This window comes from Trachinotus anak, unplaced genomic scaffold, assembly GCF_046630095.1.
Source record: "Trachinotus anak isolate AG129_WGS33_773 ecotype Australia unplaced genomic scaffold, CSIRO_AGI_Tana_v1 ptg000014l, whole genome shotgun sequence".
NCBI lineage: Eukaryota > Metazoa > Chordata > Actinopteri > Carangiformes > Carangidae > Trachinotus > Trachinotus anak.
This window is the reverse complement of record NW_027273865.1, coordinates 19,439,809-20,552,500: the sequence shown is the minus strand read 5'-3', so window position 1 is coordinate 20,552,500 and position 1,112,692 is coordinate 19,439,809. Positions and strand designations below refer to the sequence as shown.

General features: G+C 40.5%; 26 protein-coding genes and 3 long non-coding RNA genes across 69 annotated transcripts in view; 11 read left to right on the top strand and 18 right to left on the bottom strand.

The window, feature by feature from the left end:
• Positions 1-81,869, bottom strand: part of scn2b (sodium channel, voltage-gated, type II, beta) — a 357,779-nt gene extending 275,910 nt beyond the window's left edge. The window contains exon 1 of the mRNA XM_071495840.1: positions 81,750-81,869. Within this exon, the coding sequence (XP_071351941.1) occupies positions 81,750-81,759 (10 nt within the window). The 5' untranslated portion in view covers positions 81,760-81,869. The remainder of the gene's footprint in view (positions 1-81,749) is intronic.
• slitrk3a (SLIT and NTRK-like family, member 3a) lies at positions 30,187-36,104 on the top strand. Its single transcript, XM_071496948.1, has 3 exons — positions 30,187-30,545; positions 31,233-31,320; positions 33,231-36,104. Exon 3 carries the CDS (start codon positions 33,289-33,291, stop codon positions 36,001-36,003), a length of 2,715 nt encoding a protein of 904 aa, XP_071353049.1. The 5' UTR covers positions 30,187-30,545; positions 31,233-31,320; positions 33,231-33,288; the 3' UTR covers positions 36,004-36,104.
• On the top strand, positions 57,370-119,919 carry si (sucrase-isomaltase). Its single transcript, XM_071495837.1, has 48 exons — positions 57,370-57,606; positions 59,228-59,351; positions 60,144-60,235; positions 60,396-60,516; positions 61,828-61,937; positions 62,210-62,361; positions 65,302-65,473; positions 65,902-66,001; positions 66,413-66,525; positions 66,667-66,792; positions 68,975-69,106; positions 69,368-69,487; positions 72,957-73,070; positions 73,592-73,676; positions 74,339-74,456; positions 76,427-76,598; positions 78,125-78,241; positions 80,187-80,341; positions 83,710-83,794; positions 87,394-87,450; positions 89,792-89,916; positions 90,063-90,151; positions 90,456-90,505; positions 91,090-91,281; positions 93,173-93,322; positions 93,421-93,627; positions 93,815-93,969; positions 94,523-94,691; positions 97,525-97,621; positions 98,298-98,410; positions 98,775-98,900; positions 100,535-100,663; positions 100,876-100,992; positions 101,142-101,204; positions 101,322-101,438; positions 101,551-101,641; positions 101,789-101,927; positions 102,768-102,901; positions 103,053-103,087; positions 103,708-103,824; positions 109,165-109,313; positions 110,129-110,213; positions 110,373-110,429; positions 111,285-111,409; positions 111,852-111,940; positions 113,605-113,654; positions 116,166-116,336; positions 119,564-119,919. The coding sequence occupies exons 2-48, from the start codon at positions 59,228-59,230 to the stop codon at positions 119,639-119,641; spliced, it is 5,484 nt and encodes a 1,827-aa protein (XP_071351938.1). The 5' UTR covers positions 57,370-57,606; the 3' UTR covers positions 119,642-119,919.
• A 29,289-nt stretch (positions 119,920-149,208) lies between these two features.
• On the bottom strand, positions 149,209-386,169 carry LOC139632062 (uncharacterized). 4 transcript variants are annotated; one of them, XR_011693493.1, is made up of 7 exons: positions 385,469-386,169; positions 322,822-322,898; positions 291,410-291,548; positions 215,708-215,812; positions 166,403-166,504; positions 165,055-165,127; positions 149,209-152,247 (listed from the first exon to the last, which is right to left on the bottom strand). It is a non-coding gene; the product is annotated as an uncharacterized lncRNA (long non-coding RNA). The 4 variants fall into 4 exon arrangements; XR_011693491.1 differs by having other exon boundaries at positions 215,708-215,788; positions 385,469-386,167; XR_011693492.1 differs by having other exon boundaries at positions 215,708-215,788; positions 322,822-322,895; positions 385,469-386,167.
• LOC139632063 (uncharacterized) lies at positions 215,809-249,852 on the top strand. The gene is made up of 3 exons (XR_011693495.1): positions 215,809-216,624; positions 232,322-232,434; positions 233,853-249,852. It is a non-coding gene; the product is annotated as an uncharacterized lncRNA (long non-coding RNA).
• A 2,037-nt stretch (positions 386,170-388,206) lies between the features above and the next one.
• On the bottom strand, positions 388,207-437,902 carry zbbx (zinc finger, B-box domain containing). Of its 5 annotated transcripts, XM_071496667.1 has the most exons (22): positions 437,674-437,901; positions 437,164-437,295; positions 436,230-436,363; positions 435,658-435,771; positions 427,924-428,026; positions 426,586-426,637; positions 425,479-425,594; positions 422,348-422,443; positions 415,299-415,505; positions 413,535-413,757; positions 411,652-411,811; positions 408,271-408,365; positions 404,896-405,017; positions 404,661-404,716; positions 403,797-403,846; positions 402,005-402,871; positions 399,626-399,855; positions 397,434-397,602; positions 394,126-394,290; positions 391,819-392,118; positions 391,553-391,631; positions 388,207-388,500 (listed from the first exon to the last, which is right to left on the bottom strand). In XM_071496667.1, exons 3-22 carry the CDS (start codon positions 436,292-436,294, stop codon positions 388,422-388,424), a joined length of 3,348 nt encoding a protein of 1,115 aa, XP_071352768.1. In that variant the 5' UTR covers positions 436,295-436,363; positions 437,164-437,295; positions 437,674-437,901; the 3' UTR covers positions 388,207-388,421. The 5 variants fall into 5 exon arrangements, with proteins under 5 accessions (XP_071352768.1, XP_071352772.1, XP_071352767.1 ...); XM_071496671.1 differs by lacking the exon at positions 437,164-437,295 and having other exon boundaries at positions 391,819-391,977; positions 437,674-437,902; XM_071496666.1 differs by lacking the exon at positions 437,164-437,295.
• Positions 437,903-455,270: 17,368 nt separating this feature from the next.
• LOC139632346 (cilia- and flagella-associated protein 337-like) lies at positions 455,271-483,170 on the bottom strand. Of its 2 annotated transcripts, none has more exons than XM_071497242.1 (19): positions 482,676-483,170; positions 482,360-482,473; positions 481,062-481,155; positions 480,542-480,850; positions 478,128-478,301; positions 477,521-477,604; positions 477,259-477,351; positions 476,925-477,096; positions 473,900-474,067; positions 473,216-473,364; positions 472,427-472,660; positions 471,208-471,372; positions 469,130-469,245; positions 466,847-466,977; positions 461,051-461,152; positions 460,758-460,865; positions 459,225-459,415; positions 457,337-457,534; positions 455,271-456,431 (listed from the first exon to the last, which is right to left on the bottom strand). In XM_071497242.1, exons 3-19 carry the CDS (start codon positions 481,140-481,142, stop codon positions 456,309-456,311), a joined length of 2,598 nt encoding a protein of 865 aa, XP_071353343.1. In that variant the 5' UTR covers positions 481,143-481,155; positions 482,360-482,473; positions 482,676-483,170; the 3' UTR covers positions 455,271-456,308. The 2 variants fall into 2 exon arrangements, with proteins under 2 accessions (XP_071353343.1, XP_071353344.1); XM_071497243.1 differs by having other exon boundaries at positions 482,360-482,423.
• Positions 483,171-484,143: 973 nt separating this feature from the next.
• On the bottom strand, positions 484,144-494,686 carry pdcd10a (programmed cell death 10a). Its single transcript, XM_071496128.1, has 8 exons — positions 494,273-494,686; positions 491,805-491,998; positions 490,357-490,410; positions 490,065-490,182; positions 488,350-488,476; positions 486,432-486,510; positions 486,256-486,338; positions 484,144-485,856 (listed from the first exon to the last, which is right to left on the bottom strand). The coding sequence occupies exons 2-8, from the start codon at positions 491,892-491,894 to the stop codon at positions 485,775-485,777; spliced, it is 633 nt and encodes a 210-aa protein (XP_071352229.1). The 5' UTR covers positions 491,895-491,998; positions 494,273-494,686; the 3' UTR covers positions 484,144-485,774.
• serpini1 (serpin peptidase inhibitor, clade I (neuroserpin), member 1) lies at positions 494,211-513,354 on the top strand. Of its 3 annotated transcripts, XM_071496125.1 has the most exons (10): positions 495,383-495,477; positions 504,606-504,684; positions 506,055-506,343; positions 507,652-507,882; positions 508,161-508,360; positions 510,184-510,383; positions 511,163-511,260; positions 511,987-512,073; positions 512,258-512,347; positions 512,449-513,354. In XM_071496125.1, the coding sequence occupies exons 3-10, from the start codon at positions 506,076-506,078 to the stop codon at positions 512,523-512,525; spliced, it is 1,251 nt and encodes a 416-aa protein (XP_071352226.1). In that variant the 5' UTR covers positions 495,383-495,477; positions 504,606-504,684; positions 506,055-506,075; the 3' UTR covers positions 512,526-513,354. The 3 variants fall into 3 exon arrangements, with proteins under 3 accessions (XP_071352224.1, XP_071352225.1, XP_071352226.1); XM_071496123.1 differs by lacking the exons at positions 495,383-495,477; positions 504,606-504,684 and adding an exon at positions 494,211-494,354; XM_071496124.1 differs by lacking the exon at positions 504,606-504,684 and having other exon boundaries at positions 495,318-495,477.
• Positions 507,460-516,851, bottom strand: LOC139631696 (uncharacterized). 6 transcript variants are annotated; one of them, XR_011693434.1, is made up of 6 exons: positions 516,715-516,851; positions 513,671-513,733; positions 511,156-511,271; positions 510,942-510,989; positions 510,160-510,327; positions 507,460-507,859 (listed from the first exon to the last, which is right to left on the bottom strand). It is a non-coding gene; the product is annotated as an uncharacterized lncRNA (long non-coding RNA). The 6 variants fall into 6 exon arrangements; XR_011693435.1 differs by having other exon boundaries at positions 510,160-510,324; XR_011693436.1 differs by having other exon boundaries at positions 511,188-511,271.
• Positions 516,852-516,899: 48 nt separating this feature from the next.
• LOC139631694 (uncharacterized) lies at positions 516,900-521,458 on the top strand. Its single transcript, XM_071496127.1, has 7 exons — positions 516,900-517,040; positions 517,583-517,712; positions 519,156-519,249; positions 519,538-519,668; positions 519,824-519,966; positions 520,674-520,871; positions 520,977-521,458. Exons 1-7 carry the CDS (start codon positions 517,030-517,032, stop codon positions 521,092-521,094), a joined length of 825 nt encoding a protein of 274 aa, XP_071352228.1. The 5' UTR covers positions 516,900-517,029; the 3' UTR covers positions 521,095-521,458.
• A 2,920-nt stretch (positions 521,459-524,378) lies between these two features.
• Positions 524,379-542,577, bottom strand: golim4a (golgi integral membrane protein 4a). Its single transcript, XM_071496286.1, has 16 exons — positions 541,889-542,577; positions 534,761-534,835; positions 534,423-534,472; positions 534,099-534,152; positions 533,613-533,763; positions 533,104-533,186; positions 532,780-532,863; positions 530,611-530,808; positions 530,229-530,519; positions 529,814-530,076; positions 528,772-528,845; positions 528,295-528,374; positions 527,572-527,781; positions 527,375-527,443; positions 527,053-527,142; positions 524,379-525,578 (listed from the first exon to the last, which is right to left on the bottom strand). Exons 1-16 carry the CDS (start codon positions 542,073-542,075, stop codon positions 525,429-525,431), a joined length of 2,109 nt encoding a protein of 702 aa, XP_071352387.1. The 5' UTR covers positions 542,076-542,577; the 3' UTR covers positions 524,379-525,428.
• Positions 542,578-543,251: 674 nt separating this feature from the next.
• On the bottom strand, positions 543,252-550,484 carry LOC139631766 (lysosomal amino acid transporter 1 homolog). Of its 3 annotated transcripts, none has more exons than XM_071496288.1 (9): positions 550,323-550,484; positions 549,978-550,022; positions 549,662-549,902; positions 549,422-549,551; positions 548,860-548,947; positions 547,866-547,975; positions 547,646-547,747; positions 546,399-546,584; positions 543,252-545,749 (listed from the first exon to the last, which is right to left on the bottom strand). In XM_071496288.1, the coding sequence occupies exons 1-9, from the start codon at positions 550,378-550,380 to the stop codon at positions 545,633-545,635; spliced, it is 1,077 nt and encodes a 358-aa protein (XP_071352389.1). In that variant the 5' UTR covers positions 550,381-550,484; the 3' UTR covers positions 543,252-545,632. The 3 variants fall into 3 exon arrangements, with proteins under 3 accessions (XP_071352389.1, XP_071352388.1, XP_071352390.1); XM_071496287.1 differs by lacking the exon at positions 550,323-550,484 and adding an exon at positions 550,132-550,301; XM_071496289.1 differs by having other exon boundaries at positions 549,662-550,022; positions 550,442-550,482.
• Positions 550,485-551,670: 1,186 nt separating this feature from the next.
• Positions 551,671-627,719, top strand: veph1 (ventricular zone expressed PH domain-containing 1). 4 transcript variants are annotated; one of them, XM_071496838.1, is made up of 16 exons: positions 551,952-552,084; positions 560,932-561,261; positions 561,382-561,526; positions 561,708-561,926; positions 564,221-564,395; positions 586,194-586,357; positions 587,706-587,915; positions 593,902-594,122; positions 595,615-595,872; positions 596,498-596,877; positions 600,915-601,054; positions 601,487-601,621; positions 607,633-607,750; positions 620,064-620,200; positions 622,946-622,999; positions 623,162-627,716. In XM_071496838.1, the coding sequence occupies exons 3-16, from the start codon at positions 561,389-561,391 to the stop codon at positions 623,342-623,344; spliced, it is 2,532 nt and encodes an 843-aa protein (XP_071352939.1). In that variant the 5' UTR covers positions 551,952-552,084; positions 560,932-561,261; positions 561,382-561,388; the 3' UTR covers positions 623,345-627,716. The 4 variants fall into 4 exon arrangements, with proteins under 4 accessions (XP_071352940.1, XP_071352939.1, XP_071352937.1 ...); XM_071496836.1 differs by having other exon boundaries at positions 561,356-561,526; XM_071496837.1 differs by having other exon boundaries at positions 561,334-561,526.
• On the bottom strand, positions 569,774-578,658 carry ptx3a (pentraxin 3, long a). Its single transcript, XM_071497024.1, has 4 exons — positions 578,247-578,658; positions 574,853-575,012; positions 574,143-574,606; positions 569,774-571,872 (listed from the first exon to the last, which is right to left on the bottom strand). The coding sequence occupies exons 1-4, from the start codon at positions 578,383-578,385 to the stop codon at positions 571,217-571,219; spliced, it is 1,419 nt and encodes a 472-aa protein (XP_071353125.1). The 5' UTR covers positions 578,386-578,658; the 3' UTR covers positions 569,774-571,216.
• Positions 627,720-629,423: 1,704 nt separating the features above from the next.
• On the bottom strand, positions 629,424-638,554 carry ccnl1a (cyclin L1a). The gene is made up of 10 exons (XM_071495998.1): positions 638,232-638,554; positions 637,912-637,986; positions 637,185-637,294; positions 635,176-635,296; positions 634,913-634,977; positions 632,277-632,376; positions 632,077-632,181; positions 631,671-631,924; positions 631,382-631,480; positions 629,424-631,239 (listed from the first exon to the last, which is right to left on the bottom strand). The coding sequence occupies exons 1-10, from the start codon at positions 638,469-638,471 to the stop codon at positions 630,762-630,764; spliced, it is 1,647 nt and encodes a 548-aa protein (XP_071352099.1). The 5' UTR covers positions 638,472-638,554; the 3' UTR covers positions 629,424-630,761.
• A 3,750-nt stretch (positions 638,555-642,304) lies between these two features.
• Positions 642,305-743,248, bottom strand: lekr1 (Leucine-, glutamate- and lysine-rich protein 1). 2 transcript variants are annotated; one of them, XM_071496736.1, is made up of 13 exons: positions 743,065-743,248; positions 739,589-739,680; positions 716,437-716,540; positions 697,061-697,590; positions 685,866-685,943; positions 682,051-682,199; positions 675,231-675,312; positions 667,848-667,925; positions 666,029-666,232; positions 657,392-657,467; positions 654,426-654,590; positions 652,720-652,944; positions 642,305-644,885 (listed from the first exon to the last, which is right to left on the bottom strand). In XM_071496736.1, the coding sequence occupies exons 2-13, from the start codon at positions 739,626-739,628 to the stop codon at positions 644,436-644,438; spliced, it is 2,181 nt and encodes a 726-aa protein (XP_071352837.1). In that variant the 5' UTR covers positions 739,629-739,680; positions 743,065-743,248; the 3' UTR covers positions 642,305-644,435. The 2 variants fall into 2 exon arrangements, with proteins under 2 accessions (XP_071352837.1, XP_071352838.1); XM_071496737.1 differs by lacking the exons at positions 739,589-739,680; positions 743,065-743,248 and adding an exon at positions 719,128-719,264 and having other exon boundaries at positions 642,306-644,885.
• A 3,946-nt stretch (positions 743,249-747,194) lies between these two features.
• tiparp (TCDD-inducible poly(ADP-ribose) polymerase) lies at positions 747,195-767,495 on the bottom strand. Of its 3 annotated transcripts, none has more exons than XM_071497378.1 (7): positions 766,550-767,495; positions 764,993-766,045; positions 756,576-756,765; positions 755,924-756,111; positions 751,853-752,164; positions 749,921-750,178; positions 747,195-748,642 (listed from the first exon to the last, which is right to left on the bottom strand). In XM_071497378.1, the coding sequence occupies exons 2-7, from the start codon at positions 766,018-766,020 to the stop codon at positions 748,453-748,455; spliced, it is 2,166 nt and encodes a 721-aa protein (XP_071353479.1). In that variant the 5' UTR covers positions 766,021-766,045; positions 766,550-767,495; the 3' UTR covers positions 747,195-748,452. The 3 variants fall into 3 exon arrangements, with proteins under 3 accessions (XP_071353479.1, XP_071353478.1, XP_071353477.1); XM_071497377.1 differs by having other exon boundaries at positions 767,180-767,495; XM_071497376.1 differs by lacking the exon at positions 766,550-767,495 and having other exon boundaries at positions 764,993-766,491.
• A 24,462-nt stretch (positions 767,496-791,957) lies between these two features.
• Positions 791,958-794,765, top strand: ssr3 (signal sequence receptor, gamma). Its single transcript, XM_071497381.1, has 5 exons — positions 791,958-792,175; positions 792,608-792,734; positions 793,119-793,217; positions 793,738-793,869; positions 794,441-794,765. Exons 1-5 carry the CDS (start codon positions 792,043-792,045, stop codon positions 794,505-794,507), a joined length of 558 nt encoding a protein of 185 aa, XP_071353482.1. The 5' UTR covers positions 791,958-792,042; the 3' UTR covers positions 794,508-794,765.
• Positions 794,766-794,859: 94 nt separating this feature from the next.
• kcnab1a (potassium voltage-gated channel subfamily A regulatory beta subunit 1a) lies at positions 794,860-897,471 on the bottom strand. Of its 2 annotated transcripts, none has more exons than XM_071497379.1 (14): positions 896,938-897,471; positions 826,984-827,027; positions 815,270-815,307; positions 809,923-810,002; positions 809,401-809,445; positions 807,678-807,722; positions 806,425-806,468; positions 806,215-806,301; positions 803,802-803,887; positions 801,370-801,490; positions 801,085-801,179; positions 799,614-799,734; positions 798,967-799,055; positions 794,860-798,733 (listed from the first exon to the last, which is right to left on the bottom strand). In XM_071497379.1, the coding sequence occupies exons 1-14, from the start codon at positions 897,207-897,209 to the stop codon at positions 798,644-798,646; spliced, it is 1,257 nt and encodes a 418-aa protein (XP_071353480.1). In that variant the 5' UTR covers positions 897,210-897,471; the 3' UTR covers positions 794,860-798,643. The 2 variants fall into 2 exon arrangements, with proteins under 2 accessions (XP_071353480.1, XP_071353481.1); XM_071497380.1 differs by lacking the exon at positions 896,938-897,471 and adding an exon at positions 861,531-862,341.
• Positions 897,472-904,737: 7,266 nt separating this feature from the next.
• Positions 904,738-910,682, bottom strand: vmn2r1 (vomeronasal 2, receptor 1). The gene is made up of 13 exons (XM_071496656.1): positions 910,408-910,682; positions 910,081-910,323; positions 909,770-909,961; positions 909,482-909,607; positions 909,075-909,259; positions 908,746-908,866; positions 908,147-908,374; positions 907,892-908,015; positions 907,350-907,510; positions 907,059-907,254; positions 906,582-906,820; positions 906,275-906,474; positions 904,738-905,783 (listed from the first exon to the last, which is right to left on the bottom strand). The coding sequence occupies exons 1-13, from the start codon at positions 910,663-910,665 to the stop codon at positions 905,462-905,464; spliced, it is 2,595 nt and encodes an 864-aa protein (XP_071352757.1). The 5' UTR covers positions 910,666-910,682; the 3' UTR covers positions 904,738-905,461.
• A 2,637-nt stretch (positions 910,683-913,319) lies between these two features.
• gmps (guanine monophosphate synthase) lies at positions 913,320-926,233 on the bottom strand. 2 transcript variants are annotated; one of them, XM_071496548.1, is made up of 16 exons: positions 925,976-926,233; positions 924,324-924,496; positions 924,083-924,197; positions 923,599-923,696; positions 922,216-922,319; positions 921,711-921,904; positions 920,740-920,905; positions 920,189-920,340; positions 919,777-919,950; positions 919,047-919,152; positions 918,695-918,810; positions 917,841-917,966; positions 916,598-916,713; positions 916,345-916,475; positions 915,583-915,755; positions 913,320-915,397 (listed from the first exon to the last, which is right to left on the bottom strand). In XM_071496548.1, the coding sequence occupies exons 1-16, from the start codon at positions 926,000-926,002 to the stop codon at positions 915,296-915,298; spliced, it is 2,073 nt and encodes a 690-aa protein (XP_071352649.1). In that variant the 5' UTR covers positions 926,003-926,233; the 3' UTR covers positions 913,320-915,295. The 2 variants fall into 2 exon arrangements, with proteins under 2 accessions (XP_071352649.1, XP_071352648.1); XM_071496547.1 differs by lacking the exon at positions 925,976-926,233 and adding an exon at positions 925,267-925,410.
• Positions 926,234-933,512: 7,279 nt separating this feature from the next.
• On the top strand, positions 933,513-938,310 carry mffa (mitochondrial fission factor a). 3 transcript variants are annotated; one of them, XM_071497151.1, is made up of 8 exons: positions 933,513-933,717; positions 934,397-934,614; positions 935,010-935,179; positions 935,302-935,393; positions 936,356-936,520; positions 937,265-937,321; positions 937,548-937,632; positions 937,714-938,310. In XM_071497151.1, exons 2-8 carry the CDS (start codon positions 934,401-934,403, stop codon positions 937,843-937,845), a joined length of 915 nt encoding a protein of 304 aa, XP_071353252.1. In that variant the 5' UTR covers positions 933,513-933,717; positions 934,397-934,400; the 3' UTR covers positions 937,846-938,310. The 3 variants fall into 3 exon arrangements, with proteins under 3 accessions (XP_071353252.1, XP_071353253.1, XP_071353254.1); XM_071497152.1 differs by lacking the exon at positions 936,356-936,520 and having other exon boundaries at positions 933,514-933,717; XM_071497153.1 differs by lacking the exons at positions 936,356-936,520; positions 937,265-937,321 and having other exon boundaries at positions 933,514-933,717.
• Positions 938,308-941,066, bottom strand: dnaaf1 (dynein axonemal assembly factor 1). Its single transcript, XM_071497139.1, has 2 exons — positions 939,940-941,066; positions 938,308-939,843 (listed from the first exon to the last, which is right to left on the bottom strand). Exons 1-2 carry the CDS (start codon positions 940,901-940,903, stop codon positions 938,951-938,953), a joined length of 1,857 nt encoding a protein of 618 aa, XP_071353240.1. The 5' UTR covers positions 940,904-941,066; the 3' UTR covers positions 938,308-938,950.
• A 49-nt stretch (positions 941,067-941,115) lies between these two features.
• mrpl44 (mitochondrial ribosomal protein L44) lies at positions 941,116-943,605 on the top strand. Its single transcript, XM_071497150.1, has 4 exons — positions 941,116-941,335; positions 941,887-942,355; positions 942,485-942,663; positions 942,870-943,605. The coding sequence occupies exons 1-4, from the start codon at positions 941,160-941,162 to the stop codon at positions 943,042-943,044; spliced, it is 999 nt and encodes a 332-aa protein (XP_071353251.1). The 5' UTR covers positions 941,116-941,159; the 3' UTR covers positions 943,045-943,605.
• A 1,056-nt stretch (positions 943,606-944,661) lies between these two features.
• Positions 944,662-968,060, top strand: agfg1a (ArfGAP with FG repeats 1a). 8 transcript variants are annotated; one of them, XM_071497141.1, is made up of 14 exons: positions 944,662-945,025; positions 952,503-952,596; positions 954,543-954,658; positions 956,190-956,355; positions 957,100-957,262; positions 959,055-959,174; positions 960,521-960,592; positions 962,060-962,275; positions 962,918-963,113; positions 963,487-963,566; positions 964,258-964,362; positions 966,297-966,449; positions 966,740-966,834; positions 967,071-968,060. In XM_071497141.1, exons 1-14 carry the CDS (start codon positions 944,859-944,861, stop codon positions 967,128-967,130), a joined length of 1,803 nt encoding a protein of 600 aa, XP_071353242.1. In that variant the 5' UTR covers positions 944,662-944,858; the 3' UTR covers positions 967,131-968,060. The 8 variants fall into 8 exon arrangements, with proteins under 8 accessions (XP_071353242.1, XP_071353243.1, XP_071353241.1 ...); XM_071497142.1 differs by having other exon boundaries at positions 944,664-945,025; positions 960,521-960,553; positions 966,294-966,449; XM_071497140.1 differs by having other exon boundaries at positions 944,664-945,025; positions 966,294-966,449.
• A 49-nt stretch (positions 968,061-968,109) lies between these two features.
• On the bottom strand, positions 968,110-971,503 carry LOC139632435 (thiamine transporter 1-like). Its single transcript, XM_071497354.1, has 7 exons — positions 971,468-971,503; positions 970,045-970,280; positions 969,374-969,935; positions 969,037-969,115; positions 968,581-968,773; positions 968,340-968,481; positions 968,110-968,259 (listed from the first exon to the last, which is right to left on the bottom strand). Exons 1-7 carry the CDS (start codon positions 971,501-971,503, stop codon positions 968,110-968,112), a joined length of 1,398 nt encoding a protein of 465 aa, XP_071353455.1.
• daw1 (dynein assembly factor with WDR repeat domains 1) lies at positions 970,083-995,521 on the top strand. 2 transcript variants are annotated; one of them, XR_011693536.1, is made up of 18 exons: positions 970,083-970,241; positions 971,483-971,643; positions 974,952-975,036; positions 976,548-976,696; positions 976,938-977,010; positions 977,694-977,838; positions 978,560-978,618; positions 978,706-978,828; positions 978,995-979,094; positions 979,252-979,359; positions 979,973-980,079; positions 980,237-980,339; positions 980,923-981,037; positions 981,279-981,355; positions 983,991-984,153; positions 984,632-984,796; positions 986,161-986,268; positions 995,413-995,521. XR_011693536.1 is itself a non-coding variant. In XM_071497149.1 (16 exons), the coding sequence occupies exons 2-16, from the start codon at positions 971,556-971,558 to the stop codon at positions 984,664-984,666; spliced, it is 1,530 nt and encodes a 509-aa protein (XP_071353250.1). In that variant the 5' UTR covers positions 970,083-970,241; positions 971,483-971,555; the 3' UTR covers positions 984,667-984,819. The 2 variants fall into 2 exon arrangements, 1 of the variants encoding a protein (XP_071353250.1); XM_071497149.1 differs by lacking the exons at positions 986,161-986,268; positions 995,413-995,521 and having other exon boundaries at positions 984,632-984,819.
• Positions 984,963-1,098,721, bottom strand: sphkap (SPHK1 interactor, AKAP domain containing). Of its 6 annotated transcripts, XM_071497133.1 has the most exons (14): positions 1,098,402-1,098,721; positions 1,048,422-1,048,499; positions 1,036,591-1,036,687; positions 1,010,803-1,010,905; positions 1,009,306-1,009,416; positions 997,038-997,097; positions 996,482-996,622; positions 995,376-995,640; positions 990,999-994,377; positions 989,185-989,346; positions 988,108-988,191; positions 987,438-987,487; positions 986,761-986,945; positions 984,963-986,540 (listed from the first exon to the last, which is right to left on the bottom strand). In XM_071497133.1, the coding sequence occupies exons 3-14, from the start codon at positions 1,036,632-1,036,634 to the stop codon at positions 986,388-986,390; spliced, it is 4,737 nt and encodes a 1,578-aa protein (XP_071353234.1). In that variant the 5' UTR covers positions 1,036,635-1,036,687; positions 1,048,422-1,048,499; positions 1,098,402-1,098,721; the 3' UTR covers positions 984,963-986,387. The 6 variants fall into 6 exon arrangements, with proteins under 6 accessions (XP_071353234.1, XP_071353233.1, XP_071353235.1 ...); XM_071497132.1 differs by lacking the exon at positions 1,048,422-1,048,499; XM_071497134.1 differs by lacking the exons at positions 1,048,422-1,048,499; positions 1,098,402-1,098,721 and adding an exon at positions 1,036,768-1,037,434.
• Between the last annotated feature and the right edge of the window lie 13,971 nt (positions 1,098,722-1,112,692).

The following is a 1,112,692-nucleotide window of genomic DNA, read 5'->3' as shown; positions in this document are numbered from 1 at the left end:
CTGCTTCTATCTCCCTCCTGTCCGTCTCCTCTCCTCTCCTGTCCTTGTCTGCAATAAGACCTTGTCACTTTTTGGTGTTTGTGTCTGTGCATGTGCATATCTTTTAAAAAGCACATTGCATGATGTTTGCCATGTGCATATCTAAGGCACCAGCTTAAACCTTTTCATGTACTTTTTTTTAATGCATTGGTGAGGACAACTTTGATACTTGTTGGCTTGCACATGAAATCATTGCCAATAAAAATTAATTTCAAAAATCTGTTCACTGGCCTGCCTTTAATTTTGGACATATGTTATGGATTACAAATGCCTTTTTTCATATAGTATTTACACAAAAAATAAGTATTTGGCATATATTTTGACCAAACAATTAATTGTCACGTCTAGTTCTTTGAAAAAGGTGCACAGTATAGCCTTACGCTGAAAACAGTAGTCCTGTATCCTTTGACACCAACATTGCCTCCTAATCAAAGATTTGACACCTTAAAAACTATTATTGGTGCAGTTCTGTAGAGCCATGACAAGACTGGAGGTGCAAATGTAGCAAAAAAATTAAAGCATCCCCTCCAGCTAATTAGCATTCAACCAGGAAATGGTATAAATAACAACGTTGCTGTGCAAGGTCACACTTAGGATTCCCATCACTGCTTACGTCAAGAGACTGGGGCCAATGCGATGGAGAGTGTTACTCAAACAGAGAAATCTAACAGTAGGATTTCCCTAATAAGCCGGTCTGTCCTTGAACCCTCTGATGCATTGCCGTGCATCTAGAGTCCCCCGAGGGAAACATATGGTTCTTTTGAAGAACATGAGAGATGCTGATTATCATGTGACACAGCAACCTCTCTCTCCCTGAGAGAGCGCGCGTGCATGTGAATGTTTAACTTAAATTTTACACAGATTCAGTACCAGTAAATACAGCATTTGTGCACACATTATCTTCCCTGGGTAAATATTTATTTTCCGTTTCTCAAAAGTAAACATTGGAAAAAATTATTTTGAACAGAAGTTGGTTTTTTTTCTGTTTTATCTGTGCAACAGAAAAAAAGGACAAATTTTCAGTTTTACAAGGACCACTCAAACACATCATTAGTTTTTGTCCGGGAGGCTGGACTGTCTCATTTGGAGAGAAGCATAAGTTCACCCCTCAAGCCTTCAGGGGCCGTACCACAAAACATCTTAAGGCTCAGTGTAGCCTCTAAATGACAAAGTTAGAAGGAACTCCTCAAAATAATGAGTGTAAAGTCCTAACTTTAATACTCCTTCGTCAAACACCAATTCAGGCAGCATTAGAGCATCAAAACAAATCAGTGAGAAGAGAGGCAATTCAGAGGACTCCCAAATCACTAAAAACTAATCCTTATCAGTTTGCACAATTCTGGTCATTTCCATTTTAAAGTGGCTGCCAATAAAAATCTATGAAAATTTACAATGCACATCTTCAACGGACGTCTTCTCAAAATGAGAAGAGGCCTTGTTCATCTATCATTCATACCCTGATTTGAATTACATTTTATTCCGAATGGCGACAATTTATTTTTCTGATTTATGGAGTAATAAAAAGAAATATCCAAAATCTCATATTTCAACAAAATGAAACAAGAATGTGCTATGCACATGATATGGTATGCAAATGAGTGTGTATTTAAGTAGGTATTGCATTATGTGAATATTTAAACATAACATTTTTGGAAACTTGTAATACAAAACACAGTTGTCTTAATATATGTAATGAGCTGGAGAAGTTTCATGGCAATGTCTCTTAGTTAATATTTTTAGCTATTCACATGAATGTGTGTCTTTATTTCATGTCCACTGGCACAGACCAGTACAGTCCCCCAGTGGTGGGTGGATAAGTGTGTGTATGCAATAAATTCAGGAAATTATAGACAAATGTTAGGAGGGTTACCTTTTATGCATATGGACACACACACGCACACACACACACACACACACACACACACACACACAAGCACAAAGACACACATTGGCACACTCCAGTCCGACACTTACAATAAATCCACTTTCAGCGGAGCCACAAATGGAAATTTTAGAAGCGATCAGCATTTTGCCGCCTGGCTGAAACAAATGAGGAAGACCATAAATAGTCATGCAGCTCCATCTGAAAGGGTAATTGTTAAGTAATGGTATGCGTTGTGAGCACCACTTTGCTTCTTCCCAGAAGAAGAGGGCTGAAGTTGGGTTGTGGGGTGCAATGTGTTGCAGAGTACAGATGGAGCAGCACTTTAAATGTAACTATAGGAAAAGAGAGGACATGCAGACAGATACAGTAGATTCATGGTTACATTAAGAAATACATATGAAGGAGACTGAGGGAAAGAGTGTAAAAGCTTCCGACTATTGACTTGTTCTGTCTTAATAGCAGGGACAGATGGGAGGAGAGAATGAACACACGAGAGGAAAGGAAGGAGAGCACAAATAGTGACAGTGCAAAAGAAATTTCACTGAAAAAAGACAGTTTATTTTTTTGTGTTTTTTATTTTATTTTTCAGTGGAACTTTTTTCATTGCCAATACTTATTTCTGGGCCAATACAACTTTTTCCAATGCAAGTTTTCCAATGCCATTCTTTCCTTTTTCAGTTCAGGTTTTGTTTTTATTGATAGATTTTATTTTCTATTACTGTTCTAACACCATCGAACTTTATATTAAGTCACCCCAGCAAAACTGATCCATGTGACTTTGCAAAACAGGCAGGTGCTAAAGGCTTAGTTGGAACTAATCACAGGGCGAGCTGGTGAATTTCTGTACATGTTAGAAAACCAGGATCATCAAGGTCCAGTGAGACCCAATAATATGTCTTTGTTTTCTCTCTACGTTGTGTCTACTCCCTCCTGGTGTTTTGTTCTCAGGACAAGTAACAGGAAGCAAATCCATGCTAATCTTCTGTTTGTCTTAAGGCCTGCTGTGAAAGTGAAAGATTGTAAGAGTAGAGGACACCACACACATATTTCACAGATTATCGGCTCTCAAATCACGCACACACTCAGATGACAAGATTAGACAATAACGCTGCATTACAATATTACTAAGAGTCTACATCTTTTCATCAGCAGTTTTGGACCACCCTCTCTTTATCGTTCCCACGAATGCAAAGACCATGTTCAAGGACATAATTTCTACAGCCCTTTTCTTACAACTGTTATTCAAACTAAGCTTGTTATCTTAGGTATTCAGTGTCTTGTAATCTGAATATGACATTTGAGATATACTACTAATAATAACAATTATTATTATTATTATAATAATGCACATGTATGCACACATGCATTCATGCACCATTGGGATCTGAAATTTGGGAACTCCTCATGATCTTACCACCTGATTTCAGTGATTTTCACCATTGCACCACTCTTTCTCCCTCCTCCCCTCTTCTTCATCATCTTCCTATTTCTTCTAGCTCTCCTTCTCTCCTCCTGCCTTTTTCTCTGGCACATGTCATATCCTTGCCTGTGACTCATTCAGGGACACGCACTTCCTACTGTCAGCAGTTCTGTGGGTAAATAAAGAAACGCGCGTGGATACCAAAACATATATTCCTGAGTAAGCACTGACATCCATATGACCAGTCCTGGCTCTAGCACACCCCATGAGCCTGCATGCATAATGCTTACACACACACTGAGCATCCACCCACAAACTATTAGGGGAATGCAAGCTGAAAACACAGCTTTTGCACCAATTTAAAAACCTTGTGTACAATAAATGAACTATGACAAACGCAGAGCCATTGAAAGGCCTGGCAGAAATGTTTTGTATGCTTGTATAATCCTTTTTTTTAATTCCCATTTCAGAATTATTGTGTGAATTATCTGAGAACTAATGGATTTCATTTTTATTGTATAAGTAGTCAATTTAATCTGCATTTGTGTCTTTTGATTTGGCAGTAAGGACCTTTGTATTATTTGGTGCCAATAAATCTTCTTGCAAATAAGATTGAACTGAACCCCCCCTGTGCTGCAGGTCTACAACTTGAACTTGAGCCCAGCTTTCATTCACAACCTGGAGTAAACGCTCCTTAAGATGCACTACCCTGCCCTGATCCCTACTCCTAATCACTCAGTGTCCAGTCTTTCTAATAATCACAACCCTCCTTGTGCAACACAACGTTAAATAAATGGAATTTATTTTCAGCAGCACATATGTGACAGACTCCTCACCCTGATCAACGTAACAAGCAGTCAGTGCATAAACAGCTTCAGGCCAGAGGAGGAGCTGAAGTCAAGAAATCAGTCAAAGAGAAGCCATCTTTGACAGCATCATGCGCTTGAGCAGGTAGAAAGATCACCATGTTGATCACGCATGTGTTTGACATGTCTTGTCAGGGTGTGTTAGCCAGACGTGAAACACAAACATAAAGAGATAGTTGGTTGCTTTTGATGGGTAAAACTTGTGATTTATGTATTTACCGTCAGCGTGCTGACATACAGACTTGTGTGCACAGGCATCCGCAGTTGTTCTTTTACACTTTCACATTTTACGCCACAAAGACAATGCATGTTGACAACTAGAATTACCATCTCGTGGATGTGTCCCTAAGCCACTCAGACTGGTTTCCGGTTACATCACTGTTTACCTAGATTCATAAAAATATGAACCATTTGTGTGAAATTTTGTCATAATTGCTCTGTTAAGTCTTGAGTAATGGCTAAAAAGTGTTTCGTGAGGTCACACTGACCTTGACTCTTTTCCCACCAAAATCTAATCAGTTCGTCGTTGACTCCAAGTGAATGTTTGTGCCAAATTTGATGAAGTTCTGTCAAGGCGTTACTGGGATATTGTGTCCACAAAATAGGACAGACAGACGAACAACCTGAAAACAATATGCCTCCGGCTCTGGCTGTCGCATCACAACAAAGAAGTGATTCCATGTGCAAACATGCCTGCTTGTATCACTCTTAAGGGTCCGCTTCACCCTGGAGCTGTTCAAATCTCTTTGCGCCTCATTCAAGTCAAAATTTTCAATTTGTTTTACAGAGCATAAAGAACGCCAAGTTATGTTTGGTATAAATACATACATCATCACAGCTCTAATGTACATGATATGACATCATTCCTCAGCTTTAAATTAAAGAGCATTTAATTTCACTTCAAATTTAATGTAGTTTCATAGTTTTATCGTGTTTAGTTTCATAGTTATGCACAATTTATGCTACATCGACAACACAAATACTTTATCTATAATGCATATGTCTACTTTGCCAATGTATCTAAACTCTTTGTAAAATAAAATGATGTCATTGAGGTACATTGTCATGTCTCAGCTTGATTTTATACAGGCATAACCATTTCTAAAGGGTTACTGGCAGGGCTCACACATGTTGCTAGATACATACAGACACATAAGTATATTCACACCCTCACCTGCATGCAAATATTTTGTTAAAACATTTATCAGTGCTGTCAATGGAATGAGGCTGATCCAGCTACACCAAATCTTCTAAAATCCTGAAATGCCCTTTAAAGCAGTCAGAGATAAATCACCAAAAAAGGGATTACAGTCCATCAGTGGCATAATTCACATTTTACTGGCCCACAGATTCATAATGTATCATAAATTATGAAATAAATCAATGTATATTTAGAAGATTTCTACAGAAAGGAGAAAAATCTGAAGAAATTCAATAACAGCCCAAACATACAACTGGAGGGAGATAAAAACAAGATGAACAGAGTGATACAACAGGTCACATCTCATTTAGCAACCAAAATGGTCTGTCATTGTTGCTGGAGGCTTATATTTGGTAAGATGGTTGTGGTTTGAACAAAACTTCTTAGAGTGAATACAAACTATCACAGTTGAAAAACTGTATGGACAGTTTGATCTGTGTTTCCAGGCATACATACAAGAAAATAAAAATACGCGCAAGCACACAGACGCGCAAGCACACAGACGCACGCGCGCCCGCGCCCGCGCACGCACGCACACACGCACACACGCACACACGCACACACACACACTTCCGTGTTTATTGCATTTCATTTTTGGCACATCATTTGCAAGGTTATCTTGCCAGCTTGACCTTACATGCTCCTACACAATCTCAAAGGAATGCACACATCCTGAGCTCTGTGGTACATGAATGCAGCTTTGGGACAGCAGACTTGAACATCTCGGTTTCCATCATCTCAACAGTGTGACGTGAACGTCCACAACAGGATTAAGAGATGCTGGAGTAAAGCTGTAAAGACGTTCTACATTCACTGTGCTGTAAAAAACAGCCATGACATATTTACCGTAGGTGACGTCTTTCGATGCGTCTATTGGTACAAAGGAAGCGTGCAATGATGAAACAGTATTGATGTAATGAGGAATGTCTGCATACATTAGTTTACTTGGATACAGTGAATACCCAGGATTTAACCCTTGAGCTAACACGGTTTGCTTGATACTGCGTGAGCGAATCTGTATGTGTGTGCCCACACACTGATGTATGTTTGTATGTGTGTGTGTTTGTGTGTGTGTTTGATTGTGTGTGTTTGTTTGTGTGTGTGTGTCCTGTGATTGAACCAGAAAAATGACATGACTTTATTTCACAAATGTATAAACCAACAAGCTTTTGGAAAAACAAAAAAACAAACAAATAAACCAATAAATAAAAGTGTCTGTACTTCTGTCTGTGTAACGATGAGATGACCATTAGATCAGTGATGCGTAACTGTGCTGATAAGCCCTTATCTTTGTTTACTTCACCCAGTGAAATTGATCCATATCAATCCCTCCCACACCCAACAATCCCAGCATCCTGCAGTGGATATCGACTAATGGATTGTGAGCCGGTGTGCTATTACAGTCAAAGGTTGCAGAGGATGTGTGATTCCAAATATACAACTAAATCTGGGATTCTGAAGCTGGATTTACCCCAGAAATCTAATTTTAATCTTGTTTGACCTCAATTTGGATGGTGTTTTGCCATGTTGTGCCAATGATGTGAAAACTACGTCTGTGTCATGATGGGTGTTAAAATAAGATTTGTCTGGTTGCTCATGTCTAAATCCAGCCTGGAGCTCTTATAGGCTTCCTACTCTGGTCACCCCGGTGTCCAATTACACTCCTACCAGCACTAATACTGCTACAGATAAGAGAAGAGAGTGGGCAAAGAGTGGGTTAGTGGGATGGAAGTCCAATATAATCTGGTAAAAATGTTTGGATGTGTAGGTGATGAGGAGTGACGAAGTTTGGAATTTGTTTGTGTGCAGTGTGTGGGGAGGAGGTCTGTGAGGCCTGTGTTTATGCAGAATTTAGCGTGCTTGTAGGCATAAATGTTTGCATGGAGTGCACACACACTTTTTCAGATACACCTAACTGAAACTACTTCTGTCTAATACAACAGCCCTGCAATAAATCCTGCTTGCATGAGGCTTATCATGTTCAGTTCTGAGATGTTGATTCAAAGTCATGGTAATTTAAGATGTGTTGTTGAATTGGATTAGGTTTTGCAGGGAGGCGTTTCTAATATTTAGTCTACTGGCATTTCACCATGGTCAGTGGTGATGGCCAATGGTATCAGCCTGGGGAAGGTAATTCAGAAGGAAGTGCAGCAAGTTCAAGGGAAACTATGTGGGAAAGTGAGAATTCTGCCATGACTTAAAACAAGGTCGGACACTTCTAACTCAATGGAGGCCACAGAGGAGGGATTTCTGGCACATCTTCACCTATTTGTAATGTGCTTGGGGAAGTGAAATAGTCTGAAGAGGTCAAAGCTCGGGCAGCTTTTATACAGTACAGCTTCATTTTGAGAGAGACCAGTGTGTTTTGGTGTCCATTTCATGGACAGGCTGTCAGGACATCTAGCAAGATATGCTGCAGATAAACTGCTCGGAATCACAGTTGAAGAATAAGTAACTGAATCCTTTATGATGTAACAGTGCTCTGCTAAAGGCTAGTTAGGTTTGGACACAAAAACTACTTAGGTTTTACTCAGATAATATACTTAGTTAGCATAGTTAAGGTTATAGGATGATTAGGAAATAAAAGAAATGACTTGGTTTGAAAAGTTGAACAAACAGTGGTTAAAGTCCAGCTTTATTTAGGTAAGGAAGGCTGTTGCAATCATGTGATACCTAGGAATTTAGACGGCCTGTAGGACCAGACATCTACAGAAATTGGTGTGGCACTACGTGGAGTCCCTTGCTGGTTGTGTACTGCTCATCTTTTTCTCCTTGGTGTGCATCAAGCTATCCAAAAAAATACTTCTTCCTGGGACATATGAACTCCTAGCTAATTGTCTTTTCTTCCAGCTCACAAGATTTCAACCACACAACCTACAACCTACAGTACTTCAGGGGACAGCTGAAAAAAAGTCAAGATGGCCATTTCTACCTTGAAGACAATGAGTCTCTTTTAAAGAGAAGTTAGAGAAAAATAGTAAGAGGATACCTCAGCCGTGCTTTTGTCACACTGGCTGCATTACTTTTAGATAGGCATACCCAATACACTGGCAACAGAGTACATGTATTTGCCTACTTTGTGTGTGTGTTTCCATCTGCTTTCTCATATGGGTCTAAGCAGGGAATCAATGTACCACTGGGCCTGAAAGCTTAGGATGCCCTTCTTGATTGCCAGAGGGAGGCCAGTCTGTGCTGCACAGGGAACTAGATCTGTTGTGATCAGTCACTGTGGAGCCTTGTTGATGCAACATCAACACTGCAGGAGTGCAGCTTTCTATTGATGTAACTGTTATGCAATAGTACCTGATAGAGCTATAAATATTTTACTTTGAGCCTACTGCCATCATAATGATTTAAGAGAGGTAATGTGGGTGTGGTTGGGCCATTTAGGAAGCAATAATTAATCAGGCTGACAATGTGAACAAGTGCAATACAGAAATAACTGTGTGCAACATATGCTATGATCAGCTGATTTCCTTCAGTATCCTCACGAACGCACACATAAGCTCTTAGCGACTCCGATTAATTCTGTCACACCTTTGTCGTGAAGACACACTCGTGCTCACCCTGCCCGAGTTTGCACCCACACTCACAGGTTTAATCTCCTGCAGAATGACTCCACACACTGATTGCTTGCTTTTGTTCTGTCTTTCTTTTGCTCGCATCAAATCCTCACTCAATTTCTGTCATTTGTCCACCAAATCATCAGCTGTGCTCTTCGGTTTCCAACCAGACTAAGACGGATTCTTCAGCCAGAACCTTCTCCATCTCTCTCCTCTGCACACACACATACTTCCCCTCTCTCATTCCATACCCTGGTTGTTGTCACTCTGTTCATGCATATTCATGTAAAGCCCTGGGGCTGAATATCACTGTTTATTGTATTGCCAAAAAATTCTTTCAGTCTCTGTCTGAGTCAGAGAGTCTCTAAACAAGGCTCAGATGCACATACACACAGTTGGTAGTGTTTTTCCTCATTGACGAGGCCAAGAGAAGTCATAAAAGCATTACTTGAAAATGACCCAATATGGATCTTTATACCATGGTGGTGTAGGAGATGAGATGAGCTGTAGAGAAGTAATATTTCAAAGTTTCCTTTATGATATTAAAAACACCAAGCTCTCCAAAAAAAAGGGTGTAATGCAGTCCATTACTACATAGGGAGAGGCTCAAATTTTCACACAACTTTACATCATCGTTTCTTTGAATGTCATGCAAGTGTGGGGTGTTATTTCAAGAATATATTCAAAATACATGGATTCATCCAGTCATATCAGGAAATGCCATGAATTCATACAGTATGTGTCTTTTTGAATATCTAGAATAAATATAAAAGAAAAAAAACCTTGCTGTAGGAGCGTAGAGTATGAGTCAGGCTGTTGATTCCTTTGTTCAACAACCTTTTTTTTTTTTCGTGTCTAAATATAGCACCATTTCACATTGACCTCAGCTGTTCACTGATCTTCTACCTCCCTCTTGTCTCTCTTTTCTCGTTTTTGACTGCTGACTGAAGGATAATCATGTAAATGACTCTTAACTTCCATCCTGAGTCACTTCTCCTGGGAGGGGATCACAGGAACCATGATGACTCACCTCTACACCAGCGCAGGTATAAGTGAGGCTACCCCGCTGTTGTTTTGCTTCCTGTAAGTGTGTGGATTATGCATTTATTCACGTCCCTAGCTAGCATACAGTGCGAGTGCTTGTCTGCTACATACATTACAAGCATTCATGCAGAGAAAGTGAACACTTTTTCATGCCAAATACTTATTTCATGACCTACACTGAATATAACTTAATTGCACATGCAGCAGACCACTGTGTTGTTAAAAGAGTTGTGACCTGCCTCACAAACATTTTCTTTGTCTCTCACTCTTTCTCTCACTGGCATATTCCATCCTGGACTGCCTGCTGTGAGTCCTTATGCTCTGGTTGGCTGGTCTACGATGGAGACTTGTGATTTCCAAAAGCTTTGCTACTGTGATATTTCAATGACCACATACACATACTCGCGCATCCACACACACACACACACACACAGTCAAACCGTGTGTCCCGACAGACATAATGAGATGGAATTGAACGGTAAACGGGCGCAGTCAGAGGGATGTAGTAGAGAGTAGAGGAAAAAAAGCAGGAAAGATTTTTGGTTGGCTGATAGAGATTCAACCAGCAAGAGTGAACTTAGTTTTCTTTGGCCTCCAATTCTCACCCAATCTTACAACACTACACATCTTTTATCTAAATATTCACTCTCTCTCTCCATGTTTCTTCCTGTCTTCTTTTTACTCAGTTCTCTAGCAGGCTGCTATACAGCAACATGGACACACAACTGAAAACACAAGGTAAATCCCTTTTGCAAGGACCTGTATTACTGCTAACTAATGTGAGCAAGCAGATTAAGAGATTGACTCCTTGTAAACTAACTGAACTACTGCTAACTGGTTAATCTTACTTCATAAAAAGCTAGGTTTTAAGTCTGCTTTGCATGGGATATGCTTTTCTAATCACAGCTAAGGCAAAGCGTGTAATAAGAAAAAAGCTTCCCCTGCTATTTTATTTATATCTGTGGAACAGGCTGCCCAGATCTGGGAGAGGAACAAACATGGCAGCCTTTCAAAAGAGGCCCAAAACTTGGGATGTGACAAAACATCAATTAGATTACAGGAGTAAATATTTCTTAAAAGTAAAAATGTCATTCAATACAAAAGCCAGCACCTTAGGTTGTTTCACTGAATGCAACTTTGTGATGAGATATCCCTTTAAAATCTCAATTATATTAAGAAACATTACACCAATAATTACATGGATTGCTTATCATATGAACCAGGCTGAGCTGAATCAAACGATAAGCACTTTGGTGTCACTCACACTGACAGACCTCTCCTGAGAAGAGAACCCGTCCCAGCGCCTGCATGCATCAGTATGCATCGTGTAGGCAGCTGCTAACAGTGAACATTCAGACCAACCCAGCGCTGGGAGTGGGCGTGGATTTCTGACTATTAGACTAAGCTTGTTATGTCTCCGTTTCTGCTTTCCTGACAATTGTGCAGACACAATAGGCAATACATGTACAGCCAGTAACCACTGCAGGTGCTGTTGTCTTCCAGCCTGTTTTGCATGTTTAGATGAAAACCACGTGACATTGCGTTGTTTCACCTCCAGCAGTGGCTGCCTCTGATCACTCAGAGCAATCTGTGCTGTTTTTTTGTTTTTTGTTCAGTTTTGTGAATAAGACGTGGCAAAACATTTTCCATGAAAATGACTAAGTGAACATCACAACTTTATGAATATGTCAAAAAAAAAAAATGATTAAAGACATGAATCAGATTCTGTTATTGTCTGCACCTCAGCTGTTCAACCACTTCAGTCACAAACCTTAACAGCTTCTATCAGCTTTATGTTCTAGGTTTTTGTCGATAAGGGTATTTTGATTAAAGTTTCTGTTTTGTGACACACTGTGCTAATTAAAATCACGATAAAAAACCAAGGTAACCTGAAGAGCTGTAATCAATCATTAAATATTAAGCATATAATCAATGTGTAAAACTGGCATCAAAACTAAACCAGGTTAGTGATGTTCATTAGTGTGTTCTGTGCCATTGTGCCCAGGGAGATTATGCTAGCTCTTTCTGCTAATATAAGATGACACCCACACTTCAAGGCTCCCATATTACTCTATGAGTCATATTGTCCTTGCTATTTCAGTCTCAGCAGTGTGGTTCTCTGTGTGAGCATGTGGCAGAGGCTGCACTTTAGAATGTTTTGCTCCTACTCATTCCTGTATCTTCTTAGAAAGCATCTCGATTCTCTCGTAATTCTGGCTTGTAGGATTGTGCAGAGTTCATCCCCTGAACATTTTGAGGAAATAAATAAATAAATAAACACAAATAAACAAAATCAGCAGACCTGGTTGTGTGTCTGTATGTATGATGCTTTCAGATTCCGGTAGAAAGTTTTGGACATCCAATGGCTGCTTGATCTCTCTGCATTTACAGCATGTCAACAATCATATCCAGAAAATAAGTGATGATCAAGCGACTTGGAAGTTTGAGATTCCCACAGCACATGTACGCACCACAGCACGACAATCGCCAACCGTCAGCTAAGCACAAAAAGCAGTTTGCATTTGGTGTTTTAAATCAAATGGGACATTGCCCACAAAACATTGTTATAAAAGATAGATACATGAAGAAGAGGAAAAAGTAATTCACCAGTCTAAACACGAACAGCTGAGGAAGGGGATGTGCTAAATATTTTAAGTACCACATTCGCTTCTGCTGATGCTTTGAAAATGACTATGTAGTCATATAAAAATTAGTATTTGCACATACCTGTAGCAAAAATTAATCTGTGCCTGATTTTTGACTGCTCACCCCAGTCACACGTATATACTATACTACAAAAAGACACACACACACAGCGGTTTTTTTAAGCTTTGATGTACAGGTATAGTAGCTGCAAATGACAAGTTTACATGTACACTGCCGCCAAAAAGATTTTGGAGTAGAAGATTGACAATGTAGACAAAGGAAAAGAAAGAGGAACAATGATGATAGTAAGAAAACATGGATGTGTGACAGAAAAAAAGAGAGATACACTCACAAAGGTCTGAGGTGAGAACAGAGAGAGGCACAAAGTGGAAAGCACAAAGAAAGACAAAAGCAGACAGCACAGAAGAGGTCAATGAAAGTGAAAGAGAGGTACAGGAGGTGTAACACAGAGGGTGGTAGAGACAAGAACAAGGTGAGGAGACAGTGAGAAAGCAATGCAACTGCTAAGCCAGTCGACGTGATGTGCTGCACTGTCACGAAGAGTGACAAGACAGAAAACTGAACCCACATCGCTTGTGAGATTTGTGAATGCTCGCAGGACATCAGAGGCCAAGTGCAGACCTGGCAATGACATGCGTCTCATCTCCAATCACCGTGACCACATTCTGAGGTGGGGAGCAGCAACAGAGAGGAGCGAGTGGTTTAGTTGGAGAGGTGGAATGTAAAGTGTTTGGGGGGGGGGGGGGGGGGGGGGGGGGGGATGACTCAATGGGGGCAATTACACAGAGTCAAAAGTGCTGATGTTTTCTGCTTTTCTTCCAAAAATACGTGTCCTCAATTTTCATACTCATCTATGCGAAAATGTGTGTTTTGGGTGTGTGCCTGTGAGAAAGAAAGAAAGAAAGAAAGAAAGAAAGAAAGAAAGAAAGAATTTTGTTGGAGCATGTAGGTGTCACCGTGGAACATGAAGCTGCTCAGCCAATCACAGCCCTAGACATGAAGAGTTTGTGTTCTCATTTCGTCTGTTCTGCTGCTATGGAGCCGCACACCCTGTATATGTTGTGTATCTCTGTTGTGCATACTCTTTCGTTTACAAACCAGCCAAGCTATCATCCTTTTTGCCCAGCTAGTCAGGGTTACATCCACCTGGTCAGCTTGTCAGTAAGTACGTCATTCCATCATCTAAGCTGTCAGTCAATCTGTCCATATTTCTGTCTGCCTTTCTGTCTCTGGCCCATACAAAGCTGCAACAAAGCAGAAAGAACACTATAATCCACACACTCTACCGGCAAAGTGGTGAGGCTCAAATTGCCATTTACTTTCGTAGTCCCTGGAGATTGGGTTCTTAGCCTCGTGTTCAAGAGTGCAAGAGCTGGAAGAGTGATTGGAATGAGAAAGTCTCATGACTGTGGAAAGTATAATACTAACAGGAAAACAAATGTTACAATAGATTCCTCGGGCCACATGATTTAAGGCACTGATCAGCGTTTCTTCACCTTATACTGGATGTCCTGGCCAGTGGTGCCTGGTGACTGAGGAGGACAGAAGGAAAACCAACCCACAGCGTCATGTTATTTTACACTAGCTGGCTGCTTATCTTTACTTTCTAATGTTCAACAAAAAATGAAGCAGTACAACAACGGATTAAAAGACTTCCTTATAGCAATCAGTGCAGAATCTGGGTATGAAAGAACCTTGTGTGTGTGTCAACAGAAACCTGTCAATCTAATGAGAGGTGACACAACACTCAGTGGGAACTTTACATAACACCCTCTGACTTTAAAAGGAAAAAAAAACAAAACATGAAAATCTGGAATAATTAAAAATGAATCAAAATGAAGTGTGTTATGAGTTCTTCTGTCCGTGGGAAGGTTCCAGTCACTTTGCATGCTGGGAGATTATCCTCATAGCAGCTGTGAGGCCTTTTGTTGCATCCAGTCTATCAAGAGCAAGAGCGAAGAAAAGGCCGACTGTCTTCTTTGGATCTTGTAAGGCTCACTTGACTCACTTGAACATCCTCCATACCACGCACCCAGTGCGGCAGTCCGTCGCCAACACAGCAGCCCAGTCCTGGTAGTGCAGAGAGCAGCAGCACATCCCGCCGTGGGTCCCGCCCGGAGAGCTGAGGCAGCATGGCCCAAGGCTGAGCTAGCAGCGTGGAGCTCTCTATGCACTCCCCAGTGGTATCCTGCTGCTTCTGCTGCTGCTGCTGCTGCCCCAGACCACATCCATTCTCGCCGTTAGTTTAACTTTCCCTCAGGGCTGCAACAACAAACTAACTGTTATGTTGGCTAACACAAGTAGCTACTGTAGCTACTGCTTTAAAAAGACTCCTAGAAAAGGCCTAAATAAAATGTAACTTTTTAGTGATGTGAGATCAAATTTGGAAATAGTGATTGGACCAACACAATGCGAATATTGTATGCTGGTTGTTGAGTGGTTAGGGAGGAGGTCATGCATCGGAGCAATTTCATGGATAATGGATTTTTTCTCGAGAAGATAGAAAAATTATTTCATAAATGATACTGAGATTTGGTTTTGATAAAATTACTACTTTTTCATCTTGATTTTGCTCTTGCTTCTCAAAGAAAGAGGAGGAGCCACCTCCTGTGCCTTTACAGACCAGCCCCTCTTAATCTGTCTCACTCAAGCTTCGTCCTACCAGATCAACATTACCAGTGCAGAGAGTCAACTCCATCAAAATCTAGGGTGAGAACTTCAGTGAATTTATTGTCACACTACTCTGAACTACAAGACCATTAGATTGGCAGCATATTTCACCAGCCACCTAATCTAAAGGATTCAAGGGGACTGATACAGGATTACCTTGCGACTGTGGGAACACTCATCACCAGAACCACCTCCATAAACTCCCATTCTCAACACTATAAATCAGTGTTTCCAGAGTTTCATATCAGGGTTTTTCCTGCATAGAGAATTACAAGGCTGCCAGCTCTGCCGCATTTTGTTCTGCGTCCAGCTCTTGACAAACTCTGACAGGTGTCTGCATAGAAAACGCTATTTTCTAACAGGTGTTACACTCAGTGGATTTTTGCCATTAATGCTACATCCCATCAGTGTAATGTTTTCAGCATTTTAGATATGGCTGATAAAAAATAGCTGATCAAATCAGCTATTTTGGATTACTGAACAAGGCAAGTCGTCAAGGAAGAGAATCGGGAGGGCGGGTAAAACAGCACACGCATCATCCAAAGTGGGAGTGGCCATCAGAAGCATCTGGAGAAATTCAGATGCTGGTGGACATTCAAAAAAGTTCTTACTGTCCCTGTCTGTGTCTTTACCAGCCCTCTTGGTGTGCCTGTAATTCAGGGTGCGCATGTTGCTGGGGCCGGGCTCACTAGATAATCACAATTTGTAATTTTTTGGGGGTCTGAAAGTAGTGCAAGAAGTAGAAGGGACCAGTGATGGAGAAGATCAGAGTGCAAGGCAGGATGATAAGTCAGGGCCAAGGTATTCAAGTCATTAAGAGTGTTTTTTTTATTTTTAACATTTATTTTTATTCATCTTCCCCAAAGACATTTTTTAGCTACAAATCCTACTGACACCTGGAATATTAAAACAGTTTGTGTATTTCACATATTAGGCACAGTTGGAGGAATGACAAAAAATCTGAAACATTTCTAATATCAGCTGTAAAAATATTAAACTGGAAGACATGTAAATAAGAAAAAAATAATAATTTTAGAGACTCTGACACTGAGTTTGTAAATGTGATACAAAGGCAGCAAAGCTCTGTTGTGTGGCTGAAAGAGATTATTTCTGTTGTTAATTATTTCTTTTCAATCCATCATTTAGTAATTTCCATTCAATAATCATTCAATTCAATCATTTCATCTTCATTTTACAGTAACTAATAAATTGTGATGCTGAGCAAGGGCAGTGTGCCGGATTTTCTCTCTTTCAAGACAACATTCTCCAACATACCTGCATCATCTATTATGATGTGCAAATATCCTCAGTGAGAAAATCATTGAGTCTTTCAATGTCATGAAATTGTGAAAAATACACAAGGTGACATCTATTATTGTCCTCGGGATTCAGTAGAACTTGCTTGTAAAAAGTGTTTGCATAAAACTGTATCAGGAAATGGAAAGAAAAACTGAAAGCTGTGCACTCCGCAATTTCCACACTATCATACAGTACATGATAAGGTATGTGAATTATGTCTGATATGTACAGTATATTGATCTATTGCAACTACAATTTACAGACAAGCACCAAATAGGAAATAGTGTGTGTCAGACATGGTGTGATGCAAGTGTTCGAGTCATTGTTTTTATTTGAACTGCCACAGGAGGAAAAGTACATATGTTGCTAATAATATTAATAGTGGCTCTGTTCTGTCCAAGTGTCCCAGTAGGACATAACAGTGTGACAGTCAGCCAGCATGCAGGTCCCTGAGACTGAAGCCACTGAATGGAATTAAGCCATCATCAATTATATTATGGCCTGGCAAAGCCTTTGCCTGCAGATCTCCTAATTAGCAGGAATTAGATGCATGCACTTCTTTGTTTCTACTTAAAATCTTGTAAGCCTTCTTGGATTGTTTTGGCTTCCTAATGCATGAAGCACAGTAAATTGATTCATGTAAAATGCTTGGAATTGCTACAAATCATCCAATACACAGTTGGGTTTTTAAGCCAACCAATACTCTTAACCAGCGACCTATTTAAAAATCTTTAACATGTTCTGTTCATGTTTAACAAGCAGATGATCTATGCATTAAAAAAAAAGTAGAAGATTTGTGCACATGCATTGCTGTCTAAAGCATTAGTACCCTTAAGAAACATAAGCTGAGACCTCTTCACAGAAACTGTTCAAATTCTTCAGTTTCTAATTGCTGCCAAAACATATTTCCAATGTATCTTTAAGATGTTGATTTGAGTAAGAATAGCACAAAAATTGTGCACACAAGCATTCCTTATGTTGGCTGCCAAATCCTTTTTACAGTATATTCTGTCAAAGCAGAAGGCCCTCTCCTACATGCATTACAGCAAGTTGCTTTCGTTATTTGCAATGTAGAGTTTTGGTCTGCTTTGCTATTCTGGCACATACACACACAGACAATCTTTTTCAAGAACCCACATTGTAGATGTCCTGTATATTTTATGGGCAGAAACACTCTGTGTAAATGCATACACATAACACGCAGGGATTTCCACAAAGACACACATTACTGTACAAACACTGACACACATTCGTCCTTGTATGTCAGTTAAAGCACTTAATCTCTTCAGTGTGGAAAGGCAGAAAGTCTTTGTAATTCGATATGCTACAAGAGAGTGACAGTGTAGACATCACAACAACAATCCCAACAACAGCTGATGTCTTTGATTCTTGTGTTTGACCTTTTGCGAATTATTGTCATTGTGTCCTTCTTTAACCTTAAAGATACAGTCCGTGATTCAAATACTATCCCAATGCTAACCACCTGTGAAAATTTAGAATGTGACCCGCTGTCACTCCAGTTTGAAACACTTGGCTTCCATCAATTCAGTTCAAACTGGTCTTGCAATTTAACTATGATAATATACACATACGCTGTGATCTCTAGTGTAAGGTTTAATTCTGTTACATTTTCACAGACCTTCCTTGCTTATAGGACACCGTGGCCTGACATGCATGTTTCTACATCTCCACACAATGATGACGTTGTCAGACCACCTATTCCATTACTGTTTCCCAACCAAATGTGGTCCCTGGACTGCCAGCTCAGTGGACAGCAAAGCCCACCATTCTGACAAAGTGAGCAATCAGGGGACTAGCGAGGATGTTGCTCACTAGTCTCCTGGCTAACCTCACAGATCCCATTGATGGTAAGGTGAGAGTGCAGCCACGGGGATATTATTGCTGCTCCACTTCTACTACTCCCACAGAAGGACAAACACACATCTGTCAGCTGATACTTTCTTCTGCTTACACTGGCTCCACAGCCAGGGCCATTCGCACAAAGTGCACAGGTGGGCACTGATGCGTCAGTGGCACCAACTGGACGATGCACATGATAGCCTTTTGAACTGTAACATCCATTGGCCAGATGGTGGGACAGAATGGTGGCAACAAAGGCCAAATATGGAAACGAGAGCTTTGTAGACCCCACCCTACACCTGACCATGAATCTTTTAATAGAATATAAATAGGTGTGGTAGGGTTGCTGGTTTCTCATGGTGTGGATGGATAAAGCACCTGCGCTGCTATGTGCATGCCCTGGTCAGGGTCTCCAATTGCGTCTCGTCCCATCCTTTATTAGGATGCGACTGCCTTGTGACTGGATGTGACTGCCCTACCAATTCAGCTGCTACTTTACAAAATATTTAGTTTTTTTTGTTTCTCAGTTAGTTTCAGTATAGTTTTCTGAATGAGAGACGTAAATGAAGGATGATGGGTAGTGTTTTTGATTAGGTTACCTTTAACATGGTTTGACTTGTCACTTGGCTTTAAATCTACAGTGTGTAACTTTTTTTCATGTATATTTTTGTTGAAATATACTCCTAAACATATCTCTCATGTAGAGAGGTCAGTCAGAAGATTCTCAATGAAAAGCCTGGCAGCTGGGCAGAAGTAATCCTTTCTAAAGTTTCTGTGCAAACCTCACCGTTCTAACCAATCAGAGAGGGCCAAAGTCAGGGGTGGGAGCTCGTGGCTATCAGTCAATACATAAACATGCTTCTGGTCGACCACTCTCATACCACAGCTTCAAGCTAGTATTAGCTGCTGGAAGATGTTGGTAGCTTGATTTCCAGAACTTGCATATTGTCGCTGTTAGTCTGTGATAAAAGAGGCAGATCACCTGCAGCTCTTACTACTTCATTTATTCATGCATTCAAGCAGGACCATGGTCAATCATGTTAAATACCGCCATGTGAGACCTTTAAGAAAAATCTATGCAAACTAACTAAGTTGGTGTATTACTGTGGTGCTGAATCTTTTTTCGTCCATCATTTCTAATGCTGCTGATACAGACATTACACCAGTGTTTTTCCCCCCTCTTTTAGCATATCCTCTTTATCTCGGTCAAACATTGTAAAACTGGCCAAAGCCCAGAGCTACTCTTGCCACATAGAGGTCAAAGAGATGCCCCAGTTCTTCCTGTATCTGAGTTCATTTCCTCTGTCAAAAACTGGGATGCAGGGGAAAACGTGTCAGAGAGGGACCGAGACAGAAAGAAAAGTAATGCCATTGCCTTACATCCACTCCTTACATCTTAACGTGACAACAGGGGCCAACATGTCGTCAAAAAAAGTAAGGAGGAAAAGCTAAAAAAACAAATCTCAGCCAAAACTCATACAGAAAATCACCATCCGTTAAATCTGATATACTTACTTACTCATATGTTACTATATTTTTGACGATATTGTGGCAAATGTACAATTTATGACTCCAGTTGCGCCTGTTATTGCTAAGTCACTTGGTTCTTTTAAATAAATACATAGTTAAAAACCAACCAACCAAATCAATACCACATTCAGCATAGAACGAATAATATATTAAATAGGAACTCTTCAGAATTAAATCTTTATTCAGATTTTTTACATATTGTGCCTGTGGTCATGAAAACATTGGGCTAAAAATAATGTATGACTCACTTCATCACCTTGTGACTTTAATAATGGCAGATAGAGTTTGTGCCTGCGGCACAGTGACCAAGCAGAGTCTTCAGGCAAAGCCATGAAGGGTGATGCATGCAACTCTGTTCATGCTCTTAACGGTGCAAAAAAATACAGTGAAAGTGAACTAAAAATGTGGCATAATAGGTTATATATCAGCTTTTCAACCACAAGATAGAAAACTTGAGAAAATAAACAACCAGACGGCACTGAGCCTCAGGGACCATCATGGTGCATGTTTCAGTCATATTTGAAAAGAGTCTAAACTGTTATCTGTCGTGAGTTTCATATGGTTCCCCAGACATTTATTTGGTTTATGATTACCATAGCTGTCACAGCTTACATCTCCATCAGTGGTGCCTCTCTATCTGAGTTCAAATGACAAAAAATGGCCAAAATCCAGAGCTAATCTTGTCACAGAGATGTCAGAGAGATGACCCAGTTCTTCCTGTTTCTGGGTCCAGTCCCTCTGTCAAATTCTGGGATGCAGGGGAAAATGTGTCAGAGCAAAACAACAAGCAGTGCCCATGCCTTACATTGTTTTCTGACACCCGCAATCAGATCACTCTGTGAAAAGCTGTCACCATATTAAGTACAAAAGAGAATTACCATCTCACTATGATTTCATGACACCCCAACATGGCTGCTGGAGCTCTGATTCATCTGGATTAAGGCCAGTTTAATCCATATTTATGCAGGGACCACCAGAGTTCTTGCAAAGTACAGCTTAGAGGCTGTCTCCCTACCAGCCTACGATAACCCTTCCCCTGTGAGCCTTACACCATGTTACATTTTATGCAGTTTTTCTTGATGCATAATAGACAGAAGCAAAAATCTCAACTGCCTTTAGATTTGCAATTAAGATTTAGGTATAGCTGACATGCAGTATTGTCATGTTGCTGGAGTATCAAAGGTACGTGACAGACTCTGCAGGCATTTGAGCATCTACTCAAGATTACTGTAACTGACTGATTTCAACAAAGAAGCACATATACTTTTAAAATCAGAGTCTGCAGCCTGTTCGTGTTACCTGATTCATCCCGCTTTGCCTTCTGTCCGATGGATATGTATAACTCTAGGGAAAGACAGTCAAGGCTAATGAAAATTAATGAAAGAAGAGAGACAAGAGAAAGATTAAGTCAAAACAGTAGCTCTTGTGAATTCCAATGCCAGCTCCCATGAGGCTCCAACAAGTTTTTGCCCTCCCTCCACATTTTTTTTTAACCCCCTGACTGTCTCATTTCCCTCTGCTTTTTTTCCAAATAGAGCAAAGCTGAGTTGGTATCCTACCTGATGAGGTGGTTGGCATTTACGCTTACAAGTCTAAATTTTAAAGTATGAGTCTCTTTCTCCCCTGCAGTGTATATGTGTATGTTTATGTGTGTTTGTATGTGTGTGTGCGTGTGTGTGCGCGTGTGTGCGTGTGTGTGTGTCTGATTTTTTTCTGATTTCACCCCATCCTCGATAGACCTCTCTCCATCATTCTCTTTCTCCTTTTGCCATTGTAATTTACCCCAAAAAACTCGTTGAGGCAGCAACTAATGTTCCCAGCCCCTCTCTCTCTCTCTCTCTCTCTCTCTCTCTCTCTCTCTCTCTCCCCCTCTTTAGCTCTCCAGGGAGAGCAGTGTGTGAGAATTAGGTCTCTCAGCAGACGTGTTGTGGGTATTTTTGCTCCGACAGTTTGGGGCTACAGCAAGCACAGAGAGATAGTGGATGCGATGGTAGGCTTGTAGACTCTATGCATGAGTGTTTGCAAGTGTGTGTGTGTATTAGATAGATAGATAGATAGATAGATAGATAGATAGATAGATAGATAGATAGATAGATAGATAGATAGATAGATAGATAGATAGATAGATAGATAGATAGATAGATAGATAGATAGAACTTTTGGCGAGGACACCATCTGGCCACAGGCTCAAAAACTCATCCAGCATGACTGCTCCAAGATAAACAAATGGAAGGTGTATACAGAGATGAGCGCACGCGTGCGCGCACGCACGCACACACACACACACACACACAATAATCAGTGGTTATTGTCTCTGAGGTCAATGATCTGACTGGGTTCATTTTAGGTTGGTGGAAAATGTTTTGATGATATAGACCTGCTTATGAGGTCTTTATAGACACATAAAATGGGAAACTTTTAAAATCAATTTATGTAATTAGTCTGGTACTGTTCAATGTGAAATATTATTTAATTAAAGTCTCTGCAAAACCAAATTCACAGTACTTTCAGGCAAAGTGAAAAGGCACAATTTATAGCACAGTGGTAAATGGATTGGTCTCTAGTATAGCAGCCAACTATCCTTCGTAGTTATGTCCATATTGGAGCATTCTGCACCTCATGATTTATGCCCTTCATGTTGCGAGGGGGAAATTGGGTTGCAGAGGCCATGCTGGTGAATTCGCATTCAACTGATTCCTGCAGGAGATCAGAGTTCACCTCCTGTCACAGATGTAGGATTCACATGACCCACAACCAGTGATTTTCCCTGACCTTAACCATAGCTTAACCATAACCACAATCTTTCTCTCACCATTGGGACTGGACATAAAATAAGCTTTCATTGACCTGCAAACACTTGCAGGATTTGCTCAATGCATAATTTCTTGTCAGGTGATATGATGAACTCATGTAATCTAAGGAAGCTCAAAAATGATAACTTTTTGCACGTTGTTTTTCAACCTGAGATCTATTATTTAACCATCCCCAATTTCGGTTGCTTTAATTTAAAAATATGCACATTCAGCCAAGCCTGCCACAAATCAGGTTCTTACCAATTAACAACAGTCAAACTTGTTACCTAGGTTTGGGTTTGGAAACATGTATGGTTTAAAATCTTGGTCATTAAATTGGATCAACACACAAAATATACTTTTTGTGTGATGCTGTCTTTGCCAATTTATAGAAATGTGTCTAAAATGCCCAGGTCAGGCAGATAATAACATTTATTCATCTATCTTTTCAAGCTTATTTGGTCCATATATTGCCCAATGCGCAGGCTCCCACACTGCTATTTAACACATTCACACTTGGTGCAGTGTTCATTATTTTGCAACTTATTTTGTCACACAAAGGTAAATCAGCACATGAAAAAAAGTGTTAAAAGTACAAAACCTCAGTCATCTGCTTCTGAATTTCCTTATGTAACTTGCCCCAGTAACTACTTGTCCTCATTTGAACTTTCTGTGATCTGAGCAAAAGAACTACCTAAATAGGTTGTACGTGTGTGTGTGTGTGTGTGTGTGTGTGTGTGTGTGTGTGTGTGTGTGTGTGTGTGTGTGTGTGTGTGTGGAGGGAAGATGTGGACAGTCAAGAACATTTTTGCATTTTCTTCAGTACAGCTGTCTAATATTATATGATTCAAATTAGAATAATATTTCATATATCATCTATTTTTTTTTTAAATAATTATTGTACAAAGCATTATGATCATGTCAAACACTTCACTAACACTTAAGTTCATATGAATTATAAACTGGGAACCATGCCATCTAGTAATCAGTGATTGATCATGCTATTTATAGGCCAATAGTAGACCTATTTCTGCACCTTAAGCCTTACTGCTGCTTTAAGATGTAGCAGATCATGCTCTGAGGAGGGAACACATCTTCCAGGAACATGCGGATCTATTTGCCTCTTGGGACAATTTAGGCCGCCAAAAGCTATCCTCATGGAGCTTTGGAATAGCTTGGAGCCAGCACTGCAGAAACATACCAGACAGTCTAAACCTGGTCAACCCGACACCATCTGCGCAGTAGACTGCATGTGCATGAGCACTAAGGCACCCTTTCCAGATCGGTTTCCTTATCTCAACCCCAAGCAGCACTAACTTCATAAATATACAACTCATTTTCAACTCTGAGAGCCGCCTTCTGAATGTGGTTTCCCACTTCCCAGGAGGTACATGTGATGCCTGCTTTTTACAAAGCAGTTCCGTGTGTATGTGCCTCCGACAAGAAGCTGCTGGAGCAACTCTGGGCTTCTTTTCCTATAATGAGTTGTTTTATCAGGGATCCAGAATGTGCCCTGACCCCCTGGTAAGTGACACCACTCAGCAACCCTCAGACTCACCAGGAGGTGCGCTTCAATCAGCACGTACTCGCTCCACCATCGAGCGCAACATTGCCATCTCAAAAGAACGCTGGATGCGTTTGGACACAGCAGGTGGCAAGCTGCAGAGAAACTGTCTTTTATTCTTGCAAAAAGATTACAGAGCCCATACATTACCTCAGCCAAATTCATCATTCATCAATCATCAATCGTAATGTGGCTGAAGCAGTCTATAGGCTGGCATGGAGGTACTGCTGCAGGAAGTTACAGGTTCTGCCTCAGCAGGAGTTCATCTGTAAATAAATGATAAAAATCAAACCATTGCAGTCACCTTTTTGGGGGTTTCAATTATTCAGTGTTTGGTCTATGCTGCAAAAGCGAATGTTTCAATTTCGAAGACAATCCACTACTGATGCTACGAACTCTTCACCCCCTGCAGCAGCACCTCCACTTCTTCCGTTTGGAGTTCGTCTGGAGTTTGCTGCTCCATCATCTTTAGATTTCTGTCCGCACATTCCCAACTTTTCAATTTCCTGTGCATGCACAGAGCCCTCCAGTCTCATGCTCTTTTATGGGGATCAGCGGGGTGTTAAGTTACACTAGTTAGGAAGAACCTGCATGAACTTTCAGTTTATAATGACAAAGGGATTCATCATTTTAAGAACACAGGTGCAATCAGCTCTGTGGAACAGCAAGTCATGAATCTTTCGGACCTTTCTCTAGAACAAATTAAAAAACAAAAACAGGAAGATGCTGGTGAATGAGGCCACTGTTCCTCGTGGTGTCTCAGGTCAAAATGGAGACACGATGAAGCTGTTTTTACACAGTGACTCCTACATTGACTTTCTGTGTCTCAATGTCATGTCAGGCTGTGTGTGTGTGTGACAGTGAGAGGGAGAGAGAGAGAGAGAGAGAGAGAGAGAGAAGAGAGAGAACTTGTCTGCATTTTATATTTGGATGCTCTTTTGTCCTGAACCTCATTCGCACTGTTGGGCCAATCACTCAGACGTGACCACATTAAAGTGCTGCCCGCCCCCACACACAGAGTTCATAAACTTGGGAAAAATTCACAGAGGCAAACCCCAGCGTGACATTTACCTTATTCTGTGGCCCAGTATATTTGCAGTGACGGATCCTGTGAGAATCGGCTTCTACAATAGAAACTTATAATACTTGGATTCATATTAAAAGGAGCACATTGAGCTTTAGCTTAATTTTCTCCAGACATCAGTGGAGAAAAAAATAAAAAAATCTTCAGTGGTTTCAAAAAATGAGAGCATTGTTCAAATTGTTCTGTTTTCCAAGTCAAAGTTTTCCCTAGCCACTGATTCTTAAAGCTGAGGCCAGGCTCGATTCTCACTCCGCAAACACATTGAATTTTCAAGGCCAGGCCCTGAACTACAAAGAAAACTTTGTGAATGCAGCTGCAGATTACATATCTTCACACAATATTCTTTACAGCTTTGCCTATAGCTTCTTATGGCTGTCATTTAACATGATATATTCCTCTTAATTAAACTGGAATACACAATGCAGTGACTTATAGAAAAAAGAAGAAGAGAAAACTTAAATAAGTTACTTTGTCATTTTCCTTTGCAATGTTGCTGCTGTGATTAAAACCATATGCCTCATTAGATAATAGTTTTGCTCATCCTTGATTCAAAACTTGGGGTGATTTTGGAGAGATCTACTACAAGAGATGAGACACACAGCTAGATATCAATCTAATAAAATAATTTCTGGTTGGCCTCTCCTCTGATTTAATATGATTATTAGACTACAACATATTTCCATTCAAGCAAGAAAAGTAGAAGATGTACTTAATTTACAAAATGTACTGTGTTTTTGAGCATACACTACGAGTAATTATTGATTCATGTCAGACTGTTGTCTGTGTGCAATATGAGAGCACTATGACCAAGTCAAACCCTCGCGGCTACATAAAGGAACTCTGTCAGACAGGCAGTCACACTGACAAGCACACACAGGCAGGTAGGTACGTCACAGAGACAGACAGACATGAAAGCAGGCAGCCAGTCAGCCAACTAGGCAGGCCATCAGGTAGAGAGACTGGCAGGCAGGCGGTCTGGTCGGCAGGCGGCCAGGCGGGGGATGTAAGTGGACAGCGAGAAAGGCAGACCAGCATTCAGACATATTGACTCCAAGGGAGCCAGGCACACTGACAGGCAGAGAGACAGATAGACAGACAGACAGACAGGGAATTATTTGACTGTGCCCTCCTGTGTGGTCAACAAAGGACTTAGGCAGGTGGCATGAAGTATGCCACTGAAAGCCCTGATGACAAGCAGAGAAGGGGTAATGACAAGTTTCAAAAGGTGACAGCGAAAAGAGGGGAAAAGTTTTTAATGGAGACCAAACTTTTTTTTTTTTTTTACCCTTTCATTTATTGCATTGGGGATGGGCCGTAGCCTTATATTTTACAGAAAATAGTTACTGTTCATTAGCATGTTAAACTGCGAAAAAAGTAGATGACTATTCCTGTAATTTATATGGTAAAAGTTTGGGCCTTTTAATTAAAGTGATGTTCCTCTCCCCTGGCCATTTCTGTTCAAGTGTTGTGAAATCATAATTACAACACCGGCTAAAGGTTGGCGAACAATAAAAACGTAACTGTGGGTCGTAATGAGCTGCTCAGTTATTCTGCACATTAACCTCTGTGCAGGAATGTGTGACATGCTACGATATGAATCAAAATATGATGAATAAAAAGGTGTTGTAGTCATTCATCCTTTTACTGTAGGCTTATATAATTAACTGACATCACTCGGCTGGATATGGGAGCATCTCCTGCATCTTTTCATTTCTGGGTGCAGCTGCGGTTGAGCAGTATTGACAGCCATTTCCTCCCTCGTCGGTTGCCGTGCTATTTGCTGTCCATGATGACAGAGTTGTCACTGATGTCCCTTCATCATGCTGCAATGACCTTAAAATGTCACTGATGACTGAGTTGGCTTTAATGCCCATTGCCACATCCAGACATCTCGGTTTAACATTTTTACTGTCCTTTTCTTTTATCTTTCTTCTTCAAATCAGTGTTAAAAATAAATGATAAATCTCAACATCTCGCCCAAGAGTGGGGAGAAGATTCTTCCATCTTTTGTGGCCTTTCCTTTGTCCCATTTTCATACCCCTCACTCCTTTTATTTGAGGTTCATCTTGTTCTTATTGAATGTGCTGTTTTCCAGTGTTGTTTTCCTCTAAGTCCTTCAATGGAAATGGAAAGAAAAAGTTCATTTGTACAGTATTGCTTTCTAAAAGTTCAGTTTTTTTTTGTCCTCTTCAAAATAACCAATATGCCAGTAACAAACACAATTCATACAAGCTGTTTTCTGTCACCAGGGTTAGTGTTTAGACAACAAAAACTGCTTCGTTATGGTTATGAAAAAGACTATGGTTAAAAGAAACTGTTGATTGTTGATAGGATATAGGATGCATGTGTTTTGATTTATTATTTTTATTGCATTAATTATTAAATAAGTGCTTCAAAGCCCTACAACTATGCAATTAAACTCCTCAAGACTTGATCTATTAATGTTATACCAATGCTTTTTTTTCCTTTTTTTTTTGTCACCCACTCCAAGTTTTTTATTTTATAGCGAGGCCGACTGTTTTGGCATGATTTCTGAATGATAATCTTTGGCTTATTATTACTTCGTTGTGACAAACTCTGGCCAATCCATGTCCTGTGAGTGAGCTGAATGAGGGGTTTGTCGTGGCCTCGTGTCAGTCTGCCTGACACTAGCTGACAGGCTGAAGGGGTGAATGATGGCTTTTCATAAAGAAGAATGGCAGTTTTACAGACCACCAGCTGCTCCTAAACACTCTTCTCCAACCTCCCATCCACTGCTTATGTGTGGCTCGCGCAGTATATTCTTGTGTGTATGGGCTCAGGCTTAGGCTGCATGTATCTGCATTGTATTGCACTGTAAACTAATCTGTTCTTATGATTTTAGGACTTATTATTCTAGCAATATATATACTCATTCATTTTATTATAGAGTTAGGATTATAGAAGATGGATCTGGGACACATGCACTGTCACTGATTCAGATCTGAAATAAATGAAAATATTAATAGAAAAGTCTCCTGACCCCCATAAAACAACATGTAGGACGGCAACAACAGGACAGATTCATTTATTTCCTATATGGCCAGATGATGGGAGCCTCCCCTGAGCTCATCATTTAGGCTAGCCTATTTCCATCCATCATGACATGTAAAGTGGTAAATCGCAACAGGGATAAAGGTTTACCTGTCTAATGCTACTGCAGGAACATTTTAAAAATAATCCTAAATGTCAGCGAAGTCTGTGTGTGTGTGTGTGTGTGTGTGTGTGTGTGTGTGTGTGTGTGTGTGTGTGTGTGTGTGTGGGGTGGGGGGTGTGGGGGGGGCACCAGGCCTTGAGCTGCTCCCGTGGGTGCCCCCACAAAAAGATTTATTTCTCATAAATAATCACAGTGACAGCACTTTGCACACCCTGATGCCACCAAATCTCCTAAGTAAACAGTTTCAGAATGTCAGAGTTTAGTTAGCCATCATCGGTTTTTGTTGCTCCCTTGTGCTCAACTGTTGAAGGATCTCCTGAGAAATGTGGAAAAAAGCCTTAGGCCAGGCTTAGACAACATACTCTGACTTTAAGACAGTTACTATTCCAGCAGCCTTATACCATAGTTTTGCTGTAATGATGGCTCAAAGTGGCAACATTTCAGGTTGTGTGTTAATATTAAATCAGAGGGATTTCAACTCCCCACTGCAATCAGCCCCCCTCCTTGCAGAGCTGCATGAACTGGAAATCGTGATGGTGTCTCAGTTGCTTGTGAGCTGTGGCTCGGCGTGCTGCTCACAACATGGGCTTGTGTTGCCCGCTGGAGGCGAGGCGGGGGAAGGCACGCAAACGCAAGGGAAGGATGAAGCGCTCCGTATTTCCCTGTCTCTCCCCCGCTCGCTGGAGATAGTCGCGGCCACCCTCTTCGTCTCCACAGCGGAGAGAGGAGGTGTCGGCAGGGTAAGGGGGGGGGGGGCACCGCCACATTTTGCGCGCCCAACTGCAGCCGAGTAAATTACCCACAGTGAAGGGATTGAGTTTCATTGTGGTTGTTTTTTATTGCATAATTCTCAATAATAACAATAATGATAATAAAGAAAGATCACGTGGAGAGAGAGAGAGAGAGAGAGAGAGAGAGAGAGAGAGAGAGAGAGAGAGAGAGAGAGAGAGAGAGAGAGAGAGAGAGAGAGAGAGAGGCCTTGTGTCCTGATTGTCATCCACAGGTCTGGAAGTCTAACCCACACGGCTCAGCGCGCTCCCCGACACTTATTTATTTATTTCCTCTTGATGCGCGCCCCCTCTGCGAAAGCCAGATCGCTCCTCACTCTCTCCTCTCTTCACTTCGTTTCCTCTCCTCCTCTCGACAGCATCCAGAACTATAGCGCAACCGTCCCCATCACTCTTTTTTCCTCCCCTCCTCCTCTTTCTCTCACCGCCAGATCTCTCTCCTCTGCGTCTCTCACCCCTTCGCCCCCCTGCGCCTCACCCCTACTCCATCTCCCCAGCTCAGTCCCTCATTCCTCTGACGCACGGCAGAGAAACGGACCCGAAGAAAGAAAGACAGGAAAAAAAGAAAGAAAACCAGCAGCTGACCCTACCGCCGATATGATCCACAGACTCTTGCTATTGCTGCACCGGCCGGAGACACGGCCCTGAGGCCGAGAGGAGAACACTCTCACCCGGCTGCACTGCTGTTGAGCGCTCGCCCGGGAGGCGGCGGCGGCGGCGGCGGAGGAGGAGAAGAAGGAGGAGGAGGAGGAGGTGGAGGAGAGGGGAGGAAGAGGAAGCGGACGGGCACAAGTCGAGGACTTGCATTTTAAGCAAACTGCTTAGGAAAAAAAAAAAGCAGACGAGAAAGAAGGAGAGAGAGTCATAGTCATCGGAGAGCGAGAGTGGGAGAGATTGCATTCCTATCACGTCTTTATTTCTCTCCTCTCCTCTCTTTTGCTTCAACCACTGAGAGAGAGTGAGAGAGGGAGAGATAGAGAGAGAGAGAGAGGGGGGGGGGAGAGAGGAAAGAGAGAACGAGCAAGGGAGAGATCTAACAAGATTCAAACTAGTGGTCTTTTTTTCCCCGATGCTTTCCAATCGCAGAACGAAACTAAGGTGAGTGGTTGTTTGCCTGTGCGTGAGTGTTTCTTAAGGGAAATGTATGCAGATGGGAGCATGAGTGTGTGTGTGTGTGTGTGTGTGTGTGCGTGTGTGTGTGTGACTGTATGCTTATTGGTGTCTGCATAGCAATGGACTTCAAAAAGGGACAACAAGCTCTCTGCATATATCGAGGACAAGGGATCACAGGCAGTCGACTGATCAATAGTCGTTTGTTTTTTGTATCCCCCGTTTTCCTGCCAATGTCACGACGAAAGGCTACTGCATTATGCTTGGCATGTATTTCAATAAACGCTCTGCTCTCTCCGCGGTGTTGACAGCGAGGTTATTTTGGGGGGGGTTTTCAGTAGATTTACAACAGGATTCTCACCGTTTTGGTCAGATTGGAGCTTGTTACATGCCATCGCAACTTAAGTTTGGTATGAATTCAAGATGAAGGTCTTTTAATAGGTCGTTTTTGAAAATGCCACTGACCGCGGGCGGCACTTTTAATTCCAGTAAGTATCGAGGGCTGTGGAGAATCTCCCCTGCTTCGTTTTTGAGTCCGTGGCTCATTCACATGCGCATCTCTTCCCTCTCTCCCTCCTCAGTGCCCTGCTCTCCCTTTCCATCTCTCCCTCTCCGTTTGCTCCTGTCTCTCTCTAACAGCTCGGTCACCCTCATTTCTCGTTCTCTCCCTCACAGCCCGGCATCGGACGGTGAGCGGGACGCACCGGGGAACAACAGGACACGCCGCAGGAGGATATGTGAAGTTGGAATCCCACTAAACTAAGTACGTATATCTCCCGATTTGATACACCCCATGGGAATATAATATAGCACGAATAATTTTTCAATTGATTTAAAATGTCGTTATTACTTTTTTTGACATCGCATCTGCGCTTTTTGATCTCTAACATGGAAGCGGAATCAATAAACCCTGGAGGATTACGCATGGAGAGAGAAATGAAAACACTGAATTTTGCAGCGACGAGATCGTGTTAAAGGATCTTCTTTTTCCCTGGTGCGTTTTTTCCTGTCACGTCTTTTTTGGGGGGATTACAATACAGGTCATTTTTCCTCCTTTTTTTTTCTTTTTTTCCTTTCACTTGGCTTTTGGTTTCAGCACCATGGACAGCGGCTCTGCTCCGGCAGACGGTCCCAGCGCATCTCCTCTGGATTTCCAGCACCCAGTTAGAAAGGATAACGCACTTTGTGTGTGTGTGTGTGTGTGTGTGTGTGTGTGTGTGTGTGTGTGTGTGTGTGTGTGTGTGTGTGTGAGTGAGAGAGAGAGAGAGAAGTCACAACCTACAGAAAAGACATTCAGAGGCTATGTGAACGCGTGTTTGTGTGCGTGCACGGGTCTTGACTTTCACCCACTTAACACCATGGAGATACTGAACGGATCTCCGATCAGCCCATTTTCCTTTTTTTGTTTTCCTTATACAGATAAAATAGAGGCCTTTACGACCTTGAGCATTATCACTACTTTTCGTCATTCCTCCTTTCTTTATATATATTATTCTTTCTGTTAGGCCGACCGGATCTACTCAATCACATCCTCATAACTGAGCTTCGCCCACTGCGCTTTTCACTTGCACCGTTGCTCGTCTAATCCTCAAATGGCATCAACAACTAGGAAAGCCAGAAAAAGTACTAATAGTATTTTTGGGGGGGCAAATTACAGGTTCAGTTACAACGAATAATTCGACACTTTTCCCTATTTATTGGGTTTATCTGCTGGGATTTAACCCAAGAAAATGCCGAGGGCAAATAATCCAAGCTCTGTCATACTCTGCATATCAGAATCAGCGGAACATTTGGATTATTTTTCATTTTTACGCCTTATTTTTGACATCTTCACACTGCTAAATTCTGTCTTTGCATTTTCTGCAGCCTGAGTGGTACTGTTTGCATAACATTTACCTATTTGTTTAATCAGATCTCCATGACTCATAGAGGAGAATATATAAATATGCTGAGACTCAATTTAACGAGATGGATGTTCAGCAAGTCCCTCAACAGTCCTCATCTCGTCCCACTAATGGTCACCAAGCTGACACCTATTCTGTGCCCGTCCTCTTTCTGCCTTAGACCATCATGCACCTACTCTCATTTCCACCGCGCATTTCTGGACTCTCATTTACCGAAAGAGGGATTGAGGTCCCTGTTATGTAATAAATACAGCAGAGGGACTGTCTCTCCTTACCAGTAACCTCACCCACCTGCTCTTTCCTTCGTTTCTTCATGGCAATAAGCATCTCTGGGGTGATTTATTGCAACCTTACCAGCATTTCTGCTGAATAATAAATGACATTTCCACCGATATAGTGATGGAACACGTCAGTGAAGGGATTTGTTTGTGTTGCTGGGTATCATTACCCATCCAAGAGTGCTGGGCTTATTTTTTTATTTAAAATACCCAGCAGAACTGCAACATCTAAAGTAGTCTCAATGTAATTCTATTATTAATTGGTATTCATTTCAAAGCCGTCTTCCATTCTACTGAAACTAATGCACTCTTCCTCTCTCTGCTCTCTCCTCTCTGCCTGTCTCTCTCACCTCAAACTTCACTTTGTGATGGTGTGTGCGTACCTGTGTGCGTGTGTGTGTGCGCGTATGTGTGTGTGTGCGTGTGTGTGTGTGTGTAATCATAACACCCATTCCCTCCTTCCTTTCCATTCTTTCTGTTCTTTATTGCAGTGCTGTGAAGTGGCTCTGTCCCTGGAGCCGAGACTTCATCCCCTTGGTGTCAGTGAGGATGCTGTGGGTTACCTTGCTGAGCACCATAGCCTTAGGATGGACCACCCCGATCCCACTACTAGAGGACTCCGAGGAGATCGACGAGCCCTGCTTCGAGCCCTGCTACTGCGAAGTCAAAGAGGGCATTTTCCATGTCCACTGTGACAGTAAAGGATTTACAAATGTCAGCCAGATCTCACAGATATGGAGCCGGCCCTTCAAGCTCAACCTGCAGAGAAACTCCATGAGGAAGCTCTATTTTAACAGCTTCCTCCATCTCAACAATGCCATATCCATTAATCTGGGTAATAACGCCTTGCAAGATATCCATGCTGGAGCGTTCAATGGCTTAGGAATACTCAAACGGCTGTTCCTACATGAAAACAAATTAGAAGTTTTCCGGAATGACACTTTTCTGGGGTTGGAGGGTTTAGAGTATCTCCAGGCGGACTACAATGTTATCAAAAGGATTGAAAGTGGTGCATTCAGGCACCTTCACAAATTGAGAGTGCTCATACTGAATGACAATCTGATCCCTGTGCTCCCAAATTATCTTTTCCGGTCTGTGTCACTCACACATCTGGACCTCAGAGGAAACAGACTAAAGACATTGCCTTATAAGGGCACGTTGGAGTATGTTGGGAGGAGCCTAATGGAAATCCAGCTGGAGGAAAATCCCTGGAACTGTGTGTGTGAGATTGTCCAGTTAAAAACATGGCTAGAGAGAATCCCTTATACAGCTTTGGTTGGTGAGATCACATGCGAGTACCCATTCCACTTACACGGGAAAGACTTAAGGGAAATCAAGCGCAGTGAGCTCTGTCCACTACTCTCCGATGCAGAGATTGAGGCCAAGCTGGCAATTCCCCGGGTCCCATTTAGCAATGAGAACACATGGCCTACTAAACCTTCCTCCATGCTCTCTTCCTTTCACAACACAGCATCTTCTGTGGAATACAAGGAAAGAGTTGTCAAGCCTACCAAACGACCTCGGCCCACAAAGAACCCCCCAACCCCTCGTAGCATCTATCCAGGCATCAACCAACCCCCTGTTGCTGGCTACCAAACAAGGCCTCCCATCCCCATAATTTGTCCAGCTGGATGTATTTGCAACCTTCACATCAATGACCTAGGTCTAACAGTGAACTGTAAAGAGAAAGGCTTTCACAACATCTCTGAGCTCCTGCCTCGGCCCCTCAATGCCAAGAAATTGTATCTCAGTGGGAACCTAATACAGAAAATTTACCGTTCTGATTTCTGGAATTTCTCAAGTTTGGATTTACTGCATTTAGGGAATAATCGGATATCCTATGTCCAAGAGGGCGCCTTTATTAACCTGCCAAACTTGAAAAGTTTATATCTGAATGGGAATGACATTGAGAGGCTCACACCTGGGATGTTCCGGGGGCTTCAGATGTTGAGTTATCTTTACTTTGAGTATAATGTCATCCGTGAGATACAACCTAACTCATTTTCCTTAATGCCAAATCTCCAGCTGGTTTTCCTCAATGACAATCTGCTACGCTCCCTCCCCACTGATGCCTTTGCTGGCACCAATCTTGCACGCCTGAACCTCCGCAACAACTACTTCTTTTCCCTACCCGTGCGTGGTGTTCTGGAGCATCTGACCTCCATTGTCCAGATTGATCTCCATCAGAACCCCTGGGACTGCTCCTGTGATATCATCCCCCTCAAACAGTGGCTGGAAAAGCTCTCCTCTGTCATCGTGGTTGGTGATGTCATCTGCAAGACACCCGAGTTTGCTTTTGGGAAGGACCTGCGTTCACTGGAGGTTGAGGTCATCTGTCCTGAGCTCAAGTATTCTTCAGGTCCTTCGCCAGCCTTGCCTGGTGGGGATGACCTCACCACGGGCAGTTCTGACATGGGGGAGGCAAATGGGAGAGGAGCTGTCCCACTATCTGTCCTCATCCTCAGCCTACTCATCCTCTTTATCGCTGCTGTTTTTGTCGCTGCTGGGCTTTTCGCTTTTGTTCTCCGTCGCAGGAAGAAGCTACCCTTCCGGAAACGATCTGAGGTAGATCTGACAGGAATCCAGATGCAGTGTAGGATTTTTGAGGACCCACCAAGGCAGAGTAGTGCCGGTAACACTGGCACACCGGAGAAATCGACGCCCAGTATGCACACACACACTCACACTAGTCACACACATGCCCATGGTCACGTTTATGATTACATCCCCCACCCTGTGACTCAGATGTGTAACAACCCCATCTATAAGCCTAGAGAGGGGGAGATAGCACAGGAAGACAGAGCGCAGTTTTCAGAGAAGAAAGACAATGGCAGCAGTAGCAACAGTAACTACAGAACCTTGTTGGAGAAAGAGAGAGAGTGGACCTTGGCAGTCTCCAACTCTCAACTCAACACCATCGTCACAGTCAACCACACCACGGCTGACATGGCAGGATTTCATGAGAATGGAGGGCTCTGCCCTACAGTGATTGACAGTCAGAGGCCCACGCCGACAGTGGGCTTTGTAGACTGTTTGTATGGGACAGTACCCAAACTAAAGGACATGCATGTGGCGCATGCACACCCACCAGGCATGCAGTACCCTGATTTACAGCAGGATGCACGGCTGAAGGAGACATTGCTTTTCACGGCGGGGAAAGGCTGCTACCCCGACCCGTCCCAAAGTGATTACCTCGAGTTAAGGGCCAAACTTCAAACCAAGCCGGATTACCTCGAAGTCTTGGAAAAATCTTACCGGTTTTAACATCTGTAGCCCACGGAGAAAAAAAGCGACAAAAAAAAAAAACAAACAAAAAAACAAAACAAAACAAAACACAAAGTCAACACATTCACTTTGCCACCCTCAGACAAAATCACCCAAAATCAATAGTGAAAAATAAACTTGAAAAAGAGCATGATATAAAATAAAATATTATATTACAGTTACAACGTTCCCCCCCAAATCACTTTGGAGGCGAGGCCATTCTCAGATATTTCAATGAAGTGCCTTTTTTTCAGAGTAGCCAGCAAAGTCAACAACCGTTATTTTTATAATATATAAATATCTCTATATGCCCAAGAGGAAGCAAAAGAGGAATGAGAGGGGCACCGGGGAATAAAACACACAAAACATCCTAAAATACAATTGTCACTGAAACCCCTTTTTATGGAGTTACCATGACGTGCAAGATACACGGGAGCTGGACGTCTCCCTGACTTGGTGGTTTTCTTTCTGTCTCTTTTACCCCTGACTAGGATGTACAAACACCCGGAGGCCGTGCACATAAAGTTTGCAGGAAATGAATGAAAGAGAGAGAAAAAAATACATATATTAAAATGAACTGCAGTTTGCTGCATGCACTCGCTTCAGTGCGGGAAGCGAGGGGATTTACTCAGAACTATCACATCACATTATGAACAGAGATACTGCAACGCATTTACAGTTCAGTGTTCTATTTAATTTTTATATCTTATTAATATGGTTATTACTATTAATGAGGACTTCTGTCTATATCAGGGTGCTTCTCGTAAAAAGGACGCGCCGACGCACGGATGGTAAAACATTTGTGAATATTATTATAAGACAATACTCAAGGTTTTCTGGATATTTCCACGCACTTTGTTAAGACCCCCCCCCCCTCCCCCATTGCTTCTGGATTCCCCATTGTCACCCACTAACGGCTTTGTAGGAGGCACTTTTAATGTTTTCTCTCTCACAAAGATTTGAAGAAAAATGTGCATATATTTATTCTGTAATTTCAGTGAAGAATTTAATTGTAAAGGTAATGTTAAATCAATGTATAGTGATTATGCGTCTGGTATAGCCTTCTTAATAAAAACAAAGTCTTCAATCAATTGATGAAAGGGTTGATGCCACGGGAACCTGTGTGTGGAGCGTTACTGAAAGGCTGTGTATTTGGTGTCTTGTTAAAATGGCATGTTGAAGATGTGGCCACCATCATGCGATAATGCTCCTGGAGATGGAAGAATAGCTACTGAACCAATAGAGTGCTAGACAGAAATGTAGTGGAGGGCAATAACATTGAAATTTAGTTCAGCTCCTCATTATTTTCAGATTAGCATCAAATCAAATAACAGAAAAGAGTGATGAAAGGGCAAACAGGAAGTTATTTTTCTGGAAAATATCATGGTTTTTTTGTCCATCGGTAGTTTGTCCTATGATCTTCACCTGTTGGATATCGTGGCATGCAATTTGTATCTGCCACTACATTATTGGTGTCATCCAAAGGTAAAAGATACAGAAAACACAATGCCAGAGCAAATCAAGTGGTTGCTGCTGGTTTTGAAATGGATGATGAGAGAGGATATACCAAATCATTGAGGCACGCTGTGATTTTCATTATCTAAACAGGTACTGCTGATTTAGGCTAATAAACAGTAACTGAGAACTTGATTGGAAGAACCTCTTTGCAGTTGCGCATCCAATTTTTGACTCCCTCTGAAGCAGCAGTGTGGGTTCACTCCACTGGGGGGCGATAAAAGGCGCTCAGATCCATTAAGAATTTATCAGACTGGATGCATTTAGAATTAAATGCACAAATTGTTTATGCTAAGAGGTCAGCAAGTCTCATATTAAATATGCATTATTTTCAAAATATGTATATATAAAACCTTCAACTGGTATAAGATAATTTTATTCATTTCAGTGCAATTTCATCTGCTCTGTCCTTTCACTTTCAATCATCTTGAAAATGGCAGAATAAAGCAGGTAACTACAGCTGTGTCAACAAAATTACACCTTTTTTTTTAAGAGAACAATCTCAAAAGATGCTTTTACATTGTTTTTTTACATTTTAAATTGGCATTTTTGGATTTTGCCTTTTTTTGCATTGAAATCCCCAGTGTTAACTTAATTGTCTCCTCCCCCCACAGCAATCATCATTTGCTTTTTTTTTTTTTTTTCTCTTGTGCTGTGGCATTTTTCATATTTCCCTATCCTAGCCTGATTCTGTTTTGGGACCAAATAGACAAAAAAAAAACAAGGTTGAGGCAGCTGTGTAGTAGCTGTGTCGTATATAGTATTGCAGGTATTGACACATCATCATCATCTCAGCGCTATTTCTTTTTCTTTACTAAGGTGAAATTTTTAATTTGGGAAAAATACAATGCGATCTTGATGTCTATAAATGTGTGATTATCTATGGAAAGGAGGGTGCATTTGTTTTGTTTTAAAATCCGCATGATATCCAATTTACTTTGATTTCAATAGGTTTACTAGGAGTGGTGATCCTCAGTTGAAATTGGGTGTTATAGTTTCTCATATATGTCAACGTACACTAAGTGAAAGATATGTAGCAAACCACATATTTCCCTGTTAAATGGGAAACCCCCTTAGTTAGTCTAGAACAGTCATGTCCATTGTAGATCATCAATGATCCGGTCAATAAGCTTATCATACAGATCATGTTAACTTGTGTTGTATTCATTGTTTGTTTTTTTGACAGTTATTGTTGCTCAAATGAGTGGAGTTCACCTTCATATAAAGCTTTTGTAATCATGGTAGCATTATGTCAAGGCTCTTTGTTTTCTTCTGGAAGAAAGTTTCACACTGCTGTACCACCATGTTCTTCTGCCCCACCTCATTTGTCTGCTCTTTTTTTTTTTTTTTTTTTAAACTTTCACACTTATACACTCACACATGCACACAAACACACACACATACAGACATGTACACACATACACACATAGAGCCTTCCTTTCCCTGACCAAGAGGTTAGACTTTATGGTCAGCATTTTCAGTGTGCACTCAGTTTGATTAAAAACATAATGCATTACTCTCTTAACCCCAACCCCCACCATCACCCCCAACTACCCAAATGAATAAATAAATAAAGTTTTGGGATCATTGATGATCTTGCTATAGTCCCATATCTTGGCAACCTTTTATTCTCTACCCCCCATCATCCACCCACGGTAATATTTCACAAATGAGTGCTGGGCTTTGTCCCATTATACCCTGCTGAGTGGTTTTATCCCAATAAATCCTCTTGTTATCCTGCACTAATATCTCCAAGTGATTTCATACTTTGGTAAAATGTTAGATACAGGCAACTGAAGGGATTGAAGGTTGGCTAAATGTTTCGTTTTTGTATGAATATGTACACATGCACCGCTTGTTTGAATCTGTCTCTATTGTGCAAGTGATATTTGAATTTCACAGTGGAGTTAACCTTTCCTTCCACGTCTCTCTTGAGGCTTGTACGCTGGCAAGACTTCAGCACGGTAAATGCAGCGTGTCTGTCTTTCTGTCCTTGGCTTTCTCCATCTCTCTCCTGCCAAGGTTGGCTTTTTTTAATGTTTTTCTGTCCCTCTATCTATCTCCCTCTATACTTGTAGTATGTCTGTCTCTGTGGCCTAACGCTGAGTTTGCATTGTGACATATTGTGTTTCTCTATTCTTGCGCTGGGCTTTGGCTGGTGTTACAGATTCCCTTATGCATAGGTCAGTTCAGCTTCCGAAGTCTTGATTCTAACCATTTTAACAACTTTAAAGTATGTTGAAAGCAATTCCTCAGAGATGTTGCCTGTCTTTGCACTTATGAAGGTTTCATTTTTCTCAATTTTTAATCCTCCAGACCGTCCTGTAACTTCTATGGAGGCAAAATATCTACCGTGGCTTTCTTGTCCTCACCATTTAATACCCTATACTTGCAGTATTTGAATGAAATCCACATACTCTAAACAGCTGTGTCATGCATCTCCAAGACCACTTCAAGGTATATATTGTGTTTGATTGATGGCGGTTGATTAAGTACTGGTACAGTTACACTGATCAAGCAACACTGACAGTAACTTGCTATGCTGTAAATGCTCTGCAGGGCTTTTCTCTGAAGTTGATTTTTCCCTGTTTGCAGTTGAGTTTAATAGTAAGAATGCTTTGCACACTTTCCTTCAGGCCTTTATCTAAAAGTCTTATTAGAACATAATGCAGAATATAATGCAGCAACGCATGCTTATTAACACACACGTAATGACACATAATTCTGTATCAATTGCCTGATTTAAACCTTAACCATGACATAGCTGTTTCAAATTAGCTCCTTTAGGAGATATGAGATACCATAAGCCAATTAGAAAAGCTTCTGTAGACTCTCACACCAGCTCAGGATTCACTCTAGCCATTGGCTGTCAATAACTACGAATGCATATTTTTGTGTTGAGTTGAGGTTGTAACATGGTTATGACGTGTGTGACTTGCAGGTACACTTTTTTTTAGGTCGTCCCCAGAGACGTGGTTTCATGTGTGTTATATTTTCCTCCTCTCCTCTGGTATTTTTGCTCAGTATATTTTTGGGCCTCTGGTTGTTGATTGGCTGGTGTGTGCCTGCACTGCATAGTGAAAGGTTGCTGAAAGTTGTCAGTGCACATATGCGTGTCTATGTGTGTGTGTGTGTGTGTGTGTGTGTGTGTGTGTGTGTGTGTGTGTGTGTGTATGTGTGTTTGCATTACAGACAGATGGACAGACTGATAGATAGATTTGTGGTGGCTGTGCTCTTGTTTTTCTGTGCTCTACCAGTGTTTGCTTGTTGATAGGTATTTGAGAGTCTCAATTAGGCCCGATATGACGTCCAATGGCGACAGAGATTGAATAGCAAGTGGAATAAAACATTGATAGGAGGGAGAGCACAGACAAGTAGCTTAGGGAAGGGTGAGAGAACATGGAATTGTCAGGAGAGAACTGTGGAGGACGTGCCACTTAGAGAAAGTCAGGATTCTTTTTGCTCTTTTGTACCTGAAAGAAGCTGTAATTATCCAATAAACCAAACGGAGAGTTTGAAGCAGAAAGAGCATGTTATGGAGTGACTGGGAGAGGGCTGTGACCACCTACATTTTGCATTATGTGTGTCTATGTGTGTACATGTTTGTGGTGTGTGGTATTCTCTCTCCATTTGGGAAACAGGGAATTATCTCCAGTTTGCTGAAAAAGCCAATCTGTCTCTGACCGTGGTGCTGAAGCTGCAGAATACTGCAGGTGCTGCATACAAAAAGGCATGTTCTACTTTTTGTGCATTCATGTGTGTTTGTGTGTGGTGGGAGATGCAGTAAAGACTGTCTTGCCTGTGTGTGCATTTGTCTAGGAGCCTATCTGATGGCTCCACTAACTTATGGTGCTGTGTATATGGGCGTGCAAAGATAGCATCCAGCCAGGGCTGTACTTATGTGAAAGGAGAGTGCAGTTCTTCCTGCTATATATTATATGCACTACATTTACTACTGGTGCCTTACTGCATACTGCACCAGTTTGATGGCTTGGACAGTGTCGACAGAGATCCTCAGCAGTGGTCATTTGATGAATCTGTCACACATTGGACTAGCTGTTTTAAAATTATGTTATAAATATTTCTAAATGTATATTATATAACAAGAGCAACTTTAAAGAAAGAAATAGAACATAATTTCCTATGTCCTGAAATCATGAAAAAACCCTGTTAATACATCATTCAACTGTGCTGCAGTGCAGGAGCTCAACTGACCCAGTATGTTGAAAGAGAGAGAGAGAGGCGGGAAGAGATAAAAAAAAAAGGGTGCAGAAACAGCAAGAGTGAGACTCTTGTGAGGCTGTGTGAAAGAAAGAGGGCTCGAGAGAGAGGGTGATTCTCAACCCCTCTGCTACTTCTGCTGCTGTCTGCACTGTAAAGCTCTGCATTCGTATTGTTTGCCTAGTGAATTCTGGGTCCCCTGAGAATGTGGCCCTCTCTCTTGTCTGAAAATACTGCAAGTTTGGGAAAAGTTGCAGTCATTTGTGCTGCTCAGCAGTGTGCTACAGTCTTAGCTTCTGTGCATAAGAAAGATTAGCAATCTGCGTCGTTATCACTCATTTCGGGGAAGGGGAGGGGAGAACAGGAGGCATAATTTCATAAAATAAAATATGGAGCACAGTGTCCCTGGCCGGTGTTCTGAGTAGCCCGTCTCTGTCTCTGTCTTTGTTCCACAGTGTGGGCCTTACTTTGTGCTTTAGAATGGCCTGTAGTGTATTTCCTAAGCACTCTTCTCATTGATTTCTGCATACAGTGAGCTTAGCCAATTAATTTTTCATGTAACCATTACAAATGAGGTAAAATTTGCACAAAGTCAATCATCTGTATCCCCCCGGTTCCTAATTTCATATTTATCTCTTCAGTTTTTTTTCCCCTCTGTTGCACTTTTGTTTTCACTCTTCTTTTTTTTAAACTCTCCTTCTCCTCACACTTTGCTTTGCCATCCATGCATCTCTTTTTTAGTACAAGAACAGCCAAATGTTGACCTGCTGACCTTGCGGCTAGTCTGTATGTTGTGCTCAACCAGGTGATATTCCACTGACACTAGTTTAGTTCAGTCATGTGTCTTGTGCTTTGCTTTAGCTGACATGGTACAACTACTTTTGCAGTTTGTGTGCGTCAGCCAGGTGCATTGCTTTTGTTTTTAGAGAGTGCTCCATCAAATCTACAAGTGACCCTGGAGAATGGGTCAAACTGATTGAAATAAGAGTCAGAAAACTGAGAAGAGAGAAAGTCAACTTTCAGTATTGTGTGTGTGTGTGTATATATATATATATATATATATATATACACACATACAGTAAAGTGGTGTGCAGGTGAGATTTTATTTATAGAAAATGAAGATCCATATAGAGGAGACTAGTATCTCTACTGTGCAATTGTGTAGTGCTTTGACATTCAGCTGCTCGACTCAGATCATGAACGGTTTAGTGGATCAAGGCCACCTGCTGGTGACTGGTATAGCTGATGTGCCTCGTTGTTTAAAGTGCATAATCCTTCTTTGGTAAAAGCAACCTTCAGGGGGTTTCAGTGCTTTTGCAGAGCAAGGAATGTTTGGTATTCAGAGATCTAGTGAAAGCAAGATCTAGCTGCTGATTTAAAAATAAAAGCATACGTTAAATTCATGCCAAGAAAACCAGCCCACTGATTAGTGGAATGCAGACTGCACACTATACAGATTTGAGTGGCATTTGAACTGTGAATGAAGAGGAAAAGAAATAAGAGGGAAGCAGAGGTGATGAGTGAAGAAGAGAGAAAGAGAGGGGAAGTAATGATGAAAGGAGAGCGCTGGGTCTCTCTTTCTGCTATTTGTCAGTACAGACTGGTTGATCTTTGGGCTGCACTCATTGGCTGCTCAGACAGGGCTGTGTGTTTGTGGATGGAACATCCCACACTAATGCGTCAAAAACGTACCACAGACTAAAGCAAAGTACATTTGCATGTGAAATTAATTATTCATATTTTTAGCAGTGTCAGCATGATGCAAAGCTGAATTCATAAGGTCAAATGAGGTGTAATGTCACATCAAACTTAGAGCAATATAAATACTGCCACACATTGTTATGTATATGAATAAAATATGTGGGTATTTGCTTGCTTACACTCACACTCTCTGTCTCTCTCACACACACACACACACACACACACGCCTCCTCTACAGGAGAAATAACAGACTTTGTCGACTGAGTAGAGCAGAACTGACTTACACCTTTTGTGTAGAATTAATATGTGTTGTGTGTATTGCTGGCTCTGGCTGTTTGATCAGCTTGCTGACTTCTTTTAGTCCCAGGCTACGGTAACAGCACAAAGAGCAGGCAAGTGGAGCAGGATGAAGCAATTGTGGAGAGAGAGGGAGGGAAGAGTGATATAGGACATATGGCAAAAGACAGAAGACGGCCATTCATTAGTGTTTAAAGGCCTGATCCTCAATTTCCTCTTTTCTTTCTACTTGTAACAAAATGCATTCTGTGTGTGTGTGTGTGTGTGTGTGGGCAGTTGCTGCCTTTCAGCCTACCAAGACAGACCACTGGCATGTTCTCACCCACTGACCTGATGTTAACCAAACATTTCTGCTTGGTTAGCGAGCGTAATGATGCGTAATATGTCTCTGCATATACTACTCTATGTGTGTATGGCTGCGACTGCGTGTCTGCGGGTGCGTGTAGACTGTGTGTAATGATGTGGATCTGTTGTTGTGCGAGTGCGATTGCTCTGTAACTACTACTACAGCAGAGAGGGAGAGATTTGTGGAGATTTTTTGCCTAATGAGCAGGGATCACTTGCATTGTTAGCGTTAGCTCGACAATACACGTTAGCTTAATTAAGGCTTGACTGCTTTTAGAGGATCAGCACTCACCCACACAGCGGCAGTAGTAAATTAGGGACCACAACACATGAAAGAAGAGTGAGAAGTTTCTCTTAAAAATAAAGCAAAAACAACAGAAAACAAACACTTTTCTGCCTCTTGTGTAATATTCCACATCTCAGCTGAACTCCAGGCCTTCTGGAGTTCACACGGTCGATGCCAGGTTTCACAACATTGCTGACAGTAAGAAGAAGAGATACTGAAAACATTCATACAACTGGTGAACTTTGCACCCAGCATGAATAACAACGAGCACACACACACACACACACACACACACACACACACACACACACACACGTGATGAGTATCTTTAGTGAGATTAATGGCTATTACAGGGTTAGACATACACATATGAGATGAAGAATTCTTCTGTTTTTAATGGATAAAACCTGGAGGAAACCCTCCTCCACAGGTCATGCAGCCGGTAGTCAAATGTTGAGTCACATCTTGAGCACACCACATGATATTATAATAGAACCTTAACTGCAACAGTTAATGGCCTTGGTGTTGGATCCCAGGCAACAGATACCTGAAGAAGCTTAGTATAATAGATTTATTCCTTTGGAATAATATGATGTATATCAGTTAATGTTACTGCTGTTTCTCCTTCCTATCCTACTGCCCATGCCAGGCACTTGGCCATGGTTTTGAATGTCTCCTTCATGCTCCATTCCCCAAAGCCCAAAAACAACAGATAAGACCATGACTGTCGCCACATAATCCATCACGCAAAGCACAGGTCCTTAGAACACAGGCAGAAAGGAAACCAAAATCGTAGATGTGCTAATTTTGCTAAGGGAAAGGTTATTATCATGTTTGTAATTTATAGAGTTCTGCCTGCAGGTGTGAACGTAGGAGGAGCATGTGTTTCTTCTCATCACGGCAAAGCGATTGCATAATTTCTGTGGTGGTGTAAAACCAGTCTCACCAACAGGGGGAAAATTGACGTTAAGCGCTTGTTTTTGTTATTTAAAGGCTTCACTGATGTCTGTTGGTCTACTAGCAGCTGCTGTGTGTGCGTGTTTCTCTGAACAATGTCTCGAGAGTATGTGGGTTGTGGAGAGAATCCATAATGCAGCCCTATAATTCAGGCAGAATGCTGATTCACGGTCACAGGCAGGACAAAAGCAGTGTGTTTTCTTTAGCACACTGCATTGGTGTAAGGGTGTTGGTTGTGCAAATCAGCCCATGTATGTTGCATGTCTGCTTTGCTTGCAAGCATAGAGTGTGTTTTTCAAGATATATTCTGTCAGTGTGTATTCCTGTGTTTCCCTGCAGGTCTTATCTGAGTGTTTGCATGTAGGCAGGTATGCACTCAAGGTGTGTGTCCGTCCGTGTGTGTGCGTGCGTATGTGTGTGTCGTCAGGCAGTGAGGGCAGCACCAGACAGATCTCAGCTGTGTATGAGTGAAGCTGAGAACCCTTAGGGAAACACAACTAGACAGAGAAGAAAAGAGACCCCTGCAAAGTGTGAGTGAGAGAGAGAGAGAGAGAGAGAGAGAGAGAGAGAGAGAGAGAGAGAGAGAGAGAGAGAGAGAGAGAGAGAGAGAGAGAGAGAGAGAGAGAGAGAGAGAGAGAGAGAGAGAGAGAAACTTAGGGGGAAAAAAATGCCTGCCCCCCCCTCACTTCCCCGTAAGCTGCTGTCACTCTTCTCTCCACTATCTCCTCTTCCACCCTGGTCTTTTTTTTTTTCTTCCTCTCTCCTTCGCTCCATCTCGCCTAAAGAGGAGAGAGGGCAGGATGTGATAAGAAACCAGGGGGAGAAGAGGGACAAATGATGAGATGGAGAGGCGAAGAGGAGAAGAGGGGATGGGAGATAAACAGTGGAGACGCTGCAGACAAGTGAAATTATGGACAGCAGCCTAAAGAGAGGACGGGTTGGAGAGGAGAGAGCGAGGTAACGGGTGGGAACTATTTTTAAGCGTCTGATGTATGAGCGTGCTTAACTGCTTCGACTGACAAATTTTCAGGGCCCCATGAATAATTTGGCTTCGAGAGCGACTGTGCGGTGAAGAGAAGAGCAGGGCAGGTGATGGACTGGCGGCTGAGGAGGATCAACTGTAAAATGTGAAGCTGTAATACTGTACCTGCTACCAGAGCACACTCAGCCAGTCATTTGAACTGGCACTCGAGGCAAAAACGCTGGGCAATTCATCATAATTCTCAGTGGTCATCATACCAAATTATTTTTGACTTAAAAAAAAAAAAAAAAAAAATTGATGTCACGGAGGATTTGCACAGACAGATTGCTGCCTCATTTAATTGGAGCATTTAGCATTTTTGCTTGCATCACTCCACTAAGTGTGGAAGCAAATGGGGACAGACAAATAGTTGTGGAACGGGGAGGAGACGGACTGGTAACAGATGGAGCCTCTTTCAGTTCCCCCAGTGGCAAAAAGAAAAGAAAAAAAGTAAGCCCACCTTTCCCTCAGCTGGTCCATTGCTTTGCTGCATCTTGGGAGCGGCACAGAAGGTGGTGCCCCTCTGTCTGACCCCAGTCTCTCATTCTCTCTCGTCTTTCTCTCCCTCACCTCACATCCTTCTCCCTCCCTCCATCTCTCGGAGCAGCAACAGCGGCTGATGGATCATTCGGGTTGGCGGGGTTGACAGGCAGGTTGATGTAAGAGACTGAGAGACAGAAAGATACGGGGCGAGAACGTGCGGCGTGTGTGTGTGTGTGTGTGTGTGTGTGTTTGTGTGTTTGTGAACGTTTGTTTTTGTGAACGAGAGAAAGAGCAGTGTGGCTACCCTCATCCTCCCCTTCACCCTCTCTGGTTATTCCTCTCTCTTTCCTCCACGCCCTCTACCTTGGCACTTCTTAAATCATCTTCTGATACTTTGACCCCATCTATTTCCCCCCCATCCCTTTTCCTCTTTTTGTATCATGTCATGGTTTTTCAGGGGAGGCAGCAGTAGCCTAGAGGCCAAAGACGCAGGCTTGTGACCAGGAGCTGATACAAACCTTAGGCTTGGCAGATGGAACATGAATGAGAAACACTGTATTTACCAATTGCAGATAGATAATATTATTTAAACAAAAGGTTGTCAATTTGGGAAATAAAGTTATTTACTCTCCAGAAAGTTAGCTATTATATCGTCAGCGTAAATCCCCTCATTTACAATATGCAGTGCCCTTTCTCCTACCATAACCTCTCTATCCCTAAACTGATACATCTCTTCGTTCATTTCAATGCTAGTTAGCTAATCACATTATGGTGCCTTACTTAAAAGGAATGTATTCCACCTTTAATTTAATCCTAAAGCTTCTTGCTTTACTTTACACAATTAACCCTTTGACACATATAATCTCATGCATGAGATGTAAGTGCCGCCATCTCAGTAGTGCACAATTTTACAAGCAACCCTGAAGAGCTTTTGTTAAAGCATTTACGCTGGAGTGATCTTCGGTGAGTCAAACTCAGAGCAGAAAATTATTGATTACCTCCAGGGATACTTAAACCAGTGTTTTTGTGCCTGAAAGATAAAATAGCTCTTCCACTTCACAGCTTGGCCCTCGACATCTATAGTCAAGCTTTTACCTTGCCCTATCATATCCAAGCCTGTGCTATCACACAAGAATGAAACCGTCCAGTGTTTAGTGTTTATACACCCCCCACCACCATTCTTTTTTGCATTTTTGGGCTCTTATCTGGATGAATAAATGCTCAAGGGTGCATGAGTAAACACAGCCAGGGTCTTTAAAAGGTTGGAAGGGACTGACACTGAGGTTGTAGCCACAAGCTGCAGGGAGTGATAATAAAAAATTAAAAAATAAAAAAAAACAGGCTGAAGTGGATCAAAAAATGGGATGGATGATCTTGACAAAAAAAAAAAGTATCTATTTTGAATTTATGAAAAGAGAAATGTCAAAAGACACAGATACAGTCAGTCTCATACGTCTCTCAACCAGGTGATTATGCTTTATTATCATTATTACACTATATTTCCATTCAAAGATCAAATGTGGTTTTACTCACAGTCTGTTTATTCTTTTCATTTTCCATTTTTATTCATTGATTTTCCTCGGCTATACTCTCTCACAGTTCAGTCATTTTTATTCTGTCTGCCTGCGTGTCATTGAAACACACATACCTTGGTGATTGGATATACCTGTTTCAGCAATGACCTGATGTGTGTGTGTGTGTGTGTGTGTGTGTGCGCGCGCGCGTGTGTGTGAGTAATAGAGAGAGAGACTTCTGTTTTTACTTGTCAGCAGGACAGCAAGCTAAATTCTTGCCTGTGTTGTCAGAAGAACTTTGAATTTGAAGTGGCTCCGTTTTCTTTTCTAATTCTTACCTTCACTGGACACAAACGCAACGGCAGCATTCAGATTCATGGATTATTATTTAGCTAGTTTCCAAATTATATATACTGCTCCAACTGTTTTTACATCATTGCTTTTATTCCCCTTCTCTCACTTTCACATCTGGCCTCACCCATTCATGTTCCGTCAAATAATTTCAAATTTAAACAAGATGCCGTCTGCACTCTGTGAGTAATTCAAAGGTGCAGCAGTGACAGCATTGTTATTTTGTTTTGGAGGATTGGATCAAGTAAACTTTATTTTATGTTTTGACAGCTGGCTTAACTAAAGAAACAGAAAAGTCATTGTATGTAAGAGAAAGATGAAAAAGTCTCTTATAGCGTGTCTGTGTATGTGTATTTGTAGGTGCTCATGTTGTGGGTCTAAGATTAGATTGGTCTCGTGAGACCTGATTGAGCCACTCCCCTGGATTGAACTAGACATCAGTAAAGCCTGACATGGCAAAGGGCTACTGCTGAGCTCGCACTGCTTTATTTATCACCTCAAAGTGAGTGTGTGTGTGTGTGTGTGTGTGTGTGTGTGTGTGTGTGTGTGTGAGTGATCACAGATTTGGGCCTCTCGCAAGAGTGTTTGCATTTGCGTATGTGTCATGATGTGAGTATATACGTCGAGGGGAGTTTTTGTGAATATGAGTTTGTCCACACATACATACACACACACACGCACATACATACACACACGCACATACAAACACACACGCACGTGAGTGTTTGGACTGGACTCTGGACTCGGTCCAAGTTCTGTGTTCTCTCCTTCTCTTTTTAAACATGATGTTTATACCACAAGGACAGTGATGAAGTCAGGAACAGAATTCCGATGAAGTGTGTGTGTTTATTTGCCTGTGTGTGTGTGTGTGTGTGTGTGTCTACGTATTTATAACACAAGGACAGTGATGCGGAGAGGAGCTGCATACTGATTAAGTGAAGTCGAAGAGAGGGCCTCTGTGTTGGCAGGCAGAGCCACACAGCAACAACAAGTCATTCACCTAATTTAGGACACACACACACACACACACACACACACACACACACACACACACACACACGGATGGACAGAGAGAGAGAGAGAGAGAGAGAGAGACAGAGAGAGAGAGAGATGTTTCACTACAAAATCTTTGGATACAGAAACTGCACCAGATGATGTTTTGATAAGAAAAACATTTTTGTCTTGAGCTGCAGCGCTGTGTCGTACGCAGTTTGACTTTCACCAAAGACTAATAGGTTTTTGTAATTATCATTACACTCGTATAGAGATAGAGATATGCCATAACTCTTCACGGCCTCTGAATCAGCAGAAAGGTCATTAAAGATGGAGGAAGGACGGAGGAGAAAAGAGTCAAATGAAGGGAGGATAATGGATAGAGGGAGCACAGAGAGAGACAGAGAGAGTGAAAGGACGGGAAAGATCAATACAGTCTGTACTGTGAGAGCTGAGAATCTGCATATCATGGATGGAACGGGGCGAGGGAGGAGTGTAGGTGTAGAAAAACAGAGAGGCACAAGTTTTAACGTTTTCTTCCGCTCGTGTTCGGGAGGGTATCCAGGGAGGGTGAGAGAGGAGAGCAGGTGAGAGAAGAAAGGGTGGTGACAAAGATGAGAAGTCGCTTTAAGGCTGTCAAAGGGAGAAGCGTGCAACAGGGGCATTTCTGAATGAAAGATGATGGAAGATAGAGCGAGAGAAGCTGGGAGAGACAGAATGGGAGTCACGCTGCAGGAGTAGTGAGAGTGACAGACTGAAGGGGGATTTGCAGTCTTTCTCAGAGATAAGCACACAGTTTTCTTTCTATCCTGCTAACCCTCACAGTCACAGGGGCACCATGTGCAAGTGTGCATACACACACACACACACACACACACACACACACACGTGCACACAAATAACCAACACTGTTCTACTGCGGCGAGCTCTTGGCACCTGACAAAAGTTCACCCGCCCAGAGTTGCCATGGCAACGAGGAGATTCTTGTTGCTACCCATACAGCCTGACTCCCAGCCTGATGAGGGAGAGAGAAGAAGGGGGGGGGGGGTAAAACAGCTAATTGAACTTTAAATGAGGATGTTGATTTGATTAGAAAAGTGAGCAAATTGGAATCTCATGGCACAAATATTCCATATTTATTTGTTAAGTGGTTTTTAATTAATGTTTGACCAGCATGTTGTTATTTGCAACATCAAGTAAAGAAAAGGCTGCAGTGTTGAATTATATCTGGACTCATATCAAGCAATATCAAAAACAGTAGATATCACCTGCACAGCCACTTTCCATCAGTCCCATTCTGATCCAAAAAGGGGTGTAAAATATGTTGTTTTTCTGTCCAGTTTAATTTGCATTGATGCACTTAGAATCTTGGTCAAACATTAATGAAATGGGTCTTAATTGAAATTAGTAAATTAAAAACAGAAATCTGAAAAAAAAAACAAAATCAGAAAGATTATGTCTCAGCAACTTCTCAAAAAAAAAAAAAAGCTCAGCTCTTTTATCTTTTCTTCTTTGAGTTTGCTTGACAGGCAGAGATGATGTCTGAGTGACTGTCAAAATCTGAAAGATCACAGACAGGTAGTGTCATATGCATGTATCTACACATAAGAAAACTTCATGCAAGAACACATATGGTGTGCTACACATACAGGCCTAAAAAATGATATCAGGCTGTGCTGGTCACCATGGGAAGATACTCTTGCACCACTTTCCAGGCAGGGAACACTTCAGCAGGGCAGATGTTTGCCAATGTAGTTGCTGAACCCAGGTCTTTCCAGACAGCATGCTGCCTGCTAAATGCATGCAAATCAGCCATGTTGCATAAAACAAGCCTTGTCTACTAGTGCTCCATCAGTTATGCCAACAAAGGTCCATTTACCTTTACTAAACAATCTGAGCGGCTTTCAAAAGTCCACATCAGGAAGACTGTTGTCCTTGTCGCAGACATCTTTCTGAATGATGGTAATTCATGGCATGTTTTGGGGGAGGGGGGATAAAGAGGAGGAAACAGTGACTGTACTAATAATGCAATAATTATCTATGGATGACTATGAGTTTTGTTTGTGCAGTCTTTATGCTTTAATAGCATTACTATTTTGCTGTCGTTAGCGCGTTCAATTTAAGATAATTAGCTGTCAGATTATATTAGCTTTTAAATCTCCTATGCAATCGGAGAGAAAGTCAGTGGGTGGGGGGAGGTGGTAGCCAAAGAACTAAAGAATCTTTTATGTGCACATACACGCACAGACACACACACACACACACACACACACACACACACACACACACACACACACACACACCCACACACGGCACGCCTTTTTCCTCTCAGCACACAGATATGAAATAATGAAATATTGATACTCCACAGACCGTGAGCAGCTCAGCAGTAAAAGTAAATTTGAGATTCCGACACATGAAAGTAGAGCGAGAAGTTTCTTTTCTCTCTCTTTTCTTTTCTACTTTTCTGCTCCCTGTGTAATATTATACAACTCTGCCGAACTCCAGGCATTCTGGAGTTCACAAGGTCAATGCCATGATTTACAACAAGACTGACATAAGACAGCGAGAGGAAGATCTCTTGAAAACATTCACACTTTGACTTTCTTTACACAGATAGCAGCAACTGGTGAGCTTTGCACCCAGCACGAGTAACAGCACCAACACACACAAACACACACGCACGCACCCGCACACACACGCACACAGAAATTGGGGTTAATCATTATACCAGATCTGGCGCACAGTGCATTTAAAGCAGCTATCAAGGCTTAACAGTGACAGTTGCTCGTGTACTCATTATTTTATGAGAGTGCATGCACGCACCCACGTGAGTGTCTGTGAGTGGGAGTTTATTCCTGTCAAAACAAGCAGAGTGTAACAGCAGGGATAGAAGACATTTCCCTTAGGAATGACGCAGCAAAACCCTTGTGTGTGTGTGTGTGTGTGTGTGTGTGTGTGTGCGCATGCACATTTTCCTCTTTATTCACTGTGCTGTTTCTCCCCCATAGGGGTGTAACATCTGTGCCATGCTTATGGGGAAAACTACATAATGGGAACACTTACATAGGCCACCTGCATATTATGGCTTGTGCAACCATTGGTAATGTAGCAACAACAGATACACACAATCACACAGAGAGAACAACTGCAACACTGCAGGATAATTGCTTGATGACCTTGTCTCCTACTGAATGACTGCATCAACATGGACAGTTCATTGTATTGTTGCCATCTCCTGAGCATGATTTCTGTGAGGCAGAAGACAAAGATAATCATTTTTCCTCCACTAAACTTGATCCTGTGGCGGCAATTTGACTATGCCAGGAAGGGGGTATCCCTTTGCCATCCCAAAGCCATAATACAACATAGTCATGGTAAATGCAGTGAGACACCTAACACAATTTAATGTTGATAAAATGCCAATAAAAGCACAAGTTAGCACCCCTAATCACACCATTTAATATTTTAAACATTCTGTTATACAGAGTAGACCCTTTTTTAGACTTTACATTTAATTAGATTTTTCAAATTGAGCAGGACACTATGTTTCACTGGAACTGTTGGACCTTTGCCACCATGGATCAAGCCGGCTGAGTTTGCATTGACCAAAGGTTGACTTTAGCCTGTTGGAGCCTGTTGGAGGCTTTCATAGACAATCTAATATCACCTAAGCAACAGTGGAATTACTGCATCATGTTCAAAATAATAGAAACTGGTGCGGTAACATCATCAGCAGACGCCATTTGTGTAACCTGTGTGTATGTTGGTTTTACTTGTAGCTGCTTCTCATTCCGGGTTATGCTGCAGTGTGTGTGTGTGTGTGTGTGTGTGTGTGTGTGTGTGTGTGTGTGTGTGTGTGTGTGTGTGTGTGTGTGTGTGTTTATGAATACTCACACACAGTGCTGATTATTCACTCTAAAGTGGAAGGGTTTAACATAAAGTGACATATTTACCAATGTGGAAAAGACAAGTTTCCTTATTGAATGACAGTGAGGGATAAAAGTAGGATTCACTGAAAATGTACTTAACAAAAAGACCTTTGCTTTTGGGAGAGTAATGCAGAGATAAGATTTGAATTTCCTGTGCATTGATCCTGAGTAATGAGGTAGTGAGCATTGCAGTATAAACATGATTAAAAAGAAAATGGAGAAATTGTGTTTTGAAAGGTTTCCACTGGATTTTACCTACACACTCTACCAGCCTTACAAAGCCCCACTAAGTGACTTTCATTTTCACACACAAAAGCCTGGGACACCAGGTTAATTAGTGGTGGTGCTATCTTCAGTGTTGAGTAGCATGTTTGCTTGAACTGTAATTACATCTCCCCACTAAGCTACCAACAGAACATAGATGCTTGTTAAGCAGGCCGACCTACGCTTAAAAAAGAAACTATTTGCTAAACTGCAGAATCCTTAAGAGGGACTCTTTATCATTGGGGTGAAGTTAGATGTAGGCTCATTGAAAACACAACAATGTCGTTATTGTTCCACTGACATTTTGTTTTTCTAAGCAAATGCGTTCATGGTAAATAGGAGACTCACACGAGGTGGTTACAAAGACCACCATGGACTCAGCACACTGCCGTCACCTGGAATCAACAATGCTACAATTTGCTCTGAGCAATGGCACCTCTTTATTGTTTAATACAAGAAACAGTCACTGCTGAGAAAATGGGTGGTTCTTTAGTATATTTCTTCAGGCACTGGAGTCTACAGAAGGACTGGATTGGTCAAGAGGAACCCTCCTGTGAAGAGGTGAACAAAGGAGGTGCTGGACAACAGCTGAACACTACAGACCTCAGCAGGTAACTGGATCAGGTTTGTGTGAACAGATTCGCGAGTCAGCCAAAACTCAAACTACTGCATAGCAACAGCCAACAACTCTGTCTAAATAAAAACTCATCAGCAACAGCTTTCAGTGTATTACACAGTAACATGCGACACCCAAGCTGCAACCTGCGAGGCTGGAAAATGAAGCCAACACGGAAGTGCCAAAAACTGCACTTCTTCAAATGGCCTAAAACGAGTCAATCCCCATAGACTCACATGTTCAAATGTCCAACTTTACAGAAGAAACAAACATGTTTACAGCCTGACACAAAAAAACAGTCCCTTCAGGACAACTGCACCGAGGGTGAATTTTTATATAACTAGACGCTAGCAAGATGGCGACGGCTTAGCAGCCCACTCTGAGCTTCATTGCTCTTCAGAAAGCTATGGGTCACAGAGGCTAGATCCATCTTCGTAAATGTACAGTCTATGGTGGCACCTAGCAGTCACATTTAGCCAGCGCAGAGCAACCATAAGCAATATGTTGACCATATTACTTATGGGAAGCCAAGCGCTTGCTCTTTGTGGGAACTGTTGGGTTTTTCTCTATAACAAAGTAAGGTCTCGACCTTACCCTGTAAAGTGCCTCGAGATAATGTATATTATGATTTGGCGCTATATAATTAAAATTAAATTGAACTGAACTGAAATCAGCATTTTGAGGTGACCTCTAGACTAAAACATAGCTACTAGCCAACACCAACTTAAAGGTTTAACTTCTGGTACTACTACAACAAATTGACATTATTCATTTGAGGAAAAGTATTAAGTGATTCAAACTCATTTCTTTAACAGTCCAAGGTTACGATTTACCTCATTGTGCGTAAAAATTATGAGAAAATGTGCACCTGGATACTTGACAGACAAGCAAGGGCAGTCATTGTGATTTGTTTTCCATAATATGTTGAGAGATAGACAAGATACATTGTCAGAGAGCCAATACCAGATAAAAATCAGTATAGACACATTTATTATATTTAGACCTTGGTAATGTTTTATTGTGCAACCAGAGCACAGTTAAAAAATGACAAAGTAGATAATAAAACACTGCAAAAGTAATAAAATGAAAAAAGGACTCATGGCAGTACATGTGCTCCAACTCTAAATGGTTCCAGTCAAGGAACATTTCAGATGTTCATGGTGAAGATGTCCAATAGTAGCCTCCTCAAAGCAAAGTAAAATTGTATTTATATAGTGTAAAACTTATTGTTATAATCTTGGTTCGGTCAGATCTGATATTAGGTGGACAAACCAGATACCGGCTCTCTGGAATCCTGGTAAAGGTGCCTTGTTTTACCCTCATGCACATAAACAGACACAAATGTACACGCATGAACACACATATATTAACTTGGTTGTTGGCAGCTCTCAATATGAAGTGCCTAGTTTTAAAGTGACTGGATCGATACAGGGGAGTGAATTGCCAATTTCAGTTTGTTCTATTGAAATCGGCTGGCACTGCATTCTAGAGGGAGAGCACCTGAAATTGGCAACAGCAGAGTGGAATTGGATTTGTAAGGAGAGAAAGACAGTGGGAAGTGGAGCAGAATGAGCAGGAAAACAAAACAAAAAAACAAAAACAAAAAAAAAAAAAAAACCAAAGACGCCTACATGTACCCATGCCCATGCATGTACACGCAAACAACAAATTGTTTTTATGTCATTGGCACCCGTATGCTATCTTATCAAAATTATGGAGACAGTTGTGCACAACCCTTCTACTCTGCCTTTCACCATCTCACCAGCATGCACCCACTTACAAACACACACATTCACCAAGAGCTCATTGCTGCTTCTTCGATCGTATAGTCCATGGCAATCAAGCTCTGTGTTGGAAGAAGAGATGATTGCGTCTCTAGTGAATAGCTCATTCAGTTGATCCTCTCCATTCTGTTTATTGGGATGACGTGGATGGAAGCCATCACCAACCTACAGAGGGTATTGGCACAGATGGATGTTCAGCCATAGAAACTGTGCACAATTTTAACCCTAGCTTTGCCGTTCTTTCTACCTCGACAAGCTAAAGCAACAGAAATGTGAAGGATGGTGAGTTTGAAGAATACACAGCCAATGGCCTTGGACCACAGAGGATATCAGCTCTTTCCACATGCTTTGACATCATGTTCAGACTCAAAAAGATTAATACCACTCTCATATAAGATGTAGCTGGAGCCAGCAACAAGTTAGCTTATGTTAATATAAAGACTTGAAACAGGTGGAAACAGCTACCCTGGCTCTGTCCAAAAGGTAAATATATATATATATATATATATATATATATATATATATATATAATTAACACGTATTTGTTTAATCCATACAAAATCCAAATTGTAAAAAAAAAAAAAAAAAAAAAACATTCTTGATAGGCTAAGCTAACATTATTAACTGTACAGAAGATCATCCCAAAAGATATGTAGCTTCACATAGATATCACACAAGGAAGCGCAAGAGTCCAAGTAGATGATGTGCATGTGATCAAAAAGTTATTGAGACAACAACACACAATGACTCCAGTTTCCTCCATTATATAGTACAGTCATAAGAATACAAAAGTAACTTTGATGCTTTGATCACAGTGGACTCATTACCAATAAATCATCCAATATTCTGATTATTTCCTTTGTTCTACTACAAACCGCAAGCGTGTACATGCATGTGTGTATCAATGACTGAAAACTGGTGATGTGGTCACAGCGGGATAAAGATTACTCTTTCTGGGTCAGAGCTTAGAAAAAACAAAAATACACAGTAATCATTTGGGTAAATTATAACCATAAACACACACAAACACACACACGCACATAGTCATAAGCAGTGAGGAATAAAACATGATAGCGGGATTGATTGTAACAAGCTGATATGGGGATTGCAGGCTGTAGTTGTTTCCTCACACTGTGTATATGATTGTCTAACATTTTATGGCTTTGGGGTCTGCATGCTGAGACTTTAAAAACACACACGCACACACACTGAAGCACCAAAGGAGTGGCGAACATCTTTGACCACAATACATCCTGAGGATTAGAAGGTTCTATCTCACTTGAACTTGAGGCACCTTGCCTTGAACACTGGGAGAGAGCCACGGTAAGATTGCAGCTGCCCGCTGTCAAGCTGTTCAACCTGCAAACAAATTTTCTTTATCTTATATTAAACTTATTATACTGTACAGTAAGTAAACATTGTCTGCAATATAGGTTATAGCATTTGTTTACGGTACTCCATGATTTACAATATAGTGCTGGCAGATGACAGATTATCGCTGTGATGCAGGTGGGATAAATTTTTAATAACTACATCAACACATGACAATGATGAATACATAAATACTAGCGGATTAAAAACTCTTTGTTATTGATAGACTTGCATGAAATGGAGTTTTACTGTTTTATTTATTCTTTTTTCAGCTTTATGTAGCTTGCAGATGTTTGAATTATGCAGTTCTACCCGCATTACTGTAGACAGACTGTGACCAAGTTTGTTAATGATAATGTTGGTAATATGTAGCTTTTTGCCAGTAGAGTAAATAATCTACTGTAAATGCAGCCCCGGGGAACAGATGTCTATGAAGGGCTGTGAAAACTGTTTCAGAGACAGCTTTTTTTTTTTTCTTTCAGGTATGCACTGCACTGATCTGCACTTTTAATGCTAGTCTTAAATATAATTACAGGTGACAAACTGCCTCTTGGGCTGACATTAACTTTTAAGGATATGTCTCAAAGTAACCAGAGAACTAAGGCATTAAGTAAAAGTTCAAATTAAATATCAGATATTTTAAACCGCCTTGTGCCCATGGGAACCTCAACAGTGTGGCTATAAAGTCTTTCTGTTTGTTATGTGTATGTATGTGTGTGTGTGTGTGTGTGTGGGTCTACACATCAAAATGTCTGTGTGTCGGGAAAAGTAAAATGATATGGTGTCATGAGTGGAAGCTATTTTTAGGCACTTAGTGCAAGCTAAACGGAAGAAGAGAGAGGCTAAAGGGTTTGTACTGTATGACTATCCGTGTGTCTTTTTCTGTGTCTGTGTGTCTCGGAGTGATATTGCACGTTGGCAGGCGCTTTTCGGTGTTTCTCTAGGATGTGCAGCTGATTGCAAACACACATGAGGGCATGCACAGGTTGGGCTCTCTGTCTCTCTCTCTCTCTGCCCTCGCCTGCTCTTCACAGCACATTAAACACAATGGCAATAAGTACCTCATTCACCCAAATAGACACAACCCCCCACCCCTAGACACACACACACACACACACACACACACACACACACACACACACACACACACAGAGTCAAACACAGACATTCACCTTGTTTTTGTCTCCAAGAGTCCATTGGAGTGAGGCCTAATTGCTTGAGTGATATGATGGGTGCCTTTGCAAAGACTACATCTGGCTTGTCAAACAGTTCTGTCAAATCCGTTTCTCTTTATCAAAGCTCTGTTCAATTCCTGCCTTTGTTTACTCAGGTCAGTGCGCAGAGTCCGAAGGTTATTGCAAGGAAAATGTATGTGTGTGAGATCTGTGTTTCCAACATTTTGAGTGTTTTTTTTCATGTGTCTGTGTGTGTCCTGCCAATGGGCCTCATTAAGCAGGGAAGGTTTTGAGACCTCTGAGACCTTGCCTTTAGTAAACTTCGTGTCATTAATTGGTGTTAATGATGTTGGCCTTTGTAATCACTGTGTGTATGTGTGCTTGTTTTTGTGTGTTAGATGGGGAAAAGGAGGTTCTCTGGTTTGGAGGTGACCCTAATGGTCATGTTCGCTCTGATGTCTGTGGCAGCCATCACTCTCATAATTCTGTTTGCCACTGGAGAACCTGCACTCATTAAAGATGGTAGGTGAACACACTGAAATGGCTGATGAAGTGCACATTTAGTTACATCAATACACATAACCATTTCCTAAGTCTCTTTAATAAGTCCCGCCAAGGCAAAAACACATTTGACTTTTAAGATTTATGGAGTGGAGTTTGGTAACCTTGAATACCAATTGAACTAATAAGTTGAGAAATCATTAATCAGTTCAAAAGTTTTTGATTAACAAAATAAAAGGTACTACAACACAAAGCCTTTGACAGAGCAGTGTCAACATGTTTATATGCCTGGTTCCCTGAACTCACATTTCAGCTTTTCCACAGATGTGATTTCTAAATGCAGCGGCTTTGGAGTTTTTGGATGGCACCTCAATTAATTTTAGTAAAAAATAAGTCAAGAGAAATGTATGAATTTCTTAAACATTATCCAAATGACACAGACGGATCCTATTTTAAAGCGTGTGTAGCCATCACTGGGTCTGATGCAAAATCTGGCTTTTCCCTGGAAAAAAATAAATTAATTAAAAAATAAAAGCTCATTAAAAGATACTAACACCACATATTGTTTCATACTGTTGATCATTAGCAGACAGCTAACACATTTTCAGCCATAGTTCAAGAAAAATAAGTACCGTGTTATTTTGAATGTGGCAAAATGTCTAATGATATAGTAATTGGTAAAGTTAATGTGTTTATTGCCTGCAAGGGTTAGGAATCTTCAACTGATAAATAGTCGGAATTGTAAGTCATTAAATTGCTGGATTTCTCACTTTTTTAGTGCTGGAGTAAAGTAAACATTTCATTTTTTGGCAGAAACTGAAGAAACAGAAGTATTTGTTCCTCAGTGTCCCAATATTCCCCTGGCTGAGAGGGTAGACTGTTTCCCAGATGCTGGAGCCTCCAAGGTATGAATGACAAGCAATTCCAAAAACATTTGTGGAAAGGTGTTTTTCCAAAGGCCTTAAACAGAATGGGAGTTCAGAAGGGGCTCAGTATTCCACCAACACTGGTTGATAGTATAATGCCATGATGACAGTGATAATACCAACCATCCCACTTCAACAGCTACAATGTGAACAACGTGGATGTTGCTGGGGGCCACTGGATGAGAGAAACGTTCCCTGGTGTTTCTTCTCAACCAACCATGGATACACAGTGGAATCAATAGAGAAGTCGAATCCTTCTGGTAAATCCCTGTTTCCCCTCTCTCTACCCCGCTTTTGCACTCATGCACCCACTGACTGGTGAAAATATTTGGCTTTCTATTTAGCTTATTTTCTAATTCTAACTGCTCCTTCTGTCTGTCTGTCTTTAAAACATCACTTTTCCATTTTCACTCACTTTGCCTAAGGCATAGTTTTCTGTGAAATGTGACATGGATGGCATATCAGAAAACATGATTGACTTTGCAGAATGCAGGGTTTTCTATTTTCTGCTTGATTTCACTGCCTTGTGTGAACCCAAGTTAGGGTGCGGGGGAAAAAAAATGTTGAAAAAGAAAAATAATTATTATTATACAGAGGATATACATTATATATAATTATTTTTTTGGGGGGGCTTGATGTCTCTGAAAGGTGGTTAAATTTAAAAAGGGCAACAGTTGTGTCTCTCAGCCCATCTGAGATAGGCTTTATGTTATTCAATAGGGACTTTAACCAATACATAAAAATGAAATTACTCCTTATACAAGTTAAACTGTCTTCAAATATTTTCATATGCATTTTGCTGTGGTATCACTCAAGGCTACTATGCAAATTACCCAGAAATACCTCAGAGGCAACTAAGGACTCTAAGCTGTGTAAGCATAATGCAACCTTTGATCATACTGGTAAATGGATAACCTGGGAATACATCTGTTTTTGAGTGGATTCCCATCCCAGTTTACCTGATGAATTTTATGTGAAATGAGGACCGTTGCGGTTTGTTTTTATCAGTGCAGTTCAATCGTCATTGTAGGGTATAGATTCAATATTTTATTTTGCGCTTATATTGACTGAATAACTGCTGCTGTGGGCGCACGGCTCATTCAGCAATTATTCTCTAGAGCATGTATACCAACGGGGCACATTGTGATCATGAAATAGACCATTTACATCTAAAGCCTGTTGAATATAAATACAGAAAAATGGTCAGAATTGTTTGTGGGGTGTGTATGTAAGCACTAAACAAGCAGTTCAACATTTTTTGAGTATGGTCACTACCATGAGGCTACAGGGCTACCAGCGGAGCCTGCAGGAAGTTAAGTTCGTTAAGTTACAAATTTTTTGTATGGATTAATGAAAACAAGACATAACATGTAACATATTTTAACTCTCAGCAAGAAGTTGAATGAGCATATTTCCCCAAAATGTTGAACTATTCCTTAAACCCTAAAACTAAACTACAGTTTTGGGGTTTTAAGTAGTGTATCCGATGCATTTCTTAAAATAAATATTTTTCTGTTTCACTGTGTTATAACTCTTCTAACCCCTTCTATCGTCATGTGTTTGAATTGCAGTGATGAAAGCCAAGCTGAAGAGAATGGCCTCTCCTTCTTTATTTGGGGCAGATGTACAAGAACTGTCACTTCACGCAGAAATGCAGTCAAACAATCGACTCCGATTTAAGGTGCACACCGACATCCTGTCCCCTCTGGCACACAAATTCACATTTACACGACCACACAGGTCCACATTTTGATGGCAGCAGAGATAAATGTGAGATAAATCCCGTCTAGTCAAATTATTTTCAAAAGCAGTTTTTATCAAAGCATGTTTAACTCAAATGCTGTGCAGAACAAAAGAAGACAGAAATAGTCATGTTTGTACTTTGTTGTGTATATCACTGCGAGATACGAGGCCACACTCACACTGCCTGTATGGTTGTTTCCTTTCCCTCAGATCTCCGATGCCCAAAGGCAGAGGTTTGAGGTCCCCCATGAGCACATCAGCAGTCTCAAGAGTGACCCATCCAGCCCCATCAGCAACACACTCGAGATCAGACACAAACCCTTTGGCCTTACTGTGCGCAGGAAGGAGAACAAAAAAGTCCTGTGAGTGCTCACTGTATGTGTGTGTGTGTGTGTGTGTGTGTGTGTGTGTGTGTGTGTGTGTGTGTGTGTGTGTGTGTGTGTGTGTGTGTGTGTGTGTGTGTGTGTGTGTGTGTGTGTGTGTGTGTGTGTGTGTGTGTGTGTGTGTGTGTGTGTCTGTCTATGACTATGCATACTGTGTATATTCAAGAAAATTACATTATGTGAATTCAGGCTTGCAGGCTTACTATATACACAGTAATATACTGCATATACTGTACATATGCAGCACATACTATATGGCTGCACCTGTAGATGTGGCTGCAGGCATTCCTCGGCTGAAACATTCATTTTAACAGGATATTGTTGTAGTGAGGCTGATGCTGCAAGCTTTGTTGACAGTAGATAATATGGATGTAATTCTGGTAGCAAAATAAGTTCCATATTATACATTATATGTATACACCTGTTGCATGTTTGACTTGTTTTCTCATTTCGTGCTTCCAAGGTGTCCATTGTCATCTTATTGAATTGAGAATTGATAGCTGTCAATAGATTAACATTGATTCTTTGCATCTCATTTGATGCAGTAATGTGGCCTGTGCACCATATAATCCTGTTGTCATGCATTATTTCCACATAATGATGTGTGACACCCTCCCGTGTTTCATGTTAGTTTTCAACAGCAGCAAATAATTGTGTTCATATCAATCCAAGGCACACTTGGCGAGCCCTGGATGACATTGTTGGAGATCAATTACTCCTCATGGCTGCTCACACACTTTTTATTAAAACACCATTAGGCATTAAACCATCATTGTCATTAGGACTGTAGAGAATATGGCACTTTGTGACAAATAGGGCTTGTGAACGCACAGAAACCCTTGTTTTTATTACTAGGAAGTGATGGCATTATACAGTAATGGCATGTTGCTCATCACCATGTTCTGTTGTCGTAAATCAGAGCTGTTTACCATTTATGATGGATGACAAATTTTCCAGCAAGGCAAACATTTATCTTTAATGTTGATGACGCATGTGTCTTTTAGAGAAAGTTGAAAGCTACAGCTAATTCAACAGAGATTTATATATTGTCCAGACATTATATTTATTTCCAAGTACTCTGATTGTATGATTTCAGTGTCTGTCTTTCCTGCAGAGCTAAATATCTATATTACAGTAGAGTAGGGCTAGAGTATCATTGTTATATCACAGGACAACCTTTGGCTTGTCTCACTAACTTGCATCAATCACCAGTCTATGAAGCAGGATTGTTGTGTTTCTTAACAGTGTGTGACCTTCAACCAGAAGCAGTGAGATTGCTCTGAAGATAAGCTCTTGAAGATTAGTGGCGATTAAGTAATCAGATTGTTCTAACTTTCTGCCACTCTCACAACCCTGCCTTTATTGAGGCCACTTGTTACATGAATAACCTATATCACTATTTTGTTGCGTATTCAGGTAATGGGTCAAACTTCAGGTTCTCAACAGCCTCTCTTTTAGTTAAGATTATATTTCATTAATTCCAAGAAGTGACATTTACTCCTCTGCGTTATACTCACGATAATGATTTAAGAAAGGGCAGCCATAGGGCACTTTACTTTTGAGGCCGGTGCAATTGTCTCCCAGTCGCAGGAATACAATGACCACCCACTCCAAATTAAAAAGGTGAACATTTTACATGATCTTTGTTTTGTTATTCAGTAGCATTTCAGTAGAATTTCAATTTATGTTATTTTATTTATATAATTTCAAGTAGCTTTCAAGTTATTTCTCGATGTTTTCCACCACAGTGGCCCATCTTCGCTCAGACTCAATTACAGCAACAAGTGCAACTCAGACAGATACAACAATAAATGACACATAAAGTTTTGTTGGAAAAAAAAAATTACTACAATAATCTGCCTAAGTCTTTAGCTTTAAAGTCTTTAGATGAGAAGGTTTGGTAGCTTTCACCCCACGTCAAGTTAATGTTAAATTTGTGCTAGACCTGTTTTGGCAGATCTTGTGAGCAATAGTGCATTTACTGCTTAATATTTTTCATAAGTACTTGATAATATTCTGATAATCACATGAGAAGCATATGACCATTAAAAAGTCCATAAAGTACAGTGAGTGATCACAAGGTTTATATATTTACTTTTAGTACCACATAATTGCACAAGGTTGGCACTAAGTATTTAATATAAATCAATTCCACAGAGATCAAAATTTCCACTGATAGAGGGAGTGTAATGAAACTCAATCATTCTGCTCTTTAACCTGTCAGGCTATGTGTAGGCGTTCTCTTGTGGTAATAAAAAGATACTCGTAAACAGACACAATCACTAAACACACAGTCATGCTATTGTCTTACAAAGAGAAATGTGAATAGCCTCTATTTATTCCATTTGGCTGTTTGTCTTTCTTTGTGCGTGCATTTGTTGTCATGACTATTCAGTGACAGTGTATATTTACTGCATCTGAAACCTGTACTTGTGTATGTTGTCTCTAGATCTCTGCAGCTGTATGCCACTAGAGCAGGCTCAGGTTTTCAACTACTGGTGTATGTCTTGTTTTGAAGGCTAGAGAAATGCTGCCCAGAGGGCTTATTAGAGCTTGATGGCATGGTCTGTCTTCTCCCTGGTTTTTCTTTCTACAACTCAACTCCTCCACACGTTCTTGTCTCGTTCCCACTCCCACTCTCACTTCTTGCTACATCTCACTCTCACTTTCTTTCTTCTTTGTTTCTCTCTCTCTCTCTCTCTCTCTCTCTCTCTCTCTCTCTCTCTCTCTCTCTCTCTCTCTCTCTCTCTCTCTCTCTCTCTCTCTCTCTCTCTCTCTCTCTCTCTCTCTCTCTCTCTCTCTCTCTCTCTCTCTCTCTCTCTCTCTCTCTCTCTCTCTCTCTCTCTCTCTCTCTCTCTCTCTCTCTCTCTCTCACATCAGTTCGTCTTCTCACTTTCCACTTTTTTTCCCTCCCTTTAGGTTTGACACTACAATGGCTCCACTGGTGTTTGCAGACCAGTACCTACAGCTATCTGCTAGGCTTCCATCCCATAATATTTACGGCCTGGGAGAGCATGTGCACCAAAAGTATCTCCATGACACAAACTGGAAAACTTGGCCCATCTTCACCAGAGACGCTTTCCCTAATGGGGTGAGGAGTGCAAACACTTTTTAATGCCACTGATACTTGATGGTTTGCATACATATGAAGACAGTCAGAAATACACTGTTTACACGTTAACTCCTGTAATTCCTTTTTTCCCCTTGGTTATTGTTGTAACAAACAGATTGTGTGCTCAAGGGCTTACCATTAGGTCTACCTAGGATGTTTGTATGTGTGTGTGTGTGTGTGTGTGTGTGTGTGTGTGTGTGTGTGTGTGTGTGCTGTGTAAGCCATGTTTACATGAGCTCCCTACATGTGTATTCTCCTTCCCAAAGGGCTTATAATTGAATGTCTTGTAAGCTGATTAGGCTGTGAAGTCACCCCCTCGGCTTCAAGAAGTCTCCCACTTCTCTCCTGCGACTCACACCTCTTCTCCATATCCCTTCATCCCCCTGTCTCTCTTGCCTTCCCTGCAGGCAATGCATAACCTCTATGGACACTATCCGTTCTTCCTCTGTTTAGAAGATGAGAGCGGAAAGTCATTCGGTGTCTTCCTCATGAACAGCAATGCTATGGGTAAGGGAAAAAAAAGACATAAAAAAAAGACACACATACACACACAAGCACATATGCTGGCCCATACAAACATGCCGATGCATGTATGTGCAAGTACACACATACACAAAGCACAGTAACAAGTAAAGTAACACATATACATTCAAAAACCCCTGAAACATTAGGATTTTTTTTTTTTTTTAAAAAGGCCTCTTGTCTCCCTATACGAAAGCTTTTTTTTGCCTCTCATGGATTGTCTTTACTCTCATATAGAATGTGTATTATTTTTGTGCAGATGTCACAAGTCCTAAAAATAAAAAAAAAATAATAAAAAAAAAAGAAGGTAGAATTAAGTTATTATTATAATTTATAGCTAGGAATAATGTCACAATTATATTCACAACATGTCTACCCTTTGCGTCTTTTGCTCAGAGGTGACTCTGCAGCCCGCTCCGGCTGTGACCTACAGGACGATTGGAGGAGTCCTTGACTTCTTCATTCTCTTTGGAGACACACCAGAACAAGTGGTGCAGGAGTTCCTTGAGGTGAGTCACAACTGATTTTTTTTTTAAAAAAAAGGGAAAAAATATGTGGCGCAGGTTTTTTGGGCAGGCTGTGCGTAAGTGGGTTGTGAGATTCCTTGGCACGGCAAATGCATTAACAATATGTCCAATCATGCTGTCCAGCTCATTGGCAGGCCCGTCATCCCTCCCTACTGGTCACTGGGTTTCCAGCTTTCTCGGTGGGACTACGGTAGCCTGAGTGAGGTCAAGAAAACGGTGGAGAGGAACCGTGCTGTGGGCCTCCCATATGTAAGCTCCCTTCTGCATGCTCAAGTTTTCTTTACCCGTTTATTTTTTTTATGCTGTCCTTATGCAGTGTGTCTAACAGTCCGGGCTATCAAGATTATTGCTGCCTCTGTTATGTGATTTTGTCCTCACATTCTTTTGATAGAATGCAGAGCAACTGTTCACAGATTTTATATTTTTATATTATACTATCATCCATCATACATTATGAACTTCAGAGGCAAAAATGTCCTCACGTGTTTGATACTTTCACACTCAATATCTCGGCTATCTTGTTTATCTTGAGTGTATAAATTCCTGTTATATTTAGTTCGCACTGTGTTTATCGTCTCAATAAAAAGGCACAATAAATCCATATCAGACGAGGTATAAAGTGAGCTGCAAGGTCTCCGTTCATACAACACTGCCAGTGAGAGATGGCGTGACAAAAATCCACCCCAAGTATCAGAAGCATAAAATCATTATCTATCACTTACATTCTGGGAAATGAAGTCATGGTTTTCTCAATACTGGTCTGTCATTTCTGATTCAGTCACTGATTTTCTTTGCAGTGCAAAAGCAAATTGGGGCCAAAATGAAGGCAGGTTTTTGAAAGTGGGGGTGGGGGGGGGGGGGACTTCTTTAGCTGATGTGTACTTTTTTTCTTTTTGTTGGGGGGGCGGGCGGGCGCAGGCGGGCGATATTTCACCTTGTGGACCCCTTGTTAAATCTGAACCACTCATGCACTACTGTGTGGTTCCAGAGGCAAGAGCCTTAACCGCTACACTATCTGTGGAGACGTGATATGAAGGTTGAAGCAGGAGTTCGACAGACAGTCAGAGTGATAGGGATGGCCTTTAGCTTAGACGGGGTAATCCAGCTTTCTGTCAAATAATGGAGAGTCTGCTGGGCTCTATAGGTTCAATCCCGGGACCACTATTTTTCAAGCGTCACTGAATGTTAGCACTGATCAAAGATCAATCGACCGAGTTCCTTTCATTATCTCATTCATCCTGATCTGAATGTTAAAACTACTCCAACGCTTCTTCCCTTCTGAGACACTTGAGAAATACCAGTTCTGGTTGACATTTTCATGGGAATGAGCCTTACTGCTTATCTTCGTCTGGGCCTGCTGACAGTGACCGTAAGTCCCTTCCGCACAGAGCAGTGGTATTTGATGTACTTTTTACTCCTTAATTACTAAGGTAAACTCTTTATATGTCCCCATAAAACACTTAAACTGTATCACAGCTCAGCAATGACGGCACCAATCAAGGACTCTGTTTGAACTCTGTCTTATCTAAAGATCAAATACAAACAAATTTCAAACCCATCTCAATATTTCACCCTGATAATCTCCAATCTTTCTTTCATATCCAAAGACATTAGGATGCAGCTGCCTCCTCTCCTGCTATACTCTGGGACATATTTGATAACCATTAGATAGACCACAGAGGGTATTATCACATTCCCCCTAATATGTCTGGAGCTGATTACCATTAGAGGAAGGATCTGGCAGAGCCTTCAAAACCATCTGCTCTATCGATATGAAGTAGATTTTGGCAGACAACAGACAGAGAGCAAGCATGAAGTCACACCCTGGCAAAAAAAAAAAAAAAGTGTTATTATTCCCATTGTTCTCCCAAGGTTTAGTAGCACATTGGCCAAGTCACATCATTGTCTCCAAGAGCCCAGCAAAAAGCACGCTGCAGAAAAAGCTAGTAGTTAAAATAGGTTTTCTGTGAGGCTCACAATGCAAATGCTTACTAGTGGGATTATTAGTCATTCTGAGATGGGAATATACAGTGTTAGGAGCATGCATTCAAGTCATAATGAGGATGCTCGATTTTGAGTGGATGTGTCCAAGTTATGCAAAGAAGCAGAAGCATGAGTGGGTACATTTAAGAGGTCTTAAGAGTAATTCTGAATTTATTACCCTCATGCAAGATGCAAATGGGATTTTAATACATGAAAGCCGTGCCAGCATTTTAGCATCTCAAATTAAGCTTTGAATATCTAATGACATCTAACCTATTTGAAGTAAACTCAATAAGTTAACATAGCATATTCCAAAAGATCGAGGAAAGACCGGGAAATAGACACTTTTTAGACAATTTGAATTTCTGAACTGAAACTGCATAGTGATCATATGTTTCACATGTACATGAGGTGCCCATACAGACAGCATGTTCTTCTCACCATGCAGGACATTCAGTACACCGACATAGACTACATGGAGGATAAGAAAGACTTCACCTATGACAAAGTCAAGTTCCAGGAGCTGCCTACATTTGCTGACTATCTCCATGAGAAGGGGCAGAGATACATCCTCATCCTGGTAAGAAACGCCCACTGTAAACAAAGTTATTTATGTATTTGACACTTAAGGAGCAGATTGTAAGTTCTGCTATTGCCACATAGCCAGTGTTAGCACTAACAGCTGTTTACTTACCAGTCAAGAGGAACCGTTGTGAGTTCAACATCAAACTTCACATTCAGTGTCCAGTGATGGAAAGCAATGCTAACTCTTGTTTCTATCATGTCTTTTGAAATTCTGTTCATCTTTCGTATTCTTATGTGTGTATTCCTTTGTCCCCAGGATCCTGCAATAGCTACCAGTAAGAGAGTTGGGAACGCTTCATATGAGTCCTATGACAGTGGGAATGTGAAGAATGCCTGGGTCACTGAATCAGATGGGAAAACTCCTTTGTTAGGAGAGGTGAGTTGTATTTGAGTGCAAGAGAGAACTGAGGCATGAATACAGATGAAGCAACACAATTAGTGGCCCCTTAATTAGGTTCTTATCTCCATTCAAGCAAAGATTTCCCTCCTCCAGATGTTAATGCCCCTTTTATACCAAGCTTCCATCCTACGCGTGTCCCCTGTCTGTATCATGTCTAAATGGCTTGTCACAGTCCTACATGGGTCGAGCTTAATGTTGCAAAGCTCAGGGAACCAACAGTTATTAACAGAGGGGTTAGCCATTGTGTAATGCTATAGATGTATGCATTGTATGGCAAAACGTCTACAGAGAACTCTCTCAGGTTGACTTGGTGCTCCACTTTGCATCAACCATGATTTTAGTCAGCTTTGGTTGTAGCCAGATGCACTAATTTTGGCAGGAATTGACAAATTGATGGAGATTTTATACACAACAGCATGTGGATTCTACTCAGAATAATGTGGTTAACAATATATACAGTCAGATAGAGTCATGCCGTAGTAGTCTTACACACAACTTCCTCTGAGTAATTCCAACTGAGGTACAGCATATCGGAAAAAAACGGATCATACTAAACACTGATACTGGAAAATTCTTCATAATCCATCGTTCTGTTCACTGAACACTTCTATTATCAACAACTACTCCATACAACATCTTTGCATGGCAACTACGATATTTGAGGTATGATTAAGATTAGCTTGGTTAATGTTTGGGGAAAAAATCCCTGGGGTTGTCTGTAAATCTTTATAACAGCAATGTGCAGGCACTGTAGAGTACATGCAGTCATAAATCCATGCTTCTATTCCACTTTATATCAGTTGTAAATGCGTGTTTTAATGGTATGATTTTTTTTTTTTTTTTCGGCACATGCTTGGCCCAGGCACAAATTGAATATTGTGCTGCTGTCCAGCTACAAGGTCAAAGTCTGGATTTTGTGAAACTGATATTCTAGATGATATCAGGAACATGGCTTTGTGTTCAATTTCAGTTATATATGCAATATATGGATTTGATCCTGATTAATCAGTTGAGGTAGACAGAGGAGCATGGATCAGCCATCAAAGAATCAGTATGTGTAACATCTAATGTTGCTGTGCCGTATATAGAACATCCATGACTCAGATATCAAACTGAAAATCTGCTATATGCTTTGCCACTGTGTGTTTGAACATTTGCATTATGCAATTTATCATGCAACATAAGCATAACTACTGTATGTGCATTTGCTGCGTGTAAGCATGTGCATGTGTGACGGGTTCTTTACAGTCGCCATCAAACCAGAGTATTCCCTAATGGCGGTACAAGTCTTTGGTATATTATTTTTGATCCATTTCCCCGCACGGAGGACGTGTTTTTAGAAAAAGCTCTCCCCTGCAGAGAGGGGTGGAGGTGGGGGGTAAAAGTCTGTTGCTCACATGCTTTTATAGTGTTGCTTTTGATTACACACACGATTAGGTCCAGTCCCTCTGCTAATCGCTTTTTCATGCCGTTTATAACAGGTCAAACATATGCATTGATTCTGCATTAGTCCTTAATCTTAAAATGTTCTGCCTCAACGCATCACAGATTAGGTATGCAAGCATGTGTGTGCATCTATGAGAGAGAGATAGAGAGGGAGAGTGAATGTATGTGTATCCATTTCTCTTGATGAGAAGCTATTCTTGGTTGTTTGCGCTTTATGTCTGTGCACACATGTGTGCGATTTTAATTGATTCTGGTTTATTTCCATATGAATCTATGTGTCCTGGTTATGAAAACACTGGGGTCCCTAAAAAACGACCTTTGCGGTGGCTGTGTCAGTGATAAAAGAGATGCAGCGACAGGCTGGTATTTATTCTGCTTTTAAGACAGCTAATTGCTTGCAAAGATAAGGATAAAAGCTTTTTTCGGCTGGCCCATGTTTCAGCGTGCGAGTAAAATCATATCAGGCCCTCACTCACACAGATGAACATTTCTGTGCAAGGCACAAGGGCAAAAAGGGATGGGAGTAGAGAGCAGCAGGGAGTACCAAAAAGTGTCTATGCTGGTTTAAAGGTAGGGATGACAGACAGAAACATGGGCTGAGAAAAAGGCAGGTGCAGGCAGACAGACAGACAGACACAAATAATAGATTAGAGGGAAATGTACAGGGAGACAGACTGGCTGTCTTTTTGAGTGGTGGAGTGACAGGGTGGTACACAGGGAGTCAGCTGTGGTGAGAGACAGACAGAGACAGATTATCAGGTAACACAGAAGAAAAAAAAAGAAAAAGACAGACAAGATGGAAGGTGAAAAGAAATTTTGAAGAAGATGCAGGCGGAGGGACAGATGGAAACAGGTAGGAGAGGGGAGACAGACAGGTAAAGACATAGATAGGCAGACTGACAGAGAGAAGAGCATAAAAACAGACAGACAGGCATAAAGATAGAGTGAGATATGCAGCTACAAATGCCGGCAGATTTGTAGAAAGTGTTTAGTGTCAGTGTTTGTGAGCAGCTGGAGACATCAGAGAGACAAAATCTGGAGTTAAAGGAAGGAAGAAATGAGCGGGGAAAAAAGAAAGAAAGATGGAAAACGTATGGTACTATCAATAAGCTCCGACCTTGGAGTTCTGACCACCTGCCAAAAACATCTGCCTATAAATCTATGTGTGTGTAAATGTGTGTGTGTATTTGTGGGTGTGTGCACGTGAGCGTGCACAATCATGATTCATGTCTGTGCTACAAACTGGGTTGTAAAGTTATTGGCAGTGGAGGTAAAGGTAAAAGATAGCTACACTGGCACAACCTTGAGATTTAATATCCACCGTGCTCTCAAGAAGGGTTCACACACACACACACACACACACACACACACACACACACACACACACACACACACACACACACACACACACACACACAAATCTCTGCCTTTCTCTGTGGATTAATCATTTTTCTCAATACATGTCATTAAGGACGACTTCTAACACACAGTCACGTCTAGAGATTTCTATTGCATTATCGATTTCTCCTCTGTTCTCTTCCTCAACTCGTCCGTCTCTCTCTCTCTCTCTCTCTCTCATCAATCCCGCCCCCTCCCTTATTTCATCTCCCTTCTGTTCTCTTTTCTTTGTCATTTCCACATATCTAAGCTGTTTTCCTGACATTTCCATAGGCCTAGTTTTTGCCACTGTGGCGCTCACTATGCCTACACCATCCAAGCTGATCATCCCCCATCATGCTGTTTGTATGTACAGCGTTCAGAATACTACTGATGCTTTAAAAACTGAATTAAAAAGGATAAGGCAATTTTTAATGAGGTTCTGTCAGGAAAGTATAACATTGTCCTTTGCCAAAACAAAACCTGAAGTGAACAGCGTCAGCAGGGAAGCACACACACTGATGCCAAACTAATGTTCTCTGAGTTTTATTCCAAAACTGTGAAAGAAAAAAAAAAAAAAGTGCTTGTAAACATGCAGCTTTTCATGTTTTCTCCTTTTCAGGTGTGGCCAGGAGAGACAGTGTTTCCAGACTACACCAGCCAGAGCTGCATCGACTGGTGGGTTGATGAGTATGAGCGATTCTCCCGGGAGATCAAACATGATGCCCTCTGGATTGTAAGTTTTAGATAAATAAAATGAAGGTGTGCATTCAACGATTAGCTGCTCAGTCACTGAAAATTCTGAAACTGAAATTATTCTGCAGCCAATGGCGCCAACACACACACACGCAGCCAGTGAGCTTAAATTTTTCTGTAATTTTCAGTGGCAATTACCTCACTGTGGGTTAAACATTGAGGCTGACACAAAAACAGGCTGAAATTCATTTTGTACTGTTAATTATTCCTCGACTGAAAATTCGGATTTGCCTCCCTGATTACTCGGGCTGTTTACTGCAATACACGTAATTCCCCCATCTCACTTCAGACACCCAAGTCAACGCAGGTCATTTTTACTCATGTTTATCGGGAAAAACTGAAATGTTGGATGTGAATAAAACCTCCTTTTCAATACTTTGGTGGAAGAATCCTGGATTTGCGACACTTGTGGCATGTCAGAAATGATTGCAATTATTAGTTAAAAAGTTTTAACTTATAATGGTGTTCCGTCAGAAAATATCACCTCTGATGCACTTGCAGGACATGAATGAGGTGGCTAATTTCAAGAAAGGATCAACAAAGGGCTGTGCCGATAACAACCTCAACTACCCTCCCTACACTCCAAGTAAGACACTTTATTTTTTATGTTCTGAGCCATAATCATACTTAATGTTTATGTTATACAGTTTTCTGCAATATGTATGTTCCTTCAGAGACGCGATTGGGTCTCAATACTTTATCATGGCAGCATTGTTAGTCTGCATACAAAAACAGTCATAAATCTTCAGTTTATAACAGTCTGAACATAGGACTCTACGGTTACTGCAACATAAAGGATGTCACAGTCTTGCAGCTCGAGCCCAAATGCTGAGCACAAGTTGATAAATTAGCCACAATAGCTCACGAAGTAAGTTCAGGTCCAGAGGAAAACTCATCTAAAATGTGGGTCCCTGGTGAAGAATTCCGAAAATGACTCTTCTGCCACGTCTTTTATTCCGACTGTGTCCTAGACAGGATGATCATAACTGGAAAAGGCATGCTCCCTTGGTGCCACCTTTTTATTGCACTCCTCCTTAGTCATCCTCTTCCTCCATTTCTCTGTCTGTCTCTTATTTCCTCATTGTTCCCTCTTCCTATTGCAGTATACATCATTGTCTCTCTGGTTCTCTCCGTCCCCTTCTTCCTCTTTTTTTTCTCCCATCTCTCTTCTTCCTCCTCTCCTCCCTATACTTTGTATTCACTCCATACCTCCTCTCACCTTACCCTATCATCTTTTCTCTCCCCCAGGGATCCTGGATGGGGTGATGTACAGTAAGACTCTGTGTATGGATGCCAAGCAGGCCTGGGGGAACCACTATGATGTCCACAGTCTGTACGGCTACTCTATGGTGCTGGCTACTGAAAAGTGAGTGCATTCACAATCGATGACAGAAGGAGTTTGGCCAGCTGGTGCTACAGTAGAGAGGCCAACTTGCTGCCTCCCCTTGAGAGCAATAAGGCCATTGGCAAACTCAAAATGCACTGTGTGATGTCAAAACAGAAAATCTTTCAAATCAAGACTCATAGAATCAGAGGTTATTGAGAAGTGGCTCTGGAGCAGAATTATGGAGCTGACATGCAGGAGCGTGGCTGAGAAAATCTGTCAGTTCAGTGCAGCGCCTCAGTGACTTATGCCCTCTGCTAAATCACAGCCTGTGACTCTTGCAGACCATTTGCAAGTTGGGTCCCATGTGATAAGTGCAGAAACATGTTTTAATGAGCCCGGCTCCAAGGGTGAGGGAGAGAATTCCTCATCTGGGTCTGTCGCTGAAACAGTTTAAGGGCCCATTACTTACACAAACCTACAGAGGGGCATCAGAGTGAGCAGAAGATATAATCATTGGCATGTGGTTGATGAAGCCTTAAACAGGTTAAGGTATATTTAACCTGCTTTATGCTTTTATGCATAGATCCAAATACATGGATCATGGATATCTGCTGGTTGAATGTACACAGTGGTTCAGTTACAAACAACTGGAGTGTTATAATGATAAACTTAGTCATTCTGTGCATAATGCCGTGTGCGTCATGCCTGCAGGTGGCACGCCAGTTTTTGTATATCCTATACTCAAGTTATGCTAATGGTTGGAAAGCCGATTAAGGTACATTTAGTATGCTACACAAAGTTTGCCTTGCCTTTGTAAATGATAGAGATGATGATATGTGATGAGTGAGGTGGATCTTTGGCTGAAGTTCAGGTATCTAATCTCTGTTTCCATCACAACATTGCAAACAAGCACAGAGCAATTTGAACAGAGAGTAAGGGAGGAGGTCCACCTGAGAACATCAGACTATCCAAACAGTACAGCAAAGCTAGGAGGATGACTGCATTCATGGAAGCCCATGTAAACAAGTACTGAAAAAAAAACCAAAAAAAAAACAACTCAAAAACAAGAGGTAAAAACTGCAGTCATACCCATCTTACTATTGGAGTTTATGTAGTTCCAAAGCCCTCATCATGATATTTCACACGAGGCTAAAGTTCGCATCTGGTGCCTGGATTCTAATACACACTAATGGTGGTGGTACGGGAAATTGCATAAATTAGAAAGCAGTGCACACCTGCACTAATGGGTATTTAGCTGTTAGAAAATAATACCAAATTAAAAAAAAAAAAAAAAAAAAAGGCAGCAATACACACCTCTGGATGCAGACTAAGACTGCCTAGATTATAGGTTATGTCAGTATTACAATGGTTAGTTTTTTTCCCCCACTTACTGGCATATTCTGCTGCTATTTTAACTCAGATTCCTCACTGCCATGAACTCTCAAAAAAGAGTACAGTATGACCAGTGACAACCACACAATGTACACATATAGTGTGCAGAAAATGTATGAACAAAAGAAAACATAATACTTGTACACACAAGGTCCCACACACACATACACGGACACATACACATGCACCGGAGACCATGTAATACAATCTCTCTGAAGTCGACTTGCTGACTCACTCCTTTGGCATTAAAGCAAGCTCATCTTTTGCCTCCTTTCTCCCTCCGTCCACTAATTAAAATGTGTTATTGGCAGGAGACACGTTTTGTAAACATCATCAGGGATTTGTATTGTCATGAAAATCAATGCTACTTCGATTCCCCTCATCAAACAAAATAATAATCTACAGTAAGGGAAGTAAAAGTACTCCTAGCTGAGGCTTTGTCCCCTTAAAGTGACTCTATCTTGTTCCACTCTGTGTGCATGTATGTGTCTGCACACACGTGTCTGATGTACATTTCTCCCTTGTGCCGTTGGAGACTCTTTCTGTCTCTATGTCCTTTTTATCGTAACAACCTCTTTCTCTCCCTCTCTCCCTGCTGCCTCCTCTCCATCCCACAGAGCTCTGCAGCGTGTGTTTGGAGGAAACCGTACCCTGATGTTGACCCGCTCCTCCTTCCCAGGTGTGGGAAAATATTCAGGTCACTGGCTGGGGGACAATGCTGCCAACTGGAACGACATAAAATGGGCCATCCCTGGCATGCTAGAGTTTGGGCTCTTTGGAATTCCCTATGTGAGTAGCAAACCTTCACAGAAGGGCAAATACTGTTGATATTATACTTCAAGTAAGAGAGTTTGACATTTCCTACCTGGTTGCCATGACAGGGCGTAACAAGAGGAATCTTTTCAATTTTCTTTTTTCCTCTTCTCAACTGAGCCATCACATCTTACATTATGTCATAAAATTTTGTGTTAACAGTGTAATTTAGACCACCTTTAAGCCTTTGTATTTGAGAAGAAAAATGCTATCTGTAGTTTTATGTTGTAACTTTCTCAACTTTGATACTTTAATAGCTGGCAAAAAAGAAAAACTCCCAGGAGCTCCATGCATTTTTTAGCAAATATCCATTCACTTTAGTACATTTCACTTGAGGCTCAGATTCCCCTCACATAGTTTTAATGAGAGCGACAGAGATGTTATTATTAGGTATGTAGAACACTTAAAACATTCAAAAAGATCCGAACATGTGGTTCTGGCATTCGTGAGCTTCACTCTTTTTCCTTCTTAAAGAGGATTCAGCTGATAATTGAGATCTATGCTCAGGCGCAAGCATAAAGGCAGAGGGGCAGGCAAGAGAAAGTGCGCCTGGAATGAGATCCATTAAAATGTCTGGAAGAACACCAGTTCTCTTTGCAGAAACACCTCCACGTTCAAACACAGGAGGTCAAGAAAACACACTGCTTTTGTCAGTACCCAAGTGCACTCTGCACTGACTACTTGCATGTCTATACATGTAGTGGACAGAGTGCAAACAGCGGTAAGAAATCAACAGGGAGTCGAACGCACACACGCACGCACACGCGCACACACACACACACACACACACACACACACACACACACACACACACACACACACACTCCTCCAGCTGTGCACATCAGGTGGTCTCAGATGTCAACTACAACCTGGTGGGACTGTGTCAAGCAGATTTTAGGCTCTTCAGTGCACACACACACACACACACACACACACACACACACACACACACATAAAGAGAGAGAAAAGGAGAGCAGGAGAAATGGGATTTGGATCGATTCCCTCTCATTGAGTCCAGTGTAAAATGTGGCCAGTAGTAAACAATAAAAAGCAAACAGGCTCTGTGAACTGGCCTTTGACTGAAGTCTATTTCTTGGACTCCAACTTGCAATTAATGTAAATAAAGATCAATGCCCATATCTACTGTCTGCCAATAAATATTGACCACATTGAACAGACATCAAGAAAAGTATTTTAAAAGACAAATATGTGGTCAGTTATCACATCGGTGACACTTTTTCTTTTTTTTTTTTTTTTTACTACTGCAGCAGATTTGTTGACCTCACAGTCAGTTGTTGGTTTTCTTTCTGAAGGTGCTGGCTGTGACATTTATAATATAGAGGTATTTTGTTTTCAACATACAATATCCAACTGGAATCCATCTGAGTATGTGAAATAGCATCCCGACTGTGTGATTCCAATACAGTGGATGTAACATTTAAGACTTCATATACTGTAGATTCTGGCTAAATGTCAAGCTGTCACCCACTTATGTGTTTCAGATTGGCGCTGACATCTGTGGATTCTTTGACAACCCCAGTGAAGAGTTATGTCGTCGCTGGATGCAGGTGGGGGCTTTCTATCCCTTCAGTCGGAATCACAACGCTCAGGGCTACAAGGTACTGTGAAGGCATTTTGTTCTGCAATTCTTATATTAGACTGTCAGTTTTAGATTTATGTATCACAAACTATTTGGTGTAAAGTGCTGCAGGGTATACCCTTCATTTCATAGTATTGTATAGGTGCCATAAACTAGTTAAAAATAGAAACTTTCAGTATCCATGGAGATTGTCGTCACATCAGCACTAGCACAAAAAAAAGGGGAGCAGTGTGACATCTGATTTTGAGTTCAACGCTGGGAATGTTAGCTGCAGGAAATCATCACAGCTGCCGGGTAATGGAACATTTGAGCCTGAATTGAAACATAGCTGGTGTCAAACTGAGTCAAAGAGGCTGAGATTTTACACTTTACTAAACAATAACGCTAATGCTGAATTATGTTAAGTTACCACATCACGATGTGCCATATGGCATTAGACCCTTAACTTACCTTTGAATGGTTAGTGTTATCTCTCTCCCCTCACACAGCACCACCTCTTCAGCTCCAGCTGTGGGTCTGGTTGCATGAGTATTATGTGATGTCTTTATTAGTATCTGGATTTGCCTGAATTTTCAGGCGAAAACATGAGTGAGGATGAATTTCTATTTTATTCTAACATAACCCTTTTCAGGTGCTTATCTTACACACCTGGGCACACAAGACATACTACAACAGTAAAGGCTATAATAAAAATAACAACAACTAAACACTTTCTTTGGTAAATACATGAATTTGGTGAATAAATACCTGAACAGCTGGAGCAGCTGGAGTGTTAACTTCCCAAATATAATAGCAGGACAGAGGCACTTGCATTAGCTCGCACCCTGATATAGTGGTATGCAAGGGAAACAGTTTTGGTTATTCCCCCACTCCAAACATAACCTAAAACCCCATAAAAGCTTTATAGATTGACACGCCCGAGTTCTGGGAAGTAAAGCTGGGTTACTTCTGTGGGTATAGCTTGGTATGCTAACAATTGCAGCTTGCAGTGCAAAGCAAAGCAGAAAACACCATTTAATTAATTCTTTGCACTTTTGCTCTAGAGTTTTTTGATTCTGGAGAGGGTTAGAAAAAAAAATCCACAACCCATATACTTTACACGTGCACACGCGTATGACTTTCTTCATGTCACATTTCCATGCTCATCACTGCTGCAAAAATTGCATAGCACTGAGGTAGAGAGGGTGTGGGTGTGTTTTGGAAGGGGGGGGGGTTGTCATTGCTGGAGGACAGGGACATGATGATGACGATGATGAATTTGAACTACGATTTCCACTAAACAAGACAGCTAATGTGTGACCTTTCGCTTTGCCCTAATCATGGCTCTCATCACACGACCATGCAGGCCAGTCCAAACACATGCGCGCGCACACACAGTTCTCATCACACCCTCAGAGGTGCCGAGGGCATAAATGATTAGCCAGATGAGAGGAGCACGGCCTCTTAGCAGCTAATCACCCTCTCACTCTTCACTATCACAAAAATTAAATCATACTTATGTTTCTTTCTCACACACTTTTCCCCTTTGTTTCTTTGTCTCAGCTTCTCTTTTGCTCATTCGCTTTGCAAACTGTGCTTTTAGATTAGTTACTATGTGAAGTTGGGTTGCATTTTAATTATTATAAATAAAGATTAATGCCCACTTCGTCATCATGAAAAAAAATGGGTGATTTTTAGGTTTGTTGTGATTCTCCCTCATCTTCTTCCCCAACTTCTCGTCCTATCTCCCCATCCTCCATACACCTTTCCTTCCTCTCGCTTCAAGTCTGTATTTCAACCTCCTTCAATATTGCTCCAGTTTCTTCCTTCCCTCATTCAAACTAGATCTCTTTCATCCTCGCATCTCTCTCTCTCTCTCTCTCTCTTTTCCCCCTGTGAATAAAAAGACAAATATTTATTTTTTCTGCCCCTCCTTCTCTCTCCTTTATCAGCGCCATCTCTTTAATCCATCTTTCTGTCTCCAGCCCCAGGATCCAGCTGCGTTTGGCCCTGATTCACTGCTGGTGGAGAGCTCTAAACATTACCTGAAGATACGTTACACACTTCTGCCTTACCTCTACACGCTCTTCTACAAAGCCCACACCACAGGAGAAACCGTCGTACGTCCTGTCATGCACGAGTAAGTCATTGAAAAAATACTGTAAGTATACTGTCAGGGCCTCACAATACCAGTTCAGTCATAGCTAGCATATATATACACAAAGTACGATAAGGCAGGAATGGCTCTGCTGCTTTGAGAGGAATGAGAAAGGTAACAGTGGGTTATGCAATCCATGCTATGCACCTGCATGAATCTGATTGGACATTACTTGCCGCCCAGTTGTGAATCACTCAATCATTGTAAAGCATAATGCAAGCAGGTGTTATGAATCAGCCAATACCAGCATTACTTCAGTGCTCTGCCTGAACTACAGCTGTGCTTCATCTCAGTCACAGAAACCTGCGTCCACCATCCATTGCAAATATACAGTTAGATGTGGTGGAGAAGTCTCTGCTGTTTGATGGAGCTCTCAATGAATCTGAGCAGTGACAAGGTTTCTGCTGAGGAAGCTAATCCTCCAAAACAAAATTATTATGCTTAATACATTTTAGTGGGGGAGTGTGTCAGACACCTCCTCCCCAAAAAAAAAAAAAAAAAAAAACACACATCAGAGTCACTGTGATCCACCATCCTGAATCCTGAGCAAAGCCCTTCACACCTGAGAGGAGCTCAGACAACATCCCGGCTCCCCTCAGATGAACACAATGCAGAACACTAACAGTATCCTGATTTAAGGGAAATATTCTACACTCTCATGTACCTGACCTATGTGAGGCAAAAGCATGTTGCACTTCCCTTTGAATGCTTGCAAAACCCTTTTCATCTGTGAAGTAGCTGAGGCAGTGCACCTCAGATGCACATGTAGAGCTATTAACAGTTACCTTGATACAAAGAAAACAGGTCACGACTATGTGCCGAGACGAAGTAGAGAAATGCATGTTGCTGTCATGCCAGACAGGCTTCCTCACTAATCACATTAGCAATGAGCAGGGGTCTCTGTGTAGATTCCATTATAAGACCAAAAATAAACCAAAGTGTGAGGAAAGTATTTTCTAGTGATCTGCATAAAGTAACAAGGCAATAGACAAAAAAAAAAACAAAAAAACATTACTGCCAGGGGAAAATATGCCCAAAACTAATTCTGCCAACACTGGAGTATTCAAATGACCACTTTGGACGTTAGCAACAAGACATGAACACAATTTACACAGCACACATACATTGCACATGAATTCAAAGATTGCAAATTAAAAACGGAGATTTCAAACTCAAGAGCACCGGAAACAGCAGTTCAACAACACCTGCAAGCATGCAGCAGCCATGAGCGCCCATGAGCCCTCCTCATCACAAGCTGAGCGTTGAACTGACACAGCACAGCAGCCAGCAACAATGCAGACACAGCACAGCAAAACACAACCTGTATGAAGCCAGACAATGATTGGAAACACAGGCAGCAGCAGAGGCAGAAGCAGCGGCAGGTACTTACCTGGCGTCATGGCGAGGTGAAACCCGGTGAACCGTTAAGGCCCCTGAAGGAGAAGGTCGCGGTCCCACAGCAGGCGCAGGAGAACTCCGCTTCTGTCCTGGCTTCTGAAGAGACAGCCGGCTGAAGACGCGCAGCACCGCCGCGACTTTTTTTTTACTCCTCAATCTTATCGAAAAGTCCAGGAGAGAAACACGGCCTGGGTCGGGTCGGGTCGGGTCGGGTCAGACCTTTACCCACTTGTGACTTGTGCTGTTGGTGATGTCAAGTCTGACATCACTAACAGCGCTGCACACCTGCATGAATGTGATTGGACGTCACTGTGACGTTACTCCGAGGCGTATTCAAGTCAAGTGCAATTTTATTTAGGCGCCAAATCACAACAGAACTTAACTCAAGGAATCTATCATACAGAGCAGGTGTAAACCAGAGGTCCTCTCCGGAGCCGCACTTAGGACCTACTGAGAGCTGTTAAATGTTGGTGTCTGTTCCAATTGGCGCAGCTTTTTTTTTAATTTTTTTTTTTTTTTTATCCTTGTCACTTGAAGCTACTCAGACAGTTATTGCTAATGGAGTCAGATGACATGCAAACACACCTGAGAGATGACTTCAGAGAAATAAAATGGGAGAGAGGGACTGAAGATGGACAGAAAGAGAGAGGGAGGTTGTAAAGCTGTTCAGCTGCTGAGATTATTTATTATAAAAATGGAGGAGACTGTTGGAGTTTACCATAATAAAGAAAAATGACAAGTCAATTATTTTAATATATACATATAATACTGATAATACAAATGATGCAAATATAATAATAATAATAATATTTGTAGTTGTAAAGGCAGGTGTTGAGGAGGATCAAGGGGGCTGTAGGTGGTTTGCAGACACAGATCCAGGCTGCAGCTCCAGAGGCAGAAAGACCTGCAAAAAGCATCAGGAGAGAGAGATGGGAGAAAACACTATCAGAGAGAGAGAGAGAGAGAGAGAGAGAGGGGACAAGAAGGAGTAGAAGAGAGAGGGAATGGGGAGCCAGACAGGCACACAGTCTGGGTGCTCGTGTGCTTAAGGAATAAACAAACATTGAGAATGATGCAGTGTCTTTTAGAAGCTCTTGTCGTGTGGACTATACTGTATTTACTGGGTTTAATTGATTTAGCGAGACTGTGGCTGACCCACCCCTGGTAGAACAGGTGTGAAGTTGTTACAGAATAAGGTGATAGCTGAAAGTTAAGGCATAAAGATGAGTCTTAGATTTAAAGGAACCAGCAGAGTAAGACGGTCTGATGTCAGCAGGGAGGTTGTTCCAGAGGAAGGGGGCCTGAAAAGAAGAGGCTCTACAGCCAGCAGATGTCTTTTTAACTCCGGGGACAGACAGGAGCCCTAAATTCTGGGAACTGAGAGCACAGGATGGAATATAAGGTTTAAGCAGATCAGACAGGTATGAAGGAGCAAGCATATTTAGAACTTTGTATGTCATTAAAAGAACCTTAAAGTCTGACCTGACACAGACAGGGAGCGAATGAAGGGAAGATAAACTCGGTGTAACATGGTCAGATTTTCTGGATTGAGTTAAAATTCTAACTGCAGCATTCTGAACCAAATGAAGACTTTTAATACTAGTGCGTGGCAGGCCAGAAAACAAAAGGTCACTCACAACAGTGTAGTTGGTGGGCAATGGAGAGAAAATCCTTTTGGTAATGTTTCAATTGTCCGACTGTCAGAAATATGTGCTTAATCTACTGTGGAAATGTTCCAAAATTCTTCTAATATAAAAAAGTAGAAAATATAAAGTTAAGCAGACTCATACATTCCCCCCCAGGTTGTCATAGAACAGTGGCAATATACAGACAGGTAAATAGAGGTATTTACTGACTCAGCAAAGTAACACATTCTGGTTTTACACAATGAATCTAAATAGCTTTGGTTACCCGGAATGATTGATTCTACACTCTTCTTTGTCATTTCCAAGGTTCTACTCTGACAGTGCCACCTGGAAAGTGGACCGCCAGTTCCTCTGGGGAAAACACCTGCTCATCACACCTGTACTGGACCCGGTAAGCCAACACACAAACAAAACAAACAAAAAAAAACATACATGCATATTTAACATGCTTTGGTCTTTCATATCCACATGCTCATGTGCATTGTACCATGTTGAGACAGAGGAACTGTCATATACAGAACAGATAGAAAGGTGCATGTAGAGCAGACAGAAATGCGTTTTGCAGATGATGCAGAAGAGTTACTCACACACACTCACTCACTCACTCATTCATAGGCATGCACACACTCACACACACACACACACACACACTGACCTCCGCTGGGAAAACATGACATGGGATTTTCTTTGTTGCCCTCCCCTCCTCTCATCCCTCCTTCTTCTCTCTTTCATATCCTCCCTCTTTTCTCAGCTCTAATGAGAGCACTGACCTCATTACTAGCAGATTAGAAGTGTAGATAGAAGTGTGTCTGCGTGTGTTTGTGCATGTTTGTCTGAGTATGTGTGTGTATGCGTGCACCTGTGTGTATGTGAAAATGTGCGTGCCTGTACGTGCATGAGTTTGTGTGCATATGCAGCGATTGCGGTCATGTCAAAGTGGCCTGATTAATAAGCAATTTAGCATGGCCTCTTGTGAATTACAGAATAGTGGAAAGCGATTTGGATTCATAGTTGGGCTGGGGATAAAGTAACTTCACTAAGTGTGATTGTGGAAAAGTTTCTAATGCAAGAAGTGAAGGGTTTATGCTTGTAGTGCCTCTGGGTCTGAGATGTCCTAAGGGCATGGAGGAAGGGCCTTAATGTGACTGAGCATGTTGCTATTTTTCTGAATCACAAAGACAAACAAGACCAACACAAAAGTGAACCCTACTTTGGGCCATTTCAATGCAGAGCCCAAGTGTACTGTAATTGGAAACAGGATAGAATAAAAATAATCCCATTATCAGTGGGTGTGTTGGGGGCTGGCATCAATTATGACCAACTGCAAATCTTCTTTCTCTGTAAAAGCAATGCTCCCTATATCAAAGTGCCCTGATAATTGAATAGAGTATGATGTTTGCAGTAGAACTGCATCTCCAAGGAGGAATAAAACAACCTTGCTTGTGATGGCGCAGAAATGTCATGAATGAATTACAGTAGATCAAATGATTGTTTACTGTGTTGCGCTGGACTGGGCTCTTGGGTGGAATGGATGCGTTCAGCCCAACATTTCTCAAGTAATCCATCATGGTACACTCTGACAGCTCTGCATCTGCACCCAGTCATTCACACTACAATCACATGTAGATCTGGACTATAAAAAAACACAAGCAATTTTTTCTCTCTGCTTGAAGGAGTTCAAATTTAATTCAAGTCAGCCCACATATCATCCACAGACAGAGTTTGTAAGCTTTTTGAGTAACATTTGTTCACATGTCCAGATGTGGGGTGAGATCAAACCCAAGTAAACACCAAAGATGCACCATGCTGCCTGATCAATAGTGACAAGACCCCATACTGAACCTCCCCTCCCATTTCTGCATATTACAGTTCATGACAGGCAGAAAAATACCAAGTACGCACAGCAAGCAAAAAGACTGCATCTGATAAGAAAAAGCCACATTAATGGCATAATAAAGCCAATAGAGCATCATTACCCATCCACAACTTTAAGGTGTTAAGGTGGTTTTTGAACCATTAAATATGGCGTGCTGTGTTCTGACACGAAAACCCTCATCTGTTGTAGAAAATTAACATAGCAGCACTGACGTGAGCTTTTGAAGCATTTTGGACGTCTGCTACACCACTCGAAAAGGATCCTTTCAAAACAACAGCTCTGATGTGGCTCAATATACATCTTCGGTGGTGGCAGGGTGCTGCTGGGCTGCAGTGCCGGGGAGAGGGCAGGCACTGAGAACAGCGCGCCTGCTATCTGTTACAGATGCATCGGGCTGTGAAGGGCCGCATGAAGAGATAGTGTCAGTTACTTGAGTGGGGTCACAGGCTGATCTTTAACAACCCTTGACATCCTAGCGTTACTTTCTTTTTTCATTATGCTCATCTCTTTCTGTCTCTCTCTATTTATCACTCTGTCCGCCTGCCTCTCCCTTTCTCTAATGATGCTCTTGCTCTATCATTCAGATCAGTCGATGCTTTAACCTTGATCTCTGTGATAAACCAGGGAGATCTCCTGCACTCTTTCTCTGTCATCCCCTCTGGTCTTCATCCATGCTTCCACTCTCCCTCCTCTTGCCCATTACTCCCTTTTCTTTTTAGCTTATCCTTTCATCACACGTTGGCTCCCTTATCTAATCTGCATTCTCTTAATCAGCTGCTGTCAAATCACCCTTGTGATCCCGTTTCATTTCATCCCATCTCTCATTCACCCTCGCTCTCTCCCTCTCTCTGTCTCTGTGCCTCTCTCTGCCCCTCTCATCTACCTCAGCTACCATCTGATCATTCTGCCAGCACGAATCTTTGGCCCACCTGATCAAATCTTACCTTATGGCTAACTGAGCTTCAGTACTCTAAATGAGGATACAGGCCTCATGCCTTGTCCCTCTCAATCACAGTTAGCAGCCATGCTAAGTCCTGCAGTCCCTTCCCATTAGTCAGCAGGGTGAGTGATAGGCGCCGCGAGCAAATCAGACACCAGAAAACGAGGAATGGGGGGAGCATCCATTTCCCCAGGCTGTCATCCCACAGGCTGTGCAGCCGCTGTGACAGGTGATCTGAAAATGTGGCCTCTAAAAAGGACATTAATTCATTTAATTTAGTTATCATAACATATATCATATGTTACTCTTTTTAGTCTTTCACGTGTGGTGTTCAAATTTGCTCTTATTTGCCTCTGTTTAATTATCTTGTCTTCCTGTCACCCCTCGTTCTTCCTCCTAATGACAGGCCTCAGAGGGCCACAAAATAGGACAGGCAGCTGAAGAGCAAGAGAGAGAGAGAGATAGGAGGCAAGATGCTAGTGCCATCATCGCTGCCTTTGACAGACAGCCTTGGCCTACACAGCTGACATAGTGTATTTCACAATTTGTATTTTTTATTTATTTATTTTTGGTTCTTTCTTTGGCTGTGCTCTCTGTGTTTATCTCCCTCTCTCCCTCTGTTCTGCCCTGTCAGAGAGAGCAGGGAAGTGACAACACTATCAAAGGCTTGGCGCTCTTCTATTGATTGCTCCTGTCTGTCCGCCACCTTAAGCCATCAAAGCCTGTCACCTATCAGTCGTCGCTTGGTGCTGCCTTTTCCATCACCTGTTGCATCATAGCACTGTGGACTGAAATGTCACAAGGGCTTTGTGGAAACTTTATATCAGATGATAGGCAGTTTTAAAACCACTTTCTTTGATGGGAACATTTTATCTTTTTCTTATATATTATTAAGTTGCAGTGATTTATAGCAGCAAGAAAGATCCATGTTTCCTTTGTGGGATATGGTAGCATCTCTCCTCATATTCAGTCTTGTAAGATTAAAGTGTCTGGATGGGCGCAGTGAGCTAAAGCGGGTGTCACTGAATGCAACCACAAATCAAACACATGGCATGTCTTCACACAAAACACAAAGCTGACATCTTTTGATGTCTGCGCCACAAATGAGAGGCATAATCTGGTTGTATTTAACGGCAAAAATGAATATTTAAATGATTGTTCTTGTTTTCTGCAGGGTGTGGACACGGTGAAGGCATATGTACCAGATGCTGTGTGGTATAACTATGAGACGGTAAGAATATTCCCTGCTCCCTTTAAGATAGTTTCCTTTAAAGCAAATCCACTCCCCCTTTGTGTGTGCTGCAAGAGAAATGTTCAATAGAGTGATTATTTTAATGATGATAATTGATATATTTCCTACCACATTTATAGACATAAATGAGACATTACCTGGAAACATATTTCATTGTAATGCAGTCAGATTTAAAACCACATGGCACTGAAAAAAAATCGAGTTGAATAAATCTCTCTCTGATAGTCTGAGGAAACTGGTGAAACAGATAATGTTGTATTGTAATGCATTACATTGTACAGGTGTACTTGAATTAATAGGTAACATAAATGTACAGCAACACAGCAACAATGATTGCACAGGGGCTTATCAGTATAATGTTACATTAGTGGAATTAACACGAAGAGCATGTATCACATGAAAGTCTTTGCCTCGAGTTCTTTGTTTGAGACCGAGAGACGAGAGCGATAAGACAGAGCGAGAGAGGGGACAAAGATAGAGTGAAAGAGGGGACAGGGAAGAGAGGAGAGAGACTATCTCCCTGACAGAGAGATAAAAGAGGTGTTGAGTTCCTTTGGGACCTTATTTGGGCGTCACAGTGGCAATGTAAAGCGCCCACTGATCAGATGAACGATTAGATTGGCTGTCTTGCCGCCAGCCCCTTGTCCCGGTTGGTCCCCTGCGATTATCTGGGTAGGAACATGGAAGGGTTGGGGGAGGGTATTGATGTAGTGAAAATCACCGTGAAAAACAAGTGTCAGAGGAAAGAAATAATGGGAAAATAGAGGGATGACAGAGTGAAAACAGACAGGATATAGAATATAAGATGGGAGAGACAGTAAAAGCAAGGACAATGGAGGAGATGAGAAGAACAAAAAGAGGGCTGACGATTATGCTTTTAGAGGAGTAGGAAGATGGGAAGTTTGGCCAGTAGGAATAAGGAGAAGAAGAGAAGACAAGGCAAGAGAAGACCTCCTTAAGGCAGACAATGAGGGGGTGATACGATCTGAAATTGCTTATAGTCGCTCCACTAACTCCAGCCCACACACATGCCCATACTCTACTGTGCCGCACACAATGATGCATACACACACACACACACACACACGCACACACACACACACCCTCAATGGGAATGGAGGAAAATGGGATAAAAAAAGAATTAGAGCACCACAAGAGAGAATAACAGGACGTGGAGGGGGAAGTAGGTAGAAGGAGAATGAGAGGGGATGGAGAGAAGAGAGTTTTAAATTATTTTAGGCTGGTCTGAGAATTCAGTCCTCGGGGGATCAGAAATTAACTCTGCTCTATCTGGGTCCTCAGAGAAATGAGTGGAAGGGGCACAGAGAAAGAGAGAAAGAAAGATGCAGAGAAATTTCTCTACTCTTCAAATGGTTCTTAGCCAAACTGCACAGTCATGCATTATATCATTATAATGTCAAAAATGACACATTTCATATCCATCACAAGGGACTCAATAAATGCTTTTTTCACATTTTTCAGAATTTCAACCTCTTACCCAACACTCCCATTTCTGAACACAAGCCCAAACTAAAAAGGTTTCATTTCTTCAGCCCTTCTGATTACACTCATAAGTCTCATTTGATAGGTTACTCTTTTACAACCAAAAACTCAGAATGAGTATAAATGATAATGAACGGGAAAGACAGATGGAGGCACAAACATGGTAGAAATGTTGTAATATTGCCTTATTTAGCATAAATAAGGCAATATAAGGCCTGACGTAGCTTGTGTGGAAAACACTTTGGAGCCATAACCACAGGTCTGAACAAGACTCTGTCGACAGTTGGTGCAGGGATATGGGGATCCTAAACTACTATTCACTTACATAGACTTAGAGCTTTCAAACAATGCATAGTATGTCAAGGTTGTGTGAGGACTGAGTCTGGTACACATTACATTTTGAGGAACATAAGGTAAGCTTATGATCTGAGACTTTATGCAACAAGTTATGCAATCAGGTTCAAGTGGAATTTATTGCTGACAGGGCCAAAAGTCATAATTTATATCTATAGGTTGACTTTGCTGTTGTAACTTCATTGCAAAGTAACTTTGGACCCATTAAACATGGTAGCAGGTTTGCCGACTCCAGACTACAGATCCATCCCCACAAACGGCAAACACAGGTTCTCCCTGCCTCTCTGCTTCAGGGCCTCAGGAAAAAAAGTTAAACTGCACTGTAGACATGGCAATTTCACGCAAGCCCAGAGCCAGCCTTTTCCAAACCAGGCTTGTGCTAAATTATGACCACTGCCTTAATCTTGAAGGGGGTGTCAGGAATTTTATGTGAGTTCATAGATTCTGTTGTTTGACCAATCAGATGGAACGGCTGGAAGACCGCAGAAAAGAGGTTCATATGTATCTACCAGCTGACAAGCTTGGTTTACACATCAGAGGTGGTGCTGTCCTCCCTACACAGAGACCTGAAGTGACCACAACATACAGGTACACACACACACACAAACACATGCTCACAGTTATCATCACAATATGTTCAACAACCTTTAACAAACAGAGAGTCTTCTGTTGTAATTCACATGCACATGTTTGCACGGATGTGTTGAGTAGCCATTTGATTCATTGAAATCTAGTCGGAGAAACCCCATGGGCTTGATCGTTGCTCTTGATGACAACAACCAGGCAGCTGGGGAGCTATTCTGGGATGATGGAGATTCCCGAGGTATTGTTGCTTTTCTCATTTTGTGCCTGTTTGTGTGTGTGTGTGTGTGTGTGTGTGTGTGTGTGTGCAAATGTGTTGGTGAATGGGAGATGGGATCATCTGCATCTTGTTATTACCACTCATTACAGGCTCTCTTTTACGAGCATCAAACAGAAGCTCTTATCTTGTCAAGCACAAAGAATCACATGAGTCGCTGTGACTGTTCAAACGCTGTCGGTCGGCTCACACACTTTATCATGTGACTGTGTTTGAGGTGTCAAACTGAGTTGACAATCATTAACATCTGCTCGTCCTCTTTTTACAGAAACAGTTACAAAGGGCAACTACATCCACTACACGTTCTCCGTTGTCTATGTAAGTTCCCCTCACATCTACACCATCTTTCAAATGCAGCACACATATTCCTTCTGATCTGAATTCAAGTTCGAAGTTCAAAACCACCAGAGACTTGAGACTTTCCCAGTGCAGAACTCCAAGCATGATTGATCCATGTTATGCTGCTGAAGCTTTGTTGGATCAAGTACCCCATGTTCCTGCTTCACACAGCACTGAGGATTGGCTTGCGTGTTTAATGTATGCCAGTGATGTTCATCTTGTACATGAGGAGAGGGGGGCAGGGTTTACAGACAGGAAATCTATCAGGACAACTGTTTGACTGATGGACAGGAGTTTTGGGAGTTTATAAGCTGGTTGCTTCACCAGTATACGAGCTGTGACTGTAACATTCATTGGAATAGACTGTAGCTATCAATCTTTCCCTCTATCTATTCAAAACATCAGAAAAGAAAAAAATTGTGATGTGTTGCAGAATTAAAATTTAGCAATGATAATAACAATAATAGTAATAATAATAATAACAGCAATAATAATTTGAGAGTGTGCAATTACTTTAATGCATTGAAATTAAGCATAATCATTGTGTGTCCTCTGCCTTATAGGGAGCACTGACAATGCAGGTGACCCATGCTGGCTACAAGGACCCAAACAACCTTAAGTTTGAGAACATCACTATCCTTGGGGTGCCTTTTCATCCTCTGTCTGTCTCCATGACTCACACTGGCACTGGGGCACATGGAAACACTACCACAGTGCTGCCGAACACCAGTATAAAATATGATGGAGCCAAGAAGGTAAACACACACATGCTCATGGACATTGCCATGCGCAGATGCAAAATAACAATAACAATAATTATAGACAATGATAATGAATCAACTTTTTTTTAAGAATGTGTGTCGGCATGTTACGGGTCATATTTCTTTTAAGATGGACTAATCCTTTTTATACAAACAATGTTTTATAAGTGCTGTTATATGTAATGTGAAGGTTTTTCAACTGTTGCCATATTAAGCATTTTAGCATCTTTCAGCTCATTATTTTGGTCTCTTACAGCTTTGTTTCTAGCAGCAGCAGGCAGGGGTACCAGCACCAAACTATAGTAAACTAGATAACAAGTAGCTAGTAAAGCAGTGGAGCATGTAGTTGCTAAGGACTCAGATATTTCCCTCTGGAGCTGATGGAGACCAGGCCGGAGCTACACAGAGTGTGTATTAGACCTGCATTCATCAGCTGGCCAGAAACATGCTCAAAATAAATGCTAATGTTGCTCCGTGTGTGCTGGATGTGGAAATAGGGACTGCTTGCTAACAAATTTGATAAATCAACCTAATCATATGAAAGATTATCAAATATTACTGCTTTAGAAATAAATCAATATGATATATATCTTTCTATTTGCTATATTTTTGGCTTTTAATCTACATTCCTGCTATTAAGTTAATCGCATATTGAGATGACGAATTATAAGTAAAAGAAATCTATTATTTGCAGGTTGTATTGGTACTTCAGGAATAATAAATAATTCAATGATAAGTGCTACATAGTCATTACACAGGAAAAGCTCCCATACATACAGTTTCCACCACTTTCCCATTCACTTGAAATGGAAAGTGGCCTCAGACTCCACTGTATTTCCATTCTGTGGGGAAAACCTTGCTGGACAGATGCAGAGTGGCTGCATTCCGCAGTGGCTACCTCTGTAGTCATCTGTCATTTATTTCAATAAGACCAAGAATGAAACCATTACCGTACAGACCAAGGTTAGCCTCTAAGTGTAAGAAATGATACAAATTGACATTAGGTGAGGATCCTAAAAGCATTGTGTGAGTGTGTGCGTGTTTGAAAAAGAGAACTAAAGAGTGAGAAAGAATGACTAAGAGCAATGATTCCACTGTTGGCGCCCAGGGTTAAGAGCAAAAAGCAAGAGTCTATAAAGTGTCGAGAGGTTCACTTAAATAATTCTATAGACATTTGCTCTGTGTGCTTGTTTTTATATGTGGGTGTCCGCGTCTTTCATGTGTATGTAGCTGCAGCTGTGCTTGTGTAGATCCTCAAGGTCTCTCTGGTCACACAAAAGCGTGCATTTATCAAATGACTCTCAGCGGTAATCATTTCCTGGGGGTGAAGGGTAAATGTGCTGTTAAACCTAAACTCGGGCTTGTCACGTCCATCAGTCTTTATATGCCTACTCAGACTGGGCCTTGAATATAGCTCACAGCTGCCAAACATCATTAGTTCGATATACACTCAAATAGAACAGTACTTTATAATACATGAGTCACATTGGATCCCGGTGTTTTATTTCATTTTCTGAAGCACGATTCCAAAATAAGAGGAACCATGTAAAAAGATATATCCTCCATGTCCTCTCACCAGCTGAGGATACATCAGATGGTGAATGTAGTGGCAACAGCGAAAGGGGCTCCCCGAGATATGTTGTGAGAATGACTCACAACTCCCAGCAGAGGCTGTTGAAACAGCGAGGGAAATTAACAGCTGTGTCTTAATTGATAACACACGCAACGTCAAGCACACATTCTGTCTCAAGCCAGCATGTCTGTGCTCGCTTGCATAAGGAGGTTGTTCACTACAAGACAACATGGGAAGAATGTTAGCACAGTGGCATCCTCAGATTTAATAATCCCACCTTCTCCTCCGCTATACGCTTCATTGCATAAACAGGTTCTGTTCCTGACTGGCCTCTCCCTGACCCTGGGGGAGACCTACCTGGTGCAGTGGGAACTGGCAACAGAAGATTACCAGCGCTTTGACTGCTATCCAGAGGAGCATTCAGATGAGGCTAAGTGCAAGGCCAGAGGCTGCATCTGGCAGGTGAAGAGTGACTCTGATGATGTTCCTTCACGCTTACTCTATACACACAATTTCTTTATTTTGAAAATCCCTATGCTTTCCTGTCTCTCCCCGCTCAGCCAAGCAACATTGACCAAGTTCCATGGTGCTTCTATCCAAAAGACTATGGCTACACTGTTACAGCAAGCACACCCAGTGACTCAGGCATGACAGTCGATATCACTCGGAACAACAAGTACAGGAGCAGCGGTCGCCCGGGCTCACCAGACATAGACACTCTTCGTGTCGAGATCCGTTATCACAGTGGTGACATGCTGCAATTCAAGGTGTGTGTTTGTTTGTGCTAGTAGTGGTGCGTCCTCTTGCATATCAGCGCTTGTGTTTCTCAGTACCTTTCCCTATGCTCCTTCTTTCACTGTTTTTTTTTTTATCTTCAGTGTACCCATCCTGCTTGCCTGCTCCACATAAACACACAAACATCACTGACACACTAATATAACCTTCCCTGTCCAGATCTGGGACCCAACCACAGATCGTTATGAGGTTCCAGTGCCGCTGTCGGTTCCCTCTGCTCCTGAGACTGATGAGAACAAGAGGCTTTACAAGGTCCATATTAGCAACAACCCATTTGGCATCCAGGTCGTAAGGAAAAGCACAGGAACCAAGATGTGAGTACTTGGGCACAGGTTGTTGTTTTGTGTTCTAGATCTTTCAGCTTCCATACTCTATTTTGTTTTCTCAAGCACAATGCAAACCCTTCTCATTGCCCCTTAAAGTGACCACCGGTGGCAAGAAACTTGTTTTACCCCATGAGATAAAAGTAACAATGCTGAGTCTCAACCCCTCTGGTGCTGCTACCACAATCATATACTGTATGCTCAGGAAAGTTGCCCTGTGTGCCAGCACCTAAAGTAGTTTCCTCTTGTTCAGTGGTCGTGATGATGTCACATGAAGCAGATTCCGCGTCGGAGTCTTTTCAAAGCATATTTTTAAGCAAGGGTGACATTATTTTGTAGTTAAGCCTTCCGTGTTTTTTAGAAGTGTCAGTTGAAATGTTACTAATTAAAATTTATGAAGTACGTTGAAGGGATTCCTGCAGTTCCTGTGGGTTATTATGCTTATTTGTGTCAAACATATTGTGAATAACTCCCTTTGACAATAATTCCCTCTCCCCCTCTCTTTCCCGCTCTCATTGATTTAATCCTCTGTCACTTCCCTCAGTTGGGACTCCTCTATGCCGGGTTTCACCTTCTCAGACTTGTTCATCCAAGTGTCTACTCGGCTGTCGTCAGAGTTTGTCTACGGCTTTGGAGAGACTGAGCATCCCACCTTTAAGCACGACCTCAACTATCACACCTGGGGTATGTTCTCCAAGGACCAGCCTCCTGGTGTAAGTATCACACTTAGGCACATACACACACATTCACACACATTAACACACATGAAAAAATGAATACAGATTCAACTGTTATTTCACGCCATTTTTTGATACATATTTTACAAGCATATTATTTACCTGAAGGAATGTTTGATGGTAATAATGGTCATGGACAAAATGTGGCATTGAACTAAATTAGTGTTCCCAGCAGCAACAGTTTTATTTATTCATATTTTTTTTTAAGCGTAGCCATGTCCCATCAAAAGCAGTTTTGTGCTTGTGTACGTCTTTAACATCATACCCTCTAGAGACTGCAGAGGTGACTTGTAAACAACTTTCCTGCACAGTATGTAAACTTGTCTTTCTCCCGCTGGTGGCACTTTGATGTGGTGCTGTTGATATGAACGGCGGTTGTAGAGTGTCATCATGTTTTCCCTACCGGTGTCAAGGCCAGACAGGATGAGGTTTCCACCTGCATCAGCATTATCAACCCTAATTGCTGAGCTGTCAAGACAGCTCCACGGGGTTCAGACTAATGTTACGGGGGCCCTCGGAGAGCAAGGGAATTAGAGTAAGGGGGAAAAAAAGAAGGACAAATGAGAGTGATTGAAAATGAATTTAAAAAAAAAAATTGGAGAGGAGACATGGCATGCATCCTGAATTTACTTTTTATATACTAATATTATTCCAGATAAGAAATCACTTTAAAAAGCAGTTTGATAGATAGATAAAAAGAAAGCTACATATATAACTACAGTTCTATGAATTATGGATGGCTGCCAGATCCAGTCAATAAAATAGCTAAAAATGAAATGTGTCAGTGGAGAAAGTCGATCAGTTTTAAAAAGGATTTTAAATTTAGAATTTTTGGAGTGAAAGAGGAAGTGTTCAAAATAAAACTGGGGTTAAATTGAGAATTTTAGCTGGACATGAACCATTATCCAGGTAATTGTCAGCACAGTTCAAAATGTTCCTCTGAAGGACTTACTTTTTCTGTTTTTACTCACACATTCTTTAACCATTTACAAGGCCTTTTCACCACTAACAAATACGGACAGAGTAATTATGGGTATGGCCTTGCAGTGGAACCATCTAAACCTTTATCTAAAACCGCAGGTTAGCTGAGGTTGCATTCTTTCCTAAAGCAACACTGTTGCCAGCATTACAAATTAACCAACAATAACACAAGAAAAAAAGAAAAAAAAGAAAATGTCTTAATAATAAAACTTTATGCAATGGATATGCAAAGCAGTGTATTGTGTACAATCTGGTTCCACTCTCACAGATCTTTTTTGTTGCTGTTTTTGTTCAAAATTTGCAAAGAAAAAGTCACAAGGATGTGTAGCAACATGAAAGACAGATAAAGTTCAAGGTTGAATGCTTGATGGCAGAGGGAAAATCAGACCTTCAGTCATTAACTACGCTGTGTGCTTTACAGCGTGAAGGAGAATATAAATAGAAAGATTTATAAGGCAACGAGTAAAATGCTTAATCCAAATCCTGTTTTATTTAGAAGAGCATCCGTAGTCAGAGAGTTACAGTCCATGTAAATGTACCTAGAATGTGTCAAGAGAGTCAAGAAAGAACGACAGCGAGAGACCGAGACAGCACTGTCACCAGCTGTCACTCGTGGTTAGAAGTGCTCGGAAGAACTGATGACCTTACTCCTTCCTGAGTCAGACCATCAAACCATGTAGCAGGGCCACAAGGGGACACACACACACACACACAAACACACACACAGAGCAAAAAAAAGCACACATCCAAACTAAAATGACACAGAGACAGGGCCAGTCCTCAGAGCCATTATATTACAGTTTAACAACTTCTTGAGCACCAGAAGTGCAGGAGGCTGATGGAGTGTGATGTGCCCATGAGTTCTCCTCGCAGGACGGTGACATCTGAAAGTGGCAGATTTCCTGTCCCCCGCCACCTTTCTATCTGTTCCTCATCACTCCGTCTGTCTAGTCCCATCCTCATCTAAACACCGAAGACGACAGTGGGACCCTCTCAGTAGTTACAGCAGGAGCACTCATAAAGTCCACACTCAGCAACTCAACTCGCTCCCACTAGAACCAATATATTGTCACATGTGTGTAATTACTGTAGCACACTAATGTATGTGCATGCAGAAAATCGACAGACGGGTGTTTATTCACACATGAACTGTTACAGAAAATGGAAACAAAGAAAACTAAATGGGTGCCTTCAGGCAGCACAAGTAAATTGATTAGGCAGGTGATATAGACCATAAACTTTTATAAAGCACCAAAAACTCTGCTCTGCTAATAAGTTCCCAAGTTGAGTATGGTAACCATCAGGCTACAGTTTTGTCATTAATTTTAATGTTCTGTATGCTACAATTAGGACTTCCTGTTTTTGTTATAGCACCCAGCAGCAACTCAAATCCCCAAATAACCACCCAGCTCTCTGTTGATATCTACAAACTCAGGCCAGTTTCCAGCCTAGTTTAAAATTTTGGGTGATTTGAGAGGCACTACTGGGTGCTATAACTGGCACAGGAAGTCTGTTTGAAAAGAAATATTTTAGCCAGTGCACATTCATTTGCATACAGGATAGGTGTGGAATATTTTTCCCACCTTCTGGGAAAACTGTTGAATGCTGACAGCGCTGGGAGCAAGCTTGCTGTGGCTGTGTTATGTCATAGCCACAAATACAATGAAAAATGCACTGTCAGATGTAAAGAAAAATGCTCATGAATAAACAAAGTGGCGCACAAGCTAACATTTGTACTAACACAAGGCAGAACAGACCAATTCTTCAACCAACATTCACCCATCTCACACTTTCCCAACGATCCTCACTCTCTGTCTCTGTGCTACAGTACAAGATGAATTGCTACGGAGTGCATCCCTTCTACATGGGCCTTGAGACCACCTCCCATGCCCACGGTGTACTGCTGCTGAACAGCAATGCGATGGGTGAGAGATGACACACACAAACACACACGTCCACAAAGTCACACACATGCACATACACCATATGCAAATGCAACCAACCACCCTCACACACACGTACACATAATCACTTTCAATTATATATGCAGCGAGCATTTATTTATTAATGAGTTAGGCCATTTTCTATGTTTTGAGCACATGTCCTTTGACAGGGAGTCTTATATAAGGCCAACACAGCGCAATGAGCACTTTCTACTCATCTCCACTTGTATATATTTGCATACTGAACAGTAATGCACACTCTAAAAACACAGAAAAATTATCATATATCACACACACACACACACACACACACACACACACATACATACATACTGCATCTTTCAAGACAGAGTTGAGCTGCTCATTCGGTGCCAATGTCCTTCTCAATCTGTTTCATCACCAGATTAACAATATACTGTGTTATGTATTGAACTGGTCTAATTTAACTGTCTTCATTAAAAATCAAAAGATATACCTCCTTTTTAATGCATTCAAACCACTTTTGAAATTTAGTATTTTCAAGAAGAGGCTCATTTTGTGCAGTATGCCTGCTCACCCGCTAAACACTAAAATGTACATATGCAACACATAGTAAGTTAATGCAGACACAAACAGTGCACTCTTGTGACCATTTCATGTGAATTTGCTCTGTGTTCAGATGTGACTTTCCAGCCGACTCCAGCTTTAACCTACCGAACTCTGGGAGGCATCCTGGACTTCTACATGGTCCTAGGACCTACACCTGAGATGGTGGTGCAGGAGTACACTGCAGTAAGTCTTCTTGAAAGTCTGGTTTGTTTGTGTGTATAACTGTGTGCATTTGTGTGTGTTATCTGGCGCCTGTGTGTGTGTGCGTGTGTATATGTGTGTGTGCATGTGTGTGTATTTTGTGTCTGGCCCTGGGCCGCTGTTGATGGACTGCAGCAGCTGGGACTTCCTCGCTTCATTGCGCTCTCTCATTTAGCCAATCTAAACACAAACACACACACACACACTCAAACACACTCTCACACACACACACACACACTCACACACACAATCAAACACTTCATGGACACTGTCCCGTTTTCCTGCAAAACAACTTTTTTCTGTGATGAACTGTTTTGACTTACTTGTTTGTTTTTCTTCTTAACAGCTGATTGGACGACCTGTTCTACCTGCCTATTGGTCTCTTGGGTTCCAGCTCTGTCGCTATGGTTACAGCAATGATAAAGAGATAGAAGATCTATATACAGACATGAGGGAAGCCGGTATACCCTATGTAAGTGCCCAGCCTGGGACTTTTTTTAAGATGTCAGAATTCAAGAAATACCAATTTTCAATTCCTGTGTTCACAAAGTTGGATTCAGGTTTCAGTGAACCAAATCTAAACACAGGGCAACACAGTTGTAGCTTTGAAATGAAATTTCCACTGTCAACAGACTGTAAGAAAGAAGAATTAATAACCTTTTGGATGAAATGGATCATGATTTTCATTTAGTTTTTTTAATGATTCATTTGTTTAGATTTATTTCTGATAGAAAATATTGAACCTCATGCATCACAACTATAATTATATAACAATTATAACAGACTATAACAGGACACAAACCTCCCCACATACATCGCATCCAATTAAATTCCACTATGTTTACCTGCTTTTGCCGAGACACTGATTCCATTCAATCAGTGCCGTGGCAGAAGGAATATTCTCATTGCTCTCATCCAAACAAATGAAATCTGATAGCTTCTTTTTGTACGTTGTACAGTGCGGAGACAGGCACTCAGTGGAATAGACTGAGATAAACCCAACACACTATCTACCCATATACCCATTTACAATATGGTTCAGTGTATGTGGACAATAACTACATAAACCTAAATTAGATAAATGTTCTTGGGATAAAGCAAAATGGAGACATGAGCTTCATGGATTACACTGGGAACATCCAGTTTAACCTAATGAAATCTGACCTCTAATTTCATTCAAAATCCATTACATGGTAAGTTTCTCAGGATATATAAGCTTGGAGTTTGTACCAGAACCCGTAACTGTTTTTGACAGTGAAATATGGGGTTCACATTTGAATAACATTTTTTCCAAACAGTATAGGTAACAAAGTTTGTAACATAAAAAAAAGTAATATTAATCTGGGGAAGCACTATATCTAACCATGGCAGGATGTCCTATGTGGAAACAGGCCAGAATCCCATCCTCTTCATCATGCAGAACAGCACATAAAAATTTCCATCGATAATCAAGTGATCCCCAGAATACTCTTCCACAAAGCCCCAAACCTGCAAGGAGCTGACGCCAGCCATAAAGAATCCTGCATCATTAACTGGAATGAAAGAAGCAGAAAATGCAGCTACTAAGAAAGGCTACACATCAGCTAGTGTTCCAGACTAACCAACCTTAAACTGCCACACACACACACACACACACACACACACACCAGGAAGCCAAAGCAGATGAATATTTGTTCTCACTGGAAGAGATAAGAGCCAAAAGCAAATGAAAGTCTCACTTCTGTCATGTGTAGCGTGCCATATGTTGAGACAAACTTACCTGATTTTCATATTTATTAGCAGGAATTTGACGTCTTCGTAGCAAGATTGATAATTGTTTTTTCCACACCTGAAGACAAGAAAGTTGTTTTTTGAAAAAGCAGTCATTCATTCATTCAGACTTTAATTACATCCATATGGCTTACCAGCTCTGTAATGTTCTGGGGGTTGAATATGCAGAACATACGTATCCAAGGTAAAACAAAAGGAAAAAAAAAAGTAAATTAAATATGGGGAAATATTGGTCTTTAAATTCATTCTCTGTATTGTTATCAAATCATGTCAAGTCTCATTCTGATATTTGTTATAAAACAGTTGAACGTTGCTTTTAACTGGCATCTTCTACAGGATGTGCAGTATGCAGACATTGACTACATGGACCGTCAGCTGGACTTTATCCTGGACCCAGAGTTTAAAAACCTGCCTGCCTTGGTTGACCGCATGAGAGGAGAGGGCATGAGGTTCATCTTCATTCTGGTAAGGACCTTATACCATAAACTACTGATACAGTCACATGATTGGGCACTCAAGGATCGGCAACCATAGGGCCGTTTTAAATATTATATATATAGTGATATTAAAAATGTCTAAGGCTTACAGTACATCTATGTATGCTGATTGTTGAATCACTGCATTACTAGCCACTCTCTACTATTAATTACACAAGCCCTGTGTGCACTTAATCCCAGGATCCAGCCATTTCAGGCAATGAGACCAGTTATTACCCTGCCTTTGTGAGAGGTGAAGAGGCAGATGTCTTCATCAAATGGCCCAAAGAACACAGTGATGGAATTGTGTGGGGGAAGGTAAGAGGGAATGGTTGGCCAAACAAACAAGTGGAAAAACACATTAGCATATATTGATTAAAAGAGACTGAAACTAGGAGACACAATGACGACTTTTGCGTAGTTGGTGGTGGTATGATGCATGATCTTTTTTTTTTTTTTTTTTGCAGGTCTGGCCAGATTTCCCTAACGTCACAGTAAATGAATCTCTGGACTGGGACACACAAGTAGAGGTAAACTATTTTCCATACAATATCTGAACTCATCCGTAATGCCATTATTCAGGAAATGCAGTGGGAAACAATTAAAGCATTTAATTTCCTGATCATTTGACTGTTTCCTATATCCAGCTTTATAGGGCTTACACCGCATTCCCCGACTTCTTCCGCAATACAACAGCAAGGTGGTGGCATCAAGAAATCCAGGATTTCTATAATCATACTATGAAGTTTGATGGCCTCTGGATTGTGAGTGACAGAAAAGAGGAAATTCTAATAAAGTCACCTTATTTGCATTCTGTTCTAAATCTGACAGATTTTCTTTTGATTTCCATATCCTACCACCTGCCTTCATCTGTAGGACATGAATGAGCCAGCCAGTTTTGTCCACGGCACAGTTGGAGGGAATTGTCTTGGTAATCCACTTCTAGAGAACCCTCCGTATATGCCGCGTAAGACACACACAGTTTTTTCTATTTTTTCTTCTCTGCAATGAGGTTATTAAGCTATGACATCAATGTTAGCAGCACCTTTAACTGATTCTACATGTGTTTTGTGTGTGTGTGTGTGTGTGTTGTGATTGTTTGCACTCCCCAAAGCCCTGGAATCCAAACATCTTGGCTTGAACCATAAGACTCTGTGCATGAACAGCGAGCAGATACTCAGCAATGGAAAGAAAGTCAAACACTATGACGTCCATAACCTGTACGGCTGGTCCCACACCAAGCCAACCTATGAGTAAGTGGATATGTGCTCATATTTGTGCAACTGTCTGTGTAAATCTTTCCGTGTTAAGCTGTGTGTTTTTGATAATCACATTTTCTTGCATTCCAACTTCTATATGTCTATGCAGCAGATGGTGTTATTCTGTCTTTTACCAGTACGTAGATCACCTCTGAGAGGACAGATATCATTTTTATTTAAACAAAGTATTGTGCAAAAAAATGTCCATCTGAACCAACAGATGTACAATTGCATTTTTGTGATATTTTAAACACAGCAAACCTGATACATTTGTTGGCAGATGTGCGTGATCCCAAAGAAATGTGTTTGTGTTGCCCAGACTACATTAGGAGGAGCACAGATTATCCTAACAATCACAATCCTACACAGTCTGAGAAGAGAAAAGAACACAGGGGAAGCAGGAGCTATCATTGCAAAAACATTCAGGAGGAAAATGCAGCCACAGGAGATGCATCGCTGATATTTTCCAGCTATCCACAGAAATATGGTCTCATCAAATCTTTATGATAATAATCACCAATGTGAAACTTGATTGGTCCTTGTGGTAAAATTCTCCTCCTACCACAGGGAGGCCAGATTGCAGATTTAGCCACAGAAGAGCCTGGGGATGCTCAGTACCATTGGCCCTTGTGCCACAGCTCTTTATCTTAGGAATTATTCAATTTTAGCACCATGTTGAGTTTAACAATCACAATGAATTGGTTAATTCACATCGAAAATAACTGTACACTTTTACAGCCTGCTTGTTGCTACTTTATGTGAGATGTTGTGCGTACATGCGTGTGTGTGTGTGTTATTTCCATGTATAAAACAAATCTCTCTCTTTCTGTGCAGCGCCCTGCTGAGTGTGACAGGTAAAAGAGGCATAGTGGTGACGAGGTCCACTTACCCCTCTAGTGGGAAATGGGCAGGACATTGGCTGGGAGACAACAATGCCAGCTGGGACCAGCTTTACAAATCCATTATAGGTATACTTATATAAAAACTCTACTAAAAACACGCTGGGTTTAAACTTGGTACTTAAACTTGGTGATAGTGGACTGAACTGTAATCAGTCATCTGGCAATATAAGTGTTTTGCATACTTATGAGAAGGGGCTACCTTTCCTTTGTTCTGCAGGCATGATGGAGTTCAGTCTGTTTGGCATCCCTTATGTAAGTATCATCATCTGATCTTGGTTTTGACAAGGCATAATCTCATTGATGTGACCTTGTCCTCTCTAAGTAGATTACAGCTGCCTGAGTGATGTTATTTTGTTTGCTAGACCCTCTGATCAAAAGGACATCTTAAGATACAATGTACAGCGTGTCATTACAAGTCCCATCCCAACCAACAGGCTGTTTGCTTGTCTGCTGTGACCTGCACAAACTTCTCATTAATCGAGCAGTCACTGTTGTCCTGGCTCTCTCTGTCTTTGCTTCTTTGCCCCTGTGCCTCCTTGTCGTTATTTATGTCTCTCTTTGTCCTTCTGTCCCCTTTTGATCTCCTCAGTGTGTCTAATAATAATAATCTTAATACGACACCTTTATCGATCCCTATATGGAAAATCATTTGCGTGCCCACAGCGTGAGAGATACATCAACATCCCTCGCTCCAGCGGTGTCAAAACTCAAGGACGCTTTGAGAACATGATGCTTGCAACAAAAGTAGTGTGACCTCTGTTCCTGTGGTTGGAGGGTGCTTACTGTAGTCACACCTGCGCCCTGGTGCCCACATTTTTTTGCTCACACACACACACATACACTCAGAGTCTTTGTCTGTCAATCTCTTTCAGACCGGTGCAGACATATGTGGGTTCTTTAATAGAGCTGAGTATGAGATGTGTCTTCGCTGGATGCAGCTGGGTGCCTTCTATCCATACTCACGCAACCACAACGGCAAGGGGAACCCGGTAAGTGAATTCAAAGCAGGAGAAAAAGCCTCCCATAGAGATGTGCTGGGCTGTAAACCCACTTAAATTCAGTTTCATACCTAAAAGTACTGATTATTTGTGATTGTTTAGTTCATGCTGATGAATTCTCCTTGAATTTTAATCTTGCTTCCTGGTAAAACAAACAAAACAAAAAAAAAGAACCTGCAGATACACCCACTCACTAAAGAACAACTCTCCTTCTGTAGTTCCTCACACCACAGAAACAACACAGATTAACTGAAATCAAAATTAAGATGGTCACTTTCTCCCTTATATCTACTGACACATTAAAACTGGTAACAGTAAGAGGAGTGGCTGATTGTACTGCACATGGTAGACACTGTGTTTTTTCCACACCAAAGATATTGTACTTTTAAGGGTATTTGTTCCACTACCACATAATCTAAAGTATACAAAGAATTAAAAATAACATACATTTATTTAATTATTTTTTTAATTACTTAATTTATTTAATAATAATAATAATAATTTATTTAATTGCAATTACTTAAATGCTTTTCTTCCATTTAGTTGTTAATCCTGTAAAAGTGATAATTTTAGAATAATGGGAACTTTTTCAACTCAAAACTGTTACTAGATATGAACTCTGCTTTACAACTCTGCAAATGCTTTCAGAGGCTATAAGAGCTGCCATGTTCTTGTGCTCTGTAAGTAGGGGCTCATGTTGCATCAAGCATAGTTATACAAAAAAATACATTTAGCAACAATCCAATTGTTTGCAAAAAAATTACAACGTCGCATTCTCAACCCATCTCTCTCTCTCTCTCTCTCTCTTAATCCGTGTCTGACATATATACACACACACATGCACAGAGAAACACACAAAAAGATAGACCTGTTTGGTGGTGTAGTGTCGTGGCATTCATTCTAGCGGTGACCTTTAAGAGCGTTGGAACACATCTGAGAAATCCAATAACGCCCCTCCGGAGATCGATCCCACCGGGCGAAATTTCTCTGTAGTGGAGTCTGCAATACTAGACAGGACACAATTGTGTGTGTGTGCGTGCGCGCGTGCATGTGTGTGTGTGCGTCAGTGCCTGTGCTTTTTAACAGCGTAGAATGGGGATATAATTGAATTCTCAAGGTGATCTGGGCACCACTGCACACCACCTAACCTCCACTCCACACACACGTACACCCCATGATTCCAATCATTTAATAATGGCTTGCAAATGGGTGTTTAAACATGGAGAAAATTGGCAGAAAAAGCACACACATCAGGAGAGGGTGGCGCAAGAATGACAGTTTGAGAGGAAGAGATAAAGTCAGGGAGACAAAAAAGTAAGAGTGATAGAAAGAGAATTGGTGGAAGAACAGTATAAGTATTTAAACCAAATAGGAGAAGAAGAACCTAAGTATTGAGTGGAAAAATACTGATAAGCAAATACAGATAGAGGAATAGTGAAGGGGAGAGAAGTGATGAGACACAGAATGAGGAAAAAAATGACGAGGGATAAAATTGGTGGGGAATAAAGCAACATGGCAGCTCAGCAAGTTAAATGGTGGTGACACAGGGCGGTGATAAGGATGTGAGAGCTGGGGCGAGGCTGAATAAACAATACACCTGTGATCAAGTCAGAAAAGGGATGTGTGAGAGAAGGATGTTTGGTGAAAGGAGCAAAAATACTCAAACCAGGATTAAGAGATGGGAGTGAAGAGAATTAGTGTCAGCTATTTATGTAGTCTACTGTAAAAAAAAAGTTTCTTTCCCAGGCAGCCATATAAAATCCCCAATCATCAGACAGTTAGCGACTGTAACCTCCAGCCTGCTTAACAAGGCATTTGACAACAAAGTATTAACACCACAAACCCGACTGGAGGGTACACAAGGTCAGAGACAGTGGAGAAAGAGAGGGAGAGAGGAGAGCTTTTGCAGAGTCATTCCCAGAGCTCCGTCACGCCCAGTGTCTCTTTGCCCTCAGACAACTTTCAGTGTTGACCTCGAGATAATTTCACTGCACCAGCAATATACTGCAGCGTCCACAGTCATATCAGAACAATGCAAAATTAATTAAGTGAGATATATATTCTCCGCCGAGCCTGCTTCAGCAGCATCAGAGTCACGTATATTATTATTCACCCAAAGGGACATATTATTGTTCGTCTAAATATATTTTCTTTTTCTTATGTGGGCTCTGCAATGCAAAACAGAAACCCAAAGGTTTATGAGATAGGCCAAGGGAGTAGATCACCAGACAGATAAATGAAGAGAAAGACCAAGTAGAGGAGGGAAAAGATGAGAGGGGCTGACACAGCCAGATAACCTCATTTTTCCTTGAGGCTGTGTGTGTATGTGGATGTGCACACACACGTACATATCTGTCCACAATCAGCGAGTGTCACTAGGCCTTTTGCCACAATAAATGTGGCCATGAATTAGGTGGATTCAAAAGAGGGAGAAAGAGTATCAGCACTCCCCGCTCACATCGCCTCATCAGTTCCTCCTCTGGTTTTCCACAGATGAAAAGTCTACCTTGAGGGTCCAGCAGACAGAGGTATAACTGTCAGGTCATGTGAAATTTATGTCACTGACTGAATGGTAAAGATTTGGGAGATTATCTTGTTGACCTTAGCTCTTATGTAATGACAGCATTAACATCAAACCTGTCCATTTTTTTTCAATTAATTGATGAATCGTCATCAGGAGAGAGAGAAAAATGGCTGTCACGGTTTCCCCCGAGCCTGACGTCATGTCTTTAAATTGCTTTTGAGAGCAGAGAGGGTAAACTCATTTTGCATGACACATAACATACATGAGGGTAGGCTACTGGTGTCTCAAGTTACTGAGAAATACATTATTGATCCTGCAACTCCTCCAGTGACTGTCCAGCAACCTAGGTAAACGGCTTTGATTGAACACTAGGTGAGGAACACGGCGCTAAAGTGAGTGTCTGTCCTTTTGTTTTTGTAATCTGCCTAAGCAGACAGTATTCCACTAGTGCAGTAGCTGCAGACAAATCATCTGCAAATTTGGCAACAGACTTTTTGAGTTCAGCAGTATTTAAGAAGTGACTATTGTATGCAGACTTGGTACTTCAATTCAAGGCACCAATAGGGAGCAAGCAATAACATTTGAGCCTTGATCAGTGAGCGTGCAACTTTTTTTTCTGAACTGTTGCATCAGATCTGCGGATGTAACTCTCTGTGAATGTTTTCTATAGTATTTCTAATGTGAAGGAATAGCCATGTAGCTAACCTTACACTGATCGTCAGTCAACGCACTGTACCAGTGGACATATAGTCTCTAACATTTCTAAATCCTACCTCTTTGTGGCTGTGATATTCTTACACTTTCCGGTTATGGTGGAAGAGTCTGGCACACAAACACAACAAGCCCCCGCGTTAGATCCAGTGTGATATATAAGACCTGTTGATCCCCACAACAACAGATAAAGAGGGAAAAATAGAATGACTCATGAAATTACATTTGAAAAATAACTTGACTTGAGCTCGAAACAAAAACACCCGGAGCTGGCCCTGAAGCCCGATACCTTGTGTGGACTAACCTGGTTCAGGCTGAACCTGAAGCACAACTCTGTTGCGTGTGCATCGACTGTACTCTTTCTAATTGTGAAAGAATAGCAAGGTCATATGCACTCATTTGGAGTCATTTGATCAGTTTCTGTCTCTCTATCTCCTTCCCATACGCACACACACAAACACACACACACACACACACACACGCGCACACACAACTTAGCGTGATAATTACTTAGCAGTGAACACATCCGATGGTTAGGCATGAGGGAGCAAAAGGAGGGCGACTGAAAATGGAGGCAGGTAGAAGAACTCCTGCGTTTCCAGATAATTGCGATCTTGTGAATTTGCTCAGAAAATTAAATGGTAATCCGGTAAACTCCTTAGGTCATAAGATAATAGAAATGTCCTGTGTTCAATCATGTGCTGTTAGGCCTGTACTTAGTAACCACCAGGCTACGGTTAATAATTATTATCAAATCTGACCCAGCTAAACTGCAGCTGGGAAGAAAATGTCTTTCATTTTATTACTCTCAGTGATGAGTTTTATGATTATATCTTTGGATTTTTTTTCTTCTTAAATTGAAAGACAGGAGAGAGAGACACACACACACAGATTCACACTTAACTGCATAACACACATGCATACACACTCATGTGCAAATGCAACACACACCAAGGCTAACACACACACACAGTATCATAGGGAGGAGCATATGGTGATGACACGCTTCAGCTGAAACTCTTCATGATCCGCAGTGTGTGTACTTGAGCAGACTGATTATTGTCCCCACTACAGTTCCAGAAAATGAGCTAATACATTTAGATTGGCCCATATTTACAAAATGACGGTACATCTTGTCCTCTTTTTCTGTCCTTGTCTCTTAAAGGGACATTACACTTGTTGCCAATTAAAATTAGGTAAATGTCAGCACAGCGTGTGGCTGAACAGCCGCAGCATCATTTTTAAGTGCACGCTGGCCTTTTGAGTATTTCTTGCATGCTGCAAACCCGCTAGTGTTGCTGTCAGTCTCATTTTCAGCATTGTTGGGAAATCCAAATGGGAAAGAGTCAACACTGCAAACTCAGTGACAAGATAAGAGGGATGCAGCTGTGTGTAGATGTACATTTACTGCACAGACGGATCTAAAAGTAATACAGTCATACTCCGCTGGCTTTTGTCTGCGTAACCCTGCATGTCTGTGTGTATCTGTACTTGTAACTGAGAGAAATGAACCATAAGCCAGAGCTTTTGAAATGTCTGTCTATTGAAACAGTGGATTGGTTTACTCAAACACTGAGCACTTGTCTCCAGCTGCATGTAAACAATCTCAGTCAGTGGATATTGTACAGGTATTTTTGGAAGTGTGAGGAGTGGATTCAACAGCAATGTGCTTATCTGCTCTAACCTAAGATGCAGTTGTTAGCATGGTCTGTAAGGTTATGGTTCACATTACTAAAAAAAGCCCAGATTATGACCAGGACATCCACTGTGTGGAAGCTGTTTCAGGAGAGTTAAGGCTATCTTCAGTGGCACTTTATTGGATGTGGAGAAGTTTGCAGCTTGGAACTTGCAACTTTACCTTGAGTCTTTTAACAAAATGTCAAGTATGTAGTCATCAAATGCAAATTCAAGATCCTGAACAGCAGCAGACAGTGTTTTCAACCAGCGAGCAGGAAGCCAAAATCCAAAGTCCTGCTTCAGTAAACACTTGTCACAATAAATAATTAAAACTGATTTTTAAAATATTCTTTCATGACTATTCATTTTGGTTAACCTGTCTTTAATCACTACTTTTTAAATATTTTTTTTCCTGTCAGAGACAAGACCCTGTTTCTTGGAATGCCACCTTTGCCGAGACATCCCGGGACGTCCTGAACATCCGTTACACCCTGCTGCCCTACCTGTACACTCTGATGTTTGAGGCTCACACCAAAGGAAGTACAGTAGTGAGGCCTCTGTTGCATGAGTAAGCAAACACACACTACACACACACACTGATCGTATCTCTTCTGCTAACGTCATGGCTGCTGCATAACATGTAATCAATTAATCAAATCATTTAGTTATTAACAGCGAGGATCTTTCATCCTGATTGCTGGCAAGATAAACTGATTTTATACTGCATTGCTTCTCATCAGTATGCAGAATGTCACATGCTTTGGATGCTAGACTGAAAACCAATTTAAATAGAGCTTTCATTTTAGTGCTTCAACACGTTTTCACCACCACTCTGGTTTAATGCAGGACTCATTGTTACCATCACAGCCTCCCTCATTAGCTACAGATGTTAAGATAAATGTTAGAAGAAAAATTGCCCTGTATTTATATATGCTCATATTTTTCAATGAGGTTAGAAAAGCCGGTCTGTGCCTTTTGCTCATTTGAATAACTTGACAAGGTGAGAAAATTTGAAGTGTCTTTCCTGCCTAAGCAACTGCCATTGAGAAGCCCTTGAGCAAGGCACTTCAAATCCTGTGAGACTGTGTAGAGGCCAGCCGTAGACTACATTTGGCAGCTCCCAGATGTGAATATGTGAAATTATGAAAAAAGAAGAGGAAAAAAAAAACCAATATTTATTCATTTTAAGAGACTCTTACAAAGTCACAGATGGTATTAAAGGAGCTGGCAGGGTGAGTCTGGCAGGGTTATTTGGCTTGCATCTTCAAACCATTGAATTCTGAATGAGTACTTGAAACAGTCGTCTGGCCTGAGGAGACAGGAGAGAGCATTAGAGGCATTTTTTCGGCTAGGTTTAATGGTGTCTGTGTTGCTGTGTCACAGGTTTGTGGATGATAAAACTACATGGGATATCTACAAGCAGTTCCTCTGGGGACCTGCTCTACTTATCACCGCTGCCCTAGACAAGGTATAAACACAGATACAGCACGCTTCAGCTGTTTGTTTTTTTTTCTCCTGCATATTTTAAGGTATCACAAATGCAACTTCAGAGATTTGAGTGATAGCTGTCAGTCTGTCTCCCCTGGCCAGTATTTCTCTTTTGGTTAACTGACTTTGTGATTGACAGGGAGCCAGGAAGGTGGATGGCTATGTTCCTAATGCACGCTGGTACGACTTCCACACGGTGAGTCTATGTGTGTAACAACCAGAAAACAATTCACTTCACTGAATCCAAAGCTCCCCCCCCCCCCCTCCCTCCCCGGTGCAACAACACAGTTGATTGCACTGAAGCAAAACCACAGAGGGAGGTGTAAGCATCTGACTTGTGGATTAGCGTATGCATAATGTGGATGTACCTTGATGATATTCTAACATATGAAAGTACATCTGTGCACCTCTTGCTGTGATGAGGATTCAAAGCACTGCATCTATGAGGTGCTTATACATCTAAACACTGTCATTACAAAAGTAAATATGAAGGCAGATAAAGACTAAAACGAGACTAAAGCCACAACTACAACAAAAAAAAAAAAAAAAGAAAAATAAGATAAGACATCTATGACATGATTAGGGAGATGCAGCTCAACAACTGCAGAAGGCGCCTTGATGACAAAATCAAACATCCAATCACTCCCAGTCTCTCATTCTAGCTAGGGGACTCCCCATCTGCTAGACAACATCATAAAGCCAAACAAAACACAAGTAACAATATATTAAATGGGGGCATGGGATGGTGGAGAGGAGTTTTTACTTCCCCTCAGTAAACAGAGAGGAGCAGGCTGTGATACCCAAGGACAAAGTGGAAAACACTGGAATAAAGAACTTCCCAAAGACTTCCTTTGGCGCGTAATAAATTACAGGAGTGTTTCAGATGTAGCCTTTACAGACGTCACATTTTTTACTGTGTGCTTTGTGATTTACCGGCGCACAAATGGCAAATTTCCCCACAAAGGAATTGTTGAAGAAAATGAATCAAAGTTTAATTACCAACAGTATTTCTAGTCATCTAATAGCGTGTAATTCTTGCTGCTTTCATCAGGCCAAAGATGTTGGAGTGCGCAGCAAGATGATTAGTATGGCCACACCCCTGGACCATATTAACCTTCATATCAGAGGAGGATATATCTTACCCTGGCAGAAACCAGAGAACAACACATATTACAGGTAAGCGCTGACACATCATGGCTGACACATCATAACAGCACACAACTACAGGTCAGCATCCAGTGTGTTTAGTGTGAAGTGTGTGTTTTGTCTGTCTATTTGTGCCTCGTTCTGCCTGTGCAGAGGGATAGCAGGGTGGGTGGTGGTGGGGGATGGGGGGGGGGGGGGGGTACAGTGCTGTATGTGTAGGCACTGCTGCTGTGTTTGAGTGTCTCTCTCATCAAAATGAATGTCATCTATGATCAGTAGTGCCTATCAAAGAGAGAGGCAGTGAGAGTAGAAAAAAGAGAGACAGTTAGAGGGCGGTGTGTGTTCCAGCAGCAGTGAGATCAGGTGGATCCCTCCAGACTGAATGTTAATGTTTTTGTCCCAAGCAGCAGGTATTAATAGATGTTGTCCTATAGCAATCTGTTATGACCCTTTCTCCCTCCTTTTGTTTCAGTCGGAGGAATCCTTTAGGACTGATCGTCGCCCTGAGCGACAGTGGAGCTGCTCAAGGATCTCTCTTCTGGGACGATGGAGAAGGGATAGGTAAGTGAAAGGTCACCCTTGAATGCTCAACCACACACACACACACACACACACACACACACACACACACACACACACACACACACACTAGCATGTCATTTTCATGTTTTTACATGTTTGGATTGATTATTCATGATAATTCATGACGTTATTCATGAAGACTAAATTCAACACCGCTAGCAACATGGTTCTATGGATAATGTCGGTCTGTCAGTCGGTGCACCACTTCCAGACAGAGATATGTCAACAGCTATTGGATGGATTGTCATGAAATCAGTACACATATTCATGTCTCCCTACTAGTGAATTATATTAATTTTGATAAACCCTCTTAGTTTTGTTCATTGCAAATATGTGCATTGCAAAATAAACTATAGTCCCTAAACATTTTTAAGAGAAAAGAAAGACCTTAGAATCAAGGAAAAAAAAACAAACTTGTGTGCAGACAAACATAAGCTTGTATTTGTTTTGTGATGAAAATGCCAGAGTTGATGTTTCAATGGCATCAGTCAGAATTTGCATTTGTTTATGTATAGATTCAGTTTTGTAATTTGGAGAGTGAGGATCAACATGAACACTTGCAATAACTCACTACGTCTCACACTCATGTGCAATAGAAGAAACAAAGTTGTGTTTCCTGAATATGAATTTCTCCAGTGATTTTTATCAGCTAGACACAGTCAGCTGCAGCGTATAGTCCCTCTCGACTTTCTCACTCGTTCTCTCTCTCACACGCGTGCACGCACAAACACACACACACACACACTCACACACTCGCACACACACACACACTGATACACTGACAGAATCAGCCTCTGAAGTGCTTCTGTGAGAAGATGCACTCCTGTGAAAGGCATGTTTGTGTTGGGACAAAGAAGAGAGGGAGAGATAGAGAGAGAACGAGGGGTGACAGAGAAGGGGAGTGACAGAAACTATTACAGTAATTCCCCGTGTCGCTGCCTGGAGATATGCTCTCCATCACGCGTCTTTTATCTGCTCCCTCCACTCCCCTCCTCTGCGTCTCGCTGTCTGTCTGCAGTGTGGCCTCCCTATGTCTTCCCTGTTTGCTTTGCATAGCTCTCACCTTCGCATCTGCTCACCTGTGTTATCTGCTGTTTTTTTCTTTTTTTTTTTTTTTTGAGTTTTGCATTTTTGGGTTTTACTTCAGATGGTTACTGGTCACTCATTCACCAGTTTTTCCTTCATTCATTTAACTAGTCATGTGTTCACTCATTCATGCACCCAGTCAGCCTTTTATACAGTTACTAATCTAATTTTAGTATCTGCTCATTTAATCAACCGGTAATAAATTGCAATGAGTCATGGATGAGTCTGTTAATGAGTCAGTACTGTATGGTATTAATTCAGCCATGCAGTCCCTCAGCTAGTCAGTTTTCTTTTTTAAATTCATGTAACTCCTCAATGTTTTGTTCACACATTAACTGGTGATCACTTATTTGTCCATCCATTCAGTCAGATGAATATGAATCCAGCCCTGTGGTCAATATGAATAATCTTATCCATACAGTCCCTTGTTTATTCAGTTTATTCAGTTTCTGTCACTCACTGTCTCTGTCCCTCTGTCATTCATTGTCACACACCCATTTCCTTTGCCCCTCCATTTCTTGCTCTGTGTGTAATTCACTCTTATTTTCTCTCCTCAGACACGGTTGAGAGGGGACAATATCTGCTGACCTCCTTTGCAGCAGAATCGGTGAGTTCACGGGCCAACTATCTTGGCACATCTGTTTTTTTCATATACTTTTTTTAATCGTCATTATAGGTATTACTGCAGCAAAACTGCAACGGGGCTGTGGTAGGCGGATGTCAAAGGCAAACTGTTGGAAACCATTATTTCAGACTTTATGTGTAACTCAGGGCTGGTAATTTGAATTCAGTTTGTACTGCTTTTTCCAGTTCTGACGTTAAAAATGACATTTGACACTACATTGTTCTAAAAGTAGATTCATTTTCATTCGACTTTAAGCACAAGATGTCACATGCAATATCTTGAACAATATCCATTCCAGTCTTTGATACAATGAGACGGTCAGGTAGTACAGAGGAGCACAGATGGCAGAAGTTTTACTGTTTTAGTGGCTTGGTCCTCTCATTGCTTTTGATGTAAAATTTAGCAGCAATGTGCATGTCATGGTGGCATTACAACATTGTTTTAGAGGGGAGACAATAGATAATGTAACACAGATGTTGCCAAGTCCTTCTGTAGAGTTTTGTACTCTAATCAGATGCTCCAAGGGTGACAGTAAGAGTCCAAGGCCTTCGTGCCATCACCAAGCCTGCACCCTTAATGAAGTCACATCAGGTGCAAGACTTTTGTCGTGCACACATGAAAATACCATAATCACACAGAAGCTGCTGGAGTGGAGAAGCTGTGGTTGTGTTTATGCTGATCACTGTACCTTGCTAATGCTTGTTGCAGCACAAAATTGCAGCATTTATTTCTGCTTATACAACCTCTTATCAGAAACACAATGTTAAATGTGTGTCTTCATGCCATACCAATGTGTGACTCAATCAAACTCTGTTCAGATTAGATTAATGAGGGATTCTTACAAGTAATGCAATCCACAGATACTGCCCTAGTCATCATCCAGCATTAACTAGGACATTCAATCCATCTACAACTTTTAATTATATGAACACCCTATGTACACCTTACCTTCAATAATTAGTATTTAATGGATTAAATACTAGGACTTGGTAAGAGGTCTAACAAAATAGATGCATTTAAAGTACATACAAGGGGGTTTATATATATTTTGGAGTGGTGTGTTATATAAAGATTAATGTAAAAAGAAGGGTTTGAGCAGCAGAAGTCAGGTACAGTTTAATCCCAAATGGGTTCTAAAATTGCACTGTGTTGCCCAAGCAATACAAACTCAGCTGCAGCGCCCCAACAACCTTGGCACACGTGCTTGGACAAGGAGCCACGACATTACCAGTTTAAAAAGTTTTTAAAAAGGACAACAAATATACAATTGTGAGTTTGTGTTGTATGTGCACATGTCTTACAGCTAAGTTCGGTGAGAGGGGAATGTTTGCCAGGCCACAGTTTGATCACACTTTGACTCCGACATGACAGAAACTCCCTAATCACTGGGACTAATGGGACTAACCCAGCCCCATTTGCCTCTTAGCCAGGCAAAGGCACACAATCACACACATTAATGAGCATGGCTTTAATCACAAACATACTCACATGCACACACATACATTATATGCACACATCTACAGTATACACATACACGCATACAGCTACCATGGCCAAACATCTGTGGCTGTCCTCTGCCTACCATCAGGCTCATTCCAAAGCAATTTCACACAGCGATAAAACAGGCACACTGTCTGACAGCCAAAGGGGGAGAGAGAGAGTAAATGTGTGTGTTTTTGTGTTTGAACGTGTGTGTGTGTGTGTGTGTGTGTGTGTGTGTGTGTGTGTGTGTGTGTGTGTGTGTGGGTGGGTGTATGTGTGTACAGGCAGATGTGAGAAGATGAGGATAAGTTGGGCAATGAGGCCAGTGCTGCCTGGCAGATTAGCAGATCGTATGCCATTTTGGAAGGCTATCTGAATGTAGATGTGTGTGTGTGTGTTTGTGTGTGTGTGTGTGTGTGTGTGTGTGTGTGAGAGAGAGAGAGAGAGAGCAAGAGAGAGAGAACATTTTCGTCTTCCCCAATTTTTAAGGGGGCTGTCAGTACTTTGGTGAAATGACAGACACGTGTGTGTGTGTGTATGTGTGTGTGTGTGTGTGTGTGTGTGCGTGCGTGTGTGCGTGCGTATGTGCCCCGTCATGGGTGTTTCTCAGAGTGTGAACATGATAAAAACACAGCTGTAAAACTTTTCACACAATCAAAATCTCCATGTGGAAGATCATCTACTAAAAGCAAGGCCCACAGAAAAACTGATAATTCGGCAGATATAAAACTAATGATATGGAGAAAGATACTCAAATATTAAATCTCTCTCAGTAAAGAGACGGAGCATAGAGTAAAACTAAAGCACATTTTCAGCAAACTCTAGAGAAAACACTGTAAATTCAGGACTGAGGACCTGCCTGACACACAAATCAGAACCTCTCTGCACTAATGTAAAATAAATAAATGCATAGGATGAATCATATCTTGGTAGATGTTAGTTAATATGAATCAAGTTCATGATTTTTGCATTATTTCTCATTTCTAATAACTCTCTCGCTTTCTCCTCCAGAACACCTTGAGGAGTAGTATCGTCCACAATAAGCTGGCCCCTGCTGACCGGTTGCACCTGGGTGTGGTGAAGGTTTGGGGCGCGGGCAGTGTTAGGATCACAACAGTGACCTTAACGGACACGAGTGGAATGTCGCATCCACTGACCCCACAGCACAACCTTGACACTCAGGTCAGAGGAGTTTTGGCATGTTTACCACTTAGTTACCATAGTAAATGTATTCATGATATAATTAGTGGAGTTTTCTAATCTGTATTAAATTACAAGTTGCAGTTAGTGTATTACAGGCTGAATCAATTAGGACTAAAAACAGTGTTGTCCTCTCTCTAAATTTTTAAATAGGCTTAGATTTTGCTCTTAATGCTTTCTGCCACTGTGATAAACACAATTCAACATACTGCTGGCCAACATCATCAAGTGCAGGAAATGGGCTATGACTGCAAAGGCTCTTAACAAAAATGAGATGCCAGTCTCTAGAAAATGAGGGGTATTTTTGTGCATATAGTTTCAGACAGAAATTCAAATTACCTTTAAACAATCTACATCATGCTGAAGCTTTAAAGCCTCAGAAAAACATTTGAAGAAAACTGAAAAATATTTCCATTTTCCAATTTACAGTGAACTGCTTCACAGAATTTGCTAATAATCAGCTGTAGACATTGTTATTCGATAAACAAAGTCCCTGATCTTTAAGAACATAAATACAAGACTGTGGCATCTGCTCGGAAAGATGGGAATCTTCAATAGTAATGGAACATAATTAGCTAGTATATATATATAGTATAACAAGTACATATTCCATTCCATCCTACATGTGAACTTGGGTAAAATTCTGCTGCAATAACCTCAAATAAAACATATAAATCACTGTCTAACGTACACACACTCAGTGTCATTGAATTTAACAGTGGTTTTGTGCATTAATACCATAACCCACTGAGACTCTTTCATCATTACATGAACTCATCTCATAAACACGCACCAGCTTTCAAGTTGATCGAATGTCTCCCTGCCTGTCAAAAACTGTCACCACGAAACTAAAATAAAAAACAAAACAAAAAAACACTCAGGTTCACAACCCAGCCCCTGCTGCGCCGCTCTGTGTCACCTAATAGCTGTAATCAACTCTGCGTTCCCCCTGACACTGTTGTTTTGTAATGAACACAAAGCTGATGACTCGACTCAGGTCAGCCATTTTAAAGCCGATCATGTAAAAAGATTGTCATTCCCTCTTGCTCTCTCCACCATCTCCTCCAATGGCTGAGTGGAAAGAAATGTGACAGAAAAGCATGGAGAACTGTGTACACAAAGCCAAGCCATATGGCTCAGGTTAGAGTGCTTGCTCCATGATGTGTCATTTGTCCAAAGTGCCTTGCGGTACCACAGTTGGTTTTATTTTTAGTCTCCACTGTGGACATTAAGCACTGCAATATCAGTTCTTTACATCAAAGGAATTTCCCACAGTATGTGCATCTAAATCCCCGCTGTAGTCCTCTGCTGGGAGATCAGTGTCAACTGCAGGGTTCAGTTGTAGCTAACGACACTTCAGAGTGGGGTGAATGTTCACCAAAACAGGGCTTGAGCTGAGGTCATCTAACTGAAAGACGGAGTTTCTAATCATTCGGAGAGGTTGCAGAGACAGAGTCCTGAGATGTAAAAATACAAAGAGGAGAAAGGAAGAATAGATGAGATCATCTGGGGGGATATATTGTTATTTTACAGTAAACGTATAGGTTACTGTATATGTTTGAGGTGGAGGATGGGTGATATGAAGGACTCCCACCTCAAGAGTGTGGAAAAGGAAAGAGGAAAGACAAGGCCTGCTTTAAAAAGAGAGCGTGTGTTCCCTCACCTCATTTGGACTGTGATAAAATATTCCTGTCGAGGTTGTGTACTGTACTCAGTGCACTTATCAGGAGCATGAAAATGATAGCTACAGCAGCTCCATAAATAATCAGAGGTGAAAAAAGCCCAGAAGTGTTAGATTTATACTGTTCTTGGAGAAGACAGACAGAGAGAAGCAAGAAGAGAGGGCAGGAATTGCAGATGAGGGAAGTCAGAATGACAGAGAGATTTTGAGGGTGTGTGTGTGTTGGGGATGCATGGATGAGTTGAGAATAATGAAAAGACAGAAAGACAGTCCATCTTTGGCGAAGGAGGGAAGGACGGACAGAGCGCGGTGGAGGGAGGGAGAATGCATCACAGAAAACAGGTGGAGAGAGGAAGAGAGAGAGGTGAAAGAGATAAACAGGGAGGGTGAAAGATGGGCGGAGGGAAGGAAGAAGGGCAGAGAGGAAGGAGAACGGGGGAATGAGGATGACACAGTATGCACATGGAAATAAGTGGTTTTTCAGCATGAGACAATCCATTCATCTCCTTAAGTATTGTCTGATAGGGTAGCAACTTCAAAGAGGCAGGAAGCAGCTGGAACACTGTCATTTAAATACAGTGAAGTGGGAGAGCTCTTTCTGTCTGTTACAGGGCAAGAGAATTTATTCTGAACATATACAGGACTGCTCATACTGTCATTTACAGTATCTCATCATGTATAAGCTCAGGCTTGTGTGACTTTACTGGGGACCTCAGCTGTCTGACTATATGTCACGAGTGGGAGCAGATACGAGATGCATCACAGAACAGCAGGAATGCACTGGGCACTGTCATAAATTTGTCATGTTTAGTGGACTTGACTTAAATGAAGTTACTCTAAAGAAACATGGCACAAGCTCCATCCTTATCTATACTTGCTTATGCTTATGTGAGGGGTTGCAGGGAGCTTCAGCCAATATGCAGAATCCCAGGGCTAACATATACTGTTCCCACAGACATTCAACCTTTTGGCCAACTTAGAGCCGCCAGTTCACCTAACCTGAACTTTGATTTTGAATTTGAAGTCCTCTAAAGTAAAGTGACACTTTTGTTTGGGCTCTCAGGGACCGCAGCTGTAAAACATGATGAAATACAATTTATTTATTTATCATCTACATCTGTGATTGGTGTTGATGTTACTTTTCACGAGGCCAACAGTTTGTTCAAAGGACTTGACAAACAAAAACTACACAATTCTTTTACATGGCTCATAAAACTTATAGAACATTTAACATTTTCTACTTCGGTGTAATGTTGGTGTTACTGTTTTATTCTGTATTTTGTCACTTTTATCAAATGTGCAAGCACATTTTGTGAGAAAGGAAAATGTTACCAACCACAGACTTGTCTACATATTGGGTTTTATTAAGGGCAAAAAAAAGAAAAAAAAGATTTTGTAATTATTATTATTTTTACATATTCAGCACTAGGGTCTATGGGGCCCCAGACAAATGAAGAAGTAAAGCTAATGCTAACAAAGAACAAAATTTAAATTCAAAATTTCTCTCTCTCTTTTCTTGTGTCTATAGGAGCTGATTATAGATGCTACTGCGAAGTCTGTTCGTGTGGATCAGCCTTTTACCATCACATGGACGACCAGCGTCTGAACAACAGAGTAGCAGAGTTGTCGACAGCAAACAATTAATATATCTGTACATAATGGCCATAAATTATGATGTGAATTAAATGCAGTTTTTTCTTAATATGTGAAATCCCCTAATTGGGTTTATTGCCTCACTGATGAGCCCACATGTAAATGTTTTTTTTTTTTTTTTGGTTGTTTTACATTACTGTACTGTTAAACCATAGGTTACATTACACTGTAGAGGCAGACATAATGCCAAAACACAACATGTTTTAAACTTATAAAACATAACTTTGGAATGTATCTTTTCAATATATCAGTGCAAACCTACAAATTAATAAAGTGCCTGATACTGACAAAACTTGTAGACAATATTGTCTGTCTTTGATAAGATTGAAAATAGCATCAGCACTAGTAGCACAACTCATTTCCTGCATGCATGCTAGTTACTTTTGGGAAGCAACTAGAACATGTTAAAGGAAGTTACAGCTGCTATATCTGAAAATAACGTCAGGGTTGGTTAGTTATTAGACTCAGTTTGCAGCTTTCTGGAGGCAAATCTCATATTTCCTCTCTATTTCTGCGCTCGCAGCCTTTACTGTAAAACAGATAAATACATGTAACATTTAAACTTCCTTAATACATTTTACCTATAGAAATGTAGGTTCTGTTTTGTTTATTGATGAACAGGTAAAAATATTGTTTCCAACTTATTGTCCAAGTTATTGTCACAGATAGATAGATAGATAGATAGATAGATAGATAGATAGATAGATAGATAGATAGATAGATAGATAGATAGATAGATAGATGGTCTCTGTGGGGGAATTGGTTTGCAGCATAATCACAAGGCATTTCATCACAGAGTCTCTATCATAGAGTTACCTTATGGCATCTTCATAAATCCTCATACACATACACATACCCCCCACAATGTTGTTTGCCTTATTCATCAGCCTGTCACTGTAAATACACTCCATACTTGGTAATGTGATCCCTCACAATTTGTGACCACAACACTTCACCTGCAGAGTGAATAATTTAATGAAATTGTTTTGGCCCTTACTTCGTCACACAGGCACATCAGTAGGCAACCAACAGCTGTGCAAATTCAGCAAGTGTTTTGTAATAAGATGACGAAAAGTCAGAACAAATGACAAGCGGGAAGAAGCACATGCAACACCTCAAGTCCGCTTCTGACAAGTGGAAATGCTTTGATCCAAGAGATGCGTGATGCTGTGGTTGAGCATGCTCCTGGAGCACAGCAGTCATTATTAAGAGCAGTTTAAGTTTTTAGCAACATTTAGTTTTATTGCCCTTGATTGTGTTTTTTGGCACCTGTGTGCGTCCACAGCTGCACGTGCACACACATCTGTACATGTATGGTAGTGTGTGGGTGTGCCAGGAACTAGACACTAATTATAGCTCTCACCTGCAGCGAGCTGCCTACCTGTGCTTTGTCTCGTCCCATTACTTCCCCATATAATGATACAGTCATTCATTATTCAGCTTGCAGTAAATGTAATGATATCAATTTAGCCATGGGCAACTCAAATTGATTTCCACCTTAATTGCCACTCGACAAGAGGCAATGTAAGAGGGTGGGTGGGATTGGGAGGGTGGGTTGTTCTGTGCTTGTGCCCACAGAGGTTTAGATGTGTGATGAGTCGCTCCAGCTCCTGTCTGCGTGTACATGTGATTTTGAAGAGAAAAGTTTGTTTTGGCTTCCAAAGCAAAGCCAGCCACCTGCAAGTGCTAACGGGACTAATTGAGCCGGTGATCTGACCAGGTGATTCAAACTGAAGTCATAGTGCTGCCAGTGGAAGACATCACTTCAGATCGGACTGAGAGAAGAGAAGAGTGAAACAATTACAGCTTTTATCTGTTCCTCTGCATTTCTACACTAGTGTATTCTGATTTAACAAGAATTTTTATGAGACAGTATTTTTTGTTGTGTCTTTAATGTTTTATTTCCTTGTGTATAAACCACCTCGACAGAGAACACCACGGTGCAGCTAAACCTGGCCGTCTTCTCGGACATCAAGAGAAACTCACATCTATTTATGCTTAGATATGTGTGGCTCTTTTGTTTCTTCTTGCATGAATTAATGAATCCATGTCACACAACTCATTTCATACAGCGTATAGTCGTAAGTATACGAGTTTCATCTTCACCTGATTTCAGACTTGTGTGGGTCCTACCAGACAGAGAAATAGTGTGACCAAACATCTTCCACACAAAGTCTTGCATCACTTGTATTTTATTGTCCATAGATCATTGTGTTATTTTTCTCTGACTTTCTGCATGAGAACCTGTCTTACCAGACAACATGCTTCTAAATGAGTCGCGATAACAATGTGTCTTTGTTACTGAGGTGACTGACAGATTCAAGTGTGTCACAGATGAAGGGAGGAAACAAAGAGATAAAACAACACAAGAGCGGGAAAACGCTTTGACAAACATCAAAGACTGTCAGATGTGACAGGCGTGTGTGTGTGTCTGTGGGCACGCGTATGTGTGCTTAATATGCTGCTGATACACTTTTCTGTATAGAAGTTTGCAAACTTAAAATCACCTTTAAGTAGTTACAAATATTGATGAAAGCATGTATAGGGTAATAACTGTGCAGGGTTATGAAACAGCCGTATAGTAATAACTTCTCTGTTTTTTTGAGCTGCATAAATTCAAAAATCCAATATTCTCATTTTGAAAAGACAGGTTGCAGGATGAAAATATGAGTCATTAAAGAGAAAACATATTTTAGAGAAGTCTCCCCTTTCATGTGTCCCTAACAGCTCTCTTTCCATGTCGTATATGCAGCTAAGAAATAATAAGATTAAGATAAAAGGGCACTTGTCTCACCTTTCTCTATTTCTGTGCGCTCCTTAACACAAACCCACGCACACACATTTCTTCTGCCATCCAGTCATTTCGTGAGCAAAGCTATTGTGTCGACAGCCCAACAGCACCCTACCTGACCAGATCCTTACAGCCAGTTTCACCAGTTGACACATACACCCACGCTCTCACTAAGGCATGTTTGTCATGAGCCATTTCATGTCTTTGGCACCACGTTTCAGATATGCAATTTTCCTTTCACCTGCACTGAACTGCCACTCACCTAAGGCAGTCATGCACACCGGCAAGTCAAACATGCAGTGTCTGCCCACTGAGAGCTTACCATGCTAATTAGTGTTTCTGCACTGCATTAAAGGAACATCAGTGGTTACTATCCCAGACCGAGAACACAATGAAAACCTTCCTCAAAATCCTTACATGATAAAGGAAAAAGAAATAAGAAGAAACCTCAGGAGAGGCAATTCAAAAAGAAATAATTTCTCTACTCACAGCTGGAGGTAACCATTTGCAAAAAACTGAACATTTCCTTTTAGAGAAATCTTTACAACTTTTGAATGGTACATCCCTTGGCTGATTTCTATCTGCCATTTCATCCCATTCTTTCATTTATCCTTATTTGTCACAGTGCCCTTGAAGTAAACAAGCACAGGACAAGATGTGAACTTTTTTGCCTTTTCTACTTCCTCCAAAATATTACATACCTCTGGCTGATAGCTGTTTTGATAGTAATGATATTTCATTTCACATGAGCAGCCTGCTACAGCCTGCACAGGCTGCGAGAGTATCATACATCAATTGTTGACATTAACAACCCTGGACAACACTGACAACATGATTGACAGTATAAACTGACAGCAACAAAGATGAACCAAGCAGAGGAAATGTGCATAAGACATAGTTAATTAAAAACACGACAGTGAACCATCTTAAGGGACATTTTAAAACAAAAGACAGTTGTAAACGTGGGACAGCGGTGCAGCTGACAGCTGGTTTTCATTCAGATCCCTTTTAACAGACGAGAGCAAAAAAAAAAAAAGAAAGAAAGAAAAAGGCAAAAAAATTAACCTGCTGAGAGCAATAGACAGCCATTTCATTTTAGAGTGAATGACTATAATTAATAAATGCCATTAAACCCATCTGTCAGCACTCACACTTTCTCTTCAGGTGGCATGGCAGTCATAACTGCGACAATCACCATCATCATCATGATCACCATTGTCATCATAAAATGTGTCACTGGAGAACAGAAACATGACTTCCCTCAAGTGAGTCACAAGAAACAAGCAAATGAAAGGAAAGGAAAAAAGAGCATTTCTCAGCAAACACTTTACAAAATTGTCATCAGTACTGGGGTTAAAATGGAATTTGGACCTGTAAATGAAGCTTTAATCATTTGTTGTGGAAAGCCAGTACATCCTATTGTCTGTGACTTGACCTTGTTCTGTCTAACTGTATCAAAAACACCTACATGTAAGACACTAACTTGCTGGAAGTTCGTTGTTATTGAAGATTTATTAGACGGGAATCAAGCAGGGGCAAGTTATTTACACTGATATTATTCCGCTTGGAACTCTGGCTGGTGGGTGAACAACAGACCAACTGTTTCTCTTTGCTTTGAAATGATTTCCCAACCAATTACGCACAAAGCTCACTGTAAGCCTTAGGTGGAGCCAGATAAACAAAACGATGGAACAGCTGTTTCCATGTTAGTCCTTGCTGTAAAGGAGGGTGAGACTGCAAAGATACTCATGAGGCAGTGCAAACTGAGAATTTTTTTTTCCTTCTAGATAGAGCATCAAGGGGAAAAAAGGCCTCTCTTTCTGGCAGACGGCAGATTGTGGATTAAGCACCAAAGGATGGCCACACGCACACATCTTCACAAATCACATCAAATGGCACAGCAGCACACCCACGCACTTACACACTAACACAAACATTCCTTACAAATCAAATCAAAAACAGGGCACACACGGAGGAAGAGTGATTTGCCAATTGGCCAGAGCATTCACGCAGAAAAGGATTTAAATATCACTGGAAATGGGGCCAGTGTGATTGCATCACTTCCGGTTCAGCAGAGCTAGTCAAATGCCTCTGGTGGCCACGTAATTCAATACTCCAGATAGTACACATTATGCCACAAATCACCCTGCACTGGCTAACTGGAGAGTCAAATCAAGCACACCCAGTAGCTTCGTTGAGGGTGCATGCTGTCATACTAAATACACTCTGCTGTTGAGTGTTTAGACTGTACGAAAATATCAGCCTAATTACACATGAAATGTACAAAGGGGGTCAAACTTTCTGCCCTTAAATCCCAGATTACAATTTTGTGAGTGAGCTTGCCTCATCTGAATATGAGAGAGTACATGTGACAGCTGCTCCCTGTAGCTGTCAGCTGATAAAATGGGGACAAGAAAAAAACAAGACCAACAAACAAATGAATAATCCCTGCTCATTACACACACAGGGAGGGCGGTGAAATCTCTCTGGTTATTTTGGGTTTGCCTCTTTTTTTTTTTTTTTTTCTCGTTTCAGTTAAAGCACCACAATAGACTCACGGGGGACTGAGGCACCCACCTCTAGTTTGACTGTAAATTCCAATCACCCCCCAAGAAAATGATTCATTAACACACTTCACACACTTGTGTGGGCTCGGGCTCGTGAATGTTTGTGGGAAAGACGTGTCACATTTTCAGCACAAAATGAAAAACGCTGCGAAGGCTGACAGTCATGATGCATGGTAGTAATTGCAAAGCTAAAAAAGGAAAGTGTTCAATTTAGTTTGTGGATAAATGTTGCCATGACAACACACATTGGCTGAATAAAGGACACACTAGGATTGCTTCTCTCATTTCTTAGTATATGCATACAATGCACATACAAATATATACTAGTAAACACCAATTGTGCATTCACAGTTCAATTACGGACTACATAATATTTAAATGTGAACACTAATCAGCCTCACTCCTCAACCTGATACACTCAATGCAAAGAGGGAAATGATGCTTCTTCAACATTTAAGAGTCAAGTGAAACTGAGACAGAGAAAGAGAGGATAGAACAATACACAAAAATGACAGAAACTGTGAAATTACACAGGTTTAGAAACAGGTTTAGAAATGTCTGTTATTTGTGTACAAAATGTGACTGCATTACAGTGTAATAAAGTATAATGGTCTAACTGAAAAACCAACACTATTCAATAAAATAAGATCCTCTGGACTCACCAGCTGCCAAAAACAACCAGCAACCAGTAGATCTTAGGCCTCAAAGTTCTTATTCCCCTGATTTTGTGGAAAGTTTGAGAGGGTGGGCTACGGTGGTGATGAATGAAATTGAACTAAATCAAACCAACTTAAAATGAATAACATCTTCCACAAAAATGAAACCAAAAGTACTAATCATTACCAATGCATACACACCCCATGTCTGCTATACCGTTCATCACTGCATGTTACTCTTTATAATATAATTGTCAGAAGGCAACAGCGCTGGTGGAAGCCAGCCTCATAGCCCCGAAGTACAAGTAACAGTTTGACATGTGACCGTGGATCCAAGCAGCAGCCAAGATCTGTTAAATACTGAAAGTTATTTTGCCCTGATGGATGTTCTAAAAAGTTATCTTACAGCACTGATGAAAGCATATGTTAGGTACTGCTTGTCCACATGGAGTAACATTAGTATTGTAGCAGCGGCAACACTGACTGTCGGTCGGCTCCCTGAACTGCTCTGCTTTGAGTGGTTGTTCTTTGGCATTGGAATGAGTCTCAGTTTAGATACTGTACTTGAACAGACAACTTGCTGAGGATTTCCAGTGCTGTGCACTATCCATCAACCATAAAATGTAAGACTTTGGTGGCACTACATTTTCTATCCAGAGTAAAGCAGCACTCACCTCTGACTCCATCATGGTAAACAGACTTGTTGACTGTTACACTGTGTATCACTCATCTTAGTCTAGTAGTTAATATATTTTTGATTTAATTTACCACAGTTAAAACTAATTCCTCCTTAAATATCAGCAACCATAATATATACTGTAGATGTCACATAAAAAAAACCATATATTTTTAACAAATTTAAGACAATCCAGAACTTTGAACTCTAGCTATTTCCTCAAAAGTAGACTTTTTTTTGGTAAATGCAGGGTTTCTTGCACACAGCTGATGATACCAAACTTGAGAGTTCTTTAGATGGACAGATTACCATCACAGAACAATACAGTCTATGATGACAAATTGAGAGTGATCACTGGGAATGGATAGGGGAAGATGAGAAATGAGAGTAGAAAGTGGGAAAGGAAGGATGAGAGATGGGGAGCACTGACATAGTGAGGGAGCGGGTCAGGGAGAATAAAGGATGGTGGATGAGAGTCAGGAATATACTGAGTAGGAGGGATGGGTGGAGGGAAACAGAGAGGAGGGGAGCGTCCTCTTGGTAGAATAGTTCTGATTGAGGTCAGTTTTCCCACCAGATGAGACTCCACTTTAATCACCCTCTGTCGGTCTCATCACCATGGAGGGGCTGGCCTCATCAGGGACAGAGGAGAGACAGTGCTTGGAGAGAGAGAGAGAGAGAGAGAGAGAGAGAGAGAGAGAGAGAGAGAGAGAGACATATCGACAAGAGAAAGAAAAATTATGAACAGAGAGACACCTACAAAATGCAAGCAGGATGTGCTGAATAAGAGAGTAGGGGAGGCAGATTTACAATGAGAGAAACAGAAAGCAAAGGACAAAGTGAGGGACTACAAGATAAAGAACTACATGCAACATGAGATACAATGTTTGGCCAATACAGAGAATGGAATAATCTGAATCTGAAACAGAGTAGAAAGGGAGGATAACATATTTAAGTGAAGACTAACACAGTATCAACATTATAAATAGTGAGGGATCCAACAGAATGAAAAAAGAAATAAATTACTCCACTGTATTTATCTGACAGTTATAGTTATCACCCTGCAGATTGTGAAGTCTGGAGATAGGCTCTAACCCATGAGCAGAAAAACAAACACAATAAGGTTCTGGTAACAATAGTTCGCTTGGAGCTTCATACAGTGCAGTTATATGTCAGAGAGGCAAATCTAAGCAGATCTAAGGGAGACAGGATGACAGTCGTTACTCCACTGTAAGTTTCCCTGTCTATATGAGGGGTGTGTTTCTTAAGATAATGGTTTCAAAATGATTAGGCTACATGATATCCCCAAGCGAAGAGGAACCGTCTGGTGACTAACTGTGCAAAGGAGCCGACTATGAAGGGTGGTCGTGTTGATGGTTTTATGCAGATGTACCCGGTGGGGACCTAACAGTAAGCTGACTGTCCATCAGGTTGGTATCTGCACCAGAATCAATGGTAATGGAGACCTTCAATTGTTCTCCAAGGCAGATTGGGTGTGGATGGAGTAGAGGCTGAGAAGGGCATGTTAGAGGTCACAGATTGCTGGTGAGCCATAGTTTTTACTGGGCAAACAGAATTACTGCTGTGTCCACAGTATAAGCAACAGTTTCCCGCAACAGCTCTGTTGTTCTGCAGCTGAGAGCTAGGTATAGCTAGCCTAGCTGCAGGGACTCTGTGGCATCTGTAGGAAATCTGGGTGCTGGCTCCACAAAGCTTATAATTTGGTCATTTAATACAATCAGACAATCCATTGTAGATGGCAACAGTGCAGAATTCAGTTAACTTCCCCTTTCTGTCCTCCCTGGGTTTGGCTGAGAAGACTCAAAGTCGCCTTTCTCTTAGGAGTAGTCAAAAACCTCATGGAGCTCAGTGGAGAATCACTGAACCGTAGCACAGGAAGGGGACTGTCTCTCTGAAGTGATATGTAAGCCACTTGTGACTGTTACTTTGGAAAAGAAGATGTTGGAGTTGGAACGTGAGGCAACACTGGACCAGGTAGGATTGGCAGGCTCCTGTAGACCCCAAATTATGTTCAGGGGGGCATCATGGTTTTTTCATGGTTCAGAAGGCAGAGATCAATGAGCTGGCTGGAGCAGGATTGGAAAGAGCAGGCTTGGAGCTGGTGAGCTGTCCAGGTTGTGCTCAAAGCGAACAGAGATTTCCTGAGGACGCACTGTAGAGGAGGTAAGTCTTTGTTCGTGCTGATGAATGGACTCAGCCTGAGCTAACAACTCCTGCTCGAGAGGGTTTGAGTTGGTTGAGTTCATATTAGCCAGACTGTACTGTAACATCCGGACACAGGCCTGAATCCAGAGGCACAACAACAGACAGACAAAAAACGACAGGTAAACCAGGTAATCAGTCCGTAAGGCAAATGAGTCCGATAAGGGGCAGGTGAAGGGAATCCAAAAACCAGAGAGCAGTCCAAGGGAGCGGAACAGGCTGGCAAGAATTCAGGGAAAGAGTGCTGGAAAGATATGTGGAAAACACAACACAATCTGGCAGGGAATGAGTGGATATGGGCCAGTATCTATATTAGGAGCTGAGAAGGGATGGGGAGCAGGTGAGTAGGTGCAAGTGGAAGACTCAGGTGGCTGCAAGTTGGGAAAGCCGGGGTTATTGCAGGGCTATAGGGAATGGCAGGGTCTACAATGATGGGAGAATTCGTGTAATTGCAAGGGCAGGCACATAATGAATGAAATAATAAGTAAAATATGACGCAGATTAAGATTTCACATACGAAATGTATGAATAGTTCATAAAATATTTTAGATTCAAACACCAAACAGTTTAATTTAGCTCCATCTCAACCAGCTACAACGGTAAAATTAAGGTTGCTTGTCCATTAAAGCCTTAGTGGTAACAATAGTATAACAGCACCAACAACTGAAAAGTGGGGGGAAAGAATGATCACTTGTAATGTGAAAGGTGTTGAACCAATAGAGAATTATCACCCATCTCCCACCATTTAACATTGTTCAGTTCATTGTTTTGAAGCCAGATATTTCCCCCAGTAGTTTTTGGAGACCAAAACAGAACCAAAAGGATGGTGAATACTGGGCCTGCATTTGCCAGGTGGCCAGAAAGACGACTCCAAATCATTCCAAATGTTGTTTTTGTGTACCTGTGTAATTGCTTTGTGTCTGCTGAATGTGCAAAAAGGCAATTGTTTGATAATAAGACAACATTTGAGGTAATAGATAAAATACCAGGTGGTGTGCCACGTATTCATGAGCAAAAATCTTTTAACTGTATGGTATTATGAATTTTAGTACCAAAGGAATCTAGGATCTAAAAACATATTCCACCACTATGATGGAGTTGTAGCCAAGTGAGCATGTTTTATTTTCAAATATTATTCTCTAATAGTGTTATAATGACATGTGCACCTGAAGTTAAAGCACAAATTGCATTCTTAAAGCACGTAAAATGCTGCATGACTGCAACAAATCTCATACTGCTTCATATAAACGGATAGTTGTGGATTGCTTTCTGGTTCAGAAAAAAAAACAACATTCATGCTATAATAGTATATTTTTGGTATTTTAGGTTTAGGGAAACCCCTCTGGGCTCATACAAAATTGTCAGAGTAAAAGCCCCCTGAATGATAAGCCAGCCTGTTCTGAGGCAAGGATAAAAATGGGGATAGAGGCAAACAGAGAGAGATCAGAGACAGGGAGGGAGAAATAGATGAGAAGATAGAATTCTGGTTTTAGTACGAGGTCTCCCGTCTGTCTGCAGCCAGAGTGACACCTGCTTAGCTTTGATTCAAAATTGCACACTGAGCTGCAACAGAAGGACACACATAGTGAATAAAAAGAGCAGTGGCACTGTGCACACATATGCTTCATCTGATCTATATCAACATAAAAAAGCAGAAAACAGACTGGTTCTCTCTCTCTCTCTCTCTCTCTCTCACACACACACACACACACACAATTGTTTATATATTTACTAATAATATTATCAGTCCAGATTTGAGAATGTGCAGGGAAGAATGTGTAAGAGCAGGGCAAGTTTTGAGCACAAGTGAGGAGATAATGTTCTTAAAAGTCCTGGAACACAATCTCCAGCTCCCGGCACCAAGAACTCAGTTTACTCTCTGTCATTCATGGCAACATTCAGCACCTGAAAAAATCATTTATTTACATTTTAAGAACATTGAGTAATTTGAGTTTTATGACTAATTTCCATTTTTTTAAGACATATTTTGCCTTGGCTCTCTAAAGTGCTCTGAAGAAGTCCAAATCGTGGGATTTCTAAGTGTCCAAAATGACAGGATTTTCTCTTACAAAAAAGCGAAGAAAAATATCCAATTTGATCAAAAAAGAGGAACTGATGGAAGCGCTGAGTTGGCTGATGCCGGTCCCCCTGTCCAGAGTTGGTTTGGAGTCAGGGTTCCTTTGGAATGATTACCTCATGTTCCTAAAAAAAAGCCTATAAAGGCTCCTGGAAGTCTTGTGGGGGAAAACCCAATGACAGCAAAAGAGGTGACCATGGCTGCTTATGTGTAGAAGTCACAGAGCACCCGCAGAGCAGAGGGTGGAACACGAGCTGACCTTTCGATGCATTACGCACTCATGGTGCAGTTCATTATTGGCTAGAAGAGGACGGTGACATGCTGTGAGTCATGGAGGTGCTACATGGCTCTCTATTGCTCTTACCAACAGCACAGTTAGCGATGACAAGGACTCTCACATCACACCAATCATCAACGCTATCAAGCCAGTAGTGGCCCTTCCTCTCTTTATTGCATGTGTGTGTACATTACATAAGACAGCTCCTCCTGCCTCACTGCTATTACTGGCATTGAACACTTGCAGAATCTGCTGTCCTACACCTCCATTACCTCCAACAGGCAGTCTAATAACATCCTCATTACACAAACCCCCTCTGTCTCCGATCCCGATGCACGTAGTAGCCGCAGTATCAAAGATGGACATGATGATCAAATCCTTCCTAAATGCAATTTGGGAGTGCAATGATGTCACAGGACACATTTTGTTTCTGATGACCTTTAACTGCTGACTTTGACGACACAATGTATTATTGTTTATTGGGAAGATATTATATACGATGGTAGTTAAATAAGACAACAGCTCATAACAGAATCAAGAAAGGAACAGGAGAGCAAAACGTGAATTATTTTACTACACAATGATGGTACAGTGTGGATGTTTGAGTCTCATTGCTAAAGCTACATTTGTATATATTAAGTTAAATGGGTTTGACTTTATGACAAAGGACATCTTTGGATGTTTATGGATGGCTGTCTGCTTATGTTTATGTATGTGATTTCATGCATGGTTTGTAATGCCTGTGGCAGATGGCTATGTTTCTATATATGGCTGTGTGTGTACGTGGGTGTCATTGTTTACAGAGTTGCCCGTTAAACGCTATATCAGTGTTCATATGAATATACACAACATCAATCAGAGGTACAAACATTTTTTTGGCTCTACGAATGATCCCAAACTTCAGTTAAAACTTGTCAGCTGCCCACTTGGTGTGTGTCGTGTCAGTGTGGTCTCGCATATAAATGTAGGGGTGTGTGTGCCGTCAGTGTGTGACCCTGGTTTAACCTTGGGGCTGGCGTCATCCCCCAGATTGATCAGTTTGGGAGGAATCTCAGGCCCCACAGGCACATTAAGGGAGTGCTGCTTCACTGAAGGATTACTCTGCACAGCAGGAGCCTGCCTTAAAACGTGTTAGCATAATGCTGGAGACAGCCAGGGAGAGAAGGAGGAGGCGAGGGTAGGCGAGCGAAACAGTGAGAACGAAACACAGAGAGTGCGACAAAGAGAGCGAGGGTTTCTGTGAAAAGGAACAGAAAAGGGACCAATATTAAATGGAAAGACATAAAGACTGTTAGATTAAAGAAGTCCACAAGGTGTAATGATATAAGGTATGTAATCTTGTCCATATGGGGAAAAGATTATTCATCACATAATATTACACAGTAAAGCAAAGTAATTTGTGTTGTAATTGTATGAGCCGTCTTCAGAGCTTGTGTCTAAACAATAAAGCTTCAGCCTATAATTCTCTCCCAATTACCTTAAGAAGAAAATTACATGGTACGTTTTATTCTTGCTCTCTTTTTAACTCCTCCTCGTGCTCTTTACTAAATAATATTCACTTTGTCTCATCAGGTCCCTGTGATAATCTGATCAAAACAAGAAGTTTTCTTACCTGAATGACAGAACAGAATGTTGCATGCATTTTCTTGAGCTTGAGGGTTAAGTCTATTGCAGGATTTTGAAAACAATGTTTCTTGAATATTTTAAGGCTAAAACTATTCATGGTTTGATCTACTCTGACTATTGTTGTGCCAATTAGATAAATTCAAAATAAACTTAAACATGGAAAGTTGACAACAAGCGAGAAAGAACAATTTCAAAAATTTCCTATTTCACCTTCCTTTGTCCTTGTTTGTACAAACGTCATGCTGCAGTGTTAAAAAGGCATTTTTGTGTCTTTCACTCACATTTTGGCATGTCTATCATATTTACAGCATCAGAGCCTATTTTCCTTTGTTTACACGTCTGGTGTTAATATTACTCATCATGTTTTCACCATCTGCCTGATTTTCTTGATGTTTGTTCGTGCAAATGAAGCGTGGGAATCCAGTGAACTCAGCTCATATATTTTAGACAGAGTGACTGGTGTGTTGCTATATGGAGCATTAATTAGCTGCAGGGGGAAAAACTAGTGGCAAAGGGTTGTGTATTAGTGTTGATATGACAAGAAGTAGGAGCCTGTACTGCCGCACTTATAATCCAAACCAGAGAGGCTTGTGTGTTAGTGTGTATCTGTGTATCTGTGTACATGTGTTTGTTATTTGGACAAAGACGAATGCTGTACTGATAGGAAACAATCATTGGAAACAGGATGGCAAACTGATCATATGCATTAGGTACGAGGAATCACAATGTATGTGACACACGCAATCGTATCTGAAATGCAGACATGTATGCAACTGTGGTTTATCTGAGAGCAAAAGCTAATGTGTGACGTAAATGGAGATTTCAGTCCAGGTTGATTTTTGCAACCAGCGTGGTTACTGTCGTAACAGCCAGCAGTACAACATGGAACCAAACAAACTCACATTATTAAGAAAGATGTTGGCCAGAAATAATTGGAACCACAATCTGACTTCATCCTGTGCACAGTATGAACAGTTTTCCACATAACTCAGTCCTCTTTGCTGAGGCGTTGGAGGTGAGCTCTTCATCAGCACCTTGCCGTGGCTGCTCCCTCTTGTTCTGATACTTCAATACAAAAAAAAAAAAAAAAAAATCCATTGATGACCATTTGCCCTGTTTTGTAGATGCATTTCTGATGACCATCATAGTTACAATTTACTGCAGTGACAACAGTGTGTTTCCTGTTTCAGTTGTTTTGCTAGTTGAATGCTTACGTAGACATTTGTAACAACATAATAAAGCTCTGCTTTGCTGTAAAGAGAATGATCAGTGAACAGCATCAGCTGTTATTAATGAGAATGAAATTGTACTTGATTAAATGGATGTAATCCTCATATTTTCCTGTGAATCCCACATTTTTCTGTAGGAAATCTGAATCCAGCCTGGGCAAGGCCGACTCTGCCACTATCAACAAAACCCTGTATATAGAGAGAAAATTACTGAATCGTAAATACAATGAATGACCATTGTGGAAAAATTCCAAAATGTTGTTTGATCTCATGAAAATCTTAAGGATTATAGTTTTCATGAGACAAGAGACATGGTAAAATAGACATTATGTGAATACATTTACACTTCCGAAGTGAGTGTGTGCATAATCCTCACTTTATATCGCAAGATAAAGGAAAGAACGAAAACACAGTTACTTTGGGGAATACACTTAAAGGAGGATATGGTCTGATCACATCTAATATATCTGTCTTGTGTTGCTGTGGTGCAAGCAATGGGTGAAATCTACAACCAGACTACTGCATCAAGTATAAGTTAGCACAAGGAATTAATTCTTCTATACTAACAGAATATCAATCAATCAATCTACACTGTAGATAGATCTTATATGTAAATGCCCAAAATATCATTTCACATCAGGCAGCAACCTTATAGAGCAAAGCCCAGTGCACCAGCAGTGCAGCATGTATTGTAGGATAAAGCTCTTTTTTCTGATACATGCCTGTCACAGCAGCTTATAGAAAAAGGGCTCACACATACACACAAGCACACATACACACACAAACATGCACTTGCCCTGTAAGCTTTTGAGTGAGTGCTGTCCAAGGTTCTGAGAGTTAAGCTCCTCTTTTGGCATTGGCTGTATCACTGAGGCTGCCACTGGCCATGGTGCTGAAGTGGCATGGTGTTTTTATGCACTATGTTTGTGTGTGTGTGTGTGTGTACATTGCAGCTTTTGTAACAGGTATGTGCCATTCCAGTGAGATGGTGATTTCAGGTCAAACCTTTTCAGCACTGCCAATCCCAAACAGTTTCTCCCTCAAAGAAACTCAGACTAGAAAGAGAATAATCTCTCAAGGACGAGGACTTTACCAGCCTTTCCACAGAGCCGCTTGATGATAAAAAAAAAAAAAAAAACTCACATGACCCATATAAAACTCATATGCCCCCATCCCCTCCTGTACATTAACTCCCTCTCCTTCGCAGCGCCTTGATGGCACTGCAGTTCACCTATTCAAAAGACAGACAAGCCAAGAGACAGGCATCTGGTGGAGAGAGATAAAGAAGAGATGTCCTCTGACTCACTGACCCCATGCATCTCTTTCCTTTCATCTGCCCTCCCGAATCCCATCACCCCAACTCCATCATCCTGAATAGGCATCACTCAGATGCCTGACAGCAAATCAGGATAAATGGCAGACTCGGACTGTCCATTCACTTTCTTATGGTCTCCTATAGAAATCTCAAACTGGTGGAGGGAGGAAAAGAAATACAAGATGCACATCTGAATAATGCAACAGGCTAGAGGGAGTGGAGAAGAAACATTGGGGAGGAAGGGGAGAGAAAGATAGAGAGATGATTGACAAAGGGTGGGGTAAGATGGAAACGGCAGAAGTCTGAGTAAGAGAGTTGAAGTCAAGGTTAGCGAGAGGGAGACACAATGGGATGAAGAACAGAGGCAAACTGAAAAAGAAAAGAGGATGGAAATAGAGATAAGAGGGAAAGTCGAAGAGGAATAGGGAGGAAATATGGCCGAGAGAGAAAAGGCGGGATCGCAGAGTAAAAAATGGTGTGTAAAGAAGCAAGATAAATGGAAGGAATAAGGGCACAAAGGAGAACGTGAGACTAATAGTGGAAGTAAAAGAGGAAAAAAAAGGTGGAAGAACAGAATCTAGGAGGCAACAACTCTGTTCCACTTTTGGCAACAAGACTGCATACAACAGTGCTATTCCTTTCTTCTTCCTTTCATGTTCTCTTCTTTTCTCATCTTAGCGTGTTGTCATTCTCGATGTGTCTTGCTTTCTTGTGGTTTTTCAATGGTTTGTGGCTTTTCAATCATACCTTTTTCGATACCCTGCTCTCCTTTTGCATTCCTTATCTTCCGAGGCATCTTTGGCCCTCGCTGACTCCATCTGCATCTCTGTCTCCATCCTGCAGTAGATTCCTACTCCACACATGCACTGCTTTGTTTGGCAGCTGCACTGAGAAGACTAAAATTACGGACCTCTATTGGTTTAGTGCATCCACGGACTATTTAAGTATTGTTTTGATTAGCTCTGTGTGTGTTAGAGAGGGAAAGACAAATAAGAGAGCACGGCTGTGTTTCTTCATGTCTTGTGTGCATGTGTGAGCCTTCATATTCTACTCTTTATTTTGATCCATCTGTCACATTTCAGAAGCTATAGTAATATAACAAAGCAAACACACACTGTGCTGGGTTGATGACATAAAAGCATACAAAGTTGTCCACAAAAATAAAAAGCTATAACTTGTTAAATATACACTGAAAACAAGTGCAAAAGGAAGCCAGTCTGTCTACTGTATAGTAGCCTACAGTACTAGCACTGTGCTTCCTTCTGTGGGCCATAAAAGGTTAATAGACAAATTGCTCACCACTAAAAATTGTGCAACACTAAATCCACATTTGAGGCTCTCAGTGACAAAACTAATAGACATTGTGTAGCTGTACTGTACTCGTAGGCTGGGATATGTGCTGGAAACATAAGTGTTCAGCGCTAGTCATTAGCATTAGAGCTTTGTGGACTAATATCTAATATGATATTAGTTGAATATTTGATTGCATTAGGAATTGCACAGGAATTGTGATGCAATTCGCGGGATTAAAAAAGTGCTAATGGCTCAAAATTCATTTTTCAGTCAGCAAAGTCAATAACATTTTTAATTAATGTGAGAGAAGTAGTCAGGTAAGGCTTAAAAGTTCAGTTTATTGTATTACCCAGCCAACTGACAGTACAATACAGTTAAAGCTGCAGTACAATGTTTTCAACCTGTGAAAATTGTGAGAGAATTGTAATCATACAAAAAGGTTATCCAATTAAAAGTAATTGCCTGAGAAGAGGTGTGAAAACATGGCTATTGCTAAATATGTTTAATGTGGTTTTTGTACATTTTTAAGAAAATGTTACTAAGTTCAGGTGCAACACACACTTCTCTGCTATTGTGTACTCAGTGAAGTGTTATGAAGCATTTAGAAGAGAACTATATGTTAAGGTGATGACAGCCCCTTTCAAAAAGCAATAGAAAAGCTGATGCATACTGAGTGAACATCATATGATGATATGTACATAGTTGCTGACTACTGCAATATGTTTTGCACAGTTTGCACACACCCCTGTAATTAAAAGTGTTGCACCAGTCTGGCCCACACGTTTCATTCTGAGCCTGCAACACTACCATCAGCTGTCCTTTTGTGTTTTGTTTTATATTCAATGAGAACAATCTCTGAAAATCTGACAGTCCCCTTTTTCTTCTTGTCCTTTTTCGTATCACCACGCCTTTCTCTAAATTAAGAGTTAAAATCTTTGATGTGTCAATTTTTATGCTAAAATATGAGAAAAGAGAGATGGAGAAGGACCGGAGAGGACGTAGATTGAGGGGACATCACACTGAATAATGCAATAACAGACTCCATGGGCTACTTGTTGTCATTATTTATTTATTTAATTGCCTGGGAGAACAGTGTATCCATTCCTCTTCTCAGGCAATTACTTTTAATTGGATAACCTTTTCGTTTGCTGAAGAACACTATTTTTAACTTAGAAAGCACAAGGTGTTGAAGCGCCATGCTTTCCCTCAGGAACAGCTCACTACACAGATATGTAAAATGAAGAGGAGAGTCTGTTAATATGGAAAGGAGATGCAAGAAGTGGGAGGGAGACAGGGGGAAGCACGCACATCAAACAGATGGAAATTCCTTGTTTGGGGTGATTTCTCATGGAAAAAAAAGAGTAGGATAAAGTTTTGAAGGAAAGAGATAACAAAAACATTCATTCTTATTACATATGGAACAACTCCACCTCAGTGAATAAAAGTAGGACTTCATAACTCAACAAAGTTTTACAATTCATATAAGTATTGATATTATCAGCCGGTGGAGTCTGAGATATTTCTTACCTGGTGGGACTGACAGTGATAAGAGACTTAGTTCTTCTTTTCAAGTCTCTCATTCATGTTGTGGATAAATGTGACATCACCTGCTTCTATGATAAAAAAAGAAAAAGAAAAAAAATGATAATAGACTATGTCAGCTCTTGGGCAATAGTCCCAAAATGTTACCAATTGTATTTAAAATTCTGTGAGACATCAGGTGTGGGCTCTGAAATTACACCTCACATCTAATCAGGGTAAAAGTTGGTCTGATTCTGGGTCTCAAAGCTATCAAGCAAAATTGAAATTACAGCTGCTGTGTGAATACAGTTGAAGAATTAATTTTTGAACATTTGTAGAAAACAGAGGTAAGACTTCATTTTACCACTGTTACCATCTCTCCCTCTCCTGTGTACTAAATTCATGAACCAAAGAGTAGTCTATGTGGTACCACAGCTAAACTTTAGCATGAATATCCAACAGACATTTGATGTAATGAATAACCAAGCTGCAGTCGGGTACATGTGTCCCTGAGAGAAATCTAGGGAGACAGATAGAGGGAGCCTGTGCCAAGTAAATGTTCACTGCTCTGTAAAATACATTGGTGGATGTCATTTGCTATTCACTATGGATCAGTTGAATTTGACTGTTTCATCAATTTGTATGCTCCTTCAGTCAGTTCATGTTGTTTGGTTCAACGTGTGTCTGCTGCACTAGGCTTTCAAATCAGATGGCAAATCTAATCCCAGACAAAGTGGGTTCAGATACTTGTGCTAAAAACTTCAGTTCTGTTTAGGACAATTTTAATTATTGCTTCTAATGACTGTTATATAACTGCTTTTGCAGTTTTGCAATTCTGCATTTGAAAAAAAGGTGCTTTTGGCACACCACAGTTCAAGGTCAACTCCCAAATCACCCAACAACAACATCCTGTAGAAGGTTACTAAGACCAAGGTGCTGCTGTTTTTACTATAAATAATTTATTTGAAGTAAGAACTTTAAGCTTTGAGATTTTGGGATAAAAATAGTCCTGTCAAAGCCAAAGAGCTCACCCAGGGATCAAGCTGTGTGTCCTTCAGTATGCAATTAGTAGAGAAGAATGAGATGTGTCTAAGTGTAGTAGCAAATTACAGCATGGCCTTAGCAAAGATGTGAGATAATTGCAGGTGTAACAGCCTTATGCTGAGGGCTTATGTAAACTGGCAGTGTGCCACTGAGTAGGAAACAGGCCAAGTGTAAACAAAATACACATTTTGTTAGGTTTTTGGGCAACCCCACTAGTAGTTGACAAGGCATGAAATCAGAGGGAAAGGGCTACAAATAAACTAAGCTGGTGTGATCTTGTTCTCTGGACTGCCTTCAGTGTGTTTTCAGGATTATACCGTCTTTTCTGCAACATCCTCCAAACATTATTTTTTTTTTGACATAGCAGGGGATGATGACACATTTGGTAGTACCAACATTTTCTTTTTAAATATTCTGCACCTGAGCCAATGGAAATTTAGCTAAAGGTAAAGATGACTGTTGTTCATCTTTAATCAAACTTCATGACCGGCAGCGTTGCAAACCATCCACAGGCGAGTAGGACCATCAGAGAGGCCTCAAAGTGCAATAAAGAAATCCTCATCCAGGTTAAAAGAAAGGTATAACTACATTATTACGAACCCAGCATAAGACATATTTAAACATATTCTTTTTGTTATGCTTATTGTATAGATATCTGTCCTTCAGATTGGAAAAAATATTTCCCCTGAGATTTTTTTTCAGTGTCACAATACTGTGATTGCTCCTTTTCATGGCAGTGACTCAGTTGACTCCATAATGTCTTAAACCTGTTAATTGTAATTCTATTCATGAGGATGTACAGTGAAAGTAATTTTCATGTCATCTTGTCACATGTAGGCAATATCTTGCTTAACACATTTTAAGACACTACACATTGTCCCCTGCTCTTTAATCATTTTATTATGTACATTTTATTTTATTTTGTTGTGTACATATTTCATATATAAACAGCCTTTGGTGTAAGAACAACTCAGGTTTTTCACATTCTGTCACTAAAATAAGTGGTCTGTTCCCTATATAGTAATGGTTCAGAGTCTCACCTGTTGACAATTTACCAAATTAAATGGTTTGTTTCAGAACTTTTTTTTTTGTACGTGTGCATTTGTATATGTATAAGCATCTGTGTGGATGTGTTTGCATCTGTTTTGGCAACACAAGATTGCAGTTGTTCAAAACATTGCATCGATCCACCATAATGTGGAGAGGTTGGAGGACTGGGTGCATGCTGAATTGATTGCATGCAGTTTTATTTAATTTGAAATCAATGGTAAAGAAAATAGACTGTCAAATTCAATGACAACGTGAGTGTACCTGAAATATCAAGATATTGATCAGCATTTCCCACAATTCATGCTTCTATATTTGATAGGAGGCTGTTACAGATAAATAATGTATTGTATGGTTGTTGAGTGAACCGTGCTTTTATTTGATGTTCCTCTTGTACATATTATTGTCCTTTTTCCAATAATGAGCCATGTTGGGTTTGTGAGCGCCGGCTTCATCATCAACTTATTCAATGACTTAAAAATTATTTAAAAGTACTCTTACTTTAATAGACGGCGGTTGCATAAATCAATCTTGTAATGGCCATAACTTTGATATATTAAATCAACCACAAAAACAATCCTTTTGTTTTAGAAAAGAAAAGGTCTTCACATTGGCTTCACTTGGCTTCCATGTCACTTACAGTATCTGGCAGTTGTGCAGGGTTGTCATTACAATTATTCATTTGTTAAATGATTAAGTGCATTGCTTGGGAATGCCCAACAACTTGTAAAGTACCACACTCGTATATGAATATCCAGTATGGTTACTGTACTCAGCTATTTTGCCATCTGTTAGCCTCAAGGTGGCATTACTATTTATTAAGTTTCAGATGTGTTCGTTAATTGCTAAGTCTTTTACCTTCTGTTTCTTTCTTCTCTTACTTATCCCCCTGCAGGCTAGCCGATGATGGGCTGAGGGACTGTCCTGGGCAGATGAGCACAGATATGATACTACTGTAGTACTTTATGTGTCTGCAACTGGCCTTTGTGTTATGTGAAATGTTCTTGTCCTTGTGTTCCCATGTGCATATGTGACCTGAATGCAGGTGGTTGTATGATAACTCAGTTCTGTGCATACACAGCACTTTAGATGCCGCTCTTTCAGAAAAGCCTTTGATCATATTCTGACTGCGGCTTTTGTGTGATCCTGAATGCTCTGAGAGTGCAGATGTTTGGTTTACTTGAGCACTGCTCATCACTGTGCCTCTGGCACACTGCTATAGTTACATTATCTTTTGTGTGAGCTCGCTTGCAATGATTATCAAGTATTTATACATACAGTAAATGACTGTGCTCTAGCGTTAGGACAAGAATTGCAATACATAAAATGGCAATGATGGTACATTGCTTTCAGTTGAAAAGCTCCTGCAACAATGTTCTGTTCTTTCTTTTTCCAAACAGACACACTCACCTGCAAGAACACATACAGCAGATATCACTGATTCTGTAGAGTGGGTTAGCTTTGCCTCCACTTTTCTATTTCACACAAGCTAGTCCCTCTAATAGTACTTTTTAGGCTTGACCTTTGTGGATCCAAACGGTCAACATTTGTATGTATGTGACCAGCCAGTCCGAGCTTAATCAATTCTGTGAGGCTTGCCCATATAAAATGGCAAGTATCAACCTATTCCTCATCCACTTTCCTTCAGTAACTGCAGATGAGTATATAACTGAAAATGGGTTTGTCTGATGCGTATGTAACTGTTATTTTATGTGCCTCAGTGCTTAGCAGTCTGGTGTTTTAGGACTGGCCAGACTGCACTTGTTGGCAGCGGTGGGCCTTTTTCCAGCAATCTCCTCAAATTGAATGCCACTGCATCAGACCAGCCACTTACTCCTCTGGAATGTAAAATTCCTATGCCATTCTGTCTCCAGATCCACAGTTGATGTAAGCCAGTATGGAGAGTTTGCTGACAACCTTGTATCATCACATGACAAGCAGGTGCTCCGAGCCCATCCACTCATTGCTACCAAACTCTAGTAAAAAAGAGTTCTGCACGGGCCTAAAACCAAAACCCAACTCAACCTATATTTGGGTTTTTATAGAAAGACCCAACGAGATTGAAGCTAACAGGTTCTTCAAAATTTGAGGCCAAAACATGACCACATTTTTACTTCATTTCATGTATTACTGACTAGTGCCCTAGGCTAATGCAACCATTGGCTTTACTCTTTGACTACACTTGGGACTCACAAAGCTGCCCGAACCTTAGATATCAGAAAATATGTCAGCAGCGTGCGCACAATGGGGTACCATGTCCCCCCAAGTATATGAAATAGGGACATTTGACCCTAAAAAATCTTGTCATCCATCATCTCAAAGAACACTTGCATAACAAAGTTGCGTGTTGTAGTTAAGGTTCATTATGTCAGAGTTTTTCCAGGGCAGGAATTTTGGCGAGCATCCAACCTCCATATCACTACCTGTTGTCCATAGGTCTCTGTCTCTCTTTGCTAATAACCAACAGTGCAGGCTCCCAGTGCAGCAACAGGAGAATTAGATTTTACTAGCAAGGTTATCTTTGGCACTTCGGTACATTCTGACAGCTGCCAGTTCTCGCTTAAGTCAGCATTACATCACATTTCCCCCACATACATTTACTTACAGTATATAGAACCATATACACATTGTGATTGAAAAGACTAAATCTACCATTATGTCAAACAATAAACAGGTAATGGGCATAATATTTACTGGGCTTGAACATTTTTGATGGATATGAGAAGTTGCCATTTTCAATCAATCATGTCATGTTAGCTTTAGTTACTAGTTACTTACTGTTACTGTTTACTTTTAGAACCTCCAAACCAGTAAGAGGATGAGGTGCTGCTCACAAGCACTGGATGCACTGCCCCTTGGCAGGCTTCTGGTGTTTTGGCCAATCAGTAGAAAATGGGCTTTTAAGGAGTCTCTTAAGGAGGCCCGAGCTAAAACTACCTGTTTCAGACTGAGGCTCAACTGAGCCTAACTGCTGTTTATAAATTGATATAAACAGCAGTTATAGGCTACACCAACACCAATGCAATTTATGTTTGTGATCAATATGTACAGTATGTGTGAGATGACATTAATGTATGTGCTGTATGTGTAAGATTATGGACTTTTGTTGTCGTCTACCGTACAAATGTGTGCTTCACTAAGCCTTGTGATCCACACACCAAGTTTAGCTCTCCATTTAATGAGACAGTACTATTAATGGTGACAGCCAGGACTTGTGTCATGTTCATAATAGATGCGGTTGCTAATATGACTTTAATAACCAGCCAACCACTAACATTAAAGCAAGATCTGAGTTTAAGTTTTCTTTTTCTTTATTATTATCAAAGGATTACACTTTTTCAAATCTTTTGTAGTTTCTCTGGTCTTACATCTCCTTTGTCTCCTGTTTCATATTTACATTTTACTTACAGCCCTGCAACTTTGAAATCTATTGGTTCTCTTCTTATGAAAGTTAGTGTGTGTGTGTTCGTGCGCGTGTGTTAGCGCTCTTTATGTCCATTTTATATAATAACTTGTTACATATGCATGGAAATGGCATAAATATTACAAGGCAGACTGGCCGTGTGAATGTATAGATGTGTTTAATTAAATCCTTTAGGGAAATATGAGGAAAGCACAAGAGCTGGGAGGTGCAGCCGAGCACTTCAAAAATGCATAATGCCCCACTATGTCTTTGAGACCGGTCACAGTGACACGCCTCACAGAGTTTTCTTCATAACGTTCAATTTTACAATGAAAGGTCAGGGCAAATACTTACACAAAGCATCGCTAATTGATGTGAATTGGAAAGGGAGTGCATTAGAGGCACTAAACTGAATGGAGATTATGTGTGAGGAAAACAGTGCGTGTGTATGTGTGTGTTTGTCAGTGGGAGGGAGGTTATTTCTGGGTGAGTGCACAGGTGTGCAACTCTGTGAGCATCAATGTGTGTGTGTTTGTCCATATGTGTATCCATGCCTATGTGTTTGCGTGTCAGTGTGTGTAATTGGCCTGACGTGGTTTGTGTTATTTCAGCCCAGGGGAGGTAAGTTATTGGGCTGACCTCTGTAGTGTGACAACAGTAGAGTCTGAGGCAATCTAAAGGCCCAAACATCAGCAGCCACCAGCAACCAAAACACATTAAAGATTAAAGCAGTCGCTCAGAACAAAGCCACTGGTGTGTGGTTTGTTAAAAGCGGACTTTGTGTGTATCAGTTCAGTTGGGGTTGGGGGGGGGCGGCGGCACTGTATTTGTTTGAGCATGTGTGTGCTTGCGTGTGTACATGTGTGAGTTTGTTTTTGTATTTAGGAATTTGAGTCACTGTTGTGTGGTTTGTTACCACAGATGGATATTTGAGAGTGTTGCTGAATCCATAGTGGCCACTTTGAAAGCCACTTATGAAAATACTTGTGTGTGTGTGTGTCTATTTTGTTACACTTACATGGTGACATTCAGTGATTTAGGCAGTGCAATATCCTTCTAAAACTAACTGTGAAATTCCAGCGAGGTTGGGTAAAAAGCTTTGTTCTGTTCTTGGTCACTAAAAACGTTTTTTGAAGATGAAAGTTCTACATGTCTAGGCAGCAGGCATGTCCCAGTTAGACACATTTTGATGGCCACAGTGGCTGATGAGGGCTGTGTGTTTGTGTTTGTCTATGTGAGTGTAAATCATGACGGAGATGATTTTGGCGAGGGTGAAGGCTGATAACACCACCTTATTAACTTAGGATCTGGGCCCTTGTTAACAACATCTTCAGAGGATAGTTGACTGAAAACAACCTTGTCGTCTGCCCTTGTTAAAATGGATCCAATATCTCATTTATGTGTGCGAGCTGGGTGTGGGCATGTTTTGCTGGCCATGAAATTAGTGCATATCAAAGTTTCTGTATTGTAGTTGCGTGGTGTGACAGAGGCCAAATTCCCATGAGTAAGAGGACAAAGTCACACTGGAAAATGGAAGTAAAGAAGAGAAGGACAAAATGTACTGAGAGTGACAGGGAAAGGAAAGAAGAGAAAATACTGTGTAATAAGAAAAGACACAGTCAGAATGTCAAAGAGATCAGAGGCAAAGAAAGAAAACTGGACAGATGCTTCTGTGACTGAAGGGTGTGGAAGACTAAATGAGACAAAATTAAAGATATTTCATTTATGCTCACAAAAATGGATTGATTCCCTTTTTAAGATATACATATCTTAGACATGCGTATACATATAATAATAATAGTAACAGCAGACATCTTGTGACTATTGAATAAATGCTAGCTTATAAAAAAGTCTGAATAGAAAAGAAGAGGAAGCAGCAAGAGAATAATGAAGACGAGATTAATGATGCCTCCTTTAATTAATTGTAGCAGTTGAAGTTTCTTGTTATGACCTCTTCAATGTGGACTAAATCAAAATATACACTACTGTTTTCCTGCTGTAACGTGGTGCGACTATAATGTCACAAACTGTAGTAAAACAGTGTAAACTGTCACAAAAAAGAAAGGAAAAAAAATGACTTATGTTTGCTGCTGGCAAGAAAATGTGAAATGCTTCAGCAAAGTATAAAATAGAAATAGGGAAAGTAAAATTATGAGATCCACAGGGAAAGCACCAGAGAACAGCCATCGCTGTTTCAGCACAATCTGCCCCTTTGTCACAGTCCTGTCAACCAGTATTTTAACACAACATTAATGATTTTAATATGTGAGTTTTTTGTTTGTGTGTGTGTGTATATGTGTATGCACGCCTAAGGGTAGCTGAAGGGGGTTTCTCCCCTGAATGAGCAAATGTTGTGTTTTTACATGTTTCTCAGCCTATAAGCTGTATTTGAACACACACACGCACAAATTGCTAAATGATGACCAACAGTTTCTCATATTGATACAAAATGATGTTAATACTGAGGTTAGACTGTTAAGTTTTGACTGCTTGGTGAAAGTAAAATAAAAGTACAGTAGCCTAAGGGCTGTACTTGCCATTAGTTTGAGGTACTTAAACTTTACTTGAGTATCTCAATTTTTTGCTATTTTATACTTCTATTCCACTGCATCTCAGAGGGAAATGTTGTAGTTTTGGTGCCACTCAGTAATTTTGTTGTATGAATCAAGAGTTGATAAAATGGAGTGAATGATTAGCTCTAATGTGATAAAATGGTTAGGTGTCTCAAGACGTCTGAGAAATATCATCCTGTATGGACACAGGGTACTCAAGCTGCAGAGGAGTTTAATGTACCAAGGCAATGCTAGAGATGACTCTCTCAAAGTGCCAAGGCACAACTATATGGGATTTTGGACCACCTCTGACAACAGAACAGAAATGGACACTACAGGAAGCAGTAAAACAGGCTAAGTCTGCATTCTAGCACTCACATGCTCACATTGTGGGCATTGTTCAACAAGGAAGAGAAGGATTGGGCAACCTCATCGTAATGACGAAAGATGGTCCTTGGAGTAAGGAGGAGGCAGGTAGATGTGCTACATGCACGCTGGGGCAGTGGATGAAATGGGGGAGTGTTGTCAAAAGGAGGATTAGCTAGAAGGACTTGTGGGAGATAGAGGCAAGTAGAATCAACTTCCTGCTCAGAGCAAGCTATGATGTCCTTCCTTCATCTAGGAATCTCAGTCAGACACTGGGTGAAGATCATGCCCTCTGTGTTCAGAGCCAGCTACTCTGAGACACATCCTTACTTGGTATTAAGTGAGTCTCTCTCAAGGCAGGTACACCTGGAGGCACAACCAGAAACTGAAATGCCTGGCAGCAGTGGCTGAATCTAAGAGAAAAGCTACCAACGCCATGCTCCCCAGAAAATCGAGCGAGTTCTGAAAACATAATTTGTTGAGTAAGTGGAGCAATGACAGAGAAAGCCTCCTTCACTGACCAGTGTTAGACAACTGGAAGGAGCCTAGGACCATCAAGGAAACATCAGTGTCTTCAGAATGCTGCAGCCAGTGGGTATGGATGAGGAGGAAAGACCCCAGCTGGGCCCTAAGATGATGGGGACCCACACACAGGTCTGATCAGCCTGTGGTAGCCCTGCCTCAGCCCACGGTGTATTGTGAAAATAAAAAATAAAATAATTGTAGACAACTGATGATATGTCCCTAAACATCTGCTGGTGGTTGCCAAACATCAATCTAGTACGGAGGGCTTTTAAAAGGTACAAGGGATCATTTCTAATTTGTCCTATGGTTTTAAATGACAGTAAAATTTATAAAAATTACAGTGAATTTACTTCAAATAACAATGTGTCTTCTATCTTTGTGAACAAGAATTTTAAAATGATCAGTTCTGTTTTACATAAAAATGCATAGCCTATAAACCTGGCATAGAATAGGATTAGGCAGGTTACATTTTTATGGAACACAGTATCTCTATTTATTAAAAGGCAGCATTATATGACAAACTGTAGTCCATTAACTCAAAATAAATTTTAGAAACCAAGAAAAATAAATTTTAACTGAATTTCATAAAATGATGAAAACACACTGTCTCAGGGTATCAGTAGTAATTTATCAATAATATTCTGAACTGCTATTAGTCATTAGTGTAAACATATATAGCTGCTTTGTGAACTATTGTGCAAAAAACTTTGTTTATAGAAAAAAACAAGATACAGTGCAACATTAAACAGAATACAGAATAATTTTACTTGTAATGGTTTAAAAAGGCTTCTGTTTGACGTTTGGCATTCGAGTGTCCAGGCTGACTGCTCACTGTGTGAGATATAGACAAGAGTGAGTGTCGAACAGCGCGAGAGAGACAATGGGAAATCAAACAACTGAAGGACAGAGAAACATTTCAAAAAGGAAGGGACACCTAACTAACCTTTATAAAATGCCACTCAAATCTCATCAGATTTTTAATAAGAGTGGCGACATGCAGATATATTGTCAGCATGCTCTTTTGGACAAGTTTGACTGTCCTCTTGGACACCATCTTTCAACTGTTGGCCTTCATTCCCCTCTCAAGGTTAATCCCAATGAAGCAGCTAACACAAACAAGCCCAAGATTAGGAAAGGTGAGAACTCAAAGAAATTTTAGTAAAATATGTCTTTTTTTAAAGTGACATTCATCTGTCAAAACCTGAATGTCTGCCAGTAAATTAACAAATAGGTTAAATAGATGACATTCCTGTGAGTTTTCAAAAACAAAGTGAAAAGCAAAGCTGTTACTGGCTATATTTCCCTTAAATGATCACTTTTTAATGGTCCATTATCTCATCAATCCAAATGCAGTTTTCTGTTCGCTGTTATGTCAGCAGCCTAACAGTTTCTGGTATGAAAAATATATCAAGATCTTATTGTTCTGGGCATCAGAAATGGAAAGGACTATGTTTTCCATTCTTTTTTCTTGCAATGGCTGATCTGCCTCTTGTCAGGAGTGGGTCTTCTGCCATTTGAAATGGCTGTCTGGATTTCCTTTGGCATCTTATCCCAAAGGACTTGAAATGTTTCAAGCCATCTCTTGGGTATGCTTGATGGACCAGCACTGCTTAGATCATGCAGTGATTGCTGTGGGGAAGGGCTTGAAAGGGATGAAATGCTGGACAGTGAGGATATGGAAAGAAGTGAGAGACTGGAGAAAGGAGACAGATATTTTGAGTCACTTGGCAAAACCTGGACATACAGTGTGATTGTGATAGTTTCTGAAACAAAGAAACAAACATATTAGGTTATTTTTTGATGGTTACAATATAATTATACAGGCTTATGTGATATATCCTGAGTAAAACATTAATCTCCAATAACTTGTGCTACATGTCTACATGAAATACAATACACACCAGTTACCAGTTATTGCTGACTAAATCCTTTTTTAGCTGGGTGGATCCTATTTTAGCTGGCAACTTTATAATTAACTAGACATAACAGTTAATGAAGCATTATGTCTAAAGCATTATTAGCAATTATCCAATTTGAATGTGTCCTGCAGTTTTTGTCACTGAAAAACAGGCAGCAGGTCTCAGATTTCCTCTTGCCGGTCTCCTCCAGACTCCACTCCTGAGTGTGCTCAGAAGCAAGCCTTTGTTGAGTGTCCTCAGAGAGACTGGACAAAGCCTCGACGATCATTCTCCTTTATAGCTACACCTAAGGATGACATTGATCTAAAAAATAGGGACGGAATGGTGAAGCATTGCAGTAACATAGCCCAAACCATATGTTCAGGCAGTGGTTAAAAATGAAGCAGTGCCTCTTGTTTGACACAGAGGCAAGATTTTGGCATGGGAGAAGTATGATAAGCATCAGTCTAGGGAAGGTGAGCAACGTGGTGTTTCTCAGTGATAAGGTAAACTGCCATTCATTTTCTTAACTGTCTTACAATACCACTACCTTGCTAACCAATTTAATCTGGGAGCTCTTCCTGCCCCCTGATATCTTGATCATAGGTGTTAAATGTGATGTCTCTGCATTCAAATGTCTTAGTTCCTAATTTCTTTTGATTTGTTGTAATCATGGCCGCAATGCCTGTAACAACTGTAGCAACTGTATTTACATACAGGTGACCATCCCCTGCTATGATGAGCCAACATCTCCTCCATGTGTCACACCTTTAGGTCTGGTAATACAAATAGCCTTCCTTCCTCCCTTTTGTACCTGTATCCTGCCTAATTACAATATCTGTAACCACTATACGATCAGCATTTACATACTGTGTTACCCCCACCTTGTGCCTACTATATAACTGTTCTCCTGCCCTTCACTCTCGGTCAGTCTATTGCCTCAGACCCACACCTTGTCAGTAGGCCCACCATATTCTGGAATACCATCAAACTCACACCACTGCAGCAAACTCTGAACTGGATTGAGTGAATTTTCTTCAGCACTTCTCATTGTAATCTCTCAAGGAAAACTCTGCCCCAGTCTACCACAACATCTGGTGGGAGAGTGCCATCACTTAGAAAAGCCTGCAAAAACGAATGCCTTTCAGCAAGAGTTTGATATCTGAAGTTATGCAACTTTCTTACCCACTAACTGTGCTTGCTTTCAAATTTTAATGTTCAAAGCTGGATGTCTGTGCCAAACAGAACAAGAGTTCTGGATAGTGACATAAAGATCTTTAGGCTTTAGTGGATCTCAAAAGGTTGATTTGCAAATGCTCCTCGATCAGAGCTTCAGGTATGCAATCTGACCAGTGGAAATCCCACACCATGGGACACTTCTAATTGACTTGCACTGACTGTCTGGACCTGAGCATACCTCTGATATGGCTCTGCTGTGCAACTAATACATTTGGCAGGAGATTCTGACAAAAATGTGTGTCAATCAATCTCACAATACTTCATTCAAGGTTTTGCCAAAACTCTCATCAAAGCCCCAAATACTGACAGACTGTCAGCTGCAATGTCACATGGGGTTCCTTTGCAGATCTGGCATCAGACAAGGGAATGACACTTATTTGAAGATCTTTTAAGTTTTTCACAAGAATCCAGACAGAAGATCCTGGCAAACATAGTTAAAATCTTAGTGGATAGTAAGATCAATTGCATCTGATCAGAGTTAGTAGGGTGGTGAAGTGGGTCTGAAGAAGAAGATGATGGGTTTTGCAGGTAAAGCAAAGGAAATACCTCTTTCTGATGCTTGTTGGTTTGCAGATGAGGATAATGGGCCTGGTGTCCCCATGTTTCAGTTGGCTACCTAGCTAGGTTGATTTGCATTACATTACTAGCCAGCTAGTAAGGCTAGTTAGCTAGCTAACATTAGCTAGCCAGTGGTTCAGGTAACAGCATATCGATAAAAAGGTTCCAAGTAAAATTAATATGTCTAACCTATGGCTTTCTTCCTTGGCTTCCTTTCATTTTAATTTTAATTTTCCCAAAGGATAAGTCAATTTAAAGCCATGACAACACATAAAATATCTGTCAGACTTGAGCAAGTCAGCCATCTATATCAGTATCTCAGACTCATGTGATGACTTTGAAACTGGCTTGCTTGTATGGAAAAGTGCGGTCTGAAAAAAAAAAAAAACCCAAAAACTGCATTCTGATATGTTCATACATTTTATTTTAGCCATCGTGACCTTAAACACAAGAGGATGCCACTGCCACACTGACTTACACTGCAAGAGAGACACAATGGTGTTCTTTAAAGGAATATATAGCACAAATTTTATACATTCAGACACATTCTGGCCAAAATCGATGACTACAGGGTCAACAAAGCTGAAGCTGTTGTTAAAAATGTTTTTTTTCTCCTGTAATGTGTTTTTCTTTAAGTTTCAAAAGCAGATATGACTGACTCAGGATATGTACTTCTTCATAATCTTCAGTGAGTAATAGCAGTGAAAGGATGGAGTGATTTTGTTTGTCATTTCGATTTTAAATCAAAGTTTCTTAAAAGTTGGCCTTGCTGCTTGGATTTTCTGAGGCTACAACTGAGGCTATCAGACTTTCATGAGAAGAATCTTTATTCCTTCTTGACATTTGTGATGTATTGTTGGAAAGGACAAGGAACAGCTTTTCCCTTTTTTAATATGAATTTTCAGATGGGAGGAAAACTGTATATCTTCAGATGTAACGACAGAGAAGTCAATTTGATATTGTCAATCAGCTGCACTTCCCACTGTGGTCATATGCACATCTTTATGGAAATAAACGTGACACCTAAAGGCTGAAAACCTGCTCTACTGCATACAAGAAACTCACACTTGAATGACATATAGGCATACAACCACAATTAAGCACGTGCCTCGCTTATACCAGGATATTGCTGCAGGTTTTGGAGCAAATATTGCAGGTTATTATTTTTGCATGTTCATTACAGGCTGTACAATCAACATCAAACTCTCATTTGTCTAACACCAGAGACAAAAGCTTTATTCTTTATCATAGGGAAATTAACTTTTATATGTCTACAATCTAAAACAGAGGCAGACAAATGGCCATATATTGTCTCAAATACAAATACACTTCACTTTCATCAAGTCTATATTCACTCACTTAAATGGATCCTTACACAAAAAATTCACCCAACTCCCACAGCAAAGTTATTGTTAAAGCTTGGCCTGCAAGCAGATACCACTGGTCATATGAATAAAGTGTTAAAAGTATTCAAACTTCCAGTTGCTAAAGACAGACGCTTCCCAGAATTTTAACAAGTTAGCATAAATTAAACCCATCTTAAACATAGCTCACAAATTGGGTGACCTAATTCACAAATGTAATTTTAATTTCTCAGTATGATGTTATTGACCTTTTTGTTGCGTTCAGGCACAGAGGATGAACGATGATGATGATGCGCACATGCTCCACAGCCACTGCAAAAATAAAAAGACTGATTGTACCATTAATTTTTTATGACAGCCTGTCATTCTTGTTTCTGGCACCAATAAGAGCATGAGACTTGAGGTTATTTTATCGTATTTTGAAAAATCAGTACATTACCGTTAGTACTTGGCTGTATTTCCACAGCAATTTATTCTGGTACAGACAAAGACAAAGAACAAGATCATGGGGAACAAGGGAACAACAATAGGTGATTTTAGAAGAAAGCAGGGATACAAAATGACAACAGGAATTCTCACCAATTCTGTAGTACAGTAATGTATTTTGGCATAGCATGTGCCAAGGGAAAGATGTACAAGTAATTGAATAATGAGCAACTTGTCAATAATTCATCAATTACAGTGACACACCAGGTTAAACCCCAACTCTATAGTAAAATGTTGCTCCCTTGCTCCTCATAGACTTGTTTCTATCCACCTTCTATCTCAGCACCTGAGTTAGAAAACAAAATGACAAGTCTTATAAAGCGTTACTGGAGTTTTTATTGAACTATAATTGTTTGACTTCTTCAGTTGCTAGTTACTTAGATTAAGATTTAACACACAAAACACATCTAATTCTAAAAAAGATTACACCACACAGCAGAATGGCTTAATTACAGGCTTCACCTCTAATGGTTACAACAGTAAAATGCTTATATGTTGACACATCAGTTAGGGCAGGTGATATTTTAAATCAACATTGTATGTGGATAATGAGTGCTTTTGTTGTAATGATACATGTCATACGTCAACCGTATGCAACAGTTCTGCTCACACACGGAAAGCAAAACCTTCAGTGACTAATTTTGGCAATTCAAAATTCAAATGTTAGCTCACTAACAAATTATAATCATGTCCTCACAATACAGTCCCATTTAAACTTATTATATAAATTTATAACACTGAGTACATTTTACTGACAATACATCTGTACTAATTTGAATAAAGCTCTGCTTTTCCCTGTACACTTCCTCAGATTCCTGTATTTGAGTACAGCTAACAAAGCTTTTACTCACTCTGTAGTAAAGAGATAAGGTGAATAGGGTGAACAAAGACAGACACACACACACACACACACACACACACACACACACACACACACACACACACACACACACACACACACACAAACATGGTTATTGATCTTGTAGATTTGTCAGAGGTGTGATGGGTTATGAGGGTGAGGATGCTGCACTGACCTGGAGAGCCACCTGTCATCTATCACCACAACAGTTTAACTAACACACACAAGCACACACACAAAAACTCTAGTTCGATTATACTAAAGCAGTAGTTCACTCACTTGCACAATAAAGCACACTCACTCACAGTAAACACATCGTACATTATGCTCTCACAAACAGCCACAATCACAAAGACACTTCCACAAAGCTATTTATATTTTATTAACTCTCTGTAATAGCTTTGCAGACATCCAACACAAATCGCACTGCCAGTCACATTGTTATTCTGCTCAATTTGTCCTCTATGGGGCAACTTTTATTTTGAAAAGGGGGAAAGCTATCCTGAATGTTCAGCCCACTACAAGACAAATCTCTGCAGATAGAAACTTTTGGACATATAAATCTCCAAAACTTTGCCAACACCTTTCACTCACTCACTCCTTTTCTCCCTCTAACCTCCATCTTCCCATTCAATTGTATTTAGGTGTAACTGATGCTAACGTCAAACAAATGGGACTTTGGATGGAAAGAGGGGAAAGGGGAAGAGATGGGTTATACTGTAGATGGATAGGGGGTTAGGTTGGCGGCAAAGGAGGCAGTAGATAAGACTGAATGCAAGGAGATGACAAGAGGGATACAGGGAAAAGAAAGTGGGACTGTGCAGGAATGAATCAGAGAGGTAGTTGTTGCCTTTAGCAATCTGAGGCACACTGATCAATACAAAGAATATTTCTGCAAGTCATTCGTCTCTCCACTATATGTGTCTTCATTTGTTACCGTGACCTCTCCCTCCAGTTCCTGTCTACCTTGCAACCTCTTTATGAACTGAGTGCCTCAACTTCTCTTGTGTGTGTGCATATGAGAAAGTGAGAAGATGTGTGCTACATTTTGTATAAGCTTGATAAAGTTAATATATACAAGATTCTAAGTGAATTACAAAGTAATCTAAGAATGGAAAAACCATGTAGAATAAAGGTCAACTGGTATCAGGAGATAAAATGAAACCTTTTCTGTCAAAAGGAAATTCAATGGGATATTGGATCCCGTTCATCGGGTTTAATTTTTTTTTTTTTTTATCGCCGTCATTGTAACTTTCAACCAGGATAAACTCTGCCTATTGCTAAACAAATCACATATTAGCAGTGTAAATGTTCGTATTAATAACAAATCATTGTAGACATGTAAAAATAAAAATCAATTTATTTGCTCATATTGGCAGGCAAGTTTTGTTTGGAAAACCTTCCACCATATTGACTGTTTATGCTTGGCTGCAGTTTGGCTTCATGGCTTCCTGTATCATCCCTACTGGGACTTTAGACAGGTGTGTATGTGCATGTGTGTGTCAGTCTTTGTGAGTGTGAGAGAGCGGGGAGAGGAAGAGACGGTGAGGAACCGACTCAGAGGATTGATTTCTGTATGAATGGCGGGGATTGATTTGTGTGTCTGTGTTTAAAACGCCTCTGTGTGAAGAGTGTGTGTGAAAATCCATATCAGGGACCCAGATTGTCCATACTTAATAGTTGCTGGATGTGTGGGTATGTATTTGAGGTGCATGCGTGTGAATGTGCAGATGCAGAGTGAGCCTGAGTGTCCCTTGGTCTCATTAGCCACCTGTCATGAGTAGAGTCATCTTCTGCCATGCTTTCCCTCTTTCTGTCTCTCGCATTATTAGTGCACAGACACACACACATACACACACACAAATGCATGCAAAACAACTGATCACACACATAAAGTCTCCGGAGCTCCATGCTGACAGACCTGCAACCATCGGCAACTGCTCTTGTTTACGCTGGAGATGAATGAGACAGATCGTTGCTCAACTTGCCTAAATAGTTCCCCAATCACCCAGACAGGTGGTGTGTGTGTGTGTGTGTGTTTTGGGAATGTGTGCATATGTGTGTGTATGTGATGTGTGTGTGGTTGCATGTATGTTTAAAAGATTTAGTGGCAGGTGGCACCATTTCATTTGTTTGTTTTTGCTCCCATCCCTCTTGACTTACCTCTCCTCTCTCTTGCTCATTTTCTTTTCTCATGTCCTTTCCCTCTTACCTTTCTTATTTCCTCTCTGCCTTGCTTCCTTTTTTCTTCTCTCTCTAAAAAATTTAGTTCTTAATTTCAGAACAAAACTGAGGTATGCCATGCCAAGGAATTTCAATAAACCTTTGCATTTTCCTGGGGAAGCAGGTGAAACATTCATTCTGAGTAAAAATGCGAAGCCAACCCCCGTCCAATCACCTAAATTTCAAGTGGTTAGTAAAAACTATGAAGGTACTAATATGCAGAAGATGCGACTGCTCATTCAGAGTCTGGTGAGGAAAGCAGAACAAGTTTTTATTTCCTCAGGTATATAAAATATTAACTCGCGAAGGTGGGGAAAAAAAAAAACAAAACATAAACGGACCCTCTTCCCCAGTTGCTAAGGTTTGGGAAAATATAGCTGAGCATTCTTTTGGATCAACTTGCAGCAGCAGAACCAACTCCTGGACAGGGATGCTGATGTGGGGAAGGAGCAGGAATAGCAGTGGGGTGTTAAACGGAGGGTAATTAATTTAGTGTTCAACAGAACTGTAAAGGTGAGAGAATTCCTAAAGATAAGATGGGAGAAATGTTTGAACTGAAGTTGCTGCACTAGGACAGTTTAAGTGTGGATTCAAAAGTGAACATGCCCCTGGAATCTATGAAAAACGTCATTGTTTGTACATTATCATTTAAATGAGCAAGCAACAACGCAACAACAAACGCAGACCATAGATGGGTTTATTATGCACCATCAAATACCTCCAATAAGGGCCAATCTTATTAAAAAATTATAAAATTATGTTCCATGTGCCACAGTTTTGCCTTTAAAAATGACAGAGATATCCCTACTGTCCTTGCACACAGAGGTTAGTTAGTCAGACGGCAGGTTTTTGAAAAACAGGAATGGGGTTTTTCAAGAAAGGATAATATATCACATGTCTTGTGAATACTGTTACATCACTGCTCCTGGAACCACTGTGGTCCTTTATTGATGATGGTTGATACACATACCATGATGACTAATACACCAACACAAATACACAGACAGACACATGATTCTGTTGAATGTCTTAGATGCACTTTACAAAATGTCTGCTCTCAGCAAATATTATCAAGTAAATCAACAAAAGAAAATGCTCTTCCAAACACCCATACTCAATTGATTGGCATTTGAAACACACTAGGGAGAAATCAATGGATATCTAGCTTTTGTTTGTAATCGTTTGACTCAAAACCATGGGGAGCAAAGTTTCTTGTTGACATACTTTGGCATCTTGAATACATTCAAAAGTTTTGTACTTTTGTCCAAAAGCTTCATATGAAAAAGGCCTAGCTGAAAAGGTGTCTTTTATATTGGGCCCACACGTGTTGTTTTGCCGTTCTATGGTCTCATATTGAGAGAGTCTCTAAAACTCTTGTTTACAAATCAATAAGAAATTATTTGATCATAAACTCTCACAAAGTATCCAGAGTAATTTAAAAAAGGGACATGACTGACTAAATAAGAATTTTGGTATTATCCTTAATCCACATTGGTGAAAAACCCTTTAGCAGCAACATTAAACTCCCATGACGCATTAGCAACACAACACCATAAATTTCCCAAACTTAGTAGACTGCATTTATAGCACATGCTGAGGGTAAATGCGTATGTGTGCATACATAGTCTTTGCATATATGCAGGTGTATGTCAGCGTGAATGTCATTAGTGTATGATAGAAGAGCAAGTTTGTTTGTGTGTGCGTGTGGGAATGTGTGTGTGTCTGTGTGTGCGCAACCCTAGGAGGGAGCAGAAAGCAGGTCACATTCCTAGCTGTCACTCCCCATTTCTCTGCATCTTTCCTATTCATGAAATATTTACAACAATTACAATGAGACCTCATCAACTATTTACAGCAAACCTGCACACACCTCAGAGTACTGTGGCTAGTGATGTTAAATGAGTAAGTGCAGGAATTCTGAATCATCTTTCCCAGTCCATTAATAATGCAGTAATTTACATTTTGAATTAAACAATGCTGGACTGAAGTGCTAATTATGATTCCCATTCTGTCAATAAAGTCTTTTTTCCATAGGAATAATGCTGAAACAACCGGACCCTCTGCTGCTCAAGTGTGTTTAAATCACTGTGCTGTGTTCAAAAAGGAATTCAAAACTATTGCTATGTCAGTACCTTCCTCAACTGGAGGACGGAGAATTTGAGCAACTGTGACTACTTAAGTGTCCTTGAGCAAGGCTATTAACAAACTGAGAGGCTGTTCTGCAACTGAATCTTACTTTCGACCTCTATCCAGGATCAGTCTAGAATCTAGTCTTGTGAAAATTCATAACTAAAAACACTAATTAGCCCTAACTTAGCCAGAGTGTACCTTGCCTCTCATAGGTTCCAGCCTTCCACAACTCTGATTAGGATAAGTTGACATAAAAAGTGGTTGGATGAAATCTAATGTAAATTAGTATGAGTGAGTAGAAAGATCCAGTGAGAGGCAAAATGTGCCAATATTGCAAAAGCTTAGAAAAATAGACAAAAGCAATGACTTGATTTTCTGTGTCATTTTGCAGGTAGATTAAGGAAAAAATACTCGAGCCATTTTCAGCTCTCAGAGTTCTGTGCTCTTTTCCAAAAAGTCAGGGAGCTTTATATGCTCCTTCTGGCAAAATGATACAAATGATTCAACAACTACAGCAGTGGTATCTTTTTAAGCTGCAATGAAAACTAGGCTGTCGGCAGAAATAGACAGACAGATAAGGTCTGAAATGAAGAGGGAAATCACGTGGAGGGACAGACAGAGAGGCAGACGGAGGGAAAGGAGGAAAGCAAGTGATAGAGTAAGACAGGGAAAGTGACTAAATAAGAGAAGTGGGGGGGTAGACAAAGAAAGTGGGGAAGAAGTGTGTGACAGAGAAGACTGGCAGCAGAGAGAGGAGTGTGAGTGACAACAGTACGGTAGAGCAGTCTCTTGAGCTTGAGTGTAGAGCAAGGTGACAATGTTATTTGACACTCCTTGTTTCTATTTACTGTAATAGGAGCTCACTGTGGCATGCTTCCATTCTCAGCCATCCAGCCATCACAGTAAATACTGCAGATGCATGCACACACTCACTACACACACAAGCACGCAAGATTTATACACACATATACATCCAAACACTAGATCCAGATATTTTCCTCATTCACACGGTTAAATGCTGTCTCAATCTCTGACGTGCAGCTGCACCTCAGCCATGCAGTGAGGTGTTGTATGTGTCCATCTGTAGTGAACATTTATGACAGATGGGAGACACTTTGAAGAGCCATCGGCTATTACACTTCCCATAGGAGCAACTACCTGGAACGACAAATCACTCCTCTGTTCATTTCTCCTCCTCCCCATTTTTCCCTTCCTTCTCCACAGGCTCCTGCCACAGCAGGGGAGAGATTTAACACGACACACCACTGTAAATGACAAAACCGTCAGGCACATGAGAAGAACAAACTGGCGGTTGGAAGAGGGAACTGCAGAGAGGATTTAGATATATTGGCAAATGAGAGAAAGGCAAAATATACAAGAGAGAGTAAGACATCCAGCCAAAGATATGTACAGTGGGTATGCGTTACCCATGACATGAAAAGATTGGGCACAACTTTGAAAAACCAGGATGAATTAAGAAAAGCAGAGAAAAGGCAAGTAGAAACAATGAATAAGAAACACAAAGACAAGGTAATAGAAAAAGAGGGGAGGGGTAAAAAAAGCATGTAGCTGAGACTAAACTGACATTTTGACATGTTGGATTCAATCTTTTGATTACATACTGTATCTCAGTGAAGCTTAACTTTCTATGTAGAGGCTTAAAAAAGTGTCATTTTTTGGTGAACTCATTGCCATCAAAGGGAGTGTTAGTGATGATCAAATACGACACAGCATTTTTAATATCAGGGATGACTGTATCTGTGCTGGCTGCCTGTGGTTTTTCAGAATAAATTTGACATGAACAAATTCTATTCAAAAGCTTACAAAAGCTTTCCCCTCTGTCTAAAGTTGTATTTGTGATAGATAAAACCCAGACATTCATATCTTCAAAAACAAAATGGGTCCTACTAACAGACCTACAACTTTCAAGGATGCACTCTGATGCCAAAAATAGGACTCTGCCAATTGGATTTGAACAAAGCAATAGCACCATTAAAATAACATACTTACTTGAGGTCCTTTAACTTGATGCTGGCAAGTGATCTGCTGAACCCAGTGAACAGTAACCGCGAATAAGGCCACTGTAGAAGTAAAGCGAGGGTGCCTATGACGAGGCAGTGACAGTTTCATTGGTAATTCTGTTGGTTGGGGGAATTTTGACAGGGTCATTTCCCAAAAACCTGAGAGCGAGGGCAGAAATCTGAGAGCAGAGGTTTTGCCAGTGGCAAGCAGTGCAAGAAGGATTCAAACTGGAGCACAAGATATTTGCGCAAGCAACAGTTTATCTCAGTGCAGACAAAGAGTATTGAGCAGGGGCAGAGCAAATTTGCGCTTGAACAGGGACTATTTGAGAGAGAGGGCAGGGATTTGGAGGAAAGCACCAGAAAATCTGAATTTAAAATGAAGAAATAAAGCTCTTGAATAAAAATAGGTAAGAAACTACACATTTCATGCTTTTCTGGTTGATTAATGATACAGAATATATGAGTGACTTATTAAAATTCATGGTAATCTCTTTAGAGGGCCTTTTTCCTGATGGACTGTGATTGAAAAAAAAAACAAAAAACAGGCAAATTCTGAATAGGGGATTGGATCAGTGGTCAGAATTGCAATTACTTTGTGCACGGGTTAACAATAAGAAAATCAATGTAAAGCCTTCACAAGCCAAGTGATTCTTTAAGAGTTTGCACATTTGTGAGTATCATGATTTGAGAACATGTGACAGAGAGGACGCAATGGTTGAGAGGTGAAGATGGCCAAAGTGACAGAGACAGATAGAGATTTCAAAAGGCTACCGTTTCTTATCAGCAAAGGTCACTCAAGCAATTACGTGACACATTGATTTATATCCCCTGAGGCAAACACTCTCACAAAAGCAAGCACAACACACAAACACACACACGCACAAACTCTAATACACACACAAAGACCCACTATCAATCTGCTGCCCACCCTTAATTATTATTGTTTTCTGTGGAAGTCTTGTGGTTTGCTGAGATCATTAAGGTCGTGGCCACTGGGATGGGGCTGTTTTTAGTCTCTCCACTAGCTCTTTGCCTCATCCTGACAAGCCAGTCCATTCATTACATAAAACATCCATCAGTCACCCACAGCTAACAGCTCTCCTGTGATCCTTTGTTTACGAAAAGTGTAACTTTAACAGAAAGAGAAGGACAGTGTCTCTTGGCTTTTCCTCTCTCTCAGATGTATAGCAAATCATGTGCAGGTTGAGTAGGTTTTTAACAGTACATGCACTAGTTGAATTAGATTAGAGGGAAATCTTAGTCATATTAGACCTCCAATGGAGTACATTACTCCTGCTAATGAAATAAAACAACCACAAAATCAAGAGCCTTTGATGTTCTTGGATGATGTCGATTCATGCACTTTAGTATGCCTCGTAAATTTCTATTATCTTTTTTTTTTTTTTTTGTCCCAATACCAAAATGGTCCTTATTGTATTATCAAGCATGTAATTAACATTTTGGAGACATCTAGAGAGCTATGCTATAAAGCAAGTTGTCAGTGTACCAGTTCTTCTACTTCTTTCCGAAATCATCACCTATAGCTGAAAGCTGAAAATAAGAATGAAAAAATACAAGACTTAGGTTGGATTTAGACAATGCAGTCCTTGAAATATAAATGGTGTTCCAATTCCTACCGTCTACCTTGTGATCGAGAAGAAGTAAAGTAACGGGCAACATAACTTTCAACAATACTCAAATCATGTCTTAGAGCCTTTTAAAATGCAAGTTCAGAAATCATATTTCATGTCCCAACAGTACCTGCAAGCAACACAATAACAATAGTGTACAGCTATGGTACTGGTCCTGTGAAGCATCGGTGGTTTGATCTAGATCGTAATGTAACAGACAATGGTATTTTCATCATGCCAAGGTTTAGCAGGTAATCATAGCTTTGTAATTACCACATTTGGTAATTAGCACTAAAAAACAAATGATGCTGGTGGTGCCAGATGAGTAAGAGCAGTAAGAGGTACAGAAAAGATGTAGGCTTGATTCTCTGATGAACATAAATGTCTATATCAAATTTTATACCGAGCCATCTAATAATGGAGAAGTGTCACTCCATCCAAAGGTTGTTGAGATATGTCAGACTGGACCAAAGTGGTAGACCGATTTCCCAGCTGTAGGACCTTGTCATCCCCAGAGCCGTACAGTTAATGCTGCATGGTACATCATTGTGAACACTGGTGCTGTGCAGTCACTGATCTCTCAGAAAAACCAACAGGAGTGTAATTTTATGTACATCTCCCTCTGTCACACCGTAGTCAAAAGGAGAAGAATACAAAAGGATAGCCTTTCAAAGCTGCATTTCATTCAGTCAGGAAGTCTTGGACAAGTTTAAAATGGGCTTTCAGGTTGTTGCTTCAAAATGCCAAGTCTAAACCTTGTCATCCTGTACCTTTAGCTCCATATGGCACCACAGTGCAAAACTCCAAGTACCTTTTCCCTGATTCAATCATGCCATTTTCAGCCACATTTCTCTGCCACCCTCCCAAGGGCAAAATGTGTGTACTCACCAGGAGTCAAAGTAATTCTACTCTGCCATCAAGCCAAAACTAGCCCCCTGGATGAATGTGCATGCACACTCTAAAACACACACTAAAAAGCACATGCATTTAAACACACATTTGTGCACACACTCAAATTCCTTTCTTCTTACCTATTCTACCCACAGAGGGGAGAAAAACACAGCCTAACTTTTATTGTATGTAAGAACACTGAATATGGGCATGTGTATACAATATGTGTGTGTGCTTGCATGCATACACACACCAGCCAAATGGTTTATTAAACGTTGCTGTCTCCTGCAGTGAGGCCTGGTTTCCCAGGGCGTCTGTTCCTTTTGGCACTCGACACACAACTAGCACACGGGAGACTTTACAAACACACACATAGAACCATCTTACTTTAGGTACAAGACAAGCACACAAACACACAGTTTGAGTGCATTTAGACTGATGATGACTAAATTCACCGGGTATAGAACAAGGGCGTTTGATTTTGACAACGGTGAAGACATGAAAGCGGTCTGCAGGGACCCCCATGGAAGCTGAGGATTTTTGCAATTATGATAGACTCATTACTGTCACTTATAACTTTTATCTATAAATATGGTAGCTAACACATTTTACATATGGCACATTGTATATTATTCATACCTATGATTAAATAAATGATGTATGATTGAGTGCTTAATAGATTTCTTTGTATACTAGCCCAGCAAGCACACAGCTGGTAACCAACGTTGTTAGACGTAGATATTTGGTTGAATGTAGAGTGACCAAAATTCAATGGAAATGACAATGTCCAATGCCAACATCAATTTGACGTAGAATACTGACGACCTTTGACGCTTAATAATTTGTTGGTATTTATTTGTGTTCTTAAATTACCAATGTGCCAGCTGGGAGTACCCCTTATAGCTACATTTATTCTTATAATCCCATTGTTACAAGCCAAGGGCTCACCTGTGACACTGCCTCTTCCTCTTCATCTGAACTACTAGCCAGCAGGATCGCTTCTATCACCTGATACAATAACACCCTGATGCCTGCCGTATGACATTTGCCTACTCAAAGCCCTTATTTGATACACACATCGATGAGCCATTGTTATATAGAACATCATCAGATGAACATTTGTCAAAGTAGCCTAATTGATAAACACACACACACACACACACACACACACACACAAACACATACAACTTGTCTCATACTTTCATACACAAAACTGTATAAGGATGGTGTCTTCCTCACTTAGCCTACACACACATCTAGTTGACAGAACTTTGGCGCTTCTTACCTGATGCAGCTACAATCCTATTAGCAATTATGGGATTAGGGAGGCAGGACTAATATTAGAGAACCGGATCTGTTAACCACTGTTAACCACAATTCAGTTGCACTACCAAATTCTACACCCGTGTTTTCACAAATAAAATGAAGGTTTCATAGATTTAAAAATGGGTTTCAGACAGTGTATCTACCTGAAGTGTCTAACACACTGCCACAACAGGAGCAAAAACCAGAAAATCAGTCACTCAGTATTGTAAATTAAGATGACCTTAACTTTCCCCTTAACTGCCGAATCGGAAGCTGTGAGGGTTAACTGAAGTTTACTTAAGTTGTTAATAAAATCAACAGCAGGTTGTAGTGGCAACATGCTGGAGAATATGCAGTGCAGGTAAAATTAGTCACGATTTCTCAGTTGCCTTGCAAACTCTGACTCCCGAGGAACACAAAGTTACTTTTTCAGCTAATTTACACACCTAGCATAACGTTGCATAAGTTGGAAAGTGTGCATTTCACAATGGAAGTTAATAACTGCACTGAATTGTGTATGAAGCCATAGTGGCATAACCTAAAAACTATATAGGCCCATAAACTAAACATACATAATGTCTAAATTGATCAGACTGTGGTTGTACCGGGAAACAATGTGTGAATGTGTGCAACTATTTTCAGCCAAGGCAACACTGTGCAATATATTATACTTGTGAGATGATGTATGCCCTAATAAGTAACTTCTGTCTCTCTCAGAGAGTTCAGTCATTAACTACTGCACACTTCTTAACAGGTTTCTACATGACAGTGCCTTCAATACAAGGAAGAGAAAATTATCGATGTTCCTCACATCCACTTCCCACAAGAGCAATTAAACCTTGTTAGGTTTCAACATCTTAATTAAATTGGTTTAGACACCACACGCACTATACTTTTGTTAGCATTACTGGGCAGGGAGTAAAGAAATGTGTCCTTGCATCCTAAAATGTATGAGCTAATGAGTGACATTATCCTTCAATGTATTATTTTTTTCATTTGGTAAATTTTGATCTGCAGCATGCTGAAGAATTTGCCGAGAAGGAGACATCACTAGATCATATGTAAGTTATGATGAAGTGGCAAAAGATCCAGACACTGGGGGTTCTTCTTTCAGCATATGGCATAATGTTTTGGTCTAAATTAAATTAACAAATTGTACTCAGCTGAAGTGTCTCTAGGCGAGTCACTGAACTACCTGCTCCAGGAATGTTAATCTTTATTAGACTCTGTATTACAGACTTGGATGTAAGTTGGCTGGTATGTTGGAACTATCTGTCCTTTCCACCTGAGTGCAGGCATGTGAGAGTTTTGTAATAAATTATTATGGCCAGATTTATATTTTCCATAAAATAAATAAATAAGAGTTGATTACAAACAAAATAGTGCTCTGTGGTATAAGGACAAAAGGGAAAACACAGATAATTAAATGGAAATGTCGACGTCATTTCAAGTGAGGTAAATGTATTTCGTTTGAAATATCTGTAAAGTTTCAGGTGACCCTGGAGTGGAATAGCTCTGAAATATACGATTTCATGTAATAAACCCATAGTACTGAAGTCATTTACCTCACCTTCAAATCTGCGCCCTGCTGTGTGAGGAAGTGTACCCAGCTTTCCCAAGTCCACATTCTTTTCTCTCTTCTTCTGTGAAAGAAATCAGTCAGACACACATTGGATTACTCTAAGGAATACATGGTGGAGTACACTGAAGAACTTGATTTTTTACTTTGATTTCGAAGATACTAGCTGGATTAGTAGAGAAATTCCTGTTTTGAGGTACATCGATCTAAAACCAGCTATCATGTGCTGTGGCGGTTGGGAAATGAACGGTTGGAAATTTCACTTATTGTTAGCCACCATCACTGCTCGGTACAGAAACCCAGTTTAGCCTAGCTGGGTAGCCTAGCCCTAGGATACACACTAATTTAGGAAAAACTTGGATTCTAAATAGACTCATAACTAAGTGAACATGAACCATGGTCTACTTAAGTGGTGTTTGATACACTGTTCTCCTATAAACAAAGCTACAGTCTCTGGTAAACTGGTCCATGTGGTTGCTGTTTTACAGACGTAGAGATACAGCTTCTGTACCACCCACTGTCTATTATAGTATGCTAGAGCTGAGGCCAGTTACACAGGAACATCATGAAGGTCTAAAACTAATGTGCTGATTGAGAAGGCCCTGGCCATGAATTCAGGGGCAGTGCAGAGTGCAGATTCACAGAACTCCTTTTCATATTTTTGAAATTGTGCAGAAATTCCATTCATTTCTCTGGGAATGATACATGGTGGGGTGCAATAACTAAAATATAATCAAACACCAGCAGCAGATAATTGGCACTATAATGAGATACTGTGTAAGTTAACAATTTTGTTGGTTGGCTGAAGTAATTCCCTTCAATAATACTTATAATAAAACAGCTCTACACTGCTGCTTCACTATTTGTTGTCATCGGCACATTAACAGACTAAGAGGCTCAGAGCAAAAACTGAGCTGCTGGAGTACATGAACCTCGCCTCCCAGTCTCTTTGCAGTTTATACAGTTTTGTTTTTACATGCAATAGTACTTGCGCTCAGGGTTACTGTATGGCCATCAATTAAACACAAATTAATTTAGGAAGGTCCAGCATGTAAAGCAAAAAAAAAAGTATTTTTTGACACTGGGACCTTCTGGAGATCTGGGACCCCAGAGGCAGTTTACTGGTATTCCAGCTGACACTAATTTTAGTGGTAGACAATCATGAGGCACACACATTGCAAATATGGGCCTGTACATTATCACAGCGGTGACAACAAATCAGCGCTATTAAGTACTATATATATGGAAACAACCTGTAATTCACAGGTTTTCCTCCAAGCAGTTTATGTGTCCTATTGTATTCATCCATGTGTCCATCATTGGTAAAGCTGCCACTCACCTGTACCCAGGCGCTTCATGCAGTTCTTTTTCAGGAGAAGGGTGATGATATCCTGAGCATCAGCTAACATGGCATCTCCCCCCTGTGGCCAGGTGAGCTTATCTGGAAAAGAAGCAGATAACAGTCATCTGATCAAGTACTTTAAAAATGTTCTACACCACCAAAGAGACTGGCAAGTGGCAACAAAGTGTAAAGATTAATATCCCAAATCTGAAAGAAACAAGAGATGAAAGCCACACATCGTAGTTGTATGGACAAGTTAAATACTAAAGAATTAAGTTAATTATTAATTGTTTTTAAACCACAGAAAGATTCATTCAGAAATGCTGGAATGATAAATGCATAAAATCATTGCATGTGAGGAGAAATGAATAAAAGATTATTACTTCTGACCACCTGATCAAGCCCACCAACAGTCTACAGCCTTCCCATAGTCCACCTTCAGGAACACACACACACACACACACACACACACACACACACACACACACACACACACACTCACACACACACACACTCACACACACACGTACGCACGCACGCACGCACGCACGCACGCACGCACACACACACACACACAGACGCTGTCTCTTCAGGTGACAGTGACTGTATTTTATATGACATAATTACCTGAGGCAGTGTAAAACAATTACTGAGTCTTTGAATGGATTTAATTGACTCGTGGAGAGGGCACTTCACTTTCAGCTGATTCATTAGTCAAAAACAATGGACAACGAATTGAATTTAAACTCCAAATGCAAACAGGTGAAAAAAGCAATAAGTGTCCATAACTAAGCCACTCATGCATGCACATAGTCACAAAACAGCATACACACAGACCGAGTGGAGGCGTTTCTAACCAACTACAACACATTAAAATATTTGAAAGATTCCAGTAATGATGCAGTCTTATCAACAGCCATCATTAAGAGGAAGCAATAACAGTGTAACACACTGAGGACTAGATCTATCTACAGGCAAAGGTCAAATTTGCACTGCCCATTTTATTTTATGTAGTGCTGCCTGATGTACTTTGGCACGCATGCAACACCTGGAAACTCCTCTCAGGCACATCCAGAAATAGATGGAGAGCCCAGTGGGTACAGTTGTTTTCATCAAGCTGAGAAAATAAATAGCAACGTCTCAATGCTGCACAGAAGTGCTCATTAATGGTAAAACAAGATTCTCAAACATGACTAAGGTCTTTCAGCTCCACCTGAAAAATACATATATTTTTTAAAATGTCTCACGCACATACATTTAATTCACTGCTATTAATACTGCTTCAAGAAATGTAAAATAAATATAAAAGGAAATGGGAAAAAATGTACTGAGAGGATAAGATGCATAAAACAAGTGATCTGAGTCTACGAAAAACTACATACAACACAACAGCTGGTGGCGGGAGTTGACTAAGATGGAGTAAAAGGTCCTGCAGAAGCTCAGACCAGTGGAAGATGGAAATGGTGCTGATAATGCTAATGCCTTATTATAATTCAAGGTAACGCAGCCGAATGCACAATGTGAGTGTCTTAACAAAAGAGGGCCAGTGGTAGAATATACTGATTTCACAGTTCATTGAATGCCACGTTCAAGTGAAATGAACAGAAAACCACAAACCTCTTTTTGTGTGTTTGTTTATTTTCACAGCTTTTTTTTCTCTGTTTAAGAGAAACAGTCAAATGTTAAGTGTTTTTATTTATTTATTGTTTATTCACCAACTTATTTGACCTCATCTAATTCAGGGCAACTCCCTCTACATTTAAATAATACTATGTACGAGAAAAACTTGATATTGGCTGTCACACACATGGACCAAGCTTCTACAGTAAAACACATGCACATAGAGTACACACAAATACTACTCATATAGTAGGGAAGACTGTGGATGGTTGTAACAGGAGGACTTAGGACTTGTTGCAACAAGTCCTAAGTCTCCAATCAGAAACATCTGGAGTGATGGCACTATAGGCATGCACTCACTTAGACCCCCCCCCCCCCCCCCCCCCCCCCCCCCCCCCCCCAGGGTTGGGGTCAGTTTCTTTCATTCAAATAAATATTGTGAATGATGTGTAATCATCTTTAAATGGTTTGGATAATTAGCAGACAGATGTAAATTTAATATCTCAAAGTTTGGTTGGTCTACTCAAAATAGTACACAAGAGAAATGCCAAAAGTGTTGCAACCATACCCAGTCTCCTATGGATATCAAGAATTTACAGCAAAAATCCAATAAACAAGGAACATTGACAATATGTTCACCATACAGCTAAACTCATGAATACAATTGATTTTCTGCAAGCCTCGCATGCAATACTGTTTCCTCATATGCAGTTCTGCAGTCTACTTGTTAATTTCTGCAGCAGGTCTGCGAAACACATCAAATCTGTCCATGGAATTGGATTCTAAGTTCAATTTGCTCTGTAGAATTACTGTTTGCCATCTCAGCTTGGTGGGATTCCTTCCATTCCCTTACCCCCCCCCCCTTGATTGTGTTGTAATAGAGTTGTCAGAGGGGAGAGTGGGGTTTGGTTTTTAAGTCCTAGGTACACACTGTACTACTGTCTAGTAAACTTGAGGGGGAAATGCAAATTTGTGGTAATACTTTAAACTTTTCCTCCCCTTTGGCAGGAAACGAAAGAGAACACTGGATCTAATTCGATAAATAGTGGTAAATTGTAATGAATCCATCAAAGATTCAAAGATGTCTTTCTTGTTGCATAATTCTTTTGCAGTTAGAGTTTAGTTGTTGTTGCATTTTCAGAATGTAAATATTAAAATGTATGTCAGAAACATGACAAAAATAAAGCAAAACTGGACTAAATATAGCATACGTTAACATTGTCAATATGATACAAAAATGTTTAGAATAAAATATATTAAGTGGATTGAAAAAAAACAAATCAAAAATGTTATTTACTGTTCTCTTTTCAAATAAAATCTGTCTAAGTTATGGGTAAATATTTTATGCTTCATGTAACTAGGCACATAACATGTTTTATCTGTTGTAATGTGTGAAAGTGTGTCCGAATATATGGTGTTTGTATATGATCTGTGGAGTGGAATAACTGATATTACATGATTAACTGGTGTAATTGCTGTGCCTGTCATTGTTGATTGCTGCATCAGGAGAAAGCTAAGTCTGATTGGCCTCCCTGTGTGAGAAACATCCTCTTGCTCTTGTGTATGTGTGCATGTCTGTGTACATGCGTGTGCATTTCTACATGCATAAATAACCAATAACATTTCTTTGCAGTAATATATATTCAGATGCAATGGGAAATATGAGAGGGGAATAAATCATATTTGATATATCCATCATAACCAGGAATGGACTAAATAAGGGAAAGGGAAGGTAGTCTGATGCATGGCTGAGCGACGATTTTTTTTCATTTTATTTTGCCTGCTGTAATTCTCATTGCTCTACTTCTTTATGGACATTTTACTGACAGCTCAAGCCATCGCAAGGCCATGCATCAAATAAGGGATCCACTTTCCAATAAAGCCAAATCAATTCACTTGGGTATGAGTTTGAAGAAGTGAATTTATTGAAAAGCACTGATGCGTACAGGAAAGTTTTTATGTATAATGCAAAATAAATTGGGCCAATAAAGAAATAAAATGGACAAAGTCTGAGGAATTTTGGAGCTGCATACGTTACTCTTTGGGAGGCTTTGACATCTTGAGATTTGAAGGATGTAATTTGTAGATTAATCCAGCCATACTGAGATCTGAGGAATGTAGCTGAATTCCACAAAGATAATTCATATTGGCCTTACGGAAAAGTTCCCTACAAGTCTGACAAGTCCTCCAGCCTAAATGACCATATAGCTTGCTTGTCTCTACTTTAGGACACGATCAATAAGAGCATGCCAGTCATACCAGACCTTTGTTGTCATGGTAACACTTATAAATGCAGTTATGGCTGTGTCACCTGACTTCCTACTTTGCTACTGTCATAATTAGTATGGGTCATAATAAGCTGCTTGCACAGATGACCTATAGCATTATATGTCAGCGTCAGCTCTGTATTATCTTCTGAATAATGTTATTTGCATTAGCCAACTGTGGTTAGAAAGCATTCAGTCCAGTATCCTTAAGAATGTATTTATACTGGACACCTCAGTAGTGCACAGTATGGGTTGAATGCCAGTGTCCAGCCAGTAGTGTGCCTTTTATGCAGCAATGCTGAAAGTAAAAGTGTGAAGACTGAGGTTATGGGCACTGTGTAAAACACACAGCAGTGAAAACACTATGTGTCATTTGGTCCAGAGGAGTCTCACATTAATTAAGCCAGATAGATAGTCTGATAGGGATAAGGTTCCTCTGGACAGATACAGTTCAATGTTAACTTAGCTCCAGGTTATTTAAACTTTCTTTGTCAAAGTTTTTTTGAAAGGCTGGGGGAATTTGGGGGAATTACTGAAACAAGCATGTCTTAACCAGTAATCATGCTTTGTTGATTTGTTTCAGCAGTCAGTGTTAGAATTTCTGTTTCTTGTTATGTGCCAGTCTGGCTGTCATCTTGCTTAAGTGATGAATTCTGCTAAAAGATATATAAAAAGTGAGACCTTACCTCAGGCAAAAGTATGGCTCTATATATTCCAGAAAAGAAGTGTAAATGATGTCTACTAGCTAGTTAAGAAAATCTTACCGTAATGGAAGGTAAAGAGAAACGTGAATGTGAATTTCAGTGTCAGATCATCACCAGTGCTTCTGTTATATTAAAGTTCTGTTTCTGGTTCCTGCCATTTCATCATGGACCACATATGTTACAGTGTGTAGATGATACAGGAGTGACTTGAGATGGAGGACAGACAAATGCATATGAGGTAGATGATCTCCTACAATGTCCAGATACTGAAGTCTTGATATCTTTTTTTTACAAATTAATTTGTAAAAAGACACCATTGATGAAACTTTTAGATAGTTCAATTAAAAATGAGTGAGAAAGAGCATTAGGCCACTGTCAGAGAAGCTGGACCTTTTCATAAGCAGTGAGTAAAATTTTTTTTAAAAAATAAGAAAATTAATTTAAAATAATTACAATAAATACCATCACTTAAGAATAAGCCATATGACAAAAGTGAGCTATAAAAGGAGATGTAATGGAGGACACTGAGTTTGCCCCGAGTTCAACAGCAGAGGCGCCCAGGCAGCAGAGGCCCTGTCACCTTTGGTGACAAGTTGGGATTTAGGAACCATTAGTGTGGCCCTGCCAGAAGAACTCACGCAGCGATCATGCTCATAGGGAATTAGCAGATCACAGATGTTGGAAGGAGCCACACCATTCAAGGTTTTGAGAAAAAGTTAAAAAAAAAAAAAAAAAAATATTCTAAAACTCACAGGAACCCAGTGAAGGGCAGCAAAGACTTTCTCTGTTAACAGCCTTGCAGCAGCATTTTGTATCAACAGAAGTCTTTGGATGTTTTGCCTGCTGATACCAGAATAGAGTGCAATAGCTGAATCTGCAAGAGATAAAAGCATGGGCGACCTTTTCTAAATCTGCAGAGGAAAGAAATGACCAGATCTGTGTTAGCCATCTCACTTGGGCAAAGCAGGACTGCAACATTTTAATCACCTGAGCATCAAATACAAAAATAACACAGAGGGTGCGGGTTTGCTTTTGAACATTTTTAGATAAAGCATCCAGACTAGAGGATAGATTATTAATGCTGCTGGTGCTGGGGCCACAGGGGGTAATTATAATTACCTCTTCTTTGGAATCATTCAGCTGCAAGAAGTTTTTAGACATCCAGTTTTTAATTTCAGTGAAGCAGGAGATGATACAGGATGTAATTGTGTTACCAGGTTTTATTAGGTCATATAATAGAAATGGAAAGCAATGTGTACACAAAGGGGTAGCATGTATATGGTAAATAACGGGGGACCCAACACAGACCCTTGGAGGATGCCACAGATAGAGGAGCACAAGAGCAGGAGGCATCTCCAAGCATTACAGAGCCGCAGCACTGATGCCAACATAGTTCTTCAGACAGCTGATTAATATAGTATGGTCTACTGCATCACAGGCTGAGCTGAGGTCAAGGAGAATTAAAATAAAAAGATTAAGCATACCCCATTGAACTACACATTTTAATTTTCATTTCCACTTCAATAACAGAAGTCTAGGATGAAAACTTATATACATCATAATGCTAACTTCAGAGAGCTTTCAATTGGTGCATTTCTGACAGCCTAGGGCAACAGAATTTGGTAGGTGTAGCAGTGATTCTCTTATTACAGCTGTCAGTCATCACTGTAATTATCTGTAGCAATAGGGAACTGCCTGCACACACCATGACACACATGCAGACACACAATCAATCATGTGTAATTATGGTGTATACAGGGAAATATCTTGCAGTCAGTAACGTGTCTGCATAGTGAGAGTCACAGTATGACAGAATAATCACCATCATTAAGGTATAAAGACAGAGTCCTGTAGTTCTAACAAATCTTGCTTCCTCTACCGATCATTAACTCAACTGTGTAGGTGTGTATGTAAATGTGCATGTCCTTGTGATTCCATGCACTTGTTTGAGTGCGTAAATGCTTGAATGTGAGACTCTCCATGTAACAAGTAACTTTATGAGATTTGTTCAATGCATACTGCTCAGGTTACATATAGGGATGTCACTTTTCTTAGGATCTATATGTTATCCTGAAGTGTTTTCATGCTGTACAGTATGATCTCAGGCAAAGTTCATATGGAACAAGCTGTAGCATGTTTCAGTTGCTTTCTGCTCCATGTGTGTGTGGCGTTTTACTTTTTCCTCATTTGTGTCAAGCTTGGTCTGATTATGAATCAAACAGGGATAGTGATAATTAATGTAGAAAAATGAATAAATAAATAAAACTGTGTGTAATTTGTATGCATGGTCACTCAGTTTACTTTTCTATGCATTTTACTTCACTGGATATCTTCTCATACATTTGTGCGTGTGTGTGCGCGCGCGCGTGCTAAGCATTTGTTGAAGTTTGAGTTTCCCTTTGTTGGACATGAAGGGTAATTGGAGCTTTTGTTGACTGTTGGAGGCAGGTGGTGAGCCATCTGGTGACGGCAGGTAAGAGAGAAGGATGGAGGGGCTTTGGGAACAGAGGAGTGCTGAGTGGCGGAGGAAAGGATGGATGCTCCGCTCCATCAATCACACATGGATAAACAGCAGGAACAGGGGCAATGGGAGGGATCGGAGGAAGGGGGGAGGACAAAGGAGAGAATGAGAGATAGAGATAAAAGAGGTGTTGAGTTACTTTGAGAGTTGACTGATCAGTATGTGTGGATATGCGCAGGTGTGTGGCTGTGTGCATGCTTTTGTGACGACGAAGGGATAATGAGACAGAAAGAAACAAAAGAAGAGTCAGAACAGAGAGAGATAGCAACAAAGACACTGATAAATACTGGCAATATAAAAGGTTACATATTGTAAGCGTATTTCAGTGAGCAGGCAGAGCACTGAGAGTCTTGCTACTCCTCTCATCTAACATATATTTGTTCACCACACCATTAAGATGTTGTGCTACATTGTTGATTAGAGGCCATCTGGTTCGACACCTGCTGATACAGTTGAAGTTATAGGTTTTATTTCATCTAAGTTTATATCTTCTTAGGGGGTCAATAGGTTTAAGGGGCTAAGCCTCAATAGTGCTGTGACATCTGCTGTGGCAACTACACAACATCACCAAGTAAAGTTTCACCCCCTGATTGACGGTGATGAAGGAAGAAGTGAGGACAGAAGCATTCCTAAGTGCCTGGCAACACTAAAGTGAGAGGTTACAATTACAACTACATATCAGTGCAAAACACACACCAAAGAAGAAGCAAAGTTACTTCAGTATTTTAACACAAAGTCAAAGTATATAGGTCCTGTATGTCAAAGTAGAGAGGAGTATGAGATATTTACGCTGGCCTGTCCCTGAAATAGTCAAAATTCCAAACCCCAAATTTGTGAAACCTGATATCTACTGTAAGGTATTGAAATAGCTGCTGCTATTGGCTGATCTTTGGTAACCAATGATGACGCTCACACAGCAGGTCTTGTACAGCAGTGCAGAGACTGGAGATAAAGCCTTGATTTCTGAAAGGTAGATTTGCCAGTCGTTACTTAGTTTTGTGTTTGCAGTTGTGTGAGGTATTTTCCTTCATTTTTTTAGCTTTTCATGCTCTTGCCCATATTAGATGAAATTACTCTTTGTGCAAGTATTGTCAAGAATACGAATACCTTCTCTTATTTCCTTTCTTGTTCTCTTCTCTGTGTATAGCAGTATGTAAAGACCTAAAGACTGATGTATGATTGTTACCTGTATCTACTTCAAATGAACCATTGCAGTCTCCTTCATCTATACAGTGGATCTTTGGGGCAGCATGAAGATTAAGGTATTCAAAATACCTCTATCCAGAAAAAAAAAAGTTTTTTATATTGTGTTGTGTGAATGTGCAGCAGAGTCAGGCTATCATGTTTCTGTCACAGTCCTCCAGGGATAGAGGTTGCTTTTCTAGACACAGTCGACCAAGTTAAATTAATCTAATTGCAGGATAGGGTAGCACACAAAATGCCAGGAAAATCTTCAACAGCAAGGAGTCGTGAGATCAAATAGCTCAATTAACCATTGTACTCTGACTAGTGAGTGCAGTAGTGCAGAATTGCTGTAATGATGTGAAAAAGTAGACTTTCGCATACCTATTATTTCACACACAATCTGCACAACCGAAGAAATACTCAAATGCTTTCAGCTGTGTGTGCAGGCATACATTTTGCACACGAGACACCAATCTCTTGTAAGTGTTGGCAGATATATATGGAGTGTATCTGTTTTCTGGGCATGAATTTTCACTTTCACCAGGAAAAAGTCAAAAAAACAAGTCCCAAAGACAAGACCTCAACTTTAGGTTTCGGGTCCTAAACAAGTCATTATATGCTACTCATCAAACAATTGCCATTTTTAACTTTAATTTTTAAAAATCATGGTAGCTTGATATAGTACAGAAATACTGAATGCCTTCCTGTGGCTGAGGTTGGAGTTAGATAGCATTTTAAAAAATCTAAATAACTAAAACCACAGGATTTAATTGAGATCTGTACTTTTTGTTGATTGAAAAGGCAGTGTTGAGTGGCAGCGTAATTACTGATCACAAGCCATGATAAAACCAGAAAATGAGATCAAACAGCAGAAGATATAAAATTTTGATGCACCTAATGCATTAAGATGACAGCTGTAGCTTACTGACACCTTATTTTTCACAAGTTCAATCATCCAAATGCCAATTCACAATTATTAATGTGATCAGCTTAAAACATTCAGAAAATATTTGTTTTTCTTTGTCCTTCAAACTTTGCTTTCATCAAAGGATCGTCCATTTACAGCCTTGCAGACCTTTGGCATTCGAGCCGTCATTTTTGAGGCAATATGGAGAAAATTCACCCCATGCTTCCTGAAGCACCTCCCACAGATTGGACTGGTTTGCACTTCTCATGTACCATATGGTCAAACTGTTCCCACAACAGCTCATTAGGGTTGAGATCTGTTGTGACTGTGCTGGACACTTCATTATAGACGGACTAGCAGCTGACTGTTTCTTCTCTAATAGTTCTTGAATTGTTTGGAGCTACGCTATGGGTCATTGTCCTGTTGTATTAGGAAATTGGCTCCAATCAAGCGGATTCCACAGGGTATGGCACAGCATTGTAAAATTCAAGATCCCGTTTATCCTGTACAAATATCCCACTTTACCACCACCAGAGCACCCCGAAACCATCACATTCCCTACAGCATACACGACTGATGGCGTCACCCACCCTATTTCTCTGTGTCTCACACGGTTTCTTCTATTTGATCCAAAACCCTCAAACTTTTTTCGTCTGTCATTAAGACTTAATTGTCCTTTTTTTGTGTTCATTTGCCCATCTTAATCCTTGGCTTTTATGGGGCCGGTCACAGATATGGCTTTTTCTTTGCAACTCTGCCTAGAGGGCCAGCCTAGCCTGCACGAGTCACCTCCTCACTGTTCACTTTGAGACTGCTGTCTTTTAGGTACCGTTTAATGAAGCTGCCACTTGAGAACCCGTCTCAAACTTGTCCTCTTGCTCAGGTGTGTTTATTTATTTATTTGTGTTTTTGTGTTTTATCAGTGGGGAGAGGCCTGAGGCAGCCTGTAGGTTGCTGCAGTGCTTTTGATGGTAGGCTAGGCTATATCTTGGTGCTGCTCTTCAAAGGGGAGAGGTTTAAAGATTTTGTCTGTGAGTGTTGCACACACAACAGAGAGGCTTTGATTAAAATGCATTCAGGCTCAGACTTGCAGTATGTTTTTCTGATTGACTGCATAGGTCCCTGTTAAGATATTCACAGCTGTTCTACTGTATTCTGCTAATCAGAGAGATGTCTCATTTAAACTTGTGAAAGATACAAAATTTGAAAAATCTGCATACCTGAATGTTTTAATGTCTGGATGTCTGAGCATGCCTGGCTGCGGTGGTGTTCATACATCAAATGCATTGTCTATTCACTGACACCACATTTCTGTCAAGTTGCAGTTCTTAAGATTTTATCTGGTCAAATTCATGACCCACGTATAAGTTCAGCCCAAGTCATGTGGCTTCAGTCTGGGGTTTCCATGGTAATCGGTGTTAGTGGTGTTACACGGTGTTAACGCACACACTTATTACCCCACTGCCTTTGAATATGAAACCCGTTTGGTTCTTTTTTGCATGTCAGCAGTAGCACCCATATTCAACTAAAAAATTTCTAATTTCTCAAATAATAGTTATCAATACTTAGTCAGATGCCATTATAAACTGAAAGTGTCAGCTCCTGCTGCAGCAGAGCAGAGTCACATCAGAGAAGTGGGATCTTATCATGTGATGAGAGAACAGTTCAGACAATGGCAGAGGAATGGTGTCAAAGCAAAAAGCAAAAGGGCCTATTTGGCAATATTTTAGATTTAAACCAAACGCCAAAGGGGAACCTGATAACATCAGTGAGTATATATATATATATATATATATATATATATATATATATATACACAGTATAGTCAATACATCCTCACACTGTCTGCACTCCTGAAGTATAGTCATTTTAAATGGATTTTTAGTATATGTACTGTTCCTTGTAAGAACCTTTAAAGTCCCACATAAAATTAATGTCATTTCCCAAACTGAGTGAGGTGTCACCAATCGGGCGGGTGTTGACACCAGAGCTTATTTCAGGCTTTATGCAAATGCAGCCCAGAGATGTTTGGATTTTAGCGCTATTTCACTCTTGCTGAACTTTGCATGGCGGGTCTTTGATTGGCAGGGCACTTATGAATAAATATGCATAAAAATTGTCTGTTGGTACTGGTGGGCAGGTGAGGAAAGAGGAAGGAATGGGTGTGTGGATAAATGGGTAGTTGAAAGCAGGGAAGGGAATAAAGAAAGGAAAGGTGGAAAGGTGTGATAATGTGTCTATCATTTATTTTGATACCATGTCAATTTAATATTTGCCAAGTTTTACAGCTGGTCATCAGCCTATTATTTTAAAGTTTAAGTTACATGCCTGTCAATGTCCCAAGTAAAGGATGAAAAGTCAATTGTGTTAAAACGCCCAGGGCTCTATTTTAACAGTCCAAAGTGCGTGGTCTAAAGTGCATGGCGCAAATGCATTTAGGGCATCTCCATATCACTTTTGCTATTTTAATTGTGGGGAAAAAGGAAGAAACTGTTGCTGCACCAGGCACATGGTTCAAAAGGGTTGTACGAAATGTGTTTTGGGCGTAACATGTAATAAACCAATCAGAGGGGCAGCTCCCATTCCCCAAGCCAGGTGTGTTTGCACCATGGCAGATTGCTATTATAATGGCACAGTGTTTCACACAGAATTTATTTCTATTTATGGCGAGTTCATTGCAAATTGTGACTGTCCAGAGGGCCCAGTCCCAACACACGCATGCAGCAGCTCTCCGCACCCTGAGGGGCAAAGAAGGGGTGGGCAAATCAATGTGTTTCACATGCTCAACAAAGAGGCAACAGCACAAATCACAATCACAAAGACATCTTTTATGTTCCATTTTGCAAGGTGTAAATGAATTATGAAACTGTGGTGGACAAATTTAGTCTAGGTCATTGTGCGTCGCCTATGAAAGGCACGTTACTATCTTGATAATGCATCCTTAAAATAACAATGAAATCCTGCGCCACTGACTGACAACCAGGTTTTTGTTCGTCAGTGGCGCATTGCTTTTCAATGCTTCAAAATAGTGATGCGCCAACAATTTCCCTGACCACACGTCATTTTAAGACCAATAGGCCCATGGGTGCTCAGATGGGCCCAAGTGTATCTGGTATTTAAAACAGGAAAATCTCAGCTGCATCAGTCTGAAACTAGCAAAGACACTTTGATAGCGTTAGACGCGCTTTGATAGGGCCCCTAAACCTGTGTGTATATGTCTGTGCTCATTTGAAGAAAAAAAATCCAGCTGATTTGCCTCCATAATGCACTTTGATCACCCATCATTTTCTATCCATTCATCTATATATGCATCCACCAGTACATCTAGTACACTTATTCAAGACACCCCCCCCCCCCACCCCCCACCCCCCCCCCACCACCACCACCACCACTCCCTCCTAAGCTGTGGAAAGATGATTCAGTAGATTCTGTAGCTCTGATGTGCCAAGGGATATCTCAGAACAGACAATTCCCATATGTATAGCCTGATTGTTATGTATCCCCTGCTTTCATACAGCTGTCCCATGGTGTAGATGAGAGAGATGAGACAAACCATATGGGAAAAGTTATGACACAAGTCATCATCAAACAACTGACTGGTTGCATGAATGGCTCTTTGTATATCTGTCACAATGTTTTCTATCTGTCTCCCTATTTGTCTTCCTCTGGCTCTCAGTCATTTAGTTTAGCTGTCTGCTTGTATGTACCGTATGCATGTATTGTGACAGCGATGGCTCACACCGCACAGAGCAGCATCAATATCAACTGCACCACTATGTGCAGTGCACACTCATGACACACGGGGAAATGAGAAGCTGCCATATGGATCATGACTAGCAGCTCATCAGGTCCCACCACTGACAGCAATCCTCTGTCAGGGCTATTACATAGGACCACCTACTACAACACTGGGGGAGTCATAGCTACAAATTCACTACATTGTACCACATTTACCCTCTTTGCATATGTTTAACTACTCTTATCCCTGGGCTGCTCTGTAATTAATTAATTAATAAATAATCAATAATATAAGGCATTGCTTTACAGATTTAGAGGAAAGTACAAAGTTTTCCAATCGAATTTGCTGTCTGCCATTTACTCATTTGACCATATTTAGTATTACTGCAAGATAAATGCCTATATAGTAGGATGCAAAATAAGTACACCGAGCTAACCTAGCTAGATCTGAAACAACAGCATTACAACCCTTGTGAACATTATTATATTTTCAGATTTTGTCAAGATGGCTTCACAAAGATGTGGATTGTGGACTGTAAAGCTGTGTAACTGTTTAGAATAGTTTCGCCATAATTTGTGGCAAAACGAATATGCAAAACATTGTAATTTCATCTCAGTATAAAGCAGTAACCTTTCAATGTAGGCCCATCTGATTCAGTTTTCTCCCAGTGTTGTTCAGTAGAAGGGCTTCCTCCTCTGGCCCAGCCTACAGCCGTTCAGTGGGGGCTCTCTTGAACACTCAGTGAATGGCAGCTTGCTCTAGCCTCAGGCTTTTCTGCCAGCTATCTGAATGTTCACATCATTCATGTGGTAGAAATGAAGTGCGTCTTTAGTGACCAGATGGAAACTCCTGTTGGGTCCCTTACATTGTAACACTCAAACTCTAGTGAACTATTTGTCACCCTCAACTTCAAAGTTGTTTCAAAAGTGAGACACTGAAAATCAGCCCTTTTAACACATAGTGCCCTAATTCCAAGGGTCTAAAAGTAATTGGACTGTACAACTGAAAAGATAATAATGACACTCAAAAAAGCAAAACCTTGTCAGAGAGATATCAAAGGTACTATTGTTGGTTAGTCAAAATCAACAGTTGGATGATTATTAAAAAGCAGCTGTCCACAGGAAAACTAGAAAATGGCTAACTACCTGGTGGACAGAGGAGCACAAGTTGTCTAAATTCCAGGAAAATCATCTACATGGTGAAGAGAAACCCCTTCATGACTGTACATCAAGTCAAGAATGCTCTCCAGGATGTGGGAAGACATGTTTTCCTTGTCAACAGTCAAGAGAAGACTTCATGACCATAACCGGACAGGATTCATCACAAAATGCCCCAAAAGCAGGAAGGCCAGGTTATAGTTCACAAACACATAAAAAAACATACGTGGACTGATGAAAGAAAAATCAGCCTCCATTGAAATCATGGAAAGAGGAGAGTATGGAGAAAAAATGGAACAGCTTATGCCCAAAAGCCTCCACCTCATCTGTCAAACATGGTGGTGGTTCTGTCACGGCTTTGGCTGCCAGTGGAACTGGCATACTGTCATTGACTGATGATTTCACTGTTGACGAGAGCAACAGCATGAAATCTGAGGTATACAGGATCATTCTGTGAGCTCAGATTCAGACAAATACATCAAAACTCATGGGATGACATGTCATCATTCCATAGGACAATGATCCTAAACATACGGTCAAAACAACCAAAGAGCGTTTCCTCCACTGGCTGAATCAGTCACCTGATCTCAATTTGATTGAGCTGTATTCCACTTGCTGAAGGTGGCTGTAGTGAAGACCTGGCAGAACATCACCAAGGAAGACACAAAGGGCCTGATTTTCATGGCAGTGCTCTGACTGTTTATTTCCTGACCTTGAAATTTGCTTGTTCTGCCTGTTGAGTGTTTTGGTGCCAAGTTCAAAGCACACAGTGCACTGATGGGAAGAGAAGTGCAAACAGGTGGGAGGTTCATTCAAATGAGGCTGTGGAAAGCAATAGACATCTCAGAACCTCGTCTGTTTAATGTCAATCTGCTGCCATTTTGGTGATTTTATCAAAAAGAAAACACACAAAAAACCAAACAAATACACAGAGCAAATGTGCAGCATTGATGGAATAATGCTTCAAATGTAAATAACCCATTATAAATAATCACTCTCCAGCCAGTAGAGGCATTTAAATCAGCACAGAAATGACTGTTTATGAGTTTAAAGTAGGAGTGTTGGTAAATGAGTGTGCTTTCATCTATAAATTAGTATGAGTGATTTTTATAGTATCTGTTGTCCACAGCTGCTTTACACTATATGAAAAGCTTCTCCTTCAGTTCATTAAAGCCCTGCAGCATCTGAAGGCAACAGGACACATGTTGATAAATCTGCACCCTCTGATTTAAAAAGTGCTGCGTCAGAGCACAGAGCCATTATGCACAGCTTTCCCCTGTGTTTACTTTTATTAAATCATGTGAGGCAAGTGATATCAGACTGATACAAAGTGACCCCACACATTACTGCTCACATCAGACTGATCTGGTACGACTCTACATTCTGTTGTTAAAGTGAGAGAAGTTGGATTACAGCTGCTCATTAATTCCTTGTGCCATTGCCTTTCCAACTTTCTCTTTAGCAAAAGTAGCATTCCAGCATTTACAGTATGATGTGACCATTTATAATGTGAACTAGAGTAGAAATAAAACTGAAAATAGTGTTGGATTGATGGGGTCATATAAATGGCTCATTAACATTTTTATTATTTATTTCTATCATCATTGTACGTTAAATAAAACCCCCACACTGTCTCCCTTTGGCTACAGATTTGAGCTGCTGTGTGTTCAGACTGTGCCGTTCTTCACCATCCAGACAACAACATAATGTCCCAGAGGCCCTCTTTCCGTCTGTTACGCTGTTGTTGACATGCAACACTATGATTGGCAGTAGTTTCTCAGAGCAATGACACCAGTGATGTGACTGGCTAGGAGTGAATTTATTAATCACCACACCCTCTGATTTATATTCTACCTCAGCCATCACTTTTACACTTTGCACTGCTGCACCTAAATGACCCAAAATAGCAGGTGTGCTCAGTAACGCCCACACAGTCTGTGCATCCAAGACCTAGCTCTCTGCACTTGTCCTTGCATCAAATTAAAGCTGACACTTAGCACTTTTATCTAGAATCCATTATTTCATTTCAAATTGATTGTGCTGAAGCACAAAAAAATGTGTAGCTGTCCAAATACTTATGGGCAGGACTGTAATCAAAGTGAATGAATAAATCCATATTATTTCCTTCAACACCATGAAAAGGTTCTGCAACTATTTAAATGGTGAATGTAGGAATGATCATTTAGGAAGCATTATTTTAACTTGACTTAAAACAATGCAGTTTTAAGGCTCAATATTAAACGACATAATGAGATACACTTTTGTACAAGGTGCATTACCTGTGCATACACACGCAAACTCATACACACACTCCAGTCCAAGGGAGTTAATAGAGTTGGGGGTTGATGGTGGCAGTCAGTGTATATGTAGCTGTCACACAGCGTTAGTGTTAGCACTGGGGTCAAGCGTAGCCAGAATGAGCTCTGACTTCCTCTGAGTTAACACCAGCTCATTAGTCAAGTAGAGCAGGGCAGTCACACCTCAACACACACACTAATTTCCTCTGTCTCTTTCTATGCTCCTTGCTTCCTGTCTGTCTTCTTATGTCCATCTTTCTTTCTCTTTCTCCCTATCTCTCTCTCACACACACATTGGCATTAACCCATGCAGGCCCTTACTAAACAAATAAAGTTTGTTTACCAAGCATAAGTGATGCACAAGGCATTTAGTATTTGTTAAATGAGATGGAAACTGAAAGTATTAGATTAACTACTCATAAACTACTTAATATTCAATAAACCCATTTTGTCTCTTTCAGTAACAGCCATGAGCAACACAACACCTCAAATGAGCATTATTCCTCTGTAGCCTTTGAGCCATAGTTTCATGCCCATATGATTCTTCTCTATCAGCATAATCTATGGTTTCTATGGTTACTACCAAATATTCTATGGAATCAGCACAACTTGTCCTTGTCACAGGTTTGTAGTGGAAATTTAAAGTTCCTCTCTCTTTCACAAACTGTGCACAGTTTATGATTACTATAATATTGTCCTCCATTATGTTTCAGTGTTCCTCCATTTGTCCAGCTACACCAAGGAGTGCTCAGAGCAAATTCATCATCTGAACTACCTGAACTCATGAAGAGCATCAATAATTTCTTAAACATAAAATGTATGAGCCAGTGCCAAATTATAGCAAATAAAAAAAATAAAAATAAATTAATAAACAAACAAACAAATAAGTACTGAAACTTTTTTTTTTTAAATCTTCTTGGTGTGTCTAACACAGACTCTAGCACAGACACTGAGATTAAATAATACCGTCAATTTGCTGGCTAGTTAGATTTATCTAATATCTGCACTCAGTGAATACAAAAATTACCCTTCAGTCTCACTTCTGCTTCTTTTATTTCTATTCCTCTTTGTCTCTTCTGTCTCTCCTACAACTCACTGCCCTCTCTTCTTTTTATCTACATAGCTGTCTGTCTCTCTCTCTCTCCTCTGCATTTTTCTCTTTTTTCTTTCTCTTCCCTCTCCCAGTGACTTTGCTCATGCTAATCCCAGTAGGTAGTTAATTATAGACTGCAGGTCTAATGGCATGAAGTAATTATAGAGCTCCAATGAGAATTCACCGGTCACCCCCACCTTCTCTCCCTCTCTCCAATACTTTTACTTGTTTTCTATTTTTTTCTTGTTACATCATTCTTTCTTTTCCTCACAATGTCTACTTCTCTTCTGTTATCACCATTTCATTTCTTAAAGGAAAAAAAAAGTACAAGAGAGACTATATATATCAATATTAGCAAAATTGTTTTGCATATGGGAACCACTGGCTTTTATTAGGAAAATAAAATGCCGTTTTCATTCAAAACAACCAGGTATGATTCACTGTACTGACATTTAATGCCAGCACAGTAATGCCATGAAGAGTGTAAAATGGAAAGGGGTAATCCTTTGGGAAGCATCAGTGTATTCAATAACAAAATCATTTTCACATGGATCTACAACAACTGGGAAATTTGGCCTATCAATGTCATAAGGAGAAAGGTCATGGGGGCTACCAAACATCAGTATTATTCCTCAGGGAACAGAAAATATTTGCAGCTAATTTCACAGCAGTCTCACCAGGAGATGTTGAAATATTATGCTCTGGAAAAGAGTATTGCATGAACATAATTCACTGAAATGAATCCTAACCTTGGACCAGTAACATGTATTTTCATACATTTGAGAGACCATCAGGTGCTGTATATGAAATGGGATCATTAATGAGAGGGCGTAGTGAAACAGCGCACTGTGTCTGATTGGAGATGTACTCTATATTCTGCTGCTGAGAAATGTAGACTGTCAGGCAGCACAAGTGCTGTTGACAATGCCGGTGCCATCTCACCTCATCACCGCAGTAAGGTTGGATACATGGATTCATGTTTCTTGTTGCTGCACGCCAACAATAATGAGGTGAAACAACAAAAACAAATCGCTAGATTCTTAGTCATCGTTTGAACTTGTGGGTTTCAGCTTTAACAATCCCAGCTTCTTTGAACTTGTGATACACCAGAGTCTTTAATGAGACGATTGTCCTTGTTCGGATTGTCGGAAGCTGCTTGTTTCACATTTCAGAACCTTTGGTCAGCATTTGTTGACCAAATTTTCAAACAACCACTGTTGGCATTCATACATTTTTTTGACCAATTAGTCATGAAAGTCAGTTAGTCACAACGCTTTTAGGGGACATCAAATAACTGACAAATTAAGCATCTCCTTGCCAAACATTGCTATGAGGAAAATCAAGGTTGCAAGACTAACAGGAGTTGGCATCTGTGCATAGACTTTTTCATAGCATTCAAAAGTGTGAAGTGTTGTGTCTTTGTGTATTACCATGGTGGTCCTGGATCATCAAAATATGAGTGGTAATTTGATCTTGTAGTATAATATTTAAAGTAGTGGAAGAATAGTCTTTTATCAAAATCACAGGCCTGTCAACCTAAACAGCCTGTCTGTTAGCTTTAGAATGAATACATAACAACAAATTGTTATGAAGGCTGGGCCGTCAATCCTTTTAATAACCTGACATTTGGAAGCCTGCATGTTCTCTACTAAAAACACACATCAACACATACACACATTTAAAGGCTTGAGATTGGACATACATTAAGCTATTAGTCTGGATAAAGCCACTCTGGGGGAACTTAGCCACTGTCAACAGGTGGATAGGGGGTAGAAATGGGGTTACAAAATATTCACTACAGCAATGGTAAAACTGTGTTTACAGTATTTCCAGTCTTGTCCTTCTTTCTTCATTTTTCATTTCCTACCAGTTATTTATTTGGTGTATAGTAGTTTAAAGTGACTTGATGTCAATGGGTTTTCTAGGCTGACTGGGTCAGTGACTCATCTCAAGTTGTACACAAAGCTAAAAACATCCACAAAAGACCTTTGGGCAGCAGGGGAAAAAACACCTCTGAAGAGGATAACCAAAACAAGACAGTTGGGGATCTCTTAAGGAAGAGTGGTTAGGAGAAACAGATTGATATTGAGCTTAAGAGAAATGAGTATGACTACTATGAAAGAATGGAGTGTCTTTTCATTATAAAAAAGGTTAATTAGTTAGATCGCTTTTAATATTTTCAAGGAGTTGTATTATATACCATTTAAAGGGCTGGTAAATAATGCATGCATCACCTAAAAGGATTAGTACTACTACTAAGAGAGAGAGCCTTTCAATATAAGAAAATGTGAAGTCATATTTGTTATCTGTCACACTTGATTTTCACCATGGCCTGAGGGAGCAAGAGATAGATGGATGGTCGCCACAATTTCACAACAGTGAATACTAAATGCCCCCATTCTGAAAAACAATTTAATGGATAATGTGGTTATGTACAGAAAAGGATAGATATAATCAAAATAATTGAGATGTGGGGAAAAAAATCAGAAAAAAAACACATTTTAAAATAGAAAATTTCTGTTTAGAACTTAATCACTCCACAAATTCCAAATCACTCTATCATCTTTCCAAGTGGAAATGCATAAATAAAAAGCATTATGTTTTGGCATTGAGTTTTTTCTCATATTTCCTTTTTAATGTAACATAACACTCAATATGAAGTTATTTTCATCTCACCACAGCCACCTGCAGTTATTTAAAGTGATTATCATGTGATTTTTCTCTATTTCATGTTGTGTCTCGTTAGTTAAACTTTTCATCTCCAATCCCTCTGTGTGTGTATGTGTGTCATTTGTCGCTGTTATTTTCCTGTGGTGCTGAAACGCATACATTTGACTACCTTTTCCAAATCCTGAACACAACAAGTCACGTGGGCTGTGGTTTCTGCAGAATGTTTATCTTGGTTGTGGGGTTGGGACATTCAACTGTTTAGAGCACCCAGCGGCAGAAACAAATTGGTGCCTATGTTCCTAGGTATTTGGTTCATTTGCAGCACAAAATGATGCTCGTCAAGATGACTCACTGGAGTTGTGTATCAGTTTCATGAAGCTGTTCATTTTGTCTCAAGTGTAAACGCTTGATTGTGATTTGGTAAGACTTCACTCCTGGGGTGAGACCTACCCTGGGTTAAGTGGGATGTCTCCTTCTTTTCCCTGTGGGGAGAAGTTCAATGATGCTCAACTCTGAAAACTCTTAGTACTTAGTGTGTGTCTGTGTGCATGCATACACAGAATGTATTCAACTGGAAATTAATTGAATTTGAACTGACACAGCATACTTTTGAGACTTGGTTATGTGGTTCGTTTGACTAAAGGACATTTTTATGCACACCTAGCTGCCTGCTTACACCGAATGGGGTACAATTCAACAGAAATATATACAGTAGCAGTCCTTGTATAATCCCATGTTAATACTGTTTAAACTACATAACTTCTTTAGTAATTACTATTTTACTGTTGGTGAATCATCACTGCAGCAGAAGTGTACATGTCCAGGTGAAAAACAGTACTCTGAAATGTCACCTTCTCATAGAGCTGTCATCAATTAATCAACTTCCGGAGTTTTATTTCACTGACCTTTATAGTTAAGGCCAATTAAAATGATTAAGGTATGATAAATATGCCTGTACCTCATACAGCAGCATGCTGATAAATGATTTAACCTTCCGTGACACTTCCTATTGAAACAAATGTGGAATCTGGCTAACTAACTTCAGTGCATGCTGAGCTTTATGCAGATATGTCATCTTTATGTTCCCCCTACAGCAACAGTCAGTCCAAGAGCTAGCTGTTTGGACTGTTAGCATTGGCACGTGAACCAGAGAGCTGTTGGTTTGTTCTAACTGACTGGAGTTTGCTGGTTTTCCAGTTACAGTGAAAAAATTGTCAAGGGCTGACACCGCTGGCATTTGACATTTTAACTTTCCCCTCACTGCACACAGCTAACTGCTAACTGCTAACTGTTGTCATCTGACCATCTGTTGACCAGAAGCTTCAAGTTCACAGCAACTACATCGTTTCTGGCTTGGTGCTTCAGAATAAAAACACATATGGTTACACTTTGATTCATTTCCTTATAACAGTGCCATAATTAACTTTATCTTACCTTAACTATAACAGTACTTAACATAACTTTATTCTAATGTTACTTTATTGTAACAGTACTCGAACAAATAGAAGAAAAAAAAAAACTAAAAACTAACACTCAAATGACCTAAAGTGTACCTAGATGTCACTACACACACCATTCCAACACCACACTGGAAACATGTAATATTCACACCTGAAATAATGTGATGATGGAGCCATTGTACTCTTTGATAGAGCCCACCCCAGTATGGGGTTGTCTATGTGCAGATTTAGCCAATTACTTTTTACAGCTACTTTTTACAATTACAGCCAAACAAATGTACTGAGGTTAATGCCCCGAAAGATTTAGGTTTCTGGCTCCACAGCAAACTTGCTCCATGCTATAGCACACACACGCATTTACACACTATGTCTTTAAATACACTGCTGTACGCACAAATACAGCACATACAGCATGCTTGAGGTTCAGCATGCAGTGAATTACAAGAGAAAACTAGTGAGAAAAGAGAGTAACAATGAGAGAAGTATAGGAGACATCAGACATCAGTGGCATCAGTGACAAACATACTGTATTTCCCTTTTCACACACAATTGATTCCACCTGTGAACATACATCGTATTTACCCTCCACACAAACACAATGCATTCTCTATCCTTCTTCGCTCCCTTCCTCCTCCCTACAGCCCAGATTTGTGTGGTATCCCTCTATAATTCCCATTATGGTGGTGTCACGTTTGGTGCTGAAGCAGCTGAATGGCTTAGCTGTCTTAGCGGCAGCATTCCAAACCAGCTTTACTGTTCCTCTCCCAAACTGAGACTTTGGCTTGTACACCGTAGTACCACCTACAGGCCAATACAAGCTTGTCAACTACAGTAACTTAAGAAATGTGTTTTGGATCAGGAAGACATTGATATATGATGAATTAACATGAGAGACACCTTAATTTTAAAAACACATTTGTTAACTTTGATTGCTTTATAATTTCAAATTTAGCAATAATCTCTGTATAATTGTATTATCAAAGCTTACTTTTAATAACCTAGCTTCAATGTACTTTTTAAACAATAAAATGAGTTTTTGTTATTTAGTGTTTTTTGTTATGTTTTATCCTTTTTATATACTATAAAAAGTAAACATATTGTGTCTTTAAATTGGCAAAAATAGTTATTTGTTGAAATACAACAACATAATCAAAAATGAGATTAAAAGTTTATTTATTACACAAGGTCCATTAGTAACTATTCTGGAGTTTTTGATTGTATAACACAATCCAAACACAATTTAGTACAAAGCACAATTTCCAGCATTCCAGGACTTCATGGTGAGATTGTTTTTTCAACTGCTGTTTCAAAAATAACTTTCTATCCCAATTTTTAAGACAACATGGACAAGAGGTTTAAGCAGTCAAAGTAGTGTAAATTTCAACATCTACATTTCCATGGCAGCTGGGAAACTCAACCTGTTGAAGAACATCATGTGATGTGATCAAAAGCTCCAGAGAAGCAACTGAGTTTACCTTGTGGTGAAATAGTTTTGTCAACACTGCCACAGATGACTCTGTTGACTTATGCTCTCATTAGTTACTGCCCTGTGTGCCCTTGTTCAGTAACCATTGACCCGGCCCAATTTGTTTACCTTCTGCACAGAGCATGATATGATTTGGACTGTTTACCAGTCATATTAAATAAAGTTTTTGCCCTTAGCAAGATGGAAGCAACAGCACAACTCCTTCCAGGATCACCCTAAACAGAGCTCCAGTGTGATACCTACTGTTCCAGCTGGACTCTCAAACGACTTATTTGCCACTGTCCCATTTCTGCTGCTGGTGTTCACACTTTCAGAGGACGACAATAAGGCTGTGTTGTCTGGTGTAACCAAAGATAAGATTTTCTCATGCTTTTCTGCTGAGGCAGCATCATGTTATTCCTACGCTGTTGAAGCAACATGAGTGGAGCAAAAGACAGATGTTGTACTTTATACAAGTTTCTGTTTGAACATTGCCACCCACAGTGGGATGAAAAGGCATCTGTCAGGTGCTGATCTTATCATTTCGCCTTATATACTGCAGAATGCAGGGCTGGGTGGTCTCAGAGTAGTAGCATATAACTCCAGCTGACCTGTGTGGCAATTGGGTCTTTCTCTGGTGAAAAGACTTGGGACGAAAAGCCTCACTGTTCATACGCTGTCACTGTTCCTAGTCGGCTGACTTCATGCTCAGATATGGAGGGCACTATCCTTTGATTAATCCTCCCATTACACATCTCAAGTGATGCGAAAACTGAAGTTCTAACCAAAAAAAAAACGTCTTTAGACTTGCTGGTATTTTACCAGGTGGATTTCTAACATCTTTTTATGAGCTGTTTTACATTTTCCAGACACATTGTTGATTGTTGATGCAGCTCTGAGTTGTGATTATGCAACTCCTCATGAATTCAAGGATGTCTACATTTCTGTCTGACATTGAAAATGTAGTCTAGAAAAACTAAAGAGAGGTGCACAGTGAAATGATAATTCTAGTAATTCAGTAATAAAAGACAGTATGTTAAAATGTATACAAGAGTCTAATGTGTGTGCATGTTAATGTCTCTGGGTGTATGTGAGTGTGTGAGAGAGACAGAGATGGATGGAGTTTCTGGTATAAAAACTAAAGTTAAATGTCACACCTGTCTGTCACAACACACCTGCTCTCACTGTCGCGTCGGCTTTGACAGGCTGACATTTACACACCTCAACAGACCAACACACACAAGTGTATCCACACAGCCACACACACACAGACAGACACACACACGCAAATGCACATACATGCACAGATATATATGCATGCACATTCACAGACAACAAGCCCCAGAAGTTGAGTCAGTGTTCATGACTCATTGCAGACCTCATCAGAGTTAAATTTGATCTTAAATCTCTAGATCTGGTTGCCCGAGTCATAATCCACTTCAAATTAGTTTTACTTCCTATAATATTTAAGGATTTATTTAGCTTTCAGTGCCATTGCCTATTTATGATATTTTGCAGTGCTGCCTCTTCTTAGCAGTCTGTTGGTTACCAGTTTTTACCCTGTCATGATAGGTCTAGTATCATATCATCACATCAACCACGTCAGTATTATCTTCCTAACATCACTTCAGCATCTTTGACACAACACAGTCAAGTGAGATGCATTTTCAGATTTTTTGGGGTTTCCCCCTTCAAATACACAAACATGACTGCCATACGACTGAGGATATTTGCTTTTAGGATTTACATCATCTTCCAATAAATTATTGTTTAAGAATGCAAGCAACAGTCTGATAAAATCATTTATCTGAGCAAATCAAATCAAAGATCCTCCTTCCCACCACTTTCCAAACTATTCTGAATGAGTGCTGTCTTCGCCCAGATTCTGTTGTCTTTGCTGTCAAATCTTGGCATTAGTTCTTCAGCATGGTTTCAATTGAATCACTAATATTAAATTACATTTCTAAGAGCCCACACATGCTCCCTTCACTGGAAGCTCCCAGGTGTTCCTTCTCTCTTTGAGCCTCATGTAGCAATATAATCACTTTTTACGCCACTAAGATGCAGGCAACACCTTAGTCGTTGATAGTCGTTGAGGAGCAACCTCACCAAGACTGATTGAGTTAGAACCTCCCTACCCTATGACAAAGCCCTTTTGCTACAGGTTGCAGTAAAGTTTATTCCGTTATACTGGTCTCCTGGGCAGCCTGGCTATTCAGACAATCAGCTGAGCCTGCACATTACATTACATTACATTTCACTGACATGGTAATCCTGTGCTCCCTCAACTGTCTTCTTGTGGTAGTTTCGATTTGTTTTAGATCCAGTACCCATCTACCTTCAGGCTATGGTGAGATCCTGAGTTGTGGTAAGATATTTCGATACCGTCAAATATAATAAATGGTGCTTGCATTTATTCCTAATGAAAAGGATGGCTCTTACTCTCTCACCCTTTGCAGGGTCAACAGTAATGCAGTCACAAAAAGACAACATATGAATGCATCCGTCTCAACACACACATACATATGCATACAGTCATGTTTTTTTTTTTGTTATAGGAATGTGTCATGCCTCTGTGTGTTTAGTTAGACAGAGAACACTGTCATATACTGTAAAAGGATGTGACAGCTGCCGCAATGTTTTAATCTCTCACTATCTTCCTGTCCCTTTATCTTCTCAACCTATACCGTCTTTCATGTATACGCTGAGAGCCAAAGCATGTTAAAGCTGCTAAAGCAGTCCTGCAGCCTCCAACAGAAGTTATTGGTGCTTGTGGTGTCCTTGGAACTTCTGAGTCATCTGGAACTTCCACTGCACAGGGAAACAGCTACAGTATTCTCCTTTATTCTATTCTCACGAATTGCCATGGGCAACATTTTCTTTAGGGTTTAATTCAAACTTTGATCAAGGCTGTTTATTAAAGGGTGCTATACTGAGGAAACTTTACCTCAGGATATTAGAATATCTCTGTCACAACTGTAGGCATTAAGAAATACATAGAATTACATAATCATCAGTATCACTCCTAAGATGCATGCTAATAAGGGACATTTTTTGAGTCAAGTGTACCAGGAATGTCTGGCAAGGACAGAAGATCCCACTATTTTGAAGTTACTCAACATAAGACCAACTTCTCTGATTTCATTCTGTTTCACTCTCTAGGTTGTGATCAAGGTGTAATACTTTTACAAACTGTTAAACGCAAAACGTAAACCTTCAATTAGTCAGCCTCTACCTTAATGGCACGTTCTGTGATTTTTTCTGGAAATACTCTCTTTAGATACTTCAGTAACTGCTGAAAACAGAAGACTTTCATCTACAGATAAAGGGAATATACAAAAAAGGCATTTTCTTTATTTATCAAAGTAAACTCTCTGGAAACACCATTGCCAAAAAGAAGACACCAATTAAGTCTTTGAGGCTGGATTAGAATTAAATGATGGATGGACTGTGCCTACAGTAGGGCCTGTTAGAGGGTTACATCAGGGCAGATGCTGCAGCCTGTTGGCAACCTCCTGCCACTCTCAGGTGCCTGTCTGGCTGAACCAGCTGGGTCTCTGGCAGCACATGGTGAAGATGACAGGGGCCACTGGCTGGAGTTGGCTTCAAAGAGGTCTCAGCTGGCAGCAAACTGCTAAACCAATGTTCAGGGAGGTTCCCTCTTGGGATTGAAATGTTGTTTTATGGTCTAATTAATGTGTTGGAATGCTAATCCTTTGCTCCTCTGTAGAATGATGTTCATCACTCGACAAAGAATTACTGCAATTAGATTTGAATCAGTAACATATCAAGTTAGTAAAAATACCTTTTAGATGTCTTCAATTTTTTGCATTAAATTTTCTTGCTCTGTTGTGATGTTTTGACATCATCTGTTCCCCTAGTGTTTTGGGCTATAGCGTGTTTTTCACAATCTTACAAGCTGTCTGTCTTTTGACTGTCCTTTTCTGTCTTTGTCTTACAGCAAAGCATTCCTAATGAATTTCGGGTGCATTACAAATTATAGTTTGATTCATTTACATACTCAGAGTTGTATTCAGAGTGGATAGGATAGTTTTGGTGACTGACAGGACATCATCAAGACCTGTGTGGGTTAATCCTATTCCAGTGAGTGACAGAAAGTCATGCAGCATGTCAGTATTTCTTATGTGCATATTCCCATTCTCTGGTGTCACAAAGAGCTTATGAGGAAATAACTGATTATGAGCATTATTAGTATTATAAGACTGCAAATCCACCACATGTGAAAAACACAGAGAGGATGACGAAGAGGCAGTGTGTACAGCATTATCACAGGGGGATTAATGTGGGATCGTCACACAAATTTTAATGCACTTAATGAACTGCCAAAGTATGTGGAATAGGATACAGGCACAGCACACTCACAGCAGTTTAGCCTTTGGATTGATGCTAAAATCCTAAGTCTGTTCTCACAGAATCCTGCGGTTGGTCCATTTGCTTTCAGACCACAACCAAATTCCACTAGAATCCACTTCAAAGCAGACAGAGACCCTTCCTGCCAAGTCTCTGTCTGGTTGTTTAGTCCGCAAAAGTATTTGATAGCTTTCACACTGGCCCAAACAAACTGCCCTAAATGGGTAAACATATTAGTTTAGTTCATTTTAACTAAACCGAACAGGCTAAGTATGAAGGCACCCTTAGTGACTTAAATGATTTTCATTCACTGCTTGACAGTGACAGAAAATCACTGACACCAAGGGCAGTTTTTCAACATTTTCTTCTTCTGCCTTTCCTCAGTCACTACAATTGACCAACACCAGCTGTTTTTTTGGATCCATGGCTAAAGAGAGTAAATGTGTAACTAATGTTTAACTGCTGTGGTGTCACCCTGTTTTTAAAGTCATTGCTTTAAGTGGATTTGTGGATCTCTCAGGGCAGACTGCTGCTTCCTCGTGACTGTCGACTGTCCCGACACAGTGTGCCAGCACAGTTGTTGCTGACTGTTGTTTGTGGTCAATAACTCAGTATTGGTGAACATTATCACAGGCTGATCATACGACAAGGCATCTTAGGTTTTGCTTGCTTTTGTGTTAGTAGCCTAACTTTTATGTTGACCAGACATATTTTGGACCTCTGGAAATGGTCCAAGGAAAGATGAACCACTTTGACTCTGCGCTCTCTTTCATACAATTCTTACTAATGACTGATGTGTCATACAGTATATATGCAGTCCACAGCTTTCCAACTACTACCTCCAATTCTTACAGGTAAAAACTGAATAGGATGAACTGATGTCCAGAATGTTGACATTGTTTTCTTTATCTGAACACTCTGTGGTGATACATCATGGTCATAACTATGACAGAGCTATCTTTGACAGAGATATTTTACCTGTCTCCCTAAGGGCAGAAGAGCAGGAAATGGATCCTTTCTCATTTTTTATTTTGTTGCAGTGCAAACAGAGGTGTTGTTCCTCTTGCGGTGAGTTTTGAGGATGTCCATTTCTAACCTTCATGTTACTTCCTCCATCTTGCTTCTGAGACAACAAAACCAAATCATTTGCAGAGAGCAGTTATGTGATTTAATGTCACTGTTTTTAAGGTTGAGCCCAGGGGTTCTGGTCGGTCATGTTAGCAAGTTTGTCAGTGTAAACGATAAAAAATGTTGGACTGCAGCCTGGTGTCACACAATGACCTTGACTGAATTCAATTTTGCCTCTGATGTGCCCCTGAATTTATTATTAGAATAAACTGATTTTATGACTTTACATTTATTAGAATAAATAATGAATATATTTATTGGTTTTAGGCTTAAGGTTAACCTGAATTTATCTTTGTAGGTATGAGGTAATTAAATAAGTAAGTGGGACACACACCTGATAGTTAGTTACTAGTTGATCAGCACGATCTTTTGATGCATCTGTGTAACTGGTAAGATGTTAATGTTTTCATTGTCTTATTGGAAATATTCATACCGTTGCAACAATCCTTTATGAAAAGCTGTAAACTGCTGGATCTTTTGTCAAGGACAAGAGATATGTTTGTTTTGCATGCATCAATGAAGACTGTTTGACATCAGCCACTGAAAATATCATCTATTCTATTAGATATAAAAAAAAACAAAACACCTCCAGACCATCCTGCAATGTGACCCCACTAGCTGCAACAACCACCATGATGCTGGTAACTGGTTAAGGTTAGCGACTGTATTTTGCACAGTTGACAGATGTCTGGCAAAGTACTAAAAGCCGTCTCTGTGGTAGTTGTCCATGTCTCAAGGACCACATTTAGCCATGATGACAAACACACACAAGGAGACAGATATGATACTTAACCATCATATTTACTCAGGTCTTGTATTTGTCCTCCATCTCATATTTTCTGCCATTGTTGTGGCTGTCCAGCCATTTATTGATCAGCTGCTACAGGGTAAAAACAAGCTGCTCTTTTTCTTACTCTCTCATTATCTCACATCTCACATGACTCTCCATGCAACAGCAAAGGTCACAGGTGAAATTATTCTGGCCCTGAAACTATCTCTCAGTGACAAGTTTGAATTTCCTTTCATTGAGATGTGGTTTATACCTGGTTAATATTTTACATTCCACAACACATTAATATGTTGGAAATCAGAATACCACAGGGTAGTTCAGTCCTGATATTGTATCTTTTCCCATGTGCTATAGTCATGGACTGTATTTCTCCTCAAATATAAACATAAGGCATTTATTATGCAAAAACAATGATGCAATTTTGTTGGCATATTGCTTTTCCTAATGACTGCTAGTCTCTCACTGTCTCCATTTCCCCAGCGACTCTCTGTGATGACACTGTGCCTTCTCAGCCTTTCACCACCATACTTTGCATCTGTGCAGGCGTGTGTTTGTGAAAATGAAATGTACAGATACAGCAACAGCTTCATGGGCACATGAATTCATAACAGAATCACACACACCATGTCACTATGAAATGGTATGTGCACTGCTGTCTGCCACAGTTGCTTCTTTATACCACCACTGGGTGACACTGATGCTGGAAATATTCTAATTCTAAACAAAATGCCTTTAAAAATATAAAGGCAAAATACTGTTGCATTGACACATACTGAATATCACAGTGCTATTCATCTTCACACTGACTACCACAGTGTATCATGCGTAGAATACTCATTGTGTTACTTGTTACAGAACCATACATGATAGTACCGACAAAACAATTAAAGTATTTTCCACATGCAGAAGGCCTGTCGGGAAGCTGAGGGTTGTTTGGCCTCAATCAACCTGACCAGCGATACAGTGCTAAGCAGGAATGACTTCACAGACCTCTTAGAAGCTACACATCATGCGCAACTCTCTCTCTCATCGCAGTCTCTTGACAACGCACATAGCAACCGTGTTCAGACAATATATGCTTCTCCACTGATAACACTATAGACAAGTCGCCCAGCCTGTACGGTCAGAAAAGGAAAGGTGGAGCTGGGGAGGAGAGAATAAAAGAAGAGCACGGCCCTTGCCACAGACACAGCTAACTGCTGCAACATGTTTACCAGTAAGAGACCAGGAGCCTCATGTACAAAGCCTTAAGTAGAATTCATACTGAAACATGCCGTACGCACAAAGCTGGAAAGCTGCTTAGGAACCAAAAAAATAAGATGTATGAAACCGTGCGCACAGAAGATATTACGAATGTTGTCTTTTTAATTTCCAATTAACGTGAAATTGAGCACACATATACAAATACCACACTCCACCCTCTCTCCGCCCTAAATTTAATATGCTAACGAGTATACATGCCAAGACTACCCATCTCTTCAGAATCATCACCAAGCGGAGAAAAATTTCAGCGGGTGCAAGGTGGAGGTGGAGGTGCTGCTTTCAGAGGTAGATTCCAGAAAAAAATTATTTTATTAGGCATTAGTAATAACAGAAAACAAATGGAGTGGGAGAGTGTGGTGGAGTCTATTAATGCATTGGGGTCCTGACTGGTGTACTCCTAGTGTGTTTTTGAGGGTTCATCCACAGCCTTAGCATAGATTGACAAGTACTCAGCTACTTGTTGGTCAGTCCCAAATTAATGTATTTTATAATCTTTTGTAAACTTTGCTCCGAAATTAATGTTAACAGCCAAGTTTATAACTTCTGGTTGCATCAACAAATAGGGTTAATCTATTTTTATTATATTATTCAATAGAAAACACTTGTTTGTCCCTGGTTTGTCTGATTCACCTACAAGGATCATAGGATAGATAAATGTGCAGCCATGGCAAAAAGAATAAATAACTTGTACTTGCGCAGGTCTGAACAGCACAACGCATCAACTCCTACCTGTAATTTCATCCTATAAATGTATGAATTGTAAATTAAAGGCTTATCTGAAATAAGGCACTAGGCCTTGATGGAGCAATTGGCAGACCTGAGGCAGCCAGAAATTAGGTGTCCTTTCAATGACTAGCAGACCAACATGTCCTGATAATTTTGATGGACTTCATGCTGTGTCCAATAACTCAGGTAACCTTACATTTGAGAAGGACCAACGCCCTATAGCTGTCCATCATTGGTGATAAAGACCTTTTAAAAGCTTCTTATCAAGCTTAAGAGGACGTATGCACAACACTTACCAATATGTTTCCTATAGGCAGCAACAGGGGCTTGATGATGATACAGTACTCTTATTACAGCCCAGCTGCTTCTCACCTGGAGAAGCCAAGATGCTGATACGAGAATTGTTTTAGTTGACTAACCCACTGTCTTTAACATGGGGCAACCTCATTTAATTGGACAAAAGGGTGCTGAAGATAGATGGAAATCTACACCTTCTGGATCCTTTAATTTATTCTTGACACACAGCAGCTGGTTAGAGTTAATGTTCTGCTTAGCTCTATCTGGACCACATCTACTGGATCACCCCAGGTCATCTCCCCCGCACTCTTCGCGTTCTGCAGAACTGCAAAATGCTTCTCATTAATTATTGAGATAACACTGTCATTGTGGGTACTAGCAACTGTGAGGTGAAGTTCCAGGCTGAAAGGGAAAGGTAGAGTGGTGTAGGGCAAACCAGGAATGCAACCGGCTTCATGCAAGAACCAGTTGTACGAACTGCACCAATATCCATACTTCCAGTTTTATCTTGGATACAAACACAATTAATGAGTGGTCCAGACCTGATATGGACAGACAGACTGCCTTTCCTTACAGGAAGAACATTCATGTATCCTCTTTATTCCTGTCACAGTACAGGACTGCTCTGATGACACATCACTGGCGGATGTACTATTAACATTTTCTAATAGTTTCAGGCCCTCTAATACAATTTCTCACTTTGCTAATTTTGCTATGTTTTTGTTTCTCACAGCAGGACTTGAACCTCCAGTGTAAAATCGTGCTTTTTACTCTTGTATTAAATTTTTGTGACTGAAACCTTCCAACAAATGAAGCAGAACAGGCAGACTTACATGGTAATTTTATGTTATTTGATTATGCTAATAATCAAATCTCATAAACACACACCTCCTAATGAAGAGGTGGTATTCATCAGTCTGGAACTGGAAGTGAGTTTGTAGAATCTGACTTGCATCAGGTCCATTGTCACCAAGACTCGAGTGATCACAACCAGTATCTAAACCAAACTTTCAAATGATCAGCAGTACTGTCTTTGAAACCTTTGAAAGCTTTGTGAAATGCTCATCTTCTCAGCATGATCTGAAACACCCTCAGTCAATTAGATAATTAGGATTTGCAGTAAAATCATTTGTGAAGACCTTGCAATAATAATCAAAGGACTACAAAGTAGGGGTCAAAAATTCCATTAGATACTACACACACACACACACACACACACACACACACACACACACACACACACACACACACACACACACACACACACAAACTGTAGGAGCAGCACAAGCTTTTCCCTTCCATGTTCAGGTATAGAACCAGTCGTGGACTAAGTGAACCATATCTTGCTTTGTGCCAATGTGTTAGTCACAGAGTAAGAGTGGACTGTGAGGTTGCTTTATGATTTTGTAGTAACTATGTTGGTCTCATTTAGTACTTTGTAATCTTCATTATGCATTTCTAATGCTTTACGTGCATTTTTATGGACATTTTAGGTCGTAAGTAAATCTTACACTATTTATTTTTGCTATTTTTTTATGGGTTTTGTCCTGTGTAAATTCACTGATGCTTTTAATAACAAAAATGAAATTAAAATTTCAGTTATGGATATCTGAATTGGAAAATAACACAATGTTATATGTTACATTCAACATTTTTATGTGACATACAAGACTAACCTTTTATTGCTTTTAAGCATAAAAAAAGGGTCAGCAGGACTAATGAAGCAGCTGTATGGCATCTGGCTTGTCTGTGTGGATTTGGTCCTATTTAAGAGATCTTAATCTGCCCTCATCCCTCATGTCCTATTGGTAACCAGTGGAAATAGAAGGCATACTTTATGGAAATGGATGATGTGTTTATGAAAGATGAGTGTTTAAAGGGAGGACACACTGAGAAACTGATAACTCTTGTCTTATCTGGACCCAACACATGTTATCCATTTCTGAGAGTATCTGTCAATGTGATGTGCATGGATGTATGTGTGTTAAGAGAAGAGGAAGAAAAAAGAAGAAAAAGAGCCCCACACAGTGAGTGTCTTTAGTAAGTGAGACAAAAAAAAATAAAAAAAATAAAATATATATATATATATATATATATATATATATATATGAGTATCACAAAAACTATATTATAATAAATATTTACAAGCAACACACCCTGATAAATTCACCTAAGAACTATTTTGAAAACACTTTCCTGGGGGACTTTACACTCAAGTATGGGAAAGCATTTTCCACAAGACACGTTCATCTCCTGCTGGGGATGATTTCAGATTCACTCTCACAAACAGTGCTAAAGCTTTGAAAAAATGTATGTTCAATCACATAGTAATACATTGCAGCATTCAATATTGTTGTACTGTAATGCTGCTGCAATCTAGTTTATATTGGCTGCAGATTAAGTGCCTTGACATACATTAAGACAACAAAGCAGGTGATGCCAGTTGCACAAAGCTACATTTTACTGTTGCAGTTGACTATTACAAACTTGTTGAGGTGTAAAAGCATCGGGATTTCTTTCATGCAACAGCTGCAGTTGAAGATATTAAAAAGTGAAATTGCAAAGAAAAGACTCTCCATTTATTTGTTTTTATTTCATTTTATTGCCATTTACATCAGAGAGAGACAGGAAAGTTAGGGAAGAGAGAGGGGATGACATGCAGCAAAAGAACTGGGTACGAACCCAGGACACTGCATTAAGGATTGAGCCTAAATGGTATCCATTTACCTGGTGAGCCAGCGGGGCACCCGGACTCCACATTTATTTTCAAATGAGAGTGTTTCATATGATGTGGCACTGTATTTTAAATCACTGACACATAGGAATTCATTCATCGAAACAAATTACTCTACTGATGTATGTAAACATAGGAGCAGTAAATTACATTAAACATACTTCACATGTACAGCCTTTCATTAAATATTTCACTATTTAGAATTGGTACAGATGAATGCATTTTGATACAATATCTAATATGTTGTACTGCAGATATTATAGAGTCTGCTAGTTTCCATTCTGTGTGTGTGTACGGTAATGGAAACAGAAAATGTGTGTCACTGTGTTTGTTGTCTCTGTATGTGCGTCTAAGTGTGTTTGTATGAGAAGGGAGAGAGGGACTGAGTGTGTGTCCCACAACCCGCCCGCCTTCAGCTAGTTCTGGATCAAACATTCCATCTGCTCACTACTGTCCTGCTGTGTCCTGCAGCAGATACTCACACTCACACACACACACACACACACACACACACACACACACACACACTTTTTTCTGCTGCCTGCAACCCACCATGAGATGTGCACACACTAGATGCTCCCAAATAACAGTGCACACACACACAAATATGTCAATCATCCATCCCACTCTCTGCAGAGAGACAGCCACATATTGAGCTGGAGCTAGCCAGAGGGCCCAAAGCCAGGCATGGGTGGACATAAAAACTCACATGCATACACATACACACACACACACACACACACATCCTCTCAGGACCCTATGCAGCCGTCACCCAGCGGTGACTCAGATGCAACTGGCCTATTTCTAGGCTCTGGGGATGAAGAGCCCAATCTTCACAAAGAAGAGAGATATGAGCTCTGGGAGCTCTGCTGATCCACGTCTGTGCTCGAGATATCTGTTTGTCTGTGCTCAGGCAGAAAAACCGACTCTTAAGCATTCAAACCCTATTAACATATATCACTAACTCGGCATCTTTTCTATCCTGTAGTTTTGTGCCTTTTCGTCTCTCTCCTCACTGCACCCGTCACCATCTGCAGGTATTTCTGCCTCAGGAGCTGTAGAGTCTGGATCTGCTATGTGTTTACACTTTGCCCTTCTGCTCTGTGCGGCTACTTTAACTTTGTTATTGGAAACTGATTTTTTTTTTTTTTTCAAACAGAAAACTTCTGTTAGGACTTGGGTTTCTTTGGGTTTCTCCACACACCTGAATTATTAAATGTCAAAGTAGGTTAAGGAGGTATTTTACATCTCCTTCTCATTGTAGCCCCAGGACACAGACCATCGCTGTTCAAGAAAGTGAGACACATCAAAGAAACCAGGACCATCGTCCCGCAATTCCCTAGTGTCATGCAACTTGGGCCATGCGGTCAGGGTAAGTACAGCATCCTGTGGGATAATGGTGGTGATCCCCAGAGACAGAGGACAGTGTTCAATAAAGCATTTTGAATGTGTGTGTACCTGTGTGACAGTGGATGATATATATAACAGCTGGAGGGAACAGAACATTTATATATTACGTTCTGTTACCTTGCAGTCTTAGGTCAATGTTAATTAAATCCATAAAGGCTTGTGAACAAGTGTGAATGCTGTGTCTTCATAGGGAGATTTAATGATGTGCTTATATAGTTTCATCTCTTACTTTGTGATTAAATATGTGTGTGTGTGTGTGTGTGTGTGTGTGTGTGTGTGGTTGTCAGATTTTATCTCCAACTAGGAAGCCAATACATTTAAAGGCAAAGAGGTCAGGTCCAGATGCAGGCAGGAGGAAAGACTGGGCCCTCAAGAGGTCGATAGCACGAATGGTCTGGCACCAACCCCCACACCACCACACACTGGCAACAGATGTAGCCGTCAAACATCCTACTTTTAAATAATATTTATGGCTGAAAAATTGCTCTGGAGACTTTTTTGATTATCAATAAGTTGCATTTTTTTGCTGGATGTATAAAGAATTATGAATTAATAATTACAGATTTTGGTGATCAACCAGTTTCACCCTGAACATTAGCGAAAGAACAAGTTGCCAAGGCAAATGGCTATTGGACTAATGGAAGAGGTTTCCAGAAAGTGAAAAATGGGTAATTGAGATGCTGACCACACTATTACATGGGATTAAGAGTAGAGATGGCCCCTACATTGGCCACTTAAGGGTAAAAAAAAAAAAAAAAATGGCAGAGGAACATATTTAATTGCATTCACACATAAAAAAAGGAACAGCTCTAATTCATGAATAGACATACAATCCCAGGGCTGCTAAATGGAGTAAATAAGTAAATAATACAAAAGTAGGTTCAATTTTAATTTATCCCAACTAAAATATTCTAAATTGACTTTGAAGTACCTTTCTGGCTAATAGCTGGAGTATAACAAAATTACAGTCTTCACCTGGGCTCAGCACTGTTTAATAGCTACATTCAAGTACTTGTCAAACACGTCAGCATTAACAGCTTGCACAAGTTCTCTTTCTCTCTAGGAAGGAAGAAACCTATTATTTGGTGCGGTGATTCATGTCTGAAACATTAGCAATATTTTACAATGTAAAAAAGAATCATATGGACAATTAAAGACACATTAAAGAGTTAACTTTACTAAAATTAAATCAAAATATAATAAGTCACTGGGGTTTCAGTGACATGTTGCCAATGACCAAATGGTGAGGCCTCTTCAGCTGTCTCATCACTGAATGATTCACAGGACTAAAAACATGAATAAATGTTTCTGTAATGTGTGAATATAATTGACTGTTTTTAATGGTTGGATAAAGGCCAAGGTAAATGTGACTAACTAGAGTGTATTTGATTTATTTACTACTAATTTCTTTGAATGGAGCAGAGTGAGAAACTGTAAAAATCTTCTTACATCTACACCACTTATGGTAATATGCTGTACAATTGCAACAACATTAGAAATATTAGTTCCTATTCACAGGTCAAACAATATTTAATCTCTGATGGTCTTCATTGAAATTACCCTTTAACTACAAATGGGGGACAAATTAAAGGAAAACCCGATTAAATTATTACACATAGTAAATGCTGACACCTCTATAAAGGGCGCAAGAAGTCACTCAACGGTGTGATGAGTATGAAAATGATGTGAATCATATGCTATGGCCTTTGCGATCACCAGATCTCAACCAAACTGACCACCTAAGGGAGATTTTGGACTGATGTGTTAGACAGCGCTCTCCACCACCATCATTAAAACACGAAAAATCTTTTGGAAGAATGGTGTTCATCTCTCCAGTAGAGTTCCAGAGACTTGTAGAATCAGTACCGAGTTACACTGAGAATGCTCTGGTAGCACATGGTGACCCAACATCTTACTAAGACACTGTATGTTGGTTTTTCCTTTAATTCGTCAACCGTCTGTATACTAAAGTACATCACCATCATGGCATTCTTGCAAGGCACTCAAAAGGTCAGATCAGATCCCTCAATGCCTCATTTCCAACATCAAATGTTTATTTGAGTGAATTATGTAGGTCTCAAGCATGCATTTCCTGAATATAAAAGCATTTTGCTGTCTCTCCAGAGGGCAGCATAATCTATAGAAGAAATGCAGTATTCAAACAATTCAAGAAAATAGGAACTTTTCTTTAACAACTGTTGTAGGCCAGTTCACTTAAGCTTCATTTGAATGGTACAGTTATCATGTACAAACCCATGTCTTTATGCACTATTTCCTACGTAAAATTGAATTTATATTTACTTAATTTTGTGGTTACTATTTACCAAAAATGATTCATATGACTAATCAACTAGAGAAAAGAGTAAATAAAGGAAATAGTATTAATGGAGACTATGTTATTGAAGAACTTATAAATTAACAAATGGATGGATAGATAGGTGGGATGGCTGGAATTAAGGATGAGTAAAGGGGAGCGATTGAGGGAGAAAATGAAAGACAGATTAGTCCCTGATGGGAACCACTGTGGTTTTCCCATCTGCTGTGCATCTTTTAACCTTGCATGTCCCAGCCGAAAATAGATTAGTTTGAAATGTTTCATGCATGTGGACGTACACAGTAGAGCGAGGAAAGGTGAGAGGGTGAGAGAGAGAGAGAGAGAGAGAGACAGAGAGAGGGAGGGAGAGACAGAGAGAGGGAGAGGGAGAGGGAGAGAGAGAGAGAGAGAGAGAGAGAGAGAGAGAGAGAATATTTTGTGCATCCTCTTAAAATAGCACCAATGTATACATTCAGTACATTATTAATATTGGCATAGCATGTCTGTATATGTAAGTGTGTTAATACAGTCGGACATGAATTTGCTGCATATTTAGGTTCTGGTTTTTCAGTTCTTGTCCGTGTTCCTGCCTTTGCCTCATGGCGAGGTTAAGCACCGAGCATTAGGACCAGGCGGTCTCATTACATTATAGGATGAGTAATGCTTGGCAGTGGCTGCTACAGTTCAACTTTACTGTTACTGCCGTATGTCCTCATCATCTCTGCCATCATTATGGTTGCCATTGTCATTGAAACCTTCATCACTTTCATAATCACATCACTGTTGATGTTTTTTTTTTCCTTTTTCTGGTTGCAATCATTGTCATTGCCACAAGGTGCTTAATTTTTCTTTGTATCTGCCACCATCATTATCCATCATCCATCATCATTCGTGCCAGTAAATGAGTAAATTTCTATTATAACTGTTTTTTATTAATAAGTATTATACAGTATTCCTCTTTCCTTTACCCTTTTAAAAACTTTCTTCGTAATCTAACTTAGTACCTACTTATCAGTGTGATCATTTGTACACTGAATACAAATTTGGGCATCTCTGGAATTCCCTGAAAAGTGTTCATGAGCTTATTTTCTTTCACAGCTTCAGAAATCATACAACAGACTGGTGTTTTGTTCCGCTTTAATGCTGTTTCATAAGTCTTTGCAAAAATGCGCCTCATTGTCTTGTTTTTTATCCCTCATAACAGAGCCTTGCAACAAGATTTATTGTATAAACATCTTTTCAGTGTTTTGGTGGCTTAAAACTGTATTTACAGAAATTAGGAATGTTGATTGCTCCCGGCGAATAAAATGCACACTACCCATCATATTCCCATATTTGGCTCTTAGATGAATTTAAACTGTAAACCAAGTTTGACCTTGGCCTACATGTCATCTATTTTATTCTTTTGTCTTCATACAAATCATTCAGACCATATAAACTATAATTTCAGTACAGAGAGTATGTGTTTTGGGTCCACATTTAATTACATTCATACTGACTGTTTTCTCAAAAACATGTGTAACATTTCCTATGGCCATGTCTACAATTTCCACTCCGCTTCTCTTTTAATTTACAAATGCCACGTGGGCCGCTTGGAGAATTTTGTGACATGACGTGACAATTTTCCCAAAAACATGAAAAGCCACTAAGTTTCACAGAGAGCGTTATCCGCTATTAAAGATGTACAATTTCAGGGGAGAGCAGAAGGCTTTTGCATAGCTCATCCTCTCCCTGCAGTAAAACAGTGTTTTTATGAGTTTGATGAATATTTTAACTTTTGGAGCAATTACTTGACTCTAAATGAGACGCAGCATACTTCAGCCAAGCTAAAATATGCAGGAGCTCAGAAAGGCATGACGAGCAGCACCAAACAAGTGGTATGTATCTGACGTAAACACCTCTAATTTACACTGTGTTGACTGACCTTTCATTGTGTTTCTCTGCTGTTTTGCCATAACTTCATGCACCAATGCATGGGTTGGATCTCATTCATATTTGGTATTTACACTCATCGAGCTCTCTCAATATCTCTGTTTCTTTCAATTTTACACCTGTTAGAGATTGAAAGGTTCACACTACAAAAATCATGAGCACAGGGTTATTAACAGTTTACCAGCTGTCCAGAGGTCTCATCTACATTCTCTAGAATGAAAAAAAACCAAAACAGAATTCTCTAAAATTGTAGATTTGATATTTTTCTCTTACGGTTCCGTTTTGAAGTGTTACCACTCATTTACTGCCACGACAACTAACAGCTCCTGCACTTTTTATTCAGTAAATGGAAATAGTTCCCCAAACAACTGCCATCATATATCTTACATAAACGGTACTTCTCTCAAGTCAGAACAGCTTGCATTTTAATGTAGCAAGCAATAACTGATAATTATCTTCGTTGTCACATAACTCAATAGAATGCATCATTTTAACTCAATAAACCCCTAAAACAATGAAAAATGCAACAAATGTATTTAACACTTTTTATCCCCATCTCTCTGTGTAAGTTTCACTTCTCTTTTTGTCTCTCTTTTCGATGCACTCACAAAACGCCCCCTGCAAAAGCAATATCTTTTCACTGTTTCTGGGTCTGTGGCCTATGGGGTTCTTTGCTGACCCAACTGTCACTCACAACTGCAACAAACAAAAAAGAAACCTCAACAAAGCATCAAGTAAGCAGTTTCTATTCTGCTGACCACAATGCTCCTCCACTAGGGCCAATCAGACTGGGATGAGTTACTGGATGTCATGGACCCACACAAACATGCCCAACTCTGTGTATGTGCGTCTGTGCAAAGGGATTTGCTCGGTGTCAAGACAAAAAGAGAAGCTGAATATTGTTTGTGAGGACACACACACACACACACACACACACACACACACACACACACACAGAGTAAAACTTATGCTTCCTCACTATATTATAAAGTCGTGATATTGGTTTTGTAGGCTGTTGGGGTTATACTGGATTTATTTTGTTGTGTTTGCAGGGTGGAGATATTAGCATAATCTGGGTCAAAGCCTATGAATGAGGATGTGGATGCATGTTTTACTGTTCTCCCCAAAGACTACAGCACAGCCCAGTTCATACATAATTCACTTGACTACAAGTGTCTCCAGGAAGAGATGGACGGTGAGAGAGAGGGAGAGAGAGACGGAGAGAGAGACTAGCCCTAGCCAAGAGAGAGATAACAAAAACTCACAAGTCTTAAATAGCAAGCCTTCAAGACAAAAGGTTAAAGATCTCATCAACTGGGGCCAAAATGAATGCTCATTTCACATGTACAAAGAAACTAGAGTTTTAATTAAGAAATAAATAGGAACTTCAGTCATTTGTTGGTCTCGGTAAGTGACGTCTCTGTTCTAGTTCTTGGCCTCATCATGAATTTCACAAAAATCCAATAAAATGGACAAAAAGGTGACAAGGTCAGCTTTGGGTTAGTAAACAACCCACAAACCACTTAATATTAAAGCACTTTACATGACACAGCTGCAAACCAAAAAGTCAGATCAGACCAAAGATTTATTTTTTTACTGTCTTCAAAAGATTGACTGAGATCCTGATTGGCTAAGCACAAATGCACATATAGAGCCTTGTTATACCGTGTCTCCACTGCAATCACTGAACTATAAGTTAGGATGTGTAACTGTAGGCATTATGCATTGAGGAAAGACACCTTGGAGGTATTTTTGAAACTGTAACATTTCCTATGTAAGCGTTGTTAATAGTTCATGATCCATAAAAATCCAAATAGAACATGAAGAGATTTTTTTTTCTTAAAAGATGTGTCCGCACCGTGTTGGTCCATATTGTGTTGGTCAGTCAGTGTCGTAAAGCTTGGCGTCTCTGTTGGTTAATGTACATGATAAACCTAATCTCTCTACTTCACACCTTTTTTGGGGTTTTTGTGTGTGTGTGTGTGTGTGTGTGTGTGTGAGTGAGTGAGAGAGAGAGAGACTGGTGTTTGGATGGTAACAAGTCTAGCATTTGCATGGAATACAAATACTTTCAATGGAGCAATTCATTTTCAGTCAAAGTACAAGTTGCATACTTGATTATTTGTTTATGTACAGTATGTGTGTGCACAAATGAGTCTGTGGGTTGGGGAGTGTGTGTCAGTGTGTATACATCTTTGAGTGTGTTAAGGGATAAAAAAAAAAAATCTGCTTATTACAGAGAAATGTCAGCAGGCTTTTTTTTTCTGCACCCAGCTGCATTTCTTAGCCTTTTCCTGACCAATATTAGATTTCTGCCTCCATTCAAAAGTAGCTGCAGAGATTTTCCAGGTCTCCTCTCTTTTCAGGTGAAAGTTTCTGCAGGCTAGAATCCAATGTTTTGAAGCTATCATGGATGGATTCCAGACTGCAACTGGAATTCCTACAGGAAAGGGTTTCAAAGGTGAACACTCAGGGAAAAAAAAGAGATTTTACAATATTCCCTTTTATTCTCTACGTGTTTGAGATTGCTAAATGCTGTGTTTACAGCATGTGTGCATTTATGCACATGTATTTCATGTATCCGTACATGCATAGTTTGCATAATACAATCTCTGTGAGTACATGTGCAGGGTGTGCATGTTTGTGTGTAGTGGAATGAAGGCGCTATAAATAGCTCTAATCACGCTACATGGCATGGAAAGGACAGCGAGTCATCCCATATAAAATATTCTCAATGGAAGAGGAGGCAAGACTGTGACACCAGCACATACACATTTGACCAGAACACACTGAATGCGCACACACATCTGTCTAAAAGATTTATACTGAGTGCAATTAAATGAATACGTGGAGTCTACAGGTCCTCAGTCTACGTGTGTGTGTGTGTTAGTTATTGGTCCATGCTTATTTGCTTTAATTTCTGTACTGCAGACTTTACCTCTTGCATTACCATAATTTACTTAATACAATAGTTGCAACATCCCTCAGCGTAATTCAGATTTTGTCTTTGGTCGGCAAGCAGAACTGGGGCTCTATTCAGTAATACAGTCTGTGCACGTGTGAGCACACGTGTGTGTATTCGCCATGTGCAAGCAATGCCAAAGTTTCCAATGTAGCAATTTCTGTAGTGGCAAGAAAGAGTAAGTGAACTCTTTGGACTTATCTGCATTATGTATATTTTTTTTTTTCAGGTGCATTTCTTCAAATATGGTCAAATCTTCACCTTAGGCACAATTATGTACAAATGCAATATATTAACACAAATCACTGTATTGTGGTTGTCCATTGTAAATACAGCATTCAAATATTCACAGCATTGGAATCCTTTCATCTTTCACATTAACAAAAGCTAAGTGATAAAAAAAAAAAAGAAAAAATATTCAAACAGTTTGAGTTTGCTGTTCACAATAAGCATCAGCTGATGTGAGCCATGCCTCAAAAGATCTCAGAAGACTTACAGTGAAGAATTGTTGATTTTCATGAAGCTGGAAAGGGTTACCCAGTCATCTCAAAGAGTTCAGATATTCATCAGTCTAAGTTCGACAAACCGTCTATAAATGGAGACAATTTAGTGGACGCGGCTACTGAACCTACAAGTGGGTGCCCAGCTAGAAAGTTTATGATGTAACTCAGGTTAAATTGTATTGGAAAGAACATGCAGTACTGTGTACGGTGTAATAAGAGAACTGTATACCAATATGAAAAGACATCATCCCATCAGTGAAGTACAGTGGAATGAGCAGCATGATTTGGGGCTTTGCTGCCTCTTTAACTACCAAAATCTAATCAGTTCATCCTTCAGTCCAGGTGAATGTTTGTGCAAAGTCTAAGAAATTCCCTCAAGGTGCTACTGAGGTATCATTCTCACGAGAATGGGACAGGCGGATAGATGGACAACCTGAAAACATACTGCCTCTGGCCTTGGCTGTCACCGACACAAGGGCATAAAAATCCACCTTTTGAAATTGTCCAGTCAGAGCTCAGACCTTAACCCAATATAGATGCTGTGGAGTGACCTCACTGCTCACACTAGGCATCCTAACTGAAGCAGCTCTGTAAGGTCAAATGATCCAAAATTCCTCCTGAACTTTGTGCAGCTCTGATCCAGTTACCAGAGGTGCCTGTTTGAGGCTATTCCTGCCAAAAGAAGGTTCAACCAGGTATTAAATGCAATGGTTCACTTACTTTTTCCACCAGTACTGTGAATGTTTAATGACTGTGTTCAATAATGGCACAAAAAGTATTATTGTCTGTGTGTTATCAGCTTAAGCACATTGCTTTGTCTATTCTTGTCACTTAGATGAAGATCAGATCACACCATTGACCAGTAAATGCAGAAAACAAATTAATGCACCTGGTTCACTTACTTTTTCTCGCCACTGTAGATATAGAGATACAAGTTCAAAAATGAATACAGTATGAAGAGTGAAAACCTTAAAGTTACATGAACCAACATGAGAAAAAGACAGTGACATTTTCATATTCACAACACGTCTCTGAACGTGCAGGAAACAAAGAAAACAACAGAGCTGAATGAAGGTATGTATCTACTACGCTTTCTAGTTGCCAGTCGCCATCTGTTTCCTTTATAAACTAAACAGGGCATCTGTTAGATCAAATTTCACATAGTTTACTCACACCTCTATTTAGCTTCATATACTTCCACATACAGCTTGAACAACTACATCTCTACACCCACGGCTCAACTCTTTTTTGCCTTTTAAACCTGCCCTGTAGTGTAGACATACTGAATTCCAAGAAATGAATGAACGAATGTGTAAATATTTGTCAGTAAGCATGTCAGCACCCAGAGCTAACAAAAGTAAAGCTGTTGTGGTAAATACATTGGCCCAACACATTGTGTGTGGGCCATCTGTGTTTTTTCCATCAGCCTGGATGGGACACGCAATCACACAAAGAGTGAGTAGCGATACTATTCCCATTTCTTTTTATATCTTATTTTGCATCAAGTTAACGTTTTTGGGTTAATCTCAGCAATACATTTATCTTAAAGAAACAGAAAAAAATAAATGTTATCTCCACTTTGTCTGTATGTGTGATCTAGTTCTCAGTCACACGGTTTATTCACACACACATTTACTTATTTTTATGATCAATTGGGGGCAGTTGCCCATTTACACATCCAGCAGAAACTCACCATTCATTCATAAACATGTTTCTGGGCAACGGATGAGCAGTCCAATATTCATTCAAATTCTCTATGTTTTAGTCTCCAACAACCTCCTCCTGCTGGAAGAGTATCTATGTAACTATGTAACTATGTATCTACCAATTTATATCCTCCATTAGGTTAACCACTTATTCACTAAATTAATCCCTCTTTCATATGATGATCCACTGTAACACAAACATATTCTTATAGTTGCTGTAACTTTTTACATCAGGTCTTGGTGGGTGTTTATCTCAGCTTGAGTATGTGTAATACAAATTAATTATAAGCTTAAATCACTGATGTTCCCGAAAGAGTATAATTATCTTGATTGTCGGATTCTGTTATCTGACGACTCTTATATCCAGTCTGGTAGTAGATAACTACTTCTAAGGGAATTGGATAATCAATAACAGCTGTCAACAGTGACTTTCTGGGAGTTGCTCAGAAAAGACAGCACAAGCAGAAAATGACAATGGTCTCCCCTTCATTCTTGGCCTTTTAATATGACATTACATCTAGCCTGTCATTATGAACATGGGCCCCTTGTTTGCCCCACTCTCTCACACAATCCAAAGGGCCTTTCTGACCTTAACAGCATGTGAGAAGCCTCCTCTTAGGAGACCATGAATCAGGCCTTACCTGCAGTGTTGGAATAAAAGTGAAGTTTCAAGACAGCAAGTAAATGTAGAACAGACATTTGCCTTCAGATTATTTTGATATCACTCCTCTCAGTGAATATCTTTTGCATGAATTTATCTCACACATTGTGTGCAGGAACAAGCTCAAACAACAGGCCACATAATCTGTATGCAGAGACATGAGGAGATATCAATTTGCAGCTGAAATGTAGCTAGTTAGCTACTAGGCAAAAATCGACACAGTCTGAAAGGTAGGAGTGCAGGTGTGTGTATGTGTGCAAGTGTCATGTCTGCAGGCCTCTGTCATTGTCACTCCTGTCCATTCCATATTTCTCCTGCCTATGCACCTGGGACGTTTTATTTTATTTGCTTGCCATAGACCAAGGTCTGGATGATTGATGAGCTCACATCAGCCTCTCTCTGCCTATTTATCAGCTGCCCAGTGCTCAGGGTAGGTAAGTCTCACGTACACACACAAACCAAAATGGAAATGCATATGGCAAAGAAGGCTAAACCTAACTCTAAATGAAGCTATGATTCAATTCAAGTTTGTGTAGACTTGCATTTTTTTGTGTGTATTTTGCGTATACAGTCACACTTATCTAGTCTCTGTGACTCTAATTTCACTGCCCTGGTGCCAGAACAGGCAGCTTAGTTTGGAGTCTTGCAGAGATGGAATAAATTATAGCATCACTGTTCTAAATGCCAAGTGTTTATCAGCCATTTATGCCTAACAACCTACAGTTCATCACTATAAAATCTAAACTGTGAGCCAAAGCTGAGTGATATTAAAATGGAGAGTGATTCAAAAGATAGCTTATTCAATGTTGTTTTTTATTTGTTTGTTTGTTTTTTCAGCAAATACAGTAGTAAATGAGCGTTCCATGTGCACTGCAATATCCATGGTAAATTTAAAGATCACAGTCAAGCAGTTCACACAAACACGGAGAGTGAGAGAGATGGAAGGACGAAAAGAGAACTGTGAGGAGGAAGAACAGTAAGAAATGAGCTGCAGGTAAAATCGTGGAAGGCACGCTCATTCAGAAGGCTCAATTTATACTTTTCAAGTGTTTCTAGAAGATATGTCACTCAGGATGTGTGGCTAGATTAGTATCAGGTGGCATGACTGACACGGGAAAATGCAGGTAAGGTGTGATTAACGGAGGGAAGTAGCCAATGAGGTCAATATCAACAACTGAAATGACTGAATTAAGATTGCAGACCAATAGCACCATTTACAACACCACCTAAAATCCTAGAGTTGGAACCCCCACTGACGTCTTTGTAGATTAGCTTCTTGTTCCCAACCCAAATCAAATATACTGCTTAAGAGGGGAAACGGCAACATTTGTTAGCGAATACAACAATGTTCATGCTAAGTTACTTTAGAAGAAGCACTGTGCTGTTACATAAAAACACCCAGCATCTACACAGTCACTCAACATCAGCACTTTCAGTACAGTGCTGTTAATGAAACGTGGTTTGTCCTGAGGTTAAATGACAGCAGTATTAGTATGTAATGCTTGTCATGTTCCATGAGTGTGTTTTGACGTAAAGAGGTGCAGAAAAGGTGCCAAGCAACAAATGCGAGTCAACAGGAACAGGGGAAGAGGCAGTGCTCAAGCAGCCACTTAGTGTGAAGAGTCATTAATAGGCAATGACAAGGCTGCATAGAGTGGATCTCTCCGCCTGTGTCACTGGCCTGAAGGAACCTCGAGCTGAGCGTTTATACACTGAATTACTTTATACAGTTAGACAAGCGGACAGGAAAATTCTGTTCGGTGTTATTATGGTTTTGTCAATGTCATAGTTCTGATGAGATGATCCCTCATACTTAAAAGGATTTGTGGTTGACTATATATGATAGAGTGGAGGGAAAATCATTTGAAAGTGGGTAGTTGATGAAAATTGTGTTTTGCAATGTGACTTTTTTCAGTTGTCCTCGTATGATCAAAGTAGGGTACATTGCCTCCTTGAGCTTTCTTCGCAGATGACGACGTGATCTGTTTTTCTGACTCAATTATGACTTTGTCCCTGTTGCAAGTTGCTGTTGACATGTTGCAAGTCTTAACTGTTTATCTCTCCTAACCACTGATATTTTCTGCTGTGGTGAGTGGTTTTGTGCTTATTAGATATGTACTAACTGTGAACTAACTAACTAAGCAACCCTTCAACTCCCTCATGGACTCTCTGTCGAGTCGTAACGTACAGCCAGGGAACGTCTAGGGCTTATGAGTAATGGTATTAGCTAATATAAGCAAGCCAGCGACAGACAGATGAGACAGACTCTGCTCCATGGCTGGATTTTTTTCTTTTAAATACTTAATGTAAATGGGATTTGAATAAGATTTTCTTACTTCTGGTTTCACTCCTGATCTCTACTGAAATGTGGATTTGTTTGTGTGAAAAAACTGAAATGAAACTACATAGTGTGCAAGTTAGTTACCTTGATATTTTTTTCTTTTCTGTTAGTCTGTCTGTTCTGCAAATGCGAATGCTTCTTAAATATACTGTTTAAAGTACACTGTATGCCATAAATCATAAGACCGATAGTGTAAATCTTATTTTTATTATTACTGATTAAATGCATCTATTACAAGTTCTCAAATGGTGCAAGGCCCTTTATTCACCACAACAATGCAATATGTGGTAGGAAGGCTTATGTGTCAGTGTAATCTATATACCCAGACGAGGTGGGTATATTTTGTTCACCTGCATGTACCCTTGAAAATCTAGTTGTTTGCAAAGGATTCACAGACAATCAATAGGCAGAGTAGCAGGTGGGCAGAGATTACTCTGGATAATGATGACAATAAAAGGATTGAGGAGAATAAAGATAGTTGAGAGAGGGTAAGAGGGACTGGGATAAGGCAGAAGAGACGGGATGAGGGCACGAGATGCTTAAAAATTAACAGTCTGGAGTCAAAGTCACCTTCATTATTCCACTGCGTTCTTTGTTACATAAATATACCCTACCTCCCTTTGTCTTAAAAGATAGTGAGGACTTTTTTTTCAGAGCTTCTCATTCAACTAGAGTCAGAGTCAAAATCTATTTATGTCTGCATGATGGAACTGTGACTTCTGTGTGGGCTTTGAGTGCATGTGTAACCGCTGTGACCCATGAAAAACATGCACATTTCAGGTCCTGTTTAAGCATTTAAGTTACCAGTCTTTGTTCCTCCTGTAAGTTTATCTTTTTAAGTTCCTTAAGGTTATATGTTTATTGGATTTCAGTTGCCTTACCCTGAAAACTCTGTTAAAAGTTATTAACCTAATGTTCTTTACAATATCAGTTTTTATCCGCAGTCTTGGATTCCTTTAAGATACCTGTTTCAGTGTAAATCTTGGGCCTATAAAAGATATAATCTGAGATCTCAGGAAAATAAAGTAAAAATAATATATCATTCTCCTCAGTAAAATTCAATGTGATATGCTCCCTACCTCCTCTCGGAATGGTACAGCATCCCCACATCAGCATCCAGGTGAGACGAGGGCATCCACAAGCAGCGATGACGATCTCACCTTCGTCAACAGAAAGAATCATACCTCAAAAAACACAAGTGTGCAGCAGAGGTTACTTTATAATTCAGTGTCTCATTTCACTTTCTACTGAAACAAACAATGCATCACCTTAACTATAATAATCATGTAGGAACTACACCGCCTCTTTTTTCAATTTGTTTTTTTCAATTTCAAAACAACACACATTTCACATTTCACAATGCACGCATGTCATCTTTCACGCACTTCAAATACACACAATCCACCCCGGGAGCTTTACTTGAGCCACAGCAGCAGCTTTGAATGCGGCACTTAGCTTAGCTTCTAAGCAGCAATGAAGCCAACAGAAATGGGCAGCTGAGCGGCTCATTACTATCAACTGCAGTATTTTCAGTTCAAATTACACACAATATCCTGACTGGTCTTGCTCTATGACATGCCTGATATAAGACAACACGCAGCTGAACTCCACAAGAACAAAATTTGGATGCTAATCAACTAACTGAGGTAGCTAACTCACCAGATAATCCACGTTAATTGGGGGGATACGCCCATCAAGATTTCACCTGCTGATAACTTCTCTCCCAGGGCCACTTTTCCTCCCTCTGGCAAACCTGCCAACTTCCGTCAGTTCCACTTCAACTGTTAAATCTTGACACGAATGATTTTACTTTTCTCCAGATCTATCGGAGTGTTTGTCACACACCTGTCTGAGCAACGTGCTGCGAAGTAGCGGTTGGGGGTTTTTGGGGAAATTTTAAAAAAACGCAGCCGTGTGAACGGCGCTAGATTGCAGGTGCTGCATTCAAGGAACTTCTAGAAACTGAGTAACTACAGTTTACTCGCAGGCGATGCAGGTAAGGAACATCTGTAAAGTGTGTAAATTACAGAAAATAACCCTGTATACATGGGTGTTTGTGCATTTTCAAGTATTTGAGTCTAGACTGTTTTTTTACATTTTACATTCATTTATGTATTGTACATAATGGTTATTGACCATTATTGTTGTCTTTTTATGTTGTGAAGTTTACACACCTGTGCAGTACTGCATTTTTTTCTTTTGTGTTTTACTGAAGCAGCTGATGTTGTGTAACTGTGTAACTGAGTGCAACAAAAAGCTGTCCATGGGACATCAACTTTGTGGATTTTAGCTCAAATGTGCATAATGCAGCAATTACATCATTTCAGTTTGCCACCCTGCATGTTCTGCTGCTCATCTCTCAGTTTTTTTACTCTTCACACTTCTTTCCCTCTCCCCTTTCATCTTCAGTTGGCTGGTACATCAATATCGAATGAAGTTTATCTTATGTTGTTGTTTGGTGCTTCCAACACGCAGCATGTTGCATTGGTCCAATACCAACTCTCTGTTGTGTAAGCAGGAATCTGTCTGTATCCGTCATTGTGAAGATAGACTGATGAAGATATAGAAAGGGAAGTAAGCTGTGGGCTTCATTATCAAATTCTGCTTAAGACAATATAATGTTCCAGTCACCCTGGAAAACACACTAAATGTTTAAATACAAAGTATCTCCCAATGCCTTTTTATTCTACTTTAATCACATAGAGTAGAGTCAGTGTGTTTTGTAATCTTTACAGAATTAGATGACTATACTGGAAAAAAGTGATAATTAATAAATTAATTAGAAAAAAAATGGAGCTTGGTTAAATGGTGTCTCATAGACTTTGAGAGTAAAATTAGCTCTGACCTTCAGCAGACTAATTGAAGTGAAACAACCTTGGTGAGGGAACCTTTGATGTAAGACAGACACATCAGCAATAGCAAGGGAGACTCTGCTCTAATAAAACAACTTTTTTATTTATTTTTTAATTTTTTTAAATCCATGTCCAAGTAAGTTTGAATATTTTTGCTCTGCCACCTGCTAATATTTTTAACAAATAAATACTAATTCTGAAGGGGTGAAAAAGTAGAGCTGTGTAACGCTGAAGAGGCATTGAACGTAATTACATTTTTGCTTCAATAATTATTTTGTGAATTTGATGTAGCAGCTTTTGCATTCTTGTGATGTCAGCTTAATTATTCTATAGTCTCAATACAACAAGCTTTGTTCTTGTTGTTTTTTCTTTTTTTTGTTGTCTGTTGTAACAGACATAAGCCAGTGATTACTTACAGCAATTACTCTCCGTATTGTAAACAGTGTGTCACTATAGCTTAGTCATGTTACAAGATAAAATACTGTGCACTGTCTTATTTCGATACTATAGGCTAGTTAATGAACTGTTCATGACGAGTGGGACACTAGCAGTCCATATAAGAAAACTACAGGGATACTTTAGGCTGGTTTGGATCCTCTGCAGATCTATTTGCAGTATAGCTGCCTTGACTGAGTTTAGTGTTTGTAAGCATTTACCTGCTCTCCTCATGAGATAGGAGGACTGACCTGGATGTATAACAGCCTCCATACCGTTTTTGTTGCCTTTCAGATGCAATCAGAGGTGAATTTTGTGTTTGCCTGCTTGCGGTTTTGTGTGAGATGTGGTGGCAGGAGTCAAACCGGAGGAAGCTGTAGAAAGAGGGAGGCAGAAAGCAGCGAAGACCAAAGTTTCACAAATTGCTCAACTACTATAGCTGAACTTGACTATAACCTTATAGTGAGTTAAAGCTAGGACCAGGTATTTCTAGTACAGTGGGCATCATCAAGTAGTAGCCTGACCTGCACACCTGTCTCCATGCAGGGACAAAGAGAGAGAAGGAAAGGGAGGGGGTGGGGGGGTTTGCCAGCTCGGAGAGAGTGGTGGCAGAAGCAGAGGGCCTGACAGAATGACAACCTATAGTGTGATGGCCATTTATACAGCCAACACAGGGAGGGTTGTGAGGCTGTGATGCTCTGCAGAAGTGAACCTATAAAGCTTGTTAAAGGGTTGCCTGCACTAATAAAACAAGGGTTTCAGTGTCTAGGCAACACAAGCAAGACAAGAAGTACTGTGGAAAGAATAAGTAATGATAAATATACCATTAAATATATTCTCAAAAGGGGAAAAAAAACTCTCCCTCTCCATCCCTTTCCTGTAGTGTTTTTTTTTTTTTTTTTAACTCTTCCTCTCAATGGCTCTGCACTGGGACCAATCAATGTATTTTTGCTGAAGTGCAAGACTGTGTGTGTATGAAGAAGTGTGTATATGAGTGTGTGTACTCAACGCCCCAACACTCTGGGGAGTTGTTTAAGGTATCAGAGGCGGGAGCCTTCTGAGCTAAACCCTTTGAAGTAACTCATCTCAATGTCAGAGGACACCATTAGATTGTCTAATATGTGTGTATCATGCGTGTGCATTCTGAGTGGAATGGAGAATCCAACATCACAAGTGTATATATCATTTTTGCAGTTTGTGTTTACATGCATGCCTGTATAGCCTTGTTCAAAACTGTGCAGCACCATGCAGGAGGTGTGAGTGCACTCTGTGTGGTACATTGTTTCTTCTTTGACTATCCGCTCCTGGTCATATGTGTGTGTCTATGCATGGGCTGAATGAGCGGTAACCTTTGAAGTGGCTATCATTAATTAACAACTGAGGACTCTGTTTATTCCCCACATTCAAACTATCAGTCAACTTTATTGTTTTGACAGCAAAGTAAAATAGAAAGAGATTTGTTTACATGGTACACAAGGTTTTTGATATGAATCATGTTGTTAAGTTTCATGATACTGATCATCATATTTGATATAACTAATTAGGCCTTGATAAAGTTTTGAAGAAGAATCCGGCAGGTTTTTGAAAGCACACTGCTAATATATCAGCTGCTTTTGTTACCTTATTTTCTGCAGCACCAACGAGAGCTTAATAAAAAAGAGTGAATAATCAGCCATAGTTCTTTCAACTCCTTGTCTAATCTTGTTTGTTTTGCTTGAGCGCTCCAAACATGTGAAATCGCACCAGCTTTTCCATCAGCCTAGATCAGTTCCTAAAACCAACCACTGATATGATAAAAGCCAGCCCACTGAACAATTTAGCATAGACGTGGTTGGAAGAGGCAACAAACAAAATCACATAAAGTGCTCTCATGTACAGTGACTTGTGCTTCCTTTAATTCTTTGTGGTTAAATGCATAGCAAATGGGATATTCCGACATGCCACTGGGTTGCCGAAAAAGAAAGGACACCAGCTGTTGTATTTCTGCACACACCAAAGTGTTAAGTCCTTTTTTCTGCAGATTCCGCTTGATATATTTTTTTCTTAGGACATTTTTTTCTTTGATCTAGATTCTAAATAACCTATTCACTAGATAATTAAAAAATATCATCAAATTTTAATGATTTATTGGCTTTATCCTCGAGTGTCCTCTGTGCTTGTAACAGTTTTCACATACAGAAAACCATGAGTTTCTGGCAGGGTGATGCACCTGTTGGAAAGATGACTGGGGGTCTGGAATTACAGTAATATGCAATTTAGAAACCTCAACAGCACCTTATTTATGTTAAAGGAGGCTTGTACAGTATTTCTCCCCTAAAATTGCTCACCGCCAATCCAGTGTTTGAGGAAAAATATCCCACACTACTTTAAAAACATTTGTCAGCATCTACTACATGGCAGAATTGTTTACTGTTTTTGGACAATTTATCCCACTGGAAACACCTACTTAGTAGTGAAAACCTTTTAGCTGAGTGCAAGATATAAACTGCTGTCACAATGGTTTAGTCTGTTTGTAATATACTTTGGCTTAAGGCAGGGAGTGCACAGCAACACCGCACAAGCCCTCACACATGCACAAAGAGCACTGGGTTTAGCTATGTTATTCCCATCACACCTAAGGAAGGAATATCATTGTTGCAATGTTTCACGTTGCTCTCTCTGGTAAAGCATTAATAAACCTGCAAAGGGAACACAAGCAGTCATATATATATATATATATATATATATATATATATATATATATATATATATATATATATATATCATCTTCTTCTTTTTTTTAAGGTGATACAACACCATATCACACATTGTCCCTTAAATATGCAGTTTCAGGTCACATTCACATAAGCCCTTTTTTGATAGAGCCATACATAACTTTGCCATGCAGTGTGCACATCCTTAACACACACCTTCAGATACCACATACTGAAAGTTAGTGAAGGGCAGTAGAGTCAATTAAAAGTTTCTTTTTACAAGAAACAAGTGGGAATGAGAGACAGGTGCTTGCAGACAGACACAGAAAAGGAAAACGAAAGAAACATGACGCGAGGCAGGCATCAGGGAGACAACTAATGCGCAAAGAAAAAGGATAATTCATGCTAAGAGGAGGAAAGACAGTCAAAAGAAATCTGAGAGAGACACGAATCAAAGCATTTGGACAGACATAAAATTATATAACAATAATAATAATAATAATAACTGATGGACACCTGATCCTTTAGGCTTACTTGCACAGTGAAGTGAATCATAGCCACAGACTATGGTGGTGCACAGTCTATTGCTGACCACTCTGTGTAGGTATCTTAAGCCTGGGGGAGGTGAGAATAGACCCTATATCTACTATAATTACAGACCAAAGCCCACGGGAGCAGAGTGGGCTGAAGAGAAAAGCAGAAGAGCAGGAGAGGAGAAAGTTGTTGGGGTGGAAGCTGGAGGATTGATGTTCTTAATAGGATATTTGCTATATTAGTTAAAGTTGATGATTGAGATTAAAGGCACACTTTGCAAGATTAAAACAGCTATACATCAGCTGATACTATAAGATGTGATATGGTTGGGTAACTTCGATAGATGAACCACTTAATAGAAAATCTAACTAGTTAATTAGCACACTGATTAATCTGCTGATAGAAAATAACTTTCGATCGCATGTTATCACTTTTACACCTCTTATGTGTAAATGACCTGGGGTTTAGTGAAGCATATCTACATGTTTCCAAGAGCATCCAACTTCTCAGTGCTAAAGTGAAATTCTTGTCAGTGTGCCTGTGGAAAACAAGCCTGACACACACTCTGTGAGAATACATGCTTAATTAATTGAAAGCACTTCAAATGGGATAAAAAGACAAAGGTGCAGAATCCCAGAACTGCAAAAAATAATTTCTGTCGCTCATATTGTAATTAACAGGAGTGAAGTAGTGTAGTCTGTCAAAAGATGTGAGATACATTAACACAGTATAATCGGGCTAGTGGATGAATCCACCTGTGGAATGTAACTTTTAAATACCATACCAAGCTGTATGTGTATATGGGCAGTATACTGTATGTCTGGGGTAAATTATTTCACAGGATTGTCCTTGCTTGGAAAGGGTAGCAGACAATGGCAAACACATCTGAAAGGTCGCCTTTACAGGATTGCAGATTAATTGGATACTGGATTTGGAGAATTCTCTCTGGACCAGGCTATTAGGATTGTGAATGGGTTGTGGAATCTTCTCGCTCCATAATAACTAATGAAAAACTGGACAAGTAGGACAGCGGGGGCGGACAGATATTGAAGCCAGTGTGAGAGAAAACATTAAGACAAAGGCAAAAGAGAGATGTAAAGAGAAAAAGACGCAGAGTGTGAGATAGTGAGACAGGGTAAGAGGGAAAACAGGAACGATGTCCCATCCTATTAGGAGTCCCTCACTAAGGCACTGAGGTTTGGTCTGTGAATTATGGATAGATTTCTATTAAATATGGATGGGTCCCTCCCTACTGTACAGCAAAAGGGTGAATGAAGAGTGACTGTTGGTCTTTCTGTCAGCACACACACACACACACACACACACGCACATACGCACACACACACACACACACACACACACACACACACACAACCACCACCACAGCAACAACAAAAGAGCACTTTTATAGGAAATACAATGAGTAATGCGATAAGTGGTTTGTCACTGAATTGTTAATAAGAAACAAATCTTTTATACTCATTCTATTTGTGACATTTAACAGTGATTTTGGCATTAAAAACCTTGTTTCATCTAAAAATGCATGGTAACATAAATTATGTAACATTTCATAAATGGTAGTTTTAAGGTCATTATGCAGTCAGCGTCACAAGGGCAAACTGTCGGTTCAATCTCTGCGTGCACTCACACTACACAGAGTGGGATGAAAGGTGCTTGGTATTTAGAGGCAATTCTTCAGCTGGAAGATGTCCATGCCCATTTTTTTGCACCACAGTACTACTGAGACGAACAGAGGCAAGATATATTGAATTTAACCTACGATAATGCATTCAAGAAAACCTCAGGGTAGAATAGCTCAGGTTCTTTTTTTTTCTTTTTTTTTCTTTTTCTTTTTTTTAATGAATTTACAATAAATATTTGAAGATTAATAGTAATACAATTTGCAAGCCCGTGTATAATCAGTTTGTTGGTATATCAAACTGAAATAATTATTTGAAATAAAAAAATGAATTTAAAAATGAGTGACATATTGACTAGGTAGTCAACCTGACGTACACTGTTTGTGCAAAAAGCAACTCCAAAAATATACCTGAAAAACAATAGCCATCAAGAACCATGGCTTCGTATAGTCCTTGAGTGATAGAAATGTATTTTGTCACATTCTCTTTAAATCTGTTTTCTCTTGATATTAACAGTACTCAAAGTTTCATAGAGGAAAAAAGAGAAAACAGGGCTATAAGTCTACAGTAGAGCCATCAGGTCTGTGAGCAGCACTGCTTTGTGCTAAATGCTAACATGAGCATTTTAACATGTTGGGGATGATGGTAATGAAAGCTTTGTAGGAGCTGATAAAATAAAAAAATAAATAAAATAAAATAAAATTTTGACCTTCTGGTTGCACTAGACGAAAGGTCAGGGGATCACCAAAGTAATCAGGATTCATTCTATGGGTACCATCTTGGGATATCTGTACCAAATGTCATAGTAGTCCATCCAATAACTGTCAAGATACTTCATTAAAAACAAAAGTCTAAACTAGAGCACAAAAGGAAATGTCAGGGGATCACCAAAGTCACTAAGATTCATCCTCTGGGATTCATGAATCTCTATACAAAATCCCATGGTATTCCATCCATTAGCTGGTGACATATTTTGGTCTGGACCAAGTGGTGAACTGACCGACTGACAGACTGGCATTGCTATCCCTCGAGCTATGCTGCTAGCATGGCTAAAAAGTGAAAAATGCAAGGACAAAGGTAAATGAAGAGAATATTGAGTAAGCAGAATGTTGCATCCCGTAAACTACATTTGGACAGTACAATCTAATCTCTTTACTGTAAAGCATCAACAGGACATTGAGTTTCTTCAACAGCAGCTTAACATTGTAGCAAGTAGCAAGTAGACTGGATCAGTTAAATGCATCAGTAAGTGAGAAGAGAAGCTCAGAGCACCAGTAATGGGTATGACATAACTATGTTTTTTTTTTTTTGTTTTGTTTTTTTGCTGACATTTAATAATGCTGTTGAAATGTACATCATGCTTCACTTTCCATGACAACCACTTCTGTGCATGTATGAGGAATTTTGTTCTCCACCTCATTCCGGTGGTCTTTAGCCTTTATTTGTTGAGTAGTCTGTGGCTGTTATTTGAGACTCAGCCACTGGTCAAGTGCTAGAATTAGTTTGAGAATTTATGGTATGTCCAGATGAAATGCAGCCATTACCTTTATTACACACTTGGTTAGCAAACCATTATGATAATATTTGCACATCATGAGCCTGTCTAATCAATGGTTAATTATTGCCACTTAAAAATACAGCAGAGACAGAAAATGAGTCTGGGTTGTAATTAAACACTGACCTTAATGTAGCAATTCAGTCATGGTTCCTTTCGACACTTTCTACCTCGAACATCGCCACTTACTCCCCTGTCTGGAACCTCCCCCCCGCTTTCTACTTTCATGGCTTCTTGCCAGAGGGAACATATGCAATTATGCCACTTAGTGCTCTCACAAAGTACTGTCACTTTGTACTCACATATACTGTACATGCAGTATGTGGGTATGTTTATGATGGCACAGACTCACTGTAAAAACAAACAGATCAATAGATCAGCATTTTTATACAGTATCTTTGAATTATGCTTATATTTTAATCACTCACAACAAAAGTACTGTCTCTCTTTTTCTCTGCTGCTCTTACTAGGTATTCATTTTTAGAAATGCTAAGATGAATAATGTCAACTCACAAATATATTCACTGTTGATCTTAAAAGAAAAAAAAACATTACTTCATAACTTCGAAAAGGCAATTAACTATAATTTATTGTAAAGGTTAAATAAAGTGTTCATAACCTGGCTGAAGTTAATGGTTTGAGATAAAAAAAAAAAAAACAGAGGAAACACCAGCCATTGATGAATATACTTTTAATTTTACAAAGGCTTTCAAGGCGCACTATTCTCATTGTCCCTTTTGTTGTTAAATAATGATTAGATTTTCCACATTGTTATTAATACTCAAATCAGGAAGGGACCACAGAGAGATAAGCAGTTTTTGCCTTTTAAGTCCACAAAACAATGATGATATGTTTTGTGTAAAAAAAAAAAAAAAAAAAAAAAAAAAAAAATTATCCAATGAAAAAGCAATACACTCCCTTGGTCTTTACCTCAGGAAAACTATCATAATAACATGAGAACGAGAACAATGTCCAAAAATGTGTTAAGTGAGGTCACAGTAGCCTTGACCTTTGACCTTTGACCACCAAATTCGATTAATCCGTTTGTGATTTGTAATTAAATTCCATGGCTGATATAGCAAGTTCAGAAGAACGGAATGAACATGAGGTCACAGTGATGCCGACCTTTGATCTTTGACCACCTTAATCTAATCAGTTTTTCCTTGAGTCCAAGTGGATATTTGAACTAAATTCGAAGAAATTCCCTCAAAGCAATACTCATGAGAATGGGACGGACAGACTTGAACGAATGAACAGATAACCTGAAAACATACTGTATATTGTTATACTCATGGTGCAGGGTATTTGGGTAGTTTCACTAAATTGAAATAGAGTATTTATGGATATATTTTTTTGTTTATGTTCTGTTGTGAATTGGCTTTATAGGCTGGAACTAAATATCTGATATACATATCAGAGTAGTATAAGATAAGGGGTTATATCAGCCAAAATAATACAAGTGCTAGGTCTTTTCACGGGCATAATCAGGTCAAACAGATAAACATAGCCTACAGTTGGCTTTCACCACTAATCCCATCAACCTGTCCAATTAAATGTTCATTCTCTGTCTCTTTAGTTCTTTCATTCTCCATTTACCCATTCTTTGTCACACTCCCTGAATCCATCCCACGAACCTGGCCCCTCAGAGGAATAGGAAAGGCAGGGAAGCCTGAGTTTTCCATCTGTGACTTGTCAAATATTGATGTCTACTCTGTGCAGCCAATAGCTGCACTACATCCAACTTGTTACACACATCCTGTACATTTTGAGCTTCATTACTGCTGTGCTCCCATCATACATGTCATTTATATCTTACCTGTGGTATGTAAAATACACAGTAATGAGATATTCCCATGCACTCATGTGAGACTGCATATATATACACAAGACTGGGAAGAAAAAAAATCCCACATATTCTAGTCCTCGTCACATGAATTTCCTGGGTCCACACATCGCCCATGTCATGCTTCTATTACTATTAGGAGTAGAGTTCCATGTTACATACAGTTGTAACATGTCAAATCAGTTTATTCTTTGGATACCACTGAGTGTATGTTCTGTTATGGCATCTGCAAGCACAGCAAAGATCACTGGAGTGTGGATACCAAAATGATCATCTGTTGACCTCACTTAAAATCGTCATTAACTTGACTTCTTGTGCTCACATGCTATGCACAAATCTGTAAGGTGCCTTTCAGCTGCTGTATTTGAGTTATGCAGAGTGTGTGTGTGTGTGTGTGAGTGTGAGAGAGTGTGTGGCCCACACCCCTTACTAATTTCACATTAACATGCAACAGATATTAGCAATTTAGCTTCATCTATTTTTCTGATCTTCAGATGTTTGTCAGATTTGCAGAACATCTTCTCTCTCCCTCTCTCACTTGCTTCCCTCTTCCTATCTCCCACACAAACAGATGCACACACACACACACACACACACACACACACACACACACAACAACACACGCATGCACTATGTGAGCATGCACTCATGGCAGCTTCATCTTGCACAAGGGCATGATTTTTGGAAAATATGGAATTGATTGGTAATGGCACAGCACCACCTTGGGGTAGACACTGAAGTGATACTGTATAAACCACACACACACACACACGCACGCATGCGCACAAACCCACAAACAATGTGTTATTTTTATTCATAATTGAAGAAGGTGTGTAGTAATTCCTCATCACCAAGCAAATAATAAAGACAGAAATAAGTGGGCGGAAAAAGACATAAAGAATGACTGAAAAGAGAGAAGGCAAGGGTGCATTTGAATTACTCTGCATGGGTTAAACTCTGAGACACTATGCACAAGCACATGCACACACATTCAAACACAGCTACTTACTGAAGTGAGAGTCCTTTTTTTCCTTTTGACTTGAGAGACGACACTTTTTGAATTAATTTTCAAAACCTGTTAAAACCTCGTAAAGAAAAGAACAACAACAACAACAACAAGTGTTATTATGTGAGAGATTTCACATGCTGGCTTCTAATGCTGGCTGCATCACAGGAGTGCGTTGTCCCTTGGCTCCAGGCTTCTGTCTTACTTCCTCCCCTGTGTGTTGTCAGAACTCTATACACACTTTTATCTGTCTCTGTTACACTGGGGATATTTGGGTATGCTCCTTCCTTTCACTGCAGAACAGTCACATTGGAATGGGAGAGATCAACCGGAACACCGTTGCCAATCTCAATCTGACCTTCTGATACCGGATGCCTGCAGAAATACAATTATAATTAAATCTTTATCTTCCCTACTGACTCTCGCAATGATTAAATTGCAGTTGAGGGCACGTAGTTCTGCGACTGTTTCCGCCTAATGTGATGCAACCTATTTCTATGTTATTTATTTATAAAGTCTGCCCTCGACAGTCTGAGTTATATTATTTCCTGGAATAATTATGCCTCATCTTCACTAAATGAGTTGGAATGGGTATCTCAAGCTGAATGAGCCTACAGTAAGGATACTGAATGATAGGCCAGCAAGTGCCAGCAGTTAATCTTTTTTCATTATGCAAGAGAGAAAAATGTTAAAAGAAAAGGAATTCAATTCAAACTGAACGATACGTTAATAATGCTGTTATGGTACTTGAATAACGTTTTTTGGGGGTTATTTTCTATGGAAGTCCTGAAAGGCATGATGATATATTTATTTATTCATTCAACTAGTATCTAAAAATGATACGCAATCCTCCACCCTCCTTGCTGTTCAGTGTGATTAACGGCATTGGTGTCTTCCTGCATCCTGAAATTGCATCCTAATACCAGATGGTAGTGTGTACCCAGAGTACTGTAGAAGTATCTGCCCTGTAAGTATCCAGGCAGTGACATGACCGCTACATGACCCATCCACCCACCCACCCACCCTTTGCCGTCGCCCCATCTGATTGTTGGACTGTGTCAGGGTCAATCTTGCTTGGGGAGGTCTTACCCTCACGCCCCTACCACGGAAGGGTGCTAGCTATGGCTCACATCTTCGTGTGACCCAAAGCCATGGCCAGGGAATGCAGACATCGTGCTCCACCCTTTTTAAGCCTATAGATCCATCAGAGGGTAAAGTCTGTGAGAAACAGAAGGATGGTTACAAACTATAACCCCAGTCCTCTGACCTTGTCAACCTGCCACTCTGTGAGTTGATCAAATCTGACCCAGCTCAAAGTTTGGCATTAAGGAAAGGATTTTTTTTTTTTGTGATGTTATACCAACAGAAAACGATGTGCAGATATCTAAGGTCTGCTGACAAATGCAAGCACAATGTTGTTTACATATGGCTAGGCAATAACTATGCGCTGTGGAGGTGTGAAACAATTCATGTTGGCTGGAAAAGCATCCAATCCACTCATTCAAATCATTCACCCCTAAAGACAATAAATAATGCACCCAGGGTTATTGTTCCTATGCTCCTGTTTAAGAAATATGAGCCATTAAAAAACACATTGCCCAGGCCACTGTGTACGTTCCCATTTTTGCCCTTTTGTCCATGCTGATTTTACCTCTCATTACTTTTTGCACAGTGGCATTTGTATTTTTTCTAAACACTTACTGTGTATTCATTATTATTTATTTCTGTATTACTCATTCCTTTATTTATTTTATTTTAACATTTAAGCCTGTTAGTCTGTTTTTACTTATTTACTTCCTCTTTCCGAATGTGTTGAGCGATTGGAACAAAGCAATTTCCCTGCGGGGATCAATAAAGTTTTTTTTATTCTGAAGTACATCACCTTAGATAGAGAACAATTTCAAGGCTATTCACTTGACTCCTTCCTACATAATCCTATTGATTGATTTTCAAGAACCCTGCGCGAATATGAGCGTGAGATTATTTAGCACACTAAAAAGAGACACTTCCCCAACAAACATTCAGAGTGGAGCTATATGGTAAATGATGTCTGACGCTCGACTGTAGGTGATACAGTGATTTTCTCAGCCTTGACACTGAATGTGAAATATCTATCAAAGTTAACAAAGGAGGAGTTACCATCCGGGCTTATTGTCTGCTGTCAAAGACAACCACACTTCAGCTACCGATGCACAGGCCGTTGCTCACACCCCCTCCCCTCCTGTCTCTGTCTTCTCCTCTTCTCTCTCATCCCTCCATTTTCTGCTGTGGTCACATGCTCTCTCCCTCCTCCTTTCCTTCTGCCTGTGCCAGGCGTTGAAGAGGAATGATTACTAAATGATTGCAGGCTAGATGATTGAATGGCATGGTTGACATTTTCCCATCAGTACTATACAGTGGAAAGGGGGGGGTGGGGTGGGGTTGCACTGACCTTCCCCTCCAGCATATTTCTGTATTGTGTGCTGCTATTGTACTTTCTTTTCATCATACTTACATACTGCTGACTTCTGTGGGACATGGTTGTTATTATAGACCTGCTGTTGTAGACTTGAGTTCTTGCTGCGCGCAACTGTATGTTGGTGGATGTGTGCGTATTGTATGTGCTGGGTGATGTCCATGTTTTCCTCCCCTCATACTATAGTTTAAGTTTTAAAAGTTTGCGGTTAAGAAGTCTTTGCTGTATTTTCTAAAGTATTCTGGCAGAGTTGTTTTGTAACTAACTGTGTGGGCTGGTTGCACAGGACAAACCTCAGCGAGTGGTTGCTGCATCCTTGAAAAACAAATTCCCCAGGATAGACAAAATAAGAGCACAAATACATTTGAAAAAAAAAAATATATATATATATAATGCATGATAAAAAGTAAATATATGTATGCCTTTGAATTACTGTACCCGTTATGTATAATAATCATTTGTTTACTCAAAATATGCGTCTACAACATCTCAAAGCCTTTTTGATTTTAAATATTCTGTCATCTTCTGTCAATACTTTCAGTCACTTATCCAGTGCACTTATGAAATCCCCACACACCCACCCTCCTTTAATTTGCTCTCCCCAATCCACATGTTCATGCATTCTTGGTAATTTTCATCCCTAGCATTTCCTCTCAAGCAAATCTGTCAGAGCCTGAGGCAAAACCTATTCCTCTGTCCTGCCTCTGTAAGATAATGAAACACCTATTCCCTTAATTATACAAAACTTAAGTTGCTAACTTTCACTGAGATGCTCTGCATTCTGACACACATCTGAAGCAACTTTTATTATATACGCATTAAAATATGGAGGATTTCCCCTGTTACCAGGATGTGGAATGTGTCATTGTTATATTGTTGCACTCTTGTCCCTCTCCACTGCATATGGGAAGCTGTGTGTATTAATTACAGTTTGTAAATGAAGCTGTAATCTATCTTTTAAATGAACAGCTGTCTGAAAGCCTGGTGGGATGCTCCCAGGTGAGTTTTCTTGATGCCCCCCACTCTGTCTAGAGATATTTAGTCAAATGGAAGACAGCAAAAGATGATAGCATATCATCTATCATGATCAACATTATTCTAAAGCAGAACTGCAAAACTCCAGATCAGGTTCTGATGCCAACGTTCTTAAAATTCATGCTTTCTACAATATCTGCAATATGTCAACTTTGGTATGGTAAAGTTTAGGGGAACAAGAGACAGTCTGTGATCAGACAGTCACTGGTCTCTAGCAAGAAAGTTAGACACCACCCACCACCACCTACTGCTTACTGCATTGGCACTGAACTTTGCCACTGAACTAGATGCAAACAGTTTACATTTTGGGAAATATGTGTATTCTCTTTGTGGCAAAGAGTTAGATGAGAAGATCAATTCTTGTTTCATGTCTTTACAGTAAATACGAAACTACACTCCAGCTGTGGGCTAGCAAAGACTGAAAACAGGGGAAACCCCATGCCTGGCTTTTTCCAAAGCTAACAAAATTGCTGAGATCTTTAACTATCATCTTTTATCTTGTTATCAATCAGCCTTCCAGTAGGTGTTTATGTGCCAGACTATTTCTTGGCCAGGCACAATAATTTCCCGGCATCTTTGCTAGTTGCCCAAAAATGGCCCAGAGCAAGAAATGAAGAAGTAACCCTGTGTAAAATGGCAAAACTTTACTAAAATGAAATATTCCTTTAAATTGTTGGAATCATCTTTTATGGATATATTTCTCTTAGGTTTCTCTTACTAATGACATTTACATTTATTTTTGTTGGGCATGCTGTTTTTACTACATATTATTTACCAGTGTGTGTGTGTCTTACATTCGGTGTAAGTTTGTGTATATTCTTATCTTTGTCATGACCTGTGCTGCATATGCTTATGGGTATGTACACACATGTATGTTTCCTTATGTCATTTAATATTCTACCTTGAGTGTGTCTGTGTGGCCCCCTTCCTTCCCTTTCCCTTCCCTTCCCTTCCCTTTCCTTTCCTTTCCGCCGTATTTCTGTTATCTGACGATGTTATCCGATGAACAGCTAAATCTCCAGTAGTGCAAATCTACCCCAAGGGAATCCTGACACCTTGTTATCATAGCACATGCAAAGCAGCCACTATAGCATCCTCTCTACATGACATTCTCTTACCTAGGAGGAGACAGAAGAATAGAGAACAGAGACAGAGGGTGGGAAGAGAAAGAGGGGAGCAGTGTTTAGTGTGTGCAAATGAGAAAGAGAGGGAGAGAGAGAGGAGGAGAGGGAGGGAGGGCTGTTTCACACCACCATTTACGAGGTACACATTTAGCCTTCACACAGTGGCCTGGAGGGATTTCGAGGCCTGGCTTTTTTCTCCTGTCTCTGTGTTCGCCTATTCATGTTTGTTCTTCTCATTCTTCTCTTCCCCTTCTGTTCAGTTTCACCCTTGTTCTTGATCTCCTTCATTTTCTGGCATCTTTGGGCAAGTAACTTGGCAGGGGATCATTTTTCTGTCTTTACCTCTCTCTTCTTTTTTATGCTTCATCTAAATATGGCAGATCGTCCCATTCCAAACCCACCCACACACTGGGTCATCATGAAAAATCTAAAACCCAATATGTAAATGGAAAGCTAGAGTTTGTAAACACATCTATGTTTTCTTTCTCCAAAAGTGTCCCACTCTCTCTTTCTCTTTCCAGTGCATGTGGTGAATTCTGATCGGTCCAAAGTGCTAACCATCAGTCTTGTTTCGAGGAGAGCATTTTGGCTGTGCACACTGCTGATGACTGAATGACACCAAATCAGTTTCCAGGTAGATACAGACATCGTGTGGAAGCCATAGTAACCCAGAATGACTCTGGAAAGAGAACCAGCTCAGCCAGTGTTGACTAATATCCTCTGTCACTTCTACCAACATGACTGTTTATCTGTTTATCTCAGCCCAGATACGACTGCCATCACACATATCTCTCCACCTGTTCCCTTCTCTCAATCACTCTACTCTTGGATTAAGTTGATTCATCATCAGCGAGTCCTCCAAACAACATATCTTTTTGTTAAGTGATTCAGGCCTCAATAAACAATAATGCGTCTTTATTACCCAGTGACTCATTCCACCACTATGCGTGCCCTTTAACAGACAATGGGTATTTTGCACTGAGCTTACATTTAAACCTCCTCCATTACCCATCAACCAAATACACTACTAGTATTTTCAAGCCAATTAAACACTCTTTAATATGAGAGAAGTGCCTCTGGTGGACCCGGCTTTAAAAACAAAGCCCTGATTAAAGCCATACAAAGGGGACAGGCTCTCAACAAGTGCAGGGGTGCAAAAATGGAAAGAGAAAGGGGGAATAGATGAGAAAAAAAAAAAACAAGAATAAAATGGGAGGATTACCGTGGCACCCCCATCAGCAAAATGTTTGATTTAGTTTGGTTCTGGCCACTTAAGCCCCATGTTAGGCCTATTGTTTCCCAAAGCCAATGCTGTAACCCCCCCCCCCCACCCCCCCACCCCACCCCACCCCACCCCTACGGCATTGGTGAGAGAGGTGGATAAAGAAAAGAGGTGATTCAGAAAGGAGTGACATAAGCAGGAGTATCGGCACAGTTAAGAAAAAAAAGGAGGGAGAACATCAGGAGGAGAGAGGGTTAGGAGGAGATGATGAAGGGCATCCCCAATTAGTGAAAAAGCAAAACGCTACAGATACAGACTTAAGTACTGCTTCCATGCTCAGTCTGTCAGTTCTTTTTTCTCTCAAACTCTTCTCACAGTCACTGTCATTCTGTCTTTGTTTCACTCTCCTTTCATGTCTCTTCACTTCATTTCTGCCAAATGGTGGAAACTAGCCGCTCTCCCTGTCTCCCAACTACAAAAGCTGCTAGAAACAATCTTCTCTTTCTTTCTACGCTCGTGTGCCGTCTTTGGTTTTCTGTCCTTCTTTTAATGGGGTTAATCAGTAAAACTCAAAGTAATATCCCAGCTAGAAGTAATTAAATTGTCAAAATAGGTTTCTTTAAACTTCTGATGCTGCAACACTCATCCTCTACCTCCTGCTGGCCCATTAGCATAAAAATAACCATTAGCATATTTTTCATTATCCATCATTAACTCAGTGTTGACACATTGTTCACTCTGCATACATGTTTATGTTTTTTTTTGTGTGTGTGTGTGTGTGTTTGTGTGTGTGTGTCTGTGTGTGTGTGTCCTCATGCTGACCCATCTAGTCTCCGGAACCTGAAATCTGCATTGAAAACAGTTTTACACGCACAGACAGATACGGATGCTCGAAATGCTCGGTGACCAGAGAGAGGCCAAAGATGAGAGAGGAGAAGGAGGCAATGAAGAGACAGAGGGAAGAGAAAAGGAGGAGTGGAGCTGGATAGCACAGGAAAATTGAGCTGTATTAAACCATAATCCGGTTAGTGACGGCTGGGTGTAATCTCGCTCATTAATAACATTCTCCCGGTCTAATCTACAAACCATCAAAAGAGAGAAAAATTTCCATGGAGGAGTTCAGTTGCTTTTAGCGAATTTATGAGGATTCTTGATGCCTCATTTTCGCAGACGTCAAACATGAGACGGCTTGACAGTTTGGCAGGCAGGAAAGGAAAATAAGTAAATAAATAACACTCACTGGAATTACAAATACCCCGGAATCCTGATTCCCAGTAATTGGGGGGATAAACAAACTGTAGCGTGTTAAATACCAACAAAAATAAACCACTGAAAAGTGAAAGGTTATCCTTGTGAAGGACTCAGAGGAAACATAAACACTATGCCTAATTTATTTTTCACATATATATCTTAGTCTATGTTGATTTTTTCTTCTCTTTAGTGCAGAAAATACGTAAAAACTTTAACTTTAACTTTATCAACTAATTGCCACAGTAAGGGATGGATAATATGGCCCCAGAATTGTATATTATTTCAAAACAGTTTAACATTAAAACAATTACATAACATTTATTGAGGGCATGTGTTTGTGTGTCATTCAAGGTAAGATTTTCCTCTACATGCACACGCTCACAAACACCTTTCAGAGTTTCCCTCTCTGAATGTGCCTCACACACTCCTGTTCACATTCATGCATATGTACTTTCGCCTTGCTTCCCTCTCTCTGCCTCCGTGGCTCTCCAGCCTATATGCATCTGGTAATCCCATATATAACTCAACAAGAAGTCCCCCATGTTTATGCACACTCTCTGAAGGTGATGTGCTCCGATTTCAATTTCATTCCTCTGACACAAATTGAACTTGTCCATGTAATACAACAGCAAGGACACACTCTGGCACAGACACACAAAAAACAGTCACACTCCCTGTCTCTCTTGCACGGGCAGGTGCACGGACACACGCAAACACAAATTGGGCTTGTCTGTAACAAAAGCGGTCCAGATGCGAGCAGCACAAGCCACTTGGTTAGCGGTTGGCATTAGGAAATCCAATATGGATGCGTTAAATGAACGCTAGCAGAGGCGGAGAGAGCGAGCAAGCGAGCGGCGGTGGTGGAGGGGGGGGCAAGCGAGGGACACAGACAGGAAGGCAGGCAGCTTGTTGATTACTCTGGTGTTTAACATTAGGAAATGCCAGAATGGAAATGGTGCTCATATCACCCTGTCAATTGCCTTGTTAGCTACAGCCAGAGAGAGTGAGAACAGGCGATTGGGTGGAAAAATCAGCTTTCTGAAGTGGTTGGTTTAAATTTCCATTTGTCTCAGCAGGGTTTGGGAGGTAGGGGGTTGGAAAGTGGTTGTAATATGAAAAACCTCTTGCACAGCCCTCAGTGCACACGCTCACACACATGCATCCACATTCATCACAGAAATATATTCACGCAAATGCACACACACAGATCCCCACAAACAACACACACCCCATGCCCCCCAACTGGGTGCACTTGCACACAATCTACCCCTCGCACACTCGATCTCCCTCCGTCGCTGTCTTGCCAATCTCGAGACTCAATTCCCTGCAGTTCATTCTGCTGTGACACCTGTTGGTGAGGAGAGGTGAATTGAGCATCGGAACATTCCACAATGAGAAGGGAGAAAAGAGATAACCGGCGATTGCGAGCAGAGAGGGAAACGTCTGAGCGTCTGCGGACATGATGAGGTCACTGAATACCTGCCAAAGCAAATCTGCCCGACTCAGTGTAGCGGAGGCAGAAGGGCACTCCAGGTTTAATGGATGTGCAAAAATGGATTCAAGGTAAATCTTTGGTAACTCACAATGGTAAATGTGCCGTGAATGAAAGAGTTCAGAAATGGCAGATTGAGTTGGGGATGACTGTGATGAAATTAAATCTTAAAATACAATTTTGCATCTGGGTGTGAACACACCTGTAGGACCACATATTTGGACTACAGCTGGCTGACAATTCCTGCAATAAATCTGAGCCTCATGACTTTTATAATATTTAGTTTTTATTAAAATTTCTTCATAGAGGTGTTGATTCAGCCTCGTGGTTATTTTGGAGGCTGCAGTTTATAATGCTGTTTAATTGTATTGCGTTATACTCACATGTTTTTTTTAAATTATTTTGTCCACCACATTTATATCAGTGAGAACAGAAACAAGTCTCTGCATGAAAATAATAAAACGGCTACTTCTTGAATCATAAAGTTGAATCAGTTCAATTCTAAATCAGTTTCACCACAAACTGTGAACATTGGAACCGTCATGATGGAGGAAGTGTTGTATTAGACCGCAATGGTGAACCTAATAAACTGGCAGCTCAGTGTAAGTCTTAATAACAGGCTAATTCAGGCAACGTGGTTTGAAAAGAAGTGTTCAGAAATAATGGATGAGACTCATGAATAAATAGCACACTTGCCCACACCCACTGCACCTTCACCTAATATGTCACCTGTAACTGCTCCGGGTGCTGCTGAGTGGGAGAGTTGGATATAATGAGCTTCTGCCCAATTTAAAAAGAGTGAAGATGACTTTTCAACATATTCTATGTGAAAAGAGGTAAAAAATGGACAGAGCAACATCATTATGATGACACACGGTATTTTACATAACCATTCTAACTCTCTAGGAATAACTGATTTCTATTAAATTGCTGGATTATGTCCTTTATCTCTGTCAAATACCCCATCTCATGCCTCTGGGGACAGATGTTCATAAACATCACAAGGACAAACGGTCTAAAATAATGATAACATGATGGAACACAATCTGCCCCATGGGTGTCCTCTTATGACAAACCTTAGTTCCTAATTACCCTCAGGAGGTAAAGTCAGAGTCTGGAGCAGCACGAATAAATGTCCCTGGCATTGGTAGCTATGACTGGGAGGGGACACTAATAGTCCCTTAAGCAGTAATCCTGCCATCAGGATGGGACCCCCAAACCTAAAGGGGGCAGTAATCATGTTGACTCCAGGGTAATTGTAATATTCCAATTACTTTTCTCTTCCAGCCACAAGTGTCCTTATCATCAAGGCAAGTATTTTTTTTTTGCTTGTGCTTCTGTTCCTCTTATGTTTCTTATTATTCCTCTCCCACTTTCACTTTCCTCTGCTTATTTCCTTCCACACAAAAAAAACAACAACAACCAAAACAGAAAAAAACAACAAAAAAACAATGATAGACACTGCCAATGAGATTAACACAGAGTGATAATTATGGATGTGGTTTGCTGTGGATGTGACACCTGTGTCTCTTTGGATTGGACAGCTGTGCTAACGCTGACTACTGTGCCAGAGTGCACGCACACAGACACACACACACACACACAAACACACACAGAGAACAGCATTAAAATCACACAGCTTTTCCCCAGACATTATTTCTGCATCCCAGATATGAGGACATGTCTTCCTGTACAATGTGCACAGAAGCCACACACAATATGGATAGAGAGCGGAGCACTTCTTATTCTAAGTGATTACAGCTACCATAGAGTTTACTTACTTTCATTGTATTAAAACCTTCAGAAGTCTATTACAATACTATATGTTTAGATGTCATTTTAGCTGTGGGCCATTAGTGTGTACACATGTGTTAAAGAGGAAATGGTTTATATAAACTGCTGGTTTATTTAATTCCTTTGTATGATTTCCCCAAACCGTGCTACTGATTGAATCTGCAGCTGCATCATCTGTCACTGAAGTTGGAACAGATTGATCTTCTGAGCTTGATTATGCTGGTGTGGTGTAGCTATTGTATTTGCTATTGCGACACCTCTATTTTTTCATTATTCATTTGCCTCCACAGAACATGACAGATGTGAAAATAAAATGACAACTAAAATGTAGCATACAGTATATTGTTCCTTAAAATTGAACTGCCTGACATATGGTTTCCCTTTGCTAGATCCACGCATGCACAAGCCTATTTAGACGAGAAACGAATTGCTTTTAGAATTGAATTCGTAAGTGTATTTCACACGCCCAGTTAGGCTATAATTTATAACACCAGATGCCAGCCGTTCAACACTGCAGTGCTCCCAATGTCTTGGCACGTTGGATCATGTTACGTTTTCATGAGAAGGGCTGGTTGGAGTTTTCTGACTGCAGTTGTGTGGAGTTATGCAGTTATCTATATGCAGGGTCACATAAGCGTGAGGTAGGAGAAAAGAAATGCTCGACACTTATTGAATCCCTACATGCTCCAGTGGTTCTCGAACTGAACATGACCTTTGATGGTTGATATACACGCTATTATCTTATGACAATGGAGAAAAGAAAGTACCTCATGTTATCACCTATAAAGTTACTAATTCTAATTATATGCAAGACATCCATTACTAAGGTTTACAGTAGGCTCCTGTGCCTGGGTCAAAGAGTTGCTTCAAATAATTCAACCACATGACTTGAACCGTATTTATCAGCACAACTCACTAGTTTTCAAATACAGAAGAAGGAGGGAAACTAAATTCATCAACGAATGCTTAACTGTGGTTGATATATCTGACATTCTGAAACCTCTCCATCTGGCACAGAGGTACATGACATAAGATTAATTTCCAATATAAAGTCTACCTGCTCAGTGAATGTTCTCATGTGTTATTATCCTCATCATCCACAAACCCACCACCCAGTACAACATTCATGGATTACATAAATCAATTCCAGGAAGCTTATACTGAATCTATATGCCAAATGAAGTCTTAGTTAATTACCCTTGTTCATGTGCTGCCACACACATAATGTTGCAATGGGCTGGTAGAACACAATGAGAATATAAATTATATTTTTTATCCATGATTTCTGAAATGAAATAAGTGAAACATAGGATGACCATTGGATGAGATGTGAAATGCATGTTCATGATGGTTAACTCCCACTGGAGTTTCCTTGTATCTAAACTTGCTAATTTCATATCAATCTTGACATACTGTGCAGCACTATTATTTCTGACATATACTTTAGCCAACTTTTAGTCTTGGCTTCCTCAGATCACAGCCTTACACACCAATGAGCTCACAGATGTCCGGCCCTCAGTGCATGTAGTTAAATACAGTAAAAGTCGTGAAATAACTGCCTAAAAATAACTCTACTTTGGTGCTGCAAAGACTTTGAACAATGCCAAGATCACCAACTCTATCATGGGTGTCATTGCTTGTGTGTGGGCGGGTTTAGTGAATAATTTTCTTATTACTACAAAATTTTTACTCAACACAGTGATTATTTGATTATGTCAATAAACCAGAAAGGCAGCTGTCAGCTGTCAAAGCGTGACACAATGACATTACTTCAATCTTCAGACATCATGTGACAATAGCACTTGTACACTCGTGCATTGTTAAACATTAACCATCCATCATGATGTGGGCTAACTAGCCAAATAGCTAGTTAACATGAATTCCATCAATCCAATGTCAGACTGATAAACTTTGAGCAAAAGTTGAAATGCTTTTCTCTCAATCCAGTTTGTATTGAAATGCAATGAGGTTCCTTTGTATATTTTTATTTTCATTATAGAAATTATCCTTGTGGAGGCTGGTAACATTTGCATACAAATATCAATTGACCCCGTGTTTATTTTCCTCACTGACACAGACAAAAATGAAAAGACTGCATCAATCAAAGCTCAGGAAGAGGCTGAGGGGAAAAAAGAAAGAGAGTTTGATGGAAATGATAAGAATAACATGTACCCACTGTGCCCAGGATAAGATTTGCATTATGCCCCTGAGCTGCTCAACACAAACACAAACTGACTGAACTGATCACATTCAAACAATGTAAACCTAATTACCACAGAGATACCACACACACAAAATTGACCAATTGTTCCCATATGTGGTTGTGATTAGATTTCAGTGGTATCTGTAGTATGAATTTCCCTTTACTTGAACAATTTAATTAAACATTGTCAACATTCATTTTCAGATGTTTCGTGACCATTTTAGCACTTTCCGTATTCACAGATTGTAGTGTGGGTTGGTCATTGCAACATTTAACCTGGTTCTCATGTATTACTGCTTGACAGATAATTTATGCTACTGCCCACTGACACGTTTTTACTACTATTGTTATCCAATATTTAACCTCCAAAAGTCTTGAAATGCTGAAGAGCAAATCTCACTCCATGCTAAATCCAAAAGCTAGCAGCCTTGCTAAAATTTTACCCAGGCTAATGGCTCCGTGAGACTGTTCGGGGACAGCAGTGCCTTGAGCAAAATGTTAACGTCAGCATGCTAGCATGCTCACAATAAGGATGCTTAAAACCTGATAAGTTGAGTTAAGAATGTTTAGCATGTTCACCACTTTAGTTTAGTGTGCTGACATGCTAACATGTACTAATTAGCCCTGAAGGTAAAGGACAGGTGAGACTGCTGGAAATGTCATTCGTGGTAGTTTTAGTCATTTACACAAAAAAATGATATGTTAAAACAATTTATCACAACACTTAACAGCTGAAGGTTATATCTCAACAAATTATTGGAAAAAAAAAAAAAAAAAACACTGTGAAACTACTACTTAGTTGAACTCCCATAGAGCATATCCTCTTTACAATGCTTCCAATGAGACCTTGGCAAAGTCAATCTTCCGAGCTAAAGAAAGTGAAAGAAATGAAAGATGACCTGACTCAATACAACAGAAAAGACTGAGAAGTTAAAGGCGGAACTGCAATGCTTTATCAGAGAACTGTGCTTCTGATAACAAGAACTTCATTCACTATTTTGCGTGAATTCTCCTTCAAAGTAAGGTCAAAGTGGATTTGAAGACGACTGAGAGAATCTAAACCTAAAGAAGTCTCTCTTTGAAAAATAAACCTGAAGAATGTGAGAAAAAAGAAAAGCAGACTCAGTAACAGTACAGGCTAAGCAGTAGCCTAGTTATTATTGATGAAAAAGAAGCATTTGATTTGAGAGGGGCTGAAGAAAAAACTGGAATCTCAGTTCATAATTAGGGAATAAGTTGAGTCAAAGAGAAGCTTGAATATAGCTCTCCTTGGGAACGCAGACAGACAGACATTATAGACAGACACAAATTCTCTCTTCAGATCATTTGACAAATCGTCTGGTAGAACCTGCACCTGCGTGTGTTCTCATACTCACATGAATACATTTCATCCCCCAAACATAAATCCACAGCAAAAGTCAGGTCGCTATCCCCAAAGTTTTAGAACAGCTTCCACAATGAATGATTTAGGAGACAAAACTTCTCTTTTAGGACTACAATAAAACCCAAGTGTCATTTCCATCAAGCAGCCTGGTTGGAGACTGACAATCTCCCTTCTCCATTTAGCATCATAAAGTACATCACTTTAATGCAGACTTTTCCTGACACAATCCCTCAGTCTATATCTTTATCTTTGTCTCCTCCTTGGGCCTCCCACAGCCTTTCTGTCTGCCTCAGCCTCTGCACGACTGTCATTTAAAAGGTTTGATCTGTGCTTCTGCTTCCTGACGCAGCTATGCGGATAACTCCACTGATAGCCAAGGATTTTATTAATGCCATTATCGATTCTGCTTCTTTAACGTTCCTTTAATTTTCTGTGTAGAAAAAAATTTGGTTTTTGACACACAATCACACCTAACAGCCCAGTGCTCCCACTACAATCCTCCCTCCTTCAAAACAGCTTGTGCCATCTGTCGGTCTAAGAATATGCAGACATACACAGAACAGAATGAGGTATAAACAAGGTCGGCATGATGTTGATGATGGACTGGAGCAGACTGACCTGACGTTCAGGTTACTGTCTTAGCCTCGCTTCTTTGTGCTGATGTAAACATCTCTGATACAATTCTGTCTGGTCCTGTGTGGCCTTTTTTCACTGATCTGCCCTCACTGCTTCCCTGACACAGCTAATTCTGCCCTTGATGACATGAGATTAGTTCTCCTTCACGAACTTCATTCTTCAACTGACAGAGTGAAAAATAAAGGAATACACTCACATCACTCATGCATAAAAATATCCCCATAATCAAAAAAAATAAATAAATTCACTTAAATTACACAATCTTATCAACAAAATCAGTCCACGTATAGTCAGGCCTAGCTAGGGCTAGCTAGCTAATCAGCTAACATGCTTTGCTAGCAGGCAGGCGTGCTATTGCTATCACTGTTATGCTAACAGCAAAATAATAAAAGATTTTTGCATTTTATACAGTAATAACAAATCACAACAAAGGTTTAGGTATAAAAAAGTGAACTTATTCCTTTTACAAAGGGTTTGGTGAACTTGAGTGGCAGACACATATACACAGACACCGTACTGACCGCTGGATCATGTCAAATACCGGACAAGACTGGACTGCAAGAGAGCACAAGTAAACAAAGGAGCTGCAGTTTTCTGCTCCAAGACAGTGTGTTGTTAATTAAATATGGTTTTAAATACTAAGGCTGTATTTGCCTAAATACCAACATAGAAGCAAAATATGTCAAGGAGTGCAAAATTAGAAAAAAAAAGCCCACCCACATGCGCAGATCAAAGAGTCAACTTATATTTTGGTTTGCTCACTGTAAATCCTATTGAGCGAAATCAGGTTGCATTCTAGTTCCTGTGTCTCTTGAAGATTATCAAGTTTCAGAAAATCCAGTTATTTGTTGGTTTTGTGGCCTAAATATAAAGTGAAAAAAGCAAACAAATGTACATGGGCCCCTTTGCTATAAATCGTTCCTTTGTCTCTCTGTAATCAATGTTCACTTGCTGCCCCATGCTGACTATCTCATGAAATTAAAATATGTTTTCAGATTCTGCCACTGGAGTTAGAAAAGTGGCAATGAATACCATAAACACAGAATTAACAATCTGGCATAATGGCATTGGTGGTTTATCGTATCATGAAATACTCCTAATTGCACCACCACTGCAATGATATTAGTAGCTCTAAATCTCTCCCTCTCTCTCTTCTTCACACACACACATCCATGCATAAACACGCTACCTTCTTGCCCAGTGGCTGTCACATTCTGCCCCTCAGCTCCCCTCTGCACTTATTTCCAACTCCTTTTTATTCCTCCCAAGCCATGCTTCTTACCTCATCTCCCATTCACCTGTCTGCCCCACCCATCCTCACACCTATTTCCACTCATCAGCCCTGCTGTTACATCAGCTCTGCCCACCTACACCTCATGAGGTAACCAATTTAGGACTAATATATATGCATATACCAGTTAACTCCCTTTGTTTCTTGTTGGATTATCTGGTCCCGTTTTTGTTGGCAGAGTTTCCCTATGAATCTACTACCTGTTGTGCTAGTTGCCCATCCTTGTGTTCCTGGCTGTGAATGTGTTTCACCTCATCCACTGGTAAGTATCCTTTTTGTTCTTAAAGTATCTTCATTGAGTCTGCCTGCTTGTGAATCTCAGTCTGCATTTGGGTCCTTTCAACATGTTCCTGGCTGCAGCCGGGACAGTGGCTGGTTTCCAGATTCCTTCACTAACAGTGAAAGCAGGGACAAGGAATAGCAGTATGTGGCTTTGTCTCACATTGGGTCAAACTCCAAAGATAGAGAGCTATTAATTAAAGTGGATCACACTCCTGGTCTGTCCTGCTTTTATGCATGTGTATATAAATGGGCAGATGCTCAATTTACAGTCATTAGCAAACTGAACAAGTTATTAAGCCCTTTTTACAGTGTAACTGAATGAGGTTGTGGTAAACAGGAAAAAAATGTTGTCTTGACTTTGTTCTGGCAACAAAGAAGTTGCATCAGGATAATAGCTTTAAAAAAAAAACTTTTGAAATAATTGGTCTGGTTGTAATTGTGCAGTGTCTCTATGGTGTTTACTGATGGCAGAATTTGTTGACTTGTCATGTGCAAAGTATTGGTCTGTGATGCATTCGCATTTTAGTGATATAGAGTTAAAAAAAAAAACCTTCATGCACATTCTATATTCTGTATCTCAATCTATTTCACCTCATACCCTGTCTCCCCCTTTTTGACTGAGGTGGATATGATACTGTAGATGTGATCAATAAATCTGAGGACACAGTGTAGGATTATGGGGCCAATTTACACCAGATGTGCTCATCCTGACAGCTAGAGGGGAAATCTTGATCAGAGTTCTATTCAGAAACCGATTGTCAACACAGATTATCTGGTTATGTGGGGATTTTATAGATTCAATCCACACTGCCTGAATCGATTTCAGGCTGATATGAGCCATCCTGATAACACCACATATGTTTGATATTTACAGATTGACATGTACACAGCTTCTGTAGTATGTGATCATTTATACCAAGAGCAAATCAGCCAAACGTTAACATGATGTTTGTGCCGAGCAGAGGAGGGGAAACTGTCAGTTGCTGGTGCGTGTGATGTCACCATGACGCACCTGTGTGTCTCTGAGATCGATGCCTGATGCCACTGGTGTCACAGAGGTCAGGAGTTAAACCACAGTAACACTGCCCTGCCTTAAGATTAATGGTTTCATTGACATTTCTGTGGTATTGTTTGTCAGGATTGGTTGTAAATTTAAATCCTCCTTTGTCTCCAACATTACATCTGTTTACCTGGTCTGTCTGTAGGGAAAGAGAAAGCTCATATGCTGTAAATATTTGCTCCCACCACCTCTATTTCTCCCAGCTAACAAACACTGGGAATGTAACCTGTGTGGCAGGTGGTTACATCAAAATTCAGAGCAAAGGCATTCTTGTTTTTTTCAATCAAATCTCACTGCAGTCAACATGGTGTATCAAAGTAATGTGCCAGAATTTTCATGCTAAATTTTAATACAAAATGACCGAAAAGGTAAAAGTGTCTTTGGGTCAAATGTAAATTGATCCGCTAATTTGTTTGTCACACATTGTATGCATGGTTGAGTAAAACTCTTAAACTTGCTTTTGAATTGCACTGCAGTTGGCAAAGTTTCCTTACATACATAAGGGATATGATAAAAGAAAAACAGCCATTCCTCAGACTTGGAAGAGCTAGATATTTTTGATGCATGTCTTTGTTTGCAAACCAATTTCCCCAAAGCCAATGTGCTACCAGAGAAAACAGAAACCATTTCCTTCCAAGTGGTGTTCCATGGATTTACGAGAGGCATGGAGCAATTTATAGCTCGGCATGAATAAAGGAGAGGCAGGTCTGAATAAGCACAAGGCTTTACACTTTTGATGGATTTGAGAATGTTGAGAGGTTGGATTGTGAATATTCATTCCAGGGACACAGAGAGAGCAATGTGTTTGTCTGTCAGGCAGACCACTGGGTGGATATCAACTCCCCTTGTTTTATCATTTGTGGTGCATCTTGTCTCAAGGCAGTCTCTCTCTCCCCTACTCCCTCTCCCTTTAAGGTTATGTCTTCGCTCCGAGTCAGAATTGTCTGTGGCCAATGGAAGTGCCTCTATCTGACCCAGATCATCGGAATGAGTTTTCTCACTGCAAGCATTCAGGAGACAATTCCCTGGCCGAGGAATGGAAATAAACCATTGGCTGAAACATCAGATAAGGGAAGAACAATCAGTCATTGAATGTGTATAAACATGCATTTGTGTTTAAGTGTGTGTGTGTGTGTGTGTGTGTGTGTGTGTGTGTGTGTGCATTCGTTAGAGGCCTACATGCAAGTGCCAGCGTGTGTACATTTGTCAGTGTGTGATGGAGTACCACAGATTCTATCAGGTTAATACCTCTGTTGGGCCTTTGGCTAGGCTGAGTGCATCTCCATGGTAATTCTGCCCTCAGTATGTTTGTCCTACCAACAACTGAGGGACAGAAAAAATAACAGGAAGGGAAAAGAGGATAAGAGAAGAGCAGACACACACACACACACACTTGGGGGGGAAATGAATACTGAGTGCATGTTAATGTTATCGGATGTTGTGGAGTGCAGGTGATCAAGCCCAGAGGAGTCACTGGGAGTCCAAGCGGATTGTGATGTGTGTGTGTGTGTGTGTGTGTGTGTGTGTCCTTGGTAATGGCAAGTGTGTGGATTACACGATCATTATGCTCAACTTCTACGTCTTACCACATGCTGAGAGGAAAACTATTTGCGACTAGGCATAACAGAACACAAACACACACACAAAGTGCAGAAATTGACACAAATCTATCTGTGATGGAAGGTAAAGGATGTTAAATATAGGAAAACAGCTTTAGCTCCACAAGGAGCAGATTATGAATGTCACATACGCATGATTTCTGGATAAAAACTTGTTCCAGACTTTCAGAGTGTTTCTCCTGCTGCCTCATGGCAAGATAAGTGAAGTGCAAACTTCAAGTGAAGTTTACAAGGGCAGCTTTAAAGTATGTCTGTGTGGCTGGTCCATCACTTACTGTAACATGCTGACTGTAAAATGGTACGATATGTCAGGTATAGAGTACTACACAGCTGTGTCTTTAAAGGGCCAGTTAACCCAAATCACAAATATATATATTTCCCCACTTGATCCTTGTGATAAATATACTGTGTGTAGCTAGACAGAACTTACATGAACCTCAACAATAGTGTGTCCCTCCACAAACAATGTCCTCTGACTCTGGATAACTGACAAACTTTGAAAGTCTTAACTGTTGACAGCAAGGAGATGGATATTTTTAAAATATTGGCAAATAAAACCATCTGCAGATTTTGTTTTCTTTTTTTGTATATATATTTGGATGAACCAACCTCTTAACAGTGTGAATAACAATCAGTTCAAGTTGTAAAATGTCAATTCTCTGTACTATCATCTCTGTCACAGAGGCACTCAATGTAGTTGTGTCTTTCTCAAAAGCTAAGCAGTGGGCGTCCGTGCTGGCGAGAAACATCTAACTGCAACATCATCTGTTTGATTCCAGCTGGAGGCGTTTATTGCACATCATCGCCTTCTGTTTCAATTCACTCTTTTACTGGTCCATCCAGCCTCTTTGCTGCTTATCCTGTTCAGGGTTATTTTTGCTAATGTACCTGAATTTTTGTATCGGTGGAATTACTACAAGAGGCTTTTGGATGTGCTGCCTCCTCTCCCATCCAGATCACTCTGAGCTGAATGGATTATGTATGAATGACATTACAAATTACACATTTTGAATTGAAACAGTCATTGGAGCCAAGCCCTTATCATGCAGACACAAGAGCAGAGCTACTCCTGAAAAGAGACTCTTACACACAAGTGCTCTCAATCTACCCAAAAGCACATTCAGATATAATGTAGGTGCAATTTAGACAAGCATATCATTCATGTCATTTACAAATCTTGTATCTCCCATTTACCTATTTTATAAGTGACAGGAGATTATGCCCACACACGTCATGGTATTAGTACTTGGTGCTTCATTTCAGGTACAAATACTGACTTCTGAACAACTATTTTGAATTTTACGGGTTATTAGTGGGGATCTGGACTATGTGGACCAAAATGTTGTAATTTCTTGAATGTGTTGGGTTTTTTTGGAAAGCTAATAAAGTAAGATGGATAAGAGTCTGCAGGCTCCTTAGGCACAGCTAAATGCTAACAGCATCATGTTAAAGATGCTCACAGTGACAATGCTTTTATGATAATGTTAAGCAGGTTCTAATGTTTACAAAGTGATTAGAATTCATCCTGAAGGTAACACAAATGTCCCTCCAAAGTTTTATGGGAATCCATTCAATATATGTTAGGACATTTCACCCTGAACCACAAATGTGAACCTCACAATGGTGCTTGAGGTAAAGTCAGGGGGTAATTTGGATTCACTCTATGCTCACCATGATTAGCTGTACAATATTTCATAGCAATCCATCCAATACTTGCTGAAATATTTCAGTCTGGACCGTGTGGACCGACCGACCAACTGATCGACATTGCCATCTCAAGAGCCATACCACTAGTATGGCTGTCAGTGTTTTTCTCTTGCTTTGTAGAAAAAAAATCCCACCATTCCAAGTTAGCGGTGTCCGTTTTACGAACCTTGTGCCTTCCTATGCAGTCAAGTGTGGCTACATGTACAGATGTTAAGATTAACTGTGGGTTGACTAGTGCAGATGTGTGTGCACTGTAATTCAGACATCAAACTGACAGCTTGGCAGCTCTAGGTGCTCAACCAACTGTGCTGCTGTCACAGGTTCAGGCCTGGCTGCCTCGATGCAGAATACACAACTGATGTTAAGAAACTAAAATTTAAAAAAAAACGTGCGCACACAATCACACACACACAAAGCTGCTGTAAGTGAACAGATCTGATCTGTCTCCAGATATGTCTCCTAAAAGTGCAGGTTCAATTATTGGAATGTAAGCATGTGTGAAAGACACCTCAAGACGTAACGTGTCAAGGATTTAATTGCTTATGTGTTACACCCACTGATTTGTGTGTGTGTGTGTGTGTGTGTGTGCTTGTAAATACTACATAGAGAGGATAAAAAAAAAGCATTTTCCTAACAGAGTGAGGACATTTTGGGATAGTGGAGACATTTTGGCTGATGCTCACTTTCTGACACACCTTCAAAGGGCTGTTTGAGGATTATATCATTTTTTTACCTTTATGCTAGGTATAAAAAAACTATAGTGTGTTGCATTTATGAAATCAATGAAAATGAAATTTTATTTCAGCATGCAACAAAAAGATTTTGAACTGTTGGTTGAAGGTTACTTTCAAATAAAATACTCAATGTCTATTTGAGTTCTCCTCATCAGCAGTGAAAGCAAATGAATCTGCCCACGTAGCATTAAACGTTCTGTTTTCTTCAAAAACTTTTCTTTTCTTGGATTTATCCATGGTTGGCCTACTGGGGGTCGAAAAGCTCAATAAAACGCGTGCCGGCGGGTGTTCCACATCGGCGGTTGTGACGCATATTTTGAGCAACAAAAAATTTAACACATTTTATTTTAATGTTACAAGATCACCATAATCTTCAAATTTAGAATAACATTTAAAATACTAACAAACTTAATAAAATAAATTTAAATTAAATACTCATTATTTATTTTCCAAAGCCACAGGGAGCCGCAGCAGAGAGATGAAAGAGCCACATGTGGCTCGGGAGCCGCGGGTAGCCGACCCCTGGTTAAGGGTAAGGATTTCAAAGACAGAAGTGTGTGTGTGTGTGTGTGTGTGTGTGTGTGTGTGTGAGTGTGCGTGTTTGTCCGTGCGTGTGTGCGTGCATGTGTCTGTCAACTGTTGCTATTGTACATTCACCACCATGACAGTTAAATATTCAGAAGATGTGTCAGGATTTAATTGTTCACACTGCGACGCGCTCATCTTCAAGCTGACTTGACTCCTCTTCAGCAGTGAAAAGTTCTTCAGAGTGAATTCTACAGTATATGACAGCCTCATCTATTCGCTATAACGATCGAGTCAGGAGCTGTCATTTAATTGTAATGTGTTTTTCTTTTAGCTGTTTAAGAATCTAATTGCTCAACTAATAAATTCACAAAAATGATTTTTTTGAGGGCAAGGATTGATTGTTTTCAGGCAGTGTTTCCAATTGCATTGATCCAAATCTCCATGTAAGAGGTGGACAGAAATGCAACAACATACATATCATGTGTAGGTTGTTCAACAGTGGCTCATACTGTCATCTGTCATATGACAGAATTCCTAGAAGAGGCGGCCTTCCTGTCAAGCAACACAAAGCTTTCCGACATGACGATGAGTCTCAAATGACGCAAACTGACAGGTTTACATAACAGCCACATTCACATTTCTTGCTGAATGGTTACACTCTTATCCCCTCCTAGCTTCAGCATAAAAGCACAGATATGACAATGTAAACCTGAGACAGCAAAGGAGGTCTAGGGTTGTGCTCCTCTGTGAGAAATGCACAGTTGGCCCCTGTGACCTTAAAGATAATACACATGATGACAATCTCTATTGGACAGGTACGATATACAGCACAGGCAGAAATGGTCGAAAAAGGAGATACTGCAGACTAAATGTAAAATAACACTGTTCCTGCTTAAAAGAAATTCTGTAAAAAAAAAAAAAAAAAAATCAATTACAAAGTAAACAAAAATATAATGAAATCTTTATACTGATTCAAAACTTAAGATGATAAGTGTTATAGAATCATTTATGTTCATATTATGTATATATATATACATAATATGAACATAATATATAATATAACCCATTTCGCATTTGTAAGTGGTATGTAAACAATTAATAAATTATTAATAACACACATAGTGTAGTTGTATAAGCTGATGTAAGTGTTTATTACGGGTCCATTGGCAGCCATAAGTGGAGGCTGGCGTTGAAACAAACAATATTGTAAAACACAGTTTGAAGAATGTCAATCATGTCTTCATGGGAGAAGTTGTAATTTTGCACAAATAATGCACAATTATTAGTTCTTAAAATGTTCTTATATCTACCTTCAACTACATTAGTTATTATTTTGTTACTGACTGGTTAACAGTTACCTCTGCCAATGTCAATACATGTCAGATGATGCAGCTGCATTCATTTACCTATATTGTGTGTTTTTAGCCATTTAAATACTGCGATTCTACAATATTATTTTGAATATATTACCACTGGTTTCTTTCTGTGGATCTAATGCCACATGCTCTGGCCTCTTTGGATTTTTTTCCTGCTTCTAAATGCAGGAAATCCATCACTGACAAAAGGCCTCAAACTCTACATAAAGATTTATTGCATTAAAAGATTGATAATTGGGGTCAAAGTAGAACTTCTTCACACCAAGCCTCTAGGTTAAATAATATTGCAAATAAACGTTAGGTTTCTACACCTCAGAGAAATAAAAGGATTTTACAATATTTGGAAATTCCACATCCACAAGGTCTACCTGTGAAGTTTCTCTCAGTGTCTCTGCCTGTCTGTCTCCCACGCACATAATTCTACTCATCTCTCTAGGTCTTTCGCCCTTTCTTCAGCCCACACACATACACACAAACACACACACAGAGACATGCACACAACCCTACCTTGAGGGTGTGTGATACATGCAGTCAGGCCTGATAAATGGAAGTGTCTAGGAAGAGGAATGAGTTGGTGCCTTGACCTCCCTCCTGGCATGGGCATCCTTCTCCAGACTGCCTTATCATCAGACAAATGGTCACAATGGTACACACATCACTCCCTAAAAAATGTGCACTTCTAAAGTAGCCCACCAAGTATTCAAGCCACCAACCTAAAAAAATATGTCCAAGATCATACGCAAAGGACATGCTGCTTTGCACTCCTTAAAGGATTTCACTAAAAACAACTTCAGATAAATGGTGCAAAAACAGCCAGACTGGTTGGAGCTGACAGAGAGGCTACAGTAACTCAGATAACCACCCTTTACAGCAGGGATGAGCAGAAAAGCATCTCAGGATGAACAGCACGTTGAATCTTGAGGTTGACAGGCTACAACAGGAGACAACCGTGTCAGGTTCTACTCCTGTCAGCCAAGAGCACAAATCTGAGGCTTCAGTACTTCACAGGCTTATCAAAACTGGGCAAAGACTGGAAAAATGCAGCCAGCTCTGATGAATCTGAATGCATGATCTAAGGGTCAGCTGCATGAAGCCACTGACCCAATCTGCCCTGTGTCAACAGCCCAGGCTGGTTTGAGGAATGTTTCATGAACATGTCAATGTTCAGTGGCTACCCCATTCACCATATCTGGATTCAACAGAACATCTCTGGGATGTGGTAGAAAAGGAGATTGGCAGCATGAATGTGTAGCTGACAAATCTGCAGAAATGATGTGATGCGGTCATGTCAACATGGACCAGAATCTCAAATGAATGTCTCTAACATCTTGTAGAATCAGTGTCACAAAGACTTGTGGCTGTTTTCAGTGCAAAGGGAGGCCCTACCCAGTGTTCGTATGATGTTCCCGATAAAAAGCTTGGTGAGTGTTTCAAGCTTTAAAGGAGAAGTTTTTTAATTACTGGATTCTTAAGAAAAACTAACTTGCAAAGTATTCTACTCAAAATGCAGTTAATGTAGAAATCAATACAGGGAATAATTCATACTGATAATTGGACGACAAAAAAGCTCATGTTGAGCATCTGTGCCTTTACAGCTCTCAAGCACTTTCTCATACCTTCTATACTGACATTAAATTGTCCAAGGTAACAACTGTCAGAGCCTCTGAAAAGATCAAGGAAATTGAATGTGGAAAAAAATATGAGTATTTTACCCTCTAGTGTCCTTTATGTGTGATGGGATGATTGTGTTCAGTGTATGAGAGTACGTAAGTGAATGACAGGCACATCGTGTGTATGTGTGTGTGTGTGTGTGTGTGTGTGTGTGTGTGTGTGTGTGTGAGAGTGTGTGTGTGTGTGTGAGAGAGAGAGAGAGAGAGAGAGAGAGAGAACAGAGATGGTATAGCTGGCAGCTGGTCCACTTTAGATTGAATAATTCATTCCCTCAAATGGATCAATAAAAGGACAGTTTACTGAAATGCTGCTCTCCTTTTAGCACTCAAGCTCTCGAAAGAGTGTGCATTTGTGTGCAATTCTAATACGTGAGTATGTGAGTGTGTGTGTGCCACAGGCTGTTCATACTGTGTTACTCATGTTTACATAGCAAACGTATCAGCGTGGCTATCTTTTTAATCTGCTGTGCTTGCAAAGGTACAGACTTGTGTGTGTGTACTGAATGTGCATAAATTGTGAGGAGTCCTCTGTCTCTGTCGCCGTCTCAGAATAATCTGTGTGCCACATTAAAAATAGCCCCCCCGGTCAAAACTAAAGTAAGTTGAAAGAGGTCATATAAGGCATTATTACAATACATTTGTGTGTATGTGTGTGTGCATGTGTATTACAGATATGAAAGAAGACCTATCTGTGTATCTATGTTGCAACGACAGATGAAAATAAGAATTTTAGGAGGCTCATCAAATGTCACGCAACATCAAAACCATGCTTTCTGACGTATGCTCTGTTGTTATTTCATGCCTCTGAGTGTCTCTTTGAAGATGTGTCTCTTCAGGTGAGTCAGTTGTTGCAGAGTCATTTGTTTTGACTGGGCTTTGTGTGAGAAAGAGAGAGAGAGAGACAGAGAGAGAGAGAGAGAGAGAAGGAGCAGAGAGCAAAGGACAGCAATGGGCCAGTTAACTATCAAAGTATCAGTGGGATGAAAGAAACCATGTAACTCCAGAGAATGACAATCATATACATATTTTAATAAAAATATATTTACTTTTATCTAACATGACAAGCAGTGAAAAGGACAAAGGAAGTAGTAACATGAATCTGTTGTTTCCTCTCTTTATTTCTACTTAATGATTGGTAGGTTATGAGATATTCTGGCAGGGCTGAAACAATGTTATGAATGGATTGTAGGTGCTGTATCTTTTTCCAGCAGCAACACTTTTATTTATTCAATTAGCACTTGTAAATCTAAAACTTAATTAAATGTTGGGGACAGTTCAAAACAGGTGAGTTACCAGTGCCGGACAGTCAGAACCAGAGAATGAGTGAAGCAGTCACGAGTTTTACTATTCATAGTAAAATATGCTCCATAAAGTTCTGTTGTTACTCATGTCCCTATAAAACTTGGTTTTTCTCCTGATACACAAATACAGCATGCGTACTGTAAGACCGCCACACAAATACACACACATCAATCAATTTACTGATATGTCACTATGTTGGCTATGTTGGTCATTCCTTCTGTACGGTCATATACAGATCCTTGTAAACAGTAAATTTCTGTCAGGAGTACACACACACACACACACACACACACACAGCAGAGTTCAGGTCAGTGTGGACAGACAGGCTAATAAGTCATTTTAAGTGTGGACAATACATTTCTCTGGAGTGATGACAGACAATGAAAAGTCTTTGCTTTTACGAAAGGTCAAAGTTCACAATAGCTCCTCACTGACACAGCTACTTAGCTCTCCTTACAGGCAGTGTTGAGTTTAATGTAGGGCTGCAGCTAACAATCATTTTTAATGTCAATTAATTTATTTGTGTGCGACCCATTAATTTGTTCGATCTTCAAAATGTGAGGAAATAGTGAAAAAAGCTCATCATGATTTGCCATTAACCGTTCAAATCCCAAAGGCCTTCAATTTATGGTGATATACAACAGAGAAAAGATGTAAAAACTTTGGCTTCAGAAACAGAGGGTATGGGGCTTTCATGCATAATAGTTGACTAAAATTATTTTTTATTAATTTTGTGACAAGCAAATTTTCAGTTATTTGACAAGTTATTTCAACTCTAGGTGAAAGGAGCTATTTGTAGGTTTTGTTGTTGCTCCATAGGAAACATGAGCATTAACAGCTCTGCACTTACCAGCAGCGAACCATGAGTATCAGAACTGTTTCTTCAACTCTGACCGGCGAAACAGTGGTGATTACCTACCTAAGTCTGATTGTCTGTCTATTCCTCGATTACTTATATTGCTTTAGTCAATAAGGCTCAACCAATCAAAAGAATATTGTCATGTGAAGTCCATGACAGACTGTCAGGCAACTTCTTCTTCACTTCTTCCAACATGAAAATTGGAAGTATCCCCAAAATGTTCTGTTGAGTTTGCATCCCAGGAGGATGTGAAGACAGCGAGTGCACCTATTCAAAAAGCCAAAGACGATTTCCCCCGTGTGATAGCTCTGGCCTTGAGCCAGGAAGGCGAGGACAGCCCACTATAAACATCATTGTAATTGGATAATTCACCCGTCATTTTCTAAACAAATACAATCAGCTAAGATGGCTTCAAGCCTTCTGTCCCAGTTATGAAATCAAAACCAATGTGTCAGCCACTAACCCTTTCTCTGCCTAAAGACAAAAAAATAAAATAAAATAAGAAAATCAAAAAATAAAAATTGGATAACTCAATTTTCATGATTTTAGGAGAGTAACACTTTCATTTCTGAAAATGAAAAAGAAAAATGAGCTCAAATTAGAATTACAAGGTAATAATTATAAAATTAGAATTAGATAAAAAAAACTATTAAATGAAAGAGAAATACAACATTAAAATGTAGATATGTTTGGCCTAGAAGACACTGACGGTTCTCCACTGCTTACCAGTCTTGTCAAGAGCCTCAGCCATTGTTGTGCTTGCAAAACAAGAGGTTGTAACATGCCCCATGAGCAGCGCTACTTCTGAAGAGTGGAAATCGATAGTGACTCAGTATAGGAAAATGATAAGTCGGGCCAACTTAAGCAAAACAAGAGGGTTGCTTTCTACCGCTAGAGTAAAGGAATGAAGTTTGATACTGACCTTGCAATATTTCTTCTAGGCTGGTAAGTAAACAGCTGTTAATGCTAATGTAGGCTATGTAGCAATAGCAAAACTTACAAATAGCTCATTTAATGCAACTAATTGTAAAATGGCAGCAATACTGCTCCTCAATATCTAGCGCCATAGCTTTCATAAATATTAATTCCATTATTTTCAGTCCAGAAGTTAACACTCACTACACAGAGATGATTCACTCCCTCAATTATCTGGAATCATTTCACGAAATCAAAGAGGAGTATTCTTTGTCTGGCATCTTAAAATTAATCCACTATCCTTTCAAGAAACTTGGCATTAATGCCACAGTGATTCTCACTCTTCCAGGCCTCAAATATTTGTCAAGGCAGATTAATAAGCACAAGCCAACCTTAGTAATGATTTTTGGAAAATCACATCATTAGTTTGGGTCCCAGGAAAATGAAAATGAAAAGAAGCACTGTAAATGTGGATCTTTTATGGCTTATTTTGAGCTTTGGTTGAATTAATTTGGCTCTGATTTGGAAAGGGTTCAAGCTTTCAGGCACAAGTCAGTCTATGCACACAGAGATACTGAAAACATGACAATTTGTTAGCACCTGGATAAAAAATTACCCTGTTTCACCCTTCTTTATTCCCTTTTTGTCATAAATAGTCAGATCTACTTCTATCATACTTAAACTGTGTGTACTTCTGCATTAATGAGCTCCTTCAAAGGTTTACACAACCTTAAATGGTTTTGTAAACCAATTGTGAGGGGAAAAAAAGTACCTAGAAATAAATATCCCCTCTTAAATTCATAATATGCAAAGTTTAAGATCTATTGACTAGAGCAGATACAAGCAGTGGCCCACCTCCAGGTTCCCTGACATGAAATGCATGAAAAGCAGAGGGTGGAGAGCGGGAAGAGAGGAGGAGAGGAGCGGAAATGTTCTGCCTTGTGGCGAATGATGAAATTCAGCCTCAGCCATGCAATGCTCTTATCTGTGAGAAATCAGGCACATGTCACAACAAAATACACACATGCACAAATGCAACCACAATGTCTTCAGGATGATTTGTAAAAGGTACGTACACGCACATAACACACACAGACATATACACATTCCAGGAAAGAGACTAAAAAAATCCAATAAAAAAAAATTCCCCGATCTATTACTCTGACTGTAAGCTGAGCGGCCACATAGGCATTAGTGCACATACACAAGCATATATATACAGATCCAACACCACACACACACTTACACACACAGACAGGGATGACAGAGTGGCCCAGAGCCGTCATGGGAGAGTGGGTTGTCATTTGGAGAGGTGAGCAAGGGGACCAGGAGAAAGGGATGGAGCTGAAAGAAGAGAAAAAGGCAAGTGGCAGGGGCAGTGGAGAGCAAGAATTTAAAAAACAACAACAAAAAAAAAACAAAAAAAAAAAACAGGTAACTTGGGGGAAAAAAAGAGTGTGTGAGAAAACATGATTTACTTGAACAGCAGTACAGATACTTAAAGGAATTAGTTTGGAGAAAGAGCCGGGAATGGAGCTGAGCAAGATCAAAAGGAGAGGAGAGATGAGGTGAGTGGGAAAAGATCAAGTTGGGAAAGAAACCACAATTGATAGGTTGCAAAAGCGATGCCTCAGCAAGATACTTCCCCACTGAGATATACACTTGAGGGTATGGGATATTCAGCTTGATGTATTAGTCTACTGCTGTGCAAGTTATAGACTGATATACTGAAGAGTCTGGAATTGAAAACTAATTACAGACTATCCCAGTATCAAAATCAGTATATTGGTTTTCTCCATTTACACCTTTATAATGCCCTGACAACTCCATGATCAAAATCAGATTTGTTTAAATCTACAGCCTACTACGACAATTAGTTTCAATATTTCAAAAACAATGAGTTGTTTGATGAATCAATTATGTTTATTTGTCTACCTCACCATTACTGTCCCTGCTAATGTGAGGTGTCAGTCAGTATAACTGACTGCTAGGATATTATATGTGGCCAGCTAGATTATGTTACTAAAAAAGACTCACTACTCTGTTTCTCCTTTTAAACATCAAAACAACACAGTCGACTGTAGAGAGAAATTAGTCTCAATAATGGTCACAATGCGTGTCACATGATCTACAACTGACGATATGATAGACAATATGATAATCTGTGGGTGATAAATGGTGTTCACAATTGCATTGTCCAATCCAAAACAATTTTACAAATAAATGTATTGCAACTTGAATAAATATTGGTGTTTAAAATACATATTTGTTAAAAGTGGTAAAATTTGCTTTTGAATGGATTATGGTTTGAGTTTCATTTGTGTGTAGAGTCTTTTCTTTTATTTATTTCTTTTCAAATTATGTTTTGTATTTTTCCAAAAAAAAGATTGAATAGTAAGTAAGTAAGATAATGCAAGGTGGCAAACCTCTTCTGCAGGGAAAGCAGTCAGATCAGGCAAAATGCTAATCACGCTCAAACAAGTACGCCACGACAGGATCATCTTCTGCAGTGAGTATAAAGTGAGTGATCAGTTTTGATCAGACTTACACTTGTACATCTTTGTAGATCATGTCACTGTGATTAATTTCTCCACATAATTCTCTCTGTCTTATTGCTACCGAAGCTAACATCTAACAGTTTCATTTTGTAGTTTTGACAACCCCCTGGACTAATATTAATAGGCTACAGCTGTCTACATTTGTCATTTCAGCCAATGAGACAGACAGTTGCCAGCTTTAGCTCAATTAAATAAGTTGAAATCCAGCCCTGTGTTAAACACTGAATGTCACTTTAAGGAACATAACACTGTGAGTCATCATGACATTATGTGAGTTAGCCTAACTTTTATTAAGCTTTATTAAGATTTAAGAGTTTGGCTGTGACTTTGACTGTACTTCCATCTCAGGCCGTGCACACTCACACACAGGGGTCCATTTATTTTGGCTAATTTGATTTCCGCTCAGGTCGAAGCTGGAATAAAAGTAATGCTGAAGTCACCCCACTTCATGGACCAATAAGAAAGACAAAGGTGTAATGACTCTCACACTAACAGCTACAACAAACCTAACATGAGGGTCAGACAGATGTCAGTCAAGCAGTCTTTAATTTACAGTGTCAGCTCAGCATATAACACTTTTGTCATACACTAAAAGAACAAAATAATTAAATGTCATCCAGTCAGCAATAATAATAACCATTAGATATTAGGACCTGGCCCGTAAAATTAAAAAGACTCACAAGCTCAAGTGATCTGCTCTGTTCCTCTGGTTCCAGGCTTTTACATCACCCCTCACTATCTTCAAGCGTGCAGCAGTGTGGAACGTGCACCTCTTGAAGTCGAAAGCAGTTCAACTCCGGGCTATACCGTTACACTGTGACAATTGCCATTGTCTTCTATTGTGGTGAAAGCAACAGTTACCCCCGGATCTAATGGGTGCCTTACCTCTAAGAGAAACGCTAAGCTGCATTTTTTTTGTCAGTGTGGCAGAGCTGACATTCAGCCATGAAAGTGGACGCCAATTTCAAAGACTTGCAGTGAAAACTGCAAACTGGCAAGCATGTCTCTCTGATCTGATGCCAAGTATGTGAAAGTGTTTGTACTGTACCTGTTGGTTGTGTTGTGTGTCTGATCACAGTATTTGTACTTGAGTGTGTGCAGGAAAGTGTGTGTATACATCTGATATTCTGTGCTTGGATCTGAAACCTAGAATGACCTTTTGTTTATAAAAGCTGGGGCCAATGAGGATTTTTTACTTCAAATGGTGGCTTAGACACAAAGCCTTAAGCAACTTGCTGACACAGATGCCACAGTTCACTGTATTTACCCACTAACTGTGAGCAAATACTGTGAGATTTTATGCAGTTGCTCTCTTGTTGTATGTGCGTGTGGATGTGTGTGTGTGTGTGTGTAAAGCCCTTTGGAGACTGAAGCGACAAATCTTGCTTTTCTATGCAAATTCTGCGCAAAGTCCTACAACAAACACAAATACATACAAATATATCCTGGCAAAGATGAAATAAAGCTAAGTGTTAGATTAAAGTGAGGAAGAATGAGGGACATCAAAGAGAAGATAAAAGAGATGGACCTGTCTGTGTGAGCCTTGCTGAGTCCCCTCTTTCAGATGTGCAGAATGAGGTCAAATACAATACTGTCTTTCCTGATGTATTTTTATTCACATAAAACCAAGTATGTTTAACTTGATTTGTGTGTCATTGAGGCCTATATCACTTCCCCCCATTCCTTAATTCTCATCTATATGTATTTGAAGTGTGTGGAAATGCTATGATTTATATTTGTGAGTACATAGGTATTTGCTCAGTCAACCAAGTTATTGTGTAAAAAGAAAAAAACAAAAGTTATTTCTAAGCTCCCAGAACAAGAAATCCCATGGACTTGAACATACTAAACAGTCTCCTGCATATTTTGAATGAGGTCCATCTTGACTTGTCAACTGCACAAGAATTACAGGTGTGGCTCAGTGCTGGCTCTTTAAGCTCTTCCAACAGTGCAAAATAAAGGAAAGATTTGTATTTTTTTCTTATTTGTGAATAACAACCTTGTCATTTACATCTGATCGCTTGACATCCAGCCAGTATTTATACCTTCTTTCATTGTGCAAGGTCAGTGAAGGGGCAGCTCACATTGGACAAGAGGCATGGCTGACCCTGGATAGGTCATCAGTCTATCACAAGGCTAACACACACAGACAGACAACCACCAATTCTCACGTTAACACCTGTGAGCAACTGCCCAATTCCCCCCTAGCTCGCAGGGCTTTGGACCAATGCAAGACACAGGGAGAACACGCAAACAATGCTTTGAGGCTTTCTGTTCTTAATTCATCTAATAGTAACACATATGTGTAACTAAATGCTAAATGTTGATTTAATGGGAAGAAAGGCGTAAGAATGAATGAATTAAAAGTGAATCTGAGGGCTACTTCTGACAGGTATTAGAACAAGCATCATTAATTTTTGTTTTTGTGGTCCTCATTCCAAAGTATTCGATGAAGAAACTGGATTTATCATGGCTACCTGTAACTGCAAAAATAAATAGTTGTAAGAATTTTTGAATTTTGAATTATTCCTTTTAAATATGTGCAAGAGAAATATCAGGTCAAGGTTATCTAAAGGTGTAGGTAATTATAACAGCTATGACTGAACTCTTGCCACTTGCTTAACATGCTAATATTCATTTTTGCATTTGAATTATCGAGAAATTATGGTTACTTTAAGAGCTAAAGAAAAAGGCTCCGATGGGTATTAAAACACAACTGTGACCAAACCCAGGGGTCAGCTGAAGGATGATCTGGTCAAATGAAGACCTATTTGTTCTGTCGACAAGCCTGAAGCTGCTCAGCCAGCTGAAACCTTGATGCGGCCGACAGCTACACCGATGCTGTGCAGCAGAGATGATGTTGAGAAGGATGAGGAGGGGGAGGGATGAGAAAGGAAAACAGGCGACAGAGAGCAGGAAGAGCAGAGGATTCACGAACTGTAAGGATAACAAATGTGACATGGCTGCCTAGGAGAAGAAGAGCTTGTCTGAGTAATGGAGAGAGAGAGAGAGGAAAGGCAGAGATTGGTGACGGACACAAGAGGTCAAAACGGAATTCAAAACATAACATTCAAAGGCAAAGAAAAAAAAGTTGCTTGACAAGCAGACTGGAGTGTATCTACATGAGCGTTCCTTCCCGTCAGTAGTTTGTAGAAATCATTGTTACCTCTTCACCCCTGGCTGTCCTTTTGTCCCTTTTCATCTCCTTCCAGTCTCTTCTCCTCTCATCATCCTCCACTCCTCTCCTCTCTTGTCAGCCCCTCTCATCTCCTTTTGCCTCATTTCTCCTCATCTCACTGTTTTCTCATCTTTCCCCCTCTTGAAGGTTTTAAGATGACATTGGTGCTGCTCACTCATTAGTACCATCTTTCAGTGAGCTGCATATATGACCTGACAGCCACTCGAACTCACAAACACACATACGCACACGTGATTCAGATACACATGAACATACAAGGGCAGACAGACTCAAACATACTCGCGCACACACACACATACACAAACACAGGGCCAGAAGTAACAAATAAGATGAATGACAAGTGCCATATACATGGTTGCAAGAAGGTCTGTCGTGAATATTAAGGGATCTTGTGCAGAGGACGGAGTGACCTTGTGCATGTCCTCGTGGATCCTTTGTTCTATCAATCCTGCCGAGATCCTAACATTGTTATTCAGTTTCCCAACCCATGTTTCACTTATGATTAAAAGTGAGCATTCCTTTGTGTGTGTGTGTGTGTGTGTGTGTGCGTGTGTGCGTGTGTGTGCGTGTGTGTCCTTGTGTTCTTATGTTATTATGAGCACCTATAATTGTGTTTATTTGTGTATGTGTGCATCATGCTGTGATGACAATCAGTCTTGTAAATGGAGACAGACATTAAGATGACTGGAGCCAGAATGAACTGTCTCAGGAAGGAAGGTGGAAATCAGTTAACACACACACACACACACAGATTTCAGTTTGTACCAGTCATCAGCTGTAAATCACAGTGTTGGTTTGTATCTGTTTTTATTTATTTATTTGTGCGTGTATTACAGTACAAGGATAAAACAAACTAAAATTAAAGGCCATGCCCTGTAAATTATTCTCTGAGCAATCCACAGGTTTGTTTTTAATCAAAACATTTACTATGATAAAACTGCATTATTAAGAAATATATATAAATAAGAAATAAACAATTTCATAACATATTTGCTGTGCAGAAAACACAGAGGACAAACGTCATGTGAATGAATGACGGTGCACAAGGAGTGAAAAATTCACCTCACCTTCATCATGTATTGAAGGTAAACACATTGCCAGCCAATGCTGAGGCTACTGCTAAAATAAAACTGTCTTTTACTTTTACAGTTGTGGATCAATCAGTAAAAAGCTCTTTGACTGGCAGAAGGATTGATGTGCCAACAAAGTGCCATATCTGAGAGAAAATATACAGTATGAATCAACAAGAGCCAGAAATTGTAGTTAGAGGGAGTTCATATATCATTATATGTCATATTATATGTACCAAGTCCATAATGAGTAAGACATACTGTCAGAACCAAGATACTTTTAGCATTCATTATACTTATTTAATAATACTTCACAGTTTAATCATAATCTATGAAAGAATTAGTGCAAACACAAGGAGAATAAAGTGATCGTCCTCTCATAATTTAAGCTCCAAATTATCATATATCACATACTGTTTACATGTTTTACTCCAGCCATCCCTTCAATTGTGTGTGTGTTGAGTACTAGATGACAAGAAACATAAACTGACCATGTACTATATAGTTCCATAAATCAATTATTTGTATAAAATATTTGTTACATCTGACAGTGACTCAGAAACATGGATGCATTCCGGCATTGTGACTCTACCCCCCAGTGCAATGTATTAATGATGTGTGTAGACACACACACACGCACGCACGCACGCACGCACGCACACACACACACAAAGCTGGCATTCTGACTCCATCCCTGGGCACAGCACATAAATCTTCCCTAATAACAGCGGTGGCATTTTAGCAACAATAGGGATTACACACAACCTCTGTCGAATGGTCTGCCAGCCAGAACACACACGGACGCACAGACATAAACTCAAGATACACAATATGTTGCGAGTTCCTCAAGTTCCACCAAAGAGGAAGGGAGTCGGGGAGAAAAACACAGAGACAGAGAGAAAGAGAGAGAGAGAAAACTTTGCCTTGATTTCTCTTGTTTACTCCTGTCAGACTGTATTCACACAGTGCAGACTTTATAGTGGACAAAGAGGCACAACCTGTCAGCGTAAGCCAAATGGATGGAGTCATTTTGAATTTCTACCACCATGGCATATTTATATGGTGGTGTATATATGTACACAACTGGTCAGGCTTTATACTGTATAATACTGAATGCCTGGATCAGACTTCATGCGAAACTTATGGAACATGGTGACATTGCTAAAAATAGGCCCAACAGGGCAATACACACAAGCAGTCAAATAATCAGATAGCAGGTTGTAAACAAGCTGACACTTAGGTTTAGGTCAAAGCTGAACCAGGAAGTCTGTCTCAAAAATGTGATGGATGTTACCTAAAGACCATTTGGGTCATAATTTTGCTTTCTTTCTTCTAAATAAGTTTTACAACCCTGTTTGTCTTGTTTACAGCCTGTCTGACTGCTCATGTTGTTCACACTGTTGATCCAATTTCTGGTAATGTTGGCACATTCAGAGGCAGTTCATAGTAGTTAATGAGTTTTCACCAGCAGAAGAACTGATGACCTGAGTTGCATTAATGAAAGACTGTAATAAACTATGATCTTCCTTTAATTACTTGGAGTCAGCAGTTAGCTTATTATAGCATTAAGCAGCTATGGGTGCATTGTGCACAATAAAAGCTTTCCAAGGAGTTAATGAAAAATGATGAATATACTGGTCATCAGGAAAATAATACATTCATGCATCTGGATTCTGTTTATTAATTTGCATGATACAATTCAATTCAATTCAATTTTATTTGTATAGCGCCCAATCATAATATACATTATCTCGAGGCACTTTACAGGGTAAGGTCGAGACCTTACTTTGGTATATTCAAAACTATATTCTTTGACAAGCCATATTTCTGTGTTCACTGAAAAAAGTAGAATTTAAAGTTGTCACATAGAAAACCCAAGCACATACAAACCTGTGTGTGCATTTGAACACATCTGAGTGTTCCTTAAGGTCCTCAGACAGCTGGGTGCTCTTGATTTAACAGCCCACGGGAACCTTTTACTTCCAAACCGTTCTGCTTGTTGATAACAGCACTCCAGTGAACACAGGAGCAGATGGAAGTTCATCTTCGACATCAGCTGCTGGTAATTCAGCTGAAGTACTATTTTAACATCAATTCCTATCAATAGATTGAGTGAGATGCCAGCTTCAAGTCAATGTGGGAAAGGCATGCCACGCTCACGCTGACTAAAATACTAACTTCATTTTCCTGTAACATACTGTATATGAATCAACAACTCTGAGCACACATTTGCATCAATGAAAAACTGCAAATGCACATTTGAATTTAGTCCTAAAGCCATAACTGCACAGTCAGACCTGGAATAACAGCCCTGGAGCTGGAGGAGATGTCTTCCTTACACCAACCTGTTCAGCTGGCACGCTTCAAACAACTGTTGAGGGAGAGAAAAAGCCCCAAAAATTGTTCTCATGAATGTGTTCTGTCCTAATATGCCCCCGCTGGCTCTGCTATGACAACAATGTGTGCCACACTAATGTGGTAATGAGGAATGGTGAATGAGAGTTTCTGGAGCGTCAACACAAAAAATGAAAATTTGTCAGGTAGTTTGTGAGACTCGTCACACTATTCATCACTGTCATGCTATCTCAATCTCCATCTGGCAGAGTTAAGATGTGAATAAAAAGTCTTCTGCTGCAGCAACTCTACAGTAACTTCTGCTTTTAGACACTACATATATTGATTTCAATGTTGGACTGCAAACTGCTGATGGTACAGTCTTCATCACAACAGAGTAAAGAGAGTTAATAAAAAAAAGGAGAAAAAAAAGAAAGAAATAAGCATACTATTGAGTTCAAGCATTCTACACAGCATCCTGGGAAGTCACTAGTCACTGCAGAGGGATGTGTGCTTGTACCGTCAATGAAATGATATTATGAATCGACACTTAAGGTCAAGACTGAGACCAAACAACAATTAAAGTGAGATTTGTTTGTTATTTGCAGTTATGGTAATGACTGTTCTGTCAGACTGCATATTACATTACTGCTTACTATTGATGTTTTGGTGGGTAGTTTGTAATTACAGCATACTAATGATTATCGTTTGTAATAATTTGCAAGCCATTACATTGGCTTTATAAGAAAATAATCCGGTGTCTGAGTCATAAACCCCACAACCTACTGCCGAGCCAGAAAGTCATTTAACTGCTGTTTCTAATTGATCTGTCACTGTAGCACTTACAATTAGATACCTCAACTCACACAACCTGCCGCACGGAGAGAGCTGCTGTACAGTCACTGCTTAATGTGAGAGGCTCGGTATCAGGCAAAGGAGACGCACAAGACTGTCAGTGTAGTCCAGAAGAGCGATTTCCACATATTGCAACTCAAGACTCTCCCCTATAATTACAACTATTGATGAGACGCGGCGAGCACTTACTCATAATTGCTGGCCTCTCTGCTAGGTAACAGCTGTTAGCTAGACAATGTCAGCATTTCAGAATGGGATTGGTGATATTCTCAGAAACCGTGAGGAGGGGAAAGAAAATATGAAAGAATGGAAGAAAGTTGAGTAGAGGACTGTAGCTTGAAAGCTGGACAGACAGGTGCTGTATGACCATTATTCATCAGCATGACTGTTCTGATATGGCTGTGGCAGTGACCTATACCAGCATCTATAGGGTTGGTTGCAATTTTTGTGTGTTTAAATTCAATGGATTGTTTATGTTCATGACTATGGAATACTATACCTATAGTACGTGGAGTACAGGCGGAGTTCAACTTTTAACTGTTTGTCTATTTATTTCAAAAGTATATGTAAGAGTGGACCACAAACATAAAGATAATACAGCTGTGAAATAAGTTCAAGCTTAACTTTGAAACCATTATCAAAATGTTTCTCTATCAGCTCAACCACACAGAGAACATGTCAGTCATATCATGTGGACATTAGTCTTGAACAGTGTTGTGCAGTAACACATTACAGTAATTTATGCATCTTGCAGCTTCTTATGAAGACAGCAGACCTTCAGATGTGGCCATTTGGAACAGCTGTACACACTAAGGCCTTTAGCTTGGCACATCAGATGGAGGTAGGACACAGAAGGAAAAAACTTTTGCAAAAAACTTATGCATTGTTAGCTGGCTAGCTAGTTGTGTTTTGCTGAGAGTTTGAAGGGTGTGTGAACCACACATCTTTAGTGTGAGGACAACACCTTTGGTGTTGCCGCCACATGCAGTCACCAGGACAGCTAGCACCAAATCACAGGATGGTTGTTGTTAAACCAAAAGGTCTTGTTTTGTAAGTAATTTGTAATTGATCATGGTTTTTATGTAACTTGCCAACTTTAGTCTTGAATGAGAATTAAGAGAGGCAGACACAGAACTACTGTTCTGTTTGATGTTCAGATTTTTATTTGTGCTACTGTTGGAAGGTAGTGGGAGAAAGACAAGAAACAGAGACATGCAGAAAAGTGAGCCCAGACAGGCACAGCCTGTTTCTAGAAATAGTTTCCTTGGAGGGTAGGGGGGCAACAGCTTTACAACATCAGTAAGCAGTAGCATAAATTATCTGTCAAGCAGTCAAGCATGAGGTTAAATGTAGCCATGAATGATCTGTGCTACAATGTGGACATACAGAGGACAACACCTTCTTTATTTCATCTTTGTGTATAACATAAATGTACATAAATGTAAGCAAAATATGTTGGTAATTAGGCTTGCATTTTTTGAATGTGATCATTTCAGTCAGTTTTTGTTTGTGTTGGGCAGCTCAGAGACATAATGCTAATCTTATCCATAGCACACTGGACAGTACTTCTTCTTCCTCTAATCTCCATCACCTTCTCTCATTCTTTTTCTCTCAGTCTCCTCATCCTCATCTCTTCCCTTCCCAGAGCTGATCCTTGATGGATACAGTCAGATACGTGTGTCAGTGAAGAGAGTAAAGACAGGATCATTTGATATGTATATGCAAATGTTACTGGTCTCTACTAGGATAATTTTGCAATTAAAATAAAAATAAAAGCCACTGTTCAACATAGCACGACCACACAGGAGCTGATCGTCGCGTGATGTCTGGGGATGAAAGGGGTTGAACTACAAGAAGTCCAGACAAGATCATTCAATCCACCCACCCACACACAAGTAATGATCAGAAAGTAAATTATCTTCCCGGGCAAAGGAAGATCTTGACATTGTATAATATCGTTGCAGCACCAAAGTAGATTTATTTTTAGGCACTTATTTCACAACTTTTATTATATACACCTCCAGAACCTCTGGGACATAGCTATGGGGGTGCAGACAGAAAAGGGTGGTGTTTGGGGGGAGACAGAGAGAACAACTGACAGAAATGCATAAGAATTCAGCTCATCTCAGAGGAACCCAGGAATGCACAAAAAGCAAAATAGATTTGTTTCCTTTCAAATGGCCGCCGTCGAAGCAGGCACAAGGGAGGTGCAACGCTCTGCGGGGACACAGAAACGGATGATTGTTTACAGGAAGGATGCTACTGTTGTCTTTTTTGTTTTCCTTTAATTCACTTGTTCTTGCTTAGAAAATAACATTTGCACTGAAGCATCTGGGAAAATTGCCTTGAGAAAACGTGTTTTTTTTTCTGCCGTTCCTTCTGAAGAAGCTATGGTGGAGATGTGGAAAGATAAGGCATACCTTTCTGCAATATAATTTCTTACAGTGCCTGTTTCTCTCTTTTGCTCTGCCTACCTGTCTGTCTGGCTCTCTTTGTTTGTCTGGCTGTTTCTTTCCCTCCCCTTTCTCTCTGCTATCTTTTAACCACCTTGTCCTAACAATACCCTCATGTCAGAACAGATATGCAGGTCCCTGTGTGTGTAATCAAAGGGCGAGAAGAGTTTGTGTCTCTGTGTAAGGGTGTGACAGAGGATGTGAGGAAGAAAGACTGAGGGAAAAAAAAAACATCCAAAAACTACATAGGATTTATTCTCCCAAGCAATGTTTTATTTATCTGCTTTATTTTTCCTCTTTACATCTATTTTTTGTTGCTTGACTCTCTTTTTACCTTTGGTTGTCTTTTCTGCTTCCTCTTCTGATCAGTGTCACAGCTGTATGTAAATTAACTTGTCGTTCAACAAGAAATCAATTCACCTCACTGGCAAAAAAAAACAACAAAACAGAAAAAAAAAACCAAAATGTACAAATGAAAACCAAACAAAAAACAAACAAACTTTACTTAATATTAGAACTACACACTCACATACACACATGTATATGTGCAGTGGGGGCAAAGAAGCCTATCAAAGCCCAGAACCCTAAATGCCTCACATGCAGTAGACGCTTCAATTTCCAGATGTTCCCTAAACGCCTCACACGCAGGCAATGGGTGGACACTAGCTACAGCACACACCAATATAGGCCCCACTTAGATGGGTTTTGCGGCAACTGCAGTGCACTGTATAGTGTATTTCTGGGAGGTTTAAGGGGGCTTATAGTTGCCATTTTAAATGTACCAATATGAGGAGCCATCAGGGACCACTTTTCTCCTTGGGGGCCCCAAGCATTTGCCTGGTTCCTCTCCTAATGATGCACCTCTGCATATGTGCTCATAAACATGCACATGCATGCATACCAAATATCAAGCCTTGCATGTATATTGCTACATTAACAACTAAACAGAGAGAATCAGAGATAAAGTAACAGTAGAAAAGTCTTGGAACTGGTTTGGACTGGCTCATCCCCAACACAGACATCTGCAGAGCCTGCAGTGCTACAGAACCTTAAACTGCACTTAAAAGACTACAGAGAGTTGTTTTACACTCTAACCATACAATGTGCAGAACTGAAGAATGGAATACAACAAGGATTTCTTACATATTTCATCATAGGGCCTGCGATGACAAGACTCACCATCCTCTCACTGTAGACTGAAAATACTTAGTAGAAAGAAAATACTACATGCCAACATGGAAACTTTTGGGGAAAAAAGAAAGAAAGAGGGTTTATGATTTGTTTAATCTTCATAGAGCTGTTGGAAAACATGTTGCCGCAGCTAGAACTCAAAATGTGAACATGTGAAAAAGTATTTATACCCAAAAAGTGTAAAAATGATATTTTGAAAATGTATTAAAGTTGCGTAATATCAAATCAAACATGTCTGAGCCATTTATTTAACTAGGGCTAAGAGCCTTCTCATAACAAGTCTAATATTCAAGTATGAAAAAACATGTCATTAAAAACTGTATATTCATTCTGAACCAGTTTGGTTTTGTAATCAAAAAGCTGCGCAATCATTGTGAACACTTAAAAACACAAAGAAAAGAAAAAAGCTCTTGAAAAGGATTACAAAGGCAAGGGTAAGCGACCAAAAAAAAAAAAAAAAAAAAATACACACCCAAAAATGTCAAGTAATTTATCACCGAAAAACAAAAAATACACATGAGCATGTAATAATTCACAGGGTGACTTTGTGGTTTTTAGTTAAATGTCTTGACATTTCCTTTTTTGGCTACTTTCATCGTGCTCATTAGTTTTAGGAGTTACACCTGTGTGGATTGGGTTGTTAATTTCTGCTGTGTATGTGTACTCATTAAGTAGAAACACCTTCGCCTGAGTTTTAAATCAACATTATTAGCTATTGTTTGGTCTATTATCTTTTGTCTACCCAGTCACTTGTAGCCTGAATATGTTTGATCAAAATACACTGCGCAGTACATTGTATAATGTATGCCAGATACTGTAACCGCAGCTGAAAGCACTAAAGCTGCATGCAAATATCTTTTCACAGAAGAGTCAGAGTTCATGAGGTTCAAGCTGTTCGACAAATGTACATACACATGCATGCACATAAAAATCTAATTACCTTAACCATGAACAAGGCTGAGATATTGAAAAAAAGGAAACAATTCCCACCTGAACAGTAAACATTGTTGAGGACGCAACCAACCAAAACACTATTATTCAACCATGCATTCAACGATCTTTTACTATCCATGCTTTAACAAGTATTGACTTCCAAATGGGACACGCATTGACTTCAGAGAGGACTGCCTCTGAGTAGTGTGGCTTCGGAGGGGGACAAGTATCGACTTCAAAGGACAGGCTTTGAAACACATTAGATTCAAATGGGGTACATTCAAAACAGCATTAGCTTCAAATGAGTCATCCTTCATAGTTTGTTGACTTCAAACGGAGAGAAGGAGGTGAACAGCAATACACACAGTTACTGATAGGTGATACCAGTCCCCCTGAAAAGAGATGGGACACCGGTCTCTGCTGGAAATGAAAAAAGTTAAACCACATTTCATACGTCACTTTTTCATTTAAATAGTATGAAGGATTCAAGCGGAAAGCTACTTTTAGGACTCATCCTCACAAAAGATTGCTTTATTTCTAAGGCCCTATGGTCATACAAGAATGTTTTGTGTATCAAGTTCATGTTCAGCACATGTTTTGATTGGATTTTGCCAAGGGTGCATATCATTGCAAAAAAAAAAAAAAAGTAATTAAACATAGGTTGGTTTCTTGGGCAAATTTTAAAGATCAAGGTGCTCAACAGCTTGTTTAGAAAATGAAATCATTTGAATTTTTAATCCTGAAATGTAGATAGCCAGTGGGATAATTCTTTTATTAGGTTAATAAAGTGGCAGCTGGTAAGCAACTGGTAGGTTTAGTAAATAATTACAAAAGTGTATTACATGAATATGCTTACTGGCTGTGGATAATTGTGAAAACTTAAATTTATCAAACCTTATTGCAAGACAAAGTAAAAAAAAACAAAAAACATGGCTAATATCGATCAACCCTCGTTATTAATGTAGCTATTTATATTCTTGGTTTGTGTAGCTTCAGATTCTTTATGAAAGACTAGAAACCCCTGGAGAGGTCTGTAAACTGTCTATAACCGCTGTCCGTCAAACACACAAACACACAAACGCACGCACGCACGCACGCACGCACGCACACTCATATCAAAAATGTTCTTTCACACTGAAAAACACAAATAAGTATAAAAAATATGCGCTGTGTACATGCTCACAAACACCCCTGTTCACACAGGTATATGCATGCACATGCAAAAAGAAATACACAGAAACACACACTCACATGCCTCCTAGCTCTCTGTACACTGTGATGAGATCAATGCGCATGTTGACAGACAACACAAAGATAAAGGGACAAGTTCTCATGACTTTGCGTTAATGTGAGTTCATCCTGAAGCCTAAATATACACAGAAAAGCCAGGGAAATACGCACGACACAACCACAGATTTTACTGAATAAAAACAATGCAGCATATTCACGGATAAAAAGCTCACATTATTCCTCCAGCTCTCTTGTCTCTTTTCTTTCTATTCCCTCTCTCGTCTTCTTCCCTCTCACTCTCGCCCTCATCCCCCTGCCTCTCTCTCCAGTACAGTAAATCTCCTCTCTGCTGTCTCCTGGCTCTGAGGTTCAGTGGAGAAGCAGATAGTCAGTGACACTCCCAGTGAAGCGGCCGGCCTGATACTGGCTCCAGCTCTCCTTGGGGGAGAAGACACTAACTAGAAAACAGAAGCATGTGCACACACGCATCCGCACACATACTCTTGTAAGAACCGACAGCATTTATACTCCAACCGAACTGAAATTGGCCAGTAGCGAAATCTGATATCTTTATATGAGATGAATATTTCTTGGACATGGTCCCTAACAAGAAATTTCAATTCATCCTGAGGGAACATAAATGTGTGGCACTAAAGGAAAAGTCAGGGATATCATCAAAGTCGTTAAGATTCATCATCTGGGCACCATGAATGTCTGGACCAAATTTCACAGCAATCCATGCAATAGTTGTAGATATACTTAAGTCTGAAAGAAACAGGTGGACTGACAAATCAACCAACCGACATGACCATCCCTATAGCCACTGTGGCTAAAAATATGCACATATAATAATGTACTTGCATGTATGAGCGCTTGCAAAAACACTCAAACATGTATTCACACCCCAGCATAGCAACGCACACGCAGGCCATAAGGATGTGGTTTTATGACCCGTTGGTTCCGTCTGTAGGCCTCCTGGTCTCCGAGCTGTCTCTCTACCTAGCTGCTCTAAATGTGATATGACAGTTGCAGGGTCACTGCTTTCCTTTATAACACAGGCACCAAAAAAGAAGAACAAACATCATGCTGCAATTACTGTCACTTCATGGCTGAGCTAGCTGTACGCTAACCCCAGGCTAGCCTTAGGTAGCCCTAAATGCAATGATGATTCACTGACTTTCAGCCCGTTTGGGGGCAGGAAAAAGGCTGTGTGTGTGTGTTGATTAGTGGGTATGTAGGTGGATGCCATGCCAGAGGGATATAAACACTACCAGTGGGGATTTAGAAGGACACACTCAAATATAACAGGCGTATTGAGCAGAGAGAGACTGCTCTGTCCATCTCAATGTACATGTCGTGTGCTCATTTATGTGTCCATACCATCATGTGTGTTTGTTATGTTTGTGTGTGTCCGTTGATGGATTAAATGAAAATAAAGTGAGCGGCTGTTTTCAGGCAATTACTCTGACCTCCAGTATTAGCTCTTTATTTCCCTTGGTAGCTAAACATATTAGCCCATCCTCTAGCCCTCGAGCTGTGCACACGGACACTGTCATATTCACAAACGCACACACAGACACAAAGGCATGCTGAAAAACACTGCATGTGGCAGGTCTGAGAATAAGTGGGAAAAAGCACTTGGAGAGATAAATAAAACAGATATACTCTAAATGGATTCTTAAGGTTATCAGGTTGCAGGGTAAAAAAAAAAAAAGTCATAAGCCTTTGAATTCTTATGCCCATCACTTTACCACAGAAATCCTGAATTTAATCTCTGATCGGCTAAGTCCAGTCGTCTGGAACAAATAGCATGGGAAGGCTGACAAGACGACGGGGAAAATGTCAGGAAATCCATAGGAATTCTACATGCTTGGAGTAAGCCTTGATGGGAACTGCCGATTAGCACTGCACATGTAACATACAGCAGATGTCGTGACAGCATGAGTGGCACTTGGATTAAAGAAAAAAAATATAGTGTGAGGAGTTATTCTTATTCTTCGTTGCCCAGCTCAGAGTCTCAGAGTAGAAGGATGGAGGGTATTTAGAGGGTTGGTGAGGTCCCAAATGCATAATTCGCCTCCTTGAGCCTCACCTGTTCTCTGAGGCTGAAATTTATCTAGCAGCTACTGCAGGGGGGACGGGGGATAATATTAGGAATGCTTAGGCTGAGGGTTTTATCTTAAGGTCAGGTTTTACATATCATATCCACACATACAAGAATTATGAAAACACAGTTGTTAAGAGTTGTTTGTATGTGTAAAAGTTGGGTGAATTTCTGCAGTCCTATTCAGGTGCACACGCATATAAACGCGTGCACATGGATCCTGTCTCGAACATACTGACATGCACACGCACACACATACACTGCTAGTGACAGCACCTATCTGACACCCACAGTAAGTGACCTGGGTTAAATATGCAATGACTGCTTGTCCCACACTCAGGATTAATGGGCTGTGGAGAGAAGAGATAAAGGCACATCATTACCACACACACACACACACACACACACACAATAAGATAAGAAACATCATTAGAAGTGGGGAAATCTTGTGTGGTATGGCTGAGCTCTGCTAAAAGGACCATTAAGATATTTTACATTTCTGAGAAGTTATTTAGTTTTGGGCAGATTATTATACTGAGCTTCTGGTGGTATGACAACAATGTAAACAATTTTAAACAATTTAAAAGATGTGAATATACAAAGATTTCCAAGAATATGAAATGATCCAGGAATAATTATAGAAAAATGAATACAAAGGTAATTTTCTCTGCCAAAAGAGTGGGGTACCCACTTTTGATATCATTCAGGTCCACTGGTAAGACTGAAGTCCAAACTGTTCCATTCATTGTGCTCCATCCAGCTCACTGCCTTCTTCCCTCCTCTAGCCCAACCCCTAACCTTCATCAGACACCTCACACCACCACAACTTTCCTGCCTGTTACGCCATATCACACATTCAGAATCTCTGCCTTTGATGGCTGGAAACTGACAAGACAGTCTAACTGTGTAACCTTTCAAACAAGAGGTTTATTCAGGGCGGTGAAAATTGAAACCTGCTGCCACCTCTGCTGGTTACACTATTAGCTTCTGGAGGATTTGCATTAAATTACATATTACCAATTGCATGTTTTATCAATTCAATCAATGGTCACCATAAGTTAAAATCTTCAACCTCTTGATAATCAGCCACACAAAGAGGAATGGAGCCCAACAATCTGTCAATCAGTCAGCTGTAGAGAGGGTTAATGTTGATGTCAGTGGTACACTTTACTTCAAATTAAGTGTGACATGGCCTTGCTACACCACAATGAGCAAGGAAAATGTCAAACATGTTTGCAAGGTTTAGCAAAAACCCATTATATGATGTGAAAAACGCAGTGTCGTCAGCCTGGCTGTTTAGCATGTACATGAACAGACACAGTTTTCATAAACGATATGCATCATGCCCCATATCATAATAGTGGAAAGCTTTTTTATGCTCCTGTCTCTCATTAAATGTTCCAAAGTGTTTTTTTTTTTGTTCTTTTGTATTGAAGTTTCATGTTTCATATCCCGAAGAAACATGTCCAGTCATTTCCAACCTCCTCCTCTTATCTGAGAGCTTTGATCTGCAACCCACAGTCCGCACATTCTACATAATGCATGAAGATGATTCAAATGTCCCAAGACACACAAACATACACATACTAACGTGCCACATGTACACACGAGCACACAGCAACACACAAACCAAGGTACCTGTTCTTGCACCAATGCACTTCACTGTGCACAGATGCACAAATAGACACATACAGTCAGTACGTTACACACACACACACACACACACACACACACACACACACACACACTTCTTTCTGTGCTTATTCCTTTGTCCCAGTAGATGTGGTGTGTGCATAATCTCTTTTAATAATACATAACAGAAATAAAGCTACTTATTCCATTATTAACACTTTGGTGCTAGGGGAGACCCATGGTTTATTCTGCATCATAAACTGATATGCTGCATGGCTTTGCTCTCACTCTCTCACACACACACTTACAAGAAATGCATGCACAGGTATTGTTGCATATTGATAAAGGCATATATAATCACAAGCACTGATACGATTGCTGATATGCACAAAGAGAATGGACGTGACTGAGGATGACTGGAGGGTATTTGATTGCAGCTGAGCGACTGTAAATCATTCAGGAGACGATGATGATGGTTGTCTCCTTGTACAACACCTTCTGATCATAAAGAGCATCAGAGAGAACAGGTGGAGGTGATTGTCTGGTTAGTAAATGCCAAGAGATGGCTGCAGCGCTGAGACTCTTCAAAGGAGGACCTGCATATGAAGCCTTACTGGCAAATCCAGTGCTTATACATACTTGTTTTTTTGTTTTTTGTTTTTTTTGTGCAACAAAATAATTTCACAAACATTAGTTTTCTCCTTTAAAATGATCAAAATCATCAATTATGAAACAGGTAATCACTACTGACATCTAAATGCTGTCAGTAGCATGAGGTACTCCTAAGAGAGAAGACACTGTTCTAACAGAATGAGTTCTCTTGTCTTTGGTGGTACATGATCTAACGATCTTGTAGCTGAGATCAAAAACTCTGGGACTTTAGGGCCTTTATGGTAAAAGGGTTTTACAGTGAGCCAAAAAAGTGAGAGCAAAAATGAGCAGCAAACTTTTAAGTGGCTCAGACTTTCATCACTGCAAACAGATTCATGGTTTTGGTACATTTAAATGAAGACTGAGTGTAATAAAGCTTTTGATCTCAGCTACACAAGTGTTTTGAGGAGGTTTTTAGCCCCCTGTTTTGTTTGCAAAAGTGCTGCTCTAAAGACCGCAGCACACATTGTTTATATATCTAAGAAAATGTGCAAACAATGTGTCTATGAGTGTTGCAGCTGACGGCTTTAGATTCAGCACCATGGAGAGCTCCATTTCCAGCAAAACATTATCTGGCGTGAAGAAAGTGTCAAAAGACTCATTGCACATAGCAAACATATTGATGATCTATTGGCTTTCTGTGCCTGGATCCAGGCTGTGGTAAAAGCAGAGAGTATATAGCAGACATACAGGTCGGGCCTAGTCTGTACCACATGTGTTGATAATTTAGTGAAATAAATTTAAAAGCTAAAGTGAGCTACAGTGAGGCTCTTTCCTCTGCATAACAGTATAAATTCCTTTTTGAAACTATGTATAACCACACATGCAGAGGTTTGAGCTATATGGTTTTCAAACTTTTGTTTTTTACCCAGAGGGACAGTAAAAAGGGATGTGCACGGCCTGCAACAGTTACCAAGGCTCATGGGAAATCTCCATGGTAACACTGACAACGTAAATCCTTTTTTGCCACCATTTGTGTGTGTGTGTAACATGCAACCTATCCGCTGGTGTTTATCACAGCTCATTACCACGACAACGAAAAAGTCAAATCCTCTTATGCCAATGAGCTGCATTTAGATTTACCCAAGTGCTCTTGGGAGAGGAACCTCATTCACAAGCACACACACACACAAAATACACATGCTGATAGGTTACACTGAGTGTTTAGATTTATCCCAATACTCCAGGGAGATCCAGACTCATTATGCTGTGGATATGTTGGCTGGCGAGATGCTTAAGCTGAGGCCACTGCTGTGAGGCCACCAGAGAATTTAGTCTTGGCTCCTTCGTTGCCTCTTATTTACCCAACTCAGGCAGGGATTGACTACATCTGATAGCAGTCTGGCCACCTCGTCATTTTAGAGCTGCAAAATCACAAGACACATCAACATGTTTTATGCATAAACACATAAATGGAGTCACACGGGCAAATGAAAATACACACATACACCTGTCCCTGTACACACACACATACACACACCTGTCCACACACATACACACACAGTCATTTAAATGATGAAAATGCAGACTCAGGAGAGTGGAGGTGGAGGAGATGAGATGAAGTGGCACTGTCATTTCCTATGGGCCTGTCTTCTGGCTAGACATGCACAGACACTGAAAAGCACGCACGCACACACACACTCACACACACACACACACACACAAAAACACTTGTACACACAGTTTTGGCCCAGATAAGCAACAAGATGGCACCTCTCACTGAATTGATATCAATATTTGGCCAGAGAGATATTTACACTCCCCTTTAATCAGGGGGAACAGATGGCCCCAAGGTCTGTGAACTGTGTCCATCCCTTTAACCAAGCACCAAGTCCTGGCAGTTTTTACACACAGTGAAAGAAGAGAAGGCAATCGGACAGGGTGAGGAAAGGCAAGTAAAGGAAAGGAAGTGAAAAAGGATAGTGGGGCCCCATTGTTGCAAGACAGACATGCTGACACTCTTAACAAGCTAATTAAGGGAAGCAAATGTAGATTTTTTTTTTTTTGCCCAGCAAAATAATAAGTAAACTCATTAAAGTTCATCATATCCAAATTTGCAAGTGCCATTTTTACACAGGAAAACAAGTTTGTTCATTTTTTCATGAAGGTGAAGTAGTGGCAGTCACAGTGGTAGTTTTATTTTGTTGAATCTCTTGGTTATCACCATACTGTGCCCACCACAACAGCTACAGGGAATTGTGGAGATTTTTTTAAATCAACAAACCGCAGATTCACTTAGTGTAAAAATGTGTTAAAAGATTTGCAAATTTGTTGTTACACCAGCACTCGAGTCACATCAGAGGCAGAAGCTATACTGCTTGTACTATCATCGACATCTTTTTCTCAGCTCTTTGATCTCCTTTCTTTCCCTGTGCTCTCTTTGGTGTTTCTTTTTTTCATTGTGTCATTCTCTGATGCTGTCATTTTACAGTATGTCATGCCCTCTATGTCATGTCAACCTCTTTTATGTCTTGTGCACTTGAGAAATTACATGAAAGTAGAAATGTATTCACACATTCAGGTTTTAATCTTTGGATGACTTCACACACTCTTTCTCTCTCTCTGCATGTATGTGTGTGTGTGTGTGTGTGTGTGTGTGTGTGTGTGTATGTGCCATCTGCCCTAAGGAGTTATACACAAAGACGGATTTTCATGTTTCCATCCTTTTCTAAAGCACCCTCTCACACTTTGGGTTGACAGTTGCTTTGAGGTATTTGCTGCTTTACTCACACTCACAAACCAGACCACACCGATTTCCAGACCCCACACACACATACAACACACAAACACACACAAATAGATACCAACACACACTAATCCTGGCCCGGGTGTTGAAATTGCAGTAATACATTTCTATAGAATTGCACTAGAAGGCAAAATTGCATAAATGCAACTTGGGAGAAAACCTTTTCACCGTTCCGGGGATTAAATCTTCCTCCTAAGCCCAGATCAAATATCTGATTGTTCATCCTGCTGCTGCTCCAAGGTGAAGCAAATACACACACATGCAAACACATTTTGATGATATAGATTAATCCATTTCATTTTTTTTTTCACCTAGTATCACATATTCTCAACTTTCATTGCAATATATATTTCCACGATCATTTCCCTCACTGCTCTAAGAAAGCTTTATAATTGCACCATCTTCAATTAAATATAAGCCAATATCCCTGAACAAAATCCTCTTTAGTTGTATAATACAGGTATCTTAATGCCTGTACAGAGGAGGAGGAGATAGAGAAGATGAGGATTTTATAAGGCAGAGAAGATTAGACTTAGTTCTCATAAAAAAACTTATGGCTGTAACAACTGTTTCTTTGTAAGTCTTTCTTTTTACACCTGCTTTCTGTCTTGTCTTTATATTTGTTTCTGTCTTTACTTGTTGATTATCACTTTTCTGTCTCACTCTTATTGTCTCTCTCTAGAGTACTTTGTCTTCCTGCTCCAAAACACCATATTTACATGTACCAGAACCTTATATTTATACCAGATTTCATATAAATATAATGTTCAAAAGAATGTTGTACATGTAATGTTCCTTTTCTATATTTGGCCACATTGTGAAAAGTTAATGCACTAACTAGCATGTGCTCTCCACAGTCATGTTGAATGTATGTCTGAGATTGAGAAGAGCAGAAATCACTGCAATTCACACAGTGTAGGAATCCTGATCCTGTAATCCTAATGGAAACGGCTACAATTTCATACCAGCGCCGAGCAAAATTACATCCCAGAATTAAATCCAGATCAGAGCAGGGTCGTGAGGCTGGTCAGCTCAGTTTACCCTCTTAAACCAAATGCAAATTGCGTTGTTCTTTGACTTCTGCGTTGATGATTAAATTTGTGATACACTAATAAGCTGCTGTTTTCAAAGATTTTCTCTAATCCTTGAGGAGATAAAGATGTTAACAGCTACCATTTCCATGGGTGTCCTATTTGTTTTTCTCAAGGGGGCACTTTGTGTAACTGGTTCAACTTCTAATTTCCTGTACACCACAGAGAAGCAACAGCATTTACGTCAGTTTTCTTGTCTGAAAAACGAAGTTAGGTTTGTTAATAAGGGCTCCCCTGTAGTTTTAAAGGTGATGTGGAGACATGGAGGTTGACCTACTGATTTGCTCCACTGCATCTGCTCTGTCATTCCCTCCACTGCGGTTTATCTCTGCTGCACCACCGCTTCACCAAGTATGAACCTCAGTGGTTGCACTGGTTAGCACACACCATATTTTATGGAGCATTTATTGGCAGGATCATCTTTGGTTGGCAGGCTGAGTGCATATTGTCTATGTTTCTATTTTCCCTCTCTTGATGCACAAAAGTGGGGTGGGGTAAACCTTTTAGCCTATAGATCTCTGCTCTTTAAATTTATTATTCTTAATGATGGGAAATATGCTGTAGGCGTGGTAACAGTGTGTTACGTTTATGTAATTCAACATGAGTTCCAGAAACACACACATTTGACACATTTGTCAAATAGGCATGAATTATTACACTATACAAAACAAGATTTGTACATGAAGCAGGTTTAATTAAATCCATGTAAGGCAGGTCTAAAATGGCATTTTGACAATGAATAAGGCTGTGACATGATGTAATACGTGTAAAGTCTACACCCTGTTTTATACACTGACTAATGAAGTCTACACAGTACAAGGGGCACTGTCCTCTTGTTAAAAAATGACTCTATAGGTTGTCTGTGCAACAACCCATAGTAGCACAGCATGTTATTCTTAGGCCACTGGTACACCTGCTGCTGGTGCACTCCTATGGATCATATTCGAGGGAAGGCACAAACGACATACATGGTTGTTTAGGTCGGAGGACTTGTTGGTTTAAGCATGTGCAGTAGAAAGAAGGTGTCAGTATAGAGTAAATATGGCATATGCGCGGCCATACACACACACACACACACACATACACACACACAGAAATACAACTAAACACCCATGATGCACAGTATGTAAGTGGGTGTAACAAGATAGCAAGTGGCAGGGAACTAAGTTCCCTACTGAGAGAAATAATGAACAGGTGTCCAAAGCACAAGCCTCAATTAAAGTGTGTGTGTGTGTGTGTGCATATGTGTGTGTGTGTGTGTGTGTGTGTGTGTGTGTGTGTGTGTGTGTGTGTGTATGCGTGTGTATGCGTGCGTGCGTGTGTTTCTGCGTGCGTTTGTGCATGCGTGGTTGTGTGTAGGTATGATCGTGCTTAGAGCTGTCTGTTGATGTCTTTTTTTTTTTTTTACTTTTGCACGTCCCCATATTTGCTTATGAACTCCCTTCTTAAGTTTGGGGGAGTGCAGGCCTGTCATGTTGTTGCAGACAATGAAAAAGGGTGACCTAAACTTCCCATTCATATTCTAAACATCATTTGTATGCAGCAAAAAACAAAGGCGAACAGACTATAAAGGCTGTCAGAGTCCAAATTAACAAGCAGTATGATTTAGCAGAGAAAAGATTGACAGCATTTGATTGCCTTATTATGCATCAATTATATGTTCATCTTCATGAACAAGATATGCCAGTAAGCACAGGGATGCAGTCTCTCACAAGATCAGACAAATACAAAAACTATACAATCTAGCACACAAGATAGCAACACAAATAATTTCTACAGAGCCTGAGTCACTTTCACACCTCTGTGTCTCTGCCTCCTCCACCTCTCATCACTACCTCTACTCTGTCGATCAGCTAAGTCCTGATGGCAATGTACCAGCAGTGAATTGGCAAAGTCCCCCGATGCAGCAGGCTAAAATCTAACCGGCAACTGACACTTGACAAATTGTTGTTGGCACTGATACCCAGAGACTAAAAGAGAACAAGCAGGATGTGTGTACATAAGATTTTTTTCCTGTTGGTTTACTTGCTTGTGCACATAAGCTCAATGATTTTTTATTTTTTTGCTAATATCTGCAACCTGTCTGTATATGTACAAGCAAAGTGTGTGTTCTATTTATGCAAGGCAGGCCAAGGTTACATGTGTCATTATCATTGGCTCAGTCTGTGTCTCTATCATAATGAATTTTTAACGCATATCTTGCTCACACCACAGATGAGATCTGTAGGCAAGAAGAGGGACTTGGTGTCTGGCTGTAAATTATAAATCAGGAATGTCTGAGGACATAGGCACAGGTTTTTGAGTCACCACTTTACATTTTGTAATTTCCTCTTTAATTATTTATATCAGCCGCAATCTTAGACTGTGCACACACATACAGAGGACAGAGAGCATGGAGGCTGTTTTGAGGTAGGCTATTTAGCAGAAGGACAAAGTGGGGTGACGGTCATTTTTCAAAACACACTCACACATACACACACTGAGGCTCCCCTGGTTTCCAAAGATGGATGTTAAACTAACTTAAAAGTAAAAGTAAATTGAAGTGGACTCAGAAATGATTTTGGAAAAAGTTTGTCCCAGGTCTTCATTTAATTACTTTCCATTTTGATAGTCTTGATAACCCATAACAAAATTAAATTACTTTTTACACTTGACTTTGCCATTTTGGATCTGGGGAGTTGGGTCCAGAAGTGAAAACGCATGTTTGATAGAGAGTTTATTCAGTGCCAACTTAAGTAACCTCCAAGGTCTCACTAAACTTCTGTGATTTGCAGGTCTTGTTCCATTACAGGCAAGTTAATTTATGTCTACCCAGGACTCTTTGCAACTGTGTGAACGTCTGTTGGGAGAGATTACCCTTTGCCTATGTTCAAACTTGAGAAAGGCTTTCCTGAAAATATATATACCAATATGAAGACCATTATGATGGAATTCACCATGTAAAAAGTATTTCACCTTCCTATTGAACCCAGAGCCTTTACACTTTCAAGCACCACAGGAACAGACATTTTTACACATTTCAGTGGTTTGCTTTTGTCATTAAGTTTTATTATAATCATTTCAGTTAATAAGTTGTAAACCATAAAATTGCAACATGACATAAGTAGAGTGTCCCCACTAGACTGCTCCACACATGATGAGGGCAAGGCACTATCTGCAGTATGGAAGTGTGTTGGAAAGGATTTAGGCCGAACTTCTGATTAAAGGCTTGAAAGTTCATGTCATTGCATTTCCTCACCAGGCATATGGAGTATATCAGAAATCCAGTCCATGAATAGATAAAGACACTTGGGTGTTAAGGAAGTGGATAGACCAAGTTAAAAAAGGGTCAAAGGTTTAATCGGTAAAGCGCTTTAGAAATGATAAAACAAACCCCCTCTAGTCTTAATGCTTCTCAGAATGGAAGACATCAAAAGGATCCAAATGTTAAAATCATCTTGTGAAGTTTCTCATATGTTGCGTCTACCATTTTGGCACCATCTCAGATTGGTACAATCTACTAAGGCACATAATCACTAACCACCTTTAATTGAATCCATGCTTGTGGAATTAAAGAGTCAAAGCTAGATCTTGGACTGCAGCTCCTTGTAAAAGTAGAACATGAAATGACTAAAAATTATTATAAATGTCTCTTAATCTGCTAATTTAAAGAGGAACTTCATCAATTTTAAACATCAAAGTCTGTTTACAGCTCTTAGGGAGTGCTATTGCATGAGTGGGAAAATGTTGTACAGAGCCTTTTGCAAAGTCTGATAAACTGCGTCACTGAGTCAGTGTTCGCTGGGGCTGAAGACTCATCTCTGCTTAATGCTACAGGCTCGAAGCTACATTAGCCACTAGTAAAATAACATCCCAATATCCAACTAAACTGTTGGTGGTTGTGTTGAATTGGGGTAATGTAGGGGCCAGGTTTTGACAAAGAAGAAGAAAAGGTTCAGCCACATTGATTTTGTTCTTGTACACTGTCCATCACGAGTCAGAAAATGTTACAGTGTAAATAGAAAGCAATGCTAAGTCATTGGATTACTATGTTAAGGTGCTAAGACCCTTAATTGTGAATGAAATGGATTTGTAAACAAAGAATGCTGAGAAATAACTTCAATTTAAGTCTGAACCCTAATGTTGCCATTGCCCTATCCACTGATTAAAACAACAATCAGTGAAAGCAGAAATACCTTGTAATTATCCATCTTGTACTTTTAGCTGCATTGATCCACTTTTTTCCATCAACATTTAGGTACAATAGAAGGAGATGCAGGATAAGAAAGATGGGAGGCCAAAGGAAGAGAGATGAAGAAAGGAAAAGGTACTGTGGGTCTCGCTGATGCAGGTAAAGTCGAGTCACTTAACACTGACCAATTAAGAAATGAGAGAGCTGAGATCATCTCTGTGGATTTGTGAAGGAAAGTGAGCAGGTGTGGTACATATACTGTAATGTAACACCCCTCTGACTATCATATATGCTGTACATACACTATGAAAGAATGGATTGGAAGGAGCGTGAGGACTAGACAAAGTAACAATATAAATTTGAACAGAAATAGAAATGGTAGATGACACATCTCTAAACTTATATGGATATAGGTGAAAGAAATCAGTGATCACCAACAGGCACCACTGAAGAAAAAAGCATGTCTTGCAGTAGAAACACTGCTAAACAAACACTGTTGGCTGAAAATGGCTGCGCTCCTATATAAGTGATCTTGTTACCATCTCACTTACAGATACACACACAGACACAATCTGTAGCCTGTAGACCTTCCTTGATAACAACCACTCACAGCACATAACTGCATACGCACCCTTCTGCAAACAGCACCGTGAAAAAATCAGATACTCATTTTCACTTCAACCCCTTCTGAGCCTGTCACTCCGAATGTACACTCAGTCAAAACACAGGGCTTTCTGAGCCCATAATTTGTGGCAGATAACAGCTAGTGGCACAGGCAGGTGGCTATTAGTCCTGATAAATTATGAATCAGCTTTATCATGCCCGTCTGTCTCCTGCTCGAAATGAAATAGACTTTGGTGCCGGTGCATTTGGACTGTACACATTTTTGTACATAATGAAGTCTTTAAGTGACTGAAGGTATTATTGTGTGTATGTTCTTTGAGTGTGTGAGTAAGTGCTTGGAAAACTGTCTTTATGAGTGGTGTGGTTACATGCGTCATAGAGCTACATAAGGTGCGTGTACCTGTGTGCATTTGTTAGGTTGTGAAAGTGGTGCTGACAATAACTAGACGGTAATGGCTCTCTCCTTGTGGGGCCCCTCTGATTGTGTATGATAAAGACAAATGAACTGACAGGGAAGAGCTTTGCTCAAACCGCTAGACAATAAAAACATCTCCATCTACTCCCTCACACACACACACACACACACACACACACACACAAACACACTCACGCGCACATTAATGACACGTTTGACTTCTGCTAACCAGAGTCCATGGGAAAAGACCAAGGTGGGCTCATATGAAAGTCCAATTAAGAGGAGACAGTTAAAAGCATTAAAGGATAATTACAGCAACGCTGAGTGTTCAGCCTGTTCTCCATCGAGGCCTTTCTCCTTTTCGCTCTCCCTCAACACACCACTCACTTTCATTTTCAGCGCCAATCAAAATCCAAACAACACTTCTGAGGCGGCAGTGATGTGATCTATAGAGATGTATGTGTCCACAACATTTATTGTCAGACCACGCCAGTTAAAGCATGAAATGCATTGTTTTGTGAATGAAAGATAGCTGCTGTCAAAATTTGAATAAAATGATTTTATAATTGATGCTCATCTTCAGAAAAGCGTGGCTGAACAAACAGGGCAAGCTCCTACATTAAGCAGAACTGTACATTAGGCAAGGATGTTGGCATGCCACTGTGCAGGCACTGATGTATCACTGGAACAAAGTCAAAAAGCCAAACCAAAGTTAAAAAAAAAAAAAAAAAAGGGAAAAAAACGGTTGGTGAAAAGATGGTTGAAGGGAAAGAGAAGGGCACCGTTACGCGAAAGGGACTATGTGAGTTAATAAGTCTCTTTTCAACCATTTGCCACATTTAATTACAGCAACAAAACAAGGTGGCCATCAGAGAAATAGCACGACACTGCATCTTCTCAACTTTCACTTTAATTTTCCCTGGTAATGATTTTTGCTTAGCAGCAATCAAACTGAGATTCATGTCCTCCTTGTCCACATTCCATCCTGCACACTAAGGCCGTAATCATCCTGTTTATTTTCTATTACAGGGTGGGAAGAAGGTATTGGTATCAAATGGCATCAAATGATAATTCTACAGTTCAATAGCGAGTGATATCCTTCAGCTAAATTGATATCATCACAAGAGGGAAATTGCAATGGGAAGGTAGATACGGGCACACAAATCTGCGCACACACACACACACACACACACACACACACACACACACACACACACGCATTGAAGTGATTGTTCACTTCACTCAACCCTGACCTCCACGGTAATATCTGGTCCTCCTGCCACCCACTTTCTCACCATGGAGACGTCAATCACAGGGTTGCGTGGCGAGAAGGTTAGAGGCTGTCTGTCAGTTCCACAGCTCCGACTGCCCGCAGGCACCAAACATGTGTACACACACACACACACACACACACACACACACACACACACACACACACACACACACACACACACACACACACACACACACACGCCCCAACATACTCTTGACTGCTTTGCGATCCTGGTGTCACTGTATAAAGGTCCTTCTGTCAGAAATGATTAAACCTGTAGAATGCTCATACAAACACAATCAAACAAATCAATTTCTTTAACATTTACTGCATTTTTTCTCTTTTTATTCATTTTTTTTCAACCTGCTTTTTGGTTTGTTTGTTTTTTTGGAAGTTGCCCTTGTCTGTCATCAATCCAAAGCCACTTCAGACAAGCAGCAGATACTTGAGACTGATTTATAATCAGTGTCCTGTCTTCCTGTTCACCCCAGGATTTTCTAAACCTCAGGGCGAGCCTCACTCTTGCACAGAACTGCACACACACATACACTTGCAATTATGCACAGAAATCTCATTATTAAAACTATACCTAAGCTTTTTTTTTTTTTTTCACCATTAACATTTGTTTTGCCCTCACTAATATTTTCATGGACGCTAACTTGTGTCCCTGCCTCGCCCTGTTCTCTCCATGTACTGTGAAGGTAATGGTGTTGTTATTACTGCATTTTCACATCCTCCCATTTCCCACTAACACTCTTCTGAGCTTGCCAGGGGCTGCGTGGCTCTCGCAATTAACCTCCAGAACTGCAAAGTAAGGGAAATTAGACTTGGTTTCAGCTTTAATTACAAAACAGTTGGGATCATACGTGCAGACAAATATACACAAAACACCACGCGTGCACATTTGGAAGCACACACCCAGATGCACTGTATCGTATGATACGTTCATGTATGAGTGCACAAATACGGCGTCATGGAAATGCCATAAATACTGCAGCTGCATGAACCGAAAGCAGCTAACATGCACACACAAAAAGAAATTCATGTCACAAGATCACCGTAATGTTTTTTAATAATTCAAATTCATTTTAGAATATTTTCAATCCTGCTCAACAAACTTCTCAAAAACGACTCTTCATGATGGCGTCATTTGTCAAGTCAAACATTCTGAACAAATTTGCAAAGACACTTAATAAATTCAATCCCAAATATTTCAGCTGCAAATGAGACACTGCAGAGTCTTTACAAATATTGATATGCATATTTCATGTTGATTAAGGTTTTGGCCAGCAGTACCTCAGCATCTGTCAAGGTTCTGAAATGTATAAATATTAATAAATGTAAGCCCACTGTCTTCTCTTTGCTCTTTCTGCATTATGAATGACATCACATAACATTAGGTTGCCGGGTAATGATAAGAGAACAGTGGTGCTGGTTTGATGAGTTATGCATGAAAGGGCTTCTTTCAACCCTCCCCAGTTTCAGTCTCAGCAAAGCTCGTTTGCTTAAAGCTATTTTGATGTGTGCCTTTGTGAGACCTTTTTTTTTTTTGACTTTCTAAACTTCAAATTCACAAATTCAGAACCCGTTTACATAGAGCTGCTTTTTGCTTGTGCCAAGTCACTTGTGCCTGAGGATGTCACTCAGTGGTTTAGGCACGTAGTTGAGTGTTTTCTTTTGTTTGATTGTTTTTGTGTGTTTTTTTTTTTTGTATGTAGGAGCATTACAAATGTATTCAAATGGTAATGTTGAGGACATAAGGGGGAAGACAATGCAGCTGCTTGTGAAAAAAGGCCAGGGGTATATGATGAATGCAGTCATTGTTCCCTGTCAATTTTATTTCTTGGCAAAGTAAAAAAAAAAAAAAAGAAAAAAATTAGGAGAAATCTTCAGGCCATCAAATAAAACTCATAACAAAAAAAAGCCTTCTCAGTCATTTCAGTGAGGCCTCGACAGAGCGGTGCAGCGGGCTCCAACAAAAGTGCAGACTTGTTTGGCAAAAGAGAGGAACCTGGCTCAACTGCAAAGGATTTCTGTTCTCCACCACTAAATGAAAAACTATGTCTGGGGCTAAATAAAACAATTTCCCTGTCCAGTGTCTTGGAGAAGATCCATCTATGTCTAATAGCCCACTCCTCCACATTTCAACAGGAGCCATTTTGTGCCTGACATGTCAGTTAACCTCCATTTAACAGCAGCCATTTTGTGTCTGATGGCAACACAGTGTCGGTCTCTGTGGGTCAGAGAGCGGTTGGTGCTACGCTGTTACTCCAACATTGAAATATTACAGTGTGACGATAATTGCTGTTCTAAGCAGAGTCTAATAACAGAGCGTCTGTGCTTTATGAGCTGAGGCTGCTTCATGTGGCTCTGTTTCTACTGGAACTATCACACAGACCTGACTATTCAAATATTATCATACTGAAGGATGGAGCCCAGCTGAAACTCAGACACACACACACACACACACACACACACACACACACACACACACACACACACACACACACACACACACACACACACTCAGGTAGAAGGAGGGAAACATACTTGTAGCGGCACTGGTTGACAGAGAGATACACATGATATGACAACTGTACAGACAAGCAGACTTATGCATTCATAGACATATATCAGAGCAACAAAAAGACTCACAGACACGCAGAAGTTAACATTATTTCATGCACAAATTTGTAAGTTGTGTTCTGTGTCGGTTTGCTGCATCGATAATGAAATGTATGCTATCCCAGTGCACGATGCGCATGATACAAAAATAACATTATTCCTACTCACCTGCTCTCCATGTGTATTTATGAGTGTGTGTTTGTGTGTGTGTGTCTCCACTTTATTTCTTGTGTTTCTAGTAGTTCCTTTTCCCCTGTGCCTCCTCTGCTCCCCTGTCAGCCTCTACTCTGTATGTGTTAGTGTGTGTGTGTGTGTGTGTGTGTGTGTGTGTGTGTGTGTGTGAGAGTGTGTGTGTTGTGGGCGTGACACTCCTCTCCCTCTCTTCCGGCTGCCTGGTTGCTGATCAGCCTGCACACCTGCACTCCTTCTACTCATCATCGCAGCAGTATATCAACCCCGGCTCTCCATCCGCTCATCACCAGATCGTTGCTTTGATGCTCATGCTGTTTTCCTCTCTGAGCTAATCCTCGTCTCCCTGTGCCACAGGATCCTTGCGCGGCTGCCTGTTCTCCTGCTCCTACTCCCTGACTACTGATCAGTCATCCAGCCACGCTCACAGCCCTGCCTTCATCCCTGCTCTGCCCCGCTTCGCCGGCCTACCAGCTTCCCTCGACTGCTCCTTCCTCCTTCCTTCACTTTCCCTCAGAGCAGACAACAAACTGTTCCTTATTCTTTCTAACTGAGACATTGGGGTTCCCCTGTTGATCATAACAGTGTCAGACATCAGTACACCAGTTCTGCACAGGGAGTGTCTGATTATATTTTGAACAAGAGGATATCCTACACACCTTGCAAACACATAAACGCACAGAGAATCACCAGAGGTAGCTATACAATGAATGACTAAGGGACTCACTGGGTTACACTCATAGACTGTGAAGATGGACGTAGCTTCTGTGACGTCACCACAGGTTACTGACTCTTTGCTAATCCTAAATCGGGCAAAGAAGTGGGGGTCTGTGGAGCCGAGACTTTGGTGCACGCCGGTTTGTGCCAAGCATACACTTACCCACCTGTTGCTCAAAGCTGCACACCCTCAATTATGCATAACTTAAACCCTTAACAAAATGTAAACAGCTGAGTTATATAAAAATTCACCCTGAGCTGTCATGAACACCTAATTGTTTTTCTTCATTTAAAAAAAAAGATCCAAACATTATTACCTTTGCATACTGTTTTAGGGTAAATTATCTGACTTGGGAGGGAGAATCATGGTTTCATTCCACTGGCATCACACTAAAATGAAATGAAAGGGATATGAAATTATTTGAGCCCTGAGAAGGACACATAGTCCATGTGAGGAACAGAGTGAAATGAGAGAGAGGAGACATGTTGGCTCAGGAGGAGGTGACATCTGCTAAAACAGTAGGGGGTCAGGACCACATACACACACACACACACACACACACACACACACACAGTCATAAAGTCACAGGTGTGGTGAAGCGAAACACTCTTCAGCACACAGGTGAATGCTCAAGTGGGCACATGATTGTTGATTTTTAATGCATATGCAGTCATAAAGGAGCAAACACAAACATGCAGTTGAAACACACACACAGACACACACACACACATATATGTTCAAAACCTGCCCAGACACATCGGGATCTGTGAAATTGCCTTTTCCTCTGGGGTTGCTGTACCCTTCAGCCACCAACTCCTGGGTCAAGTTGGCATTTTCACAATAAAAAGCAAAGAGCAGTGTCAGAGAGAGACTTTCTGTCTGTCAGGAACAAGCTTAGAGTCGGTGGGTGGAGAGAAAACAGCATAAATGTGGACTGACAGTTGACATCAGTACTGTGGAGGTTCCCTCTTATTAACGCACAATCAAATAACTGGACCCGTGTCCTGCCACTGGTTAGGGCACTCTGTGTGTGTATCTGCTCACAGGCAGGGTGGGTACATAAGGTAGAATGCTGTTATAGACATAGACTGCTGAGGGATTCCAAAGATGCATTGAGTGCTCTCTCTCTCTGTCTCTCTGTCTCTCTCCCTGCATTTTTATCATACTACATTTCTCTCCCATATTTTGTGCTTCAGGATCCAAATCTGCCACTACAACACTCATGATGATGATGATGATGATGATGATGATGATGATGATGATGATGATGATAATGATGATGATGATTATTGTTATTATTATTATTGATAACACCATCGCCTATAGGTGTTATCTGTATATATGTGTATTATCATTTCCACTATAAAAATAACCAATTAATAGGAAATGTGATCAGACCATTATTATGGGTATTATTATTAGTAGTATTATTATTTTTACTGTTACAATTAACAGTCAACAGTATCTACAGCTGTTCCTGGTCTCACTCTTTCCCCTCTCTCTCCTCACCCCCTCTTTCTCCTCTCAAACACAACCGGTCGCAGCAGACGGCCGCCCACCCTGGGTTTGGTTCTGTTGGAGGTTTCTTCCTGTTAAAGGGGAGTTTTTCCTCCCCACTGTCACCAAGTGCTTCCTCTTTGTGGGAACCTTAAGATAATGTATATTATGATTTGGTGCTATACTGTACAAATAAAATTGAATTGAATAATCCGACTACATTAACATGTAACTTCACATGTAACCATTTACGACAAGAAAAGTTGCATGCAGCATTAATATGGACAGTTAACAGCAAGTCTCTTCCCTTTATCCCCTAAATGCATTGTGTTGATGTGGCAAATTAAACACACCATAGGTCTCTAATAATTGCCTAGTGTCTCTTCTTACTGAGGTAAGTTGACACCTCAAACTTATTAGTACTTTCACTGTTCCACCTCAAATATACAAAAATAATCTGACAGAGATCAGAATATATTACCAATGTCGGCGGAAATTAATGATTACAATCCTGATAAGGTAACTAGTATCTGTGATGACAAATTTCTAAAATAGCATAGGAAATGTTTCTGGGCTTTGTAGTTGACTACATTTGCATATTAATGCCTGTAAGACTGTTGATGTTTCCATGCAGGGGTGTGTGAGTCCGAGAACGTATGTGTTTGTGAATATGTCATACCCCCTCCCACTCATTATAGCAGGACACATCCACGTGTGGCATTTACCTCTGACCTCTGCTCCACGGCGGGCACAATTACTAAAAGGCCAGACTCTTCAGAGGATGTCCATCACATTGACTCTCCCTCTCCTTCTCCCTCCTTTCTTTCCACTTCTTTTCTCCACATCAGACTCACTGGTGCTAATCTGAAGTGGAAAAGAAAAAGAAAGAAGCAGAGCCAAATTGACATATAGTTTAATAAGGTGAAGCTTTATCTTTTCATGACTTCACACTCCCATTCTTGTTAATGAACCACAGCTGTTTTTTTTTGTTTCATTTCATTTCTGTTTCTCATCTCTGATGCATTTTCTCTGAACTTCAAATCAGAGATTAAGCAAAGTTTCTAAGTCGAGCGAACAAGATAAAGAGAGAAAGATTGAGCAAAAGAACAAGGGATGGAAAAAAGGAGATAAAGACAGAGTGAGAAGGGAAGCCTGATTGGGGGCAGTCACAGGCCACCTTCCTGTCCCTCTCCCTGCCTTCTCCTCTCCATCCTCCCCTCCTCCACCCACTCCGTTCCTCCGTCAGCAGGTAACAGAGCTCTCTTCCAGAGAGGAAGGGATGAAGAGATTAAGAGAAAATTACACCGAGTCCTTTTCTTTGACAAGACGGGAAGTGGAGAGTCGGAACTTCAAACAACTTTTGAAAAGACAAGGTCAGGGGTTGGAGAGAAAGGCTGGACGGGAGAAGTACAGACAGATGCAGAGAGAGAAAAAGACAGAAAGAGCCATCTGGGATTTAAGGTCATAGCAGATGAAGGGAGGGAGACTGAGCGAGGAGTGAATTAGAGAAGAAACAGAATCTCTGTGTTGACCCTACACAAAGAGGGGGTTAGTGTGGTGCAGAAAAGTATTGTCACAGAGGTAAAGGCCATGAAACTGACACACAGCCTTCTTTGACTTAGCCTTCTTTTTTTAGGAAATTAGCTCAATTTAGTTAATTGGCCACAAACACAACATTACAGCTCACCACAGTTTGCAGCATTAGCATTGTCTACAATTGCATGACTTGGTTATACATTTTCAGTACGACTTACACTCAGTTTAATGGATGCAAAGGGGCATTGATACAAATCTGAATTTAGATTTTAATCCAATCCTTAAAAAATTAAATGAAAATGAAAGTTTGATTGAGATTTTAATTATTTTTGTTATACTGCACATGCACACTCATACTGATACTGTGTGAAGTAAAATCCATGTACAACTTCCCTGTTACTTTCAGAGCAGACAAGAGGAAAGGGAAAAATTGCCCTGACTTCCTATCAAATCAACTTTTAATGAAAGTGGGAGGTTCAAAAGATACAAGGGATTTTTAAAGAGCGACTACATATCCATATCGTCTGAGAACTGACTTACACTCTATGCATGGCTGCCCTTCTAAAATCTCAGCGGAGATATGGGTGAACAGGAACAGGTCTGGTTGACAGAATGGCACAGTATGTAGGAAAAGTGAATTGTGTGTGTGTGTGAGAGTGTGTGTGTGTGTGTGAGAGAGAGAGAGAGAGAGAGAGGGTAATGTAATTTGCTTTTGTTTAACCCTGAGCTGCAGGGTCTCTTGTTTTAATAGAGTTGTAGATTAGTTTTGCAATCCCACGTAATTGGGTAAGTGATAAAGCATAGTGTGGTATTCCTATTGTTCCATTATAGTTCACTCTCTCTCTCTGTCTCACACACACACACACTTAAAACATGCATGTATACTAACATAAAAATGACTCACAATTAGTTCAGAATTGCTTGACCTGTAATCTGCCAAATATATTATCCTCAGCAGATTATGGGTGAAAAGTGTTGTGCCTGCCATTGTGCCAGATGATGGATCAGGCTTTATCCTGTTCATTCCCCAAGATAAAAGCCAACGACTGTGGTTTCTTACTCATTAGTTTGCTTTTAGTCTTCCTGTATGTGCTTTACTCTTCTATCACTAAACAGCTTGGCCACATGAAAATGTCTCCTGTTGGGAGAAAAATTTACATCAAAATCCCAATTTTGAGTAGATTCATTTGACTCTATCTGAAGGACATAGATTTGTATATTAGATGGTAGGGAGATGTCCCTACCAATAGTTTGGGAGGACAGAATTGTTCCTGCCAACTTTTTCGCACTATGTTTGGAGTGAAGTCATGTTAGATAATTCCGATGAGCCCTCCCAGAGGCTACGTCTCCAAGACAACTGCATCACTCCCTCTCGCCGTGATGCCACAAACGCCCTATGCCTATCAGCCACCATGGCCTTTGTGCCCATGCTAGTGTCAAAATCTCATCACTGCAGCAGTCCTTGCACTGTGGATTGCTTGTTTGTGCACATATACTGTACTGCTAACCTCTAACTAACAACTTAAGTCTCTGCTGCAATTAGTTTAATTAATTCTGGTGTAATGAGATTTGGATAGTCTTTATATAAATACTTACATTGCAATTTACCATGGCTGATGAACTTCAAGTTGATTTTCAGTGACCTGGAATATGTTACGATATCTATATGTTTGCAGATATATTTCATCATGTTGGATGTAAAGAAACAAAATTTGAAGCATTTTAGTGACTGCAGGTAGTGCCTACAACCACCATCTGCCAGAACTTAGGGTCACAACACACCTCCGCTTAGGTAAGCTCCCAATGTGATGCTTAGTGTGTGTGTGTAGGTATGCGTTTGCAGTTGTTCTCCTGTGTACAGTTTTTGCACATAATGTATTTATATCTAGATGCTGGGGTGTAGAGCTGCACAGTAAATCAATACAATATTGCTATTGTAGCAGAGGGTGCTGAACCCCATTTTAATCATGCAATGACAAGTGCAGAGTGGTAGGTTTTGGGTGCATAGGGTTTGTGAGCGTCTGCAAATGCAATCTGCTATTATGGGTCATGTAGGTGTAGGAGTGCAAAGTGTAAAAGTGATGGCTGAGGTAGAATATAAATCAGAGGATGAGGTGATTAATAAATTCACTCCCAGCCAGTCACATCACTGGTGTCATTGCTCTGAGAAACCACTGCCAATCACAATGATGCATGATACAGCTCAACAGATGGAAAGAGGGTCTCTGGTACATTATATTGTTGGATGGTGAAGAACGGCACAGTCTGAACACACAGGACACACTGCAGCCAGAGGCAGATGATGATACAATGATGATATAAATAAATATTACAAATGCTGGTGAGGCCATCAATCTGATGCTATCTCACATCATAAATGGTCACATCATACTGTAAAATGTGCCACAACAGCATTTGTACAGTAAGACATTTGAAGCATAATACACGAACTACTACTTTTGCTAAAGAGAAAGAGAATTAATGAGCAGCTGTAATCCAACTTCTCTCACTTTAACAACAGAATGTAGAGTCGTACCAGATCAGTCTGATGTGAGCAGTAATGTGTGGGGTCACTTTGTATCAGTCTGATATCACTTGCCTCACATGATTTAATAAAAGTAAACACAGGGGAAAGCTGTGCATAATGGCTCTGTGCTCTGACGCAGCACTTTTTAAATCAGAGGGTGCAGATTTATCAACATGTGTCCTGTTGCCTTCAGATGCTGCAGGGCTTTAATGAACTGAATCTTTTCATATAGTGTAAAGCAGCTGTGGACAACAGATACTATAAAAATCATTCTAATTTATAGATAACAGCACAGTGATTTACCAACGTTCCTACTTTAAACACAATAAACAGTAATTTCTGTGCTGATTTAAATGCCTCTACTGGCTGAAGACTGATTATTTAAAATAGCTTATTTACATTTGAAGCATTATTCCATCAATGCTGCACATTTGCTCTGTGTATTTGTTGGTTCTTTTTTTATAAAATCACCAAAGTGGCAGCAGATTGACGTTGTGCCAAAAACAGACGTGGTTCTGAGACGTCTATTCTGAATTCAAGGTCTAAGACACATTCTTCCAACAAAAGACTCAGTTTGTACTTCCTCGTTTGAATGAAACTCCAACTTGTGTGCTGTGCTCGCTGCGCTTGGCACTAAAACACCACACAGAAGGTCAAAGCAACTTTCGAGGTCAGGAACTGAAACTGCACTACTCGCACTGGACGTTGCTTTTCATCATGAAATAGGGCCCATTATATTAATTATGTTTTCCATGTATTAATTTCTAAGTATTCTAGTTCAAGGCATCAACATTTAGTCATTTCAACTCTCTAATACCTAGAAATCATTAGCATTACTGAGGATATGACTTTGGTTACATTATTTTAATTGTTTGATCTATTCTTGAATTTCCAGAACACACTCAATAACAAAACAAGTTGCTGTTTTATCATAAAATTGTATAGATAATGGGGTTAAGAAGGAAGAAAAAAACAGAGATAAAAATAAAGGTTTAGGTAAAAGCTGTGAGACAACATTTGGAGAAATGGAAAATGTAAGAGGAAGAAAGGAGAACTGGACAGAAAAAGCTACTGTGAGAACAAGGGAGTAATTACAGTTTCTGTGATAATTCCCTTTTCCTATGGTATGCTGTGAGGCTGTTACTATGACAATGTCTTGTGCGGGCTAGCCACAGCACCAAAGTGACCTCTGATATGCTACAGTGTGTGTGTATGTGTGTGTGTTTGTAGAGAGATAATATGAAGCCTTAAAGGTACAGCGTGGGCTGGAGAGTTTTGGTCAGCCCACATTGTTAGTACCAAAGCTCAAACACACCTCAGGTCTGACTCCCTGTACAACAAAAGTTGTCAAGATTTGAAGTGTGAATCAGTAATTGACCTCTTCTTTTACCTGCTTTTGCCTGGCTGGGGGGGGGGGGGGGGGGGGGGGGGGTATGGTGAGAAAGAGAGATGAGACAAAAGTCAAAGAGCAGGAGCAAGCCTGAGAACACAAGAGCAACCAGGCTGTCAGATAACAGGATGTAGGCTGGAAAATGACCAGCTTCGGATGCATTCACGGTTTATACAGTATATTTATATTTATGATATAGTATATCATTTCAGAGCTCATCTGTTGGAGGGTGTGCAGCTGCACTTTAGACTGCAATCTGTCAAACTGTTAAGCAAGTTCTCAGGAAACTTTAGCCCATGTAAGTTGTTGGTGCAAATACATGTGCGCACGCACACACACACACACACACACACACACACACACACACACAAGCCTTTCACTTGAGTTGAAACACATGACATATACTTGTTAAATGCTGATTAAATGATGATTTCCTAATCCTCCCTTTGTTGGCATTCTCTTCCAGTCACACTACCAGCTAGAAAGTTTGGGGAGGGCAAAACTTGCCTTTCTTGCCAAAAACATCCCATTTCCCACCTCATTTCTCACCACAGTGGACCTGTTAGACCACCTTGCAAATGTTGCAGCTAATTGATGTCAGTGTAAAATAACAGTACTACCATTTCATAAGCAAACCTTTCTCCGATGCTTGGATGGCATACACAGCACAGGGCTGTGACTCTGGTGACCAGATTTTTTCGTCCTGCACATCATGTGGTGATTTAGTTGATTTATGGTATTTGATTTAGGCTACGAAATCACTCGACCAATAAGGTAACTAAGTCATGGAAGGATGATTGAGTTGGTTACAGATTGAAAAAGTAAGTAAATCTCACTTGAAGACTCAAAGAGCACTGACATCCACTTGTTTTAAAGAATATTTTCAATTTATGCACAAAAAACATGGGTGGTCAAAATCAAAATATTGTAAAAACATCTTTACACTTTATTATTAAAAATGTGACTTAATATGTAAGGTCCCAATCTTCTGGAAATTTGGTAAAACTTGACTTGTGTTTACTTTTAGAATATTTATCCAAGCCAGTCTTTACTTCATGTTAACCATCATAACTCTGAGCTACATAACTGTAACTACACAACACTTATTGTGAGGAAAACAAAATTATTAATAATAATAAAGAAATACAAAATCCAGGCAACTTCATTTCTGATGACTTCTGCTCTTGTAAAGTAGTTGTATATACATCAAATTTGAGCAGATACAGTTGCACATTGAAACGCTACAGTAGCTATGCTACCATAGATAGACTATGCCAACAAGACGCCGCCTACACTCCTTTCATATTCAAGAGGAAAAACGCCAGGGGACAGTTTTAAGGTCAGAAAAATAAAATGATGCTGAAAATTAGTTGCAATTGTATAACTGCTCTTTTGGCTTGTGCTGAGAAAATCAACTTTACCAACATCTTTTAATTCGCTACAGGTAACTATTACTAGAATATGAAAAATCAATGTCTCCCAATCTCTCTCTCTCTCTCTTGCCTTGTCAGAAAGTTTTTACACAGTTCCCGTCGATACTTTCTAAAATTTCTTTCAAGTTGCCCAAAGCAGCATTAGAACTTTGTTCAAGAGGAGAAATATTAACTGGAAAAGAGAAATAGTGAAGCTAAACTCATCCAACTCTACTCGAGCTCATCATCACATCCTATCATGTAAATTTCGAATTTATTTCTATTTCTCTTTACTGCATAGCCCCCCGGTTGTCACTTTTAATTCCGTCTTTGATTCTACTGGGTTTTTTTCTTCTCCCATATTCTTTTATTGTGTGAGTTGAACAGGAAACAGTGACTGTCCATGTTCCCAGAATTCCTTTCAAAGTCTTACCAGAGCGACATACCCTGACTACAGTGGTAAATCCAGCTGAAAAGGAACGTAATCATATCAGTGCTGAGCAGTAAAGTGGGTTATTTGACGGTAGAAAGAGAGACTGAAAGGGACAAGAGCCAGACTCATTGCTGCTACAGGGGAGAGCTAATTCGGCTCTTTCAAAGGGCATGAAAGGAACAGCATGGGAGAAGAGAAGAGAGTCAGTGAACAGATCTGTTCAATCCATCTTACAGCCTACACTGGACGTGTGCGAGCGGGATTAACAGGGATAATAAAAGGTTTTAATGGTGGAAATTTAAGAGAAGCATAGTGTGCGGCGGAGTGTGTCACAGGGAAGGACAAACAGACAGAGAGGACAGACAGGAACAGACAGACAGCTGAGTTGGAGTATCTAGCACCATCTTCTCTGCCTTTCTCATTAAAAAGTGGAAATGTGTTGAAGAGTAGGGCTCATTCCTCAGTTTGCTGCAGTCTGAAAAACTGAATGGCCTTGAGTGTGTGACTGTTCCTCTAAGCCTTGATCCTGTGGTGAATAGACTGAATTTACAACAGCAGACATAATTAATACCCAGTTGAATGGACCAGAAAAATGATTTATGGAAGAAAAAAAAAAGAAAAAAGGTATACAGAGTGGTAGGAAGTGAAAGAGAGAAGGTTGATTCACTATGCTCTGACTTGCAGTGAGTCAGTGCTTTCTACTGACATAAGGACGAGCACTAACCAGCTCTATATCATCTCTAATTTTTGCCTTGAAAACAAATATTGTTTGGGAAAACGGTTATTGATCCTGAGAGGTAAAACCACTGATCCTTAATACGTCGTGTGAAATATGCATGGAAATTCGCCAACTTCCACATAATACCATGAAAATCTGAACAGAAGGTGGGGGCTACTTGACACTAATCAGAAATTATGTATGTTTGGACCAAACTCTGTGGTATGAAATTGCAGGAATAAAGTAGAATATAAGCTAATAAAACAATGAGGTCAACTCTCAGGTAATATACAGCAGTGATGATCTAAAACATAATAGAAATTCTACCATACGCAATTGCTGGACAAAGACCAAAATGCCATAAATAAGACCTGAGAGGACCTGATACTGTTCTGCTGCAAATCAGCTTCTGCTAGATTGATGTATATGTCCTTAAAAAAATATAGCAAAAATGTTGTACTCTTCTCTTCTGCATCCATGCAATAATTCTGTCTGATTGAATTAAGTTAAGTATATTCCTAACTTAAAGTGTTCCCCAATTCCCAATGCCATTTGCTGTAAGTGACACTGTCCTTCTAAAATGGAGAGATTGCAATCCCTCAACACCCACTCACCGGCCTAAAGGTGTGATGTGATTTTTAAGACTTAACATAATTGAAAAGGTTAAGTGAGACTGTTATGTTGACTTGGCAGCCATTAATATTGTACATGGACAAAACTCCTGAGGCCTTTAACTCAAGGAGGTTCTTCACCTGGGAGAGTAGGTAATTGACCTTTTCAGATGAAAAGTAGATAAAAAATTAGTGTTTTTTGTGTTCTCGGGTTATCATAATTAAAAATGTAGACACAGTATTCCACTGCGGTTTCAAACAATGCAAAACTAAACAGACCTGACCAGACCAAACCTGTGTTTTGAACTCACTGAAGTGCCTACATGTGCCTTTGACATAGCCACTGCTTTGAATGCCTACATGTGCAGTATCAGTGAGATTCAGCACTGTAAAATCAGTGGTGCCCCAAGAGCTGGTAAGGAGTTGATAGGAGAGGCTGGAAGAGGCACAGGGTTTGATATACTAAACCCAGCACAAATTACCATCAGGGCTTCACCACATGTTTTATTTAGAAAAACAGACGATGTAAATGAGTGCATCTGCTGTTGAGTTAATTCAAATGCAAACTGCCAATTAAATCCTGATGCTGGACTATGGAAGACATGTCTTACACATGTCTGGAAAGCAAAAGAGACACTGTGAAAAAAAAATGTGTTAATGAGCTGCTTGTATGTTTGCTTTTGTTGAGGTTCTGTGGTGCTGAATAGTAAAGTGCAATTAACATCTGCATCTTTTAATTTGTGCAGTATCTTTTCCCAGGGTTTCCAGTATGATAGTCCTACAGCTGATACTGAAATGTTGACTAAACAGTCTCTTTCTCTCTTCCTCTCTCTCTACCTGATACGCTGAAAGAGTGATGTACATATTTGGCAAACCACCAACCCTAACTCTACCACACTAACATCTGCTATAAATAGAAGGGATTGCCATGCCTATGACAGCGCCGCAAATTTTACACCTGCTTCTCCCACATGTTAGATCACAGATTCAATTACCTGTGCAGCAGTGGTCAGTTATCAATGATAAATCAGTTCCAGTTGTCCATGTGGGTACATTCCCTTTTCTCTCTTACATTTTTACAGACATGTCTTAAAATGCATGTTCTTTATTATTTATTCAGCATATTGAATAGCTGGCCCTGAATTAATGTCAAGAGATAATTACTTGAGTGTGGTGCAAGTCATAGCACATGGTAGACCTACTGTAATATTTCTTTCCAAAAAATGACTATATAAACCTTTGAATGTCAATTCATATTCATTATTGTTTAAAAAGAAATGAGAGGGAGACACTAACTTGTAAAGAACAGTGAGAACATGTGGTTTTCAACAGTATTAGGAGTGTGAAATAATAGCCGGCTTCCTGAATAAATCAGAAACAAAAGGGAGAACTAATACGTTTTCTCAAAGGAGTCAACAGTGGGATGGATATTTCAGTAGTAATTACTTTACACATCTCTGCAGCTGATTCAGGCACACAGAACAGAGCCCATTACTGCACAAAATCTTTCAGAAGCCTGGGATGGAAGTTAATGACTTGCTGCTTGGAAAAAGCGAAGTGAATTGGGTCTATACTCGAGAAAGAGACAAGAGAAAGAGTGAAGGATGGGGATGATTAGGAAGGAGAGACTGAGCAATACCAACAGAAATGGCGACATGAAATTGAAGCAGGGAGACTGAGAAAGGAGAGGGAAGAGTGATAAACAGATGAATTGCGGGAAAGAGACAGGATGAGACTGGGAGTCGAAGCGAGCGGTCATATATAGTGGTAAAGATGAGGCAGACACAAAGGTTTGAGGAAAAGGAGACAAGAAGAGAAGAGGGTGAGAAAAGAGAGGTATGCCTCATGGACGACGGGGACAACGATGCAGTGAAGAAAACCAGATGAAACGAAACAGCAGAAATCAAAAAGCTGGGTATGCAGTTCAAGGTCTCTGCTAATCATTAGAGCTCAGTCTCTCCTCACACACACACACGCACACACACACACAAATCAGTATCTGCAGCAAGGCTTGTGTCTGTCTGAAAGACACAAATCATTATCATAGGTTAAAATGAAAGAAAATGGCTGTTCACAGTGCAGAAACAATACTGTCATGTAGATGAGGTCGGCAACCTCTGGAGTTTAGACTGAGCTTGAAAAATGACATTCAGTACGAGAATATAAGAGTGATGTTTTATGTTTTGTCTACAATATAAAAGTAGTTTAACAGCTCTCCCCATGTGCTACAAGAGGCCAGAATCAATAGTTCTTCTCCGTTGTCTTTTATGTGTTTTGAAACTGTTTTTCTTTCCTTCTGCAGAATATCAAGCCTATAACACAAGTGGTTTGATAATACAGTAAAAGTGGTCAGTTTTATTGTTTCACACTGTGAAGGTGTCCTATATTCAATTTAGCCAAAAATAACAGAGGCCTATAGAATAAATTATTCTTCCCTGTGGGTTTGTTATAATGAGATTTAAAAAAGTGGGACACAACTTTACTGAAATGTTTATGAGTGTATTCAGTATGTTTACATATTTATAACAAGATTACATATAATAATTAATAAGCTTATTTCAGTTCTGTACTGGAAAAACAGAATCTATTTATCTATTTCAACTCTTTAAAATGCACTAAGGTAAATATGAATGTGTAGCACACAACAAACATGCTTTATCTTGGCATTAACTTTGCAAAAAATTAAATTAAAAAAATTATGTCTTATTTTTTAATGATGTGCATTCAGCCAATACATGAAGTCACACAGAAGCAGAAAACTACTTTGTTATAGATATGTAAATATTATTTCTGTGCTTTGTTAGATTGTCTCTTTTGACCAAGACACAAAGCTTGGGAAGCTGCAAAGATGAAAAGCTGCTTTGGCCCACACTGTGTCTGCATCAGCAGGTCACAGGGGAAATTTGTTGGTATTTTTCAGGAAATGTTTATTCCTCTCCCAGCAAGGCTGACCAGTTAGGATGAATTATTTTAGTGGTCATAACACACCGACAGCCCAGAGACGAATCCCTGACCCATTGTAGCGTCAAAAGCTGCAGGGACACGCAAAAATGTTTTTCAAGCAGAGACGTGCACGCCTGTACTTGTATGTAACAAGAAGCTGAATGATAAGAAAACACACTGATACATCTCATACATCAATACTATTAGTCACCGCTTCTTTGTTTTACGAATAAGAATCATAGCCACGTGACATCATGAGATTTTATAAATGGTTCGTTTGTCAGTACAGAAATGATGCGTTGTGAAATGACACATGAAAGGCAAAACATACATAGGGATAACAACTGAAATGACTTAAGAAATCAGGTTTGAGGCACTTCACTCCTATGCAAGACGAATAGAAAAAGGTGAAGGGAGGCATTTTATTGAAGTGTGGATGAACTTGTGAACCGCTCTAATAATTGGTGAAATAGTACTATATACTGATGCTTATAGATGAACAAGAAAATGATATGTTAAATATTAATAACTACAAAAAAGAATGAAATGACTAATTAAAAAAAAAACGTAGCTCAAACTGATACTGGTGCCAGCATTTCTGCCTTGTTGCCTTAATAGTTATAGTGTCATGTTGAAATTAGCTCTTACAATAAAAGCTGCATTCATGCTAACTGTTGTGCAAGGACAATCATTCTGTTTGCAAAAAACTCATGCACACAAATACTGATAATGAGAACCATAAAAATAAAAACCTTAATCAAAGAAACACCCTGAATATTTTAATGAATATGTACTCTTAGACAAATCTACGCAAAGTCAAGAGTGGTATGTTAATTAGGTGTTTGTTATTGAGGTAGAGAAAAGTCCATTATAACGCTAAAAGTGCATTATCACATTATGCTTATCTGCTATTCCAAAGAAAACAAAATTTAACAAGCTTTGTGCAAGGCCATTTACGGGTTTGTGCTCATCTGAGTTGTCAAGCTTTTGTATGACGGTTTTAAGATAATGATTTTTCAGTGAAAACCTGTATGTTTTTAAATTTCATGGTCTAATTTATGCAGTTCACTGTGTCAGTCAAGACTGTGCCAGAATCCCATGACGTACCATGACGGTAAAACCATTCCCGTAATTTAATCTTGTTGATTAGCTATGTAGCGAAGCTCTAAAGACAGTACACATAGTTAAGAAACATGGTGTAATATGCAATGGTCTATGCCTGGCTGCATATTGATCCACATTATCTCCTAATTTTACTTCTGGCTGGTGACTTCAGTGTGGACTGGAAAATCTGTGCATGTAGATATGTCTGTTTTATCCCTAGTATTGAATTTCTCATTGACTGGTTGAATTATATTTATTAGATTCGTTGGCAGCGCTCTGCAATGATGGAAATTAGACCTTGAGGTCACATTCAGAACAGTATGCTAACAATACGCTTTAATCAATACCAATTGCTGCACATTTGACCCTGTCCACATTGACACAAATTACTCTTCATTAATAAAGGTCTTTGGTGACGACCAATAAAAAAAAGTATATAATGATCCCTTGCGACCTTTAAGACAGACCCTGACATGCACTGACCTCATATGTTCCTCCGTACCTTCGCTCTCTGTTCTCGCCATTTCAAATGTATTATTGTTAGTCTCAACACATGTACAGTGTGTGTGTCTGGGTGGATGCAAGAACGTTCATGTGTGCTACTTTCGAATTTCACTTTATAAGCTTCATCAAACAGTGAGAGGTCACTGTAAAGGTTACTGAGGTTCAAGCTTATAGCCTCGTTAAATGTTTTATGAGAAAAGCTGAGCAGTCATGCATATCACCTTCCCAATCCCTTCAGTAAGACAGACCACTGCAATCTATCTAACCAGAGACAGTTAGAGCCCGAGTCCTCCAGATACTTAGCCAGCAGCATCCGACAGATACTCAGTTGTTTCAGTTTCCTTTAACCTTTTTTTCATATGTTTCATTTTAGTTTTAATTAATGTTTTGGTCCCATAATTTGTGCAGAAAATGCTGTAAATTGTTACTCATTCTTCCACCCTACAGCATTCTGCATGCAAAAAAAAAAGAGATTTGTTTTTAATTTAATTTTACCTTGTACCAGTTACTCAAAGCATTATTTGCCCTTATTTATTTTTTCATATACTGACCTCTACTTACTTTCTTTCCCCAAAAATAGTGTCACCTTTTCTTGATTTTGTTTCAAATAAGCTTAACTCACACCTCTCATTTAACACATGCATGGACTGCATAAAACCATACATTCCCATTTTCTTGTTTGTGGGGTTCATACCAAAGTGAAATATATAGGCATGTCATACAGTACATGTAACATGTGAGAGGAATGTGTAAAGTTTTAGGGATTTTCTTGGGTGCAAATATGTAAATTAAAAAAAAGTCTCCGTATGCAAAGTACAAACAGCTATGCTTTCAGAAGTGAGGTAAAATGGTTTTGGGCCACTAACTTATTTACATGTATTACAATTTGTCGATCAATCTTATTTTATTGGTTATCATCTCACAGCCCTCTCAGTGATACTGCTTTACTCAAACTCCCACCCTGTTTTGACTGTTCATGTAGGGCTGGGCAATCAACTGAAAATTTAGAAGCTCTCACTGACTTAATTTTGCTCGTATTGGTTAATTCGATGAAAACTTTCTCAAATCTGTGTGTTCATGAACCGTCACCTGAAAAAATACTACCTTGTGCTCGGTTACGAGCCTCTGCCCCATCAACTTACATTAGTCTGTGTTCACTCAAAGCAAAGAGCTGGCGATATTGATGGCACAGGTGTAAACAATGAGCCTCAGGCTATGTCCATGCTAACAAGTTGTACTTTTAAAACACATCACTTTCGCTACTGGATGCTGGCCCAGTTTTATTTTGAAAAGTCCAGGGTTGTGTGTGGTTGTAAGCATAAGCATCTGTGTGGTGTACTTGCACTGGTTTAGTATGCACGCGCACATACAGTCAGGCCACAGTCCTTCAAACCTTTAAAAGGAGTGAATGGGTAGAAAACACACATTCAGTGGTTTACTGAACAGTGAAATAAAGCCATATGGTTAGAGGATTTTGCCCTCTCTCGGCAGGCATACGAACACATGTGGTGCACACCAAGAGAGGTTGACAGACCTCAGTGCTCTTTTCTGACACTGAAGAGGTCCGGTGGTGATGTGACGTGGGGAGTATTTTCTCAGCATGGCTTCAGTCTGCTGAACTCCACAAAAGGTGAGTTAAATGTTAATGGATACAAAAAACACTATGTGAAATCCCGATGAGCGTAAAAGTGTACTCAGACGGACAGACCGTACACAGGGCACCTACATTTGCTTTGTGGGAAATCTGTGCATGTAGTTAGTTCAGGGAAATGAGTGCTGCAGAGCAAGGTTACAATTACCAAGCATGCAATCTGTAACATAGAGAGCAAGAACTAAAGAATAGAAAGCGCAAGATGGAGTTGATGAAATGAAGTGAAACAGTGTGACAGAGGAAAGAGTGAGACAGCTAGAGGTAGATGCAGTCTTTTTCAGTGTAAGGCCCAAATGAGAAATTTCATCTCTTGCCCTGGGTCCCAGGCTCATTAAAACATATCACTACTCTTGTCATGTGGGGACCCAGAAGGAACACGTCTGTGACCCATTGTGGTTCCCGACCATTAAAAAACATTAAGCGAGAAGAAACATGGGGATAAAGATAAGAGGGGAACAGAAAGGACAGAAGAGGTAGAGGGGATGTTGAGGCAGGCGTGCAGTCGGCAGAGAAAGGACTGAGCATTTTACTGTCTCGCTTCATCTCTCACCCTCCCTCAGTCTCCCTCTCTCTTCTCCTCGTTTGCTGCCGGGGAGGGGGGTGGGGGGGGGTAATGTGGCATGAAATATGTGCTTAAATCCAAGCTCAGGTGCTGCCATAAAAAGAATAAGAGACTGTCTGGGTCTGTCTGAGTGTATGTGTGCGTGAAGACATGTGAGTATGCGTATGTGTGATCACTGTAGCATGTATTTGATTTGCTCCTATGTTTTGGGTGAAATCTGGATGCTGCATGTGCTGCTACGTGGATTCAAATGTGAAGGGCAACACTTTTTTGTGTGTGTATGTGTGTCTGTGTGTGTGTGTGTGTGTGTGTGTGTGTGTGTGTGAGAGAGTGAGAGTGAGAGTGAGAGAGAGAGAGAGAGAGAGAGAGAGACAGGGGTAAGCGAGTCATGGCTCACACACTGCAGGAAACAGATTACTCCTCTGTGTTAGGTTGAGGTGTGAAGACATTAATATAAACTGAAACACACACACACTCAGGTGTGAAGCTACCTATTTGTTTTATACTGATTCAGTTGGCAAGGCGAGGACAGAGGTTGGCACAAATTTGTAGGTTATTTCTTGCCGCCTTATAAGTTGAAGATGTACATAATTTAAATGAAAGCTCTGCACTGTGATGACACACACAAAAATTCTTGTGCCTCCAATGCTTCTGAAAACCCTGCATTCACACTCTGTCCCTAATCATGTCTCAACCCTTACCCTCATTTTTTGCTTCTTTTAACCATGACCACAAAACCACACCCTGGCCATGAACCTGCCTCTGGAGGAAGTGTGGGCTTCCTCAGAGTTATCCCAAATGACCCCAAATTCTCTAAAAATTCATTCATAAAACAGCTCAGCCGTGAACACCTGCTTACAGGTGCACCCCAGTCTCCCTGTCTCTTTTTTTCTTTTCCTCACTTAATAACCACCCTCCACTTTGTCCTCCTCCCACATGCAATTCTGGGAACTTCCACCTATTAACCGGCTGCTGTCATTTATCTTTCCAGTCATCCATCCATCTAGCAATTTATCCATACTTCTTACTCCCCCTCCATTCCTCTTCTCTTGTTTCCAGATGGTCTGCCTCTTCGTTCGCTCTGACTCGGCCCATTCCATCTACAAAACTCCAAATCACTATTGATTCCACTCTCATGAAAAATACATTTTGCACATTAGGATTCAGCCTCGCCTCTCTTCCGGTATCCCCACAGCGTCTGCTCGTCTTCTAATCTCCTCCCTCCATTCCACCACCCTTTCTCCGACCTCCTCACAGCAGGTGAGAGGTATATTTTCCTTCCATACATCTGCCAAGACTTCTGTCTTCGGATCGATCTCATGCTCCAACTCTCTGGGTCCATTAGGACGAGTGTTTATGCTGGAAATATCAATACTTCTGCTCCTCTGTCTCTGTCCATCCCCCTATCTTTCTTTTAAGCTCCCTTCCCTCTCTGTTTATTCCCCTCACTGTCGTGATTTCGTTTACCAATTTTGACACTCACAAGTTTATTTCAACACAATAGCTCTGCCTACATTTCCCTATTTCTTCTTAATATTACTTTTATTTGTTTGCTTTCCTCACACTTGACTTAAATTGCCTTAAACCATAAGAACTAAAAGTGCTTTTCCCCACATCAGGCTGAAACAATATGTACTTTATCTCTGTCACAAACTTTATTTGATACTTACAAACTCCCTCTCTTTCTATCCATCTCCTTTCTGTCCAGACACTCGCACAAACACAAGCTGAAGACTATGAAAGCCATACATATATGGTGTGCTTGGTCATAAAACACATTCTGCCTGTCTGCACCGGTGGCATAACAGAGATGGAGAAAAAGTGCATCGCAACAGCTGTTTACAATCTATCCACCCTGCCGTTTCCATTGGATAAGCCTGTTTTGGACTGGCTGGCTTTGTATTTTCCCTGCTATGCAATTTGCTGTGGCTACTGGTGGCCACATCCTCTCTCTATTAATATCCTTATGACACTTCAATTTGCTGCGTCTCCCCCTCTGCGCCCCCACCTCCCCCCACCCCTCCTTCCAAACCGGCCGTCAGACTGGCTGCTGCCTCAGTCTGTGCCACCTGCATGCCTACCGATGATCTGGAAAATAATGTCTACAAAATTAAACACAAAGAGGAACACCTGCACACGTGAAAAAAGGACACGTGGATGGGGGATTGTTCACACACAGATTCTTGCAGACACATAATTGTGAGGCAAAAGCTACAGCTGTCTTCGGGGTAGAAAATGGTTTGTTGAGATGATCTGTGCTACAGTAAATGTACCCCTAGAAAATACTCTCACTTCAGAATGATTTCCTCACACCTTAATGGTCTTCCTTACGCTTTCTATAACACATATGAAAGTCATATTTCTTAGGAGAAACACTGTATTTTCCTCAAAGAAAAGAAAAACATTTTTCTGCATGTGTTGGTTCATCTCTTGCACAATTGCAAATACGGGCACAAAAATGTGCCTTTTATACAAAGTTATCTCTAGTTTGGTAATTTGATCAGTTATCCAAAAAAAAAGGGAAAAAACTGAACTGAACTAAGATAAAATCATGAATATTAAAATTTTACTAGCATGATCCCACAAGGTTCCCATATGTATTAATGTAACAAGTAATGATCAACTGAAAAGTGAGGATATGGTGTTATGTATTTCAACAGTTGAAATGAATCGCACTGACAGCATACATACGAGTTTATATTGAGATGCTACATTTAATCTCAACTTGTTTGTCCTTTGTACCAACCACTGATGGTTTAGACACGCACGTATTCCCCCAGAAGACATACGGGGACATTGACCAGCAACACTTATCTCTGTCTGTGTTGTTTAATTTCAGTATTTATCATCCAATCACACCAGGACATCAGGAAAGTGACAAGCCTAGATGCACAACAAAATCCTGTTTGTTCCACTATAGGATGTTTAAAAATGAATTTTGTCAGTGTCTCAGTGTGCTCAAGAAGACAGAGAAGAAAACAAGGCTTATTGTAAACTGGAGGAAAATACAACCCTGAGTATGCAAAAGGGGCATACGGAGCTATAATGTGCTCATTAAATCCAGTCTTCGTGATCACATCTCACAAATCCGACTGAAATAACAAGTGTAACCGCTGGTCTCAGCTCCGATCTAAATGTAGATCAGCTGACTCCGAAGTGATGGAAAGGGTGAACAACTCGCTGGCACACGTAATCCAGCCTTATTGTAAGAGCCTTTCTATGTTCTACCTATCTGTCTCGGTCTATGTTTCCCAGACTTATCAGGACTTATCAGCCTCCTCCATCCATCTATCGCTGCTGGTATCTGCACACCATTTTACTATAGAGAGATAGGATCTAGTCTTGTCTGTGCATATGCGTGTGCCCACATGTACATGAGCTTGAGCATGTGTGTGTGTGTGTTTGTGTGTGTTTCCGTGTTTTATTGCTTCCAACACATTATGACCCTTCCAGTGTCAGACTCATTTTATAAAGGCCCTTATCACTGTGTGGAAATACCAACTCTACAAACCCTACAGCTCTGGGATTAATAGAGAAAGACAAAAGGAAAAGAGTGAGAAAGAGACAGTGAAGGGAAAAAAAGTGAGACAGAAAGACAGGAAGTGATATAGAGGAGCATAAATGGTGGGAAAAAAGAAGATACAAAATGAAAAAAATTATGGGATAAGAAGAAAAAAATAAAAATAAAATGTTGCTGGAAGCTTCCACTTTCTTTTCCAGTTTCTCACATTCTCTATCCCTCTTTTGCTTTCTTTGCAGTCATTATCTTTTGACTTCCAATGTCTCTCCATGGATATTGAGAGGTCCAGTACATCCTTGGTCATGGATAAGGACATAATGAGGGAACTAAGGGAAGGGATGGAGGGCTTCACTGCTTCTTGTGTGAGAGAGAGAGAGAGAGACTCTGACTTAGAGAGAGGAATGAGGGGGGAAGAGAGTCCTCAATAATCAACTGAAGTGGAGTGACAAGGACATACGTGCCCAGCTGGATTCACATTTTTCATCACTTTTCTGTCCCTACAATTTATGATAATATTCAATGTCTGTTAATTTATCTCTCTTTCTCTCTTCCTGATTTTCTCAAGCCTGTCTTATCCCTCATGTATCTCCCTCTGTCTATCTTTCCATTTTCTCCTCTTCTTTCCTCCCCTTCAGTTATTTATCTCTGTTCATCATCCCCTCATTTTTCCCTCTCCTCATACCTTCAACACCTTCATGTCTCTCTAGTATTCCTTCTCCCTGCTTACTATCTGCCCTCACTCTCTGTATCCAGCCCCTCCCTCCTCCCTCTCTGTTTTCCTGGTCTATAAGGCATAACCGGCCTCTGGTGTCAGGGTTGGCTTGGCTTTGGCGTTCAGCTACTTGTTTCTCCCGTTCCTTCTCCCGCTGCCTGGGTTTTGTTCCCTCAGCCTCTAATCGGCTTTTCCGGGTTTGGGATCGTCTCTTCCTAACTTTACCCTCTCTCAGGATGCCACAGGATTATCCCTGTCAAAGAGGCTGGACATCCTGGCTTGACAAGTCTGAGTCTATCTGTGTGCATGTGATTTTTCTATGGATGTGTACGCGCATGCTTGTGTGTGTTAGCCTGTGTGTGCATCTTTGTTTTTTGTTGTTGTTTTTTGGTGTACCCATGATCCTCTGTAATCACTTTGAGACAATCCCATAATACCCCATAGGTTCAAAGGATGGTGTGCGTGTGTGTGTGTGTGTGTGTGTGTGTGTGTGTGTGTGTGTGTGTGTGTGTGAGAGAGAGAGAGAGAAAGAGAGAGAGTGTGAGAGAGATGTTTACCCTTTCCACTCAACTTCATCTTAGTAAGTGAAAAGTACTGATGTAAAAAAGTAAAAGCTTCATATGTTGCAAATAAACTTATCTTCCTATTGGAATTTAGCATTTTGGTCAAATATTCTTCGATATTCTGTTTCCTTATAAATCGTATTAATTCCATACATTGTAATTTCGCTAAATGCCGATCACTACAGTTAGGAGGCTAAAACCATCTATGAACGCCTGCACCAAAATTCATGCCAGTCCATCTAATTGCTTTCCAGATATTTCACCCTGGACCAAAGGGGTTGAATGACCAACTGACCAACGGGTTTGCCATCTATTGAGCATGACTAAAAACGTTTTCCAACAAATGCATATGGCATCGCTCATATATAAAAATCAACTCAGTTTTCCATGTACTACTCACACCGTAATCAAAAACGAATGCTTTAAGTAAACAGACAAAGAGGTAGTCAAATTAATCGTGGCAGTTTGATCTATGCTGCTGATCAACCACATGGTGCTACAACTCTGAGCAGGAAGTGAACAGAAGGCTTGGCAGCCATTTGAGGACTGGCATTTAGTCTCAGAGTCTCCCTCCTTCTTTTGTTCTTCTCTTTCTGCTCATTTCCATCCTTCCATCCCCTCTTTATTTAACTGGCTCTCTGAAAAGGTCCTGCTGTCAGCCTCCACCTGTCCCTGTCACAGTAAACAAAGACAACCAGGAGACACAGCACTCTCTCTGTTCTCTCCTGTGTCTGCTCTCTTTTCTCCCCTGCCTTCTTCTCTTACTTCCTTTTATTTTGTCTCCACTTGATTTTTCCCTCCTTTCCCTTCTTCCCCTGGCATTTCTCCCTTTCTCTTTATCACTCTCTCTTTCTTTCTCACTCAGACCTTTAGTTTTTGTTTCCCTTTCATTCTGTCTTGTCTCATGTTCTCACTTGTTTCTTTGCTTTTCTCTTTGAATTTTCTGGCCACAAACTTATATCATCACTGTCTTTCTCTCTCTCTCTCTCTCTCTCTCTCTCTCTCTCTATTTGCCATCATTGTGCCAACTGAGTATTTCTGTAACTATGTTTCTATCCTCTTAAGTTGTGAAATTGACCCAAATTATGATCTCAATGAAGACAAAATGAGATTACATGCACATAAGAGTTGATGACAGTGCATACATTCCACCTGAGTGATGCCCTTTTTTCACTGGTAAGTTCAGATTTTTATATTCTGTCCTGGTTTACCACGTACTGAGCCCCTGCAGACTGTGAATGTCTGCATTATGCAAATCACTTCCTGCCCGCACAAACAAGCCCGGACCAATCAATGTCAATCCCCATTCCCTCAGCCAATCAATGCCATTCCCTCTCCTGCAAAACCGGGACTAATGGAAAGGCATTGTTCCTCAGGCTCTGCATGATAAATCTGTACGGCCAGAGTTTCTAAAATCCTCACATCCCACACTGTACCACTAAATTTCAAGAATCGTCAATGTACAACAAGATGAGATGAAAGTAGATGTGATGACTTAAGGAATCACAGATGAAAGAGAGACACAATACACAGACTTCATTCCTTCACTCGCTAAGTGCACTCTTCAGTGGTGGAAAGCAAGGCCAATGTGGATTCTTTGTTTTGCCCCACTTCTTTCTTCTGCTAAAGTTAGCATGCAGTAGCCTAACATAATTGTGATTTGCCTCGGTGCAAATATATTTCTTGTGTCCCTTCACCCCAAACACAAGTGCAGTTGCTATATCACCATGTAGATGCTCACTAGGCAACTCCCATCCTGCAAACTACTCTTTGATCAGCAAGTCGATTAGAATTTGTCAATCCTGATCAAACAGCCTGTCCTGGACTCAAACCACCACAGCCTGATTTCTCCAACTATCAAACATCCGAAATGGCTCTAGCCAGCCAACGCTAACAAATCAACACAAAGGTAGCTTATGCAGCATTGAACAAATAGCTATGGAGAGAAGCACAATAACTCATGACTGGTTTACACAGTATGAATGAATGGATGATGGCTCCTGATCAAGCAATCACTTGAATTTCTAGAATTTATCATTCATCATCAATGTCATATGTTATAACACACACAGGTTACAGTATGAGCACATTTTCCACCAAAGACCTAACACTTACATTGCTATAGATTAAATCCCTGATCCCAATCCATAAAAAAGAGAAACCTGAAGTTCATCTGCCAGACCTTGCACTCAGCAAAGTTATTAACAACAACAATTCCTGGCTCTTCTGTTCTCTGTTGAGAGGATAACCAATCCACTTATTTGCTTGTCCCATGCTCCTCCTTAAATAAGACTTTATCAACTTTGAGAGCTTACAGGCACTCTGCAGACGCAACATTGACAGGTAGGGTGTGGTACAATAGCAATGCTGTGCAAACATCACTAAATGTTGCTGTCATTGATTTCTGGTCCACAGTGAACATCTTGACTAGATCCTTCACAATTGGCACTTTTGCTTTATCAGACTTAAAGCAGGCTCAAAAGGCAAGCAGTTGGTCAGGGTTCAGCGTGCCAGGGTGGATCGCCTGGAACAGTTCATTAGTTTCACTCATTGAAGTGAACCTCTATGAAAGCTGTCTGATGATATCAGGCACTGAAGACATTAATTCTGAAATGACTCTCGCCATCACTATGCCTCTCATCTTCACACAGAGTTCATCACCGCGACGTTTTACTCTTCTTTTGCAAATTTCCAAGAACTTGTTCTGTGCTTCCCATCTCTCTGCGAGATTTTGAGCGATGTGTTTGACCTGGTCAAAGTCAGATCGGTATGCAGATTGGACCTGAATTATGTTTTGGAGGAGAATGACTGCATTTTGGATATCTATATCTCTTGACATTTTCCATTATTTTAGTTTGTTGTATGACTCGCACAAATTACCACAAATGACAGGGAGTAAGCTCATTGGTCAAATTAGGATTTCTCAGCAGGCCCTACTCCGTGACTTTTAAGAAGAAAATAACAAGATTAAATAAATAGTAGGCAGGAATAATATTCATTTTTAATAACACATGCAGTTTTGGAACATGTTAATAAGGGCGATAAATATATAAGACTATGACTCAAAACAGGAAGTGTGATGGGCCCCTGACAGCTACCAGTCCCCAGTGCAGTGCACAAGCTGTACTGTGGACGGTTAAACCATTGTTAACATGCTAACCAGATAGTCCCGGTCCGGCTGGATTGAAAGCAAGTCACTGAAGAAGTAGTGCTACTCAGAGGGCATATTATAACCTCTTGTATTGTAACTGCAGTGATGGCTGAAGTTCTTGGCAAGCGACCATCACCACCATCTGCTCCAGGCAAGAAACTACGTTTGGCAGTGGTGAAAACTTGGAAATAGTGAAAAACAGTTAAGTAGCTTCTAAAAATTACTTACACAGAATGAGGTCCCTTATCTTATTGTGGTTGTTGAATTAAGATAGGCTGAATGGTCTCCCTCCCAGATTTCATCCACTCTGGTCTGGGCAGCACTTGGACTTAATCAGCAACAGACCAACTGCTATGCACAATAAGCTGATCTAAAAAACGGATTGGGAAAGCTCGCTGATTTGGCATTTTCCAGCATTTCCCCCCACTTCTGTAATTCTTTTTTCTTTTATGTCCATACATTAGCGTAAGCTGTGTCTTCGGCTGTCTCTATTTTTACAATAATGCAGCCGCAGTACATTCTAGTGTCTTACCTGTAACAGACTGAATATATTGTATGAAAACACAATCACAGACACTTGTTTCATTGTCAGCCTATTGAGCACTAACATCATCCCCATCACCTACAGGTTATGCAGTGCAATGTAGTGTTGTTTATTTATTTATTCATTTATTTATTTTTTGGCTGCAGACATACCAAAAAATGTGCATGTACCCTCAAAGCCCCAGCATTTTCCCCTCTATACCCTCATCCCTCTTTCTTTTCTGTAATGGTCATGGGTTTCTTTTATCTCATAAAGTAGTGGAGCTCGTGCTGTCTTTGTGGTGTCATTAAAGTCAGTGAAGCTGGTTTTAATTGTTGGTGAATTGGCCTTTTATGACTAATGAAGCCTCTAGTATGGGCTGCTTGTACTATTTAATCAGCCATCATGTACGCCGTACCACCTACACACTCCGCAGTCAGATAATGGGAATGAGGGAGAAAGTGAGCACTGAATTATGGGAGGGGGGGGGATTAAGTGAGAGAGTAAGAGATAGATAGATAGATAGATAGATAGATAGATAGATAGATAGATAGATAGATAGATACACCTTGATGCACTTCTGTATACCTAAGAAACAGAGAGATCGAGCTAAGGAGAAAAAAATCATCCTGGCAGGAGAATTGAGAGGGGAAAAGCAGTTTGTACCATCCCTGACAAATAGTGCTCAATTTGTGTTTTCCACACTTGTTACTGGGGTCTTGCTGCTTGTCTCAAATAGAAGTGTTAGGTCTGTATCACTTTATTTCAATGAGACTATATATGGTAAGTCTCAGTCTCTTATGAATGCAACTGTCTCTCTGTCACCAGGCTGTGACAGATGTTCTGGCAGATGCGGTGAACTATAGCTATAGAAGAAAAGATCCCATCTTTGTGTAAGCTGTACAAATTTTTCAGTGGATGTACTGTGAAGTGGTGAGCATTAATAACTCTGTAGTTGTGATGGTCCTGTAGAGTAAGTGTGTGGATGACCTCAGTGTTTCTATTTATTTCTCAAAAGCCTCTGAAGTAGCTCTTGGCCCAAAGGTGGCTAAATCTCCACTGAGACCAATAAAGATTATTTTTTTTGAGGCAGGTTGGCATAAAACTCTAGGCAGAACACAATCTCCTTTCCTGCAGGATAAACTCTGCTGCATACCAGCTTGTAACAGTTCACATCGAGCTCACAGCTTGTGTTAAGTTTTATCCCGTCTTTACTTTCCATATTGCCTATCTCTGTCTTCTGCATAATAATCAGGCAAATGGAAATGTCATAAAAATGATTTTACAGTTTTGGCTGATTAAAATTCAAAGCCAGTAGGGTAGATGGTCAACTATACTGCAGTTTAGCATTTTGCAGTTCACAGCTAGGAGTTTCTTACTGCAGCTCAGTTTGGTGTGTTTTACTGTCCCCAAGGGAAGGTTACATTTCAACAATAAGACAAGTTCTGATTTTCTAATTACTGTCTAGTTAAAAGCAGATGTGATTTGTAGAGACTGTCTCTCAGAGAGAAACATATCTCTAAGGTGTTGTAAAGTGAGGGTAAAACTACACAGGTAGACGAATCAAGTAGAATCATTTATGCATTTATTATGGTGTGTTTATGAGAATTTATGTTTTTTGTAATTTGTCCTATGATTGATGCTAACTCACTGAAGCTACACATTGCAAAAATGTACCTAAAAGCACATTAGACTCACATTAAAATCAAGTCATGCAATGAGGGCAGCAGAGTGAAAAGGAGATGGACTTCATTCTGAGGAGCTGGGTTGAAGGTCCTGTGTGTCCTTGACACACTGAATCTTTACCAGTTCAATTGCTGGCCTTAAAAAACATTGTTCCAACAGGAATCAATACAGTATATTTCCATAAATGTTCATGACACTATATTGGGCCTGAATTATATTTTATCATCTTCTTTTGTGTGATAGAAGAAAATATGTTATAACACGATATATTATTTTATTAAATAATTCAGGGTTATAAATTCAGGGTTTTGGTTCCAGAATATAAACCCAATGAGGTGAACAAATATTTCAAATCTGAATATTTTAGTAAATGCCATAATAATGTGTATCAGTTTGTGAGGTAATGCCTCATGTTGTCATTCCTGTCATATCATCCACCCCTGGAACTTACAGGGGCAATAAGAATACACCAAAACACAAAACAAATCAAATTAACAAAAATGACACTGGACCCACATGGGACAACACTACTGCTGAGCACTGTCAGTGGTTGTGTCCACTTTTGCTTTGATTGACGTTAACACTTATGTGGCACAACAAGACAGTCATCAATAACTCACGGCTATAGAAGCACATGTAGTTTTGTGTCTGTAGATGCATTCTGGAAATCCTGGTATTTGTCATCCTGTGTCTTATTCTCATATTTCTGTCCATTATGACTATTGAGAGCCAAAGTCATGACGTCATGTCTAGCTTCTGTTCCACTAGCTTCTGTAAGTCAAGGTCATCTCTCATTCAGTATTTCATTGATCATTGGTTTTTCTGAAAAAAAAAAAAGATTCCTGGAGTTTACATATCTAACACAAATTGGCAACCACTACAGCAGTTACTATTGAAGGTCCCACAATGACTAGTTTGAGTATACAATGTCAGCCCCTTTCTGTCATGCTATTATTAGCAGAACTGCAAAACCCTGGGCTCACCCATTTGATCAAACCAAGACATTTAATCAATTATGGTCTAAGGCTCATGGGATATGCTGTTTGTTAAAGGTGGTTAAAAAAACAAATATCCAAAAACAGTAATATTAAATGTAGGTATGGAGTGAACAACACACCATACTGCTGAGGAAGGTCACTCTAGAAATGACAGGAACTGCAGAGTCGGGTAATAATTGTCTCTGTGTTCATTAAATTTAGAAAAAATAATTTATTTCATTGTCATTATGGTACTGATTAAAAATGCTTTAAGTGTTTGGGAAAGCTGTAGCACTGCGTTGCTTGCCCCATTTGAGTGTGCGTTTCCCAAATCTGGACATTAAGAGGTTGTGAGTAACTGGTCATCATGACCAAAGGCTTACTGAATGAAAATATAAGAATAAAACTAAGGCGGACAAATACTGGAAAACGCTCTTTAACAGTGTGTGTGTGTGTGTGTGTGTGTACTTGTACTTGCTACATAGTAAGGACCAAAAAAAGTATTTTACTAACAGAGTGAGGACATTTTGGGAAAGTGAGGACATTTTGGCTGGCCCTCACTTTTTGAGACACCTTCAAATCACATTTTGAGGGTTAAGACTTGGTTTTAGAGTTATGGTTAGAATTAGGTTTAGGTTAAGGTCAGGGTTAGGATTAGGGTTAGGCACTCAGTTGTGATGGTTAAAGTTAGGGTAAGGGGCTAGGGAATGCATTATGTCAATGAGTGTCCTCACAAAGTTGGAAGTACAAGTATGTGTGTGTGTGTGTGTGTGTGTGTGTGTTTGCATGATTGTGCACACACACTCCTTGCCTATATGTGTGCATAATGCTTCAGAGCGCACACTGATGGATTTGCCTCTTCTCATGGAAAATCCATCAACTGCCAAGTTGAACTCAAACAAATGGAGCCACTTGGACTGAGGGCTCAGTGCAAACAACCTTTTTTCCCCTTTACCATCCTTTCCACAAATTATTGTTGTGTTACAGTATGTTACAATGCAAGTACTCACACACAAAGACACACACCATGACAGGTATGCACAATAGAAAAGGCCGTTTGGGGGGTAATAAAGAAGAGTGAGGTCAAAGGGGAAGTTGAACAATAACTGCAGCTGCAGACCAATGTAGTGTGTGGCTCACACAAAGGTGGGATTTATGGCATAGCACCCCACACACACACACACACACACACACACACACACAAAGACACACTGTATCATGCTTAACAATCAGGGCATCGCTGTAATAAAGAGCATGTAGAGCATATATTCATTCTTCTCACACTGTTGATCTTTTTTCCAGATTTCTCTCTCTCTCTCTCTCTCGCTCTCACACACACAAATATTATATAGTTCATTGTGACAAAGAGCATATGTTAATTTTTCTCACACAGTTGATCTTTTTCCTGATTTCTTTCTCTCTCTCTCTCTCTCTCTCTCTCTCTCTCTCTCTCCAAATACACACACACAGCAGGCTCTCATATAGAAACCATAAGACACTCTATCACTGGTCTATCAACCCAGCAGGTAGCACTATCTCTTTTCTTTCTGTCTTGGTGTCCCTGTATGTCTCTATATTGCCCACTATGCCTCTTTTTCTGTTTCTCCGCAGTCTCCGCTGAAAACTCTTTCACACCTCCATCCTTCCTCACTCTCTTTCTCTTCCCCCCTTTACTCTTCTTTTCACTCCCTCTATTCTTTCCTGAAACCCTTTTCTTGGTTTCACCACTCTCTCCCTGCACGCATTCATTCTTTCTCACTCTCCACCGTGTGGTGTGTCCTGAAACCTTTTCATACCTCTATGCTGTCAACTCTCTCTCTCTCTCTCTTCTCTGCACCTGGCCATGACTCTTCCCCCATCGCTGTGGTTTCCCCTCTCCACCTCTATGACAGCTTCACATTAATCATTTCTACATCCACAGGAAGACTGCCTTCCTCCCCTTCCTCCTGTCTTTTTTTCTGTCCCTCTCATTCTGCATGAATCTCTCTCTTTCCCTTTGCCCTCTTCTCTCATTCTCTCCTCGTACCTCGATTCCCACCTCTCATCAAATTTCTATTTATGCACATGCAACAAAAATGGCATCACCTTTCCCCCAGTTGTGTCAAGTTATCATTTTTGGAATAAGTTGCCAAAACATTTTGCAATAGCTGCAACACTGCCAGGATGGCAGTAAATATGACTTATTCTATAATTCATGTATATTATGAGAGAGTTTCATCAGGTATTCACACCAAAAATAGCACTATAGAGTTTGAAAAGACACAAGTGGTTGCTCTGGCGGGGGCGTGTTGCTTCCGGTGCTGGAGAGACAATAAAAGATGATTCTGGTAGGACGCTTTGAATGAAACATCAGATGCCAAAACAGCAGTTTATAATGCTCTGAGGGAGGATTTTACAAGTCTGAAAAGTTAGCGGTGTGCACCTGCACGTGTTCGATTGGCCGACACCTTGGGTTACTTGACAATACTGGACAGGTTTCACTTTTTTTCTGGACAGCCCTACATTAACGTCTTTGTGAGTTACAGCATGTGGTCACTGAACTGGCAAAAAGTAAAAATAACATTTGCTCATATTCCACTTTTGCACATGTTTTTTTCCAGGAATTTCAAAGTAAGTATGTGGTGGGTCTGGAGGCAAATGTGAAGGAGGAATGCTCAGAAATGTTAAAAGGGAAACAAAGGAAACTGTAAATGACTGAGATTTTTCAGGAAATCAAAAGCTGGCTTGTTACACATTCATGGCACTGTTGAGACATGACTAACACCAAACAGCCAGCCATTCATTTCATTTCCTCATAGGCGTTTTCAACCGTCTCTTTCACACTCTCATTTGTTTTATGGTTCTCTCTTATGCTCTTAAACACTGTCTAATCCCTGATTAGTGGAGGAAGAGGGTGTTCAATGCTCCTCTCCACTTGTCTGCCGCTGAACTGTGACACACAAAAACGCTTACAACCACACATACACACACTGACACACAGGCTCACATGAGTAGTAACAGAAATCTATGCTCACACATAAACAATTCAAACACACACACTCAAACCCGACTCTGTTTCTCCAGCACCGCCACTCACATGTCTCTCTGGTACGGGTACTTGAAAAGGATTTAATAGTATCCAGCGAGTGCAACCAAACACTCAGACGACAATACATTTACCCAAGGGAATGACTGCACATTAAAAGAGAACACATCCGTACACAACTGTACAAATTCTGCCAGGAGCACTTTTGTCAAAGTTAAAATACACCGTAAATAAGCAGTGTAATTACATTTAGAAGAATTACTACGATGTGGCAACATCCTGCATCCACTGGGGTATTATCCAGTGCTTGAATTTGGCTGGCAATCATCCCTACGGAGTCCTGGCACTTTTCATTTCTGCCCACCTGCATATTCTCGCTCCTTACCAACTACTGCCACCTCCTATATGAGTTCAGATATGCACTTTATTAGCAATTCACTCCTTTGTCTGACCAATCAATCCTAGACTGAGGGCAGGAAATGTGCTGTTGATCTCACATCTCATGAGAGCTGCAATGTGTGGTTCATCTCAGTGGCTACAGAACAACCAAACAACCTAACACCCAAAACACACTTATTGGTAAATGGCCTACTCTGCCGATGGTAGACCATTTACCAAGTCACACTCACTTGTTTTCACTGACAAGGTCTGATCATTCAGAAAAAAGGCAGAGATGCACCCAACTAAAATCACACTGCTCAGCTTTTGAGCTGTCCTAAATCTTTATTGCAGAAATCTGATATGTGTGTTAGAGTTGGGTTTTCAAGCCTCACAAGCATTTATTTCTTTTTCTTTTTTTCTACTCAGTGAATTTTGTAAAGATGTTTTTCATTTTCATTAGTGATCGAATCACATAGGTGTTGAGAGTATATCATCAACAAATACATTAAGACTTGGGATTATGTCAGCTCCTGTGATATATCATACCACTTTCACCACTTCTGTGACATACATAGGTGATCTGCACCAAATTTACACTACCATAGTGTGTTTGTAAAAGAAAACACACTATGGTAGTGTACACTATATATATATATATATATATATATATATATATATATATGTGTATATATATATATATATATATATATATATATATATGTATATATATATATATATATATATATATATATATATATATATATATATATATATATATATATATATATATATCGAGAGAGAGAGAGAGAGAGAGAGAGAGAGAGAGAGAGAGAGAGAGTGTTAATGTTTAAAATAGATAGAGTTTATGTTTAAAAACATCCCCATGGAATACAAGAGTAGAGCAATAGCACTGATGAAATATAGGGCACTTTGCTGTGTTAGCAGTAGGGGTTACAATCTAAGTGCAGATGCAAAGGTGGCAGAGTGTTTAATTAGAATATTTAAAAAGAGCATCTGATTTGACAGAGCAAACAGCTGATGAGTTCTACTGGGAAAGGACTCCTATGATGGATTTAATTAGCTGATCAGAGCACAAAGAAAAGACATGAGGAAAAAGTGGCAAAAAGTCCAAAGAAATGATTACCAGTATGACAGTTGCTCATTTAAATCAATGATGTCGCACTAAAAAGATACGATTTTTTCCTTCATATAATCTTCTTTGGCAATTTCTGTGACAGTGTTGGTGTCCCATAGAGGCAGACAGTGCTCTCCTGCGCACAACTGTAAAGTGCAAAAGAAAAAATATTGTGGGCTACCTTATCCAGTCAACCTGTAACCATTAGAGGATAAACCCCAGAGCATTACACCAAATTAATCACACCTTTGGGTGCCAAGTTGTGGCAGAAGATTTTGACTCTGATTATCTAAACTGATGCAGTGAGCATCTCTAAGGATGATTTGATTTTTGCAAGGCCACATTGTCTCATTCAAAAACTAACTAAATAAACTTAAAAACAAAGACAAAAAGTACAGGGATTTGCATGTTTGATTTGTTGCATTGATGAAAACTAAACAAATGTGATGGCATGCACAACCTGCCAAAAAAAAACAAAAAAAAAAACAGCTCAATACAAGTTCCATGTATTGAGCAAAGTAAAACATTATATGAAATGTCACTAGATGAGCAGTGATATTTTTCATTTCCCATATCTAATAAAGTAATTACTTTGAGCTCCAATCAGCGGAAGTGGTGGAACACTGGAGAGCTGGCAGATTGCTATCTGTTTGACAGAGACAAGTCAACAACACCTCGATCTTGACTCACATTTCCCCTGATGCCACAACACTTTATCTCTTCATTACTAACTGATAGTAGATGGGGGCACAGTAGTTAATTGTATCTCTGGAATACACGTTTCTCTGTGTGTGTGTGTGTGTGTGTGTGTATGTTTATGGGTCATCATTGTTAATAGTTTTGGCGTGGACTTGTACACTGCTGTATTTGTGAACATTTACATATTTCAGGCTGGGTTGTGCATGTGAGTCATGTTTTATTTTTTTGTCTTTTGGTTCAAACCGCCAGAGCTACCTGTGAAGACACTGTCTCCTCTCCTCCCTTTCCATTTATCTGTCCTCTTCCTCTGTTTGTTATATCTTTTCCACACCTCTCCCCTCCCCTCCAGTCCCCTTCGTCACTGCTATCGTCACCTGCGGGCGTCTGTGTCCCACGATGCATTGCAATCTGCCTGCTCCCCTGGCTGGTGGTGGAACTGTAGTGACATCTACTGAGAGGAGAGGAGAGGAGAGGAGAGGAAAGAGGGTGAAGGAGAATGAAGGGAAAAGAGGGAGAAGAAGACTCACTATAGTATCGGATATGCAATAAAGGAAGAAGGGGAATGCAAGAACCAAGTCACACCTTGAACCCTTATTATTAGGTATTCAGCTCAGTCCTTTAATATCAGCACAAATTAACCTTCGTTTTTAAACAAAGGACAGGATTTCACCCACTGCAGTAGTCATTTCCTTGCTTTCCTCTCCTTTTTTCTCTGAGCCTAGTATTGTGTGCAGATAATTGCTTCTCTTTAGTAACAACAGCTCGAAAATGATTTTTATTCTAGTATGCAGGCTTTGATACAGCCTGTCTGTGTGTTTGTAATTATTGTCTTAGCTACTGGCTGTCAAACCCCATTACGTGAGATCAAGCCCAAATGACTATCCTGAACTGATGACAATAATTTGAAGACGGACGCACATGCATTAGTCAGTCATGCACTTACACAAGCATGCACAGACACGTTTATGCACTGAAACACACACTTACTGAGCTTGCCCAAAACCACACAAACACATGCACGCGTGTTCACGCATGCACATTAACACAAACAAAAACACAGCAGAAAATTTAGCCTTTGACAGGCATCTATAGGATGAATTATTCAGGAGCTAGTTTACATAAACCATCCATTCAGTCATACATGAATTAGAATTACAGTTGTATGTGCAGGAAGCAATCATAAGTGTTATAATAATAACATAAAGCTGGGATGCTATGCATATTCAGATACGACTTGTGGGAAATCTAGTGCAATTCCCATCCCTTTTCTGCAAATTACATCCCATTTCATAGGTATTATGCAACTGAAGACACTTAAACATTTTCTTTTCTATGCTACTCATCTTCCACCCAAATGTGTTGTGTGAGAGTTTTAATTTAACAGTAGGAGCCTGCATGGTAACTAAGTAAAAAGTGCATGTGGCTTAAAAGATTAATAATAAAATATGAAATAAACTGCAAATATATTTTGATTTTACATGTGTGGACATACAAAATGATGCCTTGGCAAAGCAATTTTAAACTTACAACTTCAAAGCAGGGGTAGTGAGTCATGTTAAACTGAATGCAAATCACCAGCATTTGTTGTCTATAAAAAGTTCCAGCAATCAAAACCTCGCTATGAGACTTTTTAAAAGCAACATGAGACACCTAAAAAAGCCTGAGTGATCTAAATCATCTACACACAAACTGCAGGCGTAGACAAAAAGGAAAAGCTATTTAAAGGATAATCGTGGTTCATTACAACTTGGGTCTTATTTTCCAACCCTTTCCTTTTCTAGAAATTATATTTACACACAACTGTGTGTTTTGCCAAATACAGCTTGCCAAAATTGTAATTGCTGCCAGGTTTATGTTCAGCAGCATCATTTCTTAAGTGAAGTAAGTGCTACATGTTTGTATCAAGCTCAAGTCGTATGGAGGTGGTTGGGGTGGATTTCAGGACGTACAATATGGAGGAGTTTGACACTGGAGGCGGGATTTCACATGATATGTGCGGTTAAAAGGATCTTGGTTGGGGAAAGATCATGACTGTCATTAAATGGAAACAAAAAAATAGATAAATAACATGACCTGTGTCAAGCCATCTAAAATTTACATAGACCATAATAGACCATAATCATAAAAATAAACATAAATAATGCTTGATATTGTAGGAAAACAAATAAAAAACATTGTCAGTAAGCATTTGCAGATGCGTCCTTGTTCAACATTTCCATTTAAATACAATCTTGGTGCCATAATATTTCTCGTAAAAACATACTTGGAATTGCAAATTTTTAGCAACTAAATGTAATTTCTAAGAGGTGGGTTTCTATTGTCATATTTCTCTGCTCTTTAATCAAGAAACCAACAACATCCCTTGAGGTAAAACTTAAAATGAGCAAACATGAAATGTTGGTAATGATCCTTCATTGCACAGGAAAACTGTGTGCAGAAATCTACTGCACATGCTTATGCAGTTTTGTTTTTGCCTACTTTTGGCAATGTTGCTACCTTCCCAGATCACACACAAACTTAACCTGGTGAGTATAATAGGAATAATGGCCAGAATAAAGCTGCCTTCATTCAACCATAATTTTAACTATTAACATATTTGGTCTATGCAACACCTCCATTCATCTTCACATTCACCTGAAGAGGTGGGTTCACACACATATCGCATACAGAGTGTGGCATCTTTCAGCACATAGTACTCCAGTGCTTTAAGTGTACACATGACGAGATTACAACAAGCAATACCATCATCAATCTGATTTATATATTTTTAACCATTTCTATCCTGAGGGGCCTGTTCATTTTACAAAGTGCCCATGGGCGGTGTCTATCAGAGGGCAATGACACAGGGACACATGTCAAATAAACTGTATTACCTCTGATGATTGACAGGGTTATGAGGCTTGGAGCAGAGATGGACAGTCATGTCAGAGGTGGAATAGAGGGGAGGAAAGAGGGAGGGAGTTAGAGAGGAACATGTTTGCGTTGCAGGAAGAAAAAGATGGGAAAAGATGGGTAAACACAACTGACTGTTGTAAAAGGAGAGAAAAAAAGACTTAAAAATGAGTGCTGGCAGATAATAGAGGAGGAGAAGTCTGCCGTCAAATGTAAAGAGAGAAATGACAAAACAGATGCAAGTGATATAACAAACTGGACCGGAGAGAGTGTGAGGCAGACTGAGGACGATGAAGGTGTTGGTTAAGTCCACCTCTTTGTGAGATAACAGGAGGAAGGTTCACACAGTGGAAGGTAGCTGTCGGACCAAAATAAGCCTCAGTGCCCCTGTCTTCTTTGAATAAACTACATGTGCGCGCGCGCGCGCACACACACACACACACACACAGAAGCACACCCTGAGACCTGACCAGCCTCACCCTGCACACAACAGCAGTCTCCTGAGAGAGTTTGAGGACAAGAGCAAGAGACACAGTAAGCGGTAACAGCCTCACTCCTTCAGCACAGGTTGATTTTGGTTGGCTTTATACCACTAATATTCTTTTTTATTTAAAATTCAACATTCTTTAAAACAAGGCCGTTGTCCAGCAGCATTAGCAGCAAAATGCAGGTTTATTTCAACTTGGCTGTGAGCCACTGCAGTATAAATATGAATGATTGACAGCTTATCTGAATGGCCTTGATGTGACTGATGTAAAGTCAAGAAATCCAGCGCTCCTGGCATCTCAGAACAAAACACTTACAGTACACACCAGTTGCATCAGAACAGATGTGAGTATATTTTGGGATGGACAAAGAAGACAGAATCATTATCCTCCAGTATGTGAGAATGTTTCACTGGGATGTAGGCACAATCCCTCATGCACAGTTCAACATATAAGATTGACCTTATTTTCATATTTCTATTCAGGTGGCTTGGGGAAAAAGGCGTCTGAATGAGGGTATAAGATGGAACACATTTATAACATTTGCTTTGTTTTCAGTAGTGTAAAAACTGAAATGTAGCCTGCTGACAGCTTCATTCATATCAAAGTCTTATCTAGCTCCCTCTTGGCTGATTATTCCCAGATCAATTCACTGCACCTTAATAAAAACATATTCAAAATACCTTAAGAGGTCATATGCATGAAAATAAGAATGCATTATCCCTATAGCATGTAAATTTTATTAATCTACCAAGTCTGGCCCCTTGCAGTGATTGAAGTGTTTACTCCAGTGCATATGTTTTATAAATCAGTGGAAGGGGAGCACCTGCTTAGTGTCCCATTCTTCCTTATTAAGTTTGGCAGGGTGATGGAGCACATAGTGATAGATCAATATTCACCATCTCACACACACACACACCTACACAAGGACATGCGAGCTCACAAATGTGGACACCACACCACCTATACACAGAAAGAAAAATGCACATAAACATTAATAAACAAGCACAAACACATTTGCATGAGGGGTTGTGCCTGTTAGCCCATTTTCCAGGTTATGAGATGATTAGCATCCCATTAACAACAGTTTTCCTGCCCCACACACCCCCTCTTTATGCCAGAGTTGCTGTGGGATGATGAAGCATTGTTATCAGGGGCCATGAATCATCCTCTTCCTCACATTAAACATGCTACGTCATAAACACATTATGGCAAACCTGCAGTTCAGGATAGATGTGTGTACAGGAATGTGTGTGTGTGTGTGTGTGTGTGTGTGTTTGACTGAATGCCTAGTGTCCCAGTTAAGTGTAATAAAGCACAGGGCTAAAATAATGTGATGAGTTTAATGAGCAGACCATCCATGCATTCAATTCCCTCAGTCCCCCACCCTCTGTCCTCCATCTCCCTCTGTCTCTGGCTCACAGACCCTCACTGTTTCTATCCCTCTTCCTCTGTGTGTGTGTGTGTGGGGGGGGGGGGGGGGGGGGTTTGGAGTTGGGCTGGGAGGTAATGTGATTCGACTGAAACGATTAATCTTGCTCAGGTGAGAGTGCATTGGGAGAAACAGGGAGGGCGGCAGGGGGAAGAGAGATGGGTAGAGATGGTAGTTTAAATGTGAGAAAGAAAAGAAAGGTACGGTGAAAAGAGAGAAGCAGATGATGTATGGCTGGTGATTTCTCTTCTCTTACTCTCTCCTTCTGTCTCTATCTCTCTTTGGAAGCGTAGTCCTCTTTTTTTCGCTCACTGATCCAATCATTTCATTTGTTGCGTCACCTTTTTTGTTTCCTGCTGCTCTTCTTTTTTTTTTCTTTCTCCCTTACGCTCTCCCACCTTAACCACATTTCTATTCTATCCCTTCTCCTTTTGTTCAAAGGGTTGTAATGAATGAGCCAACCAAAGTCCTTTCTCTTACTTATACCAATGCAGCATATGCAAATGTATTCACACTTTATTTAATTTGTTCTAAAATAGTCTATGTCAAGGTTTATAATTGACTTAATAGTGATAGTAATGAGAAACCCATGTTATCACACTGTAACAGTCTTGAATCAAAGGCAAGTATCTGATTTTGTTTTAAGAACCATTTTCAATTTGTATGCTTTAAACTCATTATTACAATCATTCACTGTGTCTTTGAAATTACAGCAGTTGCTCCATGCTCCAGAGCTGTGGAGGCATTTCACAGATTCAGCAAGCCTGCATCTACCCTGCATTACTGGCGCAGGATTTCAAACGATTTGTCAATTAGTCTTCGAGGTGGAGCAGGAGAACAAAAGGCGAGACATGCCGGCCCCCGAGATTCTGTAGGTACAAATGCACTTTGGTATTTAATCAAAACTTAAGAGTTTATTCACAGTTGGGTGAGGTAAAGGTAATCCATAAACATCAGCATCCAAACAGTATCCTTAAGCTTTGTCGATGGAATAACGGTGAAATCTAAACTAAGAGCTAATAGTATTACTGGCTGGGGTACAGTGCTGGATCTGTGCTAATTTCTTAATTTGATTTCCCTCCTCAAATAGAGCGAGTAATTTGTTTAGGGGACCAGAATTTGCTCAATTTAGCTGGTAAGCTCCTTGGCAGCAGTAATGGGGATAAACAGCTAGCATAAACTGCTGCCTAATCATACTGCCTCTGTTGAACTCACTCACTCACACATACACACACACACACACACACAGTTTTCTTTCCTTGTCCCATCTCTACAACATAATTGTCTAGCTAAAAATTACAGCTTCATAAGGCTAAGTAGCTTGCCAACTAACCTGTTAGCCAAGTCAATTTGTACACACACACACACACACACACCAAGGATTTATTAGCTTTCGAACTGATGCAACCTGTACCAATATAGAATCGCTTTAATTCTAATGAACTAATGTTGTAATGCTCAGTCATGCAGACATAGTGGTTCTGGAAATTTATTTAATTTAATTTTTCTCAAAGAAGGCTGCGAGTGAATATGTGTTGACCAGCAGCTTTACGTTTGGTACATCATATATAAGACGTTATGGGATGATAGAAGGATGTTTATTTTGAATCATTTTCTGATCGATAGCCAATGTTCGTTAACTGTCCACTAACCGACAAGATTAAAATATACTTTTTAGAATAGACGAGTGTCTGTAACCCATTAAAAAATACAACTACACAGGGGTTAAAGTGGACCGCAACCAGAGGCAAAAAAAAGAGCAGAACAGCAGAATCACTTGTGTTGTGAACAGCCAGACTACTGCTCTGACTACAGCGTTGGACTGGCATTAAATCTCTTAATGGTGTGTGAATACAGTTTGGTGAATACTGGTTTGTATTCAGAAATTGCAACATGTCAATATGCTGTGGCGATAGTCAGGTGTGCAGTCTGTTAACTGTGAGACCCATGGTGAAGAATATCCGCTCAGATGGTACTAATGTGCCACTGATGGTATTAATTGGTCAAAATTCTTACCATTGGTTAATTGGGAACAACCCCAGGATGATATCATGAGAAAATGACTTTAACAGAGCCCAGATAGCTCAAGTGCACAGAGTACAAAACAGTTCCAAGACCTGAGCAAAGAACCCGAGACTGAGAGAGAAAACATGTGAAGGAATATGAAGCAAAAGCAGATGCAAACGAGAGATGCAGGAAATGAATTCTCCTAAAAGTTTCATGGAGGCTCTCTAATTGGTTGCTCTGGCCCTACAAAGAACAAACACACACACACACACACACACACACACACACAACTGTACAACAGAGCACTATCGAAAATGTTCCCAGGACAGAGATATCCTGTTACAGAGATATAGCTTTAATCTACTCATAAGAGCACACACATATACATACTCCACCCTGCTCCACACGCACATGTTTTTGAAACTTCAACCACCCCCTGCATCCAGGGAGAGGTAATGTGTGTAATACATTTTCAGAATTGAGGCCGTGTGTGGTTAACAAGCTCGTTCCCCATTACGACACAGTAGCTTGGAGTATGTGTTTATACTCGCTGCTGTGTGTGTGTGTGTGTGTGTGTGTGTGTGTGTGTGTGTCTTCCCCTATGGGAGGGCCAAACCTCTTTCTCTGTATTACCTTCTCTATCTATTACTGAAGTGTTCAAGTCCATTTTTCTTTCTTTCTTTTCCTTTGCTTGAAGCTTGTCTCACCATCTCTTCTCTAAATCCCCACACATTTCGGTCAGCAAGGTGTTCTTTTACTTTCTGTAAGTTACACACGCCATTGGCACACACACAGATAACACAGCAAAAGATTTCTGTTATTAACTTCACCTTCACCTATATGAGCGAGGCACATGCCCAGCGGGAAGTTCACATACAGATGCGGCGCTTCGTGTTTCTCATCTGATAGACAAGAAATGTGGGCGTGATAAGTGACACCTAGGTTTGATTGACACCTAGCCTCAGGATAGAACAAGCCAAAGAATCTCTTCATCCTACACAGACCACTCTCGCTGTTCCAGCTTTTCATTTCCATGCTTGCTCTCTACTTTCAACAAATAATGAACTCTCTCACCTCTTGCCGGGCTTGTCCCCTCACTTTCCTCTTAACTGCCTGCTATTCATATTCTTTTGTTATCCAGCTGGATGCTCTCATTTACTCTCATTCAAGCTTTTGCTCCATGTGCACCTTTCCTCTTGTCTTTTAGCCCTCCCCCCTGCTTTCCCTCCTACGCCAGGTTCACAACTGTGCTGTTGCTCTTGAACATTCCTTCTATGATCTATTCATAATTGCAACAAAAGATGGGCAAGCTGTTGAGTTGCAGAGTCCTCAGTAGTACAATTCAAAGCTGCGGGTCCGATTGACAGCCTGTTGGCACCATTTGTGACATTCAGTCGTGCAAGCAGTTGATAACTAGTTGCCTACTCCTTTGTTTAACTGGGCATGGCTGAATGGGAAGCAGGGTCTCATTTTCACAGCAGTGACACCAAGCAAAACTGTGGAGGAGGGAAGGCGTACACACACATGAATGCATGCATGAACTGAAATTCACTCGCTCAAACAAACAAACGTACTTGTGGGAAACTGCTGCTGCCACAGTCTTCTACCGACTCCATTAGATAAAGTAGTAAATCTGTGTAAAGATGTGAGGAAAATAACTAACTAAATAGAGGTGGGATTTTAAACAGCATCACTCTTGTCTGAATCCACTGACACAAGGATTTGGCTTTGCAAATCACACCTGTTTGAACTCTGGTTTAACTTCATCAGTGTGATTCCCTTACCCTCGCCAACCTTAAAGGTGCGGAAAACAGTTCTTTGTCCCCGAATCATCATAAATATTCAACAAGAATCGTCTTCATCTGTGCATCTCAGACTTTCATGTAACTTGTAGTGTCTACCTTTGTGGATTGAATGGTGCAGAGTATTCAAATGTAAGTGCTAAGGACAACTCTAGTGTCTGACTTTTATTCAAAAAGCTGACACATTTGCAATGAAATCATTTCTCTCTTCTACCGTCATATTTATCCTGATTTGATCACCTCACCATGACTATATCTTTTCTTGTCCTTTTCATTATCTCTCCACCCTCCTTGCCTTAGCTTCTACCGTTTGAGTTCAAGCTTGCCCTTCTAGGTTATTGAAACATTTGCACATACATGCAGACCAGCAATTTGTATGTATGTGTAAAAAAAAAAGCAGCCTTAAAAAAAGAGTTACAAGGGTCAATTGATCTTTCACTTCAAAGGTTTTTGTCAAAGAAGTGAATTAAACTGATATCAATACCGTGTTTTCCGCACTATAGGGCGCACTGGATTATAAGGCGCACTGTCAATGAATGGTCTACTTTCGAACTTTTTTCATATATAAAGCGCACCGGACTATAAGGCGCATTAAGCGAAACAAAACAGTCAGATAAGTCAGTCAAACTCTATTAAACGCGTTCACAATAACTCTCAACATTGTTCAAACGTTAATGAGCGTATTCACAATAACTCCCAACCTTGTTCAGTTGTAACACGTGAAAAAACACAGTTTGATACCACTAAATCAAACGTTAGCGTATTCACAATAACTCCTTATAGGTCGTTATACACACACACCGTAATATTATGGTGAAGCACAGTATGTATTACTCCGCGACGCTCCTGACTACGATAGCCGTAATGCTGCCAGCGGTGCGGCTTTGTAGTTTACCAAAGTCATACAAAAACATTTTGACAGAGTGCCCTGAGCGCCGTGTACCACACAAAATCGCTTCGAGGTCAGTACGCACAACCAGAATTAATCCATATATAAGGCGCTCCGGATTATAAGGCGCACTGTCGTTTTTTGAGAAAATTAAAGGATTTTAAGTGCGCCTTATAGTCCGGAAAATACGGTAAATGAAAATAACAAAGAAAGACTCAAAGACTTGTGTGTTTCTGCTAATACACAATTCTCAGATTTTTTCTTTTTCTTTCACACAAATGCAAACACGTCTATGCCCCCACCTGCCTGCATAACACTCTCAATATGATTATAAACAGTAATGTTACATTCAATCATTGTTTATTTTGGTCCACAACCAGCTTGTTGCCACGTGATTCACTGAGCACCTGATAAGTGTGTGTGTGTGTGTGTGTGTGTGTGTGTGTGTGTGTGTGTGTGTGTGTGTGTGTGTGTGAGAGAGAGAGAGTGGCTAAGCACTTTGAATATGATTTACGACAAAGGAGAGACCTGAGCCTCCCCTGTTTTGTTTACCTACTAATGTGCCCGGCTTTCCAGTGCACATACGCACACATAGACACACATGCAAATGAACACTGTCACTGGTAAATGCCTTTCAGAAATAAGATTGATGCTCAGGTAAACTCACAATGAGCATCACAATGAATTTTCTCACTTAAGATTTCAGTCACTCTAGGAAGACACAGAATTTCTTTCTCCTATGTAAATTCTGTGAGTACACACATAATGTGATCTGTCCCTCTGTGGCTCCTACACCATGACCTTTTGATATTTAACCCCTCAACTTTTGAACTTGCCCGCAGATCATTTATGTGACATTTATGACATGCCCTGCCCCCCCCCCCCTCTCCCCTCCCCTCCCCAAACCCCCCCCCCACCTCACCCCCCCCACCCCCCACCACCGTCTCAGCCTGAGTCATGTTGAAGGTGACAGGACTGCAGTGAAAACACTCTAAGGCGAGGAGTGAAAAAAGTCCAGCAGAGAAGAAACATACTTCAGACACACAGCAAGACATCATGCTCAAAGCCATCTGTTAAAGCCAGCAGGATGCAGAAGGCACTCCTGTGTTTGCTATCCAAGACATACTTTATTTTCACAATCTCAGTGTGTGTGTGTGTGTGTGTGTGTGTGTGTGTGTGTGTGTATGTGGTCCAGGTGTTTTTGATGTAAAGGGGACCTAAATCTGTTCACACAGTCACATCATGTGGGGACAAAAAGCAAGTCCCCATACACATTCATGAACTTTTAGGGCTTTATAAGGTTAGGTTTAGGTTGAGGTTAGATTTAGGTTAAGGTTAGGTTTAGGTTAGGGTGAGGTAAGTAGTAATTATGCTTAATGTTAGAGTAAGTCTCCAGGAAATAAATCAATGTAATGTCCTCTGAAGTCATGGAGACACAACTGTGTGTGTGTATGTCCTTGTTTTACAATACTCATGGGGTCCAACAGCTTTGTGGACCAAAATTCTGGACACGACAAGTTTAAATGACTGGTTTAGTTTGTTAAGACTTGAGTTTAGGGTTCAGGTTAGAGTTAGGGTTACGGGCTTGGCTAGGTGCTAGGTAATGCATTATGTCAATGATTGTGTTACGCTGCACCCTTGAGTGGCCCTATGGTGTGCACAAAAATTGACCAGTGACCTAAAGCAACCACAGAAGACACCTGTAAAACAACCAAGTCCATAGAGTTTATTAACATAAGCTAAAACATCCAGGACACAAAATCAAGACTACAAAAGGCACACAAAATCAGAACAAAACAGCAACACAAAAAAATAGGCTGAGAGGCAGCAAGACCAACAGTCCCCATGCCAGAAGCTTCTTTAAGCACTTAATTTCCAGGCCAGGTGCAACTCATGGAGGAAGCACCTGGGCAGAGCTACAGAGAAGACAGCAGAGGAAAAAGGGACACCCACAAAGATAGGTGTGTGGGTGTGTGTGTGTGTGTGAGAGAGAGAGAGATCACCATACCATCATACATGCAGTGCATGTATGATTGTTTCAGGCTATTTTCTAACCAGGCAATCACAGGTTCTTCTTGACACCTGCCTCATTGCACAGCATCTTTTCTTATCTAACTCCGACTTTGACTGTGCTCAAAGGCATCCCCTCAGTGATTCATATTACCACCACAAAGGGGGGGAGAAGGCCTGAAGGGTCAGAAAATAGGATAGGAAGAAGACCCTTGCTGAAACTGTAGAAAATTTGAAGGACTAACAGGAGGAAGGACAGCAGTTCTGAAGAGTTGAGGGTAATTTATGGAAAAGTTTATGTAGTAGTTTCATAGTATTTATTGCTTTATTACTTTGGATCTTATATACAAAAGCTTCTTGCTGAAAAATTAAAGATATTGACCAAATTTTCATTCCTCTTCATATGTCCGCACTATGTAGCTACCAAGCTCTATATATTCCACAGGTTTTTAGTTATTCAACTGAATCAGTATTGTGGTTGCCCTCACACTCCTTTTGCACCACCTGCTTGCATTTGAATGCCTGAATCCAACCTGCTGGTCCTTTGTTGCTGAACTGCTCCACATATTGTACACCACTCTGGATAAGAGCACCTGCTAAATTTCCCCTGTGTTATTGTTGAAAAGGTTGTGAAAGACAGAGCCAAGTCGGATTTTTGAGCGCCTCAGATACTTAGTGATTTACGCTGTTATTTCAAAACTTTGTCACTCACTGTTGTACATCTGCTTCAAAAAAACTGTAGATTTATAGTGGATATATTAAACACAGCATCTGAAAATTTGATAAGATTACACTGTGTTCTTCATTTGACAGTGGACAAGAAAGAAGAGTCATAATACATAGGCTACACAAGCTTTAATGTTGTAATCCCCTGTGCGATCATCCAAGGACAGCGTTCACATACAGAATCCTAATTCAGATGTCCAAGGAATGATGAACTGACTCTCAAATGGTAACTCCAGAGGACATCACGCGCAGCAAGAATAAATCCGCAAGACGATCAGAAAGGCAGCACCATTCACCAGACACCTTATCTAAACGTTACAGTACTGAGTGTGCCAGGCATGCAGTCGAGCTCTTGCATGCCGGGGTTATCAAGTTGGCACCCCCCTTCACAGATGTTTCATTGAATTAAACCCATGACACCTTCAGAAGGCTCTGCATCCCAGACAAACACTTAAAGGACAAAAGCTGGTCTGGGTATTTCAGGAAGATAAAATATTATTTCACTTAATTTCATTCAGAGACTTTGTCAGTCTTAAAATTTGATGTGTCTAAACTCAGGACCACAGCCACTAATCATGACAATATTATGGATTGATATCATGTGATTGCTTCAAAATGTACCCCTTGGAGTATGACCTGCATGACTGTCTTTATGATGAGGGTCAAAAAAAGTTTAAAGTAAGCCAGAATAAAGGATCTGAGGGGAAAGATGGCTGTGGCAAGAGGAACAGGTTTGCTGCGTTGCTCTGCCTCCTCTTAACACCATCACTGTTATTTCAAACTTTGCAGGTATGCTGTAGTAATGAAGGAAAGGTGAGAGGTGTGGGAGATGAGGAGGAGGAGGAAGAAGCTTGTCAGTAAAATAAAGTGGAAGACAGTAAGTCTCACAGGGCTTAAGTTATGTTTATAGTTGTCTTTTTATTGTGAATTTCGTATTCAGAATCAAAGGGGAATAAAACTCTGACCATAGTGATGTGTCTACATTTAACACTATGTAATGATCAACAATCATACCTAAAAACAAAACAGGCCTTTGTTATTGCCTTTCATATTTACATATAGAGTGGGGTCCAAAAGTCTGATACTGCTTTCCCATTCAAGTGAATGGTAAAGTGGTGTCAGTAGGTACACTGCAAACATGTATGAATATGAATGAGCCAAGGGCCAAACAACCCCCTCTCTGCAATGAGCACTTGGAAAGAGGACAGACCACACATGCACCAAGGGCAAAACTCAAGGACAATGTTCACACAGAGTCTCCAGGAGGAGGAGGATTCAGATCTGGGACTGGTGGAACGAGGCACCAAGAACCGAAGGAGGAGAGAGAGAACATTATTGAAACAGGAGGAAAGTGTGGCTTTGCTGAGGAACTAGTTTGTTTGCATTATGCCCAGATTGCTGTCCACTCTTTGTGAACAGATGATCACAATATTAGCACAGGAGACCTCACCTCACCTGTGGGCTGGCTCACAGGGATCTCTCTCTCTCTCTCTCTCACTGTGAGCCAGATACAGTCGCAGAACCCAGGGACATGATAGTTAAAGTGGCAATAGATGTGTCATTAACGTGTCATTATGAAGTAAATGTTGACTGTGTATTTTGGTTTCATTTGGGAGGACAGATTTGAATTTAAATCCTTTGATCTCTATCGATAATAGAGGTTATTTTAATTTATTTGGAAACCCTTTACCTTTGGCGACTCTTGCCAATTTGGATTTATGAGGGGAACATGGACAGACTTTTTCTTCAAATTTTTGTTTTGTTGATATACAAGTTGGCAAAAAGTTTGACAAGTTTAGTGGATGCACATGAAGCCATGATGTCATTTTTATGACATTAATGCTTTTCTGTGACAAAATACCAGATGACGTGACCAATATGCATCTGGCATACCCTCCCTGACAATCCTGAACTTTGAGTCTCATGAGACTCTTTGAGTCTAATGTAAGCTTGCCATTGGCCACATTTATTTTTAAATCAATGCAAATCATGATCTATTCATATTCCTTTACATTCAGCAGCTCTGAAGGTAATAAATGTCCTGTCTCAGGTGTCACAGCTCAGCTAAGTTCAGTCTGAGTTTGGCTCAGCAGAACCCTTCCCCCCACCACTCCCTAAAATAGGTCTGTGACTCCTATCATCCCCAAGAGGCCAGTGAATGCCATCAAAACACATCAGAGTTAAAATGCTTCAAGTGTCCAAACTGTTTAATATCGAGACACGGCGTCAGCAGGCCATGCCAAAGGTGCCTTTCAGTCAGCGCCAGAATGGTGGAGATGAGAGATGGTGCGCGACTGCAGTTTCACTAAATGATTGAATTTTGAATGCAGAGTGGTGACACTGTGGAGAGGGATGGCACCGGTGGAGCATCAGTCATAGTGCAGATGACAGAGTGGACACTTGGTAAACAGCTAGACTGGGAGCGAGGAGTGGGGGGGGCATATTGTTGGGGGTGTGTAAAGGAGAGAAAAAGGTGTGGAGGGGAAGTAGAGTGGAAGATGCATAGAAGGTAGAAAGGAAGAAAAAATGACATCAAGAAAGAAGGAAGCAAGCAATTAAGTATGATCTGAACGGATACTGGACAAAACTAGTGGATGTGGAAAGTTTGATAAAGAAAGGAAGCAAGAAATTAAGTTACAAATATTAGTTTGGAGAATAGGAGGAAAGAACAGGTAAGGGGGGGAAAAAAATAAAACACATGGGCATTAGGCATTTGTCATAATCTCGGGTGTCACATTGCCACTCTAGTCTGAATGTAACTGTGGCTGGGCTGGAATGGGGGTAGAAACAAGCTGTTGCAGTTGAGGTAAATGTAATATTGATACACTGGGGCTATCTGGGGACATCTGAGCACAGCAACAACTCCAGCCATGGAAACAGAGAGAACAATTAAACTACAGTAAAAATACTGTTGGACTTGACAGTTACCACACCTTGTCTCTTTGATGCCTCATTAAATAAGGTAATTAATCTTCAAGCTAATGACCTTCAAGAGAAAAAAAAGTAATAAATGAGATGAACAGAAAACATGTTTTGAATATGCAAAATGATATGTATGTGCTACTGAAGTGTTCTGCCAGGTATGTTTTTTAAGAAACATAAATACTACCTGTATTACATTCAAGTGTTCATGTTGCATTCATGTACTGCAAAGAGAGGCAGTCAATGGTGGTGAATGGTAGGTGTGCAAAGAACAGTGCTTTGACGCTGAGAGCAGGATTCACATTAGGTTTTACATTTTGGTTGAGGAAAAATTATCTATTTTGATTAGATATTTATAAAAAAAAAACTAGAGAAAACCGTGCTGCTGAATAAGACAACTGGGTGCAGTCGAAAGCTCCAGAAAAGTTAGGTTGTATTAATATTCAAAACAAGTCATCAGCCTGATACTTTGGCTGTAATTCCTCCAAACCTTAGGATGAACTGGCAAGCTAAACTTCGTACTCTTTCTTTCCATCCCCCCTCCTCCTCCTCCTCCTCTTGTTTTCCACTTTAGTCCCACCTCTCTGCGTGCATTGTCGAGTGTGCACTGTACAACAACCTGACATCGCTTATACACAGTCATCCAAGCAGAGAAAATCCTATTGCCTCCTCAAGCATTTGTCCCATAGCGCTCTGTACTGTAGAACTGTAGATAGCAGCAAACACAGATAGCAGCAATCTGCTGAAAGCCCTGAGTCCCCCCCCCCACCCCCCCCCCACCCCCTTCCACCTCCTCTAATCCACAATCTGTCAATAATAGGATGATGTCTGACAAGATGTGGTGGAGAGAAATAGGAAGACCATTGAAATGTTACAAAGGTTTGATGTGTGATGTCAGGTACTCCCCCCCTTAAACATGACACTCACTTGATGCTCGGACTGCTGGAGAAATGCAATACCTTGTCACTCTTATTGCAGAAGTGGGGAAGGAGGAAGGGAGGTCTAGAAAAAAGACAGACGAGGGGGGTTGACAGGAGAGAAGAGGGAAAGGTATAAGCAAGGTGTATTGTGAGAAGAGAAAGATGGGAAGGAGGATGGTGACGAGATGGATCAGAAAAAGGCAGAGAGTGGAGGAAGCGAAGAAGAGTTCTTTTAGTAAATCTGCCAGGAGCTGTAATCCCACTCTACACAGTTCAGTACAGGAGCAGAGAGAGAAAGAACCGAGGAGAGATGATACATAATGGAGGAGGAGGAGAGGAGGAAAGAGAGGAGGTACAGGTTTAAGAGAGGGAGGCGAAGCCATTGAATGACCGGTGATATGGACTGAGACGAGGAGGAATGGAGGAAGAGAAAGCGAGAGCTCGATATGCACAGATTTTTCTCTCTGGCCATCTTGTAGCGAGAGCTCATCATCACAGGCGAGAGCCTGCATCGTGTACAAAAAAAGATAACACAGTGAATTTAATCCCAAACTGTACTGCATCTCATAACTCATAACAGTGCTCCACATTAAGCCAGTATCAGAGCGGGCCTGGCTGCTGCTCCAGGTCTAGATCCAAAATGGGAAGCAGGCGAGAAAAAGCAATATGTTTTAATAAGGCCGGGTACCACAGAGAGAGACTAAATTTGAAAGTCCCAGGCTGAAAATATTTACAAACCCCTGCTAACAGCCCTCGCCTGACACTTGCATAACATGGAGGCCTCAAAATTAACATGCTAAGCAAACACACACACACACATACAATGTTAATTCCTGCCTGGTATTTCCATGGTGGGAAGCTGAGCTAACTGCAGCATGAACATAAAGCCCTTGGCAGGCAGCTCAGATTGATGTAGGGCCTTGTAATGAATTTGATTTCATCCTGCCATTTCAGGCAATAAACATACAAGCTTAAGATGCATAGGGTTGTAAATTTTAACTGAGGCACTCTTTTCAGTTGGGTGCGTGAATATAGGTTGGTGAGCAGTGAGACAAGGCTGGACAAGAGGATTGAGTGCGTGCATCTGTGTATGTGTGTGTCAGGTGGCTATGGATATGGTTTTGCTGCAGCACATATCTTTCAAGGATACACACAATTTACTGTGTATTAATGCAAGGTTATAAATATTTAATCATGTAAATATTGCCATACTGGTAGAAAATGTCAAAAACAAGTTAACTGCATCGGGAACAGTTCTTATTTAAAAAAAACAAGAACAAGAACAAAAAACTTCCTCAAGGCTCAATATTAGGCTTAAGCACTTAAGGTAGAAGGTTCACGCTGTGAGACTGAAATTAAATTCTGTCTTTATGAATAGGAGATTGGTACAGTCGAGATGTTAGTAAAGTGAAAAGGAGGATAAAAGACGAGGAGGTGGAGGAGAAGAGGGGTAGTGTGTGAAGAAAAGTGGATTAATGGTGTCAGTCTCAGTGGAACACATTCTGAGGGGAGACATGGTGTGTGTGTGTGTGTGTGTGTGTGTGTGTGTGTGTGTGTGTGTGTGTGTGTATATATATATATATATATATATATATATATGGAGGCCCTGAACATATTGAGCAGTGAGACCGATGCCAACACGTCTCATCAATTATGAAATTAGCAGTGCTATTCTTGATCCTCAAACCGAATGGAAAGAGTTTCCAATCGAATTCAAACTGATATGTCAAATTTAAATTACTTTTTTTTCCACGCAGCATTTTATAACGCTTGGTGGAAATTTCACCATCTATAAATTATTCACGTGCAGCAGTTGCACTAAGCCAGAGTGTTATGACTCCGATTCAATAGAACTGCATATTAGTCTCACTGTGCTGCACACGTTCCTTTCTATTATGATGAATAACCATAAAACAAAAGCCCTGACTGAATTGCTGTTGATCCCTAGTCTTGTTTCACTATGCAGAATTTGGAATCACTTAGCAGACCTATTATAGCCACTATTACATAAAAGCCCAGATGCACTGTTATATCCTTTACTGATTTAAATGAGAGTAAACATGAGCAAAACGTGAACCAGAAATGTTAAAAACAAGCCGTAACTGCAATGCTCCAGTGCATACCAGTTAAAGGAAACGAATCAAAAATCAAGTGTATAAAATCAGCAATTATGTAATGCTACGCACAGTTCTGCATATAACCTCCTAAAGTGGTGTCAGACAATTTTTCAATTGCCTCATGTTGATTGTTTTTTTTTTATACCATAAGGTACAGCTGGCATACAGCTAGGACTGTGTATGTATGTCCAGCTAGTGGATACACACAAGGTAGTGTGAGAGATGCCTAGATTAGGATTTTCAAGAAGGGATTCTTTCTCCTGCTCTGTGTAAGGTTGCTTATCAGCTTCAACTGTCTGGAACACCAAGTTCAGTGAAGCACAGGCGAGTGCATGTGTGTGTTTTCCTCAGAAACAATTGTATTAATCTGTGTTTATCCCCTTGCAACTGTCAATAAGTAGAAATGTGCATGGGGATTTGGGAGCTTCTCTGTGCAGCTTTAAAAGTGTGTGTTCTTGCGTGTGTGTATATATATTTCTACAGTCCTTGTTATTGCCACTCTATTAGATGTGTTTTAATTTGTCCTTCCTGTCTGTTTTAAATGGCTGTCTTTTATGTCTTTTAATGGCTCACTTTGCGTCTCCTACACACACATACAATCATACACTGACCACATAATCAAATCTGTATGAGACCTTTGAAAATAAACAAATCTGCTATCACACATCAGCATGCAAACTCACATATGCAAATACGCATGAGTGCATGTACACAAACACACACACACACACACACACACACACACACACACACACACACACACACACACACACACACACACAACAACCCGTACACTGAAAATCACAAATCACCCGCCCAGGCAGAGCGAGCTAAACCCAAAAGGAACTTGACTATGTAATTTTGGCTGAATAGCAGCAAGCCTCTGTGGTGTAATGGCCACAATCCGACGGAAGGCTGTTTCATTTCAGTATCAAAGTGGTTGTAATGAAGGCTGAATGACACTGGGGAAGGGCACAATGGCTCAAATATTGCTTCTAATTAATGTAGCTGATGTTAGAAATATGAATTAGATCTTACTGAGCTGAGCAATAGATGTTCTCCATTCACTGGTACACATTCAGTTCCTATCTTCTTTTTTTTAACCTTTTTTCTTTTGCACAGTTTTGTTTTTCTCACCTATCTCCTCACTCTTACATACACTAATTACTACCTGCCCTGTGGGGATTTTAATATTCCAACCATTTTCTCTCTCTAGCTCAGTCTGTGACTCTGACTGTCAGTTTGCATGCCTCTCTAACGATGAGCCTATCTACCGTCTCTCTTTCTCTGCTCCTACTGAGGATGTCAGTCTGTCTGTCTGTCTCTCTCCCTCCCTCTTGTCTCCTTTTGACTTTGGAAAATAAAAGCTGAGCCTTTTTGACACCAACAGGATTACCTGAGCAGACGTGATTCTCTCACCTTTGTTCTCCGCAGCACCAAAACTCCCAATTAACATTCCAGAGGAAGTCCTCTGATTGGTGAACTGGGGTTTGCATAAAGCAGCTGAACAGCTGACACATACTAATCATCTGACTGGACCAAAGCTCAATCCAAAGATCCATGGTCAGCCATGTCCATATTATTGCATGTGTGCAAGTGTGTCTGTGTGTGGCTGCAAAGAACTGAAAGAATCTATCCTGAACAGGAGAAAGAGGCTTACATAACCTGTCACTCACACACATACACACACTGATGACATGAAGTTGCCACTGAAAGTGCTGTGCCGCTCACTGGGAGCAATGTGATGTTCAGTGCCTTGCTCATCAAAGTTTCTACATAAGGCTCGAGCTACAGCACCAACCCTACAATTTACAGCCACAGCTGAGCTAAAGAAAATGAGTGAATGAATGAGAATGGATTTTTTCCATATACATTGTACAGCTACAATCCTCAATTCAGCAACAATGTAAGCAAAGAGCATAAAATAAGACAATGCAGGAAAAAATGTTTACCTGAGGCATTGCTATAGGAAAAATAGTTATTAGTTATATTAGTCATTAGTAGTAGCATGTTTACAGATGAGAGACAAATTACAGGAAAAACCTTTTATGATAAGTTTTCCTATCATTTGTCCCCTGTTTGTGTTATTTTTGTTGTTTGAGTTTATTTTGATTTTCTACCTGTAAAATAACTGAATCTTAGAAATATTTTTTTTCTAACCACATATACATATGATACATGCAGATGGCTGGACAATAGCTAATCAGCTAGGTGAAGATTAGGTGGGAAATGCTTAATGTACTTCAATAAATTGTTTGAGTCAGATGAGTCAGATGAGAGGATTGATACCACTCACAGGCCTGCCAGATTATGGTTTAGCCATGACTTCATGCATTGTTTACCCATATTTGCTTACATAATGGCGATCCAGGCCATTGAGCCATTGCTATATTCATGAAATAGCAGGGTGGCAGTTCCTCTCCTTCTTCAAAGGGCAGCACACAATTACTTCGGTAAAATGTCTCCTGATACACTTAAAGTGAATACACATTTTCACATCTCTCATTCAAAATGTCATCTGGATACAAATTTGGAGCTGTCAGAATTCATTTTGTGGTTTTACCATTTAAAAAAAAAGGTAATAAGCCCAATATATTTATTTATTATTGGAATTGAGGTCGCTTAGGTCATCACAGGGATCCCTAAATGCATTAGCTTTTGGCCATATGTGGCATCTACATAACTGCACATAGTCTGGTAATGGGAGAATTAGTCATTTGAACACATGGCATCATAGGACCATAGTATGTATCTAAATAACTGTTGTTTACTGACTTGTATGTACCTGTTGGTCGGGTAATGAGCATTTCTATCATCATAGGCACACAGCTTGCTAAACAGAACAATTCAGAGTATTTACACAGCAGGACAAGAAAGAAATTAAATAAGCTATTTGGTGGCACTGAATCAAATCATAACACATCATAATTAAATCATTAATACACTTGATTCCTTTGAATTACTAGTTTACCGCCATGATTTCTATATATAGTGTATGAAAGCAGGGATAAGTAATAAAGTCACATGTGGACCAGTGAAAATCTATTCAGTATTTTATGAAGCAATTGTGTGTGTTTCCTTGTGTTTTATGCATGAGCAGAGCTTGTTCTGAAATCATGTCCTGCTCAGGAAAAGAATCGCTGGCTCCCAGGTGAACTCCCTCTTTTCCACCACAACAGAAAAAAAGGTGCAGTCATTTTGATAGATGGCATTAATCATTTCCTTGATTAAAAGCTAAGCTTCACATTCTTTCATCTAGCAAGACATGACAAGTACAATCACAACAACAACGTTCTGAGAACAGACAGAATAAACACCGTCTTGTTAAAATCACATCATAAAATATGACAGAGGATAAATGAATTCTGTTAAACCAGGAGATACATGAAATACAGATCATATCAGTGAGCCACTGTAAGGCAGTAAAAAGCTAAATATATCAGATTAATATTGTTTGATGAATGGTGCCCATAAGCAGCTGTGATTTATTTTAAGTGTTTAACAAGGAAAGATAAGCTACAATACACCTTAAACAGCTGAATAGAAAATGGCATTTTTGTTATTTTAAGAACAAGAAAATCAAAACCAGCTGTGGAAATTTTTTGGGTAACTTAATCAAGGAAAAAACCTGTCACTGAAACATGAGACAACTTTTTAACATCTCCCCTCACTGTCTGGTTCTAACGTTAACAAATCTCTGCACCATATACAGTATATATACAGAAGCATGCACTGATGTCTGTACCAGCAGACGGTGTTTTCTACAAAGCATCTACCCACTTGCTGTTCAGTAGTACTCTCTGTTTCTTTCAATCTGCTGACGGCGTGCATAACCATTGTGTACTGTACTATTTTCCTGGTCAGGGAAGACAAAGGACACACTTAGAGAAAGGGCCATTTCCCAGCTCATAACAAATTAAATCATGTGTTACCATAGAGGAAGGCATGCTGGGAAATTTGCCAAACATGAAAAGTAAATCCAGCAGGTGGCTTAGCCAGTGCTGCAACAGCATGCTCCTTGTGGACTACTGGGACCATGAACCACCTGTAGACATCATCTACACATGTGTTGAAATGTAGCATGTGTAGAAGCACAGGTTGTAGGTGTCACTATGTGCATTTCTGTCACAGACAGATGTGGACATACAGTATAGAATTTGTATTCATGTGAACACGGCTAAGTGAATGAAGAGTTCACACAGGTTACTCACAGAACTCACCAATACAAGGTGACCTTAGAAAAGTGGTTGTCACATCCAGACCTACAGCAGGGAATTGGCAATCATCAGAGGGCCACAGCAAAGAATTATGGGATAGAAAATGCTGGCCCTAAGGGAAGTATGTTAGGCTGATGGATAGGAAGAGGGCGGGAGCGACAGAGAGAGCGAGCAAACAGTTAAAAGAGAGAGACACTGGGAAAAGCGACGGTGAGGGAGACAGGCCGAGTTACAGCACAGTCGTCAGTAAAGTGTGAATGACACTACAGACAGCTGTGAAGAGCCAGATAAGAAAGAAGCGAAGGAACGAGAGCGGATGGAAACTGACGGAGAGAGGAAGAAAGTGACAGAGTTTGATAGAAAGGGTATCGTAAAGTAGATAGAGTGAGATGAGAAAATGCAAGTGGAGACAGAGCGATGAGGAGAAAAACAACAGGGCCTGTAAAAGGGGCGTGTGTGTGTGTGTGTGTGTGTGTGTGTGTGTGTGTGTGTGTGTGTGTGTGTGTTATAAAGACAAGATGTTGAAAATACATTTTGTCAACTCTGACTGCTTTAAAAGAATCTGTTGGGTTAGGACTTGTGTTGAGTTTAGGTTTAGATTTAAATCAGGGTTAGGAGCTGGTTTGAGAATGAATTGGCGGCATATTGCAGCACATGGGTGAGGTTTTACAGCTTGTTTAAAGTCTCTTTGTCCGATTATACAAGTGGTTTTTCAATGTGTGTCCAAGCATTTGTGTCCAAATGAATATTTTATACATGTCTCTATATATTTACTTACAAACACACTGAGAGGCGCGCTCCGCTGTCACAAACTGTAGCAAATCTTCAGCCTGGCATCTTTGTATTTGCTGCACAGCAGAAAGTGCTGCCATTCAAATTGCAGCCGGATTTTCAGATTTTAAATCAACATACTTAACACCAGGGAAGGAAATGATAAAACATCTGAACTTTTCCAGTTTGATTTCATCCTGTCCATTCATCTCATGCTGTCCTGTGACTTATTTCTTATGTGAATTCATGTTCTACCAGCTTGATAAGACAGACATGATGATGAATCACTGGGGATTACTCGGATGTGAAATATAAGTTACTGTCCTGCCCGTAAATGGGGCATAAAGAGGAACACTTTCCGTTCTTATTATACAGGCAGGGGGCTCAGCAATCAGAAGTAAGAGAGAGGAGTGTTGAAGGAAAGAACGAATTGGACTGAGTGGGGAGATAAGTGCAGAGAGATAGAGGTTACCCTTTTTAATCTTTCTTCCCTCATTTCATGGTCTTGGCTCTCACTCTATCTGCCTTGGCCTTATAATATGATGGTTTCCATTCTTGCTGTTTTTTTCCCCTCTGTCTTTGCCAACATTGTACAGAAAGACAACCAGATTCATTCATAAAATGCATGTAGAGGTTTGACCTTTGCGTACGAATAAATTAAGAACTTTTTTAGGAATCAAATCTTATTTTCAGAGTGTTTGCAAGTAAAAACACTAGCTGTTTGAATCGTGTAAACCAATACACACAAATTCCTATTTCATTCTATTATTATTAAATTATTATTATTATTTCTTTTATGGTTGTACATGGCAGTGACTTGCGCGCAACACTGAAAACTGCTGCCCTTAAACCACAATTTTTTTTATTATTTTAGTGATTCAGACATAAAGTGTTTGGCCAGGTGTTTTGAATGAGAGATATACAGGAAAATGCAGATACATCAAGAAGAGCAACAGGTGTGTGTGTGTGTGTGTGTGTGTGTGTGTGTGTGTGTGTGTGTGTGTGTGAGAGAGAGAGAAAGAGAGAGAGAGAAGTGAGTAATCACTAAACTCTTGGACAATCCCAGTCATTTTTCAGAAGCAGTATTTACTCTAATGCAAAGAAGGATGTGATTTATCACTAATGCAATGGCAATGGTTATACGTCCTGCCCACACATATCGGCTAGTATAGACAAGTAAGGGAAATCCTGCAGATAGAAAAATGAACCGTGTGTGTGTGTGTGTGTGTGTGATGCTCCTTGACAGCTCGTGGCCTTTCTGGCCTTTTGGCTGACCACTGCAATCTGACCTCAGTGGCAGTTAATCAAAGACCCATGTAAGCTACCATTCATCATGGCTTACACACACACACACACACACACACACACACACACACACACACACACACACACACACACACACACACACACACACACACTATACCATGTGGATTACATCTGCAAATTGACATACTCGGAAAATTATACACACACACACACACACACACACAGAAAACCAGCTATATATATACACACATATATATATATATATATATATATATATATATATATATATATATATATATACACACATATATATATATATATATATATATATATATATATATATATATATATATATATATATATATATATATACACACACACACACACACACACACACAGATACTGTCTAATGTGACACGGGGGCCTGACTTTGCTGTTAAAGAGATATGTTCGAGGCAGTATATTCAGGTGGTATATCTCTATGTGTCTGTTTGTGTGTGTGTGTGTGTGTGTTTGTCTGTCTCCATGCTTTTTTTTTTTTTTTTTTTGGCTGAGTAACTGCAATCTATTTTAAACATATGTATAGCGCAATTTTGTGTGTTACAGACAGAAAGGGGATAGACAAAACAGGAGTGACATTAGGACAAATAGCTTGAAGGGACAGCTGAATATTGATTTTGTTGAAGATTACAAGTTAGTGTAGCACAGATGTCACTGTCTTCTGACACATTCAACAGCTCCAGGGTGGCTGTGTCTTTATTTGATGATTCTTTTTTTTTTTTTTTTTGATTGTTACTCTCAGGATGTCAGAGGGTGAAACTGAGAGCTTGTTCACGATGCCTGCTCACGAGTTGGCTGAGCCAAAGGGGCTACTTGCGTGATCATCTCACCCTCCTCCCCTGCCTGCCAGCTGAAACTGTTTTGTTCTTTCACCTTACATCTGTCCACATCCACTGCACACACTATATTCAACATATACAGGCCATCTTTTGTACATGGAACAATATTTGGGGTGCTGTATGTTTATATTTCTGCCTTGTCACTCACTTTCAGGAGAGCTGTTTTCTCTTCATGCAGTCATTTAAAGATGATGACTGGAGCTGGTGTAATTGCATTACTGAAGCCCACCTCGACTCCGCCAGCTGCTGCTGTATCCTTCTTATTAACAACACTGAACGATCATCATGTTCCAGCCTCTTTTCACTTAGTGCCATGCAGTGCTGTGATGAAGCTCAAGACTCTGGTCATCAAAATTGTAAAAAATTGGTCGGTCACACACATTAGGCTTGCACCTTGGGTTTGTGTTCTCAACAGCAAGTACGCAGACACAAACACAGACACACACCCGCGCATACACATGTCTCCTTGTGTTCTATAATCAGCGCTAAGATATTTTAGCAAAGTACCAGCTTTTCCTTGCCTTAGGGCACACTCTCTCTATTGACTGGCTCTAATTTGGACAGAAACCCCCAGTGTCTTTAAAACAACTCGAGGTAAAAGAGAGTGTGAAGTTGAGAGGATGAGACAAGTGAGACAAAAAGAGAGGGTGTGAAGCTGCAGAGAAGAAGAGAATGAGGGAAGCGACAGAGAGAAGGAAGAAGAACAAGGAGGTAATGATGCTTTCATTGTGTTTAGATTTTATTAGGAGATAGATTGAACTCACAGCTAAATCTAGTAAAATGAAATGCCAAGTTATGCAGCTGCTGAATTGTACTTGTGGAGATGGGAAGCATTTATATTAAAAAGGTCAAAAGAGATACAACAAATTAAACGATGAGTCATCCAAAGTTTAATAAAACTGAAAGCAATCTAGATGTTCCATCACGTTTGTTGCTGGTGTTATTTTTATTTCCGGCTAAAATGTTTTTTTAGTCAGTGAAACCTCTCAAAAAAATAAACAGGATAATACCAGGATGTATTGAGAGGCACCATATTCATCAGGATATTCCTGCTCCTAATGTAAACATACTAAAACCTAGAGAACACAGCCACACAAAATAGTCATGTTCATTAAAAGCAATGGTGAACCAACAGTGGGACTACACAGTTTTGATGTTAGGATATCTGTGTTTCAATTCAGAGCTGAGCATGAAAACTGAGCAGCATTATACAGCATAGTGGTGCTACATCAACCTAGTGAGGTTACTTCTGCAAAACAATTGTCTTAACCCTCTTCTAGACAGCCCAGGTTGTGCTGGGCTGAACGCCCAGAGTACTTTCCCATAGACTGTAAAACATTTACTGTCTTGACAGTGGGGTTTTCCCATTTGTATGCTTTGTATTTTCTCCTTTATTCCCTTCCTCTTTATTCTTTTATCAGCCTTATTCACAGTTTTTATGCATCCCCTAGATGCCTCTCTCCCCATACCATCTTTGTCATTTTCCCTTTTTCTCCTTCTCTTTCTCTCTCTCTCTCTCTCTGTCTGTCTGTCTCTCTAAATGTTTTGGAGAGTTGTTGTCCACTGATGAATGCATTTCGCATATTCCCATCTTTTCCTCTTTCTGTCTCTGTTTCTCTCTCAGTGGGAGAAGAGGGATATTCTTCGTAATCAAAGCTCCTGCCCTAGAGCTAACCCAGCACACTACAAAGTCTCATCATCATCATCATCATCCATGGGAACCAATCAATAATTCAGCATGCTGCCCAATGCATCACCATGCATGGAGATATTTCTGCTCAGTCGTGTACAGTTGGAGAGCTCTCACACATAGCAAATGCAACTAATGCACCGAAGACCAATAACAAGGTGAAAATGGCAAATACAAGCCTATAATCCCCAGTTAGCGTGCAATATTTCCAGCCCTAAGGCTTTAGGGCTTGCAGAAGTAGTGTACTTTGTAGAGCGACATTTGAAATGCAGACACAGTAATCGAGGGGATTTAAAAGAGCAATGGAGCAATCACAAAGGTACTCCCCCATGGGCCAAAAAGGATAATATGGAGGTATATAAGAATATTGTTAAGTGATTTCTTCCTCTTCTTGTTTTTCCTACCCCTTTGTCCCTATTTTTTTTTTCCTCGTCAGTGAAAGCCTCATATCTCCAAAATGCAATTTATGTTATACAGCATTTTACGCAGGCTTTGCTCTGTTACAGAGGCGTTAAGTCTTGAGCACTCAACTTTGAACCTCCAGAAAGAATGAAAATTTGCATTTGCATACTCAGTCAATCAGGATGAGACCATTTAACTCTAAGGGTGCAGTGTCTGTGTGGTCTCTGCTAATCCTACACTTCATCCACTTTTTTTTTACCAGTGAAACACAAAAAAAAACTGTGTGAGCTTTACTTTGAAATGCCGTCAGACTCAGCTCCTCTTGCAACGGCTTGATCATTCCTGCTGCTAACAGTCGAGGTCCACTGCTTCCCCCATCCTCTGTTGATGATGATGATCAAGACATGCTGCTGGGTGGAGACCAGCAGGGTTTTTAATTTATATAATTCTGTCAGCTTCCTATAATTCTGCAGTCCTGCCCTCCTTGTTGGTGAAGTACTACTTCCTGAGGTTCCTGAGGAAGTTTATGGAAAGCTGTAAAGCTCCGCTCCCAGACCTACACTTCATCTTATGGGATATCTGGATGTCAACAGTTGCCTCTCACAGGGGTGGATGTCATGAAGTATCCAGTCAGGGTGAGTCAAACCCACAGTGATGACATGGGTCTGTTTGCCTCAAGGCATGACACCCGTGATTTCTCTATCACGCAATAAAGATGCACCAATGAAAGTTGACGCAGTGATTTGCATTCTCAGGCTATGACAAGAGGAAAGCCAGGCACAGAGCAACTTCATCAGGCTTGATCGTGATGAGGGGAAGCGGATCAGTCTAGGTTTGACACCAAGACATCATTTATGCCTGATTGCCTTTTGTGCTCTTTGCCTCAGGCATGAGAGAAATTACCTTGTTTGTCCTTTGTTTTCAATTCTAACACAGAGCTAAAAGTTAAAAATATAATAACATGATTATTTGTGAAGCTGATACGTTAACATCAAACGCAGAGAGATTTGTCTGCCCATTGTAAAAGCACTGGAGAGGAGTCAAGATTTATTTTGTGCAATCTAAAATCTAATATAAATACAGTGTCAACTCTAAAAGCTCAACCTAACCTGGAGGACATCACTTGTGTGTAGAGGAAGCACTTCATCCTTAGATGGACCAACTTTGAAGAGTGTCATTGTTGAGACTTCTGAAATGTGATGGCAATGACACTTTGTAATGTAATGAAATGTAAGATGAGATGAGATCATTTGTACTATTTGAATGTTTGAAAGAATTCACTCTGTGGAAAATATATTTTTGGAAACCAAACAAGAAAGAAATAGTCTAGGATTGGATTTCAGAAGTGGCAGTGAGACGAAAGGATAGTCGAGCTACTGAAGTGCCCTTGTTGGATAAATGTTTTCTGTCCTGCAACTCTCTAATGGAAAAAGGGTTTTGTACGATCTACTTTGTGTTTTTCTATAATAACCAGGTGTCATCAGGATTATTGGGGTAACACTGCCCCCCACAGGCAGGGGAGGAAGCCACATACAACAAACTGGAGAGAAGCAAACTGCTGTTTGAAGGTATGATGCAGAGGTATGTTTTCAAGAACGTGTACTGTCCTTCAACAATTTCTTTGTTGTGTCTCTCACTGAGTGCAGCTCATACACATGCCCATAAGACACATGCACACACACATACACACGCCAAATCACTGTGCAGTGCACACAGCCACACTCAGCGTGTGCAGGGAAGACGTCACAAACACACCTAAACTCCCTATTCAGCAGGGACACATACCTCTTATATGATAAACGGAGTATGTGTTCCACATCAACGTCACAAGCACACGGATGGATACACACATACACACACACACACACACACACACACACACACACACACCCCTACAGCTGGACAGTGAGGAAGGTGTCAGGGGACCTAATTACGCACAGGAATGAGGGAGAGTATGAGGTATAACATGAGGGTGAGGGAAGGGACAGCAGAGAAGTTGATGAAGTCAAAGGATGAATACAAAGGAAGTGCTTCTCAGAAGAGGTGTCATTTAAAACTTCCGCTTAACTCACCAGCTGTCCATTTTAATGGGATGTCTACACACTCAGCATCTATTAGGTAGGTTCACCTGTCAGCTAGTGTGCAGTGACACAGTGGTGAATTAGCAGAAGTACATTTATGTGATGCCAGCACTCTTGTCATGTATATCCCTTAAAGTTGGGCAAGTTACTAATAGCTTCTTACATGACTTTATTATCTCTCCTTACCTACAAGTGACTGGTTGTCTCTTGTATTGTAGTGTATACTGCGTGAATGACAAGCAGCCAGCCTATGTTTTCACAGTACTTGCTGTTCGCCTGTGACATGCAGCATCACAGAAGTCTCATCCTCACAGTGAGGCCACTTTCTTTACACATCTAAATCCGTGGGATTCCTAAATGTGGGCATAACTGTGGCCAGTGTTAGCAAGCCAGATAAAACCATGTGACAAGGACTACTTTGAAATTACAGGGAGTTGCGTTTCTCATTAACGGAAGACACATTTCTCCTCATTTGGCAGAAGCTCACCGCCTCCCCCCACGTGTCCACTGAACGCAGAGAGACCAAACTGATCCACCAGCAAAATCAAAGAAAGACAGTGAACAATCCAACCCCCAAATAATAATAACTGTGATGCAATTACTAAATTTCAAATTCCAGGCTCTCAGTCAATGATAATGCATTTACATGCTAGCAGGACCAAGAATAGCCTGCTGGTAAAAGTCTTGGCTATCTCACCCCCTTTTGCATTGCATTACCTCAGCGCTAAAAGTCTTCATCCATCTCCTCCACTTCATCTACACATCACTTTTCACAGGACTTCGAAAGTGTGGGCCGTGACACCTCACAGCTCTCACCTGGATCATCTGGCCAGTCTCATTCATAGAGAGCAGATGTTCCTTCACAGCTATTTTTCTTGTACCCACTGTGTATTTTTCAGCATCTGAGACGCTCTTTACAGGATTATTATACCAAACAAACCAACTCAGGTGAGCTTCCATCCCACACCACCACAGGCTCTGGCACTGCTGATGTACACACACACACAAACACAAACACAAACACACACACACACACACACACACACACATACACATACACTAGTTCAAACAAATAGAGTGTAATGCTGTTACCACAGGCCCAAATATTGCTAGCTCACACAGCTGATGAAATATTCTCTGTTTACTCTCCTCCAAATGTCCTGCTAAATCCTGCGTGTGTGTGTGTATGTGTGTAGAGAGTGGATCCTGAAATAACACAACATAGCGGAGGCTGCTACCCAGGGCAGGACAACATTTAGACTAACACATGCACGAACACAAACAAACACACACAGAGGGGAGACCATGACATGATTAATACGATCTTCCGTGCTATTGGCTGTTCCCCCTGTAAATATAAAACCAAGGGCACATAGCCTCATTGAAACCCAGGCTTGACTGATATTTTATGCAATTCCAGAATAATGTTTCAAGGATACACTCTCCTTCAAGTGTAGTTCATTTGCCAAGCACATTAGGTCTACTCCAAATCAAAAACTTTGTTTGTAAAATTATGCCAATGTTTCTTTTGAGAAAGTGTGTCTGTTATATTATGCCAACTGCAATTCCGTTTTATAACACTGGTAAAGAATGCTAAAGAAACTGTTCTGTAAATACGACCACTTTAAAAAATTAACTATACTATCAGTTTTCTGTGATTAATTTATCTTGTCTGACACAATGGAACCAATCAGATTATCCTGCAAACCAAGCCTGCCAGCCTTGCAGACAAGTTGAAACAGGCAATCAATGTGATTGAAGGGACATGAATACATGAGGGCGCTGACCTTCGATGCACATTTCACAAATTAGATCTCATGCTGTGGTTGTGATCGGAGTCTCATTATTAACTCTTATTACTGTTCTATACATAAGAAATCTCTGTATACTGGAGCTTGCCAAATTAAAAATTCAAAGGAGAACATCTGATTGATAGTTATCTGTATTAAATGATACCATTTCGTGATGTCTAAAGACACATTTTAGTCTATGAACTTGCATCAATTAGAGGCCTACCCAAGAGAGGAAAGTCCAGAAACCACAGTGGTGATTTACTTTAATGGCACTTGGCAGATTGAGACAACCCTAAAAGAGTTGGTGATTTACAGATGCAGCAGTCAAAAAGGAGTGAGAGTCCTGTCTTGTATGATATCAGGTAATTGCTTGTCGAAAGGAGCTGCCAGTGTTGACAAAGTGTGTTTGTGGTATATAGAACAATAAGCCATGCTAGGAGCTAAAAGCTAACATGAACATGCTAAAATGCTCCCCAGATAGTAAAAGAAATCTGGCCCTCCAAGTGCATGTTTTATTCTGGCCCAGTATTGGCCTAGTTCCATGGCCCAAATGTGGCCCATATACAGCATGATTGTCAGATACTAGTTCCACATCTGGACCAATTCTGGCACACACACAGAAAATCTTCCAGCTGTCAGCCCATACCGGAGTATAGCTGCCGGAATCTACCCAGATGTGGACGTATATGGGTCCTGGTATCTGATTAGCACAAAATACAATAAGTACACTCAATGAGAATGTCATTAGTTTTGAAGGTGCTTGCTCACAAAACAAAGTATTGGACAAATTTTGACCCCATGATGTCAGCTAATGGAGATGTAAAAAGATCACCGGGGGATCATTAATGTCCAGACAAAATTCCATGACAATCATATCAACAGCTGTCCCGTAAAACTGCAAATGTCAAGCTCATCGTGGCGCAAGAGGAAAAGTAAAAGGATCATCAAAGTTAGTAAAATTCCTCTTCTAGAAACTATGAATATCACCATGAAATTTCATGGCAATCCATTTAAGAGGTGTTGTTGAGATATTGTTGACCAGCTGACAAACTGACACTGCCACTTCTAGAGCCACTCCGCCAGCATGGCAGAGAGCCATTCTTCTCCCATGGTTGTTCAGTGACAAGCGATGATTATAAGCATCCGACAATTACAACCAACTTAAACTGAAGAAATGAACTATTTAACTCATTACGATTGTGCTACGTTACTATGAATATGTGGCCATTAGCTGTTAACTGTGGGATGCCTCGGGGGAGGGGGGGATGTGACAACGGAGCTGACTCCAATAATTGAAAGCACAACATTCAGCCACTGATACAAATGTAAGAGAAACTCAGTTTGTGAACATAAATTCCTTCCCTTGGTTTCTTAATTTCCTTTTCAAGTTATTTTTTATTGCACCTACTGTTTGTATAATCTGATCTTCCTGCTGAGTGATTTTTGAAATGATTATTTGAAATGCCTCTAACATGGGGACTCATTACAATTACCAAAGTTATTGCAGCTTTGTGAGTTTCCTGAATGGGATTCCTCAACCAAATCGGGAAATGTGACTGAAAACATGAAACTGGGACTTTAATGAGTTCAATTCCACTGTGTTTTCTGTTTATGAATCGTATCCCATACTGAATACATTTATTGCACAGCTTTATGCAAGTTTGATAAGTTTTATGTATAAAGTTTTCACTGTGTTATAGTTTAATCTCTGCTTCATAACATTCAGTACAAAATCATTTTTGAGCTAACAGAAGACAGAGCTTCAGACTGTTAAAAAACAGCTGTTGAGTCAGAGAGTATCCAAGAGTTAAATGCCTGGGATGATGCTAGATGTTAAAACTTGGAGGCCGTTGAGTGGTTCATGGACCAGCCAGGATGCTGATAGTGATGCTGATGCGACACTCCAACTCGTTTGTTTCCAGAACCATCAGAGTCCTCTCAGATGAGAAATTACTGAGGCAGGCAGGCATTAGGAATCGATTTCACACACACACACGGATACACAGACATTTGCACACACACACACGCTCTTGCCGAAACCTCCTGCACAAACTCTCACTTTCTCACACTCGGTGGAAATCAGTCAGCAAAGCCCACTGCTTTGACAGCAGACATATGAGCAGCAGACGCAGAGTGTGCTGGCTTATCAACCATTTAGCAGCTGATGACCTGTGGAGCGAACGGCCATATCACGATAAAGTGTCTGAACCCTGCACATTCAATTACAGGTCAAAGGGCAGCACGTACATCAGCATGCGACATCCATCACAATGGCTATTGATCGCCTCAGATAAGCGTGTGTGTGTGTTATATGAGAGCGTATGGGTGTATGTTGTGTGTGTGTGTATGGGGGCATGTACGTGTGTGATGGGCCGTGCATGCTGTGAGGGGCAGCGAGGGGTTGTGCTGCTTTGATGGGCTCCATAATTCAACCTGAAAGGCACAAATGTTTTCTGCCCAAACCTAAGCAAAAGAAAAAGAGAAAATAAAGCCTGAACGTAAGCAAATTTGGCACAAATGAAAGCAGTGAAACGGCACAATTAGATTTAAAAGAGACAGTCAGTGGCAGCCATTGTAGTGACTGACCTGCCTGTGTTTTTAATTTCCATAATCCAATTCAGTTGAGTCTGCGGTTGTCACCTTTATTTTATGCGATAGCTTTTTTTCCCCCCTCTCTCTCCAATTTCATTCGAGGTTAATTGTTTTCTATCTGACCTGCACATATTTCGTAATTTGTCTTTATGTGTAACATCATTCAGTTTTATCAGTGCAAATAAGCATCTAAATTGAAAAATGTCCTCTTATGGTCTACCTGCAGTGACCTAGTTTGGCAGAAACGTGAGCCAAAGCTTAATGGCAGTCATATTCAGTGTTTGGTATTATTCTCTCTTTCAATACTGACTCACTTTTAATATTCAACCATTTCCTGCAGCACATAGTTTTGCAGTCGATTCTTTGTTCTGAATAAAGCACAGGGCTATGAGAGTGATACCCTTTGCTCTGTCCTCTGCACTTTCTAGATACTTTACATCAGACGTCTTATGTAATACGGATGTTAAAAATCCACTAAAGCCTGATACACTGCTTCCACATCCTCCCCTGCTCTCTTCACATCTGATAGCTGCACCTCAGGCTCACATCTTCAATGCGGCCTTTCTCTCCAGCATCATCCCTGAGATATTAAAATCAGCCAGGAGCCAAGTGTGTTGATGGAGCCTGCCCTCCCTGCGTGCCTACTAATCTCCCCTCACTGATCAGTCTCTAGTTGGATCACTGACAACCACTACTGCATGTTATTAATCACACTGCCCTACACATTACATCATATGTGTGATAGATTCCATATTGTTAGCCACATTAAAGGTTGCCGCTCATTCACTGGTTATTCATCACCTGTTGTTGTGAAGGCTCAGGATCCCATTTGCACTAATAAAGAAATTACCTGAATACCTAACATCTCCTCTTCAGTGTAAATCAATTATTGATACTTCACTTCAAAGTAAATTTCATGTACCAACAGTGAACTCAGAAAATCTCCCCCAACATTCTGCACATATCAAACAGGACCAAGAACATTTCATTAATCAGGGATATTTTGCAAGTTAAGATTCAAAGTTGCTCTTCTACTTAAATCTTTTTGCTGTGGTTTTGATTTTGTCCGTCACATGGAAATACACAAACCATTTAAGCAAAAAGTTATACAGTTAGATTTCAATTTACCCTCTCTTGAGTAAACTACTGAGTGGATGTTACTCGTCAGCTGGTAGCCAGATCAGCTGATGAGTGAGCCATTTATTCTGATGCATGAATAAACCAGCTGATGCTAACCAGTGCTCTTCCTGAAGTAGCGCACAACAATCTTCAACCCAGGAGTCGACAGGACTCAAGAACAGGGACATCCAAATCATTCACAGGATCTGTCGGCGTGGCACCCAAAACAGGCAAGGAGCAGGCAAAAAAAAAAAGCAAAGGGTCTGGAACTGGAAAAAAGTCATACACAGGGAAAAACAGGGACTAAGAATGGCAGGAAAGTAAGACTCCCAAGAAGAAAAATGACAATCTGACAGTGGGAAAGACTAAACTATATATCTACATAAACTAATTCGCTAATAAGTCACAGGTAATACAAAAAACCCCCCCCAAAAAACTCGAAGACAAGAAGTAAAACAGCGATGGACACATGAGGTAAGTAATTTACAAAATAAAACAGGAAATGACGACACAGTCCAAGCCGGACGTCACACTCCCAACTTAGACATTAGAAAACACACACACACACACACACACACAAGGACAGAGACGGACGTATTGTTTTCAAACTTAGACTTATTAGATTACATTGTCACAGGTGTTGTGACATTGTAATGTTGTGTGTTGATGTACTTTTACTTTGACTTGAGTGCATTCATGGAAAAAATAAACACAAACACACAGAAGCAGCATACATTTACACATGCCCATGTTACATCTCAATACTGACATAAAGGTGAAGCAGGCCCAAGTGTCCAATTAGCCAGGCTGCCTTTGTGATAATGAATGAGCTCTGTGCCACAGTGGAAAATAAGCTGTGATGTGGAGCCAATAAGCTTCTGGGATGCGGCCAAGATGAGGCGATCTACGTATATGACAAACTACAAAAATCATAGCCTCTGTATAGATGTCTTCACAATATTACTTGTCATATGTAACCTTGAGGTGTTATTCAAGAGAGTACATGTAGGTTCATCATTTCAGCAGGAAGGGAACCACGAGTTACTAATAAAAAGGTGAACATACAAAACAAACAGGGGGAAACAGCTGGAAAGAAGAAGGTGTGTAGGTGTGTGTGTGTGTGTGTGTGTGTGTGTATGTATGTGCGTGTGGGTGGGTGGGGGGTGTTGAAAACCACTTATAAGCAGAGACGTATGGACTTGTACATGTGGCAGTGAGCCTGTCAGCAGTTTTCCACATCGACGAGCTCCTTCTGCCGCTTCATAGCATGTGAATACGTCACTTCCAGCGACATGAAGGCTTGGACATTTCCTGCCTCATCAGGCCCGGTCCTCTCTTTATCACTCTCACTCTCTCTCTCTCTCTCTCTTTCTCTCTCATTAAAAAGCACTCGCACTCAGCATGTTGGCATAAATACATAAATTCATGGCTCGCGAGGTGAGAGGCTCTCAACATATTTCTTCTCTTCTAAACATGTACTCCGGGCCCTCCTTTCCATGGAAAAATCTCAGTAAGAACTGCTGGTGCTTTTCTCTTGGTGTCAGGACCTTCTAGCTCGCTCTCTTTCTAACAATCAGTTCCAAAACAATGGCTGAGGAATTGCACATGAAGACATACATCTTTCAGTAGTGCAGAGACAATCAATATGCCGATGAATACCGAGATACACAATGGAGATGAGGAGAAGATAGAGAAGGGACCGAGTGCATTGTCAGATGTTTTGAAGTGGATATGAGATGGAAGCAAAAAGCAGAAGAAAAGGAGTACAGAGGAGCAGTGTGTTTGTGAGATCGCTGGGCACTCGTGTGCGTGTTTATATGTACGATTTTTGAGCTCAGCAGTAAAGCCTGAACTTAGTAGCAGTGGAGCATGTACTGTGATCAATAGCACTTCAGCCAGAGAGCAAATCAATGGAGGCTGCATTGTAATGGTATGCAAGGGAGAAGCAGAAGGGATGGAGAAGTGAAGAGATAGAGAGCAAAGACAAAAAGATTTGAATGTAGGCAAAAGGAGATGAAAGAGGTGGGAAAATGTGAAAAGAAGAATGAGAAAATAAAGAAAATTAAAGAAAACCATTAAAGAGGAAAATATGCAACCGAAAATAGAGGAATATGAGTTAATTGAGGAAGGTAGAAGGAAATGAATAAATGTAGTTGTGATACAGAAAAAAAACAAAACAAAAAACAAAACAAAAACACTATGCCATTTATCAACGTAGGCAAATTTCTGCATAATTGTGCTGCCTTAGTGAACTTGTTCAAACCCCCTGTGTGGATTAAGAAAAGCAATACAGGGAAATTGGCTCCAATGAGAAGAAAATGAACGATAAAGAGGGGCAAAAACAGAGCAAAGACAAAGAAAGAAAACAGCATAGGAAGCAGGTACAGTCTGTGTGTCTGTTTATCTGCATACAAATGAAAGAGAAAAAAAAGAGTGAAATGTGTGTATGCATCTGAAAACATCCTTAGTTTCAGGTAGTTCTTATCTTTCTTCTTCGCTTACCTGACCTGTGAACACAGCTGACAGCAATGTGGTGCAGACATGACTCCTGCCCTCTCAATTATTGTTTATTTGAGGGTCTGGTGAACTTCAATAGTAACTACTTTTATTTCCACTGGGACTTTAATGGCAGTTTCACTATTACAATAGCAGTGGAACAACATGCTGTATTTTAAATTTAACAACAGAGCGCTCTTTGAGCTAACTTGTGTTTTTACGTTTAATTGTATGGAACGGGCTGTGAAGAAACCCATTGTGTAGCTACTGAAATAGAGAGTGTGCACTCTACAAAACACTCTTTAGATAAATACAGGCACAGTCACAAAAACCCCACTTACAATATAAATGTAGCAGAAGTGAAATGACAGGCACCCATATGTTGGATATGTTGAGGAAGTGGAGATTATGTTGTATCACTCAGTCTTGCTCACTAAAGTATGTGTACGGAAAACCTCTATGCCACACACTTTACTGAATAAATGCATCTAACCTCTTAAAGGGCTGGGAAATACATGTCAAATCCCAGGAAAAAAAAATGCACAAAGGCTGGCAGGCACACAGCAGTGATGGAAGAACTATGCAGATCATTTATATTGCAACCATTATGTAAATAACCTCCACTAGAAGTGAAAGTATTCAAAACTTAGTTTAAAGCTGCATCTATAAAGATTTTATATAAACAATGGCTTAAATGACTATGTGCAATGTGAAGGGGGTTGCTCATAATGACAAACTCTCGGGGTAATATTAAACAGTTCCGCAGCTATAAATGTTCAGATCTTTCAGTTCATTCAGCTGAGTTTTGCTGTTACAGCCCACAACTGAGCCATTTGGTCACAGCTCTCATCATCCTCACTCCCAGCAGCAGCAGCAGCAGCAGCAGCAGGAGGTTCTGACAACTTCACTGCGCTCTACCTGCCCAGCACCAAACAGAAGTCAGACGAGGTTAACAGCAACCTATAGTGAACATAGTGGAGCGATGTGATGTAGATCCAGATATTTCCCTCAGGAGCTGGTGGGGACTAAAACGGAGCTAAATCAAAAGTAAGTACAGGACTTAGCGCAACTCCACTTAATGCTAATGTTGCTACATGTTTGCCCGATGTGTAAACAGGCAACTCCTTGCTAACACATGTAAGTGATAATATGTCGAAGTGTTTTTACTGCTTGTTGTGCTGCCCCCATGTAGGCAAACAAAAAAAGGTAGTGCAAATGTAAGTATAAATACAGGAGTAGCACCTACAAAATTTACACTACATACATTTAAATAGCAGTTGTTAGGGTGAAGTTAATGCAACCATTTTATATAGTTAATTATAAGAAAACGCCTAACTTTTTAGTCGTATATTTTGTGTGTAAAAGCTAAAACAACAACTTACAATAGTCTGTGATAAAATATAGAGATAAATGTAGGAGTACAAATTTCAAAATATCCATAAATGTAGAGTAATTGCTTAATTGCGTCCCACCCCTCTGTGTGTGTGTGTGTGCGTGTGTGCGCCCTCGCCCACATAAAACCCAGACAATTTGTGGAAGACAGTCAGAAATTAAACAACGCAACAATAAGTCACCAAAGGTAAAGAGCTTTCCCTTTATGGAAATGAACTTAAATGTCTCAGACTGCATTAAATACTTGTTATTTGTTTGCTGATAGATGGCTGTCTCTGTGTGTGTGTGTTTGTGTGTGTGTGTGAAGAGAGAGGCGGTTTAATGGGGATTGATAATAATGCGTTTGTGAGTGTTTTTTGATGAGCTAGGAGATGAGAGGGTATCTCTCTCAGCTGCATACATATTAATAACAGTTGGGGTGTTTGGAGGGAATACTACTGCTAGACTGTTACAGCTCACAAGCATGAACACACACACATACAAGCATGCAATCGCGCGCACACGCACGCACGCACGCACGCACGCACACACACACACACACACACACACACACACACACACACACACACGCTGAACACAGATGTGAGTATTTCTTTCCTACCTTTATGTGTCTCTCATAGATGCACTCATTTAAGGATGCATAAACACAATCTGGCAAGAACTTTCTCTCCCATACACACACAAAAACAGAAATCCAAAAACACACACACACACACACACATACACAGCTCTCTCTGGATCTGATAAACTTGCTTATGACAGCTAATAACTCCCCTATTCCCTCTGGTCTTAATTAGGGCCAGTTATTACAGTGTTTGATGCTCTCTCTCCCTCTCTTTCTCTCTCTCTGTCTCTCACACTTTTTTTCTCTCCCTCCTTCTCACACTGTTGCACAGTTTGATTCCTGCACGTGAAATGTGGAGAGGAAGGAAGGAGGATGACTTCGAAAACTCCTCTCTGCCTCTCTGTCGGGGGTCCGTGCAACCAGTCTGCCCTCCACACATGTACACACAGATAAACACACACATCATTAATATTCCCTGCTTCTTCCTATTTTGCATTTAGGTGTCTTGGCTCAACTTGGCTCCATGTAATTTGTAGTTTGCCCTTCATTTCATTGCTTTTTCTGCCTTTCAAAGTTGAGAACGGTCTAATAGACAGTTGGTAGGAGGAGGGCATGAACTTAACTTGGGCATGAGCATGACTGAAGTGTGCTTCTTTCATCTCCAAAAATTCCACATAAAAAAGGGGAAAAGAACCGTTTCTGAAATGTGATCAGGAAATTTTACTGGGGCACAGCAGATATATAGTGTAATATATAATATAATATACTGTATATATGAAGTTATGCTAGTTAAAGTCAGCTGGTTGCCATAGTTTGGATTCACATTAACATTTTAGATTATCAGAACACAGAGAAATCCACTTCATAGATTTTCTGTAAACTAGCAAAGAGCTCCCTGACTAAAAAACAAATAAATTAATATGAAGTAGATACACATCTGTCATATGGGTCATTGTCAGACATATTGTCAGCTCATGAGAATAAAAACATTCACTGCAGCAAATAAAACATGAAGAAGTATCAGTGGTCTGGCAATGAGAGATTACATACTGGACCAGACTTCATTCACATTTTGACAATTTTATGCTGCAGTAGCTTTCCTTAAATTGCTGTTGATATTTTTTATTTTATTTTTTTAATGGAGAAAATCCTGTTAAGATGTTTTGTATGAGGCCTAATGTTTCCTCTCCTCTCAGAAGTCTCTATCTTATTTAGACCATTCAATACTTGATACAATACACATAGCACAGTAAATAAAAACAAAAAAGAAAAAAGGAGTGGAATCTAGCAGCACAAAGAAAAAGTATCTAGAACAAGAGTTTCAATCAGTGCAAGTTTAATTTGATGAGCAAGTGACCTCATGTATTATGCAGAAATTATCTCTGGTCCCAACATGATGTCATGATCTGAGAGAGGAGCATGTAGTGAGGCTCTAAACATCAAAAATTCATCACACACACACACACACACACACACACACACACACACACACACACACACACACTGTTTTACAGCATGTTAATTGGCTGTTTTGATTGCAGTAGTCTTGAATTGGACAGATAACTCAGATTCCTTCATCCCTTCAAAACACAGCTAAGATTAGAAGCCTCACCATACAGCAGCTATTTGTTGAATCAGCCTGTTACTTTATGTTTTCCTTTACACAGTGACCAAGTTGCTGTGTTTGTTGTCAGGTATCGTAGCTAATTTTCTGTGAAATGATAGCTGGGGTGTGTGTCTCTGTATGACACATTCCTCTGGGGTTACAAATTGCTTTGCCATTAAGTTAGATTTGGCACTCCGTTTGACCAGATGGCAAAACTGAGCAATGAAAAGCTGAGCATGAATGACTCTAAAATGATTTTATTACTGTGCCTGCTCTCACCAGGATGATAACCTTTTAGGACACATCAGATTTTTATTCAGAAAACCATGTGCAGTGTGCAGAATGAAGGGGTAATGTAACTTGTGAAAGCGCTAATGCATCTCACAATCTCTAAATGTATCACTGTGACGTCCAGTTGTGAAGGTGATATATTGTAGACAGCTTTGACCTTCTCTCCATGTCTCCACCCTTCATTTTGAAGTTTACCTTTCTCTTTGGAAACCTTTTCTAGACAAAGGAACTTTTTGTAATAATTTTCGCAGATGTCCTTTGGATTTTCAACAACTGTGCTAGTTAGGGAACGTTGTTTAGCCATTTTTGTTTGGCCTTTGTTTCTCTAATGTGAAGAAATATGTAGAGTTCTGCTCCCCCTCTTCAATCCAGTTAGCCCTTGGTCTATGATGCTCCTTTGATTTGGCTGATATATAACTGATCTGGTTTCAGTTGCAGTGTTTGTAACTCTTAGGATCTCAGACATATTTTCAGGCAACATGGAAAATAAGGAAATCATTTGAACAATCAAACAATTTTCTTCTTTTTCTTATCTTTCTTAATATTTGCACCTGTTTGTATTAATATTTTCCTTCACTCAAAATTTAAAAGCTGCCACCATTTCCCATAAGCCTTCTCACTTTCTGCCATTTTTAGTTACTCGGTTATCTTATTTTTTAATAATAAATGTAGAGGTTCATGAAGTAATAGTGAATTATTGAGCTTCTAGCAAGCATGAGTCTTTTTAGCTATTCTATTTGACAACATATTTAAAATCAATAGAATGTGAGCAGGGTAAGGATTCAGAGATTCACCAGAAATCTGTTCATGACTGTAAAGACTTGTCTTTCCAGGTAAATTCTTCAGAGTTGGTCTGCTGACTCTCCATGTAATTATTAAGCCTCTCTCGTTCATAAAAATCAAACATTAGAGTTTTCTTCATGTCTTCATGGCCATCTATCAGGGTGATTTTACAATAAAACTGAGATCTCCACTCTCCACACATTAATTGTCATATCAGGAAATCTTTTTATAAGAGCATCTACATTAGTTATAAATGATTCAAATAACGAGCCATACAAATTGCTAATTCTAAAGATCTGGTTATTGTCAGGAATAAAACAATAATAATGTATATGTAAATAATAATGTAGTGTTCATATGGGTCATCTTGGATGTGGATGATATTCCAACTCAATGTGTGTTTAAGAGTTACTGTTTCTGCTGAGTCCGGCTCCAATTGCAATTTCCCAAACTTAGTCTTCATCTACAGAATGAGTTTCCTGGATCAGACAAAAGTCTGCATCAAAGTTTTTTTGCTTAAAGACATAATGCCTTTCGTTTACTCATGTCTCTCACACCTCGAGCATTAAGTAAAAAGAACTTTATAAGAGAAATTACTCAACAGAACAACTGTCACTGGAACCAGAAAAGCTGATTCTGTGCAGAAAGCAGAACTTATCCTCCTAGCTGAATCTAAAAAGGGGGCATCCGATCAGTCATTGTATCTCCTTGTTATCCACTGGGGTTCTCCCTCTGACACAGTGGGCCATCTTCTCCTGAATGGCTGTCTGAATACTGGTCCCAGTCTCCTCTTCTTCTTCCTTCTTCTAGCCTAAGCACAGCTACAGTACTGTCGGCCCTTTCTTGATCCATTTTCCTGCTTTTTGAAAAAAGCAATTTTGTAGGAATAACAGGTGAGCAAACTTCGATTTCACATTTAGCTTTAGAGATTTGCAACATTACTACAATTTAACAGATATTAAACCTAACTAATAAATCTGAGTTATGATGGATGACACATCCAAGGCTTCATTTTTTAACTTGAAGTCAGGTTGGCTTCAAAGTTCACCCTGCTAACTTCATCCAAGAGTGCAACCTGCTTGCCAACTCGGTGTACATAAAAATGTGGGTCTTTTTAATTTGAGCTGACAGGGAAGCTGGTCTCTCTAAAGGTACAGAACTCAGGACTGCTGTGTCTCTAACCCTAACCCAGTTTGCCAATTCAGTGGTTTTAATTTCTGCGTTAAAGTTGAAAGTGTCAATTAGAGTGTCCAGGGATATCATTAGTGCTCTCTCAGTCTTTTCCATGGTTGCAGGCTACATCGAATGGGTAGTAATTGTGTGCCGTGGCAGTCGAGACAAGGGTGCAAGCTGTGATCCACACTGATAATGGCACAGTAAGTTATAGCCCACATTAAGGGTGACAGGCAAGGCTCAGTTTGAGAGGAAGTTTTTGGGTTTTTATTTTTTTTGCAAAACAGAGTTATGTGGATTCAGAGACTGGATTTTTGTTTGTTGTGAAGTAGTCCTTCACCTTGCACACTGACCACCCTCCACACATTTCTTGTGTGATGTGGAATAAAGACAAGTAGATAAATGGGTCTCTATTTTTGAATTATTGCATGTTTGTCCAATGCTGCAGGTACCCATAAGGTGGGCACTGAGGTAGAAAACTAGCTCAGCCTTATTTGGCGTCTCTGTATGGATGGTTTTCATTTCAGCTGCGTAAAGGGAAAACAAAAAAACAAAAAAAACAAAAAAACACTGTGGGTTTGCACCTAGTCAGCACAGTTTAAAAACTATGGAGTTGTTGTACTATCCTACAATTACCATATTTTTTAGAGGGAAAGGACCCATAAAGAAACCAGTTGAGTTGGGGTGTAATGGGGTTCAAAGTTTCTGATAAAGTCTACAAGCCAAGCCGAGCTGTTTGGTTCACCCTCTGATGTCTTTACACAGTTCACTGAGTTCTAGAGCATGTACCTACAAGTCTGTATATTGTACATATTGTGAATACCAGACACTTTCAATAGCATTTGTTGCACCTACAGATTCTGTCCATAAAAATCACAAACACAGAACCCAACGTCTGCTAACAACAGATTAGACCTGCCAAGAAGGCCGAACCAGCGCTGACACCAGTTACATAACGAGCAAATGGCTCATAGTATTGGCTTGGAACCCCTTGCATCCACAGTACACTCACTAAAGATACCCCGAGTGACATCTTCAGAAGCCTTCTCCATCACATATAGACTGGGTAAACACTGTCCACTGTTCCTCATTCATGAAAGAATCTGTATTGCTTCTTCTGAATCAAGATATGACAATTGGCCCTTTTTCAAGCACCCTGGGGATGCCAAGCAAAATAACATTCCGATATTTAAAATGAAAACAACCACCCCAGTCTGCCAGTCCACCGCCACTGTCAACGCAACACTTGAGGACAAGCCCCCACAAAGTACAGAGCCTGCAGTACCTCAGGGTGAAGCTCACTGACTTTAGCTTCCTTATTAACTACCTCAGTGACCACTGCCAGAAAAATGGACAAGGCTTCCCCTGAGCCCTCCAGCTCCGTCTCCTCCACAGAGGAAGACGTATCACCCCGGTTCCTCAAAGTGCTCCTTCCACCATCAGTCCAGCATTCAGTCAGGCAGTATTCTTGGTTTTCCTATCATGTGTTTACACCTGTTATTGTGTTATAGTTTTATTTCACAAATAGTAATAATAATAATACAGTAATCTATTGGTGAGGTGCGTGACAAGCTGTCATTAGGGTCTGATATTAGACAAGTGATGCTTGGTTAGTGTAACAGATGGACTGTGACCTTGTGGTATAGCACTCTATATTAATCACCATAAACACTGCATTCATAGTACTTACAGTCAGCACTATGCAACTGTCTGTTACTATAACTTTCATTGACAGCAAAACGCACACACAGACATGCACACATTCACACCAACTCACACTCATGAATCTCTCACAGACTTAGGCTTGGATGGCTCATTGACTTGCCATTAAAACAGAGAGCCTTCATTAGTTAGGATGTCCCTCCTAAAAGGATACCAACTGCGCATATTTGTGTGTATGTGTGTGTGTCAGACGGTTGTTGTCTCAGACATATGCATCTAACCATCCAGCCCGTCTCTAGCACAACACGCACCCATGGAGGCATATTCATTAGCAGGAGGGGTGCCGTTCCCTGGCACTTGGAAACTCAGTGGAGCGTTGGCGTCTGTGGTTGGAAGTAGAAAATAAAAACAGATTGGGAGAGAATCGGATGAACAGGATGGAAGAATGCAAGCGGAACATTAAAGAGCATTCCAGAGCAGAGTGTTAGCAAGAGGCAATCATCTCCGGTCAGGGACAAACAGGATCGGAAACGAATTCAGGCAGAAAGCTCAGACAGTTTCCAGGCTAGAAATTTTACAACAGGAAGGACGAATAATGACAGAAATTATGTTCAGTGGCCTGGACATAATATAATGGTAGGTAGTCTTCTATGTCAAGGAGTGATTCTCTCTCACCACTTTCTGCTCTCAGATTTGGAACTGCAGTAATCAATCATCACTTGGATATGCATTGCCTTGTAGTAGCTGACATATATTTAGATTAGTCACACCTGCTTTTCATGATAAAAAAAAAATAAAAATACCGCAAAACACTACTTGTAACTGAAAATTAGACACATTGAAAATATATTTGCAGTAAAATGAAGTGTCACATCTTATAATAACTCTATTTAACAAACTGGGTCACCATTATGCTGTATGGGAGAAACCTGAATTAGTGGTTTCTGACTTAAATACCTTCCCATCCAAGACTGTGACATTTTCCAATAAAGTACACCACAACAGTGTCAACATTTCTTTGTTCCAAGTAGCTTTCATTCTGCATACTAAGCTCTGCATGGTAAAATGCGGTGCATTTTTATTTAATGTATCAAATTGTGGGCATATTTAAACTGTGTAAGAAAAGCGATGCCAGAGGAAGAGGAATAAATAAAGATATAAATAAAGTGTATGAACCACCACTAGTGCATAAAGATTATCATCACTATCGTTAGGTGATCCCCTCACACCCTTCATTAGAACCAAGCCCAGAGTAATGTTAGTGCTCCTCAGGATTAGTCAAGAGGACTGTTGTCCAGAAGCCCTGAACCGTGGCTGCGAAACAGTGAGTGGATTGTGGCAGTGGCAGGTTACCACATGAGTCGTCCAGTAGAAGCGTGTGATATCAATGTGGATGATTAGGTTACATTAAATATGACAGATGCATATAGTGATGGTAATGCTGTTATACAGACACCTGCGCTGTGTTTATGCTTTACTTGAGTCGATGTGCTTACAGGTTAATGCAGTTTTACTTCCACTGATTTGATTGTCCTGACACACTATCACACCAGGATTCAATTAGGATAGGCTGGAAGATCAGCACTACTGGGATCCTCTCAGGTAGTCGTCTCTATACAGAAGTCAGCTGCAAACAGACTAGGAATTTAGGGTGGATGATCTGATGATCTTACTTAGGCATATGATCTACTTTTCAAATGAATTCTATAGATTGCATCATTAAAAAGGTGTTATATTTAGATATTTAATTTTTAAAAAGTTCAATTGCTACTAACCAGCCCATTGTCGACTGTTAAACAGCTAGCTTGCTAACTGCAGCCGGCAATGGCAGTCTTTGTTCTGCCCTGCAGGCAGCGAAACGTAAGGCAGGACAAGGCGGGACAAGCCCGGACGAGCCGGCCAGCAGTGAATAAAATCTCAAATCAAAACACTTACATATATCACCTCATTAAAAAAAAAACAGCACTGTCCAGACAAATACTCCATATGAACTAAGCAAAAAGTGTGATTGGCTGTGACACAATTTTTCAAAAGAAGACAGCAGTGTGGGTGAAGAATGCTGCAAGCTAACATCCAAAGGAAGCATCAAAGTGGCGGAATGATACGCATTACAACTTCCAGTCGGGACTTTCAAAATAAAAATCAGAGCGGAGACAGGATGCAGATTGTGATTCAGATCGTGGATTGCGACTCACCCAAAAAGATTGACATATGATCTTCCGCCCACCTCTACTAGGAATCATTGAGATAAGACATTCATAGATCTTGGCAATGATACCAAGTGACTTTCCTATTTTTCTGTAGTGTTTTTGGAACAAAATAAAATTCCCCAATCACAGACTCACAAAGATCTTAACACAATAACAACACACACTGTTTTGAAATTATTATCACAGCAGTTTGTCACTCAGTCACTTGAACATGCAAGTAATGAAATGTAAACAGACACTCATTATACACGCTTGTATGTGCACACACACACACAAACAAAAACACATTATAAATGCACACCCCTGCCACTTCACACAAAAGCACAGGGGGATAGCGTACAACTCAACAGACCTTGGAAGTTTTGAAACGTGATAAAGCCTTGAACATAAAGGCTTCAACTTTAGACTACAAAAGCAAAACATTGTGAACAATGTGAAAATGAAAGTGGCTCTCCAGCACATACCAGCTTTGTTGGGCAACAACCTTTTAACAAACCAGTTGTTGAAGCAGTCACAACTTGCTGTATTAAGTAGAAGTAGAAGCCCCCAGTTGTTTGTTTGCAACCTGTCTATCAGCTTACTAACTGCCGTGGCCTCTGAATTAAAAAGAGAACAAAGTCTGAATGTGTGTGTGTGCGTGTGTGTGTGTTCATATTCATCAATCGACCTTCAACAGGTGTACACTCAACTTTTACTTATTTATTTTACCTCAATGAATAAATAAATATGTTTAGACCGTATGAGTTACAGGCATACATTTATATTTGGAACTTCACAGCTTGACTGAAAGCTGCACTAATCAATATTTTAATATTAACAATAGATCAAAAATAGATAAAATGTCAAAGAGTAATGTAGTAGCAATTAGTGACAAAAGACTGAGAATTACCTCAATCTGTATCTTTCAGCTAATTATTTTGGTTCCATGGACTGTGACTTCACTGTATTGGTTTGGATTCACCATGTCCATCATTCCAGCAGCAGCAACAGCAGCCAGCAGCTGTTTTCAGTGAAAAGTTCTAACAAACCCACTATACACTACTAGTACAATTACAAAATTGTTTTTTTTACCAGGAGCTGGAGCTTTGAGCAGCTGAACAGCCAGGTATCTTTCTTGGGAGGCCTAAAGGAGAGTGAGCATTTACCTTAATATCGACATGTGGCCATTAACAGGATTACAATTACTAATGTTAGTGTTGCTTGCATGTTAATGTTTGTTGGGATTATAGCTCAACCGAGCCAAACTTTAATCTCACTTCACATGTGAATAGTCAAGCTACTTTGTTGGGTGCCTCCAACAAAATTTATTATGAGTCGACGAGTAGTCGTTAGTTCAAGCCATTAGTTGACTAGTCATCGCACTTTTATTGACTTCATTATTTAATTAGTTTTGGGGGGCAAAATGGTTTGAGGGCTGAGAAAAAATGTTATAAGTAACACTGTCAACACTGTGCTACATTACAGAGAAATTCAAAACTCAACCTGAAAATGTGCACAAAGTAAGCCACCTGTTAACAACACCTTCTAAAGCAGTATCGACTTTAAATGTGTCGGAACAACCAGCAAGGCACGAGAACATTTTGTTGATACACTTGAAAACATCACACGGCTTATGAACTTGTAACACCAACACAATATATAGAAACATACATGTTTATCCATGCTTTAGGTCTACAAATGATGGGTGAATGGTTACCTGCAGAGTTTGCATGTTACCTTCTTGGGGTGGGGTCATCTCAAAATTATCCCACATTTACGGATTTCCTCCCTGACATATGTAATTACTGTCCAATAACCAGTGACCAGCAGTGTAATGATGAGTATCCAGTGTGCCACTTCCTTTTCTTTTTTGTCTTATGACCAACCAGAATTTGGCTGACCAAGGCTCTTCTCATCAACTTGCGCTTGGTCGACTAGGGGGTAGCTGTGATGACTGGTATTATCAAGTGACCTTTTTAATGTAGAAATTTTCCCTCCATGTCAGTGATTCATTCAGAAGTCTGTGTTTCTCCGTGTAGCGCAATATATCCCCAAGAAATCTGGGCCGAGCCTGTTCAAAGAATAAATGTTCCTTATCACATGCTGCCATGCATGTCATCCATCTCATTATCATTTGCATTTTCCATGGACTTGAGTTTGCTCTCTCTCCAAATGGGTTTCCATGCTGAGTAGGTGGATTAGCCTTGTGTATTTGCTCTTAAAATGCTATCAGAGCTCTGCTTAATTATTTCCACTGCAGCCTCCATAGTTCTGTACCCAGGAGAGGCTGAACACAACAAGGAAAATAACAAGGAAAACCTTGTGCAATTAAATGAATAGGTTGACATTTTGGAAAATGCCCATATTTACTCTGCTGCCAAGAGTTAGATGAGAATATTGATACCACTCTCATGTCTGTCCATTACCTATGGATTACTAGTCAGTCAGCTTACCTCTGGTAGAGGGGGGGGGGGCTGTGTCCAAAGCTCAAAGGACTGTTAACATGACTGTTGCTTCACAGGGAGTTACAAGTTGTAGACATGAGTGGTATATTCCTTTTCTTACTCTCAGCAGGAAAGCGGAAAATTGCATTTCCAAAAATGTTTGAATATTTCTTTATGAACAAAGAGGACCTATGAAGCCTCAGCTAGTCACTTAAGGCTTCATTCATACTCCCTGGCTGATGCACACGGACAGCTGTGGACACCATGGAAACTTAGCTGTTATTGTACTTCTCTTCTAGTCCGCCCTGAGGAGCGCGTGGCAGTTGGTGGCCTTCTATTACTGGTGCGGACACAAAAAATTAAAGGTCACATGGACATGCATACATTGCCTTGCGTACACCCTCTGATGACAAAATTTACATCATGGTCCCTTGTGGACCCTTGTGTACTTGCAGATGCGGGAAGTATAACAGGAGTCATCTGATGTGAAAAAGGACTGAACTTGAACTCAGACCTGTGAAATGTTCTCCTAATTTGAGAGAGAGGTTAGGATTCACTGCCACTCAAGAAGAGTTAACATCTGCTTGGTAAAATATTACAAGCTGTGTAATTTGAGGGGTGCTGCATGGGTATTGCTCTTCTAGGACACACACATTATTCATCAGTGCATTAATGCCTATTGATGAGTTTCTGTGTGTGCGTACAGTACATACGAGGACAGTTTGACCTTTGTAATTGTGGTGGAGGATAGATGGATGAGCAGATGAATAATAGAAAGAGTGGAAATCGAAGACCAATCCTGCGTTGAGAAATGATCTATACCCTGACTCCTCACATGGTGATGCAAATTCTCACACACACACACACACACACACACAAACGGGTATACATGATCAAGAACACACACACACAGACACAGGAACCCTCATTTAAGACAAAGAGACTGTGACCTCCTTCAGAGTGATGGACTGCATCGATCTATTTCACTGCAACGTTATCTTACTTTCTTTGCCTGTCCTCTATGTCCACACTAATTCTCAGTATATCACCACATGCCAATCACTCTGATAATTGTGTTTATTTTGTATTATACAGTATAATCATCCCCAGGTAGACTACTGTGTCTTTTCCTGCTCTGAATGGGTTGCACAGTTCACCTCCTTGTAAATATCAAGAATTCTATAGGCAACACACTCTTTACAGCAAGTCTGCAAGCAAGGAAAGTACTGTTAGCACCTATAGTGCAGTACAGTGTAGGACTGTAGTTCAAATACACACACGATTGCATGAATTTGTCTCCTGCTATCTATGCTGGAATGACTCAAAACTGTGGAAAAAAAACAATTCATCTGCAACATGCACTCTGAATGAACCTGTCTCTCTCTGAGCTCCCTTCTCAACATTTCCCCTCGGAAAACACCAAATGGACAAATGAGAAGACTGCAGGAACGAGAGGAGCCAAGAGCTGTCAGAAAAACAGAGTGGCACCAGACAGGGACATGTTGGCATTTGAATCCATCCAGTAAAAATTAAAAAAAAAAATTTCATCTCACATAAAAATTACAGTAATTCTATACCCCTAAATAGATGACATCATATCTCATTGCCTCGGTTACTCAGTCGCCCCGTTTCCATGGCGTCTCAGGGGGAACTGGTTTCAAAAGCAGATTTGATTGGCCGCTGGGGCTGCCTCCCTCTGTGCTGCTAATTAGCAGTCTCATGGCTTCCCTCCGGTCTGAAGTGAAGTTGGTGGGACAACAGGCTTTCATACTGGAATACACACACACACACACACACACACACACACACACACACACACACACACACACACACACACACACACACACACACACACACACACACCAGAAACAAAGCATGCACACAAAAACACATATACACAAATAGGTTCTCACACACACAAAGAAACACACATGCTTCTCCAGTGCAGCGCTGTTGTGTGTGGTGTAGTCAGCGGGACAACTGCACTTGTGTGCTTTTATCATGCAAGTTCAGCGTGAACACAACTGTCTCCCTCTTCCTCTCTGAGGTTTATGTGTGGTGTTTTTCTCTGTCTCACACACACACACACACACACACACACACACACACACACACACACACACACACACACACACACACACACACACACACACACACACACACACACACACCCTCCGCCTTACTTAGGGATGCAATCAGAGAAACAACAAAAAAAAAAAAAACTGAGCAGAAAAAAAGCAGGAAGTGAGTTAACTCCCATTGCAAATGAAAGGAAACTTAACATCACAAAGAAAAAATATCCAGGAAAACCATCAGCGGTAACATCCCCGGCTTCTTCACTCTGATAGCTGCATTTTCCATCCTTATTTCCATCTGTCTGTCTTCTTCTCATCCTACAGAAGCATCCCTTGTTCCTCATTTTCTACAACTCCCTCTTCACCTTCCTCTTTCCATCCCTCTCCTCTTCTCTGCTTCTCTCCCCCTCTTCATATCCACCTGAGGACTGCAAATAGGTGGACAGTAGTAACCTTGGAATTTCAATTTCTCACCTCTCATGCTACTATGATCTAAATTAAACACAGACAGTATTTCTGAGACATATTTACACCGGTGGCAGAAAAGCCTGACATGCCTTTAGGTCACAATAATAAGCACTGGGAAATAACTGTATGAAGCAGCCATGTGTGAATGTTGTACTGAGGCACAAGCTTATAATCAATACACACCCTTGATCTGATACTTGGGATCACTGGGGAACTGGGAAAGTAATACATGGCTAGAAAAAAAAAAAAATGATGAAATCGTACAAACTTCTGTCATTTCTAATTTATTTAGATGGAATAGTTATTTTTTCGCCACGAGTTAGATGAGAAGATCAATAGCACTCTCATGTCAGCATGGTAAATACGCAGCTACAGCCAGCAGCCTGTTAGCTTAGCTGAGTGCAAAGACTGGACACAGGGGGAAAGGTTAGCCAGGTTCTGTGGTATCAACTTTCTCATCTAGAGCTCAGCACCCCAGACACATACAGTACATCTAAATGTATCTGTAAATGTACCTGCAGCAATACATCAGATTTGATTAAAATCTTATTCCACTGTTTAAATGTTCTGCATTTACAGACATTCCAGCCTGCAAACTGTAAGACCTTCCTCTGATATCTAATAACTTCATCAGTATTGATTAGTGTCGCTTTGGTGCAGTGGTGGATCTCATTTCAGAATGAAATCCTTATCTCAGAAGCTTTTTTTATTATTATTCCTCTGATGCACTTCCTTGCATCTCGCCCTCCTTCACACCAGTCTTTATAAGGATCTTTTAAAAATAAACTTCTGTCCTCTGCGGGCATCCATGATGAAACAGATCAATGTCAGGAACGGTGGCATCAATAAGGGATCATACATCAGGGCCCAACAGCTGGTGTATTCAAGGTCCTGACTTTTGTTTTTCCGGGGGGGTGGGGGGGTTGAGGGGGGGCAGGTAGGGTAAGGAGGAAGTGGTGCGAGTGAGAGAGAGGTGAAATTTAAAATATAGTTAAAGAGATGGAAATAGAAGAGAGACTAGAGGGTGGGAGAGAGGAGAACTTTGGTGGAAAAGATGCTCGTGCATAGTTTTTAATGAACAGGAGATGGTGTTCACAGGTTGAATGGGGGGGGGGGGTTAGACAAAAGGGTAAGAGAGAACAAGATCCAGGGAGGTGGACAGACAGACAGCAAGAGATGTACAGCAGGTTTGAGAGATAATGAAGACATGAAGAAAAGTGAGACAGCAAATAGGATGGAGGCAAGGAGAGGGGTGTTTATCCTCCCCATGATCATGTAGCCGTCTGTCTCTCATTTAGCCCAGGGTTCTGATTAAGTCGTTTGTGTTTAAAGAGGAGGAAGCCTCTAATTCCCCTCCTTTCATCTAACTTAATTACGTGCTAACATTCTCCCTTTCTTCCTTAGAAGGATAAAAGCAGCTTAAGCTTTTATGTGGAGCTTTAATGACAGCAGCGAGGAAACTTTACTCGCTGATTGTTTAGCCTTAAGTGTGTTTAGCCTTAACAGAGCGCTGCACCAAACGCAGCTGTATACACACTCTCGCAGACAGACACGCTATATTCCACAGGGTCGTCCCACACAGGGACACACAGGCTCGTACGCACGCTTTCGCACACAAAGTGAAACACAAAAATAGTTGTATATGTATATTTATATGGAATTCAGTCAGGGAGCTGGAAAGATAGAGGTGTGTTTAACATGCAGCTACATTTATGCCTTATGGTGCATTATCTCTGTTGTATTGTGGCACAGTGGCTCAGTGGTTAGCATGGTTCCCCAACAGCAACAAAGCCCTGGGTTGAAACAGGCTGGCAAAAACATGAATATCTGACAATTCTGCAAAACCCCAGACTACGTGCTTCTGTTGCTTGAAAGTCAGACTTGCTACAAAACCACTGACTTTCTAAACCTCCACACATTAACTTTCCATCTCACTACATTCTGTGCAGGGCACACTGCTACTTCACTGAACATAATGAAGAATCATCTGGCATCCCCATAATTCCTCAGGATAGCGCTTTGGGTTACACCAGCATGTACTGTATAACAAAATTTCACACCGAGTTCAGTTCAGTGGAATCCCTATAATCAGTTCATTCACTCACAGCATGCTAATGCTTTTGAAATTTAAGTACAGAAATACTTGTGCATTATGCTTAATATACCAAGACAACATGACGTGTTAGGATCACATCAAACAGCAAGAACACATTTACACAGCAAAGAGGAGCGCATCAAAAGCAGTTCAGATTTCTTTGCTAAAATATGATTAAAGACATTAAAAGGTCATCAAATAAAAACCTGTCACAACAGTTCTTTTCTGTGGATGTAAATACTGTAAAGGCCCCGGCTACTAGAACTCTCTGGTAATTTCACATACAAAACATGGATGGTGCTGACTGTAAACAGTGCGATCTCTCCCACTGTGCACCCTGCTTCACACCCAGTACTTACTGGGAAGGGCTGCTGCCACAGGGTGAGTGGTTTTAAAAAACAGAAGGGTCTAGAGGGGAAAAAAAACATTCCAGTCTATTCTCTGTGAATTTAATATGTAGAGAGAAGCTTTCTAAGCTTTTCATAATGATGCACTGCAAAAAATTCAACAATTTTTGTTCTTTTTGTAGGAAGCATTGAGAATGAGGCAAATTGTTATTGTGGCTACATCTTAGATGCTTTTATATGTTTATTAGAGATCAACCAGAATGAAATTTTCATATCATCATCATAGTGACCAAGATCATCATGTTATCAGTATTAGCGTAGTATCATTAAAATGAGAGGAAAATGTTCAAAAAGTAGTAATACACACACTGAAATCGTTTCACCAAGTTTTGTAATGGAAACCACAAATACACTTAACAGCACTGTGCTATGTTATTCGCATAAACATTAAAATTATAACATAAGGTAATGGCTATGTTAACATATGCAAACCATAACAAATGTGCATTGACATTAAAGATGGCACCATGGAAAACTCCAAACTATAAATACCAGATGTAACCTGTAAAAGTATAAATGGCTTCTCAGAACTTTCTTTACACCTGTTAAATTGCACCATTAGAATCCTCAGATTCCCAACAACTGCATTAAGTGCAGTGTGTCTTAATTGCATGTCGGAATGTCAAAAGCTCCAGATGTTCTACATTAACATTTAGTCATTTAGCAGACGCTTTTATCCAAAGCGACTTACAGAAAGGGGAACAATCAAGGTTAAGTGCGATAAGAAGTGTTAGCGCAGCAATAAGTGCTAGTGACGATTCTTTAAGTGTAGATTTGCTATGTAGTGCTAGGAGAGAAGGTGCTCTCTGAAGAGCTGGGTCTTCAGGAGTCTTTTAAAGGTAGAGAGGGACGCCCCTGCTCTGGTAGGAAGTGGTAGTGTGTTCCACCAAAGGGGGACAACGTGAGAGAAGAGTTTGGATTGCCTTGAACGAATGGGTGGCAGAGCCAGGCGTCGTTCGTTAGAGGAGCGCAACGGTCGTGAGGAGGCATATTCCTGTACCAGGGCATTCAAGTAGGTAGGTGCAGTACCAAGGAAAGAGCTCATTTCTAAACTGAGTGAAAGTGTAGATCCTCTTGAATATAAAATATGTCTACTTCACATATACCCTGAGGATTTTCCAGTAAATGTAAGGAAATACAAACTTCTATCATTTATATATTTTTACTTGTGCATATTACTCAATTCATTTTGATTCTTGTCTATGGTCACTACAACTTATATGTATAACTCAATATCTAAAATTATGTTTTCTTTTTTAATTTTAATGACCCTTTGGTGTTATTTGGGGTGTGAGGGTGAGTCTTTCTGAATGTTTAAATGTTTGTTCTGTTTACTCTCTTAAGTCAAAATGAACAAAGGCTAATAAACAAAGAAAACAAAACAAAAATAAAAGATGGCACGTTGCTCAAGTAATGACATCCGATCTTTCAAAACACTGGTGGTGTCTGACCAGAAGTACACGTAAGAACAATACAATACAACCATATGTAAACGAATCCACAGCAGTGACTGTCTCTCTGTTCTCTCCTTCAAAAAGAAAAAAGGCGCTGCTGATCTATGCATCTCTGTTCACTTGAGATTTCAATGTACAAATGTGATCATGTTTACTTTGTGCAGTGATCTGCAAAGAGAGACAATGCACCTGCTGGCACTGAACAGTCTTTCTGCTGCCACACTTGATGCTGGGATGCAGCTTCTTGGCAGCCCTGACAAGATGAGGTAGCTCTGCTGCATTACCCCATCGACACACCAGTGGATCCTCTTCTGCTGAAATGGATGGCACAGACAGGTGAAGCCAGCCAGGCCTTTCCCCTCTGATCCTAGCCTCACCCTGGGGGTGTTGGTGTTGGAGGAGCTGCTGGTGCTTTGTTGCTTGTGCAGGTGCCAGCTTCAAGGCCTCCTAGACACAGCTGTCAACTATTGCAAACTAAGGATCATCTAAAAAGCTACTTTTGAAGCAGAGGTCAATGGAACATGCCATGTGCATGACTCTCTTTGCCTTCTGTGTATCTGCTGTTAAGGTCTTCTGTCATTACCGTTCTCATCTCCTCGGTCAGGGTGGGCTCCTTATCCTTTTCCACCAGACCCTCACAGGTGATGTGGTCCAGCACAGGCTGGATGGGTGACAGTGTCACTTGTGTCTCTGAGGTAAGTCCATCTGTGAACTAGCTCAGAGGTTAAATGAGTTGGCACAGTTGCTCCATCACACCTCTGTCGATATCCTTGGGCATCAGATGCCACGTTCCTCTTTCTCCAGCCAGTGTTGCACAGACTGGCTGCTGTTGGCTGAGGAAACACTCAAGCGTCTGTTGTGTAGATCCCCCATCAGGTCACCACATCATCGATCATAGCCTTCTGTGACATGTGGCTGTTTTTCTGCCCTTCTCTTCCAGTTCCATGAGAAGCCTTGGACCAGATCCCGGTAAGCCTTGACTGCTGTGTCAACTCTGTTTTCACAGCCTTTGAGATGGCCAGGTTCAAATTATTGCCAAAGTACCTGCAAACTCTTCAAAATCATTTATCATGTTTGTTTCATTGTCTGTAGTTCTGCTGACCATGTCCTTCTTGTTGATCTTCCAGCATATTCTCTGCTCTCGCTGATGTTGTGAACCAACTGATGCCAATCTGGGGTGAGGTAATATGATTTAGGGTTGATCACCCCTGCGTTCACTGGTCCAGAGGTCAGTAGTTGCAGCAAACCATGAACATTCCAATATCAGCTTTAACCTAGTTGTTTAACCTGCTTTAGGACTCCAGTCTTGGAGGCGAATGTTGGGGATGGGACTTTGTAGTGAGGTACGGTAACCTTCATCAGCATCAGAAGGCCAGGTCTCTCAACAATTTGAAATGGCATCATGTCCTTTGTGAAGCAATATGAAATGGCTGCAGTGAGTTCTCTTTTAATGCGGGTGTATAGGCAGTCTGTTTTTTAAAATGCTTGCTCTAGTGTCTGTGTCACTGTAGATAAGGACAAAAGACCTTTAGCAGTATTGGGTTGCCCTGCAGCATGCCTCAGAATACCAAATGAAATATTATTATTCTTAGTAGTAGTGCAATGCAACATCATGCATCGAGCTACAAGTTACCTTACATTTACTGTAAAGTAGTGGTTACAAAGATGACTCATGATATTCAAAGTGCAGCTTCCTTTTGCAGCAATTTTCTTTCTACATGTTCTACAGACAGGATGACCACCTCCACTCAAGTTCCCCTCAGCCCGCTCATAAAAACCAACAAACGGCCGCACTTCAGACTTTGTCGTCTTCTTAGAAGGCTGAAAAATCTCTAGAGTGCTGTAATTGATCTTCCCCCATTGTTTTCATTAACAAAATAAAGCTCATGCTGCGCCTGCATCTGGGAGATTGTGGCTAAATTTAGTTTTTGAAAGTATGGTCTTAATGATAATTCAAATCTGAAACAGTAATAACCCTAAGGATTTTATCCAAAACTGTAAACATTTCATCCTAATATCAATTGATGACTTAACAAATACCCTTCATTAGGAGTTTTGAATTTATTCCCTTTGTCTCCATTTCTGTTGAGCTTCCTGACACTATCCCAAATCTAGGTGTAGTAGACAAAAAAAATCATTACCCAACTTTATGAAAACGAACGCAAGCATTTCTGGGAAACATAATTAGGACAACAAATCATAAACAAAAACTCATGTGAACTACAGCAAACGCTTGCATTTTTACACACACAAACACACACCTAGAAACAACACGCATTCACAGGGAGCTTCGTTAATATTCTGGGCATGTCTAAATTTCACAAAAATAATCATCCCATCCCCATCAAAAAGTAAGTTTAGAGACATTCATCAAACTACTGTAGAGCATCGGCTTAACAGCCCTCAGCAAGAACTGTATTGTAAGAATCAGCTGTATAAACAGCGCTACATGGGTGGGGCTGAGCTAAATCAGCAAAAATATCTTTAACTAGGACGAGGGGAATGGGTATAGTCACACAGACAAACAAACAAGCCATTAATCACCTCATTGGCAGTCTCATACATGCATATTTAAGACAGAGATGTGTCTGTGTGTGTGAGGACAGCGACAGAAAAGCGAGCACAAGGGACAGAAAGACGAAAAGAGCAATGAGAAAGAAACCGTGATGAAGAGAGTGAAATGATAGCAGGAGAACATATTCAAAGACGATATGAACAAGAGAAGGATAACGAGAGAGACAGTAAAAGGCAGTGTGTGAAGGCGGTAAATGAATAAGGGCTGGAAAACAGAGAAATGTAGAAATGTAACACAGAGAGTAGCTCAATGGACGACAGGAAGAAAGGGAAGTGAATCCAGTTTGGTATTATTCTGCTCCATTTCTTCATGTGTTATAATAGGCCAACATTCATCATCATCACCATGAGGGAGTTAATGAACCCCATTGGCTTGGGAGCAGGATCCCTATCTATGTAAATGGAACATTATTTTCACTCACACCCACCTCTGTTTCTGCCCACCTCACACACCTCTAATCAAATTTCATGCATAGGCACAACGTTGGGCACGTCACTTGAAAAAAGTAATCAATTACCCGTGACATTACTCACTAAAAGGTTATAACATTATTTGACTAATTACTCAACAATTAAAGTAATTGGTTAAATTATTTGTTACATGACTTTAGTTACTCATTTCCATCAAAAGTGCCTTTAAATAGATCCAAAGCCTCCACAATATTGTGTATTTAGGGTTCACCTCACAGTGAAGCTGCAGAGGACAAACACCTTGCAACTCTCAACAAAACCAGGTGGGGAACGAAATATTCACTGTGCTCCTCGGTAATTGAACTCATCATGAAATTACAGGATGTGGGAACATAAGAGAGCTGAAGACGTTAGTAAAGACACCACATGTGCTGAATTTGAGTCGGAAATCGTAGTCATCATCCAGTCGAATGTTAACACACAGGCAAGAAACACATCCTGATAACATTCAATGTGAATGAGAGCCATTGTTTTTAAGTTTTCTTCAGTATTTCAGTAATCCAGTGATAGCCGTCTGAGCATCCATGGACAATTTGCAAAAAGGAACTTCGAATAGCTAATTCGGTGTACTGTGTACTGTAAATTTCATTCTGAGCTGATCACACCATCAAACTTCAGAGATTAATAACTGTAATGTAAACACTGAATTTCAAATTGTAAGTCCTTACACTACCAGTTACTGGAAAGTCAACATACACCGCATGCTACAGCCACTATCACGAATACATCAGCAGTCTGCATAAATAACATACGTATGTTTACATTTACTGCAGAACAAACATGAAGCTTAATGCGGGATCCTTGTGCATCTTCAGCATTCACAAGAAAAGCCACTTCATTTTTAACAAATATGACTAAGCATAACATCACCTTCTGTATTCTGAAACAGCAAAAACGCCATCAGCAAAAGTGGTGTATTCTTATAATTGAGGTCTACACAAGCACACACATGCTGTACAGAGGATACAGAGGAGAGGGACTACAAGTCTAATGGGGCCTGAACAAGGGATAACTAACGAAGAGCTCTAACAGGTGTTTCTCATTAAAGCCGGAAGAAACAAATCTAGTGCAGAGAGAGAGAGAGAGAGAGAGAGAGAGAGAGAGAGAGAGAGAGAGAGAGAGAGAGAGAGAGAGAGAGAGAGAGAGAGAGAGAGAGACACGTGTGAAGAGTGAAGGTAAGAGGCGAGAAGCAAACGATGAGCTGATATATTCCCATGTTATTCATTAGTGTCTTACAGGCTGCTGATATTAATGATTCACTGTCCATAAGATTCCCCATCCCCACACACATGCACATGGGCGCACACACACACCCAATAAAGAAGCAGAGGCTCACAAACACACTCCATCACCCTCTATCTCTCCCGCTACTCTCGTCTGCTCTCTGGCCTTTTGCGCTCTTTCAGCTGAAAAACAGATATGTCCTTTAATCTTGACTGCCTCTGCTTTGTTTTTTTGCCTCATGTTACCCCTTTAAAAAAAAAAAAAAAAATTCAGCCCTTTCTACTTCAACTCTGCTGGTTCACTTGTAATGTTATTCCTGCCATCTGCGTGTGCCTCTGGTTATCCTCTGCAGGAGCGGGTCAGAGAGCAGAGCAGGCTGTAATTGATCAAGCTGCAACCAACTGGTTCCCAAAAACCTGTGGTCAAAGAGACACTGTGAGCAACTAAAAGCACAGATGAGCACATGCCTACAAACACACACTCATGAACACACACACTCTCTCTCTCTTACTTGCTACCTTGCAGATGGTTCTTTTCTCCCAAGACAAGACATTTTACATCTAGCCCTCACCTCTCCTAATTACCCCGCTGGACTGACCCATCACCTGGGGAACTGCTCTGACGCACCCACAACACCACAAACTTGCCTTCCTTCCCCCGAACCCCCTCACCCACCCCATGCAGCACTTCGCTGCACATGGATGCCTCCGCTCCATTAACCATTAAACTGGACTGCACTAAAGCCCACGTGCAAGAATGAGGAGGAGGAGGAGGAGGAGGAGGGCTCTCATTAAACACTTTGAGGCCCCGACAGAATCAATTACAGTGATGTATCGATTTGTCAGTAGGTCCCAGTGGCTCTGCCAGGGCGCCGGGACCTGCCGCCGAACATGAGGGAGAGGGGACGAATGGAAGGATTAAAGGAGGAAGGAACAAAGAGGTGGGAATATGAAAGGACCGCAGTGGAGGAAGATGTAAGAAAAGGAAAAATTTGCAAGGGAAAAGGAGAGATGGAATTCGGAAAGGGGAAAATGGGTATGAAGGAGAAAGCAGAGGGGAGGACTAAAGAGGAGGAGTTATAAATAAATGGTGGCGGAAAGAGTGACGGAATAATTGTAAGAGAAAAGTGACAAATGGATAGAAGGATGGAGAGAAGTGTGGACCTGTAAAGGGAGGCAGGGGGGAAAAAGGGTGGAAAATACATTTCTTTATCAAAGTAGGTAGCAGTCTACCCGCCCCATTTCTCTCATGTCCTCTGTTCACCTTACTTTAATTTCTATCAGCCACCTTCCCAACCTCTCTGTTCTTTATATTTTCTCACTTCATCTCCCTCTTTCCTCCCTTCCATTATAACTTTCTCCATCTGACCTTTCTGTCCAGAGTGTACTGTACTTCCATCTCCAGCATATGGGGTCATTAAGGTACAGATGGGGCTATGACCTTTAAAGTAATACCGATCCATGACAAAGTTAAAGCCGGGGAGGCTGCAACATGTGAGCAGCCCGCTGGGAGGTGGTCAGGCAGACATAATAATACTGTATGTCCATGAAACAGGGATTTGTGTTGATTAAAGTCAGAGAAATATGGAATCCTTTGGGCTCTGAAGCAATAAAACTGTTTGGCTTCAGAGCATCTATCTACCTACACTCCAAGCTCATGCTTTGTGGTGCATTTTTTATGCCCCGCATATGCGGTGTTCATATGTGCACAAACAAGATTTCCCATTATTATCTTTCGCTATTTGCCAGCAAAGTCATCCCACACCTGTGATACACGTCACTGCTCCATCTACTCCCAACCAGGGAATAATAGGGTAGACACATACAGCAGCCCGCACAAACTAAGCAGCCACAAGGCTTTCTACATTTCACTGTGACAGACAACACGTATTCGCCTTCTCCTGTAATGAGGCAGCAAGGCTCCAAAGGACAACATGGGGCATGATTAGATGGCAACTCCTGCAGTAAACATACCTCCAACTTGACAACCACAGAAGGAAAGAAGGCCGTCATTCATACAGCGATGATGTACTTGAGGAGGTGTTTAGGTAAAATACAAAGCTTCTCTCCCTGCGTGTTGTCAGGGTCAACGGTAATCATGCTGTGGTTGAACAGCAGAGAGGAACTAGGGAGAAGTGCATTCCCTGCATCCATGCATGCACATACACAGACTGAATACCAGATGTGGGAAATACTTTGATATGGCAGCTTAATGTCCTAGTGACAAAATATTCTGAGCCATTTATATCATCAGAATATCAACATGTTTTCTTTATCTTAAAGGCTCAAACTCAGAGCACCCTCACTAACATGTCAGACTGCAATAAAATGCCCTTCTCTCTGCTACAGAAGGGCATTGACGATTGTCTGTATAGATGGATAAGTTGTTTTCCCACAGCCAAATCAAATCTTAGCATGAAGCAGCAAGGTCACCTCTCTACCTCCGACAGGCAGCAGCCGCCTACACAAAAGCCACAGACTGATCAGCAGCCCGCATGAATAAATAATAAACACGAACACACGTCTTGTTCCGCACATCAGCTTGTCGGACCAGCGAGCACACAAAACGTATATGGGGACAAACCCGCTAACATCACTCTGAAGAACCAGTCAGCTCTTACCTGCTGCCAGCTGCAGCTCATATAACAGCTGCAGACTCACCCGCATGGCATGGTGAGCTACCTGCGGTGTGCCGTGGGTGCGGACCGGTGCACAGGTGTGCGCTTGGTTTCTGCGCCCCCTCCCTCCCGAAACTCAGGTTCCCTTTTCTACTAAAACACTACCGGCGTTATTTAAAAATGACTGCATGTGATTTCTTGCTGAAAGCACACATACTTCTGTTGTCATATTATATAGGCCTAGGCATTGTGTGCATCGGTGTCAAAGTGTTTGGTTAAATATATCACATTATTTAAAACAACACTGTCTGTGTACAGCTCATTTGCAACAGCCAACATGTCTGAAATAAAGACTTTATAATGCTGCCAAGAATAGGCTACAGCTTTTTAATCAAGGCAGTAAGGAAATGTTAATAAAGAAACATTCTCAATGAAGAGGCAACATGTGGAATCTGTACATCTGTAGAAGAGTGGCTGGCATTTAATTTAACGTACAGTATTCACTTGAAGCAACTAAAGCATGATGAACAACTTATGGTATGTTTAGGTAAAAAGCAATTAGTTGGTTAAAGTTATGGAAGATCGTGGTCTTGGTTCAATAAAAAGTCAGCACTGACTTGAAGCCCCAGCTATAATAAACATGTTTTTTCAGTGACAGGGCAGCATTCAAAGGTCAGAAGACAACAAGTTTGCAGTAAAATACTGACAGTGGATTCCCTTGAGAGTTCATAAAAAGGCAAATAAGTGAATAACAAGTAGGGAAAACAATCCCTTTCTACATCAGGAGTGCCCTTTCTTCTATTTTACCCATTTCACAGTTTATTTGCGGACTCAAACTGTCACACATGGATGCAGCTGCTGTCCCTCGCGGCTCGCAGGAGGTGACTTGTGAGACTCTGTGAAGGAGGAAGTCCTTTCAGGGCATTCTGTGTGAGGAAAATTGAACGGGTTTTCATCATAAAACAAGTGGACATGCAGCCAGAAGCGGAACAAAATGTTTCCACTGTGCAACTTTCTGTCAAAAGAAAACACCATAATCTACGAAAACCAAAATAACGAATATGGCAACTCTTAGGAGGGGACTGCATTAGTCCATAAATGTCCACTGTGATTATGTGTTGTAAAAGATTTCTGCCAAAATTCACTTTAAAAAAGTTTACAAAATTTGCCCACACAAAAAACAAAAAGAAGTTTCATAAGGCTGCATATTTGTCTGTCTGCTTTTTTGCAACACACCCAGTCTGAACTCAGTTCCAGAGAAGGGTCAGTTAATATAATGGACTTAAATGTCAACTCCTCCAGTTTCACTGTCTTTCTGACAGCATCAACAACATCACAGGCAACTCCAAATCTAACAAAGGTCAGCTCTCTTCTTCCGTTCCCTGTCCCTGTTTGTATGCATGTGTGTGTGTGTTTGTGAGACAGAGAGAGAGACAGAGAGAGAGAGGGAGAAAGAATGAGAGAGAGACAGAGTGCACAGATCTCAGAGTTGTTTAAACCCAGCCCAGTGGTTCGATATCCATCAGATTTATGTCTGTTATTTTCCTCTACTAAACAGTAAGCGATAAACTCAAGTGAAGGACACAATAACAAAGATCTACCTTTTCACCTCTCTCTCTCCTTTTCTGTCGCTTGGTCTCTCGCTCTTTCTCTCTCTGTCCCTATGCTATCAATCAGTCCTGTGGTGATTGCTGTTGGATTACAGGGCTTTCACTGTCCGCTCCTAGCGATTAACGTCAGGACAAATAAAATACCCTTATATCCCTCCAAAAGTGACTGAAGTAAAGAGGAGGACCACATGCACACATGCCCAATTAACATACACAACCACATGCAGTGCAAAAAATTGACCTTAATTTGAATTCAATCACAAAGTTTGTATCTTTGACATCCAATCCGCCTCTAAGAGTTTGTGTGTTTGTTTGAGCACGTAATCCAGGTGTGATTTTCTCCCATGTCTACCTGTCTGTCCTTGTTTGATCCTCACATCCACATCGGCTGGAGATAATGTTACGGATGGTGGGTTGTTAACTCAGCTGAGGACAGTGGCAGCTATGATAGATTGGGACTGGCTGTGGGGAGTAATGCAAAACAGCAGAACTGAGAAAAAACACAAATATACGCACTCGCACACACCAACAGTGCATGTACACATTCACCACAGAGACAACAAACCAGTTCCAGAGCCTGGTGTTTATCTTCCCCAACTCCTGCACACACATACAGAGAGATGGCAGCAGCAGCAGCCATTGGCACGGTTTCTTATTCCCTCCCTTACAAACATAATTTATCACCTGCAGGAGCCTCCTCAGTGTGTGTGTGTGTATATGTGTGTGTGTGCGTGTGTGTGTGTGTGTAAAGACATTCTGACCTGATCCAGTGCCACCCTAACCTTATTAAGAGACAACACAGGAGAATGTTCTCCCTAACCCCAGTAGGTAAAATTGGCACAGCAGTCAACTGTCCCTCAAAGTCTGTCCCTAAGCACACATGCACAAATGCACACACACTTAGAAACACGCAGCCAAAGGGATCCAAGCAGACTCCTGGTGAGAAGTAAACCAAAGTCACCATTTGTCTTCCCCTCCTGTCCTCATCCTTTGCCTGTCTGATCGTTTGTTTTGTACCTTCAGCTAATCCATCTGCAGGCTTTTATCTCACAGCTGCTTCCCATACACTAGAGTAATGTAAATATAGTGCACAGAAAACAGACAGATACAAAAAGATAGACAAATCATAACTCAGATCAAAACAGTCTTTAATCACTTGCCAGCAATGTTTTTCAAAGCATTACATTTTCATCTATTTGCACAACAACAGTTCCATGGAGATTTAGTTTGAGGTTAAAGGGCATCTGCGCCAGCCTTTATACCACGTGAACACAATTTAAATTACATCCATTGTGTCTTTTTGCTTGCTTTACTCTCTCATAAATATGTATATGTGCATGTGTACTTCAGGGTAGTAAGAGAACACTCTGCCGGTCTCTCTGTGCAGCCTCCTCCTCTTCCTTTTGTTCCTCACTGACTCTGTCCCTGCAAGACACAAAGCCACCAATCAAAGACAGAACATCCTCCAGACCTACACAGCACTAAAATTCCAGCCTATGATTAAAGGACAGATGTACTAAACCATTTTCTAACTAGTTTCAGATGTAGACATTCATTGATTTTGCTCCAGAAGCATTTGTGACATGTATCAGACAAACCACCCGCTGAAAGTGCAGTTGGTGTGTCATCTGGTTATGGAGTTAGAAAGTATTTTATCAAATCTGAATCCAGTTCAGGAATAATTTACAACTCCACATAGTTAGATACTTTGACTTGTGGATGAAATGTCTTTGCCTCTAAAGAACAGGAAGATGAAAACAAAAATGTAGTAAATAAGAAGGCACTGACTATTTTTTTTTTTTTTAACACTCACATAGAGGAGGTACAATTTACTGCACCGAAGGTGCCTGCACACTTTTTTATTGAGGCAATTAGGAGAAGCCTCTCCCACTTTGCATTCAACTGCAACGAGGACAAATTATCTTTGGATTCTATAAAGACAGCAGGCGTATCAATGCCGCCCACACCACCCACCTGATCTGACCCTGGTGTCAGAGCAGGAGTTGTTCTCAGCCTGCAGAGATCCTCCAACAGGTGAAGTGGCCCTGGTTTTATTTTTCTTTTGTATATATGTTTTTATGTCATGTCTGTTAAAAGATTTGGTATTTCATTACTTCAATCAGTAATCAGTTATATTCTGAAGCATCACTGCTTTTTTTTCTTCTCTGAGCTTCTTCATTATTAAGTCCACTATCCAGAGTCAACATCTGAACTGTGCTTTTTGAGGTCTACCTTACTTGCAGAATGCTTGTATCATCATCTACAGCTAATGTGAAGATGTCAAATTCATGCATTTTGGACTTGCTAACACACCCCCATCAGGCTTCAAATTGTTCTCTTCTGTGTGAACTCCTTGCCCTTAGTGTACCTGCTAACGAGAGCAGAAGCTGACATTTAGATTTTACAGGAAATCAGCTAAAATAGTCATAAAGAACCAATTATACTGCATGTTTCTCATGTTTTCAAACATATTCAAAAGTATGGCTTTTAAATACAGCTCAGTTTAGGAGTGAGTCCAATGGTAAATGTCAATATATACATACATTTAAATTACAATCTTAATATTACAATATCAGTCCAGTAAACACAGACTAAGCTGTAAATATACCTCTGTCTCTCAGCTAATAATGGTCAATCTCAGATGCCTAACTTTTATAACCAATTTAAAGCTTCTTGTTAGCTCATTGTAAATCCTGTGCTGTGTAAACTCTACATGAGAAAATGAAGTCCACTTTCCAAATATTAATGTGACACTGCTGCGCAATCATGCACTGACTCAAGGTTAGATCAAAGACAGCCAATAAACTGAGGCTATGCTAAAGCACATCCAGGCAGCTGGAAGCAGTTGAGTCCAACCGAAGATAAATGATGAATAGTCGTCTGGATATGAGGTAAACATAAGGCTAGGTCATTGTAGACACACACATCAGTTGATGCACACCTACTGTATGTGAAAAGCTGTGTTACAGCATTAACTTGTGTGCTGTAAAGGTATACTTTAAAATAAATGTGTAAAATAATACATAAATAAATTTCAAAGGTTCTATTCAGGAATGAATCATAAACACACTCAGTTTTTCTGATTAGACTGTTATTCTGTATGATGGTGGGCACCACAGACACACATTATCATACATCTACTCTGTGATGAAACTGCAGCCAATACTCAACATTGTATAAAAGCTATCTTGTAAAAATAAATATTATGCCTCCGTGAGCACATGGTGGCTGTGAGGAGGATAAAACTGAAGTGCCCTGTAAGGATGGTAAAGTAAACCAATATTAAAGGAGCAGAAGTTTTTCAGTTAAACCTTTGCAGTGTTTACTGTACCAACTGCCTTTAGAAAAGAAAGTGAAAAATCACTGAATTTTCTTAAAAGTTAGTCTGTTGTTTTTGGCTTTACCTGGGACAGCAAAACATTTGGTCTATAGTACAGGATGGTACTAAATGTGTATTTCTCTGTTTTGATCAATACTGTAAAATAGTGTTCAAGCTGTGATACAATACAATTCATTGCACTGCACCATATTTTTTAATATTCTGTAAACTGAATATTGTCACATCACCAATTGATGTGAGGAAAAGTGACAGTAATGACAAATATGTATATTTGTATATATATGTATATATATTAACAATGAGAGTTGGGTATTCAAAAACAAAAAAAGATACCTGCACCGGTATGTTAAACTAGCCTAATGAAATGAATCTGTGTGTTTATTACCTTTTGGTGTGAATGTGTGTATGTTGGAGGGATGTAAGGAGCTGTTTTGGGAGCCCTCTGTGTAGTATGTGTTAATCTGGTTATTACACGTCTCAATGTGATATTCACAGTGCTCTGCTCAGCACAAGGCCTCTAGCGCAGATTATACCCGCTACATGCACACACACAAAACATCAACAACGTGCAGACACACACATTCAGTTTCTGATATATGAGAAAAATACATTGACACACTCTCTCGCGCTGTCTCACACACATACAAACATTAAGCATCACATTAAGGCCCAATATCCAACATGCTGTCAAAGCTAAAGTTGTTCTGCTGGCTAACGATCCATTACACCCTCCACATATCCGACAGAGAGAGGGATTGACTGAGCACAAAAAGAGAGGGATTACCCCCCATCGTGACTACTGAATGGTAGAGGAGTGAAGGGAAGTGTATGGGGCAAGAAAGCAATGGATTACATGCCTATCATGGTGAAAAGACACAGATAAGAGTATGAAAACAGGAAGTCACAAGGCCTCACTCAGATTCTCACATCGAAAAAAGTGCCTTTGCCTTTCAGGATATCAAATCGGGATGGAAATTTTGACAGCTAGAGAATGCAATATATTAACATTTCCAGGTACAGTAACAATAATGTATGGACTCCAGTTTTCCCTTTAGATTGAGGTTATGTATAGTGTATGCCTTGAGCTACTACAATTATTAGGTGGAAATGGGTTTAGTGAGTGTGCATGATACCCACCGTGTCAAATTCTGATTCCCATGGCGGTCTTCACTTCCACTATTTGCAGTACCGAATACTGAAGCCTGCATTCCAGTTTCTGAGGTGGATATGAAAGGAGATTGATGCTTATGGCCTTATTTTAAAACCATCATCACAATAGCTCATAATTTCATCAAACACTACTGTGGTTCACATCCAGACATCCTTGTTTGGTTATCATTGTCAAATGAAAAGTTGTATTGATCACAGACGGCATGACATGTACAGTTTGTGTGCGTCTGTACCGTCAGCTATGAGCCTTAGTTCTTGCTCGAGACCGTGGACTGTGTGTGCAGTTGTGTCGGTGTCCAGGTCAGGGTCCTCACAACCTGTCTGGTCCACACTGCAGATCTCCATGATCTCTTGGGCTGCACAGGACAACGGACGATATGCTGGACCCAATTCTGAGCCCAGTGTGGGATGTGACAGGGAGGTAGAGAGAGGAGGAGGAGAAAGGAAATGAGAGAGGGAGGGAAAGACAGGTACAGGAAAGGGACTTGGAGGGTGAGACAGAGTTGGTGTGGATGTGCCAGACCAGTTTGAACCTGAAAAAAATTAAACAAGTTAAGGGGGCAGGGGATGTATATATGTATGTATGAGGACATAAAGTGAAATGTATCTTATGAGAACTGCTACATAAAGCGTGAGTGGAAGAAACAGAGAAGGGAAGATGTGGACAGGAGAAACTAAGAGGGAGAGAGTGTGTGTGTGGGGGGGTGTTATTCAGCTCAGGATTCAGGGAAAGAAGGTGAGAGACAGAAACGATCACAACAGTTAGTGGAATGGGTGGTGTCTCATCCCACTCTTCTGTGAGCCACATCAAATTGAATCAGATTGAACATCCATCCCCACCTGCTCACTGTAAATTACATCGAGGCCCCCATTGAGAAGCTATGATGGCGTGGGTGTGTATGTGTGCGTGTGCGGCACACTGATTCCTCATGCTGCGTGCTGTCTAACCAGTTTCAGCTCCAGTGTTAAGTCTTTCATTCTTTCAATCTTCTACTGCCCCCCCCACCTCTATCAGTGCCTGTCTCTGTCTTTCAACTGACACAGAACCTCCACTTAGTGCTTCACAACCACCTGCACTGTCAAACTAAGCAGCATGAGGAAATGATGCTGATTGAGTACAGCGCTGTTAACACATGAACTTGCACATACACAGACCCAATTTACCTCCATTTCGAAGCAGATATGACATATGTCTAGATTTCAGTTACTAGTTAAGTTCTTTACCAGTGTAAAATGAGATAAAGATTAAAATCTGATCTCTCCAAAATGCCTCCCTCAGGTCAGATTTTAATCTTTCTTGATTTGCATGCACTGCATACGCAATGTATTCATAGCCTCAAGTCATCTTAGGATGCTAATATACATCTTTGTCATGATAAATTATAATGTCAGGTATACCTCATGGTTTGGACTGTCATACCTAAAATGAAGTTTAAAAAAAGTTTGCTGAAAAGGAGTTCCCCACTCACAAAGATGCTCAGGAGCAAATAGGTATTTCAAGACATTCATTAATGGCACTAGGGAGCCAAAGCACAGATGTCTTGGTGAGACGCCTTCTTCAGTGTGCTGTCAGACAGCACACTGGAGCGGCACAGTGATGAGACGGCACAATGAGGCCCACACCTTGCTGAAAAGTCTGTACGTAGATTCCCTTGTGGAATTAAAGACACTGAAAACACGTTGAGCACTCAAGTGTCCTTCTGTTGCTATACTTAAATATGTTGAAAAGCTTTTGAGCTCTTGAGTGGTTTTACAAGTGTGAACCTGCTTTCACAGTATTCAACTTAAGTGTAGGTAACTTAACTACACCTCAAGTCAAGTGATAATGATATGATAAAGAATTCCATACATGAGTAGTTTGAGGATGTTACAAGAAAGAATGGATAAGATTCATGCAGAAAACAGCAGGGTTAGATGGCTTGACAGTATGAAAAGAAGAGAATGGAGGAATTCATGGTCGCATTTATATTAAACACAGTTGTTTACAGTAAAATAAATGGGGAGGGAAAGAGGAAGGGAACTGATTACCAGTGGGAGATTAGATATTATATTAAATATATATCAGTGAATAAAACTGATCATCATCTTGTCTTGTGCATAAATGCAAATGTGCACGTATCAGCGTAAACAGATTAATGCAGTGTTTCTGGGAGTGAGGGAAGTGATGAGAGGACATATTCCTGGACTGACTCCCAATCCTGCATAAACCATGTGGGTATATGGCGTGTGTGTCTGTTTGTGTTTGAGAGCGATACAGTATAATCGCTTTAAGAAACCTGCATACTCTGTGCCAAGAAAGTATATGCCGACATGAGGTGTATCAATTGTGTATGAAATTGAGTTCTGTGTGTAATAAGTAAGAGGCAGAGCACAGTGTTCACACAGACACACAGACAAAATAAACACAAGTTTGTATGTGAGCACGCGCGCGCGCGCGCGCGCACACACACACACACACACACACACACACACACACACACACACACACACACACACAGACACAGACACAGACACAGACACAGACACACATATAAACTTACCAGATGTTCCTAGTTCATTTGCTGGTGTTTCTCCTCTCCTGGTGGGTGTGGTTGAGCAAATTTGAATTCCAGTTGGCTGCATGTGGTTGTCCTCCATCACACTAAAAAACAGGTGTTTCTCAGAATAGCTACTGAGGCTGCTGCTTGGTCCCTGAGACTCCGACCCTGAAAGAGTGAGAGATAAAGGAAGAGAAGGGGTACACCAAATCGGATTGCAAAAAACCCTTAAAGAACAGCCATATATAAATGCCTAGAAACATAAAATGTATAAATATTGTATATATCAGTGTGTAAATATGTAGAATGCTGTTTTATATCCCATCAACATTGCTTCTAGTTGCTGGCCCTGTTTTAAACGCATCCATCACCGTAACTACTTTCATATTGTTTTATAGCTCTTTACATGCATTAAAAAAACATTAGGATTCAAAATAAATGAAATCCATAGATAAAGATCATTAGTTGGACATATGGCAAGCAAATGGAAACAGCAATGCATTCGATTTGCAATGTAACTCCAACAGTGTGTGATTTTGTATATTTGCACATTGTATATAGATTCAACACATGAATAACTTTTTGGCTACAACAGTGCATCAGTGCTACACATAACATAAAGTTGCTGAGTGAATTGTAGAATATGGTTATTCATTTTCATGGTAGTTTATCAATTTAAAAAAGTAAAATTAGGCTATGGTTACACATGGTTCCATTCATTAAATGATTTCACCCTGACAGTGTGCATTGTTTTCAGTCAGTCTATAGTTTAGAGTTGCATTTTCAAATCCTGTAAACAGAGGTTTTAGAAATCAGGGCACTTTCACTTCATACAGGAACAATGAGAAAAGAAAGCATGGCCATGAAGAGGTCCCCAGTTAATCTATTAGCCAATTAATGCTCATAAATATATAAATGAATTTAAGTGAATATATTCAATAATATTTGATACAATAATCCATTTGTCCATCCAGGAGCACCATCTGTACCAAACCAATATTGCTAACCAAGCCTGTCCAGCCAATCCTGGCAGCTGCAATGCAATTACTGCTGCTTTCTTCTTTCTCTCCAGTGGTTAACTAATCAATTAATAATATTGAATGGATGGAGAATCTACTAACTAGTCTAAATTAGCTGCAAATGAAAGGAGGAAAGGGGGAGAGGAGTCAGACAGCCAGCTTCTAAACTGACAAAAATAAAAATGAGCGGGTTGAAGTTGTTTTGGGAAACAACAGTTATTTAAAAATGCACACAAAGATACCACTGGAATTCTGTCAGTCTGTTGGTCTGTTCTTTTTTCATCGTGCCTTTTATCTTCCAAGGTAGCTGTTTATTTGTCTACCTGTCTTTGTGCCTGTTTCTTCATTCATTTGTCTGCTTTTCATCTTACAGCTCGTGTCTACATACAGCTGCCAGTATCTCTTCTCTCTCTCACACTCTTTATGGAGGTTTGTCTGTCTATCTGTCTCCTGTCTCTCTCTCTCTCTCTCTCTCTCTCTCACACACACTAACAACCTCATTTTCTGACCGACCAGGTGACAGGGAGTAAGTGCAAAAAGGAGAGAGAGGTGGAAAGGTAGAGCAGCAGACATATAAAACCTGTTGGACCTCAGCCCTGCCTGGAAAAAAAGAAGAAAATAGAGGAGACAGATGGAGGAATGGAGGGACATAAATGAATGTGGAGTGTTGTCAAGGTGATGTCTCTCCCCTCTAACCTTTCTCTCTCATTAACTTTGGGGCTTTAACAATGGTGGCAGAGACAGTGTGGGGTTTGACAAGCGGCTGGCTGCATGGTGTGAGGACAGTAGTGGTGCCCTTGTGGGAGTCTCTCACTGTCAACCTCATTCATTTAACGTAGGCTTGACAATGAAACAAAGAAAAGCTGAGCTTTAAGACCTGATGGAAAATGTTGATTCATTTGGGGCGAAAACAATTTACTTAAGCAAACTAAGTACAAATTAGACATCCTTGTTGAATCAAAAAAGTAACCTTTGTTTGAAACACATGTAATCGAAAAGCCTTGGAGAAGAGTACAAGGTGTAATGAGCACCATGCGGCTGGATAAATTATTGCTTCTGATTTGATCCAGATATTATTACTTTAACTCTGATGCAATTTGGAGGTGCAAGCTAGCCTTGTTGAACAACCTGTGCACAGACGTGGCCAATTTACAAATCACTAGCTGTAAATGTATTTCTGAATGCCAATGCTGTGGTCACAAATAGGAAATTAATCATGTACCTTGGAGGCACTTTCCTCGCCATGGCAACATCATGGTCAACCAGACAGAGTTAATATCAGAAGGTTTTAAAACCATCTTGTTACAGCAGTATTTTTCTGGTGTAGTTCAAGGTGAAACTTGGCAATAAAAAATAGAGGAGGAGGAGGAGGAGGAGGAGGGGAAAAGAAGCATGATATTAAATGTCTATGTCTTCTCGCAGGCAAGGGGTAGTAATAGAAAAATAACTGCATTACAAAAAACTCCCCAAAAAGTTGCACTTCACTGGGCTTTGTGTATATTTGAAAGTATTTTTCCAGCACTTTCTGTACAATAGGATGCTGTAATAGAAATATGACACTGACGATATGATACAACACTGACAATATATGCCTTCAACCTTTGTCTCAAAGGTAAAGTCAAAGTGAGATGAAGGACGCAGGCATTGTTACCTTTACTTTTAAGCTGGAAAAGAAACAACAACAGACAATGTTGAATACATGTGTCTCTGTGATGAAACATGGATATTCACAAGTTTTTGGGTGGTGTCTGTTTAGGTCTGAGTATATGTCTGTGTTTACCTACACTTTAAGAAAATGGAGGCGCTCAATATAAGTTCAAATATTTAGAAAAAAGAAACACGTAGGCTAAGACATATGTGCAAAAAACACACTAATACACACACAAAATAAAAAAGGAATCTCAGGAAAGCTCCCCTTAGACCCACCAGTAGTAAATTATCAGTGTTGTCCCCCATCTCTCGTTTTCCACCACGCAGCCAATGATCCTCTGGGTTTAAAACTCATTTTCATCTCTCTTGTAAGCTCTATGTTTTTACATATTTGTTCTAAATCCTATTATGTGGCCTTTGTGATATGAATAACGCTCACAAATTGGAAAGTATCTCCAGGCAAAAGTTGGACACAGAGGCAATCTTCAAAATCTAATCTCTTCAAGCACAAAAACAGCAATGGCACTTTCTGATGTAGTCTATAGGAAACCGTGAGCCATTTTAAAGAGAAAAATCTCAATAATAGGATCATAAAAACTCACACACATGTACACATCAAAACACTTCCCTTGTTTGGCATACCTGTTGGGTCTGAGTCATGTGGCGAAGTTTGGCATGTGCGCAGTGGGTCACAGTGTGTGTGTTCTGGTGTGTCACAGTGACCAGAATTCAAATCCAAACCCAGAGGGGAAAACCCATCCAGATCACAGAATTGCTCTGATCCACACCCAGCACACTGGTTGTGCATCACCTAAGGGAAATGGAAACAGATGGAGGGACACAGGAGATGGAGGGATGGAAGGAAGAAGGGATTAGTAGGTATAAAAGGGAATAAGTGGAAGGAGTGAAACAGAATGACAGATCATGGGAGGAAGAGAGAAGGAAGAAGAAGAGGAAGAAGAATAAATTATGGAGGGGGTTGAGGAGAGGATGGGATGGAGGGTGTATTGGGGGTAAAGAAAGGGCAGGGACATGGAAATAGAGTGAAGAGAATACAGGAGAATAAGGAATTAATACTTTGGTCTCATGGCTTGAGTTTAATTTCTGTCCAAACGACATCAGTTCAAAGGACAATCTGAAACTCAATATCAATATAACTTTTATTAAGACAGGTAAGTGTGTTAAGACTAGTATTTTTTTCATTTTCAACAATGTATGAAAACACTAAGTCAGTGTCTTTCACTGGAGATTATTCCCTTCCGTCCCTGTTTCCTTTTTTTCCACTTGATGAATTGATTTTTAATTAACCCCTGGAGCTGGTGAGAGCATCTCACAAAGGCATGGTGGGCTAGCTGCTCTTCCCATGCAAGTGTCTTCCTGTGAGACGGGGGTAAAATGAGGAAGCTCTGTTTAGTTAAGATTAGATCTCATGCATTAGCATGCCAGCCGTAGCACCGCAAGACACACTGCAGATGGGCCAGGAGAAAATAGGAAGGAAGGCATGTGGGAATACTGTTGTTGAGAGCTAGGAAGGACCAAGGATGGAGAATGACAAGAGGAAGAAAGAGGGAAAGAAAGAAGAGAGGCATAACAATGAAACAGCGAGAGACCGAGTACAATGATACTGGGAAGCGGGAAAAAAATTTGAGTTGTCTTTGTGCAGACGAATGTCCCCTCATACAAAAAGAATTCAGAAGTTGACTAGCTGTATGAACTATAGGGTCATACTATATACTATAACTATAGGTAAAACAAAAAGGAGGAAGGGCAGAAGAAAAGGGGACAGAAAATATGACAGAAAAGGATAGGTGAAAGGAAAGAGAGGGGGAGAAAGTATGAGAAATACATGGAGGACAAGAGAAGAGAAGATTTTGAGTCCAAGATACAAAATCTAATCATTTTCGGAGCAGTCTGATTTAGGTCCAGAGGCCACGGATAACCACCATCTTCACAATCATGAACCTCATTTTGCTCCAGCTTTTTAATAAAGCTCTACCCCCCGCCTTTTTTTTCATTCCTCTGTCACAGTATAAAGTATTCATACCATTAAATGGCTGATAGGTCATTTGGGACCATTCAAGCAGTGTCTTTTTAATCCACTCAGTTTCTCTTTTCTTCCCTCAATGGTGTGCACCTTTAACACCACAGTCTTAGGTGTCTCTGAGCTATAGATGAATAATGTAAAGTAATTAGTGTGATACAAATGTTATCTAATAGATCAGGTCAGCTACAATAGGAAACTCTAACTGTATGTCACTGAAGTCTTCTCATTCTATGGAGTGATTATGTCCATTGTAATGGTGTGGTTCTTTAAAAACTTCTCAAACTTGCCCATTTATTCCTTTTATTACCCAGCCCTGAGATATTTCAAAGATAAAGTTTAGTATTTTAGCATATAACTATTACAGCCTTGATTCTTTGATTCATTTATTGGTAATCAAATATTTTAAATACTGTAATAATATCAATATAAGTCAAGTGTCTTGCTGCAGCCCTTATAATAAATATACAAGACATTCCCTTTTTATGCAAAACTAGAAAATGCTGCCGATGAAAAACGAGAGACACTTTCTACACAAGCTTAAGTTGGCGTTGTACTACTGGATTTAGTAGGCTAATGTTTGCTAAACTAGTTTAAACTGAAATCTTTTATATTGCTGGCTTTCTGTCAGCTTGACAACTACTTTAAAACATACTTATATTTGAGTCCTGTGAATGCTTAATATCCTGAACTAAGACTTGTGCTCCACAAGAAAATAGTGCTATTACATCCCTCTAGCCCAATGTTCCCCCTCAAAGAAGCAGAAAGTAGCAGGAATATGAAAACATCTTACCGAGGAAGGTTCTGACGGCTGTTCTGGCTCATCAGTCCTCAAATATTTTTCTCTTTCTGCATCTGTAGGAACAAAGGAATCTCCTAGATGAGATATGGCAGAAATGCCTTGCTCGTCTTCTCTGGATTTCCCTCTTGTTAAACATCCATGCATCTGTGCTTCTTCGTCTGAGGAGCCTTCCTCATGTGAAGCCAGACCCAGGCTATCACTGGACATTTCATCTCCACTGTCTTCATGAAAACACAGACACATTTGTTTAGAGGAGAAAAAGTGTACTTTGAGTTATGATTCAATATGTAAAAAGATTATTTTTTCAACAATAACATTGTATTTCTGTGGCTCAGACAATGTTGTCTCATCTTTGAAGGTGAATTGTAAGAGCACATCGACTCCCCTTGATTAATCATGCTTTGAACCACTGAAGCAAACTTTTAATCTCAAACATCCAAGGAAACATCTAAAATGTGATGTAAGTGTCCTTGACGTTGCCACACGCATCAAGCTCTAATAAGCTGATAAAGCAAGCATTCAGTGTCAGACTGGTCAAAGAGCTTTAGGAAGGAAATGGAGTGAAGGATGAAGGAAAGTACAGAGATAATGGTTGAATAGAGGAAGTAGGGTAGAGGTGTGAAGTCAGGAACTAAGACTGAGAGAAGCAGAAGTAAGAGGAGGAAGAGCTGGGAAGGAAGAGGCTACTTTGAACTGTCATCACACTTTAAGTCAAACGAGTCCCTCTATTTAAAGACCAGTTTTTAGCACAATTTTGAATTCTAAAGAGACATAATACATTCCCTGATCTTATTGATCAAAAAAAAAAGTGCCGTCAGCAAACCATATCCTAAAGTAAAACCACATTCCTAAAGCTGGAATGTATGCACACCCAGACCCATACAAACATAGTCAGCAAAAAACACTGGAAAGAAATTGCTCTGAGGTGTGTATATGAAATACTCTTGTGTAAATGCACAGTTTAGTCTAAGTGCATGTGGTTGTTGTGTCTGTGCGTGTGTGCTCACCTGCATGTATGACAAGGATTTGTGTGCAGTTACATCAGTGAATCCTACAGAAAGTGTGTATGTGTGTGCTTTTTTTTGTGCGTGTGTGTGGGTGCTGTATATTAAGGGAATTCAGCGCCATCCATTACAGCATAATTACCCTCCTGTCGGTTGTTGCATTATGTCAGGTATTTACTTAAAACTCTAATCGATACTAAAAAAAAAAAAAAAAGCAACACTTTTTATAGCAGGATCTAAATTGGCTTTGACAGCCCAGTGGAATAAACGGAAGCCATTACTGCTGAAATCCACAAGCATTTCATTCGTATAAGCTGCCTCGCCATTGAGAATTGTGTTCAGGCAAAATGAAGCATGACAATGTGTTCTATCAGGAATCTCTGCAAAGACCTGTGATTCCCCATCCATAAAGATGTATATGTTTCTTTCTTTTTATCCCTGTTTTCTAAACCAGGTATTGGCCCCTGGAAATTATTGTTTTTTTCTCTGAAAGTTTTACCAAATAATACTGTCATTAAATGCAAAATTAAACTAATGTATGAGATACTACCACGATGATGGAAACATATTTAAACTGCATGTACGAATAGTAGTAATTCAGCGGAAAGTAAGTATGTTTACGGCAGATGGGAAATTGCTTATAACCATTACTAGTTTAAAACTGTGTCCAGCTCCTTTCAACTGCCTACTTGGAAAATAATGCATGCCTCCTTAAAGACTTCACATTCATTATTGCCTCCCTTTTTCTACATTGCTGGTGGGTGAAATTATACCGGAATCCTTTCTTGACAATTTCAAGATCTATGCCATGAGAATTTTTTATAAAATGCTAAGCAGAGGTGGAAATGTTCTTTTCAAATAACAGGATCCTAGTTAGAGTTGTTAATTATTTGAGGTGTAAATTGGCAAATGCTTTTTGAATAATGAGGAATCTTTCATGGAGAGAACAGAATCTCAGGAGGGAGCAACTGAGCAAAGAACTGTATCTCTGGCGTGGATATGAATGTGGGAGGACTGATTTGAAATTGCATGTGTTGTTATGTAAATAGTGAGGAGCTTTGTGGTATACTCTTGGTGATGGGAGTAGGTGTGGCATTTGATGTTCCAGTTGTAGTCACTGCCCCCAATTAGATACACATTTTGAGATCTGAAGTTGAAGTCCAAACCACACCACCATCAAAGTAGTGGTGCATCATACAGAGAAGAAGTATAAATATGATGATACAACCATAACAGAGATAAAACCATAATTATTCTTGCATGAATAGAATAATTGGTGCTCCGATTAAACACAATTGGTGCACAATCATGCACACTCGCACACACAAACACACGCACTCAAAGCTCATTATTACAATTCACTAACCTATTGATAGATCCTCTTGTTCCTCCATTTTCACAGCTAAAGGGGGATCCTGGATGACATTTAAGGGATGAGGTGAAAGTGACGGGATGCACTCTGTATCCTGATGGGACAGAGCTGATTCATGGTCACCAGTGATGGAGATAGAGGAGATAAAAAATGGAGAATCCCTATATATTGAACTTAACTTGTAGCTAGAATATGCATCTGGAGGGCACTTATTAAATAGAGATAAACCTGATGGGGCTTTTACAGGTACCCTTAACGGCACAGGGTTTGTTTGTGATAGACTGGGTTCCAGGCATTTTGTTTGCGGGTTTAGCCTGGAAGACTGAGGCAACTGGAGTTGATTAACTGATAAGAGAAACTCTGGATCACACAAGGAATCTCGGGATTGCTTTAGGGACTCCAGATTACTTGGTGGTGATTGAGATAGCTTTAGTGATGAGATTGGTTCTGGGAATAACTTGGAAGATTGGAATTGTTCTGGCAACAGAGGAGGGTCTTTTTGTAATGGGGTTGAATGGTGAATTCTGGGCAAAAAGGTTGACTCAGTAGAGCTTGATGGTGAGACTGTGAATGTTGACCTTAGCGAAAAGGATATGGATGGAGAAGGAGAGAGATGTTCTTTTGGGGTTGATGATCTGGTACTAGCCAAGGGAGACACATCAGATGGAAATGAGAGAGGGGACGAGAATTTAAGGATCTCAACTTGGGAAAGTTGTGGTGACCCATGGTCAGCTGTTGATTTGCGGACAGTGGTGGAACAATTGGACTTTTGCGACTTTGAGATTGGTGTCTTGATTGATGTCTGTGAAGTCCTTGGAGTCTTAGCAGTGGGGCATGATGGCATACTCTTAGAGGATAATGCTGTGGAGAAGATAACACACAATATTAAGGATGTTAGTTACTGTTATAGTCATATGGTCAGAATTTTTTTTTCATTTTAATTAAAACACTCACGTATACACACAGATACAAGGACATTTTCACCAGTATAGGGATTATTAGGTCCGTCCTTGACTAAGGCTACACTGCAAGCTGTAAGTGCTCAGTACTGATTTACCATTAACATCCAATTTTTTCCATTGTATTTCTCAATGTTGCCAGTATTCAATACACATGATCAATTCTCAATCAGGATGCTCATGACAAATTTGAGGTCACAATCACCACAGTCACAGTGTCGTCACACACAACCACTTCTTGGAGCTTATTTCATTAAATTCCATCTGGCTTACTGTAAAATGGGCATCTTATACAGCCAGGGCCAGTTTTTTTTTATTTTAACCTTTGACTTCTTTACAGTTTATTTTTAGCTCTTTCAGCCATCTTTTTCATACATGTTTCAACCTGCACAGGTCACACGATTTTGAGTTTTGCTGCATCTGCAGCACAAACTAACCTTTCTCTAAACTGGAGATCCCATCACTTGGATAGTGTATTCAAACTCACTGAATTAAAGCCAAAATATGTATTTGTGCAAGAATCTGGTTATTTCAGTATATGTTTGTAAATATGCACATAAACAACAAGTATTAAGTTAAAATAGTGCACCTTTAAAATGTTAATTCATTGCATATGCTCTCTGAACAAAAAACTCTGCAGGAAGCATTTCCCTTCAACTCATCTTTGTAAAATACACCATGCTTATATTTCATTGAGTGTTCTGATTGTGAAGTCTGAGGCTTAGAGGGATGGAGCTTCTGAGCTGTTTTCATCTGTGTTGATGCTCTTGACTGTCTGAATGGTTGGGTTGGACTGGGAGAGGAGCAGCTGACTCTTAAGGACTCACCACTGGTTAAGGATGACTGGGGCATCAGTGTTCTTCTGCTGCTGGTAACTCTGTGTGGAAGAATACAGAACATTGTGAGTGAGTCTATGTCCGCTGTCTATACATATCTTCCCTGGGACTTATCATTTTAAATTATTAGCAACCTTGGAAAAAATTTAACAGATTGTACCTTAATTACATGATTCCTCATTAAATAAATACTGACTTATTTTTTATGCATGCTACAAATAAATGTACTGTTTTTCCCTCAACCACTGACTGTTGACACCAAGGATGCAATATATAACATGAACTGACTAGACATGACAATAATTATCATCTTCTCCCTTATATCAAGAAAAAACACAAAGTTAATTCAGTTAAGTTCAAACCGTTCATCTAATTAATTTGTTCAAGCAAACAAATGTTTTAATACCTTTATAACACTCACCAATACATACACTGACACATCATTGCACATCTGCGGGGTTACATTAAAGACCCTCTTCAATAATTCCTTTAGTATAGGACCAGCACACCTTGAACTCACAGTGTTTATATAAAGTTAAAACACACCTTTTTCTCAGAGGCACAGGTCATCACTGTGGTATGTTCTCTTGACTGCATGCTGAAAGCTTGCTGAACAAGATCTGATCGATAATAAATGGAGGTACTGCCAATCTTGTTTAGTGAATCAACAGTTTTCAAAAAACTTTTGTAGAATTCCCTTGTATATGGATACAAAAGCCTTGTTCTGTCTTCTGAGACAGATAAGACAGATGTAGTCATTTAAACTTGTGCCTGCTTTTTTCATACAGGCCAGTGTCAGAGTGGTAGGTACCTGGTGAGTTCACGGTAGACACATTTTGTTTTATTGAAACGTACTGTCTGTTGTTTGACCTATGTTCAGCATCAAAGACTCCATGTATGTCTCCATATGTCTGTATGAAACAAAAGAGATCAGATCTGTAAAACATGAATGAGACAGTAAAAGAATATGCTGTTGTCTATCAAATCTAAGTTTGTGTGTCTTCTCCCCCCGTGCTTTGTCTAAATTCACTCTGCCTGTTTATGTGGGTAAAATATTTCTGCTATAATAAAATGCTTGAGTCAATCTCACTTCATCCAGTACTTCTATGACGAGGCATGGTTCAAGTGTAGTATTCTGAGCCTCAGTCCCAACCCTGCTGACAGGGACAGCAAACAAGGATGCACAGTAGCGTCGAAAATCCTCTTCCTGAGCTATAAACACAAGAGGAAGAGGTTGAGAGTCACATTGTGTGTTGCATTGTGAGAGACTGTTTATTTTCTGTGTATTCTTAAACTCATTCAAGCCTCAAGTCAAAAAATTACCTTTATTTAATTGCCTTACTGCAATGTCATTTTTGGCATAAACTTGTTCTTCTTTAACTGAGTGCCTGTGGCAGAAAAAGTGTTGGAAATGTCTGCATACTTGACACCAGCAGGGAAAGTTATCCCCTCCCCTTCCTCCTCCTCCAGGGATCAGAGGCTGAGGTCATAGAAAGCTGCACACTTGGGTCTGTATTAATTTATCATCTTGTTTCAGCTGAAAGATGTTGCTAACACAGCAGGGGATGAACAGCAAGTAATATGGGATGATTTCAGGTCATATGGTTATTTATGCTGCAATCCACATGTGGGATTACAAAGTCTTCCCTTGACAGGCATGCAAACACATATTGAATATCCAGAATATCCAGAACAGTTTCTTCTTGGTAATTCAATAATAATGCATTATATGTTGAAATCTTTTATTTTCCTTGATTGGTCATTTTCTCGGTCTGTGTCTTTCACTGCAAGTTACTTGTCTGTGACACCTCCCTATCTCTCTCTCTCTCCTCCTCTCTTACTAACAATTCTCCTATCACATCACCACATGAGTCTGACAGCTCAGGAAAAAGAGAGTTTAAAACAAAGGAGGGCTCCCGACGTGATGCCAGAAAACTGTTTTTATAATTAATGGACACACACATCGCCCACCTTTTCATATTCAAAGACAGGAGAGGAGGAGAAACTCTGCAACCTGTTGTAATTGGCATGCGTTAGAAAAGTTTGGAGCAGGTGGAAGGAATAGTTTATCAGCTGCTGAACAACTCTACACTTCGCAAAGACACTGCTGTCTTCCTCACATCTGCATATCACTGAAACAATGGAATATTAATTATCAAGTTGTGAGCGGAGAAATGAAAGTCATGATGCAAAAAACTGTGTTTTTAGTAAACAATGATAGGCATATTAAAGAGCTGGATAAAAATATGAATGTAATGAAGTTGTCAGCAAAGTGAAAGAGATGTTAGGAAACAATGACTTGTGTGAGTCTCTATCTTGCCTTCAAGAATTTGGTAAGTGGTGTGAGTGAATACAAAACACAGTTTACATAGAATAGGTTACACATAATAGTGTATATGAGTACTTTAGAGATTCCTAACCCTCCTCACATGCTTCAGTGCAAAATTCCACCACCGTGGGTTCAGGAATATAAGATTTTACAATGTGTACCATACATATTTTAATACATCCCTTCATTTGCTTAAAAATATGACAGAAGTGTATCATACTCAAAGTCATAAAAGTGGTCCACTTTCTGGGTTTATCTTGAGTTAATGACAATTTTGCAACAAAAAACTGGGTCATGGGATAGAGAAGGCTGAGAGACCCTCCTTTGGGAAGGCCCCTGGTGAGAGGTTCATTTCCCACTAAATATGACTTACAACTGCTTGCAAAGAATGGCCTAATTCTCTGAAGTAAATGGCTCTGATTGAACTTTTAGCCTTCAGCTTAATGAAGACTAAGGTCTGACACAAACAGTTTGTTCCTCCAATAGCTTTCCAGACACCAAGTGTCAAGAGGTTATTCTTGAGTTCATATGTTATTCTTGAAGTCTAAATTTTTGAAGAGCAACAAATGTGGAATTCACCTTGAATTCACTGTTGTGTAATAAAGTTTTTTCTTTAAAACAAATCTTCTTGTCCTCGGTCATAGTGGTAGCTACAAGTTTGTTTGAAAAATCAAGCAGAATTCGGGAAGGAGAGAGAGTGATCTGTGTGTTTGGAATGGAATTTATAAAAGTGCAACCCATAGTTGAAAGGCAGGGATTATTAATGTTGCTGGGACAGAGAGAGCCAGAGGTGATAAATGTGCAAAGATGCCTATGTATAAAAGTTGTAATACTTAGGAGACAAAAGCTGTGTCAATTGGAATAATGTTAGTTTTCAGAATGTTGTTAAGGTATCCCTGATTTATTATATAAGGCACAGTGGAGAGCTGCAATACTTGTTAATCTATAATATGTATCTTAGTTCTTTAAGCAACAAGGACACTCTAGTTACTTCGAAATATTAATTTATATGGTTACCTTGTCACATATTAAACATTTCTTTGGGGAGCACAAAGAACCAGTTTGACCATGGAAATTTTGAAAGAAACAATTATTTGAGATCGAGCCAGCTATGGTGAAGGGGGAATGCAAGGACGTGCAGATCCTAATGAGGCTGGGATTGGAATGAATCTTGATCGATGAGATGAGAGTGAGTTGACAGTCCCAGGGTCCAGAGGTTTGGAAGGGGAGAGATAACCCTGGTCTACCCATCTCCTGACAGCCTCGGCTAGGGACCAGACAGCCAGGGCACTGCTCTGACTGATGAGCGCCATGCCCTGAGATCCAGACTATAGGCCAACCCCCACCCCATTCCTTACCCAGGCAGAGTGCAACCTGTCAGGCATGAGCCGCCTCTAACAGCCCTCTGCCCACACAATCACAGCCAGTGATTACCCATCACACCACCACGGATGGATGGGCAGGCACTGATATGTCAGACCCGCTGAGAGGGAGAGTTTTTTTACTTTTGCTATAGTGTGTTTATGTCTGTGTGTGTGTGTGTATGTATATGTGTGTGTGTGTGTGTGTGTTTGTGTGTACTTGTACTTGCTACATAGTAAGGACCAAAAAAAGTATTTTACTAACAGAGTGAGGACATTTTGGGAAAGTGAGGACATTTTGGCCGGTCCTCACTTTTTGAGACACCTTAAAATCACATTTTGAGGGTTAAGACTTGGTTTTAGAGTTATGGTTAGAATTAGGTTTAGGTTAAGGTCAGGGTTAGGGTTAGGGTTAGGCACTCAGTTGTGATGGTTAAGGTTAGGGTAAGGGGCTAGGGAATGCATTATGTCAATGAGTGTCCTCACAAAGATGGAAGTATAAGTGTGTGTGTGTGTGTGTGTGTGTGTGTGTGTGTGTGTGTGTGTGTGTGTGTGTGTGTGTGTGTGTGTGTGGAGGTAATCTGCCAAACAACTCTGTCCTTAGTTGCTTCTTTATTTGGTCTGAGAGCCAGTTTGGGTATGTGTATCAGAAAGGTGTAGTGTACACCGAGAAAACACAATTGTAAATGCTGTATGTCAACATTTAGTATTAAAAGGTATTAATGGATATACAGACATTTGTGTGTATGTGGATGTGTGTATGCAGGTGTATTACCTGTTAGACTTCTGTCTTCCTCAGTGTTTGTGTTAGGTAGTGATTTTAAATCTGAATCAAAGGCCAACAAAGGATCATACGTTTCAATTGGTGTTCTGGAAATAAAAAAATCATATATAAATACATAAATAAATACTAAACAAAACATAAGTAAGAAAAGAAAACATAAACCCACAGACCTTAGGCCAGACCCTGTTTTATTTTCCTCTTTTCAGTAATATGATCCTTTTCTTTTACTCCTTCATCCTAGAGAATGAATGGCTGAATGGATGAATGGACAGACTGATGGATACATGCATACATGAATACTTTATGATTTTGTTTTCTGTTTTCTTGTCTGATACTTCTACCGTAGCCCCACCTAAACAGCAAACCTGTGTCCTTCACACATCCAGTCCCTCACCTCTATTCCCTCCTTCCCAGCCTAATCATGCCAAAGTGGGTGGCCAGTGAAAGAGATGTCAAAAGTAGCTCCCATCTGCCCATAACAGGGGACTGGGGGAAATTACCTTTAGTTTATATCCTTTCCTCTTACTTAGTGCATGTCCTCAAACCTGGCGATGTTTATATTATCTCTGTCTATTTAATATACTGGGGTTATATTTAATTCTGTCCATCAAATCCCCTTTCATATCCTTTGCTCCATCTATCCAACTGTTTTCCTCCACACATACAGTACTTTACATGCAGTAGCCTCACTAGCCTTAGGCTGTTTGCATTTAGGCTTTTGCCAGGGCACAGTGAAAAGAAGGTGAAGAAGTGAAAATACATGTTTGAATTCATCCTAATACAGAATATATATTATACATAATATTGAATTGCACTCTGTAAGGAAGAGCTAGAAGTTATGTTTTTTTTAAACATTTCTTAGACTTAATGTAAATGCTCAACTGATGCAATAAAGCAAAATAAAAGCAAGAGGGTTTTCACAAAAATTAGTCCAAAGTAGGATAATTATTGCTGTTATATTTGCCTTGCATGTGGACAAATGTTAGCTCAATCAAATCTGACATTTCTGCCAAAAGTGTTTTATGGAAGCTACTACTTCTGTCAGAGCTAATATTTTGACCATTATTCCAGCTCCTCAGGCCTAGTTTCTGTACTCAAAGCTAAAACTTTGGCTCTAAGTAATTCTGGGGCACAGGTGAAATTATTTGCTTCATACCTGTCAGACCTGACTTCACTTCAGAACACAATTGGCAGTTTGTAGTCAGAAAAAGTGTGAGGATCTACAGTATCTCAGGAGAAATAATGGAAAAATTGGGCGTGACAGAATAACAATTTTTGTTGATCGAGTTGTTCAGAGCCATCCTTGCATCTATATACGCTCAATCATAACATTTCCTTTAGATGCTTAAAAATGAGAGACTTTTCCCTTTTCCATCAAATAACCGAGTGGCTCTGCCCAAATTTGTCCTTTTCTTTCTTATCACCTCATTGGAGTTGTGTTCAATAAGACAACAATGGCTCTATGGCCATTATAAGCCATTTGTGTCTTGTATAGGCAGACCACTGTGTTACCACACTTGTTGTTACTCAGCCTAAATGGTGGCAATTCTTTACTTCGATATGGCCTTTCTAAGTGTCTAAAGTAAGCATACGGTATATGCCTATACTTTGAAGTACTTCTTCCGTAGATAAGAGATAACTAAAATATAACGTCTCATCAGACCAGATTTGAGTTTTAAATCTGGCAATCTGGCAGTACAGATTGGGTGCAGTCAGATCAGGTTACAGAAGCTGGTAGGGGCCAGTTCAGATCTCAGTTCCATACCTGCACATACTTTTATTTCAGGGTTCAGTGCCTTGATCACAGATATTTTGACTCTGGCAGATGAGCAGTTGATGGAAGGGGGAGCATTCACTTACCCCACCCACAATGCCCAGCCAACTCAGGCAACCAGATTGATGCCCCCCTGGTCACAAGCTTGCTTTCTGTAACCCACAAATCTAACAAGGTGATTGAGTTTACGACTCTAATATATAACTGAGCACTTTTAGCAAATTCTTTAAAACGCCTTCGTCATCCAGGCACCCTCCCTCCATCACTCTCTTTCCCATTATTATTGAGGCTTGTTATAATTCAACTTCTCACTATTTCTTTCTGCCAGCCAGCCAGTCTCTCTGTCTCTCCATTAAGCTCTGCCACCATCGCTGCTGCAGGCTTATTGCACTCTAGATTGGCTCTCTGGTCTATTCCACAGTTAAAGGGTTGCTACAGCTGGGGACTTAGAGCATTCCAGCTCATGCAGTCATCGGGCCCAAAGCTGCACTCTGCTCTCCTCTCCTCTGGCCTGCTCTCCAGTGGGCTACTCAGCCCAAAAGGAGCTGCTTAAATAAAGGGCTGTAATAATGGGACCTGCTGAAGCCAGGCCCTCAGGCAGTCTACTGCACAATAAGTGCTGAGAAACTGCTTTGTACACTGGTGGGTTATGTAGGCTGACTGCAGAGACGCAGGAGAGGCAAGTATGGTAGCAACAGAAAGTGTGTTTGATGTGAAAACTGTGTGTACATACTGTTCTACGGATGTATTGGTGTTTCCAGCAATTGAAGTAGCAAGAGTTTGTGTGATGTGAGAAGGCAAGATTGAGGTGAGTATTGTCACTAAGCAACTTCTGTAGTTGTGTTTAAGTGTCTAAAAATGAGGGAAAAAATGAAAATAAAAATTAAACAATGTGACAGAACAGTTTAAATGAAATCACAATGGTTTTGTCTGTTTTTTGGGTTTTTTTTTTTTTGTTTTTTCAAAAGCACAATTTCAGAAGTACAATGCCTAAGATTGTGTTAGATTGACAGAACTGCACAGCACTATAACTGTCATATTACTGCACTAAATGTATTCAACTTAACAACCAGTGACAGGCATGACAATGTTTGTACTGTGTACAGAGATAGAGATAGAAAGAGATGGAGTTTTTTTTTCTAAATAGTTTCACAATGGCAACAAATTGTCAAGTCCACCCAAAGCCTCACAGCAACATAGTGTATGTGTTGTGTTTTAGTTGTTAATAGTGGAATAACAAATACAGTATTAGTCCCAATTCACAATTTATCTGGAATATTCACCTATTGCAAAGTTCCTCAACTTGTCAACAATGAAACCATGGTTGGCAGTAAAATTCTTTGGTTTTGTATTACTTCCTGACTGATTTGTGTGCTGCATATAAATACTCTTTCTTATTGTCTCACAAACTAAGTTGCTTCAATTTTTTATAGTGCAAAAATGCAGCCATGACACAAATTCTCATGGGAATTCTATTGCCTCTCCCCCATGACAGAAGCCTCTAAGCTTAAGAATACATATGTGTGTGTGTGTGTGTGTGTGTGTGTGTGTGTGTGTGTGTGTGGTCCATGCACATTGTTGTCTGTTTGCCTGTGTACCTGCGGTGCTTCTTGAGAAGCAATCTGTCCATGTAGGTAAGACTGTTTTCTGTGAACTCCACCCTGACAGGTACCCCCCTCTGTCCCCCTCCGCTTCCTCGTCCTTCAGCTTCTCTGTCTGGAGGGAGGTCAGCCTGGGTCGCCATAGCTGACACTGATACTGGAGAAATACAGGGTGGGGGAGATCGCACAAAAGTAAAGTTAAGGCAAGAGTAGGAAAACATAGCCAAAAGGAAAGAAAGAGTTAGACAAAGGTAGAAGCAGAAAACATCATCCGCCAGCTTCTCAACACCTTCCTCAAAACACCTCCCCTCAAGAAGTGAGAAAACACCTTGTCACTACGCCAAGAGTGCAAAAACACAAACAGACAGGAGAGAGCCCCCTGGGAATAAGAAGAAGATGTACACAATACAAAACGAACATAGAGAGTGTAAGAGAGAAAAGAAAAGATAGAGGTAAGAAAGAGAAATGTTAGGATTGTACTGCAGATACTTTGGCAGTCCACAGTGGCAGCTTTAAATTGGGCCTGGGTGCCTTTGGCCTGACAGAAATAATTAGGGCTGGAGGGGCTAGCAGCAATTTGCAGAACAGAGCAAAGGGAGAGAGGAACAGAGTCTGTCCAAGCAGTAAAGCAGAGAAAATAGGAGGCCTAATAAAAAACACAAACACCTAGACACATACACACAGAACCTAGAATAATAGTGCTAATAATACACACCCACATAAACCTGGACACACAAACACTGTTGCGCATGCGTACATGTAGAAACACAGTATGTGTGAAAAGGCATAAAAATTGCTTGACGCAGTGGAGCTTGTACATATACACATACACACAGCTGAGGCGATTAGTGCTGTGGTGTGCAGTAGGGCCACTCGTAACACACCTCTCATTATCTCAATATGCAACAGCCATGGATTACCCTCCTGCAGTGGTAAGCACTTTCTATAGGGCCTTAACAGATCAGCGCATGGACAGAGAAAGGGAGAGCAGGAAAGCTGAGGAGCAAGTGAAAATGGGATAGAAGGAGGAGATGGAGGAAGAGTTAAGAAGAGAAGGAAGTAAAGGGCAAAGAGCATTTACTCAAGGACTACTGTGTACATCCAATAAATACATGCATTTTGCGAGAAAGACGCTGTATTCTAATCTTTACTCCTCTATATTCACCTGATAGCCACAGTCAGTCTGTAGAATTTTACATGCAAAACCCATTAAATATGATACTCTCTTTATAGTCCACTGCATGGTGCATCCGACTTGGCACCACTTGGACCATCTACAACATTCTATGGGTGTGGTACTAGAGAAAAGTTGCACATCCATAATAAAGAGAGGGGAGAATATAGTGAAGGACAAGATACAGGGTGTGGTCATATCATAAACAGTTGTTCCATCTAATGCCATCTTATTCTAGTGCCCTGCAACAGATCGCCCACCCGTGCACTATAGCTTAAAAGACTCATAGTTGAAACTCTAGTCTAAACACAAATCAAGCATTACAAGGTTAATAATGGAATTATTTGCTGCAAGGCTGTTGCATTGCATTGCATTAGATGGTACATCCTTACATCCCCTGGAAAGAGGAAGTGAAGGATAGAGCTGAGGATGAGAGAATTGGAGAAAATTAAATAATCAGAAAAAGTGATATGGAAATAAAATATGGGTCTTTTATCCTCATTATACTTATCCTAATCCTGGATACATTTAAATCACTGTGGATCCTTGCCAACAATAGGATTAAACCTGGTTGGATGGTCTTTCCAGCCAGCAGGTCATCCTGGTCTTTGTCACCTGGTTGTGACAAAAGCCCACTCCTTTACCCACCTTTATCCTGTGTGTATGTGTATGTCTGTGTGCCTGCAACTATGTTTATGCAGTTCACCTGGTCGGACAGGGATCCACATTGCCTCCTCACAAATGAAATCTCCTGCTCCATCACTCGTCTCTCCTCCTCTCCACTGTCTGAGAGCCTCCTGGAAAGATCTCGCTGACTCCTCCTCATTGTATTCTCCTCTGAGAAGGGAAGTGGGAAATCCCTTTTCATCCTCTCTATTCATCCCCTCTTCAATCAAGTTTTGCTCCTCTCCATGATTAAAAACCAACACCTGCAACAAAAACAATATCCCATGACTTCAATTATATTAATGTGACCTTGGTTATACTTTCGTTGATACATCCTAACAAAGTAATGGCGCAATTGCCTTGATGTATTTATCTACATAGTAGACCTCCAAGGTAGCAGCTTCATTAATAAATGTGAAAATATTTTTTTCCGATAATGTTCATCATTAGTATTTTTTACATATTCAGCATAACACTAAATGCCAGTGTTTAAAAAACATTAACTTCCGTGTAAAGTCAGGCAGTTGTGGTTATTGCTTCTGAGGATAGTGGAATTTTGATCGGTATCTATTTTAAGTCTGATATATACAGTGTACCAATCTTTTCAGTACCTTCTGACCCAAGCTGTTTGAAATGACTGCTGTGTGAACAGGGTCAACTGAGCTCTGTGGTGTAAAAAGTCTGAAATGTCAATCTAACTGTTTTTGCCGAACCTGGACTGTTGGGGGGCATTTTCTAGTCCAAACGTACACGCAGTTCACAAGCCTAACTGTAGATACAGCCTGTGGATATACCATCAATTAGGGTTTGTTTGAAGTCTCTTCAACTGACTTACAGGGTGCAGAGATAAAACTCACATGGTGTACAGGCTTGTTTGACATGTTTCTGCCATAATGTCACAGCAAGTGAACTGTAAATGGAGAGAAACTTCATTCCAAATGGGTAAATAGCCATTTGAAAAAAATATGCCTATTTTTGGTTAGTATAATTGTAAAAATGAAGCACTTTTTTAATGGATTCTCTTACAATGTATGAAATGTGTGCATAAAGTTCAAGCAATTTAGTGCAACACATAGCTATAAAATAATATTTGTAACTGCAGATTGTGCCTTGCTCCCGAATAAAAAACAATCACTTGAATTTAATGGAATCCCAAGCAGCAGATTTGGAAGATTGAAGTTTTGATTTAAATAAGCTTAAGGCAAATGTAGAGAAAAAAATGAATGGATTACTGTATTCTTGACTTATGTGCTGATTTACCCCAGTACCTTTTACATGTAAGACTTTGACCTGATGTTCTTGTCCAGAGCAAATACTTCGTCAAACTGCACTTTTTTATCACAAGCTGAAAACAGCAAGAGCCAAAAGAAAGGCCACTTAACCAGAAAGCAGTGTTAATAACAGCTCATGTGTCACTTTCAGAAATATGCAACTCATAACTCATCTTACTGTTAACTGTTGTTTCAACTGTACAAGAGTCACTTATTTCTCTCATTTCCATACAAACGTAATACAACGAGCCGTTTCTGTCAAATAGTGCCATAGTGGTTCCTACAATGTGTAGAATTTGTAGTTAGGTAGTTAGTTAGAAGTTGCATGTTGACTGTGCTTGTGTGTTTTAATAGATGGCCTGTGTGTATTGTATATGTTAGATTAACTGAGTCAGAGTATCTCCCCACAGTTATATCTTTTCATCAACTCAGCCCTTGATCATTTATACATGTAGTTTAGCCCTTGATCATTTATACATGTGTGTGATTAAGTTGCAGTTGAAAAAGGTATAACAGCAGAGGTTACCACCTACCTGGCTGGTATCAGGGTGCAGTTGCATGGCTTTTGCCACTGCCTCTTTTCCTTTGTCTGGGCTCCGATCGCCTTTTATGGTACTTGCAATGGACGTGGAGGTGTGACTGGGGTTGGGTTTGGAATTGGGACTGGGATTATCACTTGTAAAGGTGCTGGGATTGTAACTGACAATGTCTCGAGTGCTCACATGGGTCTGTAAATCTGTCTGTAAAAGAAGTACATTGTATATGAGATGAGATCAGCATTACAGCCGGCACTTCGTGAGAGAGATATGAAATATTATATACAAAATACACAAAACAGAAGAGGAGGAAAATTAACTGAACCGGGAGCAATGAGAAAAAACAAAATGATTTGCATACAGTGTATTAAAGCAAGAGATAATACTGCATGATAAATTGCATAAAAGCAAGAGGCAATATTGCATAAAATAAGAAATTAGTAAATGCAAAGGCTAGAAATTGCTCCATGAAGCAATCCTATAAAAATATTTTCTGTTTTAAAGTTGAGAGGATGAGATTATTGAACTGTCTTAAATTCCTCTGGAATGTTTCACTACCTTAGACTCAAATCAGTTATGTTTTAGTTTCGGAAAGTCAAAGCTGTGCACTCTGTTAGAGAAAAATAAATCCACAAGAGTGAATAGGTAAACTCCTCTTTGTCACCACTGCCACCCCAAATCATCAGAACTGTTGAAGTGTTTACAAAATACACCTCAGTCACAACTTCTCCACAAATGAAGGTAGTAAGTATCTAACCAAGAAAGTCCAACTTGATGTACGCTGATGAAATGAGGCCACTGTAGACAGCTGCCATGACCCCCTTTAGAGGGTACAACCTAATTATTTTAAGTGCTTATCCTTACATCACTGGCATAACCTTGAAAGTCACAATGATAAACTCCATTTTATACAGTTAATGTATTCATCTTTATTTTATGTAAATGAAACCACAAAGAGCCATGTCACAGCTCAGGCCATGCCTCCAGTTTTCCCTTAATTGTGTTTTCCCTGTATCTCTTGTGTCTCCACCTCCCCTGACTGTCTGTGTGTGTGTGTCTGTGTGTGTGTGTGTCTGTGTGTGTGTATATGCTGATGTTAACCCGCCTGTTTACTGTTATCCTTTCCTTAAAGGTGTGCAACAGAAATACACAAACAAACATGGTGTCATGGAAATGTGGAAGACCAGAGACAATGAGAGCTTGAGAGAGACAGATGCAGAGTTCAGAGGCTACAAAGCTTTGTTATAATTTTCGTTATTTTTTATGATGCATTTTCTTGCTGGTTTTCAACTCTTTTCACCTTTGCTGCCACTCACAGACTATGACAGAGACTAGAATGAGGCTTTTGAAAAGTTCAATAAAAAGATTGTTTTTCTCTAACGTGTGCTGTTTCTTCTACTGCTGAAATGCTATTTATTTCTCACTCACTCTGTTGTTATTTTGTAATAACCAATTTCTTTCACAGACATCCACGCAGAGAGGACAACTGTGGTCATTATATATAATTCATTGGGAGTCTGAGCTACAGCTTTGCTCCATATTGATATGTTGCCATGCAGAAAAGGTGGTGGGCAGCAGACAAAATATAAAGCCTATGGCAAACAAAGCCTATCAACATATTGGTCAGTGGGCGACATAAGTAACAGTGGGGAACTGGCTTACAGCATTTAGGCACCAACAAAAGCTGTGTTGGTGGGAAAGATAACAGGCTTGCTTTCCTTAAATAATGCCTTACTGAGGTGAAAACCAAATACCATCAAGTTGGTCTGTGGTCTGTGATTGACCATGTGGTTAAACTGCTTAGACCCAAAGCATGTCTTCAGCCACTGCTATAGCATGTGACATGGTGATTATCAGACGCAGACACAGAACTATGGGTCACACAATTTGACATGTTTGTATGTTATTTTTATCATACATCTTTTATCTTAAATTATTTCAATTTGGGATTACGCAAGTCTCTGCACAATTATGCTTTGACAACATTTCTGACATAACAAAGAGCTGGGTTGACAACCTCCCTGTGTCCACATCCCCACTGTACATAGGGGAAGTGGACATCACATTGGGATGATGACAGCTTGTCTTGTCTTTCAAAGATCACAGTTGGCTGGTCACACCATCAGCTTAGCTCACGTCAGATATGATAAACCACATGATAAGCATCCATGAGCTCTTGTGAGTTTTTCCTGTATTTATTTATTCTTTTTATTTTTTTTTTTAACAATTCCTCAGGTATCAGAGGATATTGTTATCATTTACATATTAGGTGCTGGTGAGTGATTGTTATATTTCAGATACACTGTGCTTAAAAATTGTTTACTCCCAGTGCCAATGGAGAGTTTTTTTTTTTTTTGAAAACTAAGGTCAGAATCCAAGATAAGGATTTCACCTGGGCCTTGGTAGGAGGGGCTAATGACTGAGGATGCACTGACCATTGCTCTAAGGGCTTTTGCCCCAAATATTATGATCTCTGTCTTATCTTAATTTAGCACTAGGAAGTTGTATGACATCCAAAGATTTATGTCATATGAACATTTCACCATCCCATGGGGCTAAAATCAGGAGGGCATACAGAAAGAACAGTTAGGTGTTATCTGCATAGCTACGAAACTCCAAGTGGTAGCATTTAGCACATAGAAGGTTTTAACACAGAGACCACCTTACTAATCATCTCTGTATCCACCAGAGTAAAAGAGGGCAAAGTATATCGAAAGTGCTTAGTGCTACCTAAAATAATATACAACCTTGCCTGATTAATATTAATTCTAAATGTTGTTATCTTATCTCTGAAATAGGCTGAAAATGTGCTGCACTTACTATTTGAGAAAAAAAAATCACTGGGGCATGCAAGTTTGGGATTTATCAGGCTGTCAATGGTTGTAAAAGGACCCTCGGATTGTTTTGGTGTTTCTTTATGAGTTCAGAGAATTGAGCCTGTCTGGCATTTCTCAGCACAGAATTGTATTCTGAAAGGTGGTCATGTAGAATATTATGGTCAATCTGAACTTTTCCACCATCTGTGCTTGGCTTTTTGACAGTTTCTTATAAGTTTGTTAACAGTCTCCTTTTTGACACTGGCTTACAGTTTGTTTTGGGAGCACAACAAGGTCATCAGAAATCAGCAAGTTTCTAATAAAAACACACAATCGATGTGGTGCTCTACAGTCAGGTCATAAACCAGAAAAGTATTGTTTGCCAAGGATCTAATATTCAAAAATGCCATTTGCGGTTTCTGTGGCCTATGCTGCTTTGCATACAGTGTTTTATGATATTTTTATTTTTAGCTTTGCTGCAGGATATACAGTATATCTGTCAGTGATCCTCATTGGAATGTCCATTGGTGTGTGAGTAGGAGGGTTAGGACTAATAGTAGAAAAAATGAAAAATCAGTGTGATCAAATAGGGGTAGAAATGACAGGACAGACCTGTGGGGGGAGCTCATATGGGAAACAGTATGCTGAGGCTGTGACATAGTGGAAGAGGCAGGATCCTGGGGGTGTACATGAAACCTAAATAGTCAGTCACATGGGAGGGACTGCACTGCATTCTGCAAGTTAGCCAATAGCATTAGGCCTACAGTTCCTTCATCCAGACCTACTAGAAAAACACTGACTAAGGTGCTGTTTGCTCTGTCGTTGTGGTGTTTGCTATACTGAGTGCAGTTTGGCTTCAACAGTTTTGATACAGTAAGCCAACATCACTTGATCTGATGTTGTGGGCACAAACAGACTTTTATTACAGACTGGACAAACAGAGCAGCATCACATATCCAAGGCTACCATAATCATGGTAGTGGGCAAAGTAATCCCCACTGCCTGCATGAGCATCAGCTCTTAACTGTGCACAGAAAGACTGTCTCTCTTTTGGAAAATGTGGTGTTCAAGCCACCACATATTAGTATCAACCAAATCTAAGTGGAGCAACCGCTACATTACCAACTCTGGGATTCTGTTCAGCAGTTCTCTTTCCCTTTTTGTGGTGGACAGAGAAAATAAAATTTCCCACTCCACAGTTTGCAAAGGATGTAGGACAGGCTTTTGACTTCTTCTGTGATCAGGCTTTGCGTCACAGCGATACAGAGTAAATGCTTCCAGTCACAACCCTCTGTCTATTATTTAACTGTTAGAGCTTGTGTGGTTTCAAGTAATAAAAATAGGATGAGTACACAATTAAGAGATACTGCATGAAAACGTTTTTTTTTAGTGCCATCAAATAGCTTTTCTTAACTGCAGTGATTTATGTATGTGTGTGAGATAGAGGGGTGAGAGACAGAAAGACAGAGAGAGAAAGAGATGGTTGGGGTAAGTGAGATTTTACAACATTTAAATTTGTTAAATTAAGTATGCTAATGTCAATTTTAACAGAATTGCTTTGATACAGCATACAACACCAAGGCTAAATCTGTGTGTATGTGTCTGACGCTGGACACATGAGCTGATGAGGCACTGATGAAAGCCCCAACACAGAGTATTGATGAAATTAATATTCTTTTTGCCTTTCCGTCTCTCATTCTCTGTCTCTCCCTCCCTTTTTCTTTCCAAGGCAAATGAAACAGGATTAGCAGAGGAGAGAGAGAGGGATGCCTGCGTCAGCTGCATGTGTATAATCCTCAGTCTTTCTGTCCTGCCAAAACACACAGTTTTGTGTGTGTGATTGAATAAGAGTATGCATGTGTGTTGGAAACTGTGACTGAACTTCCACTCATGCATCATCGAGTGCTGCAGTGAGAAATGAGATGAACGCTGAAGAGGTATAGAGAGAAAATGTTGTTCTTTGTTTTCACACAGCTGTTTCAACGTGTGTACTGTCTCTGTCAGTGTGTATAGCTTTGTTCCGCCATGGTGGCTACCCAGTATATACTAGTGTGTTGACCCAGCCAGAAGTCAGGTAGTTCATGGACATAAACACTGCACAAAGAGCTGTCTACATAATCTGAGCAACACTACATAAGGATTGGTTATAGTCTGTTTGATGCATAAGCACATAAAACAGCTTCTGAAGTTACACAAACAAATGTATAGGCGCACATACAGTCATACACAAATGTAAACCAAAATATAATAAATCACATGATGTATATTCACACAACCATATCCATGCACACTTAAAGAGTACACATCATAGCATAGTCAATCTCTTTGTGAGTACTTCTAGATGACAATAATAGCACCCAAGAAAACAATAACATGGAAATAAGCTGGCGAAATCACACACATCCTGGGAGGGAAAAAACAGTACAGCTAGCAGAAAACAGAAGATGCACATAAGCCAAGAGTACATGCACGGAGTAACAACATAAAACATAGACACCAACACATATGCATGAACACAAGTAAGTAGCCAGGAGGAAACACTGAAAGAAAATGAAAACATGCCTTCTGAACATAGGAGGAGCAAAGTAAGAATAAAATCAAAGGAGTGGAAAAATAACTCTACATTTCATGTGAGATATATATATATATATATATATATATATATATATATATATATATATATATATATCACATTTACAGAAAATACAGTTGAAACCAGAATACCAGAATTACCCTTTAAAATGTAAATCTGAGTTTTTGATGTCAACTAGACAACAGAACTTTCATAGTTGGTTTAAAAAAAAAATCTCATCTCTAATGCATGTACCGTATTTTCCGGACTATAAGGCGCACTTAAAAGCCTTTAATTTTCTCAAAAAACGACAGTGCGCCTTATAATCCGGAGCGCCTTATATATGGATTAATTCTGGTTGTGCTTACTGACCTCGAAGCGATTTTGTGTGGTACACAGCGCTCACGGCGCTCTGTCAAAATGTTTTAGTACGACTTTGGTAAACCGCTTGCAGCATTACGGCTATCGTAGTCAGGAGCGTCGCGGAGTAATACATACTGTGCTTCACCATAATATTACGGTGTGTGTGTATAAGGACCTATAAGGAGTTATTGTGAATACGCTAACGTTTGATTTAGCGGTATCAGACTGTGTTTTTTTAACGTGTTATAACTGAACAAGGTTGAGAGTTATTGTGAACGCGTTTAATAAAGTTTGACTTATCTGACTGTTTTGTTTCGCTTAATGCGCCTTATAGTCCGGTGCGCTTTATATATGAAAAAAGTTCGAAAATAGACCATTCATTGACAGTGCGCCTTGTAATCCAGTGCGCCCTTTAGTGCGGAAAATACGGTACTCAAATTCTGCAGTGAAAACTGAGTAATAGAAAAAACATGCAATATGTGCTTAATACCACATTCTGTCTAGTTTAAATCTGATGTGATTTAATTTAATTTGTAAATATATATTTTTTAATTCTTATACATAAATTGTGTTTTGACAGCACAGCTTATTCTGTCTCATACAGAGTATTTGATATGCTGTGCTATGCTATGCACACAGAGTTTGGTTTTGTGTAGGTTGGTGTCTGCAGATCTGTTACCAATAGCACCAACAATGAAATTTCAAGATATATTCTCGGCAGATGTACTCTTTGATGTACTTAGAATATTTTTTTTGGATCCAACACAAGTGTGCTAGCTTAATTAAACTCTCTTCCATTGACCTGCTGTCTTGTCCCTCTGTCTTATCTTTGACTGTTGCTGGTCTTAGGTTGACTGCTGCCTGAGGCCTATCTCAATGTGAGTGTGTGATTGGGTCTTAGTTTGTGATTGGGTCTCTGTGTTAGTGTGTGTAATCTTTTATGGTATAGGCATTTACTAATGACAGACATCCATTTTTATTTTTGGGTAGCAGAGCACACCAAAACACACAGACACACACATGCAAGTACAGTGTGGCCTTTCCTTCAAGTGTGTGTGTGTGTGTGTGTGTGTGTGCTAAGTGCGATGGGGTGCAGAAGCAGAGAAATGAGAAAAAAGACGAAAGGTTGAGATAAGTAGATACTGTAGTCAGGGATGCAAGGAACACAAAAGAAAGAATGAGTGAAGTAGAATGGGATCAGAGGAGATATTATTGAAAGTATCTGTGAAAGAGAAAGACAGACAGAGAGACAGACACAGAGAGAAGAGGGGATGGACACATTGGACCATGCTCACCTGAATGGTGATCATTCTGTGGAGCTTTAGTGCCCCCTTCTGGTGAAATCTGGCGAAGCAGCCAATGCAGTAGTTTTCTGTGCATTCAGCACAGACCTAGAAAACACAGACACACAGTGCAGTCAGTGTGTGTGTGTGAGTATGTGTCATAGACTGGTGTGATTTGTATTTTATGTGTATTAGGGAAGGATAATATTAAAAATTAATCATTGTCCCGTTATCCCACTGTTCCCATTTTTGGAAAGTGAACTCAGACTTTTGGATCCCACTCTACATACATGTATAGTATGTGCATGTGCACATATATGTAACTACCTGTAATGACAAACAGAACCATTGGTAGAACTTGTTAAATATGTAAACCTGAGGCTGGATATCTTCTCCTTTCCTCTTACCTCAACCTTGCCAAACAAAGTTTGACAGGAGGGATGAATATTGAAATGGATTCTCTGGCAGGATGCTGCAAGGTGTGTGTATGTGGGTCTTTGTGTGTTTGAGTGTGTGTGTCAGAGAGAGAGAGCAAGCATTGGAGGGAGTGCCAGTGTGTACATGTATGTGTTTGTGCTAGGTGTGTGTGTTGTGTGGGTGAGTGAGTGAATGCATCTTAAGGGAGATCATTATCATTTCTATCTGTGAGAATTCGGTCTTATTAGTGGGGAAAAGTCCTTGCATCAGCAGGTTGGGGAGATAGGCCTAGACCGGGTGGACAGAGAACACAGGCGAGGCCAGGGGGAGTGGAGACAGCAAGAAGGCAGGATACAGGGAAGGGATGGTGAGAGAAAGAAAAGGGCCGAGGCTTCTTAAAATTCAAGAAACAACAAACAGTAAATAAACAGTCATCATTTGTTTGGTTCCTTTCATTTGGCATGCAAGTTTATTTTTCCGTTATGGCAAATGGTTTCATCATCAGCGCCATGACAAATTCAGAAACTTTAGTTTAGTGTGCTCTTTGAAGTAACAGTAGAAACACTACTTGTCTATTTTAGTTGCAGTATGATACATTTCTGGTTCTAATGACTTGGAACCTTCCTTCTCATACCCCTTCTTACTCACTTGCATATGTGCATATTATCACCTGTTTATCCATTGATTATTGTATTAGATAATTTAATAAACCAGAATAAACTAATTTGCTGATCCATACAAATTTATTGTGGATCAACAGAGGATTTCACCAATTAGTCCTGCCCCTTTATTTTTAAGTGTGGTGTCTCATCGTCTTCCTCTTAGTTCTTTATTATATAATAATTAGTGCATTTTATTGTCATTTTTGGCCTTCTTTCTCACACATATCTGTGTGTATGTGTGTGTATGCACATGCAAGTGTACAGCTGCAACATTGCCTTTTAATGGTCCCATAAAACAGGGCCTCATTTCCTCTCCCAGGCCTGAGGATAAATTACAGCCAATCCCCAGGGACTAGGCATCCCTATCAGGCTGCAAGCGGCACATCACTGCATTCTCTGTGCCACGGAAATGAGGTCCTTTTTTTGCCTGGATAACTCTGGAATCATGCACAAGGCTAGGCAGGCAGTGTGTGCATGCGTGCACATGCAATCTTGATATGGTCATGGTTTAAAACAAGCCAGGATGTGTATTTGATTGTGTGTTTGTGTGTGCTATGTGTTAAGTGCCATTCCAGACATAACGGCAAAGACAGAGTCGTAGCACTCTCCTATATTGCCATCATTATAGGGCACAGGGGCTATCCAAAATGTGTGTGTGTGTGTGTGAGTGGATTGTGTGTTTTTGCGTGTGAACTTAGCCTATGTGCTTGCCCAGAAAACTATAAGCATTACACCCATCACTATGGGGCTCTGGGGGCACAGGGCCCTTCACTGGACAATTCAGTTCCATAATAATCAAATGCACTATCAAACAAACTACCACATAACATTACACAATGTGTGTGTTGCACTTAAAATAACGTATACCAAAAAAAAAGGGGCAGAAAAATGGTGGCTGTCAGCTGAATCACTTCACCCCTTCCCTCTCCTTCATTCCATCTATCAATCTCTTTTTCTCTCCTATTTCTCTTCTTCTCTGTCTCACTGTCTGTCAGAAGCATCAGTTATTCAATACTAAACTCTGCTGGCTTTGCAGTCCAACATAGGATAGGAATTACATGAGTAGTTGAGGATTTAGAAGGCAGGGATGTGGGAGTGACTGGTCATCAAGCATGCATTACTCAGCTCAGTATGCCACAGTTCACCACACACACACACACACACACACACACACACACAAAGGCTTTTCATTTCTCTCTCTCTCCCTCTTGTTCACATATACAGTTGCAGGCCCCAGTCCCTACTAGTGGATGAAGAGCACAATAAGAGAAACAATAAACAATGTTGCCCTCAGAGGTCTCCAGTATCGATGAATGGATCCAGCTAAACTGTTATCAGTGCAAACACAAACACAGAGATAGACCAACAGATTGGACAGCAGAGCCACAGAGAGACAGAGGCAGGAGGAGGAAAGAAAAAGACAAATAAAATGGAAGAGGTGGAAAAAGAAAGACAGAATCAGGGAGGGATATGGCAGAGGGAAAAGGGAGAAGTAGGAAGGATGACAAAAAGGCATTTAAGTGTGAGAGAGAATGATGAACACATAAGCACATAATGCAAGGAGAAAGGGGAAAGCAGGATGGGAGATTGCTGGTGTCTTGATGAGAGAGGGAGATAACAGTTGATGTAAAAGGAAGTTTAGAAAGAACAGAACAGAGACAGAGGGCAGAGGAGGTGAAAGTAAAGCACCAGAAACAGATGAACAAATGGACAGATGGAGAGTGATGGACAGGTAGAAAAAAAGAGAAAGGGAGGGGAAAAAAACGTAAAAAAGTAAAGCATTTTAGTTAATCAGTGTAAGTAAAGTTATTTGACTGTTATTTTTTGGTATTTTTAACCATGTTTAAATGGTTATTTGTGTGTGTGATTATCGGTGCGAGGTATCAATTTACAAATACACTTTCATATATACACTTTTATTCTATCTGAGATGAGCTTATGAAGATATGGCAAAAAAGCATCCCCAGTGGGGTGATAGCTGTATTCTATCAGGTGAAAAGCACCAACATCAGAGTTACAAGTGTGTGTCTTTGCGTGCGTGTGTTTGTTTGTTTGTGTGCATACTACTCCAGCGGTCTTGACTTCACACTGTCCACAGATTGTTCCCCTCAGCCTGTTTTTTCTTGTTGTCCGAAGACCACTGCCAAGGGGTGGTGGTGGAGGTGGTGGCTGAGGCGGAGCTAAAAAGAGCAAGTATAGTGTTTTTAAAGGGGTTCATTTCATATAATTGCCATTCAAACATATTTATGTAAAAGGATACCTGCCATGTCCAACAATGACGTATAGACAAACAGAGAAATGAGAGAAATACAGTACAGTTTATACAAGAACATTTTACAAGAATCAGTAGTGCTTCTGGTTTTTGTCGAAAAAATATAAACAATTCACATGCTGATATAACTAGTTGGGATCCTCAGCCACTTCAGTCAGATGCTACAATCATAATTCATTTCATACAGCAAGTACAGTGCTTTTATAGTCACATTTACTCTTGCTGTTTAAAATAATAGCGCATTTTGAAATATGCTGATTCAATGTGTGATTGTGTAACTAAAGCATGTTCAAAACATCAATAATTCTGCCAAGGTTGGCTACTGCTTCGAGAGATCAATCTTTAAAGGTTCTGTAAACAAGATTAAACAATAATACAACAGCAAACAACTATTTCTATGTAAAGATATAAAAGAGAAGAGACAGAGATGAGACCAGAGTAGAGGTATACAGGTCATGGGGACTACCAGCTCAAATCCCTGGTGGACCGTCAAAGCATGGATGCTTTGACACTTTTTGAAGTCTTTACCAACTCCTTCAGTGTCTCTACCAGCTCTGTCAGTGTCATTCATGCAGCCAGTCCCAGCAGATAAGTCCAAGGCAGAATTTCTTTTGCAATCCAACTGTGGAACCAATACTTTACTGAGATGGAGAGCTCTTTGCTGTTACTGACATGAAAAATTTGTTCAGCAAATGTTGCGGTCGCTAGCTGGTTTACTGCCAGCATTGCCATGGAGCATGGGCTAATGGCTGTGGCTGGAATGTCTTATTTGTTGGGCAGAAAGAATTTCAGGGTAGTGTATCATGGACCAACGGTTTTTGAGAACACATCCTTCTGCAGTCTACCTTGGTTCAAGTAACCCACAGTTAAAGCCCAGGTTGTGGTTGTAAGCTACTGACCTGTCAGTGGCTCATCCTTTAGCACTCGGATCTTCACCTTCCCTGCTGACAGCTGTTGAGGAGACAGCGAGAAACAAATCAGTGGTGACAGCTGTATAAGCTCTCAGCTTTCGAAAACTCCTGCACAGGCTGTTTTTGTTCGTTTTTGTTAGTGTATGTGCCACCCGAGTTTGTACATATGCACAGTGGTCCAAAAGACTACTGGGCCCCACTGTATGTGAACTACTCTTACATTGTTTGCACTTTTACATTAATGCATTTTAACTTGCAAACAAATAATTAAATAAATAATTATAATTACTGCCTTGCAGTTGTGTTTTTGATGAACATCATGATGTCTCAGTGAAGTTGACCTTTGACCATTTGGATATAAAATGTCATCACTTCATCATTTAATTCTATTATATATTTGTGTCATAATTAGCATATGAATTCATGAATTTTGGCCAGAAACATGTTTTGTGAGGTTACAGTGACCTCAACCTTTGACCACAACTTGCTTTACATGGGGTTCTTCAATATAATTGACCTTTGACCTTCAACCAGCAAAGTCTAATCAGTCCATCCTTGAGTCCCAGTGAATGTTTGTGCTAAATCTGACAAAATTCCTTCAAGGCAGTCTTGAGATATAGATATGCTTTACATTGGGTTCTTCAATGATAATTTCAGTCTGTGCCATACAATCTGTTCATGTATTCTTTAGTAGTTTCAAACTGTTGACAACTGACTATAACTAACTACATCAACTTGAAGTCTACTTGAATGTACCACATAGTAGCATTTAGAAATTAAGTGTTTTCATGTTTGTATTTGGATTTTCAAATTATAAAGGTCTGCACTGTGATTATTGAATCGCAATGAGAATCAGCATTTTTTGCAAGGGGACATTTAACAGCAGGAGCTGGCCTCTGCTGCAATTAAAATGCTGAAATTTAGTCAATCATGGTCTTTTTCACTGTGAAGCCGTAGTAAACTTCAGAAAATGAGCAACGTTTTTCTCATGTAAACTCAAAGTCATTAGGGTTCCTGAGATGTATGGCAATAATTTCTCTAATTAAGGGGAGGGGTGCTAAGGGCAATCTTATGTCAAACCATGCATGTTACCCTGAAAGAGCGGTAATACGCTTTTGGTATTAGGAAAAGGGTTTGAGAACAAGCACTGAATGTTAGTGTCAGGTAGTAATGAGCATGCAAACAAATGTTTAAGCAAAGTTACAGAATTTGACAGGCCTAATTGACTGCATTAAGGTCAACAGCATAACACAAACACAAATGCGGACAAACAAATGAACACATTATACACACATTCATAGATGTATAGATAGATTTCTCTTGTACCTTTTGGAGTCTGTTCTCCTTGTTCTTCTTGGTGCTGTTTGTTAAGACATGGCTGTTTAAAGAACCATATTGTCCAGACTTCCATCTAAACCCTCCTGAATGCCTTTAACAGACAGAGAGACAAAAGGAGAGACAGTTTTTCTTTGCCAGTTGTAAATCAACAATCGTGAAACACAACCCCTGCATAGCTCATCTACAGTATCTCATAGCTATGATTTCTAAAATAAAATGAAAGGACCAACAGTGTTTTCTACAAGGACACATATTTTTCATATCCACAATTGTAACAGTCCATCAGATATTAATTCTACATTAGAAGATCTAGGTATGGGGGCTGAAAACATAACTTATATCTTTCATTAACAACAAAAGGTACACAGGCACAAAAACACACCTCAAAACACACAGATATATATTTTTTTGTCATTTTTCTAGGACAAACTCCCAAATTTTAGGGTTTTGATGTAACTGTTCCATACAGTTTATACAGTATATAAAGCATTGTGAATATAGGAGACAGATAATTATCTTTACATGTCCACATAACTGTGAAAACCGGAAAAAATCATTCTCAAACTGTTTCAGACTTTGTATTTTACAATGCAAACACTTTGCTACTGCTGCATTTCCAGTAAGGTGAACGTGAAGGCATTTCTATGACAGTGCCAAGTAAAGAAGGAACTAATGTCAAGGGATAGAAAATAATGTCAGCATGAAAAAGGTCTAACAGCATGACATAACTAAATCCTAACTCCCTCAGCCTAAATCCATGAAAAAAGAAAAACATAATTTTGAAAATCACTTTGTTCCATTAAACAGAAAAAAGTGTTTCATTTATACATCTTCCTTGTGTTGTTAAGCCAGGGAAAGCACTTTTCCACACACCCTTACATACACACAAGACTTAGGCTTTGCCAACATAAATTGTAGACAATGGAGGTCTATTGAATGTCACACAACAGAACATGAGAGGCTACAGGAATTATACCTACTCAAACATGAACACACAGAGACATAGATGCAGATTCAAATACACACAAACGCGTGCACATAGACATAAACTCATGCAGGACGTGCCTGTCAGTTACAGAATGTGAAGAAGTGGAGAGGAATCCTCATTTAGACATGAGTTATTCATGCTCATGTTGTTGAATTATTTATGCTATTTATGCTATTGTGATGTCTGGCTGTCTTTGAAAGAAGTTTATTTTGGATTGAGCTGGCAGCCTGTCAAGGCGCAGGAAGTCAGACTCTATTTGTGTGTGTGAGAGTGTCTCTGTGTATTTGCGTATATGTGTATATGTGATGGCAAGTGTTGCCAACACCCCTGACACCGTTGCTGTGCTGTGCTGACACTGAGGGTGGGCGTCAGGTAATCACCCTGGCGACATCACCTTGGCAACTGGACTGTCGCTAGGGGAGACAGTTGAGGCAAACCCCTGTCGGTGCAGGATGACATGGTGTCCCCTCAGGACAAGCAACCTGGAGAGATAAAGCCTGTGTGTCTGTTTGTGTATCTCTGTGGACTTCGCATTAGCAAAGATCTCATTATCTAATCCACACAGACACACACACAGTTACATCAATACATACTGTATACGAATGAGTAAACAAACACTTCAAAATAATAATGGTTTAAAGATTAGAAACATACAAATACAGACAAATTCCCACAGTCAATGTTTCTCCTCCTTAGAAGCACAGAAATACACACACACACACACACACACACACACATACACACCAACACACAGACACAGACACAGACACAGACACAGACACAGACACAGACACAGACACAAACACAGACACAAACACAAACACTTAAATCTAAACCTATTGCATTGGGTGAGTGCTGCTGGCGGACGATTCCAAACTGCAAAGTTTAATCAGCACAACCCATTCTTTTCCAAAACTTTTAACTAACAATAATAGCTTGTGTCTGTGTGTGTGGGTTTGTTTGTGTGTGTGTGAGAGGGAGGGAGAGAGAGAGAGAGAAAGAGAGAGAAAGAGAGAGAGAGAGAGAGAGAGAGAGAGAGAGAGAGAGAATGATTTTGTTGACTTCAGTCTATGTTTATGCAATGCCAGCAGTGCAGTGAGAATGACATGCAGTGACCTGGCTACACCTGTTACACAGAGAAAAAACAGACACACACACACACATACATATTCACACACGACTATCACACATTGCTGTGCACCTCTCACTGCCTAGTGGATGGATAGCAGATGACAACTTCTGTGTCACAACTTGCATATTAGAAACAACCATCACAACACCAAATGACACCTCGTCATTCTTTATCAAAGTCAAAGCAGACGTGACACAGTGAGCAGTGTTTCACATCAGCTTAGAGCAAGCTCACACTTCTAAATGATACACAGACAGACTGCAATGAAACCCGGGAAACACAAGGACACACACACAAACACACACACATACACACAGATATCACCTTTAACTCACCCATCTCACCCGAAGGGAGAACTGACAACATCTGCATCCCGCACACACATATGCACACACACTTTGAGGTCTAATGCCAAAATAATTGTGTCTTCTCTTGATTCCCTCTCTCCCATTGTTAGAGGAGAAAATAGGCCAAAAAGGGTTCAAGATAGGAAAGAAACTTACAAAAGGCAAGACAGATTTAGAAATAAAATCCAATAAACACAAACATTCACACATTTTAGTCCAGCATGAGCAGTGTCAGATCCCACACTGAAACAGGTCCTAGGAGGAGCCAAAAGAAATCAGACAACTACACATATAGACAAAAAATGGGAATAAAGAAAAGAATAGAGAAAGCAGTGGAAGCAGGAAAAAGAGAACCTCAACTGTTCTGTTAGATAAGGCAAGAGCTAGTGTCTGTAAGCCATGTAGGCCTAAAGACAAAGGTAAAGACATTAAATCTGCGGCTCTGCGGGCCAAAACAGAGAATGATGTACTACGTTTGCCCCAAGCTGTCGGTCCGGCTTTATTATCGCCTGTGTACACTTCACAAACTGATTATACAGCACCTCCTCTCAGCTAGCTGAATTTGTTCACCTATTCTTTGGGTGTGTACATAACAGTGTGTGTGAGTGCAGCCCAACTTAAAGACAAAGATGAGCAATTCTTCTACCGCGGGAGCTCTGCAATCTAAGAGACAGGCAGGCATAAACACAGCTTGAAGAGACACACACGTTTTGAGAGGAAGAGACAGGTAAGAGAGGAAGCTTAGTGTAAATCTAAGTAACCTTCACACTATACACCAGAACACCTGATTAACCACCAAACCCACATCTTGTCTGCTTTTTCCCATGTCAATGAGAGGAGAGCTGATGAGAAACTGTTTCCTCTATTTCATTAGAGGCGTACTAATTAATTGATTCAGAAAGTTAAGCTGGGTTACACATCTAAAGGACTGCTGCATCACTACACACTGGTTTCAGATAAAGGACAAGAGGGAAGTGCAGCTACATTAATGTGAACTTCAATTGTAACAGCCTGACAGGACATGTGTATCTCAATTACATTTTAGTACCCAATAACATCATTTACTCCTTGACTGCCTCACGTGTTTCAGAATCATCACACATCCTGCAAACTTTTCCTCTACCGTCCATCCTCTTCCAACAAACAGCAAACATACAACACAAACTGGGTTTGAAAAAACTGATTAATAAATACAGCAATACGTTAAACCTGAAATGCAGTAGCACAACTCATCATCTAATCCAAAACAAGTGATTCAAAGGACTTGTTGTGAATGATAGAGTCGCTGCTTCCCATCTTCATCTGTACCCAGCAGTAGCACTAGAAATGAAAAAGGTGTTCAAATGTTCAACTACAGTCTTCTCTCATTGACAACAGGTCTCCACAGTCAAGACTGATTAGTGACACCACTGCACATGAAAACAGATCATCAGAGCATTACTAATCAACAATGGCTAGTGTGAAGAGAAATATCAACAAATGTTCTTTTCTAAACAGTAAAGGAAAAATTTGAAAATTCTAAATATACATTTTTTCCATTACCGGTTTCCTCTCAGCCACAAAGTTCACCATTTCATCTGTTCACACTTTGTAGCTGAGCCTTGTATCTTTTGCATATCTTCATACACTCCCTCTCACATGTACACAAAAATCCTGCTATATCTTTCCACTTGTTTCAGGCTGACATACACAAATGTTAAATATTTCTCAAGCTTGTCAAAGATTATACTGTAATATTTCAAAGACATGGGACTCAGGCAGCATTCCTGTCCTGTAGAGTGACTTTACTGATTAAGGAACACAAGACAGAAATCAGCCAAAAAAAAATATTATAATAATTATTATTTATGGAGGGCAAGTAATAAAAATACACACACAGTTAGCCACACATGTCATATCTTGGGGCCAGTGGAGCAGTAAATGTTGCAGTATTTCAGGGTGACAGGAAATGCTGTGTTTATGTGCTTATCGTTTGTGCAGCCTGGACGAGACAGCCCTATCCCCATGCTGATGTATGGCTTCTTAATTAGGGCTAGGCCTCCACTGAGAAACAAAGTAGTAGTCATATACACACACAACACATCTCCTAAAACATTAAATACATTAACCTACAATTATAATCTACAGTGTGCATTTCCTTGTTTGTGATGATGTATGAATTTGAACCAGTAGAAATGCATCATGTGGAAAGAGTGCCTCTCATAATACCTCAGCTCTAAATCACCAATACTGTAATTAGCTGTGCTGCCTGTAAATGTGTGTTTGTGTGCAAATGTGTGTGTACCCTTTTCTGGTTGTTACTATTTGAAGTCTTGAAGTCATATGTGTAATATACGTATTCCAAGTCTCCCTAAAGCTGTCTCTGAGTTATGTGCTCATATATTGTGATATATGCCCCTATTACACTGTTCTCCATAACTTCACATTGGGTAACACATCTCTGAGTTATTAATGAAATGAGATGAAATGAGATGAAATGAGGTGAACTGAGAATGGAGAATAAAACAATCACATTAATAACCAGTGTTTGTTTTCATTCTGCAAATTAATTTCCTGCTCACACAGGCTGGGATGCCCCTCAATCTGAATTTGTTGGATAATGGAAGGTACATACTCTGTAATGAAATGGGGAGAGAAAATAAATGCTATTGTGTGTGTGTGTGTGTGTGTGCGCGTCTGTGTTGTGTAGTAAGCTATCCAATCTATTTTAAATTAATGTGAAGATGCACATGTAAGATTTTTACATATTTAATAGTCTTATACACACACAAACATTCACACAGTAATGGACCAGTATAAATTTGTGGCAGCATGTGGTTGTGTGTTTCTGCGTGTATGTGCCTGTGCACTATATGTATGCAGTCCAATTGTATTCATGCTTGAATCAGTTAGAGCAGATGTGGTCCTATGACAGCCACTTCATCACTGATAAACATCTGCAACATGTTTAGAGACAGTGTTTATCAAAAAATAAGCCTACTTTTGTATTCTGCCCATAGTTGGTCACCAAAAGGGGATAACAGACAAAACACTGTCTCAAGTGAGAACATGGAAAAAGAATGAAAGTTGGAGACTAGCAGAAAAGTCTGTTTCCATAGCTTATAATCAATTTGCATAGTGACTCAGGCAATTTCACTTTGTGCAGACCTGACTTTTAAAAGAGGAAAATAAAACTACCTTTAAGCAAACATCGTCACACTGTGTTCCTATGATTTCACCAAGTTCACCCTAGACTTGTTTGAATATGAACCACTCTATGTTAAATATAAAAAAACATCAAATGTGAGATAAACTATTCATCTGGGAGAAAAAAAAGTTAAGGTTTGTGATAAATTTGGCTCCACATAGGTGCAAAACCTCAGAGCAATATTTATTTCAAATCTATAAAGCATTGTATTCTTTGTTACAAGCGCACTTCTTGCTTTTCTTTTTTTTTCTTTTTTTCAGATGACAGAATCAACTCAACAAAACAACTCAACTTCTAACTGAAGGGCAGCTGCTTGTGATCCGAGTGCTCACTGAACTGTATTATAGGAATAACGTACAGTTCATCTGTTTTGAAGACTGATTTTTACAAGCCTCTGGAACAGCACACATATGTGTGCTGCACTGGAACTCTCAAAGTTATTGAAAGTTACTTCTCACCTTTATCACTGGCTTGTGTAATTCCTTCTTTTCTAATGCCTTAGCCACTCAAAACGAAATACATATTTGAGAAGTATTTATAGAAATAAATACAAGCATTTGCTGGGCAACAGTGCACGTGTTGGACCAGAAAATCTGTAAACTTCTGTAAATCCCATGCAATTACTCTAAAGAGTTGTGACAGTTAATAGATGGTATGTTTTAAAGAAATTTAAGCCTTATTGAAAAGATAGTAAAAATTACAGGGGCTAAACAAAAGCATCTCAAGCAGAACACACTGCAGGCACAATCAGAACTTGTGTTTTTGATTATGATTTAGAAAAGTAAGGAAAGAAAAAATAAAAAGAAATTTGAAGGGGGGTCAGTACTTGTCATGAGGCAGTAATCATATTTCTTTTATTTTAAAGCCTAATTAACATCAAATGTTTTCTCTATATATCTTCATTTTACTGTTGCTTATTCTTATGTCCTCCACCTGTGTTCAAAATGCCTTTCCATTATTGTCTTTAACGTGTGGGTAACAATCGTTGGATATCAATTCCTGTGAATGGAAAATATGAGCAATGTTGGATACAAGTTGTTAGGATCAAGTGTCTGTAGGGTTCCACTGACCTTTAGAATAGTCGACTACATGAGCATGAGCGTACTTTATCTATGAGTGGCTTTTTTAAATTCTCTTACTGCTCCCTTTTTTACTTCCATGGCAACCTTACCTTGACCTTTACAGGAAGAGAAGTCATTGACCTCCCTCTCTCTGTCATTTGTCCTCCATATCTCTCTATTTATTACTGTGTCTCTCCTTTCTTTGATTTTTTACAAATGCTGCGGTCTTTTTCCCTTACTATATCCACTGCTCTCTTTCTATGTGTTTAGCTATGGCAGTCTGGACTTGATGTTTTTCTGCTTAGAAAGTCTGCTGTATACACTTTCTCTCAGCAGTTCCTCTTTCCTTTTAGTGCTCCTTTCCTTTCAGTTTTCTCTGATCCCCCCCTTCACCTCCTATAATTCCTGGCCTCTTTTTGATTCTATGTGAAAATGCTGATTATATTAATTTTCACTGTGAGCACAATAATAGTGTAATTCTAATATCAGCACATGCTGAATCAAATATTACATACATGTAGTCAAGTACTAAATTCTATGGGAATCAATCATGTAATTGTTGAGATATCTTGCTCTGGGTTAAAGAGCTGGACAGTCAGACAGACTGACAGAGGGGCAGCTCCATCCTTAGACCCCTGGTGCTAGATGGGTTTACTAAATGAAATCCCACACAAGTCAAACACAACAAACTAATAAAACATGATGGAGTGCAGACAACACAAGGAGTAGCAAAATTATTGGTGCAGTAACTTGATTCAGGAATATGAATCTTCTGCTTTCTGTTACAGATGCTGCAGCTAATCCTGCACATACTTATTTACTATCCTCTCTTTTCTCTCTTCTCTCCCCTTTTTTAATTCATCCTGTCTCCTTCTTCTGCCTGCTGCTTTCTACTGTCTTACTTCCATTCTCACCTTCCCAGTCAAGTCTGCCCCATGTCCCCCTCTTCACCTCTTCCTTCTTTTCACTTTTTTATCTAGTACACCAACTGTGATACTGATACTCACCCTCTCTCCTCCTTCTCTTTACTCATGCTCTGTTTCAGCTGTTGCAGTTTCTCCTCCATCTCTTTGCTCTCCTGGGCCAGAGACACAGTCTCCATCTGCAGTTCTTGCAGGTTCCTATGGCAACATACACACACACTCACATATATAATCAATCAATCAACAACAATCAATCATACAAATGACCTACTCCGTCAGATTGGACAGTCAGGCTCTCATCAATATGTTCAATTCATCTGCTGCACTAGTAGATCCCTGTTGCCATGACTGATCAATACTTTAATCAATTAGTCATTGGATCATAGTACCACCAAGCCAGACATCAATTCAGTCAATTACGTGTTGGCAAATGAGAAACTACAGTAGGAGATTGGACTGAGTTTTGCATTGGTCATTATGAAGATAGCAAATACAGTGTACTGAAAACTATCAGGATCCAGGTCACAAGGTTCATCTTGCCTGAAACTCTGTTTTGTGAAATACTGGCTCTCTGTGCACAAGTATGGCAACCAAGTAACCCTAATGGGCTTCTACCAAATGCCTTAAATCAAATCATTGATCTTATCTCATCTTACCTGGCATTGAGCTTGATGGATTTAGCCTTGTTGTTAGGAAGCACCACAAAGTCATTTAAATTCATGCCTCCTCTTTCTGGGGGCTCAGGTATTCCTCCAGCGTCTTTTGCTGTACTTTTTACAAAGAGTCTCTTCTGCAATAAAAACCAACAGTAATGGCATAAAACTGGCTATCATGCTGGGCCCATGCTAAATCACACACCACCATAAATGAATACTGCTGCAATGAAATGAGCAAAATAGTGGGGAGAGATTTACTCAAATGCATAAGAGGCAGTTAAAACAAGCAGCCCTGTGTGTTTAAATTGTATCTGGCAGACTTATTCGTTTGACAAATTTCTGGCAACTCTTATAAGCAGTAAAAGCCAATTACGAAAATTAGGAAGCAAGGCATCTATAATATATTGTTATAGTTGCAAGACAGCCACACCTGCTAGCAACTCAGCTGATAGCAAATGAACTTTAGCTGGGGGTGAATAGCTACTGTTAAGTTTCATTCAAGGTGGGTAAGCTCTTAACCAAGAACCTACCATTTCAGCAGCTAAAGAAATCTATATAAACCTTTTGCCCATCAGATTGTAAAACAGTACAGTATATCTGACTAAAATCTGAATTTCAGTGAAAAGTCAGCCTGCATGATAACTAGCAGCCCTTTTTTCACAGAGGACTTTGTATTACATGTTAAAACAGGAAAACAGGGATATCACAGGCAAAAGTAAAAATGTTTAAGTTCCCACTGAAGCTTTACCAGTAAGGCATTATGCATAATACCAGGGGGACACACTGAATGGGATGCAGCCTTGATTATCATCATCATTATCATTATTAATCATACTTTTCCTGCAGTGCCATAAAATTGTACTGTATACATTTAGATGACAGACAAACATACATATGGCATATGGCTTTTAGTTTTTTGACAGCAGCAGCTTACCAAAGCTATAGCTCAACACAGTGACTTCAGGTGATGGAAGAAAACTCAATAGACGTGAAGTCTATTGGAAACAAACCATTATTGTTCCTACTTCACATCTGTATCTCAGTTGTCTTAATCCAAAACAAGTCTCTGTTAAAACAAAATATATAGTTTTAAATCTCTAGTCCATTAAAATAATTGGTAATATTAGCCCATGACTAGAATATATGTTCCAAATGGGAAAATGTGGACTTGTTTGACTAAATGTCGCTGACCCCTCACGAAAAAAATATCGACCTAACGTTAGCCAACAATAACGTTAAGGCAAGCGGCCATTTTTCTACATAGCATTTGTCAGGGAGAAGTTAATGTCAAGACGCATTTGACTTAAGCTAAAGTTACCAGAACCTCACCAAAAAACTTTCGGTAATTGTGTCGTATATATAACTGAGAGCTAGTAAACGTGAAGCTAAACTAACGTAACAGGACAATAATTTAAATTTACACTGCCGCGAATATTTGCTTTACCTTAATCTCTCCGGGACTCGCCTTAGATTGCCAGCCTGTGGTGGCACAGTCAGCCTTTCACTTTTCAGCTCACAGTGACTTATTATCTTTCAATTAAAAGAAATGTTTCAATAATTCACGACTTATATTTCAGTATTTGCGGTTTTCGCCGACATGCTCCAGTCTCTGAGATCAAGACAGTTTGTGTTGAGTTATCGTTACTATGACAACCAGCCCTTCTCTCGCGATAGTTCTGCAGCTGGCGAGTTTACCGGAAATGGTTTGTTTGCTGCTGTGAAAATTATTGTCTGAATTTATTGACTAATCTTCTATTTAAAAAGAATTATAATCGTATGCCTGTGTTTGTTCAGGGAATAAACATCGGATTCAAAGGCATCAAGTCCCCTATTGCCACAGTAATCATGGGCAGCGGGAATTCCCCTCTAATTAAAATCCTCACAGCATCAAGATACATTTTACAGCACTGATTAGAGCTTTGAACCTATTTCTTTCAACAGACTTAAGAGTGGTCTTTAGTCATCCAAGATGATGTTGTTTAGATCTTTCATGTTGACAAGCATTAGAGATCAGAAGCAAAATAATTTCCCATTAGCTCCATAAGATAGATGTGCTGGGATGAATTGATAAGACCAAAGTGAGGGATATAGTGTGTATGTGTGCCAAAAGAGTGCTCATGTTTGTTTGTTTACAGGATAACTGAGCCACCATGTATCTGTTTATTACATTAGTGTGAGCAAAGGGAAATCTCAGTTCTCTGACAAAGAGGCATAGAGAAGAAAACAAGACATATAATAGCATGTTGGTGTCCTTAAAATACAATATTATCAATAAAAAGCTTAAAGGTTCTGTTTAAATGTTTAATTTTACATGCAGTAGGCTATTGTCTTCACATTTAAAATGTAGGAAAAAAAATAGACTTGGAATTTGATCATTTTGCCTAATGAATATGATAATTCCCAAGTAAAATAATCATCTGAATTACAAAACAACATTGTTCCGTATCATATAAATAAAACAACACATGCAAGTTCAGCTTCAGCAGTACCAAGGGTCACTGTCAGAATATGAAATGTTCCATTGTAAATACAATGAAAGAATTAATGGGAGATGTTTTCCGTGACCAGTCCACAAAAATCACAACAGCAATCCATATCTATTGAAACTCTTTCAATTACATAATTTGCAGAATCAATTCTGTGCAGTTTTACATGACACTTAGTTGATCTTTTTTGTACTGCAGTTTTAACACAAATCTTACTAGCTTTATGTACTTTTATTTCATTAATAAAAATAACAGACAGACCAGAAAATCCTTGGTAGATGAGAAACAAAGATTTGAGCTTAATTTTGATTTCCATTAAATATAAAAATCAGTTCATTAAAACCACTACAAAGGTCAACATATACCACCATCATCTCTTAAAAGAAATGAGACTCGGAACTGAATCAAACACAAAAACACTGTTTTGGTGTTCCACATATTTATGAAAATCTTTTTAATAAAGTAAATGCTGATTTTCTCTAGTAAGTGGCAAAAGTTTTAAGTTCATAATAATTCCATTATAGATCATTTTTATTATATTTCTTTATTGTAGTCCTGCATATGTCTATGTATATGCCTAAGAAAGGAAACTCGTAAAGCCAGAGTGTTGTGTGCACGTGTGTCTGCCTGTCCTCATCTGTATTCCAAGACAAAAGAAACTTGCTGACATTAGGCTGTTTCAAAAGTATTCTTCTTCTGCAGGCCATGCCCAGACCAGCAAGCACTGAGCACACCTCCACCTTATTCCTAAATCCTGCTTTGACATACACTCTCTCTCTCTCTCTCCTTTTGTCTGTCTCTCTCTCCCTCTCTCTTCCTGCATTGCTGGCATATGACCTATTGCTCCTGCCATCAGGGAAGTGTGGGTGTATGACTTATTGAGCGTGCCTGTGTGTGTGAGTGTGGATGGTCATTTAGGGTCATGACCCCTCCAGCTGGATTCTGTCTCCGCTGCTAAACAGTGACTCTAGCCCTCTCTCTCTCTCTCTCTCTCTCTCTCTCTCTCAGCTCTGCCTGCATAGACAGCAGGGCGTGCAGCAGCATGCCGATGAGTGGACGAGTGAGAAGAAGAGAGAGAAGGAGTATGAGGGGGAGTCAGGGATATAGAAATGAAGGTTGCAGGGGGGCAGCATAGCAAGAGGCCAGAAGGCACATAGAAAAGCAAAGCAAGAGGAAGAACAAGAACAAGAGAGCAACAGAATGCATGAAAGAAGGGGTACAACAGCAGAGCAGTTGCGTGAAAAGGACAAGCATTGCGCTGTGAAATGTCAGGGCTATTTAATTCATTAGGAGGCAATGATTATGGCGCTGTACTGAATGTCATCTGCTGGGTTAAACCTTCCTCAGTGGCCTCATGCTGGATATATATTGACTGTTTGGCAATGGTCGGAAACCTTTTAGCGATGACAGAGTGGCAGCAACAGGCAGAGACAAAGAAAGGAGAGAGAAAATCGTCAGCCAGCCAGAATCAACACCATGTTTTGTGACTCCCGTATGCACAGAGGAGTTGTTGATAATCCTGTGAGTACACTGACAAAATAATAGAGAAATTGTTAAATAACCTTGAAAAGGGTTGGCTTACACCTACTTATTCCTTTTCAGAGTCACAGGGGGCTGGATACCATCCCTGCATGCACAAATGGTAGGAAAGCAGTTAAGCCTGTCCATTGTAGGATTAACACCAGGCAAATGCATTTATACAGGTTGTGTATTCTTCCAGTGCACCTGCTCTGCATGTCTTTGGACTGTTGGGCAAAACCAGAGCAAGTAACAAAGACGGGAAAAACAGCAGGCCAATGATCCAGGAACCTACTTACCTGATTGGCAGGCAACAGTGCTAACCTCTGAGCTCCTGTGTCATCCCTCACTGAAAATTAATGGTACAGAAATCATTTACAATTAAGTTCAGTTCCAGGGTCCAAGTAGAGCAAATACACACGTACTCACTGTGACACTTGACTGGAACAGAGCCATCATTAACAGACACTGTTAAAAGTTCCACCTGTGCTTTTTCTACTTCAACAGGTCAAAATGCCTGCTGTAAAAAAAGATGCCTGTGGAAGTGAATAGAATTTAATTTATGGCGTGATCGCTTTGAAAAATTACATAAAAAGCAAAAGAAAAGAAGACATAAAAAAGAAGTGTTGATGAGTGGAGCTATGTTGGGCATTAAATAAGTTCACCAAAGTCAATGTACTCATGAAAAAAGGCTAAATGTGTAAATTGTCCCAAATTCACAGGTGCAGTGGGTGTGTAGGGCCTTCACTCGAGCATTTTGGTTGGTGCTTGGTTATCATTTTAACAATGAGATGAGATGAGATGAGATGAGATGAGATGAGATGAGATGAGATGAGATGAGATGAGATGAATTATGCTGCTAAGTCCTGAGGTCCTTTGTTGCCACTTTTAGGTTGTAATTTTTTATTTTATTTTTTTTATATATTTTAAATGTATATTTAATGAGGCTATACAGTTCAAAATGAACTACAGTTAGACCACTATGGGTAGAAACAATTGTTCATTTTGAAATTGTATACCAACTTTCAACATGATTTAGCCAATTAAAAATGGGGACTGGAGCATCTGTTTTCTGGTAAAACTCTCTGGCTGGTGCTGTTGTTCTTCACATAAATGCCTTTTGCCATTATGGTGTTCCTTCATTAAAATCCAATATATTTATCAATTTTCATCTATGGATGTTTCAAGGGCTGCTTAATTTACTCTCATTTGTGGAACATCCAATAGCAGGTCCCATCCTCTGAAAATAATGAGATTCCTTCTTGCTGAGGTTCTCATCACTGAAAACTCCCTCTCAGGCCACAACTGTGAAGAGAGGTACTCAGTACCAGTCTAAAAAATTTGAACCAATGATTAGGAGTTTGAGAGGCAAGAGCAGAGGATAAAGATCAGTGCCTTCACTATAGGCCACAGATGACATGGACAGGAATACTTGTCCAGGTCCTTGAAATCATGACAGTCCAGTATATTGTCTCTCTTAATGATTCTCCTCTGACTTCCTGCTGCTGTGACAGGGTGTGTGATTATCAGGTTTGTATGGGCTGACATACTGTATGTGTCTGGTGTGTGCATGTGGTAGTCATTGTGTGTGTATTGTCTGCCTTTGAATAAAACAAGACAAACAAATTGAAGGGAATCAAAAGGAGTTTATTTAAAAAAAAAGATATGAGAGGAGAATATCGAGAAAGAGATGGATGCTAACTTTCAGAAATAAGAATTTGGTCAAATATGTGCTGCATTATCTAAAAGCAATAAACAGGCCGGACATCGGACATACATGTGACAGAGGAAGTAATAAAACACACACAAAGCACAACCAAGTGACTGTAGCGACAGCAGCAGAGATGGAGGGACTGACCAACAGAGTGAGGAGGTAACTCTATGGATTGAAAGGAAGATAGGAAACTAGAGAGGAAGAGCAAAAGTGGAGTGAGAGGGAATAAGCAATAATGAGAGTTGCAGCACAAGTGAAAGAGAGAAGAGAGCAACAGAGCGAGAAGGATATGACAGTGTCAGGAACTGATGGCCAGCCAGCCACTGGATGTCACTGAGAGAGAGACAGAGAGGTAATGAGAGCTCTGGTGGATGGAAGAGGGGCCAGAGGGCCGGACGTAAAGGCCAAGTGAGAAATTGAGAGGTTGAGTATCGGAGGTGCGGGGGTGGGAGGGTGGGGGTGGATGAGCATGAGAGATGAAGGTGGAAGAGGGGAGGAGCGCAGAGGAACACACGTGAGTGGCTCTTCATCATGTGGAGTAGCTTAAGCTGACGGCTCTGTGTCACACCCGCAGACATTCCCAGACACACACACAAAGTGCATACACAGAGATCAGGCACATCAGTCAAAGCTCAGATAAGTGTCTGACAGTTAGTGGGGCTTAAGACTGGTTGATGGCAGGCAGTGTTGCTACTGATGACCCTGATGTTCCCTCAATAAAATAAAACACACACAGGTAGGGACAGGTAAGCAACAGGGTAGAGAGAGAGAGAGAAAGAAACAAAAAGTGGTCAAAACTATCAAACACATTTGAATGAAAACAAGGACAACAAAAGGGAAGGTGCATAGAAAGAGTAGAGAATGAGTGTAGTGTACAGCAGGAGGACACGGTCAACGACAAACTACCATTGGACGATGATGAATTGCTAATTTTGGCTCGGGAGGACGGTTTGACAGCAACACTGACTGCCTTGTTAATCCTGCGTTGAAATAAAATTATGTGTCATTCCTCTTTTTTATTTTACCCCATTCTATTATATTCAGCTCTAGGAAAGGTAGTGAGTGTGACAGTAACTGCTGCACAGGAATCTGGGTCAGACATGACGTTTAATAACCAGGGAACAAGATGATACTGTTTGATCACATCAGCCTATTGTTCTGCCATGGATTATAGAGACAAATGGTGGCATGAACAAGATTTAGAATACACAATTTTCCCTCCAATGTCTGTAAAACAATGTGCGTGGGAGCACAGGTAAAATAAAACTTCAATATCTTTCACTGCTGGATTTTCTTTTTCCGCATGATCACTCTTGCGCACCCTATCTCTCTCACACACAAACATAAACAGATTTTTGCAGGTACACGTGCACACCTGCACATATACACACACACACACAATGACAGTAGCACATTGGTGAGCTGTACCTCCACTGCCATCTAGAGATTATATCTGGAACATGTCCTGGGTTGATTGTAGCAGTGAGGCGAGAGCTGTGGCATGAAGAATGTCTGCTGCTGTGGCAGCTATAATTGTGATTTTCTCCTTACAGGTTGGGAAGGAGAGTGGTCACAGTGCTTGGGAAATGCTCAGACACTTCTGGTTTTGTGATTTGCACCATAAATAACAAATGACATGTCATTTGTTTCCTGCTCAATTGTCACAAACATATTTAGAAATTGCAAATTTACAAACCTGAAGTGCAGCAGTGTTGTGAATGTGTATGGACAGTACAACTGTGTGCAACTTCTGAGATGCATTCTCAGTGAATACATGAATACATGACTAAAGCCATTGTTTGTTTATTTGTATCTGATATGACTATTTGTATGTTCGTGTATGTTTTGTGTCGATATCGAAGTTTGCAATATTCTTTCCTCTTTTTGTAACTGATAAGACCTTGAATGTGTGATGGTTTTGTAAACAGATGATCTCAAATATACTACAGTATATACTGTAGTATACTACGGATACTACGGCGAGAGACTTACAAAAAAAAAACCATGAAAATACCCTTAACTGTACCAAGTGCACAGCTCAAACCTGAACCTGAACCTGAACCTGAAGGAGAAGACTGTGTGCAAAGTATAGAGCTAGAGCCATTTCTGAATTTGTCTGAATTACTCGAAGAAGAGACATGTTAACTGTTGAGCTTGAAAGGTGCTGTTAAGCAGATCTTTTTTTGTTTTTAAACTCAGGACACCAACGCTAGCAGTTTCCTCCAGCTTCCACTCTCTATGCTAAGCTATGCTAAACACCTCCTGGCTCTTGCTTCACACTAAACACACAGCCATGAGATTGGTATCTTATCTTTTTATCTACTAAATTGTTCAAATTCACATTCACCATGGAAAGACTTGCGTTGCTGTCAGGGAAGGCTTCTCGTTCGCCAGCTCACAGGCCTCATGCTCTCCCTTTCCTACCCCCACCCTGTCAAACACTGAGGCATTAACTACTGTTTTGTGGTTGAAAATGGTATTTAATTAGCTTTGTTGATATGTGTTCATTTATCCAGTCCCCAACAGTAAACAATCCTGATCTTTAGTTAATCATCCCTTTATCAGGCCACACCACCTGCTAATAGCCCACTGATTATTTATGGATTAATGGCCATCTAAACACATCTCTTTCACCCCACATACACATATGCAAAAACATGGAGAAAATCACAAATATGCATCTTCAGACCCTCTATCATATAAAATTGTGGTCACAAACAGACACACATATACAGTACATGCATGCATACATAGACACGTAGGATGGGCCGTTTCTGTCATCGCAGCACTTTCCCAAACCGGCTCTGATTAAACAGCAGCTTAGAGCGCTTTAATTTCATGGAAGAACAGACAGCGAGAGAGGGAGTGTTGGAGAGAGAGAGAGAGAGAGAGAAAGATGTGTGTGTGAGAGAGAGAAAGAGGGCTACAGATGCACGGACAGGGGGAGAGAAAAAGAGGAGGAAGGGTATGGTGGTGTGGTGGGTTTAGGGGAACTTAGGGGAACAGAGAGAATGAAACAAGCATTGGCCGGAGAGCAGATTGAAAAGATGGACAGAAGATGAGAGAGAAAGAGTGGGACACAGTAAAGAGGGAGATGAGTTAAGTTGAGGAAGGCGGCAATGATAGACAGGATATGGGGGAGAGAAAGAGGACACGGGGGAGTGCAAGGGTACAGGAAGAAGGCGATAAGAGAGAAAGAAAGTGAGATATATAGAGAGAGAGAGATCTGAAGGCTTGTCCAGAATTTAAAAAAACCTCCAACAGGAGGTGGGGAGAGGTTGGAGAAGATACACGCTGCAGGCAGGTGGAGGGCTTCAATATTTCAGCCACATGAAAAATTTAAATCCCAGCTAAAATCTGTGAATACTGCCTATTTGTGATTTGTCTTACGTTCCGTCACACAACATGCTCTCTCCTCTTATCTTTATCTCTACTCACACACACATGCAGCCTATAATACTTTCATGACACACACAAGCTTCCAGTTAGCGGTTGAATGGAAAGGGGAGATTATTAGGGGATATCAGCCATGGGGATGTGACCACGGGGCCAAACTGTCACAGCACATTCTGAGCTGACACACAAGTGTGAGGGTGTGTGTGAGGAGAGCCTATAGCAAATGAAAGGAGTTAAGCCACCAGCCTGCAGCACTTGAAGTGCACATGTGTATTTGTTAGAGCATTTCTTCAGTTTCAAATGTGCCATTTCCTCACTACAGTGGTTCAGTCAAAGGGTTTTTAGCATTCAGGAAAGACAATGTGGACTATGCAAGTGCACGCACACATATACGTAGCAGGTTTTTTTTTTTCAAATGCAGGGCTTTATAATATATGTTAAAGTACTCACTAATCCATTTTCTTTGAAGCGCTTACTGTGGCCTTAAGGAGAACTATGCAATAGCTAGCTATGGTACCAGAATAGTAATAACATATGAATATTAATGTCACATTCTCCATTCTGAGCTGCCTATAGATGGCACGGGACCTTCATTGCTTCATGTTTGACTGTAGACCTATATGTATGCTTAGAATATGGATACTAAAGTTTCTGTACATACATACATGCATACTACTCCTCAACTTTACATTCTGAGAGTTGCCAGGATTAATATTACATAGATGTTTCAGCGATCTGAGATCAACATCAAACACTATAGCTTCCAGTCTGTCTAACTGTCAACCTTTTGTAACTTTGAATCTTTTATATTTTTGATCATCTCCAACTGTTAGGATCAATTTGTCGATCACATCAATTGAAACAGTGTTTGAAAATGTGGAGCGGAGGAAGATTTAAAGAGGAGAACCTGGCAAGAATACCACATGAGGAATGGCTATAAGGTTCACAGACTGGTGTGGAGGTCATTAGCTTATGTAGATGATATCAAACTTGAAATATGCAATAAGATGAGGGGATAACAGACACGCACGCATTCGTATCTTTTTCTTAAGGAAGGAACAACACATGACACCTGGTGTGTCACGTAAAGACATGCTTGGAAAAAGTGGTGGACATGAAGCATCTCTCTTTATCACCTTTACTCTTCTGTTCTCGATGCCTCTCTTTTCATCCTCTCCTTACTTCCCTCCCTTTATCTTTCCTGTTGTTTATCTACATTTTCTCTTTCTCCCCTCTCTGTCTAACCTCTACTCCTTCACATCGCCTTTACCTCTCCATTTCCTCCATTTCTGTCTGCCAGTCACCTCTTGTCCTCCCCCTTCCTTCGTCTTATGATTCTACCCTCTTTTCTTTTCATCTTCTCTCTGTTCGTCTCATCTTTGCCCTCTTGTTTCCTCTCTCATCGTTTATTCCTTTACTTGTTTCTTTCCATTTCTTTTTTCCATTTCCCTGAATCTTTTTTTCTCAGTCTACATCCATCCTCACCTCACTTCCCTTCATCTTCCTCTTTCCTCTCCCCTCCCCTCCTTCCTCCACAGTTGGCTAGACTAGGGTAGATAAAGTGGAAAAGAAACCTGTTTTGACTAGTGAGGGCATCGGTATTTACAACCAAAGTGTGTGTACCTGCTGATCAGCAGCAGCCGTAGCCCAGGGAAGCAGCACACAGTGTCAAAGTGAATTTATTGCCCTACACCTTCTCAATATTAAGACTGTTTAAAACCGCTGCTTAGCATTCTGATTGCATATATCTTCCTGCTCTAAGTTAAATGGTCCTCCTGCATGGATTCAATCTGCACATGCACAGATACACAAGTGTGCACAGAAAAACCCAAGTCATGCTCTCTTGGACATAGTTTTATAGTGTGCTGATGGATGGTTTTCATCTAAAGAGTTTTGGTTTCTTGTCTTTTAAATGCTGTCCAGCTCAAATTTATGATATTCAACATGGTGCATGAATAGAAACTAGCCCCCACACACGCACACGCAGGCACACACATACACATTCCTCCTCTCAAGGGGACTATAACACAGCACATAAGCTCGATGTGAATGATGGTCATTTGTGATACTGTGGTTCCTCTACATAACATGCTAGAATGGACTGAATAGCCCGTGACATGGTAAAAATGCACCTCCTCCCACAATTCCCCCCTCTCCCTCCCTCTTTCATAAAAAAAATCATAATGTCCAGTTATTTCCATCTTTAGTAAAGCAGTAATCATCATGCAATTAAAAACTCATTCAGGCAACATCCTCCTGATGAATCCCCATGTTATGAGAAACACAAAAACAGAGCAGATAGAAAGGCAGGCAGGACTCAAGGAAGTAACAGAGACAGATTCACTGAAAAAAAAAAGTTTTAAAATATCCACAAATTAAGAAAAAGATGCAGTTGTATGTTTTCCATCAATTAAAGGTACTTATATGCAAACAGTGGTTATTAATAATGAAGTCACATGGTAACAACAATGTGTTTTGCACCTTAGGGCCACTGTACTTAGCATTACCACAGTGGCAGCCAATGTGGAAAAAATAAAATAAATTTTTTTAAAATATATATATATATAATAATTATAATAATTATGATCATCATTATAATTGTAGGAAAAATAAACAGATGAAATAAAACATTAAAAAGAAAAGTTGAGTTAATGGAAACATAAGAATAAAAGAAAATAATTAAGGTTCCTTGACTATCTTTGAAAATGCAAGTAGTGCATACTGAAATGGAAATATTATTTCATACTTGGAGAAATGAAGAGTTTAACAAACAACCACAGTGTGTCATAGCTGGTTGCCCGTACTTCTGCAGTATACTCAGTATTTCCACTGGAAGATTGAGGATTAGGAATCAGCTCCTTTGGTTTACTGGCATTTCCCCAACAGATGTATTGAAATGAGTTTTGCTTTGCCTAAATGTATAATTCCAATGCTGAGCATTGAGTAGCCAGTTTACATCTATAGCTGAACTTTTCCCATCAATACAAGTGAGCAGAGTGTCCTATTGCCTAGTGCTTGTGCAGCTTTTGGTTTAATATTTTGCAGACCATTGATAAAAAAGCTAAAATGGCACACAAAACCAGTATATACTGTACAGCTAAAAATGTCTGCACACATAAAAGAGTTTGATTTGGTTGCTCAATGGACCCATGAAGGAAATGCCTATATAGAAATGTGTGCTAATATATTACACTCTATCAATGCTATCATTATGTGGTCTAAAATTTTAATGACCAGTGTTAACCTTATGTTTACTGGGTGACTGTACTGGATGATGGAGATTTATTTATAAAATATATATATATAGTTATATAATTTTCCTGAACAAGAGCCTCTCCTTCTCAGCTGATTGAAGTGAACTCAAATTTAACATCATTGGTATCATTGTTGTCTAAATATATCTTTATTTTCTTTCCTGACAACACAGCAATGTCTTGTGATTATAGACAGAAGCCAAGACAGTTCAAAAATGTGAGCTGTGCAAACATGTGAGGGATATTTGTGACTGATTTGTTAACACAAGTTTTGGTAGGAGAAATACCTAACTTTAGCTCTAACAGTTTGATCATTGGTCTCTGCACTACAAAAACAACATCAAGTCTTTGTTTTCCATCACTGACAGGCCACACTGCCCACAACACTAGCTGTCTGTGCTCTTTAGATACCTAGAATAAAACAAACAAAGCAAACATTTGGTCAAGAAATGATCAGAAAGTGTGCAATGCCTTTATTTAATTTGTTGTCATATTTATTTTTCAAAGGCTTTAGTTATTAAAAGATGATGTTTATTTGTGGTTTGTCCACCTGGCTCCCACTGGCTTTTTTTGGATCCAGTTCTAATGTTAGTTTCGCTCCGAGTGCAACAGTATTCTTTTCATCTTGCTTTAAGGTGTGTGTTAAACCCAAAGAATCTGGACTTCAAGTGATTAGTGGGAAGCACAGGAGGATTTAGAGCCATAGAAGTCCATGTCCATGCTGAATGTACCGTATATAGTGCATCAGGGGCAATTTAGAGCCCATAGATTATGTGGTTTTATCATTCTGGACACATGTTTGAATCAGCCAAACACAAACATGGGAACACTCTCATGTTGGAGGTTGTGTTGTGACATCTGTGCTGTGGATGAGTTCTTACAGTGGATCCCAATCATCAACATATCTGAGTCAGAGCACCCGCTCTCAGTAAGCTGCCTGGTAATCACACAACAGAGAACAAGTGAAGGAGCGCGTGGCTGCAGGAGTGAAAGCTGAGGGATGAAATACTGCATCTGAAGTGGCAAATGTTCACACACACAGTTGCGTTATTGTGATAGCTCCCTTGAGATGAGCGTGGGAGATACTTGTGTGTGTGTGTGTGTGTTACAGTTATTAATCTGTATGACAATAAATCTTATTTGCGGTGGATGCTAAAATTAACCAGGCAATACCAAGATGAGAACTAAATTACATGACAAATGTAAATTTGATTTATGGTAATTATGTTGCAATCAGGCAGCCTGAGCTGCAACGTGCATGCAGACTCAAACTAATTCACCTGACACCCAACTCATACATACAAATGAAGCTATCTTAAAAGTAGAGCATATGAACAGAGATTTATGCACCATTCAAACAGATAAGGCAATATTACAAGTCCAGGCACTTCAAGCCATTTAATGTGTGGAACATGCATGCACATATAAATGCATATGCACATATAATATACTGTATATTTGCAATAACCATAACCTCAATTATGAGTTAAAATCACCAATAAATGAATTTCATTCTCTGAAGGCAATATGTGCAGGAACTCTGCAATGAGGATGCTGTGGAATTGCAATTTAATGGTGCTGCAAATTATATGAACATGATATATATGTATGATAAATATAGACACATATATGATAATGAAGATTCATGTACATACTGTAAGAATGTGTAAAGAGTTTGTGTACATGTGCGATGAGATTTCCGCAGCTTGAATGTCACCTTAAAAACTCGCCAAGAATACTAAATTAAAATAAACTGAAGCTGAAAGTCATGTAAATTAGGTGAACACACACACGTGCACACACACACACACACACACACACACAAGATAAGTATACTGCACCAAAAAGGCCCATATAGCAGTGTACTTTAATCGCAGAGTTCATTTCATTTCCTCTCCTCTCTCCTTTATCACTGCTTGGTTCTTATTCATCTTTATAAGAAAGCGGAGGAAGAGGAGCCAGCTCCTAATAGCTCACTGATTTACATGATGAGTGTTTAGCCACATAGACAAACTCCTAGGGGACAGGAGAAAAATACAAGTGCACACAAGATAACTTCACCAACACACACAGAGGAACGTAATTTGTTTTCACATAAAGACAAAGAATCACAAGCAGATACAGGCACAAATCTATACCCAAAACACACACATAAAGAGAACAAACAAGGCATGCCCTGCTATAAACAGATGAGTTAGCGCTCACGCACTGCTTTGTTTGCTTACTGTGTAACTCAATTTGAAATGCTAACATTGCCATTGGCTCAGGGGCATGCAGCAGCGGCTAGCATCATCAGCCCACTTCCTAGCAATTTAACTCCACTATTTCAACACAGAACAGTTGTGCAGTGGCCCCATTTTTTCACACACACTGAATAAAATTAATTGGGAATTTTGGGGCACACATCATTTGCACGCTGGACCTACTTTGAATTGTAGATGGAGAAGAGGAGGGGAGGTGGACATAATGTGCTGCAGCATATTCAAGCGTGTGACCGTGTTTGTGTGTGTTGTTTTTTTTTGTTTCTGGCTCTCTGAGATGTGTGTGTGTTCATGAGCTGTAGAGCTTACATTAATGATAAGGACCTCTAGCTCCGTCATTATAATCCATCATTAGTTAAAGATGTCTTGAGTTTGGAGGGAGGGGTGATAATGACAAGGATGAGGCAGAAGAAACTTATTATTAAATTGATCATATGTGTAAATATGCACATAACATTTAAAATGAAGGAGGCGGACTGCTCTTTAACTGTGGAAAAACACAATTACATCCAAGATATTTTTATCGGCTGGCACATATATAGTAATAACGTAAAGCAAGGGCTATTAGGTTGCTAAAGAACTGTGAAGAAGAAGTTAAAACAAATGTTTCTCAGTGGTTCAGGGTGAAAACCAGAGATCGATATTATGACTGTTTTTTATTTGAATATTAGCAATAAAGAAATTAGAAATATACTTTCTATAGTTCTTGCAGATTGTTATTGTCATACCTGTGAGTATAAGGGCCAGGTTATGCTGGAAAAGAAGTAGTTCCTATTACATACTGTTCACATGGGAAGGTAGTGTTGTAGTTTATAGTCACTCCTGGAGGCATTGGTGTTACACCCGGGGTGTAAATACAAAAAGTGACTTGAGGAATTGCGTAACAAATGAAAAACTAGAATTACTGCCTCGTAGTTGTATGCCTCTGTGACTCAGACTAGTTTCATCCCTGTTTTTCCAGAGTCTTATAAAATATTAACCATTTGTGTGATAGTTTGTCATAATTGCTGTGCAAAGTCTTGAGTAATAGCTAAAGTAAATGTTTTGTGAGGTCACTGTGACCTTGACCTTTGACCTTAGACCACCAAGGTCTAATCAGTTCATCCTTGAGTCCAAGTGAATGTTTGTGCCAAATTTGAAGAGGTTCTGTCAAGTGCTACTGAGATATCGTGTCCACAAGAATGGGATGAACATGGATAGACTGGGATGGGCGTACATATGACAGGACGGACGGACGGACGGACGGACGGAAAACCTGAAAACAATATGCCTCAGGCCCTGCCTGTCGCAGGCATGGAGGCATAAAAAGAAATCGAGAGAGAAGTTCAAAACAAGCTCACCTCTCCCCACACAGCTGGCCAATCACTGCGTGAAGTGGGTGTAAATGTCAGGGGCATGGAAAACATACTACTGAATCATTATTTGTTACTAGTCAAGTGGAATGATTTTCAAAATGACTGCTCACAGCCGTAAAAATAAAAAAGGATGTCCAAAACACTGTCAAAGGATTGTCGCATTAAAACCACAGACGCACATCAAACCTACATGAATCTGAAGCTTTTAGGAAATTAAACTATATTGAAATGTTGCTTTCATTTGTGTGTGTGTGTGTGTATGAAAACTCAAGCGTAAAAGACATTTTCTTTGAAAATCAGGATAGAGTAAGCTCAGAGGTTAGGCACAGAAACTTTGAAAAGAGGAGAACTGAGAGAACTCAAAACACTAAAGTTGAATCTAAGTGGTATTCTGATTTTATGATCACTGGTGCTGAGAAAAAGTATGTTAAGTTTCTTCAAAGAGGCAGCATGGTCATTACTTCTGCAAAAATCCCATTCATAATAAATCGCATTTTACTAAATACTGCCAATCCCCACCTCGTGCTAAAATTGTTCAACCAATTTATGAGCAGAACTTGGAAGAGGAGGAGGAAGTGGTGATTAGGCTACAGGAATTTCAATTAAACTGAGTGAAAGAGTTTAGCAGGACTGACAACTCCACATTTATGTTTGTTGGCTGTCAACGCTAACAGGTGGAGCTCACAGCAAGGGCTCCAATTAAAATCAAAATCAACCTGCCTGCTTGTAATTGCTTTCCCACCTTCACCTCATGTGTGTGGGTGAAGTTGGTGCGAAAATTTAACGACATCTACATTTCACAGACTCATTTGGTTATTTGATGTGTTCCCGGTGTTCACTCGTTTAATCTAGTTTGTTATAATTTCAGGTGATCTATATGGCTGCGTAAAAGCACAAAGATTAAATTCTGCACTCTCCTCTGTGAGCAGTGTGTCTTATTTCTCCTGTGGATACCTGAGTACTTTGTGTCGCCGCAGAGATTAGACTGAGCACCCAGACCCATCAATATCCATGACTCCTGTATTGCTTGCGCACACACACACACACACACACACACACACACACACACACACACACACACACACACACACACACACACAGTGATGGAGTGAGCGGAACAGACCTGACGCTCTCACTCACCAGTGAATGGCTGCTCTGATGGACTGGCGCTATTTAGACACACAAACACACATAACACACTGACACTCAAACACATACACACACTCTGGTGATGGAGTGAGGCCATTCCTTCTCCTCACCTCATGCCCAGTGGCTGGCTGGCAGCCAGGTGTAGACTTGCCAATTGGCCCTTCCACCAAGTCAGCCACACGAACTTTTCTGATGAGCTAAGGACAGTACACACTCTCTCTCTCACACGCACACACACAGACTCACACAGTCTGTATTGATTACCTCTGTAGAGTTCTGGTAGGCACGTTCTCTCCACTTCACACTTTTCAGGTGCTTCGAAAGTTAGGTATTCTCTTAAAATATGGAGTCCTTTGTCATTTAGCTTGCCCTTGGGCTTAAAGAGACACTTAAATTCTCTCTCTTCTCCAGATGTACCATTTTCATTATCCTTTTGAAACTATTTCACTGTAGATTAATGCTGCATAATTCTTCCGACTGAGTACATTTTATGATCATGAAATGATCAAATAATATACCTTTTTTATATATGCTTTTTTCATTCCCTACAACCCAACCCACCTAATACCTAATAACCTAACATCTCGTTAGAGCTAAATATTACACATGCCTCAGCCATTAAAAAGGGAAAAAAAATTCTGGGCAAACATGTTTGATTGACGGTTATTAACAGCTTAACATCATTCATTGTCTTGCACAGAAACTAATGAATGTACATACAGAGCTTTATACCACCAGTGCTCCATTATTGCTGACTTTGCCTTCTTTACTTAAAGAGAGCATTTTTCACTATAACTACCAAACAAATGTTTAAACAAGCCTTACTTGGCTCCAGTGATTCTTCATTTTGGCATGATTTTTTAGATTCTTTGGAGGAGCTTCTATGAGATTTTTACAGCTCTCCTTCTATACCATCATGGTGCTTGTGTAAAAATGTCTCATCTCGTCATGAGACTGAAAACCTCTACCAACGTGTCCTATCATGATGCAATGGCTACAGCTGCATTAAAGGTTCTACTTATGGGTTTTTGCTATCGCTAGCTGTTTCTGGCTGTGGAAAACAATGCTAATGTTAAGTCTTGTTCTGCTTCTTTTTCTATCACTTTTTTCTTTGCTACCGAACATGGTTTCTTGCTAAGCGGGGTTGGTGGTTCTAATGAAAGCTTACCAAGACCTTCAGCCATCGTGTGTGAGTACAAGCCAAGAGGTTAGAATATGCCCTCTGATCAGTGTTACTTCTATTGTCCTCTTGAGGTACAAAGTGGCGTTAAGAGACAGCACGGACTTGGCTGCTTAGCATTCGATCTTCAGTAAATATCTCTGCAATTCTATATATGTCTTTTTGCTCTTTCTTTATATTCTGGTGATAATTTTAGTTCATCTTTAAATGCTGTTAACTAAAATACTTACATATAGCACCTTTGAAACACAGTGACACTGAGTTATGGCATTGAATAATGGCCAGAAGTGTTTTTGCATAACATTATGATGTCACACTGAAGTTGACTTTTGACTCTTTGGAATGTATTTTTTGATTTGATTCAATCGGAAAATGTTATCACATAATTACATCCTTATGGACATTTAAATAATAACAACTTAATAATAACTGTACAAATTTGTGAGTTATGGCCCACAAATGTGTTTTGTGAGGTCACAGTGACCACGACCTTTGACCACCAGATTCTAATCAATTATCTGGCAGTCCAAGTGAACATTTGTGCCAGAAGTAATGAAATTCCCTCAAGATGGGCTTGAGATACCACATTCAAGAGGTCAAAACATAAGTGATTGTGAAGGAAGACTGTAACTTGTTTGTGCCACAAATGAATAAAAATGAGCAAAAAGTCAAACAAGCAACAAAAACAAATTGGGAAAAACGGAGGGCTGGGAGATGAAGAATGAATGAATTGTCAGCCTGGGGGCTATTTTATAACCTGGTTTATTATTGTTATTATGGTGTTGACCCAGGGTTCACCTGATAGCTCATATCCAGCACACTGTCTACTTTTACTTAGTGACTGTACATACAACCACACCTTCAATAAATACAATCAAACAACAAAATGAACCATAAACCTTTACATACAAAGGCATCTTTAAGGCTTTGTTTAATTATTTTAATGCCAAAAAGGGATTTTTTGTTATTCTGGGTTCACATTGGAATTAACCTCTGGAAAGCCCCATCAGTATTTGTGCCATGGAAATCTGCCTCATAAATCTAGAAATCCAGAGAAACAAAATCTCTAATCTAGGTGTCAAATCTGTGTAGAGCCTAAAGCAACAAAAGGGAGACTGACTTTAAGAACTCTGGTTAAGAGCCTCAATTTTTGTATCAAAACATTGCAATCAGTTTGAAACCATAAGGCACACTGTAATCCCCCAGAAAATAATGCTGAATGTGATCTCTTTCTGTTCTCTAAGCATCAGAGTAAGAATCATAGTACTGGGAGCATCACAGATACTATTACATTCTTTGTGACTCTGAGGCGGTCATGACTATTCACTGTTACACACCACACTGTCCTGAAGCATAGAAATAAAATGTGAAAGAACTGTAATTTAGTGCCATTTTTCTGACTTAAGGTCTAAGGGACTGACATTGGTCTAGTTCTATTTTCTACAATTTCATATAAATAATATCAAGAGAAAGTTGGCAAATACTTTTGTTACTCATAAAAGAATTTTAAAAAAGATTCCAGAATCATAGTAGACCATCTTATCTACCTGCAAGACCATTCGACAACATTTCCCAGCATTATCAGACAGTGGAACAGAGCACAATGCAGCCACAGCACAATGCAGTTCAGCCAGACTCATCTCTTCATCTGGATAAATGTTCTTTTCTGTCCACTTCTCTCTCGGACCCACTGTCCTCATCCTAAATTTTTTGTCTCCACCTCGCCTCCCTCTGCTGAGGGGTTGAGTCCTGGGTCAGATAGCATCTCACTTGGAGCTGGAGGTGACCTCTCCCCAACCCTGTCTGGTGCTTTCCTCCCCTTTGTGGTCTCTCTGGTCTGGCTCTGGTTCCTGCAGCGGTCCAGGTCTCTCCAAGCACCACTGCTCCTCCTACACATGATGGACAGCAGTGAAGATGAGACAGCGAGAATATTTGAGAGTGCTGGTTTGTGAGATGACCTTGTGACGACAAAATTTCTACTTTGAATCAACAGATTAGTGTGCAGCCTACTCTCACTTTGGAACACTCATCAAACTGTGGTGGGAAACTTTAATCTGAGTGACCGTCTGTATTTTGTCCTTGCTCTGAAAGCATATTCATAATTAACAATGTATGCTTTGATAACCTGATGTGCTGAATATGAATGTAGTCTTTTATTACCAGAATTCAAGCTTAATAAACATTACATAATATATAAATCGAATATGAAATGTAGCGTACTACCTCATAAAACATTAAAAGCAACACAAGAAGACTTAAACAGCTTTCTCTGTCTACCAGCTCAGCTGTGTGAATGTTATTTCTACACATGAAGACATATAGAATGTGTGCAGTTGTACATGCATGTGTGCTTTCATTCACGCATGTTCCTCTTTGGGTTGTGCTGCATTTGTGAGTCTGTTTGTGAGAATGCATGTGTGTGGGCCTGAGGCAGACTGAAGTGAAGCAACACTCAGTAGACATCGCCCCAGGCTAACTTAATATGGATCTCCTTTGACACAAACACACATACACACGCCTAACCGGGGCTTGATGCTGGGTTTCACTTCCATTTCGTCAACTGAATCCTACCACCCACCAGCACACAGCAGAGTGGGAGGTTCGGCTTTATCAGAGCCAGCCTGCATCGCTGTACGTTTGAACCACGAGGATCTGAAGCCGTTACCTTGACAGTGTGGTGCCAAACAATATCTCTGCCATCCAGAACAATTTATTTCAAACATGCAGGTTATGTTATGTGATTCAAGCTACTGCAGTGCACTTAAATAACCTGTGTATGTGTGTGTTTGTGTACCTGTCCAAACAGACCAACGGTATCCCCAGGCAGGAAGCTGAGAGCCACACTGCAATCTGATGATGCAGAGAGGAGGAGGAGCCTGTTGCCATGGACACACATCTCCAGGTGAGTCACACAATCAAGGTGTGTGCGGAAACTACACAGTAGGTTTGGAGGTTCTTTGGTTATTCTGTCATCCGGCTCAAGACAATAATGCTGAGGGACGGGGGAGCAAAGCAGTGGATTACTGAATAGTTTGTTATCATAGGATATTAATACAGCAATTAATTAATCTGACATATTTTCTCCAAACATGAAATACATTTGGATGAAATAAAACATAAAAGAAGAAACTTCAAACTTGACCCTTAATGGCCATTAAATGTGTTGCTGCAAGAAACATAAATAATATATTAAAAAAAGTCATGAAAACATTGAGAAAGAACTACAAAACAGAGAAAACCAAACTGCAGTGACTGCAGTCTGGCTATAGGCTGCCTGGTGATGTAGCCCTAGCTAAAGCTAATTTACTCACTTCGTCCTAACTGTCTCCTGTAACTGAAAATAAATTATTTTAATTCATTTAAACAGATCATTAGTTCAAATGAAAAAAATTTGTGTCAGGAATGCATAAAAAAATGTTTCATGTGAGGATGATGATTAATAATCATCTAAAAATCATTAGTAATCAGCCTAAGAAGGCAAAAAGACAGTTTCACAGATTATAAATCTGCTGCACAGCCTGGCTAAGAGCCCGCAAATCCCTTTTTTTCTCGTCTTTACTGTTTCTTAATTTATGGCCCACTGCCTGTGTAAGGCAATATTGTCATTAACTAATATAATATAATATAATGTAATATATATTTTAAAAAAACCTACTACGTCATGTTAGGACGAGACCTGGTGCTCAACTGCGAAATCCTGTGTCTGAGAGGACAACACTGTATAGGCTACTGTGCAATCACGTTAGTCATCCGGCTGATTCCAAAGCATGCGCCAACTTGCCGAGGGACAGGATTTCTACTCAAGCACTGAGCTTCCCCAACTTCTTCAAGTCTGCTACATACATACATACATTTCCATAAATTAAACTGGAAGCCAAATGAGATGCACCCATCTGAATTCATCCTCTCTTATGAACTGTGACAGAGAGTTGAGCTCTGAATATTGTGGCAATAATACCCGAGAGGGTGTTCTTTTGCTGCGATTATGAGCATGACAGTGACGCAGCAACGCCTCATACCGACGGCGCGATCCAAGTCTCCATAACCAGAGTCAAAAAGTCAAGAGGTCTCTCTGAGGTATCGGAAACTCTGCAGTCACCAAAACGTGTGATGTATGCATGTAAGGCGTTCACGTGCTGGAGTGAACCTGTGATCGGCAAACTTGGCTGCAATTATTGTCAATTATCCTCTTCTAGTGGAGGCGATTTGCAAAGAAAAGTCATGGTAAATCACTGTTTTTCCTCGGTCATTCTAACTGCCTCTAATTTTTGAACTGGAAAAAGGATGGGGATGTTACCTCGTTCTGCTAATGTATCAGTGAAGATTTTCTAAAAGGTTGACTGGCCTGGTTGTGTTCTAGCAAGCTGCTGAGGCCTCAAAATGACAGACAGTGCTGTCATTGTCAGAGTGAACAACATGCCTGATCTAATGGAAATATCGAGGTTCAGTCTTTCTTTACAGCGTATCACAGTTTGTCTCTTGATCTCTGTCTCTCCCTCTGGCTCTGTGTTCACCAGTCTCCATCACTCCCTCTGTCTCAGTCACTCTGCCTCTTGTTTTATCCCACAGTATACGCACATGTCATGGTGTCATGGCACTTCTCAGTGTGATGTGGAGTGTGGCACTGCACTGCAGCTGATATACAATATCATATAGAGCATGTGTGTGTGACAAACACCTACCTGTATGTCCCATGTCTTGAGTGTTCCCTCTCGATCCGCAGTGACTAAATATCTTCCACAAGGGCTGACTGTCATGACTATGGATCCCAGGTCTCTGTTATGAGCTGTGAACTGTCCCACAAGTCGGCTACGGATGGTGTTCCAGAGCCTAACCACACCCGAACCTCCACAGGACACCAAGTCTGCACCACCTGATGGATTTTAAGAAATATATGTGTCTGGAGCTTGGAGTGAAAAACAAGATCAGTGAAAGAAACATGCTTCAGACTTCCCACAGACCCAAGGGATAACATGCACATTTACTAAAATCGACAGAAAAGTACATACATTAACAAACTTTCTTACAGAAAAGCCTTTTTATCGATAGAGGAGCACAGGCAGGGCCAAAAAGTGTCTGAGGATATTTGGTTTCCTTCGAAATGAGCTGCGCTCATAACTGCTCTATTGACAGCAGCTCTGTACTGTTAGGCAAGGGCACAGTTTCAACAATATATGCACACACACACACACACACACACATTGGTGCCACAGTCAGTCTGAGCATAAGGCATAAAGGCCGGTGTCCAGAGGCTGATCATGTTTTTCTTTTCTTTTTATTTTTCAGCTGGCAAAAGCAGCAGCTACTGCAGGAACAACGAAGAATAAATCAGACTGGAATAAAAACCCGAGCAGCCACAAGTATTGTTTAGATAAAGTACAAAAAGTAAACTTCAGAGCTTGAGTTGCTGCATGTGAAAAGTAGTTAAAATTGGAAAAAAAAAACTTGAAACAAACTCATCACATCACATCACATCAAACAATCACTGATGTGGAGATGCCGTACAGTATTTTAGGAAAAGGTTCCCGCAGCTTTACTGTCTTTGTAATGTGTAAACACAATACACACAGAGTAATGTGCCTGTGTGCTATTGTATTTCAACAACAAAAACAAGGCAGTATATGCAGTGTATTTGGCATTAAAAAGGATTGTTGAACTCTTTCAACCTTCTGAAGTAACTTCCCTGTGTTTGCATCAACTATAACTCTTCAAATTCAACTATAACTCTTCAAAGCAGCTCAAACAACAGCATATGAAATGCACTGTATGTTTAAATGGGCTTTGGCTTTAAAATCACCATAGGTTTTATGGCCATAATAAAACTGGTAACATCTTATGAGCATGCTGGCATGTTAAACAGGGAAACTGTGTCACTGCCACGGGTTATCATGGGATTGTGGTCAAAGAGCACGGCACTTTCAGAGACATTATGGTCAGGGTTAGGGGTTAGTCAGTAGAGAAATGATGTGGCATGAAATTAAACACGAAAAGCAAAAAACATTTTTAAAAAAAAGTGTATAGACAGCAGGCAAAATAATGCAGCTGGCATGTGATTAAGAATCAATTTGGGTAAACTGAATTTGAGTTTGTGACAACTCCTGAGGTATTGCTGCTTTACATCATTGCTTTGTTTCCCATAGGTTCCACAACCTACTTCAACAACAGCATAGTCTAAGTCTGGTAGGGATTACACAGTAGATATATCAGTCTTTCACCTGTAGCTGCAGATGTGCGTCCTGGTAAAAAGAACAGCCTGGTGATGGCTATGAAGTTCTCTGAGTCCTCTCTGCCTTTCAAACTAAGATGAGAATCAGGGGAATTACCTAGAAAAAAAGAGTTGAGCAGAGTATTGATGGAGAAAGAACCACAGGCAGAAGAAGGAGAAGAAAAATCTGGGGTTTCATAATTTCGTCTTTTTAAAGAGTTGAACTTTTCATCTTGGTTTGAAAATACAGAAGAGATTAAACTATACAACTGCAGAATAAAGTTATTTGTGAGCGTAAAAAACCTTGCTGCTTCTTGTAGTTTTCATGTTCAGCATGTGGCTGCAGTTTCCTCAAAGCTTTTTCTGTGTCGTTGTTCCACACTACAATCTCTCCATCGTCGCTTCCTGCACACAGAAACAAAGACTTCTCAGAAGCTTTCTTAAAATTGCACTTTGCTTTATGGTGGTTTTGTACTGAAAAAGACGCTACCAAAGCTTTACAAGCTTTCATATTAAGTGAGTACCTTCAGAAAGAAAGATGACATCACATTTTCAAAAGAAGTATGAACAACGACATAAAAACTTTTGTCAACGCACCCACTTCTACTTTCCTGGTGTTGCTGAATCATGCAAGCCAGCCACTAAAAACACACTAAATAAGATAAAACTCAACATCTGTCCCCAGCTACCATCTGTTCCACCAGTCAACCCTTAACAGTCACCTCAAGAGAAAGTGCTTTTCAAATAATTCTCATATATGAGAAAGTGTGTGTGTGTGTGTGTGTGTGTGTGTGTGTGTGTGTGTGTGTGTGTGTGTGTGCGTGTTTATTATGTAAGGTGGTTCGATAGGTGAACAGCAGGAGTTAATGAGATGTGTGAGGAGTGTGTTATGGCAGGTGTGTAAGTGTGAGAGCGATAGGAGGTAAAAAGTTTATGAGAGTGTGGGTCGCCTGCATTATTCATGCAGCCCAGGGCCAGCTTCTGTATTTCAAGCAACTTTTATCATGCCGTGTATGTGTGTGTGTGTGTGTGTGTGTGTGTGTGTGTGTGTAAGTAACAGAGACAGAGAGGGATAGACACAGTGTCGATATCTGTATCACCTACACAATTTTGAGTTTTAAGATGTGGATGAATTAACATTAAACAGCACCCACAGCACACAGCCCTACGTGTTCACTGAGGAAAGAAGAAATACAAGGAAGTACTGTACCTACAGCTGCACACTAACAAACTCTCATACCTCACTAACAAACTCTCATACCTCCTTTTCATCAAAGGAGTACTCCACCAATTTAACATTGCACCCCTATAACAGTGTTGGACTCAAAAAACAGCATGAAAATTGATACAATAGAACTAGAGATGTTGTCTTTTATGCTCTATGTATTCTTCTTCCTTGTCGTAATGCAACTCGACCACCAGCAGTTGGAGATTCAGATGTGTCATGCTAGTAGACTACTACTCAGACCTGTAAACAGACTTTGATGTGTAAAATCAGTGGAACTTCCCTTGTGGTCCCAAACTTGTCAACAAAGAAATATGAAATGTACAGTATATATAAATCAGAGCATCCTCTGCTTGAGAACGGTTACTGCTGCCACTCGGAATTCTGATTTCCATTTCTATAACATTTTGGCCGTCCATCAAAGTTCAGATGAGTTGGTCTGTAGTCTCTTGGAGGGTGTTCAGCCATGGAGGATTAAGGGATCCAAGGAAAGAAGGCAACGTGAGAGGGAGGAGGCTGTGACTGAAGAGGTACACAGGAACCCTGCGTACACGCACCCTGCTGTGTGTGTGAGTCTGTGTGTGTGTGTGTGCGTGTGTGTGTGTTTGTGTGTGTGTGTGTTTGTGTGAGAAGCCAAGCGGAACCTAGCAAAGACTCTGAATATGGATGAGGAGTCTTCAGTCCCACATTAGCCAAATGTTCCTGCTGCAACTTGATTCAGCTCGAGACACAAACAAACACATGCATGTAGAAACACACACACACACACACACACACACACACACACACACACACACACACACACAGACACACACATAGTCCTGAGCATGAGCGTGCCTGTGTGTGTGTGTCCAACAGAACTTTAAATTAACTTTTGTCACTGGTGGCCACAATGCCGCCGCTGCTTTCACTTGGCGGCACTAACACATAGTTTGGCAGCGCGCATGCTTTGATGTGAAAACAGCATTACTCGCTGCAAACCCTGAAGAAATATGCTGCCAACTGAAACTAATGCGTCATCGCTTTTAGACGCCGTCTTTGTGCTCGGCGGATTTGGGGAAGAAAGAATTTAGCAAAAATAGTTAATGTAGAAAATAACATTGTATATAGTTCACATCAACCTCTGGCTTCAGTGTGTGAGGAGGTAAGTGTGGAAATGTAGGAAATCGGGACGTGAATGTGATTCATCCTTTTTGCACATTCGCCCAGAGGGAAATGAGAATGCAAGGCACAGGATATGAAAGCGTAGGAGGAATTTATGAATGAATTGCATAATTTTATGAATTTTTTTGGACAAGACATTAGTAGACCTGGATATTACTGTACCAGTGACAGCAGCTTGATCCACACTGGTCATGAGGAAGACTCTTTCATCTTCTGTCTTTCTAGAGGAAGCCATCAACTCTATTCCAACGATATTATCAGGTAGAGCGCTGCAATTTATCTTATAATATAAAATACTATTCATAAGGTGACTCTTTTGCATTCATCAGACAGGTTGCCATCACTCTTGGCTGAGTGACAGCAGGTTATGAACAAAAAAGAAATCAAAGATAAAGGAGGATTTCTTGCTGCTAAGCTGCAAAATATTCAATCATAGTTTTTGTTTTGTCAATTTCTTGCATCGTTTATTGAGGTTTTATTAAGATTTGGTTTAAGCCAGAAAATGCAACCACAATGTCACATTTCAGTGACCTGCGCAAATAAACACACTTTCAAAATACACCAACATATTCTGTAATTGTATTCTCTCTTTTTAGCATATACAACCACCAACCTGCGGCATTAAAACAAACTCACAGGCAGGCACGCGCGCATGCACCCACACACCCACACACACACACACACACACACACACACACACACACACACACACACACACACACACACACATCTTGAAAGACAGAAAGCACTCTGTCTCATTTCCCCTCACTCCCACTGAGAGAGCTCTAATAAACATAATTTAAATTGGGCATTTGGATTAAATTGGAAGTGGAGGGTGCAGCGTGGGGCTGTGTGTGTGTGTGTGGGTGGGTGGGGAAAAGAATTGCAGCAGGCTAACTGGGGAGGTAAAAAATAAACAGTAGTGAAGAGGGAGTGTCAGTTAGAGACTGGGAAAAGGGGGGAACCAGGCAGAGAGAGGAGCTGAACACACCAACAAAGAAATTAAAGAGCAAACTCTGAATTTTCCAAGTTCACAAAGTAGCTCCTGAATTGTGTTTTTGTTCCAGCTCCAACTGTTCATTTCCTTCAAAACCATTTCTCCCACCAGCTTTGAGAACACCCACCCTTATCTACCTCTCCGCCTCCATCCCTCACTTTATCTCTCTCTATACTTTTCTCTGGAACTGATGCGTCTCGAAAGGCCAGAGAAGGTCTGAAGTTTATGTCTGTGCTCTGCCAGCACAGACTGGTAAACTGAAACTGAACTTTCGATACGTGACCTAAAGTGATACAACTTTACAAAGTGAAGAGCCTACTGGGGCAAATTGGGTGCAGAGTGTTTGTAGTTTGATGGTTATAGCAGTGGACCAGTGACTGGAGGATTGCCAGTTCAATCCCTCAGGCAGAAAAATCCAAGAGAAGTGATGGGTTCTGAGAGATATTGCTTGTATTTCAAAGTATGCTGTCTTCACATATTAAAGACCTTAACAAGCTGAGTCACTTTGCCTATCATTTGTTTGGATGCAGATTCTTTTGTTTGTTGTTTTTTTTTTTTTTTTTGCATGAAACAAGCACGTTTTTGTTTCTTAGTTAGTTGGTCTTGAGTTGCTCGAGCTTGGCAAATGGGATCAAAGTGCCACAGGGTTCCATTTCAGGGGCCCAGAATCATAAAAGGAAAAAATAACTTTAAAATTTAAACTTTAAAATCATGCACGCAAACTTTGGAGACGAGTTTCAAAGTCTGCATGAACTCACGGAAGAGGAATAAAAAAATAGAGAGATTGAATGAAGATAAAAAAATTCCTCATCTCCTCTTCCATTAGCCAGAGGCGCCCAGTGTTTCTGCATTTTAATAAGGCATGATTTTAAGACTCTATACTGATTTCACATGTGAGTCATTGCCATTTGAGTCATTCTCCATGCACTGCCCAGCCGCCTGAATGCATGCAAAGTTCCCATCAAAATTGATGAATTTTCTCCAATGTATAATTTTATTTGCTTTTTTTCTCTCAAATGTTTTGTGTAGCAACAAAACCAAAAAATGAAGACCCTGAGTGACGTGATGAATACAGACACAACTAGAATGGCACTACGTCGTGGGCAAGCCTTCACCAAGGCCAAACAATCCTACACGTCTGTCTAGCTTTTATTATAGAATGATAAAATGAAAAGGGAAGTATTCTGAGACATCAGCTTTATACAAGTCATATGCCTCTACAGCTTTACAGCTGGACTGTGTCATTGCTGTGTCACAACTGCTATTGTTACTGTGTCCGTTTTTTTACATCTAGAGCTGTACATTATTTCCTGAGAAATTTTATGAAATGTCAAAAAATGTGCCATCTTGCAATGTTAAAAGAAAGTGATAATATATTCCTGGATCCTGGTTCTGCCCCTTTAACCCGATCAACACCGAAATTTAATGGGTTCCTCCCTGGCCCACACTCCATCCTTCCACCAGATATGGTGAAAATCAGTTTCAGTACTTTTTGCGTAATCGTGCTGACAAATGAACAAACAAACCAACCAGCAAATAGAAACAGGTGAGAACATAACCTTAATATTTCCACTCCCCCTGGTCCAATCTATTACTAGTGCAGACAAACAAAAATAGCAACAGCAAGACAAAAACAGAGGAGGAAATTTGCTGGTCTGAGAAGTCGTCCAACCAAGCTCTTTGTGGGTGGTGCTTAGTTGTGGTTATATTACTTCACAAGCACACATACACACACAAAGAAAGAAAAATTTGAAATTAAAATGCGAAAAATGAAAGTATAGAATAGAAGCTTTGCAACTTTTTGTTTTAAATAGATCTTGATCCCTCCCTTATTAGACAAATGGTAGCACAGAGCATCATACCCTTTTTTTCTTGACCTTTCCACCTCATCTGCCTTTGATAGAGCTCTAATTAAAAAGTAATTTTAAACTTGCCAATTAATAGGTTCTCACATGTAAATATTTCTGTCTGTGGTGGAGCAAGTGTCAGCTCACAACAGAGAAAAGGGAAGCTGTTGTTCCCCTGAGATAAAAAATACTAATTTGTGAAAAAAAAAAAAAAAATTAAATTATAATTTAAATGATTATATATTTCAGCAATTTGGGCAAAATGAAGGAACTCCCAGTTAAAAGGGTCTGGTAGACCTTACAGTTTTAATTGCTAATACTGCACTTGTAATATGAATATTGTTTGACATTTAACCAAAAATGTTAAAATGCAGTGTGTTCACAAACATTTCAGTTGTAGCACACATTCATTTGATTGTGAAATATATTAAGTCTCTTTCTACCTACACATGTGCACAGACACACATAAAAACACAAAGCTATTTCCAGCAGAGAGACATGTGGAGCTTGAGTCCTTTGATGATAACACCACTTACTTTAATCAGCAGATAACTGCTCCAACTTATTTTTCATTCCACTGATTTTATTTTATTTTTTCCCAGCCTTTGTTTTTTTCCCCCTCTTATCCACTCTCTCTTTTCTCCGCATGAGCCCACGTTCTTAATTTAAGTCATGAAAGTGTAATTTAGAAAGGAAAGAGAACACACCAACTTATACTGTAAGAGTGCACATACACAAGTACTTTTCTGTGCAAAGGCAAGTTGACTGCACACAGTATATCAGAGGTGTTTAACGAGTGCGTGCGCACACACACACACACACACACACACACACACACACACACACAGACACACACACACACACACCTGTGACCAGAGTTTGTGGAGGCTGGAACGTGGCACAGAGCAAATCACCACGATGTTGAACGCCTCCCTTCCACTCCGAGGGCTCAACAAAAGACTGTGAGAAGGAATGCAGACGGAAAACTGTTACCATCCTACAGAGAGGGCGACACAGAGAGAGAGAGACAGAGAGAGAGAGAGAGAGACAGGTAATTAAGGTTAGAAAGGAGTGTTCAGAATGGACCACATATACAAACCCTGTACAACCTCTTTAGGTGTCGATGTACAGCCTGGTTCAGCCAGGGATGGGTAATATGTGTTAATGTTATACATATATTATTATAACCATTATACTGTAGTATAAGAATACCATTAGCAGTGGCATAATAATGGTAATGGTGGTAGTAATAGTAAAAGAAATCAAAGTAATAGTATTAGCAGTAAAATTGGTAGTAGTTGTAATACTTGTAGTAGTTGCAGTAACAGTAATAGTAGTAATAATAGAAATAGTAGTCACATTAGCAGTAGTAGCAGCAGTTTCAGTGGTACTAATAGTGGTGTTACTGATAGTAGTAGCAGTTGAAGTAGTAATAGTTGTAGAAGTAGTCGCAATAGCAGCTGTAGTAATAGTAGTGGTAATAATAATAATAATAATAATAATAATAATAGTACTGGTGGTAGCGGTAGTAGCTGAAGTAATGTATAATGGTAATCGTAGTAGCAGTTGCAGTAGTAGTAATACAAAACGTAGAGTTGTAACAGTAATAGTGATAGTAATAGCAGTTGCAGTAGTAGTAATACTAATAGTAGAGTTGTAATAGTAATAGTGATAGTAGTAGCAGTTGCAGTAGTAGTAATACAAGTATCAGTAATAGTAGCAGAAGTAGAGGGAGTTTTAGAACAATGTGTCTTTCAGTTTTGGATGTTTGATTTTCAATCCTACAGAGAAAAGAAAGCATTTTCTCACATATTACACCAATTGTAAATGTAGAGAAATTACAGAGAGTGTATTTTACTTTATTTGACATTTTAAACATTTTATTTTGTCATGCTTCATTGGAATAATGCATTCCTGTGTAAATTATAGTTTGCCTTGAAACAGATTCAAACTTGTCAGTGTATGGAATGAACTTGGAAGCTTTTCCTGTACATTACAGTGCTACAGCAGACCAGATGTGTATGAAACACTTTAATACTCATCATTTCCATGGAGTTTACCTCAACTGCAACGAGTTCAACCTCTTTAATCTTTAGTTGTGTGTCGTGACAGTACTTCTATTGCTTTTTATTGTTGTGCAGCTACTGGACATGAAATGAAAAAATGATGCACTGTGGTTTAAAGCTGAGGGTTGTGTCTATCAGTGGGATGTGGATATTTCAACCTGCATGAGATGATACGAGCAGCAGAAGGCAGCAGGACTTTGAATAGGTGCCAGTGCTACACAGCACAGTATGGATTAAACTGTGGCCTAGGTGGATGTGAGGAAACAGTATTTTCTTTTACTGCTGCTGCTTTGTCGTCTATGTTCTCTTTACCGCTGTGACACCCCAGAGTGTGCGTGTGTGTGTGTGCGTGTGTGTGTGTGTGTGTGTGTGTGTGTGTGTGTGTGTGTGTGTGGAGAGGAAAGACAGACACAGAGAAAGAGGTAGTTGTATAACTTGTTGATAGTACACTGCTGAGTTCAGCTCACAGGGTTTGAAATGATGATGAAGATGAAGAGCAGGTGTGATGTGGGTAATACACACACACACACACACACACACACACACACACACACACACACATACACCAACAGTATACATTTGAGGCAGTGATACTAAAGTGACTGGGAGCACCCTGGAGCGTTTGGACTCGTTAGAGTCCAGATGCCTGGTTGGCTTTGAGGCATTGGTAGGCAGAGGGAGGAGACAGACACACACACACACACACAGTATTTCTCACATACGCACATACTCTTTCTGACTCTTTGACAGCTGCACTCTCTTTTATATACAAAGTGCAAACATACACAGTCTATGAGGGGTGTTACTGTATCCAAACATCTGATATTCACCTGGCTCTGAATTCAGAATTTGCACAAAGTTTTTTAGTATTGCACATTTTGCACGTTTTTCATATATATATATATATATATATATATATATATATATATATATATATATATATATATATATATGTAATATATATACGTGTGTGTGTGTGTGTGTGTGTGTGTGTGTGTGTGTGTGTGTGTTTGTGTGTGTGTGTGTGTTGTGAAACAGAAGATACATACTGCAAAAGATATAATAGTCACTCATGAAAAGCACCTTTCCCAGCCCATCACCAGTATGCTCCTCTTCAACAGCAGGACCTGTGAGATGTCCACAGCCCGGCCCAGACCCGCATTCATTCTGTGGAGGCAGCGGCCATTGAAGTCCCACACCTGCAAAACACATCACAAGCTATCATAACACCAAATGTGCTTCATTTCAAAGCACACCCAAATGCTAACAGAAAACAGCCACTTTCTCAGGAAATTCAGCGGGAGCTTTTGTCTCTACTGACAGTTTTTTCTCGCCTTTGCTACATTTACAGTACAATTTAATTTTCTTGTCAGGAAAATTAAGATGTGACAGAGAAAGTATAATATTTGTTGCTATGTTCATTTATGAAATGTTCATTTATTTTTTCAGCAAGTGGTGAAAAGGTTCTGAACTAAATACTGAGGATGGGCTTTGGTCCAATTCTACTATACATCCATCAATCAAGACAACTCAGGTAATATCTGACACTGTTTGTCCAGTTTTGCATGAAGATGCAGTTTGGATCTGTGTTCTGACATTGAAGAAAGAAACTCTGATTGGCCCAATGGGAACACTGCAATTAAAAGATCAAAATTTTAAATTCTGATTGGCCCCGAACTGCTACACCAGGGGTTCAGTGTTGATGAAAACTGGAGCGATGAGGTGTCTCGTTACTAGTTGGCTCAAGGGGAGCCTGCTTCTTCTGCTCGGAATGACTTATATACTCAGTCAAATGGCACTGTGAGTGTACAACTGCTTGCTACGCTGCTTGCACATAAGCAGAATGTACATGGCTGCATCATGGGGTCAGAGAGATGAGGTGGCTGATTGAGTTGATTATAGTATGCATCATTATCTTATTTACCTGTTCAGGACAATAACAGTAAGCTTTGAGTCATTCTGTAGTGCTTGAATGTAGAGTGCAACCACAGTCACAGAGAATCACATGTTTGAAACATCAGCTATGCAAGACATGATTCTGCCCAGAGAAGTCACACAAGCCTGTCTGTGCAGGAACATATAAAAAGCTCTACATTATTAATTCACAAGGTCATTATAAAAATTGGCTGTACGTCTGAGCAGAACTGCTTCTTGACCGGTACTTCTGGTGTGAGCAGCCAGACTACTGCTCGCATGATACAGAGTCAGACTGGCATTAAATCAAAAATAAAATAGACAGGCCAGGCCTACCAGTCCTCAGCATCGCAGACAGCTTGTCTACTGGTTTTGTATTCAGAAATAGCAACATGTCAACATGCTCTGGGGTTAGTCTGGTGCTATATGGTGAGAATACCTATGAGAATACCTATGAACTAATGAACAGCACTAATTAGAGTTTATACAGACAGAGAAGGTTTTTTTCTAATACACAAAAAGGTAAACAAACATTCTTGCAAGATGTCAGCTTCTTTCTGACACACAGTGACCATTGAAAATGAGATAGAGCTGCCAGAGTAGCAGTTCCTCTACATCCTCTGCTTCTGTTGGCCACTAAAAAGTTTAAAGTGGATTTGTTGTCAAGCATTTATGGGTTACAGTGCAGCTACAAATATGTGCCTCCTCGAAAATGTGACAATATGTGAAGGCCACAGTTGCCATCACAGGACTGTGATTGGTTGGCACATTATGTTTTGTATGACAAGTTTCTGTTTCATGGTTCAAGGTTCATTAACCTCTTGTATCAAGTATAAATCCAGCTTTTTTGTGGCTCAGGAAGTGTGAGCATAGAACAATGTATGGTTGTCAGTGGATCTGAGGTTAAGTTGCAGAGCTATAGCCCTTTTTTTAGTTCTGGCTGCAAATCTGTTTAATTATGTCAATTTCATCTGTAAATTACAACAAGTCATTGAAGAACTGTCTCTTAGGTATAGTTACCAATTCTTAGAAATTATTTGAAATGTTTTCTAAAAGTCTGCCCTTTAACCTTCTTTGTCTGTTTTCATCACTCTCCTTTCCCTGCCTTGTTTGCATTTCAGTTAGTGCATTTCAGAGTTTGCATCTCTATGAGGACTGACCTGCAGCAACACGTTTCACAGCTGAATCAGCAAGTGTATGTGTGTGTGTGTGTGTGTGTGTGTGTGTGTGTTTGCCTGTCCACCTACTTTGACCTCTCCATCAGTGCCCGCAGTAAACAGCCGTGTCTGCGTACCATCCAGGGCCATAGTGGAGATCTCAGCATTGCCATGGCAACGATGAAACTGCTTGACCTTTTGGCCCGTGTCGGCCTGCCAGCAGATCACAGAGGAGGCAGAGTCACTGCTGACTACCTGCACACACACACACACACAAAGAAAAAGAGAGAGACAGAGAGAGAGAGAGAGAGACAGAGGGAGAGAGAGGGAGAGGATATCAATCTTCAACAAGAGTTTGATCTGTTTTAAGCTGCGAGACAGGCAGGTTCCACTGATGTATTCTTTAATGACTCTCACAAAGCCAAACCACTCTCCTCGCTTCATTTCACTTTAGTTTTGTGCCAAGTCTCCAAGGATGAGAATATGCTACTAATGCTCCTGTCAAGTGGGAATAAAGGCAAGAAAAAAATCAAGTATGGATGCACTTTATGAAATGAGAGATGTTCATATTGAATGCATTTTTTGTCTAAGTCTGTCATAGAGTGGGGCAAAAGAGACAAAACATGCACCAGAACAAAATAATGAAACATAATCTAAGTTCAAAGAAAAGGTAGAAAGCATTATCCCTCTGTGAAACCACTAGAAATATGTCAATTCAATGTCACAGTTATATCAAACAGTTGCAAGCCAAAGTGTTACCAAAACAGATGAATTTATTTTCAGCAGTACCATGACAGCATTCCCAGATGTTTAATCAAGTCAGTATAATTCCTGATATACAAATACAACCTACATTTGCATTTAATTGTTTGAAGAACTATTAAAGAATTATCAAAACAATCTCACACCAAGGTCAATTTAGTAGCTGGTCTGTAGCTTATATTACATGATCTTCATCAGCAAATGGACAACGGACAAGCACTCCTTAAAGAACTCAGAAAAAATGAAAATATGAACAAAATCTATAGTAAAGAGCATGTAAAGTTATTGAAAGCTGCAACTGCTGTTTCCATAGTCAAGAATGAAATGTGAAACTCAACAATTGTAGAATTCATCCAGGTTTTCTGCTCCTTACATTTACCACCAGTAGCCCAACACATCCAGGTCACAGTACCTATATCCTGCCTATCTGTTGCTTTCAATATGCCTCTGGACAAAGATAAACAAAAAATTTTAAAAAATAAAATAAAAAGTGAGAGAGATGTAAGTCAAAGAAAGAGTGTCTCACAGAGATACTTCCCCTGCATACCTGTCTAAACAGACTGTTGTACAGCACACAGGTAACAGGGTGGTCATGGCTGCTGGTCCTCTTCTCCTCCTTCATGGTCTCTAGCAGAAGAAGCAGGCTGTTGAAGGAGAGCAGGAGGAGTTGATGCTCCTCGTGGAGGAACAGGAGGGTGTGTGTGTCCTCCTGTGTCTTTGGGAAGACACCAGCCAGACGGTGAACGCACTGCTGACTGGACACATCCCATAGACATAAGACCTGGAAACACAATAAAGGGGGTAAACCTACTTCTATAAAAACCAATGATTATCACAAGATATTGTTATAATTATCCAAACAATTACAATCATTGCTGAGAGTGCCACTAAGTCCCTGCTAAATTGCTTTACGGCACAAACAAGATGACTGTGAAAGGAAACTGTCAGAGGAAACTAAGGTGAAGCTTTCAGAGTTTCTTGCAATGGCAGATGGTGTTTGGGCAGAAGGCAGATGGAACATAAATCACTTCTAAAATATTCATTCTCTTCAGAAAAACCAAAGGGGAGGCAAACATGCACAGAGCTACAATAGGGAGAGGAAAAGCAGCACAAGCACCAACATCCTCTTTGCGTTAGAAAGATGAAGGCTAATGTGCTCTTCATTTTGCTCAGCTCTTACACTGTGTGAAACAGGCTACCAGTCATCGACACCACAGCCTTCTTCCTCTGCAATAATTATAGCAAGGTATCGCAATTAATATTACAATGAGAGGGCTCTTTATCATTACATTATCTCCTCTAGCAGAGCGCTGCACACAGAGACACACACTCCCACCTTATCTTTGGAGTAGCTGAGCAGTTGCTGCTTGGTCTGCATGAAGCAAACTGCAACGACCGGGCTCATGTGCCCACTGAGCACACACACTGGCTCGGAGGACACATAAGGGTTCCACAGCAAGACCTGATGATCCACACCTGCTGTGGCTACAACCAATCAGAATGCAGGGTTGTTAACAGCAATTAATAACAGGAAACCATACTATTTTTTTTGTCCCCCCACATCCAACTCATTGGGGCATTTGATGGCTCTGATGTCTTGTTATTATATATTGTATATTGTTATGAGTGCATAGGAAAGCATTGTTACAGCATTTGTTTTGCTTGTAAGTTTTGTCTTTGTGAAGTTTTAATCAAGTGCTTAAGGATAGACTGTCTCCTATGTTGCTGAGAATGTAATACCCTGTAATAAAACGTATTAATTTTGGGCTCACAAGAGATAGATTAAAAAGAGAATGGTCGAAATCAGTGAAGCGGAGGCTGAGATATCCTGACTTTTAGTCATTAGTATGGAACAAGCGCCAGCTCCCCTGATGACATCATAAGGGTTGTTTTCAAACTTTAAAAAGTTCTTTCATGAGCCACAAGGCGTTGTAAAACTGTTTTCACATACTGAGCAGTACTTATTGTGACAAGTAAAGTGAACTTCATGTGAACTTTATGATCATACATTTGCCCCCACCTATCAGATTGAGTCCACGGTGGTGGTCCACGTCCCACACTCCCCTCTTTGTAAAGAAAGAAGTGACTCGTAGACTCCTGCTTTCCTTCTCCCTCCAGCCAATCACCATGCTGCTCTGTGGTCTGGTGCTACACGACACGAAGGCCTCCAGTGAGCCCAGGTAACGTACTGCAGGAAGCAGGAGGGAGAGAGTAAGTTAGAGTAAATTAGGAGACTGTAATTAGCTTTATTACACCCAGAAAAGAGCGAGTAAAGAACAAGCCCATGAGCTTATGATTGTCAGGTTGATTTGAAACTGGATGTGAAGAATACATATTTCAAGTTTCTGTTTTTCACTTTCATATTTTATAAATCTGTTGTTTATAATGCATCACTACCAGGAACTCAAGAGACAGCTTGACAGCTGGTTTCAAATGTAGAACTGAACAAAGCAATACAAAGTGTATATTTTACAATAAACTGCAGCTGACTTGTAACATGTAAAAGTACAGCTCACCCGGTTACATTATAATTTTTTTTCTGACACCTCAGGGGAAACCAATGCTTCTTGTAGAAATATTTACATAACCTGATCATGGGGGAATGCGTTTTGGAGATGAAGAGAATATTTGTTTCAAAACAAGTTACAAAGTGCTTTACATAAGACTAAGAAAATAGGAGAAAGAGTAAAACCATTTAAAAAATGAATGAAAAGCAAGTCTAGAATAGTGAGTTCTTCAAAGTGATTAAAAGAAGATCATGAGTTTTCTTCCCTGATCTCCTCTGGCAGGTCATTCCACAACCGAGAAACCCAAATGGAGAACTTATCACCTTTATTTACCTTTTTGGCTTTACTCTGTTTTGCTCTAGGAGTAGCCAGCACTGACCTACCAGAGAATCTAAGGTTGTGTCCAGGTTGGGGTCAGGAGTTCAGCTACATATTAAGGAACCAAAGTAATGTACAGTATTCCATCTTCAGTGTTATAGAGACAATTAGGTTTCGGTCATTTAAACATTTATCTGCACAGACAAGAACTGATCGCAGCTTTTTCTGTACAAACTCATTTTAGGCAAGGAAATGCCACTGGTTTCCAAGCAGCCCCTGTGTGTGGCGCAATCAAGAAACGGAAGTTATAAGGAGAGGGAATAGATTAGTTTTGATTCCAGCAAATCTAATGTAAAACTTCAATGCAACATATGTTGATGATGACACAAAGTTCATTTTATATCACTTCTTCCAATTACATATTTCTCTCTGCCGTTGCCAAAATGCTTTCACTACAGGACCTCTGAAGGACATCCACTCTCTGAAATGGATTTGCTAAATGTGCATTGACTGCAACCCTGCTGCATAGTAAACCAACCAATCCACAGGCGCTCAGCACAGCACACAATTACGCCAGTTTGATTTGCTCACTGGTATTACAGAAAATGTAATGGATCTTGCATCACCATCTATCTCAATTAACACTTTGACTGAGAGCGGCTAAATTGGATGCCACATGTCTCTATTAGAAGCTGCTTAGCTTTCAAATACTGCACAAATAACTGTGGGTTGTGAGATGGCATGTGACAGCTGTAGGTCAAAGATCGGCTGCATAGCCAGTGCAAATAATTACGTCTGATTACATTTCATACACCACATCTATTCTCCGCCCTGTGAATTAAAAGATCAGTGGGTTTTCAGACAGCATCACATGACTCATCATTGTTTAATAAGGCCTTGCCTCCTTCACTGACACGAACAAAATCATAAAATCAAACTATTTGTGAAGCAGGCCCAGATACATAATATCTGCTTTAGCCACTTTTATGGCTGTGAGTTAAGAATCCACGTCTACATCAAAGCAAACCTTTTTTGTGGTGCAACAAATCGCTGCCGATTTTGGGAGATTTTATGTTACCTACACGCTAAAGTTTATCCTTAATGTTCTATTTCCTGTCTTTGACCACCATATTATGCAGATATGTTAATGCTTCTCTCGCTCACAAACACACACTTCCAACACCTCACCTTACTAGTCCTTACAAGTCTGTGTCCATCCCAATTTCCTCCTAATTTCCTCTCAATTTTCCTCTCTGTTCCCCTCCAACCCCACACAATCCTTCCTCTTCCCCCCTCCTTCCCCCTCTCCTCTCTCTGGTGGCCTGCAAGCCTCAAGGTTTGGAGGTCTGGATAACCAGCCATGTCTAATGGTACAAAGCCCACTCATACTGCAGGGTGGGCAACTTCAAAAGAACAGCACCAGCACCCCAGAGGTATGCAAACACACATATACACTTGCACACACTCCCCTCCTTTCCTTTCTCACACTACACACACACACACACACATATACAGACACTCATACAGACACGATCCTTTACATGCACTATCTCTTGCTGTTTCACATGCACACGCAACCTGTAAAATTTCAATTAACCAGCGCTTTTAATGTTTTGGCATTGTCTCCTCTGTTTGCCCCTTTTTTGTTTTCCCTTTGTTTTCCCATTTGTTGTGCTTATTTTCATGTGCTTTATTCTTGTTGTCCCCCTTTATCTGGATCTCCCCTTTCAGCTGTGCTAGTCTCAGAGCGCTGCCTCTGCTGAATCACTATCAAACAACCCAGTGACTCTTCAGAGGGGCTCTATCCAAATGATGCAATCGAGATACAACTAAGCGACCTCTTTGTTACCCACACTGAGCTGAAGTGAGGAGTCTCGGGGGGCCAGACCTCAAGCCCGTGACTTTCTGCCAATAGTCAAAAGAATGGCTATGCAAGACTATAAAGTGGATGACTTAGGACTCATGCCACATGTGTTGATGTGTGTGTGTGTGTGTGTGTGTGTGTGTGTTTGTGTGTGTCTGTGTGTGTGTTTATGTGCGCATGTGTGTATCAGTGACAGAGGCACTCCCATGCATTTCCATGGTGTTGCATAAGCTGTTATTGTATTGACATAAAAAGCGAGGAAGTAAGCAAAGACAGTGGCTCTCATCCCAGGTGTCAGTGAAGGTGAAAGTGTCTGTGTGTGTGTGTGTGTGTGTGTGTGGGCTTGTGTTTCCTACCTTTTCTAACCCAGGCAGGTGCATGTACTTGGTGTGTCACAGTGTAACAGGAGCGATGTTTTCCTCTGACCAGTTCGTCCCACAGGATGATGCCTGTGAAATCTGAGTCCGTCCTCAGACTGGGTTTCTCAAACAGAGAGATCTGAGCTGAGGTGAAATATAAAGCACTGACCTGGGAAAACACACACATACACACAGTTATGGAGCAATGGACTGAAGAACACATACAGATGATGCAGAAAGATGAAGACTCCTGACAATGTTCTGCCCCCCTCCTCCTCTTCCTCCCTTTCTCTGTCTTTTTTTTCTTTACTTTTCTCTGCCTGAGGATTACCTGTCCTCCAATGTCTCCTATGGTGAGAACAGCCTGGTCAGGATGAGAGGGATCAACCCAGTAATCTAGACACCAGGGAGTAAACTTCAGACCCTTAAGAAGATGAGAACTTATTATTTATTTATTATTTATTTATTTACTCAAAAAGAAAGTAGAAGATAATATGATGACAGAAAACATTCAAACCAACAGAACCATAACATCACAATATAGTATATTGTGATATACTGTTCATTTTTCAGAGGAGGATTATATCTGTTACCTGGAGTTTATACTTGCAGCCAAAGTTCTGTTTAGTCAGTATATCATAAAAACACACCTCCTTACTGGTAAATGACACAGCCATCTGAGAAAATGGAAAAAACAAATGGAACAGAGAGACATGCAGATAACAAGCAATTAAATTCATCAGTATGATATAATAATGATCTGACAATATCTTTGATGAATTGATGTATGACTGAGAACTCTTCATGTGTGTTATGCAACTGAATTACATCTGTCAACCACATATTTGTAGATTAAAGAATGCTAATTAAAAGTATTGATCTATAATTAATGGTCTCATTACAGAAAAATGAATTTTTATTTTCTGAACATTATGCATAAGATGCATGTCTGCAATGCCATTAGCACAGCCACTGATTAATAATTCATTGATGGAGTGAGATGCTTGTTTACCCCCGTGCAGTACAATGTCTGAACCAAAAACTGAGACTACCTGTTAATTATTAATCTATAAATTCATTTCAATGAATAACATACTACGCTACAGGAACTAGGATATGTCTCCATAACCAGGCGTGGCACAGATAATTAACAACTGGACTGATCAATTGTTGGTTATGCAAGGTTCAGAAAGTGATCACCTTGTGTATGTTGTGCAGCAGCACCATGTCTGTGACCCAGAGATCTCTGGGTGTGACTGTGCTGTTTTGCAGTCGATGTGTGTGAAGAAGGGACATGTCATCTCCATCCCGCACCCCTACAGTTCCCCCTTTACTCACAGTCAGATACTGTCCTGAACTCTGCATGTACAACGCCTGGGGAGACCAGAGGACATTACACAGCAACAACATTTAACCTCAACAAATATATTTGAAGTGGGCAAAGTGAAAGAAAGACTCCACTGACTTTCCATTTTTGTAAAAATCACCTTCAGAATAGCTTTAACACTCTTTGCAGTGCAGTTTATAACATTTTAATGTGAAATTAATTACTAAAAGCTTTTAAAATGAGATTTAAAATATTTCGGCTTTTTTATTGTCCTGTCCTTCCTGGCCGCTCGATACTTCTCCTCAAATCTTTGTCTTATTGGATGCAAGTGAATAGAAGCAAGCAGGCCATGTTCTGTGCTGAAACCAATAAAACAAAGAGGATTAATGAATTATGGGATTGTACTGGCTGAGCTACAAGAACAAAACAGAGAGCTGCTGAAAAAAGGCTGGAACTGACAGTGTCTGATGACAAAGAGACACTATCTTTAATGAAAGAAAAGGTTTATTAATACTTGTAGAATACAGGTCAGTGCTTAGATGTACTACCAATGTAATTACTGCAGACAGGGTCATTTTACCACAGCCAATTGCAAGCGTTGTATGATCTCACAGATCAGTGTGCCATGTATTTAGCTCTAATTATTTTAACTACCTATTTATCTACAACCAGTCACTGGTATAATGTGTTTCTGTTAACTGCTGTATATATTGCTTTAAAACTCATCTGATTGTCTCCTGTCACACTTAAATCTCACTGAAGCTTTGTCTTAGTTAAAAGGTGAGAAGCTCCAATTTCACTGTAAATGGGAGCTCCCAATTGGCTTACAATATGAAACCCTCAGTGTTAGCTATTAAACCAGTGGAATAAACTCTGTATGGGAAAATATGTGAAATACCAATGACTAGTAGAACAGAGGGTTAACTGAAAGTGGGACAAGAAAGCAGCATTAAGCAAAAGAAAAAGTTTGTGTACACAACACTGACATATTATCACATTTTAAAGCTGTCACAGCCAGCATGTTAGCAAACAGTTATTTGTTAACAATTCAGGCAGACACAGAAAAACATTAGCATTAATTTGGTGTAATGTTTCTGGGCACCTGATGAATGTACATCCAATGCTTGCTCTTCTTTTAGCTCCGTTTTGGTCTCTACCACATCCTGAAGGAAATATCTAGCTTAGCTGCCATACACGGTGCCATGTTCAGAAGCTAGTTGCTAACTTTTTCTGCTGTTTGGTGTTGGGAAGCTAGCACACAGGGTGTTAATCAGGTTTTTTCAATGAACACAGTTGCCTGCTGCAGAGACTGAATGAAAACACGAATGTAAAACCAAAACTATCTCCTGAAAGTTGGTAAAACTTTATAGATGTTTACAGATGTGATCATTCTCTGTGGGTTCGTCACTACAGGAAAATTCATTCTACATTACATGTAATGTTTTCTGGTCATTTGATCTATTATTATATAAAATATCATGTAATAATATGATAATATTTTTCACATTTTCTATTTAACCTATATAAGTCATGTCACACTTTATACATTACAGACAGAAACTGAAATGGCATTCAGTAGAGCACAGACCTCCACTATGGCCAATGTCAAACAACATACACCAAACTTCAGAGAAAAAAAACTAAACAAATTTATAGTAAATTGTCCAGATTTGCTCCAAAATGTAATGGGTGCTTCCCTGACCTATGCCCAACCCCACCACCAAGTTTGGTCCAAATCTGTTCATTATTTTTTTTGGAATCTGACAAACAAATGGACAAACAAAGACACAGGTGAAAAAATAACCTCGGAGGTAATTAGAAATTAGTGGCTTTAGTCTGTCTGCCTCGTTTGGACTGATCTAAGTTAAATGGGTGAAAACCTTCCAGTCATTTGGAAAACAACTGACACAACATTCTGACATTTTGACATTCTCAGGATTGAAAGATTAAAGTGGTGAGCCATCATTTTATCCACAGCAGTAGGCACTTTATACCAGCCACTTCATTTGCATATTAATTGATAGATGTAAAAGGAGTCCAGAGCCATTTATCTCAAAAGAGGTGTGCCATTTTGATGAGCAAGACCCTAATACCTTTGAACATTTCCTTGCAAAATGTTTAATAACGATAAATTCCTCCCAGTCAGCAGAGTTTTTGATTCTCCATTCAGTCAATGTCAAAATGTTTTTTTTAGATAACATGCTGAAATGGATCATGTGTTTAAAATGGGAAACATGCTCTCATCCTCATCACAAACTAAGTCTCCAAGAGGTCAGCGACATTTTACCTTTTGAACCTGGTCTCGATGTGGACAGGTCAGGGTGCGCGGGGGCTTCCAGCAAGGCACACTACTGGTTCTGGTGTTCTTCACTTTATCAGAAAGCTCCAGCAGCAGGAAAGAGCACAGGCCTCCCCAGTCGACACGTCCCTCCTCCTTCACGGCATCAGCGTCCAGGAGGAGGCCGCAGTGCTCCTGAGTGACAACCACGCTGTCAAACAGGAGGCCATATTCCTCCTTGGAGCCACGGCCTACTAAAGACCAAGCCAAATCGATGAATTCAGTTCTGGACAAGGAGCGAGATGCACCCGAGGGGTCCTGTGTCAAGATCAAGAGGATTGTGAAATATTGCACTGTGTCTGCGAGCATTCCTCATAAAGCAGTCCTTACCTCCTGACCTAGAGGTGTGGTATTATGCAATACACTTAAACAGACACATACAGTGTAATATAACATTTTTTTAAATAGTTTCCCATATAAAAAAAAAAACAAAAAAAACATGAGGTTTTTAATTAACTGACTAACTCACAAGGAAAAGGCTCTGTAGCTTTCTATAGTCCTCAGTATTCATCCTGCTTTCAAGCTGTGCCACCTCCATCCTCGTTCCCATGGTTACAGCTCACCTGTCAATCAATCACCAACGTACCATACAAGGTCAGACAGGTAGAGCATGTGCATTCGGGTCTGTGCTGAAGACTCTCAGTCAAATAATAAAGTCCTCACATTTCTAGGCGTTAGATGAAGAAACAAGATGCTCCCAGCTCCTATAATCCCTTAGTAACCTTCCATATCTGTTTCGCAGTGTCACCATAATCACCATAATCACACAGTGGAGTCACAGCAGCAGCAGACTTCCTTTTGCTGGCACTTTTCACTCTATCCAAACATGACTGTGTTGAATGGTGTGCAGAGGTCTTTCATTTTCAACAAAAAATGTTCCTCCAGCTCAGTGGCTTTCAAAAGTGGGTGAATAGGTCCCCAAATTATGTCTCAGAAATTGTTCAAGGAGGCAGCAGGTTGCCAAAGCATGTCAAGCCTCCGTTATGTCAAGTAATGTGAAAGAAAATGCCAAAGTCAGGTAGATGAGCCGTATGAATAATGGTATGGATAAAAGGTAGGATTTCTTAAATTAGCCTGTGCTGTGATTAAAGGTGCGTTTAAGGTCAGAGAGAGAAATGTTGATGATGAAAGGTTTCTTTTTTACATTCTACAAAAGACCACAAGGGCAGTAGAGAACAGCAAACACCATCAGTTCAGTTTTTAGCCAAACATGAACATTTATGAAACAAATTCATTGGAAGTGGCATCACACTGAGCTGAGATTTAGATGACAGGTTGTGTAATGAAAGCAAAAAAATCAATGCTTTGCTGAAGCTGTTATCTTTTGCTTTACGGTGATTAACTGCAGTGTGCTCCTGATATTATGGTTTATCCACCTTTTATTTTCATCACTGACAATGAGCAGTAGGCTGCCACAGATTCATTTATGCTACTGAAATAAACAAGAAGAATGGTGAAACCTCAGGGGCCAGTTTGCTCGTGTTTTGTTTATGAGTGTGATAACTTTAAATCCTGGTTTCTTTTTGCAGCAAGCAGCCGGCCTAAGTCTTTTCGTGATTACACAGGCACAGTTCAATAAAATTTACACAAAAAGTGGACCCATATTTGTAGATGATGCACCATAAATACTGTTTGAACAGAAGTAAAAGGCATTACTTTTCAGTCTTTTCAATCAATACATTTTACAAGACAACTCAACGGAAAAATGAAAATATATACATAGTAGTATAGTGCTGTCACATCTGCTGGCAGACAGTATCCACTTACCAGTGTTGTCTCTCTCCTTCTTCCAGTTCCAGCCGGCTCGCTTGAAACTGTCACTGCTGGATTTCTATTTGGGTTTTATTAGAGTTGGACAGTGTATCATCCACTGCAGTCAAACTGTCCAAAAAAAACCATCTTAGCACCAGGCTATAACTGCATAATGACAGGCTCTTAGCCTGGCAACATCACTGTCAAGTTGGCTGTACCTTGACAGGAGTGCCAGTGTGCACACACTCCAGTCAAGCAGGTTTTTAATCATAAAGTCCATATAGTAGAACTGAACACACAGTTTCTCAGTTAATAAAAACTTCAAACTTACCAAGACATCCAATTTCATCCCTTCAGTCAACAATGAGTGTCCACAGCAAACTGTCCCAGAGTCCCTATGCATCTGAGGTGCTGAAATATACCATTAAAAAAAAAAAGTATGATAGTTCAAACAAATCCTCCGCCTCTGGTTAGTCTGTCTTGGCCTTGGCTGGGTCTTGTCCGCAGGAGATTAAGCTGATTCCCAGACCTCGAGCTTTGTGTCCAGAAGTTTGTCTAAGACAGCGATGTCTGAGAAGCAATCAATGCTAACAGCCCTGTCTGGAGCATACACACCCACAGAGAGTTAACTAACTGCCCCCAGTAGCCCAGACGGTGGCAGAGGCCACACACACACACACACACACATACACACACAGTCACACACACACACACACACACACACACACACACACACACACACACACACACACACACACACACACACACACACACACACATACACACACAGTCACACACACACACACACACGCACACACACACACACACACACACAATTCTTTTCTTTTATTATCCTTCACTCTCAAAGACTCAGGCTAAGTTTCCTGGCAACCAAGTAGTCAAAAAGAGTTGTGTTTGTGAGTCCAGGCCCTATCGTCTGTATGTAACACAATGTGTGTGTGCGCTACTTCTATTCACAGATTAGGCACTGGAGAGAAGATAATCTGTGTGAGGTACAATTACAGCCCTAGACAGACACACAACCTGGACACACATAGCTACAGCAAAACAATTCACGAGAAGATTGGTATTCTACTGCCACTCATAAAAGTGTTCATGCATTGAAACAGCTAAAAAATACTGATGTGAACCTGGACCTGAACAAAAATAAAACACACACCACCGGAGCTTTATAGTGTCATTCACATGCCTTTGAGAAGGCACTCTGCGGGTCACTCTCTGCAAACACACACACACACACACACACACACATTCTAGAGAGACACACAGTCTCTAAGGGCTTTGTTAAAACTGAAACAAATAGATTGTCTGTGTGACTGCAGGCACGAATACATCCCAAAGCTACACACCCAACATAGATGTTATCATTCCCCTTCCTCCCCGCTGCTTCAGTGACCACGACCAATCCCTGTGTATGACTTAATGGCCTGGAATAACTTGAATTAGCTGATTATGGCGGTCGTCAACGGTGACAGGATCAGAAAATTAGGTCTCAGCAATTTCAATAATAAAGCTTTAGAAATTAACACTATCACAATTGGATTACAGCAGTGCATGTAGGAGCCAGTACAGAGCCCAAAATAACCCACCATAAATCCACCATGGAAAATCCACTATTATACAGGGAGAAGAATGAAGTTGCTGGAATGGGGAAAAAATCTGTGCGGATCTTAGCACTTGGGAGGAAAGAGGTGCCATCAAAGAAAACAGAACACAAGAGCAACTGAGCAGAAATGAAGCACTTTCATACAACAATGGAAATCTGAAAAGAGACCCACTTTTGAAAATCTCTCTCTTTTATTTGCAATAAAAAAAAAAAGAAATGTGATTGTTCAACACACTCTTCATGACTCTGGTTTAACTGTTGTTTTGAATTTCAGGTTTCATTACTTTTGTTTAATGGTTGTTTTGAATTCTAGGTTTCTATTTTTAATAACATTTGGCTGCAGGAATGCTGCCATGGCCATTGCACATTTAAGTATCAGAAAGAGAGTGACACCAGAAAAATAAAATGATACATTCATAGTCAAATACATTTGTGTTAAATCATAACTTATTTCAAGTTTCCTGCTTCAAATTCCTTCACACATGGATGAAAATTAAAATAAGACGTTAAATGTCAATTTAAGATTGTGTTCATCTATATTTATATCTATTTGTCTAGAAGCTGAAAGTAATATTCGCCTTATTACATTCAGGCAGTCTGAGATGTTCAGTGGAGTTTCTGTAACTTCTCATACTGTACCCTCTGTCCCTAAAAAAAACCAAAAACTGTCTACTTCTTCTGTAAACAGTTTTCTTGTCAAAATGACCTTTAACAAATGTCGCTTTGAAGGGGGACTCTGCAAACCAACTCATTTTCAAACACTGGGGTGTGTGTATGGTTGAAGCTGTGACCCAGCATCTTCCTCTGTGAGACAGTGGTGCAACTGGAGTCTATAATAAAAGCTGCTAAGTGAATATCTACTCACATCACACTATGCATTCTCCTGTATGTTTATCTACAGTATATCACTTTTACATAGGGATGACCACCATAAGTAAGTTCAGTGTTTCAAAATGGATTTGCTTTTGGTATAAATACATACAACTTCTGATGGTCACAAGATAATTAAGAAATAGTGACTGGATCTTGCCTTTGTGATCACCTACCCAGGAACCATGTGTTCTTCCATATAGTGGACTATCTATTGTTAGCAGACAGGAAATGTGAAGACTTCACATACACTAAAGTGAAAAGACAGACTGCACAAGTGGTGAGTTACTGCTCACCTGGATGGGTTGTGTTTATGATGCACTGGATGAAGCAGTGCAGACAGAAAACAGCAAATACGGTCTCCATTTCAAATTCCCAAATATTTCTCCAGACCTTGACTTCTTGACAGGATCCGAACATATCAGATTGAAGTTGAAAATGACGGATGCGGATATTAGTGCCAAGTAGAAGACACCACTGGGTGTTTTTTTAACCAGATATGACAACGAAATAAGGTGAGAGCCTGACAATGTGTGAATGTGTTTGGAAACTGAATGCGTTTTTTTTTCTATTGTAACTTTTTAAGACTTTCGCAATTGCCAAACTTTTAAAGGACATGAAAATTGATCACATTCTCCTTATACTTTTTTAGACCTACACAGCCCTGAACAGAGAGAGAAATATACAGAGGAAGGAAGAAATACTGACTTAATAATCTGATAAAAGAATAACATAAAAGAGAGTTAAAAATCCCTGGCAATTACTGTCAACCTGATTTGCTTTGAACCTCAAACTACCTGCTCTCCCCTCAAAGCTACAGAATTATAAATTATACAGCCAAAAATAATACAATGTCTTTACAAATTACACAGCCTCATATCACCTTTTCTCAAATAAAAATGTCTGTTGGAGTGTGTGTGTCTTCTCAGGCTGCTACACCACAGTCTTGAAGGCCTGCAGTATCATGTTGGTTTGGTGGATGAGCCGGTTGGCGCTGACAAACACGTTTATCGCTCTGTAAACAACCATGACAGAGACACAAGGATGCACTTGTCAGTCATACAGCAAAGACACCATAGCAACAATATCAGGATTGATCCAGGAAACATTTTGATCTGGCTGGAGTGGAGAGTGTCAGGCTTCAGAGAACACAAGCCAGCATGAATCCACAGGAAATGGGTCAAGGGAATTATTCAGCAATGGTGGATTTGATAAAAGCGGGCCTGTGATCAAATAACGACCATTTACATGATGGTGACATTGTGTGTGTATGCATGCATGTGTGTATGTGTGTGTGTATGTGCGTGTGTTGGTGGCTGTGTGTGTGCATGTGAAAAGGAAGAAACAGAGGAGAGAAAAGGAAGAAAAACAGAAAACTCCTAAAACAGAGAATAAACTAGAAACAGTGTCATACTTTCCATCTTTGAAGTAGGTTTTGAGAGTGTCGCTGAAGCTCTTGGAGTACTTCACAAACTCTTTCTTCTGCTGTTCCAGTGCCTAGCCAACAAATACAGACAGCCTTTCAGCTCCACTTATTTCACAGAGACTGTTTGTGTGCATGCACTTTTCCCTCCTTGTGTATCTACATACCCGTCTGTTCTGATACTGGTATTTCCTGAAGACAGTATTAACTGTGTCTAGCAGCTCCTTTATGGCACTGGCAATGTCTCTGTGGATGACAAACATGTTAATAAAAACAATATCTCAAAAATCTGTCTGGTTTCAGCAGGCAGTGATAACCCTGAAACAACACTTTTTGATCCTGCTCGACGTCTGCCTTTCTTCCCCAGTTCTCACAAACAACGCTTTCACCTTCAACTTTTTTCTCTCATTGTATGCACTTGAAATCTGCTGTTCCATAAGTTTCATTTTTTTTTAGCATTCCATTTGAATTGATTTCATTTCTAAGCCGTCCGCTCGGTAAGTCACTTAAGCAGTGACTCACTAAGAGTATTGAATTCCATCACAATAATGGCAAAGTGAGCCAAGGTAATGAAACGGTTCTCACTTTCTCTCCATAGTGTGTGTCTGTGTGTGTGTGTGTGCATAGTGTAGTGGACAGATATATGTATTTATGTGTGTGTGTGTGTGTATATATATATTTTATATATATATATATATATATATATATATATATATATATATATATATATATATATATATATATATATACATATATATATATACATATATATATATATATATATATATATATATATATATATATATATATATATATATATATATATATATATATATATATATATATATATATATATATATATATATATATATATACATATATATAAATAAATAAAAACCTTACAGGATTGCCATCATTATTCCACCACATACAAAGAAATGTCTAACACTAAATTCAGCATATATGTTTGTACTGCATGTTTTAACGATTTGATTTCTAAACTGAGGTCATGTGACCACACCTCAGCCAGCTCCAAGGGCCGATGAAAACTGTGAGATGCGATTGTAAGATTGCAAGTGGATCTTTAAGTTGAGATTATTTTGTGACACATACCGGTTAAGGTTGCAAATTAAGACCTTGTTCTCAAGAATTCTCACTTCATTTTCTTGTTGCAAATTAAAAATGTATTTGAAAAACAGTATTTTTAAACTATTCCTGGATATACAGCAGCACAAATGACCAGTTAGAAACAATTACACAAATTCCAATGAATGTCAAGCGAGACAGACAGAGAGTGAAGAGAATTTTCACCACACATTATTCATATGACTTTAACCACAGGACTGTTGCAGTGTGTGTTTATTCTCCCCCAGACAACCACTGTACTAGGGCTGTAAAAGTAATCGAAATATTATTGAAATTGCAGTATGGCCAAGTGTAATATCCAAATTGCAGAAGCTGCAATTTTTTGAATAAGATAAAATGGGTTACAAGAGACTGTAAATGAAGCACTGAGGTGCTACAAAGATGCCCCAGCCTACAAATACGTAATAAATGACCATTTCAACTGAAATCATGTCTCATTTCGCAATCGAAATATGTTCCAATATAATCACAATGGTTTTTTTTTGCATATTGTCCGGCACTACAATTTGTCTTTAATACAGAATAATTCACTCTAGCTAGCAACATAAGTATGCACTGATTGCAAAAGTGTATGGAATGTGCCTGTGAGTGTGTGTCTGTGATGACGCAGTCTGACCTCAAAACTCCCCACAAACTAGTGGAAGATTTTCAACTTGTTCTGACACCCATTCATCCCATTATGCTTCATAGAATGAATTAATTTTGTTTTTTGTTTTTATGCAACAAGGGTCTTCATCATGAAGACACACACTGTATCAAAGCAATTAACTATAAAAGAAAAAGATTTTAATCACCCATGGGAATGATTGGCAAAAGTCCTTGAGACATCTCCTGGCAATGTATTCAATTAATACAAGAAGTTCGACTGAAACTTTCATGCAGAAATAAACGTGGCGTATACTGCACACACACTCAAATTCACACGCCGAGCCGTCTTACTTGATGGTCTGTAGGAAGCCTACTCTGTCATTGATTTCATCTGGTATGGTGCTGAGGATGTGCCTCAGAGCTCGGGCCCTCTCGTTCAGCTCCTGGAACTCTGGCTCTCGTCTATGAATCACGAACTCTGAAAACACCAAGAGCAAGAGAAAAATCTCAGTGACGGGCACATTAACACACATGTAAATACGGAGCATTCAGAAAGTGCCACTGCCTTATGCTAGAATAAAAAAAAAAAATTTTTTCTCTCGTCAGTCTACACTCAATACCCCATAATGACAAAGTGAAAACTGAATTTTAGACATTTTTGCAAATTCATTAAAAAGGAAAAACTGAAGTATCACAATTAAACAAGTATTATATAAGAATGGAAGTTTCTCCCATCTCCACAGAGGATCTCTGGAGCTCGACCAGAGTGACCGTGGGGTTCTTGGTCTCCTCTCTTACCAAGGCCCTTCTCCCTCCATTGATCAGTTTGGCTGAGCGGCTGGCTCTAAGTAAAGCCCTAGTTGTTCCACGCTTCTTCCATTTAAGAATTATGGAGGCCATTGTGCTCTCGGGAACCTTCAATGCAACAGACGTTTTTTTTTTTGTAGCCTTCCCCAGATTTGTGTCTCGACACAATCCTGTCTCAGAGCTCTGCAGGCAGTATCTTCCTCCTCATGGCTTGGTTTTTGCTCTGATGTGCATTGTCAGCTGTGAGAACTTACATAGACCTTATATATAGGTGTGTGCCTTTCCAAATCATTTCCAATCAGCTGACTTTACCACAGTTTAACTCCAATCACAGTGCAGAAAAATCTCAAAGATGAATAAGAGAAATGGGAGATATCCAAGTCTCATAGCAAAGAGTCTGAATACTTATTTCAATGTGACATTTCAGTTTTTCTTTTTTGCAATTCTGTTTTCGTTTTGACATTTTTGAGTATTGAGTGTGGATTGATCAGGAATTTCTTTTTTATTTTAGCATATTGTTGGAACATAACAAAATGGTCTGAATACTTTCTGAATGCACTGTAGCTGCAGGAGGCACCAAAACAAGGCAAGTAATAATGGAGGCACCTGGGAAAAACATATGTCTACTGTGCAAATGTATAAAGTGAATCCACGACCAGCCATGTGTGTGACCATGTGTGCACACACTTAAAAGTGGCAATGTTTAGTTTGTTAAGTGAAGACAGTATTAAGGTAGAACTTGGGATGTGCCATGCAGGAGGTGGATTTAAAATTCATCCAAAGTGTGTGTGTATATACACGAGTGTGAATTCATTACTACCATCAATCACTGTACACGGCACAAGGAATTCAATTACAGACAGAAACGATGGGACATTTTGAGAACAGGGAGATGAGTCGACTTGTGGAGAAACAGCTCCCCCAAGTGGAAAACTGAGCTCATGTAAACAGGCCCCAGTCAGGTTAAGTTTGTAATCATCCACCTTGCTGAAGCATCCTTAAACAATACAGTCAGTGATGTGTGTGTCCTGCTTCTGAAGGACAGCAAGAAAAAGATGCATTTCTTTCTTTGGGGTTGATACCGTAACATAAACTGATATGTAAGCTGCAGTGGAGGAAAGATAATGTTTGCCAGTTTAAAACGCCTTCCTTTTTAATATAATTCCGTGTTGTTACAGTTGTCTGGTTGTCCTTTGTGACACAAATTTCTCCCCCGTTACTCTCCACACACATCATTCATCAAGCACCCAGCATCCTACCTTGCACATTGTCTGCAGCCATGCGAAGTAAAGACTCGCTATAGTTGATTTTTAAGTTCTTCTTCTCCAGTATTTTGATAACAATGTCCTGGGTCAGGCCTGGGTTCTCCTTCTCTGCCTTAAGACACGCAAACATACAGTTGCACTGACAGCAATCACAACTGTGGAATTTATCAAATCTACAACCCAACTGGGAGGTGATAGCCTAAAATTATTGAAAAAGTGAAAGGTATTTAGACAGGTTAGTACAAGAAAGGTGGCAGTTCATTCCATGAAATGTAAAGAAACTAACCTTTATAAAAGCTGCTCTCAAGGTCTGTGCTGCCGATAAGTTGACTTGCTCCAGCTGCAAGTTACGATACACAGACACACAAACATAAGCCAGGAGCACAAACCATAATACACACACACACACACACACACACACACACACACACCTCAGCTCAGCTCTTATCATAGTCTCTCCACTGTTCTGAAATGTAATTCTGCAGACAGTACATACAAACCAGGCAGTATCAAAGGAGGACGCTGTGTTATTGTATTGTACTGTGCACTGTTCTGTTTTCTGCTCACTTCCTCTGAGCTCATATTCTGCTATTACAGAGCTCATCCTTGCCCCCCCCCCACCACCGTGTACTCATGCATGTATTGGTTTGAAATAAAGTTAATGATCGAATTTCACCAAAAGACATGTTTGTGGAAATTGCAGTTTCATGCATTTCTTGTCTTTATTGAATAGTGGACAGGACAAGAATTGAGGGGAGAGGGGGGCGGAGAATGAAAATGCTCTGTGCCACAAACACATCAGCCACCCAGAGGCTGTAAAAAAAACAGCTGATAAATTTATAGTGTTTGTCAGGCTTTCAAACACAATACTCCTGTAAGTATCTGTGTTTATGTGTGTGTGTGTGTTTGCTACCGATTGATTTGCTACATAAAGAGCATAGATGTTGGTTTTAAATTGGTTCTAGTACAAACTGAAATGTAATTTGTTTGATAAATGAAGCCCATTGTTGTGTTTTCAGGTATGTGCCACCACATATGATATTCTCTATTGATTTTCTTTGTCTTGTCATTTTTGATTTAACATTTGCACAACACTTCTGGACACTTACTGCATTGTTTAGAGCTCTGAGGAAATTACAGTTTGCCCTGTTTGGATGTGTACCATTTGCATTTGCAAATTCTTTTTTTTCCAGAATTCCACTTTTTTAAGCCAAAAATTTGAAAATTAGCAACAATAAATAGCTTTTTTCCTTGACAACTGATAAATATACAGGATGTGGATCTTGAGCAAACACACTTTACTGAACTTCATGTGGAGGTATAATAAAAACACAGGAAACCTCACCTACATGAATCAATCATCAAGACTATGGAAAAACATAATCTGCAAGCACAGTAATGTAATACACAGAAGCTGTATCATGTAGAAATGAATACTTCTCATACACAGAACACTGTATACTAGCAGTCAGGTCACTTCACATTGCTGTATGTTTGTAATGCGGGCGTATTAACACTTTTTTTAGCACCTTATTTCAATTCTGGTACAACATAAACAAAATCCTATTCACAGCAAACCGCCACCAACATTTTCATTAGACAAACCTTACAACTTCCTTCTGCTGGACCTGAATATTTACGACAAACCTCATCTATATTTCTTTCTCATGCAACTTGGCCTTGTTTACTCGGGTTTCATTGTTTTTACTTCAACTGAAACTCTGCATTCTTCACCTGGTTAAAGACGGGATGCATCACAGTGTAGAGAGCCATGGGGACTAGTGAGGCGGTGTCGGCTTCATTCTTCATGTTGTCCATGGTCATCCTTGACCAATCAGTGGCGCCTTCTGTGCGTGCCTGTCTACCGATGCCAGTATCACCGCATTCAATCACACGCAGAGACTGACAGAATGAGAGCAGACAAGGACCTGAAGAAGAAGAAGAAGAAGAAGACAAGACAGGTGATCAAGCCGGGAGAGATAGATGGTGGTGGATGAAATGACAAAGTAAGAGATTTTTTAGAAAAGCAATAAAATTGAAGTATCTAAACACACTTAAATGCAAAAGTATATAAATGTTGTATTAAAAGAGCGAACATAAAATTTGATGGAACAAATTGATAAAATACATTTTTACACTGCAATTCCAACACTGCACCGGCTCTATCCCTTCCATTACATGTCATAAAATCCCATGTGCACTACTATCCTGAAAGCCTCAGTCACAGACATGATCCATCACATAATAGCCATATTGCAAAATGTATTCTTTACTGTTCCACTGGGTGCAATGGTGAGACACTTGGCATGAGTCATACCTGAACAAGAACAACCTCTCCAATACTACTACTGCAGTAAAAATGTCACTGTGAAACTTGGCCTACAAATTATATGATTTTGGCCTCAGCGTTGTTATGAGGAAGCAGTGAATCCTGACGGTTCAAACGAGAGAAAAATATCAATGACACCCTTTTTCACTGGCGTGTGCTGTGTCTCTTTCACTCACACACATCCGCCTATACCTGACGCCTCCAGGACCAGTTCTTCCTCAGCCATTGTTTATTGTGTGACACCTTCACAGGATCTACTGTGACGTCATTCTTCATTCAACTCCTCATACTGATCATTAACTAGATGGCACATTAACATACCAAGTCTCTGTTCGGGAGTGTGTTTCTCAAGATTACAATGAGTCATCACCAGCTGATCTGACAACTTGAGCCTACCTTTTACCTCCAACTATCACAGGATGCTTTAGTTACGTAGAGGCTTCAATCTGCCCTTTGATACCCACTATCGCACAAACATGCTTATAATTGGGACCATTGTGGCAGTGTTTCTTAATACTAATAGCTGACTAGGATTATAAGAGAAGGTCAGTGTCTGCAACAGCTACAGCTGAGAGACAACAGCCGGCATTGTTACAGACAGCCCTGCCACAGGATTAAAGTTAAACAGAGAGGAAAAAAGAACACCCGCAACAGTGACGCAATAAACTATTAATATACAGTCCTTTTTTTCTGTAATGTTAGAAACATTAAACAAAATGTACTTTAATCCAGCTGGATTCTAATAAATTCATTTATTGGCAGTAAATTAATTCAAACAGAGTCAGTTGTGGAGACTGTTTTCCTGTGCTTCATTACTTTTGGAATAGTGTCCTCTCCTTCTTTCAAATATATCAGTTTATCAGTTTGTTTTTTTTTTTTTGTTTTTTTGCCCAACATAAAGATGAGTTTATATCTAATGTGTGTGTGTGTACATTACATAACTTTGACACCAACAAAAAATAAAATAAAATAAATATAAGTCTGCCATTTTCATTTAGGTTATTAAAAAAAAAAGGAAATAAAAGGAATAACATTTGGCAAGGATATTCCCTGTGCAGACAAAAAACAAAACTGTCCAGATTTTGAAGAAGGGATGAGGGTGATAAGTGTGGAAAGTGAATTCTGCAACTCCCAAAATTCAATAAGGATCAAACCATAATTCATCAATATGGGTTTAGTCAATCTTCAGTAAGTTAATGTGTAAAGAACTATTTATCAAAGGCCAAGCTTTTGTTCATAGATGTAGGAAACTGTAATGACAGGAGAGTGGAGGGGTGATAGTACTCTCTGTGTATAGGACCTATTTTTCCTTGCTAAGCATTTGATCATAAACCTGACAAAACACCAGTGTAACAAATAATCATGACAACTTTATAGTTAAGAGTGCATGCAACATTGGTCTGCTATTGTGTATACTGACTCACTAATATAGCTTAATGGCAAAGGAGAGGAGCATTTATTAACGTTATTAACATTAATTAGCGTTATTACGAGTTTTACCTGCCATGACAGGTTAAAATATTTGCAAGTGCAAATGCGCAACTTTTTTGAGTCACTTGTTTGAACCATGAAAACTTTTCCTGAAACAAGAAGGCCATAAAAGTTTACCACAGACTAGCCTCAATAGTAAATGGCGAGAAGACTACACAGTGCTCTCTGACCGCAAGAACACAAAGTCACTAGTTGTACTCATTATCTTGCTTCCTCTTAAAATACAATGACAGACACTGAGAAAAAAAAAAAAAAGAACAAGTGATGGTTCCTTTTCCAGCTTCATGTGAAATACAGCATCGACCAGATGATGCAGTAGTGCCACGGCCATTGTAACTGTCTGTCACTTCGCTTACAGCTACCTAAAAACAACGACACTCACCTGAGGCGAGACAGCTGTCACCGAGGCGAGGGAAAGGAGCGTGCCGATGTCAAAGAGCTGGCTAAGCGAACAATACCTACAGGTAAGGTGCTAACAGGAGATTAGCAGCTCAGAGCAGGTGATCGACTCCGTCCTTAGTGAACGGCAGCTATGTCGCTATCTGTGGTCCTGGTGTTAAAACCGGCACCAGCAACAGGCAAACTGTTTCCGTTGTTTTGTTCCACAAGCAACTCTGCCCCTCTTGATGTGATTAGAGTCTCATACAGGAAGTTTTCTGGCTGACAAAAATGTAATCGACAGGCAGGGTGGGCGGGGTTGAGAGCGGAAAGGCTACTTGTAGTTCTTTCGATCAGTCTCCTTAATGTTTTGTCGTTGTAACGGCCACCGGAATAGACTTCAAATCCCAAACAGGTGCAGGTGATAGGGTTTTTTTTTTTTTTTTTTTGTTTTTTAACCCTTGCGACACTTTTGTTCGCGGAGCCGTCTAGCATTTTAGCTGTGTTCCACTTTTAGAGGGCACACGATATAAACATGTCTTTAGTTGTTTAAAGAAAATAAATTCAAAGTTGAAATAACGGTAAAACAATAAGCTAGTTTATCAGCACAGCTCGAAATTAACGGTTGCAGTATAGGTCAAGATACTTATCTACCAATGCCAACTATTATAAGTTAGCACAATATATAAACAGCTGTAGTAACTAATTATAACTAAATTTCAAAGGGCTTCAATAATACTCATACTTGCTTCATGAGTGTTATTACAGAGGAACTCACTAGCGAGAATGAAACTATGCTAATCGTTGTAGCAGGCTAGTTTCACTCGCGTTACAAAGCAAGATGGCCGTCAAATTGAGACAGGTGAATTAAAATAAGTTAAATTAAAATATTGGGCCGTACAACTCCATATATATATATACGTGACACACGTTCTGACTGATGGTCGAAAACATTTAGCCTGTATGATAGAGGTAAAGTAAATGTAATGCTCGCCTAAGCAAAGCAGGAAATCAGCGAGAGTTACATATTTCGTTTCATATCGTGACTCTTTGGTCGACGTTCATTGGACCAATCGGCGTGGAGGGGGCGGGGTCTGCGGCAGACAAGCAGGCAGTTAGCTGCGGCGGCGGAGGAGAGCAGCAGAGAGAGAGAGAGAGAGACCACGCACAACCATCCATCCATCCATCCCTGCCGTGCACCGTTTATCGGTAAGAGGCGTTTTATGCGATCATGTCCAGCTGGTTCACTCAGAAACCAAACACCGATGTGTGTGAATAACCTCCGAGGGAGAGAAACCTCAGCTCATCAGCCTCTGAGAGATCTCCCATATGAAATGTCTCATTTCTGAGTTTTTCATAGAATATTTTTTTTTATGAAGGTGTAGGAATGTGTAGGTGTAATAGGTCATTTTGTGAAATAGAATAAAATGACTTTGTTGCTGTAATCAACATGTGTGGGCTTTTGGTGAGGGGGCGGGTGGAGACGCACACTGGAGCCAAATAGCCTATATTTCTTAAGCCTATTGATTAAAAACCGTTACCCGCGGGTCCACCACCCAGGTCTGCTTAATTTTCCTCTGTGATCTACGAATGCATGGTTTGTTTTTGTTGTTTTTATTGTTGTTGTTGTTTTTTACTGAATTCATCTTAAGCATTGCGGTGTGGTTCTTGTCCTTGAAAGGCGCAGTGAGAGAATGTGTGTGAATTAATGAGGCAGATTGTAGTAGCCTGGTCCTATCCCCACCCCACACACACACACACACACACACACACACACACACACACACACACACACACACACACACACACACACACATAGCATTTGTTATTCCTGCATGTGTGTGTGTGTGTGTGTGTTCATGTTGGTTTTGGTGAAAATTCATGAAGAAACAGAGCCTGCAGCTGCCTCAGGTACCCTGTCTGAGATACATCTCTTGTAATCCAAAACTACATATGGTTTGTATAATATTATGCTGTAGCATGAACCTCAGGTTAAATCACATTAATACACCAGTTGTATTAGGTTGATATCACAGTGTTGTTTTACCACTAATGTCTCTATGTTTAGATCATTTTTGCACTACAGACGTTCTGTGAACACTCAATGAATCCCTACTGTCAAATAACTCATTGTGACACTGGTAATACCAAAACATGGTCAACAATTAACAATTCAGTGTGTCCCATGTTTCATTCTCTCAATCCACCTATGATCTCTTTTATCACTGCAACAAAGATAATGACCTCCTAAATCCTCATTGAGGCCCATGGTTGTAGCAGCTCCATATTTAGAAAAACAGTATCCCTTTCACTCATCATCTAAATGTATTAATCCCATATGAATCTGAATAACTAATTAATCTCTGCTGACGTGCAGTCTGCTGTTTCTCCCCATGCCTTTCTATGGTGTGTGTGTGTGTGTGTTTGTGTGTGTGTGTGTGTGTGTGTGTGTGTTCTGCCTATTCCCAGGGAGAGCTGCATTAATTGCGTTTCAATAATTAAATGTCTTTCAAACCAGCCTAGCGAAACAAAAGGAGTGGGGAAGGGAGAAGCTCTGTGCAGCGTGCATGTGCTGAGGGTGCATGTTTGTAACCTTCCAAAACTATGTTTCTGTGTGCAGGGGTGTTGATGTGTTTCTGTCAGGTACATGGGGGGGGGGGGGGGGGGTGCTCTAGTCTACTCTATAATGTAATTGATCTGTTAATTGATCTGTCAGTTGTTGACATCTTTATATTTTCTCAATATAGAATCGAGCCTGTTATGTGCAGCCATATCAACTGGGAGAAAAAAAAAAAAAAAGTTTAATCTGTCTTTGCCCTGAAATAAATGTTTGCCCATGGTGAATTTCCTGAGGATGCAGAAGAGCAAAAGGCTGGCAGAGATCAGCATGGGAAAAACCGTGTATTTGTCTTCCAGAAATTCAATTGAAACGCATGAAAAAGACAGCGTGACAGCAAATTTACAGTATGTAATTAAAAACATAGAGAAAAGTGGATACAATTTTTAACAGTTTTCCTCTTTTCCCTTCACTTTCTAAATAAACTCCCACACTGAGCCTGCACCACCTGCGCATACACACTCAGGCAGCAGGTTTGTCCCCTGCACATTCTGCCGCAGCAAACACACAGGGGATTAGTTCATACCTGGCCAGATAGGAGGATGAAAGAGCACAGGGAAAAGGGTCAGGAGTTACAGAGAGGCGGAGAGAGGAAATCACAAGAATGGAAATGAATCATCTATCTGAATTATTACCAAAAAAATACATCTGTGCTGGAAAAAACATTTGATGTATACATGAAATCAGAAAAAGAAACCTCTGAAATACAGAGCATATAATCTGATCAAGTCGGCCAAGATACTGAGCTCCCTTTTAACATTTGAAAATAATGATATCATTGTCATCATATGTTTTGCAGGTGGTGGATATTACATTTCTCTACAAAACTCCACTCTAGATAATAGAAATTTAAGGGACATGTACTGTAATATCGCTGCTAACATTTCACCCTTTTGCAGTCTGTGCAGCTCGCATCAGCTCCCCAGTTCACAGTTTAACACACACGTATACACACACACACACACACACACACACACACACACGTACCCTGGAATCGATCTGTCGATTGATTGGTGGCATTAAGGGGCGGGCTAAGTGTAGGGCAGGGAGGATGAGAGAGAGCGACGGATCTCTGTGAGGAGGACAGTAAAATGGCTGAAGTGATTTGGTAATACCTATGTTTTCCCCTCACTCAAACTCTACGGCTCAAATACCAAAGCGAGTTGAATTATTCTCCTAATTGTGTTACTCGCCGCCGCCATTGTTTCTCTCAGTCTCTTCTCGATGTTTATACCTGTTCACTGGCTAACCCTCCGACCCGCCCCACCCCTCCCCTCCGAGCAGAATAACCACTGTTCAGTTTGTGAGCAATCTGTACAGTCTTCTTATCGCCCCCTTGTCTTTCTGCTCTCAGCCTCCTCCTCTGGCTATCACTTCTCTTTCAGAATCTTCTGCCTTGTCTCCCTCTCTTACCTCTGTTACCTCTCCAAACACACACACACACACACACACACTCACACACACTCACTCCTACGCACACATTTCCTCCAGAGGGCTGGTTGATAGTGACCTTTCCTGCGCTCCAGTGTCTCCCTGGTCTTTAGTCCATTTGAAAAAACCTTCCAGTCTTTTCACTTTTACCATTGACCCCAAATAGAGGAAGATCCAATTACAGCTCAAATCTTCTAACTTGCACTCCCACAGCGCTGTAGCTTTTGTGTTTGTGTGTGTTTGTGTGTGTGTGTGTCTTTTTCTGAGACAGAGAAAGAAAAGAGATGCTGTTGAGTGTGTCTTGGCAGAGTGAGGGGAGCAGTCAACCATCTTGCCATGCTATGCAGGGGGTCGTTCGATAACGCTGGCTCAGAGTCAGAGCTGGAATCTGCATGGACGCTGCCACTATTCATCTCTTCAATGCTTTTCCTGTCTCTGTCTGTCTGTCTGTCTGTCTACTTGTCTTTATTTGTGTCTTTCTCTCTTTTTGTAATTCTCTACATACATGTGTTTCTTGTTTTTGTTGGTTTCTGCGTCTGCGTGCCTTTTCCTCCTCTTCTCTCTTTCTCTGTTTGTCTCTGTTTTTACCTCTTTAACTGTCTCTCTCCCTCTGGGTGTCTCTGTTAGCAGGGATTAATAAAGGGTTGTTAACCTTTGTTTGCCCTCTGTGGTGTACAGTGAGCATCCTGGGACTTCAGGCAGGGTCCACAGCACATTATGTCATTTTCTAACAAGGGGTTGAATGAGCTAAGGTAGTGAGCTGAGGATGGGCTGCAGGTTAATTTATCTGCCACTGGAATAGATATGAACTGCAGACTTCAAATTTAAACATAGAATAGTGGTAATCAAAGTCAAAGTGGACTACTGGGTGTATGTGTGATTACAAACTGATACCAGTTTCAATTGCATAAAAAATAGTTCATAGATCTCATTTGTTACCAGATTCTACAGGTGCACCCGGTTGGCAGCTGCTCATCACTGTGTCCAGTGTCCGTGCTTTGTTTTGTTTAATGGGTGTGAGTTTCACTGGTGCTAATGGACTATTTCTACACGCACAGCAAGCACCAGAAACCCCAAGTATTGTTCGATTGTTGTGAGCCTGCCTGAAATCCAGAAAGATAAGGGGTTACTTTGCAAATCAAACAGTCCCCACTCTGAGAGTGATACTGTTAAAATGTGCTGTAGAATATTTTAGTCTTTCCGCCCTGGGCCTCTTGAATCAATCAGGGTTTCTCTCTCCACCAGTGGCCCTATGTATTACAGCACATATCCTGTGTTGCCTTCTCAATTAAAGAAAAAATTATATCTATAACACATTTCACACTTGATTATAATTGCTTATGGGTAAGGACATTTAATTCATTGAATTGGCCACATTACAAATTAAATGTTGTAAATGAGCCAATCCTGAAGTTATTGGAGAGACAGCTTCTACTTGGTAAGATGATACTCGGTGAATCCCCTTGGATTTTAATTTCCAGAGAAATCTGATCAGGCCCGAGCCGGCTGAATATTAAATCTAATTTAACCGATCTGAGATAAAAGTTTTTTAATTTTAAGTATTCACAACCGGTAGCTGGTATAGAGACGACCACTGACAGCTGGTTACCTTTATGCAGTACCTCCATCAATGTCAATATTGCTCTGTTGACAACGGGTCAAAGCTTTTTCACAGGGGACATTTTGACATTTCACAGAAGGCAAAGCACACGTGTAAATAATAAATGAACGATGGCTGAATTCCATTTAGCTGCTTCAGTTTCAGGGTCCTGTGATTGTGCATGTTGGTTTACTGTCACACTGCCATGTCTTACTGGGACACTTGGATAGACAAGAGGCATCAGTGGTCTTGTTCGTGATATCTGTGCTTTTCCATCTATGTCAAGTCAAAATGTCCGTGTTTAGTCCTGGTCTGGTGTAGGAGAGTCTTGTTAATTAAACACTACCAACAAAATTAAGCTTCACCATTCACAGCAACACTGAAAAATTACAGTGGCCTTGGGTGTGCCGGTAAATAAATGGCCTAGTTTACTGTTCTGATCTTCAGGCTTCCTTGATGATGAAACTGATGTTACATTTTATTCTAAGATTTACAGTTTAATTAAAAAGTAATTCACTGAAGACACATATTGGTTATTCAGGACTTTCTTCAAAGACAAGATAAAATTGTTTTTACATCTAAAATAGAAAAAGCTTGGTGAATATGGTAGCTGTAATCTTCGCTCTGGGCAAGCGGTTGTGCACTTCTTTTTAAGGTGTTAAACCGTTAATTGATTAACATGCACAGTGTAAAATGATGTAACCTCTATAGAAATATGTTCAAAAGGCACAGTGGTTAATTGATAATTATAATTTAAATATAAATGAAAAGTAAAACTTTCTGACCACATTTCCTCTCGTTCCTCTGCATTTTGTTATTGTACCATCTCGTTTTACCTGTAATGGACATTTTCCTCATCCATTATAGTTTAAAACTACTCGACAGCATCGTCCCCTCCTTGCTCGCATTGCCAGACAGGTAAACCAGACACACATAAATCACATCAGTGGGTACTTTAGCAATGAAGATGATGTGTGAATAGCTGGGCCCATGCACTAACAAAATTGTAATACAGTTAAACTACGGATAAAATTGTTGCATTATCTTTTACCAAAATTTGCTTCTGGATAGAACACATCACCAGCAATTTAGCCAAGCTACTGTTGCACCCAGGCAAATGAGGAGCGTGGATCCCCTTCACAGTAATGGAAGTCCCCACCTGCCATAGGAGTTCAGTGCTTCCTTTCTCCTGGACCGCAAACGAGTGAAAGGCCCTGCCCACTGGTGGGCTTTATCACAGCCTCTCTGTGTAAATATTCTACCTTGAGAGTCTCCACAGAAGGCGAGCGTTCACAGACACATGAGTGATTTGAGACCAACGATGGAAGGTTCGTGTATGTTTGATCATTCTAGTGTGAGCGTGCATGTGTTTTCTTGCATTTTACTCAGTTAAAGATCAGAACAATATGTAAAAAGCGCCTGCTGTGGTGCCTCCGAGGAAAACCTGAAACTCAAACTCATGAATGATAAATGGACTCTGTTATCTCTGTGTCGCAAAAGCCTTTAAAAGTTCGATATATTCATGGTGAAATCATGGCAGATAACCCTGCCGTTTTTAACAGAGTGTCCACGGCAGAAGGCTTTACGGTCATGAAGATAATGATAGACATGATTCTCTGCAGTTTATTCCCGGAGGGATAGGCCTTGATGAAATGGGATGTTAGCACTTTCACAGAATTCATCAAAGCACAGCTTCAGAAGCGTGGAAGTGTACTTAGGCTAAGTGAACCAGTGTCATGTCATTTGAGCATGAGATGGAGATACTGTTTCGGGACTTTGCTGCAGCTCCAGAGTAAAAGAAGAAGAGCAGGAGCTTGTCTTGTTTTTGCAAAATTACCGAGCACAGTCAGTGTGCTGCATGTGTGTCTAGAGAGTGTGTGTTCGTGCAAGACAATGTCAGAGAGTGCATTAAGTGACAGAACTGGAGCTGGTGTGAAGAGTTCTTGCAAAGCGAGGGGATGTGTGAGACAGAGAATGCTGAGTGGTGTATGAAAGGAGGAAAGAGAGTTTATCTGCCTATATGGAAGGAGGAAGATACTGTATCATTTAAGGGGAAAAAATTCTGTCTGTCAGCTTGGCAAAATGAAAAATGTCCATCACTTGCAGTTGCTTTGGTAACCCTGGCTTGGAAGTGTATGTGGAAATGTGCACTTCAATGTGTGTGTGTGTGTGTGTGTGTGTGTGTGTGAACCATGAATGAGGATGTTCATGTTTAATAAATTCCCCTGGCCTCTGAAGCATGCCGTCTCAAGGTGTTGGGTTTAAATGGCAGTAAGGATTAACGTACGTGCTGTGGATTTGGATGACGTCAGGTTTTAATTGTCGAAAATGTCAAACGCCGATCTACTCTGTCTGAGAATTAGGATTACACTGAGAGATTAGAGGCTGCTTTTAAAGGCCAGTGAGTTTAATTGCATGGAATTAATCAAGTTGTCAGGATTAAACTCTTGCAACTCAAACCATTTTCTGACATATTCACTTCTTTCAGTCACGAGAGAACATTTAATAGGCAGGTTTTGGGTTTCCCCCGCTTACCTTGGAGGCATGCTGGGAAACCCACCTGAGTAGATCCGAGCTAGAGCTGGGCTCACAGTCATCAATGGCCAAACTGGCAAAGTGTGGATTCCCCTTGCAGACTGCGTGCCGCAACTCAAAAGGTCAGAATGGTGTCACCGTTACAAGTAAAAGCTAGCCACCCATGGTGTTATTATCCACTCACACATGCACTCTTGCACAAAGACACACACACACAGGTGCACACGCACCAGTGCTCCACGCTGCTTTCCCTGGCTTAACTGCATGGCTGGGTCTTTGCTTACAGTGAGCAGGGCCGTCTGTCTCAGAAAAGTTCAGCTCCCACAGCTCAGAAGGTCAGGAACATTACCTCCATTTACATCTCTGCCAGCCGCCCCCTCCCTCTCCTCAGCCTTTCTTACTCTCTCTGGATCTCGCACACTCTCTCTGGAATCTCTGAGTCACAGCACGACATGTGAGAGCAGGTGAACACACGTGACTATCAGTAAATTAACGGCAATACATCAGGTTTGCGCCCTCGTTTAAATCTATTTAAATTTGGGCTTCAATTCCAAAGCTTTAGCCAACAATCACTCAAATCTAGCTTAATATTTGATCAAATTAGAGATCTTACAATATTTCTTCTTTTTTATCATTATTATTATATTTCATGGGCAGTACATGTTAGTAGGATCAATTCATTGTTTGCTTCCACTGGATTTGAAAAACAAAAAAAAAGAGCCAGCCATATGTTTTAAATGCGAGCCAGGTGATCGGATTGTACCCTGACAATGCATGACTCAGAAAATGGAGCTCTGATCATGAGATAATTGGTTACAGATTTGGGTACATGGACAACAAAACACAAGTGCTGTGTGACTCCATTCGCTGCGAAGAAACTTTGTAACGGAAATAAATTTCCATTCGCTGCCTCAAGCAGATGCAAATCCAGCAGGCGGTTGTCAAAAGCAATTTGTCAGAATACTTATGGGTGGAGAACAAACATGATGAGATCTTGATTGTCAGTTTAGAGGGACGTAAAGTGGAAGTGGCGTGTGGTTATGTGTGTTTTGCAAGAGAATGAGAAGTGATATTTTAAAACTTATATAGTAACTGCAGTTCATTGTAAAAATGCGAGCAGGGATGGCCCACTCTGCCTGTTCAGGCAGGAAGTATTGTTTTAATGATATGACTGGCGATAATCTATATTTTTGTAAGTCAATCAAAAGACCAAAACCTACATTGTGACCGTCTCTCATTGCTTTCTGACATCACTGCACGGCCATTCGTTTCTACTGAATATGTAAATCTTTGGGTCATTCTTATAAACATATATACTGTATATACATATATCATATTGTTCATCAGATATTGTTTACATATCATATCATATAAACTTGTATTTTCAGGCTAGATAATTTCCTAAAACAGCCGTGCCCTTTACTTTTAGCAAATTTTACTCAAAAGAGGTTAAACAGTGTATTTGCTGGAGACTGTTTACAGCTGCAGATTTGGTGCTGTAGTGAATATTTACAGCTGAGCAGCTTTTGTAAGACTGAGTCTAAACAGAGGCTGTGTTCATGTGTAATGAGGGAGAATGTCACAGAACACAACAGTGTGGTTCATTTGTATGATTGTTATAGTTTTTGGACAACAATGAAGGTGTGTAGCACAGAGGAGTAAGCCACATCAGGCTTTGGACTTTGGATTAGCTCATTGTTGGTCATAGTATTGTCATGGGATTGGATGGCAGTAAGAAAAACAGGGTAGATTTTAAATTATGCCTCCCTGAGGGTTGGACTGGTTTATTTTGAGAAAGTAAATTGTTTGTCATTTTGGCAGAGCAGAGCAGAGGAAAGGGCACCACACAACAGGATGGGTCACTAATTTCCTGGCTGCTGCCCATTGTCAGTGTTGTTGACACCACAGTCACCTGCCGTCTCACACGTACAGTAGCAGCCAGCAGATTCCAGCCCTGCATGGGACTGCTAATTGAATCCTTTATACAAACTGCAAGAGGACAACAGCACAGCAGAGAGACGCAACAAAACAAATGTCTATAATCACTCTCTCTCTCTCTCTCTGTCTGTCTCTCTCTCTGTCTCTCTCTCTGAACTTGTCCACTTTCTCTGTCTTTTCTCCATATATCATTGACTCTCTTTTTCTGCTTGGCAGCGAAAAACAATGTTGCCTGGCAACGACAGCGCCAGAGCAATGGTGCAGTGTGTGTGAACACTCCTTGTCATTTTAAAAGGTATAAAGGGAGGGTTAAACAGACAGAAAAGGTAAGAAAGTAGAGAGGTGAGAGGGAGGAGGAGATTGGTGAGGAGAGGTAACATATGGGGAAGATGAGGGGAAGGAGGGAGGACAGGGGGAGGTAAAGGCCTTTTTGTAATCAATCATTCTATACAGACAGACAGAAACTCGTCCATACAGAGGCTCAACCATACACACACTCTCTCTCTCACACACACACACACACACACACTCACTCTCACACACACTCTCTCACACACACACACACACACACACACACTCTCTCTCACACACACACACACAGAGCAAAGCAGATTTTGAAGGAAAGAATCTAATTTAACTCAAGATGATAAGAATGACCATGAAATATGTATGAGCTCATTTAGCAGATGTACTCTGAACAGCAATACTGACTGCGGTCATTAGCACAGCTGTACTTACTGCACATTCGTGTTGTGGATATACTCTCTCTCTCTCTCTCTTCGTCTTATTCTATGTGTTGTTTCTGTAACTGTCCACAACTTGTTTTACCTATTACATTGTATATCCATGTGTGAGTTTTCTTCCCTTTTTCACCCCCTTGTTTCCTTTTTCTACATCTTCCTTGACCATTTGCCCGTACATCGAAATTTATTTGAATCTGTAACTTTTTTCTATCTATTAAAACTACAAAAGCAAAAGGATAGGGAGCCTTTTGCTTTACAACACAATTCAAGCTGTTTTCCAGGATTGAACAGCGCATTTTAGAAGAATTAGAATCCTCTTTGCATTTATAACTTTATTTCAGCTAAAAAAATAAAAATACTGGCTGTTTTTTTTTAATCAATGCATTCTTTTGACTGACAGATGTTTTCTGTCTCTCTGGCCTTCTGCTCTCTTTTCATCATCCCACATCCCTGCTGTCTCTCTGCTTTCATCTCTGTCTCTCTCTTTCCCAAAATCCTCTTGTCCTTCATCTCTTTTTCTGCCTTACGCAATAATTTTCTCTACCTTTATCTCCATCCCCCCCCCCCCTTCCTTCCCCACTGCAATCCCACTCTTTCTACTTTTGGCTCCATTCCTCCCCAAATCATTTTTTTTCTCTTTCATCTTGTCTTCCCTTCCCCATGTGTCTGTCTTCCTCATCTCTTTTCCTTCCTTCAACAATTCTCTGCCTGCACACCCCCCTTTCATCTCTCCAATCACTCATTTCCTGTTCCTCAACCTTTTCTCCCCATCCATCCATCTTTCTGTCTGTCCTCCAACCATATTTTTCCTCCCTCTTTGCCTCGTTCACTTCCCATCCTCTCTTTTTTCACCCTTTTCTCTTTCTCTTCTTTTTTTTTTCCATCCTACCCTTTCCTTTCCATACATCCTTCTTTCGCTCAGCTATCTGTGGTCTGTGCTGCGATGTTGATCCTGGACATTTTGTCCCCGCTCCTCCTCCTCTCCATCCTGTTGCCGGGCTACGGTTGCTGGGCGGCGGACATTCCGGAGGACACTACATCAGAGTTCTCGGTCAGACTGTACCACCAGCTGCAGGCAGCGGGGGGTCAGGACAACATCATCTTTTCCCCACTGAGCGTGGCTGTGGCCCTGGGCATGGTGGAGCTGGGGGCCAGAGGGGCTTCGCTGGAGGAGATCCGACAGGCTGTAGGGTTCAGCCACCTGCTGCCAGGTGAGACACATTCATAACCACAGGTTTACTGGCATCAGGGTCAGTGGTGGGCGAACGAGGACAAGTTGGGAGTTTGAACCAGATTGCAAGAGCATTTTCTTTTTACAAATAAATACACATTTAATTAAAGGGTTCAGTTTACTCCTCATGAGAGGTACTACTCAGCCTGTGGAAACACTTGTATATGTCTTCTGTGGTTCTAGAGGGGAGCTTTATAAAGTTTGAAGAAACAACCCTGAAGATGTTGTCAGTGTTGTCTTGGCTTAAACTTGAGACATGAAATTTGTAGTGGAAAGTCTTCATTACAAACTAGAGGTATGAGGTATGAATTACCCTGACATTTAGGATTGGGTGTCTGTGTAATGAAAGATGCTATACTATTGCTTTATGGGAAATGTAGGATACTTTTAGTAGCTGCATTTTTGGAGCTTGGCCCATCATAAGGATTAAAAGCCACCCCAGCCTCTGCTGCTACAATTTGAACAAATCTGTTTTTAATGTTTGTCTTGTGAGTTCTCCAACTTTAAATAAGTGCAATATTAAATTCCTAGAGTAATATACTATAATTGTGTGAATTGATCTTAACAGCAGGCCTCATACAGCATATGCACAAACATGCACAAGCTTCATGTACATGCCCTCACTCATACAGTTATAGGCACTGTTGATAGATGCCATATTTATTCATTACATGTGGGTGTTAATTTCCTAAGTCCTGTTTAAATTTGGTCGTAATCTACAGCATACATTTAAGCAGTAAAAATGCCGGGTATAATTTTCATTTTAAAAGACATAAAAAGACGTAATTTATTTATTTATTTTGTGTTGTCTTTTACTTTTTTCAAGGCAAATACATTTGTTCTGTATTCAAAACCTAATACACTTTATCCACTGAAACAGAAAGCTGAATGATACAAGATAGGTGCTTTAAAATGTGAATGGATGCAATGGTAAATGAATATTAAATACAATTAGGATTACAATTTATGCCGCAATGAGATTTTAGCAGCAAGATATCATAATATGTGGATAAAGTATTTGTGAAATGCTTGCTTATGTTCCTTCTCTTTTTTGTATTTAAAATTCATACAATTAGTAATTTCTATTGCTGTACTGTTGTTTAACCAAAACAAAAAAAAAAACCAACACACAAAAAAAAAACATTGAGTGGATGATAAAGTAATCTATAATATTTAAAAACCACCTTGTAACACAGCAAAGGTGATGTACACATTTTTTTCACACCACTGTACTCTGAATGTACATCCACACCCAATATGAATGTGTGTGTGTCCCTCTGTTCTCCAGGTGTGGAGTTTTCTTTGCTCCAGAACCTGACAGCAGCTATGTCGGACGATGATGCCCATTACGTGATCCGATTTGCCAACAGCCTCTTCCTGCAGGAAGGCATCACCTTTAACCCTGAGTTCCTGCATCTGATGAGGAAGTATTTCCGGGCTGACGTGGAAATAGTAGACTTCAGCGAATCAGCAGCCGTGGCCGAGCAGATCAACAGCTGGGTGGAAAATCATACAGAGAGTAAGTTCAAGACAGAGGGTGGATGAAAAGGAAATACATAATTATTACAATCCCTACATATTGTAAAATGACATGCAACATCGTCAAAGGAGTTAGGTCATTGTTTGTTTGATCACATCATCTTGTACAAAAAAACAAAAATTACTGAATCCAATCCTCATTTGTACAAATCTCTCTCCTGTGTACAACTTCAAAAGCTGCATCACAGCAGGCACCATCCTTAGGCTTAAGAAAACTAATGTAGACCCATAATACGCTGTACTAATCATTCCCTCCAGGTAAGATCCGTGAGCTGCTATCAGCCGAGGACTTCAGCAGCGTGACCCGTCTGACCCTAGTAAACGCTGTCTACTTCAGAGGCTCCTGGAAAAACCAGTTCAGGCCAGAGAACACCAGAACCTTCTCCTTCAGCAAAGACGACGGCTCTGAAGTCCAGACACTCATGATGTACCAACAGGGAGACTTCTACTATGGTGAGGTTGAGCTGCATGTGAATTGTACTTGTGGCTCTTTTTCTGGAGCCCTTGAATTTCAGCTCATATGTCCTGGGGTTATTTAAAATCTTAATCTTAGATCTAAAATATTCATATTTGGAGCGTGATTCCCAGGAAAGGCTCGTCTTTTTGGCTCAGTGAGCTCTGCTGCTAAAATTCTCCTCACTTGTAAAACTCCTTTCATATGTCTGTTTGATTTAGAAGTGTGTTTTGGAGACTATTTTGTTAATGCCATACAATATTAGCGGCGCTCTGACAGTGTGTGTTAAGTCATGTACTACTATATTACCACTTGTAAGTCATTGTAGATAAAAGCATCTGCCAAATAAGTAAATGTAAATGTAAATGTATATATTTTTATATTACTTTTGCTACATCTTGTCTGAAACTTTGTAGGACACACTGCATTTCTCTTTCCACTGAGTTTGTATTTTCATTAGTTTTATCAGTGTCTGCTTCTTAACTGTATTGTAGGATGTCATATTTTGTCAGCTATTACACTGATTTTCCAACTCTCTCTGCAAAGACTTTTTGCTTCTGTGTAATTTAACACTTTGTCACAGAATTTTCGCAAACAGTGTGGACATTACAGCACTTTTTTTTTGGGGTTAGTGGAGGGGAAAAAACCTTTCAAGAGGTCAAATTACTGAAACAATTAATACTATATTTTTGTGTGTTTTCTCAACTGATTAACCTGTCAATTTTTTTCCACTTGATGAATCGTTATATCGTGTCAGATATTGGTGTATTTGGTGTTTTGCCAGGAATGTAAGATGCAGGACAGTTTGCATGGAGTCATGCAGGTTGGCTATAACACTGTTATTTTGCCAAAAGACAGTTACATCATAGTCTTACTGCACTGTTACTATAGTTGGTGCATTTTAGATATTTTGTTGTATGCGTCTCCATGTGTGTAGTGAGATTGCACACTTGCAGACTTCTACATTACGTTCAGAGGATCCACACATACTCATACTCACACACTCAGGATCAAGATAATCTGTGAATGTGTGAACTGGTGTGTGTTGAGCTTGTTGTGTACATGTGTGGATGTGTGTGCTTGGCAACTGCAGAACAGGGACAGGTCCTTGGGGACAAGGTTTGGGTTTGCGTTTTCATTTTGAAATACAATCATGTTGGCTAAGTAAAATGATTGGGGACACCACACCTCATTCTCTTTGCTGCAATGTTGCCTCATTCTGCATTAGCAGCCCCCACACAGAATGCTAATTAAATGATAGATGATCAGTTTTTTGTTGTAATTTTCCCTTTGAAGCAGCATCCAAAGAAAAATCATGCAAAGAGTGGGATAAAATCTGGCCGTGTTAATTGCTCTATAAACTCCATCTCACACTGCAAAAACCTTAGTAAGCGGGATAATCTTATATTTAGATTTAAAATCTAGTTGGACTTGTTTGGAGTATAAAAGGATTATCTCATGCGAACTAAGAAATGCTGTTTCACTTAATGCAAGTAAATGTTTCTTGCCTTGTCTTGATTCGAATTTTTATCTGAAGGTTTTGTTTAATTAGATACAAGGGACAAGTCTGTTCAACATCTACCTCAAGGCTACGAAGATATCACTTCTTAAGAACATATCAGCTCTTACAGATGTTTCCATGTGCTTACTTTTGTCTCTAAATGTGTGATATGTGGTAGGCGTATTTGAATTTGTGTGTTTGAGACCACTTTCCCGTTAAAATAAATAGGAGAGTGGTCAAATGAATGGGAAGGTGTACTCAGTTAATCAATACAGTCCAGCAATCGGCCTCAACATGCTTACAGATCTGTGTATGTTCCAGGTGAGTTCAGTGATGGCTCCCAGGAAGCTGGTGGTGTGTATCAGGTACTGGAGATGCCCTATGAAGGAGAGGACATGTCCATGATGATCGTTCTGCCTCGACAGGAGGTGCCGCTGGCTTCACTGGAGCCCATCATCAAAGCACCGCTGCTGGAAGAGTGGGCTAACAATGTTAAACGGCAGAAGGTGGAAGTTTACCTACCAAGGTGAGAGATGTCACACACAACACACATATATACACAACCATACATATTAATGTACAAGAACCAATACACATACTCCAGATAATAGGAGGAGTGGGCCGATGATATCCAGTCTTACATGCTCATACGCTGCTATACAATATCTTAAATTTATGACACCTTTGCGCCTCAGACATTGTTTTATATACTCTCTGTGTACATTTGACATCAAATAGTGACTATTTAGAGATGGTGGAGTTTTTACCCGCAATTCCCAGAATTCCAAAGTCAATGAAGAATGTCCCTGAAGTAATTTTCATTTAGGTGGAAAGAATCATAATGACAGTAGTCTTTTTTTTGTACATCATTAAATTGCATCTTCCATCACTGGAGCTCCCCATGATTTGTTCATTAATGTTGATGTAAAATGGTTCATAAAACAGCTTTCTCATTCTATGGGCATCAAAATCTGTTTAAGGCAGACTGTTTTTAGGCAGTTAAATCACTTGCACCTGCACTGCAAATATACAAATAAGGCATTGTATATTATTTACATTTGCCTAGCTCCTAAATTTAATTTACCGCCACACAGTGATGAAATCTGGGATGCTGGTAAACTGTTAATTTTTCCTGTAAAAAAAACATAAGGTTTGCTTTACTATTAATCTTCCAATCTAATTGAGACTTCCACACACAGAGACATATGCACAACCACTGTACATATGCATGCATCATGAACATAAACACACATGAACATAAACATGTGACTAATAACCTATTTAAATTGTGACTGTACTTTTTAGGTTCAAAGTGGAGCAGAGGATTGACCTGAGGAGCACTCTGCAGGAGCTGGGGATAAAGAATATCTTCGCCAACGATGCTGATCTCTCCGCCATGACAGGTAACAGTCTGCTGTGTGGAAAACCACATTTAAGCGACACATACCCTTACATTTTTATAAGCAAATAAATATTACACGGTGACACAAATGGTGAGAGAAATAAACTCCTGGAAGGGTTTAGCATGAAAAGTATCATTAGTATTTCTGCTTCTTGGCTGCAGTGAAGTAGCCTCTGGTACTTTCTAAGGTAACCAAGGTAACTGGCACCAAGTGAGCAGGTCAGAGCTGTCACATCATCCAATAATAATAGATACAGAGAGAGAGACAAATATATAAGTACAGTTCCAGAGCAATAGAGAGACATAAGTATGTTGGGCTAGTTTGCTTTTAAAGGTAACAAGAGCCAAAGATATTACACATACTGTGTATAAATGGAATATAGAAGATATAAAATAAAATAATGGTAAGTGATGTAAAAGTTCAGCATCAAATACTCTAGCCTTATGGAGAACAACTGGATCTAATTAAAATGCAAAAAAACCCCCAAAAAATCAGCACCTTTCATGCTAATTAAGAACACACTTCAGAACAGCTTGTTCTCACTGATCAGGTGGTGCTACAGTGGTTTTATATTGTGTAATACATTCTGCAGGCTGTACTGGACCTCAGCACATCTTATATTAACTACACATCCTCTGTACCCTGAGTGTACTTTCAAACAGACTGATGTACAGTACATTATGAAGGCAAGGTTATGATGTGTGCTTATGTGTGTGTTTTTTCCAGACGGTAAAGACCTGTACATTGAGAAGGCAGTGCAGAAGGCCTACCTGGAGGTGACGGAGGAGGGGTCTGAGGGAGCCGTTGGATCAGGTAGACTGAAACCTTTATTCTTCATCATAATCTTCATGATTATTAACATTGCTACATACCTAACATTTTCTTTGTATGATGGGTCTCATATGGCAAAGTCAACTTCAGGTTCACAGAATCCTGCCTCCTTCTGTCAGCTAATAACACTGATGATTGTCCCTCTGTCTTGCTCTGTCTCTCTCAGGAATGATCGCTCTGACCAGGACTCTGGTGCTGTACCCCCAGGTCATGGCTGACCACCCGTTCTTCTTTGTCATTAGAAACAGAAGGACAGGTGTGTGTGTGTGTGTTTGTGAATGTAAATACAAACGCATTCCATGGGTTGTGTCTATGTGTGTTTTAACCCGACTTTCTATCTGTCTCTTCTTCTTCCAGGGTCCATCCTCTTCATGGGCAGGGTCATGACCCCTGAAGTCATTGAGCCCAACGACCATGACTTTGACTCTATGTAAACTTGGTGTGAGGTCTCTCACTCTCAGCCAATCAGATCCTGACGTCATAAATGCTACCTATCCTCTATCTCCATCTTCAGCTGTGTTTTATACTCTTTATGAAAAAATATATAAACTGGATATTACACAATATATTATATACTGAAATATAACATACAACATATAATGTGACTGTGTTTTGATACTGGAAGCTTTAAACTCTTGGATACAGACATGCAGAAAGAGAAGGCTGTAAATATTCTCTCATAAAGGCTGGATTGTATAGGAGCAAGAAGAACATGAGACGTAATCCACGCACAACCCCTTTAAGTTCAGCAGCTTCGTACTCACCTGCGCCCACACAGACAATGCACAATCTCTCCTTTACACTTTCTTACTCCAGATACAGTTTGTGCACACTGTAAGTTTCACACTTTAATTACGTCCCTGTACATTTGACATTGTGTTCTATATATACATATATATATGCTCAGTATTTATTGCAGAATAAACGTGCAAACATTCTGTCCTTATACAATGAATCTTAGTAATATATCTATTCCAGACAGTATTCTAATCATTTTTTACACTGTAGGCACATGGCTAAACTGCTGATGAACTAATATGCCTTATCACATCTGAGTGGTTGATTAAGGCCCAGCTGGGCATCTCACAGGTGAGCAAAGGAGACTGCGTAACTATGGCGGGTTGCTATAGAGACAGACTGGAGCATGCAGGCGCACTGAAAAAGATCTGCTGCACCGTTTTGGATGTACATACAGGGAGAAACAGTAACACCAGCTGTATTCAGTCTTTTAATCAATAAAAAAGATGAATGTGTTCCCATTAACGCATGTGTCCTTCTCTAATCATGGTGGTTGTTTTCATCTGTTCATAAAGGCATCTGCAAATGTAAACTGTATTTTCAAGGATAGTATAGTTTGTATGTAGCATCCACACTAATCTGAATGCAAACAGCTAACACAGCTTTAGGTTCTTTAAATGAAGGATTTGGTGAGGCTGAAAAATAAGCAATACTTCAGGAATTTATGAAACTTGTTCAGAAAAAGTCCATGTGCCTGAATATATAATGGACTTTATATAATGGCTGTTATGGCTGAACAGCCAACCTTAGGGCAGAAGTTGGCTGTTCAACTGTAACTCACCTTCTCAGGGCAGACAATGTCCTGCCAAGTCATCTTGGAGTAGTTTCAGTCCTGTGGCATTACCTAGCCACCACACACACACACACACACACGCACACAAGGAAACAGATCATATCACTGAGCAAGGCAAGGATATTCTGTGACCAAGGGATTTGCACATTGATTCTGAGAAATGTCTCCTCATAAGGAAAACTTTACGTAAAAGATATGCCAGTATGTTCCTGATGAATGACCATTTGTTTTAACTCTTTATTTTACAGAAATATTCTGGCCCTTATTAATTGTCACTTTGGTTTGAAACAACTGTCACAACAAAACTAATTAAACATTCACAACTAACACATCTGTTGCTGCCTGCATAGCACTGGTATGACAACAACAATAAATTTGGAAATAAACTTGATAATTACATTCCCAACAGATGTTTCTGCCATTACATGAGCATTTGTGCAGTGTGATGAACACAAAGGCCACAAAAATAACAAAAAGGCGCTTTGATGTGACAACTGTCATCCCTATCATCAGTTGATGTTTTAGGAGTACCAATTATCTGTGACATGATTTTCACACCAGATGAAACAGATTGTAAAAGAACAAAACAAGTGAAATCATTTCAATAATAAATCAAAAGCAGACATACACTATACTTTGGCAAATGATGACTCAGTTTTGAAATAACCAAGGCAATAGATCTGCTAAACATAATCTACTCCTCAGTGCAAAATCAGAGGGCATCATTTACCTCCATGAAATATCTAATAGTTGGGTTTTTTTTTATCTCTTTAGTGTGCGCAGTGTCTTCAAGTGCTGCAGTATCTTAAACACAACGAGCAACATTGTAGAGGAACGACAGCCCATGGGTGTAGGAGGTTATTTATAATCTAAATTACTTTCACCAGCTGGTATGATAGCTGTGCCTTATGTCTTCATTGTGTGAAAATCTAAAATAACCACATCTCTCCTCGTACCTATGGGGACATACAGAAAGACAGAAACAGCAAGAGAAGACGAAGAGGCTTTCTTTCAACCTGTCTGAATGACACTTGCTAGTTGTGCATACAGTAGACCATCCACCGATGGAAAGTAACTAAGTACATTTTATCAAAAACGGGAGGAGTATTTTCCAATGACTGACTCCATAAGTCTCTATTTTTTACTTTTTTGAAGGTTTCTGTCTGGGCTATGCTATGGCCACCATGAGGCTTAAGTCCTCTGCTCAAGTATCGTCATTTCCAGTAAATCTAAAAAATAAAATCTATAAATTTAAACAGTATTACAATATGACAGCTTTTCTAGTTGTATTACACATAACGAGAAGATTTACTGCGCTGATATTAAGTGTAATAGCTTTACAATATATTTTCAGACCTAAGCTAGTGCTTTACAATATGTAATATAGTAAATAAACAAGAGAGGAATAAGACGGGGACTGTGCGACAAGCTTCTTCTTCGTTCATTGGCAGTTGGCAAACCATCTTTCAGGTGCATTACCGCCACCAACTGGACTGGATTGTGGATTAGGAGATTATGCAAGAAAAAAAACAAAAAAAACACTCTTTTGGCTAAATCAGTTTCGTTTATAAACTTAAAGATTTCACCATATATCTTGTTTGCTGATTTCCCCAAGGGCCCTGGTAATGAAAAGTCATAGTGTTTTGCCCTCCTTAGTGACTGAAAAAGGGGATTCCTCTTAATTAAGCAGTACATGTTTTCACATGAAGAACACAGGTGAACAAAGAACAATTGCTTATATAGTCCTTTTCTCTACTGAACATTTAGCCTGGGAAAAAACAAACTTCATTCAGGGGTCCAAATCTATCTCATTTAAAAAGAGTAATTGAGAAAAAAGCTGTATGATCGCTCCAAATCAAACAAATAACCATTAACACAGTATATTAAATTAGTGAAAGCCCCCACAGTCTTGGTATAAAGAGCATAAAGGAGGGAAGTGTTTGGCTGCCACCCCTTTTAGAACTGCTTGAGTCCATGGTGAGTATGGAGAATAAAGGTGCTCGGATTAAACCTAATGAACATGAGATGAAGCTTCATGAAGTCCAGCAAAATGGTTCGAGAAAAAGTTCATTTCTTGATGCTTGATATTAAAAGAGCAACATCTACTAGCCAGGATTTCAAATAGGCAAATACAAGCATTAGTAAATTGTTAAGTATCAGTAGGATACATAATTGTATCTTTATTCTAAGCATACCTTGATAGTATTTAGTGTAAAAGCAATCAACATATGTCCTTGAAAAAAATAGAGTTAATATCACAAACAAACTGTAAGTTTTGGATAAACAAAGCATGAAATTTGTGTTCTCACAGTTGCTATATACACACACATGCATACAAAGGTAGCTTTAAGCCTTCCTAAACGGTAAATATATATGGCTATCATAGCTACTAACTTTTGGATACTACTACGCTAGCATTAAGCTTTTTAAAACAGAGCCAGTAACATTAATTGCTAAGTTTTGTCTTCATAAATTTCCTGGTAAGTGTCACCAGCATAAATCATTATAAGGCAGTTTAAGCCTTGCATTAGCTGCTGAATTTCTAAAAATTGGACTTTACAAAGAAAGCATTAGCTGCTAAACTTCTAATGTTTGGACATTATCAGGCTAGCATTCGCCGCTACCTCTGGAAATTTCAAGGGTAGCATTAGCTAAACTTTTCCCATTAGGCTAGCATAAGCTGCTAACTGTTGGACCTTACAATTACACAGACAGCTTAAGCTTCCTCTAACCTCTCAATATTGCATGGCTAGCTTTAGCGAATAACTCTTGGACAAAGACTATGATTAATAAACATAACACATTGCTATTAACCTCTGCTAACTCTGGTCTTCATGAATTTAATGTTGAGTGATTACAAGGCTAGCATAAAACTAAGCAAGCAACATTAAACAGTCACATACTAATATTCTAAAATTTGGACATTATAAGGCCAGCATGAGCTGCTAAAGCGGTGATTTATTTATCTATTTATGATAGGCTTATGTCCAAATGAAAAAAAAAACATGATTTTGAAACCAGTATGAACTTACGCTCACTGCGGAGGCTGAGTACAACGGTTCATCCCTCCCGTCTGTGAAGTACGTTAACACTGTTGCCGGGCAACCATCGGTCCGGCGACCAGGCCACAGCTCCAGCGGCGTCTCACCTGCAGCAGCGGGCCGGCCAGCACTGGCGTCAGTCTGCCGGGGCCGGCCAACAGCTCGGTAAACTTTCTCTCGGTGAACACTAACAAACCCGCCGGACTCCATGGGTAACAGCAGATTCAGCTTTACAGGGCTAAACCAAGCTGTTCGCAATGTGTCAGTAAATACGGCCAGGAGAATTTATCACAAGAAGATTGGGACATGTCAGAGAGGTAAGCTAACACGAAAATGGCTGCATGAATAAGCTGAATACGGTTCTCACTCTGTTATTCGCCAGTTTAATCACATTACTCGTCTCAAGTGACGACTGAGGCCAGTTTTTTTCTTCTCTATTCCAAGCTTTAACTTACAGTGGCCTCAAACTACCTTATAACCTTTTAAAAAATAAATCTATTCAATTCTCTTTGTGTTAACCATTCAGCAAACAACTACAGAACCTGCTGCACAATATGAAGCTATAGATGTTGCAGTGTCCCCTGCATACAGAGACTATTATAAGATAACAGCACCTGCTCAGGTGTCCTCTGCTGCCATGGCAACGGACCCTAATCTGCATTGTCAGTCCCAGTTCACTGTAACTCTAACCACCAGGCCGGTGGTCAGGGTGTCAGCACACAGCAGGGCTTACATTACGAGAAGACAACTCCTCTTCAAACAGGGACCAAAGATGAGAAAACGTACTGGATGACCTTGCCTTTTTTTTTTTCCCTCCCTCTTTTCCTTGGCTGTTGTTCCTCTGTTCTTTCTGTCTCAGTTCTTCAGGTGTGAACACTCTCAGTGGCAGCTTCCCCAAATCCCACTCGTCCCAATACTCTGACCGTGGTGTTACACGCACACCTCTCTTTGTGGACCACAGTCCTGATTCTGGACTAGTATCTACACCTGTAAGTACACACACAAAATATGGCAGTAATTGTTTATTGCTGTTGTCCTCGAGGCATTTATGCTCCTTCCTCTCCCTTTACATTTGCAGCTCCTCCATCGTCATACTTCTCCTGATTTTCCCCTTTTCTCTCCATTCTTTCATCTTCCAATCCTTCTATTTCTCCCTCTCCACTTCCCCCTTCTCTGATCTGAACCTTATATTCTCAGTCAATTCTCTGCACTCCCTGTATTTTATTCTTAACTGTATTTTACCTACAGTGCATTTCATATGATGTAAACAGGCCATCTGGGGCGTTTTTTGTGAGTGTCCAGCCAATGAGGAACAGTGGTCGAGTGGAGTGGGGTCATTCTTATGTCTTTAACAGAGGGAGGTGTAGAATTACACATACAAAGTAAGGGTTACAGGATGTTTGTAAGGAGGTTGAAAAGGTCAAGTAGGGTGAAAAAGGTTATCCACTAGCCTCTCCCACTGAAGTAACAGTCGTAAAAGACAGTGAACTGTACTCGCTAGATTGCTTTTGCATTACACACATTTTTTAGGTTTGTGAGACATGGATATGTTTTATAAAATTGCAGAGGTTTTCTGATTTAAACTTCCTATTATAGGTCAAGCTCCAAAAATGCTGGATCCTTCTCTTGCCATAATGCAACTCAAAAGTGTCTTTTATTACACCATCAGTGCCTGGTTAACAACCATGTCCATGTGATTGTGAGAATTGCAGGAACACAGATAGAAAAATAGAATATTTGCATGTTTAAGATGAGAATGAGAGAGTACATTCACTGGCTCATTTAATGAAAGTGGCAGGTGGATCTGCTGGTTTGTCCTGCACATTGTGATGTGCTACCTGCAATAGTCTAGTTGGCAAAATATACATAAAATAACATTTAGGTATGAATCTATAAAGTCAAGAAAGATAATAGATGAAATATAGGCAAGAATGTTGGGAGGGTCAACACTTTCACTCTGCTAACACATGTAGCAGTATTGGTTAATGGTCTTAAAAATGACCCATTGATTTTGGCTACATACTATCTGCACACTGAGGTAATAGAGTTTATATTGCATTAATGGGTGCTACGGTAGATCAAACTTTAGTGTGTTTCCTGTTCTCCTAAGCCAACGCTACATGATGTGTGATCTGTTTTTTCCACCAATATGAAATGTAATTTGATTGCTGGATTTCAGCTGAGCTGAATTTGACTATCAATGAGTGAATTTTGATTAAACTTGGGGGATGGACATGACTCATCACTGCTGTCTTCATCATTACGCTGAATGGTCCATTTGGATACTGACTGTACATGTGGCTTCTAATGATCAGATTTTGATGAAACTTTGCATAATGGTGCATTGTGATCAACAGAAGGTGACATATTTGTTCCTGGTTGTCCCCAGAGAGACTGCATAATTCATTCCTCTTCTCTACTTCTTCTGTTAGCTTCCATCAAATCGGTACCGATTTGTGTCGTGGCATCGCCTGGAGCATTGTGAAGTCACAGGTGACCAGCTGACCTGCCCCAGGGTCAGAGAAGGTGTGTGATCAATATGAGAAAACCACCTGTGTGACCTTTGCACTTTGAGTCCAGAATATATATAGATGTCCTAGTTTGTGCTGTGTTTACTGCAGTAACTTTGAATTAAGAATAAACAGGAGCGGCTTCTTGTTTGAGAGTATTTGCTTACAAAATTCACTGGGACAAAGAATCCAAACCAATAACTGTCAAAAGTTCAGGGTGGATTTAGAAGCTTTTTCGCTTGATGGATGATAATGATGTGAACATTGTTACAGACTTTTTTGTTTTGACAATGTTATCAAAAAGGGCCATCAGATGAGGAGCTCTTTCAAGGAGAGGGGGATGACAGCTGTTTGGAGCGGGGGAGGAGGAAGAGGAGAGAGGAAGAAGGACAGAGATGGGAGGAGAGGCTGCAAGAAAATTGGGAAAACTGTCTGGTAAGTTAGCAAGCATTATGTCTGTGTGTGTGTGTGATGTTAAATATGTAAAGTACAGGAGAAGAACATAGATTTAGGGAGGGAGGGAGGAAGGACTAAAAGATGAAAAGAAAAAGAGAAGGAATCTGACATTTGTACCACCTGTCTCTTGTCAGGAGTTAAATCTGTCCTACCAGGACTTGGGTGATCCCTTCCAGAAAGAGAATTTCCTCCGGATCCTCCGCAGGTTGATCCGTGTGGAGAAACTACAACTGGTTGACAACTCTCTCACTAACTTGAGTTCTGTACGTCTGCCAAGGTATGAATCACAGGACCCAGACTGCACTGCAGCTCCCTAATTTGGTAAACAAATTGTGCAAATTAATATTTAATGAAGTAAAGGATAAAGGAATCTATAAATCATTCTAATGATGTTCAGGATTTTTTTCCACAGTGTGTATAACGCTCCAAACATGTTATGTTGATACAAGCAGTTTCCAAATGGCAGCCCTGCCAGCTCTTTGAAACTGGCTTCACACTGTTTTAAATGGTTTCATTTGGAGGTAAATTTAAAGATAATAGTTCATAGCTTTTGAGCAACTATCTTGTTGAATGTCTCTATTCCCTGCTGAAGTTGGATGTTAGAGCTGTTGTGTCTGTGTTTTATGTGTCCTGATTTTGTTTTTGAATGGCAATGTTTCTGTAGCCACATGACTTGATTATGCAGAATTTGCAGTTTGAGCACCCACTATTAGGTCTCCTTTTAACTCTCCTCATTTATTCTTGTCAGACATTCTTTAAACCTAATACTATTTCTGTACCTAATCTATTTCTTGTGATAATGTTTCTGTTATTTTGTCAGAAAGCACTACAATTGTTTTGTTTCCAGTTTATATGGCACCACAAATGGAAACTACTTCCATTATTCAAATGGCTTGTTCACTACTTAACCCAAAATAGTGTCATTTTGGGATGACAGTAACCACACAGAGAAAGATAAGCATTATTTTTGCTCCCTTTGGGCAGGTGCAGAATTTTAAATCTGCACCGTAACCACCTGGTGTGTCTGCGTCAGCTGCCAAAGCTCCCAGCAGTGGAGCACCTTTGTCTGTCTGAGAATGCCATCGACTCCCTGGGGGGACTGGGAGCTCTGGAGAACAGCCCACTGCGCTCCCTAAACCTGACCCACAACCCAGTGACCTTCACTCAGGACTACCGTGCACGGTGAGTAGATGAAAGGGGAGAGACTACGTGCTTGTCTTTTTGCTTCACTGTCTTATTATTCTCTAATAATTGTATCTCTATGTCTCTCTGCCTATGCCTGCACAGTGTTTTTTCCTGTTTGCCAAAGCTAGAGGCTCTGGATGGAATCCCTAAATTGCCAGAAGACTCTCTGCCCATCAGACTACAGTTCCCAGAACCCACCAGGATGTGCAACATTTTGTGACTTTGTTGCATGGATGGACATGTACTGACTCAGATCTCCGAATCCAGTTTGCAGCCCTTACCAAAGTGACGGCAAGGCTTCAGCAAAGTACTCCACACTTTGAAATTGCACTGAAGGTTTCACTGATCTCTTCAGAGGAAAGCCAACTGGTATTCAGTCACTTACACAAACTGTGTCACAACTGTTGCCCATAATCAGTGTTTAGGCCACACTGAAAATATTGTCAGAGACACTGTAATGGTAATGTGCTCGAAGGCCACATAGAATTATGTTTATATCAAACAATATATTAATAATATTTTTTTTAATTCGATTTTTTTATGTATGGGAATTTGGATAATAAATAGAAAATACAGTGAAATCAGTTGCTGTTTCTGGATCCATTTCTGTTCAGTTTTGAACAAAAAGTGGTGCAGTACAGAGACACATATTGAATGGTTATTACCAATTTTGGGTGTGATGAATCATCTCCACCAGCTCAACATCTCTCAGGCCTTTGCTGAGCCAACACAATCTCACTCCTCTCTCTGCAACAGATCGCTTCAAACATACAAAACTGATTTTTTTTCAACTGTGTTGCTGAGCAGAAATGCAGTCTGAGTCAACTAAAGTGCAGCTTCTATTATACATGTAGATTTGCTTGTTTTTAATTTTTAGCTGGGTCTGTCTCTACATGTGTAATATATGAGAAGAGAAACAGGACATCCGCTTTCGAGGCTTATCAAACATTTAGTGTCCAGACTCCCCAGGATAAAGGCCTCCTGTGTCCTCTGACTGACTGGCTAATGACCCGTGAGCCTCATGCAGCAGGTCACACGAGCACACATACAAAACATATTCAAAAAGAGTAATCCTTGGTACCTTGCAAAGTACTCACTCTGGCAGGATTTAATTCCCACTACAAATGTGTGTACTCTTGGTACTGTAAAGAGCTGTGGATAAAAGATACATACTCTAATACATAAAGCAGTGTTGCAGGGGTTACACAGAGACATTGCCCCTTCCTGTAAGCTGGAGCTGATTTATTCATAAGTTGCAGCAGTGTATTATCCTTTAATAATGGTTTCATTTTCAGCCTTCACCTGAAACATAAACACACTTTGTTATCTGATATCGCACAACACAAGTATGAATACTGCCACACAGCCACCCAAGCATATATAGTACACACGTATCAAGTAAGAACCAGGGCACACAAACACACACATGCAGCACGTGCTTTCTCTTCCCTCACAGTAATGCGGAGAAACACAATTTAAGCAGCCGATATCTCTCTAACAAGCATAGAGCCAGGCACAAACTACCAGTTACATGCCTCATTGGGATTTGTTTAAGTGTGGAAGATTGTTTTGTGCAATTGTGTGTTATTTGTGTGTGTGTGTGTGTGTGTGTGTGTGTGTGTGTGTGTGTGTGTGTGGAGAGATAGAGAAAGTCTCCGGCTGATGAATGAGAGATCATTACTGCTGCAGAACAACAGTATAATGAACTCACTGGATTCTTATGTACTGCAAACACGATCCAGGTAAAGAGAAGCTGGTGTCTTCATCTGATGGTTTCAAGATGTTATCAGTGATCTTTGCTGCACATTTTAACGCTGCACTCTCTTCCTGTATGGCAGTAAAATAGGAGAGTAGCTTGAGTTGATTTCCCAAAAATCGTGGGTGGTGGGGAAAAAAAAAATCTTTTCATAGCTTCGAGCTTCAGCTTTCAAGTAAATCTTGCTCTGGTGTTAAATTGATAGGTTTTGAGAATCAGGGGCAGTCGTGTGGGCATTCGTCTCAAGATAGACTCCGGCTGTAGGCCATCGTCATGTTAAAATTATTCATGCTTGGTAATTCACCCATGAAGTGATGACTGAGAGAGTGTGAAAATATGAGGAATGTGGAGGAGTTATCATCGCTGCCATTGCTTGTCACTGTCAAAATGTGCGTGTGTGTGTCTCACACACACGCACCTGTGGCCTGCTATTAGCAAAGTAATGAGACACCTGTTACTCTCATACTACTTCAGCATCCCTGTGTTAATGCGGGGAAGAAATAAAGAGAGAGGGCAGAAATGGAGAGAAAGCACTGGGATGATAGTGAAAGAGAGACTAAGGAGGAGTGGTGATTTGATTGAGACTGTGCTGGGGACAAACGTTGTTCGTTACAGCACTCTCTCAGCCTCTCTCAGTCAACCCCCTCTCACATCTGCTTGCAGTGCAGATGTGAACAACTGAACCCCCATGATATGTGAACTCAGTGATGAATATTTATGATCTTTCCTTTTCCTGTCTGCTTGATTCATATTTATGATCATCTTGTCTCTGTTTGAAAATAGACTTGACAGAAGAGTTGCACACAGCTTAAGTCAACTCATGAGCTTGCTGCAAGTCAAGAACGTACACAGCTCTCTGTTTTATTAGTCAAGTCAGACAACAAACAGCAGTGGAGCATCCTAACTGCTTCATCTGAATCCCGGAATAATAATATGAAAAGCAATCCAATTTTGGTGGAAAAAAAAAAAGAAAACAAAATTGTGAATGAAAAACTAAAATTCAAACTATATATACACATAAAAGGGTGGCCAAATTTCGATTAATTTCTAGAATTTCTTTGAATGATTTTCTTTTCATTCATATTTCAGATCTTTTTCTTTACAGTTTCACCTTTTCACATTAAGTTTTTGTCAGTTTCATTTCTGTTTCAACAGCTGCATCTTCATGTAGTTATCTGCCAATTACATTTGCAATTAACCAATGAATCATTCTGCCTTTAAAATGTAGAAAGTACATCAAAATTTCAGGGATGAAAGTAACCTTCAGATTGCTTGATTTTCCTGAAGAGTGGTCCAGAACCTAAAGATATTCGGTTTATTGTCACAAGGGTGAAAACCTAAATATCCTAGCGTGTACACAGTGTACTTATACTATTCTATCAGACAGAGCCTAGGATGGATCTAAATAGTCCAAAAGAATTCCATTCATTCATTTTCACTCACCCAACTACGTTTCCTTGATTTTGATGGAATATGTAAAGAAAAGTTGAGATGGAAAAGTTTTCATTTTAATGATGCATCATTTGGCGTCTGTGATGCTGAACTTATTCTGCAACCACTAAGTCTCTGCCGCCCCCCGGCCCCGTGCTCTCAGTGAAGTATAACAGTGTTCCAGCTGTATTTCTTCCCCACGGGTATGATGGATGGGTGAAGATAGCTCACAACCCGATTCTAAACTCTGTCACCCTTTAACTGTATCTTCAAGAAAGGAGAGAGTGCAGAATAAGGAGAACACAATCACAATTACCTGAGATCCTTCAGCCTCTTTATTCCACCCACCATACAGATAACAGAAATGGTTTCCTACAATCAAAAACCCACTTCTTTGTATCAAATATAACTGGCAGAAAAATGTACAAATTATCAGCATTTGTTTTACTATACATTGTACAGTAGACTAAAGATGTTGCATTAAATAGGTTTTTTTTTTTTTTTTTTTTTTAATTTCACACCAGCAGTTGACATAATTTTTTTAAGGCTATGCTGAAGCTGAGGTTCAGCACTAACTGGCATGCTCTCATCTCTCCTGCCCCACTGAAATGCTTTACCAAATGTAAAATGAGTAAGACCCAGAAGAGGTTTCCAAGAATGGAAAGGCACGTCAGAGTGACACTTTCAGCACAGAACGGCTTCACCAGAAATGTCTCTTTGATTGACATTTACAGAAATATCCAGTGAAAATGCTCCTGTGCATCAGCTTCAAGAAGCTGGTGAAAGCCATTATGAGAAAAACTAGTTCAGTCAAGGGGGAAAAGGAAATGTTGCACCTTTTTACGATTGTCAGAGTCGTAACAATGAACAATAAATAACAGGAAACAACTTGGTTGATTGGAATGCAAATTTGAGCTCTACAGATTATACAACCGTTAACACATACATATACATGCCTGAACATGAGGACATTAGAATAACATAATTTATTTTGGTTTCTTTACACAAAGAAAATACATTCTCTGCCTGTCTGCTGTTAAAAAACAGAGCTAAACAGGCAACCTGGCAGATGTGCGAGTAGGCAGAAAAGCAAATGAATAAAAAACAAACAAAAAAAAAAAAACAGTATATATATCCCATTTCCGTCCTATAAACTCTGTTCATTTCCACAGTGTAAGCTGATCAGTTCCAACCCCACAGTGGTTGGAATAGCATCCAATCTTCCAGATATAATATCCCAGTTTTCCTAGTTGGAATTCTGAATGAATGGCTGCTTTTATTCCTTTGAGAAACAAGGGAAATAAAGACTTGATAGGCTCTACGGGCAGCCTGAAAGGCACTGCAGCTGGTTCCAGCCTGTGTCTGTCCTACATCTCTGCCCTCCGATTGGTTCCCTTTTCTTGACCAGCCGTATCCTCCTCTACCTCCTCTTCTTCCTCTTCGTAATTCTCTTCCTCATTATTCTCTGCGTCGTTTCTGTGATCGTCTCTTGGTCCCTCCTGGTTTTTTGCTTCATCCTGGGGAAATATCACAGTGATTTAATGGCCATCATTTGCAATCTTGTGAACATCCAACTTCACATATTTTCACACTAAAGATGGTCATTTTAGACATAGAGATCATGTTTACTAATTAGTCTCAGGCTCCTGTTATTAGGTTTAGATTCAAAATATGTGTTTTCCACCATTTTACAGGAGTACAGACAACCTAATAGGTAGGCAAACTGACAAAAACATGAAGAAACATCCACCATAGAAATCTGTGGTTTGTGACTCTGTAACAGGACAATGAGTGTCTGCAAGCCTCCAAGTTTTGTCTGCTGCTCTGTCTACAGGTTTTTAACACACAGGATTTTAATTAATTCTGTTGCTGAGCTGAGACGTTTGTGTAAAGGTTCAACTGGAACACCTCTGCCAGACCAACTGTACAGCAGCGCATGAATGAAGCTGAATGAAGTGAAAGCTCCACTGAGCTCAAATTACAGAGAAACACAGGTACATTCACTCATCAGGTGACACGAGACAAACACGAGTCAGTCAAACAAGAACAGGGGAGATACATATGAACCTAAATGAACTAAAATATATTATATATTACAAATTCATGGCACAGTGTTCCTCCACTAGGGAATATAGAGAAATTACTCTCCAAGGAGGTCAGATGTGGGGGTCAGTTACAGAACAGAAATCAGTTGGGAGTCTTGCCCAAGGACACTTCAGCAGGGTACCGTGCCGGTTCTCACAAGATTTGTACATTTTGGAGACATCACAAATGTGTGTGAGCTTCTCTGTTAGGACAAATTGTCTTAGGACAAATTGTATAATCCAAGCCCGGGTGGAAACCTGACTACCCAACAGACTCACCACCTGATCTCCCTGTTTCACTGTCACAAGCACGAGCCGGGTTCAAGTTACGGGCACAAAACTCAGGTATGTGCACTCACTCGAGCTAAAACAAGTGAATCCCTGTGCAGCAAAAATGTCAGAGCAGTGAGCTCTGCAAAACATTTTTTTTTTACAGCTGCTTTCTGCTGTAACTGTTTCAAGAGCTGGGATAAGACCTGATGAAACGTTACAGGGAATAAAAATAGATGAGCATGATCCAATCCCAGAGACAACATGACTGAATTTTGAATCTGTTGAGGTAGGATGTTCCTCTAACAGCCAGCCTTGATGCAAGCAAACTGACCATAGGGAAATGTAGGGAGGAAACCCTGCTTTTCTTTTTAATGCTAAGTAAATATCTTTTCAATCATTCTAAAACCGCACACTGCTAATTATGTTTGTAGGGAGCACATGGGCATTTCGCTGTGGGTGGTGGGTGAGTGCATTTCCTAGGCGCCTCCTGGGCACCTTGGAGGTAAATTAAAAAAAAAAAAAAAAAAATCATAACCTGTTTGAGTTGTGGGAATAAAATGCAGTAGCTAAGAGTTGTGAATGTTTGGAGGAAAAGCTAGAGACCAGCTTAGCGGTTCTCCACAGGGGAACCTACCTGTTCTATGTTCTCCTCGTTATATGGATCCTCTCCTTCCTCTTCCACCTCCTCCTCTCTCTTCTGCCCACCGGCTATGTCCTCCTGGGCCTTTAGAACCGGAGTAACAACAGAAAGGAGTTCAATGATCAATGTCAATGTTCAATGTCTGATTTTAGGAATTGAAAAAGAAAACTAGAAGTTTTCCCAGTGGATTGAAACAAAGTGGGACATATTATACATATTTGTATATTGCCTTTCCTGCATGTCATTCTCTCTCCCTCACATCTTTAACTTCATTCACTATGTAAAATGTGCATCTGGGCGTGTGTGTATTACGGACCTCGTCCTCTACTTCCTCCTGGTACTGGTCGTCCAGTGTGTCCTCCTGTTGATCTGGGTTTCCAGCCATCTGAAGACATACAAAACACACACACACACACACACACACACACACGTTCAAACACTCCCTACAAATTATGACTTATCTTTTCATGTGAAACATACTGCTCTCTCGTCCTTCCCCGACCCCATACTCACCACCAGTTCCTCCTCCATAGCAGGTTGTTCAGGACCAGGGTGTGCGTCTACGTGCTTGGCTGGCGCTGCTGGCTCCGCCTCCTCTTCTACCGCCTCCTCTTCCTCTTCTGCAACCCTGTGCTGCGGCCGCTCATCCTCGGCCTCCTCAAACTCATCCTCTCCCTGGTTGTTGGGGTCATCCTCGGGGTCCAGCTCACCATCCACTCCGCCCTGTATCGGAAGAGATCGCGGTAAAATAACACAGGAAGAGAGGAGAGCAAGGATGGGATACAATAACAAAGAAAAGTGGGTTGATGTTTGTGTGAGGGTGAAATATAAGAAGCGTGAACATTAGAATGAGAGCAAGAGATAAAACTGTATTTTGGAGAATTAATAAATGCTGCTCAGGACAGTTAGTGTGCTCCAATGCATTAATTACATCACTGGTATTCAGAAGAATGAATAGCTGCCTGGTTTGATTTACGTGGAAGATGGATAGAGGGGGGATGAGTATGCCAGTGTGAGACATGTGGGCATGGAGGATGGAAGAATTGATTTCTTGTTGGATATGCAGAATAAATGGATTTATGAATGGATGTATGACGCATGATAGAGTGGTGTGAATGTTAAATGGAGTGAATGAGCTGGAAAGATAGACTGATGATTAACAGATGGAGCGAGCAGATGAATAGATGGATGGATGGATGGATGAATGGATGGATGGATGGATGGATGGACAGTCACCTGCTGATGTGGTGGCACTCTGTCATCGGCCTCTTGTTTGTCCTCCGCCTCCCCCTCGTGTAGCCTATGAGCATCTCTCTCTACACACACACACACACACACACACACACACACACACACACGTCCACTTACTATGAGCCAACTGCTACTGTGAGCTCTTCTTCTGCATTACTTCAAAGAATATCGTCTTATTTCTTAACATTCTTTTTTTTTGTCATTTTTTAGTTTATTTTTTTGGCCTTTCAATGCCTTTATCAGATAGGTACAGTGAGAGAATGACAGGAAAGTCAGGGTGAGAGAGAGGGGATGACATGCAGCAAAGGGCCGTGGGCCGGACTTCATCCCCGGGGCGCTGCGATTAGGACTAAGCCTTAATGGTACGCGCTTTACCAGGTGAGCCACCGAGGCGCCCCCCATTTCTTAACATTCTTAAGCGTCTGACCGCTGACCTGGAGAGAGGCAGGCTTTCTTTCTCACCTTTATCCTCAGTGTGGCGGTCCTCTTCTCCTTGAACAATATCATTGTCCATGTTCTCATACTCTGTCTTCTTCCTAATAAGAACAGTGACAGAACAGGGCAGTCAGCGGGACACAGTCTATCCATCAAAACAGGTTTATAAATGTTGAGAAACAAAGCACAGGTTGTTTGAAAATGTACTGCTTGTCACAGAGCAGTTTCTTTTTCAATCGTTTCAATAGTCTTCTTTTGAGCCATCAGTACATACTGTATCTTGCTGTATCTTTGTATGATGCCATATATCATTTGTGCAGTAGAAATGTTCCAGTTTGCACTTTCCAGTTTGCGGGAAGGCGCAGGGTTAATCAGTGCAACAGCAGTCTCTTTAAGCATTCTGTTTCATTCCTTTAGAAAAAGATAATTTGAAAAAAAAAAAAGGGCCAACAGTTGTGGTTGACCAAGTTTCTGATTCTCTATCTGCCTGTGGCTTTTGAGCCAGGACTAAACATGACACACGCACCAGGTTTGGCTTTCATTTCTTCTTGTCGAGTTAATGCCTGCCTTGAAAGATGTTGATAAATGACATTGAATTTTACAACATTTTCCAATGACTTGAACAGAACAGATGAAATTTCATTGGCCTCCTTGGTACTGGCATAGCGACAGAAATCTTAAGGCTCATTAATGGTCAATGTTCAGCAACACATTTATAAATGTTGACGGAGCCTTCTGTCCGTACTTGTTTTCTAAAAGCTTACTGAAACGGATCTGGACCAAACAAGCTTGTTCCTTTATGTCTGGAGAATATGATTTGTGGGCTGGGGCATCTCTGTAGCGCCACACTGGACCATTGATTCATTTACGGTCTGTTGTGACACATTTTACCTTTATCAAAAAATTGCAGCTCCTGCGATTTGGACATGTTGTGATTTCAATAATATTTTAATTAATTGTCGAGCTCTACTGGAATCATAAAACTGAAACTATCTGTATTCTTGAGTTTAAGCGAGGACGTATACCAGCACCTGATTTTTTAAAAATTCCCACTTTTCTGAAATCTGACCTTTGATGTTCTTCTCTCAGCAGCTGCTCCTGTCTGTCGGCCTCCCTGTGCTGCTGCTTCTCTCTCTCCTGCTCCTCCTTCAGCCTCTGCTCCCTCTCTTTCAGCACCCTCTCCCTCTGGGCCTGCAGAGCCTCCTGCCGCATCTGGATGTGCCTGCGCTCCTCGGCCCTCTGAGCCTCCAGCCGCTGCTGCTCCTGCTGCTGCTCGTAGGCCGACTTCACGCGCTCCACCTGTGCGTGCGCCTCGTGCCGCAGCTGCATGTCCTGATTAAAAGGTTTATTATGTTACGGTTTTAAATAACCTTACGGTCACTTTAATCTAGTCATAGTCAAATAAGATACAGGAAACCTAAGTCAGTTCAAGGCCAGTTTTAACCTTGTTTAGATAAGACAGAGTAGTCTAAACCAGTTCTGACCGGTTGTGGCTGACGTCTCTGCCGGTCCAGCGCGTTCTCATCCGGCTGTTCCTGTCCTGGCTCCTCTCCCTCCTCCTCCTGCTGCTGCTGCTCATCCAGTGGTTGGTCTGGGTCCTCCTCCAGCTTCTGAGGCTTGCCTGCTTGAGCCATCTCCTCCTCTGCCAGCTCCCTCCTCCTCTCTGCCTCTCCCTCTCCATCCTCCTCCTCTTTCTCTGACAAGGTGTGTTGGGATACCGGGGGGTGGGACTTGATCTCTGACCGGGCATGCACTTCCCCTACAAGGTGGTCCAACTGAGAAGACAGCAACAAGAGAAATAATTTTCATATTTGCTGTACGCCTTTTGTCTTGATAGTGAAGGGATCCCACAGACTCCCACATTACCTGGTGAGCCTGGTGATTGTCCCGGGCCGGCTCATCTTTATGTGGCTGTTCCGGTATTGTAGCCTGCTGGCCTTGAGATTGAGATGCTATGGCGGCAGCTGCTTGCGGCTGCTGGGGAGCAGGGTTTTGCTCAGGCTGTCTCAGGCTGGGCGCCTTGTTCAGAGACTCCTTCAGCTGCTTGTATTCATCCACCTGCACCTAAAGCGAAACACACACACACATCCTGCTAAGAGAGAAAATCCTGGGGCAATCATGTAATGCAGTGGGATTCTAAGTATTCCAAAACTGTACCACTGTGCAATAAGACATCCTTTATAATGGGTTTATGTTGTAACCAATGGCTTTATTACCAGTTATTAAATCATTCACTAACGTTTTATAGATCAGTCATAACCTGTTAATAGGAGCAACAGTTGGCTTTTGCTGTGGGACAATTAGTGAGAGACAAGTGAGTTATGTGATTTAAAACACATTTTACGCTCACATTATTATCATTATTATTATTATTATTATTATCATCATTATTATTATTATTATTATTATTAAGAAGAAGAAGAAGAAGAACTGACTCCTTCCTCTAGGGATGAGTGTCATTTGAATATTTTCAGTACTTGAGCCAATATGATGTCTGCTAATAAAACAATAAAACTTGATCACTGATTTGTTAGAGAAGACGACAAACTTCTTAAAAACTAAATATCTAAACCAACCAGGTGTACAAGAACAGTTTAATACTTTGATTTAAAACCAGAAAAATATCTGAATCTGAACCAGACACTGGACGCCATCTTGACCTGACAGTTTTGTCTGTGCTACCGACACATTTTGATTAATGAACAGAGCTACACCCATCCAAAAGACCTTTGGACATTTTGTTGAGTACTGAGCCAGCCCTGAACAGATTAAGATACAGTATGTTGTTAACTGAGAAAAAGTGTCACGATTCAAATTTAAATCCATGTATCTGGCATCTCACTACAGTCCCAACTCTGCCATTACCTGCATTACAAAGAGACGACAACACAGTCATTCTACAAAAACAAACTGCACGGCCACAAATTCACCTGCAACTGGTAAAAAAAAAAAGAATTATTTAGCAGAAAATTTTATCATGAGGCGTTCCATTTCTTTTCTCCAGTCTGTACCGACATACCATTAAATGACACCATCCTGTTACACAGTACAGACACACAACCTCACACAAACCAGGCAAGGGGGTTAAATTCTAAAAACTCTTTCTAAATTCCTCCCCTCTCCCTTTGTCTCGCTCCAGTCCCTCCATTAAAGCTTTCTGGCTGATTGGCTCCAACGTGCTTTAGATGTGCCGCTCTGACAGCCCTGACTAAACCAAACCCCCTGGAGTGAAGGAAAGCGTTTTGTGTGTCTGTGTGTGTGTGTGTGTGTGTGTGTGTGTGTTTGTCCAACTAGAAGCACAGATGAAGAGCAGGACAGGCTTTAAAACCAATTAGCAAATGCAGACAGACAGACAGAAAGAGAGAGCAGAAAAGAGAGGGTGAGTGAGTGAACATCCATGAATGCAGACGTGAAGGAGGAGAGTATTTCAAACAAATAAGCAGAGCGCTGCAGATTCAATAAACCATCCTGGCATTTCAGAGGTCATTTTCAAGGAGAAACAGCAACATCTGATTTAATCATCCAAAAAACCCCCCCAAAAAATCAAGCAACACATCAGCCATCTTTTTTCCTGTCTGCTTGGGATTATACAGTTTCGTGCAATAAACATTTCTGCTTCACTGAGAGGGTTAAAGTAAAGGTTACAGTCAGGCTGAGAGCAATGCAGAGCAGAGGAGCAGATGTTTTAGATGCTCTGGGGACATGCTGGCCACAGAACTTACTCGACCTGACCTCCCTTTTCATCAGTTCATTCACTCCTTGTTAGTTTTGATAAATAAAAGGTTCAATCAGATATAAGTATATAAGTACAACAGGAACGCACCCTCCTTATCACCGAGCCGTTTGACTCAATTTATACTGTCCTGAACTCTGCTAGCATGCTCAGTGATGGCAAAACGAAACACACATCTCTTATCTCTCAGTGTGACCGACAATGTGTCAAATCTTTCCTCAGCATCAGTCAGCTGCTGTATTCACCGACTCACGATTCACCACAGTGAGCGATGAAACAGCATCTCTCTGCTGCCGTCCTACCTGAGCTGCAGCCAGCGCACTCTTGTGGTCCTCTAGTGTCAGTGCCAGCTGGTCGTGGGATGCCTTCAGGTCCTGATGCTGAACCTGAACCCACAAGCGCAGGGATGAGCTATTTGTTTTTATGCGAGGCTCACGTTTTCTCTTTTATTTTGAAATCAAATTTAAAATAGGATAACGCATGCAAAGTTACCTGGCACTATTTCATGAATCACTGACAAAACTTTCTTTATTTCTTCAATTTCAGACAGCTGATAGCACACATTTTATAATTCTACTTTTTGAGAAAAAAAAGAAGAAAATAGACAAGAATACGTCTGTTCTCACCCGTGCATCCTGTAGCTGTAAATGAATGTCATGGTGGGCTTTCCTCAGCTGTTTATTTTCCTCCCTCAGGTTATATATATTCTCTGCAATTTAAAAAAACAGCAAACACATTAGCACAGAGCGTGCCACTAAACAGGAAACACATGAAATGAGAACAATATTATCCTGCCAACCATATGCAAAGATGATTAGAACCACCTGTATATTTTTATGTTTCTTTTTTCCCCCTTATGACTCATGTAACAAACCCTTGTTTCATTTGTGTATAAATATCCTAAAGCAACATGACAAGTGGGATCCATCTGGAGCAGAGGATACGTTACTAGAGATACATACTGAACAGTCCCAATACGACGCCTTTTTTTTTTTTTTTTTTTTTTTGGATCTAAAAGTCTGCACATGAAATACTTCATACTTGGTTTCAGACATGCAGTATTTCACAAAGTCAGAAGATGGAGACAAAGTGAGTGTTTAATGACACCACCACAGAAAGCTACAAAAATCTGCACCTTTGAGTTGGGAAACTTCTGTGTCTTTGACTTGCTGCAGCTTCTCGTAACGCTCTCTGTGTTCGTCCACCAGCCGGCTGTGGTCCTCGCCCTGCACTTGGTGCTGCTCCTGCAGCTCGTAATACTGCTTCTTCAGATCCTCGTGCTGGTTCTGATGGAGAAGAGAAAAAAAAAAAAAACACACCATCATCGAATGGTCTTTGTTTTGTTTTTCCTCGTTATTATGAAAGGATTCATCAAAGGAAAAATTGACCCCCCCCCCCCAACATGTGTGTAGACTTCACGACAAAAAGAGGAAGGATGCAGTGTAGTCAGGTCAGGGAGAGTGTGTGTTCATATGAACGACAGGAAGAAAGAAGGTTAAACATGAGGATGCCTGTGTCTGTGTTTATGACAGGAATACAGAAACCTGCATGGTAAGCACACATGTGCCAGTATGTGTGCGTGTGTGTGTGTGTGTGTGTGTGTGTGTGTGTTCATCCATACCTTTAACATCTGATGTTGCACTTGTAAAGAGCTGAATCTGCTGCTGGAGTCTTGCTGTTTCAGAATAAAAACACAAGGTTACAAAACTTAGTGTCTTTGTGGTCCAGGGTTACAGTTACCATAACAACAGATACTGGTGATGAAATTAACCGGTGCTGGTAAAGTCAGTTACAGCAGTACCTACTCTCTGTTGTGTTTCCCTTTTCAACGCTCTTTACAAACATCAAATAAAGCAACACAAGCAGACAGAAAAGATGTAGATGCTTGTTCAGGAACAGATCAAACCATCGGTAAAGATAAGTTTAAAGATAAATTTAAACATACCTTCTCCTTGTTCAGTGACTGTTGTGCTTCAAGTTTGTAAACCAGATAATCTACAACAGATCAGAACAGATCAGACTTTTTAACAAAATCAATTTAAGATAAAGTTAAATTCAACCAATTTAACGGAAAATGATGTCGCAGGTGGTGTTGTGAAAAAAAGTAATAAAACATTACAGTTCATTAACACATACAGTAATAATGTCATCAGAGACTCTTGGTATTTATTCCTTATATTTGTTCTACCACCACATGATAAGCAGTCTCAGTGCGAGAGATGGATTTCCCAAAGCTCCTTTGAATGCTCATATACCTCCACAGTCAGATGTTACTTTTCTCACCTTCTTTGGCCTTTTTGTGCTCTAACCTCTCCTTCTGCAGAGACTTCTCCAACCTGGAGCGATGCTCATACACCACTGAACATATAAAACATAGATGGAGAGGAAGAGAGGGGATAAATAAGGGGAGGGAGGTAGAGAGAGAGAGAGAAAATGCAGAGGTTTAGGCCAGGTGGAGGGTAAACTAAACAAAAAGAGAGCTGTAATACAAACATGTACACTGCAGAAAACATTTACACTCACAAATGCTCAAAATGTTCATTTTTAGAGAGGCGGGGAGAGAGGACATGCATTTTACTGTTGATACAAGGGCCAGGTGTGATATTTATTCAACCACACAGTGATCTCAGGACATGACAGCTCCTCCATCAACACAAAGCTGTGGTATTCCTCACAAGTTTGGTGGTCTAAAGGCCTTTATAAATACTTCCAGTTTGTCTCATGCTGCTTATATGCCTGGTGGTGGTGTCCAAGAGGATCTGAACATATGATTCACCTTCATTAGATTACAATAAAGTAAATTAACATAACTCTTGGTCCGCAATGCTCCTGTCTCTCCCTTTATTTGAACTGAGATCGGAGACACACTTCTAATCTCTGTCCTGCCCAAACTCTTTCTCGACAGATTCCTCTTTTATTCCCTCCATTTTTCATCTTCGTCTGATTCAAGATTAAATCGAATGAAAAGGAAATAATCCCTGAGGGGAATTAGGTTCACTGGAAAAAGCAGACACAAGGATGGAGATAATACAGAAAAGTGCATCAAAGCTGATACAACAGAGAGTCACACACGCAAGCGATGCAACAAATGAATAAGTGATGGCGGTTTTGAAAGCTGCAAAGCCTCCCTGATAAGTCAGGTTTCCTGAAAACTCCTGGGGCTTCAGACCCCTGTGCTTAATAATGTACAAAAACCCACTTTGTGTTTGAGTGTATTCTGACAGAAAGGAGATTTAACCACCAAAAACAAAAGCAGACTAAAGGAGACGAGGAGAAGGAATTTGAATTTAAAACTTGAACTTAATGGCTTGAAAGCGAGTTTACATATTACTGATTTTAAATCTGCAAAGGCTTGTGACACAGCTCAGTTGTGCATTTGTGACTAACACGGTTATTTTAAAACCATTTCTGTGCTTCAAGTGCAGTTGCACTGGTGTAGTATCACTGTGATGGATCTGCAAATGCTTTCTGGTCATTTTTTAACACACATGTAAAGTATTTGATCTACTTCCTGCAAATACTATTTACTATTACTTTACTTATCCTTCATACTTTCAAAATTTGCAAGTCATTTTCCCATTTAGACAGAAATGTGTTCACCGTTAAGAACACTACCTAGTAATCACACAGCGTTTACCATGTGGACAGAGGAAGATTTTTATGAGTCAAGTGTCATTCAAGTCTTTTGTTTTATCATTTTATGTGAAGCATTTCGGGGCAGCCTGTCATTCAACCATCTTAAAAAAACAAACAAACAAAAAAAAAAAAAACAACTTGGACCATGACTACTAGGTCATCACTTCCTCCAGTTTCTTACATTTTCTCTCCCCTGCCTTGGGCCATTTGGGCAGTCAAACTGATGATGTGGCTATTTTTCCCTCTAAGTGCCAACTCAACAGATTCCAGGATAAACTGTTAACTGTCCAGAACAATCTTGTAATAATTTCATGAGAAGAGTGAAAGCTTGTGGGAGAGAGGAGCAGACGTAGGCACGGAGAATTTTGAGTGAAGCAGAGGAAAGCTCACAGCGGTGAGGCAGCCACAGAGAGGACAAAGAATAAACAGGCAGACCAGGAGAGACTGAAGGGAAAGAGACAGTCACGGAAAGACACAAACCACAATAAGAGAGTGAGACACAGACTTGGTATTAAGGTGCAATAAAGTCACCAATGACTACTCAAGTATGCAGAGCAAACATAAAATTCTGATTAAATAGCCTGGTAGTTATTTAATGGAAACATTTTACTGTCTTATAATGTGGAAAATGTTTCTCTCGCTTCACCTGGTATAAAACAAATGAGCTCAGTTCAACAGTGGCACAGTCTAATAAGAGAAATTACTAAACAAACACTGACGCCACAGCTTTGTTGACTCAATCTGACCTTCGCGGACAAACTGCTTACCTGCTGTCACCACTGTCATCCACATCTGCCACTGTCTACACTCTACACTACACAGTGTTGCTAGAAGTGGGTATTTCAAATGTACTGCACTTTATGTTGCATGTGTGTGTCTTTATGCCATCGGCTGCTCTTTTGTGTACAGAGACGTACTGCTTCTCAGTGATTGCTTACACAGACGTAACTAATGACCTTCCGGTTTAATGCCTGTCAAAATGGCTGAAAATCCAACAGACTCCAAATAACCGTCTTTCCAAATTCTTTCCTTTCTCTGAGCTTCGTCAGACGGACGTTCAGCCACATCAGATTAGGGAGGTTTTATTCTGCTTGTTGCCGGCTCTGTACCCTCTCACTTGTGCCAAAGATGAAGCCATGTTGCTCTTAGCTCAGCTCAGCTCAGCTCATACCACACCACACGACACACACCCTCTCTCTGGGGGACGACATGGACAAGTTGGGCAACAGCTACAAAGACGCTACAGTCACAAAAAGGATGTCATTTGAATGTGCGTTATGAAAACCCACTAATATTGCCGCTGGGCAAGTCCATTATTCACATGGCATGTTTTATTTAGGAACTCAATTTGCTTCACATGAACATAACAAGGTGAAAAAAAAAGAGAAGAATACATTCATAGAAAAAATGGTTAAAGGTATTAAAATGCATGTTCTTTTAGTTCTTTTCTACTTTTCTTTCACCAAGATTAAATATTGACGAGAACGCTGAAAAACTGCAATGTTGAGGAAAGCAATAAAAACATTCCTGCATCAGAACCTTTTTTGTGTAACACTGCTGACAAACAAACAAACAGCCAAAGGTAAGAAAACATAATCTCCTTGTTGGAGGTAAAAATTCCAACTCACAAAATCAGAAATGAACTTCTTCAGAGTCAACTTCTTCAACCCAGCTCAAAGTAACATCCGACCGATGTAACTACGAATATTCAGACGCAAAGGTCCGGTGTTTCAGGGTCTACCGACCCCACAAACCAAACGCTTCCACACACACGCACACACACACACACCTACACACTGATTCATTTTACACCTGCCCTTCTGTCGTTCAGACTTCAGAGAGCACGGGAAGGAACACTCAAACACACCAATGACACATTTCCCTTACAGTGTGGCTAAAGTGACACAAAAAAGTGGCAGCAAAAGAACAAGGGAGTCCTCTATGGCGCTGACCTTCATTGGCCGACTGGTTAAGATGTGGAGAGGATTGGATTGGTTAGAGTTTTGGACTGTGAATACTATCAATCACAGGGGGAAATGGGCTGTGGGGTTTTGTCTGTGGCCTGCTTGTGGGTGTTCTCACTCACACCCCCACTGTACCACTGAGCACGCACACACACACACACAGGACCAGTTCAATTTAGAAGGAAGTGAGAGTCAACAAAGAGTTTAAGTTATTCCAATAATGCAAGGAGTGCTCTATAAGTGGTTCATGTGTGTTGTATTTACTTTGCCTGGCTGATCAAAGAGCTTCCAGTGTGTACACTGTAATATTTAGTGCTGTCAACAGGTAATCTGACTCAATCCTCTCTACATCTAGGTCATGCCCTGCGCCGGGCCAGAAAAACTTGTATGAACACATGATCTGATTCGGGGTCACAAATTAGGTCATAAAACACAACATGTAAACTTACATTCCAGCGATGAATTTAAGTTACAAGACAATGTTTTGGTGAGTTTCCTTCACAGCTTACACTGCACTACAGCTCAGATTCTACTACAATATATCAAAGACAACATTCCTGAGATTCTCTTAGTAAATGCACAAGTTGATTTCAGTAACTTTGTTTTTATCTTTCTGTCACAGGCGCAGGCAGAGAAATCTTGCGAAACACATTTAGCGGCTCAGACTTCCTCCTCCTATGACAGCTTTCCTTCTACCTTCTGCTGGTAAACATAGCCCACACAGGTACCTTTATACCCAGTAATTACACATTTAAACATGTGTAAACTAGACAAAAAGGCAGTCTTAGTGGTGCTGAGTGTGTCTTGCTGAAATTGTAACTCAGTTAATCTGGGAAACCTCAGACAGGTGGGAACCTGGCAACAACCTCACCTCCTCATTGATCAATATAATGGACTTCAAGATGAAGGGCCAGTCCCACTGAGCCCGCTGATCTAGCAAACTTAAAGAACAGATTTTACCTTTACTGATCTAATATTTGCACATATTCTGAATGTAGACACCAGTGTGTTGTGTTGTGACTTCATTTATTTTGGATCCAAGTCACAACTTATATTTTCATTGTTCGTTTCTTTGGCTTTAATGTTTGGAAGGCACTTTGCATGAGTTTTAATCAGGAGATACAAAAACCCAAATCAGGTGCAATATTTCTGTTTAATCCAGGAAGAGAGTGCATCTAGATCAAACAACAAAACTATTTACTTCTTTTAATCCTATAAACATAAACAAATTTATGAGCTTCAGAGTGTTCGTTACAATAAACAGCAGATGACAACCGTCGGTGATGTAAAACATTTTACAACAGCTGCAATTATTCCGTTTTATTAATGTTTTGCAAATGATCACAGAAACACTGATATGTGTGGGATTGTGTGAGGGTGTGAACGGGTGTTAAATCACAAGCACACATTCCTCAGAGGCATGACCACAAAGTGCCAGTTGACGCTTTTAAATGACTTACAACTGCCAGCCTGTGGTTATAGTGGGCAACAGTGAATCAATACGGTTGTCTCACAGCCCCCAAGCTATGGCCCACCTCTAAATATAGGGCAGAATCTCGACCCTGGACCCTGTGATTGGCTGAAGGATCCATCGCTTCACAATGACAGAATGGGTGTGGTGCACCATTTGAGCAATGCAAATGGAGTTGACAAATATCACTTTCTTTCAAAGTGTCAAATTGTACTGTCGTGTTCTCTGTTTCTGGATATATCAGATTTACTGCACCTTTTGAAAAATTGAAATAGAACCCATTCGTATAATGTCGACCCGAAACTGAATAAGCCACGCTCCTTAGCTACTTTTGTTTCAGAACAAGTGGAAGTATCTCACATTTCTCATTTAAGGCTGCCTACTCGGAAAACCACTGCTATTCACCAGCACCTGTGAAGTCAAATACACTGTTTACCAGTAAACATTTGTCACAGAACACTTGACATGACAATGAAACAAAGGCCTAAATCCATGTGCATGGATACACTGTTACACACATCTTACGTGTAAAAGCTTAAGGGCAACACTACAGCAGGTCTGCTGGACCCAAGCTGTGGATGCTGCACAGAGATAACTGCTGGTTGGGTGGATCAAAGGCTGCATTAAATTATCAGGTCCAGAGTCTTAGCTAAAACCCTGGCATTCTCTTTGACTCCCCGATGTGGGCACAAACTTCACTCTGAATAGATGACACCGTGTAGGAGCGAGCTCTCTGCCTGGTATAATGGTATAATAACACAAAACCTCACCTCCTGTCCACACAGCAGAGTGTGTTTAGGTGTCTTTCTAGGGAGGGAATAAAGCAGAGAGGGTACTGGAGGGGAACACGGTTTAATCTTATGTAGAGGTGGGGTACGAAAGAAGTTCCCAACAGAAACATTCTTATTGTAAAGCAGGGGATTATACTGTAGATCTACTAATAACAGTGTGTGTGTTTGTGTTTGTGTGTGTGTGTGTGTGTGTGTGTGTGTGTGTGCATGTGTGTGTTGCTATCTTCCACACATGGCAACAAAGCAAACAGGTTAGTCAATATCTATGGATTTTTGACTCTCAATGTTGTGGTTTGACCTGAGGTTACTATGTTTCTTGGCTGTTACTAAATAATTGGTGACTCTATGCCAATAAAGCAACCACATAACATTTTGATCTGCGATCACACTTTTAAATCTCTAATCTAAAAGCAAACAAACTGGTTAAAATAAACGAACTGGACTTGCTGTAGAGCGCACCTTTGAACATGTGATTCATGTTGTATGACGCAGTAATAAGGTTGAATGCTTATTTTCATATGTAGGTCAAACGATTGACTGGGTATAACCGAAGACAGGTGTTTGAATGAGGTGTCTACATTGGAAACGACTGTTATTCTGTCCTTTGTAACAACACAGCCACTGTCACGATAGCACAAAACACTGCTGTTAACAGGTAGACATAAAAGACTCACATAGCAAGGTAAGAAAAAACAATACCTTCTTCACTTAGCACATGGCAGTATGCTGGACCAGTTATCAGAGAGGAGCAGCACCAAGCTGGCTAACCCATTTAAGGACTAAAAAGTTAAGACTGTATGCATCATGCCTCTCTTCAGTGCTCCCTTTCCCTCCTCTGTTCCTCCAGCTGTGGCTGGCAGAAGCAGATGTGCTGGCTGACCTCATGACTTTAAGTATACTTATCTGTATACTGTTGAGGTGAGCCTGGGGACGCAGAGACTCCAACCAGGTGTGTGTTTGTGTGTCTGTATATATATATATGTGTGTGTGTGTGTGTGTGTGTGTGTGTGTGTGTGTGTGTGTGTGTGTGTGTGGGCTCTAATGTCACTCTTTACAGTAGGCTTAAGGCAGAGCTGTTCAACCACATTGACTCTCTGTTGAACTTTCAAGCCCAATCTGGTCAGACAGTAACCTGGTTTATCACAAGATTACAAAGGTCAAAGGTCAAGGACAGGCACACAGTAAATCACTGCCTGGCTAAAGTGTAGCTACGGTCCAGTTAGGTCAGACAGACTGTTTCTTCTGTACTTGCATTTGACACACATCCAATTCACAATCCGACGTTTATTCCACTACCTTTTAAAATGTCAAGACATAAGAAAGCGTTGAAATTGTAAGTGTTTAGGTGTTAACTGGAAGCCGAACTCAGCTATGATTGGTCATGAACTGAATTAAGTCTTCGTGTTTGTTTTAAGGGGGGAGGCGTTTGATAGTGACCACGACAACAGTGAAATCGCGGTGTTATCAGCTGAGTCTGGCTTGACATTGGCCACATTCACCTGCGTGCAGACAGAGACCCAGCCAGTCTCATCACCGTCACCGTGTTTACCTTGCAGCTGAGCCGAGAGGGACTCTTGGTGTTGCTGGTACTTGAGTGCCATCGCCTCCGTCCTCTTCAGCTGTTTGTGCATCTCGTACGAAATCATCCCCCCGTACAACATCCCGCAGACCACCGTGAGCAGCAGGAGACACTGGAAGATCCTCCGCTGTCTCCGGGAGCACACCCCGTTTCCCATGTTGGACCCGCACCCCTCCCCGCTGTCTGTGCGAGAAACCCCCGTCTCTGCTGCTGGAAACTTCCGACTCAACTTTTTTTTTTTTTTTTTTTTTTTTACCTCCCGGTGAAGACTGGAGAAGCCGCCCCCTCCCTCCCCTCACTCCCCGAGCATATCCACGCAGAAGAAAGACGGGTTAAGCGCTAATGTTTGCTCCGGTGCGGAACACCATCCACTCACGACTGTCCCCCCCCGGTAACTTCAAAGTGAGCGCTCAGATTCTCGCTTGACTTCACGTCAAACTTCGGCGGTGCGCCGCTGATCTGCGGGACTGACGGAGGCTGGCGGCTCCCGCTGCGTCCTCCTTCCTCCTTGCAAGACTTTCGCTTTTCCCGAAGGAGATCATGGAAAAAAAAAAGTACCAGCCCAAGTCCCGTACGAGGCCTCCATTGCACCTTTAACTTTAGTTACGTGTCAGCCCAGCAGCTGCCTGCTGCCATCCAACTGCAGCTCGGAAGGAAGTCCCTCCTCCGGGCAGTAATAAATTTCCCTACTCCCGCCCTCAGAGGAACACATTTAATCAATTGGTCGCCAGAGAGCTCGATCAAAAAGTGGCTGGGAAAGTGAGGGTGGAGAGTTTGGAGACTTGTAGTTTTCCCATCACAAAGAGCCGTTGTAATCCTATCATATGTTAAGATGCTGTGCAAATAGTTCTAATGTTGACACACATGTTGTAATATAGACATAAATACAGTGTGTGAGCCTACAGGAGCTTTGAGGGACGCAACCTGGGCTCAAATATACCTTCACAAATCACAAGTTCACTTCAAATTATTATTATTACTGTATAAATTGTATTTAATATGAATGGATATTGGGTATGTACAGAAGAGTAACAGCACAACCCAGCATACAAGCAATTTAATCTAAAGATATCACTTCTCCCTTCAGAATAATTATTTAGCCATTTAAGTAACAACTTCATATGCATATAAAACATTTAATCATATTTATGATAAAATAAATAAACATACATAGTTAGAACATATTCATTTTTGTGGGAATTGTTAATTGAAAAAAATTCGGTGCTGCTAGATATAACAAATATTTGTCAAACTGAGCAGAGGATGTTTGTTATTTGCATGTTTGTGTGACCACGTTCTTTTCCCTGTCACCAAATCAACTCTGACAATAAGCTGAGTGTATACCGGAGTTTATTGTTCAGTTTTGTTCATACATACAGTTGTTTATACAGTTATTATTAGAGGACATTTTCAGTAAACTCATCCTGGCACAGAGCTCAGAATTGCAATATAATTGACCATGCACAGTTAAGTGCATCTGACAAAAATGAAGCATTATATTTAAAGAAAATAAATACATCTTAGCATTATAATGACACCATTAAAGTAAAAACTAGCCTTATAAATACTACATGTTCTACAGTATACAGAAGCAATATATACAATAGACAGGTACACTTTTGTGCTAGACTGAAAAAGTATACCTGACTCATTTTTAAGGAATTGAGAGGGATCAAAAAAGCTCAAAGTATAAATTGTGCAATATAAAAATAATTTATAAAAACTACTTGTAAATACAGCCCAATATTGACATAAATTCACATTATTGCATCACCCGACTGGCTATGAACAGAAAAAAGGTAAGTCATGTGGCTCAGGAAATATGTGGAAATAATTAGCAACATATACTCAATAAGTGTTATTTTCTGAAACATAGTAGTTCAGATTTTACCAAATAAATGTTATATTTTAATTTCACTTGTCACACTTTGAAATGCAATGCTCAATTACTCTTCCCACACACGAAGCATGTGCTCCAGTTACAAGCTCATCATGTAAACTGGGAGAAATAAATTGGGTCCACACTGTGATGAGGTAGAGAAAGCTGCAGATCTCTGTGAGTACAGTGCTTTAGTTATGTAGCTGAACTACGTAGCTGAAAACACTGACGCCACTATATACATAGTGAGTGACAAAATTTGGCACAACACTGAGTAGCTATTAGATTTGCTAATGATCTAAACGGATATTTGCTCTACTTTAGCTGCTTATCAACAAGACAACTGTTTGTTCTGCTTTGTTTCTGCTCTGGTTTCTTTGTTGTCCATTTGTTTTGTGTTGTTCTTTAATGAAGCTATAAAGGAAGCGGTGTTTTAAAAATAAATTTGATCTGACAAGAGCGGCTTCTCTGCTTTAAACCTGATGACAGATTATAAACAGGTTAAATGTGCAAACAGATTTTGAAGCTTATTACTCTAACAAGTATCTCAATAACATCCCTTTAGTGTTCCTATTCTTAGATCTGTCTTAAATACAATATTTAATAATCATGTCTTCTTTAATGAATGTCATGAAAATGTTACTAAAGAGGACACCATGACAAGAAATCTTAACAGTTACTACTCACACACACAGTTACGGAGGCAGTTAATATTTTAAGGATGGAGAGGACAAAAGGTTTCACTGTATTTTCCACAAAAAAAAAGTTACTTAGATAAATCACTGTCAATAGTCTAACTTCATTTAATTTTAAAATAATTTTGTTTTGAAATGGATATACTTTGCATTTATATTAGTTTAAAAGGCACAAACAAAGTGTTTCTCAAGGAAAGCAGAGAAAAGAAACATCCCTTTGAAGTAGCAATGAGGCCATGGTACACCTGGAGTCAAATGGACATCTTTCAGGTGGAGGCATGGCCCCTGCAGACATTTACAACCTGTCTATTTAATGTCATGCAAACCGTGAAGCTAGTGAGCTAATGTTTTGTTCATGACAAATTCCTGTTGGCCACAGCTAATCGTCGAGGAATGAAAACCAGGAAGACCAAACTATCTGTCAACTTAACATAAAAACATTAGTGTTGGTTCCTATATTACTGTGCTCACACAAACTCTGTATTCTAAGTCACTAAAATACCAAACTAGGTGAGAAACTAAATTCTGCATCCTGTTATAATACTGCCATCCACTGCAGCAGTATTTATCTCTGTCAAAAATGTGTAAATTTAACGGGCACTTCGTTCCTCCATAAAGCTTGTATTTGTGAAGACATCTGGCATTAAGCTTCCTCTTCTGAGTGCGTGTGCTCCCCAGTGGAAAAATAAAAATACAGTTACTGCATCCAAAACAAAGTCAGGAAATCCAGGTGGGATAATTAATAATTAAAAAAAAAAACAACAGTGCTCATAAGTGCGACACGCCTGCCTGAAGAGAGACCGTGAAATGTCTCTAAAGTGGTGCTTAATTTAACGGACTCTTCAGTGTTAAGAAAAACATCTTGACCTGATCTTACTTATTTCTACAGTAAACCACAGAGGAGATGATCATGGTGTGGGTCTTTTTAAGCAGAAAATCAGACGGCAAAGATGCACTGGAGTTACCTGTTGGCTCCACAGGTTCCTTCTTTACAAAATGCTTCTGTGATGTCTCTGTTTTCTCAGTGCATTGTGAGTGAATCAATAATCAGAGAAAACCCAAAGAATGGTCAAAAACAAAGTGCAGACTAAGCGGTCCCCTCTTGACTAAGTGGTCCAAGTTGGTGTCCGTTTTGTGTCCTTATAACAAAGACAGTTCCTCTTCCTCACACAGAAGAGGTTCCACCTCTGGGACGCGGAGCAGTCTGCTGCTTTTAGCAGAGCTGTTCTTCCTGTACATGACAAACTGGGCAGTCACCTGACAAGGTTAAGGCTCATACCGAAACATGAACAAGGTCCCCTTTCCTCAAGCAACTACTGATTTCTCCTTTTTTTTTCTAACCTGAAAATTATTGTATTATTCCTTTCCTTGTCATTAATGTTGCTCGGTCAAATAGGTAATTAATGCAGCTTTCTAGCCAATTATAAATCCAAACAATGAAATGAGTACTGTCTCAGACAGATCACAGATCATGCAAAATTCTCAGGCATATAAAAACTCAGAGGCAAACCAAACTGTAACAGTAAATGAACACACTTCATAGTCTCAAATGACTGCCTGCTACTTCACCACAGTGCAAGTTGCACTGTGCTGGTGCAATTCATGATCGTTCATGTGATATGTATAATAAGTTCACAACTGTAGCAAATACAGACAACATTCAACACAGGGACAATACAAGAAACAGAACAGTGTACAAGGACATAACAAGCAACATGAATGAATGCCTGAATATGGATTCAAGTAAAAGTGCAGGATGTGAACAAGTTTTCAGAACAGCTACTGTGGAATTACAGTGACAATTTAAACTTGTAACAGATTCAAGTTTTCACATGCAGGTAGTATCAGAAGATATGATGGGCTTGGTACAGTCAGCTTGTGGCTGGACTTGTGATTTAAAGGATACAAAGAAGTCAAGTATGAGGACTCCCAGGCTGCCAATGAGCCAGGCCAGATGTTTGATGATGAAGGTCTGTTTGGAGCCCCTCAGTGCAGGTAGGACCACAATGACGCTCAACCCATATGTCCCATTGCCCATCATGGCCAGGGCAAACAACAGGTAAGAGGTCCCCTCTGTAGACTGTCGCTGGAACTAGAATGGGAAGAGTTTACAGTATTTTGATCACACACCGAACCACAGCTTCTCCATGGGTATCACTTCTTCTTTACTTTAGCATTCTGCTGTTAGTGGAGCATTGCCTTATGGCATACACATGTGAAAACCCACAGCAAGAGAAAAAGGAAAAGATTGGGCACAATATGTTCACCACAAGCCTGGTTTCTGTTTCACTAACAACAAGTTATTTCTTTTCTCACCGTAATGAGATTAAAGGATAAAGCTGGTGTTACTTTTACCCTTCATCACCTTTTTGTATTGTAAGACACCACTACAGAGAGCATGTATCCAATATTGTGAATCCAAAGAAACATTTTGACCTTGGCTGAATAATGGAGTTTTATACTGTGGTGTTGCTACTGAGTTCAGTCTGTCCCCAAACGTGTGAAATACTGAAATGTTGCTTGGCAACATGTGAACGCTCTGTAGATTACTGCGTGGGCAGGACCCAAGCAATACTTAGAACGTGTTTGCCATAGAACTACTGAGGGAATAATAAATAATGGCATGCTATCTTTTATTATTCCACCAAACTGGATGAGTGACTTGCCACTTGGAATGATTTGGTGAAAATGTTTTGGGCTTTCAGCTGAAAAAAAAAAACAAACATGTTTGAACATGCAGGTCTTTCCCAGGGTAAATCTGACTGGAATGATTTACAATAGTGTGTGTGTGTGTGTGTGTGTGTGTGTGTGTGTGCACAAGTTTCTCTTGCACTGACAGCCTACAGAGACAATCCCCTCTGGTGATTAATAGCTGCATCTGAGCCATGTTACTTTGGTACAACAGCACCATTGTCTTCAATGCCTGGTTCATTTTTGACAAACAAACACACAAATCCCACCTCCCTCTTCAAACACACACAGTCCCTGTTTATGACTAACTGACATATAATAAGTGCAGTCTTCACAGACTCCCTTGGATGGGAGCCCGAAAAAGCTGTCCAAGATCTCCCCTCAGGATGGTGCAGCTCACACACAAACCATGGAAACAACCCCCATATCTCAGCTGAGTCAAACAAACAAATCGCCACTTACATTTTTATAGAGCTGAGGGAGACGAGAGCTGAGGTAGAAGATAGATGCCAGGTATCCACATATATAGCCTGTGATCTCCACCGATTTAGAGGTAGTTGGACTCTGGGAGAGATGAGGACACAGAGAGATGATAGGGTCAAAATGTTGCTGATTTATGAACATGTAAAGCCAACCTCTGAACACATTCACATATGGATACAAACACACACAATTTACCTACCAGGGTGTCTAAGGTTACGCTATTGTCTATGAAGAGCTTGGGTAAAGCCAGGAGGACTAACGTAGCAGCACCACACCACGTGAAGCACAACCACTTCAACGCAGGGCTCTCTAGAGGACAAACACACAAAGACAAAATAAAGAAGTGACAGTGAAAACAGGCCCAGAACCAAATTCAACAATGTGCATTAGCTGAGATTTAGCTGACAGTCCTATAAATAGTGCCTACTGTTTTACACCAGGTACGATATTATTTTTGCTCTATCAATGACATAAAAAAGTTGCTAATAACAAAGGCTGAAAAAAACATGCAGTTCTGACAGCAGTCTTTGAAAGGCTCAGCATGTCTATGTGTCATTCAGTAGTTTTGCACTCTTGGCTCCGGTGGTAACCACTCCTACGTACATGACAACTGGAAACGTCTCTGTCACCACTGAGGTCAGCAGGTGGCTGGTTTGCTGACTTCATACCATCACAGCAACAATTATTTCCATTCGTGTTATATTGATCTTGTCTATTGAACTATGTTTTGTAGACTGGATTTTTTTAAACACTGATACTGATATTTGAGGGTTTTTTTTTTTTTTAAATCAGATAACAATATATCAGCCAACAGTCATTTCTTAAAACATGAACACATTACATTAACAAACTGTCTGGAGATCCTATAGATTCATTATTTTAAAGAACTGTGACCATGATACAGACTGAGCAGGACAGTTTAAGCACAGTCTATTAGTACGCTTACCTGTTAACATGACGATTAGAAACAACTTAATCACATATAACGCAACAATACAATAAACCATAATCACAGTAGTTATATCATTGTGAGTATTAGTGATAAATTAGCAGTGATGGAGGAGGAAACAGGAGGTACTTCCTTCCTCATGGTTACGCTATTCTTTAATCTGGAGGGACATGATATGGCTGACTCACACAGCACTGGCATCACTCACCAGCTCCTCTACTCAAGAGAAAACATCAGGGCTTACTTTTGCTGGAGCTGTTCTTGATCTTATAGTAGAGAAACTGGGAGATGAGGATCAGGTCTGTGAAGATGTAGAACACCACTGTGACCACCTGAGAGAGGGGGAGGGAGGGAGAGAGACAAAGAGAAGGCAAACAAAAATGTTATTTTGTCCTGTGTAACTAATTGATCACATTTGTAAGGCAGCTGAGTACAGAATTTCATGTGCAATATAAATATAGAAAACTCAAAGCCTCACGAACCTTCTGCCATCAAAACTTATTCTGTCTATATATGATGTAAAGTCAAATCAAATCAAGTCAATTTTTATTTACGTGGCACCAAATCACAACAGAAGTTTATTCTAGAAATGTTTTAAATGAGTGAACTAAACACGAAATAAGTGAACACAACACCTCTGACACAAAGAAGGACTGAGCACAGTTTATGTGTCATGTGATAAATCACCAATTTTAGAAACAAGAAAGCAAATGTCAGTTCACAGCAGGGACACACACAGTGTAAAGCTGTGAACAGCCAAAAAAAAACAAAAAACAGCCAGACTGGGTTGTAATGTGAGTGTTTACCTGAATAGGAAGCTGACTAGTTAGGTAACAGCCTGCAAAGCTGGTCACGTCCCCACTGAAGAGGAAGAAGAGGAAACCAAAAGACATGGCCTCCTCCACTTTACCATTACGATAGGCTTCATAGACCTGCCTAGATAGATAGATAGATAGATAGATAGATAGATAGATAGATAGATAGATAATATACGCACTTGGTAATTCAACATTTTATTGGGGTGGAGCATCACTGTCAGTACTTACGGTAAAGTGGACAGCAGAAAGCAGAACATGGATATGAGCCCTATCACCACGCTGCAGTACTCCCACACATTATCCACACACTCCTCCAGCAGGTAAAGGATCCACGGTGTCCCGTTAACACACAGCGGCCTGCCCAGCGCTGGAGGGGTCCAGTTAGCGGCGGCCACGTCCACACTCTTCCCGGGGAAGCGCGCAGTGGCCATCGGGGAGGGTGAGGGAGGGGACTGGCTCTGCGCTCCTGCTGCAGATAGCACCGCTTCCAGTTTCTAAGCAGATGTGTGTTTATTTTGGAAACAAAGCCCACACCACTACCTACCGCGTAAAACAGATATACGAAGATTTGTTCTTTCATCTGACGATTCTGCAAGAGATAAAACAGACACAGATACACAACTATCAATTAAAAAAGAGCAGTGAGAAGTGTTGGATACATCCCGATCTAGTAAATACGTATATATTTCGAGAAATACCTTCATAATTCCTCAGTGGGCTTAATTTGCACACTCTGTTCACAGTAAAAAAAATGAGCACCAGTGGCCCAATTTTAGCCCAGTTTGCATTAGCTTTGGTCGCTGTCATTGTTTAGGCAAATTTGCATAGACTTGAGGAAGAGATGCTAACAAACAGAGATGGCTAAAATTAGCTTCAGATAACGGATCACCTGATGAAATGCGCTCGCAGCGGGCTGCAGGCTGTTTGGGGGTTAACTTCCCCCACATCCTCACACCTCATCTACTCAGTATTAGCCTTTGTAATGAAGATTGTGTATGAGCTGCTCACATTATCGTCCATCACTGGCGGGCCACTATTGTCAACACATCCTGAATACCTCCACCACATCCTGTGAGGATTTTCAAAATAATATCACCACGTACATGCTTGCGTTATATCTATACTTGCGAACTACTGGTTAGATAATGGATAACCTCGCCCCGAGATTCATTTGTAATAAATAATATTTTATCACAAACTCTACAAATGCAATATTCCATTAACACAGAAGCCTAGATGCATAGAGGACTGACTGTATGAAGATGATTTCTTGATATTGCAGTGGCCTGTAAGCTACTGAAGAAAAAGACAATACACTTACTTTAATTTTAATTTTAATATATATATATATATATATATATATATATATATATATATATATATATATATATATATATATATTAAAATTAAATATATTATATATTGTATAGTTAATAATTCTGACATCTCAACAGAGAGATCTTTTATTTTGAAGGCAAAAAGTTCCTATACTACCCTTATTACCTTGACGCGGCGGAAACTGAACACGTTTTCATCTTCACTTGCTACGAGTGATGCCTAGAGAAATACCACCACCTACTGATCGAATCGCAATAGACAAATAAATAAATAAATACACAAATGCCCCTGTGTACTGCTACTACTATCCCACTCCCACTGATAATAATAGTAACAACACTAATAACAATATGTTTATTATTTTTATTTTTAAGAAATACAGCGACTTTTTGGGCAGATCAATAACTGATAACTGAATTGGGCCCATAATCTTTCTCTTCTGAACCCCATACAGCTAAGGGGTTGCTGCAAACATTAAACAGTATGTCTAAGCATGGAGGAGGGATTATGGATAACTCTGCTTTGGAAGACAGCCACAAAGTTATGAGGCTTAATCTACCTTCTCTCTCCATGCTCTCTGTACGTGGTGCCATGCTGCCTTTAATATCTTCTTTTTAAAGAAAGATTAGATCATAATTTCAAGTTAAACTACTTGGCCAAGGCGAGAGCAAACCTGACCTGGTAACAAACATGTGATCTATGTCAGAGCATCTGAAGAAAACGGGAATGATATTTGGATTATTTTGTTAGAGATGAAATTTTGTGTCAGTTATATGTCTCACAAAGAAAAATGACAGAAACATACTGAACTGATAAACCACTCAATGCATTTTTCTACTAGGCTTTAGGTTGTGAGGTTTCCATGCAGCCTAAACCATTGACACTATTAAATGAAGAGCGAATTACTGAATGAAGTTACAGGTTTATTTAGTCTACACCTTAACCTTTAACATATGTGACCTCGAATATGTTAGTTTCTTAGGTTACAGAAGTCATTGGTGACCTACTTGATATATTTCCCGAGAGCGCTTGAAGGCAGCATCCCAACCTGTCCCTCCCTCCGTCCACCTGTTGCGCCTCCGGCTCTGGTCGGCCGCACGATGGCGCGCTTTCCAATGCTGGCCGGAGAGGACGAATAAAGGCTTGCTCTGTAAAGGGGGGGGGGGGGGGGGGGGGGGGGGGGGGGGGGACTTGAAGCTGTGCAGGGGTAATTTGTGTTGCTATGTGCAGCGTTGGACCGAGGTTTGGAGGTAGCCCTGCAGTCGGAGCTCCACATTCAGAGCCGGATGCGTCCTCGTCCTGCGTGGAGCCAGGTAAGCTGACCGACGCTGTAGGTGTGCTCAGGAATGAATTAGCTTTTGGCTTTGTTGCTGCACGGCATTCTGTCACTGGAGACAGAAAACGCGTTGCCGGGGGTAAATGCGCGAATGCCTCCCACATTCCTTGATGTCGGGAAAAGTTGCCTGGATGAGGTGAAGACCGTGCATGAAATACCTTTTACCTAAGAAATGCACAAACACAGTGGGAGCGCGCAGGTGCGTTGGAGAGGTGTTCTTGTGGGCTGTTGCAGGCGAGCACTCAATATATAATATAGGGTGAACTTGTTAATTATGGCATATGCTGAGAGTGTATTTGCAGGATACACATAGGCTATTGCACCTTATAGAAATAAAAGAGTTAAAGGGGAGCGGTAGGAGGAAGCTGAGGTGGGGTGCATATACACATGGTACATTATATTTTTAGGTTTTGCTGGAAACATGGTGTCTCAGACCACTTACTTACACCTGCTTTACTTCTATTCAGTCAGTCTCTCTCTCTCTCTCTCTCTCTCTCTCTCTCTCTCTCTCTCTCTCTCTCTCTCTCTCTCTCTCTGTGTGTGTTTCAGTGTAAATACAGTGGAATGTGTCCTGAGAGCTTGACAGGCGAGTTCAGTCACATAACTCACATTTAGTCTGTCCATTTCTTCTCCTCATGCTGCTCTGTCCAAGTCGATGTCTCCTGTTGCTCCACCTTTGTGTGTGTGAATGCAGACGGGGAGACGACTCCTCAAGGTCACAGACTTCTGAGACGGACAGATGTTGGTGTCTCAGAAAGGAAGGACACTCTTGTAGTCAACCTCCTTCAAATAGCAGCCTGTAATCCATTCAGTCATTCATGTTTTCAGTCTTTTTGTACGCACTCAAGGTGGAAGCTGCCGATCGATCACAGGGACAGTTGAGTGGACTAAATCTAAATCACATTCAGGTGTCATTTAATTGTGTCCAGTTGACCTCATTGCTTCTCTCCATTGTGAAGACCTTACTGTATTTTGTGTCATATATGGCACATATGCATGTAATTTAGATTAGCTTGCAAGTCTTTAATTCTTTTCCATGTGATTCTGTTTCTGAAAAGGTACATATGTTATCTTGGAATGAGGACACGCTCAGTTCTTCAGTTAAAAGATGGTTAAACAGGGATATGTGAATTTATCTAGTGCTGATGACATTTGGGTGTTTTTCAGCTACCAATAGAAGGAAGTTGGATATATTTTTAGCAAGCAAGTTGATGTATTAAGACAGTGCTTTTTACATGTTACAGCCTACACCCTCCAAGCGAAAGCTGTGATCCATTGCTCATTTCTTCACTGTAATCACTTACTCAGAACACAGGAAATCTAGATAACGTGGAGGAAGCGGGTTATTAAAAGATGTCTAAACTTAGAAACCTATTAAACATGTATTTAGGATATTTGAAAGCAGCTCACTATCAAGAATGAGGTCCTGATGTTTTGTGTGCTGAATGTGTTCCTTAAAGCCTGCATTCCCGGGCGAGACCGGTAGCCTATATGCTGAAACCACAACACTTCCGTACAGCTCTCCACTCCAGACCCTGGGTTTGGGCTGCGGAAGGCAGCGGGGAGTGATGAATAATGGATGGTGTAGAAAACGTGCGTGAATGTTAGTTGGCTGAGTGTGGCGGTAATGCACTAGTCCAACCTGCACTGCTCCTCTCTGCTATGGAAATCCTCTCAGCAGTCATGAGTCTCACAAGGCTGCAGAGCCAAACTTGAGAGCAAAGAGAACCCCCCACCCCCCCCCCCACCCCACCCCACCCCACCCCCCCATCCACACTTTAGACTGGATTCACTGCCATTTGACACAGTTATGCCTGCTGAGACACACACACACACTCACACTCACACACATACACTCACACACAAACAAACTGAAAAAAAAGAAAGAAGTCAGTAGATCGGTCTATAGAGACCTTCTATTATTATTTTTTTCCCCTGTCTGCAACTGAAATTAGTTTCACTGTGGAATCCAGCACAGTGGGTCCCAAAATATATTTCTGAATGACCTATCTGGGTTAAAATTGAGTTTGAGTCATTATGATACTTCTGTTATAAGAAGAAAACTTTTATTCTGAAGGGTAAACCAAAATGAATTAGTCTAATCAACAGCAGTGGCTATTTTGATTGATTGATTGATTAATTCTTCAGTCAATTTTTTTTTTAAATTAAAGATGCCACAAACTTTTGCTGGTTCCAGCCTCTGATGAAACAATTTGTCGCTCATCTTTGCCGTGTATGATAGTAAACTAAATATTTTTAGGTTATGGCGAATTTGTTGGTCAAAACAACTTTGAAGCAACTGAAACCATTTTGAAGACGTTGTTTTAGGGTCTGGGAAATTGTGAGGGGCTTCATTCATAACATTTTATAGACTAAACGATTTCTAGAGTAATCGAGAAAATAGATGAATCACAATTTTACATCCTCATATATAATAAATCCTAACATTTGAGAATGGATTATTGAAATTGCTGTTGATTTATTTTCTGTAGATTGACTCTTTGATGAATTAATTCATCAGATAACTATTTTGGCACTACATGAACACAGTGTGGGTCTTTGTAGAGGCAGCATTAGATTAGAGCCAAAGTTTTGGAGGATAACAGGCCACACATCCAGAGAAGACATCATTCTCTGTGTGTGTCTGAACCATTTTAACTTATCTCTTTGCTATTCATAACGTATGTGCTCTTTCCGTCCCTTGAGTGTAACATTAAGTGTTCCTGTGGTCTGCTTCTGTTTGCTCTTATCGGGTCCGCAGCGACCACTGTCAAGAGAGAGAATGAGATGTTAGCTCCCAAGTGTTCCCCTCCCGCTCAACCTCTGCTTTCTCTCTCTGTCTCTTCGTATTTCCTATTCTGTCGTTCTGTATCTCTCACTGGCTTCAGTGTGTTTTACAGTAGCTGTTTTCTGCAGCTCCTGTCATACTGTAATTCCCAGTCGTCGCTCCACAGCTGCATAACTGCAGGGCATAAATAATGGATAACTTTCCCTTTCTTCCACACACACACACACACACACACACACACACACACACACACTATACACTACAATATTCCTATGCTAAACCTCGGGGGTCTATCTTTAAGAAGTTTTAACTGAGTGTCTCATCCGCGTCAGTGTGGACCTATTTCCAAAGAAGTCTTCAGGGAGTCTCTTCTTTGTGACTTCTTCATCTTACTTATTCATGCAATTCATGGCATCAGTTACATAACCAATTGGCCCAGTTATAGGGAATAACTACTACCTTAACCAGCCTTTAATCCTACCATTCATATGGAAGGTGGATTTCTGCTCAGAATATGACAGGAAGATATTTGAGGACCAAATCATATAGTAATATTAGATTTTTTTTATGGAAGTATTGAAGCTTTTTGGAATAAAAGAAGAGAATGAAAGAAATCTTTGTTCTGGTCAAAATGTAAATACTCATTTTAGGTACAGCAGACTGACAGTATTTTAAAGGGACCAGGTGCAGTGGGATGTATTCAAGTAGATCATTTAAACCACTAGATCAGCTGAGCATGTGTATATTTATCTTTCACTGTAGCTTTTCTATAACCAAAAGCCATTTTCAAAAGAACTTTTTGTCTGTAGGGATGGCAGTGTTGGCCTGTGGGTCTATCTGTCTGTCTGTTGGTTCATCACTGTACTGCCATCCAGATTTACACGTTTCAGGGATTGCCATTGAAATTTGTACAGGTATTCGTGGACCCCTGAGGATGAAGCCTGTGAGCTTTTGTGATCCTTGACCTTTCCCATTCAGGGAAGCTGTATCTTTCAGGATACCCTCCAACATTTCCAACAACCAGCAACAAGCCCCATAAATGTTTGACTTTTGCTCTTTAACGCACTTGAGATTAGTGCTGGATCTTCTGTTCTCTCTAAGTTTACTTTAGTGCATTTTGTAACACATGCTTCTTATTTGCACATTACCAGAGGCGTACAAAGCAAACTCTGATTTGCCATTTAATACCAAAGTTAATATGCCATCTTTAGAGTATAGTTACAAAAGGGTAAAACATATACAGTACCAAACGCTGTAGCCTAATTCACAAAAGCAAATACAAATCAAGTCCAGAATATGTGTTTTTAAAGTGATTTCAGGCTGCAGAATGATGGCCAGTTGGGCATATTTATCTTTGTCCTAATGTGTGAGATGAGGAACTTCAAACAGTTTTTGAAAAGCAGCTTTCCAACAGGGTTCAAGCTGCCTCTACTCCAAACCCCCACCCCTCCTTCCCCATGCCCCCTACTCTCAAATCCACATGATAATTATGTGCATAAATAAAGAAGAAAATAAGTTAAGAAAGAAAGAGAGAAATAGACAGGGGAACTTCTGTGTATGTGTGGCAGAAAGAAAGAAAGAAAGAAAAGATGAGAGAAATATTTCTTCCACTCTTTGCTTCTTAATTCGTACACACTCAGATATGAAGCAGTGATGTAGAGAAAACAGTAAACATAAAGCAGCTTTATTTCTTCCGTGGTCCCCTTCTGTCTCTCCCTTTTACCCAGCTACTTTCTAAAGTATTTGTGTGTGTGTGCGTGTGTGTGTATAATGTCTTGCAGGCCGAGCAGGTGCACATTACACAGAAGGATAGGGCCGAGTGAGCAGAGAGAGAGAGGGAGGGAGAGAGACGGGGGGGGGGGGGGGGGGGGGTCTGTCTTATAGGTCACACAAAAGAGCCAGTGTTTTCTCCCACCCACTCTCTCTCTCTCTCTCTCTCTCTCTCTGAGTCCTGAGTGAAGACAGTAGTGGCAGAGAGAGAGAGAGAGAGAGAGAGAGAGAGAGAGGGAGAGGGAGAGGGAGAGGGAGACCCTTTGGTCACATTGTCCTCACATAAACCCTTACCCTCACACCGGCCCCCCAGCACGCACCCCCTGCCACCCCTCACTCCGTGGCCTGCTCACAGCTCTCCTGCAACATGTGGATGCCTGCTAGAGCTTTACATCAACTGAAATTCATTGGACGGATTAATGTTATCAGAGTGTTTGCAGAAGTATGACAGACAACATGCTATTGAGATATAAAAATGAAAACCACAACGCAGATATGCGTGTTGTGTGTGTGTGTGCGCGCGTGTGTGTGCATGTGTGTGTGCATGTGTGTGTAAAGGTTGCATTCCTGAGCTTGCTGAGCCGTAGCTGGGTGATTAATAGCAACTAGCTGATTGTTTAAGAACTGAAATTCCTCAGGTTCATTTATTCCTCTGCTTTTACTTACACATGCACTCGCGCACCCATGCACACTGGTGCTCAGTCAGGTGGGTTGTGTCATATTTGGAGCAGGAATGGATAGAGTAAATAAACACAACCTTTCACTTTTGAAGAAGGAGAGGATGGCGTGTATATATATTATACTGTATCTGTGTGCAGGTGTGTGTGTGTGTGTGTGTGTGTGTGTGTGTGTATGCAAGTGTTTTTGAGGCACTCAGGCAGAATAATGAAAAGCTGTCTGCAGGTTACACAGGGAATTCAGGACACCGAAACATTATCCACTTCTTGCTTTCTCTCTCTCAGGTTCTCTGTCTCTGTTGCTTTCTTCTTTTCTCTTTCGCTCCGAGTGTGTTAGCCAAATCTTACTTCTCCCTACTACTTTGACTGTGTGTTTCTTTTTATGCCTCCGCACTGGTGACACCCAGGGTCGGGTATTATGTTTTCGGTTTGTCTGTCCATCCATCCATCCGTCTGTATGTCTGTCTGTACCTCTGTCCGTCCCATTCTTGTGAATGCAATATCTCAGGAGTACCTCGAGTGAATTTCATCATTTCTTCAAATTTGGCACAAATGTTCATTTGGACTCAAAGATGAACTGATTAGATTTCTGTGGTCAAAGGTCAAAGGTCAAAACATGTTTTTGGCCTATTGACTGTGATATCTCAAGACTGTCTTGAGAGAATTTCTTCAGATTGGCACCAACATGCACTTATACTCATTCACAAAACATTTTGACTCACAAATTCTTACGCTAATTATCACACAATTTAACACAAATGTATGAATGTTATGAAGTGATGACATTTTATATCCAAATGGTCAAAGGTCTTCTGCACTGTGACATCATTATGTTCTGCAAAAACACTTACCGTTACTCAACACTGTAACTCAGGAAGGAGAGATTGTCATTATATTCTCTGCAACTTGGCTGGTTGATGGAGGCGTACAACAACAAGGTGGTACCTCTAGTTTCGGTTGTTGATCTGTTGTCTCTGTCTGATCCTCTCCATCTCTCCTTCCCTGCCTCAATTTTTTGTCAGTTCCTCCTCTTTCTTTCCTTTCTTTTTTTCTTTCTAAACTTCTTTCAATCTAACTTTATATGTTTCTTGCCAAATTCATATAGTATAGGGATGGATAACATTTGAAATGTTTACTAGTCCAATACTGTGAGGAATGTAATTGTGTATTCTAAAACCCCTTTTTTATTTAAACTTGTCAGTTGTTAAATGCTATGTAAACACATACAATGATACACGAACTATGCCTCAACAAAAACAGACTAATTAAAGAATAAGTAAAGAAGAATACAAATCTTAGCAAGTAATACATGCCAGCTGTTTGTACCTGACACTTTTCAATACTCAACGTTGTGGACATTTCGTATTCAGCTTCAACATCCAGCGCTTGTGTGACTTCAAATATATACTGTCTATACATATGTATGAAAGATGTTACAGGTAATTGGTGATTGATACCTCTCCAAAACACTCATACAGAATTAGCTTTGGTTGTGGCTTTGATTGCTCTCAAGCGCTGATTGTTGCTCTACACAACAGGGATAATAGGTTTGTGTGTGACTCTGTCTGTGTGACAGATAAATCTCTTCGCTCTGTGTTCACGGTTGTTTTGTTGTTTTGGTCCCAACGGCCCGGCTTGGACCAATAAGAATTCCTGATGTGGTATCCTGGCAATGGGAGGGTTTCCATGGCCATCACCGGCTTGGCAGGAGAGATAACGGTCTCCCTAGTGCTCCGCTTTGTGCTTTCCTGTGGTCTAGCTTGGGCTCGCTCCAAATGTGGCTTTGAGAGAAATGGTGTGAGGATGAGATGACGTCTGATTGTGGAGGGAAACGGCTGCAGAGAGCAGACAATGACACAGATACATATGCTTAGCTGCTCATCCTCTGAGAGGAGGCAGAGTTCAGCTCTGAGCAAACTCACCATGATCACAGGCAGGCAGGCAGACAGGCTGGGTGGCGGCTTTAAAGTGAAAGAGTGTGTGTGTTTCCTACTCGCAGAATGCTTCTGTAGCATCACAGGAAGCGATCTTGTGCATGTGTTTGTACTAAATCTGTACCATATGTGGAGGACAGGTGTGTGAAGCCGGGGTATATCACACTTTTAGACGCAAGCATATATTAACTGTGTGTTTATGTTTTTGTGTGTGTAATCCTTGGCCCTTCCGGTGCCCCTCGTAGTGTTAATGTTTTAATGTTTAATTAAGGCTGACAGGAACAGCGATAATGGCAGGTAAATGGTTAACTCTGTAAACTTGAAATCCCACAACTCTAACCTCATTCATAACACTTAATGGCAGAAGACTGTGTACTCTCATTGAAGCATTAGATGTATTTCCATTATGAATAACTACTTTTAATAATCACTGACAGTAATCATAGTTAGAAAATAACAATTGATCCAATTTTTAAATAAATTGAGGAAGTTTAAAACTTGTAAAGACTGTTCATGTAATTACTATTTTGCCATATTCGATCCCAACCCATAATTTAGAAGATGGACTGCAGTGTGACTTCACTATGACTTCAGCCAGTACTATTTTCACCCTGAATGTCACTGAGGCTGCACTAGTTAAACAACCTGGAAACAGCAGTCACACATTTCCAGAGTACATACATGGCATGTTTATGCATTTTGGTAGGAATGTATGATTTTTTTTGCAGATTTGTCACACATTACCTAGGAGTCGTTTAGTTCACATCACCACATATTAACTTCCACTTGGACAGAAGGAGTGAAAACTAAAGGAAGGAAAGGTTTTGAAAAGAGAGATAGGGGCAAGGGTGAAAAACAGTGGAGGAGTGCTTGAGCAGATATTTTAAGATGCTTCTAATGTTGTTGAATGTCACTTTCACATGAAGAAATAGTTCAACATTTTGGGCAATATGCTTATTTGCTTTCTAGCTGAAGGTTGGTGGAGAACATTGATCCAACTCTCATTGTTTGAAGATAAACAAATTCAAGCTCACTACCCTAATTAACACATCATACCTCCTCATTATACCTTTATTTGTTTAATCAAAAACCAAAATCCTTTATTTGGCCAGGTTAAAAGTCTCACTGAGATTAAAATCTCTTTTTCAAGAGTGACCTGGCCAAGAGAGCAATGGCAGTGACAATATTCCCAGAAGGTACTGTGCCTGGCCACGTGCTGGTTGGCAGATTTTGTTCCTTTTGGAACCACCACCTGTTTCCAGTCTTTATGCTATGCTAAGCTAACTGGGTGCAGGTGGTAGCTTCATATTTAACAGACAGTTATGAGAGTGGTATCAATCTTCTCACCTAACTCTAGGGAAGGGGTATATATATATATGCACATTTCCCAAAATTGAATCCACTTCTGTTGATCTGTTTCTTGGTTTTCCAAGTTGTTCAAGTCTGTTTCTTGAGACCTACAACCAAAGGAAAAAAATTCTAATTAAACCTCTACAGCTTCTTGCACTGACTCAAAATTGATTTTCCCACTCACAGCTGCTCAGTCTTTTCTTGCCAGAATATTAGTTTGTGTACAAAATGAACATCTCAGCATTTAGTTGTGTTTAGTTAATTTAATCTTGCTCTCCCTCTCTTTCCCCCCCTCTCTTCTTCAGGTCTCTACTTTAGAAAGGCTGCCATCTCCAGAATATGCCTTGTCTCCATGGTAACAGGCCACAGGCAGACCCAGAAAAACACTGGGCCAAACAGGTCCCACTCCTGTCCAACCTACCTGATCCTGGATTGTATTGACGAGATTTCATCAAAAAAAAAAAAAAAAAATACAGTTAACGATTTCCAATGTTTTATTTATATCCCATTAGTATAGTATTTCTCCAGTTAACTTGATGCACTTTTAGACTTTTTATACAATTATTTTCTACCGTTTTGGGATCAGAATGCAAAGGATGCTGTATACTACTTCAATGGATTCCTAAAACCAAAAGGTGAAAAGCTCTTCCTGTAATTCAAGATTTTCCTGGAGTATTATGTCAGGGATTTGCTCATTCTCAATTAAGGAATCTTAAACTGGGCAAACAGTCCCAAACTGGTCTGTCCTAAACCAGGACCAGGATGCACCAGCTGTTCAGCCAGGTGCTGGGCCAGAGGGATCTGTCCAGAGCTGGGGATCTGTTCTCTCTGGAGGACACAGATATCGAGGACTGCCTGTCACAAGCTCTGGACCAGATCAAGGCCATCTCCTGCTCACTGGTGAGAAGGCGTGTTCAGACAGGAAAAATTAACATATATAAACGATATTTATCTAAAAATATTACAGAGAAAATATCAGTTTCATTCATTATTTATGATCTCATCCATAATTCATCTTTTTGTCCTTAATTTATCATTGTAGCCTTAATTTTGCATCCTATTACTGTCTGCTGGCTGACAGGACTATTTGACCAACGACAACGACCAGGCGGTGGTGGAAATTTGCATAACGCGCATCACCACAGCCATAAGGGAGACGAGCTCCATCGAGCGACACAGCGTGGCACTGGTGGGGCTGTGGGAGTCGTGTCTGGAACATAACCTCACCCCTCAAGGTGAAAACACAGAGGACACACCGCATGCCAAGATAGCCTCCGACATCACCAGCTGTATCCTGCAGGTACACACGCACGAACGCACACACACGCACGCACACACACACACACTCACACACACACACACGCGACAATGGCATATTCCAGAGAAAAATGCCCCTTTATTTGTCCTTCCTGAAACATAAACTACACATACATATTTTGTCTGTTGGGGGGTGATATGATTGAGTACCCTAAATTTTCTGATTCTGATTTCTCCCATGAATCAACTTGTGTCTGTTAAGGTTTATATTGTGACCCATTGGAGGGGCACTGACCCCTATGTTGCGAACCTCTGCTTTAAATCTCTACACAAATACACAAAAATAATTTGTTTTTTTAAGTCCATTAGTATATTCTCTGGGGTATTTTTTCATAATGGTAACCAACAGTTTTTGTACTATTTAAAACATCAATGGTAAACATCAGATTGAAAGGCATTCTGGGTATTCTTCTGAAGTAGAAGTAGATACATTATGCAACATGTCCAAAGGTAGATTTTTGCCCTGGCTAGCAAATACATTTTATGTAATGACTGCTGCAGGGCTTCAAATGTAAATGTAAATCTCGCCTGCCTTTCCCCATCAGACCTCCACAGCTAAAAGGCTTAAAAGCAAAGGGACTCTCTCTCTCTCTCCCACCTTCACTCTCTCGATTTCTCCCCCTATTTCCTGTTGGAATAGGAATGTGCTTAATACCACCGTAATGAGACTGATTCCTGTAGAAAGGCATGTGCGCACACACATACACACACAGAGGTGAGACGAAAACTTCTGACAGCTCTGACAGCAGCTTCTGGCTCTGATGTCCTCACTCCAACAGTTATCAGGGGAGCCCTTCTCTCTTTCTCTCTCTCTCCTTCCTCTCTCTGTCACTGCTACTTTTTCTGTCTCTTTTTTTCTTTCTTTTCATTCTGCCTATTTTTACCACCTCACTTGTTCTGTCTTACCTTGTCTTATCCTCCAGTTGACTTGATCTCTTCTCGGATCTCTTCTACTTTCTCTGTTTGCTGTCACTTTGAATCTACAGATGCACAAACACTTTTCTTTACCCTGCCACTGCAACTCCCTCAGAGAGGAGGAGAGTAGTAAGCAACAGACAGTAGGGAAAGGGGTTTTTATTAGCACACTGTTTGTCTGCAACACACACACAGACATATATGCACACTGATTTCTGGCTTGTGATGAGATGAGCGCTTTTTTTGATCTGTGCTGAGCCTGACATTAAAGTGACTCTCCCTGGTAAGATGAAAGAGAAAGACGGGACAGATAAAAAAACATCTGTGGATCCATCCGAGGGGACAAAAATTATCTGAGAATTCGATTCACTTTCATTCACTACATGTGTTTGCAGTGTTCCCCTCAAATACAGACTAAATGTTGATTTTTGATCATTTCCTGCATGCACTCATGTTTAGATTACATTGAGTCCTGCCAAATAAATGTATTGTGATTCAGATTGATAGCTTGTCTGATGGGTCATCTTTCATGGTGGGATGATAACTTTTTTGTGTATGCATTGTCTACACTGCCACCATGTGGCAGAACAGAGGAATCACAGACCGACAGAAAGAATGTGTCCAATTTTTAAACTCTCTAAAATATCAACAGGAAACATCATGTTGAAAGGCATTCTGGGTCATCTTTAAGTTTGCGATTGAAAGTGGGCACACAAGTGTAAAACATAAGATATCCAAGGAGTTCAGTGAACATCAGATTAATAATATATCATGCAACATATCCAGAGGTGGATTTGTGCTGACAGAGCAAATCCACTTTATGTAATCACTGCCAAGGGGCTTTAAAATGTAAATCAGGATGGGGGCAGCGGGTGGGGTTGGTGGTGGGTATCAGCAGATATCTCCCATGGCTGTTTCCCCAAACACAAACACTTATACATGTTCATGTCCCAGCACACTTGGTATCAGACTCTCCAGTTGAGGGTGCTGGTGCGTTTCTAACCCCCTTCTTCCTGTTTCTGCATCCTCAAATACAACACATGCTCCTTCACTCCTCTCCACACTTGCGCCACATAGTAAATGCAAACAGTCTTAAGTCTTAAAACCTGTTTTAATCTGTCTGGCACTGCTTCATGAAGGTGCTACTTACTGCTACTGCTTATTGTTGGAAATCACTACAAACCTATTTGATGCATGGCTCAGTGGTAGTGACAGTATTTATCCCTTTGCACCTATAATAAACACACACCTGTTGTTCTTCTTGGACACTGCGGATAATAAGAAATAAAGATCACCCATCAGCCACGATGGTGTATAACTACTGCCATCTCCTCAACCTTCTCTCTACTTGTGTCCCCTCAGAACTACAGCTGTCCCTCCGTCATGGTGCTGGCTGTCCCGGTGGCGGTGCGGTTCCTGCAGAGAGGCAACAGGGAGCTGAGCAGGAACATGTCCAGTTATCTCTCCCTGGCTGCTATAGCCAAGGCTGATCTGTTGGCTGAACACACAGAGGCCATAACCCTCAGTGTGCTGGGAGGTAAGGCGCTGTCACACAAACACACTCATACACTTTATGGAAAAAGAAATGGATTTAAAATGATGAATATTTCTGTACATGTGCACACTTTCCATACAGATTATCATATACTCTGTCATGCCACAGCTCAATAGCTGTTGCTGTTAAAAAGGGGAAAGTGACATGTAAACTAAGGTGTTTGTGTGATGTGCAAACTACACCGACTCGTTCTCTATAAATGTGATTTAAGTGTTTGCCTGTGTTCTTTTGAAGCCAGTGCCTCTCCTCTCCTCTCCTCTCGCTCGATTTCTGCTGCCCCAGTTAGATACAGATCTTCTCACACACTCAGGGAAATGTGTGTTCGTTTGTGTGTGTATGTGTGTGGGCCTGTGTCTTTTGTAGAGACTATAAAGAGAAAGATAGGCGCAGAAAGCTTTGTAGGAAAGCTCTACTTAAGAATGAACATTAAAAGGATTTTCTAAGGCCATCGTAGGGACCGTGGTTTATTTAGTTAGATGGCTGGTGTGTGGCCTTGGCTGGTAGCAATAGTATTTGTTTACTCCTGCTATTAGTAGACCTGCAACAATGAGATTAACTTTTTTACTGGAGTGGAAAAAGGAATTACAGACGTAATCATTAGTTGTAGTAGCGAACCACAGTTTCATCCTGTCATAAGCTGTAGTGAATGCTGTTATAATGATTGCCAGCTCACTGAGGATGATAATGATGGTAAATAACAGCTGTTACAAATCATCTCTTTCCCTAATGGCACTTTGCTGCAGAATGGAAATTCATACGTAAGAAGTACTTATTATGGGGGAAAAGGACAAGTGCTCCTTTGTCCTGTGCAGTTTAACTTTTTTTTTGTCTGTGCTGCATAAACTGTTTTTTTTTTTCACCTTGGTTCTGTTTTCTCTATTGATCAGAACATACAAAGCAGGTTCAGTGTTTTCACTGATTTACTCCACTGCTGCCACGCATCTCTTGTGTTGTTCTGTTCATGAGCTGATGGAACTTATCACACAAACATAGATTTGGCTACACACACACAATGACACAGTCAACAAATCGTTCAAACAATGTCTTTATTGAATTTTCATGATACAGACCTAATGTAATTGTAATGTAATATTACACAATATATTACAACATACTCATTCTCTCTCTTAATATCTTCCTTGCATTTAAAGCAAAAAAAAAATGGCCATTGCAATAAATTTTCAAAACATTCCTCCATCCTCTTCTGGGGTTTACCACTATTTTGCTTCTTTAAATATCTTATCCTGAGTTTTCCTCCAGCAGAAGTTCTCCTATATCTCCATATTGTTTAAAATTATTAAATGATTTCCAGATTTCTTCCAAGCACCAGTTTCAGGTGCAACAGTTTTCTTCCAGTTGAAAACTATCACTCATTTCTCCTGCAGTAAACCAAAATCAAGAAATTTGTACTCTTTTGTTCTCAAAGTGAGATTTGTTGGATTCAAGTGTAGCGGTACCATCTTGGAGTCTAGGGAAATTTTCACAGAAAAAATAATCATGATTGTATTGATCACCTCCCAAACACAATGTATGAATGTTCCTTGAGCCTCATTACATTTAAAGCATATGGCAACCAATTATATTGAAGTAACTTTAAGTTAGTGTTAGCTATTTGTGTTTTTTTGTCTCCTTACAGGCTATGTTCCAGTTATTCCTTGATAGGTCCTCTTTTAAATCTGTCCTCCATGCATCAAGTTTGGATGTTGAGGATTCATTTGAACCAGATGCCAGCTATATATTAATTAAATCAAGCCGTTACTATCGCAGTTCCTGGTAATAATTTCTTCCAAGGTTGAAAGTGTAGGAATTACCAGTGACTTTTTCTGCAAAGAAGTTGTAGATATTTAAAGAAATGTTTTCTTAAAATGTTATATGTAAGAGAGACAAGAAAAGCCCCACAAGGAGTCAAATTCCAGATACTTGTAGAATTTTTTTTCCTATGACCAAATAACACAAATGTAGCTACAGTGCGTGAGGAAGAACATGTATCCTTGAAAAGCAGAACTAATTTGATGGATAGAAAATCCTCCAGGAGTGAGACTGTCCTCGGAAATTGATCCGATCGCTACTTTCTTCAACCTCCCTTCTTAAGAGTTAAAGTTGGAGAGCAGAAACCGGCTGACCTCTGGTCAGTGGTTGAAGTAAGTTCTGCCCTTTTAACCCTTTTCTTCAACACAGACATCGTTCAAGCTTATTAGTGCAGTGTAGGTCATTAAAGGTCCATAGTTAGCACTGCCTGATGGAGATCTGTTTATCCCTGAGGCCTACACACACACACACACACACACACACACAGCCTCTACTGATATGATACAGGGGTTGCTGTGCAGGGATTCAGTTAATAGCATGTGCTTCCTCCAGAAATAATTCAGTTGCACATAATGTGAGCATGATTTTGTGTCGCTCAGTTTGCTCAGTTTGCACGTGCAGGTGTGTACACACACACACACACACACACACACACACACACACACACACACACACACATATCAGCACGTGATGCTAATCACCTCATGCAACACCAGAGCGAGGAGCCCACCATGTTGATGCTCCTGACTGAGCAGATTGTCTGCCAGCAGCTCAGCACATGAAACAGCTTAGCTCTCTGCTGTCTGGTTCAGTTTACAACTGAGGTGTAGCCAGGTTTTGGGGTTGGAGCATCAAATAGTTGAAAGACGCTTCACACCTTTGGTTCCTAAAACTGTGGGTGAAAATAGAGATCGTGGTCTGTGCCAATGGCAAAACAGAAATCAGCTGTTTTTCTGATTACAGTAGTCATCTGAGACTTTTTTTCATTTGGGCACTGTGTTTAAAATGAGTCATCATGACTTAATGTTGGTGTTGGCAGTTCATCTAACTGCTGGTATGTTGACTAAGGAAGAATCACCATGACATCTTCCCAGAAATACAAAGTGATAACATCAAATCAACTGGGTATTTGAGGTACCCTTGAAACTCTTTGATCACTAGTATCTCTGTACAGGTAGGTTCATGTTGTGTACTCAACAAATAAAAGGTACTTACTCATATTTTTCTACTTTATTTAGAATCTTTGTGCAAATTTGTGCGATAATGTAAAATATTAATGTATAAAATAGGGCTGCACAATATGTAAAAAAAAAATAAAAAATCATATTACGATTGTCATATGTGATATGATTTCAGTTGGAATGATCATTTTTCCTTTCATTTTCACTGAAAAAAATTATGATGATTAAATAGTGAGGGAAACAGAGAAAGATGGGACAGATAGAAAACTCTATGCAAATGTGTGTTAAAGCTTCCCACTGGCTGTGATGAGCTTGACAGGGAGGGGTGGGGTGAAGTGCTGGTGGACCTTATTAAAGCTGGAATATGTCACACACATAAGCACATACATACTAAGAGTGGAGAGAGGATAAAAGTGAACAAGGCTCGCCGGAGGCCTTTATCATTGCGAGTTCAGATTTACGTTTCCTTGGGCAGTTTTTAATGCAGCTTTGGCAGTTTCAAAAATTTTCCCCCTACTGCAGTTAAAGCTCATCTGCTTTGCTCTGAACGTTTCGCCCTCATGAATGTTTCTCTGCTCTCCTCTGAAACTTCAACATAAACACAACACAACGTAAACACGAAGCCTACAAACGTGCGTAATCGTGCCGAAACGTGCACACACAAACATGCAGCTCATTGAAACAACAACAGATGGCCTATGTTTTTCTCAGCAGTAGGAGAGCTGATGTAATGGGGTTTGGGATGGATGGACCGTGCATGTATGTGTTTATACTGCGAGTTTTATTATTGAAGCCTGATGTTGCCACACGCTGGTTATGACTCGATTTATACCTACTTCTTTGTGTTCTGAGGAAGGCAGTGTGTGCGCACATGACTTGGTTATATTTTGTACTTTGTTGTATTCCTATCATACTGTATATCTGTCTGTTCAGTGTACAGCCTGTTTTATGAGGATGTGCATCTGTTTACCAGTTACAGGAAGCCAGCAGCAGGATACATTGTGAAGGTTTTACAGCCGGCTACAGTAAGACACAGAAGAACGGTCATTATCAGATGACACACACACACACACACACACACACACACACACACACACACACACACACACACACACATTCACATTCACATTCACAACATGTGGTACTGCTTTGGCCCCATTGGGATTTATAGCTGAGAGTTCCTTCCTTTCCAGTATAAAACCTGATCTCAAGGTAACACTGAAGTTTGGAATGTGTCATCTGTCTGAGTTAAGTCATATGTCTTTTTTAGCTGCCCTGCTGCAAAACATATGTAGGTACTGTATGGCACGGTCTGTATGGTTAAAATAAGGCAAGGTGACAAGGGGGAGGGGAGGGGGGGGGGGTGGGGGGGGGGGGGGGGGGGGTGGTAGTTGGATGTAGTGGTTGTAGCTGCAGGAGAAACTTGTATTTCACTAATGGGCCTGCCACTTTAAACTATAAGCACATGTGAGCAGCAAAAAACCTGCATGCTTTTGCTCCACTGTTGCTCCATATCATAATCTCAGCGAGTCAAAGAGTGTTGCGAAATACCAGTATTGGCGATAACTGTGATATTTTAAAAAATGAAATATTGAGATTATGTTAATAACACACATATGATGACATTGTGATGGCAGATGTAAGGAGTTGTGGATCGTTTGTTTATCAGATCATCTTGTTGCCTTTTCACGATCAGTTAAGTGTAATTGTTAATTTTGTCCACTTTTGTACAGTAATAGTTACAGATTCTCTCTCTAACTCCCTAAACGCATATTTGAGTCTAATTGATTTCCCAAAAAAGAAATTTTGACTCAAAGCATTATTATGAAGTTGTTTTAGAAATTTTCTCTAGATATCATGATAACATTGTCATGGTGAATTGTGACAGTCCGGTATCGTGACAGCCCAACTTTGCACTACTGCTCTCTTGATTACTGTAGTAGTGGTAACTTTCTCTCCCCACAAAATTTTGTCTTTCTCTTCACTCTCTTTTCACACATTGATCTAATGCCTTTCTTTGTTAAAATACCTCGAGTTCCCTCTGTATTTGAAAGGCTTTACACAGATTTACTTGCCACATTTCAAGCCTTAAATCAATAGACAGTTGACAGTTTTCATTCAGCTGAGCTTGTAACCTTTGTGAGCCACATCTAAAAAAGCATAAATGAAGTTATTGTCCTTCATAAAGTTTGAACACACTTGCAGATGTCTTTGTAACTCTTTGCTCAATTAACACTGAGACCAAACTAACACCAAAATGTCCCACAACCCACTGCACTAATTAAATGCCCTGCCTATATACTATACATGTATGTAAATGGCAAATAGTCAAACTGTGTCTTAATTTTGAAATCACGAAAGCACGAGAGGTATAGTATAACTTGAAATGTTTATTCATAACTCACTCTCCATTCATCCAGTCATGTTATGCAAAACATATTTATGTACAAAATACATTCAGTTTCACCTTTTCACAAGAAAAACAAAAGCAATTTACATTATAATACAAGACAACTTAGTTCATAAAAGATTAGATTGTGTAAACATTGTCCTCAGTTTCTGTTATCAAACTCAAAAAAACAATCTCAGTCTCCAATGACAAATATAACAGTTTTACTCTTACTTTATGCAGTATCAAAAAAAGAAGACACATATATATTAACCTAAAATTAAATGAGAACTACTGACGAAAGAAGAAAAAAAACTCACAAAGTAGAACTGGAATTATAACTCAAATTAACTCATATGAATGTAAACACTTTAAGTACAAGTTTAGAAATGTAAAGTCTTAAAAATGCTTTAAACGCTTTCACAAATTCAAGAAAATTATGATAATAAAATAATGATAATTTTGTTTGAAGCTATTTCTAGAGTCACTAGATGGCCAGGCTTGAAGTGAAAGCAAGTACAGCAGTTTTCAGTCACCCAAGTAGTTCATAAATCACGTTATACTTTATATTACATCACAACACATCATTATCGCATTAGTATGGCACCTATGCTTTCTGTTGTAATGGGGATAGATGACAATCAGTCTTCATCTTCTTATGACTGTACCTACAAGACTGCAAAGGTAGGAAAGTAAATATTTCATCATATTAAGTAAAATGCAAAGGGGAAACAAGTTTTGCATTGATAATAGATTAACTGCACTTGCACAAATCTAAATAGAAAGAAAGTAAATTCATCATTACTCTAAAAAACACATCACTCTCCAATTACAAGATCATCTCTTGTAATTGTCTGTGACCTCTTATTTACCTCTCCTGCAAGGCTGTGTGGTGATTACTAGTGGCTCAGAACCCGTTCACTTTCTCAATAGACTTTTTGTCCGTCTTGCAGTCTAATTCAGTCTTTGGTAAATGCTGCTTGCAGCACGTTTTCCTGCTACGATACAAGTTTTATATGCTGAATGTACATCAGTGTGAGTGTGTGTGTGTGTGTGTGTGTGTGTGTGTGTGTGTGTGTGTGTGTGTGTGTGCATGGGTGTGGCAAAGAATGCAGCATGTGTGTGTTATGGCCTCGGTTCAAAAGGTTATGTTACAAAAATAAACTTCAGTCTGTCACAGCATTGGCTCTTCCTCTCATTTGAACATGTCCATGTCCAGTTCATTGCAGTGTTCATGTTAATAGTGGTGAAGATGAGGAATGAAACAGTCTCGATAACAACATAATAATTCAAACATTTAACTATAGGGACAGAGATGATGATGACAGAAGCAGTTGTAAGTTGCTCTCTTCACTTTGAGCAGAAAAACTTATTGCAATGTGGCTGATATTCTTGATGGTGCTGATGAAAAAGAGTAGATGCTGTTAGTAGATGAACTGAGCACCCCCATGTGGCACCATCTCCGTCACGCCCCACGCCACCACGTTTCCTCTCTGCTCACAGCCCTGGCCCTTCTGCAAAGCCAGCTGGGAAATCTCCTCCTCTGACAGCACCCTGTCCCACATGTTCACTCCTGTCATCTTCCCAGCAAATGCCAGCTTGGGATCGAACCCTCCCTCAAACCCTGCCATGCCGCTCCCACTGCTTGGAGACACAGGGCAGCAGCCGTTCCTTTCCTGCCCCAGCTGGAGTGAGCCCCCGTCAGGTAAGGTGTGTCCCTCAGCCACTCCGGGTGTGGAGGCCACTTTTTTCCCACCTGCCCACAGGGTTGATAGGCCCTGGTCGGAGGACCAAGCTCCACACAAGTGGACCCACTCTCCCAGTTTCACCACACCTCGTGCCTCGACCAGGTGAGCCTCTCCTCCGATGGTGAAGAGCGTAGAGGTTTGGCTGAGCAGCAGCTGGATCTCATACGGGTTGCGACGGTTTCCATAAGAGAACAGCACTGTTTTGTTGGAGACAGTGGTTGCCTTCACCCACATGCAGACGGTGAAGGAGGAGATGGAGAGAGGAGCATCTGGTATGATGGAGGTGTAGATTCGACGGGAGCGCATCGGGAAGAGGAGAGCCATCTCACACCCTACGCAAAACAATAAGATACAATAGTGTTTATTGTCACTGAATAAAATCATCTTTTCATATGCAACTTCAAGTCAACTTTTTTTATAGATGTGCTGGATTCTTAACAACATTATTTAGCTTGAAGAAGCTATTTAATGCCCTGTAATTCAGTTTTTACCACTTCACTGTCAAAGACTTGAGGACTGCATATCAGCAAATATTTGTATACACTAGTAAGTAGCTAAGAATTTCTGTTCTTGGTTATAATAGGGAGTAACAGTTTACAGATATCAAATCAACTTTTATGTAGATGGAATCTTTAACAGCTTTATTGAAAAGGTAGAAAAAAAATGGGTGTCATCAACATAACAGAGAAGAGACATATTTTATTTTAATAATGATATGGCCAAATGGGAGCATATAAAATGAGAAAAGAAGTGGGCCTGAAAGTGAACCTTGTGGGATTCCAAATAAGATGAAGGTTCAGGATGAGTCAGTTTCCAATGTAGATGATGTAAGTGTAATACAGATAATGTGGGGAATGCTGATCTAAAGCTACAGCTAGCTCAAATGATCAGTTTAACTTCTTGCTGTTACTGGACTCCACCGGCTGGGGCAGCACAAAGTGGATTGGACATTTGGAAATATGACTGACTTGTACATGCTTGGCAAGCTACAGTGTATGGCACACTGGTTGAATAAGAAATAAGAAACAAAGTTCATTTCACGGTCAGCTGATGATATCATGGATCATAGTGAGATTTTTTTTCCTGCCCCACCAACACAAACACACTCCCCTCCCTGGATCATCTGCTTTATTGCGATATTTTTCTTGTTCCTCTCTCTTTTTACTCATTCAAACATACTCACTCTCCCTTTCAAACTCGCCCTGTGTTTTGAAACCTACTTTTGTTCATTTCTTGGTTAGTAAACCACACAGAGGAGTTCTGTTGGAGGTACTGTGGACCTCCCAACTTGTATATCCGTTGTGTTGCACTCTTCTTCTCTCTCTTTTGAGTTTTCACTTCATCATGTTCCTTCTCCTTTAGTTTCTCTCTCCTTCTCGTTTTCTCTGCTGTGGTCTCCATATGTCCCCTCCTTTCCCTGTGTCTCATTCTCTCTCTCCCTCCAGTTAGCAGACACTCCCTACCCACTAAAAACGGGAGATCCCAAATATTGATGTTATATTTGTCTCAGGTTTCTGCCACTCAGAAAATAATGGTGAAAGACGACATTTTGAACATGCATGCATGCGTGTGTATTTGTGTGTGTGTGTGTGCGTGTGTGTGTGCGTGTGTGTGTGTGTGTGTGTGTGTGTGTGTGTGTGTGTGTGTGTGTCTGTGTGTGTGTCTGTGTGTGTGTCTGTCCATGATGGTTTCCATCTGGTTCTGCTTTCCCAGGGTGCTTTGGTGTGGCTTTTGTGGCCACCGGCTAATGATTACAACTCACTCTGCTCTCTATGTAGGGCAGACCTACATTTCTGGACTATAAATGTGTGTGTTCACATGTGTGTATTCGTGTGTACGTGCATGCATGAGATGAGTAATATGTTTTTTGCAGTTTTCATTTGTTAAATTCTAGGGAATGCAGTTGTCTGACTGACCCAAGTGGTACCTTTTTATGTGATTAAACTTGCTCCAGACTTAGTCACTTAATCTCTAAAGTTACTTGGTTATTAGTCAGCATTGATTTTAGGGATGGAGAGTAAACCAAAGTATTAGATCTGCTAACTGAAACCACATAGGGTAGAGTCCTAGTGTCCAGTAGGAGTTCTGTCCAAAGGTCCGTGCATTGTTCCTATCTTTTCATTCTGTTACTGGCTTCTATTATTATCTTTAAAACACTAAAAGTACCTTTAAATGTCTTTTGATGAAAATGGCTGATGGCCAATGTATGGATTGATGGATGACGCTGACCCCATATCTGTCTTATTCTTCTGGTTTGACTTGACCGTAGTGACTGAGACTAATATTAGACAGTGAAGTGAAAATCATAGGTTGTTACGTGAGACTGGACAACACGCCTGGAGACAGACAGAGGAAGTGGAAAAGGTATTTAGGACAAACACAGGCTGCATGATTAGTTTTTCTGAAGCGAAGCCTGACAAGGGGGGGGGGGGGGGGGGCTCATTCTTTTACTTCAAATGTGACCTGAATGTGTCAACGCAGAAAAAAAAACTGAAGGTTGTTTGGGTGGCACTGTTTGAGGAAGGTGAAAAGAAATACAAAGAAACAGAAAGCAACAGGTAAAGACAGACACAGATTACTGGGGGCAAGATGGATATCTTACCTGCAGGTAAGTATTTTTGCCTCGATGACCTGAGCACCTCTTCCAGCTCCACCCTCGTCTGTTGCAGTACAGCCAGCATCCTGTCTAGAGCTGCGTCTCGTGATGTGACCTCCTGCTCCCGGTGCCCAGCCCCTCCACCCTCTGTAAGCTGGAATCCTGTCTTTGTATTCATCCCCATCCCAGCTCTAGGACTGCTGAAGCAGCTGGTCTCAAGCTTGGTGAGTCGGGAAGCTTGCATTCGTGCTGCAGAGAGGAGCTGCTGTAGCATGGCCTCCAGGTTGTTGGAATTGCCGACAGAATTCCCAGCAGCAGCAGCAGCAGCAGCAGCAGCGGTAGCAGAAGCCTGATCTCCAAGTTTGAGACGCTCCAGGGTTTCTCTTAGGCGGCCCTCCAGTTGCAAGACCATCCTTCTTCCTGCTGTCTCCACTGCAACCCCACAGGAGCCACCATACTGGGCTAAAAACCTGACCATTATAAAAGATAGTCATAGAAGAGATTTAATCCTCCAGCAAGGCTTATTTAGCACCAGCATTGGTCCTGAAATCATTATTTACTCCCAGTTCACACATAAAACCAATGAAATTAAATATGACCTGAATGAATTTCAGTCTACTTAAATATCGAGTTGCTCAGCCCTTTGAAACCTTTTAGGTTAAATAGTCCAACCAATACAACCTGACTCTGCCCTCTCATTCCTTTGTCCAACCAACCTGAGCATTTCCCCACGCAGTGACCCCATCTCCACCTTGACGATATCATCGGCGTACTGAAGCAGCATGTTCTCCCTCATCTGACTGTTCTCCAGCATCGAGAAGATTTTGTCCCACTTGGTCAGGTCCGGAGAGCTGCAGGGCCCAGGGCTCGGTGTGGCTGGAAAACGGGATGGTGGAAAGAAGGAGAGAAGGAGATAAGATATCTAACAGAAGATGAAATCCTCAGTCATGCACATGTATGTCGAGGATAAGGCACATAATACTTTGGATTGCATAATGTTGCCAGGAGGTAAGCCATTGGCTACAGCTAATCAAAAATCTTTTAGGCTGTATTATTTGATTACATTTTGACAAATTGGCACCATTAAAAGAATGCCGAATTAGCTATTTGTATTGACTGCTTGCAGTGCACCCATGGTCGTACAGACAACTATCACTGGATTACTTTGATACTGAAGAAAACTGAAAAATGTGCTGTTTCTTAGTCAAGTTCTGCATTATATTTACAGAGCGTCCTTTTTCTATGATTTCTATATGGTTTAATGGATGTATATTGGACATCAGCAACATCAGAGTGAATCTAAAAATGCATTGGCTACTAAGGGTTTTTAAGTACCACATTGCCCTTTGGGAGAGCGATGGAGAGGTGAATTTATCCTGAAGAGGTTTATACTGTTTTTGTCCTTATTTACCAGATGGTAGGACAGGTGTGGCTTCAGAGGGAGGAAGCAGGAAATATCTTTAACTTTTATCAGATGTGCTGAGTTAAGCATTCTGTGATTTGAGGCCATAATTGTAAGGAGGAATAAGAAAAAAGGAAAATATGTTTTGTTCTGCTGGAAGATCTGACTGCTGTGAATGCCCTGGCAGAGACAGTGGAGACAGATGGTTAAATAACAGGTAAAATGAAGGGTGCAGTTGGAGACAAAAGAGGAAGTGAAGTTGCTGGGACAGAGATAAGAACGTGGGAAAGAAATAGAACAATTGGCTCCTAAACCAAAAGCTCTGGCTGCTGTTTTACTGGCGAGATCATCTAAATTTCTGGGGAGGGGGAATAAAGCAAAACCAGGAGGTAACACAATCCAGGAATGAGAATATGTGTCAGACACACTGTTCTGGTTAACATTTGAGCCTGTTTATACCTGCAAATGTGTTCGAGAGGGGCTTTATCACAAGACTGGACTTGGATTTGTTTTGGCTCCCTGTCCCCAAGGTTCAAAATAAATTAGACAGAAGGTTCATGCACTCTGCTCCCTCTGACTTACCAAACTAAAAGCTTAGGGCTTGACAGTGGTTTATGAATGATTTTGACGGATGTAGGAGTAAGTAGAGTGTACAAAGACCTTTTAGAGTAGGATTTCATTAGCTTTGATTCTTGACCCTTTACAGTTTTTTTGACCTACTGCATTCAAGAGCTTGTAAAGTCAATCGTACTACACTTACCTCTTATTTTGAGAGAGATTAAAGCCTAGTTTTGTTTTATTTCAATGAACGAATGGATGGATGAATGAACCTGAAAAGATTAGCTGAAGTATAGATTAGTCAAATTAAAAAATACTGAAAGTATTTTGATAATCAGTTGATAATTTAAGTTATTTTCTATTCAAATATTCTGTGGTTTCAGGTTCTCCAATATGAGGACTTGCTACTTTATGTCAGTGTAAACTAAATATGTTTCGGATATGTTTGGACTGTTGGTTGAAGAAAAGATTTGATGATATCAGCTTGGGCTTTAGGAAATTTTGATTGGAACTGGTCACCATTTTCTGCCATTTCATAGAGCTAACAAATGTCTGATTGATAAATATATATAATTGTGGTCCTAGAATGAATTACATTTTGTGACTTTTCAAAAGGAGGAAGGAAGGAAGAATGAATTTTTAAGTACACACATACTACATATATACATGTATAGGTAGATGGGAAAGTTCTTAATAGTGTAGACAACCTGTACCCTCCTTTGACCAACAGTCAACATGTTTTGGGAAAATGAATAAGTAAGCGTATGGGTTGACTTATCTGCTCCAAGCATTTTTTGTCATTTTCCTCAAAATGAAGTGTGTCATGACCTCATGTTGTCCTCATTAATTTAAATTCCACTCAGAGATTCAGAGATTTGAGCAGGTCACAGGTAAATGATCTGTGGCTTCCTCCAGGCTGTGACCTCCCTCTTTTCCTCACACACCTGCACACACAGTGTACTAAACTCACATGATTTGACTTTTTCTCCTTGGTCTAGCAAGCACGTTATGAATTTTTATGTTTCTTTGTCCCTATTGCCCCCCCACCTTTCCTTGCCTCGGCAGGCAGAAACAGTCTCCGTTTTCATGTAATTCACATGCTTATATTGTACTATTCTCAGTCATTTGTCTGAGCCACTCTCATTTTTGCCTTCGATCACATTTAATCACATCACACACTGTGGCTGGAGCGAGGTTTCCTGCCTGTTAACTGCTGGTGCTGCAGCTGCACCTCCTGCCAGGTTTAAAACAACAAACAAATGCAGCCTATGAGGGGCCGGTTGCACTCACACTTTCTCTTTACACACATACACACACACACACACACACACACACTCACACAAACACACACGCACACACACTTGAACACATTCCTCCCTCGCACACATTCACACTCCACACTCCTACACAGTCCAAGCACGCGCGCAGAGAAACAGAGATGCTTTCCAAAACGGCAGAGAAAAGAATTTCATAAAGTTGGTGACCAGTCATTCATGCTGTAATATGTATTGGCTCTCTGCATCTCTGGCTCAGCATATTCTTTGATGCTGCTCATCTCTCACTCTGCCTCTGCCAACAGACTCTATACTCTACTGTGGCTCTTGTTTTCTGTTCTCGCTCCAAACTAAGCAGCCAGGTACCAGCCTTTGATTTCTCACAGAACAGAAGTAACATGATTATCAGCATAATCATACATATCAATCACTGAATGAATAAACTGATTTATTTAAAGGCACCAACTAAACCATTCAACAGTGACATTATAACTAGATGCCAACTGTAATAGATCTGCATGTGTTGTCTGTCATTTTATCAGGATGTCACTCTTCAATCATAGTTGGAAAACTGTCTATACAACTTCTCAGTTTGACAGTTTCTGCCCACTTTTTGTTGACTGAAGCCTGGTGCATCTGTTTCAGATTGAGGACTAAGTTAAATGCATTTCCCCTGTAATGACTGTCATCTATAAGGACACTGACTCTAATGTCCTGATCTCACCTCTCACACAAAAACATACAGAAATCCCACAAGAGATTGATTTCACACATCAGAATCAACCATCTGAGGATCTTAATCAGATAAATCTTTATACACAGACACACAAACACACACACACACACACACTCATACACACACAGTTTAATACTCACGCTCTGGTGTTTCTTGGTCTGTGATTTCATTGTAGTAGGTGTCAGCGTAGTTGACCTCGATATCATCCTCGTATGCGAGAAGCAGACACACACACACCGACAGCACACACACTGCCTGGGGGAGCCTCCACCAAAACATGCTGCTGCTGCTGCTGAATGAGTGTGTGTGTGTGTGTGTAAGAGAGAGGGAGAGAGAGAAAGAGAGAGAGAGAGAGAGAAATGTATGTATATCTATTGAGTTTCAGGTATGCTCCTCTGCCTACCTGCTTTCTCTGTCTCTGTGTGTGTTTGTGTGTGTGTGTTGTGAGAAGAGGTTGCAGTCAGCTTGGCTGTGTGTGTTTTGTTTGTCTCTGCTGCTTCTTCTCCGTCTGTCTCACTTTCTACAGCTCTGCAGGTCCACCACTCTCTTTTTCAACCCTCACTCTCTCATACAGTATTTGTCCCTCCTCCCTAATGACTCCCTACCCCCCACCCCTCAGCCCCCTCTCTCTCTTTGCTCTCACATTTTTTCTCGTTAAATGCTGAGCAGTCCCTGGCAGTGTGGAGTGCTCCAACCAGAGAAGGGCTGCTTAGGCTCTACACACACACACACACACACACACACACACACACATTTTGTGTTACTATACAGTACTTGAGAGAACTTTCCAATGATTTCACAGTGTTTATCCATAATTTCTTAACCTGCAGAACTTAATCCTCAGCCCTGCATACTTATTCTAAACAAGTCCACTTTATTACAGTTTCTGTAATTTTTGTTTTAGTTTTGTCCATCATTTCTATGAGTCATGATAGCTCATCTCCAAACATGGCAAAATCTCTTCAACAATGTCTGACAGAGCAAGAAACACGAGCAGTCAGATGATCAGTCAGATTATCAGAACACTTTATCTGACGTAAACCCAGATGTGAATTCAGCTAAAATGCCGGTAATCCCTCACTGCGCAGGAAATTTTCACAAAATGTTATTATTATGAAATGACAATCATTTTGACATGTTAGTAGTCATTTGTGAAATATGATTTGATCCATACTCTGATCTAAACCTAATCTTTATTAAGTTTAACCTTAAATCTCTGTGACACTTTAGGTGCCAGTTATTACTCAGAATGGTAATTCAAGCACACAAATGAAGAAATGTAAAAAAAATTCTCTAAATTTCCATCCTTGTGAAAACGCAGAAATGTAAAGGCAGCGCTCCATCTCCATCCTGTGAGTGAGGCGGTGAGTAATGCGTCGTTGGAGGTAGCCTGTATGTCGTAATCAGATACAACTGCAGCTCCCGCAACTCACAGGGAAGGAGAGAGAGAGGGAGAGAGAGAGGGAGAGAGGCAATGGAAGGGGGAGGTAGCAGAGAACACAAACGTTCCTGATTTCTGCCCCATGCAGAGACTGTGTGTGTGTGTGTGTGTGTGTGTGTGTGTGTGTGTGTGTGCGTGCGCGCACTGAGGCAAGTTTGAATGGAACCCAGACATCAGGGGTTTTTAAATGGGTTTATTGTTCTCCAGCTTTGCTCTTTTTATTTATTTATTTGTCAGCCTCACCGTGTGTGTGTGTTTGTGTGTGTGCATCTGTATGTGCATATATTCTTGTTGTGTACTTTGAGGGGAATGGAAAAAATGACCTGCTCATGGGATTTCAGGATTTGCCCCCTCTCCAGCTCTCATCCCCTCCCTCCATCTTTCTGTCTGCCTGCGTCTCGCTTTCATTGTTTCTGCTTTCTCTCTCTCAAATACCTACTGAAACACACACTTGTCCGCTTGTTATCTGGGAGGAACAACCTTTTCATTCAGGCAGCTACAAAGAAAGAGAGAGGGAGTTGTGTGACCAAAAAAAAAAAGTTGCAAAAGCTGCTTCAGCGAGATCTCTATCACCACTTGATAGAACACAATATCGCTTTATTCTGCTGAGTTCACTCAAGCTTTTACATTATGTTGAAGTTAACACTTTCGTTTGCATGATGTCATCATCCTATGCACCTGTCTACCAGGCGCACATTTGATATTCGCTGTTTTTGCTGAAAATAAAAACCAGAATACAATGTACAAGAGTGAACAAGAGTTATAAATAACAGGAAAACAGGAAATCTGTAGTTGTATAGTAAAAAGAAGAATTAATGGAAAATAAATCGGCAAATAAATATACAGTATAAAGTAAGAAAAATCACGTACAGATTATAATTCATTAATTCTATGCATCAATAGTAATTTAGAGATTTTGAGAATGTGGGTTTGTTCATAAACTACTAGTAAAACTAGTAAAATATGAAAACAGACATTGCACTGAAATGTTTTATTCTTGCATCATATAAAGTAAAAGTGTAATGATCATTGATGCTCCAAATATCTGCACCATATCACAGTGGAAAAAAAGAGGAACTTTCAGGTGATTACCAAAAGGGCAACGATCTGCAATGTCCCCATATTTCGCAATTAAAGATTTTACAGGATACACACAACACAGTATTTTAAAAAGTATTTTTCTGGCTTTATTTAATGCATTTATTGGATATAGTGTTTGGTTATTTGTATATAGTATAAAGCAGGGTTTTTATTCATGTTATTTTATTAGTTTACCTTTTGGAACAAGTTTCTTTGGAGATGAAGTATTTGTGTGACATCACTCTTGGGTGTGGTTACAGAAAACTGACAAAGTGAAGCCACAGAGGACAGTGAATATCCTAGTGACCTTCACAGAAAGACAGTGTACTGTCCGCAACCAGTCACTCTCCGCTTAGTCCCGAGTGTTTGCAGTTATGAAAACATGGAACGTAGAGCAGGAGAAGATAGACATATGTCTCATAACTCAAAACACAGAAATAAGCAGCAAAAACCTGATCAAAGCACGGATTATTATCTTTCAACTGCTACCACATTGAAGTTTGTAGATCAAACGGCGACTAAGCCGTCATTCCTGGAAATCTAGCGAACAATCTGTGAGAAATTTTGTGTTGCCTGAGGAAAAACATTTTTTTATAATCTCTGCCATAGTTTGTTTCTGCACAACTTAAAAAAAATCTGACACAAAAAGCCGAGAGACACGTGCTTAGAGGGGCAGACAAATATTATACTTTTAAAGACAGAAATTGAAAAAGACAAATGAAAAAACACACGTGGATGTATGCACAACATGTGTGTGCATTTGTGTGTGGTGTAAATGTTTCCATGTTTTGACTTATGGTTCCCACCTGAGATAAGGGAAATAAGCCACCTGGAGACACATCATACATTTTTCCCTGAAATCACATGCACGCACACTGAAGAAATCACTTCAGTGTGCGTGCATGTACAATATGTCCGTTTGCATTTATGTCTTTTACATTGTGTTTGCGTTTATTCTGACAAAATCCTTTATCGAAATATAAGTTTCTGTAAGTGTATTTTATGCAGACTTAAATCTTTTTATCAAACATTGCAGATTAACGATCAAATGTTGAGTTGCCTTGCAGGACTCCACATCTTCATATAATGATTCATCTGAGAAATAATTTGGCTCCATACATGAAAGAAGAGAAATACGGTGTCCAGTAGAGATGTTACATTTACAGTATTACCTTCATATTCTTACTCTTAAACCGGACACAGATAAAAAGCTATTATACATCTACAGAATAAAATGTCACTCTGTTTTACTTTACTTGACCCTACACTGATATTTTAAAGCACCAGGTCACTGATCAAAACAGATGCTTTTGCTGAACTTGTCAGTGACCTTGTTGATTTGACTGATCAATTATTATTCAAATAATCAAAGTTTATTTATACCTGATTGGTCTGGCCCTATGGCCGGATACAGCGAGGAGAGCAGTTATGTCGCTATCATTTCACTTCTTCACTACTCAGCTGCTTATACTGTGGTTACAGCATATTTTGGGAGTTTGCATCTCGTCTTCTTTCTTGTGAGCATAAACGTGACCATTACTAAACTTAGCTGAGAGGTTTTTAAAGTTAAAACATCCCTCTAGCATCTTGGCATCAGTTTGGAAAATGGTTATGAGTCGTTTTTGGAATGCAGTGACAAATGAGCTACTTTGCTGTTTAAGTATGACTTATTGAAATTACTACACACCAGGGTGCGATGTGATGTCGAGCACGTACATGAGTCGACCATGCTCCCAGTTGCATGTAATTTCTGCTGACTCAGCCGTTAGTGAATGAAGGGCTGTGTAACGTGTCTGTTTGGGACTCATTGTAGTCTGAAGGCATCTTGTTTTCTCTGACAAAGATGAAGGATAACGAGGAAGCTCAAGTCAGGATAGGACGTTTTGTGTTTCACATTCAAGCAGAGAGAGTCTGGAGGCTGAAGATATCTAGGTGAAAGGGGAAGATGGTCATTGAGTTCAAACTTTGCAGGAGAGACTGTGTGTTGTTAGGGTGTACACTTTATGGTTAAGATATAAAATATTTTTTAATGCATGAAACATTTTGAGTCATGTGTACATGTGATGAAAATCCTGACACGTCTTCCTTTCTGCTCTGGTAACTGGATCCCATCCGGGGAGCTTGGCAGTCTGGTTTTATATGGGCCTGAATTCTTTATGTTATTTCTAATGTGTTGCAGGGGGTGAGGGGCGGATGTGCTCATGCAACAAAAATGCACAGAATCCTAAAGATATGGGAGATATGGGGCTTTCTGGGAGAGGTTTGTCTCCTTTCCCTTACATTTAGATCTGACAGTTCCTCCCCGCCCTCGCCGTACCTGAGGTCAAGCTGCTTGATATATGACTTGTGGGACATACACGCATAAAAAGAGTGTTTGAAGCTACAGAAAACACGTTTAAGTCGTAAAAGCTCTCTAAAAACATCCCTCTGGAGATCATGTGCTGATCTCTGCAGTTTTGTCCTGTACAATAACCTCCCTTGCATTAGAGTTCAAGGTTTAGGAGTGCCTTTTGGCAGGTTATGTACATTGTTAGATTTGAGTGGAATTTTCCTGTATTTCTCCAAAAATGTATTTGATTAATTGAGAAAATGATTGGTAGATCAATTGAGAGTCTAAAACAACTAATTGCTCCATTGTAACGAAAAAGGCTTCAACATTTGTAAAAGACAACTAAATAAATGTGTTTGAGTGTATTTTTTGGTTTGTTTGAGTTGAAGGAAGATGCATGTACATCTTTAATTCAGATGTCAGAGAAGGTACTTTGATGATGTTGATGCAGTGGTCCCAGTGCTGTTAGTGATACCTTTACCTTATGGTTTTGTCATTGCTGCGGGTTGTAGGGTTGTTGTTACCACAGCTATATGTACAGCAAAGTGACTGAAAATCATTTTCCCATGACTCAGACTGTTTTAGTGTCCTCTTAGGGCCTTTATGGAAGTATTATGTATGCACAGGCATTTTAATATAGAAGGAACAAAGAAAGAAGATAGCTAATTGCTGTATTAAAGTCATTTTTACTGTCTGAATGGGTTCATTTTTGACTCACCTTTGGATTATAATGTGACATTTGGAAAGACTGCACACTAAAAGAAACCCAATGTGTCCCCATGTTAACAATAGTTTAACAGATCGGTCACAAGATTTTTTTTTTTTTTTGTTCTTGGAAAATGTCTGAGGAGCCGTTCAAAAATGTGGCCTTTGTGTGCTGAAGGACCAAAGGTTATTACAGGATATTTTACTGAGATTTCTAAGTCATGGAAATGGGTTGGGTGTATGCAGGAATGAAGATATGAAGGTCAGATACTAAACACACACACACACATGCACGCACACACACACACGCACGCACGCACGCACGCACGCACACACACACGGACACACAGAGTAAGAGGATGCGGTTATACACAATAAGTATATTCAATCAACAATCAAAAGTGTATACTGTATATCCAGTCCAGCCAGAGTGTGTCTCACACAAGCTGTCTGTGTGGTAAGATTTGTGTGTGTGTGTGTGTGTGTGTGTGTGTGTGTGTGTGTGTGTGTGTGTGTGTGTGTGTGTGTGTGTGTGTGTGTGTGTGTGTGTGTGCGCGCCTGAGGGTGCAGTATACGTGCTGCTCAAACAGGTAAGATCTATAAATCCTCCTCAGCCTGTTTCTGTGCAGACTCTCGTCTCCTCCTGCCTTTTAACATTCCTCTGAACGGATCTGTAAACGCCACAGCCTCGGTTTTATGGTCATTACCAACTCTCTCTTTCTGTACATCAACTATATCTGTCTTTTTCATGGTGATTTGTGTCATAAGTGTAGAGATGGTGGGCTGTACAGTATAATCTGTGATTAAAGGGAAGAGAAAGGGACATAACAAGAGCCAGTGACCATCTTCTGAAAGTTTTTGTGTGCTCTTCTCCCTCTCTCTGCCTCTGCACTGAATCGTACAGAATAGAGATCTTTGAGCAACCTGTGGTTAAGGTGATTTATAGCTGTGTCAAACCATTTTCTAGCTCTCTCCATTTTCTAGCTCTCTACCAAAAATGATAAAAGTGTACCATGTGTAGTTCAAATAGATTCTCTTTATTCCTGCTATAGTTGTTTGAAATATCTTGGACCAGATGTCACAGACAATGCAAAGACAACTTTACTGTTACACATAACAACATTTTTCATACAGTATTGATTTATTGAGCGTGAATAAGTATGAATGATAAAATGAGAAAAGCGAGCTTGAAAAGAAAGTAGTGAATTGGACTAAGGAGAGCAGGATATTGAGTTTTTGTGGGCTTCATTCTGGAGTAATAAAGGAGTTTGTTTTTCTTTTTGCTTGAATTTGACTAGCCTCTTACATTCTGATAGTCCACTGAGTTCTGCTCTAGCAAATCTAGTAAGTAAGTGAAGTTATTTATATAACACCTTTCACAGATGAAAAATCGCAAAGTGCTTTACGTCATAAAAAAGTGCAAAAGTTCAAGATGAAGCTAAGCAGCCTCTCCAACATGAATTAACCTTATTTCAATTTGAAATAAGAAGAATCAGTGAATTACTGAGCTTTACAAATGTTGGTAGGTGGACTTTTTTTTTAACCTTCAGACAGAGCCAGGCTAGTTATTTCCCCTTGCTTCCAGTCTTTATGCTAAGCTAAGCTAACTGGCTGCTGGATTTGCTGCACAGTAGAGCAGAGGAAATCCCCACATTTTAAGACCACATATATTCTTAAAATATCTGTTCTTGTCTGCTGTTCAGTCCATTGTAGGACACAAAAGCCATTGTTTTAAATCTTTAAAACAAGATTTGAAAACAAGAGTCTTTGTTCACCAATGTGAATCATTCAAAGATGTTTCATATGTGATTCAAGGGCTGTTGGGTAATGCTGTGGGTTTTGCTGGGCTGATTTACAAACGCCTTTATATCCAGTTATGCGTCAGCACTGACTTTCTGTTTTCCTGCATCAGCATCTCTGAGGGCATATTGACAGTAAATGGAAATGGAGAAAGTTTTATTTGACATGGACTCTTGTACGTGTTTGCTTGGTATTAATAAAATAATAGCCACCAAGTTACTTGTTGTGATCTAGGAATTTGGCCCTAGATGTCTGATAAAGCAAGAAACTTGATCAGTTTAACAAAACCCAAGGTTAGCCAAACTTAGTTGGAAGAAAATGCAAAAAGTGAAATTATTACCCAAACTATCTGGTAAAAGCACACAGTGTGTGCTTTGAACCCACAACTGTCCTGTGAGAAGCCCTGCTCTGGTTTTATCTGGATTATAAGCAGTGATAGAAAAAGTAAATATTACAACAAGTTACTGATAAAGGAAATAAACATAAATAAATGGACTATGTCCTACACAGTGTTTGAGTCTTATTTTGAAACGGAAGAAAGAACTAGAGTTTTGGGGTTTAATTTTTGGGCATTTTATAAGAAAATTGACTCATGACTGCTCACACTGGGCACACAAGTTTTTTTTCTTTGTCTAATTACTGTTTCCTCTTGTGATGGACTCCAACGTTGTCTTTTACAGCTTTGAATTTGGCTTAAATATGGGGCTTATTGAAAACATCTCTCTTTGACAGGAAACCACATGCTGTTGCGAGTGTTGCCATCAGTCTACCCCAGACAACCAGATACCATCCACTGTCACCTAGGAAACCTCACTGCAATGATGTCCCAGCTGGAGTCCCCAGAGCAACAACACCTGATCAGACTCATTCAAATGGTTGCAGAACAACATCCTCTTGTGAGTATTAGTTAGAATCAGTTGAAGTGAGAATCTAATTAAAATATGCTGTGATTAAATCAATCTATTCTCTTTAACATGCGTAGACTGTATTATTTATTATTATTATTCTTTTTTATAACCACAGAGGCTAAAGTGAACTATCCCATCATTATCTCCTAACACTTTGACAGCAATCTATCTACCAACTATATTTTGTCGTATTTGTCAAAAACTTTTTATTGGTGCCATTTTCTGTCAGCCTCAGAAAAGCTGTTCCAAGAAGCCATAGACTAGTATCACCTAAAATGAGTAACATTCCAGCTGTATTATACAGTGGCCTATTCTACTATTTAAAATGGTTGTTACAATACAGAACTGTGGGCATATCTGAAAATAATGCATTACTCATCGAAATCAGAACTCAGCATCTGTGGTGATGGTATAAATCTATATTTAACTTTGGCTTGGTTTGGCTTTCAGAGAACTACATGTGTGGCTTTTTTTCTAACACTTCTGCCTCTGACTCAAGCTTAATCAGACCTTTTGCTGTCCAACTTTGCTATATCCTGTAATGAGCTCATGTCAACATGGAGAGGAAAATCCACTGGAGCATAGTTAGAACTGAGGAAATGCATCAGTAATATACACATTTCTTAGTGGGAATTCCATTAATCCTGCGCATTTTGGAGCAGAGCTGCTGATGTTCAACGCGAGGGGAAAGTACCGCATACCAGCAAACGCACAGCACATGGTGGTTAAAGATGGATAGTCTCACTCAAACGTTAAGCACTGGAGAACGAAAACCAGCCATCTGGAGTTATTCTAATCTCCACACCCACCGACGCAGACACACAAAATATTTCTGGTGTGATTGTGGCTGCATTCATCACAGCAGCTCCCAAATATTCCTTTACTGGAAGTGAAGCTTCACTGAAAAAATTAAGAATGACAGCTGTAATATTACATAACTTTAATTTTTCAGTGGTCAAACATCGTCTCCCTGAGGAACAGATACTGTGTGATATTAACATGATTATTCAGAACAAGTGACTCATAAAGTAGCAGCAGGAGGGCTGCAATGGTGGGCATTGTTAGTCTGATCCAGTGCAGTCCAGTGTGACCAGTACAGATAATGAGGAGGAACTGTTCATTCACTCAGTTTTTCCACAGTCCTACACTCAAGCTTTTGTTTATCATTAGTCACCAGGCTCTTCATCTCGCTCCAAGGTCACTCCTCTCACCTCCGGCCTTCATTAAAGACACATCAGGCCTCTGTTTGGTGGTGTCAGTGCCCAAAAAGTGACAGAATTCCTTACCGTTATCATTAAAAATGATAAATCATGTTGTATTTTTATTTCCCGTGCAGATGTTAAGCCCTCAGGTGCCTGTGTTGGTTGGTTACCTAGGTGACCAGTCTCTAACTGAGGCCCTGCTGGGCGCACTCGTAGACGTGTCACAGGCCAGCCCCTCTTCACTGGTCAGCTTCCTGCCAGCACTGAGGGTTGTGGGACAGCAATGCCCTGCTCTCCTGGGTCATGTGGCCAAAATCCATGGCGCTGTTGGCATCATCAGTGAGGTACGAACACGCACACTGAGAACACACACACACACACACACACACACACACACACACACACACTCACTGATAAGTTTGGAATGGTTTGCAGCAGCTGCAGAGAGAGAAAGTATGTGTTTCAAAGGCCAAGCAGCTCTAATAGGCAGTGTGACTGCAAACAAATAGAAAGATGGGAGTGAATGCAAACAGAAATAGGTTTATTGAAATGCCTGCACAAGCTGGAAATGGTTAAAGTTAAACCTTAGCTATTCTTTCCAAGCTCCAATTAAGAAATGTGAAGAGACAAGAAGGAAACAGTGAGGAGTTCCTTAAAATCAGTCCAACTCTGACCTTCTCAGCTGTCACACAGTTGTATGTACACAGTTGCTGCATGCTGATTCTGCAGAAAATGTCAATATCGGCAGTCCATTGGCTAAGCAAGGACAGGCTGCTAAAACACTAATATTCATGTATAATATGCTGAATAATGCTGTTAATGCATGTTAGGTCAGCCTGACTGTGGGTATTCACACAGACACACACACACACACTGAAACAGACAGGAGTGATTATTTTAATGAGTAGGGAGGAATGGGCTGCCATCTCACATGACTTGCTCTCTGTTGTCCTGCCAAGTATAAAACACACACTCTCGCACCGGACAGGCCGGGCAAATCCGGAGGTTTTGACTGCTGTCTAATACCTACATCAGTGTTCAGTGGAAGCGTCTCCCCTAAACAAACACATGCGGAGTCCTCAGAGGAGCGAGAAACCGCCGCCCTGGTGGGAGGAAAAAAACGATCTCATTTGAGGGAATGTTCACGCAGCGGTTTTTTAGCCGTAGCCTAATGGAGCAGCCATAACACAATTTAAGGGAACATTAACCTCAGAAATGTACTTTGTTCTACCTCTGCTGACAAAGGAAGAACCAAAAAATGAAGATCAGTTTAGCTGCATGCGTATGAAAATGTTGTTTTAAATTGTGCAGTATGAATTGTTATGTATTTTAAGCATGTTAAGTTAACAGGTTTGCTTCCATCAGGTCAGTTTTATGTGCATTTTCTTTTGTGCGTTTTTTTTTTTATTCACACTAATCTGATGAAGTAAAGGCATTTAAATCTCTGAATATTACTAGTATCACCACACTCCTACTACTACTAATACAGTATTCTTAACTTTGTGGAAGATGAAGGATATCAAAATTACTTTTGACTAAGGCTAAATGTGTCCCATGAGCCTCATTTTGGCCAACCTATGTTTAAATACTTGGCCGTTGTGGAGACTTGGCTGCTCATTTGCCTCCTAATAGCACTTCTGTTGAAGTCCAAAGTGGTGTTCCAGCCATTACTGACTGTGACCTGGACCCTCTGCTAAAACGCTTGAGCTGCTTATTACAGGCTAATTAGCCTAGCGGCTGGAGCTAACTGCAAGGTGGCACCGCTGCCGACTGATGGGGTGGACAAGGACTCAGTGATGTAGGCTGAGGTTTTTCAGAAACACATGCATACAGAGGGTCAGTCATTAAATTGTGTCTTATTAGCTGCCTGGCTCTGTTTCTCTGAGGAGAAAAAAAACTGAACCAAGTCCATGTTCATTTTTAGACACTTTAAGTGAGTTGGTCAGCCTGCCACTTTAGCACAGACTGAAGAATTTCTACAACTCTACAATGAATTGCAATGAAATCATGGTGCTCAGAGGATGAATCCTAAAGCTTTTGGTGATCATCTGACTTCTTCTCTAGCACCACCAGCTGGTCAAAGTCTGAATGAAAATGGAAGCATCTTTAATTCTGCGACACGGAGAAGGACAACATTTCAGGTTGACGTTTGTGGTTTTAGTGAAAGGTTGTTGGGTGCATTACCTACCTAAATATTGCTACGGCAACATCCAGTGCATATAGAGTAAAACAACGTACACTTTTCACCCTCAACGGTTGTCATCTTGGCTAGGTAATGCAAGGGGAGTGGCCAACATATTTTCAAGTCCAGTGAGCAAAGCAGCCGGCAGGTGGGCAACAATCACAGTCATATGTTGCAATCGCCATTTTCAATGAGTGCACAACAGCAGGGTTTGATTTGGGACACCACGCTGTCAAAATTCACACACTATGCCAGTGAGTATCCTGTGTACTAAATGTGAGTGTACCGACTGGAGTATCCGATTTGAGACACAGCATTAGTCTAATTCAACTGAGGATTTTAAATTAAAAATCATAAATCCTTTGTTTATATTATCTTTCTTTCACATCTGAAAGTGGTTTTGATGAGATCTGTTTGTTGGCCAGGCTTGAAAAAAAACTTGGGGGGAAAAAAAGGTTTGTGTTACATAGCAACACAGTAAACGCTTGCAAACCTAAAAGGACAGAAGACCAATACAGAGGATGATACAAGACACACACCAGGCAGTGTGGTGTGCATGCATCCCAGCATCTGCACACTCACCAGGTCAGCATCCCTGACACATGGTTACAGATCTGTTGACTTGTGTTGTGCAGAGGATTGTCCATGCAGCCCTGTAATGACAGGTAGGATGACGTCACAGGTTACAGTCACTCTGAAATGTGTGTGTGCAGAGTAATGAAGGTGACAGCAGGACAGGGTGAGGGTTCCCGCTCTCTCTTTACCTCTGGGTGCATTTAAGGCAATTTAACGACAATTTGGGGAAATTGACGAAAAGGGGAAAATGCATCGCGAAAGCCTCTAGATGACGTGTAGCCCGTCCACACGTGCGTGTACACACACATATACACAGATACAGTAGAGAGACACACACACAGAAATCTTGGAGATGGAAACCATAATAAAGTTTTCTATTACCCCAGGGCAACCTTTCTTCCAAAAGCTCCCTTCCTCCTCAATCTTCTTGTCGAAAAACCTGCCAGCCCAGCTTCAGCACACACACACACGCACACACACACACACACACACACACACACACACACACACACACAAATTCACACAGTTGGTCGGACTTCAGTGTCCTGTCTTTCTTCACATTTGAACCATTTGGAAAATAACCACGTTTTCCGGGAAATGCCTCTGCAGAGGCCCCCTGGTGATGGCAGTGGAGAGTGCCTCCTGCCCCCCACACACACACACACACACACACACACACACACACACACTCTCACTGAGATGCATTTATACTTGATTCTAATGGGATTGCACAACACTCTCTCTTTGGCTACCTTTACCTCCCACAGGGAGTTAGTCTATATTATGTTTCTGAGCTTATTGCTTGTTTGATCACAAAATATCACAATTCTCATCAATGATCTCTGAGTAAAAGAAACCTCTGTACACTTTACAATGCCGTTCAGTCCAGCAGTCATGTAGGAAATACGCCCTCTAATAAAATGAACAATTTTTATTTGCCATTGACGTTGATTCAGAGACGTGTGGATTCACCTCAGGTAATTCTTAAAGTACTAACTCAGTAAACACACAAACAATATACATATTATTCCTAGAACAAACTAAGACTGCATTGCGCTATATCATAGACGCATTTCTCTTTTTCTGATCACCTGGTTTTAATCATGATATCTATAAAACAATTATTTTACAAGCCAAAATAAAAGCTGAATTACTAAACAAATTACACCTTTATTTAGAAATTATTTTAAACAGTAGAGCAGTTGTTGCCAACCATTGGGGTCACAAGTTTAAGTTTAACTTCTTTTTTGCCTGTTAAATCAATATATGGGCTTATTTGTTGTTTTGTTTTGATGAGGGAAGTTGTACGTGGGGAAGTCTTTTGTGCTGAAATTGCTCAGTTCAGGTGGAAATGAGTTGATTTCAAAATGAAAATGATCCTCTCCCTTGACAGACACAATATAATTATTGTCACTACTGCTCACTGGGAAAGAAAGCACATTCATGCACCCAGCAGTACCTCCATGGACCTTCTTAGTGAGCGAGTTGGTGGTTTAGTAGCAGATTGCAGCTCCAAAGGAAGCAGAGAGATCAGTTTGCTGATGGAGAATCAGGAGAAACTAAGTAACCAAGCAAACAAAGAAAGAAAGAAGGAAAAAAAAAACTGGTTCATGAGCAGAGAGAGGATTTGGCTTGTCACTGGATAGAGTGCAGTGTTTTCTTTAGTTTTTTTTTTTTTTTTAAACTCTGAATCATTCAACATTCAGATGAAGATATCTCTAACACATACGCACATGTGCTACTGCCAAAGGAGACTGGCTCCCATGGTTATAGGAATTATGATAATGCAGTGATGGAAATGAATGGGCCCAAGTTATGGTTTTGTCAGAGGATATGTTTATGTGTGTGTGTGTTTGTGTATTTGTGCATGCATTCGCGGAAAGAACTGATTTCTTTCTCTAGATGTGTGTGTGACCTGTCAGATCAGCACTTTGGGGAAATATCAGCTCCTCTGCCATAATTTTTTGGAGAACATGGAAACTCATTTAAAAGTAAACAGTTTGCAGATTTTGCATTTGCTTTTTAGTCGTGAGTCAAACCAATGATTTTGATTAGGACATCAAATCAAGGCCAAGTGATTTTTCCAGACAACTAAACATGTCACACTGTCACACTGTGACATTCAATGATTAAGGAGGCGTTCATGACCTGGCAGACTTTTAATAATATCACTGTAAAATATATCATTTGCAAACTGTAAATGGTGCAATTTCTGCTCATGTTGTAATGTTTGGAAGTATTTTAGTGTGTCCTTAAAAAGTAGAATCATCTCGACAATGAAAGCCTGAACTGTGGTGCAGAAGTAGCACACATCTTAGTAAAGTCTTTGTACCTGCAGCCTGCGCTCCAGGCATGCTCCTGGTTCATTTTTATGTTGGAGCTCAGAAACTCCTAAATGCTTGCTTGGCATTTTGTTACAGTATAAGGTCAAGTTCTACCTTTTCTGGCAGTTTTAGCATCCACATATAAATTTAGTATCCTACAGAGAGAGCTTGTGAAACATGCCCAAACTATGCAGTCACTGCATTCTTCTCTCCTTGTTACAAGGTGTGCTTGAGCTCTGTGAGCACAGGTTGGCTCTGTCCGTCTTTCTGTCCCTCCATCAATCAATCGCAGTTTGTCTCTGTCGGAGGAGGAGAAGGGGCGCTTTAAAGCTCTCATTTTTTAGTCCAAGCAATGTGAGGTTTTACAAGCTGAGAGACTTACGTTTTGAAAAAATCCAGGTTTTGTTTTTGTCCACAGATGGGGGGTTTATGTGGCTTCAGTTCTACCCTAAAACGCTGCAAGAGAGCTGTTACTGAATCATGTCACCTTTGTTCGTCTGTTATCGTGATGTTTTTTGTGTTGACTGATTTACACCTGTTGAAGTCATGGCTGTTGTTAATTATGGATCAGGATCCAGTATGGGCAAGGTTAAACCTAGCAGTTTAAATAGTGATTAAGTGAAAGTGCAAGCTGTAATTACACAACTAACATATAAAAGAGAGGTTTGACTCTTCCTTGGAGAGCACGACAAATATGCATAAGAGAGCGTTTAAACCTTACTGCATATTATTCTGTGTCAAAGCTGAGCAGGTTGTTTATGTTCTGGATACAGTGTATACAAAAGCAGGCTGAGAATGATGAAGAGTGTGTGTGTGTGTGTGTGTGTGTGTGTGTGTGTGTGTGTGTGTGTGTGCGTGCGTGTGTGCGTGCAATTGGGAAAAGAAGAAGTTTATACTCCCTAAGTTTTGCTGAGAGCCAACTGCATGTGTTTGCATTTATTATGGTTTGTCATGATTTATTAATGTTTGTCAGGACACCAAGCCCCCAACCTGCCTGGAAGTGTTAACCTAATGTGTGTCAAATTAGATAATAGTCACTCTCTTCACCAAAACACATGCTGTGAAACAATACTTCCAAATCTTCCTGTAACACAACACTGGCCGCACTTAGAGATCCACAATGTTAGAAATAACCATTAAACTATATGTTTTTGTGCAATAAAGCAACTTGTTGGTAAACTTATTTGTTCTTTCTTTATTTTCATACTTTTTGTTCAGTTTTTTCTCTCTGTTGTCTCCTTTCTCCAGACTCATGCTCACAGCTCGTTGGTCTACCTGGTGTCCCTCCTGGGCAGCATGGAGCACAGCTTTCACCACACGCTGCTGCTGGAGATCAGAGCTCTGACTGACCGTTACCCGTCTTTACTGGGAGGCTGCGGGAAAGACATCTACAGGATGAGTAACTCTTTCACAGCTATGGCCAGACTGCTGGGGAGACGGCTGGAGGAGAACATGACCACATGCTGCAGGTTGGAAAATCATGCTAACATAGACTAACAGGCTTTTTTATCCTCTTATATATATTCCATGAACACATTTGATCCATAGAGCTACCACTATGGGCTCACCACAAGGTATCAGCTGACTGGCGTTGCTGGTGTCAGCTGACTGAATTAGAATGTGTCACAGGTGAAGTCACTTTGAAACTGCTGCAGGTGATTGCATTTTATATTAGTGTATGAAAACCCTTAGTGGTCAGACCCTAAAGCTAACACCAAGACAGTTAAACATTGAAATGTGAACAGGTTTATGTCGTAGTTAAAACTCTGCTTTGACATTGTCTCTATTCCTGTCCTGTCAGTGTTACCATTCCTCCAGTATGGGCCCCTCACAGTAGGATTTCCCCATGTGTGCTCTCAATTGCTCAACTAGTGCCTGCGTAGTGTGTGGATTTAACAATAAGAATAATAATGAGACAGATTGATACTTTGAATCTGTCACGAAAAAACATTCATAAACAGAAATGGATTTATGTTGGTGGGAATTCAGAATTGTTTTCCATTCAGAATAAATAACTTAGATGGTGAGTATGTAAGTGAATACTTGATACTGTGTTTTGTACATATTGCAACAAACTACTGCAGGAAGTAGTTGCACACACCTGTGTGATTGTTGATGTTTTGCACATAACATCATTATTAAGATCATTTCAATAGTGTTTGCAGAGAGTAGTCAAGAGTTTTGAAATCAAATCCAATACACATATTAAGCCCACACATTGAACTGATTAGTGATTTGTGAAAAAATCTGGGCTGTTATTATTCATAGATAATTAAAATGTTTTAGTCTTAATTCTTCATATCCGTTTCTGTCCTGCAGTGACTTCTTTCATACATAATTGCTATTAGCAGGAAATGGAAGTCATGAACCGTGCTCCAAAATGCATGTGTTGTGAGTGTGTGAGTGTGTGTTCATGTGTTTGTGGGTTAATGTGCCTAAGTTGAGTGGGATTCATCTGGCCGCAGTGTGGGGGGTGACACACGCAGCTTTCTTCGAAATAAGAACATTGTGTTCAGAATCAGAGGCTTCCAGAGGCTTTGCTTTGGGTCTTCTGGATGTAAGACAGAGGGAACGAAGGACTGAGAGAGGCAGGATTGTTTATGAGTGACAGAGCAGGGGGTGAAGACGGGAGGAAAACAACAATGGGACAGTTGAAAATATTCTGTCAGCAAACAAGTGGGATTTTTGATTAAGTTATAAAGGCCACATGTGGAAAATTGAATAGGGACAGGAAGAGTTAGACAGCAAAAGAGAAGGGAGAAGGTGAGGATGTAGCCAGAAAGAGACAGGGCAGGGGAAAAGGGTGGGCAAGAGAATGACAGAAAAGCTAAGCAGAATGACAGGAACGCAGCAAGTGAGGCTGCTGAATCCATCCAAACGTGTCTGCCTGGCTTCATCTCACGTGCCCATAACCTGCTATCCAAACATTTGCCCCTCTGTGTCTGTGTGTGTGTGCTGCAGGGTGGACGAGGCGTGTCCGGCATCTCCCCGTGCATCTCTTCCAGGGGGAGGAAAAGGAGGAGGTGGTTCGGAGCAGCAGCAGCAGCAGCAGCTGCAGGTGCAGATCCAGACATTTGAGGAGAAAATGGGAGAGGAGGTGGTTGAGGAGGAGGAGGAGGAGGAGGAGGAGGAGGTGGAGGAGGACTCTCCTGCCTCCCTGCGATGCTACAGCCTGAGCCAAGCTGTCAGGGAGGAGAGACGAGAGATGAGATTCAACAGGTGGGTTAGTGTGTTACATTAACTGTGCCCAGTCTGAGAATCTGCTTCAATCATAAACATTTGTTTTTATGAAGAATAGATTGTCTTCACTGTCACTGTGTCGCCTGTTTGATCCAATTGAGTCAAATTAACAAGAGATCTCTTTGGGTAAGAAGACTTCACGCTGTGTCTGTTTATCAAAGACAATTCAAGCCTATCCAGAGGAAAGTATCTGGACAAGTTAGCCATAAACTTAAAGTTATATGTCATGATTGCTTAACGAGAACATGAGCAATGCTGAAAAGGTAAAGACAGCAGTGTTCTTACAACACACACTGATCACAAAGGTGCAGTATCTTCAGTAAAAACCACAGTTCTTCTGCCACGTGAAGAAATGTAGACATTTTCTGTTTAATATTCTTTTCTTAATTGTTAGAAAATGACTGTCAGTAATATCCCCTCATAGCTTTTTGCTTCAGTAGTTTCCCCACAGAGCCCTGGAGCCAAACCAAACCCTGTACTTGTAAGGGGTCAAAACACACAAACCTCAGTGTGGAGGAAGCAGATGTGGAGGAAGCAGACAGATTTTGAATTGTTCAGATCTTCAGTGCTGTAGGACTAACTAACTCTTTTATTTCTCCCTCAGGTCAAAGAGCCTGGCTCTCCACGCTGTGCGCTCACGCTTCATCAACTCAGACACTGTGGAGGATGGTGACGGAGTGGAGCTAAATCCAGACAGCATCTCCTCCAACAACACTTTGCCTAATCAGCACTCAGAAAACCAGGAAGCACCACCGACAGACAGGAAACTGGCTGGTGACGGCCCCCTGCCCCTCACCACTGCCCTGGACAGAGGGGTCAAAGAGGCAGAGAGAGGTGAAAGCAGAGAGAAAGATGGAGAGAAGGAGGAGCAGGGGGAAGCTGACAGACTCTTCATCCATCTAAGAGACAATATGGAGACAATCAGAGAGTTCTGCAGAGAAATCATGCAGCAGATCCCCATACCAGAGCAGTGTGTGATAGAAGGTAATGTGAACAGCTTTGTCAGTGTTAAAAACCCATTTGGTGACAGTGTTACTGGTTTATGCAGTAAACACAGTTTGTGTAACCTGCTGAACCTGAACGAGATTACAGTCAGATGTGGCGGCTGGGGTTGATTAATGACATCGCTTCATGAATAAACCTCCTCTTCTCCTGCCTCCTTCCCGCTGTCACTCACTATCCCACAGACACACAAACTGATGCAGCCTCGCACAGCAGTCAGCCGTCAGTCAGTTGATTCGTTTCTCTTAAGCTCCGATCAGAAAGAGATTTATTACACCAAAGGGAGTAGTTTGATTTGAATATTGCTTGCTGATCAGTGATTTTAATCCAATCCAGAGGGCATATGTGTGGGATTTTACTCCCTCTGCCACAGTGTTAGTTATAGTCCTGAATACTTGTTGTATTGGACAGACACTGACTCTGACTTTTTGTATGCTTTATGTCACCTGTTGGTGAGGAGCATTGTATGATTTTCCTGGGGAATATGTGTGTCATGAACTACAGCTCTATCCTCAACGACAGCAGTTTAGTGTCTGAGGAGCACAGCAATTTTTTTTTCTTTCACATTTTGCATTTAATTTTATCTCCCCCAGGAATGTTAGTCTTTAATATGGCCTTAGATGGATTCTTTGATGTGAAAGACCAGATGGGAATGATTATTGTTACTACATTTGAACAGAGGCACACACACACACACATATACAAACACACACACACACACGAGGCACAATATTTTTCTTACTGCAATACTTTATGTCTCCCTCTGACCTCACCCACGGGTTTGCATGTTATGCAAAAAACAAAGACCATGCATGAGAAAGTTTCTTATTGTCAACAAATCCGATGAAAACACCAAGACAAACAATGTCCACTTCGCTAGTTTCTGATTTCCTTACCCTGTTTGTGGCTTTCAGTCCCAAGCTCATTTGTTCCTACTAAGCATGCAAATATTTAAAAGTGAGTCACAGTTATGTAGTTTCATTTTTTTAAAAAGGTCAAAAATTTTCTTAAATATCTGGGCAGTGTAGTTTTTAGAAAATGTGACTAGTCAATGTCGTATGTTTGAGAACTTCTTACAGGTTAATGCTTCTGGTTTCTGCCTCTTAAAAGGAAGTTGGAGCTCTATGGCACAGTGGAATAAGGTGTATCAGTCTGTTCTACACTCTTCATGGGATCTAATTCAGTTGCAAACCCCATATTGACCTGTACTTGTTCTTAATCTGGAGTGAAAGAATATACTGTAATGTAAAGACTGTGAGCCAGACCCTGTGGGGCACTGTCATGGAGCTAGTTTGTTAATGGAAAAATTAATCAAGGTATAGAGGCAAAGATTTGTTTTGAGGTGGGCAGGGTCATTGTATTTAGTTACATCTACACAATATAATCAGGTCTAAGTAGAAACAGATGAAAGTTGTGTGTACATGTGTAGTATTCATGAAGTATATTCTGATGGGTGACAAATTAAAGGAAAGATCTGTAAAATGAGTGGAGAAATGGGATGACAAAAGCCCCCATCCACAGGGGACGAGGGGTCACTGAGTGGTTTGAGGGGTATGAATACGATGAGAATCATATGCTATGGCCTTCACAGTCACCAGATCCCAAACCAACTGAGCACCTACGGGAGATTTTGGACAAGGGGTCAAGCAGTTCATTCATAGTTCAAAACTATGAAATGAAAAACCCCTTACGTCTCCAGACTAATCTAATCCATTTTCTAATACTTTGTAATCCATTTCTGTGTTTCCCCGCTCAATCCTCTCATAATCAGGGATTTCATATTTTATTTTCATTCATGTCTAGTGATTTCTGCTTAGTTTCCATTTCTCAATTTGATTTGCTTCACTTGAGTTCAGACCTCATTGTCATCTTTTAGCAGCGCCTGTCAGCACCTTCCCCATGTTGAATCAGATTTTTTTTTTTTTTTACTTGATCAGCCCCTCCCAAACGGATAAATCATTTTGTGTGATATTAATCATTCACATAAATCTATGCCAATATAAGATATGTAATTGAGAAGGTACATTAGCTTGTGCACACGTACACTAAACAGGCACATTTAGACATGAATGTGCAATGTGCACAAGCACAAATTCAACAATACACATCAGTGCACACTCCACAACACTCACGTTTATGCAGTCGGACAGTACATTCCTCTCTGTAGCCCTATGAGCCATCTGCAGCAGTGAGCTCCACCTATATTCTTTTGAACAGACAAAGCTCACACACACACACACGGACACGCAGCACCGGGTCAAAACACGACATGACTCGTGTACATGAGAGGTGATGATATGTTGATTGACAGGAGGGGATGTTGTTGCTCCGCCTTCGGCCTTAATGTCATTTTAACTGGGAGGGAGGCAGGAGTCACACGACAAGAACACACACACTTACGCACATGTATGCACACATTCAAAACAGGAAACGACAAAAAAATAACAGACTCCACCTTTGGCCTCACACACACACACACATAAACACAAGCTCCATTTCTCATCCCATAATTGGTGCTTTGCATTTGCTGTCTTAGTATTAAGTCTCCTAATGACAATCAACCCCAAGCACTTAGGATATGATGTCACAGGGGGGTCTCAGCTGGATGATGTCATCGTGCTGCTGGCTGACCTACACATGAGCTGCTGACCCTTCGTCTCAGTGGACGAGGATTACACAGAAGAGTGCAAATGCACATCTATGCTCAGTCCAAATATCTACACACACACACACACACACACACACACACACACACACACACACACACACAGACACACACAGACACACACAGGCTGACATGAATAAACATACAACAAACTCTCTTAGAAACACACCTGTGCTAATGAGTGAAGCAGTAGAAACACACATGAATTGAAATAACTGTGTCTTTGTGCACTTTTAGGACATCTTCTATGTTAACTGTTATTCTGTTACTCTCTTACACTGTTATTGATCTTCTGCCTCTGTGCAGTGAACAGAAGAAGAAGGTACAGATCTGTTATATAATATGTTATGTAGCCAGGGGAACTCTTTGACATGTAAGAAGTAACACATTAAGGTTGAGTTTTCTTATAAACCGCCTCAGTCACCTGAAGTGTAGATAGTTTCACTTTTTGTTCCCTTCCCTCCTCCTCTCCATTTTCACATATACAGTAATTAAATACATTTACGTCTGCATGTTAACCAGTAGTCACTTCCAAGCTGCTTATCGCTCTGCTAAAATCCTGTCCTTTAATATTCTTTTATAACCACAACATTGTCTGACAAAATCACCATACGCAGAAGTTAAAGACAACATCTGTGCTGTAATTTTGGCTAAATTTACATGTGAAAGGTAATTTAAAAAAAAAAAAAAAAAAAGGGTCTGAAAAGTCAGTGAATCTAGCGGCAAAGTAGTTAATTAGTTGGCTGACCAACCAATGGTGTAAACTATTGGCTGACCAATAATTTAACTTCATTGCTCACTTGCATTTGTAGAGCTCGCCCTGCTGTTGCAGTCCAGTCAAAATATGTAATTATTGCTTTAAAGGACAAACTGTGTTTCATGAAATTCATTTTTATATTTCCATATTATTTTATTTTCCGGTATAAGAGAATGATGGAAATAAAAATGAAACACTGGAATGAAAAAATAAACCTTCATTATTTCACTTTGATCACCAGTCTGATGTAGTAGATGATTTCACACAGAAACTGTTCAGTGGTTTCTGTCTCTCTGGTAGAGGGGTTGAAGTTTGTGGGAGGTGGTGCTAGGAAGAGAAGACGTTTTCTGATGATTACGAGATCGTCCTTGGATGCTATGAGTCACTCTGTAAATATGCTCCCAAGGTTACACAAGTCCATATGTGCCACAAATGAGACACAAAGGCACATGCACAGAGAGCCAATTAAGAGTGGTTGAGCAACTGGTAAAAATGAATAGTTTTATTGGTTTCATTCTCTGTGTGTGTGTGTGTGTGTGTGTGTGTGTGTGTGTGTGTGTGTGTGTGTGTGTGTGTGTGTGTGTGTGTGCGACACAGATTCAAATCGAGGCTGTGTGGCCAAGCTGTCGTTCTCTTGTCCACTGAAGGGCCACTACTGCCTGTACGCCAAGTCCTGTTTCAACCTGAGCAGCCGGCAGCCTCATCTTTGGATTCACATCATGTTGCTGCATCTACAGGTGAACTCAGATATTCAGCTCCTAAAACATAAAACATGTTATCTACAACTATCAAGCTTTCCATGTCGCTGAAGTATATCTTTTAATGTAATTTGGATGCTGCATTAATTTTATAATCCCTGTATTTGTAATACTTAAAGAGAAGAGTTGTTACCAACAACTTTCATGTCCTTTGGACAGGAGTAAAAGGTGAAACTGTAAGCTTGAAATATGTTGATTCAAAAAACCTTGTAGAGCTTTACAGTTAAAAAATGTGCTGGAATGTAAATATCCTGGAATGTAAAAAGTGGTTGCATCTGTCTACTGAAAGTAAAACAAGACCAGCTTTGTTTGACAACCTTTTTTCTCCACCTTGCCCACGTTTCTCCCTGTATTCTAACCTGATCATGTTTATGTTTGGTGTTCATTTATTTTTTTTTCCCTCTCAACCAGAGTAAGTCCAGTGTCCCTCTGTGCTCCAGGGACAAGTGTGTCCAGAGACTGGCTTCCCTTTGGGAGAAGACGCAGCTAAAAGGAGCTCACAGTTTTCCCATGGCCATGACACAGCATGTCACCCTACACAGGAAGGTACTGGACCCACAGAGTGTGTGTGTTGCTATATGAGTGTGCACGTGCCGCTTCCTCCAAAAAGATATCTGTCTCTGAGAGAGAGGATGAAGTCATCAGTAGTGAAAAAAGAAAAAAAAAACTTCAACATCCACTTTGTTTAGATATGGAAATAAATGGACATTTTTGTATACAAGGCCTCCGCTCACCCTGACCGCTCATCTTTATCATGTCTGTGTAAAAGATTGAGTTGCAGCGAGAAAGCTTTACTGAACAAGACAAAAGCTGGGTGTGGGTGTGTGTTTATGAGGACACGTGTGCCTATTTCAGTGTCTGTTTTTGGAAGGAGGTGGATGTGGGTGGTGTTCCTCGTGCTGCCCCTTCATAACGTGACAAGCTAAGTGGTCGCCAGGAAATAATTGGACGCCCAAAGAAAATTACAGCTGTCGTTTGTCTTTCTCTGAATGTGTGTAGTGGCTGCAGTGAGATGGAGCAGCTATGGTTACCATATGGGTCCTGAACATACCAACACACACACACACACACACACACACACGCGTACACAGATTCAGTCTCATTCACATAAAACCAAATACATACATGTTTGAAGGCGAGCAGGACGATGTCCACTCATGCAGTTCATGTAGAGGTTTACTGTTTCTCTTCAGCCATTGTTGTCTTTACAATACAAGAGGTTATAATACACCTTCTGAGCAGCACTACATTTGCTACTGCTACAGCTGACTGGAGGCTAAAGTGAGTCACTATATGTCGCCATAAAGCTGGTTTGCGTGCTAACTTCAGTAGAAGTACGTTGGCGTCGCTCTCCACCACTGGAGACAGCTTTTGGTGAGTAAAGGAACAAAGTTTGATGCTGAACTTGCTTGAAGTTTCTTCTAGACTGGTGAGTAAACAGCTGTTATTGCTAATGTTTTCTACATAGCAATATCATCATGTGTGACGCTTAACAGTTCAAATATGATCGTAAACCTCTGCCTTTACACTCCATTAAAATCTCTGATTTACCTGCTAATCCACCAGTTAAGTTCACCTGGTACTGATCTCAGCTGGCCTCAACTGGTAGACCTGACCTTAACCTTATCTTCAAAATGCTTTTTCGCTTTCTTAGCAAGGTAACTGATACGCTTGTCTGTCGTATATGAAGATACTGATTCTGAAACTAAAGATATGTTAACTTTTCTGTGGGGGTGACCTGATACCTTGTGGGCGCTAAAGCTCTGAGCAGGCGAGTCCCGGTTCAGCTCCCGACCGACCAGATTCTTTGCTGTGGATCAGTGACGTATGCACCCAGTCGGCCTAATAAAGTCAGTTTTGACTAATACTGCCTCCGACAGAATGAATTTTAATGTCTTTGTTTTGTTCAGTCTCATTTCTTCAGGGAGCACCAAGAAAAACCACATAAAAAAGAGGATGAGATTTAACAGGAGAGAGGGTCACAACCTTACCCTTCATCCATATGCACAGCATTTCCTCTTTACTTTCATTCTGTCTCCATCAGGCCTACAGCTTCGCTCCTGTCATCGTCGGCCAATCAGAAACATGTAGTGGAAAATGAGGAGAGACGGGATGTAGAAGGCGGAAAGCTATTGACTATATGAGACTGAAAAGGTTAGCAATTATATCTGTTCTGACAGTGAAATTTAAAGGGAGACTATACGGCTTCATGATGCCTCAGAGATTTAAGAGGGACTTATGTATAGCCTCTGACAACTCAGTTTAGTAGTTTTATGACACAGAGGTAATAGAAAGCTGGTGTAGGAAGTTGAGATGGATGGAGCATCAAACCTTAAAGAGAGGATAAAAAAGAGGGTTGACCTGGGATGTAATGAGGAGAGAGGATGGTCTGAGAGATGTGAAGAAAGGGATGACCGAAGGGGATCAAGGCCGTTCAAGGAGAGGATTAGGACTTATGATCAAGTGCTGCATTGTAAGAAGACATCCAGTTATAAATAAATGCAGGATAACATAGACATTGGGTAATTTTCCCGTAAAAGAGGATCTGGTCAGAGAGAAAAGGAAGCGAAAAAGGAAAAGAGGAAAGACGCATGATGGGAGACTGAGCAAAGTGGAAGCCTGAGACTGAAGAGATACTTTACAAGTGTTGTTTCACCTTCTTTCCTTCTTTTGCCCAGTGTGAGAGAGTTTGTTGATACAACTGTGGTGGAGATAAAGTTTAGTGGAGAAAGAGGAGGAAGGATGGAGGCTGAAAACCGAGAGATAGAATAAAGCTAACGGCTCGGCTGAGGCTGAGATTAGATAAAGACTTTTGGAGGAAGGAAGGAGAGAAGAAAGCAGGAGCTGAAGGAGCAGAAGGACTTAAAGGATCACACACATCTATGCCCTGAAAGAAAGACAAGACGGACATAAATAAAGCCTGTGTCTTGTTTATCCATCTTCATCCCTTTCCAACATTCCTACCTCTCATCCACTTGCCTTTCTCCTGGCATACACTCCCCCCTCTCTCTCCTCCTCTTGTCTCCTTTTCCCACCGGCTTTCTCTCCTCTGTCCCTCCTAAAATCTCATCTCTCCTCTCGTGTCTCATGTCTCATGTCTTAGGTTACTTTAACAGTTCAGATTCTTTAAAATTGTTCCAAAAAAACATCACAACTAGGATTTGAGATTTTTTAAATCAAGGGTTTTAATAAAATTACAAATTTAAGTGAGACTATATGGAAAAGAAGTGGAATTATTTCACTTTATTGACTGAATTGACTTTTTTTTGATTAAGAAAATTTTAAATGGAAAAAATGTCTCAAAATGGACATATTTTACAGATTCAGTGCATCTGTCCATTGTTGCAGTTGTAGCCTGCAGTATGAGTCAGTCATGCAGTCATGTTACAGTCTTGCATCTTGATCGAATTATAATAATAATCTAAAAATGGTGATGGAGGGAGATGGGGACGCGTATTGAAAGGGAAGAGGGGGTTACATGAGGATACATGGATTATGTTCAGACTCACATAATCCAGCCTTCGTTTCGCCGCGTCTTTATTGGATCCACCTCTCTGGTTCTGATAATTCAAATATGGGGTTGTGTTTGTCCACATTAACCTGTTGCTCGGCTGCAAATTTGTCACTCTACAGCCTCTTGTCTTTAAAAGCTCATTCAAGTTATATACAAATGACTTGTGATGCATTATTGGCTGACAGCTCTGTGTTACAGTGACAAACCTGGCACCACCCGGACTGTGGCTATCTTACTCATTTTTCTGTGCTCATATTTGGGCTCTGTATTCACTCCTCCACATTGTTGCTCAACATCTGACTCACAGCCCGTCTTTTAACACCTTTCCGCTTCCGTTTTTTTCTTTTGCTTGTTGCTTTTTAGAGAATAGATGATTCAGATTCAGCTTTGCTTTGTAAGCAGTAAACAATGATATTTTAATTACACTGGTATTTGATTAGGCATGAGTTGGATTGTCGAATCCAAAAAAAATGCTCTTTTCATTGTCTCTATAAAACAAAACTCATAGGGATGAAGATTACTGGAAAGGCCAAAATGATTAAATAAGGAACTGCTGGGAGCGATTCCACTTTGTCAGCCTCAAGTGGAACAATTGGCAGTTTTTCCAATTTGACTCAAACAACCTTCAGCTATGTAGCATTATTGAATGAATATCCTGCATTTAACTTTTTTATCCAACATCGCCACCGTTCAGAGATATAAGTATTCCCATCCTTTACTTAAATAAAAGTGCCAGGACAACAATATAGAAAATAAGTCATTACAAGTTAAAACATTAAGTAAAAGTCATAGAGTGTAGATAAAGATGGACGTAGCCTCTGTAATGTCAGCCATAGGTTTCTGAAGAGTGGTTTTGGAGCTCAGAGTGGACTGCCTCACCAGATAGGAGTAAGGTACAATTTAAGCCTTAAGCCAAAACTGAGATTTTCAAGCTTTAGAAAGCTCCCTTCACAGGAACATGAAGACGTGAACTACGTTAACATAGCTAAATCTATGTGAATATAGCTGTCACATAAATGTAGGTAAAAAGTATTTCCATCTGAAACGTAGTGGAGTAGAGATATAAAGCAGCAGAGCATGAAAATAGTCAAGTAATGTACAGTACTTTGGTAAATGTATCACTATTTGTAGCGGCTCTTTTTTTCTTTTTCAGATCCATCTCTCTCTCTTACTTTCCTTCATTGTCTTCTCTTAATCTATTTTATTGTTTTCTCTCTCTCTCTCTCTCTCTTGCACACATCTGGATTTTCCACTAATCATAATCAGTTTTTCTCTCTTGCAACATGTGTCTTCTGAAGACCACTCAGTGCTCTGAATCATATCAGAATATTAATGTTCATGTAAACCCACAGATGTCCGTCTCTCTCAGCCACACATGGTCCTCGTTTATCTTTGTCCGCAGGCAAAGCCCCTTCACCTCAACTATTTCAGTTGTAACAACACAGAGAAAGCTCTGATGTATGGGTGAATCTAAATGCTCTGCCACTCTTTCAATCAAATGTGCACTTGTTTATGGCCAGAACTGTATGTGTGTGTGCTGAAATGTGGGTTTTAGTCCAGGTTTGAGTGGTCCAAGGGGATGCACACTTAAAAAAACATTTTTCACATTTACATCCTTGCTCGTTACCGTCAAGGACGGAAGGTCGAACACACCAGCAGCTCAGCTACCTGTTTTTCTTACATTCATGTAGATCCAGCTCCCTGCGGGCCTTTCCTGTGAGTCTGAGAAACCTCTCCTCTTTTTAAAAGGATCATCAGAAAATGTGGAAGAATTGCAGCAGGGTCAGAGTTCAGAGAGGGTCAGAGAAATAATGAAGCACAGGTTCATTATTACAGGATTTTTAAACTGTGAACTCATAATGGAGAGATTTATGAACCACATATGAGCGATCACCACATGAGGACACCCACACAGAGATAAGCTGTAGGTTAGGAAGATATGGCTACAGAATCATACGTAAATACAGTCTGGACGCTCACAGGAATGAGACTGCTTCTTTCTCATGAAGGCTAATGACAGTAATCCATCATCTCATGAAATGGTCCTCTTTCTCTCCAAACAACCCTAAGATAAATATGTATTATCTCAAGGGTTTAAGTGTCACTGAAGTGTGCTTGTGTGTATTTAAAGTGAAGTATAACTCTTACCATGTGCAGGGGGTCTTTAGGGATTTATAATGGGGGTCTAGGATTCCATTACCTTCTATTCTATCACACACACACACACACACACACACACACACACACACACACAAATACAGATGCACAGTTGACTTTAACTTGACGTTCACTTCTTTGTGTTTATGGGCTAACCAAACCTCCTCTGTAGGTCTGTAGGTCCACTTCGCTTTTTCCTCTCTTTGCTCTCTGTCCTAACAGTGTGTTAGATGTGTGTAAAATAAACAGCAGCGCTGCCCTGAGCAGGTCCAGAGGATCAGGATCAGTGCTGATGCATCAGTGTCGTCTATAAACCCATATCTAAAGCTCTCTGATCCTGTGTTTGTTCAATCTCAGTCTGACGCCATTCAAAAACACCTCACAAGCCACAATGTGTACAAACAGCAGCCAGCAGCTTTCACTGCAGCAGCTAGCTGTGAGCAAAGCCACTTTGGTTTGGAAGGTTTCATCCTTTTGTTTATTTTTATTTTTATTTGTTTATTTCAGTGACACTGTGTAGATGTAGCACTTCAGTGGTGCTGTTGGTTAAAAAACCCATTTGAAACGCTGTATTTTTTTTGAAGCTGGAGATGAAGAGCTGCTGTGTATAAGGATGTGCAGTGACACCCCTGTCTTGAAAACAAAACAAAACAATTTTTTTATTTTAATTTTATATATATATATATATTGTTTTTTAGTATTTTCTTATTATCACATAATTTTTAATTATTTACTAAATATAATGTAGCCCTACTGTCGGCTGTATTATGTAGGAAACTAAATAAATAAATATATATAATTGGATATATTGTTGGACGGTTCGATGTATTTGTGATGCACAGTGATTTCATGTGTTTCTCTCTGTTTTCTTTCCCTCTGCCTTCAGGACCTGGACAGTCTGCAGATCCAGCTGGAGGAGGTGCGTTTCTTCGACCTGTTTGGATACAGTGAGGAAGAAGGAGGTTGGCTTTGCTTTATGTGTAACAACCCTGAGAAGGCCACAGGTACACACACACACACACACACACACACACACACACACACGCACACGCACACACACACACACACTTGAGCCCAGGCCCAATTATACATAACCATAATTAGCTGAGAACAACATTGTTCAAGTTGTTTTCATACAAACAAACAGAGAGAGGTTTCGGAAAAACAGGACGCCTCCACCCTCCACACATTTTTGTCTCTGACAGCACTCTGTTTTTCAGATTTTGAGATTGTTTTCTTGGCAGCTGTGAAACCAAAAACAACCGTGCCTGTTGTATCAACTTCATATTAATATGAGAATTGTCATTAAGGAGACAGACAGATAAGGAAATATAGACAGTTTTTATAGGATCAGCTAACACTCTGTGAACATCACTTCAAAGGCTGAAGACTCCTGGAGATAAATAAGCTTCTGGTGAAACCTAAGTAGTTTTACTGTAAGAGTTTTTTTTATGTGCTCGTTGAATTTAACACGGCAATGACCACACACACATACAAACAAACTTAACCAAACACAATCTATAAACTTGTGACGAAAAAGTAAAAAGCAAAAAAGTTGAGGTAGAGAAGAAATGCACTAGGAAAAAAGAATGGAAGGAATGAAGGGATGAGCTGTTATTATCTGGAAAACTGACTCCCTGCAATTTTAAAAACAACTTCCTGTACACTTGCACACATATTAACAGCCATCAGATTACACACTTTACCTTACAGACTGCATTCCACTGTGGTTTCTGCTGAATTGCTCCCAGCCCTTGTTGTCTTCTCTAAACAGAGCAATGAACAAGTAAAGCGGGATTTAAAAGATTTTCTTGGCTCTTCTGGGCACAGTTGTGTCTCTCTGGGGTCTGATGGTAAAACCATCACAGAGCTCCATGGGGTGTTTTCACTCTAAATAACTTCAAGGCAAATAATCTTTTCCCAGAACAGTCGAGGAAAATGGGGCAACGAGCAGCTCTTATTTAATCACTGCCAGTCTGATTTTGGTGTTGTTATGAAGGGTTACTGTAATCAGTCAAGACATCGTCATCATGACTCAGTTCTGATGAGTTTACGTTGGACCAGAGACCCCCTCCGATGAGCACTTTGTCCTGATGAAGTCAGACTTGGAATAGTGACCAAACCCTTAAATCACATTTAGATTAGCATGTGTGTGTGTATGTGTCATATACAGTGACTCCTCACTTTTCAGACTTTCTTGCTTAGGCTTGATTTACGCTGTTAAGCATCTCTCCTCAGTTTCCTGTCTCTTCTCAGTCCACTGTGAGGATCACAGAAAGCACAAAGTGTATCTATGTCAGTGATGAGACAGTAAATTAACAGAGTCTATAAATCGATGAGTGACAGTTTAGCCTGAGGAGAGCAAATGTGACAGAGAGTTTGGGAAACAGGCTTTAAATCTGCCTCCATCTCTTTGTCAGTATCACATGGAAGCAGTTATTAGTTATATAAGAGGAGTCAGAGGAGACCAGTTTGTGGCAGATGTTATGTTCTGGTGAAGAAATATGGAGGGAGAGGGGAGGGGAGAGAAAAGGTAAAAGTGAGAGGGACTGACATTGGGGAAAGTGAAAGAGAGTCAGGTTTCTCTAATAAGTAGTTTTGAACCTGTGTCCCATAAAGGAACATGCTGTTTCCAGCTCCGCTCTGCTGTTTGGTGGAAGCTAATGAGAAGCCAGCAGGTACTTCTCAGAAAGTTACAGCCAGAGGCAGGAAACTGTTTGCTGGTGGACGGAAACAGGCGGATAGGATGCAGTTAAAGTTTTGTTTGTCTGTGTGTGTGAGAGAGTTTATGTTTATTTATTTTGATGTTCTTTGGAAGGAGAAAAGTTCAGACTGGAGATGATTACCACGTCACACACAGGATTTAACTAACGATCATAAGGCAGCAGTTGGGGTCAAATTGAGATCTAAAAAAAACAAAGAATAAAAATCCTAAACCTGCATAATGTAATTCTTGTGTGATGCTGAAATAAGAAGATGTAAAGAAACTACTCTCAAGTGACACAACATATAAATACTCATACCTATGGGCTGTGATATTACATATAGATTAAGGTTAAAGGTGCCCTGTGGAGTTTTCCTATAAACAAAGTTGTATTTACAACTTCTCACTAAAACACATTGTGTGGTCTAACAAACATGTTAAATGCATTTTCCTTTTCCTCAAAGGAAATAAAACGGGATAATTTGAAGCCAGCATTATTTACAGTCTTATTTTATCCTGCCTTTTGTTGGTGCGCATGCTTGTGCATCCTCATGCACATGCACAAAATACAAACAAAGCAAGGACCACCTCCGTCATTCAAAAACTTTTCTCCTTAGCACTCTTAGTGGTCAAAAACTCCACAGGGTACCTTCTAATTCATCAGTTATGACCATTTATACATACGGCCGAAATTATTTTAAATATATAGTGTGTGTGATTGTAAATATGTAGTCAGTATAGTATAGTCAGTGTATAGTCAGTTATTATTGTGGCCAAACTGGTTTAATGTAGCTACCAGTTTAGAGTCAGGTAAGACATTTGGTCCTGGTTAATGATAATGATCAACTGTTTTCAGCATTAGAGGAAATGTTAGAGTATGATTAGGTCTATTGTCTTATTTTCTGCGTTTATTTTTTATCCTGCCGTAAAGTTTCATCCCTTACTTCGAGTGTTGCTAGCGGGAGCATTGCAGCTCAGTACAGTCCACTGGGACCAATAGAGACCCAAAAAATCAGTCATCACCGTAACACTAACTCTGCATGAAAACCATTATTACATAATACACATATAATTTCTTTTATTATTATTATTAAACATGTAACTGGATTGGTCTGGACTTGTGGTTTACTAAATACCTCCCTGCAGTTGGAGCTCAGTGAGCACTTGGAATAACACAGTCTGATTCACTTGGAAATGGCTCTACAGTGATGAGTGCTCAGGATATAAGATGATTTACTGAGCACCTCCATTAACTAAATGATCTTCATCCATTCAACTGGAATTAATATTTATATGGTTCATTTAGATGGAAGCTGTCATTAAGCTGGGTTCACAGCTTTTCATTTTCTCTTTCTTCCATGTCATTGTCTCATCATCACCCATTTCCTCAAATACACAAACACAGAAGTAAACACACACACGTCAGACGGCCTGATCCAAACAGTGCGACAGCCAAATTGAAGCCATTCCTCCAACTGTGCTGCAGAACAAACCGGTGTAATCAGTGAGGGAGCTGAATGACTGCAGAGAACGGATGATTACCATTCAGAATCAGGCCAGTCTCTCTTCATTATAGGGGGATTTAGAAAAGGAATAGTAGTACTTTCCCTCTGGGATTGTGTGATTTAAAGTGTGTGTGCCTGTGGATACATGTGTTTACTATAGCATTTGTGGCCTTGGATGATCCTTCTGCTCTGCATGTCCATCAGGTACAAGCTTGAAGGCTTAGTTCACCAAAATTAGAGAGAATATTATCTTATATAACCCTCGTAGTAGCAATTTGAAATGCAGGTTCTGAAATTTCTGCCTCCGCCCTTCGTCAGTTATAACGAATGGAATTTGGTTTGCGGTTTGCATGGCACTGATTAATTATACTGGAAAATTAAACAGCGGCATCTCTATCTAGAAACAGTTTCCCAGAACTCACTGTGACCAATTTTTTCTGGAAGTACTTTCTCACAAACAAAAGGCTCTTGTGAAAATGGAAATCTCAGATGCATACCAAAACCAAAACAAGCTACATGTCTTGATCCCACCAAAATGAATCGGAAAATATGTTGTTTTTTTCTAAATTGGTAAATTTGTAGCTAAAATAATGGGTAGTTGTCACTCAGTTGTTAAAGTAATGCTCTGCCTACTTGTCACTTTTTCAGACATAAGTGTTTAAACTACTCAATCAACCCAGCACATCACTGTGAAACCTGGGTTAATTAAAACACATTAACGTTGTTCATGATAATAAACTCACCACACATTTATTTAAGAAATCAGACAAAACAAACTCTACTCAAACAAACGACTCTAACATGTACAACGGACTGAAGTCAGACAGCAAATCACTTTCATTAAACCTGTTCAAAACAACACACCTTGCATCACTGTGCAGCTATATATCTACCCCTCGTCATATTCAGACGACCAAGTATGTTAAATAAGTGACCCCCTCTGTGACCACCACCTGAGGCCTGACATTTTTGTGTCAGTCACACCTCAGACTGCGGCCATGAACTCAGTGGCCTGAACCAGTGCTAAGTACAGCTGATCATTAGTCAGCTGTCCGCACCTGGCTTCATAATAAGGAAAAAGGGGCTGCATAACATTTGACTGCAGAAACATGAATATAGTAGCTAATGTGTATGGCTTTGGGAACTTTTGGGGTTCATTTTTTGCCTTCAATTGATTAAGAATCTGACAGGAGATAGAAGAAGAGACATCATATAAAAGAGCCACCAGCCCCTCACAGAGCCATATGGATTCACTTAATATACCGTGAATCAAATATATCATTAGCACACAGGTTTCAGCCTGCGGGGCCCAATCAGTGGGATTTTGCAGAAAATTTACAGAATTGCTTAACAACGAATAATATGGAGCCCATTTCTACTTCGCAGTCCTCATCAAAACAAATTGGGAGGAAATTTCTGTGCAACGTACAGGAAACTTGTTCTTAGTTTACATGAAGAAGAAGACCTAGTTACAGCACTTTTTTACTTGGGCTGAGTCATTGTACTACAGTGACTGCATCCATGCCATAAGTATTGGACACAAACTGCTGGCAAAATCAAACGGGTCATTTACATAATGGTTTATGGTGACGTGAAACATGTGAAAAAGAAAATGTCCATAAAGCGGACTCAGAATATGTAGGCGAAGTCTTCAATGGAAAGTTTCTTACTTGTCCAACTGAAAGCTGTCCAGCTATATCCAGTACATTAGGTCAAGTTACAGTAAGTGACAGTGGTGACTCATCTCATCTCACTGAAACAAATGTAATGACTTGACTTCAGTCCCTGTGCAGTTTAGATGAGGACTGTTTCACTTTTAGTTGACCCCACGTTTTTATTTTCATCATACAGTAAAAGCAGCACATGTTTACTGTGTATGCATGTTGTTCACATTACCAGCTGCCACCAGCCAGCATTTTACTTTATCATGCTTTATATTGCTTTGCTGTAATGAAAAACTCGCTGACTTGGCCTGAGTGGCTCGCTGTGATTACTACAGTGCTTACACACACACACACACACACACACACACACACACACACACACACACAAGGAGCTGGTTCTCATGTTTTAATGGTGCAGGTAAAAAGAGAGAAAGGTGAGGTGTTTTCCATTGTGAAGGCCAAAGTGGAGCCAGTGGTTACTGCAACTCCATGATGCTTTATGATATACTGTTGAGTTTTACTACTGGAATGCCTTTGAAGTGAGCAGTAATGAGCAGAGTTGTGTGTGTGTGTGTGTGTGTGTGTGTGTGTGTGTGTGTGTGTGTGTGCGCGTGTGTGTGTGTGTGTGTGTGTGTGTGTGTGTGTTGTGTATGTACTGTGTGGACATGCCAGAGTGAGGTACGCTGTTCGCCGTCTCATTCTCGTTCAGTGTTTCTGGCATTGTTGAGTATTTTTATGACAACATGCCACAGAGGTAACTGGTTTCTGTGAAAATACCACAAACAAGGGAAAAGAGACTTGTAACTGCCTTGAATGGACTTTTGACATTCACGAACGCACTCAAGCTTTAAAATAGGCATACATAACCTCATTTCCTCGTGCCCCTACATGTGCATTTTGTGCACACATTCACTCACGTCATGAAGACAGATCCCCTGTTTGCAAAAAAGATGGAAAACCCCAAACAAGACTTTCCATCATTCCACCATCAATCACTGACACACCATTGGACAGAACTTCTCACCTCCAGGAATTATGTTGCAAATTCAGGAGATGTCCTCGCAATAGAGAGACATTCATCACACAGTGAGGAGTTTAGAGGGTTAGAAAAATTTGCCTAAAAGATTTAAGACAGCATTTCTCATGGGTGTTGTTAGATATTCTGGTAATATCATCAGCCAGGGTTGTGGTTATAAGGAAACGTATTAGCTCATACCCCATTGTTGACAGAGAGAATGATTGTCTATAAAGCTCTGCTGTCAAACCTTCCATCTTAAATCTCCTCACTCAGTTAAATCTTAACCACAGTACACAATGTAGTAATTACTTAACCTAACATATACAGTACCATATGTCCACATTAACCTTGGCACGACTACATTCATGTTTCATTCCAGGCCGGGGTTTAATAGCTTTATTGTATGAGTATGATTTTTTTATGACTCTTGTAATTGTTTTTATTCATTCTTTCACCAGTGTTCTCTTTTTCAGTCTTTGTTCCACCTTTGTTGTTGTAATCTCTGCTGTCTGAAAACGTCTACAGCAGGTAGTCCTCTCTTTCCTGCTGTTAGAGACGTGTGAGCTAACTGAACCAAGCTTATGGGAAATGTTGTTTATTAAAAGCTGCAAAAAACAGGAATGTTGAATAAAAGAATAAAAATTAGATTAGATTGTTTAAAAAAAAAACAAAAAAACAACTCTTAATCTCAACATATGAAGCGCGCAGTAGTTATTAGCGCTGTTACAAATGTCAGTGGGATTTTGAATGAGGTTCTTGGAGTTCTGGTTTCACTTCAGCTCTGTATTATGATGCGTCCATGTCATACTGTTTCACACACAGTGGGTGTGTGTGCTCTATGTGAATGTAGGCGTTATCTTGCATGTTGTGTCCCCTTACAGTCAAACCCAGCCAAATAAAAGTCCCTGCTTTCCTTTAATTGTTTTTTTAAAATCGATTTTGCAACATGTTTTTGCAAAGCCAGACATGTTACAAGAAGCAGTTTTGCTCTTGGTAATGACTCTGCATTTTTTCCAGTTATGAAATTCTGTCGCTCAACAGGGAAACTTGACATTTAACACGGGACGGGGGGTGGGTAACTTGTTTACAACCACATTTTTTCCTTTAATTGATATTTAACAAGGGTGAGTAAGTGTACTGTCAACTGTGGTTCACACCCATAGTTTTCTTTCAGGACACATTTCCATGTTCTCCTCACACCTGATCTCGCTGCCGTTATCCTCAGGTTAAAAACTACAAACCACTTACTAATACACACATGCACTCATTCATTATAAAAGCCTAACAAATTGACAAACACAAACATAAAGCATGATGAAGGTCTTTGCATATTTGGGCCTGAGGGTGAAATCAGGCTTGTTTGGAGGAGCAGCTGTTTCTAGCGATCTGGGTTTTGACTCCTGTCACAGTTTTGAAATCCTGTCAAGAAAAAGTCAGTGAACTCTTTTGAATTACTTGGGTTTTCTGTCAAATGTGATCGGATCTTCATTGTCACAACACAAATAATTATAATCTTTCATGTTGTTATTGAACACACACATTAAACATTCACAGTGCTGATGGAAAAAGAAGGTGAGGCAATGAAAGATGCAAAGCCCCAAATCATGATGTTTACTCCACCGAACTTCACTGTTGTGACAATGTTTTCATGTTGGAACACAGTGTGGAGTGTTAAAGTGCTCTTTGCCAAAAAAAAAAAAGCTTTTTTTTTTTTTTGTGAACATCATGCTCCATGCAACCACGCACCACGATTTACATATGGTAGACTCATGAACACAGATGTTAACCAGCTCCAATGATTCCTTTAAGCCTTTACTCTGAGGTTCTTTGTTACCTCACTGATCACTCTGCATTGTGGTGTTGGAGCCATCTCAGCTGGACGCCCACGACTAGGTTGAGTAACCACAAAATCATCTCCATTCATAAGCAGCTTGTCTGACTGTGGATTGATGAATATTTGAACTCTTTGAGATGAGAAGGAGCCATTTGTAAGTTTCACTGTTGCTACAGAGCTGTTGACAGCTGTTTACTTACCAGTCTAGAGGAACTTTGCAACTTCAGCATCAAGGTTCGTTCCATTACTTGCCAAGAGCTGTCTGCAGTTATTGAAGCAACGCCAATGTTGACTCTGCTACTTCTTCTTCTAACTTCTTCTCCTAAAGTTAGCATGCTAAGCAGCTAGCCGCAGCCTGTCTCATCACTTTCCAAAGCAACTCACTGCCCTGAAGAAGTAGCACTGCTCATATTATAACCTCTTGTCTTGTAAATGCAACAATGGCTGAAGCGCTTGTCAAGGGACAGTCACCACCACCTGCTCCCGGCAATAAACCATGTTCAGCGGCAGATGATCAGCTGATGCCTCTTGTGAACAGCAAACTCAAAATCTTTAAGCTTCAAAGTAGCTCTAATCCACACAACTCTAATCTGGCTTCATTCACTAGACTCTTGGTTCGATAACTCCTGACTCCAGTTAGCTTTTGTTGATGTCAGTAGCTGAGGGGTCCACAGTCAACCTATGCTGGGAATATTTGAATGATGTTTTCAATATGGACAAGAACAATACAATGATTTGTGTATTTGATTTTGGGGTTAGTGAAAATAGATTGTGTTTGTTCACATACTTCTTCTTGCCACTGTAGCTGAAGAGCCATTGGCAGAGACGGCCTTGTCAGATTTACCAATAAAATATGTCCAAGGTCATGTGACCACTCGTGGCCACCAATATATAAAGGTGTGAATGCAGTCGTAACACAGAGGATACCGAATGACTGAATGCAACACTTGCTCTGATTGCACCCCAGAAGGTTCTGGACACAAGCATTCTGCATTTTGTTTGCTTGCACAAGCATCCTCAATATTTGTTTGTGACTCAGTGGTGGCATGTGTGTGTTTTGCGTCCTTGTCTCAGTGTTTGACGTCAGTGTGTCTCAGACGAGGGGTTGTGAACTATAGTGCATGCCTCAGGCTGACAACAAATCCAGGGAAGACTTTCCAGGTGTCGACATCAAAGCAAGGTGACGCCATGAGACGCCGTGATTTATGCACCAGACAAGTTTATTTCTGCACCCAAAAAACTGAAATATTTGTTAGATGGTGCAGACAAGCTGGGTGTGTGTTCAGTTGTAAATGAGTAGTATTTCTCTCTAAATTGGCTGACAGGAAATCTCAATGTGTTTTTGCTTTAGGACACACAAACTAATAATTTGGGAAGAATGCAAAAGTTTTACTCAGATGTTTGGCATCCTGATGAATCATCTGTAAAATATACTGTAGAAAACATACAAACACGGAACATTGTCACACTTCACCATAGTCCAGTCACATCCATAAATTTAAACATCACTTCTTAAGTTGGCTCTCAAATTAAAGGGTAAGTTCACTTAAATTGCAAAAAGACAAAAAGACATTTCTCTCATTTGATATTTAACCTTGGAGATAATTTTGCCATGTTTTTGAGTTTTACATCAGTACAGTGGAGTTCTGCTGTGCTCATATCATTAAATATTATTGATTGTTATTTTCATTGTGTTCCCTACGTACAACTTTTGTGTTTAGTGTTCTGTGGGTTTTTGAGATCATCTCTGGAAAGGAGTGTTACTGTGGAAGTCTTTTTTTTATTGTAATGTTTCATTGCTGTGAGCATCACATACAGAGTTATATTCACCTCCATCATATCAGGATAACGGCAGAAATCTCAGCATCTGATATCTGGACAATATAAACCAAAACTATCTTCTAACTATGCCTGGATATCACAAGAAATAAGTAGGTAAATGAATGAGTCAATAAACTAAATATTTATGCAGGTATTAATGTTTCTGTGACAGCCCTGCATAGCAAGATGTTCTCTATTATGATGCACTGTGTGATGTTACGGCCGCAGTTCTGCATCATCATTATCAATATGCTATATACACATACACAATATACTATTTCTTGACTAATCAATTCATCATTTACTGTATAAAATCTCAAAGTATACAATGAAATGGCCATTAGAAGTTCTCAGAGCCTGAAATAATATCTTTGTACTGCTTTAAAATGTTGTTTCACCATTTGTCAAAAATCTAAAAGGTATTTTATTTACAATGCTGTGAAACATTAAAGCAGCAAAGAGGCTCCACTCCTCTCTTCTCTTCCCCTCTGAGAAGAGATGAGAGGAGTTGGGTTCTGATGACCTTTAATGGTTTGTCCTGTTTGGCATCAGGTACTTGTGTGAATCATCTGTTACAGCATGCCCACACATTCACGCACACTCCTATCAGATTGCAGTAATCTCCCGACTGTTTTAGTCATCGTCGTGGATACAAAGAGTGGCTCTGTTTGGTGGTCAGAATTTGTAAAGTAGAGGATGGAGCAGAGGAAGTGTGTGAAAGAAAGAGCAGGACAGGCCTGTTTGTAAGAACCCCAAAGTAGCTTCAATCAGAAGTTCATTTTTACCTTCACTCATTTGTTAAATAAGAAGTCACACTAAAACACAGACACACACGATTCTATCTTGCCTCATAAATGCTCACAATGTGTCAAAATGTTACACAACAGCCTTTGAACTGAGGGGGAAACGTTTTATTCAGTATAAAGCAGCTGTGACAGCAGATACTTTAAGAATCAGTGCCGGTTTAAACGCCTCCTCCTCCAGCTGGAGAGTGGATGCTTAAATTGCTTATTTAAATTTTAAGCATCATTCCATTATTGCTGTGCATTTTCTCTGTGTATTCAGTTTGTTCTTATTGATAAAATAACAGATGCCTTCTGAGACGTCATGTTCCAAAGAGATGAGATGACGAATGCCACTGACGAATGCATGACGCATTCATCACTATTGCACAGCTCACACAACTGGTCTCATTAAATGCATATGTCAACATCAGACTGATGAAATCACTTTCCAAGTAAACAGCTGACTGTAAATCTTGGATCGGAATGATTTCAATCTGACTGTAAAACTGCGTGGATGTAACTGCAATTACTGACGCTTATAGAGACACACACACACACACACACACACACACACACACCTTCAAATTGGTACTCGATCCAGCTCAGTCCAGGTTGATGTGGGCGAGTGTTTCTAATCAGACCAGTCCAGACCCGACTATGTGGGAGTTCTCCACTATGTGATCACACACACATATGAGAGAGACAAAATGCTTTGTTAATTTAAGATGAAGAACCCATTAATGTTGACTGGGAGTGAATAAGTTCAAAAGTTTGTTTGTATCGGAACAATTTCATGCAAATGCAGCTCAAAGTGTTTCAAGATGAAACATTACAACCGAAAACTAAAGAAATAGAACCAGAAATAAATAAAGAAAATTGAGAACAGAGCAGATACAAATTAACTGTGTGGCAATGATGTAACCCTCAGATAAGCACGGTGGCTGTGCCATGCTCTAGATGTGGACATGATAAATGTAATCTCACTTTATTTAGGGGAAGCTCCTCTGAGATTGGCAGGGTTCACCACATTCAGTGCATTCATTAACATTTACAATTGATGTACTTGTTGAAATGCAGCATACCTGTGCTTTTGTACGGTATATTTAGCCATGCACTATCAATTACATACACTCTACGTATGCAAGCCCATTTCAAAAGCATTACATAATCTTTTCAGTTTGTTAGTGCATTCTTGTTATCTTGTACTGTGGCAGGGGTTCCAAGCTTAAATGACCCAGAGGGTAATTGTTTTCCTTGAGAACGACAACTTTCTCGTTGCTTACAACACAGGAAGTAATTACATTAAACTCCATGAAAAAACGATCTGTACCGAAGCTGCCTGTTCTTTATTTTGATTTCAAAAAGAGACATTTTGGTGCACTCTGCAGTAAATAAGTGTTTATGTTGACAAAATGCACAATTAGGTCCAGCTTGCTAAATTCTATGTATGAAATAAAAGACTTTTTATGCACCCACGTTACAGCCTTGCCAAATATTTATTATTTTTGTACTTTAAATAAGGGAAAAATTCAAAATAGATAAAATTGGAAAAATAGAAATGTGCCAGAGAGATATAATAATACATTCTTAACATGTAGGGGATCTTGTGAAATTGTCATGGGCTGGATATGGCCTGTCCAGTGGTATAAAAATCTTTAAACCTGCAGGCAATGGATAAATTTTAACTCACAGTGACAAATATTACTGGTTAATTGCCAAGAACACATTATTTATTTCACAAACCCCGTTTTTTCTTATTGTTTATCTTTCAGCTCATGAACACAGTGTTGTTGAATAACTGATTCATGTCTCAGATGTCAGAACCAGGTCATGAACGCACCTTAGCGACAGAACTTTCAGATCTGCATTGTGATGTAAATCAGCAGAAACATAAAAAAAATTCATAAAAAAAACAAAAAATCTTCTTCCTTTTGTCTTTCTTTCTCCGTTTTGTGTCTGTTGTTCTGTGTTTGTGCGGCCCTCCAGTTGTGAACCAGGAGGGGCAGCCTCTGATCGAGGGGAAGCTGAAGGAGAAGCAGGTCCGCTGGAAGTTCATCAAGCGCTGGAAAACCCGCTACTTCACCTTGGCGGGGAATCAACTACTCTTCCGAAGAGGCAAATCAGTACGTAGCCAATGAAAATGATGCCTCCTCAAACACAGGCACACTCACACATGGACACACATGCACACTGTGCCTGGCCCCTCACTTGTAAAATCCTCATTAATACTTCCTTGTTCTGCATCATTTGAGACATGATGAAATTCTGTATGAAACAGTGGAAATCCCATCTTGTGATAAGATCAACTGTCCCTCAGGAGCATCTGGTCAAACTGACCGTAACAAACCTTGGCCCCGGTAAGGACTCTTGGGGGACTCCCAAGGCCTAAGCATGATGCTGCAACAACATGACTCACTCTCACCCTCTGTAACTCAAAGCAGGCATCATTACGCACAAGTAGCAAACACAGAGAAGGAGGTACTGCCCTGTACGGTATGTGTGAATGAAAGAAAGACTGAATAGGTGAGGAGATTTCCCTCCGGGTTGATACGACACAAGTTTCCCCTCCATCTGTGCTGTGTTTGCTGCTGACTTACTGTAAGACTGAACAAAGGCTGAGGTCACCGGACACAGAATCATTGTGCAAAGGAAAAGTTTGCTTAATCAACAAAAACATGGGGCGAAAACATTTCGATTGAAAGTGGGTTGAGGTAAAGTTTGATTTTAACCAGCTGATGCAAGAAAAACATTGACAGTCAGAAAATCTGATTTATGTTGAAATTTCACTACAGTTATGTGTATGCGTGCTAATATCCTAGTTTATGGCAGTCATCTCCCAAAAGTGAAAAAATTAATAATTTAAAACAATCCACAGCCACTAGGAGATTGGGTTTTCTCTGGGCCATGTTATACAATCAGCTCCAAAAAACTACGGAGAAGCACATGGAATAGTAGAGTTGAGCTCTCTCTCACTCTTTTTTTTTCTTATTTTTTTAAAACTGCATTCAATAGTCTTTGTGCTTCCATCCAAACAGTAAAGTATTCCTGTCTTTTTTTGCAGCAGCGGCCACAAATTGGAAAGATTTGGTATCTTTGTTCTCAGAGCTTGGTTTGTCTTAACCAGCCCGTTCAGGAGGTGGTTGGTATGTTGTGAAAGACCTTTTCCCAGCTGGGGACTGCATTGTTTCCTCCATATCGAATGATCGAGGTCGGAAATGTTCCCAGAATCCACACAAAGATGAGATCTGTATCTCAAGGCTGTACCATTTTTCCCCATGAGCATTTACCTAGTGGATGAAATAAGTTCAAAAGTTTTTTATCTGTTGCTTGTTAAGCCAGTGTGTCCTCTGAACACTGCACGGTCTCCTTAATTGGGTCCAGACATAGAGTGATGCCAAACTGCATCCAGGACTTGGCTTCGACTGGGGAAGTCCTCGTGCACGGGGTTTCAGCAGTGTCTCAAAACAAGATATGCAAAAATGTCAGGAAGTCCTAAGTAGAAGGAGGTGGGGGCCTTTTAGTTTTACCTCTTTTTTCACCACTGAAATCAGTCAAATGTTCAACTTGCTTGCGTTAGGTAACATGGTGAATATGTATTGTTTTGTTTTCATCATTGAAATGTGTTGTTTTTGTATGGGCTCATTAAATGCTTACTGCTTAGTTATGATGCGCTGACTGGCTCTGAGAGGCTTTTAAAACTGGCAGATTGTGCGTTTACAAGCTCATCTGTTTGTCAGAAAATCAGAGCTGAAGAGACACAAAAAGCAAACATGCACATCATAAAAACAATAATGTGATTGTGACAGAACATAAAATGGTTCTGTTCAGCAGCCAAGTGCTGTTGCACTGTTGTGAGTGTCAGTGCCAATAAGCAAAAAAGAAACTCCCCATGGCCGTTTTTGTGAGAGTACAAAAAGGCATAATAATATCATTATTATGTATTAGCGTAATAATGTAAATGCAAACAATTTAGCTGTCTCAACAAATACACACACACATACAACAATCTCTCTAGATTCTCTTCCAGTATTTGGCATCATATCAGCACTATTGTCTCTTAAACTGTTAGATGCATTAAACATTGGCAACACTCAATAAATCTACACCACCAGTCACCAAGATGTGGAGGATTCTCAGACGATATGTCAATAGAGTTTGTAAATAAGATAAAATATTCACTACATGGTTTAAATCAATCAAATGTCCATTTGAATCATTAATCCACTGGCATGAATCCTCAGTGGGAAACAGCAATCAGACCCTCAGCAGAGCCAGCCGGGAGGTGAAACTGAGAACACGTCATCTCCACTTCAGCGCTTTTCAACACACACCCACTACAGAGAGGATGTGGGTAGTTGCCTCGAGTCTTGCAGTGAGGTGTGGTGATGTGGTTTTAACCACATAACTAACTACCTACAGGGTGAAAAGACACGGCCGTGGTGCAATAGACACACACAACCACACCTCCCCACACTTGCAAACACATTCAATATTTCACCTAGTAGAACACAGATGTGATGTTCGGCAGAGACGATGTCGATTTTGCTTCCTGCCACGGAGAAGCAGCAGAACAATAAAATCTAATTGTTCATCCTGTAAATGGTTTGATCTGAGGTGGTACATACTGGAAACACAATGACACAGTGTTGTGATGCTGCAACTATGGGGGATATTCATATGCTTGAAATGCACAAAGAGCTGTTTAACATGGCTGAAGATAGAAGACAGACCCGCGTGAGCACAGATTGTGCAGCTCCAAATGACCCACAAACATATAGGGTACAATGGCTGTTGGAAAATGAAGTTTTACATTTATTCTCATGTTTGGCTGGATTATTTACTTCTCTTATTATCTGTCCTCCCCACAGAAGGATGAGCTGGATGACATCCCTATTGAGCTGAGCAAGGTGCAAAGTGTCAAGGTGAGGAGTTACATAGTCTGAAACCTTCTGTGTTTAAAAGCCTGCTCCCAAAACCTTTTCAGAAAACAGATCAGATACAACATCACAACAGGCTTACATCAACTACTGTATATTTGCAGAAACACCGTCTCTCAGTATCATTATCCTTCTGTCTTCCCACAGGTTGTAGCCAAGAAGCGTCGGGATCGGGGTCTGCCTCGCGCCTTTGAGATCTTCACCGACAATAAGACGTACGTGCTGAAAGCTCAGGATGAGAAACATGCCGAGGAGTGGCTGCAGTGCATCAACGTGGCCGTGGCTCAGGCCAGAGAGAGGGAGAACAGAGAGGCTACCACCTACCTGTGAGACCAAAACCAACAGCCACAACACAAACTTGCACGCACACAGCCAAACATACGCTGAGGAACTTATTTGTTCTCTAACTGTCGGGCATTTTTGAAGCATTTGTAAACCACCAAGAAGGAATATCACAGGTTTGGATGATACTGTGGTAACCTTGAGGAGGGAAACACACACAACAGCACACAACATATTCACTGCCAGCAGCACTTAAGTAGCACGTCATATCAGCGGTGATGATGATGGAGCACCTTTCAGAAATGTGCAAAATGACTCATTATGCAGTACTTTCTTTTAGAAATAAGACTTATTCAACCAGCAATAAAAGACACATTATATCAAGGATGGTTACATATTTAAAATCCTGACTCCCTGTACTTCCTGTTACACCATGGACCTGCTTATGATGAGATACACATACTGTGGACTACAATTAGTGAATGTTACAAGACTAAGATCCTCACCTGACTGGATCTTTCAGTATGGACAGATCAGCTTCTGCTGCTTGAAGCTGGAGACTACTGTGAGTTCCAGCAACCGAACAAGCCCAGCATCTACAAACACTGGGGATTTATCAGTTCAGTGATGCCTAGTGATTGAGATGTATTTGAGTCCAGACAAGCATTCAGCAATAAAGACTTAACAGACCTCATAAAGACTTGTAGCAATAATGAGACTGAACAGTTGCTCTTGAGAGCAGGAAGGATGAAGAGGAGCCTAATGGACAGCAGATGGGGAGGGCATTCAATACTGGAATTTTGTGTGTGTGTGTGTGTGTGTGTGAGAGAGAGAGAGAGAGAGAGAGAGAGAGAGAAAGTGAGTATGATGTAGTCTCAAAGGAATAGTTCAGCATTTCAGGAAATACGCTTATTCACTTTCTTGCCCAGCATTAGGTGAGGTGTCCGATGCCACTCTGAAGTCTCTGCACAATAATGAAGCTACAGCCAGCAGCTGTTAGCTTAGCTTAGCATAAAGACTGGAGGCAGGGGGAACAGCTAGCCTGGCGCTTTCCAACGGCAACAAAATCCACCCACCAGCACCTCTCAAGCTCACTAAGCAACAGCTTATATTTAGTTTGTTTAATCTGTACAAAAAAAAATGACAAGATGTAGTTCCATGGGGGGTAAAACCACAACTTCTCCACCTTTGGACAGAGCCAGGCTAACAGTTTACCCCCTGTTTCCTGCTATACAAGCTATACTAATGGCTGCTGGCTATAGCTTCATATTTACCAAACTGTTCAAAGAGTCGTATCAGTCTTCTCATTTAACTCTTGGCAAGAAAGCAAATAAGGACATTTCCTAAAATGCTGAACTATTCCTTTAATACACATATTGTTTTCATCTGAATATGGTTGTACATATTTAATTCAGTGTTTTTGAAATAATTTTGTATCATGTATTTTCTGTGTTCTTCCACTTACACTGTATTTTTCATCACAAACAAAACTTTTTTTCCTCCCCCAAAGTCAGTAGGCAACAGTCCAAGATGAATGACTTTGGAATCAGAAATGTTTAATCCACCACATGTTCAAAGAAAATATTTTGAACCGATTTTCTCTTTCTTCTCTTGCACTAAAGAGAGAATTCTGAGACAACCCTCCTGGGAGCCTGTGTGGTGGTCAGGTTTCTGTTCTTTTGCAATCTCTGTGCTATATGGACCGGGCTATTTCTGGCTTTCCCGAACAAGGAATGTCTGCAACAATTCACTCCATGTTTTTTATGAGGAGCCCTGTCAGCTCAATTGTTGCTTAATAGAGGAGTTTAGACCACTGATTTCTGAGAAAACACTGAAGTAAATTAGTGGTTTCCTTGTGGTATTAGAAACTATGCCAGGTCAGCCATGTTGATTTAAGACGATTCAGTGAAAGGTTTTTGTTTACACAGCCAGAAACTGAAGATGATCTGTCATTTTATAACAGGCCCTTTCAAAAGGTTACACTTTAAAAGCTTGTGATGTGCTTGTGCTTGAAGATGATGTAGAAGTGAACATCTGACTGTTAAAAATGATAACTCTAGTTTTTCCTCAGATTCCCTGATCCTGATTTCCTCTCCACTAACTCATATCTACACAACTAAGCTTATGACAATACCTGGAGCACTATAACCCCCTTATGTTACTCACTAACCACAATGCTGATGACAAACATATCTTGACCCAGTTAAGCTCTGAACCACTCAAACGTTCACGGTCGGCTGTGGCAAATCGATTATTTTGCCCAACGTCTGATTTCGATCTTTGTCTGGATCCACATCTGAGGTGTGTGTCTGCCCACAGGTGAATGCATAGCTCTCCTCCGTTATGGTATCACATGCTTTTGGTTTTGGTTAAACATCTAAAATGCAATTTTGGGAATATTTTAAAAATACCTAAGGTGGTCTTAATCTTAACTCATGTGTGTATTGTCTTTGTTCCTAGCTTGTCCAACAGCTAAAACCCTGTTAGCTGTGTACAGTCATAACACGGCCTTTCCCGCTGTGTCAGGTTACCGCTGTTTGTACTTTTAGCTGTGCCCTTCCCTCCCCACCCCCTACAAAGCAGAGCTGACCTGCATCTGCCTACACGTAATATATTTACATCATCTCCCTCCCTCCTCCCTTTTCTTTAGATTGATGACCTACATACACAGCTGGCTGTGAATCCCAAAATCAGGGGATTTCCCACAATGACTGCAATAAATGTTTTAAATAAACATTTTTAGTCTCACTAGCAGCGTGGCAAGGCTGGTCTGTTTGAAATATCTCTACAGATACTGGATGGAGGAGATTTTCTACAGACATTTGTTGTCCCCAGAGGATGAATCTTACTGACTTCGATGACTTTTTCTTAAGCACCTACATGAAGTTGACATTTGTGGTTGACATTTGTGAGTGAAATGGCCGTAGCACAGACACACACACACACACACACACACACACACATATTATTTGATTGTTTGACTAGAAATGTTAAATCTACAGCCAGACTTGAGTACGGTTCGAGACCTCTCCCATACACTCCACATCTCCCACAAAGCTGACTTTACTTTTTGTTGCACAGAGTTGATGTCTTGGTGTTTGAAGTGAATGTCCAATCATATGAATGTCTGCTGTCAAGCTGCCATGTTGGCCCAGTTTCCAAACCTCTGGGGCCAACATCTTGAGCCAAACAAGCAATTGCATTGTTTAAGGTACTGTTAATGAAATGTATTTGTAGGCTGTGTAAATAGACTGGTGGATCTATGTGTCTGTCTGTCTGTCTGTCTGTCTGTCTGTCTATATATCTATATATCTATCTGTCGATAATTCGTTTGTTGGTCTCAGACTGGAGAATAGTGAGCTGTTACTGTCGCTGCTTTAAAGCACAATGAGATTTTATTTACAGTTCAGAGAGCAGATATCGGGATGTATATTTCAACACACATCACACAGGCTGAGAGTATGTGAATATGACTGACTATTACATTTCTGAATGTATAAAAAGTATTTTTTGAGCATTAATATTCACCTTGTATAAAGAGTAATAGGAAAGGTAGGATGTTTTGTTTACTTTGTATATCAAAGTGTTGCTAAACTGCATTTGATTTTATGTTTGATTTTTGATATAAGGTCAATATTTATTTTTTACAAGCACTACTGTAACACTCATATCTGGGAAGACTAGTGAAACACTGAATGACAGATTTAACCCTGGACCTTGAACTTCTGGGTCTTCCCTTTCTGCTTCCCTTGTCTTTATATAACTATGGATTAATCTGCAAACAAATGAATGCTGTATTTTATTGACAATTGGACTGGTATTCTTATGGGTTGCGCATTTTGCCTGTTGCACCTTTTGCATGTCTGACACTGCCGCTTTGTCATTTTCCTGACAGAATTGTACAATAAATCTTTACCAGTAAAATCAGTGAATCTCTCCCGTGTCTCTTTCTGTCTGTCCACACCTGGGTTTGGTTTTGGTCACTTTGGGAGTAAAAAAAATACACAAATGAGATAATTAATCCATTCTGTATTTTTATTTCTTTCTTTCTGTTACCTCTGTATTTTATTCTATTGTATATTTTGTATTATAATACACCGGACAGCTGTAACAAACTAATTTCCCTTCGGGGATGAATAAAGTCATCTATCTATCTATCTTAAAGAAATTGAATACTGATTTTCTGGATCTTCACAAGAAGGAAAAGATGGATTGATTGGAACAAAGCGGGGATTGTTTCTCTGCAGTCCAGCTTTAGCTAATTAGTCCAGCTGAGTTTACTCTTCGGGCTGACTCACCGAGCCCGGCCCACAGTGCTTGTGATCCTCTGGCCAAAGGCTCCTATCTGCCGCTTCAGTGTCTCAGCAGAGGATGCACACACAGATAAACACTGACGGCAGTATGTAGTATCTCTGACTAATCTCCTGGAGATCATTACATTACATCCCAATGTAAATCAGAAGTGGGACATCAGTTTAAAGATGCCATACTAACACTAACCATCTCGACCATCTCAACCACAAGCTTGAGGATGACTCAATAAATAATAAAAATAAAAATAATGGATGCTTTTGCAATAAGTAGGGATTGTATGACTGCATGGTGTCTTACGCAGCTATGGTCCATAATTCAGCATTCACACACAAAGCTGTTGTTGTTTCATCTGATGTAAACATGAGCAAACGTAGCCTCCGCTGAAATTTAAACCACAACCTAATGCGTGGCATTAACACCAAGACAGCATTTATGTAGTTACAGTATATAAGTCAGTCAGTATATAAATTTGCTAATCCTTTCCTTTGCTGGCACGTTCTTTACAACAGGGAGAGATTCACTGGAGCAGCCAGGATAACTCTTTATGCATAGTGACTATTGTTTCGTTGCAAGTGCATCCTCACTTCACTCTGATCTGATACTCTTGTCTCCCCATAAGAAAGCATTTTATGGGAGTGGAGCAGTAGTATCTTTGAAAACCTTCAACAGATCATTTCAAACTGTCAGCATTGCTGATTAGATGGGGTGATGTTCAGAGTTGAGTTATTACATTTGCCAGGTGTAATTTCACGTAGAGTGCACTGAATGACTTGTCTCTGTGGCGTATTTGACCATTCACACACTCAGGAAAGACTTAAAGATCTTTCCTGAGTGTGACAGTCAGGTCACACTGGGGATACGTCAATGTGTGACCTGTGTGTGTAGGTGCTTAAATGTGCTTCAGGAGATGAGGAGATTGATAGGAGACCGTGTGTTACCCAATGCTTTAGCAGAATGTGCGTGGCTGACATGGGTAACGACAGAGCCTTACAATGACAAGGTCAATGTGGAGGTCCAGTCATGGGAGCTCATCTTAACATGTTCCCTAAATGCCATGTGGTTAAAAAGGATGGTAGCTTTTTGTAGAAATGTATTTATACAGTAATTTACACAGTTCAATGATTAATTTTGAGGCTGTCCAATGAGGATCCTCTCTAACCTCATTTATAATATCAATCAATATCATATATAATATCATTTTTGACACAAGTAAACCATCTTTACATGTCTTTCGTCTGAGCATCAGTTGAATTAGTTTAATTGTCCCTATGGCATTCCCATATGCTGGATGTGTGCTCATAACAAATTGTTATAAAAGTAAATAACTATTTAATCTCCATCAATTCTATCTGTTGCTTACTATTGAAATGTATTCTCATGAAGACCGGACAGCAATAGATGACAGACAACTCCGAGAATGACAGTCTGTTGGAATCACTTTTACCTACTAACCAAGGCCAACAGCTCCCTCTGGCTGATGAATGGTTAGAGAATTATACCACCTGCATCATTCTGCTCTACATCTGAAAACCTGCATGTATTCACATATAAAAACAAAATTAGTGCTACACTTTATTGTATCTATTCAAGTAAGCTATTGTTCCAACTGTGCAGTGAATGGAGACGCTACATGTCACACTGTAGCTACACTATCAGGATGGGTATGTTGAGTGAATATGACTCATCTTGACTTCACAGTAACTCAGAAACAGAATACAAACTCAAGTCTTCGCTCTTCCCCACTACAAAAGATGTTATTTTGTTAAGTATGATTGATTTTATTATAGACACCAATTCAATGAAGACTGTACAGTTCAGTGGCATAACTCATTTATTATTGAATAAAAATTGGACATGAACACGTGCAGACTAAAAACCAGTGTAACAAATTGATAACCCTAAAATGTTTCGAAATCAAGTCTGCATTACCTGCTGTAAAAAAAAAAAAAAAAAAGAAAAACTTATATAAGTATTTAACCAGTTTGCTTTTTTGAAACTGTACAAAACACAGCTTTAGCAACATACACCTGTCCAAAGAAAAAAGGACAATGGAAACAAAAACCGCTTGCCTGCCAGTCCCTCTATGTGCAAACATATTGATCTTTCCTGAATGATCGTTTTTTTATTTTACATTTATTCATTCAATCCTTCCACTGACCAGTTTGCTTTTATAAATCAAAGCGTTCACATTTTGTCAGTGGATATCAATCCATCTTTACACTGTAAATAAGTTTCTTTTTCCCCCAAAAGTCCATTACTTTACATGTAAAACCAAAAACAAGGGTAGGCCAGAGGGCTGGTAGATGTGTGTGGGAAGGGGGTATCGTTGGAAAGTAAAGAAAAACTTATAGATGGAGGAGATGACGACAGGCCCTGGACTGATGTCACTCTGCATTGATGCCTTCCTTCAACCACTGATCACATCCGACCAGATGAGGGGGAAAAAAAGGCTCAACACTTGTAAACTTACAAACAGTCCATGTCATGCTGGTAATTACTGCTGCAGCCTGGGTTCCTCAGACGCACACCTTCAGTCTACACCGACAACATCAAACACCTGTGCTAAATATCAGCTACAGGCCTGCAGTTGTGTAAATAAAAGTCAAAGCAATGAATGTTCTATCACCAAGACATTTGAGCATGCAAAAGCTATGTGCAGGATTCAGGCAATTTCAGCATTTCCATAACTGCCTCCAATGTCACGTCTTTAATAAAGGTTTTCATTAGGACAAAAATTATGTGTCTAGAAGTTTTGTCATTGGCTTAGGCCAACAAAATTCAAGGTTGAAGAGAATCAACATTTCTGTAAATTATACTGGTGAGTTTCAGGATGCATGTGAGGAACCCAGAAAACCAACTATGTTGGTATTAGGCTGGTAATATACCCAAAACAAAATCAAACTTGGCGTGTTCTCTTTAACATAGCAGATGTGCAGCATTTGGCGGCAGACGTGGTTTACTTCCATATTAGTTGTAGCGCAACTATTTATTTAAACTTTTGAAGAACTTGCAAGGTGACAAGGCATGGACTTCATTTAATTGAACGCTATTCAACAGTAATCAGAGAACATGACAGATTTGTCTTTGTTGTGGGTATATTAAAAAAAAATCAGTAGCAATCAGTGCCAGGGCTTGTCTGTTGGGGTGTGTCTCAGCGCCGGTGACGGCTATGTCCTGAGTGCCCACTACTGCTGTGGTGTTTGCTCTTGTGGCTACGCTCCCTCTCCCTGTCCCTTTCATAGGAACGAGACCTCTCCCTCTCCCTCCTGTCTCCTCGATGACCACCTCCTCGCTCGTGTTTGTGTTTCTTTGAAGAGAGGTCAAAGGAGCTGCGGTCTCTGTCTCTCTCCCGTTCCCTCTCTCTGTCCCGGTCCCTGTCTGCTTTGACCGGAGTGCGTGACCTTGAACGAGAGCGCGAGCGCTTCCTCTTGTGACCAGATCCTCCACCTCCACTGTTACTATGTCTTCCACTGGGCTTGGAGTCACTACTGCTGTGGTGGCTGGTCTTGGACTTGAGGTGGGGGAGGAGGGGTGAGGGCTGATGACGCCGAGGCGAAGAGCTACGACTGGGAGAGCGAGAACGTGAGCGAGAACTGTAGGTCCCTGAGCGACTGCGTCTGCTGTTATAACTGTAGAAAGAAGAGAAAAGAGAACATGATGATCCAGCTAATTAGACAATTCACCAAATTGCTAATCTATTTGAAGCTTAAAGTTTTACTTATCAAACAAGTTAGAATTTTGACCAGTCAACTATCTTGTAAGTGATCTTACTGTCTGCGCGGGGATCGGGATCTAGACCGTGAACGTGTTCTTGAACGGGATCGACTTCCACTCCTGCTGTTCCTTCCTATCTTCACTTCTTTCCTTAACCTGGCAGGGAAGGATAGAAGAAAGATTACTATTATGAAATTAAGACATACAGATCATTTTGGTTGCCCTTACTTTGACACTAAAAATATTTTTTGGGATTAAGTATAATGATCCTTAAAAAAGGAAAATAAGAATGACTGTTACTGAAATATCTTCACAATAAAATACAATTTGTGTGTTTGCTTCTTACCCATTGTGGGGACTCTTGTTGACCTGAGTCCGGTTGTCTGGCTCCTTCTTAACTGTTTTGAGACCTTGGGGATTCGGGGACTTCTCTTCTACCTTGACCACATTTGGAGAGCAGGGCTTGGAAGCAGGAGAGAAGCCACCCAGCGTGGACAGTGCAGGGGTGCCATCAGGATTAAGGCCTTTGGCCTTCAGTTTAGCCTCAGCCAAGAACACCTTCCTCCGCTCCACCTCCTTCTCCAACTGCTCGTAATTAGGCTGGGGAAAAACAAATGAATTAGTCAATGACAGTTTACACAGACAACACTGAGTACTGTCTCCTGTGAGCAGGAATTGTTATCACACTGTTACTAACAGGAGTTTCAACCACTGTAGTTTACAGCTTAGTGGACCAATGTTAAAAAATGTACCTTCTTCCTGGTGTAGAGTTTCAGGGTGGTAATGCAGATGTCTTTAATCTCATCTTCACTGGCTCCAAACAGCAGGTACCAATGAGGTCTGGATGGCAGAGGTATCTGTGAAAAAAAGACACAAAAACATTAGATGGTGCTATACTATAGCCACAGAATATGATCAGGAGATACTGGGTGTGTAAATAATCAGCTTTTACCTGCAGAGCTCGGGCAGCGAGGTATATGCAGGCACAGGCGATAGTCTCAGCTTGGAACTTCACAAATACATTTGTCCTCAGGCTATCGTTCATGTAGTTCCTACAAGGACAAAGAACACATAGAAACAAAAACATAGCATCTTTTCTACACAAATCCACCTCTCACGCACACCAACACTTTCAAGTTATTAATGCAGGTCAATAATCCACTTTCAAATGAAGACTTCTATCTTGTCACTCCAGATTAAAACATAGCTAATTCTTACATCTAAAAAATCTTCACCACCCGAAAATTTGTGGTGGGTGACTTTTGAACAAGCCTTTAACACTGACTGGTCCCTGATATGCTGGAGAACAAGTTACTAACTGTGGATTTGACCTTTCGAGGCAGTGACAGCAATTGAAGTTCATCTTTAGCCCTGATAGCTATTAAGACAAACTACACGTTTAAGTTATACATTGCTGAAGTGAGATATGCATTTTGATCTGTCAAATTTAACTTTGTCCATTTCTCTCTGGGGCATCCATAGGAGTGCTGTATGTCACAAGTAAAGCATGAAGACACAAATGGTAAATAATCTACTGAAGACCTGCCAAGACCATTTTACCACACACCATGACCGGAGAGTAAATACAATAGGAGTAATGATGATAAAGACGATGACACATGCCTTGTAAGGCGGGAAACATGCAGGCCTACAGATGAACAGCGTTCATCTACAATGCAGTTGCCACTTTCAGACTGTTAGATCTGAGGGAATAGGGAGGCACAGCATGTATGGTGGCAAGCATGACGGGTAGTTTTTGGGAATCAGTGGCATGTTGATGAAATCAAATTATGCAACACTGGTCTCATATTCTGACAAATTTGCACGTTCAGTGTTTGATCTGATCTATTGATTGAAAGTTTCAACTGCAAAACCAAAACATCTTCCCACATGCCATCCAGCCCTGAGCTGAGACTGACCCCATAAGACCACTGATTCTATTAGTCTGCAACCCCATTCCATTATGTGGCATTTTAAGACTGATCTAAGAGACACTGGGTGGCAGTCAGTGTCTCACTACTGATGTTACTGTCTGCTACAAAACAGATTATGCGTCAGTGGGTTGTCTAGGACAATGGATAAATGAGATTAGCTGCTGGGAGAGCATTAGGGGAGACAAAATGGCCAGGACGTGAATCAGGCAAGTACAGAGTGGCATGAGCATCTATGTCCATAAGAAACATAGAAGTCAAAAAGGACAAAAACATGTGTGACAACACAAACATGATGATAAACCCCCCCGATAAACTAACTCAATACTGAGCCTACTCGGATTATCAAGAGGAACTACAGCCAGGCAAAAAAAAAAAAAAAACTAATCACAAAGCAGTGCAACTTCCTTTCCACAGCAGTGACATCTCTGCATATGCATACACTGAATGTGTAAATTTCTACCTATTCGTATTATATGTACTGCTACACTGGAAGTGTGACAAGTTTTTATTTTTTTTATTTTATTTATTTATTTTTTTTTTTTTTAAACCTGCCACATAAGGATTACTCCAGTCTACACTGCCTTTAATAAAAGACCAGACCTGCACCATGTCAGGTCAGTTTATGCCAACGCTACTATAGATAACACGTGGCCGTTGGATTCTGACTGCTGCGTGGGCGAGACAGGTCCTTGGAGGCAAAACCTGAGAACTGGATCAGCCTGTAAGACAGACACATGTCTGGACACCACGTCAGTTGGGGACAGGACACAGTTTGCTACTGTAAATATATATTTAAAAAAAGGCAGGTAAGCTGGTCAAAAAAGTTATTCTATTCTGGCTAAGTTTACCTCATTGCTAAATGCAAGTAAACTAGAAAAAAAAATCAATATAAATGTATCTGTAGCTACTTGACAAAAATAGGTATTACAGTTGAAACCGTTGTAGCAAGACCAAAAAAATACAAATCCTTTTGGACACCCAAGAGAAAACAAGACGATGTTGGCTGTTGGGAAAGGCCCGCCCGCCCCCTTCAGTGAATCTCGGCATTGGGATTGGCTGTCTTGAGAGGGGCAGCCAGCCAATAGGGGGAGCTTCCTGAGGTCATGTGGTTGGAGGAGGCAGAGTTCAGAGGTTCTTTATGTGACTTACCAGCATGGACTACCCTTTAATCAAAGAGTAGAGAGAAAGGACAAAGTTAAACCAAGTTCCCTGGGCACCGAAAATAAAACAGACTTTACAGCAAAGCCATGTAAGGGCAGACAAGAGAGTGAGACGCATAATAGGTTTGCAATAACACAAACTGCTCCATCAGGGGAGAGAGAAAAAAAAAAAAAAAAAAAAAAAAAGAGGTGGAAGGGTTCAAATGGAGTGAGGGAATGTCGCAGTCAGACCTGGGCAAAATGGATGTTGAATGGTTTTCAAATTTGTGCTTAAAAATATGTGGGGCACTTGAGTATCACTTATCTGACAGGTGTTTCCACATTTTGGTCTGTCCCAAGTTCCTGGCAGATAAATCAAGTGCTCTTCAAGTTATTCAACCTTTTGAAACTCCTTCAACTTCATCTTTTAGCCCAGGTCTGGTGGCACTTCTTGTAGACATGACACAGGTTGCTGCTGTGGGGGATGGTCAGTGGAGAACTAGGAAGGAACTTACCAGGCCGTCTGGACCAGCGTCTGGTTCTTTTCACATTCCAGGACTTGAAGGTACATGACGATAATCTGGAATCATAAAATGATAGCATGTTTTAAAAAAAAAGAACAACACAGGAACAGACCCAGGTGTGACATTGTTCAGAGAAGTTAGATGCTGCTTCCTGTGTGGTTGCAATCTGTATTTAGGAACAAACTTAAAGCTGCAGTAACTAAGCTACAGTGCGCTACACGAGTGAAATGCCTTTAAGTGTGATTTAAACTCACCTTGTGTGGATGCTTGACATGCACACAGAAGCCCAGCTCCTTCAGGACCCGACGTTCCGCTTTGATGACTTGGTTTTTGGTATTTATGTAGTTCTGATCAAGTATCAATGAGCTTGGAGTCCTAGTTTATAAAGGAATCAAAATAAAATAATGTTTCCCCTCTTTCAAAATAAAAGTAGTCAAGAAAGTACCCTTCTGATTTCTTGCTCTCTTTTTTCCGTTTCAACCAACTCAAAGCAACAGGTTTAACTGTTTGCATGCCTGACAGTTTGCTGGGGTTTGTGGACTCCTGTGGTTCCAGTGAAAGCTTATGGGATCTTTAGATAGCCCTCAACCTCAACCACCCCGTGTCACAGCTTTAACAGAAATATCAATTTATCATCGCCTACATCACTAGCTCAATGTACAGAAACATTTTTAAGTCTGCAAACTTAAACTGTAGACTCAAATAAAATGTAACAATACTATGAGCTGTCAAATATCACTCTCACCTACGGCAATATCCTGTCATCTTCTATAATAATCTGATAAGTAACCAAAAGCCCTGACTACTACCTTGTCCAGCATGTCCAGACTCCAGAATATCAGGATATGTTGTTTTTTTTGTCCAATGACTACATCTCACCTTCACTGCAAACAAAATACTGGACTAGCCTACAGCATATCACTTGAAATGCTAGAGAAGCTGACAAAAAGATTGACTATTGATGCTTTTATTGCAATAATTCTGATATATAAGCCTGTTCACAGTGTGTCAAACTCCTTATGAACTATCAGTCTACTAAAATATGTACCATTTATGGTGTACAATGCAAGAACAAAATGGACCTGCAATATGATATCAATCTAATACCTCTAAAACTTAACCAAATTTATGATCCAAGTCTAATATTTTTATGTCTGTCTCAAATAATAGAAATTTACATGTGAATGCTGTCATGCTACAAACCACATGCATTGGAAAAAAAATCCCAGGACCAAAGTAATGTCATTATTTATGACAATTTACAGTCCAAATCCACATCTAAACGGCATACTTCCAACAAGAGCATCACAAATTCTAGTACACTTTAATGCCGATTCAGATTAACTAAACATATTGCCAAACTACTTAAGCTACAATACATGCACTGACCCTACACTGATATATAACTCGAATGAACTACAAGTACCAAATAAATTACTCAAACGGCAATGAACAAGGTGATATTTCTGTAAAAGCCATGGCTAACAGTTGGTGAATGGGGTGTTGCTCTTTAAGCACAAACAAAATGCACGGTGAGGAGCAGTCAGAGAAGAAAACTACATTACCCAATGGTCCGCAGATTGACGGACAGATACCCAAAGCTTAAGATTGAACCACAGGAGTCCTCAATGTACCCCGGGGGCCAAGGACCTTCGGCCAACCTGTCATCCCCGATCCCAGTGCCCCGCGGTTGCTCAGACCACGGGCGTCTCCCACAGGAGGGGGGTGGGGTGGGCCTGGGGGAGGAGAGAGACCCCCTCGCATCATGGTTGTCATGCCGACTGCTTCATCTTTACGTACCATTCCACATCACCCAGGCTTTGGTAAATGTAGCTGGTCGCTGTTAGTTGGTTGCAAGGGAAAAAAGAAGCCAAGTTAATGCCACGGTCTATAGCACTGACATGAACAGATTTCTATGAAGACAAAGGCACACAGAAATAAAGCAGTTGTGCCTTGTCTTACAATGCACTCCAATTTTCAAAGTGACTTTGTTGAGAAATCATTTTCAGTGTAATGTCAAACTCAGATGTCATATGTAGACAATTACACTTTTGAAACTACCACTGAAGCGGAAACTGAAAAGTTTTAAGATGGTTTAGAGTACATGGGTAAACAGAAGAGTACTTTCACAGCAAAAACAGATCAACATCATACAACATTGGATAAAAAACAAAAAACAAATGCAATGCAACATGTTCCATGTAACAAAATCATAATATATTATTTCCAAAATGAGAGGACTAGATTCAATATCAGTGCTTACTTTTTGCCTCTGATCTGTCTCAGATGGTGGAAAACGTTGATGACATCTCGTATTCGTCGTGGTGCTTCTTCAATCTTGGAGGCCAAGTTGATACAAGCCATAGCAACAATCTGTTAAGATAATCAAAGCAACAAGTTGGAAGGAAGAGTTCAAAATTATAAGACAAGCAACCAGAGATAGACTGCCCACTATACTACTCACATACAGAGCTATAAATCTGTGAGAAGTGTGTTATAACAATTATGAATTAATTCATGTTTTTTTTCAATTGATATATTATCATACATATGCGTATGTATATCGTGATGGAGGATTTTCTCCATGTTGATCACTATTAGTGACCAGCACCTGACATATACTTTTCTCAGACCAATAAAAACTTTATAACAATACTATTTGCCATACTGTGTTAATGAGGTTAGGATTAATGTTACTGATACTTTGCCAGACGTATTAAGTCACATTGCCCAAAAAGGTTTTCATGCCTATCCTCAGGTCGTTCTCCATTTAAAAAGGTACTGATTCAGTACATTCTGTACTTTCCGTGTGTTTTTTGTTTCTAAATGAGCCCTCAACGTGTCTCTTCTTTGTCTTCAAGAAGATCAAGAATTCTAGTGCGACGTATCGACAATATGGCTGCCACAAACGCAACCATAACGTTATGCTATGCTAACATGGCCGAGCAACCAGTGGCCTGACAATGATCCTTAAGCTTGAATGGACTCACCTCAAAACTGTGCTTGACGAAGGACTTGGAGTAGAAAAAACGATGAAAGAGCACCTGTCCCGTTGCCATTGCCACCTGCGGAGAGAAACGAAGCAAGACGTTTGCCATTTATGCCGTATAAACTAGCCTAACCTTGCACAATGGACCGCCGCCATTTTATTTCCACCACGCCAACGTCAAAGAGCTAACATTAGCAGTTGCTAAAAACTAGGCCGTGGCATGTTGAGGACTTGATAAACCTCACAAACTACGCTCGTTGTGAATAATACACACACCAACATGTGAAATATTAAATATCTTAACTATTCAAGGGGGTATACCTGGGGTAACCGGAGGAGAATGCCCGCTGACTGGATCAGTTCACATCCAAGAATCCGAAGGTCGGTCTCCGTGTTCAGGTCGAGGCCGTCGAGCATCGACGGTGTCGGAGAGAGCCGTTCCTCCGGTATGAGCGAGTTGTCGATCGTAAGATACACCTCCGAGTAAACTTTGTCACCAATAAGAATGCCATCGTTGTTTGTGGATGCGTTGGAAGATACAGAGAGGGGACCTGCGGCCATTTTCACCCGGAAAAAAGCACTTACCAGCTATGGCTCAGCCAGCCTTGACAGAACGACGGCAGGGCAGGGTGACTAACAAAGTAAGTGACGTCACCAACCTGCGGCGGGGCTAACGGCTGTGCACATCCGCGGTGGTAAAATAGTACCGCGATTTTGAAACACTGAGCAGAAACCGCACGGATTTCTTTAAACTTTTCATAAACTGTACTGGAATATGGAGAAAATTTTACTCTCACGGGTTATTAATGCTCACTGATTTACCATTTCTTAATTTTGTTCTTTTATCTCACCTGTGTGTACAACATGCATGAGTACACACGGGCACAATTTAAACAAAGTTAATTACATTTACAGAGTTGATAAACAAACATATTTACCTAATCTAGAATTATAATTCCATTGTTTTCCCTAGTACAACTGATAATTTGCTTTCTTCATGTAAGATCTGTGTCTAAACCTCACGTATTTTAGAGAACTATTAGTTGTTGGTTATTTTATTATAGACCCATTATAGACCCATTGATCCTATTGAGACAACACCACAATGACTAACATGTCTCAATCAATTTACTCAACTAATAATTGCCGTTATTGCACGGAAGCTCATTTTTGCATTTCATTAAACTACTACTTCCATGCACTTCGCTCCTTAAAGGTCAGATCACATGTTGGCGAGACAAGCTGCTCGTTATTTAGTTTCTCGGTCGCTGTTGTGTTTCCGTCCTTCCTACAGGAAGCGACTGACTCACCACTGACGGTTTCTGTGACGTATTTACGGGAAAGTCCGGCCTTCTCACCACTACCATTGGAACATATCCATCCGCCAATTTAAAAGAAAGAAAAACATAATAATAATAGTAATAATAATAATAAAAATAAACGTTTATAACAGCAACTTAGTGGATTTCTATTAAGAAATCAGTATTCGTGTGTGTAATTTAGAACAATATACTGCAAGTCAGTAATATCTACTTAGTTATTTTGTTTTTAATTATTTGAATAGCCAATGCATAACCCAGGAAGGGCGAGCAGGTCAAAATAGTTTTAGACAAATAATGAACTTAATTTTAAGATTTTGGTTTTGATTATGCCAATGAAGGTGCAGTTCAATGTGAACCTGTCAATACAGGGAACATTGTGTTCACTCACTGTTCAGCCCTCAGGATTTATTATAACAGCCTGAAGCCCTGCAGTAACTAAAAACAGACAGCAGAGAGAGGCAAAGACCCACCAATTTTGATTTCTGAAAATCTGGCACCCTCAAGTGGAGCTGTGGGTTTCTCTGGTTTATGGGGGTGGCCCTGTGACCTTGTACCAAATTCCCACCAATGCAGTTGACAGCAACTGTCCTGCATTGTTCAAGCTTCACTACAAGTAATTTGGTGATTTGATTAATTGCAAATGTGCAATGGGAATGTACAGCACTTAAGTTAAATGTCGCTGTGACTGCACCTAATCTTGAGGTCCTGTTATGTAGGGGCCCTGGTCAAAATCCAGTTTTAAGATCTTAATCAATTTAGTTTCTACCAGTGTTTCTAACCTTTTGGCTCAAGTCCTCTTAAAATGTAGCACTGTCTACTTTCTACCTCTTAGACTGTTTAATTTGAATACTAGCTAAAAGTAAAACTATCTGATACAAATATTTCACAAAATAGCTAAGATTTAAGTAAGGTACTCTTCTATCCTATTAATCATCTTGTGAACCCTCAAATTTATTTTGTGATTGATGGACTGGTTTAAATTATGCTCACATGGTGCATATTCACAGATAAAGTTGTTTTTTAATCGAATTACCTCAAACTGAATGACATATAGCAAACCTGGGGCCAGGTAGATTTCCAGCTTTGGTTCTTGTCTGGGTCAGCGGGAAATGAAGTTGCGATGTTTGGTCCGTGAGCAGTTGTACATGTGGACAGCAGGGTACATATAAAACTCACAGAGGGAGGAAATAGGGGCATCAGTAGGAGCCCAAGAGCAAATTGTTGCTACGTGACCCACTCACAATTTAATGCCGCCATGGTTGGTTGTTTCCTGAGGTTATATATATTTGCATGTGTGTGTCTGTGTGCATCTGAAGCTTTTATGAGCAACAGCTGTAATCATGCAAACATAGCATGGAGGTCTACTTTCATAAACTGTTTGAGGCTCTATGTGGCATGTAAGGGACACACACAGTCTTCAGTTTTACTAATACACCACATAAGGTGGCAGACTGAGGTCTCATTGTCCCTGTCATAAATCAACACCTACAACTGGCACCTCTGGCCCCTGCACTTACGCAGTTACCACAACGACAAGAATGCTGAGCATTCTTTCTCCGGTTGCCTGGGTGACACTAGTTATAGGGTGTGGGAGGGCTCACATCGGGGACGGCAGAATTCCGGAACGACCATAACCGCACAGGAGAGAGGCGTTCAGGGACGCCTAGTGACGAACAAGGGCTTAGTTATACACACACGCCACTCCCTGTAGCGTGTGTGTGTTTACGAGCAACTTGCACAGATTCTCCAGGGACACGTGTGCATGCCTGCCCTGCTATGATAATTACTGCAAGGAGATCACACTTCAAATTCATACGTACACACGCATGGCATGCGTGTGTACGTATGAATGTTTGTGTATGTGGGGGCATTTGTTAAGGGGGCGTAAATCTGAACGTTTAAGTGTGGTCAAAACGTCATCCATGCCAACGTAATGGGGCTTTGTGCTTTATGCCTGTTACGAAATTGTTTCAAGGACTTGTATCTATTCAAGCCAGATCTCTCTCACACAGATGCCTCAAGGCTGTTTCTCAAACACACACACACACAGACAAACCAGGAAGGACAGCAGGTCAAGGGCTACAAAGCAAGGGCATGAGCAAAGGAAAAAGCCTCAGTAAAAGAGCAGAGGGGAGTAGAAGAGAGAGAGCTGACTGGATCAAAAATAAAGCGAAGGCACAGATAGCTGTGGAGGAGAGGCTGAAAGGGAATTGCTTTTTAGCAACAGGGTCAAAGGGGTTGAATACCAAAAGAAGGCCAAAGAGATTAAAAGAATATTGACACAAAGAGGGATTTATGTGCATGTGTGTGCCAGAGATACAGCGCAAGAGAACAGGGTGTTTGTGTTTTGAGGGAGACAGACAGTGTGTGCGGTTAGAGCAGAGAGTGAGTGTGTCAAAGACACGGAGTGTGTGTTGTGGGATAGAGAAGAAGGAGCAGGGACAGTGTGTTAACACCTCTCTGACTGGCAAAGAAAGAGGTTATCTCTTCAAATACACAGCAGACATGCAGGTCACATTGAGAAGGAAGTATAATGGGGATAAAAGGAAAGGTTGAAGGTCAGACGTGGAGAATGTGAGCAGTTGTCAAAAGGTACATGCACATGTCTTGAATAGACCCTTATTCACAGCAGATTGTATTTGTTGAAGTGGGAAAAGAACAGATGTAAATAATAGCAAACACAGCCACCACTTACAGGCATATGCATGCGTTTCATACACACACGCAACACAAGCAACACAGCCAAAGCCATGAGCCACTGGCTGCAGTTAGCAGAAGATTTAACTATTAAAAACGTTCGACATAGCCACTCATCACCTGCTTTCATGGTGAATCTACCTTCATGACGAATCACTACAACACATTCAGATATTACAGGGCAATGGAATTTGCAGTCTGTCCAGGAGAAGTTCTCTCCATTTCTGAAATGCTTCACTGATATGGATACGTCCATCTGAGGGGAAGTTCATAGCATATGCATTTGTAGAACAGCCAATAGAAATGCTCTCTCTCTCTCTCTCTCTCTCTCTCTCTCTTTGAAAAGTGATTGGCCGAAGTCTCCCTACCTGGACTAGATTTTTAGAGTATGAAAACAGAGCCAAGAGGAGGTGAAGACGTCTAGTTTGCTCTCAGACGACTTGCAATACAATATACTGACAGATGATTATGGAATTTTTGTTCATGGAGACCAAAAAATGACTGCCTACCCCAGCTTTAATAATGGCTTCATTCCATTGTTGAGTGTCCCAGTAAAGCCATGTCTACAAGACCAGAACCCTGGATCTGACTCACTTAAATGAAACGCAGACACCAACATTAATGTTATTAATTCCACCTGTGCCTTTCCTGACAAGTCAAAATGACCACAATGTGTCTGCTGCACCGAATACCAAAAACTGTCAGGAACTTAAAGTTGGCATCCAAAGTTTGGGTTGAAAAATGAATCTTCACTCAAGGTCCCCTTACTTGTTTTTTTTTTTTTGCTGTTTTCCAGGTCAATTACTGAACTGAACTGAACAAAAGATAGACTTGCACCAGCATGGAATATTTTAAAACAATAACCACCCCTAAGGCTGGAACTCGCAATCACATGCAGTGTGTTTTCTTACAAGTAATGTCTTCCTCTTTCACACATATGGACGCACGCAGGCTACATTGTGATGTTCACCATACAATCGATGTCCTTCACAGACATTACGTGATTACAGAAAGTGAGCGGTGGCGGTGTTAGGACAGAAACAATCATTCACCGGAGACACACCCACATGCACATGGCAAAATGAGTAAACACACACAAGGCCACACACCAGCACACTCTCAAACACAGGAAGGCAACAAGAAGTCAGCTGCAAAGCATAAAATAAATGCAACCTGTGCCACATAAATCACTTCAAGGGAATATCTATTGTTTTTTAAAAAGGAGCAGTTAGGGATTGTTTCTTAAATTAAGTCTACTCACTCAAGTTTCAGTGAAATAACAATGATAATAGTTTACAGCATCTGAAAGATTTTTCTGGAGTAATTAATTTTTATTAGGAAATAAACAACCAACTCTATCAAATAAATTAACGCCTAAATTAAATTCTTTAATGCAAATACATGTTAGCCCACTTTAAGAAAAAACATGATTCAGTTAGTCATGTGTGATAGGAAACCTCTCATTTACCTCTCTGACAAAAACAGAGGAGGTGGAAAATTTGGTTTTAATGGCAGAGAATGTTCATTGTTCTGTATTTCAGAGTGTCCTTTCTGCAGAGGTTTTTAGCAGATAAACCATATGTGCGTGTTTTGGCAAACAGAGGAAACGTTGGCAGGGTAAAATCATTATCATCCCACTGTTTCTGTACGAACGACATGCACATGCATTGTCTCGCAGGCGGATTGGAGGAGAGGACACGGGGAAGTCAGACCAAAAGCTTTCCATGTGTGCCAGTGAGCAGGGAAATTAGTCCCATGCCACACATACACACACACACACACACACACACACACACTTCACGCATTTCTCCCATCATGCCAATTCATCCCAAATGTAGAGTTAGAGGAAGAGAGAGAGGGAGGGAGGCATGGAAAGACCTTGCACGGAGTGAATGATGTCAATAACACACAATGCCTCAGGGGAGAGGGCTGGGTAATTGTTGTGTGTCTATGTGTGTGTGTGTGTGTGTGTGTGTGTGAGGTTTGTGTGTGTGTCTGGTGGGGCTTGCCTTACAGTTTCTTTTGTGTTTGTCTGCCTTTTGTTTGTGTCCACGGGTGGCAAGGGACATGCTGTCATGCTCCTTCAGTCCTGCTCTTGTGACAGGCTGTGAGTGTTTGCATGTATCTGTGTGCACATTTGTGTGTATATACTGTGTGCGTGCGGGGTGTTTGTCTGTGAAATACAGTGCGTGCCAGCGAGACTGCGTGAGTCGGGCTGTGAGAAAACAAGTGCATGTCTGTCGGAGAGTGTGTCCTGGGAGTTTGCTGTAGTACGAACAGGACTCAGCAGTTGTGGCTTGCGTATCAAGTGTGTGCCAATGTGTGCATATGTGTGTTTATGTGAGACAAGCAGTTAGAGGGATATTTGACTAAAATACATGTATTATTACATTTTAAAGCGTGAAAAAAAAAACCCAAAACCATTACAATACTATGATTAATATTAAAATACCATTTCAAAACAACACTGAGATTACATTTTATTTTGGTGTTTTATGATTTCTTTTCACAGTCTCTCTTTCCTCCCCATCACTAAACTGACCTTACGTTTGACTTCACTGACTGTGCTGCTTGCTTTGAGTTTGGGCAGTGAACCCCCTTGCGGTTTTTCCCCACCAAACACCCCGCCAGCATTCCAGGACCCCGAACTCCTCCCTGCTCCCTCTCCATCTGTACCCCGGCCTCTGTCTTTGTCTGTGCAGGCAGGGGAGCATCGCAGTGTGTTTGGGGAGGTTGAAGAGCGAGTAAGAGGTACACGGGCTTGACTATGGAGATGGAACTGCTTGTTCCCTGGGGGTGTGTCTCTCTCCATGGGGATTGGAGGAGACCTGGAGGAGCCCTGATGAGACACTGGGGAGCGCAGCCCAAGGAGCTCCTCTTGAGCTTTAGACAGAGCAGCAGTCAGCTTCTCCCTCTCCTCACACTCCCTCCTTACTGTCTCCTGGAGTAATGCCACCTGCAGGGTGTTAATGGAGAAAGAGTATAAGTACAAGCTGTAATTTATTGTATGGATTCTTTCTTAAAACAACACTGTTGTTTCAAACAAAAAAGGATAATTTCATCTATTTCATCTACCGAAACAGGTCAGCATTTTGGGAAATTTGCTCATTTGCTTTCTTTTCGAGAGTGTGATAAAAAAATGGATATTAACTTAAGACTTATGTGTTGCGTACAGAGCTGGAGTTACTATGAAGCTAGCCTAGAATTAAACAGCTAACCTGGCTCTCGATAAAGTTAAAAAATCCACCTACCAACACCAAAGAACCTGACTTATTTACACTGTGTATCTTGTTTTTTAACCCCTACATGAAAAAATAAATGAAGAGTTTTCTTGTGAACAAAGTTTCTCTCAGACAGTTTGAATTCATTTGCTGCCTCTAAAAAATATCTGCAAAGCCATTTGTAAACCTGTCTTGTTTATACCCATGTTTACTAGCTAGGGGTTTTTCTGTCACATTACTGCCACCTACCACACTGTAATGTTTACATGACATTCACATATGGTCACATGTGCGTCCTTGAGTTCAGGCCCATGCACGAGACAAATAAAAAGCCCACTCATGAAATCATTGTTCGAAAGCTCCACAGGGGAATGTTTGAGGCTTTGTAGTGAGGGAGAATAACAGAGAGTAAGGTTTGAGACAGAGAGTCAAAATGCAAAACACAAAGAAACAAAAAGAGAATAATTTTTACTTCAATCTGAAACTCACTTCACTGGTCGTGAATACAGAAGAAAGAGGGTAACCATTCTGAGCAGCTCAATGACACTAAGAACTGGCACAGTCAAGGAGACTTGGTCAACAAGACCTACACAGGCAGGCTCCTCTAACACAGTCACAGCGATCCAGTATTAATAGCATGTCGTGCACACAGAACAGTATCTTGCATTTCAAAAGCAAAAAGTACAAAGATGTAAAAATCCCCAATTAAAGAATAAGTGTGAAACACACATGGAGCTAAGGATTCAAACTGAGATGCAGACGAACTGTGCAGATGCAAACTGAAGAATAAATATATGGTACGTGTGCATTTCTAAACCTCAGGATCACAAAACACTGTGAGAGGACAGTTGATGATGGGAAGTGAATATGTGATACATTATATTGTTTATCATCGGGTCTACTGAGAAATAAAACCTGTTCCTCTAAATCTCGTCTGATTAAAATAAACTACAGTTCTTGCTATGTGACAGCCTGACAAAAATAGGACGAAATACCGAAGCTGCTCACTTCATGTCCTCTGTGCCAGATTTCAAAAATAAATAGCTGCTCTTGCAACGGCCCTTCATAGTTTTCTCATGACTTTACATGCATTTCCTACCAGTATGGCATATGGCCATAAATACTGCTCACTGGCTCATTTAATTACAGACACATGCCATTTGAATGGTTTACATCATCGCGACCATCTGCTGTCTGATAACAGACACGTGTTGTATGCATCCCGAAATGTTCCGGTGACTTAAATACTAGAATTTAAAAAATGCTTTTGAGAAGATTGAGGCAGATTCCTGTCAGCATACTGCACAAATCATAAGTCACTGGCTTTACATTTGGCACACATAGTATGTGTATTGTGTGGCTTCCAAAATAGCCTTACTACATTCTAATTACATCACATTTTGAGAAGAAAGGTACGGTAGACCGCTTCACTCGCATCAAGAAAATGAATTTAACTCTAATGACACTAAGTAACTTTTGCTGAACAAGAGCCACTATTAACACAAGTGATAATTTACATAGTTATGCCAGTTATGCAGCACTATTGTCTAAAACCCCTCTTCAACTGGTCAAAAGACCAAGTGAAACCCGCCAACATCTGGCTTTTGTCAGCAATAGAAATGGGTATAATCGGCATTCACACCGGGGTTAAATGACTCTGCAGTAGAAGCAGGTATTCATCGGCTCTAACCTGCTAACTTTCGCCTGATTTCCTGCTGTAACGTCTTTCAGTGCACAAAGAAACCGTGAACAGACCTGTCACCTGCCCAGCACTGTGCTATCAAACCAGGAAACACCATGGCTCCACTGCACATGAGGATAAAAAAGTGAGCTGAAGCCCTGAAATAAGTTTTTAAACACACATAGAGTTCATCTGTATTGAAAACAAACCAGTTATCAAGTGAAATTCCAACTATTTCCACCAAAGAAAATATTAATACATCTCATGGGTTACAATAATGTGATCCACTTGTGAGTATATGTTGTTTGTTAGACTCAGATGATTAACCACAGGATGCGACATGCTAATCAGTGAGCTTTTAATACTGTCATTAGCCACACAAGTGAAACTAGTGTTCATGTTTCATCAGTATTTTAGCCCTAGTCTGATGTGTGGCGCTGTGTGAATGCTTTGCTGGCATGCAGAATGATTAAAGGTTAAGGGATGATCCAAAACATAGGCTGCCTGTCTGGGAGTTGTGTGTGTTTTTGAAGGTGGTGTTTGTACAGTATCTCCCTACTGCCAGGTGTTAAGACTCTGCATGCGCATCATTCGTTAGAAGACAACGTGACTTGTGACTGTGTATGTTTGACTGCGGTCCTTGTGGTTGAGGGAAACCCCCAGTAATGGAGGATATATAACAAACGTGTGTATGCTCACTTTTTGCGCTCATGGTTTGTGTATGTTTCCTTATATGTGTCTGTAATTGTCAACATATGTGTTTTAATAAGTGCCTATATGCCCCTATATCCATGTTCCATTCACAGGGTGTCATGCCTTATGCCACTGTACGCAATTATTGCGGGAGTGTGTGTGTGTGACAGTTTGCACATGTTTTTGGCCACTTTCTTTCTGGAGTCTCCTTCCTGTCTGTTTATATGCAGGCGTGTGTTAGATCCTGTGTGTGTGTGCATGTGTGTGTGTGTGTGTGTGTGTGTGTGTGTCTCGTGCATGGCAGTCTAGCTGTAGAGAGAGACAGCCATCATTAGTGGCTCCTAGTGAGAGCAGGATTACAGGGCTATTAGATGGAAGTCACACGCAGACCCACAGAGCCCCTCCTTTTAATCTAACACTGTAAACCACATTCCACTGGCAACACACACACACACACACACATGTGTGAAAAAACCCTAATGAACATATATGTATGTACAGATGCTTATAGGCTTGCATTAAGAGGGACTACCACATCCAAATGCATGTACAGATACACACACACACAAACACACACACCAGTTTTGACCGTGTGTGTTGTGTCTTCTGTGTGTTGTGTGACCTCAGTGCTGTTAGTGGGAGGTTAAAGGTCATGCGTCTTTTCCCCAGACACAGTGACCTTTTCCTCTTGTCCTGGTCCATCTGCAACAAAGCCAGAGAGGGAGGAGGGAAGGGATAGAGAGTCAAGGAGAGTCAGGAAGGGGGGAGAGAGTGATAGAGAAAGACAAAAGAGAGAGAGGGAAACAGAGAGGGAGAACATAAAGGAGAGTCAGAGAGAAAGAGTTTGGGTGGGGCACAGAGAAAACAAAGCACTGAGGGACAAGAGAGCAATTCAGACTGAATGGGGCAGAGGATGTTTGTGGGTGTGTTCTTGCGTGCGTCCATGTGCTCAATTACACGCAATTAGCTGCACAAATTTTTAATCACCATAATGTATCAGCTGTAGAACGACTTGCTTGTACAAGATCGTATATACACTTTTGAAAAGTTCGAGTAGCACAAAGCTTAAAACATTCACAATACAACCATACCAAATACTATTTCTGCAAGAAATTAAGATACAGTTTATAAATGAAACATGATATACATAATAACAATATAGTGTATTGTTATCAAATGAATGTGTTCAATGATATTGTAATAGTAAAGACGAAAAGGTTCAGAGACTTACATGAAAATCTATCTCCTTACAAATGGAACTCCTTGACCTTTTAGAAGAGGACACAGTTTTATGGAGATGCAATCGCCACTTAGAGTGGATCTGTGATTTTCCTTCTTGAAGACACTACTGGAATTGGTAGATTTGGGCTTTTCAATCATGACTGTTTTGAGGAACTATGGTAAGTGTTGTTCTAGTCTGTATATGTAGTTGTAAAGTAGTTACAACTGGTGCTGATGAGCAGGTTCCACACAAGCTCATCAGGTTCAGGTTTGTTGGCAGAGGCATACTATGAGATTCAAAGTTTATGGACACGTATGACAAATAATGGCAAATGTGTCCTTCAAACCCTGGCATACAAGGCACTACCATACTTTTAACATTTAGCATTTAGAAGTCATAGCATTTGTGAAAACGAAAAATAATTTTTTTTTAATGTATTTAAATTACAAAATGTTTGTGTCATTTGAATTGACCCTTTTAAATATCAGTCCTAAAATTACTCTTTTATCCCCAGAGATTGATCCGTGTTTTCTTGTCTTGAAATCTGACTGGGGGAAAGGTCACCGGCACACTCCTTCAGTTAATGATGAAAATGCCTCGACACTGCAACAGTGTCTTGGCAACAGAGCAATATCACAAGGTCATGATCAAAACCTGATTATCTCTAACGAACACACACACACACAGACATCCACAGATCAATAAAACTTTTGCAGAGAAGATGATGATGGAGGCTTGGGTTTGAATTAGATAAGAACTTAGAGAGATCATTAGAGACAGAAGAAAGAAAGAAAGAAAGAAAGAAAGAAAGAAAGAAAGAAAGAAAGGCCATTTAAAAGGATTGTACTGATTGATCAGCTCTAAAACTACAGGCACAACACAGTAAAAAAATTATCCCTTTAAATTAGTGAAGAAAGATGGAAAAAAAAGGGTGGTGGGGGGAAGGAGCTGCTGTGCTGAGGGTCCATGAATGATATAAAAGAGCATGTCAGCTGTGAAATTGGCATCAGGGCACCTTGGTTGAACCCCCCCCCCCCGACAGGCACTATGAGAGAGAGGCGGTTAAAAGGGAGGGCTGCACTGGGCCACTGACATGGCTTAGTGACCCAGGAATGGATTTGTTGTGCTGACTGACTTGTGTATAAACAAATGTTCCACCTTCTTTTTTAAGATTTTAGATTTCAGTTTTTAAACTGAACCATTTTCCTTCACAGAAATTACCTGAAAGAACTCTCGCAGTGAATCTTGTCATATTGGTGTTGTACTTTGGGAAGCAGCACATGAAGAATGGTTATTTAAAGGTGAATGCAAAATCAGTTATTCCGTGGCATCTTTCCCCCCTCATGTATAATTCCACAGGTGTTGTTTGAACTTTGGACTGTAGTTTTGCTGTCATCCCCTTGCAAATGAACGTGGTGTTGGGCTGACAGGTTTACTTGTATTTTAGGATTTAAAGGTTTGTTCACTCATGTTCAGCCATCTGTGTTGATTCAAAATTTTACAATGTTCAAGCTGCACTACTGAATAGTTTTATATAAGAATGGCTCAAAATGGTTTTTGTAATATGAAAGGTGCACTTGTCATGATGAACCCACAGAAATGATCACCTGATCTGCAGTTACTTTAAGATCTACGGAGCCTTGTAGTAATTTTCAGTTAATTGTTTTTGTTGCAGGTTCTGTGTTTTGGTTCAGTCTCACTGCTCTCATAAACCTTTTTTTTCCAGCCAATGCATGCAGCTGTTTTCAGCAACATGACTAAGTCAAAGCGTAGTATACGGCTGGACCACGTATGGTCAATGTGAGAAATGAAAGAGATGTAGCAGAAAACGGTTGTGGGACCGCTGTAAATAAGTGACATCATCGCAGTTTATTTTCAGTCTGCCTAATGTCAGCCAGTTTCAGCCCCTTATCTGGTTGCTTCTCTCCTACTCTCTGTGCTCACATATACAATATTTAAATATAGCTATTCCCAATAAAGCCATTCTCATTTATGTTTTTCTGTTTCTGTTGTTGAAATAGCCTAATGACCAGTCTGACAAAAATATGTCGCCCGAGCAGTAGCCTGGCTGTTCACACCAAGAGTGCATTCTGCTCCTCTGCTCTTTTTTAATCACACGTAGAGCTGATCTTTAAAATAACCTCATAAATGTACAATGTATAGCTCTTTATGTGTTCCTGGATAAGCGGAAAGCCGCATCTTATGCAACAATGAAGTTAAAAGGACTGTTGCCTTGTGTGGTGATCTGCCAGGAGATGCTCTCCTGCCTGTGTGTGTGTGTGTGTGTGTGTGTGTGTGTGTCTGCTCGCCTGTCTCGCTCTCTGTTTGGGCACTCTGATTTGTTTACCTGTTGCTAAGGTGGCAACACTGGAGGCTGTAAACTCCCTCCGAATAGAAACTGTTTGTGCCAATTCACTTGGGGAATTCATTTGGGCCAGTGGGGAAACTCTAACACTCTGCTAGCTAACCGATAGTGTAACTTCTTAACTCAGTCATGTTTGAGTCGGTTGACCAACTCACTCACTGGACAATCGTGTTCCAACCAACATTTGCAGTCCAGCCAAAATAGCTCTGCTCTAAGAAACAAAAAACACCATTACCCGTCTAGCACCAAAAGGCAAACAGACAGAGTTAGCAATTAGCTGATGAACATGTGGAGCAACTCCCAGCCTAACAGCAGTAAAATATTACACATCAGGAGCTGGTGGAGACCAAAATGCAGCTACAAAGTGACAATTAGACTTAGAAACATGACTCCAAATGAAAGCTAATGTTGCTCTGTGACTGATGGAAGTCTAACACATTCAGAAATATCAACAGGGTGATGATGTGTCAGTGCTGAGTTTACAGCTTGTTTCACTGCCTCCGAGTGGCCAAAAAGATTAATTAATAATTTTTTACATATCATTTCACAGTTTTTCTAAAAGCAAAACTCTTTCTAGTTTCAAGTTGCTGCAGTAAATTCCCTCATTATGAAATAGAGGAAGGCAAAAGAAAAAGATAAAACTAAAGAAGCAGGATTTTTATAAGTTAGAGGTTTGTTTGTGTGGGGACCGTGTGTGTGTTGTGCCTGTATGTGAGTTAGTGGTCAGACAGTTGAGATGTGTCGTGACTGCAGCGTTAGACTTCTCCCCTCAGGACAGACGCCCATGTGTTAACACACACACACAAACATACACATACAGAGAGAGAGAGAGAGAGAGAGAGAGAGAGAGAGAGAGAGAGAGAGAGAGAGAGAGAGAGAAACACACAAATAAAGACAGGAATATACATATTCACCCAGAATGTCTGGCAAAGTCACTCCTGCTCATCTCTTTAGGATGCTGTCCTTCCTGTCCCATTTTTGGTCTTGTTCACAAAATTTCTTTCCAATACTCTCCTTTATTCACTCCGTCACACTCTCTCTCTCTCTCTCTCTCTCTCTCTCTCTCTCACACACACACACACACACACACACACACATACAGTTGCCACTCTTCCATTGCTTCCTTCCTCCAGGCTCTTCTTTGTATGCCCCATCCTGCTTCCCCTATGCACTGCCTCCCTCTTTTCACTTTTTGTTTCTCACTTTAATTCAGCTCCATTTGGATAGTGCTGGCACAGAAATCCATCACTGCACACTCTGCTGCCAAAGCAAACATGAACTCTGTCTGTCTCTGTCTCTCACCCTCCCTCTCATTTAACTCTCTCTCACTCCCTGCCTTTTTCTGTGACCACACTCACACAAACACACACCTACTAAATTTAATCCAGATCTGCTGGCACAGAAACACATCAGTAGAATATATGAAGCCCATGCAAACCTCTCTTTGCTGTAACACTTTTTCTGTCTTTCTTATCCCTGTGAGGACAATCTGAGCACTACACAATGGAGAAACATTTGCAACACATATGCACAGGCGATGACACACACACACACACACACACACACACACACACACACACAAACGCACACACACACACAGATGCACACCTCTTCTTGCAGTCCAGCATTCCTCTCAGTCATGAGCTGTAGCTCAGCTTTAGCTCGGCTTAGCTGTAGTGCCTCCTGCTGCTGGGAGATCAGCAGCTCCTGATGTATCTCCTCCTCTCTCCTTCTCCTCTGCTCGTCTTGTGTCCTCTTCTCCTCCTCCCTGCTCCTCCTCTCCTGCTGCAGCTCCTCTGTCAGGCCCCGCAGCTCCTGCTCTCTCTGCTCCAGCTGGAGAAGAAGAAAATCAGCGTATATATTGTTTTCCCTACAAGTCTTGGTGTTACAATTCAATTCTGTCTGCCACTCGTTTCAAAACATCCCTGGAAAAAGAAGGCTCAATTTACTGCACAAAGGAAGTACTCTGCTTAGGGGAGGGGGCCTCAGGTTGGTGAAGTGGGCCCAGTCCTGGAACATACATACACTGGGATTAGTCCTGATGGCCAGTCTGACTATGGAAAGAGCTCTGGAACAACTTATTACTAAAATAAGGTGCTTTATTGCACTGAGATGAGGGTTTCCAGTTTAAACTGGGATTCTTGCAGTTGTTTCTAGCCAGGCTGATAGCGGTAGCCATGTGCCAACAGTAATGCCACTCAGGAAACCTGAAAAGTCATCTGGTTCTACATTAAATTAATAGAAACATTCATTTATAAATTTCATTCGTCACATCATCAAATCAAAAATACCACCACAAATGATTCTTTTTAGCATTCTGTTATCACATTGATTCACCCAAATGTGCTGCAAAAATTACAGGGAACTCAAGGTGGCATAAACATCACCAGACTTTAATGGGCTCTGCGTCACATGTTGCAAGCAACAGGTTTTCTGTTACTTCGTCTAGATTTTGCACAGAAAGTAGGTGGGAGGGAAACTTGCTGTGCCAGACACAGTAGGGGCTGAAGAGACTGAAGTGGAATTCTCAGTTTTACTAACTGTCACTACCGGTCATATTAGCGAAGTGCGTTAAAATGTTCTTGTCTTTTGCTTTTTATCTACAGTGCAAGTGGGTCAATGTGGGTGGAAATATATATATATATTTCAGGTTGTGGGTAACAGTGGGAAGCCTCTTCACCTAATGTGTCATTGTTTTCTGCTGTCTCACCCCCACTGTCTGGATTTAAAGTCTCTCTGTCTCTGTCTTTCTTCCTTCTTTATCCCCTAATTACACACAGAGACTAACCACAGTGTCATCCACACTGACTCTCTGCATGGATGTGCATTTGTCAGTCGTCTGTAGTCATAATGGAAGTTCCAGTGATGCAGAAGGCATGTAAAGGAATAAATCACACAAACACAGATAAGAAGAAACAGAGACAGAAACAAAAAATAATTAGAATGGTATTACACATAGAAACAAAATGGGAACTCCTGGTCTTAAATTAATGGAAGGCAGAAAGTCACAGAGAGAAGACAAGCAGGCAGAGAGTGGACATACAGGGAACTGAAGCAACCAGAGGAGAAGAGGCAAGATGAGAGAGAGAAAGATTGGTCACTGAAGCACATGTTCAGTCTGTCTGTTATAACAGAATGATTTCTCTGCATGCCATCTACTCTGATTTCTTTCTCAAACTACGGCAAGGACAGAGAGGAGATCATGGAAAAAAAGACAAAAAGCGGAAGCTTTATATTAAATAAATATAAGGATTAGTGCTGATGAAAAGTGATGTGATGTGTTCAGTGGTCACTTTCAACTCACAGGTACACACCTTCTGTTGAAGCTGTGTGCCGTCTCGCTGGTATTGTAGAAGCAGCTGTTGGTTCTTCTCTCTGTCAATTGTTAGCTCTAGCTCCACCTCCCTGCGAAACTCCTCCATCTGTTCCCACAGGTGCAATGCATTCTGGGTTCTCTGCTCTTCAAGGGAAGCAGCGAGCTGCAGAATCAAAGATGAAGAAAAGGGACACATTTACACACTAGGTTGAGTATGTGTGTTCATTCTCACACACAATATTGTACGGCAGTATCGCCATTTAAAACAGAAAGACTTTGCCTTTGAATGTTAAACAATAAAAAATACACTTTTCATCATCAAAAGCATTAGTGTCTATACTATGTAAACTCTAAGGAGAAGTTCATTCTAGCCCACATCCTAAGGCCTGTCTCTAATTCAGAGTCCTGAAAGAGACTGTGAAGTGTTGATTTCTTCATGATATAAACAGGAAAGAGGAAGGTCACACAAAGCTTTGTGAAACAAGAAGCACTGAGACAACAGTGGTGTTTTAAATCGCTTGATATAAAACGCTCATGCAACCTGAAAATGTCACAAATTTGAACCTCTTAAAGTTTTTTTAGCTGCCAGGGAAGGTTTTTAAAAAGATTTGCCATGTTTGACACACTGGTGTGTCTGGGCACACATTTTATCTCAAAAGAAATGCCGTCATACCCCAGTCTCTAACCTCTACAAGACACTTTTGACAAATGTGTTATTGTTCCATGGTGTATTACATGTCATTAGTGGTGCGAGCTCCAAATAGAAACAATGTCTTAACCCTTTTTCTGATATATGAGGAGGACTTTGCGCGATTGTTCCTTGTCATCATACTCTGGCAGTCAAAAACTGAATTGTTGGGGACATAAAACACCAGCTTTAGCTCTTATAAGAGTGAAGCTAAAGTTGCATGTGACATATTTTTAGTCAGGCTTGGCCAAGACCACCTTGTTTTCTTTCCACCAGCACTAGAGATCAGACGAACTGAGCGTCTGTGCCATGGGCTGGGATCATTGTGGCTGTGTGTGTGTTTATCTGTGTGAGCGTGCATTTATGCGTGCAAGCATGAAAAAAGAGAAACAGTGGATGTGGGTGTCAGAGGAAAAAAAAAAAGGACATTCTGGCGTGTGAAAATGTGTATATTTGAGCCTGTGTGTGCGTGTGTATTATGCTTGGGGTTTGAGAGACTGTATGAGAGACTAAGATTGCGTGTGTTGGATCAAATGAGAAAACACCACTTCCTCTTTGCTGGGTGAATGTACGTGTGAGGAGCAGGGATGGTTTGTGTGTGTGTATATCCTTTTGTGTGTGCGCGAGTGTGTGTATGTACACAGCTGCCGTTTGTATTTAAAAAGTGCACAAGAGTGACCACTTCCTTTCACTGGGTATAAAGCCATGTGGAGTCAGGAAGCCCAGACTGAACAATAACCTATATGGATTTGTGTCACCGTCCCAGTGCATATATCGGTCTTTACATGTGCAGTACATGTTTTAGTGTGTGTGTGTGTGTCTGTGTGTTCATCTGTCCTATGGCATGTACCATGACATATTTACATCAATTGTATGTTTGGCACTTTTTAGAGTAAGAATAGAATAGAATAGAATAGAATAGAACAGAATAGAAGAGAATAGAACAGAATGGGCCAAACATATTTTTTTAATATTTTCAATTTGTCTTTGATGCTTGATGATGACAGAGTGGTTTCGTGGGTTTAAATGTGTTTTTGCAACAGAACTGGGTCAGTGGTTAAGATCAAGTACATGTCACATGAAATACAATGCTCAAACAGAACTGAAGTTGAAAGACTTTTCAACCTTTTAACCTTCCTTTAACCCTATAAGAGAATCATGCTCTGTAGTCTTATTTCTGTAAGTTAACATTAAGATACACATAAGAGCAACCAGCCATCATTTAAATATGTGCAGTAATTTGAAACTTCTTGCTCTAGTTTTATTGTATGCGATAACTTGTTACTCACAACTGGAAAAATGAACCTCGACATTTGTGTCTATATTCTTAAGCAAAGGCGTAGCAGTGTGTTTACAGCGACAATGTTTTTCTTACACTAAGATTAATTTGTATTCTTAAGACTTGAACTGAGACAGAAACAAAATATGAGACAACAGTGATTTAATGGAATTCTTTTGTTGTTGTTGTTGTTGTTGTTGTTGCTGTGATGTTCAGCTAAACCTCATTGACTCTTGCCGCCAGACAGTCAGACAGTCAGACAGTGGAGACACTACTACACTGTTAATAAAAGACAGCTTGGTTTTGTGTGTGTGCTTTTAGTTTATCTGGTGTCAAACAGACTGGTGGTCTTGGAGCCTCATAATCTTATCCACATTGTGTGTGTCAGGATCCTCCCTGTTTAACTCCTCTGAACTGTGACAATAGCTTAGAAGCTGTCCGACGAGTCCGTTTATTTCAACACACTGGAACTAAATGTCCGCCAGTCGTAAACTGATACCCCCATAATCACTATAAGCTGAGTAATGTTTTGATTTGATTGAGTTCTTCATACATAATTAAAACATTACATCTATAGATATAACCAATATCCAGTTACATTAAGGAATTGAATTATGCTTTTGAAACTTTTACTTAGTTATAAGGACATATAGGATGTAAATAAGGATATATGGGATCTATGTTAATTTGTTTGTTGGACTAAACTAAAATTAGCATGCATTTTACATATGTCAGACGGCTGGTAACTTGCTCACAATGTTGAGTGATTCCAGTGTTAAAAATAAGCACAATGGGACATTTTAACCCCCAGTTTGGAATGGATCAGCCTTTATATGTTGCTGACACCAGTCAATGAACTGCATGGACCAGGCAAAATCCTGATCCTTAAAAAAATGCTCGGCGCATCCCTACAGACTATGTTTGTTATTGTTGTTATTACCACAGTTATTGTCTGATCAGTAGTAATAGGGTAAATGTTAGCATTGTTAAGAAATACCTCTGAGGCCATTTGCTGTCTGCAATCTCTCTCCATCTTGGTCAGGGCTCTGCCATGGGACTCTATCAATATGTCTCTGTAAACACACACATATACAAGAAAAACAAAACTATGTGAATATTAAGGGCATACATTTATTAATATATCTTATAATAAAAATGATGTACTGTGAGCATAAAAATATGACAACATCAAAAACATGTAGTGGGAAAATAAATGTAGCATCAGGTCATCAGCAGCTTCTGAAACCACGTTCAAAAGGCAACTGCACTCATTTACTTTATACAGCAGAAGCAAACACTCTTCCAACTGTTTCTAAAACCCTTAGCGCTCTGTTGTAAATGCCCTAAGATTTCCATTTGAGACCAACTACCATGTTTGCAATCACTGGCTGCTTTGGCTTCTGGAGTTTTATTAAGAGACTCTGATGAGAATGAAACAAGCCAAGAACAGACAGAAGAAATACAAAAAATAAATCATATATTCTGATGCCAAATACAAAATCAGAGAAGCACACTTGCACAAAATGTTTTGAAAAAACTGCATCCAGTGACACAGGCAGCCACGAAAATTTAGCTTTAACAGTAAGTGAGTGAAGTAAGTGTAAAATGCTCTCTCTCTCTCTCTGTCTCTCTCTCTCTCTCTCACACACACACACACCATGTACTCATACACATGAGACTGCCTTCACCATTTCAACAGTTGAATAGATAAGTAAGTAAGCCAACATCACATCACATCTCCTGCATATCTGTCACGATCCAAAAAGCTCTGATAATATTTACACATGCTTCTTTTTTGATGATCCTCTCAGCATGTCAGGTTGCATAAAGAATATTTAACAAGAGAACTCTCAGCAGTCTCTGGGGAAACAGAGTGGGGGATGAGGAATGAAAAAAAGATCTGAAAGAAAGAAAGAAAGAAAGAAAGAAAGAAAGAAAGAAAGAAAGAAAGAAAGAAAGAAAGAAAGCAAGCAAGAAAGAAAGAAAGAAAGAAAGAAAGAAGCTTGCAAGAAGTGGGACATTAAATTGATTTGTTGATCTGCTGTCCAAATATAGTAAGTCCTTTCAGCAGCTGACCTGGCTGATAAGATGTGAAGGAGCATAAATCTAAGTCCAACTGGAGAAAAGATGAGGAACTGGCCATTCATTACCAATGTTTATACAGTTAGAGCAGAAAAGGCTCTTTGAGGGAGCTCAGAAAGTACTACTGGTCACCAAGGTGGCATTAATTTAAATTCAAACATATAGTCAAGACATTGCTAATGTTGCAATGGCTATGACTGCTGGAACAGATCTATAATTAATTAATCTCATGAAACTGCATAGCCCTACTTCCAGCAGTTACCACTTTAGTGTTGTCATAAACTTGTTTATTTAATCCTTTTTAAATCATCAAACCTGATCAGTTTATGTACGTCCATGGTGAATAAAAGTAAAACATGAAAATGTCTGGGCGAATCCAAACCTTTGAAGACTACTGTATGTGAACATGAATATGACTGGGTGTTAGAGCTGGTAATAAATCAGCTGAAACATGCAGCAGGACACAGACACACAAACACACACACACACAAATTACGAAACAACAACATCATATACATCAAAATCTATGTGGCACATCCTTGCATAATGCATTACAATACTTTGCGTGTGTGAGCAGGGTCATCTGTGGGCGAGTATGAGATAATGTGTAAGCCTGCGTGAGCTGATGTCTGTGTGTCTACGAGTATGTGCACTGTGTGTATCAGATAGTGAAGTAGATGATCTACAGTATAATAAAGAGCAGCAGCTATATTCCATCTCTTCCTAGTGGGGCAGACACAATATTGTTCACTCCACTGGCTCTGGCTAATCACATCAGCCTACTCACCACACACACACACACACACACACACACACACACACGTAGAGAGGCACAAAAATAGATGCAGACAGACAGCCATGCATGAATGCTCCCCAAGAGTTGAAAGTTTGATGCCAAGATCTGACTCCTAAAGCTCATTTAAATGTGTTCCAGTCTTGGCTAAGGATGGGATTTGGTGAGTAGATATAAGCTAAAAATGGACTGACGCTGTTAAATAACCATTACGAAGCTGCCCATCATAATGAAAACATTTCTAATAATATGTGGAGTAATTATGTAGCATGTACACTGAGACTGAGAAAGTAACAATGTGTGTGTCAAAAGTGCTCTTCAGAGGTTTTGCAGTTAAGTTACAGCTGGTGAAAAACCCCAGGAGGTCAGGATTTGACAGTTTTATGAGGCTGAAGCCTTTTTAATATGTAACAAACTGCTGATGCATACACTGTTTGTGTGTATGTGTGTATCTGTGTGTGAATGTGTTTGTCAGATATAATTCCAGCTCAAAAAAGTAGACCTCTGCAAAGGTAGTGCACCAGAAGTTTTAAAATCAACTTTGAGCATGTGTGTGCACATGTGTGTGTGCCTGTGTGCATGTATGTGTGTGTGTGTGTGTGTGTGTGTGACCCCCTGGGGAGCATGAGCGTGCAAATTCAGCCCTCAGAAGGAGGTCTGAGGGGATTACAGGGAGGAGCAATGGGAAAATCTGGGAGCACTCTCTCATTCGCTCACACGCCAGGCTGCTTTTAAGGACAGACAAGTGTGTATGTGTGCAGTCTGTGGTGTGTGTGTGTGTGAGTTGGTGTACGCAGTGTGTGTGTGTAAGCAGTGTGAGAGGCTGCTACCTCATCAAAAGGCACATTCCATTTTTCCACTTTATGCTGATACAATCTCTGTGTGCTCACGCAGACAGAGGAGGCTGACTCTACTCCAAACGATGTCCGATTTCTACAGTGAAGCTCAGGGGCAAATTCAAATAGTTTTTATTGTGTGTGAATCAACAATGTAGATCAACAGTTAACAGGAACCTCCGCTGACATCATCTCATACATCCTCTATGTTTTTTTTTCAAGGACATGACTCTCCACCTGGAAAGATGATTAAGATTTCAAAGTAAAGAATCTCTTCACACTGGCCCATGCTTTCAAAGCAGGAACGGACCACCTTGTAAAAATTTGACATATGAATTTACAGCAACGGCAATGTGAATAAAACTGAGTGAGAGCCACAATAAAAGTAAAGACCCAGACAAGTATGATATAAAAGTTTCCACTCTGAAAAACAGGAAGAAAAATTGAGAAAATATAGAAACAGATGAGAGAAAGAAAGAGCGGTAAACTTGGCTGACAAAAGTATTTTATAGATGTGTGGTTGACGTTAATCTTTTCTATTCTTTTATTAGCCTAATTGTGTAAAGCCTAAGGCATTAAACATCTTCTCTGTATAGGGACAGACAGAAAGGAGAGTTTTTGAGATCATAATTTCTGTCACGAAAACATTTCCGCACTGCTTGAAACCACTTGAAACAAGTCCTCTCACATTTAACAGATGGATGAGGAACCGCACAGATACTCCTGACCTCTCTTGACTTTTAAATCTTTTACTCTCCTCACTTTCTGCCACTTTCACTCTTTCCCCCTCTTCGTGCTCTTTTCCTCTCTCGCTCTGTCTCTCTGTTTTTAACTTTGTGTCAGTTATACCGAATCAAGGGCAAGCTGTCATGTTTCGCCTGTGTGTGTGAGTGTGTGTGTGTGTGTGTGTGTGTGAGTGTACGTGTGGATCATGTGCAGCCCCTGTGACCCAGGCTGTGTGCATGCGAGAGCCAGACAGTGTGTGAAGTAACCACTGCAACCACAGTCACGGTCTCTATCCCTCCTCCCTACAACAATCCCTCAGTCCTTGCCTCCCACCCTCTCCCTAAGCCTCCTCTCCTCCCTACTTCCTTCCCTCCCTGTGTCCTTTCATGCTTATCGTCCTTTCTGTCCATCATTTATTCCTATTTCACTTCCTCCATCTGTTCCCTCATGTGTCTTTCCCTCTTTTTTTTCTGCCCCACAATCCCACCGACCCTCCCTCTTACCCCAGCCGGGTGGAACAATTGTCTGCTGGACACTAAAACTGTCTTCTCACCGTCACTTCATGACTGATTTTAATCAACATCTGCATTGTTCCACATTACAAGATTAATAACTGCACGTCCAAGTCAACCTCTATAGGGGAAATCATCCTTGTTATTGTAACTGAGTGACCTTTTTAAGAGGCAGTAATTGGCTTTAATTAAGTTTATTTTGACTGTAGTATCATATAACTGTTCCTCATGACAGATTTTGCTCATAATTGTAAATCATTACGTCAGTTCATTCTTTACATCCACTTCATTTATGGTCATTTTCAATTCATAAGAATCTACTGCTTGTTATTCTTGAATCACATATACTTATTATACTTGCTTTATAGTATAGTGTAAAGCATTATGCTGTGTTGAATTACCTCATTAACTTAATCTTAATCTGAGTGCCTTGATGTCTGATTTGAGCAAAATGTATATTTCAGATTTAACACTACATGGGCATAAAGCTATATTTTCTCTTTTCTTAAAGCCATATTAACCCATATTAACCCTGCAAAGGGCTTACTATACAAGTGATTTATCCTCAGTATGAAATATATTTTAAACTCCACAAACCTAGTTCCCACAATTACAGTGGTTCTACATAAACAAGTCCTTAAGGGCAGATGGATGACGCATGTTTTTGGTTAGATTCGTGCAACAGAGGGGTTGGCACGAGTGTGTGTTTGGGGCTCCGTGTGAATGGGATAGCAGGGGTCAGAGGAGACAAAGATAGAATCATATGAGATTAATAAAGGATACGTGGTGATACAGTATACAGTATACTGTAGAAATGTAGAATAGATCTGAGAAAGTGTGTGTTTCTGCATAAGAAAGACCGATGTACAAACAAGGGGACAGGACGTCCTTTCATGGGTCACTGAGGGAGTGCAGTAGAAGTGGTCAAATCTCTCAACTTTATAACGAGAGCTAGGCGTCTTGGAATGTGTGTGCGTGCATGTATGTCTGTATGTGTGAATACTTGCGGTCAGGATTCAAAGTGAGTACAGTCAAGTCAGTAATCCCGCCTTTTCCTCTCTGAGCCTCTCTGAATATCTGAAGAAAGGACATTTAGACACGCACACAAACACACACACACACACATTGACCACTAGACCTCCAACAACTCTCAGTTCAGCTGAGGACGCCTCATAGAAGCTGCATAGACACAGGCTTGGGTGTCTCTTTGTGTCCCACTGATATTTATTTAAATAATGACATCAAGTGGAAAAATTGAACTATTTCAGTCTGGAGGACATGCTCTCACTTTCAAGTCTGCCTTCTAACATTAGCAGGTTATTCTTACCAGCAAACCTGAAATTTGACTGAACTCCAGAAACTATTTATAAGGTAGACCGTTATACTGTGCAATTTATTATAAATATTAATTAAGTACATAAAATAGCTTAGAAACATCTATCTAATGAATCTCCTTATCTACAGCAAAATATGCTTTGTTTTTTAAACTCTTTGAAAGGATTATTCAGAATAATAAAATCAAAGGAAGTTTTCACAAATGACCTGTAATCCCTACCCATCATGAGACTTTGATTTCATTATGCAACCCTCACTGTTGTTCCTCCTTGCCAACAGGATGGAAAGGAGACAAGATGGTGAGTTTAACTGTGCAAGGCAATAAGGCTATTTTTGATGGTAAAGAACAGGTGAGCTGATGATAAAAACACACACACACACGGGAGAGACATCCACCCTAGAGTTATAACCTTGTTTCAGATCCTGAAAAAACAAACACAAAGCCCTCTTATGCAAGATGTCAGAAGGAGGGCTTTTTACATGAGGTTACCTCCACATTGAAATTCATAGGTTGCAGTGCCTACTTATATGACATACTAAATATAAAACCTTGACATTTATTTTGCTCTCCTGCACGACAGCACATTTTTTTCGGTGTAGGGTCCTCAATTTATTACTTGGAGAGACAGATGTTGAACAAGAAAAATGTCTTTCCATGACCATGTGTCAATGTTTCTGCTTGTAGATTCTATGATTACAGAGAAAGAGGAAATAACAGCTTGATGCAAATACTCTAAATGATGGGCACACAAACCAGTTATCAGTAAAACATTATCATCCTTCTGCTGCATTGGAACAATGCTTCTGTCAGTGTCCATTCTTTTTACAGATTCACAAATGTTCATAATGTTACCCAGGACTAAATGGAAGTGTGTTTATAGGCAAATTTCATACTTGCCCTGTCACACAACATAAACACATTCACATGAGACAAAAGACTGCAGAACTGCTAGAGATGTGGGGGGTGATTATGTTAACTGCACTGGCGAAAGGTGTGTGTTTTTGTGTGGATACACACTCTGTGTAGCTTTATCTCAGATGGCTTTGTGGTTCTCCTGGTAGTAATATTTCCTTAGACAATAAACTTTGCTGCAGAGGAAATTGGTGAACTGTTTGTTTTCTCAGAGATCTCTGGAAAGGATCAGCTTGACTGGAGTGTACTGGGGTCATGAGCTGGTCAGTTTGCTTGATGGCACAATCTGGACATAATTAGCTGCTTGCATCGTCCCTGTCTTGCATCTCTGAGGCTATAAACTTTGTAAGTCTGCCGCCAGGGGAGACTTGTCTGAGAATTTGAACCGAACATGCAGTTGCGTTGAGCTCTGGAGCTGGAGAGATGTAATTGGTTCACTGGTGATTTCAATGGATGATCAACGTCTCTTAAGTTGTTGCAGGACTCTTGTTTTAGAGAGGGTCACGGTTTTATTGTCTGGTGTCAGAGGTCGAGGGATGATGTATGTTTTTCCTGTAGGATTCCTGTTGGTGCTGCAGTGAAGTCATTGTCGGCAGTTTGATATGTGGGAAGTCTTCTCACACTGAGGCCTTCTCCAAAATTTACGTCCAGCAAAGATACTCCTTCCAGTGAATGTGTATTGTAGTGGAGAGGAGCTGAACAGATGGTGGATTAGTTTATTTGTATATGTATATCATATAGGTTTATGGGACAGCAGTGTGACCTGTGGCCCTCAGCATGGAGCTGACCTCTGAGGTCATGTGTGGAAAGATACAGAGAGGAAATACTCCTCCTCCTCCTCCCTTGAGCGTTTTGAATACAAAGGTTTTTTTTAGTTTTTATAGGCCCTCAATCTTGAGCTAAAAAAGAATATATAATGCTAATGAAAAGCTTTTTTGCTCAGCAAGCATCTCTCTCTGAGAAAGAAGAAAGCATAATCACAGGCGTCTGGCACTGAAGCTATACTGTATGTCTTGTCATGCAGAAGAGCTGAGGGGATGATGGATTTGTATATTTGTATGCATATATCACACAGGTTTATAGCACATAACTGTAACCTATGCCCTTTAGCAATGAGTTACATCATGGATACAGATGGGAAATGCTCCATACAATGTATAGGAGGGTTTTGATGTCTCTTTCAGATGTGGGTGTGTTTTTATTTAGTTTAACTCAGTTTAACTTTCTTTCACATTTTTTTTATACAACACATATATAACACTGCAGCATGGTAACACTGTTGCCTGTAGGTGTTGGTATATTTTTACTTTATACAAAGGATGAAAAAAGGAGGCCTACAGGTGCAATGCACTTTGAAGTCAGTCAGTTCTATATAGGTTGACCTGTTAGGCTTATGAATTCCTTTTGATAAACAGAAAATTGTAGTTTCATCAAGCAAAAAATAGTTATATAAACCCCTCCGCTCTTATAAATGTATACGATAATAAGGGGATTGTTGTTTTGATTTGACAAAAATATGATCTTTTAAATGAAATGTTAATTCAAACCTGAATTTGGCTTAAAGCTCTTCCAGTAGTAAAGGTAGCAGTATGTAACAGCCTGAAGGTCTGAGCTCTATCTTATGTTATCGGCAAACACTGCAATCAAGGACATTATTCAATGTGATGAAAAAAACAAGATAAAGTATTGACACAGATAAACAACCCTAAATACAAGGTTACAGAACAGCGTGAGCCACACAGGGAGAGGTAACGCCTTACATAAGAGACTGGGCACAGCTCCCAACACTCTATTAGACCTACACTCACTCTGCGCTCATAGAAAGGATGTGCGCCCTTGGTTTTGCATTGACAAACGCACACACACAGGATTCGTGCCTTTACTCACCCCATGTCCTCTTAGACACAAAAGGGTTGTAAATATTTATTATTAGAACAAAACAGTCGACTTCCCAACAAGGGATTCAGACAGGCACTACTTTGTGGTTGTGGTCTCACTTTTAAGAAAAGCAAAGCACTGCCATGCAATGAAGCTGGTTCCCAGTAAGCTTGAACTAGTCAGCACATCAACCCAAAGCAGCCAATCTGGCACAGTGGTTCAATATCTTACACTATCTTCCCAATATGAGATGTCTTTTTGACTGGCTTTGAGAAACACCTATACACCAAAGCCAACAGTATCTTCCATTATAGTTAGTGTAAGTGGCTGTTTCCCAAAATGTTAAACTATTCCTTGAAGAGTTTGGTTTGTGGATTAGCCTATTATGAAACAAATTTTAAGGTTTAAGATCTGTTTCTTCAGTTGTAAGGTTATGGTATCAAAATTAGTAAAGTACACAGAATAGGATAGAATAGAATATAATAGAAAAAAACAGAATAGGATATGGTAATGATAACTGAAGATGTAAATAGAGCAGGACCGATATCACAGTCTTGACCTTTCTCTCCTCAGCTCTCTCGTTTCCTGCTGGACTTTCTCCAGGGCTTCCCTCAGTCTTGTCACTTCCTCTTCAGCTGCGCAGTACTTCCGATTCATTTGTTCCTCTCTATGTTGCCATGACGACATCTGCTCCTGTATGGTGTCGCACCTTCTTTGGCATGACAGCCACCTCTCGTGTTTGTCCTCCAGCTCCCCTTTTAACCTGTGGCATACATGCAGTAACACATAGTTATTGTCCATACTGTAATGTTCTTGGAGGAAACATTTTTTCATCCTGCATGTACATGTCAGGCATGTGTATGCACACACATACCTGCGGGCACACACTAAATCTATACTGACAGGTCGACAGGTGAGTGCAGGCATCAGAGCAAGTCTGTTACATAAGAGAGAAGCCGTCTATTCCCAACCTTATCAGTCTCCTTATAGTGAGGCGGCTGACACACACACACAAACAACAAAACTGGGTCAAAAAAAGAAATTCAAACACCCGTCCTGTTTTCTCTTTTCCTCTGCTAAAACAGAAGGCTTCTCCTTACAGGTGAAATACTAAAAAAATAATATGTGCGTTCGTCTGGCTCTGTGCTTTGTGCTTCTTTCTGTAGATTAGATTTTTCCCTTGATCATGAGACAGAGGAGTGGAGAGAAATATTTTTGTATGGAGTAAAGAAACCGATGGACTGAGAGAGAGAGAGAAGTGTATAACCTGAAGTTATCTACGAGAAAACAAAATTCTCATCTCACCTCTTCTCCTTACTTACTGGAAAAGTATTTTTATGGTGAGTGTTCTGGCAGTTGGTGTATCTGTTTTAGGTCAAAAATAAGAAGGTAAACTCCAGGGAGATTCACTAAAACGCATTTCAGAGCATGTGAAACTGGACAATTTCACAACCAACTCAACTTAAAAGCAGAAAGTACCAGATAGCATCTACTTATTGAATACAAAGACCGAAGCTTTTCCAGAAGATAAGCATTATCTTTGGGCACCTATGGTCTTCAATAGTAGACAATTTGAAGAATTGAAGAAGAATCGCAGTAAATTCTTGTCAGCCATTCTTGTCCTCCTTAAATCTCATCCCCGCTGAAATAGCGGAATATCAACCCCCCAATGGAGTGCTATCATATGTTGAGCTGTATAGGAGCCAGAGGGTGAGATCAGAGACTGCTGTGTGGGAAGGGAAATAAATCGGCAGTGTGATTGAACACACCAGGCTGCCAGCAGCTTAGAAAAAGAATACCAGCAGATACCATGTGAAAAAATACACACCCCACATACATCTACCGCCTGAATGGAAAGATGAGAGGTTCTGTGTGTGTATGTCTCTCTGTGGGTGTACGCATGTGGGTTGGGTGTGTGTGTGTGTTCACATGTGTCTGCCTGCTTATTAGTGTGATGCGCTCCAACAGAAGTGCCCCTGCACATCGACAGTAACTGCGTGCCTCTGTGCACAGATGAGTGTGTGTGTGTATATGTTTGTGTGTATGTTTGTGAGAAACATGACTCTGCGCCAACTAAGAAGTGCTTCCATCTGTTGCGCCAGCCTCACACGAGACTCTCTGTTGTGTCACTGGCATTTTATGGGGCCTAAGATCTCCTCAACTGATCCACGAGCAGATTTCAGCTGACACTAATATCCCCACCTCTCTCTGGGAGGAAGGAGATGGAGGAGAGAGATGAAGCAGAAGAAGAGGATGAATGGAAGAGAATGAGTGGGAGCTGAGTGCAGAGATTGGGGAAAGTTGGAGAAGGGATGGGATGGGATGGGATTTTATCACAAGATAAAACAAAAGAGGAGAGAAAAAGAAGGTTAGTGTACCTGAGTAGTTTTCGTCTGTGCTCCCTCTCAGAGTCTTCCTGCTGGGACAGCTGCTCCTCACTCTGTTTCGTCTTCTCCCTGGAGACATGGAGTAGACACACTGCCATGGTCACTAAATTTTCACTATTTGTTGAGTCCGTAAATTTATGACCAAGGTAGACTGACATAGCTGAAAATAGAGTAATACCTTCCTCTTTCCCTATAATGCAATTCCCATAAATTGTACCCACATTTCACATTCAGGCAGAAGGAAGTTTAATATTCAGTCACATAGTATGTTTTTACAATTTCAAGTGTCATTGAAAAGCACTTGAACAAGATACCAAATCCATGCAACTGCTATTCTGTGTATTCCTACACTTGAATCTCCATGTTGAAGAAGCCAAGCTTAACAATGAATTCTCCCTCTGAGATTGGCAAAAGTTCAGAAAAGCTTTATGTACATCTCCAGTCTTTTGGCTTGAAAAAAAAAAGTAATTCAGATGTTTTTGGTAGTTGAATTCAAAGTACATAAGCCACGTGCATGTGCACTGCTGTGTTTTTGAGATCGCCATGGAAGACCATGTGCAGCTGCTGCCTCGCTCTTGAGAAAGTAAATTGGAAATCAGTTTTAATTCTAATTCTGCGTGCCATGACAGTATGTGGTACTACAAACTCCTGTGTACACACACACACACACACACACACACACACACACACACACACACACAGACCTTACACTAACCCTCCTAACCTAACGGCTTCTCAGCCTAATCCCTTCTCTGGCGGCATGATCAGTTAATGTGTTTGTGTGTGTGTGTGTGTGTGTGTGTGTAGCTGGCTGTCTAGCCCTGTGACCTTGCAGCCACACGCGATGAGGATACAGAGTGAGAGGGCTTGCACGTCTGAGCTCACAGGCAGACAGCCTGTTTTCACTGCCAATCTTCAACAACTGTTCCAACTGTGTGGAATTATTTCTCCATTTTACTAAAGCAGATTCTGTAAAACAGCCAGTTCAGATCATCAGTGTATTAATGATTCATCATATCATTATATGTAATGGACTGCAGGCTGGTTGGCTTATGTTCCTTTTAAGTATTACAATATATATCACTATTCTTGGACTGTATAACTAAACTCCCTCATGTTGAAAGCCACATATAATGATGTTTGGATGTAATAGTATAATATTAGTAGCAATATTTTTATCATTTAACAGTGACAATAAAGATAATGACGCAACCCCAGACACACACACACACACACACACACACACACAGTAATACACTCACAGCTGTAAGGCAGTTATCAGCCTCCCTCTCTTTGTACCTCTCATCACACATCTCCATCCCATTTCCTCCCTCTCTCTCTCTCTCTCGCCCTTTTGCTCTCTTTTTTTAACCTCCTTTTCCTCCCATGCTGTCACAGCTACTGTTGATTTAGAGCAGGGCCCTGAGTGCTCCTGCATTCTGCCTATTTAGTTACAGTATGCTATTCATACTTTACAGTCCGTTATGCCTGTCCCTTGTTTCGCTCTCTCTCTCCCCCCTTTCTGTCCTCAAGGTCAGAGATGACATGATATCTGACTCCCAGCTGCTGTTTCCACTATCCCTTAACTTCTGGTCTCCTGTTCCTGACTTTGTTTCAGAGGTGAAAAGGGAGCTGAGAGAGGCAGAGTAACTGTAAGAGAGTAAGACAGAGTGTGGTGTTTTGGTGAATTACTGTAAGGCGCAGGGTTCAAAGTGCAGTCAAGTGCACAGTGCACCAAGGGAGTGGTGGAGCACTTTGGGTATTTTTCGTAGCTGCGGGCGTGTGGTGTACCAGGTGTGCACATGAAAACAAGATCAAATTAGGAGGAATTATTCATTATCAGTGGGCCATGTTAGGGGCAGGTTACAGTCACAGCATGAGGGCTCCACCTGAAGGGTTCGATGTAAAAAGGGGAAAGATGTTTTAATTGTCCTGTTTTCCATCAAACTGTGTTAACTGTATGTGTGACACAAAGATGTCACTGTCTCCACCTGTAATGACGTTTAAACTAGAAAATCTGAGGAATAACCAACCGAAGTAACCTCAGCAGATGTGGCATGTGTAACCACACCATGACCTCTGCCTAGGTTCTGTTTTGCATTCTGTCTCACGTGCTTCTTGCTGCTGTTGCCTTTCATTAACATCTCTCTTTGCAGACCCTGCCAATCCCACTTGCCCTGCTGTCACCTCAGCGTTCCCGCCACTTGCATCGCCTGACCTCCCTGCCCACCTGCACACCAGTCGCTCAATGCCTCATTGCTCTCTTAGTATAAATACTAGCCCTGTTCCTGTAGTCATTTGACAAATTATCTTCTTATTTGTGTTATCATACCTTTCCAGCCTGCTCACTAGTTCTTGCCTACTTGATCCTGACCTTTGCCGGTATCTGTTTTTGCCTGCCTGCTCCTCGCCTGATTTGTGTGCCTCCTCAGAATGCCTGCATGTTACCAACCCTGCTTTACCTAAGCAAAAAGTGTTTGGACTTTCACCTGCCTATCTTGCTTTTGAGTCTAAACTTCAACTGTCAGAGCAGTCACAGTGCCACCCAAATTACAGACTGCAGATGGAGCACATACCTGCAGCCTGCAGCTGGTTGTAAAGAGACTTAATCAGCTGTTGTGGGTGACAGATGCTGACAAGAATCAAACATTAATCTTAACTCTGCCCTCTTGGCTATAAGCAGAACAAAAAAAAAAAAAAAGAATTCAGTGTAATTGGATGTGACAACCGGTCAAACAATGTATCATGAAAGTGAAACAGACAGACATGACATGCGGGTGTGCCTCCACAAATTAAAGTGAAGAAAACTGTGCATAGTCTTCTGTTTATCCAGTCTGAGGAGATGGGTGGCAGACAGCGCAGGAAATGGTGAATCTTGACACCAAAATTGTAACGTACCAGTGACCCCCTGCTGAGCCTCCCCTCCCACTGTGGTGTATGGCAAGAAAGCCAAAATACCAAGGAGCCACATAAAAGAGAAAAAGCTCTCTGCATTTCAGGAAAATACTATTTTTTGTGAGGCATGTGCTCACATGATAACACAGAGAGAGAGAGAGGGAGAGAGACAGAGAGAGAGAGAGAAGTGAGATTTCTTTTGAATCTGGGAGGAAGAAAAAAGACTTCCTCTTTCCCAAAGGCCTGTGACTGATTTTATCTAATACGAGATAAATGGAGGGCCGAGGTCAGGGTGGAAAAAATAGAAAGATGTCAGTTTGTGTGTATGTGTTTGTGTGTCAGGAAAATGGCAGAGTAAGATCTTGTGGGAAATGAGGTCCTTGGATACATCCTGAGATCAATAGTTATTTTAGCTGCCGTAACACAGTCACACAGTCACAGATACACGATTCATGCACATATGCACACACATGCATGGACAGGCACAGAGCAGTCAGCGTGCATCAGCCTGATGAAAACAAGCTGTATCACATCAATCACAACAATCCTTTGCTCTTCCTCTCTTGACCTTCACTCATTCCATCATCCACTCTTTCATCTCTCCTCCCTTGCTCAGTGCATCCATCCTGTCTTTCATCTATCCCTCTCTTCCCTCTAATCCAGCCTTTCAACCTGGCCTGCGTCTGTGTTGGATGATCCATGTGTTCATCCTCTGATGAAAGGATGAGCTCAGCATCTCCTGCCTATCAGAAGGCAGCAGTAAGCTTCCCAACACCTTTTACATACATGTCATACAGGAAGGGGTTTGGAGTCACTCTCTGCATTCCTTTGACAAATGCTGTCAAAGTGCCCTCATACTGTAACTGCCCATCCCTCCTGCTGACCTGTTCAGTGGCCACATAAGCCGGGTAACAAAGAGTGATCATCACATAATACAAGGATCCCAACATACTAGTCCAAGTACAAATATTATGAATGACATTAAACAAGCTAAGAGATCCTGACTTGTGTGTGCATGTGGGTGTGTGTGTGTGTGTGTGTGTGTGTGTGTGTGTGTGTGTAAACAGTCATGACAAAACAAGCTGCCCTTGAGTGTCTCTCTGGCATGTTGATCAGATTGCATGCTAGGATCAGAAGGATTCCACAGCCGCTCGCTGTCCTTAGACTGCCCCTGAAATATGTGTCTATGTGTGTGTTTCCAAGGCAACCGGCTGGCGCCACAGAAACGCAACAGGTGTGGAACACTGATGTTTGATGGAGGTGGGGGGGGTCAAAGGTTGGGCAGTTGTCATGGCAATACCTCTTGCACACAAACAAACTGGTTCTCTTTTTTTTCTTGGATCTCAGGGGGGAATCAAAGGTTCAGGAGCTCATATGAAGCAAAGTGAGACTGAAAAGAATACAGGTCTCACACTCAAACCCACACAGAGCCACTGTGGAAGAGGGTGTTTGAACAGGCATCAGCATCAGCTGGACAGTGAAAGGAAGGTTAGCCGATCAACTCAGACGTCCCATCTGGACCTCTGTCTAGACCTTGTCTGACTGTCTGCCATGGACAGGATGGGGGGGAGAAACCATCGTTTGGAGGTTGTGTTCACTAAGTGGTTTGTAATTAGGTACGTTTTCTAGGGTACTGTAATTAAGTACAAATATAAGGTACTTATACTTTACTAAGTATTTCCAATCATATTATGACTTTGAGATATTAATCATATTATGCATTGATGCAGATGATAGTAAAATGCTAATTACACACTTATTGCTCTGCATAAATGATCTAATAACATAATATAATAATCATGTAACACTTACAGGGGACGTCACTGTACACGGGGTAATTAGATTTTTGCTACTTTAAAGTACATTATGTTTTAATCCTTACATACGTTTACTTGAGTGACATTTTCAATGCATGACAAATATTTTTTAGTCATTTATTTTCTTACAGTGTGGTTCTTTTTTCTAAGTAAAGGATCTGAATACTTCCGTCACTGCTGCATTTTGTGAATAAATAACTCCAAACTTTTTGCAACACATATTAAGATTAAAATTACGATCAGTGTCATATCTTCCATCTTTCCTCATCAGAACCTAAGATCTAAGGACTGAGGGTGTGATGGTGTACATTTGTAAACTCGAAAAAAAATAGTGATTTTCAGTTACATAAATACAACTGATGTGACTTTAATTAAAGCTGTATATAAACAGATCATTGTTACAAATAAGCTGCATGTAAAAAATATGAAATTAAAAATGAGATGTAAATATGCTCTATTGGAAAAAGAGAAAGTGAACGTACAAAATAACCATTTGCCTACATTTGACATAGCTCACCAAAAACAAAATTCAAACTGGCCAACAGTTCATTTTAATTATTGAACACAGTGCTGCTGTGTAGACATTGGACAGCTGAGTTGAGCTGCTCAGATAAACACAAGCCCAGTTTTCCCTCTTTACAATCCTCTCTCCACACGCACACACACACTCCTTATCATGCAATAAAGTCTCAGACTTCAGCACATCCGTTGCCTCCTCCTCCTCCTCCTCCTCCTCCTCCACACACACCTCATCATGCAACACGGCCTTAGGGCTGATTCTCCCTGTAGCATATGTCCATATGCCTGGGTGGGTCGCGTGCGACTACAAACCTCCCCTCTCCCCTCCCTGTCTCAGCCTTGATCCTTCTGTTGGGTGGACATGCATCTTCCACACTAGTCACACCAAAACTCTTATTTGTAACAAGATTGTGTCGCACAAAAACATACAAAAGGATTAAAAATAGTAAATATTGTGGAACCAATGATAAGATCTAATATGAAATATATCCAACATATTCTGCACATTTATCTGGATGTATCTTGCAAACAATGTGTGTGTGTGTGTGTGTGTGTGTGTGTGTGTCATAATCTAAAATGTAACAGGCACACACAAACACACACTTACACACATGCACAATGCCCTTCTACATAAATACAAAAACGTCATGTACGCACAGACTCACATTCAGAACCACCACACATACTGTAGGAGACAGTCGTTCCTGTAACTGAAGCTGACAGCTGTTTGAAACTGAGACAGAAAAGCAAAATCTGTAATTTCTAAAGGTCAAAAGTTTATGACCAAAAAATGTGGGAGAGAGAAAAAGAGACTGATGAGGAGTTTATAGAGGGAGAAGGAGGAAACATTAGTGAACAAATGAGTGCTTCATCTGTACTCTGTCAGGTCAAGTAGTCCTTTAATGCTTTGATTGTCAAATAGAAGCAATATTTAACATTTACTCCCTTTTTGTGCAGGGGGATGTTTGTGTCTCTGTGTATCTGTGCGTGTGTTTCTGTAGGTATTTGTCCATTTCTGTGTCTATGTGTACACTTTGAAGTAGCCGATTTTGCAAATATCACTAATGACGTCACCAAAACATGATTAAAAGCATTCTCTGTTGCTCAATAATAACACTATAACTCAGAATGTTGGACATGCGCAAACATTTGAAAAAGTTGCCAGTGTACAGTACAAACTAGTCTGAAGATATGACCAAATATGGAATAATTTCTCCATTTTGGATTTTAATGGACAGAAAAACCGGAAAAGTGACCTGCTCGAGCAAGGTTGTGCTTGTGAAAATGGTTATTAGTCAGTTGACAGAGAGAAAGTACTGCATGCTGTGTGCATGGAGCAGATACTTCTGTGTATAAGAAGAATGTTGGCTTCTAGTCTGTTTTTACAAACTAAAAACATAGATTTTCCTGAGCTGTGTTTAATTTACTTTACAGTTTTTAAAAAAGTGGAGATTTTTAACACTAGAGGATGACTCCACTGAAAACCATGAAGATCTGTGAATATTTCATGGCTATCCATCCAATAGTCTTTGCATAACAGTGGACCACCTGATTGCCACATGCAGAGCCACACCGTGGGTGATTCTAAAAAGTAGGTGTCTTCCAGGACTTCTTCACAGCTGCTGCTGAAGCAGACACATGAGAATTTATGGGGTTGAAAAACCTTTATTTATGTGACTTACTGAGTCTTGCATTTGTAGAATATGTGTTTACCTTTGTGAGTATATGTGTGTCTGCAGATTTAGGTATCGAGGAGGAAAAAGAAAAAAATATGAAAGGAACTGCAGAATGTTTGAAATGATAGAGCTTCTTCATCAGCATATTTTCAAAAGCCACAGGTGCATATTTTTCCTCAAGTCATAACTGAGTGTATACAAATCAAATCCTCTGTTGATTCAGCTTAGCAGGCACGGTATGAGGAACATGAGCATTTCCTGGTTTGGGTGGTGCCAGTGGGGCTGTGCAGAAGGTTTTGATTGGTTGAGGGAAATCAAACATATAGCCAAGCCCTGCAGTGACCTGTTCTTCACCCGGCAAATTCCAAATACCACGATCCACCTGCATCCCCATCTGAGCACGTGTTTCCATATATGTGTGTGTGAGTGTGTGTGTGAGTGTGCTTTACAGCATACTAGACACTTACATCAGCTGCTGAGTTAGTTGCTCTTTCTCTTCTCTCATTTTCTGTAACTCCTCGCTGGAATTTCTCAGCTCCTCTTTCAGCACTGTTCACACACACACACACACACACACACACACACACAGATTTGGGTTCACTTGACACGATGAAGACACTGTAAAAGCTTACAAAAGCATATAACACTGGCTCAGGGCCAGCCTTGTCACCAGAGCCTGTTACACTGAATGATTAACAGACAGAGGGAGTCAAAGGAGAGTGAAGAGCCAGATAGACAGGTAGACAGTTGTCTATGACATTGTGACTTCGCATTTGAGCAAAGGAGGAAACCCTACACCAAATGAAATTATCTACAAGAGTGACAAGATAGGTAATGAGAAACAAAACAAGAGGTGGAGGAGGAGGAACACAAAGAAAGAAGACAGAGGATCCAGGTGGAGATATGAGAGTACCTAAAACATGAGGTGAGGAAGAAGAGTGAGAAAAACAGCAGGGTTGAAAAGAAAACCTTGGTGGAAACAGTTGAAAGTCAAAAGCAGAGGGAGCGGGTGGGGGGGTTGGGGGGTAGGGGGGGTACTGAGATGAAGGGAGTACAAGGGAGTCATGAAACATTACACCATAGTCTGGAACTCTGTTGTTGTGTGTCTGATACAAAGTAGCTGCTGTAATGCTACTGTTTCCTCCCTTCACTGTCACATTTTCACATTGACAGCTATAGAACAAATAAAATCAATATGCAAGATGAAATTTAGTACTAAATAGTATTCCTTAAAGAAACAGAACAGACCAGAGCATGAATACCTGGAAACATAAAAAAAAGCTTGAATCTGAACCTGCTATGATTTAGCAAAAGTATAGAGCGCCATTTTGTTCTGCACTTTCAAATTTACATAACCAGTTTCCAGGCCAGTGAATATATTTATTAAAGAAGAGACTTGGAAGAAATACTTAACTGCAATATTCAGGCCTTATGTCAGGCCAACAACTTGTCAGACTGTAGCACTGGACTTACTGCAGCTCCAGGCAGGAGTGGATGTCACGCAAGAGAAAAGCACTTAAGTTTCAAAGACTGAATAGTGAAAAACTTGAGACACGCCATGTTTGTTCTGAAATCTCCACCACATAATCACTATCAACTTGTTACTGTTATCTTCTCCAGCATCGTCACCAGCCTCCCCATTATTTTCATCAGCTAAGCCTTACGGGTGACTTTAAAAAGTTGTAGCACAAGAACCGTTCTTATAGGATGTTCTGTCCTCCACAGAGAGAGACATAAGAAGGTAATCATAGTCTTCAAAACATCGCAATATTCAATATTATCAACTATCTATCCAAGTCTAATCGTTGTTGCACAAAAAAAGCAGAGACAATTATCCTATGCGACTCTTGTGTGCTAATGCATGAGTTGCAAGTATGGCATTTGTCTTGATTAGTTGATTAATTATTCAAATTAATTCAGGAAAATATCTTATGTCACAAATGGCAGCTTGCATGTTGAAAATTTGGTGAAATGGGTCCATGTTCCATCAGATGTATGTTGGAAGATGGATGAGTGGTCACCTACTTTGTCGCAGAAACGTATGGTGCTTGCTGCTTGTCACGAAAACCTACTATAAAAAAAATAGTCAAGTTATTTCAATTAGATGAAGATACTGTCATGGGATTTCCACTGTGTTTCACTAAACATGCTTGTCATGAAAGTTATGGCCATGGTTTGACTGTTTTTCTTCAATGTTTGACACCTGGTATAAGATTAATTCTAAAATTAGTCATATTAGCATAACCATTAGCATAAACACTACACATGAAACTGCAAAAAAACCAGTAAAAAAAGCCAGCAGACAAAGGCTCTGTGTGGGTGTCTTGGTTAGTTGTTTGAATGGCTGAGAGGCTAGCAGCGTGGGTAGTGCAGTGTGTTGAAGAGGTGTAACGTCTTTGTATTTGTGTGTGTGCGTGTGTGTGTGTGTGTACTGTATATTGAGTTGAGATTTGAGAGACTTGGTGAGGGTCCTCCAGCGCAGTGCAGCAGGGCACTGTGGCTGTGAATCTGGAGAGCTCTCAAACCATTCCAGCAATGTCAGCCTGACATTCTCTTCCTCTCAGTCTGTGTTTTCCTCGCTCTCTCACATTGTTTTTCTCTCTTTCATTCTTTTCCTCACTGTCTCTCTCCTCTCGGTCTGTTTTCCCTTTGCTTTCTTACCCTCTCCATCTCTCTCTCTCCCTTTCTCTCTCAGCAGGAAGAGGGAATTGCAGTAGGTCCTGCTAAAAGCGGCAATACACTGATAATTGCTTTCTGGTCACTGCGACATGATGAGGTCTGCTAGGGTAAAGCAACACACACACTCACTCACAGACACTCAGGAACTCACACAGACAGACACACACAGAACACAGAACACACAAGAACACATGTACAAAGAACCAGTTGCAGAAAGACACACAGAGCAGCACAAAGACCCACACAGAAACGCTCACAAATACACACAGTTACAGACTTGTCCAAACAGAAATAGTTGTATAAATACTTGATGGAGCAGAAAGGCTTTGCGATGAAAGCAAACCAGCCTGTCTGACTTTCTCTACAGTGCTTCTTTTATATGTCTCGGGGAAGACACACAGATGCACACAGTGTAATAAAGTAGCGGTAAATATTACAGCAACTTACTGGCAGCTGGCCACCAAGTTACTGTCACAGTTTCACAGTATTTGGTACCGGGTTGGCGCAGTACTGCAGGTACAGTACATTTTTATTTACTGTAAATTAAAATACAGTACATAGCTGCTATAACTGCTATTACTGTGATTTTAAAAAAACTCTGCTTAATCATAAAGTGGTTATTGTAAATTTACTTGCATATTTCTCCCTTTTGATATATTAACCTATATGATCATATTGGTCTTTATAGCAGTCCTCAATGACAAAATCAGACTGTTAAGGACCAAAGAAGGTTTTAAGAAGTATAGAAAATATGTTAGCAATTCTGATATGTACAGTAAACCAAAATAAACCAACATAATTACCAATTATTTCCATGCATTAATGTGGCAATAAAACTGAAAGAAGTACCTGTGGATAAAAAACAGATACACTGAAAATTGTCAGAAGTACACAGGTCACAGATTTTTAATTGCTACCTAGCTATACTCTGAGGCAGCTAAACTAGGCTAATTATGTAAAGTGAAGTGTCGGTGCTAGACAGTTGTAAGGAGAAAAGGTAAGATTGTAGGTGCAATCTACAAGATAAAACTTTAAAACACACATGGAAAAAGACTGAAAAAAAACAGAGATAAAAGACAACAGTGAAAAGACCCAAAGATCTTTGAGGGAAACTACCATCTAGTCTGTATATCTAACTGATATAAAATGTATAAAATATACAACAAATTCTCTCATGTCATTAGCCACGTTTCCACAGCCTAAGATATAACTATAAATACATACAAATTAGTGGATTAGATCACAAATTAGATCACAATTTTCCCTCACAATGTACCAATTTCTCACACACTCTCTCTCAACACAAACACACTCAGTGCCTCCAGCTATGTCGACATCTAAATAGTATGAGGGAGCTAATATAGTATTGGAGCTAACAATGAACCACCCTACAGAGCCATGTGACAACATGCACTTTACAGTTACCTTCCTACCTAACCACACACACACACACACACACACACACACACACACACAGCTGCACCCTGGAATTCTTTACATTACTATAATATCACATCTTAACTGCTTGTGTACCACAACCATTTTTGCGTGTCAGCCTAGTTTATTATGTGTAATAAAAGCAACACCAACTTCTAAACCACAGCAGCTTCATGGAAAAAAGTTGTGGATTCCAGAGAGATGGAGGAATGTTGCTGTTTCAGCCTGAAGATTATTTCTACTTACGATGTAGTGCCACATGTACAAAGAAAGTTGCCTTTAATCTCAGGCTTCATTGTGAGATGGCGGTGATTTATTTTAGCTCTACTGAAGATACCAACTGTAATCTGATAGATGTTTGATGTTTGTTGTTTGACAGTGATATTATGCATGTTGTGAGACGTGGAGTCCTTACCTGAACATTAACGTAATGGCAGTCTATATTAATCATACTACAGGGCCAACAAACAGAGAATAAAAACAGAGACAGATGTGGGAGCAGTGCTGGAGTGAGAGATGATGGGAACAAAAATCTTTGCTTAGTTGTGTGAGAACCTATCTGCTGTCACATAAACAAACACATATACAGAGTTGGCTTCCAGGGAAATAGATACTATTCAATGTAGGGATGGCTCAGGGTGTTGGCAGATGGCTGCGGTTCAAGGATCGGTCATATGCACACACACACACACACACACACACACACACACACACACACACACACACACACACACACACACACACACACACTCTTAGTCACGCGTAGTAACAGCCTTTCCCTCAATTTCACTGTCAACCCTCTGCCCTCCTCCAAAATGTTGAATGAAACCTCCCACATTCAAAAGTCTCTTTCCATCACCTTCAAATCAAGTTTTACAAGTCATCTGCTGACAACTGCACAAAACTGATCTGAGATTAATTATGTTTTCATCTTCCGCTGCTCTCAGTGCTCATCTTTGTCTTGATCTCTATAAAATTCCACACCCCTTGAGGTTGTTCTCCCGTCTCCACCCTCTTCTTCGCCACCTAACCATAAACCACATTCATATGCTCACATTAGGCAACCTCCTTATGTTTCTCTCCTTTTTTTCCCCCTCCCCTTCTCCTTTCTTCTGCTGTATGACGGTAACCACAGAACGCTGATAGACAGGTAGCACAGTTTAATTGCTAGCTAACGCCCATATCAGTTTGGAGTTATATACAGGTTACTGGTTAGGTGTGTGCTTTGTAGTGGTCTGCAACATTCTGGTTCAGGCTAATTTTTGTGAACTTACTTCAGGTTCTGGTCCAATTTAAACACAATAACTAAACATCGAATGTTACCACATAAGTGTTACTATTCAGTATTCAAATGACATTGACCTAGTAATTAAAAATGACTGATGAACTTGTGAATAAAATTATTGACTGTGAGAATGTGTCCTGTGCTGTGTCCTGACCTGTCTCCTATATGCCCCGTCCATTCCTACAGTATGTCTGATTCTGTAACCTACAGGTCCAGCATCATACCGTGTTGCATTATGTGTATCTTATTTTGTCCCCTGTGGAGTCATCTCACAGGGGACAGAATAACTTCATCAAATTACACTGTCCCATGTCCTGTTGTGTGTCCATTTGTCCTGTCTATGCCCCTTGTACACTGTACACTACACTGTCACCAGTTTTTTATTGTTAGGAAATGGAAACACAGGAAAAAAAGACAAACGAAATGAAAAAATTTGAATTTAGGTGTAATTTGTATGAAATTACACATCATAACAAAATATACAGCAGCTGTTGAACTTATCAAATTAGACAAAATGATGGAGTAATGGTGATTAAAAGACAGGAAGTGTAGGCCACCAAATGTAACTGCATCAAATCACACTGTCTAGTTTAGGCTAAGCCCTAAACTAGGATTATTGAATGGGCCACAGGCCAAGGGGCCTCTGTTTGAAATAACTGTTAAGATTTCTTACTTTTTATCTTGATGCACATTGAGTGTGCCTGTTGTATAAAATATGTTATATAAATAAATTTGACAAAACAACTGCAATGTGACAAAATCATCAAAAAGAGAAACAAAATGACCTCAAAGGGACACAAAGTAACCACAGAGAAAGCAAATGACCTCAAAGAGATGCAAAACAACCCAAAAGAGCCGACCAAAAAACATAAAGAAACAAAAGAGACACATCAATTATGTATTACAATAGTATAAGTTTTTCTAAGGTAATAAAAAGGTAGGTTTTTGTTTCCTTGTGCTACAAATAGTTGCTTTTTGTGAGATGAGACAGACTACACAAGACAGAAAAACAACACTGAGTTAAACAGAACACAACATACAGCAACACAAAGTGACCTTGTAAGTTCATTTTCTGAATCTCAATGTGTAAATTGCTTTGGGAGAAGATATAGATTTCTCTGAGCATATGCACTGTGCGGATGTACTGTAGCTGTATATGTGTGCGTGTGTCTGTGTGTTTATATGTGTGTACGCGTGCATTCCTGGGTGTGTATTTTATTGCATCTGTTGGTCCATGCAGCAGATGCCATTCATGCTCACGTCACTGAACAAACACACACTTACACGGCATCGGTACAAACAGACTACTTTCTTTTTCTTCCCCTTCCTCTATCAAATTCTCCCTCAGTCTCTCTCTCTCTCTCCCTCTTTCCATCTCTGCCACACGCGCACAAACACAGGCACATACACACACTTGGCAGCTGTTTGGAACGTGCAGCAGAGAGACAAAAAAAGATGCGCCCATGAGGTGAGCTTGAGGTTAACTCTCCTGTAGGCATTTAATGTCAACAATGGTCACACATACAAACACACACACAAACACATACACACACAAACATAGCCTGCAGTTCTGTTCCCCTTGGTTGCTCAGTCCCTTTAAAATTTCAGGGTTTCACCAGTTTACAGCATTTACACACACATACGCATGAACACACACACCTCCCATCCTGCCGAAATGCTCTTTAAGTATTACAAGTATTCGTACAGCGACTGTAAATACACATATACACACACACACCTTATTGTCATCCACTGTGGTTGAACCTATAAATTAGCCTCATACATGTAAATATCTGTCTCCCTCTCACTCTGGCTGTACTTCCTTAAAGTGTGAAGCTCAAGTTGGTGTGTGTGTGTGTGTGTGTTAACATGTATGCGTGTGTTACCTGAGAACACCTGTATCTGGGTTTTGAAGTCCTGCCAGGCCCCTGTCAGCTGGCTGAAGAAACCCCGTACATCAGTGAGCTCACTGCCAGTGGCACGGAGCACGGAGAGAGTCACTCGCAAGGCCTTCTCCTGCCGCGAACACATACCTCTGACACACACACACACACACACACACACACACACACACACACATACATATAATAACAGCTTGAAAATAAATGCAGTTTAAAAGATAAAAGATGGAAATTTCCATGAAAGTGTTTAATAAACTGAAGGGATTATCCTGGTGTTGAGGGGTAAAATATCTGAACATCTTATGGGAGCTGTCATGTAAAGATTGACACAGTATTGTTAACAGCCACCTAGGTAGCTGTTAACAAGAGCTGTTAAAGTGTCAAGAGTGTGAATGAGACAGCATTAGCTATTAAAGGTGTGGCTCAAAAAGACCAAAGTGGAATCCCAAACTGGTGGGAAAATTCTTTGCACCACTCTCTCTCTTAACAAATACTTAGACAATAGCTGTCTCTCAATTCAGGGGCTGAATCCTTTGAAGGTTGTGTTTTTTGAAAGACCAACTGCGTCACAGCGGAATGGAAAGGGTGTCCCATTTCGAAGACTTCTTCAAATGTGGTCAAGAAATGCTTCGTTCGCTTCCCAAGTATCCAACGTTTGCAACAAAGAAACCAATGTGCGGATCCCTCGTGGCCCAGCCTATTCCAAGATTCATTGCACACCAGTGATGAATGACTGTGGAATCACTTTTCAAAACGAGAATACTGCAGGCTCCGCAAATAAAACACCGGCTGAGGATAAATGGGAAATCCTGTGTAGACCAGTCTATCTCATTTTTGGCCTTCACTGTAAAAGAACTGTCACACAGTCATCACAATTACACATTTTGTGTAGTATTTCAGTCTAACTGTAACTGATCTCACAATTGATTTCATAACATGTAAATGAGTTAGACATGTATATGTGAGTATATAAGTATATAAACGACACACAAGAACTGAGTCAGGACAAAACAAATTCAGTCTAAAAGTCAACATTTAAGAGCAAGTTGACACAGACTGCTAAGAGCAGGGTCAGTTTTTAAGCATGCAGTCCCGACCCTGTGTGCTCTTGTTTTTATGTTTGTTCTCTATATTCTCAAGCTGTTTTGGAAGGTTCAGAACTCTTGAGATTGCAACTATTTTTGAGCTTCAACAGAATACGCCCACATCTGGATGTTAGAGTCATGTCTTCAGCCGAATAGTCATAGGATTCTGCTGTTTCACTACTGTGTCTAATTAATCTTAAGTCAATTGTCAGTAAATATAGGCATTTATATACATTTACGCACTTCAGAGTCATGAGTTGCTCCAGCAAAAATCGACGTTGCCACATAATGTTGCTGAGTGTGGTAAAAAGCCACATGTGAGACACTCTGGTCATGGAGCCAGTGGAACCCTGACTTGAATGAGAAAATTGTTTCTGGCAACTGCAACATAGCCAGATACTGTGTATATTGTATGTTACTGTCAAAGTTAGTTGAGTCTGCATGAGCTAAGAGCAGCTAAGACAAATAGCAACCAGTACCAATATCAAGTCAGAAGTGGTATCGGCAACTTTAGACTTTAAAACTAATTTCACTCTGAAAATGACTCTGCCACACTGGCTAGATTTGCTAAATCAAAATGAAAGTAAAATGGTAACCACACATTTTGATTTTTAAAACAAGGCTTACACCAGATATTGCATTTTCTCTACATCTGGGGATTAAAAATGCCTTTGTCCAAGCTTTTACTCTGAAAGTGGACAGAGAGGTGCAACAGGATGACACTTCACAGCCACATCAAATTACACAAAATAGCTTACACTCTCAGTTAGAGTTTGTACTTAGGGGATTCAGACAGCGAACAGTGAGAGAGAGGTGTTTTAATAAATATGAATGAGAGAAGCTTTATTAAGAGCTCAATCAAATGTAGACACACATTTCTTAACGGCTCAAAACATCATTCATCATTAATCACACAAAAATCAAAGTCTTGGCTCATCAGATGTTGACTTGCAGACTGAAACAGAACTCAAATTGTTTGATCCTCACTCAGTTTCATTTGTATTGGCATTCAATGAATGAAAGGTAGAATCAAATGGGCTTCAATGGGCAAAAATGCCATAATCACCTTTAAGCATATTGTAATTCAAGTGGTCTGAGAGTAAACTCAAAGTCTGCATCTCCTCTTGACTCTGTTTGGCTGCATTACTTGTGTTGACGTGTGTGTATGAGGCAGGTGCATATGCCTGTGAGGGGGGAGCTGCAGGAGGATGGCTGTATTTTCAAATTCTGATGGTGTTTTGTTCTTTGCTAGATTTCCGTCTACCCCAGCCTTAACAGAAAGACAGAGAAGACGAGACTTAAAACAAATAAAGTTGAATATAGGAGATAGAAGGAATTTGAGGACTGATGTAACGACACTGTCCTTAAAAAAAGCTACAGCCATGTTTTACAGCACTCTCCCTTTCCATCTTCCTCCTCCATCTCTCTCACTCACAAAGAAATAAGTTCAGATGAAAAGCACTTTAAGCAACATGAAAGATCACTAGCTCAGCTTGCGCGTGCGCACACACACACACACACACACACACACTCATACGTGCACACACACACACACGAACACACACACACGCTCAATCAAGTCACAGACTCATGCAAAGCATGGACGTGGAAAACTAGAGTACTGGAACAGAACATTCTGTTATTCCAAGAACACTTTCGAGGGAACATGTGGGTGAGAGCACACGAAACAGTGTCCTATTTTCTCACATGCACACACATACATAGGTGGGCGCACATAGACACACATGATGCAGACACATCCCAGGTACGCACACACACCTCCACAAACACATACAAGCCTGTATGCTCACATCACGAACATGGCTGGGTCTTGCGTGCAAAGTGATGTGACCGTTTTTGAGAGCTCAGCGGGGCTGAGTGGTTGTTGTTTTTCTTATTCAGGGTTTGTGGCTTAAGGTGATCAAAAATGAACGGAGTCTCAGACAAGACGAAGCGAGATGAGGGGGAAGACTGAGCTGGGCTGTGGTGCCTGAGAGAGAGAGAGAGAGAGAGAGAGAGAGTGTGTGTGTGTGTGTGTGTGTGTGTGTGTGTGTGTGTGTGTGCGTGCAGAGTGGAGGAGAGCATGGACATTGCTTGTCACGAGAGCCAGTTTTATAATGTCAGATGACATAAATCATAAGGCTGACAGCACCAAATGGAGGAGCAGATATGAGCCAGATCTGTCATCGGTGATAAGGAAAAGATAGAGAAAATCAGAGAGAGAGAGTGAGAGAGAGAGAGAGAAACCACCCAATGGTTTACTCATTTAGCAGGTTTCAATATCAGCAGCCTGATTGAAAAGCACTTTTTCCCCCCTGATGCTTCATCTCCTCCCTCCCACTCTCTTCACCTCTACCTCTTTCCTCTGCTCCTCTCCTGTCTTTAACTGCTCACGACTTTTTCAGTCTCTCTCTTTACTTCCAGGAAATAACCAGTGGCTCAGCTGATTTAACTCTCCCTCTGTTTTTTCCATTCTCTCTTTTATTGTCTTCCCTCTATCATCTCGCACAGTTGTTTCCCATCTGCCCTGGCCTTCCTGTCGTGCATCTGGTCAAGGAGCGGACAGCCAATCAGGGTGACGCAGACCAATAGTCTGGGTTTTTTTTTGTCTTTTGTTTTTGCATTTCATCTCCATCCTGCTTTGGCTTTACTAAACCTTCATCACGTTATCCTGCCCCCACTCTCTCTTCATTTTCTCTCTGGTTATTTCCTTACCTGAGAATTTCACCTTGCTGCTTCTCTTTTCCAAGTAAACGCTCTGCCTCTTTCTTCATGGAAGCTGCTACCTCCAGCCTGTCGAGGCAGAAGAAGAAAAAGATAAAAGAATAAGGGTGAAGAGTTTCTAGCAATATTCCCTCATTAGAGAACTGAAGCCAAATGTAAAGCCACTGTACTCCCGTGGGGTAAAATGAGCTTATAGATGATGCAACTTTAATGATAGAGACGAGATGATGATCGTGATGAAATGGAATGAGATGAAAAATTCAAAAGCTCCTCAGAGGTAATTGATATAAAGAGATGGGCTTCAATCCCCAGCTCATTTTCTGGTTTCAGATAATTCAATACATAATAAATTATTATTTGAGCATGAGCAGAGTCAGCAAAGCATAAAGGCAAAGATTTAATAGGACTGAGCTGCAAAGGATTGATAAGTTGCGTGGGAAAAGAAGAAAATTACTTAATTAGTCTCAAAGTGCAACACAGACTATCATGGAAGTAGAGGTATTATAACAGACTGAAGAGTTAGGGTCTGACTCTATACCTGCACTTTCAGTGTTGAGCACTTAAGTGTGTATTCACCCATCAAAGGTAGCAGGCGAGTGTGGCCCACATCTGAAAAACATCTACACGCAATACCACACTTAATGCACACTTATCGGAGCAGTATTCAGAGATGTGTATCCCACAATTCACCATGGTTTGCTGCACCACACCAGTCCAGTTATTGGCAGTAATGTACCCACAAGCTACTTTTATGACCAACAATAATCCACAGACATGTAGAAGTTAAAGTTCAAGACATACTTTTTATTACTCACAAATACCACAAATCCTCTGCATTGGCCTTCAACAGACGTTTTCAGCCTGATTGACTCCAGACAGGAGCAATCAAATCTGACAGACAGATTCCAGCACAGAGCAATCCGACAAGACACATCAACAGTGAAACTGTGTGACCTGGACACACAGAAAACAGAAACAACACATCCTGTTTTCTAAAACACCACAAAATAAGCAGTGAAGTTGAGACAGATAAACGTAATGAGTTTTTAGTTTTTAAAAGTAAGTACACAAGGCAGACTAGACAAATAGAGACTAAAACCAGACAGATAATAATCAAGACCAACAAAGTTTAATGAAGAAGTGTAATTTGAATGACATGAAGCTATCATGCCAGGGGATTTTCTGCTTATTGCCAACACTTTAGAAACAAACGTGAGGCAAGCTTTTTAGAGGCCATATGCCAGTTAAATACCTAGGAAGACAAACATCAACATTCTCATCCACGACGCACAAACCCCAATAGGGTTTATATGACAATGGGAAGTAAAATCCTCTGCTATTATTCACAAGTATAGGTAAGTTAATACATTCCGTCCAATACTAGTTTTATGAGTGGTAAGGTAATAAGATGCCCTTCTTGATGGTGGGTGATGATATGGGTAGAGTCTCATGGCAGCTACTGTGACTGACAAATACAGCTCTCTTTCTTTTGGGGTCAACCTGTGTATGAGTTAGACATATCACTATCATAATCTCACTGTAGAGCCAAAATGAAATCATGTTACTATTTGATAAGATAAATAATCAAGTATAGGGTCTATAAGATATAAAGAACAGTGAATGGGTGAATGAATAAGGGTAACAGGAGTATTTAACAATATTATGGTGGTATTTCAAATGTAATAAAGTAATCTAAAACATGCATATATAAGGTGTTAAAACATATAATAAATAATCATATAATCACAAAACTGAGCCAGCAAGCAGTGTGAAGGGATTCTGCAATCAATACAGTATTTCTCATGCTTCTCATGCTTGAAAATGGAATTAAGCAAATCATTTTAGAAACAACAAACAGTAAATTAGCCGTGTTCCCCATTGATTTATTTTGTCTGTATGCTGACCGATCTCTGTTGTGAAGTTAGACGTTACTGATTTGATTATGATTAGGTTAATAACAAACGTAGTTTATATGGCCAGTGTGTCGTAAAACAGAAAACACATGAGCATTCATATGGTGAAGAGAGTTAAGTTTACAGGTCCATTTACTAATGATTCAGAGTTATCAGCTGCTGTGCATGATAACTTGTTGTCACCTGAGCGACAGTTCATGTTTAGGTCATGTGATGACATCAGAGCCCATTTTGTGATTGAAGACCGTGAGATACAACTAAAGGCTCAGTATTATACTGTATGTGGGCCTTTCAGGTTAGATTCTCTTCACCAGGTATTGTTGCTAGAGGTCAAGAATAAACATTGATTCACAGACAAGTTTATGCAGTTTATATTCGTATGTGTGCAAGCTTTAAGAGACTGAAATGGACATATACAATTGTTTAATGCACCATTTTGATTTCTACATTGGATGGTGTGTTTTTTGTGTTTAAATGACATTTTTGTTTGCCTTCCTTTCTTTTCTTTTCTTGTCTTATCTCTGTGAAATTTGGCTTTGTGTTCATTCCTGTAACATATTTACTTAAAAGAGGGATTTTTATTTTTAAAGAGACCATCCTGATTGAATGAGGGTCAAATAGAAAATATATGTTTTATGTTGTCCCTCTATCTGTGTGATATACCCCATCAGCAGGGGCTTCACGTACAGTAGGGAGGTTGAGAGCAGTGTGGGGTGAGAATGGGTTGAACAAGTATGCGTGTTTCTAGTAATCCTGTCTGTGTGTGTGTGTGTTTGTGTGTGTGTGTGTGTGTGTGCGTGTGTGTGTGTGTGTGTGTGTGTTTGTATGTGTGTGTGAGAGAGAGAGAGAGAGAGGAAGATAGACTGAGTGAATTAGACTGTTCTCTGAGCATTTTAGCCTGTCTATTTGTATGTTCACCACTTTCTGACTAACTCTGGGCGAGCCTGTGATCCCGTGTGTGCGTGTTAAATTTGTGTATTTGTGCATGCGTGCCTTTGCTCTTCAAGTGATGGCAGCCCAGACTCCCACTGTTCACCCATCTGTCCCCACCAGTCCCAAAGCGAGATCAAAAAGAACACTGCCTCGAGAGGGGTGTGTGTTTATGTGAATGCGTGTGTGTGAGTTTTGTGTGTGTGTGTGTGTGTACAAATCTGTGTGTGCTTTGTGCATGTGAGCTTGAGCTCCTGTTCCCAGGGCAGTGGCTGTCAGTGGAATAACTAGGTAGCACAGTGCCAAACAGTGCGTGCCAGATTAGAGAACCCCCTACCAGCAGCCCAAATCAAATGCCTCATCAGGACATGCCATACACACACACACACACACACCATACACACACGTACAGTCATACACACACATCACAACATTGCCGGCCACAGTGTTATCATGACCTACCAAGTCAAATGTTTTTTTTTTTGGGTGTGCATGTATCAATGAGTTTACAAGTTCTTCATATTTCTGGGTCAAAGAGTTTACAAGTTTTGCGCTCCTTCATATTTTTGAGATTTGGGCTGAAGTTCAACATTACAAAGCCAAACATCCCCTAAAAGGCTTATTTTCAGACCTGGACTCCATGCAAAATGTTTTGTGGCTGTTTATCCTAGTTTTAGAAAATTAAGGGCTTAACTTGGGACCTCCCTCTCCTTTGTATCAGATTATGCAAATCATCCAAGATCTAAAAGTAATGGCTTAAGGCTTCTCTGATCTTTGTTGCCTTTGTCTGTGATGTTTTATTTCTTGTACTGATTAACTAGTTGACTGCGTGAGTATAAATGCATACAGCATTTTACTGTTTTATCTATTATTATTTTTGTAGAAGCCCAATCACAGAAGGTACAGTTTTTACTTAGAGTCATCAGTAGTGACATCAAAATAAACAACCCAAACAAATCTGGTGTAATTCATTGTTCAGCCACAAGAGACAATCTCTCAAAAGTGATCACACACTGGATTAAAAACACTGCTGTTTCCCTTGAAAAAACTGTCGAGCATTTACTGCTTCATGCCTTTTGACATTGTCAGGGTGAATTTGATACAGAACTATGAGTGATGACTTATGAGTGCCTGTCAGTGTGGTTGCGTATTTATTTTGCATGTGTGTGTGTGTGTGTGTGTGTGTTTGTTTGTGCTGGCATTTTCTGTCATCATTAAAAGTGACATAAAAGCTTCCTCATATCAAAGTGTCATCTGTTCAGTCACTGTGTGTGGGCATGTGTGTTAGTTGAAAGAGTGTTTTGATCAACACCATGGCAGGACATTCAAAGCTGAAAGCCATTTTGCTTTGACCAAAAAGGAGCACAGGCAGAGGGAAATACGCCTAAAACTAACAAGACGTCCATTAACACGCACAAAGTCATACACAGAGCATGTACAGCTTTCAAATGGTTCTAATATTGAAAGACTGAAAATATTTTTGGCTTGTTAAAAGCTGGTTAAATGTTCTCATGAAAACTTTAAGCACTTTAATTAGATCAGTCAATGCCTCTTTAATTAATCATAATCCTTGACTGAAAATCTCTTTTGTTTGTGTGTGTGTGCCTGTGTCTGTCTGTGTCTGTGTGTGTGTGTGTGTGTGTGTGTGTGTGTGTGTGTGCAGTGTGACACCTGTCTGTATATGTTTTTCAAGTTATCTGGTAACCATGTCAGGGATGCCATAACAATGATTGTGATCGTCAAAACAGCACACACACACACACACACACACTCACACACATGCATAAGTTCAAAGTACAAGCACAAACAATGATATCATATTATGGCTAAACTAAATTAAGGATATGAAAATGTACTTGTCCTCCAGCATGTCAATTTTAATTCAAATTCATAAAAGCAAACCCGTCTCTCTGTTTCATTTGTATGTGTGGGTTGCTATGCTACTGCCCTCACATGTTGATTACAAAATAAAATTTGTCATATTGTGTGTATGCTCCCTCACACACACACACACACACACACACACACTGTCATTGTTTTTGTTTATCTTGTTGTCATGAACTCCGCCGTAAAGCTGAGCCACAAGTACAGCTGAATAGAGGTCATCTTCTACCAGGGAGAATTCTCACACAACACACAACACAGACACAGTAGTGAGTGTGTGTGTATGTGTGAGCGGTGGTAATGTGAACTTGAAGTTGGATCTGTGCAAATACTTCACATGATGGCGTTCAGCTCTGTGCATAGTAGACTTGGCATATAACCTAACACATACACATACACATGCACACAAACAGGGGGAGAGCGAGTGTACACTGATTTGTGTGTTGTTTCTGTGGTTGCTAGTGGAAACCAGACATCGACATAAAACCACATGAGTACAAAACTAATTTGCCATAAAAAAACTTCCTTGTTCCAAATGGATGCCTTTCTATTTGTCATCCATCATTTGTCTCTTCTCCACTCCCTCTCTCCCACCTGCAACTCGTCCTATCTCTGTTACAATCCAGCCCCAGGTGTTTATGTGTGTGTGTGTGCGCGCGCGCGCGCGTGTGTGTGTGTGTGCACATTTTTATGATTAATTCTTCATAACTGCCAAGTCAAATTTTTGTTACTGTGCACAAGAGTGATTATTTTATCTAATGCAGGTGTTTACAAATGTGCTTAGTTGCATGCACGCGTGCACACAGACACACACTGAAACAAATACAATGTAATGCAAATAGATTACACACGCACACAGAGTCAGTTTCAGACACAATGAGACCCAGATCCAGACACACTGGATCACGACTGAGACCAGCCAGCCAAGAGGAAGCAAGCAGAGCGTATTAAATTCCCAGACACTTCTCTCAACACTGTAAGCATGCGCACAAGTTACATGATATGTTTCAACCTGTCTGAAGTTAGACGAGCAGTCTTTCTACAGTTGCTTACCAATTTCTCTTATCCCTTGGCAATTAGTTCTCCTCCTCATAACCCCTTTGCCTAATATCTTTAGCTCCAATATGTTTATCTTCTCTCCAGTTCTCTCTCGTGTTCTCTTAGCCCCCTCAGACCGACCCAGTGACATGAGTGACACACAAATTGGTGGTTCAATTCAATTAACTTTTATTTGTATAGAACCAAATCACAGCATACATTAACTAAAGGCACTTTACAAGATAAGGCCAAGACCTTACTTATTATAGAGAGAAACCCAACAGTTCCCACAAAGAGCAAGCACTTGGCGACAGTGGGGAGGGAAAACTGAACCGCCAACTGAACCAGACTCAGGGTGTGCAGTCGTCTGCCTCGACCGACTGGTCAATGGCTCTACTAATCTTATCGATCAGTATCAAACAGTATCAAATCCACTTATCAAAATCTGAATCCTTTCAAATCTCTTGTCAAACGTTATGATATTTACCTTTTAATGTTTACCTAAACTCCTTTTTGTTGGCTGAGCAGGCAAAAACTGTTTTGATTGGCAGTCCAATTAATATTCACAGCCTGTCACCACAATTTGAAAATGAGGTGAACAGCATATAATATGAACTGTTGATTAAATTTAACTGACACTTAGAAATAACATGTGTAGCCTGGCACAGCAAGAGCAGCACATCATCAGTGAAACAGCAGCACCTGCATTCCTGTATTGATTAGAATAAAAGCGAATCTGTTCTGTGAGGTGTGCGTGAGACGCATGACAGAGCAACATTCGGTGTTGACAGGCTGTTGCTTTGTTTAGGAATCTGTGAGTAGTCAGAGACTGTGACCTAAGCTCCTGCAACCACATTAAGTTTGTTACGAGAGCAGCTTTTTATCATTTTAAAAACAAGAATAAGAGACCTCATGTCTACAGCTAACCTTGAAAAAACAAATACATGTCCTCATCACCAGTCAGTCAGATTACTGTGATGGTCTGTTTTCTCTTTATATATATTTTAAAAAATCTTTAAAAACCTCTGCTTATTCAGACTACTGCTACCAGTGTCCTGCCAAAGATTAAAGCAGTAGAACACGTTACATATCAGTGACCTGCATGTAAAGTATGAAACAGCCAGACAACTTAAATCCTCTGCAAGACATCTGCTTGCTGTACCAAGAGTGAAAACAAAGATCCGTGAAGTTTCATTCAGTTACCAAACTGTGAACTGTGCTGTACAGATAAATTTGCCTTTACTTTATTATTCATGAGCAACTTGCTCCATGTAACGGAAGTCCAGATACAGAAATATTAAGTTGATAAGCTTTGAATATTCATACACATGGATATTTAACTGGGATCCTAAATTTAACTTGATGTGATAAGCTAGAGCACAGGGCACCCAGCCCTACCTTGGCCAAGAGTCTCAAATGAATAGCATAGGTCAAACACAGCTGAAAGTGAGAAGCTCTGTACCATATATGCATCATTTTCATTTCATTTCATTTTCACAACAAGTTAGATGGAAGGGAGCACTAGAAAAAAATTACCCTGGTTACTTGCCAGCATTTCTGCCATTAGACAACTCAAGATGTCGACTGTAAGAGTGACTATTAATTCACACCCAGAATGAATAGTAATCTGTTGATGAGCTTTGCACACGTAGGGCTAATAATAGTTATACATTTACAATTATTTTGAATTACTATCTGAACAGTTAAATACACTTATCTTGAATGAAGGACTTAGCATGACGTGAGGCACTCTCGTCTATTTGCTTTGAGAAACTTTGGCACTAAGTTGGATATTTTGGACCTTTCAGAAAAAAAGTCAAAATTACAACTAGGATGTTGACATGAACTGTATTTTAATTAATCATAAACTGATAAATGAGATAACTCCCATATTACGTGAACATGGCCCATGCCGCTCTTTCTCTCTGTTCCTCCCTCTTTCCTTTAGATCTAAATATCCTCAGCTCATCTATGTTTGAACTTGTCTAGCAGGTGACATTTTAAATTCAGGTCTAATTACACTCTGCACGTTACTACCCCTCTCTCCCCGCTTTCCTCTGTCATATACCTGTCATACACACGCACGCTCTAAAACACTCATGTCATGAACACACGCTGTCAGACAGATGACATTTCAATCAGGTTTGCGTGTTGTTACCTAGCCACTAGTCAGGCTCTCTACCACACAGACATACCCCAGCCACTTCTCTCATCCTGTCACAATAACACAGGATCAAACTGGATAAGTCAGATATAGGAAGAAAGCAACGGCATGTAAAGAGAAGAAGAGTAAAACCTGTGTGTGTGGATGTGGTTGTAGTTGTATATACAGTGGTGGGTCAGTATTGGGATGTCTGATCAAAACTATGTTGATAAAGAAGTGGCTCAAGTTAAACAAAAAAAAAAACACTGTTAGAAATATGAGAGCCCCTGTTTAAGTATCCTGCTGGCCACAAACGTTCATGTCTCTGCCTGTAGAAAATCTGTTGCCCTTTCATGGTAAATTACATAATCTAACAACAAAAGCTGTATTAAGCGTCTCAGCGTGGGAGGGGAGGGTCGTCAATCATAAACATATCTGACAAAAGAGTCACACTCCTGCTGTGTAGCCAGCCATTCAGAACATCCTCATTAACTCCCACTCACATGCCATCTCTCTCTTTTTCTCTATCCCTCTTTTGCCTTTTAATCTGTTCACTACTTCACCTGTGTGAGGGAGGGTGTATGATTGCAGCAAAGTAATGGAAGATTGCTGGTGTAACTGTTTAAGAATTGACAAAGAGACAAAGAGAGGAGAGGGGAAGAAAGTGAAAAGCAAATTAGTTTGCAAACAGGAGCAGAATGTAGATGACTCAAATATGATGATATTTCATTCAGATAAAAAAAGGAAATATTGTACATTTGAAAGCAGATGAACACAAATAAGAAATAAGAAAAGAAAAGAAAGAGGAAAGGAAAGGCAGCAGAGAGAATCCACTGCTGTCAGTCTGTGCTGGCCTCTCACACAACACTGTGCCATGCATCATTATCTCTGCCTGAACTCTGACCTCCTGACCCACGCTTGGCCCCAAGGCTCAAGAGCACAACTGTGTGCAGTAAGTGTTTGTTTGCCTGCGTTTGCGTGTGTTTTTGACTCAATGAAGAGACACTGTATGAGAGATAATCAGCTTACATTAGACCACATAGGGGATTGGTTCTGCCAGTCTACCATTTACATAACAACATACGGACATCCTGAAAACCACCTAGCCATATAAACTTACCGGCTGTGGCCTGCACATACACACACACACGAACACTGCAAAAATGATCCACTTTGAACCAGTCCTTACTGGATGTTTAAGCCCAGCTTTGACATTCATTTACTGTATATTTCCTCACATATACACAGATACCAATATACAGTATAAGAGAAATTTTTAATTGTATGTGTTTTGTGTAATGATATGAAAATGTATTAGACAATGAGCAACAGTTTTATTCTGTTTGTCCACAACATCCTCTAAAATCTATTTGTGGTGAATTTGTGGGAATTTGTGGGTGACGCTGCAGGTGCGTGTGTGCGTGCAGGTTTGCATGCATGCTTTCATACCCTTGTGTGTCTGGGGCTTCAGACTGGTGTCATTGTTTTGTATTTCAACAGGAGCCTTTAGATGTTTGAGATTATTCATAGCTTTCTGATGAGTCATGGCAAGCAAGCATTTCCTACATATTACCCAGAAACTTTGCTCAGCCTTTGATGGCTGTTTGATTGCAGACACCTGCTATTTGATTACCAACACTATAAAGCTGATGTAAGTGACACAACAGGAATCTTCACCACCTGTATGCAAGTGTGTGTGTGTGTACACCATATGTCCCTTAATGTGGGTAGCTGCACACATGCACACACACAAACTAAAACTAAGTGAATAAACAAACTGTGGCTAAAACAAGACACTTTGTTTTTGTGTGACTTCATAAATATAATTACGTTTTGAAAATGAGTGAGATGCTGTTGCTTATGTGCTCTGACGTCAGTGAGCTTCCTGAGTTGAACGATATAACACTTATTTATAAGAAAAGCCCACTTTTGGTGTATACTTACATTTCCCAGAATAGCTACCAATATCCCCCAGAGAACATGCCTGAGCCTGTTGCATTCAGCTGAGATACAGTACAGTACATGTGTAGGTGGAGAGAGAAATAGCAAAAAAAATGATGGCACAGTAATGAAGAGAAAAGGCTCGAGCAGCCTCCATTACTTAGAATATAACATGTCTCATGGGTCTGTTGCATTCTGCTTTATTAAGATTGTTTTTAATGGAGAAGAGTGTCATTTTCTTTTCTTATGACTGTTCAGTGTTGGTGCATAATGTAACTATTTCGCATTGGTAAAGTATGTTCTTAAGGAATCATCATTTTGCTTTGATGTATCAGACATTAGGTTGATACTAAACATATCTGGCTGTCACCTTGTCGTTTCTCAATGGTTCGTCTGTGTGTCAGAACAAATACATCTCTTTATTTAAAGGTTTCACAGTGATGAGCAGGTGCTATGGCTTGGTTCACATGTGCCCGACAACACTGAAAGGTACAAACTTGACAGTCTTGAGGCAGGTTGCACAATATGTTAATCTGCAAAGAGCAATAGTCTCTAGTTTCTTAAAGAGCAAATTTACCACTGGACAGAGGGTGTATTAATAAAAATTAGTCCACCGATACAGTGGAAAGGTAAAATTATTTTTTAAATTAATGCCTTCTATGACTGAGCAGCTGCAGTTGCCTATTACCCTTCAGGAGAAAATCCTAAAACAACTATATTTATTCTTGCCATGTTATGAAACCAATAGGGATATCTTTTCTCCTGCACACATCCTGATACTAAAACAGAGTCTGCCCCCTCATGTATCATTTCTGGACACTGATCCAAAATAAATTACAGCAATGTGGTCTGATTTTATTTGGTTCTTCCTAAATATAAGCAAGAAAGACATTTTCAATTATCTGATGAAATGAGGAGGATGTTTTTCAAACATTGTGTTCACACACACATGCTAAGTCAACTCTACTTTGTGTGTATGAATATATTTGTTTTGGGGCCAGCTCCTTGGAAAATAAATGTAGTCACTTGGGATTTAATCAGTACAAGTTTCCTCCTTTGGATGTTTTGCAGAGCCTTATTTACAGTTTCTATTTTTCCTTTCCAAGATACTGGATGATGACGGGGTTGAAGATGAAACATAACTATACAGCAAGGTTGGTGTTGATGCACATACACACACCAGCTAGTGGGATACATGTCTGATGTGTCTGAGCGTGTGTTTGTGTGTTTTTGTCTTAACAGCATGACTCACAGGATAATTGCCCACATGAAGCCTGGCATTAGAGATCATTTCACACCAGGGACGGGAAGCACAGACAAACACATACAGACCTCACCTCTCTTCCAGCTGTTGGAGGTATTTTCTCAGCTCGTCTAAATTTTTATTGGCCTTTTGAAGTGCGTCACTCAGAACTTTCTCCCTCTCCACAGTCTTCCTCTCCAGCTCTTCTCTCTGCCTCCTCAGTCTCTCCACTTCTAAGACTCCAAGCTCTCTTCTAAGTTGTTTCTCTTTTTCTTCACTGATTTTCTGATACTCCTCTTCTGTCTCTCTCCTCTTCCTTTCATTTTCTGCTTCAAACTCCTCTCTCAGAACTCTCTCCATGTCTCTGCTCTTATCTTCCAGCTCTTCTCTTATGCTGCTCTCTTTCTCTTCTGCTCTTCTTTGCACCTCCAGGTGAAGTGCCCTCTCCCACTCCAGCCTGCCCTGCTCCAGTGTCTCTCGCTGGGCCTTCTCTCTCTGGGCAGTTTCTCTCAGTTCCTGGAGCTCAGTCTCCAACTGAGCCAGTCTGGTGTGGAGCTGATGGAACTCGTGGTAAATGAGGTAGCTTACACCACAGTAACGGCACACTGTCTCACTGCGCTCCATCTGAGGGGAAAATGTATACAATTGGAATAATGATAATAATAACAATCATGATATTAGTTTACAATTAGCCACAGAAGTGCATCTTCTGAAGTGTCTTTACATAGTCACATCTCTGTCTTTAAGGATGACTCATAAAGTCCCTGAAAACCAGGTTTCAGATTCCATCCTTAGGCATTAGGGTATGATTAAGAAATTTCTGTCTCCTAGTGTATGACAACTATTCAAGTCTGATGAGTCAAACCTTCACTAAAGGAGGTTTTTGACTATTCTGACGGCAATTTCAATGTAATGTAGCGATTTTTAATATTATTACTTAAACCTGCCAAAATGAGCTGTAGGCTTTACCTAAGAAGCCATCTATCAAATAAATAAAACACAAACCACAAATGGTGACAAATAACTAAATGAATGATTATTGTCATGTTTGGTACAATAACTGGATGCAAAAAGTGCAAATGAATTCATTATAAATACGTGGGTACACATCTTGTGAGCTAGGCTGACTGGATCAGAAAGGGCATTCTGATAAATTCATGTAAACCATCTCAGGCAAGAATTGTCTTTAATGGAGTATGACGGTTCAAGAATTAAGTATTTTAGCTTCTACTGCATATCATCTATATGCACAAATTACACTATATTTTTGCAAGTATAATGAGATTGAATGTCATATAAATCAATGTATAAGTAAATCTAATATATAAAATCCATATCATGCTTTTTATCAGAGAATGTTTATGGTATGGGGCCTTTAAAACCAAAGAAAGACCAATCAAAAACCAAAACTGTCTAAAAAACACTTAGACTGACAACTACAGGCCCCATTATCTATAAAATCTGTTTCAGTTGTCTGACAACATCTTTTTTATCTGTCAGCATTTGAAAGCAAAAGAACACAGATACTCTAATCCCTCCTTCAGATATTGTTTTTACCGCTGTCCGTTCTCCCAAAATTATCTTTTTTCCTCTGTGCATGTCAAAGTATTTTCTCCAAGCTGTTGTCACTTCTTGCAGGCTTATGAAGGATAAGATCCCATCCCCCAGGCTTTCATCTTCATGATGATATGTGGCAGAGAGGCAGATGATATTTGTATGACATGCTGACGGCTCCCGTGTCAAAAAGCTCCAAATAGACTGCTACATGATGTAAACAAGGTGAAATCAACTTGCAAACAAAGCCGACATGCTTGGGAAAGTAACAATTAACAGAACAGTTCATCTAGTCACAGAGGTCATATGATTGCCTTTGTCCATTTGGTCATCCGACCAAAATATCTCCTACACTAAGGGCTTGAACTTTGGTGCATAAATATTTGTTCCAAGAGTAAGAAACATACTGATTCCAATGATGCTATGACCTTCTCACCAGATCAGTTTCCGGTTTCTACTCAGTGATCTTTTATACATGTACACACACGCTGAAATATTAACTAGCTCATTTAGGTGACCCTATGGCTTTTCTCCTTTTCAACAGCGCTCATGGCACTATGGAAGCTGATGGTAGAGGGGGTTCATGTAGCATTTTTGATTGGACTCATCCTGTTTAACTAATCCTTTTGTGAGAAGAGAGGGCAATATAATATAGAGGAAAGAGAAACAACTAACATTACACCATGGTCAAACCAATGGAGTTTATTGTCTGAGAACAATTTAAATAGTCAGATGTTCATTTGCTTTCTATTCAAATGAAAAATGTACTTACATCCATGGGGTGTAAGAGACCAAATGAGCTCCCTGAACATAGCAAATGTAAATTAAAAAAAAGATGTAAAATATAAAATATAAGACTACTTTGTGATATTGAAATAGAGCAATATACATTAGGATAATAACATCAGCTAAAGGCTTTCAAATAATTTTTTTATATTTGTCTTTCTCTTGTCCTTGTGGTGATCTCCAAACAAACAGGTTGGAACAAATGCTAAAAGGCTAAACATGAAAACAAAGAGAAGGAAAAGCAGAAAGAGAGATCAAAAGAAAGGCTGCCACTGCTGGACAGCAATTTTCCTTAAAGACATTAAAATGGATTTATTGAATGATCACCATCCCTGTGGTCCCCGTTCTATCTCCATCTGCCTCTCTCTTTTCTTTTCCTCTTCAGAAAAGTCAGGATGAATGATGGGGTGGTAAAGGAGAACGACAGACAAAACACATAGCATCGCTTGAAAGTGCTTTTGACGAGACAATGATTGACAAGTGACACTTTTAAGAAGATAAAGCCTCTCTCTCTCTCTCTCTTGGTCTCTCCATCTGACACTTTGAGCTTTCTCTCCTTGTTCCCACCATTCACAGGGCCTTCTTCCTCCGTGTTAGCATCTTGTCTATCTGTGTCAGGTCAAGGTGCAGATTATGTCTGCCTCATGTCTCCAGGACAGCGGGAGTCTGTCTTGTAGAAACCATGACAGACTGAAAGACAGACAAACGCTTTATAGAAGAGTGCTGCACTCACAACAAATGCTACAGATAAAATAAGAGGAGGCGGTGCAATATAACAAGACTGAAAGTATACAGCCAAACTAGTCATTCTCTGATGCTGTACAGAGCTAAATGGTAAGGACAAATGTTCAACACAAGGGATCCAACACCTTATAAAAAGGACTGAATCGAGCTAATCTCTCATGCAGGTAAACGTGGAAAATGAACTCCAACACAGCTGGAAGTAGTACAGTTACAACAACATATCACAAGTCTAAAAACAATCAATAGAGAAGTACTGTACAACAAAATCATCATAAAGTGAAGATGAACCATCATGTACATCAGTATATTCCATGAATACCATGATGCTCTTTTAAAATTCTATATTTGACACACTTGAGCCTAATGTATTTATGCAATAGTGTTCTTTGACATACAAAACAATATGAGACAACTGAAAGCTTTTTGTAATAATTTCTGTATGTATGTCCTATCTTTGCAGGGCTCCCCACATATGCAGATGATTGTATAGCAAAGCAAATCTGTGGTCCTACTTTTCTCACCATGGGACATTGAATTTCAAGACCTTACACTGGGAGTGAGGAGGTGAAGTGTATTCATGTGGGTGGAGAAAAAGCTCCACAACACAACAATGTATGACATTGGCTGCCACAGAATGCACTCTGGAGAATATGGGTTATTATCTGTTTGCTATGTTAGTGTGTATGTGTATAACACAGAGAGAGAGAGAGAGCCTGATATTGTAAGTGCATGCAAATGTGTGCAATATTTGGGACTGGTGCTCAGGGGGTTTGGATGTTTATTGTGCAGATGTCCTTGTGGTTCCTGCAAGCATAGATACATTACTATCTAAGTGTGTGTGTGTGTGTGTGTGACTGTGTTTGTAAGTAGAGGTTGTATTTTGTCCAAAAATGCTTATGCATGTAAATTTCTGTGTGTGCTTGTGTTTGCGTGTGTGTGTGTGTGTGTGCGCGCGCCTGTTCTTTTTGTGACTGATGTCATCATGAAAACAGCAATACACAATGTTAAAGTGACCTGAGGGCTGAATCGTGCCTCAGCTTTGGTTTGACACACACAAGCTCACACGCACACATACACACATACACACATAAACACACAGAGGCAAGCTTTCTCACACTCATATAATCCAGAACAAACACAGTCAAAAACACACGGGGGTAGATGAAAGGCATAGACAGAAACACACACCCACTCAAAGACGCAAAGACTGACAAACAGACAAGCACATAAAAACCCACACTGATACAAGCACAAACATGCACGTGGGTTCAAACAAAAGACACAGATGTAGACACACACATATAAAGGCAAATTTACTCGCATAAGCATCTTCAGACAGACAGCAACTCACACAATCATTCACTCTTAACACACACACACACACACACACACACCCTGAGGGCAGAACGTCTGCGCCACCAGTCAGTTGTGTGCTCCCGTGACTGAGTTCGGCCCCGTGGGGAGACCCCTTGCCCTGGGCACTGACACGTTCACTTAGCACTCAAACCGCAAAACTAACCCCTCCACACGCTCCCTCTCTCTCTCTCTCTCTGTCACACACACACACACACACACACACACATAATATACATGCTAGCAGAAAATACCTAAGAGGCTGAGAGGAGAAGGAGAGAAGGGAGGGGGCAGTTTGAATGAAACAAGTGCTAGAAAAGAGAGAAAGAGTGAGGGAGAGGAGGAAAAAGGTCTTGTTGTCCTTTAAATGTTTCATGCCAGCAGCCAATTGATGCCTCTCGTCTACACACCAAATGTCTTTGTCCTCTAGTGCACATGCCACTTCTATGGCTCCCCTTGTGTGTGTCTCTTATCTCTCTTTCATTCTGTCTCTTGATTGACTCCATTAGCATGCTGGACTCTTGCCAAAAGCAGTTTAAAACATTAATTTCAAGACACATGCAGCTCTTACATTCGCACAACATTTCATCTAGTAATGATGATTCTATTATACATATATAGAGTTAAGAAAATATCTATTACAAAAGAGATTATTATATAGTCAATTTACTATATGTAACTATGCAAAACATGCGTAATGCCTCAGGGTACATCATTGATGTAGTATGTGTTCAATAAGCACAGAGCAGCAACACTGAATCAACCACCTCTTACTGTAACTGAACCTCCAGCACGTGTCTACACCTAACAGGTACCAATGCTTCTCTGTGTGTGAGTGTGTGTGTGCGTGTCTGTGTTTTGTGACTTGAACCCCCTCCAAAGTCCATGTTATCGCCACAATGCCTCTACGCTCCATCAATTAAACATGCGGCTATTACCTCTCGCCTGATGTGAAACATTTAGGCGGGGTGGAGTGGGCCCAGGTGGGGGCTGACTGGGTGGGGGCATTTTGTGGGTGGTTGGTGTCTTGCCAGGATGAGAAACATAATTAATTTATGTGATGCCTTTGACTGTCTGCGCTCATTGTCTCATGTACTGAGGGTGGAGGTGGACTCGTATGCAGACAAGACGCATAAAAAGATCTAATTTTCCCACCTTGACAACTCCTCTCCTTTTACAATCACTCCACCACTCTTTTCCTCCTTAACCTTGCCCTTGTCTTCCACTTCCTCCTTGCATCCCTTTTCCTGGATGTTTGTCCCCCTATCCTTCCTCTTCTTCCTAAACCACTGTCCTTTCCCTCCCTCTCCTCTTCATCTTCCTGCTCCTCTCTCTCATCCACCTCCGCCTCCTCAGCTACAGCTGCCGTGACCCATCTGGCTCATCAAAACACCAGAAGTGGGTCACTGTCACGAATGCGGAGCCTTCATATTACACACACATACACACATGCACGGTATACCCCCCATGTCCACACACACACACACACACACACACACCCAAACATGCATTCCGTGACCAAAAACTGACCCAACAGGCATGTAGCCACTGACACACACAAGCATACACTGTGCATGCACACTGGTATGCACCCATACACAGAAGATAGCCACACACATAAAACCGAAGCATATTGAATTAGTTTTCACATCCAAAATCACATCCCAACGACATGTTCTGTAGTGCAGAAAATATTTTTACAGAAGCTAGATTTTAGAGAGCTACATAAAAAGAACAGTTACTTTGTTTCTTGATAACAATTTCAGGCACTTGGAGGCACAAAAAAGGGCTTGTTTTTTGTTCACTTTTCTGCATTAAACAGCTCCTCTCCTTTTTTTTCCCTTTGTGTTAATGTTAAACCGTTTGGGAATCCTACCTTTCCAGTATTTCTTTGCGGATGTCTTAACAACCTAAAAATCTCTCTTTGGCTTTAGTACTGCACTTTGTTGGTACTTATGGGCCACAGAAGCCTGGCCAAAATCTGACAAAAAATCGTTTGTCCCTTAATCTTGTTTATCGGATAAGTAGAAGGTCAAGGCTTTTAATGAAGGAAAGACAGTGTGCAGGCTGCACACAGCAGGCAGAAACAGAGAGTTGTAGACAGCAGGCCACGACAGATCTTCACAAACAGACAGACTAAACAATTTAGTTTCTCTAATCCTCAGTGTTTGAAAAACCTGAGTGATCTGGTGTAATTCTGGAAAGAAGGGAGACTAGAAAAACTACAACCCACACTCACAAATACAGTCATATTGAAGCATAGCTGAGTGCACATTGAAATCTGTTTAGAGATGTTATGGAGGGGTACAAGGCACTTAGGCATTTTTTTTGGGTGCCTGGAGGATTAGAGGCATTAGGATTAGGTTTAATCAAGTGATATGATGATGGGCGGTGGATTTAGAGAGGAAAAAACAAAGGCAGGAGAGCAGCCTGACATCATACCTGGATCCTTCTGAACTCTTTCTCTTTCAACCAATGCTTTCTCCTTTCTATCAGTTTAGCTGTCACTTCATCCCATTTCCCTCTCTGTCTGTCTGTGAAATCACAGACGCGAGAGATCACGCAAGCATTTAAGAAGGGATTAGGTAGTTAAGGGACTTATTCGTGTTTTTTTCCCCTAATTTTCCTAAATTATTTTCTTTTTTGGACTGTGACAGTGCGTGAGAGCTTCTGGAGTGTGTGTGTCCTACAGACAACATAGTCCAGCTGTGCTCTTATCTTTGCGTGTCAAAACAAGAATGTTTTTGCTTTTGTCACTTTGTGTGTGTAAGTGCTTTTGTTTTTTTTTGTTGTTTTTTTTTCCTTTTTGCTTTTTTGTGCATACGTGAATATGCCTGGGCGCATGTGCGCATATAGTCATGTATGTGTGTGTGTGTGCTCATGATTGTGTGTGTGATCGAGACGGCGCTTCGTGACTGTGGCTTTGTTGATTTTTGAAACGATAAAGACCCCCTGTGGTGCTCAGTGTAGCGAGAGCCAACACTGAGATTCCACTCATCTGGACCCCATGGTGCACCACACATCACATGACAAGTGTGTGTGTGCCTATGAGCAAGTGCATGAATGTAGAAATGGGCATGTGTGTGAATATTTGTGTGTGTGTAAAACTTCCTTGACCATGGCACGGTGTGCGTGTCTGTGTGAATGAATATGCTTCTATGTCTGTTTATCTGGGTGTGTATATGTGTGTGTGTGTGTGTGTGTGTGTGTGTGTATCTGGGTATGTGTGGAGGAGGGAAAGGGAGGGGTAGTAGCGGTCACAAGGGATAGAGGGAAGTGCAAGAGGGGGGGCAGAGGCGTGCAAGTAGCAGAGAGGAGAGAGGGGAGGGGGGCAGACGGATCAGGGGCATACTGTACTGTGGTGGATGAATCAGAGTGTGTGAGATGGTCAGTATCTGGGTTGTGTGTGTCTGTATGGAAGAGTAGCGCTGAGGAATCCACAGTCAATCACTCACATTGACAGATGTGTGCATGCAGACGGCAGATGCTGAAATGATCAGCAACAGTCACAAGAAGTCCGGACAAAGTCAGCAGAGCAGACAACCATGTGCTGGATGGGCTGAGTGGGGTGGGGCAGAAGGGGGAGTTAAATAAAAATAGGGGCTCTAATAAAGTGAGGACTTTAGGAGGGGGGTATAATCCATGGCTGTATGTTTGTCTGGCCGTCCTCCTGTTTGCATATCTTCTCTTTCCTTGCTCTTCCTTCCCCGTCTGCCCACCTCTCTTGCTCCTCTGCGTGGAAGCAGGGAAAGGGCAGTGGCAGGGAAAGAATCACCTATGGCTGCCTCGACCGGCACTTGGCCATGCATCACAACACATCCAAACACAAGGCGAGGCACGGCACGATATAGCACGGCACAACACGGCACACACAATAAACAACTAGCCTGAAGAGCGGGCAGCAGGAAAAGGACTAGCTGGGCTATTGTGTTTGTGTGTAGGGGGTAGGTTTAGTTGTGTGGGAGTTGAATAATTAGTCTACGAGTTTAAGTGTATTTTAGCTAAGGCTCCAGAACTGATTAGCGACTGCGTCTATAACTAGATGGAGTTATTATGCTCCAAATCAGGGGCACTGTGAAGTCTCATCTACCTACAGAGCACAAGACAAAAAATAAAATGCTACACTATCAGTTGTGCGCCCACAGTTCACTACAGGTGACCTGGAGCCAGTTGCACCAGCTGTTGGCAATTTCAAACTTAGCCTAGTTAAGTGGAGATGTAAACTGTATGATATATGATGTAAACTGGAAAGATTTAAATTACATTTCACAAAAATAGCACCAACAACACCACAAAATACGAAAGGTTTTGTTTTTTTCCTAGCTATGAGGACGACATAAAACTTTACACATCGTAAGCACCCAACGATCTGAACAGTTTAAACTGGCTTTTGAATATCTCAAATTGGATGTGTAACAACTAAACTGAATTAAAATAAATGAGGACAAAACTGAAATTATAATCATTGGTGCTGATTCTAAAAGAGACAAAATTCAACACTCTGGCAAAGTAGACGTAACCTGAGGTAAATAGAAAAAAAACCTGGGTCTCAGACAACATTTTAAACCTCAGCAAATGTCCTGACTACATCAGTAAGACGGCATTTTTCCACTTGAGAAATATTTCTAAAGTCAGATGATACCTTACTCTACCTAATGCAAAGAAACAGAGCCACACATTGGTGTTTTCTCATCTGGATGATTGCAATGTTCTTTTTACTGGATTACCAAGAAATCAGTGAATAAACCTAAAAAAAATTCTTAAAAAACAATCAAAAGAAAACACATCACACCTATTTAAGCATTTTCACACTGGCTCTCTGTCTCTTTTAGAGTTGCTTTTAAAATTTAATTCGCAATGTATAAGGCTCTGAATAGCTTAGCACCTTAGCTGACAGTTTCTATCTATATACTCTCAGCCACTGCTTAAGGTCGTCAAACATTACAGCAATAACTATATCGACAGTTAGGACCAAGAAGTATAGAGTGGCTGCTTTGTCTTTCTATGGCCCATAACTGTGGAACATACTTCCCATAATTTATGTAAATTCTGAATTCTGAATGGGGTATTCTTCTTGTACTTTAAGCATGTTCTCTTTATTGAAATTTATCGAAAAAGTAATTTATGGTAGTATTTAGTTTAATTCACATACTATTTATGTCCAATATACACTATTTTCAATAAATGGTGAGACTACCCAAATCTTTTCCAACTTTACGCATTGGTTTTAACAGAAGTAAATGAATCCCACAAACAAGCAGGAGCTGGTCAGACAGCACCGATTCTCTAGTTTAAAAGGAAAAAAATCAAGTCTCTAGCTCAAACCATTAGGGAGTAATGACCCTGTGAAGACAACGTGATATTTGGGGGCGTATGCACTCTCATGGGCTTCAAAGGATTTATTTTAAATTAATTTAACTTCTGAATTAATTACTTATCCAGAAGCCACAAATAGCGCACCCTGCCAGCTTGTAGCCTGTTTCTGACTATGCTGTTTATTAGAATAAGTGAATCATGGGTCACCATGCCACAATATTGGTCATTTGTGCATCACGTATTTGCACAATTATGGAAAGAATTTTTTTTTCTATTGACGTATGCAAATGTATTCTCTGATGGTGCCTTTATATCCATGTGGGTGCAGTCCATCACTCTGATTACATCAGGGAAACCGGCTCTTGCTACAACTGCACAAATTGCACTGCAATATTAGCCTCGTCAATTCCATTGTATGGGAACTTTATATACCTGTTCCCCTCTAATTCTGCCAATTTCTATGTCCTCTAATGAGTCCAAAGCTGCCATTGTCATGTACTGCATTCTTTTGCACATGCTTTTAAGTCAACGTGGATGTGATATTGTTTACAATAAGGCCCATGTGTCTGTGATGTAGTTTGAGGAGTAGTTGTTTTCATGTGTCCGGCTGTGAGCGTGACAGATGGCGTAAACAACATTTATACACGAGGCCCCTGGTCTTTATTTATTCTAATTGCAAGAATTTTTTTAGTCTTAATTGTATTTATATAATTCCATATGTACTGTATGTGACACACTTTGATCCGTATTATGATTGATACATTGATATGTGTTAGTTACTTTATTGTAGCTTTATAGCTTGCGTTGCAGCTATAAAGCTACAATAAACTATTGCTTGCTCTTGATTGGGCAGTGCCACAGGTGAAGCCTATCAACTGATTTACACATAATTAAAGTCTTCACTATAGCTTTCTTAAGTTTTAAGGTTGCAACCCGATTAAGTAAATCACTAGTTTGTAACTGGCTATAGCACCTCCTGCTGCACTGCACGCCCCTCAGCTGGGAATGTGATATTACAGCAGCTGACTGATAATATATGTGGAGGGTACTTTGACTCTTAAGTTCCAGTGATTTGAACTGTCCTAAGCCCTGCAGCTGATGTTTTATAACATTTTAACCTAGACTGTTTACTTTACAGACTCCAATACACTACATACTACACTAACAAAGCAGGGGAAGCACTATATTATATTTTAATGACTCTATGTTTCTCAGGGTCCAGGTTTGAAGCACAGACTAAGTACAGACATAAGGGGTGAAGCCAGGACAGCAGGGCAGCCGGTGCAAAAAAGGAGTCAGAGTGAGAAGGGGGAGTATAGTCTGTTACATTAATCAGAGCTAGCAGACAACACATGTGCTTCTGTTAGCCCCACTAGACCACGCATCACAACACGCGGCTCGGCACGACATGGCACGGCACAGTAAGCCAAGAGAGGCCAGAGGAGGTAACACTGGCTGAACTGTGTGTGCGTGTCTGCCTGCCTGTCTATCTGTGTGTGTTCTATTTTCCTGTGGCTATACAGTTTGTGGATAAGACCATACCTTCTTGAGTCTGATACTACTTTTGTATTCTTCCTTTGCAGTTTCAACCAGGTGGAAACAAATGACATTCTGTGTAAGTAGCTGACAGTCAGTGGAGCAGAGCATAATGCAACCTCATTTAACCTTCTTGAGCAAGAAAAAACAAGTGCCATCGCCTGCAGTGTTTGTCTCTGTGCTGACTCTAAGTACATTATGCAAAGAAGCCTCAGACAGTTATGAATGAGTAAAGCAGAGAAGATCTAATTCAGTTTGACTATACAAATAACTAAAGATGTAAATTACCAAAGGTCACCTTTAGAGCAAACAGAAAGTCAAAGTTAATATAATGTTTACAAGAAAATCGAAACCTCATTTACTGTTAGGTAAGATGTGTCTGTAAGCGGTGTGTTTTACCTTTCTGTTGTCTCCACTTTCCCTCAATGTGCCTCAAATTCTACCACAGCTATTGAGATTTCCTACTAATTTTGACAGCAAAACACGACAGGACTAGCTGTATTCAGCTTTGAATATGTAAGTAGTGAAAGCAGTAACCATGATGGTAAAAAGTAGTAGTCAATGAAATGATAGTGAGTGAAGAGTGGTAGTAAATGCAACAAATCAAGATTTTCCGGTCTTGAAAAAAACATTTGACATGCTTGACATTTGACATGCCTTGCTGAAAACGAATTACATCTTTGTGAATATCACTCTTTTGATATAAGATCAAAGATATATCAACAAATAATGTTTTTAAGTGAAGGGTTTTGTATTGAGGGATAGACTGTCTGAATATTTGATGAATGTGTGCCTTTCAAAAACAATTTCCACAGTGGCTGGCATGGAAACTGCTTCATAAAAGCAACAGTGACCTTGCAATGACCTGTGGATTATCATGCAATATTGTCACTTTGTATTACCAGGCCCCAGACAACACCCGTGACAATATTGCACAATAATCCCCCCGCTGTCTCTCAGTCATTACTGCAGATCAGCATTCACCTGATGAAACCTCCCCCCTCCCTCTCTCTTTTAATCTCTCTCTCTTCCCCCAGATTTAAGAAAACAAACTGAAAAAGCACAGGAAAGGTGAGGGTAGAACAGGAAAAACAGCCAAAGAGGAGGAAGAAGGAGGAGTAGGATGAAGAGGGAGGAGGAGGATGGGAGCAAGGCTGAGATACACTGATTAGAGTGAACAGACTACACATGTGCTACCACTATCCAGCGACCTCCTGAGGTCTAATAGAGAAGAAGGGAGGAGCATGTCTGGCTCGAAACTATCCATTATTTAAGGAGGGGGAAACTGAAGGAATGAGAGAGAAAGAAATAGAGACACAAAAAGAAAGAAGAGAAAGGAGAGAGGTGCAGCATGGTGTAACTCTCTGGGACATGTAGCTTGTCTCTCTTCTCTTTTCCTCTAGAATACTTTGCCATGCTCACATTAAAAATGGATGGATGGATGGAGGGAGAGGGAGTGCAAGAGCAGTTGAGAGCCCTCGGTCAACAGAGAGATGCATGAAAAGACATGACAGAAGGTAGTCAGGACTTCGATTGACACGTTTACTCTACAGGAGATAAACAGAGGGAGACGTTGGCGATGCTTTAAGAACCAGGGACAGAGGTCATCATCCAAATGTCAGATTTTAGTAGAAGAAAAAGAAAGAGCAGACATGACTGGTGACCAGAGTGTTTCAATGTCGGAGCTTCAACAACTGAGCCTCCGGTGAGGTGTCCGAAAGAACACACTGTGCCAACTGTACTAACTGTACTAACTGAACAAACAAAGACATCTCAACTTTCCAAAAATTGTGGCCCTGCTTCCACAAGATTAAATATTTTCTGTTGAAAGGAGTTATTCAACTGAGCAGAGAATGGCTTTAGTTAAAGTTCAAATTTAATTGTATGGTACCTCTTCTTAATAATGTAGCTAAAGGCACTTCGCAGGACGTTAAAATGCAAATCAGAGAGGGAGAAGTAAGGCAAATGTATACACACACACACACACACACACACACACACACACACACACACACACACACACACATACACACAGGTTATAATCATAGGTATGGTCCAACACATTAGTAGATAACTTTAGAATATGTCTTTTTTCAGCCTGTACAATGAAACAAAGACAAGTGAACAAGCATACTCCAAAACAGACACAGACAGGAGGACATGTCTGCAACCAGACTGGACCTCATAGATGCAGCTTCAGTTTTTACACTATACTAGTGGGACCCCACTGATGTAATGCAATGCCTGGCCCCTAAAACTTAAACTCAGCCTTCACAATTTCAGACCCCTCCCCAACCCTTTTTTTCCCCACTGTATTTATTACATGATGTTTGGTTCAGATATGCTGCAAGTAAACCTGATATACATATATTAATAAATACCTAATAATAAATCAGAAAGGCTTAGTATACAATAAGGTCTGACTGATGTAACAACTTATGAACAACAGAGAAAGGAGAAAATCACTCTTATTCCATTTACTATCAAGTATGCCCAGCAGCGCCATTGCCTTTGTTGTTACATGAAAGTGTGATTAAATGTAATCGTTTTACCTACACTCACTATTGTGCCTGAACGCATCCTGTGAAGACAGAGGATTGAAGCTGCTGCTGGCCCTCTGCTAATGTGCTGCTTTTGCTAAACAGACTGTAGACATTGTGCAACCTTAACCCTAAATAAGACAAGAGCACACATACACCGGACACACACACACACACACATACACACAATGCTTGAAGTCCTACCTACAGTCCACACTTTTACAGACAGCAGCCAACAAGGGAGCCAAACCAGTCAGTACTACAGGCCTTACTGTGTCACATTTGAGTGTGCTCTGCCAGCTGTCCACCCAGAGTGACATGTACCTCGTATAGAAAGATAGATAGAGTGAGAGAGGTAGAGAAAGAAGGACGAAGAAGTACCATGCTGGCGTAGGGATGCCAGCCTCAGGCTGAAACACACTATAATGTGAATGCACTGGCTAACAAAACTTAGCACCTCCTCAATTATAAATGTAACTAGAGTCAAACAGGTATGAATGCATGCCATGGCGTGCAGTGTGTGTGTACGTGTGCGGATGGAGGAGGGCACAGCCTTTTTTATGTACCAATGTTTTGTCTATAATCTCCTGTTGTGTTCTTAATGGGTATGTTTGGTGTTATGAAAGAAAATAGATGTAGAGAACTGGGTGGGTTTGTGTGCTTGCATGTGTGTGTATGACAGAAAATGTCTTCATTATTGTTTTTTGGTCTTATTCTCTTCACTGATTCGCTCTCTCTGAAGAAAACTAAACAGAAAATCTTTCACTTATCTCTCTTGCACACACAGTGGGATGCCTCCTATTCTCTCTCTACCTCCCTTGCTCTGCACTCACTCTCTAATTATCTCTGAAGTGAACGTCTTGTCCTGTTATATTGTGTTTTGGAGCTCTGCACATACCACAACACTAGAGAAGTTAACAGGGAGTATTGTCCCTCTTGTCTGTCTCTTTTTCTACTTGCTTTTCTTGCTTCTTCTCTCTGTCTCTTTCTGCCTGCGCTTCCCTCTCTCTTGGAGGTGAACGTCTTGTCCTGTTACACTGTGTGTTTGAGCTGCTCTCAGACTGTGACACTTGAGAAGTAAATAGGTAGTATCAGCACCTCATGGAGAACAAGAGGTGCTCAGCAGCTGTGTAAAAAGGCTATGGTGTACTCTGCTCGGAGCTGCACTTACAACTAATCCTTTAGCCACATTTGGACTGGAACACTGTGCTAGGAAAGAGGGAACACATCTTCTAAGTTAAAATGTTACTTTGACAAGTTGTAGGAAAATCCTGCCAAGTAAGGAAGGAGTGAAAGAGCTTTGTTTAGAGTTTTGAGGTAGCAATGACAAAGGTTCATGCAATGCAACGTCATCTAGCAGCACTGTGTTGTCCAGTAAAATGAGTGCAAGCACAAAGTCCAGGTAGATTACTTTGTAACATGAACAGCAAATTCTAGTTTTCACATCATTATCATCAAAAGAGACAATATTATGATTTCCGACATGATAACTAAAATTATATTAATAAAAATATATAAATGACAGAGAATTAAAAGCCTGTTTCACAGGCTTGTCTCACTGCCCAGTAACTGCTGGGCAGTGTTTTGGTGTCTGATAAACATTCATTTAGTTGATGTTTTAATCAAACTGGACTACTTTGATCACATTTCATCTTCCCAGTGGTTCCTGTAGCAATACACTAACACAGCCCCTTGCGTTTTTTAAATGCTGTAGTATTTTTAGTCTGACAACCTGCTTAGAGCAGCAGGTTTGAGTTAATTTTCAGTCCCTGGACCATCAGTGAAAGGCAGGGAGTAAGGCTCCCGGGTCCCTGAATAATAAGTGCTAATGTGCCCTTGATAGAGACAAAGAAAGAGAGTGAGAAGAAGTATGACTGTATTCACATGACACTGGGTGAAACTCCAAAGCAGCATGCATTCTCAGCATATTTGAACTACATTTATGTACTGTATTTTAAGTTCCCTTGCAAAAAAAGCTACACTCTCAGAGACAATCCAGTTTCCAGCAAAAAAGTCTACCATTAAGATTAGAGTGGTTGGTATTAGAATAAAATTGTTCCCTATACCCTCCCGTTAACCTCACTAAAGTAATGAAGTCACTAAGAAGCTATAGGACAATGTTAAAAATGTACATACACTCTTATCTGATCATAAGAGCAGTGTAGATTGTTGGTGTAAAGATGCAGAATCATGCAAATTTTGAGACAGTTCAGTAGAGAAACAAATAAATCATTGTTTAATGTGATGTCCCAGCAGGCACAGGACAGAAGACAGGGACATGCTCTGGACAGGCTGCTAGGTTTGTCATGTCTTACACAGAATCATACCTAATAGGAAATTATTCAGTTTTCAATCCGCCTGCAACCTTTTGAAATCTGGGAAAAATCTCACATGAAAAGGAAAGCCATGTTGGTAGTTTGCATTCTCATACTCCATCTAAAATGTAATTAAAACTGCCGTCTTGCAATTGTACAAAACGTGTTTTCATGTGCATGTGAACCTGTAGCTATATGTATACACACAATAAGCATGCTGTTGGCATAAAAGTTCAGTGCAAGTATGTGTGTTTCTGTGCCTGAGTGTGTGGGTGGGAGAAATGGTGTGTGTGCGTGTGTCTGTGTGTGTGTGTGTGTGTGTGTGTGTGTGTGTGTGTATGTCTGTGTGTATAACCGTAGTGCTCTCCTTCTCAGCAGCCCACCATTAAACCCTGGTGCCAGCCCTCTCCCAGCACACCAGGATTAACAGCACTTAAATGGGCCTTTTAGTACACCACCTCCTCTTTGCCTCCCACGCCGACTAGCGCACATGGTGCTGCCCACAGCTTTGTGCTCGCAATGCACTGTCTCTGTTGTTTTTTGTTCTTCACTCACTCCCAGCAACCTAAGCCTCCTCCAATAAATGGTGCTGAAGTGTACCCAGCGGGGGGCTAAGCCCAGAACATCCTCTATTTTACGGACCTATTGGAATCTGAGTGGATGACAGAGGGAGGGAGGGAGGTATATCCTGAGACTGAACCAGATGGGCTATGATCAAAATGTCAGTCCCTCCCTCCCTCTCTCATTCTTTGTTACTGTCTCTCTTTCTCTGTCCTTTGCTCTGTGTCTGGTTATCACATTCCCCTCATGAAAAATCATAAACAGAAGGACTGAAACGGATGCACACACCCACACTGGGGAGAGATGGATGCCCACTACAGAAATCAATGAATAAAATTGATTCCCATTTGAGTCTGTGGGCCATGACGCAGCAGGCAGAAAGACTGATGGACAAATGGATGCATGGGACAATGGATTTTGTGTGTGTGTGTGTGTGTTTGTGCACTGTGCATGCATGGGTGTCTGTACATGGGCATGGAATGGCCACCCTCACCTAATACCATGGGGCATATCTTCTGGCCTAAACAGGGGTGGGCAGTCTGACGATCTTACAATTTTCTATGGTTTTACTTTTCAGATGAATATTATAGTTCAAATCATTTAAAGCTGCTATATTTGGATATTTAATTTTTACCGTTCAAGTTTAATTGATGCTAACCAGCCCATTGGTACCTGTGAAACAGCTATCCCGCTAACAACAGTTTGGAATGGCAATCCTTGTTCTGCTCTGCAGCCTCAGTGGTGTAGCAGCACACGTACAAGTTCTCCACAGGAGCAGAACATGAACTATCATCACCAGATGCAGTCCATCCTTGGGACAAGAAATCTGCCTTCAGGCAGGGAAACCCAAGGCAACATTTTAAATGTTATATTTCATCCCTTTCATTTAATAATTATTCCATTACACTATTTTTCTAATTCAAATTTTTGTCTAATTTTCTACAACGTTGCTTCAAAAATGAAAGGGTTAATGTCCTAAAACCATCAATATAGAGTTATTCAGTCAGATTTTTTTTTTGTTGTCACTAGGCTGGCTCACTTACTGGTAAGGACTTCATAACTGGGACTGAAGGCCTGAAGACCCCACAGCTTAGTGTGTTTGTTTAAAAAGGGGCAAGTGAAGTAACCCATTACATTTTGATTTATAGTGGGCTGGACCAAAATTCACTGCCCTAGGCATTCCCATAGGCTGATACCCAGAGCTATCGAACCGGGGAAAGTGTCATCTGCTTTTTGAATAGGTGTGCTCGCTGTCTTAACACGACCCTCCCGGGGTGAAAACTCAACAGAACCTTGTGAGGACATTTCCAATATTTACAACTTGGAATACTTTTGTTGAAACCCCTTTTAAAGCTTTTGATCGTTGGAACAGAATGGAATATAAATAGCTCTAATGCTCACACAGTTTTCCACTGATCTGTGGGGAGACTTGTTATTCAGATTGTGGATTGTGATTTTACCCCAAAAGACTGTCATATGATCTTTTGGCCAGATTGCCCACCCCTAGGAATAAGAAATTCCAGAAATTACTAGAGAGCAGAGCAACAGACTGGACTGAGACAGACAGGAGAGGACAAACAGAGAGAAAGAGATAGTGAGTCTCACTAATCCATTGAGTAATCTTGCTACTATGCACTAGAAGTAGGACAAACAGACATGCTGTAAAGATGCCGGTAGTAGGGGTGTGCAATATTATATCATTCCTAATAAACTGTCATGTGATAAAAATGTGTCATATTATGATCTTTGCGATTTTGCATAGTGTTGCCACTTCATGTGGCAACACAACTATGCTACAATTGAAAGTAACTTTGCTGCTAGCTTCACTGTGGAAGTATTAGTTCAAAAAATGGAGTGCCTTTGGGAGTGTGGAAGGGATTTAATAGTATCAACTGTCAGAGAAAAAGAGCAGATGTGCTACTACTAAAGCATAAGAGGAATAGATTGTAAAAGCCATTACATTATTGTCTTGTTTTCCGAGCCTTGTGGAGAGCTACAGATAAAGCAGTCACATAACCTGCCAGCTGCTCTACTTGAAAAGTTCTACATTTTTAATGTGGAAAAAATGATTTATACAAAGGTTACTATTGTAGGTGGAAATGATGCCAAGGTAGCTGAGTCTCCCATTGGCATGAGAAATTAATTAACTTTGCTAAGGGCCGTTGTAGAAAATGCTCTGTCACTGTGTTTTGACAGTGAGAATGGGAAGTAAAATTACAAACCACTTACTTTGTAGTATGTTTATGATTTGTGATGATATATAAAACCCTTTTGAAAACGCATACTGTAACATGACAAACGCATTAATTTCAGCTTGAAATACAGAGAATACATTGGTAGTAGATACTCTACAGTAATTGCTTCCTGTTGTAAAGGGAAAAGAAGGAGATATTCCCTGCTAATTTATATTCATACCATATGGCATGTCATATGGGAATATGTAACTGCCACCTGACATTGACAAGGATATGAAGCATCACGCAATCATTGCTATGTTACTTCTTGTGTGCTTTATCTTAAAACAGATGGAAGATTAAAAGAGGAGAAATTGTCCTGTTCTTATTCAAAACATATGGATTACTGCAGCATATGGAAAGAGTGCAGTGTTGACAAACTCATTGGGATGTAACAAATGTGTTTTCAAATGATTTCATCCTGGTTCTTCAAAGAGGAGAGTCTTTGTGCTCAGTTATAATTTCAAACACAAAATCAGCAAAGTACCTGCCATCTATTTCCAGGAGCATGATTTTTGATTCACTGCCTACCTTATTTATTTCTTCAGGCAGCGGGTAGATTGGAGGACAGTGAAGAACCTTCTTAATTTCCTTCTCCTTCTCCTGCTCTGCCTCCATAGATCTCTCATCATCTCCTGGAAACAAGCAGAAGCCCAGCAGAATTAGCTACGCTGGAAATGGTATACAGTGTATGTTATGGATTTTCATTTGGGGCTGCAAACCAGGGCTGCATCCAACAATTATTTTCATAGCAGATGAATCTATTGATTTAGTTTGTCTAGTTAATCATTTTACCTAAACAAAGTAAAAAAAATAATGAAAAAAAATGTCATTGACCAACAGTTCAAAATAATCCAATTACAAATATATTAAACAGAGAAAAGCAGCAAATCCTTACATCAGAACACCTGGAACCAGTGAATGCATTTCTTCTTTACAAATAATGAAATGGTGAACCGACCTCTTGAGAGGTGAGTTCTGTGTCTGTCTTTAACCTCCATTTTCCTGTATAAAAGCCATCCCCTTTAATTTACAACACAATGGCCAACAGTAGAAGCTTTCAGAAAAAAGGGTGTATGTAAAAACAAAAATAAACCAATCCCTAAAAGTAAAGCCATGATATCAAAGTATTTCTAGAAGCATCCTAGGACAGAGTGTTCTAACTAATATTACCCCGGAACTCTTTTCAGAATAAAAGTGGGTGGTACTTTTAAACTGATGAATAGCACCTAGCCTATGAGGTTAATATAAGGGTAAATCCCTTAGCGTGATGTTCACCATATTAAACCCATTTGCTGTACACTTTATTCAATAGATTAATCAGTCAAGCTTATGGCATTAAGCCTATAGACTCTAGATTATGGCATTTCACAGCTGAGGGTATTTTGACTTTATAGCCAAACATCAGCCTGTCCTCTACTCCTTTTTATCAGAAATTTTAACAAGGATTGATTCAACCTTCAAGTGAGGGAATTTTCCACAAAAAAGTTCTAATAACTCTTTTTCTGCATGTTGTTGTTAGTTAATGAGAAAGGTGATAGTTTACTTGTATAATGTGTTCTAGGTTTCCCCTGTTGTGTAAAAGTGACCACTGAGGTACAGTCAGTAATGTGACTGTGAGTGCAGGAGGTCATGTGAGGAGAACAGTAATGCAAGCCTAACCCAGCCTCTGTCTGTCTATCTGTGTGCACGCTTTCAGGGCATTTATCTATCAGCTCACCATTAGTGAGGGGGAAAAGCATCACGCCAACTTAACACTTGACCTCAGATAAAATACCTCTGGCTAACTTAAGGCCAGAGGTCACTCCTATCAGATGGTCCCCTGTGCACGGCTGCATGCCAGGCATTGAATGCCCTCACAGACCATCAGAGGGAAGAGTGTGAAAGGAAACACAGGATAATGTACAGCACAAACACACAAGGATTTGGCCACAAACACTATACACACATTCAACTATATACAGCCTGAGAACTCATGCAAAAATAGGCAGCTTTAACTTGATACACTGCCTAAAACATTTAAGCACTAGCACATAAACAAGCTTGTGTACCCTCTCTGTCTCTCTCACACACACCAGTGCAGACACACAAACCCTGCCCAATCAAAGAGCAGGCTTCATGTTCATGCACGCTAATAGCCTGATTGCCCCCCTACTGTCTCTAGGCCCTGCATTTAAAACTCAGCTGAGATCCTTCGTTGGCTCACACAACACAGATAAATTAGTAACGCCCTGTGACAGCATTAAGCAGGCCCATCCTATTAGATGGACGCAGATATAAAGGGCTGATTTTGCATGACAACTGTTCCCCCGTGACATTTTGTCCATTTTAGCCCTGATTGAACTATTAATCAGTCTAATGTGAGAGATGCAAGCTGTTCATAAACTCATCTATTCTGCATGGACGCATGCCTGAGTCGTGAGAGGAATAACATACACGAACACATAAACTCATGACAGCCCACAGTTTGGCACGAGCACAAAGGCAGGCACTGAGGGGCAAAAAGCATTTAGCCACTGAGGAGAGGAGGACCGAAGATGAAGAAATGTCCCTAATCCACCTCATCCTGTAAGAAGTTGAAATAATTAAATTTTAATCATCCACAAAGATAATTGTGTCTTTAAGGAGTTCAGCAGCTTGACATTTTGTTATGGTGGTATGTCACAACTAAGCCTCCTTCCAGACCCAAACTTCAAGTAATAGTCAGAAAAGAGTTCACTGTCACAATTAAAGCACATGGTTGAAATCATACAGGCCAAACATCTCCTCCATACGAAATAATTCCTGAACAAATTTGGAGAATGGCTTGTAGGACTATACAGGCATCCTAGGAAAACAATTTGAGTGTCGACTTGTATATTACAGCGATATCATATTATCTGTAATACAATCAAGTTGAATGGTTAGCGTAAACTCATTATTAGGAATGACACATTGTAAGTCGCTATATTAGCTTAGGTGTATTGTGTTCAAAATGTAGGTTGGTTTAAGCGCAGTAAACAATATCTGGTATAAACTTCACCTTTGTCAAGGCCGCTTTTATTAAATGAGGGACGGAATAGTTTGGAAAAAATAAGCAACAGAAGCTGAGTCGAACGGACGATAATTAACTGTAAACAAATCAGTGCGCTCTTTCAGCTAACTTTTACCACCGCGGTCACTGTGGGATGCAACTTATTTTTCTTTTTTATCAACTTGTGAGCTGAACAAATCATTACCTACCCATTATTAACGATCTTGTTCGGAATGAAGACGAAACTAATCACAAAATACTTCTTTAACTGGAATTCTTCCTGGTGTGAGCTACACTCAGGCCGTTGCTATGGCTACGACGTAGCACTGTTATGTAGGCACGCAGCTCAGAACGTCCAATGAACGGCTTTAACGGGCACCGGATGTTGTTTGTTTGATGTTTCCATCAAAATAAAAGCGTGGTATGTAATTGAGAATTAGCTGTGATTCGTGTCAGTAGCATGGATGGTCTTATAATACATCCATGGTCAGTGGTAGGATGTAGCAATGCACATTTTCTGTGTTCTCTAGAGCAGCTTAGAGATACTTTATTAGGGTATTTCCATTTCATGCTGCTTTACTTCTACTTAACTGTATTTCAAATGGAAATATTGTGCTCTTTTCTCCACTGTTCTGACCTGCTAGCTATAGTAACTACTTGAAGGCTATGATTAGTTAGCATTGTTAAAAAAAATTTACCACACACAACACAACAGGATAAATACTTTAAATTAGGCCAATCCAATATTATCATCCAATACTGACTGACAGGGGTCTTATCCTGTATGATGAGCACTTTTACTTTAAGTAACTTTTTATTTTCAAAAATGTTAGATGACCTTTACTTGCCATGTAGTACTTTCATAGTGTGGTATTTAAGTGAAGGATCTGAAATATACAATGATTTTTGTTGTCATAGCAATTTCTTTAAAACAACAATAACAAAAAAAAAAAAAAAAAAACATTTCCTAGGTTGAGGTAAAGATGCTATCTTAACTCTGGAGCCTCTTTAGAACTCAACTTTATCTGAAGCCACTGGTTAACCTCTTGAGCAATACACCACAACCACTTAAACTGCCCTCAGTTTCATGGGGTGGAAACTTCAGTTGGTGCTGCTGGTCCCTTCAGTTTTATGCTTTGGCAGCTAATGCTTCACACGGAAGGAAGGGCTTCAACAGGCCAGTGACATCTGTGGCTATATGACATTCAGCTAACCAATGAGGAGATGAGAGTGATATTGATCCTGTATTTTTATACATTTATGATGCAACTCGAGGCCAGCTAGTATAGTTTCCATGGTGATAGAGCCTATATAAACATGCACAAGAAATCTGGTTAGAAAACATTTAGTAAGAATAAGCTACCTTTAAAATAAACAAATTTTTATTTGTTAAACCAAAGCATGAATAGGCTATTGTGTACATAATGCAGACTGACAATGCCTTGAAGTCACATTTGCTGAGCTCTGCTTCCTTGCATGTGCAGGTCACACTCCATGCTCTGTTTGGGTTGTGTGCATTTAATTCATTGCCTCAGAAGTAATGTGAAATAACGGCCAGACATTCCCGCAGGGGCTTTTACAGGACCAATCATTATGTGGTAATAGATTGTTAACAAATGCCTTTAGACAGACATTTTTGCCTTTTTTATGCAATATCATTGCTCTCATTTTGTGGCTGACCAAAGCAAACCTGTGCCTGAAAGTTGCCTACCCTAACAGTCTGCGTGAGAGCAAGAAAGTGAAGTACAGAGAGGTCTTTGGTATGATTTCATTTGGGATGCATGTCGTGCTATTTATGGGCCCGTCAATGAATCATGCAGACTCAGTCACTCTGATGCAAATTGTACTCACCCACACAAGTCTGGCCTACCTTTCGTGTTTGTCTATCTGCCTCCACAGCAGAAATGAATTGGTGAACGTGACAAAAGGGGAATAAAATGTTGTATTCAGGCAGAGACAATAATCAAACCTTGCACCCTACTGAGCCAAAAAGGGGGGAAGGGAGAGGGGAGAGGGAGAACAAGCCCCTTCTCTGTATCACCCCCTCCTCTTTCTGTCTCACTCCCTGCTCCCTCTCTGAAATCGGTCATATCCTCAAATACCCCTGTGGCAAGGACAAAAGAAGAAGGAGTTGGTACCATTCTGTACATTTTATGCAGATTGATATGCAAAGCAGTACAGCTGGAGTACTCTTTGTAGTATATCAAATAGACAAAGCAATATGATTTAGTCTGGCTGCATTTACAGTTTGATTGCCATGAATATCATAATTTTAATATAGGTCATATCAATTTCACTTTAGCTGGTCTTATTTTGAACCCTATCAAGTTAATAATTGATGAGAACTGGAATTTGTAATATAAAAAAAACAATCTAATTTCTCTGTCATGTTTGTGTAACCACTAGACTGTATTTTGGTCGGTCTCTGTGGCAAAAGCAAATTAACCTAATTTGGGAAGGTGCATCCAGTGTTTTAGGGGCACTGAGCCTGCAGGGACCAGGGGCTTGGCATCTATTGAGTCTGTTTCCGGCACGCTATGCTGTGTGGGCAAGTGTATAATGAAGCATGCTGAGTGTGTGCTTGCATGCGTGCGTGTGTGTAAGAGAGTGAGAGAGAGGGAGGAAGGACAAGGAGGGGGAGGGGCGACAGGCGAAAGTGTATGAATGCGTCTGTGTGTGCATGCACGGATTTAAGCAGATAGAGGAGGGGTGGAACCCACTATTCTTTTTTTGGAAAGAAATGACTAATACTGTCACGCTTGGCATATTTTGGCAAGGCTATGCGGGACAAATCCACCGGCTAAACATTCAGGTTGAACTCACCAAAATCTCCACAGAATACTGTAGAACCAGCTCAAAACTGTGGCTGACAAGTGAAAGAGGAGAATTACGAAACTGACGGGACAAGCAGGCCCTCTGAACACATAGACTGTGTTTCATTTTTGTGTATTATGCTACAACTTTTATGACATAAGCTCTTCCACACTCACTCAGTCAGTTAACCCAAATAGCCCATCCCACCCACTGCTTTCACAGTGCTCCACGGATGTGAGCAGTTTCCCTTGTTATTTCTTTGGGTAACGCCAAATGGTCCTCTTGTGCACGCAATGCTCTACTGTGCAAGCCCTGACCACTCCATCTAGATGTAAGACTTGTCCACCTGTTATGTTGCGTCATTGTGTTTATTCCCTGATCCTGTTTTACCAGCCACTAACTGGGCCTCTGTCAGGATTGTTTTTGTATTTCCTTTTTAGTAAAAATAAGAGAACCCCCACGTCTGATTCAAGAAACATTTGCTGAAAGACTTACTCATCCATACCCACACATGCCAGGCAATTTGTGTATATGTCCAAATAATTCTACACAGCAGTCCTCAGAGTGTTGAGAAAAGCTACATGCAGAAACTAAAAAGACAGATCAAATGTGGCAAAAAAAAACATGAATATGAATATGAATAATAACAACAGCAGATAAGAGAGCAATCTGTAAGGAAATGTGTTACCGTTATTGTCATGATCCTTTAGCAAACACAGTATGAGTTCACAGGTGACATATTTTATATTAAGAATTACCAAAATTTGATTAAAAAATGAAGTAATAATTTTTAATGTGTAAAGTCTTGGCTTGTCGTATGTAGGTCAGTGCGCCCACCAGAGGGTGCTTTTATAACTAAGAAGTTAACATCTAGACCTCCATGTTACCAGGCCCAATGGTAGTTTGTCTTGTGATAAGAGTTCCTCACAGCAAAAGTCTCGCAGTGAGACTGCCTCACTAGCTAAGATCATTACAGAACATCATTAGCTTATCTAAAATCACTGTTAGCTTACGTAACGATAGCATATACAGTCTCCTGTCTTCACAAATTTTTTTTTTTGAAATACAAAAGCCCAGGCAGATGCCAGTGCAGATTTAGGTTTACACCCGAAGAATCCTGAGAAAACTTACTATTGTACTTTAAACTTTGAAGAGGCAAAGTGACATAGAAACTATTACTTTCATTTGTGTGGTTAGAGAAGACTGCATTTTGTCAACATTCTTCAACCAGACTAAGCTTTCAAAGCTGACTATCCGAAGAAGAGGGCCACGTTATGCAGCCAAGCTTTTGGACAGCAGGCAACATTTGTCCTTCTCTATTCAGCTCTCTTTTTTCATTTGTCCATCAGTTTTTCATTTGTACAAACAAGTGCAACATTTTGAATGAGAATGTCTATAACTGTGCTGTTATCCCCATACTTGAATGATTATCGTCTTTCTCTTTTTGACCCACCCTTCGGGTGTGGCTGTACAGAAAAAATATAAACACTTTTGACTTAAGACATTTCAGGACAATCATGGGAGTCAACCTTTTCTCAGTGGGGTTGGCGTCGGCGTAACCCTCTCACACACCTGCCTGTGTGTGCGTGGCATGAGAGGAGCAGTAACAGATGTGGATATATCACTTTGCTCTGATGGTCTCTTGCCTGTCTGTGCACCTTAAACTTACAGACCCCCCCCCCCCAATTTGAACCCTGGTTTGTTTCAATCACACCCTGGTTTTTAAATTCAAACAGTTACAGTACCTCTTGTTACCATTTGGGGTCAACAGTGGGTGTAGTAGCACAGGAAAGCTTTAAAATCTTGTGGTCTAACTCAAACATTCTTTATTTTCAGCAGGAATCTATCCTGCCATGTATCTGACAATTTCATTACGTGTGCCTCTATGTCTTCAGGTTGTTTTGTCAGTGTGTCTGTCTGTCTTCAGTCTGTCTGTCTTTCTGCCTAATTTTTTTCTCCTGTCTACCCGCCCCCCCCCTGCTTGAATCTCTACATAACTCTCCGAATGCCTGTCTCTGTGTCTTTTTGCTTATCTGCAGGACTATTAAGTGTGTGCGTGTGTGTATGTCTGTGAGTGTGTGTGTGTGCGCGTGTGTACTGAATGGATTTGCATGAGAGCCAGTGGGGTGACCCTGCTCTCTCACGCCAAGGCTTCTGTGGAACAAATAGGACTAGTCGGATGTCGTGACAGCACTCACATCAGTTTAAATACGAGCGCTGTGCTGCAGCCGTGTGTGCGTGTGCGTCTGTGTGAGTGTGTGTGTTTAAGCAAGCAGCCAGGCAGGCATTTAGTCAGAAAAGCTTTGTGAGGCTTTGTATGCGCCTCTGTGAGTGTCTGTGTGTGTGTGCTGGTCTGTGTGTTTCAGCCACTGAGCATGCAATGTCTTGTGAGGTTTGAGGTTTTGTGAAGGGGAAGAGAGTGATATTAACAGTTTAATGAGCTCAGCGGGGTTCACACACTGACACACAGGCCAAACACTCCACAGAGTTCCTTTGAAAAGGAACAGGTTTGTCCTGTAAAGCCAACCTGCCTTCTGAATAAATGAACGCTGTCACAGGGTTAAATAGAGTTCACCTCAACGCTCATCACTGCAATATAAATGAGGGCCAACTGCAATTATGTATTATAACACTTCATTGTAGTTATGATGCCTGAGAATATAAGTAGATGTGTTGTTTTAGAGGGTTCATACAGGGACAGCTAACTTAGATCTAATTGGGTTAATCATTTTTAGATTGTTTACCTAAACAATGGCTCATTTTATGCCTTATTTTCTAATCCGCATGCTCCCATTCTGTCATATAAAATTATATCACTTTTTATTTTCTTGTTTTTGCCACATAGCCACTGTATATTTTCCTGTGAATATAAAACCTGAACACGAGCACCACTTTCTTTTAAACCATGTGCAAACAACTTAATTTCCACAGCTTCCCAGAAAAGGCTTACATAAGACAGTAAAGTTCAAAAGGTGATATGTTTTTGTGAAATTACCTCCTGGAAGAGACTTTGATGTCTTTCTATGAGTGTCCAGTGATTGATGGTGAGCAGAATGAAATGTTATTCACACTTTGATATGAAAAAACTTTATTCTAGCACAGTTAAATAATGATACAATTAAATAAACTGGCACATCCAAATTAATGTGATGGATTATCTTCCTGGGGTTATTTACAAGTCTGCAGAAGGTTTTTTTTTAATACTGTACAGCAAGAATGAACTATGATATGTTTAACTATCCTGTGTGCTGACAGTGTTATGCTTTGGGAGTGTTATCAGTGTGTGTTTGTATCTTAGCCGTTGTTTACTGTGCTTTGCAGCTGTGGGAAAATTGCCACACAAATGTGTACTCACATACTTTGTGATGATTACAGTTTTTGTCCTTGTGGTAGCGTTAGTACATTTTCTAGTTTTAGATTTATTGTACTGTGAAAACTTTGTTATGGTCACAAAACCAAAGATAAACATTTTATGTCCTCACAAGTCATGCTTATGGTTAGACAGAGGGAGTGGTTTGAAGACGTCTTGCACGAAGACAACCGGGATGAAAATTGCAGGTTCAGTTGTTTTGTATCAAAGGAATTTATGGTCATTCTTTTATCATTTTTTATGATGGTAATTTTTTACTATCATGCAAAAATGTCTCAGATAATGCATAATAATATAATGGGTGGGAAAGCTGGGAAAAAGTGGGGAAGGAAATGGCTATGAAGGAAAATAATTCAAATGGAGTATTTTTCTCATGGGATTTTAAAGTAGCATTCCAGTTTAATTCTAGCGCCCAGAATGTCTGTAATAATCCCTCACTGTGCAGAAGAACTGTGTCTGTGCACAACTACAGCAACTACACTAAATCTAAACTGTATGGGGTGCTTACTATAGACTATTTTGAATATGTTATTTTATATTATTAACCTTTTTTTTAACTTTCAGTTTAGTGAACCTGGGGATTTGTTTAAAACCTGTGTAATGGTTAATTTGCTGTTTTGCCCCATTTGACCTCTTGTTGTGATGTTGCTGCATTCCCAGATCACAGTATTTAATTTGGTGAGTATAATTTATTTCCTATAGGAATTATGGCCAAACCTATGAAAATAAAACCACTATGCTTTAAGAGTTAATCTAATCTTTGAATCACTGTATATCTGTGTTTGTAATTTATCAATAAATAGTCCAGAATAAAATCTGAGAATTTCTTTTTAGGGATTTCCTTTAAACTGAACTCCCATAAACCCAGTCAGGTAGTCTGGATTTAGGATGCCCACACAGCCTCTGTGTCATCACACACCCTGAGGCGTGACGGCTAATGAAACACAAGGAAGTCGTGCGTCACAGTGGCAGGACTGGGGAGGTGCATGTGATCCGTGCAGCTGATCAACTCTCATGTTGGAAACCCCTTTCACTATATGGCAAGTCACGAAGGCATTTATGTCTTTCTTTCACCCTGAAGCCATGAAGGGAGTCCTTTGAGCTGTGTCTCGGCAGAGTGGTAGACCTATTGCATGGGATACACTGCGTCATACACACATGCACTGCCAGCCGTCCTGAGGCAACCACGACTCCAGTCTCCTGAGAAAAAAAAGAGAGAGAGGGAGTGGAAGGAGGACAGAAAAGAGAGAGAGACTCGGCGAGACAGGGAATCAATGTATGTGTGTGACCGTGTGTGAGCTGGCTGTGAGACATAATTACGGCAGATTAGTGAAGCCACACTGAGAACCTGAGTCGGAGCCGTCTGGACCCAGAGACAATGACCTCTGGGAAAGAGCCACTAACACGTCACACACATGAACGCACACACACATACAGACACACACACACACAAGCTTGGAAAGATCCACATGGAAAGGCAGAGCTAAGTGGAAAAAACACTTGGTATCTACACGCTTATCCCCTGCTCGTAAATTCCAATCTGAGCTACATGTTGTGAGTCTGTCAGCAGGATTGTCACGTCATGAATCCCTGAGGTATCACAAATTTATGACATGAATAACATCAGTGAAGAGATGACAAAACATTAGGGCACTGTAAAGAATCATCAGACGACGGGCACCTGTCAGGCACAGACACTACTGCACACATGGTGGAAGACTGCTATGTTGTTAACTCTGCTTTCTGAAAGCATCTTGAATAAATTTGTGTGTGTGACTGTTGCTTTGCTCCAATGAAAATGCAACATCAAATGAACAAACTGAACTGAGATATGTCATCAAGGCAACAGTTGTCATATCTGAACATCTGGAGCCTGTTTCAAAAAACAAAACAAAACAAAAAAAAACAAAAAAAAACAAAGAAAAAACTGTTTATATGCCAATACAGAGATGAATTTGTGACTCCTATGGGGCTCTTGCATACTCATGCAAGGACCCATTTGTTGTCATTGTTGAAATGTGTCAAAATTAGCAGGAAATTATGTCATATTGCAAACTGCAGCTTCCATGTTCCAAATTTGGACTTGTTTTTGATATTTGTTCATCATGATAATAATAATAAAACCGTATTTTCTTATATAGCCTATTTCATACAAAAAGACGCAATACAATAAGATGTGCTTTTAAAAAACTATGCACAAAATTAAAGGGAGATTTGAAAATAAACAAAATAACAGTTGAAAAAGTGACTTTCAATAATATAGGTGAGATAAAATATAGTTAAGTTTCCAGATAAAGGCAAGTTTGAAAAGATGAGTTACAAGTGGTCTGTCAAAAATTGCAGGTGTGGTGCACATTCTCACATCAACGGGAAGATTCTTACAGAATCTGAGGTTCTTCAGACTAGATGCAGCATCATCATAGACTTAAGTCCTGGACAGAGGAATAGCTAATGCGAGAGACTCAGAACGCGGAATGTGGTAATCTGTTGGGAACATAAACTGTGAGGTGGTCATTGATCTAGTCTATAGAACTGTGTGTCATTTGTGTAGAAGTGGAGACAGATGAGATGGTATAACCTAATGGCAGCATGTCCAGACAGAAGATAATAGGACCCAGGACTGAATCCTGGGGTACACCACAAGGGAAACAAAATAGCCTCAACCATCTGTATAGAACTTAAACCAATGTAGACCTGTAACGAGCCCTTGTTTCTAACTTTTCTCTAAGCCCAATACAACCTTTAAGTACCAGCTTCTATCTACTCTCACTTTGTAACCTTGAAGTAAAAGAGCCAACTTTGTTGCATGATTAGAAGACTGAGTTTTATTCCTCAAAGTAAAGGATAGCCTTTTGTAAGACATACACTGGATATAACAGCATGTAAACACTCATGTTGCAGGTTCAGTAGACAGTTCTGGGACGATGACATGTTTGCTCGACAGGACAAAGAACTTCCAGCCCTCTGTTTTCACTCACTTCTTCTTCCCCTTCAGTGAAAGACTGACAAATAACAAAGAATACAGATTTTTCTTTTCTTTCTACAGAATGCCTTTTTAATTTCCTCCTCATTACTTTGTGTTTGTGTGTGTGTATCTGTGTGTGTGTGTGTGTGTGTGTGTGTGTCTGGGCAGCACTCCAGTCTGTCATCTCAATCTGATCTCTATCACCCAGGGCTGTCTGGCTGGAGTTATCTGGCCAGAGGACCACCCCAGCTGAAGGGAAGAGCAGTGCAACACCGGAGCACAACTCGTCCTACACGTATTTTTATATCCGCCTTTCCACTTCCTCCTCCACTTTTTCTTCATCATTCATTAACACCTACCCCATTCTCCTCAGCTCTTCGCCCTTTCGTACTATGTTTATTTTCTCTCCTCAACTATTTCATTCACACACATACTTGCTGAGAGTTTTATTGGATGATCGATACCACTCTCATATCTGTTTGTTAGATACACAGCCAGGAGTTAGTGTAGCATAAAGACTGGAAACAGGGAAGCTCACCAGTTGACACTTTATATCTTCTTTGTTTGATCCTGGCAAAAACCAGTGTATAAACATCATGTTGTGTTTTTACAGGACATTGTGCCCTGCACTATTTGAGTTTTATCTTTGGACAGAGCCGGAATTATTGTTTATGCTAAGCTAAGCTAACCATTTCCTGGTTGTACCATCACATTTAATAGACAGATATGAGCAAGGTATCGATCTTCTCATCTGCCTCTTGGAAAGAAAGCCAATACGAGTATTTCCCAGAATACGAATAAGTGTATTTCACATATAATCTTTACCAATCATGAGAAGCTATGAGAACATGAAGTACAAGTTTAGACCTTTGTATTGAAGTCATAACAGTATCCCTTTAATAACAGATATCACTTTATGTGCATAGATAGAAAGGTGTTATTTGTAAAATTAGACTGTAGAATGACTTTGTTTGGGTTTATTTTACAACCTAATCTGGTATATACAGCATACCAACATGTACATTTATGCATATACTGTAGTAGAGAGACATAACTACTGTATATTGATACACATTTAAGTATACATGCATATATTTTTTTGTTTGGTTTTCATGCAGGCAATACATCTTGGTGTCTGATCAGAAAATATATCGTGTTCAATAGTGTGCATTTGATGTTCGATCCTTGCACGTCCCAAGCCGATTTCTCTCACCACCTGATTTCAGCCCATGTCACCATGCTCAGTGTCCAGATAAAGAACTAAAAAAATACTCACGAGTCTGCACAGCCCAACAGCTATTAAAAAATAAGTTGAATTCTAGACCTTACAGCTAATGGAAAATTGGATAAACCCAAACAAGACCAACTCATGTCACTAGTGGCCCACCCTTTGTGTCAGTGTTGATGGTTCCTTCCTCACTTCCTTGCTGTGAGATAAGGAGTGTGTCCGGCCCTTTGGAGGGGGTGTGTGTCTTAATCAAGATCTGTCTGAACAGAAACACAAGCAGAGTGTACAAATTAGACTTGGCGGAGACAGGGGGAGTTTATTGGGATTGGGATCTTTGAGGGCGTACAGGGATATGGCTGCTTGCTTATATACAAAATTATCCATTTTAATTTCACCACTGATATTGTTTTACGTGTTGTTGACTCTGGTGGGGCTGCCAACATTCAGGCGTAGCATTTCCTTTCTTAATACAGTAAGGACAAACTTAGAAGGGTGGGGGGTTGGGGGGAAATTTCTTTCCTTATGAGCAAATAGGTTGAGGCTTGAATTAATGCACTGCACATCCTTTGGTTTCTCCATATTTGCCATTCTATACCTGCCTAATCCGTTCTTTGTAGTTAACATCTGGCAAATTAAACTTTAATTCATCCCAGGCTATGATCCAAAATCAGATTATAACCCTTTGATCATTAAATCTACCAGTGAAAGCTGAACTTGACAATGTCAGACTGATCTTTTGCATGGCTAAGCAAGGTGTTTGCATTTGAGCTGTCCCAGATCCATTTTCCCCTCGGTAATGCTCGCTACATATCGTAGTTAATTAACACATACAGCTACACACATATAGAAAAGAGCTGACATCGCATACTCACACAGATATTAACACTGGCTTTCACAAACGCACACAAAACCCCCTGAGCCAGCTATGAATGCATTCTCTGTACCAGAAAGTGCACATTAACACATCTTTAAAACCTGACATTTATATCACTCCCTCTCTCGACTCCCCCTCTCAAAATTGTTTGCTATATTGGCTGTGGTGTTGTTGGCTCCATTTGAATCCCTAGCTACTAATTAGGCATTTGTTTTGAATTTTTCTCTTGATTTTGCCTGGTCGTTACTTTTCCCACATTTGCATGTGAAGCAAAGGCACGCCCAGCCATTAAAACTATCTCGGGGCTCTTGGGGAGAACGACACATCAATGACACACAAGAAAGAGCGAGAGCGAGAAAGAGGAACAGCGATGACACATTATCAAAGCCATGTTCCTTAGAGGTTAAGAGGAGGAGCGACATAATGATAAATGTCTTGTTATTTAGAGTAGAACGCACAAGAAAAGTTCACGCAATCACACATTCAAAGATCCTGCAGCATAATCTCAGAGAGCTAATAGAAAACATACAAAGACGCATCCATATGATCTCAATAGAAATTTTATTTGAGGGTGTGATTTTCTGTTGTGAGGTGGAACACATTGCGACTAATTCATCATTTCCAAAGTCTGTGTTAAAGTAGGACACTAGCTGTGAGACTAAAGATACAGTGTTGTATAAATAAAGCTCGTGACACGCTGCCAACTTTAGATTCCCACTCATCAGCTGAAGTCGTGAAAGGTCCCTGAGATCCATCCTACAAACACTCACTCGCGCTGCAAACAGAACTGTGGTGACGTACTCACCACACATGTCTGAGCGTGCACACTGCAAACTAAACACATCACCTGTGTGTCTGTGTGTGTCCCGATGTGCGTGTGGCTCCCATGTTGCCTTGACAACCTGCTGCCGTTTCCCTTTTTGTTTGCCCTTGGAGCCAAGAGCAGACTCACACCAACGCAGGGGCAGGAATCAGAACAGAGGGAGGATGGAGAACGACACCTCTCGAGTGAATGACACCCACAGCTCTCCCACCTGCTCTCACCTGTCAAGCAGCAAATATGGGCTGATCGTGCTGATACGTCTACAGGGAGGGAAGAGGGAAACGTGTCTCATCAGAGAGCATCGTGTTCTCAGAGAGTGGTTGAACTGCTAAGCTGGATGCAACATAGAGTGCAGGTTTGAGGTCAGTTCTAGTATCTTGTTTAGCTAAAACTTAGCTAAAAATGTAGTTCAACATTTCATACCATTCTCACAACTGTCCAGTAAACAAAAGAAAACGTATACGTACTAACGTATTAATTAGTTAATTTTGCTGCAGATCCAAGCTAGCTGTTTCCCCCTGTTTCCAGTCTTTATGCTAAGCTAACAGGCTGCTGACTGTAGCTTTACGTTCGCTGCATAGACGTGAGAGTGTTATCAATCATCTCGTTGAATTCTTGGAAAGAACGTGATTAAGCATATCGTGTAAAATGTTGGACTATTACGTTAAGATCCACGTCTCCAAGATGTTAGGGTCAGCTACAGAACAGTTACCATGAAACTGGTCTGGATCTGATGTTTTGGGCCTCAGACATCTGGTTCAATGGCAAGAAAAGGACAGGAAAGAAAAGAAAAGACAACGGAGCAGAGTTAAAGTGTATTATCTCCCACTACACTACACACAGGACCTGGTGTGTATGTGTGTATTTGTTTTTCTGGGCATGTATATTGGGTGAAGTATTGCTCCAGATGTTAGAGCAGATGCAAGAATTTGAAGCAAGAGAACAAAGAATCATATTATGAAGGATCAAACAGGCATTGTAACTTAGTCTTGTCTTACCTACTTCACCAATAATGTTTTAGATTTCTGAATTTTTCTACAGAAGCTATGCTGAGAGTAATATCCTGACATACATTTGACTAGTTGTCCTCATCAACATGTTCAAGACTGAGTCAGTGAAAATGGCCTGAAACACCCACCATCATGCACAACAAAAAAACACAGAGAGTTTGGAATAAAAACAGAGCAGAACAGGGCAGGTAAACATGCCCCCAGCGGATACTAGGATCTGTTCCTCGAAGTCTGGTATTTCTCTTCCTCCATCTCCCTTGTTTATGGTGTGTGTAGGATATTTACCAGAGTACCAGACACTGTAGCTCTGAGCCCCCCTTGGTACCCTGTAACCCCCACCCCCAACCCGCAACACCTTGTCGAACTACAGTGTGTGTGCGCGTGTGCTGTTCATTCAGACGGGACATCGTAACTGCCAAAACAATATCAGATAATTGCAGACCGTGACCATGACAAGGCTTGTTGCCAAGGTCACGAGAGAAAATAACAACTACATTTCAACTAAACACATTACGGACAAATGACAGATCCAGGTTGTCAAAGCTTTACTGGCGTCCTTTCTCTGCAAGTTACAATAACAGCTTTTGTTTTCAGCTGACGATGATAGAGTCAGCGACAGTATCTTCTACTACATTTGAATGTGAAGCATTTAGAGGTTGAAATGAAAGTACAATGTTGTCTTCCTCTTCCCGCAATCCTGTTTTCCTACTAACTTTGAATGTCCAGTATATTTCGGAGGAAATGTAATTTTAAAAACATTATCTTCATTAGCAACCGTTTTTTTCCACTGCACAAAGTGTGACATTCTTAGACCTACCAGAAGGCACAGGGTGGAGGTTGGATAGATGATAGATGGTTGAGTGTACAAACCACATGAGTTTGACACCAGAGATTTCTCGGTGTGATTAGGTATTTTTGTTTTAGGCTACCCAAAAATTACAGTTTGGGGAAGAAGCTGATCTTGTAATCAGACAATGCTGATTAGTTACATATGAATTTTAATTATTGATTAACTTGCAGATTATTTCTTCAATTAATTTTTTGGAGGAGGATTGATCTACTGTATCACTCAGTGAGAGAAAAGATAAATGGTTCCTGAAATATCTGCCACAGAGGTTGTGAGAGGAGCATCACCACTGTCACAGTTAAAGCTGTTAAGAAAAGACCACAACAACATTTTTATCTCCATTTTCTGACTTCCAATTGGGAGAGAGTAAAACAGTGGGCAACTCTGTGGACTGAATGTTGACATTTTTGTAACTCTTTAGTGTGGATAAAAGGTCTGACATGGAGGATCATGGAGGATCTGAAAAATCTGCCACCTGGACAGATGCCATTCTGTCACAACAGTCAAAGAAATACAGTATGTGTTTATATGAGTTCCTCTGTTACAAACATTACTATCATCAATATTCTGCATCTTAAATCAACCAATCATTCTACACCAAGGACCTCTGTTCACCTAGCATTTCCCAACATGGGGCTCACACACATGGGAACCTTTTTATAAGCCATTCATACGAGACAATGGGGCATGGGGCACACATATGTCACACATACCCCTTTTCCACCAAAGCACTTTGAGGGCCAGTTCAGGACCGGTACGAAATCTTGGACCAGTTGTTTGAAATTCAACAGGCAACGAGCTGGTTCTCATCCAGGAAAACTGGTTCAAGAGCACCAACACTTTGCTGGTCTAGAACCAAGAACTGAGGAGACCAAGTAAAAGTTAAAAAAAAAAAAAAAAACAGAGCTAGTGTAGTGTCTAGTCCAAAGAAGACGAAGAAAAATCAGAGTTTCAGTATGGAAATTATATCAAAGCAAAACACTAGAAAAGATACAATGAAGTCTGCTATTGTGGTGATGTTGAGCACGAGAGCGTTGGTGGGAAAGTGTATTGACATGGGTCTGTGGTGGCTCTCTAACCTGTCAAAAAGCAAACTGGTTCTGAGTAGGTTGGCAAGTTGAACCAACTCCGAACTGGCACTAGCTCCAGCCCAGAATTAGCACTAGGTTCCTTGGTGGAAAAGGCGTAACAGTGAGTCACACAGATGGATCACTGTTTACAGGCACTGACATTTGCACAACATGAATTATCTTCATTTGTGACGGGAGGTACAACATAATGTGCTTGCACTCACCAACAGTCAGCATCTCAAGGGAATGTATAGAAGAAACCAGGTAAAAACACCAGTTATCCTGGTTAGTTTTTGCAAGACTTGACACAGTGGGCTTTTGTGTCTTATAGATAACAAGATGGGATGGAGAATTCAATTCTAAATATTTGTCCATAAATAATTCAAGAGTGTGTGAGGTGTGTGTATGTGCAACGTGGTGTGTGAGCTTTAGTGGAGGTGGGGAGAAAGGAACAGGATGCACAGCCCTTGAGGAATGTGTACAGTCTGGTGGCGCCCCCCCCCCCCCAAAACCACCTCCCCGGGGCAGCAATATAATGTTATTATAATAATATATATATAATATATAATGTTAGCTAATCTGAAGCTCTTGTGCTGAGCAGGTTCTCATCATCATGTCGCAAGCACTGGGATGTTCATGAGAAAAATGTGTTAAAGATTCATCTGTTCAGAGCAGGATGCTCTGAGGTCAGATTTTCTGGTCATCGGTGGAAAGTTTTCACAATGACATGTGGAGAAACAACACATGTAGTCACCTAGTAACACACATGCCTACAACCTGTGCTTCCCAGCAACTCCCTTTACCAAACAGTCATTAGAAGATTGTTGTTCTGTAAGTCAGTCGGTAATTTTACCTATAAAAAAAAAAAAAAAAATGCAGCCCATTACACTATCGGATATATACATGAAAGATGAGTCACTTTGGCTCCAAATTGCAGCGTAAGGTACAGAGTTTGCAGGGCTGACTGCACAGGGCTGGAATGCAGGCCTGCTGTGGCTAGTTAGCCAGCCAGAGCTAAGCAGCATGCAGCACAGTAAATAAAGTGCAGTCTGTGCTGTTCTGTTACATGGCCTGTTCTCTTCTGGTCTCCAGGATAATCAGGACGAATGGAGAGCAGCTGTTTTTTTTTAGGGGGGCGGAAGTGGTGGGGATGAAGGGAAGGGCACGGAAGAGAAGGGGGTGTGCGAGGGTGGAATAGAGGAGGCAGAGGTTTTAAATGGGAATAGAATGTGGATGAGATGAATGGAAAGGGAACACGCCTGAGGCTATGTGTAAAAAAAAAAAAGAAAAAAAAAGATATGGCCTGATATATAGGAGCTGCAGGGATATAGGAGGTGAAAGTGCAGGTGCAACGCAAAAGACATATTTAGAAGACAGACGGATATTGTGTCTGTTAAAGAGACTTCCTCTTTTAGGGGTTCTTCAGGAGGAGGACAGGCGACAGAGTGTGACACAAAGGTCAGTACAGCCATCCTTGAAGTCGTGATTTGGCCCCCCTCCCCCCCGAGATTCCCGGGTATGTGACTCATGCTACGGCAGCGAGACGTGACGTACAGCACTAAACTGTGGCATCACCTGCTTTCAGTTGTTGCACGATTGCAAGAGAGGGTGATAATGGGATCATGTGTTCTGTCTCCATCTTTCTGTCTCTTTCATGCTCCCTTCTAAGGCAACCTTTTTTTTTTTTTTTTTTAAATGTCCCAGATCCCAAAGGCCCCTTCTCTTCCCTCTGCCCGTCACCAGTCTCTTTCATTCTCATCCTCCTTCCTTTAATTTGCCTGGCTATCTCAGTCTACAGATCTCTCTCTTGCTGCCTGGGTGACTGCCGTCCCACACAGGGAGGGAAGGGACAGCAGCAGCAGAGGAGACTGAGGGGTGGAAAGAGGGGAGGAAAAAAAAAAGTGGTGCAGAGGAGGGAGGGAGGGAGGGATGAGTTTCACAAACGTGCCACCAGGCTGCACACATTCCTCAAGGGCTGTGCATCCTGTTCTCTTGTCCCCACCTCCACCAAGGCTCACACACCACGCTGCACGTACGCATGCCTCACACACTCTGAAACCCGTACCCCCCTCAGCCCCCCCTCCTCCTCCCACAATGGTGCCCACTCTTCCTCCAGCATACTCCCTATAGGACAGGAAATGGTGACTCTTTCTTTCTTTCTTCCTCACTCTGTTTTCCTTACTCTTTCTTCGTGTTCATTATTGTTTTCTTTCGCACACTGCTTCCTGCACCACAGCCACCACACATCTTTGTTTTTACCAGGGAGAGCTTTTTTCCATTTTGCCTGGATGATGGGGAAACATTGGTGGGATGGTGTCTAATACCTGGGACTTTTATGAGTCTTTTAATGTGAAATGGTTGTAAGATGACAGCCACAAAGTGACAATCTCTTCACTTTTTTGCTTAATTTATCACCTCATGGTTTACTACTGAGGGTATACACACTCTAACAGTTCAGATTATTGTTTATCATTTTTACTCAGTTTTTTTAAATATGAATTAATGAATCAAAGGAAATGTGAGTTGCATCAAATGGACCCCAACTTTCTACTAGTAATTCTGTCCTGATTTTTTAACATGAGTGAAGCATATGTTTGGGCTTCAGCAGACGTGTATATTTCCCTCCTAAATCAGTGTCTTGGTTACTCTGGATTATCCACAGAACTTGAAACCACTTCCAGTGAAAATTGTTTACAGTGAGATCCGTGGATTACCCAGAGTAAAAGGGATTTTTTGGAAGGACATGTTGCGGTTGAGTAGTTTTTTTGTTTCTTATTCTGTGGCTGTGAGCACGAGTGATGAAACTTCATTCACCTCCATAGTATTGGATGGTGGAGGTAGACACTCAGAAACAGATATGTAAAAAATCTTTACAAAGAAGTGGATTTTTTTTTATTATTATTTGTCATTCAAATTTGTTTCAGTTGCATGTGCAAATGATGAATCTACTGTATCTAATCATAGAAAAGACTGTACTCAGTTATTTCAACCAAATAGAAAATAATTTGCCGTGGTTAACCTCCAGCACAAGGAAGCTCTTGTGTAGCAGAATTTTTTAAGTGTGGCTCAGGAGGTAGAGCAGGTCTGTGGTTCAATCCTCAGCTCCTCCTGCACAAACAGTATCAGTCAAATGTTTGGACACGCCTTCTTATTCAATGGTTTTTCTTTGTTTTTGTTTTTTTTTTATCATTTTCTACATTGTAGATTAATACTGAAGACATAAACTATGAATGAACACATATGGAATTGTGTAGTAAACAAAAAAAGTGTTAAACAAACCAGAATATGTTTTATATTTTAGATTCTTCAAAGTAGCCACCTTTTGCTTTGAAGACAGCTTTGCACACTCTTGGCATTCTCACAATCAGCTTCATGCGGTCGTCACCTGGAATGGTTTTCCAACAGTCTTGAAGGAGTTCCCAGAGGCGCTGAGCGCTTGTTGGCTGCTTTGCCTTCACTCTGCGGTCCAACTCCTCGCAAACCATCTCAATTGGGTTTAGATCGGGTGATTGTGGAGGCCAGGTCATCTGACACAGCACTCCACCACTCTCCTTTTTGGTCAAATAGCCCTTACCTAGCTTGGAGGTGTGTTTGGGGTCATTGTCCTGTTGAAAAACAGATGATGGTCCCACTAAGTGCAAACTAGATGGGATGGCATGTTGCTGCAGAATGCTGTGGTAGCCATGCTGGTTAAGTGTGCCTTTAATTTAGAATAAAACACAGTCACCAGCAAAGCACCCCCCACACCATCACACCTCCTCCTCCATGCTTCACGGTGGGAACCACATATGTAGAAACCATCCGCTCACCTTTTCTGTATCTCACAAAGACATGGTGGGTGGAACCAAAAATCTCAAATTTGGACTCATCAGACCAAAGTACAGATTTCCACTGGCCTAATGTCCATTCCTTGTGTTTCTTGGCCCAAGCAATTCTCTTCTTCTTGTTGTTCTTCCTCAGTAGTGGCTTCTTTGCCGCAATTCGACCATGAAGGCCTGATTCGCACGGTCTCCTCTGAAATGTTGAGATGTGTCTGCTACTTGAAGTCTGTGTAGCCTTCATGTAGAACAGTAGTTGAATAGGGCTATTCACTGTATAGAACTGTGTACCAACCCTGCCTCTGCACAAAACATCTGATGGTCTCATGAAGCTGATTGTGAGAATGCCAAGAGTGTGCAAAGCTGTCATCAAAGCAAAAGGTGGCTACTTTGAAGAATCTAAAATATAAAACATATTCTGGTTTGTTTAACACTTTTTTGTTTACTACACAATTCCATGTGTTCATTCATAGTTTATGTCTTCAGTATTAATCTACAATGTAGAAAATGATAAAAAAAAACAAAAACAAAAACAAAGAAAACCCATTGAATAAGAAGGTGTGTCCAAACTTTTGACTGGTACTGTATGTTGAAGTGTCTCTGTCAAGATACTACACCACAAATTGCCCCCTGATGGCTGTGCCATCGCTAAGTGTATGTATGTGTGTGTGTGTGTGTACATGTGGCTTGTAGTATAAAGCGCTTTCAGTGGTTGATAAGACTAGAAAAGTGCAATATAAGTGCAGTCCTACCATTTCAGTGCAATTAACTACACACTAATAATAACCACTATTATTTGATACATGAACTTCACTAATAACAACATATGGTTGTTCAAATGGTGATTTTGGACAATGAATTTCTAGTCAGATGATCGTAATCTGCTTTTTAACAGTAATCAGACTGTTTAGCACCTACACCTTTTGTTTATTTTCTTTGGAGAGTGAATTTGGACAGCATGACTTAAAAAAGATCCTGTTCAAAACCCTGAATATACTTTCCATTAAAGGAACAAAAAGCTACCTTCCAAAGAACACAGAGTTCTTTTCCCGTGACATATAGACCTGTTACTTGTTGTTGCATTTCAAAATTAAGTACACAGAGTTTACATGCAATTAAATGTGCTTTGTAAATAAAATCACCGGTGTGGACACCGTGGTTCTTCCATGGAGCACAGGAGCTTCTGTTCCATTCAGGGACAAGAATAGGCTCTAACACATTTAGACTTGGATGGAGGAACAAGACATACAAGTTCATTTATCATGTCGGGAGCGGCCAGACACATTTTGAGTCCCAGCCCATTATATTAAGAAACACTGCGGTACAGAACGTGAAAGCAGGATGGGTGCGCTGATTCATAACCAGCTGTCATTTGGCAATAGCTGGAATTTAGTCACTGTGTACTCTAATTGTTTGAGGTGTACACATGTCTGAGTAAACAAGGGGTGGAGGATGTTTTTAATGTTCTGGGTGTGAGAGATGCAAAACCAAGTGTCTATGCAAACTAGATTGGCCATGCACTGAAAAAGACTGAGTAATGATAAGACCGAGTGATTTCTAAAAAGCCTGTGTGTGTGTGTGTGTGTGTGTGTGTGTGTGTGTGTGTGTGTGTGTGTGTGTGTGTGTGTGTGTGTGTGTGTGTGTGTGTGTGTGCGCGCGCATGTGAGCATGTGTGTATTAGCTATAATCCTTGAGGCCTTAGGGAGGTGCACACACATTCAGCCTTTTCCTGTTGCTTCCCATTAATTCCACCTGTATACACTGGGAATGAGCCCCTGCTGGCCCTCACCCTTCCTGCCTCCTCCCTCCTTCCACTCCTCCCTGCCTCTAAATCCCCAGATGTAGGCTTACCGAACACCCAGAGAGACCCGGCTGCTCTCCTCTGCTGCATGCTGTTCTTCACTGCCCATTGTGTCCTCAGCCACAGCTCCACATATCACGGTCTGAATGGACAGGATGAGCATATTTATTCAAATCAACATTTGAATGGCCATTTCGCTGGAACACGTAAGACAGCTACCACATGGCTGCTGAACTTCTGATAATGTTGCCATGGGAATGAGCACTGGGAGAGCGCACGAGGCTCACAGAGCTGAGGTGTTGCCAGCTGTGCTGGACATTTGCATAGTGTGTGCCTGTTTGCCTTGCGCACACATACATACACGCACACTCAAGGAAACAGTGACATAATGCTCATCTAAATGGCAGCCAGGACTGGGAGGGTCATATTTTCCATCACAGGTGTGGTGTAATTTTAAACATAACTCAATCACCAATGTGGTCTGATTACTCTCAGCTTCTTTCACTTGAGCCTGGCTCACCTGGCAGGTGAGATCATGCCCTTTCAGCAGCTACAGAAAAGTATAGCCCTTTATGCTGAAATATCTACCCTCATTTGATAATGACGATTATGCTGTCTATTTTAACATGTAGTGTGAGAATTTTCTTTGTGAAAGTGCCTTTTAAAGTCGCTCTAAACCGGTTCCACGTAACATCATTCATTAGATATAATCCAGCGAGCACAAAATAGATAATACCTGCTCATTGTGTTACCCAACACACAAAACGGATACTGATGCCTAATATGGTGATGGCCTAAAAGAAGAATGAGGGTGAGATTTGATATGTTATTACTGACATTACCTAAATTCAAATCCCTTTGAATCTCAGGCTGCTGATTTATGACTCTGTTCACCAGACAACACAGGCATGAGTGTTAGATTTATTGAGATCAAAAGTGTATAGTCATGGTATGAAAGTGATATCAGGTTCCTAGTTTTTCAGAGTGGTTGAAAGAAATGTCACACCTTCCCTGTGAGGGAAATGTGGGGAAATTGATGGTGTTTTCGCTGCTGACTAATAGGTGAGTGGGCAGGTGTGGTCCTCCTACTGCACATTACAACATTTTTGAAAATATGAAAAAATAACAATTAAAAAAGGAATATATAAAAATGATGACTAGAAAATGAGTCATAACCATGTAAGAGGAACTTTCCAGATGAGTGGGAAATGAGATTGGGTTCACATTGGGCACATGAACTGGTGAATAATTGAGTTTGGACAAACAAGCTGTTTTTTTTTGCTGCTCTCTCACGTCTGAGCCATCACTGACTGTGAGAGGGGATCATGATGTTTTAACATGTGCTTGTTAAGCCTCAATTATTAAGGCAGGATCCACAGCACTGTGGCACGGCTAACCTTTTGAACTCAGCACAGACGAGCTCGCTTTGCATGCACACTGGTATACATGCGCCTGCATGCACGCACGCTCCATATGGCCCAATTAACCTTTTGAACTTCAAACAGACGCACAGACAGACGGATGCACATTAACATACATAGATATAAACACATAAACATATATCCTCAGACTTCTACACGCAACCTTGTGTGAGTGCGTTGACGGATACTAAATGAGCTCTTGATTAGAAGCCATCTTTCCTGTCTTTCTTCCTTGAAAGGCCACATTATACATGGTTCGATTGGAGAGAGCAGAGGCTACCTGATTCTCACGCATTTGAATAAGAGTGCACTGCTAGAGGGAGAAAGGAATGCTGTGTTCATGGGAGTGGCAAAAACCTTCTATGCTTTTAGTTGCCTCTTAAAGGTATCCTGGTTTATCAAACAGCCCTTTCATTGTATACCATATGTACATAGAGCAGAGTTGTCTCAGAATTATTTAACTTTAAAAAAAGAAATCCCATCCCATTACATCTAGAGAGTCACAAAAACATTTCATAACAACACACACTGAATGTTCTTCCTCTGAAATATGTTACAGATACATGTTCTATCTAGTTCCCATTGATTTAAAATGGGTGCTTGAGATTGAAATGGGTGATGTATACTGTATGTCTGACCCATTGCTTTCAGTGAAATAAAGCACAGCGTCCCACATACATAGGCCTATTAAGGAACCCTTTTCCACCCAAAGCTAACATGTTAGTGGTAACTGCATGTTTAAACTCCCTTCTTAGTAATGGAATAATACAAGGCACAACAAATGTTGCAACATGGAAATTTCACATTTAACAAGTATTCCAGTCATAGTACAATATGGCTGAGGAACACAGTGTTGCAGAGACATTGTAAACACTGCTTACAGCAGAGAGGGCTACTTGCTATTATTATAATGAACAAACAAAAGAGTGTAGGGTCTAGAAGCATAGGGTTTTGAAAAGTTACTAGCAATCAGATTACCCTGCTAGTGTTTTTTTCCCACTTAATCCTCACAATCTGTCCATACTCTATACTGTAAGCAATGACTATGAAGCCCTGACTTTTAGTCACTGGTGGACTTAACCAGGCCCGTAAACCTGGACACCAAGAACCCTTCAGTAGGTTTAACACTACAGATGTCTCCCAGCTCTCCAAAAGGATTAGTTCACTTTAATTTGAAACTTTCCACCTGCTTGGGCTCCTAAAAGGCCTGTTCCTGAAGTCTCTTTGTCTCTCCCTGCCTCCTCCTCATCTCCGTCTCCTGTCCCCCTCCCTGCCAGACTCAAGTCCTCTGAACCACAATTAGATAAACAGGAGATGACAGCAGGACTGGTGGAGCACAGCCAGAGAGATAGATGATGATAAAAGAGAGAGAGAGAGACAGAGAGAGAGAGGGAGATGGAGGGAGATGGAGTTGGACACACAAAATGAGACAAAGGGCCTTAATTTTGTATCTACTCAGATCAGGCAAAGTGATGGGCTGAAGATCTACGTTTTTTTTGGGAGGGGGTTATGTTGTTATGTTTTTTACATCTGCACATATTTGGTATTTTCAAGCCTCATCATGACATTTCTTGCCACAATCTGGGTGGGGAAAACACCAGAGGGAACTATCAAAAACACTCCGGTGTCTCAAATGGAATTTTGGTATCATTATAGCGTCCTCACATGCCAAGTCATGGCACAGGTACTGCTGTTACCTACTACTCTCTGTGGTCTCAGGTGGCAAAAAACAAGATGTAGACCTTGTCTAAGGCCTTTGGGACAATTTCAGTTCCATCTTCAGTATTCACAACAGTAAGTTCCACTGTGATGAACATAGTGTGTATCTCTTTGGCTTGTTTTCTGTCAGGTTGCTCTACCACCTTTTAAAAAATAAAACCTGCTTGCTGGAGGGAAATACCACTCTATACTGCACAGTTCCATTTCCTGCATCTTTTACAGCATTAAGGGGAAGTAATAAAATGGCAGAAAGAAATGAGAGCACAAAATTAACTGCTGGAGATAATTAGAAAGTCATACACCAAGGCTGCAGGAACAGTAAAATGAGCCACTGGATGGTCAGAAACAGTTTGTTAGACACAGTTTACAAACTCTCTCTCACTTACCTGTGACAGCGTGCACACACACGTGCACAACCAGCTTCTTTCCGTGGTCATGCAAAACGGTGTCTAAAGCTCAGCCTCAGGCAGGGTCTTAAAGGTCACGATCCCTATGCCGCTTTAAAAGGTCGCGCAAAGTTCATGACACAAGCCTGACCATATTTGGCTGCTGACTTTCTTAAAGGCTTAGAGCTGAAATTTGAAATGATAGAGAGGGAGGGAGAAAAAAACAGCAACTGGAATGTTCATTGGTTGCAGCTGGGCATCGTTGGAGCAATATGGAACTAGGCTTAATGCAGGGAGTGTGTGTGTGTGTGTGTGTGTGTGTGTGTGTGTGTGTGTGTCTGTGTAGGTCTGTTTGCATGCATATGTCATATGTGCATGCAAGTCAGTGTGTTTATTACAACATGCGTGTGAGAGAAGAGGAACGAGATATTTGGTTAATACCGACCAAGGCTTAGATATTTCCAGATACATGTGTCTGTGTGAGTGTGTGTGAGAAAAATAAACACAGCTCTAGCGTGCATGCGTGTCTGCATGCATGCCGGCATGTGCATGAGTGACAGAGATATTAGAGCAATATGAAAAAGCTTAAGCCGGAAGTATGGGGCTACAGTATGAAAACTGTGTGGACCAGAGAGGCAGAGAGGAACCAATCAGAGCAAGATGAGCAAATCTGAGAAGCAACTCATTTTGAAATATAATCACCGCAAAATATTAAAATGAAATTTAAATACCAGTGAATTCTGAGAAATTAAATATTTTACTTTGAAAAAGCAGCTGTGCTGATATACCTATTTTGATTTCCTCTCTTTAAAATTTTCAGTCTGTAACGTAAAGTTGTGCAGTTTCAAAAACTTGTTTCTGAAATTTAAGACTTTCAGATGAAAAATTCAAACTTAGGCCTCCACGATACAAGGGATAATCAAGTTAATTACGTGATACCAGCTCATTTAAAGTGACATTTTAAACTAGATTTTCATTTTCGGTAAATACATACATTTAGAAGTGAAATTGAATCTGTGAATCTGTGTAGTTGGACACAGAGGTTACATCTGTCTGAGTTCCTCTTCTCATGTGGAGAAAGAAAGTGTCTGCTTGGTTCCACAGTGTGCAGCAGATTGACGCAGGTAATGTTCTGCTGCTTTTCTTGGTAACAGCGTCGTTTGTTAGAAGCTAAACATCTCTAAAACAAGTTTATTACAATCTCTGATTGACAAATCAGCAAAGACAGTTTTGCACACGCTCAATCATTGCAAAACTGCGTGTTACAAATCAGTGTGGAGTATTTAACTGTCTCATATCTCTACAAAGAAAACCCCCTTTTTTACACTGAATAATTTAGATTGGAAAGTTTAATAAGCTTGATTCAAACTGATGTGTGTGCATATGTTTGTGTGTGTTTGTGTGTGTGTGTGTGTGTGTGAGTGCCTTTTGAACCTAATGGACAATGAGACCCAAATGAATTATAAATCGATCCAAAATGATTTGGATCTGTTTAAGAAGCCTGCTCTCTATTTAGAGACTTGCTTCAGATGTGGAAGCAGCAGCATGAGATGTAAAAACACACATATGGTTGCAATGGGGCTGCATCGAACATCACACACAGTAATCATAACTCCTTTGAATAATAATACAAAGTTCTGTCATTGCACTTATGAAGGCAGAACTTTATCTTTCTCTGCCACACACAGACACAGTCCATCCCTCTTTGTTATTGTTTTATTTTTTTTTATCTCCTTCCCGTGCTTCCCTTGTCTCTCTCATCTCTTCACTCCACATCTTCTCCCACTCTCTTCCTCCTCTCTTGCCCCTCCTCTTCTAACCTCGGCCAGCAGGTCTACAAAGTAGTGCTCTCTGTGTGCCAGCAGGAATTCCTGGAGGGCAGTCAGGCAAACAAACCCAACCAGTGCCCGCTGCATGACTCAGAGAGAGACAGAGACCGAGAGAGAGAGGGAGCGAGAGAAGAGGGCAGAATCATTAAGATGAGAGGGTAAAAGGATTTTAAGCTGTTAAGAGCTGATGAGAGAGGGCAGGTTGGAAAAGAAAAAAAAAGTGGGAAAGAGAATGAAAGGCTGTAGGAGAGATTAACAGGGGGAAGCTAGCAGAGAGAGATGGGGGCAAACAGAGGGCAACCTGCGCGATCTTGCATGCACACGAGAAGAGCAGACAGGCACGCAGCTCAGCAAGGAGGCACGAAGAGAGCAAAACACCCCCCCCCCCCCCCCCCCCCCCCCATCTCGCTATCCAACTCTATCTCCCCCCTCCCTTCCCTCTATCGCCCTCCCCTCCTCTGCCAAAAAGCGAGGCTCAGCACAGCACTCCAGCACGACACAGTGACCCAAGGCCGAGCAGAGAGCAGGGCTGAGGGATGCACTAGCAGAGAGAAGAGGGAAACAGGAGTGAAGTGTAGCACAGAAACATGTGCTGATGGGTGAAGATAAATCAGATACTTACATATGGGCTGTAAAACAAAAACAACTTTGGGGACTGATTGCTGGAGATGTACTGTTATAATTCATTATTTGGTTTATGGTATTTCAACATATACAGTCTACAGATACTGGAATCAGCTTATCAGCCTGTGGTTAGAGAAATACTTTACCAACGTGTGACTTTGTGCAGTGACTTCTTGTTGTCACTCTGAGGCTGCAAGGCAAAAAACTGAGACACGAGGAAGTCACTGCACCTGGCCAAGAAATAGCCTGACTCACAACGCCCCCGTAAAACCACAGATTTTCATTTTTACACTTCTGTTTTTGTGCAGATTAAACAAACATGTTAATTAGTGAGCCTTACAGGTGCTTTGTGGTGTTTGTGGATTCTGTAATCTTTAGACAGAGCCAGGCCAATTGTTTCTCCTGGTTTCTAGTGTCGGTGGTAAGGTAAGCTCACAGTTGCAGGCTGTAGCTTCATTTTTATATATTTATAGATATGAGAGAGGTATCGATCTCCTTATGTAAATATAAGCTGGAAAGTGAAAAATGTGAATTTTCCAAAATGTCAAACCATTCCATTAACCCTCAAATTTACAAAAAAAAGAAAAGAAAAGAAAATAGTGGTAGCTATGGCTCCGGAAACAAATAAAACCTGCGAAAGAAAACAAGGCTGAGGGAGAGAAAGGAAAGCTAGATAAAAGGATTAGGCATAGACAGACAACAGATGAAGTGAAAGATACGACAGGAGGGAGAAGTTAGTCTGAGAAATGAGAAGTGAGTGAGCTGCACAGGAGGAGGAGGAGGGAGGTGGTGAGGTCTGCTTTTTGCCCCATACGAGCTGTCTCTGGGCTGGGATAGACGGCTACCTCCGCCAGCCTCCCTCTGGACTTTATTAGACATGGTGCTCAGATAATACACTGCTGGGGTTGGCGGGGAGGGGGAGGGGGGTTGAGCATGAGAGAATTTGTTTCCAATTTCAGTACCATTTGTCCAAGACAAGAAGAAATAATCAGGTGAACTAAACGAATATCATCTAGCTCTTGTTGAGACCAGTGCTGCAGTCAATGGCATATGGACGACAGTTATGAAGGACTTCCTTTTTCACTGCATATTGTAGTGGCCACGAGTTCTGCAAAACAATAGTTCAACATTTTGAGCAATACTCTTATTCACAGAAGTGTAAAAAGGGAAATTCTTTGTTGTTTCTTGGACACAGCTAGTTTCTGGTGAGGCTGTCTGTTGACTGAAAATAGTTTTGCACAAATCTGCCTGCAAAATCCATTGTGCAACTCTGCTGTTTTTGTATGGATATGGCATGTTAATCAGTGATCTTAAGCGGTGCTGGTAGGGGGATTTTCTTACCTATGGACAGGCTAGCTGTTTCCCTCTGTTTCCATTCCTTATGCTAAGCTAACCATCCTCTGCCAATAGCTTAATGTTTCCCATACAGACCCCTTTTTGTTCTTAGATGCACAATTGGGATTGCAGTAGCTGCTTTTGTGCATTCTCTATTGAATAAAGTCTATATTATGCTCATTTTTTGACCTAGTTAAAGCTCCTCCCACTTTGAGAGCCTCTGTTGTTTTGCCTAATGTTTACAGGAATATCAAGAAGTGAGGTGAGGAAAAAAAAAAAACATCATGTGACTAATAAATCTGAATTTACATGATTTAAATAAAGCATTACTTCACCAATTAGTCATTTTCTCTTTTATATTCTTTATTTAATCAATGTTACATTAAACTAACATAAATAAACATTTTTATGAACAAAAGGCACACAGTTCAAATATAAACAAAGAACATCTGTACAGGTTGTCTCAGTAAAACATGTCTACTGTCTCTGAGCGAGAGAGCGGTCCAAGAGAGATGAGTTTCAGCGGGTTCGCTGTCAGAACGCTACAGTGCTGCTGCCGCTACTACAGCAGAAGCATCGTCATCGAGTCTCGGCGGGAAACCATACACTTTTCAGTCACCCGCAAGGAATCAAAGTGGTGGGCGCAAAGGCAAAAACGCCAACCAGGAACAGCACTGGCTTCATGTGAAACCTCTGCCTGGAGGTTTAGGGTATGTGGATGTCCATTTGGAAAAGTCCCACTGAAACTCATGTCCATTGTCTGGTTGAAGAGGCCACAAGATTCATGTCAGCTAAATTAAAAGATTCAAACACTCAGCACATAGACTTGAAAAAACATATGGGCTGGAGGCTGGGTAAACACTTAGTATGATTTTTTTGCAAGAGCATGACAGGGGGTCAGTGTTGCCATGGTTTCTTTATGGAAGCCTCTGATTGGTTGGTTGCTGCTTCCTCAAAATAATTAAATGGCCAGTTGGGCGGTCACAGTTCTGGCAAGATGCTAACTGTCTACCATAGCGCCTGTCCTGATGTGGAGCTGAGTTCATATACAGCCATACGACTAAAATGATAACGGGACTCGGTTTTTCTTGCATCCGCTCCAGAATAATAAGGTAGATGAAATCCTCTAGTGTCCCATGATCACCGCTGAGCTCCTGTTCGTACTAGATAACAAAGTGTGGTATATGAGTCCAGTCAAGTCTGTTGCAGCTGTTGTCTGTTGTCATCCACTTCTGAGCACTGAATGAAACAGGTGCCATTCTTTGTTAGTCCAGTTTTGTTTAGTTGAATCCGGTTCTAGCCAGTCTGTTGTTCCTTACTGCAGTCCAGTCTGGTTGGATCCAGTTGACTATAGACCAGGACCACTGAGTATTTGCAAATATTTCATAGATTTTGTTTTGCCCTGCAGCAGATGGGTGAAGTTCAGCATAACAAAGTGATTCCAATAGAGATGGTTAAAGCAACAATGCTCTACATTTCAGCTTTCTATTGGTCTAAATTGTTCTTTTTCATCTTAACTACCAAACTCCACCGATGTAACACCTTAGCAGACGAAAGCAAACTATGAATTCGTATTTGCAAATACAGACAGATCCAGGGCTTAGACAGCCACAGTGCTGGGTACCTCCTCGTAGTGAATGATAAAGTAAGGGTAACTCTGGTCATCGTTGAAGATGACATAGATCTGGGGGTCCACCCAGTTGTCCACACAGGAGTCGTAAAGGTCACTGGAGGGGTCACGAGGGTTGATGGGTGGCGGTCGTCGCATGGAGGGATTTCCTACAGTAAACCTATACGGACACAACAAAGAGGTGAGATTAGTTATTGTTGTATGGTCATACTGGGTGTACAAACTGGGAAGCAATAGACTTTTGCATTTGCTGCTGACAGATTTCTATTCAGTTCAGCAAGTCTGGAGTTACAGAAGAATAAGACTCCATCTAAAAGAGGATTCTTCTAAATTTAATGATTACAAGACTACTGCTCCTCTCTGGGTTTTAAAGGATCTTAAATAATATAAGCATATGTTGTAAGTGCATGAAATGCACGTACTGTAAGTATATGAAATGAGTCAGCGCATTTTAACCAGTTTGTTTTTCCTCTCTTAAATATTCATGTCAAGCCCTAAAGAACCATAATCCATCAATCTGTGTACCACTGTCTCTGGGGTCATAAATAAAACATATTAAAATAAGAACATTTTCAGCTACAGACAAAGACAGTGGGTAGAGACGTTAAGAGTCTGTGCACCAGATACAGTTTCAGACAGGAGAGTTAATCATGCTGCACAGACAACTTCTTTATTGGTCTGTATCCCCGCTCAGGTCTGGAAGCAATGTCTCCGCCTGCACTGTGGAACAGATTGAACCCAGGTTTGGAGTGGACGGGGGTTGTGTGAAGTGTGTTTCCAGACCACCACACCATCCTCTGGGCACACCGCAAACTGTCTGCTGCAGCATAACAAGCTGATGATGTATGATGGGTTCAGCCAAATCTGCTGTTTTACATGTGTGGCTCTAGATTTGAATTGCAGCTCAAGGGATGGGATGGGCAAGCTCCATAGCATGACTTAGTGATGGTTTATGGAAACGAAGCTCAGGATTTCAATGATCCAAATTAATGCTCAAAAGAGATGTTTAAGCAGAGGTAGCCTATTGTGTGTGCTGGAGGGACAATCCTTGTCAAACACACCAAACAGCACATTTCGAAACACTAAAACATATAACTCCAATAAGAACTGGATACATGAGGCTTTAATTTAGAATTTACCAAACTATGTTTCTTCCAACTAACTCAAACCAACCATGAACCATAAGAAAATGGTGCTTTTGCGAATGAGTTACTGAGGTAACTACCATTTAAGATCTCTGGATGTATTAGGTTGATATGTACCAATATTGTGATTGATGACAAAAACTGCCAATAACATTTTATCCATATGTCCACGCCCAAATAAATCATTTTTGCCGTGTAATAAAGTTGCAAGTGGAAAGAGACATGAGAAATCCCATCCATAATCAAAGACACAAAAATGTTTCCCCTATCATCTTGACAGCGCCCACACACACCTGCCAGTGAGGACTTTGGCCAGGAACATGCAGTGGACTCCTTTGGGCGAGCGTTTGGAGAAGTTGTGGGAGTAGACAGCCTTGCGGGCAAAGTAGGAGCCCTGGCCGAACATGGTGGCGTGTTTGCCGCAGACTCGCGGGTCAAAGTTGTGCTTGCAGATGCCCTCCACCACGTCGGCTGAGGTGCCGTGGAAGAGGTGGCGCTCGCTCAGCAGCCGGTCCATCTCTGACATACGCCGAGACATGTACTCCTTCTTCCTGTGGGAGCAGAGGGAGACAGAAGGTGAGGCAGATGAAGTTAACAGAGTTTTAGTGTTCAGGGGTTGTATTGGTAAAAAGTAATAAACTAGGAAACAGGCTGACGCACAAAGACAGATCATCTCCCAGCCCTGCTTTCTATTCAAAAGTTGTGGTCACAAGCTTGTTTGCTCTAGAAACTGGGTGAGAACATCTTGAGAAACAGACACACACACACACACACACACACACACACACACAGTCAACTTGGTTGATGTGAGCAAAAGTGTTTTTGAAAGGCTGTGACCCAGGAATGACCTCCCATGACCGCACAGCTTTTGACCTGACACAGAACGACACTGCACGCATCCAAGCCACACACACACACACACACAGAGAGAGAGAGAGAGAGAGAGAGAGAGAGAGAGAGAGAGAGAGAGAGAGAGAGAGAGAGAGAGAGAGAGAGAGAGAGAGAGAGAGAGAGAGAGAGAGAGAGAGAGAGAGAGAGAGAGAGAGAGAGAGAGAGAGAGAGAGAGAGAGAGAGAGAGAGAGAGACTTTAATTTCCTACTACCCGATTTTTTGATGAAACTGATCAACTTCCTTCCTTTGACAACACCCAAATTCACATGAAATGCACACACACACACACACACACACACACACACACACACACACACACACACACACACACACACACACACAGGCACACAAACAAACAGTCATGGTCCCCTCATCATAAACCAAGTGTGGGAAGAGGAAATCAACTGACATTCAAAGAGGGTATCACTTTCAGAGTCTGTACATGCACGCACACAAACACACACACACTGTCAGTCATTGTGAAACTGTGTGGTACCAGTCAGTGTGGGAGAGTTTAACTGTCACAGCTGATAGGACCTGCCCAGCTCAACCACAGTGGTTAGCCCACTGTTGTTTGCGACAGGAACATCATCATCGGCAAACATCCCTCCATCCGCCGTGTTCACACACCACCGTGGATCCATTCTCACGAAGTGCGAGCAAGACCACAGCTGGTCCCACTTGCCCTATTTTCGTTTTTATTCCTCCTCTCTCACTGTGTATTTTTCACCCTTGTGTTTGTTCTTAAGAAATGTTTTTAGTCTTGTTTCTGTCTGCAAGAACATATGCAGCTGGGTCTGAAATACTCTGAGTTCAACAGCAAAAATCTGGAGAAAAAGGTTTCAATCCATTTTGTGCCACAACAGCAAAATATGTGAAACTAGGAAAAAAATACTGTTGCACAGCAGAAATTTACTTACTGTACTTATAACCTAAATGCTATATTGACTGGTGGACACACATTACTAACAAACCGACTCAATCCTCCACTTAAACCATACCATTCTCATGACATAGAAGCTGCTGATCAATTCAGCGGTTCAGCAGAGCAACGATTAATAAAAACGACCACAAATGCGCCGCAGCTTCTCCTCACAGCATTAAAAGGAAAAAATCATGCAAAAGAAAACCTGATGACAACAAACTTTCTGACACTGGCACAAATGTTTCCACCATTTTTTGAACATCATGACTGCTGGTTATTATTATTTGAACTGATTCATGATTTAAGATTAGATTAACAGATGATATCTTCAGCAATGAGGAAGTGCTTTAAAAAAAAAAAAAAAAAAAAAAAAAGGTCTTAAGTAAAATGCTTCCACTTCTTGGCTCACCTCTTGTACTTCTCCCAGAGGAAGGGGTTCTGCACGCGCAGGATCTTGATGATCCTGAACTTGGTCTCCGACACTGTCTTGTGGAAAAGGCTGTACACTGTGCGGTAGCTGCGGTCTTCACGTGAGACCGGCACCTGCAGGAAGTCCTGGCTCATCGTCATGGGCAACCACGTTTCCGGAAAAAGGCTGGGTGGGTTGGTGGTGGTCGGAGAGAGGGGAAGCGACGTGGAGAGATCCATGGATGAGGAGCTTGAGGAGGAAATGGAGGATGAGGGACAGGGGAGGGGAGATGAAGAGAGGCCACTCAACGTCCTAGAAAGAAAAGAAAGAACAAAGCATCAGGTGTTTGATCAGAGGGGAAATGAATCATCAACTATTTTAATAATTCAATGTTTAAGCCATTTATCAAGGAAAAAAAATCTAAATATTTGCGGGTTTCAGCTACTCAAATGTGAGGATTTACTGCTGTTCTACATTTTACATAATTGTAAACTGAATACTGAGGTATTTTGGACTGATGGTCAAACAAGACATCTGAAGATGCTAATTTGGGCTCTGGGAAATCAACAATTAATATAAAAAATAATCAACAGATTAAGAAATAATGTAAATATTTAAATGTAAATGCAGCTCCAGCTGTTTCTGTGTTCTCTGTAAGACTCTTCTGTAGTTTCCTATAATTTCTTACAAAGGGTGTGAGCTGTAATGGTAAATTCACAGTAAACAGGTTCGTGAAGAAAGCACCTATGTAATTTAGTGCTCCAGAAAATAGTGTTCACTTGTTATAGTGTTCACTCCAATTAATTCCAATGATTATATAACATAAGTAGCTTGAGTCCAGCACAGTAGGCCATCTGTTGCTTAATGATGAAAAGAATTCAGCATATTATAAAGGACTATTCTGGGCAAAATGGGGTGTTGATTTCTATCAGTAGTAATTTCTCAGTATACCAGCAACTGATTACAAACACAAATCCCAAAAGGAGAAAACTGTAGGAACATACAGTCTAAAAAACCCATCAATTTATTCATAAAAAGTCACTCTTTCATAGAGCCCTTCACAGGCAAAATGTTTTTTTCCTTTGCTGTGGTACAGTGAGGATGAAGGAATCTCTGAGCTTGAACTGGTGCTTCACGAGACTGGACACCTGAGGCAAGATCTGGAATAATGGGTTCTGGAGCGTGCAGGTAATATACTTTTTACCAGGTGTGACAACTAATATTTTCAACATAACGGCCATCTTTAACAGGGTAAAAGACTTGACTAATAAAAGAATTTGCTCTCATAATAACAGGCTTTATGTTGAAATATAAGTTCCTGCCTTAACCATGTGCTGCAGATCTAATCATCCCAGATGGTGCCTTTTTTTTTTATTTGCCCCTGTCCATCCCTGCTGAGGGCCAGTGAAAGCAGCTTCCCAGGTCTGTTCATTTATAGCACTGAGAGCATCAACAACAAGCTGCACATCACAGCAGGCTACCTATCTCTCCACCTTCCTCTGCCTTCATCCCCGCGTGTTTCCAATCAAGGCTGCATCCTAACGGTAAAACAAAACTGATGTCTGCTGCCACGAACCGGCACGTCTCAACTTCCAAAATCATATCCCACCAACTGTCGAAAATGACATCACTGAGCTGCGGAGCACCTCCACAGCAGCCGTCAGCCGTCACCGACCAAACAAAAACAGTGGAGCTGCGTGAAAATGAAAGCCAGAGACCAAACAAGACAACAGGGAGGCAGAGTGAGGGAGAGACAGGAACGAGAACAAGACAGAGGGGGGAGAGTAAAATGCCAATTGCGGCGCTGTCATGGAAGTGACAAAAGAACTATTGTGTCTGGCATTTGAGTCAATAACAGTGGTTTGGCTGTCAAGTTATCGCTCTGTGACTGTAAATGCTGTTAGCCCTATCAGCCATAAGGCACTGTGCGTGTGTGTGTGTTGTCAAGAGACTGCGATCAGGTGACTCTGAGTCAGTGCTACAGCTTTTCTCATTTCTTTTCTTCCTCTCATCTCATCTGTCCGGTCCCAATCGCCGCCTGCAATCAATGTCTCTATTCCCTGTGTGCTTTGAAAAGATCACAGGCAGCCTGCTGCAGAAAACAAGTGTGAAATGAAAAGAGACAGATAACAAGAGACTGATGGAGTTTGGGGGGGGGGTGAAAAGGTGAAAGATTAGGGCAGATAATAAGGCGGGAGAGAGGGAGGGAGATGGCCGAAAATAACATCATTGGGAGAGAGAGATGACAGAAGGAGTGAGAGAGGTGGGGAGGGAGCAAGGGAGAGTGCCAATCAAGCTAATGACCTCGACCTCTAAGCCTAGCACAGATTGTTCCTGATGCACACATGCACACAAAATTGTGTTGGTCACTTGGGAGGACATTGCATTGACTTGCATACATTCCCCTGGAAAAACATAATATTCAACCAAAGAGGAGTTAACGCTGAGATTTTAATGGTTTGGGATCAGCTTTGTGCCTTCATAATGTAACTGTGTGATCAGAGTTTGTCCCCCCCACACACACACACACACAAACACAAACAACAAACAGATAAAAAAGTCCCAGGAACAAATCCCTCAATCCAAATTCCAGCTCCCCACAGTCGCTTTTCACACTCCTTCGCTCCCCAGCTCTACTCTGCTGAGCGCCCAGTCTGGAAACCATTTGGACCTCTCTCTCTCTCTCTCTCCCTCTCTCTCACTTCCTCTCACTGTGCTCTCTATCTCGATGTCTCTTTCTCCCTCATTCTTTCTCTGTCTGCTGCTTCCTCCAGCTAATTTTCCTCTCTCCATTTTGTCTCCTCTTGACAGTCGGGGTCCTGCAGGAACAGCTCGCACTAGCGCTTGCTTTGTGTGGGACACTGGCAGGACGAACGCTAGAGCAGCCTGCTCTGCAAAGGAAGTGAGAAAAAAAAAAAAGAAGCTGCAAATGGGTTAAGATGACGCCGCTTGTTTCCAATCTGGTATCACTTGTTTCAGGAATAACGCTGAGGCGAGTGCGGCGAGGCATATCGCTTCGCTGCCATAAAGGAAATGGCAGCTGGGAATTTCTGGAATTGGCTCATTTCTGTTCTGATCTCATGTAGTTCAGATTTTCTCACAGGGTTTGAGGAAAGTAAGAATTAAATCTGGTTTAAGTTACTTCTGTGATTATTCTTGAACTTCTTGTGTTTCCCCTTTCACTCTCTCTTCCTCTGGTTGGCTCTCCTCTCTTTGTGTATCTCCTGTCCTCTGCCTCATCGGTCCTCGTCTGCCTCATTATCTCATTTTCCATCTGTCTGGTTCAGGCGCGCTTCGCTCTGCACAGAGCAGCTCCTGTGTTCCGGTGACTCAGGTTGATTTGCCAAACATCTGAGCTGTAATGTCTAAGTGTTAATATGGGTTTCGAGTTCAGCACAGACTGCCAGGGCGCCACGGTCTTGAAATGGATTAAAGGCAAATGTGGCGTTCGGAGGATTTTGAGTATTCAGCCCTGACTACGACATTAGCTTTGTGTACCGACCTCTGTGTGCCTGCCTGTCTCCAAACAGGAACTCGGGACACTCACAGAACACAGAGAGCCATGGGAAGAGCCAACTTTGTGTGTGTGTGTGTGTGTGTGTGTGTCTGTTACTGTGCATGCATTGCCAGGTACTTTATGTAAAAATCGAGGACTTTGTTTGAATAGTCAACGTGAGTTGATATCCAAAATACTAAATGTTCTCTAACAGGGTTGAGTGGTAAATGATTTGTGAGGCTCTGCCGGAGAGAACAACGGGAAATAGGAGTGGGGAGTAAGAGACAAAGAGAGACTATCAATCAAGTGAATGACCTCTACCTCTCAACGGAGGACTGACTGTTCCTGCCACTCTGCCATACAATTAACTAGGAGCAATTCTAAACCAAAGTGCTTATCAGAGTGCTTTGTTGTCCTTCACAGAAGTTAATGTACTACTTGGAAACAAAAGGCTATTTTCTAGCATCCAAATAGCTTTGTCAACCTCAAACTAGTAACATCCAGCCTTGGTCTCTATGGGCGCTCACCTTGTCATTGTAACAGCACAGGAAATAGCTACGTCAAGTGTTACTTACTGTAGGTGGGGTGTAAGCATCACAGAGGACATGAACATGGGCCGCTTCTTGATCTGACGTCTGAACCCGAAGATGGCGTTCTGCTGGAAGCCCTCCCTGATGTTGAGGATATACTGGTTCTGGAGCGTAATGAATCGCACCTCCTTAAGACCCCTCGAACTCGCCTCCTCTATGAGCTTCACCACCGGCTGTGGGGGAGATATAAAAAAGGAAAAGTAGGAAAATGAAGATGAGGACAAAGAGGAGAAGAGGAGTTTAGACTAAATTGTTTATTGGTTTATACACTTGGCTGCTCTGAATTTTCATTCAACAGAGGAGGGGAGAGTTTGGGGAGGGAGATGTCAGTCAACTGTGGTGCAATGTACAGATAACAGAAAGCAAAGGTGATAATAGGTGTCATCATGAGACACACACACACACACACACACACACACACACACACACAAAAGAGAAAACTGTCAATCTTTAAAGATGTGGTGAATTAAATTGCAAATGGCTGAGGACGGCTGTGTGTATGTGTGTGTGTCTTTGTGTGACTAAATCGATCCCATCACAGCGGCTAGACAATTGATCGAGTTAATGTGTCTGACCTCATGTTCATAGAGCGTGCACGCAAACAAACACACACATGTGAATGCAGTGAGTGGCTCACCTCAGAGTATTCCCTCCAGCCAAAGTTGTCTCTGCAGTAGTACTTCCACACTGTGTGACAGCTGGGGGTGGGATTTGGGCTCGTTGGGGGTGTGGGTAGAGGGCTGGCGGGAGTGGTCAGTCTTCGGACCCGGTCAAACTCCAGGTCGCACACTCTCATCGCCCCGAAGTCGAGAGAAAACACTCGACCCCTGAAACACAAAGTTGAAGGCGTTGTAATAAAAAGAAACTGCTGCAGTCAGAGTGAAAAAACATAATTCACATACACATTAACACAACATGCAGGCTGTGGCACCGTGACCTTGTTGTGAAATGGTCACAGTTTATATTTCCATCAGCAGCCTCATGTCTGGTCATGTTGCTGCTGATGGAACCTTAATTTAACCCGGATGCCCAGGGGCAAGACGACCAGACCTGTAATTGCTCACTCAGTATGAGTCACACAGGACAACAGTGTCAGCTGCATGACTTACATGCCACATGTAAAACATGAATGAAAGAAAATAAGACATACAGAATAGAAACACTGTCAGCCAGTAACTGGTTAAACATGGAGGATCATCCTGAGCTTTCTGTTTGAAGGTTCAATCGATCAATATTTACACTTTCACACAAAATATCCAGTAAAAATAACAATACTAGCACCTGCTAAATAGCAGAAACACATATGTGCATCATCATGCGCAGACATCCAACCTCCTCTTTGTTTTAACTAGCATGGGTTAAAACTCCATTGTGAGTGTGTGTGTGTGTGTGTGCGCATCAGTCTCTCTACATTAGAGTCCTCCATAGGGCCTCTGGCAAATCCTTTCTGGGTCAGACATACCACTTACGGAAATGTGGGCATCATACACTGACACGCTATGCCATGTACAGAAGACAGACTGAGAGGCAGAAACTCACAGACACATACACACAGAAAGGCATGCCATCTTTGCAAGACACTCACACTGATAAAACACACAAAAAACATGCACAGATCCCGACAGTGTTAATGGGCTCATTGATTTTTGCCTGGAAACTAATTGGATGTATTGTCAAAGGTTGGACATTGGTGAGTGTGTGACTGCCTGGAAGAGTGTGTGTGTGTGTGTGTGTGTGTGTGTGTGTGTAGAGCAAGGGATGTGTTCTGCTAATGTTTGTGCCTCAGGTTTGTGCTAAATAAAGCACTGAAGCAATTCCGGTCTTTTGAAGTTCTAATCTAAAACACAGAGACGTTGAGAGAGGGAGTGTGTGAGCCTGATGAGTTATTAGTTCAAAAGCCTGTAGAAGTGAAACCTCATATTATAATGGGGGCACATTATACAGGTATTCAGTTTCATCTACTGTAAGTGCAAATACTGGTCACTGGAGTTACACACACACACACACACACACACACACTCTAGTTTCGGTCAGGATGGTGATAATGAGAGGTGCTGAGTCATTTAAAAAAATACATCCATGCACTTTAATACAAATATGAACCATAGAGACTGTATTTACAGTTTGTGATTCTGCTAAGTCATAGTGTGACTGCATCTCTGTAACAGGAAGTGAAATAGGTTTTCATCCACTGAGCACGTGCGGAAACAAAACAGTAACTGAGGGGCGAGTCACTGATTACCAGAACATGGGATTACCAGAAACACAGTGCAGATAGATAACGCAGATGTCCGCATGAGTTAATGTTTTCTGGACTGTTTCCATGCGGTCAAGTGATGAGAGGGAGTTTTGGTTCCATCCAAAAGGAAACAGAGAATTAAATTTGAAAGGCAGGGAGGAGAACAGAGAAACAGAAGAGAAAAGGTTGATGGAAATAGGTGGTGCAGGAGAAGACAGGCACACAGCAGGACGTGAAAGGAAAGGAATTGAAAATGTACCGCAAACAAATTAACTGTGAGAACAGCACTTCTTTCATTTCACCTCTGAGCCGACTCCTCACTTTGTTTTCTTAATTTGTGTCTTGCTTTGTTCTGTCATCTCTTTGCCAAGAAAGTGCAGTAGTTGCACCTGCATGGCCCTCACTCTCACCCTCTCTCTCTCTCTCTCAGTAGGGAACAGTTTCTGCCTGCAGTGGTACGTTATGATGACAAGAGCTTCTGTACACACACACACACACACACACACACACACACACATACATACACACACTCCGGGTTATTTTATAAGGAAGTTAAGTGAACTTTGGCACATTTACAGGCCACCTCCCCATCTCACTCATTACCACTATCTTTCTGTCTCTTTCACACAGTCAGACAAAGACAGGTCTCCAGAGAGGTCAGTCAATGATTTTCCGAGCCTTTCACAGACTCTTTTTCTCTCCCTAGCGCCCAGACGAGTTTGTGCCGTTCTAAAAATAAAATTCCGCCGGTTAAATTAAGTGCACTGTGAATTCAGTGCTTTCAACCTGGAGGCCAATCAAAAGTTGGAAAGAGACACAAGGCACGCCCACTCTGGCAAGGTCCACGCTTTCAAGACCACGCTTGAAATGATGGACTGTTCCAAGTTTGTACAAAGGCACGCACGCACACACACACACACACACACACACACACACACACACACACACACTAAAGCCAACTGAAAATGCAGAGCAGATCTGGAGAGGCATATTTGAATTTGACATTTGAATGGAAAACCCAACTGCTGACTTGGGATGGGTGTTGGTTTGCCAAAGGTGAAAGAAGAAGGCCCTTGAGCAAAGACCATGGTGCTGAAAATGCACCAAACCTGCTCCTGCTCTTGTGCCGGGCAGCTCCCAGGTGTCAATGTGTGGATCGGTGCTGAATGTGGGAGCAGGGTGTTGCTGAGAGAAAAGAAATAGAAGGGAAAAAAGCGTTTTCAGCAAAACATTTCCCTGAATAAATAAAGGTAAAGAAAACTCACTGCCCGGTCAAAATGGCTTTTAATCCCCCACACTGCCTTCAGCACATACACACCTTCAAACTTTCTCACGGCTGCACACACAAGGACCCGCATACCAGCATCAGTCATGCTATTGTGAACGTCACAGACTTAAAAAAAAAAACAAAAACAACATGAGCACTCACTCACCCTCATACGTGCACACACGCGCATTCTTTCGACAGATTCATGTACACACACGCAAACTTCATCCAGTCACGCCTAGATAAGTCAGTCAGACAACCGAATCTGCTGACGAAGGCTGCCTTCACACACACACACGCACACACACACACACAAACAGACAGACACGCACGCACACCACCTTGATGTCATGGGTTAGTGTTATTTCCTCATGTTGGAGCTATTCACTTTCCAGTTATCTACTTAAATGTGCTTCATTTGATTTTGTTTTTCAGCTCTAAAGGTTGTGAATAACATCCATTCAACCATACACACAGAGAGAGAGAGAGAGAGAGAGAGAGAGAGAGAGAGAGAGAGAGAGAGAGAGAGAGAGAGAGAGAGAGAGAGAGAGAGAGAGAGAGAGAGAGAGAACAGGAAAAAAATGTACACTGTTGTCTCCTGCATGTCCTAGATAGTTTCTATAAAAGTGTATCTCTCTGTCCTCCTCTACACCACATCATTAGGCTCATAGTTCACAGTGTCCTCTCTCTCAGTCCTTTAACCCTCTCTCTGAAAATGTAGAGGCTCCCAAGGGTGCCAAATGTGAGAGCAAAATGGGGGAAGATGAGAAGATAAAGAGTTTGGACAGTAAAAATAACACTTAGTGACACTTGGAAAAGAAAGACTCTGACAGAGAAAAACAAAGAAAGAGTGAAAAGAGAAACTGTTTGAGTACGGAGGCTCACACACATTTCCACATCTCTTAAAACGCTTTGGACCCTCAAGAGACGTTTGAGGGATGAAGAAAAAAAAACGTCCAAAAAAAAAAAAAAGAGAGAGAAAAGGAGTAAAAGAGGCGAGACAAGGAAACGTGGAGGAGGAAAGATCCAGTGAGGAAAGATTACAGAGAAAAAGAAGGAAGAGATGGAGAGAAAAAAAAAAGATGGAGCGATGAAGGCTGACTCTGAGTAATAAGAGGCAGAGCAACCCAGACCTCGCCCCACTGATTCATAGCATGGGCTGTCTGAAACATTACAGCAACACACACACACGCACACAGTAGACACATTCAGTCTGATTATCTGACACTGCCTCTTTTCACACACACAATCACCACACGCAAACAAGCTCTCATAGACACAACCGTCCTTGATTTTCTTTGGTTCGTGACACAATGAGGTAACATGGAATCCCCCACGATATAAACACACACACGTACACGCACAAAAAAAACACACACACCTTGGTGTCAGGTCGGCCTGCCCTTGGTGCTTGGTGACACTTTATGTCAGTTAATGACAAGCAAGGCTTTTATCACCTGGCCAACAAAAGAGTCTTAGTCTTTTTCTCTCTCTCTCTCTCTCTCCCACTCTCTCACACACACACACCCCAAAAATGTGCGCTTTGTCACGGTTGCGCAAAAATTAGTGAGATGTTTTTTGAGTCTTAAAGTGGCCTCTTGCAGGAAATTGGCCTAATTATGAGAGATTTGGTTGAGAATTTGTGTGTTCCTGTAAATAACAAATGTAACATAAAACTCTTTAGATCAGCCAGGGAGAACTAAAAGTGCAGATGTTTTTTTCATATTCTCTCTCCTACACACACACACGCACACACACTACAGCATAAATCTGATAACTAGCAACCACACAGCCGAGGATTATCACAGTAAAACTTTTAGAAGCGATGACTGTGACATTCCTCCTTACTGCTGAGTTCATGACTACGGTGGATTAGCCAGACTTCCATTCCTGCTTATCATATGGATGGGATTAACCTGTGCTGTGGATCATACACACATGGGAACAGCACGGCACAGAACACACACACTCGCATATACATGCACATATACGTTTACAATAGGCTGCACAGCACATAATCAGACGCAGACACACAAAACTGATGCCACATTTTCTTTTCTGTCCACTTCTTTTTTGCTGCACACACACACACACACACTCCACCACAGAAGGCAAAACAGGCCTGTGTTGCCATACCGACAGAAGAGCTTGTTAAATCATCTGCTGCTCTTTAGATCACTTACAATATTATCATTTGGCTGTGGTAACCACAGTGATGCCTTCACCCAGTGTGTGTGTGTGTGTGTATGTGTGTGTGTGTGTGTGTGTTAGCATGCATGAAAAGACAGGCTGGATTGCATCTCAAAAAAAAAGTATCAAAAGAGCTCTCACACACACCCTGTGCAACACAAAGCTTTGAGAAAATGACTAAACTCAGCGATGAATAGCCAGAACCGAGGGAACGCTACACAACTTCGCTGACTTTTCCCCGACAGGCTGCTCAGCTCTCAGAGCCTCAAGCCATTTGTGAGTTTGCCCAGTGTCAACACTGTCACCGAAACTATTTAAAAATATTCAACATCCACCAGACTGAAAATGGTCAACAGCCCATTTTCAGTCCTGACCTGTGCTGTAAATAAACACTGGATTAAACCACTTCACCGAACCAGGAACAACCTGTGTTTACTCGCTGCAGACAAAACTCTCAAACCTACACACCTGTGTGAGTTATTTGTCCCAGAAGTCATGTGTCTCAGGAATGAAAATGTTTTGCGTCATGCTGAATGTTTTATGTTACATTTTCACTCTACCATTCTCAAAACAGACAAACCTGTTTTTTGAGTCCGGGTCAGAAAAACTTCATATACATTTAGACATATTCTTGAGAGTTTTATGCCTTTGGTGCTTGAAAAAAAAAAAAAAGAAATGCACAGCAGAAGGAGGTTTATGATAAAGAACAGCCATGATGAGAATGTTACACCTGACAGGTGAAATTCAAAATGTGTTGACAGTTGACATTCAAGTGGGTCAAGAGACTTTAAAATGAATTATTAGAGAATATAAAACTTAAGATAGAAAACCAGAGGAATTATCTCTGATGGCCATATCCCTGAACAAATGCTTATATCTGCACTCTGAAAATGTTTTGCGCACATTACAAACTCTCCGACAGTGAGCTTTTCTCAATATAAAAGGAAAATAAAAGTTGTCATTATCATAATGACAACAAATATATGTCAAACATGCTGGTAAACCTTGATTGGCATTTCCAGTTTCTACTGAAGTTTCAGTCAAGTGAGCCAGCTGCTCCTGTCTGACTGTATGAGGGAGTAACACACTCTAAAGAATATGGGTTGACACCACCAGGTGCGTATCCTGTTTGTGGGGCAATATGCACTTTGCATAGACTTTCAGTTCGAATCATAAGTCAACAAGCCAAACACACAGACACATACAAATCTTTGTAGACACACGCAAACCTGTGTGTGTGTGTGTGTGTGTGTGTGTGTGCGTGTACAGTCCAAACTGATGCAAACAAAGACACACATGGCTGCTCAAAGGCCTCAGTAACTCACAAAGGGTCTGATGATGTGACTGAGGGCGGGGATGTGGTCACACATTTGAGGATATATTGGTATAATGATGTGTCACACACTGACTATGTTAACGTGTGCATTACAGCGTGACATTTTGATAATTTAGTTGCCCTTAAGACCTGTCCACACCTTCACCAAACACTGACTATCTGTGTGTTTGCCGATTTTTGAGGCAAGTAAGACAGTTTAACTGCTTGATAGTGTCCGCTTTCTGCAAGTGCAAATGCAAATAGGACCATCCTTTGATTAGATAAGGAAAATTTATCATCAGCTACTCTGATATTTGAAGCACAAAATTCCAAATATTATCTATTTGAAGCTTCTGAGGTGTGAAGATTCGCTTCTTTTCTTTTAACTTACGTGATGACAAAGTGAATATCTTCTTCGTCCGATGGCTGGACAAAACGAGCAATCTGAAGACGTCATATTGGGCTTTTAGAAATTGTGATTGTGGGGACAATGAGATTTTTCTTTGTTTTCTAGCATTTTAAGGGCCAAAAAAAATTGATTAGTTGAGGAAATAGTAATCTGTTTGGAGGCCTAAGTTGGCAGCCAACACAAGAAACTCTGAAACAAAAGACACGAGGGGCTCAGATATGCGGGCTACTGCAGAGGATATAAATGGAATAAACAATAAGTAACCTGTGTTTAGAGTAAGGTTAACAGAGTCCACGTAGATGTACTCATTGTGTGTGAATGTGCCTGCCTGCAGTACAGTTTACAGGAAGCAGTGCATGCTCCTTTATGTCACCCCACTGGGGCTTGCCAAGTGCTTGCATGTGTGTATATCTTTGTGGGTGTGTGAGAGAGTGAAAGAGAGGTTTATCTCTGTCTGCTAAAAGGCGTGCGTGAGAGCGCTGCGAGCCACTGAGCTGCTGATTCGTGTGAGCGTCTGCGTGCCAAGCCGTGTGTGCGTGTGTGTTGGAGTGTACACAGGGCTGTACAAGTCTATGACCGAGGGAAGGAAAGAAGCTGCCAAGTGCGTCTGTGTCAGTGACCACACAAGGCAACTGGGGGTCATGGAAGTTCACAGCTTTCTGCCATGAGTGCTGTGAAGTCTGGCTTGGAGGGAGCTCCGGCCAATCAGAGGGCTGCGTTTGGGAGCAGGGAAATACAGGAAATAGATAACCAATATCAGGGCTGGGAGATGGAGTGCCATGCCTCCACAAGGACACGATAGCTGATATGATAGTTCAAATAAAGTGATACATGTAGGTACACATTAACTAGAAGACATGTGAAGGCCAAATACACACACACACACACACACAGAGGATTAAAGGACGAATATACACTTTCACACATGAATAAACAAACCACATTTACTGTGCTAAGAGTTGTGAAGGTAACACAGAGACATATTCACTTGGCCACAGTCCATTAGCCACACATGCACAGAACAGCTGTAGAGTCAAAGCTTTCAGTTTTGTTACTGGTGGTGAAACCAAAGAGGAAGCTCAGGCGGAGGTCTACAGTTTCCAACACACCGAACCAGAAGTGGCTTATCATTCACGAGCAGCCTATCAGCTTACTGCACCATTGTTGCCATGTCAAAAGTACCTATCAATTTACTGCACAGCAGCCTTTTCAGCAGTACTTACAATACGACAATGTACTGGTGTGGCTGCAATGTACTGTACTTTCCAACTCTATGGATCCAGTGACAAAAATAGTTTTTTTATATTGCTATTTAAGGTCTATATGTTTATCAGGAAATTATTAAAAATATAATTTAAGTGTTAAGTTGTTTGCCCAGAATAAACAGAAATGTATGGATGCTGATGCCCCTTCACAAGTGCATGCATTGTAGTTTCAATTCCCCATTTTCAACTGATCAAATTGAAACTGAATTGACCCCTTACCCACAGGCACAGATTCAAAAGAGAAATACAGAAGAACTCTGGCACTGCTTCCCCTCACAGTGGGATCCTTCATACAACCAGGGGGCAACCGTCTACACAGTGTTCTATAAAACAGCCTGCAGGTTGCAATAAATACAGTGGGACACTTACTGAAACTTGAGCCTGACTTGCTCATTGTCAGGGTTGCAGTACAGTCTCTCCAGCTGTTCCTGGGAGTCGTCTGCTATGCTCTGCCACGTCTGACTACTGGTCCTGTGGATCTGCCAGTGGTAGGGCAGGACAGTGTGGTGGTGGGCACAGTCATTGCCATAAACACATTGTCCTTGGAGGAAATCCACACAAATGTCCACAGAGTCTGACTGGTGTGTGTGATACTGGAGCTGAGTGAGCAGCTCAAAAACCAGGTCCAGGGAGGCCTCTTCACTTTTATCCTGAAATAGCACTCCTTTGTCAGGCTGCAGGAGGAGGGGAAGGGGGTCCTGGACTCCAGTGCAGTCTTTGACTGGAAGGTTTTTAGCCCCAGAGGTTAAGAGGTCATTGGTTTTGATGGCCGCCTCCTGGTGAGGAGCCTGGGGTGCAACAATGGGAGGTATATCCCTGGCAGGTGGCGTTATTGTCACCGTGTTCCCGGCCGCCCTGAGGGCAGGTTTCAGCTGAAAGCAGCGGCTGTCGGGGGTAGGGTCGTTGATCTTGGGTCGCTCCCCTCGCAGCTCTGTCTCCTCCAGCTCCGCAGTAGTATCGGCTATTTCCACATCACCGTCCCGGCTCATCAACCCCGGTACTCCAGCCCCAGTCGTGGTATCGTCAGCAGCTGCGGGGTCTTTGAGACACACCTGGCCAATACAGTTCTGTTTCACCACGGCCGCTGCGCACAGGTTGCCCGGAGTCCGGCCCGGCTGGTTCCGGGGAACAAACACCCCATCCCCGGAGACCAGCGTATCCGTGCTCAGTAAAGAGGTCAGTATCGGATCCTCCAGGGCGCGGTGGAGGCATTTGGCGTCCAATTTCCTCTGCTTCTTTTTGAAATAAGGTTTCACCAGAGGTATTTTGTCCGGCAGCCCCACGATCTGCTGTTCCGTGAAATCTTCCCCTTCGTCCATATTTAAACTCATATCCAGGGAGATCCCGGTCGGCACACCGTCTGTGGCTTTCTGAAGAATGTGCAAAGTTTTATCCATGACCCCCTCCTAAAGCCCCACAGCCCTGGAAGAAAGGGAAAGAGAGAGGGAAAGAGGTAGTCATCAAGGGTAACACCTATGATCCGACAGCCTAAACTATGGGTTTCCAGGGTGAAGTCATCCTGGTGCATCAAGCGATGATTAATAGGTCGCTTGGACAAGGTATAATGCCATGAAAATAGGTAACTGCGAAACCCGGTCTCTCCCTTTTCTGGAAAACAAAAGCGTCGCCCTCTAAACACTGAAACCAACCTGTTTAACCTCCCCGACAGGAAAAAAAACAAAACAAAACAAAAAAAACTACAGACTGGTCTTATCCCATAATGACCCTGCAGATGGGCTATAACAGGAATAACACAGCAACAGCCACCATAACGATCTGCTGCCACAGACACATTATAAGCCCCTAAAGGAATATTAAGGCACGGGAATAGCTTTTTATACCGACCCCCCCCCCCCCCTCTTTGGACGGGAGGAGAGGGTTCATGCAGCTTATCGCAGCCAGTAACTGAAGCGGAAAAAATATTACCTAATCCCGCTGTAGGGAACTGGAGTCACCAGCCTCAGATTAATCATATGAAAACGAGGAACTGGACACCGTGTTTGGCTCTGTCCCCGGTGTCTTTGGTCTCTCACTAACGTCACGCCTGCAATTACAGCTGCGTCTCCGAGCAGGAGCGATAAAATCACCGCTGTAACAAAACCTCTCTCTCTCTCTCGGGACTATATATTTTGATCACGGGAGTCCGATACGCGGCCCCTGCAGTCTACGTGCCGCTCACACACTGCTGCCCGAGCAAGTTTGCACGTAGGCTACAGTCCACACACACACACACACACACACACACACACACACACACACATTCAAGGCACTGCGGCGGAGCACCGACAATAGATAAACGGGGCGCCCCGCAGCTTTATTTATTCCGCCGCGTCTCTGCAGCAGCTTTCCTCTCGTCAAAGATGCGCTTCATGGTCAAAGCCGCGGCTTTAAAATGGTTGCGGAGTTTTCAAAAGCTTTTTCAAAAGCCAAACACTGAAGCACTGCAGCAGCCAGGCAGGGTCGTTTTGTTACAGCGCAGCTTTCCCACAGTCGAGTTAGGAAAAGACGAACACCCGCTCTGCAATTTCTCTGACATCGGGGAGACAAAAACCCTACCTGCGCACTAAAGTCCGCCCCTCTCCCCCCGGTCTCGACACTCTTTGGTGGGTAAAATCCAGTGCGCACATCGGCGGAGCTCCGTATCCAGTCTGGAGAAAGGCCTAATAGTATCCGCGTCGGGACTAGACCATAGTCCGGTTAGTCTGCTCTTGTCCCTCTGCTGCCCCCCGTCGCTCTCATGCCCTGTCTTTATTTCATGCTGTCTGTCTGTCCCCCTCTTTGTATGTTTCAGACAGACTTCCAGGCGCAGGAGAGCTGAAACCGACAAAGAGCGGAGCGCAGCTGTGAAGAGAGACGCTTCGCTTGCCTCCCGGCTCCGCACGGCCCAGGCCCCGCCCCGTAACCTGGTCAGAGGCGGGCCCTTCCCTCAAACGGGGACAGAGGGAGAGAGTCGTCTGCTGGTGATCGGAAGAAGCTGCACGGGGGTGTGGAGAGCTTCGGGGGCCATATGCTGGGCCCCGGAAGTAGGTCTAATTAAAAGCAAAGTAGACGGTATTACAACACAACCTTCAAGGCAAGCTGAAATCTGTAGTGGAAGAGTGAGTAAACTAAATGCAGCTATGCGTAAATGCACCACTTAAAGCAAAACACCCACATCTATAATTTTATCTCAGTAAAAGCAAATCGGCAAAACTGACCAGATTCACCTGTTAGGGTCTAGGTTTGTTGGGCCCCTAGTGCTTTGTGTACCTCAAAAAGTACTGTTCAGCAGATTGTCTTAATTCTGGTGAGTTTTTACAACCTGGCAACCCATAAGTTGTGCCTAATAATTGCCAATGATTAATCAATAATGCCCATGTAAGCAATTTAAGAGATATTAATTAAGTGATTAGTTATAAACCCTTTATAAAGTATGTTTTGTGAGAAAGTGGTAAGCAGCATTTTAATGTTGTAATCGGTCAAGGTGGAACTGTTGAGGTCTCAATAACAGGGCATCGTATTTTGTAAGATGATTATATGTTCTGTAAATAGCAAGCAACTGCAGCTGTCAGATAAATATAGTGGAGTCAAATGTTTGAATCTGAAATGTAGTGAACTTTAATGTGGCATTAATATTCAAATGAAGAGCAAGTGCCTTAAACTGTGCATACACACTTGAGAAATTGTACAAATTTACTTTCCTTAAAATGTGAGAAGAAATGTTTAATGACTTGTCTCACACTTCACTCACATATTTTGTTAATTAAGTGTTGTTTGAAGATGATTATCAGTCATCAATCAAACTAGAACAGTAATTTCACATGAAACCTGCTGAGACATAATAATTATAACTTGACCAAAAGCAGATTTAGAGAGGATGAGTCATTTTTCTTACACTTATTCTATATTTATTGCATTCTTAAAGTATTTAGGAAGCATGACTGTTCTTTGCAACTGATCCGTCACATTTCCATAAGGGAGTGTAGTGTTTACTGACTGTGCATTGAGTCAGCTTCCCTCTCCTCCCTGTTTTACCAGAAGTAGTTTTTAGGAACCTGTTGTGCTGCAGTGTCTTCCGGCGTAAGTTTCGTTGTTTGCAGATAAGCCTGCTCAACCAAAAAGCTGTTAGTTTCTAAAGAGCTGATTCCTCAAAAGGGCAGGTATTTTAGCTGAAAATGCAAATTTACAACATAACATCAAGTTATAACAGAAAGAATTCTGGGATTTTTTGTATTTCATGTAAGATGCTTGCTGTGGTCAGAGTTATTATTCTATGCAATCAGTTTCATTCACATGAGTGGCTTTAAAAATAAGCCTGCTGTGAGAGTCAGAAGATGTGGTCTATTATTCCCTATCAATAGGAACTAGACTGATTTCTGAAACTAATTTACATAAGGATCCCTACATCTAAATACTCATTCAATCATTTAACCCATGAAAGTTAAGTGTAGAGCTGTCTCTGTAGAGCGGCGATAAAAGATGGATGAAACATTCAGTCTCGTACTTTTTCCTATTGTTCTATAAAGTGAAATAACAGGAAATTAAAGTAACCTTCATTTTCCCCTCAGGATCTCTGGGGAGTCACTATGTAGGAAACACTAAATTGAATATGTTATTCATGAGATTAATTATCTATTAATAACCCTCTCAACAGTGTTTAAGCGTGTGTATATTTTAACATCTGACACCATTAACCCCCCTGAACTTTAATGAAAAAGGTCAAAAGGGCAAATGTGCTAATGTGCCATAGCAAATTCCATGCAAACCTCTTTATACACCCACAGACCACCAACCGACCTCTGCACTGTTTTTAAATGATTTATTTTTCCATGTACAGGCCACAGGCTGTGATCCAAGAGGTCAGAGATGAACAAAAATGTGTAGAGCCACCTTCCAGACAAACCCTGATGCCATCAAAGCAGTTCCAGTGGGGGTTAGTAATTGGGAAATTACAGGCTTGCAGCTGAACACCAAGCTGACGTATATGAGAGTAATTGCCTGGTTGCATACCGACGGATCTCGAGCATTCCTCCTCAGCTGACATGCGTAACGAAGTCCTATTGTTCAAGTTATGACTTGTCTCAGAGGACGCCCTATAAAAGGGATACCTGCCTGCCAACTCCAGTTGCTTGTTGTCTCAGAAAAGCCAGTGAGTGATCTCAACACATGAAACAACAAGTTCTGTGATGATCCTTTAATACATCTGCAAAGGAGTGCCGTTATGATGGGTAATACCCTAAAGAAATATTGCAGAAATACAAGTCAAACCTCTGGAGATTAAAAATAATATAATGTACCACTGAGTTCATCAGCGACTGCACTGGGAGTGTAGGCAAAACTCAGATGCACTCACATATACAGCATCATTCTCAGACTTGAAGTAAAAATGTACTGACAGTCCCTGAGGATAAGTTTCTGTCCACTTGCCTCCCTGAAAAGGAGGTCAAAGGTCAGAGCAGCAGGGTGCCAGCTTTCAGGAGCAGGAGCATAAACCCAGGTGTGTTTTGAAACCCACGGAGGCCACATTCAGCCCTGAATAAAACGGACAGCAAACTAATTCTGCGAGCCAACAACACATGAAAGGGCATGAGGTGGGTCTTTGTGAGTGGCAGGGTAAAGGTGCCGTGTTTCAGCCCCCACCTTTTGAATCTTATCAGTTCACATGCCTGCACACAACACAAATACTGGAGGCAGATCAGTTAACGCTGGTGACAGGCCTTCAACCGGACACGCCTGTTTTCCACACAAAACAGTTCCATGGCATGGAAACATGTAAATACATTTTATTGAGGCAATTGGTGTTGGACTGGCAGTGGAACCCGTGGGTGCTTTAAATAATGATGAAAGTCGGAATGTATAATTACTGTCATTATGGCCAGTAATTTTGTCTCTTTCATGCAAATCATGATGGGTAAATTTCTGGATTTCACACAACTATGTTAAGTTTGTTGTGTAGGATTTAGAGGCGGAAAGTCACACGTTACACAGTTCTGTGCAATGAGTACATTCAGTTCATTTTGCTGCTAATAACTCTTTGCTTTTTTTTTTGTAAAATGTTGAATGCAGGGCTGTATAAGGCAGTGTTTGCATACTGTTAGAAGTAAGGATCTGATTACTTCTTACGTCACTGGTCAGGTTCTCTGATATGACAGTGTGAGTGACCTGACACTGTTTGTTTTATATGACTAAAGTTCCAGATATGTGGAACTTCCAACGCCCATAGCAGGTGCCTCATTTTGTGAGTCAGAGACACAGCTTGTACCGTTCTTTCAGATCGAAACTTGCTCTGTGTGTCTTATACCACCTTTGAACTCTGCCAAGATCTTTTCTTTTTATATGACTAATTGTGAGAGATGAAGCACCATGAAAATAAAAGAGGTCATAGGCTGTATGAAACAGGCATTAAGATAAAAAAAACAGGAGGTCTAAACACATTAAAACGTGCTGCACATACTTGCCTCACACTGGTTGTTTTCGATCTGAACCATATGTTTTTAGGTCATTGGTACAATGAAAATCCCAACACCTGCTCTGTATATGCATGCATTGTGAACCATATCTGCATTTACACATTCAACAAACTGTCATCGCAGGTCACATTACCAGCTGCAGCCTGCATGTACCCAGGTAGACCTGATGCACACTGAACACAAATGTCTATCGCTCTCTCACACAATTTATTCACACAGAAAGAAATTGTTTTTAGGGGTAGCTCAGCTTTAATATGTGAACCCGGACGTATCTGAGGTAATTTCTGACCAAAATTAATTGAAATGGTTTTGTGTCTTTGTGTCAATTGCACATATGCAAATAAAACAGGAAAGTCTGTTAGAGATATGTGCATTTTTGTGCGTAGCAGAACCTTTGTGAGAAGAATTGAAAAAAAAAAAAGAGGCGCTGACATGATGTAAGCAGGTAACAAAAACAGTTAGATGGGATGTTAATGGCTCAAAGCGCTTGAGGGAACACTTTGTGGCGGCGCTGACCCATTACACTTATGCTGGAATATGAAGTGGCATCAGGGATTTCTCACATCTATTGAACCGTCCTTCAACACTGCTTGGGATCACTCTTCACACGGTCTCAAATTTTGTTACACACACAGACAGACATGCTCTTGCTATCCTCTAGCCGACATCATTCTCTGTGATCTAACCAGTCAAGCTACCTGTAAAACTGTCTCTCTGTCTCTGACAACAGTATGTCACCTGAAATAACTAGCACAGCTATGACAAGCATGCTTGTTTAAGTTGACTGAGTGGAATCCTAAAATACCAACTAGTTTTAGTGTGTGTGTGTGTGTGTGTGTGTGTGATTGATTTGCTTTTTTACACGGTGTGCCCTTATACACTTACAGCTGAGTCACATGTAGTAGCATGTGTATTAGTGCTTCCTTTACTGTGAGGATGTGGGCCTAATACTTGGAGGGTGAAATCACAGCAACTTTCATCTTCACTTTTAGAAGCATTGATTTTGAGTAGTTTTTCTTTAACTTGGTGTATAAACATTTGTGATTTAATTTTACATTACAGTTCAGGAGAACTTCAGATGTGTGTGAGCTGCATTAGTTTGTAAGCATGTGAATTGATGTTACTCTAACAGAGCTATAACTACATCAGGTTCAACAGAACTAAGACCATGTACAACCATGTCACTAGGTGTAGCTGAAAACATATCCATAGCTGTCTTGATCATTGACTGGTTTATTCATCTTCTTCACTGTCACTGTGTTAGTTGCATGTTACCTTTCCCTATGATTTTTCAGGCTTCTGACCATACATTAACCTTTAGAAAGAATCATTTCAGTGCCAGATCCGATCTGTGCGAGTGGACCCCTAAAGGTGAGAATGACCTACTCGCACACAGGTTCAAAGCATGGTATCAAGGATCTCTGCTGCTATGGCAACATAACAGGAATGCATGTGTGTGTGAGTGTGTGAGAGTGTGTTTACGTGAGTGTGTGCTCTGGTGGTCTCTTTGATGATCAATTCGAAGAGTCTGGCATTAGTGTATGTTTGAGGTTCAAGGAGAGAGGGAGAAAAAGTCGAGAAGAAAGAAAGAGGAGGAAAGGGAGACGAGGAGGGGCAGAGGAGAGGTTGAGGGTCAGCTAAACAAAAGGCTCTTTGGCCGTGGTTCCCCGGGTCAGGGCTTAGAGGGCAGGAAGTAGCGCAACAATATCCGGCACTTCAGGTTTGGCCCTCCCACCCCCACAAGAGTTCTGTCTCTCTCCCTCATGCACACACACACACAGGTCACCCAGTGTGCCTTGACAATGTATGTTGATCAAAGGCAAGCTCTGGCTCTTGGGGGGAGGCAGTTCAGGGGATTAGCCCCAGAGGGAGTCTGATCTTGTGTGTGTGTGTTCATGTGTGCTGTGGGTCAGCAGGTCTTGGGTTATTTCTCTAAAGCCTCCCAGTCATCAATGCTTCCTCAGAGCGGCGGGCAGTTTTTATGATTACACAGGGAATATAGTCTCTTTAGCCATCACAGAAAGTTACAGTGGTTGATACTGTTGTTAGCAGTGTATTAATGAACATTGTGGTTATAGAGTCAAATCTATAAAAAAATGTAATTGCATTCTGGACAATACAGCTTTATTTTTAATCCAATGAATTGACTGAATCACACAGTACACATGTTTAATTTACCACAATTATCCATGAGTCCAATGTATTATTTCTAATGTGCATGCTAACACTTTAGCAGTAGCTTTTCTAAGTAATCACAGGTGACAAGCTGAATGCTTCTTCAACTGTGCATGTTGAGGGCACTGGTAAAACCAACATAAAAAAATGCACTTCCACAACTTTGGAGGACTTGAGAGAGACAGCAGCAGAGGCCACAATATCCTGGCTTTTATCCCTCAGCATGGGTCAAGCTCCAAATTGACTACATTTCCCATTGTGCAAATTGTAATGCTACTTTTCATTAGACCTTCTTTGCTGGCTAAATCTCCACATTTCAAACTTCATGGAACCAGTTTGTTACCCAGTTTGTTGGATTGCTGAAACATCTTCTGGGGTAATACTAGTCACCATGGATTGTGTAGCAGACAAATAAAAGTGTTAACTATTCACAGAAACCTGATAGTGGTGCCAGTTTTTTTTTTTTTTTTTTTTGCCATACATGAGCTAGATTAAATTCCCCAAAATTCAGACAGTCCAGTAGTCATTCCTATCAGTCTAGAGTTTTACAGTTTAAAGGAAATTACTGTATATATCAACCTGGCATGTTTCCCGTAAATGCGGTCAGTGAACTCTCTGAGTCACGCTAACTTCACACTCATCACATCCATTGTAGATACACTAGGCTAAGATATGCCCAAGCTTTCCTTGAAGAGCCAGTTTTAAAGCGTCTGAATGAAGAACAGACCACCAGGTGTTTTCTAACATTGACCAGCTGAATTTCTATTTGTTTTGTCATGCTGATGCTTTAAACATCTTGCATGTAGTTAGAACAAAACGTGTCCCATAGAATCTGTTTCCTGTTTTTCCCACGTTTAATGGGTGGAGGTTGCTAGAACTTGTTATGAATAGACACTGATGTATTTTTGTGTGCAGCCTTTATGATTTAAGGTTCTCAAAGAGTTCTTTCTTATATAGACTCAGCCATTGTACTGATAGACATAAACAGCTGCTGTTGTTTAATGTAGACGGATTGATGTGAACCCTCAGTCAACATACACAGTAGGGATCAGATACTGAAGATATTGCCAACTTAACTTCAACATGTAATAGCTTCTCCAGCAGAGCCACAGCTGTTTTGTTAATATTTGTTGTTTTCTCTGTTGTGTAGGTGACATTTGGAAATGCTTGGAAGCTCAGGTTGCCTGTACATATTTTAGTTGGGTCATGGCTGTTTTTGTTGTGGTGGTGGTTGTTGTTGGCAGGGGCTCCTTAAGCAAGTGGTAAGGAGTCTGGGCAGGTTTGACGTTTACTTTGTTTGCTTCATCATCTCAGATTTGAACAGAAGTGACACTCCAGAGAATACCGCCTTACACGCTTCAGTGGAGGGAGAGCAAGCAGACACCACGGAGAGGAAGGTGAGTTGAAGAAAAAAACACAAAGTTGGAAGGGAGTGAAGGGAGACAAAGATGAGGGATGACTGTCTAGATCTGTGCCGTCAAAGAGGATTTATTGTGATCACATCTGGATGTGGAAAATAAAGAATGGAGCAGGGGTGACACAGAGGGTGAAACCGAGAGAACATTTCTAGAGAAATGTGTCTTCCTGACTCACAGAGAAAGCAGTGTGCTCTGCAGCAGGGAGATAACAGAGAGAGTGAAGGTGGAGGAGAGGAGGAGAGGCTGAGCAGGTGGACATGAGCCAACATGTCGCTTAGGGCTGAAATTGTGGCTTCGGAGAGGAGAATTGAGGAGACAAGAGGAGAGGAGAGAAGAGGAGAGGAGAGGAGGAATTTTAATGACCCAGAAACCAGCCCAGCAGGTCTGGAGGGGTTGAATGCCACAGATGCCGCCCTCGTCCTCCTCTAATTCTCCTACTTCACACTGTAGTAAAGGATCCCTCCCCCTTAAATATCAGTATTATGATCTACTACAACTTTCGATCAAACCCTTTTAAGCAACCAATAAGTAGTTACTTTTTAAACTAGTCATTGTCTTTGTGTGGTTTCTGTGTGGATCTGTGTGCTTTGATCTTGAAGTCCTGTTTCTGTTCTTGTATAAAAGTTAGTTAATGTTTCCCTTGGGTTTCTGTTTACAAGCGCCTACATGGTGGCTTTCCCTTTCCCTCTTCAGCTGATATCCCAAGCTTAACTTTGACCTGTGTGTGATGTGCCCGTCACACTCTGTCAGAGCGCTGTGATCTGCTATTTTCCTTTCTCTGTCAGACCCTGTATTCTGTTTTGCTCACTCAAGCCTCAGGAATCCACTTCTCTCTCTTTTATTCTAATCAGTTCATGAGCAGATGACGGACCGTCCCACTGTAGTTTTGCTGGCAGTGCTGAATACAGGGCTCCTGTGTATTTGCATTTGACTTGTGTGTTGACTGGGAGAGCAGTTGAGTGGGGTAGGGGTCTTGGTTTTCATTCTCCGTCCTTATTTTATTATAGCCTCCTACCCTATTTTATCTCCCTAATATTGTTATCATATGTGTTCTCCTCTCTACTGAAAAATATTCCCCCATGTTTCTCCTGATTTCATTTTTCTTTTTCTAGGATGTGTCTCCCACATTATCATGATTAAAGGGACACCTAAGCATGAGATAATATACTGTCTGTATAATTAGTTGTTTGGGATTTCATTATTTTGGAAGTTAGGCTTATTTTGTACCTGCACTTAGTCCACATTAACACTGACTGAGCTGTGGAGTCACTGTTGACCAGGGAATGAACTCAACCAAGTGGTGCCATCATTGCCATGGTGACCAGCCAGCGCCGCCCCTGGCGTGCAGGTTTTAGCCACAGAAACCCGAGGTCCTTGGAAACAGCCAGAAAAGAGGACGTAGAGGATTGCTTTCTGTTCAGGAAGTGGCAAAGGTTGCTTTGCTTGCATCTCTAAAAATGGTATAAATGGTTGCAGTTGACAGAATGTTGAACATCTATTTCACTGTGTAATCGGCCATATGTTACTCACTACATGCACTCGCTGTACAGGCGCATTTAATCTTATTATATACATTACATTCATAGAATGAGGAACTGGAATGGTGTTAATCTACCATGCTTTCTCTTCCTCAAGCATGATCTTCCTCATAAACTTAATGTTGATCAGGATGATTGTTAGCAGTGGGCCTGAGAGTTTCAGTGTCAGTCGTTTGGCCCGTCTGTCCATCCCTCCATCTGCCCAAAACTTTGTTAAAGAGAGATGTCATGCTAGTCAGTCTGCTGTGAAATAAAAACAGTATCTATGGTCCCTAAAGACTGATTCCTCATGATTTTGCTGAACCACTGACCTTTCACCTGTCTTGATCAATACTTTGATCTGTGGTAAGTCAACTAAGAGACTAATGGACCGATAATCATCAAATTCACAGTGGATATTCATGGTCCCCAGTGGATAAGCACTTACAGTGCTGTATATTTTGATGGCTCCCTGACTTCTTATCAAGCTACAATTGAACTCTTCTTGTGCTTTTCTCTTGAGCAAAACTCAGGCCAAAATGTTGCTTTTTCACACAAGATATCTCATAGTCCACTGGGCAGATTGTATGCAACTTTACTTCTTGGACTGCACTCCCAAGAAGAACAAATTGTTTTTAATGACCCCACAGCCTTTCTCTTATCCCACTATCAAGGAAAATATCATCTGTATATTGTTTGTTCTGTTTGTAACTTTTGTTTAGCAGGGCTTTATTTGTTTGTTTTTTTTATTCTTTATTTTAAAACCAGAAGATTACAGTAGCAGCATTGGCCTGTTGTACTGCTACAAAATGTAATTTCTTGCTTCTTTGACCTTCGATACACAGCATCCCATTCTCACTCCCAGTCACTGTAACTGTAAAAAACTCTGCTTTATTATTTGTCCACATCTCTCTGTTTTTCTCTGCTCCTCTTTTCCCAATTTCAACCTTTCTGTCTGTCTGTTATCATCTTTTCTCCTTCTGATCTGTGATACTCCTTTCTTCCACTTATCCTGTCATATTATGTTTCCTTGTCCTCCTCCCGCACTGACTATCCATCACTCCAAATGACAAGTACACAAAGACATCAGAGGAATGAAGAGAGCTACAGAAAAAAACAATGGGAAAGAGAAGTGGAGGGCCGCTAGCTAGTGTTGAGATCTCAGCTATATTGACTGAAGGAGTGGTGGTAGAGGATGATAGAAAGAATGACACTCCACACCATTTCCTGACTGGAAAAACAGTTTGGCAGAACTGTCACGCAAACACACACACAGACACACACACACACATGCACTGATACAACAATGTTGACAGGAAAACAGCTTGTTGCCAGGACGGAGTCTTCATTTATTGCTTCCCCTCTGTTCTCTGGGCATGCACCATAGGGTACTGACAAACACTCACACGAGCATTGTTCTGTACATTCTTCTGTGTGTTAGTGCTTACGTGGCAACTGCAGCAGTTACACGGTGCAAAGTGTCAAAGATAAACTATGTAGTAATGGAGGTAAAAGCGAAAGGTTTGTACTTGTGTGTTCTTTCTTTTAAGGGAGCATTTTGATGCTCAGAACACGTGTATATCCAATGGTGTGTGTGAGTGTGTGTGTGTGTGTGTGTGTGTGTGTGTGTGTGTGTGTGTGTGTTGGGGGGGGCAGCTGACACAGAGGGTGAACTTTATCCCCTGTACATTCTCCACAGGAAGCATGTGTACAGCAGTTGCCTTTGTGTTGTGACAGGGTTGCAGAGGAGTCAATCACCTCATTTCCTGGCAAAAGGGCAGAGTGGTAGGAGGAGAGGAGAGGAGAGGAGAGGAGAGGAGAGAAAAAGCAGAGAATAACTAAAAAATGTTATCACAAAAAGTGCAGGAAGTGTAGGCACCAGGGTGGTGTAATGAATAATAAGTCATCCTCCATCCATAGTTCATGACCTTCTGAGGATAAACACACTCCCTGCTGAAGTGTCCTTCAGCAAACCTCTGAATCCCTACCAGCTCTCTAGACTGTCTGGCCTTGACCTATAACCTCCACTTGAAAGGAAGCAAAACAAGAGGTATTTTCTCTACAGGGAGCCACCAGCTATCACATTCATTGCATTAATAATATCACTAAACTAATGAATTTGCCTAATAGAGAAATTGAAGACTTTAGCTCCACCTCCTGGCCTGTTGCTTTCATACACCCGCTGCATGGGAGGGACACAGAAGGAAAAGATTGTGCTGAAAAAAAAAAAAGATTTGAGTGACTCAGTTCCTGTTAAGTAAGGATCAACATTCAAAAACATCTCTCACACACACATGCATGCACGCACACTGCTCTGCATTCTGTAGTCTAAACATGTGGGTATGAGGCTATTCGGTCTTCCAAAAAATTATACACTGTACTAATCTGGACCAGTTGGACTGTTTCTTACTGTTAGCACGGACACATATGTGGAAGTACCACACCTCCCCCTCAACCTCTTTCTATTTCTCTGAAAAACAGATGAATTAAAGGAATAGTTTGACATTTGGATGAAGCTGGAGCCAGGTGACAGTGAGATTCACTTAATCCATGCAAAAAAATTAAGTTTAAGAACAACAATGTGTGGTGATATAGGAACTTAGACGCAAGACTGTTATTTGGCCAGGTGCAGTGATTTCCTGGATTTGTGAGGTCGGCTGGTTCCAGCGGAGACTCCATAAAGTTATTGCACAAAAACTAGTCCCACAAATAACTCCCAGTTTGATCCCAAATCGTTGTTTTTACACTCGTTTTTAACAAACAAAATATAACATGTTAGTTTGTGAACTTTAGAGGTGTTGGTAGGTAGAGTTTGTTTTTTTTGGACAGGCTAGCTGTTTCCCACTGTTTCCAGTCTTTACGCTAAGCTATGCTAAGTGGCTGCATTCTTCAGTTTGATATTTAATGGACAGACATAAGAGCGGTATCCATCCTCTCATCTAACCCTCCAACAAAATGTCAAACTATTCCTCTAAAAGGGGGTAAAATAAAAAAAGATGACGCATTACTGGAAAAGAGAGACACAATCACAGGCACAGTGAGATGGAATAAACCACAAAGGACGCTATAATAGAAACCAGAGAAGGCAGTATATGGAGGCGGGCGGAGAAAGTAAAACAGTCAGGCAGATAGAGGGGAGTAAACGTGAAGAAGGAAACTAAAATACAGACGGGGTGGGAGTTGATGCAGTAGTGGCGAGGAGGTGGTAATATGGAAAATGTGCTGCTTGCTACCGGCTTTGTACAACAGTTAAGTCATAGAGATTGTATGATTCACTCGGGGGCTGCTGACCCATCTGGAACACAGCTGCAAGAGTGCTGGGTGTGTGTGTGTGTGTGTGTGTACATGAGCCAGTGCACACATCAGTGTCTGTGCTGCCTACGTGTGGGAGATAAAGCCACCATGTGTAAAAACTTTGGAGCTGTCTTGAGAACGAAAGAGTTTATCCCACCCCACCCTCCCACACACATCCTGAAGACCTAGAGACACACGTACACTCACTATGTTGGCCCTCAGCCCCAGAGCTCACCACCAGCCCAGCTGTCATTCAGATAATCTCTGGGAACATCCCAGAATGTCCAGGGGAACATTCAGGAGACTGCCAGGAAACCCATCCTAATCAATTTATGAGTGCCTCACAAGAAGTATGAAGGACAGATTACTCTATTTTTTTGTCTGTATTGCCCTGTTTTCTTTACACACTCGATCACACCTTTTGCCATCATCTCTGAAAATACCTAAATAATCCCCCTATAAGCCTCTTATAAATGGTAGGCAGAACACATATTCACATGAACTGACTGGCTACCGATACAAATAAAGATACACACACATTAATTTTTCCACCCAAATCATTGCATTGAGTTTTACTGGTGACACCTCTTATGAATGTACTAATTTGCACTTTAAACTCTATGGAAAGATATCTTAATAGAACATAGTACAGAATATTATTGTTTAGAGTATAGTCTATGATTTGCTCAAATGTGATTTATGAGCAAGTGTTCAAAACTGACAGTTTTCCAAGCCCCACCCCATAGTTACTGTCTGTTGCTATGCTTGTAAAGCTTTCCATTCTTGCACAGTATGCAGTTTACCCTGATAATAGTGCCGGATACAATTATAATTATTAGTAGTTTTCAAAACAAAGTGTCTTTCTTTTCAGATAGAGGTGCACAAAACCAGTCCCTCATTTCTAGCTGATGACCTCATTTAAGTCTTTTTCAGTGCCCTGACTAAGTTTAAGAGGAGAAGCCTTTAATTACATTTACTTTTAACATAACAAGACAAGGACTAACCACTGTGTTTGGTGAAGGTAATTCATTTGGCTGGAGCTGTTGGAGTTTAAACTTCCCCAAATCCAACACCACAGAGCCGCTAACACAAGCTAAAGCTTTATGTCCCTCATTTGTAAATTGCTGTGATATTGTGTATCTCTTTCCAGTAATGCGTCATCTTTTTTTACGCTTTGCCAAATGAGTATGTAAATGTAAATGTAAACATTAACCTTCACTCTATTAGTAGTAGCACACTGACTATGTATTTACCCAAACATGCTAATGTTTGCAGCTGATGTTATGACAGATAAACACACTCATGTTTCATTCCTTCTTCACACTTTTGCTCTTTTATTTTGGCTTTGGACAGGGTTAAAAAAAAAAAGTTTACATTTTCTTACATAACACAAGTCAGGTTGGCTCTGGAGCATGATGTTATCATACAATATTATCAAAACCAGTCCACACATACACATACACACACACACTCACACTCACATGCAGTCATGGTGAAACATGCCATTGTTATCCTGGTAATGCTCCCCAGTGCATGTCAGCGAGCCTGTCTGCTTTTCTGGTGTCAGACCCGTCTATCCTTCATGCCAGTGGCTTCATGACCTACTGCCTAGCGTGCCTGTGTCTGCATGCATGCATTTATTTGTGGGTGTGTGTGTGTGTGTCTGGAGGCTCCCGGACTGCCAGCTGTACTATCAACATGGCCAGGGAGAGCCTTGCCGCAAAGGATAGAGAAGAAGAGAGGGGCTGTGACCCACCTCTTTCCACGCTAACGCTTCCATGTTAACACGAGCAAGTGCATGCATGTCTGCGTATGTGTGCGAAAGAGGGAAAAAGAGAGAATAGACCTGGGTATATGTGTGTGAGAGAGAGAGACAGAGGGGGAGAGGGGCAGACACGATTCAGCACACAGTTGGGGGGGGGGGGGGGGGGGGGGGGGGCAGAGGTAGAACAGTGATTAACACATGTAAACACACACACTAGCACTCACACACTTCCTGCCCGCCTCGTCCACTCCTCATTTAGCATTCGATTGACTAACACGTTTACTCCCCTGTTCCTACACACTCACATGCAAACACACACAGCACTCCTCTCATAAGACCTCTACCAGTACAGCACAAACACATACACACGCACACACACAGTTACACTCTCTCATGCAAGTATGTCAACCTCTCACAGGGAACATTGGGGGACATTAACTCCAATTCACACATGCACCTTGAACATATGATCAAAGTGGCACGCACACCAGCAAACAAAGTACTTCCATATTCACAGTCTTACATGCATACACGCAGAATATCATGCAAATGTGGTTTTTATTACGATGACATCAGGTCCCTTGGCACACAATGCCTTCTTGACACACACTTCAGCTATAGGTAGTGTTTAACATGCAAAACTCACAAATACACATGCAAACAGTCTATGTCATTTGCATGACATTTGGAGGGAATGTCTTTCATTTTGTATTGACAGATGCAGAACTGAGCAACAGTGATGAATGCCACAGTGGGGATCAAACGTGAAGAAGACAAAAACAAACAAACAATAGTAAAATACAGAAAATGAAAAAAGAAAAAACTATTCCTTTTGTTGAGCATTTGTATTTTAGTCATTATTTCATGACAAACATGATTCTATCAAGTGAAGTAATCTTTTGAAATAGCAAGGCTGACTGTGACTCATAACCAGTTTAAGATGTCACGAAGTATAATGCGGTTTTTTTCTTTCAAATTATCACATCTTAACAAAGCCTCCAATTTATGTTACAATATCTTTCAACATTGTTGCTAAACCTGTGAAATTTTTACGAACTAAAATTAGCTGCCACACTTTAACCCAAGAATGGATTTTATCCACAGGACCAAGACCACACTACCTTCAAAGACCCCCAGGAGTTCTGGCCAACGACAAAGCAGAGTAAACTGCACCCACTGACCCGTCTACATCAGTGTTGTGAAACATTAAGATTAAAAACAATCAGTAATTCTAACTGACCTCTCTTGTTTGTCCAACATAAAAGGACTATTCCCATGTTATTATACATACTCTCATAAAGAGTTATCTTGCTGGACAAATAATTCCATATGTAGGTGGTGTGCAGTAAATTTTCATAATGTCTCCTCAGATCTTACCATTCGAGCATCACAAATTCCTACATCACTCTTGGTGGCCCACATGTTCATATGTTTAAACTGTTTTGTGAGCAAAAGGAAAAACCTAAGAGACTTTCTGACCATAGCTACACATTGTTCACTTCTCCCACATCCTACAGCAAATTAGCTTGACAACTTTAATTTGATTTTTTTTTTTCCAAATCTATTCAAAATGTTGGATTGTGATGTGAACCACCACCACTCTAAATCTGGCACCATTTCAGGTAAAGAGTTTAAAAGTTTAAACCTGCAGAGTTTTTTCAGTCAAGTCACAAAGAGGGCGTGCAAGATTCTGTTTTGAAGACGCACGGTTGACTGCACCATAAAACAATATATATAATGTTTGGAGGGTGACACATACAATTTCTCAGAAACCTTTACCTCCATCTCCATAAATCAGCACTGCTCAGGAAGGGTGACAGAGGAACTTCTTGGTCTGTTGCTGCTGATTTGACGTGTTTTTGCACATTCATAGCTAAAATAAAAAGTCACAGGCTTCCACCCCCTCCCCTTTCTTGCACTATATAAATGTCACACTACTTTCTGCATCATTGCTGAACATAAACTGTGCACTGTAAAATTTTCCAATCTAAAAATAATTGTGGGCTGGTGTTTTATAAGAGAGAAGCAGGATGTATATTGAAAAGGATATGCCAAAGGGTACATCAGAAAGACAAACAATAATTAAAATGCACTTCCACAATGACTGAAACTAGCCTCTCTTTCCAACATTTCTGTGGAAAGAGAGGAACTTTAACAAAATCTAAATTTGGTGATACGTGTAGTAGAACCAGACAGACAGTCTGCAGCAGCAGCCCAACAGCTTTGATCCTGTTTTTTTTTTTATATGGAGTAGGTCAGATATGCAGTTTATCTAAGAGGAATTCCTGTTATCTCACACATGTTCCTCAAACGCACCATCTGATCACGCATAATCCCCATATGGTGTGCTATACACATCCAAACACACTGCACAAACACACCCAGGATCTTCACAGAAGCATGTGTTTGTGTATACACATGTGCAGGATGTATGCAACCGCACAGCTGTGTGCACACACAATCAAACGATCCCAGTGCATGCACTCCTTGGTTAACACTTAAATCACTAAAATGTTTATCCTTTGGAGGTATGCCCGGCATCTAACTACCACTCAGATCTAACGTCCCTTTCACCACATTTCCTTCATTTTGGTGAACCTCCCCACTCTCCACCTGAATAGGACCGAACCAACTGCCCCTTTTTGCAGGGGTGTTCCATTGTGAAGGACAATATCATCTGCGGACAACTAAGATTACCACTGTAATGTCACTAAACCAGAGACTTCTAGACCTTTCTGGCATCTTGATATCTCATCCACGTACATCATAAACATCACATCTGACACCCAGCTTGAAAGAACTTGACTTATCGCCATGATTTCAAACTCAGCTCTCACACCAAGTGTATAAAGCACGGTTGAACTCTTGGCTCTTCACACTCCACACATGCCTCTCTGTGTATTGTATCGCATGTATTATCTCCGTAGCTCTGAAAAGTTAGTCTGCGGTTAAATGACCAGGAAGGAATCTGCATCGTTCACCGTGAACCTGAAGCCCAGCACTTGATGTGGATTAGCAGGACACTGTAACCACCAGGCCACGAAGCAGCCTACTCATCTGACCAGACACCAGGGCAGACATAGGTCGCCTCCATGACAGGCACTCAATATATTTGGCCATAGCTCCTCACAGCTGCTTCCACAACAGTGGATCAACTGCCAGACCCTCTTGTCAACCTCCTCTGGCACAAGTGAAAAATTTCTCGGAGGTGACAGTTGAAATACACTATTTCCAAACTGAGCATTCCCAGCACATCTTTACAGCATGTTTGTGTTCATGTGGTCTGTAACCCTTCCTGTCATGTGATACATCTCACCACCAGATGCCCTCACAACTGTTTGTTATTCATGGCCAGCGCAAATGTCTCCATTTCACGTTCCAAGAACAAAGAGACAGTTTTTCCGAACATTGTCCATAATGTCCAAATTTCCTTCTCTTCTATTAGTTTACTGGCAACTGTGTGAGGCATCTCATCACTAATGAGATTTAATGTGATTGAAAGGTCACAGGGAATTTCACTTTGAAATGAAACCCATTTGGTGACTAGGAGCACGAATCAATATTTCTATGTAAATACTGGATCAAATGATGGATAATGTAAATAAAGTCACGTGTAGTGACAAACCCACAGAGGACTATCACCTGACTCTGCAGTTCACCTCTGATCTACAACTTTATTTCACTTTCACTGCTGAATCATTTTAAGCCACAAGAAGCAGATGTTTTCAGGGAAGGAACTTTGAAAGAAAGTGTTTATGGTAAAGTTGTCTCTGCATTAAGAACACAAAGATAAAACGGATATCAATCTTCCAATAATCAGTAAAAGAGAATTTTCCAAAATATTCTTTTAGTGCTGTTTCCCCAAAAATATCTAGTGTTTGCTGCTAGCCTGTATCTACACAGTCCCTATAAAAATCTTCAAAGCAAGAATGTGTGTGTACAAATTCACGTGTGTGTGTGTTTGTGAGAGAGAGGCGGGGGGGTGGATTCCTACTATTTCTGTTTATGCTATGCCCAACACTCCCAGCATCTTTGTTTATAGCTCTTCCCTGCTCTTTTCACACAGAATTGATGAGAAAGACACACACATTAAAGACATTGCTTTTGGCAGGCACATGGATGCACACACACACACACACACACACACACACACGCTGACAAACACTCACACATACACGCTGTGCTCCAAAAAACCCACCGCAGTGACCTTTCAGATGCAGATGGAACAGCAGCTTCCCTCCACTGCCAAAATGTCAACATCTTCTGCTCTCTCTCTGCTTCTGAGACAAGCCAAGTTGGCAGCAGGTTAGCCTTCATGTCTATGCACATTGGTTACACACTCACAAAGACACGCACATACAACCTTCTGTGCACAGTGTTCTCATTATTAGATTTGTTGAAGGACATACATTGCCACATAATTCATTCTGCATATAGATGACCAGGCCGCGGTAAACTGGTCTTTCTGTATCCACACATTAAAACAGAGTAATACAATCTTATCGGTTTGTTTCTCTGGGAGTACACTGTGAAATCTGGGGTTTGTTGGAGTGAAGGAATGGGACCACGTGAGCGTTTGTTTTGGGACTGAGCTCTGCCTGAGGGGTCACCATAACTCTGCCAGGGGAAGCTGAGCCTGTGTCATCGCAGTCCGGATAATTATGAATCTCAACGCCTGGGTCTGGCTGACCTGATAAATAATGTCTATCTGACCGCAGCTACTCCTCCACACCTACAGTACGACATGCACATCATCACTGTCATCATCAGCTGGGGAACAAACACATACTGCAAAAGAAAAAAAAAAAAGATAAGACCAGGTTTCTTTTTCTTGAAATGTTAAAAAATGAATCTGCCTCTAGTTTCCAGTAGAGTTTGACTAGTAGGCTTCGATAGGTGGCATTTTACTGCTTTAGCTGGCATAAATCTTCATGGAGGAAATAAATCGAAGTTTAGGTTTGGTCTCTGTGGCCTCACCATCTTAGTGTCACTGTCTCTCTCTCTCTCTCTCTCTCTCACATACACACACCCAAACTTACACACAAACACAAACAGAGTCTCATATTTGCATTCAGGTTCACATGCAAGCGTGCAACCCAGAGGGTGAGGAAGCTATTTATGGTGAAAGTGGGCAGAAAGTGTAAACACATGTCTGGCATCCTTTGAAAAGACAAATATTTCATTCCTTCCCTTCATCTCTCTGAGGGATCCCCACCCCTCACCTCCACCCTCCACCCTCCACCTCTACCATATCACATTCTCCTCCATGCCTTTTAGCCGAAGGGGGAACATAAATCACAAGACACGAAGGAGATGGAGGTGGAAAAGCTCACGCAACCATTTCAGCAAACGTCTGTGAAAGGGAGTATGTATTTTGCGTGGGTGGGAGGACGAACACAATCCCTTCCTTACTGAAAGCAAGATATGACAGGAGAGATGTCACCAGACCCTGAAACAGTTGCGCGGCGCCTGCAGTGCCGTCACACAGGTGCTTCTGTCAGTCTAGCCTCTCCTCCTATAAAACGTTTATTTTACACCCTCCTCTGTATCCATTCATCCCTCAACCTGACACAAGGATACTGTTGTCGTGTTTGATATCACCCTTTTGTAATCTGAGGCCTGAGAAGTGATAGTGAGTGAAAAAAAAAAAGTGAAAGCGAGCAATGGTCTTTTGTGCCATTTATTCACCCATCCTTGAAGTTGTCTGCGCTGCTGCTAACACAACTTAACATTACATAACTATTTTCACAATTTTTTAAAACTTACCGTTAAAGCTCTTCCACACCGACAGTGGCACATTGAAGCTGGTGAGAAACAGGTGGTGCGAGGCCTGGTGACAGCGACTATACAAGCTGTTGCTGACCTAAGCTATTGTAGCCGGTGGGCTAACAGCTAACATGCTAGCAAGCTAGGAACATGCTTGAGCTAGTCAGTCACAAAAGCTCACGACGCTTTTTCCCTGCTCTATGTTGTTTACTTCCCCCTGGTATTTCCTTGTCTGGCTTGTACATAATTTAATTAATGTAATTAAATAAACAAATAGCAAGGTCTTACTTACTGTTCCTTTAGCGACTGAGCTAACAACTTATTCACACTGTGTATTCAGTAGACTTTATCTTTGACTTTATCTTTTTTGTGGAGCAGTATACTCCTTCAGTAAAAATGATATAAAAATGAATGGTACAGCACAGTTAACAATAATATCTTCCTCCATTTTGGACTCCTCTGCTCTCCATTCAAAAGTCAGCGCTGTCAAGATGTGGCTATGGGCAGCTCCGCCATCAAGGGAAGCTAAGCCAAAAGTGCAATGGCCAAATCTCTGACCAAAGAGTGGCGAAGCTTAACGTGGCAAAGGTGATGGCTAGGCAGACTAGCAAATACAACTTTAGCTATCTTAACCTTTAAATAATGTTTAATTAAAAATAAATAAATAAATAAAAACGCAGCAGCACTACCCTTACGAAGCTAAATTGCAAAGTGCTGGTATTACTAATGCTTGCAGTTAGCAAATTCTTAGGCATAAAGTCAATAAGCAAATACTTTGACTGTTCCTATGATATCACCCTCCATCAGAACCCGAGCAGCAGATGTATCATCCCCCATCCCCACGGGTCCACTTCTTCAGATCCTTCTGCAGAATTGGAAATAGATGGAGGCAGCACAGGAAAATATGTTGCTGGATTTGGAAATGGTTGTTAAACCCTTCATCTGTATCACTACAAGGCTAATGGCAAGACGTTATTTGAAATTGACTGTGTCGGTGGGTGGGTGGGTGGGTGTGGTGCTGGAGTCAGTGTGGATGAGGGGCCCAATTTGGAAAATTTTGTCCCTGGCATGGCTGTATATGAATTGATTTTGCCATGAAATTTTGCTGTTTAAAATACTGGCGTGACCCGACTTTTATCAGTCGAATTTTAACTGTTTATTTCTTAGTTGTAAAAGTGTTTGGAAAGTGCATGTCTCTGCAAAACACATGGAATTAAATCTGCCGTGTTTAAAGTGCTATGACTTAACCACACTGAAATGTACTACAAACACATTTCTTTTGAATTAGTTTGACCAAAAACGGTGTATTTTAAGAGATAAACAGTATTTGAAGAAAACACTGGGGATGTGATTTTCCTATATTATGACGCATTTCATTGTAGTCACAAGCTCCAGTATCAGCTCCTTTTCAGCTGCAGTTAGCAAAGTAAAACTGTGTAGTGGATCACTCTCTTTCCTTGGAACCATCTCAGAGAGGAAATTGAGAGACCAATAAAAAACCCTATAAATTCTTACTCTACACCCTGCAACTTAAGAGCACATGCCACAGTGATAAATGATTAATAAATATAGTTCCTCTTTAAAACATCAGAAAACAGAGGATGTTGTGTGACCGCATGCCAACTCAGTCATACTTCGCACCATTTGTAAATTATTTTTGCAGTGGCAGGGGAATTCCATGATATCCAAAAAATTACCACTTCTGTGTTAGATACCTTTTAAACCCAATTAGTGTGGATTCATACTCATTTAAATGAATGTCACATTCGCCTCATCAGATTGTTGTTCATGTGCCTTTTTGTTTTTGTGAGTCTGTGACTTTATACTGTATATTTCTGTAACTGCAAGCAATTGTGGCTGTATATTAGACATTATTACTTATCTGAAGTTACAGAAATATAAATATCATTTTAAAAAAAGTAGTATATGCAGTGAGATTTGTGTTGATCTCATAACCTTGGAAAGCCAATGGCACAATGTGGCATGCAGATGAAAGAGATGTAGGGCTCCTACAGCTTAGCTTTAGGCAAGTGAGAAACAAATAACTCAAAAAGAATTTGTCATGATGATCTGTCATAAATACTCCTTAGGGGTAAAATCGGAGTGAGGAAAAACATACCAGCAATGCCAGGCTAACTCGTTACCGGGAGTCCAATGAGTGCCAGTGTGTGTTTTCTTCCTTGTTCCCTGCTGCTTGTGGCTGGTCAGTATATGTGTGTTTGTCCCTGTGGTTATGTCTTTGGTGTCACCAAAGCCAAAGCAATCTGGCATAAGCATTCAAATTACACATGAGGGACAGAGAGAGAGAGAGAGATCACCAGCCTGGCCTGGCATTGTGTTGGCAGGCCTTTTGGCATCACCTCCTCCTCTTTGCCTCCTTCCTGCACCCCTGAAGTGCACGCTTAATCCCTAAGCTCTATCCACATTTAAAACAGGGACATCACGCAAACCTGCCTGTCTGCATTGCAATCTAACGCACACACACACACACACACACACACACACACAATCACATACACAGTCACATACACACAAACCCATACGCTCTCTCAATCACACGCACATGCTCCTTGCGCCTGCAAACAAAAAAGAGAACAGCTCAGCAGGGAGTTAAGCACTGCGGTGGCAGCAGGAGCCGCAGCGGCAGCAGCAGCAGCAGCAGCAGCAGCAGCCAAATATCTGTCAGGTTTCTCCTAAAATGTCTCCAGTGGCAGGCATGTGACAGGCTTAGCTGAGGAGATAAGGAAGAGAAGGGAGATGCACATCGTATACCAACGGGTTATGCATCTGTGGCTGCATGGTCACACTCTTATGAGCTGTGGCATGTTAGTCAGATGTGTTTGTGTGTAGAGGAAGAATTTTAACCACGATCTTGAATATGTGTGTGAACTTTGCTGGTGACAACTGGAAGCAGGAGTTGTGCAGCAGGCAGAGGCATGGGCCTGTAGGGTAGAAAGAAATCCTATTTACTTACCTGTTCATTACAATTGAGATTTTGTTTGTTGCTGTGCTATGAAGGGAGATATTGTTCACTTATTCCTTCTTTCTCCAAAGGACATCACACCAAACTTCTGCTGCAGAGCTGAAAGCTCCCTTTCTCAAGAACTAACTCACATCCCTCCTCACTGAATGATCCAACTCTCCACACAGTGAAATTGCCCCTTAAAAACTAAAAACATTTTTCCCCCTTGCACTATATAGAATATAAGTACTATGAGGCCATGATCTTACTCTCCTTAATTGTTGGTAATCCTGGTGATGTAAGACCTGCAGATCTACTGTTTCTCTCATTGCCAGAACCTGAGGAAATGTGCGTCAGCTGAATACCTAAACTGGCATGTACCGACATGTAGATATTGACCTCTAGTGGGCAAAATGTGAATTCCGCAGGTCGATGAACAGATCTACAGCAGAACTTGTTGAGCTTATCTTCAGATCATCAGGCAAATAGGATTTTTTTCTGTATCTGGTTGTCAGACTTCTGTTTCATCAAGCATCATTAAAAAGCCGAGAGAGCTGATTTGATGTGGCATTTCCAAAGAGGAAGGAGATGAGAAGAAAAAAAGCAGCGGCTAACAAGCTGCCACATGTGCAACCAGAAAAAAAGGCTTTATTTTGTCAAAGTATTTTAGACTGGGGCATGGCATTTTCAAATAAATGTGCTGATGTGACAGTAATGGGATGGGGTGTGGTGGGGCAGTGAGGGTAGTGTTTCACCTTTATCTGAAAGCGACGTGCAAATCATAATAAGTGTCTTAACAGTCTGAATAAAACTGCATTTTTTCCAGTTTTAGGAGTTTCTGTTGTTGTTTGTGGTTTGTGCATAGGCTGTTTTGTTTTTGAACAGTCGTGAGAAATTTGTTTTCCCCCTTGATTTCTTTGATTTCTTTTTTTTTTTTTTTTTTTACTAAAAAAATGCTATCAGCTGTTTTCGTGAGGGCTATTTGTTCCAGTCGTTTCTTTCTTCGGATGGAATTTGATGAAAGTGCTGAGATTTTTGAAAGCTTAAAGAACAAAAACCGAACTCACTAAGTGACATTTAAACTTTCTGGAACAAAGAGAGATTTTGTTACTACTACTTTGTGTCTCTTTGTATTCATTTTGCATCCCTTTGTGGTCAGTTTTCATCTATTTTTGTGTTTTATGTTTCCTTGTGATAGATTTGTATTTTTCTCTCTATTTTTTCTATCTCTTTAGTTGTTTTGTATCTCTTTAATTAAAGCTAAATAGTAAATAATTAAATAAGTTAACATAACACAAAATACCCAGTTATCGGATGCAAATTTCAGACTTTCCCTGTTGTATCTCACAGATTTAGGTTACACTGAGCAATGGAACCACATACTCGAGTAAACATAGTTAAGTAAAAAAACCAAAAAAAACAGGAAGTAATCAAAATAAATCCAAGTAAATCCAATCAAATGAGAAACAAGGGCTCCGGCGTGAATACATTATACATACTAATGGAAAAAAAGTCTCAGACAGGCTTATCTATGCCTTTTCAGACAGTCTGTAATAATGTTTTTTGTAGTGTTTTGTATCTCATTTAGTGGTTTTGTTTTGTATTTTGTCTTTGTGGTCACAGCATCTATTTTTACTCATTTTCTGTCTCCTTGTAGTCATCTGATACATGTTCTAACAAGAAAGAGAAACAAGAAAGAAGAAACAGAAGCTCTGGTCCAGGGCCCCCTGTGACTCCATGGACCCCTGGGTCTTGGTGGTGAGACCATCCAATAATCCTTCAGGGATTTTTGTTAAATAAATGTCAATTGTATATTTTGAGTAAGCTTGTGGCTCCGATAGGGTTTTGCTGTACTCTCACTTGATAAAGGCAGATTAATTTGCTGCAGTGCCTCTGTCTTCCTGCAGAGGGCGGAAATAACCTGAAGCGCCTGTTTCACCCTCCCAACAAGGAAGAAGAGCGCCGGTGTATTTCCGGGTTTATGCTGACGCGTCCCTCTTCCCCTCGTACACCGACGTGTCAGTCCTCTTGTCTTCAGAGCCGAGCAGCAGACAGACCGGTCAGCCCGCAGCCATGGCCCCCAAAGGCAGCAACAAGCAGCAGTCAGAGGAAGACCTTCTTCTCCAGGACTTCAGCAGAAACCTTTCGGCCAAGTCCACCGCTCTGTTTTACGGGAACGCACTCATCGTTTCTGCCATCCCCATCTGTGAGTGCCGGGGACTGGCTGCTGCTAGCTGCCTAGCTTGAGCTAACACTGATATGTTGGAGGAGAGAAAACAGGGGGAAATGAATGAAACATAAGATTGTCAGAATAGAGACGTTTAATTTTAACGTCACGCAGTATTTTGGAAACATAGGAGAGCAAAGTAAAATTATATTGTAACAAGAAAGCTTTGATATGCTAACAGTAGCTTAGGTTGTAATTAGGACAAGTTAAGTTAGTTAATAGTCTGTGTTGTAGTAAACTACTTACTGAAAAGCGAAACAGCAACAAAACAAATTAACTCCAAAATCCTCAGTTCATTGTGTTTGGATATTGGTTATTGGATAAAGAGGAATTTGACATATTGCACAGTCTCTGACTTGACTTTGTGTTAAAGCATAGTGTAATACTGTGTGATTGACTTTATCTTTCTAGGGCTGTTTTGGAGGATATGGCACATGGATCTTGTCCAGTCTGCAGTTTTGTACGCTGTCATGACCCTGGTCAGTACCTACCTGGTGGCCTTTGCCTACAAGAACGTCAAGTTTGTTCTCAAACACAAGTAAGTTTGAAAAAATACTCTCTCTGTCTCTTCAGTAGCTTTTACTGCAGATTGTTTCTATTTCCAGAATGATAGTAGGATTAGAATTACACGTAGGCTGTTTTGACATAGAAACAGATTCTCAAGAAACATGGGATACTGTTGATTTGTTTTATGGTTACTGGATGTTATTCATTCATTCTGTTTTATCAGACAGGCCATTATGAAATACTAATGTCAGTGCATTTGATCCTCTGTTGGGAGACCACAGCACTTCATGTTTTCATAAATCACTGTGTACACCCTTTCTCTTACTAGTTAATGCCATTTGGCAAATTACAGCCTTGCTTCCACGTATGAGAAAAACCTCTCACAGACTCTTGCTGTCTCCTGTTGGTCCTACAGAGTTGCCCAGAAACGTGAGGATGCTGTTTCCAAGGAGGTAACCAGGAAGTTGTCTGAGGCAGACAACCGCAAGATGTCCCGCAAGGAGAAAGACGAGAGGTGACGCACATCATTTCGTAAAGTCGTACCTGAATACAATGTGTGTTGTGTTGGACTTTTGTACTTGTGGTTTCAAATTAAGCTTTAAGAAACTGATTCGGTCAAGTACTTTGAGTAGTGTGGCAGATAAACAGTCCATGTGCATAAAGCTAAAATGTGGACCTGATGTCTGGCCTCAGATAGCAGTCACACAGCTGTTGATAAGTTAAAGCCCATACAACCTATTATGGCGGATGATTATATTGATGTTATCGAGTAACCAGCTGGTACAGAATAACACAGACACTGCCTGGGTTAGCTATTGAACTCCCACTCGGATCACCTCTGCAAAATGCACTTGTGCACACAAGTGGGAGAGAGAGAGTGCACACAAAATGACACATCTGTCATGAATTTCTTTAAAAGTGATGAGACAAAGTACCATATTGTTCTGTGGGCCAGTGTCCCAAGATATATTCTGTATAATAACGACACATGGTGATGAAAGGGACTGACATGGTGTTTTCTCTCTTACGTTCAGGATCCTGTGGAAGAAGAATGAAGTCGCAGACTACGAGGCCACCACCTTCTCCATCTTCTACAACAACACTCTCTTCCTGGTCCTCGTCATCGTCGCCTCCTTCTTCTTGCTCAAGAACTTCAACCCCACTGTGTATCCTTTCAGTCATATGTCACTCAGCACAGACAACATGTGGGATTGCTGAGGTTCTCAGAATTAAAACACATCACTCAACTCTTCTGCAGCACACCATGATTTCTTCAGCGAGCAAGATCTGTCAATGATGGAGACAAGATAGTTGAAAATATTTGCTGAATTAATCAAAGTGTCCTGGAGAAGATTGATGTGATTGTTTTTAATTTTGATGGACTTGGTCTGCACCTCACTGTATGCACTGTTCTCAAGTTAGAATAGTTGGATTCATCAGATTGGATAGGAAAAAAACAGACTTAACACATACTGTATCCGTCATCATATGCTAGTCTCTATATGCTGCTCGAGTGTAGTCATGTTTTGAAAGTTATAACCTGTTTTGTTGTGCATGCACACAGTATTTCTAATGGATCTCAGGTGATGCTCAGAGGGCATGTTGTTCACGTCCAGGAAAGCAGATGCTGCACATTTCCACATAAATTATTTTATTTTACAAGCTTGATGCTGATAAATGAGTTGTCATCCAGCTCTGTCTAATTTCCTGTTTTTATCTTAACTCGCCTTTATCCAGCAACTACATTCTGTCCATCAGTGCCTCCTCAGGACTCATCGCTCTGTTGTCGACCGGCTCCAAGTAAAGGAAAGAAGAAAGAAATGAGGGGGAAAGATACTGGAGGGATGAGGGACAATGGGGTGGGATTGGGTAGGAGGGGAGGGAGTGGGTTTAAGAAGGGTATACAGTAAATTGTTTTTCACTCAGTTAAGGAATAGGGTTTAAGAGGGGGGCTGAAATATCACGCTTCAACTTCATGAAATTCATGATCAAATGTCTGGAGGGTGTTTCTCCAGGTCCGTCTTCTGTTTTTTTAACAAATAAAGCAACCATGTATACTTGTCCTCTGTGTACGTGTGTGTTTTTCTTTTATTATATATGTTCGAATCATGTAGTTGAACTCAATCAGGTTTAACTGAAGTAGTAGAGACTGATGGTTCCATTGGCAATGCATTTATTTATAATCACACTTTCATAGAGACTATTTACAGAGAATCCAATGTTCAGGAGAGGAAATAATACACTGATGGTTTGCATGTCACTTTTAAACAAAAAAAATGAAAAGAACCAAACTCAATGTCACACAGTTCTTTTCCATCTACAAATGTACATGTTGTAGACAACATTGATCTGTAGAGTAAATTAAATACTTTACATTTTCATCAGAATTGATTTTAGGATGGATTTAAATGAAGACAGGAAATCTTGGGATAAAGCTTGTGAGACACATTGCTGGACTTTTAATTTTATCTGGATCAATTGATTATTTCTACTTTAGTTCCTTTGTGGCCTTTGACCTGTTCCCTGGGTTATGAAATGGATGCTGATAACAAATTGAGAAGACAGTGAAAAAGCCAATTCCCCCTGTCGCTTTTCTCTCAGGCAACACTGACAGGCTAATGTCTTTAAACAATCCAGAGTTTGTTCCAGAAACTGAAGCTGAATACCTTCATAGTGGAAATTGGTGCTTGAAGGAGAAGATATAGTTCCACAAAGATTATTGAGGGGACACAGCCCAAATAAAGGCCAAGATAGGATGAAGTCATGGTCACACACTAACAAGCTGAAGGCTGGGACTTAATAGATGACAATTCCAGGAAGTGTTATTCTCTACACAAACTGTGCTGTGAGAGTTGTCCTTGTTCAGATGAAGTAATACATAACACATACCATTGACTGTGCAATCCAATAACATAAGAGTCTGTAGGAATATTACTCCACTCTCACGTTTTCTTGCAGGACTCCATCCAAACACAATATAACAACTCATAATGAAAGATGTCCCTGAATGTTTTTCCTGTAGTGGGACTCAAGTCAAGGCACTCTACCAGGTGGAGAAGTCTCCTCACACACCGACAGGCCGCGATCCAACATGGTCACTGGCTCAAACTGATGGGCGACTTGTTGACTTGCAAAATACCACTACTAAATGTGATATCACAAAGTTACAGCATAGTCAATTAACCTGATTTGTCCTGAAAAGCAAATAACCATTGACGTACCAATTATTATTATTTTGGTATATAGTACACATATTGCCCTCATGTTGATGACAGTAAGTAGAATCAAATGGGTGTTAGTATGTCTTTTCGGGCAAAAAAAAAAAAAAAGTTTTTCTGGATGGATGTTTTTGTTAGTATATGGCCAGCTGTCTGCATTACGATGATGACTAAGTGCTGGTAAGGTCACCCTCATTTGTATGTATCAAGCCAAAGCAAATAGTCACTGGAAGTCTATTCATCATCCAAGGCCTGGCCTCTCTAAATAAACCCTGAGACAATTGCTGCTTATTGATATTGTGTTCCAATATATGTAGCAGTGTTTTTGGCAAAAGCATAGATAGTTGTAATATACTGAAATTTCCTTAGATTAAAATCTGGAGGGTGTTTGTCCTTCAACTCAACAACTGTGCACCAAGGACAAGACAGTGATTCAGCTGGAGCGTGGCCAACATTTCTGTGGATCTCTGTGATGGCTTGTTTTCCAGATGAAAAAGAACAAGAACAACAATGCACGACCATGAACCGTGAGAGGTGAGTCCCCTGGTCAGAGATAATAATTCAAGGTTGAGTCATTAGAGAATGCTTAAGCTCATTACTTATTTCTCATAACAGGAGCCCATTCCTTAAATAATGCCACTTTAAAATACAGAATCCATAATCTGAGTTCACTTTGCAAAATCAAAACTTATTAACCCTCGTTCGTTACAAATAGCTTGGCGTAATATTCTTTATGAGAAGGGAATTCTGTGACAGTGTACAGTCAGGCTGGAGGAGGAGGATGGGATGAAGAGTAGATTCAAACACTGCAGAGGAGCAACACAATAACTCTATTTACATCTTATTTATATATTAGCCATACAGTACAGTGAAGTCCTCATATGCAAGAGAGGCTTCTTCAAGGTTTTTTTCTTATGTTACAAGGTATGTCTTAACATTTTATGTACATGTATCATCTTCAAACAAAAAACAATATCTCAAAATGTCAAAATAAATTTCATATTTGTTAACTACTCTAGAATAAATACTGTAATCTTTGTCACATCCCAGATACCTTTGCCTATATGCCACATTGTGCCAATAACAAGCAGTTTTTGCAGTTACAACCATGACTGCCAGGAGGTCAGTCATCCTTCCATTACACATGATGCTAAAGTCCATATCTGTGAGGTTCATTGAGGCAATCAGTGATGCAGGTTCAGTTCACAGGCAAGAAAGACGACAAGTCCATAATGAACGCACACTGAGAGAAGTACTCCACTTTTTGTTTGCAAACCACTATTTCCCTCTTTTTTGAACTAGTAAAGCAGAGGAGCAGTTCCTCAAAAAGACCACATGGGGGCAACATGCTTTGCTATCTCCCCCTTGCTGTGAACCAATCCCACTGACGCTCATCCCACAATCCTCTGCTTCACAGGGGCTCACAGACAGTAAACAAGCTCGCAGTACTTTTTCCTTTTTGTTGTTTAAGTATGTGCTTTGTAGAAAAGAGAAGAGAGGCACACTATAGCTGGGGAAACATGCATCTGTTGGTTAATATGCTCAGGATTTGCAGCCTATATCTACTGAATACTGCTCTGTACTAAACTGATTACAGGACTGGATACATTTGGTAGGTAGTTGAAAGCAGCTAATTCAAGCTAATAGGGAACTATTTTGTCGAGGCCTCATTCATAAAGCTATTTTTTCAGGAATTATGAGCAGGTCACATTTCATGGGAAAACATCCAAGACACTTTATCCCATCATAGTAATTTTGTTTGCTGCACTGCATAGCAATGTAATGAAAGCACTGACTGACTGGAGGTGTTCATGCAACTGAAGCTTCTTCATGTCCACTTTCCTGAGGTACCTCTAATTTACAAATCTAAGGTGCCGTGCTGATGTATTCAGCTATTGTCCAATAATTCTCATAAATAAAATATATGCTCAACATGAATTTTGTGCTGAAATTAAATTGCTTGTAGGTGGAAGTCTGGACGCTAGAGAGGAAGGCTTGAGACTCGAGGGTCTGAGTCATCGGCTGAGCTGGGAGGACGTGGGTGTGGGAAAGTGAATAAGTAACGGAGCTGTCTCACTTGCCAACGACTATCAAGATGCCCTTGAGCAAGGCACTTTACTATTCCTGCAGTTCTTTCCTGTGTTCATCAACCAACTGTGAGTGAGTGTGAAGCTGGATATCTCTAAAGATGAGGAGCTGTAGCTGCGTACATCACCATCTAACTTAAGCTGAAATATTGACTTAATTAAATTTATAAATGAGGCTCCAGGATGGGGTTGAACCAGGATGGAGTGCTCTGAATGACGTCTGCATGGCACTGGATCTGACCTTTAATATGGGCTGGACTAAGCTCTGCATAGTAATATCTGAATGGGCCGGTGCTGAACGGGATAACACGCCGGTAGGGTGGCACAAAGTTTCTCAAATGGATGAAGTTGTGTTTTAGGCTGCAAAAAGCTGAGTTTGTTAAGCGTTTCTTGGCTGAGCTGGACTGCACCTGAGATGAACCTGGTGGAGCTGATCTGAGCAGGTCAAGTCTCAAACAGAGATGCAACGCTGGGCTTAGCAAAGCTGTCTGTTCCAGGCTGAGGTGGGCTGGAGCTGGAGCTGAGTGGGGCCCAAGGAGAGAACCATGGACTTTTAACTTGCAGGGTGGGTCCATGGTAGCAGAATGGTTAAGTAGGTAGGTAGAGCTGACCTCTTGGTAGTCAACCAGCATGGTCTAAGAACGGTAGTCCTTCTTACTGTACGGTCTGTTGCCCAGGATGTGATCAATTTCAGAAAACACATGAGAGGTCATCTTAGGAAGGACCTGGGCAAAAGAGAGAGCAAAATTGAATATGCCTGAAAGGAAGGAAAAAAGTGAGACACACAGGGAGTTAAAAGGAAAAAAAAAAACCACAAGGAAAGAAACTGAGAAATTCAGATATAGACTGCGGCTGGTTTTTGATCCAGAAATCAATACAACTGGAGGATAGTGGAGGATGCAGTTAAAAAAACAGGTAAAAACAGCAGTGTGTGATATGTGTCTCTGCATGCTCCCACCTGTATGGCCCCGAGGTTCTCTGTGAGCTGTTCAGGGTTGGATGTTCCCAGGAGGACCGAGCTCACTCCCTCATTTCTTAGACACCACGCTGGAGAGAAACAGAGGATGATGTTCACGTATTGCCCACTTGATGGCGCACTGCTGCTTATTATCATCTTAGACCACAAACAAAACTGAGCTTTTAGTCTTGTCCTCTACTTGCTATTCCTGATCACACATACCAATTTATCAAAAAGTACAGTGTTAAAGAACAAATCCAAGGCTTTCATTTGTGAATCAATTTAGTAGAAATTGTACCAGTACATTAACCAGAGCTTTTTCTCACTGCTGGTGCAGCCACTGATTTTTTTCAAAGGTTTAAATGCACATATTTATTCCTTCCAGACAGTTAATTTATTTTATCAGTGTATGGTAATGCAGTTGGAAGCACAAATAGATTTGAAAAGTCAGTAGGAAACTAGAGGGGAATTCAAACCCAGGAGACAAATAATAAGCAAACACAGACATTGTGCAGAGAGTGATGTGAATTTGGTTTTAAAAAGGTTCCTGTCTGAGAGCCATGAGCACTTATGGTTTCAAAGCCCTGCTCAAGGTTGCTTCCACAGTATTTATCATAAGGAAGTGCAGGCAGGCAGAGAAGTCTTACCCACAGCCAGCTGAGGCAGAGTGCAGCCCAGCTTTTCTGCGATGTGGTTCAGCTCTTTCAGCTTGGCCTGCTGCTTCCTTCCATCCTCACTTACTATTTTCTCCTTTAGCCACTGATATGACTGGAGGGTGAGACAGAGAGATTAACATGAAGAAGAGAGATGAGACAGAAAGAAATGGAGACATGAAAGAGGACAAAACAAGTATGTACATGTATAACTAGGGACCGAGATCATGGGGAGAAGTGATGTAACTGAAGAGAAAAAAAGTCAAGGGGTGGAGGCTGTAAGTACTGAAAAATTATGAGCACTCCAGACATGTTGCGTAATATAAAATGACCAACTGCTCAAACAGAGAAGTAGTTAAGGTGCTACTGAACTGGCTTCATTCATTCATTTATTTCAATAAGACCACCTATCAGGAACACAGGTGTACTGGTTGGGGTGGATTTGGTGAGCTTTACCTTGAAAGCTGGCTTTAAACTCATCTACACTTTGCGTCTGTTACATGAAACCTTATCTTGTTTTTACATTTCTGTTTTGTGTAGATTAAGCACACAAGATAAAACATGTTAATAAGTGAGTTAAGTTAGCTGCTTCCATTTTCTGTTGCATACAATGTAGCAAAGAATGTCAGTGTGATTAAAAAAAAAACTACAAAATCTTCAAAACAAGACTTAAAATTGCAGTCAGTATTTACTTTAAGTGCACTAAGCATCTGTGTTGGACTATTGTCATGGGATACAATTAAAGAGCTGTCTCTGTTTTTGTTATTGAAGTGTTTGCACATCCTCCCATACATCCAGGCTACATATGGCCTCAGAGTGGTTTTTTATTATGGATTTTTAGAGGCCTGGACAGATAAAAGTGTCCAGTATATGTTAAGAAATAAAGGGGAAAAAATTGGAAAAATTTGACTCTATTCATAGCTCCCTGATCATCATTTTTCAAATTCTCAGTCAAAAATCTCCAATAATAGCTTTACACATTTCCAATAAAAATCAACTTGTTTCACAAATTACTTAAAAAACAAACAAAAAACCCCACATAGTGTCTGTGTCTTGAAATAGGAAAGAAGAAATATTCTCACTGTTCTGGCAGACTTCAAAGTCTCAAGTTAAAAGTGACTTGGTAAGAAGGAAATCTTTGCAGTGATGCAGTGAGAGGTCGTCCTCTCAGTGAGGACCTCTCTAATACATCTTGGACCCCTGGCTGGAAACAGTCTGTGACTATTGTACGGAGGACTGTGAAGTCTGGTTACACTTACATAAAGAAAGTGGCTGAACAAGCCGCAACTTCAGGGTCCTTTGTGTCCCAGCCCCAGCACAATGTCTTCACTAATTGAAATGGATAGTAGTAAAATCTGTTCTGAATTGCCGCCTGTGCTACGATTCACATTTTATTTTGGGAGCAGAGCAGGAAACCCTCAGGTTTTGTACGTTCACCAAATGATGATGAAGTGAGCTTGCCTACCTTCATGGAGGCCCTGGAGGACTCAGGAATGCCATTTTCATATTTTCCTGTGATGATGCCGCACGCAAGGGGTGACCACGTCATCGCCCCAACTCCTGTCACCATGGAGATCGTAGGGAGTTAAACAGGAGATGATTGAGGTAGATACGTCGGAGGAAGAGGTGTGAAAAAATGTGCAAGAACGGTGCCAGGAAAAGTAAAAATGTATGACACCTAAGCACGCACGTATCACGCACACACACACACAGACACACACACACACACACACACACACACACTACTTGCCTATCTTGTGGTAAAGTTCAGGCAGCTGCACTTCTACTTTCTCCCTCTGGAAGAGATGATACTCCGCCTGCTCACAGACTGGAGGGATCAAATTAAACTGTCTCGCCACCGAATAAGCCTCCTAAAGATTAAAAGAAGAGAAGAGTGAAAAGAAAAAGGAGGTAAGGTTGGATCTCACTATAGCATCTTAACCTGCTTTTATTTTCCTCCTATGGACCATAAATTGTAATGAGATGTAAGTACTTTTTTGTCAGAAAAGAAGAAAGAAAGAGACAAATAAACAGATCATTGGGTTCATTCATTGGTCACCTCTCTCCCTCTTGATTGTTTGGGAGTTAGGAAGAGCCCTGGTTGCTCCATCCTGCTGCTGGGAGGCTTCAATGCAGCATAAACTTTCTTTGTAGCCTGTAGCAGGCAGTTCCTTCCTCCTCATTGGCTTGGTTTTTGCTCTGATGTGCATTGTCAGCTGTGAGAACTTACATAGACAAACCTTTCCAAATCATTTCCAATCAGCTGAGTTTACCACATGTGGACTCCATTCCAGTTGTAGAAGCATCTCAATAATGATCAAGAGAAATGAGAGGTACCTGAGCTACATTTCAAGTGTCACATCAAAGTGTCTGAATACTTTAAATGTGTGTAATGTGTGTAAATGTGATATTTCAGCTTTTCCTTTTTAATGAATTAATCATTATGGGTTATTGAGTGTAGATTGATGAGGGGTTTCGAATGTTTTTTAGCATAAGGCTGCAACATAACTAAATGTGAAAAGAAAAAAATCTGTATGCACTGTAAACACCTGCAAAAGCTCCCACAACTGCCTCTGTGGGAGTTCCTGCTACAGTAGGTGCCTCCAGGAGCACATTTTACCATGATGACACACACACAGATAAACAAGATGAAAACAGTGCCAGCCACAGGCTGTTGCAGCTGGTAAAGATGAAGAGAAAACGTTAGGAGAGACAAGTTGTGATGGGATAAACTCAGGGAAACGATGGGAGAGGGAGGGCGTTAATTAGCTTGTGGGAGCGTGGCCCAAATTCAAATGCATAGCTCACAGAAAATCACCAAATCAATATTCTATGTCACAACTCTCTGAGGCATCACATTAAATTTCCTCATATACCCTCTTATCTGGATTTCCATGTGTCCTTCAAGAACATATACCAGAGGAAAACACACACGCACACACACACACACACACACACACACACACACACACACACATGCTGCGCTTGTTGTTTCTTTCTGCTGTGGAACATGAGAGCGTGGTGGGAGGGGGAACGTATCCAGCATAATGCAGCTGTAATGCTGGTACCATCACTCAACTTACAAATTACCAGTTGCCCTTCGATGCTATACAACCCGTGACATCTGCCTCCAGCCTGTGCATGTACAGCATGTGTGTGTGTGTGTGTGTGTGTGTGTGTGTGGGTGTGCGGCCATGCATGTAAGTGTATATGTGTGTGTGAATACTGTACTGCTGCCTTGTCACGTACGCTGAAAAGCCATGTTTACCTCCCCTCCCCCCCTTCGTTATTGATGCTATCTAAATTACACAGCTTTCATCTGGGTTTGTGTTCTACAAAGATATTTGCTCCCATTCACCATGATCACAGAGAGAGGACGTCAAGACATCGCGCTCTGATTAGAGAGAGAGAGGAGAGAGGAGGGGAATGGGTGTTAGGTCTTTGAATGTCACTTTAGGCTTGTGCTCATTTCTGCTGTAGCTTCATACCCCCTGTATATATTCATTAATGTAGCAGGAGTTGAAACATGAGGTAGATTGTTTCTGGCAGGAGAGGGAAACAAAGCCAGAGGAAGCCACTGTGCCTTGGTGGGAACACTTAGTTGAAAAAAGTTTTTTCACACAGTCCGTTTATCCATTTCCCTCCATTTCCCTCTAATTAGCTTCTCTCTCTTTCGCTACCATGACCGTGCATGAACAATGCAATCCAAGATTGTACAAAGCTAATAAACTGCTGGAAGTGGTTCCTAAAGGTGGTGGTTAAAGTGTAGAAATCAGGCGTGCTTTTCCTAATCAGTGTATCCATGGTTTCTTGACAGTTTATTCTATGGATCATTGGATCATCAGCACTTAATGAACAAATAAAAGGTTTTCCTGCTGGTTTCCACCAAGCAGTGGAATATGAAATCCAATCTGCTAAAACAGCAGGCGTTTCCCCAGAAACTGTAATCAATATAGAATTCATTCCAGTCCTCACTTCTGACTTACTGAGGCAAGTTTTAAACTGCTGTACAGCAAAAGTACAGAAGAATGAGTTCATTTAATTCATTCTTTAACCCATTTCTTTACTGCGTAAATATCCTTGTATGTTTTCATTCTTTTCTCATTGCAGTGATCCTCACTCAAGCAGACAACTTATGACATGCATAAATTATATCTCTAACACACTATGTGTGATGCTTACCATGATCTCCATGGCCGTCCACCGAGATGTCCCCCAGTACATTGCCATGCCTTGGTTGATCACATAGGTCATGGCCCGAACAATCTCTGGAGACACATAGTCACATGGCCTCAACATATCAGTCAGATCAACATTGAAAATTTGATTATTTTTTTTCCCTGTATACTGTTTTTTTTCCACTCTATACCATGATAGTAAAAAGAAGCAGAAACATTTATCCTGAAATGATCCCACTCCACGTTCAGTCCTGCTCTCCAGTCAAACAAACACACATCCATCCCTGCCACACCGAACTGACACATGTTCAAATTTATTCAACAAATCAGCTCAGTCTGTTGCTGAGACTCCAAGGAGGCCAAGCAACAAAGGATTTTCCTGTGTGTCCCCCCCTTGTTTTAAAGCACTTCCTCCTAGGATTCATCCAAATACAATGTTTAGATTAAAGCCATAATTCACTCAGTAGGGGTTCAGCATTAATTCTAAAACTCAATGGACTTACTGAAGTTCTTGAAGAGTGAGAGTGGACGTAGGAGAGATGACTATGAGTTGTCCAAAATTCATTCAAAAATTTGTCCCCAAGGGACAGAGTCAAAACTCCATAAACTTTATTTAAAATCAACCACAGGCTGACTTTTCTGCTAAGATTGACAAATGATTTGTACATGTGCAAGATGGGTACTAGGACAGGATTTGTGGCTGGTGGTTTACGTCTGCACAGTTGCAGCTTAAAATCCCATTTGCCCTCCTTTCACTGTTTTTTTTTTCTGTCTTCAACATAAAAAGACTGATTATTCAAGTCCAGTATGACCCATATAACATTTCTGATATGGATACTAACATGTTAATATGCTGGTAATATTCATTTTATTGTTGCAATCATTTTGCTGTTCTGTACCACCTGTTTTGTTTCTCTTACTTATACAAAAAATGAGCATGAAGAGCATCAGACATGTGCTGGATGTGAACTTTTTCATTTTGTTCCGGCCTCTTGATGAACCATTGAAATGCTGTCTCTCTTACCTGCTGACAGCTCTTCACCCATCCTAAACAACTCTGGGGACAAACTAACAAGCTCGTACGCTAAAGCCCCTGTGATCATATTCAAGCCGCTGCATTTTTAATGATGCAATTAGCTCCAACACTGCTGACTGCGTGAGCCAACGGCAGTCAGGGCCAACAAAAACTCAGATTAGGACTGTCATTAAGGTTATTCATCATCGCCCTGCGCTCGCTCCAATTATACTGCAATTGTTCACTGGTGCAGGACCCTTGTATTTCACTCTGCATAACTGGCTCCTGGCAAGACTGTGGAATATAGGGTCGGAGAAAATGTTGGCAAAGAAGAAAAAACTTTACAAAGAAGGAGGAGAAGTCAAAGGAGGAGAAGTCAGGGTGCAGATAAGTACAAGGACATATAATCAAGAAGACCTAAAGAGACTTGTTCGAGACTATTAGACTTGTTTCCAAATTTCCCTTCCACTTGATAAGTGATAATTAAAAACCTGAAACACAGATGTCTTAGTAAATACCATCCTGCCAAAGGAAATAACACAGTATTAAGACAAGTAAGCAATTCTGTTTCTCTTCTATCTGTTGTTACTCCTCTCCTCCATCCCTCGTCCTGCCCTCCTGCCACCCAGCCTGCTGTGTCTTTGGCAACATGGTGCACCCACATTTAAATGCTACTTGTCTCAATTTCCGGCCAATATATAACGAGAGAGAGAAGAGAAGAGAAAGTGCAAATGAAGTTTGAGGAGGGAAGGCCAACAGATCTAACAGTTGAAGGAATTAAAGAGGAAATGAACAGGTGGGGAAAAGACTAAGCCGAGTTGGCAGGGCAACAGAAATCTATAAAGATGTGAGGGACAAGAAAAGTGTAAAATCAAGGTCTGTGTGTGCAATATCATATCCAAGCCACACAATCTTATGAAAATGGAGCTTCCATGGTTAGCTTTGTTAGACTTAAATCGTACCTGGCAATATCCCTTAATGTTGTTAGAAAAACCTAAAAAAATAAAAACTAATAATAAACTAACACAAACACTACAAAAACTGACTGAAAAATTCTAACACTGTGTTTCAGGCCAAAACCTCCTTTGGAATTATTGTTTTTTTTGCACTCTGGCAAGTGAAATTCACATCAACAGCCCTTCTCTCCAGTCCCATTACAAAAACCAAATCAATCCTGAAAGAGCTTCTGTGTGTTCTCGTTTTATTATTGGTGCCTCACTCCAGAAACGTTCAGCAAACATGGTTTGGCACTGACAAAGTCAGACACTGTGAAAAATAAAGTAGCATATAGCTGTGCTTAAATATTAAGAAGCATCACTACCTCTTTGCGCGGCATCATTAATAACAACTGTTCTGACTGGTCACTTTCAGGATTAAGCTGAATGTCGATTGGCTGACTCACCCTCCATGGGAGTATTGCTGTCGGGGCGATTGGCAAAAACTACATCCACGTACTCCAACTGCATCCGTTGTAGAGAGCCTTTCAGACCTGGGAGACACAGAGGGGTGGCGACAGGCTGAGATGGAAGAAAGTGACTGAATTGATGCAGCGAAAAAACAAAAAGTCGAAAGTTGCTGTTTTATCTTGTGTGTTCGTGTCAGTTAGTCTTACCTTCAATAATGTGTTTCCTTGACAGTCCTCTTTCTGTCTCTGCTCTAATGGGACAAAACACAAACCAGTGATGAGCAGCACTGTAAATGTATTTCTGTGTTTGTGATTGTGCGCGCAGCTTCACATCTTTCAGTCTTTGGTTCACTTGTGAATCTTCAAAAATGAAAATGAAAAAATGCACACATTCACAGAATTATTAGACAATGCTGCAGAAGCTTTAACCAACCTCAACAGTATCTAAACTTTCTGGCACTTTCAATTACTTGAAAACACTACGAGAAATTTGCAATCACTTGAAGAGCCCAGCCAAGTGGCAAAATACACAAGATCAAAATGTGCATATCAGGCAGTTTTATGGAAATGGGTCAATGTGCTTTCAGCTGTTCGCCATCATTATGCATTTAAACTCCAGAGGAGAGAGATGGAGGACTGAATATCCCTTACAGGAATGCTCAGGAACGAGAGAGAGAATAACTTCATCCTTATCACTGGACCCAGTTGGACAGTCTCTGCCAAGGTGCCTGACAGCCTGTGTGTGTGTCTGTGTGTGTTTGTGTCTGCATGTGTGCACACTTTAAAGCAGATTCCTTTATCCCCTCTCCTTCTCCCTCTTGGTTGCTACTGTATGTGGCATGATGTTGTTCAGAGGGAAACAGCCATCAAAACTGACAAAATAAAAACAAAGAAAAAAACTCTGAAACTGAATGAATGATGTATGCAGTGAGAGATATAAGGACCCTAAGACTCATTGATTTGAGAACAAATTTGTTTGCTATTTCTTCTCAGACTGCATCTCGATCTTCCTGAACAACTAGAATTACGCCCCCACCAACCAGCCAAGTTGCAGGAAACATAGTCAGACTCTCCACTTCTGTTCCTGAGTTACAGTGTTGAATAATGTCCAGAAGTGTTTTTGTAGAGCATTATGATGTCACAGTGAAGTTGAACTTTGACTCTCCGGATATAAAATGTCATCACTTCATCATTTTATCCTTAAGACACTTGTCATGATTAGTGAATGAATTCTTGAATTATGGAGGTGTTTTGTGAAGTCACAGTGACCTTTGACCTTTGACCAGCTCTGAAGAAATTCCCTGAACCTGTTCCTGAGATACTGTGTTCATGAGAATAAGACAGGCATAAGTATGGATGGGCGCGCATGAACAACCTGAAAAACAATGGTTCTAAAAAACACTAAACTAAACTATTCCCAATCTGAACGAAAACGAGAGTTCAGAGAGTTCCTTACTTACTTTCCTCCCCAGTAGAGTTTAGTGGTAATGACCAAGCTGGATCGCCTGTGAAAGTACAAAGAAAAACAGAAAGACAGAAGAAACAAACTGTTTTAAATGGGTCAGTGTATTCTCTTTTTTAGATACACAGCAAATGTATCGCAGCTTTCCTTGCGACCGCATCTGGCTCCAGCATGGATAGTATTCGCTCCTTCTCCCTCTGCTAAGTTGTACATTTAGTAAAAGCACACTCAGTCATTCTGATCTCTGTCACTGATGTAAACTGATGTGATTTCCAGTCTTTATTAGTTTACTGTCACACTGCTGGACTAATCAGTGGTGCATTACATCTTGTCACTACATGTTTGGTGCTCTATTAAACCATTAAACTCCATCTCTTCACAGCAGCTGACGGTTTTCAGAGTTGCTAATAATTTGTTAAAGATGTGTCCAACAGTGACGAACATCTGCAGAGTTGAGTCATGATGTGATAATTCAACACCTGACCTCCTGCTGTTGATTCAGAACAAAATCTGAACTCATGGTACAAAATGGATCTTCACCCCTCAGTACTGTCTGTTCTTTCCTCCTCTTAGAAATCTGCTCTCTGTTAACGCATGACGACACTCAGACTGAGATGTCAGGTTCAGTGTGTCTTTACCACGGTAACATCAAACCGCCTACTGGTGTAATGTAGTCACCTCAGTACATGACACTAAGCTGCGTAATGATGTAACAAGTAGTGAGAGGAAAGCTGCACCCGACTGTTCCCGCATTAGAGCTGCTCCATGCTGACATATCAGAGACAGGCTCCATCAGTTACTTCCTATTACTTTCAGTTCATTTCAGGTCACATTAATGATTATTCTTCATGTTTAATGTTATGAAATGTGAAAAATGGAGAAATTACATGATGGACAACATCCTCCACTTCTTGTCTTATAAATATAATATATATGAAATATTTCAGGTTGTGATTCCATCCCAGTATTTCATATGATATTCTATAACCAGGACTCATCATCTTTTAGGGAACACACCAGCAATTTATTTCTACTCGACTCTGAGATCATATAGAAACCAGCGCACAACTGCACACACACTGTAGACACGCACACTGTAGATTCTATTTACATTTGAATTTCTTTTGATGTTACACTAACTCTCTCCTCCCAAAACCCACAGTTGATCAATAATAATTTAGAAAAAAAAAAAAACGGAGCATGTTATGGAGCAAATAACTCCATAAAGAGAATATTTGAAATTTGCGGAAAATGAAATTGCCTGCGGGCAGATTTTTTATGCAGCAACTCTTTCATGCTGCTCTACTGTGATGCAAAGTGTCTGCTTGGCTCTGTGTGTGTGTGTGTGTGTGTGTGTGTGTGTGTGTGTGTGTGTGTGATTGTGCGCAGAAATACACAAATCTGTGCAAATAGGGGATCTAGTCTGTGATTTGAAGAAATAAAAATAAAACCCTGACAAGGCGGAGATGATACTCCATAACTCAGCACCACTTCAGATTCTTCACTTCAACATCAAACATGGCTGTCTCCTCTAACGCTGACACATGCATGTGAACACACATGCAGAGGGGAAAAAAAAAAACTCACTCAACCCTCCTTTTGTCTTTATTTCATACGTGCCTAACTCACACTTCTTTCACTGCCTTGAACATCTTGTGCACACATCGTCCTCTCTCACACAGCAGTGATGAAGCAATCACACACATTAATGTCACCATTACCTCCAGCACTTCTTCTTGATGATGTTTCCTAGAATAATTTCGGCCCTGCAAGGCAACATAAATGAGGTGGTGTTATTGAATTGCAGTTTGAATTCAGAAACATTACCTCCACAATATCAACCCTGCAATTCATTGTCGTTAAAGGAAAATGGGCCCGAGTGCATTAAAAGATGGCAAAACAGGTTGGTGATGTACTGCAATTAAAAGGAATAAATATTACAAGTGCCTTTTTTAGTGATTCCTGCATATTTTGATTTTGATTTTGCCATTTTTTTCAAAATCTTTTTCTTAGTACATCAAAACAGAGTCTAAGCACAGTCATAAAGAGACCAGCTGCTTGATTATAGAACTAGTTATATTCTATATGTATAAAATCTTCAGGCTAAAAATGAATGACAAAAACAACACTTCCTGGAGCTAGAGTGGAGCCAGATGCCTGTACCTGATCACAGTAAAACATGAATAGGTTGTTCTGAGCTCAAATGAACTGCACACGAACTGAGACGGTCGTATGACACCCACCTGCCGCCTGCGTAGACCTCAGCTGTGTCGAACAGGTTCACTCCACTCTCATATGCAATGGTCATTAGCTGCTCTGCAACCTGGCAAGAGGTCACACACACACAGACACACACACACACACACACACACACAAAACACAGAAAGTTCATTTTGCAGAATTTGGATTAATTTCTTTTTGGTTTGAGCTGAAAATCTCTCATCTTAGACACTTGCCAAAGGAAGCAGTCATTAGAGAGCGGCAACATCCTGGCATATCAATATGAATCTTGATGTGTTTACCAAAACCGCTATCAAAATAGAAAAAGGTGGCACATCATCAAAGCAGAGCAGCTTCATATTTTATTAAAATATCAGTGCTGATGTATTTCAGCTAGAGGCCCCACTCAAAAGCATGAGTATTGTTCAGCTAAAATATAAGACAGGCAAGACAGTGACTGAACTCAGGACAACAGACACAACAGAGCACAGCAAAATAAAGGTGCAAAGTCTCAGATTACAAGAGACCCAGGCCTAGAAGCTCTACGGACAAACGACCTTGTGCAGAGAACAGGAAAATATGAATACAACCTCTGTATCATTCATCATCGGTTTAAAATGTTATATTTTTGAGGTTGAGTGTGAAGTTTCTCTCTTTTTTCCTTTCTTTTTGTTTTTATCAAATCTCTTCCTGCAGAACACATAATTTATGCGATGCACTGTATTGTTTACTGAACTATATAACAATATTTCAGTCAGATTAGATTATTATGTGGAACATATACTATGTACAGAGCTGATATTTGGTATCAGGGCTCTGATCTTGTCACTTCCCACAGGGATACACAAAAAGTCAGCAGAAGGGGGACTGGGAGGATGAGTCAGGATGATAACCTCTGCTCCGGAGGAACTTAATGATGAACCCTGGAGATGTGGCTTATGAACTGCTGTTTGAGCAGCGGTGCAGCAGGCACGCTGGAGCCAAAGAGTGGGCAGAGCACGAAGTGAGTCTGAGCACTCAAAGCATCTTTAAAAGCACCAGTATAAATATAATTATAAGTATAAGTATAATTATTGTCATAAAAAAGGCTGAAACAGCGCACCACTGTAAATAATTAGCTAGGTGGTGTACACACTGCAGCAAGCACAGTAATGTACAGTATGTCCTGTTTGAATTTGCTGCAGCAGCGCACTCAAGTCTTCTACTTGAGCTGACATGCTCAAACAGAGCTTGTGTGGTTTTTACTGCAAGTCCGCTGATGCACAGACTTACTGAGTCAGTGGGGCTGTGGTATAATAATCTGTGAAAAACCATTTGACTGCATGAGGTACAGAACCATCACCTCACTCCTCTTTAGTTCATAAAAGCTCATGCTTTCTATACAGTAAATGTGTGAGTGTGTGTTTGTGTGTGGCATATGTACAGATATTCTTCCAGATGTTCTCAGACATGGCAACCATAAATCATCAGACTGGGAACCAATTTGTTAAGTTTCATTACATGGGGACTTATCATGCTTGTGCGTTTGTGTGTACATGTGTGCATGAAGTGTGTTTGTCTGGCTTTGTGTGTATGCCTGGTAGTGAATGCGACAGACAGTGAAGTTGTTCTATAAGAATTAGATCATCTCTCTCCTGAGAATCTGTCTCAACTTTCAGCAGTTCGGCATGTGAAACAATGATACAGTAACAATAAACTTTATTTAACTAGCATTTTCAAAGACAGTGCTTTCATGGACACAATTAAAGTACAACACTTGAAGGAATAAACTACGTGTGTACAACAGATTGACGTAATAAAAAAAAGGCATGTAATGAAAGAAAGAAAATTAAAGACAGAATAAATGTAAGTAAAAATATCTATAAATATGAGTGTTAAAAAGTGATATACAATGTTTTGGCCCCCAAAAGGTATTGCTGGTGTGTCTTTGTCTGACAGGTGAGTGCACCATTTTAGCAAAACACTAATCAAAAGACTTATTGTCCTCTAAGGAACCTTGCTGCTGCAGTCAGAGCCAGCTGGAGGCGATGAGAGCGACCTTTGGCCTGTATGCCAGCAAAGAGAGATTCAAAGCTCATACTATTTTCTCTCAGTTACTAAAAGATAAAAAACCCTTTGGCAAAGGCTCTGCATGACAGGAAGCAAGAGGACTGAAATTCATTGCTAGGGACAAGTGGTTTAGAGGACTCATTCAGTCTCTGAGTCCCAGACTGGCATTTAGGCAAACAGAGCAGAATGAAATGATAGAGCTGGATAATGGAGAGGTAACCCCCCCCCCCAAAAAAAATAAAACAGAGGGGTCAGTTAAGGAGAGAGAGTGAACAGTTTGTTCTTTCTCTAACTGGTCTCTGCTGAGTGCAGATGGAAAACAATGTCCGTCTCAACTGTTGGGGGCACTGGAGGGTGATTTTCATTAAAGTGAGGGAACAGAGAGTTTTTTTTTTTGCATAGGTAAGAGAATAGATAAGAGGATAGAGAGAAAGTATGTCGTGAGAATTAAAGAAAAACAAAGTGGGTAATAAACTTTTTGCAGGTAAGGCGAGAAAGATGCTGAAGACAGCAGAAGATGAGCGACAGAGAGCAGGGAGGGCAATGATGTCGGTTTTTAAAGGGTGGCTGATCAGACTTTGGTTTCCTCTCATTCACGATGAGTCTAATAAGATACTAAACAGTCAGTCACTGTCAGCAAGAACTTTAAGTGACATCCACAAGGTTAGAGCGTTTGGGTTGGTGACAACACATCGCTGCTTACTCAGATTTCTGACTACCTCTGACTTCTGGCCATTTTGGATGAACTGAAGGTGACTGATGGCCTTCAAATAGTGGGATGCTTTTTGAACGAGGAGCACAAACTGCAGAAACAATCTGTCTCTAAAACACAAACATAGACACATGCACCTGTACCATTACCTACAGAAAAACACTGAGTCACTGTAAAATGCCTGGGTGGTTTTGCCTCAGGCTTCTTTCTTTGTGCTTTCTTTTTTTTTTTTTTTTTTTGCTTTGTTTTGTTTCTGGAGCAGGAGAATTGGATTTCCATACATGGAACAGACATATTGAGGAAAAACATTGTCTCTCTCACATCCCCAGAATCAAGGCCGCAGTAACCTCCCACATGCTACCCACACAACCCTGAGATGATTTTTATGACTGTGCTGCCTCCTCCCCACCACGCTCACTACATCAAAGTTAACACTGACAAGAGACACTTCAAATTCACTGTATGATTTATGGATCTACTTTTGGCCTTTCTGAATGAGTAAGCAACGTTAACTCGCATCCCACCATCACTCCTGTGAACTCTCTGTCTGGGAAAGTGTTGCTGCTCAGTGAAACAAACTTAACAGAACTTAAGAATATACTTTAATGGGAGTTTATAAGCTGTTAATCATGGCTTTGTAAAATGTATCTTTATCAATCATTATTGCTTTATAGTTTACTTGGTAATATTAATAAAGCCTTTGGTTTCAATTAACAACCTCTTTATAAAACATGCCTTATATATTACAAAATAACTAAGGGGAATGATAGGACCTTTGTGTTCAGTGTTTGCATGTTTGTATGCTGAAGCATGTGCAGCCCTCACACAGATTTTATGTGGTAACTGTGTTTGTGTGCCAGAGTTGTTGTGCATTTCCTAATGAGGACAGGGACACTGAACTCTGCAGAGGACATGTAGTATATTTAGAGTGTATTTGATAACACTGACATTGAACAAGAAGCATTTTAGGGCGGCAAAGGACTTTTTAACCCAACAGCGATGGCAGTACTGTTGCTGTTGCGCAATCATTTAAGGCTGCACATCCAGCGAGACACTCGCAACTTCTTTTTCTGGTTATTGTCAATAGTAGGAAAGGGTGTCTCTGGTGAGAGGCTGAACCTTTTCTTCAAAAAACAGCCAACAAAACAATATCTGAAACAGACTTTCTGTGAGCCACATCAGCCCGAACCAGTGTTTCCCATGTGAATCTCAGCTGCGCTAAAGAGAAGCAGCACAATGGAGTGAAGTGCCTGAGTGGCACCAGTGACATTGAACTGGGGACATTCAGAATAATGGAGAGAAGAGGGGCGCTAAGCTTTGAGCGTACCATGTGAGTTGATGGCACTAAGCCCTGAGGTAAGAAAAATAATACCATTACATAAGCTTACTGTTTCTGTGTCCCCTGAGGTGAGCTATGTTCCCTTCTCCTTAAAGTGTCACTTTAAGTGTGTACATATGTGTATCTGAGTGTGTGTGGCAACCAAGGCCCCAGCAGCAAGATCAGAGCATGTTAGAGTTCATCACCATGAGTGTAAAAAGGGGACATATGTAAGTATGCATACATGCATAATGTGTGGACCCTCAGTCTGCCCTTTTCCTCCCCTGTGTAGCAGAAAATTTGAGTCACTCCAAACAATCGGAGTCTTCATTAAGTCTTTGTAAAGGCTGTGACTTTTTACATAGTTAAAATGTAAAAAAACATCCATCCCTTCTCATTACAACAAGAATAGATCTAGCAAAGCTATAAAAAGTTTAGATGTATTAGAACTTTTCCCCACCGTCACACCAACGGTGCCTTGGTTCGAGTGTCGCTATATTCTGACTGACTGAAGGTGCAAGAGGGCTGGATCACATGTGGAGCAGTCACGTGCTGCTACAAACCTTTAAACTGAAAAGCCTTGTTGTTTCCTTCCATGTGGCTTTGTTTTGGCTCATTAATATAATTACCCATCACGAGGAAACTAGGCAGCACTAAAAAAAACACTCCCGTTAATTTTTTACAATACTTTGGTTTCACTTGTGTTTGAACATCACAACTACAACATGTTTCTTTCTCTCAGTGATGAAAGTGTTTATTTGCTTCTTGTATCAAAGTGTTTAGAAGGAAAAAAGGAAAACATGCAACTAAAACAAAAATGTTATACTTCAGACTACAGAGAATCTAGCAACACCTGTGTGTGTGTGTGTGTGTGTGTGTGTGTGTGTGTGTGTGTGTGTGTGTGTCTGTCTGTCTCTTGACAGACCAAAATCAAAATCCAAAGCTTTTTAAGACTTTTATAGAGTTGCATATGAAAACACAGTCCTCGTTGTGGGTTAGAAATCAAATGTTTACAGGGGATAAAGTCTTTATGAACTGTGTGTTAAGTTTTTCTTAAGTATGTGTCATATGGGACATCCTGTGTGTGAGATTAAGGATAGTCTTGTGTGTTTAAACTGAGTGTTTAATCCCCAGTGGGTTGTTACAATATCAATCACCATGTGCCATCAGGAATGCATGTTTATAATCAACACATTCAACACTCATCTACATACAGTGCAACAAAATCAATCAATAAGCAGTATTCATTAACAGTAAATGAACAAGTAAGATACGGGAAAATGTTGCGTACCTCGTCTGTTATCTGTCCTCCAAATGTCACCCATGTACCTGGAGGGAAGAGAGACACAGAGCGATTTCAGCTTTAGGAAACATTTCTATCCCATCAGTCCTTTCTGTCAGTGCCTATGTTTGTGTGTGTGCACTTGACATCCCGGGGTAAACGCAACTAATCCCGGGCTGTGACACCAGTCGAGGGAGGCTGTCAAATTCCCAGGAGAAAAATCTGCCCGGGTCAGAGCAGCAGCTCAATACTCCAGGATCACCTTGAGTGAGTGCCTGTTAGCGCTTCCTGTCTCCACTGGTGACTGTTTGTGTTTGTTACGCTCATGCATATTTGGAAGACCTGGCGTCCTCTGTCCTTATGTGCCTATGCCTGTCTGGCTGTGTGTGTCTGTGTGTGGATAATGTGCGTGCACGTGTGTACATCTGACAACATGCTCCTGGTTGCCCTGCAAACAATGCTGATAAGCCAGACAAAAGGCTAAGCCACCCCTAGCAGAGGAGACACCAAATCCTCTGCACATTTCCTCACTGAATTATGCATGTCGCTTTGCTGTGGTAGAAAACACTTCTCATTAATATAGTGTCAAAACAGTTTTAGCTATCTAAACCTGTCCTGCTCTGCTAGACAGACAGACAGAGAGAAAGACAGAGAGAGACAGAGACACAGAGAGAGAGAGAGAGAGACAGAGAAAGAGAGAGAGAGAGAGAGAGAGAGAGAGACGTTTTTATATCAAACCTTCAAATGCTGCATGGCTTATGTGTGTACTAGATGCACCAAAAATTCAGGGCTGTCTGACAAGATATGAGGCAGTTTTGTGTTTGAAATTTGAAATTAAGCAGGGGAGGACCAGTGACACTGTTCACCACATTGTTTTTCCTCATTTGAGGGCCTGTTTATTGCTTCTTCTTTCTGTTCCCCATCATTTAAAATATTTAAGGTTTATTTTCAAGTATTGCAACTTCTGTGGCTGTAAAACACTGAAAACATTTTTTGAGCATTTCATAACTCTATGCATTATTGCACAATTGCACAATTTGATTATTTGGTCAAATAAACCATTGAAAAGTTAAAGCCAGCCGGAAGCCTCGGACTATATGTATGTTTATCTCCCCCTTGGCTATAAAACCAAACTTATGCCCTTGTTATCATGTCAGCTAATTAATATATGAGCGTAACGCATTATCATTCTTGAAGTGTCTGCGAACAATCTAACGTTTCTGGACAAAAGAAAAGTAGCTATTAAAGTTTTTGTTATACATATATAAAGAGGTTAGATCATGTAATGTAAAAGAATGATGCAGAGTTGTTTTGACCATCAATTAATTTTTTTGTCAGTGATTTTGTATATTTGCCATATTTTGATATTTTTTCATATCCCAGGTTCATTGAGTGTCCACAAGGAAAGGCACTCTTTGGTCCCTCCTCCTCCCCTCTGCCATAGTTGGACTGGTCATCAGGCATACAGGGACAAATCCCAGTGGGCCGCTGTATCAGTGGGCCAGTGGGCCGTCAAAAAATCCATAAAGGTTTCATAAAGTTTTTACCAGCCCTCTCTGTGTCATTTGGGTGGTACTGCGTGTGTGTGCCAACGAAGTTTCAACCCTCACCCTCTTGTTCAGCTAACATTTGCCTGAATAAATCTAACCCTAGCATAGGGCACTTGTTGAAATGTTCCAAACCTGCATGGATTGAGGAATGGCAACTCCACACCCAGTCTGCCCAGTCAGAGACACAGTGAAGATGTAGAGGTGGCAGGAGAAGAGGACGAGCCACTGGACGCTACAGTAACTCACCATTTCCTCTTGAGGTACAAAGTGGTAATGAAATGGTACAGGCTGTGGCTAGCTACTTAGCATGCTAACTTCAGATATCTCTGCAACACAATACATATACATCTTTGACATGATGTCAAAACCATTATTCACATTTTATTTTTGAATGTTTTAAAATAAAATACTTACATATTTCCTCTTTAAGGAGCTAATTTGTGATTTTGGACTTCATGAAAAAAAACTGACTTCTAACAGAAAACTTTGTCCACCAAGCAGAGGAACCAATGGTCTTTTAAACCCCCTTCTATGAGATTTGATTTAGAATAGGGATGCTCCAAAAAATTAAGTATTCTCTTTTTTGGGGTTATTCATTAATTCCCTTCAGGCCATCAGCCTCTGCTCCTCTCCTTCCTCTCCCTGCCCTGTTTTATCTCCCCGTTAAATATTCTCTGTCTTTCTCTCATCCACCCAGTGTTCACAATTTCACACCAAATGAACCAGCAATTTTACTCTTGACTTTCTCGACTCTCATAAAACAACAGCAATACCTCAGAGATAAAGGACAATGGAAAAGCACTTAACCATCTGCTCATCACATCTAATAGGATGTTACGATACAGTAAAGCTCATTATTCCATACACTGTAATACCATCAACTCCACTGAGGTTCAGCTTATGAATGAAAACCTGAGGATAAATTGGATGTGCATAATGATATTATCTTAATTTAATAGGACGCAAAAAAGCTGCAGTTCCTAAGTGGGTGCATTAGTGGGTGGAGGGAAGGGAGAGGGCTTTCTTGGACAAGGTTTCCCTGTGTGTGTTGGTGTTGGTGAGTGCATACATCCATGTGAGTGTGTCTATGTGGTCAATCAGCCCTTTAAGCTGTCTCCTGCGTGGTGGAAATGTGATCACAGTTAATGATGTCCAGTCGCAGCTCTGAGCTTGGTGTGTGTGAGTGGGAGGCTCAGTGGGGGATGAAAACCCTGCAGAGCTCTAATGTCAAGGCCACTGCTCTTACACTGTAGGTCAGGGGTCAGCAAGTAGGTTTGGCCTTAGGCCAGTTTTTTCCTAACCCATTACATGGTGGCCAGAACATAATTAAAGGCTGATTTTAAGAAACTGATTGATAAAAATGCAACTTGAATTTACTTTATTGTGTGGCCACAGTCACATATATATGTTTGACAGATTCATTTAATATTCTTGCGCTTTTATTTTGTTGACAAAGTTGCTAAAGAGGACGTGATTCTGTGGGTAACTGTAACTGCTATGACGGAGAGCTATTGTAGAACCAGGCACTGTGCACTGCTCCTAATGTGGCACCTTTGCATCTGTCATTCACTCTCACTGTGGAGAAAAGTATAATGAGCATCTTCAGGAGGGAGGAGATTCTCTATTTCGACATTAGCTACAGCTTAATATGAGACTTTCAGGACGATGTTGTAAGATTAAAAAAAAATCAGATTATCAAAATAATCTGGTGGGCCAGATATTTTTGCTGTTGAGCCAGTTTTGGCCTGCGGGCCGCCAGTTGCCGACCACTGCTGTTTTCTGTTTGATGGAATTAAGACCCTGCCAATGACAAAGTGCTCTTTTTCTTTTACTGGCAGCCGCTGGTGAGAAGTGCCGGAAGTAGCACTTGATGTTGCTATGCAACATTAGTAAATCTGGTAACCTTGCAGTGCTTTTTTCTAAAGCTGAAAGTGCTTGAGTTAATGGGCGAACCCACACTAACTCTGCATAAAGCAAACAGCAACTTATCAAAAGGTCCTTGTTTGACTAGATTCAAAGTTAAAATCACTTCACTGTCTTCTTCCCAGCTAAGTGTTTCTACTGTCATATTTTCCCATTTATGATAACATTTCTGCCTGTATCTACACGCATCAAGCACTTAACCTGACAGGTCAGAAGAGACGAGACAAAACTGACCTGAGCCCAACTGTAGAAGGAAGAACGTATGGAGAAAGGAAATAATAGAGAAGGAAAATGAGGAGAATAACGAGCAAGAGGAGGATGAGACAGTGATGTGGATTTGGCAAGACGTGTCATTTATTCTTTCAGCTTTGTGCGAGTCCTTTTTACCTGGATCTTGAGTTTTGAATTGAGTCCTGTGCCTGGCAGTGCGATAGATGGCACACATTTAAATGAAATATTTCTCTCTGGTGTCTCAGTTTAACTGACCTGCTAACTCTCTTTTTCAGCACTGTCCAGCTCATCTGCCTGCAGATAGAAAGGCTGAGTCACATTTTTTTGTTTGTTTCTTTTTTATTTCCAGCTCCAATAAAATGGTGCAGTACATCTCTCAACAGCTTATGCCTGCAAAACTACAGTTTGACACAAAAAGGCAAATTATAGTTTGACTTAGCTTAGGCCTATATACGGAAAATTGTATATGCATCATCTTCTACTAGACACATCTTCTAAACAAATTAAGGATCGAAGAAAAAATTCAATATTTGTTTATTTATTTATTTTGGGGTCGTCTTGGGGTGGGGGTAGTCTTGTCTCTATTTGATGGCTGACAGTTTCAATTCAGTCTGTAAACAGGTGAGGAAAGGTCCCTGGCTGAAATCTAACCCAGGACATTTTAGTTACACAGTGACCTATGTGTCCAAATGACTGGACCACCAGGACACCCAAATGTTATTAAATAAGAGTATTTCAAATTGGTTTTGTGGTGGGGGAACACATTCAAATCCCTCAGGGGAATAAAAGTCCCATAAAGTTTTGTAATCACTCTTTTTTCTTTTGAAAAGATCAGTGCAATTTAAAACTCATTTTCTGTGTGTCTGTGTGTGTTTGGTTTTCCAAGTGTGTGTGTGTGTGTGTGTGTGTGTGTGTGTGTGTGTGTGGCACCTTTTATTTTTGCAGAATATGTACACACAAACACAAAAACAAACAAACACACATTTACACACACACACACACACACACACACACACACACACACACACACACCCTTCGTGCCTATTTTCAGTTGTGTTGTATGCCCCTGTCTCCTGTACTGCCTCTTCAAGTTCTATTGATTTCTTTCAAACACTTATACTTCAATCACATTCGTCTCCTCTTGTAACTGTTTTGTCTACTCTTTCAGCTAAGGAACTGCTTACAGGGGGCGGATAAGACGGCACAAACATCTTACAACAAACACTGTGCAACAGAGTATAAAAGTAATATTTTTATGAAAACAACATCACAAGCTGTGGCCTCAGTATTGAATCCGCACCTCTTTGACAACATTGCTGAAGTAACTGAAGATTATTTGCTTGAATATAGTTTTTGCCGATCAGATTTTACAGTCGTTGATATTGTTGTGTACACATGCTGCACAGTTCTACTCTAAAATGATCAACAGTCACCACAACTTGACGGATAGAAACAAACGCACTCTGCTGTGATATCATCAGTCGACAGTAAATGTGATAGAGGTTAGAGATGAGTTTCTGCTTCAGCTGCAGAGAAGAAGGGTGTATCTATGAAGGTGAAAAGAGCAAGCAACTTGAACTTTTGCTTTATTGGGGGTAAAGGACTGGACACTGAGAAAAGAGATACGCAAAGAGAAAGTGAGACCTGACTAAGATTGTCGGACCCCCCAAGTACTGTGAATATATGTGACGGCCATTAGGATGCTGAACCACACAGCTGCAGATTTAAAAAGGATGAGGTTAAAGTGCAAGACAGAGTAAAAAGCAGACAGGAGTAAAGCAAGTGCAGAGGGAGATAGACTGCCTTGGCCTGCTCCATCGCTCTCTGCAAAAGTGCATGCAGAGGTGCATCCTCCTACTGCCTTCCTCTCTACACGGCAGCACTGCAGGATTTTCTGGGAGAGCCATTTCAAGAATTCATCAATCAATTGTGCTGCTTCAACACAGCACACATTCAGGAAGAAATATGGACCTGGACAGAATGTGGCATGAGTGAGAGGACGGAGAAAAAAAAGTTATGGCTTCAGACAGATAATGCTGATCATGAACTTCTGCATCGACTTCATTTTCTGTATTGTCAGCCAAATAAATTGGGTTTGCACATGCAAACACACACACCAACACTCAGCCAATTAGGACTGTATGAGCCTGCACAGTAAAGCCACTGCAGACCTCCCTGGGGTCACACAGTGAGCTGTCTGCAGTGAGTGAAGGGATGGTGACTTATCTGCAGGAGCAGACTGCCTGTGCTGAGAGGCCATGATGAGTTCACGAATCACTTCACATATCAATTAATCCACACTCCACGCCTCTCTCTCAGGATAATCTGATTTTTTTTAAAAATTAATTCAGATCAATTAACCGGTGAGGGGGTTTTCAGGTTGTAACCAGAGAGCGCTGTTACACAGTACATGGCATTTTCAGAGGCATGTAATTTGAATTGATATTAAATTGTGCTCTGCTTGAATGTGGATTGAGCTTTTTTATTGTCAGTCGAATGGAAATAACAGATATTGAATTGACTTTTAGAATTTAGCTCTTTGAAGTAAAAAAAAAAGAAAAAAAGGAAGTGACAAGCTTCTCCGTCTTGAGAGGGAGCACTACTTACTTTATAATTCTGTTATTGTACAAGGCTGCTGTGTGGTAAATTAGCATTTATATTTGTTTTACATTATAATAAAAAAAATCCAGATGAACAATTATCATCTGCAAATACAAAAGCTTTTTTTAAAATATTTTCTTTCAGTTGTCTAGAGCTTGTTGATCTGATATGACAGGATGTGTGGGTGTGTGACCCTCTTGATCTTGCCTCAGCACAGAGCAAACCTCTATTCAGCCTCTTTTAACCAATAACAAGCTGCTCACACCAGCAGCTGGGACCTCGGAGAACAATACCCAGGGACACATGAAGCAGAAAGAAAAGAAAAACATAAGGAAAGGTGGGGGAGAAGAGTTGGGAGGGAAGACATAACAAAAGGTGAGAGCAGAACAATAAAAATAAAAAATAAAAATGATGAGACACAAAAATAAACATGAAAATTATTACTTTTTATTATTTTTTTCCCATCCTTACATGCCTCCCTCTGAGACACAAAGGGGGTTCAGGCAAGGACACAAGGAGGAGAAAATGGCAGAGAGGAGGAAGAGGAGAAGCAGGGACAGAGTCTAGCAGGACAGGAGTCACATCTTTCCTTTTCATTTTCCCTGTTCTCATCTCATCACCCCTCCCTCCGCCCTGCACTCTGTCTCTGGGATAATGACAGTGAGTGCTGAATGTTAATTAATCCGCACAGATACTCTTCCACATTAGCACACACCAAATGAAGCCAACACAAAGACGCAGCTTTGGTAAAAACAGTCTCCAGAATATTAAATCAATAGTCTCTTCAGCTTCACACAGTTAATATGAGTGGATCATTGCAGCCAAATAGGAAATGAAAAAGTATGATGAATAGACTGAACAGAAACAGAACTTCCGCTAAACCAAACTCAGTTTATAATTTTAAACCAACAAAAACCAACCAACCAAGTTACAGTGATACCAGAGAAGAGGAAAAATGGCATATTTCTTCAAATACAGGCCTATAAATGGTCAGTCAGCTGGTGTGACTAAACTGTACTGACTAAGTTAAATAGAAAAATGTAAATGGTGATGGTCCATTTCTGAATTTTTCTGCACAGGGTACAGTAATTGTTTTCAACTTTTTGAAAACTAAATGCAAACAGTTCATTGAATATGATCCATCATGTAAATGGAAAATCAAGTGGTTCTCCAGTATACAATAGAAGAAAACAGAAAGGATTAAAATAAAAGGAAGGATTACATGCTAAATTTCACAAAATAATGTATCTGCTTTTGCATCCCTACCCATTACATATGGTGATTTAGCATACATTAAAGTGATTCAGAAAGGTTCCACTTTTCCTGCTTTGCTCAAGTGCTCTTCACCAGTGTTGCTCTGAATCTTAAACGCCATTGTAATCATTTATTACTTTCCCTGTAGCTCCAGGGTGAAGCATTTGTTACCCAGCCACTGTGAAGGTCAACCTGATCCTTAATTCTTACATAATTTTTGGATATTTCATGTAAAAGACATCCTGGTTTTTAGCCAAGTTTGCCAGTTTCAAAGTTTTAAAATCAGTCTATGGTCCTGAGTTACAGTGCAGTTGTAATTCAATGAGCAAAGATACACATCTCGTAAATGTTCCTTTTTTTATTATAAACAACAGCTACAGTGTCTAATGTTTTGATGAAAATCGACCTAAATCTCAGGATTAGTGGCGACATTCTGCGATTTGCCTTGTGTGAAGTGTGGGAACAGGCTGTGGGAATTCTGAGAAAGAAAAAAAAAAAGAAAACTATTTCTATGAAAAAGAGGTCTTCAACTGATTAAACCATTATGCAAATGAAGCTGGTGCTGGTGAGACAGTGTTTCTCTGGGGGGCATCATCATGCAGCTGCAGAATGGCTCTTTAAAGAGTGTGACTCCTGCGACAGTTACATCTCCTCCTGGCTGTGGATCACACAAACCAACGGAGAACGGAAACATATGACAGAATCACAGTTTAACTCGACTGAATGTTGTGTTTTATTCATTTTCATTCCTCTGCACTGTCAGTCAGGAGTGTGATTGTGAATCTGTGCTTTTTACGATGATTTTTGTTGTGGGAGAACTGTCAGAATACCTGCACATATGCCACACACACACACACACACACACACACACACACTCCATATCCTCAACTATCTTGGTGTTATTCCTTCAGGTTAAACAGTGAAACACCGTTTAGCATCCCTGCTCTTGGCCCTTTCTCTTCGTCCTCTCCCCTGCCAGCATCATGTCCGCCCAGGGCACGGCATGTGGCAGGCAGCTGGCATTATGCTGACCTTTTCTGCACCATGCAGCTCAGCCAGTCTGAGTCAGACCCCTCAGTCTACCACGAACCACCCAGGGCAACGGTGCTCAGAGGCAGCCTGGGAGCCAGACATTACACCCTGAAAAAGTGAAGTCCTGCATGGCACCAAAAAGCCGCTTTGGATGTAATCTACCACTGACACCAGGGAAAATCCTTTTGGTTCAACGTCATGGTCCCTTTTATTCACCAACACATTCAGCAAGCTTTGTCACTTTTAATTAAAAGGTTTTCAGTATCCTGATGCACTAAGGTCATGTTTCAAGGCTTAAATGAAACCATACCAACACCAGCCCGACTCATATACAGGAACATACAGGAACAATGTAGCACTAAATTATATTAATGAGAATAAAATAATTCTTGGATGCTGCTGCTGTACATCATGAAGCAGTGTTCAAAATCTCAATTCAGGACAAATTTAGGACTAATAAAACCACTCTGCTTTGAATAATAATTGCGTGATATGGTTGTAAAAAATTAACTGGGTAAAAATTCTTCAAGGTTTCATGAAAATTGTGTAAGTTGCGCACTGAAGCATGATTGGCTTCAAAACTAGTTGTGATGTCATAAAATGATGCTGATGTGACAGGTGCTAAACTCAGATTTAAGGTGAGCACAGAGAAATTTCCCCATTTCAGCCAGTGCTTGTGAAAACAGCTATTTAAACTCTCCACATACTGTATATCATTCTGTACCAAATGAAATAACAATGAGCAAAAAACATGTTTTTGAGTGCAGGACAACTTAAAGGATTCAAGTAAGGCCCATCACACAAGCCTAACAATCACATTGTCTCACACTAAATGTGGTGAGTTTAGCCTGAAGCTGTTGAAACATATAACTGAGAAAACTAAATCATGATGATTCAAATGGTTGAAATCCATATAAGAAAGATTCCTCCATGTGAGACCGGCAAGAGCTCAATATGAGGATTCATGAGGAGTCAATATGAGCTTATTCAGCAGAAGTACTACTTAGACACCACTCTGGTATTTGTTGCGGTTAGAAGGAAGCACACAGGTGTCAGTGAAAAGAGCAGGAGGCAGCCTAAAACTGGGAGTGCTTATAAGGAATCAACAAAAGTTTAAAACAGGACTCGAGAGTGTGCCAAAAGTAAAGCTAAAAACTGTGCAGGATACATCTCCTCTAATACTGCTGACAAAAAACCTCACTCTTTTAACCATGACTGAGGCCTCGTCTGTGGGCAAACACTGGTCAAAGTCAGTCAGTCTAAGCTGGGTAAAAGCTGATGTCCCAATGAGCGCCAGAAGTTTTGATCCGATTTACGGGATGGAGGCTGAGCTGCACCCTGAAGGGCTCCCACCGAGCAGAGATAACAGTGAGAATGGTGTATTATCTAACCCTGACCATCCTGCAGGTCTGATACTGAAATATTAACAGCTTCTCTTGACATGTTGTACTTTTGGTCGCGCTTTTATCTTGAAACACATTTATTCAGGATTTTCATGCTCTGTATTCACAGAACCAAATCTCATCAATATGAAAACAGCTTAAGATAACTGAGATACCTCTTTTGCATGTGTTGGCCCAAACAACTCAAAGTTATGTTGTTTGTTTGCTGTATTCTGATTTCAATGATGTTGAGCAATGTTTCACCTTTAAACACACTCTAATTTCCTTTTCTAAAAGCTCAGTGAGGTTTAAGGGGTGTGTGTGGACTCTTGAGAGGGTACATGACTTATTTATAAACTATATTAGAGTGCAGATACTATAATTGGAACGCCATGCACAGTTTCAGTGGGTTTTCCACCAGAAATTAGACAGGAAAAACCAAGTTGGTGATGAAATTTCAAGAACATGACTCATGTATGAAAATGTATAAATATGGATATCATGCATAATTTAGTTTGTTTGCAGTCCAAGAGGTCTGAACTTTCTGAATCCACTGTAAATAATATATATAAATTTCAAGCTCAATCAAGACCTAATTGGAAGTTTTTGTTCAGTTTTGCTTTGTTTCTACAAACCTTTACAAGGCAGAACAAGACAAAATGAAGAAGATAAAAAAAATCTATATCCTCTCTGCCTGTCATATGTACATTTCAGTTCCTAAATGTGAGGGTACTGTTTTTTTTTTAAGGAGCTATTTTTAAGTTTTGCTATTGCTACATAGTCAGTGTTAGCATTAACAGCTGTTGACTTAAAAAGAAACGTTGCAAGTTACGTATCAAACTTCATTCCTTTACTTGCCAAGAGCAACACCAATGTTGACTCATGTCCTATTACATCTTCTACTGAAGTTATCACGCTAACCAGCTAGCCCCAGCCTGCCTCATCACTTTCTGATAGGTAGAGAAAACTTATAAATAGCCCCTTTAATTTATTTTTTGAATTATCAGTCTGTATTGTCTTGCATGTTTGTATAATTAGCTTATGTCCAAATGCGTTTGTGTGTCATGTTGAGGAGATCTCTCAGTAAAAGAACCAGGAAACATTGGCTAATATTTATTTTTCTTTGGACACACAGTCCTCTGTTGTTTGAGAGCTCTTCACATTGGCAGAAATAGGTATGCTGGCTAAGGGGTGTGTGTGTGAGTGTGTGTGTGTGTGTGTGTGTGTGTGAGAGAGAGAGAGAGTATGTGTGCTGTCTACTTCCCACTCTCATGCTAAATATTGAAGCTGAGTTGGGGGTGGGTTTGACTCTCTAGTACAAGAAGTGAAGAACTTTTACCAACAATCCACAGTGATGCAGCCACACATGTGCACACACACACACACACACACACACGCACATGTCTATTTTATCATTGAGAACACTATTAATGTATGTGTGTCTGTTTGAACTAGGATGTAGGGGAATGAACCACAGCAGATCTGTTAGTATAATAAGAAAATAGGAGGAACTCCATTTCCCAGTCCACATTTAATGTCTGTTTTACTTTGCCATTTCCTAACAAATCTCTGAATTAAGCGTGTAAATGATTTAATGCAACACTTGTTTAACAAATACACATGTGCTACAGAACAGAAGAGAACCAGTGTGTGTTATTTGTTTCATCCATGTGATTTGTGCTGTTGTTTTGCAGTAAGGCCTGATGGAGAAATGTAATGTGGGTCATGAAGCAGAGTGCAGTCTACTCACCCAGTCCTAAGCAAGATACTCTGAGTCCTGACTTTCCCAGATTCCTGCAAAAACAGGAAAAAAAAAATTAGCAAAATTACACACACACATATTTAACCTGATAAAGTAAAGGCTCCGATGATTCATACACAACCGTGGACAACTACCTCCTCAAAAAGAAGATCAGTATCAATGATTCTGTAAAACCCAGGATTTATGCATGGTTACATGTAGACGGTATTAAAAGAATAAGAATCAGTCATTACAAACTCTGCTTGAATCCCATTAAAAGATTTATTTTAATGGACATTTCAGTTCGTGGTAGATGAAAAATTATGTATGTATGCAGCATGACGTCAACAAGACAGACAAGTGAATAACAAGCAGGCCTTTCGTTTCTACAAGAGGATGGATGCGGCTTTGGCTCTGATATAATCACCTGACAGCTTGACAGCACTTCTCTCTGCCTGATCTCTCCAAGAAAGGAAATTGAATTTCACTTTCCAGGAGCTTCAGGTAGATGCTGTGACACTGTCAGCCTCCAACCACGCTGAAACAGGTGTGCGAATGTACTGTTTTTAGAAGGAAGCAAAATGGGTATCTGCCCTTTAATGGCACTTTGCAGTCAGCAAGGAGGAGAAAGACACCAGGTTATCAATAGGAGGATGATGCAGTGAGAAACACGATGAGAATGTAAAGAAAGAAAAAATAAACACAGTGATCAGACAACACTAATCTAATAAAGTAATGCCTCACAAACATAAGGAAAGAATATTAGTGAAAGAAAGAAAGAAACACATAACTTGCCTATGGAGGGATGGAGAGGAAGTGCATTTGTGTGTGTGTGTACGATAGATATTGAATGCATCTCATTAGCTTGCTGATAGCCTCATTAGCTGTGTCATTAACACCACGCACACTGTCTACTATAAATCGGGCTTTTTCTTGTGTGTACAGTAGGCTATACAACATGCATACAGTAATCAGCCTGTTCTGCTGCTGTCTTTGCAACCTCATTAACCCACTAAATAAAGGACATGCTGACTATAGTGTCTACAGTGGCTCAAGTCATTGCCCCTTTACCCAGTTTAGCTGAAAATAACAAATAATAATAAATGACAATAATTGTCCCATGTCAAGCTTGAGGAAGTGTCATTGTGCTGTCATGTCAGCTTCCTGTAAAAGCGTACAGTGGACTAATGATGCTTCAGGGGACAGTTTTCAAGACACCTCAGAGTTTTGAGCAGGTGCAAAGCTAAGACTGCTGCTCCAGTTTATCAGCTTGTAGGCAGTAGGTAGGCGGCACAGGTTATCATTTGTTACCTCAGCACTTCTCTACAGGCTCAGGAGCCTTATTTAGAGAAGAAACCTGAGAATTGATCTCAAATTAAATCCACCTCATCATTTTTTTTAAATGTTCTATCTTTATCATACCTCTGAGCTTCACACTGTGTACACCTCGAATAAAAGCAGGTGAGATTCACTTATGTCCCAGTTCAGGTGAGTATGACTCATAAAACAGATACATACTGCAGAAATGTATATTTTTATCAGCACATTTATAATGCAGCTCAAAACTAAAGATCACATGTTTTTATCATTGTGGGGTACAGTACATATTCTGTTGAAGTGGACATTAACACCTCTTCCCCTGCGTCACTCACTGAAAGTTCCTGTGGGTAGGGTTCTGCCCACAACATAAAACAATAGAAATGTGCAGATGAATTCAGCTTTAAAACTGTTGCTAACTCTTTTATATAGTAAAGGAATTTTAATTTTATTCTCGTGTTTTAAGGGTTAATAAGTGTGTGTTAAAAACACATGCATGGCCCATTAAAAGTATCAATTTTACAGGCTGAGCCTTGTTTATTGATTGAAGAGTACATTATTCACAGCTGTCATCAATCTTTCATTTTTGCTCACCTGTCAAAACCACTTAAGGTATTCATTATTGACATGTGACCTCACAATCCTTCAATATCAGGATAGTTAATTGGGCATAAAAAACAAGCCATCCTCAGAAAATTGATTATGGATGATACACTACATCCTCTGCAACCTATGAAATATCCACAGGGAGCATTGAACATTTTGGACAACGTGTTATTGAACAACAAGTAACAGGAGTTACTTCTGCTCTGAAAAAACAACAACAGCGCATCAAGGTGGCTTGAGCATTATTTCACATGCGTGCAATATCAGAGCCCTAGCTTTGATTTCCAGGACATAGCAGTTTCTTTATGTGGAATTTGCATGTTTTGATTTTCCTCCTTATGTCTGAATATTATACAAATGGGTTGAAGAACCCTGATCTGTTTTGTTATATTTCATCAAAGTTTTTCAAAATTTCAAAATGTATTCTCCAGTCTTCCCAATGACCCTGAACATGGATGAGGAGTTTAAAAAAAAGTATGAATAAAAGCTCTGTGAAACAGCTTCCCTTCCCCAAGAAAAGATGAAGATATTTTTAAAAGTCCAAAAGTTAAGGCCTGCTTACACCCAAGGCAATGTTTTGAATTCAGATCATGGAGACTAGAGGTGCTGAGTCAGGCAGTTGATGCCCCCACCGGCGATTAATGATGATGTCGCTGTTTCCCAGCCTCGACCATGAATGATGATGATCCAGGAGCACTCTATTTCAGGTCTAAAGAGAAAAGCTTGGCTGGAGCTTGAGCAGAGTACAGAACAGATCACCTAACAGGTCAAAAAACTGCACATTGTGATGAGCAATATGAAAACCAACAATCCATTTAGACAGAGCACTTTTGCTGCAGAGTTATGTTTGTGACGAAGCAGGTTTCCTTGCCAAAGTTGTTGCACATGGCCGCAACACATACTGTGGTGTTATGTTTCACAACTTTGGCAATAAAAACTGGATTCATGTCTGTTCGTCTGGGCTGACAAACTGTCCCGCACATTAATGAACCAAACAGTGAGAATCACAGGGCTGGTTCCTCCTTCCAAAACAAACTTCAAAGAGCAGATTTTTTTAAAAAAGTAACTTGTCAGTACAGCTGCAAACTCATGTAAATTCACTGCTTATTGTATGAGGAAAAGGAGCAGCGGAGAGAAAATCTTAAAGGGGCTGGCTCTCATTTCTTTTGCTCACTATTTAATTTTTTCCCCATGTTGATTGATTTAATAAGGATAAAAATAACTCAGATCAGCTTGGTTGGCCTGGGTAATGCTGAGCCTACACAATACGTCCCCTCACTCAGCTTTCCGAGAGGCAGATTGTGAGATGGATGGCAGTGAAGGGGATAATAGAAGAGACGGAGAGAATGATGCAGAGAAGAAGAAAATAAACTTTCCCTACTTGGGAGATGAAGTGAGAAAATGATCTTCTCCCTCATTTAAAAACCTCTTTCAAATGGCTCATCATAGATATGCAAACGCTTATAGCCAGAATATATACCCAAGCCCCTACCACCACTAAACACACACACACTAATCCAGCCGTCCTCGCCCATCAAATATTTATTGAAATATGAACTCCCCCCATAGCGAACAGATCTACCATAACAAGCCTTCCCCATCAATGAGACTATTCATCTCCTCTTAAACATGTCTTCATTTGCCTGATGATGGACAGTAATGACTTTCTCTACTGCCCCCAGCACTGTGGCAATATTATCCTCTCTCTTCATCTGCCAAAACACACTCTCTGTCTCTCTCTCTCTCTCTCTCCTTCATGTCAACAGTCATCACCACTTATCTGTCACTGATTCGCCCATTACCTCCTCCACTACAGTCGAGGAGGGAGCTGCTCAGTATTCAGAGAGGAAATATATGTATAAATATAGATAATGCTTTGAGGCTGTGTGTTAAATGAGATTACTTTTTACAAGATAGTTGGGTGTAATTGGCCAAGAAGCAGTGAGTCCATGCCTTAAATACGGCAGAAGGCTTTAATGTTGAATGCTGAGGTGAGAAATGGCCTATTTTTTTTGCTTGTGTATTACAGAAATTTTCGCCAATTAAGACATTTTACAAGACTGACTGTTCAATTTATGTTCATTACTACAGCTAGACTTGTTTTTCATTAATGCTCCGCACATATTTCACAAGTGAGAGTGTTGGATAAGAGTTGCTGTGTTTACTTTACTTTACTTTACAGATCAGGAAAGTCATCTCTGTCTCTTTTTTATTTGCTTTTATTCTTTTATTTGTAAATGTGAAGCACTTAGTAGTCACAGTGGGTGCTCATGTGTGTTTGACCTTGCTTAAACCCTTCAAGAATAAAGCCCCGGGTACTGTATTTTGGCAAGAGCTAATAAAGACAAGCAATATGTGACAACTTGGCTGCCCTTGTAAGTGGTTTTATTTCTGGGTGTACTTTTCCTTTAATCATTTTGTGGCTGCCTTCCAGGGGGATTGGTTTCACTTTAGTGGCCGATTTGAAAATGAAAACTGAATTGCTGTTTATGATACAGAAAAACGGATATGAGTCACAGGAGACAAACTAACACACTTCTCCATCAAATGCAGGAGGAGGCCGGGCTGTGTGCCTTAGGCCACCTGAGCTCCAGATAAAGTAGGTTACAACGTTACAGTAATCACCCCAAATCTGGCAACACCACTTCATGAACACATTAGCAGCCACCTCACTGTTCCTCATTTTTTGTCAGTGTTTATATCACGTCTATCTCCGCTGTGTGTTGGGATGTCTCTGCCTCCATAAGTGTTTCTTTGTTATTCTCTCTCCTACTCGCTGTTTGTCATCTTCACGTTATAAATATGCTGCTCAAATCCAGCTCCATCACACGTGTCATTCTCCCTGCACCTCGTAACAATCAACCCTGTGACTCACAAATCATCTCATGCTGTGAATGGACACACCTTTACTTTCTCCCTGTTGCCTCGTTTGCCATACTTCTGGCTACAGTAGGCAATTCTACACACAAGCACATTTCATGATGGATAAACTCATTGTGTTTCACATTAACGTGAAATGTAGGAGTAGGGAGTTGTGCCTGCCTCTCACCTCAGCTCAGTTTATTTCCATCTTAAATATATATCATTGTTATTGGTATATTTTCATATTTAGTTTTAGACTCATGATGTCTTTACTGTAAAGCACTTTGAAACAGTGTTTTGAAAGATGCTCTGTAAAGTTTTATATAAAGTTATTATTATTATGATGATGACTATTATTATTATTATTATTATTATTATTATTATTATTATTATTATTATTACCTATAAAACCTATTTATCACATTCACCTCTGACAGTAAGGAAATGTGGACAGCTTGGAAAATTTAAGCTCAAGCTGCTGAGTTGTGTTTGTTTTTTTTGTTGTATTCTCTCTCTTTCTTCAACTACAGATTCTTCCAACTCCTTGACACATCTCTGCTGAGTGTACACCACCAGCAACTGGGCCGAGTCGTGTTGGAGGTCTGCTCATGTTACAGGGATGCAGAGAAGAAGAGACAGACGGTACAAAGTCATTATATTCTATAAAGCGATGTTTGTATAGGCATAATTAGGAGGGAGAGAATCTGACATGCACATTCATATACATTCAATACAGTTGCATAAACTATTCTGTTGGTAAAATGGCTGCATTGCTAATGACTTCATTTGAGAGGAAAGCAAGCCATCTGTAGATAATTATCATGTTGTGTGGACTAATTATCGCTCCGTATTCAATTGACTGAGTAATTACGGTAAGAGAGAGATAGTTGTGATGACTGATTAAAAAAAGCCTAAACAGATTTGCTGAGGTTATCAACTCTCAAAATATCAAGAAAATTCAATCAAGAAAACAGAAAATTATCTTAAAATCTCAACGCAAACAGGTCAGTCAGATGTAAAATTGTTTAAAGAAAAGAAAACAAAGGGAAAGTTGAGGAGTGAAAGAAAGTGAACCAAAGAGTGAAAAAGATGGTGCACCAGGGAGCCACAGGTCAAACGGAGCACTTGTTCCTGTGGCAAATGGGTTTGAATACATGTAAGGTGAATAGTGATGTACCAACTGAAATAAAGATTTAATTATAATCAGGGATGAAAAATGAGGGTGATGAAGATGTCCTCAGCCCTCGCCAAGCGAGAGAGGAAAAAAACATCAATCGCGCTTCAGCACTGTGTTGACAAACCTACACAACACCGGGTAAGATTTTTCTCCTCACATGCTCTTTGTTACCTCGTGTGCTGCAATATGCTGCAGAGCACAATCCTCTGTTACCTTTTGCCCAGTGCTTCACCTCAAAAATCACAGCCATCGTTCTTGAAAAGTCTTTTTTGAAAAGGAAGAAATCTGTATGTGCATATGAGGTTGTGTGGATGAGCCTTTTCAGCCATGCGTGCATGCATGCATAAATACATGAATACATTTGTGTATATGTTGAGCGCACATGCTCAGCTACACATGCATTTGCACTTGCTTGCATGTTGCGCCTGTATGTGGCTGTACCTGTGTGTGCTTATGACCAAAACCGTTTCTATGAACTAAGGAGCAATCTCAGCAGTGGGGCTATTTTGTATCTGTCAAAGTCATTTCTGAGTGTGTGTGTGTCTGTGTGTGTATGCATGTGTGTGTGTGTGTGGTGAGGGGGGCAGTCCTCAGAACCTACATCAAGGCAGAGTAATGCAGCAGCCTGTGTATGAGAGTAATATAAAAGCTGCCACATAGCAAGCAAGGTGAGATAACACCGCCAGTGGTACCAGAAGGGAGCACACTTTCAGCCAATCAGTCTCTTGACACCTTCACAGCTGCAATATATACATATATACATTGACAACAGCAGTAATTGTGCGTATGGAGAGATTTGTGGTGGTGCCATTGTGCAGATGTGTGCATGAGTGTTTATGATTTGGCATCAGATCATGCAAAAGATGCATAGTATTACTGTATAGTATTTGGACGTGTACCGTGCAGCTGGTGAATAACTGCATCTATAAGCATGTGTTGAGTCATTCATGTGTTAAAAACAATCACAATAACCTTCTTCTGGTCTCGTTTCTCTTGGAGAGCTCAACACCTCCTGCTATCAGCATAGAACAATAAACTTCCTGACAGAAATAGAAAGAAACAGAGAATACATTATGATGCTCGTGTTCAAACTCCTTCATGTTGCTCTCTGCAAACCACTGATGCTTCACCCACCCACACAGGTAGAGAATAATATTTATTTAAATATATAGTACCTACATAAATATATACATGTTATATGAACAATTGTGACATTTGTATGTCGCCTACTGGACTTCTCTCAGGTTGTAAATCTGTCAGGATCTGAAGTTTAGTGCCACTGGTGTGTATCAGATTATGATAACCACACTTACTGTAGTATAGAGGGTCAAGATATAACCTCTGTTCCACATGTTGTTGTCTAGACTTTGCTTCCCTTTTTCGGGCCCATATTCTAAGTTAAAGTGGCCAGTAATAAGAATCATTATTGTGTTAAGCTTTCATTAACTACAGCTCTGATGCAGTGTTTATAGCGTCCCCTTGGCTGAGACTCATGGGAGCTGTAGTACTTGAGTGCCAACAAAATAATTGTTTCTTTCTCTGATGGGAGGAGAGTCTCAATGATTCAGCTTTTTAAAATGATAAAAGAATTCCTCTCGGTGAAAATAAGACTGAGAACTGAGAGCTACAGTAGAACAAGAGCTAATCTGAGACGAGGAATGAGTTCAGCTCTGTATGTAGGAAAATAATAAAGAACCTGAAGTGTACTGTAATCCAACCCCCACAGTAGAAATATACCACCGGGAGCCATAATGGATCATTATCTGGCCACTTGCAGCCTTTCAGAGTCTGCTAGAACAGGACTGTTATCCTGGTGGTCCCCTTGTTATGAAAAATACACACATACCTCTTGATTTTGCTCCTGAGGCAAATTTGCATTGAGTTAGATACTCAAAATGTAAATTACACACAATTAGCTCCAAGCTCACAGGGACAAGCTAGGCATGTATTTGCAATCGTGCAATTGTGTTCTTGTTGTACCTTCAGCCACGAAGGGAAAGGTACTGATGAGAGGCTGAGTGGATTTTAATATGTTTAAGACAGTTCAAACGCAGTGATGTATGTGTGTACAGCAGCAGGCACCAGTAATTGTGCACACAGTTGAATAGTTAGAGAAGGACACAACCCTGTGTGTGAACGCAGTGACTCAGAGTGGCTGCGTGGGCAAAAGATCCTCACATTTCAAGCAAGAAATAATTATGCAAAACCTTCTGATCTATCTGTTGTCAAGTGGTCTTGCTGTTCTGCACCAGAGCCTGACAGGTTTAAAAAGCAATGCAAACTCAGTACATCTGAGAGAGGACAGGCAATTTCCACAAACCATGATCCACAACATTACAGAATCTCTTCTGGAAGGCAGTCAGCTAATTCTGTCATCTGACAGCCTGTTAATTTTCCTTTTGCTCTTTGTTGCAGCTATTGAACGAAGCTGGTATCCATCATCCTAAAACAGTGTCCCACCTGCCTTACACACATAGTGTACACACACACAAACCAATTTTCCTCCAATTTTCAGAAGTGCTGATGGGAATCCAAGGCTTTTCAAACAACTGCCAAATCCTGTACTAGAGGGGCAGAAGATTGTGATATTGTTGTGGGGATCTGCAGCAACTTCAAGTGCAAATGAAGGACAGACTGTGGAATAAATGCTGACAAGGGAGAAGAAACTGTTTCCCTGTCAGCATTATTTACAAAGAACTGAAACTTTTTTTTTTTTTTTGGTGCAAACACTGCTTTTGTTTCCGATGACAGATGTCTTGTTGAATTCTGTCAAAATCAAAGAAATCAATGTTATAAGTTATAGCAAACACACAGGAATGTGGCTTGAGGGTAACTCCTTATAAATGACAGTGGCACAAGTCTAAGGAAGCAAAGGTTCATGATTCTTCTTCTGAACTTGTTAATACTCGAAGACACCAGCAGCAACTGGATCAGTCCTCATAGGCTCAAGCGTGTTCACCAAAACACTGCTTCAGAACATTACGACATTGCTTCGTGTTCTTTATTTAAGAAAGGGAAAAAAAACATCAGTGTGTGTAAGAACAGCGTGCTCCGGTTTAATTTCCCAAAACCTTGACTGTGGACCTCGATGACTCAAAGCCTGGAAGCTAAACAAAACAAATACCAAATGAGATTCTTAGAAGATGCCAGATTCTCCTTCAGCAAAGACTGCAACAGAGAGAGAGAGTGAGAGAGAGAGAGAGAGAGAGAGAGCGAGCTTGAAGGCAATTGTAATGCAATCCTGTATTAAGTGTTAGAAGATTCTGCACAATAATCATCATCATATTAAAATATGTCCCTTAAGCTTTTCTGCTTCATCTTGAATTGCCCCCCTCCCCCCCACCCACCCACCCTACCCTCAAAAAAGTGAGGAAAGAGGGAAGGAAGGATGGAAAGAAGGATGGAAACTAGACAGAGAGAGTGATCGACCAAGTGACCTTGTTTTATCTGGCATGTAATTAAAATGCAATCGACCAACCTCATCACAAAATATTATTTACCAAAGAAATGGTGATGAACATCAGTGAACCTCCGGTCTCCAGCTGCAGTGTCAATTTAAAAACATTACAGATTTCAGTTATAGTCAGGCAGAGGGTACGAGAAAGTATTCTACACACATGCAGTTTGATATAGTAATCTTGATATAGTAAACACATACTGTACAGTGCATGTGGACAACATTCTGACACGACATGGCAAATGTGAAAGCAAAATCCACCTCTAAACCTGAAAATAAACTTATGATGGCCTCGAGGTATTCATGTTTTCAGCTTGTATCATTATGAGTAAGGAGCTTCATGTTGGAATGGCTATCTACTCGAATCACAAATATTATTATATTTATTATGCCAGTGTTTCTGCCAGGCACATGTGGTATAAATACAACAGAACTGTCAAGGTGTTTATAGATGATGTATATACATAACATACAGGCACAAATGCACATGCACAGTATGTGTGTGTGTGTGTGTGTGCGTGCGTACGTGTGTGTGTGTGTGTGTGTGTGTGTGTGATAGAGCTATGCCCTGGTTAATGCCTATAAAATTGACTCGAATAGATGTGTGCACACTGCACATTACATGCATATTTGTGTGTACACCAGTGATATTGATTTCATGGCCTTGCATTTTGTAGTGGATTTATATCACTATTCAGCCTGGACTCATTTTACTGAGGTAGGTCCTATAATGCAATTTTTCCATGTAAGGTGTGTAACTTAAAAGAATCTGTTATATGGGATGAAGCTCTGAATGGAAAACATGCTGATCTGCACTTCTGCTTACATGAGCATTTTGCCAGACAACGTCCTGGAAAATAGAAACATAATGTAGAATTACTTTACATGTCGGGCCAAATTAGTCTGTGTTTAACTGTTGGCTGTTGACTGAACACAACTAGGTTGTTCTGCACTTCACAGGCTTTTAAAAATTATTGGCACAGCAGATTCACACTGGATTAAAATTAAGGATGCCACTTGCAACATCCACTATTACCAGCCTCAGAAAAATGCTAATCCAGTTAAAATAGGGATTAGTGTGTCTTTCTGCCAGCAGCTCTCTGCAACCAAATGAGGAATTAACAAGATGATAACATAAAAAACTTGCACACTGTGATAAAAATGATATGTAAAAGAGGACATAAAATCCCCTTTTCAGATAAACATATAGCTTCTCATTCTGAAACACATGTGCACCCACTAGGAGACACACTCAGATCAAGTTAAGCCTTAATTTTCAAAGAAGAGGAGACAGATTGGATTTCAGATGCTCACAGTGATGACTTTGGATTATACATTATTAAAATTTAAAAATTTGGTGAAGAGACAGGGATGTAAGCCCGACCAACCGCTGTGAAATAAAACTCAGCAGCACTTGTTTTTGTCACTCCAATTTCTCATCTTGTTATCACTTGTCGTAGTCTCCACAAATCATACTGAGTGGAGAGCACACACTAATTATGTTTGCAAAAGAGTTCACAATAATTCTGCTCGCTTTCCCTTCTTCGACATTTGCTTTTGCGAAATGAAAACCAGGTTGAAACTAAAATCAAAGTGTTAAAACATTCATGAAGATTTAAATTGCAAAAGTTATTACCCCAGTTAAACAACACAATCCTGTATGTCTAAACTGTAGTAAGTAAAATATTAAACTGGGCTTGCTTTGATATACTGAAGGTATGGTTAGTAATAATTAATCAAATGAATGAAGTACTTTACTATACAATAAGTCATTATCACTGGCATGGGAGCATTTCCAGGTCCTTTCAATTAAAGCAAACATATCCACAACTGAAAACTAACTGAGAGCTGTGGTCACGTTTTAATGCACACTGTGCATAAAATATCATAAATCTATTAGGAATTGCTTGGTGTGCAGGCTACATCACTGTCATGCCATTTCATAGGGATTAGTTTGCATTATAGTTGATGAGTCTGAGAATAATGGTGAGAGATACAATCAAACCACCTGACATCACCCCCCCATAGACCAAGTGGTCTAATATATGCAGCCTATAACAGGGAAACAATGCTGATCCAGTGTCTATCTGACAATAGAACCGCGCTGCTAATGAATTATTTAAACAGATAAGCATTTCTTTCATCTACTGGGTCACGGCCGTTACATTAGAGAAGCATGATTTCAAACTAGCATTTCACTACATGAATAGAGGGGAGGGTCCACCATGAATGTCTCAGTGAAGCACTGAGTAATTAACATTCAGTGAATGAAAAGATGCCATTGGTGAAGGAAAACACGTTGCACAGAATATCAAAGAAAACTAATGTAAGCTGGTGTGATGCTTAATGAATGAAACAAATAGAGGAATCATTATAAGTAGGGCAATAATTGAATGTGGACAATTATACATAGAAATGTGTATTGTGTAGGTGTGTATAGAGATGTGTGGATTTTACTTTCAAATATTTCTGGCTTGTGTCGGTCTGCAGGAGGAAAGTGTGGTTTTGTGATTATGGTTTACTCAGACTCACATTGTGAATGATGCAAAGTAGAAACTCTACATGTCAATTCTGAATCATAAGCTGAAATTGTCTGATGAGGGTAATGCCTTTCTTAAGAGAATAAAGTAAAGAAAATAAAAACATCACCTGTGGGTGTATGACAGGTTTTTTTCAAGCGTGATGAGTGTCTAAAATTACAAATTTCCAAAGCTGACAATATCTGAAGATTAACTACTCACTGCATACACTGAATGTGGAAATGCTTTAGCCACAGTAAGGATTCGTGACTCGCAGGGCATCATGTTTGCCTGGATCATGTGACTTGACAGTACAGTCAAAGACAATTATATACTATTTGTTTGTAGACATCACACATAATGATGATGACACAGATGTATTGAAATGTTAAGTGTGTTTGAAGACTATCTGTGCTAGTCTTTTCTGCCGTACGAGAGCACCTGATTCAGCGTACACTGCTACTCAGAATCAATTTTCACCTAAAAGTCAATTTTAGCCTCTCATTCTGCAGGTTTAGGAACTGTACATTCAGCCCATGTGGCTTTAGCTATAAGCCTGGTAGACTTGTCTGCATTCACTGCTATAATTTACATTTTCCTGGTTACATTACCATCATCTGTTAATGTTCTGCTGGCTATAATGTGTCAACTTCTATCTCCTTCTAGCTGTAGAAACATATGGCGATGAACAACACGCTCATGAAACCGTACGTTTCATGCTCATTTCCTTTTGTAAGCATAATCACAGTAAAACAAACCACAGTTGGTTGCGTGGAAAAGGGACTGAGGCTTACATTGTGAGGCAGGTGCAGTTTATCGTGCAACTCTGTTATCACTCCAACCTGCACACACAAACCAAACTAAAAGAATAAAGACTCCAGAGTAGCTATTTTGCCCTTACAGCTTAATTGGCTTTTTATATAACTGACCTAGGACAGAAAAAACTATTTACTATGAGGAATGAAACATAATTGCTTCAGCTTGCAGTATAGGCACGGATTTCAGATAATTAGATTTCCACTTCCCTCAATATGTTCCCAGAAAGAAGAATATAAATAGTAATGTGTCCCTTTTTCAATAAATAATAACCTCATGAGTCTCTTTTCCCAAACACACAGTTTGTTTCAAGGTGTTGCTCAAATTAAAGGAAAATAGATTCAGTCTGATAGGCTGTGATATCGTTTAGAGGCCTTTCATCATGTGTAAAGCTGTAACTAAACTGGAACTACTATAACACACTGTGAAACACATCCATATACACACACAGACATGGGCAAACACTCACATTCGTGGATGCAAACACACAAACCCTAGTACAAACACTGTTATTTCAATGGAGATATATAAAAAAGCACATTTGCAGATGCATGCCCGGTAGCAGATAGAATTTATAAATACTTCTTTTTGCAAGCATATGCGCCCACGTCCAACACGGCGTAGTAATGACACAAACACATTCACATACAAGAAGAGTGAGGAGATTGAATTAAATTTACTCATGAGGAAAAATGGGAGCCAGCAGGTTTTTCTGGCCATCAGAGTGTATGTTGGGGAGCTGGAGTGTGTGGGACACGATCAATAAATCCTACTGAGACCAGAAATGCTACGATGGATTCTCACTAAATAACTGTTTTGTAGACTTGACTGCACACACACACACACACACACACACACACACCCCACTCACATACAGTATGTGAGGCATGCACAGAGGCATGCCCGCACTCCCCACAAAAAGGTGTAAACACGCACACACATATACTGTACCGTACAAGTACACAGAGTACTTGTATGTACCATACAGGTACACACAGTACTTGTATGTTTAAGTGTGTACAGTTGTCATAAAACTGCTGTGGACCATAAAAAGTATGATATACAAGCACAGGCTGGTGTATGGCAGAGACAAGCCCTGCTGATTCTCCAGTACATTATTATTACTTATTGCTGTTTTATGGCCATTACCGCCGTCTTGTTTTATAGTGCTAATAAATGATTCTAAACAAAGCAGAGCTACCTTTCTTATTTTTTCCTACAGTTTTTTTCAATAATCATATAAAGTGATTGTGGAAAACTGTCGTGCCCAAATTAAGGCTCAATAAATCTTTGTCTCTTGGCCACTAAGAGACAAAGAGACAGTTTGTTTTCATGAGGTGAAAAGCAGATGAAGCCTTTCAAAGAGCAGAGATGGTCTTTTTACACATAAAAGAATAAAGTTGTTTATTTTTTTCTTTGCTAGTACCCTGATATTATTTTGATGTTTTGATCTGATTTTATTTCTGACTACATTTACAGCTGCATAATGTTTTCTTTGTTAGTCTATTGTGTTTATCTAATGAAAAGCTCAAAGAACAGTCATTGAACAAGAGAAGATCTCTCATGTTTTGAGTGTATTATGTTTGCTGGTATGTTCTATTACTAGTCCATAGTACTTCTATGGCACATGTTAAAATCGAAGATGGTGGCTGTTTGACATTAAGACTGTAGCACCAATCAAAACAGGTTATATCCAGCCTGGACATCCTGCCTGCTATGTGACGACTGAATCCCTACAGGGATCAACAAATGCCTTTGTCTCTTTGATGCAATTCTCAAGCAAGTAAAGGCTAATAAAACAAAGCAAATCTTAAATGAATTGTAACAAGGTGACCTTTCGTTGAACTACAATTGGATTCAGAATAGATTTGCAGGTTTAGCAATCCAAACAAAAGGCTTTCCAATGCATGCATGTGGTACCACTAACCCTACACTGAGAGATAAGTCTGAATTCATAGGAAAATCTTATGCAACCAGCACAGTACATGCATGCAAGTATCCATATCCGTAAATAAAGGTTGATTACAATGAATTGTAATAGTAATATTCAGGAGCAGGAAAAAGAAACAGTCGCTTGAGGTGGCAAACATCATCTTCTCCCTCTCTGAGTAACTGTCCAATACTTCTCCTAAATCTTCACTAATGCCTCTAAACATCACTCAGAGACATAGTTATATCTGCTTTATGCACTGTATATGCCAGCCCACCAGGAAGGCTGTACATTAGTTCATGTGGACTGACCACACTCAGCAAACCTTGCTTGATCACTTCATGCTGCATTATTCACAACCCAGCATCGCTGCTCTCTCAGCCATGCACCACACTGCACCAGCTCTGACTCTCTCTCCGCCTATACCGTATGTGTGTGCTGCCACCTTCAAAGAATCTCTCCTTCTGTGGGGTTCCTCTCATGGCTGATCTCTTTTCAGGTTTTGTCCATCACATGAAAATTCTCCCTTTTTTCTTATAACCTCTACTCTACTCAGTAGCTCCCCCTTTTTTTTTTAAAATAAAATAATAAATATTTCCTACCACGTGTGGAGAGAGGGAGACGAGGGCATCTGCCTGGACCCATCAGCTTCATCATCAGCACAGAACTCAACCTGCTCAGGATTCATCACCTGTGGTTTGGGTGTGGGGTTGTCAGGGAGTTTTAGGCATCGGACATGGAGAAATATTTACAAAAACTCCTTTCATCCAATCCTCAGATGAGATAGAGGAAGAGACACCACTGCTTCATTCGAGAATTGGCCACTTATGGTTGTATCTGTATTGTCATTAGACTGAATACAGGGAGGTATTCCTGTATGTACGTTTACTTCTGTAGATGCTGGAACTGTTTATCCATTGAGTTACTGCATTCTTGTACATAAAATGCACATGGGTTGTTCTCTGGGTTGGTAGAAAAATGTAATCACATCTATGGAATTGTGAGCATTGAGTGTTTAATGTTCAGCCACACTAGACTAGAAAGAAAACATTTTAAAAATCAGTGCTTGAGACTTGCACACATGCACTGGCCTTGTTAGAGGAGGAGAGTTATTACCTTTGTCCTAGTTTTACTCTCTAAAATAAGCTACTGTCATCAATTGTACTTCAACATCTCCAAAATAGAAACGATTAATTTCATCATTATTTTGCACACGAGCATCATAATGCAGGGATATTAAAACACATCAGGCCTTTCGTGACAAATCAATTTCTGTTGCCGAAGTTCATTGTTTCAACTTTTCCCATTGCACCTGACTGCACCTGCTGTGTCTCAGAGGCAACTTGGTCGTTATAACATGTTATAAATAACATGTAGGTCGTGAACATGATCCTCTCAGAGACGCAGGCAATAATGTTCAAAGTGTAAGGTTTACATGGACAGAAGTCCCAAGGCTTGTTTGTGTTTGCCAGGTGTTTATGTCTTTATTAGATTCTCAGGGAGTGAATGTGATAAATTAGGCTTCAGTTAAAAAGTGCATAGTAGGTGATATAAACTGATGAGTTCTGTGCTGGCTGGGGAAGTATTAATCAACTCAAAAACCTTTTTTTTCCACAAGGAAAATCTTATTGTTAAAATTTCATCTCTTTTGGGTCTCTGTTGACCTCTTTGCCATCTTCCATACAGCTTAAAATCATACTGTGGCTCTAACAACAGCTGGTACTGTATACACACCAACACAGATCACATATTACAACACACACACACGCACACACACACACACACACACACACACACACACACACACACATCAACCAATGCTAAAAGCAATGGAAAACAGGGGGAAAAAAAGGAATGGAATCAATGGTAATGGGGATAATTACACAGGAAGAACAGGAACAGGAGAGATGAAGTGGGGGGGGGTCTTTTACTGAAGCTACAATTAGCAAAGTGTGAGGGTATGTTGTCATGCAGATGTATGCAGACGTAATCGCATGTTTCCTCAAAGGGGAACAAGCTGTGCACATACCATATAGACTCACACTATAACATGCAGAGCTGGAGAAGGTGATGATGGAGGGATGGAAAGATGCAGAAAGAGAAATATGCCGAGAGAAAACATGCAGCACACAGTAACCATTATCCTCTTCACTTACAGTATTGCTAACACAACCAAAGCTTTTTGAACTGAGGAGTGAAAAACACAGAAATGACCTCCCTCTCCTTGATTAGATGTTAGAATAGTGCATAGTGTAGAATAGTGTTACTACCTTATGAAATAAAGTCAAATTCCTTGTCTGATCAATGAAATAATCAATACAATGACCAAACATTGCTAAACAAACAAACAAAAAATGCAAAAAGATAGCACTGTTTGCAGACGACATCCTGGTAAACTTGACAGGTGCAGCCCATTCTCTTCCTGCCTTATTGCAACTGAAACTGAAATTGTTAAAATAGACATTTTCCCAAGGATGCTGTATTTGTTTCTAACACTACCGGTGGATATTCCAATAAGAAGTTTGCAGAATGGGACAAGTTGAAATTAAGATTCCTGTGGCAATGAAAGAGTTAGATAAAAGACCCTCAAGTGTCCTGGGGGCAGTGGGTCTAGTTCTCCCCTACCTAAGAATTTATTACAAAGTAGCTCAGATTAATTCCTTGGTAAATATATGCAATCTTGATTATCCAGCAGTAAGGAGGCAGACTTGATGCAAGAACTTGGTCACTAAAGGCTAACATTGGAGATAGTGTATTGAAACAACACCTAAGGAAAAACCTCAACGCATGGTTAAACCCTTCATTCAAAGGCACTCAAGGCAGGAGCAAGGTCTGAAAATTTATTTGGACTTCTTCCTCAATTAAAAGCTTCCAAGAGTTGAGGGAGCAATATGACTTGATCAGCCAGGTTTTCATTAGATTCTTACAGCTGAAAGAAGATGATAAAGATAAAGTTTCAGAAACATTTTAAAACTAAACAAGGCCCTTCAAGAGCTGAGCACATCCTGCATTAAAGAAAAGTGGGAAAGTGAGGTGAATGTAGTAATATAAATGGAGAAGTGGGAAAAATTGCGTGATAGGCAATGGAAATCAACCAACTCATTGTCTTGGAAAAAGTTCAATTGGAAAAACAAGGTCAGATACTTTATAAAACCAGCACAGTTCAAGGTAGGGCACTCACAGTCCGGATGTTTCAAAAATTAAGACTGACTTTTTGTACTTGGGCAAGATGCCACCACAGCTTCTACGTGTTTGGAATAATGGTGGTCATCAGTAAAAAAAAATAAATAAAAAGTAATGACAGAAAAAGAAAGACAGATATACTTTATAAATGTTGAAAAAGGATGGATTGAGGTTACCAACCCATATAGAATAGATTTCAAAAGAGCATCAAATAAAACACATCAGTGAACATTTTGCAAATATCTTCAGAATCAACATTTTGCAGTTTGGCATAAGTAGTACATTAATAAACAACGTTCCCTTGTTATGTTAATAGTAAATGTATTAAACATAGTAAAGTAAATATGCTATACTAAAGGTAACCCAGGGCTCATTACATTAAGTTAGTGTTATACAGTATTGAGCTTGGCAAAGCTTCAAGCATGTGACAGCTAATAAACCTCGACAGTATGGGGTTAAGAGTTTGTAAATGTAAGCTGAGTCCAGTAGAATCTGACAAAGGTGAAACCAGAGTCTTGTGCTTCTCGATTACAGTCATGACTTTATGGAGTTATTACATCCAACATGCCATGCCTATGATCACTGGAAGGATTCACTTTCCACATTAACAGGGTCCACTTTTCTTCTCTAACGACAGCTGCAAATTGTCTGCATGCAAGTGAATGAGAAAATGATCCACACTTTCCTTGAATTAGGAAATATAATTGACATGAAATCATACACACTGCCCTTAATGAACCGCTGGTAAGAAACACTTTCCTATGATGCAGGATGTGTTCCTGTGAGTTTAAAATTACAGCTGCATCTTGTGCACTGCATTAGGATGACTGTAGAGAACTTAAGAGGTCAAGGCTCCTTACAGGAAGATTTTATTGTGCCAACTTTGATGTTGACACATTGAAGATTAAAGATTAAAGACCACATGTGAAAAAAGAGAAGAAGGAGAACAAATCCATCTCAGTCGTATTAAAGGAGTAGCTGAGGGAGTTTCTCACACAGTGCATCCACAAACTGGATCTCTCTCCAGTCGTCACTCACTTCATCTCATCCGGCTTCACTCAACACACCTGCCACATGAGCGTGCACACACACACACACACGCACACACTTTAGACTAATCCACACAAAAGGGCCTCTTGCTTGCAGTTTTTGCAGTCATTCACATCTCCATGGAGACGGAAGTCAATTATATGGCCATCATATGATACAAACACACACACACACACGGCCCCTATTCCCCTACATGACTATTACACATGAAGATATAACGAGTGAAAGAACTGATTATTGCACATATCTCATCGGCATGCAGAATTATTTACAATTGGTTTTGTCACTTTCTAACTGTACAATGTTCCCTGTCCAGTTCAAGCTTGCTTGTTTACTCAAAATGCAACATTTGATTCGATTTATATCATTTATATTATTTCCATTATTGATTAATCTGCAGACTGTTTTCTTGATCTTGATATGTCGGTACAGCAAGAGTCATGTCAGGCCTTTCACATCTGAAGTCTTGCAGCTTCTCTTTATGAATAGGCTTTTAAAATGAAAAAAACATAAGGACGTGGTGGGTTTTGCTGATGCCTGCTTGCCATCGATCAGGAGTATGAGGAAAAAAAAAGATCTGAAAGTCATGAAAGACAGAGATGACTAGAATTAATAATTATAGCATGAAAACTTTTTTTTCTGTTAAAGAGAGAAACAGAGCGGCAGAGTGGTCAGTGTAAAATGATTCTGTTGTCATTCTGATGAATTAGTGGAAATTGACACTGAAGTTATCATGTGAGCTGTTAGAGTAGGCTACATGTAATCCCCTCATTGAATTTAAGTTGTTTTCCTCCTTTTTCTCTTTATTAACAACTTATTAATGCCTTTATTTGTTCATGTGGAATTTGAAGACCGTTTATATGAGAATTTACAGTAGCTGATTATGAGTGTTTTTCCATCACTAATCAGTTGATTGACTAATCACTTCAGCTCAAGTGTGTTAGTATGTTTGTACATACTGTGCTTCAGTGAGCCAAATACAGTATAAAAGCCCTACCTGCTCACTCGGTTCATCAGCTGAATGTGTACAATGTCAATGAAACGTGTACGTGTGCAAGTGTGCAAGTGTCTGCATTTTGTGTGTGTGTGTGTGTGTGTGTGTGTGTGTGTGTGTGTGTGTGTATGTGTGTGTGTACATGTGTGGGTATGTAAAAGTCACCACCATGCAGAAAACATGACTTCAGCCTCAGGGCACAGTTAGGTGATTTTCTACTCCAGGGATCAAAGGCACTGAGCTCAGCAGACACTACACTGTTAACACCTATTCCTCTCAGTGTTTAGTGTGCCACAGCTGTCTGTGGAGGGGAGGAGAGGGGGATGAAAAAGGAGAAAAAAAGGAAGAGAAAGATTTTTTAAAAGAGGAAAGACAGAAATAGAGAAAAAGAAAGGCTGAAGGGGTATAATCTGAGGAAGGAAGAAAAATGCAGACTGAAAAAGAACATCTGTAAGGGAAGGAAGTGTGTGTGTGTGTGTGTGTGTGTATGCGTGTGTGTATTCAATTCATCTTCATCCACTATAAGTGTCTGGTGTCGAGCAAGATGTCATTTGTTGTGTCATATTTTTTACAGCCATTGAAGGACAAGCAATCCACATACACACACACACACACACACACACACACACTACATAGGCACACATTTGTGCACATTGAACACACACACACACAATATGGCTGAAGCGGAGGATTTGCTCAAATTAAGTAAAAGTTACTATAACCGATAAATAATCATTCTGACAACTCCTCTCACTTTCTAACTCTCTGTTCTCTCCATCCTTCGTCTTCTTACGTCTCGCTGCAGATCCGTCTAAGCCACATTCTCACAATAATTCAATGTAATCCCACTATTATCATGTCAGCAAAATGTCTACCCTGTTAAATAACGATGTGGAGGAGAAGGGAGGAAAAGAAGCATATCAGCAGTCGGCAGTAACATCAAGCTGGGTGTTAATATTTTTGTACCAAATTGCCAGAGATCAAAGCGCAGTCATGTCATGTTAAATAACAACGCAGTCAAACGTTGAGGTCTGTGATTCCTCGCAGTCCACACCTATTTCAGATCAGTTGGAACAAAGAGCTTTACACCACTAACGTTTTTTGTTTTTTTTTTTTTGCCATGATTTATCAGTTTCAGAGAGAGAAAGAAAAAGAGGGAGCAGCGAAGAAAGAGGAGTCAGCTACAAATACTGGGGCCCACAAAAAGCAGTTTTCTCTGACTGCTGGTTAAAGTGAGACATGAAGGTGTAATTGCTTCTATTAACGCACGTGCAAAAGACGGCAACATAAGAAAACACCTGGCTGGGATTGATTTACGAGCAGCAGCTGTAGGAACGTCCGCTGTAGACCAGTCCCAGTGTATTCGGTGGGATCTTGCTTTCTGGCAATAAAAGAAATGGGTGTGTTTTTCTTAGAGTAAACTCTGTTTACTGCACTTCATGAGCCTGCTTCACAGGTGATCCACAGCACTGATCACACAGAGGATATGATGGAGAGTTGTTGCTACAGTAGCACCATCATTACCCTCCATATTGTTAAAATTAATTGTTCATATTTTTAACATAATCTTCCACATTATGTTGACTACTAAACTTATTATTTGCACTTTATAAAGTTGGTATGTATTATTATGGACCTACAGGCCCTTGATTTAAAATGCACACAATTACACACATTTTTAGTGTTTGTTTTTGACTTGCCACAATAAAAGAAAGTTAAGTCAAGCGTTAAAAGCACAATCTGTCGTCAAAATGTAAAGTAACTACATCAGTATTACATCTATTGTAAATACTTCTATTTTTCTAACCACGACTTTTATTCCAATCATTATTTTAGGTGAAAATGCCAGCTGAAAAATTCACTGAATTTCATTTCTTAAAATAGTCTTACAACAAATCTTATGATGAGACAGGATCAAGAGGATTTAAAGGGAGCTGGGCCTTTAATTATAGTTGTCTGTGAAGGAAATGCTCTTTGATCACATATTTAATATCAGAGAGTGGTTGAAGTTCACTCATGTTGGATCCAGGTCCTCAGTGGTTAATAAAGATATCTGTGTCTGTCATGGCTGTTTGTAATCAAGGAGGTTCTCAAAGTATGATGTCATTTCATGTAGATCAGACAGAGAACTATTATAAGGTCTCATGGAGGCTGAGGTTTCCTGTATTAGTAATTAATTAATTAATTAATTAGAGTAAATGTAGGATACCAGTGGTAAGATCTCTTTTAAAGACATAGCAGTCTGTCTGCTGGGAGCTGTCTGTGCTGCGTCTATTTTCATAGTAAAACAGACATATTCCAGATGTAAAACTTTGCCAAATGAGAGAGTCTATTAGGAGAGAGAAGATGTTAATGCTGGTGTCCCCCTCTTCCTGGCCACTTCTAAATAATAAAGATGTACAGTTTGGTGCAGCAGCTTCAGTTCAAGTTCAACGGTGAACTCAAGTTAAATGTTTTCTGTCACATGAAAAGATGTATTCTGTAGTGTTACATAATTGTGACTGGCCCAGTTGCAAACACAAGTACACACACAACCACTGCAGTGGTTCTGTCACCATAAAGATACTCGCCACGTTTCTCCCATCCAGCAAAGTAGCCTTTAGACAGCACATCGAGCAGCAGCCTTAGTGTCAGATTTATCAGCTCTACTCTCACAGCCCGCACCAGGCTCAAACCACCACAACAACTATCAAACATCCGAAATAGCTTTAGCCAGCCAAAACAAACAAACCACTACAAAGCTGGCTTACACAGGGACCAGTAATCATTGAACCAATAGCCATCCAGAAAAGCGCAACAACACATTTTAGGTCAACACAGTATGAATGAATGGATGGATGACAGCACCTGATCACACATTAACTGCATTTATTGAATTCATCAATGACGAAGCAGCCATTGGCAGAAGAACTCTGTTCTTGCTAAAAGGTTGAAAAAATGCTAACATCCACTCACGCAAACTATTACAAGCATGGATGTAATATAATGCATCCATGATTACAAATGACAGGGAGCATCCTCATTGGACAAAATTACGATTTCCCAGCAGGCTTTACTTCCTAACATTTGGGAAGAAAGTAACTAAATTAAATAAGTCATGGGTGGAAATGATATTTATTTTGATAAAACATGCAAGGGCAATAAAAATCAAAACCGTAAGTGTGATGATCCCCTGATAGCGATTGGGCCCTAGTGCGGTTTATTTCCTGAACTATCATAGTAATGTATCAAGTATACTTGTCATGTTGATCATCTACTCCAGTAGTTCCTTGGTAAATACAATAATTATGTATGCAAAGCAGCAGGACTAAATATCTCTACTGATTATCCACAGGTATTACAGGTACTTTAGACACTGTTAAGAATTTACTTAGTTTGTCTTCCTTCTTACTTTGCAATTAACAGTAAGGGAATTTCTAATGGGAGAGAAAGAGGAGAAAAGCTTTAACTCTTGGTGGAAGATCCCTTTGCAGCCATAAGAGTGAGAAACAAACAGGTTGTTAAAAGTATAATCCTGTAGCTAAGTTTAGGTAAAATCATGTGCCTTGAATGTCATTACTTGGCACCCACAATGCACTGAAGTCACACAATCTTCACCTGGAATGCAGTCAAGCGTAGCACAGATGCAGCACGCAGATCTGGCCCAACTGATTATTAATTACTGGCCCTTTGATTACTCGTATTCACTAATCAAGAAGGAAACACATTTCACATTTCATATTACATCTTCACATCTCTACTGAATGAGCCCAGTTAATCACAGCTGCTGTTGATAGGCAGCAAACCAAAGATGCTGCACTGTACTTTAAAAACAAAGAACAATGCTGTTTCTATGATGAGGGATTAATTACTAACTTAGGAAAGTGTCTGGGAGGAACTAATAGTCCTTGGGGTGACATTTTTTTAAAGGAGCGACTATACTTTTAAATGATCAACATGCTGCTAAGCACCAGTGCTAATTACATGGTTACGATAAATTCAAAAAGTAAAATTACTTGTAAACCTTTATGGTTCACATGAGCTGTCTCTTCGTCTCACTTTGTTTTGCCCTCTCTTCTGTCCTGTCGGGCAGCTAAACAGGGAGACAACATCAGAATTACAATCTGTGATATCAGTCTGCAGCAACGCTTGCTCTTGGTTTTGGCTCTCAGCCCCATTCAAATCATTCTCCCTACACACCACGGAGCAAACCTGACAACCCATGAATGTGAATATGAATATGAATATGAATATATATCTTTATATATATCTTTAATGTCTGTCAGGCTCACTAAACACAGTTCATAAAACAGACACTTTAAAAACAGTTCATTTCAATGTCTTGGGCTTAAATCTAATCAGTCCCTTCTTTATATTGATGGCACTTGGGATAAGGGACTTCTTGAATACCTTTTTAGTTGCCAGGGGGACTCTATAGTGCCTCCTGGAGGGGCTGAAGAGAGGATGAGAAGGGGCTCGCAGGATACTCCATGCCCTCTTCCTCCTCCTTTCTGTAAAAGTTTGAGTCAAAGGCTGTTTGGGATTTGCCAACTATTTTGCTTGCCACTGACACTTTTAACAATAGTTTGTAGTATTGTAAACTAGTTGTAAAATCTGCTAACACTGAAGCCACTGGTTTTTCTAAAGATCATCTGTGAGCATCTTTTGAAAATATACTCTGTATTTTCAGAGAAGCTCACCTGAGAGTCCAGGCCAGCATTGATTTGTAGCTGGCTAATGTGACACCATGTTTGAAGGGCTTTAGTGTGGCCCAGAGAGGCAGCTTCACCTGAGGTGACCGACTAAGGCCATGTCATCAGCATTCTTAAACAATCTAAAGTGTTTCTCATTGATCATAAATTCATTGCCATCTTGGCACATCCTTTAATTAAAAAGCAAACGTGAGCAGGGTGAACAAAGCACTTGGAGCATTTGATGTGGAGATGACCCCATTGTCCTTGACTCTAACTTCAGACAAAGCTCTGCAGTGCTATTGGGATCAAATCAGAGGAGCTGCAACAACAGCAGTACCATAGACAGTGATACTGCTAGTCTTACATTAGTAACTGGTGAACAAGAAGACTAACTTCAGAGTCAGCTGCCACACAGCGGGTCAAATATTTTATTCAGCTATGCACAGAGAGATACTACTCCAATCAGCTGCTGTCACATACAAGATAAAGTGTTTCAACTCAGAGCTACTTTCAGCTACAGACCTGTCTCTGTAATTAATAATGCTATCAGTGTCTTTCAGGATGCCCAAGGGCACAGCAACAGTTCACAGACAAACTGATAGACAACCAGGCACAATAGCTGTTTGTTATTCTCCCCACAGTTCAATGTGATAGGTCCCTGTGGGGATTTACTTGTATAATCATTCCTAGATTTGACGAACACTCTTTGCTGTATTTCTGTCTCTTGTTCTTTCTCATGCTCCTTTTGTCATCCCTGCATTACTCTGAGTGAGCTAAATATCTGCTTGTGTTTCCCCAGACTGTCCTGTTGTAAAAAAAAACAAGCCCACAGTTTGTCTGTGGAAGCAGCTCATTATGACCCATAGTTACATTTTATTGCTTGATGACCTCTAGCAGCCATAGTAATCATGACAGTAGCAAAGAAGGAAGACAGGTGACCTAATAAAAAGTGCAATAAAATCCACATTAGGAGGTCAGGGTGGATGGATGGCTCATCAAAACACAGGACTGTCAAACAGGTGTCCGCTGTTCATTTCCCATGTCAAATAGATAGTCAATGAAGTTTTTATATCCATGACCGTTCAACAACCTGAGCCATCCTTAAGGTCCCCTCACCTTAAGGATGTACTATTTTAACCCAAACCACTTTTCCTAAGCCTAAACAAGCAGTTTCTGTACCTAAACTTAACCAAACTGCATTTTTGACCTATACAGCTGTTTAGATCCTTATTTCCATAGAAATCAGCACCAACTAGCATAAAACCTTTGAAAATAATGACCACCTATTCAAAATTCCTACTAATATCACTAAGTGTCGGTCCTCTTTATGCATTCAAGACAACAGTTGTACTTCCTTGCAACTATTCTGATGTAAATATTGTTAAAATATTTGTGCACTTAGCTGAGGTGAAAAAGGTAATTTTATCAGTGAAAGCAAAATGCATGTTTTGCAAGATGTTTCCATTACCATCTTAGGTTTGACTCAAGCTCCTTTACTTGGGTCATCTCCTCGCGGCATGTGGATGGAAACTGACATTAATGCACATTTTCTTTTTTCAATTTTCTGAAAGTTCTGTTTAAATTAGATCTTGAAAGGGAATCTGGCTATAAACAGCACAGAAATCATTCTGTTTTTATCACATTCACATCACATTACCATCCATTTTCCAGCCCCATAATACATGTTATTCTTTAGTTCAATTACCTTTTTTAGTTTACCCCCACTTACTTAAATAAGGGGGCGTGTGTGCTTCTTTTAAAGTGTTCCAGATTAAATGATGACTACAGAGTCAACATGATTACCATGGCAACAAGCAGAGATAATGTGTTTGGAGCCCGACCAGCAGGCACAAAGAATTCCTTCCTTTAGTCATTATCATCTTACTCATTTTATCCCTTTCTGTCTTTATATGTTATTTGTTGTCGTGTTGAGAAAAAGCTACAAGGAAGTGAACGGCCTTCTGTGTCACAAACACACATGCACACACAAAAACTCATGGTTTCAGTATTTTAATGTTTGCCAAAAATACCTTATAATAAAAGTCAACAACTTTTATTTCAACAACATTTAGGACTTTCACATATACAGACAGGGCATCTTCGCACCTCCTCCACAGAATGGCACACCGCACAGATGCTTTTACAGTAGTTGCTTATCTGGCCTTTCACACCACTATGCTGTGCAAGCTCTCTGCAGGTTACAGACAGTAGCTGAGCTGACACCAGCCCTCCTCTGCCAAGTTAACAGTATGTGAGTTGGCTCATGCAATAGCTTGTCCAGTATTCACAAACCCTTCATGTTTGTTTTTTTGCTACACATGTTGAAAGGTCATCAGGAATTAGCTTTTTTTTCATGCAGAATCTTTCATCATTTTTTTTTTCATGTATTGACACATTTGAGGTGACCAGTGACTAAAGAGGTTTAGAAAATTATGAGGCAGTTTTTTCTTTCTTAATACTCAGAACAAATACAGGTACTTATATTTTGAATAACTAAAAATAAGAATCTCTTAGTGTATATATTTTGTGTCTTGTTTTCATTGATTTACGACTTTCAGAATCAGTAGTCTGTGGCCTTCACTGACCACCTCCCACATCTGCCCTTTCTCCTCTTTTTTTTCTCTTTCTCCTACTGAAAACCAGAAACCAAATCAGCAGAGTCAGCCATCATAAAATAACTTGAGTTAGGTCCTCCATCAACCAGTCAAGTTGCAGTTTATATGCATGTCTGTCCAGACTCGTAGTGAAGACTCTAACAGAATTTAATAAAGGCTATTGAGTGTATTTATATGTATATATATATATATATATATAATTGATTCGACTTGACTTTGTTGTTCTTTAAAGCATTCAATAGTAGCCAGAAAAGTGTTTGCAGAACGTTACCATGTCACAGTGAAGCTAACCTTTGAATATAAAATGTAATCACTTCAATAGACATTTGCTTGAAATGTTGTCATAATTTGTTATGAATTCTTGAGTAATGGCCAAAGACGTGTTCTGTAAGGTTCCACAGATATCTCTTTCATAAGAACAGGATGGACAGACAGTCAAAACATACTGCTTCTGGCCAAGGCTGTCACTGGAGGCCATGGCATGTTTGATACACTAATTAATATAAATAAGCAAAAATTAAACCCAGTACTAAGATCAAAAGAAAGGGGATATGAGCATCTGTGTGTGTACATTTACATTATGTGTAAACATGCATCAGTAATGTGCAGATAAGCCTGTATGGATTCATGGGGGCACTTTGGTGTCTATATGTATGTCTTTTCACATTTGTATGTGTACTCATATACATCTATCAGAGCATGTTCTGTCAACATGGGCTCAGATGAGACATAGTGTTTGCACTGAATATCTCTTATGTTGGTTAACCCCTTTGAGGCTCTGCCTGGATGCCCTAACAGATTGGAGAACTCACAACTACCATCCTGCTCCCTGTGTACTCAGTGACATGAGCAACAAGGGGACAGTTGCTATCAAGGGGCCACACACATATTCATAAAATAGAACATAAATTCATAGGTTTTAGATAGCAGAGATCACAATTAGAAAGTTTCAGAAAATGATTTTGACGGTGAATTTTATGGATATGGACGATATGTTCATAGGAACTCTAATTTTATTGTGTTCTCCCAAAGCAATTGGTGATTAAAGGTATCATTTTGAGATTGACACCTCTGGTAGAGCTATGCAGCAGTTTATTTATCCCTGTTCTCTTTATCTCATTCATATGCAGAAGGATGCACATGCAGGAACACGGGTAATGTGATACACTTTCCTGCCAATGTTTTTTTTCAAACTCTTCCACTGACCTACAGGTGACTATAGTGACCAAGTAATGCTGCAGTGCACCAAAACATGCAGGGAAGAAGAAGAAGACTAATAGACAATGGAGAATTTAAAATGTTCAAACAAAAGGGTTTGCAAATGTTTTATAAGGAAGGAAATTGTTAACACCCCTTGTTGGCACCTTTTAAATGAGAAAGGTTTCAATTTCTTATAGTGAGTGCTGTAGTGAAGCTGATTTGTCTTAGAAAATAGAAAGTAAACCCCAGGAAAATTCATTTGTTTTTCAGAAGACAGATGCAAGAAACATCACAGAAGCTGGTGGAACAGAATCTAACCTGGCTCTCTATGTCCTTTGGCTCTAAGTCTCTTGGCTCTCTGTGTAGAGTAAATCTGGTGTTTTATTGAGCATGCTGCCACTGGATTGGATCCGATGTGAAAAGCCAGCCATTTTAAAGGAGCTATTTGTAAGTTTTACTATTGCTACACAGCCAAATTTAGCATTAGCATAGCATCTAGCCAACAGATGTTTACTTACTGGTCTAGAACATAGACTGTATATAAAAATGAATGTAGATTCCGGGTCTGAGAAGTGAAGCCAATGCAGAAGTGCCTTATTCCTGCATTCTATCTGATAACCATCAGGGGGCGACTCCACTGTTTGCAAAAACAAGTTTAATTGTATTGAAGTCTATGGGAAAATTACCCTACTTCTCACCTGATGTACTACCTCAGTAAACATTTCCTAATGAGTTTATGGTCTCAATCACTAGTTTCCAGTCTTCTTCAATGCAACATGATGTTCATTATTTAAATTATGGTCCCATGTAGAAGAAAATAGACGATAAAGCGGGGTGTGCATTAGGGCGTGGCTACCATGTAATTCACTGACTGTACCACCCATCCTGACAATCAGGCTGACTTGGTATAGAAGAAATATTGCGAGTTCAGTATCAAGCTTCATTCCTTTACTCACCAAGAGCCGTCTCCAGCAGTAGAAAGCAACGCCAATGTTAACTCTTGTTTGCTATGTTTGTCTATTTCTATCACTTTTTTTTCCTCTACTGAAGTTAGCATGCTAACCAGCTAGCCCCAGCTGGCCCGCCTGTCTCTTCACTTTCCAATAGCATAGTCACTTTAGTGTCCTGTCTGCCCTGTTCTACACCTTATGATGACTGCAGCTCTTGGCAAGCAACCATCAACACCACCTGCTCCCAGCAAGAAACCACATTCGACAGCAGAGAAAACTTACAAGTAGCCACTTTAATGCTTCACACGTTTCTATAGTGGGTTGTACTCACTCACTCACACACACACACACACACACACACACACACAAACCAGGCATACTTAACTGACCTATTAATAGCTTTGATATCAAGTCAAACACAGTCTTATGCTTCCTAATGGTTCATTCTGTCTATACCTAGCTCCTGCTATACTGCTCTCCTTCCCTCTCTCTCAAAAAAGGAAGTATGCATGGAAACCAACAAGGAGACAGCACAAAAGTCACTGCTACTGCTCTAACTCATTTCAAATGCTGCCTAGCTAAGAACAAGGACCGTTTCAAAGCTCATTGTCGCAACACACACTGATGCAGAGAGGGGGACACAGGGAGCAAGTAGCACCCTGGTGGCTCAATCCTCACAAGTGCATACTGCACAGAGCACAATCACACCACAGCGTGGGGTTTGAATTCTTTCATGAGAGACATTTAAACCTACTCCGTCCCTCTCTCTCTCCCTCTCCTGTGTATCTGTGTTCACCCATCTGACTGATTGACTGATGCAAATGTTGTTTACCGAGTCTGAGAGTAAAGAAAACCGTTATCAATTGAATGAGCTCTCACCACAGTGCATCAGTGTGACGCTTGATGCATTTTTGTAGCATGTTGAAAAAATACACCAGTAGTAAGCCTTTCTTATTTCTGCTGCACTGTCAGAATGAAATGCAAAGGATGTGTCAGTAAATCCAGCATAATCCAGTATCTTATCATTGTATTCAGATGTACAGTGATGCATCCACCACCACCTCCCCCAACATGCACACACAATGTGCTCTATTCTACTGCTCTGCTGTGGTTAGAGCATATTAAAACATATATGATTTCTACTCACTCAAGCTCACATTGGGCACCAGTAAACAACTTATTACATCAGTCAATCAATAAATAAGCCGAGTATTATAAAACTGTTGATGCAGTTAAATGTTTCTGTTTTGGCCTCAACACAACATGACATCAAAATTGAAGATAAAAGACTTTAGAGGACCTCAAGTACCATAAGCACAGACTTCAGCTTTTATTCACCAGCATTAAGATAGTTCTTAGCTTCAACCATCATTAGCAACAGAGACAGTGAGACACGTCTGTTTCTTTGACAAGGGATAAATAGTTAAAAAGCCTGACCCCTTATGTGACCTGTATTTGTGTGTGTGTGTGTGTGTGTGTGTGTGTGTTATATGATGGAAGCTGCCATAACAAGCACATGAAATGAAACACACACACACACACACACACACACACAAGTAAACACCTAGAAACAAACACATCCTCACTAGTTATGCTTTCACCTACACTGCAGTGCCTGAGCAGATGGTGCGTACAACCCTGGGTTCACTTCCTGAAACAAAAAGAAACAGAGAGAGAAAGAGAGAGAGAGAGAGAGAGGATGTAGGGGGGGTAGAGACACTCAATCCCGTCTATACTGTCCATCCCAAAGCATTAATGTCAGAGGAAGACAAAGCTTCTCTGACTGACTAACACACACACACACACACACACAAATACACACACACACACACACACACACACACAAACACACACACACACAGGTATCGGCTCTCGTCATCTGTCTTTGTCTCTTTTCGTTTCCATCTCTCTCCTCTCTCCATCTTTTCTCCTATTGTTCCTATTGAGCAGTGAGCAGAAACTCTAGCCCATCCTCATCTATTGTCACAAGTTATTTTCACAATTGTCTGCCTGCCTACTGAACTTTTAATGACAAACTGACAGCATCAGCATATGGTTTGCCATCCTATAGGAGAAGATCTGTATAGGGGAGTGTGTGCCTATGTGATTTGTAGGTGCCTAGGTGTGTGTGTGTGTGTGTGTGTGTGTGTGTGTGTGTGTGTGTGTGTGAGGTTTCATTCTTATAGCTACAATACTCCCACGCTTTGATGCATTTTCCAAGAAGGAGATTCAATCAGTTAATTAATCAAATCAATTGATATCTGAATTTAAAAGCCACAGAATGAGAATATAGAGAATAAAATAGAGAAACTATTTCTCACAACAGTCTGTAACTGAGATGTATCTGAAGTGGCTGCAGTCTCTGGCATCATGGTATCGTTAGAACCATTGCCAATCATGTCTGTTCTCAAGGCAGATCGGTCAATACTCTGAACAATCAAACCCTGTCAGGAGGTGTCAGGAGACGTCTCTGTTACGGACCCACGCCTGTCAGTTATCACAGTCATGAGGCACTGGTTTCCACAGACCTTGATGAAGCCAATGTCCTGATCGATTCTTCCCATTAATACTGACACATCAATATGGTTAAACAATACTGGCAGAAGGTTATCAGTGTAAAGAGATACAATCCCAGTTCATTTACAACTGTCAGACAGTTGTTTTCAGTGGTCCTTTATGAGAAACACAACTCTTGTGAAGTTTGGGGACAGAATTCAGAAACCCACCTTTTTTGAGGCCTCCACCTCCACCCAGAACTGAATCCATTGTCACCTGCCAGCTGTAGCTCTGTGAGTTTCACTTTTGACACAGGTACTTGTAGTCGCTGCCCCCACCATTTAGATCTGTTATTCTAACGCAGTCTGACGTGGCCCCGAGCCCCAGTCAGCACGCTGCTCACCTGTCTAGCAGCTCTCTCATTACTGGTCAATCCACATAACAGCCCACTTATATTACATAATGTCTAGACCGCTTCAGAGTCTAGACAATAAGTAATTTAAGAAGGAGTCCGCAGCAGTTTTATACCAGTCTTGGGCAGAGTTATAAAACTCCACACAAAAGTGTTGAAGGTAAAATTCATCAAATTTGATAAAATGTCACTAAATTGAAAAGATCCTACATTCTTATAGCTCTCAAGTGTGTGTCTGAATTACTGTAGGAGATATGTTACATGCTACATTACAATGAGATTTATTTACTACTGCCCTGCTCAACAATAGAACAATTACTGTATATCCCCAATTATAGCACAAGACATTTAACACATGCAGCAGTAGAGATGCAAAAGCTGAGAAATATATGCACTGTGAGAAACCACTGAACACAGTTACTAAAACAAAAGAAATCTGAATTATGTTTCTGAGATCTCAACAGACGAGTCCACTGTAGGTGTTGTTTCAGACAGCCACATTCATTATTGTTTCAAGTCCCAGGCCGTTAGAGCCAAGTTAAAAATCAAAAATAGGTGAAAATCATGAGAGAAAAAAATATCTGAATGAAAAATTTATTTCACTGCAAAACAATTTTGCATCATTAACCTATTTTACTGTGCACAGAGCATGACAAGCACCCTCATTTTATCCAAGAGGTCTGCAGAATTTCATTTGGCATCAGCTACTGCACAAGAAAGTCCCAAAACAACCCTGAAATGTACCTACAGCAGCAAAACTGTAGTGTTTGCTTTGAAACTGAAAAGAGTTTTATGAAGTGGTTTTATTTTATAGAATATTAACACCATTATATGCTGAATAGTTAGTGCTCCCATCAGTCTGTTACTATCTCTTCTCTATCCACATGCAAAGCCTGTCTTCATACACACTCTCATCACACACACTCCAGCCTGATTTCACAGTGATCTGCAGAGTTGGGAAAGAAAGTAATGTCACCATATTTTATATAAGAATCACATCTTGAGGCTATTTGAGAGTCAAACACACAAATCAGCTGAGCAGCAGGACTGCTGAGGTCAAATCCGACTCAGACACTCTGCCCACACTGCAGAGCTGTCTCACCAAGCCACAGAGACAGGCAGAGAGAGGAGAGAGAGAGCTAGGGAAAAAGTGTTTAGGTGTGTGGGAGAGAAGCAGAAATAAAAGAGTCCTCTTCCATTCATGGCATTTGGAAGCATCAGAATCCGAGCGTTTGAGTATTTGTGAGGAGGAGGGGAAAAAAGAGGGGGAGAGGGGGAGGATTTGTGCCAGACACACAGCAAGTCTGTGAAATACTGAACAAGTGTAAATGAACAGTGGGGAGAAAGAAAGAAGGAGCGAGGAAGCATAGTGATAGACAGAACTGACAAAGCACCTGCAGGAACTGTCAGTAAACTCTCAGCAGGTAGCAGACAGCATGTATTCACATATCCTGACAGGTTTGCTGGTGACATCCAGTTTGAATGAGCAACTTGTGCATAACTCTGGAGACTGAGGATCAGATTTGAAATGTGTAGCGCGAGTTCACTGAAAACATACTGCAGGCTCGGCACAGGGTGCTTCAGATGGCGCTGGCAAGAATGGCTTTATGAAAAGACACAATATGACAGCAACAACAGGCACATGAGGTGGGGGGGGGGGGGGGGGGGGGGGTTCTGGGCAGAGAAGGGGAAGTTTTATGTATAAACAAGATTTAGAGCTGTTTTCTTATTTACATAAAACTATTCTTTAAAACACAACATCACAAATTCTATAGAGTTGGGCACATGGTCAAAATCAGTGTTAAGATATTAATATGAATATTTAAAGATGAAACATTATCACATAGCAAATGTGTCTAAAATCTGATATAAGATGATAAGTAATTTTATTATATCATCATGATATAATTCCGATGAAATCTGATAAATAATACACAATTATCACCAAGCAATCAATGTAAGGGTGGCTAGATACAGTGCACGTCTCTGTCTAACTATCTTTTCTAACTTTTAGCCATAAATGAAAAAATAATTGCACAAGAGAAATAGAGTTGCATTCCAAACTGCAAATGTGTGGACAATTCAAAGCTAATGAAAAATTAAGCAGCATAATAAAAGAATAATGAGTAGAGATGAATGAAGATGTAGCAGCTGAGATGAAGTGGATGAGAAAAGAAATACAGAGACGAACGTACAAAAGTGGAGGGAAAAATAACAACACCCAGCTGATGAGCAAAAAAAAAAAAAAACAACAGCTTATGTTTTTCTACACACACACACTCTTAACTCTGAGACACACCTGTACTTCATGCCCGTGTGCTTTCCCGTTGACTCCTTGAGTGAGATGTGGCGTGGGGTGAAGGAGCCAAAGCTGCGAGCGATGATGGCCACGGTGCGGAACTTGGCCCGGGCTTGGTTCACCACGTTGGGGCTGGTGGCGCTCTGCTTGCTGTGGTCCCCGTTGCCCCTCTTCAGGTTGTGGTCCGTACAGGCGATGGACACCTGCATGGCTGAGCTTCAGGTGAGGGAGCAGAGCTCGAAAATACACAGAGGTACAGGAGGTGGAGACAGCCAGGGAGGGAAGCCTGAAGTCTCGAAGAAGGTGTTTTTAAAATCTCTTGATTCAGCGTCTCGTCCTCTTTTAGCCAAAGTGTGTTCAGGTTGTCCTGTTTCTCTCTGAAGTTCTTTTCTCTTTGCTTGGAAACAGATTAAGTCTGCAGTTCCTCACCTCAATGCATCACTTTGTTCTGTGAAGCAAAATGCAGCTGCAAATTCCTCTGTTCTGTTTGCTCTCACATCAAGTCTTCCATTTTAAGTCTTTACTTGTAAAAGAGAAACAATGGAATGGATCAATCATCAAAAGCCTGAAAAGAACAAAGACTCCTCAGTTCTTTGAGAGATCCCCAATTCATACCCCCGCTGGTCTTCCCTTCTTCTGTGTCCTGCCGAGCTCAGGGTATTTTCTGACAGGGTTTCAGCTGCAGAATGACAATCGGAGGAGGTGGAGAGAGTGCAGAAAAATGGGAGAGGATCGAAACAGGCAGAGAGAGATGGAGATTGCGACCCAGGCGCTGCGCTCTCCCCGGTCTGACTGTGGGAAGAGAGAGCGAGCAGTAGCGTGTGAGAGAGGGGAGAGGAGGGTGAAGGAGGAGGAGACAGGGTCAGAGAACAGATAAGGAGACAGAGGGGCACAGAGGAAGAAGGAAACAAGGGGAGGGGAGGGGAGGGGAGGGGGGGGGGGGGGGTGTCTCTCTCAGGTCCTGGCAGGGTGCACCATCACACTTCTGCCATCAGCACTTTTTCCCATCTTGTCACTTCTTCTTCGTCTTCTTCTCTCCTCGCTCTTCTTCTCCTCCCTCTTCCTCTTGCTCCTGCCTGATGCTAAAGCGTGTTACTAATGTGCTTGTGCCCCAGTTTCCACCTCTTTCTCCCCTCTCCCCTTCTCTCTCTGATATTTGTTCTCTGTCTGATATTTGGATGTTCTGCTCTTTTCCCTGTCGTCCTGTTGTTTCTGTTTTTTCCTCAGCAGGGCAGCTCCTTCAACGACAGCGGACCTTCAGGGATCTGAGAGGAAGGTGGTGCAACACATTTGCTTTCTCTCTCTCTCTCTCTCTCTCTCTCATTCCCACTCTCTCTCTTTCTTTAGCTCCTGCTCCACCTGTCTAACTCACCTTCTCACTTTGTTTTCTCACCTGTCACCTTTGAAGGTTCCTTCTTCTCTTCCTCCACCAATAATTTCCATGCAGCAAAGCTTTTGCCCTTTAGTCCCTCTGCACCCTGCAAAACATTCTCTCGGTTTTCCACGTATTCTCCTCCTGGACCAGTAGTTACTCTACACCAGTAACAAATATTATTTGGCTCTGTGTTGCTCTGTTGTGGCAGGATAAATCCTGCTGCTATAATTGTGCCACCTTTTGGCAGCTCTCCTAGAAGAAAAAATCTGTCTCTTTGCTTTGAAATTCACTGTATGCTGGAAGAAAACATACATTGACTTTATCTTCCTCAGGAGTCAACATATGTTGTGCATTTTCTGCATGTGTACATACATATGAATATGGTGCAGAACCTACAGTATTTGCAAGTGTGAAACATACTGATATAAAGTGATCCTTTTTTTTCCCCAAATCCCCTCACACACTGTACAAACAAACCCCATAGGCAGCTATAAATCAAAGCGAACGAGAGGAGGATGGACGAGATGGGGGGAGGTGTGCAGAGATTGGAATCATGAGAAAGAAAATGACTAAAAACAGCAGACTGAGGTGTAGCTGAGCTGAAAAGAGAGGGAATTATTGCGTGTGTGTGTGTGTTTGACTACAGCACATCCGTGTGTGTGCCTGCATGCGAATGACTGCGTGCACATTTGTGTGTGTGTGTGTGAGAGTTTACAGAATAAGGTGTTTATGTTGTGTGCTCTTCAGTAATTCTATAAGGGGTGTCAAGTTGAGGTAAATGGTGCATTTTGCTGCAGGGTCCCTCAACAGTCTCCTCCTGTGTGTGTGTGTGTGTGTGTGTGTGTGTGTGCATACTTGTGGTGCAAATGTCAGTTCTGCACTGTAAATACATCCAAGTGTTTGAAGAGAATAAATGAATAAACCATTTCATTATCTGGACTCAACTAAATACAGATTTTTCACACTGGTTTGCTGTGTTTGTGCAGCTTCTCTGCTGTCAGCTGATGCTTTACTGTAACATCTGACAAAAAAAAAAGAAAAGGCTGCACCAACCAAAGAGGATGTGGTTGTAAATGCCATGGAAATGTCAAACTAACCCCTATGTTACTAGTCTGTTTCTTCTTTCAAAGTCGGCAACTGAGCTGGAGGAGGGATTGAGGGAGGCAATAAGAGCCAATGATAAGGAATTCATTGTAGAGTGTATTATTGAATTTAAAGAATATATGATCTCTTCATCACTGCACGCCGCCAGCTACTGTGAGCCACATGCACTGTCCATCAGTGCCCACCAGTTGGCCTGGTTGCATTGTTATAAGCTGTAGGATGGATTGCCATGAAATACTGGACAAACATCCATGACTCTGATTCTCCCTTGAACTTCCATCAAACAACATCATCTGGTCAGAATAAGATACAAAATGCGATGATGTAAATATGATAAAACACAGTCTAACACTGGCAACAAAATACGATCTAAACCAGGTCACGTCAGATCAATTAAAAACCAAAGAGTACAAATTTGACCACGAGCTATTCGGTGCTTTGACAGTTTGACTCTGCTGCTGACGTACTTTGATCTGTACCAACAAAGTATTAAGGTTCAACATTGAGCCTGACACAACAACTGTCTATTTAAAAGCTTACATCATTATATCTCAGAGCTCCATGCAAGACTGTAGCTGTAAGGGGTGTCATCAACACAAGGAAAATAATTGTGATGGGTGCATGTTTATGTCTATGAACAGGACATGATAAATTCATGCTACTAACCCCATTACTGGAGCTCCTATCACTTCACTGACCTTGTGTACAGGGGACTTTGGGATCTCTCAATAAGAGTCTCATGGGATAAAGTGACTAATGGAAACCAGGGTCACAGCTGCCTGTTGGGGTAAAAGGTTATATCTGACTGCGACTGTTGTGGCAATAGTTCATCGCTTTAAAGTGCTTTATTTCATTGATTTGAGTTGACCAAATCTAGTGTGTATTTTGTATATTGTTTATTGTGTATCATGTCTGCATGTTTTTTTAATACCAATTCAGTCCTTTGAAAATGAACTCCACCCCTCCTGTCCCTTACTGAGAAGACAGTACACAGCCCCGGGATCAATCTCTCACCTAATGGAAAAGCCGTTCCTCAGCAGCTCACTCCAGATCAATCCTGTCCCACCCCCCCTGGGAGGAACAGCACATTCCCAACCAATTTCATGTTTTAAGCTGGAGCTGGCTTGAATCCTCTTTCCTCCAATGAGGAGCAGAAAAGTGCTGAGTGTGTGGCTGCAAGGTGTGTTACTGTCCTGGAGTGTGTGCAACATACAGTATACAGATATGGAGGTAACAAACATATGGAGGGGGTTCCGTGCTACACATCAGTCTCTGTAAAAAAAGTACCAAACCTGTTGGATGAAATTTTTCAAATATTTCTTGCAGTGGTGTGTGTGTTTAATCTGCAGTATGTGTTATCACCCATTCAAAATACATTTATTTTTTTGTGTCACTGAAGTACACTCACTAGTTTGATAATCAAACTGTGAATCACTCCTGATCAAAATAAGTGGTCTTGTGTAGGGGGAGGTTGCGCAACTGTAACCCAGTAGTTAGTGAAGCCAACTTGTACAGTGTAGGGTCAATGACCTGAGTAACAAAAATCTGAACACCAGAAATAAACTCCACACTATTTTTTCACTACAATTTAGGACAGGTAAAGGGGAAGAATAGAATTGAAAATGTGCCTAAAACTAACAAATATTGCCCTAGATTTAGTCATGTTCAGATGTCTGAGTTTTGCTACATTTAAAGGTTTTTCTTCATACAAAATCCTTAAGTTTTAATTTCCTTTTTTTCTTTTAACCATTGTAATTTCTTATGACATATTCATAATTGCAGTTACGACTGAAATACATGTGGCAGATGCAGCGCGTGAGCCTGTGAACAATAATCCAAAAATACGGCAGGAGAAATGTACTCACAAGAATGAACATGCTGCATATGGACACATACTGCGGCAACTTTTATTAGATTATCTGAAACACCACACACTTATTGCTCTGTTGCCCAGTAAATGAACAACAATCAATACAAGCATTCATGTTTTATTACTAGTTCTACTGTGACACTGCAGCTCAGGGAAGAGAGGCAAAGGTGAGCTCAGAGAGCTACTGAGAAACTTTATTTGTTGAAGAGACTCTTATTGTCTATGACAACAGCTCTGTTGGTCTTTTCAACACTTGTGAGTGTTGCGTACTGTAATTCTTCTTGCTTGTATTCTGCAGTAGCTCCTACATGTACAGTATGTGCTGTTTTCCTGTAAGCAAATCAACATTTCTTGTGCATATAACACTTAAACCCCAAACGTTGGTGTTTTGTTTCAGTCCTTTGTGTTCTCAGATTAATGTATTTCTCTTGATTGTGCCTGTGACACCAATGAAATCTGGCGACTGCTTTCCTGTCTCCTTTGGATGTTGGTGATTTCAAGCCATATTTGTGTAGTTACAATAAAGGTTTTTAGCTGCAATGAAATTCCCATAATTTCTAATTACACACATAGATTATATTGTTTAGGTCAGACAGTGCAGCACCATGTCAAGAAACAATGGGTGTAAATGCGTCATGCACTACTAATGATAGAGGAGGTGAAGAAGTCATGGCAGAACATAAGTCAACATTTAAAGGTCAGTTACTGCTACTCTGTTTCACGATATCTGCCCTGTGGCATCAAGGGTCTGATTCAAAGATTAATGATAATAGGTCTGTGTGTCCATGTGTGTGCATGTGCGTGTGTGTGTGCGTTTGTTCAGAGATAGAGAAGCAGCACATAATTCGTGAGAAACCACAACTATATACAACTAAACTGACTCATTGCCATTATAGCCTGGGATCTCTGGCTCTGCTCTTCCAGCTGAATTTAACTCAAACTGATGCAGCAGTCTGCCTCTTAGAGTCTTTGCAGCTGTTTCTCATAATAACAACCTTGTGGGTTCAACATTCACCTCCCATTTTTATGATCTATTAGTCAGGTTGCACATATTTGAAGACTTTTTCACCATTTTTCTGATTATCGTCTCTGCTTTGTTTTTGTTTTCCCAGCAGCTGCCCCGTTAGCAGCAAGTGATGACACACTCATAACTCTGAGCGTAATGTGATGACTGTGTCCTACTTTTGCACCTGCGTGCGTGTGTGTGTGCTAGGTTATGAGCTTTGTCAGCAAAGCGCTACAAAATGAAATCCTCATCAGATGCCCCAGACTATGTATGTACTGCATGTGTGCATGTATGTTGGTAGGTGTGTGAGCACGTGTTTGTCTTGAAAATCTTGAAAAGAATCTCGTAGAGTGATGCACTGTGCATCAACATCCGACTGTCGAGCCTTACTCAATGCTACCTGACCAACCACTGATGTGAGTATCACTTCTACACACGCAATGTTTCCACTGCAGACAGCAAAGTTTTTCTCGCTGAGCAAGGGGTATGAAGCACACACACGCGCACACACGCACAGTTTGTGCACTGATGATGAGGCCAATCACACACAGTCACAAACAAGGACAAATGAAACATTAATTAAACACTGGCTGGTGTACAATTGAGGGCTTTATTTTACCATGCAGTCACAATGACCACACCATGCGCCCATGTCAACAACAGTTATCCAAGGACACCCGCTGTTTTTGTTCATGCTGCACATCACTTTTATATCCAACAGATCTGATGTGTTTCTTTTAAATAATTCGCCACTACACTGCAGTTCTTGAACCTATGTCTTTGCCTGTGCAAAATAATGGACCCAGCAAATGATAAACTGAGTGACACTGCACTAAAATCAAACTTGGTCCTTGGATGTCTGTTTTCAGCATAACATCTAAGAGACAGTTTTTAAAAGCATCCTGTATGGCATTGCTTCATTTTCATATTTTGCTATACTTCAAATATAAAACTACTTACGTGCCAAAGTGCATTTCAGTGTCAGGAAAAAAATATCAACATGTTACAGTGCTGCTTATGTTCTCAGAAAAGTCAGTGGAATTGGCAGATTGGTAAAAGGTCTTTCAACCGTGTCCCATAATGCATTTCATATAATTTAATAACTCATCATTACACAATTTCAGGGTGCTGTTTCTTTCCATTCACTAAAAATGAATTTGATTATTACAGGGGTACACTTGGTTTTATGTCATTACACAGGAAATGTATAGGTCCCAGTTAACAGACTGTTACCAAACATTTTCTGTATAGGTCACAACATACACACACTCAGTACAGTACATATTGTATACTGTATACTGATGTCCTTGTCTGCAACTCTGCTCCGAGCTCTGACACTGCTCCAAGTGTTGTGACCCAAGCTGACAGGGCAGCATCAGGGATGTCAGCCCTCTTCATGACTATAAGCTCCTCATCTCCTGCCCATAGGACTGAACTGTCCCCACTGCCATGGACTGAACCATTAGTGGCAGCTGTAGGGGGGGTCGTTACCAGTGAGATATGATAAGCAACTCTGACTTTGTTTGTGGCCTCATAATTGCACCAGAAGTGTATGGTAAGCAAAACAAGAGTAGAATACACTTTCTGTACAACTATGGAAGAAAAGTTTAACAACATGACGGTATTGAGGTTAAAGCTTGTTTTTTCATTACTGTTCAAGAACTTCCTTTAAACTTCATACTTTCAGAGTGCCACCCCTTGGAGAGTCAGGTACTTTAATAAGTTTCTCCAGGTGCTAGAACTGGGTTGGACACACAGTTTTTTTTCCATAACTTTTGCAAAAAATGATGGGTTGGAAAAAAGCCCCAAGTGAGGAGGTAAGGTGATTTCACAATTCCTAAAAGTAGCAGTGTGGATTTCTACATATATATAAAACCCAACAGCAAAACACTGTGTTAAAAAAATTTGAAAGCTGCTATAAATCACTGAATAATGACTAGAAGAGTGGTTACTGAATAATGTTTTTTAAAGGAATGAAATAACATTTTTAAAACACTCTTATTATTCAAGTGGCTTGAGACGCATCCACAGAGAAAGCCTCACAATATGAAGCTACTCATCAGAGCAAAAGAACAATAGGCCGCTATTTCAACGTGACAGCTCTGCAAAATTACAGTAACACACACACAGATACACACACACACACATGTATACAGACACACAGTGACACATTATCATTAAATCTTTCCCCAGTCTTTCCAGCCTCGACTGAGGCCACAGGTCACAGGGCAGAATGAAAAAGAAAGAGTGAGAGCATGAACGCTTCATTAGTCAATCATATCCATTGAAATCCATAAAAGCAGCATTTCAATTTCACTCCTGTCACTGCAGTGATCTCGTCCTCAGTACAAAGAGTGGAGCTGTCACACCCCCACCCCAACCAGCACTGTGCTCATGACTGAATCAAGTCAGCTAATCAAGTAACAGGCAGCTTACATGTTAGATCATGTTTCATGCACTATATATGATACAATATATCTTTTACATGATCCTACTATATATTTCAAAAGCAGGCATACAGTAGCTTTAAATATCTCAGCTAACACCCTGTCACCCTTTTCATTTTTGCAGAGGTAATATTTGCTTACTAAGTGAATGCAGAACCTAACTCACATCATTATTAAGATCTATTTTTGGATATGTTATCCTCTATGCCTCCTCATATCTTGTGTAAATAGTATTATACATAAATTATTGGGCACAATTTTCAAAATGCAATCACACACAGTAAAATATGAATAAGGCACATTTATACTGCAAGCATCAGCATATTTCTATATTAAAGTTATTGTGGCATCAAATAATCGTGGTGAGAGCTCATAATGTATCACAACGAGTTGTGCAAGATTTTATTTCCTAGGAAATTATTTACAATCGCAAGGCATCTTGGGTAATAAGCTTGAAACGCATGGGCACATGCTCGCTGATGCCGACTGAATGTCGCACTTGACTCCTGGGGATTTAGTCCTGGATCGTTTGTATCATTAAAGGGGTTTACACCTCGAAGCAGGGTAGCTCATGGGTCAAGGATACTACAGCCATAAGCATATTACAGTGATGAGTCTTGGCTTTAAGGTCATGTCAATCATGGTTCATAACAGAAAGATACGTGCTGGGGCTCGAATGAGCATCCCTCACCCCCTCCTCCGTCACCACACAGTGGCAGAGTTATGAGCATGTTTTGACAGGAAGTATAAGATGGCGTGTAATGTGATTAAAACAACCAGTGACTTAGCTTTGTAATTATGTTTTATTCAATTTGATTTTTTGTTTTTCTTAATAAATCTTTAATCATTGCAACTGAATGATTGTATCGGCCACTATATGGTAACAACAATACCCCTTTGCATACCACAAGAAAAATAAAAGCCAGTGGGTAGTTATCATGCAACCTGAATGTTGTGAGTGTGCATCAAATAATGCTGGGTAAACTCTATTTTCCAAACAGGAAGGTGGGTAAACCGGGTTGGTTTACTCTTCTGCAGTGGCAAATGAGCAGGAAAGCAAATCTCCACAAAATATTCCCCGCTCAGCTTTGCATAAAAGCCAGAGTTTCCATCATCCAGTGGCTGAGCACCGAGGGGTGTCACAGTGGAAAGATGCCAGACCCTCTGCAGCTGCCACCTCCACTCACAGGAACAACAACATTACCCCTGAAAATAAAACCATGTCTCTTCCAGCCCAAGAGGAGTTTATGTAACAGTGTTCTGATTAATTACTACAGCTCATGACTCAATTTAACTCCTGTCCAAATTAAAATTTCACCTTTAGTTGAGCTTATAATGAGCTTAGATTTTTTTTGTAGTTCTCTAGTAAAACTTATCCTTCTAATAATGTGCCAAATGCATAATTATGCCATAACAAAAGTACTGTACACCCCATTTACACCTGGCATTAAAATGTGATCCGATCAAAGTCTGAGCATAACGCATATATACCTTGCATTAACATGCATTTTTCCTTATCCGGATAAGGTGTCACGATACAGATATCCTTTTATTTCAAGGTGTAAACAGGGTCTTATGCAAATATGTGTTATATTTAGTGAGTGTATTTAACACAAACAAACAAACAAACACACAAACACACATGAGCATATTAACAGACATTTTAACAACATAAGCATCTCTCTTTACCCTCTATCACGCAGTAACTCACACCCACACACACATAGAGGCAGGTCACCACTGGGTCACAGTCCTGAGTGTATCCATTTAGTGGCTGTCATTGTCCTCAGAGGAGCATTAGATTACAGCTAGTTATTTAGACTTGAGTCAGCTGCTGAAGATAAGGAGGTCAAAATGTCATTAGCTTCTATCTATCACTAACACAACCTGCCCTCTCTGTGCTAAACGCAGTCTGACAGTAGATTTGTAGTCAAAAGGTAACAAACCAAATTGTAACACAATAAAGTTAGAGTTATAGTACAAACAGCAGCACATGCTGTAAATTGGGTAGTTGCAACATGTACATTAATCACCTCTCATGCTATTATTAATGAAATCTATTTTAATTAAACACTTCAACGGGCTGGGGTCCAAAATTAATTAGAAGGAGTGCATTAGTAGTAGGTACAGTGCACACTGTTTGCCCTGCCAAGCAACTGCAGGCCAGTGCAACATAAACATAAACTTAAAAAATAGCATACTGCTGCTACAGTGTGAGCTGCACAGTGTGTAACTCAATGTCATAGGACTGTTCACAGATGGCACCAATGTAGCAGAACTTCATGCATATTTAGACTTCCTAAGTATCGATTAAGCACAGATTGTTTCACCATTATCCACTAAAAGATGGTGTAACCCACTTTACAGCTCAATGTCTTTTCAATGAAACAACATTTTTTCACCAAAGTGAATGAGGGTTGAAATGGACATCTACAGAACAAAATGCTGAACCCTATCCAACCAAATAAGGAGGCAGCAGGTACGGCTGTGGGCTGGCAGACTAAGTTTGGCTAAAATCATCATCAAAATCAGTGTTATGAGCATCTGCTATGTTGCACCATTTACTGTAACTGACGATACGTCTATCTATGTCTTCTAATTCAGTCTGTACAAGGGCACATATTACCTTGTGTGACCAGCGGTGATTTGGCCAACAGTACTTACTACAGTTACATGTGCACAGAGTTACTGTTGGCAAAGTCTTAAAGTCTTACTCTTGCATACTGTTACTTAAAAAAAAAAATCACCAATTTAGTCACCATGGTAATATCAGTTTATAGAGCTTCAGGAGCTGTCAGCACCATACCTCTGGACTGACATCTTGCACAAACGACAAACAAGGTTAATATAAAGTGCCAGGAGACCAGGAGAGCATGTGTATATGTGTGTGTGAGTGTGTGTGTAGGGATTAACACAGCACTCCTCCCACTGCAGTTCAGGTCATTGTTGTATGCATCCAGGATCACTCCTGTAAATATGAATGTGTTCCAAGGGAGCAATTTAAAAGAGGAAATAAAATGTTTGATTTTCTGTCCATCGCTGTGTTTTTTCTATGGAGTAAATGTCGGCAGAGAAAAGTTAATTTCAAATGAAAATAAAATTTTAAGTGTTAAGTCCTAAAATGACTGCACCTGAAACTCATGCATGGTGCATTTGCAGGAGAATTTCTGAGAGCAGAATTATAAGTTTTTAATGAACTTTTGTCCATTGTAACTAAATGCATGACATAATGAGGCTGTTCTCCAACTTGCAGCATATTATAAGCAAATACTCCTACACCACCTGCACTACAATTAGCTATTTGTTGCAGAGAGCAGCGTTTCTGACTGCTAGAGAGTTTCCAGAAATGGACACTTGATAGTCAAGAGTGGTAACAACAAGAGGAAACTGTCATCTCAGTGATAGCATTGCTATGGAAACAGTATGGAGGCGTTATGTGTGTGGGAAAAAGCAGCAATAAAATAACACCAGGCAAAAATGAAGATGCCAGATGGCAACCAGGCAGCATCTGGAGGAATGAAGGACACATGTACCCCTATCACCTCTGAGAGGAAAGTGTGTATAGTAAGTAGTGTAATGAAACAGGATGTAAAAGACACTTTAATCTGCTGAGCTATGAAAACAGTACATCTCCAACACTACTGGAAGATTACTGCATCAGGAAAGAAATGTATTTATTCAGCATTTTTAACAGTAAGTACTATGATTTCCACGTTACTTTAAGGGGAATCACATTGTAAGATTTTCTCAACACCCAGAAAAAAAAATCAAGCTTTGACAAAGCACAGCAGCAAAAGGTAGCGGCATTCATGCAGAAAACAACAAAACCAATTTGCCTCTCAATTTATTTCTTATATTGTGTTTGTGACCTTCATGCCACTTCTCTAACAGACCATATTTCCCCTGGTCGCACACTCTTTTGGCCACAGAAATAGTTTAACTGAATATATTGTGCATGTGTGTAGTTTAGAACCTGCAATAAGAAATACAGTCAGATGTTTGAATTATCTTGTGCAACAAAAGGCAAATTAATGCAATAAAAGACAAAAAAACATGTTCTGCACTTAACACAGGTTATTGTATGTTCTTTAGATCATTTGAGCTGGGCTGGGTTATGAGTGCAGCATTTTAGCACACACACAAACATACAAAGCAAAGGTCAGAGCAGTGGTTATGTGCTGTAGTCCTGGCTGTAAGTAGCTGAGAATAGAATTACTCAAGCAAAGTACAAGTACCTTAAAAGTGTACTAGTATATGTAGTTAGTTACTTTCCATCACTGGTGGTAAAAAAAAGTTACCATTACAGTTTCTGCACCCTCAAATTGTACGCCACTACATGACCATCACACTACTTCCTGCATTAGCACTAGAGGTTGTCACATAGCCCAAAATGCTGGACCCAATCTGGAACGGAAGCCTAACAAGCATGAATAAATATACCCTGAAAAACCCAAGACCTAATTACACCCAAACAAAAATGTAGTTGTTCCAAACAAACCCACACAGAGACAGGAGAACACAGGCTTCCTACCTATTAAGACACATTGCATGGATTATGATCAGTATTTCATGATTGGATCTGCCTGAGAATGAGACAAACCAACTCGCAGCCTCGAGACCCGCAGCAAGAGAACAAAGCTCTCCCTGTACCTGAATATAATTTGTACCAGTCTGATCTGGGTCAAGTCTTGGTTACAAACAAATTGAATCTACGAAGCCAAAGCTTGAGTGACACAGAAAAGGTGGAGTTTTTTTTGTATGACAATGATTCTTCATGCAGCACAATGTTCAGTGTCGCTCTGAGTTCCAGAAAAAAAACTTTTAAGTGAATTAAACAGATAGTGTGTCTGTGTGTGTTTGCATGAATCATTTGCATGTGCACTCATGTACATGTGCTCTCACATGAGCGTGTTAGTGTCTGTGAGAGAGAGGGGGAGAGAGAGAGGGAGAGAGAGAGGGAGACAAAGTGCTCCAGAGACAGAGAGTGAGAGATAGATTGCATGTGCGTCATCTACCAGCTCTGGTGAGCTCATCGTTTTGTTAGCTGGATTAAATCTAACACCTGTGTCCAGTCTAATGTGCATCTCCCTCTGCTTCAATTTCATGCTCTAATTTTTTCAATGATTACTGGCTGGGTCAGTAAAAATCAACTTAGTTTTGTTTTTTTTGTTTTTTTTTTAATTTTATCTACAGTACATCACTGTCTCCCTACATGAACACATTGCACATGACAGAAAGGGTGGGTGTGGGTGTGAGTGGCATTGGCTCTGTTTCTTTTATTTGCCTTAAAATTGAATTGGATTTTGATCATTTTTGGAAATCTAAAGAATGGTAAGAAAAAAGGAGTACATAATTAAGGACTTTAATGCCTCTGTGGCCAACCCACACAAGTGATTTCAATTATTTTGGCTGATTAGACCACTTCCCAAGACTGTGTGGGTATGTACAGACTGAGCTTGATTGACATCTTATTCGCTCTCCTGTTAGATTTGTGTGAGTGGGACAAATTACATATATTAGTACCTATATAGTGCACTATATCTACATACCATAATTTTATTTGACTGTCAGATTTCCACTGAAAATTTATGTACTATATAAGAAATGTTTTTTGAGCAGAGTTTTCATTGTGGTATCTCTATCTCTGTAGGTTTTTGGAGTTTTTTTTTTTTTTTTTTATGATAGTCCTCAATCTGAAACTCATGTCCTGTCCCACTCTGCTGTAGAGAATGATCGTTAGCAAAATGACTTAAACCATAAAAGTGCTGAAATGAAACCACTTGAAGATAATAGCGAGGTGAAGCAATTGTATGACAGAGAGCCCTTACATCATGCCAAACCACCAACTGCTCTTCTAATAAGTGCTTCACTGTGGCTCTATTAATTATCAAAGTGAGACAGTTTCAGAGGTATGTGCCTCAAAACAGGCACTGGCCTTTATGGTTGTTTTAAAGTTGAAATCCAGTCCAAACTTTGGAAGTTGTTCTATGAGAATCTTCTGAGAATAACTATTCTGTGCCAAAAATTCAACCTCCTATGGTTCGACTATGAGTTGGATTTTTAACTGCCGCCCGAGCAAGAAGTAACTTTTAATGGCACTTTCCTATAAGATATTTTAGCTTCTGTAATCCCCAGACTCTGTGGAACATTCACAGAATGAAAAGCTCTGCAAGAAAGCAAGCAAAACTCCTGTGTTGATGTGTGCTTGTGTGTGTGCGTGTGTGTTGATCTATATGTGCACCTGAGCACTTGAGTGCAATCATGTACGCACAAGGGATTCCCCATCACTCGTATGTGCTGACAGGGAATTCTCCTCCACCATTTATCATCCGTGCAACCCACAACTCATCAAGCAAGAGTTATTGAGCGTGTCTGTGTGACACAGGTAAGATAGTTCCCATCAGTATGTGCTCCTGCAGGGCAGATGAAATCATTTAATATTATATATCAAGCGATGAGACTATGCAGGGAAGTAAAATTAACAATAAAAAAATGTTCAGCATTATTCCTGTATTGTGTAGGGACAGAGGTTATGCAAGGCAAACCAGGAGAAAAGAACTTTGAAAATTAAATAAAGAAAAAAACAAGCAAATAGGAAAGCGCAAACACAAACTATTCAGTAGCTAAGTTACAATACTTGTTAATAAGAGCGACATAAAAAGAAATGTTTCAATGCTGCTTTTGAAAAGAGTGTGAAAAGGGTCCTCAGGAAGGAGATTCAAGCAGCTACAACAATAAAAACTAAAGGTGGATTTTGAATTGACCCAAGAATACCAGGACTAGGTGACCTGAGAGGTCTGGGTATAAGCTTTTAAACGTGTCTATAGCAAGGTGATTCACGAGCAAGACAACCCAGTCAGATCTAGTGCCGCGATGTGAAGGTGGGTGAAGTGTGCTTTATTTTCTTAGTCCTTGATAGAAGTCAGGCTGCAGCATTTTGAATGAGCTGCCCGCAGTCCTCTGAAGACCACAGAGAGAGGAGATCATTACAGGAGACTATTTTCCAGGTTACGAAAGCATGTACAGGTCTTTCAAGGTCTGCTTTTGATCAGACGCCTCTTATTTATTACACTGTTGATATGTTTGCAAAGATTATAGTCTTACTAATTTTGGGGGATGAGAGAAAACTTATGAAATTACACTGTATATTGCAAAAGGAGACTGCAGTCACCAGTCATGGATTACTGTGTCTGTGCTGCATTGCTGCACTCAAGCCACTAAAACACTAAACACTAAATGTTTACGCATGCGTTGGCATTTATGCAACTGCTCGTACAGTTTTTGTACACAGTGCTGTGCATCTGTTGGCACAGTGTCTGCCTACGCTTGTTGCAGTGTTTAAACAGTGACAAATACTGCAGTAAAGTCAACAGGGTGTGTGTGTGTGTGTGCATGTGTGTGTGTGTGCTGGGTCTACACTATGCTAAGCTGTTATTTTGATGGTGATCTTTCATATTCCACTGCTTGTCCCCTCTCTCACCTCTCGTCTCTAGATAGGCAGCCTTAAGGGAGACCACAGTGTATTACATTTTCTAACAAAAGATAGCACTGCACCCCAAGACACGCATCCACAGTCACACACACACACACAAAACCTGGCAAAGACTCAGACTCAACTCCTTTATATTACGATCTGTGAAGACACACAGACACACACACTGAGAAAAGACAAGAAAAGTGCTGATCTGAGGAAGTATAAACTTTGCCTGCGTCAGTGTGTCTGCTTAGTGCTGTAAAGTGGAGATGTATGGATGACACTAAAACTGAGTGTCCACGCTAGGCATGACTGCACAAAATCATAGACGGAGGGAAATGACTAATGACAGGACCAAGACAGCGCAGAAAGAAGAGGGAAAGGAGAGAGTGAAGAAAGAAAGAAAGAAAGAAAGAAAGAAAGAAAAAGAAAGAAAGAAAGAAAGAAAGACACATGGGCAAGCTGACAGCAGCAGTGTGAGATAACAAGGAGCTTGGAGAAAATTAGGTTTAGTGGAAGAGGGGGAAATGAGGAGGAGACTGAGAGAGAGAGAGAGAGAGAGATGGGGAGGAAAAGGAGAGGGAGCTGTTTCCGTGCTGAAAGGAGCACAGTTGGATATTATATTGTCCCCTCTTGAGCTGTGGTGTGAAAGGTCTCTCTGCAGTCCACAGTTGGTGACACTCCTACGCTGATTCCAACGCTGCATGAGCACTGCAGCACCTCTTAAAGCCATATTTCACTTCGGTCAAACATTTCCTCTTCTCTTGGCAAACACTCAGAATCTCTGGGGAGCTCGTGAATGACTGACTTTCAGCTGCACAGCCTCTTTGCTTTTGCTTTAGAATCAGTAAATGCAAAACAAGGAAGTAGTGCTGCACTGCCTAAGCAAATATCAAACTGTGGGCAGATGAATAAAATGTCTGTAAAGGCTGCTACAGTTTGTATCTATGTGGATGTGCAGCTGTAGTTTCAAATAGTTTTCAAAATAACACAAAGAAAGTGGGAAGTGACAACGGACACTCACTGCTGCTCAATCTACTGCTGAGGAGTGCTCCTCCACTCTCTCACACACTCATACACACAGAGAAACACACTAGTGGCCCCACGTTTTTTGTGTCCATCATCAAAGAGACAGCAGATCCACAGCTCCCCCTAGTGGTGACACCACCAACCAGCAACTACACAACAAATTACAGGACACCCCCAGCTCTCCTCTTTTGATCTCCTTCTGCGTCCCCTTGGACTCTCATTTTAAATCTCCTCTCTGTAACCACCCCACGCCCCCCGTTCCCCCACCCACATCCACCACAGAGCTGTTAAACATGTTTTAAAAGACGTGTCTCCATTTTCCCTCTAGGGTTTCATCAGACACCCACGCTATTACCCCCCACCCCCTGTGCTTGGCATCATCATTACGAATTAGGTATTTAACTGCAGCTCTTATCTTGAAACATCTACAGCGAGTGAACAGAAAATTCTTCAGTCTCATCCTTGCTACACACACACACACACATACACATACACATGTACACACACACGTACGCACACACCTATGAGTGAATCCCTGTGAGGATTTTCTCATTGAGCTACATGAATGTGTGCTCAGACCTCAAAGACTAGCATTATTATGAGTTGTGGTACTTTAGCTGTGGTGTGACTGCAGAGTCACCTTGAACATCACTTAATAGTTTTAAAGTAAAAGGAGGAGTGTGTGTGTGTGTGTGTGTGTGTGTGTGCGTGCGTGCGTGCACGTGTGTGTGTTAAAGTTAAACTTGCGTGAAGCGGTGTGGGAGAGTAAGATGAAGCTCCACTGGGGCGTTATCCTCAAGCGACCTCAGCAGCACTGCCTCTTAAATAACCACTTATCACTCCGCATCAATAATGGACAAATACCAAGAGAGTGGAGGAGCAGTGAGGCAGCGATGAAGACCTGAAGACCCGAGCAGACAGAAAGAGAACGACCACGAGAAACAAAGACAGTGAGCGATGGTTCATTTGTGTCTTAACAGAAGATCTTTCCTCTTTATGTTAACAGCCTGCACCCAGTTCTAGCCATTTAAAACAAAGCAAAGAAAGAAGAAGAGGGAGTCAAAATCATGAGATTTTTCTGTAAGATTAAGATTGATATTAAGGTTAGGATTAAGATGGCCTTCATTAGTCCCACAGGGGAAATTTGCAATATTACAGCTTCAAAGCAGACAGTGCAAGAGAAAAAACTGCAAATGTCAGTGACAGCTTTTTAGAAAAAAGATAAAAGATAGATAAGAATATAATAATATATACAATTAGATATTTACAAAAATATACAACAGTTGCATCAGATTGTGGATATTGCACAGATTAGTGTATGATGTTTTTGCACATGGTGAGTGAGTTGTCAGTCTTTGGTGTGTGTGTGTGTGTGTGCACGCAGGTAGAGAAAAAGACAGGAAAGAGTCCATCAGATTTTTCAAGTTGTAAAGTTGATTTATTGACGAGAGTCACATCACAAACTCAATAGCCAACTACCGAACTGGTGATGCGTGCAGATGTTTGTGTGTCTTGTGTGTGAGTATTGTGGTACTGTCACATCTGGCAAGTAGTATGGAAACAGCATTGACTGATGAGGGACAAAACTGGTGTCCTAAATTTGTTTTCACTGCAAATCCATTCACCATGGACAGTTAGATGGTTTGTAGTTGGTCAGCTGTTGGAACAGGATAATCCTCTAGAGGGACTTTTAAAGGAATGTGTAAGTGTGTGTAAGTGAGAGAGAGCAGGCAGTGCACAAAACGATCCATCAGTGAGATTGACAAAGCAATAATTAACTCAACGCAGTCCTGTCTGAGTCTTAGCTACAGAAGTTAATCCTCCTCTGCCAGCTCTCAAATGACCTTACTGATCTGAAATACTACTGCCACTGGTATTGATAAGGAATTTAAATCTAGTGATTAGGTCAATCCTGAATTTCAAAACATTGGTCATGTGACAGAAGTGACATGCACAGTATATCTGTGTATGTGCAGTTACACACTAAGTGCATATACAAAATACAAAGACATCGCTGCATCACAGAACCCACTACTCGTACACACACGCAGGTGTTTTCACTTATGCTGCCTGAATAGATTTTTTCTCGAGGCCGCGTGGGGGCGTGTAGAAACATGCTTTCCTCTTAGAGGGGACATTTTTATTAAAAGCTTTAACAGACTCAGCTTCAGTGTTCAAGAAAACCAGGCACAGTAGAGTAGATTTCTTTTAACCAAACCTCCATAACATTAACAAATACACAGCAGAGAGGTACATTTAGCCAGCAGCATGGAAACAACAGACAGATCACAGACAGAGCCACACACACAATACAGACGATGAGATGAAGATGTAAGTTTGTTTGACTCACGTCGTCTGAGGAGGCCTTTCCATCCCTTCACTGCCAAACTGTGGAAAACTACTTGTAAGAGAAACTAGCTAACTCTCTCTCTCTCTCTGCCGGCTGTTTGATTTGATGCTTTCTGTAATTTGTTTGGTAAGAGAGGCTCATCTATTCACAGCGTCACAGTGCAAAGGCTCAACACAGCATGTGGACTTCACCAAAAGGTGAACAAATTTAAGCTGTCTCAACAAGTTGAAGAAACTCTGCCCGTGACAATAAGATACAACAAACTGTATCTTTTAAGACAACAATGAAAGCTGATTTACTGCATTTTACAGGGAGAATCAGAGGGTAACCCAGTGGCTGTTACACCCTTACAGAGAAAAACTAAATTCTCCTGGAGTCTGTTGCTTTTACCAGTTGCAGAGAAAGTATTTATACTAAAAGTCATACCCTTTAATAAAAGTACTAATACCACACTGTAAAAATACAATTATGAGTAAAATCCCACATGTAACTTCAGTAAAAGTATCTAAGTATAATCAGGAAAATTTGCTTAAAGTATCAAAAGCAAAACTGCAGAAAAATGGTGGCTGTGATTGTTATACTATCATATAATATAGCAGCTGATTATTGTTACTCATGCATTACTGTGTAAGCTGAATTTTAATGTTGTGGTTTGTTGAAAGTTTTAATATTTTATATATTAGTGCAGCTAATGATTTTTTTCAGTTATTTTCAGGTCAGGATTATTTCCTTGATGAATCAGTTGCTTGTTGAAAATACTCCTCAGTTTATCTCAAAGTGATTTTGTTCAACCAAAAATAAAGATAAATACATTCTTTCTGAAATAACTTAATCAATTATAAAAATAACTGCCAATCCATTTTCTGACAAAGTGGCTTCGAACTAAAGCTGAATAATTATAAAATAGTACAATATTTTCCTTTGAAATGTAGCAAAGTAGAGAGTGGCATGAAAAGTAAATACTCAAGTATCAAGTGTACTTATAAGTACCTGAGTAAATGTACTTAGTTATTTCCCTACAATGTCTTTAATGGTGTGTAACTTAAGTGAACACACTGCACCATAAAACCCCTGGTTTTCCCATCTTGTAATTACAAACTGAGGTCTTCTCTTTCTCTCCGTCTCTCCGCCCAGAGTCATTTATTACATGACTGGTTCTAAGCCAAAGGCGCCACAGGATCTGGATCAGTCTAATACCTTGTGTGTAAAGCCCATCACAGTTTAACACACCCTCCAGGCTTTTAATAGCTTTGAAGCATTTATAATAGAAAAGGCTCTAAACCGGGTACTTCCACTGCAATATCTGAATACAGGTGTACCAGTTTTGGTGTTTCTTTGAGTGTTTAGTCTTAGTGATGTCAGCACTTTCAGGCTGTATTAGAACTGTAGAGAAATTCCGATCTGGATGGTAGAAACTATGAGGTTACGCAATAAAACAAACACAAACACACACTTGATGAATCTGATTTGAATGATTTGTAATGGATCACCCGCCAATAAAACACACATCGTGATAAAAATCACAGGTTGCACGCCAACGCACACATTTCTGTGACCGCCTGACCAATTAAGTATTTAGTGAGGATACCAGCTCCTGTATTAAATATTCACTTGTTTTCCAAGATGAATAAAGGATGAGCAATTGACGCATTTAACTGCATGTGTATGTAATGTCTGTGTGTGTGTGTGTGTGTGTGTGTGTGTGTGTGTGTATGAGTACTGTGAAAGCGCGTGTTCTGTGAATTTGGATGAGTGCACAATTTCGCTCACTGCTTCTCAAGTGTCGATAGGTGACACATTACAGCTTCATTAGGCTCTGATTAAGCACACAGACTGACACGCACACACACAGATACACAAACTATTGCACTGATAGCCACATACACACTACAACCACCTGCCTCTTTTCATGAAGTGGTAAATAAAATATAGCATCATCTCATTTCTTCTCTTCATTTTTAACCGAAGAGAACCTTTAATTCGTTTGCCTCTCTTCACCCCCTTCATCTCCACTCACTCTCCACCACCTCTTCCCTCTGCTTATTTGGCACCATAATAAATAAACTCACATGTCTGGATAGCTTCTCCTTACATAGGCAGATGCCAGAGTCTAAACACTGATAGTGAACACAAGGCTCCAGTCCAGACAGGACAGACGTTTGACTGGCTGTGGTTAATAAACAGTCACTGTTGCTCTCTCTTATTTGGGATTCAAACACAGCAACACTTCCCTGCCTTGAAGTAACATGGGGCTAAGAAACACGGTGGTGGATGGATTTCGAAATCACAATCTCACGACCAAAATAAGTCACACAATCAGTCAGACTGTTACTCTACAGCAAGAAAATTTGACCTTTAGCTGGTAAACACAAGAATCTTCACATCCTTTTCACATAAAACACCAGTGACTTTATTAAAACTAGTACTTCAATGCAGAATTAGTTACTAGAGGAGACAATGATCATATGTGTGCAAAAGGGTTTCACAGAGTCAGAGCAGATTTAGTTTTAGTTTCTTGCCTGTTTCCAGTTCTTTTTTTTTTTTCATGGATTTTCACCCAAAAAGAGCAAATTTCAAAAGAATTTTTTAACTGATTTTAATTTTTCTAGTAGTTTTCTAGCAGTTTAAAGTGAATAAAGTCCTCTCGTGGCAAGAACAACTCAGAATTCATAAAGTGAAGATACAAAAGTATTTGGTAGTATAAGGTACCTGAACACTCATTCAAAACAGTGAAACTATAGAGGTGTCATTTTATAGTTTCACATCTAATCTTCAATTTTTTTTAAACAAACTTGCTATCTGAAAGACTGGTTGGCAGACGAGGACAATGAAAGATGTGAAAACTAAGACAGTAAAGATGACGGGACAGAAGAAAGAAGTGAGTGACAGAGGAGCAGGGAAACAACTGCGGGGACACTGTAACTCTGTCACCTTCACACCACAGTCTATCAGCAGGCTGAGCTCGTTTAATCAGATGGACTGACAAACATCCAGACGGTCTGCAAACACACACACACACACACACACACACGCACACACACACGCTGGTACACCCATGAGCACATGGCATATGCTTCATAATGTGACCGTCTGCCCCCTGGAGGTCTAAATGCCCCCTCACTGGCACTCCTTTACCCAGCATTCCCTGCTCTGTATCCAATAACATCATGGGCCTTTGATTAATCTATTTCTCCACTAGGCTGATTGAGTTGACGTCCACTTTAATATGAGGAGCATGTGATCAAAAATCACCATCTGCATCGGTAACTACTTTGGCATTTAGGTTAAAAGGGGATGTACTAGATTTTCATTTTTTACAGGAAAGCGTTGATTGAGCGAGAGTCTTTTTTTTTTTATTATTAATATTCATTTAGTTTCCCAAATGAAAATGGAAACTGCCTGAAGCTTCTTTTATTATTTTCAGCACTATAATGCCAAAGAAAGTACAGAGATACAATGAACCACAACTTATTGCTGCATCTCTGCTGGCATAGTTCAGCATTTTACAAATACAAAAGGAGCACCAAAAACCTGAAAACAAAAAGACAACTGAGACCACTGCAAGAAAGCTGTGATGCTTATTCTATGTAGTTTCCTACAGAGTTGATTTATGACACAAATAAAGTGTTTCAAATAAAGCAGGAAGAAAACGTCCTCACACTGGAACGTGATTCAAAATGGCAGGTGGTGGAGGCTTTTCATAACAGCAAACTGTAACAGCTGTACCCTCTTCAGTGCAATGCAAGAAGACTAGACTGAGAAAGCAAATAAAGCATAGAAGAAGAATGACAGAGCCGGGAGAAACAGAGGAATGAACCTGAGCCTTTGCCGGATGTTCAGTCAGTGGTGAGGCGTTCAGGACTAACTCGTGTGCTGGCTGGCTGTCAAAATCAGTTTCTGAAGCTTTTTCCTAATCAACTCTTTCTGGAACAAAGTGGCTGATTTCTGCTTTTCTGATGTGCTTCACTGGCGTCGTCCCAAAACGACAGTATCTGTCGCTGACTAGATAATTAGTGTTAACATTCACCACATTAGCCCTGAGGGAACGTTGAACACATATGTTCTGAAGTGAACAGCAGTAAGTTGTCACCGTGGCCAACATGGTTGAAAAGCACATTAACGATATAATGAACATGCACACATAAGAGGCAGCAGTTACTGTCTCACAAACACACACACACACACACATGCACGCAAACCAAAAACATACACCCATGCACCTGCACAGACACACACACTCATGAGTAATAAACTACAGGGCTTGTGAGGGCAAATCTGCTTGTAGTTTTTCTCTTCTTCCTCTTCCCATCTGTGCTATTTGTGCTAGAGAAGAAAGAAGATATTTCTGCTTTTTTTTCCCCCTGACTTTTCTCCAATCTCTCATTTCTTTTCTTGTGAGATGCTGGATAGTTTCACTTTTTCAGGCCCCTATAAAATATTCAAAAGAAAAAAAACTCACTGTCATAACAACCTATGATGGGACATCATGAGTAGACATTTCTTTGTTTTAATGGGTCTCAAGCTGAAAAGGCTGAGTTAGGAAATGCTTCTACAGACCACATCATGTCATGACTCACCTCTTTCTACACAACCACAAGGCCTTTAAAGGGAAACTGGTTTGAAGGACACTGAGGGCTCTTCACTGATTTGCATCTCTTCCTTTGGGGTGTTCATATGTTAATAAAAGCATTTCATATTAAAATTTTGGTGTTGACTATTTTTGTTTTTGTTTTTCAGAAGTCATGGCTGGTTTTGGTTATTTACAGTTAGAGCAAAGAGAGAAAAGCATTTACGTTTCAGGAATTATGGGCTAGAGAAGGAAAAATTCATGTAAGTAAGATACATTTTTTGTCCCGTATGTATGTGTGTATTTGTGTGTGTGTTTGTGTGTGTGTGCCTGTGTCTGCGTGACTGTGTGGAAGATGTGCCCAACACGGGTCTTGACCACTGGTACACACTGACCTGGAAAAGGACGTGGACAGCCAGCTGTTTTATTTGGTTACCATGGCAATATCTACAAACTTTCAAACACACACACACACACATAAGTCCTTGTATACACATATGCCAAGGTCCCAAGGCGGAATGCTAACAGCACAAGGCCATATGAGCTCCCATAGCCAGGTTGACCCAACAGGGATACAGACTGCCATCACACCCCTCCTCCTCCCTACTTCCCCTTTCTCTCTCTCATTGGTGGACACATGGGGGGGGGGGTGATGGAGGAATCACGCTCTTTGCTGTCATTTCCTCTGTGCCGACACAATGATAGAATGAGTTTAGGTTGTGTTATTATTACACTGATTGTTACATGGTCAAGTTTGTCATGGTCAGTGACGAGAGAGCCAGGGGAATGGACGGGCTTTTCGAATGACTAAAATACAGTTCATGGAAACGTTAAGCCAGCAGCCTCTCCAAATATAAAACACACATGGAGCCACATTTCTAAACAACATTGTGGAGCCTAGTTTGGATTTTATATGCTTTCCGTTACATATGGTAAAGTGGAACATGAAATTGCTCGTGATAAACAGGTGTGTTTACCTCATTTGGTGTTTGGATTTGTGATGTGTTTTTCCCTCCTATACAAATAACCAACATAATGTCATGATAAGATATTAACATTCAATGGTTCCTGTTTTGTTGGTAAGTGTATAACAATGTTTGTAGAGGACAGTAGAGAATATGTGTTGCTGTGTGCATGAGAAGCAAGTGTTTGTTGCCAAAGATCATTTCTGTTCATGTGCAATTTTCCAGTATAAATAAGTATAATAAGCTCCAACCAACAACAGAAACTCCCATCACGGAATGAAACACTTTATTCACAATCACTTTTCTGCTTTTTTCTTCACTGGAGGCAACAACGCAGTGAAGGCAAAGCGGCTACATGCTGCTGTCTAGCCTGAGGGCTGAGCAGTGATCCACAATGTTCCAGTCACACTCACTCAAACCGCTCACCAACACGATGCTTAGTCACAGACTAGAAGAAAAACAACAAAGGCATGACAGCAGTGGGTCTTTACCAGCGCCTGAGGAACACTCTTTTAAGAAGGCGATCATGTCCAAAACACAAAAACCATTTAACATATAACATGAGCCATTAAGAGGATGACTGAATCCGTATTTTCTATACAGCACATCTGTAGGTGTCCATACTGAACAAGCATGGCCCTGGCACAATAACTTCTATGACTGAGACACATTACTTAAAACAAGTTTATTTTAATCCAGCATGTGACATACATGAAAACTATAATATAGTTTATAAAATGAGTGTAGGAAATCTCATTGTCCTCTGTTTCTGTTTATTTTAAGAATGAATTTGTGGAGAGTCACAGAGGAACAGATCAGTTCTGAGTGACTGTAACTACTCACACAACACACTGACATAAATACATGCCGCCAAAGAGTGATTGATCAGAGAGTGGGTTCACATAGAGATCAATAGCCCCTCTGATGCAGTGGGCATTGCATAATATAACAAAGGTGACCAGAGTTTGTGAGACAGTAGATGGGCTGAATGTGTTTTTTTTTTTCTGAGACTTCTTCCACACATCAGATCTCCACTGTGTCTACTGATGCACTAGAGGCTGAAAACCTGAACATTCAGTAAACAGTCATGACATCGTGCACAAACACCATCCAAAAAACCACAAATCGCACAACCAACCACCAACCGGAGCAACAAATCTCTCACCCCTAATATGTACAAAGTCAACTCTGGCACCAAAGACAGCAAATAAAAAAATGTATCAACAAGGGAGAACCCAACGTTACACACACACAAAAAAATGTGGACGACTCTTATCAATCTCAAATCAGCGGTGGGTGATGCCAGCAACCACCCCACTCCTTACCAGTAAAGCTGTTAAGGTTGCCATGGCAACCAATTAGCCTGAAGATATGAGCCTCAGGGTTTTAAGGAGCTACTAGGAAATCCAGGAACGCCTCTCAGACAGATCACACACACACAGGTGAAGTTACCTGTAGACCATGCCTGTCTGACTCTTCACTGTGTCGTGCAGCGACAGCGAGTGGAAGTTAAGAAACTCCTCCAGCTGTTTGAGCTCCACCACACTGTTGGGTTTGTTCGGCGTCCACAGCATCGGAGGGGCATAAGCCCGAGGCCCTGTCCCCGAGGACATCTGACTGACAAGCCTCCCCTGGCCCGGCGGGCCTTGAGCCTGGACCCCGCCCTGGCCTCTCGCCCCCTTCTGCTTCGGGTTGGGAATCTCCGGACATGTTGCTTTGTACAGGTACATCTTCCTGCTCTCTACCTCACTTTATTCTCTCTTTCAGTCTCTCCCTTCTTCTGTGAGTCTGTCCCACAAACATGTACGCTCGGGCTAATCCAGGTAGGCCCCTCGCCCACGCGGTGCTACATGGAGCAGAGGACTCAGTGTGTGAGTGTGTGATTAAAGCTCAACGGAAAAAGAAAAGTGAAGTATTCCTCTGGTGAATCTCTTATTTAAAAAAAGGAGTGCAGGAAAATCCAACTTTGAAAAAACAGAATTTGAAAAGGGAAAAACAGTATTCAAGAGTCCATAATTAAACTGTCTGCAGGCTGCACGTCCACACAGGAAAAGCAGGCTTTTTCCTTACATGTACTCCATCATGAGCTGTGCCACATATGTTCTCTGTACACACTTGCAGATAGAGAGAGAGAGAGAGCGAGAGATACACACTCAGATAACCCTCTCTCTCACTCTCTCCCCTCTCCCCTTTGCTCTATCTCACAACACACACCCTCGTGCCGTCACTTTGCCCCCTGCTCAGCCAGTCTACATTATAAGCTCAGTTTGGTTTTGGTCCCTATTAAATGGCATGGGAATCTGGGACATTTTTTCCCGCCCCCCCCCCTCCTTCTCTCTCTCTCTCTCTCTCTCTCTCTCTCTCTCTCTCTCTCTCTCTCTCTCTCTCTGTCTGTCTCTCTCTCTCTCTCCATCTTTTTTCCCCTTTTCTCTCCAACTCCTTCTTATCCTCTCTCCCACTCTCACTTTCCCAATCATCCCTCCTTTGTCTCCCAGTATTCCCTGTGTCATAAGCCCTTTCACTTACTCCTGATTTCCTCTCCTGCCTTTCTTCCAACTCCTGCTTTTCCTTTTTCCTCTCCTTTCCTTAGTCTTTTATCATCTGGCACAGACCATGAATGTGAACATTTTGTGTGTTTGTACTTTACTCACTTGTCCAACCCCCACCCCAATAATATTTCCTTTTAATCTTAATCTTGCATGTCTTACCACTTGCACTCCCTTTCTCCTCTAAACAAAATCTACTCTGGAGTTTTGCCGATAACAAACACCTAAAATAAACACACACACTCTCACAGACTCATGCACACACAGCCAACAGCATGTATGCACAATTGCACACAGTCTGAGGGCAGTGTCTTTGTAATGAAGTGAACCACAAAATGAAACCAGGAAGCCTCCTTCTCTGGTCTGTTTTCATTCTTCCAGTCTTTCTCTCTCTCTCTCTCACTCTTGCCACACACACACACATACACATACACACACAGTATATAATCTCTCACCTTTGGCCTCCTCATGGGAGTGTTCAATGACATCACGTCTAGTCCTCCAGTGGATTGTGGGAATCATGAGGAATGCCATTCTCCCTTATCAGGAAATCTTAGTTAAGACACACTGTCACTCTGTCCACACACACGCACATACACACAGAAACACACACACACACACATAGTGTATTCTTCCATTCATCCCTTGCCCACACATCAGTGGAAACGTTAATGCACTTAATTATGTCTGTAACTTGTGTGACTGTGTTGTAGATGCCTTTTTATTGGATTATATATCCATCCTAAGTTTGACTCTGGTTCTAAGTTTAACTTTTGTTTGTCAGGATCAAATTTCTCTCTTTTCGTATCAGCGCATGTATCAGGTACCAACTGCTTGCCTGAACTTTGTTTCTTAAACTTTGGGTCCTAACCCAAAACTGTTCATAGACCTGATTTGTTCTGATGAGTTTGATTAGGTTGCATTCTTAAAACAGATTTAAAAAAAAAAGGCTTTCTGACAAAAGAAATAACACAAATGAATGGCTTGCGAAAACCACATGTACTCGCATGTTTTCTTTCTTTCTTTTTCTTTCTTTCTTATCAAAACTGTCTTCAAGTGAGACGTGTGCAGTGTTTATTTTTCCAGAGCCGACCCCTCAGAGCACCGAGCAAGGTTGACTTAAAAATGAATATATGCTATGCTATACATGCTACACTATTCATAAATTATGGTAATGCAAAGACAACAGCACACATGCACACACACATCCAAACATGAAGAATTAAGTAGAGAAGATGGCAGGGGGGCAGCTGTGTCCATTGTCCAGCAGGATGGGTGGAAAAACTGATCCTGCCTGGCAGCAGGAAAGTCAGCTGAGCTTATGCAATGCCAGAGTGTGTTTACAGTGTATTTATAGACTCTAGGCACATACACATCCATGCACATGGAGCCTATACATGAACATCCATCTAATGGATATTCTGTAAACTTTGATATCAGCAGAACAAACGATTACAGCTGTTTTGTGGTCACTGTCATTTTACTTTTTCTCTTTGTCTGATTATAATTGATGTTTCTCTTTTGTCAGTCTGACATTTTCCGATGAGCCACTCGCCAAGTGAGCAGGTGAGTCACTGATAGCAATACCACAAAAAGGGGGAGAGGATGTAGAGAGGCTTAGGAGGGGGTGGGGACAGTTTGGGGGTGGGGGGGTCCAGCTGGGTGTTGTGGCAATGGAAACTCTGCTTTATGAGAAACAAAAGTAGGATTCAGAGATCTTCTCTGTTCCACTCCCCCCTTGTCATCATATTTATTTCTGCTTATCTTCTATCTGACTTTTCTTACTTCCTCTTCCCTTAACTGTCAGTATTTACCTGCTTTTCATCCAATTTTTTTTTCCATCAGCTTCCTGTTCCCAGAGACTAATTAACCATCTTTTTCTGTCTCTTTCATTTTGCCCCCACCACCCCCACATCATACGCTCCCTCCAGTGAGTGAATCCCTATATAGTGATTGCATATGTCTGATAATTACCCAGTGTTACCCAGCATGATAGAAACAGAACAAGTAGAGTGGCATGCCATAGCATAGCACTGTACGCATTTTTTTTTTTTTTTTTTTTTTTTGTGAATAAAATTTTAAAAAGATTCGACGACTCAAGGTCGTCCACATTTTAATTTTTCACTTAATATCTGCAGTGTAACACTCTTTCTTTTTTGCTTACTCAAATGAGAATCTGTTTCTATGCCATCTGACTCTATGGCAGCAATAATTATGCCAGTGATCAGTCTCCAGCCCTCAGGGACTGTCCTGCTCCTGTTTAACACCAGTGTGTTGGCCTAAATTCTCCACTAAATCCCATTGTTATTATCATTGAAATTCAAGCTTAATGCTTAGGAGTGAGAGCAAAGTGAGCTTAATAATATTGTATTACACTGACTGAATGAAATACATGGACGATGCATCAAGTGCTGTGTTGCATCATCAACGTTACAGCTGTCCCTACGCTCCTCTTCTTATTATCCTTTTAATCACTGAAGAGGTGTTAAAAGAAATAACAAGAAGAGAACAGAGTGCATTTTGTTGCTTTGCTATGTCAGAAATAGTGCTAATGTTTGGATTAATATCACAGTATTTCAACTGTTGAGGGATGGATACTTCTAACATGCTTCCATCCCAAGTGCCAAAGGAGTGGCTGCAGTGTGAATCCAAGGCCCCGGTCAGACCTGGCATTGACATGTGTCTAAACTGCTTGTCTGGGCAGCATCCCAATGCTTCATCCATCAAGCTATAATTGTACATGTGTTTTTGTTCTCCACACAACACTATCATGTTGCCACCACTCTGTCTCTGGTGTTATAAGGAAGTATAAAGGCAGCAATAGTGTCGGGTGTCATTATCATTTGAACCAATCAAGTTTTGCTATAGAGTCTGGACCTGTAGGAAAAAGGACTTGAATAACAGGATTGTATATTAAGTGATTTTTAATAACAGAGGTCTCCAAAAAGATACAGAAAAATCAGATTAGATCTGTGACTATTGCACCGTGAAGGTGTTATTGGGCCAAGTGTCCCTAAAGTTCACAGGGAGCAACAGAGCCGCCATGTGCTCCTTAAAGAAACGATTTTAACTGACTGGGTCTCTAATTATCGACGGTCATCTAAAGATGACAGTTTACCTGTTTGATTTTAAATATTCTGTCTCTATGAAAAGCAAATAAGCATTCGATTAATTTATGGCATGAACAAAATATTTACATATTTCAGAGAGAGAAAAACCTATTTTTAGCTCAGTTCTAAAAGCGCAGGATTTGTGTGGTTATATTCTGACCCAGTTTTTATGCAGAATCACTGGAGAGCTAAAAGTGGCAGCAATTGTTCTGATTCAAATGAGAGTGAGGATATCCAGCCATCGCATGCTGTTTGGCATCCACATCATGCGCTCAGAGAGGAGAGCTGGAAGACTCTGCGCGCGTGTGTGTGTATGTGTGTCGGCTGACTGGCGCAATGGGGGACTTTTGAAGGGGTTCATCTCTTGCTCACGTCTTTTCTAGGTCAGAGTCAATCATTTGTCGTTCTTTCAACAAGTTTTAACAACAACAACATTATAGTAATGGAGTCCCAGTGATCGTCGTATAATGGTCAATATGGATTCTCCAGGGGGAATGAATTAAACAACGTGTTTTTTTTTGTCTGTGTGTGTGTGTATATGTGTGCTGTATGTGTGAAGGTCGTGCTAATCTTACGGTGATTCACACACTGTAGTCCTTTTTATTGGTGTTGCATTGAGCTCACCACTTCGGAAACATGCCTATTAAACAGACTCACACACACATACACTCTTCACACTCTACATGCACCTGTCAGTCTGTTTGTCAAGCCATGAGAGGCTTTCATCATATCTTTATGAGCCTGTAAATAGAGAGCATGTGAAGTGCGCAGCCACCATCAGCATGTCACTAAGCTAACTCTAATGTAACATTTAAAACCCACAACTGAAATAACAACCAGACATAGTTGATATGTGTTTTGACATGGGAGATCACTTCAATACACAGTGTTGTTTTTCTATCCATGTTGAGATGTACATTATACAAACAGGAGGACACGGTTTAAAGAAGGATGTTGTGGCAATAACAATAATAACAATAATAAACAGGCTATAATCCAACAAGCGCAGTGAGTTCTTCAAGAAGTAAGTGAACCCTTTGGAATTATCTGCAATTTAAAATATGGTCAGACCATCATATAATTTACAATAATTAACAAACACAATCTATTGCAACAAATAACACACAAATCTTTGTATAGTTCACACTGAATACAAAATCCAAACATTCACAGTGTAGATTGGAAAAAAGCATGTGAACCACTCGGCTACTGACATCAACAAAGCTGGAGTTATGCAGGAGTGAGCAAACCTGGAGTCCAGTCAATAAAACCAGATTAAACCAGATAGAAACACTCAGACATTTTCAGCTTGCTCTTCACGAGAAACATCTGCTGATGTGAACCGTGTTTTACAAAGGAGAGATCTTAGAAGACTTTTGATCAGGGATTGTTGATTTGCATAAAGCTGAAAGGGTTACAAAGTCACCTCAAAGAGTTCAGATATTCATAAGTCCACAGTCTGACAAACTGTTTAGAAATGGAGATGATTTAACAGCTGTGGCTCCTCTGCTTAGAAGTGGGCGCCCAGTTAACACAACTTTCAAAGCACAACTAGAATTGATCAGAGAAAAAAAAAAGAAAAGCTGAGATTTACAGCTTGAATGAATCACTGCTGGGAAAATGTTTTAGGGGCTGATGAAACTAAGGCTGAATTGTTTCAGAAGACCTCGCATCACTATGTATGGCGTAAAAAGCAAACTGCATACCAACATGAAAACGTCATCCCAACAGTGAAGAGGCATGGAGGGAGCGTCATGATTTGGGGCTTTGCTGCCTCTAGGCCTGGACAGCTTGCCATCATCAAGGGGAAATTGAATTGTAATCAGGGTGTTTATTAGGAATCTTACAGAAGAAAGTCAGGGTGATTGACCACCAGCAGAAGCAGGACAATGACTGTCATCAAAGTACATTTACTACAGAATTACTTCAAACTAAGAAAATTTCCCTTTTGAAGTCGTCCAGTCAGAGCCCAGACCTTAATCCAGTAGAGATAATGTAAAATGGCCTCAAGACCACTGTTCACACCAGACATCCGAGGAATATATCTGAATTGAAGAAGGTTTGTAGGAAGAATGTTCCTTCTGAAAATTATGCAGGTCTGATCAGCAGCTAAGTGAATTTGCTTGCTTGAGGTTATTGGTGCCAAAGGAGGCTCGACTCCTCATTTATAGATTCTGTGAACGATCATCAATCCCACTACATGTGCTCTCGACCACCAGAGTGTCAGACCAAAACAAATGGCCACCAAGAAATGCATGCATATCAAGTGAACGTACGCAGCCCGATTGGAAAGTCCAGACATTGTAATGATTTCTAAGGTAAACTAGGCCTTGCAAACACTGCAAAGTTCTTTTGTCAATGGTAAGTTATCTGAGGTCTATAGTTTTTTTATGTTTAGAGATATAAGACTGTAGCATTCTTGATCCCTTAATTTCAACATTCTCAAGTTTCTATATGTAAATACAGATAGGGGGTGCATTATTCGGCTGGTCCGATTTTGGATCTGCTGAGATTTGCATCCCCTGGTTTTTAAGCCAAGATTAAATGTACTGATAGAAGTTGCATTATTATGAACTATGGGTTTATTTTTTGGGCCATCTAAGTTTATCACATCAAAAACTGTAGACCTTGGACAACTTATCATTTATAAAACTGAAAAAAGAACATTGCCTTATTTCCAAGGTGTAGTTTGCCTTCGAAATCAGCACGTTGTTGTATGCATTTGTCAGTGGGCAGGCAAAACTCAGCAATGTACCAGCCTCCTTTCTTCCCCAAACATGACTTAAACAAACAGGCAGGCATCTGCACCTTCTTCTGGCTGAACAAGTATTAGGATTATTCTCCTGAACTGACACTAAACATATCAAATGTGCAGAATAAAAATAATAAATAAATATCTAAAATCACTTCTATCAAAAATATTTACCATTAACTGACAATGACACGCACAGTCCTGCATTTTCCAGCCTCAGTGTTGTTAACTTTTCCTGGCTCATCACCTGGACTGTAGTTGGAAGTTCAGAGGAGAATGGGGAACTTCCATCTTCAGGTATTGTAGTTGTGGCACAAACAGCCTGAAGTACACAAACATTGCACTGTATGTTCACAGCTACACTGCTAACTGCTAACTAACTAGCTCTTTTCCAGTTGCCAGCATCACCATTCTCTCTCTCTCTCTTTCCCTCTCCCCTGCTAAGCACACAGCTAAAGCACTGGGCGATTCCTGAAAGGAGCTGCTCTACTCCTGTGACAATATTCTGTCTCAAACTTGTCAAACTTACAGCAAATCTTGCATGGAGATGACAAATCAGTGTAATTTGTTCGTTTAAAATTGTTATTGCTGTTTCTTCATACTTAATGCGCATGTTGAGTGTCCACATGTTTGTACATGCGTGTAATGCGTACAATATCATAACTGATATCAGAGTGGTAGAATCTGACACAAGGGAAGTTTGACAAGCACAATTTGGTCCTCACTAGTGGCAAAGATACTCTATACTGGTAGCAATCACCCATCAGAGCCCAGGATTGTGTTCAATGTGCAATCCCATAAAAAAGGCTGCTGTCCCCTCTGCTTGACAAGCTCCTGCCCTTGTCATAGGGACATGGTCATGTTCACGCAAATGACAGAAAAGATAGTTACAACAGCTGATAGACGAGTATAGACTGTATATAAAAATGGACTTGACATTTTCCTCTGAACGGGACCATAATTTAAACATCATGTTGTACTGAAGAAGAGTTTCAGCTATTTCAGCTTGATTTATTAATAAATCAAGGGTAAAGTAGGGCCATATTCCCATAGACTTTAATACAATCTGACTTCTTTTTGCAACCAGTGGAGTCACCTCCTGATGGTCATTAAATAGATGCAGGTTTAAGGCACTTCCGCATTGGCTTCACTTTTAAGACCCGGAGTCTACATTCATTTTTATATACATGTAACATGTATGTAACAACTTGCTGACCTTGATCTTGCTGAATAATTACAACAACAATTGCTTCAGATGACACATAACCAAATATTTACATGCATTTTGTTACTTCTGACATGCACAAGGCCAATAAAATGACACATTGCAGCTGCCAAAAATCTTAGGCAGAGCAAAATCACATGTGACAAATTTTAATGGTCTGGGCAAAATAATCTTGCTCCTTCTGTCAGTTCACTCAGTATGGTTCTGTAACCTCCTGCCAATTAAATTTTCTCTGACTAGTGAACAAATGCAGTTGGATTACAGAAATCCTTTTGAATTGTGTAGTACTGTGCTGTGTTGCTCTACAACATAAATGGATCCATAAATATTTGGAAGGCCTCAACATTTGGTCGCCACACTGTGTCCTTGCTTCCCTATCGTCCTCGTCTCTTGTCCCTGCTCTGCTTTGTTTTTCTAAATTGGAGAGTGAACAGAGCCAAAACCAACAGGGAGGCTGGAGAATAAAGAGAGAGGGAAGAAGAGAGGAGGGAAGATAGGAGGAAAGGAAAAAGGCTGGACTGCAGACTAATGAATGCAGAGCTTTAGGCTTGAATGATTGGAATGGGACACAGATGGATTAGGCATTTAGCGACAAGAAAGAAGAGTAGAGTGAAGACATGGAAAGGAGAAGAGGGGGGGTGTAACCCAATACTGAAAATATCCATGTGTGAGAGAGAAGGAGAGGAGAGGGAGAGAGGGAGAGATGAGAAAAAAAGATTACCAACACTTGCTGCACTAATAGTCTAACTTCCAAAAGTGGAAACTGTGGTGCACGTCACATGCTAAGAAGCCACGCTATTGCTGCTTTCTGTCCGTCAATCACACAGACAGGAATCAAAACACGCCCTCCAGCCTCCATATGTTTTGTCACCATGGTGTTAGAAGATGTCAACACAGGCTAATGCGGCAAGACAGATGCTGGCTATTAGCATTACGGCCAGATCAGGTGACACAACTCTAATCCGGAGGTCGTTATGACCAGTGTGACTCCTGTGACACACAGAGCTCACAAATGAAATGATAGGGCTATAGGTGTGTGTGTGTGTGTGTGTGTGGTGGGAGGCGGGGGACCACTTGTCATCAGATAGCAGTCATGGTCTGGCCCAAAAATACTTGTCAGCGTGCATGCACAGATCATGTGTATTTACTGTACACTGCACACACATACACACCAATTTACTGGTCGTAGTGCTAATGATGTGTAGAGAAGGAAAAAGCCCTTGATACTTATGTGTGTGTGAGTGTGTGTGTGAGTGTGTGTGTGTGTGTGTGTGTGTGTGTGTGTGTGTGTGTGTGAGTCTGTGTGTGTGTGTGTGTGTGTGTGTGTGTGTGTGTCTGTGTGTGTGTAAAGGAGTGTGTGAGTGCTTATGAAATAGATTTATCCATGGAGTCAAATGATTTTGTGCATCAACAAGCAGCTCTGAATAACACATTAGGCCTTCAGTCTGTTTGCACTATGTCAAGTGCAGCTTCATGGTCCTCATGGTGGTCATTTAGGCTCTCTCTCTCTCTCTCTCTCTCTCTCTCTCTCTCTCTCTCTCACACACACACACACACACAGTCACAGTCACACAGTGCTTAACTGACCTGTAGGGCATGCCAGTCTTATGCGCAACTGTCTCCTCTTTGCCCAGTCCAAACATTTTCAGGTACCAGGTGGTCTCCATTTCTCTGATCAGCGCCGCCCTGTGTTGGGATTGCCCCCCCTGCCTCCCAGAAGAGGAGTTGCGCTTGGCATCCTGGGAGTTACTGCGGTTGGTTCTCGTCCCGCTGAGAGAGGCAACCGATTGCTTGCGGTGCACATGGGGTGGCTGGTGTCCCCCGCTGACGCCCCCTCCGCTGCTCCGGGCGGCTAGCATGGCCCCAGAGGGTGCCCCCTCCCCCTCAAGGCCAGAGTTCAGACAACAAGGTGAGGAGGAGGAGCTTCAGCGTTTCTAAGTGTTTCCAAGTCCTTCGTCTGCCCTTTCTGGGATGACCAATCAGTCCAGCTTTGGAGAGTGATGCATATCTAAGGACAGCTTATTTTGTCTGACTGTCAGGGTTCACTCAGGTCTCTCTGTCTTTACTTTTTGACCATTTTTGTCTATTTGCTCTGAGTTCTTTTTCTCCTCTTCCTGTCTGTCTGTCTCTCTGTCTTCCTTTCTGTCTGTGCAGTGTGCTCTCTGGTCTCTTATAGCCTCATCCAGCCCTGAAACAGGATCCTGGTTTCCTTGTCTCGTCACAGCCTGCCCTGGCCTAAAAGGAGGGAGCTAAACATGCCAGGGTGTTGACAATGCGTACAAACTCACACACAATCACACACACACACCCTGCATATATGATAGAACACAGATACGTCCGGGTACCAAAACAATATATAACAAATGATATAAATACGAACATAAACTGTATAAATGCAGGTCCATCCACACATTAACAATGACATCTAGGTAGTCAAAAGTCAAAATACAATAAAAATAAAAAGAATACTCAGCATTTCAGTGAGGATTTATACCAATAAACACAGTGAAAATTGTTTGAAGCAGAGCTATAAACAATTATTAACACCCACCACATGTACACTGGCATACACAGATTGTTTCTTTCTATCCTCAGGGTTGGGACCAGTGACAACTCTATATTTACACACCTCCTGGACCACTTCAGAGTCTTAGAAGCCTTAACACCATTCCTTGTGTCATAAGACTCCAGGCTGGTGTGGGAGAAACTCAAATTTACACCTTTCCCAGGCATAAAAATGTGGAAACACAGACATTTGGCTGCAGTACACGTTTAAATATGTGAGCGCAGATGTACAGTATGCTAAATATTTGCAGTATTTCAGATGCCAGAATAGGAAAATTGTTATTTGGCCATTGCATTTTAAGTTTGGGAGTGTTACATAAAAAGTGGCAATATAAAAACAGTCACAGCTGGGCATTGCAGGGTAGTTTGAATGTATGTTAACATGTAAATTCAAATACCAAGGCTTTGTGTGAGGTTTTGTGTTTCGCTGTGTCCATTTGAGAGTGTTTGTCCTGCTTGAAGTTCAAAGTTCAAACACACACAGACACCAAAGAGTCTTTATGGATTCCCTCCTGACAACTTTCAAGCAGACTTTAAGATCTTCTGTAAACATTTTCTAACCACAACCATGAATAAATTTAGTTTCCTGCCTGAATACACACCAGAGAGAGGGACACAAAACAGCAAAGCACTGCACAAAGAGAGGGGAAGTGTTTGAAGTGAAGGTGAGCAGAAGGACCCGGGAGGTGCACTCGCTCAATCATCCTTTGTATGGTGGAGGGGGACTGCATGCTGATGAGATGTTCATTCATGTCAGCTACTGCAGGAGAGCAGGGGGCTGGTGTGGCCCTTTAATCAGCACAAGTCTCGTCAAACACATGTAGATGTTCAAAGTTATTCTGTTGCAAGAGGAGGAGAGAGAGAGAATTTGAAACCAGCGTGGAGTTCATTTACTATGAAAGCTGGCTAAGTTAAGTGCTGGCTCCTTGTCCAGGCCAAAGGATGAGAGTAAGCATTTGTTGGCCTTCATTAAAATGTTTGAATAACTGTTTGAATTTAAACTGACCAGGTCAAATAATGTCACTCAAATCATAAAAGTCTGGTTACACATTTCCTAGTGTTTGACTCACTGACTTTGTTGAATAAGAACATCTATGCAAAGTCTTAAATTCAGCCAAGATTCAGAAGGTCAGAGGCCAAGTTGACATCTGACCCCTTATTTACTGGTGCTACAGCTGTCAAGCTTTAAGTTCTGGTGCAGCACATAACACAGTCTGCAGTGAGAACACTTGCAGATTTACTAGAATTTTCCATAATTTTTGGAACAATAGATCCTCGATTTCAACAGAGGCCAAGCCAGTCAAAAAAAAACCAAAGAAATAAATAAATGGTTAATTCAAACATAACCCTGGTTTGTATTTTGAAGCCATAGCGCCCAATTTCCCCCATCTAAGGAGTTGGCTGAGGGTGCTGGAGTACAAGCTTCCTCAAATCTAATAAAGAGCAGGACAAAGCTGCTAATGGTCACTAAACTCTCACAGCACACAGTGGGGGAATACTAAAAACTAGATGTGCTTGTAATGAATAGGGAATTTTATTGTAACATGTAACACCAAGTAATGTAGTTCATTTGAGCTGGGTATATTAAGTGGTTTAATGACCACTTAACACATAGACCTGTGTGTGCTCATCCATTAAATGGCCTCTTTTGGTCAAGCTGTGTGGAACCTCCTGATATCTAAGCAGATTGGTGTCCCGAGAGGTCAAGTGAATAAATCGGCGACGGAGTGTCATCCTTAAATTATTCAGCTGGGTAATGAGACCCTGATAGCTCACTGGGCATGGCTGAGGGGCATGGGGGAAAAGGTAAGGGTCAAGGCTGACTGTAGAGTGTGAAGGGATGGAGCACAGACCTCTGACTATCACTGTGGCCAACAGCTAATTTGGATTGGAAACTTGGAGTTCTGCAGTTTGCCACAAAGATATGCCGTATCTTTTAAACCAATCAGTGAGCCAGCTACCACTGGAGTATGACTGGGTGAAATCACAATATATACAGTGATGGGATTTTGCCGCATAAATTGTCCATCCCTACACAGGAATACTGCAACTAAATAAGTATCATTAATATTCTTATTATTATCATTATTAATAGTATTTGTAGTAGGAGTGTTAGCTTATGTGCTACTTTTTATTGTTAGGATCTTGTGTGCCTCAGAGGTTGAACTCTACCAGGGTTATGGGTTAATTTCCCACTTGGCTATAATGTGAACTAGTAAAACAGCATTTGGCATGTTTGACACAGCATCACACAGACCTGGGCACAATAATTCAACTGGGTGACCTGCTGTCCCTCAAGGTCGCTGCCTGATGAGATTAGTCGCACAAAGTGAATCTAATCTGATGTCTCTTAGAGGGAAATTCTAGAACGGCCAAAATCCGACATTCAAGTCCTTTATCCTGAAACCCAGTTGAGACGTAAACTGATCCACATTATGCACACACACACACACACACACACGGGTAAGGTTTTATCTTCTTTCAAGATTGTTCTATGATAATTGTTATAAGATAATTATTCATTCAGTTAATTACAGATGAGTCCTTTTTTAGAGGTTATGGACCAAAGTAAGACACAGTCTCTGATGCTCAAGGTCAAAGGCCTGAGAGTGTCTGTGTGTCTGTGTTCACACACCTTAATCAGATCAGCATGACAATGATCGATTATTGTGGTTGTCAACTTTGAACATTTATTTATTTCATTTCCATGTACTTTCAGAGATGTGGATGCTTTCTGTCAAATGTGAGAATGAAATGTATATGTAATCTATCGCACAGTAAAATAGGAACTTCCACATCTCTGTACTATCAATAGTAAAGTATGTTAAATCCCTTTCAAGGCACTTTTCTTAATGTCCTTCTTCTGCACAGCCAATATGCCACTTTTCTGATTAAACTCTCCATCCTTAATATATAGGATGTATGGAAAGTGTATTTCACTACAAAAATGAGCTGAGTGTAATTAATTCAACTTTAAATCTCTCTGTCTCATATTTGGATAATCATCATCTTTTCAGATCACACAAAATTCATCTTGAAAATTTAACTGTCTTGAAATGTGAGTCCATGCTGTAGTCTACTCTCGAAGAAAGGTTGGGAGATAGAAGTGTTTAAAGATACTGGATTTATAATTAATGCAGATGTCTGGGACTTGGCAAGTAAGAGACCAAAAAACATGCACAAACATATACACACAAATGCTTACACAACCACACAGGCGCCAAAACTATATATACTATATATGGAGCAAGAAGAAACAGCTGCTCTCTCCACTATTAAATTAGGAGGAGCAAACTTGAGCCTCTGTATCTCTCTTTAGTCTCCTTTTTCACCCACAGCCTGTTGTGTTAATAGATGAGGACTTTCTTTAAAGAGTAGCAGCCATGCAGTTCCCCTTAAAGAAGAAATTAGTGCAGTAAGATGCTGAAAACATCAGTGAAAATAAGTAAAGACTTATTTTAATCTATTATATATATATATATATATATATTAGTGTCATAAAGCTCCTCTAAGCGTTTACATGTTGACTCACAAAACAAGTGGGGCATGACAGAAGGGATAGTATCAAATACCTAACAACGCCCTACTTGTGGTCTTTCAGCTCCCACACAGTAAAAATGAAGATGTACAGTTTATACATAAAGAAAGACATTTTTTCATTCATTATTTTGTAATATAAATAATATATATATATAGGAGTATATATAGTAATATAAAACACTGATCTCAGGTGTGTTCTTCACTCAAAAACTTTGGAAAACAAACACATTTTTCCCATCATGTTGCAAGATAAGTAGCCTGTATATTATGGGTGTTTCAATATACCGGTATTGATGATAACTGAAAATGAAATATTGATATTTTGTTAATATTATACTGATGATGATAATATCATGGTGGCAGATGTTAGGTCTTTTGTTTTTCAGTCACTCAAAGGATCCTTTCTTCACTCGCTAAGTGCAAGGTATCATTTTCACAGGATAACATGAAATGTCCACTGGAAACTATTCTGAAGTGTCTGGTCTGAGGATGATGACAAGTCCTCGAGTCTGTCTCTGTTTACAGCAGCCTGCCTGTATTAGCAGGGTGGATGGGCTTAGCTGGAGCACTGTGAGTGGAATAAATAGATGAAGACATTTCTTTTCATAAGTTCCTTATAAGGAGGTGGTTATCTTCTGCATGTCTTCATGTTTGCTCATTTGACTTGACAGTTATACAGATGGGGACATGTGTTAATATGTCAGCGATATCAGGGTTACAGAGGGACTGGAGTTTAAATTTCCATGAATAATTAAAAAAAATCTACACCAAGTAGCTTGTAGCTGTTTTGCAGACTCATGGTTGAAAAAAACCTGTGGCCCTAAGGATGTGGCCCTAATTTGAAACAAGTCCAAGACTTAAAGCAGCATCAGTGACCCTTAGCATCTCCCTATGCTAATAAAGGCTAGTAAACACACAGGTGCGCACACAAGCATACGCATACTAAGCAGGGACACCTCAAAGGAGTGTCACAATTTCTATAAATCATTTTGACCTACTGGCCCCTACACACACACGCACACACACACCTACTACAATGATTAATCACAACACCATGACAATCCCATCTTCGTGACTAGCGAGCCTCCTCTCTGCATCTCTTGAGAGTTTCTGTCCCCAGCAATTAAAAGTTCCTCTTTGTTCATTCATTAGGACCATCAACAGCCTTCAGTAAACACAGCTCATTTCAGCGATGTTAGAAACAAATGACATTAGGTATTTGGCTCATTTGGATTGTGTCACACTCACTTAGTTCTTTATCAGTCATATGAGAACTGAGGAAGAGAAATCCGAGTTGTTCAACATGGATAAGAATCTTTCAGAATTAAGCACAAAAGTGGTCTAGAAGCAACAAAGGTTCATTGATAGAACAGTGTTGTTTGACATAATGTACATACATTATGTATAGTGTTAAGTTAGCATGCTAACCAGCTAGCCCCAGTCCCATCTCATAATAGGCTACCACTTTGTACCCAGTCTCCCCTCAGTCCAACATGAGAGGGTGAAAAAGTGCTGCCCAGAGGGCAAGAAACCATGTTAAGCTACAAACAAAAGTATGATAAGAGTGAAACAAGAGTTAATGTTAGCGTTGCCTTCTACCACTGGAGACAGCTCTTTGTAAGTGAATGAGGTTTGATGCTGAACTGATGACGTTTTTTTCTAGACTGGTAATAAACACCTGTTAATGCTAACAGCTAATATTGCCTAGGGAGCAATAGCTGATACTTACATGCAGCACCGTCAATCAGCATCAGTGGGTGTGAAGGTGCTGGGGATGCATGAAGATGTGTGTCACGTTTCCGTAAAGGTTCATTTTAAAATAGGTAAGCACATTGTTACATTTTCTAATTTCAAGCATACATGTGTCATGAAGGAACACATTTCACTATGTTGCACCAGACCAGCACTATGAAGTGAATAAATAAAAACATGATTAAGACACCATCACTAGGTAACCTGTAAACAGAGCCCGTTGACTTTACAAAGTGATGGAATAAAATGTTAACTGAAAATAACCCTCGCAGGTTAACATTGGTACACGCATGGACACACTCAGAGATATGCAAAGTACACACACACACACACACACACATGCAGTGATGCACGTGCAAACATTTTGTCTTGATTTAGCACCAGTGTTCCTGTCCACTCTCGTCAGCTGACAATAAATTACAAACACATTCCTTCACCGCTCTGTCACCAGGAGAATTTATTACCGTCCACACTGACAGCTTTGATTGGACACAGTTCACAGCTTCAGAGATTCCTGGAAAGCCACGTGTTCACAAGGGAGTGCACATACACATCTTGTGCGCAACACAAAGACACACCAGTAGAAAACAGCCACCTGAACTTATGAAAAAAAAAAAAAAGATATTAGCTTCAGCTTCCCCACCTAATACAACATTTTTTGAAGTAGATGAAAATAATTGAGTAGATGACAGAGATAAAAATGATGAAAAGATTAAACTAAAAGCATGAAATAGTGCTGCAGTGTCTTTGGTAATACAGAGGTTAGAGCTCAGTGTGATTAATGAGACAGTCAACACACTCTTATAAATCAATATCATTGTTTCAGCCCTGGTAGAGTCCAGTAAAGTGCTGTTTTTTAGTGTGCTTCCCCTCATCGTGTCATCTTTTCAACTCTAAATCATCCATCACATGGATTTCAGTATAATGAATTTCTCTCCCACTTAAAAGTAAAATTCTGAGTTTCACGAGCACCATATTTTCTAAACCTCTCATCACTTCTGGGATACTTATAGCATATGTTGGGAACATGTTCATCAGTGTAATACCTCCTTTTACAATATTGTAATTTCCTAGTAATGACATATCCATCCATCCTGCCATAAACACACTTTTATGTATTGAATCAGGGTGAGGGTTGTGGTGGCAACAGAGTCAGCAGAGCAAACAGGATGTGAGTTTCCAGAGCAGCTTCCTCCAGCTCCCTCTGCTGGATCACTCTATCCAGCTGAGAGGTATGGACAGTCACCCACACTGAGGGACGTCCTTTCAATTAACAGGATCTAGCTCATTAATTTGTAGTTTGTAGTTTGACTCTATAGATCATGTGCCCGATGAAACCAGTCTGCTTTAACAAAAATGTAACTGCAGCTTCTCCTACTGTACAGCCTTCAGAGTAGCTCTGCTAGGCTAATATACAGTATTAACACACTAACTAAAACTGCTTATCATACTGTAATGTTAGCTATGGAGGTCTCTACATAAACCTTTATACTGAATTTCCTACTTTACCAAGAAAAACACATATTATCATGACTGAAAATAACATTTATTATACGATTGAGAAATGTCACATTTGTGTCACACTAACAGGTTATTGTGGGAATAGGAATTTAACATTTTATACAAATATTTTGATAGGAACAACATGAGCTAAAATTCCCATAATAGTAAAAATTGTCATATTTGTTTGAAATTGATTTGCAACTAGAAACACAGCAGAAATATATCTGAGGTAAATGCTCCCTTAATTTGATTTCCACCACCAACTGAAACAACAGCAGCTTCGACAGTAAGAACCTGAACTCATTGAAATATCTTTTAGCAGAACTTACAAACATCATGGTAAAGCAAGTAAAGGCAAATTATATTGTTCGTAAAGAATACACCTTTATTATACACATACACCATCAATTTTATGTTTTTCAAAATGCACTTTTGAGATGTTTAATAATTGTTGAGGTAACTTCCTCATAGATATTGCTTATTGAAATCAACCCTACCTAACATATGTGAAAATGCACTACAACTTAGGCTTGACATATTTAGTCAGTAAAAATATAAATATTTTGTAAATAATATATATTGTCTGTTCACCAGGATAAAACATAATTGTAAAATAAATGTCAATAACAAGACTAGAAACCTTAACAAGCTGGACCAGTTGCCCAGTGAAGCAGTGGCACAGCTGCCGTCTACATTTTTTGCAGTTTCTTTCAATTTTTTGCATCAGTTTATGTTTTTTATTATTTTCCCACTAATCATCAATGGCAGTGGATGCAGTCGAAGCATTGACCTCAGTAGCAGCTGTAGCAAGTGAGGCAGAGGTCCCAGTGGACGTCCCATCACGTGGTTTGGGACGGGGCTTCATCATCTCCTCTGTGTTGCGTTCAGGTTTGACCAAAAGAACGTAGCACTTGGGCAGGAAGATGCAGGTCAGCAGGCCAAAGCTGGAAGCCAAGATGGCAAAAATCTGGACGGCCACCATGAACTTTCCACGTGTGCTGAGGTAAGCTGGGACAAACGAGATCCACACGATGAAGAAGACAAGCATACCGAAGGTCACACACTTTGCCTCGCTGGAAGACAGATAAAGAAATGCATGTATGATGTTTCTGAAAAAGTTCTTTACACAAACATATCTCAACAAGAGAAAGATTAATGCTCCGGTTGGTAGAAGACCACCAGAGGAGAGGAACACCAAGGAGACTTTAAAGAATTAACACTTATTTGGGTGTTTGTACCAGCTGTGTAAGTTTATATAATTCCTGCAGATATCAGCCAAAATATGAGAAACCAGAAACACAGGTGTCTGTCAAGAAATAATCCCAGTATAATTTTACACTGTATTTTCCATACTTTATAAACTATCTATCTCTATGCATTCCAAAATGATTGGGGCTTATCTCACCCATATAAAAGATAAATGAGTTATAAATACAAGGCAGAAATATTCTGTGGGGTGTTGTTTATTTCCATTGACACCAATGAGTCAGTGGCTTTAGTGATATTAATATAATTGTTTCCCTAGGTGCTGATATGTTTTTCCAGAAAGCTGCGCATTTCCTACCTGAAGTGGTCCTCCAGCTTTCGGGCTATGAAGGCAAAGATGAAGGCCAGCAGAGCCAGCAGGATGTCGTAGGCGAAGATACAGCAGATAAAGACCACAGAGCCTTCATCACACTCAAGAATGATCTTTATGTTCTGGGCTGAGGTGTTTTTGACAGGGTGTGGAGGGAGGACGATGAGCCACACTGTGCATGCGATAGCCTGGGTAAGGGGATGATAAGGTCAGTAAAATTACATGAGAACATCTGGCACAACTAACGTTAAGTGATCAGAGTAAAATGTGAAGTGAGATGTATGTTTTCTTGTACCTGTATTAATGTTGCCACTGCAGCTATCGCCCTCTGGTGGGCACAGGTGAGAGAATCAACATCAGGGTTGGCGGAGGCTTTGTCATCATTGTTGTTATTTATGTTGGTTACAATGATATCAGGACTGCCGCTGTTGGCTGCTGCTTCAGCTGCTGCTTTTGCAGCCTTGGCGGCTGCTTTGGCTCTGGCTCGTGCTGCTTTCAGAGCCTGGGCTCTCAGCATCAACACAGCTGCCTTACCTGGAGTAAAAACATATCAGGATGCTACAGTGCAACCTTGAAAAACAGTTGTTGTTTTTTTTTTATCAAAGGACCATAAAGCTCAAGAGAGGGTATATTCATTTCTCCTGATGACTACAAAAACCCTGGAGATACTCAGACTGTGTTAGACAGATAGACATTGCCAGGCATACGGTGCATACAAATCACACATAAACACAAAAATGTATACGGATACCTCTGTCGAGAGTGTACCCACCCATGATGGAGGAAAGGCAGAGAGCGAAGCCCAGAGCCAGGCCCACTTGGCTGGTCATGCAGCTCCAATCCTGAGGCTCTCCTAGGAAGACGATGGAGCAGAGGAAGGTCACCACCAGCGAGAAGAGCAGCGAGAAACTCAACAGAGGATCATTTGCTTTCACTAGAGGGGTGCTGATGTGCACAACAAACACCACCTGGAAAAAAAAGAAAACAAACACAATGAAACACAAGATTTAACAGGATATGTAGGCACCCCTAGTAGGTTCATTTTCCCCTTGGTGATTCTCACCCCGACAGCAATGGTAACCAATGCTCCAAAGGCAGAGATGACGATGAGAGTGATCCCCAGTGGCTCCCCAAAGGCCAGGAACTCAATGATTTTTGCCACACAGGCATCATGAGCATCATTGGACCAGTAGTCTCCATCACACAGGATACATTCACGAGCATCTGTCAGAGTGTGCAGGAGAGGGTGATAAGAGGGTCTAGACTGACACTGTGTGTGTGTCCTCTAAAATTCTCTGGACATCTTTGACCTCTAACTGTCCACGAGGCCCCTTGTGACATGACAGTGAATGTGAGTGTAAAATAAGAGCTTAGGTTTGCAGCATTTTCAACCAGTGAAGCATAATTGTCAATAGTTTCAGGCCATAACGTGATGAAATAAAATAGAGCAGTATTTTCTTCGGACAGATACTCTATGATATGGCTAACAAGCACCTTGTCTTGAATGTCCTCTTGTTGTTTGGTTTACATTTCAGTAGAAATTCTGACTTTTCACAAAGATATTGTCACATCTTCAAGGTACAGTTTTGAAAGTTGTGTACTGACTAGTTGTGTTGCTGATCTCTCCGTCAGCACATGGGATACAGTCAAAGCAGCAGACTGGCTCTCCCTGTCGGATCCCTTTCCTGGTGCCTGGCTGACAGTTCTCACTGCACACCGAGCGAGGAGGCTGCCACACACACACACACACACACACACACACACACAGACACACAAACATGTGGACATATGCACAAACAAACTAATAATATTCTAGAAGAGCAAGTGGTTAATTGATGTGTCGATCAATGTGCTCCTGACCTCCAGCACTTCATTGTTCCACACAATGGAGTCATTCATTATGGTCATCCTGTCCTCTGGGGCTGCGGAGCCATTGTAGTGTCCCACAGTGATGTAGGATATCTCCCCATTACTATTGACCTGCCAGTTAATGATGTCATAGAAGCCCTCCACATCCCCGTCATTGAAGTAGATCTCATCGTTTGTATTTGGCACTTTGAAACGCACGTTCTTCAGATAGTACATCAGCTGAGGGGGAGAGAGATGGAGCCACATCTTCACACACATTTTACACTTCATATAAGCAACAGTTTGAAACAACATGCTACACATTCCAGGATCGAAAGGAAGCAGAGGCTACTTCTCAAAGCAGATAACACAAATGGTGTACCACATATGATCTGCCAATGCTTCTAACAACCATTTGTGTCTGTGTGTGCCTTAATGAACACATCAAAACACATCACACACACACACAACCTATAACAAAGGACTAAGCACAAAATTACTCTTCAAGCTCATTTTGTCCAATATTTGATTTGTTTATATGTTCTGGTATTGAATAATAGTTATATACAATATTTAAAATGACACATACACACAAACACACACGTGCGTACCTGCCATGGCTCAAAGTTGGTGATGTCAGCACAGGTGTTACCACTAAATGGTCCCTGTCCATTTACACAGTGCTCCAGGTTGTGCAAGGCGTTTGCCACAGCATACACAGCTTTATATACACTGTGGAGAGACACCTTCATCATCATCATCATCATTCAGAGGCAGATATGTCAAAATCCTCAGCACATGAAATCATGGCCAGGTGCCACTAAATTTTTTTAAATAGTGGTAAATCAGTGATATGCCAGTAGTAGAGGAGATAGACGCAGTGGTGACATTACTAACATCAGTGATAGCTGCAGTAGTTGTCTGAGTGTTGAGAACTGACCTGTAAGTGATCCGTAACTGGGAAACATCAGAGTAGGTGTTGTTGAGCAGTGCCAGAGACTCTCTACCTGTACACAGCCCTTCAGGAACCTCCCTCACTGCCCTGGACAGCGTACCATTAACCTCCTTAGCTCTCAGTTTGGCCTGTCTCACAGCTTTGCTATAGTCCAATGTGCAGTTAAACAACTGTAAGACAAAAAATATGGTTGAAAACTTTATCTTCTCCAGATTAATTTGTATGTAATCTGTATGACAATTAATGCCAGTGAGAGTTTGGAAAGGAAATGTATGTTTTCAGTTAATTGTCACAGCAACTGTCAGACCCCACATGTGGCCAATCAATAATTGGAAATAGATCACTGGTCACCCAAAGTTCCCCAGGTCAGTTAAGCAGCTTAACAAACACACCGTCTCCCAGAATTCCTCAGTGAGTGCGTCAGCATAGGGGTCCAGGTCCAGAAGATGGTGCTGAAGACCAGAGATGTCAGCCCTCTTCACCCCAAAGCCCAGGGTACCACCCAGCAATGAGCTCACCTGGATAAAAAGATGCACGTTACCAGCCTCAGCTCAAACTGAGGTGCATCATATTTTGTTCAGACTGGGAAGAGCCTCTGGAACATCTGTAATGGCTCAGTTTCTGTTCAAACAGCAGTCAGTGAGCTTTCACCCTTGATCATCACTCGACTGAGTACTCACCCCAGGGTGGTTAATCTGAGCAGAGGTGACCCAGGCCTCACTGGCAATCCAGGTGCGGTTGGTCACGTTGTGCCGGAGCAGCTCAAGGATGAGAGGACTAAGGTCCACATCTGACGAGAAGACCACGATGATCTTGGCTGTGGACTCAAGTACAGTTTCAACAATACGCTGGATGTCCTCTGGGGAATTCACCTAAAGTTTATACAAGGGGCACAGATTTCTTTCAACAGGAAGTTAAAAAAAAGTAATGACAGTGTGTTGATGTGATGAAAATAACAGCTAGGGTAGTGAAACATTGATGAACTGATTACCTTGGGCAGGGTCTCAGAGAAGGAGATGCAGACACCAGCTTCCTCCACCTGCTCCTTGAAGTCTTTGATGCCGTACTTGCCATAATCATCATCTGCAGCTATGGTGCCCACCCAGGTCCAGCCGAAGTGCAGCACCAGCTGGGCCATAGCTTCAGACTGGTGCTTGTCATTGGGAATGGTCCTCAGGAAGGTAGGGAACTGGAACTTACTTTCCAGGGCGGAGCATGTTGAACTATAGCTGACCTAAAGATGAGAGGACGAGCATGTCTCATTCTGTTGACATCTCCTTGACCTTATCTACCTTTGTGTCACTCACTACTGCCTTACCTGTGGGAAGTGATAAAGTCCCAGTATCCTGGCAGTGGCAATGGACAGATCGGACCCCCCAGCACCCACTAGAGCAGCCAGAGGCGCCCCCGTCCCGCATCGGTAGTTGGGTACAGCCTCGTCTTGGCCCGTCAGGTAGGTGAGGGTTCCCTCCACAGCCTTGGAGATGGTGAAGCAGGAGTCATAGATGACATAACCCAGGTCGGTGTTGGGCAGCAGGTCGTTCCTCTCGTTTATTTCATTGATGGCAAACAGCATGGTCTGGGTCCAGCGGAAGGTACGGAAGTTAAACCTGGAGAATGTGGTAAAGAACAGTTCATTTCTAGAGATCAGTTTTACTCTTCGCTCTTTTGTCTTTTATAGTCTCAAATGTTTGCGTTTAGAAAGGAAGAAAGAAAAACTCAGATTCACATTTAGTATATGTGCAAAATTAACATTCTATTTTAGTCTTGATGTTATTACCTAGATTACCCACAAGAGGACAGCTCACAGCCTTGCTGATTATTGTTGCAGATCACACTGTAAAGGCCTGTCTTCATAATAGTATGGGCCACTGTAGCTAATTGGCCCCACAGGTACTGCCCTGCTATGTCTTGATTTCTGTTCTAAAATCATGAAGTTAAAAGGTCTCAGGAGTGCACTGTGAGGTTGAAACACATGATTAAGTCACTCAAGTAAAGTATTTCTCATTTAATGGTTAAAATATTAAATAATTTGACTTCGATAGAACTCTGGGATTATCTTTAGTTTTATAGATTCTAACATCTTAAACTAAAGGAGATTAACCCAACAGAGTCACAATGATGGAAAACAGACATGTGAGCAGGTCAAAGATGGCTCAACTCACCCCTCACACCCAGAGGAGACCGGCACCCTTGAAGTGTTGCCATCAGTGGAAGCAATTCGCTTATGAACAGGAAACATCCCCCCAATAACGACCTTCTTCTTTTCCACATCCTTGTAGCCGTTCAGATTGAACTTGGCCTTCAGCTTGCAGGTGGACTCTGCTGAAACAGGCCTGTAAAGGAAGAAAAAGGCACATAATCCGAGCAAAAAGTGGCTGATTTCCATGCTATGTGGACGCAGAAAGGAGTCGGGAGAGCTCTCACTGTGGCAGACAGCAAAGTGTGACAGGTGTCTTATCTACTCCCGGGGGAGATGTGCTGCACAAGGTAACCTGAGAAGAGATTCAACGGTGTAAAAGTGAAGAGGAGGACACTGGATTACAGTGACTGGCTGAGAGCACGTTAATCTTTAGCTAATGTGAAGCATAGACCAGAAGATCTTTGTTAATTTTAGCAAATGTTAGTAAATACCAAAGCATTATTATCTTATTGACAGTGTATAAAATGAAGTGTGGCTCAAAACTTGTCCACTGGTTTGTCACCCTTCCATAAGCACAAACTGGACCCTGGACCGCCAAATATTAACATAAACACAAACACACTCCTACGTCAACTAAATTCAAAGAAACATCCCATCATTTCATTTCATCTCTCTCTCTTTCCTCCTGTAAATATCAATTGGTTCATTAGTCTGCAATCAGGTCAACTGCAGGAGACAAACTGCCAGAGGGCAGGAGATAATTGGTGGCTGCATGTGCTAACACGTACAGTCTTCACATAACATTATGGCGCAGCTACTGTTCCAAAATCACATCTTGTCCCCCGAGTGTGGGTCTGTGGTGTGCTGATGGATGATTGGACTTGTCTGCTCTTGTCTCTCAGTCAGCAGGGACAAACACACACCTGAACCTCCGGCACACAGAGGGACCTCTGCCGGGCAACGAGGGCCAACTGCACACAAATAGGATCTTAATAAAATCAAATTACACTGTAAACTTCTCTCAACAATATGGCTGTTTACAGTGGTTGTATGTCACTATTGTAACCTGACATTATATTAAAGGGAAGTTTGCACACAGGAAGCAGGAATCTAAATAAAGGACAGAGATACTGAGATGTATTTCTTGTATAGTTGCTGATGATAAATGATGACCATGAGTGTGTGTGCGTGACTGCGTGATTGAGCCCTTGTGATCCGTCTCATGCACATGAGAGACACCTGACTGATACTGATGAGCTCTGTGAGAAATCAATTAAGTACCGTCATTTACAAAAATGCTCATTTCAAACAGCCCAGCCCTTTGTAGAAACTTTTAAAGAGGTACATGGTTCAATGGAAGAAGCAGTGCTCCAGCAAGTTGCATCCGGTGTTAAACGAAAGTGTTGTGTTGTGATATCAGAGTTATCTGGCTGTTACCACACTTGGGCTGCAGCAAAATAAGTGAAACTGTTTCATTATTTTCTTCATTTATATATTTAAAAAATGCAACTCAGACAAGAGAAATTATAAGGTGAGTATATTTAAAATGAAATGGGTTAACTCAAACTGCATTAACTTTGACCTTTGCTATGACTTGGATCATAAACAAAAGTAAAACAATGATAAAATGGAAACAAACTGAGGAAAAATAAATCAAATTTATGAACCTGGACACCATCACTCTGAGGCTTTTTGACTTGTCTCCGACTCACTGAATTCATCCAGTTCTCCACAATATGTGAATTTCAATTACAGCTAAAATGCATTTATGTCTGGAGTAGAGCATAAGATTTCGTCCCCATCTTCTGTATTTTGCTTCTTTGCCATTTTAGTGGGTTAACATTTAACTGGAGTTTGGTGGTATAATATTGGTCAAATATATCAGGTCAGCCTACCTCTAATTATATTACCTAATATTATTTGTTGTGGGTTTTTTGTGGCAAAATGTGGGGCTGCCAAAGGTGATACTCAACAAAAAATACATAAAATATTTATAATTGATAAAGTTATCCATGTTTTAGAGATGAAGAAAATAAGAAACAAGTATACAGTGAAGTCCACAGTAGATAAGATGATCACGACAGATGTGAGAAGTTTCAACATGGAGATCTTTATTAAAGCTCAGTTTTCCATTGTACAAATGTCGTCATGGTTGAAACTGCATGCAGTGGCTTGGTTTGAGGCACGTTACTAAGGAGAATGAGCATTGTAGAACAAAAATAAAAACTAAAAAAAAAAAAAAAAAAATAGAGAGTTGCATAACTTAATCTTATCGATATTGCAATTAAATTCAACTACAAAATTATATGCATTAATATCAAGCTGTTGTTTTCTATGAAGACATATGCAACATAAAAAGCACACGTATAAAAGGCAGAGGGAGAAACACTAATAGTAGTTAAGACAAGTAAGGAAAACCATTCGTTTTGCATTAGGAGTATTTTGCCACTAAATGTTAAGGATATAACTGAGGATGACAGGCACAAAGACAAATTCTGGAGGCGGGAGAACCGCCATGTCCAAGTGAAATTTCTCTAAACGGGGTACAACACACTTGTTAAAACTCAGTTAAACCTGAGCACTGTATTCACTGAGGTCTAAATGACAAGACTAGAGGTTATGATGTGCTGGATGTACTGGACTGTACAGAACAGAAGTAAATGACATAGTAATGCCTTTCTGAGACACAGTGAACTGAAATGTTAGAGATGGTAACAGAGAGTACTCTTAACCTGACCTTTGACACTACAGAGAGACGCACTTCATAGGTGTATTTTCCACTGGATGTATGATTCATTATCCTGATAAAGCACAGAGGCTTTATGTGTGAGGTGAAAAAAAGAAGACAAAATGTGCAAAAATGTGCCCCTGCACAACAGAAGAGCAGCCAAATAATGTTGAAATGAAAACAGTAATTTACACAACGTGGTTATAAACTCTACTGTACTTAATTATTTTGTTATTAGTCATCTTGCCATATTTATTCTTCATAAAAAGCATACATACTGCAGCATGAAGAGAAACAGTGTTATATCCTCCTTTCTGAAACAGAGTCCACGTTGGGTCACGCCAAAAACAACAACAACAAAAAAAACAACAAAAAAATTAGAGAACAGGCACACACAGAGTTACCCATCATATTGGCCTCCTGCACAGCTGCACATCAGTCATTATACTGAAGCTATTCTTGGGTTGAATGCTGTCCACAGTGGGTACAGCAACAATTCAACAGCTCTTGTCAACAAATGTAGATTGAAGAAGATCATCAGAGGAGCCCACAATGTGAAATACCACCACAGCATATTCAACTTTTGGCAAAACAAAAAGCTTAAAAATTGTTGATTGGTCACACAGGTTGTCTGTTCAGTTTTACTTCTGCTCAGACAACCTTCTTCAGAGCACAGTATACAGGCAGGAAGTGAAAATGAACAAATAGAGAGGATAGTCTTAGGCTGAGAACTTTCTGACCTACAACAATAAAACAAAAACATCTGACAAAAAAGGCAGAAAACAATTGCTGAAGATTTTCAAATCCACCTCCTGGTGTTTATCCTTTTCATTACGCTATCGTTTGCATGTTTTCATGTTCAGCTCATCCAATAACCTGAGGCACAACATCAAGTCCACTTTCTGAACTTTCACAGCTTCTCGCCACTTGCCTTTACTAGTTTACCTCACAAAAGGAAGCAGCAATTTAACTTTTCGTCATACAGAGGAAATACATTGTTGAATGTGGATCAAAAATGACAATATATTATCAATAACCAACATTAATCAGTCCCTATCGCCAAAAAATATTAAGACCAGGAAGGAGTGGTGGGGAGAGCAGATCAGTAGCGCCTTTGCATGTGCGCCCGTCACAGTACGGTCTGCCTTCCATGGGAATGTTTAAGAGAGAGGGGAGGCTGGGGTCTAAGAGGAGAGGGGAAGGGGGAGGTGAAGAAAGGTTGGAAGGGAGGAAGAATAGAAGAGAAGAAGAGGAGTTCACCAGCCCTCTCTGAAATCTATTGAGTGTGTTTGTGCATTGTGTGTGTGTCCTATCGGTATGACGTCATGTTGTGTTTTATTCCCACTCTGTGGTTCCCGGTGGCTTGGAGGTCAGATCATACATGACTCTGGAAATGCCTGGGATCTTCTTGATCTCATTTACCATCTTCAGCACCACCTGGGGAAACAGAAAAGAAAAATAACTCTTAAAACACTCCACAACTAGAGACAAAAATAAAGACATTATTCATTTAAACAATTCTTGGGTCGTTAAGATTCAATCCATGAACCTAATTTAGTGCCCAAGATGATAAAATGATGCCACCAAGTCTAGAAAAATACTAAGACCAAATCATTGCATACCTCCTCTGGGATGTGGTTGCCAGGCATTGCAGGGATACCGGTCATGAAGTCGCTGGTGATGAAGGTGCGGACCACCACAGAGCGTCGGCAGGATGGCTGCTTTTGCAGTGGGTCACGGTCAAAGTGCAGGGGGGTCAGGATGACCGGCATCTGGCTGATCTTACCGGAGTAGCCTGAAAAAAAAAAAAAAAGATCTTACTGTTGCTTAGACAAATTTTAATAACCAAAGTTACCAAGTAGCTTCACTGTCTAAGAATAAATCTGAAAAAAATGGTTTAACATAGCACCAGCCCAAAAATGAGACGTATGTGTTATGTGTGTCATTATGTCTTCATGAAACAAAGAGGATTACGTTATGCTAAATGGATCGTTTTTGATGACACCCCTTTTAATGACATCTTAAATTAGCAAAATGAGACACCAAGTGAAACCAGAGCAACAGGCAGGAAAGTGAAGACATGTTACAAAAAGAAAAGTCTCCTCACTGGAGGACATAGACATATTCTCAAACAAATATTTGGTTTGCCAATAGAGATGTGAAATTCCCCTTATGAATACGAGTATGCACACAAGTGCACTACTCCGGTGATGTCTGTGGGCAAACTAATGTCAGGCTTTGTAAAAGGACCGAATGGCTATTACTCAAGCTGCTCACACTTACCCACCAAATATAAATATCCCCCAGTAATCTGTAATGCTTTGGTACATAGGGATAAATTTAAATGTCTGAAGTCTCTTGGGCACACACACACACACACTTACCAGACTCTCTAAGGATAGAGTGAGCTACAAAGTCAGCCTGTCTGAGCGTGCTCAGAACGCCTGTGGTCAGGAAGGTTGGGGTAATGTCTGTTGGAGGCTCCTTCACATGGGACCCAAATACATACACAACTCTGGAAAAAGGATAGACATGAAAGAATGAATGAATGGGTCCGTGTGTTCTACTGACCACTAACAGCACTGAGTGTCTAATATCACTGATGAGACACGGAGAGCAGAGAGATTTGTTTATTACCTATTGATGCTGTGGCACATGCGAGGAATGAGTCTGGCCAGGAACATGAGCGATTCCCAGTGTGGGGATTCTTTACTTGTGACGCCGCACACGTAACTGTAGGATCGGCAATCACCCTGAGATAGAGACAGAATATCATTTCTATTTATATTAATACATATGTTTAAAGAAGATGAAACCAAAATCTACAACAAATGTAAGATTAGCATAAACATGCATGTAAATTGTTGTTATACTTTGTTTCTGAGTTAAATAAACTGATGTTTCCATAAATAAGTCTGCATAATTGGTCTGTTTTGATTTCAACAAATCCCCCAGACAGTGGAACGTGCCTGTGTTTGTCTACAGTCTCCTGTCTGCCCCACAATTTGAGGTTTAGGGCAAATTTAAAACTGTGTGCGTCTGTGTGTGGGTGTGTCCTATTACTTCCTGTTTGAAGCCAGTCACTGGCTGACTGCAATGTTTGGTTGAGGAAAGTGGTCGTAACCATAGTTCTCTCCTTCGCAGAAAGTCAGAATAAACAACTGGAAAGTGATGGGGGTGTTTTGTTGCCATGTTTTACCATTTCCAGTACACGTCAGAGACTCACATCAGAGGAGGAAAAAAACTGAATTGTGCCACAATAGTGACAACACATCCCTCCCTTGGCTGGACAGAGATGGAGTCAAAAAGTAACATACGGAGAAGCTTTGTATGTGTGGGTGTGTCTCATGGTTAACCTCTAAATGATAGTTTTAACACATGGAGACAAACAGCAAGAGTGACACATACTGTTTCAAGCCTTCATTGCCCTTAAACCATTCATCAGCAGTTCTACAGACATTTGAATTCTTCACATATATGCGCTGTCCACATCACATGTGAGAGAGGTTGATGTTTAGATTGCAAAAATGTGCAGACCTTAAACGAAGACTGTGTTACCTTTGCTCTGTAATGTCTCTTGTGGCATTTATCAAATAATGTTAAATGCTAAAAAAGTACAACATTGGCACAAGTAGAAAAGAGTTTTAAAATCATCAACCCGTCGGTAAAATTCATCTTACAAGGCTTGTATATGGTAATAAAATTATTATTAATGACTGGGCTGTGAGGTTCATTTCAACGGCTACATTTTTATTATATTAATATTATTATCATTACATATTAAATAATTTTATTTTATGGACTGATTACTGATTCAGTGGGACAGAGAACAGACAACAAATATGCAGATTGACTGACTAGATTTGATGAACCGGATTACCTGGACGCCAACAGTTTTGATGGGCAGCAGGAAGGCATTGAGTGAATGAAGGCTGGTGATCTGCATGAGCTTCTCCTCCTCCTCGTCCGATATGCACGACTTGACTCTCTGCAGCAAGGTATGAGGCTGACGAGGAGAGAGTGGGAGAAGCTGTTAGGTCTATGTCACGTCTCACTACATCACATACAGATAAATAAAATCTCTCATGGGGATCACATAACACAATTTAAAAGACTTTCACACGTCTAATTCGTAATTTCTTTTCTTGGTGTCTTTTGGTGGTGGTCTTTTCTTGCATATGGACTCTTTTTTCAGGGGGGCTGGTAGAACCCCTTCCTTTAGCAGGAATGTGCAATGTGGCCAACCAACCAGCAGATGTTGCACATTATTAACTCCGTAATTAACCAGGCAGAATAGAAATAGCCTCTCATTTGTTGTGTGGGCAGAGATATTCATTGTACTGATTGGCTGCAACCAGCTACTTTTTACCTTTATTTCTACCTTGTTACTTTTTTTGAGTTTATTCCTCAGGCATCTAGTCACCATTTTTCAAATTTGCACACTACCTTGTAATTTACAGTATCAACACTAGCTCAGAGAGGTGATTTCAATAAGCAGTGATTCAGTTGATAAATAAAAATTAAATGCTTTACTGCAAAAACTGGCATACAAATTGGTGCATCAGTTTAAACTGTTGAATGTGTTCAAAGATAGGTGTATTCACAGTCTTGCCATTAGAGGCCGTTACATAAATTAGGATTATGTTCCACTGACAAGTTGTTTTATGATCTCCACTGACATAGGACATTAGCTAAGAAGTCATTCAATCTTTTATGTATCTGTATTGTTCTGACCTTTTTGACGCTGGCAGAGAAGTCTGTGATGATTTTGAGCATGTTGTTTGTTTCAGCAAAATCCTTACAGATGTAAGGTTCCTCTGCACAAATCACTCTGATGGACAAACCAGGACCTAAAGGCAAGAGGAGTGGAGCAGCAGTTTTCAGAAAATACAGGAGTGATGTGAGGGTTTTGAGTATGTCTGACTGAATAAGTAACTGGGTACACAGGGGAAAAAGAGACAGATGAGGTGAAGACAATGACAGAAAGGGATAAAAGGCTAACATCGCTGAGCATTATGTTGATACAAATCACTTTTGTACAGTTTGTCAGGGCAGTGATGTCATAGGCGTGTGTTGATGCACTTGCCAGGGAAAGGGTGTCGGGAGACAATCTCCTCTGGCAGGCCCAGCTCCCTCCCCAGTGCTCTGACCTCATCTTTATGGAAATCTTTCAGCGGTTCGATTACTTTCCCCTGGAGGATCACAAACAAGTGGAGACTGTCAGCATTGCAACAGTGAGGCAGTGTGGGATATGCTTAGCTGTTGCATAGTTGTGCATTTCTGTAGAAGGGCTGAGCAAAAAACAAAAAACAAACAAATAATATATGAGCACAAAACAGCAAATAGGGAGAGTGAGTGTTTGTCTTCACAGGAGCTTCAGTGCTCCTTTGAGTGTAGTGTGGTGTAATATTGAACCACTCCCTGAGACTCAAGCCTCACCAAGGGATGAACGCTTTATAAATCCACATGTATTAAAAACACTAATGTTTATGCATTCCCTATCTGTCTGTTCAACAGAGGTATCAAACTGTAGCTGCAGCAAACAACGGCAAAGCCCCTCAGAAGAAACTGTCTACACCTACTGGCAAGCTCTACAATATGGCACCATGCTCCTCAGTTGTTACACGACACTTAACTACTTGCGATGACCTGTGGTGTAAATATGTGTTCAAAATGCTGAAAGGTACAGTATCAACTGAATCATCGACTCATCTACTGACCGTGTCCATACACTGAAGCAGCAAAACATACCAGAGAAAATGACGTCAGGCGCGTGTGTGTGTGTGTGTGTGCGTGTGTGTGTGTATGTGCAGTACCTCATCTCTGAGTTTGCGGATGAGCTCGGTGTCATTGTGGTGTGTTTTGATGACCTCTGCCTTGCCACTGGCGAGATGAGAGGCACTCTCGATGAGATCGGGCCTCAAGGTACCCTGGGCCAGGAAAACCTCCTCTGGCTTCAGATTCATCTCTCCTATAACTTCATTTGCCACCTGTGAAGCAACACAATGCAAAATGTCAGATACAACAGTAAACTAGTAAATCAAAGACAAACTGTACAAATGTGCAGTAAGAAATTCAGCTGGACTGAGTGTTATAAATGACGACAGAGTATAAGAGGGGGTATAGGACAGACAAGCAGGCTCAAACAAAAACGTCATAATATTAATAATAAAACTTTATTATATAGCACTTTTCATAAAACAATATCTATTGAAACCTTATACTCACTTTGACAAAGGTGTCTCCAATAATTTTCCTTTTCTCCTCAGGGTTGGTGGTCATATTCAAGGTCTTGCTGATGCGTTTCCGTGGTGTCCTGTCCTCCTCAGAGATGGGAAGGGTTGTGGTTCCGTTGTAGAAAGTATGAGCTGCATTCACCACTGAAGAGTGCAACGTTTGAGAGGAGAGAAAGAGATCTTCTCAATCACATCAAAGACAAAACAAGTATAATGATAATAGCTCAGTGTCCTCTTCCATCTACAGCTGCAACAGATCTTCAATACTGATTAATCATTTAGTCTACAAAATTAATCACAATTACCCATCACGTTGCTATAAATAGTGTAATAAAAAGTATAATTTTCAAATGATACTCTATAATTGGTTTCCTATTTCACTTCATGAAGAATTCCCATGAGATCATAATTTCTGAAACAACTGTGTATCACGGGAGCTCATCTCATCAGGGCAACATCCTCTCAAGTCACAAGTCTTCCATTACAATCATTATTTTTCTAGGCTTTTAAGTTTTTATTGTACCATCTCTGCTTTATCCCCACCTTTGAGTTTGATGCCCAGCTTGGTGAGGGCCTCCTCCACACTCTGACTCTCCCTCTTCCTCATGAAGCCATTGTCAATGTGAACTGCTATCACCTGGTCCTGGTTCAGAGCTTTGTTGAGGAGGGCTGTGCACACTGTAGAGTCCACTCCGCCACTCAGCAGCACCTGATGTGGTCATCAGAAACAAAGTGTTTAGAAGCAAATTTGTGATCTAGCTGGACTAGGATCAAATCATCCAGGTAAACACTGTGAACCACTTGCCAGCAGTCAATCACTGGGCAACGACAACATCAGCATCATGCATATGTGTATTTTATGCATAAGTAAGCTTGTCATTTTCTCAGTCACATTGTCTTAATTTATCTGATGTTTCATCTTCTGCTAGACTGTAAAATATTAAGCCTTATGAAGCGATGACTTCACTGTTGACACTTTGCTTCCAATTAGCTAACTACCATCTCTTGGGAGTCTCACAACCAAGATGCCCCTTGCCAAATGCTATAACAGGAACAAGCTACAACAGTGTAGTAACAAATCGTGAAAGACAAATCCTTTCGAATGTATTTGAGAAAAGAGGAAACAGAAGCTGCAAGTATTTCTTTAAATATAAATCCTGTGCCTGTTTCCTACACCCATTTATCGCCTTCACACTCCCCTGAGATGAAGCCCAGTTTGAAGCTGCTCAGGGAGTCGACTACCTCTTTTCAGATAGAACAGGGTTTAATTTGAGAGTTTAATTGGTTCTACTTAACTTCCCACCACTGCTGCTGTCACCACTTCCTGAGCAGCTAGTACACTTCACCCTCAGCAACTCAGCAAGCTTCAGATTTTTTTGTCATATTATCTCCCATTGCAGGTTAAAATATGCTTTTTCCCCCCGTTTTCCTCTTTTTTTAAAAGTCATCCCCCTGTCTTAAAAATAGTACAGACACCAACACACACTCATGAAACTTGGGGCAGTTTCACTCACCAGTACTTTAGATTTGTCTACTTTTTCTCTGATGTCATCGATGCAGGCCTGTTGGCGGTTCTGTACAGTGAAGTTACTTGTGCATCCCGCAATCTCAAAGAGGAAGTTACGCAGCATCTCCATGCCTCGCTCCGTCAAGTCAACTTCAGGGTGAAACTGTGTCCCATACAGCTTCTTCTGTTCGTTAGCAATCCCTGCCGGGGAAAACAGAGATGTGATGAGGAAACAGTTAATATTGTCAACTATTCCAGTGAAATGAGTATAACATAAACCAAAGTTAGGATTTCAGATGGATTTGACAAATCTATAGACTCAAAACACAGATTAATCATTGTTCTCAGAGGATCTGTCAGATGTAAATACATACATGAAGTCTGAGGATTTTCAAAAAAACAAACAAACAAAAATAAATACAAGTGGGTTTTTTTGGGCTTGCATGCACCACAATATGATCATAGATTATGTCAATCAAGGTCACAGCTTCATAATCTGATGTGCTACTCACCAGCAATGATGTTCCCTGATTGGGCCACCACTTTAAAGCCATCAGCCACTTTATCCACACTGTCTCCATGGGTCAGCAGGACCAGTTCCTCCTTCTGAAGGCCTCTGTCAAGATAAACAGACGCACAGATGTCAGAAGAAAACGTATGGTGCTCAATAACATGGCATATATTTAGTTATGTGTGTGCAGTTACTATTTTCAGTGTGTGCGTTTGAGTTACGTGTGAGAGGCAGACAGTAATAAAAGACTGCAGGATTCTATTTTAGACTCTGCAGTATTTGTGTAACAACTAGGGGAAATTATGTGACTGCTGAAATGCGTCTGCAGTTTATGTAGTAAATATGGCACTGGGACAAACCCGTCAAGCAGCAGTAGTGGGTTACACACTGTCCCCAGTTTATTAAGAGAGGAGATGGCACTCTACATTCAGTGAGTGCTCTGTAATTGAATTCTTTACTGTTCATTTTAAGAGATGTGTGACAGGGTGATTATAATGGCAATCTTCAATAGGCTAAATGTGCAGTTCTTTGCTGTTATTAAAACACAAATGAGTGTTTCCTTCCTGATCAGCATTTAAGGTGTCAAATGAGACATGCAATTGACCCTTAAAAGCACAATTGGTAGTTGCAGTAGAATTAGTTTTACACATATCATATTACACAGGCAGATTATGTCTCAGATTATGTGATGCTAGAAGGCCAAATTATTTATATTGACGAGGGAGCTGTCATGGCTCTGCAGTGAACTGGCCACCAGTTTTTGTTAGTAACCAAAATGCAGTATATGACTGGGCAAAATCTTGAAAAACAAAATTTCTAATAATCTCCTTGGTTGCAGAATACAGTGTAACAATATGGAGCTTCGTCACTGACAGAAAATGCCTTTATAGTCTCTCACATAGTATAAAACACTATCCACTGTGGCTTTTCAAGAGATATGGCATGTTCCATTGAAAGGCTTCGCATTCCAGTGATAATTATCACTTTAGTAGATGCAACATTAAGTATGGCTACAAGAGTCCCATTGCCCTCCCCATACAGCTGCATGTACTGGCAAACACTGGCTGGAAGGGTGATTCTGGCCAGTACAAAAATTTCTTCTATTACCCAACCTGTGTTCATTTGTGGAGTGATAGTGTCATGCATGTATGAAATGGCCATGTTATTCTTGCAACTAATACGTCCTGTCCATAACCTAAAACTCCTGCTATGTTTTTCATCAGTCTGTCATCTTCTCTTTCCAGGTGTAATTGATTGTAAAATTAAAATTGCAAGGATGTTAAAGAATGTATAGCTTCAAGAGGACAACCTGACCACCGTTTATACTGACACATAATTCTAATATAATAACACATACTAAGAACATCCTGACAAACAATATTACCTGTAAAGAGAACAAGTGTTGTCCAGTCCAATACTGAACACTCCATCTTCCCTTACACTCTTTTTGTGTACTGTGCCGCCAAAAACTTTATTCATCATCTGTAACACAAATATACACACAAGTTAACACTTGGACACAGACTACATTTTAGTGTGATTCAAAACATTACACAACTGCCGGCAGTTTAGAGAAATGTGCTTGAGAAGCAGCTGGTTTTAATTTTTAAGGCTTGTTGGAAAACTGAGGGAGCAATGCTCTCATCTCCCTCAGCTAGTGTCAAAGTGCCCTTGAAGAAGGTGGTAAAGTCCCAGTCAGCCCAAGAGACCTGGACAGCAGCCTGGAGTAGAGTGATAGTAGAGTACTGCCACTCAGAGTGAATGAGTGTAATACATGTGTTTCCTTGAACAAAACCAATCATTACAGCAGCTTCCCATTGTATAATTCTACCGTGTTTTACTGTTTATGTATGCATGTACATGAATACCTGCATCCCATAGCAAATCCCAAGGACAGGCTTTCCTATGGTGAATATGGCAGGGTCAAACCAGGGGGCATCTTCTGCATACACAGATGCTGGACCTCCTGAAATAATGATTGCCCTAAAGAGGGTGTGAGAGAGAACAATCATGTCAAAATTTAGTACAAAACATATTAATATTGACAGAATAATGTGTAATAATGATGCTAAGAGGAGAAACACCCCTGGCATGTGTTTTCATGCTCACCTGTAGCCCTGTTCTCTGATGGCAAAGGCCGGGGTCTCTAAAGGGAGGATCTCAGAGCGTACACAGAGCTCTCGCACCCGTCTGTCAATCACCTTGCCATACTGGGCCCCAGCATCCAGGATCGCCACCGCCCCCTCACATGACCCATTCTGCTCTGCGCTGCTGATCTCCAGCTGTGGACACATAAATTCAGAAAAACACTCACATTGTCTTGTTTGAAGTGGTTGCAGTTTGTTGTGAGCTGAGCAGACAGAAAAGTATACTGTAATCCTGTGGACACTTTTGCATACTAGTGTTTATTTGGTGACAGGCCCTTGACCAGAACCCAATTTTTTGCCCTTAACAATTTGGTGGTGGTATAAGGTAACCCAACCCTTCTACACTTAACCCCCCCTCACTCACCCAATGGAAAATGTGACTCAATAAGGTTTAATACAATTATGGACATGTGAGCTACAGCACAGACAGTCACTCTTGTGAAGCGTGCTGCAGCACTCAGCCCCATCAGTAGAATCACATGAAGCCCACAAGTCACTCAAAGGTCATCAATGAGAACCCTTCTACCACAATATACTGTTTCTCTCCATCGCTCCCTATATCGGGGTGTTATTTTATACACACCTGCACCGATTATAGTTTGAGAAACAAATTTCGGGAACAAGTTCTAAGTAGAAGTGAGATCACTGGCAGCCGATCAACCTTTATAAAACACCGAAACTAGGTAGATGAAGACGGCTGGACGAGAAACACGATCCCACGTGGTGCTTTGAAACACTTCCGCCGCTGATGTTTCTAAAAACAACTTTGATTAGACAAGCTACCCACCACCTCCGATTTGTAATCTTAAGTGCAGTGTAGCCCTTAAGCAAACCGTCGTCAATCACAGCAGCTCTAGCAGTACAACCACCGGAAAAATACATGACAGTTTAACAGCAAACTTTACCAGATCAGCTGGTAACGCAGCAGCCACGACTCCAGTTGTCAGACCGGTAACCGCAAGTCGGTTCATACTAGCTTTGTGACGACGTTAACAAAGCTGTCCGTTAACGTTAGCTTAAAGTGTGTGACAACAGTCCTGCGAAATGAATTTGTTTACCTTTAAAATGAACGCCAAGGCGATCACAACACAACACTTGCGGCTACTGGCACTGTCATCACAAATTGTGGCTGCCCCGGCTAAAGCTAGCTGACGAATTACCGATATAGCATGCTAGCTGACGGGCGCTACAAACAGTAGTAATTAGCATTAGCCTGTTAGCAGCTGGCTAAGTTAGCGGGGCTATGCTAAAACCCACGCGGTGCTTGGAGGCAAAAGGTCTTGGAGGGAGCCACCGTTAAGAGAAAGGCGCCCACGTCTAGTGGCGAAATATGTCAAGGATGATATTTGTGCCGTACATCACTGAGATATCCTGCCCGGCTCGTTAGCAACAACGAGCAACATGTTAATGTAACTGCAACAGGCAGACAACAGCGTACTCATTGCTCCTCAGCGGCACTGGTGGTTACGTTACATATTCTCCTTAACTTTCCCCCCCCCTCCTCCTCCCCGAGGTGCACATAGGCCGTAATTAACCGGGGGAGGGGGTACACCAGCAACCGGGGTCCTAGCATGAAGTCCGCCGGGAGCCATGGGCACTCCCCGCTGCACTGACCTTGCTGTCTCCGTTGCACAGAGCCATGGAGGACTGCCGTGTTGTGGAATGAGCTCTCCCCCTCGCCTCGGTGTCCCAGGTCTCACAGAGAGAGAGAGAGAGAGAGAGAGACAGCTACTGGTTAGCTCCTGGCTCAGCACGCCGACTACTGTTTCAAAAGCAGATTGTGTTGTTGGTTTGAAGATGTGCTGTCACACTCTCGCCTCCTCCGGTTGCGGAATAACTTTCACAGCGGGCACAGACTAAATAAATGTGTCTGGGTTTCATGGGTGGAGCGCAAAGTTAAATCTAAAAAAAAAAAAAAAAAAAAAAAAATGAAAGTGAGGGAGAGTGGCCTCTCAGGGGCTGGGAGCATAGGAGAGTTTGACTCAACGTGATAAAATATGTGGGTGCCTTTTTAAAAAAAAAAAAAAAAAAGATGAGATGGTGTTTAATAGTAACATATACAGGGGGTGTGCAGGGGGAACATTTGCCAATCCCTAACCCATGATAGTTAAAGGTTTCCAAAGAAAAATTATAATTAGTAACATTTTAAATGCTTCATAGTTTGTAGGAATGTCTCCTGATCCCTTTGCTGTGGTCAGGACACAATACTGACAAATCTAAGTTTGTGAAACTGTTGGTGAAGAGGGGGGCACAGAGTGGTATGGATGAAATCTTTCATCACATCAATTAATCATTAGTTTTATACCATATCAATACTAAAAATAATACTTTTCCTGGAAACTCTAGTACTTAATCAGTAATCCTATGAAGCCAGTGCTAGAATTCCTGCTCATTTATTTGCAGCATTGCCAACAATGGCCTAATACAACAAAGGTATTAAAGGAATGGCTCTGTCTTGCAGTTACTTTAGTCCCTTCTTATATATTCTGTCATATCACCAAACCCTAGAGCCTACAACTCAGGTTCTGTCACAGGCAGAGACAGCAAGTATGTGTGAGGAACCTCTCGTACTTTAACACATCTACTACACCGTATGTTCCAGGTGGGGTTACACTGAGGACATTTCGTCTTCACGTCTTGTTTAGACGACATAAACTACAGCATAAGTTACCTTTTAAGTCATTGTTTGCCTGTGGCTTTTGTGTTGGCTTTTAAAAATTATGTATGTACGGTATCCATATTTTCTCTACATACATAAAGGTTATGACATGCTCCCTGAAACCTTTAGCCTAGAATTCCCTGCATGTTAAAAACAGATGTCAGATAATTTACCCAGATTAAACATGAACCATAACAGCATCTCAAAGGAATAGTTTCTTTAATTTTTAATTTGGTGATGTCCGAAAATGTGGAAAAGGTGTAGCGAACCGTAAGTTGTATACATTTTTTTTAAGCAGGCATTTTGACAAGTCCCACACAGTATAACTAACAGATAATCAGATGTGATGATAAGAGCATCACCCTATGGAAAATGTAATGAATAACACCTTGCAGCTCCGACAGTTATTACCATGGCCACAGAAACTGGTCAAACTTGGACCATCTTTCTAAATAGGTGCACAGTGTAAACATAACCATAGCAACGCTGTTTCTTCTTCAGCTAACTCTCGCTTGTGAAACAGATGTAACATTGAGCGCGGGCAGGGGGCTACATGGCTAAAAAGATCTGTGCGCCCCTGTTGTCCCCATGTTCATGCACAAGGCTCCACTGCAAGACAGGTAGACAAGGTTGTGGTAATGAGTAGTTATTGTAACTTTATTGGTACATATTCACAAACAAATTTTTAGCTTTATCAGATTACTACCATTGAGACGTAATACATTTTGGGGATTTTGGGCCCCTGAGGCCTTAGACCATGGCTGAATTAACCTCTCTGGGGGCCCAGCATCAAAACATTTTTGTTGGGCCCCTACTGACCCGTCCTATACATGTCAGTTTCATTTTTTCCTCTGGGGCCCTGTACCAACCAGTACTCTAGAGCAGAAATGATTAAGCTTATAATTCGACTAGTCAATTGACAGAAGATTAATTGGTAACAATTTTGATAACTGAATTTTATGCAAAACTGGCAAAAGTTCACCGGTACCAGCCTCTCAAGTGTGCATATTTGCTAGTTTCGCCAATTTTCTATTATAGTTAACTCAACATTTTAGGATTTTTGACTAATTGTTTGAAAAAAAACAGACATTTCAATATGTTAACTTAGACATCATGGAATAATAATGGGCATTTTTCACACTATTTTTAAATATTTTATACACTGAACAACAGTCAGTTAAGAAAAAAAAACAAACTCTAAGAACTCTAAAAATGTGATTGGTTGCTGGAATGATTTGAACACAGCCTTTTTGTCTGTGGCTATGAGCAATAACATCAGAGGCATCCTAATATGTGGTGACAATAAGATGTATTGTTTTATTCTACATTGGGACATTTAGTCGCACTATTGATTATTGACACTTGCATAGCCCTTCTCACATGGGCACAGCTACAGCTTCACAGTGCTCCTGTTATCACATGCTGATCCACCCAATTATGCCTGTGTGTTGTCACATGCCATCTGTGAGGATAAGCAGCTTCACATGCACTCATAGCAACCACAAGGCAGAGCGTGCTGTCACTCATTACCTCTAGCTCAAATGTGGTGTAATGGGTGCATCATGACCCTTACGAAAAGATCTTTTGATCCAGGACATTGAAGAAATGTCGCATCCACTATCTATTTTGATTTCACTGTAATTTTTTTGGTACAAATTAATATGGACCCTCGGAGTTAAAAGCAAACACACACCGAAGTCACTCTTTGGTGCCTCACTGATTTGTGTCAAGGACAAGAGGAACATAAGATGATTATTGCATTTATTCATACAAAAGCCAGTTATCACCATAGGTCTAGAAAAAGCAGGCTTGACTTTACATTTACTAGTGATTAGTAAACAAAGCTGACAGATGCAAACAATGACAAACAATATGAAAAATCTATACTTCTATCACTTGAACCTCTAGAACTTTTTTTCAACATTGATGCCCATCATATCAAAATAGAATATTTATTGCTTTCAACTGCATGATACTATGATGTTATTACAGCGATAGACTTTAAATGATAATGAAAGAATAAATAAATACCTATATTCATTTTACACCTTACAATGAAAGAATTTATGTATTCCAGTTCTACTATAAAGTACAATAGACTGGTATAGCACACTAGCCAAACTGATTTGAAGTAAGGTTAATTATAGTAGCTATATTTTAACCAAAAGGATTTGTAAATGCTCCTTTTTGTTTTAACTGTCATGTGAAGGTAACATAATTCAGCGATGAAAGGATCCACTGTATCTTTTAACTTTCATGACTTTATTAATTAATGCTTTAATTGTGGTGGTTAACTGGGCGTTTTGTGCAACTGATGTTGTTAGTCGTGTGCTCTGAGAATACAAACAGTGAGCCTATCACATTTTTACCCAAGTACAGTTCTGAGTTAGGCTACTTTTCCTTTGTGTGATTTTGTTTTTACTCAACTATATTTATCTGACAGCTACTTGTCACTTTGTTGTGCCGTGTCACTTTGTCCATTACAAGTAAATTAATACAGCCTTTATGCAGACTAACCACTCACGAACTATTGTATAGACTATGTACAAAACACCGTACTGTTTATAAATTGAATAAAAATATCCGATGCAGCCAGTAACAAAATTAAAATGCTGCATGCATGTTGCATAGTGAGTAGTACTACTTTTACTTGCTTACTTTAAATTCACACAAAATAATCTAAAAGGCCTATAATAATAACAGACAATAAAAAAGTGTGATTCCTGTTACATTTGTTTGTAAGTTTGCACTGATCTGAAATATTAGAATAGAATAGATACTTTATTGTCCCCTTGGGGAAATTTTTTCCCAGAGCGTGAACATGTGAACTTGTCATTTTCTATTGGCACGACCATACAACCAACAACCATTTGGAACATTATCTTTAGTGTTATGTTGTTACATAAAAAAATCACAGAGAAATACAAAAACAAAGATTATGATTTTTGAAAAATACAAAATCATTATTAATCATCAATTCCTCAAGCGCTAAACTGATATGTTACACAATGAACCCTGTTTATATTTCTAACACTTTCTTAAACAACAGAATGTTTTGAAAATGAAAATAGGGCCTTCTGTAAAAAGCAATAAAATGAAATGACTGAAACTTTTTGTGCTCACTTGTTTGACAAGTGTAAATAACTGTCAAGAAAAGACAAAGACGTTCTGGACAATGGACTTGTTTTACCTGTCTACAATACATTCCTATGGTGCATCAGTGACCTTTGATTTCAAGTTTGTTTCAAGTTTGATTTTGATTATGGACAAATGTAACTACAGAAGGTGAACTGTTTGGTATTAATGAAAAAACAGATCTTTTGTTTGTTAATTTGCATTTAGCCCGAAGAGTATCAACTGAGGTTTAACTGTTAAAGTCGGTGGTGATATGTACCATTGCTAGTCTGGCAATGCTTCCAACCTCCATCTCCTACAAGGAAGCTCTGCTGATCTGTGGGGCCTCCTCATGTGAGGAATAGATGTAAGTATGAAGCACCCTCTGCTGGACACATGAGACAGATTGTATCCACGTTGACCCTGTTTTACACCTGAATCTGATTGGTGAATGACAGTCCAATCACAAAGCAGAATCCAGTCAGCGAGCATGTGGTTTTGTTACATTAATCTCTGCTCCAGATCCTGAGAGGTGTACAAGATTTTCAAGATGGATGACAATGCAGGCATGAAAATCTACTACACCTCTGAGGGTCTGTGGCAGAGATGAGGTTAACAGAACCACCTGCCCTGTGATAGGACTCTGCTTTGTGTTTGGATTGACACTGTCCAATCTGATTCAGTTGTGAAAACAGTGACAGTAAAGGAATCGGTCCTTCAGCGTGACCCAGGATGCATTTGCATTCACACTGCTAAAAGACCATGTGGCTCAGACCACCTCCTAATGTGGTCTGAGTGATCGGATAGCAAATGCACTCTCACTCTCTTGAGTGTGTTCACACCTGTACTTAGAGCTGTCCACCTGTGATCGGATCACCTGAGATGGATGTTAATACCAGGTTTGAATGCGGCCTGAAATTATAAATGTTAAAGTCATTATAAAAGCCTAGAAGGGACCTTATTAAAATGATCGTGGAAACTTGAAAATGTAATGTAATTCAATGATAGCATTAAGATTTTTCACTCATGTATGTGTTCTAGGATTACACCAGACATGACTTCATGAATATGAGCAAAGCAGGAGAAACAGTCAACAGGCTCACTTTGAAAGTAGCCTATTTAATCTGCTGGTCGCAGTCAGTCAGGTGTGAGTAGTGACAGGTGAGTGGTTATATTTCTACAAATGAAAGTAAGCGTACATACAGGTCAAATTCTATCATTTTATCTTGAATAAAGCAACAGACAATTCTGTATCAAAATCATTACATCAATACATTCTCCCTTTAAATAATATAATCGTGTGAGAACAAACCGAAGAGACCAGAGGCCTGTACTACAAAGCAGGATTTGAGGTTAGCAAGGTAACTTCAGGTTTAACCCTTGGTTTTCAGTATTACAATGGTGGTTCACTTCTTACTGGGGTAAATCACTATGGTGACTTATGCTGAACTCCTAACCTGCTCCAGAGCAAGTTAACTTCAGAGGATCAGTTCAAAACCTGTCAACAGCCCAGCTACCGAGCAATCAGGCCACTGGAAAACCTGAGTCATCCTTCCTACAGGATCCTGACAGGAAGAAGAGAGTTTACAAATAAGTGATAAATAGCAGAAGGTCTACATTAGATGAGAACTTTGGTGTTAAATTGTCTGAGACCTCTCTGGATTGCTGCTATCACTGATTAATACATATTCTACAATTATTTACTGTACATTTTTCAGTAACAACATGGAGTTTAAAGTCCCTGCATCATGTCTTAGTCTTTTGTACTTAAGAGCAAACCATGTTACTTTGTGAAAACCAGATTCAAAATGGCTGAATTAGTGGTTTCAGTCTCTCACAACAATAGTCATTTGACTGATAGCATGATACTGAGACAATATGTGCATAATCCTCTATGGCAGTATTACTGTAACCTGTAGGGGTGATGAGTTGTGTACCCCCTTGATATTAGCGTACAACAAGTCCAGGGTGAGACTGTCTCTGGTTTGACATGTGACATATTTGAAAATGTACGCAGAGTGAAGGACAGGGAGGCAGGATTTGAGTCTTCAGAGATGAGGAGGAGAGCATGTGGCTGCAGTGTTTGCAGTTTTTATGATGGACTGGATGACGTCACTAGTTGTGCCAGCGTAGGCAGAGTGAGGTTAGCTGTTATCGCGATAGCATGTGACAAATTCTGTTGTTAGATAGCAAGGCCTCATGCTAATGGCTAGCAAGTCAGTGTCCTCACTGCAGATACTTTCTTTAATTGTAATGTGTCTGTATTCATCACCTACAGTTCAAGTACTACGGTTTCCCTCTCACTCATCGCCAAATTGTTCAGCCCGTCAACATGGTAGAAATGCTCTTGGCTGCTCAGTTTGAGTTCACTTTAGTTATTCCTTGTGTATTTCCTCTTGTGCCTTGTTAACTTTGTTTCTCCTGTGCCCCAGGACTCCAGTGCCAGACCTTCACTCCATGTCCCTCAAGCCGCCACCTTCTAACCATCTGCACCACGCAGTACACCTCCAGCCATCTCCAGCCATCTCCAGTCTCAACCATCTTCTTCCCTTCGATCCACGTCACCATCGCTCTCCAGTTCCTCTGACTGTAGCAATACCTCACCACTCCAGCCTGCATGTCCCCGTCAAACCCCCCACCTCTCCATGCTGCCTGTCTGCCCCTGCCTCAGCCCCTGCCTCTACAGCCCATATGCCCCTTCCTACGATCTGAGAAAATGTGTGTAGAGTGAAATTTGTGGCTGTGTGGATGAGTTAAACAGAAATGTCTCAGACCAGTTGAACAGCTTCTCACCAGTCTAGGTGTGATCAGGGTGTGATGTCACTCACGCTAGCTGTGAACATTGCACCACGTAGACAAACCTGAAAAGGTCCAGAAACACTCATGAAACTTCAACTGCCACTGTGTAAAAACTATGAGAGGGATTTAAAAGTTGAATAAACAGTAAGTACTGCTGAGATATTTAACAGATTAAACACATAAAATGAGTAAATTAGATCAAATTCAAGGAGACAGAGGCTGAAAAAAAATAAACCTGGACCAGATGAAACATCCATATATCTTATGTTTCTTCTTTTTTTCCTCTTTATTGAACAAAGGAAATCTACAGTGATTCAGGGAATACAACAGCACATAAAATGAGAACTTAAATGACATAAGTACAACAGGTAAACAATGTAGAAAGATACATTTTTTGAAAAGAAAAGAAAAGAAAGCACAGGGTACAAAAATATATAAATATTTACTTCTTCAGTTGGGGGTAACAAGGAAAATTTGCATTTATAATTATGAAGTTAAGCAGATATTCAATAGCGCCATCATTATGTTTTTGCTTTTAATTGCAGCCCCTGGTGCTACTGACGTAACTTCCTCCTGAGTTTCTGTACTTCCTGATTGGAGGACGGACAGAGGAAGAGAGGTGTCTCCCCTCTCATATCAACACAAGGCGATGCTTGACAGCTACATTGTCTGTTATTCTTTCAATTAACCGTACCATTCGGAGGATATTTGGAAGTTTTTATTCCCTCTAGGATTAAATAAATAAACTCTTCTTTGGAGAAGTCGCTATCCTTCGCAACAAACGGTGAGAAACCGAAGCTAACGCGCTAGCTTGAAATGGCGCTAATGTAAAAACTAGTTCAGGCAAAACTAACCTCAGCGTTAAAATTTTGTTAGATCTCATGACATTTATTTAAATCACACAGCTATTCAATAGCAACTTACTTATTAATGGCGAATGTATAGCGTTTATGTTAAAGAAAATAGATGTTATGCGAGCAGTAGCTGTAGCAGCTCTTACTGCTGCAGTCGAGACCAAACTGGTTCATGTAGCCTCTCTTTGTGTCCCCCTGTCAGACGACACTAAGTTATCATCATATGATAATGTCATATGATGTGGTTTCCCTCTCTAACTCTTTCCCACAGCTTATCAGCTGCACCAATATTTTCTGGGGTGATCCGTGTTTTGAGATCTTTATGTAATAGCTGTATAAGCTGCACCAGTAGAAATGCAGTACAAGTTCAACAGGAAGGAAAATGAAACTTTTAGAATAGATCAAGCTCTCATGTTTGATTGTATCGTGGTCACAATGAGCATAAATTGCACCAGTATAAATGCACTACAAGAAGTTCAACAGGAGTGAAAATGAAACTATTGGAACACAGGGGTCTCTGGTGTTGGATTGTTTACTGCTCGTTGTGACCATTTTGCGGCTAACAATTAGTTCTGTGTTGCTTAAATTATTACAAATTATTCCACACAGCCAAATGAACGGAGCAGCATTCCCCTCCCCTACAGCAGAGATGGCGGAGATGAACCGTATCCAGTATGAGCTGGAGTACACTGAAGGTATCAGCCAGAGGATGCGCATTCCTGAGATGCTCAAAGTAGCCCCTCAAGCCCACGAGCACCCAAATGTTGGATCTCAGGAGGTACCCCGCAGTGTCATAATGCAAGTCCCAGAGAGAATTGTGGTTACAGGTTGGTATACTGTAAAAAAACAAAAAAAAACAAAGTATTGTTGAAAGTGTTTTATCACACACAAACTCTGCACGTCATTGATACCCGTCAGCAGACTGTAATCTTACTATTATGTGGCTTTGTTACAGTCATTGATAGGTAGTAGATATCTCTCTATCAGTGGCTCAGGACTTTGTCCATCCCGTTCCTGGAAGCCCATTTACTCACCAGCATTATTGTGGGGTCTGATATTTAAGACTGGAAAATTAAACAGAATAACTCCAAATGGCATGTGTGGTTCATTGTAAATGTTAAACTATTAGAAGGGGTTATTCAACTTTAACCTTTTGTTTAAATGAAGTAGAGAATGTACCGGTTTTTCATTCTAAACTCTAGTTCACTCCTCTCTCTGTCAGGAGACAGTAATGACCCCCAGTTCTCCAGACCCAGAGACCTGGATCTAATTCAGTCAACACCACTAGAAATCCTATCACTAAAGACTCCACCTAGAGTCCTAACCCTTAATGAGAGGCCACTGGATTTCCTGGAAGAGGAGCAGCGGGCAGCTCCAGACACTGAAGAGGTGGTAAGTGATAAAACAATAAATTGTCTGTTACTAAGGACACTATAAAATCCACTCATTGACTTCAGTTATTTCCTCACATTAAACCATAGCCTGAATAAATCACTTGTTAATTTACCCTATAGTTACAGCCCCAAGGAAGAGTGCGGCGAGAACGCTCAGCTAGTGAAAATGCAGCTGTCCCTCATACCCGTCAGCTGATGAGAAATGATTCAGCGTGAGTATTGGCCTGGATATACTGTTATTAGCCTGATGCTAGCTCCATCTTATCTTCCACATGTGTGCACTAGCATGTTGCATCTTTCTTTTCATTCTATGCTCGGGTCGTTTGTCTGTGTGATGTAGTCAGTTGTATGTTGATACTGTCACTGTAAGCTGTTCTGTTGTGAGACATGCTGCTTTCAGTGCTAATGCAGACTTCATCTGTTTTTGTCACTGCCACTAATCCATTAACTGATCATTTCAAACAACTGATATGTACTCATCACTTTTGATTTAATCATTTTCAGATTTTACGGACTAAATAACTTCGGGATTAGTGCAAAAGAATAAAAATATTGCTATTTAGCATATGAACACACTTAAAGACCACACTCCCCTCTTAGAAACACCGGAGGGCACAAAACACAATATAAAACCATTAAATGAAAACTGATGCGTGCGTTATATTTTTATTTTTTTCAATTTTTTGCATTTTTAATGCAAATCTGTTCAGACGTCAATCATACGTGGAATAGCTTTGCTTATTTGAAGGTAGCCCTACTTCACACTATGTGTTCTCTGTAGCTTTATTGTTTAGGTCGAACATTTTAAAAATATCAGATTGAGACTTGGTATTTGCCTCAACTAACAATTATATAATTCTGGGGTAAAAAAAAAAAGTCTTTTCATGTCCTGATTGCTTTCCGATGCTTTGCCGATGCCTTTAGTTCACATTTCGTTTCCATTTCTGTTTTTTTGTGCATATTACCAGAGCACTGTAAATGATTGGCAGGTAAAATCTATTGTTGCAAAATTACTTTTATTTACATTCACTCAGATGCAATTTTTGCAGAGTCAGTAAAGTTGAGGACAGTTTCTTTTCCTTATTTCTCTTCCTCTCCTCCTTCCTTCCCCTCTTTCCTCTTTTGTCTTCCCTTTCCTCCGAATTGGCCGCTCTTAATGGTCGGCACTGAGCAGTGCGACCCCACCCCCCCCAGCCACTGTCCACCCTTGCCCCCCTCTCACCGAGACTGAGGAAGAGCACAACCTGTACAGCACTAGCGGTGTTCTATCTTTCATCCAGTCCACTACACGTCGGGCCTACCAGCAGGTCCTGGAGGTCTTGGATGAGAACCCTCGCAGGTGACCTCCCAATCATCTGGTCATTTTTATGCTTAAAAAAGGGAAAAAAATTTGGCTTGCTAGACATCGGTCAGAGAATCCAATGCGTGGTGTCATTAGTGTTTCTGACATTTTTTTTGCCCCTTATTATGTTGGACGCTTGGGAGTATGTGTGTGGTAGTCTCAAACAGTATTTGACCATTTTCTAACTGACTGTTTCTAACGTTCAGTAACAATATTGATGCAGCATGTATTAATCAAAAAAGTTTCTGAACTGTGGCTTTGGTTCAGGCCATTATTTTCCTCGACATATTCCAGTCTAACAATCACTATAGCAGGACTGATATGTTGTAGCCCTGACCATGTATTTCTCAGTGAAGTTACTTTACTCAAAACTTCACAAGCACTCATGGGTCAGGAGAAGCTGTAAACAAACGAAACGGTGGAAAATGAACTCTGAGACAACTGAGTTCATTTCTTCAAATACTCATACACATTATAGCATACACATTCCTCACAGTTTTGCAACAGTTTGAACTTTTGACTGTTTGCCTTCCTGAGTACTGCATCAGGTGAAAGCAGAAATGTTAATCACAGATGTGTATAGTATTCATACCTTCTGCACACTTCAAAAATGTGATTTACAAATATTTCTCCAGGATAGGATAGGGTATTGTGTCTGCATGTATGCAACACTGTACCATATGTGTTTCTCTATCTCTTATTTTTCCCTTCTCCCAATCCTGTCTTCCCCCACCTCTTCAGCAAACCATCTCTACGAGGGGGGTCAGCTTCAAGCTCCAACCCCCTGCATGAATCCAGGTAACCTCACCTGGAATCTTCATTCTGTTCCCTTTTCATTTTCCTCATCTTTTCTTACCTTACATTCTAATTTCCAGTCAGGATATAAGATTAAATTCTAAAAAAAAAAAATAATAATAATGTATGAAAAAATAATGTCACAAGTGTTAACATGCTATGAAAAATATACGCTCCATCGTGACAGTTTGAAACATGTGATTCTCAAAGTGGCTGTTCTCGTCTCAAGGCTTGTATTATCAACATATGAAGCCACACTGGAGGGAGGGCCTGATGATATGACTGTGGTTGATGCAACAACACTTCGACGTCAGGTTAGTTCTTAATAAACACATTTTCTTTATCTTGTGGAACCCCTGTAACCATGACAACGTGTTTTTCTGATTTACCCATAGCTTATCAAGTTAAATCGGAGGCTCCAACATTTGGAAGAGGAGAACAAGGAGCGAGCAAAGCGAGAGATGATCATGTACTCGGTCACTGTAGCTTTCTGGCTCATCAACACTTGGGTCTGGTTGCGACGTTAGAGCTGGCCTGTATTTCGGCTGTCACCTTGACGGGAGAACGTGCTATCACTCATTCTGTGTGTCAAATGTTAGCTACCCGCTGCACTCAGGCCCCGTGTGTGGAGGACCTTGGCACATGTGTACAAGGCCTGTTGCACATAGGGCTGAAGTTTTGATTTTGTTTATTTAATACATGTACAGTTTTATTTTTTTACTCTTCTCTATTGTTTATTCTGTTTTCTCATACTTTGTTTTTATTAGAGACCTTCTTGCTAAATGCTAAGCATGACCTGTTGTAAATATTTGTTCCTGTCACTCAGAGCTTTGGTAAGAACTCATCCAGAGCTACTGTACAACATAGTTTATCAAAATAGGAAAATGGAGCTGCAATGTTGAGAAGTAACATGGTGAATATTTAATGCAGGGAGAGTAATATGTGACATGTACTGGGAAATGTAATACAGTTTAGTAAAACCTCAAACATGATGTGTCGTCCTGTACCTTTATTGAAGCCTTATGTTAAAAATGCACACTTTACTATAATTTTGCAACTATGTGAAGAACAAACATGTCTCTCTCACATTAGCCTGATAAACATCTGAATTTCAGTTTTTATTTACATTGATTGATTTTTAAAAAATCATAATTTCTGCTTAATGCTGACATTTCATTTTTAATAAATGACTATTACTGTAGGTTGTCTTTTTTTTTTTCTTTAGATGCACTGACAACTGACAGAAAGTCAGTGTAGCTAGTGTATATATATTTTTTAGAATATAGTCATTGATGTTTGTGTTGCTTTGATATGAAGATATAAAGCTACTGTTGTCCCTAAAGAAAAACATTTAAAAAATAGCAGATCAAGTAAGATTTATTCTGTTCTCGCACAGTTTTATAATTAACAACCACATGAACAAAATTTCTGGCTGCCTTAACAAAAACATGCAAAACAATGAATTACCATATACTGTGAATCTTTTCAAAGCTAAATACTATTCTTTAAAATTAAAGCTGTACCCTTAATGGGCTTTTCATGGTCCCACATGGCCAATCTATTGCCTGTCAGCATTAAAACATTTAATTCAAAGCCATGTCTGGTGAGACTGTAGTTAAATCCTTGAAAGCATCAGTCCAGCTCCTCAATCAGGCAGCGTGGTGGAGAGGTTTGTTTTGTCTTCGACTTGCTCACTGGTTCAAATATCAGTGGCTCAAGGGCATCCCAATCCCCTGGACACATCAGTGATGAAGAATTGTTAGAGACTTCAGTGAACAAAGAACTTTTGGATGGACTTAAAGTGGGGATGGTCTCACTCTGGTTCGCAGCTGGCTCGTCCTCATCGCTGCCTCCTGATATGACTTCTATTTTTGGTTTGAACTCCTGCTGAGAGGAGAACACTGCAGTGAAGTCTTCTGTGTCCACATCCTCCAAGTCAGGCAGGTCATCAATATGGAGTGAGCGATGTAGTGGAAGGTGAATGGTTTCCAGCTGCTCTACATCCTCCAGCTCTGTAACCAGTGGTCCTGGACCATATGTATGGAGAACCTCACCCGCTTCATGTGCTACCTTGACTGGGGAAGGCTTCTTCTTGTCACGCTGCTCACTCGCTTTTGCCTGCTCTCTCTCTGCTTCATTTCTCATGAGCTGTATTACACCTGACTGGTTTTGTTGTTGTTTATCTTCTATTTTATCTGTCTCTAACATTGTTGCTGCAATACTTTCTTGCTCTTGGGCTGACTGCTCTGGAGTCACCCCTTCTTTCTCTTCTCTCACAAGCTGCTTCATCTGTGAGTGGTCCTGGTCAGCTTTCTCTAATTGCTTTCTCTGCAAGGCTTCACTTGGCTGCTCTGTCTCTATAAGTTCACTTTTTGTCTTGTATTCATGTGTTGCTTGACTCTGCAAGAACTCTTCATGGGCATCCAGGCTTTCCTGCACAAAGGCTTGGATCTTCTCCTCTTGTGATGAAGTCAAAATCTGGGTGTCTTTTTCCTCACATGGAGTGGTGGAAACCTCAATCTCCCCTGAAATTAAATAGACAGACAACACTTTTCAATTATGCAAATCCACATTTACTCTGCATCTGTTTGTGAATGGGAAAAGTTGGGAATTCTGTTAACCTTTCTCCTGTAGCTCTCGTAGGCGTCGTCTCTCCTGAGCTTTTTTCCGAATCATTGCCATGCTATCCAAACTTTCCTGAATCTTCCTCCTCTCTCGTGTTTCCCATTGCTCCCTTTCTTTGCGCTCCCCCTCCAGCCCTCCCACTGCCCATGCCTCGGCACATGCCCTGTCTTTGGGAAACACAGGGCGATCATCAAGATAGGTGAGCTGCTTGAGGCGCACTATCATAGTTTTCCTGTATTTTGGGATCTTATTCACCACCTCATTTCCCATTAGATTTAACACTCGCAGTTCTGGCATTGCCTCAAGCACATGGAGGAGCTCAGGGTCATTTAACAGGTTATGAGACATATCCAGCACACTGATTGCCCGGCACTGACTCAGGTGCTCTATGTCCCCCACAGTTTCCAGCTTGTTATGGGCAATCTGCAGAGTGCTCAGGTCAGGAAGGCAGGAGATGTTCTCTATGGTGTGGATAAAGTTGTTGGAGACATTCAAAGTGGAGAGTTTTTTCAGATGTTCAAGGTTTTCCAGCTTATATATGAGGTTTTGCTGAAGGAACAAACAGCGCAGATCAGTCTGGGCATCCAGATTGTCAATGCGTTGGAGCCCATTGCTTTCCAGCCAGAGACACTTCAGTCCTGTGTATTCCTCTAAGTTCTCAATGGTGGAGAAGCCTTTGAAATGCAGGTACAATGTGTCATTCAGGCAAGGTGTTGAGTAAAGTTTGTTCTGCTTACAGTGGTCTTTCAGGAATTTCTTGGTCATTCGTGGCCCTGACTGCTTTTCCGTTTCCTCTTGAGATGGTTTTTGCCGTTTTCTGTCATTTTCCTTGTTTTCTTCAGCTTCATCCTTTTTCATGGCATCAACTTCATTTTTAACAGAAGTTCTTTCCGCATCTCCACCTTCCGTTTGATGTGCCTCTTTATCTCCCATCGTTTCTTGGTATTCAGCATAGGACATCGCCAAAAAATACCAAAATAAGTAGCAGACGAAATGGAAGTAATCTCTACTAGTTCTGGATATGTTTAGTAGCAGTTTGTTAGTTGTCTAATCCGATAAGTTTCAGTCTTTCAGTCTGCTCTTTAAGCTAACGTTAGTTAACATTTGTGTTTGTTTCCATGGTAACAATTCTTCATTACGTTAGGACCGCCGGATATTGTTTCTTGTTCCGAGTCGGAAACATTTAGCTGTTGCAATCCGCTGTCACCGAAACAACATGGCGTCAGGGTACATACTAAATCGTGGTGCGCTAACATTAGGAATTCATTGCCAGCGTGTTTGCAGAAATATATCATTATCACAGGTTAGAGAGAAAAAACGATGGATGAAGGCATACACATACCTAATGGCAAAGAAGTTAAAACTTGAGGGACCGCCACCACCGAAGCCACGGTAAGGCTAACGTTAGCTAACAGAAGAGTTCACTAGAGAGCATTTCAAGGCCATTAATATATTTTATATTTCCTGATTTTGTTTGTTTGTGTTAGCCGTTTGAAAAGGACTGATACAGACATCATCGCACAGGTTTTCACTGCAGACTTGTTAAGCAGCGTGTGGGTTGGTAACTAGTTACACAGTTCTTAAAGTGAATCCAGGCGCGTTGCTAGACATCTTGGCTCCTCTGCACAGTTTGAGGAAAACCTTGGTTCCCCTCTAGCCCCGATTTGTGGTTCTCATTTTATCATCATTTTATATTTTGTATTGGTGATAACATTTGAACCATGAGGTTTTGCTCGTAATCATTAAAGACTTTTCCTACTGTTGCAAAAAGTTTTAATTCCAATTTACAGTCAATAAGAATCTCTGTATTAACACAAACACACTACTAAACCTAGATTTTTTTAGTGCATAACCCAACAGCACCAGTCAGGGGTAATAACTATCTTTCACATGGCAACTTTTCCAGAGGAAGTTGATTAACTCCATCTTTGACTGTCTTACAGCTCTCAACAGCCTCTCTGGGATTACCATGCTGAGGTTCAGGCTTTCAGCACCCGCCTCCATGAGAACTTTTCCTCTGAACTACTGAAAACAGCCTTCATCAATCCCTGTTACCTGAAGGAGGAACAAGAGAGGAGACGGGGGTTAGGCGTGGACGCTGAAGCCACTGCTCTTGCTCTGAAAGATAATATTCAGCTGAGTGCAAAGGGAGCGGGATTCACCAAAAGCTTCCTGACCGACTGGTGCAGGGCCAGCATCCCAAACCTGCCGAGTGAAGGGGTGGAGAGGATTGTAGGGCATCTTACCAGTTCAGCAGTTGTGACCTATGTAGCAAGAAATCTCGGCATTGAAGACCTAACCATGAGTGCAGAATTCCCTGTTCCTGATGATGTTCTCCATTCTACATTCATGGCAGTGATTGGAGCGCTACAGGAGAGCAGTGGAGCAGAGCGAGCAGGATTCTTCCTAAGGGTAAGATGCTTGGTGTATAGTAACATGAACCCTCAATGTCTAGCTGAGCACTGGTTCTATTGTCCCCACAGCAACATAGTACGGCTTTTTTCTTCGTGAGCTCACCTCCGCCTTCTTTTCTTGGTGTAGGATTTCCTGGTCACTCAGCTGATAGGAAAGGACCTGTTTGATATGTGGCCAGTGGTCAACCCAATGGGACTACTGGTGGAGGAGCTTACTAAGAGGAATATTCCTCTGCCAGAGCCTCGCCTCATCAGATCTGCTGGAGCCAGCACTGTCTTGCCACTATACTTTGTCGGCTTGTACAGGTATGTGTCCTCTTGTGGATGATTTTCGAATGAATAAAGAGTTGGGAGTTGGAGCTGACATAGCCTAAAATCAAGTTACCTTACAAGTTACATTTTTGAGGTTTCAGTAAGATGCAGATAACAGTCTTGATGGTTAACAGTATTCTGTATATAAACAGCCTGTGTTACATATTTTTTTGTCTCTGCTCACCTGTGTGTTGATTCAGTGATAAGAAGCTTCTGGCTCAGGGTCCAGGAGAGACACTCATGGCAGCCGAGGAGGAGGCAGCTCGTGTAGCCCTCCGGAAACTCTATGGCTACACTGAGAACCGTACACCTTTTGACTTCTCTCCACAACAGCAGCATCAGCAGCCATTAATTCAGTCAGTCAGCAGTAGTTAAGGAAATAACAACTTGTATGCTGCAGCAGAAAATCATCTAAGGGGGTGCAGTCTAACAAGAAAGGTTGCTTGAATCTACATCTTCTTAAGAGGTCATTTGAGATACAGTGCATCCTGTTTGAGGACTCAAGACCTGCTACAGGTTGTAATGAAAAAGTAAAGGAAACTAAGGTAGATGGCTACCTTAGTTGCTTGTTAAACATCAGTCCAATGGTGTGCTTGTCAGGATTAATTCTGTTTGGTATTTAAATGTCAAGGAGAATAAATTAGCCTTGTTTTCCAAATAAATGTGAATCTGGTGTAAGATCCAGGTTTCCCCTAAATCTGAGAGTAATCTAAGCATTTTTGAATAAATGATATAACATAATCAAGAATTAAGTCCACTGGTCTTGTAGATAGTCCTGGCTAATAACCTATAGGTTCAGCAGTCCATCGCACAGAATAGCTCTGATATCTGGTTGTCCTTGTAAATAACACAGTTGCCATTTGGTTTACTTGGTATTCTATCATAACATGTTGTTAATCTGTAATAATAAAAGTAATATGTATGTGTACATGACAACTCTGTCCATGCGTGTTTCTACGGATCATGACTTCTTTTTCCCATAGCTATCTACAAATTCATTCCTCTTAACTTTTATCTGGAAGTTGTTTAAGGATTTGAATTTCAAATATGTTATCTGTTAAAATGTCTATTGGTAAGCATCTTTCATATATCACCATGGCACATAATTTAGTGTCTAACTTTAAGTCTAGTCCCAGGAAATTAAGCCCTAACAACATGCATTCAACCTCCTGCAGCTATTAAAGTGTAGATCTGAAAGTGTATGTCTATAGGAATTTTCTTTTAGCTGGAACTCTATGGAGGGTAAGCTGATGAGCCGTCAGCCTTTTAGGCAAAAAGAATTTCTTTATTGAATCCAGTGGCTTTCTATATACATTCCTTCATCTTTATTATTATTTGACTTGTTTTGTATTATTATTTAAATTGAAATTCCTTATTAGAATAAAACCTTCACCAACCCACCCCTTTAGTATTGCAGTGACAACGCTAGTCCGCATAATGGCGCTGATGTGTTAAATAAAAACTTGTAACGGTCTGTGGATGTCAGTACAACCGGAGAGGTCTCATTTTTTAGAGACAAGATAGTTCACGCCCCCCCCCCCCCCCCCCCCCCCCTCACTAACCCTCGGAATCCGCTGTTTTTACAAATAAAATCCAACGGACTACTCACCTCGAGCGCTCTGTATCTAGAGTAATGTTTTAAATATACCTCACCTTCCAATAATTACAGATTAACGTACACAAAAAAATGATAATTAATAATATAATCGTTGTCGACGCCGGTCAAAACTGCGCACTATGGCTTCGCGCAGGACATATACGACATTTTAGCAACATGATCATTCTGCGACCACAACGTTGCAAGAAAGCCGCTTTTGTTATAATTGGCTTAACAAACCTGCCTTTAATAAAAAAAAAAATGCTGCTGACATTTTGGAACGTACTTGATATAAACTACCACTATTTGGCTCTGACCCAAAAAGAAGCGGCGTTCTCTGCATAACGGGATTTAAGCGAAAGCGGAAGTAAGAACCAGTAACCCTCTTGTTCCGTTAGTGAACGTGATCCAACGCCTCAACCTCCTTGTTTGAGGAGACGCGAGGCCGCCGTGACAACAGAGCGACCTGCCCATTCCCTCTCTGTCTTTAACCCGGGTCGGCAACCGCTAAAAAGCACAGCCCTTTGTTTTAGCTGTAGCTGGCCCTTCTGACTCCCCCGGTTTTTATTTATCCTGCTGTATAACCCTCACCATGGCGGCAAGTGCGAAACGAAAACAAGAGGAGAAACACCTGAAGATGCTGAGAGAAATGACGAGTTTGTCTCCCAACAGAAAGTGCTTTGACTGCGACCAGCGCGGCCCAACCTATGCCAACATGACTGTGGGGTCCTTCGTATGCACCTCCTGCTCTGGCATCCTGTAAGTATTAAGTTACTGGGTGACCTTAGCTCAGACATGGCGCACATCATATAACGTTTTAGCACGCTTCAGCTGCGCACGGTAACCTAAGCCAGTTAGCCAACTAGCGCTAGCTAACGTAAGATCGGTATCCAGTGGTGTCAGTGCGAGTTTTGACATTGTCTTTCTGTGCTATGTTGGGCGGGGTACGTAGAGGTGCCAATGCTCAGCACAGTAAGCTAGCAGCCACCCGGGGTGCTAGGTAACTTCATCTGCTAATGCTAGCTAGTGAACTTCTCTGGCACTTACTAGCTAGGTCTGCGGATAAGCCACTGGCCAACTGCTACTACCAGTTGTTGGCGACGTTTGCAGGCACCACCTTGTAACCTGGCTAACTGACACCCCACTTCACTTTATTTCCACAGATCGGTATTGTGTAGCTATTTCTTACGTTATTCAGATGGAACCGATAATGCAATACCGCCATTCATGCTGTATTTCGTCAAGTCATCTATGTTTGTATCAGATTTAAAACTATTATAGTAGTCAGTCTCTAACAGATGTACACTGAGGGCATGTATACCGGCAAGATTTTCACTGATTTGCTGATTAAAACCTTTTATATGATTTCCCACATGTCAGTAGTTTACCCCCATAAAACAGCATAACAGTCTATCCACAGCATTAATATTTTGTCGGTGTAACTGGGTGTTTGACTTTAGATAGCGTTTGCCTGACTTACAGCTTTGCACTGCAGTTGTGTAACCAAGCATCTGTAGCTTGGGATTTGGGATTAGTGAAGCATTCCGTTTCTTCTTATTCAGCTAAAGTATCCCACCTCAACTCAGCTGTCAAATGTTGTATGATAAAAGGTTTTTTGTGTGTGTGGATAGATGTGATCCCGATCAGATTTCAAATGAAATGCAAAATGGTGTAATATAATAACAACAGTTTATTGCATTATTTTCCTGTTATTTCCTGATAAATGACAGACTGATATATTTGTCTTGTATTTCCCATATTGCATGACATTGTGCTAACCTGCACATAAGCATTCTCCTCTGAAGACTTTTTTAGGATTTCTCTGCTTTCTCTTCCAACTGCATCAACAGTTGGAAGAGAGACAGACAGACAATATAATCAAAAATCACAATATAGCCAAGTGCAGTTTCCAAATTGCAGGAGCTGCAATTTTTTTGATAAAAGTAGAATGTGTCAGAACATTGCTTGCACGATAAGTGTGTAGCTACAGAGACGCCTTGGTCTGCAAATCATATTCTCCAGACCTAAAGGAATATTCTTGTTTGGTACAAGCCCCAACAAAAATCACATCATCATCATTTAAAAAAAATAAAAAATTAAGTGAAAATGCAAAAAATGATCATTCCAACTGAAATTGTTACTCATATCACAGTATCTACCAAAATAATTGCAATATGTTTTTTTTTTTTCTTTTTCTTTTTTCTTTTTTTATGTATTGTTCAGCTCTAGAGGAAACTAAATTATGGCCACATACAGACAGGTTACAAATTTAAGGAAAAACCAGAAAAATTTGTAGAGAAACAGGATGACAGTACCTCCGTCCATATGGTATGGGGTGGGTCACTGAATGGTTTGATGGGCGTGTCAGACAGCACTCTGCACCACTACCATCAAAACACTAAAGGAATATCTTCTTGAAGAATGGTGTTCATCCCTCCAGAAGAGTTCCATGAACTTGTGGAATCAATGCCAAGGTGAATCGAAGCTGTTCTGCTGGCACATAGTGGCCCAACACCTAACCTATGGTGTTGTCTTTTTTAAAATTGGAAATTCTGGTCACAAATAGTTTATCTTGGTTTTTGTAAGGTTATGAATGTTTATTAACCACAAGCCGTTCTCATTGAAAACACTTAAGAAGAGTAAATTAGCAATGCGCTATTAACAGGTAATTCAATAAACTTCGTTCATGTGTCTATCCTGTGCTGCTCATTCACACTGTCAGCAGCCTGCACTGTTCAGTCTTAATGCTTTATGGAAATAACCGTGCAATTCTCCATTTGAGCAAGGATTATTTGAAAAGAGAAAATATTTGTTGCTTAGTCAGTAGTACAAATATGCTGATGAATTTTTAGTGTTATTGTGTCAGCAGAGGGACAGATGACTGCTTTGACACATTTTAGAACTGTCACTCCCCTACACTTTGCCTAAGATACAGCCCTTGTTTGACTGTGTTTGTGACCTTAATCTGTGCAAACTGTTTTAGCAGTCTCCACTTTGAAGGTTGTTTTCTGTAGCACTGAAAAGAATGAGATTAATTGTGTGCTTGCTGATGGGCAGAGCTTGCCCTCCATTTCACTTCACCAGTGGGTCTGCAGGGACTCCACTGTGAATTTTTCCATCTGCTCACCCTGTAATGTTAAAGTCTGTAATGTGAATTAATTGAGTTCTTTAATAGGTTGAGATAACAATATCCCATTTTCTCTTCTGCTGTCGTTCTCACAAACTTCAAACTTCTAACAAACATGCTGGGTGGGGTGGAGGGGGGTGGGAGGGTGGGGGGGGTTTGAAGGGATTGATGTCTGTCAGATGTATGCAGGAAGCCTGGTGTGATTGTAGGCTCAGGAAGTGGTATGGCCTCACCATGCTGCTACATCAGCAACATGTGATTTTATATGTGCAACAGGAAGTGGCAGAGAGGTCATTGTCTGCCTCTCACTTTCCTTTTAATTCTAGAGAGGCAAAGATGTTGGCGTTGTAACAGAGCACCCAAAAATTAATTCTCAAGCTCAATGTATTGTCTTGGTTGCTGTCTTACTGCTGTGGTTGTTACATGTATAAAAGCAGTGTTTGCTTTTTGCTTTATTTTGTCCTCTACTAGGAAAGCAAAACAAAACCCCTCAATACTGACATCCATCTCTATAAATCCTCCATTTATCACGAAAGATTATGTTACTGGTTCAAATAGAGTTAAGTCCTAAACATTTGACAGATAGGGACATTACTGAGGCAATCTTAGGAGTGATTTGTGATATATGGAATTTGCAGTTTGGGCAGCAATGGTGTTTACTTGTTTAGGAGCATGACTACCTACTTCACAAGATACTTTTGCCCCCAAAGTTGTGGTAGTTTAATGGGTGGAGTTGGAATCTGCTATGTAAACACATTCCTTGTGAAGGTGGAGGCCTTCCCAGGAGGTACACCACTCACAATGACTCTTTCTGGTGATTTGCTCATGGCAGGAAGTAACCCCACTTGGCCTATCTGTTCCTGAGTAAGCAGGGCTGCAGCCATGACTAGAACATGACAGAGGTGGGGATGAGTCACTGACACTGTTCATAATAATATTAATAAATGGCAAGTCAGCAGACTTGACTTAAAGTGTGAAACATTGGATGTTTTCCTGTGTCCCTGACAACATTTCACATCAGGTGTGTCATCTGCTTAACCACGTAAAAGTGAAAAATTGCTGATGCTGTAACTTGATATAAAAGCTGATTAGATAGTGAGATGTAAAAATTAAAAAGAGGCATTTTCTTTGATGACAGGTACTTTCATAACACAATTGTTGAAGTTCTTGTAAAAGACATTCTTTTGGTAGCGACGTAGAGCAGCAAAGTGAAGGCTGGTGTATGGCCTCTCATCTCTTTTGAGAATTAACATTGCCAGTTCTCTCACCCTGGGGGTGTTACAGTATGCAAATGAACTGACTTCCCCTGGCTTAGCCTCTCTGATATACAATAGTGACTAGGTCATAATTATTTTACTGTGCAATATGTGATACTGCGATGATGTAAAAGTTGGACTTGGCAACTAGAGTCGAGCAACGGTTTGATTAAATTGTTCATCAGTGTGTAATAGAACTTGTTCATGGGTACAATACTGTGTTGTAAGAAGTAATTTTGTAATTGTATTGCTTTATTTTACCAAATAAATAGTTACTGTGTTCATTTACTTCTCCCTCTAAATATCTAACTGTCACTGAACATTGTCACAGTTGTATAGCTACTTTGTCCAACAGAAATAATGGGGTTTGGGAGTCTGTAGGACCATACCATTGTGTAGGCTTAGGTTGCCAGTCTGTACCAGACTGGAATCCAGAATGCAGGATTGCCTGACAGTTATACACCACAGTCACTGGATATAAAAGGAGCCCATTTATAAGATGGTTGCCTCTTTTACAAGTTTTGGAATAAGACTTTTCAAAGTTGAGAAAGGCTTTTGAATTATAGGAGGCAGACGTTATGTATTTAATGTGAAATACAGTAAACTAACAAACACAAAATAACCGCTATCAAAATTCCTTAATTGGACAACTTGGTAGAGATCCTGACATCATATTTAGGCCTAAAGCACTATGAAACCTTCTCCCTGTATTTGACCTAGTTTCATCTTCATGAGACTAGGATCTGATCATTCACCTAGCTCAAGGCGCTGAAAACACATTAAAGCTCAAATACACAGGGGCTCATTCACACATTCTGTCTTCTGCTTTTCTATAGATACATTTACTTGTGACATATTGCCTCTTGCTTTTGCTAATTTGCTTCTGACTGTTTTGTCCAAAAACAAAATTACAACTAGAGATGCAACTAATCATCTTTTAATGATCTTTTTTTTATATAATAGATTAATCTTAACAACCTTAATGTCTTATGTTGTGGAAGGTGCAACCAATCAATGTTTATTTTATTATTATGCCTCCATGTTGGCAACAGCCATGTTCATCCGTCCATCCATCCTATCGTAAGGAACGTCTGGAGGGAATTTCATTACATCTGGCATCCATTTGGACTCAAGGATAAAGTATTTCAAGGTGAAAGGCTACTGTTACTGTGAATCAAGAATTCAGAATTGTGACAAAATACACTTTATATCTTTTTATTAAACGCTTCACTTTATATACAGTATTATGTGTCTGTAGGGTTCGTGCATTTAACCAACTCTTCATTCCCATGGTATATTGTGCACATGTTGAAATACAGCAGTTGTATTTAGGCTTTTTTCTGTTAGGTGTGTAGCATTTTTTGGCCTTATCTCTCTTCTCAAAGTGATATCAGCATGACGTAACTATGGGCACAAGATGAAGGTGTTACCTTAGTAAGTCCCAGTTGTTACAATAGAGCTCCATATTTAGGTGAGGGCATATGGACAGCTTTTTCAATAAACACATGGTCTTTGAACATGAATTGACATAACATACTTGGAGGTTCACATGCAATGTGTGGACTAAGTTGTGGCAACTTAATTCTTTGTCAGAGCTAAATATAAGTGTTGTTCTTTGTAACATTTTGTTTGATCGGTGGATATGTAAAGAATGGGTGGAGATGAGAACAAGTTCTGTAAGTGGTGACAGCAGTAAATAATTTAGCAGTCATGTCTTGTATTTCAATGCCTTTAGGATCTGACTCCTGTGTGTGTATAACATTGTGTTTGTAATTGTACCACCCATGGATCTCATTTCCGAGAAAGTTGTCATGACGACCTTTCAAAAATGACCAAGTAAAAGTTGAACTGTATCAGCTTTTCAGCTTGATTTGTATTTAGGTACTTTGTCAAGAACAAAAGTGAACCAAGTACGGTATAGGCCAAAAGGGTAACAAATTATGCCAGCAGTATAAGTACGTAACCTCGATGGGCATCCAATAATATCGTTATAATCCTAAATTCAGTTTTGTAAGTTCTGTGTTCTGTCTTTTTTTAGAGACAAGTAATCTTTTAACAAAATGTGTTGCCTTTTAATAATATCAGGACAGAAAATACAGTAAAATGATAAATCCAGGTTTTTTAATCTGCAAGTCCAGAAAAGTCCAGTTAAGAATAAGTAAGGAACAGTTAGCGGTTCAAACATCTTGGCAAAAAGTAAAATAGTTTAAAAAACTTTAAGAGAAAAGTTTGGAAAAACAGTGGACTCCTTAGTTGCTAGTAGTATGTCCTTGTTCCAGATAAGAAAACTTAAGAGCACAGAGAATGGATAAGGTATTTGATGCCTGACTTCAGCAGGTTTTTGACAAGTTCCAGCCTGCTCCTCTACTACACTCCCTTTGAGAGTTCAGGCCAGGCCAGAACAAAAAACATTAGAATTAAAGATAGAAAAAGGCCCCAAGAACACCGCATTCCATTTAGATATACAGATGCATGGGAAACATACAAAATTGTGTTTAATATCTGAGGGTCCTTTGAAACACCAACTCCATGTGCAGTAGAGGACACTGAACTTAAATTCAACCCTAATTGTTTATACAGAAGGAGTTAGTATTTGAGTGATTCCTACTATAGTAAGTCCAGGTAATTACTTCTCTGCCTGTTGGTTGTCATGGCATTATGTCACTGTGTCATTAGAACATGTCAGTGTGTCTGAATTCAAGTATAATATGAGGTTGATACAGGCTATGCTGCTTGTGTATTTTCTACTTCCTTCCCGCCTTACATGTAAATACATGGATTATTTTTTGGCTTGTTTGAGTGCTGTAAGACTGCTCCTCATTACACTTCAGAACTGTGGATAAATGAATCCACTACAGACACTGATGCAGGAATCCAGCTGCTGCTGTTGTGCTTCTTACATGCTTGCTAGTGTGGATAAAGAGTAAAAAGATGGTTTGGGTCTCAGTTTCCTGACAATGTAAAAGCTTTCTCAATGATATCTGACTAATGGCTGCTATTTGATTCTTCGCAACACTTAAGCTGCTGCAAAAAGTATTTTTGCTCTTGGTGTTTTTTTTCTTAATCACAATTTAAGGGATGAATTAGTGACTTGGTTGATGGCTTCAGACACTTCCTGCTAGCAACAAAAAGTTAAATGGAAAGCACTCAGATACAATTCTGTATTAGACTGTATGGCAGTCGTTTGTTTTTTCCTCATTCTGGTGGCTGTGTTGTTCAGCAATTACACTCTGCTTGCAGTTGAAGCATTCCGCTTGCATGCTAAATGCTAATTGGTCACCTTCACAATCAAAACAGGTGGTGACCTTGAAGCCAGAACTACATGAGTTTTCACTTACTTACCGGGAAAAAATATGCAGGCACACAGGCCTTGAGCTTAATATAAAAGCCTAATGATGGCTCTTTTCAACTATTACAGTTACTAGGCATTTTTAATTTGGGCCGTTGTGGCATGAGCCGTGACCTGCTCAGGAAAATGAGCAGGGCTTGTGTGGGCTAATGGGTGTTACTCCATAATGGAAGTTTCTATATAAAGGGAGATCGCTCATTCTGTTACTGCGCTAACAACCTCAGTTCACTCAATAGCAGTTAGGAGAGAGTGTCATCCACTTCCTTTGTTCTTCTCTACTCCCTTTCTTTTTTTGTCAACATTTCTTTCTGTCATTATTTGTCTTTGTCATTTCTCTCTGTAATGCAGTCTTCCTCTCCCCAGTTACAAACACCAGCCAGTCAGTTTGTTATTAATTAAATGGCCCTGTTCTGAGAGGTGGACTCTGGAGAATGTCCAGATGTGGTATTTGTGTACAACATCTTCAAATTAAATTGACCCTTGTTTCTGTTTCTTCACCTACAGACGAGGACTGAATCCACCCCACAGAGTCAAGTCCATCTCTATGACAACCTTCACGCAACAGGAAATCGAGTTCCTACAGAAACATGGAAATGAGGTAGGCATGGTGATTATTTACCCTGTCACAGTGGTTAATTAAGTTTGAGGTCAACTTTCCCACTGCTTTGGCAGCTTTGCTTTACAGACTGGCCATGTAGTTTAGCCTGACATTGTACCATTTTACCCTGTGTTTGCTGTCTGTCTATGTCTATTGTTTAATTGACAATATGAATATGTGAGAATCTGTACATCATCATTAAATTGTGCACTCTTACCTTGGTCCAGAAATCATGTGCTCAAGACAAAATACTTCAAATTTAAATTGGAAGTTTTTTTTCTTTTTTTCAACAAAAAAAAAAGAAACAAAACCTTTAAAAAACAGTCCTTGGACTAGAATCACTTCTGAGACAGGACAGTCCATATGGGCACATTTTAAAGATATCACATTATTATGAATATTGCTATTTTAGTAATTACTGTTTTAGTAGTGTTTAGGCTCAGTATCCTCTTTTCTACAGTCAAATGTAGACTCTACTGAGTAAGTACACTGATGTAACAAAAATTTACAAGGAAATGTATTTATTTCAAAGCTGTATTTATTACTATATTGTACACTGAATCTAATGAAGAAACACTCACTGCTTGGTTGACCCTCCCAGCTCTTATCAGCTTTGTATTCGGCAGCATCAGACACCTGTTTTCACCAGACAAACTCTCAATAAACCTTTGCACACTAGCTGCCTACTACAAAACAGCATAGAAACACAGTTGCTGCAAGCAACAAGCTGCTGAAGAAACACTTTCATCAGGTGGCCAGATAGACCTCACTGGGATCATAATGTTGTTTTGTGGCTGTTGGATGTGGAAATATGCAATTTTTTATTAACATTTTAGCCATAAAAGACAGACAATAAGTTTGTCTGTGAGTATGTCACAATTAAGCTCTACCATTAATAGGTGCAATAAATTTCAGTGACCCAGTTACACTTTTATGCGTTGAATTATATTGATGCATGGATAGTTTTGAACAATGCAATATCTGTTTGTCATTTGCATTCTGCAGCTCTCACCTATCAATCATAACCATGTAGAGTAGCACCATGTATTTTTACAGCACAGAACAACCAAAGTGCATCATCATTCAAGAACCATTTCTGGTAAACGGAGTATGAAATAGAGCAATGCCACCTGGGAAGCACAGCCTATTAAAAGCTGTAGCAAAGTGGCAGGGCAGGCAGACACGCGGGAGACTCAAGGTTGGACCTGATGCATATATCCTTCAAGGCTGCTATATAAATACTACTGCATTCAAGTTGACACAGAAAAAACTCATACAACAAGGTGCACATTATATTTTCAGCAAATGCTGTTTCAAAATGTAACTGATGAGAAAGAAAGAGTGAGCTTGAATGTGCTTTGAGCACCAAAGCCAGCTAAAGAGATAGCAGTGGCGGCGGCGGTAGCAGCGGCGGCAGCAGCAGCGGCGGCAGCAGCAGCAGCAGCGGCAGCAGTAGCATATGTGCAACAAAAAAGCCATGCTGGCTCTTGCAGCACCATCATTCCATCTACAGTGAAACACTTTATACTGAGTGTGCACACACACACGAGGGCTATAAATCTTTCTTTACAAGATTAGGCAAATACTTTAGGAATGCTAGTGTCCCAAACCAAAGGTTAAGGTGAAACTTGCACTGATTTTACACAGAGTGACTATGTTCAACTTGCATTTCAAAACATGGAGCCAACTCATGCTAGACTCAGACATGGCTATATCCTTGAGTAAAACCATTTGCACAAGGCATTCATCCATGAAGTGTGAAGTTAAAATAACAGTCAATGCTCTTTTCAACTTAACTAACAGGTTTATCTTTTTATTTCCTATGGCTTAACACTTTGATGGCTAATTGTGAAAGCTGTAAAGCCCTGCACTTGTTAGGAGCTGTGTGTGCTACAAAAATGAATTTTAAAAAATCCCGTCACATGTTCTGTTACTGTGTGTTCTAGGTATGTAAACAGATCTGGCTTGGCCTTTATGATGACAGAACCTCCTCAATACCAGACTTCAGGGAACCACAGAAAGTCAAGGAGTTTCTTCAAGAAAAATACGAGAAGAAGCGATGGTAAGTCCGTTTCAGTGCAAGCTGGCAGTGCAAAGATATGAACAATCCTCTGACAATGTGCACTGTGTGGATGTGTAGCTTTTCTTTGTGTTTTTCTTCTCTCTGGCTTAGAATGTCTCACAGGCAGTTTATAGCAGCTAGCCTCAAGCAAACCTACAGATACCCTTCTTTAAATGCACAGAATGTAGGTCAGTACAGTGAAGCTGCTTTATGTGTAAGATTTAGTTATTCCATGAAGTCATAGGTTATTTGTTTTAAAGCATAGCATAGTTGTTACTGGTGCATTGTGACTGTTGAGTGCCATAACTAATGAGAGAAGTTATTTTAGACAAATAAAACTAAGGGCAAACCTAACCAACAAGTGTTTTAATGAGATGCAAATTATGGATTGGTCTATAAAAGTAAATATTGATTTACTGTGGCTGTTGGTTTATGCAGTTAGACCTCACAAAAAACTGAGTCGTGTCACTATGTTAGGGACCAAGCAGTCAAAGGACAAGCTAGCACAGGTTTACGTTTCAAAAAATGGGTTTTATTTCACCCAAAAACATGTCAGAATACAAATAAATGAAAATAAGCTCTTTTAGTAAATAACTGGGCAGTTAAAAAGAGGTCAACCAAATGCAGCTCTACTCAAAAAATACTGTTAATCAAGGCCACTGTGATAAGCCAATGATAGGAGCTTCTATGTTGTGACTGGCTGGGCCATTTTGCCACTGGACCACATCATGTACTTGTTTGCTGTCTCAGTCTGATTAAGTGCTACAAGATTACATCCATGGCAAAAACTGTATTGTATGTAAAACTGTATAGCTGGTTAGTAACCGGAAGATTTAAAATTAAACAGAGTGAAGAGGCAGATGCATTGACAAGTGATCTTTCCTCCATTCAACGAAAAGAAGATACATTTAGCTTCTTCTGCTTTCACTTCAGTCCTCAATGTTTTATCATTATCATTAAAATAATAAGTGCTCTGAGAACATATTATTTGGCCTCCGTATTGTTATGGGGCTGGAAATGGTAGTAGTAGGGAGTAGTGCTTTTTTCATCTCATAGTGTCTTTGAAGTCTGACCAATATGAGAGGTCTGACCAAAATGAGAGCAATGATTGGTGCATGTCTCAACATGTCCCGATTTCCTGCCGACAGGCATTCTCACTCACAAAGGCCACTCTTCTGGAACACAAACACACACACCAGTTACCACCATGATAACTGTTAGTTTCAAATAATATTGGCTTGTTTTCTAGCTATGAATCAGATTTCCACTCAAATAAACATTTCCTGTTGGGATTTGGAAAACACTTATTTTTGCCTTAAGGCTGTTACACAATTATTCTGAAAATCTGAGATTATGTGACATTATCTTAAATTTTATCCCATTTACCAATTTAGTCAGTAGCTTCATTTCAATTGTGATATGCTGTGATGTATATTTATCAAGGTAGATTTTCTTTCTTTTTTGGTGATGTATGTTTCACAGCTGTTTGACATGTAGTTTAATTTAACTCATGATGTGAACTGTTTCCCAGGTATGTACCTCCTGAGCAGGCGAAGGTAGTAGCATCAGTCCATGCTTCCATCTCTGGCTCCTCAAACAGCAGCACCAGCAGCACCCCGGAGGTTAGACCACTCAAATCCCTGCTGGGGGAGTCAGCCCCCTCCCTACACCTCAACAAGAACACCCCACCAAATCAGGTGAGATTAATGTCGTGCACACACATACACATACTGAATTTTTACTTATTGACATAGTGATTATTGTCTATTCCATCAAGGGCTTGTAAGGTTTAACAAATTACTTTAAAAAATTCACTTAAACCATCCAACCACATTAGAATGTGGTTCTTGAACAGCATCTTGTCCTAGCCGTAGAAAAAGACTACATCATCAGGTGATACAAATTGCATGATAAACACAACATTATGGATTTTTAGCAAGTAATTGATTCTAGGATGGTCACGAAAATTGGAAGTATTTCCATCTCTGGCTCTCACCTTCTTCAGGCAAATCTTGCACACAGCCTTGTCGAGATTTGCAGGCTCTCCCTTGTCCTTCAGTCAGTATTCCCGTTTTACTGCCCAACCCTAATCTGTAGTGTTCTTATTGTTACATACTGTCAATTGGTATGCATCTGGGTATTAATCAAACTGTGTGAATCCTTCCGAACCTATAGTATGAGGATATGTTTTTAGGAGTCATTATTATTTAATGAGGTGTATTGTTGTGTGAATATGCCCCCAGAGATGAATTGCATCTTCTGTTATAAATGCTTATACATGTACTGTACAAAGACACATTGTATACACAGAGATTGCCAGACACATTACCTGTTAGTCTGCTTTTCAGAAGGCCTCTTGTCTTAAGTCTTCAGGCAGGCACATAAATATGCTCAGCTACACATACCTGCAGTTTTTCTAATCTGTCTCTTGTCTCCACCAGTCTCCAGTGGTGAGCCGTGGACAAACCCATCAGCAGCCGTTCCATGACAAGAAGTTTGACCTCCTCAGTGACTTGGGTGGAGACATCTTTGCTGCTCCGCCTAACTTGAACGCAGGCGCAAGCTCCAGTTTTGCTAACTTTGCACATTTCAACAGCCACACAAGTAAGGAACACAGTAACTGCTGGAATGTCTAACAAAAAAATGAGAATCGTTATATGTCAGGCAAACCTGCACTGAATGCAAAAAAAGAGCAATAACTCCTGTCTCCAATTACAGGTGTTAATTGGTGAAATGACCTTCATTTATTGGGAAAAAAACATGATTACTTTCATCTGAAACATTAAAATTTCATAATATGCATGTAGACATATACCTCTTTTCGTGTAGAACAGTATAGCAAATGGTGTGAATACTATACCTCATGTCATGCTGTTGCAGCCATTTAATATGTTTATAGTGCTTCAAGAGACAGCCACATGCTGAATGATGTTGCAGTCTAATTAATACCTCTTATAGATTATGACAGAATCTTTTAAATGTCAGCAGCCACATACCACCATGACTGCAAATCATGTCCATACATTACATGTGGGATAATACCCTCCATGTTGTACATTTCATGATTGTAATGCAGGATAGAGGGGCAAGCTGCTCGTACCATGGCCACTTGCAAACAAAATGCCATAAATCATCAAACTAAAAATGTCAGTCGTCAGTTTACACACAAGTAGTCAATTTTGATCTTGTTTTCTGATTTAAAAAAAAAACGTTAAAATATAGTTCCGGTGCCTCCTAATTTCTGTCCTTTGCATTGCTAGGCAACATATAGCTAAACAGGAAGGTGTTCATAAGGCGAGTTCACAGGAGTTTTATGATCCTGAAGTTTTCAAACCAGAGAAAGATAAATTTCCGTGATTCTTAACAATCTCAAGAACAGATAGCAGCAATGCATTCTGCTACATGACATTATTAAAACTGTCAGTCCAGCAGAGATAATGTTATAGCACTCTCTGTCTACACAGGCTGCCTCTGTTTTTCCCCTCCCTACACACACATTGCACTCATCACTCCCTCACTCTTACCTGTGACTTCTCCACACCTCTTTCTCTCCAATTATGGCCACATTTGCTCTCCAGTCTTCTCTCCTTTACCCTGCAACTGTACCTTGGACTCAGGCTTCCAGCTTCACCATTGCTGACATTATTTGGGTCCTCTATTGAAGTCATCTTTCTTCCTTCTACTGTTTGGACTTTCAGATTCAGGCAAATATGATACACATGTAAAATTACACTTGCTGCTGTCTTTACCTACAGTTTAATATTGGTAAAATAATTTCGAACAGCAAACAAAGACCTGTGTCATAGGTGTCCAGTTAAACCATCCAGTTACCAAAAACATATCAGAATCCAGAATCTTCAGTCACCATCGTATAAAGATTAGCATCAGAGGTGCTATGGACAGACACATCTCCATGGATACTAATGTCTAAAAAATAGGGCTATTAGTGTTTGCTTGCGAATAATGTCCTCTCATTTCCCCCTCAAAGAGCCATCAAGACTCGCCCTTAATGCAGTGACTAAAGTGGCATCCACACATCTCCACATAGCAAACATGAGCACCCCTAAAATGAATGATTTGTGTAGTTGTAAGCGCACACATTCGGTCTCATATGGTATGTGCTCAACAAGGAGCCCAGACAGTATCTCATGGGAGAGGGTAAATGTCAGACCATCCTGCCTGCCTTTAAAGCTGTTATGCATGTTGCTATGTTATACCACTCTGTGATTATCTCTCATATTTACCACATAATCCACTGTATTTGTTCTGCAGTCTGTCATCCACGCCTTAGCCTATCATATGTAGAAATCCGATCTATTATTATCTCATGCATTGTTATCCTCTCATTGTGTCTTTTTGTTCATCTGTCTGAACCTCATCCTGACACAACCTCCAGCGACACAGAATGCCAACGCAAATGCAGACTTTGCAAATTTTGATGCATTCGGGAGCACTTCTGGGTCGACAGGTGGTTTTCCCTCCGCACCCCAAGTCCCATTCCAACCCTCAAATACAGGTAGAGCGAGCTCTCTTCACTGGACAAACAATGCACCTCCAAATCACTCCCATAAAGACATTCAATTGTATAATTGTGTGTACACAGACATTGAGAACGTACATATAGGTTAAACAGAGACAACTTATTCAAATGCAGAACACTGTCAGTCATGTCTTCTGTCAAGTCATCAACTTTTTGTTTGTTTTAACTGTTGTAATACATATCCTCTGCTTCCCAAAACATTCCATATGTGCTGTGTCCTTTCATCCAGTGTTACATTTGAAAGGCTTATGTGCACCAGTTTCCCAACCAGCAAATTTAACAGAATCTGCAAGTTTGGAAAAAAATGCTAATACATATTTGTTTTCTATACTGATTGCCCTTGACTGCAGCTGAAGGCATAACATAATTTTTACATCAAAGGTGCCTAAGGCATAGAGCGCAAGTAATATCCTCCAGAGAATATGCATACCATGCAGACATACTAGAAGCATTGATTCTACCTGCCACTTGTAGCACATCTCTATTTTGACCTACTAAGAAGCATCAATCACTTGTCTGGATAATCAACAACAAACCATTTTTTAAAAAGAAAGGGATGGACATACACAAGAGCAGTGTACACTTCATAATCTTTAGGTTTAAAATTGATTTTAGTGATAGGAAATTAATAATATCAAATATATGTAGAATATGCTGTAATCTGAATTGTTTTTTTAAGAGATAAAAATGAAGTAGGTAAAGATCACTGCAGTCAATAGGTAGACAGTTATATTGATACAGACATGAACAGGTTTGATACTGCTGTAGTACTGTAACCACATTTTGTATAAACCTACAGGAATATTATGGCGATATTTTAGTAATATAATAGGGGCTTAACATTAGTGTTAACATGCAGGCTGTGTGATTTAGTTGAATCCATGCTTTGTTCAAAGAGGTGCAATTTTGATTTGATATATTGTGGTCTAAAAATGGAATTGGGGCTTAGTCTCAGGAAAATGTTGTGTTCTACAGTGCCCTCTGCTGGATAATTGGTAACTATTTTAATACAGAGTACCACAGTGATCTCTTGAGCATGATTATTGCCTGATGATAAAGCTCCCCTCTCTCTTGTGGCTTTGTAAGATAATCCCTTTCTCACAGACACTGACTGACTGTGCTATCTGGCCTCAGCTGTCCATTCTGTCTCATGTGTTTTTCATCATTTGCTTCAGCAGCAGTTGATTTGCTTTGACGTCATGCTTTTTAATTTTTTACCTCTGGTTTGGTTGATGTCTTTTCTTTGTTTCTCCGCCCTGTCTTACACTGCTCATTGCCCCATTTCTCCATCCCTCCCTTCTTCCTTGATTTTTGGCTGCCAGCGTTCACTGTGCTCTCATCCAGCCGCAGTGTGGGTGAGTTTGCCACTGCTCTGCCTCTCCAGGGTGCACACAGTAAGTCTCTCTCTCTGGGCTTGCCCTCTTAACAGCTTTCACCCTTTCCACCGCCTCTAATGTGTAGTCACTCTGATCCTCCTGTCTCTGGATGAAATTTGTCTATTTACAGCTTTGTTTTCCCTGAGCTAACGGTAGCTACACAGCCAATATTCCATGGAGTGCAATGAAGCACTGGTTAAGATTAAACAAACATTCCTTCTTGCCCCCTTCCCATCAAAAAGACTGAATTCTTAATATACTACAGTAACTCATGGATATCTGCTCTGACATAGGGATGTTCATTTTGATTTTTTTTTTTTTTTTCCTGACCGATAGCCAACGCTTGTTAACCATTAACTGACAAGATTAAAATGCACTAGTGAAATTTGATTTCTGTAACCCATTAAAAATACCAATACACAGGGCTTAAAGTGGGCTGGAACAGTGTGAAGTGACAGAGAGTGAGACAGACGAGCGCACAGGCAGCAGAGAATACCCTTCCCACAGATCATCACACAAGGCAATGGTCCTTTTAACTTCATTGTTGCAGAAGAAGCAATGTCCTGAACAGCCAGACTACTGCTCATGCAACACAGAATTGGACTGGCATTAAACCTCAAAATAAAATAAGCAGGCCAGGCCTACCTCAGTCCTCAGCATGTTACTGGTGTCCCAGGATATTTTAACTGTTTGACTAATTAGTACTGATGTGTCAAAATTCTTTTTTTCAGTTGCCAATTCAGCAGTTAATTATGAACAACCCTACTTTGAAACAAAAGTTGAAATTTACATCTGCAAGCATTCTTAGAAACCTTAAATGGGGGTTTAAAGTGCCTGAATTAGCATGGTTGCCAAACATAAACACACTATGTGAAACAAATGACATTTATAGGTATCTGCAGTGGTAAAATCTAAGCACACAAAGGTGTGCTCTTCTCTTTTGTATTTGCAATGCGGTGACTAATGTCTAATAGTTTTATTTGCCCAGTAATAAACTTGGATCCGGTTAAAAGTGTCTACTCATTACAGGGCTCAGTTTTGTCTGCAGGCTGATTTTGACAGACTAACAATCTTTTACATTGAACTATCAAGCTGATTTCCATGTCATATTAAATACATTTTGCTTGGTTTTGTCTGTAACTCCCTTGATCCACAGTATGGTGCTGAACTCCTGTGTAACCGAGGCACTCAAGAAAGGTGCTGTTCTGTACATCATGTGTCTCTAACATAAAGACATTTAAATTTAATGCGTTCCTCAGGTTCATAGGATAATGGAGAGCCAGCATAGTGCAGCATAGCAGACTACTTTTACAAGTGTTGTTATCTGTCCTATAGATAATGAAGATATCCCAGCCCTAGCCTGATTCCACCCCAACTTTACCCTCCATGCAGCTTCTTCTATCCCTGTCCACTATATTAATGCTGTCACTCAAATCCAACAATCAAGTCCCCCTCATGACTTTTTAATTTCTCTCTTTTATACAGGTAGCGCCTCAGGGGGACTAGCAAATGCCAGTTTTGCAAATTTTGACAACTTCCCCAAATCGTGTAGTGCTGACTTTGGATCCTTCAGTTCCTCCTCCCAGAGTAACTCCACAGGAGCTGGCAAAGATGCTGTTCAGAGTACTAGCTCCCCTGCTGATAGATACGCAGCCCTGGCTGACCTGGATAACATGTTTAGCTCTGCCAAAACAGAGCAAGGTAAACTTCTCCTGCCTAGCCTGTTTCATAGATCTCAATTGTAGGGACAGCGGTTGACTGAAAAAGGAAGTTGACACAACTAAAAATATTTGTCATCTGAAGCATAGATTTAAGTCCCTATGAGTCTTCTTCCCAGTGCAGGGACAGGCATAGTCGCTCTTAAAATGGGACTTATTTACATTTTCTAGCAAACATCTAATTCTGTATCACTTCATTTTTGGCTTGGCCAAGGCATGGTTGTATTTTACTATTTTTTTTTTTTTTTCTTTCTCCAAAAATCAGTCTCCTGACCTCAGTGTTACAGAACCAGCCTGTGTAAAAACAACAGGCCACTGCACATGGTGGAAATACCGCCTTGCTTTAAAGAATCCCTTATATATCTGTTTCATTGGAGAGTTTTAATGTCACATTGTCAGAATTCTAACACTGGAGCATCTCTGAATTGTACTGGGCTGGTACTAGTTTATTTTGTCCATCACAACATATGATTCTGTGCTAGAAAATGCAAATTTCCTAATGATTGAACATTTATTCCCCATTATTTTAATAGGTTGAAAATGGCAGCTATCTCCGGCAGCTAATTTGAATTTTCTTGGATTTGTTGAACTGAGGTGGCTCTGCTCTTATTTGCTTCTATTGCAGGAGGTGGTATTCCAGGGGGGGTGAGCTCAGCTGCCGCTGCAGCAGCAGCAGGAGGAGGAGTGGGCGGTTTGCCTCAGAAGCAGCCAGCGATGCTAACAGGGGGGGACCGCTATGCTGCTTTAGCTGAGCTTGATACTGTCTTCAGTTCCTCAGCTCCTGCCACCAGTGTTTACAACACCACCAGCACCTCACAGGGGTGAGACTATGCAAAACACATAGATGCACCACAGTAAATCCTCTGCTATTGTAGAGTCCAAAGTCTAATAATCATTCTGTTAATAATTTAAGTTGATACATTGAGTTTAGTAAAAAATCTTAAAGGCCAAACTATTCACCTGACTGTTGAAACATAAGGGTATAATAGCTGATTGATGTGAACCAATGTGCCAGAATATAGTTAGAATACAGTCACAGCTAACTGCCATTTCAGCAAACTTACTTTTATCCACAGCAGCTTGACTTACAGACATAGAGTGACCACACTCTAGCCTTCATACAGCATTATGCAGTGGTTTCTGGTCCTCTTGTTTTGCTGGCTTCCCTGAAGAGTTGATTTTGTTTGTCTGCAGGGGTATGTTTGGCTCAGAGGCTGGGATGTCCACAGCACAAGCACAACAGGCCCTTCCTGGCATGGCTCAAGGTTTTGGACGTAAGTGAACCCGCAGGCTGTTTTCTGGTGGTTTCCTCTTATTGTGCTCCCAAATTGAATTCAGTAATGATATAGAAACTCTGGGTAATTCTAGCTAGATTCAGCTGTTTGGATTTTGCAATGTGTGACTTTTGTGCCTTTGTGGGACATTGAGGACCCTCATGGTTGAGACGTCAAAAACAGTTTGCAGACATGATCAGAGAGTTACTTTGTGAATCATCAATCTGAAAAATCATCATGTTATGTCAGACTTGGATGAGCTTTACTTTTTCTCAACATTTATTGTTTCTTTTTAGCCCGCCTGCCTCACATATCATTTTGACATAGAGATTATTAAGTTGTTTGGAAAAATGTGGACTGTATGTTCTATGAAATTACAGAAGGTTTTTAGACATTTGAACATCTTACTGCTGGGGACTCTATGCAAAGCTTAATTTGTCGACAGGGATTTACCCATGATCAGTTTGGTTGAAGGACACTAATGATGAAAAGATCATCAACAGGAGATAAGTGTTTTCAGAGGTTTGAAGTGGGAGCAGGGGAGATCACTGACGGATGACATCAACATGTTGAAGTGGAGTCTCCTCCATGAATCATTACTTTTGTTTTTAATACATTTAGATCATGTAGTTCATTCTTCTGTTTCACACTGTGGGCTCATGTTTGGTGACTTGATACCTCTCCCCAACAGCTCAGTCAACTAATCCGTTTGTAGCTGCTGGAGTTGCCCCAGCAGCCGCTCCCACCAACCCATTCCAGAGCAACGGCAGAACAGCAAGCGTGGCAGCAGCTGCAGGTGTGTTTATGTGTATGTTTGTGTGTCTGTGAATGTAAAGCACAGATAGTAGACCACTCAATCAACAAGTTAGAAAAAGAGTGCAGATTAAAATCATTTTATTTGAAAATAAAATGCAGGTGTGTTACTTTATCATACAATAAGTGTATTATGTGTTAGGTTACCTTGCACACACAAAGTGGCAACCTTTGCCCAGGCTGCCATAGCAATGAATATTAGTAACATCCCCATGCCAAACAAAAGCAGAGAACATTGTGAAAAAAGTTCTGAATACCATGTTGTTCACTGTGGAAATTGGTAGCAGGGCTAGTGTTGCCACTTAATGGTGTGCACAAGAGGGATGAAATTGTAGAAATTGAGATTCAGTTGTCTGTCTGATTGCTCTTGCCATGCTGGACAGGCTTGATGAGGGTTCTTCATGGGCAGGGTTATCCTCCCACCTTTGGTAGGTTCCCTTGTGCCCTCTGTTTCCCTTTTGCTTTCCTGCACCTTGCTCTGGCAGCACCTCCTTTTTCCTGTTGCAAATGTATCAGGAAAATGTTGGGAGATGTAAGCGTAGTGCCAAGATTCAGAAATACAGGTGTGACAAAATTTAACCTAATCATTATTTCACCGTAGGGGAGAATGGGTGGGTTGAGCCTGAGTTTAAAATGAGTGGCTCCTGCAGTACGAGGACATCATATCATCATAGCATCGTGTAGGTCTGAGATGTAGAGTGAAGCAGTTTAGTTAATTTAGACTTTACTCACTTACACAATATCAGTACAAACAATGTGTTTGTTTCCTTGAAGGATTTAAAAGTAAAGAGAAGTCAGAAAGTCAGCTGAAGTTTAAGATAAGTATAGATGGATAATTAACCTTTAGTTTTGAGAAGTATGCTCTGTTTTCTTGACAGTAAATGGTTATGATAGGTTGAAGTATCTTTTGCTCATCTTACCCCATATGTCTCAACAACAGTGGTTTCCTCAACATTTTCCTCTTTAATAGTTGGCAAGAAAGAATGAAGTCTGCCTTTTTTGAAGACACTGACTTATTAAAGCTCACATTGCACTCTAATTTACATTTTAAAAAATCATGTATTTATTCAGTAGAATGCTTCATTCAGTGGGTGAACCCTGTAAAACATTGAAAATAATCCTCCAGTGTCAATATCAAGAACAGTTAATCTATCTGATTTTGCTCATATATTCAATCAATTTTAGCTCCATATAACAGACGTTGAATGTAGCATTTGTATCAGACGTTGGATTGTTCAATTGCCAGCTGGCTGTCTTACTTACCACAGTTGAATTCAAGTTGTTGCACTGTGGGGAGGTTGTGCTCCTTTGTGCTCATCAGAGGTTGCAAGTGCTGCAAGTGTTGTTCAGACAATCCCTTCTTTTTTCCTAAGGCTTGTCTGTAGACAACTGTATTCACAATTTGCATGTGTTTAAAACAGTGCAAATACATGCACTGCAAGATTCTGAAGGAACAACACTTTTGACTACAGAACCATGTGCAGATATTCACCTGCTAAAGTAACTGTGACCAAATCTACTGCATGGCATAATTGATATATTTCTAATTCCTAATTTGTTGTAGCAGTTTTTTTTCTTGTTGACCTGTCTGTAATCCCCAGTTGTTTATCCTCTCACTCATTTAAGTTTCCCACAGTACTACAGTATGCTGCTTTCTAATAAACTGCTGATATTAATAGCTGCCTAGTATTTAAATTAGTTTGTGTTTTACTGCTGCTGTGTGCCAGCTTCTGTGTAATCTAACATTTTATAGGCGTGTGTGTGCTGTGAAATTGATTTCGTAATTTTGAAAAGAAAAGAAAAGAAAAGAAGCCAAAGGTGTAAACCAGTTTCTATGCCCGTGTTGTTGTATGACTTAAGGTGTTGTTGAGTCTTATATAGGCCTCTTTAACCAATTGTTGTCCTGCTTTGTAGCAGCCTCATTTGGAACAGGCTCAATGAGTATGCCATCTGGATTTGGGAATCCTGCAGCCTACAACCTCCCCACCAGCTTTAGTGGAACCTTCCAGCAACCCTTTCCTGGCCAGGGTCCCTTCCCTCAGCCTCCTGCATATCCCCAGCAACCCAATGGTGTGTATGCTTCTTTGTAGATTATCTAGTTTAGACTTTGCATAATAACTACACTGAAGTTCAATGTTGCCTGACTAGTTATCTGACTGACTAGTTGTCACATTGCTGCACTTAAATGTTTTTAAAATATTCCACTTAGGATTTAGGCTTTTCTGTTCTGATGTGGTAATAGCTTTCATCATTTGAACATGAGTTACACAGTTCTACTTGATTGGTTGTTGCTGTAATTAATTTTTTTAGATGTGTATTCCATTATATGTCCTAAATGACTATGTACATATCTTTTTCAGGTGGAGGATTTCCAGCCTTTGGCCAGGCCAAACCTGTTGTGACTCCTTTCGGGCAGGCAATTCCTGGTCATATGGTCTCAAGCAACCCTTTCCTGGTTAGTAAGAGGGCTACATAGTATGATATTCTGTAGAAGAGATTAGTCTAACATAAAGGAATGACTTAATTAGTTCCATGAGCCAAGATTAATGTTTGATAGAGATAAGACTACCTTATTCTTCCTTTAGTTCTGTTGAATAGACCATTGATTTATTATATATAAATATTATATTTATTTTCTCTATATATTCCTCTATACTAAGTGACTGTTTGTGTCTCCCTTTTTCCCTTCAGGGTGCGGGTCCATCTGCGCAGTATCCAGCAGGAGGAAATTCAACAAATCCCTTCTTATAGCGATCCATTCAATCAGCTGTACTACAGGGTCAACAACTGGCGCGCTTGCACCTATTGCACTGTTTTGTTTCACAAGTAGCTTTAAAAACACAATGTTTGTAAGGATTTGTATTTTCTATTGCAGTTTGTCACTAATGGAACAATATGACAGACAGTCATGCTGACACTGTCTATGGCTACAAAACAAAGTGATGGTGTGTGCAGAGGGAGAGGTTGATCCCCTCTTCTCTATTTAACCTGTGAACTGGCCAGGCCTCTACTGAGCCACAATGTATAATCAAACTGGCTGAAAACTAAGTTATTGCATACAGTATACTCCATTCATTATGCTGCAGTTCTGTACATACAATTTTTCTTTTAGGAAATTAGCTCTTTGTGCATTTCAGTATTTGTATCTAACACATGATTTGTTAAGACAAAGCTGTTTGAAAAACTAATGGGTACTGCCAGTTACCGTCTTTGTAAAGAACCAAACTGTTTATTTGTGCAGGATCCTTTTAAGGTTAACTATTGTCACTAAAGAAAAAAGAATGCATATTCTGTTGTCGAGATGGTAAAGAGGAGTGAATGCTGCATCAGGGATGGGTAGGGGTCTCATTTCTCTGCCATCCCCTGCCCTGCTGCTCCTGAACTACAGTGAACCACATCCATATGTGAGTAACAAGAACGATGAACTGAAAACCACTTACATTGGGTATTAGAGAATTTTAAGTTAATATGTAAATATATACAGTATATATATTAAAATGAATTTTAAGTAAGAGGAAATGACCAAACCATTCATTTATATGGATGTATGGAAATCTTGTATATTTGTTTTCTATAAAAAAAAAGAAAGATATATATTCATGGTGTTGCAGTCAGTAATTTGAAGCTTTTTTGGGGGGGGGGGGGGGGGCGTTTAAACTGGCATTTGGCCACGGTGGGGACCTAAAGCAGAAGTAATTATCTTCACTTGCAGTGTCAGATCCCTTGTATCTCAGAGTCTGTCTTCGTTAATGACGGGAGATTCATTTTTGTCTGGAGAAGTTGTCTCTCTTTTGTTTCTCCTCACTCTCCATATGGTAAACAGTCCACGAAGTGAAAAAAGGAGAGCGATGACTGAGAAGTAGCTGGCATATATGGTGAACTGCAAAAGAGCACATAATTCAGTGATAAGTGATCATGTAAACACTTGTGCTGTGCGTTTTCTCTGATCAGATAGCTCACCTGAGGAATGATGGCCAGGCCCAGACCCCCACTGTCAACGAAAACAGAGGTGATAATTGTCTGTAGAGCCAGGGCTCCAAAGTTGTTTACTCCAAAGACAAGTGCATATCTTTCCATTGTCAGGTCAGCTGCAATCTGGTACCTAAGAAGAAGATTTAAATGCTATTCTTTCTGCAACAAAATGAGGTCTGAATCATGAGATAAAATAAAAAACTTTCATCAAATGCCATTATATTCTTACATGGCTATTGTTATCAGCAGCATGTAGAGGCTTTTGAAAATGATGTAGCCAGTGTAGCAGACCCATATGTTGCTGATGAAGGTCATGAGGAAAAGTGCAGCTGCCCCAAGTCCGGAGAAACCACCAAGGGCCAGCTCTCCCCACTTCTCCCATCTCACCTCAGTGAAGCCTATACCATAAGATGTAGCTGCACCTGCAAAACATTGATTTAGGTTTATTGTAGTAGAGATGACAAATTAGCAGTGAGAAAATGATTATGGTGGTGATTTATCACCAAAAGCTGTTATGTCATTTCCCTTATTGTAAACAGATGTATTTACTTAGAATATGGCTGTTAGTAGAATTTTATATAGTGGCCACAACAATGAGACAGTTTACACCATAGATGCTATTTCCATAGTTTTTCCTTTCCTAATCTTTATTGTTTCTTGGAAACCTGTATTGGATGTTGCTTACCCAACAGGTTGGACACTGCTTCTACGCCTCCATTGTAGATACTCATGTTCTGAGAAGGCTGCACATGTTCCCACAGCACCTGCAGGGTAAATTGCATATTGCTTTTTTATGTATTGGGGTGGATTTCCTGTATTTGGTAACTTCCAACATTGTCATTTCATTTGCTTGAATCAGATTAATCATTTATTGATGATTTCACCAGGTAGAGAGGGCACAGTTTCATCTGCTGTAACTCCACTTGGTGATTTAGTTTGGTGCAATCATTGTATATCACATTTTCATGTCAGATTTCCTTTAATTTGAACTTTTCACTGTTTATGTCACCTTCACAACTGACCTGCACATAGTTGACAGTCTGATTATAGCCACAGGTGGCCATTGTCCACCACAATGACCAATACAGCAGCTGTCTGGAGGAATAGCACTGGCAGAAGTCCGTCCACAGCTGGAGAAGAACTTGGCTGCAGCTCTTTGCACCAACTGACTCTTTAAAGTCCTCAGTCTTGGGTGCTGTTTCTTCCTGTCCTTTGAAAGCACCTTCCCCTGTTTCTTTGCTTTTGTCCATCTTTTCATCTCTTCCCTCTAGGGAGATCTTCGGGCTACTTGTGTGTTCCTTTGTGTCCACAGTCCCATCTCCATTACTTTTTGTTTCCTCTGTTGCTGTTTTTTGTGAAGTATGTTGGCTATGAAAGAACATGCTGTGCTGTGGCATTGGCAGGAGGCAGGAAGTGAGGAGAGCGATGGCAGTGAGAACCAGAGTAAATACCAAGATGTTGCTGTAGGACATGAGGTCGAAGCTGACAAGGAGCTGACCCAGAACAGAGCCCACTGTGTACCCGAGGAGCTGGACACTGCGGCTGTAGGAGGTGGCCTTCCGGTACCTTTTTAGATCTACAACACTGTAATAAACAACACAGTCAAAATGTCCTGTCTGTGCCAACAATTTCAAATTCACTTTCCTGACACCTGGCAGTACTGGTGCCATGCTTTTGACCTTTAGTACTCAACCTGTAGATATAGGAGAAATATGCCACATCGCTGGCTGTCACCACCGCGTAGCAGAACTGCATGGCCTGCATGGCTGGTACACTTTTGGTCCAGAGAAGCATTGCCGTGGTGATGAAGAGCATAACACACTGGAACACTACCACAGGCTTGTAACGCAACCAGTCCGTCAGCAGGAACACTGGCACCAGGACGGACAGGTAGGAGTACGTCCACACTGGGAAAATTTGATTATTAACCTGATAAGGAAAAAGCAGTTTGAGTAATAAATGTGAAAGAGATGGAAGCCGAATTGCTTCATGGCAAGGTTCAAGGGCATAGGTATGGTTTTATCTTTAGGAGGAACAGTTTTTAGTCAGCTGGCCAAAATAAAATGCTCACGTGTTCTGTCTCTTTTGCCATGCACATAAGAAGCATCAATGCAGAAGGTTTACTTGAGAATGTGTTAGTTGATAAAATTTGCCTGAAATGAGACTTGTATCATGATTTTTCTTTCACTGATTTTGAACATATTTTCATTTTTTATAAATGAATACAAATCTTGACATGATAAGTCTTAAATTAAATATATCAAGAAAATAAATATATAAAATCTCTGTAGGTAGTGAGCTACCATGTGAATCAACTATCTGCTGTGAGCCAGTTTCTAATTTCACCTGAGATTATGTAGCTCTGTCCTTTAAAATTGTTGATTTGGCCAACAGAACCCAAGAGTTTCAAGACAGAGCCACAGTGATGCTCAATCTTATTTTAAAATTATGTCAAAAAGTTATTCTTGCATTGTTTTTTAGTCAGCTCCTGAACATATAGCAAGATCTTTCACTAGAACATCAGAGCTCACCTGTTTGTTTGTCTGTCTGACATCACAGCTCACCTGAGAGCCTGCAGCTCTTTGCGTCTGTGTTTCTCAGGCTGTTGCTGCTGTCCGGATTTTCAGAATGAAATTATGCCTAAAAATTGTTTGTCTATAAAGAATGTCTTAATGACCCATATGCAGTAAGAACTCTTAGAAAATACATGTTTGGATTGAATACAGAGCATTCATTAAATGTCAGTCTTTCTTTAAAAAGGACCTTATGTCTTAATTCACTTTAGTTTGTGAACACTTAACCACTGAAATCTTAATATAATACCACTGATAACTGATGTTAATTTTATCCAGTGACAAAATTAACATCAGTTAATTTTATAGATTTAACATAATAATCTAATATAATAATAATAATCTATTAACATATTTGCAATTACAAAAAATAAGCATTTTAGGACTTTGTTTCAATGTCACAAAACACAAGACGAACTGAAATACATGCTCAACCATGACTGCTCTTCTGACCATCTAAATTACATCATTCTATTTTTTCGGACTCATTAGCTGTTTAACTATCTGCTTAACTAATTTAGTCATTTGTCTTCGCTTTTATACCTGCTCTGTTGTCAGATTCTTGTCCGGCCCCGTCATATATGGGATGAGAAAAGGCTCCAGGGGTTTAACTGTGCTGAAGAATCCATAGATGCACAGTAGAGTGGTGGGATATCTCCAGTCTGACTTCCACCTCTTAACTGCCTCCATAGTCTGCTGTTTTTCTACCCGTTTCAGGAGTGAGTATTTGTTTCTTGGTGTGCTACTCTGTCTGTCTTGCCTCTTTGTGAGGAAACTGCTCAGGGTTGAGCTTGATTTGGTAATCAACAACCCGGTCAAAGAGCAGCAGACTTGGTGACGGTCCAGCTCAAGCCGAGATTCATGTGTAACAAAATAAACAGGCACAAACACATATCAGGACTTTATCTTTGATATTAGTCACTAATAACTGGTAAACTGCAGATTTATTGTGCTTGAAAGTTGTAGAGATTATATGAAAAACATGGTTAATCAGCAACTAAGGACCATTGCAGTGTCTGTGAACAGCATTTTTGAGGCAATAAAATGCTCAGTTTTGCATGCATTGCAATAATATAGTTTTATTTTATTTCTTATAAACAAATGAAACAATCATCTGCTCATTTAGTACTATCAAGACCATAACAGTTTGCTAATCATGATCAGAAATGTTCAGCAGAGATCACCCCCACACTGGACTTTTGTTCCTCAGCTTCTGTCTGTCCAGGTCCATGACGATTCACACAGGCGGTGTAGGTCCCGCGGATCAGGAAGAGCACAGAGATGGCAGCGTAGTAGCTGCCGTAGATAATGAACTGCAGAGAGAGGTTTCTGTCATCCTCTGTGTTATTATTTCAGTCGTGAAGGAACTATCTACATCAAACATGTCCGCAAGCAACAGTTAATGATAACCACTAGGTGTCACTCTGTCCTCACATTTTAGTGTTTGGTATCTAGCAGAAAGCTAAAGCTAAAGCTGAAGAGATTCTTGGTTCAGTGTGAGCTTAACACAATAGGCCTCAGTGTTAAATATCCATACTCTGCCAAAGACAATATAGAAGTAAGAGATGTATAGAAGTGTACAAAACCTGTGTCACGATGTCCAGTCCCAGTGCAGTCTCATCAACAACAATGACTGTAATGATGGTCTGTAGTGACAGGGCCACAAAAGTGTTGATCCCAAATGTCAAAGCATAGCACTCCATGGAGAGTTTAGATGCAATCTGAAAACTAAAAGGACAAAGGGAATATGACCTCTGAGAGAGCTTACAATATGCAAGGACCGTCATAATATTTATAGATAATATAAAAAAGAGATAAAACATTTGGGAAGAGCAGTATTTTCTGCTCTTCAGTGTTGTATAACTTTGCAAATTAAATATCTTAGGGCTTTGGAATGAGACATGAATATGTCACGTTCTGAAATTTTATTATGTTTTGTGGACAAATTAATTAATCAGGTAATGGAAAAAAATGGAGAAAATAAGTGGTACATTAGTTGAAGTTGCAGTCCTAATCTGAAACCAGTCTTCTTTGTGAGTTGAGTTTGTTTCACAGAGGGATCTTCTTAACAATCCCTCTTAAGAGTTGAGAAAATCATTTCAGGCTTTGTGCACTACCGTTCCTCTGTATACACAGAGGAACAAATTAGACAACGCTACTGTAAAACTGCAGAATAATAGTTTGGTTGGAGGAAGTCTCCAGGGAACTTACGTTGTTATCGTGATGAGAAGCATGTAGCAAGATTTGAATATGACATAACCAACATAGCATGCCCAGATACTGCTGGTGAACGCCATCAGAAACACAGCGCCTGTCCCTACAGCTGAGAACATCCCTAAAGCCAGCTCTCCCCACACGGCCCAGGTCACCTTGATGTGGCCCACAGAGAAGGCTGCTGCAGCACCTGGCCCATGGAAGAGAAAAACGAAGTGATTAAACTGTCATTCCAGTGGACATCACCTCCACTGTGTCTGTGCATCCTTGCTGTGATTCATTCATTAATCCTAACAACAACATTTCTCTTCCATTAAGAGGAATGTGGCCTCTAAACAAAACCTCATGCGCACACATGCCATTGCTGGCCTCCTCAGCAGCTGCCCATTATGATGAACCGCTTTCACCCGGCGCCTGGAATCAGCAATTATCAGAGAACCCATTACCTTCTAACTCTATCTCCTTAATTGAAGCAATTACTCTTCTTCTCCTCATGCTGAGCCAGGTTGAGAGTGAGCCAACAGGCCCATGGTGCTGCTATTCCCTTCCAAAATCGATACACATTTTCCATTTAATCAGGTATCCCCTATAACCAAGAATGGCACCATTGTTTTCTTTTAATTGCATGTTTTTATAGCTCTGTGTGCCGTTAGACATATCAGATTTTAATAACGCTGTTAAATTTTCTTTTGCTCAATATAATGTGGTTGTGCTGCAGTCCTCCTCTTCTCCCCTGTGTTAATTGAAGCCCTTGTTCCAGTTCTCAGTGTGGTGAAAGTCAGTGATCCCCTGCTTCTGTTAATCTTCTCACCCTCTGTAAGATGTGTTCACAAGCAACTTTCACTCTTTCATTGAATGTGCTATTGTGCACATTATCTTGCAAGTTTGTCCTGCTTCTGTGGTCATGTTTTTGATGGTAGTATTTATGTAAGTAGATTGTGATTCTGAATTAGACTGAAACTGCTTAAGTCTAAAGAGAATTGTGTGACACCAGTCTTACCTACAAGAGAACATGCAGCCTCTACGCCTCCATTGTAGATGGATGATGTGGCAGATGGTTCTATATGGTCCCACATCAGCTGGATATAGTTGAAGACCTGCACGTAGCCAGCTGTGGCCAGAGCCCACCACAAGGACCAGTAGATTAAATGTCTGCATAGTGGTCATAGTGATAGAAATTATGATTGTGTATAAATACATTATTTAAAAAAAGCACATTTGTTCATTTGCTACAGTAAAATGCATTAAATTATCACATGCAAAAAGTGTCTGCTCAGCAGATGCAGACCTGTGCTCAAAGTGTGACCTGTATTAATAAAAAGTAAGTAAAAGAAAATGCCTGGAAGAGTACGACTCCCTGAAACTTTGCCAAAGAAGATGACCCGCAGTGGCCACATTTTCTCTGCTGCACCAGCCAGGGCTGCCATTATGCTCCGTTTTCTCTTTCCCTGAGCCAGCTCCATCCTTATCCATCACTGGCTCCTGAGGCCTGTATGCTCCTTGTGGCCCCTCCTGCTGGGACTGCGAGTGCACAGCTGCAGCCTTTTTCCCTTTGAAGAACATGTTCCTCTGGGGCATTGGTAACCAGAAGGAGACGAGGAAAGCCATGCTCACAATCCCTAGAGTGATAGCATTGATGTAGAAGTAGTCCACTCCTGTTGATTAGAGTTCATACTTCATCAGCTCTTACAGTTCTTCATGAAGTGCAGCTCTTTCATAATTCTATTGGCATTCATAATTGTTATGCAGGCAAGGCTGATTCATTGTGAGGAAATTACAGAGACACAACTATATTTTTTCTGTGTGTATTTAGGCTTGGAAGCGCTACCTGCAAGGGAGACGAGCACTTGGCCAAGACTAGCACCAAATGTATATCCAACCAGCATTGCACTGCGCAGGTAACCAGTGGCTCTTTGGTAATTCTCAATTGGAATTACACTGTAAATGTAGGAAAAGTAGGCCACCTCTGTTGAAGTCACTACAGCATAGTTCACCTGTTGATGGGAAACAGTTTTAAAGAGATTGTAGCCTATGATGAAGTCCCTCGTATCAGCAATGCATAACGTACTGCCTTCTAACTTTAGATGTTCTTCTTGAATAATATGCAGCAGTGCAGCAATACCACATTATGCCTGTGAACAACAGGATTTAAGTCTTTTGCATGGTCTAAATAAGATGCTTTAGCTTCTCAAACTAAAACTTGTATGTCAGGAAACACATCAACAAGTGCATTTCTTAATTATAAGTGTTGCAGCTTTGACTATTCTGACTAAAACTCAAACATTACATGAGGAACAATATTATTGTTTTCAATAAGAGCTTTTCAGCAGACCTGAAGGAAGATCATAGCTGGCAGACCTGGGGCAAAGCAAAGCAGGACATAGTTTGTGACGAGGAAAAGCCCCTGTACCACAATGAGGGGCTTGTACCTCAGGAAGTCAGTCAGGAGGAAGACGGGGAAAAGGAAGGCTAGGTAGGAGTACGTCCAGATGGGGAACAGGTGGTTGGTCACCTGTGGGGAACAGCAAACAACAAAGAGCAAGAACGCTGATCAAGGTTCACGCTTTCCTTCTCTTGTCCGTGGCATGCATATCTCATTGTCAGTCAAAACTAAAGGGCAATTAGTCTCTGATAAGTGATTCTAATGAAAGATAAAATACTTGATGATCACAGGCTGTAAAGTAACCCTGCCTGCACATGTTTGTACATAACGAAATGTGTGTCTGCTGCCCTTACCACTTCTGCAGAGAGGTTCTTGTGTGGTCCAATTAGGTATGGTGTGAGGAAGGGCTCTGCAACTCTGCAGTTAGCAAAAAACCCATAGAGTGACAAGATGGCAGTGGGATAAGCCCAGCTGGACGACTTCAGGTTTGCCCAACAGCCCATGCTTTTAGCCCGGCAGAATTTCTCAGACACGGTCTTTGCTCTTTAATTCCTATGGCACCACCTCCGTCTGACTACTATGACTATCCCGTAAGCTGTGCTGTGCTGTGAGCTTTCCCTAGGATATCAGTATTCATCAGTAGCTAGATTATACACACATAATCTTTATGACCTGCACGTTCCTTAGTCACAGTTTATGAGCAATAGACTTTGAGCTGGAAGGAGAGGTAGGATAGCTGAAAGGTGATGAAATCAGACTTTCTTCAGGTTTGGTTGTCAACAAGTCATGGGTGTGTGACAGATTATATCAGACAACACATGAGACAACTTAAAAGAGAGAAATGAAACATCTTGTTATGCAGAGGCAGGAAAAATGAGCCTGGGAATAAGGATAAAGGCATGGATAATTATTAGCCACTGGTAAATGAATTATTTAAGTTAATGTGAGACTACAAACAGATGTACAAAGCAGTGATGTTGCATGTGTTGTTTACCTCCAACACCACCATATACAGCCCAAACACAGGGGGAGGCGCCACTGCCACTACACTGCATCCTGTCTGCGTGCAGCGAGCCTGTCGCCATGGCAACTGTTTGTTGACAGATGTTGTGAAGAGGCCCGGACACACGGCGAAATGAAGCTCAAGCGGTTTCTTCTCCGATATTATCCTCCAGGTAACACACTTAGTTCAGTTTCCCCTTCACACTTAGTTAACGTTAGTTCTTGTCATGGGAATATGCTGCTGCTGCTGCTGTAGAGGAACGTTTTCAACTTTGACAACAACTTGCTGTAGCCCAACATTAGCTACACTGATGCTGGATATCGGACTTATTTGTGTTGTTTACCGCTGTTCTACACAGTCCAGCCGGTATGAGTGGTCTTTCCTGCTGAAACTGTTTTTTTTTCTGCTGTCAGGTATAATCCTCGAATATGACAAAGGAGGATATGTGAAGACCAAATCAATCGACCTTCTGGGTTTGACCCCAGAGTACGTGAGTTGTATTCTCTAAGAAAACAGCACTATGGCTAACTCTTATGATTCAATTATAATAAATAATCTTCAGGAGAGTCATTGTTATTCATCTCTTGTAATTACTGTCATTTTATTTCTCAGCATGGCTGTAACTGTGATTTCAACGCTCCTGACAATGATGGGGCTGATAAACTACCCTACTAACCTACACTGCTCTCAATGTGATGCTAAACACCTAAAACAGCAACCACACTTTACAATATTTAACTCTGCGGCATGTAGCTTGAAGTTATGCTGTACATTTTTCTAGTTGCAATTAAGTTGAAGTTCCTTAATATGTCAGGTTTATGTATTGTTCAGTGTTTATGATGTGATTGTCACATTTTTATAGATGAGAAAGTTGTTCTTGATACCAATCTTCTCCTGAACTCTCCTCTCATGCATAAATCTAAGAGTGTCTCCTATGCTTATTTGGATGAAGGGCTGCGTGCATTTAATTCCTGTTAAACTGTATTTCATCTCTAACAGAGCCATTATTATTATTTATATATATATTATATAATTATTATTATATATTTTTTCTGGTGTTGTTATTATTATTATTATTATTATTATTATTATTATTATTATTATTTTTATCACCATCAGGCCATCTGACAGGTAAAAATGTGTAAAACTTTAATTTTCCCACTATGCAGAACAAACCCAGATGAGCTGGTGGCAGAGATCAGACAATCAGAGCCTCTGATCACAGAGCCTCGGGCTGCTCAGGTCAAACAGCTGATCCTTCGACTTCAGCAGAAACAGAGTCAGCAGGACCACCACAGGTTCTGTTTCTACAAGGTCAGACACTGGGTTTATTACTGGCAAATAATAATTAAATGACCTGACCTGCCAGCTAGATTTAATAGAATAGCTCCTATTGGTTAAGGCAGCATGTTGCTTTTTTGAGTCCTAGGGCAGATTATAAAATCTATAGTATAGTTTCATGGAACAGTTGTAGGTAGTTCTTTGTCTTTTGTGTCAGTACAAACATTTTTTGCACATTGATATTTTGCATCATCAGGGACTAAAATGAGTGCTGTTGGATGTTAATCATTTTGGCAGTATTAGCAAATTACAGCAATGTAGTAGTTTTCATTTGTGGAAATTTTGAATTTTGAGTTGTGAAATTAGCAGTCACTTCTCCAAATAGGCACTAGAGAGCAGTAGTGGTTAGGTTACGAAGTCTTACAATTGGAAGACAACTAACATGATAGCTAAAGTGCTTAATGTGTGTTTTATTGTGTTATGGAAAAGGTAAAACACAACTGCTAAGAGGTCGGGGTTGGTTACATGGGGTTTTGCCTGTGTCTAAAACTGGGGAGATTCTTGGCTCTGAGCTCAATGAGGGAAGAAATGCATTCTGCCTCTGGCGAACCAAGAGGGAGATCTCTTCCCATTACATTAAAGTCAGATTAATTATATATGGTTGGATATTACATGGGTAATCTTAAAGATGAATGAAGTTAATAACTGCATTGCCTTGGATGTTATATTTTCTAATCTCTGGGTTTTTTTGCAGGAGCTTAAGGCGCACATACTGCCACTGACAAATGTTGCCTTTGACAAATCAGGGTCAAGGTAGGTTTATCTGCAACACACAAAAGTCTGGCATTTTGGAGTTTTTGTTTGTTGTATTGCTATTTACACCTCTCTTTCACTCTGCAGGTTTCTAACTGGGAGCTATGACAGGACATGTAGAGTTTGGGACACAGCCTCAGGCACAGAGCTGCACGCACTAGAGGGTCACAGAAACGTGGTGTATGCAATTGCATTCAACAACCCCTATGGGTAATGTGCAGTTCCAGCAAAATGTTCATAGCATCTGAAAACTACACTGCTTTATTTAACACTCTGATTAAGTATTTAGACAGAGCATTTCATCTTTAGACAGAGCATTTAACCTTTTACAGAATTAACAGTGTCTTTGCTTCATTTCTTCTTTTACCAAACTTAGAGACAAGATTGCCACCGGCTCTTTCGATAAGACCTGCAAACTGTGGTGTGCTGAGACAGGCAAATGCTTTCACACCTTTCGCGGACACATGGCAGAGATAGTATGTATAACAGTCTGTTTTATCTTATATTCAAATACTGTTTGCTTTGGTGGTATGTTTGGTGCTTAGATAATAAATAAATCTCTGCCAAATCCTGTTTGGCTTTGTAGCAGAATCCAACACTAGTAACTGTAAAAATTTGTTTTGTATTGTGTAGGTGTGCCTAGCGTTCAACCCCCAGAGTACACTGGTGGCCACAGGCAGCATGGACGCCACTGCCAAGCTGTGGGATGTGGAGACTGGGGAGGAGGTGGCCACTCTCACTGTGAGTTGTCTTTTTTTCTTATGCCGATGCCTCAATTTCTCTTATGCTCTTTTTTTCTGGAAGCAGGGCTCACATCCATTCATTAATAATGCAGTGATTAACTCTTCATTTTCTTCTAAGAGTAATTACTGCTGAAGTGAGTGTTGTTTCCTCTGCTGGCCAGCATTGTTACCACCTCATGTGAGCAACCATGGTCTGATGGTGAATGTAACTGCAACTCTTTAATAAGGCCTTGATCACCGACTCTGAGGGGAGTAGTGAGTCCTTTTGATGTGCAGACTGCAAGTGGGTCCATGATGTGAACGGTTGGTTGGTTGGCTGGCTCTGTCTCAGTGAGGAGCAGCTCAGCTGTCTCTGTTCTTTCAGCACTTCCCACCATGAAGAATCAATCATGCTGACAGCAGTCAATTGGGTGCAGGATCTTAAGCATAAGCAAAAATGTTTTAAATTTATTTCAAGAATTCAAATCTACCACTAAGGCCAAACTCTGTGTGTTTATTTTAATAAATAATATTGCCTTTTTGATGGGCAATTTCATGCATAATGGGAGATAGAGGGAGAGAGGAAGTGAGACAGTAGTGAGGGATAATGCTCTGTCTTTGATTCCATCCAGGATCACACTGCAGAGGTCCTTTCTCTGTGCTTTAACACAGTGGGAAATCAACTTGTCACTGGTTCCTTCGACCACACAGTTGCTATATGGGATGTTGCCTCAGCAAGGTCAGACATCATCATTATTATTGCAATGAATCTATGTATGCATCTGTCACTTGTGCGTATGTGTCATCATTTATGCTGTACAGCACATGCATAACAGCTATAGATTCTGTATACAAGAGTGCACAACTGACTTTATGCTGCTTTCTGTTTTTCTCAGACGTGTCCACACTCTGATTGGGCACAGCGGGGAAATCAGCAATGTTCAGTTTAACTGGGACTGTTCACTCATAGTTACAGGCTCCATGGACAAAACCTGCAAGGTGAGCTATCATCTACCCAAAGACTTGAAAACCTGCACACGTGTGTGCACGTGTGTGCACGTGTGTTCGTGTGTGTGTGTGCTATTTAATGCTTTGAAATACAGTTCTTTTTCCTAAAAGCTCCTTTTACAGGCAGGAATTGTTTTTATTGCCCATTGATGTAGTTTCATAGTGACAGACATTCATTTAACATTTTAAACTATTATAAGAGATCTGTATTTGGGATAGATGGCTCCTTTTGTCATTCATATTCACTCTCCTCCATTTCCCACTTTCCATCTCTTCCCACTTCCTATCTCAAAAGTCTACATATGATTTGAAGGAGAAAATTTACATCCTAATTCCTTAATCATACCCAGATGAGTCATGCTCACAAGAAATAATTATCCACCTCACTGCATTCCCTTGGGGAGATGGTTAAAATAAAGCCACTTAAGACAGCTAACAGCTACATGCAAGCATATTTCATGAGACTGTGTATGAGTTTGTTCACATTAATGTGTGTGTTCCAGTTTTGTGCTTATGTGTTTCCTGCCAGGGTGTATAATTATGTCACTTTTTTGTTACGTGTATGTGTTTGCAGTTGTGGGAGGCCATCAGTGGCAAGTGTGTGGCCACCTTAGTTGGACACAAAGAAGAGGTGCTGGATGTGTGTTTTGATTTAAGTGGTCAGCTCATTGCCACTGCTTCTGCTGATGGTGAGACTTCAAAATTCTTTTACCAAAAGTTTACATTACTAGTAAAGTTACACACCTTTTCCTCACTCTGTATTTTGATCACATGCCTGTTTTTTTTTTTTTTTTAAATTACAATTTTTTTTTTTCTGATGCCATATGTCCTCCAGATCACAGTATTCTGGTTCTCTGGAAGAAAAACAACATTTTGACAAGTAAAAAGGACAGTGAATGTTCATTAAACAACCGTGCCTGTCTCCTTCAGGTACAGCACGAGTGTTCAGTGCAACTACACATCAGTGTCTCTTGACCCTAGAGGGCCATGACGGGGAAATCTCCAAGGTAAATTACTGGACTGAAATGGCTATAAGTAATTTTATGTCACCATAGAGATCCAAAATCTACATAGTTTACAGGGTAGCATCCATTCTGCAATGAAGTTTTGTTTTAAATGTATGACTGTATCACCAAAGGTTTGTGCAATTGTGTCTCTTCAAGCTAGTAATGAAGGCTGTATGCAAACAAAGTCTTTGTTCATGTTTCAGCTTTACTTAGCCATACATAGTGGAGTAGGAAGTAGCACAGAGCTGAGTCAGGACTTTTTCTCTCTAGAGACAGTTTTATCAGAATTGTTTTTCAGGGCTAAGAAATTGATAGGAAACATCAGAAGCTGAATTTTCATCCTGCCAACATTTCAAACACGCTGACAGAAAACAAGATGTTACCCATTTCTGCTGCTCATGTTTGAACCTGTAATCAGAACATTCCCAATATTCATATGATACTGAATTATCCCCCAGACCTGTTTGGGAGTAAGTGTTATTATAACTTGCCATGGGGCAGAACAACATGTTTGTGGATGCATCAGGCAAATAGCAGGTGTGAATGAGCTTGTGATTTTTGTATGAATTTAACCCTCAGTCTCCAGCCACAGTTCCTCTGGCCAGTGCTGTAAAATAGGATATTGCCTCTGCTTTCCTTGTTACACAGGATAAAGTGTGATGCTTAAGTGAAGGGTCCAGGCTTCAGGCTGTTTGGTGCTTATTGTGTCAGATTGTATAGCTCAGCAAGTCTGAGTAGTGAGGGTTGTAGATTTTTCACTTTAATGATGCCTCTGCTGATATGACAAATTAAATCACTATTTTTCAAAGTACATTTTCAATGTTTTCTAAGTGCATCCCCGTGAGAGATGATAAATACCATCTATCTGACCATAAGTGAGCATGGTCTCACTTTGTGTTATTAGCCTTTGAACTCAAGAGTGCCAAATATTGCAACCATGACATCACACTTACTCACGCATCCTCAAAAAGATCTTTTAACCCAATCATTAGTCAGTCATCTAGCGTCATTAGTAAAGTCAAACAAACACACATCAGGTGTGTGTGTACGTTTGAACCTGCACATATTTGAATAGGAGTGATATTACCCATTTACTGCTTGCCAGGTTTCATGCTCTGCATGGGTGTGTTTCCCACAGAGGGTTTCTGTGCATGAGTGGCTGCGAAGCTACCTCTGTTTAGTGAAACACATCAGGCAGTCAGTAATAAACAGGCTGAGTGGAGGATGATTCCAGAGGATTATGACACTAATCTCTCTCTAACAGGAAACTTCTCCCCTCCCCTCCATGCCTTTTAACCATGACCATGTTTTTTTTTCTCACAGATCTTTTCTCTCTTTTAGCGCTTCGCTTTGTCCGTTCCTTTTCCCCCTTTCATTTTTATTTTCATTATGTCTCAATCTATTCTCTTGTTACATCACCTTACTGCCTTATCCTATTTTAAATCCTGGAAATACAAACGCACAATTGTTCATGGAATGACTGACTCTAAAGACCCAAATGCATGTTTTTGTGGATTCTATGTGGTGTTTCATGTAAGGAATTCACAAGACTTTTTGTTTTCAAATGTTTTATCCTTGCTTGTGAGATGAATCCTTCCCATTTTGGGCACTCCATTTGCTTTTACCTTTAACTTGCATCGCATTGTCATGAAATCTGCTGAGCACATTTATTATTCGCCCAATAACAGTTACCTTAGGCCGTGCATAACCCACTGCATGAAAAGAACTACCAATGTTGGTCGATCAAAGTCTTAATCTGAAGATTTGATTGAGAGGATGACCATCTGAAATGTTACAAACTGCACTGACGCTTTAAAAAAACACAGAGCAATTCAACAGCTCCAACTTTTGAAAAGGATAAAGACTTTATTAGGCAGACGTAGCAGAGGATATGGTACTTCAGGTTACATAGTAGAGCACACTCAAAATATCAAGCAATTTTAATATGTATCCAATGACAGTGTGAAACCTATTTTTAGGACATGAGGTTAGAATTAGTATGTAATATAGAATTGGTACACAGCTCTAGTTTTATTTGTTTCTACCTTGTTCCTGTTGTTTCCTCTTTCCTGATGTTTTTTTTTTCTCTTTTCCATCCATTTCAATCTGTCTTTTTTCCATTTCTGTGCCTCTCTTAGCTTCCACTCATCTAACTTCGATCTTCTGTCTTTGTCAGTTTCTTTTCTAGTCAGTTTCCATTTCCTGCCTGGGGATGCTCTTTGGGGCTCAGTTAAGAGTTTTAATAAAAACATACTTTACTTTCATGGCCATCTAGAGCCAGTTTCATTTAATCATCCCTTTCTTAACCTCACTGTAAGGATATAAAACCATTCATGAAGCAATAAACCTGGGCTCAAACATGATCAGCTTCAGCCAGGATATTCATCATTCTCTAGTGGAAAAAATCTTCACTAAGTGGAGCAATCGGAGGCTTTATTCTCCTTACATATTTTAAAGTTGAATGACCTGTGTTCAGTTATGCTGCTGACGTGGTAAAAGTCACTCATTTCCCCCCCTGCCACTGTCATGTAAACCACATCTGGCATACTTTCTTATTCAGCACTCTCTCTTGCTCACCTCACTCTTTCGCAGTTCTGAATAAGACTAACTCTCCTGACTAGAACTCTCTTGGTAGATCTGTTTCAACCCCCAGGGCAGCAGGATACTGACTGCCAGCTCAGACAAGACTGCTCGTCTGTGGGACACTCAGTCTGGAGTCTGCCTCCAAGTCCTGGAGGGGCACACTGAAGAGATCTTCTCCTGTGTCTTCAACTACGAGGGTGATACCATCATTACAGGTACACACACACACACACACATACACCATATCCGACAGCTACACATGCTAAAACTATTCAGCATATCATAACTGACAACTATGTGCTATTAAAATGAAACCTTGAGCAACCTATCCAGCTGACAGCTAGTGTTTCTTGTACTTTTATTTATATATATATATATATATATATATATATATATATATATATATATATATATATATATATATATATATATATATATATATATATATATATATATAGTTTTTTTTCTAACTGATATTTTTATTTGATTACGTCGCCTACTCTCACTTTTACTTAATATTGGTGCGCTCTTCTAGTTCTTCAGCTGTTTCACTGAGCTGTGTCACCAAGTCAAATTCCTGTGTATGTCGTACATTTGGAGAATAAAGATTTTGATTCTGATGTTGCACATTTTCAATGATGAGTGTCACTGTGTGCTCCTATGGCAATCACCTGTGTGTGTGCTCTCCTGCAGGCAGCAAGGATAACACATGCCGGATCTGGTACTGACCCTTCCCTTTACCCATCAGAGGCTCGGACGGGCATATAATCAATGTGCATTTATTTCATGTACTGCATGACCCACTGTGTAACTTTCCAATGGTGGATTATCAGCTGAAACATCTGCAGTCACTTTGAGGTACAGTAAAAGTCTGGGTTACAGCTGATGTGTGAGTGGTATTGCAAATCAGTGCTGTACAAACATGTTATTGGTCTTGGCCAATAGCAGCTTTAATTTCCCATGATGCTAACAGTAAGGTACCTTTGTTCATGAAATAACATCTGAAATAGTTAATTTTCAGAACAGCTTTTGGAAATATTAGAAATTTTAACAATTTTGAGCTGGACTCACATGAGCATTACTGTAAAGGTTTGCCTTTGTTTCATCTTCATGAACCCATGATCATCTAGCAAAAGTAATCTTGATGTTTTGGTCCCACTGCCTTGTATGTTTCTGTGATGTGTACTAAGCAGTATTTTCTGAAGGCACAATACGATGATGAATGTTTATTCAGTAGCTTCCTAGCTGGTATTCAACTTCCCCAAAGATAATTTGGCTGTTGCTCTATAGTCTCACTGCGTTTGTGACATGCTTTTGGAAAAACCAGAAAATACAGTGTAATACCAGTGTAGATAAATGTGCTACTAACCAGTGTTTATTGCCTTTCTGTCAAATGTTAAGGAATGATCAAGACTGCTTGTATTTCACATCACAGAAATTTATTGATGTCAAAAGATAAATACATTCAGTTCTACTGTGACAGAGTTTACAGCTGAATCGTGTGCTTTTATTCCCAATGCTGATGTAACACCAGAGTACCACTAAGTAGAGAAATAAACAGACCAAATTCACATACAAATTCAACATTACAAACCATACTCTGTCTTTCTGACACAGTAAAAGCTAAAGAGAGCAGTCCACTACTCCAAGGTGCAGCAGTTCCAAATCTACAGTATATACAGTACAGCTATCCAAAATAATCAGTTCTCAAGTAACATGAACAAGATAACATACTTACTTAGAACTGGATTTCAAGGTCACAACAGAGGTGCTATGTTGGCCAACGAACACAACAAAGGTATGGACATTTTGCTTATGTTAAGCAAATGTTTACTTCTAAATGGCTAACAGAAGAAAGTGGGGTTTTTTTCTGGGCTTACATTTGAACAGCCTCTTTTACAAAGTAGTTTTGATACAAAAGGTTTGAGCATGTCAAGTTGTGGGAAGAATTTAACCTGATTTTCCTATCTTCTATTGGTACTTTGCTTTGTGTGTGTTCATTTGGAATAAATAAATAAACACATAATTTGGTTGTGAGAATCTGTAAATATACATATATATTTATATATAATTTAGAGCAGTTACAACCTGCCGACTATAATCTCTTGAAGGCTAGTTCATTCCAAAGAGGAACGTCCAACCTGTATACCTACGGTTTGCTCTGCCTTTGTTTCTCACACTACAGAGGTGAATCTGAAAACAAAAACATGCTTTTATTAAAGGGAGACTGGTCCATTCATGGCTGCGAACAGACAAAAAGCACGACCTCCGCGGACAGGGCTGAGCAGTGTTTCTCAAGTATGCTGATCGTGTCGTGCTTTCAGCTTGCGGTAGGTGACAATTGGTGTGATCAGACAGGGTAGGGCAAACAGTTAGGGACATGTTAGAAGTGTGAGTGAATGAGTGAGCATGTGAGTTTTTGTTTGCAGCATGAGGAAGTTAGTCTGGCCTACAGGGTCTCCAGAAGCCAATCAAACAGGCTGGACAGAGACCTGCCATCCTCTTCCTCTTTCTGATGTAGCTTACAGAACTGAACCACAGCACTGAACAAGTCCGCAATCCGCCACGCCTTCTGAGACATGAGGTGGACCACCCTTTGGAACTGAGGGAACACACAATGGATTGAGGAGTAAATACAAGGTCATCAAGTTATATACTATATAAAGTGAATTCAAAATGGAATACTCTCTTACATAAGGGGCAGTATAATCTGACATCTCATTAAATACCGGAGCAATATCAACAAGAAGATAGAATGGGAATGGGATCAGCAACATCATCAGTAAGTCTACTTTTAGGTATTTTATTTGACTTGTGCCTACCTTTGCAACCCTCTTCTCCTTGGACTTCATAAAATAGAGCGCAGGGAGGCCCAGCTCAGAGGCAGCAATCCACTGCAGGGCCACCCTCAGCTCCGAGTCCACGCACTCTGGTTCAAGGTCGCAGTTTACCACCAACAGCTCCCTGAGGTTGCTAGCGCCACCTACTATCCTCGCTGAGCTGCTCTCTGAAAGATCAAAGATGACGGGACATACTGTATTAGGAGGGCAACCCTGCATAACACACCTTGAATGTTAACTATGTTCTCACCATCTAAGCACTGCAGGCCTGCAAAGACAATGCTGTCTTTTCTACTCTTGACATCAAAGTGCCAAAGCTTCACATACAATCACATATGAAATGTCCTGAGCTCAGCTTTGCTTTGAGGTAATGTTTGTCGGATTGTAAGTCATTAAACAAAGATGAACTTTGCGCTGAGACACTTCTGTAACATTGGGCCCTTTGAAATTATTGATGACCATCCTTATTTCAGAGAAGAGAATCGCCTCTACTCAAGCACATCCAGGTGAAGGATTAATCACACAGACCCAGCACATGCTGTACTCCGAATCACTCCACAGCTCTTGATGAGTAAAGAGATGTTAAAGCAGAAGGAGTAGGTGAATAATTAACAAGTTGATAACGCTGAGATGACAAGAGACTCCATCACTACACTTACCAAATACATTCTCCTTAGTTCCTGCCAGATGGCCTTTCTCTGTCTGCTCACTGTGAAGGGGGAAAACATACCAGCTGAAAGTTACAGTAATGTACAATATCACTTTAAGCAATAGTTGAAGCATTTTGAGATGAGGGCTTATTCACTTCATTGCTGAGAGTTAGATGAGAAATTTGATAACTCTTAAAGATTAAATACAATGCTACTGACAACAGCTGGTTTGCTTAGCTTCTCATAAAGACTGGAAACGGCTAGTCTGGCTCAGTGCAAAGCAAACAAACTCTGCCTACCAGCACCTCTCAAGTTCACTTGTTAACATGTTACATCTTGGTTGTTTAATCAGTACTAAAATCTTACAAAAAAAAAAGATAGATTAGAACAGAATAGTGGAAATGCGGCAGACTGCAGAGGCTTTTACATCTGTAGAACAGAACTTTGTTATCTGTGGTAGAATGACAGAATATGTAATTAGCTATCGTCTCATGTCATGAGCATGAGCGTTAGTCCAGCAGCGTGTCACAGTCACGTATCACCTGATTGCTGCGCTCTGTGTGAGAGCATGAGAAAAAGCAATATACTTTCTGTCGTATTGGGGAAAAAAAAAAGTCATTATGGGCATCAGAGTGACACATTAATGAGAAATATTTCAGCACTGGCCTGTGACAGTTACCTGATTACTGTGCTCTGAGTAGGCACATCAGAAAAAGTATCTAGGTCTGCCAGGCCTAGGCTGGATGCGCTGCTGGTCCCATTCCTGTAAACCAATAAAAAAGAAGAGATAGCGTCACTCGCATTTTATCTTAAGACATCCGACACAATCACTGACTTGTGAAGAGAACAATAACCAGACGCAGTGATGCAGGTCATGTTCTTCATTAGCTGGTGATTAACATAAATAGCAGCTGCAGCAGAATCGGACGCTTAAGGTGGGAGAGCTGGTGATTTTTGTCTGGTAGCAAGCCTGTCTGAATATGAGGATGAGGAGAGTTTGAGGCAGTTTAGGGGGGTAGGGTGCACAGGCAGGGCTGGTGGCAGCCATGCCCTTGTGTCACAACATGGATCAGAGATGAGGTGGAGTTAAATTAAGCAGGTAGATGGAGAGGTTGCAAGGAGCAGCAAGTGTTATGGTGGAGCAGACAGCTACCCTTGCAGCTGATTAAGCAACAAGCTGAGATTTGATATCATCTTTCTTCTTGAATCTACACGTCAACGCCTGTAGAAATAAATGCATTTGAAGATGCTGTTTAAGACACTTACTTCATACTTATACTATTATTTAGTCCATTATTATGGCACCTGTTTTGTAAGGTAAAGAGAAAGCGGGGCATCTTCTAATAGCTTATGACAGCTATTGTGCACAAAGCAGCGACTCCACACTATAGTAAAAGTTGGTGTAGTCAAAATAAATAAGAATTGATGAAGCAGAGGATGGTGTAGCACATGTTCTGCACTAGAGGGCTTTTGATGTGGGTGAACACAACCCTGTTTCACTGCAGCCCACTACTGCAGGTAGTTGTGTGTTGGGTGCAGGCAGAGTCCAGCCCTGTATGTGAGCTATGGAGAGGGCTTATTGGAGTGACATCTCTGCCATACACCACCTTAGCAGGAGTGGATATTGCAGCGGCAGGGAGTAAATTGGCATTGGCACAGGAGAGCGCAGGTGTCAGTAGCAATGGGCCAATGAGAGTGGGGGTGAGGGTGAGAGTGGCAGCATTAGGAGCAGTATCAAGGAGCAATGGTTACTGACCCCTCGCTCAGCTGGATAAAACTACTGGTCTCCTCGTGGGGGTCATCCTCAGGGCTTATATGGGACCAGCTCCCCATGCTCTCTTCACTGCTAGCGCTCATAGAACGCTTGTCCCTCTTCACTACTGCAGCCACCGCCACAGCTGGCCTGTCCCTCTCACTGCTGGGGAAAGCAAACCGATGGTGATGGTGGGAATGACCATCGACTAGATATGCACAGTGTCTGGTGTAATTGTGGTTAGCATTGGCTGATTTTTTCAGTGTCATTCCGATGTTCCTCTTCAGCAAACATTAGGTTTTATTAAAACTAAAATACATTTTAAAAGGCAGTATTGGGATATTTTGTGCTCTAAAAATGATAGATAGTACAGTAACTTCATACAGATGACAAGCTTTTGCAATATGAAGTAACTATGCACTTCATAAATAGAAAGCTAATTCATTTCAGTATCTTTAATGCGTCAGCAAACTGCATTCCCCTGAGGCACTGCCGGATTTTCAGTTTCTTTTTCAGGAAACTGATTAAATTAAGACATAATCAGATGATTGAAGGCTGCCATCCTCGACAATTCCAGAGGGAAATCAGGTTTTATTGACTAGGCGAGTGATTGAGTCCTACTCTTACACAAGGGATAAACAGATGCACTCCACTTGTTCCTGGATTACATGCACTGTCAAGTGAAAAGGAACATATCATGTGACTCTGCTGTGGCGTTTGAGCCTTTCAGCTGTTTTTTTCTCTCATTCACTGTTGAACATGTATTATTTTGAGCATCTTAATTTCTTAAAAACAAAATACAAAATACCACTAGATTGCAACTGATTCCTCACATCTTGATTTTATAGTTTCACTTTCCTCTACATACCTCTCTGGCTCGTTAGCAACTCTTTCCACTAATACATTTTCAGCAGGTTCATTTGATTCCAGACTGAGACACATCATGGATTGCTCCAGTCTTTATTACCCCCCAGAATATCCACTAAAATGTCTTGTGGGAGAGTCTACGCTCTGCTGCCTTCTCTGAAAGGCCACTCAGACACTTGGAGTTTTTAGAATCAGATTAATCTTACCACCATGCGTCAGCTTGTCTCATTAAAATGTCTGTTTGGTTTGAATAAGACAGGTCAGACCGGCCATGTCTAATAATATACTAATCAGAAGGACAACATACACTTGTTACAACTGAATTGACTTAATATTTGCACCATTCTTCAGATAACCTGCTGCTACACAACTTATGCAACTCAAGCAAGTTTTCACCTTATGTGACACACAAACTCCTTGTAATTTCAGCTCTGTCATTGCAATCTAGAAACCTATGAGTGTCAAGTGGTTTTAGTGTGTTGGCAAGTGTGAGTGCAGCTGGTATTGATCAAGGTGAGTTCAACAGCCCCACTACACGGCGGATAATAGATGAAGCCACTAAAAGCTTTCTGCACACACAGTACATCACCCAGACAGTGTGAGTCACAGCCTAGCCAAAGGTTTGTCAAACCTCACACGCTGCTAAAATAGATTCAGTTTCCTTAGGAGTAAATCCTCTGTGTGCCTGGCACTCTTTGATCAAATAGATTTTGGTACACTTTGACAGTTATAGGGTTGGATGTTATTTGTTTAGTGTTGATTTTCTTAGATGTTTAGTGTTTATCTTAAAAATAACTATGTGATTCTTCATTTTTCTCTTACTCGTGTCAGATAGATCAATATGTACTTTTCACATCTACAGTGTGATGATTCTTCTGCTGGGCTATAAAAAGAATGTCTGCCTGAAGGGGGGGTCTGACTCTCACAAAGGACTGAGAGCAGTGTAATACCTGCTGCCGGTGGCTGTAGCTCTCTCCATATGCTTGGTAGCTGACATGTCTGGGGGCGTTTCCTGAGGTCCTCCTCCAGGCCTTTCAAGGTTTGGAGGGGTCTCCTCATCCTTCTGATCTCCCTCAATGTGGATCAACGGTACATCTCTTGGGCCCCTTATGCGGGGTGCGCTGCTGTCACTAGCCCCGGACCCTACTCCAGTACTAGCTTGCTCCTGGCTTGATCTACTGCGACTGCAACTTAGATGAGATTGTTTGAACCCCCTCCTTCTCTCACCAACGGGCATGTGCGACCCAAACATGCCTCCAGCTACATCTTGCTGGCCCCCAAGTGCAGACTTGCCAATATCTACTATGTCAGCTGCCAGGCGATTGGCAAACTGCTGCACATGGGGCTGGGAGTCTCCTGCAACCTCCAGCTCAATACTGTCCTCTGGATCAGCAATGATCTTATTCTTTCTCATCAAGGACTCAATGGAGCTTGACCAGGTCTCATGAATCAACATATCAGTAATCTGGTCAGTCTTACCCCTTTGATAGAGGCAAGAGTCTGACTTACACAGTCCCGTGGCTGACACTGAGTTGGTGGGGTATATATTCAGCGTGTCTCCATGCACGTTGCGGGCGAATCCGTCAAAAGAGTTGGCTTTAATGGGGGAGTTGACAGTCAGCCGTGAGTCTGAGGAGCGCCGGTCTGGGACAGAAGACTGTCGTATGCAGAAGGGTGTCCTAGGAGAAGGGGGAAACAGGCTGTTGCTCCATTCTTTAGTCTTGGCAATGGTATACTCTTTGTTTTCCTTATCCATGTCCCGAAGCATAAACCTATAGAACTCCTCTGTGATGCTCTCTGTGCTAGACTGTTTGGACAGACAGGATGAGGCCCTGACATTAAGGTGACCATTTTTCTTTGATGCAGCCTGTTGCACAGCTGCGGTCAGAATGCTACTGGCATTTTTCCCTGCATAGTAGTCCAGCAGAAGGTCAAAGCCCCTGCCCTCAGTCTCCATCTGGTTCACCATGAACCGGGAGAACTCATCTGTGATGCTCTCACAGCTGGACTGCTTAGAGATTGAGCTGCCACGACTCAAGTTCTGACCTAACCGACTACCAGGCCCCAGTGTGTTGGGTGTGCCAGAGGGGTCTGCGTCTTCTTCTGGTATGCTCTCGTAACTAGCTGCCTTCCCACGGCTCCATCTCTCACACTGCAACCTGCTGCGTGGCTGGCCTGTCTTGGAAGTATCTACCACATTCAGCTCAGGGCAGTTCATGATCCTGGCTGTGACTTCTGAGGCAAAAAGGGCAAATGGGTCCTGCGGTTCATCGGGGTTGACCGACTCGTCCACCACCCGGTTCACAAGCCGCTCCATCAGTTCTGGTTGCTCCTCTGTTTTTCTCTTGATCTCACTGAGGCGTGGCGCCCGATGCTTCTTGGAGGCGGCATTGCTGCTCTGAACCTCTTTCCTCCTGAGCACAGTGCGGCAAGTAGGGATCACATAGGCTTCTGGCCCCTCAGAAGACATTCCTTTTAGGGCACAGAACCAGGGTTGTTTCCCAGTGGAGTTCTCCAGGCAGATGGCTGCTAGTTCTGTGGCCATAGACACTACTGTGGCTGCCAAATCATCAGCGTAGCAGGTAATAGGTGTTCTGGATTCTGAATCCATTCTCAAAGAGAGCAGAGAACTGCAAGAGTTGAGGGAGGACTGGGGTGTGAGGGAAGCCCGCCTGCTGTCACTTCCGTTCACTAGCCGTCCCCGCTTGTCTGTGCTGTGTACTGGGATTTCACTCAAAGGGTCTCTGATGGCACTACTGCCTAGCTGGATCTGCTGGTGGTCAGAGACATCCTTGGCAGGCAAGGAGGTGGGTTTAGACTGACTTTGTCTGCACAACAAATGCTGCTGTTGCTCTTTGCTGTGTGCTGTGGAGGAAGATGCTATGAGTTCACTTTCCTCAAGCACATATTTCTCCTTTAGCCCAGGAACCACGGTATTTTTATCTGTGAAGTACAGCGTGCCACTGTGGTTGTCACTATTAGTGGACTGGCTATGGCCAACTAAGCACTGTAACTGAATTAATGGATCCTTGCTTTCCTTGGTGGTAGCTGGCTCTCTAGCACAAGTATCACCCTCTTGTGTTTCAACTGAGCCTTGGTCATATGTAGAGATGTGACTGATTTTCTTCTGTGTCAGGCAAAGGATGTCAAATAGCAAATTGTTTACACTGTCCTGCAGACAAACCTGAAGGCTTAGTGCGTCTTTTCCAGTCCCCTCCAGTTCTTTTTTCTTTTTTGCTTTCTCTAAAGCATGCTTAAATAGGCTGTCTGCAACTTCATTTATTAGGTCATCCACCTCTCTTTCATCCATGTAGGATTTTTTTGAACAAGTAATGCCATCTACTATCTTGTTATGTGTGGCCTCCAGCAAGTGAGCCACACTCCTGTACCCTTGTGGCTGAGTCAGCACCTCCGCTGCTTCCCTGTGCAGGACTTCGGCAATGTTGGCACGAAACGCTTCAACACTGGTACCCTCTGCCACACTGCAGTGCAGCGTGAAGGCTGCAGAGGCCTCGGCAGCAGACATCAGACCGCGGGATGCTGTGTAGACATCGGTGGAATCTGCATCTGAATCGCCGCCCTCCCCTGACTCCTCTGTTATCTCCACAGCTGCTACAGCACCAGCTACCTGAGCCATGCCGCACATGGCTGAGGAGAGGGAGTAGTCACCTCTCTCCTCTGGGTCCTGCAGCTCCTCCTCTGTGTCCTCCTCTGAAGCAGATTCCATGGCGAGCTGTTCTGTCAGCTGTGGTGTAGTAATGGTACCAATGACACTGGCAGCACAGGCCAAAGCAACCTCTACATGTTTGGATAAGTGTCCTCCGTTGTGGTTAGGAATGTGAGCCTGTGTCCCATTCTCTGGCACCTCACTAGCTTTGGCTGTGGCATCGTGCTCGGGCACATGAGACACCTGGGTCTCTGGCCATTCTGCAGCTCCATCAGAGCTATCTGGGCTTTGAACTATGACAATCTTGGGGAGTTCAAATGAGCATTTGCGCTGCTTGGAAGGCTCTTTGGTCTTTGAAGGACCAGTTGAGTTGGATGGACAACTTGCAAGGGACACACTGACAGCAGCCTCAGAGACAAAGGAGGTTTCATCTTGAGAGAGGCGTATGAAGGCGTCTTGTAGTACTGACTCGGCCAGATTGGTGGCGTAGTGACCAGCTGATTCCTTAGACTGGAGGTTTGCTCGCTGATGCCCTTCCCTTTTAACCTCGGGATCCTCCCTGCTCTGATGATGGGCCAGCTGTCCCCTCTGACATGCCAGTCTGACACAGTGTTTCTGCGCAACCTCTACCAAGCTGTCTGCCAGATCGCCACTCTCCGGCTCTGTGAAGGGAAGGGGATGGGAGAAGGGTGTGGGGGGGCAGGGCAGAGAAACACAGGGAATGAAAATGTCCACTCTGATTACAAAGTAGCTCCATCAGTTTCCAAAGTGTCACAGTAGGAGAGTAGAATATTGCCCTGTTTTACCCTTCACTGAACTGGGTTATGTCTAGTTTGTCTCATTCAATTTCCCCTTAGAGAAAATTTCAGATAATTATTTTCATCTAACACATTTCATCACTGGGGTAACACAGTGGCAATATATATATACTTCTCTCTTGTGTTACACAGCCTCTGTAGAAATCTTTTAGTGCTTGCTACGCAACAACATTGGTAGTTTTATTACAAAGAGTTCTAGATTGATTTCATTTTTTTAAGCTTTTAAAGATGATCTTAAAATCAGGATCAAACATCTGTTTTTTTCAGGTCTACCTGTTTTCTTAGTGCATTAGTAGCCATCACATCAAAGCATGTTTTGGAGCAGCCACTTCAGGCTGCACAGTATGTGGTCAACATTCTCTGGATGGTTTTGAATGGCCAGCATGCTGATTCAAGCTGTGAATAATTGCAAATGTATCACAGGAACACTGTGAGGCTGTGAGGGATCATCCATGTTTACATGATGTGCAGATGCAGGATGACATCTTTAACCCCTGTGTTGTTGCACACTGGGTCACACAAAGGACAGAACGTTTTCTTAAGGCAACCATAATGAATGAAGCTATGACAGATAAGATCGGCATTTATATAAATGCTCAGCTTGTATCAATGCATAGAAAACTCACTGCATAAATGTCAGTATTTTTTCTTGGAACTACAACTGTTCACAATATAAAGAGGAATTTATCCAGATTAACTAACTAGACTTTAAGAAAATTTAAATTTGTAGCTGGATCTTAATCTCTATCAAAATACAGTCTAAGCGCAGTGGGCAAGAGAAAATAGTCAAAATATTCAACAATACAGGATGTTAAAATAGTGAGAATATCCTGCAAGCTCACCATTTCTGAAGCCATCATCCTCACTGTCATCTCCAAGGTGTTCTGAGGCAGTCAGGAAGTCTTCTTCTATGGATGAAATGGAGCGATTGGTGTCATCTTCAACCCGCTGCCCTGCTGCTCGGCCCTGCTGATGCTGCCGATTCTTTCCCCACTGCAAACCGATCAGGAACTTGTTGATCTCAAAGATGATGCTGCCGGGTTGGGTGGAGCGTCTCTGCCCTGAACACTGAACCAGGCACACGCCTGCACTTCTCTGCTGCCCGCCCTGAATGGAACATGTACAGATACCTATTATGCATGCACACACAGAGACACATAAATACACACACATCATGTATATACAAAACTCCTCCTGTAGACACATACAAAGGTGCACAGCAATCATGCATAAACACACAGTTGACAACACACACACATTATTTTGAGTCACAAATTATCCGATATAATTAACATATAATATATATATATATATATATATTAACATATTAAACCTTTAGTGAGTTCATGTAGCTCCCATGCCTGTTTTCTTCCTTTTATTCGACATTCAATAAACTCATTGGACTTCCTCATCCAAGTTGAATTGTTTGTGCTGGCTCGTCAGGCTGTGTATTGATTTTAACAGTGGTTTTATGCAGTGATGTATCTGGCAAGCTTCAAAAAGTCTATGAGATGGTCAATAGCTGTAACAGTGCAATGTATTCTAAAGTCTAATAAAAGCAGAGAGGGGTATTGATTAGTCATAATAGTTTGTGTGTTTATATGTCTGTTTAATGTTTCCAAGAATTCTGAAATAAAAATGTAATGTTTTTTCATGAAGTCATACAGTATATTGTTCTGCAAGTGTTATTTCCTGTACATGCAAATGTCGGTTTTCTGTGTAACTCATGGTTCTGTGCTACAGAAGACGAGGAGATATTTTTACTGGAGTGAAAGGGGGAGGATTTGCTTCCTTCTTGTTCTCCAGCACAAAAGGTTCAAATCTAATCACACAAGAATTCTGTGCAGAAGTAAAGAACAGCTTGCACTCTCTGCCTTGTACTGCGGGGCCAGTTAATTCAAAGGATGAAAATGCTCGTAAGACGTTGAACATATCACAGCAAACTTACCTGAGATGGGGAGTGTGGGTGTGTTTGGCAGGTGTCTGAGGCTTCCAGGCCGCCGAGCAGTAGGATCTCATTTTCTTTCGGCTGGTGGACTGTAAGTAATTCAACAAGCTTTGGCAGATCTGGAGACACCGATGCCAGTTTCTGCAGGACACATGCCGAGCACAGAGAAAAACAATGCTGGATAATAACAAAAAACCTTGTCTTTGAGTGACTTCAAAACTGAACATAATGTGTCTCTGTGCTTCCAACTCAGAGAAACATAATTACAAAATCCTTCCTGTGAGAAGTCTTGAACCATGTGGAATGATTATTGATCGCCCACCAGTGTCACCACCAGTTGCAGAAGACTGCAAAATCTGCATATTATCTAAACAAATCAACCCTCTAATTCTGGGTAATGATCCTGAATCCATGGCAACTCAGCCAGTGTTTATATGTGAAACACAATGAACTCCTGGGAGATGAAAAGTGGGTGGAAAAGAAAAGGGGAGCACGCAGGAGGGACAGGACGAGGAGGAGGAGGCGAAGAACGAATGTGAACGAGGAACCAGCTCACCTTGCTGTTTTTGTCATCACGACAGTCCGTTTTCTGAGGGTCCAGATTTACAAAACAGATCTGAGAGAGAGAGAGAGAGAGACAGAATGTTACAGTGACAGGCAGATTATACAACAAGTGCCATTTCTTTGTCACAAATGCTGGCAAAATGAGAGGTTTCCTGTAAGTGACTTCCCATTTAAAACTACACCAGCTGTCGTGTCTGAATAACCACTTTAAGTCACTGTCTCTCAGTGGCAGAGCCCTTTCTGATAAGACTTCCCTGTGTCTCGGGGGCTGCTAGCAGCAGGTGTAAACCAGCTACAATTGTCTTTCCATCTCTGTCTCTCTTTTCCTGCTGTCTCCACTCCCTCACTCTGCCTCTGTCACACTCTGTGAGCCCTTCTCTTCCCCCCCCTCACCCGCCTTCGCCTCTGGCTGCAGGTTCATTGGTCTGTGATGGAGTCCTCGTGTCAGTTTTGGGAGTCTGAGACTGTCCGATGTCTGTTGTTTGATTCTAAAGCACACAAGGCTTCTGATCTGAGTCTGCATAGCCAAGTTAGTCCTGTGTGGCTAAAAGGATAAAGCATTGCAGCAGCAGCATTTGAGGGGGAGGGGGGTTAGTTCCCACTTGAGCATCAATACTCTGCATGTGTGTGCAGGGTACTGTGAAGTGATATTTTTGTGTCTCAGTCAGGGACATATACTATTCTATATATGTTAAACATTTAAATACTACCATGCTTGTCAGTGCTAATCAAACCTTATCGTAATGTGAGTCACTGAGGCAGTCTCAGTATTTTCAATGTAAAACAAGCACAGTTAGGATTTTGTTGTCTCTCTTTTACTTCTGCCATCTCCATATCAGCTCTACCTCCTGCTATCTCCCCCCTCTTCTCGCCTCTCTAGACCTGCAAAATATATATATATATATATATATAGTTTCAAATAATCACATCTTGACACACGTCACTGTTTGAAATCATTTTCTTTGAACTGCCTGAGGTGTGCATGATTCCTCCTGCCGGGTTTCTTAACAGCCTCAGCACTTGTGAGATAGCATGATTGTTATCTTTTTTTTTTTTTTTTGTGACTGTGTTGTATTCAACAAGATCTTTTCCCAGAAAGTCATGTACAGGTATAGACACCATAATAGATCCTGCATATCATGTTGTCTGTCCGTTTTCTAGCTGCAGATTTGAAAGTGAAGCAAAGAAAAAAAAAAGACTGCAATAAATAGGTCAATATATTCATGAGTTGATATTTCAAAATAAGGCTGTAATTTTGAGGCACTTTGCATATTTTCCTTTCTTTAAAAGACAGCGGGTGTGATTCATCAAAGTAAAAACTAAGATTAAGAGGGACCAATACCAGGAAACAACAAAACAACATCACATGAGTGAAAATGTCCTTCGGTAATGCAGCACTTTCACAGCGGGCCAATTTCCCCCTCACCTCCAATCTGGCATCCTGCAGTCAAACACAATATTTTCCAAACTAGCACGTCTAATGTGATGAAAATTGCCGCTTTAAAATGGAGTCAGTCAAGTATATAAAAAAAAAAGCGAAGTCAATGACAGCTGACAATGACAGAATATTTGAAAAGGTTTCCCCATCTCACCTTGATCATACCAAGTGTGTTCATGTGAGTGTATGCATGTTTTCCTCCTCTGCCCTTCATGGACTGCACATGTCACCTGTAACATTTATCTGAATGCCAAGAGGTCTTCTCTGTTGTTACCTTTCCCTCAAAATAACAGCCCGAAGAGTATGAACAGTTTGCTCATTTGCTGCTGTTCAGATCAGTTTAGTGAATGTGATGAGGACCTGTCAGAATAGCTGTTAAATGTCAATGACACACACATAGGATCTGAGATTATTCTGCACCGCGCACTGAAAACAGTACATCCACTGTATGTGGATCTAGATATACTGTATCCTTGTATAATACATGTGCAAGCACAGGCTGCAGAACTCTTTCATTTCTATCCATACCACAACATTAGAACAGGAGGTACGGGGCCCTTGATCAGGAGAACTCTGGCGTTGGTGCCTTTTATTGATACTGGAAATTATCCCAGCAAAGCAGCAACGACACCTTCCCTCTGCCAGCACGTCGCCTGCAGATAACAAACAGACTGAGGCGAAAGCAGGGCGAGTGAGCCAGGAATTTGACCTTGAAAAGGGTTGAAGCAATTTAACCCCATCAGACGGCGAGAGCTGCAAGGCAGTTGTTCTAAATTTGGGAGGCAGAGGACCTTCTAGTCCTCTCTGTGTCCGTGTGTGAGACGAGCCCAGGGACATGCTCCGATTCTATCACTTTTTCACAGACATGCTAGACAACACTCGCATGCATCAGCCTGTCTCTGAAGGACTGACCATGTAAACATCAGCATAGGAATACAAAGAGCGAGGGATGAAAAGACAGAGAGGGTGAAAGTAATAGCGTGATGTGGGGCTAAACGAATACTGTGAAAGCAAAGTAAAACGCTCAAAGGCTTGAAAGGTGCTCTGGATGAGAGAGATAGGCAGTCATAACACTGTTAGGAGGTATAGTGTAGACTGTAAGTTTAGACAAGACTACACAGTTAACCATACAATTATCTTTTTGGCCACTTGGGGGCAGTAAAAACAAGTTCTGAACACAACACCGCCATTCTGATATATTATTACCTTTTAAGATGATGAAGACAAACACACCCAGCAGATGCAGAGCATATTAGCCTTCATTTGCAGTTGTGTATCTGGCAACCTTATGAATCTGAGATACTTATAACATCCAAGCAAAAAAAACAACATATTTATGTTCAACATTCTTGATATAAACCTCTGGATTTTCCCATCATGGTATGCCCACTCTGTAGCAGCAGCAGAGACCTTGGTGTCTCTCCAAGCTTTCTCGCATCACTAGGTGCTCAAACTCATGTTAATCTGCAGCTGTGTTCAATATCGGCCCAGCCAGCCAAAGTGGAACTCAGGGTGACTCTGACCACCTGTGCTGATGCAGCACAAGACCAAACTGGACAGCAGCAACCAGGGATCTCTAACCAGCCTCTGAGGCAACGGGAGGCAACGGTAAGCAGCAGAGGCATGATTTAGTTTCACCTTCAGAGAAATGTGAATGCTTGAATAAATGGTTCTGCAAGGTGACATGAAGGCCGTCCTATGGACTCTTTTTTAAGGGAAGACCAAGCCAGTAAAATAAAGTAAAGAGGTTATATGCTGTGGTTTTCTCCAGTCACTGTTAGGGCTGCTTTATTTTCATTCTTGACCTTGAAAATAGTAGTTTGACAGATCAATCCCAACTTTCTTGTTCTTTCTCCCACCCACTTACAAGCTTACAAACTTTCAACCATATTGCACAGTGGATGGAGTTTGTGCAGAAGTCATGAAGGTCGATCTGTTGACGTGTGAGCTCTGCAGTTGTTTTCCAACCGTTCAGTTGGTAGGGGTGTGGATCCACAGGATTCAGCTATGGCATATTATTACTGGAGGTACTGTGTGTGTGTGTGTGTGTGTGCATCCAAGACACACACACACACACACACACACACACACACACACACAGCAATTGTCCCAGTATATTTGTGCATAAAATCCTATTTGGCCTTGGACACACAAAACTGTCAGGCAAGCAGATTTCTTTCTTTTTCAGATACTTAGCCCCAGTTTCAGTACAACATTATGTGCACAGACGTGGCCAATATGAGAAATCAGTACAAACATGTCAGTCTCCTTTGTCCATCAAAGCTTCATCCCTCCTCAGCAGCCCTCCCTCTCTGCTCACTACTCTGATCCTCCCACACACAGCTGCTGCTCTCAGTTCTTCTGTCTCCCTTTTTTTTCTCCCTCAACTGTGACTTTTTTTTTTTTTTTTTTTTGCTCTTTTCATGATTTGAAACATAAAACTATTTTTATAGTTGTGTGGTCCTTCATTTTTCTGCGTGCTTATTTATGTTTATGGTCAAAATCAACAATGAAAGGTGGCTACTTAAAAGAATTAGTGAAATAATAACTTATGTTTTGGCAGCAGGTGGATCAGCCATACACAGTCACTGGACTTATATACAGGCTTCTACTGATCATATAACCGTAACAAAGTTCCTTTATCCCTCCATTTGTGCTGTCATTGTCTTCTGTCCAAAATTTAAAAATCTGAGGTAAGTTCCCATTTCCCACTCCAATGTGAAGCTCTACTGGTGCTACATGGAAAATGTCCGTAATGCTGCCACTAACAATGGTTCATCAGAAAACTAAACATGGCTCCCTCCATTGTAAAGTGTTTTGACTTATCTCAGTGGCTGGTAACTTTAATTATATTCCATTTTAAGTTTAATTTAATTCAAATGAAGTTTGGGGGGAAACAACATTAAGGCTCAGTGACTCTGCCATATTAAGTTTGTGATGTGACCCACAAGCTAAACAGTGCTGGTGCAGAGACCAGACAGGCATGCTGATCTAATGTACTGGTGACTGTAAACAACCTTATTTTGTGTTCATAAATTTAAGGACGTGCTGATTTAATGCATAACATCAGCTGTTCACGAAGCATAACAGGAAATACCACATGATGAAATTCCACATGCTGCACATTGAGGTTGTTCAGGCTTTTACCTCTGACTGAGCTGCTTCCTTTATCTGCTACTTTGCTTCAAGTATTTTACAAGTAAAAGTGAGATATGCACCATCCTTGAATACAGATGTGAAAAGAGTGTGTACTTGTATCATCAGCAGTGCCTTTCTACTGCTAGAAGAAATAGGATTTATGCAGTAAAATGGGTGCTCAATGTCAAACACACACACACACACACACACACACACACACACACACACACACGCACACTCATTTAGTCACAATTAATGTTTGGCTGTGAGTGGCTCAGCTAGGAGCCCCAGGCTGAAGTGAACATCAAGAAGCCAATGCTGTCCTGGTTCTTCTCACGACATGAATAATATGGATATGTTATGGAAGAACAGAGGATGTATAGAATCTCTAGGGAGTGTATACATTCTCCTGTGGGTAATATAATATATACATTCACCAGAGGATCCTACATTTATCAGTAAATATGGATAGGAACATGTTCATACAAGAGAACAAAAAACAAAAAACAAAAAAAAAAACAAAACAAAAAGGACTCTGAGGAGACTGGTTAATAGCAGGTTATGTGTGGACGACTGGTGGATGCTGAGAAGCCTCTGTTCTCTTTGAAATGGATACATTTTAATGTTGTTTTCACATGTGGAGAAGTGCTAAGATATGTTTTTACCACAATGTTTTTCACAATGTTTGCATCACCATCAGAATATTTTTTGCTCTATATCAGGATAAGAGTGCATCAGAAATAAGACGTCTTTGTTTAAACAGTAGCTTAACACTAAAAAAAAACTTTTTAGAGTCAGTAAATGACACGTACGGTCACTTTAATACTCTATCTATTGATCCTGGTCCCATTCTGCAGTGTTCAATACAACTGAAGTTATTTTCCTCTATCCAGAGAAAACCCTACACTTCTGTCTTCTAGACCATCCCCCAAAAAATCTGTGAAATATCTACAGTATGTAGCCTTGGGTCTCTTTGCCTCCCCAAAAAATAAGCAATCGACTGCCATTGTTGTGGACAGTCTGGCATATGGAAAGATTTTAAATACAGTATGCAACTGATACCAGTGCTAAAAAATATTACAGTAATCATAATACTACCTCTACTACTTCTAAGCTGGTAGTTTACAGTGTTTACAACAAATTTACAACTACACTGCCTCTCATTCTTTGTCCATTGGTCTGTCCCTCTCTGGACTATCACTTGGCATTATTCTTGCATAGTGAATATTTCTAAATAAATTTTCCTGAAATAAATGAAAATATCTTACACTAATTTGAGAAGGGGGTTGGAATAGGGCCCCTCACCTCACTTGTGCTTTGTGGCCTTTAAACAGATTAATCCAATCCTGTCTGTGCACACTTTGTCCATTCTAAGGACAAATGATGAACTTGTATTACCCAGAAAAGGGCTTCAACTTTTAGGAAAAGAGGTCACACTTTCAATGACGACCCTACACCAAAGACTGTAGATTCTCATCCTGTCAGATGGACAGACTGAAGTAAAAGGTGCAGAGGAGAGGTTTAGGTTTAGTCGGAAAGAGAGGGTTTGTCTTCCTGCCCTGATCCTGCTGTAAGTCAGCGCTCCTGCCGTGGCTGATGGCATATTTATTCTGTTCTCCCTCTGTCTGGGCTGGGAAGGGACAGGTCAGGACACAACACTCTACCCAAGTGTGAAGTGTTTGAATCTGGTGATGAATGGATCACTCTCCTCCTGAGACTGCAGCTTCAGGGGAGGAAGACAGATGTTGAGGAGGGACACTGAATAGGTTTGGTATATAAAAAAAAAAAAAAAAAAAAGAGGTCTGCATTTGTTAAATAGTTTTGCAAAATAATGCTGGCATTACGTTTCACTCTGAAAACTTGTAATATCATAATGTATATTCTGACCCCTGCTCTCCCCATTTTTATATGCATATTCTATACGCAAGTACAACTTTGTTTCCCCAATGTTTTTATTATAATTTTCTTATCACATCCTATATAGATACATACAGTAACAATGCAGCCATTTGGGATCAAAAATACCTACATTACACATAACACACACAACCACATACACTCAATACACTTACACTCACCTTTGCACTGGTATCATATATATCATATACATATATATTTTCCTTTCGACATTTCCATCTTTTATGATATTCATGTGCGGTTTCCAGAGTTGAAGGAAGTCTTTCCACTTGCTCTTAGCAATGCAAGTCTTTTCAGACCAAGGATGGAGCATCTATACTCCTCTAACATAGTGAAATTGCTCTCCTGGCTTAAAGAAGTCTGTTTTGATGTTTGTATTAAGTCCTTCAGATCTATTCCAAGCACACAGAGTTTGACATTTAAAGGGATTTTGGTATTAATGCAAGTACTACTTTACCAGTTTTCCCTCTTGGTTTAGCCTTTACGTGAAACAAAATAACATTTTCATTTTCTCTACAGAACATCTTCATTCTGTTTTTACTTAAAGTGTACACTCACATTAGATGAATAGACACATTGATTAAGAGAAATACAACATGGAAATCAGATGCAGTCATTTGGTAAATGTTTGCCTCGCAAAAAAAAAAAAAAAAATAAGGTCCCATCTTCCTCCTCAAAATGCTCACCCTGTCAAATCTCTCAGGGGTGTGATGAAATGCAGTGTGACTATCACAGCAACATGACACTTTTCTGTGACTTCATGCATTAAAACATGAGTGAGTGATCAAAGGTGACAACATGATGCAGCCAGGGGTGGGTGATGGAGCGAAAAATCCAAAGCTTTTATCTTTTATTTAGCTCACAGTTTTTGGCCTTCCGCTCTCACTCTTCCTCTTCCTGAATACATGAACACAGATTTTTTTTTTTTTTTTTAAACACTGCATTCTTTTTACTCTAAAACTAACTTCTCAGAAAATGTAAGGCAATGGGTGAATCTGGTTTATTTTGAATTATCAAAAATATTTCTCTCAATAGTCAGCTTACAGTGAAATAAAAAAAAAAAAAAAAAAAAAAAAATCAATACTATAATTGCTTTGGTCAATTGAAGCCAAAGGCCAAGTCAACAACATGGAAACAATCAGATTCCCCTCTTCATTACACTGTGGTCTTTACCTTTTTGTATAACTCTCCACTAACAGAGTTTCCAGTGTTTGTGTGTGGTTTTGTGGCTACGGCTCTCATTCTCTCTGGGTCACCCTCTCTTTTTCACTTTTTTTCCCCCTCCGTTTTCCACCATCTTTCTGTGTCCCTGTACAGCTCAGGCCACGACAGAAAAATTTATTTCTCACACGGTGTCATCAATCGTAGGCTGCCGTCTGATTGATTGGCCATGTGAACCACGGAAAAGCCAAATGGAGAATTGAGAGTAAGAGCAGCAATCTGTCATGTCAAAGTCCAAGAGCGATGCTGCAGGGGGATGGGCTGCATCTGTTCGCACTCGCATCAAAGCTCCTCCTGATTCATAGAAAACAATCACAAAGTAAAAGTTGAGAAAAAAAATTGTCTCTACAAAAACTGTGAAGATTAAGATGCTTTTGCTTTTATATTTTGCAAAAGAACCACAAAGACAAAATTGTCCACATAATCCCAATCCCAGACAGGTGCTCGGGAAGCGGTCTGTTCTGCAGAGACAAGGACAGCACGAGTGATGTCTTTGTTTTCAAGTTGGAACTCATCACAAACAGCATTTGAAGTAAAGAATGATGAAGAGGAAAAGCATTGAGGTGTAACGCATAAATCTACTTTATGAGACTCTGTGTGGTCAATAGGGCATTTGAGTTGATGTACCGACCATCTGCCCTCCAAAAACCCACTAAGCTTTAATGAATGAGCACTATATTTGCCAAAACTTGTATCAGTGTATGTGGGGAGCTGTGGAAAAACTCTTGCATATAACCCACACAGTTTGAGTCTTGTGTACAGCTTGTCCTAGATAATACAGCTGGCGTCTGGGGGTTTCAGGAACATTCAATTCAGTACGTGGCTGCTCACACTTATGAAGTGCGACATGAGTGTGTGAGAACGATGCTCTTTGCTGAATTACTCCTAGTCCTGTTACCTTGGCAATGATTATCAAACACTTGAGGCATTTTTTAGGGAAGAGAATGGTAGAAAATGTCAAAACACTTTGTGTGTTACTGGCATTTATTCTGGAGAAGACAAACCAACAACAGTCTATGACGGAGGAATTCAAAATAAAAGAAAGTAACTCTTGCTCATGTAACGATTTGATGGTGTGGACAAACTGTAGAAAGTTTTAGTGGCATCATTTAATAAGGCTTGAGAACCACGTTATGGTCTTTGCTGTGTTTATTCACCCCTATGTTATTTATAATTCTTGACAATGAACTGAGATTAAAAGATTAACTGTGCTGTGAATTGAGAGAGCCAGACTAGTCGTCTACAGCCATGCCTACAACTAGTAGAGTGTGAGGCTGTACATGTGCTGTACTTCAGCATCTCTCTATTTTTAAGGACTATACTTAATACAGATCTGTGAGACTGATACCACTACTCTTGAAATGAAACCTGGATCTCTTTGTTGAGGCTCTGATCAGTGCAGTGTGGGTCGTGACGCAGAGTCCAGAGGTAGGATCTCAGAAAAACCAAAGAAACGGGGAAGCAGATATTTGGCAGCAAAAGGTGAGAAAATAAACTTCGGGGAATGAAATTCTGACTTATTATTGAACTGTCACTGAACAGTGGGTGAATATGTCTCTCTTATTGAGAAACATTATTTTAAATGATGTTATTACAGAGAAGTGATTGTGTATTTCAGGTATGTTCTTTAATGAGGCTCACCAACAATATGGACACTGAGCCAAATCTAATCTTCCATAAAAAACATTCCGGGATTAGTCTTCATGATCATGACGGTTCATGATCTGGTTCATATCACACAACATATACCACTTTTGTAGTAAGACTGAAATTATACACTTGCCCGTTATTCCTCCCAACAAACAAACAAGTGCCTGTGTGATGCTCATCCTGAGCCATTCAAGCAATTCCTGCTTAACTTGCCATTTAAAATGAATGAGTGACCAGATGTGACACATTAGGATTAGGTAACAGAGAAGATTAAGTCCCTCTTTAAAGCTTCCTCTCTCGATGTATTTCATAATTTCTCCTATCCACTGTATCCAGAATACCTTCAGATTCTATAAAAAAACTATAGACTAGTAATTTGTGCTGACAGTTATCACCCTTCATTTAAATTCCAATGTTGTGTTATTTGTCCCACAGGACAAGCTCTCTGGGTTTGATCTTGATGTTTTAAGATTTATGTTTCTGCTAAATCTATCCCAACATGCACATAATGAAGGCAAAGACAGCCTGAGAATGGCTCATTTGCAACATTATGTGCCAAGATACAAACTTAAAAGTGGTGTTTTAAATTGTACTTTGACAGTGTATGATTTCTTTTCATTTTTTCTATTCAGTCCGTGCAGGACACTACAACTGTTTTGTTTAGAAAATGTACGGGGTTCTCAGTCTGGGCATGTCAACCCAAACACAGGCGCCTTTGTGATGATAAGACGATGAAATAAAAAGGCTAAACTATGGTACACTGACTGAATTTATGTACGTAAGTTGCTGTAGGTTTGCGTCATATTGACATCTGTATGTCTGGGTGTGGAGTTGGAGTTAGCAACCATCATAATGAAATAAATGGGTGATGATTACAGTGATTAAGCCACTGGAAACACAGTATAAGACCCAGACAATTTTTACCTTGAGTAATGCGATCGAGGCTTTTGTAAATAGCTTTAATTACGCAAGTGTTATGTTGATAGGAAGTGCTACCAGACACATAGCTGATCACCATCTACAGGTTACTGTATTCAACACATGTGCAAAGATAAATGTGATTAAAATAAATTATCAAACTAATGTTTGCAGTAGTGTGGTATTCCTGTTGTCGGCCAAACACAATTCAATGGTATTAACTTAATTTGACTTGTAAGGTCATCTGTAGTTAAGTTGGCATGTCTGGACTGATGCTGACATGCTGAGAGTCCAGAGATTAGAAAGTAGGTAGATAAAGCAAGAGTGTGGGTCTCCTAATCCAAAGGGAGAATCAAACTGGTGAAATCCTTGAGACGTTGCGAAATTTCTTAACTAAAACCCCATAAATTAGAATGACAACCTGCAATAATATGGTCTATGGGGAGCAGGGAAGATACCCACTTTTTAATACAGTTAAAAAGAAAATTAGTGGCTACTGATAGAGGCTGATAGAAGGTAAAGAAACTAATCTCAGTTTGGTAATGTACAACTAATTTCTCAGCCTGCATAATACAGCTGTATATGTGTTACCATGGGTCTTGCAGATTCACCACATACTGGATTACAGTGCTTTGTCTTTTCTCAGGCAAAGGTCTAACAACATAAACAACATTATTGAATTGTATATGTACATGATATAAATGTAAAATTTAAAAACTGAATCTGAAAAACTTTCTGTTGTGTGAAATCCAAGGCTTTGTGTAATTTTAGAGTAAACAACACCAGAATTCCTCAGATTACTGGAAGATATAAAAAGCTGGATAGAAACCAGAAGATCTGCAATCTTTGGAATGATTATCATTTGGGAGACAAGTATCATATTTTGTTTGCATGCCAGAATGCAAACATAATGAAATAAAGAGAGAGGTATTATTCAAACCACCAAAAATTACCACAACAGAGATGTATTTACTATACAAAACCATCTTCCTTTAACGGCTTGATCACCAAGAACCTGCTCAGACTGCACTGAACCTTCTTCTCCTTCACAGATCTAGCAACAAAGCCAGTGGAAAAGCACTGACTGACAACATCAAAAGTAACACTGTGAATTAATTAATAATCGTTTAAAGTGATATTTCCCTTCCATCAAGTGCATGAAAACTTTTAAGCAAGGCACACACCTAACAGTGATGTCCCCGTGTTCTGACAGACCCTGAAGTACAACCCTACATCACCGTAGTAAGATGAGAAGTTAAACTGTTGGGGGTCAGCAGAAACAGGATTTTGATCAGCTGTTATGTTGCTCTTTACACGCCAACTGCTCCCGTGGAGCTGCAGTGTGGCCAGCTGTGAAAGAGTGAGGTTCGCTGTGAATATCACAGATGTTCGGGTGTATTTAACTCCGCCTTCACCAGTAACTCCTCACACAAGCTGTTGCAGCATTTAAAGTAATACTAAGTATTTCTTCTTCTACTACAATATGTTAAAAAAAAATTAGTAACAGAAAAAATAGGCTACAGAACAATTATTTCTCCATTCCAAGATATTTTTAGTTTTTTAAAGAAAGGATAAAGGAAAGTCATATCTCACAGTTGCTCTACTTAGCACTGGTACAGCCATTGTACTGGACTAAATCACATCCATTTCTTCAACACATTATCTCAACACTACAAGAGACACATCAAACCTTGTGGCAGCTAAATAGCAGCAAGGAACAAGCAACAACCTGCTGCAAAAACATTTTTTTCACCATCTCCATGCCTACAAGGCACTCAGAGGGAGCAGACTGAAGAGAGTGCAGTTTTTAGATGTCATCTTACATCAGTTTGGCCTCAAAATTCAACCCCCTACCAAATGTCATTTCAGGCCACAAACATACCTCCTGCAGCTTTAGGTCTCTACACTAGAGATGACTTGGTGCGTCTTTGTTTCCATTAGTGCGCGCATGTTTCATCACCCGCAGTATGCTACTCACCATGGTGCAGCTGCCCTCCGTGTCGTCGTCCAGCAGGCCCAGTCTGCACAGAGCCTTCTCATTCCTCTGCCAGTACTCCGACGAGTCCAGCACACTGTTACTGCACAGCACCTGCAGCACACAGATAAACCCCGCTGAGGTACAGTAGCACTGAAGTTAGACCACACAGAGACACACATGGATCACACTGTATAACTCCACACCCCCCCACACACATACAGTTACCCATTCACTTTCATCTGTCAGTCTTTGTGTTTTCCCCTCTGGTAGATGGGATCAATTGACCTTTCTCCAGAACCTTTACTTCAGGATAAGTGTCTGCGACACAGGATCAATAATCTGTCAGCTAACCAGACACTGCACATTATATATACACAACAGTTATTGTCTCCTCCCTGGGGGGACACTTTAATGAAGCCCTTTTGTATGAAACCTACAGTCATGCAGCTGCTTTCCTCAATGACAAGTGTGTTGCTGACTGACACACTCATTTGTCTCAGACTATTGACTTTGGTGCTTTAATAATCACCCAGTTCCAAAGCCAATTTGTTTACAAGGATGAATTTAAACATTCCCCTGATGCTAATCACAATGACAGGACTGGTATATTGTGGTATATTTCCTTTTTTTTTTTTTTTTTTATTTGTAAAATAAGGAGACAGCTGTTTGCTGTAGTTTGTTTTACTAAAGCACAGCAGGTAAAAGAAGTAGAATCATGTGCTATTAATAAAGTCATTCTTATGCAGTAACTTTGACATATGACAAATATTATGTGTGCGTTGTTCTCTCATCTCACTGTGTATTTTTAGTGACAAATCATGCCCCCCTTATGCTTGCACCCTCAGGAATGGACCATCTGTGCAGGCCCTCAGCCAGGTAAAGGTGACGTAGACTCGGCTGATCTCACTGAGAGCGATCATATCGACGGCTGCAGGCACAGGCCAGAGGAGCCCAAGCTTCAATTTGTACAAAGCTGTCACCTTGTGTCTCTACAGGACACTGGAGTGGAAGTCAGTTAAGATCATGAGCGGCAGGCCAATTAGGAACACACACCAGTGAGTCCACCTGCACATATACACATACAGTAAAGGAGACACACAAATAGACCTACACACACTTTGAAAGAAAATTCAATCTAGCCTCTACCCCCAGCCTACTGATCTGAACCATTTCCCCTCCTGTCTCTCTGGCACTGGGAGATGATAAATCTACTGGGCTGACCCAAGGGCCAGGCTGTGCTTCTTATTACACAACCCCTGGGTGTCACTGGCACCCTGGAGGAGGAAATGAAAATCTCTGGCACTGCTGGAAACACACAAATAGATAAAGTGACCTGGAGACAGATATGACGGGCAGGTGCACAAGCACATGAACAAAGAAAAAAACAAAACAAAAAGAAGTGGTTGAAAAGTGGTCACACAGCAGACAGACATGTGTAGATAGATGTACACTTCCATCACAGCACAAACACATGAGACCCAGCACTGTTTTCTTTACCTTCTTACAGGCGCTGATGGACGAGGCCACTGTGCTGTGTGTGCTGCCTCCTTCCACCTCCACAGACTCTGAGCCTTCGAACATTGCAGATGACTGGAAGTTACTGCAAGGCAAAAAGGGCATGGAGTTGACTTTGTCAGAGTAAGTTCTTGTCAAACACTCAACACCTCCCTTTTTAAAAATGTACAAGTTGGTCAAACATCATGACACTGCCAATTATTTATTGAAGAGTGCAAAGAGTTTTAGGTGTTGGTCTTTGGATGTCAAGACCTGTTTGTCACATTATCATTTATGGGAAGCCATTGTAGCTAATAAGTTTCTTTAGGGATGCCTGTGATGTCCTCTCTCTGCATTAATTCACACATAACAGTCTCTCTCCAGCATGAACGGCATGTTGGACCCATTAGTGATCTGCAGCTTTTTGCACAAGGCTATCAGTGCGTTCAAGAGAGCCTGCAGCCAGTTCACAATTTCTGTATTGCAGAAAATAGACTGATATCACACACACACTGTTTGCAACCAAGCATTAAAGTGTCCAAAATCCATGACCACTGTGGCGGCAGAGGATTAAAGCAGGACAAACATGGCAATGCAACATTTGGTGCATAAGACAAAATTATTCAACAAACTCTAATGATGGGGATGTCTGTCAGACTATGGCAAGCCTAAAAAACAACATCCCAAAGTCAAAAATCCCAGGATGGCGTCATTATCCACTATGCATGCTTTCAATGAGATAAGCCAAATCGAAGCTTATCTGGAATGGCATTAATGAGGATCAATTTGGAAAATAAAGAGGCTGGGGATGCATATTTAAATAGGAGCAGCTGTTTTTTTTCTGTAATCCACATATTTCAAAGCAAATTAAAAGCATTCCATGCTGAAAGCCCCCCAGGGATCACACAACTGGATCTATCTGCAGTTAATGATGTAAATAACTGTGTCACAGGAAAAGTGAGTTTGCTGTGAATGGCTGGACACACTAAAATGATGTAGAGGAGATAAGTGGATATGATGTGCTTTAAATAGGCTGCAAGGCACAAAAAAAACCCATCCAGGACACACACACACACACACACACACAACCAGAGAATGGTTCTGCGGTGAATATGCTGGATGCATGCAAAAAATTGGAAGCGACTGACACTGTAAAAAAAAATGGAAGCAGCAAACACTGTATCATGAAAAACAACCATAGACTGGTGTGACTGTATGCAAGTGATTTTTTTTTTTTTTTTGCAGAAAACTGAAGCAGACCAGCGGGATGGATTTGTCACGCCACCTCCTTTCTAATCTTTGCGCTTAACGACCTTTCATCACGACACGGTGATGATTGACAGGCCCCGGGGCCGCAGGTACCCAGCAGGAATAAACCCGACGAAAGGACACAATTAACCCCTGAAGATGTCTGGCTTTCAAGGACAGCCCCCGGTCCACGGTTGTAATTTAGTGAGTGTGAAAGCGTGTGTGGTTGAGGATTTTGTCAGACTTCAGAGGCCAGCATGCCCAAGTGTGCCAGTGCACGAAACAGGCACTTTTGGTGGTAGCCTTTGGATGTCAACTGCTTTGGACAGCGTTCAGGTGGACTGACTAACCAGTGTGAAAAAGTTTAGGTCATGAAGTCTGCAAAAGACAATAAACTTCAGCTCTCATTTGTAACAATTAGTCTACCACTAAGAAAACGACTGAGGCTGATTACTCAGATGTGGAAATTGAACCTTTCTAGGTGACTGCTGCCCGCTTTCCTTATCGCCACACATTCCTACCAGCCAGGCCAGGCAAGCTGGAATATGTTGTTTAGTGCACACACACTGACAGTCTACTGTGACAGCAGCTTCACTGCAACGCTGTGCATAGCCCTTTTTCAACATTAAACACAAACTGACAGACTTCGATCCAATGCAACAAGATTTTGCGAATTGTGATATTGAATAAATTTTGTGTATTGTGGCCTTACAGGTTGCTTTTTCATCCCTGTGCTACTTAGAAAATATCTAAAATACTCTATCTGAAAAGGGTGCTACACATATCACAGCAAATCCATTTATGGAGCATTGAAGACAAATATTTGAGTGGCACCATAGATGCAACAAAAACACTGTGAAGTGGATATTAAATAGGCCTGCTAAATATCAGGGATACAATTTGAGTGCCAAAGCAGACATTATGTTGATTTTATTTGGAAATATACGACAATGCTCATCGACATTGTATTTTTACCCCGGGGTGTTGAGCAGTCTCTTACCTCGGTGTTTTCAGAAGGCACTTTGCGCCTGCCATTCTGCCAAAATCAAAACAAAAAGGAACAAAAAAAAAAAAAAAGCAAACTGTCCTCAACCGGTGTGATTATTTCCTCTGTGGGGGAATGGAGACAGGGAGAGGTACAGCGGAGCGCTTCCACGCGTAATTGTCCCCGGGAAACTCTTCGGTCCAGATGCGCATCCCCGACCGAGCACTGAAGGAATCCCAGGCTGCTTCCCCGTCACCGGAGGAGGGCTGTGATGCACTGAGCGAATACCCCGCGGTACCAGCAGCAGCAGCAGCGGCAGTAAAACCACTGCCTGCCCTGCGCGTCTGTCCGCCAAGTGCTGAGCGCAGGCACAGGAGCCCCGCATGAATCAAACGTAGCCTAATGAGCTGCGCGACGCAGGCGAGGGCATGGATGTGGACAGCGCGCATGTGTACAAACACAGGCTCCGACACACGTACGTAGTTGTTTTGCTACCGATTCACCGCATACGAGCCCAAGTTTGTCACTTCTAGCACAGGGCTCCCGTTTCTTAAGATAAACCGAAGGCAAATAAGTGTATTGATCACTGAGGACTGATGAAGACGGGCAGAGATGTGACCGTGGAAATGCAAAGGCTGCAGGGGACAACAACAGCATAGGCAGCAACAGTAGTGAAACAGGGAATTAATATAGGACATAAATAGCACATTAAAACTCTCCATCCACACTGAAATTAATCAGCCCCATGATCTTTGATATGACTCAGACTCTCCTGTTTTCACTTGCAGCCCTTTTATTTCTTGAGTGGGTTTGAATAGAGAGTCACTTTGTCCTGTCTGTAGAGTGACAGGGACATTGCAGCATGATCATGTTATGATGTTAGTATAACAATAAAGACATTGGATAATGATATATAGGATGACATATCAATTTTTTACAAAAGCACATTTTTAGATTAGGATGTCTCAAACTTTGTTATTGAAAGATTTTCTAGGGGACAGAGTTTAATATGGTCATTGTTTCTATATTACCTCAACCCATTTTTGACATTTCTATTACGTTACTTCTTGTTAACTACCGGCTTAACTATTTTATAGTTGTTGGGGTTTTTTTTTTATAATTTAATAACTGTTTTATTGTTATAAATAAATCAGTAAACTAATTAGTTCTCAATTTTATGATTTGGCAAGTGAAAAATTGGTTGTCAGAATCTTAAGGTGGATTCAAGTATCAGATACCCTCTCAAAAAATGTCATTCTTTTAGCTTGAATCCTGTCACTGACAACCCTCTGAACTCTGATGACCAGTGTAAAGTATAAGGAATGCAAAAAACATAACCAAAACACACACACACACAATCTCCGATGGATTCTCAATTGCCACTTGAGAAAGCCATCATCTCCCTTATCTCAAGCTGTAAGTGATCCTATAGACAGAAATATCAACGTTATCTGTTTCTGATGGATATTTTCCCTCCTCGGTCCATCAGGGAAGTCACACAAAAAATAAAAAATAAAAAAATAAATCAAGAGGGAGCTGTGACCTTTAGCTCTCTATTATCCCACTGAGACTGTGTCAGGGGGAATAGTGAGGTGTTGGTGGGCAGAAGAAGAGAAAGCAGGGGCCCTGATGAGATCTGAATGTGTGGCTGTGAGTGTGCGAGAGAGAGAGAGAGAGAGAGAGAGAGAGAGAGAGAGAGAGAGAGAGAGAGAGAGAGAACCGTGGCTAAAGTGTCTTCACTCTGCTGAAAGGGTCATTTCTGCCAAAGGAAACACTTATTTTCAGCGCGCCCTCTACCTCAAAGAAAATAGATTTTTACATGCTGTTATCAGCTACCATGCGATTCCTCTCCCTCTAGATGCCTTTTGCTTTCATCCAGCTCCTAACAATATCAAAACCCAATTTCTGTAATGGCAGTTTCTGTGTAGCAATGCAGCCCACAGGGAACGTGTGTTTACGAAACACTTGCTAGGCCTCACCTAATAAAATACTGAACATTTAAAAGTAATACCTTTCCCACATGAGTATTTTGAATTGATAAATGCATTCACAATGTCCTCATTGAGTAGCCTATATGAACCTGACTAGCTCGGCCAGTTCCTCTAAAATCTCTCACTACAGATTCTGATATAAATAGCAGAAGTCCTGCATTAGCCAGCACTTCTCACAAACTGTTCTGTACCAGCTAATTTCATGCTTCTCCGTTGAGGAAAACCGTTTTTCCATCTGAATATTTTCTTAAAAATTATTAGAATGAGGTGCTAGGAAAGCAAAATCTATACTTTAAAATGGAGCTAATGATAAAACAAGTACATAAGGGACATTTTTAAAATCATAAAGGCATGGTACGCATGCAAATACAGGTTACACATGGCAAAAGAAAAAGTACACAGAGTGACTGAAATCAAAAAAGAGCGTCAGACTCACCACAGCCAGACTTATTGTATAAGCATAACAAAAGCGGCAAATAACACACTGAATCATCCAAGTTTTCTGTTTTTTCAGATGCTACTGTGTGTCTAACAAATGTCACCACTGTCCATAATCTGCCTCACTGACTGCATGAAGGTGCATGAATGTAAATACTAAAACCACCTTAAATGCAAGAAAACTAATGGGATGTGTATGACATGTACATGTATGTGTGCACACTGTTACATGTATTTTTGCACCACTGGGCAATGATGAAATATTTAGAACACATAGACAATTATATGCATCATTGATGGTAGAGAAAAAAAAAAACAAATGATGCAGTGTCATTTCATAAATGATCTGAAAGTAAGGTTGGGTGTAGGTCACTGACTTTAATTGATCTGTAATTAAAACGTTGCTGGTTTCAGTTTTCATCAAGTAACTTCATTCAAATCAAGTGTATGTGACAGCACGGAATATAAAGTATGGGGTATTGGAGCTGGAACCTCCACCACATCACATCAGTGCTAAGGTTTTGCTGTTTGGTCATGTGCATGAGTGACCTTAAAAGGTGACCCAAACAGCAAATCACCACAGTCCCCCTCTATCACCTGCACCATGTTTATACAGATGCAGGATCAGAGTTAAGAGTGTGATGTATACCAGCATCGCCACCAAGCCAGGGATTATTTTTTAAAGGAAGATGTGTTTGTTGCATATTATTCTAGCATCCTCCAGTAGAAGATTACACACTTTTAATCGCCACAGCCATGAGAAAGATACTGAATTTATTTTTATTTGATTAGTTTCATGGTGACGATGCAGAGTATAAAAAAATGAACTGACATTTATGAGTTTAATTTGTTTTGTTTTGTTTTAATTCTAGATGGATATTTTCTTGTATGTAGATGTAAAATTAGCTTGCATGATTTTGTTAAGTGTTTCAGGTACAGTCATTTCTTCATTACTCATTGTTCAATCTCAGGCTAAACTACCTACAGAGGCACTTACTGGTCAGCATATACAATATCTGACGAAGCTAAATTTCTTTTATAGCAAATTCTGATCTCACAAGATAAACTCTGACTGTATGTATCACAGTTCACAGGTCTGTGGAATGTCAGCAAGTCAGTGAACCACTGATGAGTATTTTGTGCATGTGTTTTCAGTAAGTACAATATAACATGTATGACTGGGCAACTGAAACAGCCGCGCATCCCATCACGAGCAGCGTGCTTCACACTGAGTGCTTGCTTGGACTTTCTAACAGCAACTGGGCTGATATGCTGAGCTGTGACAGCAGGAAACTTCCAACACTTTCAACTCGAGAGCGCTCTCTTTAGTCCTTCTTTGGTCACGTTCGTGTTTACAACTGAGCGCAACATCATGAATGTGCACTGTTATCCTCATCTGTACAATTCACTGTGTCTCGATGAGGGCAGGCTTTCAGCCCCATCTGAAAGTGTGACCATTCAAAAACAAGTATGAGCACTTTTGTCTTTAGAAGTGGTTGTAGAAACTTGTTCATTTGAAGCTTACAAAGATCTTTTTCTTGTTTCAGTTATCATACTGTGGACTTCTTCTGGCCTTTGTTTCTCCTACCAGCTCGGTGTGGGATCTGAGCGTACAGGATGCTGATGGTTTAGAAGATTTAATCATATTCCAGCAAAAGATCGCAGGAGTTCAAGCTGGTTTGAAAGAGTTTTAAAACAGTCGCATAGCAACAGTGACTGACTTTTTCTGTTTTTCAAATGAGCTGACAGACTGATAATAAACAACCAGCAACAGCAAAGCAAGAGGAAGATACATCACAAACTGCTGCACGTGAAGCTGAGCTGATGTTGAACACCCAACACCAACAGGAGTCAAACTTCACTGATGGTCAATCTGACTCTGACTCTGACACACACACACACACACACACACACACACACACTAAACCAGATGCTTTCTTATCCTCCTCCAGTGCCGCCCCCCCCTCTTTTGCTCTTCACAACACATCCTCTTTCTTCTCCTCCTTATCATCTCCTCCTCTTCCTCCTTCTCCTGTTTTTTCCTTCTGCCTCCACTTCCTTCTTCTTGTTCTTTTTAATCATCCTCTCTGTCACCCTCCACACATCTTAATCTAAAGGCTTTTAGGGGGTGGGGGTGGGGGAGGGGAGGCAATCTAATCCATTGCACACTTTCTTAAAATAAAAAGATGCAAGGACAACTAAAGTGGAGATGAAAGCGCAGGCAGCTCTCATCAGCAGAGAGGAAACATCAGACGGCACTGGGAGTAAAAACCAAATGAAGACAGAATCAGCTGAAGTACAGACTCTCTCACTGTCAAAAACCCTTTCACAGTGGGGCTATTTTTAATTTAGTTGCCGACTCCAAGACAGAAACACGTCACGTGAGAGGAGAGTGAGGGAGAGGAGAAGATATGATGATGAATCTGAGCGGTCATGATGTGAAAAGGTATTTATAGAACATCAGGAGGGGAAAGGGTTCAACCTTACACTTTGAGGGGGTTGGGGGTTTGGGTGGTGTGGGTTCACAGTAAAGGTTCAATCAGTAAATAAGGAAAGGAACCAGCATGTAATCCTACCTGCAGTTAGTGTGCTTGGTTCATGTACCTCTGCATCAATGTCTGGATCACAGCAGGTCAGATACAGTAAATGTAAAGAGAATATAAACAGACGTGGTTGGCTTTTTATACTCATGTGGTTGTGTTGTCAAGTGAAGATGAGCGGTGCGCTGATAAAATTATGACAACAAATACTTAAATCGGGCTGCCTTTTAGAATAGAACTAATTTTAGAAATGACAAAAAATTACCGTTAAATTCTCCAAACTCCACCAATAAGCTCTGAAACAAGCCCAACTAAGGTCAAATTCGACAAACTGATATTTAAAAGTTACTGAGAGAAGTCTGAAAACTTCTGTGCATGAGGATAAAACCAGCAGGAAATTATATTATAAAATGGTGAAGGCAATCCTGTCTTCTGGCTGGCATTAAGTGAAATTATCAGCTGGGTTTATGATAAGCCACAAATTGCCTCAGTCAGGAAGAGTCGAGAAGCAAGGAAGACCAGGGATCATCCAACTCATATCATTACATTGTAGTATAGATTTGAATTCATTTTTAAGTTAAATAGCTCTAAATGTTTCAATAAATTAAACAAAATGTCCATCAGTGTTGTTGCAAGTTGACACCCAAGTTCACTGTTGCTACTTCTGATGCGCTTGGTACAAGTTCAGGTTTTATATGACTTTATATAGCTGTATTTAAAATACACAGGAAAGGGACATTTTCCAAGGATCCTTTTCACAAAGTGTATGATATTTTATTATTTTTGTGACAATATTCTACTGGAGGTCGATGTTAGTTTCAAACTACTGCTGTCCTCACTGAGGGTAAAACAGAAGAGATGCTTAAACAGATCCAACCAGAGCTGAAATAATAATAATGATAAAGACTGATTAGTTGGGTGAGAGAAAAATATCTGGCTAAATATTTTATTAACTCATGAGTAAGTTTATACATTTTTCCCCACCAAAAACCAATCAATATGCCTCATATTTTCTGGTTCTTTTACGACCTTTCATAGACTGAACAGTAAGTCAAAAAATAGTTGCCACATTAATTGATAGCAACAAATCATCAGTTGTAGCCCTCGGTCAAACAAATCCTCTGTCCTTTTGGAAAATGTTTTCAAATATCGATGATATTGATGAGATCTTTACACACAGCTTGCTCCACATTGTCCAACATCAACGCACACACGCTGTTTAGTTTTTCCCCTCACAGCATCCAGACAATAAGGACGTGGCTTGGGGCGGGTAGATATCAGCCTCCCACCTGAATCAGGGCTGTAGTGAGATCAGGAAACTGGACGTGGATCCATTCTTGCTATCTGGACCAGCTCAGGATAGTGAAGCCTTGCAGGAGTCTGTTGCCATCACACTCACTAACAGCCTATGGCTATATCCAGACCTCACTCTAATGAAACATAAATAAATAAATAAAACTGCTCTCGTTTAAAAAGCTACAAGATGCAAAGCAATGACCATTTTCACACAAAACTCAAACGTTTCAGACACACACATACATGACTCATGGACAGTGCAAGGTAGCTGTGAACATGAAATATATTATTTACAAGCTGATAGTCGGTTCTGGGAAGCAATTTGAGGTAATGGCCTTGTTAATCAGAGTAATCACAGCCCCCGCTCACCTCAGTTATTCCAGATTTATTTTTGTTTAACCTTTCCATCTATCTTCCTTTCCACCTGTGCTCTCATCATAATGGAAACTTATGATTACAGGACCTGATCATTATAAACGCATGAAAAGGTTAATGGTTGAGAGAGTCATTGGATTTGTATGAGCGCTGGATCTCTTTTCAGTTAATATATTGAACAAAAACAAAATAAAGAGGCCCACGATATACAATGGATTTAGCATAACCTTTGTCAATACGTGTAATGTACCTTTATGCCCGCTGAAATCTGCACTAATCCCCTGAACATTATGCATCAGGTTATCGGTAAAGATAAATACATAAAAAAATCTAGTATAGCACTGTCAGACTCAAAATGGACAAAAAAAAAAAAAAAAAAAAGGGGGGGGGGATTAAAATCAATCATTCCTCACACACTTCCTCCTTGTCCAAACCTTGTACCAACATTGACCACAATATAACTTGACTGCAGATGGTCCAGGTCAGTGATTCAGGTGTGTTGTGCCATTAGCGGCTAATGTAGCCTTGAGATGCAGAGGTGCAGAGATCTTGGTGAGCTCCCTTCTTTGCAACCCCACACCTTCAGATCTTTTTCCAATTTCAGACATGTAGTCTTCGGCCCCAACCAATGCTGACCCAAGTGACATCATTTGAGGCGATTTATCAGACTTTGTACAGGTCCCTCTGGAGCCATAAAAGGTTCTATACAACTGTTTACAGCTACTGTATACAGGTGTACTCCCCAATGCCTGTAAACAGATGTGCATGGTGATGCACTTTAAGCCGTTTTTAGTTGCTTCAGCTACACCCGGTTGCCCCAAATCTCTTCTTAACCAATTCAGACCTGACTTTGTATGATCATAAATGTTAATAGCTGAGATCTGAATTCTTCTGTGTTTAAATGTATTATGAATGCATATCTACACACAATATCATTTTCCTTCTGCTGTGGCATTTTAATATTGTATCATGACACAGTAAAGCTGAGGAAGGCAGGCGTTGATGACTGATATGATACTGATGACTGACTCATATTTTCAAATATGTCATATTAACATAGTTCTGCTGTTTTCATTCAGTTTTCAATTTTCATCCTTTTCTTTTATTTTTAATGATCAAACTATAGCAACAGAAACAGCCCTGGTATTTTCACTGCAGCTTTTAGCAGCTTGTACTTTCTTAATTATGCAGGAATTTCCACAATCCTAACGTAAATCTCAAACCTACTGCTGAATAGGTAGATGACAAATGAAGTGAAAGATGGTGGAAGGAGGGTGGAGTACAGGGTAGATACTGGGTAGATGGTTTGAGGGCAGGAGGGTGGAGCTGGAGCAGTAAAGGTTGTAGGAGGGGTTGATAAAGGCTGGTCAGAGATGGAGGAAGGGAGGAGAGGTGATGCTAGCAGCACGGAGCCGTACTGTACTACAGTAGGAGTTGGTGGTGGTGACAGATTGTGTTTCCGGTCTGCTGCTGGGACAATGCCTGCAGGTTTTGGGCCAGAAACAGCCAGTGGCTTTGTTTGAGCCAAGTCAGTGACAAGCCTGCTGGGTAATGATATAATAAGTTGTATTTAATGCTGATGAGAACATCAGTGCATGTATGCATATATGTGTACAGGGAAAACTCCCTCAGTGACTTTGATTTAGGCTTAGTGGAGAAAATATCTGAACGTAATACAATGTTCAGAAGCTGGAAAAGATGACACAATGTTTCAAGTATTTGACTGCAACATCACTGTAGACTGAGTCAAGACTTTACTGTCAGATCACTAAGCTGCAAAGCTCATTGAAAACCTGAGCAGCATGTTGAATTGATTTCCTAAAGACTCAGTATAATCTCTCCCTCTCTATCTGTATATCTCTCCCTGTTATTCTTCCTCACCTCCTCCTGTTCTGAATGTAAACCCCTCTTTCATTCTGTCAGTCTATCAATTTGGCCTCCCTTAGCACTTGATTAGCGTCTGTCCACCATAATCTTCCCCACATGGCAGAGAAATGGCCTGCGTGACTGTTTAATCCAGCAGGAAGGAAAAACAAATGCTGACAAAGAACACACACATGCAATTAATACACACTAGTGGCAGACATATCAGTTGGGCGACACATTGGCCCCAATTTGGCATTAAATATCATCTGCCAGTCATGTGATTGGACGTGAATAAGAATGTGGTTCTTTCTTGATCATAACTAATAAAACTATATAAATGAGTCTATAAATGAGTTACTAACCTGCAATAAAATGTTCCTTCCACATCTAATTGCCTTTTAAATTGTGCTATAATAGTGTAATCATCACCTCCTCCTTGCCTGTTCCTCACTCTCTGTATTTCTAATTTATTTTTAGAAATAGCCCCTACCTGTGAACCAGACATGATGTGAATTGTTTCAGTAGCTGTTTTATATTCTTCCTTTTCTAATTATGTGTATGCCGGTTCCTGAAAACAAATTCTGCCATAAAGCAAAACAGTGTGAACACATTTAAAATATAATGTAACTCCAATCAACAGTAATGCAGTGTGCATGTGTTTGTGTTATTTTGTCCGCCTACGTACCTCAAAAAGTCCAACAACACAGCACCACAAAGTGCAGCCTGAAAAACAGTCATGCAATTGAATCAACACCTCTCTGACTCAGTGTGGAAAACTGAACATTAGAAATTAGTAAAAAGCGTCTGACTTCTTTGTTCATTTTTAATCAGTTAGCATGAGGCCGCTGAGGGTGGAAACCTGTTCGGTCATTATTGGTCTGACTTTGCTGTAAGGCACATGTCTCAGCAGCTATTGGCTGTATGGATACAAACAGAGGAGGAAACATTGTCAACGTCAAGAGGGAACTTAATTAACATTCACAATTAACATGGATAACAAATGAACTACCAGGTGCTATGACTCCATGATTCAATTATTGCTTCTTACTGGCAAGAGAACCACTGAAGGTCAAGGACGCGCCATAATTATAAAGCACTACGCACGACAACAGCACCGAGGATTATTGAGAGACAAAGGTCTCTCTTTAAAAGCTTAACTATGGCGTCTGCGGTCAGCATTCATCTAATTAAGACAGTGTTAAATGTCAGCTGCTAAACATGAGGGAAATGTGGCACTGATAGAGATAATTAGTGTGGCATACTGGATCTGTCTGAACGAACAGTATGAGAAACAAAATACAAAGTGATACAGTTGTCATGATACTCTGTCTTACAGATGCTCCCAGATGTTAAGAAGGACCTCGTTAAGATGAAAAAAAGGTTTTGTGTGTTTTCCTCTAGCACAGTTTTACAGATTCCGATTATGACATTTTGGAGTGGATATTAGTTATGAGATATAAATGTGTCCTGTTTGTGATGCATTGTATCACAGACATAAATAAATGTGCAGCACACATTATTTTTTTTAACCATGCTAGCAAAATAATAGTAATAATAGTAAATGTTATACCTACTTTACACCAGCATGTTAGCATTGTTATTGAAAGAATGCTAGCATGCTGGTGTTATCATGAAACTGAAAACACCACTATGTTTTAGTACAGCCTTGCAGACCCACTGGCATGGCTGTAGACTCATTTATGCCTTAACTTTCTCTAATATAGACATAAAGCAGATCAGTATGAAAATATCTCAAGGTGTTTTTATGGCTGAATGTTTTTTTAAATGTCTCCATACCTCTTATTGTCTCAGTGTAAAATCATCCAAATATGTTGAACTGTTGGTTAAACCATGCCTTTGACTATGCTAATGTCCTTGGCACTGATGTTAAATTGCAGTTCACTTTCTTTAGACTAGAAGGCACTCAGTAAAAACAGCACCAGCATGCACTGGTGTTCAGCAGCAAACTTGGAAATCCCAGATGAAAGCCTTCCTGACTTACACGTGTGAAATAAAAAAAAAAGAAAAAGAAAATGTTCTCAAACTTGAATCAGCTGTTGCTAGTGCAAAATCCATGACATTTAAGCCACATCCATTTGTAAGAGTTTCCTGCAGCTGGCTAATTAAGAGACAACAAAAGCTTTCACCTTTGTTGGAAGAGGTAATTAGGTGAAATTAAAAACTCAACCCCGGTGAAAACAGAGTTTGGCAGAATGCAAACTTTGGGAGGTAAATGAAGCATCAGATGGCAGAGAACAAAGGATAGGAAACTGAGTTGGGGTGAAGGTGAGAGCAAGAACTGGATCTGGATTTACAAGACAATTATCAGATGCAAGGTAATCCATTCATGTCTTAAGACTTCATGGTCCAGTCTCAAAGGACAATGGCTATAGATTATAATGTGCTTGCTCTGTCTTACTTTTCCACATGTACACACACACATAACCTGACGTAATGGCAGGTGTGCACACAGTCGCACGTCTGAAATTTGATCAACCATTCTCAGGCTAGGAAATGACCTCCAGCTGATCGATATCACAGACTCATACCTTATTTCTAAAGCCCAGTCGCTTACCTGTGGACTGAGAAAAAAGAACTCCACCTTCAGATGTCAGTGGAAACAGAGATTATTAATTCATTGCAACCTATTACATCTGTGATCAATTAGGACCACAGTGAATGGGGGTGGCTGTAATGACTGGTTGCGGCTGCCTTTAATACAGAACAACCTGCACATGAGTGGCTGTGAGTGAATTATGACTGGTCTGCAAGAGGCGTTAGTGGTAAAGATTTCCACATTTTAAACATTCATGAAGTAATGGAAAAGCTAAGAATGGCATGGGGCAGGCATAAACAGTGTGGATCAATGATTGCTCCTTGTCGGGCTAAATTTAGCCCCGCCTTACACTGCATCCCCACGAGCTTGGTTTATCAGTATCATTTATTAAAATCTGTGACAGGTTGGACCTCATGGCTGCCGGAAAAGGGGCTTTTCTGACTGCTCAAGAGGCATGAAATCACCTGGAGAGGGTGGGGACAGCACAAATGAATAAACCCTGAGTGGAAGTATTAATCTAAGCGAAACATCTGTCCGTAGAGAGGGAGAAAGCGAAAGCTGCTGCTGACTCATTCTCTCTTTCTGTCCCCCTCCTCACTTCTTCATCACCCATCCACCCTCTTTCCTCAGCTCTACTTTTTGCACCTTTGGTTGTAGTTTTTTCTTGTTCCCATCTGATATGGCCTGGTAATGTGCTTTCATGTTTCAGTAAACACTTACTGGGTATACAATATTTTTCATTCCTGCCAAGGCAGTGGGGCGAGGGTAAAGCTTTTTTTTTATTATTATTATGATAACATTCTTTCTGTTTTGGTTTGTGCGTTCATAACTTGAAAAAGAGAGTAGTGTAGTGAATATCAGTGATCAACTGTTTAATGTTCCCACAACAATTTTTTAACAGACACAGAGGTTGCAAATGATGTGTCCAATCTTGCATCTAAAAATGGCTACTCATAGCAAAGCAGGAAATAACAGATGAAAAAGCCACATCCACAGACTTGGATAATTCTGAATACCAGTATTGTCTTTAAAACAGATTTGTATGCTTAAAAACAGAGACACTGTGAAAAAATAACACACACACACACACACACACACACACACACACACATTATGGTGCAAGTTACCTTCTACAAATATTTTGTGAATTTCAACTTTGAAAGTGACTTTTGCATTAGGCACTAACACATTAACATATGGCAACTAGACTTTCATGTATATGAACAAGCATCACACAAGTTCCATATATATGAACTTAATGCCACATAGATTATGCAACCAGAGGTTGGACGAGAGTGAAACCCTGAATAATTCAGGTGGACCAGAGCTTGACGGGCCCCTGGAACACATGAAAGATTATGGATAATGTTGTCTTGACGTCAGAGGGCCAGAATTTACATCTGTGGCCCTACATAATCATGTTTTCAGTCACTTTCTCTCCAGCTTCACATAACTCAACCTTGTATCCTAAAATTATCAATTAACATTTGTAAAATAATTTTACCATCATTCATATTTTTTAAACAACATAAATATTTTTAAAAGAACATATCAGTGAAGTTGTAAAGTGTTCACTATTTCATTTGTTTTTCCAACAATATCTTCCTGTGGCAACGAGACACCAGCCTTGCTTTTATGGTTATGTTTGGGTACATGAGACATAACATGTTTACTTTTTCAACCATGATGTTCATATTACCAGTGACCATAATCCATGCAGCAATTATTTTTCCTCTGAAAAATATTAGGTAAAATCATTCAGTAGTATAAAAAAGACACGTTTCCATATTTATACACACACTGTTGACTCGTATGCTCTGTATTCTCCTAGAATAGATGATTTAAAAGGCAAAAACATCTATAGACAATATAGCGAACTGATTTGATGATGATATTTAACACCCTTTATCTACAATAATAACAGATGGTATGTATTCGGCTATAGAAAAGAGCATTTTATACAACGCTATGACCTCTTGATGTATATCTACTGTTTAAACTGTACAAAATTTGATGCGGCTGGGGCGCCCCAGTTGCTCATCTGGTAGAGTGCATACCATGTAGGCTCAGCCCTTACAGCAGCGGCCTGGGTTCTAGGTTCTGGGTTAAGTCCAGGCCCTTTGCTGCATGTCATCCCTTGTCTCTTCCCCAACTTCCCTGTCTCTCTAGCACTGTCCCTATTGCAATAAAGGCAAAAATGGCAAAAAAAAACAAAACAAAACAACAACTTTCTTTCATGATATAGTGGTGTGAATACCCTTACAGTTAAATGGTCAGTGTTTGCTGACAAAACACTTTAACTGAGTGATTGATGCTTTTCTATCAGCAGGGTGTGTGTTCAGCCCAGTGGAAAGACTGCAAACGCTGAATGAAAATACTCACAGCACACCACACTGTTTAGATAGGATGGCCCTCCTCCACCTCTCCTCTGCTCTCCCTGCTTCCCTTTTCTCCTCGCTGGAGGCAGCTGAGTGCTTCTAATCAGCAATCATTTGAAAGGTCATGAATGAGACGCCTGTGGCAGAAGCTGCTGGCTGTAAGCTAACAGTTTATCTCAGTCAACCGGTGCACTGAGCTGGCACTTCCTGAGCTGTAGTTTAAGTAAATTGGCTCGAGACCCCCTTCACTGTATGGTTCCTTTTTTTTTTTCTTGTGACTTTGTCATGACCACTTTTGAAACTTTTATTATAAATATAAGGGTGGAAATGATTGATCCAATTCGCTCATCACAACAGGTCTTCACCTCTTAATTATCATCTAAGGGACATAATAACGCTTTTTCCCTGAGGAATTTTTGACATGTCACAGAAGGAAAAGCAAAGGCATGAACAGTAAAATTAATGATGGCTGAATACCAATTAGCTGCTTCAGTCTCAGGGTCTGGTAAGGTTCATGCTGGCTCACTGTCACACTTTCATGTCTTACAGGGACACTTGTGAATAACAGAGCCACTGATAATGTTAATAGTAAAATCTGTGACTTTCTTACTATGACAAGTCAATTGTCTGCTGTGAAGAAGGTCTGTGGCTCACATGCCGTGAATTTTTGATGTTGCTAAAATTAGCCAAATACGATCCTCATATTACAGCTTATAAACTGCTATATCCTCTTACACAAACAGTTTTTTCTTTCTTGAGGAGAGAAAATTGATACCACTCAACAGCTAAAAATGAAGCTACATACAGTAGCCAGTTAGCTTAGCTTAGCACAAAGACTGGAAACAACAGCTAGCCTGGCTCAGTCCAAAGGTTGAAAATTTTTTTTTCTGCAAAAAGTAAGATAACCACCTGCTCGTTGTAGCTTCATATTTACATATACAAACCTGAGACGGGTGTCAATCTTTTCATTTTCAAGTTCCTGTCCAGACATTTTTTAAATTATGTAAAAAATACTCTGCTATGATTATGACATATTTTATGACATATTTTGTTTAACATGGTTTTCCCACATAAAAAGTGGAAAGAAAATCAAAAACTGGGGCTGTAAGCACATCTTTGCTTACTTCCTCATTGAGAAATCTGCATCAGGCCATACTCCACTGCTGACAGGCGAGACAGCAGCGTGTATCAATATGATTAGTCACATGTTTGAGCTTCAGTCAAACCCAGAGTTTTTATGGAGTTTATTGTGCACCAAAATCAGCAGCTACAAGATGTATCAGAACCGTAAGCGTAGTTAATTGGTTACGTTGTGTGTTAGTTTGCAACTGGCAGTGGCTGACACAGTGTTAGTGGCTGTGCTAATGCAAACTGTCGTTCTCTGTACTGACAAGGTTTCGGTGACCAATGAAAGAGCAGTGTGTCTCCAGAAACACCGGAGAGACTCAGCCACATGTTTGAGCCTCAGTCAGACCCAGACTCAGATGAAGAGTGTGTTGTGCTGGAAAATTGGTGACTAACAGACATATGACAACGGTTAGAATCTTTTATTTGTTTATGCCGTTTGTCAGATCACAACTGGCAGTGGCTGACACACTGTTAGTGGCTTTGCTAATGCAAACAAAGGTTTCAGGTTTATTTTGCCTGCCCCCCTGTCCCCGCAAGTTGACTGGACTGGATTGGTTCCGTGTGTTATATGATATATGAAACCTGATGATCACTGTAGTGATCATCAGATCGAAATTTTGGTTTCTCCCGTTTTATATGACCTTCCCATCAGCCTCAACTGTACATTGTATTTGTTCTAATTGGCAAGAGTCAGCTGGGAAAACACTGCACACTGCACTGTCTAAATCTGTTTTTATAAGTCTGTCATTGATTCACTGCAATTCCAAGATGGAAATGCACAGTCATGGCGTTGACTTTAACACGGTAAAAAACTAGATTTTCATCATGGGGGTCTTTAACTCTTCAGCTCAAATAAAGCTGTTTTGTTTGGCTGTTTTGAGGCTCTACAAACTTTTAAACAAATCACAGACTTTGTTGACACTGCATTTTTCAGAGTGCTCCAACACTTGTATAATCAAAAAGCCTTCATAACCGTGTGTCTCAGAGCCAGTCTGTACTGCGACAGATGGCTGAAGCCAGATTTACTCAGGCATCCCACTGTCTACAACTACAACTCCGTCTCCTTCAGTACAAATACAACAGTGCCCATCTGATCCCTGCAACCACACAGCATCTGCTGAAGCTTTCTGGGCTGTGTGTTGTTGTGTGTGGGTGCATGTTTGTGTGTATGTTTATGTGGCAGGTCCTCATATCTGTTTTGTGTTGCTTGTGCATGAGAGCATAGAGTATCTATACAGTATGTGAAGGATGCCAGTAATTGTGCATACAAATTCGTATGCTCTCTTCATTAAAAGCCTTATTCTATCAGCAGCAGGGCCTAATATGGAAAGAAACTTTACCACAGAGAAATTAAATTCTCCAATCAGTGACCGTCCACACATTTTTGATACAAGAGAGTAGTAGCAGTAGATCAATTACATTTCTAAAAGTGTTTCAGAAGAGCACTGCAATCAGTGAACTCAATGAATTAACTATACTTTACTATTAAAAAGCAATACTGCCCCCCAAAAAACAGTGAAACTGAGGGTCATGTCTCCAGTTCATTCCCGAACACAGAACCCCATTCACCCCACACACACATACACACACACACACACAAACTCTACTGGCAGCCACCAATGTGAAAACACACACTGCCTGTAATGACCCTCAGTCCTGCTCCTCATTATCCCTGCTCTTCCATGTGGTAAGCTTGGCCTGGCCTGCAACTCTGCAGACAGCCTTTTACTGTGACCCAGTATTCCCATAATTGATATTACAAAATACTACTAATCTATTCATGATTTCACCCTCCGTACAGCCCACCCTACAGTAAAACGCAGCATTGTGATCCAATACAGTTTGATCACAGTGTGTCACTTATGTTACCTATTATTGTCTTGGCCATTTATTTATATAGGATGGATTGCTATGAAATTCTGTACAAATATTCATGTTCCACATTTAGTTTTCTGTAAAACATCACAACAACTATTGGATAGTTTGATGTGAAATTTGTACAGATATTCATGCTGCTTGCAGTCACTGTGGTGATCATCAGGTCCAAATTTTGGTTTCTCCCGTTCTATATGACCTTCCCATCAGCCTCAACTGTACATTGTATTTGTTCTAATTGGCAAGTGTCACCCGGGAAAACACTGCACAGCAGTTTATGATACTATGAGTCAGGATTTTTTAACAAGATAAACAGTGGAAATGTAGTTGAAATGAAGTTATCTACCAGGAATGTGAGCCTGCATGTATTGGCCAACTGGATGATGTTGCATTGTAGCAAAAGGTGAGCCAGGTTAAACTTTTTTGCCAGAAAAATTTGGGGCACCTTCCTTTGGCTGTGAGTTTTCATAGAGGCCAGCTTGATGTCTTTTAAAGAATTTTATTGTAAATAATAATAATAATTATTATTATTATTATTATTATTATTATTATTATTATTATTATTATTATTATTATTATTATTATTATTATTATTATTATAAAATTAAAATATTCAGCTATTATAGTGCCTAGTTTAAAAAATACTGCAAGGCTTCTTCCAAAGCAAACAGGAAATTTTGGCTCATTCTAAAGGAAAAAACTGCAGATCTCAATAAAATGTCACACAATTAAAGAAAAACTATAGAAATGTGTATCACGGTCAGAAGTGTATACAATGTACTATTTCTACAGCTGTTTTCTACAATACACTATGTTGACTGAGTAAATGACAAAAATGAAAATGCTTCCCTTTCCCACACAAACCTGTGTGTTAATGCTACCAATAATATGATAAACATATAGCCCCTTTTCCACAAGTTTCTGTGCCAGTCAGTGAGACTGCTTGCCCCGCCTGGTCCTCCATCAGACCAGATGCTTCATACTCTCCTGTGAAAAGGTTGCCAACTCCTATTTTGGGCCCTATAAGACACCGTATCACAGCTTTTCTAGGGAGAGACAAATCACACTCAGTGAATCTGATCTGCTGCTCCAGTTTCTTTGATCCTGGTGGCAAAATGAGAGGTGTGATGTTGGCACAACACTCATAACTGAACCTTTCTCAACTCCCACCATCGACTTGAAAAGTCGAAGTCACTCTTTTTGTCCCTCTCCTGAAAATCAATGTTTTTTTTCCATTACAGAAAAAAAACATTTTACAGTAAAGGCTAGACATCAGTGCACAAATAGTCTATAAACCTAGAGCTTAAAGAAAACTGCCCACTGTCCACAGAAAAATACAGCCTGTCCAGCCGTCATGCACTGATCCTTTGTTTGACACTCTGATCCAAGAATACTGCTAAATATCTAACAACTTAACCCTTCATGTGTAAGGGAAGCGAGGCAGGGTTGGAGATGGTGGCTGAGAGCAAGAGGCCAGATAAAGCCTGAGCCCAGCGAGGGGTGCATGGTTGGAAGGCGAAGGGCCATTAGCATTGTTCTGCTTAATAGTGAGCTTATTCATCCAGAGAGAGAAACAGAGAAAAGCTGCGACAGAGAGGAAAAAGAGGCAGAAAGAAAATCACTGCAGATTTACACCTGCCGCTACAAGCCCCATCTTCCCTCTGATTAGTCTACTTCAGACGTGGCCCCCTGAGCGCTGATTACATGCTTGCAACATCAGACACCTGCACACCTAGCAACAACTAAAATCCTGCCTACCATACGTGCATGAAGAGCTCTTGATTTGAGGCTATTTCATGTTTTCGACAAAGGCAAAGCAAGCACACTGCCTTTAATACTGTATTCATGTCCCCAAACAACTCTGACAGTTCCTAGAGCACCAAGCAGGAGTCCCATGCAAAATTCCATCACTGCTGAATACAACTGGCTTCATGTTAAGTATGAGTCTACACTGTGTAGATTTTGCTCAATGCATATTTTGAGCCAAATGCTTGACTCAGGATTTCAAGCTGCATATACAAAAAGAGTGCTGACTCCAGTCTAGCCGGTGATACATCAGCTACTGCTCATGTTGTACTTGGAGAATATCAGCTAGTGTTGACTAATGGACAATTCAGGGACAGGTTAGACTTTAACACGCTATATGCTCGTGTCAGGCACTGCAGGCCAGGATTGGGTATCTGAGTATGTCAGACATGAAGCTAAATGCCTGGAAATTGTCTATGTCCATAATGTTAAATGTATTGTGTGTTTTTAGCCATACTAGGAGAATGGCTCTAGGAACGGCAAAATTGTTCTTTCAGTCAACCCACTAATTTGGTTCAAACTGAGCTAGATTGCTACAGGAGCGATTCCTAAAGCCAGCATCTTTGCATTTCCGGTTCCCTTGCCCTGAAGTTGATGGGCTGCATGAAATAAGGTCTGCTGCAAACACAAGGTCAAGACGTTTCACTTTTTTATATTCTACGGCATAAAATGAAAGTAAATACTCCACTCATGATTTTTTTAAGCTTTCACACGTCTAAATGAGACTACAGAAGTTGTCGGGGACATTCATTCATCAAGAATGAAAACCGATCTACTCACCAGTCCACCTTTACAACTTTGTTGTGTTTATACTTGTGTTCTTACAAAATATTAGCTTACTAACCATCTGAGAGGAAGGCTTTTGTAGAGGAGGTAAACGCACTAAATCAAATTACAAATGGCGATTACTCTGAAGTCACGAGACCATGGTGTAGTAGTGAAGTTTATTTTCTGCATAATCCAAAGGCCAGTGGAAAAAAATCTCTGTCTTTTTGTTGAGGGAGCGAGGGTGATGCTAACTTCTGGTTTGGCCTACAAAATACATCACCCTTACAGGACTCTACAGCTCAACAACTGTTGGATGGATTATCATGAAATTTGGCACAGACATTAATCTTTCTCTTAGGATTGATTTTAATAACATTAATGATCCCTTAGCTTTTCATCTTGCACCATCATCGGGTCAAAGTTTTAATTTATCCAGTATTTTGATTTACAACCAAATACCTGCAAAATTGACATCCCCATCAGCTGCAACTTCCGTTTAGTGGTAATTAGCAAATGTTAGCATGCTAACATACTTAACCAATATGTTTAACATGTTAAACATCATATCTGCTAAACATACGTGCTTTGTCATTGTGAGTATGTTAGCAAGCTGACGTTAGCATTTAGCTCAACACCCCACTGAGCCTCCAGTCTCAGCTGGTAGCGTTGCTAGGTGTTGTGCACAGGGTGCACAGGCACAGTACTGAGTTTCAGATCACCCAATTTTTGCTAGTGCTCCGAGCCAAAGACACAATCACTGCAGTTACATGTATAAGACAGGGAAAATGTAAGCCTCAAGGGTAAAAACGCCCGACAGCCCAGGAGATGTTTTGCGGAGTATGTGGGCAGCTGTATTGATTAAAATAAGTATCTGTTCTGTCACAGGTGCGTGACACAGGTGATTAAAAAAATGCCTCCTGTGTAGACATGCCATAGTCTTGTTCCTTCTTATGTGATAAACTTGACAGATCACAGAAAGAATTTCCTTTTTGTTTGACTTAATTCTTTCATTATAGTTACAGAAGAAGATGAAGATGATAAAAAAGAAGATGAAGAAAATTTCTAAAAAAGATGACAAAATGTAATCTAATGTAAGATGTAGTCTAATTTATACAACTAGCCATGTCCGGAAAGATAAAATAAAAATCTAGAAATGTTAAAAGAATTAAGAAATATACACCATAAACATGAGCATTCGTGATGTGTTAGTGCTGTTCATTGTGCGACATCCCAGATTTCCCATTTGTGCTTTTTCTAGTATGCTACCACTGATTACAGCCTGTAGCAACTAGTGATGACAAATGAACCACATTCAAGCACCTGTGCACCCATACACATCCAAGTTCTCCTCCCACAGTACATTTTGACCTACAATTATCTTCTGCCCCACTTCAGTCTGTCCCAGGTGATTCAGCCGGATAAATCTCAGAGCATCTAAAGCAGGTGTTTCTGATGCCCTTCACCGTTTATCACCTCTGTCCTGCAGAGGTGAGTGCTCCCTGAAGCTTGATCTTAGCATCTGTATGATGCTGCTGTTCATATTTTCCAAAGAGAGTTCAAGGTTGTTATAGGTCATGTGTCGTTTTGCCTCAATATTATCTTTATTCTCCACTTAAATTGGAATCAATACGTGTAACACATTTTAAGGGATTTTAATATCTTCCACTACATCAATAAATTTGCTATATATTATTCTAAATGTATTAAACATGGAATGACAGCTACGACATTTAGGTGAAAGCTTTTCATCCAGAGCTCAATTAAAAAGTTTATATTGCCCTCTTCTTTACTATTGCTTGCACGCATTAAAGTCTTTTTCTGGCTTTTCCTATCCAACCGCCGGCCCACATAAATGACAAAAAACACTGTCATTTCCCCACAAAGTGAAAACAAATCATCAACAGCTACACAACCCACAGTACATTATTTGTACCTCAGCTGCTGCCAACATGAAGTTACCAACAACAAAACATCCCTTCCTACTCCTCCACCTTCCCTCCACCATTACATAAAAAACACACAATGCTTGCACTCTTTTCACCATCTGTGCCATGTATTTTTTCTGTCTGACTTCAGGGTTGTGGCACCTGTTATACCGGTTGTGCTGTCGAGACATGGTGCTGTTGCTGATGATGAGGCGTCTCTCAGAGGCCTGGGCTCTCTCATCCATTAGTGCTTTATGACCAGCTCACTGCCTCAGCAGTCCCAGCACATGCACAAGTGCTTGGCTTTTCATTTTTCTACCTCTCACTCTCCCTAACCTGAGTCTCTGAGGGACACTGACTCAGGACCTGGTGATAAATTGTGGCAATTACGCATTGTAATCACCCCAAGACTGGAAACAGATGTTAATGGGGTGGAGCAAAAAAAGAGCGCCCCTATGTGGAGGGGAGGTGCAAGCAATGGCTATTTTATCTTGATGGGTTTAGACAAGGTAAACTGACACATATTGATCCCTATGAAGAGATTGTGTAGTAGAAAATACATCGAAATGACATGGAAAAGCAACAAAAATAGAAAAATAGGATATAGAAAATAGGAATAGCAGAACAAATAGGATTTTGCAGATATTTAGGTTACTCAATGGAAAACTTTAAAACATCACGAAAAAATGTGAAGAAGATTAGCAAAATAAAGTGGATCCCAGCATTGTTACTCTTTGTATGACAGCAGCCAGAATACTCAGTCACTACATATCAGTTGGAGACTTCTCAGTGATGTTCAAAGAAATTTAATTAAACAAAGGCCAGTTTGTGTAAGCCCAAACTTATGACATTTTGACAGAGCAGTGGTAAATGATTATATATTTTATAATCATTTTCAATGTCTAGGAAGAAGCTAGCTACCTGTTTCATAATAAGGCCTTTCAAATGAACCATGTTCATGTCATTCCTGGGTCCGGTTCGGATCGTTTTGTTCTTTTTGCCCTTGTTTATATACTGTGTGATGTACAGTGATGTTGTGAAGGGGCCCTTGGTTCACTACAACTCTGCTGAATCCAAAGTGCTTTACCGTAGGTCTACTTTGCTACAGTTTTTACTGGAATAAACAAACAGTCTACATCAAGCGTAAAATGAAGCGTTTACTGCACAGTTACTGCACAATTGGCAAGAGATGAAGACGCCAAATGCGAGACATTTGCATGCACTACTACATCTCTACAGAAGTACAAGAAAATAAAATTAGCGAGTTGGCATCTACCTCCTCTGACCACTGTACACTCACTGCCAGCTCTACACAGCCTTGTCCATTGGAAAGAAAGATTTTATTGAAAAAAATGAGGAAGGAATAACAGACAAAACTGAGACCCTGAGTGCAGTCCTCGATCTGCTCCAGATAATAAAAAACCACAAAAACCTCCCAGAATGACAGACCTGAGGGAGGAAATAGCTGCTCTCAAGCTGAAGCTGCGTCAGAGCAAAAAAGAAACAGGATAAGGCCACTCAGAAAAAAATCATCAGAGGTCATACATGGTTGCAACAGCAGAGAGGAAGCTCTCAATGCATAATGTATGGATCTCTGTGTCCACATACAGGACATACAGGTTGAGGTAACAGAGACCAACGGCCTGTATTGTGCAGCACAGAGAGTGAACCAACCTGCCTGAAGAGCCTGGATACGGACAGACCTTATCAGAGCTTCAGCTAGGGGACCTAAGGGAGGGGGCACCCACAAACAAGGAGGTTCTTCAGTGCAATATGACGGATCCGATATCAAACCACCATGTTGACAATGTAGAGTTTATTGAGACAAAGGAGAAAGGAGAAAGGAGAAAGTTGTTTGCTTCAAGATGAGTGAGTTACAGAAAATGATAGACACCACAGTGGGAGGAGAAAGAGGCAACGCAGAAGAGCCGGAGAGCAGAGATAGCCAAGCTCCAGCCTGCTGTGAAGGCAGCAGAGAAGCAGCTATAGAGGCCCAAGATCAAGAGTGAAAAAAATCCTGCAACAAAGTAGCAAGAGTGGGCAGAGAGTTTTGAGGACCTGGATAGAAAGGTTGAAGAAATGAGCGAGAGGAGGCACAGGAGGAGGAACAAGTTTGTCAGGATGTTTGTATGCGTCTTTGGACAAGATGTAGAACAGTGGGGGGGTTGTGCATTGGCTTTCACACATGCACTGCAACCCCGAACTTATCTAGATGTTACTTGAAGGAGCTGTATGCAGATACAATTATCTGAATCAGTTGGACCAGACATTAATCAGACTTTACCCTGTCAGCTTCCTCGTCCTCACTAAACCTTCTAATGGGGATTAAAAAGGAAATCCCTTTTAAAGCAGCAGAATAAGGTTAGGGTTGATTTTAGGGTAAAATTTTTCATTATTTCCAACTATAACAAGGGCTGATAAAATGTGTACAGTAAGTATGTGGGCATAGTATCCGTTTGCCCTGACACATTTTGTGGCCCTTTCAAAACCATTTCTTAGCAAAAACATAGCAATTTTTAGCTGTAGTGGTAATGTAATGTTTGCTCAAAGTGTTATAAACCGGTAGTATCTGATCAATATACAGTACTAACAACTGAAGAAAGTGTTGGTCTTACAGCTCAATGAAGGTCCGCAGCACAGTGAACAGTGATGACAGCATCTTGAGTCTGATTTTCCGTCTACGTTCCTAATTTATTGGTCCAGGTTCTTTACCTGAAACACACAAAGACAGCTGAATGGGTGAACGGGTTTATAAAACACACAAACACACACACACACACACACACACACACCATATCAGTGTCAGAAGGTAGGAGCAGATGGCTGTCTTTCTTTGTGATGGTCTACACCCAGCAGTTTTCCTCCGCATCATCTGGCAGGGGTTGTGCTGTGGCATTGTGGGTAATTTAGAGCACAGCAGTGTGTCTTCTCCTCGCACCCTCACACACTTTACAGACACACACAAATGAGCATGTACGTTCATGCACAGACATACAAGAAAGTAAGGCTTTAACAAACAAATGCAGTTGTTGAGAAGGAATCCAAACGTGTGACATATCTCGGGTGATAATGACAATAGATCCTGCTTATTGTGGCTGATGCAGATAACAGCACAGAACTGTTTTGCATGTTTAAGTTCACACTGTGATCTGCACAAGCAAGAAAGGTTAAAACCTGACTGCTGAATATTTGCCATAAAAAGTGGACAAATTACAGTTACATCATTAATATAAACAGAAATTGCAGCTGTTCACACAAGACAAAATACATAATTGGACTTCAGATGCAACAGGCAGCTATAGATCCAGGCAGGCACATAACAGAAATCCTGCAGTTGGAAAAAACCAAAGGAAAACAAGAGTAAAACAGTAACACACAGTAAACACTATCAACTTTATAATGTGAAATCCGCAGCCTCATGTTTGGAGGCCAACTGACGAATTTTCATCTACATTTGGCTGCTTTATACAAACTCATGTAAGAGATCAGCTTTAGTTGCTGTACAGCTGTTGCTTCTCACCACACTGACAAGATTTTCACATCAAACCACAAAAGCTGGATGATTAAATATACCCATTCATCACAGTGCATTCCAAAGATGTGGAACTTTCCAAACACCTTAAATAACAAAAGAACAAAAACAAAAGAAATGCACCCCATTTCTCTACAATTACATGTACACCAGCAGCCTTATAGTTTACATCATCATATATTATGTTAACCTGTGGTTTATATGGTGTATATTTAGCATCCATATGGCTTCTGCACCACATGGTCATCCCACACTGGGTACGAAGTCAGAAGACTGTGTTAGCATGTGCTGCACATTGTCCCACACAGTTACTGTAGAATTTGCTGCATCACATATGACAGAAATGTTTTTTGTGAGGAGCAAAATAATGATTATGTTGGCTTTAGACGTTACTTGTGTCAACTGCGTGCACTTGTAGGTGGTCATGTATTGCAGTTCATAATCCTAGCCTGGAGTCAGTGTTGTAGAAAGCCTTTAGCAATGTTGCCAAGTCTATGTGTAAAGTAAATGGGCTACTGGGCATTATAGTTATATAATATAATATTGCCAACATCAGCGATCTCACTGAAATGTTTAATGCACTAGCTACACTCAGAATAATACCTTACACTGTCTGCAACAATGGACAACACAGATTTACTGAGCAGGGAAGAGGACATAGACATTCATTCATATTAAGGTATTTCACTGTTTATGTTCTAAAACAGCGACTAAACGTCTCCCCATCAGTTTGTCAGTATGACTGCAGATTGTATAGTCACACAGCTCGGTTGTCACTGTGCTATGATGAGGTCATGGAGAATTGTAATGAGGTTGCTGCACACATTAATTCAGTTAGTGGGCATTTTAATGAGGTCAGAGAACACAATGATGAAGTCATTAGACCTGTGTTGATGTTTAAGTTAATCTCATATAAACACGCCCATTGATTGCTTCCTGTAACACAATAAGGACATATCCTCCTGATGGTTGCTGAAGATGGATGCAAACTTGATTAATACTCATTAATGTATTTTACGCAACAGCAAAGTGTATTAGTATAAGACACGCTGAGATCTGAACTGAGGCATAAAAATCATTTACAATAAGTTCAGTGGAAGGAGAGGAGATAAGCAGTCATCAGTTAACAGTCTATTGTTTTTATGTACCTGTTGTTATTGTGTGTTTTAGGTAACAAAACATGACACTTTACCATGTACATTCCCTAATCTTAGCCAAGAGGTTATTACTGTAATTGTGACAAATGACAAATGACAAATTAGCCATTTAAACCCAAACTAATATGTTTTTCTAACCTTAGCTATTCATTTTACTCAAAACATCATCTCTCCTTCTATGTAAACAAGTCATTTCTGTGACTAAACCAAACTTTAACCATAGTGTTGTCACATCATATAAAAATAGCAATTCAATGGTGATTTCAGACAATTTTGGAAGGAACAGACAAATGATGCTGAAATGGACAGCAACAGATCAGAAATCATGTTTGTTTGTCCGACAATTTTGTGGGACTTGATGCATACAGTATGAATTCAGTATCTTAACTCCTCATCTGACTGTCATCTTTCCACCTCAGTGGTGTGGAAAGTGAAAATGCACTCCAAAGAAGAGGGAAAACAGAGACAGAATGTGCATTAAATGAAAGCCTGCAAAACAAAAAAATGGATCAAACTGGCATGCACTAGGATATGCATATAAGAGGATATATAGAAGTTAACTTATTGTGACACTTTCCTCAAATTCCTCAATTTGATTACCAACCGCGCAAAACATGCAACTGCCTCGGGGGACTCCAGAGGCCCTGAAAGCTCTCGGCTTGGTTTGTGTCCATGTGGTCTGTGCTAATTTTATTTACAGTTTGTTTGGTAGGTTGTGAATATGCAGCAATAAAGCACAAATATCAGTTGTCATGATAAAGTCCTGTCTTAAAGAAGGTTGCTGTGTCAAAATCGAGTTTCAAGACCTTCATTATTCTTAGTCTTACATGTTGCATATTTCTGAATTAATTTGTGTTTCAATTACCATACTATACATACATAAGAAAAATTGTATGGGATGTCTAGAGCATGGGAGGAACAGGAGATGAATTATTTTGATGAATGATTTTGCCCCAGGGCCCTCTGAGAGGTTATTACGACCCAGGGTAAAACGAGAGGCTTTAAAGCTTCTAACAGGCAATAAACATACAAGTTACATCATCAAAGTCTCTTCCTCTTAGTGGCTACTACTGAAAACACAGTATTGCATTCTTTAACATCACCATCAGCAGTGGAGGTAGAAACAGAACAACTTCTTTTCTGAAGAATATTAATAACACTGGATGACAGCTTCACAACGCATCTAGATACTCTCAGCAGCAAATCGCTACTGCTGCAGAGCGCCAGGCCCGTAACAAACATCTCAGTCTCATCAGAGGAGACAATCAGCACACAGACAGACAGGCAGGCCCTGATTGGCTCCTTCAGCTTCTCTCTTCGAGCAGATCTACAGCACAGACAAAAGACAGGTTTGATTGCTATATCCATGCACAGCTACAAAGGAAATAGGAATTGACTCTTGTTGCTTCATTGATCCCTGCAAGGGACTTTTGTATTGTCTTGGTCAAGAACACTTCAGAGCACTGGGCTCCCTAGTGAGTGTGAGCACTGTGTGATCTTCATTAAGTTGCACAAAGCATTGAAAAACAGTCATGCAATCGTATGGCAGCCGGTGTTAGTCGAGTAACATTGTAATACCTTATTTTTTAGATCTACTTGGTCTGACTGTTTCACCTCTGACCAATAATCCATTTTGACCAATACATAAAGCAGAATGTGGCATAAGGAACGGTGCTCAGAGGTCATAGAAACACATGAAGCAAGCTGATCTCTGTGACAGCGCTGATGTCTTATGATTAAATCAGTATTACCGCCAACTCTCAGATGACCTCATCATTTTGACTGCAGCCTTCCTTCTTCTATTGATGGAAATGACGGGGCAAACTCTAACGAACAAACAAACTACAAATGAGCCAAAGCTGTAGCACAGACAGACAGAAACAGAGCGAGACAGAGGCTTTCTTATAAGACGTATATGAAGCCCCAAGGGAGAGAGTTTTGGGTAATCCAAAATGCTTCTCGTGTGGGTGGAGATAAACATCAAGAGAAGCAATCTAGCTTTGATGGTTACTCTTTGATCTTATCCAGTGTTCACAAGCACTTAAAAGGTTTTTTGGGGAAAGACAGAGGAACACTGAAAAATAAAAAACTATTTTCAACCCCATTTCTTTACCCTCGTGCACGCTCTTTCCCTGGTCAGTCTGCTCAGTCATTTCAGATCATTCCATGTCAACAAGTACTGATTAAACAAGCAGGCGAATAAATACAGTGTGACGGAGAGCGAGTCCACTCTATGGGGGCACGCCCTGCTGACTGACCACATTTAATCAGCACAGAGTAACAAGGTGTGTGTATGCAATGTATGTGTTTAAAGCCCTTCCATCTCTCTGAAGGGATCATTAGAGGCAGGAGGGCTGAAGGTAGTGGGGCTTAAGTAGAACATAATCAGCAAATGGATTTATTTTCACACCTGCCATTAAATATGAGTGACAGCGGGGCAGCCCGATGGCGGACTTCAGCATTATCAGGATGGTAGGTCTGTCAAAACAGCCCAGGTCCTGTGTGTATTAATTTGTTAGAATCTGTTTTTCAATTTACATGAGACAACATATACCTGCTCACGAAAAGACACTAATTAGTGGTACCTTATTGTGTGTTCTCTGTTTGACAATGAAGGGTACTCTAGTAGCTAAATAGACCTTCTCATTTCTAGCATGCGTCACTTTTGTTTCGGTGCAGCATAAAAAGTTTCCAGGTTCAATTTTAAATATTTTACCCTATGATGTTGCAAGCATGGACTGAGATGGCCACTGCCATTGGGAACAGGGTGTAACAAACTTTATGAAGCTCTGCTGTAATGTCTATTCTGCTCCAGTTGCTTTTACTGTCTTCATTAGGTATTGAGGACCACGCTTCTGTCCCCTTTCCTCCTTTTTCCTCCTCTCCCTTTCTCTCCTTACGTTGTTACTGCAGTGCCTGTTGTGTTTGGCTGTTGTAAGAGAGACTCAATGAATAATTGATGACATAAAACAATAAAATGATGCAACACCAACAACATTTAAAGGATAATTCTGGTTTATAACAAACTTCTTTTTATAGATTTGACCATCAGATACATCATTGGTAAAAGCAGATTATCTTTTCAACTTTCAAGAATGAGCAGGTCCATATTGTTGATTAGAATTCCTCATTGTATGGGAAAAGGACAGTGGGTCAAAGTCAGAGTTTGGGGAATAATTTCACTGTTCAGCTTCATTTTCTCTGCCAACAATGTTTGCCTAAGCTGGGGTACTGTTTAAAAACTTAATTATTGTCTGACTGATCGTGTTTTGTTTCCCATTTTTTAAGCAATGAAGCCAAATTCTCTTCTTAATTACTGTAACCTGAGGAGTACAGAGTTATTATTGCTTTTTATGAAAATAGATTCCCCTAGCTTGTCACAATGCCTATATTGCATATCTTTCACACTACATGTTTTTTTCCACACCAAGTCAAATGTCAAGGTGAAACAAGGTTAATGAGCCATTCTACTGTCTGATGCCGTCTCTCTCCCACAATACTGGCGCATGTTCTAATTCACGTCATGAGTTTTCACACATCACAGCTGTGACAAGCTCTTTGTGTCTCAGGTGTTATATTGCTGTGGCGCGACAGGACATCTGCACCACGCTGAGAAGAGAAGGAATTGCAAATAACACTTTTACGGTAAAGCATTTGCTTTAGCATTCTCGGTGAACCAAAAGGGTGGCATTTACAACATGGGACAAGTCAACGCAAAGTTTATAGTAAATGTTCATTATTAATTATGTGAATCCAAAACCAAGATTTATGTCAGAGTCAGACCTGAAGAGGATGAAGACGAGGACTCCAGGTAAGTGGGGCCAGGGGAACAGTGTGACTTCAGTGAGCATCACTTGTTCTGCTTTTTCAGTAGGTGCAGGGAAATCAGGATGGCAGCTCGGTGTCACTGAATCAGCCACGCAGCCCTTCTGGCACTTTTTGTACTAGCTGGGCTTCAGTATGGCGCCAGGTCTCTCTACAGTACCTGCCAGAAAGCTTCTCTTCTAATTGATGGAACCATGGAAAACGAGAAGAGAAAGGGGAAGAGGAGAAAATGGGGAAGGAAATGGAAATCAAGAACTGTGCCGACATGTGTGTGTTAAAGTGCCAGCCATAGACAGTACACCAGCAGCAGTGGTTGAAGCTCTCTTCTCACTCTGTAACCACTGCTGATTCAACTACTTAATCCTGATGAGGTTTGATAACCTTCATGCCTCCATCCTCCCTCAATTCTTCCCTGGCTTACATTTCCATATGCACCCCCATCTGTGCGTTGTCTCACTTGTTCATGTCTCAGTTCATTTATGTACTGCACAGCTGCTCTTTTTTTAGTGGCTTATACTTTATTAAAACCGCAATCATGATGTACGTCTCTACACATAGAGAGCTGCTATTTTAATATCTTTAACAAGACAACACAATCAGTGGAACCAGCCTTTACTCTGCATGTCCAGCATTTACCCACTGTGATATTTTCTGCCTGAGTGAAGCCTCTTTATACTCTACAATACTAAGAGAAAATACAGTCATTACATCCTCTCTTCGTTGAATCAGTTTAATAGTAATAATTTAGATGAATGTAAGTGAGAAAGGGCATAGTTACACTTTTTTGTCCAGTAAGTCATGGTAACTGTGATGTGAGCAAAGGAAAAAAATCGAGTATAATGAAAGGTGTTGAGACCAATGAATGTGTTCCACCAGTGTTTGTAATATGAGACATACAGAACCAAGCATTTAAACCAGTGACCTCCTGGGAACCAGTCTCTCATGTGACCATCTATGAGCCGTCTTTTACTACTTGCTCGGCAGGATTATCTGTGGATCACATGCTAAAATCAGCTCTGTATGTTCTCAGGTTGTCAGTAAGTGACAGAGTGGCTCCAGGATGTAGGGATGGAGTGTGGAGGGGAGGTGAGATGTTGACAAGCAAAATGAGTCATCAAGAGGAATAACCTGCACAGGGAGCCTGAGAGACTGTCGGTTTGTTAGAGTATACAACTGTGTGTTCGGCGTCACAGTTTGGTGTGTAACTGTTTGAGTGACAGAGCAACAAAGAGAGATGAAGAGTCTCTTGTTAGTTCTGTAAAAAGCAGCTTGTTGTTTGACTCAGGAGTGCTGGGTACTGTCTCTCCCTTATGTTTTGTTAATGGCTCTTTATTGGCTCCAAGCTGCAGAGTGACTGTGAAATGTCGTAGAGAGACACTGGCTTATGACAGACTGGATCCACTCCACGGCTGTACATAAGAAGGAAATGTAAAGGAATAGAGAGACCACAGGCTTCCCATTGCCACCAGTGGAAAAATGATATAACAGGTAAATAAATATTCTTTAGCCTCATGGATTGCTTCAACAGTTACACAAATATGGCAGGTTAATAAAAAAAAAGACACAAGCAAATGTACATACAAAACACACACACACACACAAAAAGATAAAATCCTATTATGATTGGAAAAAGCTAAATACGGCACAAACAGTGTGAACAGAGAGTTCTGAGCCACAGCGCTGGTGTGATCGACCGGCCACCAAAAGCCCCACGGAAAAGCAAAAAGAAGAGGAGGAAAGATGATGCTGGAGGGGAGGAAAGGTAGAGGGCAGGGACAGATGCACTGACATTTCCCACCCATTACCACGGTCCACAGAGTGCGTGCTCACTCGGCCCACAGACACTACTGCTGCTCCCGGCTGCCGTGTGCATCAGTGTGGAATATGGACAGGCTGTAAATGGCCACATATTTGTAGAGCAATTTAAGGGAACAAGACCCAGACAAAGTTTTAAAGGAATTGAAGGTTTTGGTCTTGTAACTGCCACCACATCATAGATGACAGATGATGCTTCCATAAAGAAAAGCTCTGATGAAATAAACATGGCGCGTGGGAAATATATTCATGTAAATGAACAAGGATTACCAGCAGTGAGGAGTAGGATATATAAATGACTAGTGGTAGATGTTTTATGGATACAATGACTTTCATGCAGATGAGATACAAAGTATTGAGTTATGGTTAATTTGCAGCCTTGAAATGTTGCTAGGCTAGTAAGTGTTTTGAAGTCAGTTTATATTGAGTGTTTCAGAGCAGGTCTGCCTGCAGGAGGTTCTGAAGGCTGGTGTAACATTCATGAAGACTTTACAGCAGAAATGCACCAGGTATGAAATGTGAAGAATTACAGCTGTCACGGATGATGAGAACGGACAGACAGCCTGAATAACAGACAAACTATCAGCCACAATGCACACTGGGAATTCTGAGCAAACTGGGCTGCTCAGTGTCACTTCCTCCCGTCCCCTCAGGATATAAATGTCTGTAAACATCTACTTGTGACAGCAACATTACAGCTGTACAGCAGGTGAGACACTGTATGTTTAACGGTACCAACATGAGCATTTGAAGGGTGTCTTTGCTTGAATGTCCTCCTAAACCTCCGATGCTCCTTATGGCTGCTTGTCCAGCCCATCCTCCCCCTCCCTCTCTCCACACCAACCCACTTTCCTCTTGTCCCCTGCTGTATACATACTGCATATTTGATAACCTAGTGTGCGTTTGATTTCACATGCCCAGCCTGGCTGTCTGGCACTGTATTGAATAAAGAGATTTCTAAATTGGGCTACTGTTTTTGCGTTTGCCTTGAAGGATTTCTGTGTATGTAGTTTCAGCTTCTCTGAGTAAAAACAAAATGTACCCAGAGTGTTTGTTCTTCTCTTTACTATATAGCCACACTGTGTGCTCCTTTATTTCCAACAGCAGAACTTAACTTGTTTGAATATGGTTGTGAGTATGTACATTTCAGTGTTGGGTGAGGAGGCCGAAAAGAGGAAATAGATGTTTTTTATGATCAAGCAATCAGTGTGTTAGTTTATCAATTAATACAGCAATAAAGTAGTGTTGCTTACACTGGTATTACAGTTAGTCATTCTATTATAAACCCTGCTATTATAAATGCCTTAAAACTCATTTCACTCTCATGCAAACTGCTGCACTTCTGGCTGTATACCGATCCTCTGATCCGGGTGAACATTAATAAACAAAATTATCATTGAACCCTATTATTGTGCAGGCATCAAATATGCCTGTTTCTGTATTGCATCTCTCTCTGGCCTCCATATTACTACCCCCCCCCCCCCCCCCCCCCAATGACAATAAAGCTTTCAAATCAATTACATTTTTCTCTCTGAGAACTTATTTTCTCTTAGTGCCCCTTATATTTTCCAGAATGTGGTTTTGAACATGTTATTACTTCACCAAGGGACCATGTTTTAAAGAACCATCAACCACATTTGTTAAACTGGATCTTTGAGGGTTCTTTTAGCTTGTGTCTGACACGGTTATGGAGTCACGTTGTGCTCTGTGTCAGGGGCAAATGCTAACTGACTGAATCATACTTTCAGCACTCAGACAAAGAAACAAACACAGGGCTTTGTGTGAGTCAATTTTTCTGTTCCTCTGCTCCTTTATCTCCTCTCCCACTAGTGTTTCGCTTGCAGCCCACTCTCTCAGTGGGAAGGTGGGACAGACGCTGCTTAGCTAATGCTCCTGCTGGCTCTGTGTTAGTTTTAGTGTCACTTTTTACTTATAACTGCAACTCAACTAACAAATGGCCATTATGGAAGAGGTAACCAGATCTCAGCACATCACTCGCTCACAGTGGGATGTCTGGACTTGACACATTGTAACTAAACAGTTGGTCTGGAAAGGACACTCGTGCTCCAGGATTTGTCATCATTCAAACAAGTCAGGTTTTGCTTGAAAGGAGATTTGCACTAATTTTTACCTTTATGTACATAGGCTGAAACTCTCCTTTAAGACGACATGGCTCAATCAGGGACAGACAGCTTTCCCCGAGCAAGATAGAAAAGTGCTGCTAGAGATAAGTTGAAATTGTGATCAAACCAAATCAGAGGTGCCTCTTGCAGGGGAAAGTTCGGAAAGAAAAGTTCTTGAAAACAAGAAACCCCTTAACTCTTGACTTTCCTCTTTAAGTTTCCTCACCCCAGTTTCTCCAACATGACATGAAAAACTGACTCACAGCTTAAATTCAACAACTCAAAACACTTAAATAACTGTGAAATAGGAGGAAACAAACAGAATTTTGTTTACATACCATTTCATGCATTTTGCATATCTTTAGGATTTAGCAAAGATGCTGAAAGCATTTTTCTACCTCATAAAACATTTGCAAAGACTGTTTTGCCTCGGGGGTCTTACTGTTGCATTGCCACTTCCTACAGTACATTACCGCAGAGTAGTGTTGATACGCGTAACTGCCCTCCGCAGTCAGTAGAACTGTGTGCACTCGTGCTCGTGGTGTGCATGTGTGTCCTTTTGCACATTTCTCCACTACAGTATGTGTGAAAAGTGCTGACAGGGTGAAAGGGGCACTTGAATGTTATAACAGGTCTTTGCCAACAAATACTTCACACTGACATACACAACACTGGGAAGTGACTTTAGTTATGCAATACTGTTGTGTATGTGTGTCCTTCAAAATATATACAACGCAGGTGCTGTGTGTGATTTCATGTGTATTATTTCAAACGAATACGTCTACATCTACTGTGTGTCTCTCTGTGTGTGCATACGCTGAATCTATGTGCACAGTTCATGGGTGACTGTCAATCACTTTGCTTCTCCCCCTTTGAGGCTGGCACCCTTCATATCAGCGTGTCCTTTAATACGACACAAGTGCATTTCCCCTCCCAGCACGATTCTGACCTTTAGAATAATATTTAGACCCTCCAGCACATTGCCAGTCTTAATAAAAAGACATAGTAGCCAAACAAGGTGTTGGCATGACGTGCAGCCACTTAAATCATGCTACAATCATACACCCATACACAATGCAGCTGTAAAAGTCATCTGATGGTTCCACATGAGGTTGACATGTGGTGAACCACGCATAAAGATTATGTCTTTACCATATTTGTCCAAAAACAAACTTAATGTCTCAATCTGTGAAAGGTGAACAGTGATGTTTCTGCAAATCTATTAGGGTCTAGGTGGTCTGCGCTAAAACAACATAAAACAGTGACACCCAGTTTCATTTCTTCACACTGGCTTCCCATCACATTCATAATCCAATTCAAGATTCATGTGGTTTCATGTCGAGTCTTGGGCTAAGTCCACACTGCTACGTTTTCGTTTTAAAATGCTTCTCTTTTGCTACGTTTTCGCCTGCTGTCCACACTACTCTGGAGATTTCAAGCCCAGGAAACTGAGACTTCTGAAAATACTGCTGACCCCACTTTAGTTGAAAAACTCCAGGGTTGCACTCAAATCTGACCCTGATTTTACTGGCAATTCAATGGCAAAGTTAAAAATAAAAAAAGTGTGATTCTCATGCCGTGTTTCAAACATTTTGAATTCACCTTAGCTCTGGAAACTCAGCTGATCATGTCAGGGAACATTTATGTCTGGGTCTGAGTCACCTCAGTTCACCAAATACATGTTTGCATGCACATATACTCTTCCTATGTCATGCAAAGACTCACATTGGTTTGTTTGTAACGATAGGTCCAAAGGTTGTGTGTGTGGATGGATGGGTGGCTGAGTGTCTCTCTGTCTGATGTGGCCTGTCAGGTGTGACCATGCAGTGCCCAGTGGGAGAGGACTGAGGTGACTCAGACAGACACAGTGGTCTTGTTTCTACTGCTGGAAAAGAGCGGAATGTGGACGAGAGCGAGCATGAGAGACAGATGACCAAAATGGTGTGTGTGTGTGTGTGTGTGTAGAACCTGAGGGCCTCCATCCTCACACTCACTCAAAGAGTTCCTCTGGCTGTTGAGCTGCTGTGCAAATGAACTTGACACTTGGGTGAGCTGTTTGCTGTGTGCATCTTCTGGCAGGAGAAAAGGAAACATACAGTAACTCTGTTTGACATTTGGTGTTTCTGCCCCCCCCCTTCAGGTGTAACTGTAATCAATGCTTTTTGCAAGGACTTTTAAGGTGCAACATTTGTGTGCAAAAAGTGAGCTTACTGTTCCTCAATGTGTGGGAAAGTGTATATGCAGATGTGTTTCTGTGAGTTTTTGTTGCAAAGCAGCAGTGGGTCTATTTTTCTAACACAACCTGATGATGTATTTATCTGCCAGTTATTGTGATGGGGCTCAAGCAGAACAGGTCCATGAGGTACTCAGGAACAAACAAAGCCCCAGCACAATGCTCCAATCAGTGGAGAAATCAAAAAATGAAACAAAATGCATCTCCCTACATCAGTTTCACCTCCATTTACACCATGTCAATGCAGGTCATGTTTCAGGTGCCAGTTTTTTCAGTTTTTGGTCCATCAGACAGAGCAGATACACACTACACACCAATGCATGCACACACATTGGATAGATTTAAGTTTAACCAATGCATCTGTCTACAGCGGGTGCATAACAGGAGGTTTTACAAGAGTAACTCTGACCCAAAGCATCTCTTTATTGTTGAAGTCTATTTTCTTCCAATTTACGCATGCAAATATGCGACTGTGTACTGGGCTTCAACTGCTGTCAGATGCTTTTGTGTGCACAACAGTACTGCAGCTGTACAGATACAGTGTGAACACACTGTGGACATAGAAGACTGCAGCTGTGGTCGTTCACCTATTCATTTACACTGACTTGATATTTGGCCCAGTTTAGTGCTGCTCAGGTTAATCATGTTCACCTTTGTTCAACCTCACCCTGTCCATTCTAGTCTAGTGTTTTACTGATATATTTTTGTCCAAAAAGGAGATCAAATGTCCTCAGAAATATTATGAGTGAGAATGAATGTTGGTGCAAAAGGAAATGGCAGTTTTTAATCACTTTGTACTACACTACATAAAACTAATTGGGAGAGCCTGTGAGGCCCCCAAGTTGGCTGTTATAAACATTAAATCATGTTTGAAAAGGCCAATGAGAGCTAAGGCAGTTTTAAAGTAGCCTGATTCTGCTGTCTTAGACATTTTGTGTGTTTTTGTGTGTGTAAGTTTTGTATATGTTCAGGAATTTTTGGGTATGACCAGTGTTCCCTGAAGGAAGGACGCCCGTGGTTTGCCCTTTTCCAGCCTGTCCTGTTCTCAGTGAACAGCAGCTGTTTAAATGAGCCCCAGCAGGTCTCAGCCTCCAAAACCTGCCAGGACTCATCAGCGTTTTCAGGCATGACCAAAATTATCTTAACGATGAGACAGAGAGCTGTGGTTATGTCTGTAACCTTGTGTCTTATGTTGTATTGAGAAATAATTGCTAAGTTGCTCTTTCAAATGTACTACAAGTTCAATAACAAAATATTTAAGATCAATACCTTTTTATTAGCAGTAGCTTTTTTTGTTACTTTTTACAGTGTCTCATCCATTTACATACAGACAAAAACAAAGTACTCACACTAACATTTCCTCCAGTTTTCGTTCATTCTTCTACACTTGTCACCATCCTTCCCGCCTCCCTCCCTCCTTCCTGTTTGTTTTAGCGTTCTTTAATGGTCACTCTGCATTATTTACATCTCAAGGCTATTTTCAGACACTCTAAATTATGCACATACAGTGTCTAAATGAGGCCTTCAAGCAACCAGGAAGTGTTTGATGGGTTCAATGATTCCTTGCACGTGTGTTCAATCCCAGTGTACTCTGACAGCACAGTGTGTCTCCTGTCTGGACAGATGTGTGGGGCTGGGTGCATGAATAAATAGTGTGGGTAGTTCATGTGTATACGTATACCTGCATTGTATTTTTATGTACTGTATGTAAATATCTGTACATCAGGGTGTGTGTGTGGGTGTGTGTGTGTGTGTGCCTGGCAGCCTAATGCCATGCGTTCCAGTAATACTGTAGAGATCAATTCTCTGTGTGTCCATTAGTGACGCGGTCTGACCCTCTGGGATAAGCATGGAGCCGGATGCCAGCACTGTAGCAGCCTGGCAAAGCGTGTACTCTCATCCATTTAATCCCTGTCTGCTCCTTTGTCTCTCTCACTCTCTCCTCCCGTTTCACCCTTTCCTCGCCCTCCTCACAGTCTACATCACAGTACATTTATCCCTTTCCAAGCTCCGCATCCTCACTTACACTGATTAAATGCTCCTGCATCAGCTGAACAGTTTAGGCTTTGAACTTTCACATGACTACAGCGCAATGCATAATCATTGAGTAGATAAGAGTAAAAGGTCTTGCTTGTCACTTCTCAACAGGATTCTAAAAACATGAAAAACATCACTGGCACATCTGCTGCGTCAGTGAGGTTGATAAAGTAAACAGATGATGCTGTGCAGCTGAAGTGGGCTATTTCTTAAAAATACATGTGTTGTGTACCTTGGATTGATCATGCTGGTTGTTCAGTACTAAGAACAAATAAAGTTCTCTCTAAATCCGAGTTCTCAGAGCTCATATGGTCAGTAGTCATTAGTGTGTCATTAGTTAGAGCACTGAATAATGACCAGAAGTGTTTTTGCAGAATATTACGATGTCACAGTGAAGTTGACCTTTGACCATTTGGACACTTGTGGTAAACTGCGCCATAATTAATGTATGAATTTGTGAGTTGCTGGCTGAAAAACGTCTTGTGAAGTCACAGTGACCTTTAGCTTCGACATTTGACCACCAAATTCTAACAAGTTAATCTTTGAGTCCAAGTGAATGTTTGTGCCAAACTTGAAAAAATTCCCTCAAGGCATTACTGAGATATCACATTCACTGAAGTGGGACAGACAGGCGGACGGACAACCCATAAACATAATGACTCCGGCCCTTGCTGTCACCAGCGTGGAGGCATTAAATACAATATAATATTTAATGATACTTTACATAATTTTGATGTGTTTGTATCTCAGAAACAAAATAAACTGTGTAATCTTGTGAACCGTTTAGCTGTACTTAAACTCTTTAAAAACAGTGGTGACAGATGTATCTAGACCTGTGACAAAAAACTGTATCATAAGTTTTTGGCCACTTGAAGGCAGCACAACAAACCATAAGTACAACTTTCATCTTCCAAACTTGTTACAAAAAGTGCAGCATTTCCCTGTGACACTGAGTGCAATGTTAACTGTAGGTATGTGCAGTCGTTGAGTAAAGCTACTGCTGTTTCTTAACACCTCGGCTTGAAAGGTGAGAAATTTGATTCCCAACTGACAAATCCATGTTAAAACTTGAAGGTGCACTGTATTGTCCATGTACCTTAATGATAATTCCACTTGTGCAATTTTTATGTGAATCATTCAGTTATTTTTTACATCTGAATGAAAAAAAATGATTATTTTGTTGTAGCTGTAGAATACTGAAAAATATTTAATTTGAACCTCTATTATCTTGTGCTGCATTTGCCAACATGTGCACATTTCAAGTCTCTTGAGATTAAATGAGGTGAATACAATGACCATCTCACATAAAATCATGGTGCATTAAATTGGCTGAGTGATGATAAGGAGAAGTGTCCTGTGAGAATGTGTTTTGATAATGATTGATAATAGGTGAGAGAGACAGGAAACGACAGACAGTGTTCATTACTTATGTGTCAAAAAGCAGCTCACTGCAGAGTAGCAGTTCAAACTAATCCATACTAATGGTTTATATCACTGAAAAGCATGTTGAGGAAAGGAGAAGGGAAAGAGGAAGATAGAGCAGAGGAGCAAAGGAGAGAATAAAAGTAATTAGACAGAGACAGTGATTGGAGTTGGTCCAACCCATCTGTTTTCCTACAAAAATTAAGCCACCGTTATTGCTAAATGCCATGTATGCTGTCATTCATGTAAAACTGCAATTGAACTGCATCCATTCATTATTAAATCCATTTATTATTAATGATATGATAAGTGATATGTTTCAACAGACACATGCTACAGAATGTGACTGTTGTCCTCATTACATTACAATCACTTGGTGCAAAAGAAGCCAACATGTTTTTAATTTCTGTGTGGCTGCCAGAGGAAAAAATAAACATCAATTGGAGTCCAACTCATCGGCACATGAAAAAGCAAAAAAATCTGTCATGTCCTCACTCTCACTTCCCTCACTTCCAGCTCTCTCAAAAGCCACATCTCCCTCTTTCTGTACCCTCGTCAAAGAGATTAATTGATTACATAGTGTAGATTTGGCTCATTAGCGGTCTACTTGCCCACACATGAGACTTAACGAGCTCTGCAGCAGGGGAGCGCAGCCAAGAGCTCGTTAAGGTTTGTCAAGGCCTGTGTTAATTGCTCCATCACACTGTTTGTCCAGTTTCTGTGGTAACGTGCTGCTTCATTGACCCAGTCAGGTATAGCCTGATTGGACGCCTCTCTCTCTCTCTCTCTCTCTCTCTCTCTCTCTCTCTCTCTCTCTCTCTCTCTCTCTCTCTCTCTCTCTCTCACCACATGTATGCACACATATATATTCATACAAACATCTGCATATACTTGAGACCAGTATGTTCTGTGTCTATTTGTTTTGTGGTAAAATTATAAAGACTGCTTAAATCAGCCAACTCACTTAGTAATATGTACAATACATCAACATGCAGCACATAGCTAAAGTTAGCTAGCATTAGCCAACCCCCTGAGCGCAAATATTTGAGAGTGAACGTGTTTTATTTCTTATAAATTCCATGTTCCACATGTATGAAGAATTTCATTTCTTCAATCAAAAGTTTACAGCGCATACAGACTTTTTGGTCATTAACACTCTAATGCCTACTTGGCTGGTTGAATCAAGGTTGTCTGAGCGCAGAAACAACACTGAGAAGGGCACACACCCCCAACACTGTTATTATAAAACGAACGACTGTAAAACAATTTGTTTTTTGGGGTGTCAAAAACAACAATTTTCACTATTTGAACCAGTAGGTCTGATAAAACTAAAACATATTGAAATGCCATAACCAGGTTATATTGTTTTTGGTCCATTCATGAGTTTAGGGAACATATGCCAGGCACATTCAAGTATGTTTAGTTTACCAGGAAAAGGACTGCAGTGTTTGGGTCAAGATAGCAGCACATAGAACACAGAGGCTATAAACACACAGGACAGACTGACAGTGAAGTACATAAAGTATAAAGTGAGTAATCAACAATCATGAAACACCCATGGGCTACACAGAGGAAATACATTTGTCAGTGAAGAATGGTTTTCATCCCTGATTAAAGGTGGCTCAGAGTTTGAGGAACCCAATGTGTCACTGGAGGCTTAAACAAGTCTCAAGACCCATTTTGTGTCAGAAGTCCTTTTGATTGGGCTCTTGAGCTGTTGGTCTGACCACTTAATTAAGAGCAGGTTAAGGGGACTGCTGACAGCCTGATGGTCTCTGTTGGACAAGTATCAGCATCACAGTCGATTCCTCTGTGTAACATGTTGCAGTAGGGATGCAGGATTAATGTTATTAAAGTGGTGATTTTGATTCATACCACTCTGCTGCCTTATTTTACATTAGCAGGAAGTTCTGATTAATCAAAACAGGCGCAGCGAATTTATGCCCAAAGCTGCATCAACAAAAGACAAAATCCCACATGAGGCACTACAAACAGGCAGGACTAATACTGTGAAAGAAGAAGCTTTGGACAAACAATGTTTCTAAACTTTTTTTTTTTTTTTTTTTTTTTTAATTAATTTTATAATACAGTTTGCTGTTCCACTACACAACATGTGAGCAAGAACACAAACCAGGCTTTAATATGCTAAATCCCTCTGGAAGTTATTAAGGAGGACTACAAATTAGGGAAAGATTAAATAATAAAGTAAACACTTCCCAAAGTGTAGCGTATAATGTGTGTGTTTATAGTGTGTGTGCGTGTGTTTCTCTTTCTCTGCACAAAGCAAAGAGAAAACACTGGGGAGGAAGATGTGGAATTAAGGCTTCAGAAATGGGACATCCCTTATTACATACACCAATCAGTAAGACACACAAGCACACACAAGCACACACACATACACACACAGACAGTGATAAAGTAAATCCATAGATTTATTTTATATCTATATAAAAACATCAAAATATCTTGTTGATAAGCTTTGAGGCATAGGTTGCTCAACCAGTGAGGCAGGCCAACATACCTACAACTGCAAAGACTGTAAACACACACACACACACACACACACACACACACACACAAAAATGCAATCACGAACTCAGTTTGTGGCGTGTGATGATACAAGCACAGGTTATAAAAACATCATAACTGATGATATCCAGCTTAAAAAGGTATACAGTTACAAGCCCATCAACTCTGAATGCATTTACTTGTTCAAATGTGGTGAAGCACTAAACAGATGACAATACTTTGGGGAATTTTACCCATAATTCTCCAGACACACTATATAAATCCTATAGCTTTATTATCTCAGCTACCCAATGCAGGCTACAAAGGTTTATTACTGAAACAAGCCAAAGACCTGATTCCACACATTAAGAATAAATGAACTGACTTTAACAACTGAAACTGACTTAAGAGACCAGTTTATGAATAGCAAATGGAACATGACCCAATCCCCACACACACTGCGGAGCACACTGTTTGGAAAGAGGAAAATAACTAAATTGAGGGATCACATTTAAAGCTAGGCCCACGGTACGAACTAACGATGGACTGCTTCCTGTGTCAATCTTGCCATGGTCACCGGCTGATGGTACTATCTGTAAGCATCTTGCGTACCATGCAGCCATTATTCATATACCCACAAATTGAAACAATCTTTTAATTTAATTTGTCTTCCCCACATACAGTTTCTCGGTTTGCCTGACGCATACAGAGGTCGGAGAATATGGTCAGCTGCACTCTGGAAACTGGTATGATCCTCTTCAAACCAGGTTCTCCCTGCTCACTACACCAGCCTGTTGCACCAAATTATATTTTGGACATAACTCTCGTAATGAGCTTTTGCTAGTGGGCACCACACGGCGCCTTGGCCGTGATACTTGAGTTCTAATATTATATAGCACACTCGCTATCACCTAAAATTGTCCATTAACAGCCTTATAGCTCTGAGCTTTTGATATGCCAGTTGATCAATTTTCTGCCCTGTCAAAAGCCATTAGCCCGTCACAGCCGCTTACATGGGTGTCAGGAAACAGAGAGCAACACTGACAGTATCACTGAACACAGATCACAAGCCAGTGTTAACACATGGACAAGACAGACGTGGCAGGACCAGCACACAGTCACAGACAGAGAGAGCGGTGTTTTTTCTGTGTGCCGGGTGTGTAAGCTTTTTTTTTTCCTCCAATAATTTAGCAAATATTTAAGTGCAGGGACCAATTATTACATTAGCTCTCTGTCCTAGTCTTTAACTCATGTCTGAGATTATATTGCTTATATTGGCTTCAGTTTTTGTGTTGCTTTTTGCGTATAAAATATGTAAAATGGTTGTAACTCTAGAAATAAAGCTGCTGTTGTTATATATGTTGCTTTTATTCACTTTAATGTGACTGTCACTTTCTGTGTGAGGTTTATGGGCATAAATCCATGAAAACTAATCCCACAAAACTATATCCACAAAAATTCTGCCACCTTAGCTTTGAGTTATTCAGCACCTTTTACAGGCTCACACTAATGTGCACGTGTCAAATCGACTTAATGCCAAGGAACACAATCTGGATAAAGAGCACGTGCATGACATGAGCCTGTTTCAATGCACTGTTTTCAGTCAAGTGTCAAGTGTGCACTACAGGTGACGACCCTCCACATTTCCTAAGGTGTATATTGCACTCCAGACTTTGAAGCTTTGGGCATCCTGGTGGCCTCGTGCTCATGACGCATGCTGCGACTGTGATGTCCATGGTTCGAGTTTAACCATTTTAGCCTGACTAAACTTTGCTCCTATGATAAATGACATGTTTTAACCAAGACAATGTTGAGTGTTCGTTTGGCATTTATAGTTGGTAAACAATTCAACACTGGGTGGAAAAAGTGTTCAAATGATGCAAAAAAATCTAATTCCATGAATTCTCACAGCCTCATCCATACCGACACTGTTTTAGCTGTGATGAACAAATGATTAATTTAATGTGACTTTGCAAAAATCAATAAAAGTAAACAGTTCTGAGTGAAGTCCTTTTATGCTGGGCCTTTATAGCACATGAGCTGAATCCTTTTTAGTGGGAGTAATATAATGACAGTGTACCTAATGGCGCACCTTTTCAGAGTAATGAGCAGAGATTGCTTAAGCTTTAATCAGATGAAAATTTAATTGTCCAGTCGACCTGAAGAGACACATGATGGAGTAACTTAATGACTCTGATGGAAACTTATTGAAGCATTAAATGCTATCACCAATAACAAGGATAGAAAACTAAAGTGGAAGGAAGTGTAATATCTCTCCTTTTGGAAGTTATCTAATTTGGTGTCATCCCCTGCTTCATTACACAAACCTGAACCACTTAATGCAGATTTACATTGCACTGAGTCTAATCCGGTCAAGTGACTCAGCATCACATGTATGGTCAAGTCTTCTTTTTGGTTACTCACACACTTTGATCATGCAGTGTAGCGAGGATTGAATTTAATAGCCTCACTGCAGTTTGCAACAGAGGTCACATCAGCAAAAAGGTAGTAGGCCCCATATTTTGTCAGTTCATCCGAATGTTGAATCATTTCCTCTGCTAAAGTACAAGATGAGCCAGCAGCAGTGTAAGCCCTCCTTTCTGCCTCATTACACATTTATCAAATCTTTCAGTCTGTCTCAGGCAGATTGAGTTTTTAATGTGAAAGCCTAACTTCTCATGAATTAGTTCAGTAATCTTAATATTCATGTTTGACGTCACTCATGTTGGGTCATCACCAGGCTGACGACATCCCCCTTCAGGCACTTTTGCCAGCTTTCTTGTTGAATGTCTTTGTCGGTCAGACTTTGATAACTGATTGTGTAATAGAGGGCAGAGATTTGTGTACAGTACAATCAAAGAGGTGCTTCAAATTATCGAGCAGAAACAGTGGAGTAAAGAGTGGAGCTCACTGATTAGCCCCTAAAATAGCCTCATACACCTGGCTGTGTTTACACTGAGCTTCACATGCAAACGAAAGCTAAATAAGGTTGCTAGTCTTCGAGGCTGTGTTTCAGTTTAGCCACTGGTTTTATCTGCACTTCACACAAGCCTAAAAAAATGGCTGAAGAGCTGAAAAAATTACTTGATTTATCAATCAGTCAATCAATGGAAAATGTATCTACAACCATTTGGATAATATTCTCAACAGTAATTTTACTGTGCAAAGCAACTTGTGTTAAATTGTAGAATTACTGCCCTTATCTTTGGAAGATTGAACATTTTTTGATTTTGGACTATTCATTGCACAAATCAAGCAATTAAGGCTCTCGGAACTTGTGATGGGCATTTATGACAAATTTCCTATTTTTTCCATATTAGAATTATTTTATTATTATATTATATATAATTAATATTATTATTATTAAAAAACAAAAGGTTTATCATAAATGGAAATAATGAGTTAATGAGCCATTAATGTTTCAATGTTTTTTCCTCAGTAAATGACACTGTTTTCTATCAGTCATGTTCACTGAAGCCTCCAAAATAAAGGTCAATTCATGTGTCTTGACTTAGTATGTCTTTTATGTAAATGAATCTCACACATGTGTTTTTTCTTTGATTATTAATAACAATGCAGAATCTCTTTGTAAATCTAGTAAATCTGAGACCAGCGTCAATGCTGCCATCACTGCTCTGTTTTGACAGAGATTGCCAGACAATCTCATATCTTGTTTCATGGGAAGGAAAGGAGACATGGCACCGGCACTGTAACCTGTCTGATTTGCTCTATAAATGACTCAGTTGCGGTACAGTGTAACCTTTGTGTGTACATGTTTGTGTGTGTGGTAAATCAGAAGGGAGCCAGTCAAAGCCATACATTATCATTACCCACAAATCAATAGGCCTGTGTCTCCTGTTGTGAGGTGACTGAAGCACTGATATTAATGATAGTGGAGTCTCCCTATACTGACCGCTGTGGCACATTCCTGTGATTTTGTGTATATGCAGCAGAAAATTACACACACAGACAGAGTGTGTGTGTGAGTCTGTTTTGTACCTGCATGTCCTGTCGTCTGAGTGTGTGTTGGTCCATCTTAAGGGGGTTCTGCACAGAGTGGTGGTGTACGTATTCTGTATGCAGAGATGCTACAAAGGGAGCTTCTCTGTCTGCTTGTTGGCTGATTCTATCTGTATTGATGTTCCAGCCTCATGTGCTTCCCTCAGATTCTGTTTGCATGTAGATAGCAGTAAATCATGTCAGCCTGCATTACGCCTGACTGCGAGTGAATATGGCAAATAGCTGCGGCTATATTTGTACTCACACTGCATTATGTATCTATATTTAAGTGTCTGTACAAAGCACTGTGTGCGATGTCACGTTCATAGGTTTAAATGCATGAGAAAACAGACGGATCTCTGCGGCAGAAAAAAGGCAGGAAATCTGCAGTGGGTGGCACAGAAAACTGATCCCCCCCCCCCCATGTCTTTTGACGCAAATAACGTGAGGTCAATGCAGATCACGTCCATTTGGTCTCTGGAAATACTGTGTAATTAACTGTCATAATTAGGGATGGCACAGATGACAGGTTCTAAGATGAAAGGGAAGAAAGGCAGTGTGGGCGTATGGAGAGAAAGAGCCACTGGGGAAAACAACATATATAGATAGATGTATAGAAAAAAACACATAAGAGTAGAAGAGACATCTGAACAGTAGTAACATCTGCTCCTTACAGTGATGCATCATTTATGCTGCTCTTGTCTTAAAGCTGTAGCAGTTAAATGTAAATTTCCATCTATATTTGATAGGATGCATTTTTTAACTTTAATAGAGGCACATTAGAAAATTGACGTATTTAGGCATCTCCCTCTCGCTCACTCGCTCTCTTCCTCTGCTGTTATTTGATGCCAGAGTCCCATCGATATAAGCTAGGTGATGTGGGAAAGGTGACCCTAATGGAAAATCAAAATGCTGCCACTGTCTGTGGAAAATAGTGCATCTGACCCCTTAATGCAATTAGTTCTCAATCATCTGGCCTTGATGATTGATGGGTGGAGTAATGTGTGTCTAATTTTTCTCTGTTACTTATATTAGAATAACTGAATGTTTTTGTGATTCATTTATTTTTCTTCTCCTTTCTGTATCAAAAACGTGGGGAGAAAACTAAAAGAGCAGACAATGCCAGAAGCAAATTTTTTGGAAAATTAAAATCTGCGTGTTTTAGGCTGTGTCCTCATCATAACCATTATGCTAACAATATCATACATTACTGTGTACCTGCCTCCCATAACGGCCCATTAAAGTCACCTCAGATATGTGTTTTATTGAATTTGCATGGTTGCATCACACTAATGCAAAGAAACTACAGTTGATGTTATGACAGGGTTCTATGATTTCAATTTGTCAGCTGTAGGATATTTTGTCAAAATTTTATACTGTGGTATCTATCCCTCTTACATTAGTGTATAGAAGCAAACATTATTGGTTACTTTATCCATCAGTAGTTTCTGAAGAGATTTTAACTAAAAGGTGTTTGTGTATTGCAGTCTAATACTATAGTATAAATACAGTCTTGCAATAAATCCAACTTTCTTAAAGGTGATTGTTTTAGAGAAATGTTGATTCTTGGGTGACAACCAACAATTATATTAATTATTTAAGAATCTATAGATTGTTTTCTTGATTAATAGTTTGATAGCAAAAAAGTGAGGAAATTGAAAAAAAAAAAATGCACCTTACAATTTACCTCAGCACAAGGAGATGAATTCAAATTTTTGTTTTATTTGGCCAAATATCAAAAACCCACAGAAAACTATTGAATCCACACATTTGAGAACGTGGAACCAGTGAATATTTGGCATTTTAGTTTTTAAAAAATGATTTTTTATCTTCATTTAGTGAATATTGAATATTAATATTTTAGTTGATTATTAAAATAGTTGACAATTAATATTTTGACAATTGACTAATCGATTCATTAAGCAATCATTAGGTCTGTCACTTTTTCCCCAAAGTCAAGGTCAACCAGAGTTTGAATTTGTTCGTATGAATTCGAATGTGCAGCAGAGGCAGTCGGTGTGAACAGACTCACACTTGTGATCTACAGGAGTTCAGCAACGCAGCCGCCACGCACATGCAACACAGGCAGTGGGTTCCAGGCGCATTCAAGACGGTTTTGCTAGTGTCCTCTATTTTTGCAGCAAACAACATGACGTTAGTAGCTTCGTAGTTAACTGATATGTCAATAGAGCATGTCATATTTTCAAGCTGATAGTGAAATTTTAGAGCACCCTCTGCTGGATCACATGGCAACCTACTTCAAATGGTTGTGCTTAAATGCTGGAAAATTTGAATTGGAAAAGATCATTACATCATTTTGAATACGTAGTGACAGCCCTACTAATCAATGCAGCTTTAATTGTCGTTTTAGAGGCTGCAGTATTACATTATGCTGACAGTTTATTTCTATAATTTTATCCCCCCTTTTTATACCAATGAGGGCAGGCTAACTCACCGAATAAAACACCTCTCAGTATAAATAAATAATATTTTAACAACCCCATAAAGTCCATCTACCAAAATTACCTCAAAGTTGAACCAACACTCAAACACTACTGTTGCAGGACAGTTGGTTGTGGCTCAGTTGACAACTAACAGAGATATATTGTGGGCTGTCCTCACAGAAAGAACCCTTTCATCAATGAACTGGAATCATCCACCATCAGCAAATACAAGGAGCCAGGCATCGGTATGTTCAGACTACGGTCACTGGGCCTCATAGCGCAGGTAAATGCCCGAAAATGCTCTTAAAAGGGAATGAGACTGAAGGATCGTGTGCAGAAACAGAAGTCACAAAGAGATACTGTAAGGGATTGAGAAAATCGAAAAAATGAAAATCTAAAGATGGAGCACCAGAATCAAAACGCAAAAAGAACTTTAGTAGTTCTGAAGTGGAGGTACTGCTGAAGGAAACGAGCCATGGTAATATTTAGAAGCGTTAACTCTGGATATAAAATCAAACACAAAAAAGATGCACAAAAATAAAAAAAAATAAAAAAACACACTGGAGCTGGACCAGCAAAACGGGGCAATCATCAGAGAAAAGACCATAATGATATTATATGACTCTAAAACAGAAGAAAACACAATAACTACTTATTTTGCTCAAACATGTCAGCACTCAAATGTGCATAAGAGTACTATTGAGTGTGCGTAAATTCTGTTCTTACCTAAGAACAAGTCCCAAACAAGAAAACTTTGGTGAATGTCAGAATCGTCATAAAAAGTGTTTAAGTGGGTTTAAAAAAGAAATTTCTTTGAAGAACGGTTGGTGAATGAGGCCCATTGTTCTTCTGTCAGTCACAATAGCATGTTATCCCGGCTAATTACACTCTGTTTACAGCTGAGAATTGTAGAGGCCTGATTACAAATACCAGTGAAGCTGTGCCACAAGGTTGTCGTGATTAAATGCATCTAAACAGTGAAATGTATACTAGGGTTAATAAGGCCTCCCCATTCTCTATTGTGAAGAGAGTGGCTCAGTTTGTGTATCGCTTGCAACTTGCAGAGCATGCAGAGCATGCAGCCAAGATGTGTGACACAAAGAGAAAAAAAGAAAAGATGTGAAAAATGTCCTATTTCTGTATCATGACTGACTCATCAATTGTGTGAGTATTTAGCTGAGGATCAAAAACTCGGAGTGAGATCTCCGGTGAGTTTGTGCTCCATGAGGGGGGCTGGGCTTTGTTCCATTATTTCTTGAAACATTGTGATCACACTCATGGTCTGATCTGAAAACCAGACTCTGTGTCACTCTTCAGCAGTAACACACACACACACCCACGCACACAAAGGAAGAATTAAACATAACTGCATGAAAATCAGGCACATTGGTGACAATTAATGTGTGAAGAACGTGTATAGAGTTCTGACATTTAAAGTGATTTAAAATTTATTTTGTTTGTTTGTATGTGCACGTATGTATGTGTGCACAGAAACATCAATGTTCCTCTACATAGTGGTGTGTAACCCTGTCTGCTCTTTTCTAATCCAGGAAGTGTGACAGTCCAACACCACACAGAAATTGCAGGGAAAAGATCAGAGGAGATGGTTTGGCAAATGGCACGACTGACGGCAGAAATCTGGGTTTGTGTTGTGCATTTTAGGTGTCATGTTTACGCTACTAAAACAGTTTGTGTAAGGTTAGGGAAAGATCACGGCTTGGTTAAACCAATGGTTTGACATTTTGGGAAATATGCTATTTGCTTTCCCGGCAAGAGTGAGATGACGATCGATACCACGTTCATGTCTTTTCGGTAAATATGAAGCCACAGCCAGCTTTGCAGAAAGACTAAACAAACCAAGCCAAGAAATAGCTCTGTATATTCCCCACTGTAAAACAACAACTTTTCATTTTTATCCTCTGGTTCTGCTACATGTTAGAAACAAGATGTATTAACTAGTGAGCGCTGCAATTAGCAAGGCTAGTTTTTGCTGTCAGTTCCCAGTTTCTGTGCTAAGCTACACAAAACAGCCACTGCATTTAGCTTTATATTGAATGCATAGACATGAGAGTAGTATCAATCTGTTCATCTAAGGCCAGGCAAGAAAGCAATTAAATGCATTTCCCAACCTGCCGCATTACTCATTTAACTTTAGGAAAAGATTATGGTTTTGATTATAAATCAAAAAAAGTTAACATGTTCTGTTGTGTGCTTCATTACTAATTCATTCGATCAATTATCAAAACAGTTGCTGCTACAGATTAGTTTAATATGCACATAACCTTCAGACGGCGTTGTTGTGCGAGTAGTGTTGCAGAATCAGTGTTTTGTACTTGTATAATAACACAGGGAGACAGGATGGCTTTTCATATAACTACAGTATGTACTGCCAGCTGTTAATTTGAGTTGTTCCGATTAATATTTATAGAGAATCAACATTCATGCACACAACAATGAGCTCCTGCTAGGGACCAAAAGGGCACAATGTATCAGATAACATTACAGTCTGACACAAAAAAACAGTACATTCTGCGTCAAATCAAAATTCAAATTTAATCTCACAGTCTGACAAATGGTTTGCTCCATCGATTTGATTACCACCACTGGTTCCAGCACAGTCCATGATCTGCTCCATGTATTGTCATCATGCTCTAAAGAATGATTAGCTTAGCAAGACTTCGAGAGGAGCGAGAGACAGACAGAGGGAAAGATGGGAAAGGATCACAGACAGCAGGGATCGGCAAATGCAGAGGGAGAAAGAGAGACAGAGCATCTGTCTACTTCGCTCCCGGCGGAAGAATGTTTGTCACCACAAGCTGCTCCATATGAAACTAGGAGCCAGTTACAGTTAATGGTAAAATGAAGCATATGCTTAGATTACATTGCTGTTCAATTCCCCTTTCAGAAGGAGGGGCAGAAATGAATTAATTTACGGTCTGTTTGAAAGTTTAGCTGAAATGCACAGGTCACTTGGTACACTTTCCATTTCTGGCTTGAAAACTGCTCAACAAATTGAGCCTTGAAGCCTAATAATTAAGACTATTGCTGCCTGCAGGAAGAAACACATTGACTGAATTTATTGAACTCTGTATTCTGTATTCATTCTGTATTGTTAAAGACACACTTTTTGTTTATTAAAACAAATTTCTTAACCACTCAAGGTGGTTCCTGTGTACTGTATGTCAATTGCTCGTTTTAAGTACAAGATCATTAGTCTAATTAACAGATTGTGAGACTGTATATAAATACAGTGACTTGATAAACCAATTGACAAACCACTAATCCCCCATCAGATACAGCCACTACAAAGTGAGCATGAGAAGCGCTACAAGACATTAATTGAGATGCACAAGCTCAAGACAATGCGATACACAGGGAGTCACTGAAAATATGGAGGGGCCGGGTTATTAAACATGCAGAGACAGAAATTATGCTAAAACGTGCTGAGACCTCTGGTATTTTATGCATTTTTATAGTTTCTTTTTCAAAAGTATGAAATTAAACTTTTAACACTGGCTAAGACTTTTGATGACTCTTACAGCAGGTGATACATTGGTTTCAGTGTTTTGCTGCTTCTTTCATTTTTACATATTATTATTATTTGACACCCAGGATTTGCTGATTTGCAGTACTCTTCAGATGGCAACACCAGGAAGTCAGCTGGTCAGTTCATCACTTTTGTCCAGAATGAAGTATCTTGACCATTAGATATATTGAAATTTTACACAGACCATTAATGATTACCAAATGACTACACTGACTTTTGCACCACGATGTGTTTTACATTTGTGGTTTTCAACTGGAGACATCAGGTCAAAATTTTTATTTGGCTTGTGACTAACCTTGCAAAAATAATATTCCCATCAGCCTTAGCTGCACCCATTATGAAATCACAAGGCCCCTTAAAATGCCAAGCCCATACCAAGCAGTTGATGAAGCAAATGGCACCTGTCATGTGTTGTGAAGACGAGTAGATCAGCAAAGAGGATTTACACTTGCTAGTTTGCTGAGGTGGATTAAAATGTATGTAAAGTGGCTTAACTTCTTAGTATGACTGTCAAGGATATGTTTAGTAGCATTGCCACCTTGAAGGTTCAGGAAATAACAGTAGTATAGTAGTATTGCAGCATACAGTTTGTCATTTGAACTGATGATTACAAGTAAATGTTGCAAAGTCCATCTGAAAATATGGAGATGAATTTTATTGAAACTGTTGTTACACTTTCTAATTCACACAACTGTGTAGTTGGTTATCTTGTAAAAAAAAAAAGTGTTTAAATCAAAAAATGATAAAGAAAGAAAAGCAGCCTGTAGTCATCTCATGGCCGGCTGACACTGTTTCACGCCAACTGATGTTTCTTTACAGATCAACAACCCACTGCAATTTGTCACGATGAGCTGTTCAATTAAAGGCTGAATGAGGTTAAAAGAGCATAAAGAACAATTACAATCAGAAGAGTAATTTTAGTTTTGAAACGGCTGCTGATGAAGGACTGTTAGCGAGCCTGGCCTATGTGAAGATGTGACAGACAGCTTTAATAACTGTACCTATGTGTACAAAAAAAAAAAAAAAGGCATTTTGGTGGGAAATGTCTTATTTACAGAATTATGTGAATAACATTCACATACACAAAAACATGAAAATACATTTTAATAAATATATGCAGATGTAAATGGGGTTTGCATTTGCATTTAATGGTTTCTTGTCCTCAAAGGGGAAAAAAGAGAAAATTATCCATTTGGTCGTATATTTTTCCCCTTCTGTCCCTTCTGTCGGCTGTGCTGAGTTTACTTTTTTCACATCTTTCTTGCTCCCTCATTCTTAATAAAGTACCTTTTTACTCTCTTTGAGCTTCCTCTCTTCTCCCCACTCTTGTCTCCCGTCCCTCTCACCAACTTCCTTGTCTTTTCTCACCTCATTTTGTTTGCTTTCCTCTTGTACATCCCTCCTTTCCTCATATTTTTTGCTATTGTGTCACTTAAATGCTACATTTACTGTCCTCACCTGTGTTTCCTCCTCTGTTATATTCCACTGGTCTTCCAACCACATGCCCTCTGTTCCAGTGTGTGTGTGTTTGTGTCAGTGCAACCCCGCCCCCGCCCCCCAACAGTGCCAAGATGAATTCACACTTATTTTGGCAGTAAAAACTCTCACATTATTTGCAGTGCCATGTGTAATTGTCACTACATCCTGTGCTGCTTTTTAGCATTTTACTCTCACTACTCTCTCTTTGAAGTATTTCCATTCACTTCTCACTAAAAGAAAGGTTGAGATCAAGACCACAGCTTTCATGTTAATGCTGGATGCACATTGCTATGCAACTGTTTGCAAAGGTCTGGCTAGAAACTGCAGTGTCTCTACATCAGCAGTCCATCTTCGTGTCCATTTTAACAGCCTCTATATTTCAGATATGTTATCCTAAAGATATGTCAAAGTGTTGTGACAGAATATGAATTCACTTTATTACTACAGTGTGTTTGAGCCTACTCTTGCACACTTAATTCTTTTTTTTAATCTGAGTGGGCATAGACAGGCTTGAAAAAACTTCAAAGCCACTTTTTACTTTCTTCTTTTTCCCCAAAAGATGCATAAGCTCAGTACGTAAGAGTAGGTGAGTGCTTGAAATCTCCTCCAATGCTCTTTTAACATTAATCTAAGGCTTTTGATTCTAACACTTAACTGTTGGAGCTATTCATAGTCTGAGTCTCTGGGTTGTGTTATGGGAGGGGGTGGAGGCAGCGAATGGGCAGTGTTAGCAGAGGATGGAGGAGCCTCCACTCCTGAGGGCCTCAGAGAAATCATATACATGGGCCGTGAAATAAGCAATCTGCAGGGGATTTTTGGAGACCTCAAGCTTGCAAAGATGCTCTGTTTTGAGGCTGGGGTCATCCGTTTTGGACCAGAAGCCAGGATAGGCCGAGATAATAATTTGTTGTTTTATGCATTGGCTTCCCTACATGGTTACCAATCATTTGTTATATCTGCTGTCACCCCACTTAGCCTCCCCATACAGATCCCTCTTGGAAGTAATGAATAAAGATGAAAAGATTCCCTCTGCTGCCATTACAGTACCACAATGCTTTCTCATTTTTTTTGTGAAGAAATGAAGGTAAACAGCAGGGTTTCCTCACAGTGGATAAATATTACCCATTTACTGCAACTGTAGCTCCCTGGACTTATGCTAGATGATGGTTTCACCTCAGGACATTTGAGACAATGTCTCCAATCTGCAGGGAATAGCTCCATTACTTGCCTACTTTGGAGAGGGAGGGGAGGACGGAGAGAAAAACAGGAATTTAATCTCTTTTTAAAGCCTGGTGAGTCACCCTAGGAAGAGTGTTTGTTGCCCCCGCCCCCCCTCCAAGTGAGATGCAGAAACCACTGGGAGCAAGAAAAGCCCATTCTGACCTTTCACTAAAAAGACATGCCTTTTGGTTTGCCTTTTCCTCTGGTGTACTCACAAAGCCCCCCGCCAAGACAACCTCCGCCTTCTTAGGAAAAAAAAAATTCTGAAAAAAGGACAATAATGAAATAGCATTTCCTTTGCTGGCTGACTGTTGTGACAGGTGGTAATTTTTTTTTCCTTTGCTGCTGCATACTAATGTTAGACAGGATGGGAAAAGATGAAAGCTAAAGGGCTGGTGGTTAGACAGGTTGCAAGAAAATACATCTTTCAAATGTAGCTAACAAATTTTACAGTCCAGAAAATATCTCACAGTAAAAGGGAACAGACAAAAGACAATTTACTGAGGAATTAAATTAAATCTGTCATTTGTTGCTCTCAAGTGACTGAACAATGTCCTATCAAAGAGCACTGATTACCTATCATCCATCAAGTGCTCTGACCAAGCAAAGCAGAAACACGGCAAAGGATGTAATTACCAAAATTCTCTGTCCTGTTTAGCACTTCATTCTTCGCTTCTCTCAGCTGCATATGAGCCTGAAAATCCACTAATTTACAGAAACATCCCATAAAACTGCACAACGAAAGAGACAGGATTTGAGAGAGAGAGAGAGTGTGTGTGTGTGTGTGTGTGTGTGTGTGTATACACTTGTACTTGCTACATAGTAAGGACCAAAAAAAGTATTTTACTAACAGAGTGAGGACATTTTGGGAAAGTGAGGACATTTTGGCCGGTCCTCACATTTTGAGACACCTTCAAATAACATTTTGAGGGTTAAGACTTGGTTTTAGAGTTATGGTTAGAATAAGGTTAAGGTTAGGGTTAGGGTTAGGGTTAGGCACTCAGTTGTGATGGTTAAGGTTAGGCTAAGGGGCTAGGGAATGCATTATGTCAATGAGTGTCCTCACAAAGATAGAAGTACAAGTATGTGTGTGTGTGTGTGTGTGTGTGTGTGTGTGTGTGTGTGTGTGTGTGTGTGTGTGTGTGTGTGTGTGTCTGTGTGTGATGGATTAAGACTACACAAGTCAACCTCTGCTCTTGACCTGTGTTGCAGGTGTGTCTTATCTGCAGCAGGAAGAGCAGCTGCAGTGATCTATTGCATTGTTCACTCACCATATCAATTTAATTAAATGCCATTGATTCCACAGACTCATTGTCTCTGGCTCTCCTTTGTGTCCAAGCCCCAATCTGAGCCAGCTATGTCCCTTTCTGAGGGAAAGTATTGTAAACGGCCTAGATGATCACCATCATATCTCAAGAGCGTGGTCCAATTACCATGAAATTTGCCCCATCAAGAAAGCTGCCTATTTTGGCGATCTTTTGATTTTGGCAACCTTTGATGAACTTTCCAATGGTGTTGCCATGTTGCCAAATAAGGCTACTGAAAAGGAATACCCCAAAACTGTGAAAGTCTCTTACTGGGAGTTAGATGAAAATATCAATATTCATGCATCCTTAAGACTGAATATCTTTAGCCCATTTTCACACAAACAGTGGAAACAGTAGCTGTATATAGCTAAATAAAAGATCAATAAAACTTTTAACCATTTCTTATTTAAATGCTGTATTTACCTTGTAGATTTGCTTCCAGCATCCAGGAGTGGTCTGGAAGGTGAGTCCATGATCTGTGAAAAATGAATCAATTTGACCTCTGAGTAGCTGCCAATCTGTATATGGGGGTTCGGGTATGATGGGATTCTGTTTATATCTGAATCCCCCAGGATTAGGATTAGTTTATCACTGTGAAAGTGCCAATCTTGGATTATCCTGCCTTGTCTGGCCTGGTGCTACATGGGAGTGAGTATTGTGGCCTCCCTCTTTTGCAGGTGTTCTCCCCCACCAGTGGCACCCAACAACTCCCCATGGTTTTCATCCCAAGACTGCACCCAAAGGTTTTTGTGGCAGGGGAGGGGTCCAGAAAGGGTCTCTATTTTGACTTTCAGGTGGAGTCCACCTGCAGTGTTAGCTTTAACTTTTGCTTTTAGTGATTACAGCTGGGAGGAGACCTCTGGGGAGAGTAGCTCATGGGCACCCTCTGAGGAGGATGAAGGTGGGGAACCAGACTGTCATCAGCCAGCTCTGTTGTCACATCACTTACAAGGCCAGAATTAAGTTGGTGAGTTCTTTTACTCTTATTATTACTATGTTGTTGTAGTTTGGACTATGTGATGGATTGTGTTGTTCCATCTTATTTTCCAGGCTGACAGCTCCTCACAGGGTTAGATTTCCCTGGTGGAGGATCCTGTCAGGGGAATAAGGGAACAAGTACCCTTAAGAATGGTCCAATCTGGTTGGTGCTCCAGTATGGGGAGAGGGGCGAGGACCTGGGAGGACTCGGGGGGGAGGAACCAACCATGAAGGTTGCCATCTTCTTTCACTATCCCTGGGTTATTGGAGAAAGAATCTGTGTTTCCCACCTTGGCTGGGTTAATGAGTATTGGTATGGTTTGGGTTATGATTAGGGTTAGGGGTTAGCAAGCCAGCCACCAATACAGCCAAAAATTATAGCACAAAGCCAGTGACTCTATAATGAGTGCAAGACTTCTGAGGAGCTAGGTACAAACACCCTCACAGCTGCTCATCGACAGTAAGCTGCTCACTGAAGGAATAGTCTGACATTTTGGGGAATACACTCACTTGATTTCTTTCTGAGAATTAGATGAAAAGATCATCTGAAATCAGTAAATATGTCAGATTTGGAGTTGTTCGAAGGCAGCTTTGACAGACCCAGGCTAGCTGTTTTCTTCTTCCAAGCATAAACACTGCAATTGGTTTATGCATCTGGTAAAGACACAAAAAAGAACATTTCCTACAATGGGTGACTATCCTTTGAAATAAGATTTTGATTTATCCTCCTAGACATCCCTAAAAAGTTCAGTCTAAGGTTTGTATTAGAAACGATCTCCCTGCGGCTCCTTAAATGAAAACCACAAACTTTATTTCATTCCATATCAGTGTCATTATCAGCAGGAGTATTCACTAACCATGTGAGCAGCACGTCTGCTTATTGAAAATGCAACACGTGAAGCCTGTGTTCTATCCTCACTGACCAATGCCAGAGGCAGGACAATCTCCTCCATCGAAGGGAAAGATTGAGCTTTGGTTTACAAAGATCAAGTACACACTGGAGGGGGAATCATGTATTTATGACATTTTATATTTTCTGTGTTGCCATGTCATTTTTGTCTTTTAACTTGTGGAGAGTCAGAAATGTTTTTTTTTTTTTTCCTCCCTCAATCAAACAACTTTCTCCCTCCAAATGCAATTCAGGCTGAGTCGTGGTTGGAGGGCATTTGAAATGAACTCCTCAGGAAATGCTTAGGAAATGAAATTGCCTTGGCTACGGCCTTTTGTCACATAGCTCCACAGTGCATATTAATGATCAGTGGCACGTGGTGTAGCACTGGGCTGCAGGATTCACACAGCAACACAAGTCTAATCAGACTCTCCACACATTCACTGTCACTGTCTGTTATATGTCACCTCTGAATCTTTCATGCTTGTTTTCCAATTTTTCTAATTCTTTTATTATGAAGGTCCTACAGTAGCTATTAATATGGCTGTTACATTTGTTTCACTTTTCTGAAAGTATGTAAATGGAACAATATTGTAACTGTTACACCCTTAGAAATAACATAATTTCTAATAAAATATTTTATTATATATTCTATTTCATTATTCTTTAACTCAGCTCTATTGGAAATAAAAAGCTTCAACATTTGCAAAAATTTTATGTAAACAGCCAATTCATGTTGCAAGCTGTAATTCAAACAGCAAATAAAGTAAAAAACATGACTCTTACTGTGGAGGACATGAGTGTTAATTCACTACTACTATAGTCTAAAAACAGTCCACTTTACAGCAGCAATCAACACATAACACACTGTTGACTTATTGCTCATATTTCATCATGTCACAACTGAGCACACAAGTAACTAAAGCAATTTGTCAGAGTTGAAAGTGCACTGCAGGCAGCCAATGCAAAGGAAACCATCTGATGTGTAACATTAGATTACCTGCCACAAGTGCACAAACAATCAAAGATAATCATCTCATTCACCAAAATAGTTTTGGTAAAATGTCTTTTCTGCAGACTTTCCAGGAAAGAAGACGACCATTACGTCTGAAGCGGTCAAAGTTGTACTGATACAGTGGTAATCATGTTTAGGACTAAACTACAAACTATGCTGAAGTGCAATTGTTTTCAGCAAATGAAACACGTAAAATCCGCTAAAACTCTTAATGCACAAACAAATGTGTGCATACATAAAAACTGCTCATGTTTTCTCAAACACCCCTACTATCTTTTTGGCAAAGAAATCTTCCTTGCTTGACCTAAAACATCACTTTCCAAGAGCTATTATTTTAGGTGCAAGGCTCAGAAAATAATGTAACACAATCTGAAGTAAATCTCCACTGTGAGCTAAGTCCCTCTCTGCTGGATGCATGCATGGGGAGGACAGATGAACATTATTTCACAGGGCTCTCCATCCTAATACTCCTCTGCTCCATTGGTGTACATGCCTCTCACAGGAAGCAGGAGCACTACAGAAACAGGACTGAGAAGAAGAACAGAAACAGAGGAAGAAATAAAGGATAAATTACTGTAAACCTCAGTGTGAAATATGAAAATTAAAGTACCTCTGCCTCTCTCAGTCCCACTGTGCAGGGATGGCAGCACTAAAGCCTAAGAGAAACACAAATGTTACACATACAAAAGTCCTCAGTGTCCTTTGAGAGAAATATGAAGACTATTGCACGTATCAGTCTCTCTTACTGCCTTTCAGATGGTGTTTCTTAACTAAAATATTATCGAGCAGATCAACATGGGATATCAGAGCCTTGGAGAAAGTAAAACAAGTGAACACATTCTCAATGTGGCTAATAATTCCTCACCACTTTTGTTGTTTACAGTCGTGTTTGTTGTCGCTTTGGACTTGTATTCTCAGCTATTACTTTGTAAGGTAAAATGTTGTCATAACTGATAGAACCGGAGGATGGAAATTACAAAAATAAAACACAAGTTGCAATAAAGAGCACTTTTTGTTTAACTTGCGTTTCATATTGATCTAGACCTGACATGATGCTTTTTGTCATCAAAGGACAAAAGGAAGAACTAAAGGAAGAAAACTGATTCTTTTATAGTTAACGGTCCCTGTGAGGACAGGGTGCGTCCTTGTGGAATAACAATGACCTCACATTTCTCTTGTCTCCACTCTGTCATTGTGGCCAATCTCTCCCATCACCCTGTCAGCTATATCTGTGGGAGCTTCAGCACCGTTGACCCACTGGAGCTCGAGGATGGCAATCACTTCCCCACCTCAGGCACACACAGCTAATACACATCATATTACACACTCACACACAAAGTGTACATGTCTCTGAGTCCTAGAGTGTGGACACTAGCAGGCCCTGAAGCACATCGGATGAAGACAATTATATTTGACAGAAATCATTTCGTTCTTTTGCTGTCATTTCACATACATGAGCAGTGTTACTGTTCTGCTGGTGATAGGTGGTTATAGTCATGCCCTAACATCACCTCGTGTGTTGCCTTTAAAGTGGGCACACTGACAGTCCCATGGATCAGAATAACAATTGATCGAGTATCCAGCACTAATTTCTACTGGCAAGCATGAAAAACAGAACTGATGTTGTCAAAACAGTAATTATTAATTATAATTTACCTGGTGGCTCTTTCAATGTTTATGATGGAAAGAATGAGTCGAGACAAGAATAAATAATCTTCTTACTCTGAGTAAGTAAAATATTCTGTTGAAGTTTGGGTTATTTCACATCTGGGCAAACTCCAAGCTTAACTAATTTTTAGTGCACTTCCTCTCTTTCTGCATGTATATTTAGGTGGCTGGTGTAGTTAAAAATAGCTGTTTAAATTTCCACTAATCCAAAGACAGAGGTAACAATAGATAAACATGGCAGGGTCACGGACATGTCAGGAAGAAAACAATATGTTTTTCCTTTGACAGGTGTCTCCCAGGTATAAGAAAGGAAAATAATCGAGGGAGACAAGGCGACAGTGTGAGTGCTTCAGAGAGTCTTGTGGTGACAGAGAGAAGAGTGAGAAGTGAGAAGTGTTGTGGAATGAGAAACACCAACCAACAATAGTTGGTGTCAACCTCGAGGCTGTGACCTTTCCTAATGAAATATGTTTAGTAGCAGCCAGCCATGAGCAGAGTCCATAGAAGGATTAAAAATCCAATTCCTTACTGTTGAAAAAGCGTGAGACATGGAGGTAAAGACTGTCAGTGTGAGAGAGGGAGAGAAAGGAAGACTGAGCGGTAGAATAAGAGAATAAAGTGTTTCATTTATCACCAAGTGAGGGAAAAAAAAGCCCATTCATCTATAATCCATTAATCTAGGACACTTGTGAGAGCCTCATTCGCATCTCTCTCTCTCTCACTGTCTTATGACAAACGGAGCTAATCACTGAGAGCAGAGAGGAGAAGCACAGGCAGTTCAGCCCACACTGTAAAAAATACTGTCCTGCTCTATGTTATACTATACACTCAGGAAAGCAGCTTGCTCTGAATAACGCCTCATCAAAAGTTCCCAGAGAATACGTGATCATTTGTTTTGTTGACTTGGAGGTTTTCAACTAACAGTGATATTTAACGGCCAAAACCTGCAAATCCCCACATTAGAGTAGCTGAGCCCAGCAAATGTTCTGCGTTTTTGAATGATTAACTGAACATTACATTTGTTGGGGATTACTGTTGTTGACCAGCTAATCAGTTCATTTTTTCAGCACAAGCAAAATAACCCAATTAATAAAACCCTATGTGAAAGAAAGAGACTGTCCCTGTAAAATAAAAAAAACAACCCTCTAAGGTTGTTTGTGTAGCAGGTTATTATGACCCATTGTTACGTTTTGTTAATAGGCAACATCTTAAAGCTGTATTAATTATGACGGGAGCAAAGAAAAGCGCGGTGACGTAGTTTATAGAGCGACAAAGTCCACGTCAGGGTGGGTCAGATCAGAGGGTTGAAAACAATGACTTGTATGGTTGTTCAGGTTGGAAGACTTGTTGGAAGATAGGGCAGACCCTTCAAAATGATCTATTTTCTAATGACCAGTCAGGTGGCATGAGCAAACAGCTAGCAATTTCAGTGGACATGTCAGTACAGACAGGAAGAACAACGGCAGGAAGCACAGTTTTAAGGCTGTGTTCAAAAGAAAATAAAAATGTTTATTTGTTAAAATACCTAAAACAACCTAAGTTTACAGTAACCTCACATGACTGGTGGTCATGCATTTCTTTGCCATGTGATCACCACTACAATGTTGTCACACAGCAGGAGGTCATGGTTGATGGATGGATGGGTCAATAAAGCGTTGGGATTTGGCACAGAATCCACTTTTTGCAACCCCACGTCATACAAACGTGGATTCTATGAAGCATGACCGTGATCTTTGCCTGAACTTCGTAATAGTTATTTTACGTGCAGTCAGGATCATTCCCTAAACCCCAAACCACAATCTTCAAACTTAAACTTAAACAAGTAGATTTTTGTTCCTTAACCCAACCAGACCTATCATATCATCATATTTGTAATAGTCATGTGTGTTTTGGAAAACACTGTCAAATGGTGTTGTCTTCCCAAAGGCACCAAATCAGAAAACATTCCTGTCATTTTTGAAGACAATGACAAACAACCTGCTTTGTTGTGAAAACTGTATTCAGAACTTCCCTATTTTATTAATGCAGAAAGGCTTATCAAATCAAAACTTTTCTTTCACATTTCCAGAATGACATTCCTCTCTCCACAGATTCTATACTAAATTTAGACTGCAGGAAAACACTGAACCCTATTTTCACTGGACATGTTCAGCAGTTAAACAAACCTATATTTGATGATGAATTTTATTGTAAGTCTATTTCAGGCCAAGATGCAACTGCTCATGGAAATATAGATATCACACTGGGACTTGGTAATGTCAGGCTAAAAAAGTTGGGACATCCTTCATTGGTAATTCCAAAAACAAAGTCTAGAAAAATAGGGCATATTTTATTGATCTGTATGGGGAAAACTGCCTTTTTGTTTAACTCTGAGCAGTCACCCGGCACCTTTGGTCACTGACCAGTCTCCCAATAAATTACTCAAGTATGTAGCCTTTTATAACCTTACAGCATTTTCTCATTCTACATGGATGTTTTAGGTACAGTCAGAATTTCCACCACTTTTATCAGCACTGGCTCCTGTGTGCAACGCAAAAACAATGAAGAGATTCAGGGGGAAGGTAATCGGCTGCTGGGTGATGAGCCAGGGGATCCAGGGGCTCCTTGGCCAGCTATGATAAGGCCTCACTCATCCCACAACACCCACTGCTGCGGTTCAGGCTAATGCATTGGCTGCCATCTGAAAATACATTTGTTTCCACACTGCCAACTCACAAAATCATTTTCAGAGAAACATTCTTTTCGGTAGAGAAGTACACACGCACACACACATCCTTTAGCCAAGAGAGGGAAATAGAAAACAGAGAAATTCAGACTGAAATCCATTTCTAAAACTGTCTGACAACATCCATTTACTGTAAAGTCACATGAGGTTTTATCTCTAAAGAAATCCTAAACAAAAAAACACAAATTATTTCCCTCTGAAACACAGACCAAATACATTGTTTTTAACTGGTGGAAAGCAACAATGCATATCTTCTGCCCAGTCTGACAATTAAAAGGCTGAAGAAATCAAAACAGTACAGACTGGGTCCATTCCTTGACATGTTCCTAGCAAACCAAATGTTTGAAGCACTTGTAATGTATCTATATGGGCTTTTAAAAATTTTCAGACAGTGTAGACAAGGACAGCTTTCTTGATTTGAGCACCAACTGAATGAGTATGCAAATAACAAGCGGCAATCTCAGGGGCTGAAAAATGAAGCCAACACATAAGTGACAAAAACTGCAGTTCCTCGAATGGCCAATTGAGGCTGACAGAGTCAGGAACTACCAAGATGGCGAAGGCGAAGCGGTCCACTATGAGCTTCAAAACCGCTCTTCAGAAACCTATGGGAGACATCCATCTTTATATACAGTCTATGGCAGATACCAATATACCTGCTATCAAAAGAAATTTCCTAATATACAGGTTTGGCTAATCTATTGGTCTTGCTCCAACTGTCTCAAAATGAGAAAATGTTCACAGGTTCTCAGAGGAGGAATATAAAAACATTGTTAAGATATGTTCTTGAATCTTTTGCAACTTAAAAAATACGTATATTCAATACATAAAAAAAACAGGTGGCAAAACATACATAAAACTTAATATATACTATTTATTTGCTGTTGTTGTGTATAAATCCTTATTTCTAGGTGAATTGTTTGAGAAAGGTACCATTTTAAAATTAGTCTCACCAGCAGTCCATAAGGGTATTCACTGATATAAAAATACAGCAAAGCAGCAATCCCACACATTTGTAAAGCTGAGACCAGCTAATGTTTGGCCTTTTTTGCTTGGAGACTTATTCAAAACAAATTACTAATTACCTTTCTGTGAACAGATAAATCAGTTAACTGATGTAAAAATACACAACAAAACAAGACAAAAAATCTCCCTAAAAGTGGCTTACATGTCAGCCTGATGTGAACCAACACACACACACATTGTGTCCTCTACAGAGAGCAACAGATTAGCTCAGAAACACCTGCTTATAAGGGACAGGCTAATAGTAACGCTGGCGAAAGGATTTAATTAAAGGAAATCTATGGCATGTTGTAGCATTTTTCAAAGGCCAGAGAGGAAAATCTCTTCAGAGTGACAGCAGCAAACTGCCGACCTGATCTCCCTCTCTAACAGGATTACTACAGGTACACTTCTCCTCCTCCATCTCCCTACTCCTGTTTGTTTATACCTCCACATTTCTCTCCTGCTTCTGCAGACACTTTCAGACTCCTCTCCTCCTCCTCATACACCTCTTATCACCCTACCTCACAGATAACTTCCTTCCTTTTTCTCCCCTCCATTTCCGTCCATTTCCAACTCTGCCTCCCTCCCCCTCTTTTTCTCACTCTGACACTCTTTCACTCTTGTCAACATGTTTCCTGTCACCTCCTGAGAGCTGATACTAACTCAGAGGCAGACAAAGGGACAGGAGAAATGATGAATCGCCCCTGTTTATCCAACACATAAAGCAGATAAAAGAGCAAAACCAGCATTTATGCACTGACTACATTTCTATGATGTGCTGGGTGTGGTCAGGTCCTTTGAAGATTTGGGATGTAGGAAAGCCCTTCACTCATGTAAGCCTATTTGTTAAATTGCTAAATATAAAGCAACATTAAAAAAGGTCCTGTGGAATTTCCAGTTACTATAAAATTACAGCTGCCTCCCTCTATCACTGTTGCTACATCTCAAGTGACAGGCTTTCAGTTCTCGTACAGCCCATATTCAGTTTAAATCAATAACAGACACAGATATTGCACCTGAAATTCTCTCAAAGTTTTTAGACGTCTAATGTTAAATGGTGACTCATTTTAAAACAACAACTCTTAAGTTTCCATAAATATGCACATAATGGGTACATAAATGATGTTGTGTTTAGAGTTGTTCCAATTCCAATACTGTCAGGAATCCTATGCAAGTCAATGTACCAATCCAACAGCATGTAATATATTGATAAACTTAATAGTTTCACAACCAGATAAAAATGACGGTTTTCACCACAATCAAATGTTCTTTGCCTACACAGGAAGTTGCACTGTGCAGCCACTGGCAACAACTGTTACACAGCAGCAAAGAAGGATTGATTACTGGTAAAAAAAAAAAAAGTGTAATGTTAGCCATGGCCAAGGTCCCTAATGGACAGACTGTGGTCTGGGTCCAGACCCAGATGCTGTCCTGTCCAGACCCAGACCTATAACCTATAAATTATTGAGAATTATTACATTTTTGATTGAGTAGCTCCCATTTTAATCAGTGCAGCTTTTCTAACCTTTGCAGCCCTGGTGAGTGAGATACATACACGATGAGACAAGATGAGAGACGGTTAAAAAATAAATCGAGAGCCTCAGCATATGACAACTTGCAGTGGTATGCTACAACAGTTTTAGATTCTTTTTCCATATGTTGTCAAGTATGAAAAAAACCCAAAATGAAAACTCTTTTTAAACATAATTATTAAAATTAAACATTATCAGATCAGAACTTGGTATCAGCAGAGTAACCGAAGTTCAGGTATGGGAATCGGTATGGTAAGAAAAAAATGACACACGCACACACGCTCGCGCACACACACACACACACACACACACACACAAAAATCCAGCTCCTCTTCATAATTGCATCCTATTTTTGACTCACACGGGCATTAACACTGCACATTGTCGATGTGAACACAATTAAGACTCATGCCTCATTAGCATGCCTGGGCTGGCATCCTGTTTATTCCTGCCTGTCCAGTCGGCTGCACTCTGGAGAATGTCAGCTGTCAAACTGCTGCACATACTAGTGGATCCTCATCACTGTCCTGACAGCTTCCTGCACAACCCCAGGCCCCTCTGTGCAGTGTGGTGTCCCCCGGCAGGCACACCCATATTCACACACTGACGCATGCACAGCAAAATCACAGGGACATATGCTGCTGACACACATGCGAAAAGGCAAAAATATGCTATCCACCTCTCCATAGTAGAGCATATGATGGATGCATTTCACCTCTGAATGCACTCTCTGTTCTCCTCCAACGTTGCCAGGATACTGTGTTCAACCCAATTCAGACTAGATTATTAGGTTAAAAAAGAAAATCACACCAACCTGAGAGGAGAGGTGACATGACAATAATATTTTGTATTTCTTCTTGCACTGTGGATATTTTTCTAAACCTGCGTTTAGAAATTGTAATGAAAAGTTTCCACATGGAGAAAATGGTGCAATACTGTCTTAAGAATGTGCTCCTCACTCTTCCCTCCTGGTCGAAGAAAATAACTGAAGCAATAAGCTGTCCATTCACTTGGACAGGACAGTTTTGACAGGTTTATAAAAATGATGAATTCAGAACGGAATCAAAGCACATAATTCCTAGTTGGCAACATTGCTGTGAGAAATGTGTCCTTCTTCAGGGCTGCCAAAAAGTTTGCCTGTGTATTACTGACCATCGTTTTCTACTGTTGATAGATTTGGCTACCAATGCCTGAAATAAAACATAAAATATTGATTTTCTTTAGTTTTTGCCAAACAAAATTCTATCCATCACAAGAGAGCAGTTCAGACCTGGCATTAGAATGCATCTTCACCTCCACATGTGTTGAGTGACCACTTGTGATCAGATCTCCCTGCTCTAGCATGCAAATAAGTACACAGAGCATTGCTGTTTTTACCCAGTCCGTGTGTGAGTGAGTGAGGAAAGGTGGGCTGAGAGAATCAATACGCTGCATGCAGCCCTACAATGAAATAAGGCTTCAGTCATTTGAAATTGTGAAGATAAATAGAAAATCAATATGTGGTGGTCAAACAGTAAAGCAGCCGGCAGATATTTTTCTGGTCATCTGTTGCTGTCATTATTTCCAGTGAGTGCACAACGGCAGTGTTTTATTTGGTATAACACTACCCTGTTGCAATTCACACACCAGGCCAGTGAGCATACTGTGCACAAAGTGTACTACATGTAAGTGTACTGACTGAAGTATCTTATTTGAGACTAAGCAAATGTGTCTTGGGCATGCTCACAAATGTACATAGAGCTGTCCACTTGTGATTGGATCACCTGAGACACATCTTCATCTGAGCAGGGCCTAATTGTCTGAACAGGCACAGCAGTTCTTTTATGGCGTCATCTCAAATGATCATGTTAGGAATTTGGAGTTTTCAGAACAGTTTCTTTTAAAATTCAAGTATGACATGCATTAGGATTACAAAACTGGTGGTCTTATCAGTGTCGTGAACTTCTCTTGCAAAATCTGACCTACATCTGTAACACTGAGCCAGCATTAGACAGGTTCATTAGTCTTTCAGAGCAACTTCAAATGAGAGAAAGGGTTTATGTCGCTTTAATGAGACTGTGATAGGGAACTGGGTCATTGAGGGGACTTGTGAGGAAGAACTGTTCAAACTGTCACCAGCTGGATGTCCAAGCAGCAGGACTGTCTTTTGCTGACTTTTTAGCAAACTTGACACTGCAACCAGACTATATGATTAGTCTGTACACTCAGGATTTTTTTGCAGTTAAATGAAAAAGCTCACAGTCTGATCTAAAATATAAGTTACAATAAGAAAACTTCAATAATCAATAAAATAAATGGATTTTATTCAAAATTCTGTAAAACTGGTTTGTGTGAGCTTTTCTTTTGAAACAAGCCACAACACATCGGTGCAGCAAGTGAGCTCTCTTCTTGTGGCAGCAACAGTCCCTTCAGGCATCAGTTTTTTAAGTGTCTTGGATGCTGTTTATCTCTGTTGGTTTGCCTTTTCTATCACTAGGTGCTTGAACACAGACAGATAATCACAGATGGAGGGCACAGAGTTGTCAAAGTTGTGCAGAAGAATGGATTTGTCTTTGTTAGGTAGCCAGAAAAACTAACCTCAGGGAATCTTACAGCCAAATGAAAATGTCTTCTGCTTATAAGAGGAGTGTGACACCAAAGAGACATGAAAGTAAAATCTCTTTCAAATGGGGGTGGGTTCAAGGAGAATGGTGAGACTGGAAAACATACTGCTGTCGGTGGTGGTAAATAAAAAGTTGACCTTCAGCTGGTTACCAAAAATACTAATTCAAAGGAAACACTGTTTAAAGATATGTCTTTCTTGTGAAGCCTGTGTTATAAATTATAAATCATCACAGGGTTGAATCCTAACAAAAAGGTAATGTACCTTATTGTCCTTTCAGGTGTGCACAGCCTCCAGAGTCCCTGGTGACCTCAATGAAGCAGAGTTGTACATGTGTCCTCCTGCCTTGCTTATGTCAGCCACCAACACCACCTGACAGCCTCCATCATTACAAATGCTAAGGAGTTCTTGGAGCTTTCCCCTCAGCATTAAAACATTCAGTTTACACTGTGAGAATGGACAGAAGAGGATCCAAGCTGTGGCCTTTGTACTGGGAAAGTCTATAAATAAACACTTGTAAATGGAGGTTCATAGATTTTGTGTTGATTGATGGTGACACTTTTTGCAGGAGTTTGTATAATTTAATACCCCACATTTCCTCTGCAGCCCAGGCTTGTGAAAGGGAGAGAGATAAGTAACCAGAAAGTGAGGCTAGAGAGCAATCAGATGAGAGCATCAGCGAGTGATACTGACACGAAAACAGTGAGAGACAAAGCGGGACACAGATGAAAAGAGTCCTCTGTATCTTCCATTGTTGAGAACAATACGAGAGGGCTGCAGCAGGGAGCAGAAATTGGCCAGAGAGCGTGGACTGGTGATGTAGATGCCATTGTTTCCCAACTATTATTAACTCATTGTTCCAGAGATCTGCAAGGGACATTATATTACCCTGTACAGTAGCATATTATTGCCCTACTTAGTAATTTCCCTACACTATAATTTTACCAGGGTGTTCATTAAGCTACTTGCACATTAGTACTTCGTGTGAAGATTAGAGCAACAAATGCTTATTGAGAGAAACCGAGAGATAAAGAAAGAAGAGTGAGAGAGAGTGAGTGCAGTCTGACAGTTAATAGGGATTTGTGAAACTGTGGGAATCATTGTGAGAATGACTGTAAGTAGGTTACACATTTTCTGCCTTTGGTCCTCAATCACTGTGTTGATAAAAATCTGCAAAATGTGCCGTAGATGGGATGTTTGTGAGTCACATGCAAAACCACTGAGCTCAGTCAATCAGGATTCAATGTCATATTTTGTAAACATAGGAAATCATTCAATATAAAAACCCAATATACACTGTTGCAGACAATCAATAGGTCATACGTGTGATTTTCTTGAACTTGACTATCCATGCGAAGATGTCAGCTTTGTGATAACTCACAACAGTGATGTGTAGTTCCATGTCTTCTTCAATTTATTATTCAAACAAAGATGCCATGCATTCACTAGTTTGCTGCTTTTCTTTGTTCTATGTGATAGTAACCTGAGCAACAATCCAACAGCCAAATATATTCAAACAAACAATTTGATTACATCACCTTAAGTGATTGTGACGTGTATCCTTATTATTTTTATGAAATCAAACCCCATTTTTGATACAATTCATGGTCAATATTTTTTAGCAAACAGCCATTAGTAGTATAAAGTATTTATGTCCAGTCATTAGCTCTCTATATAGTTACGGTAGGGCACTAACAATCACTCACTGTTTACTCTCATCCAGCTGCATCAGAGGCGAATAAAGTTACTGTCATTTGTTACTGCTGCGGCTTCATATTAAAAGCCTTCACCTGCCTAAACACAGGTGGCTTTTATTGTGTAGCAGTTTGATGAAATGTATTTGTCACGGAGGTTAACCCTGATCATAATCATTCATTAACAGATTATCTACAAAAGAGGACAACAGTTATTCTGAGCAGCGAATCAGCTTTGATAACAACAAGGAGCAGCCTTGGTAGCTGCTACAGTTGCAGATGGCAAGCTGCACACGTCCATCAGTGTTTGCTGTAGTATTAAAATGCACCTAGCATTGCAGAAACCACAGAACTTCAACTTAAATAAACCAGCTACATTAACTGAGGTTACAAAGTCACTGCGGCCTTCAGCTCAAAGTTTGGGGTTGTGTTATTTTTCAAATGAGTGAAAACAAACATTTTGACTTTCAATGAGACCAGGGAACTCATCCTTTCTTCAGCTTTTTGACAGCCATAGATTAAGAGAAACGAGCATGACTTTTGACAGCATAAATAGCAGATATGAAGCTACACATTGACAGTGATGGCAGACATATAATTCGCTCAGGCCCTGAGGTGGAGCACCTTGCTTTATCTAACAAACAAGATCATCATCATCATGTTTAAAAGCCTGAATACAGCACTCCACCAGTGCAAGTGAAGCACTGTCACAGGAGAGCAAAGGTAGTTCAAAACAGACTTCAACAGATACTAGAGTTTAATATGACTGTGACAATTTGTTGCAAAGCATGTGTACTGGAGATCCTGTATAGGTATTTGTAAACATTTGTAAACAAAAATGGCTACACTGAGTTTGGATAGGTTTAGAAAGGTACACATTGTTTTGACTTTACTATTAACTTACAACTATGTTCATTATGTAAACATGTCCACAACTTGTGTATAAAATTATAATGTTACGTCCTAAACAAGAACCCATGATCAAAGGAAAGATATACACTAAGCTGCTCTTGAAATGTGATCACCAGACAGACATTGTGTCATCAGCTTGGGCTTCATTTGATTTTCCTCGGTGGTGCACGAGCTACAGCACTGAAGTTTTGCTAAAGTAGCAGTGAGGCAGCAAATTAAGCAATCCCCGCTTGGATAAAGATCACAGGAACAATATTGGCAATCTGAAGTGAACAAGATGAACCTTTGGCCTTTTGGAGCTTAAATTAAAAGAACTCTTTCCCACTTTGTTTTCCCGTGTTCCTGATGTGTTGTGGGTGGCAAAGTAAGTTGAGTAAAGGCCAATCACAATCTTTGCTTTGCTTCTTTTTGCTCCCTGTCTGAAATCTCTCCGTCTTATTCATTTCTCTTTTTTTCCCACCGAATCTCAATGCGATCTGTCCAATCCACACATTGTTGTCTTAATAAGGAGTCAGAATGTTATATGTACACTAAATACTGCAACTATTATAACATTTATTCTCATGCTAGTGTGGTTTGTTTTGATGTAGCCTTGTTCTTTCTAAATCTGCCTAGAGAGCTCCTCATACTACATTCTTTGTATGATGCAAAGTCAGAGATGCATCAGCAGACAATTTGAATAAAATTAGCCTGCAGAAGCTTCTTTTCCCCTAAACAGCTAAAATAATTTTTTGAAGTATAAAAGAGGAAAAAAAAAAAAGACAGGACAGGACAGAGTGAGAGAGCATGCGTTTCCTCCTCTGAAGCTGCAGGAAACCAGCTAAACCGCCTTACACTAATCCATTTAGCTCCACCATAATTCCTCTTTGTGTTAAACAGTTACAGCAGCCATCAGCCATACAAACACTGAATCCACTCTCTGTTAAAGTCATACATCTACACTGCCAAGGTCCCTGAAAACAGCAGCGACAAACTGTACCCTGTGTCCCAATTCCATACTACATGGTAACAATATACAGCATGTATTAATTGTCACGGTAGATAGACCGCATTTGATTGTACTTGTTAGTAAACATGAAATCAATGTCCTCTTAGTGCCGTTTTTCACATTCGCAGGAAATTATACAATATGTGCACTAATGGACATCAAACAAACTGCCACTCAGAAATGCCGCTGCCAATTAAAGAGAAAAAAGTATTGTTCCAAATACTGAGCTTACTTATTAGCCACGTTAGCAGCATGGCAATCAGTTGTTGGTTGGTCAGTCCATCACTGTGGTCCAGACTGATATATTTCAGCAACTAATGGATCATTGCCATGTCATTTTGTACAGATGTTCATGGTTCCCAGAGAATGAATCCTGACTTTGGTCATCCTGTGACCTTTACATTACCGCCACCATCTGGTTGATCCAGTAGCTTCTAGTGAAATATCGCATCATCATCAGATTGTTTGTCAAGAAATTTAGTACATGTATTCATGTTCCCCTCATGATGAATTAGAATCACCTTGGTGACCTGTCTCTTCCAACTACCACCATCATCAGGTCAAAATTTCAATGTGTCCAGTTCAATGGTTTATGACCAAATATTTTGAAAACACATTTGCTAATTAGCAAATGTCAGCTTGTTGAAATGCTAAACTGAGATGGTGAAAAAGATTTCTAAAAAAGAAAAAAAAAAATGACCTGCTTAACATCAGCATGTTAACATAATCAATTCTGCATATGTTAGCATGCCGATATTACCAAGTAGCTAAAGGTTAGCACACAGCTTCACAGAGCAGCTGTCATGGCTGTAGTTTCTAAGGCTTGTTTGTTTTTCCTCATCATAATCTACAAAAACAGCAAGGCCAGCCCTAGAAATGTGAACGTCTACAGAGTGACTGACTGAGTGATAAAGTGATACCATTGATAAGCTGAATGTCGTCTGACTGCATGATGAAGTTACATCATTGATCCACTGCAGTGATGCCAAGAGTCACCTACTTTTTAGACCCATTTAGCAACTTTATTTTCAAAACAGCGACAAATCTAGCAAATAACAACATAATCAAAACCTACTTAGAATTTATGAACACAGCTCTTACATATATTCATGTAAATCCTCACTAGACTGCTGAGACCTGTGAAGGGCACTACAACAACAGGTCAAGAGTGTTTTTCATTGTTCATTTGTGTTAGTTAAACACAGGGGCCTCCCAACAACACTGGGAAAAGATTTCTGAACACTGATCTACGCATATCCTAATTCCTCCTTGTGAACTAAAGATGCACCAGCACTTCCTGTGTGTTGATGTTCAAATCTCTAACATGGACGAATGATGGAAAATGTGTGAATGTCTTTTCATGCATTTTGAATGTAGAGTACATTTGTTGTTCCATCTTTTGATGGTGCCACATGCCAACTTGCATCAGTTAGAAAGAGAACCAGAAGGTGAGAGAGAGAGAGAGAGAGCGCGAGACTTGAGCATGACAGATAGCTGCTTGCTGGTCGACAAGCTCTGAGTCAGCAAACTTAACTTGGCAATCTGCTATGCATAAAAGCCACTGTACTATTACACACTATTACAAGCTGACAGGAAAAGACCAAATATAATTTCTGAAAGTCAAATAAAGTCACTGAATTGCACCGTGGAGGGTTTAAAGGGCTGGGTTAAACCTGTGCTGTGTTTTGATGCATGCTGAGACCTTGTGCACACTGAGCAATTTATTCAACCATGCAACCACGTAGAAACAGGAGGTTTAGTGTAACATATGCCATCACAACACTTCTGTCATGCAATAGAGATGTCAATGAATTCAAGCTGAACATAATTGTGTTTGCTTAAATATTTCAAGTTAAACCATTGGGGGAGAAAGCAGCCACTGTTGCAAGAAGAAACAACTAATTGCAATATTGTTCACAAAGACCTTTGATACATACTCGCACACGCACACGCACGCGCGCACACACACACACACACACACACACACACACACACACACACACACACACAAAAGGCATACTCTGTAAAGTGCCTTGAGATAATGTATATCATGATTTGGCGCTATACAAATAAAATTGAATTGAAAAGAATTGAATATGCTCACAGCCACCATCCACAGAGGAGGTACATCAAACAGCAACAGGTATTACTACAACATGGCCAAAAGCACTCACCACACTCATGAGGGTCAAGCACATCGTCTTTGTAGAGATAGGTCAAAGTGTTGTCTCTCCCTCTCTCTTTCTCTTTGTAATTGGCACGTTTTCTTAAAATCCGTTGCTGTTCTCTCGCTACATCTATCGCTTCAACCTCTCTGAGGCTCAGGATAGAGGGTATTTAGCTTGTGTGTGTATGTGTGTGTATGTGTGTCTCTCTTAGTGTGCCTAATCCCTGCTGAGTGGAGTGGGTGCTAGGCAGCAAATGTTCACTGGAGAGTTAGACTCACAACAGGGGTTAAATTGGGATTTGTTTAGTGTCGAGGACCTTTTATTATGGTGACTCCAAGGGTTATCATTACTAGTTAGCATTACAGAATCAGTCATTTACTTGATTAATCATGAAATACCCCTTCTCTGTAGCTGTATAGCCCACATTCACCACAGTCAAACTGCCTATTGGTTGATATTACATCATTTATTCCTCTGTATGTAATTGCAGACCCTCTAGTGAGTACCAATAATAACTGTAGTTTAAGAGGCAAATACGTGCCCACACTTGATCACATACACTGATCACACCACTCCGTGTTGAGACTAAGCAGAGTGGGTGGTGAGCGCTGACTGTCAGTCATTTCAAGGTAAATGCAGTCTAGAAAAGTATGCATCCATGTGTGTTCCATTGCAAGTAATACTCCCTCGACCCCAATAGAACAAATTTCCAATAAGTCAGGGCCTGGTTCTGCCTAATGATTGATGATAATTTTAGTTAGTGTTTATGTGCTGGAACTGAACCCCCTATAGCTCTACTAGCCCTTGTTTAGAGATACAACCTGCTATTATGTACTTTTTCACTTTGCATCTGTATTGTGTTGTATGTATGTTCTGAAACTTCAGCTTGTTTTACAGTTTGCAACAATGCAGAAGCAGTGTAATAGGTTTTGGCAAAGTGTTGACTTTATGGAAAATATACTAAGAACATGGTTGGAAAGTAGAGTAGGCCACCATGAGGCCAAACATGTTACGGTAACAAGCAAGTCTGCTGACGACGGTCCATCTTTATCAGCCACAAAGCTTATTCTACATGTAAAGGACATCCACCTTCAGGACTGCCAACAGTAGTTTATTCCTTTAAATCTTTCTCACTTTCACACACTCACTCACACATACACGCAGTATGAGTGTTTAAGTAGATTAGTGGACCATATGATGAGCTCTTAACAGGACTAGCCCTTGACACACAGGCCAGTGCAAGCAGGACGAGTCCAAACCTTCACAAGGTGCCAAACTGTACTAATGCATTTAGGGATGGTGATAACCTAAAGGGTACACAGGCAGGCTTCTGACCAGAAGGTTACCTGGCTGGAAAAACCTGGGAACGTGAACCAGCTCTAACTTCTATACTGTCACCAGAGCCTTTAATCTGTCCTTGAATAAGGTCTTTGAGCTCCAAATGCTTCAGCAGCATTGAACAGCAAACTGCAGCAACACTAGAGCTGTATAAACAATGTAGTGAAAGATGCATTAACATTTGAAAAAAAAATAAACTGCTTGTTTGTTTGTTTACCCTCTGTGGGTGGACATGTAGACCAAATCATTCATATTTACCAAGAGAGTAAAGCCAGGAACAATTTCAACCCTTATTTGTCAACCAAGTCTGTTGACTAGCGGCAAATTCATATCAACAGCAAACGACTGCAGCAGTGACTGAGGGCGAGTTAAACACATACACACACAAATACCCAGAGGCTCCCACTACTATCACATATGCCTGGCCTATGCGCAGCTGGGTTTTCTGGACATCAGAGAACTTCAGCTGCTGCATTACATCCTGCCTTAATTTACTAGATTTATGAATGCAATCAAAAACATAGCTTCATGTCAACACCCCCACCCCCCACCCCCAGAATGTGCTCTGCAGTTTAAAAATGACCAAAAGTCCAAAAAATATGGGGTTTAAATAGTCATTTCATTCTGTATGTGCTGCTTGGAGCCTGGTCCTCATCATCAGCTATGCAATAATAATCCTTCTATTATGTGTGTGTGTGCGCGTGCACACACACACGCGCGCGCACACACACACACACACACACAGCCAGGGGCAAGGAACAAGATAAATGTAGCTCCTCTTGTTTTAATGGAAGTACGGCATCCACCAGTCAAGCATTAATAAATTTAGGGGCATAAAGTGGAAACTTTGTCTATGTATTGAAGAAAACCAAAAATACTATAAGCTGTCAGTTCTTTTTGATGTAAGCACACATACAAACATTCCTCCTTCGATGGCTGAGTCAGACGATGTGGAAGGAGACTTTTCCAGCTGGCTTCCATGCCGTGCAGGAGGCATAACCACATCTTTTCTGTGTCGCAGTTCAGAGGCTTAATTCCACTTCTGCCTCTAAAATGCACACAGATGTGGAGAGACTAATTGGAGGTAAATGCACCTTGTACACCTATGATGCACTCATGCCTTGTTTGACCAAAGGCACTGCTCTCCACACCTCTTGATCAACAATTCAATTATTGCCTGAGCCAATGGCTTGCTGCAGTGGCAGTAACATAACAAACCAACGATGTGAAACAGACAAATTCCATGGCTTCAGTACACACTTTGTCGTACCTGTGTGCCAACAATGGATTATGATATACTGGGGCCTTGTGTCTCCCATTGATTATTAATGGGTGCATTTCTCACCTGCATCAGTAGATGAATTACTGTAATGGTCACCAGGCTTTGTTTACCTATTATGGAACATTCAGTATATAAATAAAACATGATAGTTCCAGCCCCTATAAAACACATAAGATGATGATGGAGTTTTGTACAGTATTCTGCATGTTTGAAACTCTCGCCTACCAAGATGAAGATGATTTTGTCAAAACAAATTCTGATATCAAGATATCAAATATTGACAAGGACTTCAAAAATGCCTACAAATATACTTGCAAATTACTAAGATAATTAGTTCACTAGCATGGCTAATGTTTTACCATCAAATCTGCATTTGGCTGCTTAAAAGGGATTGCTTTCAATTAAAGATTATCCTGACAGCTAAACTGCACACTATGTCTCACAAGTCTTGTCCCCACTGTGAAGGTACCAGTATTAAGATCAAACAAAACCCAGGTGATTCTAGATGGATTACTAAGTGACTTCTCTTAACTCACAGATCATCTGTCTGAAATCTGGCCTTACTAAAAACAACTGAGAGGTTCAGTCAGAAAACTGAACCTCTCCATATCACTAAGGGCATCCTTATCTGGCCATCCAAATAAGAGCAAGTGTCAACACAAAGAACATGTTGTTCTGTTTTTATTTTATTCAACCTTTATCTAACCAGACGGAACAATTAAGATTTTTTGATATATAATTGATCCTTTCAAGTTCAAAGATGGGCTCTTGAGCTCCTTTCTTGTCTTTAAAATAAACATGACTTTTGTCAATCTGGGGAGAGGAGATCCAATTCATCTGCTGCAGCCCTCACCCACAGTCTTTGTCTGTTAAGAGAACCTATCAGACTGTTGTCGTCTTCTGCCTGGAGGGATAAAACACTCATACACATGGGATGAAAAGGGGAGTGGCCATTGGGGAAATGGGGTTAGGAGAGAGGGAGGGATAAAGAGACAATTGAATACTGAGGGAAGAGCATCAGCAGCACAGCAAGGCAGCTGGGCATGCACACACGCACTCGCACACGCGCACACACACAAAAATAAAGCCACGGTTATGTAAAGTGCACAGTAAATTAAATTAGCAGCAGCATATATATATATATATATATATATATATATATATATATACACACACACACACATACTGCAATGGTTTAATAGCACCGGACTGGAGAATTTTCTTTAACAAATTTTCTAGATTGAAGCCTGACCTCTCTCTCTCTCCACTTTTTTGTTATTATAAATGTTTCAGCTCTCTAAACCAATGGTTCTGAACAATAATTTTGACTATAATTCCATCCTTAAATAACACAGTGACAGGAAATATGACTGTTTTGGTCTTGAGTTTCAAACACTTGTGGACGCTGAGACGAAATCTTATCAAATTGGGGTCTGTGGTCTAATTTGTATCAGTTTAGGGATCCTTAATGTAAAAAGGTTTGGGAACCACTGCTCTTAATTATTGGTGTGCACTTGCTACTGTGACATGCTGTTAGAGCCTTTTCTGTTACCAGAACTATGACCACCTGGTGAGCAATGAGGGCTCAATATCTGCAGCAACTGCCTCCACATCTAATTTACATTCATCATAAGCATTTAAGAGATGTTACAGGTGAAGCTAATTGGATAGATGAATGTGAGGGTGACTAGTGAATGGCTCCTGTGAGGGTAAGTGAGAAGACTGGTACCCTTTGACTTGATTGTTTGGATTAAGTGAACCAGAAGTAGTAATTCTCAAATTAAAAACTGACAGGATAATCGAGGAAGGCATTGTTATTTATAGAGGGAAACTAGCATACAGATACGAGTAAGAATGGTTTTAAAACTGGGATTTTCCTCTAGCATTTTTTTTTTTTTTTTAATGTTTATTTTGCCTTTTCTCCCCACATCCAAGCAGTCAGTAGGAGTCACCAGTGCAGCAACAAGGACATGAACCCACATCAGCTTGCACACTGCCAATTGTGTTGATGGAGCATCAAGCCAAGCCCAAAGCGCTGCAGCCAAAGACTGCAATTGGATCTCTGCCGTGGTGCGGGAGTGCTTTTTTTCCTCCTGCACCCTCCAAGCACCCCGTGTTTTATAGGTTTTTGTGCATGGAAACTCTCATGCACAATGTGCACTGGTTTTTATGAGTGCCCAGGCAAAAGGTTTGATAAATTGCATTTTGGTTGATTCACCTCTTAGGTTAGATGAATCGCCAAAAGATAAGTGCAAACTATCTCTTTATTGTAGGAAATCTGTGGATTATTTCTCAATTTTTCCCGTTTTTGCAAAACAGGGTTCACAGGATGTGGCCACACCGAGAAAGATGGAGGGAAAGAAAGAAATGGCATCAAAGAAGAGAGACAAAGAGCCAGAAGAGGGAATGAAAGACAAAAGAGGCAAGAGTGAGTTACTCACAGCAGCATCTCTGAAACTGGTGATGACAGAAAGGTAAACACACCAACAGAAAGTCTATCAAAGGAATCGGGGAGAAAGAGTAAGTAAAAAAAGAGAAAGGTCATGGCCATAATTGGGGCCATTCATCATAGGACAGTTTTAGGAGTAGGTGTTATGTGCCATCCATCCATTGAGCCACTGGCTCCCTGAGAGGCTGTTGATAAGACGGTCTGGAGCCAGGCCAGCCAGCTAACAGCTTCTGTCCATTTACTGCTGCATAAAGCTTCAAAAACTGCTTATACATTCTCACAGTGAGGACATTTTCAGCATGTGCAGTGTTAGGTCCCACTAACACTTGTCATTTCAAGTGTCTCATAACCAAATAAAAGTTTTTAAAAATAAAAGTAAAAAAAAAAAATTAAGGCACTCATTTATGTTTTACAACACATATCCAGGCAGCACGGTGGTGCAGTGGTTAGCGCCGTCACCTCACAGCAAGAGTGGAGTTTGCATGTTCTCCCCATGTCTGCTTGGTCTCCCTCCGGGTACTCTAGCTTCCTCCCACAGTCCAAAGACATGCACTTTAGGTTAATTGGTGACTCTAAATTGCCCATAGGTGTGAATGGTTGTTTGTCCCCCCCCCCCCAAATGACTCTGTATGGATAAGTGGTAAAGAAAATTGATAGATGGAACATATATCCATTTCTGTTAAGCAGGTCAGAAATCTGACTGATCAGTCTTGGTCTTCCTGGGCTACATTTGGTGAAAATGCAGTTAATATGGTCTACTGGACATTTTCTATACTAAAACATCAGTATGTGAAAGCCAGAAATTTCAGGTGTAAAGCTGAGGATGCCAAAACTGTCCAATAATTCTCTCACATTTGATTAGGTAGAGCTGCCTGGAGGGGGAGGTTGGTGCAATTACAGCCAAAAAAGTGAAAAAAGAAAAAAATATATATTTTGTGAGCTAACATATCATTAAAAAGTGTGATCCATTTTCCTTTCTTTGTAGAACCTGAAGGAACCTGCGAACAGAGGGAGGAGGAGCCACTGCTGTGTTCTGGAGGTGGTACAGGTTAATAGATGACGCTCTAAAATCTAAACACCACATCAATCTTCCATCATCCCTGTTCGACTCATGACAATGCAGTGAATTCGCCTCCACCACAGCCTCATGCAGGAAAATAGCAGCCTCTGGAGAGGACAAGCCAAAAGGCGAAGCAAGGCAGATAATTGCTTTGGGGAGACGAAAAAGTGGATGAGAAGCAGAGGAAAAAACTGGAAAGAGAAAAAGGGAAAGAGCAGAAGGCATTAGACAGAAGAAGAAGAGAGAGTGGAGAAAGGTGAAAAAAGGGAGGGACAAGAAGCAGAGAGATGGGAGAGTGGGTACAAGGAAAGAGAAGCACAAAGAGACTGCAGCAAGAGAAAAAGCTTCAAAATGTTACCAGCCCTTTTCTCTGTAACATAGAAATGTACAAAGTAGCAGTTCTTTAGGAAGTTCTTTTTCCTATTGTTCTTTTTAGTGACAATAACAAATTAACAGTATTTACTCAAGTGTTTGCAATTTGTCACAACCCGGCTCAAAGGAAGGACAAAATGTGGAGACCATGCATGACTCTTTAAAGTACGGTAAAAATAAATTTCACTCCTCAGATCCCAACAACCAGGAAATTGGTCTGGAGGCCTAGAGGCCGTCACAAGTTACATAATTTACTTTGAAAGTCTGATACTTAAACATTACATACAGTATTTGTTTGAGTTGTGAATTTTGACATATTAGTATAATTTACTAATATGTTGGGGTTTTTTTTGGAACAAGTGACAAATTGTGGCGTGGGTCATGGCCAAAAGAGGACATAATACTGACCACTAGCACCTGGACCTAATATGCATTCAAACACACTTGTGTACAGTATAATGCATTAATGTTTGCTTGCAGTATTTGCCTGCTCACATAATTTATGTAAATACCCAGCTTTATGGTTAAAGTGCTGACCTTCCTCTTGTCTAATAGTAATATTTTACTCACAAAAATAAACTCTGTGTAGGCTACAGATACCTACCCTGCTAATAACCTAAGATTAATTAGCTTGATTTTACCACCAGCAGCCTCCTCCAAGCAGCTTGTTGTGTATTGAAAAAGGTAATGTGAAACTCTGCCAGGGGTATCATATAGTAGGTGTTTCATTCTACTGTATGTCATTTACAGTGCACAGTATATGCAGGACATTGTGTTAGTGTGTAGAGTGATTTGGTCATAGCTTCAGATGGCTTCGTAAATTATTCTGCAGAAACTTACTGCTTCTCAAAATTCTTGACAAGATGCAAAATCAAAGGTGTAAGGATACTTTTTCATAGGTATATACTAACAGTAACACAAAAACCAAAACCAAACGTCGATGCCAGCTTAGCATACGGTGGTGTTTGACCTTAGCGATGGCCCTGTGTCAGTTCATGCATGTCCAGTTGAGGCTTCCACAGTGCAGTGATGTGTCACACCCTTTAGGAAGTGTTGTTACATGGTAATGGGAGGGCTATGGAGGTCAAATCAGAAAATGATCCATGATACACAATACACAGAGTAGCCTTGCATGTTCAATCCAAAAAACCCAAATATGTGAAACATTTGGGATGTTTTTACAGAAAAGACTTTGTCAATTTTTCTAATTTCTGGATGCCAGTTTGGTGTTCTGTAACCATTCTGAATTGTCCTTGGAGCTTGTAGGGGTCCTCTTAACCCTGCAGTCAATGTTCCCTGTGCCCCACAGCAGCCCCTGCTGTTCTAGAGGCCTTTTCACAGCAATCCCACTCAGTAGAGCCAACCCAATAAAGTTTTATAACATGGGTGCAGACAAACCACTAGTGTGCACAGTAGAGAGAGCAGGACTGGTCCTGCTGTTTTTGTCCATTTAGTTCCTTTTTATATCGAAACATTGAATGGTATTGCTCAAAGTGACAAACCACAAGTACACTTAATTCTGTCCAAATAGCAATTATAAAGCATTAAGAAAGTATTTTCTCTATACGCAGGCTCCCCACACCTGGCAACACTCAACACCATAGTTCCCCTCAGAAACCACACCAGTACAAGTTAACACATTATGTCCTACACTAGAACCTACAGCAGAAAAATCCAGTCAAATTCTTGCAGTGTGAAATGAGTAGTCTGCAAAGACAGAAAAACGTTCCGTACACCTCTTACAGAGCATTTAAAGAAAACACAATATTTACAACATTTTCATCCTCCCAACAAAATTGGTAGCTTCTTTAGGAAAATGTAAAAAACAGTCAAACTCCCAAAGCAAAACTGTGATGGTTTTCTTCCTCTACAGTCGAACTGTTCATAAAATAAGTGTTTTGTAACTTAGTATTCAGGGGCTAAAACCTTGGCAGAGCTTCGGAACTCTATGAGTCCAGGGGCAAGAAATCCAACACTATAATGTAACTCAAGTGGCCAGCTCTATTAAGATAGAGTTGTACCAGCTTGGACATGGCCTGGATTAACAAAATCAGGTGAGATGTTAGAGAACCAAGGCAATCTGAAGTACAAAGCACTTATAAACAACTGCAAAAACATGGACCTGTTGGCATATAAATTTAAGACAAAATCCAATGAGATGCAATACTTAGTATGAGACAACCTGTATGTGCAGGAAAATATATAGGAACATATTAAAACCACAAAAATGACCACAAGACCACAAAGCAGATGACCATGAAGCACAGTGCAGCAACATCCAAATTCCTCTGCACACTAATATAACAAAAGTGTCAGCTTAATAAAAAGAGCAAGACTCCAGCATCAACACACACAGCCAGTCAACAGACATTGAGGTGGTAGAGTAAGCTGGCTAAGAGACCAAATGCAGGCTGCTGATATCAACGCAGTGAATCTCCTCACAATGCAAGCAGGATTTGATCACAAATCCAGCCCAGAGAGACTCCACGCCAGCCAGAAAAAAAAGAGGACTGGAGCTTAGTGAGCGTGAAGCCTCAGTCCTGAATGAAACACAAAGCATACACTGGTTAAATGGCTTGAATACTAGTTTGACTATTATACTACTAATGCTCTCTCCAACAAGGATGGTCTCTTGAGACTAAAATCTCCTTTGAGATAGAGTTCTGGAAAAAATGGAAGCACAATTATGTATCATGACCCAACACAGAGCAAATATTCAGTCAAGGAAGAATTATGAGAGGAGAAGAGCATAAAAAGCACTGAAACACTTTTTCAGGGGAAACAAGGAAAACACAATTTCTTAAAAAAAGCTAGAGCTAAGTATATGTCACAGGGCAAAACTACTTGAAAAATATTATGTATTATAGAATATATTATTATCTAAAACAATCCATTTTGACTGTAGATGAGTAACATACACAATGAATAAGCCTTTCCTACCGAAGCTCTTTTGTGTCAAGGTAAATTTACCCTCTATCAAACCAGAACAAGGCCAGGGCTTTTGGGACTGACAACCACCTTAACAGTGTACACCACAATTCCCACAAGCCATTTCAATTGTATCTATTCGATGTACATTACAGTTGCTGTGCATTAATATATACAGTATATGGACCAAAAAAATGGCATGTGTGTTTGGTTGTGTTTTTGTTTGTTTTTATTTCCCAGAAGTTTCCCAGAAATTCCCTTTATTTGTGACTGAAAATATTTAAGAATTTCAGGTCAAGGATAAGGTGGAATTTGCCATTTCTCAGGTAAAAAACTGTTTTTGGAGTTTGCTTTGTACAGTGCACAGTTATAGCAACAAAGGTATAATCACAATTCCACACTAAGGAACACCTGTTCCCTACACACCCATTTGATGCTGTGGATAATAATAATAATAATAATAATAGCAGCAGCAAGGCAAACAACTTATATTTAAGATGTCCAGTTATTATTTCAGAGAATTTGAATACGGTAGCCATCATTAAGCTTTCAATTACAATAAACAACTGCCTTTCACAAAGAAAAAACAACAATGACTTCATCCTACAAACAGGCCTCATACATATACATCTTATGACTCATAAGATGTATATGTATGAGCATTCGCATTCTAGGCAGCATATTCATGTACATGCAAGTTACAAATGAAAAAACATGTGCACAAGAGACAGCATTTTTGGGTGATAAAGTGGTAGCAAAAAGCCTAGAGGACACAAATGAACTTGTGTCAGCAAGAGCATTATGTCAGCACTCAAAATAATGCAATAGCAAATAATCTTACTGTACATGTCATGTATAGGAGATCAAACTGTCAAGAGTGGTCAGCAGTATTTGTTCACCTCCGATCTTTTACAGTGTCTTGGTTGTTCTTGGTTGACTGTTTCACTTTTCAGTATACCTTTCAGTAAACCAACTCCCACGGACAGTTTTATTGCATGAATCTAGAATTTGTGCAGAAATGAAATTTGGTGTCTGGGCTCTGACCTCACCAGCAAGCACCAAACCCAGCACGGCAGTGTTTGGGGAACAATTAACTTCCCCCTTCAAAATCACATTAAATACAGAGTGCAATGCCAGCGACTATGTGGAATCTGCTATTGTTAGGGCCAGGCCCCTGGCACTATGTGGCCACTTCCAGATGAAGCACCTCCAGCCATTGTGGGGTCCATATTGTCTAGTGAACTAAGATGAGGGGGGAAAAAAACAACAACAGGCAATACAGCTGATGTGCAGCAGCAGATTAAGACTCACTTCAGCTATTAAGCATATTAAAACCCCAAAAATTCATGGTTTGGAAAACACAATAAAAATGTTCCACGGCATATGGCCGTCAGCACGGGCTGTGATTTCAAGGTTGGCAATGAGTGCAGCCTCAACGCAGTGTAACGCAACAACATAAAAATGGAGCTCAGCAATTTGATAAATAGGCACATAAAGCGAGCTGTCAAAACACCTGATGATTGAGTGAAATATTTCTCTAATGACTGGCTGTATGTGAAGTATGTGGGGAAAGTGGTCATATGATTGCATGTCCTATGGGTGACCAAAGCCATGCTGAGTCAGTTTTGTCAAAAAATAAATAAATAAATAAATAAATAAAAAATTAATGGGCCTTTTCCCACAGCAGACATTCTGACAAGTCATAGCTGGGAAGCCACAGGTGTAAATAATAATGTTGATGAAGGCTGCGTCACACTCAGGAGCTCCTAGTTTCCTCCATGGAAATGAGGCAATCATCAATAAAATTAATCCCACCTGTGAGTTTCCCGTTACGACGAGTCAATATGGCTGCTGGGTCTGTTATGTGAACAATGTGTTGTGTGTAACAATACTACAGCCCTGCTTGCAATCACTCAACCAAACGGCGAGAACAAACAATAAAAAGGTAATAATAGCAATAGTGCTCAGTATGAGGGCATATTATTGCACATGGCAGCAAACAAGAGAGCAGGGAAGAAGAGAGACAAGCAGAACAACCAGCAGCGCCATGCGTCGACTTGGTGGGGCTGCTGAACTCACCCCAGCTTGTTGACAAAGTGCACAAACACGAGTGAACAGAGCTGAGACATCCCCTCACTGTACGCATGTCAGCACAAAGCGGCGCGCACTCACCTCGTTCAAGTTTCCCGGCATCTCACGGGTCAGTAAATCCTTTGGGAAAAGGAAGCTCCAAGCTTCTGGTTTGAAAGAGCCCACTTGAAGCCTACAAAAAAAAAAAAAAAAGCAACACAAGGTGCTGCGAGCGGCGGGGCAGGTCCGTGAGATGCTGGCCGAGCAGCAGCAGCCAAAACACAAGGCAGAGAGGGTTTCCGGAGAGTTTAAACGTCCCGCCCCTGTAAAGGGAGCGCTTGATATATGTTATCTGACCTGCTAGACCTCAGCTCCATTAGGGACAAAAATTACACACAACTAAAAGCAGAATATTTAACATGAAATCAATTATTTACTGGTTTTTATCTCAGTGCTAACATATTTTTAATTGTGCTGCAAAACTGTCATCCTCACCATCTTTATTTTAACCTTACAGGTCTATGTTATGCAGGCTTATCATGAAATGAAAAGATAACAGAATCTGAAAATAAACAAAAATGATAAACATTACCATTTGAATAGACATATTTAAATCAAATTATAGGGTCGACTTGAGCTGTAAAAGGAGCAAAAATCATTGCAGGTACAGATTCAGGGCTTAGCAGAGTAATTGTAATAAATCTCTCCACTTTCTTAAAAGTTAATCTAAAGGTCTGTCATACCTAAAGGAAATGTAGCCTTGAATGACTGTGTCACATTAAGCTTTTCTGCACATTCTCTCTACATAGTTAAGAGCTTTTTGTGAATCCTCACTGGAAGCGTGAGTTTCCAGACTTTTCTTATGCATGTGGAGTTTGACAAAATGCAGAAAGACTGGGTACCTGGGGCTGTAAACTCAGAAACAGTCATCAGTTGCGATCGGTGGTAGTGAGAGTCAACAGGAGAGAGGGATGGTGATGGAGCGGTGGCGAGCAAGCTCGTTAGGAGATGAGTAATCTACCCTAAAGGATTGGACTTCATTAACCCTTCAGCTGAGGTCTCTCCTCTCTTGCTTTCTCTCCACTCAGTTTTCTCTCTCTCTCCTGCTGGCTCTTCACCTCTCTAGCTCTCAGCCTCTCTCTCTCTGACCATGTGGATGACTGGCCTGTCGGAAGGCTAACTGCACCACTCAGCTGGAAAATGAATGGCTTTTTATGTTGTGTGATCGCTATAGTCAGTGAGGCACACTGGCTCTTTCAACATCCCTAACGGGAGGAATCCTGTAGGCAGTGGACAGTCCATCTATTTCTTTATTGTATGGGGAAATATAAGCCTAGAGAAAGGCACATAGGTAATCAGATCATTACATTAGGCCTACAGCATTTATTTTGTTGTCAGTTAGATGTAACGTCTAGCAGGTTAAGGAAAAGTTACACCTGTATTTAACTGCGTTCAGACAGAAAGCAGAGCTCATTTTAGAGGGGGGGCATTTGCACAAAGTTATTTCAACAGACACAAAAACACAAATTCCTCTGATGCAAAGATGCGCTTGAGCGAAAACCTGTACATATCTCAGGGCTCTATGAATCTGCTTCACAAATGTACATAGACAGGACCCACAGAAATGATGCACTTGGCTTCCTGTCTGAACCATCTGAGCACAGTTTTGATGTAGGTGCATCACAAAGGAGTAGTGCAAGCTAATCCTCTCCTCTGCTAGTTGAAATGAAAAGTGTGTGTACCATGACAATTGGTACACACACTTTTGTAACTTTCCACATAATTTATCACTGAATACCTTAAAATGAATCACATTCCCACCATACTCAGAATATGGCTACATTAGCTAGTAAATTTAACATCTGCCAAACATGACAGAGGCAAGTGACACGAAAATGGCACAATATCCGATCTGACCTGTATTTCTTGCACCAACTGTGTGTTTCGTGCACCTCCACAGAGATGGTGTGCATTAAATCATCCAACTAGTCTCCTTATAGGAACACCTATCCATTTATCAAATTTTATGATGAAAACTATCCTTATGCTCTTACATAAAGTAGCTTTATGCTCTTGGCTCTTTCAGTATGTCTCCTCCTTATCACTAAGCCTGCCAGTCTTTTCATTATAAACTGGCAGCTGTGCATGATTTCTCTCTGGTCTATCATAGAGGATGAGTGAATGACCCTTGACACCAAGACACTGAAGACTGCAGGCAAATCAGGCACTTTAGAGTGTGTTGTTCTCAAGATAGTGTGCCTGTGCTCAGACAGAGCGAGAGAGAGAGAGAGAGAGAGAGAGTGACTTTCGGAACTCATGTTTTTCTCTGCAGACATGCCTTACGTCCCATCAGCTCTTCCATTTCTTACTCTTATCGCGACCTCATAGGGCATAAAATATAAGCCAGGCCTCTAGCACAGTAGCTTTGGTAGCAAGTCTTTGCACAACACCAGAAAAGCATTAGAGGTAAACAGTAGGATGTTTTTCCTTTCCACAGACTCAAAGTTCATGTGAGGGCAGTGACAGCCTGAGGACACTGTGAATAAAATACTGCACATTTGAGTCCAATCATCACTGTGTTCATATTTAGAGATTGTAATTAAATATAATGTTTTGGTATTAAACATTCATTTTATTAACAGGTGTACCATTATGATTTTTTTCATAGACATCCTCTTTTATCTAATGTTTACTTCCATTCAACAATTGGTATCTTCACCTTTACTGATAAAAGTAAGTAAAAGTAAGAATTTGTCACTCAAGATTTCCAGCAAGGTCACATTGCCATGTAAGAAGATGAATCCTGCTTTAGATAACAATAATACTGTATATTATTATTTGGGGCTCCAATGGCACGTACACATGTACGGTTCTCTCTAAATTAAACAGAGAGCCTGGATCAGTAAAAAAGCTTTTGTAGGCTTTTTGTAAGCATGTTAGCCCTTTTAATTGTTTTGTCACCTCACCAGCAAATAATAATAAAAGTGGATGGATACACTTTTTAAAACTTGTGGTAGATGTGGTATATAGTATATATTATATTGTGTTTACATGACTATATAAGAATGTTTGTCCTTGACTTGGGGAAAGGGTCATGGAGGGAAACATGAGCATGAATAAAGCAATTAAGCCCTGTAGCTTAAAAAAAAAGCCATGATGATTGAATGAGACAAGTCCGTCATCAAAAATACATTTACAATTCAGCTGGAAAGCAGCCTGCCCTTCTTGTTATGTATCAAAAAACTCATCAGCTGGGTGTTACCTGCCCTCTTCAGCAGCCCTGCCTCCTGCTTCATATTGTCAACATATCCCTGTGATTTTTTTATATGAGCGTGACCTTGAGTGGGGCAGTGACAAACAGTAGCTTACTGAGGGAGTCACAGTACAACCTGTGTGGAGGCATTCCCAGGTAAGTGATGAAATAGGTAAATACTGTAAGAGCCTATTAAAAGAGCCCTACTTCCCTCTTTAGTAATCAGGCCGCCTCAGACACTACATCATTTTAGGTAACCACCAGAAATCAATCAGCCACACTACCTGAGCGTGAGTTAGGCATTAAATACAATGCCGCCAGTGAAGATCAGAGATTTTGTAATACTAACAATTTTTCAAAATCAATATTTTTTATTTAAATTGCTTTTATGTCCATCTGTGTGATACAGTATTGTAAACTGTCTAACTTTGGTTAGAAAACATTGAACTCTGTTAATAAAAAAAGATTGGTTTGTCATGGCTTGTTGGTTTGAAACCATCCTAATAGACGGTGCAAAAAGACTCATATTACACTGTATTTGTGTTTTCATGCACCCAAATTAACCAAAACCCCAGTAGTGGCACACATAGAGGCTCTCCTATCCTGGATACATGAATAGATTTATAAACAAACCTCTGTAAACAGACCATTTACTGTATGTTACCTCAATATTGACTGAATCACATTGACACATCAACCTGTCATCTGGACATGCTGCTTTCTAATACAATGGTCTGTCTTGCTGTCATAGAATATGACAGCAGGTGCAGGTGTTCTCCCGTCCTCTGAGGACATGGACACCGCAGGATTTCTCAGACCAAGGCAGCGAAACAAATGCTCCCCTTTCCTTCACCAATGCTGCCACCGTTTGAACACAGGCCAACCGCCTGCTTTGGCCTCTGAACTCCCTGTCCTTGTTGTTTGCTCCTGTGAGGCCTGTAATGAACTCAGAGGGTAGGCAAGGAAATGTCAGACCACTGATGTAATCACAGGGAAAGGTCAGGAGAAGGGAGGAGGGAGGCAAGGAATCCAATATTATTAAGTAGAGTGAGACTGAGGAGTGGAGATTATGTCAACCAATGTAAAACTAAGGAGGGAATCACACAGATATTCTAGTTAAAGGTTACATGATTATATTTGGCTGCGTGCCCACATTTCAACCTGTGAAACCACACACTTACATACACCACATCTTTCTTTTTGCCATAGTCACAGGCTTGTTTTGATTGCATCTGTCACTACAGTTTGTGATAAAATATATATCTATACAGATAAGTTTCATTTCTTTAAGCTCATCAAATATCAAAGTCTGATTTCAGACAAACGCTGCATTAGCTTCCCCTGAAGCAGCTGAAACTGCTCATTACCACCAGAGGTGAAGAAGGCTTCCCTGTTTGATGGGAGATTTGCCTATATACCCTAAATTATCCACAAAGACATATTATTATTCATGAGAAAAGTCCATTTGGTTCAAGTGCTACCTCTATATTTTCCTGTCATTGTCTACTCCCCTGAAGCGGTTTCCATGCCTTATTTATTCATGTGTTGAGCGAGCTGTGACACCTGGAGACGAGTCCAAGGACAATGGCTCGTTAAATAGTCATATGTAATGTCAAGAGACCAACTGCAACTCTTCAAGGACTCCTGCAGTTTTAGGGCAATAGTCTAACAACACAGTCTTTTGATCCATGACAGAGGTGTGAGAAGTGTGAAATTGTGTATTTGAAGATACATGTGTCAGTAATTATATGTGGACCTAACACTGTGTCCTGACCTCATTGGAGGTATTTTTTGGTCTCACATTGGGTCAAGGAACAGCAGCTATTGTTACTGTTCTCAAAGAGCACTTTAAACCACCATGTTCAACATATTGGTGCAGCGTTGATACAGCAACCGCGCGGAGCTTTAGTGAAGGACGTGCGTTTCTGACAAATGTACATAATGTAAAGGATATTTTGAGCTTCCAGTATCACACATGTAGATATGCAAGCACACACACACACACACACACACACACACACACAACTCTGAAAACTCATCCCTCAGCACCAACCTGCAGCCCTGCTCTCTGAGAACTGAGCTGTGGTGGGATGTGACATGTTGAGAGGCAAGAGGAGATAACCCAGAGGGGGGTGTTCCAGGTATTATTCAGACACATGCAAGCAGAAATACACACACACACACACACACATATGTCCTTGACTAAATTATAAATAATGAAAGGATAAAGACAACTGACATGGTGTGTGGTTGCAGACCAAGAGAATGTCCTTGTGTCCTTTCTGCTGACAGTTAATGGAAACAGTCTTACAAGCTCTCCTGCCTCCTTTAAACTGATTTTTACTTTTAAAAAACCTCTCCTCCTCCTTTCAGACTTTCTCTTTAAACATCCTGAGGCCTTTTGAAGTTGAAATTCACAAGCAATTAAACACCAGGGTCATTTTTACCAATAACGTAGTATTTAGTGGTGTTAGGACTCTAGGAAGCTCCTGGGTTCAACTGAATCCCCTTAAACCTTCTTAAGTAAACACTGATTGCTGAGAATATTGCAAAAATTGCAGTCAGAGCAAATATAGTGAGTTGGTAGGCTTGGGATGAGCTACAACTGTTGAAGTTGATTACAGCAAGTGATCCAGGGCTCCTTGGCTGGAGGCTGATGGTGCTCAAGTATGGAAAAATTGAAATTTGAAGGTGTTCATGTGGACATGAAGCGAATACGAGAGGAAGTCAAATCAAGTGGCAACATAGCAGGTTAACTGACTAAAATCTGCTTGATTGAGGTCGGGGGGACTCGCAGCACACTTGTCTAGCTAGAATTATTAGTTCAGTTTCATAAAACATTTATTTTAAGAGAGAAAAAATGGTAAATAGCCTACTATAGAGGGACTCAACATCTGAAAACACATCCCATGCAATTTTAAGGCCCCTTCAAGGGAAATTCAGACTGAGTTAATGAAGAAACTAAATCAATACACTGACCAGAAACAAATGAATGAAATTAATCAGTGTCATACAATACTCTTATATGAGCTCTTATTTGTGGAAAATAAAACAAAATCATATCATTAAACAACATAAAAAATTAATTATAGTATAATGTGTATTGCACACAGTAGGGAGTATATCATTATGTCTGTGATAAGTTTCTTATTAGCAAGAGTAGAACTTACACTTGCTATGTAAATTAAAATATTTTACAAATGGAATTTGCTGTTTATTTTCAGCTCTGTACCAAAACCAACTGACTGAACCTTTTCAAATATTATGTCTCATTTCAAGGATCAAGCATTTAATTTTATCAATCAAACGTCGGAATATATTAAATGAACTGAAACCAGCAGTGATAGAAGCAATATTCAGATCATGTACTTTTTTTGTAAAAAAACAAACAAACAAAAAAAACTCCAATACAAGTGGAGGTCATCCTTAAGTAAAAGTACATAAGTATTGACAGAAAGTGTTAAGGTAAAAAAAAGTACTTGTCTGGTCCTTTGGTTTGATCATCAGAGGATTGAAGCATCAGTGTTGTAAGCAACATGTTACTGTTGTAGCTGCTGGAGGTGGAGATAGTTAGAACTACTATACAGTATATACAGTCTTATATACAGGGACACCAGATAAATCTGAGGGGGCGTGAGGTGATTAGTGGGAGGAGGACCTTGTCCACGCTGGTGTCTCTCTGTCACTGAGTAATGTTCTTGAAAACCAAGTGCAGTGACAATTTGCTGCCATGGAAATGTCAGAGATCTTCACAGTGAAGGTGCTCTTCCATGATTTTTGTACAGCAAAGCTCTACAATATAGACCAACATCTGACTCACTAAACCATCATGATTGAGGTTGCTCCCCTCTGTAATTCAACATGAGTGAAATTCTCCAATTGCTTTACAGTAGGAGCATGAGTAGGAAGCATGAAGTATTTTCACAGCATTGCCCCATCAGTCATCATCTTCTCACAGTGAGTACACACTTCTGCATCATCTGTCACTGGTTCAAACTGAAGCTCTGACTAAATGTGCTCAGGTTGTCAGAACACACGATGGGGTGTTTTATTTACTGAGAGTGGGCAGCTATTGTTTCTTTGAAAGGAGAATCCTGGGACACTGACATGTCTGAGTACACCAAAGCTGCTGCTGCTGTGAGCTGCATCCTTCTGAGCCAGATGGATTGCAGTGATGTGAGCCTCAGTTCAGCTCCCAGTGTTTTCTAAGGTTTTTCAAAAGCTGCAGCTCGACAGTTTTCATACAGCATCTCTCTGTGATGTGATGCTGTGCTTTGTATAATTCAAACTGTCAGTGTTCACAGACAGAGCTTTAACCTGAGGATCTGGAACATAATATTTCAGGCTGCAGACCTGTTCTATTGAGTGTGTTCATTAAGATTATTTGCAGACACCAGACAACATAATTTCCTTATTTCAGTAGGTATTGCATTTGCTAACCATAATAAAGAAAAACTGGTTCATAAAATCCCTCTCTGGTACAACTCTCTGATAAACAAAGAAGACAAGCAGGATTTACAGGGGGGTGTCTAATAAAGCAGTGCATTAGAGGGTGAAGAATTTCCGGCTTTGTGATAAAAAAAAAATAAAAAAAATTTCCACCTTTGTTGAACTGCAAATGACCTCCCTAAAAATACCAGTTAGCGTGTGACAGACACATGACAGAAACAGAGATCTCATGTTGGCATAGTGACAGGTGTAAAATTAATGCTCACATGCACATGAGAATAAAATATCTTGTGAGGTTTGTCAGATAAGTCACAAAATGGTAACAAACACCAGTAATGGTGAAGTCAGATGCAGAACATAAATTTAGCAAATTTAATTTACATTTACTTAAGTACTGTAGTTAGATACAATTTTACCTTTTATATTACTTTATATTTCTACTCCACTTTATTTCGTTTTAACAGATTGTTTGACTGGAGCATGTCAGTATATGATGAAAACTTATTTTGGATACTTACGGTACATTTTTCTGCTATTTACTTTTATTCAAATAAAACTTGAATGAGGATTCAGCAGAGCATTGGTGTCTCGCTCAATGCTTAAGTAAGCAGCGCACACAAACCCATTGGTCTATCTCTCTCTCAAATCAACGTATCAATAGCCCTGGTGCTGAAAAAAAAGGAATTATCACACTCGATTGTAACTGATCTTTGTGTGTTGTTATGTAAATCCAAACAATACTAGAGCATCACTTTTGCTTCTGTCCTATAATAGGAAATGAGGCTGTGCAGAGTTTACTTTTATCCTTTCGTTATGACGCAAACTATTCACATTCTAGGTGTTGAGTGCCTCAGAAATGCCAGTGACATTGTTACATTTGAGTTAAACTTCAGGAAAAATCACTTTTACAACAAAGTTAAACTTCGTTGTTTGCTTCATCAGTTTTCGCCATTGGTATTTATTAGTTATGAGGCTACAAAAAACCTACTGAATCAGTTCTCTCAGTGTAATGTAACATACTTCACATACATAACCAAACCACATACTGTAAACCATCTTTAGTGTGTAACAATAATGTAGTGTTATGTAAGTAGCAATTACAGACTAAGCCTGACATCAGATGGTGTAGTTCATTGGGAACGACAGGAGTGAGGGTCCTGAGGTCGTAAATCCAGGCTGCTTCTTATTTCAGAAGCACCGAGTCTGAGTCTCCCCCCTCATCTAGAAACAGTGACCTGTGACCTTTTCATTCCCCATACAGCAAAGTGGAGAGATAGGGTGATTATCTTCCATAAAGTGTGCAGACAGACGATGGGTAACATTATTACATCTGACAGCACTTCGCTGCTGTTCTGACAGCAGATATCCTGCACTTGATTACAGAGGACTCAGTACGCACTTTGTTGCACTCTTGTTCACTCTGGACCAGATGGCTGTAAAATGAATGGCCGTGATGTTCCCAGACAGGTCCCCATAAGGCCTGTGATGCCCACAAGAGCATGTCCCTTGCATTCAGGGTTGTCCTGAGCGTACACTTGGAAACAAACACAGCAATCACCCGAGTAGCTTTCACTGCCTATTACTGCCTATTGTTATTTTCCTAAGTGTCCAGTTAATGAGAAATATTTTTTACCACTAACTTATCCATCTGCAGTCACTCATCGGAGGACGGCTTTAAGATCACAGCCACATGCAACCAAGGTGAAGACACATTACACTCGCTAAGCACTTTAGTAGGAACACCATAATATTACTGGGTAGAGCCTCCCTTTGCTCTCAAAACAGCCTCACTTCTGCATGGCATTGGTTCCACAAGACTTGGGAAATATTCCTTTGACATTCTGGCCCATCTTGACATGATGTCATCACATCATTAGTCGGCTTCACATTCATGCTGCCAAACTCCCGTACTACTACATCCTAAAGGTTTTTTTTACTGGATTCAGATCTGGTGATGGACATGGTCATTGAACTTGTTGTCCTGTTCATGAAACTAGCTTGAGATGATGTTTGCTTTGTGACATGGTGCATTATCATGCTGGAAGTAGGCATTACAAGACGATATATTGTGGCCATAAAGGGAAGCACATGGTCAGCAACAATACTCAGATAGACCGTGGCATTCAAACCAATGACTGATTGGTGTTAAGGTGGTGCAATGGTTAACCTTAACCATTGCACCACCAGCAGCAGCATGGACTGTTGACACAAGGCAGGTTGCTGTCTTCTGCAGTAGTTAATGGCCTTTAATGTATTTAACTAGACAGGTTTTTTTTTTCACTGGTTTATCAGAGAAGCAGAATCATAATCCTTTTCATATTTACTTACGACTTCTGTACTGGACAGTAAATTCAGTATTATGTCCTTTGGGAATCAGGATAAAAGAAGGATTATTTTGTTGGTATGCGACAACTAAAACAAATATTGACTTCTTCAAACATTCTGTGTCATAATAACCACAGTTTTGTAAAAATGCATAATCCAGCATTCACAACAACCGAAACAATTGGCCGCTGATTTCGTACCAGAGTGCCAGTAATTTATAAACTGTTTTTTTCTCTTTGTCTGATTAGGATGATCACACAGTTCTTCAGTTTTGTTCCAAAATTCAAATAAAATCTAGTTTACTTTTATTAGATTTTGATTTGGTTCCAAAACATCTGTATTTGGTGTTTAGCTGCAGGGTCATTACCTGTTCAACTCTATACAGAAAAATTATAAAACCAACAATGTTACCTCATTGTCAATATGGTTGGCTCTGCTCTAAGCCTTCTTTTCTTTGAAATAGGAGTACTTAGTATCAACTGTATGCATTACAGATGCCGATCCTATCGCTGATGACAAACATGGAATCCATTTCCCATCTTGAATTAAGGTTATGAATCCTTTTTACACACTCACACTCTCTCTCTCTCTCTCTCTCACACACACACACACACACACACACACACACACACATAGTGAGATGAACCGATAACATGGTGCTGTGAAATCTGTCCTGTGTTCAGAGATATTTTGAAGATGTGCTATAAGCTCCTTCTCCCTCCTTCCCAACCTCCTGCAGAGTTTCTGGGCATCAGGATCAAACCAGCTGAGCCACACAGGTAGGCCACTGCTTCAGAGCGCAAAGCTAAATGTCATGTCTGAAGAACTCTTTCTTCAGTTCAGGGAGCCACAGAAACCCATTTCACTGCTTAGGCCTAAAAACAGAAGTTTATTTACACCCTTCTATGTAATTGACAGTGTTTACTATCAAGCTCAGATCTGGCTTTATGCTGAATTGTGGGTTAAAAACGGTATGGTATGTGTGGTATTCTGATCTGCTACCGTTATATGTGTTGTATGCTCAGTGATCTTTGTGCTCCTCTCAAAGGATCTGACATGTGAAAAGGGAAGCAAATGTGAAGGGGCATCCATCCAGAAGTCATGACATTTTCAATAAAGAAACCCAGCAGTGACTGAGAAGAGACTGAAACATTTCCTCTTGGCGCCTCCTGTCATTTAGAACAATCCTAAGACATGGGATTCAGACAGGCCACATTTGTCTTACTTCAGTTAGTTCAAAGATTTTTACTGCTGTAATTTTAAAATTCAGAGAAAGGCCTCTGTCTTAGTCTAATTTCCCACTCTGTAGTCAAATCAAAGGCCAGGTTACTGTCTCTAATGAATTCAGTTAATATTTCTACAAATACTTCTATCTGACAAGAGCGTAATATCCAGCTCCATAACTACTATCTTATTGAAGGCCGTCTCTGCTTCGAACATTGTGCAGGCCATGTGTTTTCGAACTGCTGAGCTATGGTGACATCAAGTGGACACAGCAGGTAACATCAGCTGTGTGTCTTCAAGTCTCGAGCCCCGTTTAGACCTCATTCACACAGTTGCAAAGGAAAAAGTGCTTGGCTTTTTATTTTTTTCAGTCATCTATCTATTCGTGTCTGTGATCTCATTCACAGCCTATGAGACAGTCTGGCCAGCTGTTTATTTTTCGGAGCTGATTTTCTGGCCCGGTCTGCAGGATGTGACAGAGCTGGATTACCCAGCTCTTCACTCAACATCTGGGTGCAAGATGCCCAACCAGATGAGACGTGTCTTCACTCCTGTCGCCTAATCATCCAAATTCTTTTTTTTTCTACACATGCATTCCTTTCCACTTTTTCTACAATCCTCTGTGTCTTCTCACTGCTTCTTTCCCAATGCTCCTGTCCTCCTCTGGCAACAGACTGTTTAAATCTGCAGAATCATGCAGAATGTAGTCCTATGATGAAGCAGATAAAAACAAACACAGTATCTGCTTCTCACCATTTATCAAGAGTGGGATGAAATGCATATAATCTAACAATCATTAAAAGTGGGATATTTTATAACATGTAAGGTCATTTGCTTTCACAGAAAACAATAGTAATAGTTATATTAAACAGTTACAGGTGTTTAAATAACATCAAAAGTGCACAGTAGGACTTTAGAGACAGACATTCTTCCGGGATCTGTTTTAGTTTGTTGTTCTCTCAGACCTTTATCCCTTGTTCCTGACAGACCAGCTCCTCCTGGATCACAGTCCAGACATTTCCTGTCCCCCGGGGATTCAGGGCCACATCTCATCTGTATGTGACTCTAGGTGTATTACAATAGTAATGTGCACTCAATCCTTAGGGATTAGGTTAACAGATGAGAAGAGAGAGTCTGGAGTCCCCCCTACCTCTCATTCCTGTCCACATTTCATTACGACAGGAATCTTAAATCATATGAAAGCTTCAGGGACCAGTCCAACAGGAGAGGATGAGAGGGGATCTGGACATGATCAGAGGAAATGCTTTGTATGTCAGAAGAAAATGAATCTAACTGAGGCTGTCCTCATCATCATTCATCCTCAGGTCTGGAAGATACATTACCCCCAGTACTTTAGATGTTAAACTAACTCTCTTTCCATTATAGTAACGCTTTATATTTATGGATCTGTAATAATTTCCCAGTACTATCATCAGAACTTTCCTGCAAAAGCTATTGTTTTTTCTTTTTTACCAGTCACAGGGAAGAGTCAGAGGCAAATATAAAATTTATGTACAAGAAAACACACAATTCAACATCTATAATATTTTCAATTATGAAAAATAATGACTGCTTTCTTGGATTGAAATTGAGCTGCTGTTCCAAGGAAATTCCACTTTTCCCCGTAACTAGTACAATACTACTTAGTTCTTTCCAGGAACTTATTGTGAAATTATTGCAAAATGGGGATCCCATAAAACACAGTGTTACCCTTATTCTTTCTCAATTTCCTTTTATTTCTTAGAAATATACTTTTGTCATCTTTCAGCAACTAGAAATGTTGACTCAAGTTTTCTGTCAAGCTCAGCTGGTGATGTATTTGATACAGTGGTATAAAGTTTTCAAGAGTTTAACATGGTGATGACAGAGTACTCATTCCAGGCTAATTTTGCACACAAAATTGAATGAACTGCCTGAACTGAATTAGCAGTGGTTTTATATAAATATATGTATATATATATATATATATACTACTAATACTAATAGAAAACATATGCTTCTTCTCTCTGAATGTTTGAAACTTTAACTATTGTTTCACCACAATGAACCATGTGGAACTATTTGCATCTTTTGCAATGTTAAATGTCCTTTATCAGTCAAGCCAGGGGCAGAAAGAATGTGTACAGTTCCCGGTCCATTTCACACATATGTTGCACACATATGTTTACAGTACTCCACCACACTCTCCAAGAGGCCCGAGCCCCCTGCCTGAGGAGCAGCGGCCGAGAGAGAAAGAGAGTGAGACAGAGATAGTGAGCGAATATGAGGAGTCTGATCAGAGGCCAGTATTGGCACTAGCTGCTCCCCTCCCCAGCCGGACCTCAAGCGTGTGGGTCTTTGGCGGGTGGAAAGACAGGCGGTTCTGGGACTTCGAGGACGAAGAGCAGCCAGCTGGAGCAGTAACAGAGTGGTATTGTGAGCTGACTGACTGACTGACGCCTCAGTGAAGCAGAGATGCAGGCTGCCCGGGTGGCCTCTTTCTGGGCCCCACAGGGCCCCTGTGTGCTGATGCACTGCTGGAAGTGGGTCAGACAGACACAAGAGCACAGTGGAGAGCAATTGGAAAGTGTATGCTCTGTAGAGATCCAAGACAAAGAGGCATCTAAACAGTGAAGCTTGTGTAATTGTGGTCAACATGAGAATAGGAGAAATGCTGCATCTGTTTAATGTAAACTGTTGCTTAAAAACGTTCTCTTTCATGAGTAATAGTATTTCTAGAATATTTGACAGCATGTAAAGGCCCCTTTGAGAAAAATGTTCAAAGCAGAAGCTGTAGCTCCTCTTGCCAGAGGGGGGCAGTGTTCTCATTCAAGCACATTAACATTCTTCACAGCATCCATTTTGCCTCCAATTCTCTGCAGCTCTTAAGCTGCAAAATGATCGCCAGCCACAGAAGCAGAGGGCAGCTAGTTATCTTGTTATTGATGTGGGCACAAGAGAAAGGGGTTTGCCACATTCTGGCAGACGAGAGGCTGGAGCAACAACACAATAAAAAAATGTAAAAAAAGATCTGAGGAAGTCAGAGGAATGTGAGGAATGTGAGAGTAAAAACCTCCTTAGAGTATGGACAAAAATGTGGCTGTGTCACACTTTAACCTGAAACATGCTTGGAAATGCCATAAAGTTATTTTTATGAGGGTTT

Bases quoted from the DNA above. Each gene is read 5' to 3' on its own strand.
- pdcd10a (XM_071496128.1), bottom strand. From the start codon at position 491,894: ATGACCATGGACAACATGAAGAATGAAGCCGACACCGCCTCACTAGTC. The intron at 490,411-491,804 runs GTGAAGAATGCA...CGTAACTTGCAG, and splicing joins TGCATCCCGTCTTTAACCAG to CTGGAGCAAGTCAACTTATC. The intron at 490,183-490,356 runs GTTAGTTTCTTT...GCGTGTCTTAAG, and splicing joins TGAGAGCAGCTTTTATAAAG to GCAGAGAAGGAGAACCCAGG.
- kcnab1a (XM_071497379.1), bottom strand. From the start codon at position 897,209: ATGCTAGCCGCCCGGAGCAGCGGAGGGGGCGTCAGCGGGGGACACCAG. The intron at 803,888-806,214 runs GTGAGTCAGCCA...ATGTGTCTCCAG, and splicing joins CAGCAATACTCCCATGGAGG to AGATTGTTCGGGCCATGACC. The intron at 799,735-801,084 runs GTAGGCAAGCTC...CTCACCCTCCAG, and splicing joins CCTCCAGGGCCTCCATGAAG to TCATATCAGTGGCTAAAGGA.
- mrpl44 (XM_071497150.1), top strand. From the start codon at position 941,160: ATGGCGTCAGGGTACATACTAAATCGTGGTGCGCTAACATTAGGAATT. The intron at 941,336-941,886 runs GTAAGGCTAACG...ACTGTCTTACAG, and splicing joins CCGCCACCACCGAAGCCACG to CTCTCAACAGCCTCTCTGGG. The intron at 942,356-942,484 runs GTAAGATGCTTG...TTCTTGGTGTAG, and splicing joins GAGCAGGATTCTTCCTAAGG to GATTTCCTGGTCACTCAGCT.
- tiparp (XM_071497378.1), bottom strand. From the start codon at position 766,020: ATGGATAAAACTTTGCACATTCTTCAGAAAGCCACAGACGGTGTGCCG. The intron at 750,179-751,852 runs GTGAGCCAAGAA...CTGCTCCCACAG, and splicing joins CTCTGGGAGAAGTACAAGAG to GAAGAAGGAGTACATGTCTC. The intron at 748,643-749,920 runs GTGTGTGTGGGC...GTGTCCGTATAG, and splicing joins GCCAAAGTCCTCACTGGCAG to GTTTACTGTAGGAAATCCCT.
- vmn2r1 (XM_071496656.1), bottom strand. From the start codon at position 910,665: ATGCTGTTTGCCATCAATGAAATAAACGAGAGGAACGACCTGCTGCCC. The intron at 910,324-910,407 runs GTAAGGCAGTAG...TCTCATCTTTAG, and splicing joins GACTTTATCACTTCCCACAG to GTCAGCTATAGTTCAACATG. The intron at 909,608-909,769 runs GTGAGTACTCAG...CTTTTTATCCAG, and splicing joins CTCAGATTAACCACCCTGGG to GTGAGCTCATTGCTGGGTGG.
- ccnl1a (XM_071495998.1), bottom strand. From the start codon at position 638,471: ATGGCCGCAGGTCCCCTCTCTGTATCTTCCAACGCATCCACAAACAAC. The intron at 637,295-637,911 runs GTGAGTCCATTC...TTATCTTAACAG, and splicing joins TCGTCAAGCACAGTTTTGAG to ATTGTTGCTATGGCTTGTAT. The intron at 632,377-634,912 runs GTAAGTTCCTTC...TTGTCCTTGTAG, and splicing joins ACGCTGGTCCAGACGGCCTG to GAACTACATGAACGATAGCC.
- ptx3a (XM_071497024.1), bottom strand. From the start codon at position 578,385: ATGTTTTGGTGGAGGCTCCCCCAGGCAGTGTGTGTGCTGTCGGTGTGT. The intron at 575,013-578,246 runs GTGAGTATTAAA...CCCGTTTTCCAG, and splicing joins AGACCAAGAAACACCAGAGC to CCACACCGAGCCCTGGGCCC. The intron at 574,607-574,852 runs GTTGGTTGGACA...TATAATGGTCAG, and splicing joins CTGCGTGGGGAAATGCTCAG to GTTTTTAGCCCAGTATGGTG.
- LOC139631766 (XM_071496287.1), bottom strand. From the start codon at position 550,240: ATGACAGCGACCAAAGCTAATGCAAACTGGGCTAAAATTGGGCCACTG. The intron at 550,023-550,131 runs GTATTTCTCGAA...TATCTCTTGCAG, and splicing joins CCCACTGAGGAATTATGAAG to AATCGTCAGATGAAAGAACA. The intron at 547,748-547,865 runs GTAGGTAAATTG...CATCTCTCCCAG, and splicing joins GCGTAACCTTAGACACCCTG to AGTCCAACTACCTCTAAATC.
- sphkap (XM_071497133.1), bottom strand. From the start codon at position 1,036,634: ATGCTGTCATCACTGTTCACTGTGCTGCGGACCTTCATTGAGCT. The intron at 994,378-995,375 runs GTGAGCTTGCAG...TTCCCTTCACAG, and splicing joins GGATGATGGCTTCAGAAATG to AGCCGGAGAGTGGCGATCTG. The intron at 989,347-990,998 runs GTATTACACTGC...TGCTTTCCCCAG, and splicing joins GCTACAGCCACCGGCAGCAG to CAGTGAGAGGGACAGGCCAG.
- zbbx (XM_071496667.1), bottom strand. From the start codon at position 436,294: ATGAATTTAAATGACTTTGTGGTGCTTCCTAACAACAAGGCTAAATCC. The intron at 415,506-422,347 runs GTGAGCATGGTC...CTTCTTTTACAG, and splicing joins ACAGAATGATCACCATTCAG to ACAGATTTACAGACCCATGT. The intron at 402,872-403,796 runs GTGAGTCCTTAA...TCTTCTCCACAG, and splicing joins CCAGTCATCCTTAACCAGTG to CATTATCCTCTAAGAGTATG.
- slitrk3a (XM_071496948.1), top strand. From the start codon at position 33,289: ATGCTGTGGGTTACCTTGCTGAGCACCATAGCCTTAGGATGGACCACC.
- dnaaf1 (XM_071497139.1), bottom strand. From the start codon at position 940,903: ATGTCCTATGCTGAATACCAAGAAACGATGGGAGATAAAGAGGCACAT. The intron at 939,844-939,939 runs GTTAACAGAATT...ATTTAATTTCAG, and splicing joins ACGAGAGCTACAGGAGAAAG to GGGAGATTGAGGTTTCCACC.
- gmps (XM_071496547.1), bottom strand. From the start codon at position 925,332: ATGAACCGACTTGCGGTTACCGGTCTGACAACTGGAGTCGTGGCTGCT. The intron at 917,967-918,694 runs GTCAGAACAATA...TCTCCTCGTCAG, and splicing joins TCTCTGCCAGCGTCAAAAAG to CCTCATACCTTGCTGCAGAG. The intron at 915,756-916,344 runs GTAAGTGTGTGT...TTTTTTTTTCAG, and splicing joins CTCTATCCTTAGAGAGTCTG to GCTACTCCGGTAAGATCAGC.
- si (XM_071495837.1), top strand. From the start codon at position 59,228: ATGGGGAAAAGGAGGTTCTCTGGTTTGGAGGTGACCCTAATGGTCATG. The intron at 100,993-101,141 runs GTAAGAGGGAAT...TTTTTTTTGCAG, and splicing joins ATGGAATTGTGTGGGGGAAG to GTCTGGCCAGATTTCCCTAA. The intron at 101,205-101,321 runs GTAAACTATTTT...TCCTATATCCAG, and splicing joins ACTGGGACACACAAGTAGAG to CTTTATAGGGCTTACACCGC.
- veph1 (XM_071496838.1), top strand. From the start codon at position 561,389: ATGCACCAGCTGTTCAGCCAGGTGCTGGGCCAGAGGGATCTGTCCAGA. The intron at 594,123-595,614 runs GTTGGAAAATCA...TGTGTGCTGCAG, and splicing joins AACATGACCACATGCTGCAG to GGTGGACGAGGCGTGTCCGG. The intron at 596,878-600,914 runs GTAATGTGAACA...TGTGCGACACAG, and splicing joins AGAGCAGTGTGTGATAGAAG to ATTCAAATCGAGGCTGTGTG.
- mffa (XM_071497151.1), top strand. From the start codon at position 934,401: ATGAACGGAGCAGCATTCCCCTCCCCTACAGCAGAGATGGCGGAGATG. The intron at 935,180-935,301 runs GTAAGTGATAAA...TTTACCCTATAG, and splicing joins CTCCAGACACTGAAGAGGTG to TTACAGCCCCAAGGAAGAGT. The intron at 937,633-937,713 runs GTTAGTTCTTAA...ATTTACCCATAG, and splicing joins CAACAACACTTCGACGTCAG to CTTATCAAGTTAAATCGGAG.
- golim4a (XM_071496286.1), bottom strand. From the start codon at position 542,075: ATGGGAAACGGGGTGTGCTCCCGGAGACAGCGGAGGATCTTCCAGTGT. The intron at 533,187-533,612 runs GTGCAGATTTTT...TTTAAATTGCAG, and splicing joins AGAAGTTTCCCAACTCAAAG to AGAATATATATAACCTGAGG. The intron at 525,579-527,052 runs GTAGGTTCCCCT...ATATTTCCCCAG, and splicing joins ACGAGGAGAACATAGAACAG to GATGAAGCAAAAAACCAGGA.
- serpini1 (XM_071496123.1), top strand. From the start codon at position 494,319: ATGTCAAAGAGCTGGCTAAGCGAACAATACCTACAG. The intron at 508,361-510,183 runs GTTGAGCTGCAT...GTTCCAGGTGAG, and splicing joins GAGACTTCTACTATGGTGAG to TTCAGTGATGGCTCCCAGGA. The intron at 512,074-512,257 runs GTAGACTGAAAC...TGTCTCTCTCAG, and splicing joins TGAGGGAGCCGTTGGATCAG to GAATGATCGCTCTGACCAGG.
- ssr3 (XM_071497381.1), top strand. From the start codon at position 792,043: ATGGCCCCCAAAGGCAGCAACAAGCAGCAGTCAGAGGAAGACCTTCTT. The intron at 793,218-793,737 runs GTGACGCACATC...TCTTACGTTCAG, and splicing joins CGCAAGGAGAAAGACGAGAG to GATCCTGTGGAAGAAGAATG. The intron at 793,870-794,440 runs GTATCCTTTCAG...GCCTTTATCCAG, and splicing joins AAGAACTTCAACCCCACTGT to CAACTACATTCTGTCCATCA.
- LOC139632435 (XM_071497354.1), bottom strand. From the start codon at position 971,503: ATGACGGGGCCGGACAAGAATCTGACAACAGAGCAG. The intron at 968,482-968,580 runs GTAAGAATATAA...TCTTCTTCTTAG, and splicing joins CTGCTGATAACAATAGCCAT to GTACCAGATTGCAGCTGACC. The intron at 968,260-968,339 runs GTGAGCTATCTG...GCTCTTTTGCAG, and splicing joins GCCTGGCCATCATTCCTCAG to TTCACCATATATGCCAGCTA.
- lekr1 (XM_071496736.1), bottom strand. From the start codon at position 739,628: ATGCAGCAGAGGAGAGCAGCCGGGTCTCTCTGGGTGTTCG. The intron at 716,541-739,588 runs GTAAGCCTACAT...GCTTGTTTCCAG, and splicing joins CGGGTCTCTCTGGGTGTTCG to GAGATGATGAGAGATCTATG. The intron at 654,591-657,391 runs GTATTTCTTAAC...TTGATTCTGCAG, and splicing joins GACAGCAAATGGCCTCAGAG to CTCGCTGCTTCCCTTGAAGA.
- agfg1a (XM_071497140.1), top strand. From the start codon at position 944,859: ATGGCGGCAAGTGCGAAACGAAAACAAGAGGAGAAACACCTGAAGATG. The intron at 952,597-954,542 runs GTAGGCATGGTG...TGTGTGTTCTAG, and splicing joins TACAGAAACATGGAAATGAG to GTATGTAAACAGATCTGGCT. The intron at 966,835-967,070 runs GTTAGTAAGAGG...TTTTCCCTTCAG, and splicing joins TCTCAAGCAACCCTTTCCTG to GGTGCGGGTCCATCTGCGCA.
- LOC139631694 (XM_071496127.1), top strand. The intron at 517,713-519,155 runs GTAAGTACACAC...TTCTTCTGTTAG, and splicing joins CTGGACTAGTATCTACACCT to CTTCCATCAAATCGGTACCG. The intron at 519,250-519,537 runs GTGTGTGATCAA...GTTATCAAAAAG, and splicing joins CTGCCCCAGGGTCAGAGAAG to GGCCATCAGATGAGGAGCTC.
- LOC139632346 (XM_071497242.1), bottom strand. From the start codon at position 481,142: ATGGGAACGAGGATGGAGGTGGCACAGCTTGAAAGCAGGATGAATACT. The intron at 478,302-480,541 runs GTAAAATGTCGC...TGGTCTCCCCAG, and splicing joins ATCGAGACCAGGTTCAAAAG to GCGTTGTACATGCAGAGTTC. The intron at 459,416-460,757 runs GTGAAAGACTGA...AAAATCCATCAG, and splicing joins ACGCACATCTGCAGCTACAG to GTGGTGCAGACTTGGTGTCC.
- daw1 (XM_071497149.1), top strand. From the start codon at position 971,556: ATGCACAGTAGAGTGGTGGGATATCTCCAGTCTGACTTCCACCTCTTA. The intron at 978,829-978,994 runs GTAATGTGCAGT...TACCAAACTTAG, and splicing joins GCATTCAACAACCCCTATGG to AGACAAGATTGCCACCGGCT. The intron at 979,095-979,251 runs GTATGTATAACA...TGTATTGTGTAG, and splicing joins GCGGACACATGGCAGAGATA to GTGTGCCTAGCGTTCAACCC.